This window comes from Gorilla gorilla, chromosome 4 (genome assembly GCF_029281585.2).
Source record: "Gorilla gorilla gorilla isolate KB3781 chromosome 4, NHGRI_mGorGor1-v2.1_pri, whole genome shotgun sequence".
In the NCBI taxonomy this organism is placed as follows: domain Eukaryota; kingdom Metazoa; phylum Chordata; class Mammalia; order Primates; family Hominidae; genus Gorilla; species Gorilla gorilla.
The window spans coordinates 62,710,981-63,797,419 of NC_073228.2; the positions used below are offsets into that span (position 1 = coordinate 62,710,981).

The 1,086,439-nt window shown below is 42.1% G+C and overlaps 14 protein-coding genes, 1 long non-coding RNA gene, 6 other non-coding genes and 6 pseudogenes across 71 annotated transcripts; 14 read left to right on the top strand and 13 right to left on the bottom strand.

The window, feature by feature from the left end:
• Positions 1-15,977: 15,977 nt before the first annotated feature.
• LOC115934773 (U6 spliceosomal RNA) lies at positions 15,978-16,081 on the bottom strand. Its single transcript, XR_004070528.1, has one exon. It is a non-coding gene; the product is annotated as a U6 spliceosomal RNA (small nuclear RNA).
• Positions 16,082-44,061: 27,980 nt separating this feature from the next.
• Positions 44,062-59,071, top strand: TMIGD1 (transmembrane and immunoglobulin domain containing 1). Its single transcript, XM_055388632.2, has 5 exons — positions 44,062-44,143; positions 46,680-46,958; positions 51,089-51,367; positions 57,356-57,459; positions 59,027-59,071. Exons 1-5 carry the CDS (start codon positions 44,062-44,064, stop codon positions 59,069-59,071), a joined length of 789 nt encoding a protein of 262 aa, XP_055244607.2.
• A 25,051-nt stretch (positions 59,072-84,122) lies between these two features.
• On the top strand, positions 84,123-127,649 carry BLMH (bleomycin hydrolase). Of its 2 annotated transcripts, XM_004041991.5 has the most exons (12): positions 84,123-84,420; positions 84,720-84,917; positions 86,745-86,854; positions 88,272-88,413; positions 89,321-89,409; positions 90,744-90,836; positions 101,767-101,922; positions 103,062-103,220; positions 103,333-103,400; positions 104,569-104,686; positions 109,011-109,080; positions 126,684-127,649. In XM_004041991.5, exons 1-12 carry the CDS (start codon positions 84,408-84,410, stop codon positions 126,833-126,835), a joined length of 1,368 nt encoding a protein of 455 aa, XP_004042039.1. In that variant the 5' UTR covers positions 84,123-84,407; the 3' UTR covers positions 126,836-127,649. The 2 variants fall into 2 exon arrangements, with proteins under 2 accessions (XP_004042039.1, XP_055244582.1); XM_055388607.2 differs by lacking the exon at positions 104,569-104,686.
• LOC115934771 (U6 spliceosomal RNA) lies at positions 88,041-88,147 on the top strand. The gene has a single exon (XR_004070526.2). It is a non-coding gene; the product is annotated as a U6 spliceosomal RNA (small nuclear RNA).
• Positions 127,650-137,387: 9,738 nt separating the features above from the next.
• Positions 137,388-182,908, top strand: SLC6A4 (solute carrier family 6 member 4). Of its 2 annotated transcripts, none has more exons than XM_055388598.2 (15): positions 137,388-137,480; positions 152,920-153,016; positions 153,754-154,219; positions 157,369-157,503; positions 157,963-158,182; positions 159,022-159,160; positions 160,097-160,231; positions 160,599-160,702; positions 163,474-163,601; positions 164,918-165,030; positions 165,695-165,826; positions 167,138-167,237; positions 168,552-168,652; positions 173,035-173,202; positions 177,841-182,908. In XM_055388598.2, the coding sequence occupies exons 1-15, from the start codon at positions 137,428-137,430 to the stop codon at positions 177,913-177,915; spliced, it is 2,166 nt and encodes a 721-aa protein (XP_055244573.1). In that variant the 5' UTR covers positions 137,388-137,427; the 3' UTR covers positions 177,916-182,908. The 2 variants fall into 2 exon arrangements, with proteins under 2 accessions (XP_055244573.1, XP_030867122.2); XM_031011262.3 differs by lacking the exon at positions 137,388-137,480 and adding an exon at positions 140,146-140,284.
• Positions 182,909-189,977: 7,069 nt separating this feature from the next.
• NSRP1 (nuclear speckle splicing regulatory protein 1) lies at positions 189,978-261,509 on the bottom strand. 7 transcript variants are annotated; one of them, XM_019028290.3, is made up of 8 exons: positions 261,396-261,449; positions 260,093-260,186; positions 208,491-208,602; positions 204,160-204,216; positions 198,261-198,389; positions 197,162-197,369; positions 195,442-195,550; positions 189,978-191,832 (listed from the first exon to the last, which is right to left on the bottom strand). In XM_019028290.3, exons 2-8 carry the CDS (start codon positions 260,182-260,184, stop codon positions 190,773-190,775), a joined length of 1,767 nt encoding a protein of 588 aa, XP_018883835.1. In that variant the 5' UTR covers positions 260,185-260,186; positions 261,396-261,449; the 3' UTR covers positions 189,978-190,772. The 7 variants fall into 7 exon arrangements, with proteins under 7 accessions (XP_018883835.1, XP_055244576.2, XP_004042035.1 ...); XM_055388601.2 differs by having other exon boundaries at positions 208,491-208,611; XM_004041987.5 differs by lacking the exon at positions 208,491-208,602 and having other exon boundaries at positions 261,396-261,480.
• On the bottom strand, positions 261,073-261,184 carry MIR423 (microRNA mir-423). Its single transcript, NR_106298.1, has one exon. It is a non-coding gene; the product is annotated as a microRNA mir-423 (primary transcript).
• A 5-nt stretch (positions 261,510-261,514) lies between the features above and the next one.
• Positions 261,515-287,932, top strand: LOC129533843 (uncharacterized). The gene is made up of 3 exons (XR_008680220.1): positions 261,515-261,791; positions 264,839-264,928; positions 287,654-287,932. It is a non-coding gene; the product is annotated as an uncharacterized lncRNA (long non-coding RNA).
• On the bottom strand, positions 269,774-454,361 carry EFCAB5 (EF-hand calcium binding domain 5). 8 transcript variants are annotated; one of them, XM_055388570.2, is made up of 24 exons: positions 442,071-442,120; positions 441,892-441,976; positions 441,428-441,490; positions 440,088-440,172; positions 414,044-414,620; positions 390,377-390,533; positions 387,355-387,403; positions 383,716-383,786; positions 349,325-349,480; positions 328,754-328,853; positions 325,824-326,717; positions 323,490-323,567; positions 323,299-323,391; positions 321,561-321,775; positions 319,752-319,908; positions 302,238-302,527; positions 300,501-300,670; positions 299,763-299,991; positions 297,695-297,847; positions 291,133-291,236; positions 287,624-287,877; positions 286,140-286,426; positions 285,362-285,458; positions 269,774-270,388 (listed from the first exon to the last, which is right to left on the bottom strand). In XM_055388570.2, the coding sequence occupies exons 2-24, from the start codon at positions 441,931-441,933 to the stop codon at positions 270,198-270,200; spliced, it is 4,512 nt and encodes a 1,503-aa protein (XP_055244545.1). In that variant the 5' UTR covers positions 441,934-441,976; positions 442,071-442,120; the 3' UTR covers positions 269,774-270,197. The 8 variants fall into 8 exon arrangements, with proteins under 8 accessions (XP_055244545.1, XP_030866628.1, XP_055244546.1 ...); XM_031010768.3 differs by lacking the exons at positions 441,892-441,976; positions 442,071-442,120 and adding an exon at positions 453,766-454,361; XM_055388571.2 differs by lacking the exons at positions 349,325-349,480; positions 442,071-442,120 and having other exon boundaries at positions 441,892-442,038.
• On the bottom strand, positions 307,195-311,882 carry LOC129533837 (syntaxin-18-like; annotated as a pseudogene).
• SSH2 (slingshot protein phosphatase 2) lies at positions 453,482-758,815 on the top strand. 10 transcript variants are annotated; one of them, XM_031010769.3, is made up of 16 exons: positions 453,482-453,796; positions 535,742-535,822; positions 590,935-590,978; positions 681,078-681,181; positions 688,941-689,005; positions 699,881-700,002; positions 706,797-706,865; positions 707,653-707,718; positions 712,423-712,617; positions 717,324-717,417; positions 717,552-717,680; positions 728,960-729,006; positions 733,762-733,908; positions 736,214-736,414; positions 747,953-748,787; positions 751,824-758,815. In XM_031010769.3, the coding sequence occupies exons 1-16, from the start codon at positions 453,734-453,736 to the stop codon at positions 753,912-753,914; spliced, it is 4,353 nt and encodes a 1,450-aa protein (XP_030866629.2). In that variant the 5' UTR covers positions 453,482-453,733; the 3' UTR covers positions 753,915-758,815. The 10 variants fall into 10 exon arrangements, with proteins under 10 accessions (XP_030866629.2, XP_030866631.2, XP_030866634.1 ...); XM_031010771.3 differs by lacking the exon at positions 535,742-535,822 and having other exon boundaries at positions 453,676-453,796; XM_055388581.2 differs by lacking the exons at positions 535,742-535,822; positions 688,941-689,005 and having other exon boundaries at positions 453,728-453,796.
• On the bottom strand, positions 501,506-501,609 carry LOC115934867 (small nucleolar RNA U13). Its single transcript, XR_004070605.1, has one exon. It is a non-coding gene; the product is annotated as a small nucleolar RNA U13 (small nucleolar RNA).
• On the bottom strand, positions 528,340-528,914 carry LOC101150942 (large ribosomal subunit protein uL6-like; annotated as a pseudogene).
• On the bottom strand, positions 606,832-606,957 carry LOC115934827 (uncharacterized; annotated as a pseudogene).
• On the top strand, positions 743,030-743,140 carry LOC115934753 (U6 spliceosomal RNA). The gene has a single exon (XR_004070513.3). It is a non-coding gene; the product is annotated as a U6 spliceosomal RNA (small nuclear RNA).
• Positions 758,816-761,830: 3,015 nt separating the features above from the next.
• Positions 761,831-769,765, top strand: CORO6 (coronin 6). 11 transcript variants are annotated; one of them, XM_004042042.5, is made up of 11 exons: positions 761,832-762,068; positions 763,271-763,531; positions 764,982-765,104; positions 765,565-765,694; positions 765,783-765,964; positions 767,136-767,255; positions 767,713-767,817; positions 767,908-768,053; positions 768,419-768,476; positions 768,580-768,810; positions 768,897-769,765. In XM_004042042.5, the coding sequence occupies exons 2-11, from the start codon at positions 763,334-763,336 to the stop codon at positions 769,020-769,022; spliced, it is 1,419 nt and encodes a 472-aa protein (XP_004042090.1). In that variant the 5' UTR covers positions 761,832-762,068; positions 763,271-763,333; the 3' UTR covers positions 769,023-769,765. The 11 variants fall into 11 exon arrangements, with proteins under 11 accessions (XP_055244578.1, XP_055244579.1, XP_055244580.1 ...); XM_019027178.4 differs by having other exon boundaries at positions 768,900-769,765; XM_019027177.4 differs by having other exon boundaries at positions 763,332-763,531.
• A 231-nt stretch (positions 769,766-769,996) lies between these two features.
• Positions 769,997-795,012, bottom strand: ANKRD13B (ankyrin repeat domain 13B). 6 transcript variants are annotated; one of them, XM_063705857.1, is made up of 15 exons: positions 794,959-795,012; positions 776,956-777,091; positions 776,723-776,847; positions 776,593-776,638; positions 775,839-775,982; positions 775,558-775,747; positions 775,412-775,478; positions 774,073-774,154; positions 773,120-773,184; positions 772,757-772,887; positions 772,490-772,647; positions 772,209-772,361; positions 771,944-772,107; positions 771,796-771,872; positions 769,997-771,405 (listed from the first exon to the last, which is right to left on the bottom strand). In XM_063705857.1, the coding sequence occupies exons 4-15, from the start codon at positions 776,615-776,617 to the stop codon at positions 771,177-771,179; spliced, it is 1,485 nt and encodes a 494-aa protein (XP_063561927.1). In that variant the 5' UTR covers positions 776,618-776,638; positions 776,723-776,847; positions 776,956-777,091; positions 794,959-795,012; the 3' UTR covers positions 769,997-771,176. The 6 variants fall into 6 exon arrangements, 5 of the variants coding, with proteins under 5 accessions (XP_063561927.1, XP_063561926.1, XP_030867147.1 ...); XM_063705856.1 differs by lacking the exon at positions 794,959-795,012 and adding an exon at positions 791,105-791,721 and having other exon boundaries at positions 772,490-772,680; XM_031011287.3 differs by lacking the exon at positions 794,959-795,012 and adding an exon at positions 791,105-791,720.
• A 160-nt stretch (positions 795,013-795,172) lies between these two features.
• On the top strand, positions 795,173-811,289 carry GIT1 (GIT ArfGAP 1). 3 transcript variants are annotated; one of them, XM_031010789.3, is made up of 21 exons: positions 795,173-795,497; positions 801,136-801,269; positions 801,715-801,827; positions 801,949-802,054; positions 802,610-802,827; positions 802,918-803,012; positions 803,374-803,416; positions 805,767-805,793; positions 805,977-806,025; positions 806,385-806,457; positions 807,014-807,111; positions 807,509-807,620; positions 807,760-807,893; positions 808,082-808,234; positions 808,306-808,536; positions 808,625-808,678; positions 808,857-808,943; positions 809,052-809,125; positions 809,285-809,467; positions 809,613-809,676; positions 809,841-811,289. In XM_031010789.3, the coding sequence occupies exons 1-21, from the start codon at positions 795,446-795,448 to the stop codon at positions 810,051-810,053; spliced, it is 2,313 nt and encodes a 770-aa protein (XP_030866649.1). In that variant the 5' UTR covers positions 795,173-795,445; the 3' UTR covers positions 810,054-811,289. The 3 variants fall into 3 exon arrangements, with proteins under 3 accessions (XP_030866649.1, XP_030866651.1, XP_055244572.1); XM_055388597.2 differs by having other exon boundaries at positions 795,396-795,472; XM_031010791.3 differs by lacking the exon at positions 805,767-805,793.
• Positions 811,290-811,606: 317 nt separating this feature from the next.
• TP53I13 (tumor protein p53 inducible protein 13) lies at positions 811,607-817,840 on the bottom strand. 5 transcript variants are annotated; one of them, XM_063705861.1, is made up of 8 exons: positions 817,571-817,840; positions 816,236-816,385; positions 815,690-815,758; positions 815,417-815,458; positions 813,045-813,173; positions 812,707-812,907; positions 812,067-812,622; positions 811,607-811,952 (listed from the first exon to the last, which is right to left on the bottom strand). In XM_063705861.1, the coding sequence occupies exons 1-8, from the start codon at positions 817,838-817,840 to the stop codon at positions 811,840-811,842; spliced, it is 1,530 nt and encodes a 509-aa protein (XP_063561931.1). In that variant the 3' UTR covers positions 811,607-811,839. The 5 variants fall into 5 exon arrangements, with proteins under 5 accessions (XP_063561931.1, XP_063561932.1, XP_055244586.1 ...); XM_063705862.1 differs by lacking the exon at positions 817,571-817,840 and adding an exon at positions 816,804-816,936 and having other exon boundaries at positions 816,236-816,506; XM_055388611.2 differs by lacking the exon at positions 817,571-817,840 and adding an exon at positions 816,507-816,732.
• Positions 817,809-824,137, top strand: ABHD15 (abhydrolase domain containing 15). Its single transcript, XM_019027179.4, has 2 exons — positions 817,809-818,689; positions 821,695-824,137. The coding sequence occupies exons 1-2, from the start codon at positions 817,809-817,811 to the stop codon at positions 822,218-822,220; spliced, it is 1,407 nt and encodes a 468-aa protein (XP_018882724.3). The 3' UTR covers positions 822,221-824,137.
• Positions 824,138-832,849: 8,712 nt separating this feature from the next.
• TAOK1 (TAO kinase 1) lies at positions 832,850-993,152 on the bottom strand. Of its 6 annotated transcripts, none has more exons than XM_055388589.2 (22): positions 993,013-993,131; positions 985,818-985,913; positions 980,328-980,449; positions 932,545-932,770; positions 917,044-917,115; positions 908,501-908,602; positions 906,567-906,612; positions 905,926-906,022; positions 903,894-904,007; positions 902,094-902,185; positions 894,569-894,662; positions 892,431-892,512; positions 888,563-888,730; positions 885,471-885,674; positions 881,263-881,397; positions 877,131-877,367; positions 873,963-874,091; positions 867,291-867,494; positions 862,433-862,672; positions 854,341-854,553; positions 850,473-850,655; positions 832,850-842,218 (listed from the first exon to the last, which is right to left on the bottom strand). In XM_055388589.2, exons 4-22 carry the CDS (start codon positions 932,674-932,676, stop codon positions 841,757-841,759), a joined length of 3,006 nt encoding a protein of 1,001 aa, XP_055244564.1. In that variant the 5' UTR covers positions 932,677-932,770; positions 980,328-980,449; positions 985,818-985,913; positions 993,013-993,131; the 3' UTR covers positions 832,850-841,756. The 6 variants fall into 6 exon arrangements, with proteins under 6 accessions (XP_055244564.1, XP_055244563.1, XP_063561933.1 ...); XM_055388588.2 differs by having other exon boundaries at positions 985,818-985,938; positions 993,013-993,109; XM_063705863.1 differs by lacking the exon at positions 980,328-980,449.
• Positions 841,000-841,155, bottom strand: LOC115934905 (uncharacterized; annotated as a pseudogene).
• Positions 938,842-938,942, top strand: LOC115934747 (uncharacterized; annotated as a pseudogene).
• Positions 959,587-959,692, top strand: LOC115934789 (U6 spliceosomal RNA). Its single transcript, XR_004070540.1, has one exon. It is a non-coding gene; the product is annotated as a U6 spliceosomal RNA (small nuclear RNA).
• Positions 992,520-1,014,623, top strand: LOC129533539 (serine/arginine repetitive matrix protein 1-like). Its single transcript, XM_063705968.1, has 4 exons — positions 992,520-992,794; positions 993,101-994,103; positions 1,003,163-1,003,252; positions 1,013,772-1,014,623. The coding sequence occupies exons 1-2, from the start codon at positions 992,520-992,522 to the stop codon at positions 994,038-994,040; spliced, it is 1,215 nt and encodes a 404-aa protein (XP_063562038.1). The 3' UTR covers positions 994,041-994,103; positions 1,003,163-1,003,252; positions 1,013,772-1,014,623.
• On the bottom strand, positions 995,365-995,488 carry LOC115934713 (uncharacterized; annotated as a pseudogene).
• Positions 1,014,624-1,025,602: 10,979 nt separating the features above from the next.
• Positions 1,025,603-1,043,644, top strand: LOC115934594 (large ribosomal subunit protein eL33-like). The gene is made up of 2 exons (XM_055387074.1): positions 1,025,603-1,025,650; positions 1,043,279-1,043,644. Exons 1-2 carry the CDS (start codon positions 1,025,603-1,025,605, stop codon positions 1,043,642-1,043,644), a joined length of 414 nt encoding a protein of 137 aa, XP_055243049.1.
• Positions 1,043,645-1,086,439: the final 42,795 nt, after the last annotated feature.

Genomic DNA, 1,086,439 nt, shown 5'->3' on the forward strand with positions numbered 1-1,086,439 from the left:
GTCTGAGAAGTCTTGAACCTTGTGACAGGTGTTTCTTTCCTCTTTCCCCAAGGAAAAGGTGTGGCCTTACAAATGGAAGGGACTTGGGAAAGGCTTGAAGGTAAAAAGGCTTCCTGTTCACAGAAGCAGAGTGGCAATGACTTGGATTTTTTTTTTAAATTTTTGTATTTGATACATAATTGTACATATTTATGGGATACATGTGATATTTTGATACATGCATACAATATATTATGATCAAACCAGGGCATTCTGGATAGCCATCACCTCATTTAGCTCAAAGAGATTTGAAATGTTTCTAGCACCAAGAAATGACAAAGAATTGACGTGGATTTTTTTAAAACAGGGCAAAAGCTTTTAGATGACCAGCCTGATTCAAGAACCATTTTCTTTACAAGATTCGTAGGTAATTAAAGCATAGCATAGACCAGGAACTTGTAAGTGTCTCATTGTCCAGCACAAACACCTGCAGATTTACAAATTCAATTTGACAAATGTTTGTGGAGCACCCAATCTGGCAAAAGGTCTGTTGTGCCAGGTACAGGAGGATTGGAAAATGAATGAAGGGGATCTCTCCCCTCCCAGAGGACAGAATCTAGGAAGGGACACAGAACATAGACACAACACAGGACTGGATGTGTCTGCTGGACAAGAGTTACATAACAGGCACTGTGCAAAACCCTTTACATTGGTTGACTCATTTCATCTTCACAACAGTCCTATGAGGCTGGTGCTATTATCATTCCCATTTCAAAGATAAAGAGAGGAGACATGAGGTCACACAGCTGGCAAGCCACAGATCCAAGACTCAAACCTGGGGAGTGTGACTTCAGAGTCTGTGTGCTTAAATTGTGTAATAAAACTGTTTCTATATAGTAAGCTTAAAAAAACAAAAAACAAAAACCTGTTTTTGGAACACACAAAAGCCATTATAATGAAGAGTCACCTCCCTCGGTGGCTCAAGCCTGTAATCCCAGCACTTTGGGAGGCCGAGGCGGGCATGTCACCTGAGGTCAGGAGTTCAAGACCAGCCCGGTCAACATGGTGAAACCCCGTCTCTACTAAAAATACAAAATAAATAAATAAAAGAAATTAAAAATAAAAATAATGAAGAGTCAGAGAAAACGTCACCAATACTGCTTGATCATGCTCTTCAACAGCAGAACCAAGTTCAAATCCTGGATCAGTCCCTTTTCAGCCATTTTAACCAGGGCAAGTTACTTCATTTCTCTGAAAATTAAAAGAAATAATACATACATAACATTTAATATAATACTTGGCATATAACAAGCGTTCAGAAATCACCGTTATTTCTATTGTTTTTAATAATAGAAATTCTCAAATGGTAAAAATGGAGAAAAGAGCACTCCAGGCAGAGAGACCAGCAAGGATAGATGCACAGAGAGGGATTTCGTGACTGGTGGCTGGAATACAAGATGTGTTAGGAGGAGCAGCAGAAGCCATGCCTGCAAAGACTAGAAGTAGATGAAGGCTTTGAATACCACACTAATGGGGTTTTGCTTTATTCCAAAGCAAATGGAAAACTTACAGAGCTGTTTGTGAGGAGGAATGGTGTGGATCGCACCTGTGTTTTAGCAAGAAAATTCCAGGAACCATTTGGGCAAGGCTAAGGGATAGCTGCTATCCAGGCAAGAGCTAATTCTGGCAAGTTCAGTGAGGATAAAAAGAAGATAAATTAGAGATGTTTAGGTTGTTGGATTGACAAGATTTAGCAACTGCATGGGTAAAAGGGAAGAAGTAAAAGATGACTTCATGAGCTAGTGAGGGTGATCAGGTAGGTGGCTTTGCCATTATCCAAGACAAAGAAGGCAGGAGAAAAGATGCTAAATGGAGGGGCTTGGAGTGTGTGGGAAAAGAGATTAGGTGTTGATTTTGGGAACTTTTAGGTTTGAGATGCCTGTATGAAATCCAGCGGCAGGTATGTCTAGGTAATGGGAACAGTTTTGTTGTTGTCGTGTTTGTTGGTGTTTAAGACGAGGTCTCACTCTGTTGCCCAGGCTGGAGTGCAGTGGCACAATCACAGCTCACTGCAGCCTCGACCTCTCAGGCTCAAGCGATCCTCTTGCCTCAGCCTCCCAAGTAGTTGGGACTACAGGGACATGCTACCACACCTGGCTAATTTTTGTATTTTTTGTAGAGACAGGTGTAAGGTACATGGATGTGCTTTGGTCAAGGAATAGGCCAAGGTGGATATCTAGGCCTGCATGACTTGGAGAGTCTGGCGCACAAGGGCACCCCTCCACTTGCTATGTAACCTGTTTGTGTGAGTTCATACATGGCCCTGAGCCACTGTTGTCTGTAACAGGTATAACTGCCCTGTTGACACTGTGCATGACAGACATGGCTCTTGGGGCTCGGCTTGGCTCAACATGGCTTAACACGGTGGGCACACTGGTGCCGAGAGAAAGAGAGAGAGAACCAGAGCTGTCCATCCTGCAGACAGACAGATGGGAGCCACAGCATGGCTCGCGCCGGAGCCCAGAGAGAGAAAGAGTTAAGCTGCTGACCCTGAAGGCAAGGGAGAGCCAGCCATGCAACTGCATTGTGAGGGTGGCAGGAGCCGCAGAGCCAGAGCAGACAGCCGAGATAAAGGTGGACAGTATGAGAAAGCTGTTGATGAGAGGTGCTGCTGAATAAAATCATCTTTCACCTGCCTACAGCCCCCCAAGTGTTCTTTCTGCCCATCCACTCACTGCCCTTGGATTCCGCATAGGCTGGACCCAGACCCCAGGATCTGACAACAGGGTTTTGCTGTGTTGCCCAGGCTGGTCTCAAACTCCTGGGATCAAGCAATCTGCCTGCCTCAGCCTCCCAAAGTGCTGGGAATACAGGTGCAAGCCACCGCTCCAGGTCTTTGTTTTTTAAACATGGGAGAAATTACAGGTTGTTTGTATACTGATAGGAACGATCTAGTAAAGAGGGAAAATGTGATGACCCATTAGAGAGAAGGGAGAATTGCTGGAGCCATGGCTTTGAGTATGAGTAATTGGGAAGGGATAGTGTATCTAATATACCAGTGGAGGGATGGGTCTTAGGTCGAAATACAGACACTTCAGTAGTCACAAATGGGAAGGCAGAATATATGGGCATAGGTACAATTAAGTGGGTAGGTGAGGTATTGGGAGAAGGTTCTCTGCTGATTGCTTTTATTTTCTTAATGAAATGGAAAGCAAGGCCACTAGCTGAGTGTAAGGATGTTGGAGTAGGTGTTGGAGGTTTGAGAAAAGAGAGGAAGGTGTGAAATAATCATCTCAAAGAGTGGGAGAGAGAAATGGAGGGTAAGAACAGTTTCCAGCCATTGACACTTAATAGAGCCCAGCAGTTTTCTAACATGTCATCTAGACCTGAAAGCTAATGGGACATAGAACAGAAGGTTTTTGGCTTTGTTTAGTTCATTTATTTGTTGAGGAGGCTGTCTGTCTGAGTTCATGGAAAATGTAGTTACTGCCCAGTGAATTGGGCTCTGAAAATCCAGCAGCCACCCTGAGGGCATGGGAGGCTCCTGAGAAGATGAACATAGAGAAGGAAGAAGAGAGATGGCATCACTGAAAACCTCCACTTCAATTTGCTCAATGCCTGGTTCCCCCTAGTGTTGACTCACCTTGACAAGTGACTACTCGCTCTGTGTCACCTCTGCAAGAGAAAGTCAAATCCTAGCAACTTACAGCCCAAGAAACATTGGTAAGAGATGAAGTCATCTCAGAACCCAAAAGGCAACCATCTGAAAGCAAATTTGGAATTTGAAATATAAATATCATATCAATCACAGTGTGCATAATACTATCACCTTATATTTCTGTGTGCCTTCCGGTATGTTATCTCACACAATGCTCACAACTCTGAAGAGTGTCAGGACAGCCTAGAAAGATTCTGGTTTTAAGCTCCACCAGCTCAAGCAAGTCAAATAGCAGGACATGGAACAGCTGGGAACTTAAGCTGTGTGCAAAACCTGTCCAGAGTTCCTGCCATCACATGCTGGGGTTCAGTGCACTTAACTCACTCTAGGGTATATGTACATTGTGCGCACATCTAACTAACAGTGAGAAAAAGTGAGAGAATGAAAGTAACAACTAAACTTAAAACAGATGTAGGGCCTGGCACGGTGGCTCACGCCTGTAATGCCAGCATTTTGTGAGGCCAAGGCAGGTGGATCACGTGAGGTCAGGTGTTCAAGACCAGCCTGGCCAACATGATGAAACCCCGTCTCTACTAAAAATACAAAAAAATTAGTCGGGCATGTTGGCTGGGGCTTGTAATCCCAGTTACTCGGGAGGCTGAGGCAGGAGAATCGCTTGAACCCAAGAGGCAGAGGTTGCAGTGAGCTGAGATCGCACCGTTGCACTCCAACCTGGGTGACGAGCAAAACTCTGTCTCAAAAACAAAAACAAAAAAACAAAACCCAAACCAGATGTACATGTTGGTTTAAAACTGCAGAAAGGATGTGTAAGTAACTTTAAAGGTTTACTGACCATTAACAAAAATAAAATGCAATATGCAGGTGAACAGTAATGTGGTTAGTACCTGCGGAGGAAGAAATTGAAGAATTAACTGAGGGCCATAGAGACACATTAACTGGTTTTTTTTTTTTTTTCGGATTTGGAGTTTTGCTGTGTCACCCAGGCTGGAGTGCAGTGGTGCAGTCTTGGCTTACTGCAACCTCCACCTCCTGGGTTCAAGCAATTTTCCCACCTCAGCCTCACAAGTAGCTGGGGTTATAGGCACATGCCACCACACCTGGCTACTTTTTGTATTTTTCTGGTAGAGACATGGTTTCGCCATGTTGGCCAGGCTGGTCTCGAGCTCCTGGCCTTGAGTGATCGCCTGCCTTGGCCTCCCAAAGTGCTGGGATTACAGGTGTGAGCCACCACCCAGCCAGAGACACATAAACTTAAAGGAGAATTAGAGGCACTGACAAGAAGCTGTCCCTAGAAGACAAGGATGATGGAAACATGAAATGGCATGCAATTAGAATTTTCATAAATTTGCTAATGTGTTACAAGCAGCAAAGTAATAATAATAATAATAATAAAAGAATGATTTTCTGAAATTTTTTTTAAAGTCTCAAAATGGGCAAATTAAGGGAATTTTCAAGAGAACCTTTGGCCATATCAGTTCTTACAAGCGCTGTTGGTTGTCTGCCCGGATTCTCTCTACCAGGCTCGTGCACCCATCTCCTAGCTGATGCTTACTTACATCTGCATCTTCATGGGAAGATTTCCCTTGGCTGACAGGAGCTACTTTGCCCAGAAATGCCTAAGAAATTACACACACTGCCTCCACCCCACCTCTTCCAGAGTCATCCTACTGGTATACAGGCCCCCTTGCCTCTGGATGAGACAAACTTTGGAGCAATTTATGCTCCAGACAGAGCTTTCTGCAGAATCAGGCTGAGGTAAGAGTTCTTTTTTTCATTCTTGCTCAGCATCTTCTTCTGATCTGCTTCCCTTAATCCCTTTCAGGTTTCTCCCAAGGGCACTCTTCAATAAATCACTTACGTAAGCATCCCTGTCTCAGGCTATGCTTTTAGGAACCTGCCTTACGACAGCCAGGTAGGATATCACTCCATAGTACTTCCCCCTATAGGTTAGATAGAATACATTTTGCTTTCTTTGCATTATGTTTTGTTGTTTGTTTTGGTTTAGGTGTTTAGGTGTGGGGAGGTGTTATTTAGGGTGGGGGGTGGACTTTTTTTTTAATCAGACAAAGTCTCACTCTTATCAGCCAGGCTGGAGTGCAGTGGCATGAACACGACTCACTGTAACTTCAACCTCCTGAGCTCAAGCAATCCTCCTGCCTCAGCCTCCCTTGTAGCTGGGACCACAGGCGTGCACCACCATGCCTGGCTAATTTTTTAAATTTTTTGTGGAGACTGGGTCTCACTTTGTTGCCCCAACTGTTCTCAAACTCCTGGGCTCACACAGTCCTCCTGTCTCTACCTCCCTAAGTGCTGGGATTACAGGCATGAGCCACTGTGCTTGGCCTGGTGTAGTGTTCTTGTTTTGTTTAATTTTGTTTGTTTAAGAGAGTTTTCTCTTACTTCCTTGATGTTTTCATCTTTCTAGGCCAAAGAATAATAAAAGATGTTTACTGAAATTTCTTTTAAAATTTGGCCGAGGTTAGGTAGGGCTATTCTATTTTAAATTTTAGTTAGTTCTGTTTCTAGGGCATAGATTATGCTGTTTCCCAATTGTGAGAACATGATAGTAATTTTGATCTGTATTTCCGAAAGACTCTCTATTAGCCAGCACTGAATAAACAGTAATTCTATTATCATGAGGCAGGGAAGGAGCAAAGCAGGTATCAGATACTTTCAGTTGTATGAATCAGAAAACCTGACTCATTCTAGCTTAAATAATAAATGGAATTTATTGGCTCATATAACTGAGAAGTCCAAAGGAGAAGTCTGGATTTGGGCATAGCTTTATCCTGTGCCCATTTTGGCTAAATGGGCACAAAACACCTGGTTTCTTTTTGTCCTGTGGCCCTGCCTTCTACAATGTTCACTTCATTCTAAGTCTGACTCCCCTGGTGATTCCAAGAGGGCTGCCAGAAACTCCCAATGCTACACGCATTCTCATTCATAGTTCAGCAAGAAAACAGAGGATGTTCTTGTCCTTGCAAAATTGCCAAGCGTAACTCAGATTGGAACTCCTTAGGTCACCTGCCTGCTCCTGAACCAATTGCTATGGCCAGGGATATGGAATATGCTGATCGATTTAGTTTAGTATATGAACCCTATTGCTGGTGCTGGGAATGGAATCTGATTCCCATGAACTACATGGATCCCCAAATGAAAATCAGGGCCTTTGGCAACGGGGACAAACCAATAAACACTAACCTGCTTCATCAAACAAGCAAAGGCAGCAGAATATTGTATTCATTCGGCATTTATGAGTGTGCCCTGTCCTGGGCTGGAGGGCACATAACTGTGTATGAGACGGAAAGAAGAAGAGAGGGAGGAGAAAAAGGAAATGCAGTGCAATACGTGACAGTGTGAACAAAGTGTTGCTAACCAATACCAACATGGCACTTCAGCGTTTATGCTTTTCATACACTTTGTCTCACTAACCCCCACAATTGGAAAAGGAACCTTTGTCTTTATTTTTGGATGCCCGGTGTCTGAACTCCCTCCCTTCATCCGGGGAACCCTCCCCACCTTAGGAGTCGTGGTGGAAGGCAGGGCCTTCTCCCACTCTGCAGGCTGAAAATGCCAGGTGCTTGCTTTCACAGGACATGAGACACATAGTCTAGCTTTAACCAAGCAAACAAACCTGTGACAGACTTTGAATTGGGAGCTAGTGACACAAAGAAGCAGAGGCTATGGATAATTCTTTCTAGCTGTGGTGGGGGAAATGGCAGCAATGTATAGCTTCCGGGGCGACAGAGCAAACAGAACACCCAGCCCCCAGCGCCAGTGGTGCTGGCAGGATGAGCTGCAGCAGCTGGTACTTGGTGACAGTAGAGCGGTCTCCTAAGTTCTGCTGCTTGCTTTGCGGCATTCTTCCTTTCTGTTTATAACCCCTGATTTGCCAACTCTCCTAGCAATTCTGTGAACCAACCAATATCCTTTTAATAAATTTATTTTCAACCAGACTCAGTACCTATGGCTGCAACTTATGGAAATATAACTCTTTCGGGTCAATATTATCATAATTTTACAGGTAAGGATACAGGCTTGAGACATTAGGTTACTGGTGCCCAAGACCACGCTATCTTCCAACTGCAAACCCCATCCTTTGTTCAGTATATGTGTCATTCTTAGGTGAAGAGTAACTGGAAAAGTTTCCTTCATTCCTAAAACATTTCCTTCCTCTCCCCATCTGTTTAGTGCCTAAAATGCACCATTAGAGAGGGGTTCTCTGAGTCTGAAAGGCTTTTCCGTCAATTAAAAGGCAAACATCAAGGAATCTTGAGATCAGCTGACCCTTAAGGAATGGGGAGAAACAGTGGGAATTCTTACCTTAGAGAGGATTTGTTTAACAGGCTTCTTGGAGAGCAAAGGCCAATGAGAATGAAGTGCAGATGATGGAGAAAAATACTGAAAGAGGAGGAGTCGGGTTGCCAAAGCCAATGGTACCTGTGTGACTGGGGCAAAAAAACAGAACTTGCCCCCACATTTCTAAAGAGAATCTTTGATTTAGCTGCTTGGCCACCTGGATAAACAGTGGCGTTCTAAGTAGGGAGAGGCATAGGGGAAATGAGATCGCATGACGCTAACAGTTCTCAGCCCTGGCTGCCCTTTTGTTTTTCTTGTTTTGTTTTTTGTTTTGAGATGAAGTCTCGCTCCATCATGCAGGCTGGAGTGCAGTGGCATGATCTTGGCTCACTGCAACCTCCACCTCCCAGGTTCAAGTGATTCTCCTGCCTCAGCCTCCTGAGTAGCTGGGATTACAGGAGTACACCCCCAGCTAATTTTTGTATTTTTAGTAGAAATGGTGTTTCACCATGTTGATCAGGCTGGTCTCGAACTCCTGACCTCAGGGGATCTGCCCGTCTTGGCCTCCCAAAGTACTGGGGTTACAGGCATGAGCCATCGTGCCTGGCCCTGGCTACCCTTTTGAATAGCCTAGGGGACCTTTAAAATTACTGGAAGAGGGCCAGGAGAGGTGACTCACGCCTGTAATCCCAGCACCTTGGAAGGCTGAGGTGAAAGGATTTTTTGAGCTCAGGGGTTCAAGACCAGCCCAGGCAACATACTGAGACCCTGTCTCTGTTTTTTGTTTTGTTTTTTTAAATAATATATTAAAAAAACAAAATATACTGGTGCAGGGGGGAATGGGGGAATGGCTGCTTAATGGGTACAGGGTTTCCTTTTGGGTAATGACAATATTAGGGAACTAGATAGAACCAATAGTTGTACAACCTTGTGAATATACTAAATGCCACTGCATCCTTGACCTCCCCGGCTCAAGCAATCCTCCCACCTCAGCCTCCCAAGTAGCTGGGACTACAGGCACACACCATATGCCTGGCTAATTTTTGTATTTTTTGTGGAGATGGGTTTTCGCCATGTTGCCCGTGGCTGGTCTCAAACTCCTAGGCTCAAGACATCGGCCCACCTCAGCCTCCCAAAGTGCGGGGATTATAGGCATAAGCCACCATGCCCAGCCAACTGTGCACTTTAAAATGATTAATTTTATGTTATGTGAATTTTGCCTCAAATAAAAAAAATATTGGCATCCCCTGAGAGGGAAGAGGGTAATAATGAGCTTATATGAGGGTGGAAGCAGCTCTTGAGAAGTGTGCGACTTTAGTAGAGTGACGGTGTACTCTATAATGAGCTCAGCAACTTTCTCCTAGATGCCCTCAAGATCACTTCAGGTGAATAATGAATGGTGAAGATTTACATACTTTACTTTTCAAGGCTTTTATAGCAGTTGGTCTTTGATTTCTTTTGGATGTAAATCTGGGCTGAGACAGGGCAATATAGCTTAGTTTCACCAGGGTTCTACCTTATACCTATTTTACAGGTTAGACCAAGGCTGGCCCTAGATTCTAGCAACAAATTTGAATGGGACCAAATACTGTCTTGCTCAGATGTAGTATGGTGTGCCAGATCTGAAGACATCCTCCAGTAAAAACAGCAAGAAATTGGGATGGTGCACTCTTGCATAAAGACTAGGGCATGACTCCCATCTTCAACCAGAAAAATGTTCAGTTACCAGGAATGCCCTGGCAGCCAGCAATTTCAGCCTCTAATTTTGATGAAAACACTTGCCGAGACTGAATTGGCACAAACAAAGCACATTTACACCCAGCCAGCTGGATTCCATCTTAAGAGTACAAGCTGAAGCTCCAGAAGGTGAAGAGATTGATGCTATTCATGGGAACAGTCTGCAGCCATCTCTCTGTTATAGGCCCGGGTGAAAAAAATGGTACAAGGGAAATTATAGTGCTGGAGAAAGCAGCTACCCAAATACTGCAAGCCCACATACGAACCAAAGCTCCCTGGGAAATGCTAAGCGGGAGGGACACAGAAGAGGAGAGTAGGTCTGCAAAAGACCTTCATAAGAAAAAATTACTAGCTCAAGGGAAACACTCAAGGAAAGGAAAGAACAATGAAGCCACATAAAAGAGGGTGAACTAGTGTAACCAAAGATAAGACAAAACTGCTAGAAATTACAGCAAATCTGAAGCAGATGTTCCAGGCAAGTTCTTTTATGGTGCTTTCCAATGCCACCTTGCTCCCCATTCCCTGTCTTTGTCCCTTTCCCAGCACTTGGTTCTACTCTCCAAGGTCTTTTGTTCATTTATTAGTTAATTCAACAGACCTTGATTAAGCATGGTCTTTATGCCAGTACAAGGCTGCAGGCATGCAGAAGTGAAGAAAACACAATTAAGGCCAGATAAAGAAGAGCCTTGCCGAGTGCGGTGGCTCACGCCTGTAATCCCAGCACTTTGGGAGGCTGAGGCGGGCAGGTAACTTGAGGCCAGGAGTTCGAGACCAGCCTGGCCAACAGGGAGAAACCCTGTCTCTACTAAAAATACAAAAATTAGCCAGGCATGGTGACACACGCCTGTAGTCCCAGCTACTGAGGTGGCTGAGGCAGGACAATCACTTGAGCCCAGGAGGCAGAGGTTGCAGTGAACTGAGATCATGCCAGTGCACTCCAGCCTGGGTGACAGACCAAGACTGTGTCTCAATTAAAAGAAGAAAAAGGGAGAGAGAGAGAGAGAGAGCCTTAGAGACCTTAAGCACTAAAAAGATGAGGGTCTCCCTGTCCCAAAAGAAAACTCAAAATTAAATTTGATTTTTCAAGATGACATAAACCTTACATGTATGCTAACATTAAAATAGCTTCTTTCTAGATTTGGGGATTACAAAATTCAGATTTCGTTAATTAAAGATGAGTGTTTCTCTCACTGTCACTCTCATCCTGGTATTCCTGCTTTGCTAGTGCCTTCAGGGATGACCCAGCTATAAACATTCCTCTGCCTTTGAAGAGGTGAGGACTCAGGGGAGGACAATTCTTAACTTTCTGGCTACTGTGGCTGCTCTTCTCTTTCCCAATTTCTGGTAGCCAGTGTGGTTGTTAATGAATGGAAGGCTGTTGGGTGGCAAAAGGGGGAGGAATTGATATTCTTGAAAAAGGATTGGCCTATTTGCTGACAAAATTGTTGGACTATTATGTCAGCTGTGGTAGCTGTGCTTCAAGATGTGAAGAATAGTCAGGCGCGGTGGTTCATGCCTGTAATCCTAGCACTTTGGGAGGCTGAGATTGGTGGACAAAAGTTATCCGCCTGACTCGGCCTCCTAAAGTGCTAGGATTAGAGGCGTGATTACAGGATTACAGGCGTGAGCCACTGCACCTGGCCCCGAAAGGAGAGCTATATTTGAAACTAAAAATACAAGGACATAGTCTCAGGATAAAGAAGAGTTCTTGGGACGGGCACAGTGGCTCACACCTGTTATCCCAGCACTTTGGGAGGCTGAGGTGGGCGAATCACAAGGTCAGGAGTTCAAGACCAGCCTGACCAACATAGTGAAACCCTGTCTCTACTAAAAATACAAAAAATTAGCCGGGTGTGGTGGCAGGCACCTGTAATCTCAGCTACTTGGGAGGCTGAGATAGGAGAATCGCTTGAACCCGGGAGGTGGAGGTTGCAGTGAGCTGAGATCACGCCACTGCACTCCAGCCTGGGCAACAGTGCAAGACTCCGTCTCAAAAAAAAAAAAAAAAAAAAAAAAGGAAAAGAAACACTTTGCAAGGCCTAGGGAAGTGGGCAGATTGCTTGAGCCCAGGAACTTGAGACCAGCCTGGGCAACATGGCAAAACACCATCTCTACAAAAAAATACAAAATAAAATAAAATGAAATAAAATAAAATAAAATAAAATAAAAAGCCAGGCATGGTGGCCCATGCCTACAGTCCCAGCCACCTGAGAGGCTGGAGTGGGAGGATCACCTGAGCCCAGGAAGTTGAGGCTGCAGTGAGCCATGATTGTGTCACTGCACTCCAGTCTGGGCAACAGAGTGAGACCCTGTCTCAAAAAAAAGAAAAAAGAGTTCCTTTTTTACCAAATGAAATTTAGACGTGTTCTCCCACATTATTCTTATTTCTAAAATTTCATGACAGATTAATAATAATGAAAAAATTATTTCCATATCATCACTAGTTTGGAGACCAGAATTTGGAACCACTACCAGTAGATAGTACAAAATGGGTTGATAGGACAACCAGGGACAAAAACCCTGAGCCCATTGAAACATTATTCTGACCTATATGACATTTCTTCTGTACTGAAAGCATGCTTGCATTCAGGTATAGATGAATAGCATGCAAAAATATTCTATAGACAGTTATTGGAAGACTGAAGACCAAAGAATCCTCTTCACCAGAGGATGAGTGAGAGCTGAGGAAACATAATGTTCTCACCCTGACACATTCAGATAGTGCACTTGTAGCTCCCCTGCACCTATGTTCTTATTTGTGTGCCTTTAATGGGTCACCAGTTTTACCAGCAATAGCTCTTGCAATTGTGGCTTACCAGGAGCCAGGAAGTGAAGCAACCCAAGCGTGATGCATCCAGGAGGCTGAGTCTGTGTGGGTGGTGACAAGGTGAGAAGAAAATGTGACAAGTGTGAAACCACAAGGAAATTCAGAGTTGGTTCCAAGGCTTAACCTTTGCATGAAGTTCCAGAAAGTTTTGAGAGTCTGCACAGTGACTAAGCTTCATGTGCCTTCTTAGGCAGCGGTGAGGAAAGAGGTGAATGGGTGCTGCAAACTGAGGTGATCTAGGAGTTCTCAGGGTTTACTTGCAGTCTACCCACTTCCTTTTTTTTTTTTTTTTTTTTTTCTAAATTAAGAGAAAGAGACAAGGTATTGCTCTGTCATCCAGGCTGGAGTGTAGTGCTGTGATTATAGCTCACTGCAGCCTCAAACTCCTTGGCTCAGGTGATCCTCTTACCTTCACCTCTCAAAGTGCTGGGATTACAGGTGTGAACCACCGCACTCAGCATCACACTTTCATATTCTTTTTTTTTTTTTAGATGGAGTCTCGCTCTGTCTCCAGGCTGGAGTGCAGTGGCATGATCTCAGCTCACTGCAACCTCAACCTCCCGGGTTCAAGTGATTCTCCTGCCTCAGCCTCCCAAGTAGCTGGGCTACAGGCATGCACCACCACACCCAGCTAATTTTTGTATTTTTAGCATAGACGGGGTTTCACCATGTTGGTCAGGATGGACTTGATCTCTTGACCTTGTGATCCACCTGCCTTGGCCTGCCAAAGTGCTGGGATTACAGGCGTGAGCCACCACGCCCGGCCACACTTCATATTCTTTAAGTAGCATTAAATTGCTTTAATAAATCAGCATGAGAAAGTTTCTTAATGACACATGCAAAATTATTTATGTATTAGAAAAGCAAGATAGTTGAAAGGAATCAGCGTCATGTGATTAATGTGATACTCCTAGTATCTGTATATATATACATCAAATAATACTTTAAATATATTTTCTATGTCATTTCCCCACAGGTGATTATCTGTAATATCAGGGGGAAATCTATGTTAGGGCACTTTTTAAGAAAAATCACATACTTTCAGAAAAAAATGGCAAATAAGTACGAAAAACCTTTTTACCCTGCATCAGTAGTCCCTCTACATGCTGCTCAAGGTTTTACTCTGCGCCAGCCTATGCTCCCATATGGATGCCCTTCTTATCTCGCTTGAGCTCTGATAGCATCAACAGGTCACCCTCATGCATGGATACCTTCCTCATTTGGCTCAGACTCTGACACTGCACTGAGCCACCACTACTACCCTACATGGACACCTGTCTCACCCTATGCAGGCACTCCTTGCACTCAAGCAGCCCTCCAACATAGGTACCCTGCTTAGATTCTGGCACCCTATGCTGGGCTGCACCCCTGAGTGGATGATGCCCTCTTAGGCTCTGACACCCTGTACTGGGTCACACCACCACCCAGATGTCCACCTCTTCGCTCGGCAGCTCTGCTTCCTTATTCACATATGTAGGTCCTATTTTGTAATATCTATAATTGTTTTACCTTATTTCTAGATTTATATAGATTCAGACTTCATGATTAGCCTTATTAAATAGTTCCCATTTTCTAGTTTTTCATTCGGAAAAGTCTCTTTTTTTTTTTTTTTTTTTTTTGAGACAGAGTCTTGCTCTGTTGCCCAGGCTGGAGTGCAGTGGTGCGATCTTGGCTCACTGCAACCTCCACCTCCTGGGCTCAAGCAATTCTCCTGCCTCAACCTCCCAAGTAGTTGGGATTACAGGCACGTGCCACTGCACCCAGCTAATTTTTGTATTTTAATAGAGACAGGGTTTCACCTATGTTGGCCAGGCTGGTCACGAACTCCTGGCCTCAGGTGATCTGCCCACCTCGGCCTCCCAAAGAGCTACGATTACAGGCTTGAGCCACTGTGCCAAGCCTAGAAATGTCTTAATTGGCTAGACTTTATCATCAGGTAGCTTTTTCAACCAGTGTTTATATGTGTTTTACCTGAAGTAAGCCTTTGTCATTTGAGACTAGTTTTTGATGGCCTTATACACAAGTGGAAATTTAGCTGGGTATAAAATTCTTGGGTCACACTGGTTTCTCCTTAGAACTCTGTAAACATTGTTCTATAATCTTTTGGCATGGATGATTATTGTGAATGAGTTTGAGCTCAGCTTTACATCTTCCTATTACAAGTGGCTTGTGTTTTCTACCTAGATACCCATAAGATTATGCACTTAGTTCATGAAGTTTAGTCACTTCATGTAGCTGTGTCACAGTTCTATTCCGCTATGCTAATTTTTTCTACTACACAAGTGTATCTTTTTTTTTTTTTTGAGACGGAGTCTAGCTCTGTTGCCCAGGCTGGAGTGCAGTGGTGCAATCTCGGCTCACCACAAGCTCCACCTCCCGGGTTCATGCCATTCTCCTGCCTCAGCCTCCCTAGTAGCTGGGACTACAGGTGCCCACCACCATGCCCAGCTAATTTTTTTTGTATATTTAGTAGAGACGGGGTTTCACTGTGTTAACCAGGATGGTCTCGATCTCCTGACCTCGTGATCCGCCCGCCTCGGCCCTCCAAAGTGCTGGGATTACAGGCGTGAGCCACCACACCTGGCCTGTATCTTTTAAATTTGTAGCTTCTGTTCTTCATTTCAGGAAAGTATACTTTTTTTCTTTGAATATTTTTATTCTCCACTTTGCTCTGCTCTCTGCCTAAAGGACACCAAGTATAGATATGGTGGATTTCTGTTGTGCTTTATGAATGTATATAATTTCTGTGACTGAAAAATTCTATGTAGATGTAAGGATCATATTATTATAGGTTTGATCCAAATATGAGAATTTTAACATTCTTTCTCAGTTTAGGTTTCAAATACTAAAAACTTTGCGAATGATCTTTATTTTTTGGTGTATGTATGAGCACACACATGTGAATATGTAGAATGTGATATAGTAGGCTAAGATCAGAGACAATATAGTAGTCAATTTATTTTCCAAGAGCTATAGTGAACAGATAATAATTAGAACTATTTTTTATTTAATGCTTAACTATACAAGGCAAGGATATAAGCACTTTGCATATATTTGCTCATTTAATTCTCACAATAAGTAAATAAAATAAGTATTATTATGCCATTATTTAACAATAAGGGGACTAAACCTTAGAAGTGTTAAATAAATCTCTAGAGTTTCATTACTACAAAATGGTAGAGTGGGTTCGGAACCTGAGTTTCCCAAAGCAATGGCCACATATTAATCCACTGTATTCTCTCTCTTTTTGTCTTCTGCTACAGTGGGAAGTCCTGGGGGGAAAAACAAGTTGTGGATGCCTCCAAAAGGTGTTCATATTTTAAGAAGTCAAGGCTGTTGGTTTCCACAAAGGCATGTTATCTTTACAGTAATGTACGTTAGATTGCAAAACACATGAACTTCTCTAAAAAGTAATTGTTAGCCGTTGTCATCCAGTTTTTTCTTTAAAAAAAAAAAAGAAACACAGAAGGCTTCACGAATTTGCATGTCATCCTTGTACAGGGGCCATGATAATTTCTGCATCATGCCAATTTTAGTGTATGTGCTGCTGAAGCCAGCACCAGTTTCTTTTTTTCAGCTGGTCCATAGGTCCTTTCACTTAATGTTCCCAAGGCACTAAAGTTCAACATATTTAAAACAAAATTCATTGTTTTATTCCTCAATAACTTTGTCTTTCTCTCAATTCAGTTACTGACACTTCCTTCTCCCCTGCTTTCTATGTGTCATTGGTTGTCAACATTTATTACTTCCGTCTTCTCATTATCTCATTCCATTAAGTCTGTTCCTTTCCATTGAAAATGTCACCACCTTAATTCAGCCTCTTATTAACACCGGCCTGGAATATTGTATTGCAGAGGTAACTGACTAGCCTTCTGTCCTCTTATCTTTTTGTCTTTTCTGTTCTTTTATCTCATACATAGGCTCAGACCTGTCTTCCTACAGCAGTGGTTCCAAACCCTTTTGAAAACACTCCGTATCAATACAAATGCTTGAGCATGAATCTCTAGTATATTCATTTTAATTTATTGTATTGTATTGTATTGTATTTTTGAGATCGAGTCTTACTCTGTCACCCAGGCTGGAGTGTAGTACCACGATCATGGCTCACTGCAGCCTTGACCTCCCCATGCTCAGGTTATCCTCCGGCCTTAGCCTCCTATGTAGCTGAGGCTACAGGCATGTGCCACCACACTCAGCTAATTTTTGTATTTTTTTTAGAGATGGGGTCTCGACATGTTTCCCAGGCTGGTCTCAAACTCTTAGGCACAAGCGATCTGCCTACCTTGGCCTCCCAAAGTGCTGGGATCACAGGCATGAGCCACTGCACCCAGCCCAATTTATTTATTTCTAAACAATGTCCACCTATGACTATGTATATATTACATATATACATGTGTATTATATATTACATATATACATGTGTATTATATATTACATATATACATGTGTATTATATACTATATATACATGTGTATTACATATTTATATATTACATATATACATGTGTATTGCATATTTATATATTGTATATATTAATATAAATGTATATTATATATTATTTCTAAATGATGTCCACCTATAACATATATATATTATAAATGTACACAAGTATAGAAATTAAAAGGAGATAAAGAAGAAATGAATATTTTTAAATTTTTATCTTATATATTTGAGGTACAAAAACATTTTTGTTCTCAGTATAATTGAGTAAATTCCACTGTTTTAAAAAAAATTGGCTTAACAATTTGTGATGAAATGATTCACAAGTGTGTTTCTAACTTTATTTTGAAAATATGTTTTAATTGCCATCATAGCTGAGAAATATAGTCTCAAATTTACACAATGCCAAATGCACCACAAACACATTGCTAAATCCTAATATTCATTTCTATCCAGCAGCTATACAAAGTTTTATTGAAATTCAGCCAATAAATCTACTGATGTCCAAGAGTTATTTTTGCAAGCTATTGAAAAGTATTGTAAATCTATGTCTGGAATATTAATAGATTAAAAGACTCTTTCCAAGTTTTTTGTAAAGCATGCAGGTATAAATGTTTCATAGGTAATGATAAAGTTATATCATTTTCAGGAATAAAAAAAATGTCGCAATTGTGAATGGGAGTTCACTTATGATTTAGCTCTCTGTCTCTTATTGGTGTATAGGAATGCTTGTGATTTTTGCTGAAGTTGCTTATCAGCTTAAGAAGATTTTGAGCTGAGACAACAGGGTTTTCTAAATATACAATCATGTCATCTGCAAACACAGACAATTTGACTTCCAGACATCCATTTTCAAAATGCTTTCTTAATTAAAAAAAAAGAGTTTCTTTGCAAGAGCAGTTACTTTTCTATTCTTTTTCTTTGCTTTTTGAGACAAACTCTCTCTGTCACCCAGGCTGGAGTGCAGTAGACCAATCATAGCTGGAGTTGTGTGTGATCATAGCTCGGCTGCTGCACTCAAACTGTAACCTCAAACTCCTGGGCTCAAGTGATCCTCCTGCCTCAGCTTCCTAAGTAGCTGGGACTACAGGCACATACCACCAGGCCCAGCTAATCTTTAATTTTTTTGTAGAGATGAGGTCTTACTATGTTGCCGGGGCTGGTCTCAAACTCCTGGACTCAAACGATCCTCCTGCCTTGGCCCCCCAAAACAGTGACTTTTCATTCACTGTTAAACACCATTTTTTTCCTTAAAGATACTAATTAAATGTGCTTATTATTTTAATTGTTTTATTATTAATTAGTTGATTGACTATTGTAATATCTCCTGGTAGCACAGTTTTTAAATTCATTTGTCATAACAGAAAAGGTCAGAAATTTTTGAACACTAGTCTTTTTGTAAGAGAAAAATTGTGCAGTTCACAGTTCATCTTTTTAAATTGACAATTCTTTTAAGTCCTTTACCCCTCAATGGCCCATAATCCTATTTGATACAATTGATTTTGATGGTCACTCTTCAACTCACTTTACAGTATTATAAGGACTCTGTGATTTATTAACACTGGGCTCTAACCAACTGAGATAACCTGCCACCCAAGATTCTACTATCTAAAGTTTAAAGGTCTTGTGTTTTTTTTTTATTTTATTTATAAAAATAGCCTAATGACACCCTACAGCACACAAATTCCTCTTGGGAGATCTCTCTTATGATTTATGACACTTGACTCATGTTCAGACAAATGTGGATTCCAGCATCAGTTGATATATAGGGCATCAGTAAAGTTTAATTCTTTTAAAGAAAAATACATATAAATTCTAATATTTTTTCTGCGGCTCAGGGCAGCCAGCTCCTAATGAATTCCAGGAATTAGCACAAACCCCACTTTGGAGACCACTGTTACAAAGCATCGCTCTGATCCTTTTACTCTTTTGCCAGCAAACCATCGTTATCTATCCATTGGCCATTTATCCATTGATAAAGCCCATGCTCTCTTTTTCTCAATAACATGGTTGCCCCCATCCCCCTGCTGCCTTCTCACGGGCACAGGTGAGCCCTTTGTAACAGCTACACTTCAGGCTTGGAGACTGGCCCCACTTCTGAACTTTGAGGGACCAACATTGGCAGCTCACTGTTGAACCTGAGCCAGTCAATCTTTCTGCTGTGTGCAGTTTGATCTTAGCATCTTAATTCCCAGTTATGGGTTTCCTGCCTTGTACCCTCATTCTCCAGTGCTTGGGTTTGAGTACCAGACTGAATAATAATAATAATAATAATAATAATAATAATAATAATAATAGCAAAGACTAGAGAGCTTACTTGCCTACCGTTGTTCTGAATGCTTTACATATATCAATTTATTGAATCCTCATAACTCTACAAAATAATACTATTAATATCCCCATTTTACAGAAGATGAAACTGAGACACAGAGGTTACATAACTTCACCAAAGTCACTAACGATAAGTGGCGGAGATGAGTGGGTTTGACTCTAGGCAGCCTAACTTTAGAGCCTGTAACACCTGGCTGCTCTGGCCTGCCTCATGTCAGCTTGCCACGGCTGATTATGGTAGGGCTGGAGAGGCATTTCTAAGCCTCTCAGCCAACAGTATTTCTAGCTTTTGGCCAAAAGCATGGCCAAGTTCAATATGATGCAGTGCCGTTTTGGGGTGGATCAGATACTCAAGGTAAAAAACACTGGCACTGGTTGGGAGCTGACATATGAAAGATGACTGGGAGCTGTAGGTGGTTCAAAAGTTAGAGTGAAAAAGAGACACTGGGACTGATTCCAAGGAAAAGGACCTGGTAGCCAAGAAGTAGACTGACAGAGAATATGAACACTAGCCACTAATTATTAATGCTTATTATGTCCCAAACACTGTCCTATTTGCCTTATGTTCATTGTCCCTTTCACCCTCACAATGACCCTGTGAAAGTGTGTCACCATTTTCTAGACAAAGAAACTGAAGCCAGGCATGGGCTCATGCCTGTAATCCCGGCACTTTGGGAGGCAGAGGCAGGTGGATCACTTGAGGTCAGGAGTGCGAGACCAGCCTGGCCAACATGGTGAAACCTTGTCTCTACTAAAAATACAAAAATTAGCTGGGCATGGTGGCAGGTGCCTGTAATCCCAGCTACTCGGGAGGCTGAGGCAGGAGAATCACTTGAGCCCGGGAGGCGGAGGTTGCAGTGAGCCGAGATCACGCCACTGCACTCCAATCTGGGTGACACAGCAAGACTCTATCTAAAAAAAAAAAGAAAGAAAAAGAAAAAGAAAAAAAAGAAAAAGAAAAAAGAAAGAAAGAAAAAGAAAAAGAAACTGAAGCTCAGAAAATCTAACTAATTTTCCTAAGCTCACATAATCAAATCAAGTAGTTCCGCTAGGATCTGAATTATGTTTGGTGTGGAAAGGTGCTACAGTCATCAGCCTCTATAGGATTTCCATTAGTATGTCCAAAGCCACTGATATGGTTTGGCTGTGCCCCCACCCAAATCTCAATTTGAATTGTATCTCCCAGAATTCACATGTGTTGGGGAGGGGCCCAGTGGGAGGTAATTGAATCATGGGGGCCAGTCTTTCCCGTGATATCTTGAAATAGTGAATAAGTCTCACAAGATCTGATGGGTTTATCAGGGGTTTCTGCTTTTGCTTCCTTCTCATTTTCTCTTGCTGCCACCATGTAAGAAGTGCCTTTTGCCTCCCATCATAATTCTGCAGCCTCCCCAGCTATGTGGAACTGTAAGTCCAATTAAACCTCTTTTTCTTCCCAGTATCGAGTATGTCTTTATCAGCAGCATGAAAACATACTAATATAGCCACCCTAAATAAATATGCAATTTAAGGAAAAGCAGTGTTGTAACTCTTAAACACAACTTCAGCACAAGACCTCCTTCCAACTACACTGCTGCATACTTGAACTGCCCTAGGCTTATTACAAAGGTGGGCTCTTAATGATGGATCTCTATACCTCCTCATCACGAGAAGATCAAAGGGTAAGAAAGACAAGGGTGAAAATACATCTGCAGTCTTCTTCCTCCAACTCCAATTGAGAGCAAGAGACGCAAAGAATCAGGAATCGGTTATGATGCCTAGTGGTGGCAGCGGTGGCAGAAACATCTGTTTCTAGGGGCAACTTGAGTTTCTGCAATGGGGCAGTATTCAGTGTTTTGAGGCCCCCATTCCAAGCTGTGGCATTTAGTGGTTCATCAGTAATGGTCTTCCTGGATGGGTTTATGGCAATGTTTAGCCTGTGGTCTTAGTTGCTACTGGGACCTTCTTGTTCCAATCCTTCACTGAACCTGTTTCTTTCTCCTCCTCCACAATATGTCATCAGTAAACTTCCTTCATGCTTAAATAAGCTAGAGTTAGTTTCTGTTACTTCCAACTAAAACCTCTGACTGGACCATGATTAAATTTTCATTTTCAATATTACTATCACAGTGCATCATATTTCCAATTTTTAAAAAAAGGGCTAGTAGCTCAAAAGTAGTTAATTAAAATATTCATATAACCCACAGTTAATATAACGCTTAATAGTGAAAGATTGAAAGCTCCCTTAAAATCAGGAACAAACCAAGAATGTTCACTTTCCTTTTTTTTTTCCTTTGGTTTGTTTGTTTATTTGAGATGGAGTCTTGCTCTGTCACCCAGGCTGGAGTGCAGTGGTGCAATCTCAGCTCACTGCAACCACCACCTCCCAGGTTCAAGCGATTCTCCTGCCTCAGCCTCCTGAGTAGCTGGGACTATGGGCACACGCCACCATGCTCGGCTAATTTTTGTATTTTTAGTAGAGACAGGGTTTTACCATGTTGCCCAGGATGGTCTCGATCTCCTGACCTCATGATCCACCTGCCTTAGCCTCCCAAAGTGCTGGGGTTACAGGTGTAAGCCACTGTGCCTGGCCAGAATGTTCACTTTCTATTAAACATTGTGCTGGATATTCCAGTCAGGTCAATTAGGTAAGAAAAAAAAAAAAAAAAGACATCCAGATAGGAAAGAGAGAAATAAGACTATCTCTATTTGTAGATGACATGATTTACTTTAAGAAATCATGACATGATTTTAAGAAAACCTTAAGGAATCCATTATAAACCTATTAAAACTAATAAACAAGTTCAGTAAGGTTGCCAGATACAAAAGCAACATGCAAAAATTAATTTTATTTATATACACTAGCAAACAACAATCCAAAGATGAAATTAAGAAAACAATTTCATTTATAATGGCATCAAAAAGAATAAATAAACTACTTAGGAATCAGTTTAACCAAAGAAGTGCAAGACTTGTACACTGAAAACTACAAAACACTATTCAGAGAAATTAAAGAAAACCTAGACATCCCATGTTCATGGATCAGAAGACTTGATATTGTAAGATGCCAATACTTCAAACTGATCTATATATTTAATGCAATTCCTATCAAAATACTAACATCTTTTCTTGTGGAAGTTGATATACTAATTCTAATATCCATATGGAAATGCAAGAGACTCAGAAAAGCCAAAAACAACCTTGAAAAAGAAGAACAAAGTTGAAGGATTCATGTTTCCTGATTTCAAAACCTAGTATAAAGTTACAGTAATCAAGAGGGTGCTAATAGCATAGGGATAGACATATAGATCAATGGAAAGGAATTGAACATTCAGAAATAAACCCTACTATTTTTGGTCAATTGATTTTCAGCAAGGGTGCCAAGACCATTCAATGGGGGAAAGAATAGCCTTTTTAACAAATGGTGCTGGATCAACTGGATATCCACAAGCAAAAAAATGGATTTGGACTCCTATCTCACACCACAGGCAAAAATTAACTCAAAATAAATTCTGGGTCAAGCATAGTGGCTCACACCTGTAATCCCAGCACTTTAGTGGGCCCAGGCAGGTGGATCACCTGAAGCCAGGAGTTCGCGACCAGCCTGGCCAACATAGTGAAACCCCGTCTCTACTAAAAATACAAAAATTAGCTGGGCATGATGGCAGGCGCCTGTAACCCCAGCTACTCAGGAGGATGAGGCAGGAGAATCACTTGAACCCAGGAGGCAGAGGTTGCAGTGAGCTGAGATCACACCATTGCACTCCAGCCTGGGCCACAAGAGTGAGACTTCGTCGCAAAAAATAAATAAATAAAATAAAATAAAATAAATAAATAAATCTGGTCCTAAATATAAGAGTTAAAACTATAAAATTCTTAGAAGAAAATATAACCTTGGATTAGGCAATGGTATTTTAGATATGACACCAGAAGTATACATGACAAAAGGAAAAATAACTGTTAAGATTTTTAAAATTAAAAATTGTGCTACAGGCCGGACGTGGTGGCTCACGCCTGTAATCTCAGCACTTTGGGAGGCTGAGGTGGGCGGATTGCCTAAGGTCAGGAGTTCAAGACCAGCCTGGCCAACATGGTGAAACCACGTCTCTACTAAAAAAAAAAAAAAAAAAACACACACAAAAATTAGCCGGGCATGGTGGTGGGCACCTGTAATCCCAGCTATTCGGGAGGCTGAGGCAGGAAAATGGTTTGAGCCCGGGAGGTGGAGGTTGCAGTGAGCCAAGATTGTGCCACTGCACTTCAGCCTGAGTGACTGAGCAGGACTCTGTCTCAAAAAAAAAAAAAAAAAAAAATTGTGCTGTGAAGCCTCTATCAGGCTGGGCATGGTAGGTAGTTCATGCCTGTAATCCCAGCACTTTGGGAGGGCCAGGCTAGAGGATTCCTTGAGCCCAAGAGTTCCAGAACAGCCTGAGCAACATATGGGGACCCCCATCTCAACCAAAACAAATTAACAGTTAGCTGGGCATGGTGGTGCATGTCTGTGATCTCAGCTACTGGGGGTTGGGGGCTGGGTGGTGCTGTCTGAGGTGGGAGGGTCACTTGAACCCAGGAGGCTGCAGTGAGTCATAATCACGCCACTACACTCCAGCCTGGGTGACAGAGCATGACCTGTTTCAAAGGACGCTATCAAGAAAGTGAAAAGAAAAGACAACCCACAAAATAAGAGAAAACATTTGCAAATCATATATCTATTAAGGGATTTGTATTTAAAATATATAAAGAGTCTTACAACTCAACAATTTAAAAAAAAACTTAAAATGGTCAAAAGATTTGAATGGACATTTTTCCAAAGAAGGTATACAAGTGGCCAAGCAGCACATGAAAAGATGTTCAATGTTATTACATATTAGGGAAATGCAAATGAAAACCTCAACGAGATTGCTAAAGGGTATGACGTTTCTCTTGTGGATGATGAAAATGTTCTAAAACTGATTGCAATGATGTTGCACAACTGTGAATGTAGTAAAAACCATTTAATTGTATACTTTAAATGGGTAAATTATATCTCAGTATGTAGGTAAATTATATCTCAATAAAGCTGTACCAAAAAAAAAAAAAACCCTCACAGTGAGATGACACTTTATACTTACAAGGATGGCTAAAATAGAAAAGAGACAATAACAAGTGTTGATGAAAACGTAGACAAATTGTAACCCTTGTACATTGCTGATGGAATTGTTAATGGTACAGTCGCTATGGAAAACAAGTTAGGTGTTCTTCAAAATGTTAAACATAGAGTTACTATATGACCCAGCAATTGCACTCATAGATATATACCCAAGAGAAATGAAAACACGTGTCCACAAAAAAACTTGTACATGAATGTTCATAGTAGCATTATTCAAAATAGCCAAAACTGGAAGCAATACAAACATCCAGGATGCACAAATTAACAAAAATGTGTTATATCCCTACACTGAACAATACTAGGCCGTAAAAAGGAAGGAAGTCACATACTGCAATATGGATGAATTTTGAAATCATCATGCTAACTTAAAGAGGTCAGATAGAGGCCGGGAGCAGTGGCTCTCGCCTGTAATCCCTGCACTTTGGGAGGCTGAGGCGGGCAGATCACAAGGTCAGGAGTTCGAGACCAGCTTGGCCAATATGGTGAAACCCCATCTCTACTAAAAATACAAAAATTAGCCAGGCATGGTGATGCACACCTGTAGTCCCAGCTACTCAGGAGGTTGAGGCAGGAGAATCGCTTGAACTCAGGAGGCAGAGGTTACAGTGAGCCAAGATCACGCCACTACACTCAAGCCTGGGCGACAGAGCAAGACTCCATCTCCAAAAAAAAAAGGCCAGGCATGGTGGCTCACGCCTGTAATCCCAGCACTTTGGGAGGCTGAGGCGGGTGGATCACGAGGTCAGGAGTTCAAGACCAGCCTGGCCAACATGGTGAAACCCTGTCTCTACTAAAAATAAAAAAAAATTAGCCGGGCGTGGTGGCAGGCGCCTATAGTCCCAGCTACTTGGGAGGCTGAGGCAGGAGAATAGTGTGAACCCGGGAGGCAGAGCTTACAGTGAGTCCAGATCACGCCACTGCACTCCAGCCTGGGCGACAGAGTGAGACTCAGTCTCAAAAAAAAAAAAAAAAGAGGTCAGATAGAAAAGACCACATATTGTGTGACTACATTTAAATGAAATGTCCAGAATAAGCAAATCCGTAGAAACAGAAAGTAGATTAGTAATTGCCAGGGACTGTAAGGCAGAGGGAGAAATAGGGAGTCAATGCTTAGGGATGCAGAGTTTCTTTCTGTGGGGATGAAAATGTTCTAACACTAGTCAGGATGCTTGCACAATTCTGTGAATATATTAGAAACCACAGAATTGTATTCTTTAGAAGGGTGCATTTTATGTATATTAAATCCGTTGAAGTTTTTTTAAAAATCATGAACATAGGAATATAAATACCACAAATCATAACAGCATTATAAAGTTAAATAGTGACCAGATGCAGTGGCTAACACCTGTAATGCCAACAGTTTGGGAGGCCACGGCAGGAGGATCACTTGAGGCCAGGAGTCTGAGACCAGCCTGGGAAACACAGCAAGACTCCATCTCTTAAAAAAAAAAAAAAGCTGGGCATGGTGTTGCATGCCTGTTGTCTTACCTCCTCAGGAGGCTGAGGCAGGAGAATCCCTTGAGACCAAGAGTTCCGGGCTGCACTGAGCTATGATCAAGCCACTGCACTGTAGCCTGGGCAATGGAGTGAGACCCTGTCTCAAAAAAACAAAAGTTGGCCAGGCACAGTGGCTCATGCCTGTAATCCCAGCACTTTGGGAGGTGGAGGCGGGTGGATCACTTGAGGCCAGGAAGACCAGCCTGGCCAACATGGTGAAACCCCGCCTCTACTAAAAATACATAAATTAGCCAGGCTTGATGGCTCTGTAATCCCAGCCACTCAGGGGGCTGAGGCATGAGAATCGCTTGAACCTGGGAGGTGGAAGTTGCAGTGAGCTGACATCATGCCATTGCACTCCAGCCTGGGCTACAGAGTGAGACTCTGTCTCCAAAAAAAAAAAAAAAAAAAGGCAAATAGTGAACAAACAGGACTCTACTTAAACTGTAGTGTGACCCTGTATGTGATAGGATAAGCCTCTGAAAATATGATTATTTTACATAAATAGTTCAAAAATAACAGTATAGTAGTAAAAGGGCTGATGAGTGTCCAAAAATTGGATTTTACTGTGTGTGATGGTTAATTTTACATGTCAACTTGACTGGGCTAACAAATGCCCAGATAGCTGGTAAAACATGATTTCTGGGTGTGTCTGTGAGGTGTTTCTGGAAGAGATTAGCATTTGAATCAGTAGACTGAATAAAGATCTGTCCTCACTAATTCCATGGGTATCATCTAACCCATTGAGAGCCGGAATAGAACAAAAAGGTGGAGGGAGGACAAATTCTCTGTTTGAGCTGGGAAGTACATCTCACTTCTCCGTGGATATCAGCACTCATGGTTCTCAGGTCTTTGGACTTGGACCAGGACTTTATACCATCAGCTCCCTGATTTTTAGGACTTCGGACTCAGGCTGAATTACACTACCAGCTTTCTTGGTTCTCCAACTTGGATCTCCAAATGACAGATCATGGGACTTTTTGGCCTCCATCATCATATCAGCCAATTCCCATAATAAGTCTCTTCATTCATAGATAGAGACAGAGACAGGGAGAGAGAGAGATCTTGTTGGTTCTGTTTCTCTGGAACCCTGACTGATACACTGGGCTAGCAATGTATTCATCTCTACTTCTCAGTGTATTGTTTGTTTGTTTGTTTGAGACGAAGTCTCATTCATTCTGTCACTTAGGCTGAAGTGCAGTGGCACAATTTCAGCTCATTGCAACCTCCGCCTCCCAAGTGGAAAGGATTCTCCTGCCTCAGCCTCCTGAGTGGCTGGGATTACAGGTGTGTGCCACCACATGTGGCTAATTTTTTCATTTGTGGTAGAGACAGGGTTTCACTCTGTTAGCCAGGCTGGTCTCGAACTCCTGGCCTCAAGTGATCTGCCTGCCTCGCCTCCAAAAGTGCTGGGATTACAGGTGTGAGCCACCGCGCCCGGCCGCTCAGTGTATTGTTTATTATGAACTTGTTCATAAGCCACCCATCCTTTTTTAGTGTCATTTTTTTTCTTTTCTTTTCTGTTTTTTGAGATGGAGTCTCGGTCTGTTGCCCAGGCTGGAGTGCAATGGTGTGATCTGGGCTCATTGCAACCTCCGCCTCCCAGGTTCAAGCAATTCTCTGCCTCAGCCTCCAGAGTAGCTGGGATTACAGGCTCCCCACACCATGCCTGGCTATTTTTGTATTTTTAGTAGAGATGGGGTTTCACCACGTTGGCCAGGCTGGTCTTGAACTCCTGACCTCGTGATCCACCCACCTCAGCCTCCCAAAGTGCTGGGATTACAGAGCCACCACGCCCGGCTGCTCAGTATTTTTTTTTTTTTTTTTTTTTTTTTGAGATGGAGTCTCACTCTGTCGCCCAGGCTGGAGTGCAGTGGGGCAATCTCGGCTCACTGCAAGCTCTGCCTCCTGGGTTCACACCATTCTCCTGCCTCAGCCTCCTGAGTAGCTGGGACTACAGGCACCCGCCACCACACCTGGCTAATTTTTTTTTTTTTTTTTTTTTTTGTATTTTTAGTAGAGACGGGGTTTCACCTTGTTAGCCAGGATGGTCTTGATCTCCTGACCTCATGATCTGCCCGCCACGGCCTCCCAAAGTGCTGGGATTACAGGTGTGAGCCACCGGGCCCGGCCCAGTGTATTGTTTATAATGAACTTGTTCATAAGCCACCCATCCTTTTTTAGTGTCATTTTCAAACAAAATACGGGGACCTCTCCGAAAAGCAATGATACTTTTTTCCTAGAATAAGAACAAAATAATACTTTTCAAAGTGAAAATTTTATATCTAAAGGCAAAGACAAGACCAAAAGTATAGCCACATCATTGATATCTATATTTCTTTAGCAAAACAAAGCTATAAATCACTCTAGTGCTAAAAAAGTATTAATCTATTTACAAAGCTAATGACACATTTTATGCTTGAAGAGAAAGCAAACAGAAGTCCTTTATCTGGTGACAGTCTAAGCTGTTGCAAAAATTCAACAACATACAACGTGAAAGAGTCTAAGAACATACAGGATAAAACCAAACTCCGTTTCGCCTGTACTCTCACTTAGTAGTCAACACAGAAGACGTCTCTGACCAAATGTGGGAAGGGCTTCCCCACTAATAAGCAGGCAATCAATTCTGCAGCAGACACCAGCTGGTTGTCCTCTAATTCAATTCAAACCTGGAGAGATAGCATCAGATCCCATAGATTGAGGGCTCAGTCCCTAAGCCAGTCCCCCATTTCAGATGCCAATTGCAAGCCTCACATTGTTTTATACGTGCTTCTGACAAACTGCCTATAAATTAGGATTTCCACCATCCTCTCCTGGGGTTAGAATACCGTTTTAGAGTGGCTCACAGAACTCAGGGAAATATTTATGTTTACTGGTTGATATAAAGGATATTACCAAGGGTACTAATGAACACCAGATGAAGAGATGCATAGGGTAAGGTTTGGGGGAGTGGGTACAGAGCTTCCATGCCCTCTCTGGGCACCATCTTCTAGGAAACTGCACGTGTTCGGCTATGCAGAAGCCCTCCAAACCCTGTCCTTTGGGGTTTTTATGGAAGCTTCATTAGGTAGGCATGATTGATGAGATCATTGGCCATTGGTAATCAACTTAACCTTCAGCCCCGTCTCCTCCCTGCAGGTTGGGAGGTGGGACTGAAAAGTCCCAACCCTCTAATGCTGCCTTGGTCTTTCTGGTGGTCAGCCCCCAACCTGAAGCTACCAAGGGGCTGCCAGCCACCAGTTATCTCATTAGCATACAAGAAGACACATCACTTTGGAGAGTCCAAGGATTGTAGGAGATGTATGCCAGGAAAGGGGATGACCATATATTTCATAATATCACAAGGAGCAATTACTATCCTAGAAGATATTTCCCTTCGCATAAGTCAGCCTTTGCGATATGTGTCCCACATATATGAGAGAAAAGTATACAATAATGCTTCACTCTATTTATCATTGCAGACTCATGCTATGGTAGAAGAGATTTTTCATCTGTAACAATTAAAATGTATGTTGGAGTCAGTACTGATGGAACCCTGGCCATGTGTCTAGCAAAGAAGGGTGTTAGTAACCCTAACATTCCTAGTTAGGAATAAAAGTTTGCTCCTGAATGCCAATCACACACTGCTTCATTCACAGAGAGCAAGCACCTTGACCTTGAACCAGGGTTGAAGTTTGCAAATATGATCAGTACACAACCATTAAATGACTTTTCAGCATGTTGTGAGAGGAAACAGGCAGTGAGCACAAAATTTTGCTTTTCCCCTTGGAAGCATGTTACCAGGACACTCTCACAAATTTTTTCAGTAAAGGAAGTGATTTATAGTATTTCTTTGTAGACGCTCATGATGCTTGTAAACATGTTTCTCTACTTTCACATGAGTTATCTCAGCTCTGTAGTCACATTCCTGCATGACCTGAACCTATTACTTCAGGACTGATTGAGCAATGAATTTTAAAAGTCAAGAATGAGAATAAACTAGCAGAATTTTTTAAAGAAGATATAAACCTGTATTAGTTACGTATTGCTGCATAATAGAGTATCCCAAAACTTAGCTGCTTAAAGCAAACATTTATCATCTCATGGTTTTTGTGGGTTTGGAATCTGGGTGCAGGTTATTAGTCAGGTGACTCTGGCTCAGGATTCCTCATGAGGTTGTGATCAAGCCATCAGCTGAAGCTGCATCATTTCAGGCTTGATAGGAGGAAGATCTATTTCCCAGCTCACTCAGGTGGCCATCTGCTGTCTTTCCTCAATGTTGTCTGGAGAAGTCCGTTCCTTGCCAAGTTGGCCTCACAACATGGCAGCTGACTTCTCCCAGAGCAAGTGTGCCAGAGAGCAAGAGAACCTCATATCAGAACTGATAGCCCATCACTTCTGCCCCATTCTATTTGTCAGAAATGAGTCACTAGGTCCAGCCCGCACATAAGGGGAGGAGTTTACCTCTAGGGCATGAATATTAGGAAGCAAGGATCATTGGGGCTCTCTCAGAGTCTGCCTCACACAGTATCCATATACTTCTGTGAACCAGGTGAGCTAAGATACAACAGGTCTTAGTCAGCGAAGCTTTCAAAGGCCCCTCCATCCAGCATGGCCTGCATCCTCAGTGTTCAGTGATCCAGTAGGCAGAACTTGACCAGCCATGTTAGGGGTTAGGTGATAAGTGCAAGGGCTGGGCTCCATGGCTCATGCCTGTAATCCCAGCACTTTGGGAGGCTGAGGCAGGAGGATGACTCACACCTAGAAATTGAAGGCTGCAATTAGCTATGATCACACACTGTACTCCATCCTGGGTGACAGAGTGAGATCCTGTCTTTAAAAAGTTAAAAATTAAAAAAAATAAATAAAAGAGATGGGTACAGGGGCTAACTAAGCTGGATTGTGACTTAAAATGCTGGTGTCCTCAGGTACACATCTACTACAGAGCTGGTGGGTTTCCCCTGGCCTTTTTCAGCTGGCATGGCTGTAAGCTTGTTCTTCCTTCCATGGTAGGGACAAATGTTGCCATACCAGTCCTGGGCTGACTATCTCTGGACTTCTTAAGTATAAGAGAGAAAATACATTCTCATTTTTGTTTAAGCCATTTCTACATTTTTCTACTATGCCTAACTGAATGTAATCATACCTAATGATGTGGCTTTGTTCAAGTCCAAATCCTAAACTTATGCGATTCAAATCTAGTCTTGCTGTGTCCTGAGCTGCCCCACTACTTCCTCCTAGATGCTGCTTCTAGTGGAGGACGTATTGTCTCTAAGTGTAGGACAAAAGTTATGCAAACATTGCCAGGTTTCCACTGATAATGGGTAAGGACCAGGATGTGTTGATGGACTGTGTCCAGAGTATGTTGCAATTTGCAGACAGCTGTATGCTCCCGCTGAACCACAGGGTTGGCCCTGGAGTGGGGCAGGGGCTAGTCCTCTGGTTCCTCTTCAGGTAACAGGACGAGCAAGAGGCTGTGGGGCCCTGATCTAAGTTCTCCTGCCATCTGCCCTGGGTGCTGCCTAAGTCCAAAGGCCTGACAGTTACAAGACCGTACGTTAAGTCCCTGTCTAACTGAGATCTGCAGATCCAGCAGGTAGCTTTAAAAACAAGGAGTAGGAGTGGCCAGGGATGAGGAAGTGCAGATAAAAGACAAATGAGTTCTGAAAGTAGGCAGGGAATGGACACAAATAAAAAAATCTATATAAGCTGGTGCAAGTGCAGTGGTGTTTACAACGAATCGATCACTACCAGTTACAGTAGTGTAACTGTAGTTACACTTTGTAGGAACTTTGTTCCTTCCCTATTCCCATTGATTCACTTGACTGGCCTTAAAAAAAGTCTGTATAAAGCACCAACGTGGACAGTGTTTGTATTGTGTGTGCAATGCCAGCCAGAGGCCCTGGGAAAACAAAGGCCATGACTGTTTTCTTTCACTGCCTCTGCTCCGTGGTGTCAGTGACTTTATCTAGTGAAACCCATACCCAGGCTTACACCAGGGCTGTGCTCAGCTCCCACTCTCCTTTTCATAGCATGCCAAGAAAACCACTTGCCTCAGGGCACCCATAGGGGCATTTCCAAGGTATTTTGAGCCAATTATAGCAGTGGAGAACCAAGGGTATCCACCAATTTCTTAGACCCAAAGTATTCCTATTGTAAAATATATTCCCTGCCTTGTGGAAAGGGCAGGAATTCACCTTAGAGAACAAGAAATTGTCAGCAAAAAATCTGGACTGTGGACATTTTTTCAAACGCTTCTGAACTAAATTTAGCTTTAATTTGACACACTAGCTAGGACTCGCTCCATTAACTTCAGTCTAATTTCCTTTAGTAGATGCAGGCCCAAGAATGCTTCTAGTTCAAAATCCTTATTTCCCAACATTAGGCAGAAGGGCACCCACTGGCCCAGAAATGGTCAGTGTGGGAGGATCAGTATGGAGTGGAAGGTCGTGGACCCTCAAGTTAGACATCCCTGTAATGAAGTCAAGACTTCCACACTGAAGTCCAAAGATATTTGTAGTTGTGGAACAGAAAACAAAGGTGTATGTGCGTTACTTATAGTTACAAAGGTGTAGCTGAGGAATTTAAAATACTGATAAAACCTTAATGGAAAGCAGTTGGGGAGGTAAAAGGAAAATGTTAGGGTACTAGATCCTCATCTTTCATAGCAGGAGGTCAATTAATAAATCAATAAGTGATGGTATACAGGCAGGGCATGGTGGCTCATGCCTGTAATCCCAGTACTTTGGGAGGCTGAGGTGGGCAGATCACTTGGAGCCAGGAGTTTGAGACCAGCCTGGCCAACATGGCAAAACCACATCTCTACTAAAAATATAAAAAAGTAGTTGGGTGTGGTGGCATGCACCTGTAATCCCAGGTACTTAGGAGGCTGAGGCATGAGAAACTCTCAACCTGGAAGGCAGACATTGCAGTGAGTCAAGATTGCGCCACTGTACTCCAGCCTGGGTGACAGAGCGAGACTCTGTCTCAAAAAAAGAAAAAAAGAAATGACGAGTTTTCTTTAAAAACAAATATTTATGATGTGCCAAGCACTGTTCTAGACATTGAGGATATAGCCATAAAATAAACAAAACAAAGTTGCTGCACTCCTTATTCTAGTAATAAGCTGATTAGTGAAATATAACACTATTAAGGTGACTAACAGAAGAACTAGTTAAAAGTCTTAAAATAATTGTCTTGGGGAGCAAACTTAGGGGAAGGAAGAGGGAGAGAGAAACAGGGCAAAGGATTGTTTTTCCCAACAAGCCCTGTTATTCTATTTGATTTTTTAAATTTGATTTAAATTATTAACAAGATATTCTACTACCTACTAGCTGTATATCCTTAAATAGATTATGGAAATTCCCTTGGCTTTAGTTCTTTCCCCTGGAAATTGGGGATAATAATCTCTCGCTCAAAGACTATTCATAGGCTGGGCGCAGTGGCTCACACTTGTAATCCAGGCACTTTGGGAGGCCAAGGCAGGAGAATCGCTTGAGGTCAGGAGTTAGAGACCAGCCTGGCCAACATGGTGAAATCCCATCTCTACCAAAAATACAGAAATTAGCCGGGCGTGGTGGTGTGCACCTGTAATCCCAGTTACTCGGGAGGCAGAGGTATCAGAATTGCTTGAACCTGGGAGGTGGAGGTTGCAGTGAGCTGAGATCGTGCCATTGTACTCCAGCCTAGGTGACAGAGTGAGACTCCATCTCAAAAAAAAAAAAAAAAAAAGACTAAAGACTGAAGTAGACACACAAACGTCAGTCCCTCCCTGATGTTTCTCATTTCATATTTTGCAGCTCAAGGTTTTCAGGCTGAGAAGTGACATCCATTGTTGGGTCTGGCCTCAGCAAGTCACATGACTTTTTGGGAACTGTTTCTGTCCATCTGACACAAAGATGCTCATCTCAAGTTTCTCCATATGCCAGAGGAACAGGTGTAGGTTGGTGAGAACTCAGGGAGGCCTTTGAACTTCTTGAGAGAACACTGGCCACATCTTAACATGGTTTCCATTTGGAGGAGACCATTCAATTGTTGTATTATTGTCTTTGCTGTTCACTTGGGGATATATAGGGTAATCTGCTGGCCTGACTCTATTATTACCTCAGAAGGTTTCACAATTAGGTACTTCATCCCTGAAACACTGAGGGTCTCATGATGTAAGGGAAAGAACAATTATGAATTCAAGAAAGAGAGAGATCACTGTCTGAGATCAGGATGTAAATAGTAGGAAAACACTAAAGCTGTCAGCACGACAGAGCAGGGAGATCCAAGCTGGCTATAAAGGGAAAGTGTACATATGTGATTCTTTTTGTGTTTATGCATACACATAAATATGCAGGAGGAGTGCTTGCAGGTTCTGTGCTGTGTGCGTGTGTGTGTGTGTGTGTGTGTGTGTATGTTAGCGGTGAGGTTCAGGCAATGACGTGCTAGTAAAGGGTTAACAACCAGTAGTGCGGAGAGCCCTGATTTTTACCAATTGCCAATTTCAATGGTGTAAATACTCCCACTGTGGCTGATTTCAAGCTATCAAGTTGAAGTCACTGAGTGCAGAGCTGGGAAGAGACACAGAGTCAGCGCCCACCAGTCGATGCAAGCCAGTTCCAGAAGATTGCTGGTTGCAAGTTTCCAGCACTGCCCTCTTTCAGAAATGGAAAACCTCCCAGCTCCTTCCATGCATCTGCTTCTAAAGGTGTGGATATTGCTTTTGCTTTTATTCCAGAATCCATTCATATCTCCCAAACAGAATTGTTATTTCCACCTTGGTTATTTACTCCTTTGTAAAGTTCGTAGCTCATCACAACTCATAGAAATTCTGGAACTAGGCCGGGTGTGGTGGCTCACACCTGTAATCCTTGCACTTTGAGAAGCCAAGGTGGGTGGATCACCTGAGGCCAGGAGTTCGAGAACAGCCTGGGCAATATGGTGAAACCCCATATCTACTAAAAATACAAAAATTAACTGGGCATGGTGACATGTGCCTGTAATCCCAGCTACTCAGGAGGCTGAGGCACAAGAATCCCTTGAACCTGGGAGGTGGAGGCTGCAGTGAGCCAAGATCACACCACTGCACTTCAAAGCAGACTCTGTCTCAAAAAAAAAAAAAAAAAAAAAAAAATTCTGGAACTATAGTGTGGTTTCCCCCCTCAAAATCTACACAATTGTTGGCAAGACCATTTGTTTATTCAGAAAGCAGTGAACAGGATGCTACAGAGCTGTCAGTGAACCACCCTGCTTCTAAAGATTTGGCAAACTCCTGCTGGCTCAGGAAAGCTCCCAGCAGGCAAGAAGAGGGGGCTCCTTCACGTCTGGTGCCCCCACAATTCCAGCTCTTTGGAGATCAAGTGACTACCTTGTTCTTTGGCCCATGTACGGAGCTTTTTCTCATCCCACAGGAAATCCTCTCTTATTAGTTTCGAGGGGGGCTTCCCTTTGAAACTCTCCCCATTCTCTTTTCTCTTCTCTGAAATCCTGTAAACTAGAGCCAGAGAGGACTAGATCCAAGCCCTATGCGGCCTGATGTTTTTACAGTTGATGGTGGTGGTGGTGGTGGGGAATTCCTTTAAGGAAAAAAAAAATACAAAACTACAAATACAAAGTGACTAAGGTCAGGGCCTTTAGAACAGGCCTATGCAAATGAGGGTCCCTGAAGCGGAAGCTTCATTAGCTTCCAGTAAATATGCCCCTGGAGCCAGACTACACTCCAAAGGAAATTGGATGTTTGCCTGACGACGGTGGGTGGTGGAATGTCCTGTGTGTTTTTCCTTTTAGATGAGGAGGAAGCTTTAGAACCCTGCTGTGTTCCCACTTGAAAACCCTGTCTTCAAGACTGATCCTGGAGGACATCACCCGCCTTCTTCTGAGGGAGCCATTTTATTCTGTATTGCTCCTGCTGTGTCACACGGCCACTCCCGGACTGCCTGGTATGAGATAGACCAGTGAAGTCTGTAACAGACAGAGACCTGCTCCAAGGAAATATCTTGTCTAACCCCTAGCAGTCTAACTTCAAAATCACTATGTATGAAAAGGGACCTCTAGTGGTCAATTGCAAAAGTCACATCTCTGCTACCTTCTACCGATTATTGTACAGGTGTTTCCGCTGTCAACTCTGGGTCAGTCCCAGTAGGTGGAGGAAGCGGAGGAATTAAACACCGACAGATAGTTTCCTGTTTGCTGTCAGTCTGGAGGCAGGAAGCTTTGGGGGAAAGGGCACTGGTTGTGGGAGCATTCTCACTTGGGTTACTCTTTTATTAGTTTTATCATCTTAACCCTGAGAGCTGGCTACACCTTGGTTTCCTCACCTGTAAAATGGGGATCATCATAGGCACTTTCTAGGTGGATGTGAGGGTTGAATGGTAGAACATGTGTAAAGGGCTAAGCGTATAATAGGTATCTGTTTAAAATTGGTTCTCCTGGCTGGGCGTGGTGACTCATGCCTGTAATCCCAGCACTTTGGGAGGCCGAGGTGGGTGGATCATCTGAAGTCAGGAGTTCGAGACCAGTCTGACCAACATGGCGAAACCCCATCTCTACTAAAAATACAAAAATTATCCAGGCGTGGTGGTGTGCACCTGTAATCCCAGCTACTCGGGAGGCTGAGGCAGGAGAATCACTTGAACCTGGGAGGCACAGGTTGCGGTGAGCCGAGATCGCACCACACTGCACTCCAGCCTGCGTGACAGAGCAAGACTCCATCTCAAAAATAAATACATAAATAAATAAATAAAGTTAGTTCTCCGACTCCTCCCTTAAAATGAAAAATTCATGGAGGGCAAAGAAGGAAGTAGGATATAGGGTAGCTCAGAGGAGTTTTTGTTTTTGATATAGGTAGGTTGCAGAGCATAGGATGATGTCTTAGTCCACTCAGGCTAAGATGGGAGACCATCTCCCCAGAAAAATACACATATGCACACACACACACACATACACACACACACACACACACACACACAGTTTTGCCTACAATTTCAGCGGTTTCATTGACACTCTAAAGCTCATCCATAGTAGTTCAAGAAGCCAAATTTTAAAATTCTGAAGTTAGACACTTGGAAAAAGATGCCATGTGGCAGCCAAGTGTCTTGAAAGAATTCCAATCCATGCTCTGCCACTAAATAGCTGTATTACTTTGGACAAGTCCCTTTACTTCCCTGAACCTCATTTCTTCATGTACTAAAAAAGGGAGAAGACAGATGGAGAACTGCCAGATAAAAAACAGGATGCCTTGTTAAATTTGAATTCCAGAGAAACAATGATGTTTTAACAAATAAGTCTTAAAATATTTGCTTGTGATGAATTAGCACATAGTAGTTACCTAGGACATACTTACACTAAAAAGATACTTGTTAGTTATTTACTAGAAATTCAAATTCACCTGAGTGCCCCATATTTTTATTTGCTAAATCTGGCAACCCTATTCAGATAGCCCTTCAGGTATTGCTTTAAGGTTTAAGATTTCTGGTGATGGAGGAATCCTAATAATGGGGAATGAGAGGTTGGAGAATCACTGATTGTCCTTTAAGCTACGACCAGGCCAGGTGCGGTGGCTTACACTTGTGAGCCTAGTAATTTGGGAGGCTGAGAAGTGAGGATCACTTGAGATCAGGAGTTCAAGACCAGCCTGGGCTGGAGAAACCTTGTCTCTACCAAAAATACAAAAATTAGCTGGGCATGGTGGTGCACACCTGTAATCCCAGTTACTCAGGAGACTGAGGAAGGAGAATCACTTGAACCCGGGAGGCAGATGTTGCAGTGGGCTGAGACTGCACCATTGCACTCCAGCCTGGGTGATGGAGTAAGACTCTGTCTCAAAAAAAAAGGAAGAAGAGGAAGAAGAAGGAGAAGGAGAAGGAGAAGGAGGAGAAGGAGGAGAAGGAGAAGAAGGAGAAGAAGGAGAAGAAGGAGAAGAAGAAGAAGAAGAAGAAGAAGAAGAAGAAGAAGAAGAAGAAGAAGAAGAGGAAGAAGAAGAAGAAGAAGACAATGACAAGAAGCAGCAGCAGCAACAGCAGCTACACACTGGGTCCCTGTGTTGCTAAAGAACCACTCTATTGGCCAGGAGCAGTGGCTCATGCCTGTAATCCCAGCACTTTGGGAGGCGGGTGGATCACAAGGTCAGGAGCTCAAGACCAGCCTGGCCAAGATGGTGAAACCCCATCTCTACTAAAAATACAAAAATTAGCCAGGCGTGGTGGCGGGAGTCTGTAATCCCAGCTACTTGGGAGGCTGAGGTAGAGAATGGTTTGAACCCAGGAGGCAGAGGTTGCAGTGAGCCGAGATCACACCACTGCACTTCAGCCTGGGCAACAGAGCAAAACTCCATCTCAAAAAAAAAAAAGAGAAAAAGAACCACTCTATCATTGCTAGGCTATGCCTGCCAAATTTCTAGTTTTTCTATCACTTTAAAACTATCAGTGGCATTCCCAGTGACCTGGCCAGATGACCCTGCTGGCCCTGGGGCCCTCTAGCCATTTCCTGAGTTGCTGTCTCTGTCATATCAAGTTTGGTCACAGCTCAAAGGCTGTGGGATGGCAGTGCTCAGTGATCACTGCCCTGCCCTGCAGGCCTTTCCCACATTCTGGTTGGTTGTTTCTCTCTCCTGTTCTTCATTCCCATACCAGAGAAAGTACTGTGAGGCCTGTGTACCCACCCAGGCAGCCTCCCATAAGGCAGCCCTGTGCACGCATCCCCTTCCAGGGCAGAGCACCCAATTTGCACCTTGAATTTGACTCCATGGTTCTCAAAAGGAGATTCACAAACCATTGTGTAGAGTCCCTCGGAAGGCTTGTTAAAGATGAAATTTCTAAGTCTTATCAGGACTGAGGAAGGAAAGGTACTGGAGCCTCCCCCAGGTGATTCTAATACTTGCCTTAATCAGAAAGTCATGGACTCCCTTGTCTGTTACCCTTCTAGAGTACCTGGGCCTTAGGAATGGGAAGCAGATTGTCTTTTTTATATTTTTTATTTTTTTGAGACAGGGTCTTGCTCTTTCACCCAGGCTGGACTGCAGTGGTGCGATCACGCTCACTGCAGCCTTAACCTCCTGGGCTCAATCCATCTTCCCACCTCAGCCTCCCAAGTAGCTGGGACTACATGCCACTATGCCTGGCTAATTTTTGTAATTTTTTTTTGGTATTTTTTGTAGAGATGAAATTTCATCATGCTGCCCAGGCTGATCTCGAACTCCTGGGCTCAAGCAATCCACCCGCCTCAGCTTTCAAAGTGTTGAGATTAGAGGCATGAGCCACTGCACCCTGCCAGATTGGTCTTTATTCCCAGGAATGTTCAGACTCGAGGCTGCTTTTCCTCTCTCCCTCTTGGTCTAAGCCACTGTGGAAGCTGTGGAGTATTGGACTCTGTAAATACTCCAAACAGCCAAACTACTTAGGCTTAATGGTTAACTACTGGGCTTAACTACTTACAGAAAAATGATTTCTCTCCTCTGTCAGTTCTAGGAAAGAGGACTGTCCCAGGGATTTATATGACCTTGCACAAGTCATATGGCTTCTTTGACTCTCCAGCAGGGGCGCCATTATACCATTTTTCTTATCTGAAGTCCCTGCTCAGCACCTGAGGCCACTCTGCATGGCTCCTGATCATCATTAACGTTCTACTCTACGATGTAAGACCTTCAAAAGCCCAGAGCTTGTTTTATTCATCTATGTATCACCACTTAATGTTATGGAGAGCTGGAAGCATCATTCATCTTATAGCTTTGTAGAATTATTATAACAATTTTCCACAGATGGCAGTAGAGTGACTAGAGAAGCCATCTTTTCCCTAATTCATGACAAAGCCACCATATTGGCTTGGCTGCAACTGGCATCCTCAATACTTAGAATACTTAGCACATGGTAGATACTCAATAAATATCTGCTGAATACATTTCCCCAACATTCTGGTGACAAAAATGTCATACAGAAAAGTTGAAACAATAGTACAATGAAGATCTATAGACCCCTATTTAGATTGAATAAATGTTAACATTTGCTATATTTGCTGTGTGTTTATGTGTTTACTTTTCTTGCTGAATCATTTGAAAGGTAGTTGCAATTATCATGACACTTGACCCATAAATATTTCAGCAGGCATCCCTTGAGAATTAGAACATTCTCTACATAACTGCAATACCATGATCACAACTAATAATAGTTAATCATTATTTCCTAATATCACCTAATATCCAATTGTAGAAGTTGCTGTTGGTGCTCTACTCACATATCCTTGGCCTACCTAGAAGTTACCTGCAAAGAGTTCCCATATAGCCAGTGACTTCCTGAGCATCTTTTCCTGGACATCTTGGCCAGCTTGAGAGAGTACACTTTGCCCTCACAGGGCAGGCTGAAAGTGCCGGAGAGTCAACACCTTGAGAGTGTCCCTCAGCCGGAGATGGAGAGAAGTTGCTTCCTTCCCTATCAGTAGTTGATTCTGAGGTATGCTGCACAGAATACAACTTGTCCAAAGCTCCAGGGATATAGTTGCTCACGGTAGTAACCTTTAACACATTCTTTACTAGTTTCCTCCCTTCCCTATCTTACTTCCTTACTATGCTTCCTGAGATCACTTTTTTTTTTTTTTTTTTTTTTTTGAGGAAGGGTCTCACTCTCTCGCCCAGATTGGAATGCAGTGGTCCAATCTTGGCTCAACGCAACCTCCACCTCCCAGCCTCAAGGGATTCTTCCACCTCAGCCTCCCAAGTAGCTGGGATTACAGGCGCCCGCCACCATGCCTGGCTAATTTTTCTATTTTTAGTAGAGACGGGGTTTCATCACATTGGCCAGGCTGGTCTCGAACTCCTGACCTCAAATGATCCACCCTCCTCGGCCTCCCAAAGTGCTGGGATTAAGGGAGTGAGCCACTCACTGTGCCCGGCCGAGATCACCTTTAAATAAACTATTGGCACTCAAAGCTCTGTCTCAGGGTCTGTTTTGGAGGCACCAAGAATCAAAACATCACTCCATTGCTAAATTCGTTTTAAAATGACAATCTTGGATCCCTGGAGAGGCAAACTCAAAACCTGTTTGGGTGGTGCTTGCAACCCAGCCAACGGGAGCTGCTCTTAGCTCTGATTTTTGCTTGAACAATGCTATAGTGAGGTTGTGTTGATTTAGGATGCCCTGCTCAGCCTATATTAATAATAATAGTAATAAGAGCTACTGTTTACCAAGAGCTTACTGTGCGGCAGATTCACATGCTTCATTTCATTTAATCCTCACAGTGACTCCGTAGGGAGGGTACTATTACTATTTCCATTGTATTGATGAAGACCCTGAGGCTCATGGAGGTTAAATAACTTTTCAAAGTTACATAGTTAGTAAGAGGCAGATTGCTGGTGTGCTTCAGCAGTGTGTTAAAATGTGTAGATAACTATAAATATTCTTCTGTTATATTTTTGTGTAAATGGGAACAATAGTACTTGGCAGATAAAATTTGCATTGTTAACAATACCATAAACATAGTGTAATGCAAGGATCTCCCAATCAGGTGAGAGCCTCAAGAGGATAAAACTGTTCCCTAGGCCAAGGTGGGCAGATTGCTTAAGGCCGGGAGTTCGAGACCAGCCTAGGAAACATGGCGAAATTTCATCTCTACCAAAAATATATATGTTAACAAAGTTTAGCTGGGCATGGTGACTCATGCCAGTAGTCCTAGCTCCTTGGGAGGCTGGGAGCAGAGGTTCAGTCAGCCACAATTGTGCCATTGCATTCCAATCTGGGTGACAGAGTGAAACCGTGCCTCAAAAAACAAAACAAACAACAACTACAAAAAAAACGGCTCCCTGCCTTGCCTGGCTTGGTACAGCTTATGCACTGGGCTTGGGTTACTAGTGGTAACTAAGACTTTTCCAGCATTATTTAAGTTGTGTAGAATCTTCCAATGTTTTGACCTCTGTGAAAGTCAAACTTCTCTTTGGACTCGTCCCTTCACAATCCCCAGGCTAGATGATCAAAACGCAGCCATCTTACTTAAATATGACAATATTCAGTGAGATGCGCTACAGATTTTTGCACAAGTTCAAGCTTTCTTGGAACAACACATCCCTGTTAGTAATATCCGGCCCCACCTAGTAACCGAGGTAGACATAGAAACTTAGATCTTAAGAAGATGTCTTTCCCAATTACTATCTTCTCTAAGACTCCATAAAGAAAAACAGACTTTGAACCCAAGTTATCTTATTTATTTGACCCTGCTGTCATAAAGCGTTCAAATTCAAGTATTATAAAGGATTGTAACAGGGAAAGCATTTAGGGTTTTCAGGCAGAGGAACAGTTGGCCAAGGAAGTCAGCTTCTCAGAGCTCAAGAGGTAAGTGGTAAGACTGTCTTATATAGAAAGTAGAGAGTCATACAGATTAAAAACAAGCCAAGTGAGGGGAATACATTTTGAAAAGTTGCTGTCTCGGTGGAGTGGAGGGAAAGAGAAGACATAGATTTGTCCCCTTAATAGGGCGGGGTGAGGTCTGGCAAGAAGCCTGCACTCTCAGTTTTTATTGAGTACTTGTAGTGGAGAGTGCTTGAGAAAACTCTACTATTGACCACATTCTGCAGTAATCACTGTTACAACACTGTGATAGAAATCTTTTTGGCAAATATTTAAAATTACAAAAGAATCAATATTAGTAGTAATTGCATCTTACGAAAAGATTGATGCAGGCTTGTCTGCCAGAAAGGGTGAGCCTGGCATGAATGAAACTTACTCCTGTTAGGACACGCCTGGGACAGGGGAGGAGTAGAGTAGGTATAGGTATATTTCAGCTCTTGTAAATTAATACTGGTGTTAAGGGGAGAGACCTCCCAGTGGCCAGGGACTGGAAAAGATTAACAGCAGCTTCTTTTTATTTTTTTATTTTTTATTTTTATTTTTTGAGACTGAGCCTCACTCTGTCGCCCAGGCTGGAGTGCAGTGGCATAATCTTGGCTCACTGCAACCTCTACCTCCCAGGTTCAAGCAATTCTCCTGCCTCAGCCTCCCGAGTAGCTGGGATTACAGGCGCCCGCCACCATGCCTGGCTAATTTTTTTTTTTTTTTGTATTTTTAGTAGAGATGGGGTTTCACTATGTTGGTCAGGCTAGTCTCAAACTCCTGACTTCAGGTAATCCCCTGCCTCAGCTCCTAAAGTGCTGGGATTACAGGCATGAGCCACTGCACCCAGCCTAACAGCAGCTTCTTAAAGGAAAAGAATATTAATCTAGGCAGTAGATTGGGTAGTAGGGTGGTTGAGAGTAGGGTGGTTAAGAGCATGGTCTTGGGAGTCCTGGGTTCAAATCCTGACCTTGACATTTACTGTCTGTGGGATCTCAGGCAAATTACATAATCTCTTTAAATCTATAGAAACGACCTCAAGAGGGTTGTTAGGAGGCTTAATTGTGACTGAAATGATGTATGTAAAGTGTTTAGCACAGTCCCTGTTGCACAGAAAGTTTTCCGTATGTGGTTCGCTATATTTATAGTAGTACTCTTGAAAGGAAGTAATGAATATATGTTTTTTTCCCAGATGGAAATGGAGAATATCTTAGGGAGAGGGAGAGTTGAAGCAAAAGCAAGAAGGGAGAAAGGACACCTTTATTATTTATTATTTTTAGTCCATTGGGTCAAGGGGAAGAGAGAGAGAGAATAGTGGGAGAAAGACAAGATTAACATGGTTTAAACTAGAGGCCATGTTTCAGTTGAGGCTTTTCTACGTACACACCATTTGAATCTATGGGATTTGGAGTAGTCTCAAAAACTCTCTATTATCAGAGAACATCTTTACAAAAATGACCCAAGAAAAACTTTCAGAACAAGAATTACTTTGTTCAGTAGGGACTGTCTGAGAATGAGACAAGTTTCATTCTGCTAAAATGAAATTCTATCAGTTTCTCTAGGGAAGACTGGTTTCATCTTCCCCAGGGCACCCTGACGCTGCTCTATCTGTCATAGCCTATTTCCTTGTGGTTTTCTTTATGTTGCTTTTAAAAAAATTTCTTACTACTAAATGTACTTTGAACTTAGTCAGACAGGGTTGTTTAATTAAAAGCTAGAAGTAGTACCGTTATAGCTGGGATGATTCATCTGGGACTTCACTTTAAATGCATAATAGACAGAAGGAAGGTTCACAAACTCATTGCAGACCAAAGTACAAAACCAACTGCACTATTTTTCCCTTAGTAGATCTGAGTTTAACTCATTAAAGATGGCATGGAAGAGCAGTGTCATAATGCAAATGGGAAGATTTCTTCTCTTAGTAATTTTATTTCTGCCACGTGAGATGACAAGTAAGTTAAAGTTCTTTTTGGCCTCTTTTTAGATAAAGAAAAATTTCCAATTAAGAAAAATGATCAATGGGCATTGGATATAGCCTTAAATTCCAAATTGGAATGACTACACAGTTAGCATGGCTCACAGTACAGGAGTCAACTAACAATAAAAAATCAAATGGAGGCCGGGCGGGTGGCTTACGCCTGTAATCCCAACACTTTGGGAGGCTGAGGCAGGTGGATCACGAGGTTAGGAGATCGAGACCATCCTGGCTAACACGGTGAAACCCCATCTCTACTAAAAATACAAAAAATTATCCTGGTGTGCTGGCAGGCGCCTGTAGTTCCAGCTACTCGGGAGGCTGAGGCAGGAGAATGGCGTGAACCCAGGAGGTGGAGCTTGCAGTGAGTGAGCCGAGATTACGCCACTGTACTCCAGCCTGGGCGACAGGGCGAGACTCCGTCTCAAAAAAAAAAAAAAAAAATCAAATGGAAAAATATTGTTTTTAGGGTTTTATTATTACAAGACAAGGTGAAGTATTCTATTCTCTCCAGAGCCACCACCAGAATCCTCCTACATTTTAATGCATTTTATTACTAATGTTACCCCAAATAATCATCTGTTTATCTGAACATACCATTTCACATGAAAATCTTTCCAGCATTTGCTCTCCTACCACTCTTTTCTGATTTTAAAAGTAATGCATAGTCATTGTAAAATAAATTAGGCAATCTATAAAAAAAAAAGAAAAGTACAAATCCCCCCAAATACTTTCATCCAGAGATGACAACCACTCAATATTCCATATTTTTATAAAATACTAGACAACAATACCATTATCTTTACAAGTAGCTTAAGTTTTTTGTTTTTTTGAGAAGGAGTCTCACTTTGTTGCCCAGGCTGGAGTGCAGTGGCGTGATCTTGGCTCACTGCAACCTTCATCTCCCAGGTTCAAGTGATTCTCCTGCCTCAGCCTCCCGAGTAGCTGGGATTACAGGAGCCCGCCACCATGACTGGCTAATTTTTTTGTATTTTTAGTAGAGACAGGGTTTCACTATGTTGGCCAGGCTGGTCTCAAACTTTTGACCTCAGGTGATCCATCCGCCTCGGCCTCCCGAAGTGTGGGATTACAGGCATGAGCCACCGTGCCCGGCCAGCTTAAGTGTTTTAAAAGGAAGGTTAATGTGTTTACAGAACATATTAACAAATGTTATCTGGGGTACAGGTTTATGACAGATAAAGTTCTTTTTTAGCTTTTGTTACTTGCTTCTGAATCAGAAAAATAAAAACCGAAATTCAGGTGTATTACTATGCAATGAATAGGTTTCTAAAAGTCAGAGCTGAAAAAAAAAACAAAAAGAAAAAACCTGGTATGTATCCTGATCACCCAACCCACGAAGACTGGTCTACCACACAAACCTCAACTACTTAAACATCTTTTTATTTTTCTTCACTGCCAAAACAATATTAAAACATTATAGATGCAAGACCGAATTTGTCCATAATCCTACCATTTAAGCAGAAAATGTTTTCAAATCAGTTCTTACTCATCTGCATGTGCAATTTTGATACATTTGTAGTAATTATTAGAGCTTTAACTTATATTCTGCCTTTTTGCCTAAAGTTTATACCTTAAATATTTTTCCATTTCATTCCCTTGTTTTCCCACTTTCAATCCCTTCAAGTAAACAAATTAAATATGGTATGTGTATATGTATATACATATATGCATGCGTGTGTGTGTATTCAATATATATGGGTTTTTTCCTGTCTTTTTTCCATGAAAAAAGACTTCCATGTATACACAAATACACACATATGTGTATGATCATTCTGTATGTATTGATTTCTAACCTGAGGCTTCTCAAACTTCACTGCATATTAGAATCACCCGGGGGCGGGGGGTGGGGTGCTTTAAACAACACAATGCCCAGATTGCACTCATGTCAACTAATCATATGTCTGGGGATGAGAATCAGGCATCAGTACTTTTTTTTGGAGGCAAGGTCTTGCTCTATCACCCAGACTGGAGTTCAATGGTGCGATCTTGGCTCACTGCAACCTCCACCTCCTGGGCTCAAGTGAGTCTCCCACCTTATCCTCCCAAGTAGCTAAAAGTATGGGTGCACACCACCATGCCTGGCTAATGTTTTTTTTTTAATTTTTTTGTTTTTTGTAGAGACGGAGTCTCACTATGTTACCCAGGCTGATCTTGAACTCCTGAGCTCAAGCGATCCTCCCGCCTCTACCTCCCAAAGCCCTGGGATTATAGGCACAGCACCCAGCTACATCAGTACTTTTTAAAAGATCCCCTGGTGATTCCAATGTGCACCAAAATTTGGTGACCACATTTTAATCTTTTTCTTTTTCAGTTAACAATACATTATGAATATTTTTCATTAAAAAATCATATAGATCAATATGACTATTTTTAATCGTTGAGAGTTTATTTTGTTCTACTGATGTAACATAACTTATTTAACCAATCCCCTGTTCGTGAGCATTAAGGTTGTTTACTCTGTATATCTAAATAGTTTCTCCCTATACTCCCAGGTTCTGTTTTAACTGTGAATGGTAAAACTGAGAACTATATCCTGGATACTACACCTGGCTCCCAAGCATCTCTGATATGTGCTGTTCAAAACCACACCAGAGAGGAAGAACTGCTCTGGTACCGAGAGGAGGGGAGAGTGGATTTGAAATCTGGAAACAAAATCAATTCCAGCTCTGTCTGTGTCTCTTCCATCAGTGAAAATGACAACGGAATCAGCTTTACCTGCAGGCTGGGGAGGGATCAGTCCGTGTCCATTTCGGTGGTGCTGAATGTTACTTGTGAGTGAGGGGAAAAGAAACAGCTAGTGGGTCTGTAATGTCTGTAACACATGAAGTGGTAGTTGAAGTCTAGGTCTTGGTATTGCCAAATTGCCCAATTTATGTTCCTACCACAAAGTATGAGAGTACCTATTTCCCCTCACCCTCATGAGCACTGAGTATCGCCAAACTCTGAGAATTTGCCAGCCTCCTTTGAAATTTTCTTTTCCTTTTCTTTTCTTTTTTCTTTTCTTTTTTCTTTTTCTTTTTTTTTTTTTTTTTTTTTTGAGACAGAGTCTCGCTCTGTTGCCCAGGCTGGTGTGCAGTTCAGTGGCGCAATCTCGGCTCACTGCAACCTCCACCTCCCGGGTTTAAGCGATTCTCCTGCCTCAGCCTCCTGGGTAGCTGGGACTACAGGCGCCCACTACCACGCCCAGCTAATTTTTAGTTTTTGTATTTTTAGTAGAGACGGGGGGTTCACCATGTTGGCCAGGCTGGTCTCAAGCTCCTAACCTCGAGTGAACCGCCTACCTCAGCCTCTCAAACTGCTGGGATTACAGGTGTGAGCCACTGCACCCAGCCTGTTTTCATTTTTTAAATTAAGAATGAGGGTGTTCACCTTTGTGTAAACATAATGGTCTTTTTTTTGTTTGTTTCCATGAAATGCCTGCTTGTATCCTTAACTCATTTTTTTCCGTTGGGTTTTATGCTTTTTTCTCATTAATCTGTACAAGGGCTTTGTAGATTAAGGAAATTAGTCCTTTGTCATTTTGAATTGTAAATATTTCTCCTATTTGATTTTTGAAAATTTTTATTGTTCTTTTTTGCCCTATTGAAATTTTAAATGTTTATATATTTAAAGCTTCAAGTCTTTTCCTTTGTAGTGCCTAGCTTTTGTGTTCTGCTTAGACAGATTTTCATGGCCTGGCACAGTGGCTCATGTGTGTAATCCCAATACTTTGGGAGGCAGAGGCAAATGGATCACTTAAGATCAGGAGTTCGAGACCAGCCTGACCAACATGGTGAAACCTGGCCTCTACTAAAACTACAAAAATTGGCCAGGTGCGGTGGCAGGCACCTGTAATCTCAGCTACTCAGGAGGCTGAGGCAGGAGAATTGCTTGAACTCAAGAAGCAGAGGTTGCAATGAGCTGAGATGCCACCACTGCACTCCAGCCTGGGCAACAATGTGAGACCCATCTCAAAAAAAAAAAAAGATTTTCATTAGGGAATCTTTAAACATCACCTTAAAATCAAAAAAGGTGAAGCTTTTCAATGACTGGGTTCCAGGTATTGGTAACCCATTGGTGGAACTGTATAGGCTTAGGGGACTGTCAAGTGATACAATGTAGATGATCACATGGGTTGTTGGGTGAAAAGCTGGTTCTGCATGAGAATGGTGTGGATGGTATGGCAATGGGTGAGGTATAATGATGCAGTATGATTTGGTAGAAAGACCCTATCTCTACAAACATAACATAGTGAGACACTATTTCTACCAAAAAAAAAAAAAAAAAAGGTGTGTTTTTAATTAGCTGGGCATGGTGGCACACATCTGTAGCCCCAGCTGCTCGGGAGGCTGAGGCTACAGGATCTTCTGAGCCCAGAAGTTTGAGGCTTCAGCGAGCTGTGATTGCGCCACTGCATTTCAACCTGGGCAACAGAGTGAGACCCTGTCTCAAAAAAAATAAAATAAAATAAAATAAAAAGACAGCTAAGGAAACTAAGGCCCGGACTAGGGGCTCAAATCATAGGTGCAGCTGAGAATAAAACACTAATTCCCAAGCTTCTAACCTAGTGCTTAAGTGCTTATTCCATGAAACTTTTTTTTTTTTTTTGAGACAAGGTCTCACTCTGTCACCTACACTGGAGTGCAGTGGCACAATCTCAGCTCACTGTAACCTCTGCCTCCCAGGCTCAAGTGATCTGCCTGCCTCAGCCTTCCAAGTAGCTGGGACTACAGGCGAGCACCACCAGGCCAAGCTGATTTTTGTATTTTTTGTAGAGACGGGGTTTTGCTATGTTGCCCAGGCTGATGGAACCCTCTTAAGGGAGACATGGCAGAAATGCCAACAATGTGATTTGATGACTTAAAGAAATTGTTTTCAGTTTTCTAGCCTCAATCCACTGTTTAAATTCTGTTTATAACAATCTCCTAAATATCATTGTTGCTAAGTGTGTGTGTGTGTGTGTGTGTGTGTATAGTTAATTGCTCAGTAATCCATAATGACAGTACTGACACAAAGTCATTAACCAATAAATCAAAATGAGCTCATAAAACGTGACAAGGATATTATGTACCCTACAAAGGCAGGACCATTATTGTTATAAATAGCAGAATCAAGAACTAAATGGAAGCTTGATAATACACAGTTTGGGGGAGAATGTGGAGAAACAGGTCCTCTCATACATCGTTGCTGAAAGTTTAAATTGAGAACAGCTCTTTCAAAATACTTATCAAAATTTAAAGTGTGCGTATCTTATGACACAGCATTTCTCCTTCTAGATGTTAACCTTGGAGAAATACATGCACAGGAGCATAAAGAGATATGTACAAGGATGTTTATTGTAGCATTGTTTAACATTTTAAAATGAAAACAACCTAAAGCCCATCAAAACACAAATGATTAAAGGCATACATTATACTATAGCATTCTAAAAGCAATAAGCTAGATCTCTGTGGTTCAATATAAACATATCTCAAAAACATGCAAGTTACTGAGAGAAAGGAAGTATTTTATGTAAATCCTTCCCATGTCCCTAAAATAATACGATATATTTCCTATGGGTACACTATATGTATAGAAAGCTATTTAAGAAAAAAGAAAGATAGGGAAGGATTTACACCAAACTCATAACAGTGGGTATCTCTGGGGATCAGGAAGTGACCAGCTTGGATCTTAGCTTTATCTAAAATGTACTAATTTTTACAGAGGGGATATTCACATATACTGATATGCTTAAATTAATTTCAAATAGTTAAATAGAAAGAAATCACTAACAGAATCTGTCCACAAATGGAATTGTTCCATTTGGCAATTATGTTCTCTATTCCAGCAGCTTCCTTCCTATCTGAATACCATATAACATCCTTGTTGGATATGATACAGAATTCGAGCTCATTCCAAAGAGCAACAAAATGTCATTCTTCTGAGAGAGTTATTAATAACACAGCCTACTCAGGGTCTAATTATTCAGTGTGCAGATTATACAAGCTCCTTTTTCCTCCTTCTCCGTCTCTATCTTTTTCCTAGTTCCTACTCTCCAACCATTTCATTACTATTCTGCACTTCTGCCAGAATATGCACAGTGATAGACGTGTTTGACTGTCTATGGGTCTACAACTGCCCTTATTGTAGAGGAAAAAAGGAGTTGCTCACACACAGGGATGAGAGGGACTCACTTGCCTTCCACAGATGCCAGAGTTCTCATGCTTAGAACACCTTCTGGGAGGAGGACATTATTTCTAGAGCACCACTGAGAAAACGCAAAGATGCATTGGTGAATATGTTATCAAGGCAATGGTTCGATAAAATGCAAAAACAGGCGGTGAGAGTAACCCTCAAAACCACCACCATCGTAATAATAATAGCGGCTAGCACTGTGGCAAATTCTTTACAGGGATTATTTTATTTAATCTTTACAGCATCTCAGGAGATGTATGATTATCCCATTTTTTTTTACACGAGAAACAGAGGCATTAGCAGTTAGTTAACTGTCTCAAAGTCACAGTAAACGGTGTAGATGGAATTAGATCTAATTGCAATGTATGCCTTCTTAATTTTGTACTGTTTGGTGCAACACTAGCACAGGTTGGTTTATTAATTCTCAGAGAAGAAAGACTCAAGGCTTATACTCTTGGGTAGTGTTACAAATTGTCTGCTTGTCATAGATCATTACTATATATATCACGCTCATAATCATATATTGTTTCATGGTTTGTCTTCTTCATCACACTAAAAGTTCTATGAGATTTGGAACTAGAAGTGTTATTTGCCCTTGTTACCCCAGTGCTTGTCACACCGTACGTATTTAATAAATTTTTGTCAAATGAATAAATGACCACATGAGATAGTTTGAAGGAAGACTTTGAACTCTGACAGTGAACTATTGCTTATCTGCTAATTAAATCTAAATGCTTGAGTCTTGCAGTTCCTCCTCTCCTAAGTGGAAACGACTTCCAAACAGTTGAGGAAGGCAGTAATGTGAAGTTGGTTTGCAGTGTGAAAGCCAACCCCCAGGCTCAAATGATGTGGTACAAAAACAGTAGTCTCCTCGATTTAGAGAAAAGCCATCACCAAATCCAACAGACAAGTGAGTCTTTTCAGCTGTCAATCATCAAAGTCGAGAAGTCTGACAACGGAACCTACAGTTGTATTGCAAAGTCATCTCTGAAAACGGAGAGCTTGGACTTTCACCTGATTGTTAAAGGTAATGTTCTTTTTAAGTAATACCCAGCACAGTGCAAAACTCACACCAGATGCTCAGTGAATATTTTTGGTGACAATAAATGATAATAACAGTTATGATTAGGGCCAGGATTTTCTTTGGAGAATCATCCCCATCCAAGGATTTTTCCACTAAGAATCCTAGTCCATCCTTTCAGGGAAATCATGCCCATTCCATACAGGACACTGTTTTTTGAGCAAGAATCCTTTCTTAGAACCAAATATAGGAAACAATCCTGCTTGGCTTTTAGGGAAGAGTATTTCCATGAATTCTCCTGGGCAACAAGGTGTGTAGCAACTGGACTTTTGAGTTCACAGCTTCATAACTAACAGAAGAGAAGTAAAAAACACACAGAGAAGAGAAATTAGGACTAGATAAGAAAATGGATCTCTACAATCACTCCTAACTCAAATTCTAACCTGTAGGGTAATCTGCAGAGAGAGTAGGAAAAAATAAGGGGAAAAAAAGCCCTTTCTCTTGGATTCATGCTTCATCTACCCAGGGTTATCACCTCTACAATGACAGAACAAATGATGCTCTGTGGGGTTTTCCCTCCTCATATTTCTTGCTCATACAAAAAGAGAAAGGCAAAATACCTGGGGTAGCAGATGCCAAAAATGCTCATTCACACATGGTCTGCTCTCATGCTAGCACACCAGGAGCAGCCCAACAAGCTGAGACTCCCATATCTTGTTAGAACATTACTCACTTTGTCATTTGCCTCCCTGTACTCACTTATTGCCAGTCTTGTCAGTCACCAGGAAGCCAGCTGAACCCCTGCCAGAAGTGTTGTGGTGATGTAACCATAGGACATCTTATTTCCTTCCCCTTGAGGGGAAGAGTTATGGGATATGAAAAGAGTGGCTAGTGGGGAAGAGGAGTTACTGGTGGTTGAATGCCCGTCACTGTGATTCCTGGAATGATCAGTAATTCGTCCTGCAGAGCACTAACAATTGCTCAGGGGCTACTTGTTTTAAAAACCAAACCCACAAATATCCTGAGTACCCATGAGATAGAAGCAGTGAAAAAGCTTTGTGGTTATTTACCTCCCCCAAGACCACAAAAGCATGGAAGGGTGGGCCTCATGCCCTGCCATCCTGACTATGAACACCACACTTGGAGGCCAGGGAATTATATCCCTCCTGGTTAAGAAGAAATCATAATTGTTCTGTGTCACATTAAAAAAATATATAGCTTATGTGGCAATCAGGATGCTAGCTTAGCAAATTGGCTTTCAGGTGGGCAGAAACTTGTTTTGGGTGGGGCTCTTCCAAACCAACTTGTTTTTCTTATTTCTTCTTGCTTAGCTACTTCCCACGGCTGGTGGCATAAATGCTCTGCTGCTGGGGCTTGGGCTAAATGCCAAGATTTTCATGAGCCCTCTCCTGGCTTCACGGCTCAGTGAGGAAGTACCTAAATGAGGCCATGCAAAGCTACAAATGACATCACAGATCTTTTCTTGAGCACAAGATTTAGCCCATGTGTTGGGATTATTTAACCATGATGAATACAGGAGGGAAATATCAGGTCTGGTTACAAATGAGACCATAAAACAGGACAAGGGGAGAGGGGCAGTTATGTAATTACCCTTGCCAAAGTCTCTTTTTTCTTTCTTTTTTTGGAGACAGGGTCTCGCTCTGCCACCCAGGCTGGAGTGCAGTAGCGTAATCATAGTTCACTGCAGCCTCATCCCCCAGGTTCAAGCGATCTTTCCACTTCAGCCTCCTGAATAGCTGGGACAGGTGCGTGCCATCAGAACCCGCTAATCAAAAAAAATTGTTTTTGTAGAGATGAGGTCTTGCCATGTGGATCAGGCTGGTCTTGAATTCCTGGGCTCAAGCAATCCGCCACCTCAGTTTCCCAAAGTGCTGGGGTTACAGGCATGAGCCACCATGCCCCGACCAAAGTCACTTTCAACAGAAATTTGGAATCCAAAGCAAGCCAATGGGTAAGGTAGTTTACTTCAGTTTGTGTATAGAATAAGAGCTGTCGGCCAGGTGCAGCGGCTCACGCCTGTAATCCCAGCATTTTGGGAGGCCGAGGCGGGTGGATCAGGAGGTCAGCGGTTTGAGACCAGCCTGACCAACATGGTGAAACCCGTCTCTACTAAAAATACAAAAAAAATTAGCCGGGCATGATGGTAGCCACCTGTAATCCCAGCTACCTGGGAGGCTGAGGCAGGAGAATTGCTTGAAACCAGAAGGCAGAGGTTGCAGTGAGCCGAGATCGCACCACTGCACTCCAGCCTGGGCAACAAGAGTGAAACTCTGTCTCAAAATATAAATAAATAAAAATAAAAAATAGAGTAAGAGCTGTCACATGTGGCTTCATTTTATCTGGCTTGGTAAAAGTATTCCAACCTGTGACTGAATTCTGATTTCTTTTTCTTATTGTCCCACCTTTACTTCCCCTTTGTTTTGACATCTTGCAAATAGAGGGGCTCCCCAGTAAGGTTGACGGGCCTTTGGTGCGTCCCAGAGCTGGCTAGTACAGAACCAGGGCTTACTAGAAAAAGGCTCCCTGAGCAAAGTTTCTCCATAGGGGTGATATGACCCATACCTTCATGAGAATAATTTTTAGAAACAGCTAAGAGAGGGCAAAAATTTAATCCATTTATTTCCCAAAATTATCCAGAGCAGGAAATGATAAAAAGGTAGTTACAGGCTGGGTGGGATGGTTCATGCTTGTAATCCCAGGACTTTGGGAGACCGAGCGGGAGGGTTGCTTGAGCCCAGGAGTTCCAAAACAGCCTGGGCAACATATTGGAACCCTGTCTCTACAACATATCGAAAAATTAACTGGGTGTGGTGGCACGCACTGGTAGTCTTGACTACTCAGGAGGCTGAAGTAGGAGGATCTCTTAAGCCCTAGAGGTCGAGGCTGCAGTGAGCCATGATCATGCCACTGCACTCCAGTCTGAGTGACAGAGTGAGACCCTGTCTCCAAAAATAATTATAATAATAATTGGTTAGTGTGTTATACAGTTATGGGGACAGGGGAGATAAACCCTATTTCATAATCTTAAGGTATATAGGGATTGGGCTTTGAAATTAAATTTACCTAAAGTCACTTCTTCCCCTCTTCCCTGGTTTTTGCCCTTCACTTGCTAACTCATGACCCTGTTTCCTTTCTAATACTTAATCTGTAGTATCTGTTTGTTTAATCTCCGTCTCCCTCACTAGAACATGAGCTCCATGAAGGCAGAGGAGCCTTCTACACCTGTCCTATTTTTTGCAGTGCTGAACACAGTGCATAACACACATTAGTCACTCAGTAAATATTTGTTGACTGCACCTCAATCCATAAACTCAATTGTGCGATAAATAGCACATGCTCAATTTCCTTTAAATGCCTAAAATGTTACTTAAGCCATGACTGAAGCTCCTTCCCCTTGTTGGATGGCATCAGAATCCAGGGGCTTAGACAAGGTCACTTTAAAACCTTTGTTGACCTGAAGCACTTTTACTTTATTACTTTTTTAAGAAACGGGGTCCTGCCAGGTGCAGTGGCTGATGCCTGTAATTGCAACACTTTGAGAGGCCCAGGTAGGAGAATTGCTTGTGGTCAGGAGTTCAAGACCAGCCTGGGCAACATACCCAGGCTCCATCTCTAAAAAAAAAAAAAAAAAGGGTTGGCCAGGCATGGTGGCTCACACCTATAATCCCAGCACTTTAGGAGGCCAAGGCAGGCAGATCACTTAATGTCAGGAGTTCGAGGCCAGACTGGCCAACATGGTGAAACACTGTCTCTACCTAAAATACAAAAATTATCTGGGCATGGTGGTGTACACCTGTAGTACCAGCTACTTGGGAGGCTGAGACAGGAGAATCGCTTGAACCCAGGAGACAGAGGTTGCAGTGAGCCGAGATCAAGCCACTGCACTCCAGCCTGGGTGGCAGAGCGAGATTCTGTCTAAAAAAAAAACAAGGGTCTCACTATGTTGCCTAGGGTAGAGAGCAGTGGCTATTGATAGGTGCAATCATAGGGTGCTGTAGCCCTGAACTCCTGGGCTTAAGCAATCCTCCTGCCTCAGCCTCCCAAGTGTCTGGGACTACGGATATGCCACCCTGCCTGGCTTTCACTTTTGCTTTTGAGAGTTTCATTCCATATCATGTCAAAGATATTAAAGCAAAGCACATTGTATGTGCTTTCTGCTATAAAATTTTTGAAAGAATTTTTATAACTTGTATAGATTTTGAATTTTGTTATAAATAAGTTACTCATTTGGTTCTTGAGGTTTAAACATTATTATTTAACAGTTCGGTTAGAGTTGATGCCAGGTTGCATTTTGCAGATGCTTAAACATTGATTAATTTTGATTAATTTTGCTACTTTCTTTTCATATCTTGTGGCCAATCATTTTTTTCTGGGTCTGGAGATTAAACAAACAGATACTACAGATTAAGTATTAGAAAGGAAACAGGGTCATGAGTTAGCAAGTGAAGGGCAAAAACCAGGGAAGAGGGGAAGAAGTGACTTTAGGTCACATTTTCAAAGGCTCTTAGAAAGCTTGCAAACACAGGCACTATGCCTATAGTGACTGATAAATAAAGTAGCTCTTGGCCAGGTGCGGTGGCTCATACCTGTAATCCAAGCACTTAGGGAGGCCAAGGAAGGCGGATCACAAGGTCAGGAGATTGAGACCATCCTGGCTAACACAGTGAAACCCCGTCTCTACTAAAAATACAAAAATTATCTGGGTATGGTAGCACGTGCCTGTAATTGCAGCTACTCAGGAGGCTGAGGCAGGAGAATTACTTGAACCTGGGAGGCAGAGGTTGCAGTGAGCCGAGATTGCACCACCGTACTCCAGCCTGGGCAACAGGAGCAAAACTCCGTCTCAAAAAAAAAAAAAAAATAGCTCTCAGTTGACCTGGTGTTTAGAAAATAAAGGGGTAGGCTTTCACTTCCAAGCTGTCATGGTTGCTGCTGATCTCTTCCTAGTCCAAGTTAGAAGTAGGCTCTCTCTCTTTGCATGGCATTTAGAGAGATGCAGAAAACTGCCAAGGTTGGGAAGGCTCATGCTTAGAGTCCTACTTCCCTAGAGACACTATGCAGCCACCTACCTTCTATAATGTCTTGTCACCTGCTTGGGGCACCATTGCAGTACAGGTACAAGGCTCCCCACTGCTTTTGAGGCCCACAGACCTCTCTCTCCTTCTTAGTCCAGAAAGCTCTCCACCCTTTCTCTTCTTGCTCTCAAAGCCTTCCTCCCTCTCTTCCCTCACCCACCCCAGGATACTTCCCAATATATTTTGGGCTTTTCAAAATCCAGGAAAAATCATTGACTTCAATCTACTTCTGCTCTGTGTGTGGCAAAAACTGTGGGTGAAGGAAGCACAAAATGGTCTACTTGTTTTAGGGGAGTTACTCATATTACAATAAATTATTATTCCACAAAGGAATTGATTCAAAACCTGCCTCTACCATTTACCAGTTCTGTGACTTTTTTTTTTTTTTTTTTTTTTTTTTGGAGACAGAGAGAGTCTTGCTCTGTCACCCAGACTGGAGTGCAGTAGCGCGACCCTGGCTCACTGCAACCTGTCTCCCGGGACCAAGCAATTCTCCTGCCTCAGTCTCCCAAGTAGCTGGGACTACAGGCACTTGCCACCATGCCCAGCTATATATATATATTTTTTTTTTGTACAGATGGGGTTTCACCATGTGGGCCAGGCTGGTCTTGAACTCCTGACCTCAAGTGATCTGCCCGCCTCGGCCTTCCAAAGTGCTGGGATTCCAGGCATGAGCCACTGCACCCGGCCTAGTTCTATGACTTTGGACAAGCACTCTAACCCCTCAAACCTCCTGGTTCCTCACCTGTGAAATGAGGACAATCATACCTACCTTCTGAGATTGTTGAGAAGGTTTAATTAAGGGGATGACACACATAAAGTTCAAGGCACCATTGCTGGGACGTATTGGAAGTATATAAATGTTCATTCTTATTCCCTGTGTTTGCATTTCCTACAGATAAAACTGTGGGTGTACCAATAGAGCCCATTATTGCTGCATGTGTTGTGATCTTTCTGACATTGTGCTTTGGACTGATTGCTAGAAGAAAGAAAATAATGAAGGTATCTAAGTATTCTGAGCTATTTAAGTAAAAAGCCATCATCTGAATAAAGGCAGAAAGCTAGAAATATAAGTGACTTCAGTTAGGAACCCTTCTTCGCAAAGTCAAATCTGGTCTTTATACCATGAGATCTAAAATACAGTTGCTCAAGGGAATAAAAATTATATGTACATTATGAGTACAGATTTACAAAGAAGAGAAGTGCACATGGGCAAAGCCTGAATTGAAAATAGCTGTGTTGCCAGGGGTAGGCAATTGGGGGCTGATTTTCCTCCTTTTAAATTGCCCTTTATTGTTGCTATGATACCTGTGGTATAATAAATAAATATAGGGAGGAACATCCGCTCTAGATTCAGAGATCTGCATGGAAAAGATGGCACTGGCTGCTCACCTCTGGACTATAGCCACATGCCCTGGCTGTAGTGGACTGGTGTTTGAATTATAAAGTGGTTATCCTTGTTGGTTGGTATGATTCAGAATACGTGCATGCTTAGGTTAATGCCATGCATTTGACTCTGCCAGCTAATTCAGTGCCAAAGGAGAGCAAAAAAGGCAGAAAGCCCTAGGCTGAGTTCATCATTCAGCAAGGGGCATTCTCCTTGGAACACATAGCAACAGGGCAGCCATGTCTCTCAAGAAGAAATTCCCTCCACCCCCTATTCCAATCCCAAGCATATTTTAGTTGTTGTTGTTTCTTTTCTTTCTTTCTTTCTTTCTTTTTTTATTTTTTTGAGATAGAGTTTTACTCTCTCTCCCAGGCTGGAGTGCAGTGCCTTGATCACAGCTCACTGTAGCCTCAACCTCCTGGGCTCAAGTGATCCTCCCACCTCAGCCTCCCTAGTAGCTGGGACCACCACAGGCATGCACCCCCATGCCCGGCTAATTTTTGTATTTTTTGTAGACAGGGTTTTGCCATGTTGCCCAGGCTGGTCTCGAACTCCTGAGCTCAAGTGATCTGCCTGCCTCAGCCTCCCAAAGCACTAGCATTACAGGCATGAGCCACCACGCCCAGCCACAAAGCATTTTTTTTTTTTTTTTTTTTTGAGATGGAGTCTTGCTCTGTCACCCTGGCTGGAGTGCAGCGGCGCGATCTCAGCTCACTGCAAGCTCCACCTCCCAGGTTCACACCATTCTCCTGCCTCAGCCTCCAGAGTAACTGGGACTACAGGCATGTGGCACCATGCCTGGCTGTTTTTTTGTATTTTTAGTAGAGACGGGGTTTCACCATGTTGGCCAGGCTGGTCTTGAACTCCTGACCTCAAATGATCCATCTGCCTTGGCCTCCCAAAGTTCTGGGATTACAGGTTTGAGCCACTGCACTCGGCCGCATTTTTTTTTTCTATAAAAAAGTAAATACTCAAGTATCTAAGACACTGGAAGCATCTTAACTAAGAGTTACATCTTTGCGTTTAATAAAAACTACTAGTGTGGCCCCAAAAATGACGCCTGAGCCAGTGCAGAGGTGGCTGTATTTCCACACACCTGTCCTCGAGCCATCTTAATGCATTCAAAATATTTCTCCATGGGCCTTAAAAAGCAGGCTAATTTACTGCCATGTTTGCTTTTAGCTCTGCATGAAGGATAAAGACCCTAACAGTGAAACAGCTCTGTAAGTACTCTAGGCCGGGACCAGTGCTTTTTAAATAAGCAGATGAATAGCAGTGATATGCATCACTCTAGACAAACTCCAGAGATGGGAGGTGCTGGAAGGGGAAGGGGTTCAAAGGAGAATAGAAGGTGGAGGAAAATCTGCCTCCACTTTAGAGGAAGACAGGTTGAAAAGTTGCCTAGAATAGAGAACACCTTTAGTCCTAAGCCTGCTCCCTCTTTAAGTGAGTTTGCCCAATGTTTGTGCAACTGCATTTTATTGCCACACAATGCAAATGCTCTGGGGGAAGTCACTGCTCCATACTGCTTTACAACAAGGCCAGGAACCACATTCATCCCCATACTGCCTTCTCTTTGCAGCTTTGTTTAGCGCTTCTAGCATATGTGAAGTGGGTAGTAGGTAATAAGAACAAAGGCATGTTGTCAGAGAGTATGGGTTTTGTTTTGAATTTTTTTCTTATTGCTGTGAGCATCATTATCATTAATTTCTTCATTCATTTCAGATGAGAAAGCTGAGATGCCATCGAATACAGAGAGAGTTTTGCATCAGGACCTCCACAATTTATGTAGTCCCATCTGTATTTATTGCTATTATTAAATTCACTCCTGTCACTCCTGTTTCATTAATCACTTAACAGTAGTTGTTAGGACTAATTTGATACACTTGTGGAACATTTTTATGGAAAGAGCTATTAAGAATGAAAAGTAAGATTTGTTAAGTCTTCTCCTTGAAGTATATGTTAATTAATTGAGATTTGTTCCAATTTGTTGGTAATCATTTACTGTTTAGTGTGTTTTTTTTCTAGGTAGGAGATACTTGGGTCTCACAAATTGGTGCAAAGCCAAAAAAAAAAAAAAAAAAAATAAGGAGGAAACAACAGAGTAATCAATTTTTAAGTTGCCCAGGAAGCATATAAAAAATACCAGTTATGCCAGGTGTGGTGGCTCCTATAATCACAGCACTTTGGGAGGCTGAGGCAGGCAGATTACTTCAGGCCAGGAATTCAAGATCAGCCTGGCCAACATAGTGAAAACCATCTCTACTAAAAATACAAAAAGCCAGGTGTAGTGGCATGCACCTGTAATCCCAGCTACTTGGGAGGCTGACGCAGCAGAATTGCTTGAACCTGGTAGGCAGAGGTTGCAGTGAGCTGAGATGGCACCACTGCACTCCCGCCTGGGCGCCAGAGCAAGACTCTGTCTCAAAAACAAACAAACAAAAAATCAATTATTATCTACCTTCACTGTCGTTTCATAAAAGAAATGTTTTAGGACTAAAGAAAGAAAGAAGACTATAATCTTGAAATATAAGATGCTCCTTTAAATTGAATAAATTTAGTATTATGAAAAACTCAGCATATGTTCCTATTTTTCTCATTTCATTGTAGTTGACATGGTCACAAAATTTGTGAGCTCTATGTGGCAATGAATGTTCAAAGAGCAATGAAAATGGTAATTTGTGTCGCACTATCTGTACTAATTATGAGTCAGCCTGTACTTTTCTCGTACCTCTCCCATTTAAACCACAGCTCTCATAATTTATCATTGACTTTCCCCATCTCCATTCTTTCTTCATTTTTCCCCCATAAGAGTTTATGCTTCTCTTTCCCACACAACTGGGAGCTTGTAGGGGAGGCAGCCTTGGCCAGAATCATCTTTGATGTCTCTTCTGTGCTCCTCCTCTGTCTTAGAAAAACAAAACAAAACTGTTCTCATCTAATTTTGCAGTAGCTAAATGTGCCACAGTGCAAGAGAGATCTGCTGTCAGACAGGTGGTAAAAAGCCTTCTTGACATGGAAGCAAAAGGAAGAAATTAGCAGAATGTATGAAATCTCAACAGACTTGTTTCTAAAAAGAACAGACATAATCCTCCTGTTAGTCTCTCTTTGCTTCCTTGGAAACCTCATTATGGAATGGATGAGAGAGAGACTGCTACAGACTGTGGGTTACACATTTCTCTGTCTTCTTGGAGGATCCAGCAGGGTTTTGTGGGGAAGCCTCCAGATCACGTTCCTCACTCGAGAGTTCTCAAAGTAGAATCTGGAAACCCTAGGAGAATGCTGTAAGGATAAAATAGGATTATGAAAAAATCTGAATGTTTAGACGTTAAGTAGAAGCCGTGAGACCGTAAAGCAAAAAACAAATCTCGGGCAATGATGGTTGGGATAGTTTAAAATGGAAAAGGAAACAGAAAACATACATATCGAATTGGACTTGGAATCAGGAGACCAGAGTTCTAGTGTTGGCTCTGTTAACTTGGGCAGGAAAAACTCTCTTGGACCTTTGGGAAATGAGGAGGTTAGATTAGGAGATCCTTATCCTTAAAGTACACGTTAGCTTCAAAATTCTATAATTCTCAAAAGGTCCTACATAATTTAGTTAAATGCTGGAAAGAGTTGGCAAGAAAGACTGAAAATGTAATCCCTTTGCCCCACCTAGTAGAATTATGAATCAGCTTTATTCTAGGACATATAACAATCCTTGAGAATTACAGGTCATAAATAAAGAGTTTCCTCACCCTTATAAAATACAGTGGCCTTGTACATTAGCACAGGCAAGGAACATTAACTAGTTTTAACAGAGCACAGCAATATTGTAAATGGTCATTGCATTGCATTTTGCCTTGCAGTATGGGAAAAACAGAACCTGTATTAAAAACTATGTACATTATTAACACTAAAATCATGAGTGAGCCTGCCTGAGGAGGACATGAAATTCTAGTACTCAAAAGAGGACTCCACTGCCTTTTTCCATATGTCTTTTCTACTTACTATCAGGTACCTGAAATTTCAACATTCATTCTTCTGGTTTCAACCCACAGGACTAAAAGTAGCAGCAGAGAAGTGACAATGCCGGTGGCTCCCTTCTCAACCTCTCCACCAGTAAGGATACCTCTTGTTATTATCACATTCTCTTTCTTGGGCCCCATTTTCCCAAGAACCAATCTGTGAAGCAAACTTTATTTATTAAATAATAATAATTATCTGTCCGGGCGCGGTGGCTCACATCTGTAATCCCAGCACTTTGGGAGGCCGAGGTGGGCGGATCACTTGAGGTCAGGAGTTCAAGACCAGCCTGGCCAAAATGGTGAAACCCAGTCTCTACTAAAAATACAAAAATTAGCCAGGTGTGGTATGGCACACCTATAATCCCAGCTACTAGGGAGGGTGAGGCAGGAGAATTGCTTAAATCCAGGAGGCAGAGGTTGCAGTGAGCCAATATTGCACCACTGCACTCCAGCCTCAGCAACACAGTGAGACCCTGTCTCAAAAATAATAATAAGGCCGAGCACGGTGGCTCACACCTGTAATCCTAGCATTTTGGGAGGCTGAGGTGGGTGGATCACCTGAGGTCAGGAGTTTGAGACCAGCCTGGCCAACATGGTGAAACTCCATCTCCACTAAAAATACAAAAAAATTAGCCGGGCGTAGTGGTTGGCGCCTGTAATCCCAGCTACTCAGGAGGCCAAGGCAGGAGAATCGCTTTAACCTGAGAGGCGGAGGTGGCAGTGAGCCGAGAACATGCCATTGCATTCCAACCTGGGTGACAAAAGTGAATCTCCATCTCAAAATAAATAAATAAATAATAATAATAATAAAAAATAATAAGAATTATCTGTTTTTCCGATTTTTAAAACATTAATCAATTATATCTGTTTGCCATTTTGATCTTCTTTTATGACAATACAGTTACCTAGTTGACAGAATTCCACCTAAAAGCAAAGAAATCTGGAGCTTTAGTTAACCTGTGCAGTCTTTTAGAGGTTAAAGATATAATCATTGCCAACAGGCTTTTTGAATCATTGAAAAAAACCTCACAAACCTCTTTCCCCACCAGCTTTACCCCTGTCATCACCACCATCATGACTACTTTCCTGACCCTATTGGCCAGGGGTCATAGATTCAAATTCTTACAGATTTAAATTCTTACAGTGAAGAATTCAAATTCTTCACTCATTGATCAAGCAGATCAATGAGTGAAGCAGGCTAGATGTACAATAATAGGGAATGGTGGGGACTGTGGCAAACAGAGAGCACATCTGTGTCCAAAAGAAGGCTGATAATTATAATCAGGGACAGATCTTCTGATTCTTTTTTTTTTTTTAAGACAGTGTCTCGTTCTGTCAGGCTGGAGTGCAGTGGCACAATCTTGGCTCACTGCAACCTCCACCTCCTGAGTTCAAACGATTCTCATGCCTCAGCCTCCCAAGTAGCTGGGATTACAGGCATGCACCACCATGCCCGGCTAACTTTTGTATTTTTAGTAGAGACAGAGTTTCACCATATTGGCCAGGCTGGTCTTGAACTCCTGGCCTCAAGTGATTCACCTACCCTGGCCTCCCAAAGTTCTGGGATTACAGGTGTGAGCCACTGCACCTGGCCAGATCTTGTGATTCTTTAAGAGAAGTCAGAGATCTGAATTTTTATGTGTAATTCCTCTAATTTAAAAATGTTTTTTGTTTGTTTGTTTGTTTTAATCCTGAATGTCTAGGAGTAGAAGAATCCTATATGCCATCCTCTGGCAGGTAGGTTACAACAGTGTTGTCTTGGGCTTTCATTGTCTCATGGAGATTTTTGTGAAACAGCTCTCGGAATTCTCACTCATTGCTTCCCCAGAGATCAGGCAAGATCATGAGGAGCTAAGTCAGGGGACAGTTAGTTATGGTCTGCTGAGGACTTTATGCACATAATTTGACTCTGTAAACAATCCTATGAAATGGTCATGATTGTCGCAACTTTGGAGATGAGGACACTGGGTTCAGAATGCATAATTAATGTATAGAGAGTGACTAAGCTGAGATTCATACCTGGGCTGATCCAAATCCTGGGACTGGAGTAGGAAAGAGGATATCACAGAAGGGGTAAAGGTTGAATAATAAAAACTTCACCTCTCTCATAATATGCTGAGATATCTCATAATATGCTGAGTGATATCAGTACAACCCCACTTCTAATGACCTGCAGAGAAACTATTTCTGGAAATAAAGGAAATTTACAATAATCTTAGTTGGAGAGCCTTTTGGAAATGTTACAACACTCCTTGAGATAATTTGCAACACCCTGCAGTGTTGCAGGACTGGAGCTGAGAATTGCTGCCCTAAATATTTGCTTGTCCTCCTAATGATAATAATCACCAAGTATTACTCTTTGTCAAGGGGTTTGCATAGATCATTTCCGATCTTTGCAACAACCCTTGAAAGGTAGGCGTTGAAGCCTCCATTTTATTGGCAAGGAAAAGGAAGAGTTGAGAAACAATATAACTTAGTGTAATAACAGTAGTGCAAGCCAGAATAAAATTCATCTCATTTTATTTTAAAAAATCAAATCATGATTAATCTCATGCCAGAGACTATAGGGAAATAAATTGACACATTAATCACAAATTTCCTAATACTCAGGTAATCTTTTCCCAAGAGTCTATCTCTGCAACTTCAAGGTTGCTATGTGGCAAACAACTTACATCATGGGTTGTTTACATATACATACTGGTGGAAAACATGGCGAACACTATTGTAAATTCACAAAAAAAGTGAGTTCTCAGAAAATTGTATATATATACATACGCACATATATATACACACCCACATATATGTACATATACAGATATATATATAATGGAAGAACTTAAGATCTATATATACATATACACACATATATGTATATTTTTATTTATGTGTATATATATATATATTTTATATATATACATAAAAAATGGAAGATCTGGAGTTCCTGCCAACATATCCCTACAGTAAAGTGTTGCTGTGGAAACCCATGAATTCCTGAATGATTTGTCCTTACTTCTTCTGACACTCCTGATAGCAGCACTAGTGCTAGCCTGTTTAAATTGTAGTTAGTAATAACAATCTCATATTTTCATGTTACCGTATAGTTTACAAAACATTTTTACAGATATTTGGTTTGATTCTCACAGCCACTCTGTGAGATAGGTAGTGCTATCATTATTTATGATTTGCAACTAAATGATACTAAAATTCAGAAAGGTTAAGTGATCTTTCCAAGGTCACAGAGCTAGTAAGAAGAGTCATTTCTCCATCACCCTGCCTTTTGGTCCTAAGTAAGTACTACAGTTGTTCTTAGTTTTGTAGAGGACAATCATTCAGTCCTTTTGCCTTACAGGTGATTACTGTACAACAGGAAAAGTGGCAACAGGAGGTGACAAAATAAATAATCTCACACAAATACTAATTGTTTCCATTGGGTATTGTTAGGAATTGTCAAAATTGAGTTCTCTGCATTACCTGACGTATAGTGGCATCACCTAACAGAAGTTACAACCCTATGAGCACTTACCTTGTACTGTTCTGAGCACTTTTAACATATTATAACTCAATCTTCTTAACAATCACAGAACAAGGGTTCTATTTTTAAATCATACCCATTTTACAGGGAAGGCAACTGAGGCACAGAGGATTTAAGTCATGGGTCCTGGGTCACACAACTTGTTGGTGGCTAAATCAGAATTTGGGCCAAGATAGTATGGTCCTGGGTCTTTAACCACTAGGCTAAATTGCCTTTTACATTAAGAATGAACATGTATACGATACTTCCTATACTCCAGGAGCACACATATATAGACTTATTTAATCTCCATTATTGACACATTTAACATTTGAATTCAAATAGAAAGCAGTGAGGCCAGGAGTTTGAGACCAGCCTGGGAAACACAGAGAGGCCCTGTCTCTAAAAAAAATTTTTTTTAAATTAGGCCGGGTGAGGTGGCTCACACCTGTAATCCCAGCATTTGGGGAGGCCAAGGTAGGCGGATCACTTGAGGTCAGGAGGTCAAGACCGCCTGGCCAACAAGGCAAAACCCCGTCTCTACTAAGAATACAAAAATTAGCTGGGCGTGGTGGCACAGGCCTGTAATTCCAGCTACTCAGGAGGCTGAGGCAGGAGAATCACTTGAACCTGGGAGGCAGAGGTTGCAGTGAGCCGAGATCATGCCACTGTACTCCAGCCTGGGTGACGGAGTGAGACTCTGTCTCAAATAAATAAATAAATAAATAAATAAATTAGCCAAACATGGTGGCATGCACCTGTACTCCTAGCTACTCAGGAGGCTGAGGCAGGAAGATCACTTGAACCCAGGAGGCTGAGTCTACAATGAAATAAGATGGTACCGTTGCACTTCAGCCTGGGTGACAGGGCGAGACCCTGTCTTAAAAAATAATAACTTTTTAAAAAGCAAACATAAAAAGACAGGGAGGGAGGGGCAAATGGGGAAAGGGAGACGAGAGAGATACACACACACACACACAACTTGAAGTGCCGTGATGAGTCCTGTATTCCACTCAAAGAACACACGCCTGGAAGTGAGCACAAGAGTGGGAGGAGCATCGGCTTCCCTGGCCAGTCCTAGTTCCCTCATGGCTCTCTAGGCGTGAGCCTATTGTGTGCTGATGATGAGTCTAGTGTTCAAGAATTTGTATTTTTTGTACAACATAGTCCCTAAAAGGAAGCCAAATACCTCATTTGGTTCTCAACCACAAAATAGCCCTCTCTTTCCATTCTGGAATAAAAATTTTCCCTACTGTGCTTACAAAAAGGAGATATTTGGGTCTCCGATGAGGCCTTCCCAAAAAATTTGCAAGGATAATTTTGACTACGACGAATTTTTGTTTGACTTTGGAGCCTCATCCTTGAGTAAGTCATAATTCCACTTGTATCTTTGAACATGGTCAGTGCTGAAGGGAGTAGTTAGATTCCTGTAGTTTGTCACGCAACTATGCTGTATATATTCAACATTGCTCATGGAAAAGTTGTAGCTACCAGATATACATGAAGCCACTGGATCCATGAACAGTTGCTTTGAAAACCTGGCCCCTCATCCTGGCTCAGCCACTAATGAACTGCTCAACTCAAGCAAATGATGTAAACTTTTATAGGTTCAAAACTAAGGGACTAGACCAGAAGATAATCTGTAAGACCCTGTGAGGCCTCATATTATATGATTGATATTTTTTAAAAGTTTAACAATAGATGGGGCACGGAAGCTCATGTCTGTTAATTCCAGCACTTTGGGAGGCTGAGACCGGTTGATTGCTTGAGCCCAGGAGTTCGAGACCAGCCTGGGCAACATAGTTAAACCTCCTCTCTACAAAAAATACAAAAATTAGTTGGTCCTGGTGGCATGGGCCTGTGGTCCCATCTACCCTGGAGGCTGAGGTGGGAGGATCGCTTGAGTCAGGCAGGTTGAGACTGCGTGAGCCAAGTTCTTACAAAATACAAAAAAATACAAAAAATACAAAATACAAAAAATTAGTCAGCATAGTGGTGCACGCCTATATTTCCAGCTACTCAGGAGGCTGAGGCAGGGGAATCGCTTGAACCCCGGAGGCAGAGGTTCCAGTGAGCCAAGATCGTGCCACTGCACTCCAGCCTGGGTGACAGAGCAAGACTCTGTCTCAAAAAGAAAAAAAAAACCCCAAAACTCCCAAAATAATAATGAAACAACTCTTAGGAGGCCTTACTACTTCCTGGGCAGCTCAAGGGCATCATTAAACAATTCCACCAAAGAGGATATAAACTTTGTTGCCACTCAAGAATCATAGCCTTGAATTCCTGAAGTGATTTTATAGCTATGGTACTTCATAAAAGTGTTTAATAACAAACTTGACTCACTTGGAAATCACCAGTCTAAAGGACTTTGCTCCAATTTGAGATGTGAGTTATACTCGTTTTTAAGACAATATTTAATGATGTATTAACAAGTTCATATTTCTGCTAAAGATTCACAATTTTTTTTTGAGAGTCTCACTCTGTTGCCCAGGCTGGAGTGGTGCAGTGGTGTGATCTTGGCTCACTGAAACCTCTACCTTCCGGGTTCAAGCGATTCTCACCCCTCAGCCTCCTGAGTAGCTGGGATTACAGGCACATGCCACCATGCCTGGCTAATATTTTTTTATTTTTAGTAGAGACGGGCTTTCACATGTTGCCCAGCCTGTCTTCAACTCCTGGCCTCAAGAGATCTGCCTGCCTTGGCCTCCCGAAATTTTAGGATTATAGGCATAAGTCACCATGCCTAGCCTAAGAGTCACAATTTCTTGATCACTCTAAATATAGGGATAATGCTTGTATGATTGATTCTACAGTGCTATTAGTCATATAACAAAGTCTTCTATCAGTGGTTCCTTGTTTGTCATGTTGAGTGGTCTTCATTATTTTCTACCTATATCAGATTAATTAAAATGGGCTAATGTGAAAACTTAACAGCTGCAAATTTGTGTGCCTAAGAAAAACTTCATGATTATGTTCCATTAACTATCCACAAATGGTTGCTTTGGGACAATTAGAAAAATGACATAGGAAAACACTCAGCCATTTATAAATCTGCAGGTTTATTGTATAGACTGGTATGTCTAAAGTGCTTGAGTTTCAAAGTGCTTTCACTTACATTATATCTTTTGATACTTAGGCTTAGAGAGCTTAAGTTTTTGTTTGTTTGTTTTTTGGAGACAGGGTCTTGCTCTGTCACCCAGTCTGGAGTGCAGTGGCACGATCACAGCTCACTGCAGCCTTCAGCTCCCAGGCTCAGGTGATCCTCCTGCCTCAGCCTTCCAAGTAGCTGCCCACAGACACATGCCATTGTGCCCAGCTTATTTTTGCGTTTTTGTTTCTGTTTTTTTGTAGAGACGGGGTTTTGCCATGTTGCCCAGGCTGGTCTTGAACTCCTGAGCTCAAGTGATCCACCCGCCTCAGCCTCCCAAACTGCTGGAATTCCAGGTGTGAGCCACCATGCCCGGCTGAGAGTTTAAGTTTTAATCTCTGGAATCAGACTACTTGGGTTTGTATTTTGACTCTACCACTTTATTAGCTGTGCAAGTTATTATGTGCAAGTCACCTAGCCTTTCTGTTCTTGCATTTCCTCATCTATAAAATGGGAATGGTAATAGAACCCACCTCCTGACTTAGGGTTATTGTGAAGATCAGATGGGCTAAAGCTTGTATAGAAAGCAGAACAATGCCTGTGGCACAGGAAGCACTCAATAAATTTTAGCTATATAGCTAGTATTATTATCCACCCCATTTTTCAGAAGATGAAACAGACTCAGAGATTAAATGAATGCATATACCTACAAATCCTAAAACTATTAAATACTAAAGCTATTAAAATACTTAAGCTATTAAAACCAGATATAATAGACTTCAAACTTTGGCCTCTTTTTCCTAACTGCATGCTGCCTTTCTTACTTAATGTAAGAAATTAAGAGTTCTAATTGAGGACTTTTAGGGAACAATTATCTTTCTTTCCTTCTTTCTTTCTTTTTTTCTTTCTTTCTTTCTCTCAGGGTAAGATGCATGTTTATCTTTTGTTTTTAGTTTTAATTTGCACTGTGAATGTGTTCAGTTTTACTTTTATCTGATGAATCACTCTTGTTGGAACAAGGAAGAAATAAAATTAAATGAAAGAAAAATCAAGTGAGAACAAAAAGTGGAAATTGGATGAAAAAACATTACAAAGGATATGCACTGGAAAACGTGGAACTGAGCCACCAACTCCTGCATATTCACTTTGTTTTGTGATTTTTATGCTTTGTTTTATTTTTTTAAAAAAAGCCTCTGGCCAGGTGCGGTGGCTCACGCCTGTAATCCCAGCACTTTGAGAGGCCGAGGCAGGCGGATCACTTGAGGTCAGTAGGTCGAGACCAGCCTGGCCAACATGGTGAAACCCCGTCTCTACTACAAATACAAAAATTAGCCAGGCATGGTGGTGTGTACCTGTAATCCCACATACTCGGGAGGCTAAGCCAGGGGAATCGCTTGAACCCAGGATGTGGAGGTTGCAGTGACCCGAGATCATATCACTGCACTCCAGCCTGGGCGACAGAGCGAGACCTTGTCTTAAAAAAAAAAAAAAAGAAGATAACACCATAATTATTATACTTAAACATTTGCTTCAGATAGTAAAGAATGTAATTCATAAACAAAGGAAGAATTAAAGAAAGCTTTGGTTTTGCAGCTTTAAGTAATGCCAGTCTAACAGCATTCCCAAAAGGAAACTGGGATCTAAGGTCTCCAAAGGTATTTAATTGTGATTTTCTCTCAAGTTCAATTTCCTCTGTTTCACCTCTGTCACTTTCTCTTCCATTTGCCCTTATTTTCCTTTTATCTTTGTTCCAATCTTTCTGTACTTCAACAAAATTCAGTTTTTGATGATTGTGGTAGTCACTTTTTAAGAGTAATGCAAAAAAGCATTTTTAGGGTAGCCCAACCAGGACTTCTTTCTAGGTAGATCCTCACAGCACTGAGGATCAGCACCTTATTTTGTTGTTCTTCACAAGGATCTTCCTTTCTCCCTGGCAGGAGGAAAGAAAAATAGAGGCAGTTTCCCTGCATCTTCCAGGATAAGGTCTTAACTCCTCTGTGGGCACTGGTGGCTGTCTACGCTTGGCCCCTGCCCTCTATCTCCTTAGTTCAGCTGTGCTCAGTTTCCAAACAGAGATTTTGTTGTTTTAAGACTTTTGTGGGGCTGGGCGCGGTAGCTCACGCCTGTAATCCCAGCACTTTGGGAGGCCAAGGCGGGCAGATCACGAGGCCAGGAGATCAAGACCATCCTGGCTAACGTGGTAAAACGCCGTCTCTACTAAAAAATACAAAAAAAATTAGCCGGGTGTGGTGGCAGGCGCCTATAATCCCAGCTACTCAGGAGACTGAGGCAGGAGAATGGCATGAACCCGCGAGGCAGAGCTTGCAGTGAGCCGAGATCACACCACTGCACTCCAGCCTGGGCAACAGAGCAAGACTCTATCTCAAAAAGAAAAAAAAAAAAAAAGACTTTTGCAGCCCAGCACTTTGGGAGGCTGAGGCGGGTGGATCACAAGGTCAGGAGTTTGAGATCAGCCTGGCCAACATAGTGAAACCCCATCTCTATTAAAAATACAAAAAATTGGCCGGACATGGTGGCGGGCTCCTATAATCCCAGCTACTTGGGAGGCTGAGGCAGGAGAATAGCTTGAACCTGAGAGGCTGAGGTTGCTGTGAGCTGAGATCACGCTACTACACTCCAGCCCGGGCAAGACTCTGTCTCAAAAAAAAAAAAAAAAAAAAGATTTTTGCATATTTCCTTTAACTGGAATTCCTTTCCCCAGCTATTATCACTTGGCAAACTCCTAACTGGGCAAAACTCAGATGATCTGTCATGTCTCCCAAGAAACTTTCCCTAAAGATCCCAGGGAGCTTTGACTTAGATATTCTTCCTCCACATTCCGCATCACACCATGCAAATCTCTACCACAGCACAAGGGTTAGGGTTAGGGTTAATGTGATCCACCTCCAAAATATGTTCCATATTCATCTATTTCTTTTCATCTCTACCACTGCCTTCTTTTTTTTTCTAATTTTTTTTTTTTTTTTTGAGATGGAGTCTTGCTCTGTCACCCAAACTGGAGTGCAGTGGCGCCATCTCGGATTGCTGCAACCTCCACCTCCCAGGTTCAGGCCATTCTCCTGCCTCAGCCTCCCGAATAGCTGGGATTACAGGTGCTCGCCACCACACCCAGCTAATTTTTAATTTTTGTATTTTTAGTAGAGACAGGGTTTCCCCCTGTTGGCCTGGCTGGTCTTGAACCCCTGACCTCAAGTGATCCGCCCACCTCGGCCTCCCAAAGTGCTGGGATTACAGGCGTGAGCCACTGAGCCCAGCCCCACCACTGCCTTCTTGATCCAGGTCACCATTCGCCTCTTGACTGGACAAATTTATAGCCTCCTAACAAGTCTTCTGCTTATATTCCTTTCTTTTTTTCTTTTTCTTTTCTTTTTTTTTTTTTTTGAGATGGAGTCTTGCTCTGTCACTCAGGCTGGAGTGCAGTGGCGCGACCTCAGCTCTATGCAACCTCTGCCTCTCAGGTTCAAGCGATTCTCCTGCCTCGGCTTCCTGAGTAGCTGGGATTACAGGTGCCTGCCACCATGCCCAGCTAATTTTTGTATTTCAGTAGAGACAGGATTTCACCGTGTTGGCCAGTTTGGTCTAGAACTCCTCAGGTGATCTGCCCGCCTCGGCCTCCCAAAGTTCTGGGATTACAGGCGTGAGCCACCGTGCCCGGCCTTCCTTTCTTTTTTAAGTCCATCATTTACACTGCAGTCACAATGACCTTTTAAAGAAGAAATATTTCATATATACAAATACATAGACAATGTATAAAATTAGGTATAACAAATATTGCAGAATGAACACCCATGTACCCAACACTAGCTTAACAAATAGGAAACTAGGCTGGCATTGTGGCTCATGCCTGTAATGCCAGCACTTTGGGAGGCTGAGGCAGGCACATCATGAGGTCAGGAGTTCGAGGCCAGCCTGGCCAACATGGTGAAACCCCATCTCTACTACAAATACAAAATTAGCCAGGCATGGTGGCAGATGCCTGTAATCCCAGCTACTTGGGAGGCTGAATCAAGAGAATTGCTTGAAGCAAGAAGGTGGAGGTTGCAGTGAGCCAAGATTGCGCCACTGTACTTCAGCCTGGGTGACAGAATGCGACTCAGTCTCAATAAAATAAAATAAAATAAAATAAATAGGAAACTATAAATACCTTTGAAGCTCAGTGTCTCCTCCCCAAAGGTAAATACTATCTTGAATTTGGTGTTTAACATTCACTTGTTAAAAAAAATCTTTTACCATCTATGTATATATTTCTAAACAATACATTAGGCCAGGCACAGTGGCTCACGCCTGTTATCCCAGCACTTTGGGAGGCCAAGGCGGGTGGATTATGAGGTCCAGAGATCAAGACCATCCTGGTCAACATGGTGAAACCCTGTCTCTAATAAAAATACAAAAATTAGCTGGGTATGGTGGTATGTGCCTGTAGTCCCAGCTACTCGGGAGGCTGAGGCAGGAGAATTGCTTGAACCTGGGAGGCGGAGGTTGCAGTGAGCCGAAATCGAGCCACTGCACTCCAGCCTGGCGACAGAATGAGACTCGGTCTCAAAAAAAAAAAAAAAGAAAAAAGAAAAAAAACAATATTTAACTGTGCTTGGTTTTGAAATTTTGAAAACAGATTTCATGCCATTTGCTCTGCCACATGATTTTTATACTCAACATTGCTTCTGAAACTCATCCATGTAGATTTTTATATCACAATTTATACAAATTTCTGTTGATGAACTGTTGGATTTTTCTTGAGTTTTTATGCAATCACCAGCAAAGCTAGAATCAACAGTTTTGACCATGACTTATAGTACATGTACGAAGAACTTCTCTAGGGAAAGAGAAATTACTGTGATAATGAAAATGTTCTATATATATGCTCTCCATCCAATGAGGTAGCCTCCAGCCATGTGTGGCTATTAAGCACGTGGAATATAACTAGTATAACTGAAAAACTAAATGTTTTATTTTAATTAATTTAGATTTAAATAGCCACAAGCATCTAGTGGCACTATATTGGACAGAATAGCTCAAGAAAATATACCCAAGAATAGTGTTGCTAGATTATACAGTATGTGTGTCTTCAACTTTACACAATATTGACAAATGTTTTCTAAAGTGGTAATATTAATTTATACTTCTATCAGCAGTACAAAAGAATTGTCAACATATTTTTTAATACCTGCCTTTAAAATTTTTGCTTATCTAGTTATAAACTGGGAATAGTCAGAGGTGTTTGAACCAGAGTGACGCCATCCGGAATTGGGGCTGGGTAAAATAAGGCTGAGACCTACTGGGCTGCATTCCCAGGAGGTTAGGCACTCAGTCACAGGATGCAGTAGGTCGCTGGCACAAGGTACAGGTCACAAAGATTTTGCTGATAAAAGGATGTAGTAAAGAAGCCAGCCAAATCCCACCAAATCAAGATGGCAATGAAAGCTACCTCTGGTCATCCTCACTCCTCATTATACATTAATTATAATACATTAGCATACTAAAAGACACTCCCACTGGCACCATGACAGTTTACCAATGCCACAGCAATGTCAAGAAGTTACCCTATATGGGCCAAGCACAGTGGCTCATGCCTGTAATCCCGGCACTTTGGGAGGCCAAGGCAGGCGGATCACAATGTCAGGAGTTCAAGACCAGCCTGGCCAACATGGTCAGACGGGGTTTAGTAGAAACCTTGTCTCTACTAAAAAAATACAAAAATTAGCTGGGCATGGTGGCGGGTGCCTGTAATCCCAGCTACTCAGGAGGCTGAAGCAGGAGAATTGCTTGAACCCGGGAGGCGGAGGTTGCAGTGAGCCGAGATCATGCCACTGCACTCTAGCCTGGGCAACAGAACAAGACTCTGTCTCAAAAAAAAAAAAAAAAAGTTACTTTAAAAGGGGAAGGAACCCTCAGTTCCAAGAATCGTAGACCCCTTTCCCAGAAAACTAATGAATAATCCATCCCTTGCTTAGCATATAATTAAGAAATAACTATAATTAGTCGAGCAGCCCAAACTGCTGCTCTGCCTATGGAGTAGCCATTCTTTTTTTTGTTTACTTTCTTAATAAACTTGCTTTCAGTTTATGGACTCGCCCTGAATTCCTTCTTGTGCGAGGTCCAAGAACTCTCTCGTTGGGCCTGGATCGGGACCCCTTGCCAGTGAAAGCATCGTATTTGCTTTTTAGTTTGTGTTTCCATCATCATTGTTTATTTGCCATTTATGCTTTCTTTTTTTGTAAAATGTCTGTTTAGGTCTTTTGTCTCCTTTTCTATTGGATTGTTTGTCTTTTCCTATTGATATTTTGGAGTTCTTTATATATATTATTGTTTGTTTGATGTTTATATATTTAATATTATATTTTCCAATTAAATGTGTTACAATTATCCTCAAAGTTACCCTTAGAAACATAAATCAAATCATGTCTCATTTCTTAAAACTCTCATTACACTTCGAATAAAACCTAAACTTCTTATGATGATGCAGTGAACGTTGTGATTAACTCTCAACAACCATCCCATCTCTGTAGCACTGAGGAGAAACAATACAATTTGGGGAACTGACCAGTGTACTAGGGACAGGCTTCATTGAGGCAAGGGTAATCCCATCTCCTAACCAATGATTGGTTCAGGAAAAGGCATGTGATCTCCTTTTGGACAACAAAATTCAGGGAGAGATTTGCTGAAAGCTTCTGGGAAAGTTGGCCTTCACTCTTAGGAGGGAGTAAGAAAAAGCCAGACTTTTTTCCACTGGACTTGAAAGAGGAAGTGAAACTGCCTTTGCAAAAATTATAACAGTGAGAAAATTATGACAATGAAAAAGATCTGATCTAATAACTCCCATATTGCCTTTAACCTCCAAACTGTTCTTGTTCATTCCTGGGCTTGGGCCAAGCTAACTTTGGGAGAAACTTAGTTTATAGTTTAAATGATAATAGCCTTTCCCCAAATTAAACTGCCTTTGTAAAACTAATGAAAGATCATCAAGTTAGGAGGATTACAGCAGCATGGATTCTGCTAAGATCTAGGTGCAAACAATGACCAGCCATTATTACAGAGGTCACAAGATTTGCATCTTCCTCAGTTACTCCTACTGATAACATCACTACTGTAGAACATCTACTATTGTAGAACCTAAGATTGGCCTTTTGAGATGTCTTTTCAGGCTTTCGCGTTTCTGACAACCAGATGGCCTCACCCAGACCCACGACTCTTGACTCAACTGGTCCTGTGGCCCCCACCCGGAAGCAGACTCAACACACAAGGACTGGAGTTTCCACATCCCTATGATCATATCCCCAACCAATCAGCTGAACCCATTCCTTTGCCTGCCAAACTGTCTTTGAAAAACCCTAGCCTCTGTGTTTTCAGGGAGGCTGATTTGAGTAATAATAAAGCTCTGGTCTCCTAATTAGCTGGTTCTGCGTGTATTAAACCTTTTTTTCTATTGCAATTCCCCTGTTGTGATAAATTGGCTCTATCTGGGCAGCAGGCAAAATGAACCCAATGACCTTGTTAAGTGCTGCTTGTTTCTATAAGGCCCTTGCCCTTGCTTTCTCCCACAGGTCCTCACAAAGCCAGATCTTTATTGCCATTCAGTTTCAGGACAAATAGTCACCTCCTTAAAGAGGACTTTAATGCCACTACTCCCCCTGGCCAGTCACTATCACATCATTGTGTTTTATTTTCTTTATGTCACTATTTGAAATTATCTGCATATATTTGTTTATTGTCTAACTCCCCCACTAGAATGCAAGCACCAGAAGGGAAAGACCTTGTCTATATGGTTTTCCTGTGTATTTCTGTATCTAATACAGTGCCTGACATGTAACAATGCTCAATGAATTTTTTTTCTTTTTTTTTGAGACAGGGCTTCACCATGTTGGTCAGGCTGGTCTTGAACTTCTGGCCTCAAGTGATCCACCTGCCTTGACCTCCCAAAGTGCTGGGATTACAGGTGTGAGCCACCACACCCAGCTGAATTTTTTTGTATTAATCAAAAAATAACGATTAATTTTGTTGTGTTCATTTTCCCTGTTAGATTGAAGCTTCTTGAGGTCAAGGACTAGTCTCCTTCATTTTTTGCATTTCAAGTGCCTAGTACAGTTGCTGCCAATCAGTAGTTCAACAAGCAGTTAAATAAATGAATGAAAGAGAGAAATTTGGGGAAAATATAATGTCAACCTATTCCCTTTATGGGAAATATAATTTGAAGTTGATTCTCTCTCATTTTTTTTTTTTTTTACTGATATAGGAGAATTTTGTGAGTAGAGTCATATCCACATGAGTAAAAGATGCATACCTTTCAAAGGGCTTCATGATTTGACTGTAAACCATTTTTTCAACCTCATCTCTTATCTCCTATATACATTTTTTCCCCTGCCATTTACTCTATGCTACTGCCACACCAAATTCTAGAGCAGCCGAATTTTATGAAAGGGATACATTCCTGAAATCTTCACATAAAATTTAAAACTTCCAAAATCCAAGACTATTTTTCTCATAGCAATAAATGTGAATTTATTGAAGGAAAGATACTATTTTTCCAGCTAAAATGGCTCCGCCATGTGGCACTAGCATAAACAGTTTCTAACTCACTTTACCACCACCAGGTTTGAAAGTATGCAATTCCTGACAAATATTAAATATTACAAAGGTTTCACACCACTTCAAATTTTGTGTATATAATGAAGTACTATTAATGGTTTATAATGAATGATTTCAAATTTGCATAACTCAAATGCTCATAAAACTCAAACTTTTTCATTGTTCTTGAATCAGACTCAAGGCCATTCATGCCTCTACCTTTGCATATGTTGTTTCCTCTGCCTAGAATGCTCTGTGAAGTGCTAGCACCTAGAGCAGTGACTGGCAGAAATGTTATATCCAGAGGTAAGAATAATGTGGGTGTAAGCAACAACATTCAAGAACATTGGATCACGTTTCAAAAAAAACCCCAAAATAATCTACAACTAATGTTGAATATGCTGAAACATTTAAAACCTGAATCTAAAGTTCTTTGGGCTGAAGGAGAGGCCACAGGTTGGGTTAAGCCCACACGGAGTTTAGGAGTGGCAGGGAAGGTGGATGTCAGAAAGCTGCCAGTTCTCCTGGACACAGATGGGTGCACGCCACATTCTGGAGAAAAGTTATAGTGAAGGGATATAGGCTCCTGTGGGCCCAAAAAGCCCCAGGATCCAATATCTCAAAGTTTTGGCAGGGTCAGCACCTGCTGGCTTTGCTCATCTCAGGGAGGTGGGAATTACAAGGATAAGAATGGGGATGAGAGTGGAAGGGGAAAAATAATTTTCCCAAACTCCACCCAGGTCATTCTAAATCAGGAGTTGAAAACGCAAATATCCATAGGCAATAAATGTAACACTTTTTTTTCCCTCTTTTGATGCAGAAATTACTATCATGGGAAAACAACAATTTTTTTTTCTTTTTCTTTTTCTTTTTTTTTTTGAGAGGGTTCGGTTCTGTTGCCCAGGCTGGGGTGCAGTGGCGCAATCTCTGCTCACTATAACCTCTGCTTCCCAGGCTCAAACCATTCTCCCACCTCAGCCTCCCAAGTAGCTGGGACTATAGATACACCCTACCACGCCTGGCTAATGTTTGTATTTTTGGGAGAGATGAGGTTTTGACATGGGATTTTTCTCGGCTGCTTTGCCAGCCAGAGGCCTCTGGCCAGTGATGCCCCTGTCCAGGCCTTGCTTGGCACTGGGCTTGCTGCAGGAGGCATCCAGCCCACTCGGCCCATAGGCTGTGCCTGGTTTGTGCTCCAGCACGGATCCCACAGGCACTACAATTGCATGCTTAGCCCCCAGTGGGAAGGGGTGTGTGGGTGAGCGAGTGCAGGGTCTGGCCAGCAGCTCCAAGTGCTGGCATAGAAGAGGGCTCCATGTGGGGCTTGCAGTTGGACCACACCTGTCGCAAGAGACTCCTGCGGTGGACTCTGGCATCCAGGTGAGGGGAATGTGGTGGTGCCCAAATAGGGAAGCCTGTGACCCTGAAGCCCCAGGGGGGTGTTACAACATGCTAACAGTTCTTTTAGTCTGGGGTTAACAGTTCTATCAGTCCCACTGCCCTGCTCTAGCCCATGGCTCTGGGTTGGCCCAGCCCTGCCATAGTGTGGGGCAGCTGCCAGGTGCCAATGCAGGGCAGAGGGCTACAGTGTTACTGCCTTTTCGTATTTGCATTCAGCAGGGTCCCACATCCAAGAAGAATGAGACTACGCTGACAATCAAAGGGTGAGGAGGGCAGAGAAGAGTTTTATTGAGCAATGAAATACCTCTCAATAGAGAGGGAATGCGAGAATGGTCTGCCACCTGAAGTTGGGTGGTCTCTCTCTCAGTGTGGCTGGGTCCCAGGCTTTTATGGGCTCAGAATGGGGCAGCGTGTGCTGATTGGTTTGTGGGTATGGCAAAAAGGCAGAAACAAAGGCACAACAGTGTAAAAAATCAATTAGGGAAGGGTAGGCATATGTAAATTAGGTGAAGGATGGGGCTCAGTCAGAGGAAACCATGCCAAACAGGAAGAGGGGTTCTCAATCCAGTCCATGGATTCATCCAAGACTTGTAGCTTGGCTTTCAGGCTTTAAACTGTCTTTGGCTTGAAGGTGGGATTTCACCGGGGGCCCGCCCCTATCTGCCTAGGCATTTGACTGCCTCCTGTCACTATCAGTTTCACCATGTTGCCCAGGCTGGTCTTGAACTCCTGGATTCGAGTGATCTGCCTCCTTGACCTCCCAAAGTGGTAGGCATGAGCCACTGCACCTAGCCAAAACAACAATATTTTAAAGAGAAGCCAGCTACCCAGATTAGGATCTGAAACTTCCCAATTATAAATATTGTCTCAAAAAAAAAATTCTTTTGAGACAGGGTCTTGCTCTGTCACCCAGGCTGGAGGGCAGTGGCATGATCATGACTCACTGCAGCCTCAACCTCCCAAACTCAAGCAACCCTCCCATCTCAGACTCCCAAGTAGCTGGGACTAAGGTGCACACTATCACACTGGCTAATTTTTGTATTTTTTATAGACATAGGGTTTTGCCATGTTGCTCAGGCTGATCTCCAACTCCTGAGCATTCTGCCTGCCTCAGCCTTCCAAAGTGCTGGGATTCCAGGCATGAGCCACTGCCCTGGCCAGCTCAAAAATTTTAAATTACCATGCAGGCCAAACAAAACGTCTCAAAGCTGAATTTGCTCCAGTAGACTACCAATGTGTGAACTCTGAAGTTGACTATCACATCTAGTGAAATATAAGGAGGCTTCCTGACCAAGGCAAATCTTGGAGTTAGTGGGACAACACTTAAGTATGAATGAGTTTCATAGAATTGGAGAATGTTTGTGTTAGATTCTAGCCTAGACTTCCATTCAACATAAAAACCTGGTCTTTTCTATTGAAATAGAAGTAGTTGCGGCTGGGCACAGTGGCTCATGCCTGTAATCCCAGCACTTTGGGAGGCCGAGCCAGGCGGATCACCTGAGGTCAGGAGTTCGAAACCAGCCTGGTCAACATGGTGAAACCCCGTCTCTACTAAAAATACACAGATTAGCTGGGTATGGTGGCCAGGCGCCTGTAATCCCAGCTACTTGGGAGGCTAAGGCAGGAGAATTGCTTGAACCTGGGATGCAGAGATTGCAGTGAGCCGAGATCACGCCATTGCACTCCAGCCCGGGGGACAAGAGCGAGACTTCATCTCAAAAAAAAAAAAAAAAAGAAGTAGTTGACAAACACATGTCAAAGATTGGTGGACAGCAAAGGAGGAGACACAGGGTGGAAAATTTGCCTTGAGACTGGCCTTGTTTGCTTTAACTTGGTAGAGTGGCATGGAAGCAACAGGCAGAAGGCATATCTGCAGTGGCAGATGGTGCTGCCTCACAGGATTTATAAAGATTTTATTTTCTTTCTTTTTAGAGAGAGCTGAGTACAGCAGTGTGATCATAGCTCAACGCAGCCTCAAACTCCTGGGCTCAAGTGATCCTCCCGTCTCAGTCTCCTGAGTAGCTAGGTCTAAAAGTGTCTGCCACCACATTCAGCTAATTTTTTATAAAACTTTTTCTTTTTTTTTTTTTGTAGTGGTGGAGTTTCACTATGTTGCCCCGGCTGGTCTTCAACTCCTGGCCTTTAACTAATGGCAGGAATCCTCCCACCTCAGCCTCCCAAAGTGCTGGGATTACAGGCAATATTTTCTTAATATTAGACTTCATACTAGAATTCTGTTTCTGGTTGCTTTGTCCCACGAGGTGTCACCGGGCTGTACAACATCTCTTCTGGCTGGAATAAGAAGGATAGAACACAGAATTTTCTTCTTGGAGAAATGTCTTCCTGGGTAGGTCATTTGGGGGCAACCCACTGGGAAACCGGTTTTATTCTGTACCTCCTCACCATGCCCATATGGGGGCTGAGTGCATGGGTGTGAATTGCTGGGTGGAAATCTGGTAATAAGGGTGCCACCCTGATGATGAGGACAGAGCAGGAGGCCAGCAAAGAGATCATGATAGAAATCTCTGGGCATGGGGTGGAGAAATGTAATCGCCAGCATGGAAAGGGTGGCAATAGCTGTAAAACTGGTCCCCTCCACCTTCCCCAGTGATTCCATCTCCTCCTGAGCTCTTACTCTTGCAATTGTATCCTCTCTGACATATATTTAATCTCTCATCTGTACTGGTTCCTTCCTCTCATCCTCCAGTAGACACAAATTTACCCTTTCTCCCCAAAGAGCTTCCCTAATATTTACCTCCCTCTCAACTCATTACGATGTGGCTTCTGCCCACCCTTCCCTTCCACTAAAACTGCCCTCTCTAAGGTTGCCTGTAACCCAGTTGTCAAAACCAATCTTACTTGACTTTCTGCAGCTTTTAATTCAATTCACTGTCCTCTCCTTGCCTTCCTGGGATTCCAGGACATAACTCCCCGGGTCTCCTACTTCTCTGACTGATCTTTCTATTTCTGCTGGCTCCTCTGTCTTCACCCATACTTTAAACATTATCATTTTCAGAGCTAATAGTACTCCCATATGGCATCCTTATAAGAAGTTGTGAAAGGGGCCAGGCGTGGTGGCTCATGCTTTTAATTCCAGCACTTTGGGAGGCCGAGGTGGGCAGATCACGAGGTCAGGGGTTCAAGACCGGCCTGGCCAACATGGTGAAACCCTGTCTCTCCTAAAAATACAAAAATTAGCCAGGTATGGTGGTGCGTGCCTGTAATCCCAGCTACTCAGGATGCTGAGGCAGGCAAATTGCTTGAACCCAGGAGGTGGAGGTTGCAGTGAGCCAAGATTATGCCACTGCACCCCAGCCTGGGTGACAGAGTGAGACTCATCTCAAAAAAAAAAAAAAAGTAGTGAAAGGTACATCATACTCTGTGCACAGCCTGGGCCAGAGTGCATGGCTTGGCAAGCAGAGCCTGGACTGCATTTTAGTCCCTACTCACCACACTCAGCCTGGTGCCCTTGTGCCATGAACACCCTGTGCAATTGCACATTGCAGCCCAGGGCACTATCTGTGGTCTTCATCTCTTTATTGCTCTATCCTCTTTCCCTCTGTAACCCTGCTGACTTTCATGGTTCCACCTCGAACCTATGTGTCTCATCTAATCTCTAGACATCTTTTCATCTACGTCCTGAACTTCTCTTCCTGCGTGTCCTGTGGGGCATCCTAATTTTGCTATGGCCCAAACTCAGTTCAGATCTGCACACTTGCAAATATGCAAATATGCCTATTTTTCTGTATGCCCTCTCTTGGTTAATGACACCACCTTCCATCGTCTTATTCCGCTGAAAACTTCAAGATTATCAATGCCTCTTCCCTTTCCGCAATGTAAGGCTTTTGTCCTCTCCCAAGTTCACTACTGGAAGAACCTTCTAACCAGTTTCCCTATCTCCAGAGCCTCTCCCCTCCAAATTACTCTCCCCACTGCCACCAGGTTTCTTTTTTTACACAGACTTGAGCATATTTTTCCTTTGTTTCAAAACCCATTTTGTCTTCTAATTAACCATAAGATAAAGTCCAGATGCTCAGGCATTGAACATAAAACCCTTTATATCTTGGCCCAAACCTACAAAACTTTTCCAGTCCTACACCTTGCCTCTGCTCCCAAAACATGCCTTGCTCTTAGCCACATCCGATTATGATGCACCCTTTCTTGAACATGATTTTATTCACTGCGCCTTCGCTGGTGCCTTGAATGCCCTTCTCCTGTTCTTTGACTTGTAAAAATCTCATCCACTCTTCAAGATCATGCTCTCTTGTCACTTCTATTTTCAGGCACCCTTTGGCCCTAATTGACAGTCCTCTCCTCATTGCTTCTACAGTCTACAGCACTATTGGTATGCTACTACAGATAGTCTAAAAGTTGTTTTGCATCTCTTTCCTACTACATTGAGTTTCTTAACGGCAAGATTAAGCTTTGTTCGTCTCTATGTCATCAGCAGTTTGTCCAGTGCCTAGTACATGTTAGATATTGAATAAAAATTTGTGACTTGAATTGGGCAGGATGCTTGAACATCATTTTGTGAAAGGACCAGTGATTTCTTTCTGTATAATTTTCAGCCTCTTCTTTTTCAGATATTGAAAGAACCTCAGAATAGGATGGTTGATGGGCCCACTTAAGATAGTTGCTATGTTATAGCCCCAATTTTTAGCCGAGTCTCTCTAGGGACATAGAAACTGTGCTTTCTCAAATGACTGGTTGGTGCCTGAGTATGGATTTTTCCAGATATCAGAGTTCCTTAGAACTGCGATGATTTTCAATCTAAGAAGACCTAGATTCTAGGCTACACACACACACACACACACACACACACACACACACACACACACACACAACCTCATTGTTTTGAATAGCAGATACAGGGTTTCAGTGTTTTTGTTTTACCCTCTGTGGGTTCTATCCCAGCATCTTACTAAGGGCTGAGATTTCAGGGCATGAAACACGGAATCACAAAAGCAAGGTTTTTACAGTCTCAAAACTTTGGGAAACTGTTGAGTTATCTTGAAAGCCTAGAGGGGGAGCATCAGTTAGTTTTGTAGAGAACTCGGCGAAACAATATTGATGCATACGGCTAGCTTCTGTCATCCTCCTGAGTTAAACCCAACGGGACATGCTGGACTATACAGGAGCCACTCGTGGACTCCGTGAAGACCAGATGGGTAGTGTTCTTGAAATGAGCAGATGTCTATTTGTAGAACTCTGGTAGCAGCTTTGGAGTGGGTGGGAAAGAGCTTGGTTCCCATTTCCCCTCAAAGACAATTATTTGCTTCTGATGAGAATCCAAGCAACAAGTTGCCATTGAGAATGCAGTGATTGGTCAGCAAACGAAGCCTATAGGAAGAGCCTTCGGGTGCATTCCTTGTGACATATCGACCCGTCCTAAGCCCGACGCTTAATTATGGGACCTCTCAGCTCCTCCCTCCCGCCTCGAGCTCCCTTTTGGCTTCTCACCAGGCTTCCTGGGGACGATTCCCCGATGCTAGAGTACTTGGGGTCTGGGCCCACAGGGAACCCGTCAGCCTCCCTTCTTGGAGCGGGCCTGATCCCGGGAGGGCGCCCGCGCGGCCCGGAGGCGGGAACCCAGGGGGAGAAGGCGCCGGCGCCGCCCTGGCGCGCAGATCATCTGTGCGGTCCTGCGCGGGGGCAGGCGCGGCCTCAGCCCCCGGGCGCTGGCGGACCCGGCGCGTCAGCTAGGCCGCCCCCGTCGGCCCTCCCCCGGGCGGGGCCAGCCCCGACGGCGCTGACTCAGCAACGCGAGGGGGGAGTTTTGTCCCTCCGCGGACCCCGTTTCTCCCGGCCTCAGCCTCCCCGCCGCCGCCGCCGCCGAGCCGGTTTCCTTTTTCCGGCGCTCCGGGTGCGAGAGACAGGTCGGGCCCCCTGGGCAGCGAGCCGCAGCGCAATCCCGGCGCTCGCCCAAGGACCCTGGAAGCTACCGTTACCCCGCCGGGCAGCGTGGGCGCCATGAGCAGCTCGGGTGAGGTGCCGCCGTCCCCCGCCGCGGTCCTCTGGAGGAGCTCCGCGGTCCCCGTGAGGCCCGGCGGCGGGGAAGGCCGGGGGCTGGGACCCTTGGCGATGGCGGGGAGGGAGCTTTCGGGGCAGGCTGGAGCGGCCTGGAGGGAGACAGCTCCTTGGAGGAGGATGCCACTCATGGGTTTCCCCGCTGCAGCGGGCACCCCAGGATGCGCTTACGAAGTTAGATTCGGGACGCGGGAGCCCCAGATCAGCCCTTTCCCCCTCTTTTTGGCGTTAAAATCCTGTTTGGTCTCCCAACAGGACTGAATTCGGAGAAGGTAGCTGCTCTGATACAGAAACTGAATTCCGACCCCCAGTTCGTACTTGCCCAGAATGTCGGGACCACCCACGACCTGCTGGACATCTGTCTGAAGCGGGCCACGGTGCAGCGCGCGCAGCATGTGTTCCAGCACGCCGTGCCCCAGGAGGGCAAGCCAATCACCAACCAGAAGAGCTCAGGTGTGGGCTTCCACTTCTCCCATACTTTCCTTGACCTTCCTGACAGCGTCCCATTTTGGTGTCTTATTTAAGAGTGGTCTTAAATTCGTACTGAAAGAACTGGTCGTAAATTCGTAAAGAATGAGGCACAGGTACAGGCAGGTCTAAGAACATTACCCATGTGGTTTGTTTTGCTGTTCTGTGGCTTGTTAGTACATGCGGTTAGAGTACAAAAGTGACATGTCCATGAGTATACGTTTGAGTGTAATTGACTATATTATGTTCCAATGCTATGTGGTTTGTAGCCCGTGTCTTGGAGATGTATGGTCTTGGTCACAAAACAGAACAATGTGAAAATGTTCATATCTTTGGAGGACTCCCCAGAAATGCCCTGAAGGCCCTATACTATGAAATAGAAAAGATACAATGTAATTACATTAAAATGTCATCAGATGTTACTTTTAAATATGCTTCTTGGTTACAACTGAAGCTAATGTGCTGATGGGCTCAGTTCCCACAAGTAGATCAGTTTGTAATACAGAAAAAAGTTCTGTTCTCATGCCTTGCTGGTCAAGAAGTCTCGTTTTGCTATCTGCTTTCTAGCACCACTCTCAGAAAAAACAGGTATAGTGAAAGATTGGATATCCAGCAATCTAAATAAGGAGCACATTCTCACAACAAAATTGTACTAAACGGATTTTTTAAAGTCTTTCTGTACTTAAAAACGACCCCCCAGTCTATCTATATGGACAGGAAGCACATCAGTGCTTGTTTAGAGTCGGTTAGAACTCACAAAGCACACATTTAACGTGAGTACATTTTATTGTATGTACATTATACCTGAATAAAGTTGATTTTTTAAATGTTAAGGAAAAAGTCAAGACCTTACAATAATTAATGTTTTGCTTTAGAAGAAAGTGCTTGGAGTGGTGTGGGCTCTCAGGCTACAGATGATCCAGTTAGTAATGTCACAGTGGTCCTACATAGTTTAGATTGCAGTGACGCGTTAGGGAACAGGTCAGGTCTTACACATTTTGCAGTGTCACTTTTACATACAAAAGATACAAATAGCATGTGAGTTGTGTAGTTTATTTTCATGCAGTTTTCACATCACCAGTGCATCCAGATCCCCTCTACTAGAAATATATAGCACATAGAAGAGAGGTGACATACAGGTAAATGTAAGGTAAAGACGAACTACTAGGCACTAGTGACTTTCAAAAAACACTATAGTTAACTAGAGTTTTCTTCTTGTTACAAAATTATTTTTGTTTAATATAGAATATTTGCAAATACCAAGTAAATATTTTTCCTGTATATTTGTCAAGATTTGTGTGTGTGTGTGTTTAATAGTGTTTAATATGCATTGCTACCTTATACATTGTTATGTAAGCTACCTATCTTTTTCACTTACCAATGTATTATAAACATATTTTCATATTAGTAAAAAAGTTATACCCAATACAAGTCAAAGTTTTTCCCTCAGAATTTTCCCTCAGAAAAGAGATAATTTCCCTGTATTTAAGACCTTAAAAGACTTTTCTAATGGCGCTCTCAGTTAATTTATTTTGAAGTAGAGTACAATTTGGAGAAGGCATTACTCTGAAAAATGGATTCTTTATTTGATACGTAAAGAGTGTTTTTGTGTTAAAGATATTAAACCTTTGCATATATATTGCTAATAATAATTACCACCTTTCTTGTTTTGTTTTTAATCTTTCTGCTCTTTCTGATTTACTCTTTCTGAATTGTCCAGATGGTGTCATGAGTTCATTGGTGGGAAATACAGTTGGAGCAGTGCAGTCTATGTGAACACTCATAATTTCTTGATGTGTTTTCTTGTTTCAGGGCGATGCTGGATCTTTTCTTGTCTGAATGTTATGAGGCTTCCATTCATGAAAAAATTAAATATTGAAGAATTTGAGTTTAGCCAATCTTACCTGTTTTTTTGGGACAAGGTATGGGACAGATCTGGCAAGATTCTTTTTGTATTGATATCAGCCTTGGTAGGGACTGCCTCTTCGTTTGTTGCTTTTCCAGTTATAGCCTGCCCTTTCATAATAGGTGAGACACCTTTTATTCTGACTTCCAGAGTATCAAAAGTTGACTCTTTCAAAGGCAGAACTGTTTTTGGTTGGTAGGTGGCCATTTTTTGGCAATGAAATAAGTTCACTGACTCATCTTACTGCTTGCTTGTCTATTTAAAATTTTAAATTTTATATTCAATATTCAATATATCTCCCTTTTTAACATCTTTTTAGGTTATTTGTTCTTTTCTAGGACCTAATTTCCCTCTCAAGAACTTGTCTGAAAAACAGTAAATAATTTTATTTGATTGTTTGTTTATTTATTTTTTTGAGACAGTCTCACCCTGCCACCCGGGCTAGAGGGCTATGGCACAATCTCGGCTCACTGTAACCTCTGCCTCCCGGGTTCAAGCCATCCTCTCAACTCAGCCTCCCAAGTAGCTGGAATCACAGGCACATGCCACCATGCCCAGCTAATTTTTGTATTTTTAGTAGAGACAGAGCATTTCACCGTGTTGGTCAGACTGATCTCGAACTCCTGACCTCAAGTGATCTGCCTGCCTTGGCCTCCCAAAGTGCTGGGATCACAGGTGTGAGCCACCACTCCTGGCCATATTCTATTTCCTAATCTTCAAAATGTATATTACTGACCTGGTTTGGTGGCTCATGCCTGTAATCCCAGCACTTTGGGAGGCTGAGGTGAGAGGATTGCTTGAGCCCAGGAATTCGAGACCAGTCTGGACCTGGCGAAACCCCGTCTCTACAAAAAATACAAAAATTAGCCATGTGTGGTGCACACCTGTCCTCCCAGCTACTCAGGAGGCTGAGGTAGGAGGATTGCTTGAGCTCAGGAGGTTGAGGCTGCAGTGAGATTGCACCGCTGCACTCCAGCCTAGGCAACAGAGCATGACCCTGTCTAAAAATAAATAAGTAAATAAAATATATATTACATAGGTGTTCATTAAATGTTTTGTTTTAGCATTGGAATGTAAACACTGTCCACATATACACAATATATTGGGATACATACACAGGTAAAAGAAGAAACTTCAGATATTCTGATGAAGTCAGATACTGATGTTTATTTACCAATTTTAGTTTAAAAATACTTATTATGGTGCTTGTTTCAGCATCGTAAGTCCCCAAACTGGAGTGATACAGAAAAGATTAGCATGGCCTCTATACAAGGATGACATGCAAATTCATGAAGGTTTCATGTTTTTAAAAAGAAAAAAAAACTATTATGTTGATTCCATGGTAATTCCAAGACTCCCATTCTGTTGATAATGCCAATAAAATTATTGACACTTTTTTCTTTTAATGTTATTTAACTTTCTTTACTCTTTAGGTTGAACGCTGTTATTTCTTCTTGAGTGCTTTTGTGGACACAGCCCAGAGAAAGGAGCCTGAGGATGGGAGGCTGGTGCAGTTTTTGCTTATGAACCCTGCAAATGATGGTGGCCAATGGGATATGCTTGTTAATATTGTTGGTAAAAGTTCTTTCTTTAATGGAACTGAAACTCAGCATGATTAAGTAAGCCTGTAGTTAGGCATGGGCCAATTCTTTGGTGGTTGTGTACAGAGTAGAATTGGTCTCCAAGAAGGATATATAGTTATTTCTAAGGACCTTTAGTTCACATTCTCACCTATAAAGTGCCTTCTTAAATGAGGATTAAGGAGAAAGCTACTGTGAAGGATGGGTTGGAGAAGAAAAGGTAGTATTAAGGAGAACTAATTTTCCATGAAAAAATTGTTTTCTTCTCCATTGATGTAATCCGGCAACACATTAAAACTGTAGCTGTGTTAAAATGTCTTCAAAACATCTTTTGGGGAAATCTCATCATGCTGAGCACTTTACAAAAGTATGATAGATACACTTGAGCTTGACCAAAAGGCTGAGAAGTGACAAAGTATAGTAGATAAAAAGGATAACATAGACAGATAAATATGCACATTAAAAACCTACTTAGGCTGGGTAAGGTGGCTCAGGCATGTAATCCTAGCACTTTGGGAGACCAGGGCAGGAGGATTGCTCAAGCCCAGGAGTTCAGTACCAGCCTGGGTAACATAGTGGGACCCTGTCTCTACAGAAAATAAAACAAATAGCTGCACATGGTATCATGCACCATAGTTGCCGCTACTCAGGAGGCCAAGCCTGGGAGTTCAAGGCTGCAGTGGGCCAGGATCGTGTCACAGCACTCCAGCCTGAGTGACAGAGCAAAACTCTGTCAAAAAAAAAAAAAACACAAAAAACAAAAAACCCTGGTTCATAATATGAAGTATAAGATTTTCTGAAGTAAGCCAGCAAAATATCGCCTATTTTTTGAAACAATCACTATTTTTGCCAGGGTTTCTAATTTTTTACCTTCTTTAACACTAGAATTTGTTTTCTTTTAGAAAAATATGGTGTTATCCCTAAGAAATGCTTCCCTGAATCTTATACAACAGAGGCAACCAGAAGGATGAATGATATTCTGAATCACAAGGTACAATATATGAAGCAGGGTGGGATTGAGTTTAGTGTACTTTCCTTCAAACTTATTTTTTAAAAGGGGTTCCTGCATATCTCAGTGTATACAGTTTGTGTACAAGATAACTACCAATGTCAATGTCTGTCAAAAGCAATATAGCTACTTAATAACTTTAAAAATAATTAATATTAGAGGGTTTTTCCTTTTAAAAAAACTTCCACTTTTATTTCTGTTGATGTTAATGTTTTCTTAGGGGGATAGTTAGGAAATAAAGTCCCATGTCCAATTAATATTGGCCACAAGCACACAGGGTGCTGTGTCTCTCACTTGGTTCTAGTGGAGGTGGGCTAGGACTGCTTTATGTGCTAGTAAAACCAAAAAGAACTATTTGCAAGATTCCCTTAAAGAGTGTGCTGTGTTCTGAGACTTCCCCAGACCACATCAATGTGGTTTATCCACCCACTAAAGATTTGTTGTAGTTATTGAACTGCTTTTTATTTGCTTCAGTTATCTTAATGAATCATTGTGTCTTCTCTGCATAACCAGTTTTCCCGAGGAGAGTTATAATTCCTACAGGGATGCTGCTTTGCTAGCCAGGCATGGTTTTTGAGAACTGGGAGTTGCCGGAATCTGCTGTCCTAATCCATGAGGCTGAAATTGGATTTTTCATCTCCCTGGGAGAAAGATTACATTTTAAAATAAACTATAGATGTGTCTCAACATTAGAAGTAGACTATTTTCCACCCTGGAAATGCTGGGGATTCTTATCCAAAGGCTTAAAAGATCATTAATAGTATGGCATTTGATTCCATTTGAAGTCAGAGCAACATCCTCTTTAGCACTGTGGTTAAATTTCAGACTCACCTTTATCTTGGTGAAAAAATGAAATGAAAAAATGAAAATTTTATTGGGGGCTGGCATAACCATAGTCATAGTCAGCCGGCAGAGAAGGAAAAATGGACAGCTATTGAAATTCTAAGTAAAAATCTACGAGAGTAACATAGTGGCATAATTATCTTGTCTCCTGCTTTTTCTGAGTGATAGGCATTATGTGATCACATGTTTTCCCCATGCCCAGACACATAAAACACCTTTATGCGATGTTTGCAGAGAAGGAGCAGTTCCATCTAGTATTTTGGAGAAGTAATTTATGCCTTTTCTCCTTATGGAAAGCATTTTTAGCTATGTGTTTAAGTGGACAAGTTGAAGAAAAACACATTTGCCTTTATGAACTCTGTCATGGGTCTGGCCTGAGTTATACCTCAAAATAGAACTTGCGTTGGTCTATGAGAGTCATTTACAGTTGAATTCGGGTAACTGTTGGAGTGCTGAATAAGTTTCTATCATAGATGAGAGAATTCTGTATACGACTGCGGAACCTGGTACACAGTGGAGCAACCAAAGGAGAAATCTCGGCCACACAGGACGTCATGATGGAGGAGGTAATAACAAAATTTGGATTTTTTTGTGACCCCTCTAAGGAACTCTCAGAATATTCCCATCTGTTAAACTAATGATTAGGAAGCTTTAGTCATGGCAACGAATGTTTAATTGAATTGAAAATTACTTATTTTACACTGAAAAAACTGAGCTTAAAACTTACTTTGCCTTTTAATGTAGGACTTGGACTTAGATTTTCTAATTCCTAGTTTAGTGGTCTCTATAATCATTCTTTTATCATTTCATAAATATTAAATACCTTCTATGAGTTTGGCACTGAGGAAACAGATGAGAAAGACATAGTCACTGCTCTTTAAGAGCTCAGTCTCTTGGGAAAAAGAAAACACATCTATAATGATGATAAATCCTATGCTAGATGTGTAAAAACTGATTTGGTGGTCATAGAGGAGGGAGTGACTAGCTCAGTGAGCTGAAGCTTTCATAGGGAAGATAGCTCTTGAAAGAGTATCTCTTGAAAATGTGAAAAGCACTAAAATACGAGGTGGTAATATTATTTATGATCAAGACAGTTAAGAAACTTTATTATTAATACTATCCATGTCCAGAATGAATATGCATAAAACTGCAATTGGTTTGAGGAAAGAATAAATGTTTCCGTTTGTCAGCCAGTAGGCCCTTTATTAGGCTTCCTTTCAAGACTGTATGGAGTTAAAATGGCCTACTTTTTTTCACTGCGATGGAAAACACTAATGCTTCACTCGTGTTTTCCTTTAAATCTTGGAGATGCAGCATAGTGGAGTAGTGGAGTGTGTAATCTCTGAAGTCAGGCTATCTGAGCTCTAGTCTTCTCATTACTTTATATCCTGGGACAAGTTCCTTAAGCTCTAAAGGCTCAGTTCATATTTAACATGTCTAGCCTAGTGCTTGGCACAATAGCTGTTTCTTAAGTATTTGTTGACTGGACGAATGCAGAAATTTCATGTACCAAATGTATTTAAATAATCTCATTTTTATCTCTTAAATTCTTACGGAAGAGAGGCATCTTAGTATAGTAGGAAAAAATAGGCTTTGGAGTCAGACATACATGGGTTTAAATTCTGACTCTTTTACTTAACAGTCTATGATCCTAGGTAAGTTACTTAACCTGTCTGAGATTCAGTCAGGATCTGAAATATTTTCCTTATTGGATTTTTGGGGAATCAAGGATTAAATGTAAGCATGCAAGGCATAGTGCCTGGCACATAGCAGGAGTTCTGTAAATGTTACTTCTTCCCTTCTTGCTTGGAATGACTGTCTTGCAGAGGCTATATCTGCTACATAATTTGCCTTTATTTAGGGTTAGATTAAGATGGTGGGGGCCAGGCACGGTGGCTCATGCCTGCAGTCTCAGCACTTTGGGAGGCCAAGATGGGCGGATCATAAGGTCAGGAGATCAAGACCATCCTGACCAACATGGTGAAACCCCGTCTCTACTAAAATACAAATAATTAGCTGGGCGTGGTGGTGTGCGCCTGTAGTCCCAGCTACTCGGGAGGCTGAGGCAGGGGAATCACTTGAACCCAGGAGGCAGAGCTTGCAGTGAGCTGAGATTGTGCCACTGTACTCCAGCCTGGCGACAGAGTGAGACTCCGTCTCCAAAAAAAAAAAAAAAAAAAAGATGGAGGTATAGTAGGAATGAAGGTTCTGCAAACAGTTGTGGAAAAGGGCCCAGATAATACTTGCTGTAGATAATAAGCATCCTTTTGGCTTTTAATGTTTGCTTTAATGATCTTTGAACTAATGATGTGTCTAAGATTGATGTCCTCATCATTGGTAGAGCATGGTAATTGGCTGGTAAGAATTAGGGCAGATATGTTTCACATATTTTTTTCCTCCCCTACTCCTGCCTCAGAGAAATAGTAGATCCAACTTTACCAAATCCTGAGTATGAATGTTTTATAGGATTATTTACTTAATGATTCTACCTAAACTATTTACTACAGAATTCTGTGTGTAAGGGTTTTTTCCCCCTTAGAGACAGAGTCTCGCTTTGTTGCCCAAGCTGGAGTGTAGAGGCGCAGTCATAGCTTACTGTAACTTTCAACTCCTGGGCTCAAGTGCTGCTTCAGCCACCCAAGTAGCTGGGACTACAGGTGCATGCCACCATGCCCAGCTCATTTATTTAAAAAATTGTGTAGAGATTCAGTCTCACTATGTTTCCCAGGCCGATCTCCACCACCTGGGCTCAAGCAGTCCTCCCACCTTAGCCTCCCAAAGATTGTGCATATTATAAAGTGTGAGCCACCATACCTGGCCCTGTGTATAAGGTTTTAAAATTTTTACAATCCCCCAAATGACTTCTTTTCATTGAACCTGACTCTTTGGTAATGAAGAGTCTAGCTGCAGTTTTAAAGCCCCAAATTAGTACCTACGATTTGTGTAACCTTGTAGGCAAGTCAAAATGATGGCTTAATCAACAGCCATGAAGCTCAGATAGCTTTGAATAAAATGTGTTTATGCTAAAGGCATTCTTACTGAGAAGTGAGACGCAGGCTGCCTTTTGAGATGACAGGCAAGGCAGATCTGTTTTGGAGATGTGTAGTTACCTCTATTGCAATGTTATCTCAGTGTCCATTTTTTTAGCCTGCAGATCCCCTTAAGATTATTAATGTACTCTCAGTTGGGCGCAGTGGCTCATGCCTATAATCCCAGCACTTTGGGAGGTCAAGGCAGATGGATCACTTGAGGCCAGGAGTTCAAGACCAGCCTGGCCAACATGGCAAAACCCCGTCTCTACTAAAATACGAAAAAAATATCTGGGCATGGTGGTGCATGCCTGTAATGTCAGCTGCTTGGGCAGCTGAGACACAAGAATCACCAGAACCCCGCAGGTGGTGGAGACCAAAATTGTGCCACTGCAGTCCAGCCTGGGTGACAGAGCAAGGCTCTGTCTCAAAAAAAAAAAAAAAAAAAAACCTTGTCTGTTAAAAAGCAAAACATAGCCAGGCATGGTGGTAACACTTGTAGTGCCAGCTACTTGGGAGGCTAAGGCAGATCACTTGAGTCCAGAAGCCCAGGAGTTCAAGTGCTACCTGGACAACATAGTGAGACCTCATTTCTAAAATCAATCGATCAGTCAATCAAAGACCAAAACCAATATTTGTCAGTGTCACAAAAAGGGAAAAGAAGCCTTTATGATTGACTTAGGAAATTCTATAGCAGTGGCTGTCAGCTATTAAAAACAATATATAGGCCTAACTTGTCCCAGACCCACAAAGTCAGTTTCCCTGGAATAGAACCTAGTTATCTGTATTTTTATTTTAAAGACATCTTCGATTAAAAAATATATTTTTAACATCAAGTATATAAAATATTCAGATGTGGTGGCATATGCTAGGAGGAGGTTGAGGTGGAGGATCACTTGTGCCCAGGAATTCCAGGCTGCAGTGAGCTATGATTGTCACCACTGCACTCCAGCTTGAGTGACAGAGCGAGACCACATCTCAGAAACAAAAAATTTTTCTGGGTGTATTTTGGAAGTGAAGCTGTCAGGACTTGCTGATGAATTGGATGTGGAGGACGAGGAAAAGTTTTGGGATAACGTCCTGGAATCTTGAAGGGTGAACTTACAGATAGGAAAGAAGGCTTTTTGGCAATTAGGGCAGTGTGAGGGAACCAATGTGTAGAAAAGGATAGCAGGTGTGAATGAGAGAAGTAATAATTGAAGAAGCAAGGTTTTGGAAGAGGGAAAGAATAGATGTGGTCTAAAGTAGTGCCATCAGACTTTAATGTGCACATGAATCACCTTGGGATCTTGTTAAAATGCAGATTGATCTAGTAGGTGTGGGGGTGGGGCCAGATAGTCCGCATTTCTGTTTCTTTCTTTGATATAAACACCTCTAGAAGTAATCTCAAGATCATTATTTAACTATTAGTTATCATCTATATGAGTTCATTCTCTTTAACATCACAGAAGTGCACATACTTTAGAGTGTATCTTTTTATGTCTTTCTGTGCCCGAAAACATATTTAATGCCTCCAGAAGGCATCTGCTTTTCTGCCTGCTTAGGTGTTTTACTTTAAAAAAACAACAACAAAGAAACGACAAAAAAAACACAGATCTTTGCCCTTCTTTCATTCCCTGCCAGCAAGTAGTAGACAGCTGTCTTCCCTTCTCTTCTTCCTCTGTGAATAAACAGTGAATAAACAGTCACTAAGGTAGGTTCCTTACTCCTTCTCTCCTATAACTAGCTCATTTACCCACAGCACTGAACTTTTTTCAAAGTTGAGCTGTTTTCTGTGACTGCTTTAGTGTTCTTATGACCATTCTATTCTTTGATCAATAGGTCGTTTTACCTTTGAGACTACTTTCTCCATCAGTAAAACTAAAAAAAGTTGGGGTAGGCTGTGCATGGTGGCTAATGTCTATAATCCCAGTGCCTTGGGAGGCCAAGGCAGGAGGATCACTTGAGCACAGGAACTTGAGACCAGCCTGGCCAACACAGAGAGACCCCATCTCTACAAGAAAATGAAAAAATTAGCTGGATATGGTGATGCGTGCCTGTAATTCTAGCTACATGGTAGGCTGAGGTGAGAAGATCACTTGAGCCCAGGAGTTCAAGGCTGCAGTGAGCTGTGACTACACCCCTGCACTCCAGCCTGGGTGACAGAGGGACACCCTGTCTCTTAAAAAAATAAAAAGAAGTTGGGGTAAATGATTGTAGGGTTTTGCATTTTTATACAATAGAAGTAACTAATATTTTTTACAGTGCCTTAGACTTTACTGTACTACTTTCTCAAAAACCCAGTATTGCAAATACAAATGAAGACTAAGATTCTGTCTCTTCTGCAGTGGTTTCAAGCACTGAAATCTTCTAGCCTTAACAGTGGAAAGGTAAAATTAGACACAGATAATAAGAACTTAGAATATTAGCATGAGAGTTTGCCCCAATTCAATAGGCAATGAGAAGTCAGGAAGATTTTTAAGCAGAAGAATTATATGAAGTTTTGCTCTCTTTCAAGTAATTTGGTTGTTATCTTCAAACTACCTTACTGTTCTAACCTCTCCTTCATTCTGTGTCTGCCTGTAGCTGCCTTAAAAACTGTTGAAGGTTCTCACGCTTCTAAGATTTATGACTGACTCTCAACTGCTGCATCTTTCCTTCTTCCTCTCACTTCATGTCTGTCATGGGCGTGGGAATTAACTAAGGCCCATATTATTTGTCTTTAAATTGGGATCTACACATTCTTTCCCCTTATTTCACATCTCATTCTTTTACCTTTCTCTCCTGATTCTGTTTCTTTTACCATGCTACACTTCAGCAAGTCATTTAAAATAAACAGATCTCTCCACTAGGGAGATTTGTTTTTTTATTTTTTTGAGATAGTATCTTGCTCTGTTGCCCAGGCTGGAGTGCAGTGTTACGATCACAGCTCACTGCAGCCTCAACCTCCCAGGCTCAAGTTATCCTCCCACCTCAGCCTCCCAACATGCTGGGATTACAGGCATGAGCCACTGCATCTGGCCTGAAAATATTTTTAGAGATCAGTTACAATGGAGCTCCTTTATAAAATGAGACTTGAGAGGTAGGACCCTTCTTTATAATTCACCTTCTTATGAAATATATTTAAACTGGAAATAGGGCTTGGACCTTTCTGGCACCAGCTGCAGTTTTTCTAGTTATAGGTTGCTAGAAAGGGACTATATATAATCCACATTGTTTTAGGTTAGTTTAAATTCTCTATTTAATTAGCTAAAGATATAAAATCTTAATCAGAAGACAAATGGCCCCAAGAGGCAAGTACAGATGCACTCAGTGTAGCTTCCCTTGACATACACCTGCCCCCAGGGGACAAGCAAAGGGTCTCCATCAATCAAAAAATTTAGCTCAATTTTGGGCAGGCTGCCCTTTATACTCTGGGACTCATATCACAATTTTAGGGGACCTTTCTCAGTAATCTATATTTAAGGGAATAATTAGAAACATTGGCTGCTTCTGTTCTTTTTAAACCAGATTTAGAATTAATAGGATCACATCATTATTCGTTTGAGGAGTTGAGGAAAAGCAGAATCAGTTGCCAGGTGTCATTGAGCCGTGTATATCTTTGCCTTCAGCTTTCCAGCATTTTGGAAAGCCCATATTCCAAGTCCACCCCCTTGATCAGATTGGTTCTAAATTTGGTTTGAAATGACAAAAGTGCTTGGGGCTAGATGTGGGGCTGGATGTGGCGGCTTACGCCTATAATCCCAGCACTCTGGGAGGCAGGCAGATCACTTGAGGCCAGGAGTTCAAGACCAGCCTGGCCAACATGGCAAAACCCTGTCTCTACTGAAAATACAAAAAATTAGCCAGGCATGGTGGTGCATGCCTGTAATCACTGCTACTTGGGAGGCTGAGGCATGAGAAATGCTTGAACCTGGGAGGCAGAGGTTGCAGTGAGCCGAGATCGTGCCACCGCATTCCAGCCTGGGTGACAGAGTGAGGCTCTGTCCCCCGCTCCCCCCCTACAAAAAAAGTCATGTGTTCGGTAAATATTTCTTAACATATGTATCTGACACTATTCTAGGCATTGGAGATTGAACAGTGAACAACACAGAAAAGAATACCTATCTTTGTGTAGTTGATATTCTAGTAGGGAAAGACAAAGTGTATAAGAAGTATAATATGCCAGAAGATAAGTGCAATGGAGAAAAGTAAAGGAAAAAAGATGTGAAGTACTGGGATGGGAAGTGAGCAATTTCAATTAAAGTCACAAATACATTTCCCTAAATGGGCTAATTGTTGGTTTTAATATTAATTTAATGTGTAATTATATTCTGAGGGATATGGTTGTACTCTTATTTTACTCAATTCTGTATAATCTCTTGTGTTCACTGTTCAGTATCTTTTTGTCCTGGATGCCAAGTAGATCTTGTGAGAAGCAGGTGACACTCCAGTGTTGCCCACCAGAGAGCAGAGTTGGATATCTAAAGCTCACTGCCCAGGGAATGTTATTTCAGAACTGCAGAGTCTCTTATCAAGAAAATATAGTATCAGAGACCATGGAAATTATTCTTTGGAGCATTTTTTTTTTAATGAGAGCTTATTTAATTAACTATTGTTATTTGGCTCAGAGTCAGATATTCCTTCCAAAGTGTTACAGACTGACTTAAATATTAATGACTTTGGATAATTTATAGTCATGGTAAACAAATAGTATAAAACAATGCAACATGTCTCAAGTTACAAAGTTTTACTAGAATCTAAAAGAAAGAAATATCACCCTTATCCTTATTTATGCCTTAATTATATTTTTATTAAAATTCAGATTTATAAAATATATGTGAAGGGCATAAGCATTGTTTTATAAAAGGACTCACTATAGAATTCATTTAGATAGCAGAAATGCATATTTCCTCTAATGTATTTGGGAGAAGGAGGAATTTAACACTTTTTACTTTAAACAGGGAGTCAAGTACATAATAAGGTATTTTGCAAATTATAGTGTAAAACATTTGTATTTATCTTTAGAATATGTTTAAAAGTAACCAGAAATTCACTTAGTTATCTTCATCTTAGTTGGGCCTGGCATTGCCTCTCCTTTTTTGGCCAGGGCCTGGCTGAGCTGAATTTACCACCGTTGGATAACTGAGAATTGATTGAAATGGTTCCACTACTACATGTAGATACACATGTAACAGTAGTTACTAGTTGAAAATACACATCATTTAGGTCTTTAAAACCTTTCTAATCTAAGTATGTTCTGACTGTACACCTTCGTTGTCATTGACTTGACCATAGTTACCAGTGGCAATGTCTTCTTCATAATGACAGATGCCTAAAGTTGTCATTTGTAGCCTTGGCACTGAGTAAATACAAAATGAATGTGAATCCCAAACAGAGCTCATTAATCCTTGGCTAGAGTAACTCAATTACAGTTGCGTATGTGATACTCTGCCTCCTTTCTGTGGTAGAAACCAACTTGAGAAGCATATAATGTTAAAAGAGAGATGGTTTAATGACTAGATGTTCAGGCTCATAACACACACAGTAAATCTTAATAAAGGAAGGTTCTCTCTTGGAAAACAGAACAAAACAAAATGACAGGCAAGCATAACTTCTTCTCTAAGTTAACTTGCTTCTGTTAAGATAGAATCACAGCAGTGAACAAATTGCTCATATACACAGCAATGTGTGTGAATCTCACAGACATGTCAGCCAAAGGAAGCCAGACACAAAAGATAATATGTTCTATGAATACTTTTATACGAAGTTAAAGGACAGGCAAAACTAATCAATGGTTACAAAGTAAAAACAGTGGTTATCTGGTGGAAGTTGTGGGTTACTTAACAGCAAAGGAGCCAGAGAACCTCCAGAGCCTGGAAATGTTATGTATATTGATATGAATGATGGTTACATGGGTATATATATGTATGTTTTTAAAAAACGAATTGTTAGTGTGTTTTACACACTTAACATATGTTTTGCCTAAGTTAAAAAGTAAGAAAAAGGAATTAGGTCACGGAGTTTGGATTTGTTGTGGGAGGTAATAGGGAAACATTGGATCTTCAACAGGGACGTGAGTTGAGAAAAGTAGTGCTTTTCAAATTCTCCTGTGGTGATATGGAGAATGGAACAATGTTCAGATCAACTGGTGTATCTGTGTCATGTCGCCAGCACTGCTAGATGCTATAAAGGACACAAAATATCCATGATCTGGTTCTTATCTTTAAGAAGTGTATAATCTTTTATGGGAGACAAGTTATATGAAATCTAGAAAGTTACAGTAAATGGTAAATAGGTGGAGTTTTGGAAACAGCATATTAAAGTCAGCCCTAAGTTCAAATCCTAATTCTGCCATTTACTGGCTCTATGACTTCAGGAAAGTGATTTATTTCCCTGAACCTTGATATCCTTATCTGTAAAAGGGGGATAATATCCACCATCTTTGTTGAGAGGCTTAAGAAATATGGTAGTGAAAGATAGTACAGCAAAGTAGACGGTCAGTACATCTTCCCTTTTTAAATCCTATAGCCAAGGAGCAATACTTTGTTGTTGTTGTTGTTGTTGTTGTTGACAGCATGTGACCTCAGTTTAGATTGTGGTTTTCCACTTGCTGGCTGTGTGACCTTAAGTAAATTACTTGGTTTCTTTGTGTCTCAATCTCTGATTTAAAAAAAAAGGTGAAGGGGAAGTGGAGGGAAATATACCTTGAGAGGGTATTATGAGAATTACGTGGACCTAGCAAATACATAGTATCTAGCACAATATAGGCACACTTGGTAAATATAAAATCTGTTTCTGTTGAATGTGATAACGGATACAAATGTGTAGTATAAATAATGCAGGTAATAGATGATTGGATCAGGGTGGTGACTGTGGGTGCAAAAGGGATAGGCAGATCATAGTGTTATGTTTTTAAAAAGACAAGGACATTTGATATAGAAGATAAAATATTTTCTTTATTCTGTCCTTGTGCAGGGTGTATCTCTTTTTCTATTTTTGCATTGCTTTCTTTTTTTTTTGAGATGGAGTCTCGCCCCGTCCCCCAGGCCAGAGTGCAATGGCATGATCTCGGCTTACTGCAACCTGTGCCTCCTGGGTTCAAGGGATTCTCCTGCCTCAGCCTCCCGAGTAGCTGGGATTATAGGTACACACCACCATGCCCAGCTAGTTTTTTTGTTTTGTTTTGTTTTGTTTTGTATCTTTAGTAAAGACAGGGTTTCACCATGTTGGCCAGGCTGGTCTCAAACTCCTGACCTCATGATCCACCTGCCTCAGCCTCCCAAAGTGCTGAGATTACAGGCGTGAGCCACTGCGCCCAGCCTTGTTTTTGCATTTCTATAAAATGAAAATAATATAAAGTATATCCTTGGATTGTAATGATGTTAACTTGAAGGTGTTGTGACATCGTTAGAAAATATGTTGTCTCACAACCCAAAAAATTATACCTTATTACTAAAAGTCACTCCTCTTCTTTTTATTTTTGAGACAGGGTCCTCACTCTGTCACTCAGGCTGGAGTGCAGTGGTGTGATCTCAACTCACTGCAACCTCTGCCTCCTGGGCTCAAGTGGTCACCCCACCTCAGCCTCCTGAGTAGCCGTGACCACAGGCGCAGGCCACCACACCTGGCTAGTTTTTGTACTTTTTTTTTTTTTTTTTTAAACCATGACTCAGCCCTCAGGAGATCCTGAGAACATGTGCCCCTAATTTTTGTATTTTTTGAGATAGGGTCTTGCTCTGTCACCCAGGCTGGAGTGTAGTGGCACAATCATGGCTCACTGAAGCTTCTGCCTCCTGGGCTCAAGCGATCCTCCCTCCTCAGCCTCTTGAGCACCTGGGAGTACAGGCATGAGCCACCACGTCCAGCTAATTTTTTTCTTTTTTAAGATGAGGTTTCACTATGTTATCCAGGCTGGTCTTGAACTCCTGGGTTCAAGGGATCCTCCAACCTCAGCTTCCCAAAGTACTGGGATTACAGGCATGAACCACTGCACCTGGCCCTCCTTTTCTAATAATACTTTTAACAGGCATTGTCATCCAACTCCAGCTGAAAAATTAGTTACTTTCCTATGACTAGAGACCCCTGCTGTAATAAGGAAAACATCAATGTATAAAGGGAAGGAAATCCATTTACAAAATTTGTCATTTTTTGGTTACTTGAAAAATAATCAGCAGAGCAGCAACTCAGATCTTGCTGGATATCAATGGTAGACAGATTCTTGGCTAAGGAAGTTTAAATTTTCAGGACAAGTACTAAGCACTAAATGTTAACATTTCAGAATTGCATTGTTCACAGTGTTTATTTGAGAACTCATAAGTTGACTGATACCAAATCTCAGACATCGGCTTTCCAGTTTTTGACGCAGTATTAGATTTCTTGTGAAATTTTTAGCTTGAATTTAGCCACTAACTTTTGTGTTTCCTAAGCTTAAGGAAAATGAAGAGGTGAAAAAAATAACATTTCCCCCTAACCATTGCTCTCCTTTCCTCCTCCTCCTCTCTTCCAGATATTCCGAGTGGTGTGCATCTGTTTGGGTAATCCACCAGAGACATTCACCTGGGAATATCGAGACAAAGATAAAAATTATCAGAAAATTGGCCCCATAACACCCTTGGAGTTTTACAGGGAACATGTCAAGCCACTCTTCAATATGGAAGATAAGGTTGGTGAATGGCACTGGTAGTCACTGGCTGTTTACTTTCAAATGGCTGTTAACCACAGGGAATTGTATAAGATTCTTGGTTAGCATGTATGAGTATCAAACTAGACAGCAAACAAACATTTTTCCCCACTTACTCTGAAGTATTTTATGCAGCTAATGAAGTTGGTGGTGCCAAGATTTATCAGCTTTTCCACAATGTTCCTCTTCAGAGACTTTTTAAACTGTAAGCCAGCAGTCATTTTAATTCCCACATGCGCCCCTGTATAGGACCAGAATCATTCTCAAGTGCAAAACAATGAAAGTGTGTTGGGTATTTCTTATCGTGGATTCAGAGCACTTTTGCACTGAGGTCCCCTCGGGGAACTCTCTTGTTGAAGGGAGTAATCTTAGTTTTTCCTGTTCCCTTTAGGTCTTCCTCATCTGCCTAGTAGGATGATCAGAGCCTCTTCCTTTTATTGGCTTCTTGATCCTCTTCCAAGCAGATGCCTGTCTTGTAACTTGAGAACAGGGGCCTTGTGATTAGCTCTCCAATTTTTCTTACTCAGTGCATGTTATTTTTCAGAATGAGTTTTGAGGGCCGGGTGCGGTGGCTCATGCCTGTAATCCCAGCACACTGGGAGGCTGTGGTGAGTGGATCACCTGAGTTCGGGAGTTCGAGACCAGCCTGGCCAACATGGTGAAACTCCGTCTCTACTAAAAATACAAAAATTAGCCAAGCGTGGTGGCGCGCATCTGTAATCCCAGCTACTTGGGAGGCTGAAGCAGGAGAATCACTTGAACCTGGGAGGCGGAGGTTGCAGTGAGCCGAGATGGCGCCATTGCACTCCAGCCTGGGCGACAGAGTGAGATTCTGTCTCAAAAAAAAAAAAAAAATTGCTTTTGGAGCAGTTCTTGCTAGTAGGAAAAACAGGTAGATGCACCTCCTAATTGTGTCTCTTACACGAATTAGAATAAGCAAGGACCTCTCTCACATGTATTTCGCCACCTTGTGTTTCTTTGTTACTTAACAATGTGGCTGTAGTACTTAGCTTGTAGGCAGAGATGATGAGCTTGATGGAAACATGAACCTAGAGGAGAGCTGTGTGTTGCTTGACGTTCCTGGTTTTGTGCCCTAATCAATATGTTCTTGATCTTGATAGATTTGTTTAGTGAATGACCCTAGGCCCCAGCACAAGTACAACAAACTTTACACAGTGGAATACTTAAGCAATATGGTTGGAGGGAGAAAAACTCTATACAACAACCAGCCCATTGACTTCCTGAAAAAGATGGTTGCTGCCTCCATCAAAGATGGAGAGGTTGGTATTGTTTATGTATTTTGCACATTGGGGTTAAAACATCTTTTACTTCTTTGGTATAATAGGAAGATGGGGTTTATGTTGACTTTCTTCCTCTTTCTTCTGTTTCTAGGCCGTGTGGTTTGGCTGTGATGTTGGAAAACACTTCAATAGCAAGCTGGGCCTCAGTGACATGAATCTGTGAGTGCAGGAAATTTAAAATGGAAAGTCATTTGTGGGTTGTTGCTGTTGGAGTGTGCTGTTGGTACAAGATGACTCTGCTGAGGTTCATCCAAAGATGAAGGTTGACCTAAGGGCGCGTCTCTTTCTTTGCATCCTTTAGAGTTTGAGGACTCATAGCAGAAACTCCACATGCTTAAATACTCTAACCCAGGACATCAAAATCCCACTTTCTATCTGAGTGGAAATCGTTGGGCGTTCCTAAAAAGCCATCCTCTATGAGAAAGACACTTTAAAAAAATAATTGACTATTGCGGAAATGTGTTCGGTGCATTTGGGAGTGTAATGAAAGATTTTCCAGAGCCCCCGTTTGCTATGTTACTTTGGTAACTTTGTATTTTGTCTTTGTGACAAGTGGGACTAATTTGCATGCATACTTTAAAGCATTCCTCCTGGTCATTTATGACAATGAAGGTTAATCTGTAAACTAAATCATATAGGATTCCTTGACTGTTCACCATTCTCTATTTTAGGGTTACTTATAAATAGTTGTTACTTGTAGGAAGTTGAGTAAATATCTTGATAGAGAAATCTAAAAAAAGAATTAATGAGGTTTAAAAAATTTTTGAAAACAGGCACATGCAACTCCCAAGTGTGTCTCTCACACTAACTAGAACACGCAAGGACCTCTCTCACATGTATTTTGCCTTTTGTTTCTTTGTATTTAACAACGTGAGTGTAGTGCTTATGCAAAAATATTCCCCAATATTTTGGACATTATTTATTTAAATTTTAATCAGCAGTGATTTAAATGAATTCAGAAACTGGTTGGTTCCACCAGCTCAAAAGAGATCAGTTTTCTAAGAAGTTACTTCAAAAGCTTTTTTCATTATTTTTTAAAGTTTTCTTGCCTAAATGACAATGTAAACTTGTCAGCTTCTGATGTGGAGAATTTATGTTTAATCATCTCCTTTTTTTCCTGCATACTCTTGTGACACATAGAGAATGGACTCCCACTGAGAGACTAAGTTCTGCATGTTCCATATTCTTTCTGAAGAGCTACAGCTAGAGCCTTATTTATTTGGAGCTGTTGAGCCCCTTCAGTTTCTTCTGAATTCCTTTTACAACCAAAAGCCAGTTTTCCCCATGATCGTACTCCCTTTATTTTGTACTATCATTCTTTTTACAGCTATGACCATGAGTTAGTGTTTGGTGTCTCCTTAAAGAACATGAATAAAGCGGAGAGGCTGACTTTTGGTGAGTCACTTATGACCCACGCCATGACCTTCACTGCTGTCTCAGAGAAGGTATGACCCTCAGCATGCCTGCTGGAGTGTTTGCACAGATGGATCTACATTCTCCTGCAGACTGTTTACCCAACAAAGCTTCATTCATAGTGTATATGATTTCTGTTAAAAGTTAGTTTCCAAGTAAGACATCGTACCTGCGTCACTTGGGGCTTGGCTGCGTGCTTAGAGGTAATATAAAAATAGGAACTTTCTATGAGGAGAATTTGGGTCAGCAGGGAGCGACCAAGTAACTGTTTCTGTAACTTTGGAAGGTCATGGTTTAAAGAGAAGTCAGCAAGGGAACTTGAGAGAAGATAACTTCTACTTTATAAGGAATCAAAATGTGCCCTGAAAGTGTTCATATCTTGATGACCTATGTTCAGATTTCCCTTCATTTGTCATTCAGATTCTTCTGCAGTAAAATGTCAATAACAGTAATTTGTGGACTCCATACCCATTTCTAGTTATATGCAGAGCTTCAGGAAATTGGATGTAAAGTATTTTGAATTTCCTGTGAAATAGTGTGTATAGTATAGTAATACCACTTTTTCTAGGTTACAGAGTTGGAAACAACTGAAATTTTATCTTTTACAAATAAACTCCTCACTTCCAGTCAGTAAAAATAGATATTTTCACCTCTGTGCTCAGGATCATCAGGAAGGAAGAACTTGAACTACTTTAATTCTTTACCACCACAAGCAAAAATATTCTTTCTAGCCTAATTCCTGGAAAGTCACAGAATAAGTACCTTATATAAATTGTTCTAGAAAATCATTTTGGTGTTGTTTTTTTTTTTTTTTTTTTTTTTTTTGAGATGGAGTCTCACTCTGTCATCTAGGCAGGAGTGCTGTAGTGTGATCTCAGCTCACTGCAACCTCCACCTCTGGGGCTCAAAAGATTCTCCTGCCTCAGCCTTGCGAGTAGCTGGGATTACAAGTGCCCGCCACCACACCCAGCTGATTTTTTTGTATTTTTAGTAGAAGTGGGGTTTTGCCATGTTGGCCAGGCTGGTCTCGAACTCCTGACCTCAGGTGATCTGCCCGCCTCAGCTTCCCAAAGTGCTGGGATTACAGGCATGAGCCACCGCACCCGGCTAGAAAATGGTTTGATAGAGAATTGTTTTTGCTATCCTATCCACTAGATTTATGATCTTTAAAATGTTTAGAAATATCTTAGCATATCATTATGCCACATTTTCCTAACTAGCCTATCTAAAAGTCCTGATTTGCTGTTTATACTCTATGCAGAATTGTGAGTGGGATGGAGTTTTCTCTCTGTACCTTTTTCTCACCTCTTCCAACTACTTCACTTGAAGGGTGCCCTTTCAACCCCACAGCATCTAAGATCCCTGTGCTCTCTCCGTATTCAAAACTTGGTCTTAAAGGTTTAATTACATTCCTGCAAATTATAAGGCTAGTGCTTTAAGTAGTAGAACTCTGAGGTATTCTCAGTTTTATATGAGATCAAACACAGTATGGTGTAAAGGTGCCCTGAACTTAAGAGGCAGTCTTAATGCTGATATTCCTGATCCTCATGTAGTTTTCTTAAATAAATATAAAGGTTGAGGTCTTGTAAACCAGCGAGCTGTTTTCCTCATTATTCCATTCGTCAGTAATCTCAGCTCTGTAGTTAGCGAGACTCCCACACCAAGAAACAGGTTTTTAGGGTTACCCAGGAGAATGTGTGGAGTATAATTTGCATTACTTATGTAGATCAAGAAAAGTCATTTTAAAACAGCAAAAGGTGATTTAAGTGTTATCACCCCAATTTAACAAAATTCTCACATTTGAATTATAAACAAAACATAAAGTTAGGTTATAAAAGGAATTTTAGACCGGGTGCAGTGACTCACACCTGAAATCCCAGCACTTTGGGAGGCCGAGGCGGGAGGATCACCTGAGGTCAGGAGTTCAGGACTAGCCTGACCGACATGACGACACCCTGTCTCCACTAAAAATACAAAAATTAGCTGGGCATGGTGGTGTGCCCCTGTAATTCCAGCAGCTACTCTGGAGGCTGAAGCAGGAGAATCCTTTGAACCCGGGAAGCGGAGGTTGCAGTGAGACAAGATTGCACCACTGCACTCCAGCCTGGGTGACAGAGCAAGACTCTGTCTCAAAAAAAAATAAAAAATAACAATAAATAAATAAATAAAATACATGAAAAGGTTTTTCAAATAAGGGTGCTTTATAACTAAACTAAAGTTCTTTAAATAAATTTTTAAACTATATAGAGTTCTGTTTTGTGTTTTTTTGTTGTTGTTGTTGTTGTTTTTTTGAGACTGAGTCTTGCTCTGTCGCCCAGGCTGGAGTGCAGTGGCACAATCTCAGCTCACTGCAGCCTCCACCTCCTGGGTTCAAGCTATTCTGCCTCAGCCTCCTGAGTGCAGGCGTGCACCATCGGCCTGGCTAATTTTTTTTTTTTTTTTTTGTATTTTTAGTAGAGACAGGGTTTCGCCATGTTGGCCAGGCTGGTCTTGAACTCCTGACCTCAAGCAATCCACCTGCTTCGGCCTCCCAAAGTGCTGGGATTACAGGCATGAGCCACTGTGCCCAGCCGAGAATTTGTTTTTTTTTGTTGTTTGTTTGTTTTTAAAAAAAAAAAAACAAAAACTTGTAATTTCCAAGAAAAATTCAGCTTTTCATCATTTCTATCTCTGTTATAGAATATTCCTATTTTTCAGGAATAAAAATAATGAATACCACTGTCATTTTCTTGGGAACTTCCATTCTTTGATTAGCATGGGTTATTTCCTTAGGAAAATGGAGCTACCTTACATGCTAATGGTATAAAGCAGAATTTATATTATTATACCTGGAATTTTATATTGAACATTTTCTCTTCATTCCACTAGAGTTTTTGATCCCAAAAACGAGTTTGAACTACACTTGAGTAATAGTACAGAGGTAAATGCATACTAGTGGTTATATTTCCACAATTTTCTTTCTTTTGTTGCTGATATCATGGAATCCCTATAAGGGAGTTCCAGGTATTAATCATTTTGTAATTGTAGATGACCCACAGAACAATTTGATCTAGGTCACTCCAGGAATTCATTGGCCAAGGGGAAAACATAGGAAACATTTTCAGACTTAGAGTAACAAGTAACTATATCACTTTAGGTGACATCGATTCTAACAGTGATATTTAAAAGGAAAGTAAAGTTGGACTACAGTGGGAGGAATAGAAAACCAAAACAGACATATAATATGCCAGCTGCAGAATGTATAGTATATAACGATATGGTTTTAAAGGATTTGGGGGCAAAGAGTAAGGATTAGTACAGGTAAGGGTGTGTGAAACTTGTGAGTTTGTTGGCGCTATTTGTGAGACAGAAAATTACTGAGATCCAAGAAAACTGCCAAGAGTGGAGTGTTTGGGTTAGCAGAGCCAAAGAGAACCAAATCCCATATAGATGAGACTCATCATATAGTTATTTGGAAGTGGGAGTTGACAGATGAAATCATTAGGCGATAATACAGGGGTCAGTGCTCTTCTCATGCTACAAAGATTTAAGTTGCCTTGACATCAGTAACTGTCCTGGGTAAACATGAAAGAAAAAAGTCTTTTCCAAAATGGAGTCTTCCTCTTGTCCCTCTCTGTGTCACTGTAGTAAAGGCTGTAAATGAAGGTTGTTATTATGAGTATCACTGTCCCTTTAAGAAGACCAAAATTGAGCTTATTCTAATAATGAAGATGGAAGAAGGAGAACAGTAGAAGTGCCTGGCTTTTGTTTATGAAAATGGTCTTTTTACTTTTGCTTTGCCATTCAGTCTCTTCTTTGAAATTCAATATTTGTGTAACTGGATCAGTAAAAGAATGCATTTGGGAGAGTATCATTATTTGGTTTCCCCAAGTAGAAAATCAGGCAGTATGATGAGTTTGTTTTGTTTTGTTTAAAAAAGACTCTGACCAGGTTTTAGAATTATTCCTAAAATAAAGTAGGATGCATTTGCTTTAATCAATATTGATTGATTAAAAGCAAGAATCCCCAGCTTCAAATGTTTACTGCTTTTAGTAGGTTAATATACTTTTTCTTAGTCAAGTAGCATTTTTACATGCCTATTTTATGTATACAATAGAATAGAAAGGATGAAATAGTATTTATTGCTTTGTTAGTTTATTATGTTTTTACCCCAAGAGATTCAAATTCCATTTCTACTGGAGTATCCCTTTAGTGATCGTAGGAAATATATAGCCCTGACCAAGTACTGTTTAGAGCAGGCTGCCTGTATAGAGCAGGCTGTTTCTTTCAAGTGGCTACAGAAGAGCTAAAATTATATGACACCTCAGCAGGGAGAATCTGGCTTCAGACTACTCACCATCATCCACTTTTTTGCAGGATGATCAGGATGGTGCTTTCACAAAATGGAGAGTGGAGAATTCATGGGGTGAAGACCATGGCCACAAAGGTGAGCTCAGTTTGGTAATACTAACTCCAGGTGACTGGGCCTGCTCTCCTCTGCCTGTCTGGGTGTCAAGCTGCTCTAGTGTGGAGGATTTCTCAGTAATTGGCTCCACTGACTAGACTATTCTACAGAAAAATCTGAGGATCTGATTTGCCCCCAGGATTCTCCTGACCATTATGGCATGCCTGAACTCCCCGGTTGGCTCTGAGACTGCTATGTGCTGCATTTGTTGCAAACTGTGTTGACCCTCCCCTCTTTGTAGACCGCTTGGCTAGTGAGGAGGTGGAGTGCCCTTGCCAGGACACTTGCTATATGGCATTTGATGCATTTTCTTTTTTTTTTTTTTTGACAGAGTCTTGCTCTGTCGCCCAGGCTGGAGTGCAGTGACGTAATCTTGGCTCACTGCAAGCTCCACCTCCCGGGTTCACGCCATTCTCCTGCCTCAGCCTCTGGAGTAGCTGGGGCTACAGGCACCCGCCACCACTCCCAGCTGATCTTGTATTTTTAGTAGAGATGGGGTTTCACCGTGTTAGCCAGGATGGTCTCGATTTCCTGACCTCGTGATCCGCCCGCCTCGGCCTCCCAAAGTGCTAGGATTACAGGTGTGAGCCACTGCGCCCAGCCTTGATGTATTTTCATCTACTCCATCAGTACTCTAGAAAGTCAGAAGCCTTCTGTATGGGAAAATGGGACTGGCAAGAAGCTTTCTTTAGGCATTTATTAGAGACTCCTTAGAAGTTGTCATACCTAAAGTGGAAATGAACACTTTGCTTACCACTTAGAACTTCTTTATACTGGCAAATCAAAACCTAGGGAGAAGTCATAACTTACACTAAGTAGACTAAACAAAATAACACAGTAATATATGAGTTGTAGAAAAATTTTAAAATACAGATAAAAAGTCTCTAATAATCCAACCACCTAGAGATCACTGTTGATTAACAGTTTAGGGTATATTATTGTAAAATTTTAAGACCACATTTTTAAAGACTGTCTTTAGTAATAGCTTTTGAAAGAGATTTTACGCTTTAATTTTTAGGGTTCCAAACCAAAAGTGGCGATCACCATGGCATATGTGTACCTGTGAGCATGTAGATTCATGTGTGCTGGGGGCATTTTATAGCCAGCTCTTTCTCAGAGTCCCTTTTTCTTTTAGCCAATGGATTCTGGCTAGGAAAAACATTAACTGCAGCTTAGTAGACTAGTTAGAAGACTGAGAAGAACCAGGTAGGGAAGCCAGAGAAGTGACATTCAGAGATATTTGGAAACAAACTTGAGCATACATTTTACCCAACAGGAATTAGCCAGGCATTTTATTTTTAAAAAAAGAAAGAAAAAGAGATTTTAGCAACTCTTTGTTGTTGCCCCTCTCTGTGTTTAGAATCGTGATTTTCCAGCTATGTTCCTCACAGCCCTAGGATTTCCAAGGGTAAAAGGTAGAGGAGGGGGTGTGGAGGTTTGGACATGAGCATATGGGACTTCCATAGCTCCTATTTGAAAAATTGCTGTTTTAGAAGAGCCTGCTAAGCTGAGTTTTGAACTTGACAGCACTTTAGTATGCTGATTGGGCAGCACAGGCTTGTATGTGATAGCCAAAATCTGAAGACCATTTATTTGTCATTCGAGGGCTTTTCATCTCTCTATGAGAATAATCACTGGTGGATTTTGGCTGACTGTCCCTGGAATATGCTGTGATACTCAGCAGCCCAGTGTTTATATGTAAACAAATACAAGTGCTGTTACTGCATTTCTCTTCATCATCAGATAGTTACATGTCTACCTTCTGTGATTTCTATAATTGTTCTGTGATTTTAGGGGTGCCTATTAAGTTAACTACTACGAATTAGAATACAACTTTTTAAAATTGGTGGTTTCTTGTAAGGTGAATTTTATTTTAAGACAAATACACATTAGGGTCAAGTAGAGAAGGGTTTAAACCTCAGCAAAGTTAGCAGAGTAAAAATAACTCACAGTTTAGTTATATCTGTAAGTTGGTGATAGTTAAGAGATGGATACTTATCTTAAAATTTGAAAGATTTGATTATTTCTAGCAAACATAAGATACTGAGTTAAAGTTTTCTTGTTGCTTCCAGTGAACCCCCTGCAGCTTCTGTTTCATTTCTGGTCTAATTTGATTCCTGTAATTGGATTTGTTATCATATAGGTTAGCACCTAGGAAAAGAACTAAAGTTATATTTGTTTAGATGAGCCTGGATCCGTCAGCTTGCTGCGATATTTTTCCATCTGTAATAGTCAGTGAGTTTGAAGATAGTAGTGTTATCTGGTTAAGAGAGGATAAACACTTGTAAAATCAGGAAAATGTGTTTTATGTAGTGTGAGTTAATGTCTTTATTATTTTGAACCTAAATACTTAAAGATAATTTTAGGTCACTTTACTGTATATAATTTTTCCATTTAGCTTTACCTCTTTACTTTTACTCAATAAAAGTTTTGCTTTTGCTAACTTACTCATTTCATTATTATGCTGAGAGAACTGTAAAATATGGGATCTTGCTATCCCTGTAACTCTCCTGTAATCCTTCTTAGTGAAATCTGTAGCTATCTAGTAAAGATTAACTTTTTTGTTGTTCTCAAATAACTGAAATGCCTGTGACTATACACAGCAAAGCATTTCAGTAGAGAGCCAAAAGATAAGAAATAGAACTGAAGTGGGGGTAGGGAGTCATTCATTCAAGCCAAAATAAATTATTCTCATGTGTTTCTTGGTAATGTTCTTCCTAACTTAACAGGAAGGAAGGAAAGAAAACATGATCTAATTTAATTGGCACACTTGGCCTGACCTCAGGAGAGCGCATAGTATGTTATTATGTTGGCAATATGTGTTTACCCCAGCAGGGCCTTCTTGTCTGTCATCCTAGTGGACATTGGCTGGCAGGTCTGAGGTGGGACCTCTGTTTATGCTCTCTTGGGAGATATGACAACCTTAAGAAGCATTGCTGGGATTTTGTTTCTGTAGATAACATTGTTAACAGTTTGTTGCTATTCTCTTTGGGATTTCTGACTGTTAAGATTGATGTTTCTGAAAAAGCAGTGTTGATAATACATGCTGGAGATAAACAGAGCAAAGATACCTGGGCAAGCTGCCTTTCCCCTTTGCCCAGCCCTGGCTTTGGTTCTCCCCATTGGTCATGTTCATGGCCCTCCTGCCCAGAAACTCTTTGTAACACATAACCTGACTATTCCAAAAATGGACGGGTTTCTTCTGAGCAGGAGGACATAAAAGGAGAAATCAGTTTTTGCTTTACTGTACCAGTTGGATTACTTCAAGTTGATGAATTCTAGTATTCATAGTCAGTTGTACTGAAAATTGGATGCATATCTAACATGTAATACCAACCTGGGTTTCTTTTCTCCCCTGCTTCTTAAAATACTTGACTATCCATTTTGTACCTTGTTAATGGATCATATCAGAAATGAATTTCACAATTAGGTGAGGGAACAGACTTTGGGATTTGATATATTATCTTTCATTTTGAAAAGTTGATAAAAATATTTTATAAAATATTTAAGAATTTAAAATCAAGGAAGTCACCTTTGATTCCTCTCGTTATTAGTCAGAAATTCATCTGAGAAGAGCCTAATCTCTAAGCCAAAGTGACCTGCAGATCCCCTAGCTAGTAAATGATAGAGCCAGAATTATAACCCAGATGGCCTGACACCAGAGCCAGTTTTCTTAACCACTAAACTGTGCTTTCTCTCACCTTCCCTGTTCTAGTAGCATGTCGTCCACTCAAGAAATAACAGGTCAGTTCATGGTCATTGGTGACCAGAAACAGTGGATGAAGGGATATAAAACTGTATGAAGGACCTGGAGATGTTATGTAAATGTCTGACGTTGGGAGAAAAGGCCCCTAGAGCATCATTTGTGGCTGGGAATCTGAGTAAAGAGTGGAGATTGGGGCATTCTGTGAGGGTTTGTCACATGTTAGCACATTGTGACTTAGGCAAGTCAGAAACTATGCAGCCACCCAAAATTTCCCTGAATTTTGTCCATGCTGCTTTATAATAAGGTTATTTAGTTGTTTTTTTTGTTTTGTTTTGTTTTGTTTTTGTTGTTTTGAGACGGAGTCTTGCTCTGTCGCCCAGGCTGGAGTGCAGTGGCGCGATCTCAGCTCACTGCAAGCTTCGCCTCCCAGGTTCACGCCATTCTCCTGCCTCAGCCTCCCAAGTAGCTGGGACTACAGGTGCTCCCCACCACGCCTGGCTAATTTTTTGTATTTTTTAGTAGAGACAGAGTTTCACCGTGTTAGCCAGGATGGTCTCGATCTCCTGACCTTGTGATCCTCCCACCTCGGCCTCCCAAAGTGCTGGGTTACAGGCGTGAGCCACCGTGCCCGGCCAAGGTTATTTAGTTCTTAACTTTTTATCTTGGACAATTTTAAACATATATAAAGTAAACAGGATTGTATTAAAGAACCCTGCATATGCCTGTCACCCACCTTCAGTAGTTATCAATATTCTGTCATGCAAATAATAGTGTATTTGATAGTCAATAAATTAAATTCCTAGATGGTCTTTCTAATGAACCAGTCTTACTATGAAACTTTACTTCTTTGTGATTGGTTCACTTAGTTATGAGATTGTATTCCATTTCTAGAGCCTGACACAGCAGAACTCTAAATGTGGAATTATCATAATATAGTTCTTAATGCTTATTTGGTCCAGTTTCTCAATATGATAAGTAACAACTTTTAAGTGAAGATATGGAGGATATTTTCTAATTCTGCAATGTTCACTGAAGGAAAATACTTACCTTTTAAAAATTTTGTCTCTCCTGGTTTTCATTTTGAACCAATATGAGTTTTCCATTTTTCACATTGCTTTTGTTCCTTTCAGATACATGAACATTTGAAATTGTTTTTAACCCACATTTTTAATCTTTTCTTACAAATGAGCCTCTCTGTTCCTGATTTCTTTCATTTTAGTAAAATTTTCAGACTTCCTTCTAGAAAGGAGCCTCTAAATGGTTTCAGCTAAAGATACTTTGGCATGTTAGAGATTAGAAAGAAACATGTTATCAATTCAGACTATATGTAGATTTCTGCTGCTTCCTAAAAACCAACATTATGACCTTTAATTGTCTCACCAGCCCAACTGCCACAAGTGATTTTGGAGATGGTATATTCAAAGCTAGGCACAAAAATCAACATATTCTTCATAAAATGCTATATTGTAGAACCAGGTGAGTTGTGGAGAGACAGTTACTAATAATTAATTCTTGATTTTAGATGCTGGGCAGTAATTGAACTCATTGTAGTGTCACATTTCTATGTCAATAACATGGACAATTTGTTTCTTTATGAGCTCCTACAGTTTGTATGTAGCCATCAAATGAAATAATGTATGCAAGCATTTTTCAAACTGTATATTGTTATATAAATCTAAGGAGTTATGAACAGCCCATATTTCTGTTGGAGGTACTCAGGACATAAAGCTACAGGGCATCTTGCTTCGTGAGAATTCAAAGTTCGCTAATGTATTTGTATTTATTTCTCCTCATGACATCAGAGTAGAGTAACTCAGGATGTGAACGTGGGTGATTATACCCAGGTTTTATGTGAAGAAACTAAAACTTACTGACAGTTGTGTCTTGTTTGGGTTGCACAGAATCAGAGATAGAATTGGAATTCAAATCTCTTAATTTGACACAGACAGCTTCCCTAAAATTCACTATATATTACTTACAAAAGACAATCAGTTATTTGCAGGTCTGTTTGAGGTTCAGTTCTGGATCTCTAGTACAATAATGGAAACTAGGCAATGTTGGGCCAGACTTGCTGAAACAAGAGTGAATTGTAGAACTTAAAAGCACAGGTTTCTGATTTCCGAGAAAGGGGCAAGTTGCAAATTTGTTTTGTCACCTCAGAGGGTTTCATGTCTCTCCAGGCTTGGGAAAAGTGCTGCTACCATTAATCTGGATTCTGGGTTCTTTGATAAGGGCTTTTTGTTGCCATTGTTGTTGTTGTTGTTGTTATGGAGTCTTGCTCTGTCTACCCAGGCTGGAGTGCAGTGGTGCGGTCTTGGCTCACTGCAACCTGTGCCTCCCAGGTTCAAGCGATTCTCGTGTCTCAGCCTCCTGAGTAGCTGGGATCACAGGTGCCTGCCACCATGCCCAGCTAATTTTTTTTTTTTTTGTATTTTTAATAGAGACGGTGTTTCACCTGTTGGCCAGGCTGGTCTCGAACTCCAGAGCTCAAGTGATCTGCCCACCTCATCCTCCCAAAGTGCTGGGATTACAGGTGTGAGCCATCACGCCTGGCCCTCTCAGAAGGGCTTTTCACCATCCATCTTTATTAACCAAAAAGCCTGCATGACTTTGGCTGAGAAATAGTGTATGTAGATGGAATAGAGGAAGCACATACTCTCCAGTTCACTGGTGCTTCCTGATCAAAGTGTGTGACTAAGAGAGGGCTATCATTATTTGGGCAAGGACAGACTATGTGACAGAGCTCCTAACCTGCAATGAGGCATCTGCTTCAGGGAGAAATCTCCTCATATTGAATGTAGAGTTTTGTGTATAGATGTGTTTTTACCTGTAGATAAGATCTGTAATTTTCACCAGATTGTCTCCAAGGTGTTTGCACTGGTTTAAGAAGGATGGAGGTTAAGCACAGAATCTGGAGCCAGACTGCCTGGGTATGCATCCTGGCTAACCCATCTATTGGCTGTGTAACAGTGGTCATTGGCATTTAACCTATCTGAGCCTCAGCTTTCTCATCTGTAAAATAGGGATAATAATTGGACCTATCTCGTAGGGTTGTTGTGAGAACCATGTCAGGCGCATAAGAAGTGCTTAGAAATATTAGCTCCCATTGCTACTGTTGTTAATGTTATCTATAGACTGAGGGCAAGAGAACAAGAACATGAAGCTCCCTAACCTTTCCCTTCTAGAGGAGGGCATCTAACTTGCCCCATGGTTCCAGCTTCAGATCTCTAAAAATTCAGTGCCCTAATGTGATCATTATGCTACATCACCAGTGTAGTGGGCAGATGACCCATAGTGTGGGCTTAGTGTCGTGAGAGAAAGCAGTGGAGGTGAATAAACTTAGTGCCGAGAAAAAACCATTAGCAGTAGCATCAACTCACATTTATTTATTGATGGGATGCAAGGAACCGTGCATAGGCCATGGTGGAATGAATGTCTCTGACCCTCAGAGGAATTTATACTTATTCACCTGTGACACAGGAAGGGGATTTGAAGAGGGCTGTGATGTGACAGAAGTGGCATTCGTGGTGTGCTCCTCAGACTGTAAGATATAGGATAAATAGACCGAGAAAAGCAGAGAAGGGATGATTTTTTTTCCAAGAAGGCAGTTAACAGAAGAAGAACTAGGGAGTACCTCCCCTCAGTGGGGAGACAATAGGAAGACATGGAAGCTGAGGTGATTGAAAAGGGTGAGGGGTTGGAGAGAGCGCCTAGGAAGCCCAGGACTAGAGGGCGTCAGGAAGAACATGGTGGTAAATAGTGGAACAGCAGAGCAGACAGAAAATGGGTCAAGGAGAAAGGCTGTTGGGTTGGACTTAAGGTAGTTTTTGGAAACTTCAGGAGGGGTCAGGGTGCAAGCCCAGCTGTCCTATTATGCTCCATCAGCAGCATGTCAGTACTTCGTTCCTTCAAAGGCTATGTACAGTGGGGTTGCAAGGAATTGAAGCTGGGACAATTAAGGCTGTAAATCTTGGCCCCATATGGTGTTTGTAACCTATTGTAAGAATAAATATGTAAAACATAAACACAAGAATAAGCGCAGAGTCACACACGGGATAAACTGCAAGGGAGATGGTCAGTGACTGGAACTGTGAGGCCTCCTTAGGGATTCTTCAAGGGTGACCCTCTTTAGGGAGGATGTTAGGGCTGTGGCCTTTTTTCTGAAAAGGGAGAGGGAGGCCAGCCAGAGAAATGGTGGCTGAGAAGTGCAGCTCTTGGCATTTGGAGCATGCGTTGAACAGGTCAGAGGAGTGAAGCCAAGAAATAATGTGGCTTGCCATTCACAGAGCTTTTGAGGAGTGACCGACAAGCAGACTTTGTCTGAAACAAATAGGAGTAGCGATAGTTTGGGGTGAGAGAAAAGTCATTGAGTTTCAGTGGGAAAACAAGACCCTTGGATGGCATCTAAATTTGTGCTTTCCTCTCCGGGTTCACCCTCAGAGATCCTGGAGAGCTGTGTGTGCCCTCAGGGCTGCCTAGCTCATGCTCATTGGTCTAGAGAAAGAAGTCAACTGGGAGGTGAACAGGCTTCTTCTGGCCTCCTTAGTAGAGGGGCACTTCTCGGGCTGTGGACACTTCTGCTGACTGAACTTTGTGGTGGTTTAATGGTTTAAAAAATACAAACCACAAGCCAAAACAACCCCTTTTCTCTACCACATTTTCCACCCTGCATTTTTCCTAGTATATTTACTAGGGAAACGGTACCTTCTAACCTTTGTTTCTGAGAGAGGCCGCAAGTAATATCCGGCTATAAGAGTATCTCTTCTTTTATCAGCAAATGGTTTATTAATGTAAATGTGTCCTCACCACATAGCCAGACTTCTGTGTTTTCTCTGGAGGAAAAAGAAGCCTCTTCTCAGATCACTGTTTCAAATGGCAGTCATAATTATTAGGGGTGGTTTTGGTTCTCTTCCTCTGGCTTTTTTTTTTTTTTAAACATCCAACCCATCCTGTTATCTATCTTTCTAAATACATGCACTTAGAACACATGGTGTCTCTTTGATTTAAACAGACAAAATAGCTCGCCAAACATGGTAGTATGCACCTATAGTCTTAGCTACCCAGGGGGCTGAGGCAGGAGGATCGTTTGGGCCCAGGAGTTCAGGTCCAGCCTGGGCAACATAGTGAGACTCCATCTCTAAAAAATAAATAAATAAAAGATACAAAATACATTATAAATGGACCCAACAAAAATAGGGTTCCTGTTTGTTGATATGGGGCTTGTGAGCAGATGGAGTTTGTTTCAAAGTTAGGTACCTGAGCTAGACTAAATGCTATCTGTTGCTGAAGCCATAACTACCTCCCAAGTCTCTTTGCCCACAGAGTGCTCAACTGGAGGAAGCTGAGCCCTATGAGAAAGATGGAATTTGAATTTAAGACCTGGGTTCGATGTTGGCTTTACTTACTGCCCTCTTTCCTCACAGCATTGTTGTGAGAATAAAAATCAAAACAAGGATAGTGATGTGAAATTGCATTGTGAAGTGTAAGCTCCTCACAGGGTTTTGGAGTATATATGTGTGCATTTTTTTGTTTTGTTTTCTAAAGTGTAATTCTTTTAATAGATAATGAAATTACATTGTTCCAAAATCAAAATATAAAAAGGTATATGAAAAAGAATTTTGTTTCCATCTCTGTCACTCTTCATTCTCCTGCCTCTCTCTTAGGTTATTATTTCTATTTCTGGTATGTCTTTCCTTATTTTTTTTAGTACAAACATACACATATATAAGTATATTATTGTCTTCTTTTCTTACACTAGTGGTAGCACACTAGGTTGTCTGCTCTGCATCTTGTCCTCACTTCACTTACAGCGTATCTTGGGGACATTTCCTTATCAGTACATCAGTACAGCTTCATTATCTTGCATTGTCTGGATCTACCACCGTTTATTTAACCATTTCCTTTACTAATGGGACTTGGGTTGTTTCAGTCTTTGCTATTACAAACAGTATTGCAGTGGGTTACTATATATATGTACAGTGCTTAGAATAGTGCCTGGCACACGGTAAGTGCCGAATAAATATTAGCTTTGTTGCACATAAATTCATATTGTATGCATGTAAGTACTGTGTATCTGTAGGATGAAGTCCCAGAAATGACACTGCTTAATGAAGAGGGTAAGTGCATTTGTAATTTTTCTAGATACTGAAAAGGACAGATCCAACATCTCTGGACACCATTCCATAGGCATTGTGTCATTTTGCACATTTGCAACATACCCTGTACAAATTCAAGGAGGTATTAGGTCATGCTTCACCCAGTGGATACCTAACAGAAGCGGTTGACAAATTGTCACTACTTAATTATCTGTTGAAATTATCTGTTTTCATAGTTGGGGACTATGCCAAGGCCTTAGTGAGTAATGGAGTTTTTCACTGAGAGTCTTGTTTCTGATGTTTTCTTATCACTTATCCTTCTTTTTTTTTGTTTTTTTTTCATTACAATAGCAGAAAAATGTTTATAAGCATAACACCAGTTAAAAACCAAAAGAAAAAGATTGATAAATTTGACTTAATAAAAACAAAAAATGGGCCGGGCACGATGGCTTACGCCTGTAATCCCAGCACTTTGGGAGGCCGAGGTGAGTAGATCACCTGAGGTCAGGAGTTCGAGACCAGCCTGGCCAAAGTGGTGAAACCCTGTCTCCACTAAAAATACGAAAAATTAGCTGGGCATGGTGGTGGGCACCTGTATTCCCAGCTACTCAGGAAGCTGAGGCAAGAGAATCATCTGAACCCGGGAGGCAGAGGTTGCAGTGAACTGAGATCACGACACTGCACTCCAGCCTGAGCTACAGAGCAAGACTCTGCCTCAAAACAGCAATAAAAATTGTTAGTAGGCTAGAAAATATAAACTAAATTAGAAGGCCAGTTACATAATAGGAAAAAAAGTTTGCAACCAATATAAAATATAGAGTGTACTGTAACTGATGACTATGAAAAAGAAAAAAGCTCCAATTTAAAATGTGCAGAGGGCTAGGTGTAGTGGCTCACCCCTGTAACCCCAGAGATTTGGGAGGCCAAAACAGGAGGATTGCTTGAGCCCAGGAGCTCGAGACCAGCCTGGGCAACATCGTAAGACCCCATCTCGACAAAAATTAAGAAAATTAAGTGGGTGAGGAGGCGCACGTCTGTAGTCCTAGCTACTTGGGAGGCTAAGGTGGGAGGATCGCATGTCCCCAGGAGTTTGAGGCTGCAGTGAGCTGTGATTGTGTCACTCAGCCTGGGTAACAGAGTGAGAGCTTGTCTCTCTCTCTTTTTTTTGAGACGGAGTCTCACTCTGTCGCCCAGGCTGGAGTCCAGTGGCGGAATCTTGGCTCACTGTAACCTCTGCCTGCCTGGTTCAAGCAATTCTCCTGCCTCAGCCTCCCGAGTGACTGGGACTACAGGCACACGCCACCATGCCCAGCTAATTTTATGTATTTTTAGTAGAGATGGGTTTTACCATGCTGGCCAGGCTGGTCTCGAACTCCTGACTTTGTGATCTGCCCGCCTCGGCCTCCCAAAGTGCTGGGATTACAGGCATGAGCCACCGTGCCTGGCGAGACCTTGTCTCTTAAAAAATGAACAGTTCTCAGACAGACACTTTACAAAAGAAAACTGTCAATAGCAAGCAAACACATAAAAGGAGAAAAGGCTCAAATTGGATCCAAGAAGAAAGTTAGTAATTATGTATACCAGATATTGATTAGGATATAAGGAAATTTAATACATTTATTTATTAGTAAAATTAATAAGCATTGCTTAAGACAGGGATCTTTTCTGAAATGCGTCATTAGGTGATTTTGTGATTGTGTGGACATCATGGAGTGTAATTACACAAACCTTGATGGTATAGCCCATCGCCCCTAAGCAACAAACCTGTACAGCATGTTACTGTACTGAATACTCTAGGCAGTTGTTACACAGTGTTATTTGTGTATCTAAACATAGAAAAGGTACAGCAAAAATACATTATAACCTTACAGAACCACTATCATATATGTGGTTCATTGTTGACCAGAATGTCATTACACAGTGCATTAGTGCAGATGATTAAGGGTGTGCACGAAGATTTACTTACAGAAATGTTTATAACAGTATTGTTTCTAAGCATGAAAAAATCCGGATTCCAACAATAGGGGACTGATTAAATGTGTTTTGATTTAATCATGTAGATTCAGTACTTAAAAATTATGATGTAGATAGATGTATTTCATTATCAGTAAGGAAAGAGATTAATTGGAAAACAGTATGTGTATTACTTTGTAATACAAGACCACCATGTATGATGTCTCATTTTTATGAAATTAAAGCGTCTGGTACATGTAGAAACTTTATCAAGGATACATGTAAAATTTGACAGAGCTTGAACATGTGTCCCAAGGTGGTGGGATTGTAGGCAGTTTAAAAATTAATATTTGTCTTCTCTTTCTCCTCCTTTCATGTTTCCAAAACTTTTTATGATGAGTTTGGGTAACTTTTAAGGAGTTAAAAAGCAGTGTAACATTTCAGAAATTTTGGAGAGAAAATCTATCCCATGGCATAAAATTTTCATTTTTTATTGTTTTTCATGGTTTTTTTTTCATGTGCATCTATATTTGTAACATAGTTGTTACAAATACTGGATATGCCACTCTAATCTATTTTTTATCACCTAAACATTTTTTCATGTTGCTACACAGTCTTTGCAACTTCATTATAAAGTGATTCCTTTTCTGTGAGATGGTTTCTCCCTGATGATTAGGAAGCTTGAAATATAAGACAAGTGCCAGTGAGGCTTCTGCTTTCCTTTCTGGGAGCCTTTCTTCAACCTTGAGTTATAGCTGCCAGGTGAAAGATTGGCAGTGACTGAATGAGGCCTTGGTAGTCCAGCTTCTTAGTTCCATGCTGCCAGACAGACCGTCAGAGCAGAACAGATACCTTCATTTTGTCATAACTTTTTAAAAAATGGCAAAAAATAATAGCCACATACAGTTTGTTAGTGAGGTGAAATACCTCATAGAACAAAGACAACAAAGAATATAAAATGTTTCTAATATGTTAAAATATATTCTTTGTATTCTTTAGTCTGAAAGGCTTAAATCTTACATTTCTGGTGGGATTTCAGAAAAAAAAGTTTTCTTAGGTAAAGCGTCTTTTTTCCCTTAAACTAGCCCATTTGAAACTCTTCTGTTTCTGAATGAATTTCACCTAACCTGTCTACAGCTATATTCACAGACACTGTTTTTCCCTTTACAGACCGACCCTACCCTTTCTGTTACAAAATACAGAAACATTGCCAGTGTTTTTTGGTTGGTTGGTTGGTTTGAGGTGTTTTGTTTTGAGGACTGTTCACTTTTCTTTCTTTCTCATCGCATGTAAACAAGACATTAAAGTTTAAACAAAATTTAATTTCACCTTAGTTCCTAAAGCTGACTTTCTTTATCTATTTGTCTATGTTTCACTCAGTGTAACCTTGGGATCCCTGGAGCAGGTTTTTATTTTGTTTTCTTTTCTTTTTTCCTTGGAATGCTTGTGTCTCATGGCCAGTGTGTCTAAGGGTTAGGAGCTGCACCTTCCCGCAAGTCAAAAGGGCCACCCGAATCCTGCCTGAGCCGGTGCTTTGCTGCTTCCTACACAGGTTTCAGACACACTGATCCTAATCTTCTCAAACTCCAAGACACACAGTGTCAACAGTTACGGCAGCCATAAGTTCATTATCTACATAGGGCGCAATTACTTGGCAGCTACCTAGACTGTGAGGTTTTTGTGGGTCCCCAAAGAACTCATATCCTGAAGAGAGAGACTAATCAAGGTGGGTCCTCTTGGCAGGGACATTGAAAGGGTGGGTTACAATTGATAGGAATTTTAATTTGTGAGGACTTAATCTGATATGCTTTTGGAACAAGATAGTGTAGATGTACTTATTGTCCATCTTCTGGGAGCATTCTTTGAAGATTCATTTGATTGTATGGTGATAGTATTGTTGAAAGGACACAGAATTTTATTACATGAATCTGCTTCTATCCTTCACCTGCCTAACTGCCCAGGGCCACTGCAGGGATTTATTCAGCCTGCATTGTGGTGAGGGAAGGGATGACTAATGTCTCAAACAGTGTGGTGTTCCCTAGTCTGCTCTCCTGCTTGCTGAAAGCTCCTTTTTGGAAAGGCAGATGCTTAGTTTTTCAGGAAGCACTCACTTAGGATGCAGTATTTTAGTTTTAAATAATACGCACTGGTTGACCTTTGAGCGGACAGAACTTTTGTTGCTAGAACCTGGTGGCACTGGTGTGGGTGATGTTAATTAAGGGCCAGGTCCTGACACCAACAAAGCCAGGAAGTTTGGAATATATAATCAAGACAAGCCAGAAGTAGCACAGGCTACAGAGTGGGCCTGTACTGTCCTTCTGTCTCTCGTCTATTGAAAGTAGGGGCCCTGGATCCAGGAGGCCAGCTTATCAGGAGACAAGAGTGCATTCCTTTACCTGCCTTGGTCGGAGCACTTGAACACTTCTACAGAGCACTCCCAACCCCTACCATTCCCACCCCCAAGACAGGGTCTCACTCTGTTTAGGCTAGAGTGCAGTGGTGTGATCTTGGCTTACTGAAACCACAGGCTCAGGCCACCACACCAGCTAATTTTTTTTTTTTTTGGTATTTTTTGTGGGGATGGGGTTTCGCCATGTTGCCCAGGCTGGTCTTGATCAACTGGGCTCAAGCAATCCACCCGCCTCGGCCTCCTAAAGTGCTGAAATTATAGGTGTGAGCCACTGCACCTGGCCTCCACAGTGTTTTTGAGGGTAAACATATGCTATGCCACATCAGGATGATCTGTGTTTGACTTCTGTCGGGTGAAAAACAGGATTGGGCATAGATGACTTCACCAAATCAATTGTGTTTTCAGGTTAAATAATGCCCTTTGTCACACCTTTTGGCATACAAAATTAGACTTACCAGTATTGTTGCCTTTAAATTTAATCCAGTCTTGCCTCAAGAGCAGCAGTTCTCAAAGTGTGATCTTTGGTTCCCTAGGGCCCTTTCAGGGGGTGTGCAGGGTCTGCCCTTGAGCAACATATCTGTGTGAGGCTGGATTTCCTTCATCTGCTTCAAGCAGAACAACATACTGCAACAGATTAAACACAGATGCAGATACAGGAATTCAGCTGTCTTCTACAAATCTAGACATTAAAATGTAAAACAATGCCACTTTTCTAACTAAAAATATTTTTTTACAGAATATAATTTTTTTTCCTCAAAATATATTGTTTATATTCATTTTTCATACTTATTTTTAAATGAATTAATATTTTTAACTTTCTGTTTTAGTTTCTGATATAGTAAATAATGATAGATATTAGTCCACATAAAGAATGTTTTCGGTCCCTAATAATTTTAAGAATGTAAAGGGCAGGGCTTCAGGCCAAGAGGCTTGAGAACTGCTGCACTAGGGGACCCTCTTGGTAGAAACACCTACTTCTCCTTTCTCTTGGTCCTGTGTAGTGGGAAATGGTATAGCACAGGCCTAGGTTTATACAAACTTTCAGAGAAAAATGGCTCCAGTGTTTACTATAAAACAAGTATCAGATACAGTCAGATGACAGTCGTGGTGCTGATGGCCATTGCTAGTCCGGGAGCCCTTGGATGTGTGTGCCTGCATTTCTCTTGATTCAGTACACATTGTTTGCTCTGTGTTCTGTCTGTGGCCCAGCAGCCCATTCTTGTTTTAAATATACGTACTTCAGTCTCTCACTTTAATTTTGCTCTTCTTATTAGCAATGGCTCGGGTAAAGCATTTTTTTCCCATTTAAGTTTTTTGGAGATCTGTTCCTGAAAGAACAGATTTGTTTGTTTTTGTTTTTTTAACTTTCAATAGTTTTTGGGGAACAGGTGGGTTTTGGTTACATGGATAAGTTCTTTAGTGGTGATTTCTGGGACTTTGGTGCACCCAGCACCTAAGCAGTGTACACTGGTATGTTGTCTTTGTTTTATCCCTCCACCCCTCCCACTCTTCCAGCCTGAGTGCCTAAAGTCCATTATATCATTCTTATGCCTTTGCATCCTCATAGTTTAGCTCCAACTTATATAAGTGAGAACATATGATATTTGGTTTTCCATTCCTGAGTTACTTCATTTAGAATCATGGCCTCTAGCTCCATCCAAGTTGCTACAAAATACATTATTTTTTTCCTTTTTATGGCCGAGTATAATATTCCATGATGTATAAATATCACATTTTCTTTATCCACTCGTTGGTTGATGGGCACTTAGGTTGGTTCCATGTTTTTGCAGTTGTGAATTGTGCTGCTATAAGCATGCGTGTGCGTGTGTCTTTTTCATTTAGTGACCTCTTTTCCTTTGGGTAGATACCCAGTAGAGGGATTGCTGGATCGAATGGTAGATCGTTAGTTCTTTAAGGAATCTCCATACCGTTTTCCTTAGTGGTTGTACTAGTTTACATTCCCACCAGCATTGTAAAAGTGTTCCCTTTTCACCACATCCACACCAACATCTATAATTTTTTTGCTTTTTAATTATGGCCATTCTTGCAGGAGTAAGGTGGTATCACATTGTGGTTTTAATTTGCATTTCTCTGATAATTAGTGATGTTGAGCATTTTTTCATGTTTGTTGGCTGTGTATCTTCTTTTTCAGATTGTCTATTCATGTCCTTTGCCCATTTTTTGATGGGATTATTTGGTTTTTTGTTTGTTTGTTTCTTGCCGATTGAGTTCCTTGTAGACTCTGGGTGTTAGTCCTTTGTCGGATTCATAGTTTGCGAAGATTTTCTCCCACTCTGTGGGTTGTCTGTTTACACTATTTCTGTTGCTGTGCAGAAGCCTTTTAGTTTAATTAGGTCCCATTTATTTATGTTTTTGTTGCATTTGCTTTTGGGGTCTTAGTCATGAATTCTTTGCCTAAGCCAATGTCTGAAAGAGTTTTTCCGATGTTATCTTCTAGAACTTGTATTGGTTTCAGGTTTTAGCTTTCAGCCTTTGACCATCTTGAGTTGATTTTTGTGTAAGGTGAGAGATGAGGATCTGGTTTCTGAAGGGGAATTTGTGTTGGCCTAGTGGAGCCTGAGATGCAGGTTAATCCTCCTTATGGAAGGCAACGATTACTAGGATGGGTACCCGATGACACCACACTTTTTCTCTCAGCTGAGCTTTCAACCTTAAATGGGGCATTAGTGCCGGGGCACCTCTGTATAGTCCTAACCCACTGGAGAGGCCTTCCTAAGGAGAGCAGGTTAAGCAGATGTCTGAGTCTTCTAGTTCCGCCTGATCGTCATCGTAGATTTCCTCCTAGGAAAACAAGGACTGTTTTATCATTTGACTCCCACAGTATCATCTGCAAATAAGTGCGTACCTAGGAATGATGACTTGGCCCCATCAGAATGCTCACAGCAGCCCGCCTGGTTGTTGTAGGAGTGTGTGATAGAAAGGAATGGGGGACAACAGCCATTGACACTGGTAGGGTAAGAAGGGAACTGGGATGCTTGCCCTTCTGACCCTAGAGATTTATGCCCTAGGTGTGGCTGTATGAATGAGAAGTTTTTCTGCCTCCCTACTAGTATACAGGTCATCACTCACCATCACCAAGGCAGCGGAGGAAGAGAGCATCAGTACAGGATCTGGTGTTAGCCTTAGGTCCAAGGCCCAGCTCTGAACCTCACCATGTGACCTGGGCACATCACCTAGTTACTCCAAGACCCGGTTTTCTAATTTTTCTAAAAATAGAGCCATGCCTGTCCTATCTGCTTCACAGAATTGCTAATAAGATTTAGATTAAATGAAATTACAGATGGGAAAGCTGAAAAATATGTATGAATATTAGTTTTATAAAAGGTTTATCCTACAAAAAGGGTTTCTGCTCTTTGTCCCTTGCCCTCTGGACTCATAAGTCTTCTGTTCTTTTCTCCAGGTTACCTGTGCATGACAGATGAGTGGTTCTCTGAGTATGTCTACGAAGTGGTGGTGGACAGGAAGCATGTCCCTGAAGAGGTGCTAGCTGTGTTAGAGCAGGAACCCATTATCCTGCCAGCATGGGACCCCATGGGAGCTTTGGCTGAGTGATACTGCCCTCCAGCTCTTTCCTCCTTCCATGGAACCTGACGTAGCTGCAAAGGACAGATCCAGGGACTGAAGCCAAAGTTACGCAAGGGACTGTGTGTTGCCACAGGACACAGTCAGATTTCCAATCTCCACCAGGAACCTCTTCAGAAAGTGTGCTTTATGCTGAAACAGAATACTGTTAAAGGAAAAAAAGAGGGGGGAAGATCAGGTCATACTATCTACTCTCCTCATCTCTAACAGCTCAGGATCTCTTAGCATTTTAATTAGATGTAATTGTTTGTCTTTAACTGTCAAAAAGTTTGGTTCTGTGTCTGTGTTTTAATAAGAGAAGAGAGGACGAGCGATTGAGGTGTATGGAGAGAAAACAGACCTAATGCTCCTTGTTCCTAGAGTAGAGTGGAGGGAGGGTGGCCTAAGAGTTGAGCTCTCAGAACTGCATGCTGCTGGACAGTACCACTGTCTTTCCTAGATGGCAGTCACTGAATTCTTTTTTCAAGGTAATTTCTTGTGCCTCTAATAGCCCAAGAATGGGAGGTTGATCAGATCTGACATGATTCCTTCCTGTTCTGAACTGTGGGGTGCACATCTCTGCTTGAGTCAGGTTTGAGTAGAGGCTTAGAGACAGTTGGGTGAGAACAACCAAAATCTTATCATGGTCTCAGTCATAATCATTAGGGGGAACTCTAGCCAAATGGTTTAACTTCTGCCTGTGGAACTGGGGATTGGGTGGGCAGGAAAAGGTGATATCCATTCTTTCTGATAACTAGATGGTGCTGAGAAGCTTTTGAATAAAAACTTTGCTAAATGAGAATAAGCTGATTTATGTGATCTGTCTGAGAAGTGTTTGTTTAACTACAAAAGAAAGCAGCCAGGTGGCTCATGTTCTTGAAAGTGAAAAAACAGGAAAAGGGCTTCCCTCTTCAGCTTCTCTGCAAGATGTGTGCTCTTTCCCAGACCGCCGATTCTCACCGGCATCTGCAAAGGGCTTCCAAGCGCCTATTTAAGGACTGTTCCCCTACCGCATAAATGTTCTACCCAGATCCAGGGTCCCTACAAGGGTGGGGAGTGAGGCTCTGTTGGGCCCAGCCTTAGAATAGGTCAGTAAGTTATCTTACTGAGATTGGCCCACCCTTTCAAGAACAAGGGTGAAATAGAAAACATTTTCACAAAAAAAACTGAGTTTGCCCCAACAGAAGGGAAGTGATCAGTATGGAAGGGTTGAAATGTATCAAGGAATGTAGAATAAAGAACATGATTGTTATGTGGATCAGCTACACAAAAAGCAACTGTAGAAGAGTCTTAACAGGGTTGGAAAAAAGGTAAAACTAAAATCCATGAAGGTAGCAGATAACTAGGGAGGGGAGGTAATTGGAATGAACATACTCTAAGATCCTTGTGTCTTTCAGGAAGAAGATAAATACATTGTTTAACTTCAGACTTTGGTATGTAAACCTGTGCCAAAAACTTATATAGTATCTACTAAAAATAAGCAGAGGATACAGTTTTCAATCAAGAATAAATAGAATGGAAAAATGCAGTCAGTCAAGAAGACAAGATAGGGTAAAGAAAGAAAAGGCAGGACAAATAGAGCATCCAAAATAAGATAGTAGAGAGAAATCTAAATGTGCCAATAATTATATGTAAATGGACTAAATGTTGCCGAAAAAAAAAATACCAAACTGTATTTTTAAAAGAAATCCAGCCATATGTGATGACAAGAGAGAGACATAGGCAACCTACAATATAAGAAAGGATGGAAAAGATACATCAGGCAGATACTAACCAAAATAAAACTGAGAAGTTATACTGATAACCCACAAAATTAAGGCCACTCCAAATAATGAAACAGACTGTCTAATTCCAGTTTATTTGCATAAACTGTAATGTGAATGTCCTCCCTGGAGCTGTGGAACACCACAGCCCTGGAAGTAGGCTTTAAGACAAAAAGCATTACTACAGATCGAACCACTACATAATGATATGCTTACCCAATTCTTCAGAAAAACAAAGATTCTAAGTTATGCACCTAATAACATTGCCTCAAAATATGTAAAACAAAAACAGCTATATAGAAAAATAAGAAATCCAGCATCATAGTGGGAGATTTTAATATGCTTCATGTAGACCGAGCAACAAAAAATTCAGGAAAGTATATAAGAGATTTAAACATTTAGCAAGTTTGGTGAAATGGACGTGTTTAGAAGACCACATCTTCATCCTGAAAGCACAGATGTGTGGAAACCAATGACGGACCATAAACCTGTTAAAAAAAAATGCATCTAACAACTGCACATTCATTTTGATCACCTATGGAACTTTTTCAAAAAGCGACCACACACTGGACAGTAGAGTCAACCTCAACAAATTTGAAAGGGTTGTTACCACGTAGACCACACTCCAACCACAGTGCAATTAAGTTAGAAACCAAAATTAAAAGATTACAAGACGACCTCTGTATGTTTAGAAATTAACTCATGGGTCCAAGAAGAAATCATGAAGGAAATTTAACCTGAACAATAATAAAAATATGTCAAAACGAGGGATGCAGCTGCAACAGTAATTTAAAGGTTTTACAGCATTAAATTATTACATTAATGTATTAAGATTATAGAATTTTAATTAGTTCTGAATAATAGAATGTAAATTCTAAATCTAAATATCAAAGTTATACTAGGATGTAATAAAGGCTGAAAATTGAGCTAAACATCTGTTTCAAGAAATTAGAACAGCAAAATAAACCTAAAGGAAGTAGATATGCACAGAAATTAAGCATAGCATCAACAAAGCCAGAAGTTGGTTCTTCTAAAGAAAAATTGACAAATATTAATTTTTTTAAGTACACAGGGAATTAAAAGGATATTATAGATGCTGCAAATATTAGAAAAATAGAAGATACTCTCAACTTTCTCAAAAGCAACAGTAAAGGGATTTGTTTAGAAGACAAATCCACAAGCTCGGGAAGACCAGGAGAGGAGTCAATGAAATATTTGAACCCAGAAAGCAGATGGAGACCTTGGAAGATTTAGCAGAGCTGAAAAAGTTGAATCTCACTGAGCCAGTGGTGGAGAAAGCCAGTGATAAGCAAATCAATTTACAGTGCATAATCCCCTGAAAAGCGTAGATATGGTAGCAACAGAAAGCATTCTGGAATTGGGCGTGAAGGGAGGGTAACCAAAGAGTTGAATGTCTGTTGGGTCCCCTTCCTATACCGACCAGCTTGGTGATGCCCTTCCTCCATTCATCAATGCATTAGAGATTTCTGGAGAGAGAAAAAGTGTGTAGTCTAGGTGTCAGGTGAATCCCCTAAGTGAGCATTTACATTCTGAATCTTCTTGCCATCCTTGGCTGCTAGAACTCTAGTAGCCAGGAAATTGGAAGTCTTCTCAGGAGCAACTTGATTAGCTCAATAGGCAAGATGTAAAAAACGACTTTATGGCCTAAAGAATGATTTTATGAGGCTAGCATAACCCTGATAAGGATAGTGAAAAAAATACATGTAAACCTCACCCATAAACATAGATGCAAAAGTCCTAAACCAAATGCAGCAATATGTAAAAAAGATAATCTTCATTACCAAATACTTAATGAAAGCCATTTTTCAAATGAACTTAGGATCCAGAGGGAAGAAATGAAGCATGGTGGTTTTATCTTCTCTGCTAAAGATCAGGGAAATGGGCTGAAGTTGTAGCTGGAGGTCTCAGTTGGAAGAAACTGCTAGTATTTGGGTGACGAATGAGGTAGGAAATGGGAAGGCATGGAGTTGTCTTTTGCTTTAACTGTGAATCATACAGTGTCACCAGAGGAGAGCTTCATGACTCTGGCCTCTGGGAAGTCCTGGCCTGAGTAATGGTGACCCTACACGTCCAAGAAGCCAAGGCATGATAATGAGACATGCCTTCAGGATGTGGTGTGGCCCATCTGCTTGCTTTGGCTTGTCCTTAAAGAGCAACTTAATTCTAAGTTGCTGTTGGTGGCACCAGGGCACTTGGACTTGAAGTCCTGTTCCTCTAGTGTGGTGTGGGTGAGCACCATTGCCCACGGTGGCTCTAGTTAGTCATTTGTTAAGTTAGATACTTTTTAAAGTGATTCCAGATGAGCGTGGTCATATTTAGGACAACTTGTTGAGAACTGTTGTTGATACTCATGAAGCCAATGGCTTCCTTCTTGGGGTCTGTGACACAAATGGGTTGAAAACTAGGATTAAACTGGCTGGGTTTTTCTGTTTTTCAAACTCCAAGTCCTTTACACATTATTGCAGAGGGAAAGGAAATAGGGAGGGAATGTTCACTTCACAACAGCTGCAGCTATTTGGTCTTTGTTTTGTTTTTTCTTTTGAGTCTCATTCTGTCACCCAAGCTGGAGTGCAGAGTACAGTGGCGCGATCTCGGCTCACTGCAGCCTCCACTTCCTGGGTTCAAGCAATTCTCCCACCTTAGCCTCCAGAGTAGCTGGGATTACAGACATGCGCCACCACAGCTAATTTTTTTTTTTTTTTTTTTTTGTATTTTTAGTACAGACAAGGTTTTGCCATGTTGGCCAGGCTGGTCTTAAACTCCTGGCCTCAATTGATCTGCCCGCCTAGGCCTCCCAAAGTGCTGGTGTTACAAGTGTGAGCCACTGCGTCTGGCTAGCTGTAGCTATTTGGAAAGAGGATTGTGTGCAGATGGGAAACCCTCCACATCATCTTTCCTGGATATTGTTTGAATACTCAGTGCTTTCCCTCTTGCTGACTCCTCTGGAAAAACTCTAGTTTGGTAGCACGTCTTGAAGTGGACAGAATGAGTTCTGGAGCCATCTTTCAGGCTACCCCATGACAGCTGTTTGTTTTTTAAAAATCAGCTGCTGTGCAGAAGGCTAGGGCAGCCAAGGCAGGGTGGCTATTTGGTGGAGAGTATGGGAGGGTGCTTGACTTAGCATAGCAGCATCCCTGCATCTCACCTGGCGGAGACCTTATGGGTTAACCTAGTCCACAATTCTCCAAAACGAGTCTTTTAAGTTCTATTTGCACACATTGACAGGAACACACAGCCTCTCACTGTGGCCCCTGCCCACCTCTCCAGACTCGACTTACTCCCCTTCTTGTACACTCTGCTTCAGCCAACCCCTGACCGCCTCCCACCCTGTCCCGCACTTTGTCCCTCAGACACATCAAACTCATCTCCGCCTCCTTGCTGTTCCTTCTACCTAAAGCTCTTCCCTCAGGTCTTTGCATGGCTGGCTTCTCATTCGGGTCACGCCTTCAGTGTCAAGGCCATCTCTTACCACCTTATCTAGGCAGCCAACTCCCTCCTCCTACTGCCTCTGCCACCTCCATGCTGTTACAGGGTCTGTTTTATTCACAGCACTTACCACTTTCTGGAGGTACTGATGTATTTATATGTGTATTGTCTGTTTTCCCCAAAGTCAGTTACTCCATCAGCTCCCAGGGGTGGGAACTTTGTCCTGCTTGTGACTGTATTCTCAGTGCCTGGCTCATAGGAAATATAGGGTAGGCTGACACTGAGCACACGCTCTATTCTGACAGCTATAATTAACGAACAGTTTTTACATAGACCTGAAGTCAGCTTCACTATAACTTGCTCAGTAGGGACAAGTAGAACAAGAACAAAGCCCCTGGAGATCTTTGTATTTCAACATTTCACATTAAGGTCTTGATTTCATTTCATGCAGGTGCCTGGCAGTGGGGAGAATAGGTAGGGAGAGAACCACAGAGGCTTACCTGGCTTCCTCACTGCTTGAACCTTTTTTGTTTCAAATCAGCCCAACACAGCGGGAAGAGCAGGGCCTTTGGACTCAGATATGCTGGCCTTGCCACTTGGCAAGCATATAAGCGCCTACACCTGGCAAGTCTGTATAAATGTGGAGAAGCTACTTAATCTCTCTCAGCCTCTGTTTCCATGCTTCCTTTGTTGAAAAACAATATTAAAATTTATTCACTTTGTGAGGTCGAGGTGGGCAGATCACGAGGTCAAGAGATCGAGACCATCTGACCAACATGGTGAAACCCTGTCTCTACTAAAAATACAAAAATTAGCCAGGCGTGGTGGTGTGCACCTGTAATCCCAGCTACTCAGGAGGCTGAGGCAGGAGAATTGCTTGAACCCAGGTGGCGGAGGTTGCAGTGAGCCGAGATCACGCCACTGCACTTCAGCCTGGATGACAAAGCGAGACTCCATCTCAAAAAAAAAAAAAAAAATTATTAAATAATGAGAACTCAGCCTGAAACCTGGCTGAGGAAAACTGTATTTTTTGATAACATATATAGTTATCCAAAAATAATAATACCAGTTTATATTGCATATTTCCCATATGGTAGAAAAAGGACAGAAGATAATGCATATAATGTGCCTAGCAGAGGCTCAATAAATGGCAGCTTTTATTAAAAACAGTTCTCATGGAGATTCTTCAATGTGTCCAGTGTTGTGGGAACCCCTCTGGGAGTTAAAACAATTCCCTTCTCTCCAACCAAATTTGTCATTTACTTGGGAAAATAACATGTTTATGCATGAACCAGTTGAAAAGGTGACTTTATATGAGAGAGATCTTGCAGTAAACTCCGTAATAATTGTGAAAGGGCTTGAAGTTGGAGAAGGTAACATGCTGACTTGTTTTAAAGTAACTTCAACCCACAGTGAACACAGACGTCAAGGGTGAGGGTGATCAGCTTACCAAGAAGAAACTAAGGGAAGCCCTACCTAGATGGAGAGGCACAATTTACCCTGAAGTTTGCTGAGAGGAAGAGCCAAAGAGAGGGTGAGTGTCTTATAAACTTGAGCAGGAGAAAGAAAAATGGAAATGGGGTACAGGAGAGAGGATTGGCTTCAGGAGCTGGGAGCAGAGGGCTTGAGTTCTAAGAGTAGGTCTAGCTCTTTGATCAGATCTTGAGCAAAGCCTTGGACTTCACCTCTTGGCTCCCAGCATCTTTGCTAATAAATAGGAAAAAAAAATGTCCTCCTTAAGTGAACAGCACTGGTGATGTGTCATGTGGCACGATTTGGTGGGTAGTGCGTCTGGTGTAACATGGAGCTGAACTCCTTCGAACTCCCTAGGGCTCCTCCCTCCTTTGTGAGAAGCTTGAGGCCCCTTAGAACATCTTTTTTTTTTTCCTTCCCCTCTTTTCTTTCTTTTCCCTCCCTTCCACCGTTACCCCTTTCTTTCTTTGCCTTTTATAATTAAAAAATGCTTTTCTGAAAAAGTTTCATAAAAATATCACCTGCACGTGGCAAATATTTAAATAGTATAGCAGGGTAGACATTGACAAAGGGGGTTTCCCTCCATCCTAATGTCCTCTGCCTCCAAGGCACCTACTGTTCCCAGTCTCTTCTGTGTGCTTACAGATTTCAATACACATATGAGCCCCCATGCCTTGCCCTCAACAATTTGGAGTAACAACTGTTCTATGCATTTTTTTCCTCCATTTACAATAAATCTTGAGAACTTCCCCAGATCAGCCCATAGAAAACTGCCTTACTCTTTCTACCTGCTGCATGGTATTCCATTGGTGGATATGCCACTGGGGCCCTGGTTTTATGGCACTAAGTCTGGTAAGACTCAGAGGCATTTTCCTAGCCCTTCATTGATGGTGTGTACATTTATGGAGCCTGCTGTGCGCCCACACAGTGATAGGTGTTGAGGCATGGAGAGAGGCAGCACCCTGTCCTGGGCAGAACCCAGAGCCTGGGAAATTCGGAGAGGGACCAAGGTGCTCCAACAGCTGTATGTGTACAGGGCGGTGGGGCCCTCCCTGGTTCTCTGTGCTTCTGGCGTCAACATCTCCACCAACGTGGGAGGGAAAAACAGCTGCCCTCTGGAGTGTGGCCCTGGCTGATGAAGTCAGGGAAGGGAATCCCCTAGGGAGGAAGTAGAAATCATAAACCCTTAAGGAAGGAGACCACCACTTCTCCTGCTGTCCTCCTCCCGCTCCCCTCCGACCCACCTAGTTTATAAGACAGAAGATAAGGAAAAAAGCAAAAAGTCAGAAAAAAAAACAGAAGTAAGATAAATAGCCAGACGACCTTGGCGCCACCACCCGGCCCTGGTGGTTAAAAAATAATAATAGGCCGGGCGTGGTGGCTCACGCCTGTAATCCCAGCACTTTGGGAGGCCGAGGTGGGTGGATCACAAGGTCAGGAGATCGAGACCATCCTGGCTAACAAGGTGAAACCCATCTCTACTAAAAATACAAAAATTAGCCGGGCATGGTGGTGGGTGCCTGTAGTCCCAGCTACTCGGGAGGCTGAGGCAGGAGAATGGCGTGAACCCAGGAGGAGGAGCTTGCAGCGAGCCAAGATTGCGCCACTGCACTCCAGCCTGGGCAACAGAGCAAGACTCTGTCTCAAAATAAAATAAAATAAAATAATAATAATAATAATAATAATAATAATAATAATAATAATATCAACCCCTAACCTAAACTACTTGTGTTATCTGTAAATTCCAGACATTGTATGAGGAAGCATTGCAAAAGTTTCTGTTCTGTTAGCTGATGCATGTAGCCCCCAGTCACGTTCTCCACACTTGCTTGATCTATCACAACCCTTTCACGTGTACCCCTTAGAGTGGTAAGCCCTTAAAAGGGCCAGAAATTTCTTTTTCAGGGAGCTCAGTTCTTGAGACATGAGTCCGCTGATGCTCCCAGCCGAATAAAGCCACTTCCTTCTTCAACCTGGCATCTGAAGGGTTTTGTCTGAGGCTCGTCCTGCTACACCATGGCTCACAGAGATTGCAGATAGATCGTGGGGTAGTCACAGTATCTGTAAAGTCTGGGGTGTCACCTACACCCTGATTTCTCCTCACATGTGAGTATCCTTCAAGCTGGGCCTTTCCACATCAGCCACTCCTACCTTTTCCTCTCTTTTAGAAAAAATTATCCGTGAAGTCTGAATATACAATGGGTTAAGCAGGGTTAGCAACAGAAACTTATATCGATGCTAATCTGACAAATACTGATTTTAAACAATTATTACTGTGCCTCTCAATGGGGTTGTGGAAGCAGCAGGGGCCCATGGTGAAGACTGAGGGAATTAATTGTGGGGCTTAGACAGAAAGCGCTATAAAAGTCTTAGTTATTGCTATTGGCATTAGCATTTGCCCAGCAAGTGCTTCTGGGGGTGTTTGGGGTGTTATCATAGAGTGAGTGGTGTGGTGAGGCTGCTACCGTAATACCTGATTGAGAGATAATGGGAGTTCAAGTCAAGAGGATGGTGGGGCTGGGGAGAGGGAGGTGGGAGACCGGGTGATGGGGTGCTAGGAGGAGGGTTTAGCAAAGGCAGAAGGCTCTGGAGGAATGAGGGGAAGGAGCTGGGAAAAATGACCAATGACAAAATGAACCTACTTCCAAATGTTTCTGGCCTTTCTTAGGGCTGAACCTGATCTGTTCCTCCCCCAAACCCCCCGCACTCCCAAAAGGACCTTGTCTGGAGTTCCCTTTAGCTTGCTTCATCTGGATGGGGTGGGCCTGCTAGGGGCTCCCATGGAGACCTCTGTAGAGATGAGCCCACGGTTCACAGTGGCAGCAAGTCCTGCCTTGGAGGTGCCACTGAACATGAATGTAGAGTCACCAGAACCATGCCAGGAAAAACCGGGGGTCCCAGGAAAAACCAGGGGTGTCGGGGAGGCGCTGGTGGGAATGGAGCAAGATGACACTCTAAGGACTGAATATTGTCAGCATTTTCCTGGGCCTGAGAAAAAGCCCACAAGGAGGGGTAGGCCTCCTTCTTTCGTTATTGTATAAACAGGGCAGAGGCAGGACAGACAGATGGCACCAAGGGCTTCCGGAGGGAGAGCCTGGGATTCGCATGGTTCAGTCCTGGCTGGCTCCACAGGGGACTCACTGCTGGCCTTTGAGACTTCCAGGAAGTGGGTTTTCTTGGTGGTGTTTGGGGCAGGTGTAAATATTTATGTGCTCCTTTCCTCTTAAAGTGAAAGCTTGTATTTATTCTGAGCCCCAGAGCAGCTTCTAAGCCCCACTATTTCTGGGCTCAAGCAGGTGAACAAAGAAAAACTATTGCTGTGCGGTGATTGCCAGGCAGCCTCGTCCCAGCTGCCCAGGACCTGTCGCCCTTGACATCTCCATGGCTGTCCCTATACACCACCAGCACCAAGCTTCGCAGGTGCCTGCTGGGTTTCTGGCTTGCATCTCTTCCCTGCGGCCACCAGCTGACGCCTGCATTCACATTCTAAGGAACCCGTCTGTCCCAACCACCACGACAACCCCTTCCCCCCTACTCTTACCTGCAGCCCACGCAGGTCACAGCCATTAGATCCTTCCCCTGAAGCATTGCTTCCCTCCTGCCGCACTCAGGGCTCCCTCCTGCCTTCCATGCCCAGGACAGGGCCTCCCGGCCTCCCCAGGTCTCTGGAGCAGAGGTTGTGCCTTCCTCATGTGGTCAGGCTCAGGCTGGGAAGGAGCGGCCCAGAGGCGGGGGGAGGCACGGGTGCGGGGCTGCCTCTTCCCCGGTAGTGGACGCTGAAGCCTGTCCACCTGAATTGGAGGCGGGGCGGAGCAGTCGACTGACCGCCAGGCAGGGGAGCAGGGCGCGGGCTCAGAGGGAGGGAGTGGGAGGCCGAGGAAGGACAAGGTGCTTGTGGCGATGAGTATCAGAAGGCAGAGCGGAGCTGCTCGAGAGAGGCTGGCTCTGTGGAGGTGAGGACCTGCGGGTGGGCCTGGCCTCTCTGTGGGATGGTGCCCAGGGCAGGAGGAAGAGAAACACCTGTTTAGAGAGAGGGGGAGGGTCTGGGCCAGTTGTGTGCGGACTCTGCCATGGAGGCAGGGGGAACCAGGGCGGGGCCGTCTGTGTAATTCTAATGTCATTTGCTAATGGTGGGTGCCCGCAGCCGGGGAGCAAGAGGGGAGGACATGGGACCACCCGGCCAGAGAGAGGAGGGGTCGAAGGCCCCCTTGGAGGAAGGGCCCAGCGCACAGGGCCTGCAAGGAGTTGGCCCCTTCCCCACCCACAGCTGGGCAGTGCCCACTGAGATCATCCTCCCTACTTCACAAACAGAGACACAAAGGCCAGACAGCTTGAGGTTAAGGAGCTCGGCCAAGCCCACACCACAGTACAGGGTGGGGGCAGGGATTTGACCCAGGTCCACAGGGTGCCCACTCTCTAGGCAGCACCTGCACAGAACAGGGCAGTGCCATAGGGAGGGGCTGCACGCTGGGCAGGAATGCATCTTCGGCTAGAAAGAGTCTAGAAGGAAGATCAGAAGTGGCGAGACTGCACAATTAAGAAGTGCTAAGAAGTCACACTGGACAGACCTGGTCTTGGTAGCCAAGCGCTGAAGTCACCCCTGCAGCCGTCCTCCGCTTTGGCGCCTCTTCCCAGCGTCCCTGCCCCCCTCCTTTGGCCCTCCTGGAAACGACACTTTGCGTTTTCTGTTGCCCTTGCCTATACAGCACAAACATGCTCATTTAAGAAGAAGAAGTGGAACGTGGGAGGCAGCAGACAACTGTGTTCATCTGAAAGGAGGAGGCCCCATTCCCGTGCAGGCGCTGCCCCTGGGGATGAAATTCCCAAGCTTGTTGGGGATTCTCCCGCCTGGCGTTGCCGCTCTGAATGCCAGCACCTAACCCCCTAATGTCCCTACTGCAGCCCTCCCAGCATCCCCCCTGCAACCTCCCAGCAACTCCCTGTACCCCTCCTAGGATCGCTCCTGCATCCCCCATTATCCCCCCCTTCACCCCTCGCGGCATCCCCCCTGCACCCCCCAGCATCCCCCCTGCAGCTCCCCCAGCATCTCCCCTGCACCCCCAGCATCCCCCCTGCAGCCCTTCCAGCATCCCCCTGCACCTCTCCCAGGATCTCCCCTGCAACCCCCATTATCCCCCCTGCACCCCTCGCAGTATCCCCCCTGCATCCCCCAGCATCCCCCCATGCACCCCCGGCATCCCCCCTGCACCCCTCCAGCATTCCCCTTGCACCCTACCAGTATTCCCCCGCATCCCGGCCTCCAAGCCTCCCGCCCACCTTGCGGTCCCCGCCCTGGCGTCTAGGTGGCACCAGAATCCCGCGCGGACTCCTCCCGCTGGGAGCTGCCCTCGCTTGCCCGTGGTTGTCCAGCTCAGTCCCTCTAGACGCTCAGCCCCTCTAGACGCTCAGCCCAACCGGCCGCACAGTTTTCAGGGGTCAGTTCCTCCAAGTACAAGGGGCGGTGGCTTCTCTGGAGCTGCAAATTTGTCACTGCTATTTCCTTTCGTTCTTCTACTTCCTATCGTTCCTGGCCTCCTCTTGGGGAGAGGTAGAGCCCTCTCCTTTCCGCCTCAGGGACAACCCAAAGCAAGTACTGCATGTGCCCTTTTTAAAGTTTTAAATAATTTTAGCAAAAAGGATATTAACATTAAATCAATTTTTAAACTTTTTGAAAAAATTATCAAAACTACATGCACATGGTTCAAAACAATAGGCTCCTGCTGGGCCCTTTCAGATAATTCAAATTGTCACCAGGTTGGAGTGCAGTGGTTCGATCACGGCTCACTGCAGCCTCGACCTCCCGGGCTCAGCTGATCCTCCACCGCAGCCTCCTGAGTAGCTGGGAACACAAGCGCGAGCAACCACGCCCGGCTAATTAAAAAAAAATTTTTTTCTAGAGATGGGGTCTTGCTGTGTTGCCCAGGCTGGTCTTGAATTCCTGGGCTCAAGCAATCCTCCCGCCTCAGCCTCCCAAAGCACTGTGCTCCTTTTTGACGCAGCTTTGAACTGTAGCTGGTTAACAAAATGAGAACCAGTTCTTCATTCCTTCATTGTGGAAGTCTTTATTGTGAGACTCTGGGGACGGAGAGGAATTAGACAAGGGCCTCTAAGCTGAGCTCACATCCCAGCCGGTCAGTCAGATAAACGCATGGGTACCGAGTACTGCTACGTCCCAGGAAGAAAGAGAGAGCAGCTTTCGGGATGGGGGCGATGGGGAGGTGTCCGAGGTCAAGAGACAGCGGCACGAGCAGACCCCCGTGTGCCGTCCTGTGGGCGCGGGGCGGCAGGGGAGGCGCACACCGGCCCCTTTGTGCAGCCTCCCGCCTCCCGCAAAGTTAAAGAGCAGGAAAGTCAGGATTCCTCGCTCGGCCCTGCCCTGTCGGCTGCTCCGCGCTCCGCTCCTCCCTGCGAGCGTGTGTGTGTGTGTGTCGGGGGTCCCTCCCCTCCTGGCTCTGGGGTCGGGCGCGCACCCCGCCCCGCAGCGCGGCCCCTCCCCGGCGAGCGCAACCCCATCCAGCGGGAGCGCCGAGCCGCGGCCGCGGGGAAGCATTAAGTTTATTGGCCTCAAAGTGACGCAAAAATTCTTCAAGAGCTCTTTGGCGGCGGCTATCTAGAGATCAGACCATGTGAGGGCCCGCGGGTACAAATACGGCCGCGCCGGCGCCCCTCCGCACAGCCAGCGCCGCCGGGTGCCTCGAGGGCGCGAGGCCCGCCCGCCTACCCAGCCCGGGACCAGCCTCCCCGCGCAGCCTGGCAGGTGGGTCCTCTTTTCCTCTCCGCCTCAAACCCACGTTTCTTTCCAGACTTTCTTTCCCGCCTCGGGGAGGGGGATAGAACCGCTGCGCCCCACCGCCCTGCGAGGAGGCGAGGAGGTGCATGCGCCCCAGCGGTGGGCGCCAGATCCTGTCCCTGCGCCCTCCACGCTCAGCAAGAGCCAGAGCTGAAGCTGACCGGCCAGAGTGGGAGACGAGGAACGTGTAGTGCTCGAAGGGGGCGGGCGTAGGGGGCTCCTTTGTCTATTGTTGCAGGGGCTTTGCAACCTCTTGAGGACCCGTGAAAGACCCCTTAAAGAGGGTCTTGAGCAAAGTGCTGTCCTGCGCTTTGGGAAGAGTTGCTTTCGTTTCAACCCATGGTTCATGTTTGATCTTTACTTTGCTATCATCGCGTGCAGGTGGCTTTATGCAAAGGGAGAGTTCTGGTTGCCACAAATGCCTAGACAGCTAGAGAAATCTCTGAGTGGCGCCTAAGTGGGCCGAGTCTCCGTGCGCTTGGGTGGTTTCACTGTCAGAGCTGAGGCGCTCTCAGACACCTCACAGGCCATTCAGAATGTATGTGAAACTCCAACTCCAACGACTGTGCTACGTGGTTGAAGGATATAACCATCATTTGCTTGAAAATTGTGTACATTCAAACTTGTTCTTGAAAAAAAGCTCTCTGGAGCTCAAGAGTGGATTTGGGTCTTGGGCTAAGGAGCAGATTTTCTTCTGAACTGGGGCTTTTGCATATTGAATTGTTCCTTTTCCATTTGGGACTCTGAAGAATTTGAGAGGGGTAGAATTTCTGAATCAGACATTACAAAGACTTTGTGTATGTGTTTTTACCATCAGTTTTGTCCAGAAAAGTGAACCAGGTCAATGGATTATTTATGAGCCTGCTAGCTAACTCTCATCATAGGAAGACGAGAGCAAATATTTAATGTGTTTTGCCTTCAGTTACATGGGAAAAATGTCTAAGAAGGTGACATTGGGACTTGTGTTTAATGAAACAGAGAACTGTGGGCAGCGTCAGTGTTGGGTTTTTAGGAGCGTAGGGAGCACACAGTTTTGACTCTTTGTCCCATTACTTGCTTCTGTGTGAAGCCACTGAGGCCCCAGGGTTCGGGTTTTCCTGCCACACACTCTGGGGTGGCAGTGACCGTTCCAACATGGATGAGTGAGAGGCAGGTTCTTACGAGGTTTGTGCAAATTGAGCAAGCCACTTGGGGCATGGGTTTTTCCTCTTTTCTTTCTTTCTTTCTTTTTCCCACTAAAGAACAGATTGAAACTGCTTCACAATTAATCAAAAGTCCCCTCAACACTCTGGTGATCCATCTAAGACCTTTTAGAGATATAATCACCAGCACAGATATTCAAACCCATTTTTTTCAATCTCCTTGTTTAAGAAATATATATATACTAGGAGTGGGATGGGGGAATAATGTTGATGTTTTAATGGAATCTGAAAGACCTCAGAAATTCCTCTCGGGGGATGTTTAGAGTCGTCTGAGCATTTTGATGAAACCTGGAGAGGCATGTTGAAGAGTTTCGCAAATAGGTGAGGTGCCTGAGGAATGGGGATGCTTGGCTGGAGGGGGGTTAGGAGCATGGATCAGTCTGTTTCTTACAGCAGGTGCTTGCTTCCCAAACACCCTGGATGTCCGCTGCCAAACAGAAACACAGGTAACTCCAGACATTAAGCCAATACGTGGCAGCTCCTTCTCCTTCCTACTTGTGGAATGAATGGTATAATTGGAGAGAATATAGAAGGCAGGGCTTCCTGAAGAAGCTTAATTTTAATTTGGCTTCATGAATCAACAGGATATGGTCATGACTTGACTTTTTCTAAAGATGTCTGGACAGCCAGAGCAAAAATTATACAGTCACTTTTGGTTGTTGTTGAGAAGGTAACTCAGACCTTAGTTATTCCCAGTAACATATCAGCTCCTCGTGGTCCTCAGCTCTAAATGAGGGGCTGTGGAGAGGACTGCCTAACACGATGTCCGAGTCCCCTCCAACTCACTCTGCAACCATGACCCTAACCTCTCCACTTTAAGAAAACATGAGTTGAAATGATGGTGCAAAAATGCCGGAGGGCCGGTACTCTCTACCCAGATATCACCTTCAAATCAGGGTCTCCTGGGGATCCCCTCGGGTTTCACTCTAAGGCAGAGGCTTTGCACACTCTGACACACGTAAGTTAACCCCTGCACCTTAACCACAGCCAACCAACAGGGGCCCAATAACCCAACTCCCCATCTGCCCAAATGCCCTTTGCAAGATGCCCGGGGTGTGGTGCGGTAGAAATGGCCCCCAGGCAGCACAAATTTGGGCTGCACCGATTTTCCTGTCCAGTCCCTGGGCTATTAACAGCCACCTCCACTCCCCTGATGTTTGCGGTGTTCCATGGAACATACGTGGGTGTGGAGCGAAACATCTCATAAAAGCGCCTGTTTCTCCACACTTGGGACAAGTGAGGCAGTCTCCCTTGCTCTTACAGGGAATCTGTTTCTGGGCTTAACCAGGCAAAATGACATTCCAAGGGAAGAAAACTCCATCTTTCTAGGAGGGACCCAGGGGAAAACAGATGAAACTAGCCTTTCACAGAAACCTGGCATCAATGATCTTCCCTGAGCAGAAAGGCAAATTGCTCTTCCAGGTGGGCACGGGCCCCACCATCGGCCTGCACAGCCCCGTACTTCCAGGTGGAGCTCACAGTGCTGACGTTGGTTCACATTCAGAAATGTTGCTCTGTGAGAAACGTCTCTGCAGGGGCTGCTCCCTTCAGCCTGACTTTTGTTTGCTCTGGGTGACTGGGAAGACGAATGCTCATTTACTGAATGTCAACAACGCGCTTTTAAATGGGAGCAAGTGTTTTCCCAGCCCTGTGTCTAATGAGGTGACAAAATGAGTAGCGATAAAGTGGATGTGAGGCAGTCTGACTGCCTTATTATTATTTCCATCTTTCCTTTGGCCCCTCTGGAACCTGGCAGCAGCTCCCCAGCTTCCATCCCAACCCTGAACCAAGGGGATTTGTTAATGGGATTTAAGCCACAGGCTCTTTAGCACCCAGGACTGGATGGACCTCCATTAATCCCAGAAGACCGTGGGCTGCAAAAGGAGAGACGCTCCCCAGTGATGTGGAGACAGAGAGGCAATGTCCTAGGGTCTTCAGGTACTGACGAGTGACAGACAGCAAGGGGAGGGTCTCCTGGGATGCTGATGTCCAGTTCTTCAGGTCATTCTTTGAGGTAGGGAGGGAAGAGGTGACAGGAGGGGTTATGACGAGACCAGGTGGTGATCTGGGCAAGCACTTCTCAGCCAAGCTGGGGACACAGCGAACCCACTGTGTGCTTTGGGAGAGCCCAGAGCCCCAGGCTGGGTGGGCAGCTAGCAGGAGGGGGCAAGTACGTGGGCCTTTGCCATCTTGGGTTTTGGTGTGACCTTTCTGTGTGTATACAGGAAAAAAGAGCATTTCATTTCCTTTGTTACTGAACTGTTGAATAAAATAAGCTGATTTGTTTTCTCTAAGGGAACTTTTTCCTCTAAGGGGCCAAGAATTAGTGAGTGGGAGACCTGGAAGGACCAGGGAGGGGTTCTGCTCCCCGTAGCTCTGTGCATGGCTGGCTCTAGCTCACCCACGGCTCTTGAGGACAAAGCCAGGCCTAGAACTTGAGTCTCTTCTACTTTCGCTCTCTTCTCTTCCCTCCGTAATGATGGACATGTCTTCTTTAAAAGGCGAACCAAATTAGCTGACCCTTTCTCTTGTTTCAGAGTTGGGGAGCTGGGCCGAAGGAACAGGGAGGGAAGAGCCTGGAGGGGAGAGGGGAGGTAAGCTGTTCTGGTCAGCAGGGAGCTTTGGCTGACTGGAAGTTTCCCAGCACTGGCTGAGGGCTAGAATTATTTTTTCTTTTGAAAATTTTCAACTGAAAAATCAGAGATGTGGTCCATTTTCACCAGTTAACATTTTGCCAATTTGTGTACAAAGTCACTCTAATTATGCATATATCTAATTTTTGCATATGCAGTATATGTATGATTTGATATATTATGTGTAATATATAAGATCATTAATATAATTATGCCATTTATGTATCTGTATGTATACATACAGATATATATACACACTATATATATACATATGTACATACAGATACATACAGATATATATACATATGTACATACAGATACATACAGTGTATATATGTGTCTGTATACACTATATGTATATATAAACTATATGTATCTGTATGTATACCTACAGATATATATAGTGTGTATATATATCTGTAGGTATACATACAGGTATATATATACTATATATATAGGTTCAACTAATATATATAGTTGAACCTTTGAGAGTTTGCAGACTTCCAGATACTTCTTCCTTAAATACTTCAACATAGATTTCCAACAAACAAGGACCTTCTTGTACGTAACCACAGCGCCATTTTCATGCTGGGGAAACTGGAGATAGATACAATACTATTATCGCACATACAGCTCATATTCCCATTTCCCCCGCTGTCTCAATGATGTCCTTTTTAGCATACAGTGTTACTTTGTGAGACTGTAAACTAGGGGTCAGAAAGTTTTTCTTGCTCTCATCTCAGTGAATATCTGAGAACTAGACTGGTGCGATGATGTGTAAGGATGAACTGATTTTTCATGAGTGTCTCCAACTGTGTGACTCACACTAAAGCACATCTCAGAAATTGTTGACCTAACAGTATAGGCACCTTTGAGCAGCAACAGCCAAACTCCAAACACCTTGTGGCTGAAGAGGTGGTCGCACGTGTCCTCCGCGCCCCCTCTCCACCTGGATGCACCCGTCTCCTCCAGCAGCCTCACCTCACCTGACCTCACCTCTCCTTCTCCCCTCCATGCCCCACCCAGAGAAATGGGCCAGTTTCCCCTCTCTTTTCTCTTCTCCACTCCCATTTTATTTTGTAGTTCCACTTCAAACCCCTTTTTCCCCACTTCCCTCTTCCACCTTGCTCAGCAGCCACAGGTGAATCCACCCTTATTTCATAGCACCCTCTCCCTGGGGTTGTTTTTTCCTCTCTTCTCTCTGTTTTGGGTCCTTTGTGGACCCAATCATGTCTGTTTTACACAAAGGTAATCTTAGTAACATACCTGTATAAAGGAAAAGAAAAGCTGTGTGTGGACATGTTCCCATGTGTTCTATCTTGATTTTTACTTATTGCATAAATTGTATTTATCACAACTGTAAAGGAGTGTTTGGAAGGTGTAAGTGACACTCCTAATCCTGCTTAATCTAACACATCATCTGTTTTGAGTTTCTCAAGTCTCTTTCCCAGCCTCGTCCACATTTAAATATACTATGGTAACAGAGTAAAAGCAGTTTTGTTTTCTGCAAAAAGTTGTAAGTTGTGAAATTATGTGTCACAAGCAATTCATGTCACCAACTTCTTCTTCTTCCTCTTCCTCTTCCTCCTCCTCTTCTTCTTCTTCTTCTTCTTCTTCTGCTTCTTCTTCTTCTTCTTCTTCTTCTTCTTCCTTCTTCTTCTTCTTCTTCTTTTTTGAGATGGAGTTTCGCTCCTGTTGTCCAGGCTGGAGTGCAATGGCCCGATCTCAGCTCACCACAACCTCTGCCTCCTGGGTTCAAGCTATTCTCCTGCCTCAGCCTCTAAAAGGCTGGTATTACAGGCATGCGCCACCATGCCTGGCTAATTTTTGTATTTTTAGTAGAGACAGGGTTTCTCCATGTTGATCAGGCTGGCCTCGAACTCCCGACCTCAGGTGATCCACCCACCTAGGCCTCCCAAAGTGCTGGGATTACAGGCATGTGACACTGCGTCCAGCCCATGTCATCAACTTCTAAAGAACTTGGACCAGGCGCAGTGGCTCATGCCTGTAATCTCAGCACTTTGGGAGGCTGAGGCAGGAGGATTGCTGGAGTCCAGGAGTTCGAGACCAGCCTGGGCAACATAGCGAGACCTCATCTCTACTGTGTATTTTAAAATTGAACAACAAACAAAACTAAAGACCTCAAAAGTGCCTAAAAGGCACCTCCGTGGAATCTGTACAAGGATCTCCCTGCTCCTTGTTCTTCTTTCCTTAAATTTAGTTTTCCTTAAGAACCAAAAAGAAGGTTAAAATAAAGAAAGAAAGAACTTCGAATCAGTCTCATTGTCAGCCCCCTCCCCACCCCTACGCCGTCGTGTAGCACTTAACAACGCTGTGTTCTACAGCTTTCGTTTCAGATGTTTTAGTTTATCACATTTATTTCTGTGGGTTAGGAAATATATTCTAAGTTCCAAACCACCAGCTCACAGATGAACATTTGGAGCCCAGACCGCTGATGGGTGTGCCTGCCAGTACTTGTTTCAAAGTCTGAAAGCCCATCCTGGGCTCTTTAATCCTGGGCATGTCAGTCTCTTCCTGTCCATAGTCCATGAAAATGACTGTTGAGGCAGCCCTCCTCCTCTGCCCACAAGATGCACAGCCGATCTTCCCGATGGGTGAGGCAGGGAGGGACAGGGCCCCTTAGAATAGAACCCTGATCCCATTTGACTTAACTCCAGGGAGGAGAGAAAGAGCAGCACCTCACATGGAGCTCAGATCTGTTGGCACCCTCGCCCAGTCAGGAAACCCAAAACAAGCCCTCCATGCTGAGAGCTGTACAGGGCGTGCTCCAGTCTGCAAGTATTTGGACTCAGGGACGTGTAGCCATAGCCCCTGCTTCCAGGGGCACACGAAGCAAATGTACATAAAAGGATAACTAATGATGCCTGGTAATCAATGGCGAGTGACAAATGAGAATCGAGTAGAAAGAGTGTATCTTGGGCTGGAGTGCTGAGAGGAGGTGGATAGAAGCTTATGCCAGGCCTTGGAGGGTGCAGGATAATTAGAGGAAGGGAAGCTACAGGTGGGGACGCACACGGCACTGTTGGTGCCTACTGGCCCCTGAATAACCTGCGCTATTTGTTAAAAACTGCAGATCCCTGAGTGCCCACATGGATCTCTTGAATTAGAATCTCTGGGAGAGCAGCCCAGGAGTCTGTTTCCCAGGTGACCCCAAGCACTGATTGAGAGCAACAAGCATGACCCAGTGAGGCCCGTGCTGGGAGCCACAGATCACTTAAGTCCCAAGTCTTGTGGGCCTCAGTTTCCCTGACTAGGGTGTGAAGTAGAAAGGCAGAATGGGTTGCGGATGTGTGGTGGTGATAGTGACATCAACTCACTGTCGTTTATTGATGCTTCCCTGTGCTAGACACTGAGATAAGCATGTGTCATACTTTAATTCCCACAACAGCCTTTAGGAAGTAGTGGTTTTAACAGTCTGCTTTTACACAGGAGGAAATGGAAGCTAAGAGAGGTTAAGTGACCTACTCAAAGTCACACAGCCAGTAAGTAGTGGACCAGGGATTCCAGTGCAGACCTGAAACAGAAAGGAGAGCTATGGGTTGTGAACAGAGGAACTAATGAAGGATGACTCTGGAAGGAAGTTAGTCTGGGCTTGGCTGTTTATATTCACAGGAGGAGGGCTGTTCACGTCTGCTATGCTAAATTCATTTCTTTCTAGTAAAGTCAAAATAAATAATCCAGTATCCTTTTGGCCAGCCTCTCTGGGGGACCTTGACCCCATCACAAGGGGCATATCCTCTAGATTTTATACTCTGTGTAGAGAGAAGCCCAGGGCTATCCTCTCCCAGGCAGGGAAAGTTCTGGACAGAAATTCTTTTTCTTTCTCATGATAACTGGCCCAAATGGCCCTGAGGATTTTATCCTATTTAATTCCTCTCCAAAAAATTAAACCAGGCTGGGTGCAGTGGATCATGCCTGTAATCCCAGCACTTTGGGAGGCCAAGGCGGGAGGATTGTTCATAGGCCAGGAGTTCAAGACCAACCTGGGCAACATGGTGAAACCCCATCTCTGAAAAAAATACAAAAAATTAGCTGGGTGTGGTGGCACACACCTGTAATCTCAGCTACTCGGGAGCCTGAGGTGGGAGGATTCCTTGAGCCCGGGAGGTTGAGGCTGCAGAGAGCCATGATCATGCCACTGCACTCCAGCCTGGATGACAGTGCAAGACTCTGTCTCTTAAAAAACAACACACACACACACACACAAACACACACACAAAGAAACAGAAAAAACACTAAACTGTTTGACTCTGTCATATAAGGAATCCTTTGGATAAGGAGATGGCTGTGATAGTGGAGTTCATTTCTACCCTTTTTGTCCAAAAAAAAACAAGCAGATTTTCTCTATTCTCTTCATTTCTATCATGAAATCTCTTCAATTCATTGGAAAGGCAAGCCAGGAGTCCCTATGGCTTCCGACCTGTGCCCCCCTGACCCTGCACACTTCGGGAACACAGCAGTGCCTTCAGCAGATGCAAACGTGAGCCCCCATTTTACACTGCAGAGCCTGCAAGGAAGGATCAGCCAACAGCCAAGGTCCTGTGAGAGAAACTGTGCAATAGCAGCAAAGGAAGACTTAAAGCCTGGGGGCAACTGTGGTGCAAAACATGTGAGCTATCTAAACACGCCGCGGCAGCCTCCGTTCACCACGGGATGTGTGGCAGCACCAGCCTCTCCAGAAGCATCGTGTTTTTCCTAGCAGTTGGTCTTCTTTTTCAGATTTTAGGCTTGGCCTGTGGACTCCATGCAGGCAGGACTGTGCCTGCCTTGTTTCTTTTTTCTTTCTTTCTTTTTTTTTTCTTTCTCACTCTATCGCCCAGGCTGGAGTGCAGTTTGGCTGACTGTAACCTCTGCCTCCCAGGTTCAGGTGATTCTCATGCATCAGTCTTCTGAGTAGCTGGGATTACAGACATGCACCACCACGCCCGGCTCATTTTTTGTATTTTTATTTTTATTTATTTATTTGAGACAGAGTTTAACTCTTGTCACTCAGGCTGACGTGTAGTGGCTCGATCTCAGCTCACTGCAACCTCCGCTTCCTGAGTTCAGGCAATTCTCCTGCCTCAGCCTCACAAGTAGCTGAGATTACAGGCACCCGCCACCACACCCAGCTACTTTTTGTATTTTTAGTAGAGACAGGATTTCACCATGCTGGCCAGGCTGGTCTCAAACTCCTGACCTCAGGTGATCCGCCCGCCTTGGCTTCCCAAAGTGCTGGGATTACAGGCGTGAGCCAGCTGGCCCGGCCTGCCTGCCTTGTTTCTGAGGAGCCGAGCACATGTGGGCCTACGCACATCTTTGCTGAGGGAGTGCTTCTCCATGGAGAAGGCCAGATTCCATGTTTACTGCTTCGGGCGGCACCAGCGTTCCATAATTCCCATCACTCTTGGGAGATGCCCTGGGAACTTCAGCCTCCCTCTAAATAGAGGATACGAACTGCCAGTTGGCTCTATGACCTGTAACTAATCCTATCTCAGCGTTAAACCCACAGTTCATTTGTTTTTGTTTGTTTTGAAAAAGAAAGTTGAGTTTCCTGAGAAATGAACTCACTTTGATCTTGACACATGAAGTCAAAGTTCAACATTTCTGTAGTGTCTTTCTGCTTAGAAGGCACAGATAGGCATCAAGTAGATGGAGCGTCACAGGCATTTCCAAAGGGCTGGGTGTTTATGACCAATCGGGATAATTACATGCTTGTTCAGGTACGGGTTGCTCCTGGCTATAGAGACAAAGTGTGTGGAAAGAGGAATGGAGATTTGATCAGAAGTTTAAATAGAAACAGTCCTTTTTTACTTGGAGTCAGGGATTGGGGGAATGGAGTGCATTAGCTTCAGGAGAGTTAAGAGAAAGTCAGCCACTCCCATTGGCTGGTCAACTGCACCCCTCATGTGCAGAGACCTAGGGGGACGAGGCTCCTGTCTGCCAGCTGTCATTCCACAGCAGAGGTGGGGTCCACGGCACCACCCTCAGCCTGTCACCAGCTCAGCCTGGAACAACAGCACACATCCAAGATGCAAAGGAAGGCTTCCTTCTGGGGCTTTTTCTGGACATGGAGAAACTCAAAGACTGCCTGGAGAAGGTCAGCTGTAATACTGACCTCGTTTGCAATCTTTCCACCCAGCAGGATAAAAATACCTTTTAAAAAAAGAAAGCTTAGAAGAGGGCATTCTCAGAAACCAACCTTCTTAACAACTCACACTTCTCTATTCCTGGGCCAGCTTGTTTTCAGCCATTGTTATGTGCAAGTCTTGATAGAAAAAGCCAGCCAGGGCTCTGCAGAATCAGAAAAAATAGGAAGAGAGTCTGGGGCTCCACAGGCAGGAGCTTGCAGGCAGAAAGGGCCCCGGGCACATGGCATCTGCTCCTGGCAGACCCGATTAGTCACCGAGAGGAGTTTTCCTCTACCTGGCAGAGGCAGAGGAGTAAGTTAAGAAAAGGAGATGTGTGTCTCCTCTGAGTGGCTGTAACTTTGTGTTTGCACCCCAGATTCTATGATGAGGGGTGGGGGCTCAGTAGGAGAACCCCAGAAAGCACAGCTGGATAGAGAGAGACAGCCTGTGGGGAGAGGCTGCCCAGTCATGAGTTGTCTGAGGGATGCTCTGGGTTTTCTTGCACTGGGACCATTTTAGCCTGTTGATGTAAAATTTTTTAATTAAAAAAATTAAAAAGAACTAGGGGATATTTCAGGAAACAAGACCTCTGTAATGGCTCAGAACACAAATAGAAACAGCGTATTACTCTTCCAGGAGCTGCTCACCATAGTTGCCAGGAATTCAGGACTGGATGCCTTCGGGGCTGAACCCCTGAGGACTCCTGAGAACACATGTTGCCCTCAAAAATCTACCTACCTGCACACATTTTCTACCCTCTCTGCAGGACGCCTCAAGGGAGAAAGTAAACAAAATCCAGAACCAATCATTTGGCCCCTGAGGCAGGAGGGTAACTGCTCACTGCTGCTGCTAAATGTCTATTTCCTCTCCCCAAAGTATTGCTTCTGAGATGGACCGCATTTCCCTTCCGTAGACCCTCTGGGCCTGGGTAGAGAGGCCAGGGAACGCTTGGGTGATGCAATTGGAGCTTCTATTTAAGTGAGAGGAAAGTGGCAGTACAGAAAATAGAAGAGGTTCTTGCAGAAAATTGTGGGGCCAGGCCAGGCATGGTGTCTCACACCTGTGATCTCAGCTCTTTGGGAGGCCAAGGCGGGTGGATCATGTGAGGTCAGGAGTTCAAGACCATCCTGGCCAACATAGTGAAACCCCATCTCTACTAAAAATATAAAAATTAGCCGGGCATGGTGGAGCACGCCTGTAGTCCCAGCTACTCGGAGGCGGAGGCACGAGAATCGCTTGAACCCGGGAGGCAGAGGTTGCAGTGAGCCAAAATTGTGCCACTGCACACTAGCCTGGGCGACAGAGCAAGACTGTTTCAAAAAAAAAAAAAAAAACTGTGGGGCCAGTGGGAGGAAGAGCAAGGGAAGGAGCAGCTCTGTCAACTCGGTGCCCTCCAGCCACACAGGGAAAAGCTCTTCCTCCCTGCCATTTGGCCTTCAAGTTCGTCAGTTGTTTAACGTACAAAACATGTCATTGATATAGGCCGGAGGGAAGTACAGAGGCCTTCTTAACACAACCATTGACTACCAAGTTCAGGTTTAATTTAGCTGAATATTTAAATATGTTGACATCTCATCATGTAATAAAATAATAATATCCCTTGGCCTGGTAAATGGTTACCTATGGTGGGTGAGAGGATGTGTGGTTATTTTAAAAGCCTATCAAGCCTAGTTGAGGGCCCAAGGAAGGGGGAAGTGGGGGGAGGCCAAGGCCAGGCAGTAGCATAAATGGTGAGCAGGGTGAGGTTATGGAGGCCGCTCTTGTCAGAATTCACATCCTTCTGAGTGGTGTTTGCATTCTTGAGCCTGGGGTGGGTGGCGGAGGGCCTAACAAGTGCAGTACAGCCCAAGACGTCTACCTCCCCTTACACACACACAGCCCCTAGCTACATGGAGCTGATTTATCTCTTGTTGCTGTAGATATTTTTGGCAACAATCGATCCCTTTAAAATTTTTATTTTCCACTTTACAGAAAAAATGCAGCAAACGCAAAACCCTAGTGACTGACATTGCCTGGTGTTCATGTCTAATCCTTGCTCGTGTTTATAGCCATAGTCATTCTTGTGAAGCTACTATTTTGTGTCCTGATTTTTCACTTACTAAGTTTTTGTCTTTACATGTGTAGGTAGCTAAGTTGCAGTCACCAAAAACCCCAAATAGGTAGGTGACATCCATGTGCCATTTCTATTAGCCAGTTCCTAGCCATCCTTCTAACTGTTGGATCTGGAGGGTTAGCCTCAGATCATTGCAGTTATAAACAGTCCATCCCTGGCTATCTTTTCTAGAAGGGTCCAGTGTCATCTCAGCTAGGCAGAAACGTATTTCAACTCCCAAACTGTTTCAAGAGTTTGAAAAGCTCAGGCCCAGAAGAAACAAGAGTGAGCAGTTGAACAGTCTTACAACTGCTGCTTACAACTTTATAACAGGCCATAGGTTTAAAGTCCAAAAGGGCTCAAATTTCTACCCCATGTTTGACGACTCAGACCTCAAGCCAGAGCTGAGCTGACTTCCCTGAGCCCAGGCCACGGCGGTGAAATGAAGGCACAGCAGCCCCGGCCGGGCCCTCCCAGTGGAGGCACAGGGGGACGGCGACACCAACCACCCCAGCATCAGTAACCTGCACACTCTTCTCCCTAGGTCTCCTGGAGGCAAGGCGACCTTGCTTGCCCTCTATTGCAGAATAACAAGGGGCTTAGCCACAGGAGTTGCTGGCAAGTGGAAAGAAGAACAAGTGGTGAGCAGCAGTGCCGTTTAAGGACCAGTCGGGCTTGCAAATGCATAATGGGAACGCAGAAAGGCCATGTGCAGATAGACTGGACACAGCCGGAGACAGCTCAAATCTGCCCCAACCTTCCTAGGGGCTAAAAGACGAGTGACAGAGTCTGTAGCTAATGAGCTGGGGTGCCTCACGAAGGGTGGCCTTTTTACCTCTGTCCTTTGCTTTTTTCCTTTTAAAATCATAGCTGTAGTTGATATAAAATATAACTTTGGGTGTGCAGCTTAAATGATGGTGAGGACTGTCCTGCCTGCTGAAAGGCAGAAACGCCTTTGCTTGTCATTGTTTCCCCAACATAGCATCCAAGACAAAGGGGGTGCTCTGTGACGCTTTGGAGCCTCTCTCACATTCTTCTGAGCTGCTGGCAAACCACAAGATGAGAGTCCAGTGGCTCAAAGGGAAGCGGGTGCTTTGCTCTCCAGTCCAGCCTGTGCAAACCTTGGTGATTTGCTGTCTATTTTTGTTGGTTTTATTGTTTCCTTTTGAAATTACTTGATTGTAATTTGATGCCCTGTATAGGTTGAGAAATTTAGTTGAATTTATGGACTGCCATGTAGCAAATAGGATGTCTCACATTTAACAAATGCATTTGTAATCCCGTTAACTAATGTAGTTTAAGATGTATGATGAGTTAATACCAAAGACGAGTAAAATGTCTAACTTTTTTCTCCTTCCTCTGTGTGTCTTTCCAACAGAGTCAATCCCGACGTGTCAATCCCGACGATAGAGAGCTCGGAGGTGATCCACAAATCCAAGCACCCAGAGATCAATTGGGATCCTTGGCAGATGGACATCAGTGTCATTTACTAACCAGCAGGATGGAGACCACGCCCTTAAATTCTCAGAAGCAGCTATCAGCGTGTGAGGATGGAGAAGACTGTCAGGAAAACGGAGTTCTACAGAAGGTTGTTCCCACCCCAGGGGACAAAGTGGAGTCCGGGCAAATATCCAATGGGTACTCAGCAGTTCCAAGTCCTGGTGCGGGAGATGACACACGGCATTCTATCCCAGCGGCCACCACCACCCTAGTGGCTGAGCTTCATCAAGGGGAACGGGAGACCTGGGGCAAGAAGGTGGATTTCCTTCTCTCAGTGATTGGCTATGCTGTGGACCTGGGCAATGTCTGGCGCTTCCCCTACATATGTTACCAGAATGGAGGGGGTCAGTATCACAGGCTGCGAGTAGAGGCTGTGACCCAGGGTGGGCTGTGACCCGGAGTGGGCTGTGACCCGGGTGGGCTGTGACCTGGGGTGGGCTGTGACCCGGGTGGGCTGTGACCTGGGGTGGGCTGTGACCTGGGATGGGCTGTGACCCGGGTGGGCTGTGACCCAGGGTGGGCTGTGACCCGGGGTGGGCTGTGACCCGGGTGGGCTGTGACCTGGGGTGGGCTGTGACCCGGGGTGGGCTGTGACCTGGGGTGGGCTGTGACCCGGGTGGGCTGTGACCTGGGGTGGGCTGTGACCCGGGTGGGCTGTGACCTGGGGTGGGCTGTGACTCGGGTGGGCTGTGACCTGGGGTGGGCTGTGACCTGGGATGGGCTGTGACCCGGGTGGGCTGTGACCTGGGGTGGGCTGTGACCCGGGTGGGCTGTGACCTGGGGTGGGCTGTGACCCGGGTGGGCTGTGACCTGGGGTGGGCTGTGACCCGGGTGGGCTGTGACCCGGGTGGGCTGTGACCTGGGGTGGGCTGTGACCCGGGTGGGCTGTGACCGGGGTGGGCTGTGACCTGGGGTGGGCTGTGACCCGGGTGGGCTGTGACCTGGGGTGGGCTGTGACCTGGGGTGGGCTGTGACCCGGGTGGGCTGTGACCTGGGGTGGGCTGTGACCCGGGTGGGCTGTGACCTGGGATGGGCTGTAGGTCCTCTTGAGAGGCCAGAAGACAGATTATGTCTTTTCAGTCTTCACTGGCGTAAGACTAGGAACATGATGACTTAGACTTTCGAGCTGGTAGAAAAGTCAAATCTCGCCAGGCGTGGTGGCTCACACCTATAATCCCAGCACTTTGGGAGGCTGAGGCAGGCGGATCACCTGAGGTCAGGAGTTCAAGACCAGCCTGGCCAACATGGCAAAACCCCGTCTCCACTAAAAATATAAAAATTAGCTGGGTATGGTGGTGGGCGCCTGTAGTCCCAGCTACTTGGGAGGCTGAGGCAGGAGAATCACTTGAACCTGGGAGGTGGAGGTTGCAGTGAGCCGAGATGGTACCACTGCACTCCAGCCTAGGCGACAGAGCGAGACTCTGTCTCAAAAAAAAAAAAAAAAAAAAAAGTCAAATCTCCAGCAAGCCAAAAGCTGAAGACGGCGTGTCTGAGGCTCTCCGGGTTGTGAAGCTGGGTGAAGCCCTCCCAAACCTGACCTCACAGATCTCCAGCATCATGAGCGCTCCATTTACTGAAGGGCCTCCTTCTCATCCTGCGTTCTCCAGGCTCTGTCCTCCCCCAGCCAGAAGTGAAGGAATGGCCGTCAGCCCTGTGCCGAGTCCCTTCACTCCTGCTGGCAAGTTCTGTTGGGAAGAGTCCACGAGGGTAGGCCTGCGTAAGGGAAAATTTGGAGGTGGCTTCAGAGTCCCAGATGCTTCTGATCCTTTGGACCTGTGTGAGGTCAGAGAAGGGCATCAGCGTTAAGTCCTAAGTCTTAATTACCAGTCTGGGCAGAATTTAAGCTGGATTAGATTCACAGCATGACATTAATACCAACCTCAAACCACGCATGGCTGGCCCTCCTATCTCCTCCTGGAATGTTAGATTTTTGAGGCCAGAGGCCCTATCTTGTTCCTTGTACCCCTAAAGCCTCTCAAGTAGTTAACTTGTAGATTATAAAAAATAGTAGCTGACTGTAGGCGTGAAGATGGGAACCTGGGGGAGAGCAGAGCAGTGGGGAAAAGTGAATGGGTTTGGGGCCTCTGGACTTGTTATCAGCACAGGAAAATAACAAGAAGTGGGTGTCAGATGCGTCAAGCTTGATTTTCATGGGAGCTCTGACAACAGATTTGGGAGGGCAGCTACAAAGAGGTTTGGGGATCATCCATTTGTGTCACCCTCACTTCTCCCATGACCTAACACAGAGTGGCCTGGATTTACTCTCTTTTAAAGATTTCTGTCCATGTAGCTGCAAAGGTAGTTCCAGGGGGCCCCTGGGAAGCTCAGCGCTTCCTGCCTAGGAGGAGCAAAAGTCATAATCACCTTATCTCCTGCTCCAGAGGACTCACCTTTAGCCTGAGCATTATGTAAGGGGCTGGGTCACTGGTGACGTTTCCCCGACACTCATTCCCCAGCGTAAAGCTGATCAAGCAAACTCTTTGGAGGAAGGCCATCACGAGAACACGTGGTTTTATTCTCGAGCCGGGTTTACCCAGTGTGACTGTAAATTACATGGACCTTTCTGACTTGCACAGACCTCAGGTTTCTGGGTTCAGAGCATTTTACAGCAGGGAAAATTAGGGAAAATCACAGCTGATCCACCCTTTAGGCTAAAAACTCAGGCTGCAGGTTAGCATTCCCCAACTTGGTGTTTTTAAATTCAGCCTCAGCCACAAGATCCAGGAGACACCAGCATCTCCAGTTAGGTAGCAGCTCTGTGCTTTCTTGTTCTGTGAAAAACTACCCTGTCCAGCCACTCCTGCAAACGGCGCTTGTCAGGGAGCATTCTGGCTCAATGGAATTATGGAAGTGTAGCCAAATATCAATAATCATGTGTCTGGAGCCATAGATAATACTGATGAACAAAGATACTGATTTGGTGACTCACAGAGAGTTGCAGCTGTTGCTACAGATTGTCACAGGTGATCTGCTCCAAGGGTCCCAGGTACTGGCTGCATCGGAATCACTTAGGGAGCTTGAACACAATTTTTGTGTTGTGCCCATGCTTGGAGATTCTGCTTCAGGAGGTCTGGGGTAGACCCAGGAATCTAGGTGACTATGATGTGTGGCTACATTTGGGAAACTCAGCTCTCCTCAACTGTGTTCTTTTATAGGGAGGAAATTGGGGCTCAGAGAGGGGAAGTGGCCCAGGGTTCTCCAGGTAGTCGTAAGTGGATGTGATCCTGCCTGTTCTGTCGACTCCCAAACCAGGCTTTCTTCCCAATTGCTCTCTTGGCCTCCTCTGAAACCTCATTTTAGTCATGGTGCTCCCCCTACGACTGCTTCTAGCAAAGCACTGAGACCAGAGGAGCACAGCATGAGGCCACTCAGCCCAGGGTGGCTCCGTGACACTCACATCATCCGGCGACTGTGATTCTCAGAGTCACAGATTGGTTGGGCTATCCTGGGACAGACGTGGGCAGGGAATGAAATTGTCTTTCATCTGCCTCAGGGGCATTCCTCCTCCCCTACACCATCATGGCCATTTTTGGGGGAATCCCGCTCTTTTACATGGAGCTCGCACTGGGACAGTACCACCGAAATGGATGCATTTCAATATGGAGGAAAATCTGCCCGATTTTCAAAGGTAACTGAAGGGCTTGGTGGGGTGGGTAAGTGGAGCCTCTCAGGAAGGGATTTCCATCAATGGGTGGGAGCTGGGGGCCTTCTTCTGGAATCAGTCAGGCCTTAGGCATCCCTGGGAGACGGCTTGAGTAATTAAGGTTTTGACTGCGTAAGTGGTGTGAAATTGTTAAAGAGAAACAGAATAAACGGCAATGAGAAGTAAACTAATGTAAACATTTTAAAGCATTAACAGGACATGTACACATTTTCTAAAACATGTTACCTTGCAAATACATATGAGTGACTAACGGCAGGGCCACTTTTCCCACGGTGGCCTGGAGTCCTTGGAATGGAATGGAGGGCAGCACCCACGTGTACCCCTCTGCTGGGCTGCGGGGCTCTCCAGTGCCCCGTTTCAGCCTTTTGTCGTTGGGCCACCCTTAAACTCGGCCTCTGTCTCTCCATCTCACCCACTGCCCAGGGATTGGTTATGCCATCTGCATCATTGCCTTTTACATTGCTTCCTACTACAACACCATCATGGCCTGGGCGCTATACTACCTCATCTCCTCCTTCACGGACCAGCTGCCCTGGACCAGCTGCAAGAACTCCTGGAACACTGGCAACTGCACCAATTACTTCTCCGAGGACAACATCACCTGGACCCTCCATTCCACGTCCCCTGCTGAAGAATTTTACACGTAAGTGCATGTAAGTGAGGGGTTGGCCTGTTAGGGGCAGGCCACACCCCTGGGGTTTGGCTTCTTAAAAAGAAGGCCAGGGCCAAGGGCTCCTCACCCCTCTCCTAGCCAAGGGCTCCTCACCCCTTTCTGAGAGATGAAGCTGTCAGGGGTGGGAGTAGCAGAATTTGGAGTTGGGAAACTCTACCTCAAGTGCTCCACGGCCTGGCCCTGCTGTGCCTCCTTGCACTTTCTCATGCGCCAAGTCAGGTTGCTCCAATGCGCCCAAGCCCGTCCCTCCCTTCACATTCCAAAATTACTCCCCTTCTTCTGGGGTCCTCCTCTCAGCCAAATGTCATGGAGGCAAAGCATCCTAGTACTTTGATAGTTCAAAACTATTCAAATGGTTTAATGTGTCAACTTCATAAGTGGGATCTACCCTTTGGAAGAAGATGCTTGAGGAAGGTAGTATTCTTTAATGCTGGAATTTCAGGCAATGGCAGCCCAAAGAGAGAGCTACTTTGGGGTAGGGAAGGGAGCCAACTCCCCACACTTACACATCCCTCATGTTCCCAAAAGCCAGTCACATTGGTCAAAGGAGTTCAGGTCCCATCCAGCAAAGGAGAATCCAGGAAGTCTGCCTTTAGGTTGAACACTCTTCCCAGGGTGTTGGCCAAATGTGCTTTGTGGTCCTTCAGGACAGGCAGGGCCAATCCCAGCTCTTCCTGGGCCTCAGTGACCACTTGGTCCTAGCAGCACAGTGTCCATTTGTCCCGGGCACCCTCAAAGGAGCAGCACAGATGTGTGCCCAGGTCACTCTACAGAGCCTCTCAGGGGCCTTTCTTTCTCCTTCACCCCAGGCGCCACGTCCTGCAGATCCACCGGTCTAAGGGGCTCCAGGACCTGGGGGGCATCAGCTGGCAGCTGGCCCTCTGCATCATGCTGATCTTCACTGTTATCTACTTCAGCATCTGGAAAGGCGTCAAGACCTCTGGCAAGGTGAGGAAGGCTCTGGCTGCTGACCCAGGGCTGCCCAGGGGCCCACAGGCTCTCAAACTCAAAACCCAGTAGCCTGGACAGACAGCACTGTTTCCTTCCACACCAAACACATTCCATGATGCACCCTCTCTCTCTTCACCGCATTTGTTAGAAAATTCTAGAAGTGGATTGGGCATGGTGGCTCACGCCTCTAATCCCAGCACTTTGGGAGGCTGAGGTGGGTGGATCATTTGAGGCCAGGAGTTCAAGACCAGCCTGGCCAACACATCGAAACCTCATCTCTACTAAAAAAAAAAAACAAACAAACAAACAAAAAAAACAATAGCCACATGTGGTGGCAGGCGCCTGTAATCCCAGCTACTCGGGAGGCTGAGGCAAGAGAATCACTTGAACCTGGGAGGTGGAGATTTCTGTGAGCCAAGATCATGCCATTACACTCCTGGGCAACAGAGTGAAATTCTGTCTCACTAAAAAAAAAAAAGGAAAAGAAAAAAAGAATATTTTCTAGAAATGGGCCAATGCCAAGAACCATTACATGATTTTTTTTTTCAAGATTCCTTTAACCCACTGGTAGTACCACAATTAATAATCGTGGCAATAACTTACTGGAAACCCATCATGGACCATGTTCAGTGCTTTTTATACACTGGCCAGTGCTATTGTTTCCTGCTAGATACTCCCTCAACCTTACAGGTGCGTAGTGGGCTCAGAGGTAGTTCTCCTGGCCAACCTGAATCCGATCCCTGTGTGACTCCAAGGGTTGTGATCTTTCTGCCACACCACCTCGCCCTCCTTTCTCAAGGTCTTCAAGAATAAAAGACACTGACATCCATTCACCCACCTCCCTCCCCTCCCCTCCCCCGCTCCCTTCTCCTTCTCCCCTCCCCTCCCCTCCCCTCCCTGGAACAGCATGGTGATAACCCTTCTTCCTTACAGGTGGTGTGGGTGACAGCCACCTTCCCTTATATCATCCTTTCTGTCCTGCTGGTGAGGGGTGCCACCCTCCCTGGAGCCTGGAGGGGTGTTCTCTTCTACTTGAAACCCAATTGGCAGAAACTCCTGGAGACAGGGGTAAGATGATGAGGGAAATATGTGTACCTGTCTGTCATTTTACTAAACGAAGCTGGTCCTCCTCCAAATAGGACAGTAGGGACAACTGAAATGTGGCTTCAGTGTGCAAGTCTGCAATGATACTTTAACCAAGAAATACAAGCTTTAAAGTACAGTTGAGGCCACTGGATGGGTTTATGCCTGAATCATAGGAAGAGAAATCACATTTGTTGGCACTTGATTTACGGCTATGCCTGGAATGAGCCTTCAAAGCTGTTTTTCTGCCTCTGCACTTAGCCACATGGAGGCAGGAGAGGCGACCCTGCTGGTGCCAGGGTAAGCCTGTGTCTCCCCCTCACCCCATGCCCTTAACCCTGCTGTGTTCCAGGTGTGGATAGATGCAGCCGCTCAGATCTTCTTCTCTCTTGGTCCGGGCTTTGGGGTCCTGCTGGCTTTTGCTAGCTACAACAAGTTCAACAACAACTGCTACCAGTGAGTATCTGGGGTCCCCAAGCAAAGCTTGAAAGTGGTGTGAGTGAAAGTCAGCTAGTGTGGAGGAAGGTGATTGGACCGACGGCCTCGAATCTGGCCAGGCTTAGGCCTTGATGCCACTGCCCCTCAGGGGTGCTGCAGGCCCCTGAGCAGCTCACCCATGGCCAGAGCACTCATCCAGGCCGTGGCTTCACCTGGGCCACTCAGGCTGAGAGGGGCCCCATGCCCTTCGGTTTTGTCAGCGCTCCTGTATATAAAAATAATAAGAGGCTGGACATGGTGGCTCACGCCTGTAATCCCAGCACTTTGGGAGGCCAAGGCAGGTGGATCACCTGAGGTCAGGAGTTCCAGACTAACCTGGCCAACATGGCGAAACCCTGTCTGTACTAAAAATACAAAGATTAGCCAGGCATGGTGGTGCACACCTGTAAGCACAGCCACTTGGGAGGCTGAGGCACGAGAAGTTGCAGTGAGCTGAGATCTTGCCACTACACTCCAGCCTGAGTGACAGAGCAAGATTCCAGAAAGAAAGAGAGAGAGAGAGAGAAACAAAGAAAGAAAGAAAGAAAGAAAGAGAGAGAGAGAGAAAGAAAGAAAGAAAGAAAGAAAGAAAAAGAAAGAAAGAAAGAAGAAAGAAAGGAAGGAAGGAAAGAAAAAGAAAGAAGGAAAGAAAGAAGAAAGAAAGAAGGAAGGAAAGAAAGAAAGAAAGAGAGACGGGGTGCGGTGGCTCACACCTGTAATCTCAACACTTTGGGAGGCCAAGGCGGGTGGATCACGAGGTCAGGAGATCGATACCATCCTGGCTAACACGGTGAAACCCCATCTCTACTAAAAATACAAAAAAATTAGCCAGGCATGGTGGCGGGCGCCTGTAGTCCCAGCTACTCAGGAGGCTGAGACAGGAGAATGGCGTGAACCCAGGAGGCGGAGTTTGCGGTGAGCCAAGATCGTGCCACTGCACTCCAGCCTGGGCGACAGAGTGAGACTCCATCAAAAAAAAAAAAAAAAAAAGAAAGAAAGAAAGAAAGAGAAATTGCAAAGCAAGTTTACAAAAAGCTGCAACATACAATTAAGTAGTTAGGTTTAACTAGTCAATGTGTTTAACAATAAAAATTGTAATGTGATTATTTGTATTATGTATAAACAAAAAGTATGATGATCACATTATTTTGACTAACACAAAATACCATAATTTTTCTTTTCTTTTCTTCTTTTTTTTTTTTTGAGACGGAGTTTCGCTCTTGTTGTCCAGGCTGGAGTGCAATGGTGCAATCTCAGCTCACCACAACCTCTGCCTCCCGGGTTCAAGCGATTCTCCTGCCTCAGCCTCCCGAGTAGCTGGGATGACAGGCATGCGCCACCACGCCTGGCTAAATTTGTATTTTTAGTAGAGATGGGGTTTCTCCATGTTGGTCAGGCTGGTCTCCAACTCCCGACCTCAGGTGATCCACCCGCCTCAGCCTCCCAAAGTGCTGGGATTACAGGCGTGAGCCACTGTGCCCAGCCAAAATGCCATAATTTTTGCAACAAAATCCTATTTCAGAAATTTTAACAAAACAGGAAATGTTACACCAATTATGGTTTTAAATATCACCCACTGGGCCAGGTGCAGTGGCTCAAACCTGTAATCTTAGCCCTTTGGGAGGCTGAGGCAGGAGGATCACTTGAGCCTAAGAGTTTGAGTCCAGCCTGGGCAACATGGTGAGATCCCATCTCTACAAAAAATTTAAAAATTAGCTGAGTGTGGTGGTGCATGCCTATGGTCCCAGCTCTTCGGGAGGCTGAAGCAGGAGGATTGCTTGAGCCCGGGAGGTTAAGGCTGCAGTGAGCTGTGTTCATGCCACTGCACTTCAGCCTGTGCAACAGAGGGAGACCCTATCTCAAAAATAAATAAATAAATAAATAAATGTCACCCATCATCTTTAGACTTAATTTTGATTGATCACAGATGGCAGCATCCATCAATCTCTTTGTGCTATGCATAAGATAATTGTAAAACTGATTTTTTTAAAGGTGGGAGGGAGATTCACATGTACCCTAAGCAATGTGGCCTTGCTCTGGGACACCACCCTGCAGTTGTATGATGAGGCTGTCATTTAAAAGTGTGAGATCAGGAGTTTGAGACCAGCCTGGCCAACATGGGGAAACCCCATCTCTACTAAAAATACAAAAATTAGCCAGGCGTGGTCGTGGGCGCCTGTAATCCCAGCTACTTGGGAGGCTGAAGCAGGAGAATCACCTGAACCCAGGAGGCAGAGGGTACAGGGAGCTGAGATCGAGCCACTGCACTCCAGCCTGGGCAATAGAGCAAGGCTCTGTCTCAAAAAAAAAAAAAAAAAAAAAAAATGAGGGTATCTCTCTGGCTGGCAGTCTGTGACTTAGTTTGAAGATAAAGCCTAAATCTGAGGATCTCACAAATGTGAGGCTCAGGCCCTGTCCTGGCCCCCACGCCAACCCGGGCCCTGCTCCAGAACAAGGCTGGTTTGAAATGGAGAGGTCTGTGCTAGCAGGATTGCCTTTTAAAGCACCCCTGACTGCTCTTCTTCCTCCACCATGTGTGGTGGTCATGGCAGTCAGAGCTTCAGGCCTCGGCAGCTGGGTTCTGGGAGAAGGCGAAGGGACTCCGGGACAGGCTTGAGGTTCCTTGAGTTCAGCCTGCTTGTCCTTGCCGTGGCCGCCCTGTCTAAGGCAGGGCAGGCACACGGACAGATGCTCCTTAGACCCCTGATCTTGGAACTGTCTCAGGCGGCCCCTTGGGTTTTCCCCTCCAGAGATGCCCTGGTGACCAGTGTGGTGAACTGCATGACGAGCTTCGTTTCGGGATTTGTCATCTTCACAGTGCTCGGTTACATGGCTGAGATGAGGAATGAAGATGTGTCTGAGGTGGCCAAAGACGCAGGTAGGACCTCAGGTTCTATGCAGGTCCCTTGCTCCTACTGAGTTGCTTTGCTTTGAATCTTTGTAAAGATCTAACTTTTGATTTATTTCTAAATGTTCCTGAAATTTTCCAAAGAAGGCTGGGCATGGTGGAGTTCAAGACCAGCCTGGGCAACATAGTGAGACCCTGCCTCTATAAAAAAATAAATGAGCTGGGGGTGGTAGTGCACACCTATAGTCCCAGCTACTCAGGAGGCTGAGGTGGGAGGATTGCTTGAGCCTGGGAGGTCAAGGCTACAGTGAGCCATGATCACACCACTGTACTTCAGCCTGGGTGACAGAATAAGACCCTGTCTCCAAAACATTTTTTATTCAAAGATTTGAGAGAAGCTCGATGCCTTAGAGATCTTTCCATGTGTTCAGGCCATGCAGGGACAGGGCAACTCCCTTGGCACCCAGTTCTGGGGCCTCCAAAATCTATGGGCTTGAAATGATGACTCTGATGATGGCTTTAAAACCAGTGGGTTTGCTTCCTGTGATGGTCTTGTGATGGCTCAAAGTCTAGTAAGCAAATAATCATTTATCCTTAGAACTGCCCCTTGCAGAAAAAGAAAATCTAGCCAATATGACCACTCTATTTTACCATGAAGTTTTTGTGGAAAAAGAAAAGAGCAACAGAGGGAGAAAAAACAGATGATGGCATCTAGTGGGCAAGGTCCCAGGGCCTTCTTGTTACAAGCATGTTAGCATGCTTGTATCTTTGGCCTGATTCGGTGCTTTGACCAGCCCCGTACCCCAAACAAGGGCACCCCTAGCTAACCCATGAGAGGCTGAAGACATGTCCCTCACACTTTCAAAAGGGACTTTAAAATAGAAAGAGGTCTTTATTCCAAGGCCTCTGTGACTCTACGGAAATCAATTTAACATTTCCTACTGTTCTGAAGCTGAAGACACTAGAGGGGGCTAACTGCCATGGACTTTAGAAATATCAATCCTGGTCCTGAGAAATCCCATGGAATTGTTATATGGTGGAAACTCTTATTCTCGTGTGCAGCTTTGCCAGTCTCTGGGTCTTGGATCTGTTACCCACCCCCAGGGTTAATGGAGGGCACACAGTTTTCAAGATGGAAGCCCCACCCTTCCTGCCTCCCAGGAACTGGGGTGGCCACGTCAGACGGAGTAGAGTGTGAGGAAGCACTTGGTGTGTGTCAAAACCTGATTCACACATAAGGTCTTGCGATGAGAATTGCAACTGTTGTTGTGGCTGAGTTTTCCTCTGTGACATCTTTGTAGGACAGGTCTTGTCAACCACCTCCTCCTCTCTCCCCTCTGTCTCAGGTCCCAGCCTCCTCTTCATCACGTATGCAGAAGCGATAGCCAACATGCCAGCGTCCACTTTCTTTGCCATCATCTTCTTTCTGATGTTAATCACGCTGGGCTTGGACAGCACGGTGAGGAAATGGGAAGGGGAAATGGGCTGTGGGAGGATGAAGAGGAATGGAGGAGGACGCAGCTGGACTCAATTCCCTCCCATCCCTGGCCATCCCAGGCAGCTTTGGCTACTCCCTTCTGGTGCTCCAGACCCCCGGCTGACTCCTCGGCATTTACCACCCTCTGGTACATTCGAGTCGTTAATGGGATAAAGTGGGTCAACGCCAGGCGCTTATGAGGCCTAAGGCTCACATATGTGAACTGTTATTAAGCACTATCCCTTGGCCCAATTATGGCGCCTACAGGCCAGGGCGAGGTCTCTCCTGGATCTCTGCTTTGCCAAGGGTTCAGTTCAGGGCCTGGAATTATTAGTGTGGAGTGAGTCTCAGCTTTGAGTTGGCCTTTCTGGTGCAAACGGAGTCTCCCCGAGAGACCTCATGTATTGAAGTTCTGTCCACGTGTGCTATTTTGTTTCCTGGCTCTCCTTAGTGATGGGCTTTAAATGACAGTGTAAAACAGGGAAACACTCTTTGAGATGCTTACATGGTCCCGCGAGCTGGGGAACTGGTGATGATCAGCTTGACCAGTCACTTAGCAACCTTACCCCTCCCTCCCGTTCACTGTCCTGAAGGCCACAGCCTTGTCCCAAAACCTCCACCGTGACTGCTTGCCTGTACCTCTCAGTTTGCAGGCTTGGAGGGGGTGATCACAGCTGTGCTGGATGAGTTCCCACACATCTGGGCCAAGCGCCGGGAGTGGTTTGTGCTCGCCGTGGTCATCACCTGCTTCTTTGGATCCCTGGTCACCCTGACTTTTGTGAGTATCAAGCCCCTCAGCTTTGAGTTGGCCTCCCCTAGGGCAGCAGAACACTACAGGAAGCTGTTCGTCTCCTTCCATCTCACACAGTGCCCTGGCTTTGGGACCAAAGGAGGGGAGGTTGTTACTCCCATTAAAAAGTTTGTCATCAAGGAGAAGAAAAGTTGTTTCTTGCGCATCTACTTGCAGACTCCGTGCATAGTATCCAGGGGCTGTCAGCATTTTACCGTAGATCCCACTAGATTTCAGGCTTCAAAAACTATCTGGAGAAAATTAGGATTTGCTTTTCCAGCCTATTTCCACTCTTTAGAGCTGCTTTCTTGAGGATACTGCCCTGACGTTCTGCACGTCATGTGTGTAATGCCGCTTGGTCTCCTCCAGAATTTGCAATGGTAAAGAAGTCACACCCTCTCTAGAGATCCTTTTTTTTTTTTTTTTTTTTTTTTTGGTAGCTGAAGTAAATACTCTAAGGCAGATTTTGCAAATGTGCATCTTTAAGCCGTGACCCCGATGGCCCTGGAGTGGGGGTCAAGGGGACTGAATGGAACCCCAGTGAGTCATGATTTAGGATAGAAAGGCAAAACTGTGACCAAGGCCCTTAATGTGTCTGGTATCCTGGGCCCTTCTGGATTCAGTCTTTAGAGGCAGGGATTCTCCAGGGTCATGTCCACAGCAGGTGTTCAATAAGTTGAAGAAAGTTTAAAATAGATCCCAAGGCCCTTTGGAGTTTGTCTCTTAAAATTTAGTGGGATGAAGAAATAAGAAGAATGAACTACATAGGATGGGAAGAGGCGTCTGAGTGGGTAAAACCTGTCCACACTGCCACTGCAAAGGCCAGTCCAAGAACAGTCCAAGAAACAGTTTCTTTTTTTTTTTTTTTTTGGACAGAGTCTTGCTCTGTCCCCCAGGCTGGAGTGCAATGGTGCTATCCCAGCTCACTGCAACCTCCGCCTCTCGTTTAAGCAATTCTCCCACCTCAGCCTCCTGAGTAGCTGGGATTAAAGGCGTGTGCCACCACGCCTGGCTAATTTTTTTGTATTTTTAGTAGAGATGGAGTTTCACCATGTTGGCCAGGCTGGTCTCGAACTCCTGACCTCAGGTGATAACGCCCGCCTCAGCCTCCCAAAGTGCTGGGATGACAGGCATGAGCCACCGCACCTGGCCTAAGAGGCAGTTTCTGGGGTACTCACGTTCGGTCCCAGGTGGGATTTTTCCAGAATGATTCTAAGTGAGGAAGCCCCTACAGGTCTCTGTAGTTGGGAGGGGTGGCTCCTTGGAGGGCCCTCACCCAGGCTCTGCTCTCCCCTCCAGGGAGGGGCCTACGTGGTGAAGCTGCTGGAGGAGTATGCCACGGGGCCCGCAGTGCTCACTGTCGCGCTGATCGAAGCAGTCGCTGTGTCTTGGTTCTATGGTAAGACGCTTCCTTCAGCCAGCTGGGTCCCTTCTACACCATCAGCCAGCACAGTAGCAAAGGGCTGATTTCACCAAAAAAGGCTGTGAGGGGCAGTTTACAAGATGTGACCTCCCGAGGATGGGTCTGTAAAAGAGTCTCGGCCAGGCGCGGTGGCTTACGCCTGTAATCCCAGCACTTTGGGAGGCTGACGCAGGTGGATCACCTGAGATCAGGAGTTCGAGACCAGCCTGGCCAACATGGCGAAACTCCATCTCTACTAAAAATACAAAAAAAAAAAACAAAAAAAAAAATTAGCCGGGCATGATGGCGCAAGCCTGTAATCTCAGCTACTCAGGAGGCTGAGGCAGGAGAATTGCTTGAATCTGGGAGGCAGAGGTTGCAGTGAGCCAAGATCGCGCCACTGCACTCCAGTCTGGACAACAGAGTGAGAGTCTGTCTCAAAACAAACAAAAAACCCAAAAACAAACAAAAATAAACCACTTTTGCATGTTATTTGTTACACATATTATCAAGGAGGGGGCACATTTTGGGTTGCACACAGGGCTGGTTTTGTTTTGTTTTGTTTTTTAAAGAAGAAATCTTCCCACCTCCTTGGCAATTCAGACAACCAAGTTCAAGTGTGTGAATCTCCATAGACCTGCCCTAGGAACTGCTGGGACCTCTCAGGGAAGCAACCACAGAGCACCTTCCCCTTCTCAATTTCTCACTCTTCTTTGGGAGTTCTCAGTTCTCACTTCCTTACCAGTTACTTTTTATAGAAGAACCTTGATCTTGATCTGGCGTATGAATGGGCAATATTGTGGTTAAAAATTTCCCTTGAAAGTTTCCAGTGTCATGGTCAAAGTCAGTGTCTGTCAGGCGGGTTCACCATTCCTGGACAAAATTCAACTGTTTTATAATAACAATGAAATCAGATACACACTCGGCTCTCAGGAAGGCGGTGTGGCACCAAGAAGGGGGTGTGTGTCTCTTCCCAGATGCCCATCCATCCTCCCAGATGTCCATCCATCCTTCCAGATGCCCATCCGTCCTCCCACCCTATGTAGAAAGAGTCTTGCTTGCTATAAAAATGCAGTTTTGTGACAAGTCCCCCAGCCCCACTTTCGGACCAGATTGTTGTCGCTGTACTCCTCCTAGAGAGAAATTCCAGAGCTACCCTGTGTGTCCGGGGTAGGAATTCCAGCTTGTCATTTCCCCTTGTCATTCCCAGTGCTGATCCTGTGACTCTGACTCTCCCAGAGAATCAGGGCACAGCAGCACAGCCCATGTCCTTTCTCAGTCTCTGCCTCTCTTCCCCTTGGGCGGTTCCAGGCATCACTCAGTTCTGCAGGGACGTGAAGGAAATGCTCGGCTTCAGCCCGGGGTGGTTCTGGAGGATCTGCTGGGTGGCCATCAGCCCTCTGTTTCTCCTGGTGAGTTGTCATTTCCCTTCTCCTCCTTGCCCTGGCAAAAGACTTCCCCCAGACACATAAAAAATGAATTGTAATAGCTGGGCACGGTGGCTCATCCTTGTAATCCCAACACTTTGGGAGTCTGAGGCAGGCGGCCATCATGGCAAAACCCCGTCTCTACTTAAAAAAATACAAAAATTAGCCGGGTGTGGTGATGGGCACCTGTAATCCCAGCTACTCAGGAAGCTGAGGCAGGAGAATGGCTTGAACCCAGGAGGCGGAGGTTGCAGTGAGCTGAAATCACGCCACTGCACTCCAGCCTGGGTGACAAAGTGAGACTCTATTTCAGAAAATAAATAAATAGTATTGAAGAATAACATATACAGAAAAGTATTAATATATAGCTCGTAAGTGTACATCTCAAAGAAATGTTATAAATTGAGCACACCTATGTAGCCAAAACCATACCAGGAGACAAAAACATGACCAGCACTTCAGAAGCCCCTCTTGTGCCCCTCCCAGCCACTATGCCCACCATGGTTCCCCACCCTTCTGACTCCTAACACCATGGAGTAGTCTGGGCTTCAGTCACTCTGGCAGTGATAGTGATGCATAACATTTATGGAGCGCTAAATGCCAGGCCAGACTTGAGGCTCAACTTACACTCACTTTTCTATAAATCCTCACAATAGTTCTATGAAGTGGTTATAGTTCTGGCACTCCCATTTTACATTTAAGGAGATTGAGGCTGGGTGCAGTGGCTCATGCCTGTTATCCCAGCACTTTGGGAGGCTGAGGTGGTTGGATCACCTGAGGTCAGGAGTTCAAGACCAGCCTGGCCAACATGGTGAAACCCCGTCTCTACTAAAAATATAAAAATTAGCTGGGCATGGTACTGGGTGCTACTCAGGAGGCTGAGGCAGGAGAATTGCTTGAACCTGGGAGGCGGAGGTTGCAGTGAGCTGAGATCACGCCATTGCACTCCAGCCTGGGCGATAGAGCAAGACTCTGTCTCAAAAAAAAAAAAAAAAAAAAAAGAAAAGAAAAAAGGAGATTGAGGCTTAGCAATGTAAAGTGAAGGGTCCAAAGTCACATAACAAAAAGAACTGTTCAAGACCAGGGAAGGATCTGCTATGCTCTTCATGGGGGCCCTGGATGGGGTACTAGTACTTCTGTGTTTACAATTTTGTATGCATCTTCTTCAAGATGATACAAAGCTCTCTAAGCAAAAATCCACGTCAAAAGTAGAATCCATTTATTATCAAAGGACCTGGGTGAGAAAGTTGAGTCCCAAGGGTTGTCCACGTGTTGAGATGTGTTCAATATTCACTTTGTCCTTGGTTCACGTGCCCCTGTCCAAGATGGATAACAGCCTGCTGGCCTGCCAAGTGTGTGCTGAAGTAGCCTGGGGTAAACTGATGTCATGCACACCAGCAGGCACTATTCTTCAGTTCTTTCATTTATCTGTAACTTTGGTTTTTTTTGTGTGGTTTTTTTTTTTTTTTTTTTTTTTGTCTTTTAGAGCCAGAAATGTTGTTAGATTCTTCCTTCAGTCCACCTCCAGCTTATTAGGAGTATATGGGCTATCCCATTTTGTTTTGGGACATCTCTTTGGCATCCAGCTGTTCTGTGTCCCCTTTCAAAACAGCTGGGTGCAGTGGTTCACATCTGTAATCCCAGCATTTTGGGAGGCCGAGGCAGGTGGATCCCTTGAGGTCAGGAGTTCAAGACCAGCCTGGGCAACATGGCGAAACCCTGTCTTTACTAAAAATACAAAAATTAGCAGGACGTGAACAAGACTCAGTCTAAACAAACAAACAAACAAAAAACAAACATGAAAACAGCCCTTTTTGTATTCTGTGTTTTGACTTTCTTGGAGTAGCCCTTTATTTTTTGTACTTCTTTTGTACCCGCACATCTTGACATTAACTTATCTATGATGGACAACATGCTTGTTCTTGTCTCTGTGACACTGCATGTGTCTCTCTGTACCCCAGAATTCCTCTTTGACTTCCTTTCCCCCGGACCCTGGAGGTTTCCAAAATCAAAGCCAGTGTTTGCACCAAGCAGCACATGTTCCCAGGCTGCAGTGACTCTGGTGCAAGCTCTGGGCTCCTGAGATGTTGGCCTCGGAGCTCCTTATGACCTTATCAGCTTGCTGATGCATTTAGGCACATTTAAAATGCGTGTGTTTTTAAATCCAGAAGTTTTAGTTGTTTTCAGTGAGAGGGTTGTGGCAAATCGCCTAGCCCATCCTACCAGAAGCAGAAGCCCTGACATAAATGGGTTATTAATTTATATTATTACCAGTACTTCTCAATAATCTACTTAAATATTTTTATTTGTTTTTCAAAGGAAGAGTCGTCATTGGATTAATTCCTTGAGGGCAGAAAGATGTTTGTTTGTTTGTTTACTTTCATATTTATTCCCCACACAGTGAGGAAATGATGTCTAGGGGAGACTTGAAGGCAAGTGAAACATTCACTGTGGGTATAAAATTTAAGAAGGCACCAAAGAGCTCAGGACTCAGGATAAATATTATTTTCACACAATATTTTTTAAAAATAAAAATTAATTCAAAAAGATCCATGATTAACAAAATATCAACATTTTCAATAAACACAGGAGCCAGCCCTGTACTTGTACATCTTACTTCACTCGCTTTACCCTAATCTGGCCCTGTTAGATCCTGTCTTTTAAAAAATTGTAATAAAATATTATTTATTTTGATTTTGGCTCCTGCTTAAATGTTGTGCCTGAGGTGAGTGCCTCCGTGTGCCCTGGGGCTTGGGTCTGTTCGTTTCTGTCAATTTCCTGCTGTCAGACTGGGTAAACTCTTGATGCACAGCCATTGAGTTTCTTTGCCCAGGAAAACCCACGTGCAGCTTTGGATGTGGGCGCACTACTCATAATTCCCATGATGTTTGCCATACTCACCCCTCTACAGTCAAGTGCCCTAGTGCCTGAGAGAGGCAAATCTGTCTTCCACTTCTACGTTTACTTAACAGATCCCCTGCTCTGGGCTTCTTAAGGCTGCTTTAGGTAAACAACAGGTAGCTTACTAAAAATATTCTTTTTCACTGCAGCCAAGTTAAAAAAAAGAAAATATTGTGTACGAGTAGAGGCCAGGATGTGTGAGGGGGTTTCTGAAGTAGCACTTGCCCCAACTGGAGGTTGAGTCCACCAGTGACTGAGTGGGATTTCCCACACCTGACATTAAGAGACAAGCAGCCGGGATGGCTCCTAACCAGATCTTCTTTCCGTTCCCAAACCATCTTTCTTCATAGCCGGCTCTGGGGATGAGGAGCCTGGGTTAGGAGGAAGGTTTGCAATTGACCAGGCTCCTGTTTTGAAGGCTTCCGCCTAGACTTAAGATAGCACCGCTCAGAAGATGGATGTGTGTTTAGCAATTTCCCATTTTATTACCTGCAGACAAAGAAAAAAAAGATATAAATAGATGTTTAACCACACAAATAATTCACATTACTGTCTTCTTTATGACTATGAAATAATAAAATAAAATTAAATCAACAGCAATAACAATTTCGGCACAGTGGTTACTAGGCAAAATCTGGAAACCAAATTGAAATAAGAAAACTCATAAACTGGGTGTCAGGAGCACACTGTGGAATTTTTCTTGGTCAAAATTCTCACAGAGTGTTCAAGTGAAAGGTGTATTAAGCTGCTATTTCTCCTTCCATAATTCCTTTCATGATGAGGACCTGTGGCAGGCAGTCATTCATTGTTGAGATGCCTAGTGGCAGAGCCATCCTTGTTGAAACTCCAGGCGATGCAGCTTAATGCAGAAGGCAGAGAGCTCAGGAAAATGGGAGAAGGACACACCCCCAGGAGCCTGAGTCCTCTCTGGGTCTTGAGAACCTTCTTATCTTTCCTGGACATCAGGCACCTTCCGTCTGACCAAAAACAACCACAGCCAGAAACGCAAGGCAATGAAAACAAAGCAGAGAGAAATATGAAGCCTGGGGCCTGGCGGGGGCTGCGGAGAGGTCACCCAGCTTATTCCTCTGCCTTCTGGCAAGACAAGGCCCAAATTACTCTCAAGGTTGCCAGTCTCTTTGCCTGGGCAGAGGCCTGTGCTGAAGTGGGAGCTGCAGGCTTCAGCCCCGACTGTAGGGGCAGCTGTAGGACTGCTGCAACATCCCCCTATAAGAAGTGAGGGCTGGGGAGGAAAATCAGGGAAAGCACCTGGCTGGTGTAGTCTTGCGGCTTGGGTACAGAAGTTGGTAATTCTGTGTGTCAGAGTTCAATCCAGGATATATCACATCTTGGGAATTTCCTGAAAGTATCTTAGCTTTAGCATTTGGTGTTTGTGGTATTGGAAACATCTCTATCTGAGTGGATATTGTTAAGGTTTTTAATGTTTCTTGGAATTTCTGTTTTAGTTCATCATTTGCAGTTTTCTGATGAGCCCGCCACAACTACGACTTTTCCAATATAATTATCCTTACTGGAGTATCATCTTGGGTTACTGCATAGGAACCTCATCTTTCATTTGCATCCCCACATATATAGCTTATCGGTTGATCATCACTCCAGGGACATTTAAGGAGGTACGTGCTAGTTAGTGTGTATATGTGTGTGTTCAGACTACTAATTGTTTTGGGAGAAAAGGATTATCTTGTTATGCTCTATTCAAAATGAGATTCACCAGGAGGCATGCAACCCTATATATGTATGTACCTGTGCCATGGCGAAGACCTCTAGTGGCTGTCACTGTTATCTTAAGGCATCTCCCAAAGCCTCAAATGCAAGGGCAAAAGAGTGAGCTGATCATTTGGGTGCACCAGAGCATTCAGCTTGGGCTGTGCATAGGTTTTCAAACTTATCAGACAACTACCCTGCCTCCTGCTTGCCACTGGGCATGAACATCAGACCTGTGATGTCTGGAGCAATACACAAATTTTAAGTGGCAATTATGGTGGGAAATGTCCATGGTCGCTTTTCTAACAGCAATGTGACAAGTATTGTTTTGAAAATCATCACAAAATAAGGATGTTGCAACAGTATCATAGTTTTAGATCAAAATTGTTAGCTATCTAACAATAGCATGATTTTAGCTCAAGCCATTGGAGTAAAAATGTTTTGCCAGGATAGCAAGATTCATTTCGGTAATGAATGCGCTGTAGAAATGTTAATAACAGTACCTTACGATTTGTATGAATGCCATTTTCAAAGCATCTGCATGTCGATTATCCTATTCTGTTATCAAAGTACCTTGGGAGGTAAACGGGCAGCCATTATTACCAGACAAGGACACTGAGGTGGGGAATAATCCTGCTCGAAGTTTCCTTATTTCCAGCTGGGCACAGTGGCTCACACCTGTAATCTCAGCATTTTAGGAGGCCAAGGCAAGTGGATCCCCTGAGGTCAGGAGTTCAAGACCAGCCTGGCCAATATGGTGAAATCCTGTCTCTACTAAAATTACAAAAATTAGCTGCGCATGGTGGCACGTGCCTGTAGTCCCAGCTACTCAGCATAATCTATAATAGCCTGAGAACGGAGGTGGGCTAATTTGAGATCTTACGCAAAATTTAGACATGAGTCCATCACAATAGTCATCCTAAGACATTTCATAAGAAATGAGAAGCAAGAGAACATAGGCAATTAAACATCAGCTCTTTCTTTTTTTTCAGACAAGGTCTCACTCTGTACCCCAGGCTGGAGTGCAGTGGTATAATCATGGCTCACTGCAGCCTCAAACTCCTGGGCTCAGGCGATCCTTTCACCTCAGCCTCCTGACTAGCTGGGACTACAGGCGCCTGGCTAAATTTTTAAATTTTTAATAGAAACAAGGTCTCACTATGTTGCCCAGGCTGGTCTCAAACTCCTGAGCTCAATCCTCCTGCCTCAGCTTCCCAAAGTGCTGGGATTGCCGGCATGAGCCACTGCACCCGGCCAAATATCAGCCCTTTCTGAGAACAACTGGGTTCATTTCTTTTTTGAAACAGGAAAACTGTATTCTGGGTGAACAGAACTCTGAGCTCTGTAGTTACTAATTTCCTACAGCCAAACCAGCCCTCTCATGACCGCACTCCCCCTAAAGAGCCTTGGGTCCCATGCTGCTTCCCGCACACTCTCCTACCCAGAGTCATTGAACGCATTCCTTCCGGTCATCCATCTTGGCAGTTGTGATGATCCATGAGCTCTGTTGCTTCAAATCCAGAGGCCAAGGTTGGAGGTGGGAACTGTGTTAGGTTAATAAATGTCATTCTTTAGTCACAGGCTACACCTCAGATCCTGGCCATCTTTCTCACAAATTCCCCCAGTTGGTCACAAGGGAATGCCACCCAAAAGTGTGTCACTAACAGAGCTCAGGTCTGTTAGCAATAGAGGTAAGACTAATTGTAGGTAGGGCGTCTTCACGAGGGGCCACCAGACGGGGAGCAGCGGGTCACCCGGAAGCAGTGTGATACACCCCTGTTGGTGAGGACCATGGAAAAGGCCCTAGTCGGCTCTGGCAGATACTCTTCCTATCTGGGCCTCGGTTTCCTCCTTTTTCAAATGTGCTCATTTGGCCATATTAACATTTCCCAAAGTGTGTTCCAGGGGCTGTCACAGGTATTACTGCTGGAGAAAAAGTTTATGTAGTCAGGTAATTTTTGGAGACTGCTGGACTAAGGCAAGTTAAACAGGTTTCTTGGCTGGGCACAGTGGGTCACACCTGTAATCCCAGCACTTTGGCAGGCTGAGGTGGATGGGTCACCTGAGGTCAGGAGTTCGAGACTAGCCTAGCCAACATGGTGAAACCCCCGTCTCTACTAAAAATGCAAAAATTAGCCGGGTGTGGTGGCGGGCACCTGTAGTTCCAGCTTCTCAGGAGGCCGAGGCATGGAAATTGCTTGAGCCTGGGAGGCAGAGATTGCAGTGAGCTGAGATCATCGAGCCACTGCACTCCACCCTGGGCAACAGAGAGAGACTCTGTCTCAAAAAAATTAAATAAATAAATAAACAGGTTTGTTTACCTGAGGACTTCTCAAGAAAACTTTAATATGCCCATGTGCATGTTTAATCTCTGAGAAGAATAAAGCATGCTGTGTTTTTTGCCAAAGGTCTAGAATTCTTCACAATTCTTTATGAATACCAGACTTGCTAGTCTGTAACTTTCTATGTGTGAGGGAGGGAAGCCTCATATAAAATCCTTTTGGGCCCTGGCCATATGCAAGGTTGGAGTTTGTGGAGTGAGCCACCGCTTACTGGTGTAATTTGAAGGGTACCATACACACCCACAGTCTGGAAGTCTTGAGGTTGGAGTCATCCACTGGCTTAGGTCATTTTTGCAGAAACTACTAATAATCCACCCAAAGATACTGGAAAATGGTCCCTAATGAGTACACGTTTATGAAGATATGAAGAGGAATCCATTTCTTAGATTAACTTGTTATCATCTTGCAGAAGGCCAGGGCCTGGCAAATTTTCAGCGCAACGGTAGCCTGGCAACTAGAATGCTGGCAAAGCACGGAAAACAGACGTGGGCCTGGCATCCTGGGTGGTCAGTCACCAACAGGGCGGCAGCCCATGTGGGTAGGTAAGGGCACAAAAACCAAGTGTTTGACTTTATGACGTTGTTCATTGCGGGCCTTGCCCCACCAAACACCTCGGTGATCTCTTCTCTCTCTGAGCTATGGTGATAGCTCCACTTAAGACAAGTTCTAATAGTCGAGCATCGTACCATGCACCTGTAGTTCCAGCTACTTGGGAGGCTGAGGCAGGAGGATCCCTTGAGCCCAGGGGTTCAAGACTGCAGTGAGGCATGATTGTGCCGCTGCACTCCAGCCTGGGCAACAGAGCAAGACCCTGACTCTTAAAAAAAAAAAAAAGGACTCGTTATAGTGATCTCTGTCTAGTTCTCAACTAACAAGCCATAATTCTGTTTAATCAGGTATAGTTCGCATGTTAGTCTGTGGGAATGCATGGTTTCTGACAAGTTGCTTTCCGTGACTCGGCATGCTCTGGTAGCTGATGACTCCTTTTTAAACGGATGACTCCTTTTTAAACTCCCTGCAATGACTCCTTTTTAAACGGATTTCTAGTGTGAAAGTTCAGTACACAGATACTAAGGTCATGAGGAGCACAAAATGTGCAATTTTGTGCATTTTGCCCTATAGTGCATTTCATTAACTGTAGGACTGGAACTTTTTGAATTCTATAGGCCCTATTTCTTAAAGAACAAACTCCCAGAATGAGAAAATAGAAAAGCGTGAAGGCAACTCCAGACATTTTCAGTCCAAAATAAAAATGACAGGAGCAGAACTTCACCTAAAGATCAGTAAATCAAAGGATGCTTTCAGATCCAAATTGTCTGCTTATGATACATACAGACTTTTGGCCAACAAAGATTTTATTAAGCAACTTAATAAAGATTTTTCGAAGCCTCTGCAGTGCGGCTGTTTTTTTTTTTTTTCCTCCATATCCCTGAGCTGCTTTTTGCCACTCTGATGCTGAGTTTTACAAGGCCGGTTGTATATTTCATACCTAAGCCCAAGTATATTTCAGGTCCATCTTAAAGCTTCTGTGTACCTCAGCTGTTTCTACAGCAGACCTTCTCAGCCACTTCTCTGTGATGAGTACTACTACATCAACACAATGTTGCATTAGAAGTGATGATTTCAATAATCGCATCTTTTACAATTTAACTATGTGATAATTTATACTCTCATATGAACTAACCAGTATTGCTTTACAGGTGAATTCATTAAATTAGTAACATCCTGGCTGTTACAGTGGCTGATAGCACTGGGCAGTATGGCTGCAGTGTATCTGCAGGAGACAAGGAGCCTGGGTGAGGGGATGGGGGCCAAAACCCAGCAATTATTCTGCTCCCCAAGCCCTGTGTGGCCGCAGAAGTCTCCTCTGTCCAGGGAAAAGGGTACCCTTTCCCAAGTCCTTCAAAAGCATGTTATTGGCCAGCAGAGATTCTGTTGAAGGCTCATCATTTTCTTCCATTAGTGTTATAATGATTTTCTTAGTTTACAGATGTGTATAGTTTCTGAATATACCATTTTAATTCATATCTGAGAATACATAAATTGGGAATTCTTTTCCTAAGGCATGTCAATGAGACTATTCCAACTCGCTCTTAGATGTTATTAAAGTGTTATTTAAGCTTTGTTTTAATATTAATGTTGACTATTTTTGCAAGTTTTAAAAATTACAAGGATGTTTATAACATTGTATTTTCTTCCCAATAGCGTATTATTAAAAGTATTACCCCAGAAACATCAACAGAAATTCCTTGTGGGGACATCCGCTTGAATGCTGTGTAACACACTCACCGAGAGGAAAAAGGCTTCTCCACAACCTCCTCCTCCAGGTCTGACGAGGCACGCCTGCCTTCTCCCCTCCAAGTGAATGAGTTTCCAGCTAAGCCTGATGATGGAAGGGCCTTCTCCACAGGGACACAGTCTGGTGCCCAGACTCAAAGCCTCCAGCCACTTATTTCCATGGACTCCCCTGGACATATTCCCACGGTAGACTGTGACACAGCTGAGCTGGCCTATTTTGGACGTGTGAGGATGTGGATGGAGGTGATGAAAACCACCCTATCATCAGTTAGGATTAGGTTTAGAATCAAGTCTGTGAAAGTCTCCTGTATCATTTCTTGGTATGATCATTGGTATCTGATATCTGTTTGCTTCTAAAGGTTTCACTGTTCATGAATACGTAAACTGCGTAGGAGAGAACAGGGATGCTATCTCGCTAGCCATATATTTTCTGAGTAGCATATAGAATTTTATTGCTGGAATCTACTAGAACCTTCTAATCCATGTGCTGCTGTGGCATCAGGAAAGGAAGATGTAAGAAGCTAAAATGAAAAATAATGTGTCCATGTAAGCTTGTGAGTCTGTGTATATTGTTGTTTCAGTGTATTCTTATCTCTAGTCCAATATTTTGGGCCTATTACAAATATATGAATTTCCCCAAATTTTTCTTACATTAACAAATTCTACCAACTCAATTGTGTATGGAGGTTATTATTTGAAGGGTACAATCACTAAGACATGCTCTGCCACCCACTCCTTTTCCAGTGACACTACTTGAGCCACACACTTTCCTTTACAGGCCAGCCTCTGGCGTTTGCTGCACCTCATTGCCACCTTCCTGTCTCTCTGTGCTAAACATTCAGGACAGTGTTCCACAGGCAGATCTGGCCTATTTCATTAGTCACCATGGCTTGGCTGTGAAGTACGTTGAAGGTGGATCTTGTCGCATGCCCCTTCAGTGTTCACCTGGCCCTCTGGTTTAAGTTCTGTCTGCCTTACGTGACTGAGTTTGTCCAGGTTGCTTTGCTCGGTGAAGAGAGGAGGGTAAATCGGATTCTCGTTTAGCACTGGGGTATACAGATCTGGCACCCAAACCTAAACCAAGGCATCTTCACTCCAAGAGCAGTTGGAGAGTCTGGGTTAGCCTTACGTGGACCTCGCCGCTCGCTGGCGGTCACGATTGTGAGCCCTCCAGATAATTTTTAAGGTTGAGTCTAAGTAAGGCTGCTTGGGAAATGGTCAGCTAAGTAAATCACCTTTCATTTCACATAAGGCCCTTAATATAGATAAGTAAATTTGGCCTTTGGTGTCTCATGACTCTCAGAGGCATAGGTAGAGGAGCAAATTAATATTTGCAGCATGGGAATTCCTTATCAGAATTTTGAGGGGAATAAATCCTCATCAGAGACAAAAGGACTTAATCATCTGGCCACCTATCACTTCAGTTCTCTGTATAAATGAAATTTAATTCTAACAACCTTATAAAAAGAAGGTCCAGACAGCAGAGGAAATGTCCTGTCCAATTCTAGGTTTTCCTCCCTGGGCCTCCTTTCCCCAGCATTGTCTACCCTGGCCCACTTCCTGCATTCTCCCCATGCCCTGCTATTTCTGATTCTTTGCTTCTCCTAGCGAGATACTTTCCTTATATGATAGCTGCTGAGAAGTTTCCCAGAATTGCTAGAGGAAAAGAAGCGGGGAATTTAGAAATATCCCTCACTGACCTAACTCCATTATCTTCACTCTTTCATTCTTCCTGCCGCCTCATGCCCATTCTCTTTACTGTCTAGCATGCTGAAAGAAGGAAGTGATCTAAATGCCAGCGTGTTCAGTGGTAAATATTAGTTGGTGCAAAAGAAAAACCATGATTACTTTTGCACCAACCTAATAGCTTTGCAAATTTTAAGAACTTGCTTTATGAAGATATTCGGATATGGATTCTCCCCACCCCACATACTTAGACATTGTTCAAATATACTACTTTTAAAAAAACACCTTTTCAAACAGAATTAGAGTTTTGCCAAGTCTGGTATTAATGGAATTGTACAGGAGCTTTGAAAGTTTTCAAACTTTATTAAACTAAAAAAAAAAAAAAATCGAAAATCTCTGTCTGTTCCGCATAGTATGCATTTATTTGACCCCTATTTATCAATACTACGATGGGTTTTTTTTTTAAAGAAAATGTAAGAGTAGGTAGGTGGATTTTAAAATAATATTTTAAAGACCTTTTACGTCTATATGTAGCATTTATAGAAAAATAAAAACTAAAAATAGAATTGAATTGTAACATTATTTAAGGACTGAAGTTTTTTTTTTTCTTGTATCAGTAAGAAATACCCAAGAGGCTGGGTGCAGTGGCTCACACCTGTAATCCCAGCACTTTGGGAGGCTGCGGTGGGAGGATCACATGACATCAGGAGTTTGAGACCAGCTTGGCCAACATAGTGAAACGCCGTCTCTATTAAAAATACAGAAAATTAGCTGAATGTGGTGGCAGGCGCCTATAATTCCAGCTACTTGGGAGGCTGAGGCAGGAGAATTGTTTGAACCCAGGAGGCAGAGGTTGCAGTGAGCCAAACGTTCCATTGCATTCCAGCCTGGATGACAAGAGCGAAACTCCGTCTCAAAAAAAAAAAAAAAAAAATTGTTATGCTTAGTTCCATGGAAAGACTATTCTGAAGCTTTAAGTCTTCTTTTTCTATTTTCCGTAGTATTGCCCTTTCCCCACTTCATTGCTTAACTGTCTCTAAATTTTAATGATAATAATATTTTAAAGGTCAGATAATGCTATTAGAGGCAGAGACAAACCTGGGGACCAAGCTAATTTCTCTGCTATTGAGAGCGCTAAAGACAGGTGAACTGGAGTTTTATTTCCTCTGCTAGAATGAAATAATACCCTCTCCACCAGGCACAATGGCTCACACCTGTAATTCCAGCACTTTGGGAGGCCAAGGTGGGTGGATCACTTGAGGTCAGGAGTTCGAGACCAGCCTGGCCAACATGGTGAAACCCCATCTCTACTAAAAATACAAAAATTAGCAAGCCATGGTGGCATGCTTCTGTAATCCCAGCTACTTGGGAGACTGAGGTGGGATAATCACTTGAACCTGGGAGGCGGAGGTTGCAGTGAGCTGAGATTGTGCCACTGCACTCCAGCCTGGGTGACAGAGCAAGACTCCATCTAAAAAACAAAAACAAAAACAAAAAAACCCTCTCAATTGGTTTAATACCACGATAGAAAAGATAAATATTTTAGGATGGAATCTTAAATATGTCTGTCCTTTTGTTTCATATAGTTGAAATCAATTCAATATTGTTTCTACATTAGGTGTTTCAAAAACAGTCACCTTTGCAACAGAAGAGCTCTTTTGTTGAAAATGATTCACAATATATTTCAGTTGGAATGTCAGGTGGTATTTCTCTTACCAACACCTCACAGAATCTATGCCAAGCTGCTCTACCACCAATGCAAGTATTTTTTTAAAGCTACTAAAATAAACTTTCTTCACCAGCCAACTCTAATTTGGAGACAGTGTGCATTGGTGAAGGACCTCGTCAGAATAAGTTTGAATGTCTACTGAACTAAGAAGAATTTTGTCGTTTGGGGGAGAGAATAGATAGCATCAGTCCTTCAATTCTGTAACTGAAGACTCCAATTATAGTAGATAAGAATTGTGTCTAGCAATTTTTAAACACTGACAGTCCAAACAAAAATATTTGGTGAGGAAGGATGTCCCATATTTTTGCTTAAATATCATAAACAAATATGAGCATTTACTAATTTTTTAAACAGCATTTTGAAAGATTATTCTTATTTACACTCTAAAATTAAAGGCGTACTTTATCTTAAGAAAATGATATATTAAAAATTCATATTTTAAAAGATAAAATTGGGGAATTTACAGTTATTTTGTGAATGGCCTTTAAACTATGATTTGATCTATATACAACTTTTCAGAATACTTTTGATTGTGTGTTGGACATATCTAAAATTAATTTTATCTGGCAGAATTAAACCTAAATTTATTTGTATAAAAGAGTCCCCTTTCTAAAATTCATACAGTACCCTTGTATTCATTTATGCAGTGTTTATAAATATTTCAAGTTAGATTGTGAGATATTAATAAATGATTTATGCTGTGAACTGTTACTGTAATAACTCTTAATATCATGATTTGTTGTATCATTAAAAAAACACAAAATTCTAAACTCTTAAGGTTAAAAATCTTAACCTTATAGTCAAAATATTTAAACATCTCCCTAAACATCACTGCATAGCACTTACAAAAACTACATTGAATTAGATGTATTCAATTTCCATAAAGTTAAATAAGTTAATATAATTCTTTGTAATTTGTGAAGAGCTTTAGTTTATAATGTTCTTCCCCATATATTTCATGGGATCACCAGAAGTCTAGGTGACAGCTGTATTTTCCCAGGTGAGGATGGGGGTGGGATGAAGAGCCTGAGGCTCAAAGAGGCTGATTGATTTGCCCAAGTTCACACACCTGGAACGTTCCAGGACAGGCTTTATGCCTATAGGTTTTCTAATTCCAGCCCAAAGGTTATTTACATGTTTAGCTTTAAAATTAGCATCCACAGAAGCTTGAGAAATCCAAAGAGTATTCAACTGCAGAATGGGTTTTTTTCTAAACTGCAAGGATGTTCTATCTCATTTTAAAGTGTGATAGGGAAGAATAATTAACATAGGGGAAGAACCTGTTACTGATATTCATTACATGTGTGCTGTCCCCAGCCAGAGACAGCAGCAGTCCCCAGCCTTTTTGGCACCGGGACCGGTTTCATGGAAGAAAATTTTTCTACGGATAGTGGGGAGCAGAGGGGTATTTCAGGATGAAACTATCCCACCTCAGTTCATCAGACATTAGATTCTCATAAGAAGCACACAACCTGGATCCCTCGCATGCATAATTCACGACAGGGTTCACACTCTTGTGAGAATCTAATGCTGCCACTGATGGGACAGGAGGTGAAGTTCAGGTGGTAATGAGCTGTGTGGTCCAGTTCCTAACAGACCTCCTGCCCTACAGTTAAAGACTCTCCAGTTACCATCACCACACTAAATCTAATCCTTGTACTAGATTCAAATTATCTGATTTACATTGACTTGTTTAAAGAGGTATTAAGGTAGGGATTCCCAAAATAAAGGATAACATAAGCCAAAGACGGGTGACAAAAAGAAAGAAAAACAAGAGCGAGAAAATAAAATGGGACCAGAAATGAGGCTACATGTCACACCAGAATGACTTCCACATGTGCCGTTGGTATGCCACAGATCTGATCCTAGGCTTCATTAGAGATAACTTTCATCCAGATATGAGATGCCATTTATTATCACTAAGGCTTAGTGGTCACTCTGGGTGCTGCTGCTTTTCCAGGGATATTGCTATTATTTAAAATAAATGCTAATGTTGTCAGTGCTTTATAGAGAGTTAGGGCAACTCCAGTATTAAAGTGTAATATTTCAATTACAGGAATCTCTTTGGAGTCTCAGCTCCAGTTTTGGAACATATCACTAAGTAATAACTAAAGATCTCAAAATGATTACCAGTATTTTTTTTCACACACTTTTTTTTTTCTTTTTCTTTTTTTAGACAAAGTGTCCTGTCACCCAGGCTGGAGTGCAGTGGCGTGATCTTGGCTCACTGTAGCCTTAACTTCCTGGACTCAAGTGATCCTCCCACGTCAGCCTGCTGAGTAGCTGGGACTACAGGCATGCACCACCATGACTGGCTAATTCTTTGCATCTTTAATAGAGACCGAGTTTTGCCATGTTGCTCAGGCTGGTCTCATACTCCTGGGCTCAAGCAATCTGCCCACCACGGCCTCCCAAAGTACTGGGATTACAGGCATAAGCCACTGCACCCAGTGACATGGTTTTTATAAACTAAAAAATTCAATATGTAAAATGGTGGAGAGGATAGTTAATGCTGAGATCTGAATAAATGGACTTGAATAAAAAGTAGAATATATCTTATAGATTCTAACTACAAAAATGAAAATGAGAGATGTATCTTTGACAAATGAAGACATTCTCCTACATAACCACAATTAAACCATCATAGTTAGGAAAGTAACACTGCTGCATGACTGTCAACTCATCTTTAGACCCTGTTCAATGATCTTTAAGAAAAAGGATCTAGTCCAGAATCATTTTCATTTAATTTCATGTCTCTTTTGTTTTCTTCAGTCTAGAACCGTTTTCCAGTCTTTCCTTGACTTTCACGACCTTGAAGCCTTTGATGTTAATAGGCAAGTTATTCTGTAGAATGTCCCTCAATTTGATTTGTTTGAAGATCAATTCCTGCTGATTAAATCCAAGCTATGTATTTCTGGCAGGACTATCACTGGAATGGTGCTGTGTTGTTTTCCCTGCATCCTACCAGGTGGAGAATGATTTTGATTTGTCCCCTCACTGGTGATGTTAACTTCAATCACTTGGTTAAGGTGGTGTCTACCGGGCTTTCCACTGTAAAGTTCCTTTTCTTTTTGTCATTAATATTTTGGGGGATGGAGTTATTCTGACACTGTGCAAATATCCTGTCCTCATCAATCCATTTATTTTTAAAAATAGATTCCTGTTTTATCCAATGGATTATAATCAATTTTATTCATTTATTCATTCATTCATTCATTCATTCATTTTTTTGAGACAGGGTCTCGCTGTGTCGCCCAGGCTGGAGTACAGTGGTGTGATCACAGCTCACTACAGCCTCGACCAGGCTCAACTGATTCTCCTGCCTCAGCCTCCTGAGTATCTGGGACCACAGGCACATACCACCATGCCTGGCTAACTTTCATATTTTGTGTAGAGACAGGGTGTCACCATGTTGCCCAGGCAGTTCTCCTGTGCTCAAGCAATCCTCCCACCCTGGCCTCCCAAAGTGCCGGGACTACAGGCATGAACCACAGCACCTGCCCCCATTATTAATTTTGATGCTCAATTTGTCCTATATTTAGCCAGTGAGAGTCCCTTCAAGCTGGTTTCTGTGTGCTTTTGACATGTCCCCATCATTCTTGGAACAGTTCCTTGTTTTCCAGAGTGAGATGTTTCAGGACCAGCTTGTACTTTCTCTGCCACAGCTCTGAAATCAGCTATATCTCCAAGAAGCCCTGGTTCCTTTTAGTCAAGAGCATATTGACTAAATATGCTATACCTAACCTATATCTAGCTATAGCTAGATATAGCTAACCTATATCTAGCTATCTAGCTATAGCTAGATCGTGCTATACCACGATCTAGGTGTTAGGTATTCTCATGGCTACTGAGTTGTCACTGATCCTCAGCCCTCTCACTGGATAGAAGTGTGTGTATACATAATTTGCATTTAATAGTTATTTCTCTATCTTAAAAACCATGAGGTCACACCAATATCTCCAATTCCAACCCAGCACTACAAAGTTCATTCTAATTTTCTTCCTTTCCATATTTATAACCCCTTTTACCACCTATCCATGTATTTTTAATATAGTTTTGCCTTTTTTCCCCTATATATATATATTACTTCTTCTCACAAGACTGAAATTCATCCAAGTTGGGTATAGGTGTAGTGTATTCATTTAACTGTTGTATTGCCTATGTGTGTGTGTGTGAATATATATATATATATATTTTGACAGTCTCGCTCTGTCGCCCAGGCTGGAGTGCAATGGCGTGATCTCAGCTCACTGCAACCTCCGCCTCCTGGGTTCAAGTGATTCTCATGCCTCAGCCTCCTAGTAGCTGGGATTACAGGCACACACCACCATGCCTGGCTAATTTCTATTTCTTGTAATTTTTAGTAGAGACAGGGTTTCGCCATGTTGGCCAGGCTGGTCTCGAACTCCTGAGCTCCGGCAATCTGCCCACCTTGGCCTCCCAAAGTGCTAGGATTACAGGCGTGAGCTACCATGCCTAGCTATATATTCTTTACTACTGATAGAGATTTAGGTTGTGTCATTTATTGAAAATGTATTATAGATATTCCTGGTGCATCTGTGGAACACGAGTTACAGGAAACATGCAGTGTCAGTTACTAGGTAAAGCCAAACTTTTCCCAAAAAGGTTGTGCCAGTTCACCTATTACTAGTAGCACACAAAAATTACTATTGCTGCTGGATGCAGTGGCTGATGCCTGTAATCCCAGCACTTTGGGAGGTTAAGGCAGGCAGATCATATGAGGCCAGGAGTTCAAGATCAGCCTGGCCAACATGGCAAAACCCCGTTTCTACTAAAAATACAAAAATTAGCCGGGCGGGGTGGTGTACTTCCGTAACCCCAGCTACTCGGGAGGCTAAGGCAGGAGAACTGCTTGAATCCGGGAGGCAAAAGTTGCAGTGAGCTGAAATTGCATCACTGCACTCTAGCCTGGGCGACAGAACAAGACTATCTTAAAAAAAAAAAAAGAGGGAGAGCCGGGCATGGTGGCTCACACCTATAATCCCAGCACTTTGGGAGGCTGAAGAGGGCAGATCACGAGGTCAGGAGATCGAGATCATCCTGGCTAACACGGTGAAACGCCGTCTCTACTAAAAATAGAAAAAATTAGCTGGGCGTGGTGGCGGGCGCCTGTAGTCCCAGCTACTTGGAAGGCCGAGGCAGGAGAACGGCGTGAACCCGGGAGGCGGAGCTTGCAGTGAGCTGAGATCGCGCCACTGCACCCCAGCCTGGGCGTCAGAGCGAGACTCCATCTCAAAAAAAAAAAAAAAAAATACTGTTGCTTCGCATCCTCATCAACACTTCGTATTATGACTCTTAACATTTTGTCATCCTTGTGAATGTGTAATGGTATTCACTGTGGTTTTAATCTGAACAAATAGTCATTCGCTGCTGAGTCTATTTGATATCCATATGGAGAAAAATCTTAACCCCTATCTTACAGCACAAACAAAAATTAATTCCAAGTGCACTGTAGATCTAAATGGGAAATGCAGGCAATAATGCTTCTAGAAAATGTTGTCCAGTATAACTTTCTGCAGAAATGTTCTATAAACCTGCACTGTCCTATGTGGCAGCCACCAGCCACATGTTGAGCATTCGAAATGTCTAATGCAACTGAGGAACTGTATTTTAAATTTTATTAATTTTAATTAACTTTGTAAAATTCGAGATATCTGTTCATTAAAAATACCATTATGAGTGAAAAGGTAAAGCCATAGAGGGGAGGGAGAAGTTCCTTACAAACAACTCGTACCTAGAATATCTGAAGAACCTGTACTGGGGCCAGGCAAGGTGGCTCATGCCTGTAATCCCAGCACTTTGGGAGGCCAAGGCGGGCAGATCACCTGAGGTCGGGAGTTCGAGACCAGCCTGACTAACATGGACAAACCCCATCTCTACTAAAAATACAAAATTAGCCAGGCGTGGTGGCAGGCACCTGTAATCCCAGCTACTCGGGAGGCTGAGGCAGGAGAATCGCTTGAACCTGGGAGGTGTAAGTTGCTGTGAGCCGAGATCATGCCGTTGCACTCCAGCCTGGGTAGCAAGAGCGAAACTCCATCTCAAAAACAAAACAAAACAAAACCAAACCTGTACTGGATTAAGGAAAAGGCAGATAGTTCCCCTCCACACCCCCTCAAAAAAAAAAAAAAAAAAAAAAAAGCAGGGAGTGGAAAGGTAGTTAATGCCTGTAATCTCAGTACTTTGAAAAGCTGAGGCAGGCGAAATTGCTTGAGCCTAGGAGTTTGAGACCAGCCTAGACGACATAGTAAAACCCCGTCTCTACAAAAAATTAGCCAGGCGTGGTGGCATGCGCTATTTGGGAGGCTGAGGTGGGAGGATCACTTCACCCTGGGAGGTCAAGGCTGCAGTGAGCCATGATTGCATCACTGCACTCTAGCCTGGGTGAGAGAGAAAGACCCTGTCTCAAAAACAAATACCAACCCCCGCCAAGATACCCAAATGTTAAATGTTAATAAAGATGTAAGAGCCATCAGGGAACCACAAAATAAAACCATAAGATACCACAACACCTACCAGAGTAGCTAAAAGACAAAAAGCCAGAAGACAAATACCAAGGGTGAGCAAGATGTGGGGCAACTGGAACTCTCATACATTGATGGAGGGAGTGCCTTTTAGTTCAAATATTTTGGAAAACTGATTGGTAGTTAACTACTAAAGCTCAACATGAGCATACCCTATGAATCAGCAATTCCATTCCTCAGAATTACCCAACCAAAACATACATGTATGTACTAGATGACAAGCGCAAGAATGTACCTAAAAGATACATTACCTAGAAGATATTATTCATAACCCCAAAAAGAAATAACCAATGTCCATCAACAGAATGTAGTAGTAAAGAATCTAGAAAACAAGCAAAACTACTCTATGGTGCTAAAAATCAGAAAGAGTAGGCTGGGAGAGAAGTTTAAGGGGAGCTCCTATGGCACAGGTAATGTCTTTTTAAACTAGGTGTACTGTGTGAATCCATTAAGCTGTAAACTCCATGTGCACTTTAAACCTTATACTACAACAAAAAAATTTACTAAGAGTGTTCTGGTAACTTTTGGCACAGAGCTATCATGAATGGAACCTTGTATCAAATAGGACTTTTTGGGTTGTGACAGCAGAAATCCAATTCAAACTAACCTAACAGAAAAAGGGAAAAGTATTGGTTTAAATGTCTTAAAAAAAAAAAAAAAAAAGATACACTAGAGCCAGAGATGCAAAAGCAATCATCAGGTTTTTTGTTCTTCTCTCTGTCTTGCTTTCTTGTTGTGGGCTTTTTTTCTGCCAGGCAGCAAGGCACTCTCCATGAAACTCCAGACTTACCTCAGCGCCATAATCAGCAATGACAACAGAAAACACCTTTCTGTAAATTCTGACAACAGGACCAGCATCAGCCTAGCTTGAGTCACATACCCTTACTGTAGGCTATTCTGCCCCATTTGAACCCGTGGACTAAGAGTAGTAAAGGTGTGTTTTCTCAAAGGCAAATCCTGCTGTTACCAGGAAAAGGGGGAATGAATACCAGAGAGGCAAAACCAACATTCTGTATATTTGGAGGAGAGAGAAGAAAACTCTTCATTTGCAGTCTCTCATCCTGATTTATGTCAAATTAAGTCGGTTAATAAAAGTAATTTATAGCTTTCCTATCTAAGGATCCAAGCGGCTTTGTAAAAAAGTCTCTGAGCTTTTCCCTCTGGGAGAGGGAAACTGAGTTTATCATCAGATGTCTCTGACATCAGTCTCTCCTCCTAGACTACCTTGCACACTACGATCAAATTAATCTTCCCAATGCATGGCTCTAGTTATAAAACAATCCCAAGAAAGAAACCATACTCCCCACCAAAGTTAAAGATTTTTTCTGTCACTCATGGTCCTTCCATGATGTCACCCTTTTACCTTTCCATACTGATGTTATGTTGCTCCCTTTTTGTACACCAAGTCAGTGATTTTGGGGGTTTGTCACTGTCACTGATTGACTTTAGAGTATTAGGATGTAACTGACATTTAATGTATCAGTCAGAGATTTGGGCGTTAACTTTCCTGTGACTTTTCCTTTCTGGTTTTAAAGGTACAATAAAATGATTTATAAATTCTAAATCTGACCCTTAATATATTTCATCTAGTCAGCATTCTTATTAAACCAAGTTTATCCTTCTAAAAATAAGAAAGTGTGCTCTTTATGGTAGAGTATTGTGAGATACATGAACAGCATTTTCTTAATGGGAAGACCTAGTAGAGAACTATTTTCTCCACAGCATTCATCTTTCCCCATAAATAAAATATTTACAGTGTATAATTATTTCTCCTGAGTTTCAAAGACTCAGAAGAAAGATAATAGTTTTATTTTTATACACAAGTGGAACTTGTAATAAACTGCACTATCTTTTTCAGAGTAGGTGAAACAAGACATGTTTAGAAACAGGCCACCTGGATCTTTAGCTAATTTCATTTAGGCTAATGTCTCCACAGCTTCACCTTTAACTAAAAGTGATTTACATACATAACCAATTTACTAACTTGTCAAGGTTTCAGAATTACAAATTAATTTCTACTAAAAGTGAAAAGATGAATTGTGACATGAGTAAAATTATTTTAAAATAAATGCATAAATAAAATGTATAAGCATATCATTTTATTTTCATTTAAGCCAACTACGCTGTAAGCTATTTAGACAAGATGATTCACATTTTATACTTAAATACAAATTTCAGAACATAAAGTATATTTTCTATTTTTCAAATCCATATTTTATCTGAAATACAGCTCCTGCAACAAAACATTATTAGAAGAGTTAAATTATTTATTTAAAAAAATTTTTTTTAGAGACAGGGTCTCATTCTGTTGCCCAGGTTGGAGTGCAGTGGTATGATCATAGCTCACTGTAACATCAAATTGCTAGGCTCAAATGATCTTCTTGCCTCAGCCTCTCGAACAGCTGGGACTACAGGCATGGACTACCATGCTAGGCTTTTTGTTTTTTAAATAGAGACAAGGTCTCATTATCCTGCCTAGGCTGGTCTTGAATGCCTAGCGTCAATATCCTTCTGCCTTGGCCTCCCAAAATGTTGGTATTACAGGCACGAGCTACCGTATCTGGCCAAAATTATTTTTTAATGGTTGTAGTGGAGCAAATTTTCCTCATTATGTACCTACAGGGAATTAGCACACTCTTAACGGTTCTTGAATACAACAAAGAATGTGGTATTGATGAGTACACACTATATATAAATTCAGCCAAACATCCACATCCAAACATCCAAGCTGTAAGACTGACTTTTAACTTAAAATTTTGAAAATAAATTTAAAAATGCCCTCCAAACTACTGGTAACACACTCCTTTATGGTTTTACGCAGCAGGTTCCAGGAATTACAGTTTTCTGTGCTTCCTTAAATCTTTCTCTTGGGGTAGCCATCAATCATCTTCTTTCTCAATATAGGTCTTTGCATTAACCCGCGCCATCTGCCTGGCCAAGTACCTGTCTCTAGCTGACATTACAGTTTCTTCATTGTTCCGCTTTGCAAACTTGCTCACTGCCTCAGGTGGTCTCTCTTGTTCTTTACCCTTCTCTTGCCTTTCCTCTGTGAGTCTGTGTTTTGCTCCCAGTGATGATTCAGAATTAGAGGGTTTCTCTTGGTTTCTTTCTTTGTCCTTTGCCATGTTTCTCATTTTGTTGGATCTTTCTTGGTCAAGAAATTTATCCTTTGCCCTAGAATTTGGGCTGCTTTCCTTTCTGTCTCGATTTCTTTCTGAAGACTGAACACTTACCTCTCGTTTTTCTCTATCTCTGTATTTATCATTATTTTCATATCTTTCCTTCCTTACTTTCATATGCTCTTCCTTTGCTTTGCTTTTCTCTTCCTTCTCTCCTTTCTCACTGGGTCGGTTCTGATCATTTTGTTGTCTATCTCTTTCTTGTTCTCTTTGGGAATATTTCTCCCTATCTTTCTCCCTTTTCCATACTCTGTCACTTCTTTCTCTTTGGTCCCTCGCCCTTGGTTTATCTTCCTGTTCATGCCTCTTCCAATGGGAATCTCTATGACTGGCCTCTCTGTGCCTATGAGAATCCCTTTCTTTCTGGTAATCACGGTCAGTGTAATGGTTCTCTTGGTCTCTGGATTGCTTCTGTTGGTGCTGATCTTCCCTTTTCTCATGTCCTCTCAACGTTCGTGATCCTTTCGTGTGGTGTCTGGTACTGTGCCCTCTTTCTTCACTAGGTGACCGAGAGTGGTTTTGACTCCTGTGGTGCTTGAAGTCATTCTCAGGGGTCTCTATGACCTTTTCCCTTCTGCAGTTCACTCTAGTTTCTTCTATTTCATCATCCGCACTGCTCTTAGCATCGAAGTCACTGTCTGCATCTGGGTTTTCCTCTACTTTCACATCAGTTTGAAGAATGCATTTCTCTTGTGGTATTCTGTTTTTTGAACTTACTTCATTGGAGAAGCCCCTTGATTTTTCTTCCTTTATACCAGAACTTAGAAACAAAAAACAAAAAAGGGCAGAAAAAAATGCCACATTATCAGTTGTAATAAGCAAATGAAGGGTTCATATAATTTTTATCAATACTCAAATCAATACACCTATAGTGATATATACTGTCTGATTATCCAAATGCAAAAAGGTCCTGATGTCTACGCAAACTAGTATTTTCAAATTCATACCATTCAGAATATTTTCAATATTTGTAGAAGTGAAAAGAGAAAATTAGCCCTTGTCTACTATACTACTAGAACCTACAGGCAAGGGTCTGTACAGGTCTTCATTTTTTGGCAAGCCTAAGACAAAGAATAATTGGGAAAAGTAATATATGTTCTGAATCTAAGTTCTATTTTCACAACATGAAGCTTAAGTTGTGACTCTTGGATTTGTCGTTTCCTTTCTTATTTATTTTGAGACATTCTGTCACCCAGGCTGGAGTGCAGTGGCACAATCTCGGTTCACTGCAACCTCTGCCTCCCAGGCTCAAGTGATCTTCTCACCTTAGCTTCCCGAGTAGCTGGGATTACAGGCCCGCACCACCATGCCCAGCTAATTTTTGTATTTTTAGTAGAGACAGGGTTTTGCCATGTTGGCCAAGCTGGTCTCAAACTCTTGACCTCAGGTGATCCAACCACCCTGGCCTCCCAAAGTGCGGGGATTACAGGTGTGAGCCACCATGCTTGGCCTTTTTCTTTTTAAAAAATTATAAAAATAGTCCTAGAAATACATGAAGATAATCTTTGCACAGCAAAATAGTGGCAAATATAATCCTAAATATTTACTCTCTCTCATGAGTGTATCCTGATTCACTCCTTGGCACCTATCACAACAAAATGGAAATATATTAATTTGTCCATTAGAATCAACAATACTAAAATTATATTACCTTCATTGTTCCAGCTGGCAAGTACAGTTAACTTTATACTATGAGTGTAATGTAAATAAGAATCACTCAGTGATTCTTACTAATCACTTACTAATCACACTAATGGTGCAACAACTTTGGTTCTCCAGGAATTACTGGCAGAACTATCTTGGCTAAAGGACCCACTAACAGTTAGGAATTCGATTATTAGACTCTGAGAAGTACAACCATGTCAACGACATTACAGAGTTTCATGGCAGCCTAATAAATATTCCAGATGAAACTCTAATACAAAGATATAACGTAATATAATTTCCATTCAAAACCTGAATCTTCAAATACATTTTCTTAGGTTCATACTTCTCACCAATTTTATAATCAAAGCCTAGCAGCGTAGGGAGGGAGTGGGGCATAAACTTCCTCTCCTCACCTTAATTCTATTCTCCTACCTCTTCCCTTCCTTAGCAACACAGACTCAGATCTACCCAGAACATTCCTGTTAAAAAAAATTTTTTTTTTTTTGCTTAGGACAGACTCTTTTACCTTCAGCTACATAATTATGGCATAATCATCTCACCATTCCTATAATACCTTATAACTTTATTCAAAAATCCTCTAATCCTTTACCTTCTAGACCAGCATTAATAGAAATGCCTCAAGAAATGGTAATGTTCATATGTGAGCTGTCCCCAGTATGGCAACCACCAGCCAAATATGGCAACTGAGTATATGAAATGTGGCCGCTGTGATCAAAACTTTAAATTTTATTTACTTTATTTTATTTTATTATTTATTTATTATTATTATTTTTTGAGACAGAGTCTTGCACTGTCACCCAAGCTGGAGTGCAGCGGCGCAATGTCAGCTCACTGCAACCTCCGCCTCCTGTGTTCACGCCATTCTCCTGCCTCAGCCTCCCAAGTAGCTGGGACTACAGGTGCCCGCCACCACGCCTGGCTAATTTTTTGTATTTTTAGTAGAGACGGGATTTCACCGTGTTAGCCAGCATGGTCTCAATCTCCTGACCTCGCGATCCGCCCACCTTGGCCTCCCAAAGTGCTGGGATTATAGGCATGAGCCACCATGCCCAGCCATTTTATTTTTTGAGACGGAGTCTGGATCTGTCGCCAGGTTGGAGTGCAGTGGCGCTATCTCAGCTCACTGCAATCTCCGCCTCCCGAGTTTAAGCAATTCTCCTGCCTCAACCTCCCCAGGAGGTGGGATTACAGGCATGTGCCACCATGCAGAGCTAATTTTTGTATTTTTAGTAGAGACAGGGTTTCACCATGTTGGCCAGGATGGTCTCCATCTCCTGATCTCATGATCCACCTGCCTCAGCCTCCCAAAGTGCTGGGATAACAGGCGTGAGTCACTGCGCCCAACCTACTTTATTTACTTTAAATTAATTTAAGTAGCTACACGTGACTAGTGCCTACATACTAAACAGTGCAGTTCTAGCCCCGATATGTAAGTCTTACATTTTATGAAGACTGGGTTCTATTTATGAAAACAAACCACTTTCCTTTTTATACACTATCTGAACATGTATATAAGACTTACATTGTAGACACCTAATTCTTTCCAACTTTCTCCTTAATTCTGACAGCAAAAGCATTTTAAGGTACCAGGCACCAATCATTTTAAGGATCATGAGGAATACCCACATTCTTATTAAAAAAAAAAAAAAAAAAGAAAAAGCAGCCAGGTGCAGTGGCTCATACCTGTAATCCCAGCACTTTGGGAGGCTGAGATAGAGGGGGGATCCCTCAAGCCCAGGAGTTCAAGACCAGCCTGGGCAACATAAAGCCCCATCTCCACCACAAAAATACAAAAAGAGGCTGGGCGTGGTGGCTCACGCATATAATCCCAGTACTTTGGGAGGCCGAGGCGGATGGATCACCTGAGGTCAGGAATTCGAGACTAGTCTGGCCAACATGGTGAAACTCCATCTCTACTAAAAATACAAAGATTAGCCGGGCGTAGTGCATGCGCCTATAGTCCCAGCTACTCAGGAAGCTGAGGCACGAGAATCCCTCGAACTTGAGAGGCAGAGGTTGCAGTACGCAGAGATCGCGCCATTGCACTCCAGCCTGGGTGACAGAGCAAGACTCCATTCCATCTAAAAAAAAAAAAAAAAAAAAAAAAAAAAACCACACACACAACAACAACAACAACAACAAAAAAAACACAAAAAGAAAATTCACTGGGCATGATGGCTTGCACCTGTAGTCCCAGCTACTTGGGAGGATCATTTGAGCCCATGAGGCAAAGGCTGCAGTGAGCTATGCTATGATTGAACCACTGTACTCCATCCACCCTAGGCGACAGAGTGAGACTCTGCCTCAAAAAAAAAAAAAAAAAGAAAAAAGAAAAAACTACAATTTGATTTTGCTTTCCCTTGAAGATTTTGCTCTCCCTTGTTAAGACCCATAAATCACTTAAAAATTCAGAAACTTTATACATTAAAAGTCTTTGGTTTTACAATAATATTAAACTCAATCACTGTTTTAATGTAACAATTTCTGTGAAATGCAGAATAAAAATGATCTTAAACTAAATCTGTAGGTTTTAAAATCAAGAAACTGCAAATTTCTAGCCATTCATTCAATTAGGTAAGGCTGGCTGACAACACAATATGCAATGTTGTAATCCTCCATCTTTCAGAAGGTTAAAATGACCCCACAACCACAGATTATTAACAGTATCTTTCTTCAAAATATTTCATACACATCTCCTCACCTGGCTTCACGAAAGCTGCATTTAGGTACTTCCTCTTCACCAACTGCTTGATTTAATAGGTGCCTATAAAATCCACTGAGATCTTTCTGCTTGGTTACATCCAAACATGCTAACAGAGGGAAAGCAAAAATTAGAATATATTCAATAAGGCACAGTGCAGTTTCATTTTACAGACATACAGTATATAACATACAGTGTGTAAACTACTCGCTGGATCAGGAGTTGGCAAACTGCAGGCCAAATCTGGCCTGTTGCCTGTTTTCATAAATAAATTTTTATTGAAACAAAGCCCTGTTCATTTATGTATTGTCCACAGCTGCTTTTGTACTACAAAGGCAGAGCTCAGTAACTGCGACAGAGATCATATACACAAAAAACCCTAAAGTATGAATATGATCTGGCATTCATAAATATGAATTTATAAATTTAAAGTCTTAAAATACGAATACTAAAATACTATCTGGTCCTTTACAGAAAGTTTGCCGACTGGCACTCTAAACACATAGTACGTGCTTAGACAGAATGTTATAGACTTGGTTTTCTTCTACTTAAAAGCTGAAGAGGATGGGCGCAGTGGCTCACGCCTGTAATCCTACAACTTTGGGAGGCTGAGATGGGTGGATCACCTGAGCTCAGGAGTTCGAGACCAACCTGGCCAACATGGTAAAATTCCGTCTCTATAAAAATATAAAAATTATCCAGGTGTGATGGTGCATGCCTGTAATCCCAGCTACTTGGGAGGCTGAGGCATAAGAATCACTTGAACTTGGGAGGCAGAGGTTGCAGTGAGCCAAGATCATATGACTGCACTCCAGCCTGGGCGACAGAGCGAGACTCTGTCCAAAAAGCTGATGAGCATTTGTCAATTAAAGTATTTACAGGGCTGGTCATGGTGGCTCACACCTGTAATGCCAACACTTTGGGAGGCCGAGGCAGGAAGATTGCTTGAACCCAGGAGTTCGAGACCAGCCCTGGCAACATAGTGAGACCCCGTCTCTACAAAAAATACAAAAATTAGCCAGACATGGTGGTATGTTCCTGTAGTCCCAGCTACTCAAGAGGCTGAGGTGGGAGGATCACTGGAGCCTGGGAGGTCAGGGCTGCAGTGAGCCATGGTTGAGCCACTGCACTCCAGCCTGGGTGACAGAGACCCAGTCTCAAAAAAAAAAGTATTTTATAAATACATATTCTACTTAGATCTTGAGAAATAATCATGAGTAGAAAGCACTAAGGTAAAGCATTAAGATATTCTTAATTCATCCAATTTTTATTCTTTCTTCAATTAATGTTATTCTTTTTCTAATTGCCTCATTGATCCTCCTTGAGTGGTGTTACTCTATTATTTTCTCATCCCAAAAAAATATAACTAGGGTTTAAAATTATATTTATATTGTTTCTGACAAATGCCATGGTGTTATACTTTGTAATAAATGTTTTTACATTTCAGATCATGTTCTAAGGCAAAAGCCACAAAATGAGAACTAAGAGAAAAGTCTAGTAGAAATAATAGTTACTGAAGAGTTCAACTGTGTTTTTAGTTAAACTTTCCTTTCTGTTTTATACTACTATATAATACCATATTCCTTGTGTCTTGAATTCCTATATATAAATTATGATCACAAACTCATAACCCTAAAGTTCAGTGACAGAGCAAACAGCTAACCACAGGGGAGAGATTCTGCTACTGTTTCCTTGTGCCTTTCCCACTCTTTCATTTTACCTTCCAGTGCAGCAGCCCTCTTTTCTCTTTCTTCTTCTTCAGCTCTCTCTTGCAGTTTTTTCTTATATGCAGATGTCACAAATGCTTCTTTATCATCAAACTCCCCCTTTTCCATTTCTCGTTCTCTCTGTATTTTCTTTTCCATTCTTTTTTCCTGTTCCTTTTTTCTGATCTCAACTGCTTTTAGCAAGTTGTGAATATACTTGGGCTAAGGAAATAAAAAAGATTTAGGAAAAGAGTAAAAAAATAGTAATTGTTAATATTATAATTTTTATAATGAATTCATTAAGATAGAAATGATCGGCCCAAATAAGATTGTCTTCCCTACATTCAATATAAACTTACTAGCAAGATTAATATTGAAACTCTTTTCCATAAAAATTTAGGTGTAGCAGAGATAGAAATTGTTTACAATGCGATTTAACTTTAATAAAACATCAAACTAAATATAAATTTTTTTCTTTTTTCTGGTATTATCTTAATTAAAAAAAAATCAGAAAAGTTCCTGCCAGTTTTTCACATTTAGTAGAAATATGACTATTTAAAATAGTAGCTTAATATAATTTTATACCATCACTCTACTAGTAGATAACTGTCAGATGCAAATGCCCTTAAAAATCAGCCTGTTTGTGTGAAAGAACAAGAGTTGATAGAAAGAAAATCTGAACTTATTTCAGGTTTTACCCCTCCCAAATTTTTTTCTCACTGAAAATAAAATCATGATAGGTGCAGGCAGATGATTCAGGTACCAGCTAGGAAGAAATAAAAAAATGAGAGGGTAATAAAACACAAATAAACATACACAGGGCAGGAACAGTACAAATTTGGTACATTAGAATTCCAAGGAAAAGTTTTCAAAAAACTATTTGCAAAGGTTTCAAAGCAAAAAACAAAATTGTTAGATAATTCACCTGGCCTATTAGGATACTATGTAGTGCTTCTTGAGTTCTACAATCAAATTTGTAATATCTGGAATTACGGACTCTTCACACCTCACATACCTAAAAGCTTTTTCTCAGATCATTCTCATGTTAAAATAAGATTAAGACATAAAATGTAGGTCAAGGTCAAAGAAAGTCTGTTATTTCAGCTTACAAACCTTTCTGTCTTTCCCCAAAAGCAATTTGGGATTATTTTCCTCCTTTTTTTTCTGCATTTCATCATAAATACTGTCATATTCATACACAGTAGCATCTTCTGCAAGGGCCTTCTGGATTTCCAGTTTGGTCTTAAAAAAAAATTAAACATGTTTCAAAAATATGAGCCAGCCAACAGACACAACAAAGTCTATGTTTTTTGAGAATGGTTCATAAATTGAAAATATATCATAAAAATTGCAATCACATTTTTAGATAGGAAATACGAATAAACTCTGGAGCCAGGCTGCCTGGGTTATGAATCCTGGCTCTACACTTACTAATTACTCCGGGCAAGTTTGTTTATAATCTTTTGGTACCTTAATTTCCTCATCTAGAAGAGAAAGAATAATGACTATATTTACATTCTAAGCTGTTATAATTAAATGACTAAACTTAAAACAGAGCCTGATAGAGAATAAGTATTCAATAAACATCAACTATTATTATCATTTATTCATTTGTATATAATTATCCCCATCAAAAGGTCAAAAGGTACGATGGAAACACCTAACCTTGGTTTTGAGAGGCCTGTATTATATATTAAACTTTCATTATCATTTTTAGAGTTGTTAAACATAAAGTCTCTGCCTTTATCATGTTCCTTCCATCTCAAATGATGTTTTTTTCTCCTCTTTCAAGCTATCAAAATCTTACCCAGTGTTTCAGGGCCAGCCCTACTTCTTCTATGAGCCCATTTCTGAGGCCTCTAACCCCCAATGATCTTTCTTCTAAACTCTGAGGAACATTCTATTCTGCAATATTTACACTAGATTTTTTTTTTTTTTTTTAAAGAGATGGAGTCTTGCTCTGTCGCACCGGCGGGAGTGCAGTGGTGTGATCTTGGCTCACTGCAACCTCTGCCTCTCAGGCTTCAAGTGATCCTCTCACTTCAGCCACCCAAGTAGCTGGGACTACAGGCGTGTGCCACCATGCCTGGCTAATTTTTATATGTTTTGTAGAGACAGAGTTTCACCATGTTGCTCAGGCTGGTCTTGAACTCCTGGGCTCAAATGATCCACCCACCTGAGCGCCCCCCAAAGTGCTGGAATTACATGCGTGAGCCACCATGCCAGGCATGCGTGTTTTTACTTCCTGTTTTACAAATCTTAGCCTTTTGCCCCCGGTTGTAAATTCCTGAGGTACAGAGTCTACACACTTTGATTTTTTCCTGAATTGCTAGATTGGCTAATGTAGAACCCAAGAGGGATCCTTTTTAAGTGATAGGATGATATAATTATTCAAAAGAATCTATCTGATAGACTAGGGTTTTTACATACCAACATTTAAACTCTGAATAATGCACACGCTAACTGAAAAACTTTTTTTCTAGAATATAGTTTAAAATATTAAGAAATTCATTTTTTTCACTTCTCAACCTTTAGAAAGTGAAAGATTCTCCTGCCTAGATGTTGAATTGGCACTCCTGCTCACTCCCCAAAACCAGCCTGGATAACACAAAGAGGGAAACATGGAATCTAAGAAATAATCACCACTACAATAACAAAAAGCAAGGAAAAAGGGAAACTGAGGGCTGTTTTTTTTTGGGGGGGGGGACGAAGTCTTGCACTGTTGCCCTGGCTGGTGTGCAGTGGTAGGATCTTGGCTCGCTGCAACCTCTGCCTCCTGGGTTCAAGCGATTCCCCTGCCTCAGCCTCCTGAGTAGCTAGGATTACAGGCACCTGCTACCATGCCTGGCTAATTTTTTGTATTTTTAGTAGAGACGGAGTTTCACTATGTTGGTCAAGCTGTTCTCGAACTCCTGACCTCGTGATCTACCCACCTCGGCCTTCCGAAGTACGGGGATTACATGCATGAGCCACTGCACCCGGCCAGGGCTGTTTTAAACTGATGACATGCCTTTGTATATGTTGGGAGGAGAGCTGTAGGGGAGCCCTTGAGTAGATATGTTACTATTAACTATGTTGCAACATAAATAAAGCAAAAATTGAACAGATATTCAAGGAAAAATAGACAAATCCACAATCACAGTGGGAGATTTAACATATGCCTCTCAGTAACAGAACAGACAAAACAAAACAAAACAACAACAACAACAACAACAACAACAACAAAGTATGAATATATATGGATTAACACAACTGGCCCAATGGATACATAGAGAACATTTTCTTTTTTCTTTTTTTTTGGGGGGGTTCGGAGTCTTGCTCTGTTGCCTAGCCTGGAGTGCAGTGGCACCATCTTGGCTCACTGCAACCTCCACTTCCTGTGTTCAAGTGACTCTCCTGCCTCAGTCTCCTGAGTAGCTAGGACTACAGGTGCACACCACCATGCCTGGCTAATTTTTGTATCAATACAGAACATTTTCAAACACAGAGGAAATATTTATAAAAACTGACTATATACTGGACCATAAAGTAAACCTCTACAGGTTTTAAAGGCATGAAACAATACAGTGCAGTGTCTTGGAATCCAAAATAATCATGTTAGGGACTGGGTGTGGCAACTCATGCCTGTAATCCCAACACTTTGGGGGGTGAAGACGGGTGGATCTCCTGAGGTCAGGAGAGCACCTGGCCATCTAAAAATATAAAAATTAGCCAGGTGTGGTGATGCACACCTGAAATCCCAGCTATCAGGAGGCTGAGGCAGAAAAATCGCTTGAATCCAGGAGGTGGAGGTTGCAGTGAGCTGAGACTGTGCCGCTGCACTCCAGCCTAGGTACAGAGCAAGACTCCATCTCAAAAACAAAAAACAAAACAAAACAAAACAAAACAAAACAAAAAACCCCAAAAAACAAACAAGCAAAAAACCAAAGTAATCACATTAGGAATGAATAACAAAAAGGTAATCAAAAACCTCCGTTATGTTCAGAAATTAATAATAGATGGGTCAAACAAGAAATCATAATGCAAATCAGAAAATGTTTTGCATGAAACAACAAAAATATTGCCTATCAAAATCTGTAAGATACAGCTACAGAAGTACTTAGAGGGAAACATATAGCCTTAAATGCATATATTAGAAAAGAGAACAGAAAACAGAGAGCTATGCACCAATCTCAAAAAGTTAGAAAAATAACAAAATAAACCCAAAGAAAACAGAATGAAGAACACACTGATCTGTCAGGACAGAAAACGAAGTAGAAACAAACAAAATGTATATAGTATCATATTAGCTTATTGTATAAGGCTCGCCAAACCTTGGTATTATCAGACTTTTTCAATCTGGATAATTGCAGCGAAAGAAAAGGAAACCATCCTATTCTGCCCAGTCTCACTTATGATGCAAAAATCTTCAATACTTAAAAACTCTTGGCCGGGCGCGGTGGCTCACGCCTGTAATCCCAGCACTTTGGGAGGCCGAGGCGGGCGGATCACGAGGTCAGGAGATCGAGACCATCCTGGCTAACATGGTGAAACCCTGTCTCTACTAAAAATACAAAAAATTAGCCGGGCGTGGTGGCGGGCGTCTGTAGTCCCAGCTACTCGGGAGGCTGAGGCAGGAGAATGGCGTGAACCCGGGAGGCGGAGCTTGCAGTGAGCTGAGATTGCGCCACTGCACTCCAGCCTGGGCGACAGAGCCAGACTCCGTCTCAAAAAAAAAAAAAAAAACTCTTAATGAAGCTTTAGTAAGCCAAATGCAACAATATATGAAAATGATAACATTTTATGCTTATGTTAAGTTTATACCACTTATGTGAAGTTACAATGATTGATTTTCTAAAGTTAAGCTGACTTTACATTATTGGTATAAAACCAACATGGTCATGAAGCAGTATCCTTTTTGTATGTAGTTCACCATTTAAACAAATAAACAAACAACAAAACCCTCAAACTAAGAAAATAATTTCCTTAGATTAGCAACAAATATCTATCAGAGACCTACAGCAAATGTTTTATTTACTGATGACATACTGAAAGTTTTCCCAATGAAACAGGGAATATGACAATAATGTTGCCATCATCAGTTCTGTAAACTTGAGGTCCACACAGAAGAAAAAAATAGTTTAAAGTACCCCATTTTAAAAAGCATTTTCTCTAAGATTTAGTAAATGCAATCAAGCTAGTATTCTTCATAGTAAAATGAAAAATAGTTTCAATTCGTATGGATAAAGACATTCGATGAGCTGAATCAATCAAGTGGGGAACAAAGGGAAAAGTATGTAATATAGGTGCGAGAAAAAATCAGCAGAAAGCAGGTGAAAGGTGTAAGAGTTGTAGCAGCATTCCTAATTTCCAAGCAAACTATAAAAAAGTCCCACTAAACAGATAAAGTGGCTTGAACAAGACAGAGTTAAGAATAAAATCAGATTTGGGATTCATGCTTTAAGTGAAGAAAAAAAGGCAGCACAAAAATGTTAAAATAATCCTGGAAAACAAGATACCTGTATTACCTTGGATAAGTTACCCAACTCTCCAGAACTAAGTCTCCCATTTATATAGTGAGGAAATTGAACTTAATGGTCTCTCCAAAATTCTGACTCAAAGCACTCCAGTATTTATGTCAAATAATCACTGTTTTTTATATTTTATGTGTATATTAAATCATTCTGAGGCTGCTGAGTTACACATTATATTTCACTGTGAAACTCTGACATTATCTTAAAATGACTAAATATATCCTTCTGTGCCAATTCGTCCGGGAGGGTGTGAAACACAGTGGTTAAAAGCCTAGGTTCTGAGGTTTCACTGTCTAGTTTTGAACACAGCCCTACCATTTATTAACTAAGTGGTCTCACGCAAGTCACATAAATTCTTCTTGCCTTCATTTCCTTAACTATAAAATAAGGATTATAAAAGCATCTATCTCATAGAATTATTTTAAGAATTAAAGATCATTCTTAAAACATAGTTGTCATGATGCCTGGCACATAGAAAGTGCTTAATAAACTTATCTTTATGCAGGTTTCCAGTTAGACAAAGAGGAAATAGGACCAAAAATTATAAAGCTAATGGGGAGGATAAATAATTCAAAATGAAAAACAAAGGCACCTTGCTATTGTTTAATTTCATTACATTCTATAGCAGAAAATCTAAGATATACTAGTCTACAACAGCAGAAAAATTAGTAAACCTTCAGGCCTAGTTCGATAATTAGTAGTATGATCTTAAGGAGCACTTTATCCTTTTTGAGTTTCAGATTTCTTAATCAGTACTATGGGCAAGTTTGTGAGAACTGTAAAAGATAAATGTATGTAAAAAGCACTTGGAAACTAGCACGTCTTTTAAAAATTATCAGGCCGCGCACGGTGGCTCACGCCTGTAATCCCAGCACTTCAGGAGGCTGAGGTGGGCGGATCACCTGAGGTCACGGGTTCCAGACCAGCCTGACCAACATGGTGAAACCCCGTCTCTACTAAAAATATAAAAATTAGCTGGGCATGGTGGCATGCGCCTTTAGTCCCAGCTACTCGGGAGGCTGAGGCAGGAGAATTGCTTGAACCCAGGAGATGGAGACTGCAGTGAGCCGAGAGTGCACCACGGCACTCCAGCCTGGGCAACAGAGCAAGACTCAATCTCAAAAAAAAAATCTATATATCTATATATCTATATATTTGCATCTATCTCTGATATTCTTCTTTCTTGGCAGATGAGTTTCAAATAATTATAAGTTTGTGAAACCATTTTGGTTGTGAAAAGGTTTTTTTTTTCCCTGCAAGTAAGCTCACTAGCAAGAATTTAATAATAACAACAGGCCAAACAATCCATTATTAGACTAATGAGTCATCTACAAGCAGAACTGGTTTAATCTATAGCACAGCAATAAGGAGCTAATTCTTCATTGTGTTTTTCCTTAAATCTATTCTGTTTTAGTCTCAGCACCTAGATACCAAAACTGATGCTTAAAAATGAGCCAGAATGCTTCACTGAATGCACTTATCCCAGTCTTCTACCTTACCTGTTTCATGGCCTGCTTCTTAGCAGCTTCCCTCTGAAGGCTTTCACTCACAGAGGTCTGTAAAACAGAAATATATTTTCACTTTTTAAACAAATTTAAAATTTCTTTTCCAGTACGACTGTCCCCTATCTAAAATACATGGGGCCAGAAGTGTTTTGTATTTCAGATTTTTAAAATACTTACTGGTTCAGCACCCCAAATCTGAAGATCTGATATCTGATGCTCCAATGAGCATTTCATTTGAGCTTCACATTAGTGCTCAAAAAAGTTTTAGATTTTAGAACATTTAGGATTTTTGATTTTCAGATTTGGGATGCTCAACCTGTTTTCTGGTTGGCAAAGGTGCCTTACTTATAGTTAAAAGTAAAAAGATAATAATACAAATTAAACTAACATTTTCAGGGTTTTTTCGCTAAACTTCAGGAAATCAATGAATTTGCATTGTAAATCCTCAGAATAGATTATAAGGTATCAGAGAAAATAGAATGGTACAGGAAAAAATGAGTAAACATGAATTTTTAGTCCTAAATTAACTACTGTCATTCAACCTTTACGGATTTCAAGTTGCTTCATGTGAACATGTGAGAGAGAGAGAGAGAGAGAGAGAGAGAGAGTGTGTGTGTGCGTGAGAAATGGGGAAAGACTGGTCTAGATAATATTTCAGGTACCTTCCAACACTAAAATGGTATGATTCCCAGCTTACAAAAAGCAAACTATTTTAATATTCACCACTCAATATAGTGTATCAAGCTCTCGGTTTATGTTTAAAGCTTAGGGACAGCAGTAACTATTCGTGGCAATAATCAAAAACTATGTACCAAAAAGCATGTTTAGGTCCTGAGGATAGTGAAAAAGCAAGAACAGTCTCAGTCTTAGGCCAGAGACTGAAACAAAATCTTGTTTTTCAGATAAACAGTCTGAAAGGGAAGACAATTAAAGAGATAATCACAATATATGGCCAGGCGTGGTGGCTCATGCCTGTAATCCCAGCACTTTGGGAGGCTGAGGCAGGCAGATCACTTGAGGCCAGGAGTTTTGAGACCAGCCTGGCCAACATGGTGAAACCCCGTCTCTACTGAAAATACAAAGATGAGTCGGGAGTGTTGGAGCACAGCTGTAATCCCAGCTACTTGAAAGGCTGAGACATGAGAATCACTTGCACCTGGGAGGCAGATGTTGCAGTGAGCCAAAATTGTGCCACTGCACTCCAGCCTGGGCAACAGAACCAGGATCCGTCTCAAAAAAAAAGACAATTACAATATAAATGTGATAAGCAATATAATAAAGGAATAAACAAAGCACTGTGGGAGCCCAGAGCAGAGAAGGCAGCTAAATGTATATGAGGAATCAAGAATCCCTTTCCAAAAGAGATATGACATTAGACCAGAATCAAAGAGAATAAAAATGTAAAAGAATGCAAGAGGAAGATAGGAAGTAGTCATCACATGGGCAAAACTAAAGATTACATACAGCTAAGAAAAAAAAAATACTTAAGAAAAATATGTTTCCTTAATAGTACAGGCTTTAATCATCAGGGAAATGTAAATCAGAACCACTAAGAGATAACACCTCACACCTGTTAGAATGGCTATTCTAAAAAAGTCAAAAAATAATAAAGGTTAGCATGGGTGCCAGAAAAGGGAATTCTTATATACTGCTGGTGCAGATGTAGGCTGGTACAGTCAAAATGGAAAACAGTATGGAGGTTTATAAACAAATTAAAAATAGAACTACCATATAGCCTGGCAATCCCTCTTGGCATATAGCCAAAGGAAATGAAATCACCACCTGGTAAAGGTAGCTTCACTCCCATGTTCATTGCAGCATTATTTGCAATAGCCAGGTATGGAAACAATCTACGTGTTCATTGACAAATGAATGGATAAAGAAACTGTGGTAAATATGTATGATGGAGTATTATTCAGCCTTTAAAAAGGAGATCTTGCCATTTGCCACAATATGAATGGGCCTGGAGGACATTATGCTACATGGTAAGCCAGACACAAAAAGAAAAATAGTACCTGACATCATTTGTAAGTGGAATCTCTCACAGAGATAAAGAACTTAAAAACAATGGTTACTAGGGGTGGGGTGAGAGGAAATGGGAAGAGGTAGGTATGTAATAAGATGAACAAGTCTAGAGATCTAATGTACCACATGAGGACAATAGGTAATAAAATTGTACTATATATGGTATTCATGCTAAATGAGTAAATTGTAGCTGCTCTTGCCACAGAAACAAAAAAAGTATGTAAGATAATGGACATGTTAATTTGCTTTACTGTAGTAAACTTTTTACCATCTATATCCCATAATTGTTATATACCTTAATATGCACAATAAATTTTTTTCAAGTATCAGGATTTGCAAATATACTGACACTGAATTGTATAAAAGCGTGAATTTTATGCTATGTGAATTACATCTTTTTAAAAAAGCCAAAATAAAGCTACTGATGCATTTTTAATTCTTTCATTTGTGGGGGCAAGAGCTACATGGGTTATCTCTGTCCCTCTCAATTTTGCTGTCAGTCTAAAACTGCTGTTTAAAAAAAAACGAAGTCTTAAATATACATAAAAACATGTGTAAGTTTTAAATATATATATGTACACAAAATCCTCAGCTCTAGAATTATAGTAGTCCAGCCTATTAACACTTGCTATCTTCAGTTGTATTGTACCAGCAATTGGTGCTTTTTTTTTTTTCATGGTAATAACCAGAACAAAATAGTTCTCTATGACCACAGACAAATCAATTTAATACACAAAGGTCATATAATACATATTTAATAAATTAAATAAGTATGCAAAGAACTAAAGACATTTTAGGTGATGGTAAACTGACTCTAACTGGCAGAAAGATGTTGATAACAAAAACAGTAATAGCTGCTAACATTTATTGAGCTAGGTGCTATGCTAAGTATACTAGTTGTGTATTACATGTATTACTAATTTAATCCAAATTTCTGTTACATGTAATATGAAACTTTCATTCACTAGAATATCAATTTTAAATACCAAAACTGAAAGTAATAGTTAATATTTCCAATGTATTTTCATGTCTGTATTTCTAATTAGTATGAATGAAAAATATTTTTCTTGACCACTGAGTTAATGATGTCTTCAGGACTGACTGAGAAGAATACATCTCCAAATGCTGGATGTTTTCCTCTTTTACTTGCTTTTATTTTTTCCTATCTCCTACTTCAGTCTGTCACCTTTAGTCTGTCAGAGTTTACCTGCTGCCTTTCAAACTGGATGCTTCAATCTAAACTATGTAACTTGGTTGTTATGGAAGATTCTCAGAGAAATAAAATAACTTTTAAAAAGAAAACTTGGGAAAGAAAAACACAAGGCTATACCTTTTCAGACTTTTATAAAATATAGAATAAGCAGACTGAGAAAGGCCTTTCCAATGTAGACTATATCGATTTTGAGACACCTCAAAAGATTTTGTTTCTATGTTCATAGCTGTTTGGAAGAATGAAGTATGACCGTTGAAAAAACAAGCTGTTACTACTTACACAGGAAGGTAACATAATGGAAGGAGTGCAATAGTTTTACATATTCTATTCACAAACTTATATCCCTAGAATTCAACAGCATCAGTGGGTAACTCTGAACCTAACCTGAAAAAGTCAGGAAAAACTGATGATCTTTTGAAGGTCATTTGATTCTCAATTTTCTAAATAAAGGTACTTTAACAATGACAACTAAGGATGACGATTAAATGCCAAAAACCTGTTTAAACAAATACAAAAAGCTTAAAAGAGTAGCAGTAAAACTTTTACTTTTTTCTGTAATAGTAACCCTATATAAAAATATATAAAATGATCTTCTATATAACATAAAAAACTCATCTAGATTCAGATCAGACAGAAAAATAACTACTACAATTAAAAACAATTTCCTCATAAAAGAGCAGATACTTATTTTATTTTATTTTATTTTTATTATTATTATTATTATACTTTAAGTTTTAGGGTACATGTGCACAACGTGATTGTTTTCAGATAACCATAATAATTATACTATGTAATTTTAAGATTGAGAACAAAAATTGGCACATGTATTGTGGCCTATTCTGTGTGTCTTTTTTGAATCTATAATTCTGCTAAGAACTGTGCAGAATATAAAAGGATGTTGCTTGTGTTTAATTTTTATGATTCTTTAAATATATTTTAAACGGAAATCCAGAAAGGAAATATATTAATCTAAAAATAGTAACAACAACAGTAGTTACAATAATCCTAACAACTTCAGAAATAATGGATGCTAAGTAAGCTAAATGACATACAGAAGTCACCTTTAATTGTTAAGGCTACAGATTACCTGAGAGAATTGAAGGACAAACAGCTGGTGAATGGCAAAGCAAGATTCCAATTCAGGTACCCTTATTCCAAACTTTAATAACTTTCCTTTAAACACCAGTACTGGATATACACTGAAATGCCTCAAGACAACACAGAATTAAAAGGCATGGAAAGGTACAAATAGCCTATAGCATAAATCTGATTTAAACTTTATAATATTGAGCGGTGTCCTATGTTGCTATTATTGGAAATTCACCAACTGAGATGATTCCTCTGAAAACGTAAAGCTGAGGTATGATTCCATCTACTAGAGTAACATAAGTATTATTATAACTGTACATGTACTGTTGACCATTGGAGTGGAAAGTCACATAAAATGAAAACACAGAATGTTATTAACATTAAAGGAAAAACGAGTCTATTTAGTATTTGATATTTTAAGTACTGTTTCTACATCTACTCCATAGTATCAATGAAAAACAGATTCCTTCAGATACATTGTAGTCATATCATGAATGGGAAAATATTTTTCTTTTTAACAAATATCTTAAATACATATATTTATGTGTGAGAAAAAAAAAAACTACTACAATTAAAAGCAGATCAGTAAGATCTTTTTTTTTTTTTGAGACAGAGTCTCACTCTGTTGCCCAGACTGGAGTGCAGTGGCGCGATCTCAGCTCACTGCAACCTCCGCCTCCCGGGTTCAAGAGATTCTCCTGCCTCAGCCTCCTGAGTAGCTGGGAATACAGGCGCACACCACCATGCCCAGCTAATTTTTGTATTTTTAGTAGAGACAAGGTTTCATCATGTTGGTCAGGCTGGTCTCGAACTCCTGACCTCATGATCCACCTGCCTTGGCCTCCCAGAGTGCTGGGATTACAGATGTGAGCCACCGTGCCCGGCCAGATCTTATGTTTTTAAAGGTCAAGTCTTTTTACGTTTTTGGTGGTATCCTTAAAATACTAATACAGTATACATACACAACAGAATAGTATTTGGCCATAAAAAGAATGAAATCATATCATTTACAGCAACACGGAAGGAACTGGAGGTCATTACCTTAAGTAAAATAAGCCACACACAAAAAGATAAATATCGTATGTTCTCACTTCCATGTGGGAGCTAAAATAAAAACATTGATCACATGGAGGTAGAGTGAAAAGGTAGATAACAGACTGGGAAGGGTAAGTGAGGGAAATGGGGAGGATAAAGAGAAGCTGCTTAAAGGGTACAAACATACAGTAAGATACAAGGAATATATTCAGTGTTTGACAGAAGAGTAAGGTGACTATCCTTTTTGTTTGTTTGAGATGGAGTCTTGCTCTGCTGCCCAGGTTGGAGTGCAGTGGTGTGATTTCAGCTCACTGAAACCTCTGCCTCCCGGGTTCAAGCGATTCTCCTGCCTCAGCCTCCTGAGTAGCTGGGATTACAAGTGTGCGCCACCACGCGTGGCTAATTTTTTTTGTATTTTTAGTAGAGATGGGGTTCTGCCATGATGGCTAGGCTGGTCTTGAACTCCTGGCCTCAAGTGATCTGCCTACCTCGGCCTCCCAAAGTGCTAGGATTACAGTCATGAGCCACTGCGCCTGGCCAGGGTGACTATCCTTAACAAAAACGTATTGTACTTGGGTAACAGACACTAATTGCTGACTGACTTGATCACTAAGCATTGCATTCATATAACAAAATCTCACAGGTATCCCATAAACTTGTATAAAATTTTTTCAAATACTAACACAAATTTTAAGAGAACTTTTAATTTAGTCTGGTTTTCATAAAAAGAAAGGATACTCAAGAAGGTAAACATCACAAAAGCAGATCCTCTTGCCATAAATCAGGGAAGGGTTGATCTTATTGAACTCAGCAAGAGAAAAAATAGATTTCATATGTGCCCTGTGAATAAAACAAAACTTATATAACTGCAAAGATTATTAATCTCTAACTTCAGTGTTCCTATACTGTACAGCATGAGGAGAACTTACAAAATAACGTTCACAAGTGTAGACTCAGAAACAGTCTACAACTATTCTCTCTCTTGAGAGCTTGTTATTCTAGGTATGTTAATTTCTTCCTGTTTCAGTTTCCTCCTCTATATATTAGTACCTACCTCACAAAAGTTAGCTACCATTTTTGTTATTATTATGTTCCTGTTTAAAAATATATGGCTGAAGAAATGCTTATATTTAAACAAATCAAAACTAAGTTATGAGAACACAGTAGCTGTACTTTTTTTTTCTTGGAGTATTATAGTTTAAATTATTCACCAGAAAAGCATGCAAACAATATTCCTCTTTATAGTATATTTATCAGTGTGCTTAATAAAATGTAAGGTTGGTATTTATTTGAAGTGACATTAATATATTTCCATCCACTGAATTAGAAAAATCTATTCTGCTGAATATTTAAAAGGCTGTATATGTTTTCTTTTGTGTTGATTCTTTAAGGTTTTATATTCAGTATGTCCATAAACAGGAAAATGGAGGATGCATACATTTGAATCCTTAATTAGCCATGGGAGCTATAGCATAACTAGAAATGGGTTTTCTAGAACTGATAGTGGCTTTAGTAGGAACTAATTCATAAACAAAAATACACTGCCCCCAAACATGAGTAGATTAGAGCGTATTCTCCTTTGAGGGTATCCTCTGCTGTGCTGCTATAATCAAATGGCAAGATACAAGGACACACCAAATGAACAGACGTTTGTCTTTAATAATTGTCCGGGTTTGGGGTGAGAAGGGGAAGTGCTTGTTTTAAAAAGCGTATTTTTAAACTTCAAAGAAATGTACAGTTAAGTACTGTGTACCCTTTACCCAACCTCTCCCAATGTTAGTAAGTTGCATAGAGTACAATATCAACACCAGGGAACTGACACTGGTACACCCACACTGCTTATTCAGATTTCACCATTTTTACACACACACATCTGTGCATGTATGTGCATAGTCCTATGCCATTTTATAACACAGAGCTTCAAGTAACTATCACCGCAATCAAGATACTTAATTGTACTAGTCACCACAATACTTCTTGCACTACTCCTTTATAAGCCATACTCATCCTTCCTCCTCCATCTCTAATCCCTGGCAACCATTATCTCTGTGTTTGATGAATGTTAAATAAACTGAATTATGCAGTATATCGTTTTGAGATTGGCTCTTTTCTACCAGCATTACTTTCAAGGGTATTTTGTATTTTGCTTAGTATAAATATCGCAAAAACATTTCGTTCTTGCCACAAAATATCTTAGCTTACAAGTTATATAGGGAAAAACAGCTGTTTAAAAAAAGATTAAGGCTGAATGTGACCAAACCACACAATAAAGTCATTGACTCATTTCAAAATTAGTAGGTAGACAATTATTTTAATTCTATGCCTGAGGACCAGTTTGCAGTGTAACACAGGAGAATATTCCTTAAAACTGGCTTCTTTTTTCTTTTTTTTTGAGACAGGGTCTTGCTCTGTTGTCCAGGCTGGAGTGCAGTGACATGAAGACAGCATACTGCAGCCTCGACCTCCCGGGCTCAAGCAATCCTCCTGCCTCAGCTTCTGGAGTAGCTGGAACTACAGATGTGTGTCACTACATCCAGCTAATTTTTTTATTTTTTTGTAGAGACAGGGTCTTGCTTTGTTGCCCAGGCTGGTCTCAAACCCCTGGGTTCAAGCAATCCTCCCGCCTTTGCCTCCTGAAGTGCTGGGATTATAGGCATAAGCCACCATGCTCAGCCAATGGTGCCTTCTAATAAAATCATTAGTTTTAAATTTAGGGAGACAAAATTTACTTCCTATAAGGGACTTTATCTCGAAGGAAAAAAATCAACTTATAAACAAATAGGTTCAAATGCAAACATTAGAACTGTTCTAAAAGTACAAAAAACACACTAATATTTCAAGATAGGTTCTTTATCAAAATCTCAGGAAAATACCTTTTCAAAAACCTGAAGCAGTAGCTCCTTCCAAATGTTTTAACTTAATTCAGTAAACATGCTGACAGCCTAATATGTGTACAGCACTTAGGCTAGGTGCTACAAAAAGATTATAATCTAGTAGGAAAGCAGCCATATTTGGTCAACATTTAAATTTATGTCTTAAGAGTTAGTAGGTTCCAGTTAGCTTTAATTCCAAATAAGAAAGGAACCCACAAAAAAGGGAAGAAAGTGACTGGTCTATTTTACAATCACAAATAACATAAAACAATACTTCGCACACACGCACACACACGCGCACACACATACACATTATAAGGGGTAAAAATGTGGTCATTGGCCGGGTACGGTGGCTCATGCCTGTAATCCCAGCACTTTGGGAGGTCAAGGAGGGCAGATCACCTGAGGTCAAGAGTTCAAGACCAGCCTTGCCAACGTGGTGAAACCTCGCCTCTACTAAAAATACAAAAAAAATTAGTTGGGCATGGTGGCGCACGCCTGTAGTCCCAGCTACTCGGGGAGGCTGAGGCAAGAGAATTGCTTGCACCCAGGAGGTGGAGGTTGCAGTGAGCGGAGATCGTGCCACTGCACTCTAGCCTGGGTGACAGAGGGAGACTATCTCAAAAAAAAAAAAAAAAAAAAAGTGGTCAAAGTATAGGCACCATAAACTGCAGAATTAAGAAAAACATTGCAACTAGATTTCTCAGTTTTTTTCTCCCTCCATTGTTCTGTGTAGAGAATAAAAATTATTTAATCAATCTAATATTTGCTTCATTTTGAATAGCAGTCAGATATGACCTAAAAGGGAGACATACAAAAAAAATAAAAAATCTTTACCGTTAGCTCAGATAAATCGAAGAGAAAATACATGACTATGTACCTTTGTTGCATCACTATACAAGCTTAAATCGATTACCTCCTGGGCAGTAGTAACCATCAGAAAAGAATTAGGGTCAGGCACAGTGGCTCATGCCTGTAATCCCAGCACTCTGGGAGGCCGAGGAGGGTGGATCGCTTGAGCTCAGTAGTTCGAGACCAGGCTGGCTAACATGGTAAAACCCCGTCTCTACTAAAAACACACACACACACACACACACACACACACACACACACAAAATTAGCTGGATGTGGTGGTACATGCCTGTAATCCCAGCGCTTTGGGAGGCTGAGGCGGCCAGATCACTTGAGCTCAGGAGTTTGAGATCAGCGTGGCCAACCTGATGAAGCCCCGTCTCTACTAAAAATACAAAAAAAAAAATTAGCCAGGCATGGTGGCACGTGCCTGTAATCCCAGCTACTCAGGAGGCTGAGGCAGGAGAATCACTTGAACCTGGGAGGCGGAGGTTGCAGTGAGCTGAGATCGTGCCACTACACTCCAGTCTGGATGACAGAGTGAGACTCCAGTTCAAAAAAAAAAAAAAAAAAAAAGGGAATTAGGTCTGTATTATTGGTACTCCTTCACCAGGAAACAAAATATAGTCTAATGACATTGAAAAAAGTATAGGTACTAGACCATTATTTATATTATTAAATTACCTTCCTTCAATAATAAATTTATTTTAATACAAAAATTTAGTAAAGGGTTCTGAATTTTTTCTTTTTGTAGAAATAATTATTCCATAACTAATAAAGCACAATGGGACATATGAGCTTCTTTCTTAAATAAAAGTTGCACCTACCCAATTATCCAAAATGGCTCTTAGCTAAACAAAAACAGTTCAAGAACCAATCCTTCTTCCAAATGGCTCACAGCTAAAATTTTCTGTCGTGCTCTGAGAACTTCCTGTTCTTTTTTACTTTTTTAAACTTAGCAACAGATCATTTATTAAAAGTCTTACAACTCAGCAATCTCTATTTGTCCACATTCTCACAACTCTTGTAAGTACAAAGTTTAAGGGCTGTGATGAGTACCCTAACATTTTCATTATATAATATAAGCTCAGACCTAAGACAAACACTAACTACAACAGAAAAAAATAGACATGGTTGGCTGGGCGCAGTGGCTCACGCCTGTAATCCCAGCACTTTGGGAGGCCAAGGCGGGTGGATCATGAGGTCGGGAGATCAAGACAATCCTGGCTAAAACACTGAAACCCCATCTCTACTAAAAATAAAAAAATAAAAAATTAGCCGGGCATGGTGGCACGCGCCTGTAGTCCCAGCTACTTGGGAGGCTGAGGCAGGAGAATCGCCTGAACCTGGGAGATGGAGGAGGTTGTAGTGAGCTGAGACTATGCCACTGCACTCCAGCCTGGGTGACAGAGCAAGACTCCGTCTCAAAAAAAAAAAAAAAAAGACATGGCTATGAAGAGAAAATTTAGAAAAGAGAAAATATACATGACTCTTAACTATATTAAAAATGTTCAATCTTAGCAATAACTAAAGAGGTGAAAATAAAAATATTAACTTTTATCATCTATCATGTTGGTAAAGATTTTAAAAATGGTATTACTCAACCCTGGCAAGGTATACTGGCAAGCAAAGACATACTCTTACAACATAAAAATGTGACAGAGAAAATGTTACAGAGAGATCATTTCATCCATAGCTGTGTTTTCAGAATGGTTCTAAATATGAACAAAAGAAAAATTATACTTCCTATCCAAAAGGATCTGAATGTATCATTTTTGACAAGTCTTATTTCAACAGTTCACCACTGATGACTCAAATCCCATACACAGGACAAGATTCTCATAATCTAACTGTCTTACAATACTGTATCTCATCATAAAAGGAAAATTTTCTGTTTTCCACATTTTTCTTTAATATTCAAATATTTAGGTTTTGAAGAATATGCAAATAAACTAAAAATGTGTTTATATGAAACAATTCCATAGGAAAGCAACAGGGTAAAAATTTTCCCAAAATATGCATTAGATATATTATAAAGCCACAGAAATTAAAACAGTATATATAATAGTGCTAATACAGTGCAAAGCAGATCCACAGACAAGAGACAAAAATGAACACAAGCATATATAGAAACCTAGTATAAGAAAGAAGTGACATTTACAATAATTAGAAAAATGACTATTTAAACAGATACCCTAAGCGACCCAGCCATTCCATGCACAGGTATTTACCTAAGAGAAATGAAAGCCTATGTACACATAAAGAATTGTATACAAATGTTTATAGCCAGTTTAGTTGTAATAGCCAAAACCCAGAAACATATATACTTTGTATGGGGGGGTTATCTACTTCTTTCAGCATAATTAGTTTGAGATTAATTCACATCATGTATCAAGTCTGTTCTTTCTTGCCAAGTAGTGTTTCCATTGTATAAACATGGCACAAATTGTTTAACCATTCACCCGTTTATGGTCTTCTCAAAGTAAGACTGTCTTTTATTCCTGGTTACGCAATGAGAAAAGCCCCTAATCCTAACAAAGCCCCTTAGTAGCTTCTGAAATTTTAGCTTCTCTCAGAAGTGAAGATATTTTAGTTTTAACTTGAATTACCTATAAATTCATTTTCATAATGTATAATAAATCTCCTTGAGCGCACAGATCTGTCTTATGCAGCCTTCTACTTACTACCAGTAGTATCCAGTACAGTGTCTTCTACACACCAGATGATCAAGAATGATGGTTCAAGTGTTTAACAAGAAAACCATTTTACAAAATTATGTTTCTAGACCAACCAAGAACTCAAACAAAAGCAGAAATGAAAAAGGAGACATTACAACTGACACTACAGAAATACAAAAGATCATCAGATACTACTACAAACAACTATACACCAACAAACTGGAAAACCTAAAGGACATGGACAAATTCTTGGACACATAAAACCTACCAAGATTGAATCAGGAAGAAACAGAAAACCTGAACAAACAACGAGTAATGAGATTGAATCAGTAATAAAAAGTCTCCTAAAAAAGAAAAGCTCAGAATCTGATGGCTTCACTGCCAAAGTCTACCAAACTTACAAAGAATACCAATTCTCCTCAAACTATTCCAAAAAATAAAAGAGAAGGGAATTCTTCCTAACTCATTCTGTGAAGCCCTGAAACCAAAACCAGACAAAGGCACAACATTAAAAAACAAAACAAAACAAAACAAAAAAACTACAGGCCATAGTTGAACACAGATGCAAAAGTCTTCAACAAAATACTACCAAACCAAATCCAACAGTACATCTAAAGGACAATATACCACAATCAAGTGGGATTTATCCCTGAGTTGTAAAGATAATTTACCATATGCAAATCAATAAATATGATATATCACATCAACATAATAAAAGACAAAAACCATATGATCATCTCAATTGGGGCAGAAAAAGCATTCAATAAAACTCAACATCCCTTCATGATAAAAATGTTCAACAAACTAGGCACAGAAGAAACATACCTTGGCCAGGCACGATGGCTTAAGACACATATAATCCCAGCACTTTGGGAGGCCAAGGCGGGCAGATCACTTGAGGTCAGGAGTCTGAGACCAGCCTGGCCAACATGGTGAAACGCCATCTCTACTAAAAATACAAAAAACATTAGCCGGACATGGTGGTGCATGCCTGTAGTCCCAGCTACTTGGGAGGCTGAGGCAGGAGAGTCACTTGAACCCAGCAGGCAGAGGTTGCAGTGAGTTGAGGTCGTGCCCCTGCATTCCAGCCTGGGCAACAGAGTGAGACTTCATCTCAAAAAATAAATAAACAAAGAAATAAAAATAAAAAGAAAGAATATACCTCAACATAATAAAGGCCATATATGACAAACCCATAGCTAACATTATACTGAACAGAGAAAAGCTAAAAGCTTTTCCTCTAAGAACTGTAACTAGACAAGGATGCCCACTTTCACCACTCTTATTCAATACAATACTGGAAGTCCTGGCCAAAGCAATCAGGTAAGAGAAGGAAATTAAAAGCATCCAAACTGGAAAAGAGGAAGTCAAACTGTCCCTCTCTGCAGATGACATGATCTTATATTTAGAAAAACCAAACGACTCCACAAAAAAAAAAAAAACCTCTTAAAACTAATGAACAAATTCAGTAAAGCTGCAAGACACAAAATCAACATGAAAAATCAGTATAACTTTCAATATACTAGCAACAAACTAGAGGAAAAAGAAATCAAGAAAGCAATCATATTTCCAAAACTAAAAACAAAACCCAAAACCCTAGGAAAAAATTTTACCAAGGTGAAAGACCTCTACAAGGAAAACTATAAAACATTGATGAAAGAAATTAAAGAGGACACAAAAAAATGGAAAGACATCCCATGTTCATGGATCAGAAGAATTAATATGGTGAAAATGACCATTCTACCAAAAGCAATCTACAGATTCAATGCAATCTCTACCAAAATACCAATAATATTTTTCACAGAACTAGAACAAACAATTCTAAAATTTGCATGAAACTACAAAGAGCCTGAATAACCAAAGCAATCCTGAGCAAAAAGAACAGCTAGAGGCATCACACTACCTGACTTCAAAATATACCACAAGGCTATCATAACCAAACTAGCATAGTATTAGTATAAAAACAGACACATAGACCAAAATGGAACAGAATAGAGAATCCAGAAATAAATCCACATATTTATATCCAACTGATTTTCAACAAAGGTGCCAAGAACGTATACTGGGGAAAGAATACCCTCTTCAATAAATGGTGCTAGGAGAACTAAATATCCACATGGAGAAGAATAAAACTAAACCCCTGTCTCTCACCATATAAAAAATCAAAACAAAATGGATTACAGACTTAAGATAAGGCCCCAAACTATAAAACTACTAGAAGAAAACATAGGAGAAATGCTCCAGGGACACTGGTTGAGGCAAAGAGTTTATGGCCAAGATCCCAAAAGCACAGGAAACAAAAACAAAGATAGATAAATGGGACTGTATTAAACTAAAACACTTCCGTACAGCAAAGAAAACCCTCAGCAGAAGAGACAACCTGATGAATGAGAGAAAACGTTTACAAAATATTCATCTGACAAGTGACTAATATCCAGAATATAGAAGGAACTCAAAACAACTCAATAGCAAAAAAAAAAAAAAAAAAAAAAAAAAAAATGCCATTAAAAAGTGGGCGAAGGACATGAAATAGACATTTCTCAAAAGACATACAAATGGCCAACAGGTATATGAAAAAATGCTAATCACTAATCATCAGTGAAATGCAAATCCAAACCATAATAAGACATCTTACCCCAGCTGGAACCTCTATTATTAAAAAGACAGGAAATAACAGATGCTGGTAAGAAAAGGGAACTCTTATACACTGCTGGTGGGAATGTAAATTAGTAAAGAAACCAGTATGGAGATTTCTCAAAAAGTAAAATTAGAACTACCATTAAGACCCAGCAATCTCACTATTGGGTATCTATCCAAAGAAGACATCAGTGTATCAAAAGGACACTTTCATATGTTCACCACAGTATTATTCATAATAGCAAAGATATGGAATCAACCTAAATGCCCAGCAACAGATAAATGGATAAAGTGTGTTAAACAATAGAATACTATTTGGCCATAATGAAATAATGTCATTTGCAGCAACATGGATAGAAATGGAGATCATTATTTTAAGTGAAATAAGCCAGGCATAGAAAGACAAATATTGCATGTCCTCACTCATATGTGGGAGCTAAAAAACTTGATCTCATGGACATAGAGTATAGAACAATAGATAACAGAGACTGGGAAGGGGAGGAGGCGAGGGGATAAAGAAGGGAGAGAGACAAAGACTATAAGAAGTATAGTCACCCTAGTCTGCTATCCAACACTGGAACTTATTTCTTATGTACCCAAACATGCAGTTAGATAGAAGAAATAAGTTACAATGTTTGATAGCAGACTAAGGTGACCATACTTAGCAATAATAATATGTACATTTCAAAGTAATTAAAAGAGAGGGCTTGAAATGATACCAACATATAAAAATGATAAAACATTCTAGGTGATGGATACCCCAATTACCCTGACTTGATCATTACATATTCTTTGCATGTAACAAACACTCACATGTACACCATAAATATGTAAATTATATATCAATAAAAGGGGAAAAAAGTGGGCAATAGATTCTCAAAATACATATGAGTAGCCAACAGGTATATAAAAAAATGCCCAACATCACTAATTATCAGGGAAATGCAAATCAAAACCACAATGATATCATCTTACCCAGTTAGAATAGCTATTATCAAAAAGACATAAACTAACAGATGCTGGCAAGGATGCAGAGTAAAAGGAGCTCTCATACACTGTAGGTGGGAATGTAACTTAGTACAGCCATTATGGAAAATAGTATGGAGATTTTTCAAAAAATTAAACACAGAACTACCGTAAGATCCAGCAATATCACTACTGGGTATTTATTCAAAGGACAGAAAATCAGTATATCAAAAGGATACATGCACTTTTATGTTTACTGCAGCACTACTCACAACAGCCAAAATATGGAATCAACCTAAGTCTCCATCACATATGAATTGACAAAGAAAATGTGGCATATTTACACAGTGGAGTACTATTTGGCCATAAAAAAGAATGGAATCAGCGGGGCACAGTGGCTCACACCTGTAATCTCAGCACTTTGGGAGGCCGAGGCGGGCAGATCACGTGAGGTCGGGAGTTCGAGACCAGCCTGATCAACATGGAGAAACCCCGTCGCTACTAAAAATATAAAATTAGCTGGGCATGGTGGTGCATACCTGTAATTGCAGCTATTTGGGAGGCTGAGGCAGGAAAATCGCTTGAACCCAGGAGGTGGAGGTTGCGGTGAGCCGAGATTGCACCATTGCACTCCAGCCTGGGCAACAAGAGTGAAACCCCATCTCAAAAAAAAAAAAAAAGAAAGAATGCAATCACGTCACTTACAGCAACATGGATGAAACTGAAGGTCATTATCTTTAGTAACATAAGCCAGACACAGAAAGACAACTATCTCATGTACTCACCCATATGTATGAACTAAAAAAATGTATTTCATAGAGGTAGAGAGTAGAATGGTAGTGAACAGAGGCTGGGAAGGACTTGGGGGAGGGGAGAGATAAAGAGAGGTTGGTTAATGGGTACTAATAGGTACGAACATACAGTTAGAGGAGTAAGTTCTAATGTCCGATAGTAGAGTAGGGTGACTATAGCTAACAACAATGTACTGTACACTTCAAAATAGCTACAAGTGAGGAGTTGAAATGTTCTCAACACAGAAATGATAAATGCTAGTGATGACAGAAAGCCTAAATACTTTGACTTGGTCATTACACATTCTATGCATGTAAAAACATCACGTATCCTATAAATATATACAAATAGTATGTTTCAATAACAAAATTTAATTGTTTACTGAAACCCGAATTCTCCACTTTTTGAATTATCACACTTCTAGACCAGTTTACTTCCATTGCCCAGGGACTCTCTTGTGTTCCTCTCCCACTAATAAGACAACATGTGATGACTAAATACAAAACAACTAGTAAAAGTTTAAATATAATTAGTAAATTTGTGGAAATAAATCTTATGTACTCAAAGGCCAAATATATATAAAAAATTGGTTATACTCAGCTTCCAATTCCTCTTAAGTCAGGCTCCCTCCCTCTGAAGAGGTTCTACAAGTCAGGGAGGTTGGATCTGAGAAGTAAACATAAAATTGTAAAAACCCCTGGGGAGGCAGAAGCTCACTTGTGTAAATGGACGTAGGGTAGCGTAGAAACCCAGGGTTGAAAAGTACGGGGCACACCACTTGAGGCAGGATGAAAGAGAGCTTTTCAGAAATGTTCTTGTCTCTCCTTAGTCTCCTCTGAGGCAAAAAAGCAACACCAACCTAGTGCTGAAGGTAACATCAGAGCAGCAGTCTAGCCAGGTTGAGGTGGCAGCCCTTATCTGTTTGCTCAATGAACTTCCATGAGGGTCTGTGCTTGAAAAACAGCAACTTCCTGATGGATTTACTGCAAGGTGTTCTGATAGACAAGGTCAACAGAAACTATTTGAAATAATGTACATGGAAAATAGAGTCAAAATAAAAATATTAAGAGATGGGCCGGGCGTGGTGGCTCACGCCTGTAATCCCAGCACTTTGGGAGGCCGAGGCGGGCAGATCACTTGAGGTTAGCAGTTTGAGACCAGCCTGGGCAACATGGTGAAACCCTGTCTCTACTAAAAGTATAAAAATTAGCCGGGTTTGGTGGTAGGTGCCTGTAATCCCAGCTACTAGCGAGGCTGAGGCACGAGAACTGCTTGAACCTGGGAGGTGGAGGGTGCAGTGAGCCAAGATCGTGCCACTGCACTCCAGCCTGGGTGACAGACGGAGACTCCATCTCAAAAAATAAATAAATAAATAAAATAAAATTAAGAGATGGGTAAATGAATGAATGGATATAGCTGAAAAAATGTTTTAATAAGTTAGAATATTAGGCTAAGAAACTCCTAGAACACACATGGAAAGGGTAAAACGCTTAAAAAAAGAAAAAAGCCATACGATGGTGTATGTCTGTAGTCCTAGCTACGGCCAGGAGGCTGAGGCAAGAGGATCACTTGAGCCCACCAGTTTGAGGCATAGTGCACTATGATCATGACTGTGAACAGCCACTGCATTTCAGCCTGGGCAATATAGTGAGACCCCATCTCTTAAAAACAAAGCAAAAAAAGGTATAGTGATATGAAAGATATTTATGTAACAGAAGACCCAGAGGAAGACATATAAACTAAACAGATTCAAAGAAATATTTGAATGACTGGTAATTTTCTAGAATTGGAGAAAAATATCATATTGAACAGGTTTTGAATGCAAAAGAGGACAGAGGATAAATAAAACACACACACCTGCATATACAACAACTAGATACATTATAATGAAATTTAAGGAAATGAAAGACAAAAAGAAAATTCTAAGAGTTTCCAACAAGGAAGAGTAGGTCACCTATAAAGGAGTACAATCAGAATGTCATCAAATACCTCATCAGCAACTTGGGATTTAAGAACAAGTAATCCATATTATGCACCACATGCCTGTACCAAAATATCTCACATATTCCATAAATATATACATCTACTTCATACTCACAAAAATTAAAAAGAAAAAAAAAGGTAGTAAATCTTAATTAACATTACCCAGATGGAGTAACTTTAAAGTGCTGATGGAAAGCACTTTGAACTAAAAAGTATATATCCAGAAAAACTATCATCAAAACTAAAGATGTTTTAAGCACATAAAATCTCAGGTCTGCCTCATAAAAGCCCTCTTTGAAAATAAAGGAAGTACAGGTTGAATATCCCTAATCCAACAATCCCAAATCTAAAACTTTTCCAGTGTCAACAGTATGCTCAAAGAAGCATTTTGGATTTTCGGATTAGGAATGTTCAGCTGTTAAGTATAATACAAATATTCCCAAATCTGAAAAAATCTGAAATCTGAAACACTTCTGGTCCCAAGCATTCATTTCTTTCTTTTTCTTTTCTTCTTTTTTTTTTTTTTTTTTTGAGACAGGGTCTCACTCTGTTGCCCAGGCTGGAGTTCAGTGGCACGATCATGGCTCACTGGAGCCTTGACTTCCCAGGCTCAAGCGATCCTCCTACCTTGGCCTCTGAGTAGCTGGGACTATGGGTATGTACCACTACACACAGGTAATTTTTTAGTGTTTTGTAGAGACAGGGTATCACTGTGTTGCCCAGCTGTTCTTGAACTCCAGGGCTAAAGCAATCCTCTCGCCTCAGCCTCAGAAAGTGCTGGGATTACAGGCGCCAGCCACCACACCTGGCCCCAAGCATTTCAGAAAGGGATACTCAACCTGTACTCCCAATAATAATATTATGAGATACATGAAAGGTAAATATATAACTTAGTAAAACTTAATATATCTTTTTTTTTTGAGACAGGGTCTCACTGTTGCCCAGGCTGGAATGCAGTGGTACAATCACGACTGACTGCAGCCTCAAGCTCCCAGGCTCAAGCAATTCTCCCACCTCAGCCTCCCGAGTAGCTGGGACCACAGGCACCTGCCACCACGTCTGGCTTATTTTTTTATTTTTTGTAGAGATGGGGTCTCAGTATGTTACCCAGGCTGGTCTTGAACTTCTTCCTGGGTTTAAGCAATCCTCCTGCCTCGGCCTCCCAAAGTGCTGAGATTATAGCACATGTGATAGCCACCACACCTGGCCCTAATATTATCTTTTAAAATAAGACAAAAAAAAACCATAACAATCCAGGACGAAATCTAGAGCAGGGCTATACAACTTTCTGAAATGACTAAAATATCTTTTACCTGTGTTGTCCAATATGTTAGCCACCAGTCACATGTGGCTATAGAACACATTAAATGTGGCTAATGTGACTAAGGAACTAATTTTTAAATTTTACTTAAGCTAAAACAGCCTCTAAGACTACTGGCTATCATATTAGCACAGATCCAGAGCAGGGGTCAGCAAATTTCCTCAATGGACAAATGGTGAATACACAGGCTGGTGGACCATGTGGCCTGTTCCATCTACTCATGTAGCACAAAAGTAGCCACAGACAGACAAATGGCAAGGCTGTGTTCCAATAAAACTTTATTTTAAAAAAGGATGCCAACACGAGACATAGTTTGCCAACACCTCATCTGGATGATATAAACACAGTGGCAAGGCAAGCAGCAGGTGGAAGAGAGGGAGAGAAGACAACCAGAAGGTAGCCAGAGTGTGCCAAGGTATTTATGTTGAAGGCAGTGAGTGATATAAAGATACTTATAACAACAACAAAAGAAACCAAACATATAAATCTAAGCATAGATTGGTTTGGGATAATGACCAAAATTTTAACTGAAACACAATGAAATGTGTACATTTCAAACTAGGAAAAGAAAATTAAACCTATTAAATGAAAGAGAGAAAAAAAGACAACAAACTCTGGGATTGGATTTTTAAAAGATCTAGAAATAGGAGGTCTACAAAAAGAGCCTAAATACAACAGTATATAAAAATGCCGAAAATAGGCTGGGCACAGTGGCTTATGCCTGTAATCCCAGCACTTTGGGAAGCTGAGGCAGGCAGATTACTTGATGCCAGGAGTTTGAGACCAGCCTGGCCAACACGGCAAAACTCCGTCTCTACTAAAAAAATACAAAAATTAGCAGGGTGTGGTGGTACATGCCTGTAATCCCAGCTACTGAGGAGAGGTGAGGCATGAGAATCACTTGAACCTGGGAGGCAGAGGTTGCAGTGCAGTGAGCTGAGATCATGCCACTATACTCCAGCCTGGGCAACAGAGCAAGGCTCTGTCTCAAAAAAAAAAAAAAAAAAAAAGCTGAAAATAAATGACTGGGGAAAAAATACAAAGGGCAAATATGAATCAAAAGCTTGATAGTAATTATAAAATCAGAAAAATAGAATTAAAGAGAAACGTACGTGAACAACAAAGTAGGTTACTAGATATTGAGGAACAGATCAAGAAGAAATAGCAATCATAAACATTTATGCTTTTAACAATGTATCTTCCAAGTAAATAAAGCAACACCAAGACAATTCAATGGGGAAAGAACAGTCTATTCAATAAATGGTGCTGGAACAACTAGATATACATATGCAAAAGAATGAAGTTGGGCCCTTACCTTACCCCCTTTGCAAAAAATAACTCAAATGGAGTTAATCTAAACGTTTACATTTAGCTATAAAACTCACAGAAGAAAAAATACAAGTAAATCTTTGTGACCTTGAATTAGACACATGACAAAATCTGTGTAGCTAAAACCAAAAGTCCAAATGACAAAAAAAAAAAAAAAAATTCTTAGGCTGGGCACGGTGGCTCACGCCTGTAATCCTAGCACTCTGGGAGGCTGAGGCGGGCAGATCATGAGGTCAGGAGTTCAAGACCAGCCTGGCGAACAGAATGAAACCCTGTCTCTACTAAAAAGAAAAATTAGCTGGGCATAGTGGTGCATGCCTGTAGTCCCAGCTACTCGAGAGACTGAGGCAGGAGAATCGCTTGAACCCGGGAAGCAGAGGTTGCGGTGAGCCAAGATCGCGCCACTGCACTCCAGCCTGGGCAACAGAGACAGACTCTGTTTTTAAAAAAAAAAAAATTATTTCAAATCTCATCAAAATAAATTGTTGCTTCAAAAGCCATCAAGAAAGTGACAAACACGCCAGGTGTGGTGGCTCACGCCTGTAATCCCACCATTTGGGAGACCGAGGTGGGTGGATCACCTGAGGTCAGGAGTTTGAGACCAGCCTGACCAACATGGAGAAACCCTGTATCTACTAAAAATACAAAATTACCCGGGCGTGGTGGCGCATGCCTGTAATCCCAGCTACTTGGGAGAATCACTTGAACCTAGGAGGCGGAGGATGCGGTGAGCTGAGATTGCACCACTGCACTCCAGCCTAGGTAACAAAAGAAAAACTCTGTCTCAAAAAAAAAAAAGAAAAGAAAGTGACAACCCACAGAATGGGAAAAAAATACAGCTGACTCTTGAACAATACAAGTTTGAACTGCATGGGCACACCTATATGTAGATTTTAAGTAAAAGTTACACCCAATGTGCCTGCCTCACCTTTCACCTCCTCCACCTCTTCTGTCTCTGGCACTCAGAAACAGTAAGACCAATCCCTCCTTCTCCTCCTCGGCTAGCTCAATGTGAAGATGATGATGAACAGGAAGACCTTTATGATGATCCACTTCTACTTAATAAATAGGAAATATATTTTATTATATATCTTCCTTATGATTTTCCTAATAACATTTTCTTTTCTCTAGCTTAACTGTAAGAATACAGTACATAATACATATAAAAAGTGTGTTAGCTGTTTATCAACGAGGCTTCTGGTCAACAATAGGCTACTGGTAGTTAAGTTTTGGGGTAGTCAAAAGTTTTCAGCTGCACGGGTGTTGGTACCTCTAACCCCCCTATCGTTCAAGAATCAACTGTATTTGCAATCATGTATCTGTTATGGAACTTGCAGCCCATAAAGAATTCCTACAATTCAACAATAAAAAGACAAACTAAAAAATGGACAAAGGAGTTGAACACTTTTTTCAAAGAAGAAATACAAATTTATTTCAAAGAAGATATACAAATGGCCAAAAAGCACATGAAAAGGTGCTCAACATCATTAGCCACTGGGGAAATGCAAATCAAAACCACATTGAAATACCACTTTGTACCCAACAGGATGACTAAAATAAAAGAGTCACAAATGCTCATAAAGATGTGGAAACAGCCAAGTGTGGTGGCTCACACCTGTAATCCCAGCATTTTGGGAGGCCAAGGTGAGCAGATCACCTAAGGTCAGGAGTTCAAGACCAGCATGGCCAACACAGCAAAACCCCATGTCTACTAAAAATACAAAAATTAGCCGGGCATGGTGGCGGGCACCTATAATCCCAGCTACTCCAGAGGCTGAGGCAGGAGAATGGCTTGAATCCAGAAGGCGGAGATTGCAGTGAACCGAGATCGCGCCATTGAACTCCAGCCTGGGTGACAGAGCGAGACTCCAAAAAAAAAAAAAAAAAAAACCAACAACAAAAAACGGCTGGGCGCGGTGGCTCATGCCTGTAATCCCAGCACTTTGGGAGGCCGAGGCGGGCAGATCACAAGGTCAAGAGATCGAGACCATCCTGGCCAACATGGTGAAACCCTGTCTCTACTAAAAACACAAAAATTAGCTGTGGCAACGTGCGCCTGTAGTCCCAGCTACTCAGGAGGTTACAGTGAGCCGAGGTCGCACCATTGCACTCTAGCCTGGCAACAGAGCGAGACTCCGTCTCAAAAAAAAAAAAAAGATGTGGAAAAACTGGAGCCCTCATACCCTGCTGGTGGAATTGTAAAATGTAAAATGGTATCGCCACTTTGGAAAACATTCTGGCAATTTCTCAAAAGGTTAAATGTAGAGTTACCATATGAAGTAGCAATTCCACTCCTAGTTATGCACTCAGGAGAAGTGAAACATATACCCACACAAAAATCTGCACACCAGTGTTCACAGTAGCCTTACTCAAGAATAATAATCAAAAAGTAGAAACATCGAATATGACATGTATATCCATACAATGGAATATTATTCAGCCATAAAAAGGAATGAAGTACTGATAAATGCTATCTCATGGCTGAACCTTGAAAACAATAGCTACTTTAGTGAAAGAAGCCATGTTTTGTGACTACATAAAACCACATATTGGGGCCGGGCGCGGTGGCTCACGCCTGTAACCCCAGCACTTTGGGAGGCCGAGGCGGGTGGATCACGAGGTCAGGAGATCGAGACCACGGTGAAACCCCGTCTCTACTAAAAATACAAAAAATTAGCTGGGCGTGATGGCGGATGCCTGTAGTCCCAGCTACTTGGGAGGCTGAGGCAGGAGAATGGTGTGAACCCAGGAGGTGGAGCTTGCAGTGAGCCGAGATCGCACCACTGCACTCCAGCCTGGGTGACAGAGCGAGACTCCGTCTCAAAAAAAAAAACAACCACATATTGGTCGGGCACGATGGCTCACACCTGTAATCCCAGCACTTTGGGAGGCCAAGGCGGGCAGATCACAAGGTCAGGAGTTCAAGACCAGCCTGACCAACATGGTGAAACCCCATCTCTACTAAAAATACAAAAATTAGCCAGGCGTGGTGGTGCCTGCCTGTAATCCCAGCTACTCAGGAGGCTGAGACAGGAGAACTGCTTGAACCCGGGAGGTAGAGGTTGCAGTAAGCCGAGATTGCGCCACTGCTCTCCAGCCTGGGCGACAGAGCAAGACTTCATCTAAAAGAAGAAAAAAAAAGATCTCTACAACATGTATTATATTATATTATTCCATTTATTTGAAATGTCCCAAATAGGTAAATCTGTAGAGACATAAAGTCAATTAGTGATTGCCAAGGGCAGAGTAGAGGGAAGAATTAGGAGTGACTGCTAATGATCAGGTTTCTTTCTGGGTGATGAAATTCTAAAATAGTGATGATGGCTGCACAATTCTGTGAATATACTAAAAACCACAGAGCTTTTGGTATGTGATTTTTTTTTTTTTTTTTTGAGACAGGGTCTTGCTCTGTCACTCAGGCTGGAGTATAGTGGCTTGACCATGGCTCACTGCAGCCTTGACCTCCTGGGCTCAAGTGATGCTCCTGCCTCAGCCTCCTGTGTGGCTAGGACCATAGGCATGTGCCACAGGCATGCCCAACTAATTTTTAAAATTTTTTGCAGAGACAGGGTCTCACCATGTTTCCCCCGCTAGTCTTGAACTCCTGGGCTCAAGCAATCCTCCTGCCTCAGCCTCCCAAAGGGCTGGGATTACAGGCCACTGCACCTGGCCTTGCTATGTGAATTTTATCTCAATAATAAATGAATAAATAAAAAGCATCAACTCTCAGAAATATAAGGACAGCAACCATTTTAGATGGCAATCTTACTCCTCTCTGATAACAAATAGATCAAGAATAAAAGTAAACATCAGATAATCTTATGTTCTTTGGTCATAACACAATAAAACATAAGAATAAAAACAGCAGCCAGGTGCAGTAGCTCAAACCTGTAATCCCAACACTCTGGGAGGCCAAGGTTGGAGGATCACTCGAGACCAAGAGTTCAAGACAAGCCCGCACAACACAGCAAGACCCCATCTCTATTTTTTTAAGTAAAAATTAAATAAAAGAATAGAAACGGCAATAAAATTATCTTTGAGAAAACCAAACCTGTATGTCAAAACTAAAAGCTATACCTGTAAGTCTTCAGGTTAAACAAATCATAAAGGAAATTATGAAATATTTATAAATGTATAACATTGAAAACACTACATGCCAAAACTTGTGAGATACAGCTAAAATAGTACTCAAAAAGAAACTTAGGAAGATTGACAAAATAGCCCAGGGAAGCAATAAACATATGGGCAGAAATTAGAGAATAAATCAACAAAATATAGATGAACAAAATCAAAGGCTAGTTATTTCAAAAGATTTTATAAGATAGACAAACTTTTGGCAAGATTAATCAAGAAAAGTAAAGAGATGCAAGTAACAGTAGATGAAAGGTTTAAAAAATACTATCGTGAACAACTAAATCTGAAAACCTGGGCAGAACAGATATATATTCCAAAAACTGTAAATCAGCCAATCCACAGCCCAAACTTAGAACCATCTCCTCTGGCCCCTACAAGCCAGGAAGCAATAGTCCTCTGCCTTCATTGCCCAGGGCCAGATACAAAAAAACTGGTGATCACCGCTACAGCCCAGAGGCAACTGACAAGATTCAAACTAGCCAATCCTAAACTGTTTCCCTTCCTTTCCCATGAAAAATACAATAAAGACTCTGAACCAGGCTTTTCCTGATCCAAACTGGTTCTTCCCTATGTAGCCCTGAATGAAATGGCATGTCTTCTCCTGTCAGTAAATGTACATAACAATAATCTTCTTTTAAAGGGCATTAGTCTCAATATGTCATTTGTCACCTCCATAAATTAAAATCCTACAGACATTTTTAGACAATAAACAAAGCCTTTCCCACTTATAGACATAGACGTTTGAAAACCCTAAATCAAGTTTTAGTGAATTGAGTTCACTAGCATATTAAAAATAATACATCCTGCTCAAAAGGATTTAAGCCAGAAATTCAAGAATGGTTTAACATTTAAAAATGTATCAATCTAATAAACCATATTAATGAACCACAGAAGAAAAATGACTTAACTAGCTCAATAAATTCAGGAAGGCATTTAGTACCTATTTGTGATTTATAAAAAATTGTCAGGCTAGGCACAGTGGCTCACGCCTGTAATCCTAACACTTTGGGAGGCTGAGGCGGGCTGATTACTTGAGGTCAGGAGTTCGCAACATGAGCCTGGCCAACATGGGGAAACCCCAACTCTACCAAAAATACAAAAAATTAGCTGGGCATGGTGGCACATGCCTGCAATCCCCGCTACTCGGGAGGCTGGGACAGGAGAATTGCTTGAACCCGGGAAGCAGAGGTTGCAGGGAGCTGAGGTTGCACCACTGCACTCCAGCCAGGGGGACAAGAGCGAAACTCCATCTCAAAAAAAAAAAAAAAGTTGGTCAGTGATGAATAGAAGAGTTCCTTAACTTAAAAAAGTCTGGCCGGGGCCGGGCGCACTGGCTCACACCTGTAATCCCAGCACTTTAGGAGGCTGAGGCGGGCAGATCACGACATCAGGAGATTGAGACCATCGTGGCTAACATGGCGAAACCCCGTCTCTACTAAAAATACAAAAAATTAGCCGGGCGTGGTGGCGGGCACCTGTAGTCCCAGCTACTCAGGAGGCTGAGGCAGGAGAATGGCGTGAACCTGGGAGGCGGGGCTTGCAGTGAGCCGAGATTGGCCACTGTGCTCCAGCCTGGGCAACAGAGCGAGACTCCATCTCAAACAAAACAAAACAAAACAAACAAAACCAACCAACCAAACAAACAAAAGTCTGGCCAAGTGCAGTGGCTCACACCTGTAATCCCAGCACTTTAGGAGGCCAAGGTGGGCAGATCTCCTGAGGTCAGGAGTTCAAGACCAGCCTAGCCAACATGGTGAAACCCCGTGTCTACTAAAAATACAAAAATTAGCTGGGGCATGGTGGCGGAGGCCTGTAATCCCAGCTACTTGGGAGGCTGAGGCAGCATAATCACTTGAACCCAGGAGGTGGAGGCTGCAGTGAGCCGAGATCGCACCATTGCATTCCATCCTGGGCAATAAGAGCAAAATTCCGTCTCAAAAAAAAAAAAAAAAAGAAAAGAAAAAGAAAAAGTCTATATACCAAAAGCCAATAACAAAAATCAAACTTAATGGAAAAACTTCAGAAGCTTAGGATATCACTTAGGATAGACAGGTCAGAATGCCCACTAAGGACATTTTTCAACATACTACTGAAAACTTGTCTAATAAAGTAAAACAGGAAAAAGAGGTATAAGGACTAGAAGAGATGAAGCAGATGGTTTAAACAAACTATTACAGTAAATATGATTAGGCTCAGGTGTGGTGGCTTGCGCCTGTAATCCCAACACCTTGTGAGGCCCAGGTGGGCAGACTGCTTGAGGCCAGCCTGGCCAGCAGGGCAAAACTCCATCTCTACTAAAAATACAAAAATTAGCTGGGCATGGTGCTGCACGCCTCTAAATCCCAGCTACTCGGGAGGCAGAGGTGGCAGTGAGCCAAGATTGCACCACTGTACTCCAGCCTGAGGGACAGAGCGAGACTCTTAAAAATATATATATTCCTGAAAATACGGTACCACTCACAATAGCTACAAAATGTAGGAAGTATCTAGAAATTAAACTGCAGATAAGGCACAGGACATTAATGGGGTAAAAAATTACCTCATAAAGTCTAGGAGGGGCGTGGTGGCTCACACCTGTAATCCCAACACTTTGGGAGGCCAATGTGGGAGGACTACTTGAGCCCAGGAGTTTGAGACCAGCATGGGCAAGATAGCAAGACCCTGTTTCTATTTAAAATTTAAAAAGTCTAAATGAAGGAAGAACTATACCACACTTATATATAGTTCCTTAAAGACTAATATAACTTATAAATCCAAGGCAGTTCTAATACAAATCTCAGAAGAGTTTTAATTTTGAAGGAATTTCACAAACTTTATCTATATAAAAGTCCACAAATAGTTTGATCAAGTTTGAAAAAGAAGTGTAGAGTAGTGGCTCACTCAACTAGATACACTAAGCTACAATAATTTAAAAAACGATATTTTGGCCAAGTACAGTGGCTCACACCTGTAATCCCAGCACTCTGAAAGGCCAAGGAAAGAGAACTGCTTGAGGCTAGGAGTTCGAGATCAGCATCAGTAACACGGCAAAACTCCAACTTTACAAAAATACAAAAATTAGCTGGGCATGGTGGCATGCACCTGCAGTCCTAGCTACTCGGAAGACAAAAGTGGGGGAATTACTTGAGCCCCGTACATCAAGGCTGCAGTGAGCCATGGTCATGCCTCTGCACTCAAGCCTGAGGAACAGTGTGGGTCCTTCTCTAAAACAAAACAAACTATGTTTTGGCACAGCAACATATAAAAATAAAACAGGAAAGCTTAGCAGCAGATTCACGGATATACGGAAATACAACATAATGAAGATGACCCACAAATCAGGAAAAAATGCATCCACTATTTGTGGATGGTACTGTAAAAATTGTCTCCAAAAAAAAAAGTAAATAAATAAAGGGCTGATGAGAAAAAGAACAGTGGCCACCAATGAAAACGTAAACTGATAAAGCCATTTCAGAAAGTGATTTATCAGTACTTAGTGAAATAATTTTTTTTTGAGATGGAGTCTCGCTCTGTTGCCAGGCTGGAGTGCAGTGGCGTGATCTCGGCTCGCTGCAACCTCCACCTCCCGGATTCAAGCGATTCTCCTGCCTCAGTCTCCCAAGTAGCTGGGACTACAGGAGCACGCCACCACGTCCAGCTAATTTTTGTATATTTAGTAGAGATGGGGTTTCACCATGTTGGCCAGAATGGTCTCAACCTCTTGACCTCGTGATCCGCCCACCTTGGCCTCCCAAAGTGCTGGGATTACAGGTGTGAGCCACCGCGCCCGGCCTTAGTGCAATAATTTATATACATACCCTATGATCTAGAAATCCCACCCCTGAATACATATCCCCATAAAAACTTTCGCACAGGTTTCTACTGGGACATGTATGAGAATTTTTTAAAATAATATCACTGTGGTAGCAGGGAACTGAAGGTAACTTAAGTGTTTATCTCAGAAGGAATGGGATAGATAAAATACAGTAGACGTATATGCTGTAGTTAAAAACAATTAACTAGGTACTGTTACCTGTTACAATACTGTAACACAGTGTTGACTAAAAAAATGAGATAATGCAGTAACATTTATGTTTACAAAATCATATGTACTCAAAACAAAATATAATTTAAAAGTATACACAGATATCCAGGTAGCACATATGTCAAACACATCAGCACATATATCAAACACAGATATCCAAGTAGCACATATATCAAACACATCAGCACATATATCAAACACAGATATCCAAGCAGCACATATATATATTTAAAGGGGAATGAGAGGGGATCAGAAGAGGAAAATTAATAAAGAAGAAAAGAGCTTTGTGCAGGCTAGGCTGATGATAGGAGTGTGCGCCTTGAAATGAGCATGACTAACAATTCTCTGAACATGTTTCAAAAAAGAAGTGTATTGTATGCATAGGCATAACAGTTCTTTCCTTTGTAAAAGAGATGTCGTACTTCCAGAAAGACAGATATATCTATATAGACATAGGGATGTGTGTGTCTATACATATACATACACATACAGCTGCAAATACACATATAAATGTCATGAAGGATGCAGTTCGAAAATAATCTTATGTTGCCGGGCACAGTGGCCTCACTCCTGTAATCTCAGCACTTTGGGAGGCCGAGGTGGGCAGATCACCTGAGGTCAGGAGTTTGAGACCAGCCTGACCAACATGGAGAAACCATGTCTCTACTAAAAATACAAAAATTAGCTGGGCCTGATAGTGCATGCCTGTAATCCCAGCTACTCAGGAGGCTGAGGCAGGAGAATCTCTTGAACCTGGGAGGCAGAGGTTGCAGAGGGCCAAGATTGTGCCACTCCACTCCAGCCTAAGCAATAGAGTTAGACTCCGCTTCAAAAAAAAAAAATAATAATAATAATAATAATAATAATCTTACATGCCTTACGTGATAATTTCTCTGAGATTAAAAAACAAAAAACAAAAACCACAGCAAAAGGTGGGAGAAGCATAAACGGGTTGTGAATAGGAGGGTAATTTTAGATTGCTCATAAGGAAAACGGTATAGTTCCCTGACACTCGCATATAGTCTAAAATACTGATTAAAGGGAAAAAAAATCAGAATATGGTTTTCAATATTCTGTAACGTTAGCCAAAAATAGTGGTAGAAAAATATTTATAATTTTAAAAAAATTATTTTAAAAATGTTTGTGGGTACATGGTACATGTATACATTTATGGGGTACATGAGATGTTTTGATACAGGCATGCCATGTGAAATAAGCACATCATGGAGAATGGGTTATCCATCCCCTCAAGCTTTTATACTTAGTTACAAACAATTCAATTACATTCTTTATTTTAAAATATACAAATTATTATTGACTAGTCACCCTACTGTGCTATCGGAAATGCAAATATTTAATAAGCTTTAGTGAAAACATATATACTAGAATTAATGACATGTTTTCCAATTATTGCTTAATTAACCAAAAGAAAAACTCCATAAGTTTGTTTCAGTTAGAAACACAAACTTATTTTCAAAAGGAACATCATTAACTATGTTGGTAACAACTAGCACACTTATAATGAACAGTCAAAGGTCTTATAACCTTTTCTACACAGGGCAAATTTTAATGAAAAACACTTGGTAATGTATTTTTTTTCAAGAGACAAGCAATAGTTTGGCACCTAATATATAACCACAATGACCAAGTCAGGTGTGCAGTGTCCCCAGTACAGACTTTATTAGAGTTCAGTTATAAATACACAATCTCTTGACACTAAAGATGTAGTTCTTGCAGATAAAGCCCAAAGGCAGGAAATGAATCTCCTTCCAAATGCTGCTTCTTATCTTTAAAGTAACCTCAAATTATTACTAAACTAATAAAGTAATTTTGTTTCAGAAAGTGATTTGATCTATTTTATTTCCAGCTTTTGATAAATTCAAGAGTGAGATGAGGGATTATTGCTTTCTGTCTGACAACATACACTGAAACACAACATGAAAATAAAGGAAAAACTTCTTTTTAATGACTTTTATGGTAAAGTTGGAATGGGTAATATCAAAGCCTGTCAGTATATGGAAGCAGATGTGTATGGTTTTGGAGAAACAGAAAGCTAATTTTGTTATTTAACTTCATAAATTTGGAAGTAAAGCTTATATTATCTTCCAATCAGAAATTGTCAAACAGGTTGAGTAAAAAGAGTGCAATGAGATTGTACACAAACCAAATAAAACAATAACTCAAAAATGTAATTATGGACATTACTGCCTTATTTATGGAATTTTTCTAATATAATGGTACATAGTGAATGGCCACAAACCCAAATTCGCGATCATGATTCTATTAAAAGGTCACAAAAAAGCCAGGATATCAAATACGACAGTCAAAAACAAAGTGGGATGGAGACAACACAGGAAACTTTCAGACCACTAATGATGAATAGTAATTACTGCACAGATATAATTATTATTGTAGCAATATAGCTACCACTTATTGCACTTCTGTGTTATGCACTGGACTAAACACTTAAGATACACTATTTCTAATACTTAGGTCGGGTGAGGTCCCAGCACTTTGGGAGACTGAGGTGGGAGGATCGTTTGAGGCCAGGAGTTCCAAACCAGCCTGGGCAACACAGCAAGACTTCATTTCTACGACTTTTTTTTTTTTTTTTAATTAGCCAGGCGTGGTGGCACATGCCTATATTCCCAACTACTCTGGAGACTGAGGTGAGAGGATTACTTGAGCCCAGGAGTTCGAGGCTGCAGTGAGCTATGATAGAGCCACTGCACTCCTGCCTAGGCAACAAAGCAAAACCCACCCCTGCCCCGTCTCTAAAAAAATAAAATACATTTTTAAAAAAGTAATGAGTCTTTACATATTTAACATAGTTTTGAAATACATTTAAAAAAACCTTATTTCAAAAGAGAGATATTTAAAATACTATAACCATAGTGGAAAACTATCACACCACACTTATAAAAATCATGTAGACCAGTGAGAAAGGATATAGATGTGAATAACAGAATTAAGGTTGGACGAGATACACAAATTGTTTGCAAGGTAGAGATACAGCCTCTTGTAATACAGTAGGGAGTGGAAGAAACTACAGCTAATCAAAGAGAGCACGCCCCACCTAAAGATATTCACATTTAAAAAAATTTTTTGAGACAGTCTCACTCTGTTGCCCAGGCTGGAGTGCACTGGCGTGATCTCAGCTCACTGCAACCTCCATCTCCTGGGCTCAAGCGATCCTCCCACCTCAGTTTTCCAAGTAGCTGGGACTACAAGTGTGGGCCACCATGCCCAGCTAATTCTTTGTATTTTTAGTAGAGACGAGGTTTCACCACATTGCCCGGGCTGGTCTTGAACTCCTGAGCTCAATCAATCCGCCCACTTTGGCCTCCCACAGTGCTGGGATTACCAGCATGAGCCACTGTGCCCAGCCGATATTCACATTTTTAAAGTTTTAAAAATTGTCACGATAACCAATTTGTTTGTGACCAATTAACAAAGCACAAATATATATTCAAACGTACATATGTATGTAAAGGTATATAGTACTTTAAAGAAAACAGGGAAAACATTCATTTCAAACATACATGAATTGTCACAAAATGTGACCATTTATTAAGATACTAAGAAAATGTAAAAAAACTACAAAAAAACAGAAGTCACATGGGCCATGGACATGTTTATAGACAAAATGAATTAGGATTAACAGCAAAAAGTGGAGGAAAAAGGTCAAATATTTGAAAATTAAAAGCATAATTCTAAACGTTTTATATTAAAAACAGAATCAAAACAAAAATTACAAATTATGTCTAAAAAATACACAATGTGGTCACCAAATAAAAGCCTGTGGCATGCACTCAATGCAGCACTGAAGAAAAATTTACAGTTATTAATAAATTTCTTAGAAAAAAATTAATTGTAAAAGACAACAAACTAATATCAAACAAAGATTATATGGAGATAATAAAGATAAAAGAAAAAAGTAATAAAATAGAAAACTAAAAGACAGTGGACAATGAATAATCAAAAAGCTGATTCTAGCCAGGTGTGGTGGCTGACGCTTATAATCCCTTTGGGAAGTCAAAGCAGGAGAACTGCTTGAGCCCAGGTGTTTAAGACCAGCCTGGACAACACAGCAAGACCTCATCTCTACAAAACAATTTTTTCTTTTAAATTAGCCAGATGTGGTGTCACATGCCATAATCCCAGCTACTTAGGAGGCTGAGGTGGGAGGATTACCTGAGCCCAGAAGGTCATGGCTACACAGTGAGACCCTGTCTCTAAATAAATGTAAATAACCAAAATTAGCTGAAAAAGTAAAATCTGGGGCCGGATGCGGTGGCTCACGCCTGTAATCCCACCACTTTGGGAGGCCGAGGAGTGCGGATCACGAGGTCAGGAGTTCGAGACCAGCCTGACCAACATGGTGAAACCCTGTCTCTACTAAAAATACAATAATTAGCTGGGCATGGTGGTGTGCACCTGTAATCCCAGCTACTCAGGAAGCTGAGGCAGGAGAATCGCTTGAGCCTGAGAGGCAAGGGTTGCAGTGAGCCGAGATCACGCCACTGCACTCCAACCTGGGCCACACAGCAAGACTCCATCTCAAAAAAAAAAAAAAAAAAGTAAAATCTGAACAATTAAAAAAAATCAGAAACTGAAATAGTGAAGGACCAATTCCAAATATATTACCTTTCATTTTAACAAAATTTCTGTTAACTGTCCTAAAACAGAGGTTCACACATATTTTGGTCTCTTTTATACTCTTTAAAATTATTGAGCACCCCAACAGCTTTTGTTTACATGCATGGGTTTAGCTGTCAATATTTACCACAGTGGAAATTACAAGAGAAAATTTTAAGTTATTAATTCACTATAAAATAACCCATTTCATGCTAACATTCTTATCAAAGGTTATAAAACTTATGAAAAATAACTAGTTTCAAAAAAATTAGAAAAGTGTAAGTATTTTTGTATTTTTGCAAATCTGTTAACAAATGATTGCTGGATTCTCCTATGTGCTCTATGTTCAATTATAATATTACATGTAAGCAGCCTCTGGAAAACACCATATACTTGTGAGACTATGAGAGTAAAAAGCAAATATTGTCTTTTTTTTTTGAGACGGAGTCTCACTCTGTCACCCAGGCTGGAGTGCAGTGGTGCGATCTCGGTTCACTGCAAGCTCCGCCTCCCGGGTTCACTCCATTCTCCTGCCTTAGCCTCCCCAGTAGCTGGGACTACAGGTGGCTGCCACCACGCCCAGCTAATTTTTTGTATTTTTAGTAGAGACAGGGTTTCACTGTGTTAGCCAGGATGGTCTCGATCTCCTGACCTCGTGATCCGCCCGCCTCAGCCTCCCAAAGTGCTGGGATTACAGGCGTGAGCCACCATGCCCGGCCTCAAATAGTGTCTCAGTATTCCTGTGAAAAAGTTTTGTTTTTGCAGATCCTAAGTAACTCCCAAGGGCTACCCCCATTTCACGCCTGTAGAGCCATTGTTTTAGAGGAAAAAAAAGAGGGAGAGCAAAATCAACACCAGATTAGAACAGCACAAGAAAACTACAGGCCAATGCGACTTAATAGCAAACACACTGTACACAAAAATTTTGTGTCAAAATGGATTAAAGACCTAAACATAAGGGCTAAAACTATAACACTCTTGAAAGAAAACAGAAAACTTAATGAAACTGGATCCGGTAATGATTTCTTAGATATGACACCAAAAGCAGAGGCAACAAAAAAATTGATAAACTGGATCAGCATAATTAAAAACTTGTACAGGAAAGGACCCTTTCAGCAGAGTGAAAAGGCAACCCACCAAAAGGAGAAAATATATGCATATCATATATCTGGATAACGGACTGAAAAAAGAACTCCTACAACTCAACAAAAACAAAAACCCGGATTAAAAAATGGGCAAAGACAGCTGGGCGCGGTGGCTCACGCCTGTAATCCCAGCACTTTGGGAGGCTGAGGCGGTTGGATCATGAGGTCAGGAGATCGAGACCATCCTGGCTAACACAGTGAAACCCTGTCTCTACTAAAAATACAAAATATTAGCTAGGCACGGTAGCAGGTGCCTGTAGTCCCAGCTACTCAGGAGGCTGAGGCAGGAGAATGGTGTGAACCCGGGAGGCGGAGCTTGCAGTGAGCCGAGATTGGGCTGAGGCAGGAGAATGGTGTGAACCCGGGAGGCGGAGCTTGCAGTGAGCCGAGATCGGGCCACTGCACTCCAGCCTGGGCAACAAAGTGAGACTCCATCTCAAAAAAAAAAAAAAGGCTAAGACTTGAGATACCACTTCATACCCCTTAGGATAGCTATTATCAAATAAAACAGTCAATACCCAGTGCTGTGAAGGGATGTAGAGAAATTGGAACTTGTGTGTATTGCTGGTAGGAATGTAAAATGATACAGCCACTGTGGTGGTTCCTCAAGACTGAAACAGTCCTCAAAAACTTAAACACAGAATTACCATATGATCCAACAATTCCCCCGCCACGCCCCAAAGTATACAGTTGGCCCTCCGTATCTGTGGGTTCCATCTATGTGGATCCAACCAACCATGGTTTGAAAATATTTGGAAAAAAAAAACTGCCTGTACTGAAGATGTATAGGCTTTTTTTCCTTGTTATTATTCCCTAAACAATAGAGTATAACTATTTACATAGTATTTACATTGTATTAGGTATTACAAGTAATCCAGAAATGATTGAAAGTATATGGGAGAACGTGCATAGGTTATGTGCAAATACTATGCCATTTTATATCAGGGACTTGGGCATTCACAGATTTTCATATCTGTGGGAGGAAGGACCTCAAACCAGTCCCCCAAGGACACCAAGGGACAACTGTACACTCAAAAGAACTGAAGGCAGGAAATGAAATGGTTACTTATACAGCCATGTTCATAGCAGCATTATTCACAACAGCCAAAAGGTCCAGGCATGGATGAACAGATTAAACAAAATATGATACACATATACAATGGAGAAGAAAATTCTGACACATGCTATACCATGGATGAACCCTGAGGACATTATGCTAAGTGAAATAACCCCGTCACAAAAAGACAAATACTATATGATTCCATGTATATGAGGTATCTGGAATGGTCAAATTTATAGACACAAAGTAGAATGGTGGTTGCTAAGGGCTGGGCAGGGCACTGGGGGAAGGGGAGTTATTATATAATGAGTATACACTTTCAGTTTGGGAAGATAAAAAAGTTCTCAAAATAGACCATGGTAATAGTTGAACAACAATGTAAATGCATTTAATGCTACTGAACTACACACTTAATGCTTAAATAGTAAATTTTATGTTATGCATATTTTACAATTTAAAAAACAGCAAATAAAATTCAGTTGCACATTTAAAGAATAATACACCAAGACTAAGTACAGTTTATCCTAGTATTTTAAAGAGTGGTTTCACTTTTGAAAAAAATCTATCAATGTAATTCACAATAGTAACAGATGCTGAAAAAAGAGCTGACAAAATTCAATCCCTAATTAAAATGTTTAGCAACTAAAGTTATTGGTTAATTTTGAGAATTGATCCCATGTTAACAAACATCACCAAAGTCTCAAGGCTTACAATACAAAGGTTTATTTCTCGCTCATGCTACATGTCCATTGTGGACGGCTGTGGCTCCTCACTGTCTTCATTCTAGGACTGAAGCTGAAGGCACAGTACCTATATGCAACATATTGTTCATATGGCAGAGGGGGGAAAAGCAATGACTTAATCAGGCAATGACTCCTGAAGTTTTGCTCAGATACAGCATACATCACTTCCACTGGCTAAAGCAAGCCTCATGGCTAAGCCTGATATCAAGAAGGTAGGAAGTATATTCTCTCACAGGGAGGGGCACCTGGTAGAAGGACTCTATTATAGAGATAAACTCAGTAGAGAGGATTGCCGAATAGTTGTAAATAAGAAGATTTGTGAATGACAAATCTACAATACAGAGAAACTCCCTTAATTTGAAAAAGGATATTTACCATGAACCTAGCGTGAATAGCATACTTAATGATGAAACATTAGAAATATCTTCATAAGGTCAGAAACAAGAAAAGGATGCCTGCTATTACCACTATATTTCAACAATACTCTTGAGGTTCTACTCAAATGCAATTAGACCAGAAAAAAAATTAGTATTAAAATCATTTTCAGGTAATATGATTACCTACTCAGAAAATCCAGAGAATTTTAACCTATTATTACAAGTAATAAAAGAGTTTAGCAAGGTGCTCAGATACTATATCCACATACAAAAAAAACCTTAGATATATACATAAAATATGACGTATGTACAAATGTGTGTGTGTATAATTACTACTGCTGTGTATCGGCAATAAATGCTTAGAAAATGTAATAACTTTAAAAGATCCCAATCAATCATATGGGTTATTAAGTCAATTAGCTGTGTAATCTCAGGCAAGTTATTTAAACTTTCTGCCTGTTTCCTCAACTATAAAATGAGAATAATGACATCTTATTTCTCTGATTCTAAAACACAGATTCTTCATATTTTAATCTCTCAGAAATCAATGACTTATTAAAAAAATGCTGTCACCCAGGAAGCAATAATGATGTTCTGTATGAAAAGTTTTCATTGACACTTTCTGGTAACACCAAGAAAGCATCAATATCAAAGCAGCTTAGATTTGATAAAATATGGTAAACCAATTAACATGATTACATGAGATAATTCATATCAAACACGTAAAGCCATATCTAACATAAAAAAAGTACTCAATAAACTTTAGCTTTTCTTATTCTTTGTCCTATCATATATTAAAAGAGATTATAATGCTAGAGTAATTGAAATAATATGGTATTGAAGCAGGATTAAAGAAAAAAAATCAATGAAACAGAATAGTCCAAAAAAACAAATCTACATATTTATGGAAATTTAATATATAATAAATGAGCCATTTTATGTCAGTGGGGAAAGCCCAGACTGGTAGTTCTCAATTGTATCATACCCAATACTCTTTTTTTGTTTTTAATTTTGAGACAGGGTCTTGCTCTGCCTCCCAGTTTCAAGCAATTCTCCTGCCTCAGCCTCCCGAGTAGCTGGGACTACAGATGTGCACCACCACATCCAGCTAATTTTTGTATTTTTAGTAGAGACGGGGTTTCACCATGTTGGCCAGGATGGTCTCAAACTCCTGACCTCAGGTGATCCACCCGCCTTGGCCTACCAAAGTGCTGGGATTACAGGCATGAGCCACCACTTGAGCCTGGGACATCAAGGCTACAGTGGGCCATGATCACAAAAATGAAATAAAATAAAATAAGCAGTTTTTCATCTATATGCATGTTTAGAGGGATTTCACCTATATGAATGGGGGCATGAGATGCACAGTATCTACCACCCCGGGTCCTCATCAAAAACTGGTGCCAACACCAGGCACGGTGGCTCACGCCTGTAATCCCAGCACTTTGGGAGGCCGAGGCGGGTCACTAGGTCAGGAGATTGAGACCATCCTGGCTAACATGGTGAAACCCCGTCTCTACTAAAAATACAAAAAAATTAGCTGGGCGTGGTGGCGGACGCCTGTAGTCCCAGCTACTCCGGAGGCTGAGGCAGGAGAATGGCGTGAACCCGGGAGGTGAAGCTTGCAGTGAGCCGAGATCGCGCCACTGCACTCCAGCCTGGGTGACAGAGTAAGACTCCGTCTCAAAAACAAAACAAAACAAAAAACTGGTGCCAACAACACCCTACCTAAGTTAACTCTGATAAGTGCCAGGCATGGTGGCTCACACCTACAGTTCCAGCACTTTGGGAGGCCGAAGTGGGCAGATCACTTGAGCCCCAGGAGTTCAAGACCAGCCTGGGCCAACATAGTGAAATCCTGTCTCTACAAAAAAAAAATACAAAAATTAGCTGGGCATGGTGGCACGTGCCTGTAGTCCCAGCTACTCAGCAGGCTGAAACGGGAGGATCGCTTGAGTCCTGGACGCAGAGGTTGCAGTGAGCTGTCACTGCACCATTTCACTCCAGCCTGGGAGACAGAGTAAGACCCTGTCTCAAATAAATAAAGAAATAAATAAATAAAACAATTATGATAAGTAAAAGCCACTCCACAAATTTCTGAATTTCCTCTTGAAGTAGCAGCATACCCACTGAAAACCCTTGGGATAGACTGTTCAAAAAAAAAAAAAAAAAAAATTATATATATATATATATATATATATATATATATATATATATATATATATCCGGACAATGGGATGTCAATTTTGTTGAAAATTAAATATAGCCTAATCTCCTCAAAATATTCCTAGGTCACTGGAAGGCAAAGTTGTGTAATTTCACATGATAAAAAGCACATTTGAACACAACTTCTATTTGTGTTCCCTTTCCAAATAATAAACAAGATTGACCCTTTGAAGTCAACCTGATCTTTGCCAGTCCCCTACTAACCCTTTTTCTATCGTTTCTGAAATCCATTCTCTGAAACTCTGGAAATTCCATTACGAACAAACTAACTCTCAGAGGGAGTACATTACATTGTTTAAAAGCATGGACTTGAATCAGGCAGACCTGGATTCAAAATTTAGCTCTATTATCTAACTACTCTGTGTGTGCTATTGACCAGTTAACTTCTTGACACCCTAGTTTCCTTAGCTGTAAAATCTCTCATTTTTCCTTAGCTGCTTCTCTTTCAGCTGAAACCTGCACAAATTATCTCTATCCTAAGACAACAACAAAAGGAAAATTACAATGACCGTACCATTATAGGTATTCCTTGTTTTATTGTGCTTCACAGATGTTTTACTACAAATTGAAGATGTGTGGCAACCCAGCATTGAGTAAGTCTATCAGTGCCATTTTTCCAACAGCATGCGTTCACTTCATGTCAGTGTGTCACATTTTGGTAATTCTCACAATATTTCAAACTTTTTCATTATTACGTTACAATGATCTGTAATCAACAATCTCTGGTGTTATTAACGTATCTGTTTGGGGAAGCCATGTACCATGCCCAGATAAAATGGGTAACTTAACTGATAAATGTTGTGTGTTTTATGACTGACTGCTCCACCAACCGGTGTTCTCCTCTCTCCTCTCTCCCTCTCCTCAGGCCTTCCTATTCCCTGAGACGCAACAATACTGAAATTAGGTCAACTAATAACCCTACAATGGCCTTTAAGTGTTCAAGTGAAAGAAAGAGTAGCAGGTTTCTTACTTTAAATCAAAAGCTGGAAATGATTAAGCTGATTGAGGAAGGCATGCTGAAAGGCGAGACAGGCTGAAAGCTAGGCTTCTTGCAGTCAAACAGTCAAGTTCTGAATGCAAAGGAAAAGTTATTGAAGGAAATTAAAAGTTGCTACTCCAGTGAACACATGAATGATAAGAAGGCAAACAGCCTTATTGCTGATATGGAGAGAATTTTAGTAGTCTGAAGAGAAGATCAAACTAGCCACAATGTTCCCTTAAGCCAATTTAGAAGCTGCAGTAAGTTATCCAGAAAACCTAACAGGGACCATCAATGAAAGTGGCTACAATAAACAACAGATTCTCAATGTAGACAAAACAGCCTTCTATTGGAAGAAGATGCCATCTAGGACTTTCAAAGCCCAAGAGAAGTCAACGCTTGGCTTCAAAGCTTCAAAGGCTGACTCTATTGACAATTTGAAAAATGCTAGGGCCCTTAAAAATTATGCTAAATCTACTTGCCTGTGCTCTATAAATGAAACAACAAAGCCTACATGACAGCACATCTGTTTACAGCTTGGTTTACTGAATATTTTAATCCCGTCATGGAGACCCACTGCTTGAAAAAAAAGATTCCTTTCAAAATACTGCTCACTGACAATGCATTGGGTTATCAAGAGCTCTGACAGAGATGTACAAGGAGACGAATGTTGTTTTCAGGCCTATCAACACACTATCCATTCTAGAGCAAATGGTTCAAGGAGTAATTCTGACCTTCAAGGCTTATTTAAGAAATACATTTCAAGGCCAGGTGTGGTGGCTCATACCTGTAACCCCAGCACTTTGGGAAGCCAAGACAGGTAGATTGCTTGAGCTCAGGAGTTTGAGACCATACTGGGCAACATGGTGAGACCCCTGTCTCTACCAAAAAAAAAAAAAAAAAAAAGCTGGGTGTGGTGGTGAGTGCCTGTGGCCCATGCTACTCAGGAGGCTGAGGTGGGAGGATCGTTTGAGCCCAGGGGACAGCGGTTGCAGTGAACCAAGATCGCACCACTGCACTCCAGCCAGAGTGACAAAGCGAGACCGTCTCGAAAAAAAAAAAAATACATTTCATAAACTCTACAGCTTCCACAGACAGTGATTCCTCTGATAGATGTGGGCAAGTAAACTGAAAACCTTCTGGAAGAAATTCAACAGTCTAGAAGCCATTAAGAACACTTGTGATTCACGGGTGGAGGCCAAACATCATTAACATGAGTTTGGAAGAAGCTGATTCCAACTCTCATGAATGACTTTGAGGGCTTCAAGACTTCAGTAGATGAAGTGGCTGCCGATGGGGTAGAAATGGCAAGAGAACTAGAATTACAAATGGAGTCTGAAGATGTGACTGAACTGCTCATGATAAAACTTGAATTGATGACAAATTTCTTCTACTGGATGAGCAAAGAAAATGGTTTCTTTTCTTTTTGAGACAGTCTCGCTCTGTCGCCCAAGCTGGAGTGCAGTGGTATGATCTTGGCTCACTGCAACCTCCACCTCCTGGGTTCATGTGATTCTCCTGCCTCAGTCTTCTGAGTAGCTGGGATTACAGGTGCACGCCACCACAACTGGCTAACTTTTTTATTTTTTAGTAGAGACGGGGTTTCACCATGTTGGCCAGGCTGGTCTTGAACTCCTGACCTCAGGTGATTCGCCTATTTCAGTCTCCCAAAGTGCTGGGATTATAGGCATGAGCCACTGCACTGGTTTCTTTTCTTTTCTTTTCTTTTTTTTTGAGACAGTCTCGCTCTGTCGCCCAGGCTGGAGCGCAGTGGTACGATCTCAGCTCACTGCAAGCTCTGCCTCCCTGGTTCATGCCATTCTCCTGCCTCAGCCTCCGGAGTAGCTGGGACTACAGGCGCCTGCCACCATGCCCGGCTAATTTTTTGTATTTTTAGTAGAGACGGCGTTTCACCATGTTAGCCAGGATGGTCTTGATCTCCTGACCTTGTGATCCGCCCGCCTCGGCCTCCCAAAGTGCTGGGATTACAAGCGTGAGCCACCGCGCCTGGCCTTGCACTGGTTTCTTTATATAGAATCTACTCATGGTGACGACGTGAGCATTGTTGAAATGACAACAAAGAATTTAGATTATTACATAAACTTAGTTGATAAAACAGCAGCAGGATTTGAGAGGACTGACTCCAATTTTTAAAGTTCTACTGTGGGTAAATGCTATCAAACAGCATCACATGTTACCGAGAAATAATTCATTAAAGGAAGAGTCGATCAATGCAGCACACTTCATTTTTGTCTTAAGAAATTGCTACGGCCACCCAGCCTTCAGCAAACATCACCTGATCAGTCAGCAGCCATTAACATTGAGACAAAACCCTCCACCAGCAAAAAGATTATCGCTGGCTAAAGGCTCACATGATCATTAGCATTTTTTAGCATAAAGTATTTTAAAATTATGGTATAGGCATTTTTTTTTTTAGCTATAATGCTATTACACACTTTAAAAACTACAGCATAGCATAAACTTAACTTTTATATAGACTAGGAAACAAAAAACTTACATGACTTGCTTTACTGAGATATTTACTTTACTGCAGTGGTCTGGAACCATACCCACAATATCAGTGAGGTATACCTGTGTATCTTCGAACTATCATTTCCATCTCTTCCTCTCTCTCTTCCCTGTCAAACTCTTTCAAAATAAGATTACTAATTAAAATTTAAAAGTTAATATTCAGATGAGAGGACAATAAAAGACAGAGAAACTGTAGAGCTAAAGAAAATATATTGAAGACTAAAATAACACCAATAGAGCTAATAAATTAGAAACAGTAAGAAACAGAAAAGCTATAACTGAAACACTGACAAAAGTTTAATCTTAGTAGAGAGAAAAAGACATAGACTGAGTAATTTCCCTAAATACCTGTTTAATTCTCCTTACCCTGCTCTACTTTTTCACAGCTCTGTAATCTTCTAAATTCACACGTAACTTACTTATCTGTTATGTTAATTACTTATCACCCCCCACCACCACCACCTTGAGAATATAAGTGCCACAAAGGCAGTGGCTTTTGTTATGTTTCACTGGCACAGGGCAAGTGATCAATAAATATCTGTTGAATGCATTAATAAATGCATGACGATGATATGAAAGACAAAGATGATCCTCCAAAATGATAACCCAGCACAGGGATGACAGTAAATTTCAATGAAATGAAGAAAAAGCTAAATATTTAGAGAAAAAGAAACAGTGTATTCCTGGAAAAAACAATTCAACATTATTTGCAGCAAGACACATTGAGTTAAAAAGGCTATATACTCTCCAGTAGTCCAAGCCAATTAAAAAAAGTCTAGAAGTAGGGATAAAAGAAACTATAGTGTTGTACTTCCTGATAAGAACATTAAGTACCAGAAAAAATCACTAATGTCTGTAAGATTTTGAAATAAATTGTTATTGTAGAAATATTACACCCAATCAAGTAGATATTTAAGTGACAAAAGCAATGGGCAAGCATTATTTAACAATCAAAAACTTAAGAAATAATGCCCCAATGAGCACATGTTGAAAAACTATGAAATTAAGTCAAAGACCTCAGAAATGGAAAACAATGGTTAAAAAGACTAGTGAACGCTGGGCATAGTGGCTCACACTTCTAATCCCAGTACTTTGAGAGGCTGAGGCAGGAGGATCATTTGAAGCCAGGGGCTCCAGAACAGCCTGGGCAACATAGTGAGACTCTGTCTCAACAAAAAAATTAAAAAAAATTAGGCAGGCATGGTAGTGCATGACTGTAGTCTCAGCTACTTGGGAGGCTGAGGTGGGAGAATTGCTTGAGCCCAGGAGGTTGAGGCTACAGTGAGCTGTGACAGAGCCACTGCACTCTAGCCTGGACAACAGTGAGTCCCTGTCTCAAAATGAAATATTTTAAAAAAGAAAAAGAAAAATAAGGAGGACAGAATTCTCTTGCCATCTCCCCACTTCTAATAGAATTGTCTTAAGTTCCATCCTTTTCCTTTTCTCTCTTCTTGCTTTTTCACTCTTAGCCAGTAGGTTAAGGATGAAATTTTAGCAAACTGCATAATTACTTTAAATCCCTCACTGTTTATACTCTGATATACTCGGTACCATAAATTTACTAGTAATTCAGTTTAATAGCATATGAGAAAAGTTCACAAATTCTCAGCCATCATTAAAATAACCTAAATTTCCCAACATTTTCACAATATGCTTTGTCTTATCTATGTACAACTGTCTTTTTATTTGAACTATACTAGACTATATCTACAGAAGTAAGACATTATCTGATTAAAACTGATGAAAAACCACAACTAAAACATTTTATTGATTTGGATGTACTATAATGTTCAGACAGATTAAAATTTTAACTTTTTCTTACCAATAGTAAGCCAAACAGGCTTCCAGCTAAAATAAGATTAATTTTTCATTAGGAAAACCAAACCTTCAACTTACTTTTTCAAGAAAATTTTTAAAAAGATTAAAGAGGAGAAATATTAAGAAATAGTGAAAGGAACGGAAGTGTATACACTTATGTAATCCTGTAACTTGCTAATGCTTCTTACTTTGGGAATACACAATTATGGTTATCTTTTTTTTTTTAAGCACTCACTTCCTTGTATTTGTCAAAATTATAACAAAATAATAATATGATTTTGAAAAAAAACTCACACTACCATGCTAAAAAGTAATCATTTTCATTTATTATTTTTTATTTATCTGTGCACCTATAGCATTGTACAACCCTAAGTATTCAATTTTGTATCCTGCTTATTTCATCTACCTCATGCTTTTAAAATGTCCCAATATTTTCTCTCCTAGTCTTCTATCAGATAAAATGTGTTATATCTTTTTACATTTTAATATGATTTGGAAACTAAATACACTATGGGAAATCCTTAAAATTCACCATAATTTTTCTTAAAAAATAGTTGAAAATACAGAAAAGTATAAAAAAAAAAATCATGCCAGGCGTGGTGGCTCACACCTGTAATCCCAGCACTTGGGGACACCAAGGCAGGAGGATCACTTGAGGCCTGGAGTTCAAAATGAGCCTGGGCAATATAGCGAGACCCCCATCTCTACAAATTAAAAAAAAAAAAAAAAAAAACCACTCATTGTCTGCCATACAAAGATAACTACCATTAATATGAAATGCTTTATTGTCTTTTTTCCTTTTATCTATAACAAATTTGTATATATTTTTTCACTAAATGTTATTTCATGATGAATGTAATAGCCGTAGTATTGCACACACTTTACTTACTCATGCTTTCACTGTTGAAAGCTGGACTGGTCTTAAGTTTTTACGATCATAAAGAGACCCAAGATAAATGCTTTTGAATACCTAAAAATATGTTATATCAATTTCTGACAATTCCAAGACAAAATTTTAGAAAAGAAAATATTGGCAAGGTTTCTGTCTCCTGACTGATAATATTGGGTAAACAATAGTCAACTTTTAAAAGATTTATACTAATTTTTGGAATTGCTTTCCAGAAGAGGTCCATCTGCTTCCAAAAATGTGCATCAATTTATAACAAAAATTCGAGTGCAATTTCACAAAGATCTTGCCATTTCATTTTTAAAAAGTATTTGGCTAATATGATGGCAAAAAATGGTAGCTCACTATTGTCCTAAGTTTACATTTCTTATAGTAAAATTGAGTATTTTTAATGTTCATTAGATATTTCTATTTTTTCTATATTCGTCTCTAAATGTGTTTTCCTCTTTTTTTTCTGCTAGGGTTTTAATGTTTCCCTTATAATTTCTATAAATGCTTAACCTATAAAAGGACTATACCATGGCTTCTGAGTAATTTTATATATATAATTTTATATATATATATAACTACATATACATATATACACATACTAAGTTCACAGCCAGGTGCAGTGGCTCACACCTATAAGCCCAACACTTTGGGAGGCCAAAGCAGGTGGATCACTTGAGCCCAGGAGTTCAACAGCAGCCCAGGCAACGCAGTGAGACTCTGTCTCTACAAAAAATTAATTAAAAAATTAGCCAGGCATGGTGGTGTGTGCCTGTGGTCCCAGCTACTTGGGAGGCTGAGGTGAGAGGCGTGCTTTGGCCTGGGAGGTTGAGGCTGCCATGAGTTGCGACTGCACAAATTGCACTCCATCCTGGGTGAAAGAGCAAGATCCTGTCTCAAAAAATGAAAAAAAATAATAAGTAATGTAAATTAAATAAAATGTAAAACTAAGTTAATAAATTTTAGCTATCTAAACTTAATACTCTCTTTTAAAGTGGTTAAACAGTTTTGCCTCTTTATCCAAAAGCAACAACTAGGCCAGTTACAGTAGTTCACACCTATAATCCCGACACTTTGGGAGGCTGAGGCACGAGGATCACTAGAGGCCAGGAGTCTGAGACCAGCCTGGGAAACAGAGGGAGACCCTGTCTCTACAAAAAATAAACAAATTAGCCAGATGTGGCGGCATATCCCTGTGGTGCCAGCTACTGGAGTGTTTAAGTGAGAGGATCACTTGAGCCCAGAAGGTCGAGGTTGCAGTGAGCCGTGATCATACCACTGCACTCCAGCCTGGGCAGCAGAGCAAAACCTTGTCTCCAAAAAAAGTGCAACAATTTTCAGATTGTATACATCGTATCTCTTAATGGCATACAAATTATGTTACAAAACTAGATTTCACAAGTATACCATTGTTTAGAAATAAACATTTCAATTGCCGACATTAAAAGGAAAATTCATTATGCTCTGCAAAATGGGCAGGCATTTATCATAGATAAACATCTAAAAAGGAGTTCTAGGTTTAATCTGTCATGCAACATCTAACCATTTTGGTCACTTAACAACACTCATTAAATATCTGTTATCAAAAATACTTTTGAGAACAATCATACAGACCAGTGGTCAGCAAGTTGTAGGCTATGGGTCAAATACAGCCCATCTCCGTTTTTGTAAATAAAATTTATTAAAACACATTTATTACTCATGCTCATAATTTACATATTTCCTAATGGCTGCTTTCACACTGAGACTGAAGTTGTACAGTTGCCCTGCAAGGCCTAAAACATTTACTATCTGGATCTTTACAATACAGACAGCTAAAACACCTGAATAAATAATCTTACTAATTTTTAGAAGCTAGCCTAGGCCAGGCATGGTGGCTCACACTTGTAATCCTAGCACTTTGGGAGGCCAAGGTGGGCGTTTTACTTTGAGCTCAAGAGCTTGAGACCCGCCTGGGCAACATGGCGAAACCCTGTCTCTACAAAAAAATACAAAAATGAGCCGAGAGTGGTGTCTCGCACCAGTGGTCCCAGCTACTCAGGAGGCGGAGGCTAAAAGATTGCTCAGGCTGGGAAGCGGAGGTTGCAGTGACCCGAAATCGCGCCACTGCACTCCAGCCTGGGCAATAGAGCAAGACTCTGTTTCAAAAAATAAAAACGAAGCTAGGCTAGATGGCCAGATCCTAACTCATAGAGCTCATACTTTTATCTAGTACAGTGACAAGACATGTATGTAAACAACTTATAATGCAAGCTTTTAAAAGCTAAGTGCAATAAGAAAGGTAAAGAGTGTAAGAAAAAGGAAGAGATTCTTTCCAGTGAGGAAAATCAAAGAAGGTATCTTGAAAGAAGTAGCTTTTGCGCTGGGTTTTGAAGGATGGCTATAATTTGGACATTAAAAAAATGGGGAGAAGACTTCCAGTGTAAAGAAAAGCAGAGCTGTGAAAAACTGCAAGCACAACAGTGTACTTTTTATGGAGGAACAGTTAGGAGAAAATGCTAGTAAGCATTCTAGGGGCAAAGCATAGAGAAGGTTTTCAAAGTCAAGATTAGCAGTTTAGATTTTAAATATAATTACGTTCAGGACTGAGGATCAGTGATTATAACTGTGCTTTAGGAAGATCAATCTGACAATATCATAAATAATTTGAGAAGACAGATAATAAGGAAACTAGTTATGAAACAATTAAAATAATCCAACAGAAAAGAATGAACATGGTGACAGTGAGACTGGAAAATTATGACAGCAAAACCACTCACTTATGAATTGATAGCAGCATCAGAATATGCTTTCTTACTCATATGGTGTAAAAACTTTCACTGCCCCCAACCATCTCTCCCACCTTGAACAAAATGATAATTATTTCTAACTTATTCTGACAATTTGAAAAAGAGGATCTACTAGGCCACGCATGGTGGCTCACGCCTGCAATCACAGCACTTTGGGAGGCTGAGGCAGGCAGATCCCTTGAGGCCAGGAGTTCAAGACCAGCCTGGCCAACATGGCAAAACCCCATCTCTACAAAAAATACAAAAATTAGCTGGGCCTGGTGGTGAACGCCTGTGATCCCAGCTACTTGGGAGGCTGAGGCACAAGAATTGCTTTAACTTGGGAGGTGGAGGCTGCAGTGACCCGAGATGCCGCCACTGCACTCCAGCCTGGATGACAGAGCCAGACTCTGTCTCAAAAAAGAAAGGAGGAACTGCTTAAATTATAATTAAAAGGGATAGACTACCACTTTCCCACTAAACTAACCCTGGATGCAAGCACAAAATGAAAACAATTCATGTGCTAGGGCTCCCTCTGCTGGACCACTAGAGAAAAAATCTGATCTTAAATGCTGCTGAATTGATAAAAAGAACAGATAAATTGGCTTCATAGCAGCTCCTTTCCAGGTGTATCAAATGCTTTCCTCAGGAGGGGAATAAGAAATTATCTTTCTTCTATATTTTCCACAGCACTAATAATTTAATTGTTGCTTAAATTGTTGACTAATTATGAAAGAGATTTTAATATATAGTCAAATCATACAAATTTTTTTTTAATCTTTTTTTTGAGACGGAGTCTCGTTCTGTCACCCAGGCTGGAGTGCAGTGGCTTGATCTCAGCTCACTCAACCTCTGCCTCTAGGGTTCAAGTGATTTTCCTGCCTCAGCCTGAGTAGCTGGGATTACAGGTGCCCACCACCATGTCCAGCTAATTTTGTATTTTTAGTAGAGATGGGGTTTCACCATATTGGCCAGGCTGGTCTTGAACTACTGACCTCAAGTGATCTGCCCACCTCAGCCTCCCAAAGTGCTGGGATTATAGGCCTGAGCCACCATGACTGGCCAAATCTCACAAATATTTAAATATACTCAATAAATTTACTTCTCAGTAAAAAGACAAGCTGGAATTAACCGGACTGATTTTTTTATAGGTAAGGAAATTATTCTAAGGAATGGTTTTATATTCCGTTCACTAAGAAATAAGCTGCAGCTCCCTTGTCCATTGGCTTTGACTGGAAGGTAGGAGAACCTTTCTCTCTAAGACTGAATCTCCCAAATGTTTCTGCTCCTTCTGGACAAGCCCAGTTCCCACCAGGTAACTCTGGTCCCCAGCCTCCAAGAACCATCTCCTACTTGTATCCCTCTATATATCACTACTTGCTTCTTACTGCTGCTAATCTCTCGACTGCCTCATCATCCCCTTTTTGGCATCTCAAGTCTTCCATCACCTATGTTAACAATTCTCTGTATTAAAGTCCCACTACAGGAAGGAGGAAAAGAGGAAGAGCAGGAGGGAAGGAGAAAGCTAGCACAAAATGGCCCAGGCCTATCTTTGCTGACTCTAGTGTACCCACTGGCTAGCTAACACCAGCCTCATTTCACAATGGAAAAGAAACAGCAGTAACATCAAAAAACTCTCTAGATTACTTGTGTAAACCCATCCTTCTCAAACTGTGGTATGTTGTGGTCATTTCATATTGCTTTTTCTTTTTCTTTTAGAGACAGGATCTCCCTCTGTTGCCCAGGCTGGAGTGCAGTGGCACAATCCTAGCTCACTGCAACCTCAAACCTGGGCTCAAGCAATTCTCCCCACCTGAGCCTTCCAAGTACCTAACATTACCAGTGCGTGCCACCACACTTTTTTTGTTTTATAGAGACGGGGTCTCGCTGTTGCCCAGGCTGGACTTGAACTCCTAGCCTCAAGCGATTCTCCCACCTCAGCCTCCGAAAGTGCGTGAGGGTACAGGCATGAGTTATCATGCCTGGCCATGATGCTTTGTGTTACACAGTATACCAGGGTACTTTAATGTGAAATGCAAGATAAGCATGTCCAATCCTTCTGTTGTATCCATAGTAAGTGATTTTTATAATTATTTGTATATTAAACCACAAGGGTGCTAGAAAATTTAATGGTAAATAGACGATGGACGATTTAATGGTAAACAGTCTTCAACAAAAGGTGCTGGGACAACTGGATATCCATATGCAAATGAATGAAGTTGAACCCCCTCTCTCTTATTATTAAAAAAAAAAAAATTTCAAAATGTATGAAAGACCTAAACTCAAGGACTAAAACAACAAAATTCTTAGAAGACAACATAGTGGAAATCTTTGTGACCTCGGATTAGGCAATGGTTTCTTAGGTAGGACACTAAAGCACCAGCAACAGCAGCAAAAAATGGACTTCCTCAAAACAACTTTTGTGCTTCGAAGGATATTTTCAAGAAAAGTGAACAGACAACCCACAGAACAGGAGAACATACTTACAAACCACATATCTAATAAGATACTAAAGGAACTCTTACAATCCATAATAAAATGACAACCCAATTTAAAAAGAGGTAAAGCCGGGCACGGTGGCTCATGCCTGTAATCCCAGCACTTTGGAAGGCTGAAGCAGGCAGATCACAAGGTCAGGAGTTCGAGACCAGCCTGGCCAACACAGTGAAACCCAGTCTCTACTAAAAATACAAAAATTAGCTGGGCGTAGTGGCACATGCCTGTAATCCCAGCTGCACCTGTAGTCCTAGCTACTCGGGAGGCTGAAGCAGGGAAACTGGTTGAACCCAGGAGGTAGAGTTTGTAGTGAGCCAAGTTCGTGCCACTGCACTCCAGCCTGGGCTACACAGCGAGACTCTGTCTCAAAAAATAAAATAAAATAAAAAGAGATAAATGTGGCTGGGAACAGTGGCTTGCACCTGTAGTCCCAGCACTTTGGGAAGCTGAGGCGGGAGGATTGCTTGAGGCCAGGTGTTCAAGACCAGCCTGGCCAATATAGTGAGACCCCATCTCAATTTTAAATTTTTTTTAAAAAAAGGTAAATGACATGAATATACATTTCTCCAGAAACAAAAAAGTGTCCAACATTATTGGCCACCAGGGAAGTGCAAATCAAAGCCACAATGAGATACCACTGTACACCTTCTATATGGCTACAATAAAAAAGAAATGTGAGACAGGATGTGGCAGTGTCAAAACCCTCATACACTGCTGACAGGAATGCAAAATGGTACAGCCATTTTGAAAAAGTCTGGCAGTTCCTCAAAAAATAAAACCAGGCCAGGTGTGGTGGCTCACACCTGTAATCCCAGCACTTTGGGAGGCCGAGGCAGGCAGATCACCTGAGGTCAGGAGTTCAAGAACAGGCTGGCCACCAGGGTGAAAACCCGTCTCTACTAAAAGTACAAAATTAGCCAGGCATGGTGGCACATGCCTGTAATCCCAGCTACTCAGGAGGCTGAGGCGGGAGAATTGCTTGAAACAGGGAGGCAGAGATTGCAATAAGCCGAGATCACGCCACTGCACTCCAGCCTGGGTGATGAGTAAAACTCCGTCTCAAATAAATATATATATATATATATATATATATATATATATATATATATAAATAAATAAAACCAGAGTTATCATATGAACCAGAAATTTCCATCCTAGGTACATATCCAATAGAATATCCAATGGAAATGAAAACATATCCACACAAAAAACCTATACACAAGTATTCATAGCAGCATTATTGCCAGAAATTGGGAAAAACCCAAATGCCTACCACTGATAGATAAAATATGGTACATTCATACAATGGAATATTATTCAGTAATAAAAAAGAAATAAAGAGTACTGACATGTTACAATCTTGAGAACATCATGCTAAGTGAAAGAAGTCAGACACAAAAGAAAGCCTATTGCATGATTCTATTTATATGAAATGTGCAGAATAGGGAAACCCATAGAAACAGAAAGTAAATTAGTGGTTGCCAGGGTTTAGGGGTGGGGAGAATGGGGAGTGATGGTAATGGGTACACAGTTTCTTTCTGGGTGAGGAAAATGTTCTAAACATGTGTGATGCCTGCACAACTCTTAAAAACCAGTGAATTGGCCGGGCGCGGCAGCTCACGCCTGTAATCCCAGCACTTTGGGAGGCCGGGCGAGGTGGATCACAAGGTCAGGGGTTCGAGACCAGCCTGATCAACATGGTGAAACTCCGTCTCTACTAAAAATACAAAAATTAGCTGGGTATGGTGGCAGGCGCCTGTAATCCCAGCTACTCAGGAGGCTGAGGCAGGAGAATTGCTTGAACCCGGGAGGTGGAGGTTGCAGTTGCAGTGAGCCGAGATCGCGCCACTGCACTCCAGCCTGAGTGACAGAGACTCTGTCTCAAAAAAAAAAAACCACACACACACACACACACACACACACACACAGTGAATTGTACACTTTAAAAGGGTAAAGTATACAGTGTGAATTATATATTTTTTTAACGAGGGAAAATGATGACCAAAAAAAAAAAAAAGATCTTGCATCAGGACTCCATCTCTTTCCCATATATTCAATGTGGCTGCCAGGTCCTACTTATTTCTGTGGTATCGCTCACATTTTTCCCCATTAATTCCCACTGACCTCAACCTAGGTTGAGATCTCTCACTTGAACTACTAAAAAAGCCTTCTAACAAGCATTTTGAAACTTCTCTCATTTCTCCCTTTCTTTGTTTTACAATTCAAGAGTTATCTTCCCAAAAGTGTGATAATATCACCGAATTACTCAAAAACTACTTGAAAATATAAAGTTGAAATTTTATACGAAAAATTTAAGGTACTCCACAATCTGGCCCAATCCTGTTACAACCGCATCTATAACATTTTTTCCTATATACCCTCTTCTCCAGCCATATTATTCCATAAAAATGCCTTGTACTTGTATGCCATTCTGTATTTCTTGCTGTTCTCTCCCAAATGAAATTATTTCACCTCTATTTTTGCCTATTTAAATCTAAACCAGCCTTGAATGTTATTTAAATGCTTATTCCTGCCTTGATTTTCCTGCAACAAAGTGAATCATTTCATTCTCTACATTTCATTCACATTCTGTAACGCTACTGTTAAAACAAGGCAAGACAGAAGAATAGTATAGGTTTGAAGGTCAGATAGGCCTGTGTTCAAATCCCAATCTTGACACTTATTTATCAGCCACATGGCCTTGAACAAATTACTTAACCTGAGCTTCAATTTTCTGACCTGTAAAATGGGAATAATAATACATCAGAGTGATCCTGAAGATCAAATAAAGTATAATGAGCACACAGGAATCCTCAGTATATTAGTTTCCTTTTCATATTTCAGTTTGCTTTATATTCATGTTCACATGTCTGTCTTCCCCACTAGACTAGACACTGGTTGAAAGCAACACTATATAAGGTCCCAAAAAAAACTGTTATAAGCGTACCACATAATAAAAAGTACATAGGCTATATAGATGCAAAACTGATCAACTCTTAACCTATTGTAGGTATTAAATATCTACTAATGCAACGACATAATTAAAAATTCAAAAGTTGTAATTAGTAACTTCCTCAATATTCCATTTGAAAATATTCTAGTTGGCTACGCAGAAATGGAGATTTAACTAGTAACCTTGATTCATTTCTTATGGTCGATTATTCTAATATTTTATGAAGAAATAAAAACAAAAATGGAAGAAAAACTTAAGTCACTGTTAAGGGGGAAAAATCCATTTTAAGAAAAATGTGATTCTACAACTACATGGATAAATCTGGCATTATACTGAGTGGAGTAAGTCAGACATAAAAGAGTACATACTGTATGATTTTTTTTATATGAAATTCTGTAACAGGCAAAACTAATCTAGTGATAGAAATATGAGCATTTGTCTGGGGTAGCAAGTGGGGAGGTAGACTGACTGCAGGAGGGTATGGAAAGCCTTTTGGGAGAGAGGGAAATGTTCTAAATCGTGATTGGGGCATATACATTTGTCAAAAATCATCAAGCTGTACACTTAAAATCTGAGAATTTTATATGTAAATTATACCTCAATTTTTAAACACTGTGAGCCATAGAGAGCCAATGTCTTCAAAAGTAGCAAAGAAATATCAAATATGTTCAATTATCCACCCATGCTATTATATAATAAAAACTGAAAACCGGTCAGGCACAGTGGGTCATGCCTGTAATTCCAGCACTTTGGGAGGCCAAGGTGGGTGGATCATCTGAGGTCAGGAGTTCGAGACCAGCCTGATCAACATGGTGAAATCCCACCTCTACTAAAAACACAAGAATTAGCCAGGCATGGTGTTGTGTTCCTGTAATCCCTGCTACTCAGCAGGCTGAGGCAGGAGAATCCCTTGAACCCAGGAGGCGGAGGTTGCAATGAGCTGAGATGGCACCACTGCACTCCAGCCTGGGCGAAAGAGGGAGACTCCATCTCAAAAAAAAGAGGCTGGGCACGGTGACTCATGCCTGCAATCCCAACACTTTGGGAGGCCGAGGAGAGTGGATCACCTGAGGTTAGGTTCAAGACCAGCCTGGCCAACATGGTGAAACCCCGTCTCTCCTAAAAATATAAAAATTAGCTGGGCGTGGTGGTGGGGCACCTGTAATCCCAGCTACTCAGGAGGCTGAGGCAGGAAAATCTACTAAATACAAAAAATATTAAAAATACTAAAAATACTAAAAAATAAAAAAATAAAAATTAGCCAGGCATGGTGGCAGGCACCTGTAACCCCAGCTACTTGGGAGATTGAAGCAGGAGAATCACTTGAACCTGGGAGGCAGAGGTTGCAGTGAGCCAAGACTGCACCACCACACTCTAGCCTAGGTAACAAGAGCGAAACTCTGTCTCAAAAAAAAAAAAGAAAGAAAAAATATTAAAACATGATGGGAGTATTAGAAAAGCACATATTTACTGGGTGCGGTGGCTTACGCCTGTAATCCCAGCACTTTGGGAAGCTGAGGCAGGCAGATCACCTGAGGTCATGAGTTCAAGACTAGCCCAGCCAACATGGTGAAACCCTGTCTCTACAAAAATACAAAAATTAGCTGGGCATGATGGCAGATGCCTGTAATCCCAGCTACTCAGGAAGATTAGGCAAGAGAATCGCCTGAACCCAGGAGGCGGAGGTTGCAGTGAGCCGAGATCGCGGCATTGCCCTCCAGCCTGGGCAACTGAGCAAGACACTGTTTCAAAAAAAAAAAAAAAAAGAGAAAAGAAAAGAAAAGCACACATTTGGGGTTGTTTCTGATATATAACTGTGGGTTTCACAGAAGAAGTTTTGGCTGCTAAAATAGAAAATGTTGATATTAGATGTTACTGTAGTACTATCAAGAGTAACTATTCACTACCACGATTATAACTGAGCAATTACATTTGGCAGACACTGAATTTAAAAAAAAGTAGCGTTGTTAAGAAATGTTATATAGTGATCTTAGCTCACGGTTAACAAATTAAAAACTGCTTTGCTAATAAAAATTTGTAGAAAATTGGTGACATCTTAATAACTCATACCTAGGGATCTTTACACCAACAATTTTGTTATGACAATTTCAGTAGTCTGAAAAGACCGTGTATTTGTTTAAAGGTAAAGTTTGCAGCTTTTAGAGGGAAAAAAATCTTTAAAAAATCGGTGGAGCTGCTTTCTTTACACCTTCCTTTTTGACAATTCTTTAAATTATACTCCACTGTATTGACAAATAACAAAGGCAAAGGTATCAGAGTCACAAGGTCAGTTTTTAAAAAATTTACATTTCCAACCATGCACGAGTAAAATATAGGTTTCCTTACCTCATCATCATCATCAGAATCATTCCCAAACACTGATGGTTTTTGCAAAACAGGGTGCAACTGCTGTGTTTTCTTTGGCAAAATAAGCCCATACCTGCATATATTTTTTTTGAAATAGAAATTAAACCTTTATGTTTAAATGTTAACAAATACATCTACTACCTCTTCCACATGAAGCTACCAAATCAAAACATGTCATAAGCTTTATGAACACATAACAGACTGTTTTTGCTTCTCAGTGATCTCAAAATTCTAACATGCCGTAAGATTCTATAATTACTACTCTAAGTGATCATTTGTGGACACGGGCCAAACTCGAATACCATTTTTATCAAAGAAGAGAAGTAAATGAAAAGTTCAGAAATGTTTTAAGATGGCGAAGTGACAGTAACATTTAAAAAAAAAAACATGTGTAGTGGAAAGTTTAGTTCATGTCCACTAAAGATTTTAAAATGCTTTCAACTATCCTTGTGGTCTAAACAGTCAAGAAAATGGCTAGATTTTTTTTTCCTACTGTGTACTTACAGTTTCTAAGAACTGACTGGATAGTGTAACTCACGAAAATTTTTAAAAGATTAACTGAGAAACCCAAGTAGCCATGGGGCAAGTTCGCATTACACTTTATTAAGATCATGTGCTTTGCCTCGGAGCATCTGAGAGAACCATCCCATCAGATCCAACTCCCTTAGTTTCTCACGTTTTGGCCTTTAAGATGCGGAGATCACGGGAGGCCGCATCAAAAGTAAGGATTACACATCAAAGGTAAAACTTTCAAGTACGTACAGTATTTGTCTCTTTTGCGGCAACGTATACCCCAATTTCCTATATGCCTACCCTTTTTCTGTGGCTTCTCAGAACAATATTCCTAAAACGAGAAGGAAGGGCGGGAATCAGGACTTGAGCTTCTGCCAAGGAGAACAAGGCCCTCTAAGGAAGCCAGGAACTGTCTCTCTTCACACTGCCCCTGAGAGCATCCAAGCGGGGAGAAACTCAAGCGCGGGGTAGGAAGCAAGACTGAGGGGCCTCAGACCGAGCTTTTGGAAAATAGAAAAGTCTCGCTCTCTGCCCCTCAGCCTAACTTCCTTTATTTCCTCACAAGTTTCTCCCTCAAACTTCGGGCTTCCATCCGGGAAAATGTACGGGGGAGGGGAATCTATGTTCCTCAGGACTTCTCGTTTTTTCCCGTCTCTACCCCTGACGACACAGTCCCTTCACTTCCAGCGCATTTAAAACTCCTCGGCCAAAGACACAGTCGCCGTAGTTTCTCATCCCCCAGCCTGACCCTAACTCCCGGATCACTCACTGCCTGCCCGGAATCGCCATGTTGCTCCCGTGTCCGCTGAACGTGGCCGACGCCTCCGTGACGCTGACGTCGATGTCGTCACGTAAACTCTCGCGCGGCTTTGGGTGGCCCGGATCCTGCTTGTCGGTTGAATCGCTGGTTTGAGTCACTTCTATGGTACTGGGAACCGGCTCCAGTGACCTCTGTTTTGTTTCGGAGCCCACCGGCTGCCTCAAAATCTGTAGGAGAAAGGAATGACAAAGTTCTAGGCCAGTTGTTCGCAGTATGTGGTTCTGGGACCAGCGGCATCAGCATCACCGGAGATACTGTTAAAATGACAAATTCTCGGGCCCCACCCCAAACCTGCAGAATCAGAAACTTTGGAGTGAAGCGAGTTATCTGAATTTTAACCAGCGGGTAATTCTGATAAAGTTTGAAAACCACTGCCATGGCTATCGATATTCCCCCTACCCCCTTCCAAGTGTTCACTTTAACTGGTTCAGGATAATTAGGCGAAAAATGAAAATCTGTGTATTAATAATACCTTACATAGGACCAAAATTATTATTAAAAAAAAAATTTTTTTTTGAGACGGAGTTTCGCTCTTGTTGCCCAGGCTAGAGTGCAAAGGCGCGAACTCGGTTACCTCAACCTCCGCCTCCTGGGTTCAAGCGATTCTGCTGCGTCAGGCTCCCGAATAGCTGGGATTACAGGCATGTGCCACCACGCCCGGCTAATTTTGTATTTTTAGTAGAGACGGGGTTTCTCCATGTTGGTCAGGCTGGTCTCGAACTCCCGACCTCAGGTGATCCGCCCGACTCGGCCTCCCAAATTGCTGGGATTACAGGCATGAGCCACCGCGCCCGGCCCAAGGACCAAAATTATTAATAATACTGTTCACGGGCCATTGGGTATAGGAATCAGGATCATATATGATACTTTTTTTTTTTTTTTGAGACGTAGTCTCGCTCTTGTCGCCCAGGCTGGAGTGCAATGGCATAATCTTGGCTCACTGCAACCTCCGCCTCCCAGGTTCAGGCGATTCTCCTGCCTCAGCCTCCTGAGTAGCTGAGATTACAGGCGTCCGCCACCATGCCTGGCTAATTTTTGTATTTTTTTTAGTAGAGGCGGGGTTTCACCATGTTGGCCAGGCTGGTCTCAAACTCCTGACCTCATGTGACCCACCCGCCTCAGCCTCCCGAAGTGCTGGGATTACAAGCGTGAGCCACCGCGCCTGGCCCATATATGATACGTTTTTGAAAACTCTGCCCACATCTGTGCACTCATTCACTCTTGGTTCATTCCCAGCTAGTCTCAGAGCAGCCAAAGAGATCAATTACTGAGATAAGGATTCCAACTATAATTGCGAATTTGCTTCTCCTTTCAATTCTATCAGTTTGTGTCATGTATTTTGAAGTTAGGTATGTAAACATTTAGGATTGTTATGTTCTCTTGCATTAACCTCTACTAACCTCTATAGCATTAAGAAGTGGCCCTCTTTATTCCTTTATTCTTCTTTGTCTGCTTGGTCTGCTATCAATATAACTAGCTTTCTTTTGATTAATGCTAGCATAGTGTATCTTTTTCAATCCATTTTAATCTATTTGTGTATTTACATTCAAATTGGATCACTTGTTGACAGAAAATAGTTGGGTCTTGCTTTTTTATCCAGTCTGACAGTCTCTTCCATTTAATTTGATTGCTTAAAACATTTTCATTAAAGTGACTATGATTGCAGGCTGGGTGGGGTGGCTCAGGCCTGTAGTCCCAGCACTTTGGGAGGTTGAGGCCAGCATGCACAACATAGCCAGACCCCATCTCAAAAAAAAAAAAAAAAAGTATGATTGCTATTTGTTTTCTATTTTTCCCAACTGTGATTCAGCTTATGATTTTCATGCTTCAGCCTCCTTTGTTGGTTTATTGACCATACTTCGTTGCTTGTTATATAAGCTGTTGCTTTAGGGTTTCTAATATATGTCTTAAACTTATCACAATCTGCCTTAAAGTAAGAATCTACCACTTTGTGTATAGTATAAGAAGCTTAGAAAAGTATACTTCCATTTTATCTCCTAGTTTTGTGCTATTGTCACTATGTCATAAATGCACAATAAATTATTTTTGCTATAAAAAGTAACTTCGTTTCTAAAAAGATTTTTTTGAATAGGAAAAATACGTTTACCCACATATTTATCATTTCTGGTGTTTCCATGTCTTTGTATAGATTCAGATTTCTATCTGGTATAATATTTTAAAAAATATTTTTAAAAAGTTTTATTGAGCGATAATTCACATATCATACAATTCATTCATTTAAAGTGTGCAATTCAGTGGGGTTTAGTATAGTCAAGTTGTATGTTTAGTATAGTCATAGTTGTACTACCCTCACCACAATCAATTTTAGTTTAGTTTTTTTTTTTTTTTTGAGACAGAGCCTTGCTCTGTTTCCCAGGCTGGAGAGCTATGGTGCATCTCAGCTCACTGCAAGCTCCTGGGTTCAAGCCTCCTGGGTTCAAGCCATTCTCCTGCCTCAGCCTCCTAAATAGCTGGGATTACAGGCGCCCGCCACAACACCCAGCTAATTTTTGTATTTTTAGTAGAGACAGGGTTTCTCCATGTTGGCCAGGGTGGTCTCAAACCCCTGACCTCAGGTGATCCACCCGCCTCAGCCTCCCAAAGTGCTGAGATCACAGGTGTGAGCCACTGCACCTGGCCAATTTTAGATTATTTTTAATACCCAACAAAGAAACCATATACCTATTAGTCACTCCTATTTTCCTCCAAATCCCCCAGTCCTAGGTAAATATTTTATGTCTATAGACTTGAAGTTCTATCAGTTTTAGTTTCATGTATTTTGAAGCTCTGTTATTAGGTTTAAGATTGTAATGTCTTATTAATCGACTTTTCATTATCAAATAACCTTTATCATTATAATATTCTTTGCTCTGAAATCTACTTGTGTGATATTATAGCACTCCAGTTTTCTTTTGACATTAACTCTAGGGAAAGCAAAAGGATGTACAGGAATGGAAAATAATTGTAATTTACAACATGGCTAAGCTGTAAATAGCATACATAATCATGATAATATAAACACTGAATATTGATCTATTCTGATTACATTACCATGTAATAATATTGGGAAGAATGGATGGGAAGCGTGTGTGTATACATGCTGAGGAAGGAGCTAAATCTTTGTATTGTATACTGGGAGATTAATAGATATTGCATAAATCGGAAAAACAAAAGTAGCCACACAAGCATGTAATTTAACAATATAGAGGTAAATGTCAAAACCACAGCTAAAATAGGGGTTGGCAAATTTTTTCTGCAGTCAGATAGCAAATAGTTTAGTCCATGTGACCCATATGGTTTTTGTGGCAACTACTCAACTCTGCCCTGGTAATGTGAAAGCAGCCACAGACATGGGCATAGCTATTCCAATAAAACTTTATTTACCATACCAGGCAGCTGGCCAGATTTGGCCAATGGGCTGTTTACCAACTCCTGAGCAAAAAGAATTGAAAGTAGCTGACTCAGAAGCAAGGAAAATAAAGGTAAGGTGGGGCTGGGAAATGCTGTGGTCTCAACAGACCTTGTATAACAGAATGACTTTTTATGAGTATGTGTTACTTTGCTTAAAATAAAGAGTAAAAAATAAAGCCCCCTGCCAGGGCTGCCTGCCTCTTGCTTGAATAGACTGAATGGGGAATTAGTTACCCATAATTACCCAGGGGAGAACTCAATATCCTAGATAATTTGAGTTTTTCAATTGTTATATTCTGTATTCTTCCATTGCCTCTGGGACATTTTAATGAAGCCGTCATGGGATTTTCCCTAGGCTAGAAGGGACAATTTCTCAGATGCAGTGTTGTAGAGTCTGCAGCAGTGGTGGTAACTGCAGCGGTGAGTAAGGGCACAGAGAAGCCTCCTAACATTTTAGAACCCAACTTTTGAAACTTTAACAAGAAATGCTGTAAGGACAAGCTGGGTAAACCAGTAAAAGATAGTATCATCACTACCATCCTCATGGATGTTATACAACAGAAATTTCCAATCATCTTAAACTTCCAGAACAGAACAGTTGACTAAATTGGATCCATTACCGAAACCCTTGGATCTTCCACTTAATCTTTTGACACTAGTGTTACTAATGTTAACTTCACTACTTTCAGTTTCTTCTCTTTGCACCCAATCTTTTCCCCAACCAACTACTCACACCTTTTCTCTACCTATAGTTTCTGCTAACTTGTAGCATCTTGAAGGCAGTATGCACCAACTTCCTTCAAGGCCTGTCATGACACCTTTGGCCTCTCTAAGCACTTAATTTCCTTTTATTTTTTAAATTTTTATTATTTTTTATTTGTTTATTTACTTATTTATTTTTGGAGATGGAGTATCATTCTGTCGCCCAGACCGGAGTGCAGTGGTGTGATCTCGGCTCACTGCAACCTCCACCTCCCAGGTTCAAGCAATTCTTCTGCCTCAGCCTCCCGAGTAGCTGGGATTACAGGCATGCACCACCATGCCCGGCTAATTTTGTATTTTTAGTAGAGACAGGGTTTCACCATATTGGCCAGGCTGGTCTCAAACTCCTGACCTGGTGATCCACCCGCCTCGGCCTCCCAAATTGCTGGCATTACAGGTGTGAGCCACCTCACCCGGCCTTAATTTCCTTTTAGACACTGCTCCCATTGCTGTTTCCCAGTTTGGCTTGTCCATGGTTTGGGTGCTTTTTATATTAGGCCATTTCACAAATTGGTCTCACTTTGGTAAGGTGTCACCCCTAATTCAAACAACTGTAGCTACAGAGTCAGTCACGTAATGGCCACCCAGGGTTGCCTCATCACTTGAAGTCCTTGGGCAGAACAGTCTAAGCTCAGACAGTAGATGGAGGAGAAGTTAAATACGGTTAATGACTAGGAGATGGTACACCTACTGAGGGTAATAACCAAGTTTAAGGGCAGAGAAATTAGGCAATATTTATTTATTTATAAATTTAACAAATTTGACCAAGAAAAAGATTATGGAACTGGACAGCATTCTAGACCAAAGATGGTTCACAATGGCCCTTCTTGCAAAGTGGTGAGCTATATTTATAACCAGAAAACAGGTGAAATAGGTAATATTTAATTCACTGATCTTGTCAGTTGAGAGAGGTTTTTTAATTAAAATTTTTATTTTTGCTTTAAAAAATTTGTTTAACTTTTAGGTTCGGGGGTACATGTGCAAGTTTGTTATATAGGTAAACTTGTGTCATGGGGGTTCACTGTACAGATTATTTCATCACCCAGGTACAAAGTCTAGTATCCAATAGTTACTTTTTCTGATCCTGAGAGAGGTCTTTGTAACAAGATTCTGTGGAAGGAGAGTAAGAACATGGCATTGATGATGTGGGGTGAGGTTTTTGGGACTGGCATTGCATAAAACCTCATATATGAGAGGAATGCACAATTCTTTTTTTTTTTTTTTTAAGACGGAGTTTCGCTCTTGTTGCCCAGGCTGGAGTGCAATGGCGCGATCTCAGCTCACCGCAACCTCCACCTCCCGGGTTCAAGTGATTCTCCTGCCTCAGCCTCCCGAGTAGCTGGTATTACAGGCATGTGCTACCATGCCCGGCTAATTTTGTATTTTTAGCAGAGACGGGTTTTCTCCATGTTGGTCAGGCTGGTCTCCAACTCCTGACCTCGGTTGATCCGCCCGCCTCAGCCTCCCAAAGTGCTGGGATTACAGGCATGAGCCACTGCGCCTGGCCTGCACAATTCTTAAATTACCTTCAAATGGTCTTCTGAGTTAGAAGATTGAGAATGTCTAGAAGTTCAGGGCATCTGGTCGCTTAAGCATATTTAGATTAAGAGGGAATTGGCTGGGTGCACTGGCTCACGCCTGTAATCTCAGCACTTTGGGAGGCTGAGGGGGCCAATCACTTGAGACCAGGAGTTCAAGACCAGCATGGCCAACATGGTGAAACTTGTCTCTACTAAAAATACAAAAATTAGCCAGGTGTGATGGTGCGTGCCTGTCATCCCAGCTACTTGGGAGGCTGAGGCACAAGAATCACTTGAACCCGGGAGGTAGAGGTTGCAGTGAGCCAACATTGCACCACTGCACTCCAGCCTGGGTGACAGAGTGAGACTCTGTCTCAAAAAAAAAAAAAAAAGAGGGAATAGGAGGCCAATTACAAAAGACCACATGTTGTATACAGAATGTCCAGATGTGCAAATCGGTAGAGAAAAAAATCAGCGGTTGCCTAGGGCTGGGGGTAGGGGAAAGTGGGGAGTGACTGCTAATGGGTATGTGGTTTTTTATTGGGATGATCAAAATTTTCAGCGGGCGCGATGGCTCACGCCTGTAATCCCAGCACTTTGGTAGGCCAAGGTGGGTGGATCACGAGGTCAGGAGCTCGAGATCAGCCTGGCAAACATAGCGAAAACCCGTCTTTACTAAAAATACAAAAGATTAGCCAAGTGTGGTGGCCGGCGCCTGTAATCCCAGCTACTTAGGAGGCTGAGGCAGGAGAATCGCTTGAACCCAGGAGGCTTGAACCCAGGAGGTTGCAGTGACCCAAGATGCACCACAGCACTCCAGCCTGGGCAACAGAGCAAGGCTCTGTCTCAAAAAAAAAAAAAAATCTAAAGTTGATTGTGGTAAGGGTAGTACAACTCTGTGAATATACAAAAAAAAAAAAAAAAAGTAATTCTACGCTATAATGGGTAACTTTTATGGTATGTGGATATGTTAGTAAAGCTGTTTAAAAAGGCAATTGGAGCTTTTTTGAGATTCCATTGTCATTATCTTGATACTTCATGTTGTTCCTGAGTCATGACAAGACAAAAGTATAAAAGAAAGTGAAGCTGGGCGCAGTGGCTCATGCCTGTAATTTCAACACTTTGGGAGGCCGAGGCGGGAGGATCACTTGAGTCCAGCAGTTTAAGGCTGCAGTGAGCTATGATCAAGCCACTGCACTCCAGCCTAGGGGACAGAGCGAGACCCTGTCACTTAAAAAAATAAAAAAGAAAGCAAAGGAGAGAAAGTGGTCTGGATGGTCTACACTGTACAGTGTCATTGTTACCTATGAGCTATCAGGAAAGAGCCAATAACAAATTCAGTTAATCAAGTCCAAGCTTCTGAAGCATATGTAAGTATAAGTAAATAAATAAATCTATTAACAGTGAAATAAATGGATTTAGATATAAATCTGTATCTAACCTTTGTCAGGTATAAATAACATCTTCCTCACTCAAAATATAAGCTCCTAAGGTTAAGGGACAGTATTTTACTTGAATGATTATTTAATAAATTTAACCAATCTGGCTTGTTTGGCTGCAAATTTTAAAGTAGTTTTCAAAAGACTGACAGCATGGTCATTAGCCTAGTAAGAAAGTTGGAAAGTGTGAGATTTCTAGGGTGCTGGCAAGGGCAATAAACCAGAAATTAGGTGCTAGGTCCGCTCTGTCTCTTATGCCTGTTGTGAACTGGGCAACTCATTTATAAAATAAAATAGAGATAATATCAGGACTACCCACTTTATAGATTATTGGAAGAATCAAATAAGCTAGTATGCGAAAACACTTCAAGTTAAAGTGCCATGCAAATGTATGATATTTTTCATCAAGCTAGAAGTCATTTAGTTAATTTAATTTCCAGGATAACGGTTACAAACATGGCATTCTGCAAAATCTTTCCTTCCTTGCCACCTAAAATGCCATTTGTATTCACAGTGAACTCTGTAAACTTGCTCTGAAGCCATCAGGATATGTGGTTATGAGTTTAATATCTTCAAGAACACTGTTCCTTGGAAAGTTGCTCTGAAGGCCCTAAAAAGCCCCCTTCCAAATATGAAACAGGCATATAGGTTAAAACTGGCATGTGATCATCTGAGAGAGGAGGACTGGTAATAACACTGCCCTCTTATCAGAAAAGGTTAAAAAGGGATGGCCAATCTCAAATTATAAGATATTTGGACACATCACATTTTGTCAATCTAATAAAGAAAATAAAGTTTAATTTCCCAAAATTTTATTAAAACTGGACTCTGTCATCAGATATCTATTGCAAAGATGAAATCTCACCACAGAGCAGTAAAGTTTGTCATAAAAACAAGCTTTAAACAAATATAAATTCTTTTTGTACTTTTGAACTGAAGAGGTTTTTATCATTAAAAAAGTGTCTTCTTTTTTCCATGAGTCATGGACATTTTCCCACAAGAATTTCTGTTCATTAAAATGACTTTTGAGTACTCCATAAATATGTACACCTACTATGTACCCACAAAAATTAAAAATTAAAAAGTTAAAAACCAAAAGCAACTTTTGAGTTGTTAAGGCAAGAGTATGGAGGCAGAAAGAGGGAAGAGGCGATGTTTAGATAAGTCTTTGAAAAATTAGAAAAACAATTCTCAGTCCATTTCTTAAAAATCTTTATTATTTGGTATTCTTTTGGTTTATCTTTATTATTTGGTATTCTATTTGGTATTCTTGTTTTCTAAATCCTCAGTTGTTACTTTGAACCTTATAAGAATGAAAAATAACTACCCAATCAACCATAACAGTTCCACAGCAGATACAAAGCTCAAACTGAAAGGAAGCTTTCAAATATATTCTATAACATACTTAAATACACTTGGCTATGGCTACCTTAGCTGGGTATTTTTTGGCTAAATTTCTTCTTAGGTAGCACTTTTGGGTTTAGAAAGTGCTGAGATAAATATTAGCAGCAGAAGACATTTATAGGTACCCCTTTCCAATGGAAAATATTTTATAGTTAACAAACAAAAGTGAACACAAAGGATCCTAAATACAGTATAAATTCCATTATCATCCATTATCACTTCTCTTGCAAACCTTCCCCTGGCATTTTTGCATACATATAATTGTCAGTCTTGGAGGGCAACGGAGGTGTAATACCACTATTTAGTTGTTTGGTTATCTTCGTGAGAGCTGAACAGATGTGTATCCAGTGGTATAGATGTTCAATGACAACATTACCAAATTTCCATACTTCAGTTCGGGAATGATCTGCATCAGGAAAAAAAAAGTAAGAGTGGAGAGTTTTGCACTTTACTATTAAAATTATAAGTTCTAATATTATGATTAAAGTTCATTAGATATGTTTTGAGTCAAAACCAAGCAGAATCTTGCGTAAATATGTAATTACAGGAATATGGATAAATTTTGGTATAGTCATACGATGGAATACTTAACAGCAGTTAGCAAAGAATTAGAGTTATTTGTATTCATGAATAAATCTCAAAATATTCAATACAAAAAGTAAGTTATAGAATAATGTGTACTTTTGGGCACAATTAAACGGCTTTAAAACCTGCAAGATAGTATTATATTATTTATGGATTCATTAGCATATAGTAAAAATAAGAAATCATGCATGAAACCAATACCAAATTCATGATAGTATTATCTCTAGGGAAAGACGAGAAGACAGTGGGATGGAGGAAGGATAGAAATCCTCAGCTGTTCCTATAATGTTTTCTTTAAAAAGTCTAACTCAAATATAGTGTTAAGGTTGGATATAGAATATAGCTTCATAATGACTATGCAGGTGTTATTCTCTATACTTGCATGTTTGAAATATTTCCTAATTAAAAATTATTTAAAGCTATATAGTAACTGCACACCATTATACGTTTTAAGTTTTTTAAATTGAAAACTGTTAAACTGTCATTCGTAAAAGTTGCTTTTTCCCAGGAGTCAATGACTAATATTCAAATAGAATGGTCCAATGGAAAGACTATATAGAGTTGAACAGATGAGGGTTCTGTCCAACGGAAAGACTGTATAGAGTTGAACAGATCTTGGCTCTACACCAATGAGTTTTGTCACTTAACTGCTCTGCGCCTCAGTTTCTTCTTCCATAAAACAAAATTGTAAGAATTGTTTTTTTCTTTTGAGACAGGGTCTTGCCCTGTTGCCCAGGCTAGAGTGCAGTGGCACGATCATGGCTCACTGCAGCCTCAACCTCCCATGCTCAGGTGATCCTCCCACTTCAGCCTCCCAAGTAGCTGGGACCAGAGGCTGAGAAAATATACGTGAAGATCTGTCACAGAGTAGTTGCTCAAAAATATTAACTACCAGCTGGGCACGGTGACTCACACCTGTAATCCCAGCACATTGGGAGGCAGAGGCAAGTGGTTCACTTGAGGTCAGGAGTTTGAGATCAGCCTGGCCAACATGGTGAAACCCCATCTCTACTAAAAATACAAAAATTAGCCAGGCGTGGTGGCAGGCACCTGTGATCCCAGCTACTTGGGAAGCTGAGGCAGGAGAATCGCTTGGACCTGGGAGGTGGAGGTTGCAGTGAACTGAGATTGTGCCACTGCACTCCAGCCTGGGTGGCAGAGTGAGACTCCATTTCAAAAAATAATAATAATAATAATTACGCCCTTTCCTTCAGATGCCTCTCATCCACAAGTCTATTTTATTCATTTCTGTTATTCCTAGTAACTAACTCAGTGCCTAACCCAATACATGTTTGCTGATTTGAGTAAACCATTTGGTTATAATTGAGTTCAAGCTTTATTATTTATTTATTTATAATTATAAATAAATAATTTATTCATTATCTTTAATAATAGAGACAGGGTCTTATGTTGCCCAGGCTAGTCTTGGACCTCTGGCCTCAAGCAATCCTCCCACCTCGGCCTCCTAAAGTGCTGGGATTACAGCCATGAGCCACTGCACCTGGCTTTTTTTTTAATTGAGTAAAAGCTTTTAAATATCAAGTCTTCTATCCAATAGCTTATTAACAGTAATGACAATGATCTATTAGAATTGCTAAGCAGAACATATTTTATTTTCTTGTCTTTTATCAACACAAAGGAACAAGATTCTCTGAATTAGGTTTAGCTGTCCTATGGTTTGGAAGGAACTATACAACAAAAGGTATAATATGGGATAGGAATGGCACGTAAAATGTGGAAAACATTCACAAGTCTCAATTTTTATTTGAAGCTGACTTTAAAGCGTGGATCCAATTAATTTTCTAAAATTCTCTGTTTTAACACACACGCACACACACACACCACCCTGGCATTGTCTTTTCTCATTCAATTATAAGTGTTCAATAAATGTTAAATTGAAACATTAAATTAAGGAATAATGAATTAGGTTTCTCAAATACTAAAATTCTTTCCAGATTATAGCTCAGTAACATTAGAGAGAATTATGAATAAAAACAAAAACAGATGCTGGTCATGAGATCACATTCAAAATACCTGATTCATCTCATTTTATGAGCAATACTAGACCAATCGACATACATACTTAAAATATCGAAGGTGCATTTGTTATAATTCATCTCTCTTTCTGTTTTTTGTTTTGTTTTGTTTGTCTGTTTCGTTTTTTGAGATGGAGTCTCACTCTGTCGCCCAGGCTGGAGTGCAGTGGCACCTTGTGGGCTCACTGCAACCTCCGTCTCCTGGGTTCAAGCGATTTTCCTGCCTCAGCCTCCCAAGTAGCTGGGATTACAGCCGCCCATCACCAGGCCTGGCTAATTTTTATATTTTTGGTAGAGACGGGGTTTCATCATGTTGGCCAGGCTGGTCTCGAACTCGTGACCTCAGATGATCGGCCTCCCAAGGTGCTGGGATTACAGGCGTGAGCAACCGCGCTCGGCCAATTCATCTCTCTTTCTGTTAATTAGTTTCCTGGAAACCCTGCAAGGTAAATGATACAGGTTTCCAAAGATAATGTTTCAATGCTATGAAGCTAAATAAAATTCACCCTAGGACACTCCTAAAAGTCCTTATTTTCGGAGACAAAACAGCTCTGCTGCTCCCCTCAGCTTTTCTTCCGCCCTTCCCTAATGCCCATGAAGAGCTCTGTTCCTTTGACCCCTGCCACAGTGTTCTTATCTGAACATCCACATGAGCAGACGCCCATCTGCAAGCCATTATTAAGCTAGTCGCCATCTCCATGGTGATTCAACGACACGGGGATGGTGAGCGAGGTCGCTCTCTTTCACAAGACCCTGTTGCTTATTTCCTGTCTTATTGTTACCGAGACAGAAGCTCCGAAAGTGTCTGGACGGTGGTTCCTGTTTCCCTGTCCTTTCCAGAGGTTGATGCGTTAACGACCGGCTCTAACGATTCCTCTAATGAGCCTCCAGCGCTCCGCTGGGTTCCCTATTAACGGTTGAGTGCTACTGCCCTCTTGTGGTAGATGCAGGCCGGATCTTTGCAGCTTGACCCACGACAGACCCCACTCACACAGACTTAGCAATTTTTTCAAGCAGATAAACGCTTCTTTTATAACCATAGAAATAACGTTTTTTTTTTTTTGCTTTGCTTTGGAAAAGTGTATAGTAAATTATTTGAATATATCTAAGCTATAGAGAGTACTGGGTGACCTTTGAGTCTATCTATGGACATTAGTTCAGAAACATATTTTTGTAGGTTCTGGTTTAATCAAACTTTTAATTACATAGTGAATTCATTATGCTGGAAACACTGGGCTATAGTAGGATATTTCTGAATTAAAACTCCATTTATGGATCCCTGCTTTTAACACTGGATTAATAAAGTTAAATCTTTTGGGGATGATGGATAATTAGTATAGATGGGCAAAGCAAAAAGAAAGAAGTACTTAAGCTTCAAGTACAAAAGCTAAAATGTAACTGCTCCTTTCAACTAATAATCCAAGATCAGCCGCATTTGTTGATGTTCCTCTCCTTCATTAGTTCTCTTAGTTTTAGTTCTCATTTCTATTGCTTCACATACCCCAAGTCACTCCTTAACATGACAGCCACACACAATAAACTGAAGGTCCTTGCAGCAATAGAAGGGTATGTGTATGCAAATTTCTTTTCTTTTCTTTTTTAGATGGAGTTTTGCTCTTGTTGTTCAGCCTGGTGTGCAATGGTGTGATCTTGGCTCACTGCAACCTCCACCTCATGGGTTCAAGCCATTCTCCTGCCTCAGCCTCCTGAGTAGTTGGGACTACAGGCATGCACGCCTGGCTAATTCTTCTGTATTATTAGTAGAGATGGGGTTTCACCACGTTGGCCAGGCTGGTCTTGAACTCCTGACCTCAGGTGATCCACGTACCTTGGCCTCCCAAAGTGCTGGGATTACAGGTGTGAGCCACTGCGCCCGGTCATATATGTAAATTTCAATCAATCTTTTTGTAGGCAGGAGAACTTACATTTGCCATGGCAATCGGGAATTTAATATGTCATTGTTAATTTAATATGGTCCCAAAGGCACTGTAGTGTACTGCCTCCCAGATTTATCAGGAAAAATATCAATGTTACACGGGGAGTTAAAAACACATTTTTCTCTAGTAATTGAAGTTTGAGGGGGAAGTTTGTTCCAGGATGAATGCTGAGTTCTTGCACATATATCAGTTTCATTCCCATGGCAAGCATATTTCTGTACAGTGTCACAAGCATAATTTCTGTACAATATCACATAATTTCTATACAATATCACATGTAGTAGCTTTTTAAATGATGTAGCTATAAATCAAGTCATGTGTAAATTGAAATCAATGCAAATTATATTTACAAAATTCATAGTTTAATGTAGTGGCCTCCAAACTCTTTTGCTCATGTACCTCTATCAGTAACAAACATTGAGCATGTGCCCATATATATATATATTTATAATATATATATTTATAATATATATATATTTATAATATATATATTTATAATATATATATTTATAAATTATTTATTTTAAAACATTTTAAACAAAAAATAGAAACTAACAATGAGTTAAAACCATTATAAAGAAAAGTCCTTTGGCCGGGTGCAGTGGCTCACGCATGTAATCTCAACACTTGGGAGGACAAGGCAGGTGGATTGCTTGAGTCCTGGAGTTCAAAACCAGCCTGGGCACCATGGTCTGTCTCTACAAAAAATACAAAAATTAGCTGGGCATGGTGGTGTGGGCCTCTAGTGTCAGCTACTAGGGAGGCTCAGGTGAGAGGAGGGAGAATCACCTGAGCCTGAGAGGGAGAGGTTGCAGTAAGCCAAGATTGTGCCACTGTACTTCGGCCTGGGTGACAGAGTGAGACCTTGTCTCCAAAAAAAGAAAGAAAGAAAAAAAGAAAAGTCCTTAGTCCTTTGGTATTTTTCTTTCTTTCTTTCTGTCTTTCAATGTCTCAACAGAATCATCTTTGATATTTTTCTTGCGCCCCAGAGACAGTTTTTAAAAAAATCTTCTGGGGTGCTTCCACTTAACTTTGGAGACCACCAAGTTAAAATATGAAAGAATTTGACTGGATAATGCTTTTCTAGATGATTAACATGCATTCAATTTTGCTACATCTGAAATTCCTACTAAGACTAATGTAAAGGAAAAGAAAGAAGAAAAGAAAAAGAAAAAGAAGACGTAAGGGCCGGGTATGGTGGCTCATGCCTGTAATCCCAGCTACTCAGGAGGCTGAGGCAGGAGAATCACCTAAGCCCAGGAGTTCGAGGTTACAGTGAGCCATGATCACACCACTGCACTCCAGCCTGGGTGACAGAGACAGACCCTGCCTCTATAATTAATTAATTAATTAATTAAAGAAGACATAAAACCAATGATAGAAAGATCAGGAGAAAAGAAACACCAATATTTAATTCCTACTCCCACTGCCTCAAAGTCCCAACAACTTCTTCTCCCATCTTCACTCTGGCTGATGACTCTGCTTTCAGCTTCTCTGTAAGATTGACACAATCAGAAGGCAACTTCCATAGACTCCCACCAGCACACCTACCCACTCACTCTCATCTGCACCCGTATTCTCCTTCCGTAGACTCCTACCAGCACACCTACCCACTCACTCTCATCTGCACCCATGTTCTTTGTCCTCTTGCTGTCTTAAGCCAATTCCTCCCTTGGTGCGGTAGATCCAGGGTAGTCAAATAATTCATTGTTCAAATTGGTACACTTGAGAGAGAAAGAGGATGCTAACTGGACAAGTCGCCAGAACAACAAGCAAAAACTTGGGCTGTTCCAAGGTAAACATAGAATGTATGGTTACTCTAACAACAGCCCAGCCTCTCTGACGTGCTTGAGGACATTGTTTCAGGAATTCTCTATCTTCAACATTGTCAACTTCTTGCTTTCTACAGGATTTCCCATCAGAATGAAACCTGCTGTTATCTCTCCCATCTGAGAAACAAAACAAAACCTTGACCCCATTTCCTCCTCCAGTTACCACACCATTCTTTGCTCCCCTTTGTGGCAAAACATTCAGAATTGTCTCTACTCAGTCTTCCCACCTAGGAGACTTTCCTCTCTTTGCCAATCATCTATTCACCAACCAATCTCGATTTTATATCTCCAGCTTAGACCTTTCTCGAAAACTCCAGATTTATTTAACCATCTACAAAGTCACATCTCTACTTCCATATCTAATAGATATCTCAAACTCAACATGTCAAAATCTGAACACTTCATCTCCCCCGACCAAAGCCTGCTCCACCTACGTGTTCTCCATCTCAGCTGATGGTAACTCCATCCTTCCAAACCATGGAGTCAACCTTGGCTCCTCTGTTTCTTTCTCATTCCACACTCAAACTGTCAAGATATATTTTGGCTCTGCCTCTCAAATATATATAATATGACCACTTTTCACCATTTCCACCAGATTCCTGCAACAACTCCTCTAGTTGGTCTCTCTGCTTCTCTTCTTGACCTCCAAAGTGTCTTCTCATTACAGCAGCAGGGTGATCCTTTTAAAACATAGGTCATATCATTCCTCTGCTTAAAACCTTGCAATGGCTCTAATTCACTGGGTGTTGTGGCTCATGCTTGTAATCCCACACTTTGGAGGACAAGGCAGGAGGATCACCATAAGCCATAAAATCAAGACATTATGATAGTCTTCAAGACCCTAATTGATTCAGTCCTCCATTACCTCCTGAACTCATCTCCTTACTTACCTCCCGTTCTCTGACCCTGCTGCTGACACAGTGGCCTCCTTGTTGCTATTTGAAAACACTGGTTGTTTCTGCCTTAGGGCCTTTGCTTTGGCTGTTTTCTCTGCCTGGAATACTCTTTTTCTTTTCTTAGGATAAAATAACATCAAGCAACACCTGGAATATTCCTTCTACATTCATATGGCTGATTCCCTCGCTTCCTTCACATCTTTGCTTAAATCTCACCTTTTTTTTTTTTTGAACAGAGTCTCACCCTGTCACCTAGGTTGGAGCACATGCGATCTTGGCTCACTGCAACCTCCGCCTCCTGGGTTGCAACAATTCACCTGCCTCAGCCTCCTGAGTAGCTGGGATTACAGGTGCCTGCCACCATGCCCAGCTAATTTTTGTATTTTTAGTAGAGATGGGGTTTCGCATGTTAGCCAGGCTGGTCTTGAACTCCTGACCTCAGGTGATCCACCCACCTCAGCCTCTCAGAGTGCTGGGATTACAGGCGTGAGCCACCATGCCCGGCCTAAATCTCACCTTCTTGATAAGGCCTACCTGACTACTCTATTTAAATTTGCAGCCCGTGCCTCCTCCCTGCTTCCCACCTTTGCATCCACTGCCTTACTCGACTTTGCTTTTTCCCCCATAGCACTTATTTTCTACCACAGTGTATAATTTATTATGTTTATTGCTTATCCTCTGCTCTCCCTTTTAGAATGTAGGCTTCTTGAGGGCGGGGATCTTGTTCTATGTCGTTCACTACTGTACCCTAGGAACCTAGAATAGGGCCTGTCACATGGATAGCACTGAGATAATTTTAGTTGAGTGAAAGACAGAACAACAAAATTTGAAAAATATAAAGCAGATGAAGAAGCAGTAGCAGACAGGAGAAAAGTGGAATCCTAAATCAGCAGTGGAGAAAGCCTAGAACCAACCTTCTGTATATCCCAGAATCCTCAAAGGGTTCAGAAGGGTTTGTTGAAGCTGTTTAGGAAAGAGCAGAGAAAATATAGGGATTTTGAAGACTGAATCTAGGAGATCCAATGTCTGAATAATAGGAATTCCAAAGAGTGAATACAGAAAAAAGAGGGCAGGGCCACCACCAGCCTTATAGGTCACCTTTGTGTAAAGGTGAGAAAAACACACCTACTGTGAGGGAACGCGCTCTGTGGGCACACAGCTTGGTGAATGAAAAAGATGCTCCTCCTCCAAGCAGATGTAGCTTCAGGTTAAGGCACACAGTCTAGTGAATGGAATCAGGGATACATTTTGGCCCCCACCCACCTCCTCAGCAGAGCACCTTTGTGCAGTGTACAAACTGCACAGCTGTAAGTAGCAATCTTGATGCCATGGAGGAAGTCATCCAGCACTTAACAACCTAGATTTCACAACTGAAAAAGCCCAGCCAGTATCCAGATCGATGGATGAAAACAGACCCATAAAAAGGCATATCATTATGAAATTTTTGCAATTTTGGGGATGAAGGGATGATTCTACAGCTTCTGGAGAGATATAAAACAAAGAAAGGTCACACCGATTTTGAAAGGCCTCAGACTTCTTAACAGCAATCTTTGCCTATTTTTTTTTTTTTTTTTTTTTTTTTTAGAGATTAAGTCTTACTTTGTTGCCCAGGCTGGAGTGCAGTGGCACGATCATGGCCCACTGCAGCCTTAACTGGGCTCAGCTTCTTGAGTAGCTGGAACCACAGGCATATGCCACCAGACCTGGCAAAGTTTTTCATTTTTTTTGTGGGGACAGGATCTCACTATGTTGCCCAGGCTGTCAACAGCAATCTTTAAAGTTGGATGACAATGGAGTCTTTTCCACAAAAAGTTAAACATAGAGTTACCATATGTTTGCACTCCAAAGGTATGTATACAAGAGAGCTGAAAATACATGTTTACACAAAAACTTGTAAACAAATGTTAATGGAGGCATAATTCAGTAGCCAAAAAGTGGAAACAACCTACATGTGCATCAACTGATAGATGAATAAACAGAATGTTGTCTATCATAGAATATTATTCAGCCACACACGCAAAAATGAAGTACTGATACAAGCTAGAACATAGATGGACCTTGAAAACATGCTGAGTGAAAGAAGCCAGATACAAACGGCTACCTATTGTGTGATTCCATGTATATGAAATGTCCAGAATAGGTAAATCCATAGAGAAAGTAGATTAGTGGCTCCCAGGAGCTAGAGGGAGAGGAAAGAAGTGACTGCTAATGGGTACAGGGTTTCTATTTGGGGTGATGAAAATGTTCTAAAATTAGATAGTGGTGATAATTGCACAATCTGGGATATATATTCAAAACCACTAAATTCTACACTTTAAAATGTACAAAGAGTGAAATTTATGGCATGTGAATTATGTCTCAGTTTTTAAAAAAGACAATGGAAAGCCAGGTGCGGTGGCAGCAGTCCTGTAGCTACTTGGGAGGCTGAGGTGGAAGGACAGCTTAAGCCCAGGAGTTTTTTTTTTTTTTCTCTGTAGACAGGGTCTCGTTCTGTGGCCCAGGCTGGAGTGTAGTGGTGCAAACATGGCTCACTGCAGCCTCAACCTCCTGGGTTCAAGTGATCCTCCCACCTCAGCTCTCCTGACTAGCTGGAACTACAGGCACATGCCACTACTCCCAGCTTTTTTTTTTTTTCCAAGTTTTTTGCAGAGACAGGGTCTCAGTATGTTGCCCAGGCTGCTCTTGAACTCCTGGGCTCAAGCGATCAGCCCACCTCAGCCTCCCAAAGTGCTGGGATTACAGGCATGAGCCACTGATAGAGAAAGAATTGAGGCCTGGGTATGGTGGCTCACGTCTGTAATCCCAGCACTTTGGGAGGCTGAGGTGGGAGAATCCCTTGAGGTCAGGAGTTCAAGACTAGCCTGGTAATATAGTGAGACCCCCACCTCTACAAAAAATAAAAAAATTAGTTGGGCGTGGTGGCACGTGCCTATAATCCCAGCTACTTGGAAACCTGAGCCCGGAGGATTGCTTGAGCCAGGGAGGTCGAGGCTGCAGTGAGCTGTGATTGTGGCACTGCACTCCAGCCTGAGTGATAGAGTGGGGCCCTGTCTCAAAACACAAAACAAAACAAAAACAGAGGAACTGAGATCTCTAGAAGAGATGGCTTTGGGAAAAGAAAATAAATTAGAACTAATAAATTACCTGATAGAACTGTCTTATGGGAGAGACAAATGGAAGGGGTGGGAATTATCAAGAAGTACAAATAAAACTAAGAAAGTTTAAAAATAAAAGACAATTATTTACTTCAGGAAAAACAAAAAAAAATGAGGAATCAAAATATGCTACAATCCTCAGCTGTGTATAATATTTGCATAGGCAAAATCATGTAAACATTGCATCTTTAACCCCAAATTATAAATATAACTACATTGGGAGGATGGGGTAAGAGAATGGTGGTATAACAGAACAAAATCTTCATTTATAATCAGAGGAAATTGACTGATAAGGTTTAAAATTGATGAATCAAAAGACAGCAATATGTGCATGATAGAAATAGATGTGCAAATGCCAAGAAGAAACAGTGAAAGAACAAAACATGGTTGCCTCTGGCGAGGGGGACTGAAGAGTATGAAAGAGAAGATATGGGCTAGTGACTCTTTTTAGGCTTTTAGTTCTATGTGACCTTTTCAATTACTTTAATAAAAAATTTAAAGCCGGCTCAGTGGCTCACGCCTGTAATCCCAGCACTTTGGGAGGCCGAGGGGGCGGATCATCTGAGCTCAGGAGTTTGAGACCAGTCTGACCAAGACGGAGAAACCCTTCCTCTACTAAAAATACAAAATTAGCTGGGCAGGGTGGCACATGCCTGTAATCCCAGCTACTCGGGAGGCTGAGGCAGGAGAATCGCTTGAACCTGGGAGGCAGAGGTTGCGGTGAGCCGAGATCGCACCATTGCACTCCAGCCTGGGCAACAAGAGTGAAACTCCATCTCAAAAAAAAAAAAAATATATATATGTATATGTATATGTATATGTGTATGTGTATGTGTATGTATGTGTATATGTATATGTATATGTATATGTATATGTATATGTATATGTATATGTATATGTAATTGTGACCGGGGTGGTGGCTCATGCCTGTAACCCCAGCACTTTGGGAGCCATGGCAGGTGGATCACCTGAGGTCAGGAGTTCGAGACCAGCCTGGTCAACATGGTGCAACCCCGTCTCTACTAAAAATACAAAAATTAGTCAAGCGTGGTGGCACGTGCCTGTAATCCCAGCTACTGGGGAGGCTGAGGCAGGAGAATCTCTTGAACCCGGGAGTCAGAGGTTGCAGTGAGCTGAGATTGGGCCACTGCATTCCAACCTGGGTGACAGAGCAAGACTCCATCTCAAAAAAATATATATATATATATATATAATATTTATATCTTTTCAGGATAAAAGACAGTTTTAACAGCCACTAAAATTTAAAAAGATGAGTGTCAAATTAAATAGAAAAATGTTCTTATTAAACCAAGTTTTTTTTCTAGAGACGGTATCCACTATGTTGCCCAGGCTGGAGTGCAGTGCTATTCACAGGCACCATCATTGTGCACTACAGTCTTGAACTTCTGGCCCCAAGCAATCCTTGTGCCTCAGCTTCCCAAGTAGCTGGGACCATAGGTGCATGCCACCATGCTCCACGTCTCATCAAGCTCATTTTTAAAAGTCTTTAATCAGATATCAAAGTAGCAGTAATGTTATCTATACATGTAAAACTGTATTTAGTTGTTCCTCTTAATAACTACTGTTAGAAAATTTCAAAATTTAAATCACAAGAAGTGATAAGAAACATAAAGAGAATGGCTGGTTCGATTGTCTTTTTTCCTCTGAATAACTTGGAACTGAAAAGCAGGGGGTTTGCATGCATGGGAAATAGGTCAAACATCCAGGCCTGAGATCTTTACCCAAAACAGAGTGTTATACCCTTCTCTTGTGCATTGTATGAGTACTTGTCTAATATCATAACTCGTAACTAAAAGGGATTTTTAAGGGGCTCTTGCCAGGACAAAGGAAATCTGTTCTCAAGCTGAACTGATATCTCCTCCTCCATGGCCTAAAATCTGTGAGCAACTTGTAAATAAATGGCGCACTCTTAGCTCTCTATTAAACCCAAGTCTAGCTGCGATGGCAAGTTTTTTCCTGTAAGAGGGAGCCAACAATTCCCATTCAAGATGACTAAGTCCAAAAAGACAGCAGAGAACTGTAATTGAATCCAAACCAATGTTAGCATACAGAAGGTTTAAATGAATAGGACAGAACAATGTTCTTGGTGTCTGGTTGTCCATTTTGGCTTGACCCATTTCAAAGAAAAAGGCATGTCCTCAGAGTTGCAGATTCAGTGCTGTTTCCTACTTGTTATTTCTGGATTGTCAGTAGAATCATTCTACCAAGGTTCCTGTCAGGTCCTTAGCTGTGCAGTGGGGAGTTAAGGAATGAGTCATGTTCCATTTTTGTAATGGAGTTGCAGGGAGCGTGGCACCTATGAGAGCCGCCACCATGATGGCAGCAGTAGCAATTAGGGAAGGATCTCCCAGGGAAGGCGAATCTTGAAGATAAAAGTTAATTAGGACTGTGAGTCCAGCAGTCCTCCCCTGAAGGCACCTTCCTTCATTGTCACCCTTAGAGGATCATGGTGTCATTTTATTGAGGAAGCTGGTGGGTTTCTTTACAAATGGTGACAGCACTGAGCCTCTGGCTGCTTTGACAGAGTTGGAGCTCTGGGACCCCTGTAGGAGAAGTGGAGCGCCGGGGGCACTCCTGCCAAGACCAATGTCTGTGGACTTGTAAACACTTGGATTTAGGGGAGGAGGTATGGTCACTTGGCAGAGACCCAGGTTCTACACAGAAAAGTGATTCTGGTTATACTTGCAATAGGGGACAGCTCTTCTTGCCTGTGGGTCTAAGAACATTTCCAAACAGGCAACATCTGTCTAAAATTCCTGGGAGGGAGACATGCAGCAGTTATGGGGCATCCTGAACGACCAGGTGAGGCTGGCAGCAGAGGTCCAAAGTGGAGTGGGGAGAATAGGTCCTTGAGAAGGTGGTCAAGTCATGAATCTCCAGGTAGAAAAGACCAACTACTAGGAGTATCTTAGGCAAAGTGACAGAGAATAGTAGGCTATTGATGTACTACTGCAAACACAGCTGTCTGGGAGTGCTCACTGGAGTCAGAGGGTCCCCCACAGGGAAGTATGTCAGCAGCACTCACCTGCAATGGCACAGTCTTGGGAGGCCAGGCCTGCCCAACAAAGCTACCCAATGTTACTTCACAGATGACTGGCTCAATCTAAAGGCAAGACACAGCTGCCTAGAGTTTCATCAGAATAAAAAAGTACCTCCTTTTTGTTGTTGTTGTTTCTGAGACGGGATCTCATTCTGTTGCCCAGGCTGGAGTGCAGTGGCATGATCACATTTCACAGCAGCCTCAACCTCCCGGGCTCAAGTGATCTCCCACCTCAGCCTTCTGAGTAGCTGGGATTACAGGCGTGCACCACCACACCCAGTTAGTTTTTGTATTTTTTTTTTTTGTAGAGACAAGATTTTGCCATGTTGTCCAGGCTAGTCTCCAACTTCTGGGCTCAAGCAATCTGCCCACGTTGGCCTCCCAAAGTGTCGGGATTACAGGTGTGAGTCACTGTGCCCGGCCAAAAATACCCTTTTCTTTCTTTTTAAAAAAATTATTATTATACTGTAAGTTTTAGGGCACATGTGCACAACATGCAGGTTTGTTACATAGGTATACATGTGCCATGTTGGTTTGCTGCACCCATCAACTCGTCATTTACATTAGGAAATACTCTTTTCCTGAACTAGGATGAAGTGGGGGTGAGAGTTGGCAGCAGAAGCCCTAAGAAAGTATGGACACATTACCAGTCCTAATTCTGCCCTTTTGGTAAAATAATAGTTTGGAAGGCGTGGTGGGTTAGGAGCTATGCTATATAGTCTAGCAGTCTCTGCCTGTCACAGGCTGAACCTACAGGTATTATTGGTGACATTTCATTCTGGGTAGATTCGTGGAGTAGGGCCCTTACTTAAAGCTGCTAGGCCAGGTAAACTTCCAGCAGCAGATTGCCCTGCCTGAAGACTCCTCTCCTTCTGGCACAAACAGAAAGGCACCCCGAAGAATTCCTCTCCCTTCCCCTAAGCTGGAAGCTTAGAATTTCCTGATATAACTGCATCTGAAGGAGAGAGAGTTGGTATCTGGGTGACCTACGAACTTTCTTGATTGCTGCGGAGACTGTGGTTAACACTAAAGGCTTGGCGGCGGTGATTGGGGAGCCTATGGGCTATTTTCTGGCTGAGTCGGGCTCCGTTAACTGCAATTAATATTTCTTCCACCAGAGGGCACTATTGGAAAGCAGAAAGTGGTGGGTAGCGTTGGTGGTCAAGGCTGCTCAGGAATAAGCCAGGATAGTTCCCCGGTAATCCAGAAACCTTTCTGCGTTGGTCTAGAGCCTCCACAGATAGTAGGAGAGCGGGAAGAGGAGGAAAGGGACAGATTTAGAGAGCAATTTCTACAGAGCCATTTTCCCAATTATGATTATTTTTCATAACAAAGAAAAAAACAAACTATAAATGAATTCCTCATCACAGCCGGAGGCCTCTGGTGGGAGAATACAGGTCAGTGGAGGACCTTGGGCCTCTGTTTGTATATTTACTCTCATATGTGTCCTATTCCCTGTGGCCAAACAGCTAATCGTCTTCTCCAACCCGAGAGCCTCGCTGCTCTCCATTCTTGGTGATTCTCCTCCTTGAAAAAGTCTATTATTTTCTTTGGTTATTTATTGAAGCTAAAGATAGCCTTTTTGCTTAAAATTTCCATTCTCATTGCAGCCCCATTTGCATTTTAAAAAATAAATAATGCACATGTAGTCAATAAGTGGGAGATAGATGTGCTTTTGAATTCTCATATATGTGGCATAGACAGTGACTTTGGGGAATGATGCAATAGATTACATAGTGTCCCTCCTCTTAGAAGACTTATAACTCTTTTCTCCTAAAAACTGAATTTATGACCCACTTGCTTTATCCTAAGAAAAATCACAACTGTGTTTTATTGCTGTTGGCATAGATTTAGGCTGTAATTAAGTGGAAATTTACCTCTGATATATTCATCAATAAGCTGTACATTAACTTCCACATGCTTGGCAGTTGGATCAAAGGCACAAATATTGTTGACTAAATATTTGTTAACATACTGTGAACAAACAACAAGAGAAAATTTATGGGATCACCAGGAAGCAGAAATACAGTGCCCAGTTCAACAGCTTACATAATTCCATTTATATAGATTTTAAAATAGGCAAAACCAATCAATGGTGTTAGAAGTGAAGATGATGGTTACCCATGGCCGGGCATGGTGGCTCACGCCTGTAATCCCAGCACTTTGAGAGGCCCAGGTGGGAGGACCACCTGAGGTCAGGAGTTCGAGACCAGCCTGGCTAACATGGTGAAACCCAGTTTCAACTAAAAATACAGAAAATTAGCTGGGCGTGGTGGCGGGCATCTGTAATCCCAGCTACTCGGGAGGCTGAGGAAGGAGAATTGCTTGAGCCCAGGAGGCGGAGGTTGCAGTGAGCTGAGATAGCGCCATTGCACTCCAGCCTGGGCAACAAGAGTGAAACTCCGTCTCAAAAAAAAGATGATGGTTACCCTTGGGGTGGGTGGGGTGAAGGGATGATGAGGAAGGGTACAAAGGAGAGCTTTTGGGATTCCATAAATGCTCTATTTCTTGATCTAGGTCTGGTTACGTGAACGTGTTCCACTCAGTAAAAATTCTTGCATTTGTACCCTTATGATTTATGCAATTATGATTTGTACAGTTAAATTTGTTTAGGCGATTCTTCAATTTAAAAGGTGCTTTTTTAAAAAAACTTACAAATTTACACTTATCCCAACTTCCAAAGTCACTTGAAAATTCCAACTCTGGATGAAAGAACAAGATAACCGCCTTCAGGATGTCATGCACTAGTTTCACGTTGGCTTCCAACTCCATAGATTTGCTGTCTTGAGGAGAATTTGGCTCTGTTAGAAGAGTATGGTCATAGAGCAACAGTGACACAAATTCCGTGGAATTGAGTAGTTGGATGCTTTCCTGTAGCTCGAGCAGCATGATTCGGAAGAAGAGAATTCCTGCCCGCTGGACTTCCCCGACATTTTCAATCTCTGGAATAACAAAATGATAGCTCACATTGCTGTTCAGTCTAATGTACATTGCTGTACATTACTTTTTCATAGGATTCTGAACATATTATAGTAGATGTTTTTGTCAAGAAAAAGCAGACCATATCTTTTGGTTTTAAACAATCTCAGTTTCTTTAGCCATGAAATCAAAAGAAAGAAATGAAATTACTCCTGGTGAAGCTCATAGGAAGAGGCTTTGAGAAAAGGCAAAAACTTGGGTTTTAGAGTTAGACCCTGGTTTGAACACACGCTGTCACCCTTATTAGTCTATTGTCTCTCTGAATATCCTTTTCCTCTTCTGTGAAAATGGGCTTAATCCCTACTTCCTTGGTTAGCTGTGAGAATTAGAGAAGATGATATATGTAAAAGTGCTTAGTTACAGGCGTTACACATAGTGAACACTTAGGAGACATGAAATTTCTCCTTTCTTCTTATCCCACTCTATGACATAGTTACAAATCTTTTGGCTCAATCCCACATAAGTGTTACTCTACTAATTCTATTCACTTCATTCTAGGAAGACAAAGGTTTCCAGGCCTTCTTCCTCCCTCCCTCTCTCCAGCTGGCATTGCGCTGAGAGTAGCCTAGTGGATGTGGAATCACAAAAACTAAAGTCTAATCCTGGCTCTCCCACCAGCTTGCTATTGGACCTTAGATAATCCACTTTACTTTTGCAGTCTTTAGCATCTTTATCTGTAAAACGAGATGTTCTGATTACTTAATGCTGTATAACATAGTGGGAAGAGCACCCAAATCTAGGTTCAAATCCAGCCCTCACCATTTCTTAACTGTGTGACTGGGGGCAATTTGCTTACTTTCCTCACCTGTAAATGGGGTATCACTATTCATCTCATAGGGTTATGGCAAGGATTGAATGAAATAATATCTGAAGCACATAATGGGGGTATTTAATACATGCTAGTTCTAGCTTGCCTTTATGAGCCCTTCCAGCTCTAAAACTGTATGAATCTAACCACGAGAATGTGATTCCAGGCTGTTTCCTTTAATTTGTAGACATTACTCGTCAGCGCAAGACTGCATAAGGGAATTCCTTTTACATGAAAAGATGTGTATGTTGTAACAATTCATTTTAGAAAGTGCATATTTCATTGCACTGCCTGTGATTTCCCCAAAACCTATTAAACCTGTGAATTTAGACTGATGCTACATGAACGATACCTAAGATATATTTTTTCTTTATCTCTCCAGAGAACTCGCCAAGTATTTCATAGCAGGCCACTTGGACCACTTTCATCATTTTCTGTAGATCTTTATATTCTTGACACAACAACATCCTATTTTGGCCGATGTTAAAATCGAGGACTCCCAGAGCCTCTCCTGTTCTCTCACGAAGTGGAACTACTATATGCGTTTCTCCACAGGCAGAAGCCAGAACTACTTCTGAACTGTCAGTACATTTAAAGAGGAAATCTCTGAAATCAAAACCAAATAAGCACAAGGATATTAAACATCTGTCTGTTCACATCATTCCACCGAAACATATTGAATTACTCTCTTGTGCCTACCTCACTTCCACCATGCCAGCCCTTCTTGCTGTTTCATCTGCCTGGAGCATTCTAGCCCTTGATTTCACATGGCTGTCTGTTTGCTCACTCATGTCTCTGCTCAAACATCCCCTCGGCAGAGAAGGCGTCCCTGACCACCCAATCTCAAGCAGCGCCCAAGCCACTCTCCATCATGATACTTTGCTTCGTTGTCTTGGCTTATCTGAAGGTGTTCATTTTTTGTTTACCTATTGTCCATTATGCTTTGGTTGAGTGCCAGCAGAAATGATGAGTGTGTTAGGTTGGGTTCCCTAGAAGCAGAGCCTGAGACAGGGATCCTTATGCAAGTGATTTACTGAGCGAGTGTTCGCTGGAGAAACCTGTGAGGGACTGAATGAAGCAGGACAGGCAAGGGGAAGAAGCTAAGTAAGAATGTAATTTCACATGAAGTCTAGCCTCGGCCTGATCCCAAGGGGAGCTCTGAAAGGTCAATTGTACCAAAGAATCTGTCCCACCTTGAGGCAAAGGGAGGGGTTTTTTGCATCCTAGCACTAGTCAGTCATTGGCTCTAAGCTGCCCTGGGTGTGTGTGGGCAGTTTGGGCTGGGGGAGTGTTTACCCATGTCTTAGGTAATTCCTGGTGAAGAGCTCCAATCGCTCAAGGGCACTCCTCCAGAGAAAGTTACAGTGTGAGTCAGGCCGTGCCTACAGCAGCTGGTAAAAGACATTTTGAGGATCTGGGTAGAGCATCTATAGCATCTGCCTCAGTGAGAGACTTGAGATTTTCGTGGAAATGTGGTGGCTGCTTCTTTCTCTTGGTGAGGCACAGACACACCTCTTTTTCTTTCTTTTCCCTTTCCCCATCTACATTAATTCTGATATGCCATTTCTTTAAGGTATTTGTAAAAAATTGGTACTTTGCATCCTTGAAAAGCGCATTTATAGTTTCTATATCAATCCTACAGTGACAGGTAAGATGATGTCCTTCTGCTATTCCCACCCCTTTTGCTGCTGCTGAGCCACCACTTTGTGTTGTGTCTTGATGAGTGCCATAGTAATAATGCATCATACTAGGCTTTCCAGGAATAACAATAGAGCCCATTGGTCAACTGACTTCCTCCAAAGACATCTGTTCTAAGTTACACACAAGAATCCAGGGCTATGCATGTTCCCACTCATAGGTGGGAATTGAACAATGAGAACACTTGGACACAGGGTGGGGAACATCACACACCGGGGCCTGTCGTGGGGTGGAGGGAGGGGGGAGGGATAGCATTAGTAGATATACCTAATGTAAATTATGAGTTAACAGGCGCAGCACACCAACATGGCACATGTATACATATGTAACAAACCTGCACATTGTGCACATGTACCCTAGAACTTAAAGTATAATTTAAAAAATACATAAAAAAAAAAGAATCCAGGGCTATGAGTCTGGGTATTACAAGGACTTCTGTAAAACTTTTGACCAGCACAAGGAATAACTATGTGGAAAAGAGCTTGAGATTGAACCAACATTCTGGCATGAGGCCAAACTAAAATTTAATTGACATATGTAATTAAATGTTGAGTTAGCCTACTGGTCTGGGATTACTGAGTTACCGCCTACTCAACGACAGTGACCCCGTAAGAAGCAGTCATTCCCTTTTGCAATAGGTGTGTTCTCAGTTAAGATCTGTTTACATATGTACACATTTTAGTAGCATTCCTTGCATTTGACAAGTGAGAGTCATTCTAAGTAATTTAGAATCCAGTACTTATTAAATACAACATGCTTTGCCTTCTCTCCAACTCTGCATGTCTTCTTTAAATAAAAAAGACATTCACAGTCTTGCTAATATTCACACATGAGCTCTGATGAGTGATGTGAATGTATTATTCATAATCATGGTGGGCTTTTGTTGAATTCCATATTTACAAGGAAATTCATGGAAAATAAAACACTTTCATGCTTTAAAACATGCAATTTTAAAATAAAATGCCAATGAAATCTGTTTTAAAAAGGACTTGGGAAGGCTGGGCACCATAAAGAGACCCTGTCTCTTAAAAAAAAAAATTAAATGAGCTGGGCTTAGCAAATACGTGTAGTCCCAGCTATTTGGGAAGCAGAGGCAGGAGGTTAGCTTGAGTCCAGGAGTTTGAGACTGCCATGAGCTAAGATCATAGCACTGCACTCCCACCTGGGTGACACAGTGAGAACCCATCTCTCAAGAAAAAAGGATTTGGGAAAAAAAGAGTAAATATGTCCCAGGCAGACAACATTCTGCAGAAATTTTTCTTTAAAAGCCAATCAGAATAAAATTCAGTGTGATCATTAGAGAAATGCAAATCAAAACCCCAATGAGACATCATCTCATACTAGTCAGAATGGTGATCTTAAGTCAAAAAGCAAGAGATGCTGGCAAGACTGTGGAAAAGTAGGAACGCTTTTACACTGCTGGCGGGAATGCAAATTAGTTTAACCATTGTGGAAGACAGTGTGGTGATTCCTCAAAGGCCTAGAACCAGAAATACCATTTGACCCAGCAATCCCATTAGCGGGTATATACCCAAAGGAATATAAATCATTATATTATAAAGATACATGCACACATATGTTCATTGCAGCACTATTCACAGTAGCAAAGACATGGAATCAACCCAAATGCCCATCGATGATAGAATGGATAAAGAAAATGTGGTATACACACACATCATGGAATACTATGCAGCCATAAAGAGGAATGAGATCATGTCCTTTGCAGGGACATGGATGGAACCGGAAGTCATTATCTTCAGCAAACTAACACAGGAACAGAAAACCAAACACCACATGTTCTCACTTATAAGTGGGAGCTGAACAATGAGAACACATGGACACAGGGAAGGGCACACACTGGGGCCTGTCAAGGGGGCGAGGGTAGGGAGAACATTAGGAAAAAATAGCTAATGCATGTGGGGCTTAATACCTAGGTGATGGGTTGATAGGTGCAGCAAACCACCATGGCACAAGTTTACCTGTGTAACAAACCTGCACGTCCTGCACATGTATCCCAGAACTTAAAATAAAATAAAATTAAATTAAAAAGAAAGAATAAAAGTCAGTGTGTATGAGCAAGAGTCAGAAGCTGTGTCTTTCAGGTCTACTATTGTACCAGAAGGATGTGTTCTAGCAGTCAAACAAAACAGACATGTCTCTAACCTGAAGATGCATGACTTCCTGTGGATGGTAGGAGGATTTTTGTGGATTTCTGTTAGACCCAGCTGCCCTGTAACCATCATGTTGCGTAAAACATAGTCTGAATCCTTGAAAAGAGGAAGGCATTTCATTAGGAGTAATTAGACCTCATATTCTCATTAAAGCTTTTGGGGACAGATAAATAGAAAAAAAATACGAAAGCTTAGATGACCTCTGGCTTTAAGGACAGTGACATTTTACTTAGTACCATTAGAGAACAGGATAATTTTTTTTTTTTCGAGATGGAGTTTCACTCTTGTTGCCCAGGTTGGAGTGCAGTAGCACGATCTTGGCTCACCACAATCTCTGCCTCCTGGGTTCAAGCAATTCTCCTGCCTCAGCCTCCCAAGTAGCTGGGATTATAGGCATGCACCACCATACCCAGCTAATTTTGTATTTTTGGTAGAGACAGGGTTTCACCATGTTGGCCAGGCTGGTCTTGAACTCCTCACCTCATGTGATCCACCTGCCTTGGCCTCCCAAAGTGCTGAGATTACAGGCGTGAGCCACCACACCCGGCCCCGGCTAATTTTTTTTTTGTATCTTTAGTAGAGACAGGGTTTAACCATGTTGGCCAGGCTGGTCTCGAACTCCTGACCTCAGGTGATCCACCCGCCTCGACCTCCCAAAGTGCTGGGATTACAGGTGTGAGCCACCACCCGGCCAATTTACTTTCTTCACTTCGCTATTGGGACGACACTCTCTCCTGGTTCTCCTTCTACCTCACTAAACAATCCTCATTCTCCCTGCTTCTTTATCTCCCTTACTTCTAAGAAGTTTTCAAACTGTAGGTCAACCCACAACTTACATGTGGGTTGTGAAAATATTTTAATGAGTCTTGATCAAGATTTTTTTCGTAGAAACTAGTTTATTTATAAGAACGTATATTAACATATTCTGTAAATACAGTAACTGTAGGAAACACAAATTCAATTAAGAGATGTAAAGAGGGGTTTTTATGAATCATTCCTTTAAAAAAAAAATTCTTGGGGCATGCCTGTAGTCTTAGCTACCCCGGAGGTTGAGGCAGGAAGATCGCTTGAGTCTCGGAGTTCAAGGTTACTGTGAGCTCTGATCATGTCACTGCACTTCAGCCTGGGCAACAGAATGAGACCTCGTCTCTAGAAAAATAAAAATAAAGATAACTAATTATTGGAACAAAGAAAAAATATGATAAGAGGATCCATAGGGGCTGCATGTTGAATGGTGCTTGGAAGAGGAATAGCTGTTTTGTAATGTGAAATTTCCTCTTGCCTCTATACTCCATGACATCGAGGGTTCTTCCAAACTCCTTAGAAGGGAAATGTTGTCAACATTATCCTTGGAAAACTGTTAAGATTATCCCGCATTGACGATTGGGCTTCTAGCTTCTTTCCAAATTTATTTCTTTTCTTTTTTTTTTTTTTTTTTTTTGAGATGGAGTCTCGCTCTGTCGCCCAGGCTGCAATGCAGTGGCGTGATCTCGGCTCACTGCAAGCTCTGCCTTCCGGGTTCATGCCATTCTCCTGCCTCAGCCTCCCAAGAAGCTGGGACAGGCGCCCGCCACCGCGCCCGGCTAATTTTTTTGTATTTTTAGTAGAGACGGGGTTTCACCATGTTAGCCAGGATGGTCTCGATCTCCTGACCTCGTGATCCGCCCGCCTCAGCCTCCCAAAGTGCTGGGATTACAGGCGTGAGCCACTGTGCCTGGCCTCCAAATTTATTTCTTTCATGGTTTGTTATTTAGTGTTACATACTAGACTGAAAATATATATATTTTTAAATCTCACCCTGTGTATCTAGGTTTAAATGTTTAGCCAAAACTTTCCTGTTTTTCCCTCCAAAATTGTATAAATTGACCACTCCTGCTGTTAGATCAGAAGCATAATACAGAAAATAAGACGCTTAAAATAATATGCCTGAAAAGAAGCTTATTTTTTATTTGATTTTAGTTGGACCAAAAACTGTAAATTCAGCGAGCCCCTCAGCAATTATTCAGTAGTGAGAAAAGCACTCCTAGTTATAATTTCCTAGGAAGTGTTTTGGGAAAAGGCTGCAATTATATTTCCCCCTCCTTTTCTTTCTTCTGGTTCTGGCTTGTTATTTTTCCCCCTTTCCTCTCCAGTATCAACCCATTCTCACCTTTCCCATTACACATTGTTTATCTCCTTTGCTTTAATATTTATCCTCTTTTCCTTTTTTCTTGTTTGACAAGCACTTTTTTTTTTTTGTAAAAAACAAAGAATGAAATGAAAGAGATGATATCAGAAAATATAACATGTAGGGAAAGTAGGTATTCTTTTGTGAAATTTCTGTTTCATGCGTGTGCCCTCATGCTCACGTAAGGAGTCAGGATAGAAAATGTTTTTCATATTGTGGGTCACAGTCAGTACAATTTTTTGAGCCACAATGATTCCAAACACTTGGAGCACCTCAGGGCTCAGTCCTTAGACTTTTTTTTTTTTTTTTCCTTTTCTCACTCATTCCTTTGGTCATCCCTTCCAGTCTCATGGTTTTGTGTTTTGTTTTGTGTATTGTGGTAAAATATACATAGCATATTTCTCATTTTAACCATTTGTTTAAGAGTACAATTCAGCGGCGTTGAATACTTTGACAATGTTGTGTAACCCAGTCTCATGGCTGTAAATGCCATTTATTCATTAGCCTGGATTTCTACCCAAACACTGGGAGCTTATACCCAACTGCCTATTCAATATCTCCTCTACGATGTCTAACAGATATTTCAAATTGTAGTTAAAATTTTTTTTTGCCCAGGCGTGGTGGCTCATGCATGTAATCCCAACACTTTAGGAGGCTGAGGTGGGACAATTGCTTGAGTCCAGGAGTTCAAGATCAGCCTGGACAACCTAGGAAGACTGCTGTCTCTAAAAAAAAAAAAAAAAAAGTTTCAATTTAGTAGGTAAAAAATTATCTTTTACTTAACTTTGGATTTATTTCATTGAGAATAATTGAATATTTTCTTACATGTTTCTTACATGTTTATAAATCATTTGCATGGGTGTTTTTTTCTAAGTATACTTGCCCTTTTCTTGTTTTTCTTTTGGATTTTTTAAAAAATCTCATTGATTTGTGTATAATAGTGTTAACCCTTTGCCAGGTAAATGGTAATTTCCCCCAGTTTGTCATATGCAATTTAATTTTCTTTATGACTTTGGTGCAAGAAAGTTTCACATTTTTATCTAGTCAATGAATCAACCTTCCCTTAATTGTTCCAACCTTTGGTGTAAGTAGCAATCCTTCTCCAGACCAAGATTGTAAATTTTCTCTCAACCTTCATATTCTTAGCTATCCCATGAAAATTAAAATCATTTGTCAAGTTTTTAAAAAACCACATTGAGATTTTTCTTGGAATTTTGTTGAATTTATAAATAATTCTAAGAAGAAATTATATCTTTAAAAAATGATCTTGTGGGGAAAAATCACGGCCTTCTACTTCAAAAGAACTATTCATGTCACCTGACATAAATTATAGTTTGTTTCATATAAGGCCTAAGCGTGATGGGATGAAGTGAGGAAAATGTTCCAGACAGAGTTACAACATTTTTGAAATCCCTGAGGTAAAAGAAAATTTGCTTCCTATTATGAAATGTGCAATGTGAAACATTAATTGTAGTATTACATTTTTCTCCTCCTGAGAGTCTCTCCCCTCCTCTTCCTCTCATTCAAGCAGAAAGTCTGTTTACTGCCTTAGAAAAGGAATGTGATGAGGTAGAAAGGAGAAATCACCAGCTAGTCTGACTTTCAAATTTTTCCAAAAGCCTGCATTGCCATGACTTAAGATAGCAAACCAGGCACCCGTGTTAGCCACTTGTCTCTCTTGAGACCCCAGGGAAATAAAAGACAGATGCACTGATTTCTTTGCTCGCTATCAGCTGGGGGCTGCCCTTAGTGCCCTGGGTCTTTGTCCACAGCCCTGTGATCTCGGGACCGGCAGTAGGGTGTTAAATCACCATCTTTCTGACTCTTCTTCCACCCTCCTGTCTCTCAAGGATCACAACCAGAAAGGGTTCTCTGTTTTTAAGGACTCATATGATCCAGGGCTCACCTGGATAATCCAAGATAATCTCCCCACCTCAAATTCCTTAATCTTAATCACATCTGCAAAATCCTTTTTGCCATGTAAACTGACATACTCACAGATTCCAGGAATTTGGACATGGGCATCTTATGGGAAGGCATTATTGTGCCTGATGCAGTTACCTGTTTAATAAGTTCGGTACTCCAAAGAAATAGACAGAGGTGCTTTGGGGTGATAAGCTAAAATACCCTGAATTTCATACCTAAGAGAATTTGAATCTGTTTTTACTCATCTATGGTTACTGTTAACAGAGCAGTAATTTTTTTTCCTCTATGACTCTGTACCTTACAGGAACATGGGCTTGAGGTGAGGGGAAGTATCACAGGATTTACTTTATAATTCGTATCAGTCAGGGTATCACAAGGAAGCAGATTGCCACAGCTGGGTAATTTAAGGGGCGTTTAATAAAGGAACTATTTATGAAGGCAGTGTTTAGAATTCCGACCTGGTAATAAGGAAGAGCTGTTACCACTCTTAGCCTGAAGAGGCGGGGAGAGGGGGCGGGGACGGGGGAAGCAATGACCAGAACCGACAAAGGACAGCTGTGTGGAGAGGACTGCCTGATGAAAGGTGAAGTGGCCTTTAGGAGAGAAACACAGCTAACCCACAGCAACCTGGCAGAGAGGGAAACAGAAGCATCAATGCCCCAGTTGCACTCTACTTCTGCCCTCCAGTGTCCTGTTGGCAGCTGTCATTGGACAAATGCAAGCAGAAGTCAAAGGGCCAAAGAGCCCATGGATACTGGTTTATCTTTGAGACACAGAGCAGCCTGGAGAAGAGAGAGAAATGTGAATCTGGAGGGGCTGCAGAAGGGGAAGAGGGAGGCTTAGGAAGTTATGATCATTGAGTGCTTGAAAAGAGCTTAGACAGGCTGTTCTGGTCTCTGCCCCACCATGATCTCACTCACAACCCGACTGCTGGGTGGTCCTTCTCTCCCCCGACTTTTGGCAGGATCTTCTTCACCACCATGAGATGGTCCAGGTCAGATGGGGTGTGACCCTGGTGGCTTTGTCTGTGGACTCTTGGTTCTGAACCTACAGCCGCTGAAGTCATGCTTCTTGCTGCTGCTTTGGGCTATTTTGGCTTTTCCATGGTGCCCTATGTGTTGTTTCTCTTAAGGCCCTAACAATGTTCTTCTGAATCTTCCTTGGGGCCCCATGTGCTTTGAAGGGCCATTGTAGCTGGGGCCCTTCAAACAGGGTGCTCTGCCCCAGGCCTAAGTGCCCTTGGAGGCTCCCATGGCCTGGCCACCCCACAAGAGAGCTCCGTGATTCTGCCCTCATTGACCAAGGCCTCATCAGATTGACCCAGCTACTGAGGGAGGGAAGTAGGGACCTGGTGGGAAAAAGGAAAGAAGCAGCCTGGAGGGAAGTGTGGACATGCTTGTGTGGGCCAGCCAAGGGACTGGGAGACAACCAGGTGACACTACCACCCAACCAAGCACCTCCCAGAGTCATTCAGCCTTTCTGAAAGGAAAAACCTTTCCACCCACTCTCATCATATGCAAAATCCTAACACAAAGTATAAAGAAGCAAAGCAAACAGTCAGCAAGAATTCATGACATTATGGATAGGAGGGCTTAAAAAAATCGGTGTCATATAACTGAGTCCTTCCAAAACAGCAGCTCCTAGTCCCTTCCCACTCCACCTGTATGATTCTGGTGAGTGTTGCCCATTACTGTAAACTCCACACTCTGGCCAGGGGTATGTATCTCAGGAGAAGTCAAAAAGAGTTTTCTGGCCGGGCGCTGTGGCTCACGCCTGTAATTCTAGCATTTTGGGAGGCTGAGGTGGCTGGATCATCTGAGGTCGGGAGTTCAAGACTAGCCTGACCAATATGGAGAAACCCCGTCTCTACTAAAAATACAAAATTAGCTTGGCGTGGTGGCGCATGCCTGTAATCCCAGCTACTAGGGAGGCTGAGGCAGGGGACTTGCTTGAGCCCACGTGGCGGAGGTTGAGGTAAGCTGAGATTGCGCTATTGCACTCCAGCCTGGGCAACAAGAGCGAGACTCCGTCTTCTTTCTTGGGTTTTCCAAACTGGAACTTTTTACAGGATGCTTTTAGTAAGCATCTGACTTGCTCTGCAGAAAAAGCCCATCTTTAGCTGGAAGAACAAAACCAATGTACAGAGGGAAACAAACATGAGAAGTGGAGAGATGAACACAAGAGAGCCCTGATGGCTTCAAGTCCCTGGATCTGGCCATCCTGAAAGATAGCTTGACTCCTGCCCTGTCTTCATTTTGGTCACGTGAGTCAGTTAATTCTCCCTTTTGCCTAAGGCAATTTGAGATGGATTCCTGTCACTCACAACCAAGGGTCTTGTATTGGGAAATCTGTCTTCCTTTAGACTAATAGCTAATTAATATGGTTTTCAAATATTAGCAAGAAATAACATCTAGACATTTGGCTACCTTGGAGAGATCTACCACTACTGAGCCTTGCCTACCTGGGCTGGGCTAGGCTCTACAAAGTACGTAGTGATGGAGATGATGCTGGATGTGACGTCATAAAGCCAGCCAATGCCAGTGATCACAATATGCAGAATGTGCTCCCGGCTGTGGACGTAGTGATAGGCAGTGCTAAAGACATTAGCAACACCCTGTAGAGACAGAAAATTCAAATAGCCTATTCTTTTTAAAATAGAAAAATAATTAGGAATATAGTAATTGGATTACCTTTACCAGTAATTTAATTACTTCATGATAATCTACTTCCTACAAATTATTCAGCAGTCCTCAAAGGGCAGTGTTCCAGATTCTACTATTAAAAAAAGGATCATCAATAAATCAAAGTTATAGGCCAGGTGCCATGGCTCATGCCTGTAATCCCAGCACTTTGGGAGGCCAAGGCAGGGCGGATCACTTGAGGTCAGGAGTCTGAGACCAGCCTGGCCAACATGGTGAAACCCTGTCTCTACTAAAAATACAAATATTAGCTGGGCATGGTGGTGCACACCTGTAATCCCAGCTACTCAGGAGGCTGTGGCAGGACAATTGCTTGAACTCAGGAGGTGGAGGTTGCAGTGAGCTGAGATCGCAACACTGCACTCCAACCTGGGCAACAGAGCAAGTCTCACAAAAAAAAAAAAAAAAAAAAAAAAAAAAAAGAGGTATAAAGAGAGAGGCCCACATACCTTTTTATGCTTTTGATAGTCATCCAGTGAAATTTGTGGTATGTGCTATTAGAGAATAGCATCAAAGGAACAAGATAAACTTTGAAATGAGAAAAAAATGTTAAAAAGCCAAGAACGAATGCCAATCTTAGGCAGGTGGGCAGGAGCTGCCTTGATTGGATGCCAATGTTAATGCCTGCATCTGTGCAGACATGGCCACTATCATCAGATCGACAGTATAGGACATGTTTGGTTCCAAGACCCACAATGTGCTAGATTACATAGTCCTCTTATAGGCATAAGGAGACCCTGTTCCACAGAAAAGGGATGGGAAATCTTTAGAACCCCTATGTGGGCCTGTTGTCAGGAAACTCTAGGAATCACAAACTCTTCAAAATTATATGCCTTTTATATTAGGACTCAAGGCATCTAAGGGTAACCCAGAAGCCTTTACCTCTAAGGGCTAGAGTGCCAATGTATAATTCATTTTGAAAAGCTCTCTAGCAAGACTATATATACTTCACCTACTGATAACTCCATACTCCTCCATTTTAATATCTTCACATATTCTTGTGTCAGATGAGAATGAATTTTATTATTGAAAATATGTCCAGAGAAAGAGGTACTACCACTTTCCTCAACTATCCACCCAATAAATGGGAAGAGAAAGTGAAAAATAATGGTAAATAAACATAAAGAGCCAAAGGCTTACAGGGCAACAAATGATAAGGGCATAGCAAGTTCAAGTTCCTAACTTGCTGCTAGACTCCACAGTTCATTGTCTCCATAAAGGCTTTTGATCTTCCTTTATTGCAAGTTCTATCCATAAATTAAATAAAAATGCTTGTAGAAATGGTTTAGCTATTTCATGATCTTAAAAGTGCCTATCATTTTGTGATCTAATTTAAAAACATGAATACTCAAGAAACATTTAGGCCTTTTTCTTTATTTTTCATCCTCAAAAATTATAACACTGAAATCAAGACCTATGGGGATGCATATCAGAATAAGTACCATTTGTAGAAAGTACAAAAGATTTCTAGATAGATACCACTATTAGTAAAACACAAATACGTCCCTTCTAAAAGTTCATTCCCGCTTTGTGGGTCTTAATGGTCAATGGTTGGATTTCTGTTCTGTAGCATAAAATTCTATTCCTGTGATTAATGCTATGGGACACATGAGGCTGAGGCATGGATATGTAACTGAGGCTGAAAGTCCTTCCATAAGTAATGGGGAACTTCTCAAAAGACTGAAACATACATTCAGGGAACAGGAGCAAGTATGATGATGTTATCTATATACACAGCTTTATTCTCATCGGATTTCAGGTTTCACTCTTTAAAAAGTATTAGAAAGAGAGGCCATCCTACCATCGCTCTTGAAGACTTCTATGACTTACCTGATAGAATCTGATCTCATGAGGTAGAAAGATGTTTATTTCGTGGGGATCTCTAAGGGTATCAACAGCCAAGACCCCAAAGATCCTCATATATGCATCTTGAAGAGGCAGAGCCAGGAATGACCCATTATAATCATTCTTATTACGGGACTGGTTCCAGAAGCAGATGTTCCCATGGTACTGAACTTGGGGAACATGGATTGGCTTCCCTTCATCCACTACTGTAAAGCTGAGGAAAAAGAGTATGAGGATGGAAGAAAGGCACACGGAGAGATTTAGATTAAACCATGGAGGAAACTAGAGCGATTCTCTATTCACAATCTGTGGCATTATATGACCGAGCAGTGGACTCAGATAAAATGACCAGTTTGGAGGTCTGACTTGAGAAAGACTAAAACAAAAACAAAACAAACAAACAAACAAAAAAAACAAGCTTGGATGTGGACATAGAAAACAAATATAAACAGAACTCCAGAGACATAACTTATGGAGCAGGCAGAAATAATTGAGATGATATTGTGACGCAGAGTCCCCATGTGGTGAATCATTACCAAAGAGCAAGCTCTAGAAATAAGTGAAATCATCCAGGACTGGAAGCCATCAGCTTCTACTCCAGAAGCAGTGGTGCCTTGAGGCACCTCTCTTTTGAGCAGCTAGCTGGGATCTTGATGCCAGTTTATTCAGAAAGGGAATTATTTTTTTAGGAGGGTAAAACCAATCTCTTCAAGAAGTTCTTACCTGATTCCTTTCATGTCCCTGTAGAGCACTCTGTTCAGTACAAATAGAGCATCATCTAAGGTACAAGCCACATTCCTCAATAGAACATTCCCTTTCTCAGGCAGTAGTAGGTTTTCTTCTAAGAGGGAAATGTGAGCACTGATCTTTTTATTTCCATGGGCTTCAGCATCCTACAGCAAAACGTTTCCGACCATGTGTTTGCCAACAGCCAAAGAACTCCCCTAATCATGTCCCCCTTACTAGTTAATTCATGCATCTTGCCCCAGTAGTTTCATTTTCCTGAATAAAGAATGCATATATTACTATTCATGGGCAGTGGGGAAAAGGTTGACACCATAGCTATCCCGTAAATCTGAGTTTTAGTGAGTATAATGGGTTTCCTCTATGCCAACTGGACTGGTTTACCAGAAAAGAAAAACAAAACCAAAAAACTCTCAAGTCTACTCAAATTTAGAGGTTTAAAACTTGGATTCCTTTGACCTATGGTCAAATTGTCTGTGTTTCTATTGAAAGTGTTGATTTGAGAGAGAGAGAGCTGGGCCAAGAAGATGCCTTCACTTCACTCATATTTCTTGACCGTCGACTGTGATGTGAAAGTGAAAAAAAATGCTCTCGAGGAACTCTTAACACACTTTGTATATTTGATCTATGTAATTTCAGGAAGGACTTTTTTGTGGCCCAAGATTGCAGACTTTCTGCAACTACTATTTCTGCAACTATAAATTCTCTGTACCTTAAATATTATTATTATGTTATTAACAATATTATGTGTCAATATATACATTAAACATATCCATAAATTGGGGACATGTGAGACACTTTCCTTGATATTTTTCTCCTCTTTCTATATATTTGGGTTTGCTTTCCATGCCCTTTTCTTTTGCCTTTATTCCTTCTTTCCACATACAAGATCTATGGAGTCATTAACAAATATGTAGCCAGATTTCTCTTAGGATACCAGAGACCTCTGAAGCAAGTTAGAACAATGCCTCTTCTTCTTGAGTGGTCTTTTGGTCCCGGTGCCCCATTTCCAACTACACTGGAAAATTCGGCCATTCAGGAGATGATTCAATTGAGCAAGTATCGCTATTTAGCTGAGATGACTGGCATAGGTTCCCTGGATCAGTGGAATCTATGATACATGTAGAAGGCAGCTGTGGTGTTTCTGCCTGTGAATAGCAGCAACCTGGGAGTCTCTGAGGAGGTGGCAAGGCTGTAGGCAGTAGCCCCTCGGGGCCATGTGTTCTAAGTGACAGGATTCTGCAGTAGTCTCAGCTTGCTTCTAGGCAATGCTGTGAAATATTGTGTGGTGTCAGACTCGATAATGAGTTTATGATTTAAATAGTTCCTTTTAAAACTGACTCCCAAAATACCATGCAAGGGAAATGTAGCTTGAACTGCTTGTACATCTCCTTACTGATATTGTTCATAATCTGTCTATTGTCCATTCTAGGCTTATTTGACTCTTAGCAGAAATGAAATTAGAAATCCCAAGACATCTTTTCTACATCTGTCTTTTCTACCTTTCTCCTCTGCTTCTATCTTGTCAACCAGCAGTCACTCCAGTTGTATCTCTCCTAGGCTTTGGGCCATTTGTAATGGACTGGAATGAATAAAATATCTACAGCAGCACCCAGTGATTTTTCAAGAGAATTCAAGATGCTCCTCTTTTGCAAACATAGAACATCGCCTACTTTGAGGAAATGTTTCCTCTTACATACTGCTTAGGAAACGTACCTGCGTGAGGGCCTTAAAGGTCTCACTATACACCGGCTCTAGGGACACCCCACTTGTCTCTGCAGCACATTGGATTTGGTGCAGCCATTTCCGCCTGGCACAATTCCTCAGACTCTCAATGTGGCTCCTCTCTAAAGCATTCATCAGAAATTCCACAACACTTTCCAGAACTTGGTCTTCATTGCCCCTGAGTTCAGACACAACCAATTCTATGTAATTCTGAAATTGTTTTGAAGACAATCTCACTTCGTGACCAGGGTGTGGCTTTGGAAATTGGATGTGTAGTTTAGCTAAAAGACACAAACACAAAACCAAGAACTAACCAAAAGTTCACTCATTGGTGGGGGGAATTTTCATTCTCCTCTTACGATGAACTGAAGCCCTGGGCAACTGCTCTCTTGGAAAACCAAGTATACCAAAGGCATCTCTGAGCCCAGTGGAATATGTTACAATGAATTTCTATGCTGAACTCAATATGACTCCTGTGTCAGCTTCTGTTTTTGTTTTGTTTTAATTTTACCACCTAGCCTGGTGAAACTTCAAGGTTTGCTTTGACTCCTTCCCTACCTTTTGCCTTCCATATCCAATAAACCACTTAATTCTATCCTGTTACTCTTTGGCAGTGTGGCCACTCCTCTCCTTTCATACTTTCATAACCCCAGAGCCAGCGTTTATCACTTTGTAATTGACTTAACAATAGTAAATGCTCAATACGTGTTTGTAAAATTAAATGAAAACACAACTTGCATTATGCAATTCCCTGGTTCAAAGTCCTACCATATTTGGATCCAGTCTATTTCCAATCACATCTGCCCGTAAGGCCATATAGGAATTATCTACTACTGCAGTATCTCCATTCTACTCATGGTCCCTGTCCATGTCTTGCACACTTCTGTATTCACATGTCTTCTCTATTTTTGTAATTGTATAATCATGAACCTACTACCAAACCTGAACATTACCAGTAACATATATTCTTCTATGATCTGCCCTATTCCGTTCCCTGCCTCCCCACACCTCCCACTGATATCCTGAATTTGGCTTTATCTTTACCTTTCTTGTAATTTTCCCAATGTTATTATAGTTACATAACAATATATGTGTTCTACACATACACACACACACACGCACACACGCATATGCACACACACTTCTAAACAACATGTGGTTTCGTTTTGCATTTTTTTTTATTTATTTATCTTTTTGAGACTGAGTCTAGCTCTGTAGCCCAAGCTGGAGTGTAGTGGCACAATCTTGGCTTACTGCAACCTCCATCTCCCAGATTCAAATGATTCTCCTGCCTCAGCCTCCCAAGTAGCTGGGATTACAGATGTGCACCACTATGCCTGGCTAATTTTTATATTTTCAGTAGAGGTGGGGTTTCACCATACTGGCCAGGCTGGTCTCTAACTCCTGACCTCAGATGATCTGCCCACCTCAGTGTCCCAAAGTGCTGGGATTACAGGTGTAGCCACTGTGCCCAGCCAGTTTTGCATGTTTATAAACTTTAGAAAAAGGGTAGCAAACTATGTGTAGTTTTCTGGACATGCTTTTTTATTCAACACTATGCTACATATCTTCCATGTTGTTTATCTTTTCAACATATCTTTCCATGTTGTTACTGTAGCTATGATTCATTCATTTTCACCAATGTGTGTTACTATGTGAGTATATCATTACTGATTTATTCTACAGTCAGTGGGTGTTTCGGTTATTCTCAATATTTTACTCATATGAACAGTGTTATGAGCATTTTGTAAATGTCTCCTGGTGCATATGTGCAAGATTCTTTGACAGTTATAAATTAGTAAGTCACAGGGTATGTACCCTTCCCCTTTAAAGTATAGTTCAAAGTTCCTCCTTCCTCAAGAAGACTTCCGTTGTGATTTCTCCTTCTCTTGAAAGATGATAGCATCTATTCTACACCATTTATTTGACAATTAACAAATACTACCTGGCACTCGCAGACATCACATCATGTGTGAGTTTCTCATTTCTGTAGTTGAACATTTATTGATTTTTTGCTCCTTAGCACCCACTCACCTTTCTCTTAGTAATTTTATCTCTAATTTTGCTTTGGGGAAACAACTTCATTCCCATCTCTGATCATGTGTTTGAATGGGGTTCCACTCATAGTTCTAGAGGTGGAGCATGTGCCTTAGGCTTAAGCCAGTCACGACATTCTATTCCTTTAGCCAGAGTGGTTGGTTTAGTACAGACTAATGCCAGACTTTTTGATTGAATGATTAGGAAGAAGACACTTTCTTTTTTATTTCCATTGGACCTGAATGAAACTGTGAGCATGTGAAACTGGACCTGGTTACCACAAAGGTAGAGGTTCTATGATAGTGCAGCTAAAACAGAAGAGAGCAAGACAAAGAGAAAGAACCAGACAGCTGTCCTAATGTCATTATTTGGACTCCCAAATCTAGTTGTGTCCTAAACTAGTACCGGACTTTTTCATTGCATGAACCAATAAATTCCTCTTATGTGTAACCACTTTGGGTTGTGTTCTCTGTTACTTGAGCCAAAAGGATCTTAGCTAGTACAATCCTCAATTAGATTAAAAGTGCCTTGTGGATTCTTCATCTTCCATTTCTTCTTCTTTTTCCCCTTTCATTCTTTTGCCTCCTTGAACAATTTGATCCTAAAGCCATTAGGTGGGGCAGAGCAAGGTAAGCATCTGTTTCTGGACAGGTGAAGCCAATGTGGCACCTAGCAGGGTATCAGGGCCCAAATCTGTGCAGGGTTAGCTGGGTATGGGTTGTCAGAGCCTGAGCAGAGCGAGGAGGGTATCCATGTGGAAGGGCAACCTTCAGTCCATGTGGGTAAAGAGGCTGGCCTTACAGAGAGGTGGTTTAACTTGGGTGTCAGATTCCAAGCAGTACAAACAGGGTATCTGTATGAGATGGATGCCCAACACGGGGTGTTTAATCTTGAGCAGGGTGAGGAGGGCATCCAAATCGAGGGATGGCCTGGCCTGGGAAGTCAGAACCTAAACAGAGTGAGGAGGGTGTCTACATGGAAGGGCCATCCACATAGGCTGGGGTCAGCTCAGCATAAGGAGTCAGAGCCTGAGTGAATTGACAAGGGAATCCACATGAAAATGTGCCTTGGCATGGAGTGTCAGAGCCTAAGGACTATGTAAAGGGCATCCACTTGGAGGGGGTGATCTGTTGAGGGGTGTCAGAACCTAAGCAGAGTAAGGAGGATAGCCATGTGGGAAGGGCCGATTAGTGCAAGATGTTAGAACTTAAATGTAGTAAGAAGGAAATCAGTGTGGAAGAGAGGACAGCAATCAATGGGGACGACTGAATGGGAAAGAGGTGTGGGGACTTTTTTTGTTCTATATCTTTTATTTATTTTTTTTTAAGAGATGGTTTTTGCAATGTTACCCAGGCTGATCTTGAACTCCTGGGCTCAAGCAATCTTCCTGCCTCTGCCTCTTGAGTAGCTGGGATTACAGGTGAGTGTCACGGTGCTCTTTGTTCTGTATCTTGATAGGAGTATGGGATGCATAGGGCATGTATTTGTCAAAACTCAGCAAATATACACTTAAAATTTTTGCATCTCATTTTATGGAAATTTGGTCTCAAGAGGAAAAAACTTCCTTCTTTCCCTACGTGCAAAAAGAAAGAAAAAAGCTGTTAACAAATATCGAACTCTAATGAATGATATGCATGCTGAGGTATTTAGGGAGAAATGTATTGATTTCTATAATTTACTTAAAATGGACCACATGCATCAAAAATAAGAGAGATGGAAGGATAGAGGGACAGAGAGATGAATAGACAGATTAAAAAGTGAGGTAAAATATTAATGATAGAATTTATGTTGTGGGTATATAGGTACTTGCTGTAAAATTCTTTCAGCTTTGCCATGTTTGACAGTTTTCTTACTGAAATGCTGGGGTCGGGCATGGTGGCTCATGCCTGTAATCCCAGCACTTCGGGAGACTGAGGTGAGAGGATTGCTTGAGGCCAGGAGTTTGTGACCAGCATGGGCAACACAGAGAGACCCCATCCATACCAAAAATTAGAAAAATTAGCCAGGCCTGATGATGCACACCTGTAGTCCCAGTTGCTCAGGAGTCTGTGATGGGATGATCGCTTGAGTCCAGGAGTTGGAGGCTGCAGTGAGCTACAGTTGCACCACTGCACTCCAGCCTGGCGACAGAGTGAGACCCGGTCTCAAAAAAAAATAAATAAAGGTTGGGCGTGGGAAGGGGAGGACACAGGAGCCAGAGTGCAGAGTGAAAGAACTCCCATTGTCTAAAACTGGGACAATATGAGTATCAAAACAAATAGTGATAATATTGGAATATAACCCATTGAATAAAAAAGGAAACTGTGAATACATACTGCTATAAATGAATAAATGAAAAGTTGACAAAAAGGAAGAATGGTTTATATGGTTTCAATGGACACCCATTAAATACTTATTAATTACAAAGAGGAAAAATGTAGCTTTAAAGTGGAGGGGCCTGACAGATATAATCTTAATCAACTGGTCAACGTTATTACTATAGGACTTTTGATAAGATACAATAAGAAGAACACAGCATTGCTTCTGTGATATATTTCTGACAAAGATGAATAACCTGAATTTAACCATGGGGAAACAGTAGATAAATCTAAATGAAGGACATACTGCAACCAACTTATAATCTTCAAAAGTGTCAAGGTTATGGAAATCAAAGAAAGATGGAAGAGTTTCTTAGAGATTCTTTATTCCAGAGTTCCAGAGCAAAGGAATAGCATCAGGAATTTTATGCTAGCTACTTATCCAGTTTTCAGTTTCTTTAAAAAACTCTTGTGTGCTTTTCAATGAGACTTTTAAATAACTATGGTTCTTAATTTTCATGGTTTCTGTAACTTTGTGACAAAAAGTATCACCAAAATGTTTTTTTGTTGTTGTTGTTTTGTTTCAAAATAAATGTTTTATTACTTCCAACTGTATTTTTTGCCTTTATTATTTTTAATTGATGCATACTTGTCCATATTTATGGGGTACAGAGTGTTATTTCAATACATGTAGACAATATGTAATACTCAAATCAGCATAATGATCATATTCATCACCTCAAACATTTATCACTTCTTTGTGTTGGGAACATTCAAAATCTGCTCTTTTAGCTATTTGAAAATATACAACCAATTGCTGTTAATTATAGTCACTCTACAGTGCTATAGAACACTATAACTTACGCCTCATATCTAGATGTACTTTTGTATCCATTAACCAACCTTTGGATATCCCCTCTACCCTTAACCTTCCCTGTCTCTAGTAATCACTATTCTACTTTCTCCTTAAATAAGCTCAACTTTTTTAGCTTCAACATATGAGTAAGAACATGTAATATTTATCTTTTTTGTGCCTGGCTTATTTCATTTAACACAATGCCCTCCAAGCTCATCTATGTTGTGGCAAATGACAGATTTTTTTCTTTTTGGTGGCTAAATACTATTCCATTGTATATATAGACCAAATTTTCTTTATCCATTCATCTGTTGATAGACACTTAGGCTGATCTCATATCTCAGCTATTGTGAGTAATGCAGCAATAAACATGGGAATGTAGAAATCTCTTTAACATACTTATTTCCTTTCTTTTGGATATATACTTTGAGTGAGATTAGATCATATGGTAGTTCTGTTTTTAGTGTTTTGAAGGACCTCTATACTGTTTTCAATAGTGGCTCTACTAATTTACATCCCACCAACAAGGTATAAGAGTTTCCCTTTGTCTGCATCCTCGCCAGCATTTGTTATTTTTTGTCTTTTTAGTAATAGCCATTCTAGCCAGGGTGAGATAATACTTCATTGTGGTTTTGATTTGTATTTCCCTGGTTAGTGATGTTAAGCATTTTTTCAAATACCTGTTGGCCATTTTTATTTTCTTTTGAGAGATGTCTATTCAGCTCATTTACCCATTTTAAATTTGAATAATTTGATGTTTCTTTTTCTTTTTTTGGCTATTGCTTTGTTTGAGTTCCTTATATATTTTGAATATTAATCCCTCGTCAGATGAATAGTTTGAAAATATTTTCTCCCCTTCTGCAAGTTGTCTCTTCACCCCATTGATTGTTTCCTTTGCACTGCAGAAGCTTTTTAAAAGTTTGATAGAATCCCGCTTGTCTAATTTTGCTTTTGTTGCCTGTGCTTTTGCGGTCTTCCCCATAAAATATTTGCCTAAACCAATGTCCTGAAGTGTTTCCCTTATGTTTTCTTCAGTAGTTTCATAGTCTAGGGGTCTTACATTTAAGTCTTTGATCCATTTTAAATTGATTTTTTTTTTTTTTTTTGAGATGGAATCTCGCTCTGTCACCCAGGCTGGAGTGCAGTGGCGCAATCTCGGCTCACTGCAACCTCTGCCTCCTGGGTTTAAGCAATTTTCCTGCCTCAGCCTCCCGAGTAGCTAGGACTACAGGCACGTGCCACCATGCCTGGCTAATTTTTGTATTTTTAGTAGAGACAGGGTATTGCCATGTTGGCCAGGCTGGTCTGGAACTCCTGATCTCAGGTAATCCACCTGCCTCGGCCTCCCAAAGTGCTGGGATTACAGGTGTAAGCCACAGTGCCTAGCCCGAGAGATAGGGGTCTAGTTTTATTTTCCTTCATATGAACATCCAATTTCCCCAGCATTATTTGTTGAAGTAACTCTCCCTTCCCCAGTGAATGTTCTTGGTACCTTTGTTGAAAATCAGTTGGCTGTAAATATATGGATTTCTTTCTGGGTTCTCTATTCTGTTCCATTGGTCTATATGTTTTTATGCCAGTACCATGCTGTTTTGATTACTAGACATTTGTAGTATATTTTAAAGTCTGATAGTGTGATGCCTCTTTGTTCTTTTTGTTCAGGATTATTTTGGCTATCCATGGCATTTTGTGATACCATATGAATTTTAGAATTTTTTTTTATTTCTATGAAAAATGCTATTGGTATTTGATCAGGATTGTATGGAATCTGTAGATTGCTTTTGGTAGTATGGTCATTTTTCATTTTCTTTTTCTTCTTTTTTTTTAAGGGGCTGTAATTGTATTTATTAGATTAATAAGGCAAATGTGAATTTTCTTTTCTATAATCCAGTGAGTCTGCTTATTGGTTGACTCAGACAGACAAGAAGCCACAAGGAAACAAAGAAGTAATCATTTGTTGAGAGACGTTATTAAACTATGTTCTTCCCTGAAGCTACTGGGATGGGAAAGGTCAGTGACTTCCTTTGAACCCTGAGACAATTGGGGGCTCTGGAGGCCTGCTGTGCCCTTGCTACTGGAAGTTCAGGAGCAGCTAATCACCAGCTCCAGCATTCAGTTTGTCTAGCCTTATGATAGCTACATAGGCCACTTCCCATTGGTGTGCACTGTTTTCTTTTTCAGCTGCGAAATGGGCTGAACACTATCGGCTTGGGTATCCCTTTTTGGGGAATATGTCCGTCTGTCTGAACCCCTTTCTCTTAAAATGGCTCTGTGATAAAATGTGGTCATACCATGCTCCAGCACCGGGGGTACATGAGACTACGGGGGGTACATGAGAGTACACAGCCTGTGAGCCCCCATGCAGACTCTCGTGCTGGGCCCCCGCGGCCCAGGCTAGCTGTGGTACCAGTCGAGGAAGAGCAAGGAGAAGGAGCACATCACGAGGAAGAAGAGGATCCATATGCAGAAGCCAGCGTTGTTTTTAATGGCCTCTCTTATGTCTTCGTTGCCTTCCTTGATATTTTCAGTTGCACCCACAACTAACTGGTGAACGCCATCAATCTCAGCTTCCTGTTGCAAAACCTTTTCCGTGAATATCTCTTGAAGTCTGGAAATCTCAACCACTCTCCCTTTGATCTGCCTCACTTCATCAAACAAGCTGTTCATTTCACCAATTAGTCGCTGATTTTCCTGTTCAAACATTTGTATTTCTTCTGGGGATAACTCATCTTCACCTTTGCCATCTCCCCATGTTCCCAATTCAGGTTGTGTTTCAGTCAAAATCTTTTCTGGATGTTCTTCAGTGGCAGGGTTTTCTTCAGTCTTTTGAAGGACACTGTGAAACTTTCTCAGAAGATGTGGATTCTCTTGTCTTTACATTTGGTTCTGGTTCCAGCTTAGATAATCTTTTCTTATCCACCACTCTTTTAACTCCGATGGCTCTTTGTTCTGAGTAAAGTTTACACACTGTTTTTTTAAGTAATCTTCAATGAAATCCAGAACAGCAGTCCTGTGCTCCTTCACTTGCTGGGAATGTATCTCCTTGTGAGCTTCTGTTCGTAGTTGTTGAATTGCTTCTGAACAGGTCCTCATGAATATCTGGACATCCTGGTCTATTTGGTCTCGTTCTGTGTCTGTCATCCTCCCATATTCAGACATGGTATGGCTATAAGCATTAATATAATCTTTCCTGTGTTCCAGAAGAAAATCTCTCAGTTTGCCAGTGTGAGAAATCATTTCGCGGGCCCGGCTGGAGAAGTTGCCCTTGGGCCAGGGACTCCTGCGGAACAGCTCATCCCGGCTGCCATCGACTCTTGCCACCCACCGCCACTCCCAGCGCCTTGTTCTGCGTCTTCACGGTCTTGACGCTGGCCCGGAATAGCAGCGTGATGTCCACCGCCCTAGCGACCCGCACCGGCAGCCCCACAAGGGACCTGCCCATGTCAGCAGCTGGTGACAGCGGTAGTATGGTCATTTTCATAATATTAATTCTTCCAATCCATGAACATGAGATGTCTTTCCATTTTTTGGTGTCCTCTTCAATTTCTTTCATCAACGTTTTATAGTTTTCCTTGTAGACGTCTTTCACCTCCCTGGTTATATTTATTCCTATGTATTTTATTTTTTTTGTAGCTACTGTAAATGGGGTTACTTTTTAAATTTCTTTTTCCTCTAGTTAATTGCTAGTGTATAGAAATGCTACTGATTTTTTTTTTCTTTTTTTGAGATGGAGTCTCACTCTGTTGCCCAGGCTGGAGTGCAGTGGCGCCATCTCAGCTCACTGCAAGCTCCGCCTCCTGGGTTCACACCATTCTCCTGCCTCAGCCTCCCGAGTAGCTGGGACTACAAGCGTGCCACCACGCCCTGCTAATTTTTGTATTTTTAGTAGAGACGGGGTTTCACCGTGTTAGCCAGGATGGTCTTGATCTCCTGAACTGGTGATCCACCCGCCTCCGCCTCCCAAAGTCCTGGGATTACAGGCGTGAGCCACCGCGCCCGGCCTACTGATTTTTATATGTTGATTTTGTATCCTGCAACTTTACTGAATTCGTTTATCCGTTTTAATAATTTTTTGGTGGAGCTTTTAGGGTTTTTTAATATATAAGATCATGTCATCTGCAAACAGGGACAATTTGACTTTCTCTTTTCCAATTTGGATGCCCTTTATTTCTGTCTCTTTCCTAACTGCTCTGGCTAAGACATCTAGAATAGACAGATGTTGAGTAAAAGTGGTGAAAGTGGGCATCTTTGTCTCATTCCAGATCTTAGAAAAAAAGATTTCAACTTTTGCCCATTCAGTATGATGTTGCCTTTGTTATGTATGGCCTTTCTTGTGTTGAGGTATTTTCCTTCTAAACCTAACTTGTTGAGAGTTTTTATCATGAAGGAATATTGAATTTTTATCAAATGCTTTTCCTGCATCTATTGAGATAGTCATGTAATTTTTTGTCTATCCTGTTGATGGGATGTATCATGGTTATTTTATGTTAAATCATCTTTGCATTATTGGGATAAATCTCAGTTGATCAGGGTGAATGATCTTTTATTTCCTTATTATTATTATTATTTTTTAAATAGAGACAGGGTCTTGTTATGTTGCCCAGACTAGTCTCAAACTTTTGGGCTCAAGTGATCCTCCTGCCCTTGTCCCCCAAAGTGCTGGGATTAGAGGTAAAGGCCGCCACACCCAGCCTTTCTTTTATTCTCTGTGTGAATGATCTTTTTAATGTGTTGCTGGATTCAGTTTGCTAGCATTTTGTTGAGAATTCTTACATTTATGTTCATTAGGGATACCAGCTTATAATTTCTGTTTCTGTTGTTGTTGTGTTCTTGTCTGGTGTTAGTATTAGCATAATGCTGGCCTCATAGAATGAGTTTGGAAGAATTCCCTCCTCTTCAGTTTTCTGAAAGAGTTTGAGAAGAACTGATATCAGATATTCTTTAAATATTTGGTAGAATGCCACAGTGGAGCCATCAGATCCTGGGCTTTTCTTTGATGAGAGACATTTTATTACAGATTAAATCGTGTTAATTGTGATTGGTCTGTTCAGGTTTTCTATTTCTTTTCGCTTCAATCTTGGTAGGTTGTATGTATCCAGGAATTTATCCATTTCTGCTAGGTTTTCTATTATGTTGGCATATAGTTTGTAATAGTCACTAATGATTCTGTGTATTGCTGTGGTATCAGTTGTAATGTCTCCTTTTTCATTTCTAATTTTATTCATTTGGGTCTTTTTTTTTCTTGGTTAGTCTAGCTAATGGTTTGGCAATATGGTTTATCTTTTACAAAACCAACTTTTTGTTTTGTTGATTTTTTGGTTATTTTTTGATCTCAATTGTATTTATTTGTGCTTTGATCTTTATTATTTCTTTTTTTCTACCAGTTTTGGGTCTGGTTTATTCTTGATTTCCAAATTCCTTGAGATGCATTGTTAGATTGTTTATTTGAAAGCTTTCTACAATTTTGATGTGAGCATTTATTTCTATAAACTTCTCTTTCAATACTGCTTTTTCTGTATTCCATAGATTTTAGTATGTTCTGTTTCTATTTTCATTTGTTCCAAGAAATTTTATGATGGCATAGGACCTCAGTAGAAGAAAATTTAAAAAATAAATAAATTAAAAAGTAAAAAGTAAAAATTCAAAAAAAAATTTAAATTCCTTTCTTAATTTCTTCATTGACCCACTGCTCATTCAGGAGCATGTTGTTTAACTTCTAAAGTTCCTCTTGTTATTGATTTCTATTTTTATTTCATTGAGGTCAGAAAAGATATTTGATATGATTTCAATTCCTTTAAATTTGATAAGATTTGTTTTGTGACTTAGCATGCGGTCTATCCTGGAGAATGTTCCATAGGCTGAAAAAAAAGAGGTGTATTCTGCAGCTAGCTGTTGGATAAAATGTTCTATAAATGTCTGTTAGGTCCATTTGGTCTAATGTTTAGTTTAAATCCAATGTTTCTTTATTGATTTTCTGTCTAAATGATCTGTCCCATGCTGAGAGTAAGGTGTTGAAGTCCCCAACTACTATTGTATTAGAGTCTATTTCTCCCTTTAGATCTAACAATATTTGCTTTATAATATCAGAGTGCTCTGATGTTGGGTGCATATACGTTTAGAATTGTTCACTTGCTGAATTGATCTCTTTATCATTATATGATGACCTTTTTCTCTTTTTACAGTTTTGACTTAAAGTCTGTTTTGTCTAAGTATAGCTACTCCTGCTTGCTTTCAATTTCCATTCACATGAAATATCTTTTTCCATCCCTTCACTTTCAGTCTATATATGTCTTTACTGGTGAACTGAGTTTCTTCTAGGCAGCATATAGTTAGGTCATGTTTCTTTCTTTCTTTCTTTCTTTTTTGAGACAGAATCTGGCTCTGTCGCCCAGGCTGGAGTGCAATGGTGCAATCTCGGCTCACTGCAACCTCCACCTCCAGGGTTCAAGCAATTCTCCCACGTCAGCCTCCTGAGTAGCTGGGACTACAGGCGCATGCCACCACACCCAGCTAATTTTTGTATTTTTAGTAGAGATGGGGTTTCACCATTTTGGCCAGGATGGTTTCAATCTCTTGACTTTGTGATCCGCCTGCCTCAGCTCCCGAAATGCTGGGATTACAGGCATGAGCCACCACGCCTGGCCAGTTAGGTCATGTTTTTAATTTATTGAGCTAATCTATATCTTTTAAGTGGGGGATTTAATCCATTTATATTCAAAGCTATTATTGATAGGTGAGTACTTACTCCTGTCATTTTGTTAATTGTTTTCTGGTTGTTTTCCATATCCTTTGTTCCTTTCTTCCCCTCTTATTATTATTGCAGTGTGTTGGTTTTCTTTGGTGATAAGATTTGATTCTTTTCTTTCTCCTTCGTGTATCTGCTCTACCAGTGAGTTTCATATTTTTGCATGTTTTCATGATAGGGATTATCATATTTTCACTTCCAGATATAGGGCTCCCTTGAGCATTTCTTGTAAGGCCAGTTTAGTGGTGATAATTTCCCTCAAGTTTTTGCTTATCTGTGAAAGACTTTATTGTTCTCTCATTTCTGAAGGATAGTTTTTCTGGGTATACTATTCTTGGTTGGCAATTTTTTTTTTCTTTCAGCACTTTGAATATATCACCCCATTCTGTTCTGGCCTTTAAGATTTCTGCAACAAAATCTGTTGCTATTCTAATGGGGACTCCACTGTTAGTCTAATGGTGATTCCCTTCTATGTGACTTTTCTCTGGCTTTCCCTTATATGATACTTCAGCTGTTTTTAGAGTTCTCTCTTTGTCTTTGACTTTTGACAGTTTGACTTTAATTTGCCTTGGAGAGGAATTTTAGGCTGTATCTATTTGGGAAATTTTGAGCTTCCTGGATCTGGACGTCCATATATCTCCCCAGACTTGGGAAATTTCTAGCTATTATTTTGTTAAATAGGTTTTCAACATCTTTTCCCTTCTCTTCTCCTTCTGGAAGTCCCATAATACAAATATTTGTTCACTTAATAGTGATAATTGTAGGCTTTCTTCACTCTTTTTCATTCTTATTTCTTTTTTCTTTCTCTGACTGGGTAATTTTAAATGGCCTATCTTCAAGTTCAGAGATTAGTTTTTCTGCTTGATTAATAAGTCTGCTGGTGAAGCTCTCTATTGTATTTTTATTTCATTCATTGAATTCTTCAGCTGCAGGGTTTCTGTCTGCTTCTTTTTTATGATTTCTATCTCTTTGTTGAATTTCTCATTCATATGAGGACTTGTTTTCCTGATTTTGTTGAACTGTCGATCTGAATTTTCTTGTCTTGTTGAGTTTCCTTAAGATCATTATTTTAAATTCCTTTCCTGGCAATTAATTAATTTCCTTTTCTTCAGTGTCTGTTACTAGAGAGTTATATTCCTTTGGTAGTGCCATATTTCCTTGCTTTATCATGTTTCTTGTGTCCCTGCATTGATGTCTGTTTATTTGGTGGAACAGTTGCCTCTTCCAATCTTTCTAGAGTGGCTTTTATAGAGGAAGATTTTCACCTGTAGTTGAAATTTTGTGTGCTAGTTGGGATGGACATGGTGACATTGTTTCCAGATAGGTGAAATGGTATAGTCTCTGTGCAGTTTCTTCAGCTGTGTTCAACATCAGCAATACCTGTCGGCACCTCAGTGGCCTAGGCAATAGAAAGTTTGTGGCAGCGGCAGCAGCGGCATATGTTATTAATGTCCTTGATGTTGAGGGCTTTTGGAGTCCTCTTACTCTTGTTTTCCCCACAATGGGGAAACTTAGCTGAGGGGGATCCCTTTTGGTGTCAGGTCTGACATGGCCTATAAGCAGCTGCAGTAGCACTGGGTTCCAGGTGCAGGTGCTCAGGGCAGGTGTCGGGTTAGGGTCCTAAGCACAGGATCTCCCAAACTTACTGTGGCTCCTGATTCTTGGGGTGCAGGTTTGCTTTCTGTGGCAGGGTTGGGTGTAGGTTGCCCATAGAGACAGGATCTGTGACTCTGAGGCACCCCCTAGCAGCTTGAGCCCAGGAGGCTGGGCTGTAGCTGTGATTCTACCCCTGGGGGGCAGGGCACAGCACTGGCCTGACTCCAGAGAGAAAACTTGCTCTGGAAGTTTGGGCCCAGGAGGAGGATATGGTTGCAATATGGGAACCTAAGCAAATAAAACTCAAAGGCAACTCAGGTCTCAGGGCATGAGGCACTGTGTAGTAGTGACACAAGACCATGGAATGGTGGGGCTCAGCATTATCCAAGACACTGTAAGACCAGGTACGGTGGCAGAAAGTAACCCAGAAAGGCAGAGCACAGCTGTTGTTTGGGCCTTAGGGAGTACAAGGAAAAGAATAGCAGTGACTCCACTTCCCAGGGAGACGGGTATTTCAGCCACTCAGACTCTAAGAGTCCAGTAAAGCTCCAGAGAAGCCAGGTACTAGAGTTGTTTGGACTGTAGGGCAGAGTTCCTTAGCTCAGCCAATGCTCTGTTTCCTTGGGACACAGGTTACTACATCAACTCAGCACTGGGATGTGTAGCAGCTCAGTTTGGCCAGGGTACCAATTCCCAGAGGGCAATGTGCTGCTTCAGCTCAGGGCTGGGGGTGTGACTGTTCTGAGTGGCCAAGGCACCATTTCTTGGGATGCAGGGAGTTTCTTCAACTTAGGCACTGAGGAGGAATGACTGGTTTGAGTGGCCAAGGAATTGTTTTTCTAGGAGGCAGAGTACTGCCTCAGCTTTGGCCCAAGGGAATGAAGGGAGAGGTAGATGGAGTGACTCCACCTCCACTTGGCCTCATGTGGAAGAGTGCTTGCAGCTCCACTTGAGGATGCTGGGCCACTGGCCTGAGGTGATTTGGTGGTGGCTTAGCCCCAGGGATGAAGGGGTGTCGTGACTACTCACCCCTGAGCAAGACACACTCCAGCCGTAGTTCCAATCCCAAGCTGGTGTAGTGCAGTAGCCACACAGGCCACAAGGGTCAGGGCACTGTGTCAACTTCTTCTCTGGGGAGAGCACAGGTATGTGGTCTAGAGGCAGCTCCCTCAGCTGGGCTTAATGCCTGTGAGGACTGCAGGGGACCCCAGTAGTGAGCTGTGTAGGTGTCCAAGGTGTCGATGGGGGTTGCTGGGATCCTCTTGCTTAGTTTCACTTCATAGGTAGAAGTTCTTCCCAGTTCCCACCTGATCCTGGTTGGGGGATAGGGTAGTGGAGACCTGGCATCGCCTTCTGTTCTCTATGTGGCCATCTTGAGTTTCTGTGCTCACCAGGATTTCTGCTACTCCTCTGATGCAAGATGGCACTCTCTCTCAGTTATTTTTCTTAATGTAATTGTTTATTTGTTGTTCTGGCTTGTCTTTGTGAGGGAAACAGGCCCTAAGAGCTTCTAGTTGGCCATCTTGCTGACGTCACCAAAATAAATGTTTCCAAAATGTTTTAATTATAAAAGAGTTAAATGTCCTACTGGAATAGAAATGAACATATTAAAGCAAATTTCATCATTTAAATAGAAAATTAAAGGGCATAGCCAAGAATGTTAATAGCTATCCTATGGAAAGTAATGGGGAAAAAATGACTTATTCCATTAAATTCAACAACGCAGACAGGCCACATGTTCTATAGCTTTTTATTTGTGATGTTTCTGCCCAAAAGATTAGGCTGTATTAGACAGGAATAAAAGGGGAAATGAGGCTGGGTGCAGTGGCTCACACCTGTAATCCCAGAACTTTGGGAGACTGAGGCAGGAGGATCTCTTGAGCCCAGGAGTTCAAGACTAGCCTGGGCAACATAGTGAGACCCTGTCTTAAAAAAAAATTAGCCAGGCATGGTGGCACAGCCTATATAGTCTTAGCTACTCGGGAGGCTGAGATGGGAGGATCATTTGAGCCTGGAAGATAGAGGCTGGAGTGAGCCATGATTATGCCACTGCGCTCCAGCCTTGGCAACAGAGTGAGACCTTGTCTCTAAAAAAAAGGTGGGGAGGGGGAAAACAGACTAAAAGTTTCAACCTTCTTCTTCCATATAGAAATCTTCCATTTTGAGGACACCAGCAGAAACCTTTCTAAAAACTTCTAATCCTATGATTTTATGCTATTTAAATCCCAATTTTAAATCTCGGACAAAGAAGCAATAGGAGTAGACCAAAACAAGCAAACAAACAAAAGAGCTGTTTGAAGATTTGCCAATCAGTTATTGGCAATGCTTGAAATTTAGAATCTTCTTCCTTTTTAAAGAGCATAAATCTGCTTTTTTCTTCCATACTGCCATCAGCTCAGCAATCATCTCCTCAGACCAAATGGCTACCAATATGTGTTTATTGAGAGTTGTTTTGTATAAGCCTGCCCTTGGAGAGAATAATTGTTCTTGTTTGCAGACATTTTTATCTGGCAGCAGATTCTGCCTCCTCATTGCTGTCCTGGTTCTCATTTGCTGGGCTTAATCCTTCACATTTTATGCTATCTATCTGTCCCTATTGCTATACCTTACTCATATATATGATCCCATATAATTCCACATAATTGGATTCCATATCATCTAATATATGGGACTTCCTTATAACATTACCCTTAGGTTCCTTAAATTCTAGGATTCTTCATATCTAAAGCCTTCATTTTGAAAACAAGGAGACCTGGGTCTATGGAAGTTAAGGAACTTGCCAAAGATCACAAGATCATTTAGTGAAGATCCAGTATTGGAACCCAGCTGCTATAACTACTGTCTAGTGTTCTCTGTAGGATGTGGTTTTGTGTTATGAAATTTGCCCATTTTATAAGTGAAAATCACATCATTATGCCTTTTGGAATTTCATTAAGTAAATTCTCATTGGATATATCCTAAGACAAGCCAGGTAGTATAATGTAAAGTTTGTAGAAGACATAGTTACTGAAGAGAACATGACAATCAATAAACTTAGGAACATTTGACGCTCAACCAATACAATGATTTTTGAAAGGGCTGAAGAACTTAACTAACCTTGACAATTCTTTCCCTTGTGCACTATATACTTTAAAAACTGAAAATCTGGTACACCAAAGTTAACCAGATAAATCTTTAAACCCAGTGAAGAGAAAAATAATTTAAACTAAGATCTAATAAAATGAAGAAAGGAATTTATCATACTGGAATGAGAATTTTAGTGGCTTTTGACTGGTAAATATTGGTCATAAGAGAAAAATATAATACATAAAAAGTCACTAAGGAGAATAAGAAGTTAGTAAATTGAAGAAGAAATTTGCAAGCCAGTGAAGACAAAGAGATAAAACAAGAAGAGAGAACAAGCAGAACTGTGGAATGGCTTGAATCCTTTTAACCTTTTTTTTAAATTTATTTTATTTTTTTTGTTATTATTATACTTTAAGTTTTAGGGTACATGTGCACATTGTGCAGGTTAGTTACATAGTGAGAGTAGCCAGGTATACTGAAGGAATCTATATAGATTTAAGATTTTGGACAAAGCATTCTGCAACATATTCCACTTCTGACTGTGTTGACAAATGCACAAGGCTTCTAATATTTTCACATCCTTGCCAACACTTGTTATTTTTTACTTAAAAGATTATAGCCAGAGTTGGGCACAGTGGCAGGTACTGCAGTCACAGCTGCTCAGGAGGCTGAGGTGGGAGGATCACTGGATCCCAGGAATTAGAGCCCAGCCTGGGCAGCACAGTGAGACTCCTATCTCTATTTTTAGAAATTAAAAATAAATAAGATAAATGTATATCTATACTGGTAGACATGAAGGGTTATCTAGTGGTTTTAGCATAACCAGTATTTTAACTGTATATGTGTACTGAGAAACTTGAAGCCAAGTTAATTACCACAATTTAAATAAGAACATTCTTATATTTTACCTTTCTTCATAGATTCTTTTTCCATTCCCTCCTTGTATGTGTACAAGAGTTCATCAACTTCCTTCAGATCCAGGAAGCCTGAGCCATCACTGTCCCACTTCTGAAAGATGGCTTCTAGGAGAAGCCTCTGTCGGACTTGGAAAGCATTTTGGCTAAACTAGGATACAAACAGGATAATAAAGCACGGAAGATACATGTTCATTGTGCTAGCTAGCATTCTGTGTTTATTCCAAAAAAAGTCCAGCGTCTTCTATTAAAACAGGTTTACTTTGAGGCTAAGCATGATATTAATGGAAAATGCAGTGATTCAGCAGTGGTGCATCCCTGTAAAGCCAGCCACTCAAGAGGCTGAGGCAGGAGTATTGCTTGAGACCGGGAGTTGGAGACCAGCCTGAGCAACACAGTGAGACCTCAGTCTTAAAAAAATTTTTTTTTTTAATTTTTTAGAAAAGAAAATGCAGTGATTAATTTTAATCCCTTAAATACCATTTCTCTGTTTTACCTCTAGGCCAGAACAAAAACAAAAACAAAAACAAAACAAAACAGACATTCTTGGTTGGTCCCATGGTAGGGGGTTATCAGAACTTATTAACATTAGTGTCACTAAAGTTGGTATACAACCTCCCACTGCTAACCTTGACTGGCTTTGAAGAAAAAAAGCAACAGCAGGCATTCTCTGCATTAGTATTCCTTAAGAATCCTTTTTTTTTTCAAATTTATTCTACAAACCTTAAGAATCTTTGACCATTCTTTTCCACTCCTTCTCTAGTTGTTCAGGAATGTGATAAATACACAGACTGTATTTTAAAATTATTATTATTTTTATTTAGAGACAGAGTGTTGCTATGTCACCCAGGATGGAATAGAGTGGCATAATTACAGTTCACTGTAACTTCAAATTCCTGAGCCCAAGAGATTTTCCCTCCTCAGCCTCCCAAAGCACTGGAATTACAAGCATAAGCCACTGCAGCTGGCCCTAAGGGATATGTTTTGAGTGAAGAGGAATGAATGGCAGTGTTTAAATAATGAAAAATGGCTGTGTTTTAAAAATTCTTTTTTTATATTTAAGATTGACTATATTTGACATTAATTTTATGTATCTTTTAGAGTTTTCACTAGGTTAATTATATTAGTGAGATAGTAATTGAATTAATATCTAGATAGATTTAATTGCAAAAATAAAATGAATATACACCTTTTGATTTAGTAGGAAGAACTGGAATTGAGAAGGTAAAGGGAATTGTCTAGAATTAGGTTGAAAAGACTCATAAGGCTGTTGATTACCGAATAAGCTTAGTGAAAGTAATTTACATATTTCATATAAGAGAGAATAAATTGTTTATATAAGCTAATGTGTATGCACTTACCTGTCACCCAAGTAAGTAGTAAGTTCTTAGGAAATATGTACTACCTGGGTGCTCATGAGTAAAAATATATACTCAGGCCATAATCACACCCCAGGTGTGTGTACTTGTAAAGACACTCACACACAGGCAAATAATGCACATACACATCTTTGCATATATCCATATCTGCTTCTCAAAAAGCTTCAGAGAAAGAATAAAGCTGTACAATAAACCATCTCCTGCTAGGAGCAATCATGTTATTATTAGGGGAATGAGTTCTCTGGGGTATGATCTTAGAATATTTGATGATAAAATAGAATCTTTAATGGCTATGCTTGTTGAAAGAAAGTGATCAGTTTGGTTGTACATTTTTTAACACGAGCCACATCGGGAGCAACTGAGGTTGAGAGATTTACTTATAATAGTGACCTCACTTGTATCATTAATAAATAATATTACCCACCTGTTCTAAGGCATTCATTTTCTCTTGTTCTGTTTCAACATAGCCCTCCTTAAAAAAGGAGGTGAGAGTCTCGCTGACACTCAAGGGAGCATCTTCACCAACAAATGTCTCCAGGAGTTGCACAAACTGGAGCAGATTGAATGAAACTCCACTGAAGGCAGTTCTGCCTTTTACCTCCTTGCAAGACTGAATATTTCTGATAATTGAGTGTAAATCTGTCAAGCAAGAAACATTACCAAGCAGTAAAGTGAACAATTTTTTCAGTTAGGGAAAATAAATGAGTGCCTATTGTAATGAATACCTGCCATTTTTGACTGTCAGGAATCCATGCTCCCTTCATGAGGACAGCATCCTCCTTTTTTCTTTGGAAAAACATCTCTCCATTGTCAGTTCAGATGAGTCAGGTCATACTGTGCCTCCCACTTTTGTGCCATGGATGGTCATGTGATATACATCTGGCTAACAATTCATATATGATAGCAATGTAACCTACTATAGGTCAATGAGAGTTAGCCTCAGAACTTTTGGAAGAACTATTAGGGATGAATCACTCTTTTTGTACTCTGATTGCTGAACTAGTAGAGTATAAGCTTAGAGATGCTTTCATAGCCATTTTTGTCACAACATGGAGAAAACTGTCTCAATTGAAAGTGACACAGAAAAACAGGGCTTAGAGGAAGACAGACAGTATCCTGCTGCTATTGTTGAGCCTTTGAATCTAGTTGTGCCTGAAAACAGCTGCACTCTGAACTTTCTAGTTAAACAAATTACTAAATACCACCACCACAACTCCTTCCTCCAAGAGTCTTGGCTAATATATTTACCTTTTAGCTCAACAGTACAGTATGAAGTATATTTCATAAAATGTCAGCAAAGTGACTTCCGTTTGATTTATTCATTGATTCAATCATTCATGCCCTTATACATTCTATATGAGATTTGATGTGATTCAAAAAAATGATTACTCACAATTTTTACATACATTGGTAAAGCAAAATTGATATAAAGATGACTGAGAAGAAGAACATGAACTAGCAGGCTGCAAGAGGTTGCCCAATGCCATGCATTTTCACCAGAAAATTTGAGGATAGAAAGTTTGTTATTTGAGGCTTAAATGAGAGAAAAATTTGCAGGTAGGAAGAAGATAATCTTGATCTAATTTAGTTCTACAACTTGTTGATGTGAAAGGCAAAACAATATAGTAGCATTTTAGTGAAATATGAGTGCTTTTGGAACAATCATTTTAAAGACATGCTTTGTCTGAAAGCCAGAAACTACTCTGCTCTGTTGAGTAGATCTTTCTTTGCAAGTCTTCAAAAACAAGATAGATTCTCACTTGTCTCATATGTTTAGATGTGGCCCTACCAGGTAAAGGAATAGCTGAAATGATTTCTATTGAGTTTTAGTATCTAATGTCTGATTTTCTCTGTATGCTTAGATCATAGCTTTAAAGCAGTGGTAGGGCCATATCATGGTTAAAAAATGGGTACTAATGCCATAAGTTTTAAAGCAGAAGAGCATTCATCAATAGCACATGCCACCAATCAATAGTACATCACCACCAAATATATCTATCTGGTATATATTTAGATTCACCAGCTCAAGGACAAAATAATGCAAGGAACACCTACCCATTCTGCCTTAGCTAAATTCAGTCTTTATCATCGAGTACCACAGTAAATTAAATCCATCTATTGGACTGCCATCTATTCTTCCTACTTTCATTGTTAACATGTACCTGTGAACCTGGAGTTACCATAGATTAAGTTTGCCTGTTCCTCATCTTCAAATGTGACATACTTCATTTTCCAGTTACAAGTAAAAAATTCACCTGTAAAAACACATTCCATAACATAGCCAATCAAACTTTGCTTTCACAATATTTTTGTTCTAGGGTATAAATGAAAGGAGGATTAAATGAGGAGTTACCTGACCATGACTTTCCTTCTATTTTTTGGGACTTGGGTTCACAGGGCTTGTCTTTCTGAACTTCCTTTTTTGTAGTTTCTAAAATGTGCAAATGAAAATGCTTATGAATTAGACATTACATATTCCATTAGCTATTTTAAGGTTAATAAGTGATAGAAATGCATTGCATATAGAACACAAAAACTCTAAGTACTTTCCCATATATGCAGTGTTGCAATCGACCACAGTGAAGTCACTTAATAACTTGAATTGTTTTTTTTTTAATGTATGAGAATTTATTTATTTATTTATTTATTTATTTTATTGATCATTCTTGGGTGTTTCTCGCAGAGGGGGATTTGGCAGGGTCATAGGACAATAGTGGAGGGAAGGTCAGCAGATAAACAAGTGAACAAAGGTCTCTGGTTTTCCTAGGTAGAGGACCCTGCGGCCTTCCGCAGTGTTTGTGTCCCTGGGTACTTAAGATTAGGGAGTGGTGATGACTCTTAACGAGCATGCTGCCTTCAAGCATCTGTTTAACAAAGCACATCTTGCACTGCCCTTAATCCATTTAACCCTGAGTGGACACAGCACATGTTTCAGAGAGCACTGGGTTGGGGGTAAGGTCACAGATCAACAGGATCCCAAGGCAGAAGAATTTTTCTTAGTACAGAACAAAATGAAAAGTCTCCCATGTCTACTTCTCTCCACACAGACCGGGCAACCATCTGATTTCTCAATCTTTTCCCCACCCTTCCCGCCTTTCTATTCCACAAAACCGCCATTGTCATCATGGCCAATAACTTGAATTGTTGAAAGCAGCTCTATAGCAAAAGCTATTATTGTATCCAATTTGGCCATGCAAAATGAGGGCTACATTTCTCAGCCACCCTCACAGCTGGGTATTACTATACAATAGCCCCTTTTTTAACCTTGGCAGGATATGTTCCAAGATCCCTAGTGGATGCCTGAAACTGCAGATAGTACATATACTTTTGCAGTTTGAGGTGTGACAGAAAAAGTAGCATGAATTTCTTTTTCCTTCTTCACAATTTAATAAGTAAAAGATTTGTTCTTACTGTAAATTTTAACAACCTCAGAATACAATTTTCTTTCTTTCCTTAATAAGTTGAGAACAAACCTTCCTTCCTTCCTTCCTTCCTTCCTCTCTCTCTCTCTCTTCTTTCTTTCTTTCTTTCTTTCTTGATAGGGTCTCACTTTGTTGCTTAGGCTAGATGGAGTGCAGTGGTGCAATCATGGCTTATTGCAGGCTCAACTTCCTGAGGTTCAGGTGATCCTCCCACCTCAGCCTCCTGCGTAGCCGAGACTACAGTTGCATGCCACCGTGGCCAGCTAATTTTTTTTTTTTTTTGAGATGGCGTTTCGCCATGTTGCTCAGGCTGGTTTTGAACTCCTGGGCTCAAGCGATCCACCCGTCTCAGACTCTCAAAGTGCTGGGATTACAGGCATGAGCCACCAAGCCCAGCTGAGAATTTTCACCTTTTCACTTCAAAGGTAGCACTTTATGGCTTCTCTTTGGCATATCCAAATTGCCAGCACCATTACTATTGCGACTGAAGCCATTATTAGGTAAAATAAAGGTTACTTGAACAAGAGTACTGCAACATAATGACAATCTGATAATCCAGCAGCTATTAAGTGACTAATGAGAAGGTAACATAGACAACATGGACATACTGAACAAAAGGTGCAAGATTTCATTACACTACTCAGAATGGTGCACAGTTAAAAATGTATGAATTGTTTATTTCTAGAATTTTCCATGTAATACTTTCTGACTGTGGTTGATTGTGGTTAACTGAAACTGTGGAAAGCAAAACCATGGATAAGGGGGAACTACTGTATGCCTAAATTCTGACCAAAGACATGAGAATAAATATTTGAAATGCAGGGTGCATTCTGTCTTGAACATGACTTTCAGAAACTCTTCTAGAACATATATTTTATATTTAACTGAAAAAAGCGAGACCCATTTACAGTTGAAATAAAAGAAAATTTTTAAAGTGGTTTCTAATATCAGACATTACATTTAAAACAAAAGGGCTTCTACTACCTTTTCAGAAACCCATTTAAAACACTTCTATAATCTAGTGCAATGGAAATTATACGTAAATTGACAATACAGACATTCTGGCTTGCATTTCATTGGTGAATGTAATTAATTGATTATTGTTCAAGGTCTAGACTAATGTGGAGCAGCAAAATATGCCTGAGGTTTGCATGATCTGATATGCCAGAAAAAAAATTCTAACTTAAGTGAGTATTTTCTGAAAAGACTTTAAAAACCATTCCACAAAACAGGGAGCTGATGTTGTAGAAGAACTGCATTACTACCTGGAAAGTGATCTTTTCTACTTAACGTTGGAACTTCCTCTTGCAGTTCAGAACTCAGGAATATTTCCTCTTCATATGTTTGTTCCCAAGACCTCTTTTCCTGTAGAGGGACTTCAATGTACTCAGAGGGTATAGGTTCCCCATATTTTGTACTTTTTAAGATACTATCTTTTCTTGATTGTGAAGTTGAGCCTATGTCTTCTTGCTCTTCTGAAATTATCTCTCCATAAGGTCCTTGTTCTGATTTTTGGTGTGGTTCTTCTATTATTGACTCTCTGAGTGATCCCTGTTCTGCAGCTGACATTCTGCGTGATCCTTGTTCTGCTACTGACCCTTTGTGTCGATCTTGTTCTGCAGTAGACTCTCTGAGTGACCCTTGTTCTGCAACTGACTCTCTGCTTGATCCTTGTTCTGAAACTGACACTCTGCGTGGTCCTTGTCCTTCTATTGACCCTTTGTGCTGTCCTTGTTCTGTAGTTGACTCTCTGTGTGTTTCTTGTTCTGTCAGTAACCCTCTACTTGACCCTTGTTCTAGAGTTGACTCTGTGTGTGTTCCTGGTTCTATTACTGATTCTATGTACAGTTCTTGCTCTGCAGTTGGCTTTTTGCCTTGTTGTTGTTCTTCAGTTGAAATTCTTTGTGGTCCTTGTTCTGCAGTTACTCCTCTCTGCTGTTCTGGCGGGTTTGGTGATGGTGTTGATGTTCTCTGTTCATCAAGTTTAGGTTGATCTGGACTTTCTAATAATTTACTTTGGGTTTTGCTAGCATGATTTGCAGAAAGTAATGTATTCATCTCCAAGAGCACTTTGTCAAAACCTTCATAAATGTGTTTCTGATTATCCATGTCTCCCCACAACTCAGTCAAGTTTATCTCTTCAAATTCAATGAATGGCCCTAATGCAGAAAACAAAATATTCACTTAAACCATTGATCTTATAATGCAGAATTAGAGCTATTAAATTAATGCAAAGAAAAGCATTGAGCACAGAGATTGTAATATAGGCCTATTGCTCTAAATAAATATCAGTTATCTTTGGCTGCAACACAATAAAAAGTAAAAAGGTACCCAAAAGAACTTATACTACTGTAAGTTAGAAATCATCCCTTCCTAAAAGGTGTGATTTTGGAAATAAATAGGATTCTCCTTTTGCTACTTGGAGCGTTGCTTAGACTGCCAAGGCAAATAGAATTTGTCCTCTACCTTTGTGGTCTCCTACAGTAAGCATCACATAGGGATGGGAAAAGGGACACATCTTTCATCTCAAATATATTTTCAATATTTGCAATATAAAAAGCAAGTCTTTATCCATGACAATCTTTCAATGAGGCTATGTTTTTCCAACATTCATTTCTTCCCCGTATCTCTTTCCCTCTTCTTTGTTCTTCATTCCTCAATTATTTTCCTCTACAGTTATGTGGACACCTAGAACAGAATACTAGGGAAAGACTGGATAGTATTCACAGAATCCCACTGTTAAACAACAACAATAAAACCCTGGTGTCTGTACTATAAAGAGTGGAAATCATGCCACAAGACTGTCCCCATTTCTCCCAAAACAGTAGTGGTAAACTATAAAATTGCAATTCTCACAACTTTCAGAAATATTCCAAGTATATCACCCACAGATTTGTAAGTATCCAATTAATAAATCTTCACACAGAAATAAAATATTGACATTCTTGGCCAGGTGTGGTGGCTCAATGCCTGTAATCCCAGCACTTTGGGAAGCCAAGGCAGGTGGATGCCTGAGGTCAGGAGTTTGAGACCTGCCTGCCCAACATGGCAAAACCCCGTCTCTACTAAAAATACAAAAAAATAGCTGGGTGTGGTGGCAGGCGCCTGTAATCCCAGATACTTGGGAGGATGAGGCAGGGAGAATCGCTTGAACCTGGGAGGCAGAAGTTGCAGTGAGCTGAGATCGCGCCATTGTACTCCAGCCTCGGCAACAGAGCGAGACTCTATCTCAAAAAAAAGACATTCTTTGGGAAACTCAGCCAGTACAATACCTTCTCTTTAAAAAAAATGAAAATAAGCTGACCACAGTGGCACATCCCTGTAGTCCTGGCTACTCTGGAGGCTGAGGCAGGAGGATTGCTGGAGCCCAGGAGTTTGAAGCCAGTCTGGGCAACATAGCAAGACCCCATCTCTGAAAACGTAAAATAACATAAAATAAAAAAAATAAAAATAAACCCCATAATTGTACTTGTTTTGGAAATAAAATAAAAAGGATATTTTACTGTATAAGTAAATGCTTGGGAAAAGGAAATACTGTTCTTATACATCTTATAATTTTAAGTTGGGCATTAAAAATGGAATTACCAGGCTGGGTACGGTGGCTTACACCTACAATCCCAGCACCCAGGCATTTGAGACTATCCTTGGCAACAGAGTGAAACCTTCTCTCTATTAAAAATACAAAAAATTAGCTGGGCATGGTGGTGCACACCTGTAGTCCCAGCTACTCAGGTGGCTGAGGTGGGAGAATCATCTCCCACCTGGGAGGTTGAGGCTGCAGTGCGTCATGATCATGCCACTGCACTCCAGCCTGGGTGAGAAGAGTAAGACTCAAAAAAATTTTTTTGTTAATAAAATGGAATTACCATTACTAACTTAATTTCCAAAACATTCAGACTGTCACTAAAGCATTTCTTCATTTGAATGAATTTAGAATTGAGTTCTAGCTGAGTTCTGATATAAAATTTTTGAGTATTGCACTGTGGTGAAAAATACATCTAGTTGTGATGAAGAGTGAATTTCATGGAGGGAATAAACAACTAGATACAGTTATCATGATCTAAGAGAGCTATTATGTGAAGGGATTCCATGGTGGTAGAATAATCTTGTGTTAACATATCAGTGTATCATATCAGTACATATCAGTGCACTGCGACACTCCAGCTTGAACATACTCCCTCTGAGTGGCACTTACATTGTCGTGGGTTTCGAAGTAAACTCCTAAGCATTTGTGAACTATGGTCATAGAACAATTCCAGCAGGGCCAATGTCCTCTGCCGATCCAAAAACCCTACCTAAGCAAAGAAGAAAGTTTGTGATTAGTTGTTACAGGAGATTTAAGATTTTTATGCAGTTGGAACATGGCTTATTGAAGCTTTTATCATCACTATCACCACAACAATCATTATCATGTAAATAAAAGCTGCAGCATCAAAATCAAGAAAGTTATATCTTGCCTTTAGGCTTATACTCTACTTTCCCATTCTGTGACATGTCAAAATGACCTCTACCTAGTAAATGTTTAAGAAATATTTGTGACTGACTTATTGATGGCTAAATCCAATGTATAATGTTCAGTACTTATCTTACCTGACCTGAGTATGTCACTGGAAACAATTTACCGCTCCCTACTTGTCCTTTTTCCATTATTATTTTTGAAAAATTTTTGTGATTATAGAAAAATATAGAAAATGATAGAATTAACATATGTGTTCCCAACACCCAGAAATAATGATTGTTAACATTTTGTGTATGTGCTTTAAAAAGCCTGATATAGCAACACAGTGAGACCTCCATTGCTTCAAAAAATAAAAAATTAGCCAGGCATGGTGGTGTACACCTGTAGTTCTAGCCACTCCAGAGGCTGAGGCTAGAGGATAGCTTGATTTGCAGTGAGCTGTGATCATGTCACTGCAGTCCAGCCTGGCTGACAGAGCAAGACCTTGTCTCAAAAACAAAAACAAAAAAACCTGATATAGGCCAGGCGCGGTGGCTCACGCCTGTAATCCCAGCACTTTGGGAGGCCGAGGTGGGTGGATCACCTAAGGTCGGGAGTTCGAGACCAGCCTGACCAATGCGGAGAAACCCTGTCTCTACTAAAAAGACAAAAATTAGCTGGGCATAGTGGTGGGCGCCTGTAATCCCAGCTACTCGGGAGGCTGAGGCAGGAGAATCACTTGAACCCAGGAGTCGGAGGTTGTGGTGAACAGAGATCATGCCATTGCACTCCAGCCTAGGCAACAAGAGCAAAATTCCATCTAAAAAAAAAAAGAAAAAAAAGTACCTGATACAGTACATATGTCTTTCTTCAAATTGCTTTTATTTACTCAACATTGAGATCTAATTCATATCTGTAAAGAAATATATTTTATACTTTTTAACTGCAATAAGGCATTCTGTAATATGGAAACACCATAATTTAAAAAAAACTCCTCTATTGATGGGTGTTTTGATTATTTTCAGTATTTTGATATCAACGTAATGCTGCAATGGATATCCTTATACACGTCTCCTGTGTACATATGCAAACATTTCTCTAGGAGAAATAACTAGAAGTGGAATTACTGGATTGCATAATGTATGCATTTCAACTTTATTAGTTATAGCCAAATTGCTTCACAAAATGTTCATACCAATTTACCTTCTTGCCAGCATTGAATGACAGTATTATTTCTTCATATCCACATCAATACTTGATATTGTTAGAGTTTATTATTTTTTGTAATCTGATAGATAAAAATGGTATCATTATTTTAACTTGCATTTCCCTGATTACTAGTGAGATTTAATATATTTTCATGTGCTTATTATATGTTTGGGTTTTTCCTCTTCTGTGAATGGATTTTTCAGATCTTTTTCCCATTTTTCAGTTGGGACCAGTTGCCTATTTCTTTTGTTTTTTTTGTTTGTTTGTTTTTGTTTTTGTTTTCGTTTTGAGACACAGTCTCGCTCTGTCGCCCAGGCTGGAGTGCAGTGGCATGATCTCGGCTCACTGCAACCTCCGCCTCCCGGGTTCAAGCAATTCTCCTGCCTCAGCCTCCGGAGTAGCTGGGACTACAGGCGCCTGCCACCACGCCTGGCTAAACTTTTTGTCTTTTTTGTAAAGATGAGGTTACACCGTGTTAGTCAAGATGGTCTCAATCTCCTGACCTTGTGATCTGCCCGCCTCGGCCTCCCAAAGTGCTGGGATTACAGGCGTGAGCCACTGCGCCCCGTCCAGTTGTCTATTTCTTATGAATTTGTAAAATTTTGAGAATGACCATTCTTTTATTTACATAGCAAATATTTTTTCCCAGTTTATCTCTTATCTTTCAATTTAACTTTTGGTGAGTTTAGCCATATCAATGTTATCCATTAATTTTGAGGATATACATTAATTTTGAGGTAGTCAAATATATCAATCATTTCCTTTTGATATATAGTGCAAAATCAGTGAATGATATTGGGACAATTAATTTTTCATATTGGGAAGAACATAAAAGTAGATCCCACCCTCTTAATGAGAAAAGTGAATTCTATCTGATCAGAAACCTAGATGTGGAAAACAAAATTTAAAAAATTTTAGAAGCAGCCAGGTGTGAGTCCACGCCTGGCTGCTTCTAAAACTTTTTAAGACAGGATCTCACTGAGGAATACTCCTAAGGAATACTCCTTAGCACAAACCAAATAAGCACAAATAAGCACAAACCATTCTGAGTTCCAAATATATGCTCCAAATTTGCTTTTTTTTTTTTTTTTTTGAGACAGGGTCTCCCCTCTGTCACCTAGACTGGAGTGCAGTGGCATGACCATAGCTCACTGCATCCTCAAATTCCTGGGCTCAAGCAATCCTCCTGCCTCAGCAGGAGTTGCTGGGATTACAGATATGAGCCACCACACTTGGCTTCTTCTAAAATTTTAAAAATTTTGTTTTCCACATCTAGGTTTCTGATTAGATAGAACTCACTTTTCCTCATTAATGAGGGTGGAATCTACTTTTATATTTTCCCAATATGGAAAATTAATTGTCCTAGTATAACTCATTGATTACTCCTTTTCCCAATGATTTATATTGCCACCTGTGTTATATACTAAATTCCCACATGCTCTTGCATCTGATGCCAGATCTAATATTCTGTTCCACTGATTTGTCTATTCCAGTACCAAAGCCAAAGCTATTTTAATTAATATGAGTTTATTTTAAAAATAAGTTCCTGCACAGCAAAATAAACTATCTCCTGTTTGTTTGTCTGTTTACTCTGTTTACACCCAACCTGAATACACAATTTTCATAAGAAGACATACATGGCCGGTGCCTGTAATCACTGCACTTTGGGAGGCCTGGCAGACCTCTTGAGCCCAGGAATTTGAGACTAGCTTGGACAACGTAGTGAAACCTCATCTCTACAAAAATTATCTGGGCCTGGTGGTGTGGCTTATAGTCCCAGTTACTCGGGAGGCTGAGGTAGGAGGGTCACTCAAGCCTAGGAGGTTGAGGCTGCAGTGAACTGTGATCTTGCCACTGCACTCCAGCCTGAAAGACAGAGTGAGATCCTGTCTCAGAAAAAAAAAAGAAGAAGACATACGCGCAGCCAACAAGCATATGAAAAAATGCTCAACATTGCTAATCATTAGAGAAATGCAAATCGAAACCACAATGAGATACATCTCACACCAGTCAGAATGGCTATTATTAAAAAGTCAAAAAAATAACAGATGTTGGCAAGGTTGCAGAGAAAAGGGAATGCTTATACACTGTTGGTAGAATGTAAATTAGTTCAGCCATTGTGAAAGCTGTTTGGTGATTTCTCAAAGAACTCAAAGCAGAATTACCATTTGGCCCAGCAATCCTATTATTGGGTATATATCCAAAGGAATATAAATTGTTCTACCGTAAAGACACATGCACACGTATGTTCATTGCAGCACTATTCATAATAGCAAAGACATGGAACCAACCTAAATATGAATCTATGGTAGACTGTATAAAAAAAATGTGGTACAAGCCAAGCGCAGTGGTTCATGCCTGTAATCCCAACACTTTGGGAGGCCGAGGAGGGAGGATCACTTGAGCTGAGGAGTTCAAGAGCAGCCTGGGTAACACGGTGAGTTACCATCTCTACAGAAACCTAAAAAATTAGCCTGGCCTGGTGGTGTATACCTGTAGTCCTAGCTAGTCCTGAGGCTGAGGTGGGAGAATCACTTGAGCCTGGGCTGCAGTGAGCTGTGATCACACTACACTCAGCCTAGGTGACAGAGCAAGGCCCTGTCTCCAAAAAAAAAAAAAAAAAAAAAAAAAAAAAAAGTAAAAGAAAATGTGGTACATATGCACCACGGAATTCTATGCAGTCATACAAAGAATGAGATTATGTCATTTGCAGCAACATGGATGGAGCTGGAGGCCATAATGCTAAGTGAACTAACACAGGAACAGAAAACCAGATACCAACATGTTTCCACTTATAAGTGGGAGCTAAACACTGAGTACATATGGACAGAAAGAAGGGAACAACAGACACCGAGGCCTATCTGAGGGTCAGGGGAGGGAGGAGGGAGAGGATAAAAAAACTACCTATAGGGTACTGTGCTTATTATCTGGGTGGCAAGATAATCTGTACATCAAACCCCCATGTCACACAATTTGCCTATATAACAAACCCATACATGTACCCCTGAGTCTAAAATAAAAGTTGTCCGGGCAGGTGGTGCACACCTGTAGTTCCAGCACTTTGGGAGGCCGAGGTGGGCAGATAACTTGAGCTCAGGAGTTTGGACCAGCCTGGGCAACGTGGCAAAATCCCATCTCTACGAAAAATAAAAAAATTAGTTGGGCATGGTGGCACACGCCTGTAGTCCCAGTTACTAAGAAGGCTGAGGTGGGAGGATGGCTTAAGCCTGGGAGGCTGCAGTGAGCTGAGATCCCACCACTGCACTCCAGGTTGGGTGACAAAGTGAGACCTGTCTCAAAAAATAAAATTAATTAATTAATTAAATAAAAGTAAAAAAAATCAGGGAAATTCTCCCCAACTTGTTTTCCATTTGTAATTATTTTTGCTATATTTGAACCTTGATCTTCCCATCTAAATTTTTTAACTAAACCTTTTAAAATATATATATGCCCTATACACAGGAAAGTGCACGAAACCTAAGTATATGGTTTTATGAATTATCGGAATAAAAAAACACACAGGAACACTTTCTCAAAGAGAATCACAAGCTTTAGTAGAGGGCAGAGCTTTGCTCCAAAACTCAAGGAAACTACAATATGATTTTACTGTTTGAATTGCCACAGCATTCCAAATGCAATTCCAAATTGCCATATTCCCTCTAAATACTGTAGGATCTTCTATATAATAAGGCACAAGGTAAAGAAGAGTTTTTGCACTGCAGTCTAGAAAAGCCTACAAAGGCTTTTCTTGCTCTGGGACCCACTTTGGAAGCTGATGGCTCATTTAATGCATAAGAGCAACACACACAAATGTGCTCAGTTAATTCATAAAAGCAGCACATGCAAATGTGGCAACAATTGTTTTTAAAATGTAAAAAAGATCCAATAAGCATTGTGCCTCTTTTTTAGTGGTAGGTGGCACATCGTACAACAATTTACCCTATACCTGGAACTACTGGGAACTACTGGACTGCTAAAATTTCTTTTCTCTTTTTTTTTTCTTTTTTTGAGACGGAGATTTTTGCCAGGCTGGAGTGCAGTCACGTGATCTCAGCTCACTGCAACCTCCGCCTCCCGGGTTCAAGCAATTCTCCTGCCTCAGCCTCCGGAGTAGCTGGGACTACAGGCGCATGCCACCACACCTGGCTAATTTTTGTATTTTTAGTAGAGACAGGGTTTCACCATGTTGGCCAGGGTAGTCTCGGTCTCTTGACCTCGTGATCCGCCCACCTCAGCCTCCCAAAGCAAAAATTTTAACAAGGTCATAAACCCTGTATTTTTATGGGGCTTATCTCCCATCCTCTGACACACATTAGCTGTCTTACCAAGGTATCTAATGCTACTTTACCAAGGTATCTAATGCTGCTTTCAGCTCATCAAGTCCAATCGTCACGATGGATATCATGGACCTGTTCTGTGATGTCAATACAATCAAGGTCTATGTATACTAGATTACAATAGAGAAAAGAAGAACTGCCTTAGCCCTAAGAGAATGCAGTGAAAAGTATTGCTATTCTTGACAGGTGAAATCAAATTTCTTTTGGTCCTTGTAAACTTCTCTAGAGAAAACAGCATTTGCCAGACCAATAGTTGTTGTGAATGAGAGAGCTACGTCAATTTGGTTCAATAAAGATTCCACACCTGGAATAGCCATGTAAATAGAGCCACAGTAATCTACATTCTTCAAGATGTAGGCTGGGCGCAGCAGCTCATGCCTGTAATCCCAGCACTTTGGGATGCTGGGGTAGGCGGATCACCTGAGGTCAGGAGTTTAAGAGCAGCCTGGCCAACACAGTGAAACCCCATCTCTACTAAAAATATAAAAATTAGCTAGGCATGGTGGCACGTGTCCCAACTACTTCGGAGGCTGAGGTAGGAGAATCGCTCGAACCCAGGAGGTGGATGTTGCAGTGAGCTGAGATCATGCCACTGTACTCCAGCCTGGGTGACAGGGTGAGACTCTGTCTCACAAAAGAAAAAAAAAAAAAGATGTATCCTCCACCTTCTACATAGACAAAACAGGAAAATTAGATAAGAATATGATAGGATTACTTCCCCTGAATCGTTTATATATTTTCATATCTATCTCTGTGGAGTTTTTTGTTTTTGTTATATGATTATGTATTTTTTTTAACACTCTGGCAGACATGGAAAGTTCAGGAGTTTCTGTTACCATAATACCAGGTCCTTCCTACCATAATAGTCCTCAGTTCCCAAAATGGAGAACAAATGTGAAGATTCTGCTAGTTGCTGTGTGTCTATTCCAATTAAACATCCAAGAACCAGAAATAACCATAGCTAAGTCCACAGAGTAATTGGACCTATGACATAAACTTTGACCAAAATAGCATTTATTATCTGACATCTATACATCCTAACTTTACCCAGTGGTCCACGGGAGTGTTTTGGGATCCTAGGAATTGATGTTAACTTGGAATCAATATCTGGTAATCCCTGAGTCTGTGATATTTCCTTTGCCAATGCATATTTACCCTAATAAATGGCTACAGGCCCTTTGAGTAAAGCCTAGAGTAAAATCTACAATATATACTTGAGGAAGTCTTGTCCAATTCTTCCCCAAGAGACCCAGCCTTCCCTTCAACCAAAGAGTTCTGGGTATACCAACTGACTTAAGTCTGGCATCTGGGTGAGAGGCTGAGATTCTCCATTGTGGTATCTCAACTCATGTTTCTGGACCTATAGTTAGTGCTTTTCTGTAAGTAGATCCAGTAATAATTTAGTAGGCATTATATCCATTTAATTCCTAAGGAAACTGTAATCACCAAGAAAACATTTAGATGGCCACTTTAACTCCCACTGTTCATTATGGTAATTCCAAGTATATATTCAGGAACTAACCACAGTGTGAGTCCTAGACAAACTGGATGCGTTAAAATATGGCCTTGGATCTTTGAGATTGGATCAAAATACTATTATTAATTATACTTATGAGCACTAACTTTGACTAGTGGGACTTGTCTCTGGTAGTTAAATGTCATATATCTTTTGTCACTCTAGAAGCCAATAATTTCCCTTGAAATTAGAGAGTTTACTTCAATGACAGTATCTCTCACCATCATCCCCAGGACAGCAACCATAGAACTTTTTAGTGATATTGGTGCTCCCCTCATTAATTTCTTTAGTTATTTCTCAAGGGAATGTCATTTGGGCTGTCCTGGGCGATACGGTAGAAGTGCACATATAGAGGCTACATATGAAAAATCAATTTCAGAAATCTTGAAAGCCTTTAGATTTCTTACTGTATAGTAAGCCAAGAAGATTCCGGCATCTCAACCTCATTGAATGCAGGCTATCTTTGAGTCAAGGTTTTATTTAATCTACCAAGAAAATTGTTAAAACTATTCCCAGATATCAAAAATGTTACTGCTAAGTATATACTGCAAAGTATAGCAATATTGATAAATTTGAGGCAATCCAAAGTTATATCTATCCTTCTTAGTCTGAAAGTACTATAGTCAATTCCCACACATATTCCCCAGCTTTCTGCTGCTAGAAATTAGCAAAAACTTACTGATCTCTTGGAGTACCAACACTCATCTCTCAAGACAGACTTTGAACTAGTATTCCTGGAGCAATACCGAGATCAGACTCCAATTTTGGATTTAAAGGCAATGAATGTTGTACAGGTGGATCTTGAAGAAAATAGACACCTCCTTGCAAGCTAAATGCCCCAAGAAAAGTTATTAAAGGATCTCTAAGGAAAGAAAAGCTAATATTCTCAGACAGGAGAGAAGGGGTTGCTTCTCCTGCCAAGGAAAGCTTGGGAAGATTTGTGGCTCAAGTCTCAGATTCCTCTGAGTCCACCCAAATGTAACTATTCCAAATTTCAGGGTCTCATCTATTTTCCAATGTGCTAACTTTTATGTAAAAGACTTGGCAAGTCTGTGAATTCAACTTACATCTTGATTCTGTCACATTATAATTGGGGGCTGATTTTTCATCCGTATCTGCCCTGAAGCTACAAGAAATAGAGATTTCTATATAATGATCAGGTTTTCTGACTGCAATTTGAGCTGAGAGTTTAAAGTCCTGAGCTTGTCTTTTACTTTCTATAACCTCTCTAATACTGTGAGATGAAGCCCACCCACTGATAACCCCAGGGGTCATCACTATTGTAATTATGGCCAAATGCAGCAAAAGCTTTTTCTTTTAATAGGCACTTCATCCCAAGCAACCATAAGTGATTATTTTTAAGAAAATTTTCATTAAGGAGTAACAAATATGCAATGAGGTATGCAAACCTTAAGTGTTTAGCTCACTGAATGTTTGCCACTCAGATAAAGACATAGCACATTTTCATCACTGCCAGAAGGCTCCCTTACTATTTCTTAGTCAATAATTCCTCCAAAGGTGGTGATTATTCTGATATTTATCATTATAGATTAGTTTGTTCATTTTTGGTTTTGTTTTCTTTGAGACAAGGTTTCACACTGTTGCCCAGGCTAGAATGTAGTGGCATGATCATAGCTCACTGTAACCTCTAACTTCTGGGCTCAACCTATCCTCCTGCCTCAGCCTCCTGAATAGCTGGGACTACAGGTACCATGCCACTACACTCAGCTAACTTTTATTTATTTATTTGTTTTTAATTTTATTTATTTATTTATTTATTTCTGTAGAGACCAGGTCTCACTATGTTGCCCAGGCAGGTCTTGAACTCCTAGCTTCAAGTGATCCTCTTGCCTCAGACTCCTGAGTAGATAGGACTACAGGCATGCACCACGATACCCAGGTAATTTTTGTTTATTTTTTGTAGAGAGGGGGTCTCACTATATTGCCCTCACAAGTGTGAGCCACTGTGCCCAGTCCATTCTTGTCTTTTTAAATCAACTTTAGTGAAGTATAGATTCAATAAAATGTACCAATTTTAAGTGTATAGTTCAATGAGTTTTGACAATGTATACACTCATGTAACTACCACCACAGTGAAGCTGTAGCTGTAGAACATTTTCATTATCCCCAGAAGCTCCCTTATGTCTCTTTTTTTTTTTTTTTTTTTTAGAGACAGAGTCTAGTTCTGTCGCCCAGGCTGGAGTTTAGTGGCACGATCTTGGCTCACTGCAACCTCTGCCTCCTGGGTTCAATCGATTTTCCTGCCTCAGCTTCCTGAGTAACTGGGACTACAGGCACGTGCCACCACACCTGGCTAATTTTTTGTATTTTTAGTAGAGAAGGGTGTTTGCCATGTTGCCCAGACTGGTCTTGAACTCCTAAGCTCAGGCAATCCACCTGCCTTGGCCTCCAAAGTGCTAGGATTACAGGCATGAACCACCGTGCCCGGCCACTTATGTCCCTTCTTAATCAGTCCCCTCACTCATGGTCCCAGGAAACGACTGATCTGCTTTCTATTGTTGTAAATTACTTTTCCTTTTTCTATAATTTCATATAAATAAAATAATGGCGCATCCTTTGGTTCTGCCTTCTTTCACTTAGCATAATATTTTTGAGATTCATCAGTGTTATTGTATCAGTGGTTCATTGTCTTTTATCACTGAGTAGTATTCCATTGTGTGAATATACTACAATTTGTTTATCATCCACAAGTCGATGGACATTTGGGTTGTCTCCAACTTAAAGCTATTATGAATGAGGCTGCTAAGGACAGTCATGTATAAGTCTTTTAGTTTTAATTATATGTTTTAATCTCTTTCATTTCATTTCTCTTAGGTATATAATCTAGGAGAGAAATTGCTGATTGATAGGTCATATAGTAAGTGTATATTTAACTCTTTAAGAAATTGTCAAACTGGTTTTGAAGTGGTTGTATCATTCCTACCAGCAATCTAAGAGAATTTAAGTTTTTCCACATCTTTCCCAACACTCGGTATTGTCAGTGTTTTTTTCTTTTTAATTATAATGAATATCAGATTTTTTTTTTCTTGTGAGATCGAGTCTTGCTTTGTTGCCCAGGCTGGAGGGCAGTGGTGTGATCTTGGCTCATTGCAAACTCCACCTCCCGGGTTCAAGCGATTCTCGTGCCTCAGCCACCCAGTAGCTGAGATTACAGGTATGGCCACAATGCCCAGCTAATTTTTGTATTTTTAGTAGAGACAGGGTTTTGCCATGTTGGCCAAACTGGTCTTGAACTCCCAGCCTGAACTGATCTGCCCACCTTGGCCTCCCAAAGTGCTGAGATTACAGGCGTGAGCCACTGTACTCTCCCACTCTTTTTAATTTTATTCATTCCAGTAGGTTTAATTTTTATCTCACTGTGGCTTCAGTTTGCATGAAAAATTGATGATTATTTATCTGATAAATAATTGATCAGATTAATTATAATCTGATGAATAATTGAACCTATTTCGATGTGCTTATTGGATATACCTATATCTTCTTTTCTGGCATGCCCATTATTTTTTTAATTGAGTTGTTTTATAAAGTTGTAGGAGTCTTTATATGGTCCGAATGCAAGTCTTTTGTCATTAAATATATCATAAATATTTTCTCCCAGTCTATAGCTGTTGTTTCATTTCTTTCACTAGTATCTTTCAAAGAGCAGAATTTTATATTTTGGTGATGTCTATTTTTTGTCAACATGGTTTTGGCTGTTGTGAGTCCTTGAAATGCCACACAAATTTCAGAATAGTTTGTCAATTTCTGTAAATAAGTTCGCTGGGATTTGGATTGGAATTGTGTTGGATTTGTAGGTCAATTTGGGGACTAACAATACTGAATTTTTTGATTCATTCATATAGTCTTTGACAGAAACAATAAAGGATCTTTCTTATTATTTAGGTCTTTCATTTCTTAGCAAATTTCATAGTTTTCAGCCTGTAGATATTTGCAAATACTTCGTTAAATTTGTTGCTAAGTATTTCACATGTGTGATGTTATTGTAAATGGCATTTACAAATTTCATCTTCCAATATTTCTTTGCTAGTATGTAGAAATACAATTGACTTCCATGTATTGATTTTTGTATCCTGAAGCCTTGCTAAATTTATGTATTTGTTTTAGTGAATTCAACTTTTTTCTTGAGATTCCTCAGGATTTTCTACACAGAAGATCATGTAGTCTGTGAATAGCAGAGTTTTCTTTTTTTTTCTTGCTTTATTTAATTGGCTAGTACCTCCAGTATAATGTAAAATAAAAGTGGTGAGAGTGGATATCCTTGCCTTGTCCTTGTTATAAGGAGGGAATCATTAAATTTTTTACCATTGTAAGTATAGCTGTAAGTTGTTAATAGATGTGCTTTATTGGGTTGAAGAAATTTTAGTGTGTTGAGAGGTTTTTTAAAAAATTTTTGTATCATAAATGAGTGTTGAATTTTGTCACAGCTATATAGTTTTGTTTTTTGGTCTCTTAATGTGATGAATTGTTTTGATAGATTTTTTTTTCTAAGAGATGGGGGTGGTCTTGCTATGTTTCCCAGGCTGGATTCGAACTCCTGGGCTCAAGCACTCCTCTTACCTCAATCTCCTCATTAGCTTGGATTATAGGCACGTGCCACCATGCTCAGCTCTGATTTTTGAATGTTAAACCACCCTTGTATCCCTGGATTAAGCTCTATTTGATCCTTATATATCATCTTTTTAATGTACTGCTTAACCAATTTGTTAAAATTAACTTAAAGATTTTGGGGTCTATGTTCATGAGGACTGTTAGTGTATGGTTTTCTTTTATTGAAATATCTTTGTCTGGATTTAATATCAAAATAATGCTGGCCCCATAAAATGAGTTGAGAAGTGTTCCTTCCTCTTCTCTTTCTCTAAGAGTTTATGTAGATTTGAAATTATCCCTTCCTTAAATGTTTGGTAGAATTTATTAGTAATGCTATCTGGGCCAGGGGTTTTGTTTGTGGAACTTTTTTTTAGTGGTATTAATTTTACTTCTTTATACATATAAGGATATCTAGTTTTCCTATTTTCTTTTGAGTTAGATTTGGTAATTTGTGTCTTTTAAGGAATTTATCCATTTAATGTAATTTGCAAATTCATTGGCATAAAGTTGTTCATAATGTTTCCTATCATCCTTTTAATGTTTGCTGGGTCTGTAATGATGTTCCCGCTTTCTTTCCTGATATCAGGACAGGCATTCCTTAGAGATACCAGAGGTCCAGTTCCAGACAATGGCAATAAAATGAATATTGCAATAAAGTGAGTCACACAAATTTGCTTTGGTTTGTTAGTGCATATAAAAGCTATGTTTATGGCTGGGTGTGGTGGCTCACACCTGTAATCCCAGCACTTTGGGAGGCTGAGGCACTTGGGTCACTTGAGGTCAGGAGTTCGAGACCAGCCTGGCCAACATGGCAAAACCCCGTCTCTATTAAAAATACAAAAATTAGCTGGGCATGGTGGTGCGCACCTGTAATCCCAGCTACTCCAGAGGCAAAGGCAGGAGAATCACTTGAACTTAGGCAGCAGAGGTTGCAGTGAGCCAAGACTGCGCCACTGCACTCCAGCCTGGGAGACAGAGCGATGCTCCATCTCAAAAAAAAAAAAAAGTTATGTTTATACTATACTGTAGTCTATTAAGTGCTCAATAGCTTAAACTGCAGTCTCTTAAGTGTACCATAGATTAATTGCCTAAAAAAAGTACACACCTGAATTTAAAAACACTTTATTGCTAAAAAATGCTAATGATCATCTGTGCCTTCAGCAAGCCATAGTTGTTTTGCTGGTGGAGGGTTGTACCTTAATGTTGTTGGCTACTGACTGATTAGGGTTGTGGTTGCTGAAGGTGGGTGTGTGCTGTGGCAATTTCTTAAAATAAGACAACAATGAAGTTTGCTGCATCTGTTGACTCTTCCTTTAATGAAGGATTTCTCTGTAGCATGTGATGCTGTTTGATAGCATTTTATCTACAGTAGAACTTCTTTCAAAATTGGAGTCAATTCTTTCAAATCCTACTTGCTGCTTTATCAACTAAGTTTATGTAATAATCTAAATCCTTTGTTGTCATTTCAACAATGCTAACGTCTTCACCGGGGGTAAATTCCATATCAAGAAACTATTTTCTTTGCTTATCCATTAGAAAAAATTTTTCATGCATTCAAGTTTTATCATGAGATTACAGCAATTCAGTCACATCTGCAGGCTCCATTTATAATTCTAGTTTTCATGCTATTTCCACTATATCTGCAGCTATTTTGTCTACTGAAGTCTTAAAGCTCTCAAAGTCATCCATGAGAGTTGAAATCTCTCAAACTCCTGTTAATGTTGATATTTTGACCTCCTCCCATGAATCACAAATGTTCTTAATGGCATCTAGAATGTTGAATTATTTCCTTCCTTCCTTCCTTCTTTCCTTTCTTCCTTCCTTCCTTCCTTCTTTCCTTTCTTCCTTCCTTCCTTCCTTTATTTCAATCTGTCAGTAAGGCAATCTTTACTTTCTGCAGAAAAGGGTGCTCAATCACAGATGGAACAATGGCAAGAGAACACCTAAACAAAGGAAAAGCTGACATATTTATCCCTTACACATTTGGGTCGTCCTTACTGTTGGGTCCTGCATCCATTGGCTGGAGCTGGACTTCACACTCTTAAACTGATACCCGATTTGCTAATAGCCTAAAACTTCCCTAAATAGGTAAGTGCAGGGAAGAACAAAGAATGAGAGGAAGTTGCTTATGAAAGGTTTAAGGAAGCAAAAACATTTCCAAATAAGGAAGGGGCATAAGCTATGAGCTAAGACCTGCCTGGACCTGTCCAGACATACCTGAGTAAGCCAAAGCAACTAACTGGGCTAAACTGTAAGAACTAATAGTTGATAGGAGGCTTTAGAGTAAGGAGCTATTATTCCTAGTGTCTATTATTTTATTTTTAAACCAAGATAAGCTTTGAGGAGGAATTTTCTACTTTCTACAATTTCTTCCTCTTTCACTTTATAGTTTCCTCTTCAAACTCACTTAATATGTATTGGCTTAGTTGTTTTGATTAACTTCTGGATGTATGGTACAACATAGCACCTAAGGAGTATACTTACTATAGTTGTTAAAGAGGTAAGAATTGAGGCTACTTTTTCTTCTTTTTGTGGTTGATGAAATGCCAGGGTAAAAAGGGTAGCCAACTGAACTAGAGCATAAGTACCACTCTAATTATTTGGCAGAGTGTCCAGTGAAGGTTCTCCATAATACCACCATACAACTGCTCGGGGATGGATAAGGGTGGACTGATAGGTCAGATCTTGGAGGTGCCTGACTGCACTGCATCCTGTTAAGTCTCCAAGGAACACCAAATTTTTCCCCTTGTCATTGGAGAAACGAGGTAAAATTGGTTTTGGAAGATGGAGGCTGGATGGCCCTTGGGGGCTGACCTGCAGGATGTTGAACTTCAGGAAATAGCAGAGAAAGAGCTTGGCACAATTCATTATTCCAGGCGGTGGAATCTTGAGAAAGAGCTACCATGCACTCCATGTCTACTTGATTTGAGGACCATCCTAGTGGAAAGGGGACAACCTGGGCCTCTGGCCTACTGTGCACACAAGCATAACAGTCACTTTTGCTTAAAGTGCAAATGGAATATTTAATCCATTCTAACCAAGCATTTACATCTTTATACCCTGTTTCAGTGGCACTGGTTTGCCTTAGGTCTCCTATTTCTACTACTGAGACTTTGCTTTTGTCATTTGGCATGAGGCGAGGTGTGGTTTGATTTCATAGATTTGGGAAAAGGGCAGTTGTAGGAGGTGGAGAAGGGAGAACAAAGCACATCTTAAAGAAGGATCCTTTCCAGTGACCTCTGATCCTAAACCATAGAAACGCTCTAAAGTGGGGTTAGAGTTGCTAGTGGTAGGAATAGTAATGGATATAAGCACTGGGTTACACTGGTGGGATTGACAATTGGGACGGGGGCAATCCCTTTAGTAAGGTGGAGGTATGGCTTTAAGTCGGCACATCCCTCCTCGGAGGTCCAGCCTTGATCCAGATGACATCTACCCACTGAGCATATAAATTCTAACTTGGGGTATCTTGGTACCTCCACCACAAGCAAGATGCAGGGGTGGCAGTGGTCTCCCTGGAGTGGCAGAGGTATTTTTCTGAAGTAGAGAGTTGTCTCTGGCTTTGCAAACCTCCACAAGGTATAACAAGGCAAGCATCAAATGTTATAACCTGTGGTGAATCTGATTTGGTTACACTGATGACAAGATGAGGGATAGTTAGAGGGAAGGGAAGGAAAGGAAAAGATGGAAAGATGAAGCTTTTCTTAGCTTTAATTTGGTAGGGCTTGATCCAGGAACAATGGCCCATGATTCTGATGATAATGGCACTTGCTTGACTCGGGTGTGATGTGTCCATCCCCTTTCCACTGTACTAACAGCAGTCTTGGTGGTTAGCAGCACAAGGTAGGGTCCTTCCCAGGCTGGCTTGAGTTTCCCTTCTTTCCACCCTTTGGTGAGGATGTGGTTCTCAGGCTGGTGTTGGTTTACCGGAAATTCTAAGGGTGGTAGCTGTGCTAAAAGACGACTCCCGCGGCTTCTGCTTTTTTGGTCTGTGCACAGACTCGGCACCGCAGTATGTGAGGATCCTTTACCCCAGGTTGCTGGCTGGTTTCTTTCTGCATTGCTGAGAGTTTGGGTTTATTCGTCACACCAGGTGGGTCTCGGTCCCTTACCCCTGAGGCCACCGCAAGAGGCGGTGGGGCGCCTCCTCATGAGAAAGGACCAGAGACCAACACCAGAGGAGAATGTATCCCCATATGGGCCACCAAAATTGTTAGAAATACCAAAATTGTTAGAAATAGATAATTGGTGCCAAGAAGAAAAATCAGCATGGATACAAAAGATCTCTCAGCAAGGCTATCTTTACTTTCTGCAGAAAGGATGCTCAATCACAGATGGAACAGTGGCAAGAGCACCTAGAATGGTGAATTATTTATAAAAGATTTTCAATTTGCTTTGCCCAGATCCATCAAAGGAATCACTATCTATGGAAGCTATAGCCTTATGAAATGTATTTCTTAAGTAACAAGACTTGAACGTCAAAATGACTGACTCCTTGATCCATGGGCTGCAGAACGGATATTGTGTTATTAGGAATGAAAACAACATTCATCTCCTTGTACATCTCCATCAGAGCTCTTGGTTAACCAGGCACATCTCAATGAACAGTAATATTTTGAAAGGAATCTTTTTTTCTGAGCAGTAGGTCTCCACAGTGTGATTAAAATATTCAGTAAACCATGCCACAAACATATCTACTGTTATCTAGGCTTTGCTGTTTCCTTTATAGAGCACAGGCAGAGTAGATTTGGCATAATTCTTAAGGGCTAGGATTTTTGGAATGGTCAATGAGCACTGGTTTCAACTGAAAGTCACCAGCTGCACTAGCCTCTAAGAAGAGAGTCTGCTAGGCCTTTGAAGCTTTGAAGCCAGGCATTGACTTCTCTCAGAAATAAGGCTGTTTGCTTTCTTATGACTTTGTGTCTTTGTGGGAGTAGTGCTCTAAATTTCCTTCAAGAACTTTTCATTGCATTCACAACTTGGCTAACTGGAGCAAGGGGCCCAGCTTTCAGCCACCTCTTGGCTTTCAACATGCCTTCCTTACTAAGATTAATCATTTCTAGCTTTTGATTTAAAGTGAGAGATATGTGACTCTTCCTTTCACTTGCACACAATTAATAACCCTTTCTAGGGTTATTAATTGGCCTAATTTTAATATTGTTGTATCTCAGGAAATAGGGAGGCTTAAAGCATTCCCCTATATAGTAAATATTTCATTAACTTCTCTCTTTTTCTTCATTTATAAACAACGCATCAAGAATTTTCTTTGCATGTGTATTTTTTAATTTACTAATACTTTTATTTCTATGGAATAAAAATTTCAGGAATGGCTTGCCTGGCTGAAGCACGTATGCATTTTTCATTTAAGTAGATATATCCAGAATGCTTTGCAAAGATACAACTATTAAATTTTCACCAGGAATGTTTGAGAAATGTTTTTCTTCTATTCATATCAGTGATAGGTATTATCATTAAAAACTATTTTTGGTCACCTATTGAGTATATAGTGATTCCATGAATTGTGTGTTCATATCTTTTGCCCATATTTTGGGGGGTGGGGGTGCTTATATAGAGTCCTGCCATCAGAGAAAGGAGAGTCTAGCTCAGTGCCAGCCACAGTACTTGTTGACTGTGACTGTGGTGTATGTACTTCATCTCATTGAGTCATTTGGAAGTTTTATTTTGGTATTTGCTATTTATGTCCATAGTTCTCCTTGTCCTAACCCAGGTGTCTTCTTGGGGGTACTCCCAGAACTTTCATAGTCATCATCTCTGCACACCCACTGTCCTTTACACACAGGTATTTAGGAATACTCATCATCTTTCCTCTGGCCACAGGAGTGAAAGGGAGTATCTTCAGGCCCATCTACCTACACCCTACCTTCTATAGCTGCTACTCTTTCTCTTTAGTGCCATGTTGGATTTAGCACTTCTCTATGAAGCTTGTAGTCTCTGAGCTACACCTAGAAAATGAAGTGTAAGTGCCTGCTGTTCTTAAATTTCCTCTCAACCTACCTGGAATTTCCAGGGGTATCAATAATGTTGCCCTCAATCTCCAACCATGATTGGAGCTCAGGAATGGGAGATCAGGTGCTAACTCTGACTTAGGGACCCAGACAACCTCTAAACTCTAGTCACACACACTCCAACCTCCTTCTCTCATCAGCTGGTCACAATTTCCCATTGATAGAATAACTGCTTTGATGCCATATTTTGCATTCTTCTTTACTTTATGATTCTCCATTATTTCTTAAGAGCCCAGCATTTTCCATTTAAAGTCTGGGCTTTTAGAACTTTTGTCTCAGCTGCTGGTTAAAAAGATACATTCGAGGCTGGATGTGGTGGCTCACGCCTGTAATCCCAGGGCTTTGGGAGGCCAAGGTGGGAAGATCTCTTGAGCCGGGAGATCAAGAACAGCCTGGGCAACATAGTGGGACTCTGTTTCTAAAAAATTTAAAAATTAGCCAGGCATGGTGGTACATGCCTGTAGCCTTAGCTATTTGGGAGGCTGAGGTTGGGGGATTACTTGAACCCAGAAGGTAGAGGCTGTAGTGAGGTATGATGATGCCGCTGCATTCCAGCCTGGGTGATAGAGTGAGGCTGTCTCTCTCACAGGCGCAATCTCCCTCTCTCTCTCTCTCTCTCTCTATATATATATATATAATTATATATTAGATATGTATATTATATATAATTATATATTATATATGTATATTATATATACATACATTATATATGTATATTATATATACATATGTGTATATTATATATACATACATTATATATGTACATTATATATACATACATTATATATGTACATTATATATTTATATATACATACATTATATATGCATATATAATATACATATATATTATAATATATATTTATACATACATATATTATATTATATATAATAATATATTATATAGTATATATAGAGTGCCTCATATATATTTATATATTAAATATATAAATATATGGTTATATATAAAAAATATATAAATATATAGTTATATATATGCATGTGTGTGTATAAGACATATACATAGTCATTATGTTATGCATTTTGGGGCTTTGTTCCCAGATATATATTCCATTCAGAAACTCATCTAACTTCTTTTTTTGAGACTCTATCTTTCCTCTGAAGGGGTTAAAATATGCTATTCTGGCATATTGACTAAGTTAAAGACACTTGAAAAGCAACAGATATGAGAAGATCACTTGACCTTCGTGCTGTTTCTTCAAAGCAGAAGATGAAATTCCCCTGTGAAAGTAACTCTCCCTATACTATAAGGAAAGGCATAATTGTTATCTTCAAGGATGAGAAGTTGAGACCAACAGAATACTGTACAGACCTTGTTAGAATAACTCTTATAAGACTCCCCACATAATTTAATCACATTTTCACGGTTTACTGTTCTTTGTCCAATCCAGTACATAAGTAACTGGCTCTAACTGCTTCTTTGGGTCTTCATTTCCTTAAGAGGACTCCTGTGCCATATAAAACTTGTAACTAAATTTGTATGGTTTTCTCCTGTTATTCTATCTTCTGTCAGTTTAATGCTCAGACCCAGCAGGGATCCTACGAGGATGGAAGTGTAGTTTTTCTGCCCCTGCACTTTCAATATCAGCATATAACTACTGCTTGAATGATGGGAAGAAAAGCAAAGAATGAAAGCAAACCTCTATTAATTGCTCTAAATATTATCCCACTATGTTTGTTACAGCACACGAATTGGTGTTAAATTGGCCAACAGAGAATAGTTGTCCTTCAGGCATTTTACCAGGGAGTAAAACTTTGACACTTGTCACTCAGTATTTATTACAAGCTCTGTTAAAAGAAGCAATATTCAATAAGGATTAACTGAAAGACACATAGACATTTCAGATTTTATAAAATATATTCCTGACTTCATTTAAATTAGCAGGAATCTAAGAACCTAGATTGCAATATATTGGTTCTTTTAAGAATTGCTTTTTCTGAATTGCAGTCCAGTGTGGCATCGTTTGCCTCCATTTGATGTAACTATAAGAAACTGCCCTAAAAAAGTCATTGTTTAATTTATTACAAGCCCATCATGAAAGATTTTCACTTCAGCACATAAGGGCCCCTTTAATAAAGAGAAGCTCCTAACTATAATTTGAACCCCAAATTTCTGTGCTTCTTAGCACTTGTTTGTAATTATCTTATAAACATTGTTAATAGTGTGTTTGGTCATGTTTCCCTTTTCACATTCACTGCTAGGAAGCTTAGATCCAAACTTGTAAACAACCCACAATGACTATTTAGGTCATTATGTTATGCATTTTGGGGCTTTGTTCCCAGCTTTATTTACTATCCCCTCTCTTATTTTTTTCTTCTTTCATCCTACTTTTAGTTTACATTTTGTTGTTGCATCTTATCTATTCTTGCGGGCTTACTTAAATTCTTTCTGGACATGGAGATACAAACAAATAAATATAAGGTTCATAAACAAATATATTTCAGTAAAGTTTGTATCTATTTTGTAGATAAGGGGTTTCACCATGTTGTCTAGGCTGGTCTCAAACTCCTGGGCTCAAGCAATCCACCAGCCTCAGCCTCCTAAAGTGCTGGGATTACAGGCGTGAGCCACAGTGTCTGGCCAAGAAGCAATTATTTAAATATCTTAACCCACCTTCCCGTGGTCACAATGTAGGAAGAGTTCAGCGAACATCTGCCTCCGCATGTCAGCTTTTATGACCTCCCGAAATTCATCTGCAGAGTGGCAAAGGTGCTTAAGGAGTTCCTCAAACATTTCACTCTTCAAGTTTTTAATATGTGAAGAGATGTACTACAGGGGAAAAAAAAGAGGATAAACGATTGACTTAAAACCATGCTCTACTTGGATTTTCCCCAGGATTCAACCAATGTGCATGAAATACATTGGCTGTAAAATGTTTCCATATGATTTGCTTATCACTTAGATGAAGCATTTTCATGCTAGCTGCTGTAAAAGCTGTGATGCAGAGAGAGGTAACTAATGCAGTCCCCAATACCACACATCAGTGGGACTAGATATTTTTGGAGCAATTTCCCTCTATATCACATCAACATTATATAGGGCAGATTTTCCTCACAGTATGAAATAGCAGTAGTTGCCTGTAAAATGCTACCTGCAAATTAAAAGTTCTAAAAATTGAATGCAGTTTTTCTATGGTATATGGTATATAAAAGCATGTGTATTGCAAGACTGGCTGCATTTAATTACTGGAGTGTAAGCGACAAGGATCATGGGTGGCTTTTTGTTTTTTGATATTGCAATAAGATATCCTTTGTCTATGATCTTCTTTTAAAGTATAGGGACTGAAAACGTCTATACTCTTTGGCCATTTCTCTTGATCCCTGTTGAGTAGATTCCCAGAAGTGGAATTTCTAGCTTAGAGGATTAATGCACCTGAATATTTTGTAGGTTTGACATGGGGCTTGCCCACTTTTGCACTCCTACCACTAATGCATGAGTGATTATTTCTTCTCAGCCTCACCATCAGTGTGTATTGGCATCTGGGTTTTTGCCAATTTGATAGGTCAGGAACGAATTACATTCTTGGTCCACACTTTAAGAGATAGAAGGTATCCTGTGATAGAAGTGATCAAGCACTGCAAGAGTTTCTGAGTGCACTCCTTTTAAAGTGTGAGCTCGGCCGGGCACGGTGGCTCACGCCTGTAATCCCAGCACTTTTGGAGGCCGAGGCGGGCGGATCACAAGGTCAGGAGATCGAGACCATCCTGGCTAACGCGGTGAAACCCCATCTCTACTAAAAATACAAAAAATTAGCCGGGCGTGGTGGCGGGCGCCTGCAGTCCCAGCTACTCGGGAGGCTGAGGCAGGAGAATGGCGTGAACCCGAGAGGCGGAGCTTGCAGTGAGCCGAGATGGCGCCACTGCACTCCAGCCTGGGCGAGAGTGCGAGACTCCGTCTCAAAAAAAAAAAAAAAAAAGTGTGAGCTCAGCTCACAGCCGATGATTTCCTCCCCTGCCTCACGCACAGAGGTAGCCAAAGTTATACTGCATGACCCCACTTCCATAGCATAAATGATTGAACCGGGGGAACACTTAAGGCCATTCAGATTCTCTCCACTAGGAATTGGGGATTAGAACTGAGTAACAGCCAGTTAATCTGAGTGGGCCTGAATTTGTGAATGTGTAGTCGAGGCAAAACTTTACCTCTACTCTCTTAGGGTCTTTGGCTGGGTCTGAGAATTAAATTGACATAAGATAGGTTAGCAGGAGGAAGGCATAAAGATTTAATATAAATTTTATGTGACATAGGAGCTGTCATAAAGAAATGAAGATCCAAAGAAATGGCAAAAACTACATGCTTTTATTAATATATTGAGTTGAACAAAGAGAGGCAATTGTGGAAAAGTAACTAAATTATGTTGGGAAACTAAAAGGAAGATAATAATTATTTTAACAAGGTCTGTTTGTACAGAATTCTCTCAGCTAAGACTCCCAGTTGAATAATGTTTCCTTTCTCCTGATACAGGGAGGACATCTTTTACATGGGAGATTTTAACTTCCTATTTTCCAGAAGAAAAAGAGATTAGAATGCCCTTCTTGTATCTATTTTTCAAGTGCCTTTAGCTGAAAGTAATCCTTATGCCAAAGTGGAATGTTTCGGGGTAGCATATTTTGCCACCCTTCAAATGTAAATTTAAGAGTTTTGGGGTGGCCAGATTCCTCCATGTGAACTGAGACTGCCGGGAAAGTCTGTTATGGAGAGAAACAGATGAAATGCAAAGCAGAGAGAAACAGTCTTAACACTTTCCAAGTCCTTGTTCTAGTCTCTTCCTGAAGCCCTTGGATTGTGCACATTTCATATTTAGTTGTACATATTCAGCTCAGGTTGGTTTCTGGTTCTTGTAATTAGCATGTATTTAACATGGTTTGTAAAAATCATGTTCCACTTTAGTAATCTGTTTGAAATGGAACATGTTTTTGGCATATTTCATTGACATATAATTTTTATTTTTATTTTTTTAGAGGCAGGGTCTCACTCTGTTGCCCAAGCTGGAGTGCAATGGTGCAGTGGCACAATCATGGCTCACTGCAGCCTTGGTCACAAGACTCAAGTGATCCTCCTACCTCAGCCTCCTGAGTTGCTGGGACTACAGGTACGAGTCACCACACCTGGCTAATTAAAAAAAAAATGTGTGTGTGTAGAGATAGGGTCTCACTATATTGCCCAAACTGGTCTCAAACTCCTGGGCTCAGGTCATCTTCCTGCTTCAGCCTCTCAAAGTACTGAAATTACAGGCATGAGCCACTGTACCCAGCATCATTGTCATTATTCTTGATGGATCAATGCACACAGTTAAGTTCTTAGCTGTTACCATGGGAACAAGCAGAGTAGTGGAAGTGGTTAAGAACTCACTCTGAAGCCTGTCTGGGCTCAACTCCCTGTTCTCATATCCGTTCATTTGTGAAATGGGTATCACAGTAGTAGTTACCTCACTGAGTTATGGTATGTGCGATCTGGGTGTTTCACGTAGTAAGTTCTCTTCAGCCATTGTGTTTGTCTACTCTTGAGGTAGGTAACAAATTGGTCAAGAACATCTTCTTTATTAAATAAACAGTCCTCTTAGCTGATAAACAACTTTAGAAGGAGAAAACCCAAAAAGATCAGCGGTTCTCAAAGTGTGATCCCTAGACCAACAGCATCAGCATCATCTGAGAACTTGTCAGAACTGCAAATTTTTAGGCCCCACCCCATATTTGCTGAATCAGAAATTCTGGGAATAGGGCCCAACAATCTATAGTTTAACAAGCCTCCCTGGTGATTCTGATGCTCGTTAAAGTTTGAGAACCAGTGAACTACATGATCTGGGGTATCTGGTCCTAATTAGTCCCGTATCCTAAGATCCTGTTGTTTGATCCTTAATGACTTTTTACTTGACTAGTAGGTATTTTTCTATATTACTCATAAGTTAGAATTATTGAATAATTGACATTTTCTGGCAACAATGTAGCTCAATCCTCTAATGCTGAAAAAAAATTGGTATTTGGAAGAATACCAATTTTAAATTAAGTGTTTGGGAATTGACTTCAAAGCCATATGAGCTTTCTGGCTGTGGGAATGCTATTGAATCAATAATTCGTTTTAAAAGGTTTAGGCAGGAGGATCACTTGAGGCCAAGAGCTTGAGGCCAGCCTGAGCAACATAGGAAGACCTCATCTCTACAAAAGATTTAAAAATTTAGCCAAGAGTGGTGGTGCACGCTTGTAGTCCCACTCAGGAGGCTGAGGTGGGAGGATCACTTGAACCCAGTAGTTCAAGGTTTCAGTGAGCTATGATCACATCACTCCAGCCCAGGCAACAGAGCGGGACCCTGTTTAAAAAAAAAAAAAAAGAATTAGTTAAAAAACCTTTCTCTGGGCTGGGCGCAGTGGCTTACGCCTGTAATCCCAGCACTTGGGAGGCCGAGGTGGGCGGATCACCTGAGGTCAGGAGTTCAAGACCACCCTGGCCAACATGGTGAAACCTCGTCTCTACTAAAAATAAAAAATTAGCCAGGCATAATGGTGGGTGCCTGTAATGCCAGCTACTCAGGAGGCTGAGGCAGGAGAATTGCTTGAACCCGGGAGGCAGAGGTTGCAATGAGCCAAGATTGCACCATCTCACTCCAGCCTGGGTAACAGAGCGAGCGAGACTCCATCTCAAAACAAACAAACAAACCTTTTTCTGAGAGACACTTCTGGATTTTTCATCCCTGAAAGTTCTGACGGAAAAAAAAAATATTCTGGAGCTATAGTCTGTCGGTTTTCTGAGTTAGCATATTCTGATTGTTCTGTAAGTTTAGGCTAGCTGGCATAAAGACTAACAGTTGGCGATATCAACTACAAATCAAATTCCAGATAATTACAGAAGTTTGCCAATGTCTCTTGTAAAAACAGAAAAAGGTGAAAATCGATGGGAGCCTTTGTGTTTTCATACCTTTCCAAGGAATGATTGCTTAATTTAAGAATATAATTACCAATATCCTTCAGTTAATATCTCTGTGAGATGTTAAACATTTGAACTGTACTTAGTCAAGTTATCTCTATGTGCTAAGTCCCAATGTAATGAATTCTGGGATTTTCCTTTCTGACTTAATGCTGAGAATGTGGTAAATATCACATTTAATAGCTATTATAAGATTCTATAGCTCTGGGCCAGTGGGATTCATACTTATTTAATTGTAGACATACTGAAGAGTTGATGAAGTGGGTGATATAAGCGCAATAGGACGAAAACTATGTTTGGAAACTATCTATCTTAGGTATTAACTTCCAAACGTTATTTGTAAGCCCTGCTAGTATACGAGGAGTGCAAACAAGGAGTACAGAATATTGAAGTACTCAGGTTATATTTGTTATCTATCACTGAAGAAATGGTGTGTTCCTATAGCCTGTGGGCAGAAAATTAGCTTTCCAGTTTTAGAGAGGAAACTTTAAAAAAAAAAAAAAGATTAGTGCTAATTATATACAGACAGCCCCTGACTTATGATGGTTCAATTTAACAATTTTTCCACTTTATGAGGACACAAAAGTGATATGCATTCAGTAGAAACTGTACTTTGAGTACCTATACAACAATTCTGTTTTTCACTTTCAGTATAATATTTAATAAATTACATGAGCTACTCAACACCTCATTATAAAATAAGCTTTTTGTTAGATGATTTTGCGACTGTAGGCTAATATAAGTGTTCTGAGCACATTTAAGATGGGCTAGGCTAAACTGTGATGTTCAGTAGGTTAGATGAATTAAATGCATTTTTTACTTAGATATTTTCAACGTACAATGAATTTACCAGGATGTAATCCCATCATAAGTCAAAGAGCATCTGTACTTAACAAAGTAGTAACATACTTTTAACTCTTCTGATTTTTCAAAACTTTGCTTAACAAATGAATTGAACAAAGGCCACATTTATTATCTAGTAATAATAAAAAATGACAAATTAAAAATGTGCCTCTGATGGTGAACGATAGCTTAGGTAATGTTATAAGCTAAGTTTTACTCCCTAAAATTAATATGTTGACAGCCTAACCCTCGGTACCTCAAAATATAACTGTATTTGGAGATAGGGTCTTTAAAGAGGTAATTAAATTAAAATGAGATCAATAGGGTGGGCTCTAATCTGACTAGTGTTCTTAAAGAAGAGGAAATTTGGACTTAAAGACATGTACAGAGTGTACAGACTATGAAGACAAGGGCAAAAATCAGCCATCTACAAGCCAATGAGAGAGGCCCTCAGAAGAAACCAACCCTGCCCAAAACCTTGTCTCAGCCTTCTAACTTCCACAGTCGTGAGGAATTAAATTTCGGTTGTTTAAACCTCTCAATCTGTGGTACTTTGGTATGGCAGCACTAGCAAACTAATACAGCCAATAAGGATTTGTTGATCAGGCAGGTCCTTGATTTATGTTTCCTATAGTTGAAGACTGCCTAGGAAGAGACACATCCAATTGGAGGGTAGTTCACCTATTTTCCCGGCTTAAAATTCTCTCATTTCTCCCCAAGGTTTTCTCATATATTTTCACAACATACTTGCCTCAACCTCGCCAAAAGCTGTGATTATTTTTTCTGTCTTTCCATGCTACAGCTCAAAGCACATAAAAAACAAAATGAGCAAAACAAGCAAAAAATACAAGATACAGATGAACTAGAGACGGAATAGAAAGCCATTCAGATAAATATCATTGTAAGAAAAATGCACAGCCTGGATTTAGTAGAGTATATTAAAGGAAAGACAGAATCTTTGGGTACAGTTGACGAAGCCTTTCTCTTTAAAATTTAAACTTGGAGCCACATCAGTTTGAAGGCCTCAGATTGTATGACTGATATTAAACAATCCCATAAGGAAGTGACCATCTCAGAGTGGACCACCACTGAGCAAGAACAGAATGGGTCCCAAAAAAGAGAATCCAGGCAGAGGCATGGCCCTTATTTCTCCTGGCTAAGGGATACAACAGTTCCTCCGTGTAGCAGAATCAAAAGTCAATATCTGAATCCCATACTTTCTAGTATTTGTAGTTTTGCATATAATTATTCTTAAACCCATTATATGATTCAGGAGTGGACCTCAGACTGCTTGAGGCCCAGGTCTACTGAAGAATGCACCTGGGAAACTGACCTTTGCTTTATATAGTCTCATAGTAAAGAAGAATGTATTGGGTGTTTTCACTTGCCCCTGGTAAGCAGGTAGACGTGGGGCTAGAGTCGCCACAATAATCAGGTGGGCAGTAAGGTCTGGACAGCATGTAAGTATAGCCAAGTAAACTCCTCAAATCGAGTGACCAAGTGCCTCACTTTGCCTGGAACAAAAAACCTGGTTTTAACACAGAAAGTTTCATGTTCCAGAAAACTCCTCAGTTCCAGGCAAGCCAGGATGGCTTGACACCCTATACCTCGATGCATGCCGATGGTATAATCCCTGTGGAGACCTTTGGGAGACTTCTGTTTGGACGTATGCTGTATCGTATCCTGCTTTACATAACAAACTGTCTATATCTGTATCCTTTGCCATAAAAGAAACGTCACAGCCTTTAGCTGTGTCTGCAGCATCTTTCTGTCATCATTCCATTGGGACAACCACACCTAATAAAGTATATAGAGAGTTCATATTCTATGGTATACATGTGAAGAAGTTCAGAATATGCCACCCCCAAATATGCTACTTTGCCATAAGAATTATTCTGAGCTAAAGGTGCCTGAAAAAAAAAAAAAAAGAAAGAAAAGACTGGTGTGGCTGGGCATGGTGGCTCACGCCTGTAATGCCAGCACTTTGGGAGTCCGAGGTGGGCGAATCACGAGGTCAGGAGATTGAGACCATCCTGGCTAACACGGTGAAACCCCGTCTCTACTAAAAATACAAAAATTAGCCAGGCGTGGTGGCAAGCGCCTGTAGTCCCAACTACTTGGGAGGCTGAGGCAGGAGAATGGCGTGAACCTGGGAGGCAGAGCTTGCAGTGAGCTGAGATTGCGCCACTGCACTCCAGCCTGGGCGACAGAGCGAGACACCATCTCAAAAAAAAAAAAAAAAAAAAAGGTACAAGGAAATCATTCTGACCTCCTTTTGTTTTTTAAAAGCAGAAGATGAAATTTTCTTGTGAAAGATGCCTCCTGCTGGGCATAGCGGTTCACATCTGAAATCCCAGAACTCTGGGAGACTGAAGTAGGAGGATCACTTGAGGTCAGGAGTTTGAGATCAGCCTGGGCAACATAGCAAGACCCCATTTCTACAAAAAAATTAAAACACAAAAGAAAGATGCCCTCTCTATACTAGAAGGAAAGCAATATTCTTATAATCAAGGATGGGAAGTTGAAACCAAGAGAATTCTGTATGGACCTTGTTAGAACAATAAAATGAGAGGAACATGTACAACTAAAAAAGTCCGGGAAATAAAAGAGAACTCTCCTACCTAAAAAGTTAATTAAATTTTTAATAACTACATTAATGACGTTTGAATAAAACAAATATACTTTTATAGTGGTTTTCTTTTGCTGGTAAACAAATTAACCAACTAGATAATGAAATGAAAGAGTAGATCCTCTGTCAGATTAAATGATGGGAATTTCAGAAAGGATCTGCCTAACAACACCTGCATACTCTTGGCCTGAACACAAGACAATGCAGCTTGTTTTTCTAATGGAAGTCCACTGAAATCTAAGGGATAAGACTTCTATGTCTTTTCAAACTTGTATAGGGAACTCGGCACCAGTGTTAAAAGTGATACAAATTGTTAAGTTTTGTCTCCTGGAATGAGCTGTCTTTTGGGGATCAAAGTGTTCTGATTATTTATTTATTTATTTATTTTTTATTATTATTATACTTTAAGTTTTAGGGTACATGTGCACAATGTGCAGGTTAGTTACATATGTATACATGTGCCATGCTGGTGTGCTGCACCCATTAACTCGTCATTTAGCATTAGGTATATCTCCTAATGCTATCCCTCCCCCCTCCCTCCACCCCACAACAGGCCCCCCGGTGTGTGATGTTCCCTTCCTGTGTCCATGTGTTCTCATTGTTCAGTTCCCATCTATGAGTGAGAACATGCGGTGTTTGGTTTTTTGTCCTTGCGATAGTTTACAGAGAATGATGATTTCCAATTTCATCCATGTCCCTACAAAGGACATGAACTCATCATTTTTTATGGCTGCATAGTATTCCATGGTGTATATGTGCCACATTTGCTTAATCCAGTCTATCATTGTTGGACATTTGGGTTGGTTCCAAGTCTTTGGTATTGTGAATAGTGCCACAATAAACATACATGTGCATGTGTCTTTATAGCAGCATGATTTATAGTCCTTTGGGTATATACCCAGTAATGGTATGGCTGGGTCAAATGGTATTTCTAGTTCTAGATCCCTGAGGAATCGCCACACTGACTTTCACAATGGTTGAACTAGTTTACAGTCCCACCAACAGTGTAAAAGTGTTCCTATTTCTCCACGTCCTCTCCAGCACCTGTTGTTTCCTGACTTTTTAATGATCGCCATTCTAACTGGTGTGAGATGGTATCTCATTGTGGTTTTGATTTGCATTTCTCTGATGGCCAGTGATGATGAGCATTTTTTCATGTGTCTTTTGGCTGCATAAATGTCTTCTTTTGAGAAGTGTCTGTTCATACCCTTTGCCCACTTTTTGATGGGTTTGTTTGTTTTTTTCTTGTAAATTTGTTTGAGTTCATTGTAGATTCTGGATATTAGCCCTTTGTCAGATGAGTAGGTTGCAAAAATTTTCTCCCATTTTGTAGGTTGCCTGTTCACTCTGATGGTAGTTTCTTTTGCTGTGCAGAAGCTCTTTAGTTTAATTAGATCCCATTTGTCTATTTTGGCTTTTGTTGCCATTGCTTTTGGTGTTTTAGACATGAAGTCCTTGCCCATGCCTATGTCCTGAATGGTAATGCCTAGGTTTTCTTCTAGGGTTTTTATGGTTTTAGGTCTAATGTTTAAGTCTTTAATCCATCTTGAATTAATTGTTGTATAAGGTGTAAGGAAGGGATCCAGTTTCAGCTTTCTACATATGGCTAGCCAGTTTTCCCAGCACCATTTATTAAATAGGGAATCCTTTCCCCATTGCTTGTTTTTCTCAGGTTTGTCAAAGATCAGATAGTTGTAGATATGCGGCGTTATTTCTGAGGGCTCTGTTCTGTTCCATTGATCTATATCTCTGTTTTGGTACCAGTACCACACTGTTTTGCTTACTGTAGCCTTGTAGTATAGTTTGAAGTCAGGTAGCATGATGCCTCCAGCTTTGTTCTTTTGGCTTAGGATTGACTTGGCGATGCGTGCTCTTTTTTGGTTCCATATGAACTTTAAAGTAGTTTTTTCCAATTCTGTGAAGAAAGTCATTGGTAGCTTGATGGGGATGGCATTGAATCTATAAATTACCTTGGGGAGTATGGCCATTTTCACGATATTGATTCGTCCTACCCATGAGCATGGAATGTTCTTCCATTTGTTTATATCCTCTTTTATTTCATTGAGCAGTGGTTTGTAGTTCTCCTTGAAGAGGTCCTTCACGTCCCTTGTAAGCTGGATTCCTAAGCATTTTATTCTCTTTGAAGCAATTGTGAATGGGAGTTCACTCATGATTTGGCTCTCTTTTTGTCTGTTATTGGTGTATAAGGATGCTTGTTATTTTTGTACATTGATTTTGTATCCTGAGACTTTGCTGAAGTTGCTTATCAGCTTAAGGAGATTTTGGGCTGAGACAATGGGGTTTTCTAGATATACAATCATGTCATCTGCAAACAGGGACAATTTGACTTCCTCTTTTCCCAATTGAATACCCTTTATTTCCTTCTCCTGCCTAATTGCCCTGGCCAGAACTTCCAACACTATGTTGAATAGGAGTGGTGAGAGAGGGCATCCCTGTCTTGTGCCAGTTTTCAGAGGGAATGCTTCCAGTTTTTGCCCATTCAGTATGATATTGGCTGTGGGTTTGTCATAGATAGCTCTTATTATTTTCAGATACGTCCCATCAGTACCTAATTTATTGAGAGTTTTTAGCATGAAGGGTTGTTGAATTTTGTCAAAGGCCTTTTCTGCATCTATTGAGATAATCATGTGGTTTTTGTCTTCAGTTCTGTTTATATGCTGGATTACATTTATTGATTTGCGTATATTGAACCAGCCTTGCATCCCGGGATAAAGCTCACTTGATCATGGTGGATAAGCTTTTTGATGTGTTGCTGGATTCGGTTTGCCAGTATTTTATTCAGGATTTTTGCATCAATGTTCATCAAGGATATTGGTCTAAAATTCTCTTTTTTTGTTGTGTCTCTGCCCAGCTTTGGTATCAGGATGATGCTGGCCTCATAAAATGAGTTAGGGAGGATTCCCTCTTTTTCTATTGATTGGAATAGTTTCAGAAGGAATGGTACCAGTTCCTCCTTGTACCTCTGGTAGAATTCGGCTGTGAATCCATCTGGTCCTGGACTCTTTTTGGTTGGTAAGCTATTGATTATTGCCACAATTTCAGATCCTGTTATTGGTCTATTCAGTGATTCAACTTCTTCCTGGTTTAGTCTTGGGAGAGTGTATGTGTCGAGGAATTTATCCATTTCTTCTAGATTTTCTAGTTTATTTGCGTAGAGGTGTTTGTAGTATTCTCTGATGGTAGTTTGTATTTCTGTGGGATCAGTGGTGATATCCCCTTTATCATTTTTTATTGCGTCTATTTGATTCTTCTCTCGTTTTTTCTTTATTAGTCTTGCTAGTGCTCTATCAATTTTGTTGATCCTTTCAAAAAACCAGCTCCTGGATTCATTAATTTTTTGAAGGGTTTTTTGTGTCTCTATTTCCTTCAGTTCTGCTCTGATTTTAGTTATTTCTTGCCTTCTGCTAGCTTTTGAATGTGTTTGCTCTTGCTTTTCTAGTTCTTTTAATTGTGATGTTAGGGTGTCAATTTTGGATCTTTCCTGCTTTCTCTTGTGGGCATTTAGTGCTATAAATTTCCCTCTACACACTGCTTTGAATGTGTCCCAGAGATTCTGGTATGTTGTGTCTTTGTTCTCGTTGGTTTCAAAGAACATCTTTATTTCTGCCTTCATTTCGTTATGTACCCAGTAGTCATTCAGGAGCAGGTTGTTCAGTTTCCATGTAGTTGAGTGGTTTTGAGTGAGTTTCTTAATCCTGAGTTCTAGTTTGATTGCACTGTGGTCCGAGAGACAGTTTGTTATAATTTCTGTTCTTTTACATTTGCTAGTGTTCTGATAATTTAAAACAAACCTGATATAGTCCTAAAACATATTTCTAAACACTTGACTTATAAAACAAAACAAAATAAACCAGTATATTCTACCTTTTAAATTGTTTCCATCAGTATATGAATTTTGAAAACATTGTTCTTAAGGTTCTTTCTGAAGTAAGGAAACAAAGTGGAAGGTGGAAGAAAATTAAAACTCACGACCACCAGACGAGTTTCCTACACTTAACCCACCCTGCTGAAGTCTCACTTTTCTTCTGCTATGCATCCCTCAGCAGCAATGAATATACTAGTTTATAATGTTTGCATCTGTTCATTGCCGTCTGTTCATTGCTTTGTAATTGTATGTGTGTGTTTGTGTGCACGTGCTTGTGTGCGTGCCTGCGTGTGTCCTTAATTTGCTAATATTTTGATCCTCTCCTTCTCTGGTACTACCCTAGTCCAATCCAGTATGTCTGTGCACACATGTGTCTCCAACCCTCAGACGGGGAAATAAATTCCTGCATACAACTACAGACACACTCCCATACAACAATGCATTATTGTATTGAGTAAATATTTTTTATTTTCTTAATAACTAAGAGACCAGAAGTAAACATTCTAAAGTAGTTACTTTGGGTCTTCATTTACTATGATAAAACAGATGAAAAGTGAGAGAGGTCACAGTCAACAAAGAGATTATCACCTGTTCATTTATCCATCAGAAAACAGATATGCTAGGAAAATGGTAGGAATATGAAGGCATCTGTGACATTCATTCTCTCCATTTCTCTTTTTCTCTATATTAATTATTACTCAGTGACTCAGTTTTCTCCATACTCCATCCTGAGTACTAATTACATTGCTCTTTACAAACGATCTGAGGGGCAATTGTATGACATAGTATCTCCACTAGGCGGCACCTGTGTGTAACATCTCTACTTCAAGCCCAACATTTATTATTACATTATCTTCCAGTTTCGTTAAATGAGTACTGATAAGATAGCTTTAAAGCAATCTCTTTGAAAGCAAGTGCTCCAAACACTACTTCTATGTCATATGGGATGGCCCAATGATTTGTTGGTGAGATAACTAAAAACTTTCAATAAATATTTCTATGTAAGAAATACTTTCTTGTTTCTGTTCAGGTAACAGCTCTTCTTTATAATGAAAGTGTCTGATTGTGTGCTGTTTGCACTTCAAGAAGAGAAAGTGGGAAATTTCAGGAAAACTAATATTAATTAGCTCAAGCCATCCATTAAAACAAAATTATATTTGTTTATATATAAAATAAATAATGTATATCACTCCATTTTCTCATTTGTGTGTTGTTTTATATACATGTATTACATATATTTATATATAAATATTTAATAAACATTATATTATATATAACAACACACAAATACATGCTCATATTTTATATAAATGTAAAAATATTTATATAATATATTTACATATAATATATATCATATTTATTAAATATTTACATGTTATATATATAAAAAATGACACAAAGGAGAAAATGGGGTAAGGGTGATATATACCTAATAGTACTTATATAAACTCATTAGCATTCTATATAATATCTTTGTAGATGGAGTTCTAACCTAACTTTCCTCTCTTATTTCTCATCCTTCCCCAGTCATATTCCTCACATCCTAGTAAAAAAAAAAAATTATTTCCTATCATGCAGACAAACCATACTCTTTCAGACCTTTATGTCTTTTTACATGTTGTTCCTTCCTGGAAAGCCTTTCTGCTTTTCCTACATCTGTCCAGCTACATACATATTAAGACCCAGCTATATATATTATCTGAGACATCTTGGCTCACCTACTCTGTTAATGTTCCTCCTCTGACATGCTGATATCTTCTAGTGTAACCTTTATTACAATAATTTGTAATTATTTGCCTGTTTGTCTCCTCACTTACCTCTGTAACCCCAACAGCTGGCATACACATTAAAAAGTGACCACAATGGGGTCCAAAAAATTTAATTACATTGGTTCAGAGTCACCTTATTGGAAGGTCAGGCTTGAGCCTGCTGTGGAGGATGAGAGTCAACTGCCATCACATGAAAGATGAATTCGTATTATCTTGGGATGTCTCTTCACAGGGTCTCAGAGTATAATTATAAACAAGACTACATACTACAGACTTTAAGAATAGTGCATATGTGGGCCAGGCACAGTGGCTCACACCTGTAATCCCATCACTTAGGGAGGCCGAGGCGGGTGGGTCACCTGAGGTCAGGAGTTTGAGACCAGCCTGGCCAACTTGGCCTCTACTAAAAATACAAAAATTAGCTGTGCATGGTGGCACACGCCTGTAATCCCAGCTACTCGGGAGGCTGAGGCAGGAGAATTGCTTGAACCTGGAAGGCGGAGGTTGCAGTGAATCGAGATCATGCCATTGCATTCCAGCCTGGGCAACAGAGAGAGACTCTGTCTCAAAAAAAAAAAAAAAAAAAAAAAGAATAGTGCATAGGTAAAATCCAACTTAAACTAAGCCGAAAGAAGGAAAATATTCATAAAAATAACAATTATAACACAATTTTTAACTAAATAGAGACTATGCCAAAAAAGAAATCTGTACTCTAATATTCTTTGCAGTATTATTCACAATAGCCAATATATGGAACCACCTGAGTATTCATTAACAATGAGTAGATTAAATGTGGTGTATATACACAATGGAATATAATTTGGCCTTAAAAAAGAAGGAAATGCTGTCATTTGTGACAACATGGATAAACTTGGAAGACATTATGCTAAGTGAAATAAGCCAAGTACAGAAAGACAAATACAACATGATCTCACATATGTAAAATCTTGAAAAATGATGTGAGATGATGAATATGTTAATTAGCTTGATTTAATCATTCTACATTTTATATATATAAACATCCCGTTGTACATAAATACATGTATTATAATTTGTCAATTAAAAATGTTGATAGAAATAAACTAAATAGAGGCGCTGAACAATAGATGAAGAACAAAAGCACAACTGAGAATTAAAAGACTGATTTTAGGAATTCTTCTAAAATATGCATGACTGAGGCTTATTCTAGAAACAGAGGGATGGGTTGGGCACGGTGGCTCACGCCTGTAATCCTAGCACTTTGGGAGGCCGAGGTGTGTGGATCACCTGAGGTCAGGAGTTCGAGACCGGCCTGGCCAATATGGGAAAACCCCGTCTCTACTAAAAATACAAAAATTAGCCAGGTGTGATGGCAGGCACTTGTAATCCCAGCTACTCAGGATGCTGAGGCTGGAGAATTGCTTGAACCAGGAAGGCGGAGGTTGCAGTGAGCTGAGATCACACCACTGCACTCCAGCCTGGGCGACAAGAGTGAAACTCCATCTCAAAAAAAAAAAAAAAAGAAAGAGAGGGAGAGAGGGATGGTTCAATATTTGGGAATTTGTTGATATAATTCATTATATTAATAGAATAAATAAATATAATCATATGATTACTCAATAAATAAAATAAGCCTTTTGATAATACTCAAAATCAATTTTTGCTTTAAAAACACTCAATTAAATTAAGCATAGAGGGAAACTCTTCAAATTGGTATTTATCAGAATGTTCATTATAAATAAGAGCAAACATATTTATTGAATAAACAAATGAATAAATGGATGGAATAAAACAGAATACAAAGCCCAGGCATGCTTACAAAGACTGCATTTGTTCCAGAGGCACTTTCCTCTTCTCTTCCTCTCTTACTCTAACAGGAGGAATCAGAAGAGTCACCAGAAAAGGAAATGTCAAGCCTCTAAACTGAAGATTCAGAGTGAAAACAAACTGGTGTCAGGCTAGGAAGAAAGTCAAGAAAGCATCCATACCATATCAGAATAAATAGAAATTAGGGCAGGATCATGCAAGCACAAGGACTACAAAAAGAAGTAACATAGGATTGTGGCAACTGTGCAAACAACACAGGGAGAATAAAAGCAAATAGATAAACTCAATCTAGCAAAAAATAGCTAAAAAACAAAAAAAGTTCCTCGCCATTGCTTTAAGCTATAGAAAAACTTAATAGGAACACAGATTCAATATGACAAGAACTCAAAGACAAGCTGATGAAACAGCAGAATGAGATAAAAGGGTAGAGTTTAGGTGTAAGCAGCCAAATTGAGCATCAAAATTTAAAAGCGCAAGCATCATAAAATGGAATTATTGACAGAGAGAAAGGTTTAGATTATCACAGTGAATTCAGGTGAAAAGATAAGAAAATTAATAAAATTAGAAAGAACAAATCTAATCCTACATAAGGATATTTAGTTTCCCTAATGTAGGCAGTCCAAAAATAGAATATAAGATGTATTCAAAGACATGAGAAAATGTTCCTGAAATGAAAAAAAAACAATGAAAATCAAAAGATCACACCATATTCAATACATTTTTAAAACAAAATGCTCTATACCAAGACAATTCTACTTAAACTCTTTAACTTTGAGGATGAACTTCAAGGTATCCCAGCTAACAACCAAGTCACCTACAAAATAAGCAACAGGAAGACACTGACTTTTCTGTTTTCTGTTTTCTTTTTTTCTAGTGTTTTAATAACAGAACATAGAACAATGCCTGGCAATCAATAAAATATTTTTTGAACTAATTAAAATGAATGAAGAAAAAAAAAACACTGACATCAGACTTCTCCACAACATTCAATACCAGGAAACAATTAAGCAATGTTCATGTTGTTTTAGGTGAAAAAAAAAGTGACCCAATTACAGTATACCATTCAAGGTATGGTTTAGGTATAAAGGCACTGTGTAGGCAGACATTCTCAATATATAAGAACTCAGAAAATATAGCACCCATGTGATCTTCTTTAAAAAACTACAATAAATTCAGCCAAGTAAGAGATGAATCAAAATAAATAATTTGGGAATAGCAAAACACATTGTAAAAGGACAGGAAATGAGCCTTGGATCCATTTAAATATTGAATTAAGATTAATCAACTATGGCAATTGTAATTACAGAAAAGAAGGTGAATAGTGTAAATCTGGATAAAATAAAAATTATAAAATAACTAAAACTGGGAAATAGACAAAAAGAAAGATATGAGAAAATATTAAATACTCTCATCTTTTATAGTAGGATATCAATTGTTATTTCCAAAATTAAAATATGTGTTTTTAAAAAATGACTGCACTCTTTTGTGATATATATTGCTATAGAGATATACAGATATGTATAGTTATTTCTTAGAATGTCTTTAGAATAAATTTTGTGAAGGTATGTTTAATTTCAGTAATTCCCTTATTTTCACTTTAGTGTCTTTTTCCTCTGTTGGAGTCAAGTACAATTATATTTTTATTTTCTAAGTAATCAAATGCTTGTAACTATTTATGGTCATCTACTTGCTATGTACCCATCTATCTGTAGTGGTGTAGTATATAAACCTGTTTTGATGTTCACCTAAGAAATTAATGATTTAAAAATTCTCATCTTTGCACTTTTATGTGTTGTTTGGATTCTTTTTAATGGTCCTGTATCACTTTTACAACATTGAATAATTTTCCTTAGAAAAATATGCCAAAGTAACAAGATTTAATTCTGGGTGATGGTAATATGCATATTGTTATTCTATTTTTTGTGTGGTTTTTTGTTTGGTTGGTTTTTGGATTGATTTTTTTTTTCTTTTTTTGAGACACGTTCTCGCTCTGTCACCCAGGCTGGAGTGCAGTGGCATGATCACGGCTCACTACAGCTGCAACCTCCCGAGCTCAAGCGGTACTCCCACCGCAACCTTTGAGTAGCTGGGACTAAAGGTGTGTGCCATTGTGCCAAGCTAATTTTTAAATTTTTTGTAGAGACAGGTCTTCCTATGTTGCCCAGGCTGGTCTCAAACTCCTGGGGCTCAAGAGATCCTCCCACCTAGGCCTCCCAAAGTGCTGGGATTATAGGTATAAGCCACTGTGGCTGGCTGTTATTCTATTGTTTTGTATTTATCTGTGTTTCAAAAATTCCTCATCCTATCTCATTTAAAAGTTTTAAGATTATAATTTCTCATCTGAGTACACATTTAGTAGCATTCCATAAAATTAGATATAAGATTTTGATCCAAAAGTTATTAAGGAGAGTTTTTTAAATATTTTCAAATGGTTGGACTTAATTTTTAAGTTTATTGTTTTCCAATTGTATTACATAATAAGAAAAGAATATACCATGTCATATTTCTACCTTTTGGAACTTATAAGGCATTCTTCGTGGCCTATTGTTGATGAATTTTGACCAAAATTTTATGAAAATTGGAAGAGGGTCACTGTAAGGATTAAAGTTCAATATACACATATAATGAGTTATTGATATTAATAGGTTCTTTATATTCTTATTTGTTTCTTACCTCTTCAATTTATCAAAGACTTTTAAAAAGTTTTACTACCTCACACCATAGACAAAAATTAACTCAAAGTGGATCAAAGACTTAAACAGACATAAATGTAAAAGCTAAAACTATAAAACTCTCAGAAGAAAACACAGGAATATATGACCTTGAATTAGGCAATGGTTTTTTGATATGACATCAAAAGCAAAATCAACAAAAGAAAAAAAAATAGACAAATTGGGCTTCATAAAAATTTAAAACTTTTGTGCTTCATAAAAATTTAAAACTTTTGTGCTTCAGATAACACCATCAAGAAAGTTAAAAAACAACCCACAGAATGGGAGAAAATACTTGCAAATCACATATTTGATAAAGGATTGAATATATAAAGAACAGTTATGATCCAATAATAAAAAGACAACCCAATTTTAAAATGAGATCTGAATAAACATTTTTTTCCAAAGCAGATATAGTAATGACCAATAAGTTGGGAGTTTGAGACCAGCCTGGCCAGCATGGAAAAACCCTGTCTCTACTAAAAATACAAAAATTAGCTGGGCGTGGTGGCAAGCACCTGTAATCCCAGCTACTTGGAAAGCTGAGGCAGGAGAATCGTTTGAACCTGGGAGGCAGAGGTTGCAGTGAGGCAGAGGTTGCAGTGAGCCAGTTGCACCATTGCACTCCAACCTGGGCAACAGAGCGAGACTCCACCTCAAAAAAAAAAAAAAAAAGAAATAACTAATAAGAACAATAAGAACATGAAAAGGTGCTCAAAATCATTTTTAGCCATCAAGGAAATGCATTTCAAAAGCACAATGTGCTACCACTTCATGCCCACAAAGATGGCTATAATAAAAAACAAAACAGAGAATAAGTGTTGGCAAGGATGTGAAACAATTGCAACCCTTGTAAACCGCTGGTGGGAATGTAAAATGGTGCAACTGCAGTAGAAAACAGTCTGGCATTGTTCTAAACTTCTCTTCTTGCTTCATTTCATTAATTTGATCTTCAAATAAATATGGGACTATGTGAAAAGACCAAATCTACATTTGATTGATGTACCTGAAAGTGACGGGGAGAATGGAACCAAGCTGGAAAACACTCTTCGGGGTATTATCCAGGAAAACTTCCCCAGCCTAGCAAGGCAGGCCAACATTCAAATTCAGGAAATACAGAGAACAGCACAAAGATACTCCTCGAGAAGAGCAATGCCAAGACACATAATTGTCAGATTTACCAAGGTTGAAATGACGGAAAAAAATGCTAAGGGCAGCCAGAGAGAAAAGTCGGGTTACCCACAAAGGGAAGCCCATCATACTAACAGCAGATCTCTCAGCAGAAACCCTACAAGCCAGAAGAGTGTGGGGGCCAATATTCAACATTCTTAAAGAAAAGAATTTTCAAGCCAGAATTTCATATCCAGCCAAACTAAGCTTCATAAGTGCAGGAGAAATAAAATCCTTTACAGACAAGCAAATGCTGAGAGATTTTGTCAACACCAGGCCTGCCTTACAAGAGCTCCTGAAAGAAGACTAAACACGGAAAGGAACAAGCGGTACCAGCCACTGCAAAAACATGCCAAATTGTAAAGACCATTGAGGCTAGGAAGAAACTGCATCAACTAACAGGCAACATAACCAGCTAACATCATAATGACAGGATCAAATTCACACATAACAATATTAACCTTAAATGTAAATGGGCTAAATGCTCCAATTAAAAGACACAGACTGGCAAATTGAATAGAGTCAAGACCCATCAGTGTGCTGTACTCAGGAGACCCATCTCACGTGCAGAGACACACATGGACTCAAAATAAAGGGATGGAGGAAGATCTACCAAGAAAATGGAAAGCAAAAAAAAGCAGGGGTTGCAATCCTACTTTCTGATAAAACAGACTTTAAATCAACAAAGATCAAAAGGGACAAAGAAGGTCATTATATAATGGTAAAGGGATCAATTCAACAAGAAGAGCTAACTATCCTAAATATATATGCACTCAATACAGGAGCACCCAGATTCATAAAGCAAGTCCTTAGAGACCTAAAAAGACACTTAGACTCCCACACAATAATAATGGGAGACTTTAACACCCCACTGTCAATATTAGACAGATCAACGAGCAGGTTAACAAGGATATCCAGGACTTGAACTCAGCTCTGCACTAAGCAGACCTAATAGACATCTACAGAACTCTCCACCCCAAATCAACAGAATATACATTCTTTTCAGCACCACATTGCACTTATTCCAAAATTGACCACACAGTTGGAAGTAAAGCACTCCTCAGCAAATGTTAAAGAACAGAAATCACAACAGTCTGTCTCTCAGGCCACAGTGCAATCAAATGAGAACTCAGGATTAAGAAACTCACTCAAAACCACACAACTACGTGGAAACTGAACAACCTGCTCCTGAATGACTACTGGGTACATAACGAAATGAAGGCAGAAATAAAGATGTTCTTTGAAACCAATGAGAACAAAGACACAACATGCCAGAATCTCTGGGACACACTTAAAGCAGTGTGTAGAGGGAAATTTATAACACTAAATGCCCACAAGAGAAAGTAGGAAAGATCTAAAATCGACACCCTAACATCACAATTAAAAGAACTAGAGAAGCAAGAGCAAACAAATTCAAAAGCTAGCAGAAGGCAAGAAATAGCTAAGATCAGAGCAGAATTGAAGGAGATAGAGACACAAAAACCCTTCAAAGAAATCAACGAATCCAGGAGCTGGTTTTTTGAAAAGATCAACAAAATTGATAGACCGCTAGCAAGACTAATAAAGAAGAAAAGAGAGAAGAATCAAATAGACGCAATAAAAAATGATAAAGGGGATATCACCACTGATCCCACAGAAATACAGACTACCATCAGAGAATACTATAAACACCTCTATGCAAATAAACTAGGGAATCTAGAAGAAATGGATAAATTCCTGGACACATACACCCTCCCAAGACTGAACCAGGAAGAAGTTGAATCTCTGAATAGACCAATAACAGGCTCTGAAATTGAGGCAACAATTAATAGCTTACCAACCAAAAAAAGTCCAGGACCAGATGGATTCACAGCCGAATTCTACCAGAGGTACAAAGAGGAGCTGGTACCATTCCTTCTGAAACTATTCCCATTAATAGAAAAAGAGGGAATCCTCCCTAACTCATTTTATGAGGCCAGCATCATCCTGATACCAAAGCATGGCAGAGACACAACAAAAAAAGAGAATTTTAGACCAATATCCCTGATGAACATCAATGCGAAAATCCTGAATAAAATACTGGCAAACCGAATCCAGCAGCACATCAAAAAGCTTATCCACCAAGATCAAGTTGGCTTCATCCCTGGGATGCAAGACTGGTTCAACATACACAAATCAATAAACGTAATCCATCAGCTAAACAGAACCGAAGACAAAAACCACATGATTATGTCAATATATGCAGAAAAGGCCTTTGACAAAATTCAACAGCCCTTCATGCCAAAAACTCTCAATAAACTAGGTATTGATGGAATGTATCTCCAAATAATAAGAGCTATTTACGACAAACCCACAGCCAATATCATACTGAATGGGCAAAAACTGGAAGCATTCCCTTTGAAAACTGGCATAAGACAGGGATGCCCTCTCTCACCACTCCTATTCAACATAGTGTTGGAAGTTCTGGCCAGGGCAATCAGGCAAGAGAAAGAAATAAAGGGTATTCTGTAGGAACCAGTCCCACAGGGTCGGTGGGTCTCTCCCCGTGTGCGGAGACGAGAGAGTGTAGAAATAAAGACACAAGACAAAGAGATAAAAGAAAAGACAGCTGGGCCTGGGGGACCACTACCACCAAGTCGCGGAGACCAGTAGTGGCCCCAAATGCCAGGCTGCACTGGTATTTATTGGATATAAGACAAAGGGGCAGGATAAGGAGAGTGAGCCATCTTCAGTGATAGGTAAGGCCATGTGGGTCATGTGTCCACTGGACAGGGGGCCCTTCCCTGCCTGGCAGCCGAGGCAGAGAGAGAGAGGAGACAAAGAGAGAAACAACTTACACCATTATTAGAGACTTTTAGTATTTTCACTAATTTGCTACTGCTATCTAGAAGGCAGAGCCAGGTGTACAGGATGGAACATGAAGGCAGACTAGGAGCGTGACCACTGAAGCACAGCATCACAGGGAGACAGTTAGGCCTCCAGATAACTGCGGGCGAGCCTGACTAATGTCAGCCCCTTCACAAGAGGTGGAGGAGTAGAGTCTTCTCCAAACTCCCCCTGGGAAAGGGAGACTCCCTTTCCTGATCTGCTAAGTAGCAGGTGTTTTTCCTTGACACTTACACTACTGCTAGACCACGGTCTGCCTGGCAACGGGCATCTTCCCAGACGCTGGCATCACCGCTAGACCAAGGAGCCCTCTGGTGGCCCTGTCTGGGCATAACAGAAGGCTCGCACACTTGTCTTCTGGTCACTCCTCACTATGTCCCCTCAGCTCCTATCTCTGTATGGCCTGGTTTTTCCTAGGTTATGATTATAGAGCAAGGATTATTACAATATTGGAATAAAGAATAAGTACTACTAATGATTAATTATATTCATATATAATCATATCTAAGATCTATATATGGTATAACTATTCTTTTTTTATATTTTATTATACTGGAACAGCTCGCGTCCTCAGTCTCTTGCCTTGGCACCTGGGTGGCTTGCCACCCACAGTATTCAATTAGGAAAAGAGGAAGTCAAATAGTCCCTGTTTGCAGATGACATGATTGTATATTTAGAAAACCCCATCGTCTCAGCCCAAAATCTCCTTAAGCTGATAACCAACTTCAGCATAGTCTCAGGATACAAAAATCAATCTGCAAAAATCACAAGCATTCTTATACACCAATAACAGACAAACGGAGAGCCAAATCATGAGTGAACTCCCATTCACAATTGCTACAAAGAGAATAAAATACCTAGGAATCCAACTTACAAGGGATGTGAAGGACCTCTTCAAGGAGAACCACAAACCACTGCTCAATGAAATAAAAGAGGGCACAAACAAATGGAAGAACATTCCATGCTCATGGATAGGAAGAATCAATATCGTGAAAATGGCCATACTGCCCAAGGTAATTTATAGATTCAATGCCATCCCCATCAAGCTACCAATAACTTTCTTCACAGAATTGGAAAAAACTACTTTAAAGTTCATATGGAATCAAAACAGAGCCCGTATTGCCAAGACAATCCTAAGCCAAAAGAACAAAGCTGGAGGCATCATGCTACCTGACTTCAAACTATACTACAAGGCTACAGTAAGCAAAACAGCATGGTACTGGTACCAAAACAGATATATAGACCAATGGAACAGAACAGAGGCCTCAGAAATAACACCACACATCCATATATCTACAGCCATCTGATCTTTGACAAACCTGACAAAAACAAGAAATGGGGAAAGGATTCCCTATTTAATAAATGGTGCTGGGAAAACTGGCTAGCAACATGTAGAAAGCTTAAACTGAATCCCTTCCTTACAAAAATTAATTCAAGATGGATTAAAGACTTAAATGTTAGACCTAAAACCACAAAAACCCTAGAAGAAAACCCAGGCATTACCATTCAGGACATAGGCATGGGCAAGGACTTCATGAATAAAACACCAAAAGCAATGGCAACAAAAGCCAAAATAGACAAATGGGATCTAATTAAACTAAAGAGCTTCTGCACAGCCAGAGAAACTACCATCAAAGTGAACAGGTAACCTACAGAATGGGAGAAAATTTTTGCAATCTACCCACCTGATAAAGGGCTAACATCCAGAATCTACAAAAAACTTAAACAAATTTACAAGAAAAAATCAAACAACCGCATCAAAAAGTGGGCAAAGGATATGAACAGACACTTTTCAAAAGAAGACATTTATGCAGCCAACAGACATGAAAAAATGCTCATCATCACTGGTCATCAGAGAAATGCAAATCAAAACCACAATGAGATACCATCTCACACCAGTTAGAATGGTGATCATTAAAACGTCAGGAAACAATAGGTGCTGGAGAGGATGTGGAGAAATAGGAACGCTTTTACACTGTTGGTAGGAGTGTAAACTAGTTCAACCATTGTGGAAGACAGTGTGGCAATTCCTCAAGGATCTAGAACTAGAAATACCATTTGACCCAGTGATCCCATTACTGGGTATATACCCAAAGGATTATAAATCATGCTACTATAAAGACACATGCACACGTATGTTTATTGCGGCACTATTCACAATACCAAGGACTTGGAACCAACCCAAATGTCCATCAATGATAGACTGGATTAAGAAAATGTGGCACATATATACCATGGAATACTATGCAGCCATAAAAAAAGATGAGCTCATGTTCCTTGTAGGGACATGGATGAAGCTGGAAACCATCATTCTGAGCAAACTATCACAAGGACAGAAAACCAAACACCGCATGTTCTCACTCATATGTGGGAACTGAACAATGAGAACACTTGGACATAGGACACATTACACACCGGGGCCTGTCGTGGAGTAGGGGGATGGAGGAGGGATAGCATTAGGAGAAATACCTAATGTAAATGACGAGTTAATGGGTGCAGCAAACCAACACGGCACATGTATACATATGTAACAAACCTGCACGTTGTGCACATGTACCCTAGAACTTAAAGTGTAATAAAAAAAAAAAGAAAAGAGAACAATCTGGCAGTTCCTCAAAAGGTTAAACACAAAGTTTTCACATGACCCAGCAATTCCACTCCCAAGAGAACAGAAAACACATATTCATGTAAAAACTTAGGCACAGATGTTCATAGTAGTATTATTTACAGTAGCCAAAAAATGAAAACAACCGAAATGTCCACCAACTGATGAGTGGATAAATAAAAGGTAGTATGTTCATAAAAAGGAATATCATTTGGCAATAAAAAGAAATGAAGTACTGATACATGCTACAACATGGAGTAACCTTGAAGACATTATGACAAGCACAAGAAGCCAAAAACAAAAGACCACATATTGTATATTCCATATATATGAAATGTTCAGAATAGACAAAGCTATGGAGACAGAAAGAGATTTGTGGCTGCCTAGGGCTGGAGGTTTGGAAGGAAATGGGGAGTGACTGCTAATGGGTATGGAGTTTCTTTTGTGGGTGAAAATGTTCTAAAATGGATTGTTTTAATGGTTGTACTCCTCTGCAAATATACTAAAGCCCATTCAACTGTACACTTTAAATGGGTATAAGGTAGGTATAGTAGGTTGGATAATGGCTCTCGAAGATGTAAAGTCCTAATCCCTGGATCTGTAAATGCTTCCTTATATGGGAAAAGAGTCTTTGCAGATGTGATTAAGGATTTTGAGATGGGGAGATTATCCTAAATTATCTAGGTAGACCCTAAAATGCAATCACATATATCCTTTTAAGAGGGAGATTTCTCAGACAGGAGAAGAAAAGGCAATGTGACCACAAAGACAGGGACTGGTGATGCAGCCACAAGTAAAGGAATGCCAACAGCCACCAGAAGTTGGAAGAGCCAAGGAACAAATTCTTCCACAGACCCTCGTGAGAGCAGTGCAGCCCTGCCAACACCTTCATTTTGGCCCAGTGATACTGATCTTGGACTTCTGGCCTCCAGAGCTGTGAGAAAATAAATGTCTGCTGTTTTCAGCAACCAAGTTTGCAGTAATTTGCTACAGCAGCCACAGGAAATAAATGCAGTTTGTAAATTATATCTGAATAAAGCTGCTACCAAAAAAAGTTTAAAAGTCTGCACAATTATTGTAAATTTTTTACCTTTTATATATATTTTTATATATTCTATTACAATGTGCTATAAACTCATAAAGCTTAAGAGAGTCCTATTAACTTCATTAATTTTAAATTTTAAAATATAAAAAAATTTTTTTTTTTTGAGATGGAGTCTTGCTCTGTCACCCAGGCTGGAGTGCAGTGGCATGATCTCAGCTCGCTGCAACCTGTCTCCCGGGTTCAAGCGATTCTCCTGCCTCAGCCTCCCAAGTAGCTGGGACTACAGGCACATGCCACTATGCCCAGCTAATTTTTGTATTTTTGGTAGAGACAGGGTTCACCATGTTGGCCAGGCTGGTCTCAAACTCTTGACCTCCAACGGTCTGCCTGCCTCGGCCTCCCAAAGTGCTGGGATTACAGGCGTGAGCCACCGCACCCAGCCTTAAAATATAAAATTTTCACATTTACAAATATAAAAAATAGTCTTGATCTCATTAAATGATTTTTAACCTTGAAATCTGCTTATTTACTTGTTTATTTAATGTATCTGCTATTCCTTTAATAATTTTCTTATTTTCATCTTTTTTCATCCTTTTATATTAGATGTTTAGCTTATAAAATGCATATAGTACAGCTTTTATTTTTTTAATCAGCAAAACCCATCAATCATTAGATGGGCTATTGACTTAATAGATTAGGGGGATTGGGGAAGAGAGGAAAACATACTGCTTTATCAAATGACGCAGCTTTTCGTTTTTTTGTTTTGAGACAGGGTCTCACTCTGTTGCCCAGAGTGCAGTGGTGCAATCATGGTTCACTGCAGCCTGACTTCCCAGGCTCAAGCAATCCTCTTAGGTCTCAGCCTCCTGAGTAGCTGGGATTACAGGCGTGAGCCACCATGCCTGGCTATGTTTTTAATCTTTTGTACAGACAGGGTCCCACTATGTTGCCCGGGCTGGTCTTGAACTCCTAGGTTCAAGCGATCCTCCTGCCTTGACCTTCCAAAATGGTGGGATAACAGGTGTGGGTCACCACTCTGGGCTAAATGATGCACCTTGATTTCAGAGATGCAAAAGGAAAACCACTCATCTTGGAATTATGGAAATATGATTGTTTGGACTTCCTGTTTAGAAGTCTCCAACCACACAGAAGAATAGGAAAAGTTACATTTTAAACTGACATGGTCAGAGAAGACCTCTGTCTCTATAAATTGGGAAGAACGAGGGGTTCATTTTTACAATATTCTCTTAATAATAGTTTGTGTAATTTTTAAAAATTTACTCCAGTGATGTTACTTGGGCAGTTTATGAGTAAAATAAGACTCTGGAATAAATTTAATCCCAACTGAACAAGAATAAGAAGTCATACTCGATTTATCTTTTCATTTCAGTCTGGCAGATTAAATTGTATTTCCCAATAAATATGAAAAGATAATGGAGGGATGACAGCTTCATCAACAGCAGACAAAGTAACAAGAAGCCACATGGAACTAGGGTTTTCTTACCACTTCTAATTTATCCACTGCTTGTCTACCCATTTCTTCCCCTAATAAATCTTGGGATGACTGAAAAAATTTTACCTAATATTGTGTATGCTATTTGCAGCTGAGTTTGCTAAAAGCAAAAACAACAAAAAAAAAGACTATTTTCCATTCTTCTGGTTTTGATTTATCTTCTATCAACAGGACAATAGGTAGTGTATTAAAATATATACATTCTTGAAAAAATTCATGCTATACTCTTCTTTCTGTAAAAATCAAAATTTACATGGACACTAAAAAATCTCTCATTCAGCTGGGCGCAGTGGCTCACACCTATAATCCCAGCACTTTGGGAGGCAGAGGTGGAAGGATCACTTGAATCCAGGAATTTGAGACCAGCCCGGGCAACACAGGGAGATTAATGTCCACAAAAATAAACAAAATTAGCCAGGCAAAGTGGCATGTGCCAGGCAAAGTGGCATCCCCCCTACTCAGGAGGCTGATGTGGGAGAATAACCTGAGCCCAGGAGGTTGAGGCTGCAGTGAGCTGAAATTGTGCCAATTCACTCCAGCCTGGGTGATAGAGTGAGACTCTGTCTCAAAAAAATAAGATAAAATCTCAGTAATTCAAATTTTGTAAAATGTTCTACTTTTATTTTCCATTGTAAAGGAAGAAAATAGTAATGTAGAAAAACTTTTATTTGGAAAATTAGCTACCTATAAAAAGAAGGTTTGTTTAATAAACATAGTGATATGCTTTGCTAGCCATTTTAGGGGGAAAAAATTAAGTTAGATTCTCACCTTCTATTACTTATCAAAACAATTTTCAAGTTAATTTTAAAAAGTAAAAAGAGCTAGAAAAAACTAGGTGAATATTTAACTGATTTGGGAAGAAGAGAAGCTTCTAAGCATGGGAGCAATAAAAAAGATCTCCAAAAAAAATCTATAAATTTGTTTGCATAAAATTTTAAAATATTTTTGTAAATTAGAAACCACCAAAATTTTAAAACAATTGAGAAACGTTGAAAAATATGTTAACAGAAAAACCAAACGCTATAAAATATTTTAAAGAAGTTTATTCTGAGATAATATAAGTGACCACAGCCTGAGGAAAACACAAACCCAAGAATCCTTGAGTAAGTGGTCCTAAGGCAGTCAGATTACAGTTTGGTTTTATACATTTTAGGGAGGCAGAATTTACACGCAAAGACATAAGTCAATACACGGAAGGTATACATTGGTTAGGCCCCAAAAGATGGGATATCTTGAAGCAGGGGTTTGCAGGTTATAGGTGGATTCAGAGATTATTTAATTTGCAATTGTTTAAAGGAGTAAGGCTCTGTCTAAAACTTGGAGTCAGCAGAAAGGAATGTTTTAAGATAAGGCTGCTATGTGGCAAGACTGATGGCCTACAGGCTTGACTTAACCCTTACCTGACATGGCCTTAGGTCTTGTTTATAACTTAGTATCTTATTGCCAAAAAGAGTCTGTTTTGTCAGTTTTAGGATCTGTATTTTAACATTAACAATCGTCACTTACTGTGCCTAAACTCCAAACGGGAGGAGATATAATGAGGCATGCCTGACCTCCCTTCTTGTCATGGCAGGGAATTCAGTTTTTAAGGTTTTTCTGGGGTTCCCTTGGCTAAGAGGGGGTCTGTTCAGTCAGCAGAAGGCTTAGGATTATATTTTTAGCTTACAAACATATGCAATTTGTGATCATAAATAATGTCTTTAATATATAATGAACATTTACAATTCCATAAGAAAAAATAAAAATCAGGTAAGATGGCCAAAGGATCTGAATGCATAATTTATGTAAGAAGAAATTTTTAAATTACATAGAATAATCTTTAATCTCACCAGAAATCTCAAAGATAAGAGTTAAAAAACAAAATGCCATCAAATTACTTTTATTTGTTTGAGACAAGGTCTTGCTCTGTCATCCAGGCTGGAGTGCAGTGGCTTGATTATAGCTCACTGCAGCCTTGAACTCCTGGGCTCATGCAATCCTGACTTGGCCTCACCAAGAGATTTCTTATACTCAATAATACCTACTGTTGGTGATAATACGGTGCCTTGAGAGCCATCATGCATTGCTGAGGAGAATAAATCAGTATAACCAAGAACACAATTTGACAAATAGATACTAAAACCTCAAATATTTATTCTTTGACATATTTGTTCCATTTCTGGGACTCTAACACTGAAACTGTGTCTTAGCTCAGGCTGCAATAACAAAATACCATAGACTGGGTGACTTAAACAACAGAGATTTATTTTCTTACATCTCTAGAGGCTGGAAAGTCCAAATCAAGGTGCCCACAGAGGCCAGGCGCAGTGGCTCACACCTGTAATCCCACAACTTTGGGAGGCCGAGGTAGGCAGATCATGAGGTCAGGAGTTCAAGACCAGCCTGGCCAACGTGGTGAAACCTTGTCTCTACTAAAAATACAAAAAAAAAATTAGCCAGGAGTGGTGGCACTCTCTTGTACTCCCAGCTACTCAGGAGGCTGAGGCAGGAGAATCGCTTGAACCTGGGAGGTGGAGGTTGCAGTGAGCCAAGATTGCACCACTGCACTCCAGACTGGGCGACAGAGCAAGACTCCATCTCAAAAAAAAAAAAAAAAGTGCCCACAGAGTTAGTATCTGGTGAGGGTTATTCAATAAAAATTATAGAAGGCAGTTGTCTTGGACTAAGCTCCTGAACCAGGCCCAACAGACCAGACTAAAAATCAAAATGGAGTAACTCAGACTGAGGTTCCACAACACTAAACTAAAACTAAATTGTTATCTAACCTTTAGAGAAATCAGAAAATTTCGCCTCCACTGAGCAATAACAAGGCACCTTGCCCCTGCCTCCAAAATGTCAATGGAGATTGAATGGGGAACTTGGATCTTTATGCCCACCTGGCAGTAGAGAGGTGGCACTCCCCTTCTTCCACCAGCATGGTATCAGAGGAAGCTTTTTAAAAGAAGATGCAAATAAGATCCCAGGTCTCATAGTGATAGATGCAGGAGAAGCTAAGGAAACCTTGCACAGGGTCTTGCCTGGGCATGCCTGCAACTGATTGGGGGACCACATGTACATTGGGAGAATGGGGCAGAGCCACCAATAATTCACACCTTATGCAAGGGGAGAAGCCAGGCCTCTTCGGCTCCCATGTGGTGACCTGGTATTCAGTCTGTGAAGTGAGAACCTGTTGGATGGACCCTCTTTTTCTTTGTGGAGAGCTTTCTTTTCGCCTAATAAATCCATCTTCACCCTTCAATGTGTCTGCGTGCCTCATTTCCCTAGTTGTGAGACAAGAACTTGGATTTTAGCTGAACTAAGGAGCAAAAAATCCTGCATCAATAGCATTATAACCAAAATGTCCAAGACAAAACAGAAGATCACATATTGTATGAGGAACTAGGAAAATCTGAACTTGAATGAGAAAATTTAATCAGCAGATGCCAACACTGAGATGACGCAGCTGTTGGAATTATCTGAGAAGGATTTTAAAGCAGCCACTATAAAAATAATTCAACAAGCAATTATGAACATACTTAAAATAAATTAAAAACTTAAAAGTCTCAGCAAAGAAATAAAAGACATTAAGAAAAACGAAAATTTTGAAAAATACAACTCAGGAGGCTGAGGTGGGAGGATCACATCTCTTTTTTTTTTTTTCTTTTTCTCCCTTCCCCAAAACCACATTTCTTAAAAAAACAACAACAAGGCTGGGCACAGTGGCTCACGCCTATAATCCCAGCACTTCAGGAGGCTGAAATGAGAGGATCTCTTGAGCTCAGGAGTTTCAGACTAGCCTGGGCAACATAGGGAGACCCTGTTTCTACAAAAATAAAATTTAGCCTTATATGGTGGTGCATGACTGTGGTCCCAGCTACTTGGGAGGCTAAAGTGGGAGGATGGCTTGGGCCTGGGAGGTTGAAGCTGCAGTGAGCCGTGATCATGCCACTGCACTCCAGCCTGGGTAACAGAGCAAGACCCTGTCTGACAAAGAACAACAACAACAAAAACTACTGAAATAAAAAGCTCAAGGTATGGGCTTAGCATCAGTGTGGAAAAGACAGAGGAAGGAATCAATGGACTTGAAGACAGAACAGTAGAATTTACCCGAACAACAGAGGAAATAACAGACCCCCCCTCCTCCAAAAAAAAAAGAGGAAAAAAGAAATAACAGAATCTCAGAGTCTCAGCAACATGTGTGATTATAATAAAAGATCTAACATTCATGTCTTCAGAGTTCAGAACACTAAATACAAACCAACAAGAGAAAAACAATACTTTACCTACTGAGGAAAATTAATCGGAATGAAGTGGATTTTTCATCACCAACCATGGAGATCAGAAGGAAATGAGAGAACATTTTCAAGGGCTAAAATAGAAGAACTTTCAATCAAGAATTCTATATCCAGTGAAATTATCATTCAGGAATAAAGGGAAAATAAAGACATTCTCAGACAATGTAAAACTAATAGAAGTTGTCTCATCTGTAGATCTGCTGTAAAAGAATGGCTATAGAAGAAATTCTCTAAATAGAGTGCATAAAAGAAGGAATCTTGAAACATCGGGAAGGAAGAACAATGAAAAAAGCAAAAAACACAGGTAAATACAACAGACTTTTCTTCTCATCTTGAGTTTTCTAAATGATGTTTAACAGTGGAAGCAAAGTGTAACAGTGCCTGATGTGATGGATGTATGGGAAATATTTCAGACAATGATGTTTTAAGTGGCAAAGTGGAAAACAACTTAAAGGAAGGTAAGATTTCTACATTTCCCCTGAACTGGCAAAATGTCATTACCAGTAGACCCAGTAGACCTTTGTGGTACTGAAATAGTTTTGTATCTTAATTTTGGTGGTGGTAACAGAAATCTACACGTGCTAAAATAACATAATATTATACACACACATTATATCAATGTTAATTTCCTGGTTTTGATATTATACTAAAGTCAGGCAAAATATAACCTTTGGGGAAACTGGATGAAGGGCATATGGGACCTCTCTGTACTATCTTTGCAACTTCTTGTAAATATATAATTATTACAAAATAAAAAAATTTTAAAACATGTTTTAAAGAATATTTATTGATATAGAGAAATGATCAAGAGATGATATTAAGTGAAAAAAGTAGGATATTAGGCATAACCAAAAATCTATATGGAAAAACCACAAAATTAAAACTAAAAACTTACATGTCTCACTATGAATATAATAGACACTATAAAGCACAAGGGTCAAGACTATGATGACCTTTGAAGTCAGGCTGACCTGGGTCTAGTCTAACTCTGTCACTTATGTGCTATGTGATCTCAAGGAAAGTGTTCAACCTTTTTAGGTCTCATTTGCAAAATGAACATAATAATAACTGAGTTGTGTGACGATTACACAAGAAAGTGCATGTAATAACCTCAGTACACAATATGGCACATAAAAAGGAGTCAAAAGTGTTAGCTATTATTATTATTCAAAAAAATATAGTGTTAACTGTGGCTTTTATTGGTGGTAAATTGTGGATTTAAAATTGTTTACTTCTTTATATTTTTATGCCTTTAAATTTCTATAATGAACTTCTATTATCTTTTATGGAGACATAATTCACATATCATAAAATTAATATATTTTATAATGGTTTTTAGACATGAAGGTCTCACTATGTTGCCCAGGTTGGTCCCAAACTCCTGGTCTTAAGCAATCCTCTTGCCTCAGCCTCCCTAGTCATTGGCATAAGCCACCACATCCGGCCTACTTTTATAATGAAAAAAATAGGAAAATGTTCTAACTTGCGCACTTTTAGGGAAACTAATATAAGACAAATAGGCAAGTACCACTGAACATCAGTCCCTTGCAAAGAAATGTAAGTTATGTTTATTACTGTATTAAAGAGATAAAGCTTTGACTTTTCATGAACAATTTTAATACTATCATTTGTTCCTCTGTGTATTTTTCTTCCAGTAGCTTGTCTCATTTGTATCTATGGAATTTTAATTTATGGAGGTGACTGAGTGATGACATGCAGAGGCTAATGCCACTGAAAGAAAATTTTTATTACTTAAGACTTCCGAGTGAAGAAAGCATGCCACACCATGCAGGGCCACAGGGGAAGCACCAGGTTTGGGTCAGGAGGCGGAACAGAAAGGAGCAAAGGGACAGCCTAAGCCAGAATCCTTACTGGAGTTTCCAGAAATGCAAGCCACGACAGGTTAAACAGTTGAGGATTGGCTGGTTTGAATAATTCTGGCAGACTCTGAGGCACAAGGGCTATCTCTGGTTGTCTGGTACCTGGTTCTGGGTTGATTTAGAGCAGGAGAAATATTAGCTCAGTGTGTGAGAATTAGTAAGGAGATGGTTCATAGTATGGATTCTGGATCACAGGGGAGATATAAACAACTGTTGCCATTAGTTTGGCCTTGTGAGTAATGGATGACAAATAGACAAACACAGAATCTAAGAAAACACAGTTAGAACATAACTGAGGTAGAATTTGCCAAATTCTTATCTATACAATAATTTTTAAAAGAATTCCAGAAATCCCTCATACAGAACTTTGAAACTGTATATAGTGCATAATCTTCACCTTCAGTCGTGCAAAGGTGTATGAAAAGAGAAACAGAAAGTTACCTTGACTCTGGAACTCATCAGAGAAAAACAAGGGGAAATGGAGAAACATGAAAAAATATATAAGTAGGCTGTGTAAGACTTAGGACTCTGGTACCATTAAATTGCTTATTTCACTTATTCCATTACAATAGAATCATACTTTTTCATATGCAATATTATGTAGACTTTGAAACCAAACTGACTGAATACAAATTTCCCCAGTTTTACTAATTGTGAAACAGTGTGCAAGTTATTTAACCTTTCTACATCTTGATGTCTTCATCTGTAAAAGCGGAGGAAAGGGTTGCTGAGAGGGTTAACCAAGTTTATGTATGATACCTGGCCCATAGGAAAGTTTTTATAAGTTTTAGATCTCATTATTGTTTGAATAACCAGATTTCACTGAATATAAGATGCTGGTTTTTCTTGATCTTACCAGAAGGTGTCAGTGGAAGATTTTTATACTCTCACATCATGCGTGATACTGATCGAAAGAAATTGTAAAATTTCAGAGGAGTTGAAATATTTTAAAGTACATATTTTAGAATGTATAAAATAAGTTTTGTGCTTTCATTTAATACTAATTTAATGATGTGTGACAGCCACCAACAGACAATTGAAACTGACAAAATAATTCAATTCAAACATTGAATAATGTAACTCTTACTTCTGTAAATTCCATTTTGTTCAATCTTGGTTCTGTTGAGTCAGTAATATCCAGTTGTTTGCAGTGTGATCCTATTTATGGAATGAAGATTATCTGCTAGTTAGTTAGGTTGTAATATATATTTGATATTTATACTATAGTGCTTTAAAAGAACATAAAATTATTTATTAGCTAATGTCTATCCATAATTACAATAAAGTGAATTACATATAGTTGGGTAACATACCAAATACTACAAAATTATTACTTTTCCTGGCTGAGCAAGCAAACCAAATACTAAAAAAAAAGAGCCTATATTTTTAATGTCTGGATTGGGATAAAGCAGAAATAAATATGCACATCAATAGTACAAAAGGCTACAAAAACATCTGTGTTGGTTTATGCTAGCAGGTCCTTAAACAAAACACTTCTGCAAGCTTTCTTTTTAAAAACTTTATTTTGTCTTTAATGTTTCTTAAATTAAATAATGCATAAAAATGTTCTTTTAGTTAACAAATTCAAATAATACAAAAATATAAGCAAAAAAACATGAATATCTTCCTTTTTCTCTACCTCCCATCAGCACTCTCACTCCTTTCTGCCCCAGATGTAACCACTGTCAACAGTTTATCATCCTTCCAGCAACCTTTCTATGCATTTCTGTATGTATACAAATGTATATATATATATATATATATATATATATATATACACGTGTACCTTTTGTTTTTCTATTTATAAATATGATCATTTTGATGTGCAACTTGCTTTTTCATTTACCACTCATAGTAGCTTTTTTTCAAATAGGACCTAGGGCTCAGGGAAAGTTTGTAATGTGTATATAGATTGGGAGTCATCAGCTGCAGTCATGGACTTGAATAAGAAAACCCACAGAATGTGTATAGTGTGTATAGTGACAAGAAAGCCTAAAAGGAAACTCTGGAAAACAAAATTTAAGGTGCAAGCAAAAGACGAGTCAAGAAACAAAAACACTAAAAGGTGATCAAAAATAGAAGAAAAAAATCAAGAGAATGATATCACAAAAACCAAGAAAAAAGAGTTTCATAAATTAGAGTGATCAGTAATGATGAATGTGACCGTTAGTTCAAATACAGATTTTTAAACCTTCATTTGATATGACAATTTATGTAATCCTTATTGACCTTACAAGAGAAAAATACATAAATTGTATGAAAGCTCATGATGAAAGAACTATACACTGGCTTCCTCTCCTACTTCTAATAGTAACTCTTCCTGCCTATCATGGGTTGGCACAAGGGCATAGAAAAGACTTTTCAATCACTCTTGAATTTGGTAAGTGCTAATTATGAGATATATGTTATTGTGGCCATAGGAAGACTATATAAATTTTCATATAAACTTATGCATTAGATGCAGACATTTCCATCCCAGACCTTCCCCCAAGCTCCAGATGATTACACAAACCAGACGTTTCTAGCAGTAACAGTTGCTATTAAGTATACCTGTCTGTCTGTCTCTGACTGGAGTTTGAGCAACTTAAGGGTAGGAAACATGTCTTGTCAGTCCTCTTTGCATTCTCTAACTCATTACAGTATCTGGAACTAAGTGAGGGCTCAATGAATATTGACCGAATGAATAGTACAGAAATAAATACTGTAGTATAGGAGGTGAGAGGAGAAACAATCACTGTCAGTTGGAATGCTCTGGAATTTCTGTAATTTTATCAGGATCCCAAACTGAGTTCTCTTAACTCACTCCTTCTGTACCCTCATTCAAAAATAAATGAAGCTATTTCAATGATTTTTTGAAACAAGAGTAAAAGATGAGCTGACTGAAGAATTATGGTTTTTGGAAAATGTGAGAACAGGTAGAAGGACAAAAGGTTATCAGTAAGGCCCAAATCATGCTTGGAGATCAGTGATCAGGAAGACGGGAAGCATATTTTATTTTTAAAAGTGACAACAGACTTCAGACAATGTATTGTTGTCAATGTAACAAAAGTAGTCAAATAATCAATTGGAAAAAAATCTACTGGATATTAATTATGTAAATCTCAGGACCCAAACTCTAGTTCCTATGGGACAAGTGAGGTTTTTTTTTTTTCCCACCTAATTTCATATAGGGAAATCTTTCTGAAAACAAAAGCACCAAAATCTGTGACTCTCCATAGGGGTGGTACTGTCCTCCTTTCCTCCCAGGGAGCATGGTGGAAATTTTTGGGTGAATTTTTATTGCCACAGTGATGAGGAATAGGAGCAGAGGCAGAACACATGGAATTCTTGCACAATAGACTTTCCCCCTTCTGCAGGACATTCAAGTAGATGAAAAACCTGATTATAATAATTTTGAACTTAGAACCCAACTCTGTTTTACATATAAATGCAGAATATAATTTTGCTGTGGAATTTTCCAAGAATATAACTTATATGAAAATTTGAGGGAGAATTATACTTTGTTTAATTCTGGAACTTTACCAAGAGTTGTTCACCATTTCAGGACTTGTGTAATAGGGAGTAATATAAATTGTATCTGAATTCTAATACAACACACCTGTGTCAGTCTGCATTTCTGGGAATTCTATATATATATATATTCATTTTGCCCTATTCCAAAATGTCAAAAACAAATAAAATGGTCAATTGTATATAATTTTACTTCTCTTATATCTAAAGGTACATTATAAGTAGGTAGAAATGTCTGACTACTCTATTACGTCTTCTAGCGAAGTTGTAACAAAGCATTTATATATTGAAATACAGTGCATATAATTTTCTTTCTTTCTTTTTTTTTTTTTTTAGAAGGAGTCTCACTCTGTCACCCAGGCTGGAGTGCAGTGGCGTGATCTCAGCTCACTGCAACCTCCACCTCCTGGGTTCAAGTGATTCTCCTGCCTCAGCCTCCCAAGTAACTGAGATTACGGACGCCCGCCACCATGCCCGGCTAATTTTTGTATTTTAGTAGAGACAGTCTTTCACTATGTTGGCCAGGCTGGTCTCAAACTCCTGACCTCAAATGATCCGCCCATCTCAGGCTCCCAAAGTGCTGGGATTACAGGCGTGAGCCACTGTGCCCGGCCTCTGAAGAAGTCTTAATCCTAGTATATATAGTAACAGAACTGGATGAGATTATCCAGGGAAATTTATGTAACATGAAAAGGGAACTCAAGAAACAACATTTGAGAAACAGAGAATGACCCCAGGAGGGTTATAGTGAAGGTGTAGGATATAAGAGTGGGTAGAGTCAAGGAAATTCAAACTAAGGAATTCACGGAGGCAATGTTCAACTCTGGTAAATCTTAGCGTGAGTCACCATGCCTGGCCAGTGCATATAATTTTCTTATGCCTTTACTTTTATTTCTCCTTTACATCACAGTTATGACATCATATCTTTCTTTTAAAATTCTATGTATGTAAGAAATATTTTCTAGGAATGTCATAGGATAATAAAAGAGTATTGCAGAGTACTGGTAATAAAATGGACACCAGACTAAAAGGATTGAGAATCACAGATTGCTTTTCTGCTTTTATACATTCTGTATCTGGACAGCATGGAAGAGCCTAATTGCCCCTGCAAGAGTTTTGAATAACATCTGTCTCATGTTGACTCTTCATCTGAATTCAGTGTCCCCCACCCAAAAAAGAAATAAAAATAAAAATATCAGAGTAATAGGAGACTTACCAAGCTTGAAATCTGGATTTTGAAAGAATTCATGAAGAACATTCTGAATCTGCAAATCAAAAGAGGAAAAAAAGAAAGAAACCATATGCCACTCCTCAGTTACCACATATTTGTTATTTTAGACTAAAAGCCATCTATAGTCTTTCTGTTTTAGTATTGGGTGATCTTTCCAACCCAAGGACAGAAATAGTAATAAGTCACATGTACTTTCTACAAGGGGGTCTTCAAAAAGTTCATGGAAAATGTGTATTATGAAAAAAATATGCATGGATTTCAATTTTTTTTGCACCAAAATAAACTTGTCATTAACTTGTTATGTCTGAACAAGATCTAGCTTGAAGAACTAAAAAGGATAAGACATCAGTTTGAAAAGAGCCCCTATTAGAGCAACATGAATTCTGCTAAAATTGAAGCAAAAACATTAAATTTATGGTAAAGCTTGGCGGGAAGAATGGTGAAATCACTGGTGTTTTATGAAGTGTTTATGGGGACAATGCTCCAAAGAAATCAGCAGTTTACAAATGGATAATTCATTTTAAGAAAGGATGAAATGATGTTGAAGATAAAGCCCATGGTGCAGACTATCCACACCAATTTGCAAGAAAAAAATCATCTTGCTCATGCCCTTATTGAACAGGACTAAAAATTAACAGCAGAAGCAATAGCCAACACATAGACATCTCAGTTGGCTCTGCTTACACAATTCTGACTGAAAAATTAAAGTTGAAAAAATTTCCAGTCAATTGGTGCCAAAACCATTGCACCCAGATCAGATGCAGACAAGAACAGAGCTTCAAATGGAAATTTTAAACAGTGGGATGAAGATCCTGAAACATTTCTTCCAAGAATTGTACCAGGAGAGGAAACATGGCTTTACCAGTATGATCCTGAAGACAAAGCACAATCAAAGCAATGGTTGGTTACCAAGATGTGGAATTGATCCTGTCAAAGCAAAAGCAGACTGATCAAGAGCAAAGGTCATGGCAACAGTTTTTGGGATGCTCAAGGCATTTTGCTTATTAACTTTCTGGAAGACCAAAGAACAATAACATCTGTTTACTATAAGTGTGTTCTGAGAAACACTAGCTAAAGCTTTAGCAAAAAACCGTCTGGGAAAGCTTCACCAGAGAGTCCTTCTCCACCATAACAATGCTCTTGCTCATTCTTCTCATCAAACAAGGGCAAGCTGGGCACAGTGGCACACACCTGTAGTCCCAGCTACTCAGGAGGCTAAGGTAGAAGAACTATGAGTTTGTGCCAGCCTGGACAAAATAGCAACACCCATCTCCACTAACAAAACAAGAACAATTTTGTGAGAGTTTCAATGAGAAATCATCAGGCATCCACCTTACAGTACTGATTTAGCTCCTTCTGACTTTTTATTTTCTAATCTTAAAAAAATCATTAAAGGACACCTATTTTTCGTCAGTTAATAATGCAAAAAATACTGCATTGAAATGGTTAAATTCCCAGGACCCTCAGTTCTTTAGGGATGGACTAAATGGCTGGTATCATCACTTACAAGTGTCTTAAACTTGATGGAGCCTCTTTTTATTTATTTGCCATTTAAAAAGTAATGGCAAAAACCACAATTACTTCTGCACCAAGATAGTATTTGAGACAGGGTTTCACCATGTTGGCCAGGCTGGTCTTGCACTCGTGGGCACAAGCGATCCTTCTGCCTCAGCCTCCCAAAGTGCTGGGATTACAGGCCTGAGCCATGGCGCCCAGCCTGATAGAGCTTATGTTGAGATATAAAGTTTATATTTTTATTATCTTTTAATTCAATTTTTCCACACACTTTTTGAAGTCTCCTCTTAGAATACTTAAGGGTATATAAAGTTATTTTACACATATATTCTCAATGATTCCCAACCTTTTTGTGTGATTAGGATTGGGATGCTGACAGTGACCCCATTTTGCCCTCTCCAGGGGACATTTCTAGCAACTCTCAGACATGGCATGATGGAGCTAAGGCACTTTTGGCAGGCACTTTTGGCAAGCCCTTTGGCCATCCAAAGAATCCTCTATACTTTCTCATTCTTCAATTACTAAAAATGAAATTTCCAAATTCTTCTTAGTCCATTTTTAAAAACATTTTATTTTTTAGAGAAGTTTTAAGTGCACAGGAAAATTGAGCGGAAAGTACAAAGAACTCCCCCACCGTGTGTGTGTGCACGTGTGATATATATATCACATATATATATATTTGTTGTTGTTGTTGTTGTTTTGTTTTTAAGAGACATAGTCCCTCTCTGTTCCCCAGGCTGGAGTGCAGTGGCATGATCATGGCTCAGTGCAGCTTCTACCTCCTGGACTCAAGCAATCCTCCCACCTCAGCCACCCAAGAAGCTGGAACCACAGCCTGGATAATTTCTAAATTCTTCATAAAAGTAGGGTCTTCCTATATTGGCTAGGCTGGTCTTGAATTCCTGGCCTCAAGCAATCCTCCCACCTCGGCCTTCAAAAGTGCTGGGATTATAGGTGTGAGCCACCACACCCAACCAGATATGTCTTCTGCTAATATTTTCTCCCAGTCTGTGGCTTGTCTTCCTTGATCTATTTTTAATCATTCACTTTAAACTGAAAATATGCTTAGCATTGTATCTAATGAAAAAGTATTTCCAAATCCACATACACTTAAGAGAAAGCATTTAACTCTCAGAGTACAGTTGTTCTCTAGAGCTAAGAGACAGTCTTGCAGGTTTCACAGAAGTAGTCACACATACAAACACACACACAACAAACAAACAAATGAAATATATGTTGGTTTATAGTGATGAGTTTGGGAACCTCAGCCAGAGTCAAGATTTTAGAAATCTAGCTAGAATTTTTTTTTTTTTTTTGGTAATGCTCAAAAGAAATTGAAGGAATCAACACTCACGGACCAGACAGGTCAAGACTTACCTCAGCAATACTGAAAATTTCAAGGGAGGCTTCTAGTATGCTACTCAGTATTCTAGCAATTGCCCTTTTACCACTTACCCCACCTACCTTTCACATATACCCCCAATTTTCTTACCACTGACTTAGGAATCATTCCTTTAGGGTCTAGAATCCATTCATCGAATTGCTCCTGCAGAGCCTGTTTCCGTGTGTTGGCCACCTTGACTTTGATTTTGTCTATGCTTTCTCTTTGTTTTCTATTCTGTTTAACATTCTCCTTCATCTTGGATACTCTGCAGGATGTAGATATAGAAAACATGTTGAGTTAATACCCTTGGATTTGGTCCAGATTGGAACACAGGAATTCAGACTCTCTTTGAAAATGTTTGCCTGTCTTTTCTCCATAAAGTCTTTGATTCAGGCCTGTAGTCAGCCCTTCTTCCACAAGCACTTATCGAATGTGGCATTAATCATAGAGTGCTTTCTACTATTTGACTTTTTATAGAGGTAGGCCTTATTTTACCCAACTAAATACTAGACTTAAGAAGTATTGGTAGGAATGTGAATTAGTACAACCATTGTGGAAAATGGTAGGGAGGTTCCTCAAAAAACTAAAAACAGAATTACTACATGATCCAGCAGTCTCACTTCTGGATATTTACCCAAAAGATCTGAAATCAGTTTGTCAAAGAGATGGCTGCACTTCCATGTTCACTGTGACACTATTCATAATAGCCAAGTGATAGAACCAACCTAAGTGTCCTCCAACAGACAAATGGATAGAAGAAATGTGGTTTATAATACAATGGAGGGGCCAGGCACAGTGGCTCACGCCTGTAATCCCAGCACTTTGGGAGGCCGAGGCAGGCGGATCACGAGGTCAGAAGATCAAGACCATCTTGGCTAACACGGCAAAACCCTGTCTCTACTAAAAATACAAAAATTAGCTGGGTGTGGTGGCATGTGCCTGTAGTCCCAGCTACTCGTGAGGCTGAGGCAGGAGAATGGTGTGAACCCAGGAGGCGGAGCTTGCAGTGAGCCGAGATCACGCCACTGCACTCCACCCTGGGCGACAGAGTGAAACTCTGTCTCAAAAAATAAGGAATAAATAAATGCAATGGAATACTATACAGCCTTAAAAAAGAAAGAAATTCTGTCATTTCTGACAGCGTGAATGGAATTGGAGAACATTATGCTAAGTGAAAAAAGCCAGGCACAGAAAGACAAATACCACAAGTTTTCACTTATTTGTGCAATATAAAACAAACAAGCACATAGAAGCAGAGTAGAATGGTGGTTACAGAGGCTGGGAATGGGGGAAATAGAGATATGATTGTCAAAGGGTATAAAATCTCATTTAGACAAGATGAATAAGTTTTAGTGTACATTTCAAAATTGCTGAGAGTAAATTTCAAATGTTCTCACCACAAAAAAATGATATGTATTTGAGGTGATAGATATGCTAATTTGTTTGATTTCATTATTTCACATTGTATTCACAAATTATAACATCACTTTGACCTTGCAAATGTATATAATTATAAGATATTGATTTACAACTTAAAAAACAGGTAGTAAAAATAGCTCTAGAAGCTGCTATATATACTGAAAAGGCAAGGTTGGATGCAATAAGGCCTTAGGGTAGTGAGCTTCTCTCTTCCCTGGACAGAGAAATCATCTGAAGGGATTGATTTCAGGTGTTGGGAACAGGCCCCCCAAATCTGGCCATAAACTGACCCCAAAACTGGCCATAAACAAAATCTCTGCAGCACTGTGACATGTTCGTGATGGCCATGATGCTCATGCTGAAGGTTGTGGGTTTACTGGAATGAGGGCAAGGAAACCTGGCCCACCCTGGGCAGAAAACCGCTTAAGGCATTCCTAAGCCACAAACAATAGCATGAGCGATCTGTGCCTTAAGGACATGTTCCTGCTGCAGATAACTAGCCAGGGAGCCCATCCCTTTGTTTCAGCCCATCCCTTTGTTTCCCATTTTAGTTAATCTATAATCTATAGAAACAATGTTTATCACTGGCTTGCTGTCAGTAAATATGTGGGTAAAACTCTGTTCGAGGCTCTCAGCTCTGAAGGCTGTCAGCCCCCTGATTTCCCACTCCACACTCTATATTTCTGTGTGTGTGTCTTTAATTCCTCTAGTGCCGCTGGGTTAGGGTCTCCATGACCGAGCTGGTCTCAGCAAATGGCGCCCATACATGGGGCTGGAACCTGGGTCGAAGAGTCACTGGAGTGACAGTTGGAGAACGTGGAACTAAGCTGGAGGACACCCGAGTACTCTTAAGCAGTCCCTGTGGTGAGTAAGAAGGGGAGCTCGGAAGCATCAGGGTAACAATGGGACAAGTTTGGGCCCTGGTTCATTCCACCTTGGAATCTTTTCACACTGATAATGAGGAGGAAGGAAAGTATGATGAAGTAACCGAAGAGGTGACAGAGCAGGTTTGTTTGCCAGCTAAAGCTAAAGCGGCAAAGGAGGGAGAGGTTTGTCCCTACCCTTCTGCACCCCCTCATTATTTTGAAGAAAAAGAGTGGCCTGACCCTCCAGATCTTTCTTTTCTGGAGGACACTGGGCAAAAAGTAGTTGCCCCAGTGACTGTTCGAGCAGCACCTCGAGCGACTGCTCTCAGTTCTATTCAGGCAGGAATTCAGCAAGCTAGAAGAGAGGGTGATTTAGAGGCCTGGCAGTTCTCTGTTAGGATACACCCACCAGATCAACAGGGAAATATTATAGCTACATTTGAGCCTTTTCCTTTTAAATTACTCAAAGACTTTAAACAAGCTATTAATCAATACAGACCAGGTTCTCTTTTTGTAATGAGACTGTTAAAGAATGTTGCTGTCTCCAGTCATTTGTTGCCAGTGGGGATGACAGGATTACTTCTAGGTAGATCTAGTTTAAATTTAAAAGGAGTGCAAGTACATACAGGAGTCATTGATTCAGATTACAATGGGGAAATTCAAATTGTTATATCTACTTTTGTTCCCTGGAAAGCAGAGCCAGGAGAGCATATAGCACAGCTCCTGATTGTGCCATATGTGGAAATGGGGAAAAATGAAATTAAATGAACAGGAGGATTTGGAAGCACAAATAAACAAGGCAAAGCAGCTTATAGGGTCAATCAAATTACTGATAAACATCCTATAACTATTCAGGGAAAGAAATTTAAAGGTTTGTTAGATACAGGAGCGGACATTTCAATCATTTATCTATAGCACTGGCCATCTGCGTGGCCAATTCAACCCGCTCAATTTAACATAGTTGGAGTTGGTAAAGCCCCTGAAGTATATCAAAGTAGTTATATTTTGCATTGCGAAGGGCCCAATGGACAACTTGGGACTCTTCAACCAATTATAACTTCTGTACCTATAAATTTTGGGGGGAGAGATTTATTACCATAATGGGGAGCACGAGTTCTAATTCCAGAGCAATTATATAGTCCTCAAAGTCAACATATGATGCATGAAATCGGGTGTGTCCCTGGTGTAGGACTAGGAAAAAATTTGCAAGGTTTGTAGGAACTGCTTCAAGCAGAAAGACAAAGTTCCCGCCAAGGTTTAGGATATCATTTTTTACGGCAGCCATTGTTAAGCCTCCAGAACCTATACCTTTAAAATTGTTAACAGATAAGCCAATTTGGATAGAACAATGGCCACTAAGTAAAGAGAAACTGGAGGCTTTGGAGGACTTAGTTACTGAACAATTAGAAAAAGGACACATAGCTCCAACATTTTCCCCTTGGAATTCTCCAGTTTTCATAATTAAGAAAAAATCAGGTAAATAGAGAATGTTAACTGACTTAAGAGCCATTAATTCAGTTATACAACCTATGGGGACATGGCAGCCAGGACTGTCTTCTCCTGCTATGATTCCAAAAAATTGGCCTTTAATAGTCATAGATTTAAAAGACTGTTTCTTTACTATTCCCTTAGCTGAGCTAGACTGTGAACAGTTTCCATTTACAATTCCTGTGGTAAACAACCTGCGGCCTGCTAAGTGTTTTCATTGGAAAGTGTTGCCACAAGGCATGTTAAACAGTCCAACAATTTGCCAGACATATGTAGGGCAAGCAATTGAACCTACTCGTAAAAAATTTTCACAGTGTTACATTATTCATTATATGGATGATATACTTTGTGCTGCCCCCACTCAAGAAATATTACTCCAATATTATGATCACTTGCAAAACTCGATTTCTCACACCAGTTTAATTATAGCTCCTGACAAAATTCAGACTTATTCCTACTTGGGGACCTTAGTAAATGACCCTACAATAGTGCCACAGAAAGTAACCATATGTAGGGATCAATTGAAAACATTAAATGACTTTCAAAAATTACTAGGGGACATTAATTGGATATGACCTGCTCTAGGCATTCCTACCTATGCCATAAGTAATCTATTTTCTATCCTTAGAGGAGATCCTAGTCTCACTAACCCTTGGCAATTAACAAAGGAGGCTGAGGCAGAGTTGCAGCTGATTGAAAAGCAAGTGCATAAGACTCAAATAAATAGAATAGATCCAGAGAAGACTCTAGATTTGCTAATTTTTTTCAACTCAGCATTCACCTACTGGTGTTATTGTTCAAGAGCAAGATCTTGTAGAGTGACTTTTTCTTCCACATACTAATTCATGGACTCTAACTCCTTTTTTGGATCAAATTGCTACTATGATAGGAAATGGGAGAACTCAGATTGTTAAATTACGTGGATATGATCCTGGAAAAATTATTGTCGCTCTCACAAAGGCACAAATACAGCAAGCTTTTATAAATAGTCTTACTTGGCAAACCCATTTAGCTGACTTTGTGAGTATTCTCAATAATCATTTTCCTAAAAACAAAACTGTTTCAATTTTTGAAATTAACTAATTGGATTCTCCCTAAAATAACTAAATTTAAACCAATTGAAGGTGCTGAGAATGTTTTTACAGATGGGTCTACTAATGGTAAAGCTTCTTATTCTGGCTCGAAGGGTAAAGTTTTCCAGACACCCTATACTTCAGCTCAAAAAGTGGAGCTTGTAGCTGTAACTGAGGTATTGACTGCTTTTAATATACCTATTCATTTGATTTCTGATTCTTCATACGTGGTTCATTCCACACAATTAATTGAAAATGCTCAGTTATGATTTCATACAGATGAACAACTGATGATTTTATTTACCCAATTGCAAACAGCAGTTAGGAGTAGAATGCACCCTTTTTACATCACTCACATTAGGGCTCATACACCTCTTCCAGGACCTTTAACTGAAGGGAATCAAATGGCTGATCACCTAGTTGCTACTGCAATACCTAATGCTAGACATTTCACAATTTAACCCATGTTAAATTGAGCCTTTGGTCTCAAACACAGATACTGCATTACCTGGAAAGAAGCTAAAGCCATTATCCAGCGATGCCCAACTTGCCAAATTGTGCATTCCTCATCTTTCACAGGAGGAGTTAATCCTCGAGGATTGGAACCTAATTCTCTTTGGCAAATGGATGTCACACATGTTCCCTCGTTTGGGAGACTAGCTTATGTACATGTATGTGTGGATACCTTTTCTCACTTCATCTGGGCTACATGCCAACAGGAGAGTCTTCTGCCTGTGTTAAACATCACCTTTTGCAGTGCTTTGTGGTATGGGCATTCCCGTTTCTATTAAAACAGAAAATGCCCCAGTATATACTAGACAAGCTCTAGTTACATTTTTCTCTATATGGAATATTAAACATGTTACTGATATCCCATATAATTCTCAAGGACAAGCCATAGTGGAAAGAATGAATCTCTCCCTGAAACACCAATTGCAAAAGCAGAGGGGGGAAAACAGGGATTATGGGACACCACATATGCAACTGAATCTAGCATTATTGACTGTAAATTTTTTTAGCCTGCCTAAAGACAAAATACTATCAGCAGCTGAACAGCATCTACATAAACCAGCTGCAAAGACAGAAGCAGAACAACTGGTTTGGTGGAGAGATCTGATAATAAAAAGTTGGGAAATAGGTAAAATAATAACTTGGGGTAGAGGTTATGCTTGTATTTCTCCAGGACTGAATCAACAGCCAATTTGGGTGCCATTGAGACATCTAAAGCCTTACTAAGAGCCAGATACCCAGGAAGAGGTTTTGGGAAGATCCCAAAGACCCACCGGTTGCAGACATATCAAGACTGACGCTGAGGAAGACTCCAACTGTCACGAGCAACACCTGTCGAACACAGCCACCTACCTGGGGACAGATCAAGAAGGTGTCACAGATGGTGGAAGAAAACCTGAGGAAAGTGGGATAACCAGTCACAATGAGTAATTTAATGATAGCTATGATAGTGGTGATCACCGCTGCCATGAGTATTCCTTCAACAAGGGCTGACACAGAGAACAATTATACTTATTGGGCATATTTATCAATCTTGGCTGGCAATAATGCCTGGACGTAATCACTCTATGGCACAGTTACACATGCTTTCTGGTCTCAGTATTTACCAAAATGAATATACTCCTATAATTGAGGCATACCACCCTCAAAAACCTATTTGTAAACAGAATTGGACCTGGCCAGAGATAATGAATGTACTTGTTTGGGAAGATTGCACTGCAGAACAGGCAGAGGTGCTGCACAACGATTCCTATGGAATCATTATTGATTGGTCCCCTAAGTGGATGTTTACCTTGAATTTCACCTCTCAGTCTGCGTGCCATGGCCACACTATGTTCAGCTGGTCTAAACAAAATGGTCAGATGGTAGAAATGGTAAGAAGTATGGCAAGAGTTCCTATTATCTGGAAACATGGCCATATAGTGGCACCTCAACCTCAAATGATATGGCCCGCTGTAGGAGCTAAACATAAGGACTTGTGGAAACTATTCATGGCTCTTAATAAGATCAAAATTTGGGAAAGAATAAAAAACATCTAGAAGGACACTCTACAAACTTGTCTTTGGATATTGCAAAACTAAAAGAACAAATATTTAAAGTATCCCAGACACACCTGACCTTAATGCCAGGAACTGGAGCGCTTGAAGGAGCTACAGATGGATTAGCAGCTATTAACCCATTAGACTGGATAAAAGCACTTGGAAGCTCTGTGATTTCAATGATGATTGTGCTTTTAATCTGTATTGTTTGTCTTTGTATAGTCTGTAGATGCGGATCCTCACTACTGAAAGAAGTAGCTCACTGTGATAAAGCCGCCTTTGCTTTTATCATCTTGCAAAAACAAAAATGGGGAACATGTTGGGAACAGGACCCCAAATCTGGCCATAAACTGGCCCCAAAACTGGCCATAAACAAAATCTCTGCAGCACTGTGACATGTTCATGATGGCCATGATCCCCATGCTGAAGGTTGTGAGTTTACCGGAAAGAGGGCAAGGAACACCTGGCTCACCCAGGGTGGAAAACCACTTAAGGCGTTCCTAAGCCACAAACAATAGCATAAGCGATCTGTGCCTTAAGGACATGTTCCTGCTGCAGATAACTAGCCAGAGTCCATCCCTTTGTTTCAGCCCATCCCTTTGTTTCCCATTTTAGTTAACCTATAATCCATAGAAACAATGCTTATCACTGGCTTGCTGTCAGTAAATATGTGGGTAAAACTCTGTTCCAGGCTCTCAGCTCTGAAGGCTGCCAGCCCTTATTTCCCACTCCACACTTTATTTCTGTGTGTGTGTCTTTAATTCCTCTAGTGCCACTGGGTTAGGGTCTCCATGACTGAGCTGGTCTCGGCATTCATGTCTAGGGTGGAAGCCTAGAAGATGCATTTATAACAAGCATCTCAGGTCATTCTGATGCCTTGGATCAAACTTCTGAGAAATCTGTCTAGGGGTATATCTCAGCTAATTGCCTTTATCTAGCCAAAGTCTCATGCTTTGCCAGCCACTGCTGAAGTGCTGAGCATAAGAGTTACCCTTGCAGCCAGAACTGCATCACCCAGGTTGAGAATGGGGGAAAAACTGTGCTTTTAATTGAACCTATGTGCATCACTCCTATTAGGACTCCAAAAACCCCAAACTGGTTTTGATTGAAATCAAATAGAATGGCTCAGAATAATAAAAATAGTCACTGGTTTCAAGTACAATTTTTTCCCAACAATGTTGGAGGCAAGTCTTCATCTTTCAAAGAAGAAAGACTAAGACAATCTGACATATTTTAAAATGCAAAAAGATTTTCAGTGGGAACTGGTAAATTGGATACATCTGATGAACCAAAGAAACTACTAAAATCTAAGTCATTACCTTATGCCTATATAAGGCCTTCAAAATTCTCTAGAAAAACAAGTGTTCAAAAATGAACTTTGAAGTTTGAAAATAAAAGCAGACAAGCAGTTTAATAGTACAGAAGGGGCTGGGTCTGAACTGCTGGAAGATTAATAAGTATTTTATTTTTATTTATTTATTTATTGTTTTGAGATGGAGTTTCGCTCTTGTTGCCCAGGCTGGAGTGCAGTGGCACAATCTTGGCTCACTGCAACCTCTGCCTTCCAGTTTCAAGCAATTCTCCTGCCTCAGCCTCCCAAGTAGCTGGGATTACAGGTGCCCACCACCATGTCTGGCTAATTTTTTATATTTTTAGTAGAGACAGAGTTTCACCACGTTGGCCAGCCTGGTCTCAATCTCCTGACCTCGTGATCTGCTCACCTCGGCCTCCCAAAGTGCTGGGATTACAGGTGTGAGCCACCATGCCTGGCCTTAATAAGTATTTTAAAGGAGTGCTAAGTTTCTCTGATGCAATTGCTAACCAACCAAATCTCTACCAGTCAGCTCTACCGGTCAGCTACCAAAGTTCTGAGAGCTTGTCTGCTTGTCTTCTTCTGCTTCTTCTGCTTGTCTCCCCTTCTGCTATTTATCTGTTTTATCCTCTGCTGCTTTTTCCTTTCCCCCTCATCTCTAGCTAGGAGTCTTCTCAATTTCTGTTTTCATTCCTCTGTGGCTCTGTCTTCTGTATCTGTGTTTTTCATCCAGCTCTTTTGCATTATTCATTCATGCACTCACTCACTAAACCACTCACTCACTCATTCATTACATAAATATTTATTCGGCACCTACTATGGATTCTGCCATTATAAAGCTTAGGGTCCAATGGCAGAACAGATAAGTAAACGAATTTTAGGGTAAGTACTAAGTGTCTCCAGATTCTCATGTGACACAAAAATGAATACACAAAATTGGTTTTCTGTCATTTTCCCATCTGCTTGAAATATTTTTCTCCCTCTCTTTGCCTGACTAGATCCTCCACATGCTTTAGGTCTCACCTCAGACATCATTTCCTCCCGTTTATTGATGTCCATATCTAGAAACAAAATCTACTTTTGTGCTTCTGGGCCACTGTACATGAGACTCAAAATATAATCCAAATGGATTTTAAATTGATTGTGTCACCCATTCAGGGAATTAATAAAATTTGTCTTCTGTAGCCTGCATTATCTCATGAAGATGTTTACTTTACATTAATCCAGAGAATTCTAAAGCATCCAAAACTCTTAATTTGGGCAGTACAGGGTAGACATAACCTATAAGCAGATTCATTCTAAGTGTAAGGGGACTGGAAGGGAAGAAAAACTACATTATGGAAAAATTGCAAAAATAGTCATAAATTCTTCCCATTCCTGTATGCATGTCTCTATGAATGCAACATAACTTTGCAGCTCCTCCCATGAAGAAGCGGAGTCTGTTCCTGTACTCCTTGTCTGCCTCTGGCCATGTGACATGCTTTGGCCAATGGGCCATTAGAAAACAGAATGTAAGCAGAAAGTTGAAAAGTACTTGAACACGGGGGCTTGCCCTCTTTTATTGAACTTGGGAGCCCTTCCACTACAATACCATCATGGAAATGAGCATGGGCTCGCCTGCTGGATGATGATCCAGTTACTTCCATTGCTTTTGCAAAGAGACTGCCAACCACTACAAAAGTGATTGAGGTCATCACTTTTGGTTGTTATTCTGAAAGTAAAGGGATATCATTGAAAGGTTTCATCTTACTGCATCTCATGAGTGAGTCTAATTGATACCATGTGGAACAGAGATGGGCCATGAGCCCAGCCCAAAGTTACCAATCTACAAAATCATGAGCAAATAAATTCTATTGCTTTAAGCCATGAAGTTTTGGAGTATTTTGTTATGCAGCAAAAGCTAACTAAGAAAAGAGTTTACCTATATGAATGAGTGTTTCGAGACCTTTTAAAGAAAAGCATAATATAAATCTGATTAAAGAGTAGAAGTAAAAATGCTTCCCCACCTACTTGTGACAATCCAAATTCTATCCATCAATTCAAGCTGTATAAGGAAAATTTTCTATTTACAGAAACATTTGCCTAGATTATATCAAAAGTGAAAGTTGTATTACATCAAAATTGGTTCTAATCAGCTTAAGTGGATAATTGACCATGAACTTTGAGTGACCTCAGTATACCAGATCATTGCTATACGTAACTAAAGACCCTTTCTTGACCACTAAAAACTGGGACTTGTTTTAATCAATCATGTACAGATCTATGGACTCACTCTGTCCTATACAATGTGATAAGTTTTTAGTTCTTATAAGTATAGCTATTATAAAACAATTAAAAGCCCCTGAATTTCCCCCTTCTACATACCATTCAGTGAAGTCTTCACTGGTGTATATTCCTTTGCCTGGCAAGTTAATAAACTCAGTGTTTGTTTGTTTGAAGGTGTTTTTAAGCTCTGGTGGTCTTAGTTTCACAAAGCTAAACTGAATTTCTTTCTTTCTTTTTTTTTTGAGACAGAGTCTTGCTCTGTCACCTAGGCTGGAGTGCAGTGGTGCTTGGCTCACTGCAACCTCCACCTCCCAGGTTCAAGCGATTCTTCTGCCTCAGCCTCCTGGCTAATTTTTTGTATTTTTAGTAGAGATGGGGTTTCACTATGTTAGCCAGGATGGCGTCGATCTCCTGACCTTGTGATCCATCCGCCTCGGCCTCCCAAAGTGCTGGGATTACAGGCATGAGCCACCGTGCCCAGCCGCTAAACTGAATTTCTTGCCATTCCTGGAGTATGTCCATATTAGTCCCATGATGAGTATTCCAATTAAAAATCCATATATGAAATATATGCCTACTTACTTCTTATACTTACTTATTTTCTCTTTGCTTATTCAATTTATATCTTACTACATAAATGAGGATGCTGATATAATTTAATGATTTAAGAAAAATCTAAGTAATTAATCAATAATATTTAAGCAGATGAATAATTAGGCCTCTTCAGAATTTTATAAAATGATAAAGAACATTTATCATAGCATCCTCATTAAATAGTGATGATTAATTCCAGATATTTCAAAGTTAAAAATTCAATTACTCTAAATTAAGGGATGTGTGAAAATGAGGTGACTCTCCCATAGTTATTGAGCATTAAGACATATCTCATAATAATCTTATGTATCTAAAAACAAAAAAGCAAAAATAAAATAAAAACAGAAGAAAACTTTCATCATTAAGGCAGACTGGAATAGGTTAATTAACAAACATTTATTGAGCATTACTCATAAGACACAGTGTTAGATGCTGAGGATTCAGTGGTGACTATGACAGACATAGTTCCTGCTTATATTGTAGCAGAGGAAACCACCATCACAACTGTGATAAGTGCAATGAAGGAGAAACACAGGATGCTATGAGAGCACATAAGGGAAGATCCCAACCCAATTTCATGATGAAATGGTGTCTGAGCCTGAACTCTAAAGGATGGGTAGGATTAAGTAAAGAGGAAGAAAGTGGTATAGGCAGAGGGAATGGCATATGTGAAGACCCTGAGCTAGGGAGAAGCACAGTATGTTTAAGAACGAAAGAAATCCTCTGTGCCTGGAGTATAGTGTGGGGAGAGAGGCAGAAGCCAAGCTTGGAAAAGCAGGCAAGGACAAGGTCATCCAAGGAAGGTCTCATAGACTTAGTTAAGAATTTTGTTCTTTATTCTGAGGGTAAAAGGGTACCACTGAAAGGGTTCACATTGGGGAACAACATGGTAATATTAGCCTTAAAAAAAATCACTTTAGTTATGGATGAAGAATAGATTGGAGGAAGGCAACTGGATGTAAACATACCAATTAGGAAACTATTGCAATAGTGGAGGCAAGAGATAACGGTAGCTCAGACTAGGATGAAAGCAGTGGGGGATGGTCAGAAATGAACAAATTTAAGAAAAGAAGGTGAAATCACCAGGACTTAATGACTGACTAGAAATGAACAGTGAGAGATCATCAGAAGGTGTCCAGGTTGATTTGCTAGTTTTTGGCTTGAGGACAATGACTTCTTGAAACTGAGGTGCTTATGAAACATACAAGTACAGATATTGAATAAATAGTTGGATGTACTGGGATAGAGCTCAAAGAAGGTGTTTGAACCAAAGATATAAATCTAAAAGTCATGAATGTATAGATGGTAACTTAAGTCATGTTGGAATGTGAGCACTCAGGGATGGAATATAGAGTGACAGGTTAAAGAACTTTAATATTTGAAGATCAAGTAGCAGAGAATGAGCCAGAAAAGGACACTGAGAAGGACTAAATAGAGAAATAGAAGGAAAGTTAGACAAGTATGATATCATGGAAGAGGAGGGAAAAAGTATTTCAAGATGGAAATAATGCTAAGAGGTCAAGTAAGATAAAAATGGCAAACTTTCTACCGGGCCTAGAAGCATGGAAAACATTGTGGTTTTGGCAAGTGCCATTTATTAGAGAAAGCCTGGCACAAAAGCAAGAAGTAACAGGTTAAAAAATGTGTGGGAAGTGGGGAGAGTGTATATGGACAACTGCTTTTGATAAAACTGGGTGTTTTAGTTATATTTCCTCAAATAGACTGTATAAGTTCTTCATGACAAAAATCAAATTTTGTATTTTTTCCCTATAAGGTATAGCTCACCACTGAGAACTCAGTAGTTATGCAATAAATACTAATTGACTGAGTAAAGATTCCTCAGTAAGTTTAAGTTTTGTTTGTTTGTTTTTGAGACGGAGTTTCACTGTTGTTGCCCAGGCTGGAGTGCAATGGCCTGATCTCAGCTCACTGCAACCTCCGCCTCCCGGGGTCAAGCAATTCTCCTGCCTCAGCCTCCCGAGTAGTTGGGATTACAGGAATGCACCACCATGCCCAGCTAATTTTGTATTTTTAGTAGAGATGGGGGTTTCACCATGTTGGTCAGGCTGCTCTCGAACTCCTGACCTCAGGTGATCCACCTGCCTCAGCCTCCTAAAGTGGTGGGATTACAGGCATGAGCCACCGTGGCCAGCTAGTAAGTTTAAGTTATTAATTAATTCATCTAACATTTATTGAGCCCCAGCTGATGCCAGGCATTGTGCTCAGTTTCAAATATAGGTATAATAGAAGATAGCCCTTGTCTTCAAAGGGATTATGGGAAGGTAAATAACAATTACATTACAGTGTGCTAAGGGGGCTGACATGAGCCTACAGGTGTTTCAGAAATGTAAGAAATATATAGAAAAAGTACTTAATCCAGACCAACTGTGACAAAAATGGTGCTATAGCTGACTACTGAAGGACAAGGAGAACTTAGCCAGCTAAAGAAACAAGGGGAGGGATGTTTTAGACAGAGAAAGCTGGCACTCTGGATTCCCAAAAAGGACACTTGGCTGGTGGTTTTGATTAGTTAATATGTATGGTAGTAAAACTGTTATGCATAAATAATGCAGCCTATCTGGCCAGGATGGACTAAATCAGGGCTTAGCGGTCATTGTGACTATATGCTGGGTAGCTCAGATATAATGCCTCCAAGCTTTACAGCTGGCCTCAATGGTGAGGATTTCCTTTTTTTTTTTTTTTTTTTTTGAAATGGAATCTCACTCTGTCACTCAGGCTGGAGTGCAATGGTGTGGTCTCAGCTCACTGCAACCTCCGCCTCCCATGTTCAAGCAATTCTCCCACTCTCAAGTAGCTGGGACTACAGGTGTGTGCCACCACACCTGGCTAAATTTTGTATTTTTAGTAGAGACAGGGTTTCACTATGTTGGCCAGGCTGCTCTTGAACTCCTGACCTCGTGATCCGCCCACCTCGGCCTCCCAAAGTGCTGAGATTACAGGCGTGAGCCACCGTGCCCAGCCAGGATTTCCTATTTCTAAATGAGGTGAGTTGAGTTCCAACTGAGCCACCTTTTTGGAAAAGCAAGAGCAGGGCAGAGGCCAACAGAGTAAGCATACTCCCCACTCCCCCCATCCCCCCTGCCCCAGGGAAGCTGGGAAGCATGTTTCGATGGTGAAAGACTGAGTTAGCACAGAGGATGTAAAAACCAAAGCAATCGCATATAAGGTCTTCAGCCATTAGAAGGCCACAACCTCCTCTATGAACAGACAAATTATCTTCTTTTGAGGCTGTCACTGGATACTTTTAAATGAATCAATGGAATTATACGGAAAATCCTAAAAATTTCTGGACATTCTCAATAGTCTTAGGAGTTTCTACTTCAGGACAACCACACCTTCTCAGGCATTTTACCAGATACCCAGCCCTAGCTGGAGAGAAGTTGACTCAGGGACTCTACCTCAGTCTCTAACATTAGGAACATTCTATGTCATTGAAGCAAACCAGAGACTCATTTAATATCAAGTTGCAGGGTAGGGTGTAGAATACAAGGATGTCATCCAGGGGATCTTGCAGTCCATAAGTGGTTGAATTTCTTAAGTATTTAATAATGGGATATATACATACACAACAGAGTAAGGTTTAGAGATGGACATGAAACTAGTCAGTGTACATAAATTATCATTATGCTTCAGGTTGAACAAGAGTAGAACCTGTTTGGATAAAGTCCTACCACCATTCCATTGGATGTAACAGTCATTTGAATACTACAAAAATATTTTCCTTGTCCATTCACTCACATCACTCATAATCTGTTTTACTGGCTTGACAAAATTTGATATTCAGTATAAATCGACAAGATGATTAATATTACTAATATCACCTGTGCAGAAGCACCTGTGGGTTTTCCTAGCATAATATAAGCACATGGCTCAGTAAATGGGTGGCAGCTGGTGTAGAATATGAGCAGACAGCTGTCTAGGAAGCCACTGTCTCCTGGCAACTCAGGAAGACCCATATCAAGGATGAAACATTCCCTCTGTCTTGCCAAGTCCTACTGCTGGCATCTTGTAAGGATGAGTAAGACATTTTGAAGCTTTTTTTTAAAAAAAAATACAAAAAGTACTTTGAAGCAGATTTGAGAACTCTGCAAATAACACATTCCAATAGAAACACACACAATAGATTTTTGTCACATAGTTTACATAAATTCTTTGAACACTACACGACTTAATATGCAAGAAATTAATAAAATAAAGGCCTGTGTCCCTCGCTCCTTGAAATTTTACTTGGTTTGTGTATCCTTAAGGCTTGAATATTTATACTAACTTGGTCTTCTCTTGTATGTAGCTGTGGTAGAGAAAGTAATTCTTTGAAATACCTCTTTGTGTTTCTCTCTCTTTATGGATTAAATGTTCCATCATTAATGCATAAAGCTAATAAAGAGGAGTCACAGGAAAAATGCCCAAAAGATATCTCAAACTGCAACACAGACCCCATAGTGAATATGCAATTATCAGAGATCACTACCAAGGCAGAACTGGTTATGCATTATACAGGAAAAGATACAAGCTTCTGTTTGGGGTCTCTTAGATCTACTTTCCGGTTCATTTGAACTCATTCTAGGTTATTATGGTTCAAGACTAGTTGAGAAAAGAGAGGAAATTTGTAGTAAAGTAGAATAGTCTGAAATTCTAACATTAACAGTTTTCTTTTTTTTACCGCTTAAAAGTTTTATATTTTAAAAAATATCATACAGTAAAATTTACCTTCTTTGGCACATAGTTTTATGAATTTTAACATATATGAGTATGTGTAACCACCATCATAATTAGGCTATTGAAAGTTTGTAATCCTATTTTAGGAGCAAATATTTTTCATTATCAATTCATAATAAGGTGGTAATAACCTTCAAATATGCAATCCCAAACACTGGAGAAATCAAGAGTCAGAGGGAAAAGATACTTTTTACAAAGCATACTAAAAGAAAAGAAAATATGAAGAAAAGCGAATGATACAAACTTAACCTACTTTACAGTTGTCCAAAATTGCACGTAAGAATTAAAGTCCACTTTAATTCTATATCTATGTCTTTCAAGAGCCCCAATGAAAAGTAGTAAATTACACTGCACATATAAAACCTACAAACAGCAGTGATACTGTATTTTTCAGATATAGTGGCTACCACTATAAAAATTGTTCCAAATAAGTAAGCAGTGTCTTCTCTATCTGTTGTTTTTAGAGACCTAACAGAGATGAATCCCTTTTGTCCTAGAAAGTAGGCAGACAAAAGCTTTTTGGATCAAGCTGAAGCAAATGAACACTTAAACATTACCACAAGAAGATAGAGTCTCATTAAAACAAATACATTTTCTTTTGACTTTTTTTCTTGGCTATAATTCAGGAAAATTTCATTCCTAAAGTGAATGGACTTTTCTAAGGCTTTGCAATGGATTGAAGGTAACACAAACAATGGTATAGTTCTGAGAATTTCAAAGCAGGACTGTTTTTACTAATATTGCTGGGTATATAAACTTTAAGTCGATAGGGATTAGGAGCAGAACACACTGTTGTAAAACATCCTTAGGATTTCTGAATATTCTACAAATGCCTGACACTGTCATCTGTTGACATACAGATCTTGGATTTTTGCCAGAAAAAGATGAAGCCCCAATTCTAACAATCCAGGTAAACAAAGCAACTTTGATTAATTATTTCATGAAATTCCTGCAACAGTGTTGCTCCAATAGAGCAACCTTTAACTAAAACTTTTACCAAGCCTCAAATGACCCTAAGAAGTCAAACTCCCAGTTCAAGAAATATCAATGAAACAACCTAATTCTCCTGTGTCATGGAACCCAATGTCCTAGTGTGCTTATTACTATCTTATTATAGACATTAATAAATGTCTAGAGTTTTACGTACCCATTGAGATTTACATATCTGTAACAAGAGGAAGTGTTTGTCAATATATTTGTTTACAGACAACATCAGTTCACAGATTGTAAGTATTTTTAGTGGAAATAGATCTAAATACAGTCTAATTTATTGCACTGCAAGAACAGATGGTGAGCAGAAATGTTCCTTAAGGTATTTATTAAATTTAATGAAACTGCTTCCTGCATACTACTGGAAGTTTTCACTAGTACTAAACCTCTCTTAATTTGTTTTCTTTTTAATTTGGTCTTGAAACTTTAGTGTGCAATAATAACCTCTTATGGAACTTGTTTTAAATGCATTCCTAGAGGTTCTGATTCAGAAGATCTGAGGAAGGATCTAGGAATCTGCACTTTTAACCAAGCACCCCAGGTGATTCTGGTGTCACTGATAGACAACCGTGATCTCAGAAAGCCTGTTTCAACTGAAAATAAAAATTTCATAACCACACATAAAACAAGAGTTGTGCACATATCTCTTACTTTATCCCAGAGGGATATCTGTGCCTAATTCCAAAATAATTACTATTCTAAAGCTTCTAATTAGTTGTTTACCCTATAGGAAAGACACTAAAACAAGTCAAAAGAAATTATAAATTTGAGTGTAGGTGGGCCAGGTGTGGTGGCTCACGCCTGTAATCCCAGCACTTTGGTAGGCTGAGGTGGGTAGATCACCTGAGGTCAGGAGTTCGAGACCAGCCTGGCCAACATGGTGAAACCCCATCTCTACTTAAAATACAAAAAATTAGCTGGGCATGGTGGTATGCACCTGTAATCCCAGCTACTCGGGCTGAGGCAGGAGAATCGCTTGAACCCGGGAGGCGGAGGTTGCAGTGAGCTGAGATTGTGCCATTGCACTCCTGACTGGGGAACCAGAGTGAGACTTCGTCTCAAAAAAAAAAAAAAAAATTAGTGTAGGTCTGTATGTCAGAAGATATTAAAAGGAAAAGTGTATCGCTTTTGTTTTAGACCTGGAAGAGACCTAATACATACCATTTAGACAAAAGTTCAGCAAATTACAACCTGGGGGCTAAATCTGGCCCACTGACTGGTTTTGTATGGCTCAAAAGCTGAGGGGTTGTTATATTTTTAGTTTTTTATTTTAAAATTTTATTATTTTATTTATTTATTTATTTATTTTAGAGATAGGGTCTCATTGTGTTGCCCAAGCTGGTCTTGAACTCGTGGCCTCAAGTAATCCTCCTGCCCTCACCTTCTCAAAGTGCTGGGATTACAGGTGTGAGCCATTGTGTTCAGCCTAAATCATTTTTTAAAATCAAAAGATGAATAATATTTTGTGCCATGTGATTATATGAAATTCAAATTTCAGTATCCACGAATAAAGTTTCATTGGAACACAGCCATGCTCTCTCATTTACATATATGCTATGACTGCTTTTGCACTACAGCAGAACTGAGAAGTTGTGACTCAATTTACCTGGCAAAACGCTTTCATTTTTTATGTAATGAAATTTTCCAAAATTTTCATGATCTTGAGTCATGGTTAAAAAGGATTATCTCCAGCATAAAGGGATTTAATCCCTGTTTTTTTCTAGTTTTTTGCATGGCTCTATTTTTTACATATGTATACCTAGTGAGAAATATTCTTTTTTTTTTTGAGACAGGGTCTTGCTCTGTCACCCAAGATAGAGTGCAGTGGCATGACCCAGCTCACTGCAGTCTTGATCTCCCAGGCTCAAGTGATCCTCCCACCTCAGCCTCTGGAGTAACTGGCAGTAGTAGGCATGTGCCACCAAGCCAAGATAATTTTTTTATTATTATTTGTAGAGACAGGGTCTTGCTATGTTGCCCAGGCTGGTCTCGAACTCCTGGGCTCAAGAGATCCCTCCCAAAGTGCTGGAATTACAGGTGTGAGTCACTGCACCTGGCAAGGATATATTCTAAGGACAAAAAAGCTGCAAATAAATGTAAAGCCTTGTTTAATATTTTTATTATTAGTAAGCTTGTTGGTATTATTATTTTGAAGCTTTTTTTTTTTTTTTTAGATAGAGTTTCACTCTGTCACACAGGCTGGAGTGCAGGTGGCACAATCTCAGCTCACTGCAACCTCTGCCTTCCGGGTTCAAGCAATTCTCCTGCCTCAGCCTCCCAAGCAGCTGGGATTACAGGCACACACCACCACACTCAGTTAATTTTTGTATTTTTAGTAAGACAGGGTTTCACCATGTTGGCCAGGGTGGTCTCGAACTCCTGACCTCAGGTGATTCACCCATCTTGGCCTCCCAAAGTCCTGGGATTACAGGCTTGAGCCACCGCGCTGGGCCATTTTGAAGCTTTTATGTAAACTGTAGGATAAAACAAATCAGTAATTATGTCAATGTCATTAGGAACCAAGATTTTCTATGTAAGATAAAAGGAAATACAGGCCAGGCGCGGTGGCTCACGCCTGTAATCCCAGCACTTTGGGAGGCCGAGGCGGGTGGATCACGAGGTCAGGGGTTCAAGATCAGCCTGGCCAATATGGTGAAACCCTGTCTCTACGAAAAATACAAAAATTAGCAGGGTGTAGTGGCGGGTGCCTGTAATTCCAGCTACTCAGGAGGCTGAGGCAGAGAATTGCTTGAACCCAGAGGCAGAGGTTGCAGTGAGCCAAGATCCCGCCACTGCACTCCGGCCTGGGTGACAGAGCAAGTCTCTGTCTCAAAAAAAAAAAAAAAAAAGGAAAAAGGAAATATAAATATCAAAGAAATTAGATAAAGACCTGAAACATTAATATGCAACTGTCAATATTAACTCATTTTTTTAAATTACATATTTCTTTTCTCAGCACAGCGAATTTTAATGTCTCCCTTTTGCGGGAGGAGAGGTTGCCTTACCCACTTTTGAAGACACCCCAAAGGTTGTCTGGCAGTTTGGTGCAGAAAGGATTTGGCCCAATCTTGTGCTGGCTAAGATACAGAAAGGCACATAAAGTTTGTGGCTCAAAGTCCTCCGGGGTGGGGTAGGGCAGAACGTGCACAGGGAAGTGGTTTGGGAGAGACTTGTAGGAGTGTGGGCTTGGGTTCCTGTGACAGAGGTAGTTGGTCCTGGTGGACCAAGGCTGGGGTGGCCAAGGAGAGCCTGAGCCCTCTGGCTGGGAAGACGCTCCTGCAGTGGCCCCTGTCTAGGGGAGCTAGTTCACCAGCTCACTGCTTTCAAACCATAGCTGGATCTCTTTCTGACCCCCTACCCTGAATAGCTGGTGTGAATGATGTTCCTGCTGATGTGGACGTCGCTGAAGTCTCCCCATATGGTCACAGAGGCAGCCTCAACCCTGTCAGTGTATCTATCATGGCCCTCGAGGCGTGGATCACATTGTACCCTTCCCAGACCATGGCCATCAACAGGCCTGGAGCTCACATAGCTAAGGAGGGCTGGGTAGAGGGGCTTCTTTCACAGGTCCTGGTAGTGTTCAGCAAGGACGCTTTCTGGCCGGCCACAGGATCTTCATCCCTACCAGCTTGAAGCCCTGCCTCCAAAGCGCTGGATCACATCCCTAACAGGCCGCCACAAGACCCCAACTGGCTTCAATGAGACCAGGGTCCACTCCTGGATCAAGAAGGGTCCTCCTGAGCCGGGCGCAAGAGCAGGCACGGCCCAGAGCCCGCGGGCCGTACAGCAGGCCCGGCAGCGGTGGCACGCCTGAAGAGGCTGCAGGTGATGTCTGGTCACGGGTCATTGACTCTAAAAATTATATGTTTTAGTCCTGAAGGGCCTAGAAACAATGACTACACAATATTTATGAGCACTCCTAGCTCACAAGTGAGTGATCCCCATTTTAAAAGGAGCCAGGAATCCATTTAAAAAATGCCTGGGCCGGGCGCGGTGACTCACGCCTGTAATACCAGCACTTTGGGAAGCCGAGGCGGGCGGATCACGAGGTCAGGAGATCGAGACCACCCTGGCTAAGGCGGTGAAACCCCATGTCTACTAAAAATACAAAAAAAAAAAAAAAAAAATTAGCCAGGCGTGGTGGCGGGTGCCTGTAGTCCCAGCTACTCGGGAGGCTGAGGTAGGAGAATGGCGTGAACCCGGGAGGCAGAGCTTGCAGTGAGCCGAGATCGTGCCACTGCACTCCAGCCTGGGAGACAGAGCAAGACTCCATTTCAAAAAAAAAAAAAAAAAAAAAAAAAAATGCATGACGTTTTCAAAGACTAAAGGGGTAATGTCAGAAAACAGAAGCCAAAGTTGGTGCAATTTGAGCATCTAACAGAAAAAAAGACTTTAACTGATTAAAATATATTGAATATATATTAAAATCCATGCATCCATGATGATACTGAAAAAGGAACCCTTTCCCAAAAGGGGAAAACATTTTTCATTTGCTGCCATTAGCGGTGACTATTGATAGGTAGATAGATATATACCGTATTCTGAAAAATCTGTAATTAAAAGGAAAGAAATATTCTGTCTTACAAGTAGAAAGCATATTTCAGTGTACCCAAATACATAGCAACCAAGCAGGATTTATTTCAGGAATTCTAAGATAATTGAATAGTAGGAAATCTATTAATAAAATTCATCACTAAGGAATCTAAGGTGAAAATCATATTATCACTTTCATAGGTGTTGAAAAAGCATTTGATAAAATCAAGTCTTAATTTTTAAAAATCACTCTGAAAGGTAGAAATTAGGTACATTTTCCCATTGAGATAAAATGTTTTTCATATCCAAATGGAATAGAACTAGTAATATAAAAACTGCCCATAATGAAGCAGTAACAGAAGCAGCATTTCTACTAAAGTTGTAAAAAGACAAGGATGCCCATATCACCATTATTATTTAATATTGTATTGGAGGTAGTAGGATATTAGTATAAAAATTGAAAAGGAAGAAGGGAAACTACTATTATTTGCAGACAATGGTTACCTCCCTAGAAAACCCAAGAAACCAACTAAAATGTTACTGTAAGAGAACTCAGTAAGGTAGCAGGGTACAAAAATATATAGAAATTAGTAGCTTTCATGTCTTCAGACTACATCCAGATAGAAAATATAGTAACAGAAGAAAGCCCTGCTTAAAATAGCAACAAAGAATGATAAAAACAACTAGTAATGAATCTAATAAAAGAGATACAAAACCTACATTAAAATCTTTTTTTTTTTTTTAGATGGGGTCTCACTCTGTTGCCCAGGCTGGAGTGTAGTGGTGCATCTCGGCTCACTGCAGCCTCCGCCTCCCAGGTTCAAGTGATTCTCCCACCTCAGCGTCCCAAGTAGCGGGGATTACAGGCATGCATCACCACGCTGGGCTAATTTTTGCATTTTTAGTAGAGACAGGGTTTTGCCATGTTGGCCAGGCTGGTCTCGAACTCCTGACCTCAGGTGATCAGCCTGTCTTGGCCTCCCAAAGTGCTGGGATTACAGGCGTGAGCTACCATGCCCAGCTGCAAAAAACTTTAGGGCAACACTAATTCATACAAAATAAGATGAGCAAATGGAAAGACACCCCGAAACACTCATCATTATTACAGATGTTGGTTTTCTGGTGTGTGTGTGTCTGTGTGTGTGTGTGTGTGTGTGTGTGTGTGTGTGTGTGTGTGTGTCTGTTTTTGAGACTGGATCTCGCTCTGGTACCCAGGCTGGAGTGCAGTGGTGTAATTTTGGCTAATTGCAGCCTTGAAGATGTTGGTTTTCTAAGAGTATTAATAGATGTAATCAGATTTCAATAAAAATTCCTGTAAGGTTTGTCTTTTCGTTTTCCCTCCCCATTTTTTTTCAAGTAGACAAGTTACTCCCATAATTCATATTAAAAAAGTAAACAAACAAAAATAGCCAGGAAACATCAGAAAAGAAGAAGAGCAAATAGTGGGGACCAGCACTGTCAGATCTATGGAATATATTTAAAAGTCTCAATTATTAAAGCAGTGTGGTACGAATGCATGAAAGGGAGACTGACCAATGGAATAGGATGGAAAAATGCAGAAATACACCCCAAAATATATATGAATTTATTAACAAAGGTTCAATCCCAAACCAGTGGGGCAAAGATAGACTACTCAACTCTTACTGGGACCACTGAGTAGACATTTGAAAAAGGATAAAGTTGAATCCTTACATGTTACACTAGGTTAAATTCCAAATGAGTCAGTATTTAAAATGAAAATTAAAATAATAATTCTGGAAGAGAACATGGAAGAATTCTTTTAATATTTTGAAATGTAATAGTGCCTCAAAATCCTGATGCCATAAAAGAAAAGTTAAATTTGACTATATAGAAATAAAAAATCTTCTACATGAAAAAAGATAAATGGCAGGTAAAAATGGGTATTTGTAACACATATCACATGCTTTTGTGTAAAAGAAAAAATTAATAATCCATGTTTGCATTTCCTTATGTATGTATAAAGAAATTCTATAAGGATCTATAGAAAATTAAGAATAGTAGTTATTTATGGTGGAGGTGGAATATTGGGTAGATGGAAGATAAGAATGGGAGGGAAACTTTTCACTATATAACTTTTTTTACATATTGACCTTTAAACCAGATTGCCTATATGGAAAATTAAATTTTTAAAAAGTTCCAACTTTCATATAGCTTACTTTCCAGTGCAGGCAGATAAATAAAAATACAAATCATTATACACTTGCAGTCATAGTGAGATAATTAAATCTATGAATACAAGGAACTTATTTATTTTGTTAGTCTTCACAGTGCCTCAAAAAGAGTGAAGCACATACTAGTAGCTCAATAAATACTTTCTGAATAACTGTAGAATCACTTCTTTTAAGTCCTGTCCATGATTATGTTATTTTTTCTACTAGTTTTTCAATGTAAGGAGACAGATCATGAACTGAAACTATAACAGATTGTACCTGTTGCAGATAGTGTCAGGAACATATATCTTCAGGTCTTCTGTGACTTCTTTCATCACCCTCTGGTAACCAGACATTCCTGGGTCTTTGATATAATTAGGATTGTTTCTTATTAAATATTCCCCCAAATAATTAATTGGGTCAAACTTGCTTGGAGTATCAGCTTCTGTCAAAACCTTCTTCTTTTCTACTTGAGTTAACATGTTTTCTACTCCAGGAACTAAGGTGGGTAGAAGTTTGTCAAGCAAATATGCACTATTATTCAGTGTCATGCTTTCAGTATTAAACCACTCTTTGGCCAAATTATCCCTAGGGAGTTTTTTTTCAGCCTTTTCTTCTAGTTTCTTCTTCAGATTTTCCTTATCTATTATTTTCTGCTGCATTGCTTGGGCTCTTGCCTCCATTCTTTCAAAAAGGTTTTTCTTCCATGTGTGCTCTGGCTTTGATTTCAGTTCAGTTTCATCTAAAGCAAAAATCACTTTTGCAGATTTTCTAATTGCAATATTACCTGAGGCTTCAGTTTTAGAGTCCTTTATTGAACCAGGTGAAATGTTTCGCTGCCCCTCCAGGTTTAATTCTGAGGGGAAAAAAAAGTGAAATGTAAGAAATGTTAGAAGTAAATTTCAATCTATGTGACTTTAGAATAATATTTGAAAAAATTTTTATATCCATTTACACAGTGGATTGGAAGAATGTCAGCTGAAAATAACAGAAAATCAGACAAAGTGACTTTAACCATAAAGACATTTATTGTTGACTTAATCAGAAGCCATTTAGCAGTTCAGTGATTTCATTAAATACGTAGGCTGTTTCTGTTTATTTTCGTTCATTTTTTTGCTTGTACCTCATGATCACATGATGACTATTAGAGCTCCAGCCATCACTTACTCACAGCAAAAAAGCATAGAGGACAAAGGGTTTTTCTCCTCTTGAGGCTCTGTTTTATTATCCGAGAGGAGAAGATCTCAGACTCCCCACTCTAAGACTTCCCTTTACACTTCATCGGCCCTAACTAGGATACATGCCCACGCCCAGACCAATCACTGGTAAAGGGAAATGGGATTACTATGAATAGTATAGACAAATTATAACTTATTTCTTGGTGCCAGGGTTTGGTTCAAATTCTCTGATAACAAGTGATTTTCATCTGCTACAACACTGAGGTTCAGTCGGCAGGCAAAAAGGTAGGGAAGACTGGGCACAGTGGCTCACATTTGTAATCCCAACATTTTGGGAGGCCAAGGCGGGAGGACTGCTTGAGCCCTGGAGGTCAAGACCAGCGTACGCAACATTAGGAAGATGCTGTTTCTACAAACAATAAAAAAATTAGCCAGGCATGGTGGCGTACACCTGTGGTCCCAACTACTCAGGAGGCTGAGGTGGGAGGATCACTTGAGCCCTGGAGGTCGAGGCTGCAGTGAGCCATGATCATGCCACTGCACTCCAGTGAGATTTTGTCTCAAAAAAAAAAAAAAGGTGAGGAAATGTGTGGTGAGTAAGCAAAGAGTCTACCACACATGTATATTTAAATACCTTTCTCTTCATTTTATTGCCAGCTTCCTTTATGTTTTCATTTTTTAAATGCAGGACGGAGATATTAGACCAAGATGGTAGACTGAGAACAGGCACCTATATCCCCTCCCCTACCAAAATCTCTAGCAATGACAGGAAAAGTTGTGTGTATGTTTTTAAAATTTAAAAAATGCGCAAGAATACTACAATCATGAAGGAGGCCTTCAGGAGTCAGGAATTTTGAAGATCTCTGAAAAATGTAAAGCAGGGGAATTCAACTGATTGAAGAAACTATAGGACTAAAAAGATACGGTGGAGACCACTATAAAATTTGGGAGCAGATTTGAGGCACCCCAAGTTTAGAGGATGTAGATATGGGTCATAGGGGAAAGACTGACCTTTTTGTATATCTTAATTCCCATTTGAGCTAATCATCAGGCACCAGAAGGGTTTTCCCCTGCACTGAGTTAAGGTATATAGATGTTTAAGCTAGAGAAGCAAGATTTCCACACGCAGAGAAAATGACCTATTGACAGCTTCACTGTCTGCACATCTTGTCCTTCCCCCACTGGCATCAGACTATAGAAAACAGTAACTCTATAAGAAAGCAAATAGAGAATCTCAAATTCAAATGTAAGCACACATTCACAGAATGTTTAAGAAAAATCATCCCCATGGCTAAATTCAACAAACAGAATAACTAATGCCACCCAAGGAAATACCATTAAATAGAACAAATGTAAGGAGCCTTTAAAAGAATATCCTCAGAGCAGAGAAATTAGAAGAAATTAAAAGTTATTAAAAAGAACACTTAAGAGAACGTAGACCATCTAGTGCTCACGTCTTGGTTTCTAATATCGCTCTCCAATTAAAAAAATCAGAACTCCTTGGAGATACAGCTGATTATAGGATTGGGCTCATCTTGTATATAGGAAATATATACAAGAATATCTTGTAGTGCCTGGAATATCTTGTAGTGCCAGAAAGTAAGGAAGTGCTGAAAAAAAAAACTATAGTAAATAAGTAAAAAGACAAATTTCCTGTGCAGAAATAGTCCAAATAATTTATGTAGATACTCCACACTCAAGGATGTTGGGCATGACTCCCCTCTCTTTAAGTGCGGACTGCATATAGTGACTTCCTCTCAAAGAGTACAATATGGAAATGGGAGAGGGAAAATAACTTTACAGTAGAGAAACCTGACAAATACTATCACAGCCTAACAATCATTATTAACATCAACAGTAACACATCATGTTGACACCATATACCCATATGTATATGTATATGAGTATACGACAGCATATACTCAGCCTCCCAAGTAGCTGGGACTACAGGTGCATGCCACCATGCCCAGCTAATTTTTGTATTTTTTTCTTTTTTGATAAAGACAAAGTCTTACTATGTTGCTTAGGCTGGTCTTGAACTTCTGGCTTCAAGTGATTCACCCACCTTGGCCTCCCAAAGTGCTAGGATTACAGGCATGAACCAGCATGCCCAGCCAATCCAGAACATTTAATATTAATCTTATAAAAGTGTCAGAAGGTGTAAGCCAAGTGTTAGACATAATGAAATATTCAAATAAATAATGTAAGAAATCTCTCAGAACTGAAGAAAGACACAAATCTTCAGCTTTGAAAGGCTTACTAAATGGAGTTTCCATTTGTAATGATAAAAACTTTCTGGAACTAGACAGTAGTAATGGTTGCATAACATTGTGAATTTACTTAATGGCTCTGAATTGTACACTTTAACACAGTTTAAATGGTAAATATTATGATATATGTATCTACCACGATTTTTTTAAAAGCCTACCAAATAAACACAGGATACAAGATTAAAATACAAAAGTAAATTTATTTCCTTGGAACTACCAATTAATAACCAATTTAAAATATTTTACATTTTTAGTTATCAATGAAAATATAATTTTATAAAGCTTTGTGTCATTATAGCAACAAAAATTTAAAATATCTAGAAATAAACTAAACAGAAATGTGTCAGACTAATATGAAGAAAGCTATAAAACTTTACTGAAGTAGTACTGGCACAAGGATAGACACATAGATCAATGGAATAAAATTGAGAGTCCAGAAATAAACCCATACATCTATGACCAATTGATTATATTTTTTAAAGTTCCTCTTGTACTCTGAAACCAATTGATTTTTGACAAGGGTACCAAAACAATTTCTTGGAAAAAACAGTCTCTTCAACAAACGGTGCCATGACAACTGATATCTACATGCAAAGGGATGAATCTGGATGCCTACCTTACACCATATATGAAAATTATAATTAGTCCTAACAGTCATATATACAATAGTCTACCCAATATAACGGCAGAATACATATTTTTCTCAAGTGCACATGGCACATTCTCCAGGATAGACCATATGTTAGGCCACAAAACAAGTCTCAATGGATTTAAAAAAATAGATACCATATAAAATATCTGCTCTTTAATGAAGAGCACAAAGCTTGATGAAGTTAGAAATCAATAAAGGAAAACTAGAAAACGCACAAAGCTACAGAAAATAAACAACTCATTGTTAAATGACTAATGGGTCAAAAAAATCACAAGGGATATTAGAAAATAATAAGAGACAAATGAAAATAAATACACAACATATCAAAATTTATAGGATGCAGTGAAAAAAGGGCTCAGATGGAAACATAGCTGTAAGTGATTACATTTAAAAAAGTCAAATCCGAGGTCAGGAGACCGAGACCATACTGGCTAACACGATGAAACCCCATCTCTGTAAATTAAAAAAAAAAATTAGCTGGATGTGGTGGCAGGCGCCTGTAGTCCGAACTACTCGGCAGGCTGAGGCAGGAGAATGGCGTGAACCCGGGAGGCAGAGCTTGCAGTGAGCCGAGATCAGGCCACTGCACTCTAGCCTGGATGACAGAGTGAGACTCTGTCTCAAAAAAGAAAAAAAAAAAAGTCAAATAAGTAACCTATACACCTTAAGAAACTCGAAAAAGTAGTGCAAACTAAACACAAAACTAGCAAAAGAAAGAAAATAATAAAGGTTAAAGTAGAGATAAACAAAAGAGAGAATAGAAAAATAGTAGAGAAAAACAATTTAACCAAAAATTGGTTCTTTGAAAAAATCAACAGAATGAATAAACCTTGAGCTAGACTGAAAAAAACATTAGCAAAGATACATAAATAACAAAAATCAGAAATGAAAGTGGGGACATTATCACCAACCTTACAGAGATTAAAAAACAAAAACAAAAAACAATTATAAGCTGGGCGCAGTGGCTCACACCTGTAATCCCAGCACTTTGGGAGGCCAAGGCAGGCAGATCATGAGGTCAGGAGTTCGAGACCAGCTTGGCCAACATGGTGAAACCCCGTCTCTACTAAAATTACAAAAATTAGCTAGGTGTGGTGGCATGCACCTGTAATCCCAGCTACTTGGTAGGCTGAGGCAGGAGAATTGCTTGAACCCAGAAGGTGGAGGTTACAGTGAGCTGAGATCACACCATTGCACTCCAGCTCTGGGCAACAGAGCAAGACTCTGTCTTGGAAAACAAAAACGATTATAAGAGAATACTATGAGCAATTTTATGCTAACATATTGGATAACCTAGAAGAAATGAACCAATTCCTTGAAATTACCTAAACTGACTCAAGAAGAAGTAGAAAGTCTCAATAGATCTTGTGTTAGTTAATTTTGTGTCGCTATAAAGAAATACCTGAAAAAAAAAGGAATACCTGAGACTGAGTAATTTACAAAGAAAAGAGGTTTATTTGGCTCATGGTTCTGCAGGCTGTGTGTGAAACAGTGCCAGCATCTGTTCCCAGTGAGGCCTCAAGAAGCTTATAATCATGGTGGAAGGTGGGGGCGGGGCTGGCATATCACATGGTGAGAGAGGGAGCAAGAGAGAGAGAGGGAAGGGGTACCAGGCTCTTTTAAACAACCAGATCTCACATGAACTCATAGAGTGAGAACTCACTCATTACTGCAAGAACAGCACCAAACCATTCACGAGGGATCCACCCCATAACCCAAAAACCTCCCACTAGGCCCACTTCCAACATCACAGGTCACATTTCAACATGAGATTTGGAAGGGACACACATTCAAACCATATCAGACCTCTAACAAGTAAAGAGATTGAATCAGTGATCAGAAACTTCCCAACAAAGAAAAGTCTTGCATCAGATGGCTTCACTAGTGACTTCTATCAAATATTTAAAGAAGAATTGAAATGAATTCTTACCAAATGCTTGTAAAAAATTGAAGAGGCAGGAACACTTCCTAATTCTTTCTATGAGGATAGAATTACTCTGATACTAAAGCTAGATAGATATCACAGTAAAATTATAGGCCAATATTCCTTATGAATATAGATGCAAAAATCCTCAACAAAATATTAACAAATCAAATCCAAGACCATAGTAAAAGCCTTTTCAACATGAAATCTTTCCAGATTTATCTCAGGAATGCAAAGGTGGCTCAACATAAGAAAATCAAGCAATGTAATCCATCACATTCATAAAATGAAGGGGAAAAAAGCCACATAATCAATGCATATGGAGAGAACATTCCTAAAAATAATAAAGGTAGTTATTTAAAAATCCACAGTTGGCCAGGTGTGGTGGCTCACGCCTCTAATCCCAGCACTTTAGGAGGCTGAGGTGGGAGAATTGCTTGAGTCCAGGAGTTCAAGACCAGCCTGGGTAACATAGTGAGATCCTGTCTCTACAAAAAATTTAAGAATTAGCTGGGTGTGGTAGCACATGCCTATAGTCCCAGCTACTTGGGGGGCTAAGGTGGGAGGATCACTTGAACCCTGGAGTTTGAGGCTTCAGTGAGCCATAATCATGCCACTCACTCTGGTCTGGGAGACAGAAAGTGACCCTATCTCAAAACAAAAATAAAAATAAAAAGTTCACAGTTAACATGACACTCAGTAATGGAACACTGAAAGCTTTCTCCCTAAAATGAGTAACAAGAAAAGAATGCCTACTTTCACCACTGCTGTTCAACATCATACCAGAGTTCTAGCCAGAGCTATAAGACAAGAAAAACAAACAAAAGGCATCCAAATTGGAAAGAAAGAGGTAAAACTGTCTCTATTCACAGATGACATGATCCTATATATAGAAAGAATCCATAAGAAAGCTACTAGAGCTATTGAACAAATTCAATAGGGCAACATACCAAGACCCTGTCTATAAAAAAAAAAAAAAAAAAAAAAGCCAGGCATGGTGGCACGTACCCGTAGTCCCAGCTATTGGTAGCTGAGGTGGGAGAATTGCTTGAGCCCAGGAGTTCAAGGGTGCAGTGAGCTATGATTACATCACTGCAGTCCAATCTGGGCAACAGAGTGAGACCCTATCTCTAAAAAAATAAAAACAGGGGGAAAAAGGAAAGCAATTCCATTTATAAAAGCAGCTAAAAGAATAGAATACTTAGGAATAAATTTAACCAAGGAAGTGAAAGATATATGCTAAAAACTATAAAACATTGCTGAAAGAAATTAAAGAAAACATAAATAAATAGAAAGATGTCCCTATTCATAGATAGGAATACTTTACATTGTTAAGATATCAATTCTACCCAAAGTGATCTACAGATTCAATGCAATCAAAATTCCAATAGTCTTTTTCACAGAAATAGAAAAAGTGATCCTCAGATTAATATGAAACTGCAAAGGCCCTTGAATAGCCAAAATAAATCTTGAAAAAAAAAGGAACAAACTTGAAGGATTCACACTACCCAACTCTGAGACTTACTACAAAGCTACAACAAATAAAACAGTACTGTAGTAAGGACAGACATATAGACTAATAAAATAGGATAGAGAGGCCAGAAATAAACTCTCATATATAGTCAATTAATTTGTGACAAGGGTCTCAAGACCATTCAATAGGGAAAGAATAATCTTTTCAACAAGTGGTACTGAGACTACCTGATACATCATGTAAAAGAATGAAGTTGGTCCTTTACCTTATATACAAAAATGAACTGAAAACAAATCAAAGATCTAAACTGAAGAGAGTAAACGATACGACTTTCCCAGCTTGGGCAACATAGTGAGACTGTGTCTCTACAAAAAATTAAAAAAACAAATTAGCCAGGCTTGGTGATGCACACCTATAGTCCCAGCTACTTGGGAAGCTGAGGTAGGAGGATCACTTCAGCCCAGGAGGTCAAGGCTGCAGTGGGCCATGATCATGCCACTGCACTCTACCCTGGGCAACAGAGTGAGACTGTGTCTCTAAAAACAAACAAACAAAACCATACAACTCTTAGATGAAAAATGAAAACCTGTGGAAAATCTTCATGCCACTGGCTTTAACAATGACTTCATGGATATAACACCAAGAGCACAGAAAACAAACAAAAAAAGATAAAATATACTTTAAAATTAAAAAACTTTTGTACATCAAAGAATTATGTCAAAAAGTGAAAAGATGATGTAGTAAATGAGAGAAAATATTTGTAAAGCATATAACTGATAAGGAATTAATATTCAGAATATATAAAGAACTTCTAAAACTCAATAACAATAAAACAACCTAATTCAAAAATGGGCAAAGGATTTGAACAGACATTTCTCCTAAGAAAATATACAAATGGTCAATAAGTACATGAAAAGATGTTCAACATTATGAGTTATTAGGGAATGCAAATCATAACTACAATGAGATACCACTTCACATTTACTAAGATGGTTATAAGAAAATAAAAACAAACAGAAACTCAGAAAATAACGAGTGTTGGTAAGAATGTACAGAAATTGGAACTCTCATGCTTTGCTGGTGGGAATGCAAAGTGATGCAGCTATTGTGGAAAACTGTTGTGGTTTCTCAAAACATTAAACGTAGAGCTGGGTACAGTGGCATGTGCCTGTAGTCCCAGATACTTGGCAGGCTGAGGTGGGAGGATTGCTTAAGCCCAGGAGTTCAATTCCAGCCTAGGTAGCATACCAAGACCCTGTCTCTTAAAAAAAAAATAATAATAATCAATAATAGTAATATAGTTTAATTTTTTAAGGTAAAGCTAGAACTACATATGACCCAGCAATCCCACTTCTATGTATATATCCAAAAAAATTGAAAGCAGGGGCTCAGATACTCGCACATCAGTGTTCATGGCAGCAGTATACACAATCAGTAAAAGGTGGAAACAACTCAAGCATCATTCACAGACGAATGGATAAACAAAATGAGGTATAGATGTACAATGAAATATCATTCACCCATTGAAAAAGTGAAATTTTGGGGGTAGGGGAAGGAGAGCATCAGGATAAATAGCTAATGCATGTGGGGCTTAATACCTAGGTGACGGGTTGATAGGTGCACCAAACAACCATGGCACAAGTTTACCTGTGTAACAAACCTGCACATCCTGCACATGTATCCCAGAACTTAAAATAAAATAAAATATTTTAAAAAATGAAATTTTGAGAGAGGCAGAGCAAGATGGCCTAACAGAACCCTCCAGTGATCATCCGCCTCACAGGAACACCACATTGAACAACTATCCACACAAGAAAGCACCTTCATAAGAACCAAAAATCAGGTGACTGATCACAATACCTGGTTTTAATATCATATCAAGGAAAGAGGCACTGAGAATAGGAAAGACAGTCTTGAAATGCATATACCACCCCTCCTCCATCCCCCAGCAGTGGCCTCACAGTACAGAGACAGAATATGATGCTTGGGGCAGGGAGAGCACAGTGACTGTGGGATTTTGCATTGTCACGCAGTGTTGCCCTGTCACAGTGGAAAGCAACATGGGGTAGAATTCAGCTGGTGCCCACAGAGGGAGCATTTAGACCAGCCCTGGCCAGAGGGGAATTTTCCATCCCAGCAGTCAGTACCTGAGTTCCAGCTAGCCCACCACTGAGGGCTAAAGTGCTCTGGGGTTCTAAATAAACTTGAAAGGAAATCTAGGCTATAAGGACTGTAGTTCCTGGGCAAGTCCTGGTGCTGTACTGGGCTCAAAGCCAGTGGACTTGGGGTGTACATGACCTAGTGAGACACCAGCTAGGGCAGCCAAGGGAGTGGTTGTGTCACCCCTCCCCCAACTCCAGACAGTGCAGCTCGTAGCTTCGGCAGAGACTCCTTCCAATTAAGGAAAGGAGAGAGGACAGTAAAGAGGGCTTTGTCTTGCAACTTGGATACCAGCTCTGCTACAGTAAAATAAAGTACCAAGCAGAGTCCTGGAGTCCCCATGCTAGGCCCTGCCTCCCAGATGACAATTTTAGACACATCCTGGGCCAGAAGGGAATCTACTCTCTTGAAGGAAAGGACCCAGTAGGATTCATCACCAGATGACTAAAGTGCCCATGGGCCTTGAATAAACATCAGTGGTAGCCAGGCAGTACTCACTGCCTTGGGTGAGACCCAGTGCCGTGCAGGCTTCAGGTATGACCCAGTACATTCCCAGCTGTGGTGGTCATGGAAAAGACTCCTTCTGCTTGAAGAAAAAAGAGGGAAGAGTAAAAAGCATGTTGTCTTGCAACTTGGGTGCCTGCTAAGCTACAGTAAAATGAAACACCAAGTAGATTTCTAAATGTATCAACTCTAGGCTCTAGTTCCTGGACAGCATTTCTAGACTCACTCTGGGCCAGAAAGGAACTCGTTGCCCTGAAGGGAAAGACACAGGCTGAATTTACTAGCTGCTGACTAAAGAGCCCTTGGGCCTTGAATAAACATCAGCAGTAGCCAGACAATAGTTGCCAAAGGCCTCGGGTGAGACTCAGTACTGTGCCGGCTTCAGGTTGGACCTGGCACAGTCCCAGTGATGGTGGCCACAGCGGGGCTTGTGTCACTCTTCCCATAAGTCCAGGCAGCTCAGCACAGAGAGAGAGACAGACTCCATTTTGGCAGGGGGTTGGGGAGATGTGAGGGAAGAGAACAAGAGTCTCTGCCTGGTAATCCCGGGAATTCTCCTGGATCTTACCCAAGACAACCAAGGCAGTACCTCTACAAGGCTTCAAGAGTCACAGTGTTAGTGGGTTTGGGGTGCCCTCTAATGCAGATATGGCTGCAGTGACTGAAGGCTTAGATCACAACACTCAATTCCCTTTGAATACTTAGAAAGCATTCCCAAGAAGGATGGATACAAACAAGCCCAGACTGTGAAGACCACAGTAAGTACCTAACTCTTCAATGCCCAGACATCAGTGAACATCCACAAACATCATGACCTTATCAAACAAAGTAAGAGAACACAGTGACCAATCCCAGAGTCACAGAGATATCTGACCTTTCGGACAGAGAATTCAAAATAGCTGTTTTGAGGAAGCTCAATGAAATTCAAGATAGCACAGAGAAGGAATTCAGAATCGTATCAGATAAATTTAACAAACAGATTGAAATATTTTTTAAAAATCAAGCAGAAATTCTGAAGCTGAAAAATTCAATTAGTGTACTGAAGAATGTATGATGTTCCCTCAATTGCAGTATTGATCAAGCAGAAGAATTAGTGAGCTTGAAGACAGGCTATTTGAAAATACACAGTCAGAGGAGACAAAACTATAAAAAAGAACGAAGCATGACTGCAGTATCTAGAAAATAGACTCAAAAGGGCCAAGTTAAGAGTTATTGACCTTAAAGAGAAGGTAGAGAGAGAGATTTGGGTAGAAAGTTTATTTAAAAGGATAAAAACAGAAGATTTTCCAGAAAAAGATAACAATATTCAGCTATAATATTTTTTTCTTAATAAAATAAAATTACAGGCCAATATTTCTGTAGTCAGATATTTCTTTAGTCTGATGAACATTGAAGCAAAATCCTCCACAAAATACTAGCAAACCAAATTCAACAACACATTAAAAAGATAATTCATTGGCAATTATTAAAAAGTAAAGCCACAACAGATGCTGGCAAGGCTGTGGAGAAATAGGAACACTTTTACACTGTTGGTGGGAATGTAAATTAGTTCAACCATTGTGGAAGACAGTGTGGTGATTCCTCAAAGATCTAGAACCAGAAATACCATTTGACCCAGCAATCCCATTGCTGGGTATATAGTATATACCCAAAGGAATATAAATCATTCTGTTATAAAGATACATGAACACATATGTTCATTACAGCACTATTCACAATAGCAAAGACATGGAATCAACCCAAATACTCATCAATGATAGAATGGATAAAGAAAATGTGGTACATATATACTATGGAATACTATGCAGCCATAAAAAGGAATGAGATCATGTCCTTTGCAGGGACATGGATGGAGCTGGAAGTCATTATCCTCAACAAACTAACACAGGAGCAAAAAACCAAACACCGCATGCTCTCACTTATAAGTGGGAACTGAACAGTGAGAACACGTGGACACAGGGAGGGGAACAACATACACTGGGGCCTGTTGGAGGGGTGTGGGATGAGGAAGAGCGTCAGGATAAACAGCTAATACATGTGGGGCTTAATACCTAGGTGATGGTTTGATAGGTGCAGCAAACAACCATAGCACATGTTTACCTATGTAACAAACCTGCATGTACTGCACATGTATCCTGGAACTTAAAATAAAATAAAAATTTTTTTAAAATCCCTCATCATGCCAGGGATGCAAGGGATGCAAAGATGGTTCAATATATGTAAGTTAATCACTGTGACACATCATATCAACAGAATGAAAGACAAAAACCATATGATCATTTCAACTGATGCTAAAAAAGCATTTGATGAAATTCAACAGCTCTTCATAATAAAATCCCTCAAAACACTGGGTATAGAAGGAATATACCTCAACAGAATAAAAGCCATATATGACAGACCCACAGCTAGTATCACACTGAATGGAAAAAAAATGACAGCTTTTCCTCTAAGATCTGGAGCAAAATAAGGATGCCCATTTTTACCATTGTTATTCAACATAGTACTGGAGTCCTAGCTAGAGTAATCAGATAAGATAAAGAAATAAAATGCATCCAAAATGGAAATAAAGAAGTCAAATTATCCTTATTTGCAGGATTTCTCTTTTTCTCTCTCCCCAGCCCACCTCTCTCTTTCTTTCTCTCTCTCCCTCCCTCCCCGCTTTCCTTCTTTCAATCACTCCCTTGACTTCTAACACTACAGGTTAATTTTGCTTGCTTTTGAACCTCATATTAACGGAATCACAGAGTATGTGCTCTTTTGTATCTGTTGTTACTCAACAACATAACCACTTAGGGTCATGTTGTGTGGCATTAGTTGTGTTAAATCAACTTTGGTCTAAAGCTGCATCCATACAAATTTTCAATTTGGCCTAAAGGTTTCTCCATACATAGTGAACTGTAACCAAACTTGATGTGTAAAAAGACCATAACCTACTGTTGTAACAAGTAGCTGAGTGTGAGCCAATCACAGCAGCCAAACTTCTGTCAACCACAGACAGTCAGCTGTTCATACCAGCTTCAAATAAGGCAAGTGCCCAGTTGTAACCAATCTAGCTGTTTCTGCACCTCACTTCTGTTTTCTGTACATCACTTTCCTTTTTGTGTCTGTAAATGTCATGTGACCCTGTGATAGCCCTGGAGTTGCTCTGATCCTTTTCTGGTTCTGGAAGCTGCCTGATTCCTGAATTGTTCTTTGTTCAATTAAACTCTGTTCAATTTGTCTAAAGCTTTTCTTTTAACAGTTGTTATTCATTGCTACGTAGTATACTATTGTATAACTATATTACAATTTATTTATTCTACTGTTGATAGACAATTTAATAGATTCCAGATTTGGCTATTCCCTAAAAAACTGTTTCAATATTCTGCATATGGCTAGCCAGTTATCCCAACACCATTTATTGAATAGGAAGCTCTGTCCCCATTGTTTGTTTTTGTCAGCTTTGTCAAAGATCAGATAGTTGTAGGTGTGTGGCCTTATTTCTGGGTTCTCTATTCTGTTCCATTGGTCTATTTGTCTGCTGTTGTACCAGTACCATGCTGCTTGGATTACTGTAGCCCTGTATATAGTTTGAACTCAGGTAGCATGATTCCTCCAGGTTTGTTCTTTTTGCTTAAGATTGCTTGGCTACTCGAGCTGTTTTTTGGTTCCACATAAATTTTAGAATAGTTTTTTTTTTTTTAGTTCTGTGAAGAATGTCATTGGTAGTTTAATAGGAATTTCATTGAATCTATAAATTTCTTTGGGAAGTATGGCCATTTTAACAACATTGATTCTTCCTATACATGAGCATGAAATGTTTTTCCATTTGTGTCATCTCTGATTTCTTTGAGCAGTGTTTTGTAGTTCTCCTTGTAGAGATCTTTCACTTCCTTGGTGTATTAATCTGTTCTCATGCTGCTAATAAAGGCATATCCCAGACTGGGTAATTTATAAAGAAAAAAAAATTAAGGGACTCACAGTTCCACGTGGCTGGGGAGGCCTCACAATCATGGTGGAAGGCAAAGAAGGAGCAAAGTCATGTCTTACATGGCAGCAGGCAAGAGACAGAGCATGCGCAGGGGAACTCCCCTTTATAAAACCATCAGATCTTGTGATATTTATTCACTAACATGAGAACAGCATGGAAAAGACCCACCCCTATGATTCAATTAACTCCCACCAGGTCCCTCCCAGGACACGTGGGAATTATGGGAGCTATAGTTCAAGATTTGGGTAGGGACACAGCCAAACCATATCATTCTGCCCCGGCCCCTCCCAAATCTCATGTTCCCTCATTCCAAAACCAATCATCCCTTCCCAACAGTCCCCTAAAGTCTTAACTCATTTCAGCATTAACTCAAAAGTCCACAGTCCAAAGTCTCATCTGAGACAAGGCAAGTCCCTTCTGCCTATGAGCCTGTAAAATCAAAAGCAAGTTAGTTACTTCCTAGATACAATGGGGGTACAGGCATTGGGTATACATCCATTCCAAATGGGAGAAATTGGGCAAAACAAAGGGGCTACAGGCTCCATGCAAGTCCAAAATACAACAGGGCAGTAAAATCTTAAATCTCTGAAATGAGCTCGTTTGACTCTGTGTCTCACATCCAGGTCACACTGATGTAAGAGGTGGGCTCCCACAGCCTTGGGCAGCTCTGCCCCTGTGGCTTTGCAGGGTACAGCTCCCTTTCTGGCTGCTTTCACAGGCTAGCATTGAATGTCTCTGGCTTTTCCAGGTGCACGATGCAAGCTGTTGGTGAATCTATCATTCTGGGGTTTGGAAGACGGTGGCCATATTCTCATAGCTCCACTAGGTGGTGCCCCAGCAGGGACTCTGTGTGGGGGCTCCAACTCCACATTTCCCTGCCACATTGCCCTAGTAGAGGTACTCCATGAGGGCTCCATCCCTGCAGCAAACTTCTCCCTGGACATCCAGGAGTTTCATACATCCTTGAAATCTAGGCAGAGGTTCCGAAACCTCAGTTTTTGATTTCTGCACACCCACAGGCCCAGCACCATGTGGAAGCTGCCAAGGTTTAGGGCTTGCACCTGCTGAAGCAATGGCCTGAGCTGTACCTTGGCCCCTTTTAGCCACAGCTGGAGTGGATGGGATGCAGGGCACCAAGTCCCAAGGCTGCACACAGCAAGGGGGGCCCTGGGCCCGACCTATGAAACCATTTTCCCTCCTAGGCCTCTGGACCTGTGATGGGAGGGGCTGCCATGAAGGTCTCTGACATGCCCCAGAGACATTTTCTGCACATGTCTTGGTGATTAAAATGTGGCTCATTGTTACTTATGCAAATTTCTGCAGCTGGCTTGAATTTCTCCCCAGAAAATGGAGTTTTCTTTTTTATTGCATAGTACTACACATAGTACTATTGCATAGTACTACACATAGTACTATTGCATAGTACTACACATAGTACTATTGCATAGTACTACACATAGTACTATTGCATAGTACTACACATAGTACTATTGCATAGTACTACACATAGTACTATTGCATAGTACTACACATAGTACTATTGCATAGTACTACACATAGTACTATTGCATAGTACTACACATAGTACTATTGCATAGTACTACACATAGTACTATTGCATAGTACTACACATAGTACTATTGCATAGTACTACACATAGTACTATTGCATAGTACTACACATAGTACTATTGCATAGTACTACACATAGTACTATTGCATAGTACTACACATAGTACTATTGCATAGTAGTCAGGCTGCAAAATTTTCAAACTTTTATGCTCTGCTTCCTCTTGAACCCTTCACTGCTTAGAAATTTCTTCCCCCAGATACCCTAGATTATCTCTCAAGTTCAAAGTTCCACAGATCTCTAGGGCAGGGGCAAAATGCTGCCAGTCTCTGCTAAAACATAGCAAGTCACCTTTGCTCCAGTTCCCAACAAGTTCCTCATCTCCATCTGAGACCACATCAGTCTGAACTTTATTGTCCATATCACTATAAGCACTTTGGCCAAAGCCGTTCAACAAGTCTCTAGGAAGTTCCAACTTTCCCGCAACTTTCTGACTTCTTCTGAGCTCTACAAACTGTTCCAACCTCTTCTTGTTACCCAGTTCCAAAGTCGCTTCCACATTTCTGGGTATATTTACAGTAGCATGCCAGTTCTGGTACCAATTTACTGTATTAGTCTGTTCTCATGCTGCTAATAAAGACATACCTGAGACTGGGTAATTTATAAAGAAAAAAAATTTAATGGACTCACAGGTCCATGTGGCTGGGGAGGCCTCACAATGATGGTGGAAGGCAAAGAAGGAGCAAAGTCAGGTCTTACATGGTGGCAAGTAAGAGAGAGAGAGCATGTGCAGGGGAACTCCCCTTTATAAGACCATCAGATCTTGTAAGACTTTCTCACTATCATGAGAACAGCATGGAAAAGACCTGCTCCCCACGATTCAATTACCTGCAACTGGGTCCCTCCCATGAGACATGGGAATTATGGGAGCTACAATTCAATATTTGGGTGGGGACACAGTCAAATCATATCACTTGATTAGCTGTATTTTATTTTTTTTTTTTGTGGCAATTGTGAATGGGACTGTGTTCCTGATTTGGTGCTTGGCTTTACTGTTGTTGGTGTATAGGAATGCTAGTGATTTTTGTACGTTGATTTTGTATCCTGAGACTTTGCTGAGGTTGTTTATCACCTTAAGGAGCTTTTGGGCTGAATATGGCATTTTCTAGATATAGGATCATGTAGTGTGCAAACAGGGATAGTTTGACTTCCTTTCTTCCTATTTGGGTGCCCCTTATTTATTTCTCTTACCTGATTGCTCTGGCCAGGTAAACTCGCTATTTTTAACCTTAACTGGAAAGTAGTTATTAAGATGTGCTTCAATCATTAATAACTCTCAATAAATAATATTATATAATAATAGCAAGAGACCAGAATCTTTATAACTCTAGAGCAGTTTTTTTAACCTTACTTATTACAAAATATTAAAGACCTGCAAGTATAATGATGATATAATAAGTAGCATGTATCTACTCTTAGCTTAAGAAAAAAACTACCTATATATTAAAGCCTCCCATAGACTGCTACTTTGAGAGATAGACTATTCTGAATTTCATGTTTATCATTTCTATGCACTTATTTTTATTCTATCTAAGCAATACAATATTGTTCTTGTTTTTTAATTTCATAAAAAAATTTCATACTATATATATTCTACAGTCTTTTTTATACTTAGTAGTTGGAAGATTCATCTATATTGAAAGGTATAGTTCTAGTTCATTCATTTTCACTGCTGCATAATACCTTATGATATAACTGTATTGTAATGTGTTTATTCATTCTCTTTTAGATAGACTGGGTTATTTCCAGTTTTTCTTTTTTTACTATAAAGACAATCCTATTGTGAAAAGTATTGCATATGTCTCTTTGTGTCCACATGTGAGGGTTTCTCTGGTATATAATTACTAGGATTTCAATTGTAGGTGGTATGTTTTGAATGTATGTGTTCCTCCAAAATTCATATGTTGGAACCTAAGACCCAATGTGATAGTATTAAAAGGTGGTACCTTTAGGGAAGTGATTAAGTCATGAGGGCTTTGCCTTCAAGAATGGATTAACAGTACCTTTCTAAAAGGGCTGGAGGGAACTAGCTAGGAACCTCCCTTTTTTTGCCCTTCCATCTATTCTGCCATGTGAGGACAGTGTTCATCTCCTCTGGAGGACACAATGTTCAAGGTGCCATCTAGGAAGCAGAGACAAGGCCCTTACCAGACATGAAACTTGCTGGTGCCTTGATCTTGGACTTCCCAGCCTCCATAACTGTGAGCACTAAATTTACACTGTTTATAAATTACCCAGTCTATGCTATTTTGTTATAGCAGCAGGAACAGACTGGCACAGGGTCATAAGTATGTGCATTTCACCTTAAGGAGATATTATTAAATTATTTCCCAGAGTGATTGGTTCCAATTTATGTCACCACCTGCAAGAATAAGAGTTCCTACTGTAGAGCAGTGGTTTTTGAACTATGCTTCTCAGGGTCCCAAGAGGGAGTTTCAAAGGCCATAGGACTCTAAGCCCCTTGTACTGTTTGTGACTGGAACAGCTATGCTTCAATTTGTTTTACGTAATTGTAGAGCATAGGAAATTTTCATTTGAAAAAAAAGGTTTTTCTCCCTTAGAAAAGTTTAAAAACCAATATCCTGGCCGGGTGTGGTGGCTCACACCTGTAATCCCAGCACTTTGGGAGGCCAAGGCGGGCAGATCACAAGGTCAGGAGATTGAGACCATCCTGGCTAACACGGTGAAACCCCGTCTCTACTAAAAAAAAAAAAAAAAAAAATACAAAAAATTAGCCAGGTGTGGTGGCGGGCACCTGTGGTCCCAGCTACTTGGGAGGCTGAGGCAGGAGAATGGCATGATCCCAGGAGGTGGAGGTTGCAGTGAGCGGAGATCGCCCCACTGCACTCCAGCCTGGGAGACAGAGAAAGACTCCGTCTCAAAACCAAACCAAACAAAACAAAACAAAAACAAAAAAACAATATCCTGAAGAATACTTTTAAATCTTATTTAGATAGTATCCATCTTTCTGTCCAGGAGAAAAATTGGTCTGTGAAGAAACCCTTGAAAAGCCAACATTTCATCTACAGAATGTCTTAAATCTAACAGTGGATAGTATTTATCAATCTCTCTCCCAAGTTTTGATTTCTTCCTTGGCCTCTTCTCTTATTCCAATATGGGAAAAGTAAAGAGGGTAGTATAATGCTTCCCCTCACCTCTAAGTTGGATTTGCAAACTTATTAACTGCTTTGGGTGGTGGAAGAGGGAAAGGTGTGTTTCCCTTCTGTTTTGTCACAATGCTCATAAATATATAATGCTTTTATTTTTATTTTTAAATAAGTGTAAAAAGAAAGGAATTCATTCAAGTCTATAGGTTCTAATGTACAGTTGACCCTTGAACAATGTAGGGGTTAGAGGAAGCAATATCTGCACAGTCAAAAACCTATGTATAACTTTCAACTCCCCCAGAATTTGACTGCTAGTAGCCTACTGTTGACCAGAAACCTTACTGAAAACATAAGCAGTTGATTAACACATATTTTGTATGTTATGTGTATTATATACTGTATTCTTATAATAAAGTAAGCTAGAGAAAGAAAATGTTATGAAGAAAATCATAAGAGGCTAGGTGCAGTGGCTCACATCTGTAATCCCAGTGCTTCGGGAGGCTGAAGCAGGATGATCACTTGAGGCCAGGAGCTCAAGACCACTCTGGGCAACATAGCAAGACCCAGTCTCTGCAAAAAAAAATTAAAAACTTAGGTGGGTGTGGTGTACATGCCTGTAGTCCCAGCTGCTCAGGAGGCTGAGGCAGGAGGATCCCTTGAGCCCAGGAGGGAGAGACTGCAGTGAGCTCTGATTGCACCACTATACTCCAGCTTAGGCAACAGAGTGAGACCATGTATCTGTATTTTTTTTAAAAAGAAAGAAAGAGAGAGGTGGTGGGGAGGAGGAAGGAAGGAGGGAGAGAGAGAGGGAAGGAGGGAAGGAAGGAAGAGAGGAAGGAAGGAAGGAAGGAAAGGAAGAAAGGAAGGATATCATAAGGAAGATAAAATATATTTACTATTCATTAAGTAGAAGCAGATCATCATAAATGTTTTCATTCTCATTGTCCTCATGTTCGATAGACTGAGGAGAGGAGGAAGAGGAAGGGTTGATCTTGCTGTTTTGGAGTGGCAGAGGTGGAAGAAAATCTGTGTATAAGTGGACCCATGCAATTCAAACTGTGTTGTCCAAGAGTCAACTGTACTCTTTCCTTTTAACCTGTCTCCCATAACCCAAGGCAGACAATTCCTCCTCCTGCATTAAGGATATATGGCAACTTAATATCTACCCATCTGTCATGGCTCATTAGTAAACTCACACGTGAACTAAGGCATTCTCCATCTTCATTGCAGCCTGTTAGTGCTCTTCTAGTGTACTTGGCTATCATTGGTTGCTAAGCAATAATCCTAGTGCTTGCATTGTCCCCACTGACGTACGGAATGGAAGTAGACATGTGTTTGGTTACCACTGTAGTCAAACACTTCTCTCTTAGAACCACAAAAACAAGAAAAAGAAGCGCAGCAACAGCAGGGTCAACAAATCAGGATTCTGAACAAGCCTATATGAAGCTGTCTTTTGACTGAGTCACCTCTGAATTCATGGATCACAAATTACAGCACTGCCCCAAGGGCAATTTAATTCAGAGGTTTAATTGAATAGTTTCAAAGATGTACTGGATTTTTTAGCAGGTCTCTGGTTGGACATCCTAAACCTTTTAAGATTGATTGATTAATTCATTTATATACTGACTCAATAAATAACTATTAATTTCTCACTGCGTGCCAGGCACTGGAATTCTTTTTCAGGATCATCTTCCTAAACTTTTCCAAGAATCAAGAGCCTTTCAAGCTCTGCCCCCAATATGTACATCTTCGCCACTCTAGTGGTCTACCTTCTAATATAAAAAGAACTATCCAGGCACTATGAGTATAAATGCTTTCAACTAAATAAGTAGGGACACAAAAGAATTCCTTGCACATATTTTGAAAAGTCTAGCCTTATAATGACTTTTATCATTTTCAGCTCTCAGTGTATGGCCCACTGCTGGGCAGAGCCTCAGTACAAAGCCTATTTAAGGACATAAATAGGAATGAATTATAATTCATATTGTAATAAGTCTTAGCAGGCTCTTTCTTCACAAGGAGGCATATAACATTAGTGGGTCTGGCTGCTGATTAAACTGGTGAAAACTGACCCAGCAGGGCTACTTAAGCTGTATGATGTTTTCTTTAAACACAGGCCCTGTTTGAAACTCAGCGGCTTTGTCCTTATTATCAGGATTTCTTAACATTGGCACATGATGTAGAATGACTGCTGCAAAGGAAGGAGGTAAAGAATTACTACTAAACACCACTGGAATTAAAATTCAATAGATAAAGGAAAAGGCAGTTTCCTACAAAACACTGTTAATCTTAGGGCTGTGTAATAAGAATATAACTGAGCAAACTGATAGTTAAAAAAAATTCTCAAAATGCAAGTTAAGCTCAGCCTGAAAAGTAGAAAAACAAGGGTAAAGAAATGAGGAACTGACATGATATATTTAACCACAGTATTTTCTATGCAACGATATGTATTTGAGTGCATGTTGGGAGCTGCTTATCAAGATAACATGACTTTAATTTTGACAAGTATGTAACAAGGATGAAGACACTTCCTTTGACCTGTTGAAATTGCAGTAACAGTTCCTCTTCCTACTTTGTATATACCCACACACACACACACATTCACAAATGAGGGATTTAGAGTAAAAAGTTTTAATAATCATAAATAATGATTATTTAATAAATAAGTACACTGCATTGTGTTTAATATCAGAATAAGCAACTGCAATGTTTTCAGTACATATCATATACTGGGATAAATCGATTTAAACAAAACACATTTCTCTCTACCATACATTGAAAAGCAATAAGAGAAATTGAAAGTAGAAGAAGAGGAAAGACCACAAACTCTTGCTTGATATGTTTTCTGGGGAGGTGAAAAATTACCTGATGGAATACATATGTACAGTTTTGTAGGTGCAAATGTGGCCACAAACTAATTAAAGTGAACATCTAATTAAATTTATAACAAATTACCTATATCAAAATTCTGTTTGGCATCTTTAAAATGAATGAGTTAATTTAGGCCAGGCGCGGTGGCTCAAGCCTGTAATCCCAGCACTTTGGGAGGCCGAGGTGGGCGGATCACCTGAGGTCAGGAGTTTGAGACCAGCCTGGCCAACATGGCGAAACCCCGTCTCTACTAAAAATACAAAAATTAGATGGGCATAGTGGCAGGTGGCTGCAATCCCAGCTACTTGGGAGGCTGAGGCATGAGAATCGTTTGAACTCGGGAGGCGGAGGTTGCAGTGAGCTGAGATTGCGCCACTGCACTCCAGCCTGGACGACAGAGCAAGACTCCATCTCAAAAAATAAAATAAAATAAAATGAATGAGTTAATTTATAAACCTGGCCCAAGCGATTAAGGCAAAGGCAAAGTATATGTATGTGGTGTTGGTGGTAGATGTTTGGCATAAGGAAGTAAAATCAGAAAAACAGGAGGTGGGGACAGGTAGAAGAGGATAAGACTTGCCAGGAAGAAAATTTTTAGAAGTTAGTGAAGCTGTGAAAACAGTACTAAGTTTATAAGAAAGACAGAATAAGTGTTGGAAAGTTTGGTTCTTTTAAAAAAAAAATTTTTTTAATTTTCAGGGGTACAAGTGATTTTTGGTTACATGGATGAATTGTATAGTGGTGAAGTCTGAGATTTTAGTGCACCCATCACCTGAGTAGTGTACATTGTACCCAATATGTAGTTTTTTTAAATCCCTTGCCCCTCCTTCCACCCTCCCACTTCTGAGTCTCCATAGCCCATTATATCGCTCGGCATGTCTTTGCATACCCATAGCTTAGCTCCCACTTCTAAGTGAGAACAGATGGTATTTGGCTTTCCATTCTTGAGTTACTTCACTTAGAATAATGGCCTTCAGCTCCATCCAAGTTGTTGGAAAAGATATCATTTCATTCTTTTTTATGGCTGAGTAATATTCCATGGTGTATATATACCACATTTTCTTTTTCTTTTTTTTTTTTTTTTTGAGATGGAGTCTCGCTCTGTTGTCAGGCTGGAGTGCAGTGGCGTGATCTCAACTCACTGCAACCTCTGCCTCCTGGGTTCAAGCAATTCTCCTGCCTCAGCCTCCCAAGTAACTGGGACTACAGGCACCTGCCACCACACCCAGCTAATTTTTGTATTTTTAGTAGAGACGGGGTTTCACCAGGATGGTCTCGATCTCTTGACCTTGTGATCTGCCCACCTTGGCCTTCCGAAGTGCTCTTTATCCACTCATTGGTTGGTGGGCACTTAGGTTGGTTCCATATCTTTGCAATTGTGAATTGTGCTGCAATAAACATACATATGCAGGTGTCTTTTTAATATAATGACTTATTTTCTTTTGGGTAGATACCCAGTAGTGGGGCTGCTAGATTGAATGGTAGATCTACTTTTAGGTCTTTAAGAAATTTCCATACTCAGCCGGGTGTGGTGGCTCACGCCTGTAATCCCAGCACTATGGGAGGCCAAGGCGGGTGGATCACGAGGTCAGGAGATCGAGACCATCCTGCCCAACATGGTGAAACCCCATCTCTACTAAAAAAATAGAAAAAACTAGCCAGGCTTGGTGGCAGGTGCCTGAAGTCCCAATTACTTGGGAGGCTGAGGCAGGAGAATGGCGTGAACCTGGGAGGCGGAGCTTGCAGTGAGCCAAGATCGTGCCACTGCACTCCAGCCTGGGTGACAGAGCGAGACTCTGTCTCAAAAAAAAAAAAAAAAAGAAATTTCCATACTCTTTTCCATAAAGGTTATACTAATTTACATTCCCACCAGCAGTGTACAAGCATTAGCTTTTCACCATATCCATGCCAACATCTATTGTTTTTTGACATTTTAATAATGATCCTTCTTGCAAGAGTAAGGTAGTATTTCATTGTGGTTTTAATTTGCATTTTCCTGACGATTAGTGATGTTCAGCACTTTTTCACATGTTCATTGGCCATTTGTATATATTCTTTTGAGAAATGTCTGTTCATGTCATTTGCCCACTTTTTGATGGGATAATTATTTTTTTCTTCTTGCTGATTTGTTTCTTTGTAGATTCTGGATATTAGTTCTTTGTTGGACACACGGCAAATATTTTCTTCCATTCTGTGGGTTGTCAGTTTAGTCTGATGGTTATTTCTTTTGCTGTACAGAAGCTTTTCAGTTGAATTAGGTCCCATTTATTTATTTTTTGTTTTATTGCATTTGCTTTTGGAGTCTTCATTATAAATTCTTTGCCTAAGCCAATGTCCAAAAGAGTTTTTCCTAGGTTATTTTATAGAATTTTAAGGTTTCAGGTCTTAGATTTAAGTTTTTGATGCATCCTGAGTTGATTTTTGTATAAGGTGAGAGATAGGGATGCAGTTTCATTCTTCTACATGTAGCTAGCCAATTTCCCCAGCAACATTTATTAAATAGGGTATCCTTTCCCCAGTTTATGTTTCTGTATGCTTTGTCAAGTTTGGTTGTAGGTATTTGGTTTTATTTCTGGGTTCTCTATTATGTCTGTGTGTCTACTTTTATACCAGTACCATGCTATTTCAGGAACTATAGCCTTGTAGTATAATTTGAAGGAAAGTTTGGTTCCTTTTTTTTTTCTCTTAAAAAAAATTGTGTTTTAGAGATTGGGTCTTGCTGTGTTGCCCAGGCTGGTCTTGAACTCCTGACCTCAAATGATCCTCCCATCTCAGCCTCCCAAAGTCCTGGGATTACAGGCATAAGCCACCACAACAAGTGAAAGTTCGGGTTTTAATGAATATGTATTATAATGTGTATTACTAGGAAGAAATAGTAAATAATTACTCTTAGTTGGTTTAAAAAGAGAGAAGAACACTTTGGGGAAAAAAAAAAACCCAGCACCTAAAAATTACAACTAGCATCTATATATCAATTTATAGTTTAGAAAACACTTTGATATTATTATAATTCAGTCCTAGCTCAGCCTAGCATATACTAAACATTCAATACTGGTAAATTGAAGAAAAATTATAGTAAAATTATTAAATTTTAAATATTGTAAAGAATTTCTGGTGGTATGGATTTCACTAAGTATTTGGAGTTAAAAGAGCTGTAATGAAAGAGATGAATGTCTTCTCTAATTTTTTGAAGACTTTTTAATCCTATAAATTTTCAATCTGCATAATTATGTGGAATTTGGGTTAAGGATGGGGCTAGGAGTCAAGCTTTGGATCAAATGGAATAAATATGTGGTCAAGTACAGGAGTAAAAACAATAAACAGTGTTGGCCGGGCACAGTGGCTCATACTTGTAATCCCAACACTTTGTTAGGCCAAGGCAGGCAGATCACCTGAGGCTGGGAGTTTGAGACCAGCCTGGCCAACATTGGGAAACCCCGTCTCTATTAAAAATACAAACTTAGCCGGGTGTGATGGCACATGCTTGTAATCCCAGCTACTCGGGAGGCTGAGGCTGGAGAATCGCTTGAACCGGGAGGCTGAGGTTGCAGTGAGCCGAGATTGCACCATTGCACTCTGCCCTGGGCAACAAGCGCAAAACTTCGTCCCAAAAAAACAAAACAAAACAGAAAACAACAAAAAAACCCAAAAACAATAAACAGGGCCAAGGACAATAAGCAGCCCAAATCACTGGAGTTCTTCATTTTATTATTGTATTAGTGGGTTGCCTGCTAGATGTCAGTCAGCTTTCTTAGATAAATTTTCTCTTTAAGTGCAAGATGAATAATCATAAATTGCCTCAAAAGCATTAATAGAAGGTGAATGAAATACCTTTTAAATTGTTTCCAAAACTGCATTTAAAATACCCTCTGGCCTATAATCTCAGTGACTCTGGAGGCTGAGACAGGAGGATCGCCTGAGTCCAGGAGATCGAGACCAGCCCAGGCAACATAGCAAGAACTTCTCTCTACAAAAATAAAAAATAAAAAACTAGCTAGGTGAGGTAATGTGTGCCCATAGTCCCAGCAACTCTGGAGGCTGAGGTAGGAGGATCACTTGAACCCAGGACTTTGAATCTGCAGTGAACTATGACCATGTCACTGAACTTCAGTCTAGGTGACAGGGCAAGATCCATCTCTAAAAATAAAAATAAAATAAAATATCCCCTGAAATTAGATCTTTAAAATGCAAAGTCTTGAAGAACGCATCCCCAGTAAAATGTTAATGATAGTTTGAGATTCTTTTATTTATTTATTTTTTTGAGATGGAGTTTCGCTCTGTCACCCAGGCTGGAGTGCAATCCACGAGCTCGGCTCACTGCAACCCCCACCTCCCTGTTCACGCAATTCTCCTGCCTCAGCCTCCAGAGTAGCTGGGATTACAGGCACCCGCCACTATGCCCAGCTAATTTTTTGTATTTTTAGAAGAGATGGTGTTTCACCATGTTGGCCAGGCTGGTTTCAAACTCCTGACCTCTGATGATCCACCCACCTCGGCCTCCCAAAGTGTTGGAATTACAGGCGTGAGCCACCACGCCCAGCCAGTTTTAGATTCTATTGTATAAGAGAAAGGCTAGTTCTCTACCTTGGGATTTGATTTCATCCATTGCTTTCTCCACCACACTGTTGGTGTTCTCTTTTACAGGAACGTCTGGCACACTCTGTAAAGTCTTTGAAAAGAAGAAAAAAATCACCAATTTCAATGTGACTTGATTTTCAACAAAGTTGTATAAATTATTCCAATTAAAGGAAAGTTAATTGCTTTGTAAGAGTTAACCAAACACTCCTAGTTAATTTTTCTGGGATCTAATGCTGTATATTAGAAGCAAAGAGGTAATCACAGTGTATTTTCTGCATTTACAAGATAAAGTGTGTTGGTTCAAAATGTCATCACATCTTCCTATTACTAACAAAGTAATATGCTAGGAATATCATTTTAGATGTACATTAATTCTTGAATTATACAATAGTTTATAGAAACATGATTTGAGACCATAGCATAAGGAAATCAGACCTTTGGAAATGCTACTGTTTTACTACTAGAATCACTTTCTGTATTTGTGGCACAAAGAAAAAGCATTTAATCTTAATTGGGGAAATTAAAGATTAATTTTATGAATAGCAACAAAATAGTTTTTGTATACATGCTAATGTACTTTAAAAATCTGACAAAATATATATATTATTTTGGAGATGCAGTTTCACTCTGTTGCCCAGGCTGGAGTGCAGGGGCATGATCTCGGCTCACTGCAACCTCCGCCTCCCGGGTTAAAGTGATTATCTTGCCTTGGCCTTTCAAGTTGCTAGGATTACAGGCATGCACCACCAGGCCCAGATAATTTTTGTATTATTAGTAGAGATGGAGTTTCGCTATGTTGGCCAGTCCTGTCTCGAACTCCTGACCTCAAGTGATCCACCTCGGTCTCCCAGAGTGCTGGGATTACAAGTGTGAGCCATCGACAATCAATAGGATATTTTAAAAACTCATATTAGTCAACTCACTTGTGAATCTATAGGACTATTTTTAATTGCCTCCCCTTTTCTATGAAACGTTCTTCTTTATTGTAGCCTTGTATTTATTTAAACACAAAGTTACTTAAATGATTAACCTGGAAATTACATTTTCAGCATGATAGTAAAGTGACCCTAAAAGCAGGTGGTTATAGTTTCTAGGGTAACTTTAGAAAGCAGTCTTTATTTATCTGTAATTTATAACAGTTCTTCGCAAATAATTTACCTGTCCATGGAAGTTTCCTGCAACTTACTCAAATGAATCAGCTTAATAATCAACATGAGTTTGTCCTTTTCCTTTTGCAATTTTAGTTATCTTTTTGAATACCCACATCTTTTCTTTTATCATAAGAAAATTGATTTATCTAGCTTATTCTCCAGCATTAATATCTGATTTATTCATGCCAACTCTACCTCATGAAGCTCTTTCACTTCAGTTAAGTTCCATTTCCTCTCTTTGTCTTCTTTTCCGTTTTCCTGAAATGGAAACAGTGTTAGTAAATGGCATCCAAAAAGACCTGTGGATTAAACTACTGTCTCATACTTTAATACAGTAAGCTTTTAATTTTTAAAAATTTCACATAATGAGTAAATATCATGCGAAATAAAATTACACAAAGTAGTTGTATCAACAAATTCAAACAATAACAGACTTTTATATATAATCAAGGAATGCCAACCAACTAGAAGCAGGTTGCCATGACTCAACTGTTATTTTGACCCCTTTTTCAGCATTTCTGTCAAAACCTGATGCAGAATACTTCAACCAAAAAGAGAAATAATTAAATGATAGACTGTGATATTGCATCTCAATTTTCCCAAGAATGTTGAATCTCAAATCTTCCCATAAATGTGATAAACCTATGTAGGACAAGAACCTGAGCAGGTCTGAGTTCCTCTTGAGATGCTGACTCATTCATTTGGACTCCAAAAGGTATCACCAAATGGTATAGAAGAATATTACTAGACCAGTATTAATAACAAAAAGAAAGAAAATATTAATAAACATCACAAAGTACTCCAGAAGTTGAAAAAGCTCCCTCACTCCTGCCCTCACCTCACCCCACAATTCTATTGAATGATAAATTCCCAACTGCTGAACTTTTCCAACTGTATTACTGTTATGACTGTTGCTACTGACCAAAGCTAGATCATTGCTCAGGGAGACAAGAAAACTCACCATAGTAATCATTACTACTATCATTAAAAAAAAAATACAGCAGCAGTAATGCAATTGCATTTTTAACATGATAGTCATCCTCATTAATTTTTGAGATAACAAGGTGAGGTAAAGTGAAACTTTTATGGCTACCTAATTCATGCAAGAAAGGTAGATAGAGAATAGAATAATAATATCTCAAAAGGCATTTTTTTGGCAAGGGAGAATTCCAGAGGAATGTGACTTATCTGGTTTATTGATTTATATTGAGGTATTAAAATAAATAATTACCAGATCCCCACTTTACTGCAAATGACTGTAGATTCACAGATTATCAAATCACTGCCATGCCAAAAATCATTTAAGCGTTTGTATATATATGAGCTAGGTGTTGTGTAAAGAGTAAATTATATTCACACAGTCTCTGCCTCCAGGACAGTTACAGTCTAGAGGCTCTAATTTGAAATAGTATGTATCTAATGCTCTAGCATATTCCCTTTTCTTTCTTTTCTTTTTTTTGTTCTTTTTTACAGAGTCTCATTCTGTCGCCCGGGCTGGAGTACAGTGGCGCAATCTCGGCTCACTGCAACCTCCGCCTCCTGGGTTCAAGTGATTCTCCTGCCTCAGCCTCCCGAGTAGCTGGGACTACAGGTGCTCACCACCATGCCTGGCTAATTTTTGTACATTTAGTAGAGACAGGGTTTCACCATGTTGGCCAGGCTGGTCTTGAACTCCTGACCTCAAGTGATCCACCCTCCTCAGCCTCCGAAAGTGCTGGGATTACAGGTGTGAGGCACCGCACCCGGCCATTCCCTTTTCTTTTTATCAGCATAACACATGTTCTAGCTAAATAAACCAAAAGTACTGCCTTTGGAGAGAAGAGTTTCCAACATTTAAAAATAGCTGCCTCAAAGCCTTTTTGAAGTGCTTAATAAATAATAAGTAATAGAAAATAAATTTATGTGATAGCTCCCAACTGTATATTCTCAACAGCCTCATTTCTTTGCTTATGGTGTCCATCTCCTGAAATTGCTGAGAAGCTTCCTTCCATTTCTTTTAAAATCTATTTGGTTTGGATGCACTCAGATAAATTCAACTCAGTAAGACTTTATTAGGTGCTTTCTATATGCAGGCAAAGGTTGGGGCTTAAAAGGGTGAATAAGACCTGCCTTAAAGAGTTCCCAGTTTAGTCCGGGCGCAGTGGCTCACGCTTGTAATCCCAGCTCTTTGGGAGGCCAAGGCGGGTGGATTACCTGAGGTCAGGAGTTCGAGACGAGCCTAGCCAACATAGTGAAACCCTGTCTCTACTAAAAATACAAAAAAGTAGCTGGGTGTGTTGGCGGGTGCCTGTGATCCCAGCTACGCAGGAGGCTGAGGCAGGAAAATGGCTTGAACCCGGGAGGCGGAGGTTGCAGCGAGCCAAGATCATGCCATTGCACTCCAGCCTCGGCAACGAGCAAAACTCCACCTCAAAAAAAAAAAAGAGTTCCCAGTTCAGTGAGGGAAAGAGATGCAATTCAATCTGCAAAGTGCAAGAGTAGAGGTACACACAAAATGTTAAGGAACAGAGAAATAAGCAGTTAATTTTCCCAGGGTAGTTAGGGACATTTTCACAAAGGAAGCTGGATAGTAAAAGACCAGTAAGAAATTTGAAGCAGAAGGAACAAACACTCAAGGTTCAAAAAGTGTTTGAATAATTCATATAGCAGATATGCTGATATGGACAAAGTGTTAGTGGTCTGGATAGAAGATCAAATCAGCTACAACATTCCCTTAAGCCAAAGCCCAATCCAGAGCAAGGCCCTAACTTCTCTTCAATTCTGTGAAGGCTGAGAGAGGTGAGAAAGCTGCAGAGGAAAAGCTGAAAATTATCAGAAGTTGATTCATGAGGTTTAAGGAAAGAAGACATCTCCATAACTTAAAAGTGCAAGGTGAAGCTGCAAGTGCTGATGTAGAAGTTGCAGCAAGTTACCCAAAAGATATAACTAAGATCATCAATGAAGGTGGCTACACTAAACAATGGATTTTCCATGCAGACTAAACAGCCTTCTATTGGAAGAAGATGCTATCTAGGATTTCATAGCTGGAGAGAAGTCAACGTCTGGCTTCAAAGCTTCAAAGGATAGGCTCACTCTCTTGTTTGGGGCTAATGCAGCTGGTGACTTTAAGTTGAAACCAATGCTCATTTATCATTTCAAAAATCTATTCTGCCTGTACTCTATAAATGGAACAACAAAGTCTGGATGACAGCACATTTGTTTACAGTATGGCTTAAGGAATATTTTAAATACACCCTTGAGATCTACTGCTCAGGAAAATTGATTCCTTTCAAAATATTACTGTTCATTGACAGTGCACTTGGTCACCTAAGAGCTCTGATGGAAATGTACAAGGTAATTAATGTTGTTCCCATGCCTGTCAACACAGAATCCATTCTGCAGCCCATGGATCAAAGACCAATTTCAACTTTCAAGTCTTACTTAAGAAATACATTTCATAAGGCTATAGCTTCCATAGACAGTGATGATTCTGATGGATTTGAACAAAGTAAATTGAAAACCTTCTCGAAAGGATTCACCATTCTAGATGTCATTAAGAACATTTGTGATTCATGGAAGGAAGTCAAAATATCAGCATTAACAGAGTTTGGAAGAAGTTGATTCCAACCCTCATGGATGACTTTGAGGGCCCCAGGACTTCAGTGGAGGAAGTAACTGCAGATGTAATGGAAATAGCAAAAGAACTAGAATTAGAAGTGAGGCCTGAAGATGTGACTGAATTGCTGCAATCTCATGATAAAACTTGAATGAATGAGGAGTGTCTTCTTATAGATGGGCAAAGAAAGCAGTTTCTTGAGGTGGAATCACTCCTGGTGAAGACACTGTGAACATCATTGAAATGACAACAAAGGATTTAGAATACTACATAAACTTAGTTGTTGAAGCAGTGGTAGGATATGACAGGACTGACTAATTTTGAAAGAAGTTCCACTGTGGGTGAAAAGTTATCAAACAGCATCAAATGTTACAGAGAAATTATCCAAGACAGGAAGAGTCAATCAATGTGGCAAACTCAATTGTCTTAATTTAAGATATTTTCACAGCCATGCTAGCCTTCAGCAACCACTACTCTGATCGGTTATCATCTATCAACATCGAGGCAAGATCCTGCATCAGCAAAAAGATTTTGAGTGGATAAAGGCTCATATGATTGTTAGCATTTTTTAGCAAAAAAAGTATTTTTAAATTAAGATATGCACATTTTTTAGACATAATCCTACTGCACACTTAATAGACTATAGTATAAATATAACTTTTATATATGCATTGGGAAACCAAAACTTCATGTGACCACTTTATTGTGATGTTCTCTTTATTGTAGTGGTCTGGAACCAAACCCAAAATATCTCCCAGGTCTGCCTGTATGAGGGCCAAAAATATAATTTTAGTCACCACAATGGAGAATTCCAACCTCTCACCCAGTTCCTTAATTGAAAGGTGGGTCCCTTTGAGAAAGAGCTCTGTAGCATTGCCACTAGTATATACTGAAAAATCTTCCTCTAAGTCTTTTCCACAGAGATTGATGGCCATTTCCTAAAATGGCTTTGTGCTAGGGAAAAGGAATATCCAGGTTTTTCAGAGATATCTAAACACTGATTCTAAACTGGTGTTAATCCTGGGGATCCAAAATACCACTTCAGTCCATAAGGTTAAGTGGGGGTTTGCGGTGGCCAGATGGAGTCTTAACTCAAGTTTGAATCACAGTGGTTTAGTAGGGCTATAGAACCACCCTGTGGTGATTTCATCAGTCCCTGAATATATAATTAGAACACAGATACTGGTAACTGGCAGGATCTCTATATCCTTTCTCTGACTCTGGAATAAGGACTATTATAGTAGGAAGGGCCAAGTGGAAGCCTTTGAAAACCTCCCCTCAAACGCCCTTCAAACACACCAGGACAGTAAACAAAAATATTGCTTCCTTGGGGTTGGGAGGATGGGGGATTACAAAGACTAATGAAACCAGTAAAGATCTGAAAGAAGCAGGAGTGAGGCTGGGCACAGTGTCTCATGCCTGTAATCCTAGCACTTTGGGAGGCCGAGGCGGGTGGATCACCTGAGGTCAGGAGTTTGAGACCAGCCTGGTCAACATGGTGAAACCCCATCTCTACTAAAAATATGAAAATTAGCTGGGCGTGGTGGCACATGCCTGTAATCCCAGCTACTTGGGAGGCTCAGGTAGGAGAATCACTTGAACCTGGGAGGCGAATGTTGCAGTGAGCCGAGATTGCACCACTGCACTCCAGCCTGGACGACACGAGTCTCAAAAAAAAATAAATAAATAAAGAAGCAGGAGTGATGAAAGCTACCTCACACCAACTTAATTTGCCTGTTTGGCCTGTGAAGAAGAAGGTGGATGGATCCTGGAGAATGACTGTGGATTACTGTAAATTTTATCAGATTATGCCTCCACTTGCACCTCCTCTTCCATACGTAGTATCTTTATTGGAGCAAATCAACACAGTCCTTGGCACCTGGTATGTAGCTATTGTCCCAGAAAAATGCTTATTTCTCCATATAAATTGGCAAGAAACACCTGAAGCAGTTTGGTTTTACTTGGCAGGGCCAACAATATCCCTTCACAGTCTTGCTCAGGGCTACATCATTTCTCTAGCTCTCTGCCATAATATAGTCTACAGAGATATTGAGCATCTTGACTTCCCAGTCAGCATCACATTGATGAAAGTATGCTGATTGTATCCGAGGAGCAGGAAGTAGCAAGGTCTTTAACTGTCTTTAAGAGATATATGAAAACCAGAGGATTGGAAATAAATTCCATTCTGGCATCAATTTCCCTATCAATCAAGTGCCAGTTATTAAATTATTGTCTCATCTCCAAATTCACCCATTTTTACTCTTCTTTGTTGCTAAAGCTGAGACCCTGAAAATCACATTTCTTTTGCCTTGCCAGCTGGCTTTGTTATACTGTGCTAACTGGGGGCACCAGAGGGACATCCCATACCTGAAGGGAAGACAAGAGACTTGCTCCTTCTTGTCTATCCTGATTGCTTCTTTTTTATTATTATTATTATACTTTAAGTTCTAGGGTACATGTGCACAACGTGCAGGTTTGTTATGTATGTATACATGTGCCATGTTGGTGTGCTGCACCCATTAACTCATCATTTACATTAGGTATATCTCCTAATGCTATCCCTCCCCTCTCCCCCCAACCCACGACAGGCCCCAGTGTGTGATATTCCCCTTCCTGTGTCCAAGTGTTCTCATTGTTCAATTCCCACCTATGAGTGAGAACATGAGGTGTTTGGTTTTTTGTCCTTGCAATCGTTTGCTCAGAATGATGGTTTCCAGCTTCATCCATGTCCCTACAAAGGACATGAACTCATCCTTTTTTATGGCTGCATAGTATTCCATGGTGTATATGTGCCACTTTTTCCCTGACTGCTTCTTGTGGCCTTTTGGTTCCTGTGTGCTTCACCTAGTAATTCTTCTTCATCCTGGTAGCAGCATTTCCTTTTTGCAGCAACAGCTGAATCCAGTTTGTAGTAGTTTTTCTATAGTTCTATAATTTTCATTACTCTAAGGCACCACCACCAGCCAGCCAGTGCTCCTGCTTCAGAAGTCTGTGTCTCAGAACCATGGGTGCCATGAAGCCCCTGCTCTAATCTCAGAGGCACTAACACCAGCTGAGCAGCACTTTCTCTTCAGAGACCTTAGTTTTAGCTCTGTGGGGCCAATCCTCTAAATTTCCAAATTTTTCCTTTTGCTTCCTCTGTTTTTTCTTGTTTTTTGTTTTTTTTTGTTTGTTTGTTTGTTTTCTAGCCCTTAAGGTGGGAGGAATTACTCACCATTGTGATACCTCAGATTTCTCTTTTTACTTTTTTAGGTATCTACTTAACAACTTTATATCTAGTTATTAATTCTTCGTTAAAATTTCTTGGCAAATAACTGGTAGAGTTTCTGTTTTTTTGAGACAAGGTCTTGCTCTGTCACCCAGGCTGGAGTATAATGGCACAGTCATAGCTCACTGCAACCTCAACCTCCTGGGCTCAAGCAATTCTCCCACCTCAGCCCCCTAAGTAGCTAGGACTGCAGGTGTGTACCACCACACCTGGCTAATTGTGGTATTTTTTGGAGAGATGAGGTCTTACTATGCTGCCCAGGCTGCTCTCAAATTCCTTGCCTTATGCAGTCCTCCTGCCTCAGCCTCCCAAAGTACTGGACTTACAGGCATGAGGCACCACACCCCACCCAAGCTGGTGTTCTTTCTGTCTCCTGTCAGGACACAGTTAAATGAAGTTAGTAAAAGTTAAAGTTTTTATAAAACTTAAGAAAAAATACAACCAAGTGAAGGCAACACATGACTCAATAATACTGCAGTTGCTCTCAGCTCTTATATATCTGTGCTATATTAATTTATACTTATAATTATGCCCAAATTGTTTCAAATATAAGGGATTGGATTATCAAGGATAGGACCATGATTTCTTGTGTCTTTTTTTTTTGACTCACTTTTTTTTTGCTCTCTCTTAAGCTTAGCTATATAAGTCATAATCTTTTAAGTGAAATCCTTCATTTGGTATGCAGTGAATGAGTTATAGATATATTGCAAGATAGGGATCTATTCAGCCTGAGGAGTTACTAAAAATAACTGGAGTGGTTGATAAATCTAGGTAATTCACTCCTGGCAAGAAGCAGTGTGATCTAGAGATTCTCAGCAGCCCCCCAAAATCAGGGTGTGAATACCCACCCTAGTATGCCCATGATCCCACTGGTGGACAGCACAATGAAGTTCTTGCCAAGCAAAGCCAAGGAGTATTCTACCACCAGGTCATCACTTTCACAAGACAATTGTAGTACACACTGCTGCCTATCGTAAACACTGAGCTTTGGAGGATGTTCCAGGTACCAAAAGAGCAGGACTTACAGCCTCAGATAAGGCCAGGAAATGCAGGGAGGCCTGCTAGGTACTCCTGATGAACTCAGCTTATGATCTCTCTTTTTATATATATAGCATTCTTCCTTTTGCTTATATCTGATGCACCCTTTTAATTATGTTCAAGTTAGATGAAGAATTATTGATCTAATAACACAATCTAACTCTGCAAATTAGACCTTTATCAATATTTTGCAATAGATACTTGACACGAACAGTGTTTGGGTAGATGGGGAAATTCCCATTGGCAAATGTAATGAGGAAATACCCTGTGATAATGTGGATATATTATCAATTATAATTTACACTTTTAAATTTTTAATTGTTGTGAAAATTGTTTAAAAGTTTTTTTATCACCTACTTGTATGAACTAAATTCTCATCAATAATGACTACCAAGAATTTGAAGAGATCACTGTTAAACTGTCTCATTCAAGAACTGCAAGCCGTCATTTCAATCATAAAATCCTGTATAAAAAATGTTATGTTTACAGAAGCAATCTCAGGTTTTTCATTAAATTTTTAGACATCTTTGTTTGGAAACGTATACAAATTCAATATTTAGTGTCATCCTTAATATGTTTATTTTTCTCATTAAAAGTAAGTAATATAAAGAAAACAATTTTTTTCACCAAGCCCCATGTAATTAGCTGCCTCCAAATCCCCTTTAATTTATCCCAGTGTGCTGTACAAATATTATCTCTATGGATGTCATGATGTGGAAAAAAAAGGTAGAGAACCACCCCTTTAACATTTAGATCAGGATTCTTCACCTTGGTTCCTTGATAGGTTTTAGTAGGTATGAGAAATATGCAAGTACATTTTTCTGGAGAGAAGGTCAATAGTTTTCATCAGGTTCTCAAAGCTTGAGAACCAGCTAACCTCAGAGATTTCAAGCTCCCCTATAATTTCACCCCGGAAGAAGTACTGATACAAGTTAAGGGTTAAATGGACTCCAGTGGTACAACCAGGCCTCCAGCATCGCAGGTAGGAAGAGTGAAAGTGCTATAAGTAGAACTAGGAGGACTTTTGTCTCTTTGGCTCCCTCTTTTGGGAATCCTGCTCTTGGCCTCTGTCTCCTCAAATTGAGCTAGAATAGTAAGAGGATCCTAGGCTCTTCACTCTATTAGAAGATATCTCCTCTCTCAGTTCACCAGAAGACCTAGCAGGAACCAGGGTGGAGCCTAGGGAAATGACGTATAAATGGGGCACAAAGCATAGATTTCATCAAATGCTTAGTGTGGTCCAGCTCCGTTCGCAAAGTGACTGTACTGGGATCTGCAGATAAAGCCTGAAAGCCAATATCATAAAGAGCACATTTGCCCAGACCTTCTCTCCTTTGTTTCTATAGAACTTTGTACGTATATAGACTTCTTCTATATTTCTACATACCTCCTTTCGCGCCTAGCCGAGGTGACAGAAGCCATGGTACCACTAAACTATGCTCTAATTATTTGTTGATGTGTTTTCCCCTACTAATTGGCTTTGAGCCCCTAAGAGGTAGATAAACATTTGTCTTGTTCTTAAAGCAGTGTCTAGTATATGATACACATTCAATAAATATTTTCTCAATTATTAGTAAATAAATTAATGAACATGCACCAATAATTTCCAAATCTTAGTTTCCTTAAAAGGTATATACCAGGAAGAGATATTTCCCCTGAAAATTAATAAATTAACTTCCTGATACAAACAATGTGAATTTTGGCATCCCATAATTCAATTTTGATCAGGATTTTATCACCTTAGATATGTGGAACAAAAATGTTCCACACTTACCTACAGATGAAACATGTCTTGACCACTAATCTACTTCTACTATTAAGAAAAAGAATGATGGCCGGGTGCGGGGGCTCACACCTGTAATCCCAGCACTTTGTGAGGCCAAGGCAGGTGGATCATCTGAGGTCAGGAGTTCGAGACCAGCCTGACCAACATGGTGAAACCCCCATATCTACTAAAAAGACATAAAATTAGCCGGGCGTGGTGGCACATGCCTGTAATCCCAGCTACTCAGGAGGCTGAGACAGGAGAATAGCTTGAACCCGGGAGGTGGAGGTTGCAGTGAGCTGAGATCGTGCCATTGCACTCCAGCCTGGGCAACAAGAGCAAAACTCCGTGTCAAAAAAAAAAAAAAAAAAAAAAGCCGGGCACAGTGGCTCACATCTGTAATCCTAGCACTTTGGGAGGCCGAGGTGGGCAGATTACTTGAGGACAGGAGTTCGAGACCAGCCTGGCCAATACGGTGAAACCCCGTCCCTACTAAAAATATAAAAACTAGCCGGGTGTGGTGGCGGGCCCCTGTAATCCCAGCTACTCTGGAGGCTGAGGCAGGAGAATTGCTTGAACCTGGGAGGCGGAGGTTGCAGTGAGCCGAGATTGCACCACTGCACTCCAGCCTGGGTGGCAAAGGGAGACTCCGTCTCAAAAAAAAAAAAAAAAGTTATCTTAATTGCATAGAGGGCTTTATTTACAGTTTATTCTGAACTTTACCATACATTATCTCAAGAATCCTGTCAGTTAGGGTTCCATTGTAGAGATAAAGGAATTAAAGCTCAAAAAGTTCAAGCCATTTGCATAAGGTTTTAGAGCTGGAACTAGAAACCAGGTCTTCTGATTCCTATGGTAGTGCTCTTTCTCACTGTAAGGTTAATGGACTTAAGCCTTTCATCTTCCAAAAGAATTTCTGAAGAGTATGTTACCATGAAAAAGTAGAACATCATTGTTGCCCTCCCTGAGTCAGAGAATCAACATACAAGTACTAAGACCTACAGATTTGAATATTACTTTTTCTAGAATGATACTTTGGTTCATAAAGCACATATATTTCATTTATTTGAGTTCATTCAGCTTCTAGCTATGTGTATTTTTTGGCTATGTATCTAGTTTCCTCTTTGGTCTCCCATGCATTGGTTCAAAGTTCTTACTTCTGAAACTTGCCTTCTCTTTTCCTATTTACTACGGAGCTCTGGGGAAAACACAGTCAGATTGTTTAATCTGTGAACCATACATCTTTGTTTAATTTTGTCTCACAGGCACTCCTGATCACCACCAGGGGGCAAAAGCCTACCAGCTGGCTTCTCTGCACTACACTCTACATAGGACTGTACAGTACAGGGACCCTCAGTGTCTGATTCTTGATGGAACCTCCCTGCTAATTATTTCAACCACAGGGCCCCAGGGAGAGAACAAAGGCTCAGCACAGAGGACTCTTGTGGCGTTTAACCGTACAGCAGCCAGAAAGAGCTCATGACAGCCCTGTCAGTTTAAAAGAAGCAATGAGATCCAAGAGTGTTTGAGTGACAAACAGGAGGGGGTGGGTTTTAATAACTGCAAACTCCCAAGTGTGTGTGTTTTCTACAGCTTTGATATGTACGGTGGTATTTACCAGCTCATCCACTCAAGCTGAGAAATAGCCTTGTCAACTCTCTTTCTTTGTGTAAATAATCAGTGATATTTGCATTGTGCAATTTTTTTCCTTTTTAATCTTGATTTTCCATTACATTCTTTGCTTATGTTCTGCAGACAATTTACCCCTGAGAAAACCATTCCCTTAAAATATCTTTTAATCTACATTTTTACATAGGTCTATGAAAGAATGACATTTAGAGACGAAGGAGAAGAAAGCTTAACGAGCAAATCCTGTTTAATTAAAAGACTGTCTTCACAGCAGGAGGCAAGTGAGAGGTCAATAGCAGGCTGGACCCTCACAACCGGCTTCCTCGGACTCCCAGGCGCGCTCAGCTTCTCTTCTCCTCAGGAATAATGAATAAGTCTTTAGACAGGCAATAGAGGAAGCATGAGGGTACCACAAACCTTTCCAGGGTATCAAACGGAAAATGGTTTTCTTTCCAGAAGTCTCATCATAAAACATAGACGGAAGGGTGGGAAAGTTAAGAAAAAGCCCCCGAGAGCCGGGGTGAAGGGAGTAAACTGGTCTAGCCCAGTCCTGTCTGCGCCCAGTGAGAGGGTTTGAAACTCTGCGGAGCCCTTTCCCAATAGAAAACGTGTTTGCTTCAGGATTTTCATCTCAGCTGCTTTTTTTTAAGGTTGGTTAAGCTGTGCGCCGCCCCACCTCATAAAATGGTTGTCTCTCAGGAGTGAAGACTCCAGCGGCCCCCCGCCCTGGGACCCCTCACCGGGCTGGCTCCCTTCGGCCCCTTCCCCCACCCCACTCCACAGCACCCAGTGCTGGCAAACCGCGCGATTCCAGCACGAAGGAGGAAAACCAGGAGGGTGCGGCGGCCCGAGGCGCACGCACTCGGCCAGCTTCCGGCAACTCAAGGGTTACGGCCAGGCGGCGGCGCGCGCCGAGGGGAGAGGCGGTAGCTGACAGGTGGCGCCTGCGCACTGGGAGCGCTCATTGTGCCCCGCAGCTGCCGAACCGCCCGCCCGCCGCCCGTTCGGCGCGTCAGTCGGCGACAGTCTGGTGGTGGGTGCGGAGTCTGCGGCCGTTCCCGCGGCCTCCTCCTCCTCCTCCTCCTCCTCCTTCCCGTTCCCTTCACCCCCACCCCGCACCCCTTTCCCCATCCCGGCTCCGTCACCCTCCCGCCCCCCACACTCAGGACAAGAATGCCCTGCCCGGAACAACCCAGCAGCGCCTAGATGGCTTTGGTCACGGTCCAGCGGTCACCTACCCCCAGCACCACCTCCAGCCCCTGCGCCTCGGTGAGTCCTTCCTGGCGGCCGCTCCGCTTGCTTCTGTCACTGCGGCTCCGCTTTGCCTCAGCGGGTCCCGCCGAAAGCCACTGCGCACGCGCCGCGCCGCTTCCCAGGCCTTGGCACTCGGCTGCCGCGAACCCCCCCACACCCCCATCTTAAAGACTAGCAGCAGGAACTACAAGACGTTGATTTTTGCCCCCATCACCCTGAGCACCTAGCTCCTCACAATCCTCGCCCTGAAGTCCCCTGTGGCATGCCTCCCTACGGCTTGAGCACTTCCTTTTGGTAATGAGTCATTCTTGCTTTTCACCCTCCCCCTTCTTTTACCCTCTGTTGCTCTGCTGAAGGGAGGGGACCGTGAGCCTCCTGCGTTGCCCCTTACCCACACCCACATCTCTTACCCACACCATTTCATAGACCTGTTCAGTATTTGCACACTGCACACCCTTCTTCGGACTCGCCAGGGTGTGTGCCTTCCCCTAGTCACTTGCTGGCTTTCTTTTGCTCTGTACTGTTCAGGCTTTGAACTGCCCAACCGTAGTTATTCCTTGGTTTCTCCCGCCTGCCCCCCACCCCAAAGGGTAGCAATGATCTCTGTTTCCTGGACCTCTTACCTTTCCTTTATGAGGCCCCGAAGCATCTGGTGCTGCTTGGTGATCAGTGTCAAATTATTTCCGTCTTACAGATATTTATGCCTTACACTCATTGCTCGTGATCATTCTTGTTCTAAGATCGTGTTTGTATGGCTCGTTACCTCAGATGCCTATGCCAATAAAGCATGCTCTCAGAAGGAAAATACCCAGTAACCAGCCTTTCCCCGCTGGGCCCGTCTTTGCCTTCTCTCCTCGCCCCACCCCCATTCGTTTACACTCCATTCTCTTAGGCTCCATTTTTGAAAATATTTATTTTTAAAAACAATATATTGCACCAGTGGGGCAAATGGGCTTTAAAAAACCAACATCCAGATGTTTTAGAGAGAAATAAACTGAGTGAAAATGCGAGCAACTGGGGAAACCACCTTGAACTTCCTACAGAACTGTAATTTTAAAAACGGTGTTGGTGGATTTGGTAGTATCAGGTTGCAAAAAAAGGTATTTAATAAACACTGTACCACTTTCCACTGTAAAAAAATCAATCAGGTGCCCTTAATATTTGTATGTTAACTGAGGTGTGAGCTTTGATATCCTGAAATTTGCTGGCTTGTCATTTCAGTATAATTTCCTGAATTTCAAAGTTTTGTTGTGTATGGTTGTGGTTTCTTCTTTTCTGAGCTTTAATTGCATTTTGTGTGATGAAATTGACAACTATATCTTAATAAGTGATTTTATTTCAAAGGTTATATATCTTGTGTTGTTTCAGAGAGCAGAACTGGGATTCTTGGTTCAGGGAGGCAGATTTCCAGTGATTGTAAGGAAGAATTTGTAACAGTGGAGTGCACTGCCTTGCAAAATAGTGAGTGCACATTGCTGGAAATATTCAAGCAAAGGCTGGAGAACATTTTGCCTGGGAGGTGGTATAAAGAATTCCTGCAGTGGAGGACTTCTAAGACTATTTCTAATCTAAGATTTTGTGATTTGAGAATACTTGTACTTCAAAGCTGGTAAAACATTTTAGGGTCATCTGAAGACAAGTATCATAGGAATAAATCTTTAATATAATTTATTCTTATGTGTAGTACTTTATGCTAGTTTTTGGAAAGTCATTAACATACCATCAAACCTTCTTAATTCACTCCACTAGTAAACTCTTTGGTTTGTGGTTACTAGGCCTGATTTTGAAGAAATCGATTGAAAGTTAGTAGAGTCATGCAAATAAACTAGAAATCAGTACTATAGTAACATTTATTTTCCTTGGGCACTGTTGAAAATAGCTTATGCTATGATAATATATGTATATCAAGTTGTCATCATACTAATTTACTTGAAGTGAATGATTAGTATACAGTAAGACCATGTACACTTGATATGACTTCATTAGCCAAAACTTGAGTTACTTTAGAATCTTGAGGTATGTTAATAGTCACTTTTGACATAGGTAATTAAATTGATCATGTAATAAGCTCAGTTGTTGAGCAAAATCACTAATATTTCTATATCTACTAGCCTGGTTATTTCAGTTGTTTATACTTGGCCCTGAATGCAAAGGAATCCTAAGGCTGGTGTAACAATCAGCATCATTAGCATAACTGATAAGCCAGCTTCCTTTCTCTTTAAATTGTCTTCCTATTGGACTTCATCCAGAATTGTGTTCAGCTGAGTTGTTTCGAGGTCCTTGTACTCTAGCATTCGGCTGCTGTCTGACCTCCATATATTTTGCTGTTCTATCTCTTGCTGTATGAATAGGTTGGGTTGTTTGTTTTAAAATAGAGAGCAAAAAGAACCTAGAGGACCATGAAAGAAGAGATTTAATTTTGTGAGACTGGAAATTTACATTTTTTTATTAATCACTTTAAGTACGCTGTTAATACTTTTACACTATAGGATGCAGGGCATTTTAATACTGCCAGCTCTTTAGTGTTGTTTCATTAGGCATTAAACAATATGCTAGGTGTGAGTGGCCATTGTAGATACTAAGATGTATAGGAAATTGACCTGTTCATCAGGATCTTGCAATCTGGGCGGCTGGGGCATTGGAGGAAGAACAAACATAAGGTAAGAGGGAAAAGAAGAAGAAGGGGAATGATACTGTAGGTACCTGAAGAGTTTGTGATGGCCATAAGTATTGTCTGAATTCAGATTAAGATAAATTCACTAATGGCAATGTTAATAGTAAGAGTATAACAACATCTAACATTTCTTGGGTCCTCATCTATGCCAGGCATTGTGTTAAGTGCTTTACATGAATTAATTCATTTACTTTACACAGTATGCCTTAGGGAAGTTGGTCTTATCCCCATCTTAAAGATGAAATTGAGGCAGAGTTATTAAGGAATATGCGCAGTGTCACTCAGCCAGTAAGTGACTGGAGTTATAATTCAAACCCAGATGTGTCTAACTTTAGAATCTGCCATCTTTTCCTCCTTGGTGATCAAAAAGTATGCCTAGTAGGTGTCTCTCGAACTAGTTCTTGAAGGATGGATTGAATTTCTATAGGCCAAGAGACAAGCTGTGAAGAAGAGAGTATTGCAAGTGAAGAGAAATTGTGTACACCAAAACTTAGAGGCAGAAGAGTACAGGGCATATCTGAAGGAATTAAATAGACCAGTTTGAGGAAGGATTTGTATGGGACAGTAGTAAGAGATAAAGGCGAGGAGGCAGCTAGGGCTGCATAGGGACTACTGAGCTTGGGAGTTTGGAGTTTGAACTTGATGGAGAAAGTAATGGAGAGTCTGCTGAGGTTTTGAGTAGGTATGATCACAGTGGTATTTTAAGATTTTTTTTTTTTTTTTTTGAGACAAGGTCTCACTCAGCCATTCAGGCTGGAGTGCAGCAGCACAATCTCGGCTCATTGCAACCTCCACCTCTTGGGCTCAAGCGATCCTCGCACCTCAGCTTCCCCAGTAGCTGGGACTACAGGCACGCACCATCACACCTGGCCAATTTTTGTATTTTGTATTTTTTTTTTTTTGTAGAGATGGAGTTTCGCCATGTTGCCCTGGCTGGTCTCGAACTCCTGGGCTCAAGCCGTCTGCCCACCTTGGCCTCCCAAAGTGCTGGGATTACAGGCATGAGCCACCACACCTGGCCTATTTTAAGAAAATTGATCTAGTAGATATGAGCCAGAGGGCTTTGAGAAAGAGAGAGAGGCCATGAGTGGAGCCAGTGAGAGGCTGTTCTAGAAGCCCAGGTTGAGGTAATAAATGCCCAAACTGGGATTTTGAAGTGGTAAAGGAAAGAAAGAGACAGATGTGAGGGGTTGTGGAAAATACTTGGGAACTGATTAGATTTGCAGGGAGGGATCAGAGATGCCAACTCTTAGGATAGATATTGTTCTTCCTAGATAATAGATGTTTCCTGATTATTAGAGGGCAATATAAGAATCATCTCTGTCTCTTTTGATTCTTTCTGGTATAAATTTTCTTTTTTAAACTTTTTTATTTTAAAAAATGTATTAATTTTTAATAGACAAAACATTTATAATATACAACATGATGCTTTGATATATGTGTACATTATGGAATAATTAAGTCAGGCTAATTAACATCTATCACTTCACCTAGTTAGCTTTTTTTGTGGTGAAAACATTTAAAATGTACTCACAGCAATTTTCTTTCTTTCCTTTATTTTTATTTTTTTAGATGGGGTCTCACTGTAGCACAGGCTGGAGTGCAGTGGAACAATCATAGCTCACTGCAGCCTCAAGTTCGTGGGCTCAAGTGATCCTCCTGCCTCAGCCCCCTGAGTATCTGGGACTGCCCAGCTAATTTTAATTTTTTTTCTTTGTAGAGATGGGGACTTGCTTGGGGTCTTGCTGCCCAGGCTGGTCTTGAACTCCTGGCCTTAAGGGATCCTCCTGTCTCAGCCTCCTAAAGAATTGGGATTATAGTCATGAGCCACTGTGACCGGCTACAATTTTCAAGTCTACAGTATATTATTATTGACTGTAGAAGCCATATTGTACAATAGCTCTTCATAACTTACTCCTCCTGTCTAATGGAAACTTTGTACCCTTTGACCATCATCTCCTCCCCATTCTCCCACCAATCCCCAATCTGGTGTGAATTTTCTGAATTGATACCTATATTGATCCAGGGTTAAATAAACAAAGTGTAATACTATAATAATATTTTAGTTTTCTGTAGTGCCCTATACTTTTCAGAGTGGTTTTTGGGGTGTGTGTGTTTGTGATCTAATTTAATTCTGAAGTAGCCCCAAAAGTTATGCAGGACAGGTACCACGGTTTAAAGACTTGGCTGAAAGTGACAAAACTTGTGGGTGTAATAACTGCATAGAAGTAAGTTCCTTGGCTCCTGGTTTATATCTCTTTCCATGATGTGATAAGAGAAACAGCATATGCGGTTTCTGTTCCAGAGACTTGACTGCCAGTTGAGTAAAGGTGCAAGATATGAGGCACAATCAAGAACTCACACTCTCTTTGGAGATCATTTATATTGCAACCTTGACTACCTAGAACAGAATCATCTAAGTTTGTGCAAATCATTTTAGGTGATAGCTTTGTTTGAAGCCTATTAACTCTTACTTTATACATAAATCTTATAAATGTGGATATTAAGTTTCCTTATTCTTAGATTACCAAAAGCAACATAATAATGGAAAATTACAGGTGCTGCTAAAGGCAGGTTCCCTATAGTGCTGGGAAAGGATAGCTGTTGGTTTCACCACAAGGGAAAAGGGAAAAAAAAAACCCACAAGTACCTGGCATAATAAAAAAATTGAGCAATTCTTGCCTAATTATTATAGGGACAGATAGCCCTCTAGGACCCAGTAGTTCCTGAGAGCTACTATTATACGTTCCTAATGATGATTCTGAATCATCATAAGAAGGCTTACTCTTGTTTTAAATCTTGATTTAAGCGATCAGGATTGAGTGTGGTATATTTTTAGATGTCCATCTAAGTTTCACCAAAGTTTTGACATTTAAGATGCACGTTCTAATTAATGGGTAAATCAGTTTACATACACATTTTATTTCTTGATGCTGAATGAATATTATTGAGTTATAAGTACATATGGATTAAATATAGCACACTTCTCTGCCTAGCTCAAGAAAATAAAGCCAAGGCAAATACGAAATTGATTTCTATTAAGTATAAACACAAGTGATGCTTTTCCTTATTTAGGCACCAGTGACAGAGAAAAAAAGAGTGATGCCTTTGAATTTTTTGAAGACAGCTTTAGAAATTTTCATAAACTCTAGAAATGACTATTGTAGGAAATCCAGAAATACAGAGAAGTACAGAAAAGATAAAAAAAGACATGTGCCATTTATTTTATAAAGCTGAAGTGCTGCTGTATATATAATTTTATATCTTTGTTTTTTTAGAAGTTTGGTGTCTATCGCAGATGTATTGCCATATCATTTAAATCACCGCATTCAGTAGTTTTTGTTTGTTTGTTTTGGTTTGGTTTTTTGAGACAGAGTCTCAGTCTGTTGCCCAGACTGGAGTGTAGTGGCATGATCTCAGCTCACTGCAACCTCCGCCTCCTGGGTTCAAGCGATTCTGCCTTCTCAGCCGCCCAAGTAGCTGGGACTACAGACGTGCACCACCACGCCTGGCTGAAGTTACAGGCTTACAGGTGTGAGCCACCGCACCCGGCTCCATTCAGTAGTTTTAACTCATTCTAACCTTTCCATTCCATTATCGGTTGGCATTCAGTTTTTTTCCAACCCCCCTGCCCCCGGATTTTTTTTTTTTTTTTTGAGGCAGGATCTCACTCTGTTGTCCAGGCTGGAGTGTAGTGGTGCAATCACAGCTCACTGAAGCCTTGACCTCCTGGGCTCAAGTGATCCTTCCATCTCAGCCCCACCAAAAAGCTGGGACCATAGATATGCACCACCATGCCCAGCTAAATATTTTATATTTTGGAGAAATGGGGTCTCATCCTGTTGCCCAGGCTGGTCTTGAACTCCTGGGCTCAAGCAATCCTCTCACGACAGCCTCCCAAAATGCTGGGATTACAGATGTGAGTCACCACACCCAGCCCTTTTTTTTCTATTATAAATTACATTACAATGAACATCATTGGCTATAAATATTTGACTCAGTTTGGAACATTTATTAAGATTTCAAGAAATTCAATTACTAGATTATAGGGTATAAACAATTTTAAGGCCAGCCACAGTGGCTCACACCTGTAATCCCAGCACTTTGGGAGGCCAAGGTGGGCGGATCACAAGGTCGGGAGTTTGAGACCAGCCTGGCCAACATGGTGAAGCCCTGTCGCTACTAAAAATACAAAAAATTAGCTGGGTGTGGCAGTACATGCCTGTCGTTCCAGCTACTTGGGAGGCTGAGGCAGGAGAATTGCTTGAACCCAGGAGGCAGAGGTTGCAGTGAGCCGAGATTGTGCCACTGCACTCCAGCCTGGGTAACAGAGCATGACTTCGTCAAAAAAAACCAATTTTTTTAAAGACTTCTGTTATATATATTTTCTAGAAAAGTTACTCCAATTAATGTTTATTCCGGCTAGCATAGTATAAGAATGCTCATTTTTCCTAACTGTATTTACACTGGATATTCTCATTTCATTTTCATTTTTGAATTGGTGTCTTGTTATTTCCCAGGCTAGTCTTGAACTCCTTAGCTCAAGCAATCCTCCCACTTCAGCCTTCTGAGTAGCTGGGATTATAAGCACACACCAATGTGTCCAGCCTCATTTCATTTTTATTTTAATCACTACTAATTTTTTAGGATAAAGGGTAGTACCTAGTTGGTTTGATTTGTATTTTATTGTTAGGTCATGTATTTTTCAAATGCTTATTGGGCATTTACATTAAAGTTTTTGAAAAGATATATTTTTTGAGGTATAATCTACAAACTCTGAAATGTACCTGTTTTAATAAGTATACAATCCAATTATTTTTAATTAACTTACAGAGTTGTGCAACACTCACTTCAATCGTATTTCCTTTTTATGAGCTATTCTTTTCAGTTTGTGTACCCTCGATGTATTACAAATATTAACTATTATATTTGTTACAAACTATTTGCTTTTTAATTCAGTTTGTATTATTCTTAGAATAAAGTATATAATTCGAATTGCTAGTGAGACCTTAAATGATCCAGCCTTGCTTACCTCTTCAGCCCTGTCTCTTCCCAAGTCCCTGCCTTGCACACTGCTCACAGTTAAGCTGACATGCCCATGCTCCCTTTGGTCTTTAGGCTTTTGCACATGCTGTTTCCTTAACCTGGAACACTTTTCCCTCATCTCTCTACCTAACTATTTCCTACTCATCCTTCAGGTCTCAGCTTAAATGTCACTTCTTCTGGGAAGCTTCCCTGACTCCACCCCCTCAGACCATGGTAGGTGCTCCTTCTACGCACAGCATAGCACCCTATACTTACCCACGGAGGCTCTTATCTTTCTACTGTACTTGTTTTATTACTTGTCTCCCCCACTAACCTATAAGTCAGGGACTGGGTCATTTGCATATTTTTGTATTATCAGAGCTCAAAAGTATTTGATGCATGGGGCCGGGCGTGGTGGCTCACTACTGTAATCCCAGCACTTTGGGAGGTTGAGGCAGGCAGATCACCTGAGGTCAGGAGTTTGAGACCAGCCTACTAAATATACAAAAATTAGCCAGATGTGGTGGTGGATGCCTGTAATCCCAGCTACTCCTACTGAGGCAGGAGAATCGCTTGAACCCGGGAGGCAGAGGTTGCAGTGAGCCAAGACCTCGCCATAGCACTCCAGCCTGGGCAATAAGAGTGAAACTCCCTCTTAAAAAAAAAAAGTATTTGACACATGGATCAATGGATGATCAACAGATATAGTCATATTTAGCAATCTTCTATTTTGAGTTCTTCTACTGTTTTTAAGCATAGACAGATATCTTGAGAAGCCCAAAGGATATGATCACTTTTAAGACTTTTGATACATGTTGCCAAATTATCCAGCAGAAAGGTTGAATCAATCTTTGTTTACAAGCATTGTATAAAAATGTTTAAGTGTAGTCTCACAGCCTTAAGTAGCATCATCATCATAGGGATATTTATTGAACACTTACTGTATACTAGACACTGTGTTGAGTACCTTATGTGCCTCATGTCACTTAATTTTCACATCACTCCTGTGGCGTAAGCATTGTTATTCTCTTGATTTTACCAAGAAAATACAGACTCAGATAAGTGAAGTGAATTGTCCAGGATTATAGGCCTGGTGTCTGACCTCACAACCCCTTCTCTTAATCACTAGTATTTTATTGTTGTTTTAATTTACATTTTTAAAAATTAGAGGCTAAACATTTTTTCAAATATTTACTATTATATGTTTTATTATATATTCCTTGTTTTGTAAATCGTTCATGTTCTTTGCCCAGCTTTCTTCATGGCTATTTACTTTTTCATATTGATGTGTAAGTATTCTTTATATACTAAGAATATTAACCTTTTTCTGTTATGTTGCAAATTTTCCTCTGGTTTTTCATTTGCCATTTTGTTTTGTTTATTTTATTTCATTCATTTGTATATACAGACATTTACAAAATTTTAATGCCATCAATCCAGTCTTGTGTGTGGGTTTTTAAAATTATTTTTCTTAGTTCACTTTTCCATCAATAAGGATAGAAATATTCTACTTATTGAAAAAATTTAGACCTATATGTTTTAAAGCTATTTATAGTATTATTTTTATATCTTTTAATTGTCTGAAATTAATTTTACTACATGATGTGAAGTAAGGATTATGTTTATTTTATTCCAAATAGCAGCTTTTCTTAGTTCATTATATGAAACAGTCACTCCTTTTTTCCAATGGTGTGAAACTCCTCCTTGGGAAGTACTAAATTCCCAAATACTTAATTCAGGTATAAGGTGTTCCATAGAAGTTCCATTGCAAGTCTCATAGGAATTTAGTTAGTTTAGCATATATTACTTAGTATTTATTAAATTGCATGCATAGAAAATAAACTTTAAACTAGCTTACATTTTGAATTTTCACTCAAGTACCTGGGAAGCCCAGAAAAAGAGAAGGCCTTTGGTCCTCAAAAAGTATCTTCAGGTTTCTCATCTTTCCTATCTGGCTTTAAGTGAGAGGGAGCAGTTTCTAGATTACGCTCACGCTGAAAAAGACACTGTGCAGCACTGCCTTCCTAGGTTTCACCATTAAATATCACTCCTGATAGCTGGGCGCGGTGGCTCATGCCTGTAATCCCAGCACTTTGGGAGGCTGAGGTGGGCAGATAAGGTCGGCAGTTTGAGACCAGCCTGACCAACATGGAGAAACCCTGTCTCTACTAACAATACAAAATTAGCTGAGTGTGGTGGCGCATGCCTGTAATCCCAGCTACTCGGGAGGCTGAGGCAGAATGGTTTGAACCTGGGAGGCGGAGGTTGTGGTGAGCTGAGATCACGCCATTGCACTCCAGCCTGGGCAACAAGAGGGAAACTCCGTCTCAAAAAATAAATAAATAAATCACTCCTGGTTTCAGCAGCTTAAGATGTACTGTTTTTCCATTAAATGCCTGCTGTAGTGTTGTCTGCAGCAGTGCCTAGCCTTTTGAAGCTATTCACATGTCCATGTTTTATGTTTATTTGTTAATCCATTTAAAAAACAAAAACACCTAGCTGTAGTTTTTCCATTCAGTAAACCTAGTAGTAGGGAAAGTATTTCCAATTAAAAAAAAAAAAAAAGTGTAATTCTTGATGAGCCCCTTTGCCCAACCTGAAATATGCCAGAGGCTGGATGTACATGAGTAAAACCTTAAGAATCTTGTTAATCAGAAGTATTTAGTGAGTGCTATTTTGTGCAGGTGATCTCACACATTCCCTTCCTTTGTTTCTCAGCACTGAGTTCTCTTCAGATACCTTTATAAACTACCCTGCATTTTCTTGCCCATCTGAGCAGCAAAGCTACTGATCACAGTGCCCCTCATTTTCCTCTCAAGGTAAAGTCTGGTGAGGTACTCGTGGCTCTGAAATGTAATGAAAGGTCCCATGGTTCCCTAGACTTCCTGAAAGATAGAGGGAAGTACTTCATTTATTGAGTGGGAAAGGATGTGCTTAGAAACGGATGGGGAGAGATAATACTCTGTTCCAGCTTAGTTTTTATGGAACCGTTTGATTTAATTTTCTGAAAAACTTATTTAGTACCTTTTTTGTATCTTTTTTAGTACCTTTTGTATCTGTAAGTAAATATTTATTTACTTACTCATTTATACCACTGCTGGGAATCCAGCAGCCAGTTAGTCTCTAACCTCAGGAAGCTTACAGTAGAAGTAGAAAGACTGATATTAAATAGGTCAGTAGATTACAGTGTAGTTGTCACAAATACATAAGCCTTGAGAAAGAGGAAGAAGGCCAGCAAGGACTTATAACTTGAGCCTTGAAGAGTGAGTGGGAATTGGTCAGCAAACAGAGGTTTAGGGGTGAGTGGCAGGAGGGAAAGCAGCATTCTTTTTTTTTTTTTTATTTGAGACGGTCTCGTTCTGTCACTCAGGCTGGAGTGCAGTGGCGCGATCTTGGCTCACTGCAACCTCCGCCTCCCGGGTTCAAGTGATTCTTCTGCCTCAGCCTCCCGAGTAGCTGGGACTACAGGCACAGGCCACCACACCTGGCTAATTTTTGTATTTTTAGTAGAGATAGGGTTTCGCCATGTTGGCCAGGCTGGTCTTGAACTCCTGACCTCAAGTGATCTGCCCACCTCACCCTCCCAAAGTGTTGGGATTACAGGCGTGAGCCACAGTGCCCAGTCAAAAGAAACATTATTAAGCAAGAACTTAAGGCACAGGGCTACAAATAGCATGATATATGCTGGGAACCACAGGCAGTACAGTGCTGATGCCATGTAAAGTACAGAAAATAAGGCTGGAGAAGTAAAGATAATTTCTTCTGAATTTTAACATCTGCACCCTTATTTTTACCTTGAATACAGTTGGCTTTTCTTTAAAGTGACTGTGCAAATTTGTAATTGTAGACACTGGGTTCAGCACTAAATAGGCATCACAATAACCATTGGAAGTAGTACTATTATTGTTCTCAATTTACAGATGAAGAAACTGAGTCTCAGGGAGGTGTCTAGACTCCCCCAGCTAGAAATGGCAGAGCTGGGATTTGAACTTTGTCAGAGTCAGAAAGCAACTACTAAATTCCACCCCCCTGCCCTTCGGTGTTACCTTCTCAGTGTCTATCAAAGTACTGTTTGATTGATTGATTGATTGATTGATTATTTGAGACAGGATCTCCATCTGTCACCCAGCCTGGAATGCAGTGGTACAAACACAGCTCACTCCAGCCTCAACCTCCTGGGCTCAAGTGGGATTCTTCTGCCTCAGCTTCCTATGTACCTGGGATCACAGATGCTCGCTCCACCATGCCCAGCTAATTTTTTTTATTTTTTGTAAAGATGGGGATCTCACTTTGTTGCCTAGGCTGGTCTCAAACTCATGGGCTCAAGCAGTCCTCCCACCTCAGCCTCCCAAAGTGCCGGGATTATAGGCATGAGCCATATGCACCTGGCCTGATTTAGTCTATTTTTAAAATTTATTTATTTATTTATTTTTGAGATGGAATCTTGCTCTGTCGCCCAGGCTGGAGTGCAGTGGCGCAATCTCGGCTCACTGCAACCTCCGCTTCCTGAGTTCAAGTGATTCTTCTGCCTCAGCCTCCCAAGTAGCTGGGATTACAGGCATCTGCCACCATGCCTTGCTAATTTTTTGTATTTTTCAGTAGAGATGGGGTTTCACCATGTTAGCCAGGATGGGATTTATTCTATTTTTTAATCATTTAGTTTTAGATTTGCCCTGCCATAGTTTGAATCATTGCAATTTGTGTCATTTTGCTGCTCCTGCCTTAGTACTTGATATGAAGGCAGTTCAGCAGAAGTTTGTTGAGAGCCTTCTCAAACACTGAGGGATGATATAAGGCATTACCTTTGCCTTCAAATTTACAAGACTGGTGGGGAAGGCAGCTATAAACTAAGCATGTTTAATTGCCTCGTATGGTGAGCAGTAGGAAAGGCACAAACCAAATGTGTACATGTGAAGAAAACATCAGTTCCAAAGGGGATAATGGTAAGGGAATTTGGAAAAAACTAAATTGGAAAAGATGGAAGAGCAAAATATCTTTGCAGTTAGCAAAATGAGATAAATTTTTTCCTTCTAGATATTAATTCCTTTCAGTTTCATTTATAATTAGAAGCCAGTTTTTTTTCTACTGAATGATTATTATAAGATACTGTTATCTAAGACATGGCAGCCATATTTGAAACTTCTATGTTTGGAAAGTGTGTGTTTGTGGGTATTTGCCCCTCGCCTATTCTTTGCTCTCCCACCTCTGTACTTTTCCTCACTTAAAGAAAAAGGGAAAAACCTGACAAACCCTTTTTTTTTTTTTTTTTACTGCTACAGACAGATCAGGAAATGTAAGAAATTATATTTATTGAAGTTAAAGAAGACACCTCCATGCAGCTTGCTGATTGGAGCAGTGATTCTCCTATTGTTCCATCAGACACAAATAGAAACAGTAGGAATTTGAGATAGCCTTTTCTTCATAATTACAATCTTTAGCACATCTCAGGCAAGTATTAGGATAAACCACGTGTTAGCATCTTGTAATACATTATCTTAATCTATTAAGGAAGCTCATTGATTCTTTGGAGTTTGAGAAAGTGATTGTGATTTAGAATAAAAATGTTACCTGCCAGTTATCCTAACATAAGCCTTATGAGGGTGGAGAAGCCCTAAAAGTATTTTTATTTCTCTCCTTAGGACTTCAAAAATACCTATAACATTAGCTGGGCATGGTGGTGCATGCTTGTTATCCCAGCTACTCCGGAGGCTGAGGCACGAGTATCACTTGAGCCTGGGAGGCCAAGGTTGCAGTGAGTCATGCCACTGCACTCCAGCCTGGGTGACAGAGCAAGACTCTGTCTCAAAAAAAAAAAAAAAAGAAAGAAAAAAAAATCTTTCACAACATGATGCAATGGCAGTACAGGGTCTGGAAAACTGTCTGCTTAAATTTGAATCCTGAGTTTATAATTTGCTAGACTTAGACAAGTCACTTAACTGCTCTATGCTTTGGTTTGCCCACCTGTAAAATAGGGGCAATATGGTACTTCTTTCACAAAAATATTGTTAGTGTTAAGCCAGGGAGTGCATTAGCACCATGCCTGGCACCAAATAAACATGTATTCACAAAGTATTAGTCATTTTTATAATGATGGTGATTTAGGGTTGCTATTTGGTTATTAAGCAATTTTTTCATTATAACAAATTTGGTGGGGAAGTTATTTTTTTATGACAATGTAATTCACATGGAAAGCCTATTTCAGAGTTTAATTTCTCTTTATTGCTTTTTAAATTTTTGTTATTTCATGAGAACACTTGGACACAGAAAGGGGAACATCACACACCGGGGCATGTTGTGGGGTGGGGGGAGGGGGGAGGGATAGCATTAGGAGATATACCTAATGTAAATGACGAGTTAATGGGTGCAGCACACCAACATGGCACATGTATACATATGTAACAAACCTGCACATTGTGCACATGTACCCTAGAACTTAAAGTATAGTAAAAATATATATATATAAAATTAAAAAAAATAAATTTTTGTTATTTCATAATGGCTTCATTTTTTTTTAATTAGAGAATCTTTGTTTTAGTTGCCAGTTTCCACAGCAAAGTCTTTTGTGTTTGATTTTGTGATGACCCTGGAGCACCATACAGAATGATTAATCCAACTGTAATCTTTAAAATTCTTCTTCCCTTGAAAGTTTATCAATTTAATAGGCTATGCTTAGCAGCCTATTAATCCATTGACTGTTTTTTCAATATAGTGGGACAGATCGTTGCAAGTGGTCACTTTAGTTTGTATAGTCAAATCATAGAATGAATGTGTTGGTATTTTTAGTGATTGAGACTATAAATCATGTGGCAAAATAGAAATTGCCAGATATTTTTTTAAAATATGGAGATCCAAAGACACTGAGTGTATTCATGGGTTTAAATATATCTTTGTAAAGGGAAACAATAGGTGAGAAGAATGATCTGTCTAATCCAGCTATTACGAGCAGTTGGCAGTTGAAATTGAATGCTGCTCTTAGATGCATTTCCAAAGCAACTGAATGTGCTTTTTCTATAAGTGTCTGAAGCAACAATAGGAGAACATGTGAATGAACTCACATATAATATAACAAGAGATCTTTGGTTCAGGCTTTGGTTGCTTTAAGATTACAGTTTTTATTGCATCCTATCAAAAAACAGAAACAACCTATTTCTTCTTTGAGTACTGAAAAAAATGACACTGAGTTTTCTGTGAACATAATATGCTAATTTGTCTTCTTGACCTGTCTATACAAACTGAAACTTTCACAACTCTGAGCATTTTTATGCTGATTCCATGGTTTTCTATTAAATTTTAAAGGAAACTTGTATTGACTGTAAAGGAAGTTTGGTTAGGTAAAACAGATCATTTGTAACTGTTTATGGTTGCAAATATATATTTGTCAAATACATATTTCTCTCATGTGTTATTTTATGAGAAGTTGTATACAGTACACCTTGGATTGAAAGTGGCATGACCATCTTGGTAATGGTAATGAAGTCACGTGTAATGAAGTATATTTGAAGATAGAACTGTTGTTTGTTGTTATCTACAGCTACCATTAAAGCTATTAAAATTCTTTTTAGATAGAGATGCAATGAACTTTTACATTGGACATTTGCATCCTCATGTAATGCTCATTGGGCACAGTTGAATGATTTTTAAAATAATTGGCTCTTCATTTAAATTATTAATGTTTGTTTGAAGAACTGACAAGAAATATGCTTTGGGGTTTTTTGTTTGTTTTTTGTTTTTTTTCAGACAGGGTCTCTCTCTGTCACCCAGGCTGGAGTGCAGTGGTATGATCATAGCTCACCTCAACCCACTGGGCTCAAGCCATCCTACCACCTCAGCCTGCCAAATAGCTGGGACTACAGGTGCGTACCACCACACCTGGCTACTTTTTTTATTTTTATTTTTTGTAGAGACATGGTCTCGCTGTGTTGCCCAGGTTGGTCTCAAACTCCTGGCTTAAGCAATTCTCCTGCCTTGTACTCCCAAAGTGTTGGGATTACAGGTGTGAGCCACCACACCTGGCCAGAAATAGTCTTTTGGCAGTTGAGATAGGTGTGTCATTTCTTGAAACTGCTTGTAGTGAAAGTCTGTATTGTTTATCCTAAATGACAGTCTCCTTGAAATGTCTCAGAACATCACCTCAACTGTGACTTGTAAGGTCTGCTTTGTATATAAGATATACACTTGTAAGATAGCTTTGGATACAGGAATCCTAAACCCTTCACTAGGACTGTGCAGTGGTGGTACAAGCTTACTTTGCTACTGAGACTACCAAATGACAACCTTATTTTCTTGCTTGGGGGATTTTAGATGCTGTGGTTTTATATTGCCTTGCCACTTCTATGTAAGAAATATAGGAAGCTGGCCGGGAGCGGTGGCTCATGCCTGTAATTCCAGCACTTTGGGAGGCTGAGGCAGGCGGATCACCTGAGGTCGGGAGTTCAAGACCAGCCTGACCAACGTGGAGAAATCCCGTCTCTACTAAAAATACAAAATTAGGCCGGCGTGGTGGTGCGTGCCTGTAATCCCAGCTACTCAGGAGGCTGAGGCAGGAGAATCACTTGAACCCAGGAGGCAGAGGTTGCGGTGAGCCGAGATTGCGCCATTGTACTCCAGCCTGGGCAACAGGAATGAAACTCCGTCTCAAAAAAAAAAAGAAAAAAGAAAGAAATATAGGAAGCTTCTTGGACTCTTTATTATTGGAATCTTGGGATTTATTCATAAATATTGCTTCCTAGGGGTTCACAGAATTTCATAACTGGAAAATTGACTACTTTAATTGCCCATTTTACTGTTAAATAATTGCCAGAGTTTGGCTCCAAGAATAAAGGTCAGAACAGCTTACCTCTTGGGCAGTTTCAGGAGAGCTTTTGCTAGTGTAAAAGCCCTTTACTACATCTTTAGTAGAAATTGGATATATATATATATATATATACATATATATATATATACTTTTTTTTTTTTTTTTTTGAGACGGCGTCTCGCTCTGTTGCCCAGGCTGGAGTGCAGTGCCGTGATCTTGGCTCACTGCAACCTCCACCTCCCAGGTTCAAGCGATTGTCGTGCCTCAGCCTCCCAAGTGGCTGGGATTACAGATGTGTGCCACCACACCCGGCTAATTTTTGTATTTTTAGTAGAGATGGATTTTCATCATGTTGGCCAGGCTGGTCTCAAACTCCCGACCTTAGGTGATCCGTCTGCCTCAGCCTCCCAAAGTGCTGGGATTACAGGCCTAAGCCACTGTGCCTGGCTGGAGATTTTTTTTTAATGCTAGGTGTTCAGGTGGCCACTTGGGTTCTAGACCAGACTTAGATTGAGATATAGGAAGTTGTACATTTAAGTGTGGCTATAAGATTTGGCAGATGACATACATTAGTGAAGCTGGCCAAATAGGATCTGTGGTAAGTAGGAGACTATGAGCTCTATCTTCAGAGGCTGCCAGTGTGACTCTGTGTAGACCCAGTATTGCCAGAAAAGTCTTATATCTCGAGAAACATTAGTAAATTAGCAGATTATATGAAATCTTTTGATATTTTTTGGTGGGAGGGGTGGACTTTAGAGACAGGATCTCACTCTGTCTCCCAGGCTGGGGTGTAGTGGCAAGATCGTAGCTCACTACAGCCTTCAACTCCTGGGCTCAAGCAATCTGCCCACCTCAGCCTCCTGAGTAGTAGTTAGGACTATAGTTGCATACCATCATACGCAGCTATTTTTTCTTAGTTTTTGTAGAGATGAGGTCTCACTATATTGTCCAGGCTGGTCTCAAACTCCTGGCTTCAAGCCATTCTCCCACCTCAGGCTCTCAAAGTGCTGAAATTACAGGTGTGAGCCACTCTGCCTGTCTGAAATCCTCTGATTTTTAAATGTTGGCAACTGAATTGGCTGGAAATTATTTTGACTGTAAGTAACAGAAGACCAAATTTAAACGGTAGGAATATGGTTTATCTAGCAATAAATTTGAAGATACATATAGTCTAGGACTAACTTAGCTCAGCAATACCATAAAGATCTAAGTTGTTTATACCTTTCTGTTTTGCCATTAATAGTGTATTTGATTCCCATCTTTCTGCTTTTTTCCACATAAAAGATGGCTATTGTAGCTCTGGCAGTACATCCATATTTGTTGCAGAAAGGGGTAAAAGGTACAGTGCCAGCAGTGGCTGTACCATTCATTAGGAAGCAAAAATTTTCCCAGAAACCAACTGCTCATTCCCAGTAGCTTTCTCTTTAAGTCTCCTACCAGAACTAGGTTACATGGCCTACTCTAGTTGCAATAGAGCCTGGGAAAGTAAGTATATGGCTTTCCATTTTAATCACTGAGTGACAGCAAGGGATAAGAATGTTTGGAATAGCTATTGTCACACTTTGTATAACAACTAATACAGATTTAAAGAACTATATCTTGAAGGCTAAACAGAACATATCTGAGGCCCAGATTTAGCTAGTGAGTCACCAATGTGTAGACACTATAAACAATATATTTTCCTTCCATTTCATTACTATACTACTGATTCTTAGCTTCTATCAGTCATTTTATTATATGGCCAAGGAAGTTGAAATTAGAAAGCTTGAGTTTAAGTCCTGGTATAGAGACTTGTTAGCAGTGTTTTTTGGGGGTAAGTTTGCTTAATCTTTCTGAGCCTCCCATTTCTTATCTGGAAAATTGATATATAACATTGCAATATAGCATAGTAATTAAGTGCAGAGGTTTTGGAATCAGAACAACCTAAGTTGGAATCCTGTCTCTGCCAAGCAAGTTGCATAACCTCTCTTGGTGTTTCCATCTCTGTAGAATGGGGTTTATAGTTGTATACTACCTCACGTAGTCATTTATGAGGGCCAAGTGTGATACAGTGAAGTCCCACCTTAGGATTCTAAAGTGAGCATATAGGGCAAAAATCAAATATAGTAAAAATTATCCTTAAAAAAATCTCTTAAATCCCTCACAAAGAACAAAGTAAATGGTTTTGGGCATACAACTCTGTAACTGAGACTGTCTGAGGGGACACAGTTTCTTCCATCTCATGCTTACTTTGTTACCTACACTTGTTGAGTGGAATGGCAGGTAAGATCATGTGCACTAAAATATAACTTACATTTTTATTCATGTTTATTTTCTACCCAGCGCATATTCAGCTTAGCATAGAACCTAGCCCTTTTAAGCCTTCAATAAATGGTAACTGTTACTGTTACCATAGGTGTAGCATGTGATATTTGAGGATGAAGAAATGGAGGTTGTCCAGGGCTCAACAGCATGGATCAATGATGATTTTTTTTCTGCCACATCAGCCAAGATTTTTAAGAGATGAATATGGCCAAGGGAATAATGTCACCATTTCAGAGATAAGGATATAGAATTATCAATTATATTTCAAGGGAAAATGCTAACATAACTGCTTCCAAGTTTATGGGCCAAAATTAACACAATCCCATACAAATAATATGCAAATTTTATTTTTTTTCAGTTTGAATTGTGAAGTATATCATTCACACAAATGAATATTTTGATTTCAAAAGCAAAAAAAATGCTTTGTTTTAAGTTGATGATGTAAAGATTTCAAAAGACAAAGTGGTATTAAGTAGAATGCAAGATGTCAGGAAACCTTAATGATAAAATTCATCTGGGAGTCATTCATCAAGGATGTTAACCATTTTCATCCAAAGCTTATGCAACCATAAACAGTTACAAATGATCTGTTTTACAGTGTTGACACATATGTCTAAGAAGATCTTATACTATTGACAAAAAGTATTATGTGTATAATGATATAATCTTTGTACACTTACTCTCTGAATAAATGTGTATTTGTTATTTTGGGAATTCAGTTGCTTGAGTCAGATTGTGGTGCTCAAATTAATGAATCATATGTAGAGTAAGGCATAAATATCGCCTAGGTATCTGCAGCATTGCCATACAGGAAGACAAATAGGGCCTTCCTTTTCTTAAAGGAAATGTTTTTTTTATAGGTTACAATGGGCAGGGGTGTACCCTCTGAACATTTTTCTTGAGGATCCAACATTTAAAAGTAAGAATAACAGTGAGCTGGGCATGGTGGCTCAAGCCTGTAATCCCAGCACTTTAGGAGGCCAAGGTGAGAGGAGGATTGCTTCAGGCCAGGAATTTGAAACCAGCCTGGGCAACATAGCAAGACTTCGTCTCTACAAAAAATAAAAAAATTAACCAATTGTGGTGGCACACACCTGTAGTCCCAGCTACTTGGGAGGCTGAAGCAGGAGGACTACTTGAGTCCAAGAGGTTGAGGCTGCAGTTAGCTGTGATCATGCCAGTGCACTCCACCCTAGGTGACAGAGTGAGACCCCGTTTCTAAAAACAACAACAACAATAACAACAACAACAATAACAACAACAGTGATAGAATAAAATCTAAGAATAGTAATATGCTTTTGTTCAAGTGCTGTCAGGTGCTGACTTTACTGAAAATAAAGTCGTACTTGTACCTGATCACTTGTTGCTAGGTATAAGACTGTCTTGTTTCTAACAAAGGAGGAAAATCTTGTTTTAAGGTGACTCATGTAGTGATGTGGTAGGTTGGTAATGGGGTGGTTTTTTTCCTCAGTGTAAGCACTGGAAATAACAAATACTGGTAACTTTTTCATATAATTTAACTCTTATATTTGGGAATTCCTAAGAATCTGTGTGTACAACCTGGTTCCATGACAGTCTTAATAGTAAGAAAACAGCTAAATTTCACTACTATGTGATCATGGAAATTTAAGGTATGGCATTTATAACGTCTGAGTTATAATTAGCTTATGCTTTTTCAAGTCTTTAAATATCGAGCAGTCTCCCTTACCTGTGATAATTTTTCTTTTACTGCCCCTTGAGACTCATTCATCTGTGATTGGATGATTTATTCATTTAAAATTAATTAAGTTCAGCTACTGAGCCTTATTTTTTTTTTTTAATCTTACCGTGGTTATAGAACTAGGTCTCGTGGAAACTTGATTTTGGCATTTTTATAGCTATACAAGCATTGCCATGATACCTGGAAATATTGTTTGTTAGTAAAAAGGGGGACAGGTCTAGTTAATTGGAAAGATACATAGAAATTTATTCTCCTAGTTATATATCTTTAGAGATTTTTCTAATTTCCTATAAGAGAAGTCATGTTAAAACTTAAACCCAAGCTATTTTTACAGTAGGGTAGCGTATAGTTTTTAATAATAAATCCTTTAAAGCTAAGGTTTGGAGAAATTTTTTTTTTCTTTGAGACGGAGTCTTGCTCTGTCGCCCAGGCTGGAGTGCAGTGGCACGATCTCGGCTCACTGCAAGCTCCGCCTCCCGGGTTCACACCATTCTCCTGCCTCAGCCTCCCGAGTAGCTGGGACTACAGGCACCCGCCACCACGCCTGGGTAATTTTTTTATTTTTAGTAGAGATGGGGTTTCACCGTGTTAGCCAGGATGGTCTCGGTCTCCTGACCTCATGACCCACCCGCCTTGGCCTCTCAAATTGCTGGGATTAAGGCGTGAGCCACCACTCCCGGCCAATTTTTTTTTGTTTTGTTTTTCAGACGGAGTCTTGCTCTGTCGCCCAAACTGGAGTGCAGTGGCGTGATTTCAGCCCACTGCAACCTCCGCCTCCCAGGTTCAACCAGTTCTCCTGCTTCAGCCTCCCGAGTAACTGGGATTACAGGTGCACATCACCATGCCCAGCTAATTTTTGTATTTTTAGTAGAGACGGGGTTTCACCATGTTGGCCAGGCTGGTCTGGAACTCCTGACCTCAAGTGATCTGCCCACCTTGGCCTCCCAGTGTTCTGGGATTACAGGCATGAGCCACTGCGCCCAGCCAGAGAAACTTTTCTTTAAGAGACAGGGTCTTCCTCTGTTGCACAGGCTAGAGTGCAATGGCACAATCATGGCTCACTGTATACCACAGCCTTGATCTCCTGGGCCCAAGTGATCCTCCTACCTCAGCCTCCTGAGTAGCAGGACTACAGACAGGTGTGTACCACCATACCTGACTAATTTATTTTTTATTTTTTTGGAGAGATGGGTTATCATTATGTTGCCCAGGCTGGTCTTGAACTCTTGGACTCAAGCAATCCTTCCACCTCAGCCTCCCAAAGTGCTATCATTACAGATGGATTACCTGGCCTTGGGGAAATGTTTAGTGAAAAATTTAGGGAAAGGATTATAAAGTAATTAAGGTTTTGTCAGGGTTGGGCACAGTGGCTCACGCCAAAATCCCAGCACTTTGGGAGGCCGAGGTGGGAAGATCACTTGAGGCCAGGAGTTCAAGACGAGCCTGGGCAACATAGTGAGACCTCATTTCTACAAAAAATAAAACAGCCAGGGTTGTGGCACATGCCCGTAGTCCCAGCTACTCATGAGGCTGAGGTGGGAGAATTGCTTGAGCCCAGGAGGTCAAGGCTGCAGTGAGCCATGATCACACCACTGAAACCCAGATCCTGGGTGACAGAGTGAGATCCTGTCTCCAAAAAAAAAAAAAAAAAAAAAAGGTTTTGTCAGGGTTGATGCATTTTGACACTGACTGATTGGCAGTTTTATCTGGGAGAGCAGAATTAGAGTCTTTAAAAGTAAGAACACTTTTAAGGCCAGATATTGATGAAGAGTAGCCAGTTTCGCTCTGGACTGAGTTTTTTCTTTCTTTATTTGGAAGATTTCAGTTAGTTAAGGAGCTCTAGGCCATGGGGCAATAAGACTCATTCTTTTAACAAACATAACAGAGCTTGTATATTCGAAAGACTGTTCTCTAGTGCCTAAGGAAAATAGACAATGTATTTTTTTTTCTTTTTTTCCTTCAACTTTTAAGTTCATGGATACATGTGCAGGAATGTGCAGGTTTGTTACATAGGTAAACATGTACCATGATGGTTTGCCACACAGATCATCCCATTACCTAGATATTAAGCCCAGCATACGTTAGCTATTCTTCCTGATGTTCTCCCTCCCCCCACTCCACCCCCAACAGGCCCCAGTGTGTGTACTTCCCCACCATGTGTCCCACATGTTCTCTCCCACTTATAAGAGAGAACGTGCAGTATTTTGTTTTCTGTTCCTGTGTGACTTTGCTGAAGATAATGGCTTCCAACTCCATCCATTTCCCTGCAAAAGATATGATCTCATTCCTTTTTATGACTGCATGGTATTCCATGGTATGTATGTACCACATTTTCTTTATCCAGTCTATCAATGATGGGCATTTAGATGGATTCCATGTCTTTGCTACTGTGGATAGTGCTGCAGTCAACATACGTGTGCATGTATCTTTATAACAGAATGACTTATATTCCTCTGGGTATATACCAGTAATGGGATTGCTGGGTTAAATTTTATTTCTGCCTCTAAGTCTTTGAGGAATTGCCACACTGTCTTCCACAATGGTTGAACTAATTTACACTCCCACCAGCAGTGTAAAAATGTTCCTTTTTCTCCACAACTTCACCAGCATCTGTTTTTTGACTTTTTAACAATAGCTATTCTGACTGGCATGAGACAGTTTCTCATTGTGGTTTTGATTTGCGTTTCTTTAATGATCAGTGATGTTGAGCTTTTTTTCATATGTTTATTGGCCGCATGTATGTCATCTTTTGAGAATTGTCTGTTTATGTCCTTTGCCCACTTTTTAAATGGGGTTGTTTGTTTGTTTTCTTTTAAATTTGTTTAAGTTTCTTGTAGACTCTGGATATTAACCTTTATCAGATGGATAGATTGCAAAAATGTTCTCCCATTTTATAGGTTGTCTGTTTGCTCTGATTATAGTTTATTTTGGAGTGCAGAAGCACTTTAGTTTAGTTAGATCCCATTTGTCAGTTTTTGCTTGTGTTGCACTTGCTTTTGGCGTTTTTGTCATGAAATCTTTGTCCATGCCTATATCCTGAATGGTATTGCCTAGATTTTCTTCTAGGGTTTTTATAGTTTTGGGTTTTACATTTAAGTCTTTAATCCATCTTGAGTTAATTTTTGCATGTGGTATAAGGAAGGGGTCCAATTTCAATTTCCTGCATATGGCCAGCCAGTTCTTCCAGCACCATTTATTAACTAGGAAGTCCTTTCCTCATTGCTTGTTTTTGTCAGGTTAAGTTCAGATGGTTGTGTTACGGGATCTTTGGGTGTCAATTTTCGGAAACCTCTGTGGCCAGTTGTGCCTTTGCCTGAGTTCTTGTCCATCCAGGAAGAATGAGGTAGAATGAGGTATGCAGACAAATGAAGGGTGAAGAAGACGAAGAAGAGCTTTATTTAGGTTTACAACTGCTCAGAGGAGACCCGCAGTGGGTAGCTCCCCTCTGTAGGCAGGCAGGTCATCCATCGAGTATTCAGCTCTCATCAGAGAGGAGGCCCTGGAGAGGGTAGTTCTTCTCTGCAGGCAGGTCGTTTGGGGATCTCTGCAGGTCTCTGAAACTCTCAGCAGAGAGGGTAGCTCCTTTCTGCAGTTAGTCATCCAGTTCAGTTGTCTGCTCAGCTCTGGCTGAGCCCAGGGTTTTATGGGCCTCAGAGGTGAGGAAGTGCATGCAGATTGGCCCATGGGCAGTCCTGGGAAAGGCACCAGTTTCCACTCTGGTCCATGGGACTGGCAGCCCAGCCCCCAGCCCACAGGCCCTCCCTGGCCTGAGGGAGGGACCTTACCAGGGACCCGCCCCCTTTCACCTGGCACTGTCTGCCTCCCACTGCTGTTCAATGACACTCAGGCTCGCCTGACTTTGCTCCAAGATCTGAGCAGTTGTGGACAGCAGGAAGAAGCCAGGCAGCAGGGGCAGGCACATCTGGGTTTAGGAGTGGTGGCTCCTGCCTGCTCCCAGCTCCCCAAAAGCACAAGGAGGCTGGGATCTGCAGCTACAACTTGGGTGGCTGCAGCCTCACCCAGGAGAGCAGGGCTCCTGCCTGCGTCTTGGAGCATGCAGCCCCAGCCACACCTCCCTGCTGGGCAAGTGATGGCAGGCTGACTGGAGCAGTTGCCACCATCAGTCATGGGTGTGTGGTCTTATATCTGAGTTCTCTATTCTGTTCCATTGATCTATGTGTCTGTTCTTGTACCAGTGTTGTGCTGTTTCGGTTTCTGTAGCCTTGTAGTATAGTTTGAAGTTGGGTAGTGTAATGCCTCAGCTTTGTTCTTTTTGCTTGGGATTGTCTTGGCTATTCAGGCTCTTTTTTGGTTCCATATAAATTTTAAAATAGATTTTCTAATTCTGTGAAGAATGTCAATGATAGTTTAGTGGGTGTAGCATTGAATCTATTAATTACTTTATGTAATATGGCCATTTTAACGATATTGATTCTTCCTATCAGCATGGAATGCTTTTCCATTTGTTTCTATCCTCTCTGATTTCTTTGAGCAGTGGTTTGTAGTTCTCCTTGAAGATGTCCTTCACTTCCCTTGTTAGCTGTATTTCTAGGTATTTTATTCTTTTTTAGCAATTGTGAATGGGAGTTCATTCATGATTTGGCCCTGCTTGCCTGTTGTTGGTGTATAGAAATGCTAGCGATTTTTGCACATTAATTTTGTATCCTGAGACTTTGCTGAAGTTGCTTATCAGCTTAAGAAGCTTTGGGGCTGAGACAATGGGGTTTTCTAGACATATGATCATGTCATCTGTAAACAAAAGTAATTTGACTTCCTGTCTTCCTATTTGAATAACTGTTATTTCTTTCTCTTGCCTGATTGCCTTGGCCAGAACTTCCAGTACTATGTTGATAGGAGTGGTGAGAGAAGGCATTCTTGTCTTGTGCCGGTTTTCAAGGGGAATGCTTCCAGCTTTTACCCATTCAGTATGATATTGGCTGTGGGTTTGTCATATATGGCTCTTATTATTTTGAGGTATGTTCCTTCAATACCTAGTTTATTGAGAGTTTTTAACCTGAAGGGATTTTGAATTTTATCAAAGGCCTTTTCTTCATCCATTGAGAAAATCATGTGGTTTTTGTCTTTAGTTCTGTTTATGTGATGAGTCGCATTTATTGATTCACATATGTTGAACAAACCTTGCATCCCAGGGATGAGGCCAGCTTGATTGTGGTGGATAAGCTTTTTGATGTGCTGCTGGATTCAGTTTGCCAGTATTTTATTAAGGATTTCTCCATCGATGTTCATCAATGATATTGGCCTGAATTTTTCTTTTTTTGTTGTATGTCTGCCAGGTTTAGGTATCAGAATGGTGCTGGCCTCATAGAATGAGTTAAGGAGGAGTCTTTCCTTTTCAATTTTGTGGAATAGTTTCAGTAGGAATGGTATTAGCTCTTCTTTGTACCTCTGGTAAATTCAGCTGTGAATCCATCTGGTCCTGGGCTTTTTTTTGGTTGGTAGCCTATTTATTACTGCCTTAATTTCAGAACTCATTATTGGTCTATTCAGGGATTCATTTTCTTCCTGGTTCAGTCTCAGGAGGGTGTATGTTGGACAATGTATTTATACAAATGATGCAACATTTGTTTAGCATCTTTGGAGCTCCTTTTTCTGGCATCACCTTCAGTTCTTTTAAATATTTCCAAGGGTAGCAAATCTTCCTTTGAAGGTAAATTTGATTTTTGGAAATAGCCAAAAATAACTTGTATCCGTATTTGGTGAATATTAATTAATTAATCCCAAACATCTTAATTGACTGTCTTGTATTTCAGCCCCTAGGGGAAAAAGAGCGAAATAATCAGTTCCTGCTTTCAGAGCTGTAGAGGAGTGGTTGATACATAGCACTGGGGCAGATGGCACATCAAAAGACTAAGGGATTTATCAGGGAGATGCAGAACAGAGAAGGGGCTCTTGGCCATGGAGAATTATTCACAAAATTAATAATTTTAGTAAAGGAAAGGCAGTAAAAATAGGCTTGTCTATAAGTTAGTGAAATGATTTTTTTTTTTTTTTTTTGTAAATCTTGAACTGGCTTAAACACAGTTTCCAAGCAGATATTCTGAAAATGCTTCAAGTTGTGGTATATCATAGAACTTCTCAAAATGACTATTTGAAGGGAACACTTTTAAAAATATATATTCTGTTGTGTTGGTTAAAAAGTATTCATTATTTTTAATTTATATGTATATATTTTAAAATATATTTTGAAATTATATTTTTAAATATATAAATATATTTTAAAATTATATTTTAAATATATAAATATATTTTTAATATATAAATATATATACACATATATGTGTGTGTATATATATATTTTTAAGTTGAGACAGGGTCTTGCTCTTTGCCCAGGCTGGAATGCAGTGGCACCATCTCGGCTCACTGCAGCCTCTACTTCTTGTGCTCAGGCAATTCTCCTGCTTCAGCCTTCTGGGTAGCTGGGACTACAGGCGCCCGGCACCATGCCCAGCTAATTTTTGTATTTTTAGTAGAGACGGGGTTTCACCATGTTGGCCAAGCTGGTCTTGAATTCCTGACCTCAAGTGATCTTCCCGCCTTGGCTTCCCAAAGTGTTCATATTACAGGTGTGAGCCAGTGTGCCTGGACAGTTTATTATTTTATAGACTTAAATTGAATTCTCTATTTTTACCTTGAGATAGTCTCAAAAAGTGTTCACCATGGAAAATTAATACAGAATTGGTCCATTTTTCCTACCTCTCCTAGATGCCTCTACGATCTCCTTTTTAAAAAATTTCTGAGCTAAAGAAGGCAAGGGTGTTCTTTCACAGCAAATATGGGGGTAAGGGAGGGGGGAAGAGGTACATTAATAGTAAAATTGAAGAATATTTTTAGCCAATTACTCTCAGAGACTGAGTAGTTAAAACCGGATACCTTTTTTTCCTAAAGATATTAAAGATGTTAAATGATAGAAACTGACCTCCAGAATGAAAAGACAAATTATTGGGTTTTTTTTTTTTTTTTTTTTTTTTTTGAGACGGAGTCTCGCTCTGTCGCCCGGGCTGGAGTGCAGTGGCGCGATCTCGGCTCACTGCAAGCTCCGCCTCCTGGGTTCACGCCATTCTCCTGCCTCAGCCTCCCGAGTAGCTGGGACTACAGGCGCCCACCACCACGCCCGGCTAATTTTTAGTATTTTTAGTAGAGACGGGGTTTCACCGTGTTAGCCAGGATGGTCTCGATCTCCTGACCTCGTGATCCACCCGCCTCGGCCTCCCAAAGTGCTGGGATTACAGGCATGAGCCACCGCGCCCGGCCGGGGTTTTTTTTTTTAAGGGCAACAGAAAGTAGATGATAGGTAGGGTGAACTTATAATTTGCTATTCAAAAATTTTATTCCAGGATAATAATGGAGTAAAAGGAATGCTAGTGATCATTTCACTGTGTAACAAGTGTTAACTAGAATGGGCAGACTGGGGTATATGGCTACCATAGTGATGGGGATTCTAGAAAACAATCTAAGGTGAACGTTCATGGGGTTGCTATTTTAAAGTAGTTATGACACACTCATAACAAAGGCTGCTTTTATGCATCTATATGAGTTGGTATTTTACTCTGCAATTGCGTAAAGAAGAGACCTTACAGCATATTAAATGTGAATTTTGGAAACTAATTTTTAAGTTTCATGTATCATATCTTTCAGAAAGTAGTGTACATTCATTGCCATTTCTGCCTTATTAGTTAAGGAATAGGCCAAGCTGCTATAAAAAAGAGAGCCCATGGCCAGACAGGGTGGTTTATGCCTGTAATCCCAACACTTTGGAAGGCCAAGGTAGGAGGATCCCTTGAGGCCAGGAGTTCAAGACCAGCCTGAGCAAGAGCTAGGAGCCTCTGTCTCTACAAAAAATAAAAATAAAAATTAGCCAGGCATGGTGGCATGTGCCTATAGTCTTAGCTACTTGAGAGGCTGAGGTGAGAGGATCATTTGAGCCCAGGAGTTCAAAGCTGCATTGAGGTATGATCACATGCCATTGCATTCCAGCCTAGGCAACACAGAAAGACACTGTCTCTTAACAAGGAAGGAAGGAAGGGAGGGAGGGAGAAAGAAAGGGAGGAAGGAAGGGAGAAAGGAAGGGAGAAAGAAAGAAAAGGAAGGAGGGAGGGAGGAAGGGAGTGGGGAAGGAACGAAGGAGCCTCAGCACACTGAGACATATTAGTAAGATTAAAGTTCATTTCTCTCTCTTGTAGCAGTTTAGAGGAAGAACCATTTCTTGTTAATCAGAGGTCAAAGAACGTCTGTGAAATGGGATGGTTAGACTCAACAAACCTATATTGTATTCATGAGCATATATTGCTGGATTTTCCTGAATATTCTAATGTTTGCCTTTTTGACTACTTAGAATTTTTACTTAAAATTTAAGTATGCCCACATCCTGTTATACTGTGAGGCTTTGCAACAGAGGAATACAAAAACTTGTCCCTTGTTTAGAAACAGGAATTTATCTTGATAGTGATTGAGTTTTATCCTAATCTAACTCTTAAGTAAAAAATTTCATCTTACTGAGAGAGAAAACATTGTTTTTTTTTTATTATTATACTTTAAGTTTTAGGGTACATGTGCACAACGTGCAGCTTTGTTACATATGTATACATATGCCATGTTGGTGTGCTGCACCCATTAACTCGTCATTTACATTAGGTATATCTCCTAATGCTATCCCTCTCCCCTCCCCCCAACCCACAACAGGCCCCCCGGTGTGTGATGTTTCCCTTCCTGTGTCCATGTGTTCTCATTGTTCAATTCCCACCTATGAGTGAGAACATGCGGTGTTTGGTTTTTTGTTCTTGCGATAGTTTGCTGAGAATGATGGTTTCCAGCTTCATCCATGTCCCTACAAAGGACATGAACTCATCATTTTTTATGGCTGCATAGTATTCCATGGCGTATATGTGCCACATTTTCTTAATCTAGTCTCTCATTGTTGGACATTTGGGTTGGTTCCAAGTCTTTGCTTTTGTGAATAGTGCCGCAATGAACATACGTGTGCATGTGTCTTTATAGCAGCATGATTTATAGTCCTTTGGGTATATACCCAGTAATGGGATGGCTGGGTCAAATGGTATTTCTAGTTCTAGATCCCTGAGGAATCGCCACACTGACTTCCACAATGGTTGAACTAGTTTACAGTCCAACCAACAGCATAAAAGTGTTCCTATTTCTCCACATCCTCTCCAGCACCTGTTGTTTCCTGACTTTTTAATGATCATCATTCTAGCTGGTGTGAGATGGTATCTCATTGTGGTTTTGATTTGCATTTCTCTGATGGCCAGTGATGATGAGCATTTTTTCATGTGTCTTTTGGCTGCATAAATGTCTTCTTTTGAGAAGTATCTGTTCATATCCTTTGCCCACTTGTTGATGGGGTTGTTTTTTTCTTGTAAATTTGTTTGAGTTCTTTGTAGATTCTGGATATTAGCCCTTTGTCAGATGAGTAGATTGCAAAAATTTTCTCCCATTCTGTAGGTTGCCTGTTCACTCTGATGGTAGTTTCTTTTGCTGTGCAGAAGCTCTTTAGTTTAATTAGATCCCATTTGTCTATTTTGGCTTTTGTTGCCATTGCTTTTGGTGTTTTAGACATGAAGTCCTCGCCCATGCCTATGTCCTGAATGGGATTGCCTAGGTTTTCTTTGACGGTTTTTATGGTTTTAGGTCTAACATATAAGTCTTTAATCCATCTTGAATTAATTTTTGTATAAGGTGTAAGGAAGGGATCCAGTTTCAGCTTTCTACATATGGCTAGCCAGTTTTCCCAGCACCATTTATTAAATAGGGAATCCTTTCCCCATTTCTTGTTTTTCTCAGGTTTGTCAAAGATCAGATAGTTGTAGATATGTGGCATTATTTCTGAGGGCTCTGTTCTGTTTCATTGGTCTATATCTCTGTTTTGGTACCAGTACCATGCTGTTTTGGTTACTGTAGCCTTGTAGCATAGTTTGAAGTCAGGTAGAGTGATGCCTCCAGCTTTGTTCTTTTGGCTTAGGATTGACTTGGCAATGTGGGCTCTTTTTTGGTTCCACATGAACTTTAAAGTAGATTTTTCCAATTCTGTGAAGAAAGTCATTGATAGCTTGATCAGGATGGCATTGAAAATCTATAAATTACCTTGGGCAGTATGGCCATTTCCACGATATTGATTCTTCCAACCCATGAGCATGGAATGTTCTTCCATTTGTTTGTATCCTCTTTTATTTCCTTAAGCAGTGGTTTGTGGTTCTCCTTGAAGAGGTCCTTCACATCCCTTGTAAGTTGGATTCCTAGGTATTTTATTCTCTTTGAAGCAATTGTGAATGGGCGTTCACTCATGATTTGGCTCTCTGTTTGTCTATTATTGGTGTATAAGAATGCTTGTTATTTTTGCACATTGATTTTGTATCCTGAGACTTTGCTGAAGTTGCCTATCAGCTTAAGGAGATTTTGGGCTGAGACGATGGGGTTTTCTAGACATACAATCATGACATCTGCAAACAGGGACAATTTGACTTCCTCTTTTCCTAATTGAATACCCTTTATTTCCTTCTTCTGCCTCATTGCCCTGGCCAGAACTTCCAACACTATGTTGAATAGGAGTGGTGAGAGAGGGCATCCCTGTCTTGTGCCAGTTTTCAAAGGGAATGCTTCCAGTTTTTGCCCATTCAGTATGATATTGGCTGTGGGTTTGTCATAGATAGCTCTTATTATTTTGAGATACGTCCCATCAATACCTAATTTATTGAGAGTTTTTAGCATGAAGGTTGTTGAATTTTGTCAAAGGCCTTTTCTGCATCTATTGAGATAATCGTGTGGTTTTTGTCGTTGGTTCTGTTTATATGCTGGATTATGTTTATTGATTTGCGTATGTTGAACCAGTCTTGCATCCCAGGGATGAAGCCCACTTGATCATGGTGGATAAGCTTTTTGATGTGCTGCTGGATTCAGTTTGCCAGTATTTTATTCAGGATTTTTGCATCAATGTTCATCAGGGATATTGGTCTAAAATTCTCTTTTTTTGTTGTGTCTCTGCCCGGCTTTGGTATCAGGATGATGCTGGCCTCATAAAATGAGTTAGGGAGGATTCCCTCTTTTTCTATTGATTGGAACAGTTTCAGAAGGAATGGTACCAGCGCCTCCTTGTACCTCTGGTAGAATTTGACTGTGAATCCATCTGGTCCTGGACTTTTTTTGGTTGGTAAGCTATTAATTATTGCCTCAATTTCAGAGCCTGTTATTGATCTATTCAGAGATTCAACTTCTTCCTGGTGTAGTCTTGGGAGGGTGTATGTGTCGAGGAATTTATCCATTTCTTCTAGATTTTCAAGTTTATTTGCGTAGAGGTGTTTATAGTATTCTCTGATGGTAGTTTGTATTTCTGTGGGATCAGTGGTGATATCCCCTTTATCATTTTTTATTGCGTCTATTTGATTCTTCTCTCTTTTCTTCTTTATTAGTCTTGCTAGCGGTCTATCAATTTTGTTGATCTTTTCAAAAAACCAGCTCCTGGATTCATTGATTTTTTGAAGGGTTTTTTTGTGTCTCTATATCCTTCAGTTCTGCTCTGATCTTAGTTATTTCTTGCCTTCTGCTAGCTTTTGAATGTGATTGCTTTTGCTTCTCTAGTTCTTTTAATTGTGATGTTAGGGTGTCAATTTTAGATCTTTCCTGCTTTCTCTTGTGGGCATTTAGTGCTGTAAATTTCCCTCTACACACTGCTTTAAATATGTCCCAGAGATTCTGGTATGTTGTGTCTTTGTTCTCGTTGGTTTCAAAGAACATCTTTATTTCTGCGTTCATTTCATTATGTACCCAGTAGTCATACAGGAGCAGGTTGTTCAGTTTCCATGTAGTCGAGCAGTTTTGAGTAAGTTTCTTGATCCCGAGTTCTAGTTTGATTGCACTGTGGTCTGAGAGAGAGTTTGTTATAATTTCTATTCTTTTACATTTGCTGAGGAGTGCTTTACTTCCAACTATGTGGTCAATTTTGGAATAAGTGCAGTGTGGTGCTGAGAAGAGTGTATATTCTGTTGATTTGGGGTGGAGAGTTCTGTAGATGTCTATTAGGTCCACTTGGTGCAGAGCTGAGTTCAATTCCTGGATATCCTTGTTAACCTTCTGTCTCATTATCTGTCTAAGGTTGACAGTGGGGTATTAAAGTCTCCCATTATTATTGTGTGGAAGTCTAAGTCTCTTTGTAGGTCTCTAAGGACTTGCTTTATGAATCTGGGTGCTCCTGTTTTGGGTGCATATATATTTAGGATAGTTAGCTCTTCTTGTTGAACTGATCCCTTTACCATTATGTAATGGCCTTGTCTCTTCTGATCTTTGTTGGTTTAAAGTCTGTTTTATCAGAGACTAGGATTGCAACCCCTGCCTTTTTTTGTTTTCCATTTGCTTGGTAGATCTTCCTCGATCCCTTTATTTTGAGTCCGTGTGTGTCTCTGCACGAGTTGGGTTTCCTGAATACAGCACACTGATGGGTCTTGACTCTTTATCCAATTTGCCAGTCTGTGTCTTTTAATTGGAGCATTTAGGCCATTTACGTTTAAGGTTAATCTTGTTATGTGTAAATTTGATCCTGTCATTATGATGTTAGCTGGTTATTTTGCTCGTTAGTTGATGCAGTTTCTTCCTAGCCTCGATGGTCTTTACAATTTGGCATGTTTTTGCAGTGGCTGGTACCGGTTGTTCCTTTCCATGTTTAGTGCTTCCTTCAGGAGCTCGTTTTATTTAGAGTTTGCTCTAATTCTTTTGTGACTACTTAAGTGAGTTATTTATTCCTCTTTGTTCTCATAGAAATTATATAAATATATATATACACACCCATATATGTATGTCTTTATAGCATTACAGTAGTATTTTTGTCACCCTATCCCATTAGATTGAGGTCAGGAACCTTTCTTGTTCATTTTCGTAACCCCCTTAGTGTCTGGAATATGATAAATAGGTAATAAATAGATGTCAGTGAAGAACTGTTAATCTCATTTAATTACAGACTTACTCATTACTAAAATAAGACAGTTCTGGAGTTGATAATTTTACCTAAGCATAGTGGATGAATTACTTGTATTTTGTAATATTAAATAGGTTGAGAATGAATATTTAAATGTGTAGGCTGCATTTTACATATGATACATAGAAAATTTAAAGGATAGGATTAGAATATCATGTAATTAAAATGAAATGAAAAAGACCAGCAATAAAGTGGGAATGGGATTCAATGGACCATATAGATAAAAGAATGTATAAAATATATTTTATAATGTATTTTATAAAATGCCAAAATATATTTAAAATAAAATATATTTTATAAAATACCAAAATCCACAGATGCCCAAGTGCCTGTTATAACATGGCATACTATTTGCATATAAGCTATGCAATATTTTTATAAAATATATTTTATATAAAATGTATATATAAAATATATTTTATATAAAATGTATATATAAAATATATTTTATATATTATGTATATATAAAATATATTTTATATATTTTGTATATATAAAATGTATATATAAAATGTATATTATATATCTATATATAAAATGTATATATAAAATGTATTTTATATATCTATATATAAAATGTATATATAAAATGTATTTTATATATCTATATATAAAATGTATTTTATATATCTATATATAAAATGTATTTTATATATCTATATATAAAATGTATTTTATATATCTATATATAAAATGTATTTTATATATCTATATATAAAATGTATTTTATATATCTATATATAAAATGTATATATAAAATGTATTTTATATATCTATATATAAAATGTATATATAAAATGTATTTTATATATTTATATATAAAATGTATATATAAAATGTATTTTATATATTTATATATAAAATGTATATATAAAATGTATATATACAATGTATTTTATATATTTACGTATAAAATGTATATATACAATGTATTTTATATATTTACGTATAAAATGTATATATACAATGTGTTTTATATATTTACGTATAAAATGTATATATACAATGTGTTTTATATATTTACGTATAAAATGTATATATACAATGTGTTTTATATATTTACGTATAAAATGTATATATACAATGTGTTTTATATATTTACGTATAAAATGTATATATACAATGTGTTTTATATATTTACGTATAAAATGTATATATACAATGTGTTTTATATATTTACGTATAAAATGTATATATACAATGTGTTTTATATATTTACGTATAAAATGTATATATACAATGTGTTTTATATATTTACGTATAAAATGTATATATACAATGTGTTTTATATATTTACGTATAAAATGTATATATACAATGTGTTTTATATATTTACGTATAAAATGTATATATACAATGTGTTTTATATATTTACGTATAAAATGTATATATACAATGTGTTTTATATATTTACGTATAAAATGTATATATACAATGTGTTTTATATATTTACGTATAAAATGTATATATACAATGTGTTTTATATATTTACGTATAAAATGTATATATACAATGTGTTTTATATATTTACGTATAAAATGTATATAAAATGTGTTTTATATATTTACGTATAAAATGTATATAAAATGTGTTTTATATATTTACGTATAAAATGTATATAAAATGTGTTTTATATATTTACGTATAAAATGTATATATAAAATGTATATAAAATATATTTTATATATTTACGTATAAAATGTATATATAAAATGTATATATAATATATTTTATATATTTACGTATAAAATGTATATATAAAATGTATATATAATATATTTTATATATTTACGTATAAAATGTATATATAAAATGTATATATAATATATTTTATATATTTACGTATAAAATGTATATATAAAATATATCTTGTATATTTTATATATAAAATGTATATATAAAATATATCTTGTATATTTTATATATAAAATGTATATATAAAATATATCTTGTATATTTTATATATAAAATGTATATATAAAATATATCTTTAAAATATATCTTGTATATTTTATATATAAAATGTATATATAAAATGTATATATAAAAATATATAATATATAGAATGTATATATAAAATGTATAATATATTAAATGTATATATAAAATATATAATATATAAAATATATATAAAATATAATATAATGTATATAAAATATATGTATAATGTATTTTATACATTCTGCGATCTATAAATAAAATAGAATGTATAAAATACATCTATCTAAATAGAATGTATGAAAACATGACAGCATAGCCATTTGTAGAAATACATGTGATTTTATGTGGTTGGAGCGGAGAGTCTATGTCAGAGAAGGGGCATGATGGGAGATGAGACTCAAGAGGCTAGATCATGAAGAGCCTTATGTGATACCAGTTTGAATTTTGTCTTGAAAACCATGAGGAATATGGAAGAATTTAAGTATGATCAGATTTGCACATCTGAAGCTGTATTGGGGGGGCGGGGGTGGAGCTAGATGTACTTAGTTACTTAATTGGGGGAAGGTGGAAGGATGGTAATTGAGAAGGAAGGGTCTAGAATATGGCTTCAGTGTTCCAGATTTAGGCATCTAGGTAGATAGTGGTTCCATACCCTGAGGTAAAGAATACTGGGGCCAGTTTAAGTGGTGGGAGTGGGTGGTGAACATCTTGAGTTGGAGGTAAATAGTTAGTCCTTTGTAGCTGGAAGTTCTGCATCTGCAGATTCAACCAAGTGTGGATTGAAACTATTTGGGAAAACCCCAATAAAAATAACAATACCATAATAAAAATAATACAAATAAAAAAATAGTATAACAGCTATTTACATAGTATTTACATCGAAGTAGGTATCGTAAGTAATCTAGAGATGATTTAAAGTGTACAGGAGCATGTGCATAGCTTATATGCAAATACTATGCCATGTTATAACAGGGACTTGGGCATCTGTGGATTTTGATATCTGTAGGGGTCCTGGAATCAATCCTCTGTGGATACCAAGAGATGACTATGTACAAAACAAGCAAAGGAAAGTCCCAAGCTGAAGAGATACATGTGTTACTCAGCAAGGAGATCTAGGCTGGAGAAAGAAAAAATGATACTGACCATTTATTGAGCCTTTGCATAAATATGTCAGGTACTGTGGCAGAAACTTTATATATGTCATTTAGTACTTAGGAATTATTATTATTCTCATTTTATAAATTAAGAAACCAAGATCCAAGCTTACACAGTAAGTGGCAGAGAAACTTATAGGCTCTAAAGCTGTACTGAAGCCATGAGGATATGAATGAGATCACTTATGGAGAACATAACATGAGACAAGTGGAGAACTAAAAGGTGACTAAGGTGTGAGATGAGAGAAGCCTAAAGATAGACTTTTGGGGAATGGGACATTTGGGAGGCTAATGAAGGAAAATCCTGCAAATAAGACTGAAAAAGAATATCAAGAGCAATGTTAACCCAAAATGTGTTTCCCAACTCAATTTGTTATTTAAGATAGTTCTTTAAAAGGGATGGAAGAGTTTTATAGTCAAGAAATTTGGGAAAACATTGGAGAAACTCATCTTGTAGAGTCACAATACACCTCAGTATATTGAAGATCTGAGAAAATCTGTAGTAAAGAAAAATACTTTAATACCACATTTCCCAAAAGTATTTGATCATGTACCCTTGTCATAGTCTCATTCCTGCTACTATAAAAAAATACCACAGAATGGGTAATTTATAAATAATAGAAATTTATTTCTCACAGTTCTGGAGGATGGGAAGTCCAAGACAAGGTGCCAGCAGATTCGGTGTCTGGGAAAAGCCTTCTTGCTGCATCCTCATGTAGAAGGAACAAATGTGGTGTCCTCATATAGCAAAAGGGGAAAAAGGGTGAACAGTTATATGGCATTTCTTGTATAAGGTCATTAATTCCATTCACGAGGGCTCTGTCCTCATGACTTACTTCCTGAAGGCCTGACCTCTTAATACTATCATGTTGGTGATTAAGTTTCAGCATATCAATTTTGGGGGGATGCATTCAGACTATAGCAATTCTCCCCGCCCCCCCCTTTTTTTTTTGCCTAAATTCCATTGACATTCCAGGACTAGGTACTCTAGTTAGGATGAAATTCTGGTGAGTGTGGCATCACAGACTCTAAGCAAAGAGGGAGTTTCAGGAAGGAAGTGTGCACTGTTGGGTCAGATGTATTGAGGAGGTGAAGAGAAGGAAGAGTAGAAAGTCCATTGACTTTGGCAATTAGGATACTAGTGACTTTGGTAAGATCAACTTTGGTGGAGTGGGTGATCAGAAGACCAGTTGCAGCAGGTTAGAAGGTAAATTAGTGGTGAGGAAGGGAAAGCAAGTAGAGACTGTTCTTTTAAAACCTAGTATCAAGGAAAGGAAGAGTAGCTAGAGGGAAATTTAGGGTGAGAGAAGGGCTCTTTTTGGTTATTTGGAAGAGATCTGAGAATATTTTTCTGCTGAGGGGAAGTGATCATTAGGAAAGAAAAGGGTACGGGAAGAGGGTAGGGAAGAGGGAATGATTCATGGAGCAAGTTTCTGGAGGAAATGGGAGGAGAGAGGTTCCAGAGGACAGAGAGAGAGAGATTTGGAAGGTTGGATAATATTACAGTGAGCTCTAGTACAGAAATGCCCTTAGGAACTTCTTTTCCTAGTAGGATTGTTATGTTTATTGTTTTTGTCTACTTTTTATTTTATTTTAATTTACAAAAAAAAAAAATTTAAGCTAGTCAGTCATGGTCGAGACAATGTTAATGAGCTTAACAGTGACCCACAACCTTCAGACCAACTTGGGTCTACTTTGTATAGCTTTACTGAATCTTCCTCTTCATTGTCACAGTGGTGGCTGTCGACATTCCCTACTGTCATTGTGCCTTCCTCTAGCAGCTTTTACTTTTACTTTGCTGTTTCCTGTCTGCTTCCAACTAGAAAACCAGGCTTTTCAGGAATTAAGAGTAAATAACCTGAAGGTCTAAAGAGCAACACCCTCATCCATGCCAGGGAAGCAGTTTATAAACTTTGGGGCATCTTTTCTGCACTTAGAATTCCTTTTATAGGTGAGGTGGGGGTGGGGGCTGCTTTGGAAACTTTCAGATGTTTTTAATTTATATGTATTTACTATTTAAAATGTTTGCTATTAGCCAAATGCTGTGGCACATGTCTGTAGTCCCCAGCTACTTGGGAGACTATAAGGCAGGAGGATTGCTTGAGCCCAAGGAGGTCAAGGCCAACCTGGGCAACAGAACAAGACCTTGTCTCTTTTTAATAAAAAAAGAAAGAAAGAAAAGAAAGAAAGAAAAAAAGTCGGCTATTACTTCATTTGTGCACTTTAGAATTTCTTTTGTAAATTCTAAAAGCCATTTTCCTAATTTTATAAAGCTTCTTTCTTAGTGGTAGATATCTTCAGCTATATATTGTTTATACAAAATCTCTTCAGTTTGAAGATGCGTTTTAACTAGAATCTGGAAAGCTAATGAGCTAGTCAGAACATAAGGTTCTGACTTATAACCATAAAATTGTGCAAGATTAAATATTCTTAGTGGTGTGGTCTGTACTGAGACCTTTTGATTTATAGTGGGTCACTATATAATGATGCGGTTCTGCTCTGTACTTTTTTAGCTAATTATGTTTCTTTTGTCTATAATTGAATAGCCCTTTTGGTCAAATGAGAAGTCTGGAAATTCTGCAGTTACCTTTAGTCTGCTCTTCACCTGTCAGAAGTTTGAAGGCTATTTTGTTTTTTTTTTTCTATTACTATGACATAATATTCAACATTTTAGAATTTAGAATTTATTTAGGGCTCTTGAGCTGCTTGCTTGAGCCTGCTTTCACTCTATGGAGTGTACTTTCGTTTCAATAAATCTGTGCTTTTGTTGCTTCTTTCTTTCATTGCTTTGAAAAAAAAAAGAATTTATTTAGAAGTGAAGGCTGAATCTGATGGGTTTTGTCTAGATAACAGTGCAGAGAAATATTTGTAGCAAATGTGGTTGCTAACCACTTGCACTAGATTCATGTGGGAACTTAAGCATAGTAGATTTGTGGGTTTCATCTCTGTCCCACTCAGTCTCTCTTGAGATAGTCAGGACTGTGTGTTTTTTAACAGGCTCTTGGGTGATTCTGTTAAGTACTAACATATGAAAAGTACTGGTGCAGGGAATCCAGCCTGTGATTAGGCCTGATCCAGGCTGGTCCTTACACTGACTGTAGCAAAAGTGTCCATGGTTAGAACCCAAATCAGAGGAGTGTATGTTCAGGTGCTTCTCACAGGATGATCTTTTAAAGATTTTTTTCAGACCGGGCGTGGTGGCTCACACCTGTAATCCCAGCACTTTGGGAGGCTGAGGCAGGCAGATCACGAGGTCAAGAGATCAAGACCATCCTGGCCAACATGATGAAACCCCGTCTCTACTAAAAATACAAAAATTAGCTGGGTCTGGTGGCGTGTGCCTGTAGTCCCAGCTACTCGGGAGGCTGAGGCAGGAAAATCACTTGAACACAGGAGGCAGAGGTTGCAGTGAGCCGAGATCGCACCACAGCGCTCCAGCCTGGTGACAGAGCGAACAGCTTTAGTGAAATATAATTCAAATGCTATACAGTTAATACATTGGTTTTGGTATATTCACAGATATATGCACCCAACACCACAGTCAGTTTTTGAAAATTTTCATCACCTCAGAAAGAAACCCCTTTATCTATGACCACTCTATCCCACCCAACACCCCTCCTGATCCTAAGCAAACACTAATCTCTGTCTCTATAACTTCCCTATTCTGGACTGGCCTATGAGTGGGATCATATGTTGTCTTTGTGATTGGCTTATTTCAGTTAGCATAATGTTTTCAAGGCTTATCCATGCCATAGCCTGTGTTAGCACTTCATTCCTTTTTATGGCCAAATAATAATAGTGTTTTATCCTTTCATCCACTGATGACATTTAGGTTGTTTCTGTCTTTTGGCTATTATGAATGGTGCTGTACACATCTGTGTACAAGTTTCTGTATGGACATATGTTTTCATTTCTCTTGGGCATATACCTAGGAGTGGGATTGCTAGAGCATATGATAACTCTTTTTAACTGATGAACTGCCAGATTGTTTTCCACAGCAGCTGCACCATTTTACATTCCCACCAGCAGTGTATGAGGGCTCTGATTACTCCACATCCTCATCAACACTTGTTGTAACCTAACTTCAGATTCTAGCCATTCTTGTGAATATGAAGTATTATCTCATTGCAGTTTGGGTTTGCATTTCCCTAGTGGCTAATGATGTTGAACATCTTTTCATGTGCTCACTGGCCACTTGTGTGTCTTCCTCACATGAGAAATATCTATTCAGATCTTTTGCCCATTTCTTATTTTTTTAATTAAAAAAATTTTTTAGAGACTGGGGTCTTGCTCTGTTTCCCAGGCTGGAGTGTAGTGAAATAATCACAGCTCACTGCAGCCTCACACTCCTGGGCTCAAGCCATCCTCCTGCCCCAGTCTTGGTGTCTGATCTCATACCTGGCTGGTTTTTTTTTTTTTTTTTTTTTGGTAGAGATGGGGCCTCACTGTGTTGCCCAGGCTGGCCTTTGCTCATTTTTAAATTGGACTTTTTGTCTTTTTATTATTGAGTTGTAAGAGTTCTTTATGTATTCCAGATACAAGTCCCATGTCGGATATGTGATTTGCAAATATTTTATCCCATTCTCTGGGTTGTCTTTTTTCTTTCTTTATGGTGTACTCTGAAGCACAAAATTTTTAAATTTGATGAAGTTCAGTGTACCTATTTTGTTGTTGTTGTTCATGCTTTTGGTGTCATAGCTAAGAATTCTTTGGCAAATCCTACATCATGAAGATTTACCCCTATGTTTTCTTCTGAGAGTTTTTTGGTTTTTTGTTTGTTTGTTTTGAGACAGTCTGTCTCTGTCACCCAGGCCGGAGTGCAGTGGCGCAATATCAGCTCACTGCAACCTCTGCCTCCCAGGTTCAAGCAATTCTTCTGCCTCAGCCTCCCAAGTAGCTAGGATTACAGGCGTGTGCCACCATGCCCAGCTAATTTTTGTATTTTAGTAGAGACGGGGTTTTACCACGTTGGCCAGGCTGGTTTCAAATTCCTGACCTCAAGTGATCCACCTGCCTTGGCCCCCCAAAGTGCTGGGATTACAAGTGTGAGCCCCCATGCCCAGACTCTTCTGACAGTTTTATGGTTTTTCTCTTACATTTAGGCCTTTGATACATTTTGAGTAAATTTTTGTATATGGTATTTGTTTGCATGTGGCTTTGCAGGTGTCTCAGCACCATTTTTTTTAAGAAAACTAAACTCAAATTTTATATACAATGCCTTTAATTTTATTTTAAATTAGAAACATAGTAGTCTTTTTTTCTTTTCTTTTTTTTTTTTTTTTTTTTTTTTTGAGGCAGTGTCTCATTCTTTCACCTAGGCTGGAGTGAAGTGGTGCACTATCATGGCTTCAACCCCCCGAGCTCAAGTGATCCTCCCACCTCAGCCTTCTGAGTAGCTGGTCTACAGGAGTGTGCCACCATGCCCGGCTTTTTTTTTTTTTTTTTTTTTTTTTAAGTTTTTTGTAGGGATGTGATTTTGCCATGTTACCCAGGCTGGTCTCACACTCCTGGCCTAAAGTGATCCTCCCACCTCAGCCTCTCAAAGGGCTGGGATTACAGGCATAGCCATTGCACCTGGCTGTCACTTTCTTTATACTGACTTTTTCTACTGTTTGTATGGTTAAGGTTTCTGTTAATACTGTAGAAATATAAACCATCAAAATATTTGGTCTATAAAAATTACTAGGTTTTTGCTTTACACTTATATGGATTCCATCCCAGAGAGTTGTCCAGTTTCCAAGCTGTCCATGCTATGGCACTAAGTCTCATACATAAAACTCCAACTCTGCTTTCTTGGGATTTCAGTGGGAAAGAAATACACTGAATGCCTGATTCTCTCCAAATCTCTTTCCAACCATCCCATGGAACCATAAAGATTCCTCAGCCTTAGACTTCGTGATTTTAGGCTTTTTCTCACCACTATCTGTTAGTTTCCATGGTAGAGTCAAGTGCAGTCTCTGTCTCAGCATAGTTTCTTTCTGGGGGTAGGGTGGACGGGACAGGGTCTTACTCTTTCGGTCAGGCTGGAATGCAGTGGCATGATCATGGCTCACTGCAGCCTCAACCTTCTGGGCTCAAGTAATTCTCCTGCCTCAGCCTCCTGAGTAGCTGGGACTACAGGCATGTACCACTATGCCTGGCTGACTTTTAAATTTTTTTGTAGAAATGAGATCTCACTACATTGCCCAGGCTGGTCTCAAACTCCTGGGCTTAAGTGATCCTCCTGTATTGGCCTCCCAAAGTGCTGGGATTGCAGTCATGAGTTACCACGCCTGGCCTCAGCATAGTTTCTTTCATAATCTTCACATATTGTGTTCTGTAAGGTCATCTTAGTTTTTATAAAAGATAAGGAAATGTTTTCTTCACATTAAATTACATTAAAAGAAGCTGAAAGCACTTATTTATTTTCTAAAATTAGTATTTAGTAATAGCATTCCCTAACCTGAACTGCAGAAGACCATTTAAAAGTAGCTCTGTTCCCTCTACTATGATGACCAGGTTTCTGCTCTTCAAAGAGAAAGAAATAAGAACAACCAACATTGGCTTACTCTGTGCTAGGCACTATTCTGAGCTCTTTATCAATATGATCTGATTCAGTCCTGACAACCACCCTCTGAAGATGTGTACTATTACCACCCTCATTTTACAGATGAGGAAATAGAGGCACAGATAAGGGGTAGGACAGGATTAGAATCCAGGCAATCCGACTTCAGAGACCCTTGTCTTGAAAGCACATACCAAAGATTGGCCTGCCTTACCCTTCTTGTCTTAAACTCCAGTCTTGAATTCCATGTCATTTTTGATGGGTCTAGGAAATAGGACCTAGGAAATACACCTAAAGTACTCTGTTTTGTTTTTGTTTATTCTTACTAAAGCTCAAGTTTATCCTCTATTGATCCTCTCTAAATAATTTCATAGTTATAATATCTAAGATGTACAAAAATTTCTATGCCTGCTCCAAGATTTTTTTTATTGTGTTTTATGCTAATAGCTTGCTTTTATAACACTACTACTGATCTCAAGTATTAAGTTGTTAACAAAATATCCTCTATAGGGATATAATTAAATAAGATAGGTGGCCCCAAAGTAGTATAAGCTGCATGATGTTGAAGAAATTACATTGGCTCGATAGGAGAGCCATTCATCTGGCTTTGCTACCACTTAACTCTGGCTCTGGTCAATCTTTTCATCTTTCTAGTCCTGGTTTTCTTATCCGAGAAAAAAATCTTTAATCTCTAAGGTCCTGTCCAGCTTTAGCACTTAAGGATACTACATACTCTTGGTAAAGTGTCTTCAGAACTGTGTAATAGAAGTTGAAGGAGCGCTATAATTGGTGACTAACATTCAGCCCCTTGTTACTTATGCAACTTCTTCAGCAGGCTTGAATTTCTCCCCAGAAAATGGGTTATTTTCTATCACATCATCAGTCTGCAAATTTTTCAAACTTTTTTTTTTTTTTTTTTTTGAGATGGAGTCTTTCTCTGTCACCCAGGCTGGAGTGCAGTGCCATGATCTTGGCTCACTGCAACCTCCACCACCTGGGTTCAAGCAATTCTCCTGTCTCAGCCTCCCGAGTAGTTGGGACTACAGGTGCACGCTACCACGCCTGACTAATTTTTGTATTTTTAGTAGAGATGGAGTTTCACCATATTGGTCAGGCTGGTCCCAAACTCCTGACCTCAGGTGGTCCATCCACCTCAGCCTCCCAAAGTGCTGGGATTACAGGTGTGAGCCACGACACCCGGCCATTTTCCAAACTTTTATGCGCTGCTTCTTCTTGAACACTTTGCCACTTAGAAATTTCTTCCACCAGATACCTAAATCATCTCTCTCAAGTTCAAAGTTCCACAGAACTCTATGGCAGGGGCAAAATGCCACCAGTCTCTTTGCTAAAACGTAGCAAGAGTCACCTTTGCTCCAGTTCCCAAGTTCCTTATCTCCATCTGAGACCACCTCAGCCTGGACCTTATTGTCCATATCGCTATCAGCATTTTGGTCAAAGCCATTCAACAAGTCTCTAGGAAGTTACAAACTTTCCCATATCTTCCTGTCTTCTGAGCCCTCCAAGTTTCTAGGAAGTTCCAAACTTTCCCACATTTTTCTGTCTTCTTCCGGGTCCTCGAAACTGTTCCAACCTCTGCCTGCTACTCAGTTCCAAAGTTGCTTCCACATTTTCGGGTATCTTTATAGCAGTGCCCCACTACCTGGTACCTATTTACTGTATTAGTCTGTTCTCACGCTGCTAATAAAGACATACCCGAGTCTGGGTAATTTATAAAGGAAAGAGTTTTAATGGACTCACAGTTCCACATGGCTGGGGAGGCCTCACAATCATGGTGGAAGAATAAGGAAGAGCAAAAGGACATCTTACATGGCGGCAGGCAAGAGAGCATGTGCAGGGGAAATCCCCTTTATAAAACCATCAGATCTTGTGAGGCTTGTTATCACCAGAACAGCACAGGAAAAACCTGCCTCCATGATTCAATTACCTCCCACTGGCTCCCTCCCATGACATGTGGGAATTATGGGAGCTTCAATTCAAGATGAGATTTAGGTGGGTACATAGCCAAACCATATCAGTAAGCATTATTGATTAAATCATTGGTCATTGGTAACTGACTCAATCTCCACTCCTTCCCTGGTTACGTGATGGAGCTGAAAATTACAAGCTTCTAATCAAGGATTGGTGTTTCTGGTGACTAGCTCCCATCCTAAAGCTATCTAGGGGCCAGCCAAGAGACACTTCCTTAAAACTAAAGATGCTTCTATCACTCGTATCACTCAGGAAATTCCAAGGGTTTTAGGAGCTCTGTGTCAGGAACTGGGGAAAAAGACCTGATTTTTTTTTTTTTTTTTTTTTTTTTTTTTTTTGTGATACAATAGCAAGAAACCCCAGTCTTTGGTTAATAAGAGTTAAAAGTTAGTACCTGCTTGATAGAAAAAAAGCATAATACGCAATAGGTTGCATAAGACTTGGTGAGAAGAAAGAGGAACAGCAAAAGCATGGAAGCCAGAGACACTTGGATAAGTATAAATGAATTCAGTACTCTAGATAATAAAGCACGTGATGGGAGAAAAAGGGAGGTGCTAGATTAGAGAACTAAGTAGGCAAGAGCCAAGACCTTGGAGGCTTTTTATGCCTTGGTAAGAAATTTAAACTTAAACTTTAGCCCGTACTCAGGCTTTACATTGCATCAGAATAAGTTGAAAAATATGTAAAAATGCAGATTGACCCAGGAATATGCATCTTTACAAGCATCCACAGGTAACCCTGACACAAAAAATACTGCTTTTGGCAGTGAGGAACATAAAAGTTTTATGTAGAGATGTAAGGTCAGAGTTACAATTTAGAGTGGATTGTTGCAGTTGCCAAGTCCTGGAACTAACATAGACTCAAACTAAGGCAGTTGTGGTTGGGATAGACAGGATGAGATAGATTACAGAAATATATAAAAAGTGAAGTGGTAGAGGCCTGATGATGGATTATGAGGTGAAATAAAGATAGAAGACTGGTTAACTCTTGAAGACTTTGAGCTTGGTTGGGCTGAGTAGATGGCAGATGATATTAACAAAAATACAAGAAGTAAAGCTTTAGTGGGAAGATGAGTTCAGTTGCGGACAAGCTGAGGTATGTAATCCTGTGGAATATGTTAGCAAACATGTTCCAATTAGGCAGTAAGATATGCAAGAAGACCAGTGATGAAAATATCCTAAAGTAATGTTTGTAGTCTCTTGAAGCTGTGAGAGAGATGACATCACTCAAGGAATGCCCATGGAGATAGATGCCAAGGACAGAACCCTGAAAGCCCCCATATGTAAGGGGTAAAAGTAGAAAAGGAGAATTTGACAGACTGAAAGGAGCAATCAGAAAGCAATTTGTGGAAGACCAGTAGAAAATAGTGTGCCAAAAGTTTTAGGAAGAAATCAGTGGTCCAATTCTGTCAAATGCAACTGAGAAATTCGATAATACAAAGAAAAGTGTTATGAGTTGGTAGTGTAGAAGCCACCTGTGACTTTGGCTACAGTAGTTTCAGTGGAGAGGTGGGACAGAGAAGCCTGATTGAGGTAAGTTGAAGAGAAAATTGATCAAACAAATTGTGAATATAGGCCAGGTGTAGTGGCTCACACCTGTAATCCCAGCACTTGTGGAAGCCAAGGTGGGAGGATTGCTTGAGCCCAGGAGTTCGAGACCAGCCTGGGCAACATAGTAACGTCTCTCACTCATCATATATATATGTATGTAAAGAAACAGTAAAAATAGAGTATTCATTTTCACAAGAGTTCTCATGAATAGAAGGAGAAAAAGGATTATATCTAGATGGAGGAATGCAAGGTCAAATATTTTTCTTGTTTTTAAAGTATGCGCATGTAGACTTGAAAATGTTTCTGTGCTAAAGGAAATGAACCAAAGTAATGGCAGTGGGGAAAGAGATAGAAGATAAAAGTGAGACAGGAGATAATTGATAGGAACAGGTCTCAGGGGACTGGTCTAAGACACTAAATAAGGAGTTAGTCTGGAACAGGAGAAGTTAGGCTGGCCAGGAAGAGAATTAACTCATCCTCTGTGACTTAAATATCTATTTCCTGTTATGATTTAACCTTACTATACAGGATGACATTACCATTCTTTACTCCAGGAGAACTTATAAAGTGTATCCAATGTGCAGTTTTATCAATTCATCATGCATAGATAAAAATGTCTATTTATATACAGTACAACTTATATTTAGATATTATAGTATGTCATGTATATTTAGTTAAGACTAATCTGTTGCCCTGACTACTATAGAGATTAGCAGAAACCTTTCTGAAACACGATAGGATAATGTGTCTTCTGATTCTTTTAAAATTCTTTCTTCTTTTTACAGCTGTTAAGCACATAGTGGGCACTCAATAAAATGACACCTAACATAGGATTTGGAAAATGTGTGAATTACAAAGATATAGCCCAAAATATAAAAGGTACTCATTATTCAGAGTTTAAATTATTTGAACTTACTAACTCTAAAAATTAATACGTTTTTCATAGAAGCCTTTTACCATACCAGAATTCAACTTGTCACTAAGCATAAGAGTTTTTTTTTTCTTTTTTCTTTTCTATTTTATTTCTTTTCACATCAGACAGGTAATGTGCTGATATTGTAACAAGGTTTAAGGGAGGCACATCTCACACAAAAGCATGAAAACCCAGTCACCATGCTTATGAATCACAAAAGGATTCTAGGCATAAGATTATGATTTGGCCATTAAGAAAAAAATTGGGCTGGGCATGGTGGCTCATGCCTTTAATAAAAACACTTTGAGAGGCTGAGGCGAGAGGATCGCTTGAGCCCAGGAGTTCAAGACCAGCCTGAGTAACATAGTGATACCCCGTCTCTACAAAAAAATTTTTAAAAAGAAAAGAATTGTCTTTGATGATAACTTGGTAGACTTCCAGCTGGGAGCATCTTTATTTTATTTATTTGTTTATTTATTATTTTTGAGATGGAGTTTTGCTCTGTTGCCCAGGCTAGAGTGCAGTGGTGCGATCTCAGCTCACTGCAACCTCCACCCCCTGGGTTCAAGCGATTCTCCTGCCTCAGTCTCCTGAGTAGCTGGGATTAGAGGTGCCCGCCACTGCGCCCAGCTAATTTTTGCAGTTTTAATAGAGACGAGGTTTCACCATTTTGGCCAGGCTGGTCTCGAACTCCTGACCTTGTGATCCACCTGCCTCGGCCTCCCCCAAAGTGCTGGGATTACAGGTGTGAGCCACTGCGCCCGGCCAGAGCATCTTTATTTAAAAGCATGTATTGTAAAGCCCCATGTGAGAATAGAATGCTACCTTGAGTATATAATGAGGTGCAGGGAAAAGTCCAGGCTACTATCTTAAGGCCAGTTATAAATCCTTGATGATTTCAAATTTGTTGGATTCTTTTGATGGTGATGATAGTGGGAGAAAGAAATATGCACATCAAAAGGGATTTACTAGAGAAAAGGCTGTGAGTTTTTGAAAGGTTTTGGTAAGTGTGCCAAATTGCTTTCTAGAAAAGTTGTATTAGTTTAAACTTCCATCAGTAATATGCTCCAGACATCAGTGAGTATGCTCCAGACATCATTTTCCAAATATTAAAAATTACATTCTTATTTTAGAAAAAGTTAAGACTGGCATTGTATAATAGGACAGCTATGTATCAATCTTTGTATCTCCCTGAAGCTTTCAGCCATTGAGTTCTGTAACCAAATGACTTCCTGTACATCTTAAGAAGCAAATAATGCAATTTTTTCCTCAATTGAAATGTTTGGAGATGTTTGTTTGTTTGTTTGTTTGTTTGTTTGTTTTTCTCCTTGAAGCCTGTAAAAGTTTGAGTTCATTTTGAAGTTTTGGGGAAATGTTCAAGTTCTGATTTCATCTCCCACGTGTACTTTTCATAATTATTTCATTTTATTAACAAAGTAGGGCCAGGCGCAGTGGTGGGCTGGGTGTGGTGGCTCATACCTGTAATCCCAGCACTTTGGGAGGCCGAGGTGGGCAGATCACGAGGTCAGGAGTTTGAGACCAGCCTGGTCAACATGGTGAAACCCCATCTCTACTAAAAATACAAAAATTACCTGGGTGCGGTGGCAGGTGCCTATAATCCCAGCTATCGGGAGGCTCAGGCAGGAGAATTGCTTGAACGTGGGAGGCAGAGGTTGCAGTGAGCCAAGATTGTGCCACTGCACTCCAGCCTGAGTGACAGAGCAAGACTCTGTCTCGGAAAAAAAGAAAGAAAGAGAAAGAGAGAGAGAAAAGAAAGGAAGAAAAGGAAGAAAGAATGAAAGAACAAACGAAAGAAAGACAGGAGGGAAAATAGGCACTACAGATTGTTCACAATTCCCTAACTCCATTTAATATAAGGATTTTGATTTCTCCTTTTCACTGAAAAACTATCCTGCTGTTCTTTGGTGACCAACGATAACAAACTTAGTTTATAGCTACTATAACTGAGGTTTGGGAAATCTTCAATACTTCACATATGTATAGATGCTGGCAGTGTATCAAATTCTAGTTTCTAGTCTTTAGTTCTTTAAAAACTCTTTAGTCACTTTGTTATTCTTACATTTCATTTGTGATAATTGATTAACATGTTTGTATTTGAAGACATTAATCACAATTTAGAATATATAATGAGCACACAGATACTACTCTGTATCTTTTAGATTTCCTTATACCTATGAAAGATGTTATTCAGAATTCAATATGTTCATTTAAGTTTGATATAAATATTTTTCTGAAAAGAAAGAATTGAGCCATAAATGAATTGTTGTGGGATATGCTGTTTGGTCCTTTGGGCTCAAGGCTTAATATTAATAAGACTCCTGAACTGAGCCAGGAATCCCCAGGTCTAGCCCTAATTGGCTTTGTAACCATGAGCAAATTCATTTATCTTTGCATCCTTATAAAATGTCCTACACAAAAAATGTTATTTTTATGAAAGTATTACTCAAATATGAGGTAGTGTTCTTAGGGAGAAGAAAAAACCTTTGCCTTTGAGAATTGGGATGGAAGGGAAGTAACTTTCTTAATTAAATTCAGCCTGTACTATTAGAGAAGGCAGCACAGTGCAAAGCAAGAGTCAGAACTCATTTGCTTACCAAAGCCAGGAGGGAAGCATGAATATATGAAATGGGCCTATATAAGACTTAGGGAATTGTTGGAGTCTCTGTGTATCTCTCTTGTCTAAAAATCAGATTAATTAAAAATAAATACCATGAAAGTTATACAGAACAGTTCTACAGGGAGGATTCTTCTTGTGAGCTTCCAGTTTTCAACCTCTGGTTTAAAGAAAAAAATGGGCCTGGTGTGGTGGCTTGTGCCTGTAATCCCAGCACTTTGGGAGGCCGAGGCAGTTGGATTGCTGGAGTGTAAGAGTTCGAGACCAGCCTAGGCAACATAGTTTGAGACCAGCCTAGGCAACATATTTTGTCTCTACAAAAAATAGAAAAAATTAGCTGGTCATGGTGGTACGTGCCTGTAGTCCTAGCTACACGGCAGACTGAGGTGAATCATTTGAGCCCGGTGGGGCTCGAGCCTGCAGTGAGCTGTGATTGTGTCACTGCACTTTATCCTCTATACTGTTCAGCAGAGTGCCAAACATGTAGTAGGCACTCAAGGATGTTTGATGGCCAGCTAGCTAGATGGATAATGGATGGATGGATGGATAATCGAATGAATGACTAGAAGGCTGTTCATCCTAGCAGCGTGTGTATACCGTATATTGAGTTGTCTTTGCAATTGGTTTGCTCTTTTTTTTATTTGAGTCTCATGAGCAAAATATAACAATAAATTTTTGAAAACATCTTTTATGTTTTTAACATTCTAGTCTCTTACATCTTTAGGTGTCAAAATTTAGTATGCCCAACATTAAATTTGTGGCATTGCTTTCACCAGCTTAATTTTCATGAGCTTTGGCTGGGATTTGGAAACACTGCATCTTGTTTTGATGATTTTCTGATTGGCTGGAAGCCTCAAATGGATGTCACATGCTGTTAGAGCAGACTTTGCAAAGAAAAAGACAGTTGATCTTCTTTGTTTCAGGTGGTCTGTTCCCTCAGGTTAGGTTTTGTTTGATTTGGGGAGTATTTATTAATTTTAGGGATGAGTTGCATTTTCTTTCTAATATCCATTTGTTCACAAAAACACCTAGTAGGTATTCAGTTCATATTGGAATGAATGAGAAAATGAGCAGCACATCAATTGTAACAAATGTACCACTTTGGTTGGAGATGTTGATAATGGGGGAGGCTATATGCATGTGTGGAGGCAGGGGATATATAGGAAATCTGTCTACCTTCTGTTCAATTTTGCTGTGAACCTAAAAGCGCTCTAAAAAATAAAGTTTATTAAAAAAAAAAAAAAAACAGCAGAAAGCACTGTTCCTGAGAAGTGGAAACAGCATGAGCCTCTGAATAAGAAAAACCTATTTGAATACTGATTCTACCTCTCACAATTATCACTCACCTTGGATAGATAACATGGCTGAGTCCGTGTATATCCATAATATGGAAATGATAATACTTAAACTATATTACAGATTTTCAATATTCTTAGTTTAAATATAGGTCAACATTCTGATTTTTTTGTTGGGAAAATATGGTCATCATATTTCAGCTCTTGGACTTTTTACCATGGAATTTTAAAACCATATACTTCTGGACACATTTTAAAAAGTAAAATGTACAGACATGAGATGTGAGGGGAAATCATGTAATTTAGCCACCAATTTGTGCAGTTTGTATAATTATGACAAATAACACAATGCTGTATTTGTTAAGTTTTCCTGTGATTGACTTCAGAATATCAATGAATCTTAAACCAGACTTTTTCTGTTATTCACTTGTTGCTTTGAGCTTGTTTCTCTGCCTATCCATTTCTTATATAGCTCAGAAAATTAAACAATTGAGATCTTGAGTTTCATATTATACCATTAATTTGCTTATTACAATCATAGCGTAGTATATTTAGTAGGACATAGCTGGATTTTCTTTTATTTGCATATGCCTTATGGTAATACTATTACTAGTAACTCATTATTTAATATGGAATATCTACTGTAGTGGAAATCTAGAAGAAATATGAGTGCTGAATAAGGTAGTAAGGGAGATTTGTAGTCTATACTTATTTGATCTTTGTTTCCATCTATTTCTCCAATTGTTTTTTTAAAATCTTCATCCATTGATTTATTTATTCTAAACATATATTTTGAGCATCAACTATGTGTCACACACTATGCTAGGCAATAAGTATGCATTGATGAATAAACCATGCATAATTCCCTCATGAAGCTTGCTTTATCTGTAGCAGTAGACGCAATTTTGCTCCTGTTACCCAGGCTGGAGTGCAATGGCGCAATCTCAGCTTACTGCAACTTCTGCCTCCCAGGTGCAAGCGATTCTCCTGCCTCAGCCTCCCGAGTAGCTAGGATTACAGGCGTGCGCCACCACGCCTGGCTAATTTTGTATTTTTAATAGAGATGGGGTTTCTCCATGTTGGTCAGGCTAGTCTCGAACTCCTGAACTCAGGTGATCCGCCCTCCTTGGCCTCTCAAAGTGCTGGAATTACAGGCATGAGCCACCGTGCCCGGCCTCTTTGTCCTTTTAAAATGTACAGTTATTATTGACTGTAGTCACCCTGTTGTGCTATCTTCGAGACAGGGTCTTGCTGTGTCACCTAGGCTGGAGTGCAGTGGCATGATCTTGGCTCACTGCAGCCTTGACCTCCTGGACTCAGGCAATCCTCCCACCTCAGCCTCCGAAGTAGCTGGGACTACAGGCACAAGCCACCATGCCTGGCTAATTTTTTAATTTTTTTTGTAGAGACAGGGTCTTAATATGTTGCCCAGGCTGGTCTTAAACTCCTGGGCTCAAGCAGTCTGCCAAATTCCCAAAGTGCTGGGATTACAGATGTGAACCATCCTGCTCAGCCAAATACTAGGTCTTATTCATTCTATTTTTTTTTTTTGGTACCCATTAACCATCCCTACCTCCCCTTCACCCCTCTACTACTCTTCTCAGCCTCTGTTAACCATCCTTCTCTATCTCCATGAGTTCAATTGTTTTGATTTTTAGATCCATAAATAAATGAGAATACAAGATGTTTGTCTTTCTGTGCCTGGCTTATTTCACTTAAAGTAATGACCTCCAGTTTCATCCATGTTGTTGCAAATGACAGGATCTCATTTTTTAAATGACTGAATAGTACTCCATTGTATATAAGGGCCACATTTTCTTTATCCATTCATCTGTTGGTAGACACTTAGGTTGCTTCCAGATCTTGGCTATTGTAGACAGTGCCGCAACTAACATAGGAGTACAGATACCTCTGTGATATACTGATTTCTTTTCTTTGGGGTATATACTGAGCAGTGGGATTGCTGGATCATATGGTAGCTCTATTTTTAGTTTTTTGAGAAACCTCCAAACTGTTCTCCATAGTGGTTGTATTAATTTACATTCCGATCAACAGTTTACAAGGGTTCCCTTTTTTCCACATCCTCACCAGCATTCATTATTGTCTGTCTTTTGGATAAAAGCCATTTTATCTGGGATGAGATGATATCTCATTGTAGTTTTGATTTGCATTTCTCTGATACTCAGTGACGTTGAGTACCTTTTCATATGCCTGTTTGCCATTTGTATGTCTTCTTTTGAGAAATGTCTATTCAATTCTTTTGCCCATTTTTTAATTGGATTATTAGATTTTTTTTCCTATAGAGTTGTTTGGAGCTCCTCATGTGTTCTGGTTATTAATCCCTCGTCAGATGGGTAGTTTGCATATATTTTCTTCCATTTTGTGGGTTGTCTCTTCACTTTGTTGATTGTTTTCTTTGCTGTGCAAAAGCTTTTTGCCTTGATGTGATCCCATTTGTCCATTTTTGCTTAGGTTGCCTGTGCATGTGGGGTATTACTCAAGAAATCTTTGCCCAGTTCAATGTCCTGGAGAGTTCTCCCGATGTTTTCTTGTAGTGGTTTCATAGTTTGAGGTCTTAGATTCAATTCTTTAATCCATTTATGTTTGATTTTTTATGTGGTGAGAGATAGAGGTCTAGTTTTATTCTTCTGCATATGGATATTCAGTTTTTCAGCACACTTTTTGAAGAGACTATCTTTTCCCCAATGTATGTTCTTGAGGTTTAACTCACAGGCAACCTAAGCAAAAATGGACAAATGGGATCACATCAAGGTAAAAAGCTTTTGCACAGCAAAGAAAGCAATCAACAAAGTGAAGAGACAACCCACAAAATGGAAGAAAATATATGCAAACTACCCATCTGACGAGGGATTAATAACCAGAACACATGAGGAGCTCCAAACAACTCTATAGGAAAAAAAATCTAATAATCCAATTTTGTTCTTGACACCTTTCCCAAAAATGAGTTCACTATAGATGTGTGGATTTCTTTCTGGATTCTCTATTCTGTTCCATTGGTCTATGTGTCTATTTTCATGACAGTAGCATGCTGTTTTGGTTACTATTCCTTTGTAGTATAATTTGAAGTCAGGTAATATGATTCCTCCTTTTTTTTTTTTTTACCTTAGGATAGCTTTGGCTATTCTGGGTCTTTTATGGTTCTGTATAAATTTTAGGGTTTTTCCTATTTCTGTGAATGTCACTGGTATTTTGATAGAAATTACATTGAATGTGTAGATTGCTTTGTGTATGTACTGTGAACATTTTCACAATATTGATTCTTCCAATCCATGAACATGGAATATCTTTCCTTTTTTTTTTTTTTTTTGGTGTCCTCTTCAATTTTTTTCATCAGTGGTTTATAGTTTTCATTATAAGCATGTGTACAAATTCGTAATTACAAATTATGATAATTCTATGACTGAAATAACTAGGGGGCAGTACATAGATTAAATGTTAGGCAAGGCCTTCATGATGGAGTTATACCGAGTGAGGTTTGAAGAATAAGTAGGAGCCAGGCATGGGGTAAAAGGAAAAGAGTCATTTAAACAAAAGGCATATTCAAAGCCCCAAGGTGGGAAAGAGTTTGGCATGTTTGAGGAGGTTGAAGGGAGGGCAATGTGGCTGGATCATAATGTAGTGGGGCTGAATGAGGAAACTATGGAGAAGTAGATAAGGATGAAATCATGTGAGGCTTTACAGACTGTAGTAATAAGTTTTGATTTTTTTCCCCAAGAACTATGGGAATACAACTGAAAGGTTTTCAACATGGGAGTGACCATGTTTGTGCTTTCAAAAGATGGCTTTGGATGCTGTGTGGAGAAGAGACTATAGGAGATAAGGATGGAAAGAAGGAGGCCAGTAGGGAGGCAATTGCAGATAAGAGGTGATACTCAAGAGGAGATGACAAGAGTTAGATAAACTTAAGACATATTTTGGATATAGAACCTACAGGGCTTACTGATAAGCTGAACAGGAGGCTTGAGGCAAAGGGTCAAGGATCACTCTAGATTTCTGATTAGAGAAACTGAGGTGTATGTTTGCATTGTTTTCTGAGATAAGGAATACTAGTCCTGGGCAGGCTTATGGGGAGAGAATGGAAGTTGAAGTGGGGAGTATAGTTCTAACATGATAAGTTTCAGATGACTGTGAGACTGTCATTGGAGATGACACATAGTTGAATATATGAGTTCAGAGTTTAGAGACAGTGATATACAGACAGTCTCCAGCTTACCATGGTTTGACTCAATGATTGTATGACTTATGATTTTTTTGACTTTATCAGAACTGAGCCTTGTAAGTTGAGGAGCATCTGTACATTTGGGATTCACCGGCAAATAGTTGATATTTAAAGTCCTGGTACTAATGGGATCACTTGGGGGAAAGTTATAGAGAGAGAAAAGAGCGCTCAGGACCAGCCCAATCTTTTGAAAATCTGCAGCATTATAATTAACTTAATTTTCTGACTGATTTAGATGTTATCTGACAATCACAGAGAATTCTGCATCTCCATGTTCTTTTCACAGCTCATAAAGGCAATTTAATTATTTATTTGTAAATAATTAAAGTATTAATCTGTTCTCATGCTGCTATAAGGTCATACCCAAGACTAGGTAATTTATAAAGAGGTTTAATCAACTCACAATTCAGCATGGCTGGGGAGGCCTCAGGAAATTTACAATCATGGTGGAAGGCAAAGGGGAAGCAAGGCACCTTCTTTACAAGATGACAGGAAGGAGAAGTACCAAGCAAAATGGGGAAGAGCCCCTTATAAAACCATCAGATCTCATGAGAACTCACTCGCTATCATGAGAACAGCATGCAGGAAACTGCCCCCATGATTCAATTAAGTCCACCTGGTCTCTCCCTTATCGGGGTTATAGGGAGTACAATTCAAGATGAGATTTGGGTGGGGACTCATATCAAAGCCTAACCATATCAAAATATTTATTTATAAAACCAAATTTATTTTGTAAGTTAAATGTGTTAACCTGAAACCCACCCACCCCCTCCCCATTTTTTTCAGACAGAGTGTTGCTCTGTCACCCAGGCTGGAGTGCAGTGGCACAATCGGCTTACTGCAACCTCCACCTCCCAGGCTCAAGCGATCCTCCCACCTTGGCCTCCTGAGTAGCTGGGACTGCAGGCACGCACCACCATACTCAGCTAATTTTTGTATTTTCTGTAGAGATGGGGTTTTGCCATGTTGCCCAGGCTAGTCTCAAACTCCTGAGCTTATCCGATCCACCCACCTCAGCCTCCCGAAGTGCTGGGATTACAGGCATGAGCTGCTGCGCCCAGCCTGAAAACCCCTTTTAATAAAATATCTTTCTTTAGCCTATTAATAAACTTTTCTGGAAACCAAACATTATTTTGAACACTTCCCTCTCAAGGGAAAATAAATGTAGAAGGTGGAGGAAACTCGACAAAATATCTAATTTGCCAAGAACTTTCCCTAGAAGCTTGTTTAAGTAAGTCAGTCAGTCACTGATAGCAATTTCTGTTCTTGTCTATAACCTCTTCTAAAAACAGAATGGAAAATGGAAGGAAACTTTCCCTTGGATGGGGATTTCCAAGTAATTTAAATTTGCTCTATTCAGGCCCTATGTCCTATATCAATAGTAAAAGTTGATTGATGTTTGCCTTGGTAGGTGATAATGCTACAGCTCAACCTTTCTTCTGGATTTATGGCTTTGTTTTTTATATTTCTTGTCTCCATAGGTTTGTTCCATGTGTTTCTTTGGAATTTTTTTTTTTTTTTTTAAACATAGTCTGCCTCTGTCTCCCAAGCTGGAGTGCAGCAGGGCGAGCTCAGGTCATTGCAGCCTCCACCTCCCGGGTTCAAGTGATTCTCCTGCCTCAGCCTCCCAAGCAGCTGGGATTACAGGCATGCACCACCATGCCCGGCTAGTTTTTGTATTTTTGGTAGAGATGGGGTTTCGCCATGTTGGCTAGACTGGTCTCGAACTCCTGACCTCAGGTGATCCACCTGCCTCAGCCTCCCAAAGTGCTGGGATTACAGGTGTGAGCCACTGCGCCCGGCCTCTTTGGAGATTTTTGAGCTAGATGTACATCTTAAAGATTTTTTGTTTTAAAAGTCATATTAAAACCAATCCTACCCAATTCCATTTCTCTTGGCTTTTTAGGTAACCCGTAAGTAACTGTGGATATTTTGTTTTGCTTGCAGGTTGGCTTGCTTGCCTTGTTAACTCCATAGCTCTAAAACTCACCAAAGTTAATTTTAAAAATTATTCTTTCTAACATGAAGCACTTCAGAGTTCTATTACTTTCACCTTACTGTACCAAAAAATACTTTTTTTTTTTTGAGACCAAGTTTCACTCTGTTGCCAAGGCTGGAGTGCAGTGGTGTGATCTCGGCTCACTGCAGTCTTTGCCTCCCGGGTTCAAGTGATTCTCATGCCTCAGCCTCCTGAGTAGCTGGGATTATAGGCACGCGGCACCACGCCCAGCTAATGTTTGTGTTTTTAGTAGAGATGGGGTTTCACCATGCTGTCCAGGCTGGTCTCGAACTCTTGGACTCAAGCTATCCACCTGCCTCGCCTCCCAAAGTGCTGGAATTACAGGCGTGAGCCACCCCACCCGGCCCCCAAAATACTTTTTACACTACCAGGAATATCCACCTATAAGCCCTCCTCTTGTACTCCATATCACCTTGTTACGAGACCGCTAGCTCCTCTGCCTTTTTTTTATTTTTATTTTTTATTTTTGTAGAGATGGGGGTCTTGCTGTGTTGCTAAGGCAGGTCTCAAACTCCTGGCCTGAAGCTGTCTTCCCGCCTTAGCCTCCCAAAGTGCTGGGATTATAGGCGTAAGCCACCATGCCAGGACTTCTCTGCCTTCTTTAGTTATTGTTCCTATACCCACTTAACCTTTTGTAAATATCATTATTCTCTTTTGGGAGGGAGGGAGATTTCTTTCTTTGTTAAGGTAGTCTCTAGGAATAGGGATATACACTCTTTTTAATATTACTATTTTGATTCTTGAATGGGAGCCAAGAGTTCATGTTGATGTTATACTGTGCTGTTATGGCCACTGAGTAATATTAATAGTAGTCACCAATTCCATGGGATTCTAAAACAAATTGAAAGCTGTAAACTCTCCATTTTCAAGAATTAGAGCTGGAGTTAGTTTAAAAACAAACATGTGCATAATACAAAAGAAACAATTTAACCCTTTAATAACTTTGAAAACAAAGAGCAATCATAATGTCTAATAGACAACTGCTTTCCACCAGTGTTTTTCCATTTAACAAAATCAATCAGGCTTATTAAAGGATTTGGCTGAAATAAGAGTTCCCTATGTTGTATTAAGGACAGTAACTCATTTCAGTGTTCTACAATGTAATTATTCATCTGTTGTTGAACATTTGAGCTGATATATGTAATATAAGAAAAAAATAGGGAATATTTTTTGTATAAATATTTATACACCTCTCTATTTCTTTAAATTCTGTAATCGACTAATAGGTCATGAACATCTTTAAGATTTTTGACACAATGTCATATTACTTCAGAAAAATTTTACTATTTTACACTCCCAGCCATTAGTATGTGAGAGTTCCTCTTTCACTTTTCCCAGGTTTGGAAACATTTATAATCTCTTATCTTTGCCAGTCTGAAAGATGAAAGTGGAGCTTGTTTTATTTTGCATTTTTTATTAATTAAGTAGGTCATGTTTATTTTTATGATTTATTTTCTTATTTATTTTAAAAAATCAAATGAATCAGAAAGCACTAATATAAATACAACAGTATATCTTTATTCCACACTGACATGAAAAAGAATTGCCTACAAATGGCTGCAAGAGAGTATATTTTCAAATCTTGTTGTCTTGAGAGATTAGATGTAAACTTACAATTCTGCTATGAATATCTCAAGCTCTAAACAGTATTCAGTAGGATGTTAACATTCTGAGTCCAATGTTCCAGAACATAAATTTGCCAGTTCTCTGAAAACACTGGAACACAAATGGAAAATTCAATAGCCCTACTTCAGTGACTTCCTTACAATCCACCAATGGGCAAAATGCAGGCAAGACTGCCAGCTGCTCTGTATCTGCAAACATTTGTGCAGAACTAATTTTAAGAGCAGATGTTGGAAATAAAGAAAAAAAAAAAAACAATTGCAGCCTCCCCTCTGAGAAAGTTAGACCTATCCCGTGACTTCTCAGATGCCCCATAACCCTGTTAGCCAGAGTTTCATTCCAAAAATACCATATTTTGCTTCCTTACTTTCTCATGTGAAAAGTTTTAGAAATGCTTAAGGGAATAAAACAACTTCAAAAAGTCTTAGTACTGCTTCAGTTAGCCCTGTATGATGTTGTCATATATAGAAGAGTCTTTGTCTGCAATTAGAGTTTACTCATGAAAGATTCCATTCTGACCTTTGGGGTGTGCAGACTTCAATTGTATCATATCCATCTAAAAGAAAGCCTGTTTGTTTTGTATTGAGGTAGAAATTACAGATTATGAAGAGAAAAACTCTAAGAGAAAACTCTTATTTTTATCAAATAGACAATGAAGGCATGGTAGTTCAGTAGAAATTTGCTAAATCAGTGTCTGAATGATTTCATGTACAGATTTTAGATTTATGGTATCAGTATTCCAGATCTCCAAACAAGTTCACACAGACCCCAGTAGATGCCTGTGTGACACTTGTCAGTATCCTCACTCACATGTCAGAGTTTAATCAAATCTGGTTTTTCCTGGGACTTGCTTACTGCTAAAAGGCTAAGGACGTTCTTTTGTTATTATTCGATTTTAAAATTTATTTTTTGTTTAATTTTTTAAACTAGGTAATACATTTACAAAGTTCAAAAGTCAAAACCTCATAAAGCGTATATAATGAAGTCATCCTCTACTTTCGTACCCTGGCCATCCAGTTCTCCTCTTCACAAACAATATTAATAGTTTTCTTTGTCTCTTTGGAGCAGCACTATGCATAGACATGCAAGCATACACACACACAGTCTTCTCTTTTACACTAATGGTGACATACTATATACAATATTGCATATTTTGCTTTTGTTTTTACCTATTCTGCCTTAGAAATATTTCCATATTAGTACATCAAAAACTTCCTTGTTTTTATTTATTTCAGATAATATTCCATTATATAGATATACCATAATGTATTTAACCAGTCTCCAGGATATCGTTATTATAATAAATGCTGCAATGAGTAACATTGGGAAAATGTCATTTAACATAATTATAATCAATTCCTAGAAATAGAATTGCGGGTGCAAAGGGAATAGTTTTATTTTTAATAGACATAAAGCTAGGATGGGACCCAAGGTCCTATCCTAAAACCAAACCTGAAAAAAAAAATAGTACCGACCAATATCCCATGCAAGAAGTCCATGCCTAAGCTCCAGGTTTTTTTCTAGGATCAGGCCAATGACTATCATAAACATCTATGCTTTAGTATCTATTCCTACTGCCTGTGAGGAGAGTTCTGATTTCAACTGGGCCTGCACTCTGTGCAGAGATCAACACAGACTGATTTCTGCAGGCGACCTTCCTGCACTTCATATGGTTTATGAGAAAAAGCCGTTGTCAAAAGCAGCTTATTCTTTCCTGCAATTTTCTTTTCAGAGGAACTCTTTTCTTTGGCAATAATCAGGGGGTCTTATTCACAAGGGTCTCTGCTAATCTCTTGCCCTGGGCAGGGTAATTCTTCCCTATGACTTGGCAGTTCCCCGATCTTTCATTTCTTCCTTGATGCTCTCCTATTTTGGGTCTCTAGTCTCTTGCTTTTGTTAGTTAGGGCTAAATTCTTGTCCTGAATCTTCCCTTTGGCCTAAAGCTTAGAGACCCAAGGTGTTTCTCTTTGGCCTCCATAAAGACACAAAGCATCCTAGGCAAGGGACACTACAAGGGGACAGCCTTGTGGCTATCTCTGAAGCCCTACCTCAAACTTGAGCTTCGGCTCACCAGCAAGCTGCTCTTTAAGGTATGGTTGGCTTGGATTTCAGGCAACCAACACTCTTGATTGTAGGAGGCATTCCTTGATTACTGAAGTCCCTAGATTACTAAGATCCTCCTTTAGCTTTTGGGAGTTTCTCACCCCAGTGGTTCTCATGACACCTCCCAATTATGGTTTAGTAGGTAAGACCCCTTGTATTGACCATCTCTCTAGAATCTCTGTCCGTTGAAGCAATTTCTGAATTCATCTCCAAAATCCTTTTCCTAAGATGGAAACTAGTTTAGAGAAATGTTCATTTCTTTGAGAAACATCTCTTTTTAGACACTCTCACTCCTCTGTTCTCTGACTCTGGGGCATTGCTATTTTATGGCTAGAATCTTTTGAAACACTTCTACTCTTATCCCTTTACTTATTTCCTGACATTGCTCAACCTGTAATCAGCTCTGAGCTACCTCTATTAGCATTCTATAAAGTCCCACTTTTCTAGGTTATTTTCCGTGATGCTGGATGAGAGGGACTGAAAAGTCTGCCAATTTTTCTCCCCATCCACGGGAACGGGGAGGATTCTGCAGGCCCATGACCAATATTCGACAGGGCTTCTTCCAAGAATTTCCTGGTGGGAACTAAATTTTTTTTTTTTTGAGATGGAGTCTTGCTCTGTCGCCCAGCCTGGAGTGCAGTGGCACGATCTCAGCTCACTGCAACCTCTGCCTCCTGGGTTCAAGCAATTCTGCCTCAGCCTCCCGAGTGGCTGGGACTACAGGCACAAGCTGCCACGCCCAGCTAATTTTTTGTATTTTAGTAGAGATGGGGTTTCACCTTGTTGCCCAGGCTCATCTCGAACTCCTGAGTTCAGGCAATCCGCCCGCCTCGGCCTCCCAAACTGCTAGGATTACAGGCATGAGACACCGCACCCAGCAGGGAACTGAATTTTATGTGAGCACCTTGTCTTCTGCCTCCATGAGGGTTCCCCCAAGGCGCTTGGCAACCTCCCTATGGTGTTGGCTACTGAACTGTGGGTGACCGAGAAGAAAGGCAGACTAGGACAAAATGTGTAATTGGGCTTCTCTCATCTTTAACAATTTTATGGATTCAAGGATCTTGAGGGGTAGGTACTACCTCTGCTGTACCCAAAATTAACTGAGTTTTTAGTACATGTCAAGGGTTTAGATCAGGGAAGAAGAGCCCTAGAGAGTTATTCAGGTGATATTCTTCTCAGAGAGTTTTAATCATTGGTATAACTGTTTCTCCAAAGAATAGGGAATGAATCTCTTTGAAAGATTATACCTGAGGTTTACAAGCTTTCACTTAGCTCCTTCTAGGCAGCTTCTCTCATCATAGTGCACTTAATCAATTAGAATACAAAATGACCTTGTTACAGTGTGAGGACATCTTGTGGTCAGAATGCTATATAGGAAATTAATTGCAAATACAAGACCATCACTCACTTTACCCCCAGTTCAGCCTGGTAGTTCTTAATTTTAGGTATCTCTAGCCTTCCTTGATATCGATCTAGGTTCCTCTTCTAATACTAGAGCTAAATCTTTCAGTTCTCTTATTTATTAAAGAAGGAATAGAGCTCTTTACTTGCGAGGAAATAGGCTCTTTTCACAATCATCTGACACCTAACTTGGTAGTCTCAAAATTCTAAGTAACAGCGATCTTTCTGCACTTGTCTTTCTTTCCTGGCATACATCCCCAGACAAATGTTCAAGGGATGCTTTTCCCTCCTTTCTTAGTGTCTTCTTTTCTTCAGATGCCTTTCTGAAGTTCCTTAGTTTCTCTAAAATATCTGCCTTTTGCTGTTCAAACCTTCATTCTGTAAGGAAATAACAGAACTCCACCTCTTTGCGCACATACGGTGATCATATTACCTGATACACACGTTAGCATCTCTAAAACCTAATTTACTTTCATAGTCCAGGTCCCAAATCAAGCTACACAGATTTTTTTTGTTAAGTTTTTTTGTGGCAGGGGCTGGGGGAAGTTGATGGTTGTATTTAAACCACAGATAGCTCTCATATATTGGTCTGAGGAGGGAAATAAATAACTAGAATGCTACAGTTTTAAAGACTGTAAAACTAATATGTAAGGTGATTTACAAGTGAATGGAGGTCAAAAGAATTGCATGCTTTCAGCACACACAGAGTTAACCTTGCAGTATCTCCTTGTTTTGCCAGCCTGCTGTTACCTCATGAAGTTAACAGGACTGATCTTTTAAAAACTCCTACACAGGGCTGGATATGTTGGCTTATGCCTGTAATCCCAGCACTTTGGGAGGGAGCAGGAAGATCACTTGAGCCGAGGAGTTTGAAATCAGCCTGGGCAACAGGGAGACCCCATTTCTACCAAAAAAAAAAAAAAATCAAAAAATTAGCTGGGCATGGTGGCACATGGCCTGTAGTTTCAGCTACTCAGGAGACTGAGATGGAAGGATCGTGTGAGCCCTGGTGATGGAGTTTGAAGTGAGCCGATATGGCACTACTGCACTCCAGCCTGGGCAACAGAGCGAGACCCTGTCTCTAAAAATAAAAATAAAATAAATAAAACTCCTACACAGAACAGGAGGGAAATCAGCAGCTAACTTAATAGCAGAAGCCTAACCCAAAATGGAAAATAATAGAATATTTGGTTTGCCTAAGGAGAGAAACCAGCCTCTCTATGAATTTCCATTTCAATTCTCCTCGGCCATTTAATTAGCAACTAGACACATAACTCCAAGAGCTTCTCTTTTGTGCCCTGATATTCTAGGTCTAGAAGTTCTGAGATGCTGTTGCCATTTTTTTCTCATTGTTCTTTTCATGGGTTTTCAGACAGGAGTGAACATCTACCACTGGCTCCTTGGCTTTTCCCTGTCTGTATAAACTTGTTTATTAACTTGTTGTTTTTTGTGGATGATTACTTCTCAGAATCTGTCATAGTACCTAACTTAGTGTGCATTTTGCACTATATAGGTGTTGATCAAATACAAGTAGCAGCCCTCTATGTAAACCGAATAACCTGTACATATGAATGACTGCTTTTGCATCTCACTGGAGATAACCCCACTTTGCTTTTGGTAGTTTTACTATCAGTTGCTAGTTTAGGAATCCAAGCATTAGTTAGGAATGTTTCTGTGAGAAAACATAATTCAATATCTACACATAAATTTCTAAATGATCTTTGTACTGCTTGTTTCCAGTTAATTGATTTTTCTAAACTGGTTTCAAATTCTTCCAGCATATAGTCTCCTTTGCTCCCTTATTTCTTTTCTTTCTTTTTTTTTTTTTTTGAGACGGAGTTTCACTCTGCCACCCAGGCTGGAATACAGTGGCACGATCTAGGCTCACTGAAGCCTCCGCCTCCTGGTTTCAAGCGATTCTCCTGCCTCAGCCTCCTGAGTAGCTGGGACTGCAAGGCACCCACCATCATGCCTGGCTAACTTTTTGTATTTTTAGTGGAGACAGGGTTTCACTATGTTGACCAGGCTGGTCTCGAACTCCTGACCTCAGGTAATCCGCCCGCCTCAGCCTCCCAAAGTGCTGAGATAACAGGCGTGAGCCTCCATGCCCAGCCTGCTCCCTCATTTCTGATATTTGTAAATTTATTGTTCTTCATCTTCTGGTAGTCTTTAGAAGACACTAATTTTTAATTAATCACAATTAGACTTTGTTTCAGGTCCCATTGCTATTTTCTCTGCAGCTTCAACTATTTCTGTCTTTTATAGGTTAAATTATGAAACCAAACCCCATTTGGGTTCAGTGAAATCTGTGATAGGAATTAAGGTCAGCAAAGTCTTCTTCCCCTTCAAGGAATGATTTTTTAGAGTATTTCTGATTTATTCTTGGTATCCATGATTCTTCCTTAAACTAGGGTTAGAAGTTCCTTAGAGCCCTGACAAATGATACAGTGCATTTTTACTCTCAGCAAATTATCTGCCAGGAAGAGGTTGAATCCCAAGTCCTCCCTCTTTATTTTATAGACTGGATAGGAAACTGGGTTGTAAAGCTTTCCTGCTGGGGATCTCTAATTTCCAAATTGAGTTTAAACTGCTGATTCTCTTTCTTCCCTCCAAGCTCTGATGTTAAAATAAATGTTATCTCTCCACACAGCTGCAGTGATTTAATTGTTGTGCTGTATCAATCTTAAGTTGCAGAAATTACTTTACACTTCTTTTAATTGTAGACTTACATTTTAGAATATTAAGTCTGTTTTTGTATCTGAGTCAAATATGTATAATAGAGAAGACATTTATCTCTTATTTCAATTTGGTTGTAGAGAAACTGTTTCTTCAGTGCCTGGAGAAGTCATTGGAATTTGGAAACCCACTGCTTAACTGTTTTCATAGGAGTGATATGATTCCATCATTCTAGTTTTAATGCAGTGATTTAAGTGCTATATACAGAAGCAAATACTTTGGACCAGTGGCTCTGAAACTTTAATTTATATCTGAATTACCTGGAGGGCTTGTGAAAAACACATTTCTGGGCACTACACCAGATTTTTATTTGGTAGATCAGGGGTGGGGCCCAAGAATTTGCATTTCTAGCAAGTTGTCAGGTGATTCTGCTGGTCTGGAGACCACACTGAGAATCACTGCTTAGAGGATTTTTTTCTCTCATTTCAGAAACATGCCCTTTTAGGGAAGCTGATTATATTAGAAAAAGGGAAGGGAAAAAATTCAAAAACAAAAAACAAACAAAACTACCTCAAGGAGATGACAGCGTTGTTTCTTTTTTTTTTTTTAAGTAAATATTCAGATTATCTCTGTGTGAGGCTGTGAATTTGCAACTACAAGTAATGTGGTATTTGTATGGGATCTGAGATGTGATCAAGTGAACATTCAAAGAATGATAAGCAAAATCTTTAAATCTTATCACCGTTAGTTGCAATAGAAGACTTAGAAAGACAAGGAGAGATATTGTGAAAAAGTATGAGTATATCTATAAGAGAACTGAATTAAAATCTCTACTCTACCACTTAGACTTCATTTATATGAATTTGGAGTGTGTAACCTTACTGGGTTCTTTTAGTATTTTTTTAATCTATCTATCTATCTATCTATCTATCTATCTATCTATCTATCTATCTATTTATTTATTTATTGAGATGGAGTTTTGCTCTTGTTGCCCAGGCTGGAGTGCAATGGCGCAATCTCGGCTCACTGCAACCTCTGCCTCCTGGGTTCAAGCAATTCTCCTGCCTCAGCCTCCTGAGTAGCTGGGATTACAGGCGCCTGCCATCACGCCCAGCTAATTTTTTGTATTTTTAATAGAGATGGGGTTTCATCATGGTGGCCAGGCTGGTCTTGAACTCCTGACCTCAGGTGATCCACCCACCTCGGCCTCCCAAAGTGCAGGGGTTACAGGCGTGAGCCACCGCGCCCAGCCTAGTATTGAATGAGATAAGAAATCTGAAATGCTTTACCTATGGTAGCTGTCCATCAAAGTTACTTTCATAGAAGCTGGCCTCCTCAGTTGCTTTTGTACACTCAGGAATCTTTTCAAAGTTTAAGGGTGATAAATTTTATCCAAAGTAATTACTCGTAAAATAATTGGATCCCAACAATTACACCCCTGTGCATCTGTAGAAGTGCAGACATAGAAGATGTGGGACTTATTCTCCAAGCACACAAAATCTACTTATAGATTTAGGATTCTTTCTTTTGAAAGTACCAGAATACCATATTAAAAGTGAGATAATGTTTAAGATGAGAAGGCCAGGAGCAAGGCAATTATAGACTTGATACAGTGATTAATGCAGTTGTCAAGGTTCTGAGTTCTGTCTGTCTGCTCTACCATCTTTAACTTGCTTCCTTTTGTCCTTGGGCCTCTCTTTTTGAGGTCACAAAATGGCTGTCACAGCTCTAGATATCAAATCTGCATAACTGCATCCAAAGGCATAGAAAGGGCAGTTTGTTTTCTCAAATCTCCTTTGTCATGGTGGAAAACTTTTCCCACAAGCCACAGCAGACTTGTCCTCAAGCCTTGAAGACCAGTATTAAGATGTATGACTGTTCTGGGCTTCAGGGAGGCTAAGCTGAAAAGGCAGATACTTGGCATTGTCAGCCTGAGTACTGGGACTGGTAGGTAAAAGAGGTTAGAGATGACTGTTGGGTAGACAACAGAAACAGAAGCCACAGGGAGACAAGGCTATGCACAGATTAGAGAACAGTTCTGGGCAATTTATCGTTAGGCTGAATTGTGTGCTCTAGGCCAGGAGTTGGCAATCTTTTTTTGTTGTTGTTGTTAAGGACCAGTTAGTAAATATTTCAGGCCTCCCCTAAAGATGCCAAAAGCCACATATGGTCTCTTTTGCACATTCTTTGTCCTTTTTTTAAAAAAACAAACAAACAATCCTTTTTAAAATGCAAAAGCCATTCTTAGCTTGCTGGCTGTATAAAAACAGACCATGGGCCACATTTGGCCCACAGGCTATAGTTTGCCAACCCCTGCCTACATAAGGAAGGTTCAGAAGGGATCTCCTACTTCAGTGGGACTGAAGTCATCATTTTGAAGCCTCCTGAAATTCTGGGATTTGACTGGTGCTTTGAAGGATGGGTGAGATTTGGACTGAGAGATGTGTTCCTTCTAAAGGGAACAGTGAGAGGAGAAACAAGCCTATGATGCTTACCATAACACAGTTGTGTGTTACGTGCAATGAGTGAAGAGCAGCAATACCTTTGCAAATGAAATAGGCTAATTGCAGGCCAGAGTTAGGGAGTAATGTGGCATGAGTATCTTGACTCTCTTAGCCACCGACAGGCCAAGCTGCTAAGAGGCTCTGAGAAATGAAGATGCTCTTTTGGCTTAAAGCTTCCATGTTGATCTGGAGCCCAAGGGAGGCAGTGTTTCATGTAACAATTGGCTCTTCCAGTAGGAGCTGTTGCTACTATTACTATTAAGGAACAAATATCATGTGTTCAGGGGAGTGAAGACTGTTGGTCTCTTAATTATACCTACATACAAAGATTATAACTTATCTTCAAGTTGTGTTATTTTTATAGCAACAAGGAAGAATTGCAACAACTAATACTAAGTCACTTATTCATTGAACATTTATTGAATGTTTACTGTGTGCCAGGCCCTGGCAATACAAGTTGAGAAGCTCATAGTCCAGAGGGGGATAAAGAACCTGTATAGCAATAATTACAGTAGTGAGTTAAGAGTTAGAAAATGTGTGCACAAGGAACTGTGGATGCCTGGAAGAAGGAACCAGTCAATTTATCCTGATTTAAATTTTCAAATTGACTCAGTTAAATTCAGTAACCACAGATTGTATCCCTAATACTAGACAATTTGCAAATCTGTACCATTTATCACGAAAAAAGCCTATGTAAAATACTATGAGTGGATTAAATCCAAATCATCACCTCCAGAAAAAGCTATTTCAAACATTCTGTGGCTGATATTAAGTTTTTGCGATCCTCTTTATGTGCAAAGTATATAACTATAGTGTTGTATTTCCCATTGTACTTAATTAATTTTTTGCTTCCCAGTTTATTGGTGTAAACAGTGGATTCTAGAAAACAATTGTTTCCCCCCAGTAAAGCCTTCAAAGACGAAGATTATGGGCCAGGCACAGTGGCTCATGCCTGTAGCACTTTGGGAGGCCCAGGTGGGCGGATCATGAGGTCAGGAGTTCAAGACCAGCCTGGCTAACATAGTGAAACCTCGTCTCTACTAAAAATACAAAGCCGAGCATGGTGGCGGGCGCCTGTAGTCCCAGCTACTTGGGAGGCTAAGGCAGGAGAATCTCTTGAACTCGGCAGTGGAAGGTTGCAGTGAGCCGAGATCGCACCACTGCATTCTAGCCTGGACAGCACAGCAAGACTGTCTCAAGAAAAAAAAAAAAAAAAAGAAGATTATGGTGGTGGGCAGAATAATGGCCCCCAGTAGAGTCCTCATTCTAATCAGCTGTGAACCTGTAAATATGTTATCTTAACATAGTAAACGAGGAATTAAGGTTGCTGATCATATATAACTTTAAAATAGGAAGATTACCCTGGATTATCGGGGCAGGATGCAACATAATCAGTCACAAAGGCTGTTAAAGTAGAAGAGGGACACCCAAAACTGTAAAAACCCTGGAAGACAACCTAGGCAGTACCATTCTGGACATAGGAACAGGCAAAGATTTTATGACACAGATGCCAAAAGCAATTGCAAAGAAGTAAAAGTTGACTCTAATTAAACTAAAGAGCTTCTGCACAGCAAAAGAAACTATCAACAGAGTGAACAGACAACCTGTAGAATGGGAGAAAATGTTTACAAACTATGCATCTGACAGAGGTCTGATATCCAGCATCTATAAGGAACTTAAACAAATATACAAAAAAAAACAAAAAACAAAAAACTCCATTTAAAAGTGGGCCAAAGGGCCGGACACGGTGGCTCACACCTGTAATCCCCGCACTTTGGGAGGCTGAGGTGGGAGGATCACTTGAGGTCAGGAGTTCAAGAGTGGCCTGGCCAACATGGTGAAACCTGTCTCTACTAAAAATACAAAAATTAGCCGGGCGTCATGGCACACGCCTGTAATCCCAGCTACTTGGGAGGCTGAAGCACGAGAATTGCTTGAACCTGGGAGGTGTATGTTGCAGTGAACTGAGATCATGCCACTGCACTCTAGCCTGGGGGACAGAGCGAGACTCTGTCTCAAAAAAAAAAAGAAAAAAAGTGGGCAAAGGAGACTGAGCACAGTAGCTCATGCCTGTAATCCCAGCACTTTGGGAGGCCGAGGCAGGTGGATCACTTGAGGTCAGGAGTTCGTGACTAGCCTGGCCAACATGGCGAAACCTTGTCCATACTAAAAATACAAAAATTAGCTGGGCATGGTGGGACGCTCCTGTAATCGCGGTGGCTGAAGCAAGAGAATTGCTTGAACCCAGGATGCAGAGGTTGCAATGAGCTGAGATTGCACCACTGTACTCCATCCTGGGTGATACAGTGAGACTCTGTCTCAAAAAAAAAAAAAAAAAAAAAAAAGTGGGCAAAGGACATGAAGAGACGCTTTTCAAAAGAAGAAGTACATGTTGCCAGCAATCATATGAAAAAAAAGCTCAACATCACTGATCATTAGAGAAATGCAAATCAAAACCATAGTGAGATACCATCTCACAGCAGTCAGAATGGCTATTATTAAAAGTCAAAAAATAACAAGTGCTGAGGAGATTGTGGAGAAAATGGAATGCTTATACACTGTTAGTGGGAGTGTAAATTAGTTCAACCATTGTGGAAAGCAGCGTGGCAATTCCTCAAAGAGCTGAAAACAGAATTACCGCCGGCATGCTGACTCACGCCTATAATCCCAGCACTTTGAGAGGCCAAGGCTGGTGGATCACCTGAGGTCAGGAGTTCAAAACCAGCCTGGTCAACATGGTGAAACCCTATCTCTACTAAAAATACAAAAAATTAGCTGGGCTTGGTGGTGGGTACCTGTAATCCCAGCTACTCAGGAGGTTGAGGCAGGAGAATCGCTTGAACTCGGGAGGTGGAGGTTGCAGTGAGCCAAGGTCGTACCATTGCACTCCAGCCTGGAAAACAAGAGCAAAACTCCATCTCAAAAAAACAAAAGCAAAAAAACAGAGCTACCATTCGACCCAACAATCCCCTTACTGGGTATATACCCAAAGGAATATAAATCATTCCATCATAATGACACATGCATGTATATGTTCATTGCAGCCCTATTTACAACAGCAAAGACATGGAATCAACCTAAATGCCCATCGATGATAGACTGGATAAAGAAAATGTGGTACATATACACTATGAAATACTATGCAGCCATAAAAAAGAACAAGATTATGTCCTTTGCAGGAACATGGATGGAGCTGGATGCTGTTACCCTTAGCAAACTAACATAGGAACAGAAAACCAAATACCACATGTTCTTATAAGTGGGAGCTAAATGATGAGAACACATGGACACATAGAGGGGAACACAGACACCAGGGCCTACCAGAGAGTGGAGGGTGCAAAGAAGGAGGGGATCAGGAAAAATAACTAATGAGTCCTAGGTTTAATACCTGGATGATGAAATAATCTATAAAGCAAACCCCTGTGACATGAGTTTATTCATATAACAAACCTGCATATATACCCAGGAACTTAAAAGTTAAAAAAAGAAAAAGAAAAAAAAGTGGAAGAGGAACCCAGGAAAGGAGGTCAGATTGATGCGTTAAGAGAACTCAACCCACCTTTACCGATATTGAAGATAGAGGAAGGGGGCCATGAGCCAAAGAATGCAGATAGCCACTAGATGCTAGAAAAGGCAAAGAAATTGATTCTCCTAAAAATAGTTAGGGCTACCATAACAAGTATAAGCCATTTAAACAGACTGATCGCTTAAATAACAAATATTTATTTTCTCATAGTTTTGGAGGCTGAAAGTCAAAGATCAATGTGTTGGCAAGGGTTGATTTCTTCTGAGGCTGACCTTCTTGGCCTGTAGAAGGCTGTCCTCTCCCTCTGTTTTCACGTGGTCTTTCCTCTGGGTGTATCTGTGTCCTAATCTCTTCTCTTTTTCTATTTTATTTATTTATTTATTTTTTGAGACAGGGTCTTGCTCTGCCATCTAGGCTAAAATGCAGTGGTGTGATCATAGCTCACTGTAAACTTGAACTGCTGGGCTCAAGCAATCCTTCTGCCTCAGCCTCCCGAGTAGCTAGGGCTACAGGCATGCCCAGCTATTTTGTTTTTATTTTTTTTGTAGAGATGGCATCTTGCTATGTTGCTCAGGCTGGTCTCGATCTCCTGGCCTCAAGTGATTCTCTTGCCTTGGCCTCTCAAAGTGCTGGGATTATAGGCATGAGCCACTACATGTGGCCCTAATCTCCTTTCATGAGAATATGAGTCATATTGGATTAGGGCCCACCTATATTGGATTAGGGCCCACCCATATTGGAACCACCCCTAGGTTACTAAACCTCATTTTAACTTGATTACTCTTTAAAGGCTCCGTCTCCAAATACAACCACATTCTGAGGTACTGGAGATTGAAACTTAAACATATGAATTTTAGGGGACACAATTTAGCCTGTAACATTCCCCTAGATCCTACAGAAGGAACACAGGTCTGCCAACTGTTTGATTTTAGGACTCCTTGCCTCTAGACTGTAAAATAATAAATGTATGTTGTTTAAGCCATCAATTTTGTGGTAATTTGTTATAGCATATTAGAAAATGAGTTTAATTGTAAGTAACTTGAATCTATTAGTAGGAGGCTGATTAACTGAATCATGGGACATCTCTGCAATGAAATGTTTGCAGCAATCAGAAACAATGAAATGAATGTCTTAATAGACGAATGGATAAACAAAATGCCATATGTGTGCAATAGAATATTATTCAGACTTAGGAAGGAAATTCTGACACATGCTACGACAGGCATGTATCTTGAGGACCTTATGCTAAGTAAGATAACTCAGTCAAAGACAAACACTGTATGATTCCACTTACATGAATTATCTAGACGAGTCAAAACTCATAGAAACAAAGTGAGTGGTAGTTGCTAAGGGTTGGAATAGGGGGAAATGAAGAGTTGTTTGATGGATATAGATTCAGTTCTTTGAGATGAAAAAGCTTTAGAGATTGACTATACAACAGTGTGAATATACTGAACTGTACAGTTAACAATAGTTAAGATGGGGCCAGGTGTGATGGCTTATGCCAACACTTTGGGAGGCCAAGGCAGGAGGATCGTTTGAGCCCAGGAGTTTGCAGCCTTCCTGGGAAACATAGTGAGACCCCATCTCTACAGAAAAATTTTAAAAATTACCTGGGTGTGGTAATTTTTAGTCCCAGCAACTAGGGAGGCTGAGATGGGAGGATCACTTGAGCCTGAGAGGTCCAGGCTTCAGTGAGCCATGATCATGCCACTGTACTTCAGCCTGGGTAACAGCAAGACTCTGTCTCAAAAAAATCAGTTAAGATGGTTGATATGGTTTGACTGTGTCCCCACCCAAATCTCATCTTGAATTCCCACGTGTTGTAGAAGGGAAACGCTGGTGGGAGGTAACTGAATCATGGGGCAAGTCTTTCCCGTGCTGTTCTCATGATAGTGAATAAGTCTCCTGAGATCTGATGGTTTTAAAGAGAGGAGTTCCCCTGCACAAGCTCTCTCTCTTTACCTGCTGCCATCCATGTAAGATGTGACTTGCTCTTCCTTGCCTTCTGCCATGATTGTGAGACTTCCCCAGCCATGTGGAACTGTAAGCCCAATTAAACCTCTTTCTTTGTAAATTGCCCAGTTTCGGGTATGTCTTTGTCAGCAGCGTGAAAACAGACTAATACAGTAAATTGGTACCAGTAGAATGCTGAAATGAGTTAAGACTTTGGGGGACTCTTGGGAAGGCATGATTGGTTTTGAAATGTGAGGACATGAGATTTGGGAGGGGCCAGGGGTGGAATGATATGGTTTGGCTGCATCCCCACCCAAATCTTGAATTCCGACATGTTGTGGGAGGGACCTGGTAGGAGGTAATTGAATCATGGGTAAATTTTATGTTATGTTATTTTTTATGTTATGTAGTTTTTAAAAAATAGTGAAACAAAGATACTAAGTTTAAAAGGCAAGGGCAGAAAAATAGGTGCAGTGTGCTTTCATTTGTGTATTTTGGAGAAAGAACATCTACACACACAATGCTTGTATGTACACAGAATAATCCTGAAAGGATTCCTTGGGAACTGGCATAGTGATTACTTCTAGGAATGGGGTTGTGGTAGGTGGGAGGACAGGGATGGAGGAAGACTTAAAAATACTCTTTGACACCTTCTTAGTTGTTTACCACATATATGTGTTACATACTAAAATAATTGTTTTTGGGGGTTTTGTTTGTTTGTTTTTGTTTTTTGAGACAGAGTCTCACTCTGTTGCCCAAGCTGGAGTGCAGTGGTGGGATCACGGCTCACTGCAGCCTCAACCTCCTGGGCTCAAATGGTCCTCTCGCCTCAGCCTCTTGCGTAGCTGAGATTACAGGCATGCATCACCAAGCCCAGCTGTAATAGAGGTCTTTTAATGCATCATTAAAATATCACAAACAGGTCTTAGCAACCATACAGTATCTTGTTGCTGTAGCTGGACAACTCTTAGATCTTATTCATCAGCCTGCTAAACTGTTCCTTTTTCAGTGACATACAGATCATCTGAAAGTTTTCTGTTATCTTTGTTTTTAACTGTTGTGGATTGCTAAATCAAAGCAGTTGAATTTGAAACAAACTCAATGTCATTTCCTTCAAGGATTAATACATTTTTCTGGACTTAAGATAACTGAATAAGCAACACCTGGCCTTATCTAAACCATCCAGATGTATTTTTCACCCAAGAAATTTTGGATTTCATCAAGAGACCCATGCTCCTGGATAACTAAGTTGATGGGGAAAGGAGCATGCACAGACCTCATCTTGTAATGGAAGCCCAGTGTCAACACCCTTGATCATGTTCTGTACATGATTACAAATAGTGCAAGCAGTAGCCACTTCCTTTCTATTTCCCAATCATTTGTCAACCTAGCGCCTCTTCTTTTCCAAGGAGAATGCATCCTACATTGATGTAATTGAAGTCCCTCCCTAACTTCCTCTGGGGCTCTTCAAAATAACTGTGCATCCTTTCAGAGTGATGTCTGCATTTTCTGGAATGTCAATAGTCTGATTGCCAAGAATGGTCTTCATTCTCTCAGTAGATACAGGAAAGAATTGAAATAATTGTTTTTAAATGTATAATTTGAGCAAAGACTTTAGAGAATTTCCTTAGTTGGATCAGACACAGACTATGAAATTGCTTTGTCAATGCAATTATACCTAAGTGCCAGGGTATGTCTTGGCCTTTAAAGGATTAAAAGCTCTTACTCCCAAAGTTGCTGAGCTTTGGGGTATAAATATATTTTATTGTTTGATGTCTGATAGTATATTTTTCTTTTTATTTTTTGAGGCATGATCTCACTTTATTGTGCAGGCGGGAGTGCAGTGGCGTGATCTCGGCTCACTGCAGCCTCAACTTCCTGAGCTCAGGCGATCTTCCGACCTCAGCCCCCTGAGTAGATGGGACTACAGGTGCACGCCACCACGCCCAGCTAATTTTTTGTATTTTTAGTAGAGAACAGGGTTTTGCCAATGTTGCCCAGGCTGGTCTGAAACTCCTGGGCTCCAGTGATCTGCCTGCCTCAGCCTCCCAAATTGTTGGGATTACAGGCATGGGCCACCACGCCCAGCCTATGTCTAATAGTACATTTTCAGAGTCACTAGTTTCTTTAAGTACACCTGCAATGTATTCACTTAGAACCACAAAAAAAGATATATATAAAAAAAAGGAGAGGATGAAAGATGGAGGAAAAAAGGAAAGAGGAAAGAAATAGTAAATGTTCTCTGCCTCTTAAAACCATATAATCTATAACAAGAATAGGGTAAAAGAGACTTAACAGTAACAACAGGGCAACAGGTTTTGACTCTTGTGGGATTTATTCGTTTTTTGTTTGTTTGTTTGTTTTTTAGATGGAGTCTTGCTCTGTCTCCCAGGCTGGAGTGCAGTGGCGCAATCTCGGCTCACTGCAACCTCTGCCTCCTGGGTTCAAGTGATTCCCCTGCCTCAGCCTCCCAAGTAGCTGGGATTACAGGCATCTGCCACCACACCCAGCTAATTTTGTATTTTTAGTAGAGATGGGGTTTTGCCATGTTGGCCAGGCTGGTCTCGAACTCCTGACCTCAGGTGATCCACCCACCTCGGCCTCCCAAAGTGCTGGGATTACAGGTGTGAGCCACCATGCCCGGCCTCTTGTGGGATTATTTCTTAAGACTTCTGCTTGTAAATTGTTGGGTAACTGCACAAGTTAGATTTTAACACCCTTGAAAACCTCCTTCTTAGTACATGAATTCTTGCATCATACAGTCCATATAAAAATTGCAACATTTTATTACTATAATTGTTCCTTAGAAGCTGTTCTGGATTGAAACTTCTTGTTATGGTGCAGATGTTTTTCTTACCAACAATCTTAACCCCTGTTTTTCTCCACACAATACTTAGCTAAAGGGACATGTTTCCCCAAGTCATATCTTATCTTTGTAGTTTTTGCATCCCCATAAAAAGCAAAAAACTGTTTTTGTAACCTGTTCAGTTACCTTTCCCTTTTTGTTTGATGTTTTACCTTAGCTACTAATAATTCAGCACCCAGAAAAGTGCTTAATACGCAGTAGGGGTACAATAAATGGCAATGAATGACTCATTGTGAGCTCAGTTGCTTCCAGGTTATGTACGGAATATGATTTTGTCTTTAAGAATGAAAAGCACTTAAGACTTGATATAAGCAAAATTTCCCTTGAAGACAAAAGTTTCTTTGAAAGAAAATTTTAACCCAAATGTATAAGCCTTTTACATCTAGGAAGGAGATTAATATTATTATAGTAATATTTATTATTATTATTAGAAGCAGCAGTAATAGTGGCAACATCAGAAGCTAAGTTATTCTAAGTGCTTTTTTTAATTACTTTTTTTTTGGTAGAGACACCTGTCTTGCTATGTTGTGCAGGCTGGACTTGAACTCCCAGGCTCAAGTCCTCCCACATCAGCCTCTAGAGCGGCTGAGTATCTAGAACTACAGGTACATGTTACCACACCTGGCTCTAAGTCTCTAAATGCTTTTCTTATGTTATCTCTCATACAATCTTTCCAACAACCCTAATAGATCGATGTTATTGTTGTGCCCATTTTTATGGATGAGGAAACTGAGCTCAAAGAAATTAAGGAATGTGCTCAAAATCACACTGCTAGTAAGTGGCAGAACCAGGATATGAACTCAGTTTAGTTAAGATTTGGGCTTGATACATCCAATGCAAGAATATGAGTTTGACTTTGCCCTCCTCAAAATTCCTGCCAAAGGGACGTGCAAAAGAAGAAAATAAAGAAAAGAGAATTGGTATCTGCACTACAAACTGGGGAAGATCACCACCTTCATGCTAGAAGAAACATTGAGGGAATTTACAATATGAAATTCAGGCAACAAGGTTGAGGTAAAGGCCTACCACTGAGAGGTGCTATGTATAATTAAGCCCACCTAGGCCGCGCGCGGTGGCTCATGCCTGTAATCCCAGCACTTTGGGAGGCCGAGGTGGGCAGATCACAAGGTCAGGAGATGGAGACCATCCTTGTCAACATGGTGAAACCCTGTCTCTACTAAAAATACAAAAATTAGCCGGTCGTTGTGGTGTGCACCTGTAGTCCCAGCTACTCGGGAGGCTGAGGCAGGAGAATCACTTGAACCCGGGAGGCATAGGCTGCAGTGAGCAGAGATCGCGCCACTGCACTCCCGCCTGGGCAACAGAGAGTGAGACTCTGGAAAAAAAAAAAAATCTCTGCAGTGAATTAAGGCTGCATTTTGTATTCCTAGCTTACTAAAAATGTTTGAAACCAGAAATGACTATTTTGTCAAACGCTTTTTAGAATCTATTTAAATAATTGTGTAGTTTAGTAGAGGTCCTAAATATTAATTCATCCTTGCAATCTTGGAATAAGCCATATACTCATGAGAAAGACTGTTCACTCTGCAGAACCCGGAAACAATTCAGGAATTAGAATTACCAGGTCTTGGCTGGGCATGGTGGCTCACGCCTGTGATCCCAGCACTTTGGGAGGCCGAGGTGGGTGGATCACGAGGTGAGGAGATAGAGACCATCCTGGCTAACACCATGAAACCCCATCTCTACTAAAAATACAAAAAATTAGCCGGCGTTGTGGCACGCGCTTGTAGTCCCAGCTGCTCGGGAGGCTGAGGCAGGAGAATTGCTTGAACCCAGGAGGCGGAGGTTGCAGAGAGCAAAGATTGCGCCACTGTACTCCATCCAGCCTGGATGACAGAACGGGACTCCGTCTCAAAAAAAAAAAAAAAAAAAATTACCAGGTTTCAGAAGGCAGGGAAATGAACTTGACCTTTGTCCTTTGTCTTCCTTTAGGTTTCTCAGAATTTAATTTAGAACTAAATATGTTGGTTGCAAGTAAACAATTGTTCCATGAACCAATTATGTTGTAATGCCATCAGCCCACTTTAATGGATACCATGTATCTTAATGAATTGTTTCAATGGATGAATATATATATAAAGTCTTAAAATAACTTTAGGAATACAAGTGTGGTTACAGGACCTCTTTCTTGAAAGGTCATTTTTTTTTTCTTTGAGACAGAGTGTCACTCTGTCACCCATTCTGGTGGTGTGATCTTGGCTCACTGCAACCTTCATCTCCCGGGTTGAAGTGATTCTTCTGTCTCAGCCTCCCCAGTAGCTGGGATTACGATTGAGCACCACCACACCTGGCTAATTTTTGTATTTTTAGTAGAGACGGGTTTTCACCATGTTGGGCAGGCTGGTCTCGAACTCCTGACCTCAGGTGGTCCACCCACCTCGGCCTCCCAAAGTGTTGGGATTACAGGCGTGAGCCACCGTGCCCAGCTGAAAGGTCATTTTGAAAGAGCTAGTGTGGACATCTGAAATATTTATAAGAATGAAAGCTGCAACATCTTAACTAGTGTAATTTGGTTTAATTTTTACTTTTCTCTCTTCAGGTTTGTTTTGTTTTGTTTTTGGAGACAGGATCTAGCTCTGTTGCCCAGGCCAGATGGCAGTGGCAGAATTATGGCTCACTTGAAGCCTTGAATTCCTAAACTCAAGTTATCCTCCCACCTCGGCCTCCCAACTAGCCAGGCCTACAGAGGTGTGCCACCATACTTGGCTGATTATTATTATTATTTTTTTGTCATGAAGATGGGGTCTTACTATGTTGCCCAGGCAGGTTTCCAACTCCTGGGCTCAAGCTCTCTCCAGTTTTTATTATTATTATTATTATTAATTTTTTTTGAGATGGCGTTTCACTCTTATTGCCCAGGCTGGAGTGCTATGGCCATGATCTTGGCTCACTGTAACCTCCACCACCTGGGTTCAAGCGATTCTCCTGCCTCAGCCTCCAGGGTAGCTGGGATTACAGGTGCCCGCCACCATGCCCAGCTAATTTTTTGTATTTTTAGTAGAGACGGGATTTGACCACATTGGCCAGGCCGGTCTTGAACTCCTGACCTCAGGTGATCCACCCGCCTCCCAAAGTGTTGGGATTACAGGCGTGAGCCACCGTGCCCAGCCTCTCTCTAGTTTTTATACTGTGACAATGACAAGCCACTTTTGATGTGCTTAGTATTATCTATATTATTATCTGTTGTAGTATGAGAGCTTGGGAAGATTGAAAACAGCTCTGATCTCTACCATTTTAATTCTTTCAAATATTTATTATTAAGCCTTTAGCTTTCCTAATATGAGTTCCAGAAGTCTTCAAATATTTTATATATTTTTTAAGCTAGATGGAGAGTAAATGTTCTTATTCTCCCCCCTCCAAAATATAAGAGAACAAGAATTAAAAAGACTTTACATTTGTAGGATTTTTAGCAATGATTTTTGTTTGTTTGTTTGTTTTTTGAGATGGAGTCTCGCTCTGTAGCTCAGGCTGGAGTGCAGTGGCACGATCTCGGCTCACTGCAACCTCCACCTCCCAGGTTCACGCCATTCTCCTGCCTCAACCTCCCGAGTAGGTGGGACTGCAGGCGCCCGCCACCACACCCGGCTAATTTTTTGCATTTTTAGTAGAGATGGGGTTTCACCATGTTAGTCAGGATGGTCTCGATCTCCTGACCTCGTGATCCACCCGCCTCGGCCTCCCAAAGTGCAGGGATTATAGGCGTGAGCCACCACGCTCGGGCAACAATGATTTTAAATATTTGGTTATTTCTGATTATTTTCTAAAAGAGGAAGAGAGAGGGACAATGCCAGATGAGACTTGGTTTTAAGACAGAAAACTAAAAGTAGACAAAGGATCAGAGTAGAAAAAAAATGAGAAGGAAGTAAACCAGGAGCAAGGCTGTTATCAGAAAGAGTAACTCTGAGCTTTACTTTCTTTAAGTTTATTTGCACTCTAAAACTCTTATCTCTGAGGGTATACTTTAGATGAAACACAGCCCTACCTGTGAAAAATTAAAGTAGGAATCAACTAGGATAGCCATAAAGTAGTTATAAGTTTCAGCCACTGGTAGTGAGAAGTTTTAATGACGTAAGCTTATGCATCAATGATCCATGTAGGGATAATTCAGTTTCCAGCTGCTGTTAGCTAAACAGCAAACATTTGAATAGAATCTAATGAGTCAGAGTTGGAGCCTTTTCTGTTCCCTTTTTTGAGTTGTTAGTCATAGGGAAAAATACTCCTATGTTACCAGCTAATTATTTCACTCCTTTGTCTTATTTTCCTTGTCTGTCTTCTAGACAGATTTTTAGAAAGAGATTAGAGAACAGAAGAAAAGGTTTTAAATTGTTTTCTGGTGCCTGTTGGGGGACTTGGGTAGGGCATGTCTCCTGGCTCTTTTTTTTTTTTTTTTTTTTTTTTTTTTGAGATGGAGTCTTGCTCTGTCACCCAGGCTGGAGTGCAATGGCGTGATCTCTGCTCACTGAAACCTCCGCCCCCTGGGTTCATGCGATTCTCCTGCCTCAGCCTCCCTAGTAGCTGGGATTACAGGCACACACTGCCATGCCCGGCTAATATATATATATATATATATATTTTTTTTTTTTTTTTTGTAGTACAGACAGGGTTTTACTATGTTGGCCAGGCTGGTCTCAAACTCCTAACCTCAGGTGATCTGCCTGCCTCAGCCTCCCAAAGTGCTAGGATTAGCAGGCATGAGCCACTGTGCCTGGCCTGTCTCTTGGCTCATATGAACACTTGGCAGCAGAGAGCTAATGAGGCTAGGCTAAGAGTTAGATCCCGTAATCAGGCCCTATGCTATATTCTATAGCCTATCTCTAAACAAATACATCAAATGTGTATCTTTGGATGTGAAGATAAATGAACACAAATCTATCCCCAGTCTGAGAAGAGTTCAGAGTACATACTATAAAGGATTAGCAGCACCATCTTTTTTTTTTTTTGAGACGGAGTCTCGCTCTGTCGCCCAGGCTGGAGTGCAGTGGCGCGATCTCGGCTCACTGCAAGCTCAGCCTTCCGGGTTCATGCCATTCTCCTGCCTCAGCCTCCCGAGTAGCTGGGACTACAGGCACCGGCCACCACAACCGGCTAATTTTTTCTATTTTTAGTAGAGACCAGGTTTCACCGTGTTAGCCGGGATAGTCTCGATCTTCTGACCTTGTGATCCTCCCGCCTCCGCCTCCCAAAGTGCTGGGATTACAGGCATGAGCCACTGTGCCCGGCTAGCAGCACCATCTTTACAGAAAAAGATGTGCTGTCTCTTTCCCCAAATCGGGAAACCATAGGAAATGCTTCAGTTGATCAAGCATTCCTCAATCAACTAACCGGTCACCTTGTTGGCAGTGTTCTCTCAAAATAGCCATCACTAATCAGAATTGCAGCTTCTCACCTGTGAGCTAACACCACTGACTCAGTGATTTCAGCTTGCTTTTCCCCTCGTGCTTATGGGCCCATTCGTTTGGATCTCTGAAATGATCTTGTTTGTATTACAGAGCTCTCATTTGGAAGACAGTGAATCAGCAGCATTACTTTGCTGTGAATGTGAAGAATCAGAAATCTTTACTGATTCCAATGTACGTAGGTATATGTTTTTATACAGACTTTGGTGATTCAAGTAAAATCTTATTGGGTAAATTTGGCTATTAAATGCAACTGATATAGTGCCTATTATTTTATCTATTTGACCACATTCAGCCAAATAGTCTGGGAAGGCAAATAGGTGGCTTAGAATGAGTGTATATATAAACAGTATGGTACATTTATATGCATAATGCCATGGCAATGACCACTCAAAAGTTATTTGTCGAAGTAGAAAAAATGTGGCATCTTGGAACCTTGAGTGAGTCTCCTTCAATAAAGAGTGTGACTGTTTTTGTGGGATTTTTTTCCCCTCATGCACACATTTTTTTAATGGTCAACAATATTATTCTTTTCCCTGTGGCAACTGCTTGGTATTGGTGCTGCCACAGGGCCTTTATTCCTCACATACATGGGCCTCACATGTCTTAGCTATTGATAATGTTAAGCCAAATAGTGTTATAATCACTGGACTGGAAACCCAACCTGATCATCTTAAATGTAGAACTTTATCTAACTACATTTCATGGGATGTTATAAATTTTACTTATCCCATCTGACCTCCTGCTTACTTACCCACAGAGTCAGGCTGAAGTTAGAGAACAACTTAAATTGACTTATTTTTGTGTGTTGCAATGAGCAGTGGAAATTCTCAGTATATCCTGAGATATAAGTGAACTTCCCCCTGAGTATTGAATGGCCTAGTAGTGATGCAGGACAGATAATCCCCCAAATTGGGGCTTAGCCCAGGAGGGTTCTTAGTTTCACCAGGAAAGAAATCAAGGGCAAACCTGTGGTGTTAGACAGCAATCTTTTATTGAACAGTACTGCTCCTTGTGGAACAGCACTAACTCATAGATAGTGTACCCAGAGTCTGCAACGTGTGGGCTCTTGGCAACTGTATATATACTCGCTTATACCCACTTTCAATTACATGTAAATTAAGGGGCAGGTTAATGCAAATTGAGGGGTGGGTTATTTAGAACTTTCTAGGAAAGGGGCAGTAAGTTCTGGGTCATTGCCATGGCATTTGTAAACTGTCATGATGCTGGTGGGAGTGTCCATGCTAATGAGCAATGAGGGCAGCCAGGGATTGCCCTTGTCACAGTCTGCTGGTTTTGGCCAGTTTCTTTGCTGTATCCCATCTGGAACAGATCCTACTTTGTTCAGCAGTGTTGTGACCAGAAAACAAGTCCTGCTGGACTCTTGCCTTATTAGTTCATACACATTGTTCTACCTTAAAGGGGTGTTGGAAGTATTCTGGAGGGAAGCGAAGGGAAGAGTTGTGGGTCAGGAAAATTAATGAGCTCTCCAACTGTCATTTAGATAACTGTCTCCTATTGAGCACCACCCCCCCCCCCCCCCAGAAAAAAACCTGAGGGGGTCGGCTACAAAAATGCAGACACCGTCCCAGTTGTATTAATGAAAATTAGAAATAGAGAGGACCAGCTCTTTGTGAGAGGCCCTGGTCTCTGCCCTCTGCTTCACCTTTCAGCCCAGATGCCTGACATTTTTATCTATTTGCTTCTCACTGGCTGTAAGTTGAAGACTTGGTGACAACCTGATTTTTTTTAAGGTGTACTGCCCTTTACTGTGAAGCTTGTGCAGATTAGGGATGGCACTGTGAGGAAAGACTTCATTCAAGCATATTTTTGGACTGTTATACCCATAGGAGACTGGGCTGCTCTTGGAATTTTTCCCCCCTATTTTATGAGAGGTTCAAGATGGCCTTGTATCAAACTGAAGTTTAGAAACATAGCAAACCTTTTTCCCACTTGGACATTTTTTTTCTGTGTCTTGGTATAGAATGAATCCTACTTCACAAATTTTAAAAAGTAGAGTTTATATAAACTGAATCATAACACATTTCAAAACTGTATTGTTTTTTACAGATTTGATTGTTTTCTATAATTTTACTTGACTTGATCTCTTCCAACAGGTAGCTGTCACTAAAACTAGGTTCTACAAACCTTGACCATAAAAAATGAATTCTGTCTGTATCAGGATATTTATTGCTCATAGTAGCACTCCATACATATTGTTGAAGTTTCACTAATGTAAACTAGCTCTTGAAGTAAGATGTGTCTCAAGTATATCACCATATTACTACCTGCACTTAGGCTGGCTTCCTCATCTTCATGTCACAGTGAATGCAGTTACCATATCAGGACCTCATTCACCTATTTATTTACGCAACTGCATTTCATTCAGTGTTGATGAATCTGGAATGGCATGAGTTAAGTTATTGTGATTCATTAATAGCTGGAGTGGTGCTCATTTTCCTAGTGCTTGCAAACATTAACTGATAAATCCATGTGAACACTTATTATCAGTATTTTGCAGATGACAAACTGAGGGTGAAAGGTTATAATCTTTGTCCAGTGTTGTGTGATAAGCAGGAGCAGTGCTGACATCAAATCTCAGCTGATAGCCATCATGAGCTCATCACCATTGGGCAACCTCATTGATGGAATATGTACCAATCTCCTTATATGGTATCCTATAAGATTTATTTTGTTCAGGCTGGGCACAGTGGCTCATGCCTGTAATCCCAGCTCTTTGGGAGGCTGAGGTGTGCAGATCACTTGAGGTCAAGTGTTTGAGAAAGCCTGGCCAACATGGTGAAACCCCGTCTCTACTAAAAATACAAAAGCCTGGCATGGTGGTGCATGCCTGTAGTCCCAGCTACTTGGGAGGCCAAGGCAGGAGAATTGCTTGAACCCAGAAGGTGGAGGTTGCAGTGAGCCAAGATTGCACCACTGCACTCCAGCCTGGGCAACAGAGCAAGACTCCATCTCAAAAAAAAAAAAATTGTTCAGTTTGCAGTGGAGTCCTCTGGACTTATTATACTGGCATATTATTTCGACTGATTTTGTCTCAAAGAGACTAGTGCATGGGAATCTACATGAAGAATATTTTCATGAAGTTGGACGCGTGGGGAAAAGGTAACTTTAGTTTTAATGGTTTTTCTCCCTTAGAAACAATTAGTTGGGGCCAGGCACGGTGGGTCATGCCTGTAATCCCGACACTTTCGGAGGCCAAGGCAAAAGGATCACTTGAGCCCAGGAGTTCAAGAGCAGCCTGGGAAATACAGCGAGACCCTGTCTCTACAGAAAATAAAACAATTAGCCGGGCATGGTGGCACATATTTGTAGTCCTAGCTATTTGGGAGGCTAAGGCAGAAGGATACGGCATTGCACTCCAGCCTGGACAGCAGAGTCAGACTCTGTCTCCAAAAAAAATAAAGAGAAACAATTAGTTGGGTATATGTATTTACAGATTACTCTGGGTTGCTTTATTTTATTGCCAAGCCTTTCATTCATTTAAGTCAGATTTGTTGTCGTCTTTTCCTCAAGAGGCAAAAGTTGTTTCATGTACTTGGCTGGCTTTTTAAAGGTGTTAGATCCTCCTCCTGTTTTGTTTTTTCAGGGAGTATTTCCCACACCTTTTTTTTCCCCCTTTTCTCACTTCCCTGTTCCCACCCCCATGTCAAATGGAATTGAAGAGCTTCTTCGTAATTTGAAGCCTTAACCTTGGGGGTGGGGTTGGGGGCAGTTATTTGCAGAGCAAAATGATTGAAATCTCCATTACTTAGTTTTCTGCAAAGGAAGTGGTATGGGATCTTGATAAGTATTTGAAGTAGAAATACTGATGTAAAGAAGAAGAAGAATAGAAGATAAAGTCAATCATCGAAGAACTTTCTCTTCAATTTTGGGATAACAGAAGTATGAACTTTGGTTAGTTTTATTCATTCATTTGCTTCTGCATAATTCATTCATTCACCAAGTATTGATTGACTCATGTGCAAATCACTGGGCCCAGGGGAGTAAGGGCCCTTAGAGAAAGTATAATCTACACTTCACAAATTAGTTTTATGGCTATTCGTGGAAAGCCCTGAAAAGGAAAGGAGAAAATCATTACATGCAGTATGTGGGAAGAAGAGAAGAAATCTGGGTAAGTGGAAATAAATTTGGCTGGAGGCCAATTTGGCTGGAGGGCTGGCTGCCTTAGATCTCTTGGGGCTTTCTTGGAAGAGAAGGCAGGAGTGCAGAGAGGCCCTTGCCCCTTTTCTGATCCCACTCAGTCTCCAGGAAACCAGATAATAGACAGAAGCAGCTACTTGCTCCCTCTACTGTGCACAGGTTTGTTAGAGGTCTCCATATGGGGAGAGGATCTGTCTGCCCCCAGAGAAAGGTAACAGTGTGACTGGAAGAGGTCACAGAGAAAGAAGATACTGGCTTTAGCTGCAGGAGTTTCACCTTGGCTTCAGATAAGAAGGAATGTAGGCAGTGACTAGAGCAGGTTGGGATGCTAGTGACTGCAACAGGCACTGAGACTCCTGAGGCTTCTCTTCATTTCCCTCTCCTGTACCCACTGCTATCCTACCTAAAAGGAGGAAGAAGCTCTGGATGAGCTGGGATTCCAATTATTGTGCTTATGGGTGGTCACCTAGGAACAACTGGATTCATTTACCATTGTAGGGCTATTTCTTCCCCAGCCTGGTGGTCAGGAAAATATTTGTTATATTAGTTTATTTCCTAAAAATAAAACTTATTTATCTCATTTCCCTGGTCTTCTCACCCCAACCCCTACCCAACCAAACAGACAGAAGGTAGTATATATAATAGTCATACTATTTTTATGGTCTGTTTCATTCCTTTGCTTGGTTTATTATATTCTTGAAGGATATAATATTATACTCTGTGCAATCAAAAAAAAGCTTTTATGTTTGAATAGCCCAGTGAAAGGAAGAGATGTTAGCCTTTTGTGTTATTAAAGAAAAGAAAAAGCCACCCCCTAGAATCAAATGTGGAAAAGGCAGATGCAAAGAAAGTCTAAAATGTAAGAATTATTTGGTTTAGAATATTTTTACATTTTTAGACTATAGATCTGCATTCTCTTCTAGGGAAGGACAGTGTCTCAGAATACAATACCCTTGTTGATAATCAGCTTCTATGGGATTTTTAACATGGAGTCATTTGGGGAGTGGAAAAATGGCTTGAGAGAGAGAGAAGATTTAGCCTAATAGTAAGTTCAAGATGAAGGATTTAAGAATTTTTAAAAGTTATCAACATTAGGGTAAACCCTAATTCAAGGCCTGATGTGGAGTAGCCAGTCCTTATAGACTGAAGATAGAAAGGACTTCAATTCTCAGGGTTCTTCTGAGATATCCTGTTCTTGTATGTTTTAAGTTTTGGAATGTAGTGTATTGGAACGATCAAAACAATGAATGGTTAGCTCAGAAAGGAAAACTACACTTAGGAGGGAGAAACTGCTATAGTAATTTTTTTTTTTTTTCTTGAGACTGAGTCTCCCTCTGTCACCCAGGCTGGAGTGCAGTGGCATGATCTCAGTTCACTGCAGCCTCTACCTCCTGGATTCAAGCGATTCTCATGCCTCAATCTCTTGAGTAGCTGGGACTACAGGCATGCACCACCCATGCCTGGCTAATTTTTTTATTTTTAACAATTATTTTTTATTTTTAGTGGAGACGGGGTTTCACCATATTGGCCAGGCTGGTCTCGAACTCCTGACCTCAAGTGATCTGCCCATCTCAGCCTCCCAAAGTGCTGGAATTACAAGTGTGAGCCACTGCGCCCAGCCTGCTATAGTAATTAAATCTACTTTTGTAAATCTCTAGAGATTATAAGCAAAAACAAGATAGTAGTGGATGAACATCCAGATACAACAACAAACTGGTTAGCTGGAAGGTGGGGATGGTGTTTAAGCCTACAGCAAGCACGTCCTGTCATTCCTGATAATTTGTATTTACTCTCTTCGTTTCTGCTCTCTGTACCATGTGTATTTTCTGTTTATTTTTTCAGACTCATTTGCAGAACACCTTTCAGTAGCCAACATACACAAATAAAAAAGGGGGAAAAAAGGGAAATTTGGTGCTAAGAAGATGAGTTTTATTATGAGTTTCAAATGGCCAGTTGGCCAATAGCAAACAGCTGCCCCACAGGAGTTTAGGATTACTTGAATTGTTTCTGCATCACCTCTGCTGCATTGTAGAGAGATTGTTAGAGCCCATCGTCAGAAAAAAGATAAAAAAAGTGTTGCTAGTGGCAAACATAGTTTTACCATGAACAATATCCTTATTTTTTACTTTGGAAGGGGTCTGATGCAAATTTACACTAATAGGAATGTGATGTTAAACTTATTTTGTTCCAGGTTAAGATGTAAGAAAGCATAGCTCAATGATTTTATCCCAGAATAATTATTATGAGAAATAATTTTCTTTTAAAAATCTTATGCTCTTGAGTGACATTTGAGGAGAAATAAGATTTGTAGTAATCTTGGGTACAAGGGCTATTTTTGAAATTAGCCTTATTTTACTCAGTGGTTCTCATTGTGGCTGCCCATTAGAATCACCTGATGATCTTTTTTTTTTTTTTTTGACACAGAGTCTCACTCTGTCGCCCAGGCTGGAGTGCAGTGGCGTGATCTCGGCTCACTGCAACCTGCACCTCCCAGGTTCAAGAGATTCTCCTGCCTCAGCCTCCCAAGTATCTGGGATTATAGGTGCCTGCCATGACACTCGGCTAATTTTTGTATTTTTAGTAGAGACAGGGTTTCGTCATGTTAGCCAGGCTGGTCTTGAACTCCTGATCTCAGGTGACCCACCTGCCTCGGCCTCCCAGAGTGCTGGGATTACAGGCATGAGCCACTGCGCCTGGCTGTGATGATCTTTTAAATTAATAACAGGGTCTCACCCCCATCCAGTTAAATCAGGGTCTCTGTGAGTAGGGCCCAGGTATTGGTATTTTTTTAAATGCTTCCAGGATTATTCTAATATGAATCAAGGGTTAAGAACACTGTTGGGCTGGGGACAGTGGTGCACACCTGTAATTCCAGCACTTTGGGAGGCTGAGGCGGGAGGATCGCTTAAGCTCAGGAATTCAAGACCAGCCTGGGCAACAAAGCAAAACTCTGTCTCTACCAAAAAAAAAAAAAAAATTAGCTAAGGGGGTGGTGTACTCCTATAGTCCCAGCTACTCAGGAAGCAGAGATGGGATGATCACTTGAGCCCAGAAGGTTGAGGCTATAGTGAGCCAGGATTATGCCACTGCACTCCAGCCTGGGTGACAGAATGAGACCCTGTCTCAAGAAAAGAAAAAACAGAAAAAGAACACTGGTTTAACTCTAGCTATGCTAATTTTTGCACCTCCATATTAGAAATCTAATCTGCAACATTTGTTACATTGTAACATCTATTCCTTGAGCAGCAGGATAAAATGTGAGATAGACTACAATTTTTTAAGAGTTGGCTGTATGCATTTGATTACTCAGGTACAACACAATTAACTTACATTCTTTCTATTCAGTGAAATTCCTTGGCTAGTCTTCTGTTAAAAGCAAGATACTGAAATGAGATAATCCAAATCTAGTATAAATTTAAGTCAGTGAAGGGTAAAGTTTTCCATGTCTTTTCCATAAGGTATAAAGGGTATAAAGACTTATTCTTCCTGTGTCAACATTGCTAGGGAGCTAGAGTAAAGAAAAAATAATTAAAGATCACTTTATACTTTGTGTTTTATACTTTTACTGAAGTAAAATATACATACAGAAAAGTGTACTTATCTTGTGCTTTTATGTATAACAATGAATTTTCACAAACTGATGTTTTCACAAACACAGGTCAATCATGAAGTAAGTAACCTGTACCTAGATCAGGAAATGGAATATTACAACTCCTCAGTACTATTTCCCCCTTTGCCAATCCCTCCTTGCTCCTTTCAGTCACTACTGACTCGTCCTCCCAGCCATCATACACCAGGAATAACCACTTTCCCGACTTCTTGACCATGTGATTTTGATGTGGCTATCAGGCTATGCTCTTTAGAGGGCTCTCTCAGACTTTCAGAATCAGAGAGAGGGCTCAGCATCATGTAGTAGTTAAAGAGCTCAAGTTGAAGGTTCAGACAACCTGGGTCATAGCCCAGCTTCACCACTTACTGACTGTGACTTCACTCTAAGCCTCATTTCCCCTATCTATAAAATGGGAATAATAATAGTACCTATCCCATGGAGTTGTTAGAATTAAATGAGATAACTTATGTAAAGTGCTTAGAGGGCCTGGCGCATTATCTGTGCCAAGTAGAGAGCAGGGCAGATGCAGGATTCCCTCATGTCACCAGCTCTTCAACAGAGTCAAGGCAGTGCCACTGTTGTCTGCAGACATAATGAAGTTCATACTTCAGCTCTGGAGAAAAAGAAGAAGAAAAAGTGGGCATCCTGACCATCTTCCATTTTCTTCACCATCCCTAATTTGGCTTGTGGCTTGGCTAACTTGTGACAACTTCTAAAATATATTATTTAAGTACATGAAATGGCTATTGAAAGGCCAAAAATATTCTCTTAGACATCTTTATATTATCAATAGCTCTTAGCACAGTGATTTAATTGTAAATTGCACATAGTTGATGCCTTGGCTAAAGGAATCTAAAATGATACTTCAGACACACCATGCTCTCCTGTGCTGGATTTGTATTGGTCTAGGCTCCTGATCCCTCTTTTTACCAGAGTTGTAGTTTTGAAACATCTGGCATGTTTCAAAGAATGCAGAAAGTGGCAGTGAAACAATTTGTAGGCAGAAATAAGGAGCCTCGGCCAAATTTGCAAAATTAACCAAATAAAAGCTCCAACTAGTTGAGTTATCTTGCTTCCATAATCTGAGGCAGGTCCTGCTGAGGTATATTTTCCTCTTATTTTGGTTTGGGAGAGCAAGCAAAACAGGAGAAGTTGTAGGTTTTCTCAGATTTTTAAGATTATACCTTGGGAAAAATTTACCCTTTGGAAAGGGTGGGGTGAGGGGAAGGACCCCTTACTATGAGTACTTACCATGTGACACCCATTGTACTAAATGCTTTTTATACAGTTTAGTGTTGAATCCAAGTCTTTGAGGCAAATACTTTTAGTAGTCCCTGTTTAAAGGTGAGGAACCAGGCTTGCTTAAGGTATGTGACCATGCTGGTAGTGACAGCTAAGTCTGCCTGACACTCCCAGCCGATGCTCTTTAACTTATGCTGGATTGCCTTTGCCCTTGAATGTAATGTTGTTATTCTGGTGCTAGGAGGTCAGGGTCAAATGCAGTAGTGATTCTCAACTCTAGTTTTATACAAGAATAATCTGTAGAGTTTATTTTAAAAATATAGAAACTTAAGTCTCACTTTAGGAAGTTTCTTGTTCAGTAGGTCTTAAATGAGACCTGACATATTTCTTCTTCACAAAGGTCCATAGGTGATTGTGTGCCAGAGTTGAAAATCACAATTCTCAGAAATTCACTATTGGGGAATTATAAGATTACAGATTTGGGGGCATCTGAAGACTGAATTTGGAATATTGTAAAGATACATTGTTATTGGAAGTACAGGGAAGGAAGAGTTAGCTTAATAATCAAGTTTCCTATTTCAGGAGGTAATGTTACAGCATCCTTGGGGTGTTGCTTTGCCAGCCAGAAACCTCTGTGGCCAGTGGCGCCTTTGCCCAACTTTTGCTCTGGCCTGCTGGGCTCATTCCACCCAATCGGCCTGGCAGGTTACACATTACCGGCCTGGATCCCATACCTGCCAAGGGCGAGCCAGGCATGGGGTGGCGAGGGGTGTGTAAGCAAGGGTCCAGCCACTGTGCACAGCCAGGCACACTGGCTGCAATGGGAGAGGCAGAGCCTGATCTTTTGGCTTCGTATGACATCAGCCCCTGTTGCCATGGTGATGGAAGCCCGGCATACCATAAGCAGCCAGCTTCCACGGCTGACACTGGGGAACGTGATGGCTCCTGGAAGCTTAGAGATGCCAGGAACCACAGATCCCTAAAGAGGGTGTCACAACCCTGGCTCATTGAGCTCCTAGGTCTGGGTTCCCCAAAGGGCCACAGCTCTTCTCTCCTTATCGTCTTCTTTCCCTATTGTCGCCTGCAACATGGTGAGCAAGGGGCACGTTTCAGCCCTGTTTGTGTTACAGCTCTTTTAGCCCCGCCATTCGGCAGGTCCCGAATTCTTGTCCTGTGTCCAGGAAGAGTGAGGTATGCAGACAAGTGGAGGGTGTGCAAGGTGAAGAGATGCTTTATTGAGCGATAGAACAGCTCAGAGGAGACCCACAGTGGGTAGCTCCTCTCCATAGCCAGGGTGTTGTTCAGCTCTCAGCAGAGAGGGTGGCCCCTCTCTGCTAGGCAGATCATCCCGATGAGTGTTCAGCTCCAACAGAGAGGGTAACTCCTCTCTACAGGCAGATCATCCCATCCTCTCTTCTGGTCTGGCTGAGTCCGGGGCTTTTCATGGGCCTCAGAGGGAAGGAAGTGCATGCCAGTTGGTTCATGAGTGGACGTGGGCAGCCCAGAAAAAGCACTACAAATTCCCACTGCAGTCTGCCGGGCCAGCAGCCTGGCCTCTATGCTTCAGGTCCTTCGTGGCTTGCAGGTGGGACTTCACCAGGGACTGACCACCGTCTGCCTAGGAGCCTGCCTGCTTCCTGCTTCCATTCATGGTGCCCAGGCTGTTCATGCCAAGGGGCACCTGCAGGCCAACACCAAGCTGCCCTTGGCCTGCCCCCTCAGCCTCCATCTCATGCTTGTCAGTGCCCAAACCCAGTGTCTGGAGGGGACCAGGGTGCCAGGGGGCTGGCATGTCAGTGCTGCCTCGAGCATGCACACACCTGGCCGGGTTGCACCAGTGCCCAGGCTCAGCCTCCGCTTTGCTCCATGATCAGAGTGGGCACCAACAGCCAGGAGAAGCCAGACAGTGAGAGTAGGCACTTCCAAGCCTGCTGGGGAAGGAGGGACCTTCCTGGACCCTCAAAAGTATAGAGATGCCTGGGTCTGCAGCCGAGGTTTGGGCAGCTGCAGCTATGCCTGGGAGGGCAGGGCTCCCGCCTGCTCCAGGCTCCCAAGAGCACAGGGGTGCCCAGGTTGCAGCTACGGCTTGTGCAGCTGCAGTTGTGCCTGGGGAGCTCCCACCCTGCCAGCTTGCAAGGGGCAGGGCTTCCGCTTTTCCCCAGCTCCCCCCAGCTCCATGGAGTGCGCAGCCCTGGCCATGCCTCCTCTTTGCGTTTCCCTCACAGTGGCAGCGGGCAAGATGCAGGTGGCACAGTGGCCCCAGCCAACCCTGTGCAAACAAACCTAATGCTCCTGGGACCAGCCCTGCAAGTCTTGGCTGTGCCTTTGGCTGGGTTCTCACAGGCTCCTGGGATGTGGCAGGGAGCAAGATTGAGGCCACAGCAGAGGCTCTGGGCCTGGGAGAGTGGGTCCTGACCAGCCGTGCGAGGGTGGGGGTGGTGCAGTTGGCTGCCTCGGGGACATGGGCCACAGGGGTCCCACCGCCACCACTGCTGCTCCCATAGCTTCTCCTGCTGCCACCACCCATGCCTCCCCACTACAGCTGGCAGCTACAATGGATAGCCCACTGCTGCCACCAGTAAGATGGTATCTATCACTGGAAATTGGATATTACTGGGGTGTCTTATAGCCAGATTAATTTTTTCCTTTCTTTCCGTGAATTTCTAGAGTGCTGCCACTATTGTACTCAAGCACAATCTTTCTCAACCCTAGTTTGCTATCTAAGATGTCTATTTTCTTACTTTTTTTTTTTTTGAGACAGAGTCTCACTGTGTTGTGTCACCTAGGCTGGAGTGCAGTGGCATGATCTTGGCTCACTGCAACCTCTGCCTCCCAGGTTCAAGTGATTCTCCTGCCTCAGCCTCCCAAGTAGCTGGGACTACAGGTGCTTGCCACCACACCTGGCTAATTTTTGTATTTTTAGTAGAGAATGGGTTTCACTATGTTGGCCAGGCTGGTCTCGAACTCCTGACCTCAGGTGATCCGCCCTCCTCGGCCTCCCAAAGTGCTGCGATTATAGGCATGAGCCACCACGCCCAGCCTAAGATGTCTATTTTCTTAGTGCTGAATGTAAAGTCCTGGTGAAGCTGTAATTTCAAAGCTATTAGGCAAGAAGTGTTAACCTTGTAGAGAGCAATGGATGACCCCGATTAAGACAAATGTCATGAGAGTTGTAAATTTAACAAATTCTTAATCTCAGTGGATCCTGTCTGCTGAGTCACTCCTAATGCCTTTTGTATATTTTCTGTAATCTCAACAGTGTGCTTTGGCAGTAGAAAAGGGGTAGTAATTTTTCCTCTCACTTTATAATTAGAAAAGTAGAGTTACAAAGGCCATGACTTGCTGTTAAAACCAGAAATAACTGAAAAGATGGCTAACATTTCTTGAGCACTACCATGTGCCTGGTTAGTAAAAACAAATGTTAGTATGTACATTATTTCACATTACATTTCTGATGTCAGTAGTATTTATCCCTGTTCTAGAAGAGATATTCTTGTTTTCTGAGTTTTGAGAAAACTGAGCTTATTTATTCCACAATTATTTAAGTCTACTCTGTGGCAGGCACAGAGCACTAGGCAATGGGTATTCAGTGATGAACAAAGCAAACTCTGCCCTTATGGAATTTACAGTCCATCGGGGAAGACACAATAAAAAACATAAATATTCAATTACAGAATATGATAATGTTATGAAAAATTCAAATGGAAAAACGATGATAAGATTTATCATTTAGATAAAGGATGTTCAAGAAGGGCCTCTCTAACGTGGTGATATATTTAAGGGATTTGCTTAGGATCACACATCTATTAAGTGATAAAGTTCAAGTCTGATTTCCAAGGCTATGCTCACCATGCCATTTTGCCTGTCAGATATGTACTTGGAATCCGCCCCAGGGTTGTGACTCACATCTCTGGTCATATAAGCATTCATACCATGACACTGTACCAAATTTTCAGAAGAGGCATTGTAAAATTTATAAATAATAAATTATTAATAATAATAATTCTTTCCAAAGAAACCTGTCTCCTAAAATGCTTCCTTTTTTTTTTTTTTTTTTTTTTTGAGACGAAGTCTTGCTCTGTCGCCCAGGCTGGAGTGCAGTGGCACGATCTCAGCTCACTGCAAGCCGCGCCTCCTGGGTTCACGCCATTCTCCTGCGACTACAGGCGTCCACCACCACGCCTAGCTAATTTTTTTGTATTTTTAGTAGAGATAGGGTAAAATGTTTCTTTAAGGAGAGCCCAGGAGGCAGCAGGGACAAGGGAAAGAGAAGAAAGGGCTATAAACAGTATATGAATTTCAATAAATTATAGAGAGAGACACAGCTCCAAAGAAGCTGAAAATCTGCTCTAGCTGCACTAGGTGCATTTGCATGAGGAAGTGCCCTCCTATCATGCATGAGCTGGGGCTGGAAATTCCACTTTGGATCAACATCTTACTTCCTGGTCTTACTTGAACTGAATTTGCAGGGCCTGGTCCAGGAGCTGAGCAGAAGACTGCTCATGGAGGAACCTGACTACGAAGTGTTAGATGATGGTTAGATCCTTAAGGTATCTGGAAAGAATGTGGGTGAAAAGGAAACTGCTCTTGGGAAGGGAAAGGACCAACGTGAACAATGAAATACAACCTTGAATTTGAATGCTATGGTCTTCTTCTGAGTCCAGTGCAATGCCGTTCTGGCTAAGTTTTTTTTGTTGTTGTTTTTTGTTTTTGTTTTTGTTTTTGTTTTTGTTTTAGGGTTTTCCAACAGAGTTCTTCTGAAATGCCCTTTGCTCCAAAAGAATCTGTCCACTTATTCTTTTTGCCCCAAAGAAATAACAGCAGTTCTTAGGCTAGTCAGATTCTGTAGAAGTGTGATGCAGTTTTTCTGATTCTGGATTATAAACCTGCTTAGATTTGAATAATGCCTAGTGGGAATTTCTGTTTGGAAAGGTTTCATATACCATATTCATATATGCATCTTACTTGATGATTGGTTGTAAAGATTATAGATTGATTTGATCCTGGCAATCTGACATTTTAGTCAAGAGTTATAATAATGATCAAATGCTTTGACCCAGAAATCTAACTCTTGAGTATTTCCTCTGAGGAAATTATATTTTTTAAAAAGGATATGTACTAAAATTTTAATGAATATGTTAGTAATGAGAGGAGGGAATGGTTAAGTAAACTATGGTAATATAGTGAAGCCATTAAAGTGAAAAACTTAATTAAAACTATATAGTTCCATGAGAAATTGTATAATTAATATTAAATGAATGGAAAAAAATTAAGTTGCCTCTCTACCTCACTCTGTGACAAAATATAGATGGATCTGAGAATTAAGTGTAAAAAATTTGACACCACAAGGAAGATCATGTAGGAGAATTTTTTTATAATCTTAGAGTAGGGAGGATCTTTTTATGACACAAAACCCAGAAACAATAAAAGAAAACATTGCTAAATTCAAGTACATAAAGTCAAAAAATCTACATTAAAAGATCTTATAAACAAAGTCAAAAACCACAGGTTGGGAAAAAGACTTTCAACACATGACAAAGAGCTATTTTCTATAATACATAATGTGTTCTATAATATTTTTAAATTTTTAATATTTATGTATACATAGTAGGTATATATATTTATGGGATAAATGAGGTATTTTGATACTGGCATACAATGTGTAATAATCACACCAGGGTAAATGGGGTTTCAGTCACTTCAAGCATTCATCATTTCTTCGTTACCTGCCAATTCAATGTGATATCAGACTTATTTTTATCTTTGCCTGTTTGAGAGGTAAAAACAATGTATTAGATATGAGAACTATTGAATATTTTTTTCAAATGTTGAGGAGCCATTTGTATATCTTTTTCTTCTGTGAAAGTTGTTTAACCTCTTTTGTGTATTTTTCTATTGTGTTTCTGATATTTAAAAAATATTATATCAAGTTAATTTGTCATCAGTTTAAAATAACGGGTTACAAGATGTTATTTGCAACCTTCATGGGTAACCTCAAAGCAAAAAACCTACAATAGATACACAAAAAACGTAAAGCAAGACATTAAAACATAACATCAAAGAAAATAACTTTCAAAAAAGGGAGGGTAGGAAGGGAAGGAGGCAGAGAGGGAGGGAGGGAAGGAGGGAGGGAGGGAAGGAAGGAAGGGAGGGAGAGAGGGAGGGAGGGAAGGAGAAAGGGAGGGAGGAAGGAAGGGAGGGAAGGAGGGAGGGAGGGAAGGAGGGAAAGAGAGGGAAAGAGAGGGAGGGAAGGAAGGGAGGGAGGGAGGAAGGAAAGAAGGAAGGAAGGAAGGAAAAAAAAACCAGAAAACAAATAACAAAATGGCAACAGTAAGTCCTTACTTATCAATATTAACATTGAATGTAAATGGACTAAACTCTGCAATCAAAAGACATAGAATAACCAAATAGAGAAAAAACAAGATCTAATGATCTGTTGCCTATAAGAAACACACTTCACCTATAAAGACACATATAGACTAAAGATAAAGGGATGGAAAAAGATATTCCATGCCAATGGAAACCAAAAAAGAGCAAGGGTAGCTATACTTATATCAGATAAAATAGATTTCAAGACAAAAACTATAGAGACAAAGAGGACCATTATATAATGATAAAGGAATTAATTCAGCAAGAGGATATAACAATTGTAAATATATATGCACCCAACATTGGAGCACTCAGATATATAAAGCAAATATTATTAGAGTGAAAGAGAGAGATGAACCCCAATACAATAATAGTTGGATACTTCATCATTCCACTTTCAATATTGGAAAGATCATCCAGACAGAAAATCAAAGAAACAGCAGACCTAATCTGCACTATAGACCAAATGGAACTAATAGATATTTACAGAACATTTCTTCCAATGGCTACAGAATACACATTTTTTTCTCAGCATATGGAGCATTCTCAAGAACAGACCATATGTTAGACCACAAAACCAGTCTTAACAAAATAAAAGAAAAAAATGGCTGGGCTCTGTGGCTTACACCTGTAATCCCAGCACTTTGGGAGGCCGAGGCAGGCGGATCACTTGAGGCCAGGAGTTCAAGACCAGCCTGGCCAACATGGTAAAACTCTGTCTCTACTAAAAACACAAAAATTATCTGGGTGTGGTGGTGCACACCTGTGATCCCAGCTGCCCGGGAGGCTGAGGCACAAGGATCGCTTGAACCTGGGGGAAGTTGCAGTGAGCTGAGATCATGCCACTGTACTCCAGCCTGGGCAATAGGGTAAGACTGTCTCAAAAAAAGAAAAGAAAAAACTGGAAAACCAAAAAAAATTGAAATCAAGTATCTTCTCTGACCACAATGGAATAAAACTAGAAATCAGTAACAAGAGGAACTGTGGAAACTATATAAATACATGGAAATTAAACAGTATGCTCCTGAATGACCAGCTGGTCAATGAAGCAGTTAAGAAAGAAATTTTAAAATTTCTTGAAACAAATGGGTAGAACAAAATTTTATAGCCATCATTCATTTATTCAAACATTACTTAAAGGAAAAACAGGGCCAGGCTCACGCCTATAATCCCAGCACTTTGGGAGGCCAAGGCAGGAGGATCACTTGGGTGCAGGACTTCAAGATCAGCCTAAGCAGCATAGGGAGACTCCATCTCTACCAGAAATTTAAAAAATTAGCTGGGTATGGTGATTCCAGCTACTCAGGAGGCTAAGGTGGGAGGATCCCTTGAGTCCAGGAATTCAAGGCTGCAATGAACTGTGATAGCACCACTGCACCCTCACCTGGGCAACAGAGCGAGACCCCATGTCAAAAAAAACAGAAGATAGCTTTTATCCTCAAATGCTCAAAGCCTAGAAATACAGATTTATAAGTAAAATGATTGAAATACAGTGTGGTAAGTACAGTAATAGAGAAAATGTGTATAATAGGTACAGTTGCAGCACAAGAAGAGAATAGTCCATTCCTTGCCAAATTTGAAAAATGAGCAAAACTTACATATATGCTCTGATTACAACTACATAAAAACTATATATAAATAAATAACAAAAGAAGAATGAAAACACACAAGAGGCCTTAAGTATAAACAGTTGCAGCTGAGCACAGTGGCTTACACCTGTAATCTCAGCACTTTGGGAGGCCGAGGCTGGTAGATCACCTGAGGTCAGGAGTTGGAGACAGCCTCGCCAACATGGCGAAACCTCGTCTCTACCACAAATACAAAAAAAAAAAAACTTAGCTGGGCGTGGTGGCGCATGCCTGTAATCCCAGCTATTCAGGAGGCTGAAGCAGAAGAATCACTTGAACCCAGGAGGCAGAGGTTGCAGTGAGCTGAAATCGCACCATTGCACTTGAGCAACAAGAGCAAGACTCCATCTTAAAAAAAAAAAAAAAAAGATAAACAGTTGCATTCTGGTGGTGAGATGGCAAGAAGTGTCAAAGTTGTTTTATTGGTATCTTACAGTGAAAACTTTTAAAATTCACTTTAGACTTAAAAATAAGCTGGGATTCTTTGGAGTCTTACATCTAGATTAGCGTCTCTTATTTGTAATCTTAAAGATGAAAATATAGGAAATACTGTATTTGCCCTAAGTTAATACAGGAGAGAAAGAGGTTTTTATCATACACATCCTTTTACCTTTCCCCTCCTCAATTTAAGTCTGAATCTCTGCAGGCTACTGTGAAAAGCCTTGGAACTGAGTAGCGTATAGGTTATGTCCGCAGACGTGTTCAGTGTCCTTTGGGGGAGGTTTCTTTCTACATGTAACTGCTTTTTTCCTTCTCAAATTTCTTTAACACTAGCAGACCCTCACCCGGGTCTGCTAGATGCCTTAAAGGTGAGCTGCAAAGCAGCCACGACTATATCAAACAATTCTGGCACCCAGAATTTATGGCTTATCCTGTTATGAGCTCCATATAACAAGTAAAAATTAAAATCCACTGGCACGTTAATCAAATGTAATGTTGCTGTGTAGTAATAATTTAAATTCTACTATGCAAAGTTATGCCCAGGACTTATGATCAGCCTCCATCTCTCATTGTCATGCATTAAAGCACTACTGCTTCATTTCCTTTCCCATTTGTGGTTTCCACTAGTCTGGTTCTACATCTCTATCTTGAACTAATTAAACTGGCTCAGACTGGAGCAGCTATACCAGGCATAATACCAAAAGGAGAGCAGAACTGGCCTGGGTACTTCCTTCACTGACTGTATTTACTCTTTCTTGCCTGACCCCTATGTCTTAAGGGCATGTCCTTAGCTCCCATTTCTTATGTATATGATTACCTTTCACTCATTTATTCTTTTAACCAATATGTGCTGAGTACCTCCTATGTGCTAGACACTGCACTGGTTGCTGAGGATATAGTGGTGCATGTGATAAACCATAAACATGATTCTTCCCTTTGAAACTTATACTCTAGTATAGAAAGTTGGGATTAAACAGCTAATTATGCAGTGAAATTTTAAATTATGATCAATTCTGCAAATCGGAAAATATACAATACTATGAGAATATAGCAATCAGGGACCCAACCTGGCTTGGGGGAAAAAGTGATGTTAAGGTTCTTGGTCAAGGGAAAGCTTTCTTGGGGAAATGGTATTTTGAGTTGTACTCTAATGATGAGTTGAAGTCAACCAGGGAAAAGTTAGGTGGGGAAGACACGAATTAAAAACTTACAGATCAGGAAACTGGCACATTCAAGGAACTGACAGAAGGTCAGTAAGGCTGGAACAAAGAAAATAAGGGAGAAAATAACTCAAGCTGGTGCTGATAAAAGTCAGCAAAAGGCCAGATGCTGCAGCCTTATAAACTAAGTCAAAAATCTTGATCTTGGCTGGGTGCGGTGGCTCACACCTCTAATCCCAGCACTTTGGGAGGCCTAGGCGGGCGGGTCACCAGGTCAGACCATCCTGGCTAACGCAGTGAAAGCCCGTCTCTACTAAAAATACAAAAAATTAGCCAGGTGAGGTGGCGGGCGCCCGTAGTCCCAGCTACTCGGGAGGCTGAGGCAGGAGAATGGCATGAACCTAGGAGGCGGAGCTTGCAGTGAACCGAGATTGTACCACTGCACTCCAGCCTGGGCGATAGAGTGAGACTCTGTCTCAAAAAAAAAAAAAAAAAAAAAATCTTGATCTTTATTTCTTGGACAACAAAAAGCCACTGAAGAGTTTTCAGCTGGGGAGTGACCAGGTTGAGATTTTTTAAAAATATTTGCCTGTCTTTGCTATGGAGAATGGGCTTCTATATGAGCACAACTATTTCCCCAGCAATGAGTACAATGTCTAGCACATAGGAGGTACTCTGTACATATTGGTTAAAAGAAGAATAAATGAGTGATAGGTAACGTATACACAATAAATGGAAGCTAAAGTCATACCCTGAAGAAAGAGGTCAGGCAAGGAAATGTGAATACAGCAGCGAAGGAAGAACCCAGGCTCCCTTCTTCCCTCTCTCCTCTCTCCATATATATATGTACACACACACACACACACACTCACACACACACACACACACACGCCATCGACAGTTGGGGCTTCATATCCCTGTGATTTAGTTTGGTTAACTCACTTGTCAGGGAATGGAGCTCTTAATAAAAGGGAAGTTGACAGAATAGTAGTATGGTGTTATGGTGTGGTGGTAAGGAATGTATATGACACTAGTTAAGTTACTTTTCTTCTGTCTTAATTTCTTCATCCAAGGAATGGAAATGATAAATAGTATACCTACCTTGGAGGGAGGATTAGTGTGAAGATTAAATGAGATAATGGTTGCAGAGCACTTTGACTAAGGCCTGGCACATTGTTAGCCTTTAAGAAACAGCCACTATTACAGTCTAACAATCTCATGAAAGGTTCAGATGTCCCTCTGAGATCCACCCACTTTTTGTGGCTCATGGAATAGCACTCCATTCATGGGTCACATGTGGACTTGTCTAGCCTACACTAATGGACTTTAGGACTCTAGTCTCAAATGGTACAGAAACATGTATATGGTTTAATTTTACAAATGTCATTTGGAGATGGAAATGGAAGCAGAAGGGTTGCTTACTTTAACGCCACTGGGGTTTTGCTTTGAAGCTGGCTTTTCACAAACACCAATGAAAAGGTTCTGTCACTTGCAGGAAATGACAGAATGTAGTTAGTTGCTTGGAAACGTCTGTGTGTCTTTGTTTCCCACAATACTAGGTAACGTCTGTAATTATACTGCTGAACAAAGCTTCAGGTTGATCAAGGTTAATTGTTGACAGTATTTGAAATGTTAATAATGTCTCCCCAAAAACTGCTTTACCAAAATAGATTGTTCTAGCTTCACAAAGGATTTAAATACCATTGATTTATTTCATTCAGCAATATGTAATTCTAGGCCTGGAAACTGGGATCTTCTGATTTAATATTTTCTAAGGAATTGGTACCCAGAAAATGTGTTTTCTCTTCTGCTTTAAAGTTTGGCAAATCACTTGCTTCCAGGGATTCTCACTGCCTGACTTTTGTCTTTAGCCTTTTCTCTAAAACACACATTTCTGCTTTTGATCCATTTTTGTGGAACTGGGAAGAGGGGTTAAAGCATGCCATCTTTCTGTAGGAGTCCTAGGGAGTTTTGAGTGGTTGGGAATCTATTCTAAAAGTTCACAGTGGATTCAGACCCTGCTGAGAAAGTCTTTACTTTGTATTTAAATTTGTTGTGTAGCTTAAGAAGATAAAAGAGCAGGATTCTTAAGGGAGTTTTGCTGCCAAGTGCCACGAAAGGAAAAATTAAAAGTTTCTTGTGTAGTCAGTGAGAGTTCATTGCAATCAAGATCACTTACTGAATTTGTTAAAGACTTCCTGTGATGGCAGGATTCACAGATGATCAATAATTCTGTTTTTGTAAATATAGGTGAGTTTTGTATCTTATCCTTTATCTAGTCTAACATGATGGCTCTACCTCCATGGCTGCCTTTTCTGTTACTTAGTTCTCTAAGTGAAGAACCAAAAGCATCAGCTAAATTGTTCTAGTAATTAGGAGGGTGTTAGGAATTGGCTAGAAATACAGCTTAACCCAGCTATGGCAGGAAGGTAAGCAGAGGTTCTATCATATGTAATTATCCTCTTTAAAATGGTTAAGAAATGTATTAGATAGCATTACTACTAAAACCTAAGGCTTATATTGATTTAGAAAAACATTCACATTACAGATATTGTAGCTACGCTGGGGTTTTTTTTTTTTTTTTCTGTACTCATTCATTCTATTTATTTTTTCCCTAAATTATTTCTTCATTGTTTTGTGTTTGTCCTTTCCAGCTTCAAAAAGCTATACTGAGGGATATGCCAAGTCATAATGCATATTACCTGGAACTTCCTGGAAACCAAGCATTTTATTCCTGTGGAAATGTGTTTAGCCAAGTTTTAGAAGAATGACAAAGTGAGAAAACCAAATTTATTTTTATTGCTGTTGACTATTACTTAAAATAGGAAAAGGAGCTTAATTCTTAGGCTTCTTTATCACTAACTTAGTATGTTCCAAGCACTGTTCTAGTTGCTTAGATACAAAAACAAAAATTGCTGTCCTTCTGAAGTTAGTAATCTGATGCCTGTTACCATTTCACCCTCTGCCCCTGCCAAGGAAAGAATCAAACTGGGATTTAAATCCTAGCACTACTATATGCTGTCTGTGACTGGGAAGTCATTTATCTTCTTTGAGCCTTTTACTAGTAAGAAGCCTGGTAATCATGTTGCCATTTTATCATTTATATAAGCATCTCAAGAATAATTTGTTAGCAGTTCATTCTGCAAGAGGGAATTTCCTTGTAACTTGCTTGGATTTGTACTCAGAAGTGCCTTATGCAAAATAAGTTAAAGAAGTTTAGTCCCAGCATTTACCCATATGTGTTCCCTAGTGTGTGTTTTTACAATTGACCTGGCTTAACATCAGCAACAATTTGTAGTATGACACCAAGACTACATAGGTTTATATTTATGGAATTTAGTCTCATACATGTCATCAGAGTTGAGGGGAATGATGAAGGAAATGAAAAAGTCGAGCTCTCTTGGTAGGTAGCTGCTACCTTTTGGTATAGTCTTCATCTTTTCCTTTTGGGAACTGTGTCTACTTTACTCCATCTGATTCTGGTAGGGCTGAGAATCACTCGGCCTTGCTTTTCTACCACTGGATGGTCATATGTCCATAGACCCATGTCAGGCTGGTCAATCAAAGCACTCCTCTTCCCTGGATATTATGGTGGCACATGACCCAAGCAGGGCCACTGTCATTTTGAGAGATGGATATAGGTGTCTCTGGAGGTAAAAAGGGTTAATTTTTTTCTGGACTCTGATTAAAAGGATGATATATGCTTAGTGTGGTAGGTGGTCATCTTGCCACCACACAGAGACAGTCTACCTAAGAATAAGAAGAAAGCAAAGTCAAAGAGAAAGAGTGGAAAATAAAGACCTAATAACATCAATGCATTTCTGAATCCCTGTTGAATTTACCAGTTAAATAAACTACTATGTTTTTTGTTTCTCTTGAGTCAGATTGCTTGCAACTGAAAGCATCTTGTATAATACAATATCCTTATCTATGATTGTAGTCATCGTTTGCATTTGTCAATATTTTTGGTTCTCCTTCTCCATACTGGTAGGATTATATTTCCTTGGGAACTGACATGGTCATGTGACTGTTTCGGCAAGCAAAATATAAGTGGTTTTTGTCACTTCTAGGTGGAAGCTTTTAAGTCTTAAGAGCTGATGCATAATTCATTATATTCCATTCTCCCTGTCACAGTGACCAGTCAAGATGAGAGAGAACAACATGGAACAGAATATCCACCAACCTAGGATGGACATGTAACATAAATGAGAAACTGTTGTTTTCAGTCACTAAGATTTTGATGCTGTGTATTTTTGCAGCCCCTCTGACTAATACCTGTATGTAATACATTTTTCTATATTAAATTTTTCTAAACACTTCAGGTGAAAAAATATTTTAGTATAACATCTAAAAACATGAATGTCTACAGAATTAGGTTATTAAAATATTTAATATATGTAGCTATTCTTGTTCAGAATTAAGAGTAGGCCAGAGGTAAGCAGCAGTATTTCCTGGTTTACCATACAGGAACTAAACCTGCTTTTAGGGCTGTGACCTCTGACCAAATTATAGTTTGCCTTGTTTCATATCATGTGGCAGGACAAAGTCTATAATGACAGGTGTTTAAAACTCAGACACTATGTAAGCACTCTAGCCTTGCCCATAACAATTCCTCTTATGTGGGCAGGACAATGATGGCGTCTTCCGACCAGGCCTTGCTATCTGAAAATAGAGAAATGGTTCAAGGACAGATTAAACAAAAGCCTGATTTGCAGCCATGTAGTATCAGTATTGAGGCCTTGAAATTAACAGCCCTTGTCAGATAACCATCAAGGAAGGTGCCTCTAGTCTTCAAAGTAAGTATATACTACAGACAGCAGTGAGCTCTGTGGGCATGAACATCCTCTTTAAGCCATGTTAGAGTATTACGGGCAATGCCATTTGTTCATGCCACATAAAACATGTCATCTTTTCTCCCACTTCTGCAATCCTGGACTTCAAAGGCAATGTATTAAATTTTTTTCCTGAAATTTTATGGAATATTTTGCTAAATATTTGTATAACTATTATAATCTTTGTATTGGATTCTCCAGCTTACATGAAGGATAGCATATTCTCATGGGCAGAACATACTAACCTGTCATTTAACCTTTGGGTACTTTAATTTCTCTGCCTCTAAAAGGAAATAAACATTTCTCTTCCTCTCCTACCTCTCCTTGATTGTGCACATAGGAAAATGTGGTATATAATGTATTTGTCAGGACTATTGATTGAGAGTAATAGAAACTGTCCGTAGGAGAATAAAGATTTGTTGGTTCATGTAACTGGGAAGTGTAAGGGATAAATTTAAGGTATGACTGGATTCAGGGCATCAAATTATTTCATCGAGGTAATCTCTCTTCACCACATACCTCTGCTTTTTTCTATGTTGGTTTCATTTTTGTGCAGGCCCTCCCTATAAGGCAATGAAAAAAACAGCCATCCATAACTCTAGTTGTACATTTTATCAGCTAAGCCACCCTAATGGAAAGATATCTTTTTCTTCAGTAGTTCTAGCTGGAGAATACAAAAGGATGGTTCCCTGCAAGAAAATAAGTTATTATCAGAAGAGGAATTGATGGGGCAGGCAAAAACAACAAACGTTCATTACATATAAATTCAAAGTTGTAAAGTGTACAGCTATACTACAGGCACAGTTGTCTGTAGCAGACACAGCAGGTTGAATATCCTATATCCATTCTCTACTGCCATTCCTAAAAACTCGGTTTTGTTCAGGTTGGTAGGTATCCATTTCCTCCAGGTAGCCGAATACCTCAAGGGAAACTGACCAAGCCCTATCCCATGAATCCTGATTAGACCCAGCCAGTCAGAGGGTGCCATCCCCTTGCCAGAGGTTGGCTTAGGCATGAGCATGTGATCCACTTCAGGGCAGTGAAATGAGAGGGGAAGCTTGGGAGTCTGGGAGGCTTCTGGGACAATTTTCCTTGCACTTAAAAAGACACAGGGGAGGGTCTGTTTTTCTCAGGGCCTGTTGGGGATGTATGTGATGAACCTTGACTGTGGCAGTCATCGTGATGCCATATTAGCCTGAGAGCAATGCTGACACAATCAGGATGGCATAGCACAAAGATAGGGAAACTGCATCTTTGATAAAGTTCAGCCACTGAAGTAACCACCTGTGGTCCTTTTGTTATGTAAGATGATAGTTTTCCTTATTTAAGGCATGTTCAGGTAGTTTTGTTTTTGTTTTTGTTTTTACCACTTGTGACTGAAAAAAATCATGACTAGTAAGTAGAGATGTTGTGGGTTCCTCAGTCATGAAAGAAGCTCTTAGAGGGCTATATAGTTCCACTAGACCTAGAACAGTGCCTTGCACATAGTTGAAGCTCAGTTGTCTTTATTTGTATTTGTAATTTAAGCACTAAAAAATAAAACACCTTTCTTCTGTAACAATTCAGTATAAAAGCCTTTAGATGGGATTAAACAAAATAGATGTCTTTGAGTGGGCAGCAAGGCCCAGTGTGGAATTTTTTTTTTTTTTTTTTTTTTTTGAGACAGAGTCTCACTCTGTTGTCCAGGCTGGAGTGCAATGGCGTGATCTCGGTTCACTGCAACCTCTGGCTCCTGGGTTCAAGCAGTTCTCCTACTTCAGCCTCCCGAGTAGCTGGGATTACAGGAACGCGTCACCACACTCAGCTAATTTCTGTATTTTTAGTAGCAATGGGGTTTCGCCATGTTGGCCAGGCTGGTCTGGAACCGCTAACCTCAAAGTGATCTGCCCACCTTGGCCTCCCAAAGTGCTGGGATTACAGGCATGAGACCGCACCCGACCCCAGTGTGGAATATTGGTGCCCAAGTGGGTGAGGAGGGCATCCGCATGGGGGAGGTACCCTGGAGTTGGATGTTAGAGCCTAAGCAGGGTGAGGGAGTTACTGCAGAGAGAAGGGATTAGAGGGTGGCCCAATGTGGGGTGTTAGAGCTGGAGGAATGTGAGGAAGTCATCATCCACACAGAGGAACATTAGCCCAGTGCAAGGGTCAAAGCCTGAGTTGGGTGAAGAAAATACCTGCTTTATACTGTTCTGGAAATTCTTCTATAAGTTTGTAATCATATGTACCCAAAATGTACCTGTATTTCATTTTGTAAACTGTCACAAAATTAATATTTCCAATGCCTCATATGTTTTTAAAAAATATGAAACTATTATTTATTTGAATATATTACATGAAACTCCTCAAAGACATTTCTGATTAAAGCAACTTTGCCATCACAGAAAGTCAGTTTATTTTCTATAACGTATACATTTTACTAATTATAATCTATACTGCCTTTCATCTATATAGATGTTTTTTATTTTAATTTTCAGTGGAATAGAACTAAAGAAGTTTATTTTTTCACAACTGTTCTCTGGTACTCTTTTTAGGTTTCAAATGCAATCTGATAAAAATTGTATTTTGAGGAAAAAATATCAGGCACACTGCTATCCCTCCCAAACTCTTTGAGTTTTGTAAACAAAATTTTCAGTTCACCACTAATACTGACACCACAGCACAGTACAGTGAATTCACTTTGCAGATGTGATTAGGTAGTGAAGATTATCCCTACCTTATTAGTGATAAATATGGTCAGTCTTAGCTCCCATCATGATATTTGCGTAGAACTAGAGCCAGGAAAGCCAAGAGTACTGTCCATTAAAGTTGCTTTTGTGGAAATAGGAATTGGAGGAAACTAGGACCAGAAGAAAGGAAAGTTTAAGAGTCCCTGGCTCAGCTGGATGAGGTGGCTCACATCTGTATTCCCAGCACTTTGGGAGGCTGAGGTGGGAGGATCACTTGAGCCCAGGAGTTCAAGACCAGCCTGGGAAACATGGCAAGATTCCGTCTCTACAAAAAATTTAAAAATGAGCCAGGCGTAGTGATACACGCCTGTAGTCCCAGCTACTTGGGAGGCTGAGGCAGGGGGATACCTTGAGCCCAGGAATTCGAGGCAGCAGAGAGCTATGATTGTGCCACTGTACCCCAGCCTAGGTGACGGAGTGCGACCTCATCTCAGAAAGAAAAAAAAAGGGTCCCTGGCTCATACGAAGTTTTTTTCAATGATTATATGACATCATTTTAACAGTAGATTCTCATATCTAGAAATATCTTTTCATATCTTAAAATTTGCTTAACTTAATGAAGCCAAGGAAGTGCAGTACTCATTTACTAAATGCCAGTCTCAGGTGACCTGGTAAGTCACTTATCACTGGAGATGCTGAAGGGGACGGGCTAGTGTACACAGAGGTAGCAGCATCTTTGAATTCACAGGACAAATGCATTGAATGATAAGACACTGATGAATCTGGTTCCATCTGTGATCATATTAAGTGTGGCCTTTGCCCTTACTTAGCTACAAATTTGACCCAGGTTACTGTTTAGCTCATGTTTCCAGTTTCTTATGACCATGAATTCCAAGGTTTATAGATATTCTTTTGATTCTTAAAATAGACTTGGTTTGGCAGCTCGGGCCTGTAATCCCAGCGCTTTCGGAGGCCGAGGTGGGCAGACTACGAGGGCAAGAGATCGAGACCAGCCTGGCCAACATAGTGAAACCCTGTCTCTACTAAAAATACAAAAAGATTAGCTGGGCGTGATGGCATGTGCCTGTAGCCCCAGCTACTCAGGAGGCTGAGGCAGGAGAATCACTTGAACCCGGGGGCAGAGGTTGCAGTGAGCCGAGATCGCGCCGCTGCACTCCAGCCTGGCAACAGAGCGAGACTCCACCTCAAAAAAAAAAATTGACTTGGTTATCAGGTTAGTTGGTTGGTTGGATTTTTATTCCTTAAAAGCTGTATACTGTATCAGAAGTTTTCCTACTCCATGGTTTTTCATCATTTTTAAGTCCTTACTGATTTTTCCCTTTCCTTACTTAGAATTTTTTTCATAATTTATTTGCTCCAATAACTCACTTGTTCAATAAATATTTGTTGAGTACCCATTAAGTGCTTTACTCTTAGTAAATATGGAGCTGGGTGTGATGGCATATGCCTGGAGTCCCAGCTACTTGGGAGGCAGAGGCAGGAGGAGCCCAGGAGTTCAAAGCTCCAGTGAGCTATGATTGCACCACTGCACTCCAGCCTGGGCAACAGAGTGAGACCCCCCCTCATAAACAAATAAATAGATAGATAAATAAATAAGATGTGAATGCATGTAATTTATAATACAAGGAAGAAAATAAAGGCGAGAAGAAAGAACAGGAAAGGAGGGCTTATACCCAGTTGAAGATCAGAGACTTTGAATTTTGCATTATTTTTCTTCCTGAAAAGCAGGAGCCAAGTCTTTGATGAAAGGGCGTCAAAACAAAATATGTTTTTGACTGAGATATTTCCCTGGGATGCAGTGCTAAGAATAACTTGATATGGTTTGGAATTCATGGACTCTTCAGATGCTTTTAGAGGGCATATGAGAGAAATGAAAGTGTCTGGAGTTCTCACGGTTGATTCCCCCAAGTAGAAGAGGCAGAAATTTCTGTATAGTCCAAGGACCCCTGGGAAGAGAGAGGTGACAAGGGGCTGAGTTTAATCGAATCTGCACTTCATATGTATTGGAATTTTTTTTTCTAGCTAGTTTCTAGTAGACTTCTTTAGAATTAAAAATCTAAAGTCTACATTCATGGCCTCTGGTTGAGGTGGTCTCCAGGGCAGCACTCTTTGTATCAGAAATTCAGTGTGCATGTTTTGTTTAAATTTGCTTTATTCTGTAAACAGATGATGAGGAATGAAAGGAAGCTGGGGAATACTTTCTAGAAGGGAGTTTTTACTGTAGATAGCATAAGAGTTTAGACATGGGGTATGCTGTCAGTGTGTATGCATTACAAACACCAGAAGTAGTATTGTATTTCCTATTTGTAGTTGTAATTTTACTTTTGCTTATGTGTTCATTTGATTGCTTCTTTCATCAGACTGAAGCAAGGACTCGATCTGTTTTTTTTTTTTTTTTTTTTTTTTTTTTTGAGACGGAGTCTCGCTCTGTCGCCCAGGCTGGAGTGCAGTGGCGCGATCTCGGCTCACTGCAAGCTCCGCCTCCCGGGTTCACGCCATTCTCCTGCCTCAGCCTCCCGCGTAGCTGGGACTACAGGCGCCCGCCACCACGCCCGGCTAATTTTTTGTATTTTTTTTTTAGTAGAGACGGGGTTTCACTGTGTTAGCCAGGATGGTCTCGATCTCCTGACCTCGTGATCTGCCCGCCTCGGCCTCCCAAAGTGCTGGGATTACAGGCGTGAGCCACCGCGCCTGGCCGACTCGATCTGTTTTATACCAGCAGCTAGCACAGTGCCTGGAGAAACTTAAGAGATAGCTCTTGAATGAATGGACATGTCCCATGTTCCTGTGGTGAATTAATTTTGCAGAATCTTAGAGTGTTAAGAGCCAATACAGAAACAGATCTTTCTTTGCTCACACAGGCTTTTTAAAGTGAAGTATGAAACAAAAACTAGGTGTTTACAATCTGTGTTCTGCCCTTTAGTTCACATTTACTTTGACTCTTTACATTATTCACATAGCTATTATTATCATTAGGTCTTTAACCAGTACAAGGACAAGAACCGTGCCTTTGGAATTATTTGCCCATCCTCCCTGGTATGAAAATGTGAGGGGACTGGTTCACGTAAAATAGAAAAAATGGCAAACAACAAAGAGCAAGATGAGTACACCTTCTTAAATTTAGAATTTAAAAAGTAGATTTGTTTGACTTCACTGGAAAAATGTTTTTAAATATTTCTTATATTTTACTTATATGAAAATATTTTAAACCTTTCCTTATTACAGGCCAAGAAAGAAGTATTTATGAACTCAACATTGATTAAGTATTATCTATTCAATGCAGTTGTTCTAAAGGCTGAGGATCAGATCTGAATATTTTTACATAGCTTTTATAATTGTCCCAGGTAATGGTCTATTAATGACTGCCTACTTCCTAGTGGATTGTGCATACCAAGTATTCAATTCTGTGACTCCTCAAACATAGGAAAATTGGAAATTATCACTTTATAAAAAGCAGAGTCTCTGTGGAAGCACTTCGGACTGATAATGAATGTGCACGTGTTCACATAATACACATAGAACTGAAAGCTATTCCTGATTTTCTTCAAAGCTTAGTTTTTCTTATTGTTAGTGTCTTAGATCTTGCAGAAAATATAGAACGAAACCATTTTGTGTGCCATCTCAATTTACTCTGATAGTTTGAGAGTTTTTTTTAATCTGCAGCATACTTTATAACTACCATCTTATTCCATATTTTCAGTTGACTATTTATTTTATACAAAATAGTTTTGTGTAATGTTTCATTTTACCAATGCTTAGTAGCCTTGGTTATTCCTTTCATGGGCTGTTCAAGGCATTGTTTATCAGGAAAGTTATGCTTCTTAGGAAATTAGGCAAGTAACATTTCCTGCTAGTTGCTCAAGGAAAGTGTTTACTGACCCCAGGATATGCTTGGGGAATGCTTTTCTATATTTGTGTTTGCTTCCAGGAATTGCATTTTTATGAAATTGCTGGTGCTTTTTTTTTTCAATGGCGTGATCTTGGCTCACCACAACCTCCACCTCCCCGGTTCAAGTGATTCTCCTGCCTCAGCCTCCCAAGTAGCTAGGATTACAGGCTTGCGCCACCACACCCAGCTAATTTTGTATTTTTAGTAGAGACGGGGTGTCTCCATGTTGGTCAGGCTGGTCTCAAACTCCCGACCTCAGGTGATCCGCCCGCCTCGGCTTCCCAAAATGCTGGGATTACAGGTGTGAGCCACTGCACCTGGCCACTGGTGCCTTTTTTTAAACAAAAAATTAAATTTTTTTTTTTTGTAGAGATGTGGTCTTGAACTCCTGGTCTCAAGCAGTCCTCCCGTCTCAGCCTTCCAAAGTGTTGGGATTACAGATGTGAGCCACCACACCTGGCCAGCTGGTGCCTTTTATTGATTCTTTTAATTTATACATACAGCTAACTCTATTGGGACTGTACAAGTTTCTCATGAAAAAAATATTTAACTAATGACAATAAGGATAGATGTTTTCAAAGTTACTCTCATTTATATTAGAATAAGACATAAAGGAGGGGGCTTCCTATCAGGTGTACTCATCTTGCTCTTTGTTGTTTGCCATTTTTTTCTTCCTTTTTCTCCCCAGCTCTGTTCAGTTTTGGGGAGGGGGCAGATCTAGATTTAAGAATACTCTTGGCTGGCCGGGCACAGTGGCTTATGCCTGTAATCCCAACACTTTGGGAGGCTGAGGCGGGCAGATCATGAGGTCAGAAGATCAAGACCATCCTGGTTAACACGGTGAAACCCCGTCTCTACTAAAAATACGAAAAATTAGCCGGGCGTGGTGGCGGGCACCTGTAGTCCCAGCTACTCGGGAGGCTGAGGCAGGAGAATGGCATGAACCCAGGAGGCAGAGCTTGCAGTGAGCCAAGATCACGCAACTGCACTTCAGCCTGGTCGACAAGGCAAGACTCCATCTCTTAAAAAAAAAAAAAAAAGGAAGAATACCCATGGTAGATTCAACCAACCATGGATTAAAAATATTCAGAAAATTTAAAAAATAGCAATACAATAATAAAAAATAATACAAATAAAAATACTGCATAACAACTATTTATATAGCACTTACATTGTTTTATGTATTATAAGTAATCTTGAGATGATTTAAAGTATATGGGAGGCAGGCACAGTGGCTCATGCCTGTAATCTTAGCACTTTGGGAGGCTGTAGTAGGAAGATTGCTTGAATCCAGGAGTTTGAGCCCACCCTAGGTAAATCAGCGAGATCCTGTCTCTACAAAAATAATAATAATAATAGTAATTAGCTGGACGTGGTGGCACATGCCTGTAGTCCCAGTTACTCTGGAGGCTGAGGCGGGAGGATCCCTTCAGTCCAGGAGTTTGAGCCTGTAGTGAGCCATGATCTCACTGCTGCACTCCAGCCTGGTCAACAAGAACGAGACCCCTACTCAAATAAATAAATAAAGTATACAAGAGATTGTTCATAGGTTATCTGCAAATATTATGCCATTTTACATAAGACACTTGAGCATCCACTCACTTTGGTATCTGAAGGAGGGTCCTGGAACCAATCCCTCATGGATATGGAGGGATGACTATGTATTACTAATAGATAATGTAGGATAATTAGCAGAATAATATGACTGTATCATCATAGGCTTCCTGTAGTTATTTAGCTTGATTATAAAAATTCTAATGACTTTGAGTATCATGGATGAAGCATATTATGACTCCCTGAGGATGGCAGAAGGAAAGGATTGTATTGAAAAGTTGGTTATGACCGTTTCTTCTCTCTTCAAGGGGATAAGATGCATCAATAAAGTGTTCTCAGACTTTAGATCATAAATGTTTTCTAAAGTAATCTCAAGATAAAAAATTCAAAGAAGTCCAAGAAGAGAACTTCATGAGGCTTGTGTAAAATGGGAGGGTAAGGTATATGGGAGCCTTAAGGAAGTAAGAGTGAGGTTGGAGGAGAGAATGGAGAGGACAGTGTGGAAGTTGTTAAAGAAAAACAGTGGATATTGTTTTAAATATGTAGCTGAGCAGCTTTTGAGGTAGCTTTAGTGGTCTGTAAGTTGACAATGCATGATGCTGACTTTCAACAAATTGCAGAGGAAATTCAGATGACAGAGTGCTTCTCAGGAGATTTTACCCTTCTCTATATAATATTTTGTATTCGTGTAGTTTTACTTAGATTTATATTAGTGAGGGAGGTGCTTTCTTATTATACATGAGCTGGTGTGGGTTGTCAAGGTTAATAGTTCTGTAAGTATAATTAAAATCTTCCTGTATTAAGTTGCCAATTAATTTTTTCTTCTGTCATTTATTTTCATTAATAAAACCAGGAGTGTTTAACTGCAAAAGGCTGTTAGTAATTGGTCTCCTTATGATTTCCAGTGTGTTAGCAAGGATCACTAGCTAGGCCTAATTTATATTAGGGATGAGATCACATTCTGATTTCTGACTCCAAATTTTCTCCTTCATTTCCGTAAATTAAGCATGGAGGCTTTGAGTTTTTTTTTTTTTTTTAAGTGCAGAATCTTCTTTTTCAGTATTTTGTATTGGAAGCCCAATAAAGTTAAGTGACATGCCTTCAGTCCTAGAACTAGATCAAGGAATTAGACCTAGGAATCTTAAGCATCCGATCTTCTCTTCATATCTACTAACCTACCATACCCCCTAACATTTAGCTTATGTCTTAATTGTTCAATATTAATTAAACACAGGCTTGATTTTAAAGTTACATACAACAGTCCTCTGCAGTGCTTCTCAAATCTTTCCACAAGAAATTTCTATAACAGTAGTGGAGAGTGAATAGGCAACCCCTGGCAGTCTGGGTATAGAAAATTTAAAGGAGCCCATTACCTGAATTTTTATGGTTTATTTTAAGCCTTATGTAAATGAATATATCTCTATAGATCTACCTCTATATCTGTTACTATAAAAATATTACTTCCCATTAAGTAAATTTGATGCTCTGAGAATAAACTTTATATTCGTTCTTTGGCTTCCATAATCCCTACCGCACTGAGGTATGACCCTGGGATACTTGTACCCCAGTTTAAAAATCAGGGCTCTAGGCCAGGCATGGTAGCTCACATCTGTAATCCCAGCACTTTGGGAGGCTGAGGTAGGTGGATCACTTGAGGCCAGGGGCTCAAGACCAGCCTGGCCAACATGGCAAAACCCTGTCTCCACTAAAAATACAAAAATTAGCCAGATGTGGTGGTGCGCGCCTGTAGTCCCAGCTACTCAGGAGGCTGAGACGTGAGATTTGCTTGAACTTGGGAGGCTGAGGTTTCAGTGAGCCGAGATCACGCCAGTGCACCCCAGCCTGGGCGACAGAGCGAGACTCTATCCCCCCGCCCCAGAAAAAAAATAAAAAATAAACAATCAGGGCTCTAGAGAAAAAGGACATTGAATAGGATAGAAAAGATTGTGAATTTGAGCTGAGTTTACATGGCTGTAGCAGGAGATTAGAAGCTGCTGTACAAAGAAGGAGGAAAGGGAGAGTGTCATTTATTTAGGCAGCCAGCCACCTGCCAGCAGAGGCTTTCACTTGTTGATGATCTTCCAACTTATTAAGTCTCTCTTAAAACGTTGGTTAGATGATATGTGTATTCATCTACCTAATACCTCATAAGACATCTAATTAAGAAAAGGAACAGGCTGGGCACAGTGGCTCACGCCTGTAATCTCAGCACTTCGGGAGGCCGAGGCAGGCAGATCAGCTGAGGTCAGGAGTTCAAGACCAGCCTGGCCAACATGGCAAAACCCCGTCTCTACTAAAAAATACAAAAAATAGGGGCCAGGCACGGTGGCTCCCACCTGTAATCCCAGCATTTTGGGAGGCCAAGGCGGGCGGATCACGAGGTCAGGAGGTTGAGACCATCCTGGCCAACATGGTGAAACCCCATCTCTACTAAAAATACAAAAGTTAGCTGGGTGTGGTGGCCTGTGCCTGTAATCCCAGCTACTCGGGAGGCTGAGGCAGGGGAATCACTTGAATCCAGGAGGCAGAGGTTGTAGTGAGCTGAGATGGAGCCACTGCACTCCAGCCTGGCGGCAGAGCGAGACTCTGTCTCAAAAAAAAAAAAAAAAAAAAAAAAATACAAAAAATAGCTAGGTGTGATGGTGGGCGCCTGTAATCCCAGCTACTTGGGTAGCCGAAGCAGGAGAATCGCTAGAACCTGGGAGGTGGAGGTTTCAGTGAGCTGAGATCACACCATTGCACTCCAGCCTGGGTATCAACAGCGAAACTCCATCTCAAAAAAAAAAAAAAAAGAAAGAAAAGGAACAGTAATTTATACATTTTCCCCATCCCTAATTCACTTTCCCATTATAATATATGTAATATATGATCATTGTAGGAAGTTTAGAAAATATAGATGATCATATATAAGAAAGTAATCACTTATAATTCACATACCAGAAGAAACCTGCTTTTTCCCCAGTAATTATTATTTTCTGCTCATGTTTTTATTTTAAATATATAATACTTAGGCAATATAAGCTAATGGCTTAATAAAGTTCTATTACGTGGCAGTTTTTTAATTTACTCAACTTCCCGGTTTTTGTACATTAAAGTGGCTTACAGTTTGTTTGCCATTATGAATAGTCTGCATAAACCTTTGATGATATCTGATTTCTTTTATTAGAATGCATTTTTCTAAGGTATCAAAAACATGGTCAATACTAAAGCTGTTGATACAGATTGCCCATTTTTCCTGATCCTTCGACAGTATTGCATATTATTGTTTTATCTTAAATGATTTTCTTTTTCTTTTTTTTTTTTTTTTTTTGAGACAGAGTCTTGCTCTGTCACCCAGGCTGGAGTGCAGTGGTGTAATCTCCACTCACTGCAAGCTCCGCCTCCCGGGTTCACGCCATTCTCCTGCCTCAGCCTCCCGAGTAGCTGGGACTACAAGCGCGCCACCACGCCCGGCTAATTTTTTGTATTTTTAGCAGAGACGGGGTTTCACCATGTTAGCCAGGATGGTCTCGAACTCCTGACCTGGTGATCCGCCCACCTCGGCCTCCCAAAGTGCTGGAATTACAGGCATGAGCCACCGTGCCCGGCCTTTTTTTTTTTTTTTTTTTTTTTTTTTTTTTTTTTTTTTGAGACGAAGTCTCACTCTTGTCCCCCAGGCTGGAGTGCAGTGGCGCCATCTTAGCTAACTGCTACCTCCGCCTCCCAGGTTCACACCATTCTCCTGCCTCAGCCTCCCGAGTAGCTGGGACTACAAGCGCGCCACCACGCCTGGCTAATTTTTTTTGTATTTTTAGTAGAGACAGGGTTTCACCATGTTAGCCAGGATGGTCTTGATCTCCTGACCTGGTGATCCGCCCTCCTCGGCCTCCCAAAGTGCTGGGATTACAAGCATGAGCCACCAAGCCCAGCCTTTTTTTTAAATTTAATTTTATTTTTTTTTTTTGAGATGAAGTCTCGCTCTTCTTTTCCAGGCTGGAGTGCAGTGGCGCAATCTCAGCTCACTGCAACCTCCACCTCCCGGGTTCAAGCGATTCTCCTTGCCTCAGCCTCCCAAGTAGCTGGGATTACAGGCACCTGCCACCACGCCCGGCTAATTTTTGTATTTTTAGTAGAGACGGGGTTTCACCATGTTGGCCAGGCTGGTCTCGAACTCCTGACCTCAAGAGATCCGCCCGCCTCGGCCTCCCAAAGTGCTGGGATTACAGGCGTGAGCCACCGTACCCGGCTGCTTAAATGATTTTCTTAGGGAAAATATAGTACAGCATCCTTGTTTGGATTTTTGTTTTTTAAATTTTTTGTTTTGTAAATTTCTAGCTAAACATTTTCACTTCCTTTTCATTTGTATTTCTTTTGTGAATTATCTGCTTCTAGTCTTTGCCTTTTTTACAGAGTCTCACTCACCCAGTCTGGAGTGCAGTGGTGCGCAACCTCAACTCACTGCAACCTCCGCCTACAGGGCTCAAGTGATTCTCCTGCCTTAGCCTCCCAAGTAGCTGGGATTACAGGCGCTCACCACTGCGCCCGGCTAATTTTTGTATTTTTAGTAGAGATGGGGTTTCGCCATGTTGGCCAAGCTGGTCTTGAACTCCTGACCTCAAGTGATCCACCCGCCTCAGCCTCCCAAAATGCTGGGATTACAGGCGTGAGCCACCGTGCCCTGCCCCCATTTTTTTATTGGTGTTTATCTTTTTCTAATTGGAATTCCTTGTTCGTTGAGACTATTAATTCATTCTTTTATATACGGTGAAAATCTTTTCGTTGGACTTTAAATTTTGTTTTTTATTTTTATTTTTTCTTCTCCCTCTCTCTGTATACACTTTTGGTTTTGAATATATGGCATGGTTGGTTTTTTGTTTGCTTGTTTGTTTGTTTGTTTTTGTGATGGAGTCTTGCTCTGTCACCCAGGCTGGAGTGCAGTGGTGTGATCCCGGCTCACTGCAAGCTCCGTCTCCTGGTTCTCGCCATTCTCCTGCCTCAGCCTCCCGAGTAGCTGGGACTACAGGCGCCCGCCACGATGCCCAGCTAAATTTTTATATTTTTAGTAGAGACGGGGTTTCACCGTGTTAGCCAGGATGGTCTCGATCTCCTGACCTCGTGATCCACCCGCTTCGGTGTCCCAAAGTTCTGGGATTACAGGCATGAGCCACCACGCCCGGCTGGCATGGTTTTAAAATGCATAAATAGGCTGGGCGTAGTGGCTGACACATGTAATCCCAGTGCTTTGGGAGATCAAGGCAGGAGGATCGCTTGAATCCAGGAGTTCAAGACCAACCTGGGCAATAGGGTGAGCTCTCATCTCTACAAAAAATTAAAAAGTTAATCAAGCATGGTGGCATGTGCCTGTAGTCCCAGCTACTCAGGAGGCTGAGGTGAGAGAATCACTTGAGTCTGGGAGGCAGAGGTTGCAGTGAGCCAAAATTGTGTGACTGCACCCCAACCTGGGCAACAAAACAAGACCCTATCTTCAAAAAAAAAGGCAGAAATATATATTTAAAAAAACATAATTGTGTGAAGATACTAAAAACATTGAATTGTATACTTTTAATAGGTGAATTGTATGGCATATGAATTATTTCTCAATAAGACTTAAAAAAAAAAAAAAAAAAAGAACACATACTATGGCCGGGTATCAGGGTATAAAAATAAGACACAGTCCCTGTTTCAAAAGGTTCACAGTTTAATGAATGAGTCTTTTTTTCTTATTTTTCATGAGGGTTAGAGATAAGTATTACCACTTGCTCCCTGACAACAGTTCTTATGTTGGATATATGTAATCTCCTCTTTTATATAAAAATCATAAATATATTTAAATGTAAATTAAAATAGTCGATAGAAAATCAAACTCTTTAGATATTTTTATACTTGAGATTATACAAATTCTTAGAGAATTAGGTGGTGAAGCTTGCATTAAATTATTTGGTTCATGCCTGTCCCAGCATTTCAAGAGGCTGAGGTAGGCAAATTACTTGAGCCTAGGAGTTCAAGACCAGCCTAGACAACATAGTGAGACTCTGTCTCTACAAAAAATAAAAATTAGCTGGGCATGGTGGTGCACACCTGTAGTCCCAGCTAGTTGGGAGGCTGAGGTGGAAGGATCACTTGAGCCCAGAGGTTCAAGACAACAGTAAGGTATGATCACAACAGTGCACTGCAGCCCGGGCAACAGAGCTAGACTCTGTCTCCAAGAAAAAAAAAAAACTTGTGGTTCACATTTCATTTATAAGTATTTCTATCTTATTTGTGAGTGGAAGCACTTGTGTACCTAACTTCAATGAATAGCTTTTTACATTTTTACTCTTTGAAAAGTGATTATTAAATGAAAAAATATATAAAAATTTATTTTTTAAAACTTCAGTAAACCAGTTAATATCAAAATAAATATATAGAAATGATTTGCTATTGTATATTGCCGGCAATAACCATCATATATTACGTAATATATAATATAATCAAATGTAATATTAAAAAGTTCCTGGCCAGGTACAGTGGCTCACACTTGTAATCCCAGCATTTTGGGAGGCTAAGGCGGATGGATCACTTGAGGCCAGGAGTTCAACACCAGCCTGGCCAACATGGCAAAACTCCATCTCTACTAAAAATACAAAAATTAGCCAGGTGTGGTGGTGTGCACCTGTAGTCGCAGCTACTCGGGAGGCTGAAGCAGTAGAATCGCTTGAACCCAGGAGGCAGAGGTTGCAGTGAGCCGAGATTGTGCCACTGCACTCCACCTTGTGCAACAGAGTGAGACTCTGTCTCCAAAAAACAAACAAACAAAAAAAGAATTTTCTTGGGCCACATATAAAATACACTAATGATAGCCGATGAGCTGAGAAAAAAAATTACAAAAAAAATCATAATGTTTTAAGAAAGTTTACGAATTTGTGTTGGGCCACATTCAAAGGCATTCTGGGCATGGGTTGGACAAGCTTGTTCTAAAGGGATTTTTAGGGTGTTGAAAACCTAACAAAGTCATTTGGAAGACTAAGTGGGTGAATTGTGCACTCAAAATTAAAAGATGAGATTCTCACAGTCACATATTGAAAACAATTATAAGCTAATAATAGCATGGTGTACAAGAAAGAAATAGGTCAACATAGCAGATGTTGCCTAGAAGGCCCAGAAATAGACCTTAGTACATGAAAATATTTAGTGTATGATTAAGGTAGAATTTCAAGTCAGTTGGGGAAAATGGATAAATAGCCAGGTAGTGCTGTAATAACAATTAACTATTTGGGGAGAAAATTAAGTTAGATAGCTCTATCTTCAACCATATACCACAATAAATTGTAGATGAATTAATGAACTATTTTCTGGGAAACTTATTTAAATATGCAAGTTAAAAAATAGAAGCTATAAAGATTGCTAGATATGACTATCTAAAATAAAATAAATAGAACCCACTTCTAAAAGCAGATGATGATGATTAGTTCCCTAATTTATGATTATTATTGACAACATTGACCCATTCATCTTTGTTTCTTTGAGAATTCTGTTGTGCAGTCTCTAAAATGATTGCGTATGTGAAAATGTGGGATGGCTATAGCTAAGAATATTCTTGTTTGAGGAATTACTATCTTTTTGTATTTTAAATCAGGGTGTTTGCAGACTGAATCTACATTATAGAAAATGGGGCACCTTGGTTGGAGAATCTGTCCTACAATACTTGTTCTTTCTTTTACATTAGTCATTTATTCAGAATTTTTATTCAGCATTGCTAGGTGCTGAGTATACAGCAGTGATCAAGAGACAGTTCCTGCCTTCAAGCTTATAATATGGAGACCAACAAGTAAACAGGCAGTGTGAGAATTGCTACACTAGAGAACTGTAGAGAGAGTATGGTTGTATTTGGAAAGACCATGGAACCCAGTCCTAGAGGGATCAAGGAAGGCCTCTGGAGAAAGGGACACCTAAGTTCCAATCTAAAAGATAAGTAGGGCTGGTGGGGTGGCTCACGCCTGTAATCCCAGCACTTTGGGAGGCCGAGGTGGGAGGATTGCTCGGAGCCAGGTGTTCGAAACCAGCCTGGTCAACCAAGTGAGACCCTGTCTCTAAAAAAAATTTTTTTAATGAGCTGGGCACGGTGGTGTGTGCCTGTAGTCTCAGTTACTCAGGAGGCTGAGGTGGGGGAATCTCTTGAACCTAGGAGTTCAAGGCTGCAGTGAGCTATAATCACACCACTGCCCTGCAGTCTGGGCTTCAGAGTTAGATTTCATCTCATGAATGAGGGAATAAAGGATGAATAGAAGTAGGCAAGCAAAAGGGGGAATGAAGGGTATTCTAGGCAGAGGGAACAGTAAAGTCAGAGACAAGACAGAGTGGTATGTTAGAGATACTACAAGACTTTAAGTACAGCAAAATTCACCTGCAGTTGAAGTGTACCTATATCTGAAACTAAATGGTATCATTTTGTAGGATATGGGTAAAAGAAAATGCTTGTGATACTAACACTGGTGAGGAGTAGAGGAAAATTAACTTCCAGCTAATGGCAGTCTATCAAGCTACTAAATAGGATTGCTTTTGCATATTTATTTATTTATTTATTTAGAGACAGAGTCTCACTCTGTTGCCCAGGCTGGAGTGCAGTGGTGCAATCTCAGCTGACTGCAACCTCCACTTCCTGGGTTCAGGTGGTTCTTGTGCCTCAACTTCCTGAGTAGCTGGGACTACAGGCGTGTGCCACCACGCATGGCTAATTTTTTTATTTTTAGTAGAGACGAAGTTTTGCCATGTTGGCCAGGCTGGTCTTGAACTCCTGACCTCAAGTGACCTGCCCGCCTCAGCCTCCCAAAGTCCCAGGATTACAGACATGAGCCACCATTCCCAGCCTGCTCTTACATCTTTTTTTGACAAGAGATCAAAGCAGAAAAAGGAGTTTATAGTACTTTACAAAATCTAGCCTTAGCCTCTCAAAAGTTTAATGAAATTCTCAACCTTTTTATTTAGTTGTTAACATTCACCTTGTGTTCTAGTTAATGAGAACTGAAGACTCCTACCAACCCCCACTCCACCATATAACAGCTCCTCAGCCTGCTGAGGCAAATGCACATATCAGAGTCTCTGTCTAGTGGCCTCACCTTACCTCTGACTTTAAAGGGATAAAGAACTTCCCCAGTTGACCAAAATGAAAAGGAAAATCTAGATTGAAATTATGGTCCAGATATTATACACATAGTTAGACATCAACTTGGGTGGTGGTTAGGATGTGCCTGAGATGGATGGGGAAGATTGAGGTAAGATAGTCAGTGATGAGTGCTGTTGTTGGCATTCCAGGTATGCCTACCACATATAAGCACATGTGGCTGTCAGCTGAGCCAGACTCCCAAAGTATAACTTTTCTACTGGTCTATTTTGCACTTAAGAAGCACGTTAGGCCGGCTGTGGTGGCTCATGCCTGTAATCCCAGCACTTTGGGAGGCCGAGGCGGGCGGATCACCTGAGGTCAGGAGTTCGAGACCAGCCTGGCCAACATGGCGAAACCCCGTCTCTACTAAAAGTACAAAAATTAGCCAGGCGTGATGGCGGGCGCCTGTAATCCCAGTTACTCAGAAGGCTGAGGCAGGAGAATTGCTTGAACCTGGGAGGCGGAAGTTGCAGTGAGCCGAAATTGCGCCACTGCACTCCAGCCTGGGTGACAAGAGCGAGACTCCGTCTCAAAAACAAAACACAAAAAGAAGCATTTTATACCACAGAAAGATTTTCTGTGAAAGACTGATCTGCTAGCTAAAGACTCTGTCCAAGTTTGAAGGCACTGAAAATGGTCTTTAAACAAAATAATTTTCTCAGAATTTTCTATGAATGCACTGCTTTCTCCAATTCAACCACAGTGTAAGCTTCGACTCCTCTGCCCTCTAGTGGAGGCCCATAGTTAAATTAGCAGTGTCACTGGCTTTGGAAAAACTACCTAACTTTTCTCGATTGGCTTTCCAAATTGTAGTGTTTCCTAAAAAAAAAAAAAAAAAAAAAAAAAAAGCCATCAAAACAACATATTTATAATTTTCTAAGATGCTAATAAATACCTTCCCTGGCTACCTCATAGGATCAGGTTCAAAGTCCTGTCTCCTGCAGCTTATCTTTGCAGCCTATCTTAAGGAAAGCTCTGGGTTTTAACTCAGCTAGTCAGTTCACTGCCACTCCAAGATGTCAAATGTATTTCTACTGCTCTTCCCTTTTCTTCATATCTCTTCTGAATTCCTGTGACATGTACTTCCTGTGCCATACATTTATACTGTATATTTTGGATCAACTTTTCAGATAAAACAGGCAGATGAACTCCCCTTCAGGCAGATGAACTCCTTGAGTATGGTACTGTTTCACACTTTTCTGTGTCCCCTATAGACTCCAGCAGCTCTCAGTGAGTATATTGATTATTTGCTGTTCAGAGATATTCAATATCCTCTTTTCCTCTACTGATAGCTGAAAAGGTAATTGTCTAGATTTAAATATAAATAGTAAAATATTAACGTAGTAACAATTCATTTCCCCCTAATGAAAACTGTCTTAGCAGTATACCTACATCTTAAATATTCTAATTTCTTTTTTACTTGGGCCACTAACTGTATTTCCCTACTTTGTAGTTTGAAAGTGATTTTAGAAAGTTTGAGAAAATTATGCTGTTCATTTAGGAGTATTTGTTAAGTAATCGGTGTTGCTTAATTATCCTTCTTTACATGTTCTTCGTCCTTATTTCTAGATAATGTTTCCTTTTGTAACCTTGGTTAGTCCTCTTGTTCTTTATATCCATGAACAATTAGAATGTTTAATGCTACAAGAAACATAACAGATGGATTTTATTTAGCCTCTTCCAGGTGTTATGAGTGCCTCTCATTGTTTAAGTTTCTTGTGGAAGCGTGGTAATCATGTGTAGCAGAGGCCTGGTGCTAAACCCAGAAGCCAGGCTAAGCAATTGGTATAGCTGGTAGGACAGACAAATAAGAAAACATATATGGGCAAAAGAGGCATACAGGTAGGATCCCCAAGGTGAAGCTAAGATCACAGTTAAGAGTTTTAAACCAAAGTTTAGAGAACAGAAGAAATGTGGCTATAAGTAGAGGAGGAGATATTCAAAATATTTCACAACTAGTATGGTATAGCCATCAACCAATCAGAAAAGATGGGAGCAAGACCTGGACATCCCCTGCTGCACTAGGCATTTACCTGGTTGTGGCTGGATCATGACACACTCAGAGGGGCTCCAGGCAGTCACTATTTCAATATTTTAACAGTTAGTACAGCTGTATCAGTATGTATTGGCTGAACATAAGACTCTATGTCCATATTGAGGGCTCAGGCTACAATGAAGGAAATGGACCAAGTGTGGGGTCTTCAGAAAGTGGGATCTGGAATTTCACCTGAATAGAAGGGAGCAGAATCTGGAGCATTCCTTTAACACAAGAGGAGCAACCTGTTCTGGCAGAAGGTGTTATTTGACCTTTTCAGACAGAATCCTGACTTGGCTGTGTACTCTTAGGTTACTTTGAGCAAATTATCTCACTTCCATGAGGCAGATTCATCAACTGAAAAATAAGGCTATAATCATACCTACATGGCATTCATTCCGGGGTGGTTCAAATGAGACAATAATCATGAAGATACTTTGTTGACTTTTCTGGTTCTGGCAAACAAGAGAATGACACAGAGGCAGAGTCTTCTTACTATCTTATGATGGGTGCCGCATGCTGTCTGCCCCATATTTAAGCACTCATCTTGGATTGGCAAACCAAGTATATGACTAATAACTTAATGGAGGAAAAAAGTACAAAATATAGTGAAATTAGCCTAAGTTTATTTCTGGTTTTGCCACTTACTGGTTGTGAAATCTTGAACCACATTTATTAATTTGTCTAATATCTACTGAGCATCTTCTGTATGCTTAGCACTATAAAAACATAGTCCTGCTCTACAGAGCTTACAGTCTAGGAAGGGATTTTTTTTTTTTTTTTGATAGCTGAGTTTCTATGATCATACTGCTCTCCTTGGTTACCTAGCACAGGTACCTTGAGTAGGTAGAGGCTATGTGTACCCTGGGCTTTTTGATGTTGTTTCTCCAAACCTTTAAGCCAAAGGTTTTCAGTCTTAACTGCTTATCAGTTATCTACAGAGCTTTTTTAATGTACTGATTCCCAGGCCCCACAACTTCTTGTATGCTAGTAAATGTTTAAAAGCCTGTTTTCTAAGCAGGGGCTCATGTGTGGCATTTGCTGATTTTGCTGATAAACACATCCGCCTTGGCTACCGACGCGTCTCACAAGGTTCCTAAAAATGTAACAATTGTTATCTAACAACCTAGCCAGCTCCAGCACACCAGTGGACCAACGTCAGAGCTAAAGAATAAGAACTTATAGGCATGAGGGCCGGGCATGGTGGCTCACGCCTGTAATCCCAGCACTTTGGGAGGCCGAGGTGAGCGGATCATGAGGTCAGGAGTTCAAGACCATCCTGGCTAACATGGTGAAACCCCGTCTCTACTAAAAAATACAAAAAATTAGCCAGGCGTGGTGGTGGCGCCTGTAGTCCCAAATACTCGGGAGGCTGAGGCAGGAGAATGGCGTGAACCCGGGAGGCGGAGCTTGCAGTGAGCCGAGATCGGGCCGCTGCTCTCCAGCCTGGGCAACAGAATGAGATTCCATCTCGAAAATAATAATAATAATAATTTATAGGCATGAGACCTGGAGCTTTTTGTTACTAAAAAAGTTCTAAAAGGGACCCAGAGGTAACCAGTGACTTGTGAAGTTTCCATATTGCATGCCTGTCAGATGTGACAGGTTCAGAACACTGTAAGACTCATTGCCTTTTATGGCCAGGTGTGGTAGCTCATACCTGTAACCCTAGCACTTTGGCAGGCCGAGGTGGGAGGATCACTTGAAGCCAAGAGTTCGAGACCAGCCTGGGCAACTTAGTTAGACCTCATCTCTTCCCCCTTCAAAAAAAAAAAAAAGCCAGATGTGGTGGTATGCACCTATAGTCCTGGCTACTTGTGAACTCATGAAGGCTGAGGCGGGAGAACACTTGAACCCAGGAATTTGAGGTTATAGTGAGCTATGATCGTGCCTTTGCATTCCGACCTGGTCAACAGAGCATGACCCTGGCTCAAAAAACAACAACAACAACAACAAAGACTTGTTGCTTTCTAAAACCAATGAATTTGATCTCTAGTGATAGAAAAGACTGTATAACAACTCTGAAATTATCACAAGTGGGTGAGTTAGGTTGCACACATTAAATAACTTTTTAAAAAGTGGAATAAGGATTGAAGACAAAAGACATCCAGTAACAGTTTCACATCCAGAGCTCAGATTTTTCTATAGGGCATTGACTGGACTGTGATGTCTCTTAAATTAGCTGTTGTCCAAGGACTTTTTTTTCTTTAGAATCAAAGCTATTTCAGCAAAATTCTAATCAAGCTTGCTTTCTTGTTGCTGACCATCCTGACTGTGATTCACACGTATTTGTATTTTAAAGGAGTTTGAAAGAAACACTAGAGAAATAGTAGGTGTCTCACAGAGGTTTTCTATTGCTTGAAAATTATAGGGAAGAAAGTTTGTTTATTTAAGGTTTCTTAAACCCTGTCATAATATTAATAGGAGCATGATGTGACTTTGATTTTAATTGTAAGTATTCCAGGATCCTCTGACTTTGTTTTTACTTTAATGCATGTCATATCTCTATAAAATATGATTAAATTGAATCTCTGATTCCTGATTCCAGCCAATACTATATATCTTGATCTAAATTAGACTTTAAAACAAGGTCAGATTATATGGGAACTACTGATTTGATCATGTCTGAGCCTCTTCCAAACCAGCTTTCTCAGATTATGAGTGCCTAGGTATTCACTCTGGTCCTGGACCATACTGTGTGTCTTTACTGCCATGCTTGCAGGTCCTTTCTTGTCCTTAGCCTCCCAATAAAGAGAACACTTCTTTATAGACATTAACCTGTAAAAATATCCGTATGGCCTTCAGTCCTCCTTGCACTGACCTAAGAGTTAGCTGCTTTGCCCTCCTAAATAGCTCTATGGCCCTAGGCTTTAGGAGCTCTACTTCATTCACTGTCATTAACTACCTGTTTTTCTGTCCTGTTCATTTTGTCTACTTATTCAATTAATCACCAGGGTCGATAGGGTTGATTAAAGATGGCTGCAAATTCTTGTTACTTCTGCTATTGTGCGAAGGGATTCTAATTCCTCTCACAAATTCCTTGAATCTGTGTTGGACTTTTTTGGTACACCAATAAAGTGTGGCAGAAATGACACTATGCCAGCTCTGAGCCTAGCCTTTAGGATGACTAGTCCTTTTGGAGCCCTGAGCAATTATTCAAGAAGACCAACCCTGAGGATACCATGAGGAATACCCTGAGGATACCATGCTTTGAGGAAGCCCAAGATAAATTAGAAATCATGTTTAGGCACTCCAGTTGACATTTCCAGTTAAGCCCAGCTTTCCACCCATCTAGGCTATGACATTAGACATGTGAATGAAGCTGCTTAGATCCTCCATACCAGCTCATATGCTAACTAAATATCACCTGAATAGCGCTGAATGACCCTTAGCAATACCATGTAGAACTGAAGAATCACCCAGCCAAGTGCTGCTTGAATTTCTGACCCATAAAATCATAAAATATAATAAAGCAGTAATTTGTTATAAAGCAATAGATAACCCAAACAGCTGTTTTTTCTGTTTCTAGCAGTGGATCTAAGCCTTCTCTTTCAAGTGGCCAAGTGGCAGACCTGATGCCTTTATTCCTCCTCAAGCCTGTGTGTTTTATATCTGCTTTTTTCAAAAGCCAGAAGCATGGCATTATTTCTTCCAGTTTCAAAGCACATATGTCTCTTAGAAAGACTACTAGATTCCTTTTTCCTGTCTGATAGATACCTCCTACTATTCATTTATTTCCAAGGGCTGAGGTAACTGATGGATAATCTGATATCCAGTGAATTGACAATTCATAACCATCTTTTCTGATCATAGAACTGTTATCTTGGAATTTCCATCATTGCAGACTCATAACAGTAATATTACTTGATAGCCTTAACCCCCAATACCTGTACCTTTGCTTCAAAAATCCACAGCTGCTCACTCTTCCCCAAATTTATCAGACTCTCATTCTTCTACAATTTTCAGCTCTTTTGCCTGTTCTTCTCCCTGACATACTCTTACTTACTTTTTTTTTTCTTTTTTCTTTTTTTTTTTTGTAGAAACAGTGTTTCGCTATGTGTCCTAGACTGGTCTCAAACTCCTGCCTCAAGGGATTCTCCTACCTTGGACTTCCAAAGTGCTGAGATTACAGGCATGAGCCACCATGTCTGGCCAATACTCTTATTTTCCATCTGACAAAAACCCACTAGTTCAAGCCCAGCCAAAAAATTAACTTTTGTGAAGGATTTCCCAACACCACAGTTAGTCACTTCCTCCTCTGTTGCTTCTATAACATTTTGTATGTCCTTTTGCTGTAGGCCTAAATGACGTATCGTTATAATTTCTGTTTTATGGAACTGTCTCCCCCACTACAATACTAACTGTTTAAGAATAAGGACAGTTGTGCTTACTTTCATTCCCTGGTGCCTAGTATCTAAAACATAATAGGTAGTCAATGAATGTTGAATGAATGAATGAATGAGAATGAATGAATATATAATTGAGAGCAGATGGGCTGGGTGCAGTGGCTCACACCTGTAATCCCAGCACTTTGGGAGGTTGAAGTGGGAGGATTGCTTAAAGCTAGAAGTTCAAGACCAGCTTGGGCACATAGCGAGACCTCATCTTTCAAAAAAAATAATATTTTTTAAAAATTGAGATCAAGTAAATGCTTCTGTCTGCTTAACCAAAAGGATAGTCTTTGGGTAAGGTATTAAGGTATTACTGCCAGATCTTAGCCACAGGCTACTCCTGAGCAACAAAAACCATTCTTTTAACCTGGTAAGGCTAAAATGTAACTGGCATAGAGTCCTTACTAGCAGAAAATGTATAGCTAGTTAGCTTCAAGCATTCACATGGCATTAGTTAGCTGCTCCAGTCACTCATTCGACCCTTTATTGAGTTCCATCTGCACATAGGGCATTGTGCTAAACACAGAGTGAGATGCAAAGGGCAATGAGGCATAGTTCCTGCCCTTAAGGAGATTCCAATCTGATGATGGGAGATAAAACAAGTACCCAGTTGTAACCCAGAAACAGAACTGGTAGTGTCACAAAAATGATGCACAGCAACCGTTAGGTTTGGAGGGAGACAGAGAGCATCAGTCAGGTGATAAAAGAAATGTCACAAACTACTAGTGTTTGAAACTAGCTTTGAAGACTGGAAAAGAATATAGGAGAGGGGAGAGGGGCTTTCTAGGTTGATACAACAGCATGAACAAAGGAAGTCAATAGGTACGTTTGGAGAATGATAAATGAGACGACTTGGATTGGAGCAAATAGAAAGTGTAAAGAATCTTGAATGATAAGATTTGGGGAAATATTGCTTAACACTCTGCTAGCCCAGTGTTCAAGGCTGACAGCATCTCCCTCCACCAAGCCTACTTCTCAGCAAATATTACTTCAGTGCTTCTATATTTTCCAGACATATTTTATTTAGTGACCTGTTTTTATGATCAGGTAGTAAACAGATTAATAAGAATGCATTAATCTTTCAATTAATACTTAATGGAGCCAGGCATGGTGGCTTATGCCTGTAATCCCAGCACTTTGGGAGGCTGAGATAGGTGGATCACTTGAGGTCAGGAGTTTGAGACCAGCCTGGCCAACATGGCAAAACCCCATCTCTACTAAAAATACAAAAATTACAGGGCGTGGTGGCAGACACCTGTAATCCCAGCTACTCGGGAGGCTGAGGTATGAGAATCGCTTGAATCCAGGAGGCAGAGGGTGCAGTGAGCCGAGATCGCACCACTGCACTCCAGCCTGGGTAACAGAGTGAGAATCTGTCTCAAAAAAAAAGAAAAAAAGACTTAATGGTTCCTGAACACCCTAAAATTAAATGTAATACCTTACTGTTTCTAGGTCAATTTTTTCTTAAGAACATAAGAAGTAATTATACTCTTTAAAAGCTATTTAACAATAGGGCTCTTGGAAATTTGATCATAAAAAAGCCAACAAACATTTAGTCATTTAATTATTAAATTAAATGTTTAATTAATTAAACATTTAGTAATTTATTTAATTATTTAATTATTTAATTTAGATATTCTCGTTATGTATCAGAAATTATTCTGTTCACTAAGAAACTAAGAGCTGTCTCTACACTTTTCTCCTGGTAATTTCCAATGTTTTGAAGAGATTGACTGGCATTTTTCAGTAACAATGTGTGAAGTTACTTGACAAGAAAGGCTGTTATATCTGGTTTCTGCACTTGTTAGAATAGAATGGTAAGCATTCCACCTTCAGCTACCATTTGAATGCTATTGTTCAAGATAACTGCATTACCCGATAGTTACTCTTATTAAATAAGAAATGTTGTGTCTTTGCTTTTTTGGCGGTGAATTCTGCTGAAATTAACATAATTGAACATTTTTTTCATTCCTTTTAAATCAATTTTACTCTAAGACCTACAATGCCTTGATATGCTTAGTTTTTTTTTCCCTCAATTTTTTTTTCGAAGTAAACAGAAGGGAAAGCAAATTATTCATTTGGCTGGCTATTGAAACATAAAGAAAGAAAAAATTATTTGGGGATCTTGTGTTAAAAACACTGTTCTGATTTGCTTTTTGGGGGAGCCAAAGGAATTTTCTACACTTTTGGCACTACTTTAAAGTGTAGAAGTCATAGAGGAAAGATGCAAAGGATATTACTTTATTAAAAGCCATGAAAAAAGATATTCCTTCTTCTTCAGCTCCCTCTGAATTGCCATCTTGGGTTATAAGTATCAAAGTAAGATTTTTAGTTTAGATGCAGCTGATTATAGCAGAAAGATAGACCCACGTTCAAATCCTGACTCCACCATTTATGACCTTGAATAAGTCCCATAGGGTGTGGTACCCATTCAGTGAAACAACATATAAAGTACCTAGCCCATAGTAGTACTCAATAAATGTAGTTCACCCCTGTAGACATAACTGGTTTTGGCTGCTTGTGCCCTATAAGAAAGCATCAAGGGTGTTTTTGCTTTTTACTTATCCACATATTCTCATCACAATTCTCATAGGTAGAAAAATCCACCAAAAAACTGAAAATAATTTGAATTATCCTTCTTTTGGTGTGCTTATTTCAGAAATAAGGGCAAGGCTATGAAACTAGTAGTAGCCCATAAACCTATGAAAGGATGCCCAACCTCATTAGTTAATCTCAAGACAAAGCAAATTAAGACCATAATGAGATAAAACATTAGACTGGCAAAAATAGAAAACATCTGATGATCCTAAGTGTTGGCTAGAATTTAGATCAACTAAAACTCTTACTCTTTCTGGTGAGAGTATAAATCAGTACAACCACTTTGGAAAATAATTTGGTACTATCTTGTAAAGTTGAACCTTTATTTACTCTATGACCCTGCAGTTTCACTCATAGGTATATATACTGTTGATATATTTTGCATGTACACCAAAAGACACGTACAAGAATGCTGATAGCAGCATTGTGTATGTCACCAAAAAAATAGAAACAATCTAGTCTATGTAAATAGAATGGATAAACTATGATATATTCGAATTTTACCCCATCAAAAATGAGTGAACTATAGCTATATGTAATAAGTAGATGAATCTTTTCAGGATAATATTTAGTTTTTAAAAAGCATATTGGGAAAACTACACACAGTATAACACAGTTTTTAAGCCCTCAAACAATCAAAAATGAGTAATACATTGTTTAAGAATGTAGGCATATGTAATTTTTTAAAAAACAAGGGAATAAATAATGCAAAGAGGTAGACCCAATAGGCAAGTTAAAACAAAATTCTAAAAAATATTCAAATAATACCAAAGAAGGCAGAAAAGGAAGAACAGAGGAATACAAATACAGGCGACAAACGGAAAATAAATAGTAACATGGTGGACACAAATCTAACAATATCAAAAATTATATTAAATGTTAACATACTAAACCACAGTTAATGGCAAAGATTGTCATAATGGATAAAATAAAGTAAGGTTCAAATGCTGTCTGTGGGCAAAAAGCAACAACCAGTTTGTACCTCAATTTCTTCGTTCCTAAAATGGGATAATTATAATGCTATCTCACGTTTGTAGAACAGTGTTAGTGTAGAATAAACACTCAATGAGGTTATGTAATATGCATAACGATAATAATCATAATGGTTATGATGTTCTTTCTGTAAAAATTCAAATATGTCAAAAATATGGCCTATTGATATCTTTAAAGAGACATTCTTTAAAATATAAAAGATTGAGCTGGGCACGGTGGCTCACACCTGTAATCCCAGCACTTTGGGAGGCTGAGGTGGGCAGATCACGAGGTCAGGAGTTCGAGACCACCCTGGCCAATATGGTGAAATCCCACCTTTACTAAAACTACAAAAATTAGCCGGGCACGGTGGTACACACCTGTAATCTCAGCTACTTGGGAGGCTGAGGCAGGAGAATCACTTGAACCCAGTGAGCCGAGATCCCACCACTGCACTCCAGCCTGGGCAACAGAACAAGACTTTCTCAAAAAAGAAAGAAAGAAAAAATGATAGAATATGTTCATGACTAGAGGGTAGGCAAAGGTTTTTGAGAACCTGAAAACAATAACTATAGGGGAAAAGAATTGCCAATTAGAGTTAAGTTATAACTCTCACGCATTGTTGATGAGGGTATAAAGTGGTGTAAATGCTTTGGGAGAAGCCCTGGCAATTTTATATGAAACTATACATGCCTCTGTCTTGTGACCCAAAAGAAATAAAAATTTATGTCAATCCCCCCCAAAAAAAAACTTCACAAAAGAATATTCATATAATAGCTTTATTTATTTATTTAATTTTAGAGTCTCACTCTGTCTCTCAGGTTGGAATGCAGTGGCGTGATCATAGCTCACTGCAACCTCAAACTCCTGGACTCAACCGATCCTCCCACCTCGGCCTCCAGAGTAGGACTACAGGTGCCATGTCTGGCTAACTATTTTATTTTTTTGGTAGAGACTGTGTCTTGCTATTTTGCCCAGGCTGGTCTCAAACTCCTGACTTCAAGTGATCCTCCTGCGTCAGCCTCCCAAAGTGCTGGGATGACAGACATGAACCACCATGTCTGGCTAATAACTTTGTTCGTGATAGGCAAAAACTCAAATATCCCAAATGTATCTATCAATAAGAGAATAAATAAATGAACTCGTATATTCATGTGATGGAATCCTCAGCGATAAAAAGGAATGAACTGCTATTTTATGCAACAACGTGGGATGAATCTCGAAAACATTATGCTGAATATTTTTCAAAAATCCTCCCATAAAGTAGTACATAGTATATAATCCCATTTAATGAACAATGGAATCATATCCTGTGTACTAATTTTTTATGGCAAAAATCTGTGGTGGAAAACCAGAACAGGGTTGCCTCAGGAGTGGGTGGTGCCACGTTTTGACTGGGAATGGCTGTGAGAAAAATTTCTGAGGTGATGGAAATGTTCCATTTCTTGATAGCAGTTTGAATTACGTAGACACATACATTTGTCAAAACTCATTAAATGGCGCACTTAAGATTTGTATATTTCATTGTATATAAATTTTACCTTAAAAAAAAAAAACTGGCCAGGTGTGGTGGCTCATGCCTGTAATCCTAGCACTCTGGGAGGTCAAGGCAGGAAGATCACTTGAGACCAGAAGTTTGAGACCAACCTGAACAACATAGTGAGACCCCATCTCTACAAAAATTTAAAAATAAAGAACAAAATTAGCCAGGCCTGGCAGTGTGCATCTGTAGTCCTAGCTACTCAGGAGGGAGAGGCAGGAGAATTGCTTGAACCCAGGAGTTTGAGGCTGCAGTGAGCTGTGATAATGCTACTGCACATACTACAGCCTAAGTGACAGAGCAAGATCTTATCTCTAAACAAAAAAAAAAAAAAGAAAGGAAAAAACTATAAAGAAATACTGAATTCTAATTAATTATTATGCATTTAAAGGCAGATGTACTGATACCAGTAACTTAAATCGAAATGCATCCAAAAAATAAGATGGATAGATGGACAGATAGATGAATAAACATATGATTTTTAAAAAGTATAGAAAATATTGGCTAGGCATGGTGGCTCACGCCTATAATCCTAGACCATGGGAGGCCGAGGTGGGCAGATCACCTGAGGTCAGGAGTTTGAGACCAGCCTGGCCAACATGGAGAAAGCCCGTCTCTACTAAAAATACAAAAATTAGCCAGGCCATGGTGGCACATGCCTGTAATCCTAGCTACTCAGGAAGCTGAGGCAGGAGAACCACTTGAACCCGGGAGGTGGAGGTTGTAGTGAGCTGAGATTGCGCCACTGCACTCCAGCCTGGGCAACAGAGCGAGACTCCGTCTCAAAAAAAAAGTATAGAAAATATTAATGATACAATCTAGATGGTAGATATACAAGTTCGCTATAAGATCTTTCAATTTTATGTTTGAAATTTTTTAAATAATAAAATGAGGTGGAAACAAAAAAAGTATAAACTGGGATAGTAGTCACATAATAGAAAGAGGAATGGGAGATAAGAGGCAAACAGAAGCAACAGTGTTGGTGCTATTATAGCTCTTAGGTGGAATGGTGTTCATAGGTATTAATTTTATTATTGTACCTCACAACTTATATGTTAAACATATTCTTATATAATATTTAATGCAATTAAAAAATAATGTGGCCGGGCGCGGTGGCTCACGCCTATAATCCCAGCACTCTGGGAGGCCGATGGGGGTGGATCACCTGAGTTCAGGAGTTTGAGACCAGCCTGGCCAATATGGCCAAACCCCATCTCTACTAAAAAATACAAAAATTAGCCAGGCATGGTGGCGGGCACCTGTAGTCCCAGCTACTTAGGAGGCTGAGACTGGAGAATTGCTTTATCCTGGGAGGTGGAGGTTGCAGTGAGCCGAGATCGCATCACTGCACTCCAGCCTGGGTGACAAGAGTGAGACAACGTCTAAAAAAAAGATAAGGAAAAAAATGTGAGAAGACTGCATTATAATTTGAGATCTATTAATAATAACAATACTGAAGCACTCTTTGTTAAATGATATTCCAGGAAATCATTTCTATTTATTACAGTTCCTTTGGGCACAAAAATCTAACATTTACATTTGTTTATCTGAGTCTTTTATTTTCATTCTTGCAAATTTTCCATGTTCTGATTATTGATTCTAGAGACAGTTCTTTCCCATTTTAAACCTTTTTTCAGTCTCTAAAGGGCATACCTTTCTAACCTAAAACCTCTCTCTTATATGCAAAGAGTGTAATACACTATGACACTTTCTACCTGTACTCCTTCTGGAAGCAGAATCTTTGTTTTGTTCTTCCTTTGTGGAAAAAAAAAAAAAAGAGAGACAGAGAGAAAGGCATGTTTGAAATGAATAATGAAAGTAACATGGGAATGAAAGTTACAGAGCTAGGCTTGGCTGCCCAGGAAAGGAGGCAGAATGATGTAAAGGTAGATGAGGATGGCTTCATAAATGAAAATGCAGGTGACTTGTTGGCAGACAGTACACATATTCTCTGAGATTATTTTTCTCCTTCTACCTAATAGTTCTGTGTTTGCCAGATAGGGCAAAAGTGATGAGAGAACAAATACAAATTGTCAGGGAGCAAATTTAAAGAAAAAGCCTCTTCATCTTTCCTCACTTTTCCTTCATGTCAATATTCTTGCCTCTGTGAAGATCAGTATAATATCATAACATATACTAATTTTTAACCCAGGGCAAGGAGAGGTAAATGATAAGCTTTTTCAGCTAGTTGGGAGTCAATATTTTTTGGTTTTAATTCTTTACCACATGAGTCTCCTTGGACAGCTTATTTCCCTTTTGCTTCTTCATCTGTAAAATATTCATTGAGTCTAAATTGACATAAGTTATAAGACTTTCTATTATTTTATGTGCCACACTAAGAAGAAATAAATATTGTAATTGAACTATGATTCAGTGCTTTTTGTTGTCATCATTGTTTGGCATCCCTGGGTGGGTCATTAACCATCAGTGCTTTTATATGACATTGATTTATCCTATGTTACTGTGTGTATTTGAATAAGTTAAAAATAATTGGTACCATCAACCTTCTGGGTTTATAAAGAATAAGTACAGTAATGTACTTAAATTGAGGAACACAGTGCCTAGCACATTGTAAGTACTCAACAAGTGGTAGCCATTATGTTGATGTTGATGGTGATTTGATCATGAGCACTCTCTTTTAAGTGGTGTTCATTGTTTAGGTTGTTCTTTGGGGATCAGAATCATTAATAGGTTATATTGATGAGATTTATTGGTGGTAGTCAGAATGCCCACTCGTTTTGAAGCTGAAGTAGCATAACAGTAAAACAACATGTTTAGTTGGTTTTTGGAGGTAATTGTTTTAATGAATAGCACTTCATTGTCAATGAAATTTGTTCATGGACTATTGTTGAAGTTACCTCCAGGAGTAAGTTCTATTGACATCAACTTCCTGGGTTGGTTGAAGTGACTTTTTTTGAAGAGAATTTAGTTCAAGTATACAACATGAGTAATTTAGTTCAAGTACACAACATGTGAAACTTAGTAAAATTATATTAGTGATATTATGATATGAAACCTCAGGTTTTAATTTTTTTTTTCATTTTCTATCTATACAGGAGGCAGACAGTGGGGAGGAAGAATGCCGGTCACAGCCCAGGAGGTATGTTTGTTCATTATATCCTACGGCATTTTTGTTGTAGGATATTTTTGTAGTAGTTATTGTTTTTTCTCTAATTCTTTTTCAGTCTTATCAGATTAGCTTATCCTTGTTTTTCAACGTGCTTCCTTGGTCTCTCAAGAAACCAGATTGCAGCTGGGCATGGTGGCTTGTGCCTGTAATTCCAGCTACTTGGGATTGCTTAAGGCCAGGAGTTCGAGACAACGTATCAGGACCTTCCTCCCTTTTTAAAAAAAAAAAAGAGTAAGAGCGAATGCTTTAGGAATCCAGTTACTGACTCAGAAAGATTTTTCAATGGTACATTGGTTTAAAAAGAGGCAGAAAGGTCAATTTTGGCTCAGTTTTCACCCAAGCATCCAAGGAACTATCTTGGGGGTAATAAAAAAGCAAATTTTCCTTACCTTTTAGGAAAATATCAACTGAAGAACATTTGAGCCTTCAGTTTTGTACTTAATTTGTCATTCATATTTGATAAATTTTGGCAATTCTTGCAGATTGGTAAATATTTCACTTTGTTTTTATACAAAGGGTATACTGAGTAAGTATACTGAGTAACCTACCTAATCTTTTAAAATGCAATGAAACATTTTTACCCTCTTCTCATGGAATAGTGGGCATGTTGTTAGAAGGGTGCCAGTACCCAGTAACATTAAAAGAAAACAATTGTGAGAGAAATCTAGGAAGTATAAAATAACGTTTATTTTATCTCCTTTAAGAGGTTTTTAAAAGTAACTCCCTCCCACAAGAAACAGGCCTGGTAAGTTCTAGATGGTCATTTCAATGTTACCAAACTTGTATCCTCTGAACTCAAATGAGCCATTCTAGATGATACAGAGAAAGGATCAATAAGCATGCTCATTGTGAAGAAGCTGGCTAAAGGGAATGCTGCTTTAATAATTATCAGGCCGGGCGCGGTGGCTCACGCCTGTAATCCCAGCACTTTGGGAAGCCGAGGCAGGCGGGTCACGAGGTCAGGAGATCGAGACCATCCTGGCCAACACGGTGAAACCCTGTCTCCACTAAATACAAAAAATAAGCTGGGCATGGTGGCGGGTACCTGTAGTCCCAGCTACTCAGGAGGCTGAGGCAGGAGAATGGCGTGAACACGGGAGGCGGAGCTTGCAGTGAGCCAAGATCGCGCCACTGCACTCCAGCTTGGGCTACAGAGCGAGACTCCGTCTCAAAAACAAGAACAAACAAAAAATAATAAAAATTATTATTATCAGGTGTTTGCTGATATATACCTCCTGCTTATAAACTACAACTTAATATAAAAATAGTTCCTTTTCATCAGTAACTGAGATTATCGGTAGTTTTTTTCCTGACTTGTTATCACATAAATTGTGGGCTTAAGGCTTAATTTCTCGTGTCTCTTAGCAAAGAGAAGTGTCCTTCTTTTGCATAGGGCTAAGGAGGTAGAAACCAAAAATAAATTTTAGCTGAATGTGTACCAGAGGCATCATAATCATATTCCCATTAGAATGAAAAAATAATTCTTATATTTTCTAGAAGGTCAGATTTAAAGCTCTCTGAGTCAATTTCAAGCTTTATATATTGACTCAATATCCACTGGAATAATGTTGTTCCAAAAAATTACCTAATGATGAGGCAATGGAAGTCATTCTCTTATTCACAGTACTGAATTGTCAAGCCATTAAGAACTATAAAGGCCAGGCGCGGTGGCTCACACCTGTAATCCCAGCACTTTGGGAGGCCAAGAGTCTGAGAACAGCCTGGCCAACCTGGTAAAACCCCATCTTTACTAAAAATACAAAAAAAAAATTAGCCAGGCATGGTGGTGCATGCCTGTAATCCCAGCTACTCAGGAGGCTGAGGCAGAAAAATCACTTGAACCCAGGAGGTGGAGGTTGCAGTGAGCAGAGACCACACAACTGCACTCCAGTCTGGGCAACAAAGTAAGACTCTGTCTTACCAAAAAAAAAAGAAGAAGAAGAATCATAAAGACCTGTTTGTAAGTTTTTGGCAATACTTTGTCACTTTGACCAGCAGAGGGTTTTTGCAGGCTTCTTCTATTCACAAGAGAAGGATTACTTAGAAAAATAAGAAATGAAAAAAACCTAGTAGCAACTATTAAAAAATCAAAATTTGCTAATCTGTTATAATGTCTTACATTTAGTGTGTTTGCCAAGCTATTTCTAAATCTAAAGGCTTTAGTCCGACTCGAAGCAAAGAAACTTATCTTACCTGCCAGTTGAATGCCCCTTGTAGCTATACGGTATGTAAGAGATTGATTTTTGTATGTTTGACTGCTACAGATTGTTCAGAGTTCTCCATCACTCACCACAGAATAAACCAGCATTGAATCATTTCATTAAGCATGCCTGAACTCATCTTGTCAGTTTGTGGGTTCAAATGTAGCTTGTAGTAGGAAATTAAATAGTAAACAGCATATCATTAAAACTAAAGGCCAGTTCCAGGTAACAAAGAAGACATTGCATTAATAATCTGTTATTTTTGCCAGGGGCAGTGGCTCATGCCTGTAATCCCAGCATTTTGGGAGGCTGAGGCAGACGGATCATATGAGGTCAGGAGTTCAAGAGCAGCCTGGCCAACATGGTGAAACCCCATCTCTGCTAAAAATACAAAAAATTAGCCGGGTGTGGTGGTGCACGCCTGTAGTCCAGCTACTCAGGAGTCTGAGGCAGGAGAATTGGTTGAATCCTGGAGGTGGAGGTTGCAGTGAGCCAAGATCAAGCCACTGCACGCCAGCCTGGGCAGCAGAGCAAGACTCCGTCTCAAAAATTAATAATAATAATAATCTTAACCAAATGCCATTTATTGACAAAGTCATAAAAATAATCTTTCAGACCAGGTGCACTGGCTCACACCTGTAATCCCAGCACTTTGGGAGGCCATGTGGGTGGATCACCTGAGGTCAGGAGTTTGAGACCAGCCTGGCTAACATGGCGAAATCCTGTCTCTACTAAAAATACAAAAATTAGCTGGGTATGGTGGCATGAGCCTGTAATCCCAGCTACTCAGGAGGCTGAGGCAGGAGAATCACTGGAACTTGGGAGGCAGAGGTTGCAGTGAGCTGAGATTGCACCACTGCAATCCAGCCTGGGCAATAGAGCAAGACTCTGTCTCAAAAAAAAAAAAAAAATCTTTCAGTACAATTAGACCAAACTATGATGGCTTTGTTCACAGATAACAACCATAACTACAAAAATAGATAAATTAGACTACATCAAAATTTCAAACTTCTGTGCATCAAAAGACACTATCAACAGAGTGAAAAGGCAACCCATGGAACAGAAGAAAATATTTGCAAATCATAAGGGGTTAAATCCAGAATGTGGATATAAAGAACTACAGCTCAATAAAAACAAAACCCTAGTCAGTCCACTATAACAAAATACCTAGACTGGGTGGCTGAAACAACAGACATTTATTTCTCAAAGTCCTGGAGGCTGGGAAATCTAAGATCAAGGTGCCAGAATGTTCATGTGAGGGTGTTCTTCCGGGCTTGCAGACAGCCACCTTCTCTCAGTGTTCTTACTTGGTGGGGAGAAAGAAAGAGAGAGCATGTTCTGGTCTCTTCCTATTCTTTTAAGGACACGTCATGGGGGGCTCACCATCATGACCTCATCTAACCTTAACTACCTCCCAAAGGCCTCGCCTCACTTTCGAGGATAGGGCTTCAACATATGAATTAGCAGGGGGCACAAGCATTAAGTCCATAATATTTTGCCCGGGAACCCACAAAATTCATGTTCTCATATACAAAATATATTCATTCCATCTCAACATCTTTAAAAGACAAAACATTCCAGCATCAGTTCTGAAGCCTAAAGTCCAAAGTTTTATCTAAATATCATCTAAATCAGATACAAGTAAGACCAGGAATGATTCATTCTGAGCCAGCATTCCTCTCCAGCTGTGAACCTGTGAAACCAGGTAAATTAAGCACTTCCAAAATACCATGGTGAGGTAAGCATAGGATAGATTTCCTATCTCAAAAGGGAGAAATCAGAAGGAAAGTAGGAGTGATAGGTCCCAAATAAGTTTAAAACTTAGCAAGGCAAATCCCCTTAGGTCTTAAGACTTGAAAATAATCCTTCTTGGTTTGATGCTCTGCTCTCCAGATGCACTTGAGTGGCAGCGTCACCCTCATTGCTTCATGTGGTGGCCCTGCCCCTTCAGCTCAGTGGAGTGCCATCCACAGGGCTCTCTGCAAGAGCCCTGCCCACACAACTCTGCTTGCTAGTGGTCCTAGCCTTTGAAACTGAAGTGAAGACAGCCTGCTCCCTGATCGCCACCCATGGTGGGTGTGATGAGAGTAGAAGCCCTGATGATCATCACTGAATTGCCTTTGGGGGGATCCTTCTTCCCCTTTCTTGAAGGATAATGCGTAGTCACAGTCTTCCTTTATTCCATTTCATTTTCTCTGTTTCCCTTAGTCCTAGCTGGCAGTATTTCTGTTTGCATAATCCCTTCTCTATCCCGGCTTCTATTGAGATGGCTGATTAGGCCTGTGGTTTACACCAACACTACCCTCCTTATATGGTCAGTCAGCCACACTGTTGGTGTTCCCTTCCAAACATGCTTTCTCATTTTTTGCAATATGCACAGGCAGAGAATGTTCCAAGTAAGTTCTGGTTCCCTTTTGCTTAACTATTCCTTCTGCAATTCATTTCTCTCTTTTTGCATTTTATTATAGCAGCCAGAAGGAGCCAAACCACTCCTTCACCACTTTGCTTAGAAACCACTGTAGTTGAATGTCCAATTCCACTGTTGCAAGTTCTACCTTCCACAAAATACTAGAACACAAACACAATCCAGCCCAAGTTCTTTGCCACTTTATAACAAGGATTGCCTTTTCTCCATTGTCCACTAACATGTTTCTTGTTTCCATCTGAGCCTTCGTCAGAAAGGGCTTTTCCATCCATATTTCTACAAATATTCTGTTCGTGGTTCTTTATGTATTCTCTAAGAAGATGGAAGCATTTTCTCCAGATCTCCTCTATCCTTTCTGAGCACTCACCAGAATTGCCTTTAGCAGTCCCTTCATGGCAATCTTGGCTTTTTCTAGCATGCACCTCAAAACTCTTCTACCCATTACCTGGTTTCAAAGCCTCAGCACCCCATTTCTCAGGACCAATATCTGTATTAGTCAGGGTTCTTTAGAGAAATAGAACCAAAAAGGGTATCTCATAGAGATAGATAGATAGATAGATATAGAGAGAGAGAGGGAGGGAGGAAGGGAGGAAGGGAGGGAGGGAGAGAGGGAGGGAAAGAAAGAAAAAAGAGAGAGAAAGAAAGAAAGAAAAGAAAGAAATTGATTCTAAGTAAATGGTTTACATTATTGAGGCTGAGAAGTCCCAAGATCTGTAGGCTGGAAACCCAGGAGAACTAATGGTATAGTTCCAGTCCAAGTCCAAAGGCTTAAGAACTAGGAGAGCCAATGGTGGCTCAGTCAACCATTTGCTGAGTCCAAGCCTGAGTCCGAAAATAGAAGACCAATGTCCTTGCTCAAAGGCAGAAGGAGGAGCTTCTCCCTTATTCAGCCTTTTGTTCTATTCAGGCCTTCAATAGACTGAGTGAGGCCTACCCACACTGGAGAGGACAGTCTGCTTTACCCAGTCTACTGATTCAAAGGTTAATATTATCCAGAAACACCCTCACAGATAAGCCGAGAATAATATTTAACCAAATACTGGACATCCTGTGACCCAGTCAGGTTGATGGTTGACACATAAAATTAACCATCATACAACCCAATTAAAAAATAAGCAAAGAACTTGAATAGACATTTCTCCAAAGAAGATAAACAAATAAGCAATAAGCATATGAAAAGATGCTCAAGGCGGAATGCAGTGACTCATGCCTGTAATTCCAGCACTTGGGAGGCTGAGAAGGAAGGATTGCTTGAGCCCAGGAGTTTGAGACCAGCCTGGGAAACATGGCAAGACCCCATCTCTACAAAAGATAAAAAAATTTAGCCAGGTGTGGTGTCACACACCTGTCCCAGCTACTCAGAATGTTGAGGTGGGAAGACTGCTTGAGTCCAGGAATTAAAGGCTGTGGTGAGCTAAGAAGGTTCCACTGCACTCCAGCCTGGGTAACAGTACAAGACCCTGTCTCTTAAAAAAAAAAACAACTCAAAATCACTAATCATTAAGGAATTGCAAATTGAAACCACAGTGAGATACTACCTCATACCCATTAGGATGGCCACTATCAACATAAAGCGTTGGTGAGGATATGGAGAAATTGGAAGCCTTGTGCACTATTGGTGGGAATGTAAAATGGCATAGCTGCAATGGAAAATAGTATGGTGATTCTTCAAAAAATTAAAAATAGAATATGATCATATGATCCAGCAATTCCACTTCTGGACTCCTGGGTAGATACCTAAAAGAATTGAAAGCAGGATCTTAAGAGATTCATACAACCGTGTTCATAGCAACATTATTCACAATAGCCAAAAGATGGAAGCAACCCAAGTGTTCATCAACGATGAATGGATAAACAAAATGAGGTATTATATGTACAGTGGAATATTGTTCAGCCTTTAAAAAGGAAATAAGTTCTGACATGCCACAACGTGGGTAAAAATGAGGACATTAAGCTAAGTGAAATAAGCCAATCACAAAAAGACAAATACTGTACGATTCCACTTACATGAGATACCTAGAATAATCAAATTCATGCGGACAGAATAATGGTGACTGGGGGATGGATGGAGTGGGAAGTTATTGCCTAGTGGGTACGGAGCTTCAGTTTTGGAAGATGAAAAAAGTTCTAGAAATGGATAGTGGTGGTGGTTGCACAACATTGTGAACATACTTAATGCCAGTGAACTGTACACTTAAAAGTGGTTAAGATGGAAATTTTTATTTTACCACAATTAAGAAACAATGTATTTATGCCATACTAGCCCCTTTTTGTGATTGATTGATTGAGACAGGGTCTTGCTCTGCCACACAGGCGGGAGTGCAGTGATACAGTAATGGGCTCAGTCCCACTTGAGCCTCCCAAGTAGCTGAGACCACTGGCATGCACCACTATGCCCAGCTAATATTTTCTGTTATTTTTGTAGAGACAGGGTCTCCCTATGTTGCCTAGGCTGGTCTCAAACTGCTGGGCTCAAGTGATCCTCCTGCCTCAGCCTCCCAAAGTGCTGGGATTACAAGTGTGAGCCACCATGGCTGGCCACCTTTTTGTGATATTTAAACTCCAGCAATATTTTTTTTTTTCTCAGAAGACAGGCATAGAAAGATAACATAATTACAGAAAATCAGGTTTTATATCATTGACTATTATTGCAGTACTTTTCCTTAGTTCAGCTAAAGACAGAGTTATTGTCCCATGGCAACAAAAATTTAGGCTCACAGATGATTGAAGGGTGAGAATAATGGGATTTATGGGGCAAAAAGGAAAACAAAGGGGGAACAGGGACTTTCTGCAAGGCTAGAATTCCTGCTGGTTCCTTCCTGCCTTGCAGTTTGAATCCCAGGTTTCACAAAGGAAGAGGAGGGGCCAGGCTCCTCCCCATGCAAATTGTGCGAACTTCCCGAAGTTCAGTATGCAGGCTCATACTGAGGCTTCCCGAACCTCAGTATGCAGGCTGGCTGGAGTTTTGCCAGGGAATGTTTCCAACCTGTTCGTCTCACTATTTGGTCAAAAGATAAATGGATGAAATTTGATGCCAGTATTTCCTTTGCATATTTATGAACTCAGCTTTTTCTTGTGTGATGACCCACTTTGCTGACCAGGGAATAGCCAGGAAGATAACTATAGAAGTAAACGGGGCCGGGCGCGGCGGCTCACGCGTGTAATCCCAGCACTTTGGGAGGCCGAGGCGGGTGGATCACCAGGTCAGGAGATGAAGACCATCCTGGCTGACACGGTGAAACCCGGTCTCTACTAAAAATACAAAAAACTAGCCGGGCGTGATGGCGGGCGCCTGTAATCCCAGCTACTGGGGAGGCTGAGGCAGGAGAATGGTGTGAACCCAGGAGGCAGAGCTTGCAGTGAGCCGAGATCGCGCCACTGCACTCCAGCCTGGGCTACACAGGCAGACTCCGTCTCAAAAAAAAAAAGTAAACGGACTGGGCGCGGTGACTCGCACCTGCAATCCCAGCACTTTGAGAAGCCGAGGTGGGTGGATCTCGAGGTCACGAGTTCGAGACCAGTCTGGTCAACATGGCAAAACCCCATCCCTACTAAAAATACAAAAATTAGTTGAGCGTGATGGCACGCTCCTGTAATCCCAGCTACTCAGGAGGCTGAGGCAGGAGAATCGCTTGAACCCGGGAGGCAGAGGTTGCAGTGAGCAGAGATGGTACCACTGCACTCCAGAGCCTGGGCAACAGAGTAAGACTCTGTCTCAAAAAAAAACAAACATGAAACGCCAATATTCAAACATATTAACTGTAAACAGCTGTCTCATATGGGTCAACCTAATACAATTATAAAGATGATAAATAAAAATGAACAAGATTGCACTGAAATATATCTTTGCAATCTCAGGACACCTTTTTTAAGGTGAATAGTGAATAGTTATGATAGGAAACAAAGTACTTTGAGATCTTAATTTAATTTTAATTATAGTAGAATTCTTTCATTCTTGTGTGTGCCAACCCCAAGATAAGAATTGTATAAAGTAAGGAGTTTTACATTTCTTCTCTCAATTCCAGCAATACATATAATATATTATACTTTTTTTGATTACTTTGAAAATGAAGAAATTATTTTTCATGTTCAGCTGAAACCCTCCCCTATTTTTAAGCCTGGTTTCTTCCTCTTTAGTCTTTCATGGACATAAAAAATTACTCACCATCTGCTGAAAAAATTCTTCACCTTTGAAAATTTGGTCTTTATAAGGGAAAAATGAAGCAAAATAAAAACAAAACAAAAAGAAAATTTGGTCTTTTCCTCAGTTGTTTCAAAGATAGCAATGAAAATAAAATTTGCAGCAGAGGAGAGGAAAAAAGCAATGTGGGCCAGAGAAGTCTCATAAAACCTCTTGGAAGAGCTGAGTCATGATGAATGAATGGGATTTAGATAGGAGAACAGAAGAAAAGGGTAGCATTCCAAACATAGGAGAGTGGGGAGAATGGAAGGATATCATCAAAAGTCTGAAAATAGGCGCTAATGTGTTTTAGGAAAGTAAGAAGGTAACTGTCTATACCTTAAAAGCAGAGGAGTTTCAATTTGATAGATCTATGTGTAAAAGAATGACATGACTAATTCTAAATATCACCAGCCATTATTCAGGAGGTCATAGGATTCACAACTTCCCTAATTATTCTTTTTTTTTTTTTTTTTGAGAAGGAGTCTAGCTCTGTCACCCAGGCTGGAGTGCAGTGGGGTGCAATCTCGGCTCACTGCAACCTCCGCCTCCTGGATTCAAGTGATTCTCCTGTCTCAGCCTCCCAAGAAGCTGGGATTACAGGCACCCGTCACCACACCCAGCTAATTTTTGTAACCTGACCTCAAGCGATTCACCCGCCTCGGCCCCCAATTACTCTTTTTTTTTTTTTTTTGAGATGGAATCTTGGTCTGTCGCCCAGGGTGGAATGCAATGGCACAATCTTGGCTCATTGCAACCTCCATCTCCCAGGTTCACGTGATTCTCCTGCCTCAGCCTCCCGAGTAGCTGGGATTACAGGTGCGTGCCACCATGCCCAGCTTATTTTTATTTTTAGTAGAGATGGGGTTTAACCATGTTGGCCAGGCTGGTCTCTAACTCCTGATCTCAGGTGATCCACCCACCTTGGCCTCCCAAAGTGCCAGGATTGCAGGCATGAGCCACCGCGTCCAGCCCCCAATTACTCTTAAAGGTAACATCACTATTGTGAACCTAAGATCAGCTTTTTGAGATGCCTTTTCAGGTGTAATGGTTAATACTGAGTGTCAACTTGATTGGATTGAAGGATACAAAGTATTGATCCTGGGTGTGTCTGTGAGGGTGTTGCAAAAGAGATTACCTGGGGAAGGCAGATGCACAGTTAATCTGGTGGGCACAATCTAATCAGATACCAGCGAATATAAAGCAGGCAGAAAAACATAAAAAGGACAGACTGGCCTAGCTCCCAGCCTACATCTTTCTCCCATGCTGGATGCGTCCTGCCCTCAAACATTGGACTGCAAGTTCTTCACTTCTTCAGTTTTGGGACTCAGACTGGCTCTTCTTGCTCCTCAGCTTGCAGATAGCCTATTGTGGGACCTTGTGATCATGTAAGTTAATACTTAAAAAATTCTCCTTTATATGTATATATATAAAATATATATTATATAACTATATAAATATTATATATAATATATAAATATAAATATTATATTTATATAAAGTTCTGCCCCTATAGAGAACCCTAATAAATAAGGTTTTTCCATTTCTAACAACCGAATGACCCCACCTGGACCTGCCAACCAGTTCTGTGGCCCCCACTCAGGAACTGACTCAGCATAAAAGAACAGCTTCAACTCCCTGTGATTTTATCTCTGAGCCAACCAATCAGCACTCCCAATTCAGTGGCCCCCTACCCAACAAATTATCCTTTATACCAAAACTCTGATCCAGGCCAGGCGCAGTGGCTCATGCCTGTAATCACAGCGCTTTGGAAGCCCAAGACGGGAAGATCAACTGAGGTCAGGGGTTCCAGACCAGCCTGGCCAACATGGTGAAACCCTGTGTCTACTAAAAATACAAAAATTAGTCAGGTGTAGTGGCGCATGCCTGTAATCACAGCACTTTGGGAGGCCAAGGCGGGCAGATCACCTGAGGTCAGGAGTTCGAGACCAGCCTGGCCAACATGGCGAAACCCTGTCTCGACTAAAAATACAAAAATTAGCCAGGCGTGGTGGCGCATGCCTGTAATCCCAGCTACTTGGGAGGCTGAGGCAGGAGAATCGCTTGAACCCAGGAAGCAGAGGTTGCAGTGAGCAGAGATAGCACCACTGCACTCCAGCCTGGGTGACAGAATGAGACTCCGTCTCAGAAAAAAAACAAAAAACAACTCTGATCCTCAAGTTTTCAGGAAGACTGATTTGAGTAGTAATAAAACTCTGGTCTCACACAAAAAAAAAAAAAAAAGAAAAAATGTATAACATGACTTCCAGAAGGAGTCTGGCAGTATTATACAGCATGAGGGGAGGGGAGGCAAGAAAACTATCAAGAAAGCTGTTGCAGTAATTCAGGCAAATGGCTAGTTCCTGTACGAGAGCAGCATGAGGACAGGGATTATGTATTTTACTTTGGTATCCAATTAGCATGTAGTTGGCACTCAGTAAATGCTTAGTGAATGAACAGGAATAGAAGAATATTGATTACTGTACTAGAAATAATATTAGTTAAGAAAGGAAACTCTGTCAGAAACCATATGAAGAGTTTGCCTTTGGATATATGAAACAACAGGGCATTATTCAAGTAGAAACAGTTTGAAGGCAGTTAAAAGAAAACATAGGGCCGGCATGGTGGCTCGTGCCTATAATCCCAGCACTTTGGGAGGCTGAGGTGGGCAGATCATCTGAGGTGGGCAGATCATCTGAGGTCAGGAGTTCAAGACAAGCCTGGCCAACATGGTGAAACCCCATCTCTACTAAAAATACAAAAATTAGCCAGGCATGGTGGCGCACACCTGTAATCCTAGCTATTCTGGAGGCTGAGGCAGGAGAATTGCTTGAACCTGGGAGGGAGAGGTTGCAGTGAGCCGAGATTGAGATTTTGCCACTGTACTCCAGCCTGGGCGACAAAGTGAGGCTCTGTTAAGAAAGAAAGAGAGAGAGGAGAGAGAGAAAAAGAGGAGAGGAGAGGAGAAGAAAAGAGAAAAGAAAAGAAGTTATTGGGCCGGGCACCGTGGCTTATACCTGTAATCCCAGCACTTTGGGAAGCTGAGGCAGGCGGATCACGAGGTCAAGAGTTCGAGATCAGCCTGGCCAACATAGTGAAATCCTGTCTCTATTAAAAATACAAAAATTGGCCAGGCGTGGTGGCACGCACCTGTAGTCCCAGTTACTCGATAGGCTAAGGCAGGAGAATCGCTTGAACCTAGGAGGTGGAGGTTGCAGTGAGCTGAGACTGCGCCATTGCACTCTAGCCCAGGCAATGGAGTGAGACTCCATCTCAAAAAAAGAAAAAAAAAAAAAAAGAAAGAAAACACAGGATTAGGGCATGTCCTTATATAAGAGATGGTTTCTCAGTGGCACTGTTACTAATTTGCAGCTAAATTTTTCGTCCAGATTTCTGTCTTTGGTACCTTGTCAAGTTTTCTTTATTGTGTATTTGCTCTGTTTATTTTTTATCTTTGAGATAGGACTTCATCTTTATTCAAACCTATTTGGTGAAATAATTTTTCTATGGATTTAAATATCATGACAATATATATACTATTTTGCCCATCTTCCAGCAGTGAAAAGAGGACAAATTTATTTCTGCCTCAGTATATGTTCTAGTTAAAGACTATATTAACTTTGAGAATATGAGCATTGTACTTAAATTTTAAAAAGGGAGAAAAAGTCCGGGCGCCGTGGCTCACGCCTGTAATCCCAGCACTTTGGGAAGCTGAGGTAGGTGGATCACCAGGTCAGGAGATCGAGACCATCCTGGCTAACATGGTGAAACCCCGTCTCTACTAAAAATACAAAAAATTAGCCGGGCATGGTGGTGGGCGCCTATAGTCCTAGCTACTCGGGAGGCTGAGGCAGGAGAATGGCGTGAACCGGGAGGCGGAGTTTGCAGTGAGCCGAGATCGTGCCACTGCACTCCAGCCTGGGCGACAGAGCGAGACTCCTCTCAAAAATAAAAAATAAAAAAAGGGAGAAAAAGTGGGGAAAAAAGTAGGTCCATTGTAAATATGAGCTGATAATTTAATCCTCATCTTTTTTATCTTTAAAAAAATGTTTAGACCGGGCGCAGTGGCTCACACCTGTAATCCCAGCACTTTGGGAGGCTGACGCAGGTGGATCACGAGGTCAGGAGCTCGAGACCTGCCTGGCCAACATGGTGAAACCCCGTCTCTACTGAAAATACAAAAATTAGCTGGGCCTGGAGGCGCGCTTGTAATCCCTGCTACTTGGGAAGCTGAGGCAGGAGAATCGCTTGAACCCGGGAGGCGGAAGTTGCAGTGAGCCAAGATCGCACTCCAACCTGGAGACACAGCAAGACCCTATCTCAAAAAAAAAAAAAAAAATTGAAACAATCTCATACTTACAGAGAAATTACAAATACAATACAAGGAACTTTTTTTCTGAGCCATTTGGCAATAAAATGCTCTATCACCTCACTCTTCTTTAAGAAATAGAGTGATGATGTTAACATTTCATGGAGAAGCTGAATATTAATTGCACTTATGACAGGAAATATACATTAGAAAGACAAACAGAGGGTTTTTTTGTTGTTGCTGCTGTTTGAGATGGAGTCTCGCTCTGTCACCCAGGCTGGAATGCAATGGCACAATCTAGGCTCACTGCAACCTCTGCCTCCCAGGTTCAGGCAATTCTCCTGCCTCAGCCTCCCAAATAGCTGGGATTACAGACACGTGCCATCATGCCCGGCTAATTTTTGTATTTTTAGTAGAGATGAGATTTCACCACTTTGGCCAGACTGGTCTCGAACAACTGACCTCAGGTGATCTGGCGGCCTCCCAAAGTGCTGGGATTACAGGCGTGAGCTACTGCGCCCGGCCAGAGTTGTTTTTTTGTTTTGTTGTTGTTGTTTTTAAACAAAAGTAGAGCTTTCCATTTATTAGAAAGTGGCTGTAACTGATCACATTGAAGCTGTTCATCTTTTTTTTTTTTTTTTTTGAGACAGAGTCTCACTCTGTCGCCTAGGCTGGAATGCAATGGGGCGATCTCAGCACACTCCACTTTCTGAGTTCAAGCAATTCTCCTGCCTCAGCCCCCCAAGTAGCTGGGATTACAGGGCCCACCACCACGCCCAGCTAATTTGTTGTACTTTTAGTAGAGTCAGGGTTTCACCTGTCAGGATTGGCCAGGCTGGTCTCGAATCCTGACCCCAAAGTGCTGGGATTACAGGCGTAAACTACCATGCCCAGCCACTGTTCATCTTTTGCTGTGGGCCTTTCTGCACCCTGACTGTGCACCTCCCACCATGTGGGTTACACTTTCTTGTACAGAATAGAGAACTATCTGCCGTTTATAAATGTTTGGGGGGTGGCCACCAGGGGATGTAGTGAGCTGTCTTCTCATTTTCTTAAATTTCTGCTATCGTACAGAGTAGTCTCGCTGGGATATGTTAAGTGTACACCTTTAAAGCCTCTTTTCCTAGCTACTTAACAGCAGTAAGAATTTTCATTTCACTGAAGTATTCTTTGTTTCTGAAGAATGTATTCACAGACACTATTTTATATTTATCTGATGTGTACTGTGTCTGGTGGATGTGAAAGCCATACTTCTTAAATCTGATTTGAAAAGCAAATCTGATTATCACAGCCATAATTAAATTTGGCCGGCCTTCCTTCCTCCCTCCCTCCTTCACTTCCTTCCTTCCTTCCTTCCGCTAGTAAAAAAATTAGGTATATCTTTCCAATCTAGGTAAATAATTTTACTTTTCCCCCCTAGATGTTATTCATGATATAAGAAAAACAAAAGTAAAGTAAATGTCCCTTCGATTCTTAATTTTGCCAAATTGACTTTTGGAAGAGTTGTTTTCCTGGATATTATGAAAACCCAGACTAATAAAAACTCAAATGATTATTTAGTAGTAACAAAATCCTCTTGGCTACATGACTTACTTTTTTTTTTTTTTTTTTTTTTTTTTGGGAGACGGAGGCTCACTCTGTCACCCAGGCTAGAGTGCAGTGGCATGATCTCAGCTCACTGCAACCTCCATCTCCAGCATTCAAGCAATTCTCCTGCCTCAGCTTCACGAGTAGCTGGGATTACAGGTGCCTGCCACCACACCTGGCTACTTTATTTATTTATTTATTTATTTTTATTTATTTATTTATTTTTTTAGACAGAATCTCACTCTTGTCGCCCAGGCTGGAGTGCAGTGGCATGATCTCGGCTCACTGCAACCTCCGCCTCCTGGATTCCAGCAATTCTCCGGCCTCAGCCTCCTGAGTAGCTGGGATTACAGATGCACATCACCATGCCCAGCTGATTTTTGTATTTTTAGTAGAGATGGGGTTTTACCATGTTGGCCAGGCTGGTCTCGATCTCCTGACCTCAGGTGATTCTCCCGCCTCAGCCTCCCAAAGTGATGGGATTACAGGCGTGAGCTACCACGCCCATCCAGGCTACATGACTTATGACTATAGATTCTTACAGATTGCATCTTGGAGAAAAAAGAGCATGATACTTTCCTTTCAGCTGGGCTTTCTCTCTCATTACCAGGGTCAATGTTTAGCAGAAATTCTGTATTCCAGAGGGAAAAGGTCTAAGGCAGAAATCCTTTACTAGAAGAGAAATGTGATTTGGGTAGCTGTGAAATTGTGGCCTCTACCCTTTTTCCACCATGCAAAACATTTATATATCCCATAATTCAGTTCTCATTGAAAAACTGTAAAATGTTAGAACAAATATTCTCACATTCATTGCAGTACTTATTTTTTTTTTTCTAGTAGGGGAAAGAGGAATGGGGAAAAGCAACAGTATAATCATATCAGAAGAGAAGAATTCCTTTCATGGGAGGGGAAAGAGCTGACAGTCAAGAACTCTTGAGGAACAGTTGAGAGGATACTGTTCCCATCTGCTGGCCCCTTACTCATGGCAGGCTGCAAGGCAGGATGGGATGTGGCAACAGTGACCTCTATCTCAAAGACCGTCCAGATCAGGTTTTGTTTTGTTTTTTTTTTTCTAGTTTGGGGATAGTGCAGGGTCAGAGGCATGAATATACATTGGAAAGGGCTGTCTCCAACGTCCATTAGGGCAACTCATACAAGCAACAGGCTGCAAACACCACCAAGGAGGCTGCTGTTTGCAGCCATTGCACACCAGATCAAATGTCAGATCAACCAGTAGCTGGTTGTAGAAAGACTTGTTTGTAATGACATTTCAATTTTCTAAAGACAAGGATTGGTGTTTGGAAGATTCTCTTTCCATCCTTATTCTTTGTAGAATGAATGTAGGTACCATGGAATTGTGCATTTTCATTATTTCAGTGCACCATACATTTTCGTATTAGGTTGTCCCTGAATAACACTTTATAAGTAAAGCATGAGTCCTTAAACAGGATGGGCTGGTAATTAAAAGTATATGAGTTTGCCTCCAGCAAAATAAATAATTCTCAATAATCCATAAGTATGTATGTGTTAACTACTAAAGCCAAGGAGGCCTTTCCAATAAGAACTAGATAGATGCTGTAAGGTATAAGATTTAATGATTAAATAGCTGATAATCATAATGAATTTAAATTTTTTTTTTTTTTTTTTGAGACGGAGTCTGGCTCTGTTACTCTGTCACCCAGGCTGGAGTGCAGTGGCGAGATCTTGGCTCACTGCAACCTCCATCTTCCAGATTCAAGCAATTCTCCTGCCTCAGCCTCCCAAGTAGCTGGGATTACACATGTGCGCCACCATGCCCAGCTGATTTTTGTATTTTTAGTAGAGACAAGGTTTCACCATGTTGGCCAGGCTGGTCTTGAACTCCTGACTTCAGGTGATCTGCCTGCCTCAGCCTCCCACAGTGTTGGGATTACAGGCGTGAGCCACCATGCCCAGCCATGAATTTAAAATTTTAGCCACAATCTAAAATGTGGTTTCTGTACTTTTTTGAATTAAAAGGCTACTTTCAGCAATTGCAAAATGCTATACAAATATCCTTTTAAAAGTTAATCCATTTTAAAAGGCATAGTCAGGAGGACGGCAAGAGGGAGCTGAAGCCACAGCTCCATGCTGTGGCATCACCTCCAAGCTTCACTGATAGCCCCCTATAATTCCATGGCACCCACGTGACAATCCAGATCCACTTTTTCAGCTCTGTAGGCTGCAACTTCTTGTGTCAGTGCCTGTTCGCCCCATCAAATTCCAAAAGATCCATGCAAAGACCACAATGCAGGCCTCAGAGGTTCTGAAGTCAACTTTACAAAGCTGGTGGACAGAAAAACTAATGATTCTTGAATGAAAATATACCAAACAAGAACAACCCTTTATTATTAAGTAGGCCTTTGTATGGTGGGTCTGTGGAACACAACTGTAATGTCCATCACAGTGGTGGCTTTACTTGGAAACCTTCTTTGCTTGGCTCTTTATGACCACAACCTTCTGCTGAAATAGTTTGGGATTGTTGGTAAGTTATTTGAGCTAAAGACGGTGTGTTGGGCATGCCTCATAGAGGTGGTAAAATATTTTTCTCACGTCCTGAAGGAAGATCTTGAGACCTATTCAGCTCACAGATCCTAGATAAATCCAAAGTGTTAGAGGAATAGCATACTCCGTAGGTGTATCACCTCAGATGGCTGACTAAATCACGGCATGCTTGAGGAGCATGCTTAACAAGTTCTTACTTTATTTACTTGGATCACATGAAAGGAGCCAACCCTGAGGAGTCGCTGGGCTTTGGGCTATCACTTTTTGCTGAGACCACCAGTAGAACCTTCCTCAGTACTGAACTGGCCTTCAACCTTTAGGGCAACAGAGCAGCAGTGCTCCAGAGGACCTTGGCAAGAACCATGCCAAGCTGCTACTGAAGGAGTCTACACAGGCAGATATGTGGATTCTATTAGCCAGAGCCTGATTCTAGAAGCTGCTCATGATCCAAATTCCTGCTAGGCCTGATATCTCCCCTGGAACACAGAGTATTTGAAGCATTTGAAGAATTTTTTTCAGATTATGTTTAAAATTAAAACCAACTCATATTGTGAAAAACTCAAGGGCACGGATAGAGTACTGATGACTTGTAATGGAATGGCTTTACCAACTTAACAAGACCATTGTCTCAGGATAAGTCCCTACCCTACAAAATGAAACAGCCAAGGTTAAATCTAAGGAACAAGTTTGAATGCATAAATTCAGATCAGGAGAGGACTTTCTTTTCTATGAATAAAGAAAACCAGAACCTACAAATAAAAGACAGCTATATATCCTCAAAAAATGACATTCACAGGATGGTTTCCTCACTGATTTAAAGAAAAATGTTTTAGTGAATTTGATGCTAATTCTGTTCTAGAACTGTATTATTTGCAGTTCTGTTGTATATTAATTTGGTGAATAAATCTAGTAATGAAAAGTTCATAATATGGGAGGCTAAGGCAAGAGGATCACTTGAGCCTGGGAGGCAGAGGTTGAGGCGAGCCAAGATTGCGCCAGTGCACTTCAGCATGGGCGCTAGAGCCAGACCCTGTCTCAAAAAAAAAAAAAAAAAAAAGGAAAGGAAAGAAGGACTTCATTTTTCACACTCCAGTTTATCTCCCTTCTAGGCTGCCAGATCTCATGCATTCTTCATTTTTTATCCTCAAGGTCCAATCCAAGCCCTGGCAATTAATAGGCATGAATTACCTAATTGTTAAATTACTGAGTAAATGAGTGATAAATGCATAAATTGAAACTAGGGAAGTTTGTATAGCAATAGGCACCTTACAGTTTTGTTTTGTTATTTGGTTTTTATTTCATAATCATAAACTTAACTCTGCAATCCAGCTAGGCATGGAAGGGAACAAGGAAAACACGGAACTCAAAGGGAACTGCAGTGAGAGCACGAGTATAGGATACTGCAAGCAAATGGGGTGGAGGGGTGCTCTCCTGAGCTACAGAAGGAATGGTCTGGTGGTTAAAGTGAAACACAAGTCAAACTTATTCGAGTTGTCCACAGTTGGCAATGTTGATCTTCTTGCTGCTCTTGCCATCCTGCACCTTACAGTTTTAAATGTAATTCATGACCGGATGATTAACTTTTTATAGTACTATTACCCTCTCCCAGTATGATTTTCCCAATTGAATAAAAACTTCATTTTTAAAAAAGCAGCAGCATATATATAAGAACCAAAGTTTTTCCCATCATTCTTATCCACTTCTCTACTCTCCAATCCCAACCCCCAAAATTAGAATCTCACTTTCCTCCACGAAGTATGCAGGAAACTTTAAAAAATTAATAAGCTGGGTGCAGTGGCTTATGCCTGTAATCCCAACACTTTGGGAGGCCAAGGCGGGTGGATCACCTGAGGTCAAGAGTTCAAGACCAGCCTGACCAGCATGGTGAAACCCCATCTCTACTAAAAAATACAAAATTAGCCAGGCATGGTGGTGTATACCTGTAATCCCAGCTACTTGGGAGGCTGAGGCAGGAGAATTGCTTGAACCCAGGAGGAGGAGGTTGCAGTGAGCCAAGATCCCGCCATTGCACTCCAGCCTGGGCAATAAGAGCAAAACTCCATCTCAAAAAAAAAAAAATTTCCTTCTTGTTCACTACAAGTTATTTGTTTTGGATGAAAAAGTAAAAGGCTATTAGGAAAGGTTTATTATGAACACAATTCAGAACTGCTGAGTTTAGTATAAGGTCAAGTTTTTGTTTTTTGTCTCTTCTGATCTTATGTTTATGAGTTTAAACAGTATAAACTTTAGGAACTCCTTATATACATGGTTTTTCTTACCTTGAAACCTGTAGGTATATGCTCCTTATGCATATGTTTATGTCTTAAATATATTTTAAAGGAAAACAGACACTATGGAAAGATTCCTATTATAACCCAAATGGCTGGGCGTGGTGGCTCACGCCTGTAATCCCAACACTTTGGGAGGCCAAGGCAGGTGGATCACCTGAGGTCAGGAGTTCAAGACCAGCCTGACCAATATGGAGAAACCCCATGCCTACTAAAAATTAGCCAAGTGTGGTGGCACATGCCTGTAATCACAGCTACTCGGGAGGCTGAGACAGGAGAATTGCTTGAACCGAGAAGGTGGAGGTTGTGGTGAGCCATTGCACTCCAGCCTGAGCAACAAGAGCAAAACTCCATCCAAAAATAAATAAATAAAAAAAAATAACCCAAATGATCTCTCAAACTGCCAATATCTTCATATCACTTTAACAAAATTCATATTTAATAATCTCAAAAGGCGATGTGTAAACCATCTGATGGAGAAATCTTACAAAGTGAAATTAAAGAGCATTTAATAAAACTAAGATGTTGAAGATTAGTATTATTTGTAGAATATTGGTCTTCAGAAAAGAGAGTCAAAATGTTTGCCAACTATTCATGAGGTGCTTAGAAAACAAGATTTCTGAAAAACAAAAGATTTCCCAGGTAAAATTAAAATGTTTTTAAAAATGTAATTAAACAAAAAATGTATATGAGTTTTAAATATATATTTTCTATTCTACTGTGTAATGACAAGGAATAGGACCCCTTGTCTTTTCTTTTCTACATTGTAATATTATTTCTGTGGATAGAAACTCAGTTCTGATTTAATCTTCCTGTTTAGTTAGGTAGGATTCCAAGTGTGCAGTGTTGATTTTCTTTTTATATACAAAGGGGTCATCAAGGGAAGTCTGGATGTCCAGCAGAGTAGTAGAGGATGTATTAGTCAGAGTTTTCCAGAGAGACAGAACTAATAGGATGGATGGGTGGATGATGGATGGATGGGTGGATGATGGATGGATGGATGGATGGATGGACAGATGGGGAATTGGCTCATGCAATTATGGAAGCCGAGAAGTCCCATGACTGGCCATCTGCAAGCTGGAGACACCAGGATACTGGTAGTGTGGCTCAGTCCAAGTCCAAAAGCCTCAGAGCCAGGGAAGCCTTTAGAGTAATTCTCAGTCAAATGCCAAAGACCTAAGGACCTGGAGGGGTTCACTGGAGTAAATCCTGGAGTCCCAAGTCCAGAGAGCCTGGAGTCCCAAGTCCAGAGAGCCTGGAGTTCTGATGTCCAAAGGCGGGAGGAGAAGAGTATCCTAGCTCCAGGAGGAGAGAGGAAAGCTTTTTTCTCCTTTTATGTTCTATCTCGGCCTGTAGCCCAGGTAGATTGGTTGGCACCTGCTTACATTGAGACTGGATCTTCCCCACTCAGTCCACCAACTCACATGCCAATCTTCTCTGGAAACAGCCTCAGAGACATACCCAGAAGTAATACTTTACCAGTTCTGTAGGTATTTTGTAATACAGTTACATTGATACCTAAAATTAACTACCACAGAGAGAAAGCAATTAAGTAAGAGTAAGAAGACCTGATTTTTGGCTAACACGGTGAAACCCCGTCTCTACTAAAAATACAAAAAATTATTCGGGCATGGTGGTGGGCACCTGTAGTCCCAGCTACTTGGGAAGCTGAGGCAGAAGAATGGCGTGAACTCAGGAGGTGGAGCTTGCAGTGGGCCGAGATCCCGCCACTGCACTCCAGCCTGGGCAACAGAGCGAGACTCCGTCTCAAAAAAAAAAAAAAAAAGACCTGATTTTAGTTCCGTCTCACCTCACACTATGGTAGCCCTCAATTTCCTCATTTTGTAAAATGAGGATAACATCTGCCCATCTATCCTTTTAGGTTGCTGTGAGGTGGACTGAATAGAATCTGGAAAAAAAAAAAAAACACATCTTTTCTCAGTTAGTTGATGTACTAGCTGAAGAATGATAAATACTGCCCCCTTTCTACTAAGGACTGAGGAGTTAATTTTTGCATACTTGTTGGTTTTATCTAATCCAGAGAGAAAAAACAACTTCCAATGTTGTGGTAAATTCTTGAACATATTTGACATGGTTGTTGAAAAGTGTATAATTGTGTAAGTGTCTGATTTTGCATGTTCACCTGATTTCAGAGCAGAAAGACATAGAAAGTGAAATATGGCCAGGGAAGTTGATACACGAAGGCTTAGAGAGATAATGATGCTACTCTGCCAGGGCCTGGAAACTTGACCATCCTAAACAAACTGCATAGTACTAAATTGCTTGTGAAAGGGCTGAATCAATCCTGCTGTGATTTGAACTTTTGGCTCCTGAAAGTCTAGAGCAGGCTTGAAAATAAAAATAAAACCCTTACCTACTTACTAGGTTGTGTTTCAGGCCCTCTACTGAATTCTGTGTGTGAAGGACGTATCTATCCAAAGAACAAGAGGCAGCAAGAGAGAGATGAAAGGCGGTGAAAAGGAGTCTTAAGGGCTACTCCTTATTTAGTGAGGCAGTGCTCCCAGGGAAAAAGAACTTCCATCATTAATGTATTGATTCTTTAAGGAAATATTTACTAGAGCATAATGTGTGTGTGAAATAAAGATGATATATCTTAAGAAAGATATAAAGTGATGTAGTGCAAAGGATCAGTCATCTAACCAGGATGTATTTAGTGCTTATGACCTGCATAGCACTGTGCTAGGCTATATAAAGTCCACAAAAGAGTTAGTGTCTGATTTGCTCCAGTAGAGAGATAAGTTATATAGGCAGCAATTAGAGGACAACAAATAAATATGCTCTAATTGTTGTCTATATAAATATGCATTATGTGCCACAAAATAGAGGATAGAAAATAAGACTTTGAATAACGTAATACATATTATAAATTCTAGAGGACTTAGAAAAGTGTCACAGCATACTCTAAACCAGGAATTGATCACTGGACTTAATCAGAAGACATAGGTTCAAATCCTAGCTCTGACATTTACTATGTAAGTTTGGGCACGTCCCTTAATTTCAGAGCCTTAGTTTCCTCATCTGTAAAATAAAGCTGATAATCCTAGCTAGCTCTCCTTACCTACACAGGATTTTAATTAGAATTAAGTGAAGATGGATATGAAAACACTATAGAGTTTCTGATTATTGAAAGAGCTGAGAATTAAACTAGGTCTGAAAAATATGTTATACATGGAAAACCTGAAAGGCTGAATAGAAGTGGTCTCAGAATGGGAACAATTTGAACATAGGAGAATAAGACTTGGGCCGGGCACGGTGGCTCACGCCTGTCATCCCAGCACTTTAGGAGGCCGAGGTGGGCAGATCATCTGAGGTCAGGAGTTCGAGACCAGTCAGGCCAACATGGTGAAACCTCATCTCTACTAAAAATACAAAAATTACCTGGGCGTGGTGGTGCACACCTGTAGTCCCAGCTACTCAGGAGGCTGAGGTATGAGAATCGCTTGAACCTGGGAGGCAGAGGTTGCAGTGAGCAAAGATCATGCCACTGCACCCCAGCCTGGGTGACAGAGCAAGACTCCATTTTGAAGAAAAAAAAAGTGACTTAATTATAAAGAAAGAGAATGAGACTTGAATATAGAAGGACAGGATAGAAATAATCTAATTAGGCTGGGCAAGGTGGCCCACGCCTGTAATCCCAGCACTTGGGGAGGCCAAGGCAGGCAGATCAATGGAGGTCAGGAGTTCAAGACCAGCCTGGCCAAGATGGCAAAACCTTGTCTCTACCAAAAATACAAAAATTAGCCGGGGGTGGTGGCTCGAGCCTGTAATTCCAGCTACTCAGGAGGTTGAGGCATGAGAATCACTAGTATCTTTTGAACCCAGGAGGCAGAGGTTGCAGTAAGCAGAGATCGCACCACTGTACTCCAGCCTGGGTAATGGAGTGAGACTCTGTTAAAAAAAAAAACAAAAACAAAAAACTAAATATAGCAAAAATTTGTTTTGAAAGGTAGTTACACTGATACACTGATTGTGTTAGAGAAAGGATGAAGTTGAGGATTATATGCCGTAATGACTGGATTATAGTAGGATTTAAATTATGGTGGATCTGTAGGCTAGAAGGAAGAGTTTAGACTTGATCTGAAAGGGAATAGAGAAGTATTTGGGGAGTTTGAGTAGGGAATTAGTGTAAAAGTTATTTAACTCATTCATTTTGATAATCAGCATGTAACATAGTGCCTGGCATACAGGTATACAAGATTAGTCAAACTGAATTTAGTTAATCTGTCAATAATATGTAGGATGAATTGGACACATTTGATAAGCCTAGAATCTAGGCTTCTTATCAACTCAATGTTAGTCTGATTCATCTTTTTCTTTAACTATAACAAGGAATGATAATACCGGCCCAGCTAGTAGGTTTATTTTAAACATCAAATAAGATGATGGTGATGCCATCATCATTCACAAATACATTAAATGCCTCCTTCATGTAGGATGTTGTGTAAAAACTACAAACACAAAAATATCTTTAGATATAAGTGCTTTGGAAAATGTGATGAATACAAGTTTGAAATACAGAGTTCTAAAGGATCTGGTAGCAAGAGGATGGTATACAGCAGCCAAAAGATCATCTTACTGCTATATTTAGTACCAGGTTATGTCCCTATTATTGTCAGAACCTGCTAGGCATAAGTAGGATCAAGTAGAGAAGAAAATACCAGATGCAGTCAGGTAGGTATTTAAGGTCCCCAAGAGTTCTTTCTCCCTGTTGGCAATAGACTTTTTCAGTTTAAACCTGTAATGAACCTCCATCTTCATGGAGACAATATAGAATACTGTTTAAGAAAGAAGGTTCTGGAGCCAGAATAACTGGCTGGATTTGAAATACTGCTGTATAAGCTTAGGCAAATTATTTAACCTCTCTGAGCCTCATAGAGATAATAATAGAATCATAGGATTGTTTATAAGAATTGAGATAGTGCATGTAAACTCTATTTTTTTATTATTTTTTATTTTTTACAGAGATAGGGTCTCCCTATGTTGCCCAGGCTGGTCTCGAATTCCTGGAGTCAAGGGATCCTCCTGCCTCTGCCTCCCAAGGTGCTAGGATTACAGGTGTGAGCCACCACACCTGGCCATGTAAACTCTTAATAGAGCACCTGACACACACTGAATGTCAGCTCAAAAATTTCAGTTATTTTATTTTCAAAACCTTCTTGGCTCTTTTAGCCTCCATTCTTTGTTACTCCCAAAATCACTTCCCATTTTTCTATCTCTGTCTTACTACATTCTAGGACACTGATGGTATTAGGCCACATTAGGTTCATTCACCTATAATGTTAATAAGTTCTACAGCATTATCATTGAACAGATCTCAAAATATCTTCTGAATTTATAGAAAAGCTCCAATATATTCCTAAATTAGAAGTAAATAATTTTAAAATTTTCTGAATTTAAAATTATATTATCTTCAAAGTAGCTTAATAATTACGTTTACCAGCCAGGCATGATGATTCATACCTGTAGTCTCCACACTTTGGGAGGCCAAGGCAGGAGGATCGCTTGAGCCCAGAAGTTTGAAACCAGCCTGGGCAAAATGGCAAGACTTCATCTCGACAGGTGTGGTGTTACATGCCTGCAGTCCCAGCTACTTGGAAGTTGAGCCAGGAGAACTGCTTGAGCCCAGGCAGTTAAGAGTGCAGTGAGCTGTGATTGTGCCACTGCACTCTAGTCTGGATGACAGAGCGAGACCCTGTCTCAAAAAAAAAAAAAAAAATTTACATTTATCTTGTTATAGTCTAAGTAGTTCTTTGGAAAAAATAATCCATAATATAGTTCCTCATAATATTTTTCTTTATAAATTTTCTACTTTATTCCCATAAGCATATTTTACTTTTCTAATATATATATTTTTAGCTTTTAATGTAATGTGTAAAAGACAGGGTATAGAAGAGCATCTTGGGCCCTGAGTTAATTTAATAGATCATGGAGTAGCAGGAGACACTAATAATGCACAGGAAAATAAAAAACTAAACTCTTTAGGTAGGCAGTTTGATAATATCTACCAGGTCCTAAGATGTTTAAAATATTTCAAACTGCCAATTCCACCTCTAGGTGTTGATCCAACAAGTATATTCACATGTATGCACAAATATTTTTTTCAATATCTCTGTCATGACATGAACAAAAATTATACAAACACATGTTCATAGTGATATTGTATATAATAGTAAAGACTGGAAACAACTTAAATGCCCATAAGTAAAGGACTATTTAAATAGATTATATATGATTGTACAATAAAATGCCTTATACTCCTTTAAAAGAATGAGGGAGACTTACAATAACATGGAAAAATGTCTAAGGTATAGTGATAAGTAGGGGGAAATGCAAGCAGAATAATATGTATAATTCTGTGTGTGTGTGTGTGTGTGTGCGTGTGTGTGCATGTATGCTTCTTAAAGAGCAGCTACAATATATTGCTGTTTGCATATACAAGCAAAATTTCTGGAAATATTAATAACAGTCATCTCTGGGAGTAAGATGATGAGAATGAGAATGGTGACTTTCATTTTACCTTTCTGAATTCTAAAAAGATTTAAGCATTCAGCATGTGTTAATGTTATTTAAAAAAAAACTAGTTTAAAAAATAAAATGTTTCATCCCTGAGAGGTCTAAAAAGAAAACGTTTAAAGAGATAAAGTGGGGACTAAATGGTTAAATGTTTTGTAAAGTGTGTTTGATGTGAAAAGTGATCTGTAAATACCTATTATTTTTATTAAACAATAGAGTTTGGGGCTTTTGTAACCTGAAGAAAGCAGCATTTCAGCATCTCTTCCTACAGGAGCATATGGTGTTTAAGACCATGGGGGGATGAATGCCTTAGAGATCACCTCTCCTAGAGTTGATAGGCAGATCTTTTCAGTGTTTTCCATTGCTCTTATGGAGGAAAAGTTCCATGGAAAAGACTATAAAGGTTCAGTGACATTGCTTAATCCAGTGTTTAAAACTATGGTCAGATATTCTTTTTTTAAAAATTAGCCACATGGTGATTGCAAAACATGATTGCTTTTAAGTGCCTTTGTTTACGAAGTTTGGTTTATTGTATTATATAAAGAATGCCATTGACTAAGTATAGTAAGATACCTCTTGGTGAAAATTCAGATATTATCTTGAGAGTTTTGTCCTAGTGTTTTACAGATTAACAGGAGACAGAATGTTGCGTTACTCTGTAATTCTAAGTGTTGGTTTTCTTCCTTTTGATACTCAGCGGATTAACTTACTGTTTATTTTTCTACATCGAGCCCTTAGAGAAAACATAAAAATACAAATAGGTCCTGTGGTATAATCATTTTTTCTTATGAGTAAGTATTTTAAAACTAAAATTATGTAAGTTAAAGCTATTACATGAAAGCTTTAAAAATACAAAAATTGAGCACTGCACATCTCACATTACTACAGACGGTAATACTGAGTTAATGTAAAACTACCTGGCAAACAATCATAGTAAAGACTTCTTGGATGAAATGGTGGTACATAGGGGAAATTTGCATATATTTTATTTTTTTCTTTATTATCATTATTATTTTTTTTTGAGACAGCGTCTCACTCTGTTGCCCCGACTAGAGTGCAGTGGTGCGATCTCAGCTCACTGCAACCTCCACCTCCCGGGTTCAAGCGATTCTCCTGCCTCAGCCTCCTGCATTATTTTTATTTTTTTAAGAGACGGGGTCTCACTATCTTGCCCAGGCTGGTCTCAAACTCCTGGGTTCAAGCAATTCTCCTGCCTCCACCTCCCAAAGTGCTAGGATTACAGGTGTGAGCCACTGTGCCCAGACAGGTATTTTAATGTTCATTCATTCATTTGTCAACTTCAGGGTAATGAAAGAAAACAAATACAATTAGCTTTCTATTATTGAAAGCTGACTGACCGATTTATGGATGATGATGATAATAATAATAATAAACTTGAATTTGGTGTTGTTCACAAAGTACTTTTGTCCCTGTATCTTTTTTTTTTTTTGGAGACGGAGTCTCACTCTGTCATCCAGGCTGGAGTGCAGCAGTGCGATCTCGGCTCACTGCAACATCCGCCTCCCAGGTTCAAGCGATTCTCCTGCCTCAGTCTCCCAAGTAGCTGAGATTACAGGCGCCCACCAGCACGCCTGGCTAATTTTTGTATTTTTAATAGAGAAGGAGTTTCACCATGTTGGCCAGGCTGGTCTTGAACTCCTGACCTCAAGTGATCCACCGGCCTCGGCCTCCCAAAATGCTGACATTACAGGCATAAGCCACCATGCCCAGCCTTTTGTCCCTGTATCTTAATCAGCCCGTGAGGTAAACATTACCTCAGTTTAAGATTAAAGAAAGTAGGGCTAGGATAGATTAAGGTTTGCCCATAGACAAAGCAGCTAGAATCTGGAACTTCTGATATCAGCGTCATTGCCACTTTCTAATGTTGTCCACTTAAGCTATTTTTCAGATTTGTGGAAAAGAGCATAGAGGATAATCTCTAATCTAAACATTTTCATTTTCTCAGTGAATAAACTAAGGTGCACGGTGAGTCTTACCTTCAAGTTGCCAGACATTAAAGTGAAAGAGTAAATTTTTGTGCCAGGTACTCTTTTAAGTACTTTATGTAAATTAATTAATCCTCACGATAACTTTCTAAATTAAGTGCCAAGTACTGAGCCAAAGACTAAGTAACTGAAATTCATAGGTAATGGTTGCAGTACGATCCAAACCTGGCCTATTAATTCCAAGGCCAGAGTGTTTAACTACTGGGCTCTACTGCTTTGCACTAGGTGACTGTTTATCTTAACTGGATTAGATATATTTTCTCAGGATTCTCCAGAAGGATGAGATTCCTTTCTCAAAATTCCCCAACTCTCATAAGAACAGATCTAGGGACATTTCATTAGGGTTTTGCTATCCCATTTTATAGATGAAGGGACTTGGCCAGTCTTAGTTTATTAAGTGACCATGTTAGAACTACAGACTAGGTCCCCTGGCTTATAGCACATTGGTTTTGGCATCAGTTCAAGTGATCTACTCATGTTGAAATTTTGTTACAGCAGCAAAAACATATTTACTACATCCTTCATTCGCATTTCAGCACACCTTCAGGTCTGTCCTGGAATACAGTTAGGTCAGCATGTAAGTCTCCAGTTTTCACTGTTTTACAGTGATTATACCATAAGGGATACATGGATACACAGTAATGGAAGTACCTTAAGCATTTTCTACTTAAGCATTTTTAATACTATTAATGTGTCATCCTACAAAAACTTAATTTGGTCATAGCTAATGTTGTCAAGAGCCAACATTTTAGAATATTCACATTTTGAATCTTGAAATGGTCAGCAAATGACATGATAAAGCTAATTTCAAATCTTCCAACTCAAGCAAGAATGTAAAGAAAGGCAGCAATTTTTCTTCAGGGCCTTTGTGCAAAATTTGTTTTTTACAGAAAGCCCCTTCTGACTTCATGTAGAGTAGAAAACTAACTTAGTTTATTTCATGCTGCTCAATCTAATTTGAAATCATTTTTGAATTCCTAGATGCATGGGTACAGAGAGCTTGCTCCCTAGAGCCTTGTTTCCCGACAGTGGAGAGTAAAGAATTAAATTGAGCTGAAACTAAATTGATTAGCATTTTGACACTCTGCACACTGTGCAAAGAAAAGGAATTTGCTCAACTTTTAAAAACAGACAGTAGCACAAAGAACTATTTTCTTAAAGGTATCCCAGTTTGCAAAGATGATTTAATTTTTTTCTTAAAAAAGCAAGAGACAGGCCGGGTGCAGTGGCTCACGCCTGTAATCCCAGCACTTTGGGAGGCCAAGGCGGGCAGATTGCCTGAGGTCAGGAGTTCGAGACCAGCCTGGCCAACATGGTGAAACCCTGTTTCTACTAAAAATACAAAAAATTAGCCAGGCATGGTGGCGCACACCTGTAATCCCAGCTACTCAGGAAGCCGAGGCACGAGAATCACTTGAACCCGCGAGGTGGAGTTGCAGTGAGCTGAGATCGCGCCATTGCACTCCAGCGTGGGCAACAAGAGTGAAACTCTGTCTCAGGAAAAAAAAAAAAAAAAGCAGGAGACATGTTCTAGCACTTTCTCAATTTCCTATATTACAGTTCAAAGTGAGAATTTGACTTTGAGAAGCTTTTGAAAAAGCCTGGATAGGGATGTTAACATAGCCTCCTTAGCTGAACAGACACTGACAGAGGTCTTCTGAGGAGAAAGGAAAGGACTATGCACTTCTGGGGCGTCGCTATAGGAACCTATTTATAAAAGACAAGATACATATTTATGAAATCTTTATCTCTGGCATTTTTAAATGCAAGAGATATTAAGTATGAATTGAATAATATACATTTCCTGCTTTTTCAGACAGATACAGATGATTACCATGCCATCATCTGTCCTAAATGGCATCATTTAGTGTTGACTTCAATAAAATCCTCTCTCTGCTGTGTCATGAAAGGAACTGGACTCACCTTAACAGTGCTGTTCTAACGCGCCTGCTGCTTTTTTTTTTTTTTTTTTTTATCACAGCAGGAGGCTGTAATAAATTACAGTCTGGAAGAAGTTTCAAACTGGCAAGTTTGCCAGATATTTTAAGCAATTTATTTTGGGGTGTATCAGCAGATTTTTTTTTACACTACCATTTGGGTGCCTGCTGACACAGCCTGAATAAATCTTTCAAACATTTTCCTTCCTAGAGATGGATGAAGATGATGAACTCCAAGATCCAGACCTTCCGTTAACTCTTCACTTGCCACCTGGTGCTTTCCTATTACCAGATATCTCAGAAACTTAGATAACTCTTTACAGCATGAGTTTTCAGTATTTCAAGTCCCTCAAGGTACTTTGGCAACAGGTTTAAGTTGTATAGAAGAATCAACTAACGAGTAATTCTGGTTTTAGGCATAGACCTTATAATTTGGATTGATTATTTCATTACTAGTATCTTGAAAATTGCCAAACTTTCCAATGGGAAAAGAGCATAAATATTTATATAAAACAAAGGCTTATTCTTTTCTTGATTATAGCATGTTGAGTCTTAAAGTCACTTCTTCCTAATTTTAATCTAATTGGTTAGTGAAGTTTTTAGAAATTATTATTAATTTCTGACTCCAGAATTCTAAGGCAGCTTCAGTGATATATATTTTAGTCTAGTATTCAAAAATGCTGAAAATGCTGATACCTGAAAATATTTGCTGTAGCATAATGAGACTGGAAAGGTAAAATAAAAGGAAGCTAACTTCTATTGAATGCCTGCACCATGCCAGCCCCATTTGTGAGCACAGCATGCAGGAGAGAGAGAGAGCACAGTCATATTTTACAAAGAGCTGGTCCCTGGTCAGGTGAAAGGCACTGCTCAGTGAATTGGAAGGAACATGGTAAGGGCTTAAAACTGTAAAGGCGTCAGGGAATACAGTTTGAAGGTAAAAGCCCTAGATCAAATGTCATAAAACCTGGGTTCCTGAATGACATTATTTATAAACGAGGTCATCTGCTTAGACCTTAAATGTTACTGTATCTGTAAAGTGAAGATATGATCTCTACTCTGCCGTCTCAACCATGGCTGCACTTTGGAATCACCCGGGGAGCTTTGAAAAATACGTCTAAATCCCACCTTCAAGAGATTCCAATTTTATTAAGGTGCAGCCTGGGCATTGAGATTTTTAAACCCACCACAAGTAATTCCTATGTGCAGCTAAGGCTGTGAATCTTTGAATTGGGGGATGGCTAAGAAAGCCCTCTATAGATTTACTTACAAAGATTAGTAGATGTTATCGACAATCTAAATTGTTTTTTGTTTGACCATAACTTCAACTGTTTAAAAAAAAAAAAATCTTGCCGGGAGCCCTGGCTCACGCCTGTAATCCCAGCACTTTGGGAGGCCGAGACGGGCGGATCACCGGAGGTCAGGAGTTTGAGACCAGCCTGGCCAACACATTGAAACCCCATCTCTACGAAAAAATACAAAAATTAGCCAGGCGTGGTGGCGCAAACCTGTAATGCCAGCTACTCGGGAGGCTGAGGCTGGAGAATCGCTTGAACCTGGGAGGCGGAGGTTGCAGTGAACCAAGATCGCACCATTGCATTCCAGCCTGGGCAACAATAGCAGAAACTCCATCTCAAAAAAAAAAAAATATATATATATATACACACACGTATGTGAGTGTAATCTCTGAATTTCCAAATCACATAGGAAGTCTTTAATAAATATTTGTTGCACTTGTGAATTTATGGTCTTTACATTTTTTAAGATCTTTCAAAAACGGGTTTGAGGTACAATGTATAGAGCCAATCTTTAAGAGGCAGGACTTTTCTGTTGAAACATCCTCCTTTAGAGAAATGCAAGCCTTTCTCGTCCACCCTTGACTAGCTTCACTCCCTTACCGAGGCAGCAGTGTCTTGGGGCCGCCGGATGCCCTAAAGGCTGTGACGCGCGCTGCGGGATCCGCGCGGGCGTCCCGAGATCTGGGGCGGGGCGCCGGCCGGGCCTACCCTCTGCGCTCTCAGGACCCGCCCGTCCCGCCCCGGACGCGGGTGGGGGCGAACTGCTGGCGGCGCCCGTCAGTCCGGACTCTACTGCCGAGCCCCGGGGCTTCGGCGGCTGCCTCCGCGCGACCCGGCGGGCCCGCCTCCGCCGCCGGGTGCACGCACAGCCTGCGCCTAGTGCCGGAGCAGAGCAGAGGCCGGGATGCGGAGTTGTGCACTTTGAGCCGGCCCCATGACCCTGAGCACGTTGGCCCGCAAGAGGAAGGCGCCCCTCGCTTGCACCTGCAGCCTCGGTGGCCCCGACATGATTCCTTACTTCTCCGCCAACGCGGTCATCTCGCAGAACGCCATCAACCAGCTGTGAGTCCGCCGCGCGCCCTCCGCGTCCGCGAACGCTCAGAAAGTTTGCTCTTTCAGCAGCCGCTTTCCCCAGCATCCTGGGGAGCAAACAATCAAGCGAGGGCGAGCGCGCATCCTGTGTGCCTGGAGGTCTCCGTGTGTCTGGAGGGAAGGATGCTGGGGTAGAACGGTGGGGGGATTCATGGAGGCGGAAAGTGTCCCGGGGTGGGGGTGGACGGAAGAATCCTTTGGGAGAATTTCCGTTTAACTTTGAGGGACTTTGAAAGTGCGGGTTGTCCCTCAGAAGTTGTGGTGACCGAGTGACAGCTGAGCTGTTTGGCACTTGGAAGACTTGGGTGAAGGGTAGTCGACAGAATCGGAAGCGGGAGTCCCTGTGGGTCCTGCTGGTGAGCAGCTTTCCGTGATTATGGGTTTTGTTGTTGTTGTTTTTTTAAAGTTTCTGTTGCTAACCATTTACAAAAAGAAAGACCATTCTTCGCTCCTGCTGGTTGTAGTCTGGAGTGATTCCAGAAGGCTAGATTTCGGTAGTTTCTATTTTATCTCCTCCTGTACTACTGGTACGTGCTCACAGCCCAAGCCTGCACGCACACCTTCATTCACCAAAGCGCAAATGCATCTTTAAATCGCCGCTGTTTTTGAAGTCTCTAGAGAGTTGTCATTCCACTGTGGTTTAGCTGTTTCTGAGAAGTGTGTGTGCTGAAGCTTGTGGTTAATCTCACTTCACAGTTATCAAGTAGAGGAACTTTTCCTATTCAGGTTCCATCCTTAAATCAATGCAGTGGTTTAAGGTTACTTAGATAGCAGCAGTTGGGTCTGTGTTAGTGTGTTGACACTCATTCCAAGTGGCTTCAGAGGAGTCACCTGCTGGGATTTTCCTAGGCTCTTTGCACTTAAGCAAAGCTACTGTCTCCCTCCCAGGTCAACCTTTTAATGTCCAACAACAGAAACTTTACATTATCTCTTATTAAAGGTCTAGAGAATAGCATGTAAGGTGATTTCTAGATAATCTCACAACTAATTTATTATTTTCATAGATGGTTTGCCCTCCTATCCTACCAAATCGAATTAAACTCGTTTGAGTTTCTTTTTTTCTCCCCTGTGTGTTGATTCATGGTGGAGCTTCTAAAAAAATAGAAAAAAAGTCACAAAAGTTGTTTTACTGCCCTGTACTGTAAAAGCTCCACAATTAAATAAACTGACTTGCATTTTCCGTCTAAAAACGGGAACGGTCATGGAGTGAAGAAGTTAATGGGAAAATAATCTGACACTGATAACCAGTATGAAAATAATAGTGTTAACAGTACTTTAAAAATGGCAGTGGAAGCAACCCAAGTGTCCATGGATGGATGAATGGATTAACAAAATGTGGTATGTACATATAGTAGAATATTATTTAGCCTTAAGGAAGGAGTCTGACATAATGCTACAGTATGAATGACTTTGAAGATACTATTCTAAGTGAAATAAGCCAGTCACAAAAGTATAAATACTATATGATTTCATTTATATGAGGTACCTAGCTATAGAAGTCAAATTCAGAGAGAAGTAAAGTAGAATGGTAGTTGCTAGGGGTTGAAGGAGAAGGGGTGGGAAATTTGTATTTGAAGAGTACAAAGTTTCATTTGAGGAAGATGAAAAAATTCTGGGGATGGATGGTGGTAGTTGCACAACAGTGTGAAAGTATTTAATACCCTAGAACTGTACACTTAAAATGGTTAAAATGGTAAATTTTATGCTATGTATATTCATGGCCAGTAAAAGTAATAGCAAAAACTGCAGTTACTTTTACACCAACCTAATAAGCACAATAAAAAGAATTTAAAAGGGCCTGGTGTGGTTGCTCACACCTATAGTCCCAGCACTTTGGGAGGCTGAGGTGGGAGGATTGCTTGAGCCCAGGAATTGGAGACCAACCTGGGCAACATAGTGAGACTCCATCTTAAGAAAAATAGAAAAAATTAGCCAGGTGTGGTGGCGCATGCCTATAGTCTCAGCTACTAAGGAGGCTGAGGTGGAAAGATAGCTTGAGCTTGGAGGTTGAGGCTACAGTAAGCTGTGATCATGCCACCACACTCCAGCCTGGGTGACAGAGCAAGACCCTGTCTCAAAAAAATAAAAAAGAATTAAAAAGGCCAGGCACAGTGGCTTATACCTGTAATCCCAGCACTTTGGGAGACAGGAGGATCACTTGAGGCCAGGAGTTCAAGACCATCCTGGGTAACATACCGAGACTCTGTCTCTATGAAAAATTTTTAAAATTAGCAGAGTGTGGTGTTACACACCTGTAGTCCCAGCTACTCAGGAGGCTGAGGTAGGAGGATTATTTTAGCCCAGGAGTTCAAGGCTGCAGTGAGCCATGAGTGTGCCATTGCATGCCAGCCTGGGTGGCAGAGCAAGACCCTGCCTCTTTAAATAATAATAATAAAATAATTTTTTAAAAGACAGGGATTATAAGCTTTTTGGGGGGAAAGGAGTTGTAAATCATGTTTTCTGGTCAATCAAGTCCAAATTTTTTTTCCTACTAATTAATGTCTTTGGGTAAATAATTTGACATCAGTTTCTTCCACTGTCAAATGAGGATACAGTGGTTTTTACCCCATAAGATCCTAAGAAATCATATATTTGATAACACTTTGTGAACTGTAAATCTCTGCACAAAAAGTTAATTGAAATTAATAACTAATAGCTGCTGTTTATTGACAATTTTCACAGTGCTGAGTTTAATGTACATCTATCTCATTTAATCATAGCAACCTTATGAACTAATTTTTCTGTTTACAGATAATGAAACTGAGGCTTAGAGAAGGTAAGTAGTTGCTCAAGGCCGCATGGGTAGTAAGTGACAAAACTGTCCTTAGAATCCAGATCTATTTCCTAGGCCACTGCCCTTAACCGCTATAAAAATGATATTTTGCCTTAGTAGTTGCAAGGTCACTTTTGAGACTTGGCAGTCTGAGGAATTATCTTTGACTGCTGAAATCTTCAACTTCCTGAAAAATATATTTGCTATACTGAGTTTTGCTACTAAGACAAACTTTTAAAGAATTTTTGGATTATTTGTCTTTTATTTTTGTCTCTATTTTCCCACTTCTTTTTTCTTTGTTTCTTGTTTTGTTTTGAGACAGGTCCTTGCTCTGTCACTCAGGCTGGAGTGAAGTGGCTTGAAGACGTCTCACTTGCAGTCTCGATCTCCTGGGCTCAAGCAGCCCTCTTGCTTCAACTTCCTGTGTAGCTGAGACCACAGGCACATGCCACCACACCTGGCTAATTTTTTTTTTTTTTTGAGACCGAGTCTCACTCTTTCACCCAGGCTGGAGTGAAGTGGCATGATCTCGGCTCACTGCAACCTCTGGCACCCCCCACCCCGGCCCCCCACCCCACCCCCCACCCCCACCACTGGGTTCAAGCAATTCGCTCTCTCTCTTTTTTTTTTTTTTTTTTTTGTAGAGACAGCATCTCACTTTGTTGCCCAGGCTGATCTCATACTCCCAGGCTCAGGTGATCCTCCTGCCTTGGCCTCCCAAAGTGCTGGGATTGCAGGAGTGCGCTACCGTGCCCAGCAACTTCTTTTTTCTTTAAAGAGACTTGCTATAATATTCACTTCTTCTAAACTGTATTTATTAGTATTACTTTAGAGGTCATGTTTATTTAGCATTTATAGTGCTGCACAGCTTATCATCATTAAAAAAATTATTAGGAATCATTCTGAGTAAACTACTAAACTTTATGAACTTAAATATACCCACTGTTAGCACCTAATAAAGAAGTTCTTAATTTGAGGTCCATGGTCACCTAGAGGCCTATGGATTGGCTTCAAAAAGTCAAACTCCTTGAGATTATATGAAAATGTTGAGTAAATAAATATATTTTAAAATCAGATTCTCAAAGTGATCTGTGATCTCAAAAAAGATTAAGAAGCTCTTTCCTAAAGGGAAGTGTTATTTCTAAGACCTGATTCTGTAAACCTCAAGTGCTGTGAGTATTTCCCTGTGGTACAGATATATACATAGCAATAACTAGTGGGAGCAGCTAAACAATTCAGATTTAGGGTCCTAAGTGAAGACTGACTCAAAAGATTTTGTATTTGGGGGAGGGAGTACCTTGATACATGAGTACACTTAGCCCAGTGGTTCTCTCGTCACTGCTGAGAACCCTCTCAAAAGAGCTTTTTGCCCTTTCTCATTTGCTGCCCTCAGGTTTGCTGTAGGTTTAGAAACCAAGAAACAAGCCAGGCAGGGTGGCTCACGCCTGTAATCCCAGCACTTTGAGAGGCTGAGGCGGGTGGATCACGAGGTCAGGAGTTCGAGACCAGCCTGGCCAGCATGGTGAAACCCCATCTCTACTAAAAATACAAAAAAAAGTAGCCAGCCATGGTGTCACGCACCTGTAGTCCCAGCTACTCTGGAGGCTGAGGTAGGAGAATTGCTTGAACCCAGGAGGCAGAGGTTGCCATGAGCGAAGATCTCACCACTGCACTCCAGCCTGGGCGACAGGGTGAGACTGTATCTCAAAAAAAAACAAAACAAAAAACACCAAAAAACAAATCCTGTGAGAATTGTGTTAAAGAGTAAATTGGGGCCAAGGGCAGTGGCTCACACTTGTAATCCCAGCACTTTGGGAGGACAGGAGTTTGAGACCAGCCCAGGCAATGTAGCAGGACCCTGTCTCTAATAAATAGATAGATAAGAGAGAGGATGGATGGGTGGGTGGGTGGGTGGATGGATAGATAGACAGATAGGCAGGCAGGCAGGCAGGTGTAGTGGTTCATGCCTGTAGTCCTAACTACTCAAGAGACTGAGGCAGGAGGATTGCTTGAGCCTAGGAATCCGAGGTTACAGTGAGCTATGATCATGCCATTGCACTCCAGCTTGGGCAATAGAGGGAGACTATCTATCTCTCTCTCTCTTTTTTTTTTTGGAGACAGAGTCTCGCTCTTGTTGCCCAGGCTGGAGTGATCTTGGCTCACCGCAACCTCTGCCCCTGGGTTCAAGCCATTCTTCTGCCTCAGCCTCCCGAGTAGCTGGGATTACAGGCATGCACCACCACGCCTGGCTAATTTTTTTTCTTTCTTTTTTTTTTTAGTAGAGACGGGGTTTCTCCATGTTGGTCAGGCTGGTCTCCAACTCCTGACCTCAGGTGATCCGCCTGCCTCGGCCTCCCAAAGTGCTGGGATTACAGGCATGAGCCACCGCGCCCAGCCTCTATCTCTTTGAAAATAAAATGTAGCTGGCGCGGTGGCTCACCCCTGTAATCCCAGCACTTTGGGAGGCCGAGGCGGGTAGATCACAAGCTCAGGATATCGAGACCGTCCTGGCTAACACGATGAAACCCCGTCTCTACTAAAAACACAAAAAATTAGCCGGGTGCGGCGGCGGGTGCCTGTAGTCCCAGCCACTCAGCAGGCTGAGGCAGGAGAATGGCGTGAACCCAGGAGGCGGAGCTTGCGGTTAGCCGAAATCGTGCCACTGCACTCCAGCCTGGGCGAAAGAGCGAGACTCCATCTCAAAAAAAAAAGAAAAAGAAAAGAAAATTTAAAAAAGTGAATAGACCAAAGTGAGATCCTATGGACTCTCCTAGGAAGGAAACTTTATGACTTTCGGAGTGTGGCTTTTGGGCATCTATTTTGGTAATTTCATAGGCTCTTATTACTTTCAACTGTGTTAAATATAATAGGTGAAATTATGGAATAGCTGGGGTATTACTGTATTTTATTGGTAATTATGTCATCATTATTAGATTAAGGTCTACCCTTGCCGCTATATAAAACTCACCAAATATGGTATTATTTTTTACCTGTCAATGAAGAACATTAATAAATGATCAAAATCAATCCAGAAATAAACTGTAGTTACTATTATACTGTTAAGTGTTAATTCTACTAGAAAAAAATATATATGAGCAACTCAGAGAATCATTTGGTCAAACTTCAAGAGTCTTGGATTAGACTGATGAGAATGATCATAAAAAGTTCATATCCTTTAAGAGTCTGTATATGCATTTTAGTAAAACAAAAAGCTGAACTTCTGAAAAATATGGAAGCCTGTATTATTTTTTAGAGAGCTATTATCCAGTCCCTGGGAAGTAGTCACTAAGCAAGGAGCCAAGGTGTTAGTGTTATCATTATATACTAAACAAGTGGCCATTTTTGTGTCCTAAGAAGCTCAGGGAAGAATAAAAATTGTTAGATAAAATGCTGGCAAAGACTACCATTTAAAATATTCCCGGCTGGGTGCAGTGGCTCACGCCTATAATCTCAGTTCTTTGGGAGGCCGAAGCAGGTGGATCCCTTGAGCCCAGGAGTTTAAGACCAGCCTGAGCAACACAGGGAGACCCCGTCTTTACAAAAAATTAGCTGGGCATGGTGGTGCGTGCCTGTAGTGCCAGCTACTTGGGAGGCTGAGGTGGGAGGATGGTGTGAGCCAGAGAGGCAGAGGTTGCAGTGAGCCGAGATGGTGCCACTTCACTCCAGCCTGGGCAACAGAGCAAAACCCTGTCTCAAAAATAAATAAATAAAAATAAAATAAAATATTCCCATTATGAAAACCTCTGATCAAAAAAGTCTTGTCTTGAAACTAAGGCACTGAAACATTGCTTGATTTGCTGTTGAGGTTATCTTAAGCTTTTTATATACTTGACCTAAAATATTTTTATTTATTTACTTGGTTCATATATGAACTTGACTTCCTAGAAGCAAAGCACATGAGTGCTTTCTAAGGCTTAGCGTCAGCAGTAGAGGAGCATATCGGATGTTCATCCAAAATGTACCTTTTCATGAAATCAAAAGGTAGAAAGTCTTATTTTTTGTATTAGTAATAGTACTAATGCTCTTTCAGTTCCACCTTGTAGTTGTACAAGGGGTTTCACATGAACTTATCTCCAAACTTAAGCTTGCATCAGAGTCACCTGGAGGGCTTGGTAAAACACAAATTGCTACCCACAGTCCCCAGAGTTTCTGATTCTCTAAGTCTAGGATGTGGCTGGAGAATTTGCATTTCTAACAAGTTCCTAGATGATGCTGATGATGATGGCCTAAGGACCCTACCTTAATTAAAGTATTCCTCTGAGGCAGATTGGGCAAGTCATCATCCACATTTTATAGCATAACAAACTAGAGAATCAAAATGCTGAAGTGATTTGCACAAGGCTACATGGCTTGATGGTAGAACTGAAACTAGAACAAGCATTTCTTGTCTCTGAATCCAGAGCTCCTGTAGTGCTGCACTCACAATCCTGATACACACATCTTTGTATACATATGTAAACATTTCTTTAGATAAATTTCTAGCGGTGGAATTGCTGGACCTAATGTTGTATATATGCTAAAAATTTGATACATATAGCCAAATTGCTTTCTAAAAAGACTTTACCAATTTGTTCTTTTTTTTTTTTCAGACAGAGTCTCACTCTATAGCCCAGGCTGGAGTACAGTGGCGCGATCTCAACTCACTGCAACCTCTGCCTCCCAGGTTCAAGTAATTCTCCTGCCTCAGCCTCCTGAGTAGCTGGGATTACAGGCGCCCGCCACCACGCCCAGCTAATTTTTATATTTTTAGTACAGACGGGGTTTCACCATGTTTGGTCAGGCTGGTCTCGAACCCCTGACCTTGTGATCCACCTGCCTCGGCCTCCCAAAGTGCTGGGAGTACAGACGTGAGGCACCGCACCTGGCCACCAATTTGCTCTTAACCAGCAGTGTGTAGGCATATCTTTCCCTATATCTTCACCAACCCCAGTAATAACATTAATAGCAGATAAGCCAGGCGCAGTGGCTCACACCTATAATCCCAGCACTTTGGGAGGCTGAGGTGGGGGGGATCACCTGAGGTCAGGAGTTCGAGACCAGCCTGGACAACATGGTGAAACCCCATCTCTACAAAAATACAAAAATTAGCTGGGCATGATGGTGGGTGCCTGTAATCCTACCTACTCGGGAGGCTGAGGAGGGAGAATCGCTTGAACCCAGGAGGCAGAGGTTGCAGTGAGCCAAGTTTGTGCTGTTGCACTCCAGCCCAGGCGACTGAGCAAGACTCCGTCTCAAAAAATTAAAAAAAGGCAGATAATTTTTTACTGAACATTTACTATCTAAGGGACACTGTTTTGAGTAGTGGATATATTATTTCATTCTCTCTTCTTAACAACTTTATGAGTTAGATATTATCCTCAATTACAGAAGAGAGGCACAGAGAGGTTAACTTGTCTGAGATTATCCAGCCAGGATGCATACACAGGCAGTCAGACTCCAGAGTCCCTGCTCTTAAATACCTCTCTATTTACAATTCCCCTTATTGCTATGGAGGTGTAGCATCTTTTTATGTGTTACTGATCTTTTTGTTTTTTTTTTTCTGTGATTTGAGTGTGCTTCTGACCATTTTTCTGTTGATATTTGGCTTTTTTCTTTTTTATGTTCTCTGTATATTCTGAGTATGTGGCAAAAATACTTTCTCCTAGCCTATTGCTTGACTTTTAACTTTGCGTCCCATATAAAAGTTTTACATTTTTATATAGTGAAATCTGTTGTATTTTATCTTATGATTTCAAGATTTTGCATCTTGCTTTTTAAAAACCTCTTGCCATTCATCCTCAGGATTCTCAAAGTGTTATTTTATATTTTTTCTAGCATGTTTACATTTTTAAATATTTAACTCTTTAAAACATCTGGAATTTATTTTTATTTATAGTGTGAGGGAAAAATCTCGCTTAACCTTTTTTTTCCAATTGGATAGTTATTCTAATACCATTATTTAATACATTCTTACTTCACTAATTTGAAATGCTACATATATATTAAATTCTTACAGATGCTTGGAGTATACTTCTGTACTCTTAAGTTCTGTTCATGTTTTTCTGTTCATATGCCAGTACTCATTTTACTTATTACAGCTTTAGTGGACAAATGTATGCCAGTGCTTTACCTCCTTGTTGGTATTTTTCAGTGTCCTAACTATTTTTATTTTATTTTCCAGATAAATCTTAGAATCAGCTTATCAATTTTCACTTTTAAAAATTGTATTAGGATTTTGATTGAAATTTTACTGAATTAATTTTGGAGAAAACAGTTTTACAAAATGAGCCTGCCCAATGAAGAATGTGCTGTATGGATCTATTATTCACTGTTTTTTAAATATTCTTCATTTAAATTGTACAGTTTTCCTTATATGGTAATCACACATTTCTTATTAGGTATATTCATGGGCATTTTATAAGGTTTTTGTTGCTCTTGTGAATAAGCTCCACTTTCCCATGACGTTTTCTAATTAGTTACAGCAGGTGGGTCATAAAACTATCACTTTTGATATTTGCTTTTATATCAGACCACCTTGCTAAAACTCTTACTTGGTTCTAATATCTAGTATATGTTTTTACTTGATTTTATTGACTTTTCTTCATGGATGGTTATATTATCTGTAAATGAATTTTATCTCTCTGAGTGCAGTTATGCACCACATAACAACATTTTGGTCAATAACAGACCACAGATACAGAAGTGGTCCCATAAGATTATAATGGGGATGAAAAATCACCTAGTGACTGTAGCTGTCATAATGTCATAGCATAATGTATTACTCATGTGTTTGTGGTGATGCTGGTGCAAACAAACCTGCATTGTTGTATAAAAATATAGTGCATACAGTTATGTACAGTACATAATGCTTGATAATAAGCGACTGCATTGCTGGTTTATGTATTTACTGTATTGAACATTTTATCAGTATTGTAGAGTGAACTCTCTTTCTTTGTTTTTTTTTCTTTTTTTTTGAGACAGGAGTTACGCTCTTGTTGCCCAGGCTGCATTGCAATTGCACGATCTCAGCTCACTGCAACCTCCACCTCCTGGGTTCAAACGATTCTCTTGCCTCAGCCTCCCAAGTAGCTGGGATTACAGGCATGCACCACCACACCTGGCTACTTTTGTATTTTTAGTAGAGATGAGGTTTCACTATGTTGATCAGGCTGGTCTCGAACTCTGGACCTCAGGTGATCCACCCGCCTCGGCCTCCCAAAGTGCTGGGATTACAGGCGTGAGCCACTGCGCCCAGCCTACAGTGTACTCTCTTTCTACTTTGAAGAAAATAGTTAACTGTAAAGCTGCCTCAGGCAGTTCCTTCAGGAAGTATTCTAAAAGAAGGCATTGTTATCATAGGAGATGACAGCTCCATATATGTTATTGCCCTTGAAGACCTTCCAGTGTGGCAAGATATGGAGATGGAAAACAATGATCTTGATGATCCTGACTCTTTAGGCCTAAGCTAGCGTGTGTGTTTGTGTCTTTAACAAAAAAGTTTCAAGAGTAAAAAAAAATGCTTTTTTTTTTTTTTTTTTGTATTTTGGTAGAGATGGGGTTTCACCGTGTTGACCAGGATGGTCTCAATCTCTTGACCTGGTGATCTGCCCGCCTCAGCCTCCCAAAGTGCTGAGATTACAGGCATGAGCCACCACGCCCGGCCAAAAAAATACATTTTAAAAATAGAAAAGCTTATGGAATAAAGGTATAGCCATGCACAGTAGTTTGTGCCTGTAATCCCAGCTACTCTGGGGGCTGAGGCAGAAGGATCACTTGAACCCAGGAGTTTGAGGCTGCAGTGAGCCATGATTGTGCCACTGCAGCCTGGGCAACAGAGGAGACGCTGTCTCTTAGAAGAAGAAGGAGGAGGAGCATATAAAGAAAATATTTTTGTATATTTGTACAATTTTTCTGTTTTTTATTTTTATTTATTTTAAAAAAAATTTTTTTTTTTTTTGAGATGGAGTCTCACTCAGTTGCCCATGCTGGAGTGCAGTGGCGTGATCTCGGCTCGCTGCCACCTCCGCCTCCTGTGTTCAAGTGGTTCTCCTGCCTCAGCCTTCCAAGTAGCTGGGATTACAGGTGCGTGCCACCACACCTGGCTAATTTGTATATTTTGTAGTAGAGATGGGGTTTCGCCATGTTGGCCAGGCTGGTCTCGAACTCCTGACCTCAAGTGATCCGCCCACCTTGGCCTCCCAAAGTGCTGGGATTACAGGCATGAGCCACCCCTCCCAGCCAGTTTTTCTGTGTTTTAAGCTAAGTATTATTACAAAAGAGCCAAAAAGTTAAAATAATTATAAAGTTTATAAAGTTAAAAAGTTACTGTAAGATAAAGTTAATTTATTGTTGGAAAAAGAGAACGTTTGGCTGGGTGCAATGGCTCAACACCTGTAATCCCAGCACTTCGGGAGACCAAGGTGAGCAGATCACTTGAGTTCTAGCCTCAAGTTTGAGACAAGCCTGGCCAACATGGTGAAACGTCGCCTCTACTAAAAATTCAAAAATTAATCGGGCGTGGTGGCGGGCACCTGTAATCCCAGCTACTCAGGAGACTGAGGCAGGAGAATCTCTTGAGCCCAGGAGGCAGAGGTTGCAGTGAGCCGAGATCACGCCACTGTACTCCAGCCTGGCAACATAGTAAGACTCCATCTCAAAAAACAAACAAGAAAAAATAAGTTTTTAAAATAAATTTAGTGTAGCCTAAGTGTATGGTGTTTATAAAGTCCACAGTAGTTACAGTCATGTCCTAGGTCTTCACATTCACTCACCACTCCCTCACTGACTCACCCAGAGCAACTTCCAGTCCTGCAAGCTCCAGTGATTTTAAGTGCCCCTTACAGGTGTACCACTTTTTATCTTTTATACCACATTTTTACTGTGCCTTTTCTATGCGTAGATATGTTTAGAGATACAAATACTTAACATTATGTTACAGTTGGCCTACAGTATTCAGTATAGTAACATGCTGTACAGGTTTTTCACCTATATGGTTATCCCACATAGCCAGCCAAGGTGTGTAGTAGGCTGTACCATCTAGGTTTGTGTAAGTATACTCTATGATGTTCACGCAATGATAAACTTGCCTAATGATGAATTTCTCAGAATGTATTCCTGTCATTAAGTGATGCATGACTGTATTTATAACTCTCATTGCTTTGGCTAGGGCTTCTAATGTTAAGTAGTGCGATACTAGTGGGCTTGTGTGAAAAGAAGGCTTCTTATGTGTTGTAAATGAGTATACTGTGTGGTGTAGGTTCTGGCACAGATCATTTATCAAGCTGAGGCCATTTCTTACTATTGCTAATTTACGAAGATTTTTCAGTTAGGTATAGTTGAATTTTACTGACTGCTTTTTTATATCTACGGAATAATATTTTCCCCTTTACTGCTAATGTAATGACACATTGAATTATTGAAGTTGAATCATCCTTACATAACTGAACTACACCCTTTTTGCATTATTCATTTAACATATTGCTAGGCTTGGTTTACAAATATTTAAGGTTTTGCATTTAGGGATCTAAATATTTATTGAATCTTTGCTGTCTTCGTCCAGCTTATGTCTGATTTACAGAATGATTTGGGTAGTTTTTCATTTTTTTCTGTGCTCTGAAACAGCTGTGTAGTAGGATTATCTGTATTTTAAAGCTTAGAACCAAGAAGTTTTATTCCAAGTATTTTTTATTTTATGAAATTTTTTTTTACCACTCACATTTTTAAATTTCCATGTTTGCATTGAATAAATATAATTATCATCTGTGATGCTCTTAATATCTAGATCTTGTCTTCTACAGAAATGGGCAAACATAACTGAATAATTGATCATTGAGTAATTGAAACCAGGCATTCATTTATGGTTTAAGGGCTTTTTTTTTCTCTTTTTGGTGGATAAAGAGACTAATATTAATATTTAAGAGAGGTATGAGATGCCTCTTTGATTTTAAATTAATACTGACTTTTTGTGGTTATTTTTGATCCTTAGAGAATATAGCCTTAAAATTTAGTATTTTTAAGAAAGTGATCAAATTGGTTTACATCTAGTGAATCTTCTGGGTGGCCTTCAAATGTGAAAGAACAGTTAATGATCCCCTGTCAAAGTATAAAGATGCATTTGTGTTTTTATTATTGGTGGTAACTTTCTGTGGCTTTATCCACACTTGTGATTGTTTAAAATCAGCAGAGCAGTAATTAACCTATAACTGAGGAGTATAAAAAAAGAGCTCTCAACTTTGGCTTTCTTGGAATCATGCTTAGCCAAGTTAACTGAGAAGTAAATCTGCACAATGAAGATGAACAGGAATGGTAAGGTAGTGATGTGCTCAAGTCAAGATTTCTTTTTGATAAGTCTAGAATGGATTTATTTTTTTTTCTAAACTACTACTATTTGCCTTTGTGCTCACCTATATTTACTCCTGAAATTGGAAAATGTCTCTAGACTTAACACTGATAAACACTGCCCAAAGCCAAATAACTAAAGATGTTGTCAGTCTCTGTTTCCAAGAGCTGTTGGGTCTCGCAATAATAGAGAGGCTGAAACTGCTGTAGATCATCTTGCTCACATCTGTTCTTGGGTCCTTCCAGTAAATGGGAGTCCTCTTAATCTACCATATGTTAAACTGCCTTCGGGCTAAAGAACAGTGATGTAGATGTTATCACACAATTTCTGAATCTTTCACATACTTTACAATTTCTAAGGTGGAAAGAAAAAATCAGTATCCTATTTTTAGTTAGGGTTAGAGTTAGCTTTGCATCGTTGAATGATACAGGATGGTTGCTGTATAACTAACATAATTAAGTTTACCTTAAAGAAATATGCTAAGAACATCAAGGCCTTTTTAGGTGTTCCTGTAATTTGGAAAGGGTGTAGCCAATAATTTATAAATAGATTGTTATTGTTGCACACCAAAGGGCAAATTTGGGCTCACCCTTTTTGCATGTTGTGTGAATTTAACAACTTGTGTTTTCTGCATTAATCTATTTTTAGAGGGGTATAACCCCTCTTTTAGTAATTCGAGGGATTTGGCTTAGTTACACTTGGTAAAGCTACAAAATCCAGAGGTTTGAATCACTCCTAAATAAAGAGAAGCCTCAGTATTAGCCAATTATAAGCTTTCTTTAAAAGTTGTAACAATTTAGGTTTCCAGGGTAGAAGAAGTAGAATTATTTGATTTTTTTTTGGTAATGAACTAAACTATTTAAATTGTTGTATATGTTTGTTTGAGGATGGTATCTGCCTCATTTCAGGACATTTTGGATATCACGTGAGATAATTATTCACAAGAAAGAACAATAAAAATTCCAGTTATGGTTGTTACTTTTATCATCTGTACTTAATATTTATCCATCAAAATTTACATGGATATTCGTGATCCATAACAGGATATTTCAAGTCCTGAGTGTTCTAATTGTGGACTTTATATTGATTGTCTTCTGTAGTGACTGCGGAAAAGTTTATGCTACATATGGCTTTATCTGTTGGCAACTTAAGCAACACTTTAAGCATACTTCATCACCCCAGCAAAAAGCTGGTCAGGTTTATGAGCTTGGCATCTTATTGGTGCATTTTTGTCTCTGCTGTTCTCTGAATTTTGTGTCATAAAAACCAGTCAGTCTCCATGAGGACTAAATTGAATGAGAGTTTTTTTCCTCTGATTTTAAATAAATATCACTTACAACAGAGCTCTTGGGAGATGCCATTCCTTCAGAACTCTCCTCTGACCCACGTCCCTTTAAGTTACTCTTTCTCTTAATGTTAATATACACAGTTCTCATGAACATCAAAAGTTTTAATTTCCCATAATAGTATCATCTCTCTTTTTTTCTTTTTTTTCTTTTTTCCTTTTTTTTTTTTTTTTTTGAGACAGAGTCTCACTCTGTTGCCCAGGCTGGAGTGCAGTGGTATGATCTTGGCTCACTGCAACCTCCGCCTCCCGGGTTCGAGGGATTCTCCTGCCTCAGCCTCCCTAGTAGCTGGGATTACAGGCGCCCACGACCACACCCGGCTAATTTTTGTTTTTTTTTTAGTAGAGGCGGAGTTTCACTATGTTGGCAAAGCTGGTGTTGAACTTCTGACCTCAGGTGATCTGCCTGCCTCAGCCTCCCAAAGTGCTAGGATTACAGGCATGAGACACTGCACCTGGCCTCATGTATTTTTAGGGGGAGCTTTAGTTTGAAAAGTTGGGGTTTCTGTGGCAGGATGTGAATTCTCAATGTAAATCTCTCTTCCTAAGAGATGAGTGAAATAAATGGATTCAAACAACAAATAAAACTGAACCTCTTTGAAGTCCCTTTGAACAGACTTGATATCTATCATTGTGTTAATCCTACCTCTGTGATGCCCTTCCCTCCTCAATAAAATCTCACACTTAATTCTTAAAGTATCCCGTTCCTTAAACATTCTCTTTAAAAACTCTTAAAAGATTTATTGGGTCACATATTCAGAATAACTACTTGCCATTTGTTATTGTACCTAATAGCAATAGTGCAGTGTTTGAAATGAAATGGACCTGAGCTCCAGAGTTCATCATTTATTATCTATGTGACTTTGAACATATTATATAATCACCCTAAACCTTAGTTTCCTCATCAGTAAAATGGAACTTATAATACCTATGAGGATTAAATACGATATGGTAGCTTAAATTTTTGCTCATTTTGCTCTTTTGATATGAGCCAAATTATAGGAGAAATAATTAGAGTGGCACCCTAGCATGATGGTAAACATTCTGTCATTTCCATCATTATCCTAAATTGCATCTATTCTGTGTAAGAAGTAAGAGATAAAAAAGAAGTACAAGACATGGTTGCTGAAGTCAGGATAGTCAGTTTGTTGAGGAAATAAGACGTCAATGAAGGGATAAATAAGAGCACAATTTATTGCATGGTAAGTGTCAGATGAACAGTACAATTTGTGCTTTAGAAATTCAGAGAACAGAAGGGTATCATTGTAGCTGGGTGCGGTGGCTCACGCCTGTAATCCCAGCACTTTCAGAGGCCGAGGCAGGTGGGTCACTTGAGTTCAGGAGTTCAAGACCAGCCTGGCCAACATGGTGAAACCCTGTCTCTACTAAAAATACAAAAATTAGCCGGGTGTGGTGATGGGCGCCTGTAATCCCAGCTACTCGGGAGGCTGAAGCATGAGAATCGCTTGAACCCGGGAGGCAGAGGTTGCAGTGAGCTGAGATCCTGCCACTGCACTCCAGCCTAAGTGACAGAAAAAGACTCTGTTTCAAAAAAAAAAAGAAAAACGAAAAGAAAATTGCTTTCAGCATACTTTGGGTATATCATATGGGCAGAGCATCCGGAGTATCTACTAGGCACATAGCACAGTAACCAGTGTTTACAGATTTTACATAGTTTATTTAGGAAGGTTGCCAGTTTTGCAAGGCCATTGTTATTGAATCAGTACCAGTGACTGTGAGCACAATGTGAAATCCCCACAGGCAACACAAGAACAGAAATCATTCAACTATCTGCTAGTGGCTTTATGGTTTGTTTATTTAAACACACACACACACACACACACACACACACACACACACACACTCAAGTAATCCAAAGCAAAACTTCTTTCTCCCTCCAGGTGCTTAGCTTTAGATATTATTATTACATCAGCATCACGTGGTAGGCAGGGTTATTCCCATGACACAGAGGGCTTATAATATTTACAATGGAGTGAGCTATAAGGGGAAGGGTGTGCTGATAGCTATTTTTCCTTGTTGTTATTGGCTTGGTTACTAGTTTAATGGCCTAGTTGCCAATTAATGGCTTAATGTATTTAATGTTCTATATAAGCAATGTACAACTCTTTAGTTTCTAAGTCAAATACACGTGAAAATCACCCTAGTGGATATGAGAATCTTCCATACAAATAGTAAGCCTGTGATTATACATTATCAGTAAAGATCAAGAACTATATAAATGCCATGTTACATTAAGCCCAAATGATAATTTAATGATATTGAGTCAAAAAAGAGATACTGCAGCTACTAAAAAGTTAGAAATTATGCCCTAATACACGCCGGGACCAGCAGGCTCCTCAGCCAACCCTGTCCCTTGGCCCGGCCCTGCCAGAGAGGGACCCCAGCCCATCGTGGGCATCGGCAGGACTCAGCCGCTCCCACCTCCCCACAGAAGCCCAGGAGTGTGTGGACGTCTGAGCCCAGCTTCCTGCATCCCCACCCGGCCCACCTGGCCCCTCACCCCCGGCAGCGGGCCAGCCGCGCCCCCCCACTCCCCCTCCTACCCCAGCAGGGGCTTCTGGGGCCTTTTCACCTAGAGAAACATTCCCACTGCCCTTTGGCCTCCCTGTACTCTGAGCTGTGAATATTTTTAACCCTGTGAATACGGCCAGCTCTTGTGACACAGAGACTATTTTATCAGCTGTCAGCCCCGTTCCTTTATGATAGGATTCTCCACAGTGGCTTCCGACTCAGGCTCCAATGGACCAAATAAAAGCGTTTTGTTTTGTAAAAAAAAAAAAAAAAAAAAGGAAAAAAGAAAAAAGAAATTATGCCCTAATAATGCCTATGCCAAGAAAAATGGCATACTGAAACTAGGTAAGAGAAACTGCATATTTCATAACATTTAGTGATTCTAACCAAATGAATTTAAACCCAGTATAATTTTTTTCAAAATTAAAAGTGAATAATGTAGTAGACTAGCTAGTTATCTCTAATGTAAAGATGAAAAACTATTGTTTTAATCATACTTTTTTTATTGTTTCCCCTTGGAAGTGCTTGAGTACGTCTGTTAAGAACACGCTTTAATCCTGGTTATTAGTGTGCCGGGGCTTATTCACCCCTGTTGCGCTCCCATAGTCAGTCCCAGTTATCGTAGTCTACTATGCCCATGCTACTGGAATTTTCTCTTCTTGTTTTGTTGCTACTTTAGATGCTTGGAGAAATTCTCAGTAAGGCCATATGCCCCATTTGTCAGAAAATGATAGTGTCATAATGAAAAAGTTTGTTATGCTTAAAAAAAAAAAATCTAGTCTCTTCCTCAATTAGAATCAAAATCAACAAATAAATATTGAATGTCAGTGCTCTTCTTTATGGCAGTCTTATAAATAACTTCAGGAGAAATTTCCAAATGGAGAATCCCCTAGGCGTTTAAAAAAAGAACTCTCTACCATTATATACTGTAAAGTTGGTAATGAACTCAGCTTAAAAATGAACTTCTGTGCTATGCATGGTGGTCACGCCTGTAATCCCAGCACTTTTGGATTGCTTGAGGCCAGGAGTTCAAGACCATCTTGGCCAACATAGTGAAACCTCGCCTCTACTAAAAATACAAAAATTAGTTCAGCGTGGTGGGACATGCCTGTAATCCCAGCTACTCGAGAGGCTGACGCATGAGAGTCCCTTGAACCCAGGAGGCGGAGGTTGCAGTGAGCTGATATCATGCCACTGAACTCCAGCCTGGACGACAGAGTGAGACTGTGTCTCAAAAAATCAAAAGAAGGCCGGGCACAGGGGCTCACGCCTGTAATCCCAGAACTTTGGGAGGCTGAGGTCGGCGGATCACTTGAGGTCCGGAATTCAAGACCAGCCTGGCCAACATGGTGAAACCCGGTCTCTACTAAAAAAAAAATACAAAAATTAGCTGGGCATGGTGAGCAGGTCTGTAATCCTAGCTTCTCGGGAGGCTGAGGCAGGAGAATTGCTTGAACCCGGGAGGCGGAGGTTGCAGTGAGCTGAGATCATGGCACTGCACTCCAGCCTGGGTGACAGAGTGGGACTCCATCTCAAAAAACAAAAAATGAACTAACCAGGCACAGTGGCTCATGTCTGTAATACCAGCACTTTGGAAGACTAAGGCGGGAGAACTGCTTGGGCCCAAGAGTTCAAGACCAGCCTGGGCAACATAGTGAGACCTCACCTCCATAAAAAATTGAAAAAAAAAAACTGGGTGTGGTGGCACATACCTCTGGTCCTAACTACCCAGGAGGCTGACCCAGGAGGATTGTTTGAGCCCAGGAGGTCAAGGATTCAGTGAGCTGTGATTGTGCCACTGCACTCCAGCCTGGGTGACAGAGCAAGAACCTGTCTCAAAAAAAAAAATGAAGAACTTGTCCTGGGTGAGTGATTTTTTTTTGTTTGTTTTGTTTTTTGTTCGTTTTTAACCGAACTAGTCTTATCAGTGAAGCAACTGGGCCAGTGGCTCACACCTGTAATCCCAGCACTTTGGGAGGCCAAGGCAGGCGGATCACAAGGTCAGGAAATCGAGACCATCTTGTTGAACACGGTGAAAACCCTGTCTCTACTAAAAATACAAAAAAATTAATCGGACATGGTGGCACGCGCTTATAATCCCAGATATTTGGAAGCCTGAGGCAGAAGAATTGTTTGAACCTGGGAGGCGGAAGTTGCAGTGAGCCAAGATTGCACCACTGCACTCCAGCCTGGTCAACAGAGCAAGACTCCATCTCAAAAAAAAAAAAAAAAATGAGATTGCCAGCTGGGTATGGTGGCTCACTCCTGTAATCCCAAGCACTTTGGGAAGCTTAGACGGCCAGATCACGAGGTCAGGAATTCAACACCAGCCTGGCCAACATGGTGAAACCCCGTCTCTACCAAAAATAGAAAAATTAGCTGGGCATGGTGGCAGACGCCTGCAAAACCCTGCTACTCACAGGCTGAGGCAGGAGAATAGCTTGAAACTGGCAGGCGGAGGTTGCAACGAGCTGAGATCGTGCCACTGCACTCCAGCCTGGGCAAGAAGAACAAAACAACGTCTCAAAAAAAAAAAAAAAAGGAGGGGGATTGTTTCGTGTCTATTGCTTTGCAGCCTCATTATTTTCATTTCAGCATATTGAGAACATCCTGCCATTGCCCCCAAATGCATTTCTTTCATATCCTTTTAACTGGTTGTTTGTTTTCCGTAAGACTGATTCATATTCAGTCCGATTGTTGAACATTTAGATTATGTCCAGTTTTTTGCAGTTATAAACAAAACCTCACTGAATGAACATCCTTATGCTTCAATCTTTGCCCATGTCCCTAAAAGACATATCCTAAGGGTCAATTCTGGGATTGCTAGGACAAAGGACATACATATTTCTAGGGCTTTTGATACAGACTGCTGGTTTGCTCAGCAGTTGGACCAGTCTACACTCCCATCAACAGTTGTAGTAATTCATATTTCTAATGCTTCTGAAATTATAAATAAAAGTTTTTAAAAATATGATTCTATCTTTCAGTTCACCTGAGCTACTTGAAGACCCAGAAAAATTGATTCTTGTCTTTGTTATCAAGACCCTGTTTCATACCTAAGTACTGGTGAAACATGCTCTAGTTTGTGAGCTATTTGAGTAGAACTAATGGAAAGATGAAATAATAGTACATCAGTAGTTACAATGAAGAAACTAATTATCCCAGAGAGTTTTTGAGCATATGGGTAGTGTTTGTGAATTTAAGTTTGTTCCCCACATTGTCAGTTTATTCTAAAATTATCACCATTTTAGACTTAAAGAATTTTAAAGCCAAAAGATAAGCAAACAGACTTGCTTAGGTCCTGTAGCAAATTAATTCAGACCTTGAACAACATTTCATTGTGCTGTTTAGGAAGTGTTAAGTATATTGAGATTTCCCATATTACTGTCTTACTGTCATACTTAAATTTTAGAAGATGATCAAATAAATTATTTTAATGACTAGGACTATGCTTATGAAGTTAGCATTTCCTGCCCTTATTTATAGAAAGCACTTGATATATTTCACAAAGGTGAAGAGATTAACTTTTTAGGGAACAAGTCATTTAAATTCTTGAACCAGTTTCCATCTTTTAGGCTATATGAGTATTGAATATAGGAGAAAAGAGAAAAGTATGCATGTTTCTCAAAGGCTCTTTCTTTAAATGTCACCAGCAGATCTAAACAGTATCCATAGGCACCTATGGCAAATTTACTGAAAAAAAAGGGGGTCATAAAATAAAAGAAAAAGAATAGACAGGAAGGAGGTTTCTTGTCTATTATTGCTGGTTTCTGTAGTGTTGGTTGCCTGCCTCTCTTTGAGACTGCGATGCTTCCTTAATGAAGGTGTGTGTTTAAATCACAGACAGGGAAAGTGCTTTTGGGTGAAGTTTCACTTTGTAGTGGCAGCAGTTCTGGACATGGTGCTGGAACAGAGGATGAGTTCAGCACCTTCTCTTCAGATCGGATCTCTGCCCGCAGCTCATCTGTTTTACATAGCAAGCCTTTGTTCACTGGAGAGTGGACCTCTGTGGTTGGCCTGTCCACCTACTGTCAGAGACCAAAGGTGACTGATAAGGAGTTCAGAGGTCAAAACAGATACTGCGAGGTCAATCCAGCTTTAAGGAGAAAGCAGTTGTTTTGACATGGAGGCATCGAAAACTGAATTGCAGCCAGAGAGATGTTCAGTTCATCAGCTTTGGCCTTTCAGCTCCACTCAAAGAAAAATCACTAGCTGTTTCTGCAGTCAGCAGGAGCAGAAAAGAAAACTTTTTTAAAGGATGCAATTTAATTAAATTGTGATGTATTGGAGATTTCTCTCCAGAAATGGTTTCTGTGTGAGTGTTGCTTTGCTTACTGTGAGAACGCAGATATCAAATAAAAAAACCAAAGGTAAACTACAATCACTAGGGCCTTTTGTTGGGTTTTTTAATGGGAAGTCAATTAGATTAGATTCAGGTATTTCATATACTAACATCACCTTTTGCCCTATTAGGATCTGATGGAGCATTAGGAAAGAAAGGCAAGTCATATTTGCATTTATTATTAGGGCTAACACTTTTTAATTAAATTGGCTTTTACTAAGTATTTGGCTAACTTCAGAATTCAGATACTACAAATACATAATCTTCAGCCTGATTCAAAGTTTTCTTTTTGGGGAATATCCTTTAAGTTAGCAGTGATCCTTATATATAGAATCATTGAGAGACTAAGCTAAGCTATTGTCCTTATCCTCTAGTCTAGTAAAAAGATTGTGAGCAGGACAGCCATATAATTTTCAGGGCCTGGTGCAAAGTGAAAAGGCAGGGGCTGTTGTTCAGAAACAAGAATTTCAAGACAGCAGAGCATTAAACCAATTCTGGGACCCTTCAAGCACCAAACCCTGCACAGGTCACAAGTCCACCCCTGACTAGGATGTGAAGTTAAATAGATAGTGGATTCGGTTCGAACTCTGCTACTTATTTATGTTGTTTCTGAACCCCTGTTTTCTCTATTTTTTATCTTCCTATAAAATTTTTCTTGTTGTAGTCTATCCTCTTACCAAAGTTGGAGAACCTGCAGTAAGAATTGGGAGTATGTATACTTATTTTCTTAGTCCATGTGAGAACTTCTGCGATAGTGTTTCCTTCTGTTTGGCTGGTGTAGCAATCAAGATTAGAGTTTTGTTTTTAGAAAAGTGATTATTTAATTAAATATATGTATACCACATTATAGTTTTAAAAGTGTTTTCACAATTCATATAACATTTGATTCAAACAATTATGCTTTTGAGGCAGTTATTGTTTTTTCCTCTCATCTTACAGATAAGAAAATTAAGCCTCAGAGGCCGGGCGTGGTGGCTCACGCCTGTAATCCCAGCACTTTGGGAGGCCGAGGCGGGCGGATCACAAGGTCAGTAGATCGAGACCATCCTGGCTAACACAGTGAAACCCTGTCTCTACTAAAAATACAAAAAAATTAGCCGGGCATGGTGGCGGGCACCTGTAGTCCCAGCTACTTGGGAGGCTGAGACAGGAGAATGGTGTGAACCCAGAAGCCGCAGCTTGCAGTGAGCCAAGATTGCAGCACTGCACTCCAGCCTAGGCAACAGAGCGAGACTCCGTCTCAAAAAAAAAAAAAGAAAAAAGAAAAAAAAGAAAATTAAGCCTCAGAGAAGTTAGGAGACTTTCTCAAGGTCTCAAGGATCTAGAACTAGAAATACCATTTGACCCAGCCATCCCATTACTGGGTATATACCCAAAGGATTATAAATCATGCTGCTGTAAAGACACATGCACATGTATGTTTATTGCGGCACTATTCACAATAGCAAAGACTTGGAACCAACCCAAATGTCCATCAATGATAGACTGGATTAAGAAAATGTGGCACATATACACCATGGAATACTTTGCCATAAAAAAGGATGAGTTCATGTCCTTTTTAGGGACACGGATGAAGCTGGAAACCATCATTCTGAGCAAACTATCGCAAGGACAGAAAACCAAACACTGCATGTTCTCCCTTATAGGTGAGAATTGAACAATGAGAACACTTGGACACAGGGTGGGGAACATCACACACCCGGGCCCCTTGTGGGGTCACGGGAGGGCGGAGGGATAGCATTAGGAGATATACCTAATGTAAATGACAAGTTAATGGGTGCAGCACACCAACATGGCACATGTATACATATGTAACAAACCTGCACGTTGTGCGCATGTACCCTAGAACTTAAAGTATAATAAAAATAAATAAATAAATAAATAAAAAAGAGACTTTCTCAAGGTCAGCCAGCTGGTAAGTGAAGTTCAAGCCTGTGACTTTTCTCACTACTTCTTTCTGCCTTTACTGTTCTGTAAGATCAAAGGTAAGTTAGCAGAATATCTTGCTTTCTCAAGATCAGTCTACTTTATGGAATTTTTGCGAGTGTTCTGAGAATAACTGCTGGGTTATAGTAATATTACAAATTTTCACTTCTGTTATTTGCAGTAACCCTTGGAATAACTCTGTGTTGTTGTATTTCAGCATCATTTTAAAGGAACAAGATTGAGGTTCAAAGAGATTAAATGACTTGTTGAAGACGAAAGGGCAGTGACTGAAATTCAGGTCTTCTAACTTTATATCCCATGCTTTTGTACTGTGCCTTATTTGTCTGTAGTTAATTTCATATCCCTACTTAGTAAATATTCATTTATTTATTGGTCACCTACCGTGTTCTAGGCACTAGGAATGCATCAGTGGACAAAAAAAGACCAAGTCACAGCTCTAGATCTTACATTCCAGACTGTGAATAAATTATTATAAATAAATAATTAGCTGATGATATAGCTCAAAAGAAAAAATAATGCAGGACAGAAGGAAAGCTGGGAGGGAGAGACTATTTTAGAGAAAATGGTCAGAAGACTGTTAAACTGTTACTTGAACCACAAACGAAAGTGTAGACATTTTATGTAAATGTGTAAGTCAATTTTTAGGTATATATAACAGATAATCTAAATAATATAAGGCCACTGCATTTATAGATGCAATGAAGATAGATGAGGATTGTTAACTGTTACAAAAATTAGCCTTTTTTTTTTTTTTTTTTTTTTTGAGACAGAGTCTTGCTCTGTGGCCCAGGCTGGAGTGCAGTGGTGCGATCTCGGCTCACTGCAAGCTCCGCCTCCTGGGTTCATGCCATTCTTCTGCCTCAGCCTCCCAAGTAGCTGGGACTACAGGCGCCCGCCCCCATGCCCAGCTAATTTTTTGTATTTTTAGTAGAGACAAGGTTTCACCGTGTTAGCCAGGATGGTCTCGATCTCCTGACCTTGTGATCTGCCTGCCTCGACCTCCCAAAGTGCTGGGATTACAGGCGTGAGCCACCATGCCCGGCCCTTTTTTTTTTTTTTTTTTTTTTTTTTTTTTTGAGACAGAGTCTTGCTCTGTCACCCAGGCTGGAGTACACTGGCGCGATCTTGGCTCACTGCAACCTCCGCCTCCCGGGTTAAAGCAATTCTCCTGCCTCAGCCTCCTGAGTAGCTGGGACTGTAGGCACGTGCCACCATGCCTGGCTAATTTTTCATATTTTTAGTAGAGACAGGGTTTCACCATGTTAGCCAGGATGGTCTCGATCTCCTGACCTTGTGATCCACCCGCCTTGGCCTCCCAAAGTGTTGGGATTATAGGCGTGAGCCACTGCGCCCAACCGAAAAATTAGCCTTTATAGTAACTGTTATACCTTATGTTTAATCTTTTTTCCCATGTAGCATGGATTATAAAATCAAGATCAGTAAAGCCCTAAATCTAATCATTTCCTTGGATGCTGAATCACTTTCTGCATAAGATCTTAGATTTCTCACACTGCTGGAAAATAAGTACTGTCATCAAATGTCATGCTCTGGGTAGCTGTTGACATTTCTAGTGTCCAACAGGTTTAGAGAAGTGTAAAACCTCATTTGCTGGTCAGATTTAATGTTAATGAATTTCAAAATCTTATCCAAAATCCTTTATTATACTGAAATCCTGTTACGTCTAGTACTGTAGGGCTTTAGTAAGTCAACTCTCACTTAATGCTTGGGAATCTTTGTAATATAGAATTTTTTTGTTTTGTTTTGTTTTAGATAGTGTCACTCTGTCATCCAGGCTGGACTGCAGTGGCGCAATCTCGGCTCACTGCAACCTCCGCCTCCTGGGTTCAAGTGATTCTTGTGCCTCAGCCTCACAGGTAGCTAGGATTACAAGCACGCACCACCACACCCAGCTAATTTTTGTATTTTTGGTAGAAATGGGGTTTCTCCACGTTGTCCAAGCTGGTCTTGAACTTCTGAGCTTAAGTGATCTGCCCGCCTCAGCCTCCCAAAGTGCTAGGATTACAAGCTAGAAATGTTTATTGTAGAGGTATTTTTCAGAAATGGGGAGTGAAGGAGACAGCATGATGGGACAGGTAGAGGGTCTTAATAGGATTTGCCTGATGTGTGCTTTATTTTCTTTACTTACTTTTTTTTTTTTTTTTTGAGACAGAGTCTTGCTCTGTTGTCCAGGCTGGAGTGCAGTGACACGATCTCAACTCACCGCAACCTCCACCTCCCAGGTTCAAGTGATTCTCCTGTCTCAAGCCTCCTGAGTAGAGGGATTACTGGCATGCACCACCATGCCCAGCTAATTTTTGTATTTTTAGTAGAGATGGGGTTTCACCGTGTTGGGCAGGCTGGTCTCAACTTCTGACCTCCAGTGATGTGCCTGCCTCAGCCTCCCAAAGTTCTGGGATCACAGGCATGAGCCACTGCACCTGGCCCTGTAGTATGCTTTAAAATGAGAGTCCACAGTATTAACAGAAGAACCTGTGCAACTCCCATTCATTGTGTTTCCTCTGGTTTCAAAATTAAAGCCAAGCAAAAATCATTCAGTGTTTGCCTCTTGTTAAAGGTGAGCTGTTATCTATTAAAAAGTGAGGGGTAGTAGTGGGGAGGCTATGAATTCTTACCTACCCATAATTTCTTTAGGGCGTTTATCAGGTTCCTTTAGTCCAGAGTTTTGGACCAGGAAATTCATGAATACACTGAAATAATATGCAAATGTGGGCCTATATATGAGTAGAACATTAATTTTTTCTGGAGGAAAAGGCCATAGCTTTCATCTGATTCTCAAAGGAATCTAACGACCTTACCCCAACATCTCCCCCACCCCCAATTTTGAACCTTGAATAGACTGCTTTAGGTATTTGATTTAGAAACCCAAGTAAACTCTTTTTAAGCTCTTTGAACTTAACCACTGAGATTTATTTATCCATTTTTAAACAATCACTCATGATTTCCCCAAGCCGAAAGAATGTGAGCTAATGTTTTTCTCTCTATTGAGAAGGATTATGCAGCCCTTTGAATACCCTCTCCTTCTTAATAATCTTAGAGTAGATATTCCAAGAATGGTATTTGTTTAAAGAAAACTTGGAATATTACAATAAAGCCTGAATATTTGTGTTTCTCAGCACAACCTATGTGGTAATAAAACGAAGCCATGTTAGGGTAAAATATTGCTAGTGCTTGAACTATTCCAGGGAGGCAAAAATGATTTAAGGTTGTTACTTTCAAGAAAAAGTTCGAGAGGCAATAGGAGAGTTTCTAACTGCTTTTAGTATAGGTACCTATTGAATTAATTATAAAGAGATTGTTAGGAGGTTTAAGGATGAAGACCACTGCCCTAGGCTTGGATATTTAGTGAAATGAATGTGCTGTTTAGCTGTTTGTGCACTGAGGGCCAAGAATTCAACCCATTAAGCCATTCTTTGCTACTAAGGCTGATTTCTGCAGCCTACCATGCATAGTTATGAATTTTTGGAAGTGTGAGCAACCACATTTTATGTGCCATTTTTGCCAACTTGCCATTTGCTTATTTGCGCTGGCAATTTCTGGGCTTTCTCGAGGCATAGAAAGGCTTTCTATGTCTTGAAAGTCTTCAGAAAACTCAGACCATTTTCTCTCACTTAGAAATTAGGCCAGATGCGGTGGCTCATGCCTATAATCCCAGCACTTTGGGAGGCCGAGGTGGGCGAATCACAAATTCAGGAGTTCGAGACCAGCCTGGCCAATATGGTGAAACCCCATCACCATCTCCGGCTAATGCAAAAATTAGCCGGGCATGGTGGCGGGTGCCTGTAGTCCCAGCTGCTTGGGAAGCTGAGGCAGGAGAATCGCTTGAACCCAGGAGGTGGAGGTAGCAGTGAGGCAATGAGCCAAGATCGCACCACTGCATTCTTGCCTGGGCGACAGAGTGAGACTCCATCTCAAAAAAAAAAAAAAGAAAGAAAGAAAGAAAGAAATTAAACACCCTGTAAAGGAGAAACTTATGTATCTTAGAAATTTTTCCTCCAAGGGGATTATTTCAGCTTTTTAGTGTTAAATGAGAATATTTAGATAGACATTTTTCATTAAGTAGTGTTTTTAATACAGAAGAAACAAGATGAGATTTTTCAAAATTCACCCTTTTTAAAGTATTGAGCTATGAACTATTTATACAACTTTTGGTTTAGAAGTAAATATTGGAAAATGAATACATAAATGCATATAAACTATGTTAAGTTTCTGTTTGGTAACTATTGTTTAAATATGAAGAGGAAAGTAAAACATTCAAAATATTACCTTTATAGCACTAACTGCTGATTTGAAAAAAAAAGTACAGCAGATTTCATAATCCTTTTTAGTGACATTAGAAAACCTTTGGGGAAACATCGAATATCTGTTTAACTTTCCTGCAGAAGAAATTTCATAATTGCAACATGCAGTTTCTTTGAATGAAGATAAACATTTCTATTTGTTATACTTATGTTTCAGAAGTATGTTTACTGCATTCTTTCAATATGTTTAATTGGTTTCCCCTGACAGTTGAGGAGGTTCCAAAAACATCTGGTTGTTAGTGGGGTTTTCTTAGCTTCCTCTTGAGGGCACCTATTGTGCCTGACTCACTTCAACACAATCTTTATTAGAAAATCTGTGTACCACAAGATTTGCTTTTGTTTTGTTTTTTATTTGTTTGCTTGTTTTTGCTAAATCTGTAAGTGAGCTCTGTCCCCATTTGGTTCTTCCTTTGCTGGATGCTGGATCCAGGAAGCTGTCAACTAAAAGACTGCTGGAAGACTCTTCCCAGCTAGACCCTGGTGTTAATTGTTACAATGATGATTCCCAGGTTGAAAACCTGTTTTTTTTCCATTTCCCAGGAGACTAAACTGCTGAACATTTTACCCTGTTGACCTGGGTAGCTCTTGTCTCTGGCTAAGGCGTGGCAGGCAGTCCTGGAAAGTGAGTTACCTGAGATATTTGCTGCTTTGCTTTAGGCATGACTGTACCGGAGTTATGTGTGGTAGAGATTGCTCAGTGCGTATTAGAGATTATACATTTATCTATTCCGGATGAAATAAAATTGATCATTGGTTGTTCTGTTGGTTTCCAAGGAACACACCAATACAGTTTTTCTGTTAGTGTCTTTTCCCCTCAGCTGAGGTAATGACCTCACTGCTATGAGCCGAAGCCTCCTTCTATCTTTAATGGGTGTGCATACCTTGCCTAAATATAGCGAGGTGTGAACTTGGCTGATATAGAGAGAGACAGTAAAATGACCTTAGCTGGTCTCCATTTCTACTGTTAGAATTATATTTAACGAAATAGGAACACTTTTTGTTCTGCTTATAGGCTGAAATGCTCTTTCCAGCTGCTCAGTTTCCTTAGGTAAAATTTTTTTGCACTAGACCAAAAAATTGTTTTAAAAGCCAAAGCAAATTATTTCATAAAGAAGCCAGAAGTTAATTCCACATAAAAACATGCCTGGAGGGTGGCTTCTGTTTCTATTTCATTGTCCAGAAATCAACATTTATTCCAAATGTGAAAGGTAAAGCCTAAGCTTTTCGTGTACCTTATGTTCTTTAGAATAATAATTTGCATTTATATACTCCTGGTGCTTGCTACTTTTTAGAATGCTTCTGCAAACTTTTGCCTACTAAGAAGAAAGAAAATATTTTATCCCCAAGTATGTGAGAGAAGGTAGATATCATTAATTTAGTTTTACAAATGAAGAAACTCAGATGCAGAGAGGTAAAATGACTTTTCTAGGGGACTAAGTGAATCAGTAATATAACCAATGCAGGAGATATCACTTCACCACGCTTTTAGCTCAGGCAGCTGTCTTTTACCCTCTTTTGTGAGCGTAAAATCACCCAAGCAGGCTCTCTGTTACAAGAATTTTGGTGGGAGAAATTCTCCCTCCATCCCTTTCTTTTTTAATTGACCAGCACTGGGGTTGTGGGGTGAGGGGGTTGGAGGGACAGGATTCTATCTGCAGAAAAAATTTCCAGTGGAAGCAAGGATCCAATGAATGAACAAATTAATCATTTCATTACTAAATAGGGTTTAATACCCTATAGGGTCTGAACAGTCACATTTGCAGAGAAGCCCAGCCCATTGTGACATAACCTTTAGAGGCATTCTTTAAGAATTACTTCTTCTGTAATCTCAGCACTTTGGGAGGCCCAGGTGGACAGATCAGTTGAGGCCAGGAATTCGAGACCATCCTGGCCAACATGGTGAAACCCCATCTCTACTAAAAATGCACAGATTAGCCGGGTGTAGTGGCGCATGCCTGTAATCCCAGCTACTCAGGAGGCTGAGGCACGAGAATCACTTGAACCCGGGAGGCGGAGGTTGTAGTGAGCCGAGATCGTGCCACTGCACTCCAGTCTGGACGACAGAGTGAGACTCCATCTCAAAATAAATAAATAAATAAATAAGTAAAAAATACTTCTGCTATGAAAAACCTAGTTGGTATTTTTGCTTATTTAATACTATAGAAATATGGTGATCTCATCTTTAATAGAGTGCTTTTAAGGTCCCCAGTGATAATCTCCTAAAATCATGAACTTTAAGAATTTATAATGTTAATATGAGGAAATGAAATCTGGATTGTCTCACCACATATTATATAATTCATTAGTGACAGAGCAAGAACTCCAGGTCACCTGTCTATTCCATGTTTTTCCTATCTGCCTTTAAATGTTGAGATACTACCCTTATCTCATGTGAATGGAGAAACTGCCTAAAATGCTAAAACTGACTCAAAGGCACCCAGACATAAGTGAAGTGTGATTAGAAAATTCTGGTCAGTTGAGTCTTAGCCAAATGTGTACCTACTGTGTACTGCCTCTATCAAGTCAATGAAAACATGATCTGAGAACTGTAAGTCCATTTATGGAAAGGTTTGATTTAGAGATATTTTGAACTTCCAGTGATGAGCCCCTTCTCAAATAGCTGTATTCTGAATGTAACAGTCACCTTATCATATTTTTCATCATATATTATTTTCATATCTTTTTAAAATTTTAAAAACAACTTGTGTGGGTACATAGTAGGTATATATATTTATGGGGTACAAGAGATATTTTGATACAGGCATGCAATGTGTAATAATCACATTAGGCTGGGTGCAGTGGCTCATGCCTGTAATCCCAGCACTTTGGGAGGCCGAGGAAGGCAGATCGCTTGAGCCCAGGAGTTCGAGACCAGCCTGGGCAACATGGTGAAACACTATCTCTACAAAAAATACCAAAAAAATTAGCCGAGTTGTGGTGGCACACATCTGTAGTCCCAATTACTTGGGAGGCTGAAGTGAGATGATTACCTGAGCCCTGGAGGTCAAGGCTACAGTGAGCGGTGATCATGCCATTCTGCTCCAGCCTGGGTGACAGAGTAAGACCTTGTCTCCAAAAAAAAAAAAAGAAAGTCAAATCACATCAGGGTAAATGGAGTATCTGTCACCTCCAGCATTTTTCCTTCCTTTGTGTTACAAACAAATTATATATATATAAAATTATATATATATATATATTTAGACAGAGTCCCACTTTGTCACCCAGGCTGGAGTGAGCAGAGCTCACTGCAGCTTCAACCTCCTGGGTTCAAGCAGTCCTTCCGCCTCAGCCTCCCAAGTAGCAGGGACCACAGGCACGTGCAACCACACTCAACTAATTTTTTGTATTTTTAGTAGAGATGGGCTTTCACCATGTTGCCCAGGCTGGTTTCGAACTCCTGAGCTCAAGCCATTTGCCCATCTCAGCCTCTCCCGAAGTGCTGGGTTTACAGGTGTGAGCCACCATGCCTGGGCCTCTTTTACTTATTTTAAACATACGGTAATTTATTGTTGTTGACTTTAGTCACCCTGCTGTGCTATCAAATACTATATCTTATTTATTCTGTCTAACTATATTTTTGTACCCATTAACCATCCCCACTTCCTCTCCACAGCTACTAGCCTTGCCAGTCTCTGGTAACCATCATTCTACTCCCTAGCTCCATGAGTTCAATTGTTTTCATTTTTAGCTCCCACAAATAAGTGAGAATATGTGAAGTTTGTCTTTCTGTGCCTGGCTTATTTCACTTAACATAATGACCTCCAGTCCATCCATGTTGTTGCAAAAGACAGGACCTCATTCTTTTTATAGCTGAATAGTACCCCATTGTATGAATGTACCACATTTTCTTTATCCATTCACCTGTTGATGGACACAGGTTACTTGCAAATCTTGGCTATTGTGAGTAGAGCTGCAATGAACATGGAAGTACAGATATCTCTTTTTATACTGATTTCCTTTCTTTGGGTATATGCCCAGCAACAAGATTGCTGGATCGTATGGTAGTTCTATTTAGTTTTTGGAGGAACTTCCAAACTGTTCTCCATAGTGGTTGTACTAGTTTACACACCTACCAACAGCATATGAGGGTTCCCTTTTCTCCATATCCTCACCAGCATTTATTATTTCCTATCTTCTGGATTAAAGCCATTTTAACTGGGATAAGATGATATCTCATTGTAGTTTTGGTTTGCATTTCTCTGATGATCAGTGATGTTGAGCACCTTTTCATGTAACTGTTTGCCATCTCAATGTCATCTTTTGAGAAATGTCTATTCAGACCCTTTGCCCATTTTTAAATCAGATTATTAGATTTTTTTTCCTATAGAGTTGTTTGAGCTTCTTATATTAATCTGGTTATCAATCCCTTGTCAGATGGGTAGTTTATAGATATTTTTTCCCATTCTGTGGGTGGTCTCTTTGTTGTTTCTTTTGCTGTGCAGAGGCTTTTTAACTTGATGTGATCCTGTTTGTCCATTTTTGCTTAGGTTACCTGTGTTTGTGGGGTATTACTCAAGAAATCTTTGCCCAGTTCAATGTCCTGGAGTTTCCCCAATGTTTTCTTGTAGTGGTTTCATAGTTTGAGGTCTTAGGTTTAAGTATTTAATCCATTTTGATTTGACTTTGTATATGGCGAGAGATGGAGGCTAGTTTCACTCTTCTGCATATGGACATCAGTATTTCTGACATCATTTATTGAAGAGACTCTCCTTTCCCCAATGGATGTTCTTGACACTTTTGTCAAAAATGAGTTCACTGTAGATGTATGGATTTATTCCTGGATTCTGTGTTATATCCCATTGGTCTGTGTGTCTCTTTTTATGACATTACCATGCTGTTTTGGTTACTATAGCTCAGTAATATAATTTGAAGTCAGACAATGTGATTCCTCCGGTTTTGTTCCTTTTGCTTAGGATGATTTTGGCTATTCTGGGTATGTTGTGGTTCCATGTAAATTTTAGGATTATTTTTTCTGTTTCTGTGAAGAATGTCATTGGTTTTTTGATAGGGATTGCATTGAATCTTTAGATTGTTTTGTGTAGTATAGACATTTTCACAATATTCTTTCAATCCATGAACATGGAATATCTTTTCCTTTTTTGGTGTCGTCTTCAATTTCTTTCACCTGTGTGTTAACAGTTTTTATTATAGAGGTTGTTCACTTCTTTGGTTAATTCCGAGGTATTTAATTTTATGTGTGACTACTGTAAATGGTATTACTTCTTAAATTTCTTTTTCAGATTGTTTGCTGTTGGCATATAGAAATGCTACTGATTTTTGTATGCCGATTATGTATCCCACAATTTTACTGAATTTGTTTATCAGTTCTAATAGTTTTTTGGTGGAGTCTTTAGGTTTTTTTCAAATGTGAGATCATATCATCTGCCTGGGTACAGTGGCTCATGTCTGTAATCCCAGCACTTTGGGAGGCTGGGGTGGGTGTATCATGAGGCCAGAAGTTTGAGACCACGCCCAGCTAATTTTTGTATTTTTAGTAGAGAAGGGGTTTTGCCATGTTGGCCAGGCTTGTCTCGAACTCCTGGCCTCTTGTGATCTGCCCACCTTGACCTCCCAAAGTGCTGGGATTACAGGTGTGAGCAATCGCGCCTGGCCTGCAAACAAGGATAATTTGACTTCTTCCTTTCCAATTGGGATGCTCTTTGTTTCTTTTCTTGTCTGATTGCCCTGTCTAGGACTTCTAGCACTATTTTGAATAACAGTGGTAAAAATGGGCATCCTTGTCATGTTCCAGATCTTAGAGGAAGGGTTTTCCGTTTTTCCCCATTCAGTGACTTACTAGCTGTGGGTTCTAACATCTTTTTAAGTGTTACAATTGCATTTATAGAAGAGAGGTAAGAAGCAAAGTTAGTCGCCTATTAAAATATGACAGCTTTTCTATGGTTAAGATATATATTGGATCAAATCTTATTCTCTGGACTTACTCCACCAGTTATTTCCTAGGGATAGCCTGTGGTTCATCTTTAACGTAAATTATCTTTTCATTCTCCAGCAGCCATGTTTTACACAACTACTGATTTTAGAACTAGGGAAATTCAAGTTCCTGAAAACTGCCTTCTCATAGATATTTTTTAATAATGGATTACTTAATTTAGCTGAGAGTCAAAGAAATTTAATATTACCTGCTTGCCAGTTTTTCACTAACATCCTATTGTAATGTAATACAGATGAATTTGTAAAATTCACTTGTCTTCTTTTGATCGAAGCTGGCTTCAGATTTCCCATTCATCTTTTCCTTGTTACTGTGTTCAGGAAACTGAACTTTCTTTGTCTATTATTGGTTTAAAATGGTAGTTTCAGAACTTATCTGCATTATTGTTCATTTGACTAGAGCCCATTAGTATATTGTCATATCCGTTGAATGGGGGATAAGGAAGGAAGTCCTTTGTGTAAAAGCATTCTCTTCAGCTGTTCCTCCCTAATGCTGTAAGTTTGATGCCTGGCAGGAAATGATATAGACATGTGTGATAACAAAATGACATAAGGAAGAATTGCCTGTAAGCTTCCCTGGCTTGTCCAGGATGATTGGCTGGTAGCCGGTAGATAGATTAAGGGAGATTTGATATCCAAATCTGAGGATTCACAAGTGTAACTTAAGACAAAATTGAGATGGTAGAAAAAACCTATTTTGAGAAAAGTTTGGGCAAAGGCAGATGGTATGAAAGGCAATAGCCATGTAGATAGACCTTTTTTGACCCTGCTGGGTGACTCAAAGCCTTGCAATTTTTTAGAGACAAGGACCTGTCAGAAGAATCAAGAACTTCAAAGAAAAAACATTCTTTATGAATGCAAGGGATTTTCACATATCAAAACATTTCTCATTGTTCTTATAATTTGAATATCTTCATGGAGTAAATTTACCATTGTACTAAAAAAATAAACTAGACAAATAGCCCCCATGGTATCTATATTCTCTTTATTCTCATTAGCTCAGATCAGACCACCCTTGTTACTTGCCTGGAATACCAAAGTAACATCTATCTCCCTTTTTCTAAGTTTCACCCCTCTTCCAATCCATTCTCCATATTGTAGTTGGAGGAATCTTTCTAGAAATGCAAACTCTGGCTCTCTCTTAGCCTCAGAATAAAGCTAGATTCCTTAGCAAGCCATAGAAAACCCTTCCAAATCTGTACCTCTCCCCATCTGTACTGAAGCCCTCTCCACTGTTTCCCCATACAATAGGATTGAAGTTGTTCTGTCCCTCTGACCAGGCCTTTGCACATGCTGCTCCCCCTGCCTGAAACATCCTTTCTTTTCCCTCCTAACCTCCTTTCACCTGACTAATGCCTACCCAGGCTCCAGAATGGATTGAATAGATGTCCTTCCATGGAGGAAGAAGCGTTCTGCCTCCCCTCTCTTCTGGAGAGGGCGGTTAGTGTGTTTGTTTTATTGTTTATTTAAGTCTCTGCTCGAATATCATCTTGACCACCTCCTTACCTAAAACAGCAGTGCACCTTGTCATTTTTTAGCCTCTTACCCACTGCTTACTTCACAGCATTTATTATCACCTGACATTTTACTTATTTGTCTCTCTCTACCTCCACTGTCACAAATCTATTGATTCCCTGGCTTTTTTTAAATTTTCTTTTAAGTTCTGGGATACATTTGCAGAACATGCAGGTTTCTTACATAGGTATATATGTGCCATGGTGGTTTGCTGCACCTATAAACCCATCATCTAGGTTTTAAGCCCCATATGGATTAGATATTTGTCCTACTGCTCTCCCTCCTCTTGCCCCCAGCCCTCCGACAGGCCCCAGTGTGTGATGTTCCCTTCCCTGTGTCCATGTGTTCTCATTGTTCAACTCCCACTTATGAGTGAGAACATGCAGTGTTTGGTTTTCTGTTCCTGTGTTAGTTTGCTGAGAATGATGTTTTCCAGCTTCATCCGTGTCCCTGCAAAGGATATAAACTCATTCTTTTTTATGGCTGCATAGTATTCCATGGTGTATATGTGCCACATTTTCTTTATCCAGTCTATCATTGATGGGCATTTGGGTTGGTTCCAAGTCTTTGCTATTGTAAATGTAGCTGCAGTAAACATACATGTGCATGTGGCATGTGTCTTTATAGTAGAATGATTTAGAATCTTTTGGGTATATACCCAGTAATGGGATTCCCTGGCTTTTTTTTTTTTTTTTTTTTTTTGGAGACTGATTCTTGCTGTGTCGCCCAGGCTGGAGTGCAGTGGTGCAATCTTGGCTCACTGCAACCTCTGCGTCCTGGGTTCAAGCAATTCTCCTGCCTCAGCCTCCTGAGTAGCTGGGACTACAGGCACGTACCACCATGCCCGGCTAATTTTTTGTATTTTTAGTAGAGACGGGGTTTCACCATGTTAGCCAGGATGGTCTCGATCTCCTAACCTCGTGATCTGCCCGTCTCGGCCTCCCAAAGTGCTGGGATTACAGGCGTGAGCCACCGTGCCTGGCCGATTCCCTGGCTTTTATAAAAGTTCATTGCTGTATTCCAGTGCCTTGAATGGGACCTGCTACATAATAAGCTCTCAATGAAAATCTGTGATGTATTCTTGAAAAGTTTTCAAACCAAACTGAGTTTCAGAATCAACTAGAACACCTTCAGAAAAAATTAACGGCCGGGCACGGTGGTTCACACCTGTAATCCTAGACTTTGGGAGGCCGAGGCCGGTGGATTGCCTGAACTCAAGAGTTTGAGACCAGCCTGGGCAACACGGTGAAACCTTGTCTCTACTAAAATACCAAAAATTAGCTGGGCATGGTGGCATGCGCCTGTAATCCCAGCTACTCGGGAGGCAGAGGCAGAAGAATTGCTAGAACCCGTGAGGTGGAGGTTGCAGTGAGCTGAGAATGCACCACTGCACTCCAGCCTGGGCAATGAGCGAGACTCTGTCTCTTTAAAAAAAAAAAAAAAATTACCAAATCTGGGTCCTTAGAATAGGGTTTTGTTTTTGTTTTGTTTTTTTTTTTTTTTGAGACAGAGTTTTGCTCTTGTTGCCCAGGCTGGAGTGCAATGGCACGATCTTGGCTCACTGTAACCTCCGCCTCCCGGGTTCAAGTGATTCCCCTGCCTCAGCCTCCCAAGTAGCTGGGATTACGGGCATGTGCCACCACGCCCGGCTAATTTTGTATTTTTAGTAGAGATGGGGTTTCACCATGTTGGTCAGGCTGATCTTGAACTCCCGACCTCAGGCCATCCACCCACCTCGGCCTCCCAAAGTGCTGGGATTACAGGTGTGAGCCACCCTGCCCGGCTAGAATAGGTTCTGACATCCACATTTTAAAACCTCAGTTAGATTATATGAGTACAGAAAGAATAGGCACCTTCCTCTGTTTTGCATGTATTACACCTTTGAGTTAAAATCTGTATCTAGTTGATTAAATTATAATTTGGTCTGTTGTAGCTTTTGCTGTTACCAACAGGAAAATGTGGGTCCTGTGAACTATGTGGAATTAACTGACTGAGAATTCAGGAAGAGGAGCTTATATAGGACCTAAGAGAGGCTACTGTGCCTGAACAAGAGATTTCCCACGTCTTTTGTAGTCAGTTTGCCCAGAAGGTAGATGTATGGGAGTATCCCATACAATACACCCAACTTCTCAGAAAAGGGAAGTTCAAGACAGAACACCAGATAGAACTTTGCAAGTAAATTTTTCAAGTGGAAGAAGTTCCCCCTAGCATGAGGCCTGATTAAAGGCTGCAAACAAGAACAAATAAGGCCTTTCCTGTGGTTTGTATGACAAATGTGGGCTTTCTCACCTGCCAGAAGAGCTGCCCTACTCCCCACCCCAGAATCACTTTGGTCCTTTATCAAAATTGAAAACACAGAATAATATCATTAAAGAAAATTTTCAAAAAGAGAAAAAATTACCCACAATGTTAAGTTCCTTACTTAGGGCCATTTCCATTCCTGCCATGTTACCTTCCCGTTCTTCACATGTACCAGAGAAGAGGTTTTGTAATATCTTCCATACTTTATTATCTTCCAAGGTGTTCTTGAGTCTTCAGCTTCCCTATTACCATTTTCAGATCACATTCATTAAGCACTGTGTATATAGCATTACACTGGGCACTATATAAAGCAGTGTGAATGACAATTTCCCTTCATTGCCTTACATGCAAGAGCAAACAATATAGGCCTAGGAGTATTCATTTAACTAAACAGAAATAAAGTTAAACATATATCAAAGCAAGGCAGTAGAGCAGATGAACAACTGTATTGTCTTTGCTTTTACATGAGTTTTCTGTACATGATAAGCTTTTTTTTATTTGGAATTGGAAAATGAAGGGAGGTTTGGGGCCTTTTGCATCTCACCCAGATTTTTATACAGTATATTGTACCATATCTCATCTCCCACAGACATGGGATATCTTGCCTACAGAGATAGGATATCTTGCATAGAGCTAAGTAGTGCTACTGACAGAGAACCTCAGTCACTTAAGTGGAGACATATGGGCAGCTTAAGGTCTCCTTATTTGAGTAGTAGACATTGCCGATGGCAAAGCATTTTGGGAAGAGGGGTAGCTCATAAATGAGGAACTTAATCTAAGAAATTATTTGTTCTTCAGCCCTGTGGCTTCGGATTGTTGGTTTCTTCACGGTTCACTTTCTCTCAGGCTCCACCCCTCTCTCACTGCAGAGAACTTGTTGACAGCAGCTCTACTTTTTCAAGTCTTGCACAAAGGCAGATGTCTGAAAATTTAGCTTACGCAAAACATCTGTGTGCTTGACTCTGTTCCCACGGTGTGTTTTCCTGTACTGCCCCTCCCCACTTTTCGGTCCTTTTTAAAAACTGAAAACACAGTATAATAACATAATTTAAGAAAATTTTCAAAAAGAAAAAAATCATCCACAATATTACTATCCTTATTGATAGCTGTTTTCATTCCTGCCATGTTATCTTCCCGTGCATAGCTTTTTGCGTAATTGTGTCCTTTGTCTTAAGCAGAAGTTCAGATACTTTGTCATTTAGCCACTTCCCTGTTTTTTTCCTGGCATTATCTTTTGGTTTTTGGTCTTGAGTTACTCAAAGGACATTGCAGCTTATCAGTACTCCAGCGATGAGTCCTTATTTTTATTTTCCTTTCTGACTTTTGAAACCCAAGTACTCTAGAGTATGGCTGAGATCCAACTTTTTAAAAGTAAGACATATAACATGTGTGAAGGATTTTTTTAATATTTAGAAACTGCTGTTGTAAATTACACTGACTTTTTTTTTTTTTTTTGAGATAGTGTCCCCGTTCTATTGCCCAGGCTGGAATGCAGTGGCGCGATCTCGGCTCACTACAACCTCCACCTCCCGGGTTCAAGCAGTTCTCTGCCTCAGCCTCCCGAGTAGCTGGGACTACAGGTGCCGGCCACCATGCCCAGCTAATGTTTGTATTTTCAGTAGAGATGGGGTTTCACCATCTTGACCAGACTGGTCTTGAACTCCTGACCTCGTGATCCACCCGCCTCAGCCTCCCAAAGTGCTGGGATTACAGGCGTGAGCCACCGCATCCGGCCTTACAAATTACATTGACTTTCAAGAAACATTACCCTGCCCACCCAAGGACAGTCTCATTTAGAAAAAAGACGTGTCTATACTTTTCTGCCCTTTGTTGAGTTGCAAGCCTCATTTCTTCCAATACCTGACTAATCTTGTTAGTAATAGTGTTTCACTTGTAACTGGTCGTCTCCCTTTTCAGAGCTGTTATGTCTCACCCTTTGTCTTCTTAATGGTGAATAAGGACACATCCATGCCTCCTCATCATTTTCCCTTTCTTGTTTGACAAAAAGAACAAAATGGACCATGTTTCCTTATTTTGGTAGAAAGTTTGTTATTGAATATCTTCAGCCACCTTCCTTTCAGAAACCGTAATCCCCGATACTTAGACATTTGAAGGGTTGGACCTGTGGTGTCTAGGGTCCCCTGATGACTTAGGAAGTCTGCAGGATTTACATACAGCTTTTCTAGCTGTCTTACTGTGTGAGAAAACAAAAGACCCTCAGAATTCTAGCTTTCCTTCCAGTCATTGCAGAGAAATTTTGCCTTTAGTAGTAAAACTGGTGGTTAAAAGTTTTTCCTTTTTCCCTTGTTTTCCTGGGTCCTGAGTTGCCACTGGGGTAGATTATAGGACCTAGCTCAACCAAAACCTAAAAGCAATCTGGGGAACAAGTGTGGGATTATACTGCAATGTCCGTTCTATGCTGGAGCAAATATATAATGAATCTTAACTTCTCTTCTCTGATACATTTAAAACACATATGAAAGTTAAATTTACTCTTGGATCATTTTGATTAGGTTATTTTCCTCTTTTTCTAAACCCTAACTAAAATGTTTGGAATTATCGTTATTTCACATCCCACTCTAGAGTACTGCAAAATACTACTGTGTGATCTCTTTGTCCCCAGCTCCCCAAGAGCTGTGGATCATTGCGTCTTCATAAATTTACTTTAAAATGTGCATTTAGTGAATTTGAACTGTTAAACATTGGATTGGACATCAAGAAAGCTTAATAAATTAAATTTGCAAGAAACCAGTAGAGTGAATTTTTCATCTGTAATGGTGTTACAATTCTGTAGCGATTCTGTAAGGGGAAAAGACTAGGAAGCAGGGAACACTGGATGGGTGAAAAATTGTGAGGTAATTAAGGACAGTGACTTCTACTTGCTTTCTCTTTTCCCTTTTCTTTGACAGCTCCTTAAATTGTCATTTGGACTTTGCCTTTTGCTATTTTTTTCTCTTCCTCCTCCTGTTCCTCCTCCTCCATCATCGTTAATTTTTTTTTTTTTTTTTAACAAAAGTTAACTGCTTTTGCAAGTGTCAGAACCTAAGCACTGGCAGCAGTGCCCCTCCTAGATTTCATTTGTGCATTAGTGCATGGCCCAAGGGATCTGTAATATGCATTTAAACAGTTATGAAAAGAAGAATTTGTCCAGGGTCTTTAAAAAGTCAGGCAGTCCAGCGATAGTAGAGAAAACCAGGCAGTAGATTTAAAAGAGATTCAACATACTTTACCATGCCTTTCTCTGTTCCCCGTGGTTTAATATTTGGGAATTAGTAACTTTGAGGAAATTTTAAGCGGTCCTACTGGCAATATATTTTTTATGTTCAGCCTAGTAAGGTAGAAAACAACTATAGAAGAGATGGTTTGGTAAGGAAAATTGAGAAACTGTTGTTTTGCAGATGGAGTTCAGTTTTTGTGGCCAGTTAATTTTGAGAATTACTGGTAAGGTTGAAATAAAGTAGCACTGAACTGACTCAATTTTTTAAATAACAGAAAAACTCCTTGGTGTTCTAGTATTTGAGAATTCACTTTTAGAACCCTGTTGGTACATTGGTGGATAACAACTACAATGGGACTGTGGTGTCCTTGTTGTACAGAACAGGCAAAGAATTCAAAATGCTAGAGAGCCAGGGAGTGATGTTTTAAACAAAAACAACAAAACTTGAAAATAGGCCTATAGGCCAGGTACAGTGGCTCATGCCTGTAATCCCAGCACTTTAGTAGGCCAAGGCAGGTGAATCACCTGAGGTCAGGAGTTCGAGACCACCCTGGCCAACATGGTGAAACCCCATCTCTACTAAAAAATTACAAAAATTAACTAGGCACGGTGGCAGGTGCCTGTAATCCCAGCTATTTGGGAGGCCGAGGCAGGAGAATCACTTGAACCCAGGAGGCGGAGGTTGCAGTGAGCCGAGACTGTGCCATTGCACTCCAGCCTGGGCAACAAGAGCAAAACTCTGTCTCAAAAAAAAAAAGAAAAGAAAAGAAGCCTACATTTTGACTCCTGCTCTGTAATTTACTAGTTGTGTAATTGGTAAGTGTAAGCAAGTTACTCTCAAAACCTTTGTTTTCTCATCTGTGAAATGGGAAGAAGAACTTCTGTTCATCAAGTTGTTTTAAGATAGTGGTTGTAAAGTACTAGGCATCATGCCTAACACAGGTGGGTACTCAATAAATGATAGTTACAAAGTCCCCTTTTCTTTTTTTTTTCTTTTGAGACAGAGTCTTGCTCTGTCAGTTAGGCTGTTAGGCTGGAGTGGCACGATCTTGGCTTACTGCAACCTCCACCTCTCGGGTTCAAGTGATTCTCCTGCCTTAGCCTCCCGAGTAGCTGGGATTACAGGCGTGAGCCACCACACCGGGCCCAAACTCCTCTTTAACTTTATTTCACAGTGCTCAAAGCCAACACCTAACCACTACCATGACCATCACACAACTCCCAAAGAGAACATTGATGGACGTGCCATTGTAACAGATTCTGAGTTTTTACAAATGAAAGTTTCTGAAGTAATGGTAAAGTTCTTGCCATTATAAACAACAGCTATCCAGTAGGCAGCTGATTTTATAGGTCTGGGGCTCTGATGTTAGATCTGATCTTTTAGAGAGTCAGAGAGTTGTGGCAGCTGGCCTCCAGGGTGGTCCATAGTGGTTGTTGCCGCCCAGTATTGATATCCTTGTATAGTCCCCTCCTACACTAAATAGGGCTGACCTATGTTACCAGTATAATGTTGCAGAAATTATGATGTGTGCCCTCCAAAATTAAATCACAAAGCATTGTTCTGCTACCTTGTTCTCCCTGGGATCACTCATTCTGGGGAAAGTTAGCTGCCACGTCATAAGGACACTCAGGCAGCCCAGAGGAGAAATTTACATGGCAAAGAACTGAGGTCTCCTATTAGCAGCCATGTAAATGAGCCGTCTTGGAAACAGATCCTCCAGTCCCAGTCTAGGCTTCAGATGACTGCAGCCTCTTTTTTTTTTTTTTTTTTTTTGAGGTGGAATCTTGCTCTGTCGCCCAGTCTAGAGTGCAGTGGCACGATCTTGGCTTACTGCAAGCTCCGCCTCCCGGGTTCATGCCATTCTTCTGCCTCAGCCTCCAGAGTAGCTGGGACTACAGGTGCCTGCCACCACGCCCAGCTAATGTTTTGTATTTTTAGTAGAGACAAGGTTTCACCATGTTAGCCAGGACGGGACTGTAGCCTCTTAAGAGATCCTAAGCCAGAACCACCCAGCTAAGCTGTTCCTGAATTCCTGATTCTCAAAAACTGTGAGATAATAAATGTTTTTTGTTGTTTTAGGCTTTTAAGTTTTAGGATAATTTGCTATGCATCAATAGATAACTAATAAGGAGTCATCAACATACAGGATGGTGATAGCCATAAGTGTGGCTAAAGACATTCAGAAGAGTGTATATAGAACAAGGAGAGGAGTGGTGATGAAATCGTGGAAGACATCCTATTTAAGAAGTTGACAAAAGAATAGGAGCCCACAAATGAGAATGTGAAGGAATAGTCAGAAACATAGAAGGAATAATAAGAAAGTTTCAAGAAGGTGGATGGTTGTTAACCATATCAAATGGTCAGGCATTTGATAAGGACTGAGAAAATGTTCATTGGATTTTACAAGCAAAAGAAAATCCCAATTACAATGTGTTGGAAAGTGAATTACAAATGAGAAAGTAGAAACACTGAAACCCTACACCACTTGCCCTTCTCTACCTCTTTGGTCTCATTTTCTACCACTCATTGTTGGCTAACTACATTTCAGTGCCCCTGACCTCCTTGCTAATTCCCAAGCTAGCCAGTTATTCTTCTGCCTCAGGGCCTTTTATATCTGCTGCTCCCACTACCTTTTTTTCAGATAGCACAAGCTATGTTGCCCAGGCTGGTTTTAAACTCCTGGGCTCAAGTGATCCTTCCACCTCATCCTCCAGAGTAGCTGGGATTACAGGTGCACACCACCATGCCTAGCTCCCCCCACTGCCTTTAATGTTCTTTTTCCAAACAGCTGCATGGCTGCCTCCCCTAATTCCTATAGATCTCTGTTTAAATGTCAGCTTAGTGAAGAGATTTTCCCTGCCATAGCTTATAACACAAGTAAGTATACACAGCAGCACTCCCTGTTACTCTTTCTCTGCTTCATTTTTCTCCATAGCACTTAACACCATCTCATGTCTAAAATGGCAGCCACTGCTCATCTCTGGCCAGTTGTTGCTAGATGGACATGTGTGTTCAAATTTTATGATTTTTCAAAGGAAGCTGGATTTTTAAGTACAATTAATTGTCAATGGGCTGAGCGCAGTGGCTCACACCTATAATCTCCTCACCTTGGGAGGCCAAAGTGGGAGGATTGCTTGAGTCCAGAAGTTCTAGACCAGCCTGGGCAACATAGTGAGACCTCATCTCTATAGAATATTAAAAAATTAGCCATGCATGGTAGCATACACCTGGAATCCCAGCTATTCAAGATGCTGAAGTAGCAGGATTGCTTGAGCCTGTGAGGTTGAGGCTGCAGTGGGCCATGAACACACCACTGCCCTACAGCCTGGGTGAACAGAGTGAGACCCTGCTTCAAAAAAATTGTCAATAAATTTATGTTTCAAAGCACTTTGAAGGTCAAACAGACTCTCTGTTTTAAGGGCGGTGGATAGGGTAGGGTTACTGACAAAGGATATGGAACTGGAATGGTCAGAGAGTTACCAGAGGGACTTAATGTCTTAGAAACTGAGGGGAGCAGGGGCAGGGTAGTCAAAAAGGAGAAAGTGATTTGCCGGTACACATTAGGTATTAAATGAAGAACAGAAATTGATGCTAAGCTAAAGACCGGGGGTCTTTGTCTTTAGGATCTATCACTGGGGAAATCATTGGCAAACTTAGAGTGGGGGAGGAGTTTCAGAGGAGTGGTGAGACAGAAGCAAGATGCCAGTGGGTAGAAAAATTGACTGGCAAGGGAAGAAAATGGGGACAGCAAGTAGAGACTTCCTTCTTAATAAAGAGAACTTAGACTTTCAGCCGGAACTGCCATCTTCCAGTAATTCACCAAAATAACTAACACAAAGGGAAAGAGGAGAGGCACCTGATATATGTTCTCTAGGTCTTTTAGAAAAGATGGAGTTGTTCCTTTGGCCATGCATATGCGAATCTATAAGAAAGGTGATAATGTAGACATCAAGGGAATGGGTACTGTTCAAAAAGGAATGCTCCACAAGTGTTACCATGGCAGAACTGAAGGAGTCTACAATGTTACCCAGCATGCTGCTGGCATTGTTGTACACAAGTTAAGGGCAAGATTCTTGCCAAGAGAATTAATGTGTGTATTGAGCACATTAAGCACTCTAATTAATGTGTGTATTGAGCACATAAAGCACTCTAAGAGCCAAGACAGCTTCCTGAAGCACGTGAAAGAAAATGATCAGAAAAAGAAAGAAGCCAAAGAGAAAGGTACCTGGGTTCAACTGTAATAAATAAATAAATAAGAACTTAGAACACAGGATCAAGTTAAGGTTTGGGGGCATGGAGGTTGTTTTCTTTTAAGGGTATGAGAGACCAGACTTGAGCGTGTTTCCAGGCTGAGGAAAAGTAGTCACTAGAGAGAGAAAACTAGGAGATGAGGGAATGAGACCAAGGACATAGGTCACATCATTCTCTTAGATTAGAGAAAGGAGATAAGTCTGCAGGTGAGAGAAAGTAATTGAGAGAAATCACACTAGCTAGCCTCCATTTTCTTGGTAGTATAGAAGGCCAAGTTAACTGTGGAAAGTTGAAGGAAACAAGTTGCAATGGGACTTTGGGAGAGTAGAGAGGGTTTGGAATAACAGTGGAAAGGAGTAGGAGAGGGAGCTGTCCAGAGGTGTTAAGTGCCCCGCTGAGTCAAGTCAGTGTCATTGCTGTCGTCTCTGATATCCTTGCACTGAGACCGTGAATGTGCTGTGGCATCCAGAGACATGGTTTCTTATCTCCTTAAGTGTTCAGCTGCTTTTCTTTCATTTATTCCACATATAATTACTATAATTGCTAAACATTTATTTAGTGTCAGGTAATGTGCTAAACAATAGAGAGTTACTGCTCAGACATGTAATAATAATAAATAACACATCAAATAACCATACCATTTTAAGCTGTAGTATTATGAAGGGAAATCAGGAGCAAAGAAAATAGACTGTAGGGAAACCAGTTAAGAAATAGGACATGGAGGCCAGGTGCAGTGGCTCACGCCTGTAATCGCAGCACTTTGGGAGGCTGAGGCGGGTGGATCACGAGGTCAGGAGATCGAGACCATCCTGGCTAACACAGTGAAACCCCATCTCTACTAAAAATACAAAAAATTAGCCGGGCGTGGTGGCGGGCACCTGTAGTCCTAGCTACTCAGGAGGCTGAGGCAAGAGAATGGCATGAACCTGGAAGGCGGAGCTTGCAGTGAGCCAAGATCACGCCACTGCACTCCAGCCTGAGCAACAGAGCGAGACTCCATCTCAAAAAAAAGAAAGAAAGAAATAGGACATGGGACTAGGTTGGTTAGGAAAGAAAAAGCCAAAAGGAGGTTGATAGCTAGAAAAAACTGAGGAATCACCGGGCGCAGTGGCTCACGTCTGTAATCCCAGCACTTTGGGAGGCCGAGGCTGGTGGATCACCTGAGGTCAGGAGTTCAAGACCAGTCTGGGCAACATGGTGAAACCCCGTCTCTACTAAAAATACAAAAATTAGCTGGGCACAGTGGTGCGTGCCTGTAATCCCAGCTACTCTGGAGGCTGAGGCAGGAGAATTGCTTGAGCCCAGGAGGCGGAGGTTGCAGTGAGCCGAGATTGCACCATTGCACTTCAGCCTGGGTGACAGGGCAAGACTCTGTCCCAAAAAACAAAAAAAGAAAAAAAGAAAGAAAAAATTCAGGAATCAGGGGTCTAGGAGTCTCCCTCAGCTTGAAGAGGGAGTGAGCACATGGGAATTACAAGGAGAGGGAGCTGTAATCAGAAAGTGAGTTTAATTTCTGAAATTAAGTCCATCAAGAACTCGTGACTTCCAGAGGGACCCTGTGAATTAGAAGTCTAAAAGGAGTAAAGGTCTTTGAAGACCAAGAGGATGAGAAATTTTGAGACAAAGTTGTTGGATGTTCATCTGTATGAACACTGAAATATCTTAAGATTATAGTAGGATTTGGGGAATTGGGGAAAGAAGATTGGACAAGATAAGGGGTTAAAAAAAGAGTGACAAGGATATCAGAAGGTAACAGCAACAAAGAACAGAAGATGACCTTAGCCTCAAAGACACATTGCCAAGGGTGAAAGAGAATGGTCTGAAAGCAGGGTTTGACACTTAAGCCAAATGCTTGAAAGCCTAATTTGCATTTCTTCTGCGGATGTGTTTTTAAATACCTGGGAAGGTATTTGTTGAATCATGCAAATGAAATTATTTTTTAAATGCTGAACAGTTTTTCTGAGTTAATCTCCTTTCATTTTGTTTTGTTTATTCCCAACTATTTTAAACTTGGTGCCATGTCTTGGTTACTAAGAGACATGTTGGTCATCATCATGTCTCTTAGTAACCAAGACATCCAGCATTTTAAATACTAAGAAAGAACTTTTCAGGTCATTTACTTTTGAGTCCAGACAGCTTTTAAATTTTTCCATTTTGAAAAAGTATTTACATCTAGAATTTAGGGCTGCAGGACCAAGAAGCTTTGTTGATTCAGTCTGTAAGGGAAATGGGTTCCTTTGAGCTGAGGCAGTTTCTCCTCTCTTTGGAGGAGGACCTTCTCAAAAACAAAACTCTCCACCACTGTCAGTTACCAGGAGGACCTGGGTCAGTTGTGTGTTGGGAAGTTACTTGAGACCAGTTCCTTTTCTGAGCACCCAGGTTTTTGTTTGGGGGTGAGGGAGGTGGTGGTTATTTTTGGATGGTGACTGGAGGCAAGACTGAGGCTGAGCCTTGCTAAGGTGGCTGCACAGAGAGGAAGACAAGAAGACAGCAGTGGTGTCATGAGAAGGTCTGGTCTCTTGGATCTTAGCAACCTCAGAAGTGTTTTGTAGCAAGGCTGCTTGGTATAAGTCCAAGAATGGTGGCTACCTGGAGGAATGGGATAGGGTGTGTTCTTTTCAAAGGTATTCAGAAGTCAAAATTATTTTAGATCTGTGCTTGGTCTCACAAGACATGGTGAATTAGGCCCAACTACTTCCATTTAGAGCCCTGCCTTAGAGTCCCTAAAGGCCCTGCAGCTCTGATCTTTCATGATTTGGTAGTAATTTAAAACTCAAACCAAAAGCTAAAAGCTAAAAAGAAAAAAAGAAAGAAAAAGAGAAACAGAACAAGCATCATACCAAGCTTTGCAGTGAAATCCTGCCTTTGTTCTCTTCAGATGAACTGACCAGTGGCGTTTTCTTTGGGGGGGTTTTGTTTGTTTGTTTGTTTTGAGATGCTGTCTCTCTCTGTTGCCCAGGCTGGAGTGCAGTGGCGCGATCTCGGCTCACTGCAGCCTCCACCTCCCGGGTTCAAGCAATTCTCCTGCCTCAGCCTCCCGAGTAGCTGGAATTACAGGCGCATGCCACCACACCTGGCTAATTTTTTATATTTTTAGTAGAGATGGGATTTCGCTGTTTTAGCCAGGATAGTCTCGAACTCCTGATGTCGTGATCCACCCGCCTCAGCCTCCCAAAGTGCTGGAATTACAGGCGTGAGCCACCATGCCCAGCCTCGACTGGCAGTGTTTTTAACTGCTAGTTGTTTAAGCTATTATTTAGCAATATGTCCTGTTGTAATAACATCGAACACAGAATAAAGGGTTAAAGTGCTGCCCAGAGTGTCAGATGACATGGGGGCTTAAGCCCGGCCCTACTGCTAACTAGCTATGTGATTTTAGGGTAAATCAGTAAATTCTCTGGGCTTCAGTTGATATATTAGATTCTCTGTTACAAGCTCATAAATGTTTTGTTTTGTTTTGTTTTGTTTTTGAGACAGTCTTACTCTGTCGCCCAGGCTGGAGTGCAGTGACGTGATCTTGGCTCATTGCAAACTCTACCTCCCGGATTCAAGCAATTCTCCTGCCTCAGCCTCCCGAGTAGCTGGGATTACAGGCACATGCCACCATGCCCGGCTAGTTTTTGTATTTTTAGTAGAGATGGGGTTTCACCATGTTGGCCAGGCAGGTCTCAAACTCCTGACCTCAAGTGATCCACCCACCTTGGCCTTCCAAAGTACTGAGATTACAGGCGTGAGCCACCGCGCTCTGCCAGAAATGAATTTTAACTATCATAAGTAAAATATTTGTCAGAAAGTTGTCAGACATCCTAATGGGAGGCTAGAGGACCAAACTTAGAGAACAGACATATGAAAGGAAAATAAATCTCAAAATCATCACCCAAATCATCACCAAGCCAAAGGGAAAAGTCAAGCTGGGAAGTGCTTAGGGCAAAACTGCCCCCCATTCTATTCCTAAAAAGATAGCTACTAAGATTTTTAAAAGCTACATACCTCCCTCACAAGGAATTTCCTTGTGGACAAAGGACAGACAGAACTCAAAGTCATCCCTCCTCTGCCCAGTGAAATAAATGCAAACCTGATTGCCTTCTTTGGAAAGGCTAATCAGAAACCCAAAAGAATGCAACCATTTGTCTTGTATCTGCCTATGACCTGGAAGTCCTCTCCCCACTTCGAGTTATCTCGCCTTTCTTGATGGAACCAGTGTACATTTTACATATATCGATTGATGTCTCATGTCTCCCTAAAATGTATAAAACCAAGCTGTGCCCCGACCACATTGGGAACATGTCGTCAGGACCTCCTGAGGCTGTGTCACAGGCATACATTCTTAACTTTGGCAAAATGAACTTCCTAAATTGACCGAAACCTGTCTCAGATATTTGGGGTTCAAAGGAAAGAGCTAAGGTCATTCAGGGAAGACCAGGGAGCAGGAGCAGAGTGTCCCATACCTCGACACTCCCCATGTATCTAAAGCAGTACGAATAATGGGGTATGGTCCCAGGGGAGAGTTTCCAGGGGAGATTCAGATTCCACGGGGAGAATTTCCAACTGCCAGATGTAAGCCACATTCCAGCTTCCTACAAAACCCCTTGCAGTTCCAGAGTTGGAGGCCACCAGAACCACATTTGAATGGATTCCCCAAAAGGAGAGTAGGGTGATATTGAAAAAGATAAATCTATTGCTGAACAGCCAAAACCAACAAATGTCAAAGTAGATATTGCCCCATCTGTAAAAGCTAGAAGGTTAATTGTATGACCAATGGTAAAATTATTGATCCTAAATTATGTCTCTGTCAGACATTTCTAAGATGCACATGGTTAAAGCAAAAATGGAATTAGAAGATCGTATCAGTAAGTGAACGTTCAAAATGAACAGAACAAGTAATTTTGGTTTTTTGTTTTGTTTTTGCCTTCCATTGATGATCTGTAGTGAAAAGACTAGGAAGTTTCATCCAGATTGGAATTTGTCTCTCAATCTTGAACAAACAGATCCTTTTTCCCCCCTTCAGTTTTAGGAAAGGGGAAAAACAGATAGCTGCATCCTAGTATAGTTGTGCTGGGCATTGTGCAACAGAGTTTAAGTGGAAGATGAGCTGGAACTAAGTCTGATGGTTATCGTTAATGAGTAAGAACCAGAGTCCTAAGCTCTTCTCTGCTTCGGCCGGCCGGTAATTGGTTTACTCATGTGGCCCAGTCTCTGCTGGTCTGGTGATAAGGAGATAAATAATCCTGACTCTTGCATTCAGAGGCATGTGTCTGGGAAGTCAATGCCCTCAGGGAGAGGGTTCCAGGTATGGCTGGGCATTCTAGTATTCAATGTTTGGTCATGCTGCAGGGGTAGGGCGGGAATGTCTAATTACAGAGAACATTACGATATATGAGTTTGGATTTTCTCCTGTTGTATTCTAAATTCCTTTAGGATTACAGAATCACATTTTCTTCACTACCTAGAGGTGTACTTTTGACTTTTGAAGCCAGGTTGCATACATCAAGGAACAATTACTTTTTCTTTCCAGTTTTAGGGGTTTGGCCAGATTTTTTCATTAGGCATTAGTATTGATAGCTGTGTAATTCTTTGAACTCTGGTCTGATATTTGAAACTTTTTATTATGAAATTCCCTGTCTGTGGTGTGGTCACACCAAGTGGGAACATGAATTCCTTTCCACCTAGTGGGGTTGACAGAAGCTGTCCTAGCACCTTGAATCTGAAAATTAAACAACGAAGCAGAGAAGGCTTATCAGGAGGGGAAAAATTTGGGGAGAGTGGAGTGTATTTGAAAGTTTTTGCTAGATGAGTATTCTTCAAGACAAAAGTATGAGTTCAGATTATGTGTGGTACTTGAATTTAACATAAATACCAACCAACTCACTTTGTGCGATAATACTGCATGCAGTCGATATTACACAATAATTTGCCTGCTAATTTTGGCTTCAAGCAGAAATATCAAACCAACTCCAGAGTTTGGCATTACAAACATAAACATGAAAATCTGCTTCCTTCATTTTAGTATAACATCTACTTTGTGCCACTTGATTTCTCATAGTAAATGAGCCATTTCTTCTTATATGTGTGCATGTAGAACAGTGGAATTTCTATCCAACTGACGTTCAGCAGTTAGGCCAGGTATGTTGTTGCTTTGTTTTGCTTCCTTGACCTTCCTGCTGGTCATGGATGATCACCCTGGCCACATTCCTCAAAGATTATTTCAACCTCAGAACAGTTAAATATTTTCTTCCCTTAGTTGACCTTTTCCTCCACACTTTGTCTAAGAAGAAACTACCAGTTAACAAATGTCATACTTTAGGAAGTGATTTTGATCAGAAAGGATTGTCACAGAGCACTTTCCCAAATATATTTAAAGCCGAGTGCTCTTTCCTCCATTTTTTGAGACTGAGATGCCACTGTCATTCCCAACAGATATTACAACTTGCTCTACTGTCCAGCCCAGCTGGATTCATCTCAGACATGTTCTTTATCCCCCTCAGTGTAGTCTTTCTGTTTATGGCCTTGTTGGGGAAGTGGTGGGGAAAATGAGAAGAGTTGGAATCCGAATGGATTTCAGTTCTTTTCTCTCACTCCTGTACTCTACATTTTTTTTTTGAAATGGAGTTTCACTCTGTTTCCCAGGCTGGAGTGCAGTGGCGTGATCTCAGCTCACTGCAAACTCCACCTCCAGAGTTCAAGCAATTCTCTTGCCTCAGCCTCCCAAGTAGCTGGGATTATAAGCGTGTGCCACCACACCTGGCTAATTTTTGTATTTTTAGTAGAGACGGAGTTTTGCCATGATGGCCAGGCTGGTCTTGAACTCCTGGCCTCAAGTGATCCACCCTCCTTGGCCTCCCAAAGTGCTGGGATTACAGGCGTGAGCCACCACACTCAGCCCCTGTACTCTACTTTTAAATTCTATTCTGTTGAAAAGGTGTGTAGGTAAGACATTATATTTCGTCCGCCATAAACTATATCATAAAGCGAAAACAACATGGTAGAGCATGATTTGGAGCATAAGCTTTCAAGTCAAATCTTGGTTTGAATCCTTGCTCTGAGGCTTACTAGCTGTATAGATTTTAGGCAAGTAACTTATGATCTCTGAGCCCTCAGTCTCTTACATGTATATTGGGGGTAAAAATAGTACCTACTTCATAGAATTGTTAGGAAGGTTAAATAAAGTAATGTAAAATGCACCTAGCATACAGTAGATATCTAGTTGAGTTAGCTATTATTAGCTCTCTCTCTCTCTCTCTCTCTCTATATATATATATATATTTCTTAACCAGGGATGACTTTCCCCTTATTGAGCAAGCAATCTATGGCAAAGAGAAGCATAGATGTTTTTAAGTTATAAAGACTCCGGAGAACTTCACTGTCAGGAGTGCTCTATTAGAAAGGTGATTCTGTCATTTTTGTATCAAGCAGCTAATTATTCTCTTTAGATCAAGAAAATAGTATTCTCTTTATCTCATTCATTCCTTACTGTGGGGGTTCTTAAGTCCTTCGGGGTTATATTTAACTTAGGTATCTGTAATCACATACAAATGACTTCATAGAGTTTACTGCAGTTCTGTTTCTGTGCCAGACTCTACAGAACTAGTCAATTGAGAAACATGAAAAAGTTTTCACCTGCCTTTCTAAAGAACCGGTTGTTTTTTTTTTTTTTTTTTTTTTGAAGCAGAGTTCCACTCTGTCGTCCAGGCTGGAGTGCAGTGGCACAATCTCGGCTCACTGCAACCTCCGCCTCCCAGGTTCCAGTGATTCTCTTGCCTCAGCCTCCCTAGCAGCTGGGATTACAGGCACCCGCCACCATGCCTGGCTAATTTTTTTGTATTTTTAGTCGAGATGGGGTTTCGCCATGTTGGCCAGGCTGATCTCGAACTCCTGACCTCAGGTGATCTGCCCGCCTTGGCCTCCCAAAGTGTTGGGATTACAGGTGTGAGCCACCACGCCTAGCAAGAACAGACTTTTTAATTAGACAATTGACAACTCCTTGTCAATTGAATTTTTAAGCAGCTGTTTCAGGAAGACATATTTACATAATAAATCTTTTACTATTCTGGCAAGATATACCAACCTTTTATCTTACACAAAAGTTTATGTGATTAAATTTACATATAATTTTCTTTATATGCAAATAAAGCATTTAATTTTCAAGTGGAATTTTATCTACCTAAACTCTGGTGGTGGTTATAAATTTTGTTTTATCACTTCCATGCTATGAATTTTTTTCTGTTATGATAAGAGATTTTTGTAATCAGCCACACACTTATTTCTGGTCCCCTTGTGACCAACAGAATGTCACTTTTTTGATAACTGAGGGGTCATAACCTGGGGCCATGGAATAAAGACGATTGATTGTACCATCCGGATTATCTGCCACGAGTCTCTGGGAGCCTGTATCGCGCCTATTATAATAGTATTTAATAGTAGTCTCGGGCTGGGCATGGTGGCTTACACCTGTAATCCCAGCACTTTGGGAGGCCAAGGTGGGTGGATCACTTAAGGTCAGGAGTTCCAGACCAGCCTGGGCAACATGGTGAAACCCCGTCTCCACTAAAAATACAAAAATTAGCCAGGTATGGTGACGTATGCCCATAGTCCCAGCTGTTCGCGAGGCTGAGGCACAAGAATCGTTTGAGCCCAGGAGGCAGAGGTTGCAGTGAACCAAGATCTCACCATTGCACTCCAGCCTGGGCAACAGAGCAAGACTCCATCTCAAAAAAAAAAAAAAAAATAGTAGTCTGTTGGCCTACCTTGTACAATTTGTTCCATCAGAAAAGTTTATTGACATTTGTGTTTCAAATAGGAAAGCCTCTTTTCTCTTATATGTGAATTTGTGATATTTATACTATATGTGAGTTTGACTCCTGGCCTTTCTTTTATAATCAGGAGTTTCTGGAGTCCAGGTGGCTTTGAACTAACCAACAGCCCTTGTCCAGCTCCTTAACTCTTACTTTGAGAAAGCCCTGCATTCATTTTAAATAACACATTTAGATATGCTTTAAAGCAAGAATGTACTTACATATGCTTTAAAGCATAAGCAACAAATGTATCTATAAAAAAACAGTATTGCTGAACTCCAAAAACCAGGAAGTTCTTAAAACAGTGTTTGTCAAAGAGAAACTACCTATCTCACAAAAGGAGTGACTGAAGTATGTTCAGTTGTTTTAAACTCTTCAACAAATATACACACTTCTTTTGTAGATGTAGCGAACTGCTTTGTTTACTGGAACCCACAGTGTCCAAAGCTGTTACTTTGCCTGGTGAATAGGTAGAATATTTAGCCTTTATTTTTAAAATATTTTCATTTAGTAAAGCAGCAGTTGCTGTGTTGGCAAAAGTGTGAATTTCATTTCCTGTCTGTGGTGTGGCCCACTCATCCTGTACTCAGACATTTTGTTTTAGGTTGTTCCCGTAATGTGAGTGGAACAGAGTGACCCACAGTAGGGTAGCATGTGAACACCACGGTTGTAACAAGAGACAAGGCTTGTGCAACAGACCACAAGAGAGTAATGCTTTATTTAAAGATGAAAACAAAATAAAATCAAGGCACCACCACCCCCAGCCAGCATGCAGATTTTTAAAGTGACATCTGTGGATTCTTTTGTTTTTAGAAGGTGTGTTTCAGTCTATTTGGCAGGTTACCTCAAAGGTTTTATTAGCTTCATGGACTTTATTAAAGGATAAAATTGAATCAATATCTGATAACATTATAGAGGTGATTTAACTTCATTTGCTAATCTATCATCAAACATCTTAAAGTCCATTAATCTGCCACATATATTGAGTTATATAATTATTATTTTTACATGTGAGACTTGTCCTAAATTACAATTTCTGCTACAGTGACAGGACAGACATACAGTGTGGAAAAAACTGGGATAAATTCATTCATCCATCACCTATTGTTCAAGCAGCTAATATGTGCCTTACACTATTTCCAGTGCTGCGGCTACAGTGATGCACAAAATTAAGTCCTTGCCCTCTTGGAGCTTATATTCTACTATAGGAAGGTAACCACAACAGGTATACACCTAAATAAATATAATTTTAGTTTATGATAAATATTCTGAAGGAAACAAAACAGAACAACAGGATAGAGTATGATTGGAATTGGGGGAAGGAGCAGTGATATGTAAGCTGAGACTTACATAATGATAGGCCACAAGAAAAGTATTCCAAGTAGGGAACAGAAAGCACAAAGGCCCTCAAAACATCGAAGAAACAGAAAGAAGAATCTTAGATCATGGTAAACGAAAGGGGAGACGATACAAGATCAGAGGAGTAGTCCTGTAGGATGTTACAGGTCCTTGAAGACCAAGCTAAAGACTGGTTTTTTTATTTACAACTACAAAAGGAAGCCTTTGGAGGGTTTTAAGCAGGGAAGTGACACTTTACGATCAATGTTTTTTAAGTCACTCTGGTTGCTATTTGGTGAGTAGATAATCGAGGGCAGAAGTGGTTGCAGATAGACCTGTTAAGAAGTTTTTTTTTGATACAGCACCTGGGGTTTGTTTCACTTTAGGGGCAAGGTAAAATGAGTGAGGACGTAGAAGGAACAAAATTTGCCACAAATTAAAGCTCAAATGTGATGGGAACATGGGGGCTTACTTATCATAGTTATTCCCTCTACTTTTGTGTATGTTTGAAATTTTCTATAATAAAAGGCTTAAGAAAAACTTTTTAAATAGTGGTCCAAGTAAGGAATGCTGGTGCCATGGACCAGTGTGATAGTGGTGATAGGGATAAGTGGGCAGGTTCAAGATATATTTGAAAGTAAAGCTCACAGGACTTGCTAATGGATTAGATATATATTATAGGAAGGAAAGACACTAAGGATGACTATTAGGTGTTTTGCCTAAACAACTGGGAGAATGAGGCTGGAGAACGAGGCCAGAGATTGACTTGAGGGTGGGGGAACTCAAGAATTTAGTTTTGGCAACGTCAATTTAACATGCCAATTAAGATTTCCAAGTGGAAATACTGAGTAGACAATGTCATTTACAGTCTGCTAGCTAACCTTTAATAGCAGTACTGTACTCAAAAGCAATTTAGAATCCTCTATTAGGTATTTCTAAACTTGGCTATTTGTGAGTTAAGTTCTGTCCTTTCAGATTCTGTGAGAAACTTGATGGATAACTTGAAAGGCTTATTTAGTTTATTGATATGAAATAATTTAGATTTATTTTCTGGTTGTTTGTGGGTATCCACTAGTTTTTGTGTTTTGCTTTTTTTTTTTTTTTTTTAAGAGACAGAGTCTTGCTCTGTCGCCCCAGCTGGAGTACAATGGCGCCATCATAACTCACTATAATCTCGAACTCCTAGGCTCAAGTGATCCTCCCACCTCACCCTCCTGAATAGCTAGGACTACAGGCATGTGATACCACCCCCAGCTATTTTTAAAATATTTTTTTAGAGATGGAGTCTCACTGTGTTGCCTAGTCTGGTCTCAAACTCCAAGACTCAAGCAATCCTCTTGGCTTGGCCTCCCAAAGCACTGGGATTACAGGCATGAACCACTGTGACCAGACCAGTAATTGTATTTTGAATAGCTACTATCCTCAGCAGTAATTCTCCACCTATATTATCATCTTGTGAATGACAAACTCAAGTAGGTTAAACACACTTCCTGCCTACTACTTTTCACTGAGTATGGGGATACAAGTTGGCAGTAGTAAAATTTTGAGGTAACACTTTACTGTTGTGTATATTTTAAACAAATTTTTTTTGCAAACTTTGGACGTATTACTAGTAGCTAAATATTGTAACATACTTCACATCTGATCAGGACGGTATTGAAACATCATTACTGATAACCTTCTACTAATCTACTTATAATAACTAATATTTATTAAGGGCTTTTTACTGTATGCTAGGCACCACTTTAAGAAGCTCTGTTCTCATTGGCTCTTTACAACAACTTCATTTTATTATCCCTGTTTTACAGATAAGGAAATTTAGGCCTACTCTGTTAGAAAGAAGTAAAGCCAGGATTCAAACTCAGGCATTCTGGTTTCAGAGCCTCCGCTCTTAACTGCTGCCATGTAATGTATATAGAATATTGTAAGTTTTGGCTGGGAGCAGTGGCTCACATCTGTAGTCCTAGCACTTTGGGAGGCCGAGGCTGGTGGATCACATGACATCAGGAGTTCAAAACCAGCCTGGCCAACGTGGTAAAACCCCATCTCTATTAAAAATACAAAAATTAGCTGGTCGTGGTGGCTTGCTCCTGTAATCCCAGCTACTCAGGAGGCTGAGGCAGGAGAATTACTTGAACCTGGGAGGCGGAGGTTGTTGCAGTGAGCCAAGGTCGCACCACTGCACTCCAGCCTGGGCAACAGAGTGAGACTCCATCTCAAAAAAAAAGAATATTGTAAAGTTTTGTTTCAGAAAACTTGTCTAGAGGCCACGCACGGTGGCTCATGTCTGTATTCCCAGCACTTTGGGAGGCCGAGGTGGGCGGATCATTTGAGGTCAGGAGTTTGAGACCATCTTGACCTACATAGTGAAACCCTCTCTACTAATATTCAAAAATTAGCTGGGCGTGGTGGCAGGCGCCGGTAATCCCAGCCTACTCGGGAGGCTGAGGCAGGAGAATCGCTTGAACCCAGGAGGCGGAGGTTGCAGTGAGCCAAGATCACGCCACTGCACTCCAGCCTGGGCGACAGAGCAAGACTCCCTTTCAAAAAAGAAAAAGAAAGAAAACTTGTCTAGAGTAGACAGGAGCGTATGAGTGAGTAACCACAGCCTCTCTTGATTATGTTTTTACTTCATTCTGTGAAGTTGGGACTTTGGAATAGAGAAGAGAGAATCCTAAAGTGGTTATCCATCCTACTCTTTGATTTCCTTTCCTAAGTAATTTATTTTCTTTTGACTTTTTCCTTGTAGCATCAGCGAGAGCTTTCTAACTGTCAAAGGTGCTGCCCTTTTTCTACCACGGGGAAATGGCTCATCCACACCAAGAATCAGCCACAGACGGAACAAGCATGCAGGTAATGCTTGCATATACACCATTTCTTTCTTGGTAACTATATCTTTTGTTACATTCTAAAAGGTTGACTCCCTCATCCCCATCTCTTCAGAAGTTCTTTAATGGTGAAAGAAAGCATTGTACAGAGCCGTAATGACTTTTACCCTCACAGACCAATTTTTTTAGCACTTCGCAAAAAGCCTTTTACACATAGTAGATGTTCAATACATTTTTGTTGGAATAATAATAAGACGGTACCAAAATAATGAAGTTATATGGAACTTCTCAGTTAAGATTGGGGTTGTTTTGTTTTGTTTTGTTTTTTTGAGATGGAGTCTTGCTGTGTCACCCAGGGTGGAGTGCAGTGGCATGATCCCAGATCACTGCAACCTCCACCTCCTGGGTTCAAGCGATCCTCCTGCCTCAGCCTCCTGAGTAGCTGGGACTACAGGCGCCCGCCACCACGCCCAGCTCATTTTTGTATTTTTAGTAGAGACAGGGTTTTACCACATTAGCCAGGCTGGCCTCGAACTCCTGACCTCAGGTGATCCACCTGCCTCAGCCTCCCGAAGTGCTGGGATTACAGACTTCAGCCACCACGCCCGGCCAGGGTTGTTTTATTTTTTTTTTGAGACAGACCCTCACTCTGTCACCCAGGCTAGAGTGCAATGGCATAATCTCAGCTCATTGCAACCTCCGCCTCCTGGATTCAAGCAATTCTCCTGGAGAATTACCTCCCAAGTAGCTGGGACTGCAGGCATGCACCACCATATGCAGCTAATTTTTGTGTTTTTAGTAGAGATGGTGTTTCACCATGTTGGCTAGGCTGGTGTCGAACTCCTGGCCTCAGGTGATCCACCCACCTCAGTTATCCAAAGTGCTAGGATTATAGGTGTGAGTCCCCGCACCCGGCCCTGAGTTAAGGTTTTGAGTGTTCAGGTTAAAAATGTTCAGGTGGGCCAGGCACATTGGCTTACAGATGTAATCCCAGCACTTTGGGAGGCTGAGGCAAGAGGATTGCCTGAGTCAAGGACTTTGAGACCGGCCTGGGCAAGATGGTGAAATCCCATTGCTACAAAAAAAAAAAAAAAAAAATTTTAAATTAGCCAAATGTGGCCAGGCGCAGTGGCTCACACCTGTAATCCTAGCATTTGGGGATGCCAAGGCAGGCGGATCACCTGAGGTCAGAAGTTCGAGACCAGCCTGGCCAACATGGTGAAACCCTGTCTCTACTAAAAATACAAAAATTAGCTGGGCGTAGTGGCACACTGCTGTAATCTCAGCTGCTCTGGAGGCTGAGGCAGGAGAATCACTTGAACCTGGGAAGCGAAGGTTACAGTGAGCCGAGATCATGCCACTGCACACCAGCCTGGGCAACAGAGCAAGACTCCACTTCAAAAAAAGAAAATTAGTGACATGTGGTGGTGTACACCTGTGGTCCCAGCTACCTGGGAGGCTGAGGTGGGAGGGTCACTTGAGCCTGGGAGGTTGAGACTGCAGTTAGCCATCTTTGCACCACTGCACTCCAGCCTTGGTGACAGAGTGGGACCCTGTCTCAAAAAAAAAAAAAAAAAAAGAGCCAGGCACGGCTCGCGCCTATGATCCCAGCACCTCGGGAGGCCGAGGCAGGTGGATCACCTGAGGTCAGGAGTTTGAGACCAGCCTGGCTAACATGGCGAAACCTCATCTCTATAAAAAATAAAAAAATTAGGCCGGGCACAGTGGCTCACGCCTGTAATCCCAGCACTTTGGGAGGCTGAGACAGGCGGATCACAAGGTCAGGAGATCAAGACCATCCTGGCTAACGTGGTGAAACTCCGTCTCTACTAAAAATTTAAAAAAATTAGCCGGACATGGTGGCGGGCGCCTGTGGTCCCAGCTATTCAGGAGGCTGAGTCAGGAGAATGGTGTGAACCCGGGAGGTGGAGCTTGCAGTGAGCTGAGATCGCGCCACTGCACTCCAGCCTGGGCGACACAGTAAGACTCCATCTCAAAAAAAAAGAAAAAAATACAAAAATTAGCAGGCATGGTGGCGCGCGCCTGTAGTCCCAGCTACTCGGGAGGCTGAGGCAGGAGAATTGCTGGAACCTGGGAGATGGAGGTTGCAGTGAGCTGAGATTGCGCTGCAACCCTCCAGCCTGGGCGACAGAATGAGACTCCATCTCAAAAAGAAAAAAAGAAGTTTAGCTGTTCCCTTGAATCTTATTCAGAATTACTTCAACTAATCAAAGATTCAATTTCTGATTTCTTTCTACTGTCTGGTGATGGTATGAGGAGGAGAATGATACAGAATATACTAAGATAAACTTTTGCTGTGATAATGAGTCATTATGTCACATATTAAAATGCCAGTGTCTGCTACTTGAATGTATACACTAAAAAGACTGGAAATTTAACCCAGAGGAATCATCAAATGTTCACATGGGAATGAGTATAAGACTCTTGTTTTGAAATATCAACTAACAGTAGTATATGCATTGTATTCTTTTATATTGGATTTCTCTAAAATCAGGAACACCTGTGATGATGAGGTTTTAAAAGAACCATAGAAAATGTGTCTTAGGGAGAGAGATCTCCAGGTATAGGATATCCACAGTTTAAGAAGATAACCTGATGCTTCTCTTCTACTGGCAGACCTTATTTATCATTTTGGGGAAAAAAATAAAAGTCAGCCTGAGGACACTAATCCTGATCAGTAGTACAGAAAGAGGTGATTGCTTGTTGTCATAAATGTGCCACTTTGACCACTTATGACCTCCAGGAATGAAAAAAATTGTAATTACTAAGAAAGGAACAAAGACTACGATAACCTTAAGTGTTTAGGTCAGAGGTAAAAGCCAAAAATATTGGATCCCATTGAGCCAGTAGTTGAGCATAGCTTTAGTCAAGATAATCTCGGCTATTTTAGTGGCTGCCCTACTACTTGTTTGGGCCTTCACCTAGTTGCAGCTGTGGCAGCTCAGAATTGTAATCCATTTTGTTTGGACAATATTTTCCTCCTACCAGAACTCTCCAGCCATGGAAAATTTTTTAGAGTAAGGGAAGAAATAACCTCTTTTGGAAATTAGCTTGGATTACACTTTCTAAAACCTTCCTCCCCAGTGCCCAGTACCAGAGGTCGGGTAGGGGAGGACACTTCCCCAAAAAACTTGAATGTGCGGATGAAGTATGCCCGCTCAGCTTTTTATTTCTTTTCAGTGTGGATATTTATCCCTTACAGTAAAAAGAAGACAAATTATTGGTTTAAATCCAGTTTGTCTGACTAGAATGTTGGGCAAATTACTCTATGGCATGTAATAGTTAATGGGGTCAGTGGCTTTTAAAGCTCCTGGCACTGGTTGGCATTTTTCTTTGGTCAAACTTCTACACTCAGCTGCCACCCAGGTTTCTACTTGACATTGTTCACTTAGCTTTCCTCATACTGAAAAGAAAAGCAGATTTAACACAAGCTGAATGGACTTGATTTGTGATCCAGACCGGAACAGATGAGGCAGTGCGAGTATAAACTCAGCTTGTAAAAGCCAGGCTGTCACATAAACTGAAGCTGCCTTGGCCAGGCCCACAGTAACTGCAAGTTGATGGCAGAATTGAGAGCAGATCAAGGGCTTACCTTGTCTAGTTGTACTTCCTTATGCATGTTTCTTGAACTAGTTAGAATTTTTTAACTGGGCTGCATTTGAAATATCCAAATACTATTTTGCAATCAAAAAAGGATATTATGGGTGAATGTCTGCCAGTATTTTAAATGGAAACAATGAAAAGTCTATAAAATCCAATAGAAATTTGAAATTTAGCTCCTAGAGATGAAGTATATGGTAGGGAAATGTAGGGAAGGTTATCTTAATGCTATATCAATATATTGCCTTCTGTTAGACTCTGTGAAGAGCAGTTGCCCAGTAGGAAATGATATGCAGTTTGCTCAGAGCAGTAAATACTTTTTGCAGCTGACAAACCTGAGCTTCCAACTCACATAAGAAGGCTTACTTGAGTAGGACTCCTGGTTTTTGTCTGAGCTTCAAATAAGCCAGCTGAATCTTTGGGCCAGTAGTGTTTGGAGTGGGGACTTTGGGCTGCTATTTAGGGTTCTCCTCCAGAAGTTCTCCATCCTAAAAATCCTTTCCTCTGGTTATTTCTACTGGTAGGACAGAAGGAAACTTAATTTTAAAGAAGCTCAGCCCTGGTGCAGTGGTGTGTGCCTGTAATCCCAGCATTTTGGGAGGCCGAGGCAGACAGATTGCTTGAGCTTAGGAGTTTGGGACCAGCCTGGGCAACATGGTGAAACCTCATCTCTACAAAAAATACAAAAAATGAAGGTCGTGAAAAAAAAGGTCTTGGTGAGGTGCCGCCATTTCATCTGTCCTCGTTCTCTGCGCCTTTCGCAGAGCTTCCAGCAGCGAATTTGCCATTTTCAGTGGAAAACAAGTGGTCGTTACTAGCTAAGATGTGTTTGTACTTTGGATCTGCATTTGCTACACCCTTCCTTGTAAGACACCAACTGCTTAAAACATAAGGATGTTTCAGTTCCTCCATTTAACAGATATGAAGAGCATTTTAAGAGGTGCAGCCTCTGGAAGTGGACCAAACTAGAACTCATATGCCATACTAGATATGTTTGTCAATAAACTTATGACGTGAAAAAAAAAAAAAAATACAAAAAATTAGCTAGGCGTTGTGGTGCACAACACCTAGGGTAGTTAGTCCTGGCTACCCTGGAGGCTGAGGTGGGAGGATTGCTTGAGCCCAGGAGGTCACAGCTGTAGGGAGCTGTGATAGTGCCACTGTACTCCAGTCTGGGTGGCAGAGTAAGACCCTGTCTCAAGAAAAAAAATAAAATAAAAAGTATCCTCAGTTGCTTAACTCAGTTGCAACTTGTAACTCCGGTAGCTTTTCACTGTTTATACCTAACACTTTGTCTCCTCATACTTGTTCTTTTATTTTTTGTTTAACAGCTTTATTGAGATATAATCCACAAACCATATAATTCACCCAGTTTACTCATTTAAAGTGTACATGCATTGGTTTTTAGAATAGTCACAGAGTTGTACAGCCATCACCACAATCTAATTTTAGAACATTTTTATCGCCCTGAAAATAAACCCGATGTCCATTAGCAGGCACTCCCTATTTCTCTCACCCTCTCTACCAGCCCTAAGCAACCACTAATCTACTTTCTGTCTCTATAGATTTGCCTATTCTGGATGTTCTGTAAATGGATTCATATAAATGGATTTTTGAGTTAGGCTCCTTTTACTTAGCATGTTTTCAAAGGTCATCCATGGTATAGTATGTATCAGTACATCATTCCTTTTTATGACCAAATAATATTACATTTTGTGGATAATACAACATTTTATTTATCCATTCATCATTTGATAGACATTTGAGTTGTTTCCACTTTTTTGCTATTATGAATAATGCTGTATATAGATGTGTGTACAACTTTTTGGGTGGACATACGTTTTCGTTTCTCTTGGGTTTGTGCATATGAGACTTAGATTGTGTCCCTGGCCTTGAAATGTAGTAGAATGGATCTGGCCAAACATAATGACTCTCCATTTTAATTTTGAAAATTGAAAGATTCTGCAATATGGAATTAATTGGTCAGAAGCCAGCAGTGAAAACCATCCTTTTTGGTTTGGGGTGGGGGAGTTGTTTGGTTTTTGTTTATTTATTTATATTTAAATATAAGGTCTTGCTCTGTCACCCAGGCTGGAGTGCAGTGGCATGATCATAGCTCACTAGCCTCAAGCAGTCCCCCGCTTCAGCCTCCCAAAGTGCTGAGATTAAGAAAACTATTCTGTATGAGAAGGAAAGAGGGAGAAGAAAGGAAAGGCTTTCAGACTTGCTGACCATTTAGACAAACGCACCAACCCGTTTGCCAACCTATTTTTTTTTCTTCCTGCCTCTATCCACTTCTTGTACATAACAGTATTTCATCTCATAATTAACAGCTATTAGTTAACTGAAGGAAAATTATGTAGATTTCAAGACCAATGTGAGAACAAGTTATACTGGCATTCATGGTTATGTGACTATGTCAGTCACCTTAGACTTTAATAAGGGCAAGATCTGAGTGGGCAAGAATGAGGTTTTTTTGTTCACAGATTTTCATAATTTATGATAGTACATTATTTATCTCCTGCTATCTAAAGCCTCAGATTTCCTAGGAATATGAGGAAATCTATAATAGTTAAAACAAAGAAATTTCAACTTAGTTTGACAAGATGTATAAGAACAAGTGAAGATTCAAATAATGGTTGGCCATTTCAAAGAACCTAATAATGTGTTCAGGAGAATATATATCCCTTATGTGGCATACTTAATATATACTCTCATTGGCCAGGCACGGTGGCTCACGCCTGTAATCCCAGCACTTTGGGAGGCCGAGGCAGGCGGATCACAAGGTCAGGAGATCAAGACCATCCTGGCTAACACGGCGAAACCCCATCTCTACTAAAAATACAAAAAATTAGCCGGGCATGGTGGCAGGCGCCTGTAATCCCAGCTACTCGGGAGGCTGAGGCAGGAGAATGATGTGAACCCGGGAGGCGGAGCTTGCAGAGCAGAGATCGCACCACTGCACTCCAGCCTGGGTGACAGAGCGAGACTCTGTCTCAAAAAATACACACACACACACACACACACGTACGTATATATATACATACATAGGTGTGTGTGTGTGTGTGTGTATATATATATATGTTTTTGAGACAGAGTCTCGCTCTGTCACCCAGGCTGGAGTGCAGTAGCGCAATCTCGGCTCTGCAAGCTCTAGCATGAGTTTTAATTTTTTTTTGAGATGGAGTCTCGCTCTGTCGCCCACACTGGAGTGTAGTGACTGATATTATAATGACAGTATATATATACACACACATATATGTGTATATATATTTATATGTATGGATATGTATAAATATATATGTATAAATATAAATATATATTTATATGTATGGATATTATGAGAGTATATATATACACACATGTGTATATATGTATGTATATTTATATACATATATGCATGTGTATATACATATATATACGTGTGTGTGTATATATATATTTTTTGAGACGGAGTCTCACTCTGTGTATATGTATACGTATATACATATACATGTGTGTGTGTGTGTATATATATATATATACATACTCATTATAATATCAGTCACTACACTCCAGCGTGGGTGACAGAGCGAGACTCCATCTCAAAAAAAATTAAAATAAATAATAATAATATCAGTCACTAATATGAAAATCATTTTAAACTACTGACCTTATTCTAGGGAGAATCCAAAAGTCTTCCTAGGTCAAATGCAACCGAAGCATGTAATTATAGAAATAGGAATGAAAAAATGGTTAGCTTTTTAAAAGTTATGGATAATTCCTCTAACACTACACTACTATACCCATTTTCAAAGTGCCCTCATTGCTACCTTCAGTGGGCCCAAAAACAGCCAGTGGGTGCTACCTCTGCCTAACAGATCTCACCAACAAGTCTCTCATGAACATCCACCATAATACAAAACTGAGACTGGTCTCAAGTGTACCTTTCATAGAACAGACATAAATTTTAATGTAGTATAGACTAAAAGCAAATGTATTAAGATGCAGTCTAGCAGTCTTTCCATTTTAAAAGAAGTTAATAATCATTTAATTTCTATGTCTAATTAGAGTCCTTTAATGAATCAGAACTTTCTTTTACAAAAGTCACTAAAGTAGAAGGAATCCTCTCTGTCAACATTAGAATGGAGAATAATTATCCTTTGGTTTGTAAATTTCACCAGGCGATCTCCAACAGCATCTCCAAGCAATGTTCATATTACTCCGCCCAGAAGACAACATCAGGCTGGTAAGTTAGTGGTGTCATCATAATTTTCTTCCTCAAAAGACTATCTAAGATAGCCAAAATTGAACAGTCATTTTTACATCCCAACACATGTGCTGGGAACTATGTGAAGTAAGAGAGAAGATAATGTGGAGTGTTGTGAAATAATTTGATGGTTTAAGACTGTTGGTAAGCACCAATTTGTAAGTTATTAACTATAATAACAATTGAAGTTCAGAAAATGGAGAAAAACCTTGGGGATTTGACCTAGATTAGGAAGGTTTATGTAGTCAGTGGAGCTTGAGCTGACTCTTGAAAGATGATGAGATTTGGATTGGTAGAAAGAAATTTTTCTAGATAAGGACTTAACAAGCAAAAACACACATAGGGAAGGACAAGGAGGGAGTGAAATGGCCAAAGATTGATGCTGGCTTCAGACTCAGGAGACGTGGACTTAGGTCTTTACTAATCATATGATACTGGACAAGTTACTTTACCCTGTCTGTGCCCATTTCCTCATCTCCTGACTACCTCTCACGTTGAGAGGGTCAACTGGACATGAAAACATACTGCATAGTGCAAAGTGCTGTCTAAGTATGGGGATTATTATTATGATTATTGGGAAGATAGAGACTAGAAAACAAGGCAGGCAAATATGGATTTAGTGCTGTAAACTGGAGGTCTCAAACTGGCAGTGTATAGGCCAGAGATACATCTTGTTTGGATCACAGTGTTTTTTTAAAAAAACGTAAGCCAGAATTTTAAAGTTAGGTGAGATCTAGCATGGGTTCTTAATTTACCATAATCCTCTTTGTGAGACGGAGTCTTGCTCTTTTGCCCAGGCTGGAGTGCAGTGGCACAATCTCGGCTCACTGCAACCTCCGCCTCCCAGGTTCAATCGATTCTCCTGCCTCAGCCTCCCGAGCAGCTGGGACTACAGGCGCACACTACCATGCTCAGCTAATTTTTGTATTTTAGTAGAGATGGGGTTTCACCGTATTGGCCAGGCTGGTCTCGAACTCCTGACCTCGTGATCCACCCACCTTGGCCTCCCAAAGTGCTGGGATTACAGGCGTGAGCCACAGTGCCCAGCCCCTATTGTCTTCTTAAGTCAAGTGTCACCATTTGTCATCATTCCTGCACTGTTGTAGTAATACCTCCAATAAAACTAGGAAAACAAAACTGAGATGACCATATTTCTTTGTGGAAATTGGAAAGTATTTCTACCCATTCAATATTCACGTGGCTTACTTTCCTTATTTACATTTCCCATCTGAGCCTCTCAGGGGTGTCCAATCATTTGGCTTCCCTGGACCACACTGGAAAAAGAAGAATTGTCTTGGGCCACATATAAAATACACTAACGATAGCTGATGAGCTTAAAAAAAATCAGAATATCTCATAATGTTTTCAGAAAGTTTATGAATTTATGCTGGGCCACATTGAAAGCCATCTTGGGCCACGGGTTGCACAAGCTTTCTGCCTGCTCTAGATTACTAACTAAAGGTAGTACCTCTCCCTTTTCAATAAGCACTTGTGAAACATTACAGGTTTTTGAGCCAAAGAATGCCGTGGGACAGCTATAGTAGTTAGGGAAGATTCCTCAGAAGCTAATACAGAATAGAGAGGAGGAAAAGATCATTTTAAATCAGGGAGGCCTGCTAGGGTAGTTATTGCAGTAATCTAGGTATGTGGTAATGAGTCCTTTGATTAGAATATATAAAAATTTAAAGGAATCTTTTCATAGTTATTTTATATCTTAATTTTAATTTTTTAAATGTTTTATATCCTAACCAAAAGTAACATTATACATTTATATAAATCTTGTCTGTATTTCTTGATATATTTCTTTCTTAAATAATTATCTAAGGCCAGGCACAGTGGCTCACGCCTGTAATCCCAACACTTTGGGAGGCCGAGGTGGGCAGATCATTTGAGGTCAGGAGTTCAAGAACAGCCTGGCCAACATGGTAAAACCCTGTCTCTACTAAAAATACAAAAATTAGCCAGGTGTGTTGGCACACACCTGTAGTCCCAGCTACTCAGGAGGCTGAGGCAGGAGAATCACTTGAACCCAAGAGGCGGTGGTTGCAGTGAGCCGAGATTGTGCCATTACACTCCAACCTGGATGACAGAACAAGATTCTGTCTCAAAAAATAATAATAATGTTATTATTATTATTTAAAAGGGAACAGGGGGGATGCTATTCTTACAGTATTAATAATCTGGAGTGATTGGGGTGTGGTGGCTCATGTCTGTAATCCTAGCACTTTGGGAGGCCAAGGCAGGAGGATCGCTTGAGCCCAGGAGTTCAAGACCAGCCTAGGCAACATGGCAAAACCCTGTCTCTACAAAAAGTAAAAAATTGGCTGGGCATAGTGGCATGCCAGCTACTCGGGAGGCTGCAGTGGAAGTATTGCTTGAGCCTGGCAGGTCAAGGCTGCAGTGAGCCATGATCACGCCACTGCCCTCAACCTGGGCAACAGTGCAAGACCCTCTAATAATAATCATCATCATCATCTGAAGCAATGATTCTCAAACTTTAAAGTATATCAGAATCACCTGGAGAGCTTTGTTAAATCACCAATTGGTGGACTCCACACGCAGAGTTCGATTAGTAAAGGGGAAGCAGAGATTGTATTTTTAAGCCAGTTTTGAAACACTGCTGATGCTGCTGATCCAGGAATCACACTTGGAGTACACCTCTTTGAAAACCCATAACAACAGTCACTTGCACATACTGGATGCCCAATAAATATTTGCTGATAGCTTTCAACATTTGTGTGTTTTGGTAAAGCTAAAGCTTTAAAGAGATCTAACATCACTTTATCGTTTTCTCATTAATAACCTTCTGGAATTTGGTTTGAACCTCTAAATATTAAAATAATTTTAACTACATAGAGACTTGGAAGAACACGAAGGAAGCAGTTACAAAGGCAGAGCTGGCAATTCTTTTCTTACTAAAATATGCATCTTCAGCTGCTTTACATTTATAAAATATAAATTCAGAAAATGTAACTGATGCCTCTGAATTCAAAGTTCAAATGACAAGCCGTTTTACAGTTGTTTTGAGTAGTTACAAACACATAGTCATTATGTTTCAGCTTATTGAGTGAGTCATCTTCAAGAAAATGAGTCAATGCATTGTATGACTTCGGACAAATTAGCACTTCTGTAACTGAAAGGAGCATTTGTAGACTCAAAGCAAAGGCTTTTGTTTTGAGTTAAATTTGTAATGCTGAAACTCTTAAGATTTGTGCAGAAGGTTAAAAGTTTGATAGTCAACTGAAAGTCTTGGGTTTTTTTATTTTTTATTTTTTTTTTTATTTTTTTGAGACGGAGTCTTGCTTTGTCGCCCAGGCTGGAGTGCAGTGGCTCGATCTCAGCCCATTGCAACCTCTGCCTCCCGGGTTCATGTGATTCTCCTGTTTCAGCCCCCCGACTAGCTGGGATTACAGGCGCATGCCACCATACCCGGCTAATTTTTTGGATTTGTAGGAGAGACAGGCTTTCACCATGTTGGCCAGGCTTGTCTTGAACTCCTGACCTCAAGTGATCTGCCCATCTCGGCCTCCCAAAGTGCTGGGATTACAGGCATGAGCCACCGCACCCGGCTGAAAGTCTTGACTTCATTTTTTAAATAACCCAACCAAACCACACATTTTGCTTTAGCATTGAAAATAAGCCGGGCACAGTGGCTCACGCCTATAATCCCAGCACTTTGGGAGGCCGAGGCGGGTGGATCACGAGTTCAGGAGATTGAGACCATCCTGGCTAACACGGTGAAACCCCATCTCTACTAAAAATACAAAAAATTAGCCGGGCGTGGTGGCAGGTGCCTGTAGTCCCAGCTACTCAGGAGGCTGAGGCAGGAGAATGGCATGAACCCGGGAGGCAGAGCTTTCAGTGAGCCGAGATCGTGCCACTGCACTCCAGCCTGGGCAACAGAGCAAGACTCTGTCTCAAAAAAAAAAAAAAAAAAAGAGAAAATAAGACAAAGCCAATCTTTTCCTCCAGGGAAGCTCTGTGTTCCAAATACAGGCATCAAGCATTAACTGTAGTACTTAGAAAAACTGTAGCTAGTAAAATAAAGAAAGTGGTTTTATAGTACTCTTGCACGTTACCAAAGATCAACCATTTAATTAAAACATTAATCTGAGAAATTAAGAATTTTCAGGACATTTGAAGTAATTTCAATTGATGTTCTTAACTAAAGCTGAAGTGTTGATAAGGTACAAAGAGGTCTTTTTTGAGTATTTTGCAGGAGAATTTAAGAAAATGAGAAGTTTTATGATTTTGGTTTTCATCGTATTTTGCTTTCTAAAATGGAAATTGGTTCATTTTTTCTAGCTATAAATGTATTATGTGGGGTTTTTTTTCTCCCAGTCAAACAATGCAAAAAGGTATAAATAAAGTAAAAATCACTCTGTATTCTACATTCTGAGAAAATCGTTCTCAGCAATTTGGATAAGTATCCTTCCACTCTTTTTTTAAATATGTATATATGAGAGAGAGAGAGAGTGTGTGTGTGTGTGTGTCTGTGTGTGTGTGTGTGTCTGTGTGTGTGTGTAAAGAGTGAGGAAGAGCATTGTTTTGTTTCTACGAAAATGTGATAAAAATAGAAATACCTTTTTGTAACCTACTTTCTTCATAGTTTATCATGGATATCTTTCCATGTCAATAAATAAATCATGGTTTTTAATGGCTACACAGAATATAATTCATATTTAAGAATTTCATACAGACTGATTAAAAAAAATTCAGAGACTTCCTCAAGCTCTAATCTTTTTCTTTTGAAGACAGTGTTCTTTAGTTTACTAGTGTCACAAGTGAAGCCTGTTTTAATTTTGGCTATTGATTTTGCTTCATTCTTTTGACTAGCATTTAGTATTTACCTACTTTTGGAACCTTTCTCTCTGATGAATTGGGTGAACTGCCTGTCTTAGACATTGGGCCTTTATAATGTAGTTTACTGGGGGTAATTAATTTCTTTTCACCAAGAGTCTTACATCATGCACACAGGGGCATGCATGTAAGACTCTTGGTGTAAAGAAATTAAGTCTTTTTTTTTTTTTTTGAGACAGAGTTTCACTCTTTTGCCCAGGCTGGAGTACAATGGCGCAATCTCGGCTCACCACAACCTCCTCCTCCCAGGTTCAAGCGATTCTCCTGCCTCAGCCTCCTGAGTAGCTGGGATTACCAGCATGCACCACCACGCCCGGCTAATTTTTTGTATTTTTAGGAGAGACCGGGTTTCTCCATATTGGTCTGGCTGGTCTTGAACTCCCGACCTCAGGTGATCTGCCCGCCTTGGCTTCCCAAAGTGCTGGGATTATAGGTGTGAGCCACTGCGCCCAGTGGTGAAAAGAAATTAAAGACAAAGTTACAGTTTAAGCTTAAGGAGGAGTATTTCCTGATGTTAGATGATGCTGAGGAGAGAAGCTTTTTTTTTTTTTTTTTTTTTTTTTTTGAGATGGATCTTGCTTTGTCACCCAGGCTGGAATGCAGTGGTGTGTTCTCGGCTTACTGCAGCCTCTGCCTCCTGGGTTCAACTGATTCTCATGACTCAGCCTCCTGAGTAGCTGGGATTACAGGTACATGCCATGATGCCCCGCTAATTTTTGTATTTTTAGTAGAGACCGGGTTTCACCATCATGGCCGGGCTAGTTTCAAACTCCTGACTTCAAGTGATCCACCTGCCTCAGCCTCCCAAAGTGCTGGGATTACAGGTGTGAGCCACCACTCTAAGCCAAGAGCAGCTCTTTTATCAGGTGGTGTTTGTAAACTGCTTGTAATTAGGTTAAGCGTTTAAATTGGATGCCGAGGGAATAGCATTATTCTTTAATAGATGAGCTTTGAAAACAGATTGGGTTCTTCAGGAATAAAGAGGCAGGGGATGACTTCTCAGACCTACTTCAGTCCTAAGATTGCTGGATCCAGTTCACCTGTAACTTGTAATAGGATTCCACATTTAGGCAGTAAATGTAGTTTCTTGGAAATATAATCTTAGTTACTATTGCTGCCAAGTTTTAAAGTCCAGAATAATTGTTTTGTTTAGACAATTAAAATGGACTTCAGTAGTGTCCTTTTCAAGGAGAACTTTAGTTGATTAATCAAATGCATCTCAATTATTGTCTTATTCCAGTCATTGATTTCAATATAGGTTCTGGAGACTGAAGAAACATTGGAAATGCTGTCCTTTTCAAAATTAGGATATTATGTACAAAATTGCCATTCTAAATTTATTTGATTGTGTTAATAAATTATTAGATTTTGCTTAATCTTATCTCCAACAGAGGAATACGAAATAAACCTTAAACCAGGATGGGCGTTAGACTTTTCCTTATGGCTGCGGCACATAGATTTTTAATTCCTTAACCTAGAATCTTGAAGCTTAAAAGGAACTTTTTTTTTTTTTTTGAGAGTCTCACTTGCCCTGTCGCCCAGGCTGGAGTGGAGTGGCGTGATCTCAACCTACTGCAACCTCCTCCTCCTGGGTTCCAGCAATTCTCCTGCCTCAGCCTCCTGAGTAGCTGGGATTATAGACACACGCCACCACACCCAGCTAATTTTTTTCGTATTTTTAGTAGAGAGAGGATTTTGCCCTGTTGGCCAGGCTGATCTCGAACTCCTGACCTCAAGCGATCCACCTGCCTCAGCCTCCCAAAGTTTTGGGATTACAGACATGAGCCACTGCGCCCGGCCTAAAAGGAACTTTAATTAAAGTCTTGGGTTTATCCCCTCACATTTCAGAATTTTTTCTTCAAAGATTTTTATCTCATCCTTCTAATTAGGATATAGGTGTTGAATTAATACTGTAGGTACTGTCTAGAGGCCTGTGATCAAATTCCAGGAACTCTTAAGTGCTATTCTTCCATTTAAGAAGCTTAAAATTGACCAGTCTGGACAACATGGTGAAACCCCATCTCTACCAAAGATACAAAAAATTAGCCAAGCATGGTGGAGGGCACTTGTGGTCCCAGCTCTTTGGGAGGCTGAGGTGGGAAGATTGCTGGACCCCGGGAGGCAGAGGTTGCAGATCACACCACTGCATTCCAACCTGGGTAACAGAGTGAAACACAAAAACAAAAAAGAAGCTTAAAATTGAATGGATCTGAGATATGCATGTTATTCAAGCCTAAGTCAGTATTAAACGTCTGGGGCCCTTCTCATTAGGTTTGGGAACTTCTGTTACAGTTTGAGTAAGCAAGGGAGAGCCAAACATTTGAAATGCTTTTGATATTATAAAATAAACTTTAAAGAGACAACTGGCCGGGCGTAGTGGCTCGCACCTGTAATCCCAGCACTTTGGGAGGCCGAGGCGGGTGGATCACAAGGTCAAGAGATCGAGAGCATCCTGGCCAACATGGTGAAACCCCATCTCTACTAAAAACACAAAAATGAGCCAGGCGCAGTGGCAGGTGCCCGTAATCCCGTTTACTTGGGAGGCTGAGGCAGGAGAACCGCTTGAACCCGGGGGTGGAGGTTGCAGTGAGCCAAGATCACACCACTGCACACCAGCCTGGGCAATAGAGTGAGACTCCATCTCAAAAAAAAAAAAAAAAACACACTAATGTTTGCAATGAATATCACTTACAAAGAAACTCTTGCAGCCCACTTCTAACTTGGCTGGTAACTTGCATTATAGATAATACTTATGAAAGTTATATTTTTCCTTTTATCAGCTTTGACTTAGCCAATCAGTTGCCACTGGTTGGTGTGGGAGCTGTAAATAAATTTTCAGAAACAAAGTTCAGTTGTTCCCAGGCCATTTGTATTTGAGCCTTGCCAGAAATTCTTGGAGCGTTGACAGAGAATAAGAGAGCCTCTAACACATTCAGGAAACTTGGGCCAAGGGAGGCCCAAATATAAATATGTAATAATATGCGAGATCTTGTTTATAAGAAAATCCAGTTTACCTGCACCAGGATTTCTGATTAATTAACATGTTGTAGAGTGTTTCTACAATCGGAGAAGGAGTCAGTACTGCCTCCCGGTCTGCCACATGTACATTTACTATTTATTCATTTTTCTGTGTGTATAATATCCCACCCTTGATCCCAGCCTTCTAGATCTTAGTCCATTTAAATGTTAGTTCTGCTTAGCTTCTCATAAGTGAATTTGGTTTTAAATGCTCAATTACTTCATGGAACATGAAGTCAAAAGTACAGCTCTCTATCTTATGCATTTGGCATCAGAATGGTAAGCATTACATTCTTGTTATATCTGTTCTTATTAGAAACAAGATTTAATGTAGCCACTTCTGCTGTTTGTGCTTCCCTAGCTTTTCCTAGGAGTATCAGAATAGAGACAAAAAGATAGCCATGGGAGTCTCACCTCTGCCTTGCTAAATGGGTCATTTGAGCCGTGTAACTATGCCTCTTTTTCCCTTGGCCTGGCCATTTTGGAATAGTGACAGAGTTAACAGGAGGGAGACTCCAAGAACAGCAGCACTGAAAAAAAAGTTCCAAATAGAAATTTCTGACAAATACAATGAGCCAGTTGATGGATTAGAATTCTGTTTCTCTAAGGAATAGGGGTTATTTTATACAGAAGAATTTGCCTCCAGAGCACATTTTTCTGGCTTCAAAGATCTGTCATTTTGCCAGGTGGGTGGCTCACGCCTGTAATCCCACCACTTTGGGAGGCTGAGGTGGGTGGATCACCTGAGGCAAGAGTTTGAGACCAGCCTGGCCATCATGGTGAAACCCTGTCTCTATAAAAATACAAAAATTAGCCAGGCATGGTGGCATGTGCCTGTAATCCCAGTTACTTGGGAGGCTGAGGCAGGAGAATCGCTTGAACCCAGGAAGCGGAGGTTGCAGTGAGCCGAGATCACGCCATTGCACTCCAGCCTGGGTGACAGAGGGAGACCCTGTCTCAAAAAAACAAAAAGAAAAGGCTGGGTGCAGTGGCCCGTGCATGTAATCCTAGCACTTTGGGAGGCCGAGACAGGTGGATTGCCTGAGTTCGGAGTTCGAGACCAGCCTGGGCAACATGGTGAAACCCCATCTGTACTAAAATACAAAAAAAAAAAAATTAGCTGGGCGTGGCAGCATGTGCCTGTAGTCCCAGCTACCCAGGAGGCTGAGGCAGGAAAATTGCTTGAACCTGGGAGGTGGAGGTTGCAGTGAGCCGAGATCACACCACTGCACTCCAGCCTGAGAGGCAGAGCAAGACTCCGTCTCTTAAAAAAAAAAAACAAACAAAACTGTCATTTTAAAACTATTATTAACAAATGAAAGAAGAGTAGCCTAGACTATACACTCGATGAGGGCATAGATCATGTCTCTCTCTTCTACCACTGAATCCTCAGCACTTGGCATTGTTATTGTATATATAATATATGTGTAATAAATATTTGAATGCGTTGCCTGTAGTTGTTTTATTTTTAAGGCTTATAAGATATCTTTTTGAACTTATCAAGGCTGGGCGCGGTGGCTCACGCCTGTAAACCCCAGCACCTTGTGAGGCCGAGGTGGGCAGACCACCTGAGCTTGGGAGTTTGAGACCAGCCTGACCAACATGGAGAAACCCCGTCTCTACTAAAAATACAAAATTAGCTGGATGTGGTGGCGCATGCCTATAATCCCAGCTGCTCGGGAGGCTGAGGCAGGAGAATCGCTTGAACTCGGGAGGCGGAGGTTGCGGTGAGCCGAGATCACACCATTGCACTGCAGCCTGAGCAACAGGAGCGAAACTCTGTCTCAAAAAAAAAAAAAAAAAGAAAAAAGAAAAGAAAGAAAGAAAGTACATCCTCACAAACTCATTACTGAGCTTTTTTTTTTTTTTGAACCAGAGTCTCACTCTGTCACCCAGGCTGGAGGGCAGTGGGGTGATCTCAGCTCACTGCAACCTCCGCCTCCTGGGTTCCAGTGATCCTCCTGCCTCAGCCTCCTAAGTAGCTGGGATTACAGGCGTGCACCAGCACGCCCAGCTAATTTTTTTTGTATTTTTGGTAGAAACAGTGTTTCACCATGTTGGCCAGGCTGGTCTTGAACTCCTGACCTCTGGTGATCTGCCTACCTTGGCCTCCCAAAGTGCTGGGCATGAGCCCAGCATGAGCCACCGCGCCTGGCCATTACTCAGCTTTAATAACCATCAACCTTTTGTCTGATTTCTTTCATCTGTCCCACTCCCTGTTAAATTTTTTTGTTGGAACATTTTAAAGTAAAACTCAGAAACCATGTCATTTCACTCCAGGTACTTAAGAAAAAGTCACAGTAACCACAATGCTGTTATTACATTAACAGTAAATCCTTAATTTCATCTAAGACCCTGTCCATATTCAAATTTTCTGAGGGTCCTTTTAAAATTTAATTAAGAATAAATTAAAACTTTTGACAAAAAATGAGAAGTTTCTAAAAATGCAATCTCCTTTAATTATCATCGAAACTGAAGAAAATCTTATAGTGCATTAACATGCAGGAATTCAGTATAGCAAAGTCAGTACTCCCCTTAGATGATGCTAATAGTTTGCTCCATATTATAATTGTTTGTGGGAATTGCATCTCTGAGACCAATGCTCACATTCATATACCTCACATTTCCCTCTTCAGTCTTTATTACACACTGTGGTAATTAGTATAAATTGCACTAATAACAAACATCTTATTGAGCATTTACTGTGTGCGAAGCACTGTGCTTTACATGTATTATTTTATAAGATTCTTAAAACAACCTGACAGTTAGGTATTATTATATCTCCCTCCAATTAATTTAGTAACTTACCAAAGTTTTTATAGCTAGTGTACAAGCTGAGATTTTAATTTATGTCTCCTAACTACTGGCTCTGCTGCCTTCCTGAGTATGCTTTAAGATGCTGATGAAAAAGGGTTGAAATGATCTGAAATTAATGTCCTAAATTTCATAATTTCTCTGTTGTCTGCTAAATTCCAGGCTGTAAGACTGGAAAGTACTTACCAGAATCGAACACGCTATATGGTAGTGGTTTCAACTAATGGTAGACAAGACACTGAAGAAAGCATCGTCCTAGGAATGGATTTCTCCTCTAATGACAGGTATGGTGGTACCATTTCAAAATGTGAAAACTGCTTTTTAAGTAACCTGTTCCAGTTGCCTTTTTTTTTTTTTTTTTTTTTTTAATGGGGACGGAGTGTCATCACTCTGTTGCCCAGACTAGAGTGCAGTGGCTCAATCTCGGCTCACTGCAGCCTCCGCCTTCCGGGTTCAAGTGATTCTCCTGCCTCAGCCTCCTGAGTAGCTGGGATTACAGGTGTGCACCACTATGCCAAACTAATTTTTGTATTTTTAGTAGAGATGGGGTTTTGCCATATTGGCCAGTTTCAAACTCCTGACCTCAAGTGATCCACCCACCTCAGCCTCCCAAAGTGCTGAGATTACAGGCGTGAGCCACCGTGCCTGGCCCCAGTTGCCTTTTATCACAAAAATATCTTGTGCAGTTCTGCTGTTAAAGTACAAGACATAAAACTAAAGAACATAAGTATCTTAGCCACAGTCTTGAGAAACAAGAATGTTTAGTGAATGTCTTTGGTCGTGTGTTTCCAATTTACCATTATTCCATACCTTCATCTCATCTTTAGATAGTCACAATATAAAGCAAGTGGTTTCAAAGTTACACTTCCAGGGAAAAAAAGCTGCCTTTTTATTTCTTTTTTTGAGACCGCGTCTCGCTCTGCTGCCCAGGCTGAAGTGCCGTGATGCAGTCACAGCTCACTGCAGCCTCAAATTCCTCCTGGGCTCTAGGAATCCTTCCACCTCAGCCTCCTAAGTAGCTAGAAGTACAGGCATGCACCACCATACCCAGCTATTTGGTCTTTTTTTTTTTTTTTTTTTTTTTTCCTTATTTTTCTGGAGAGAAGATTTCCTTATGTTGGCCAGGCTGGTCTTGAATTCTTGGGCTTAAGCAATCCTCCCACTTCAGCTTCCCAAAGTGCTGGGATTACAGGCATGAGCCTTGCACCTGGCCTACTCTATTGTAGTCAGTAATGATTCACTTTGGTGATTCTAGGGCACCTACCCTTTGTGGTAGTATACCAGTAGTCCCAGATACAAAGAGATCCCACTTAAACTATAGTCTGTTTTGTTTAAACCTTGCTTTTACCAAATGCTATGCCTCCTTTTGCCTTCTATTGAGTTAAAAAAGATGGTGGGCGGGGCAGGGATGGGGTGGTACGGGATGGCTCCTTAAACTCAAAGCAGAACTTTTTATGTACCTTTGGCTTTAGCTGTACTTTACATTCTATGATGAAAGATGACACACAACACCTGGCCGTTTCGTGTGTCCTTAAGGTTTGTTGCTTTCCTTTTTTATTTTTCCCACTTTTTCTGGAGAAACCTTCGGAAGACTTTGGAATGTGGCTGCTAAGCAGATCTTTACGCTGTGGATAATCAGCCTCAGGAAATCCTGCCAGATGTCTCAAAGCATTGACTTCCTGGTTCAGGATTAGAATGGAACTATGGGATAGCTAGGGGTGTGACCCAGGCCTAGGGAAATTTAGCCACAAAGAGAGGAGGAGCCTGGGAATGATTCTAATTGTCCTGATGTTGAGGGGAAAAAATCACTTTGTCACTAGAAAGTTTCCCAAACCAATGTTTACCTTATTCCTATATAGAAGTCAACCTGAAAATGACTTGGGGGTTCACAGGGATTCCCAAAGCCAAAGTTATTAGCTTGTATACCACTTAACAGCATTTAATTGTAGGCTCTGAATTTACACAGGCTTGTAAACCAGATTTAGGAAGATTTCTCCTGCATGGTTTTAACTTCTGATTAAGCAACAGAGCTTTCAGTGAGCATTTTCCTATAACAGCACCTACCTTGTTTACATTCATTAGGATTTTAGGACCTCTAATTTAGGTTTTTAATCTTTCTAGATCTGTGTTGTCCAGTATAGTAGCCACTAACCATATGTGCCCCTTCCTTCCTTCTTGCCTGCTTGCCTGCCTTCCTTCTTTCATCTTCCTTCCTTTTCTCTTCTCTTTTCTTTTTTCCTTTTTGTGAAGAACACAGTCTCTCTGTGTTGCCCAGGCTGGTCTCAACTCCTGAGCTCCTGCCTCTGCCTTCCTGAGTGCTGGGATTATAGGCATGAGCCACTGCATACAGCATGCACGTGTCTTTTTAAATAGATTAAAATTAAATGAAATTTCAATTCCTCAGTTCTAACTAGTCACATTTCAAGTATTCAGTAACCGTATGGCTAGTGGCTATCGTATTAGACAGTACATGTATAGAACATTTTCCATTCTTGCAGAAAGTTCAGTTGGACAGCACTGTTCTAGCTCATATTTCCTTTGTTCAGTTCTCCCTGACCCCCTCCCTTGAAAACCCTATAAAACAGGAACAGGAACCTCATGAAGCTTCAATTGAATCTTCCCCTAGAGACAGAAGACAATAACTGCAGATTCTCCTGACCCAGAATATGAGCAAGCACATGTCTAATCATTTCTCTTTCACTTTGTCCTAAACTTTACCAGAAAGAATGCATATTAATATAGGTATCCAGTAGTTTATACTCAGTAAATTACATCTATCTTTTGCCAATGGCCCTGTCTGAATCATATGTGACCAGTGTCACTAGCCAAAGGAAATTATAGTTCATAGAAGACAAACTTAAAACATGAAAAGCTAGAAACTAGTTTTCATTCTGTTTGCTAAACTTGCTATTATGAAATTCCCATACATCCTCTGCTTTAATGAGTTCCTTGGACAGTAAGAAGTCTCAGATGCTCAGGTAATCTAAAATCATTTCTGTCTCAGTTGTTGTTGAAGGAATTTGAATCTGTATCATTTCATATCTGAGAATGTAAATGTTAATGCTTCAAAATAGTATTAAGCCAGAGTGGAACCCAGATTATGACAAGTACAAATAGTTCTTAATAATACGTTGCAGCCAATTCATTTAGCCCATTTACAAGTTGAGTATTATATTTTAATAATTTTTTAAATATGCAGCATAATCTTGGTTTCTAAAGTGTAACATATATTTTAAGTTATAAAATAATAGAGCTTCATGGTTTTTTGGGGGTTTTTTTTCCATTTCTTTTTGTACCCCTAACACCTTGAAATGTCTGGTACATAGTAGGCACTAAATGAATTTTTATTGAATGAATTGAATATTTACTAAAATAAGTAGTTATACTTTAATGGAGAAAAATCTTGAGAGACTGAGGTAACCTGGATAAAAATACCAAGCGTGCCTTATTCAGTCCTTTCCTTCCTGTTGCGTGAAAAAGCTACTTTTTTTTTTTTTTTTTTTTTTTTGAGACAGTCTCACTCTGTGGCCAGGCTGGAGTACAGTGGTGCAATCTCAGCTCACTGCAACCTCCGTCTCCTGGGTTCAAGTGATTCTCCTGCCTCAGCCTCCCAAGCAGCTGGGACAACAGGCACACACCACCATGCCCAGCTAATTTTTGTATTTTTAGTAGATGGGGTTTCACCATGTTGACCAGAATGGTCTCTATCTCGACCTCGTGATCCGTCCGCCTCTGCTTCCCAAAGTGCTGGGATTACAGCCACCATGCCCTGCTGAAAAAGCTACTTCTTAATGTAAAAAAGCATTCTGGCCTGAATACAAGCCAAAAATGTAATGTCGATTCCTGTATATCAATGTCACTTGTCCAAAGGTTAACCAAAATCTGGTCACAAGCTTATAGATCATACTCTTTTGCAGCTTCTGTATCTTTTTATATAGTTAATTTCTAGATTTGTCATTGGGCTACCAACCCACCATATTTATACTCCAAATTATACTTGTTGCTAAGAACCTGGCTAAGCACTCACTAAATACAAAACAAAAAGCTACCGTAAAACTATCCCCACTTCATCTTGGGAAGCCGTTTTCAAAACAAATTTTTTGTGCGCTCATCTCATCTACTCAACAAAACTTGTGGTAGAGCTGTCTTGCTCCTGGACTCTGGCATGGTAGCTGTGTTTCTGTTGTTCAGGTCCAGGTTCTAATGTGGATAAGCTGTTTCAGTGTTGATTTGAATCTCCTGAGCTCTGGAATCACTCTTTTTTTTTTTTTTTTGAGAGGGAGTCTTGCTGTGTCTCCCAGGCTGGAGTACAATGGCGCAAATCTCAGCTCACTGCAACTTCCACCTCCCAGGTTCAAGTGATTCTCCTGCCTCAGCCTCCCGAGTAGCTGGGATTACAGGCGTCTGTCTGCCCCTGCACCCAGCTAATTTTTGTGTTTTTAGTGTGGAGATGGAGTTTCGCCATGTTGGCCAGGCTGGTCTTGAACTCCTGACCTCGGCCTCCCAAAGTGCTGGGATTACAGGCATGAGTCACCGTGCCTGGCCTGGAATCACTCCTAAGGTGTTAAATAGCACAGGCCAGCAAGTGTAGTGGAAAGCCCAACTAAGGGCTAGCCTCCTTTAACCCTGCAGTGACTAACAGTTAAAGTTTGGTATTCATTATGTTGTTTTTAAAGCATAATGCTTTCCCCTTCCCCCAATCACTTTCAGATATATTAGAGCACCCATTACAGATTCATATTCAACATTTGTTTTACAGGACAGTATATTCACATATATTGTTTTATTTTAAGTATGTTATGTCTTTATACCTATATCTATGAGAATAGGTTTTATTATTCACAGTTCAAGATGAAGAAATTAAGGCTGAGAGAGGTTAAATAATTTGTTTAAAAAAAAGTTGTAATACTGAAGGAAATCAATCCCAGATCTTTTGGCATAGTAGATGTTCAATAAATGGTAATGACTATTACATTTTAGGCACTTAGACACTATTTTACTCTTTTATTTGTTATTTAATCTTCAAAACAGTGCAATGAAGAAGATATTTTTATCCCAGTTTTACAAATGAAGAAATTAAGGCACAAGACAATTAAGTAATTTGCCTAAGATTATACAGTTGCTGGGCGCGGTGGCTCACGCCTGTAATCCCAGCACTTTGGGAGGCCAAGGCAGGTGGATCACCTGAGGTTGGGAGTTCAAGACCAGCCTGACCAATATGGAGAAACCCCATCTCTACTAAAAATACAAAATTAGCTGGGCGTGGTAGTGCATGCCTGTAATCCCAGCTACTCAGGAGGCTGAGACAGGAGAATCGCTTGAACCAGGAGGTGGAGGTTGCAGTGAGCCAATATCACACCATTGCGCTCCAGCCTGGGCAACAAGAGCGAAACTCCATCTTAAAAAAAAAAAAAAAAAAAAAAAATTTTAAAAAAAGATTATACAGTTAGTGCAAGAAACCAGGTTCCAGAGCCCATAATCATACTGTGAACCCAGGTTCCAGAGCTCTTAACCATACTGTGCTTTTCCACAGTATGGTTATGCCAGATTCTTTCTAGTATACCATGCTGCCGCTCTAGATAGATTGGCATGGAGCATCATAGAAGCCTTTCAGAGACTAGCCAGAGTGGGAAAGCAGTTACAGCAGCGTTAAGGAGAGAGAGTGGCAGTGGCCTAGGGTAGGTTACTGTTTCCCAGAGAAGAGATGTGATAGAGCATACAATCAGGGGTCCATGGCTTTCTGTACGAACCTCTTCCATTAACTTAAAGCCCTTCCTGGGCTAATGTGAGATTGAAATAGCATTTTAGGCCGGGTGCAGTGGCTCGTGCCTGTAATCCCAACGCTTTGGGAGGCTGAGACGGGTGGATCACTCTGAGGCCAGGAGTTTGAGACCAGCCTAGTCAACATGGCAAAAACTCATCTCTGCTAAAAATACAAAAATTAGCCGGGCGTGGTGGCACATGCATATAATCCCAGCTACTCGGGAGGCTGAGGCAGGAAAATCACTTGAATCCAGGAGGTGGAGGTTGCAGTGAGCCAAGATTATGCCACTGTCCTCCAGCCTGGGCAACAGAGGGAGACTCTGTCTCAAAAAAAAAAATAATAAAAGAAATAGTATTTTTAAATACCATACTAGGGCTACCCTTTTCTTGGTTGTTGACATTTCTATTAACTGTGTTTCAGCAGTGCTAGTTCAGTGCACAGTCACAAAGCAGTGTTTCATTGATTTAAGTTTTGTTATGTCTATTTTGCCTATCTTGATCACAAACTATTAACAATTACTTCTTTACATTTTTTAATTCCCTTTGCCTTTTAGACTATTGAGTGTGTTCTGGTGTTAAGTAAATCTATGTAAACCTCAGAATTAGAGGCAAATAACACATCCCAAGCTCTCCAGCAACCAGCAATAGTTACTGGCATTAAAAATAATCCTTGGGACTGGGCACCATGGCTCATGCCCATAATCCCAGCACTTTGGGAGGCTGAGGTGGGTGGATCAGGACTTCGAGACTAGCCTGGCCAACATGGTGAAACCCCATCTCTACTAAAAGTACAAAAAAATTAGCCAGGCATGGTGGCACTCGCCTGTAATCCCAGCTACTGGGGAGGCTAAGGCAGGGGAATTGCTTGAACCTGGGAGGCAGAGGTTTCAGTGAGCTGAGACTGCACCACTGCACTCCAGCCTGGGCAACAGAGTAAGACTCCAGCTCAAAAAAAAAAAAAAATCCTTGGAGTTGAGGTGGACACTGTACTATGTGCTAACACCTGCCAAATGCAAGTCAGCAGCAATCATCTGCGTTTTTTAGATAGTGGCCATTTGCAAGATGACAATGTAGGAAGCTGAGTCAGTAAGTTTTCTTCATTAAATATTTAAGGAACTGACTGACTATCTCTTTAAAACAGCTCCTGAGGACATACATAAGATTAATAGTAATATGATAGAAATTTCTTCATTGTAACACTTATGCCAGAATTTAGAATTTAAGGGTTTATCCTTGGTGTTGAAAGAGTTAGTAAACAGAAGACTGCTTCCCAGAGTAATGGGGAGTAACTTGTGGACTATTTCTTGTCTTGCAGTAGCACTTGTACCATGGGCTTAGTTTTGCCTCTCTGGAGCGACACGCTAATTCATTTGGATGGTGATGGGTAAGAGATTTCCTTTTTTATTCTGTTACAGAAAGCCAAGGGGTGGGGCTCCATCTTACTGCACATTCATTCAGCTAAAAGGGAGGCCCAGTGTGCCAACTGAACTTTCATGTCAACAGCTGAATGAGTCCTTTTAAACTCCTGTTTTGTAAAGTGGAGTAAAAATACAACTTGCCAGGGTCTCTCACTTCTGTTCTTCTAGGCTGACTGTGGTAGGAATCAAGACAAAGAAGAACTAGTTTGTTGGCTTTTTAATCTGAGTATGTGGGACTGTTGCAATGCTCTCCCAAAGGATGATATGTTCTGTTTCAAATAACCTCTTGCTGCCTCTGCCAGCTGTCAGCCTACAGTATAACCCCTTTCCTGTGCCAGTTCCTTCCAGTGACCCCACCCCCACCCTACCTCCTAATGTTTTTAGAATGTGTCCCCAAGAGACCAAGATGTTTGCTCCAGTTTATAAAACCAGGGTCAGGTTTGCTAAGAACCCACAAGACTTCCAAATAGAAATATACAGAACAGTTTGTCCATAGCTACAGCTGGGAAACTGTATTGAATTCTCTAACTCCAATATAGGAATCCATTCATTTTGCCTGGTAGATGAAGTCAGACAATTTGTCAAAGCTTTTTGGTCAAGTCTTACACTCTAGTTAAAACTTCTACGTGAAATGCCTGATGATTCCCTCTATGGAGCCAGTTGTTTTTAGCCTGGGATACATCCATGAAAACTCACAATTCAAATAACCTACCCTAATTTGTGGATTTTTGTCTTGTTCTCATTTGTCCTTAGTGGGTTCAGTGTATCGACGGATAACAGAGTTCACATATTCAAACCTGTATCTGTGCAGGCAATGTGGTAAGATGACTTTTACTATCTCTACAAAAGTGTTTTAATGTTATTGGAGGAATATTTTGTAAGAAATGTTTGAAATGGTACAATTTGCTATGAAAATGCTAAATGATCTGTTTGTATAACCATCGTAGTTAAAGATGACCTAGAAATGCAATATTCAAATTGTTGCAATTGGAAGGCCTTGAGTATTGGTGAACAAGTGAAATTCAGAGGAATTCAGAGGTGGTATTCTTAGGCTGTGGCAGAGACTTAACGGTTTAGATAAGCCAGTTGATACCGAGTTTTATTAGGGACATATTGACTAAGTTAGTTAGTGGACTAAGAGCCAAATCTAGAACATCACATTGCTATGCATTAGCTATTTCTTTTTTTTTTTTTTTTTTTTTTTTGAGACGAAGCCTCACTCTGTTGCCCAGGCTGGAGTGCAGTGGCGCGATCTTGGCTCACTGCAACCTCCGCCTCCCGGGTTCAGGCGATTCTCCTGCGTCAGCCTCCTGAGTAGCTGGGACTACAGGCATGTGCCACCACGCCTGGCTAATTTTTTTTGTATTTTTTAGTAGAGACAGGGTTTCACCATATTGGCCGGGCTGGTCTTGAACTCCTGACCCCGCCTTGGCCTCCCAAAGTGCTGGGATTACAGGTGTAGCCACTGCGCCTGGCCTGCATTAGCTATTTCCTAAGGTAACCAGGGATAGCATTCGTTACTTTATGAATAAATAAGTTTCCATTTAAACTGCTGATGGCTATTTGCATAATGCAAATAAAGCGTAGAGAAAACATTATACTGGCTAATAACCATCAGCTGGCATATGGACATTTCAGGGCTATTTACTACATGCCAGATGCTTTGCATGGATTATATTTAATCATCATACCGAGTCCCCAAAATAATATTATTAGCCCCTTATTATGGGTGAGAAAACATGCTTTGGATGGGTTACATAACTGCCCTGAGAGTATTTCTTACATTTAGACAGGATAGATCTCTCTCTCTCTCTCTCATATCTCTCTGTCTCTCTCTTTTAAAGAGACAGGGTCTCCCTCTGTCGCCCAGGCTGGAGTGCAGTGGTGCAATCATAGCTTATGGCAGCCTCCAACTCCTGGGCTCGAGTGTTCTTCCTACCTCAGCCTCCTAAGCAGCTATGACTACAGGCATGTGCCACTACACCTGGCTAATTTTTTTTTTTAATTTTTTTTTTGTGGAGATGGGGGTCTCTCTGTGTTGCCCAGGCTGGTCTTGAACTCCTGGCCTCAAGCAGTCCTCCTGCCTTGGCCTCCCAAAGTGCTGAGATTGCAGGTGTGAGCCACTGCACCTGGCCTCTTATTCTCTTATTTTAGATTATCTAGAAAATTATCTAATACAACCAGAGAATGATGTGACTAAGATTCAGAATCCATTCCCCAGTCAGGGATTTGAATTTCAGTTTCCTATTCAGCTGCCTGTTAGGTAGTAGAAGTCCCCATGGGGAGCGGAATGGATAGAATGCAAGCAAAACAAGAAATAAAAGAGCCTGAAAAAGACCCCAGGGAGATAATCTACCCCTGAAAACAGAATTGATAGGATGGAGGTGGGTGGAGTCCAAAGACTCACTGAAAAATTAAGTCTTATCATTTCCTGCAGTGATTGAGATAGGACAGTTTCAGGTCATGTGTTTAGACCAGATTTTTAGAGTTAGGGCATATTTTGCAGGTAAGTTTCTCATGGAAAACAGGAAATTTATGACCCCCTTTGACTAACGCTCAGTTAAAGACAATTGACTTATCTATTCCTAAGTAACAAGTAAAACCAAACAGCAGTAACAACGATAAATGACAGCATTTTCAGGTATATTTTGGGGAAGAGTACAGAGCAGTCTTAATTCAAGTAATAACCTTAAATCAAGCTTTGATGTTCTAAAGCAAGCTTGTCCAACCCGTGGCCCATAGGCCACATGCAGCCCAGGATGGCTTTGCATGCGGCCCAACACAAATTCATAAAACTTTCCTAAAATTCTAATCCAAATTCATAAAACTTTCCTAAAATATGATGAGATTTTTTGCATTTTTTTTTAAGCTCGTCAGCTATCATTACGGTATTTTGTGTGTGGCCCAAGACAGTTCTTCCAATGTGGCCCAGGGAAGCCAAAAATTTGGACACCCCTGTAAAAGTAAATTGACTGGTCCTAGCTCTTATTGCAAAATAAACTTTTCTTGATATACCTTATGGGGAGTAGTGAGTTGAAGTCACAGGGGGAAAAAAATAGATGATGTGTGGATCAAAGCAACATTTAGACCAGGTGTTTCCTTCACAGGAAGATAGTTACTGCAGCCTCCCACTCTGATGCAGCTGGAGTATCTGAGGTGGCTAGGCCTTGAGTGTATTTTAGGACCGTTGCACCAGACTCTGTGGCATATGCTTTTGGAGCATGTGTTTCCTAGATGAAGAAACATGCATTAGGCATCCTGTAAGTTACACTAAGCTGGCTCTTACCTTTGAATCTGTGTAATGAAACTGAAATTCTCAGATTATTCTCTTGAGACTTTGGCTTACTTTGAATAATATAAAGCATTTTTAAAAGACTCTGCAACTTTGTTTTAAGGAAAAATGTGTTTTCCTAATAAAAATGGACTGACACATTTTCCTCTGATTAAATTGGTTTAAATTTGTTTTCTTAATTTACATTGTATAGGGTTGACAGGGATTCAAGGAACAAACACTGTGATGTACTATTGGTGGAAGAATGAACTGGAGCAGCCTTTCTGGAGAGTGATTTGCCAATATGCCTTATTTTGCATGATCTTTGTCCTAGTAACTCTATTTCTATGGATTTACTCTAAGTTTGTAAACATGGATGTGTGCAAAGATTTTAGTTCTAAGAATGTTTGTCAGTGTTCTAATAATAGCAAAAAATAAAAAACAATTTAAATGATTGAAAAATAGAATTAGTAAATTATGGTACATCTGTATCATTAAATATTATGCAACCATTAAAAATGATCCAGTTGAAAAATATTTGACGTGGAAAGATGTTGATGATAGGCTGTAAAGCAAAAGAGCAAGTTATAGATGATATGGAGAATATGGTCATATCTTTGTTTATTATACATCTATGCATAGCCAAAAAGACTGGAAAGATCTATGCTAAAACCTTAACAGTGGTTATTTCAGGGTGGTAGGATTACAAGATATTTCTGCCTTTTCTCTGAGGTCCCTAATTTTCTAAAGTAGGCATGGATCACTTTTGCTATGAGGGAAACAAAAATACTTTTTTTTTTTTTTTTTTTTTTGAGATTGTGTCTCACTCTGTCACCCAGGCTGGAGTGCAGTGGCACCATCTCAGCTAACTACAGCCTCCGTCTCCCAGGTTCAAGCGATTCTCCCTCCTCAGCCACCCGAGTACCTAGGACTACAGGCATGTGCCACCGTTCCCAGCTAATCCTTGTATTTTTAGTAGAGATGGGGTTTCACCATGTTGGTTAGGCTGATCTCGATCTCCTGACCTCAAGTGATCCACCCACCTTGGCCTCCCAAAGTGCTAGGATTACAGGCGTGAGCCACCGTGCCTGGCCATAATGTCTTTTTTCCTTAGGGAGACATTAGTTTATAGCTAATGACATTTCACTCAACAAATACTAATTGAGCTCCACTTGTGAACTAGGTATTCTTTTAGTCACTTGGGTAAACAAAATGTAGAAAAGTTCTTGCTCTTGTATAACTTCCTAGTATTTCTAGCTTAAGCTTTTCCCACATATATAATGAAAAACATACTTTTCTATTTGTTTACTCTTCTTGGGTTCCTGAGTTCAGACAGAGCCAGAAGGTTTAATTAGTCTCAGAATTACCAGAGCTAGGCCAGGCACGGTGGCTCACGCCTGTAATCCCAGCAATTTTGGAGGCCAAGACAGGCAGATGTCTTGAGGCCAGGAGTTTGAGACCAGCCTGACCAACATGGCAAAAACCCGTCTCGACTAAAAATACAAAAATTAGCCTGGTGTAGTGGCATGCACCTGTAATCCCAGCTACTACTCGGGAGGCTGAGGCATGAGAATCACTTGAACCCAGGAGGTGGAGGTTGCAGTGAGCAGAGATCACACCACTGCACTCCAGCCTCTGTGACAGAGTGAGTCACTGTCTCAACAAAAAAGAATAACCAGATCTGTTCTTAGAAAGTAGCTCACGGATTTAAAGAGACTAGGAGACTAAGGCAGCAGGAATAATAAATATCATTAGATCAACACTTCCTGGACATTAAAGGACATGTCCTCAAGGCTTAGGGCCATCTATCTATGTGATCTTTGTGAAGCCTGTTAAGAATTACAGAAAATACATGGTGTAACATCCTGTGCTGAGGGAAACAAATCTTTATATGGCAAATTATTCAGATCTTTAGTTTTCTAATGATACGGCAGTCACTGCATGGTCCCAACTATAGGATCATGTGCTCCATAGGTACCTGGACCTATTTTTCACTGGTGAGTTGTCAGCTGTCCTTCCCCGCCTTCTCCCTACCTTAATGATGCATCATATCTTTCAGCAAATGTCTTGTCCATTGCTGTGGATAGATAATATGGTATAATCAGAATTGGAGAATCTTGACTTTCAAGGAGTAGATTGTCCAGAGGACAAATTCTATAGAATTTAAAAATTAGAAGAGTTTGGAGTACACAGGTTATTGGCCTTTGGCACCCCACAGTTCTATGGTGCTCATTTCCCAGCATGTCTTTCAGGTCTGCACTACAGAGCTTACACAAGGCTTGTGAAGTCGCCAGAGCACATAACTACTACCCAGGCAGCCTATTTCTCACTTGGGTGAGTTATTATGAGAGCCATATCAACTCAGATCAATCCTCAGTCAATGAATGGAATGCAATGCAAGATGTACAGTCCCACCGGCCCGACTCTCCAGCTCTCTTCACCGACATGTAAGTCAGTTTGCTAAGGATTATGGAAGTTCTCTCCATTATGTCCTGAGGAGTCATAAGAAGCATGTTCCTCCCTAATCTTTTCTCTTGGGGAGTTAATCTTACCTAGGAATATTAGTCATTGTGAATAGCACGTGTCTGCCACATATGAAGAATCCTATTCTTGCTGTTGCCTGCAAAGGCCTGAGAAGCTTCACCCCAAGGCACAATAGAGTCTCCATAGTCAAAAACTGCAATACAATAAAATTTTGTTATTCAGATTCCATTAATTTGAAATTTGAGTTTAAAGGAGTTGGGCTGAAGTTTGAGTTTGCATTATCTGAAAGAATCATTTTAGTAAGCATATTAGTGATATAAAGAAGCTTTCAAAGTCATGTTTGTAATACTTAAGAAAACAAGATGTTTCCAGTCAACTTAAAAGAATGCCTAACTAATAAGCTAATTTTTTTTTTTTTAAGAGACAGGATCTCACTCTGTCACCCAGGCTGGAGTGCAGTGGCACAATCATAGCTCACTGCAGCCTCAAACTCCTGGGTGAAGTGATCCTCTCACTTCAGCCTGCAAATTACCTAGGACTACAGGCATGTGCCACCACACCTGGCTAATTTTTAAATTTTTATTTTTTTAGAGATAGGGTCTCACTATGTTGCCCAGGCTGGTCTTAAACTCCTGGCCTCAGTCCTCCTGCCTCGGCCTACCAAAGTGCTGGGATTACAAGTGTGAGCCACTATGCCCAGCCTGCTAATTTTTAACTTAAAAAAATTTTTTTTAATATTTTATCATTCAGATGTCATTCTGCTCTACCTTTGCCTTGTTAAGTCCTTGTCAGTACAATTTAATTAAATCTCCCTAGTGTACTGTGAGTTAGATAAAGGCCTAAGGTAAAGCTGATGTTTATTTCCTTTTTAGGTCTATGTGTTGAAACTTTTGTGACTATTTTGGAAATTTTTTTACACTTAGTTCCTGCTTTGTAAATTCGTCATGATGTTTCTTTTTCTCTAATTTGATCTTTCTGCACTTCCAAGGTATTCTACAGCAGGGAAAGAAGAGTAGCTAGTTACTGTCTGACCTTCAGGATTCTCCTTTAGATTCCTAAAGTCATGCCAAAACAGTTCATGGTTTTTGGGGGTTTTTTAACAGAATAATTTATTTTATTTTATTTTTTGAGACCAAGTCTCACTCTGTCGCCCAGGCTGGAATGCCGTGGCATGATCTTGGCTTACTACAATCTCTGCCTCCCGGGTTCAAGCAATTCTCCTGCCTCAGCCTCCCGAGTAGCTGGGATTACAGGCGCATGCCACCACGGCCAGCTAATTTTTGTAGTTTTAGTAGTGACGGGGTTTCACCATGTTGACCAGGCTGGTCTCTGCCTGCCTCGGCCTCCCAAAGTGCTGGGATTACAGGCGTAGCCACCACACCTGCCCTAAAAAATGCTCTTTACTAGAAAAGGTGAACTTTCCAAAAATTGTATGAAAGGAACAGTCAAAAAAGCAGTGGAATCTTTTTTTGCACAGGATGTTTTTGCTGCTAAGACCTTCTTTTTAGTAGCCTTGGTCTTTTCAAGATCTCACAGTAATTGAAAAGATAAAGGTTCATGGGAAATGTTACTGGTGATTTCATGCTTTACAGCTGGATGATGGGTTTCAGAGAAATGGATGTCTCATCTAGCTCAAAAAAGCACATTCTAAACCAGACTTAGATGAGAGAGAGGTAACTTTTCTTCCCATTTTTCCCATATTTTATTAGAGACAGTCGGGCGCGGTGGCTCGTGCCTGTAATCTCAGCACTTTGGGAGGCCAAGGCAGGTAGATCACCTGAGGTCAGGAGTTCGAGACCAGCCTGGCCAACATGGTGAAACCCCGTCTCTACTAAAAATACAAAAATTAGCCAGACATGGTGGCAGGCGCCTGTAATCCCAGCTACTCAGGAGGCTGAGGCAGGAGAACCACTTGAATCCAAGAGGTGGAGGTTGCAGTGAGCCGAGATCACACCACTGCACTCCAGCCTGGGCAACAGAGGGAGACTCAGTCTCAAAAAAAAAAAAAAAAAAATTTATTAGAGAAGATTTTGATACTACACAACAAACAAGAAGAGAGGAAGAAAGATATTGCTCTTACTCTCTTTACATCCCTAAGCAAAAAACATAAAGGCAGTCCCTGGCAAATGATAGAGGCTTATTAACTGTTAGTTCTTAGTATGTACAATAATAACCCTAATTTTGAGATATATTTTAAGAACTTCTGTCTGTTTACGGAAAAAGAATACATGAAAGCTATAGGCCAGAGTGTTAATAATTATCTCTGGGTAGAGGGATTTTCAGTGGTTTTTATTTACTTTATATTTTTATGTATTTTCCAAATTTTTCTCCAATGAAATTGAGGAGGAAAAAGCAGATTTGTGTGTTGTAATGCTTTTTCCATTCCTCCTCCTCCCTAAACTGACTAGAAAAGCTTATAAAACAAAGCTGAGAATACAGGGAGAATGTGTGCCAAAATGGACTGAAATACTCTGCTGTGAATAATTTATATTTTGAAATCCAAGGAAAGGAGGAAGAAGGGAATATACATATATGGGATATACATCTGGTGTTATGCCCAGCGCTTCATACATGTTGTTTAATCCTCATAAGAATATCATGAGACAGATATTATTGCTCTACTCTTCTTTTCTTTTTTTTTTGAGACGGAGTCTCACTGTTGTCGGCCCAGGCTGGAGTGCAATGGCACTATCTCGGCTCACTGCAACTTCCACCTCCCGGGCTCCAGCAATTCTCCTGCCTCAGCCTCCCAAGTAGCTAAGATTACAGGCACCCACCACCATGCCCGGCCAATTTTTGTATTTTTAGTAGAGACGGGGTTTCACCATGTTGGCTAGGCTGGTCTCGAACTCTTAACCTCAGGTGATCCACCTGCCTCAGTGGATCCCAAAGTGCTGGGATTATAGGTGTGAGCCACCACACCCGGCCTGCTCTACTCATTTTATAGAAAAGGAAACAGAGGCTCAGGGAAGAGAAGGAACTTGTTAGAAGTCACACCACCAATAGCAGGGCTGGGATTAAAACCTAGGTCTTTCTACTCCCCAACCACTCTGCCTCAAACACTTGTGAGGGATTGAGGGAAAAATTGCTTAGGAACTAGGGAATCTGACCCATGAACACAGGTACTAAAATTTGTTTTTACCTTTTTGTTTTTCCTTGAGACAGAGTCTTGCTCCGTTACCCAGGCTGGAGTGCAGTGGTACAATCAGGGCTCACTGCAGCCTCCACCTCTGGGGCTCAAGCAGTCCTCCCACCTCAGCCTCCCAAGTAGCTGTGGGACTACAGCTGTGTGTCACTATGCCTGGCTAATTTTTTATTTTTATTTTTTGTAGATACGGGGTTTTGCCAATTGCCTGGGCTAGTCTCAAACTCTTAAGCTCAAGCAGTCCACCCACCTCGGCCTCCCAAAGTGCTGGGATTACATGCATTAACCACTGTGCCTGGCCCAATATTTATTTTTAATGGAAGACTGAAATTATACATTTATTTTCTACCATTAGCTATGTCTAGGACAAATAAAGCATGGATAAGAATTTTAATCCTAGTTAAGACAGGAATACCTTGGCTGGTTGAAGAGAAACAGCTCAGGTATTAGCTGTATTCTGTAGGGTTCATGAGAAATTAAGAGTCCAAGTGGTGGGAAGCCCCAAGGTTGTGGGGTTGGAGCATCCATCTTTGGAGATTACCAAGGCTATTTTTGCAACCAGTGATAAGGCTGTAGGCAGCAAGGGCAGGCAGGATGCCTGAAAGCTTAGTCCATTTTCATCTCCAAATAAGGAGGTGCAGAGCCAGATACCTTTCTTGAGTAGGTGGTGGGAGTTGGGGAGGAGATGAAACAAAGTACTCTCTGTCAACCTCATTCAAATTCTGCATAATCTGAAATAATGCTTTAGAGGAGGAGTATCCAGTTACATTGAACCACTACCTTTCTAATAATTGGAGAGTCAGCTACCTAGTTTGATTTCATATTAAAGTTCCAAGGGTGATTTTATTTTTAAGAGAGTCAGAAGACTAAAGGAAGTGACAATCCTTCAGGTAGAGCATTAGGCTACGCTGAGCGTTGTAATTCTCCTGCCCCAGCGTGGTTATCAGCATGTCATTTAGCTTTTCAGTTGTTTGTTTCCTCTCCCTGTAGAAAAGGGTAAGTGTTTCACAGAGATATTGTGAGAGTTGTCATTAAAAGGAAAGCATTCTGGATGGAAGGGCTCTTAAGTCAGCAGTCCCCAGCCTTTTTGGCACCAGAGACCAGTTTCCACAGACGGAGCAGTGGAGTGAGGATGGTTTCATGATGAAACTGTTTCACCTCAGATCATCAGGCGTTAGTTAGCTTCTCATAAGGAGCACACAACCTTGATCCCTCACATGTGCAGTTCACAATAGGGTTTGCGCTCCTATGAGAATCTAATGCTGCCACTGACCTGACAGGAGGCGGAGTTCAGGCAGTAATGCTTGCCCGCTGCTCACCTCCTGTTCTGCTGCCCGGCTTCTAACAGGCCACTGACCGGTACTCACTGGGGACCCACGCTCTAAGTTGTTGATCTCTAGAACCGATTTTGGAAGAGGATTTGCCTTATTGAAGAAGACAGGATCATTCTTCTTTCTTTCCCATTTAAGAATAATTGTTGTTAAGAATATCGTTTAAGAATAATCGTTATTTCTCTCTTCTCAGACCTACTGAACGTGAACGAACAGAAAGGCTAATTAAAACCAAATTAAGGGAGATCATGATGCAGAAGGATTTGGAGAATATTACATCCAAAGAGGTAAGAGACCTTGAGTCCTTGTTTGTTCCAAGGCTAGCAGTGGGATAACAGTAGGTGTGGGGCTGGAAATAGTGCATGGTTGAAAGTACAGAGGGACTTTAAGAGATGGGTCCAATATATCATCTTTGTTTCAGATAAGAACAGAGTTGGAAATGCAAATGGTGTGCAACTTGCGGGAATTCAAGGAATTTATAGACAATGAAATGATAGTGATCCTTGGTCAAATGGATAGCCCTACACAGATATTTGAGCATGTGTTCTTGGTAAGTTTTAAAGCCACTTTAAGTGGTGTGCTAACGCTAGCCCACATGGACTCATGGGCAGGGGTAATTATGAAATTTTATTATACATAAATAAAATGTAACTTACTTTAAAGACAAAAGTGATAAGTACTCAAACCTCATCACTTCCTAATTATTTTATTTTTGTGTGTGTGTGCGTGTGTGTGACAGTCTCGCTCTGTCACCCAGGCTGGAGTGCGGTGGCACGATCTCGTCTCACTACAATCTCTGCCTCCCGGGTTCAAGCAATTCTCCTGCCTCAGCCTCCCGAGTAGCTGGGACTACAGGTGCATCCACCACACCCAGCTAATTTTTGTATTTTTAGTAGAGACAGGGTTTTGCCACCTTGGCCACGTTGGTCTTGAACTCCTGACCTCAGGTGATCTGCCCGCCTTGGCCTCTCAAAGTGCTGGGATTATAAGCATGAGCCACCATGCCTGGCCCTCATTTTTAATTTTATTTTTATTTTTATTTTTATTTTTGAAACAGGGTCTCGCTCTGTTGCCCAGCCTGGAGTGTAGTGGCACAGTCTCAGCTCAGTGCAACCTCAGCCTCGCAGGCTCAAGTGATTCTCCCTTCTCAGCCTCCTGAGTAGCTGGGACCACAAGCGTGTGCCACCAGCCCCCAGCTAATTTTTGTATTTTTTGTGGAGATGGGGTTTTACCATGTTTCCCAGGCTGGTCTCGAACTCCTGAGCTCAAGCGATCCACTCACCTAGTCCTTCCCAAAGTGCTGGGATTACAGGCATGAGCCATCGCACCTGGCCCCAAATTACCGGCATGAGCCATCGCGCCTGGCCCCAAATAGGATGATCCTTTAAGGTCACTCTCAAATCTGCCAAATGTGTCTAAGTTCTGATATATCTGAGCAGAGCTGGTGGTAGCTACTATATAACTGAGAGACAAGAGACTACTGGACTTTCAAACATATGAAACCTTGTAGCTACACTTTGAGTCCCTACTTTTATGATTACCAAAAAATTGGTGACTAAAAATTGTTCTTCATGGTTCCTGAACATTTAGTGACCTTTTGTAATTAGCCCAAGGAGACCTCTCTGACAGGTAGATTTTGAAAGCTTCTAAAGTCTATTTTTCTCTCAAGTGTTAGAGTTTTAGTTCTTATCTGTACATGTAGTGGGAACAAAGTTAACAAGAATAATTAAAATCAATGCAGAATGCCAAAACCTCATTTTGTGTCCACTTCCCACACACTTTCACCAAAAATGCTTACAAGGAAGTAAATCAGTTGGTTTGAATTTCACTTCCTTTCTCTTCTTGAGGACGTTTATGAACTGTGAAATGATTAGAAGCTGGGAAACAGAAGAGAAGGAGAATAAATGCTCAGGAACTGACTAAACTGGATCCACCTCACTCTGAATATTCAAGAGTTTATTTCATGAGGCACTCAGACTATGCCTTTGAAGGCTTGTGCCCTGAAATAACTTGTTGACACTCTAGGATATATGTGTCTAGAGTGATTCATAGTGGTATATTAGCTATGAAATTACTCATGAAAAGCTGTGAGCTGGGAGGGGGACTTCTTTTCCATTACTTTAACTGACCAGTATGTGTTGGCATTTCTGGTTGTAGATCATACTGCAAAACTGTCATTGGCTTTTCCATTTGCAAGACACCTGGCTTTGTTGTCTCTTACGTATACTTCCACAAGGATTCAGATATATCCTGCTCTTGTATTATTGGAAAGAATCTTTGTGTTATCTATAGAAAACTTGTGAGTCACTCATTCTATGGGGCCCTCCCAACTGTTTCCCTGAGACTAATTTTTATGAAGGACAAATATCTGTAGTCAAAAGGAGCTCATGTGACTGAAGCTGCAAACTTGAGAGTCAAGTTTCCCATTGAGCTTGACTTTTAACACGTAAAAGAATATAGACATGATAAATATCAAATACAGTCAGTTTCTGACTGATCAATCTGTTTTATTTCATGCATGCTTCCCTGTGTCTCTGGTGCCACCCACTCAAGAACTACTCCTCAAATGGTATATTTTAGGCCATGCAAGCAAATTTTAATAGTATTGTAAGCAGAAAAAACAATCTAATTTCCCCAAAATTACATTTCCCTAATCAACTACAAATGCATTTGAGCATTTGTGCCAGTAGATTAATACCATGATTTCATTATTGTCAGGTGTAATCTTCTGTCTTGAGTTTTTTTCTTATTAAAAAAATAATTCTGGCCAGGTGTGGTGGCTCACACCTATAATCCCAGCACTTGGGGTGGCCAAAGCAGGAGAATCACCTGAGCCTGGGAGTTTGAGGCTGCAGTGAGCCATGATCATGCCACTGCACTCCACCCTGAGCAACAAAGAGAGAGCCTGTCTAAAAATAATGATAATCCATGTTCATTTTTAAAAATTTTAGAAGACAACAGATTATCATATTTATTTAATCATCAAGACTGATAATCACCATCATCTTTTATTATATAATATTGCCTTCCAATCTTTTTTTTTTTTTTTTGGAGACGGAGTCTCGCTCTGTCGCCCAGGCTGGAGTGCAATGGCATGATCTCAGCTCACTGCAACCTCCGCCTCCCAGGTTCACACGATTCACCTGCCTCAGCCTCCCAAGTAGCTGGGATTAAAGGCACACACTACCACGCCTGGCTAATTTTTTGTGTTTTTAGTAGAGACGGGATTTCATTATGTCGGCCAGACTGGCCTTGAACTCCTGATCCTCCCGCCTCAGCCTCCCAAAGTGCCGGGATTACAGGCATGAGCCATCGCGCCCAGCCCCAATCTTTTTTACTTTTATTTATAGATGTACATATATATTTTTGTGTATACACACACAGATATGATACATTGTCTTTATTTTTTTAAAGAGTAGTTTTAGGTTCACAGCAAAATTGAGCAAAAGGTATAGAGATTTCCCATATACAACTTATCCCAACACATGCATAGTTTCCCCCATTGTCAACATCCTCCACCAGAGTGGAGTGTAACAAATGAGTGTAACATTTGTTACAGCACATTATTCTACATTGGCACATCATTGTAAACTAAAGTCCATAGTTTACAATAGGGTTCACTCTTGGTGTTGTACGTTATATGGATTTGGACAAATTTGTTGTCTGTATTCACTATTAGAGTATCACATAGAGGTTTTTACTTTTTAAATACACATCTGTGTACTTGTTTTGCACATCAGCATTGTGTATATATGTACATATTTTTGAACAAAGGAAAATCTCTTCAGCTTCAGGTATAATTCTGTATTCTAGAAAATGGACATTTTCTTTCTATTGTGAATATTTATTTGGGGGGAAAAAAAACTTCAAAATTGAGGAACTCTGTAATTTAAATCCTACTTAACAAAGTAAATGCATGAACAGGTTGTCTAAACATCTTATTATACTTGTTCCTTGGTGGCTTCCTCCCTTTGTTTACACTGCCATATCCTATGTCCAACTCCCTATCTCTTCTCCATTGAGTCTTTGCCCTGCTGGCTTTCCTAGCAGTTGACACGGAAAAAGAGGCATTCTAGCTGCAAGTGGTGGTGTTGATTTTCTGCAGAGTCATCTCATCTTGTGCATAGCTGCCATGCCTGGAGCTCAACCAGATTGGGTAAAGAGAGGCAACAGGATTTCTCCTTCCCTTTGGAAGAATGCTCAGTTCTGCAGTGTACTGCACAGAGATCTGTTTATTAGGGAAAGTATCCAGCTGGTATGGAGTGGGAAAGTGTAGATTATAGCTTAAATAAAAGCTGCATTGAGAAGAGAGAATTGATTGGTGGGAAGCCAGGGTGTTTATAGAAAAAGAGATTCTACACCCTTACAAGCATATCACTTCTCTGAGCTGGAAGCCTTTGCCCAACTAAGTTTCAGTATCAACAGCTCTCCTGGAGGCTGTCCGATTTGGCTGAGAAAAAGCTAGATGTTGATAGAGACCCTTTGCAGAAAAGCAGGCAAACAAGTATTTTGGACACATAACCAGTAATTTTGCTCATGAATTTGAAAAATAGAACTTTGACTGCTGATTATCTTTTTCAAGATTTGACATTTCAAGATTTGACATCTTTTGGGAAAGTGTTTCCTTTTCATAAAAAAATTCAGCCTAGGGAGAGGATCAGGAAAAAATAGCTACTGAGTACTAGGCTTAATACCTGGGTGATGAAATAATCTGTACAACAAACCCCCATGACACAAGTTTACCTATGTAACAGACCTGCATGTGTACCCCTGAACTTAAAAGTTAAAAAAAAAAATCCTCAAATTGGTTACTTTTAATGTAGATGAAGAGAAACAGAGGGTGTGTAAATAGGTGAGACAGTAATAGAAAGGATTATTTTATCACATTCATGATTTTTGTCCCTGAATGTGATAAATTCAGGAGGTGTGGCATAAATTTCTCTTAGAAGGAAAAGTTAATAAACAGCTTATGCCTGGTTGCCACAGTAATGTGACTTACAGTATTGAGGCTATAGGAATGATATGATAAAATATGGACAGAGATACCAGTCCTTGGATATTATGTCAAGTTATATTTATCTTAGCAAAACTCCCACGTACAGTCCTTATTTGCTATAAATGTGCTGTCATCTTCTATTTTCCTTGGACAGTTGGACTCCAGCAAGGCTATTTCCTGAGGATAGCATGAAAAGAAATCAGTTACTTGGGTCTTTGGGCCAGCGTACAGTGCAAGGGAACCAGAGTAAAAGATGGAAATGAACTTACTTTAAAATGTATTATAGTCCAAAGGTTTCATTTTACACTTCAGTAAAATTAGAATATGCTTTGCATAATTACATAGAACGTAATGGAAACCTTGGTAGAATTACGTCACCATAAGCCTATGAAGCATGGTGGGGGGAAATTGGGTCTGCGAAGGGCCCCGGAAGTCTAATATACATGGCATTTGTATTGAGAACAGAAAAGTAATTATACCAAGTGGTCTCTAGGTCTTTCAAACTGAACCTGAAGCAGCCCTAAGTGTAGCCCAAGTCCCTTTGTATGGGCTTCAGTGAGTCAGTAACCAGTGCCTTTAATTTATTTGCCAATGGATAGGTATCACTTCACATTGTCAGGTTGAACTCTCTCTGGACAGGTAGATGAAAACTAGGGACTTTATCCATCGCGTCAATGTTATTTTCATCTAACTGGACAGAGTTCCACGAAGGATTTAGATTTCTAAATTAAGAAGTGAGGTGGTCACATTTCGCTGGCTCCAGTTTAACTTCTCAGCCCCTATTGTTTGGCATCTGTCTCCTTGAAGTCCTTTGTAGTTCTTGGCTATTTCTTTGGTGCAGAAGCTTGTTTTCTAAGGTTGAGCAGAGCCTTCAGAGCCTCCCATATTTTTTTAAAACAAGCCAGCAGGGCTCTTGCCTGTACATCACCACTGACCTTTTCCTAAATGGAACTTCAGCACAGTGTCCTTGAGCTTTCCCAGTTTAACGGCCAGATTACAGATCACCTGTAATATGATAGTACTTACACAACACTTAACAGTTTTCACAGTGCTTCATTTACTGGTCACATTTGATCTTCCAATTCACAAACATTTGTCTATCCTCTTTATTGTGTGAGGTATGAGACTAGGTATTTGTACAGTCTGATCTAATTCTAGAAGGAGAGCATGATGAGCCATATCAGATAGATACTCAGAGAAGGCCAATGGAATAAGGATCCAGTGGTGATAAGACAATTAGGAGAGGTCATTAGTAACATCAGCAAGAGTGATGAGGGCAGAGGCCCAAGTGCTATGGATGAGATACGTGGGAAATGAGGAAATAGAGAAAATGAGTGTTTGCTTTTCTTTTCTTTTTTTTTTTTTTTTTTTTTTTTGAGATGGAGTTTCACTCTTTTTGCCCAGGCTGGAGTGCAATGGTGCTATCTCTGCTCACTGCAACCTCTGCCTCTTGGGTTCAAGTGATTCTCATACCTCAGCCTCCCAAGTAGCTGGGATTACAGGCACGCACCACCATACCAGGCTAATTTTTGTATTTTTAGTAAAGATGGGGTTTCACCATGTTGGCCAGGCTGGTCTCAAACTCCTGACCTCAGGTGATCTGCCCACCTCAGCCTCTGAAAGTGCTAGGACTACAGGCATGAGCCACTGCACCCATCCAGAAAGTGAGTATTTGACTTTATTTCTATGAACTCATGAAGGAAAGGGAGAAAGGACAGAGTCTGCAGGAGGATTTATGACAGAGAGAGGGGTTTTCCATTTTAATATGGGAAAAACTTTGCATGTATAATTTGAGGGAAATGTACCCATTAAATATATACTACTGGGGTGGGAAGGGGTTTTCATTTTACAGATAAAGACAGAGAGGTTGGCCAGGCACAGTGGCTCATGCCTTTAATCCCAACACTTTGGGAGGCTGAAGCGGGCAGATCACAAGGTCAAGAGATGGACACCATCCTAGCCAACATGGTGAAACTCTGTCTCTACTAAAAATACAAAAATTAGCTGAGTGTGGTGGCGCACACCTGTAGTCCCAGCTACTCGGGAGGCTGAGGCAGGAGAATCGCTTGAACCTGGGAGGCAGAGGTTGCGGTGAGCTGAGATTGCACCACTGCACTCCAGCCTGGTGACAGAGCAAGACTGCAGTCTAAAAAAAAAAAAAAAGGAGAGGTTAGGCAGTTGTCCCTAATGTCCCCACCCACAGTAGGAAGGGCAGTCAGAACTTGAACCTAAGTCTTCTAATGCTAAATTCCATTAATGCCTCTAATTCTGAAAGAGTAAACTCTTATTATAAAATGTCTGCCCTGGCCAGGCGTGGTGGCTCACGCCTGTAATCCCAGCACTTTGGGAGGCCAAGGCAGGCAGATCACGAGGTCAGGAGATTGAGACCATCCTGGCCAACATGGTGAAACCCATCTCTACTAAAAATACAAAAATTAGCTGGGTATGATGGTGCGTGCCTGTAATCCCATCTACTCGGGAGGCTGAGGCAGAAGAATCACTTGAACCCAGGAGGCGGAGATTGCAGTGAGCCAAGATCACGTCACTGCACTCCACCTTGGCGACAGAGCGAGACACCGTCTCAAAAAATATATATAAAATGTCTGGCCAGGCGCAGTGGCTCACGCCTGTAACCCCAGCACTTTGGGAGGCCAAAGCAGGCAGATCACGAGGTCAGGAGATCTAGACCATCCTGGCTAACACGGTGAAACCCCGTCTCTACTAAAAATACAAAAAACAAAATTAGCCGGGCATGGTGGCATGTGCCTGTAGTCCCAGCTACTTGAGAAGCTGAGGCAGGAGAATGGCATGAACCCGGGAGGTGGAGCTTGCAGTGATCCGAGATGGTGCCACTGCACTCCAGCCTAGGTGACAGAGCAAGACTCGTCTCAAAAATAAAATAAAATAAAATGTCTGCCTTTTCAGAAGATATGAACAGATAGCTCAAAGATAGAAAATAGATCTTAAACAATGAAAAGTTGCTCACTTTTACTTCTAAGAGAAATGCAAATTGAAACTACACTGAGACACCTATCAGACTGGCAAAAGTTCAAAAGCTTAACCACAGTTTATTGGAAAGACTGTGGAGAAAGTGGTGCTCTCATGCATTGCTGGTGGGACCACAGAATTGTTTCAGCCTCTACGGAGGGAAATTTAGCAGTGTTTAACAAAAGTGTATCCTGCCTTTGACCTAGCAAACCTGCTTCCACAAATAAGAAATATCATTCATAGGAGACTAGTTGAATAAACTATTATATCAGTACTCATGAAGTACTATGCAGATGTAGGAAAAAATAAGATCTCTATGAACTGTTACATTTAGTGGTTTTGAGGATATATAAAATGAAATATATGTAAAATGAAAGCAATTAATAAAAAATTATGTGTAGCATATTACTTTCATGTAAGAATTGGTAATATGAGTAAGAAGTAGCAATAAGCATATGTTTGCTTATATTTTTTCAAAATAGAGTAAATCAGAAACTAATGAAAATGTCACCAATAGGAATTAAAGAGATAGGAGTGAGAGTGAGACTTCTTAGTTTACTTTTTTTTTTTTTTTTTTTGAGACGGAGTTTCGCTCCTGTTGCCCAGGCTGGAGTGCAATGGCACAATCTTGGCTCACTGCAACCTTCACCTCCCAGGTTCAAGTGATTCTCCTGCCTCAGCCTCCCAAGTAGCTATGATTACAGGCATGCGTCACCACACCCGGCTAATTTTGTATTTTTAGTAGAGACGGGGTTTCTCCATGGTGGTCAGGCTGGTCTGTAACTCCCAGCCTCAGGTGATCCGTCTGCCTCGGCCTCCGGAGTGTTGGGATTACAGACGTGAGCCACTGCACCCAGCCTCTAAGTTTACTTTTTAATAAGCTTTTGACTTTTAATCACATAAAAGTTTTGTATGCCCAAAATATTAAATGGAAAAGAATAGAAAAAGCACTCTAAAATTGAATACAAGCCAGGTATGGTGGCATGCACTTGTAGTCCCAGGTACTCAGGAGGCTGAGGCAGGAAGATCAGTTGAGGCCAGAAGTTCAAGGCTATAGCGCACAATGATAGTACCTGTGAATAGCCACTGAGCTCCAGCCTGGGCATCATAACGAAACCCACCTCTTAAAAAAAAAAATACAGCTTGGCACAATGGCTCATGCCTGTCTGTAATCCCAGCACTTTGGGAGGCCGAGGTGGGCGGATCATGAGGTCATGAATTCGAGACCAGCCTGACCAACATGGAGAAACCCCATCTCTACTAAAAATACAAAAACTAGCTGGGTGTGGTGGTGCGCACCTGTAATCCCAGCTACTCAGGAGGCTGAGGAAGGAGAATCAGTTGAACCCAGGAGGCAGAGGTTGCGGTGAGCCGAGATTGTGCCATTGCACTCCAGCCTGGGCAACAGAGTGAGACTCCGTCTCAAAAAAAAAAAAAAAAAAAAAAAAATACAGATTGTGGGGAATTCTCCAAGATAACAGATGTGGAGTCTACAAAAATGTTGATATGTCAATATTACGAAAGACTCCCTCCCACACTCCCAAAGAAAGCAGAAGATGTACTGTTCTAGATTAAAGCTAGGCTGGGTGTGGTGGTTCACTCCTGCAATCCCAAATTTTGGGAGGCCAAGGTGGGGAGGATCACTTGAGGCCAAGAGTTTGAGACCAGCCTAGGCAACATAGTGAGACCCCATCTCTAAGAAACGACAGTAAAAAAATTAGCAAGGCATGGTGCTGCCCACCTGTAGTCTCAGCTACTCGGGAGGCTGAGGCAGGAGGTTGGTTTGAGCCCAGGAGTTCAAGGCTGCAGTGTGCCACTGCACTCCAGGCTAGGCAACAGAGCAAGACTCTGTCTCTAAAAAAAAAAAAAAAAAAAAAACAAAGTAGCTGGGCACAGTGGCTCACACCTGTAATCCCAGCCCTTTGGGAGGCCGAGGCAGGCGGATCACCTGAGGTCAGGAGTTTGAGACCAGCCTGACCAACATGGTGAAATCTCGTCTTTACTAAATACAAAAAATTAGCTGGGCATGGTGGCAGGCACCTGTAATCCCAGCTACTCGGGTGGCTGAGGCAGGAGAATCGCTTGAACCCCGGAGGAGGAGGTTGCAGTGAGCCGAGATTGTGCCATTGCACTCCAGCCTGGGCAACAAGAGTGAAACTCCGTCTCAAAAAGAAAAAAGAAAGTAGGCTGGGCACAGTGCCTCATGCCTGTAATCCCCGCACTTTGGGAGGCCGAGGCAGGCGGATCACTTGAGGTCAGGAGTTCAAGACCAGCCTGGGCAGCATGGTGAAACCCTGTCTCTACTAAAAATACAAAAATTAGCTGGGCATGGTGATGCGTGCCTATAATCCCAGCTACTCGGGAGGCTGAGGCAGGAGAGTCACTTGAACCCTGGCGGTGGAGGTTACAGTGAGTCAGGATCATACCACTGCCCTGTAGCCTGGGTGACTCTGTCTCAAAAAAAAAAAAAAGTGTAGCTAGAGGATAGAGACATGACAACTAAATGTGAAGAATTATCCTTGATTGAGTAAATATAAAGGACATTTTGGGGACATTTGTAGAAATTCAAATATGTATAGTGTATTAGGTTATTGTGTTAATGTTACATGTCTTTGGTATGATCATATTATGTAAGAAAATGTTCTTAGATGATACATGCTCAAATATTGAAATAAAGTGTCATGGTGCACAAAATGCTCTCAGATGGTTCAGGGGGAAAACGTATGATATGTACTAAAAGAAAAGGGAAAGAAGGAAAGAAAGCAAATATGGCAAAATATTAATAATTGTGTCCTCCAGATCATCGGCAGAACCTCTTCCCCCAAAGTTTGCCATTTATCCCTATCTTAAAATTTTACATATAATGTTTCCCTCATTTGTTTGACAGAAGCTGCTATTTCAGTGTCTTCTCCTGCCACACACAAGTTCTGTCCTTTAACTCCTTAGATGCAACTTAATGCACTAAAAAGAGTGTGAGCGGCCCTGCGCGGTGGCTCACACCTGTAATCCCAGCACTTTGGGAGGCTGAGGCGGGTGGATCACGAGGTCAGGAGTTTGAGACCAGCATGACCAACATGGTGAAACCCTGCCTCTACTAAAAAATACAAAAATCAGCTGGACATGGTGGCGCGTACCTGTAATCCCAGCTACTCAGGAGGCTGAGGCAGAATTGCTGGAACCCAGGAGGCAGAGGTTGCAGTGAACCGAGATCACGCCATTGCATTCCAGCCTGGGTGACGGAGCAAGACGCTGTCTCAGAAAAAAAAGAGTGTGAGCTTTGGAATAAGGTGTAGTTCAATGCATAATAATGCTGCTTTTGTATCTGTAAAAATTCAGCAAATGTTTATTGAGCACCTGCCAGGTGCCAGGCACTGTGCAAGGTGCGTGGGTTTCCATAGGGAAGAAGAGAGCTGGTTCCCGGCCTCTAGGAGCTTATATTAAAGGTAGTTAGAAAGTAAGCACATAAATAAATATATAGGTGCAAATTGTGATACATGCTGTTGAGGAAAATAGGAGATTACTATGAGCAAGAATAACAGAAGACATCTAATTTAGATTGGATGATGGTTAAAGACACCTCTCCTGCTGTATGATCATGGGCAAAAATTATTTGAATTCTATGAGTTGGTTTTTGTATCTGTAAAAATGAAGATGAAAATAACATTCTTACTCTATCATTTGTGAAAACTAAATGTGATAACATATGAAGTGCCTGGCAACTTAAAGGGCACTGGTAGATGTTATTAGTCTTCTTTTTGAAAGTTCTTCTCCTTCCCTCGCTCCTTTTCAAGTATTGTTTGGTTGATTTGCTAATACTCCTTAACCTTGTCTTTTTGGCTCCATAGGGCTCAGAATGGAATGCCTCCAACTTAGAGGACTTACAGAACCGAGGGTAAGCACACAAAGCAATAGCTGGCACCCCTGTGTAACAGAAGTCCCTGTTTTATCTTCATTTTCCCATCAAAGAGGTATCAGTGGGTAACTTTAATCTTAAGAGTTGCATCTGACTGATTCTAATCAGATGTAATCTAAGAAAAATAAAAATAGCTGGGCCGGGCACGGTGACTCACGCCTATAATCCCAGCACTTTGGGAGGCCGAGGCGGGTGGATCACGAGGTCAGGAGATCAAGACCATCCTGGCTAACACAGTGAAACCCCATCTCTACTAAAAATACAAAAAAATTAGCCAGGCATGGTGGCGGGCGCCTGTAGTCCCAGCTACTCAGGAGGCTGAGGCAGGAGAATGGCGTGAACCTGGGAGGCGGAGCTTGCAGTGAGCCAAGATCACGCCACTGCACTCCAGCCTGGGTGACAGAGCAAGACGCCATCTCAAAAAAAAAAGGAAAAAGAGAAACAGCTATTCTCCCTGTTTCGTCCCCCCACCTCCCAAGAATACCAGCTGCTTTAATTGAAGGTCTTTGAAAAACAAATGTGCAAACCATTGGTGATGTTTAAAATCAAATTTTTATTTTTATGCAAGAATACATAGAATTGCATATGTAGGGTTCACAGAGCTGTTCATTCAACATTGATTGAGCATCTTCTGTGGGACAAAGTGCTAGGTGCTGGGGATCCACAGATAAATTAAGACTCAGTCCCTATCCTGTGTAGTAAGCTGCTTAAAGACTGTAGGTTATGGTTGTGAACTGGACAAGCTTCTGAAATTGAAGAGGACCTATCTTATATTAAGAAAACTGTCCCTAAGCAGCATAGTTGTTAAGTTTGATTGTAACAATAGAGACTACAGTGAACATTCAGCAAGTAAAAAGCTGCCATTTTTCCCTTAGCTGATGCCTACTAAGTTTCTTATTGAAGTTCATTCAGTTTAGGAGGTCAGCTAATCCCAATAAGAAAAGAGAAAATAAGGTCTGAAATTTGCCACGCTAACCCATTGTGGAAAGAGATAAGACCAGCTGAGAATCAGAGGTAGTGATGGTTGCTGGCTGCCTGTTTTCTCAGCCATAAGCCTCCTGGTTATCTTTACCATTAGTGGATAAATACTCCCTACTTTTTCCCCACATGAAAAGTATTTCATAATTGGCAAAATGAACTTGGAACAGGACTTAAGCCAAATGATTATACAAAGAATTCCGGGGGGTGGGGAGGGGAATCTGGTTGCTTAATTTAAAATTTGAAGTTAAATAAAACTTGGAAAACTTAATAAGAAAGTCTAGAGTTCTTCAAGGCAGACTGTATCTTAGTCTTGCTTATAGCTTACTATCTACCTAGCTCAGAGCTGTATAACAAGAGGGTGCTCAGTAAATGTGAATGAATGATAGGTATGTTCACACATATTTGAACACTGTGACTTGGCTGATGGCAGATAAGGAGAGAAAATCAATTAGCAAACTGTGTTGGGAATTCAGAGACCTCAGTTCTAATCCTGTATCTGCCATTTGCCTTATTTGGAAATGCCCCTGAAGCATAAGGACCCCATAATTCAACAAGATTAATAACATTGCATCTGCTTTACATACAAGAGTCTCCTTAAGATTTCTTTAGGAGTGGGACAATGTTTTTTACAAGCTTCTCAAGTCATCAAGCTTTAAAAATTCTGTAATTCTGGCCAGGCATAGTAGCTCACGCCTGTAATCCCAGCACTTTGGGAGGCTGAGGCAGGTGGATCACTTGAGGTCAGGAGTTCGAGACCAGCCTGGCTAACATGGTGAAACCCTGTCTCTACTAAAAATACAAAAAATTAGCTAGGTGTGATGGCAGGCACCTGTAATCCCAGCTACTCGGGAGGCTGAGGCAGGAGAATTGCTTGAACCCGGGAGGTGGCGGTTGCAGTGAGCCGAGATTATGCCACTGCACTGTAGCCTGGGTAACAGAGTGAGACTCTGTCTGGGAAAAAAAAAAAATCTGTACTTCTGGGAAACCTAGATACAGTGTTTAATATTAAGTCTGAGATGCGGTATAGCAGTGTTTGCCAAAAGCACTGGAATCATGTCATATATACATATGAATTTAGAATATAACCCCAGCTGGAGATGAGACCCATCATATCATTTGCTTCTTAGAAGGCTAAATTATAAAATGCAACTAACTGTATCTAGTTGTCTTTAAAAACAGTATGGTCAAATTCCCAGATAGCTACTTAGATCTAGTTTCTTAAATTCAGTGATTGTTAAATTTTAATATGTGAAGAATTACAGTTCAGGGATCTGTACACAAAACCACATATAGTGCTGCCTATAGATGACTTAATGGGATTTTCAAGGGTAATTTTGACATTAAGGCCATTTCCATCCAATCTGCTGACTTCAGAACCTTACCCAAAGTAAAATGTTACTCTGTATAGAGTCATTTGGTGCTGAGATGGGAAAAAAGTTTCAAGGAGTTTCAGTTCCAATTGGCAGTGACTGCCTACAGCTTTGTAATGAAAAGGATTGGGAAGCTGTGTCCTGCCTCTAGAAAGATAGTGCCATAATTTATTATGAGGTATGGGATTAGAGGTGGGAGATTGTTCATTTTTATTTTAAATAAAATAAGGAGGCCCGGCAAGGTGGTTCACACCTGTAATCCCAGCACTTTGGGAGGCCGAAGCAGGCAGACCACAAGGTCAGGAGTTTGAGACCAGCCTGGCCAACACGGTGAAACAGCATCTCTACTAAAAATACAAAAATTAGGTGGGAGTGGTGGCACACACCTGTAATCCCAGCTACTCGGGAGGCTGAGGCAGGAGAATTGCTTGAACAGGGGAGGTGGAGGTTGCAGAGAGCCAAGATCGTGCCATTGCACTCCAGATCTGGGCGACAGAGCAAGCCTCCATCTTGGGGAAAATAAATAAATAAATAATAAAATAAAATAAGGAAAGTGTGTTGCCTGTCTTTTTTTCTTTTTCCTTTTTTTCCTGTCACCCAGGCTGGAGTGCTGCCTTTTTTTCTAAAAGTTTCATTGAAATATAATTTACATACCATACGATTCACCCATTTTAAATGTATAATTTGTTGGTTTTTAGTATATTCATAGAGCCGTGCAACCACCACCACAATCCATTTAGAACATTTTTTCAACTCGGAAAGCCTGTACCCTTCAGGAGTCACCTCCATTTTTCTTCTTACCCCTGCCCCAACAATCCCTAGAAATCACTAATGTTCATCAACTAACAAAGAGCCACTCTTCGGCTATTTTGAATAATGCTGCTGTGACCATTTGTATACAAGTTTTTGGGTGGGCTTATATTTTTATTTCTCTTGGATTTATTCTTCGGAAAGGAATTGCTGGGTCCTGTGGTAATTTTGTGTTTACCCTTGGGGAAACTGCTGTACTGTTTTCCATAGCAATTGCACCTTTTTTTTTGTTTTTGAGACTGAGTTTCACTCTTATTGCCCAGAATGGAGTGCAATGGCGCAATCTCGACTCACTGCAACCTCCGTCTCCCGGGTTCAAGCAATTCTTCTGCCTCAGCCTCCCAAGTAGCTGGAATTACAGGCACGTGCCACCACGCCCAGCTAATTTTGTATTTTTAGTAGAGACGGGGTTTCACCATCTTGACCAGGCTGGTCTCAAACTTCTCACCTCTGGTGATCCGCCCACCTCGGCCTCCCAGAGTGCTGGGATTACAGGCGTGAGCCACTGCGCCTGGCCAAGCTCGCTTTTTAAATTAAATTTTTTTAAAAAATTGTAGTAATGGGCTTTGATGCCAAGTTAAAACAGATTCAATTCGTGTCTGAGAAAATTTTTGGCCACTTGAGCTTAACCACAGATTTGGTTAGCTATGGCTGCTTTCTTTTTCTGTATTCATTTCATTGATTTCAGAGTTTGGGTTTATAGAACTTCACATTTGTGCTGAGAAGGAAGCAATGTCTCAGAGAGAAATGAGTGAGTCCATGCTGTATTGTTGGAGTAAACTTAGACATCCAGCTATGTCTAAATCACAGCATTAAGAAAAGATAACATTTGGTAAATGGAACTCAAGCATTTATTGAGATTGTGCAGTGAGAAAGATAATAGAAGACTGTTTTGATAGAGAAACTCTCTTCTGCAAGCATCTTAGTGTAGAAGAATCTTCGGATACATCGATGCCATAGCAGCCAGTAATGCAATCAAATGAGTTTAAGGGAGTTTTAAGTCCAGCTTTTCTCTGACCCTTCCAGTTCCGTCCTCATTTGCCTTTCATGTAGTTTAGAGAGAGTAATTGCACAAAGCCTAACAATCTGGCATTTAGAAAAATAGGAAGAAATCATTATTCATTCTCTCTTTTTTCCCTTGGGGTACATGTCAGTAGTCTGATTTTATACAGATGACTTTCAGAGAATAAATTGTATTGCTGACAATTTTAGTAACTGAGAAAGTGTCTGATTATGGACTCAAGTTGATTCTTTGGAGTAAAATATGAGGCATATAGAATACTATCAAGGATAAGATTTTGTAACTACATAAACTGAAAATGGAATTTAGATGTTGAACATGGTGAATAACTTTTTGCTTAATAATTCCCTGGTGCCCAGGTATGCCCAGGAACCCTGTTGTATCATTTCTCTAATAAATAAATATAACCTCTTAGTTTTTTAGCTGTCTTCATTATTTTTGTATTTAATTTCAGTCTATGGAATAAACAAGTTTTAAGTAAGAAAAAACAGTGCTGGGAATTGGATTTAGCCTGAGTAGTAGAGCACATATTCTCCCTTGGTTTCCTTGCAGGGTACGGTATATCTTGAATGTCACTCGAGAGATAGATAACTTCTTCCCAGGAGTCTTTGAGTATCATAACATTCGGGTATATGATGAAGAGGCAACGGATCTCCTGGCGTACTGGAATGACACTTACAAATTCATCTCTAAAGCAAAGTGAGTAATAGTCCTGCACAATGTTGTGATCTCTGTTCCTCTTGCCCCACACATAGCTGGGTCCTGAGGGCTATAGACAACTTACTGATGGTACTCAGGAAAAAGGAACTAAGGAAAGGAGGAGACTGAAATCTTTTTAATGCTAGGGAAAAGACTAGTGACTCACTTTAAGTAAAGTAAACCCCTAGGAGAAAGTAACCTCATGTTGGCTATTTCCATTGAGCACAGAATTAAAGAAAATAGACTTAAACTGCAGCAAAAGATACAGAAATGAGAGAAGGAAGAAATTCTGAATGAAATTAAGTTGCCAGTGGGGAGTTTTAAAAGTTATATCGTAGAAATTATTTCAGATAGATAGAATACTGGTCCTCCCCGCTGAAGATAAGGAGACAAACTTTGGAAATCTTTTCCTACTCTCTTACTTTATTTTTATGATACTCTAAATGATGAAATTTTTCTGTGGCCCTTCTGTTGATGTCTTCCTTAAATTAGTTGGCTCTTCTAGTGAGAGTATTTTGTATTAACTTAGTGTTTGGTATTAATGTCAACACTGCCTTTTTGTTTTTAAGTCCTTGGGGATTTCCTTGCCAATCCTATTTATTCCTTTACTAGAGAGAACCATAAACGAGCTTGTTTGCCACATCTTCCTTCAGGTAGGACTATGTTCAAACCATCCCTGGCAGATGAGAAGTGCTTTTGTATTTAAACTCCTTCAAAAATAATTTCACACTTCTCTTAAGGACCTTCATGGTCAGGAAGTTCTTCCTCTTAGTTTCTCTAAATCCTCATACTCTAGCTTTGAGCCTATTCCTTTATTCTCAGCAAGTACCTAAAAGAGTGTTTTATATTTTTGAATTCTGTTAATAAATTATTCCCAGTAATAATACCATTCATGGCATGCTTACTGTTCTCTCATGTAGTATTTTCTAAGATCCAGAGGGGCAGATGTTGTCAACATTCAGAGAGGTCAAATAAGTGGTGAAGATAGGACTTGAACAAAGATCTTGCTGAGGCGGGAGGATCACTCGAGCCCAGGAGTTCAAGATTAGCCTGAGCAAGACTCCTATCTCTACAAAAAAAAAATTTTTTTTAATTAGCCGGGCACAGTGGTGCATGTCTGTGATACCAGCTTCTTGGAAAGCTGAGGGAGGTGGGAGAATCGCTTGAGCCCATGAGGTTGAGGCTGCAATGAGCTGTGGTCGCACCACTGCACTTGAGCCTGGGTTTAGGGGGAAAAAAAAAAAAAACTTGTCTCATTTCAGAATCCAAGGGTACTGGAATAGTCTAGTTCTATAAGGAAAAGGTACTAGAAGGCTAGGCCCCAGTCCCAGTGAAAAGAAAGGCTAATTTTATTTAGGATTAGGGAGAGATGTACGGGGCACCCAGGCACAACTGAGGGCACTCACTCTCAAGCTTTTGCAAGCATAAATCAGCACCTAAGAGTGTGTATCTCTTAAAATGCTCCTATATCTCATCCTAATCAGGACCCTGATTTTTTTTTTTTTTTTTGAGCCAGAGTCTTGCTCTGTTGCCCAGGCTAGAGTACAGTGGTGCCATCTCGGCTCACTGCAACCTCCGCCTCCCAGGTTTAAGCAATTCTCCTGCCTCGGCCTCCCGAGTAGCTGGGATTACAGGCACACACCACCACGCCTGGCTAATTTTTTTGTATTTTTAGTAGAGACAGGGTTTCACCATCTTGTCCAGGTTGGTCTTGAACTCCTGACCTCGTGATCCACCTGCCTCAGCCTCCCAAAGTGCTGGGATTACAGGCATGAGCCGCTGCACCCAGTCTGCCCAACTAATTTTTGTATTTTTAGTAGAGACGGGGTTTCACCATGTTGGCCAGGCTGGTCTCGAACCCCCAACCTCAAGTGATCCACCTGCCTCAGCCTCCCAAAGTCCTGGGATTACAGGTGGGAACCACCACACCCAGCCCCATATTGCATTTTAATTGTATGTTTCTCCCACTGAATCCTACCCTTTAGGATAAAAGCCGTATGTTACTTACCTTTGCATCCCAGCACTTTGCACATTGCCTTACACATATTGTAAATGCCTGGTAAATGTTTGCTGAATGGATTAAAGAAGCATAATATTAACATTGAATAATTAGTAGTGAGCTGCCTCACTCTACCCTACCCACACATTTGATTATAAATGTATATGAGTGTACCAAAGTGGAGAGATTGCATAGCAAGAAAATGGAAGGGCAGGACAGGACACTTGGAAAAATCTAGAAACAAACTTTTAAAATATCCCCACTATTGTATTTTCCTCTATTCTTTACCTCAATCCCCCAAACAAGGAAACATGGATCTAAATGCCTTGTGCACTGCAAAATGGGGGTGAGTCGCTCAGCCTCCACCGTGATTGCCTATGCAATGAAGGAATATGGCTGGAATCTGGACCGAGCCTATGACTATGTGAAAGAAAGACGAACGGTAACCAAGCCCAACCCAAGCTTCATGAGACAACTGGAAGAGTATCAGGGGATCTTGCTGGCAAGGTGAGTCAAGTGACTTTCTCCAGTTCTCCCTCCTTTTAAGTTCCCTAAAGCAAGATGAAGTGTCCTTCTCTGTAGCTACTTCTCAAGCTGATTTGGATGTGATATTTTTTCAAAAAAGACTTATTTCTCTATCAATCCAGTTTTCAGAACATAAGTGTAAGCATTTAAGATTTGCATGGGCCGGCCAGGCACAGTGGCTCACGCCTGTAATCCCAGCACTTTGGGAGGCTGAGGCAAGCGGATCATTTGAGGTCAGGAGTTCGAGACCAGCCTGGCCAACATGGTGAAACCCCGTCTCTACTTAAAATACAAATATTAGCTGGGCATGATGATGGGCCCCTGTAATCCCAGCTACTTGGGAGGCTGAGGCAGGACAATCGCTTGAACCTGGGAGGCAGAGGTTGCAGTGAGCTGAGATCGTACCACGCACTCCAGCCTGGGTAACAGAGCGAAACAACATCTCAAAAAAAAAAAAAGAAAGATTTCCCTGGACACACTGCCAATAGGATAGCTCTGCCCCATAAGGAGCAGTACCAAAAATTTTTTTTAAAGAAAAAAAAGAGTAGTATGGAAGATTAATCATTTAATCTTTCAGGTTGATATAATTAAACTAAAGGATGGAAATACTAAATATTAATACCACTTTTCAACATCTTATAAGACTAGGTTCAGCTGCCTTTAAAAAAAAAAATGGATACCAGTGACTCTCAAGGTAATGCGAGGCTTAGCTGAAATTCTTGGAAATTTTTTGGCCCATTCATTCATTCATATTTTATTTGTATTTTTTATGTTTTTTGAGACAGGGTCTCACTCTGTCACCCAGGCTGGAGTGCAGTGGCACAGTCTCGGCTCGCTGCAACCTTTGGCCGACTCTTTTTTTTTTTTGAGACAGAGTCTCGATCTGTCTCCCAGGTTCACGCCATTCTCCTGCCTCAGCCTCCCGAGTAGCTGGGACTACAGGTGCCCGCCACCATGCCTGGCTAATTTTTTGTATTTTTAGTAGAGATGGGATTTCACTGTGGTCTCGATCTCCTGACCTTGTGATCCGCTTGCCTCGGCCTCCCAAAGTGCTGGGATTACAAGCGTGAGCCACCCCACCCGGCCTGGCTGACTCTTTAAAAAAAAAAATAAGTACCATCTGCTAATTTGGGTATGTCTTTACTTCAGTGCTTGTTTTCACTGAGCCTTCTCCAGTAATTTTGATCATGTGACAAATCAGCAGAATAGGGATGTGTATAACTCCGTTGAGGTATGAAAGCACTTCCTAGAAACAATTCTTTCTTATTTAAAAAATATTTTGGCCGGGCGTGGTGGCTCACACCTATAATCCCAGCACCTTGGGAGGCTGAGGCGGGCGGATCACAAGGTCAGGAGTTTGAGACCAGCCTGGCCAATATGGTGAAACCCCATCTCTATTAAAACTATAAAAATTAGCCAGGCATGGTGGCGGGCACCTGTAGTCCCAGCTATTCGGGAGGCTAAGGCAGGATAATCGCTTGAACCCGGGAGACGGAGGTTGCAGTGAGCTGAGATCGCGCCCCTGCACTCCGGCCTAGGCGACAGAGTGAGACTCTGTCTCAAAAAAAACAATTTAATCCAATTATATATGCTTTTCAAAAATGCAGAAAATTGCAAAAGGAAAAAATAGTTAATGAGCTCAATACACACAGACAGCAGTTGACATTACCAGTTTCTCAAGGTTTTACTCTATCACATATTTTGGTGGCTATTTTCGCCACAAAAACTGTTCTGTAGTCTACCTCTCCACTCAGTACCAGGTCTTGAATGTCATCCTGTATCGGTAAGAACCAGCTGTTTTCAATAATAATTTGATAATTGGTTATAAAATGAGTAATTAATTGCACTACATTATTATCCCTTTGGTGGTTAAAGCCACCTTCAGCAGCTCTTGGGAACAAGCATCAGATATTAAGTGATTTAAGGATCAGTTTCCTGAGATGCTACATGCTGAAATTCTGTGGATTTCTAGATTCTGCTTTGTTTTTTCCATGTAGGTATATTCTAGGTGGTTTTGTTAGGGTGAAGGCACAGCTGTCTAGAAGCAGTTGGGGCTGGTGCCAGTGTTTGACTCCAGTGAGTCTTATGATTTGGTCTTGACTCTTGAATCTGGACTGTGTTTCCCCTGAACAAAATGTTACATAGCCTTCCAGCCTATCCGGGCAGAGGGATCACCCTCCCGCCCCCGAAGTATTGTGAAAATGTGGCCACAGCATAGCATTATGGTTTCCACTAAAAAACCCCTCCCATTTACTCAACATTTGGCATGATTTTATCTGAACCATTCTCTTAGGAGGCTGGGAGGATACTGAAGCGTCCTGTGTTTAAAATAATTTGTAGGTCTTCGGGGCCAGATTTTGATGGCATTTTTAGATTAGATCAGAAGGTAGGATGTAGCAGTTCTTCTTGGCACAAGAAAGAGGCATCTGAGCATTCAGCAAGAAATAAATATATATTCCCAGACACACATGACAGATGTTGGGCAGTGTCCTCACGTGACCCATTGAGAGAAAGGATACTACGTGTCCTGCCAATTTTAGTATTTATTCTGGAATCCCAGGCTTCTGCAAGCTGTTGGGTTGGGTTTTTTTAATGTGTGTGGTTTTCCTTAGTTGTTGAAGGAGTTTCAGAAAAATCTTAGATGAGGATAAGAAGGGCAGTATAAACCCAAAATCACCTTTTCTTCCCTTTCCCTTCCTTTTTTTGCTCCATCTCAGCTTCCTAGGCTTGATTCATGGAGGGAGGGACAAGCCCTGGGGAGAGAAAAGCACAGAATTTGAGTCAGTAGATCTGGTTTCCATTCCTGGTTCACCCTCTTGCTGCAACCCTGAGAAGTTACTTCACATTTCTCATCCTTACCTGACCCCATCTATAAAATGAAAATCAAGAGATCCATCTCACAGGGTTATTGTGAATAAAAATGTGTTTGAATGTGTATTACGTATTGTTGAGAGTTATTCAGATATGATTCTCATCTTCCTCCAAGGCTACCCAGAAGACACGTGTATGTGCCATTTATTTCCTCTTCCATGACATCACTACTGCCTCCTGCCACCCACAGACATATTCCATTCAAAACTGAAATGGGAAGTGTTCCTAGAATTTCCTATATTGTGGTGTTTTCTGGATTTTAAGTACTATCTAGTGCTAGGGATGTCACTTAGGCTGCTTTTGGCTGTAAGTAATCAATGACCTCAATCAGGATCTCAGCAAGAAACAGCAGACTCAGATTAGGATTATTTGAGGAGGGTTATTTATTTATTTATTTATTTATTTATTTATCAAGGCAAAGTCTCACTCTGTCGCCAGGCTGGAGTACAGTGGCGTGATCTCAGCTCACTGCAACCTCTGCCTTCCGGATTCTCCTGCCTCAGCCTCCCGAGTAGCTGGGACTACAGGCGTGCACCACCACGCCCAGCTAATTTTTGTATTTTTAGTAGAGACGGGGTTTCACCATGTTGGCCAGGATGATCTCGATCTCTTGACCTCGTGATCTGCCTGCCTCGGCCTCCCAAAGTGCTGGGATTATAGGCATGAGCCATCGCACCTGGCCATTGAGGAGAGTTTTATAAAGGGACTATTTACAAGTGTGGCATTGTAGTGGAATCAAGGGACTTGTATCAGCAGGGCTGTTTGGAAACAGCTCCTAGACCCAAAAAGAGAGGAAGCAGTTACTAGAACCTGGAAAGAGACTCTTGTTAGAGAAAGGCACTTTCAGAGGCAAGCAATAACTTTCTGTCAGAGGGACACAGCTAGCCTGAGGTAGCCCCGTGCTGAGGGAGCTAGGGGAGTAAATACCTTGCCCTCACTCTCTTTCCTCCAGTCTCCTTCCAGAACTCCCCAATAGCCAAACCCTCTGGAAGTCAGAAAACTAGGGGCCCTGTTGTTGTGCTGCCTCTGCAGCAGCAAACAGGGTGGAGAAGCTGAAGAGTGGACCCTGCGGGGCAAATAAAAGATAAAAGTTGTACCACTTATCATCTCCTTTAAAAAGAAACAAAAAAGTAGTCTCTGTAATGGCTCAGTGGTAATGTAATCATGGACTCTGGTGTTCTACAGCTTTCTGTTCCACCTTCCTTAGTTAACAGCTTGGTCCTTGAGGTTGTCTGACAATTGCCAGATGTCTGCCACATCTCTAGGCGTCTGTAAATTGTACAGCATCTGGCTGAAGAAAAGGGGCATTTAAACGGGATAGGAAGACCTTCCCCAAAAGCTCCCCACCCATTGCCTAGGACTGGGTCATATGGCCAAGAAAATAGAATTTCCAGGACTGGATAAAACATATTCACAGCCAGGCATGGTGACTCACGCCTATAATCCTAGCATTTTGGGAGGCCGAGGCGGGTGGATCACTTGAGGTCAGGAGTTCGAGACCAGCCTGGCCAACATGGGTAAACCCCGTCTCTACTAAAAATACGAAAATTAGCCAGGCATGGTGGTAGGCGCCTACAAATCCCAGCTACTCGGGAGGCTGAGGCAAGGGAATCATTGAACCCAAGGTGCAAAGGTTGCAGTGAGCTGAGATCACGCCACTTCACTCCAGCCTGAGCAAAAGAGCAAAACTCTTATTTAAAAAAAAAAAAAAAAGGCTGGGTGCAGTGGCTCATGCCTGTAATCCCAGCACTTTGGGGGCCAAGGTGGGCAGATCACGAGGTCAGGAGATCGAGACCATCCTGGCCAATATGGTGAAACCCCATCTCTACTAAAAATACAAAAATTAGCTGGGTGTGGTGGCGGGCGCCTGTAGTCCCAGCTAATCAGGAGGCTGAAGCAGAATGGCATGAAGCCGGGAGGTGGAGCTTGCAGTGAGCCGAGATCATGCCACTGCACTCCAGCCTGGGTGACAGAGCGAGACTCCGTGTCAAAAAAAAAAAAAAAAAAAAAAAGCATATTCACATTTATCCTCTGGATCTAGGGAAGTGCCACATTTCCTGAACCCATGGGACAGTGAACACCCAAATCAAATCAGGCCTCTGACAGTAAGAAAAATGGCTGTTGGATATATAACTGTTAGGGTCTGCAATCTATGATGTGTTATTAGGACACCTTGGCACTTGTAGGCTAACTGCCAAGTGAATAGGCCCAGCAGACTCGCCCGGCACCAAAGTACCACTCCAGATCTGCCTGCTTAGAAGAGCAAAGAAAAAAATCTCCAGACTCCTATGACTGTATGAAGCTCTATCAAGCCTTGCAATTTAGGTAAGCAGGAGAGGAAAATCCTTAGAAAAATCTCACTCATTGTTTGCAGAGAAAGTCCATTTCCTGTCCAAGTGTTTAGATCTTGCATTTTATATTTTATCCCAAGAGGCCTGTGGTGGTTTTCTCAAAGAGGCAGAGCCCTGATCCTAGCATTCGCTAGCTCCATGGTTATCCAGGGTGGCCCTGGGTATTTAATTTGAGGTGGCAGCTCTCTGTTTGAGGGCATTCACTTAGTGCTTTGGCCTTAGTAGAAGAGAAGTTTTCAAAGTGACACCAGGCTTCTGTACTGATTTGTGAATTGGTTACAGTCTTAATCAGAGTATGAGGGTATGGGCCAAGCCCCTCTGAAATACAAGGGACTTTTTGCACCTCCCAGTATATCATTAAGAGCCTGGAGAAGGCTAATGTTTAATATTTCCCTTTAGACCTAAAAAAGAAGGGTATCATAAAGCTACTTATAGCATTTATATCTGATTTTATTTTTTCTGTTTTTATAGATGGGGGATGGGAGAAAAACAAGAGGCGGTTGAGGGGGGGGGTGTCTGTGTGTGTGCCTGTGTTTTAAAACTCCATTAAACTGCCAGCAGCCCTGTTTGTTATTCTGCACTCTGATCATGCAGGTATCTGGCAGATTTATGTTCCATTAGACAGGTTTAGATTTCAAGCAGACCATTTGCAAGTTGGACCGTGTGTCTGTGGTATTAGGTTTCAGTGTGTAGGGGGCAAGGAAAAAAACCTGGGTGGTGACCAGGGAGAGTCTGTGCCATGTTTCCTCAGAAATGTCAGTTTTGATTCTTTGAGTGCCCCTGTCACAAGGGCCAGAGGAGGCAGGGTTGTCTTTTACCCTGGCTTTGCTGGTGGAGACACTGAGGTCTAGTTAGCTGATGCACATTGGTCAGCTGGCAGTAGGCAACCTGAGAAGGAAAGACGTGGACTCCTGGTCAGGTGACAGCCAAGAGCAATGGAGATTTAAAAGGATTTTCTTACTAGCTTTCCAGTTAAATAATCTTAAAGCATCTTGGGCGATGCACATCACACAAAAAAATATTCAGATAATGCTTTTTCTCTTCCTTTATACAGGCTGCCTAATACCCCAAAAAGTAACTATAGGCAGCCTGATTTTACTATAACTCCTGGCCCTCTTTTTTTTTTTTTTTTTTTTTAAAGACAATGTCTATATTGCCCAGGCTAGTCTCACTCAACTCCTAGGCTCTAGGAGTGATCATCATGCTTTAGCCTCCTGAGTAGCTAGATTACAGGCGCAAGTACTCCATTTTTAGCAGCCTTTTCCTTTATATAACTTTCTCAGAGTTGATGTTTCACCAAACATGTAACAATATGAAAGTGGAGGCAAGATAATGGGATGCCTTATGCATCTGTCATTTAAATTTCCTTCTTCTTGTGCTCACTTGGGCAGCACATACACTAAAATTGGAACTATACAGAGAAGATTGGCATGGCCCCTACACAAGGCTGACAACTGAAAAATATTTAAAAATAAAAATAAAATTTCCTCTTGTTCATTAACTAGGTAAAAGGCCAATTATTTCCCAGAATGACCTAATCACCTTATGTATGTCTGTGTCTTTATATGAATCCAAATTCAGGTCAGAGGCCACTCAAGGGGGAAAAGGATCTGAGACTTGGTTATATCATCCAGGATACAGACCAACTCTGAAGTTCCTTTTTGGCAAGCTGTTTATTTGCTGCCTGCCTGGAAGGGGGTGGGAGGTGGGGAGTCGGCCGAGTTTAAAATTTAATAGTCTAAAATAATAGATATGATCTAATACATTACATCTATTCCTACCAGTGATGAAGTGTTAGAATAAACTGTCTCAGGACAAAGCTTCATTGGAAAAAAACAGTTTAGTGTAACCGACTAAAACATGATGAGGCCAGGCGTGGTGGCTCATATCTGTAATGCCAACACTTTGGTAGGCCAAGGCGGGCAGATCACTTGAGGTCAGGAGTTTGAGACCAGCCTGGTCCAACATGGAGATACCCCGTGTCTACTAAAAATACAAAAATTAGCCAGGCATGGTGGCGCATGCCTATAATTCCAACTACTCTGGAGGCTGGGGCAGGAGAATTGCTTGAACCAACAGAAGGGAAATAAATTGTGGCATACTCATTACACTCTGTGGATTACCTTTATACACAGTGATGAATCTTTAAAAAAAATCCATTGGTGAAGAATATATACAGTGGGATACCATTTATATAAAGTTCAAGACATGCAAAACAAAGCAGTATTAGGAACAAAACATGTTGACACTATAAAGAAGAAAAAGGGAATGATAAGCACAAAATTCAGGATGGAGGTTACCCTTGAGTAGGGAGGAGTGAGGAGGGGACCCCTGAGTGAGAAGTGACACGTGGAGTAGCAGTGTTTCACAGGCAATGGAGATGAATCAGCTGCTTGCCATTCTCCCTCCAGGTCCTATTGCAAAAATGAAAACAAGGCAGCAGCATCAGACCTATCTTTAGATTGTTTGTTTTTTTTTTCTCTTTTACAAGTGTCAGTTTAATTCCAGAGCCCCGGCCCAGTATTTTCTGATGATTTTCTCCCCAAGGAAGAGAAGGAAATCCCTGCTGGTTACACAGCTGCGATGTCAGACTTCCTCTGAAACATGCACTGTTGCTGCCTATTAGCATAACTTCAGTCTCTCATTCTCTCCTGACTGATTAGTGATCTGCAGGCAGTTTAAAAAACATACTTTGGAGGGGCCGGGCATGGTGGCTCACGCCTATAATCCCTGCACTTTGGGAGGCTGAGGCAAGCGGATCACGAGGTCAGGAGATGGAGACCATCCTGGCTAACACGGTGAAACCCCGTCTCTACTAAAAATACAAAAATAGCCAGGCATGGTGGCGGGTGCCTGTAGTCCCAGCTACTCAGGAGGCTGAGGCAGGAGAATGGCGTGAACCCGGGAAGTGGAGCTTGCAGTGAGCCGAGATCACGCCACTGCACTCCAGCCTGGGCGACAGAGCGAGACTCCGTCTCAAAAAAAAAAAAAAAAAAAGCAAAAACATACTTTGGAGGATTATTGGGATCATTAAACTTCTCATTTTGCCTGTTCTGTTATTAGAAGAGTGAAAACAGCCACCCCCTGAGAGGTCTTCCCAGTGATTTGCATCCCAGGCATTGTCCTACTATGGTGGGTGAGAGAAGCTGGTGCAGGTTTGAACATCCTCATGATAGGTGAGGGATAGAAATTGGGGAATACACTCATATTTATTTCAGGAAACGAGGATGTCTGCATATAAGAGAAGAAACTTTAAAAGGAAACCACTGGCCTCAGTTGGTCATAATGTACAACTTAGGCCCCACCTATCCAAACAGTCAGCTTGCCCCTCCCCACAACCACTCACTTGAGATGCGTGATATGTTGTCTCCTCCTAGGGGTGGCTGGAGCTCATGCAGCTTGGAAAGGGTGAAAACCCCATCTTATACCCAGCTGATTGATTACAGCTTGTCTTCATAAAAAGATTGACCTGCTCCTTCCCAGGAAAGCACCCCTTTGCTGTGCAGGCATGAGTCAGAGAGAGCCCCACCCAAGCAGCAGACAGGCAGGGGGAGCTGAGAGCAGGTGCAGAGTTGAGAACAAACAGGGGGTCACATTAGTGCAGGCGCCTGAGCATGACTCGGCAGAGCCCAGGCGTGGCCCGGAGCCCAGGGCAAGTTGTTTTGGGCTGAGTTTCCCATTCCACCCTGCGGTTTGGTAACTCCTCATCAGCTTGTAAGTCATGGAGACCACACCCCCAAGGACCATACTTAGTGACCTGTTTCCTGGGCAGATGAACCTGACCAACAAAAGGGCCACCTTTCTCTTTTTGGCTGGGGTTTTGGGAACTGTTTAAGAGTGTGTGGTTTGAAATGAAATCTCCTCCCTACCTCAGACCTCTTTCATAAAATGGTGATGGAGGGGAGCCTTCCTTTGGCCCACCTGCTTTTTCCACGTGTCTCCTTAGCTTAATGATTTTTACCCAGAGATTCTTCTGAAAGGGCCTATCCTTTATGCTATTCCCTTCATTCTGTTACTAAGCTTTCTCTCCAAATTTACTAGCCCTTCCTTTGCTTTCTGATTCCAGAATGCTTACCATGCTCCTCATGCCCCCTTGTCAGTCATTAATCCTACATCAGCTCTTCATCCCAGTTATGAGGACTTGGTAATAGGTTCCAACAGAGTATTCCCTTTGTGTTACTTGTATGTTTTGATTTTAGTAGGTTTTTTTCTGATTATAATTGTTAAACATGCCCATTTTTTAAATTCAAAAATTGTAAAAATATAGAGGCCAGGCTTGGTGGCTCACTCCAATAATCCCTGAGGCCAAGGCAGGAGAATCACTTAAACCCAGGCGTTCAAGACCAGCCTGGGCAACATAGTGAGACCCCCATCTCCACAAAAAAAAAAATAAAAAAATCAGCCAGGCGTGGTGGCAAACACCTGTAGTCCCAGCTACTACTAAGAAGGCTGAGGCAGGAGAATCACCTGAGCCCAGGAGGTTGAGGGTGCAGTGAGCTCTGATCGTTTCACTGCACTCCAGCCTGGTGGCAGTGTGAGACCCTGTCTCTCTGTGTGTGTGTGTGTGTGTGTGTGTGTGTGTAAAATATAGAAAGTAAAAGCCTTCCCCAGAAGTATTTCTACCTTTCTTGAAAGAATCACTATTATCAGTTTGGTGATGTTCCTCCAGATTTTTTCCTATATTATTCTAACATAGACACTAATTTCAAATGTGTTTGAGGTTTTTTTTTTTTCCTGAATAGTATACCTTGTATATCATTCCGCTAAGATTCCTGACAGGTTTTTTTTTCCTTTTAGTTTTATTTTTTTTTTTCTTATCACAGAAGATTTCTGTAGACCTGACAGCTTTTAACAGCTTCACAGCATATAGTTGTATGGATTATAACGTAAATCCTTTTTTGTTGTTGTTTGGTGTCTCATCTTTTAGTATCACAAATAGTGTCATAGTAAATATCTTTTTTTGTTTATTTGTTTGTTTATTTGAGATGGAGTCTCGCTGTGTCACCCAGGCTGGAGTGCATTGGTGCAATCTCGGCCCACTGCAACCTCTGCCTCCTGGGTTCAAGGAGTTCTCCTGTCTCAGCCTCCCGAGTAGCTGGGATTACAGGTGCCCGCTACCACGCCCAGCTAATTTTTGTATTTTTAGTAGAGACGGGGTTTCACCATGTTGGCCAGGCTGGTCTCGAACTCCTGACCTCAAGCGATCCGCCTGCCTTAGCCTCCCAAAGTGCTGGGATTACAGGCATGAGCCACGGCAGCCGGCCAGTAAATATCTTTATATATCTTTCTTTATTTTTATTTTTTATTTTTTTTTTTGAGACAAGGTATCACTCAGTCACCCAGGCTGGGTGCAGTGGCGCAATCTCAGCTCACTGCATCCTCACCCTCCTGGGCTCAAGCAATCCTCCCACCTCAGCCCCCTGAGTAGCTAAGACTACAGTCATACGCCACCACACCTGGATAATTTTTTATATTTTTGTACAGATGGAGTTTTACCATGTTGCCCAGGCTGGTCTCGAACTTCTGGGCTCAAGCGATCTGCCCGCCTCGGCCTCCCATGAAGTGCTGAGATTACAGGCGTGAGCCACCTTACCTGGCCATATGGATATCTGTGTGTACTTGCAGTAGTATTCCTCCAAGAAAAATGTATTAAGGAAGAATTGTTGGTTAAAGGGTTAAATTTGGAGAGCTATTGCCAGATTTCAGTCTTTAAAATCTACAGTTCAGCTGGGTGTGGTGGGGGGCCAATGTGGGCAGATCACTCGAGGTCAGAAGTTCAAGACCAGCCTGGTCAACATGGCGAAACCCCATCTCTACTAAAAATACAAAAATTAGCCAGGCATGGTGGCATGTTCCTGTAATCCCAGCTACTCGGGAGGCTGAGGTGGGAGAATTGCTTGAACCTGGGAGGCGGAGGTTGCAGTAAGCCGCTGCACTGCAGCCTAGGCAACAAAGTGAGACTCTGAAGAAAACAAAAAACAAAAATTCTGAATTCACACTCCTCCTACCAGTATATGAGAGGGCTTGTTTAGCCATACCATCATCAACACTGGCTGTTACCAACCATTTTAATTCCTGTCAGACTGATAGGTAAAAAAAACTCACACTCATTTGTTGTTGTTTTGCTTTGTTTTTTGCTATTAAATTGAGTGTCTTTTCAAACGTTTATTGCCTAGTTCCATTGAGCAATAACAAAGCATTTTTACAAGTTAAGATTTATCTGGGAGTGTTTTCCTGGGAGGGTGTTGATTATCTTTACAAACCAGATTAAGAGACTTCCTGTGTATGTCCTCCACAGCAAACAGCGGCATAACAAACTATGGAGATCTCATTCAGATAGTGACCTCTCAGACCACCACGAACCCATCTGCAAACCTGGGCTAGAACTCAACAAGAAGGAGATCACCACCTCAGCAGACCAGATTGCTGAGGTGAAGACCATGGAGAGTCACCCACCCATACCTCCTGTCTTTGTGGAACATATGGTCCCACAAGATGCAAATCAGAAAGGCCTGTGTACCAAAGAAAGAATGATCTGCTTGGAGTTTACTTCTAGGGAATTTCATGCTGGACAGATTGAGGATGAATTAAACTTAAATGACATCAATGGATGCTCATCAGGGTGTTGTCTGAATGAATCAAAATTTCCTCTCGACAATTGCCATGCATCCAAAGCCTTAATTCAGCCTGGACATGTCCCAGAAATGGCCAACAAGTTTCCAGACTTAACAGTGGAAGATTTGGAGACAGATGCACTGAAAGCAGACATGAATGTCCACCTACTGCCTATGGAAGAATTGACATCTCCACTGAAAGACCTCCCCATGTCCCCTGATCCTGAGTCACCAAGCCCCCAACCCAGTTGCCAGACTGAAATCTCAGATTTCAGTACAGATCGCATTGACTTTTTTAGTGCCCTAGAGAAGTTTGTGGAGCTCTCCCAAGAAACCCGGTCACGATCTTTTTCCCATTCAAGGATGGAGGAACTGGGTGGAGGAAGGAATGAGAGCTGTCGACTGTCAGTGGTAGAAGTAGCCCCTTCCAAAGTGACAGCTGATGACCAGAGAAGCAGCTCTTTGAGTAATACTCCCCATGCATCAGAAGAATCTTCAATGGATGAGGAACAGTCAAAGGTAAAAACTGTCTTTATAGTTTTCCACCTAATGAAGTTCTCTTCAAAGGTAAAGTATTTGGGACTATGTTATGTTTGTTTTTGATGGAGAGTCTGGCTGAGGTTTTCCTTGAAAACTTAGGGTTTAAATATTTTTTAAATAATTTGCCTTTTGGGAATTTACCTTTCTGGTGTCATTGGAAGCACTTCTAAGAGGGGATGACAGAGGAAGGAGTGAGCCAAAAACAAGTGTCCTGGCTGAACAACGAGAAGTCCAAAGATGGCCAGGCGCGGTGGCTCACACCTGTAATCCCAGCACTTTGGGAGGCCAAGGCGGGCAGATCACAAGGTCAGGAGATCGAGACCACAGTGAAACCCCGTCTCTACTGAAAATACAAAAAATTAGCCGGGCGTGGTGGCGGGCGCCTGTAGTCCCAGCTACTCGGGAGGCTGAGGCAGGAGAATGGTGTGAACCCAGGAGGCGGAGCTTGCAGTGAGCCGAGATTGTGCCACTGCACTCCAGCCTGGGCGACAGAGCAAGACTCTTGTCTCAAAAAAAAAAGAAGTCCAAAGATACGCAGTTAATATCAGATCTTACCAAAGAAATGCCAGGGACTCAGATGCTGCCTGAGTGAGAGCTGTGTCTCTGAGAAGATAGATTTGTTTGGGAAATTCTTATTGTCTCAGAAAAGTCAAAGACTAGACATGTGTAAATAGCTGTTACAGTAGCAACTGCTTCCCATGCTGAGTTCCTGCTATTAATAATGTGCTGGCCGGGCACGGTGGCTCACGCCTGTAATCCCAGCGCTTTGGGAGGCCAAGGCGGGCAGATCACAAGGTCAGGAGTTTGAGACCAGACTGACCAACATGGTGAAACCCTGTCTCTACAAAAAATACAAAAATTAGCTGGGGTGTGGTGGCGCATGCCTATAATCCCAGCTACTCAGGAGGCTGAGGCAGGAGAATCACTTGAACCCAGGAGACAGAGATTGCAGGGAGCCGAGGTCGTGCCACTGCACTCCAGCTTGGATGACAGAGTGTGACTGTCTCAAAAATATCATAATAATAATGTACCTGACTTCTTCATCTCCAGTGCTGTGGTACTCAAGAATCAAGGGGAAGGCCAGGCGCAGTGGCTCACGCCTGTAATCCCAGCACTTTGGGAGGCTGATGCAGGCGGATCACGAGGTCAAGAGATCAAGACCATCCTGGCCAACATGGTGAAACCCCATCTCTACTAAAAATACAAAAATGAGCTGGGCGTGGTGGCGCGCACCTGTAGTCCCAGCTACTTGGGAGGCTGAGGCAGGAGAATTGCTGGAACCCAGGAGGTGGAGGTTGCAGTGAGCTGAGATCATGCCACTGCACTCCAGCCTGGCAACAGAGCAAGACTCTGTCTCAAAAAATAGTAATAATAATAATAATAATAATAATAATAATCAAAAGGAAATGAATTTGCCAGCAGACAGAATCCTAAGATTCTTCTTTGTGGCATAGGAGCTCTTACAAGCCATCTCAAACCAGGAAAAGAATCACTATATCGCATCAATTCTAAGACTCATACTTACTCATATTTTGACACTTCTGACATCTTATATACAGCAGTGTCTTAAATCATTACAATACAGTAGTTGGGAAATAAACTGTGACAGATTTACTCTAACATACCAAACTTCACTTAATGATTAGTGGAGCTAGTCATAGATTCTTTGCCTCTCCTGATGTCTGTCTGCTTATATTTACCACTTTGTCCGTTAACGATTTGTTCTCTCTCCTTAACTACCCCACTGTGATTCTTGACTCTGCTTCTGTCTTTTCACCACACGCAAAGCTGTGCCCCTGTTTCCCTTCTACTGAGAAGGCAGGATGCTTGTGCTCTCCTTTGGACCATTGACTGTAGCAGCACTGACAGAAATAGCTTTTCTGCAAAGTCCCTGGTCATATGAGCCCTCCCTCCATGGCCCATGCACATACTGGGCCCACTGTGGCTTCTCTCCCATTCATGGCAAGTTTGCCTCTGCCTGATGTCATGGCACATTTCCCCCAAAGGCATTACTGACCTTGTTAGATTGTACTAACTCTGACTCTCTTTTGAGGGAGAAAAACCAGAACAGTTCCAGGGAAATATACTTTGAAGGCTTATAAAAATGTTAACTAGATTGATACTCATAATGATACTACTTTAAGAGGTGTCCAAGGGCTATTCCCAGATTTTGAGATTCTTTTGTTTTTTTTACAGTAGGACCTGATTTTGCATTGGTCAGTATTCTTTGGCCTTGTTCTAAATCCACCTGAGAATTTATAGCTGGTAAAATAGTAAAATATTAGAGAGTTATGGTTTCTAAGTTTGCTAAGGCATGTGGCTGTGTAAGCCAAGTAAACCTTTCCCAGAAGGAACCATGTGAAACTTAGAGATTATGTAGTCAGACAGTGCATTCTCCCTGCTTGTAGGTACTGGGATATTGCTGCTAGGGGAAGCAGTGAGAGGATGTGGGTGAAAGCTAGCAAGACAGAGGAGTGAAGAGAGCAGTGAGTCTCCAAATCAGACATCAGGTGATAGCCTCGTCCATCTTGCTCTATCACTGGGACATATCTAAGGACATATCTTAGCCCTTAAATGGAACTCTTTCCCTCAGATAGGTTAGGATCAAACTAGAAGTTGATAGGCCACGGGGTAAAGGTTTCATTTACTACAATATGGCCTGAATCCTGGAGGCTCATAGTCTTAGGAAAATATAGATTATAGGAGCCTCCAAAAATATTTGCTGTTCATTTGGGAGCAAAGTATTGGATTGGAATTCTGCTTGAGTAAACAGAACAGAAAGTTTAGTAGAGAGTAACACAAGCTATAACAAATGTTATGTCTAGCCTTGATGAATCCAGTTTTTTCTTGTAGTCTGACAAAACAGATGGGCAGAGTGTGGTCCCAGGCACTCCATGATTTGTATTCTCATAGTCAGATAGGTTGTCCTGGATCAGAGGATTAATAAGCAGAAAATCCAGAATTTTCAATTAGACTACAGTTTGCCATAATCTTCTCACTACTTTCTCTTCTTAGGCAATTTCAGAACTGGTCAGCCCAGACATCTTCATGCAGTCTCACTCGGAAAATGCAATTTCAGTCAAAGAAATTGTCACTGAAATTGAGTCCATCAGTCAAGGAGTTGGGCAGATTCAACTGAAAGGAGACATCTTACCCAACCCATGCCATACACCAAAGAAGAACAGCATCCATGAGCTGCTCCTTGAGAGGGCCCAGACTCCAGAGAACAAACCTGGACATATGGAGCAAGATGAGAGCTCCTGCACAGCCCAGCCTGAACTAGCCAAAGACTCAGGGATGTGCACCCCAGAAGGCTGCCTAACCACACACTCATCTATAGCAGACTTGGAAGAAGGGGAACCAGCTGAGGGGGAACAAGAGCTCCAGGGCTCAGGGATGCACCCAGGTGCCAAGTGGTACCCTGGGTCTGTGAGGCGAGCCACCTTGGAGTTCGAAGAGCGCTTACGGCAGGAGCAAGAGCATCATGGTGCTGCCCCAACATGTACCTCATTGTCCACTCGTAAGAATTCAAAGAATGATTCTTCTGTGGCAGACCTAGCACCAAAAGGGAAAAGTGATGAAGCCCCCCCAGAACATTCATTTGTCCTCAAGGAACCAGAAATGAGCAAAGGCAAAGGGAAATACAGTGGGTCTGAGGCTGGCTCACTGTCCCATTCTGAGCAGAATGCCACTGTTCCAGCTCCCAAGGTGCTGGAGTTTGACCACTTGCCAGATCCTCAGGAGGACCCAGGGTCAGATACTGGAACACAGCAGGAAGGAGTCCTGAAGGATCTGAGGACTGTGATTCCATACCAGGAGTCTGAAACACAGGCAGTCCCTCTTCCCCTTCCCAAGAGGGTAGAAATCATTGAATATACCCACATAGTTACATCACCCAATCACACTGGGCCAGGGAGTGAAATAGCCACCGGTGAGAAGAGCGGAGAGCAAGGGCTGAGGAAAGTGAACATGGAAAAATCTGTCACTGTGCTCTGCACACTGGATGAAAATCTAAACAGGACTCTGGACCCCAACCAGGTTTCTCTGCACCCCCAAGTGCTACCTCTGCCTCATTCTTCCTCCCCTGAGCACAACAGACCCACTGACCATCCGACCTCCATCCTGAGTAGCCCTGAAGACAGAGGCAGCAGCCTGTCCACAGCCCTGGAGACAGCAGCACCTTTTGTCAGTCATACAACCCATTTACTGTCTGCCAGTTTGGATTACCTGCATCCCCAGACTATGGTTCACCTGGAGGGCTTCACAGAGCAGAGCAGCACCACAGATGAGCCCTCTGCAGAACAGGTTAGCTGGGAAGAAAGTCAGGAGAGCCCTCTCTCCAGTGGCAGTGAGGTGCCATGTAAGGACTCCCAGCTAAGTAGCGCAGACCTAAGTTTAATTAGCAAACTTGGTGACAACACTGGGGAGTTACAGGAGAAAATGGACCCATTGCCTGTAGCCTGTCGACTCCCACATAGCTCTAGTAGTGAAAGCATAAAGAGTCTCAGCCACAGCCCCGGTGTGGTGAAGGAGCGTACTAAAGAAATCGAGTCTCGAGTGGTTTTCCAGGCAGGGCTCACCAAACCATCCCAAATGAGGCGCTCAGCTTCTCTCGCCAAATTAGGTTACTTGGACCTCTGTAAAGACTGCTTACCAGAGAGGGAGCCTGCCTCCTGTGAATCCCCTCATCTCAAACTGCTTCAGCCTTTCCTCAGAACAGACTCAGGCATGCACGCGATGGAGGACCAAGAGTCCCTAGAAAACCCAGGTGCCCCCCACAACCCAGAGCCCACCAAGTCTTTTGTAGAACAACTCACAACAACAGAGTGTATTGTGCAGAGCAAGCCAGTGGAGAGGCCCCTTGTGCAGTATGCCAAAGAATTTGGTTCTAGTCAGCAGTATTTGCTCCCCAGGGCAGGACTTGAATTGACTAGTTCTGAAGGAGGCCTTCCCGTGCTACAGACCCAGGGACTGCAGTGTGCATGCCCAGCTCCAGGGCTGGCCGTGGCACCCCGTCAGCAACACGGCAGAACTCATCCCCTTAGGAGACTGAAAAAGGCAAATGACAAAAAACGGACAACCAACCCCTTCTATAATACCATGTGATTCTGAGCCTACACATGTGACTTTCTAGAAGAAATGTTTGTAAAAGGGGCAGGTGTAATATGTAAGGAACATGCACTTTATTGGTTAATTTTATAATATTTTGGTCATTTTACTGTTTCTGGCGCATGCAGGGTTTGGGTTTTTTAGTGTGTATGTGTGTGTATATGTAAGGGGAAAGAGAGATTGATCTGGATGGCAAGACCGTTTATCATTTTTTATTTAAAAAAATCAAACCTCAAAAAAGTCATTTTCAGAGAACACCTTTATCAAAGGCAAATTGCTGTTTTTCAGTCAGCTGCCACCTGCTTCTCATTTTGCCCTCTGAGAAAAGGCATGGTTTCTTGATTGAGGGAAGGAAGCAGATTCGGAGGGGTGGAGATAAAGCTGGGGATTGGAGATGTTCCCCTGCCTTTGTGATGATGGTTTGGTTTCCAGACCTGAGGCATCGAATGGGCTAAAGGGCAGCCAGAGGTCAGAGGGCTCTCAGCCTTCATCCAGCCGCAGCTCTTTAGAGTTCCTGAAGGAGGCAGGTTCCGCTTTGCTTTAAAAGAGGGTCTTCCGGTATTCCAGAGTGTATTGTTACAGTAAGACATGATAATGGCTGGCTCTGCAAATTTATCATATAGTTTTTTTCCCAAGAAAATTATTTTTGAAATTAAAACAGGACCCCAAATGAAATCCAAGTGGTCTTCTGTAGAGGAAAGCATGATAAGAGGAGGAAGACATAAAGTTGGGGGTGGAGAGGCTGCTGCCCAGAAACTGCTGGGTTGGTGGGATCCACACAGATGGGCATCTTGGCTCTCACTGCCAGAAAAATGTGCTCTGCAGTGTCCTCCCAACTGAAAACAACAGTGACATGTTTGAAAAGCAGCAATCGAAAGTCAGTGTGTTCTTGTAAAATGAATATGTATGTAGGGTTTTAACCCTTCCATTACTTGAATAATTCTTTGGGCCTTCTGAGTCTAATGGCCATATTTTCTTCCAGTTTATTTTCCTTCCCCATGCTGTTGTCCCCATGCTGCCTATTTTTTTAAATTTCATAGATTATATTTGAATTGTTACATATGTTTAACATCCATTGAATGCAACGTTTTATTTTTGGTATTATCACTGTTAACACTTTTTTTTCCTTTTCCTGGAAGGTTTGTCATTTCTCTAAAGTTTGTACACAGTATTTATGTACATAATATTGTCACTGTCTTAGTGTCTTGTTCATGTTGTAGGGTAATTTTGATTTATTCTTTTTAAGAAGGAGTAGAGTTGCAACTGGAAAACACACAGACACCAGAAATGAAAGTGTTGGGTGTTGATAGGAATCTGTACAATATGTTGATGGTGGCTGTAGTTGTTTAAATGGAGACTTCCAATCACCAGCTCCTGCCAAATTATGCATTAGTAACTTCTTCCTCAGAGACACCCCTAAAGGCTCCCATTAGGTCACAGCGTGACTGAAAGCTGATTTCTCTGTGAGACTGAAATCCCAGAACATTGTTTGCCAGTATCTCAACCACAGCCAGGAAGTATATGTGAGTTGCCCAGAGTGGAAGCTCCTAGTAGAGGCTGAAGGCCACAGGGGAGGCCTCAACCAGGGGCAAGTGCCCACAGTGACTCCATTTAGGATGCTGTCGTTTTGCTACTGTTGTGGAGATCCTTAACGCAGCAGCGCGTGTCATAAACAAGCCTCTTGTAGCTTCTTACAGAAAACAGATTTAGTCTAGCATGAAACACCTCTGCATCTCATTGAAACTGAAGAGGCTTGCAGATTTGCTTTCGTTGATGTCCACGTTACTGAGGATTGACTGAGTATAGACTGGAGACAGGTTTTTGGCTTATCACAGCACTGAGGAAAATACAAATGCACAGAATGTCAGCATGATGTCAGAGGCCAGAGTTTGGTGGGGGCAGATGGCAGGGAGACCCAAAAGATGCAGAAAAGGTAGACTGGGGCCACTGGGTCTTAAGAGGAGCTGTGAAGTTGTGTGGAAGCCAAGGTTGGGTCTGACATCCCTGCCAGGAAGCAGGATGGACAGAAACCACTTGCTAAAAGCGTCTCTATGGTGTAGTGATTATGTGTACCCTGTGCTGTTGCTCAGTAGTTTCCTTGAATGTTCAAGTATATCATCCACACAGTTTTGTGATTCCTGGATATTTGTGTGTTGTAAAGTGTTTTGTTAGGTGGTATGAACCAATGTGAGGAGGCTTGAGACAGGGTTATGGATTTCCAGAGCTCTTCCGTGTAGAATACCCTGCCTTCTTGAAGCAGTTCCACCACCAATATGATGGGGAAGGGCAGGAACTTGTGGCAGGGTGGGGAGAGGATTTGCCTGGAAGTTAACAGAGTGGCATCCACTTGTGGTAACCCCTTACGATGATGACATCCCACACACTAAGAGGTACAAGCAGGACCAAAGTTTTGGACTGTTCCCTCTTCTCCCCTCCACTGTGTTTAATGTTCACTCACTGCATTAAATAACAACAAAGATGGGACAAAACCCACTAATGCTGTGGGGAAAAAATTTTTCAAGAGCAGAGGAAAGTCTTTCTGCCTTTTTATAATTACTTTTTTTATCATTTAATTTACCTGCCTAAATAAACATCTTCTACAGAGTACCTGTCATTCAACCATGCCAAGGAGTTTGTGCCAGCCTTTTCAGACTCCCAGAATTCGGTGTTCCTGGGTTATTTACATAGCTGAGCAGTGTCCAGGGGAGGTGCGCAGTGAACTGTCAAGGACTTTCCAGACTGTCTTCTCTTCAGACTCTTTTATAATCTCTAGTGGCATCTTTCCCTTTTCTTTTGTTCATGACCTGACCTGAAACAGCAGATTTGATAGACTGGCAAAGATGAATAGGAAAAACTTTGACTCTTGCCCAGTGCCTGCCTGCCTCTCTCTCTCTCCTCTCTCTCTCTCTCTTTTTAAACCACCATAGACTCTCACTTACTTTGGAGGAGTGTATGTGCATGTGTACACATATGTACATATATAAAAACAGTTGATGTTTTGGTGTATGGAGTAAAAGCCCCAGGAGCATACAGAACTTGAGCTGAACCTGGTCAGTAGAAAGGGAAACCCCAACCCTTTCTTGATTTTTGGAGACACCCAGGAGTAATGGATACTGTAGTAGACATGTAGTACTATAGTACCGTAATATTCATCTCTCCTCATTTTAGTTGCCTTTCAGATTCTAAATGTTTGGGATCATTCCTATCATCTTAGTCTCTTCAGGATCTTTAGTATTTTCCTGGTTCTGAGGAGGCTTGAGACAGGGTTATGGATTTCCTTGTTCTGTGTCTTTATCCCTACTGATAGTTCCTCTTTCTCATTTTGCAAACTACCCAGAGCTCCAAGGACAGCCTGAAGATCTCAGTGCCTCAGGCTCTGAGGTACTCTGCTCACAGCCCCCAGACAGATGCTGTTGGGTAAACTCAAAGCTTCCTATGAGAAGCTTCTGAGATGTAGCAGGCCACAGAAGTGTTCACCTGTTTCATCTGAGGATTTCAGTTCTGAAGTGATCTAGGCATGTTTGGTAAAAATGTTTTTGTGAGAGTTCTTTTTTTAGGAAAGCATTATGCAAAAAGTCACTTTTAAGGGCATTTAAAAATTTTTAAGTAAAGCCATTCTTTGGCTTTTTTGGACTATTTGTGGATACTTGGTTTACATTTTGAATATTAAAATGTGCATCATCTTGTTGGCCATGCAGTCCTGCAGGCATCAGTGCCCTAGCTGTCCTGTGAGTCCTCATGCAGAGCAGGGCCATCATGGTCAGCCCTTGTGAATAAGTGGGTATACCCTGAAGCTGACTTCCGTCTGTGTCCTGCCCTCCCATCCAGCACTCTCTATGGAAATAGTTGTCATTTCCTCAGTGATGGTGTGTCTTATAGTGATGGTTGTAATGGTGAATGGCTAGTGTCATTTTGTTTAATTTTGTTTTGCTTTTTGATGGTGGATAAGATGAAATTTTAGCTGTTTCAGCATCAATCCAACTTAAAAGCATCTTGGACTTTGTTTTCCCTTCCAAACTAAAAGATCAAGGCATGTATTAGACACAGGCATATTTGCTGCCTCAACTCCTCTGACACCCATTTAGGAAAAGGCCTGCCACCAAAGCAGGAAGCTGCACACTCCTAACCCTTCTCCCAGGGTGTGGGGTCCCTTGACGTCATGAAGAGCTATTGCAAGGTGCTTCTGTACTTTTCCAGCCTGGAAATGGAGGGTGACTGGCCCTGGCTCCTGCTATGAGAAGATAACCAGCCTCATTTTCTCAGTGCCCCAGAGATCTAGGATAGGATTTCTAAACTGGAATCATCCTTAATCACCTTGAAGATCCCTTAAGAGGCATTTGACTGGTGCTGCCATCTGTGTCCTCAAAGCAATGCTGGTGGCAGCATCCTGTGTACACATATAGAGCTAATACCCAAACTAAAAACTGGGTAACTGGCCCTGAAGTGCTTCCCAATCAGTAAGCCCAAAGGGAAATGTTTGATTTTTATGTTCTGTTGGGTTTTGGTTTGCTTGGCATATCTAAAGGTGCCTTTACTTTTCTTTTTTTTTTTTTCTTTCTGCTTTGTTTTGTAGGACTTGTTCTAACATGGAAAACAAGTCCAGAAGACTCTCCTCTGACTGTTACCTTTGCCCCAAGCCACCCCAAACTTTTATGCTCATGTTTTATTAAAGCAGGTGCTCCCTGGAATCTCTGGGACATTTTTGAGGCATTTGAAGCAGAATATAGAGTGGTCTCATCTCCTTCCTTAATCTTCCTGGTGGTTGGGATGTTCCACTTGTATCATAGATTTTTTAATTACAGATATGCTCCACTGTTTTTAAATGTGAACTTGTGCGCAAATGTGCAGATTCAATGTTCTTGTTACAGATTGAATAAATTTTTATTTTGAAGATGAAACGTGTACTTCATCAGATGCAACAAAGGAGGGAGGTACTGGAGAAGGTGGGAGAGTCAGAAGAGGAAACACGGTGAACACCAGTAGTTTTCAATGATTGATCCCAGTCATGTCACCCTGAAGAGAGAGCTGAGTCCCCAGAAATAAATGAAACACCTCAGCCCACTGAAAAATATCTAGAAATGGGACACGAACATCATGAGATACTTAGTGGTGCCATTCATCACATACAAGGCAGGACTACCATCTAGGGAGAGCTCAGTTTCCAGTTCCCAATTGCTAACAAAATTTGAAGTCCCCGCCCCCCTCAAAAAAAAAATCACTGCCTTGAACTGAAGTCAGCCTGCTTCATTCTGAATTATCCATATCAAGTGGGAGGGGCACAGTGCTGGTCTTTAGCTGGAGTGCATGACAGTGAAGGTAAGGTCTTTCACAAAATATTCTAAGGATCCCTGGGATCCCTGACCAATCTAGATAAGTTCAGTCTTGGTTTTCTAGCCAAAGCAGATGGACCAAATCATGGCTAAGTTGCCAGCTACCTCATCCAGAAACTGGCTTCCTAGAAGATGAAATCCATGGCTGTCTTCTATGGATTGCCGTTCAGAGCTAACAGTTCAAAAGGGAGGCACCAAGCGCAAGTAGCTTCTCTCCCTGATTGGTTCTTCCTGCCTTAACTCTGCCCACTCACAGCTCTGTCAGGCCTTGGCAGCCAGAAGAAGGCTAGAGGGCAGGGCTGAGCTACGCCAGGCCCAAGCAAATATCTGAATCCCTGTACCCAGAAAGCACTGCTCTTCCTAGATGATGGAACTGAAGGGAGCATGCATTGAAGGATTCCTGCTTCCTAGTCCCAAGCCCTTCCCTCTAGAAGGGAGTCTCCTGTTCTCTTTAAAGAGAAGGAGGGTGGGGGTAGGGGAGATGCCATTTCAGAGGAGGCAGCACATAAAATCCCTACTCTGCTAAGGAGTGGTGCAGAGTTGGAAAGAATCTGATCCAATCCTGTTCAGAGAGCTGTAAAAATATGGCGATTGAGCCAGGACTGGAACCAGTTTTTTAATTCATTCCAGGCATCCTTTCCTCTGTGCCACACAGTATAAACTCTCAGTTACGTTTTAGCTCAGCACTTGTGAGATAAAGTGGCACTGTCCTTCAGGGAGAGACAGAAATGCATGCTGCTGAAAAGCAAGGACCAGATGCCAGACCACGTGGGTAAGAATCATAGCTACATCAACTACCAGTTGAGGTTGTGATGGGTAAGCCACCTAACCTCTTTGTGGCTCCATTTCCTCAACTGTTAAATAGGGATGACAACAGTACCCACCTTAGAGGATTGTTTTTTGGTTTTTTTGTGCGTGTGTTTTATTTGAGACAGAGTCTTGCTCTGTCACCCAGGCTGGAGGGCAGTGGCATGATCTCAGCTCACTGCAACCTCTGCCTCCTAGGTTCAAGCAATTCTCATGTCTCAGCCTCCTGAGTAGCTGGGATTACAGGTGTGCATCACCACACCTGGCAAATTTTTGTATTTTTAGTAGAGATGGGGTTTTGCCATGTTGGCCAGGCTGGTCTCAAACTCCTGACCTCAGGTGATCCACCTGCCTCAGCCTCCCAAAGTGCTGGGATTACAGGCGTTAGCCACCCGCGACCAGCCTAGAGGATTGTTAAGAGTATGAAATTAATACATATAAAGCCCTTAGTGCCAGTGCCTAGCACATAAGCATGGGTTATTGTTGTAAAGGAGCAACTGAGTCACTCAGGTATTTTCCTCCTAATCATGTGCCTGGAATCTTTAGGTAAAAGAGAGATGACTCACATATCCTCATACCCTGCCCCAGCACCCCTATGCCAGGAGTTATTTCTGGAGCACTCGTAACAGTTTTTTATTCTGTTCCCCTACAAGCCACTGACTCTTGATTTGATTCTGTCCCTACAAGCCACCTGGACTCTTCCTGAGAAACAAAGGAGCCTCGTGGGCCCTTCATGGTTTCTACCACCTTCCCTCCCCTTCCTCCCCAGTGCTGGTTCCTTCCCTTTCGGAAGGCTGTGTTCCATTCACTCACTCCCAGGTGTGCCCTGGAGGGTGGGAAGTAATAACTGGCCCCAGATGCCCTTATGATCCAAGGGAAGAAATCCAGGCAATGTGCAGACACTGGGTAGACTGGAGCTACGGGACTGGCTGGTCTTCACTGGCTGTATTTTGATCAGGTTATCTTTAATCTCCTTGACCTCGGTCAACATTCAGTTCTGTGAATATTGGGGGAGACGGGGGAAGCTTACCTGGAACACAGTCGGGCGCCAATTCAAACAAGGCCCAGAAAACATTAGGAGTCTGGCCTCTGAGTTGGCTTCTCTGACCCCTCAAATGTGACTAGAGACCTGTGCTAGCCTCTTCCCCCTGCATCTGGGAGGGGAGGGAGTGTCAAGGTGGGTTCACTTTACACTCGGTCCTCTCCTTGTTCTTTCAGCTGCTTCCTGCCCTGCTCCATGGAATCTCATCTAATGGGGTGAAATGCCTAGCACACAGCCAGCATTTTAGGTTTCTCAAATGATCGCTATTGCCATTCATAACAATAACTAACATTCACAGCCCTGTGTCGGGTGCCCTCTCACTTGCCCTACATCAGGATCAGCCTGGGTCCTCATTCTCTAGGGCCTCTTTCCCCCAGGGAGGCCTGGAAGTGCAGTCCCGCAGTCCCGGCCGATCGGGACAGCTAAATTCGGAGCGCGATTGAGGCTGGAATGCGGGCGGAGGCACCTGATCTCGCACGGCTGCCCGCTCTAGGGGCGCACGCCCCCTCGCCCGTTCCCTCTCCAAGCGTCCTGCTCTAGGTCTGCGAACCCGAGCCTCCCCAGCCTACCCGGGAGTCATGGAGGGAGGGAAGCAGCGTGCGCACCTAGCACACAGCTGCACATTTATTTTCGATGGTTCTCCGAGGCCGGCGGAAGCTGGGAGGGGAGTCGGGGTCGCTCGACTTTCCCGCCGCTGGAGGGGGCGGGGCAACTTTGGCTCTGGCCCCGCCCCTATGCTAGGCCCCGCCCTCTTAGGTTGATGGCAGCGGCAGCTGGGGCTGCAGCGTCGCCGGGCCCTAGAGAGCCGCAGGCAGCGGCCAGAGTGCGGAGCTGGACACCCGGGTCCCAGATACTACAGACACCCAGAGAGGTGGCTCCTTCGCCCTGACGCCTTCCTCGGCCCCCGACGCACTCGGGCCCCTTCCGCAGAGGATTCGCAGCGTGAGCGCCCCGCAGCCCGCTCAGGACCAGGTACCCAGCCCCCCACACCCGGCCGTCAACGCAGCCAGCGGAGCGGGCGGGGTCCCTGAGGGGCAGAGGTCTGCGCCTCCTCCCCCCGCGCCGCCAAATTCGGTTTCGGGCGGGGAGGACGTGGTGTCTATATTTGGCCGGACAGCAGCCAGCGCTCCCGGAGGGCGCAGACACCTCGTCTCGCAAGAACGCAGTGTCAGGGCAGCAGGCTGGAGAAGGGTGCAGGGAGGCCGGGCCTCAGGCTCGGGGCCGCAGACGCGCCTTGAAGGGCACACGGATGCTGGGGCTGGGGTGGGGCAGGAGCCACTGGCTGGGGCTTTGGGAGTGCTCAGTGTGTCCTCTAGGGAGACCCTAGCTGGAGAGAAGGCACCTCACCCTCCCACCCCTGCAAATCTGGCTTGGCCGTGGCGGGGGCAGGGGTGGAGGATGGGGTTGAAGACCCCCCCCCTAGAAGAGTTCACTAGGAAGAAGGCCCAACCAGGGCAGAGGACCCAGAGGAGGAACCGGACAAGCCTATGGTAGGCAAAAGCCAGAAGACCATGATCAGGGCTTCCTGGAGAAGCCAGTGCAGAAAGGAGTGGGAGAAGAGGGATCCACCTCACTCTGTGCTGCCACCCATCCCCCCACAAGGCATGGGATGAAAACAGTAGCAGAAAGGACTCAGATTGGCGGACAGGAGGAACTTCCCCCTTGGCAAATTTTTAGGAAAAGGCAAAACCCCATCTGCCTGAACTATTCCAGAGATGCGAGTTCGGTATCCTGTGGTGGCTGCAGTCTTGGCCCCATACCTGGCTTTAAGCCAAGATCCAATGGTCAAGTCTTCTGCTTCTGGACAGGGTGCCTCTGGGAGCTACAACCACGTCCGTGAAGAGATGCTCATCAAGGCTGGCGGTGGTGGGGGTGGGGGGTGCAGGCAGTGTGGCATTGAGGCTCCTCCCAAAAACATTCCAACGTCCAGAAAGCTTTCAGTCCATTAGGCTCCACAATCCCCTCAGCCTGGGTCTCTATAGAGAAGTCAGGCCCCAAATCCTAGCCACTTACATTAAACAGCATTTTACACAGCAAAATAACTTTCCCATACTTTGACCACCTTGAAGAAAGCTCCCTGCTTCTAGGACCAGACACTATATGGATTTATACCTGCCTCCTGACCACATAACCCTTTTCATCAGCCACCCCTCCACTCCTCCTCCCTCCCACAGCTCACAGGACTAAGGACCAAAGGCATTTCTGGGCACTGAGACCCCACCTCTCTGCCTGCAGCTATGAGCAGACGTGTGGTTCGGCAAAGCAAGTTCCGCCATGTGTTTGGGCAGGCAGCAAAGGCCGACCAGGCCTACGAGGACATCCGTGTGTCCAAGGTCACATGGGACAGCTCCTTCTGTGCCGTCAACCCCAAATTCCTGGCCATTATTGTGGAGGCTGGAGGCGGGGGTGCCTTCATCGTCCTGCCTCTGGCCAAGGTGAGGGATCAGGGAAAGGAAGCAAGTGGGAGGACACTAGCTGGGGCCCCTGGGAACTCCTGAGCCTTTGTTCTCACCTAGTTCCATTCCGTAGTCAGGAGAAGCATCTGTGTGGATTGGCTCCTCCCTATTCCCCAAGCCCTCAAGGACCAGAGGAGAGGCCACCCCACCCCACCCTAACATCAGGGTGGCCTACTCCCACTCCCTAGCCCTCCCACCTCTCCATGCACCACCCCATTCCCAGCAGGGACCAGGAGGGGAGCCGGGTGATGGAGATGGTTGGGACACAGCACAGCCAAGCCTGGCCAGATTCCATCACTGCCTCTCCTAATGCCGCATCCCCTCATGTTTTGGGTGTGGAGAACCTCCTCCCTAGCCCAAGATGATCATTTGATTAAGTCACATCCCAGAGCAGCAAACCGAGGACAGGGTCAGGCTCTATCCAAAGAGTCCCTGGTTACCTCCAAGGACACTTGCAGTGAAGTAGAAAGAAAGGGAACGGAAAGGAAGGGGGACATGACACATAAAGCCAGAGCCCTCCCTACCCTAAGGATGGGGACCAGGCAATGACTACCACGTTAGCTTCATAACCTTAAGCCCCTTGACCATCCACATCCCAAGGATGACTCTCCCCCAACCCCCAAGGTATGACCTTGACCTGGATTCTGGCCCCTACACCTTGTTAGGGTAGGCTCCACAGGTGGCGGGGTCAGGAAGAGGCCTGAAAAAGCCAGTGACTCACCCCAGACAATGCAGACATCATCCTGGGACACAGCCCCAGGGCTCAAATTTCAGCCGGAGCTGCCTCCTCCCGCAATATGTCTGCTCTTTCAGTACCACATAGCCACCCTCTCCCCTGCTGCCTGGTCTGGACCGGTGTCTGCCCCTGCAGAGGTCTCAGAACCCCCACAAGCAGCCTGTGAAGACCAAAAAATAGATGGGCCCCCAGCTCCCATTTGGGGATAGTAGGCACCAGGACTGCTTGCTGCTTGTGGTTCAAAGGTAAAAGTGGTTCACAAGGAAGAGATCTGTCAAGGGAGGCCAGGAAAGGGCTGTCCAGCACTACACTATTATCTCACCTTAACCTCTTCCACCAGGAGATTCCCACAGACACTTCAATAGGAGAACAGGCTGAAGAACAGCCTCCTCCAAGTAGGAGTCTTTGGAAGAGCACTGGGCTGGAAAGTTCAAATCTCAGCTCTATAAGTATCTTGTTGTGTGTCCTTGATGAGGCCATCTTACCTCTCTGTGTCAGAGTCCCTAATATTAAATTATTTCAACTCTGCCTTCAGTAAAGTGCAGGAAGTGGACTGGATGGGGTTAGAAGTGCAGAGAGGGATCTGCAAAGAGAAAATAGGTAATAAGGAATTGAGACGTAAGCAGATCTGCTACCCACTCCCCAAAAAACACACAGGAGAGTAGCCCCACATCTTCTTCTCCAACCCCTCAGACAGGGCGAGTGGATAAGAACTACCCACTGGTCACTGGGCACACTGCCCCTGTGCTGGATATTGACTGGTGTCCACACAATGACAACGTTATCGCCAGTGCCTCAGACGACACCACCATCATGGTAGGAGCCAGGTGGCTACTGCTGGGCAGTTGAGCAGGGGAGCAGGGAAGGCTGCCTCACCTGTGCTGGGGAAGGTGCTAAGGGTGGTAATAAGGGAGGTGCTGGGTCCCAGGGCCCTGCCCTGCCCAGCTCCTGGACTATTTTTAGCTACATGCCCACCCCCTCCCAGGATGCACTGCTTAGGACTAATTATAGCCATGGCCAACTTGGTGCCTGGAGAGCAGCAGGGCAGTGCTCTGAAGTCTCCCTGCTGGAGTGAATGGGAGGTCTCTGGAGAGCTGGCAGTGCCCCCTCCTGGCTCCCAGCTGCTTCTGTTCTAGGCATGCACCACCACATCTTGCCCTGTATTTGACCCTTACCACTCAAGAGAGCCAGTAGGGTTAAAAAAAAGGTAGCGAAGGAGTGGAGGGACAGGGTGGCTCCTCATTCCACCCACCATATACCTTTTCTTCCTACCCAGGTGTGGCAGATTCCAGACTATACCCCCATGCGCAACATTACGGAACCTATCATCACACTTGAGGGCCACTCCAAGCGTGTGGGCATCCTCTCCTGGCACCCTACTGCCAGGAATGTCCTGCTCACTGCAGGTCTGGGGGCTAGGGAGGGGTCCCCCATAGATGGGTGGGTGGTGGCAAAGGTGGGATCCAGGTGACCATGCCTGGCCACTCTGGGCAGGTGGTGACAATGTGATCATCATCTGGAATGTGGGCACCGGGGAGGTGCTGCTGAGCCTGGATGATATGCACCCAGACGTCATCCACAGTGTGTGCTGGAACAGCAACGGTAGCCTGCTAGCCACCACCTGCAAGGACAAGACCTTGCGCATCATTGACCCCAGAAAAGGCCAAGTGGTGGCGGTGAGTGCCTGGCCTGGCCACTCCCCAGAACCCCTTGACCAGTGGCCAGCTGTCAGCACCCTTGTACCCACCATTATCAGAGCCCCTGGTCCCGGCTTTCACCTGTCGCATCCCTGCTCCAGAGACTAGCCCCCTTCCCCCGTCTCTGCAACCACAGGTCTCTGCCCTAAGTAAGCCCCCAGTCTGCAATTCTCTGCCCGGCTCCTGTTCCCTCCCCTCCCTTGCATCTCAGAAGCTCAGAGAAGGGCTCCTCGCTCTGGGATTGAGGAGGGGAGAAGCTGGAAACTCCATCCTCCCACCAGAACCTGCATGAAACCTGAGCTCCCGGACCCCTCTCCTCTCAGCCGGCACCCAGACGCATCTTCCAGGGTCTGGGGCCTGACACTGGCTCGAGGGCTGGCCCTTTCTCCTTGTGGACCCGCTGGGCGGGGAATAGGGGCAACCCTCGCGCGTTGCTTATCCCAGCCTGGTGCCCTGGGAGGGCGGCGGCCCTGGCCTCGCCAGCCTCAAGTCTAACCTGGGGTGCGGGTGCGTGGGCCGCGTGCATGTCTGCGTGGAGCAAGCGCGCCGAGAGCGGTCGGGGCTGGCGCCGGGGCGCTCTAACCCACTAACCCGGCGAGCAGGAGCAAGCCCGGCCTCACGAGGGCGCCCGCCCGCTGCGGGCTGTCTTCACCTCAGACGGGAAGCTGCTCAGCACCGGCTTCAGCAGGATGAGTGAGCGGCAACTCGCGCTCTGGGACCCGGTAGGCCAGGCCGCGCCGGGCGCGCTAGCTCGCTCCTTCTCTGGGTCGGCCGGGAGCGCCTTCCCGGGCTGTGGCTGGCGCCCAAGAGGCCAGAGCGGAGCGGGGAGCTCCCATTCGGGAAAAGCCTCGCTGCGACTCCGGGGAGCCAGCAGACACCCCTGCTCTAGGGATCCGCCTTTGAGCGCGCTTAAGGGTTCGGGATCGGCTGAGAGCCGCGTGCCTCCTGCTCTCTCCAGGCCCGGATGCTCTCCAGGTCAGGGGCCAGACGTGGCCCCGCAGGAAGCTGAGTGCTTAGGCCCCATTTGTCTCTTCCCCGCATCCGCTCCTCCACCCCGGACACCCAAGTCAGCAAGCTGGTTGCTCATCCCTCCATGCTCCTCAGGGCAGGCAGCTGGGTGATGTCCCTCCCTGTCTCCCCCTCCCCCCAGGAGAGGTTTGCGGCCCACGAGGGGATGAGGCCCATGCGGGCCGTCTTCACGCGCCAGGGCCATATCTTCACCACGGGCTTCACCCGCATGAGCCAGCGAGAGCTGGGCCTGTGGGACCCGGTAACGCAGCTGGAGGCTTGGGGTGTGTGCCTCGGGGACTGGCATCACGGGAGAGTGGCCAGGCGCCCCCCACCCGCAGGGCATGCCCACCTGGACAGGACTGAAGGCTGCTGCCACCTCTGCAGCGCCTGCCATTCTCACACCCACCCCTCTGCCCAGTTTTGCTGCGTCGCGTGAAGGATCCTGCGCTGGCGCCCCCACCTGGTGATGCCGAGTCCCTGGGGGTGGTTTGCTGTGACTGCATGCGGCGCGCAGCGGGTATATGTGCAGGGGAGGAGGAGCTATGTGCGCAGGGGAGGAGGAGAGATGTGCCCAGGGGAGGGGCCTGCAATTCTGGTCACTAGAGGTTTGGGGCATAGGGTTTGGGAAGGCCAGGAAGCGTAAAGGGGCTTCTGGGGGTCCCGAAGTAGCACGGGAGGGTGGGGCAGGGCTGGTCACGCCTCCTGTGCTCGGGCAGAACAACTTCGAGGAGCCAGTGGCACTGCAGGAGATGGACACAAGCAACGGGGTCCTATTGCCCTTTTACGATCCCGACTCCAGCATCGTCTACCTGTGTGGCAAGGTGCTCACGGCCGGGCAGGGAGAACAAGGCGCTGGATGGAGATGTGGAGGGCCTTGTCCGGGCGCGCCCCTGAACCGACTGATTTTGCAGGGCGACAGCAGCATTCGGTACTTTGAGATTACCGACGAGCCGCCTTTCGTGCACTACCTGAACACGTTCAGCAGCAAAGAGCCGCAGCGGGGCATGGGTTTCATGCCCAAAAGGGGACTGGATGTCAGCAAGTGTGAGATCGCCCGGTCAGCAGCCTTGGCCCCTCCTGAACACCTACCCGCCTCTGTGCCCCACTCATGTCGGGTCCTAGCCACGGGGCTTCCCCAGTAATGCAGTGCTTTGGAAAAGCGGGGCGGGGGGATAAGACAGCTCTGTTTCAGTGCCAGACCCACCGCTCACTAGCCTTACATTCTCAACTTCAGTTTCCTCATCTATAAGATGATGGTGAACACACCATCAGGGTGTTTTATTGCAGAACCAATAATGTGTGTAATGTGCAATATGCATGGTAGGCGCTGAGCAAGTGTTGGCCTCCAACCCCCTTGGTCTTAGACAGGAGAAGTTAAGGACGTGGAAGTCTGCGGGGGTGCTGAACCCTGCTCCCTTATAGGTTCTACAAGCTACACGAAAGAAAGTGTGAACCTATCATCATGACTGTGCCCCGCAAGGTGAGGGGCCGGGAGAAGGGTTGGGCAGGGCTACGAGGCGGAAGGGAGCGGAGCAAGCCCCGCACCCTCTCACGCAGGTCCTCCTGTCCACCCACCCCCGCAGTCAGACCTGTTCCAGGACGATCTGTACCCGGATACGCCAGGCCCGGAGCCGGCCCTAGAAGCGGACGAATGGCTATCCGGCCAGGACGCCGAACCCGTGCTCATTTCGCTGAGGGACGGCTATGTGCCCCCTAAGCACCGCGAGCTCCGGGTCACGAAGCGCAACATCCTGGACGTGCGCCCGCCCTCCGGCCCCCGCCACAGCCAGTCGGCCAGCGACGCCCCCTTGTCGGTAAGATCGGCCCTGCTGCACTCTGGCCCAATCTACATCTCCCCAACCGCCCCTATACGACACGGCCTCTCTGTCCTCCGCCCCAGCAGCAGCACACCCTGGAGACGCTGCTGGAAGAGATCAAGGCCCTCCGCGAGCGGGTGCAGGCCCAGGAGCAGCGCATCACGGCTCTGGAGAACATGCTGTGCGAGCTGGTGGACGGCACGGACTAGCCCCGAGCGCCAGGCAGGCGGAGCGGGGCGGGGCGCACAAGCTCGGCCCCGCCCCGGCTTTTAGTCCCGAACTCCGGACCCCGCCTTCTTGGGCTGGGCCCGGGGGCGGGACTGGGAAGGGAACTCCGCCCCTCGCGGGAGACCAGAACTCTTGGAGCTTAGGGGAGACCCACGTCGCTCCAGCGGAGGCTGGACTGCGAGCCTCGTCTGGGACTCGGCTGGAGCTGGCCTAGGGAGGCCTGGGGTAACCTGGGGGGCTCAGCAATGGTGCTGCACGGCGAGGTGGTGTCCCCCTTTGTCCTCCGCCCAGGGCAGGGAAAGTGCTTAGTATTAGCGTGATGCTTGGGGATATTGGAGCCTGAGCTTGACCTCAAACGGGTGGCGATTTGATGGGTACCCCCAGGCTGGGGAAAATGACAGCGCTTCTCCTAATCAGCTCACTGGATTCCATCACCCTGAGCGGTAAACCAGATGGGCGTCACCCCAGTTCTGCAGACACATACACAACCCGTTTGCTGCAGAGCCGGACCCAGTGGCTACACCCACAGCGGTCTGTGGTAGAGAGCTCTCTTCCTTCTTTCCACCGACAGGGGCGAGGGCTGCTTCCTCGCGGCAGCCCCCGCGAAGAAATCTCGGGAGAACTGGCATGAGGAGTTAGTTAGGTTCATCACAAATACACACACACTGCCCCCAACCCTCTGCCGTTGCCTCTTTCAGAAAAACAAGACGTACTGAATGAAATATTTTACTAAGCGTTCAGTCTGTGCCTCCTGCATGGGTGGGAATGAGGGGAACGAGACCCCCAGCCTCTGCAAATGCTACCCCCAGGTTCCTGGGAGACCTGGCGATGCACTCCTGGGCTCAGGGCCCATCAGGCAGCCTCTTACCCTAGAGCTCTCTCCACTCTGAGGTTCAGAAGGACCCCAACCCACACCCTAGGCATTCCCCCCAAGTAAAGTTAGGTAGCAAAAGCCTCCTGTATGAAGCCTCTTTTATTTGTGCCTCAGAATCAGTCTGGTGCCCCTGGCATCAGGGAAGGGGGTGGGAGGAACAGTTTCTCTTTGTTCTTTTCTTCCATCCCTCTTTGTGTCCCTTCTGAGCCTCACTGGCTGAGCCGGGAAGGCCAGTCCCAGACAGGCCCGGGACAAGGGTGTGCGGTGGGCCCCTGCCCCTGGCGGGGTCTGTGCTTCTCTGGGTGGGTGAGGTGGGGCAGGGGAGAGCCGGGGGTTAGCACCATTGGATGAAGGGTTTTAGAGTCAGTCTCCGTGTGGGGGCAAGTGGGATGTACAACCACAGAGGCTAGCAGCAGCTGGTGGGAAGGGGTGGGGGTGGCGCCAGGGCCCTGGGCGAGCCCTTTGTGTCCAGTCTACTTGGGTCTAGTGCTTACCCCAGCCCAATATGCTCCCCACTCTCCGAGGCACCATGAGGGAGTCAGGGCTTGCACAGGCCAGGGGGCTACGTTGGACACACTCCCTGGTCACAAAAAAAAAAAAAAAAAAAATGTGCCTTGGGGGATGGGACTCCAACTTCTGGCTGCCCAAGGAGAAGCTGGAACCACCCTGAGACCCAGGACGGGTGTGGGGGCTGGGGGAGCCGGGTACCCCGCTAAGTGCACTTGACGCTGAAATGCCGGGGTGGGGGAGGGGCTGGGCCCTAGACGTGCTGGTTTGTGTCTGGAACAAAGCAGTGACACAGCACGCGGGGAGCTCAGCTGCCCCCCAGGAGTGAAGAGCAGAGATGCAAAGGCTTCAGGGGCAGTGTCCTGGAGTGGGGTTAGTGAACAGAAATGCAGACCGGCCAGAAGGAGCAAGGGATAGGGACAGCGCTCCTCTAAGGATTCATCTCCCCCTCAGGACCGCCTGGCTCCGCCCTAGGACAGGACAGATCTGAGCCCAGGGTAGCGGGTTGGGGAATCAGAATACAGCAAAGCAGGGGAATCAGGCCGTGCCAGTTGCCTCCAGGGCCCTGGCCTGGGAAGGTACCCCGCGGCCATGCCGAATCCCTCCCTGAACCGTGCCTGCTGTGCTGCTGCACCCGCGAGGCGGTGGCTCCAGTCTCCAGCCGCCGCTCTGCAGGCGCGCAGGCCGGGGTTTGTCTGGCTCCTGGCCCTGGGCGTGGCGCGCGTGGCGCTGGCGAGGGTCCCGGCAGGGGGCGCTACTGCTCGGTCAGTGAGAGCCTCAGAATGCGCTCCAGCTCCTCCTCCTCCTGGCGCGCGCGCCGCCGCCTCTCCTCCTGCTCCTGCGCCGACAGTTCCATCGCCAGCCGCAGCTGCTCGTCGTAGCTCCGGAACACGTGGCCGCCGGAACCTGGCCCTGAGCTGGGCCGAGGGCTGGGCACTGACGCCGGGGGCGCAGGCTGGCGCTGCGGCGTGGGCGGGGCGCTCCTGGGGGTGGGGAAGGAATGTCGCGGGCTCCCGGGCGCACCCACCCACCGGCCGGGGCCGGGACACGGCGTGGAGGCTCCAGGGCGGCCCGCGGCCACCACCCTCTAGTGGAGGCGGTCAGTCCCGCGGCGTCCTGGCCCCCACCTGGTCGTGGCGGAGCCCAGACCCTACCAAGTTCTCCCCGTCAATGCCTGGGGAGAGTCTGAACTCCGCGGTGAAGCCTGGATCCCTGACCCCTGCCTGCCGCCTCGGAGGCAGGAGTGGTGGCAGAAGCCATCCCGATACCAGGAGGGTCCCTGCCGAGGGCCCCGCGGGTTCTCCGGCTGTGTCCTGGCTTAGGGGAGACAGGATCCTCTCCGGAGGATTCTCTCCGGCCCAGCGGGCACTGACCTGTCCTGTCGGCGACCCTCGTAGGACATGGGGTGGGTGCCTGGCTTGCTGTTGGTTAGCGCCTCCCAGATGGTGACCTGCGGGGAGGCGTGGGCGTTAGCCGTGGCGGCGCGGAGTCCCGTGGCCCCGCGCGCCCGCGGAGACGCACCTGGTCATACTCACTGCCCGCCTCAAGCAGGCTCTGCTGGATGGCGAATTGCAGCAGGTCGTCGTCGTCGTCCCGGGTCGCCGCCTCCCGCTGGCCGCCCATCACGCTGTAGCCGCGCGGGGCCTCGAACAACGCCGGGGAGATCTCGCAGCCGCGGCAGGAGGCTGGGGGCGCGGGGGCTGGGTCAGGCACGGCCGGGCGCGCCCCTCCCACCCACCCCGGGGAGAGCCGAGGGGCAGGCGTTCTCGCGGGGAGGGAGCCTCACTCGTGGAGCTGGAGCTGCTGACGCTGGAGGAGTCGCTGCCTGGGGAAGGCGTCTCGCTGCTGGGGCTGCCTCGCACCGATGGCACCGGTTCGTCGCAGCCGTTGAGGTTCCCGAAGGTGATGCGGGCGTTGAGGATGTGGAAGATCGGGATTTCTGAGGATGAGGAAACCATCAGGCGCCACCACTCAGCCCCTCACACCTCAGCCTCAGCCCCACCCCGACCTCATCTAAACCCCGGTCGGCCCGCCACGGGTTCAGGAGAAATGGCCGTGCGGTCTCACCAATCTTAACTGGGAAGCCAGGAGGCAGACGCAGGGTGATGAAGTCCCGGAGCTTGGCAAAAAGCGCATTGCTGACGGCCATGAGGTCAATGATGGGGGCCACCTGCTCACACAGGGACAGGGGATGCTCCTCACACAGCCACAGCTTGGCCTTGAACCTGCCCCCACCAGATCCCAAGGGGTAAGGGACACTGCAGGAAGCCATGGCCTCCCAGCATCTCCTGGAGCCCCGGCCCCCCACCTTCCCAGCACCGGCAGGGGCCTCACTTCTGTGTCTTGGTGGTCAGTTCCATGGGGCGGCCCATATCACGGTTGCCCAGCTCAAAGTTGGGGTTGAAGTATTCTTCTGCAGTGATGGCAGTGGGGTTGGCTTGGCTCAGAGTCTGAGTGATCAGGGTCTGTACCACATGGGGAGGGGCCCAGGAACTCCCCTCAGTTCCTAATGCCAGGCCAGCTCATTTGTTGTCACAAGGCCCCCAAGCTGTCCCCTCTGCCAGTGTGGTGCTGACATGGCCTTGGGCATTGTGGAAAGGAGGTCCACATAGGCCATGCTAAGCAGGACGCTTCCCAAGCCTCCTCCTGAGCCACATCCACATCCCTCCACTTACGGGTACCCCTGCACACACTCACCCCATTTTGGGGGCCCCCGTGCTGCTCAGCGATTCCCAGGAAGGACTGCAAAGGTGTCTTACAGCCTACAAGAAATGTGGCATCTCAGAGGACACTGCAACTCCACACACACCTGGGCACCTCATCAGAGGTGACAGCACCCAAGACCTAGGGAGGAGGCCAGTTCCTGGGGTGGGGCCTGCTCACCCAACCACATACTCAGGCACGTTCACCTGAAGGGGACTGAGGGCTTCAAGGGCCAGGGGCCAGGGCCTCTGTGAGCACAGCTTAAAACACTAAAAGGAAGGCCTAGAGGACAGAAGCAACTTCCAAAAGTGCTCCTCTCCAGCTCAGTGACCCTGGACAGTAAAACGCCTGCCCCGGCAGGCACTGTGGGGTGTGCATGTGCGTGTGTGTGTTCTGCTTCAGGCACTTCCATAGGCACTTCCATCTGGGTAGGTGGGCATTGTGGGGTGTGCCTGTGCGTGTCTGTGTTTGCTTCAGGCACTTCCATAGGCATGATTTCATGTTGTTCCCCTGTGAGGTAGAAATTATGCTTTTTCACCTTGGACACGGTATCTGGTACCCAGAGAATCAGGTGTGGCATCAATGGGCATACAGAATCTGTGGCAAGGTCCCCTGACTTTCTACCTAGGATATGTCCCACTAGACTAGAATGGCCAATAAATGGCATACATGGCATTTCTCTCCCCTCCCAAATTCAACAGCAACATTAGTAATCACTTGCAGCATGGCTCTCCACTGAACCCAGATGAGTCCTTAGAATCTTCTTAGTACTCTAGGCAGCCACTACCCATCCTTAGGGCTTGGCACCTGAATTGAAATCTATCGGCCTGAATAAAGCATCCAGCCTCTTGCTAGGATGCCAGTGGGAATACTGATGGAAGCACTGAAGTGGGAGCTGGTTCCTGCAGTCCTGCAACACCTCTCCCCATCCAGCTCTGCCTCATTACCTTTGACCTTGCCCTTGTGCTGTTCTGAAAGATGTTCTGTCCGTGTGCGGGTGATGAGCTCCACGTTAGATGCCCCATACACCTGGGGACAGATGAAGAAAGGGCTCATAGGCAGTTCTGGTCTTACCCTGTGTCTTACCCCTAAGGGCACTGGGAACACTCCCTGTAGCAAAGGGTCCTGGAGAGACTCTGCTCCAGGCTTTTGGGTAAGTAAATATATGAGGTCATTCATTCATTCATTCACTTATTCATTCAACAAACATTTTTTGAGGAGCCTTTATGTGCCAGGCATTGAGGTGGGCATCAGGGATACAGTAAACAAGCCAAACATGATCCCTGCCCTCCTGAGACTTACAATCTCTATAAGGAGACAATAAAATGGAGTTATAACAGCATGGTCCATGCACTGGTGGGGGTAGCACAGAGGCCTTCCCAGACTACAGAAGCAGGGGAGGCTTTCAGAGGAGATGCCACACACAAAACCCATGGCATTTGTTAGTTCCTGCTTTCATGTCGTGGGCAACATAGGGGTCCCAGAGTAACAGGCAGAGCCTTTTTTTTTTTTTTTAGATGGAGTCTCGCTCTGTTGCCCAGGCTGGAGTGCTGTGGCGGGATCTCTGTACACTGCAAGCTCCGCCTCCCAGGTTCAAGCAATTCTCCCGCCTCAGCCTCCCGAGTAGCTGGGATTACAGGCGCCTGCTACCACACCCGGCTAATTTTTTGTATTTTTAGTAGAGACGGGGTTTCACCATGTTAGCCAGGCTGGTCTCGAACTGACCTCAGGTGATCCGCTCACCTCGGCCTCCCAAAGCGCTGGGATTACAGGCGTGAGCCACCATGCCCGGCCAGGCAGTCATTTTTAGGGATAAAGTCCTGGCTCTAGGGTCAGGCCAGCCAGGATCTGAACCCCAGCTCTGCCACTTAACAGCTGTGTGACCTTGTACAGGTCACAGAACCACTCTAAGCCTCTATTTCCTCATCATAAAATGGACCGATCATCCCTACTTCCTGGGGTTGTTGTGAAGAGTAAATGGGATGCCAAGGAAAGGACTCAATACACATGCGTAAAATGGGAATACTAATAGAACAGCACCTACCAGAAAGGGTTGCTGTGAGGAATAAATGTGTGTGTGTGTGTGTGCGTGTGCACGTGCCCTGTGTATACATCCATACATCCATATAAAACACCAGAGAAGTGCCTTGAACCCAAATATAAGTGCTTGACCACGCTGCATTGCTTCTGTACCTCCAGGGCTGGGGAAGGGAGGTCAGAATCCCCTGTACAGCTTGCTGTAGGCAAGAGTGCAGCTGGGCTGGCAGCTGGGAGCTGCAGCCTCACCTTAGCTTCATACCCATTCACCATCTCCGTCTTTTCACTGCGCCAGCCCAGGATGCCAGTCTTGTTCCTGGGGAAGCAGAGTGGTCCAGGTGAGGCAGGCACCCCACCGGGCTGGCTCAAGGGTGACCAAGGCCATGCCCACCCACCTCTCAAAGGAGATATTCTTGGTGTCAAGCTGAGTGGTGACGACGGGCGCGGTAAGCCGGCTCAGCACCTGTTCCTCAGTGGGCTGAGCAGCAGCCAGCAGCAGCTCCCGGTCCTGCCCAGCCAGTGCCAGAGTCTCTGTGTACACCACCCGGCGGTCGTGGTCAATCTCCATGACCACGGCGCTTGTGTCTGCCAGCCACGGAACAGCACAGGGGGATCAGGGGTGGCCTGGGGCTGCCTCCCATTGTCCCCACCCTGCCCCACTTCCTGCCTGCCTGACCTTGGCCCCTGAAGACAAAGCTGCGGTTCCCTCGCTGCCAGGTCATGTGGTCAAAGCCCAGGAGTGTGGTGTCTACCCTCAGGTTCTGGCCGCTCTTCCACACTTTGTAGGTGTCACTAGGGCAGATCTTGGACACCAGGGGCACTGGTGGAAGCGGAGGTTGGAGGTGGCTTTGACTGGTCTGGCCTACACGGCCTGGACCAGCTCAGGGCATGGGGTTTGGGATCCGTGTGGCCAGGAACAGGGGAGGGAACTGATGAGAGAGCAGCCTCTCCTCCAAAACCCCCTCCCTGGCCAGTGTAGACCATACTCACACACAAGAGCAACCTGAGGTCGGGACGGGCATGTTTCTGTCACCACTAAGTCCCTAGTGTCCACCATTTGTTAATTCATGCACTCACTCTTTCATCCATTCTTTCAACAAATATTTATGAAACACCTACTGAGTGTTCCAGCCACTGGGAATACAACAGTGAAAAAGACAGGACTCCTGCCCTCTCAGAGCTTACCTTCTAACAAGGAGCGGCAGGTCATGAATACAGTAAGCAAATCATGACAGAGTGAAGAGAATAATAATGGAATCAAGACAGTATCTGGGGCAATCTGGAAAGGCCTAGCTGAGGCAGTGACCCTGAGCTGAGCTAAGGGATAGAGGCAACCGCCGGAAGAGCGATGAGAACACATTCCAGGCAGGGGAGCAAGCGCAGGACCTAAAGTGGGAGAGCCCAGAAGCGACCTGCTGCAGCCCGCTTACCCCAGCTAGTGAACTCCCATTTCATCTCCACGTAGAAGTCCTGGGCCTGGAGGACGAAGGGGAGAGAGGCTAAGTCTGCACTGGAGAAGGGCTCAAGGGCTCCCGTGGAGGCTGAGAGGCTGGGCCTCACCTTGCGCAGCTTCTCCAGGAGCACGGGGATGCCCGCCAGCCGCTTCACCACCCGCTGGTAGTCCCGGTACCGAAGCACCAGCTGCACCAGCTCCAGGTCCCGGGTACTCACAGCCTCCTGGAGCACTGGGGGAGGGGGAGGCAAGGTCACAGGGCAGGACCCTTCAGCCAACCATAGGTCTATGATGCTGGGGAGGCCCCGGCTGCGGGGCTGGGGTGAGCAGGGCTGCCCACCTGTCCAGCCGCTGCGATTCTCCCTGCCCACGTCTGCGCCGTGCGCCAGGAGCACACGGGCACACTCAAGGTGCCCCAGCGTGGTGGCCAGGTGCAGGGGAGTCCGGCCGCGGGGATCCAGCTGCTCAATGTCCACCTGGAGGAGGAGGAGGAGGAGGAGTGGAAGATATAGCCCCAGTCACATCGGAGGCAGCCCTCCGGAGCCAGACAGCCCTGGAGCAGGCAGCAACCCCCACCCCCTGCTGGGGCTGCTCTGCCTCACCAACCTCACAAGGCAACGGAAAGACAGACACTATGGGCAACGGAAAGACAGACACGTGGATGGAAAGGGGCTTAGAAGACAGGACAGAAAGTAACTCTGGAAGAGGGAGGGCTTCCTCCCTTTCTGTCCACCAAGGGCCCCTGGCTGGGTCCTCTCCTCCAGGGCCCAGTGGCCTGCCTGCCAAGAATAAGCCTGGGACTGAAGTGGGGTGGCAAAGAGGCTGTTGGCCAAGGAGCTCACCTGGGACCAGACCTACCCTAAGGGTCCCAGGCCACCTTCAGGAAGAGCTACCAATTTAGATCACTGACATTATCACTGAGTGAGGTTTAACAAACGGTTACAGTAATACACAGACAGGAATGAAATAACAAGTTCATGGTATTAATACAATTTCACAACCATGTCCTGTGCTTGTGGGACACTATGCATTAAAATTTGTACAAATCCTATAATTTTGTGAATAACATGATTACATTGCATGAGATTTTTGTTGTGTGATACAAGTGATAAAAGCTTTTTTTGGGGTTTTTTTGTGTTTTTTTTTTTGGGGGGGACGGAGTCTCACTCTGTTGGCTAGGCTGGAGTACAATGACGTGATATCGGCTCACTGTAACCTCCGTCTCCCAGGTTCAAGCGATTCTCCTGCCTCAGCCTCCCAAGTAGCTGGGATTACAGACATTCGCCAACACGTCTGGCTAATTTTTTGTATTTTTAGTAGAGATGGGTTTTCACCATGTTGGCCAGGCTAGTCTTGAACTCCTGACCTCAGGTGATCCACCTGGCTCGGGCTCCCAAAGTGCTGCAATTACAGGTGTGAGCCACAGTGCCCAGACAAAAGATTTTTTTTTTTTTTTACTTGAGACAGGGTCTCACTATATCACCCAGGCTGGTCTCAAACTCCTAGGCTTGAGCAATCCTCCTGTTTCAGCCTCCCAAGCAGCTGGGATTACAAGTCCCTGCACCTGGCTTAGAAAGCATGTTTGTTAAACATAAGTTTTGTTTGTTTGTTTGTTTGTTTGTTTGTTTGTTTTTTGAGACAGAGTCTCACTGTGTCACCCAGGCTAGAGTGCAGTGGTGCCGTCTTGGCTCATTGCAACTTCCGCCTCCCAGGTTCAAGCGATTCTTGTGCCTCAGCCTTCTGAGTAGCTGGGATTACAGGCGAGCACCACTATGCCAGGCTAATTTTTGTATTTTAGTAGAGACGGGGTTTTGATTTGTTGCCCAGGCTGGTCTCCAACTCCTGACCTCAAGTGATTCGCCTGCCTTGGCCTCCCAAAGTGTTGGGATTACAGGCGTGAGCCACCACGCCCGGTCTTAAACATAAGTATTTAAATATATTTCAAGAGTCTAGGACTTCTAGTTAAGAACAGTGAACTGACAGGCCAGGCGCGGTAGCTCATGCCTGTAATCCCAGCACTTTGGGAGGCCGAGGCGGGTAGATCACCTGAGGTTGGGAGTTCGAGACCAGCCTGACCAACATGGAGAAACCCCATCTCTACTAAAAATACAAAATTAGCCAGGCGTGGTGGCCCATGCCTGTAATCCCAGCTAATCAGGAGGCTGAGGCAAGAGAACCGCTTGAACCCGGGAGGCGGAGGTTGCAGTGAGCCGAGATCATGCCATTGCACTCCAGCCTGGGTGACAAGAGCAAAACTCCGTCTCAAAAAAAAAAGAACAGTGAACTGACCACATGCATGTAACTCCCTCCTCTTCTCTGAACTTGATTAAAATGCCAGTAAAAAGGCTTCTACTCCTACCATAATAAATGAAATTACTCTGCCACCATAAACAATGAGAAAATTATTGCTGCAAAATATGTGAAGGCTGGGCACAGAGGCTCACCCCTGTAATCCCAGCAATTTGGGAGGCAAAGGTTGGCGGATTGCTTGAGCCCAGGAGTTAGAGATCAGCCTGGGCAACATGGCAAAACCCCATCTCTACAAAAAATACAAAAGAATTAGCCAGGTATGATGGCCTGTGCCTGTAGTCCCAGCTACTCAGAGGCTGAGGTGGGAGGATCGCTTAAGCCTGGGAGGTTGAGGGTGCAGTGAGATATCATCACACCTCTGCACTCCAGGCTGGGCAACAGAGTGAGACGCTGTCTCAAATATATATATACATATGCGTGTGTGTGTATATATACGTGTGTGTGTGTGTGTGTGTTTGTGTGTGTATATATATTTCTCTATATAGAAAATATATGTAAAGAGAAATAGCTGTTTTTAGAAGTCCAGAACTGTGATCCCTGAAGTAAGGAAAATGAACAAGGTGAGCTCTGTAACATCCCTGGATTTCTGCCTGGAGGAACATTCCAGACTGTAATTCAAGGAGGGGAAGCCCGAGCAGAGCATGGTGCTCTTCCTGAGTTGAGAAGATGGAGACAGGATTCAGGGAAGCCAAGGTATTAAAGGTTGCAGCAGAGCACAGTTCTGGAAAAGAGTAAACTACTCAAAAAACTCCAGAAATCTGCATAGGGGTCTCTTCAAGTCTTCCTGAATACTAAACTTCACATGTGTATAGTGAAACTCAGTAAGACCACACAAAAAGGAGCAATAAAATGGTAAATTCTCAGAGCTCACCAAAAGCAGGGAGATAATCAAGCTCCAGCCTCCTAGAGTGGAGATGCATATTTAATCAGACCTCAGAAGTGTTATGCCTTAGCAGTAGAGCTAAACTATCCCTAGAGAAAAGGCTCACCTAGACCCACCCTAACAGATTAAAAATTAGCCTCAGGCCGGGTGCAGTGGCTCATGCCTGTAATCCCAGCACTTTGGGAGGCGGAGGCAGGCAGATCACCTGAGGTCAGGAGTTCAAGACCAGCCTGGCCAAAATGGCGAAACCACATCTCTACTAAAAATACAAAAAATTAGCCGGGCATGGTGATGGGTGCCTGTAATCCCAGCTACTCAGGAGGCTGAGGCACAAGAATCACTTGAACCCAGGAGGCGGAGGTTGCAGTGAGCCAAGACTGCACCACTACACTCTGGCCTGGGTGACAGAGCAAGACTCCATCTCAAAAAAAAAAAAAAAAGAAAAGAAAAGAAAAAGAAAAATTAGCATCAAAGGCCAGGCACGGTGGCTCACACCTCTAATCCCAGCACTTTGGGAGGCTGAGGCAGGCAGATCACTTGAGCCTAGGAGTTCAAGACCAGCCTGGGCAACATACCAAAACCCCATGTCTACAAAAAATACAAAAAATTAGCCAGGTATGGTAGCATGTGCCTGTAGCCTCAGCTACTCAGTGACTGAGGCAGGAGGATCCCTTAAGCCCAGGAGGTTGAGGCTGCAATGAGCTGAGATTGCCCCACTGCACTCAAGCCTGGGTGACAGAGCAAGACTCTGTCTCAAAAAAAAAAAAAAAAAGCCTCAAAAAGGTCAAACTGATTTGCAAGTAATTTACCTAGTCTGCCTGAACAAAGCCCAACACTCTTTAAAGAACAATAACAAATCCAGATGCTTAACATCATATTTACAATGTCCAACATTCAGTTAAAAATTACTAGATATGCCAAAAAGTAGAAAAATAAAACTTATAGGCAGGGTGCGGTGGCTCACGTGAGCCTGTAATCCCAGCATTTTGGGAGGCTGAGGCGGGTGGATCACCAGGTCAGGAGATCGAGCTTGCAGTGAGCCGAGATGGCGCCACTGCACTCCAGCCCGGGCAACAGAGAGAGAGACTCCATCTCAAAAAAAAAAAAAAAAAAGAAAGAAAGAAAATATAACCTACAATCAGGAGAAAAATAATTTCATAGAAACAAAACTCAGAAATGATAAAGATGATAGATGGCTCAATATACTCAAGAGTTTAAAGAAAAACATGAAAAAGATGTTCATGAGGAGAGGAATGAGAGGTATAAAAAAGAACCCAGTGGACCATCTAAAGATAATAAGTACAGTAACTGAAATGAAAAATTCACTGAATGGAAATAACAGCAGATTAGACACTGCACAATTTAAAAATCAGTGAATTTGAAGACAGCAATAGAACTTTCCAAACTGAAGCACAGAGGAGAAAAATAGTACTGAAAAATAAAGTTGGCTGGGCTTCTATAGTCCCAGCACTTTTGGAGGCCAAGGCGGGAGGTTGGCTTGAGTTCAGGAGTTTAAGACCAGCCCAGGCAATACAGCAAGACTCTATCTCTACAAAAAAAAAAAAAAAAAAACAACTTTTACATTAGCTGGGCATGGTGGCAAGCAGCTGTAGTCCCAGCTCCTCTGAAGCTGAGGCAGGAGGATCCCTTGAGCCCAGGAGTTCGAGGCTGCAGTGAGCTATGATCACGCCACTGCACTCCAGCCTGGGCAACAGAGCAAGACCCTGTCTCTATGGAGCCTCATAATCTGTAAGACATTATCAAGCATTCTAACATATATCTATTGGAATCCCAAAGGACAGAATAAAGAAGTAGGACAAATAAGACAAATTTAGAGAAATAGGCCGGGTGCGGTGGCTCACGCCTGTAATCCCAGTACTTTGGGAGGCCAAGGCGGGTGGATCACAACATCAGGAGTTTGAGACCAGCCTGGCCAATATGGTGAAACCCCATTTTTACTAAAAATACAAAAATTAGCCAGGCGTGGTGGTGGGCACCTGTAGTCCCAGCTACTCGGGGGCTGAGGCAGGAGAATCGCTTGAACCCGGGAAGGGGAGGTTACAATGAGCCGAGATCGTGTCACTGCACTCCAGCTTGGGCGACAGAGGGAGACTCCATTTCAAAATAAATAAATAAATAATAAAAGAAAGAACGAACGTCCAAAATTTTTCCAAACTTGATAAAAACTACTATGGTGGGTTGAAGAATGGTGCCCCTCCTAAGACATGTCCACATCACATTCTGACCCTCACAGCCTATGAATGAGACCTTATTTGAAAAAAGGGTCTTTGCAGACATAATTAAGTTAAGGATCTCAAGATGAAATAATCCTGGATCACCCAGGGGGCCCTAAATCCAATGACAGGTGTCTTTCTAAGACACTCAGAGAGGTGGGAAGGCCATGTGAAGACGGAGGCAGAGACTAGAGTTCTGCAGCCACAAGCAAAGAGGGTTGTGGCCCAGTCACCAGAATCTGAAAGAGACAAGGCAGGACTCTTCCCTAGAGCCTTTGGAAGGACTGCCACCCTGCCAACATCTCAAATTTGTATTTATGTCTCCCGAACTGTGACAGAATAAATTTTTTTTTTTTTTTTTTTTTGAGATGGAATCTCACTCTGTCGCCCAGGCTGGAGTGCAGTGGCATGATCTTGGCTCACTGCAAGCTCCGCTTCCCGGGTTCACGCCATTCTCCTGCCTCAGCCTCCCAAGTAGCTGGGATTACAGGCACCCACCACCACGCCCGGCTAATTTTTTGTATTTTTAGTAGAGACGGGGTTTCACCGTGTTAGCCAGCATGGTCTCGATCTCCTGACCTCGTGATCCGCCCGCCTCAGCCTCCCAAAATGCTGGGATTACAGGCGTGAGCCACCACACCCGGCCAAATATTTGTTGTTTTAACCCACCTAGTTTGTAGTAATTTGTTGTGGAAACTAATACCAAGATAAAGCCAAGAACCAAGAAATTCAATGAACCCCAAGTAAGACAAACACGAAGTAAACTACACCAAGGTCCATCATAATCAAATGCTGAAAACTAGTGGTAAAAAGAAAATCCTAAAAGCATTCACAGAAATGAGGTCCATTATGTATGGAAGAACAGATACAGGAAATACTATATTCTTCTCATCAGAAACTATGCAAGCCAGGAAACAATATAATGAAATCTTTAAAGTGCTGAGGGAAAAAAACAAAAACAAAAACTTTCAACCTAGAATTCTTTTTTTTTTTCTCTCTCTCTAATCCAGTATGACTGGTATTGACCTAGAATTCCATACCCGGTGAAAATATTCTTCAAAACTGAAGAAGAAATAAATATGTTGGCAGACAAACAAATTCTAAGGGAATTTATTGCCAGATGTGCAGGAAATGTTAAAGGGAGTTCTTCACGTGGAAAGAAAATGATCCCAGATGGAAACTTGAATCTGTACCAAGGATTGAAGAGTGCCAAAAAATGTTAAATGTATAAGAATGTCAGGAGGCCAGGCACAGTGGCTCATGCCTGTAATCCCAGCACTTTGGGAGGCCGAGGCGGGCAGGTCACCAGAGGTCAGGAGTTTGAGACCAGCCTGGCCAACATGGTGAAACCCCATCTCTACTAAAAATACAAAAATTAGCTGGGCGTGGTGGGGGATTCCTGTAATCCCAGCTACTAGGGAGGCTGAGGCACAAGAATTGCTTGAACCTGGGAGGTGGAGGTTACAGTGAACAGAGATCGCACCACCGCACTCCAGCCTGGGTGACAGAGAGAGACTCTGTCTCAAAAAAAAATAATAATAATAATGTCAGGCTGGGCGCAGTGGCTCATGCCTGTAAGCTTTGGGAGGCCGAGGTGGGCAGATCACTTGAGCCCAGGAGTTTGAAACCAGCGTGGGCAATGTGGTGAAACTCTGTGCTACAAAAAAATACTAAAATTAGCCAGGCGTGGTGGTGCATGCCTATCGTCCCAGCTACTGGGAGGCTGAGGTGGGAGGATCCCTTGAGCCAGGGAGCCAGAGGTTGCAGTGAGCAGAGATCATCCCACTGCACTCCAGCCTAGGCAACAAAGCCAGACCCTGTCACACACACAAAAAAAAGTCAATAAAATATTTAAAACCCACAAGAATAAAGAGAAGAGATGTCAGCAGATGAGAAACTTCAACACAACTTTAGAACATGGGAAGTGGCTGGGGCCTCACAACTGACTTAGGGGAGCAGAGGAAGCTGAAACTAAAGCAGCCACAGAGGGAAACGTCCACATAAGGAGCAAGCCAGGTGACCCCCAGCCCCCCCGGAAAGGTGTAGGTAGGACCTGGAGGCAGTGGGGATGGCAGAGGTGGAGGTGAAGCTAGAGCTGAGTGCAGGGAGGCTGGTTACAATTCAGGATCCCCTGGTCCCCTTCCCAGCCTCATTAAGCTGGGAGATGCCCCCCTTCCTCATCACAGGACACCAGGGGTTTATTCTTTGTAGAAATTGGGCATGAGATGCTCTGGACTCAGGAGCATTGGCCACAGCAGAGGATGAGGTATGGTGCTGAAAGCCAGTGATCCGTGAAACCCCAGCCCCTTCCCTACCTGGGTCCTGAACCACTGGCAGCCAGGTCACACCACCACCACCCTATCTACCCGAGTAGGAAGTTGTCCCAAAGACCTCAGAATACAGACATCTGGTGACCCTACAATGAACAGGCCAGCCTGCCACCTGATCACCTTACAGTAGCACCCACACATCCCTGAGCTCCACAGCCCCATTCTTAAATATGATCCAACAGCCAGGAGAAACTGGACACTTGATGAAAGCTTCCCATGTGAAATAAACCAAAACATACAAATTAGATGCTAAGACGGCCGGGCGCAGTGGCTCACGCCTGTAATCCCAGCTCTTTGGGAGGCCGAGGTGGGCGGATCACGAGGTCAGGAGATCGAGACCATCCTGGCTAACACGGTGAAACCCCGTCTCTACTAAAAATACAAAAAATTAGCTGGGCGTGATGGCGGGTGCCTGTAGTCACAGCTACTCAGGAGGCTGAGGCAGGAGAATGGTGTGAACCCGGGAGGCAGAGCTTGCAGTGAGCCGAGATTGCGCCACTGCACTCTAGCGCGGGGGACAGAGTGAGACTCCGTATCAAAAAAAAAAAAAAACACACACAAATTAGATGCTAAGAACCCAGAGGAAATTCTCTTGATGCAGGGAATAAAAGAAAACTCTTTGGGGGAAAACAGTAATTTACATCCTCAGTAAAAATATAAAAAGATCATTGAATTCATGAAACAAAATGGGACAGCCTGGCTTTCCATGACGTCTCCTGCCCTTTCTCTTGCCTTCTTCATTCTGGAAGTGACTTTCTTAACTTTTCCTTGTTTTCTGCATTCCTGGACAGCTGCACCTGCCCCCATAAACAGTAAACATCACCTGAATTTACTTCATTTTCAGGTGGAAAAAAAAAACCAACTTTGAAACTGTCTACATCTCTTCTTTTTCCCGCACCCTCCACATCTAACCCATCAGAAAAACTTGTAGGCTCTGCCTTCAAAACAGACCTAGAAGCCTCCCAGTTTCCACTACCTTGCAGCTGTTGCCCCCGCCATCTCTCACTGGCAGCCCCCTACTGCCTCTTTGCTGCTCCCCTGGTTGCCAGGCTCTATCGTCCACCTCACCTATGGCAGCTAAAGTCACCCTGTGAAGTGTTACTCAGGTCCTGACACTCTTTAGTTCAAAATCTTCCAGTGGCTTTCCATCGTAGGTAGCAGGGAATCCAATGGCCCCAGACTTCTCTTTGAACTCATTTGCTCCACCCTTCACCAATGGCCTTCCCTGGAACGTTCTCCAGGATCCTCCAGAGAGCCCCAAAGCTTTCTCCCTCCCTTCACTCAGGCTGCTGCTCAAATGTCACCTCCTTAGAAAAGCCCACCCTGACAGCCCATCTGAGGTGACAGCTGCTATGGCTCTATCCACTGCCCATCCAAGTGCCTGTTTAGCACCTCCTGCACCTCGAACAGAAGCCCCATCAGCCAGGTCCCTGTCTGCTTTGTTCACTGCTGGTTCCCCACTCCCCAGGCAGCACCTGGCACATAAATATTTGCTAGACAAATGCATAGAGTACTAGGCTGAGGGGGCACAAGGAGGGGAAGGTAATTAACCAAGAAATCATTGCAGAAGTACATTGTTTATGCCGGGGGGCTCACGTCTGCAATCCCAGCACTTTGGGAGGCCAAAGTAGGCGGATCACTTGAGCTCAGGAGTTCGAGACCAGCCTGAGCAACATGGCAAGACCCCATCTCTACAAAAAAAAAAATACAAAAATTAGCCAGGCATGGTGGCACCACCTGTAGTCCTAGCTCCTTGGGAGGCTGAGATGGGAGGATCACCTGAGCCTGGGAGGCAGAGGCTGCACTGAGCTGTGATCACACTACTGCACTCCAGCCTGGGTGACAGAGTGAGACGCTGTCTCATGAAAAAGAAAAAAAAAAGAAGAAAGAAAGAGAAAGGGAGGGAGGCAGGGAAGGAAGGGAGGGAGGGAGGGAGGGAGAAGGGGAGGGGAGAGGGCAATATAAACAATATATTGTTTATAATTAGGGAGGTAAATGACAAAAGGAGTCCAGAGTGCTGGGGAGGTGGGAGAGGCGGAGCAAGGAGCACTGCTTTTCATTACGCATCTTCTAGCAACAGTTAAATATTTTAAAGCATGACCATGAACTCCATTGTCAAAAATGAAACATTTTAAATAATTTAAGATTATTTATATAATTTTTATAGCCTTGTCCTGGAATTTCTTCATTTTTCAATATACTGGGAGCCTCAAAAAAACCAGTGGGCCTGGCCCCTGTTGGCCTCTGAGCTGTGGCCCCTCACAGAGAAGGGGAGCGTTGTTTACTCTTGTCCAATCCTGGTTGGGCTGGACTCCCGGGCTTGCAACCTGGGTGGGGTCCTGAGCCCGGCAGCGGGAGTGGGAGAGGGCCACAGGGCCCAAACTGACTGGGGAAGTGCTGAGCAATCCAGGCCTCCCAGCCCTGCCCCAGATGCCGCAGCCGCAGCCGCTGCAGCTAATAAGACCCTAGGGAGCTGGCAGGCTCCTGCCTGGCCTCAGGGCTCCAGATGCTGCCTCCACCTCCCCATCAGGTGCCTCAGCTCCAGGCTCCAGAGAGAGGCTGGCACTTCCTTGCAAGCAGGGTGCCCCTCCCCATCCCCACACCTCAGGAGCGCTCCCCAGGGTGCCTCCCCAGGGAGGCCTGGATGGCTCAGCACCCCATACACCCCATGCAGAACCCCATACACTCAGCCAAGCTCCAGAGCAGCTCTCCCCACAAGCCCAGAGTGCCGCCTGCAGTGTAAGTGGCACCTTGCCCTGGGCCCAGGTAGGAGAATTCATTAATCTCCTCAGCAGAGGCCTCCAGCTTCTCCTCAGCAGAGGCCTCTAGCTATTTAATTGCTGGAATGAAAAGGTTTCCCATGAAACCCAACACCCAGCCCTCCCCACCAAGAGAACGGAGATTCCTTATCCCAGCAGGCCTCAGCTGGAGTCAAAAGCTGGAGTCTTTGGAGTTTTGTAGCTGGGGGTCCCTGGGCAGAGAGCCTCCCTACCTCCACTCAGGCACACACACCACACTCTAGTACACACTGGTACCATACAGATACACACTCGTACGCTCATAGGTACTCACGTGTGCCCTTAAGTGTACAAGCACATGCATGCCCAGCTGCCTTCTGGCCCTGCAGGAGTCCACTCCTGTGTAACGTGTGTGTGCGTATTTGCACAGGAGCACCCCTTACACCCACGTGCACTAGCAGGGTACTTTCCAAACTCCTTCAGCATGAGCAGAATCCTTTTGTTAAGGGAAGTATGAAAAGCATACACCTAACGTATGGACTAAACGTGGTGCTTGCGAGGAAGGTGAGGGACGCAGAGCCTGTGCTCAAGGTGGTGCCTGCTCAGCCCCTTCCCCAGCCCACGAGGAGGAAGGCAGGAGTCTGGTGTGGTCGTTGCTTGACCTCTCCTGCCCAACGTGGGGTGCAGGGGCAGGTCTGCCTGAGCTCATTCAAGGGGAGGGAGGCAGGATGCATCCTCAAGCTGCGTAGGAGGCCACGGGCTGTGGGGACCGCACCCTGGACTTCTCCCTCCATGTCACCCCTCCCATCCTGCTCTTGCAGCCCCTCCCCCTCATCCCAGAACACATTGATTTTTGGTTTCTGGGGTTTGCGGCTCCCTCTCCCGAGCTTCCTAGCTCACCAGCTGTGGTGATGCCCCACATCCAGGACTGCCCACTGTAGGCAAAAGGAGGGGTCTGAGGTGCTCCTCGCACATCCTGGGCCCCACAACCCATCTCCCCTGCCTCTAGGTCAGAAGGGTGAACAGGGAAAGCAGGAAGCAAGCCCACGGTGGAGAACGCCCCAGGGAGAAGGAAAATGTTTCTCTGGGACCACAATCTGCCCACTTCAGGGTTCTGGTTGCCAGGGGCAGAGTCCTGCTCCCCAGGCCCAACCCACACATGTCCCTCCCACGGGAGCCGCACAGGCTAACCCTTCCCCCTGTTCCCACCCCAGGGAACACCAGGAACTCGTGACTCCAGAACCAGGACCATGCCCAGCTGGCCATGCCAGGCAAGGGGGAACTGGCACATTCCCTGGCTTATAACCCTGTCCCCCCCGACCTGGCAGAGAACATACATAGCGGCAAGCAGGGCACCGGGCTGGCATCACAGCACTGCTGGGTGCCCCTTCCCCTCACCAGGCACCTCCTATCTGCCCATCACTCCCTGCTTCCAGCCTCCAGCAGAGCAATTCGGGGCTGAGCAAAGCCCATTAACCTGCTCTGAAGGTGGCCATGCTGGCCCCCTCCTCAGCCAGCTGCACTGCCAAGCCTGCCCACGGAGGGCCTCTGCGGGGCTTTCTTGGAGTGAAGAAGAGGCACCTATGCCAAGCCAAGACCAGGGAAACCTGGCTCCTGAGTGCTTGAGGAAAGCCGAGCTGTTTCTGTGGCGGCTGGTACCAGGGGGACTAGAGGCCAGGGACCCCTGGCTGGGATGCCAGGGTTCCACAGTGCTTTTCTCATGATGTTAGGTGGCTGTCCCCAGGTCCCCCTTGCAGAAAACAGAGCCTGGTGCCCTGGGGAGTAGGCAGTGTACATCTGGATACAAGCCTCACTCTGGGCCAGTCCTCGAGAGGGGAGACAGCTAGGGAACTCTCCCACCCACACGGAGTGGCATTCCTCTTTTTGGCACGCCTGAGGGAAGGAGAGGACTGGCCTGGCTCCTCTGTGGTTGAACAAGGGTTAACCTCCACCAGTGCCCTATATTCCCCCTGGCCTGGATCCAGGGCAGGCAGTGTCCATTTCAAGGAGACATTAACTCACTGGGGCAGGGGTAGGGGTGAACCTGGGACCTTGTTTCTGAGGCAGCCAGAGGGGTGGGAGAGAGAAACACATGAGCAGCCCCCAACACCTCTACCTGCAGCGGCTCCAGTGCCCCCCACCCCAGCCTTACCCCAGCAAGATGGCCACCCACTTCAGGATTATCAGCAGAGAGGCCTGCTGGAGAAGTCTTTTCTCCCAGGGCATTCTGCCTCTCTCCAGTCTCTGCAGTAAAAGGACCACCCACCCTCAGGCAAGGGAGTGGGACTGAGGCATTCTGGAGATTCAGCCTTCTGCCTAGTGATCCTTGGACCCCTGGGAAGTTCTTCCCACACGAGGCTTGTCTTCTTTTGCTTTCAGGGAAGGAAAGCAGAGAAGAGCCAGCAGAGGCTGGCTGGCCATGTCTTAGCACTTTGCACATCACCCTGGAATTCCCTGTTCACACTTGCTTCACCAGAACAGAGACTCCTTGAGGGCAGGGGTTGATGCCCTGTTTGTTCATCTGTTTCCTGGGGGCACTGTGACCCACTCTCTTTAACAGGCTTCTCGTGGCTGCAGAGCACTGCCTTTATGATAGATAAACAGAGACAGGGTCTGAGGAGTTCAGTCTGAGGAGAAACTCGGAGAGTGCTGGCATAGGCACAGGTAACAGGAAGTGGCCACCCAGACCGGCCCAGAGGCCTGCGGGCACAGGTCACTTGCATATTTACAGGGACTGCCATGCAGAGCCGGATGCCATGCAGGCCTGGGGGCTGGCTCAGCGTGGGACTTCAGAGACACATCCTGACCCCCAGCCTGCTCAGTCCGATGGCCTGCCCTCCACCTCCATGCTGCCCTTGGCGATTGCACAGCTCCTCAGACTGAACTTCTCATGACTCAATAAGCAGCCCTCAGAAGGTAAATTCCCACAGCAGGCAACTGCGCTAACCACCCCCAGCCCATGGCCCCAAGGTCTCAGACCCTGACCAAAACTGGGGTTCTCAGCCTGCAGCAAGCCATGGGACCCGGGCCCAGCTCTGGCTCTTGCAGCCCACCCTGGAGGCGGGGGGTCATCTCTGCCATGAGTGCCTACCTGTGGCCTGGGTGCCAAGGGCAGAAGTGGCAATCTGTGACCTGTGCCTGCCTTTGTTCTGAAGCATGGCCAGAAGACATCCTGAAGCATGGCCAGAAGACATCCCCCCTTCCCCTGTTTTCTGGAGACCACTGCCCAGCCCAAAGCTGGTGACCCACGTGGGCTTACTGACCAGCAGAAACCAGGGAGCCCACCTGGTGTGCAGAACCTCAAGTCCTTCCAGCAGCCAGGGCCCCTCAGCTTCCTCTGCGCCTAGAAACCAGGCCCCAGCACCAGAGGGCAGGAGAGTGCTTTTCAGCACCTGGACAAGGCCCTTGGGGCCTCCCAAGAGGGTCTTTCTCCACTCCCTGTTCCTGAGCTGGGGCTGGGCTCTGAGAGATCCAAGGATCTGCCCAGTTTGAGAGCTAAAAGAGAAAGCGCTCACCGTTGGGGAGAGGGCGCTGGGTGGGGCTGGGGTGCCTGGGAGTGTGACACAGCCTCTTCCCCATTCTTGACCTATGGCCCCCTCCCCACGCAAGCCTTTCCCACCTCCGCACCCTCACTCGGGAGGTGTCGCCGCTCAACTGGCTGGGGCGGACTCTCCCACCACATGGAACACCGACCCAGCCCGCAGCCCCTCCCTGCAGCCCTCACTGCCCCGGCGGAGGAGGGGCACAGAGGCCTCTACCCTCATCTAGGAGAGTCCGAAACACGTGTGGTCCCGCCCGTCCCGGCCGGAGGGGAGCGGGCAGGGCCCGCTCCTATCACCCTTTCCCGGTCAACAAGCACAAAAGCCGCGGCCGCAAACAAAGACGCGCCGCAAACTCGCCAGGGAGGCGGGACAGCCCGCGCCGCACCCCCTCCCCAGGCCGGACGGGCGTGCCCGGCCGCGGGGTCCCCGCGGCGCCCCGAAGGCGCTCCTACCTGGCCCGCGCGGACCTCCTTCTCCAGCTCGCGGTGGCGGTTGTGCCACACGAGGTAGTGCAGCGGATACTTGCCCTCGGGCCCCTTCCTGGCGGAGGCGTTGGCGGGGATCATCGCCCGCTCCTCATGCCGGGGCCACGGCGCCCGGCCGGGGAGGAGGGACGGCGCCGGAGCCGGGGCCCGGGGCCGCGGGGCGGGGGGCCGGCGCTGCCTGCTCGCGGGGCTGCGGCTCGGGCATGTGCGAGCGGCGGCGGGCGGGGGCGGCGCGCCCGGCGCGGTGCGGGCGGCGCGGGCGACGGGCGTCCTCGCGAGGCGGCGGCGGCGGGCGGCGCGGAGAGGCCCCCACCCGCCCTGGGAGGGAGCGGGCACTCGGCGGCGCTGCGCGGACTCGCGCTCGCCTCCCACACCCCCGCACACAAAGACGCCGCTCGGCGGAGGGAGCAGGCGCCCGCAGCGGGCGCGGGGGCGCACGGGACGCGGGGCCCGGGGACGCCGCCGCAGGGACGCGCGCCCGCAGCCCCCGGGTCCCCACAGCTGCATAGCCCGGCCCTCAGCCCGAGCGGCCGGCGCGGGATGCGGGGATGTGGGGATGATGGGGAGAGAGGAAGGGGACCAGGCGCCCCGGGTAGAGCTTGTCAGCTCAGCCCCGCGGCATCATGGGGTTTGTAGTCCGCCTCGTGAAACTGGGGGTGACAGGTGGCCGAAGAGGGTCTGCACTGTCCCCGGATCTCGTGGGAGAGTGGGCGGGGAGTCAGGCCTGGCCCAGACGCGGGCGGGGCCCTGACGCCAGGTGGGCTGGGACGCACCTCCCCCGCTGGCATTTTGCCTTTTGCTGGGGAAGTGGGGGGGCACGGGCCTAGGTCGAGCGTTTGGGAGACGGGGTGGAGGTGTGGTCTTCAGAATTGAGCTTGGGTCCCAGGGGCCATGAAGAAGGATCCGGATTCCCAGAAGAGAGTGTCTGATTGGGAACTCCTGAGAAAGGTGTGGGGCATCAGTACCAAGGGTCATTGGAGCAGCCAGGGGTCTGGCCCCTGGAACATTTCTGAGGAGTCTTCCCTGCCCTGTTAGAAAATTAAACTCCATCTTCCACACGTCATTGGAAACAGAATGTCCAGTAACGCGGGAAAGACGGTCCCTTTTCCCCCGCACACTGTCCCCAGCAAGAACCAGAGTGAGGTTGGACAGAAAAAGCAGCAGGTGGCAGCTCCATTCCTCCACCCAGCTGGCCCTTCAGGAAGGGAAGTGACTGATTCCAGAGACTCCTTCCTGAATGACCCCAGGGTGAAGAGGTACTTCCAGAATGGTCCCTGCAGAGGGTGTGGTAAAAGTTGAATTGGCCTGTCAAGCGCCAATTGCAAGGCCTGGAAGGACCAAGAGGCTTGGACCAGTCCCTGGAGGGAGGGGACTGAGATATCAGAGAGACCAGAGTTCGAATAGCTCCAACTGCCTGACCTTAAAAGAGCAAACTGCTTAATTTTTCCGACTTTCTCGGTCCACTCCTCTTCAAAATGGGAATCTAGATACTACCTCCTGGGGTGAGCTAAGGATAATGACTGCCCTGGAAACAGCGCCTCCCTCCCCCAACCAGGCGGGCCAAGACAGGTGGCGGGACCAGGCACGGTGCCTTCTTGAGCCCACCTCAGAACAAGGCAGGAATAAGGGATTCCACACCGGCCCTACTTAAAACAACAATCCAAGAAGTGTTTGTGTGGGAGGTGCCAGCAAAAGCTTGCAAACTCTCTCAGGTTTCTTTGTGTGGTCTTCCCTCCTTCCTCCTCCACACCCTGTGGTGCCAGGCCCCAGCGGGAAGAGATGAGGGAGGAGCGGGCTGCCTCGCCCCTTTCTCCCGCCTGGGAGGAGCCAGCTGGCGTCTCCGGCGGCCCGGGACCGCTGCCCGACTGCACCACCAGGGGTCAGCAGAGTGTCGTGGCTGCAGCCGGTGCAGGGGAGGGGGCTGGCGCGGTTGAGGGGCATCTAGGAGTGGCCGGGAGCATGCCTGTGCATTTCCTTATTAAATTGTTTTTCGAACCTTGTGTGTGATTCCACTGTAGCAGTCCTGCTTCCTGGGGTGGTGACATCTCCACGGGGGAATCCAGAAACCCTTTTATCTCCAGTCCCAGGCCCAGAAGTTTGGCTGTGACGGGGCTGGGGGAAACAAAGTTTGGACGATGTGTCCGCGCCAGGGCCACTCCCAGGTAGTCTCTGAGCCAACCAGGAGATGGGGAGTGGGGTGGAGGGGTAAGCAGAGTGAATCATCCTTCTTCCCCAGCAAAGCCCATGAGTCCGAGGACAGGGGGAGTTCAGGATGGATTGTGGGGAGCTGTCCCCTGGGCGGCCGTGTTCTTTTTTTGCCAGGCGGCGGTAGACACTGAACCCAGGTCGCTTGCGCTTCGGCCCGCGCTCTCAGCTGCCACGTGCTCGAGACGCGCCCACACAGCGGAGAAACAAAGACAGCCAAGCGGCAGGGCTGCCAGCAGCCTCCTCGACATTTAATAAATGAAATTCCATAGCTGGGGGTCGATCGGGGGTGAACGGGCGGCCACCGCTTGTGAACTGAGCGCCTGGCACGGGCTGCCTGGCCATTCCTCCCGTCTCACTCCCCCCGCCCCTTATCCCCTTCCCGCTGGGGCCACCAAGCCCATGGACTCTTTGGTGAGAGAGCAGCTCGGGGCGGCAGGTGGTGCTCCCCCCTACACACCAGCTAGGTATCGTTGCTTGCAAAAGCCCCACCAGCTGAGCGGCTGGCTGTCGAGGGAGGGGAGGCCTGCAAGATTTTTTTAAGGTGCAATTATAAATAAAGCCCATGGATCGCGATTTCAAACAAACTTGTCAATCTGGGCCGCAGCAATAGGCGATGGAGGCAGCTTTGCGTGTATTTCGGGTGGTGTGACTCATGAGCATTACTTGTCTCCCCTAGGGAAGGAGCCTGCCCACCCACAAATCACTGCCGCTCTGGCACCGCTGGGATAATCGACCAACTTGAGCACCCCTGCCAAAGGACTGCCCCCATCTTAACAAGCAGGAGTCTCTGACTCTTGGAGAACCTCTCCTCAATTGTCACCACTGACCTGGCCCCCAGGTCTGGCCCTGGGGACCTCTGCCCTCTCCCCACAAGCAGAGTGCCCGGGCCTTTTGCTGCTGCAGGGATTGGGGGTTGGGTACAAGCGCGGCACACGCGTATGGGGGCGCATGCTCAGTGCGGGGGCTGCGCTCATGTGCGGCCTCTACCTAGGCTCCCTGCCCCCCAGCCCACCCACGTCCCTCACCTGCCTTGCCTTTGCCTGCCTCGTCGTGTGAAGTCCAGGAAGAAAGGCCGTCACCTGAAACGGCCCCTCTATGTTATATGCACCCTTTCTGGACACACACACCTCTGGTGGCCCAGAAACACCGTGGGTGTGTGTAAGGCGGATGACAAGTGGATGTGAGTGCACACAGGCACAGTGGTCACTCCTCGGGAGGTCTTTAAAAACCGCCCAGATTCTCTCCTCTCTGGATGGAAGGATGCATGGAGAGATAGATATATTTTTAGTCCGGAGGCAGGGGAATACACTGCCTGACCTTTCTGGCACCTGGGCGTCCATATTGTTAGCAGTGGGCGTATTCAGCAAGAGTGTGACACACACACACACACACACCTGGACACACAGATGTGGACACCTACGGGACAGGGACGCACACCTCACCCCAACCAGAGATAGACGGGTACCCCAAGGCACAGCCCCTTTGACCTGGAGCGGGACTTGGGCCTCCAAGTCCTTCTTCCCTAATCCCCGCCCTCGCCGTCCGTGGGCCCAGCGTCCCCCGGTCCACCCCACGCAGAAAGTGAAGGGGAGGGGGCTGTGAGGGTGACTCACATTGCCTCCGGGCCAGGCGAGCGCTGCAGCGGAGGCCAGGGCCGCAGGCCACGCTGCCCGCCGGGGCCGGGCATCTGCCGCGGCCCCTTTAAGCGCCCCCGCCCCCTCCCGCCCGCGCCCGGGTTTCCTTTCTCTAGGGGGCGCGGCCGGCAGCTCGCGGCGGGGCGGGGGTGCGGCCCCTCCCCCTGTGGGCAGGGCCTGCGCCGCTTCCTGCAGAAGCGGCTGGGAGCCGCGCAGGGGGCGGAGAGAGGAGCCGCGAGCGGCGGCGGGGCGGCGCGGGGCGGAGGGCGCCCGAGGGCGAGCGGGCAGGCGGGCACGGCGGGTTCCGGGCCAGCCCCGGGGCGGACGGTTGGCCGGGCGCGCGGAGCCTCGCCGGGGCCTCGCCGGAGCCGGGCCGGGCAGCAGGGGCCGCCGCCGCCGCCGCCCGGGCCCGCCGCCCGCGCCCCCCACGCTGGCCCAGAGGGCTGCGGCCGCGTCGCCGCTGAGGATGTCCCGAAAGGGGCCGCGAGCGGAGGTGTGTGCGGACTGCAGCGCCCCGGGTAAGCGCGGCGGGGCCGGGGGCGGGACCGCACAGCCAGGCCGCCGCCGGGCGGGCGCCGGGGCCTGGCAAGAGCGCTGTGCGGGGCCGGAGGGCTGGGCGGGGCGGGGGGCTGCGGCCTCCAGGCTGGGCCCCCGCCTCGGCCACTGCGGAGCTGCGCCCTTGGCGGGAGGGCCGGCCTGGGCTGCCCATGCTCCCTGGAGGCCGTGGACTAGCGAGGAAGGACGTTCCCGGCGCCGCCTCCCGCCCCTCGGTCTGAGGGAGGCGGGCAGCTGGCTGCTCTTCCACCTCCATCTCTGTATCCGACGGAAGCGCCAGCCTGGGGTGGCAGGAGGGCCGTGGCGGAGGCCGTCAGGGCTTGGGAGGTGGGGGTGAGTGTGGTTTTATGTCATCTCAGTGCCACCCCCGCGTCTTGCACCTGCTGCTCGCGTGGTCGGTACGCCTGCCGGGGTGGTGGAGGGCAAGGAGCAGAGGGCCGGGCAGATGCGCCAGTGGGGCCTGAATACCGTCTCCTCAGGAGCAGATGAGCGGTGGCTACTCCCAGGACTCCCTGCCTCGGGTTCCTAAGGCTAGCGCTCCTTGCCGGGCCTGGCGTTCAGGGCCAGTCTAGACCCGGGTGTCTTCTCGGGAGGCATCCCCAGGCCTGCTGGTGGTGACTGGGAACAGCTCGGCTGGACCCTGCTGTTCCTGTTCACCGGTAAGGCCTGCTTGGGAAAGTGAGCTTGGCATCAAGCTGTCCGGGGCGCGGGCCCCTCCCTGTCCCCTAGCCCAGTCTGGCCAGAAATGGGTGGGAGGCCGTGCCGAGATTCCCTGTATCCTGCTGGCTTCCTGGCCTGTCTCCTGGCTGTATTTACATGGTGGTTCCCTTCTTTTTCCTAACAGAGTTAGGACTGGGCTGGAGTGAAACCCCCCAGGCCTGCTGAGGAAGTCAGGGGTAATGATCCAAGAGGCTGCTCCCTTCTGATGAGGGAGGACAGCCAGTGACGGGGCTCTGCAGCTGGCCTGGGAAGGAAGCTCTAGCCCACATCCATTCTTTCTTTAGCAAAGGAGCTATCTCCCTGGTAGGCCCCTGGGCAGGCTTCGGAGGTCCGTGAACTCTAGCGGGGCTGTGGGCATGATTAAGAGTGAGAGTATGGGGTGCTGGTTTGTGGGCCCATAACTTTCAGCCACCCCTTGAGCAGGCCCAGGACCCCACAGGTTGAGCCTCACAGATGCTCTGGTGGTTCTGGGGGTGCCAAGCTAGAGTATTTGGGAACTATGACTTAGCAGGGCTTGGGCACAAAATACTCCATAGGTGGTTATGACCAAGGCCTCCTAGGGGCTTATCATGGTTTAGAGGGCCCTGGGGTTGAGGGTCCATACCCCTAAGAAACTGTGACTCCGTTCCCCGAGCTGCAGGCAGGTCTGGGGATGGCAGGGCTGAGGATGCACCTTGCCTTATAAATGTCTCCCCACTGTTCCACAACTCCGTGGGGTAAGCATGGCATGGAATGTGGAGGAGAGTCTTAGCAGGCGCCCAATCGGGGGAGTCTGGGGCTTAGTGTTGCCTTTGTTCCCAGCTTACTCTGTAATCCCAACAAGACTTTCCTCACTGTGGGGTCCTCAGCTTCCTCAATTCAGAGGCAAAGAAGTTGGAGTAGAAATGGTTTCTGGGGGGCTGCCATCTCCGAATCTGTGGTCTGATTCTTGGGTGGAGGGGTGAAGGGCAGCACCAGCAAGGCAGTTGTCCTTTCTATGTTGCGTTGAATGTCCGACCACAGCCTCTGGCTGCCCAGTGGGCTCAGGGAGGAATGGTGGGCATCAGATGTGTTGGATTGCCCAGCTCCTACTCCCAGGTCCTCATCCGTCAGAGGAATTTGTGCCCCAGATGCCTCCTTTCCCCTGATTCACAATAGAGGTCAGGAAGGTGGTGAGAAGGTGAGGATGGTGGGGTGGGGAGGATGTGGACAGTCTTACTCATCAGCCCACCTAGCACCCAGCGAGGTGTCCAGCACATGGCAGGCACTCCCTGAGTGTTTGGCTGCTTGTCAGGACCCTGGCTGGCTGCTTGGGACTATCCCACACCTGGACCCTAGGATGCTGGCCCTGGCATGCAGCGGCATGTTTGGTCTGGGTCCTGTGGCATCTCAGGCAGAGAGGCATGAGGGTACCCAGCAGTCCGGAGTCCAGATCCAGTGCCAGCCCCATGGTGTATCGCTCCACCCCAGGGTCACAGGCTTCTTTTATTACGATAGGAGCCCTGCAGTCCCAACCACAGGAGTGGGGCCAGGGACTTTTTGTGCTTGGTTAATTTGGGGGGTCATGGAGGTCAGAGGTGAGATGCAGCCTGTCCCCAGAGAGCGCCATCCTCCCTCTGCTCCCGGGCATGGGCACACAGGACAAGTGTGAGTGTGTTGCTAGGCAGCTGGACATGGCATGGCTGCTCTGGCAGCTTGTGCCACCTCGTCAGGCACCGTGTGTGTTCCTGCCTGCCTGGGGAGTCCAAGAGAGGAAGAGGGCAGGGAGCCCTGGAGAATGTGCATTTTCCCCTTTCCTTAGCCTTGGCCCACCTTGCCACAGAATCTCAGTCAAGGGCCTCTCCTCACCCCATGGGCTTCTATCTCAGCCTTTTCCACTTTGGCAACCCTGGGGGTGAGAGTGAAAGCCTCGAGATGCCTGTCCTGTAGGTATCTCTGGTGAGCAAGGCCAGGAACATGTTACGGGACAAGCTACAGGCTGATTTGTCTCTTCATAGTGTAGATTGCAGAGTGGGACAAATGTTGGGCTCCTCTTCCTCCCTTATGGAGGTAGAATTTGTGTGTGTCAATGCCTGCACCTGAGTGTTCATCCTGATGGGCTTTTACATGTGTGTATACCCGTGTAACTACCGCTCTGATCATGTTATAGAATAAGGGTATCCAATCTTTTTGCTTCCCTGGGCCACATTGGAAGAAGAATTTTCTTGGGCCACACCTAAAATACGCTAACACTAATGATAGCTGGTGAGCTAAATAAAACAAGCAAAAAAAAAATAAAAAATAAAGTCACAAAAAAGTCTCAATGTTTTAAGAAAGTTTTTGAATTTGTGTTGGGCCACATTCAAAGCTGCCTGGGCCACATATGGACTGCAGGTTAGACAAGCATGTTATGGAACATTTCCATCACCTTAGGGGGCTTCCAAGTACCCCCTCCCAGTCCGTGCACCCCAGAAGTAACCACCATTCTGACTCTACCCCAAGGACTACTCTCGCCTGCCTTCATGATGTGGGCTTTTCCCTTAGTCTAGTGGAGATCTGGCCCTTAGCTCAGGGGAGGGAGGCCTGAGGCTAGCCTGTATGTGCAAACCTACTGGCCCTGGAGGCCACTGATGGCTTCAGGTGGTGGCAGGAATTCACCGTAGTAGAGGCCTCCATGGGGTTGGCACTGGTTAACGTGATCCCAGGATCACGCCTGCTACCTCTCCACACATACAGACCCATACCCTGCCGGTGGAGCCAGAAGCGCAGGGGGAGGGCTGACGAGTTCCCTTATAGTTCCTGTCCTTTCCGTCCCAGGTTTGGTCCAAGGAGCCTCTTGACGCAAGGATCCCTTCACCTTAAACTACAATCTGGGTAGTCCCAAGGGCACTTGCACAGAGGGAGGAGACAGAATGGTTAGGGTGGGCGTCCCATCTGTGTCATCCAGAAATGAGCTGACACCAATGTCGGCTGCCCAGACCAGGACAGTGTCCTTTGCCTACCATTCTTCTCAGGTCACCTGGAGGAGAGGGAGAACCCCTCCCCCAGGCTGGGGGAAAGTGCCAGGCAAACCCTTGGACCACATTCCTGCATCCTGGTCTTGGTTATTGCCATAGCCAGGGTCACTCACCACATCTGGTCTGCCCATGGCTTAGGGCTCTGGAGCCATTGGCCGTGGATATATAGTCAGCCTTCCACGCCCGGCTTCTCCGGTAGGACCACAGACCTCAGGTCCGCCCATTTATGATCCTGCCCTGGGCGGCTCCCCACTTACAGGAAACCCCACCAAGAGGAATTTGGGCTGCATCATTTCCGGCTTCCTGCCTGGGCTGCTGGAGGTGGCTGGCTGGCAGCCCCCTGACCCAGTGGTGTTTGGAGTGGGGAGAGGGAGCTCTCCACACCTGGGGTGCCTCACTATTTGGGTAAAGCCAGCCCAGAAGTGCATGCTAGGGCTCCCCCTCTTGGCGAAGAAGGCTGGTCCCTTCCTCCTGAGCCCTGGAGTCAGCCCCCCAGGAAGGTGTTGGCGGTCACCTTGGGCATCTCTCTGTTGCCCTGATTGGGAGGGGGTCCCTTAAAAAGCCTAAACCCAAAGACAGGCCTCTCTCCTTTACTTCCTGTTTTCATGCCTCAGTGGGGGTCACTTGCTGTGGGCAGAGCTCAGGCTGGGCCCCTGACTCAGAGTCTCCTCAATTTTCCTGGGAACTTTGGTGGAAGTCCTTAGAGGGGAAAGGCCTGAGAATTGCCTTCTAGTTGGGAGAGATTCTTATCCCCCTAAGCCTGTCCCTCCCCTGATGGGGATACTTCTGAACACCCTGAGCGCTACAGGGCAAGGCAGAGAGCCAGTCCCCCACCCCCACCCCAGGACAGGGTTTCCTGAGACAGGGTGGGGGCCGCTGGGCAGAGCAAAGTGTCCTGGGAGAGAGGCGCCCTGCCCCCACTCTCAGGCGGCACACAATGGCTGCTTTCTCCCCCGTGACCTTTCCGCAGCCTGAGTCGTATGCAGCTGTCTCCCAAGGGGCCTAGGATGGGTGGCATCTCCTCCACCCTTGAGAAGAACCCCGGAACTCCCACCCAGTACTGGCCCTGCTTCTTCTTTCCAAAGTTCACTTTTCCCAAAAGAGTGGAGAGCAGGCTATAGAGGCAGAGGGACAGCAGCAAGTGTGGACATGGCATGGTCTCAGGCATCAAAGTGCCACATCCTGGCAATTCTACTCATTAGCCTTGCAACCTTGAATAAGCCCTTTAACCTCTCTGAGCCACTGTTTCTTCATCACAGAGGCAGCATGTCCTACCTTGCCTGACAGTTGCAAGCAGCATCATACATAATGTACCCAGCTGGTACCTAGTGGGTGCCCAGTCAAGCCCAGCTCCTTTGCTCTGTCCATCCTCCTTAAGAGGGCTCCAGCTTATACCCTCAGTGATGATGGCAGGAGGCTCCAGCATGAAAGGACCTCACCTGCTGGCAGGAGGCCAGAGGCAGGACCTGTGGACGGGTGTGATCTGTCAGGCATGTTTCAACAGCATCTGGCACGCAGCAGCATCTGGGTTGCATCCCCTTGGGGATCCCTTCCTCCCTTCGGGACGGGCTGGGGCAGAGACCTCGTTTCCTGGGAAAAGGCTGAGAGACTGGTAGCAGTGGCTGCAGGGCAGGAAACTGTGCCTGCTGAATGGGCCCTGGGGACTGCATGTCCCAGGGGGGTAAGGATGTAGGAAAGGGCATGGCTCTGTCAGCCCCCAGCTGTGAGCTCTTGGGGAGATCCCTCACTGTTAACCTGGCCGTAGTGATGGTCCCAGCTCCTAAGCTGTTGGGGACTGAGTGAGTGAATATGTGGAGAGTACTAGGCTTGGCACGGGCCAGAGCAGGTGCTCAGGAGGTCTGGCCCATCATCTGGCTCCGGCTGACCCTTGCCCTCACCCTGGCAGACCCTGGCTGGGCATCCATCAGCAGGGGTGTGCTGGTGTGTGACGAGTGCTGCAGCGTGCACCGGAGCCTGGGACGCCACATCTCCATTGTCAAGCACCTTCGCCACAGCGCCTGGCCTCCCACGCTGCTGCAGGTACAGGGCTCAGTCGGGTGGTTCTTCCTTCCCCTCAGGCAGAGTGTGCTGAGCATGAGGGCATTTCCCCCTCACCCACATACACCCCCATCTGGAATCTGCAGCTTCCAAGGGGCAGCACCCCCCTGGGGCAGAGCCTAATCCTGACCCTTTCCTCCCATCTACTCACTTCATGCAGAAGAGTAGCTCACACCCCTGCTCTGCCACTTATCAACGTGGTCATGTAGCATTGAGCAAGTTGCTTCACCTCTCTGAGCCTTGGCACACTCATGGGATCTGTGTCTTTGGGCAGCTGGACTAGATGGAGGTGTGGTGGTGCGGGCACACAGTAGGCCCCCTTGGTACTGTTTCCAGCTACGCCAGCCACAGCAGGCGCTCAGGAGGTGTTTCCCCCATTGCTTAGCACGCAGTGGGCACTCTCTCACTTGGCATCTCTTCCCTGCAGATGGTGCACACGCTTGCCAGCAACGGGGCCAACTCCATCTGGGAGCACTCCCTGCTGGACCCCGCACAAGTGCAGAGCGGCCGGCGTAAAGCCAACCCCCAAGACAAAGTCCAGTGAGTGGGGCTGGAGGGGTGGTGGGCAGAGACTGCGCAGTCCGGGACAGGGCCCTGGGAGGTGGCAAGGTGACCACCCTCTCCCACCGTGCTCCCCATTCCTCCTGTGTGCCCCATGCAGCCCCATCAAGTCAGAGTTCATCAGGGCCAAGTACCAGATGCTGGCATTTGTGCACAAGCTTCCCTGCCGGGACGATGATGGGGTCACCGCCAAAGACCTCAGCAAGGTTTGAGGGGCCCTACAACAGATGGGTGGCCCCCTCCTCTTCTTCCCATCCACGACTCTCTGAAGGCCTCTCCTTTGTCCCCACTGAGCCCTGGGCCCCAAAGGCAGCCAGGTCAGGGGGTAACAGTAGACAGGATGGAGAGAGCAGATTGTTAGGTCAGGCCGTGTGTGGCTGAGGCTCCCCAGCAACCAAGTAGACACACAAGGCTAGAAGCCCACAGCTGCCACTCAGAAGCTGGGAAAACCTGGGGGTAGTTGCTTAGCCACTCATAGCCTCAGTTTACTCATCTGTAAAATGGGAAAGAAATAACAGCATCTACTTCATAAATAGTATCTAAGCAGGGCACACAGCACACGTGGTAGATGGTGACTGACGGCAGCGTTTATTAATTGGCATTAACCCCTAGCGGGAAGCCTCTGTCCTCCCGACATAGCCTGGTTTGGGCAGGCCTCCTTGGAGCTGCTAGATGTCCCAGGGGCAGCCAGGGTGCAGCTTGTGGGTGGGGAGGTGCGCCTCACGCACATGCGTATTCACTGCACACTCTGCTCCTCTTAGCAACTACACTCGAGCGTGCGGACAGGCAACCTGGAGACATGTCTGCGCCTGCTCTCCCTGGGTGCCCAGGCCAACTTCTTCCACCCAGAGAAAGGCACCACACCTCTGCACGTGGCTGCCAAGGCAGGGCAGACACTGCAGGCCGAGCTGCTTGTAGTGTATGGGGCTGACCCTGGCTCCCCTGATGTTAATGGCCGCACACCCATTGACTATGCCAGGTGAGGGTCGGCTGAAGGGTGCAGTGTGGGTGGGTGGGGGTGTGGGTGAGGGCAGCTGCTGCAGGTCTGAGCCATACCTCCTCCTCACAGGCAGGCGGGGCACCATGAGCTGGCGGAAAGGCTGGTTGAGTGCCAATATGAGCTCACTGACCGGCTGGCCTTCTACCTCTGTGGACGCAAGCCGGGTGAGCAGAGCTTGGGGGGTGCCTGGCTGTGGCAGGCCTGGCTGGGGCTGGGCAGGTGGGACCTGGACACACCCGGCAGCAGGTGCCATGGTGACAGAGCGGCTGGGGAGCAATGTTGCTAGGCAACCGGCTCCTGTGAAATCGCTGCAGGCTCTGGGCCATAGCATCGCTGGGGCTAGGGAGTGGGGGTGGGCATCCTGCATCTTCCCGCGAGCTCCCAGCATTCTTGGGGGTGGCCTGCCCTCCCCACTTTCCCCTGACACTTCTGGGTGCCAGCCCTGCTCATGGCAGTGAGGTGGGCTCCCAGCTGCTGAGGCCACCCAGCACTAGTGAGTGACTTGGCATTTTTATTTTTGTTCAGATCACAAGAATGGGCATTACATCATCCCACAGATGGCTGACAGGTGAGTGCCCACCTGATGCCCCTTTCCAGAGGCTGTTGGATGCCATGTGGGTGGCTGACCCCCAGAGCTCCCAGCCCAGGTTTCAGAGGCCTAGGACCCTGCTCCCTCCCCGCAGAGACTAGAGGCACAGCTTAGTCCTCAGTCCCTAATGCTGGGCCCCAAGGCAGGTAAAAAATGTCAGCTCCGTATGTGGCCCGCATAGCCTGAGCCCCGTGACTGTCAAGTACATGGAGGGCTTGGGTGTGAGAAGCTACCTGTGGGCCGGGCGCGGTGGCTCACGCCTATAATCCCAGCACTTTGGGAGGCCGAGGCGGGCGGATCACCTGAGGTCGGGAGTTCGAGACTAGCCTGGCCAACATGGAGAAACCCCGTCTCTACCAAAAATACAAAATTAGCCAGGCATGGTGGCGCATGCCTGTATCTCAGCTACTCGGGAGGCTGAGACAGGAGAATCGCTTGAACACAGGAGGCAGAGGTTGCGGTGAGCCGAGATCACGCCATTGCACTCCAGCCTGAGCAACAAGAGCAAAACTCCAAATTCCGTCTCAAAAAAAAAAAAAAAAAGAAAAAAAGAAGCTACCAAGCTACCTCCGGCTGGGAGGGTGGGCCACTGGGTTCTGTCCCACCGACCCCACTGTCTTTAGAGAAGCCTCTGCTCTTCGCTGAAAAGATGGGTGGGCTTCAGGGATGTGACTAACTTTGTGACTGCTGGCTAGGCCTGTAGCGTGCTCAGAATTAGGTAGGTGCCCTGAGGCTGGTTGGATGAGGTGTTTCTGCTTCTGTCTGAGAGGCAGTGTGGGACACCCCCTGCCACTCACCCAGCACATAAGATGGATGCTGGTGCCACCTGGTGGCCACCTCTGATGGCCACGTCCTCATGCCAGGCTGTGCCTGCTGGCCTGGATCTGGAGAGAGGAGGTGCTCTCCTCCCCAAGGGCCTGTGTGGGCAGATGGGCATAACCAGGCCTGGGCGACTCAGATCCTAAACCCAGACCTCTTCCAGACCCCAAGGCTCCTACTTCTATGGTCTGATTCTACCTGGGCTGTGTGTGCATGCGTGCATGTGTATAGTAAATACACCCACATATGGGCTCCATTCAACAGCACATTAACTGAGCACCTTCCCGGAGCCAGCTACTGCTCTTGACACTGGGAGCACAGAGGCACCTGAGACACAATCCCTGCCCTTAAGGAGCTCACAGTCTAGCTGGGGAGGCAGCCTAGGCAGGTGATTCTAGTCCTCATGGGGGAGTGCAGCAAGAGAGGCAGAGGCATGGAGGGTAGAAATGCTGCATGGGAATGGAGGCAGCCCCCGGGCTGGAGCACAGCATGGGAGGCAGGGAACCCTACAAGCAAGACTGGGATAGAGACGAGCTGGAGAATGAGCAGCCCCGAGAGCATCAGCAGGAGCAGTGACCATCCCGAGAGCGGAGAGTTCCAGGCACAGAAGTGTGAAGTCATCTCTGCTGCTTACTGGCTGTATGACTTGCAGGCTGCTTGACCTCTCTGAGCCTTGGTTACCTCTCCTGGAAATGGAGATGACAGCATCTATTTTTCAGGGAGGAGAGGATTAGATAAGAATGTATGCAAAATGTTTAGCCTTTTTTTTTTTTTTTAAGAGTTGGGGTCTCACTCTGTTGCCCAGGCTGGAGTGCGGTGGCTTGATCATAGCTTACCACAGCCTCAAACAATCCTCCTACCATAGCCTCTTGAGTAGCTGGGACTACAGGCACATGCCACCATGCTCAGCTAATTTTTAAATTGCTTTTGTATCTCTGTGTTGCCCAGGCTGGTCTCCACCTCCTGGCCTCAAGCGAACCTCCCACCTTGGCCTCCCAAAGTGCTAGGATTACAGGTGTGAGCCACTGCGCCCGGCCCTAGGGTATTCTTACGAAGTATGGTTGGAGTGTGCCATATGCACCTGTTATCACTGCAGTGCTTTAAGGCAAGGGGTAGTGCAGCCAGGTGTATCCAAAAAATCACCCTGGCTGCTGGGTGGAACAGGATTGTAGGGACAAGACTAGAAGGAGGGAGATTAAGAAACTTACAAAGCCCAGGCAACAGGTGATTGAGGAACCTGGGGAGCTTCACTAGGACTGGAGGGTGAGGGAGGCTTCAGGTGACTGCCAGGTGGCTGACACTGGTGCTGGACGAACAGGTCACTGAGGAAGAGCAAGCCAGAGGAGGAGGGGTGGGGGACGCGGTGAGATGAATTCAGCTTTGTCCCTTCTGGGCCGGGTGTGCGTGGAGATGGGTCTGGGCCTGATGTGAAAAGGCGTGTGCTGCCCTGCTCCTGGGTAACTGCCGCCTCTGTCCTGTTCTTCCCTCTGCTGCCTTCCTCTGGACTTAGATCTCGGCAAAAGTGCATGTCTCAGAGGTATATGGTGCCTGCCGGGGCAGCAGGCCTGAAGGTGGGGTAAGGGCGGGGAGGCATTTGGTGTGCAGCATCTGGGGTGCCATCTCCCTGGGATCCCTGCATGTTGGGGAGGTTGCTGGCATGGGCCTGGCCACCTCTCAGGTCTCTCCTCTCCTCCCAATTCCCATCTCCCTCTGCCCTCAGCCTTGACTTATCCGAATTGGCCAAAGCTGCTAAGAAGAAGCTGCAGGCGGTAAGTCTGCTCCAACAGTGCCCTGACACTTGGAGCTGGCCCCTCTCTGATCCCCCACCCTCTGCTCTTGCTTCCCCTGCCTCTGACTTGATGACCTTTTCCAAGTCTTTGACCTGTCCCCTCACTGGCCTCAGCAGTCCCCTCTCCCTGACCTCCCTACAAGGGGATGGACTGGTCCCTTCTCTCGCACCTTGGAGTTTGGAACATGATCCCTTCCCACTTTCCCATTCTGAGACTGTAGGGGCTGGGCAGCACAAGGAAGGCCACCGGTTCCCCAAGGCTCACAACATGCTGGGGAGCTGGCCTTGGCACTGGGAGCCGATGCATCTGACAACATCTGGGCCCCTCTCTTCCTCCAGCTCAGCAACCGGCTTTTTGAGGAACTCGCCATGGACGTGTATGACGAGGTGGATCGAAGAGAAAATGATGCAGGTGAGTCAGGGAGCAGGAGTGTCTGGCGTGGAGGACCCGAGCGGCCCAGGCATGGGTCTCTGGTCCTTTACTGGGCTAAGAAGGGGTGCCTGGGGTTGGGGCTGCTCAGAGGCCTGCAGATGAGCCCCTGCTGGCTGTGAGCCTGCCTGGGCAGCGTCCCAGGCTGGGTAGAGTGCTGAGGGGGAGGCGGCTAGCGTGCTCCTCCCCCAGCCTCAGACTGGGGCTCCTCTTGCTCTGGCAGCCTCCCACTTTGGCTGTCTCCCTGGTACCGCTCCACCCCCCTGCATCACTCCTTCCTGGCCACAGCCGGATTCCAGCCCAAACTCTGGGTCTGGATGAGTGGGACGGGCCTTGTTCCATTTGTCTGTCCCCAGCCGGCCGCGCCCAGCCTTGCCCTGGCCCGGCCTAGCTCTGCGTGCCCAAAGACCACCCCTGTTCTGAACACCAGTGCTCAGTAGGCGTGGGGGCAGATAGGAAGGCTGGGCTCAGTGCTTCCCCACCCCCACCTTGGGGGCCTGGCCACCGTGGCTGATCTGCTCCTGTCCGTCCCCTACAGTGTGGCTGGCTACCCAAAACCACAGCACTCTGGTGACAGAGCGCAGTGCCGTGCCCTTCCTGCCTGTTAACCCGGAATACTCAGCCACGCGGAATCAGGTGAGGGGGCTGGATTGGGGGCCTGGGGTGGTCTACTTCTTCCCCGCGGTCCCTTCTCATCCAGCAGTGGGCTGGGGCCTGAGCCAGCTCTCCAGCATTTGCCAGGGCCTCCCTCAGGGCACAGGCGGCACTGGGATTTGGGAAGGTCAGGAGGCTGTTGTTTTGAGCACTTGGGGAGCAGCTCCGGTGGGTGTTCCGGCCTCTGCTCAGGCACCCTACTCTATCATACCCTGCCGCGGGTGGCCTCAGCTGCTGACTAGCCAGGTGAAGCTAGGCTGGGACGCTTTAGCTGGGGTTAAATTAAATGGCAGGGCCATGCCTTGCTACTTGGTCCCTGCCGCCCTGTGTCAGTCATAAGGGGTCCCCTGAAGCCAGCCTGGCCCTTTCTGCCTTGCAGGGGCGACAAAAGCTGGCCCGCTTTAATGCCCGAGAGTTTGCCACCTTGATCATCGACATTCTCAGTGAGGCCAAGCGGAGACAGCAGGGCAAGAGCCTGAGCAGCCCCACAGGTGGGAGGGTTGTGTGGGAGGGTGTGGGAAGCGGGCGGGGCTCCAGGGGTCTTTCCTGCATGGCTCTCCCTGCCAGTGGTGACCTGAGAGATGGGTTGTGTGGTGGAGTGTGGCCTGAGTGACAGTCCTGTGTCCTCAGACAACCTCGAGCTGTCTCTGCGGAGCCAGAGTGACCTCGACGACCAACACGACTACGACAGCGTGGCCTCTGACGAGGACACAGACCAGGAGCCCCTGCGCAGCACCGGCGCCACTCGGAGCAACCGTGCCCGGGTCTGAGTCCCACCTTCCTTCCCACTCCCCTGTGCCCTGACCCAGGCCTTCGCCGAGGCCCAGCTCTGTCCTCTTGTAGCCCAGGGGCCTGAGGGACAGGTGGGCTGCTCCTAGCCTCAATAACTGCCCCCTGCGGGTGTTGGCCTCCCTGCCCCCAGGTGCTGACCGGCTTAGGTCTCTCTCTGCAGAGCATGGACTCCTCGGACTTGTCTGACGGGGCTGTGACGCTGCAGGAGTACCTGGAGCTGAAGAAGGCCCTGGCTACATCAGAGGCAAAGGTGCAGCAGCTCATGAAGGTCAACAGTAGCCTGAGCGACGAGCTCCGGAGGCTGCAGCGAGAGGTGAGGGTGCACCCTCAGTGGGAGGGGGAGCCCCAGGACTCCAGGGGGTTGACAGCACTTTGCACCCACAGATCCACAAGCTGCAGGCGGAGAACCTGCAGCTCCGGCAGCCTCCAGGGCCGGTGCCCACACCTCCACTCCCCAGTGAACGGGCGGAACACACACCCATGGCGCCAGGCGGGAGCACACACCGCAGGGACCGCCAGGCCTTTTCCATGTATGAACCTGGCTCTGCCCTGAAGCCCTTTGGGGGCCCCCCTGGGGACGAGCTCACTACGCGGCTGCAGCCTTTCCACAGCACTGTGAGTCACCTATGGGTCTCAAGGTGTGGGGAGATGGGTGGGGCTGCCGCAGGGTCCACCATGACGCTCGCTGTGCTAACATCCCCAGGAGCTAGAGGACGACGCCATCTATTCAGTGCACGTCCCTGCTGGCCTTTACCGGGTAAGCCTGGGGAAGGCGTGTCCATCTTAGCCAGTAGGTTCTGAGCCCCAGGGGGTTCTGGGCTCTGTGCTGAATGTGGGGCTTAAGATGATTAGACTGACCTGGTCCCTGCCGCACTGCTGGTGAGCAGGGGGCAGTGGGGCACACTGACTCCATTCAGCGCTGCCCTGGGTTTCAGATCCGGAAAGGGGTGTCTGCCTCAGCCGTGCCCTTCACTCCCTCCTCCCCGCTGCTGTCCTGCTCCCAGGAGGGAAGCCGCCACACGGTATTGTTTCCATGCCCAGTGCCCACAGGGTGGCTGGGGGCCGTGTGGGCTAGGGGCAGTGTGGGTCCAGGAACACGGCGCTCACAGCCCCTTCCCTCCACCCTCCAGAGCAAGCTTTCCCGCCACGGCAGCGGAGCCGACAGTGACTATGAGAACACGCAAAGTGGGGACCCACTGCTGGGGTGAGGCTCCCTGGGTCTCCAGTCCAGCCTGCTCACATGCCGAGGCGGGGAGGTTGAGAGGGGCCCCAGTGTGTGAGGACCAAGGCGGGCGGCTCCGAGGCTGGAACGTGTCTTTCTCTATATGTATCTTTGTCTCTGTTTTCTGGACCTGGGCCTCAGGCTGGAAGGGAAGAGGTTTCTAGAGCTGGGCAAAGAGGAAGACTTCCACCCAGAGCTGGAAAGCCTGGATGGAGACCTAGATCCTGGGCTTCCCAGCACAGAGGATGTCATCTTGAAGACAGAGCAGGTCACCAAGAACATTCAGGAACTGTTGCGGGCAGCCCAGGAGTTCAAGCATGACAGGTACTGAGTGGAGGGGGAGGTGAGGGGGATGCAGTTCCTGTTGGCTTCTAGGGTGTTGCAGAGAGCATGAGGGGCCCTGGGTTCTGCTGTCCCTGGGAACCTCCCTTGAGAGCCCCCTGCTTTATAGCCTCCCTTCTCCCCGCAGCTTTGTGCCCTGCTCAGAGAAGATCCATTTGGCTGTGACCGAGATGGCCTCCCTCTTCCCAAAGGTACAGGGGCCAAAGAGAGGACCAGGAGTGGGAGGGCCTCGAGCTAGGGCAGGCGTGGAGAATCCCATCTGATCGCTACCTGGGTGGAGACACAGACAAACTGGGCCCTGATCTCAGCTGGCGGCTTAAAGTCCAAGGTCCGGCCTCACTCCTGCCCCCTCCAGAGGCCAGCCCTGGAGCCAGTGCGGAGCTCACTGCGGCTGCTCAACGCCAGCGCCTACCGGCTGCAGAGTGAGTGCCGGAAGACAGTGCCCCCAGAGCCCGGCGCCCCAGTGGACTTCCAGCTGCTGACTCAGCAGGTGATCCAGTGCGCCTATGACATCGCCAAGGCTGCCAAGCAGCTGGTCACCATCACCACCCGAGAGAAGAAGCAGTGACCTCTCTCCCCACACCCTCACCTGCACCCTAGGACCTCACTGGCCATAGGAGCTGGGCCACTCCAGACATTAATCCCCACCCCAACAGAGCCACTGGCACAAGTGCCCTTAGTGCTGCCACACTCCCTGGCAGCCAGGTGCCCTGGTGCCCACCCCTGTCGAGCCCCTAAGGATGGGGAGGTGGGGGGGCAGGAGCTTCTGTCCCCCACATTCCATGCACCTCCCCTCTGTATATAGCATCTCCCCCCTCCTAGTGAGCAGGGGCCTGCAAGGCATCACTCCCAGCCCCTCGCCTTCTAGGGCACCCTCAGCAAAGGGGCAGGTGGGGACACTCCAAGTGGGGCAGCTCTCCGTACATGCGCCCCACCCCCATGAGCCAGTTCAGCCCTACTGGGGGCTGAGCGGGGGCATTCCCTCCTTTGTACATAGTCTCCATGGATGTCCCTGCCCTGTAGCCACCAGCCCCTTGCTGCTCTCCCTTTAATGCCATATGGCCCCTGCCTAGGGCACAGGCCCCAACCTGTGTGCTGGGGTCCCCAGCAGCAAACAAACACTGGAAAGTCTGTTTTTTTTTTCTTTCTTCTTTCTTCTTCCCCACCCCTTAATTTTAACTTTGTGGTAACTGAGTGCCCCCGCGTGCCTGCGTGTTGAGTGTGTGGGCGGCAGTGCCGTTCCGGAGGCCTGGTCCATCTGGAGTTTTGAGGGGTGAGGGGACCAGAGCAGTGGGACCAGCATGGGGATCAGCTTCCCTTCCCCACCTGGAGCCAGGGACTGTCCGGGTAGCCAATTTTGGTCCTGCCCGCTGCCTCCCTGATCCCTCCCCACTCTCGCCCCTTCTCTATGAACTTAAATCAAAAACCACTTCCCTCCATCTCCTCCTGCTCCTGCGTGGAGGGGGAATGTGTGCTGGCTAGGGTGGAGGACTGAGCACCTGAGCCTGGGGCTGGCTCCCCGGGGTCCCCGACTCAGCTGGTGGCTGTGGAGCTGAGTCCCCTCCCCGTAACCTCTGCAAGGCCAGCACCCACCATCACTACCTGCACCTGCTGTGGTCCCACCCTCTGGAGGCCTGGGAACCTGGCTGCAGCCTGGGAAGGCTGGAGAGGCAGACGGTGGGACCCACCAGCTCTCTCCCCATCCCGCTTCTTCCCTGGGGGCCAGGCCCTACCTGTGTGGTGGTGGGTGGGCTGTCAAGACGTGTCATGTACATTTGTATCAAAAATAAAGAAGTGACCATGAGCTGTTTCTGATGCTTAGAGAATGGGGGCTGGAGGGAGGTGGCAGACATGAAGGGTGACTGCAAGTGCCCCGGGACCCCCGCCCTAGGGAAGCCCCTGTGCTGGGGACGTCTGTCTAGTGGAAGAGTTAGTTTGCGAATAACAAAGCTAACATGTATGACGATAACGCCACCCACCCACGAGCACATTCCTAAAGCCCCATGTCCAGGGACAGGTTGGCCAGCGGGGGCGGGCTGCCTCAAACACCACCTCCATGGCCTAGGACTAGGGTCCGGGTGGGAGTCTCTGTGCGGCAGATGCACAAGCTCAACTCCAGAGTCTACTAAAAATAATTTAATTAGAAACGGAGTTTTGGCAAGGGAGGCAGAAGCGGCTCCTTTTCTCCCCTTGGCCGCCCACTCAGCAACCAACAAAGAGGAAAGCCCCCGCAGTGCTCGGCCAGTGCCGCGCCATCGCCACCAGGGGGCGCCCCGCGCGCGGTCCACGTGGCAGAGGTCGCGGCCTCGCGGCGCGGGGAGGAGCCGCACGCCACAGTGGCAGGTCCCAGGCCGTCACTCCGAGCTCTCGCCTTCCGGGCCGCTGTCCGGCGTGGGCGGGAGGAGGGGTCTCCGGCGCGAGCGCTTGACCCGGCGCGAGGGCTGCAGCAGCCTCCGCTTCAGCACAGCTGTGGGCCGGGCGCCGAGCAGTCAAGGGCGGGAGGGCAGGGAAGCTATGGGGGGCGGCGGGCGACGCGAGGTGGGGCGGGGGCCTCGGGTAGGGTAGGGAGGGAACTCCTCACCAGCCACTGTGTCCTGGCTGTCCGCTGTGGGCCCCCAGTAGATGCTCTCCCCGCGTCGGAAGTTTCTGTGCAGCCGTGTGCAGAGCGTGGCCAGGGTGAGCAGCACCAACAGGAAGGTCAGGGCCATGGCAGCCCAGGCGGCCTCTTCAGTGCGTGGGGTGGGGCCCCGGGCTGCCCGTGGAGGCGCTGCTGCGCGAGGGGCCGGGGAAGCCTGACTTGAACAGACACAGCCCCCTGGGCTGCCTTGCCCGTTGGGCACCTGAGCCTCTGTCCTGGAGCTGGCATTGCCTCCAGGCGCCCCCGGCAGCAGGGAGACAGTGGGCACAGATGGGGCATTACTCTCCCTACCAGGGATTCCCACCATGGGCTGCTTGGCCTTCAAGCTCCCTGGGGAAGCAGAGGGAAACCTCAGGGCTGAGCGAGTGGGCTGGGGACCAAGGGCAGCCCGCAGCCTCCGCCTCTTGGCACCACTGGGAGAGGGCTGCCTGGGCCCTTGAGATGTCACCTCTGTGCCGGGGGGCCGCCAGCTCCGCAGAGCGAAGGCCAGAGCCAGGGCCTAAGGAGAGGGGAGAGAGCAATCACCCTGCTGCCCCTCTCAGAGAACCCGAGGACCAACAAGCCTGGGCCCAGCGTCTCTCACCTGCACACACCCTCTTCGGCACAGCCTCCCTCTACCAGGGGTTGGCTCGGAGGGAGCAGGCCCCGAAAGGCTTTCACAGTAGATCCATGCCTTCTTCTTCCTCTGCTTCCTCCTCCGCCTCCTCATCAGCCAGTGGGCAGCCCAGGCTGGCTCTACCCAGGCCATCTCCAGCGCCAGCCCCCATGCAGTCAGCACCAGGGGCTATGAGAGGAGGTAACTGTTAGAGCTACGAGGAAGGTGGGGACAAGCAAGAGGAAACCCTTGAATTTTCCATTCCCCGCACACGGGGCCATAGCCTTCTGCCAGGGCCAGGCAAGTGCCTTTCATCAGCTACATACCCGATCCTGCGTGAGGCTGAAGTCAGGGGTGAGGGAAGGGTTAGCCATACAAGCATAGGCCAGGAGGGCAAGCTGGAGCTTCAGCCAGGGATGGGCACAGGGGTGGTAGAAGAAGGTGACATCCTCAGCCTGGAGGAAAGGCACAGAGACATCAAAGCAGGCCCAGAGCCCTCCCAGAGAATCTCAAGTTCTCCCATCCAGGGGACCAGTTTAAAGGTACTCCCAGGATAGCTGGATGGCTCTTCTACCTTCAGGGCCCAGGAAAGGACAAAGGGCCCTGGGTATTGGCATGTACCCACTCTTGCCTCTGAGTGTTCCTTTCACCCTTCCTCTCCATCAAGTGCCACCCTTCAAAGCTCACAGCATGCCTGGATAATCCTGCCAGACTCAGACCACACTCTAGCCATATTTCCCTGCAAGTGTAACAATGGCTCTACAGGTCCACAATCCAAGCCATAAGCATCCCCCAAATGAAGACCATCGATCCAATCTATACAATCTCCCAAGAGCATCCAAATACAGGGCAGGCAGGCAGCAGGTGCACAATCTCAGGATGGAAATACTCCATCAATCATTCATTATTCTTTGATTGAGTTGACTTGGTGCTCAGTGCTGTGCTAGATGCTGTGGGAGATGCCAAAGAACTCCTGGACTCTGCTTGCAAGGTGTGTGTAAGAAACTCAGGAAAACAACTAATGCAAATAAAACAGCAAACTAATAAAACTTAGTGATTAGTTGTTAAATTATCAGAGATAGATTCAGAGGAGGAGGGGAGGAATAAAGGCTGATGCCATCGGGCAGTGTCTCAGGGAGAGCTGATGCCTGCTGGAGCTGGGAAGATGGCTGGGGGAGTATGGCAGGAGGGCAGGGAGCTGCACTCTCCGAGTCAGGATAGGCCAGGTGTGGAGGAGAATAAACAGGAGCAAAGGGGCTGTGGTGAGGGCGAGGCTGGCACTCATTTGTGTGGCAAACAGCGCGACACAACTGGAGAGGAACCAAGGATGTGGAGAGGTCAGACGAAGCTTACTTAAGTAAGGCCTGAAAAGCCAGGCCGGAGAATATGGCCACGATAAGGTGGGAAATAAGGAGCCATTGACAGTTTGTGAACAGAGGAATGACTTCATGAAAGGGCTGTTTGAGGAAAGGAATCTGGTAGGTGGCGAGAGGCAACAACTCTTGGCCTGGAGCTATTACAGAGATTTTTTTTTTTTTTTTTTTTTTTTTTTTGAGACAGTCTCGCTCTGTCGGCCAGGCTGGAGTGCAGTGGCATGGTCTCGGCACACTGCAACCTCTGCCTCCTGGGCTCAAGCAATTCTCCTGCCTCAGCCTCCCAAGTAGCTGGGATTACAGGGGTGTGCCACCACGCCCAGCTAATTTTTGTATTTTTAGTAGAGACAGGGTTTCACCATGTTGGCCAAGCTGGTCTTGAACTCCTGACCTCAGGTGTTCCACCTGCCTCAGCCTCCTAAAGTACTGGAATTACAGGCGTGAGCCACCATGCCTGGCCAATTTAAGTTAGGTATTTCAGGCCAGGCATGGTGGCTCACACCTGTAATCCCAGCACTTGGGAGGCTGAGGCAGGCAGATCACTTGAGGTCAGGAGCTCAAGACCAGCCTGGACAACATGGTGAAACCTCGTCTCTACTAAAAATACAAAATTAGCTAAGCTAGGTGGCACACGCCTGTAATCCCAGCTGCTCGGGAGGCTGTGGCATGAGAATTGCTTGAACCTGGAGGCAGAGGTTGCCGTGAGTGCCACTGCACTCCAGCCTGGGCAACAGAGTGAGACTCCATTTCAAATAATAATAATAATAAGTATTTCAAAGGAAAAATCAGAGGAGCTGGCGATGAAGATGGAGACGCTGCCACGGAAGCTGAGCCCGCAGTGTGGAGCCTGGCAACTGGAGGCACACTCCTTGCACGATGCAGCTCTGTACTGTACACGGTGCTGGCACATACCCTCCCTCGCTGCTCACAGGTAGAGACAGAATTAATACCCTCTCCTACAGAAAGCTGGGGCCCACAAAGTCAGGAGACTTCCCGCTGTCTCCTCAGGGAGCTGGAGCCTGGATTTTTCCAGCTGCTCTCAGAGAGAGTTCCACTCACAGCCACTTGTCCACAGAGCCAGCTACCCAACAGCATCCTGACACAGCATTGCAGATGACAGGCCTATGGCTCACTGTCTTTGAGCCATCTGTCCTGGGGCTGATCTGTCCTGGGCTTGGAGGTGGGGCGGAGAACTAGAACCCTGCCTCTGCCTGAGGGAAGTGGTAAGGAATGGGGCCGATCAGCAGAACAGGCGGCGAAGCCTGCTAGGAGCGCCTGTCTCCAGGCGTGGACACCAAGGGTGGTGGGCCCCTGCTTGTACTCACCTGCCCTGGGCTCACTCGTGTGTAGGTCACTCTTGGTGACACCTATACATGGGGAAAGAACAGAGCTTAGGGCAGTTGGGGGACTCCGTGTGTGTGTGGTGGGGAGGGGACGGCAGGCCCCAAGCGCCAGGCTGGGATGGAGAAGTTGGCTACTGAGGACTGAGGAACCGGCAGAGGTCCCCAGATGGTGACTGTGGAGGGTGCGGCGAGAACGGAGCGGGACTGGGCTAGCCTTTCACATCCCTCTCTCCCTGGGCCCTCCAGGGCTCCTACCTGCGGGGGCAGAGGCCACAGGCTCTCGGGACAATGGGCTCCCGCCTCCTCCGCCGGTCCAGCCATCACCTGTGGGTCCAAAGCGAAGAGCTGGGGTGCTGGACACGGCGAGGCCCTGCCCTCTCTCTCCCCAGGCCCAGCCCGCCAGCGGAAGAACTCCGCGTCCCCCTCGGCGCGCCACTCCTTCCAGGACGAACTTTTGGAAAAGCGCTTTGAGCTCCCGGGCCGAGGCCTTCCCAGGAGCGGGTCACCTTACCTCGCTGGGACCCAGGAGCCTCGCGAGGGTTGCCAGGAGAAGCAGTTGGGGCGAAGGCTGAGGAGGCGCCATTCCAAGCGGCCCCGGGCCCGGCCCGCCGCCCAGCTGCTCCGCCAGCGAGGGAGCGCGCGCGTCCCGCCCCTCCAGCCCCAGCACCCCCGCGCCCCCGCGCCGCCCGCGCCGCCTGCGCGTCCGTTGGCCCTGGGCTCGCGCGCGCCCCTCCCCAGACAGTGGGCCCCCGGTATCGCCCCGCCCCAATGCCCGCCCACAGCCTCGGAGTGTGCGCGCACGCGTCTTAAACCCGAAGCCGGAAAAGTTAAGTGTAGGAGCCGGGTCAGCGGGCAAGGCTCAGTAGGGCAGGCGGGGGGCCCCTTTCCTCGTCCGGGGATTCGTCTCAGCAGGTCCCTGCAGTCTGTAGAGCAGCTGCACAGCTGCAGCGCCTGGATGGGATCATGGAGCGGAGTGTAAGGCCGGAAATGGAATCCCTGTGGACCGGGTGGCCCAGGCCGGGGAGACGGGTACACTCCCCTGGCAAACCCGCTTCAGATTTGTCGGTGTGACCTGCAACGAGAAGAGGGGCAGAATCATGAAGTCAGGAGGAGCTGCTGAAGGGAGAGGGTCCCGCCTCTGGAGCTTCGCCGTCGGCCCACCCCGCTCCCGCCCTCGCAAATAGGGTCCAACGCGGAGGAGCCTCGGGAGGTGTCTCCGCTCCCCAAACTCTCCAAACCCAGAAGCCCCGGGAGGCCGGAGCCAGCCGAGAGGCTGTTGTCTTCCCCTCCTCCGCCGTCGCCCAGCGGTGGCAGGCGCGTGTCTAGAAAGAGATTGGTCGCCGCGAGATGGGGACGCCACAGGCCTCACCCCCAGGAGGTGCGCTGGCCCGCCCGCCCCGCAGCGGGGCGCTGGTTCTGGTTCCCTCTCCAGGATTTGGGGGGGAAACGTGGGTAGAGAGCGAGGGTCGAGATGCCTATCCCAAAGCTTGGAAACAGCGAGAACGTGTTATTTCCGTGGTCTCCCATGCACCCCGGTTTACGAGGCGTTCCTTGTAGGTCGGACGGGCATCCCTGTCGCAGGGCGCCTGAGTGTGTCCTTTTCTCCGACTGACTCTCGGAGGCTTGGGGCTGCTGCTTCTGGGGAAGCCACTCCCGGGCTGAGGATTTCCTTGATGTGGAGCCCCGAGCTCGCGGGGACGGGGGCGAGGAGTCCGCGGGACCCGCACTGATGCAGGCGGGGAAGCAGCAGCCTCCCGCCAGCGGCTCAAGACGCCGCGCTCGACCTCTCTAGCCCAGTGCCGGACCCCGCCCAGCCAAGTTATTGCGGGGCTGCGGGGGAGAGCGGGGCCGCCCGAGGGCAGAGCGCGCGCGCGGCCGCCGCCCCACAGGGCTCCGGGACCCGGCGCCCGGAGCTGCGACTTACTCACCTCTCCTTTCTGCTTCTTTTCATCGGCCTCTGAGGGCGCAGCGCCCAGGGTCCAGCGGAAGACCCTGATGACAGTCGGGTCCCCAAGCCTCGGCCTCCAGTCTCCCCACGTCTGCATGGCCAACACCGCTCTCCCCGGTTCGTGCCCTCCCCACTCCCTTCCGGCTGCCGGCGCGCCCTCCCTCCCTGGTGGCCCCGGCTCCTCTCACCCTCTGCTCCCACTTGTTGCAATTGCTGTACAAAGGGCCGGGGCGGGGGTGGGGGGGCGGGCGAGGGCAGCCGGGCCCGAACTGGCTGCCTCTGCCCGGCCACGGCCAATCCAGAGCGCGCCCGCGCGGGAGGGCCCTGGGCAGCCGCCGCCGGCGGGCGGAGCCGCGGGCAAAGCGCGGAGCTCGCCGAGTAGACGGCCCCGCCGCCCGCTGCCCGCCGGGGCTCTCCAGCTTCGCCATGCCGCCGTGGGGCGCCGCCCTCGCGCTCATCTTGGCCGTGCTCGCCCTTCTCGGCCTGCTCTGCCCGCGGCTCCGGGGACCCTGGGGGCGCGCCGTCGGAGAGAGGACCCTGCCGGGGGCCCAAGACCGAGACGACGGGGAGGAGGCGGACGGCGGAGGCCCGGCGGACCAGTTCAGCGACGGGCGCGAGCCACTGCCGGGAGGGTGCAGCCTTGTCTGCAAGCCGTCGGCCCTGGCCCAGTGCCTGCTGCGCGCCCTGCGGCGCTCAGAGGCGCTGGAGGCCTGCCCGCGCTCCTGGTTCTCCGGGCCCCACCTGCAGACCCTCTGCCACTTCGTCCTGCCCGTGGCGCCTGGGCCTGAGCTGGCCCGGGAGTACCTGCAGTTGGCGGACGATGGGCTAGTGGCCCTGGACTGGGTGGTGGGACCTTGTGTTCGGGGCCGCCGGATCACCAGCGCCGGGGGCCTTCCTGCGGTGCTTCTGGTGATCCCCAATGCGTGGGGTCGCCTCACCCGCAACGTGCTCGGCCTTTGCTTGCTCGCCCTGGAGCGCGGCTACTACCCGGTCATCTTCCATCGCCGCGGCCACCACGGTTGCCCACTGGTCAGCCCCCGGCTGCAGCCTTTCGGGGACCCGTCCGACCTCAAGGAGGCGGTCACATACATCCGCTTCCGACACCCGGCGGCGCGGCTGTTCGCGGTGAGCGAAGGCTCGGGCTCGGCGCTGCTCCTGTCCTACCTGGGCGAGTGCGGCTCCTCCAGCTACGTGACAGGCGCCGCCTGCATCTCGCCCGTGCTGCGCTGCCGAGAGTGGTTCGAGGCCGGCCTGCCGTGGCCCTACGAGCGGGGCTTTCTGCTCCACCAGAAGATCGCCCTCAGCAGGTGGGTAACGGAGGCCGCAGACCAGCATGGAAACAATAGAGGGCCTGAGCTGGCTAAGAATCAGAAACAGCTATGCATAGCATTGGAACAGGCGTGGGCCAGTTTGGGCAAAGTTCTCTGAACACATCTTCCAAAGCCTTCCAAACCCTGTAATCTAGACAGAACCGGGGAAGCGGGTTTAAAGGTCATCGATGGACTCAGCTAGTATCACTGTGCTAGAGCAGGGACTCCTGCCCCGGCCCCTTGCCTCATCTCAGCACCCCCTGCTGTATCCTAGCAATCTGAGCACCTGGCCCACGACAGCAGAGATACCTGACATTTACCACTTAGCCCACAGCTTGACAACTCAGCAAAGAGCACTCTGGAAGCAATTGCAAACAATTATCTGCCCAGAATGTTTACTCACAGTCTCTGAGCCTGGAGGTGACAGGAATCAGAAATATGGTGGCATTTGAGGCCAGGTGCAGTGGCTCCCGCCTGTAATCCCAGCACTTTGGGAGGCCAAGGCAGGAGGATCACTTCAGCCCAAGAGTTTGAGACTAACTTGGGCAACATAGGAAAACCTGTCTCTACAAAAATTTCTTTTTTTAATTAGCCGGGTGTGGTGGCATGCATCTGTGGTCCCAGCTACTCAGGAGGTTGAGATGGGAGGATCACCGAAGCCCAGAAGTTCGAGGCTGCAGAGAGCCTTGGTCAGGACACTGCACTCTAGCCTGGGTGACAGAGCAACACCCAGTCTCAAAAAAAATTTTTATATATATATATATATACACACACACGCATATATGTAGGCATTTATTAAAATTATTATTTTTTTAATTCTTTTTTTTTTTAGACAGTCTCACTTTGTCACCCAGGCTGAAGTGTAGTGACATGATCTCGGCTCACTGTAACCTCCACCTCCTGGGTGCAAGCTATTCTCCTGCCTTAGCCTCCCAAGTGGCTGGGGACTACAGGCGTGCACCACCACACCCAGCTAATTTTTAATATTTTTTTGGTAGAGACGGGGTTTCTCCATGTTTGCCAGGCTGGTCTGGAACCCCTAATGTCAAGTGATCCGCCTGCCCCAGCTTTCAAAGTGCTAGGATTACAGGTGTGAGCCACTGTGCCCAGCTGTTTGTTTGTTTTTTGAGGCAAGATCTTACTCTGTCGCCCAGGCTGGAGTGCAGTGGTGGAATCACCACTCATTGCAGCCTTGAGTTCCTGGGCTCAGGTGACATTCCCAGCCTGCACTCTGGCTTTCTTAGGAGATGGCAGAATGAGGTCGAAGTCATTATGGCAACAGTGTGGTGTAGCAGAAAGACCTGGGATGTGGGGTCCAGACCCCCACCTCAGCCTCCCGAGTAGCTGAGACTACAGGCACATGCCACCATGCGCGGTTAATTTTTGTATTTTTCATAAAGATGGGATTGTGCCATGTTGTCCAGGCTGGTCTTGAATGTCTAGACTCAGGGAATCCACCCGCCTTGGCCTCCCAAAGTGCTGGGATTATAGGTGTGAGCCACTATGCCTGGTCAGAGATTAACATCTAATTTCAACTCTCTGAGGCTGGATTGAGCTATTCAAAAGACAGAGCTGCTCATCCTGGCCTCCTTGTCAGGATGCTAAGCCCTCTCCAGGGGGCTAGAAACAGCAAAGGTGTTCCCTGTTACCCAAAGCAGTTGCTCTGAGGCCCCCATTTAGGAATCCACCCAGTAAATTAATGACAGACTCAATTGCTTCCTCTGCCAGGCAGCACACTCTCTAGGAATATCTGCCCCAGGTATACCTGATCAACATCACACTCATGTGACATTACCAGGACAGGATGTTAGTTTAAAAAACAAAAATAAAAACAATGAATGCAACCTAAAGTCAAATGTGAATTATTAGCAGAGGTGTCACCTGCTGGTTTGGATACTCTGAGCAGCAAGTTCTTCTAGGAGCAGTTTAGGAGGTTACAGTTCATAGCAAGTTCTCCACAGAGGGCCAGAAGTTGAGGTTAGGAGAACTGTCAGCAGCTGTGAAGTCAAATGCTGCCCCTAGGGCACATAGACAGGTGCAGTGATGCTGTGAATGACAGGCCTAGTGGGCACCGTCACACAGGAAGGAGGGAGGAACCCATTGTTGTGCTGAGAAATGCCCACCCATGTGGCTGGATCTTCCCACTTCCCTAGAGAAGCCAGACACCTGCATTTTATGTGAAATCTTCTAATTTTATTATTTTATTTATTTATTTTTTTTTTTTTTTTGAGATGGAGTCTCGCTCTGTCACCAGGCTGGAACGCAGTGGCACGATCTCGGCTCACTGCAACCTCTGCCTCCCGGGTTCAAGTGATTCTCCTGCCTCAGCCTCCCAAGTAGCTGGGACTACAGGTGTGCGCCACCACACCCAGCTTATTTTTGTATTTTTACTAGAGATAGGGTTTCACCGTGTTGGCCAGGATGGTCTCAGTCTCTTGACCTCGTGATCCACCTGCCTCAGCCTCCCAAAGTTCTGGGATTACAGGCATGAGCCACCACGCCTGGCCAATTTTATTATTTTATATTATTTTATTTTATTTTTTGAAATGGTCTCTCTGTGTCACCCAGGCTGGAATGCAATGGTGCAATCATAGCTCACTGCAGCCTTGACCTCCCAGGCTCAAGCAGTCCTCCCACCTCAGCCTCCTGAATAGCTGGGACTGAGCCACCATGCCAAGCTAATTTTTTTTTTTTTTTTTTTTTTTTTAAGAGATGGGTTTTCGCCCTGTTGCCCAGGCTGTTCTCAAACTCCTGGACTTAAGTGATCCACCCACCTCGTTGGCCTCCCAGAGTGTTTGGATTACAGGCGTGAGCCACCGCAACCAGCCTTATCTGGTTTTAAATGATGGCCATGAAATTAAATGTTTTCGAAGCCCTAAATGGCCAAAGAAAGCCTCTGTGGACAGATCTGGCCTGCGGGCTGTCTGTCTCATCTGCTGTCACCTGATGTTCTCATTCTTCCCTCTCTTTCCCACCTTCCCCACTAAACACCTCGCTGCCAGGTATGCCACAGCCCTGGAGGACACTGTGGACACCAGCAGACTGTTCAGGAGCCGTTCCCTTCGAGAGTTTGAGGAGACTCTCTTCTGCCACACCAAAAGCTTCCCCATCAGCTGGGATACATACTGGGACCGCAACGACCCCCTCCGGGATGTGGATGAGGCGGCCGTGCCTGTGCTGTGTATCTGCAGTGCTGACGACCCCGTGTGTGGACCCCCAGACCACACTCTGACAACTGAACTCTTCCACAGCAACCCCTACTTCTTCCTCCTGCTCAGTCGCCACGGAGGCCACTGTGGCTTCCTGCGCCAGGAGCCCTTGCCAGCCTGGAGCCATGAGGTCATCTTGGAGTCCTTCCGGGCCTTAACTGAGTTCTTCCGAACGGAGGAGAGGATTAAAGGGCTGAGCAGGCACAGAGCTTCCTTCCTTGGGGGCCATCGTCGTGGGGGAGCCTTGCAGAGGCGGGAAGTCTCTTCCTCTTCCAACCTGGAGGAGATCTTTAACTGGAAGCGATCATACACAAGGTGAGAGACCTGGCCCGAGAACCCCCAAGTCCTGCAAAGAAAAACAGAGCTGGGCAAGGGGGAGTCCTGGAAAGATGGGGCGGACTGAACAGAGGGAGCTCCAGCTCTGTGCTCCTCATTCAGTCCCTCTCTCTTAAATTGGTGCCTTGAAAGAGAAGGAACGTCCTGCGAGCCTGCACTCTCTTCATCCTCAGCAGAACTCCTTCCTGGCCTCTGCTCAACATATCCCTACTCATCCGGTCAGCAGCGGCGCGTTCCAGTCACTGTCACCTGTCACTGACATCACAAGCCAAAGGATAGCACTTTTTCAATCCATGGACTCAGGAGAAAATGCCCTCTTACTGGCAGTGGCTAGAGGGATGAGACGTTTGTGTATGTCACTGGGCAGCGACCCTGATTCTCAAGCTGGAGCCATTTGATGTCATGAGGACAGGATGTTTGTGTCTCGGCCCCACTTCCCTCATTTGCTCTGTGGTTGTGGCGCCCTGCTTTGACCGAATGCTCTGGCAACTGCGGCAGCAGGCTTGTGTGTGTGAGAAGGGCGGCAGAGGCAGTGGGGCTGGCTCGCTGAGGGCTGAGCAGGTAGAGAATGTGAACGTCCATCTCAAGGAATGCGAAGGTCCAATCTCTCAGAGGAGCTCTGCAAGTCTCAGCTAGGAATGGGGCTGATCTGGCCCCCAAGCCTCACTGGAGAGATCCCAAGGGTATTTTACAAATAGGAAGCACTCTCATGCAGGATCTGAGGGCTTTGCTAGACCATGGTTCAAGGAGTCAGAATCTTGGCTACCCTACATGCTCCCTCTGGCACCATTTCAGGGGATTACTCCAGAGAGCTGCAGCGAGAACTGTTTATCTCCTGAGATGTGGACTTTCTCTAAGTCAGGAAAAGTACAAACCTCATAACTTAGGTGTTTTCTGGTTAGTTGCTCCCTTTTCTGATCCTACTACTGGCCTCTCCCTTTCCAGAGCCAGGAGACACATCTGGGACCAGAGGAAACAAAAGCACCAAGAGGTTGACTAGAGCTGACCAGTGATTTACAAATATTTCACATTCCAATGTTTCGTCTGCTCAATTATTCAAAAGGCCATCCCTGTAAAGGCAGAAAAGCTTCCTCTTAGATCTGGCCACTCAGCGAATAAGTGGGTATTTGGTTTTATGAAGAATAATGCTGAGGACTAGAGATATAGTATATCAGAGATAATATATAGTATACAGGTTGATCTAAATATTCTGGTTTGGATTAGGCAATTAAATTTTTTTGGCAACAAGACATATGTTTCCATGTGTTGCTAAGATTCAAAAACTTTGCCCTGAAGTTTTATTTTAATCGTCATTGAGAAAGAGGGCTCCTGTTCTGACCTCAAAAACAGCAAGGCTGTTGTAAAGAAGAGAGCTGCTTATACGAAAACCCACATTCCAAGATTTGGTATAAGGTATTCCTGAGGCCATGATTTCAGGTTTGGATAATCTTGCCCCAGATTCTAGATCTTGTTCTTCTAGATCAAATCAGAAGAAACTTTGAAATAACTCCAAGAATCTGCACTGAAATGTAGACAGCACTCGATAATCTAAGGGACATTATCTTGTTGTGAAAAATTATCTCCCTCCTGGCTGGGAGCGGTGGCACACACCTATAATCTCAGCACTTTGGGAGGCCGAGGTGGGTGGATCACGAGGTCAGGAGATCGAGACCTTCCTGGCTAACACAGTGAAACCTCATCTCTACTAAAAATACAAAAAAATTAGCCGGGCGTGGTAGCGGGTGCCTGTGATCCCAGTTACTCAGGAGGCTGAGGCAGGAGAATGGCGTGAACCCGGGAGGCGGAGCTTGCAGTGAGCCGAGATCGCACCACTGCACTCCAGCCTGGGCGACAGAGTAAGACTGTATTTCAAAAAAAAAAAGAAAGAAAAGAAAAATTATCTCCCTTCTCCCCACTTCTTGTTTCTCCTCCTCCATATTCCTCATCTGACGTTCTTTTGCCATTTCTAAGCAGGATAAAAAAAAAAGGAACTGAAATTAAGCTGCTCTACTGCCAGTGAACAACAGCCTTGGTGTAAGGCTTGGTGAGGGAGATTTACTGCCATCTGGCCATCCGCTACCACCAGCTGCCCTCCACATCTGGTACAGTGAGGATTTCAGTTAATTAGGGTCCTGCAGTCCCAGTTGCCCTGCAAAATGGGAAGCAGCCTAGTGGTTTTTAAACCCTAAGGCTTAAAGAGTCCCTAAGGGTGAAAATCTGCATAGTTTCTCTAGAAACTATCCAGATAACGCAAGACTCTGGTTCTTCAAGAGAATAGCTTTTGGAGAAATAGTGGTTGGTTTTCCTTTCCCTTTTGATAGGAAAGAAAGTTTTCCAGGGAGAGAAATGTATAAACTTTGTAGTTACAGTCAGAAGAATGGCAGAATCAGCCCCAGTTCAGGTTCCATTAATTCTTTTGAACCCTGAACTCTAGTGACCCGAACCCTAAAGTATTTTTCTCTTCCGTGGCCCTTGTGCCAGATGCACCCACTGCATATCCCAAGAACATTCTCTGATTTTCCCATTACTACTTGAAGACTAGGGCTGAAATGCCTGTTTTGTGCTGAGAAAGTGTAATTTCTGTTCAAGCAGGAAAGATTTGGATGGCCCTGTCCTTTAGCCTAATGATTCAAGAATCACACAGGTGAATTCTGCTTTGGTAAATAGCTAATTGTGTGAAGCCAGCTGGAGGAGCCCCAGGCACACTGTTCTGTGAATGGGTGGCCCTTGAACAAAATGGCAAGTTATGAGTTTGAGGAAGCAAGAAACAAACAACAAAACCAACCAATAGGCGGGGCACAGTGGCTCTCACCTGCAATACCAGCACTTTGAGAGACTGAGGTGGGAGGATCACTTGAGGCCAAGAGATCGAGACTAGTCTGGCCAACATAGCAAAACCCCATCTCTACAAAAAATTAAATTAGCTAGGCATGGTGGTGCACCCTGTAGTCCCAGCCACTCGGGAGACGGAGGCGGTAGCACTGCTTCAGCCCTGGAGGTCGAGACTTCAGTGAGCCCCTCCCAAACACCTAAGAACCACTGAGTTGGACTTTCCAGGTGGTGGGTCTTCAGTAATCTTCAGGCCTCATTACTTGCTTGCCTCCTTTTTGGTGTCCGTTATTTACCAATACCTTCAAATGATAAGATAAAAAAATAAATACAAATAAGGAAACGAGACAGGTGCAGTGACTCACTGCAAAGTGCAGTAATCCCAGCACTTTGGGAGGCCGAGGCAGGCAGATCATTTCAGTCCAGGAGTTCAGGACCAGCCTAGCCAACATGGTGAAATTCCATCTGAGTGTGGTGGCACACGCCTGTAGTCCCAGCTACTTGGGAGATTGAGGTGAGAGAATCGCATGAGCCTGGGAAGCAGAGGCTGCAGTGGACCGAGACTGCGCCACTGCACTCCATCCTGGGCAACAGAGAAAGACCCTGTCTCAAAATCATAATGAAAACAATAAAACAAAAACAAAAAGCCAATGACTAAAGGGAGGCATTAATTCAGAAGTGGCAATTGAGTCCTCTGTCTCTAGCCATGGATCAGAATGCAGAAAGCAGACAACTGCTTCTGAAATTTTCTGTGAGTTCTAAGTTCTGATCTCTGATATCAAGATTGTGCTAAGCTATAACTTAATTCTCATAATTTAGTATTTTGTGTATTTATACATAGATGTCCAGGGTGGCTTGGCTGGAGATGACAGTATGAAAAATACAGCACTAAATTCTCTGAGAAGACATCATCTCTGTTTTGAGTGACGATATCCTAAGACTTGGATACTGATAGAAAATAGGTCTTGGCCAGGCGCAGTGGCTCACGCCTGTAATTCCAACACTTTGGGAGGCCGAGCCGGGTGGATCACCTGAGGTTGGGAGTTCGAGACCAGCCTGACCAACATGGAGAAACCCCGTCTCTACTAAAAACACAAAATTAGCCAGGTGTGGTGGCACATGCCTCTAATCCCAGCTACTTGGGAGGCTGAGGCAGGAGAATCACTTGAACTCGGGAGGTGGAGGTTTCGGTGAGCCAAGATCGCGCCATTGTACTCCAGCCTGGGCAAGAAGAGCAAAACTCTGTCTCAAAAAAAAGAAAAAAAGAAAGGAAATAAAGAGAAAAAGAAAGAAGAAAGGAAAAAAAGAAGAAAGAAAGGAAAGAAAGAAAAAGAAGGGAAGGAAGGAAGGAAGGATGGAAGGAGGGAGGGAGGGAAGGAAGGAAGGAAGGAGGCCTTGGCCAGGCATGGTGGCTCACACCTGTAGTCCTAGCACTTTGGGAGACTGAGGTGGGTGGATCACTTGAGTCCAGGAGTTTGAGACCAGCCTGGGCAACGTGGTGAAAACCTGTCTCTACAAAAAATACAAACATTAGCTGTGTATGGTGGTGCATGCCTGTAGGCCCAGCTACTAGAGAGACTGAGGTGGGAGAATCACTTGAGCCTAGGAAGTCAAGTCTGCAGTGAGCTGTAAACATGCCACTGCACTCTGGCCTGGGCAGCAGAGCAAGACCCTGTCTCAAAAAAAGGAAAGAGAAAAGGTCTCAAAACAAGGAAGTGTCACTTTGGCTTTATACATAACCTCAGAACCACCTAGAGTCAGAAACTCCTCTGTACTCATCTTCCATCCCAAACCACAAGGTCCTTTCTCAATCAGTCACCTTTAGTAGTGAATGCCAAGGTATCTTCCTTTAGAGATGAATTCTAGCATGAATTCCTCTCCCTGCTTAAACAAGCAGATACACTTGGCCACTCTGGTAGAACTTGGTAACAATGCCAATAAAAGGAGTATTTGTGATTCTTCAGTCAAGCCAGAAAGGATGACACCAGAAATTGCTTTGACTCATTATCACAATTTGCAGAGAAAAGAGTGCATTCAGGAAGGCTTGAGAAGTTATACATAGGGAGTGTTCAAGTACTCAGAGATTAAATGAATGCCTCAGGAAACAGTAAGTCGCACATCATCAGTGGGATATTCAAGCTAGACTGCCCTTGGCACATATCATGGAGAGAACATGTGGCAAGAAATGAGGATGAACTAGATCAGATATCCAGTTTCTTCTCATCTAAGGTCTGTGAATTAAAATAAATAATGCTAATGATCTTAGTGTTTGTAACAACTTAAGGTGGGTTTCTGGGCTCAAGGATCAGAAAACCACAGACCTGACTAGGATCCTGGGAGTTGAGAGATAACATACATTTTAATGAAAATAACCCTGCCAAAGTGACCAGAGTGAGTGTGTGTGTCTGTGGTTTTTGTTTGTTTGTTTGAGATAAGGTCTTGCTCTGTCACTTTGGCTAGAGTGCAGTGGTGCAATCTTGACTCACTGCATCCTCAACCTCCTGAGCTCAAGCAATCCTCCCACCTCAGCCTCATAAATTGATGGTACTACAGGCATGAGCCACCACCATTCCCAGCCCAGAGTGTTTTGTTTTGTTTAGAGAAAGGGTCTTGCTGTGTCACCCAGGCTGGATTGCCCAGTGGTGTGATCATGGCTTACCACAGCCTCGACCTCCCGAGCTCAGGTGATCCTCCTACCTCAGACTCCTAAGTAGCTGGGACTACAGGTGTGCACCACCATGCCCAGCTAATTTTTGTATTTTTTGTATAGATAGGGTTTGTTACTATGTTACTCAGGCTGGTCTTGAACTCCTGGGTTCAAGGGATCTTCTCACCTCGGCCTCCCAAAAGTCTGAGATTATAGGTGTGAGCTACCACACCTGGCCTCAGAGTATATTTTTAAGATAGCCAATGATTATGCTCTAGTCGCAATTGCTCAGAGGAGCTAAAGGTTTTTTTTGTTTGTTTGTTTATTTGTTTGAGACGGAATCTCGCTCTGTCGCCCAGGCTGGAGTGCAGTGGCACCATCTCGGCTCACTGCAAGCTCCGCCTCCCAAGTTCACGCCATTCTCCTGCCTCAGCCTCCCGAGTAGCTGGGACTACAGGCGCCCGCCACCACGCCCGGCTAATTTTTTGTATTTTCAGTAGAGACGGGGTTTCACTGTGGTCTCGATCTCCTGACCTCATGATCTGCCCACCTCAGCCTCCCAAAGTGCTGGGATTATAGGAGTGAGCCATCGCACCCGGCCGGAACTAAAGTTTTGAAGGTAAAATGATACTTCATTGAAACAATAAGACACTCATGCATCAAAAGTAAGTCTCTAGTCCCTCTAGTCTTGCCTTGTAATAATGCAATACCTTGCCTTAGTATTTAGTATGGTTGAACAAAAAATTTCTCTCCAATTTATTTGCCTCTGAATAGTAAATCAGTCTCCCAGTAACACTGGAATGTTATTATTTTTTAAATCTCCAGAAACAAATATGTGCTGTTTGTCTTAAGTCCTCTGTGTACTAAGCCATGTTTGCCTACTGTGGCGTTTAGCAGAGCCTCAGTGCACATTCTCTAGCCACTGGATGTTGCCTCACTTTTGTAGATCTAGCCTCGTGTGGCCTAACACTAACCAGTGGCAGCTCTGTTTAATCAATAACCAGGTCTCCTGTTCTGGGCTAATAATTTCCCAGCAGGCGCACAATTCCCTGATCATTGATGGTGCCTACAACAAATATATTATTCAGTGGGCAAACAGTGTTTGTGTGTTGATAGGATACTGAAGTAATAGTTCGGAGATGTGGGTTCCAGTTTCTACTTCATCTATGACTTAAGTGACCCTGAGAAAGTTATTTTATGAGTTGTTCCATATGAAAAGACTGGGAATGTGTATAGGCCTTAATTTATAAGGTCTGTTAGGATATAATGAGATACTTAATAGCAAACAGATCCCATTCTCCAAGACTCTATTTAATTCCTCAACCAGAGCTCAAAGACCTCCATGATGAAGGGGCATCTGCTTTCAAATCACAGTCTTTATTCTCTGATCAACATCTTATAAGGCTAAGAAGTTCCAGTTATTAATTGCACTGCAAAGTTGGGAAGGGCCTGGAAGAGCAGCACCTTTGAGCCTCACAGGTTGGGTTTGGGTTGCCCAGTTGAGGACAAACTCTCCCCATCCCCACCCCCATATATGTACACACACACTGATACTATGTCACAGCTAATTGGTTTCACATAAATTTTTGTCAAAAACCATCTGCATTTCTATTTCTTATAGATGAAGGTCAGAGACGATGTGACTTTTAAGATCTCATGGTTAGTGGTGGGGCTAAGACCAGACCCAAATTAGTGCTCTTTATGCCATACATTATTTGCCTTTTCCTAATCACTGTCTGAGATGATACTAAACAATGTCCATTTTGGACTCCAAAATGTAAAGGATTTTAACAAAAGGGTGGGGGTTTCAGGGAATCTCTCTTCAGAGCTGCCGGGGTGCACAACTGCATGGGGGGAGCCATGCACGTTATCTACAAATGGCACCCTTTAAATTTCACTGCACAGCCTGCACAGAGCTAACACCCTCAGCAGCCTTCTCTCCCTGTATCCGTTAAGAACAAGTATCTGAAAATAGGGTAGCAGAAGGTAAAGTCATTAATTGCCCAGGACACATACAGGAAGACCCTGATTCTGCAGCTGGTGAAATGTGATGTAGGTGATGGCATAGGGGCTGTGAAGCTAGCTGACAATCATGATTAATTTTTTTTTTTTTTTGAGACAGTCTCACTTTGTTGCCCAGGCTGGAGTGCAGTGGCATGATATCAGCTCACTGCAACCTCCGCCTCCTGGGTTCAAGCAACTCTCCTGCCTCAGCCTCCCAAGTAGGTGGGACTATGGGCATGCGCAACCACACCCAGCTAATTTGTGTATTTTTGTAGAGATAGGGTTTCTCTATGTTGGCCAGGCTGGTCTCAAACTCCTGACCACAAGTGATCCGCCTGCCTTGGCCTCCCAAAGTGCTAGGATTATAGGTGTGAGGCACCGTGCCCGACCTCCCATGACTAATTTTATGTTCAAATTTCTTTTATAGTCAGGTAGGATAGATTTTAAATTCTAAGCATAACTTGAATCTTTCATCCCACTGTAATTTGAAGAACCCAATTGTGAGGAGAAAACAAAGAATCTTTTTTTAGAGACGGAGTCTCCTTATGTTGCCCAGGCTGGACCCCAAACTCCTGGGCTCAAGCAATCATCCCACCTCAACCTCCTGAGTAGGGGGGATCTATAGGCATGAGCCTCTATGCCCTAGAAATCTTGTTTTTTAATCCCATTGAGTTAGTCCAAATTCAGGTGGGTATATTGAAAATACTGGAGATGAGGTCTGGGATCTAATCCTGGCTCTGCAAGGCAAGGTCTAGCTCTGTCACCTAGGCTGGAATGTAGTGGTATGATCATGGCTTACTGCAGCCTTAACCTTCCAGGCTCAAGCGATCCTCCCACCTCAGCCTCCCAAGTAGCTGGGACTACAGGCATGTGTCACCATGCTCATCTAATATTTTTATTATTTTTTTGTAGATGATAGGGTCTCACTATGTTGCCCAGGCTGGTCTCAAACTCCTGGTCTCAAGCAGTCCTTCCACCTCAGCCTCTCAAAGTGGTAGGACTGCAGGCATGAGCCACTGCACCTGGCTGCCACACAGCCGTTTGAGGCAAGCAAATTAAACACTATAGAAATGTTAATCTCAAAATAGTTCAAATGTCGACATTCTAGGAGTTAAAAAACTGCCACTTTAAGTCTTCTTTTCAATATGGTAGGTAACCTAAATTATACTTTATCCTTTTTTTTTTTTTTTTTTGAGACGGAGTCCCGCTCTGTAAGCTAGGCTGGAGTGCAGTGGCGCGATCTCGGCTCACTGCAAGCTCCGCCTCCCGGGTTCACACCATTCTCCTGCCTCAGCCTCCGGGGTAGCTGGGATTACAGGCGTGAGCCACCGCGCCCAGCCCAACCTAAATTATACTTTTAAAAATGGTACTTAAAACTATTTTCTTGGCGGGGTGTGGTGGCTCACGCCTGTAATCCCAGCACTTTGGGAGGGCGAGGCAGATGGTTCATCGGAGGTCAGGAGTTCGCAACCAGCTTGGCCAGGATGGAGAAACCCCATCTTTACTAAAAATACAAAAATTAGCTGGGCTTGGTGGCACACACCTGTAATCCCAGCTACTTCAGAGGCTGAGCCACGAGAATCACTTGAACCTGGGAGGCGGAGGTTGTTGTGAGCCAAGATCACATCACTGCACTCCAGCCTGGGTAACAGAGAGAGGCTGCCTCAAAAACAAAAAACAAACAAAAAACCCAAAAGCGATTTTCTTTTCTTTTTTTTTTTTTTTTTAATGGAGTCTCACTCTGTCACCCAGGCTAGAGTGTAGTGGCCTGATCTTGGCTCACTGCAACCTTCGCCTCCCAGGTTCAAGTAATTCTCCTGCCTAAGCCTCCTTAGTAGCTGGGATTACAGGCACCCACCGCCTGGCTAATTTTTGTATTTATTTTATTTTATTTATTTATTTTTTTTTTAATTTTGAGACGGAGTCTCGCTCTGTCGCCCAGGCTGGAGTGCAGTGGCACGATCTCGGCTCGCTGCAATCTCTGCCTCCCGGGTTCACGCCATTCTCTGGCCTCAGCCTCCCGAGTAGCTGGGACTACAGGCGCCCACCAGCATGCCTGGCTAATTTTTTGTATTTTTAGTAGAGACGGGTTTTCACCATGTATTTTTAGTAGAGATGGGGTTTCACTACGTTGGTCAGGCTAGTCTCAAAACTCCTGACCTCAGGTGATCTGCCTGCCTCAGCCTCCCGAAGTGCTGGGATTACAGGTTGAGCCATCACGCCCGGCCCTATTTTCTTTTTAAATTAAAAAACATAAATCCCAGCCCCTGAGCATTTCTCCCTCTGAATTAGTCTTCTGACAAAAAAAAAAAAAAAAAGTCACAGTGTTTTAAATAGGACTTGATTCCATGGTTTACTGCCCCCACATAGGGCTAAAATGTGATGATTTTTCAAATCTAGGGAGATAAGCCCAGATAAGACCACCTTTTGAGGCTTTGTACAAGACCCAAGAGAACTGCCTACATTTATGGCTCCGTGTATCGGCGTTGTAGTTATGCAGACCACAAGGTAGAAATAAAATGTAAGAACTTACATCAAGCAGTCAGAATTTCAACTAGAATAATCTCACACCCAGAACACAATAGGCCACTTCACTCTGGGCAGACAGAAGGCGAGCCAATTAGACTAGAGGGTTTATATATATATATATATATATATATATATATATATATATATATTTTTTGAGACAGAGTCTCGCTGTCACCCAGGCTGGAGTGCAGTGACACGATCTCGGCTCACTGCAAACTCCGCCTCCTGGGTTCAAGTGATTCTCCTGCCTCAGCCTCCGGAGTAGCTGGGATTACAGGCACCCGCCACCACACCCAGCTAATTTTTGCATTTTTAGTAGAGACAGGGTTTCGCCATGTTGGCCAGGTTGGTCTCGAACTCCTGACCTCAGGTGATCCACCAAACTTGGCCTCCCAAAGTGCTGGGATTACAGGTGCAAGCCACCGCACCCGGACGAGGGTTTATGTCTTTTATCAGATGGTACACTCTTACCATCTGAGTGGTAATCCCATTTTTGTAACCCCAACATTCAGCACACTGCCTAAGGTTCAGTAATTATCCAATAGTCACTCAATAGAGTTTATCTTCATGGGAATAAAATTGCTTAAAAAAACTGGACAGACACTGTGTACTAAAATTACTTTATTACAGTTGATTTTTTTAAACATTTCCTTTGCTATGATACAAAGGATACTTACAAACAAAATATTACATATGACCTTGTTTTCGCTCTTATGTTCTGACAACTTGGTAACAGCTTTTAATGCACAATCTATACAATTAATACAGGTTATATATGAACTATAAGGTATGCTGAACCAGAAGAATACTGACAATATACTGTACAATAAGCCTTACCAGTTAGTGCTGTGGACCATTTATACCAAAAGGAAAATGCACATCTGTACAGTCACCTTTACCAGCTGGTGCTGACAGAGAGGGAGAGGATTCTTCCCCAATGCAACCCTTGATAAGCCTCCACTGTGAGCGTCTGTTTGGTCCAAAAATCGAGAGGACAATGTGTATTTAAAATTAGTTATTGGTAAAGTGGTAGAACATCACACTTTCGACACGATACTCTCTCAAAAAAGTATCAGTCCCAGTTTTAAAAGACCACAAGTTCTTTGTCCACTATGAAAACCCTACAGGCTCAGGGGGTTTGGGAGATGAGAAGATGAAGGCTGCCAAAAAAGGAGGCAAGAAACCAAGCCAAAATCTAGGTCTTGCAAAATCATCATTTTTCCCTTCACCAAAGGGAACTAGAAATGTACAAATTCATTGATGAACCTCAATGATAGCATATCAGTTAGCTGATAACCCTCATTTTATCTGGACCCCTGACTTGTGGGAATAACTAAAATACATTGTGGATAACAGATACCACTTTTAGAAAGGAACCTCTTGCTTAATTAACATATTCCCTTTAGCCACCACAGCTGGTCCTGGGCTACTACAGGTGTGCATTCATCACTCAATGGTCTACTCAGAAATGATAAGGTTACAGCTTTTTTTCTTTTCTTTTTTTTTTAAATAAAAAAGCAATTGACTGAAGCATTTTCTTTTTTTAGGTAAATAGCAAAAATAAAAATAAAAACCAACCCTGGCATTTGCACAAATAATGCAAATGGAGTGATATGGCCTTTAAGGAAGGAGTTAGTAGAAAGGAAGAGGGAAGTGAAGAAAATCCAGAGAAAATGATGTACTAATTTCTTTCTTTTAAAAAATTTCTACATGTGCAAAAAAATCATGCTGTTTGAGGAAAACAAAGGGAAATGAGTATATAAAACTAAAAACATAAATATGTTTGGGTGACTGGTAAAAGTAGAAACCAACCTGGGTTACAAAAAGGATTATACATTCAAGATGCTCTTAAACCCAGTGGGATAACTTATGTTAAAACTGTGTTAATAGTTACGTTAAAAATCTCAAGTTTGTTTTTAAATCTTCACAATACAAGCAAAGCTGTTTTAAAATATACACTATACATATTTCTCATAGTCTCTTCAACCTCATTAATGCGCATTAGGCTTTTTCATATACTAAAACAAGGGGGTTCTGAAAGCGAAATTGCTCATAGTAACCCATCCATTATTTTAAATGGTTGTCTTAAGTTTTAAGCGGGCTAAAAAACTTTAGCAGACTTACATAAATAGAATTTAGCAACACAAGTGTTAATTAAAAAAACTCTAAAGCATTTACAAATTATCAGATTGGAACAGTCCGGGGAAGTTATGTGCACTATACTTTAAATGTTATTTACATCCGACCATTGCTTTTGCAAAAAAGTTCCCTAAAAAATAAAAAAACAAAACAAAACAAAACAAATTTGGAGAATTAACCTGTTCTAGCAGAGAAGGATCATAAAAGAAAAGGTAAAATGAGAACAAAATTATCTTCTAATAGAAACCCCACACATCCTTCTCTTTTCTTGGATTTTACCCTATGAAACCACCTGCAGCTCCTAATAGGCTCATATATAAGGTGTCAAGGTGTGATAAAATACCTTTTCAGATAAATTACTGGCCTTAAGAGGACTTTTTTTTTTTTTTTTTTGAAATGTTTTCCCACCTTGTGTCTCTAGCTTGGATTATTCTTGGACACATGTAATTAATTGGAGGGGCACTCCTAAATAGGCACAATTCCCATTTAATGTGGAATAAAAGGCATAAAATGCTGTTAGGAAGAAGGGTGGTGGTTTCTTTGATATTGTGAAATGCAAAGAAGGACAGCAGCACATTTGGAATGGGAACCAAAAGAGAGCTGTCTGGCAATACACCAGGACAGCCAACATCTTTGTAAGTTATATATAAACTTGTCTATGACAAAGGAAAAAGTGTTGGAAGGGTTCCAATAGCCCCCGGGTTTTTGGATACGAGACAAATGGTCACATAGACCACCCAGAATCTGCAAATGTTGGGCAGTTACATCCTTTAAAGTCACATAATTCAGTCCATGACCATGTGCAATTTACGGTAACAATGTTCATGCCCACGCAATGTTATTTGGGGCTCAGAAAAAGCAAAATGTGCCACTGAGAGAAACCTGTTCCCTATATAACTGGTCTTCATGCTTTCAAGTGGCCCTAATATACCTTGGATACTAAGCCAAGCCATGCAAAAGCAAAGAGCACACACTTTTCATTAACACTGGTATCTCATTTCTAAACCACTGACCTCAGAGTTGCCATGGAAACATATTAACACGAGTACTGAAAGCATACAACTGAGGGTTCACGGATTTCTAAGAAATGCATTTCCCTTGTCTATGTTCATCAGCCTTTAATACTTTGGCTACAAGGCATATCAGAGAAAGGGAGGTTAAATTGGGTAATGACAAAAGAACATATGTAACTCTGGAAATAGGAAAAATGTTCCAGAAATGGGATCAATGTGCCAGCAATAAGCATAGTTCATTTCATTTGAAAATTCAGTTAAAGAGCCCAATAAACAGTTCCAAACCATGTTATCACCTGCATAATTTACATAAACATTAAAACACTTGCACTTTATAGACAAAACACACTTTTGTAAACATGGCCACTGGGGGAGAGAGGCTCCCTACCTCATTCATGATTGAGGACATGTGATCATTTATATTAAATAAAATTATTTCACTGCAAAAGATCTCAAACCTGACCATGATTAAGCTTCATTTCCCCCTGTTTAACATTTAAGTATTAATTCTAAAAATATCACCTAGGATGGTTTCAGGGTTAGATGCTAGGACCACAACTGGTAATGACAGCAACTTCTCTCTAGCTGGCACAGACCTATAAACTTTAGTACAAAAACAAAAAAAATACAGAAACTAGGTCAATTTGTTAGCTACATATTTACAGATAATTACATGATTTTTCACTCACAAGTACTGAACACTTTGAGTGAAAGAAAACTGTGCAGGTTGAATTACCCGTACTTTGGGGGGAATTCTGGGTATCAAGATACCCTTTTTCATTCATTCAAAAGTCTCATCTTCTCTCCACTTTTTCATGACAAACTACCTACAGATGTTCAGATTAGTATATCCAGTGGGCATCCTGGTGTTTCAGTGAGGATTAACCTTTTTCTCTATTTAAAGAATTCCTTGTATATTTAGAAACAAAACAATACAATCACACAGACATATATACAAAAAAAAATACACCTCTGAAACTTCAAAAAGTTTAGATTGCTGGGAAACAGTTAACAGTGATGGTGACATAGTAAATGGCTCCCCAGTTTTAATTCTCTGCCTTTATTTTCTTTAAAGGATATCTATCTTTGGGTGGGTAGGAAGTGCAAGTTTAAGAAACCCACAACAGGCAGATAAGGTGCATACTAATTTATATATTTCTTATGATCTAAAGACTACCGTTAAGCTAAATGGAGTCTCTTCCCTTGTATGAGTGAAATTTTGGAAATCTGAATACGAACAAGGAGGAAAACATTAGTCAACATGACTTTAAAGGGAACTACCGGAATTCAGCAGAAAATATAAATGCACAATAAAGGAAGAGTTCTCAGCTTCACTTTCTTTTTCTAGACAGTGTTTAATAAAACTTACTTCTTTACAAATTAATAGTCATTTCCAATGCAGACCTATTGTAGTGATTTCATAAAAGTGCAGACAACATAACCAGACACAGCAAAACAGACTTCAATCAGTAGTCCTTGCATACAAGAGGCAAGTCCGCTAAGTGTACAGCCAACTCTTCATCCTTTAAGGGATCTGAGGATGGGAAACTTCCAGTTCTTAAAAACTAAGAGTGAGTGAGTCTCTTTTAAAAGGCAATGCTACAACCTGGTTGGGGGCACTATCATGTTAGATGGGGGAAAACAAAATAGATAATTTTTCTTCAATAATGGTCTGTATTTTGGTAAACAGCTCAAAGATGACAGCCCAAGTTTTGACATTGCTCTTGGAGAAGGCTCTTTTCTATCTAAGACAAGAGAACCTCTTCTTCCATCATTATAGGAGATTCACACTTATATACCTTAAATATATTATTTTTTGATTTGAATACAGAAGACACTTCACATTGTGAGCATAGGACAAAATGCAGGACCATATAAATCTCCAAGGAAAAAGTTAATGTGTTGGGGCAAATCTCTACTTGAATAGTAGTGGCTCAGAAGTGGTGGAAGGTGCACAGCGAACTTACTATTAGCAAGCAAGAAGAGGCAGGTAAAGGGAGAAAGCCCCTCACCCAATACCAAATCCTTCTCTCCCAGTGGCCATTTCCTGTTGATTTTACAGTTCAGGAGAATCTTAGATGCTTTAGCAGTAATTCCTTTCTTGGCTGTTTTGATCCTCAGCAAAGTATATAATTATTAGTATTAATGGAGTAAAAAAAGTAAGAGGATCAATGGTATCACTACTAAGAAATACATATAGAAAGCACATAAAGATTGTGTGATTTATTGGTTCTTTTTCTTATCATCTTTGCAGAGGAATCACCATCAGTGTTCTTACTTTCCATGGTTCATTTCTCTCTGCATTACTTACCGTTTATTGCATCACAACACAAACTCACAGAAACACTAACTGGCTCCTTCCCCAGCACCATTTTACTGCATTGCAACTTATGATTCCAAATTTTACTTAATGTCCTCTCCACTCACACAAGTGCTAAGAGGGGATTAAAAAGGAAAAGACTGCATCTAATGACCACCTTCTCATAAACATCAACGCAGAGTACTCATTCTTAAGAAACACATGCATTCTTGCCTTAACTGAGGACTGAAATAAAAAAACCAAACAAAAATAACAGAACTTTTAAGTGCCCTGATGGAAATGTACAGTATGAGTTACATCCATCCATCTATACACACATACAGACACTCATATGTATATACAATATATACATACAAATGATAATAGCTATATCAAAAAATGTGCATATTTAATACAGTTTTAAAAAGCCAGTAGATCATGGTATAATACAATTTATTTCCACTAGTGAATGGCACAAATGGAGAAATGCAAAGGAGGTGTTTCAAGTACAATGAAGTCATTTTTCACAGGTGAAAATAAATAGTATTATTCCAGTGTCCAACATAATGTATTCTACAAAAGTTTAAAATGCCAGACATTTAGTACTTACAGAAATAGAAAGTTACTAAAGTCTGCTTTATGGTCTCAAAAAGACACTCATAGAGTTTTCAATTTTTGAAAAGGGGGTGAGAAAAAAATTGGTGGAAGCAGGAGGGAGTGTCCAGGATAGTTTCTTTAGTGTACTGAATGTTTACCTGATGTCTAGGCAACCAAAAATCATAATGACTATGCTAAAATGTTCCATTTACCAACAAATCCTTGACCTAGAGTACTAAGCATATTACACCAGTGTGTGTGGCTTCAAATACAAGACTCTTTATCTCTAGGTATTGAAATGGCGAATAATAATTGCAGCTCTGAAAATATAATATAAACACATTTTTCAGATAGCATTATACAAATAAAAATACTTTTGGATACTAGAATTTGGGGTTAGAGCTGACTTCAATAAGGGGAGGAAAAATATGTGCAAAGGGAAGGGAGCTCAATTTGGAATAATATATTTCAAAGTATGTGGCTTTGCATTTTTAAAATGCTAACCAAAAAAAATGGGAGATAGAGTGACCCCAAGGAACTTTTTACAGCCAGCCTCTGGATACCAGATATAGCATTTACAACTTCTCATATGCTAGACAAATTTTCCATACTTTTAATTTTCTTAAAGACATATAGTGAGTGAACACCAACACTGGGAAGGAGGTAGTGTTAATTTGATCAAATATTGATATTTCCCCACTGATTCAGAAAGTGCTTGCTCTTTCTCTAGGATATCTCAAAACCCTTCCAATTTTTCTGCTACAAGCTTTACTCTATGATGGTTCCTACTATGTATGAGATTCCTCAGAAGCTAGATCTCACAAACATATACAAACCAATTAATTTGAATCATTTTTTGCAAACTGTATATACTTTAAAGTTAACTTAATGATAAAATCCAGGTATAGTCATGACCTACATGTAAAACTGGTGGCCAAACAAATACATTAGATACAAAACCCTACTGGAGATCTGAATGGACTCAGTAACTCTCAATTTGACTAATTTAAGTCCACAATTGGACTTTAAAATGTACCACCAATAATATTTTGGGTTTGAAAGAGTTTTTGTATGCAAAAGTGATCTGCTTCCCTATTCCACCCATCCAGTAGTACAGAGCAGCCAGATCTATGAATAATTTTTAAGGGTATCAAATTGTATTTTTGACATTTTATTAAATTCTAAAGCTCTCTCTTGTCATTTTACACCAAATAAGTAATTTCTCAATTTGTTGGAAATGCTATAATACCTGAATGCAAAAAAGATACTGAGACGACTAAAAGTCCCTTTCACTGATATTACAAGTACATGTCATGTCATGTTTACCTAAAAACCGGTGACCTGGAGCATGGGCTGAAAGAACAACACATAAGAGTGCTTCTTGAAACACTGCCTAAAATTTTGTGTGAACTCTATGGTGATCTTGGTTTTAAAAACATTTACATTAAAACATTAATTTTCTTCCAGTTTCCTTAAAATGAATCCCAGAAACTCCTACAGGTGAGGATTCATGGCAACTCGACTGACATACCTGGGAAAGACTTAAAATTTGGTTGAGAAAACCAGGACTTCAACAGTGATAGATTGATTACTGTTTGGTCATTAGTTTGGTCTAGGCAAAGAGTGCCATTGAGAGGGACTTAGAGAGTTCTACCTTGGAGCCCTCTGACTATAGGAAAAGCAGGATCCAGAGTTAGCAGCAAGGATTCTTCAAGACAACTTGGAAGGGAGCAGGACAATAACTTGTAAGAAACTCTGATTTGTCACTGAAAAGGATATTTTTCTTCAAGTCATACTCACAGCTTCCTACCCACCTCCAACACAATTTCTATACAAGAAATGGAAAACCAAGAAAATAACTGACTTTTTAGCATTGGGTTCATCCTTCATTGTACAACAAAACATAACAAAACAAAACATGTGCCCCCTGAAAAATAAGAGTTAGCTTTCGTCAAGAGATTCCCTGACCACTATAACTTATTTTACTTTTTTTTTTTTAATTGGCCAAACTTCCTAGTTCCTTTTCAGTAGTACTTTAGCACTGAGGCTTGAGACTTGTGGAAGTGGTGTTTCCTATTGTGTGATGTTAACTTGATGCCAAATGGTCACTAAGTCTCAACGAACTAGAAGTTTGTAAAGTACTGCAGCAATGAAAACAGCAATTAAAAATAGAGGACCTGCACATGCAGCAAAATCTACAGTGGTGATGAAGATTAGTCAGCAGCTGGTAAAGTCATTGGCTCAGTGACTCCTGGTTCACTGTGGCAACTAAACATTTAAATAATTGGCTATTCTACTTGTAAACAGAAAATCACATAAGCCAAAAGGAGATAACAATTATGTCTATGTAGTGTGACGAGAATTTCAATAGATGGCAATTTGCAAATATGGCATCAAACACCTCCGGCATTTGATTTGTATTGGCTATATGTCTTTGTTTTTGTACAAAGTAAAAGTACTGTTTAGGGTCTTGGGCATTATAGAGCTTAGCTAGGATAAGATATCACAGTATAAGCAACAAAACGTCAGGACATGTAAGCTTTATCTCCTCACTCTGCTGCGGGACATACCCACCATATATGAACTTTCAGGGCCCCTCTCACCCTTCTGGTCTTCCCCATTGAAGGCTCACAGGTTTGTTAATGCAATCCCCACACAACTTGTGATCTCCTTAAGTACCCCCATCTTATCATAATACAAAGAAGGCACAATTGAATGGACAAAAGTCACTCACAAGCCTATGACGCATTCAGGAAAAAAAAAAAAACTAAGTTGTTTTCTACTTTCTGAAAAAGTCAATGAAGTCCTTTAGTGTTCATGGATTTCTACACTTGATCTTAGCCAAAAGGCCGAGAAGCAATGTGTTCATGGATTTCTGCTTTCTTTTTTTAGTCCAAATGAGGCTGAGAAGTCAGATCAATTTAATAACAAATAAATACACTGGTGAGGCAATGCAGGTGTGTACCAGTAATAACTTATTTCAACATATGCTGCCTGCTGTGAGTGGCTCATAAGAATTTGGGATATGGGATAAAAAGGCTTTAGATCTTTTCAGAAACTTCTTAGGATACAGACACCCAAAAGTGATAACTGAAGCCATTTTGCTATGTTCTATTTTTGCAGTGTTCAGAAAAATCCCCTATCTAGCCAATTCTTTTCACCACATGCATAATATATGTGTATGTGTGTGTATATATATATGTACACACATACACATTTATTTTTAATATCAACTCCACTTTTCAAAATTTCCCCAAAAAACAAACAAACCCGGCAGCCAAGTACTATGACATCCCAATTAGTAAACACAAAACAGAACGCTTTACAAAAATGAATAAAATATACCATATGCACTCAGCTTCCACACTGTAGTACCCAAGTGAGGAGGCTGCTGTGACGATGTCTGTAGGCAGTTTCTTTTGGCAGACAGCTCCAGCGGAATTGCCACTCTCAATTATTAAGTTATGTATAAGACATGTGTGACCCATTGGATATTTGTGAAGTGACACTCGTGCTTCTGCTCATGCCCTGCTCCGTCCGTCCCCCAGAAGCTGTCCGCCTCAGAGCCTGGGGGCTATTGCGGACTCCCATACTGCTACCTCGAGGTACCCCTTGCATTGGCCCTGAAGGGTGACCCCATGGCTGGGGTCCACCTTGCATTGGATGGCCCCAAGCTTGTGGTGGGCCACCCATGGGATGACCCCAGTGAGGTCCTGGACCCCCAGTAGGGTTGTGTGACCAACCAGAAGCTCCCGGGTAGCTGTGGCTGAATGCCTCAGGGGAGAGATTAGAAAGGACCATATTACTAAAACCTAGTCTCATGCTTTCAGAGTCAAAAGCTTCAATCTCTCTGGCTTGACGTTCCAACAGGCTTCGTATTCGTTCTGTGCGCTCATTCTGCAAAGCCAACATCTCTTCTTCAATCTGTTGGAGATTGGACGAAGGAAGAAAAATGAAAGCCAATTTATTATTTTTAAGTCTATAAAGAAAGGAAGCAATAATTATTCAGCTTTGAAGTGGCTATTTTATGGATGTATATTTGTCCATGAGTTTCAAATTTTATTTAAACTTTTTCCCTTTATTAAAAAATTTTTAAAGTTTTTATATATTCGGGGGTACAACTGCAGATTTTTTTACATGCATATATTGCGTAGTGGTGAAGTCTGGGCTTTTAGTGTACCCATAACTTGAATAGGGAACACTATACCCAATAGGTAATTTTTCAACCCTCACTCATCTCCCACCCTCCCACCTTCTGTAGTCTCTAGTGTCTATTATTTCATGCTATGGATATACATTTAAAAATCAAGGCCGGGCGCGGTGGCTCACGCCTGTAGTCCCAGCACTTTGGGAGGCTGATGCGGGCGGATCATGAGGTCAGGAGATCGAGACCATCCTGGCTAACACGGTGAAACCCCGTGTCTACTAAAAATACAAAAAATTAGCCGGGCATGGTGGTGGCAGGCCCCTGTAGTCCCAGCTACTCAGGAGGCTGAGGCAGGAGAATGGTGTGAACCCGGGAGGTGAAGCTTGCAGTGAGCCGAGATCGCGCCACTGCACTCCAGCCTGGGCGACAGAGCGAGACTCCGTCTCACAAAAAAAATACAAAATAAAATAAAATAAAAAAATAAAAAGAGATGTCCCTTAGGAATCAGCATAATTTATATTTTTAAAATGTGTAAAATCAAGTTCCTTTTTTTTTTGAGATGGAGTCTTGCACTGTCGCCTGGGCTGGAGTGGAATGTCACTATCTCAGCTCACTGCAACCTCCGCATCCTGGGTTCAAGCGATTCTCTAGCCTCAGCCTCCCATGTAGCTGGGATTACAGGCATGTGCTACCACATCCAGCTAATTTTTGTATTTTTAGTAGAGATGGGGTTTCACCATGTTGGCAAGGCTGATCTTGAACTGCTGACCTCAGATGATCCTCCCGCCTCAGCCTCCCAAAGTGCTGGGATTGAGGATTTGAGATAATAGGGGAAATTTAGACATGCATTTAAAAATTATTATGAATTCTGTTAGATATCACAGTGGAATTATGATTACATTAAAGTCAAAAGTCCTATCTGGCCCGGGCGCGGTGGATCACGCCCATAATCTCAGCACTTTGGGAGGCTGAGGCGGGTAGATCACTTGAGGTCAGAAGTTCGAGACCAGCCTGGCCAACATGGTGAAACCCCATCTCTACTAAAAATACAAAAATTAGCCAGGCGCGGTGGCACACGTCTGTAATCCCTGCTTCTTGGGAGGCTGAGGCAGGAGAATCACTTGAACCTGGCAGGCAGAGGCTGCAGTGAGCAGAGATCACACCACTGCACTCCAGCCTGGGCGACAGACTGAGACTCCATCTCAAAACAAACAAACAAATAAACAAAACAAAAATTTTTTTCATGGGAAGCAAATACAAATAAAAAATTGCAATAGAATGGGTTAAGATATTTATAAGGTACTACAGAAATAAAAAACGTATCAAGGCCAGGCGTGGTGGCTCATGCCTAGTAATCTCAACATTTTGGGAGGCCGAGGTGGGTGGATCACTTCAGGTCAGGAGTTTGAGACCAGCCTGGCCAAGATGGTGAAACCTCGTCTCTACTAAAAATACAAAAATTGGCCGGGCGCAGTGGCTCACGCCTGTAATCCCAGCACTTTGGGAGGCTGAGGCAGGCAGATCACTTGAGGTTGGGAGTTCGAGACCAGCCTGACCAACATGGAGAAACCCCGTCTCTAGTAAAAATACAAAATTAGCCGGGCGTGGCGGCACATGCCTGTAATCCCAGCTACTCGGGAGGCTGAAGCAGAAGAATCGCTTGAACCTAGGAGGTGGAGGTTGCAGTGAGACGAGATAGCACCATTGCACTCAAGCCTGGGCAAAAAGAGTGAAACTCCGTCTCAAAACAAAAATAAAAACAAAAACAAAAAACAAACAACCCAAAAACAAAAAGAAAAATTAGCCGGGAGTGGTGGCAGGTGCCTGTAATCCCAGCTACTCAGGAGTCTGAGGCAGGAGAATCACTTGAACCTGGGAGGCGAAGGTTGCAGTGAGCCAAGATGGGGCTACTGCACTCCAGCCTGGGCAATAGAATGGGACTTAGTCTCAAAAACAACAACAACAACAAAAAAAAAAAAAACAGAAAAAAGCATTGAACGGTTTGCTCTATAGGGGAGGAAAAGTGGAGCAAATAAGTCTCAAAGAAGATGGTACAGACATACAGACACTTGGTATCTTTCCCTGAGAAGAATATTCCATGTGTAAGTCCTCCTTCAACCTTCATAAAAAATGCCTAATGCCTCTTTAATAACATGTTTTAGAATAACAATTTTCAAACTCTTCTGACTCCAGTCCATCCTGGCCTGTTTGTAATTTCTCCCAAACATTTCTTATTTTATCATTTCTCCATGCCTTTACACATTCCTTGTGTTTCTGGTTAACCTATTCTTCCTTCAGAAAGCACTCTTTATACCATCTCCCTAAGATTTCTTTGCCCCACTTTCCCTCCGCTATAGAGTAAATCACTCCTATACTTTTGTATTTCTGCTATACTTTATAAATCTGTTATTATATTTTGCCACATTCTACTGCAATTTTTGCTTTTTTTTGAGACAGGGTCTTGCTCTGTCACCCAGGCTGGAGTGCAGTGGCACGATCGTGGCTCGCTGCAACCTCCACCTCCCAGGCTCAGGCTATCCTCCCACCTTATCCTCCTGGGTAACTGGGTATTTCTACTAAAAATACAAAAATTGGCCGGGCGCGGTGGCTCACGCCTGTAATCCCAAGAGCTTTGGGAGGCTGAGGTACGAGGATCACCTGAGGTCGGGAGTTTGAGACCAGCCTGACCAACATGGAGAAATCCCATCTCTAGTAAAAATACATGATTAGCCGGGCATGGTGGCACATGCCTGTAATCCCAGCTACTCGGGAGGCTGAAGCAGGAGAACTGCTTGAACCTGGGAGCCGGAGGTTGCAGTGAGCCGAGAGAGTGCCATTGCACTCCAGTGTGGGTAACAAGAGTGAAACTCCGTCTCAAAAAAACAAAAAACAAAACAAAACAAAAAACAGGCATGCACCACCACACCCAGCTAATTTTTTGTATTTTTGGTAGAGAGGAGGTTTCACCATGTTGCCTAGGCTGCTCTCAAACTCCTGATCTCAAGCGATCCGGCCTCTTCTGCAATTTTTTGTTTCCTACGCAAAAATATGTTTGTTTGTTGTTTTCTGAGACAGGGTCTGGTCTGTTGCCCAGGCTGGAGTGCAGTGGTGCAATCTTGGCTCACTGCAACCTCTACCTCCCAGGTTCAAGCAATCCTCCACACCCCAGCCTCCAGAGGAGCTGGTACTACAGGCGCACACCACTATATCCAACTAATTTTTGTATTTTTTTTTTGTAGAGACGGGGTTCCACTATGTTGCCAAGGCTGGTCTCAAACTCCTGAGCACCAAGTGATCCACCCCACTCGGCCTTCCGAAGTGCTGGGATTACAGTGTAAACCACTGCACCCACCCCCAAATTTTAATTCTTACTTAAAAACACTACTAACCATGATGTTAATACTAAGTGAAATCTTGAGAGAAAATTAAATGAGATGATTAAAAAAAGGTCATTTATACTCTGGAAATGCTACTTTTCATATATATATTTCACATATAATTTAACATTTATAGTTGTGTTGTTATCTAAAAATTTAATGTAAATGAAGGATGAGAAACATTGAAACAAGACTTCATGTACATGTGAGGCTCATTTTGTCTCAAACTAAATGAACAATTTTTGGTTCACTTGGAGACTTACAACAATCTTCAAAAAGAATGATTTTTCATCTAGAATCAACTAACATTCACTCCAGTTCCATTTCTATTTATTTTCAGATGTCTCCTTCTTATCTGTATGTACAACCGGCAAGCATAAAGTGCAGAAATCACAGCTTTTAGGATTTTACAAAGTTTTTGTAGAGAGGTACAGGGTCTTAGTGATTGCTAATTGACCCCAGCCTGCCTTGTAGTCACATACTTCGCTTGAAAGGCAAAATATTAGCCATAAAAACCAAGTAACATCTTGAAGTACTATAGATGTACCATCCTATTGTTCTTTTACTCTTTTAAATACTAAATAATTGTATGCATTTTTCCATTATGAAATGAATAAAACCATATTTTAAAAAAGAAACAGAGAAAAAAATCAACCTATCACATTAACATAGCCACTACTAACATTACTTCCAGTAGGATTTGTCTTTTAAAATTTTGTTCAACACACCATAAACATTTTTCCATATTAATACTGGTTTTGCAGACATCATTTAAATGGCTGAATAAGATTTTTTTATTGGCTTGGCCATGTTTACCTTTTTTTTTTTTTTTTTTGAGATGGAGTCTTGCTCTGTCGCCAGGCTGGAGTGCAGTGGCGTGATCTCAGCTCACTGCAATCTCTGCCTCCCAGGTTGAAGCGATTCCCTTGCCTCAGCCTCCCGAGTAGCTGGAATTACAGGCACGCACCACCATGCCAAGCTAATTTTTGTATTTTTAGTAGAGACGGGGTTTCACCACGTTGGCCAGGCTGGTCTTGAACTCCTGACCTTGTGATCTGCCTGCCTCAGCCTCCCAAAGTGCTGGGATTACAGGTGTGAGCCGCTGCACCCAGCCGTATCTCTATTTTAAATAGTTACGTTGTTTTAAACTATTATAAAGTTGTTATAATTAACATATTTATGCAGTTTTTTTTTCCTGTAATTTGGATTTCTTTTCCTTTTTTCCTGTAATTTGGATTTCTTTTCCTCAAAGTTTTAAACACTTAACATTTACAAGGCTAAATATACAACTCCAGGCGCAGTGGCTCATGCCTGTAATCCCAACACTTTGGGAGGCCGAGGTGGGCAGATTGCTTGAGCCTAGGAGTTTGAGACCAGCCTGGGCAACATGGAGAAACCCCATTTCTATCCTTGCCCACTCCAAAAAAAAAAAAAAAAATCAGTGGTCATGGTGGTGCATGCCTGTAGTTGTGAGGCTGAGGTGGGAGGACCGCTTGAGCCTTGGGAAATGGAGAACGCAGTGAGCTGAGATTGTACCACTGGACTCCAGCCTGGGCAACAGAGTGAGACTCTGTAGACACTTGAAAAAAAACAAACAAGTATATATACACCCAACTCCAAATTGCTTTCCAAGATGTATTAACACTGTATAAAAGTGTCACTGTACTTCACCAATGAGTACTGATTTTATGCCTGCATTGTAATGGCTTTGTATTAACATGCAGTTTTTGGTTAGGATATTAAATAAGACTAAGATGCTAATTAGTGCTGTTTAACTGTTAACCACTAGGTGGAGCTAAAATTATAACCATACTTTAATAGTGCCAATATTTCTCTCATAACACCATTCTTGAAATATTATAGGGAGTTTTCCATTTAGTGATAATACTGAATCCTAAGAGAGAACTTTAGATTAAATTTTAAATATAAAAGATGTAATGAGACGGCCGGGCACTGTGGCTCACGCCTGTAATCCCAGCATTTTGGGAGGCCGAGGCAGGCGGATCACGAGGTCAGGAGATCGAGACCATCCTGGCTAACACGGTGAAACCCTGTCTCTACTGAAAATACAAAAAAATTAGCCAGGCGTGGTGGTGGGCACCTGTAGTCCCAGGTACTCGGGAGGCTGAGGCAGGAGAATGGCGTAAACCCGGGAGGTGGAGCTTGCAGTGAGCAGAGATCACGCCACTGTACTCGAGCCTGGGCCACACAGCCAGACTCCGTCTCAAAAAAAAAAAAAAAAGTTTGAATGACACGGATTTAGGAAATTTGCACATGGAAGAAGCTATATTTTTCAAGATTTATGTTTCTATCTTTCTCATCTTATTTATTTATTTATTTATTTTTTGAGATGGAGTCTTGCTCTGTTGCCCAGGCTGGAGTGCAGTGGCGTGATCTTGGATCACTGCAAGCTCCGCCTCCCAGGTTCACGCCATTCTCTTGCCTCAGCCTCCCAAGTAGTTGGGACTATAGGCACCCGCCATCATGCCCGGGTTAATTTTTTGTATTTTTAGTAGAGACGGGGTTTCACCGTGTTAGCCAGGATGGTTTCGATCTCCCCTGACCTCGTGATCCGCCTGCCTTGGCCTCCCAAAGTGCTGGGATTACAGGCGTGAGCCACCATGCCCCGGCCTCTCATCTTATTTTTTGAGACAGAGTCTCGCTCTGTTGCCCAGGCTGGAGTGCAGTGGCGCCATCTTGGCTCACTGCAACCTCTGCCTCCCAGATTCAAGGGATTCTCCTGCCTCAACCTCTGGAGTAGCTGGGATTACAGGCGCCTGCCACCACGCCTGGTTAATTTTTGTATTTTCAGTAGAGATGGTGTTTCACTATGTTGGCCAGGCTGGTCTTGAACTCCTGACCACAGGCGATCCGCCCCTCAACCCTCGGCCTCCCAAAGTGCTGGGATTACAGGCGTGAGCCACTGTGCCTGGCCTTATCTTTCTCATCTTGAATGAGAAATAAAATTGAGATAATATTTAGATGCAAATACCTCTCAAAGAAGCCAGTAATAAAGACAGCTGTGCTAGAGAAATAGTAACATCTTATATCTTATTTAGGTGATTTTTTTAAAGATTTTTTTTTTTTTTTGAGACAGGGTCTCGCTTTGTAACCCAGGCTGGAGTGCAGTGGCATGATCTCAGCTCACTGCAGCCTCAACCTCCTGGGCTCAAGCGATCCTCTCACCTAAACCTCCCTAGTCGCTGGGACTATAGGTGTGTGCCACCACACTTGGCCAATTTTTGTATTTTTTGTAGAGGCAGGGTTTTGCCATGTTGCCCAGGCTGGTCTTGAACTCCTGAGCTCAAGCGATCTGCTTGCCTCCGCCTCCCAAGTGCTGGGATTACAGGCATGAGCCACAACACCTGGTTTAAAAGATATTTTTCACTTTAATAAGGCATTCTATTTTTATCACAGGAACTATAGGAAATAGAGGAAAAATCTACAGGCCTATGGTCCAGAAACAATGACAACTTTAGGAAGATCATTAGGTAAGTATTAAATGCGATAACCGATGGACCTCAGACTACATCAGCTGTTGGGAATTTAAGACTCAAGAGTTCTGGAATGTATCTCTGAATCCTGGATACAATTGATAATCGACCACTGTTTTATTTATTTATTTATTTATTTATTTATTTATTTATTTATTTATTTATTTTGAGACAGGATCTTGCCCTGTTGCCCAGGCTAGAGTGCAGTGGTGCAGCCATGGCTTACTGAAGCCTCAACCTTCTAGGCTCAATCCATCTTCCCACCTCAGCCTCCCAAGTAGCTGGGACCACAGGAGTGAGCCACCACACTCAGCTAATTTTTAAATATTTGTAGAGATAGGGTCTCCCTGTGTTGCCCAGGCTGGTCTCGAACTCCTGGGCTCAGACGATCTTCCCGCCTTGGCTTCCCAAAGTGCTGGGAGGCCTAAGCCCAGCCTAATCTACCACTTCTTGCAACAAATGCCTTTCTTCTCTTTACCTCTCAAAATCTTCTGTCCATCGCCCTTTCCCTAATACACACACACACACACACCTTAGTATCCTGAAGGATGGAAATTTGGGGATTCTAGTTCTATTTTCCAATATATCTGACAAGAATAATTCAGAAAAAGTAAAGATGTGCATCTAGAAATAACATTTTTTCAGCCTGACTTTTCACCTGTGTGGAACTGATTTTACCTTCTGTCCCTCAGTAATCCTCTACCAATCTGTATAGCTCCAGGCCAAGGATGTATGAGTAAGGTAAATATTCCTGATCCTTTGTCCCTGGCTCTCTCAGGCAATTAATGCAGCTCTCTTTCTTCGCTAGTTAAGTCTTTCTCCAACCTCCTTAGGTAGAGCAAGCTAGGAACGCAGAAGTGAGGAAAATGGAGCCATATCTGCTACTCTCAAATTCAACTGACTGTCTTCACACACCCATATCTTTTCTCTAGCAATTACTACTTAATTATATTCCCTTGATTTCTGGAGCTCATTAATGATAAGGTTCATCAGTGAATCAGTAATTTTAAAGAAAAATCTGCTGCCATAACTAGAATTCAGGAAATGTGGTATTGTGAAAAAAATCTAATGTGACCTCTGCCAACATGAAAATATATTTATAAAACGTTTCTGACAAAAGCTAATTCGAAAACAATGATTTTTCCTTTTATTACTTATACCTTTTGTTCTAAGAGTGCCCTCCGGAGGGAGACCCTCTGTTCAAGCTCGCGAAGCTCTCGATCATGTTGTGCCTCAGCTTGCATCTTGATTTTGCTCTGATATGCATTCAACAGCTCCAGTTCCTGCTGCAGCTGCATCTTCAAAACCTGGCACTCTGCTTCCTGTGCTTCATCCAAACGCAGCTGAGACAGAGAGAGAGAGAGAGAAAAAAAAGATATATCCTAATGTTAGCTATCAATTCATGACCTATGGAAAGGAGGAGGAGTGTTAGAAGACAGACTACTCTTTTTTAGTTTAGACAATTTTTCTCTCTTGTATCTTGGAGTAAACATCTCTGAAAAAGAAACACAGAATAACCAATAATATCGGTATGAAGATAAAGCTATCATAAGCTATTTGGAAGATGCCTGAATAACCATATTTTTCTTAAGAAAAACCTAGAATCCCCTCTCCTTCTCCCTCTCCCCCTCCCCCTGCCTCTCCCTCTCCCCATGGTCTCCCTCTCCCTCTCTTTCCACGGTCTCCCTCTGATGCCAAGCCGAAGCTGGACTGTACTGCTGCCATCTCGGCTCACTGCAACCTCCTTGCCTGATTCTCCTGCCTCAGCCTGCCGAGCCACACGCCGCCACGCCTGACTGGTTTTCATATTTTTTTTGGTGGAGACGGGGTTTCGCTGTGTTGGCCGGGCTGGTCTCCAGCTCCTAACCGCGAGTGATCAGCCAGCCTCCGCCTCCCGAGGTGCCGGGATTGCAGACGGAGTCTCGTTCACTCAGTGCTCAATGGTGCCCAGGCTGGAGTGCAGTGGCGTGATCTCGGCTCGCTACAACCTCCACCTCCCAGCCGCCTGCCTTGGCCTCCCAAAGTGCCGAGATTGCAGCCTCTGCCCAGCCGCCACCCCGTCTGGGAAGTGAGGAGCGTCTCTGCCTGGCCGCCCATCGTCTGGGATGTGAGGAGCCCCTCTGCCTGGCTGCCCAGTCTGGAAAGTGAGGAACGTCTCTGCCCGGCCGCCATCCCATCTAGGAAGTGAGGAGCGCCTCTTCCCAGCCGCCATCCCATCTAGGAAGTGAGGAGCGTCTCTGCCCGGCCGCCCATGATCTGAGATGTGGGGAGCGCCTCTGCCCCGCCGCCCCGTCTGGGATGTGAGGAGCCCCTCCGCCCGGCAGCCGCCCCATCTGAGAAGTGAGGAGCCCCTCTGCCCGGCAGCCACCCCGTCTGGGAAGTGAGGAGCGTCTCCGCCCGGCAGCCACCCCATCTGGGAGGGAGGTGGGGGTCAGCCCCCGCCAGGCCAGCCGCCCCGTCTGGGAGGGAGGTGGGGGTCAGCCCCCGCCAGGCCAGCCGCCCCGTCCAGGAGGGAGGTGGGGGGGGGGTCAGCCCCCGCCCGGCCACCCGCCCCGTCCGGGAGGGAGGTGGGGGGGTCAGCCCCCGGCCCGGCCAGCCGCCTCGTCTGGGAGGGAGGGGTGGGGGTCAGCCCCCTGCCCGGCCAGCCGCCCCGTCCAGGAGGGAGGCGGGGGGTCAGCCCCCCACCTGGCCAGCCGCCCCATCGGGGAGGTGAGGGGCGCCTCTGCCCGGCCGCCCCTACTGGGAAGTGAGGAGCCCCTCTGCCCTGCCACCACCCCGTCTGGGAGGTGTACCCAACAGCTCATTGAGAACGGGCCATGATGATAATGGCGGTTTTGTGGAATAGAAAGGGGGGAAAGGTGGGGAAAAGATTGAGAAATCAGATGGTTGCCATGTCTGTGTAGAAAGAAGTAGACATGGGAGACTTTTCATTTTGTTCTGTACTAAGAAAAATTCTTCTGCCTTGGGATCCTGTTGATCTGTGACCTTACCCCCAACCCTGTGCTCTCCGAAACATGTGCTGTGTCCACTCAGGGTTAAATGGATTAAGGGCGGTGCAAGATGTACTTTGTTAAACAGATGCTTGAAGGCAGCGTGCTCCTTAAGAGTCACCACCACTCCCTAATCTCAAGTACCCAGGGACACAAACACTGGGAAGGCCACAGGGTCCTCTGCCTAGGAAAACCAGAGACCTTTGTTCACTTGTTTATCTGCTGACCTTCCCTCCACTACTGTCCTATGACCCTGCCAAATCCCCCTCTGCGAGAAACACCCAAGAATGATCAAAAAAAAAAAAAAAAAAGAAAGAAAAACCTAGAATCTCATTAGATCTCTGAATCTCTTCCTCTCTAGTGGAAATAAGTATAGAACAAAGACCAGCAAACTATAGTCTACAAGCAAAGTATGGGCAGGCGCCTGTTTTGTTATTTTTTACAGCCCATGAGCTAAGAGTGGTGTTTTCATTTTGAAAGGGTTACATATTGCCGGGCGCGGTGGCTCACACCTGTAATCCCAGCACTTTGGGAGGCTGAGGCGGGCGGATCACAAGGTCAGGAGGTTGAGACCATCCTGGCTAACACGGTGAAACCCCGTCTCCACTAAAAATACAAAAAATTAGCTGGGCTTGGTGGCATGCGCCTGTAGTCTCAGCTATTCGGGAGGCTGAGGCAGGAGAATGGCGTGAACCCGGGAGGCGGAGCTTGCAGGGAGCCGAGATCGTGCCACTGCACTCCAGCCTGGATAACAGAGCAAGACTCCGTCTCAAAAAAAAAAAAAAAAAAAAAGAAAGGGTTACATCTTAAGCAGTTATATAAGTACCCACATAATAGCCTTAGTTTTGCCTCCTGCCTAAAAAGTCTTATCTGGCCCTGTTTTTTTTTTTTCTGAGACGGAGTCTCGTTTTGTTGCCCAGGCTGGAGTGCAATGGCGCAATCTCGGCTCACTGCAACCTCTGCCCCCGGGGTTCAGGTGATTCTCCCGCCTCCGCCTCCAGAGTAGCTGGGATTATGGGCGCCCACCACCACGCCTGGCTAATTTTTGTATTTTTAGTAGAGACGAGGTTTCGCCATGTTGGGCAGGCTGCTCTCGAATTCTTGACCTCAGGTGATCCACCTGCCTAGGCTTTCCAAAGTGCTTGGATTACAGGCGTGAGCCACTGCGCGCAGCCTTATCTGGACCTTTAAAAAAAAGTTTACGAAGCTCTTATATAGAAAATATTTTGCGCCTGTAATCTCAGCTACTCGGGAGGCCAAGGACGGAGAATCCCTTGAACTCGGGAGGCGGAGGTTGCAGTGAGCTGAGATCGCACTACTGCAATCCAGCCTGGGCGACAGGGCAAAATTCCATCTAAAAAAATAAATAAATAAATAAATAAATTTGTAGCCGGGCGTGGTGGCTCATGCCTGTAATCCCAGCACTTTGGGAGGCCGAGGCGGGCAGATCACGAGGTCAGGAGATCGAGACCATCCTGGCTAACACGGTGAAACCCCGTCTCTACTAAAAATACAAAAAAAAAAAATTAGCCGGGCATAGTGGCAGGTGCCTGTAGTCCCAGCTACTTGGGAGGCTGAGGCAGGAGAATGGCGTGAACCCAGGAGGCGGAGCTTGCAGTGAGCCGAGATCGCGCCACTGGACTCCAGCCTGGGTGACAGAGCAAGACTCCGTCTCAAAAAAAAAAAAAAAAAAAAATTGTATTTGTACTCAAACACAACCATTTTTATTCCCATTATAATCATACCTTTTGCTCACTGCTTCCCAAAGCTGCTATTCTTATCTCAATAAGGTGTTAGGATCTGTGCTGGCAGGGAGCCTATTTAGAACCTCATGTCTAAATGTATCAATGAGAATTCTACATGCATCATGACATTTTCAAGCAATGTTGAGAACAGGAAGAAAATGAACCACCACCACATTTCCCAAGCTTCAGGAGAGCTATCATTTCCAACTAGTACTTTAATTGCTGTGATTTCATTCAGGTGGTGGAAGAAAAGGGGCACTAAATTTATTTTGCCCAAAAAAAAGCAAACTCACGGCTTGTGTGGAGAGCATTTCATTAATGCTGTGATCATACTGCTCAGCCAAGATAGCTAATTTCCGGGTCTGTTCCTCCTTGAGCCGTTTCAGAACAGCTTTGTGCTCACTCTTTGGTGTAGTCTCCAGCAGGTGATTTCTTAATGCTTTGTACTGTCTGGTTTGGATTTTGCAGGTATCCTGAAACTGCTTTTTTATTTGGAGTTCTTTAGACTGGGAAGAAAAAAAATACATTTATGTAAGTTGTAACGAAAGGCATTTGGTATATGGTATGCTTACATACACGAAAATAAAGGCTGCTAGGAAAAAAATGAGAGGAAAGCCAAGCAGGTCAGATCATCAGGTTGCAGGTACTTTTTGCACTTGGCTATTTGGCCAAACCGCTGACAAAAAACCTCATTTAAAACATTAGGGCATAAACAACCCCATTTATGATAGGACTTGTAACAATATCTGTTGTTTCACTAATAAAGTTAGCGACCTGAGTAGATATTAAAATTAGCTTTGATTACTATGCATATTCATGACAGAGAATTACATTTTTTCTTTTTCTTTTTCTTTTTTTTTTTGAGATGGAGTCTCACTCTGTTACCCAGGCTGGAGTGCAGTGGTGCAACCATGGCTTACTGTAGCCTCAACCTCCTATGCTCAAGCAATCCTCCCACCTCAGCCTCCTGAGTAGCTGGGACCGCAAGTGTGCGCCACTATGTTCAGCTAATTTTTTTTTTTTTTTTTGGAATCTCGCTCTGTCACCCAGGCTGGAGTCCAATGGCGCGATCTTGGCTCACTGCAACTGCCGCCTCCCTGAGTTCAAGCGATTCTCCTGTCTCAGCCTCCCGAATAGCTGGGATTACAGGCATGTGCCACCATGCCCAGCTAATTTTTGTATTTTTAGTAGAGACGGGGTTTCACCATGCTGGCCAGGATGGTCTCGCACCCTTCACTTCAAGTGATCTGCCTGCCTTGGCCTCCTAAGTGCTGGGATTACAGGCGTGAACCACTGCACCTGGCCAATTTTTGTATTTTTTGTAGAGACAGGGTTTCACTGTGTTACCTAGGCTGGTGTCAAATTCCTGGGCTCAAGCAATCCACCTGCCTTGGCCTCCTGAAGTGCTGGGATTACTGGTGTCAGCCACCATACCCAGCTCCTGGATATTTTTGTTGTTGTTGTTAGTGATGGAGCTTCCCTGTGTTGCCCAGGCTGGTTCCAAACTCCTGGCCTCAAGCGATCCTCCCACCTCAGCCCCTGAAAGTACAGTAATTATAGGCATGAGCCACTGTACCTGGCTTAGAAAATTAAATTTTTTCTCATGAATTAAGCATAATAGAGTTATTGTGGCTCATGCCTGTAATCCCAGTACTTTGGGAGGCCAAGGCAGGATTGTTTACAGGCCAGGAGTTCCAGACTAGCCTGAGCCAACATAGTGAGACCCCATTTCTACAAAGCAATTTTTAAAATTAGCCAGGCATAGTGATGTTCACCTGTAGTCCTAGCTACTAGGGAGGCTGAGGCAGAAGGATCACTTGAGCCCAGGAGTTCAAGGCTGCGGTGAACCACGATTGCATCATTGGACTCTAGGCTGAACAACAGAGTGAGACACTGGTCTCTTTAAAAAAAAAAAAAAAAAAAAAAAGATATAAAAGCACTTTATTGGTGAGACAATATCTTATCAGATCTAGAGATAGAAAATAAAGCACATTTATTCTGTTCGTTTTAGAAACACTTTGCTGCAATTTCTTTTTTTTTTTTTTTTTTTTTGAGACAGAGTCTCATTCTGTTGCTCAGGCCGGAGTGCAGTGGTGTGATCTCAGCTCACTGCAGCCTCCATCTCCTGGGTTCAATCGATTTTCCTGCCTCAGCCTCCTGACTAGTGGGGATTACAGGCTTGCACCACCACGCCCAGCCAATTTTTGTATTTTCAGTAGAGACAGGGTTTCACCATGTCAGCCAGGCTTGTCTTGAACTCCTGACCTCAGGCAAACCGCCCACCTTGGCCTCCCAAAGTGCTGGGATTACAGGCATAAGCCACTGTGCCTTGCCCCCAATTTCTTTTCATGACACTCTCAACTCTAACTATACAGTTTATGTACCAAATGTGAGGCTGACTTGGAAATCTCTATTAGGAATTATTAATATTGTTATTACAATGGTCTTTTCCTTAAGAGAATAAACTAGGTAGAGATATACTTCGCAATGGTTTACTCTTTAACACAAGCAAAAACTTAAAAGTCAGTCAAGTTAACAAATCTTGGCCAGGCGTGGTGGCTCACGCCTGCAATCCCAGCACTTTGGGAGGCTGAGGTGGCCAGATCATTTGAGGTCAGGAGTTTGAGACCAGCCTGGCCAACACGGTGAAACTCTGTCTCTACTAAAAATACAAAAATTAGCCCGGTGTGGTGGCATGTGCCTGTAATCCCAGCTACTCAAGAGGCTGAGGCACAAGAATTGCTTGAACCCGGGAGGTGGAGGCTGCAGTGAGCTAAGATTGCACCACTGCACTCCAGCCTGGGCAACAGAGTGAGACTCTGTCTCAAAAACACACACACAAAACAAACAAACAAACAAAATAACAAAACTAATCTTTCAAAGGTTAAACAAAACTTCTGTGGTAACGGAGGAGACAATCCTCTTCTTGGGGTAACAGACATGAACTACAGTATATAAACATTTCTGAGATGAAAATATTTAAGTTTAGAGACAGAAGATCTTTGGCTTTAGTGTTTGGTTAATCAGTAGGTTGGGTATTCTATGAACTCAGGTTTTAAAAAGCTTCAATAAGATGAGATCTGTTTCTGTAAGGTGTACCAGTTGATCCTACAAGTGAGAACACATTCATTTACTGCACTGAGGCAGAACCTATTGTTGAAATTATTTTATCTTAATATAAATACTGCCAGGTATTGGTTGGTTGATTCATCATGCAACAAATGGATATGTAACCAAATTTACACACTTGTCTAAGAGAAAGTACTCCCCTCAATACTACAACATTAAATATGCCTTTCTGTATTTTTCACCATCTGAGGCACTAGACCCTAGTAATATGTCTTTATTTTGTGATGGGTCAAGAAATGTCTAGCTAGTAAGAGAAACTCTTAGTTTAGCTATGGTTAGTAGCACTGTTTTTATTTTTGAGACAGTCTCACTCTGTTGTCCAGGCTCTGGAGTACAGTGCCATGATCACGGCTCACTGCATCCCTGACCTCCCAGGCTCAAGCAATCCTCCTACCTCAGCCTCCCAAGTAGCTGGGATTACAGGTGTGAGCTACCACCACGCCTGGCTTTTGAATCTTTTTCTTTTCTTTTTTTGAGACAGGGTCTCACTGTCACCCAGGCTGGAGTGCAGTGGCATGATCATGGCTCAACCTCCTGGGGTTCATTCAAGTGATCCTCTTGCCTCTCAGCCACCTGAGTAGCTGGGACCACCACAGGCATGTCATCATGCCAGCCTCTTTTTTTTTTTTCCCTGAGAAAGAGTCTTGCTCTGTCACCAGGCTGGAGTGCAGTGGTGCTACCTCAGCTCACTGCAACCTCCGACTCCCTGGTTCAAGCGATTCTCTTGCCTCAGCCTCCTGCGTAGCTGGGACTACAGGTGCATGCCACCACACCCAGCTAATTTTTTAATTTTTAGTAGAGATGGGGTTTCACCCTGTTAGCCAGATGGTCTCAATCTCCTGACCTCGTGATCTGCCCACGTCAACCTCCCAAAGTGCTGGGAATGCAGGCGTGAGCCACTGTGCCTGGCTTTTTTTTTTTTTTTTTTTTTAAGAGATGAGATCTCCCTATGCTGCCCAGGCTGGTAATTTTTTCTAGAGACAGGGTCTCACTATGTTGCTCAGGCTGAGTAGCACCATTTTAAAATACCATTCTTAGGCCGGGTGTGGTGGCTCACGCCTGTAATCCCAAGAGTCTGAGAGGCTGAGGTGGGTGGATCACTTGAGGTTAGGCATTCAAGACCAGCCTGGTCAATATGGTGAAATCCCTTCTCTACTAAATATACAAAAATCAGCCGGGTGGTGGTGCATGCCTGTAATCACAGCTACTCAGGAGGCTGAGGCAGGAGAATCACTTGAAGCTGGTAGGCAGAGGTTGCAGTGAGCCGAGATTGCGCCACTGCCCTCCAGCCTGGGTGACACAGCGAAAACAAACAAACAAAAACAAACAAAAAACCCATTCATGGTTAACAAAGTTGTTCCAAGTGCTTCTAGACAGAAATGAAACAATGAAATTTAGATAGTATCTTCTGCCTCAGTAAAATAGCATCCATTCTTTTAAAAGGCTTTATTTTTATTTATTTATTTGTTGAGATGGAGTTTTGCCCTTGTTGCCCAGGCTGGAGTGGAATGGCGCGATCTTGGCTCACCGTAACCTCCACCTTCCTCTGCCTTCCGGGTTCAAGTGATTCTCCTGCCTCAGCCTCCCAAGTAGCTAGGAGAGCAAGCATGTGCCACCACACCCGGCTAATTTTGTATTTTTAGTAGAGATGGGGTTTTTCCATGTTGGTCAGGCGGGTCTCGAACTCCCGACCTCAGCCTCCCAAAGTACTGGGATTACAGGTATGAGCCACCATGCCCGGACATTATTTTTAATTTTTGAGACGGAGTCTCGTTCTGTCGCCAGGCTAGAGTGCAGTGGTACGACCTTGGCTCACTGCAACCTCCGCCTCCTGGGTTCAAGTGAATCTCCTGCCTCAACCTCCCAAGTAGCTGGGACTACAGGCACGTGCCACCATGCCTGGGTAATTTTTGTATTTTTAGTAGAGACGAGGTTTCACCATGTTGGCCAGGATGGTCTGTCTCTTGACCTCATGATCCCCTGCCTCGGCCTTCCAAAGTGCTGGGATTACAGGTGTGAGTGACTGCCCCAGCCAAAAGTTTTTATTTTTAAAGCATTGTGCTGGGCTGGGCGCGGTGGCTCACGCCTGTAATCCTAGCAGTTTGGGAAGCTGAGGTGGGTGGATCACCTGAGGTCAGGAGTTCAAGACCAGCAGGGCCAACATGGTGAAACCCGTCTCTACTAAAAACACGAGGGCGTGATGGTGGGCGCCTGTAATCCCAGGTACTTGGGAGGCTGAGGCATGAGAATCGCTTGATCCTGGGAGGCGGAGGTTGCAGTGAGCCAAGATCATGCCACTGCACTCCAGCCTAGGCGACAAGAGCGAAACTCTGTCTCAGAAAGAAAACAAGGTCGGGCATGGCGGCTCATGCCTGTAATCCCAGCACTTTGGGAGGCCGAGGCGGGCGGATCACGAGGTCAGGAGCTTGAGACCAGCCTGACCAACATGGTGAAACCCCGTCTCTACTAAAAATACAAAAATTAGCCGGGCGTGGTGGTGTGCGCCTGTAATCCCAGCTACTTGGGAGGCTGAGGCAGGAGCATTGCTTGAACCCAGGAGGCACAGGTTGTGGTGAGCTGAGATGGTGCCATTGCACTCCAGCCTGGGCAATAAGAGCGAAACTCCATCTCAAACAAAACAAAATAAAACAAAACAAAACAAAACAAAAAAAACAAACATTGTGCCAGGAATACTGTAATCATTCCACATTCCTGCCTAATGAGAAAAAATAACTCTTTGAAAAATTTTTCTTTAACAAGAGTAAAATTAATGCTTATACTAAGAATAAACTGTATCCCTCAACGTGTGACTCAAGTGAAAGCGAGATGAAGGCAAGTTACAGTTATTTCTACTCATTTAGTGCTGACAAAGCATCATCTGGATGGCAGCTGAAGAAGCAGCGGAGTAGGCAGCAGATTTTCACCCAACCCTTTCCATAGAAACAGCACCCCATCCCCACAAATCCTAATCAACATAAATAAAATGTTCCAACTGCAGTCTCCTCTCCTCCATCAAACACAGTTGATGCTATATTCTAAATTCTGCCTCCGCTACTAAAGGAGAAAATTGAAAGAGGCAACGATTACTTAAGTAAATAGAAATGTGATGACTTGGTGTTAAAATGTTCAAGTTGACTAAGTAAATAGATACACGTAAATATGAGGAAAATGGTGATTTTTCTTTCCTAACAGGAAACCTTGAGCTCACTTGTAATCAGAAAGGCATTTTATTTAAAGCCTGACTATGATAACGAAGCTTTATTTTCTCCTCACTTTTAACGTACTATCTGAGAGAATCGGACTACTGTTTATAAGCTTTAAAACGGAAAGGTTCTAATGACAGAAAGAAATGGTTAAATGTCAAACACCTATCCATCACCCAAGCCCCAGAGAAATGCAGTCATATCAGATTTACGGTACGACTTTCAGTTTGGTTTATTCCTCGGTGCTGTTGGCTTTAAAATCATAATTGACTTTGCTGACACGTTGGTTTAAAAATCTGTTCATGGGAGATTGTCTATTCTGCAGCTAAATGATTATGTATCTCCCCACTGCAAAAACAAATCTAAAAAATCATTATAATTCTAATTTTTCTAAGCATTAACTAAGGAAGATTATGTTAGTAGTCAACATAACTACTCTGTAAATAATAATTACCTATTTTGAAGATATAGCAAGGTGAAATTTTACTCACATTCACATGAAAACAATAAAGCATCTTAACATTGTTTCTATATTTTGTTCAGAACAGCTTGTTTGAATGGAGTTGGGTGGGCATTGGGAATACCATTGAGTGTGTTATAGCTTCTAGATTTTGACACAGATTACCTCTGTGAATGAATTTCATTGTACTCCAGCATAGTTATTCAGAGTAAAACCAAGAACCATTTTATAGTTTAAATATCAAATAGCTTATAAAAAGGGCTGGGTAGGAGTACAGGAGAAGCTTTAAATAGGAAATACTGTGGAAACTGGACCTTACTGAATATAAATAAAAGTTTTAAATGTACAGATATGTACAGAGCAACTGAGGTGCTTATCATCGATGACAGATAGTGGGTGGTTTTGTATATTAAGATTCATGTGGGCCAGGTGCGGTGGTTCATGCCTGTAATCCCAGCACTTTGGGAGGCCGAGGCGGGTGGATCACGAGGTCAGGAGATTGAGACCATCCTGGCTAACATGGTGAACCCCGTCTCTACTAAAAATACAAAAAATTAGCCGGGCGTGGTGGCAGGCGCCTGTAGTCCCAGCTACTAGGGAGGCTGAGGCAGGAGAATGGCGTGAACCCAGGAGGCAGAGCTTGCAATGAGCCAAGATCACGCCGCTGCACTCCAGCCTGGGCAACAGAGCAAGACTCTGTCTCAAAAACAAACAAACAAACAAACAAAAACTTCAGAATTGTTAACTGCAGTTGACTTTGATGGAGGGAGATGGACCAGGTGGCTGGAGGAACAAGCATAGAGAAGAAAACTTTTTTCTTGTTTCTTTTTTTTTTCTAACTAGTAGCTGTGCAGCTTTAAACTTTTTACTTTATAATGCACTTTCATAGTTTTAAATTTTGTACAAGTCATATTTACAGCAAATTAGGGTTCTACAATTTTACTTGGAACAACAGAGAGAAGCCAAATGGTAAGCTTGTTGACATGTAGAATATAATATCGGCCTTGGACATTTGGGTAAATTTTTTTTTTTTTTTTTTTGAGACAGGGTCTTGCTCTGTCACCCGGGCTGGAGCGCTGTGGTGTGTTCTTGACTCACTGCAACCTCCGCCTCCTGGGTTCAAGGGATTCTCCTGCTTCAGCCCCCCGAGTAGCTGGGACTATAGAAATGTGCCGCCACACCCAACTAATTTTTGTATTTTTAGTAGAGACAGGGTTTCACCATGTTGTCCAAGCTGGTCTTGAACTCCTGACCTCAGGTGATCCACCCGCCTTGGCCTCCTAAACTGCTGGGATTACAGGCGTGAGCCACTGCACCCTGCCTTTGGATAAGTTTAAAACAAGAATCTTGATTCTTATCTACTGGCACTTCCCATGGTTAAAAGTTTTGGCCACTTTTTTGTACTCTGATGAGAAATACATAAGCAAAAGACTAGCAACAGGCATTTAACATTAAAGTCAACCAAAGATGCTAAAAATGAAAAGAAGCTTAGTCAATTTCTTTATGACTAGACGTCATCTTAAGACTTTTCCTGCTTACATGGATACCTTTTCATTCTCTTCCCTGTTATCAAAAAGCTTAGGCTAACCATACCTTCAAACTCTTAGGCTGTTGTCGAACTTCCATGACATGCTTTCGTCTTAGTTCTCGTTCTCTTCGCTTATTATATTCCAGCTGGTTAGTGAGCTCAGTTTGATGCTGTAATCTGATCAACTCACAGCGCATCTTCTGAATTGTGTTGAGGTGGCGGAACTCCAGTTCTTGCATAGATTCATGCTGTCGGAGTAGCATGGCATGCTCTAAGTCCTTCTGAGTCTGCCTTTTGTTTAACTCCTAATCCGTAACACAAAAGACAAAGGTATAATTTACTGCTGTATAATGCCAGAAAAAAGTCCTAATTAACAGAATAACCAGTAAACAGATGTAATTAACTCTGTTATTCAATTATAGTTGCATGGTAAATATGAGGGTTGTGACTTTTACCTCTTTAAATGGTCAATTAGTAGCACAAATTTCCTTATATTCATTTACTATTTATTCATATTATTTTATTACCATTAGCTTAAGACTAAATCTATATCAAGAGGTTTAACATTCTTCTTTTGTATACTTCCTAATTTTATATTTGAAGAGGGCTCCTAAGTTATCCTTTCAATTTCTTCAGAGTGTTCTATTCAATTATTTTACACGCAGTCTACTCTGGTTAGTGTAGTGATTAAGAACACGGACACAGCTGGGCGCGGTGGCTCATGCCTGTAATCCCAGCACTTTGGGAGGCCGAGGCGGGTGGATCACGAGGTCAGGAGATCGAGACCATCCTGGCTAACAGGGTGAAATCCCGTCTCTACTAAAAATACAAAAAATTAACCAGGCGTTGTGGCGGGCGCCCGTAGTCCCAGCTACGCGGGAGGCTGAGGCAGGAGAATGGCATGAACTCGGGAGGCGGAGCTTGCAGGGAGCTGAGATCAAGCCGCTGCACTCCAGCCTGGGCGACAGAGCGAGACTCCCTCTCAAAAGAAAAAAAACATGGACACTAGAGAGCTATACTGCCTGTATTCTAAATTCTGGCTCTGCTACTTGTGAGCAGTGAGACCTTCACTTAGTTAAACTAATTGTGCTTTAGTTTCATCATTTCTCAAATGCATATAATAATATAGCTATTTCACAGATTTAATGTGAAGATGAAATCAGCTAATAAACAAAAAGTTCTCAGAATAATACCTAGCACATGGTACTCAACACATGTCATTCCTTTATTTTAGACCTCACAGGGCTCTAAACATTTTTTTAAAGATTCTAAAATTTTGTTTCATATTGGAAACAAGCAAACACATACATATATAATGTAAAAGTCAAACTTGCTCCTTTTGCCTTTGCAGACTCTCTCCCCAGAGGCCAACAGTTTGGTGCATGTGCTTCTCAACCTTCCCCAAGTTTATTCAGATTAGTCTATTTTACAAAAACATACAGTTTTAAAAACTGAACAACAATATATGTTTTAGGCACATAACTGGCTTTCTTCATTTAATAATATAATATACACGTATCCGGATCAGATCAGTACATAAAAGATTTTTTTTTTTTTTTTGAGACTGAGTGTCACTCTGTCGACCAGGCTTGGAGTGCAATGGTACCAACTTGGCTCACTGCAACCTCTGCCTTCTGAGTTCAAGTGATTCTTCCTGCCTCAGCCTCCCGAGTAGCTGGGACTACAGGCACGTGCCACCACGCCTGGCTAATTTTTGTATCTTTAGTATAGATGGGTTTTCACCACGTTGGCCAGGATGGTCTCGATCTCCTGACCTCGTGATCTGCCCACCTCAGCCTCCCAAAGTGCTGGGATTACAGGCGTGAGCCACTACTACCCGGCCTGCTCAGCCAATTAAAAAAATTTTTTTGGCTGGGCACAGTGGCTCACGCCTGTAATCCCAGCACTCTGGGAGGCCGAGACAGGCGGACCATCTGAGGTCAGGAGTTCGAGACCAACCTGGTCAACATGGTGAAACCCAGTCTCTATTAAAAATACAAAGATTAACCAGGCCATGGTGGTGCATGTCTGTAGTCTCAGGTACTTGGGAGTCTGAGGCAGGGGAATGGCTTGAACCCAGGTGGCTTGAACCCAGGAGGCAAAGGTTGCAGTGAGCCGAGATCACACCACTGCATTCCAGCCTGGGCAACAGAGTCTCAAAAAAAAAAAAATTTGTAGAGACAGGGTCTTGCGATGTTGCCCAGGACAGTCTCAAACTCCTGGCCTCAAGTGATCCTCCCACCTCAACCTCCCAAAGTGTTGGAATTATAGGTGTGAGCCACTGCACCCAGCCAGTACATAGAAATTTTTAAAGTTTCATTGTAACCTACTGCTTTGTGACGTCTTAATTCTTTCAATCATTCCTCTGTGGTTGGACATTTAAGCTGTTTCCATGTTTCACTTTTTTTTTTTTTTTTTTTTTTTTTCAGACAGAGTCTCACTCTGTTGCCCAGGCTGGAGTGCAGTGGTGTGATTTCAGCTCACTGCAACCTCCGCCTCCCAGGTTCAAGCAATTCTTGTGCCTCAGCCTCTTGAGTAGCTGGGATTACAGGCATGCACCACCACACCCAGCTCATTTTTAAAATATTTTTAGTGGAGACAGAGTTTTACCACATTGACCAGGCTGTCCTCGAACTCTTGACCTCAAGGATTACAGGTGAGAGCCACTGCTCCAGCCCATGTTTCACTTTTATAAAAAAAGTTTCAATAAATATCTATGTATACTGTATCACAGAATCATGTTACTATTTCTGTAGGACAGAGTTCTAGAAGTGGATTTGATGGATAAATGCTATGTGTGTATTAAATTTTAAAAGCTACTGTTAAATCATGCTCCAAACGGGCAATATCAATTTATATTCTTACTAATAGTGTCTGTTAACACATGCTATTACTAGGATTGATTGTATCTTTTACATTTTTCTTACATAATGGATGCAACTGTTTTAATTTGAATTTATTAGTAAACTCGCACAAGTATGCTATATTACAAGCTTATTTCAACCCACTCTCAGAAATAAATTTATCTATACTCACAGGTATCCTAATAATAATTTTTTTCTTTTCTTTTCTTTTTTTTTCTGAGATGCAGACTTGCTCTGTCGCCCAGACCGGAGTGCAGCAGCGCGATCTCAGCTCACTGCAACCTCCGCCTCTTGGGTTCAGTTGATTCTCATGCCTCAGCCTCCTGAGTAGCTGGAATTATAGGCGCCCGCCACCTCGTCCGGCTCATTTGTTTGTATCTCTACTAAAAGTAGAGATGGGGTTTCACTATGTTGGCCAGGCTGGTCTCAAACTCCTGACCTCAAGTGATCCACCTGCCTTGGCCTCCCAAAGTGCCAGGATCACAGCCATGAGCCACCACACCCAGCCAAGAATAACTGTTTTCATTGGCAGAAGAGTTTCTATAACATTTACCCAATTAATAATTATATGATGATAAAAATGTATTTAAGGGCAGCACACACTTCATGGAACCCATTTCAGGTCAGAGGCAAAAACTGCCCAGTGAATTTCCTCATATGTAAAAATCAAGGCTGGCCACTGTGGCTCACACCTGTAATCCCAGCACTTTGGGAGGCCGAGGTGGGTGGATCACCTGAGGTTGGGAATTGGAGACTAGCCAGGCCAACATGGCAAAACCCCGTCTCTACTAAAAATACAAAAATTAGCTGGGTGTGGTGATGCACGCCTGTAGTCCCAGTTACTTGAGAGGCTGAGGCAGGAGAATTGCTTGAACCTGGGAGGCGGAGGTTGCAATGAGCCGAGATTGCCACTGTACTTCAGCCTGGGTGAAAGAGCGAGACTCTGTTTCAAAATAAATAAATAAAAGTAAAAATAAAAAATAAAAATCAACATTTTAAATTTTTCATTTGTGGATTGGTTAATATTTATTGAATGCCTACTGTGAGTCAGAAACTGGAGATATAAAAAATTGCATCAATTCTGTGATTTCATACAACTTCCACTGTAGTGAGGGAGTCAGGAACAACCTCCCTAACCTACAGAAACACATGGTTTTGTGAACACACATGTTCATGTGAGAAAGAGAGTGCAAAGAAGACCATATGTATTTAGTTAGTTGTCTGTCTGTTTGAGACAGGGTCTTGCTCTGTAGCTCAGGCTGGAGTGCAGTGGCATGATCATGGCTCACTGCAGCCTCAACCTCCTGGGCTCAGGCAATATTCATGCTTCAGCCTCCCAGGTAGCTGGCACTACAGGTGCACACCACAACACCCAGCTAATTTTTTTGTATACATATATTTTTTGTAGAGACAGGGATTTGTCATGTTGCCCTGTCTGGTCTCAAACTCCTAGGATCAAGTGATCTGCCTGCCTTGGCCTCCCAAAGTGTTTGGATTACAGTTACCATACCTGGCTGCAAAGAATAATATTTAAAGAAAACAGAAGAATGTGGTGGTGAAGTCCAGGCATGGTAGCTCATGCTTGTAATCCTAGCACTTTGGGAGGCTGAGACGGGCAGACCGCATGAGGCCAGGAGTTCAAGACCAGCCTGGCCAACATGGCGAAAGCCCATGTCTACTAAAAATACAAAAATTAGTTGGGTGTGGTGGTGCACACCTGTAATCCTAGCTATTTGGGAGGCTGAGGCACGAAAATCACTTGCACCCAGGAGGTGGAGGTTGCACTGAGCCAAGATGGAGCCACTGCACTCCATACTTGGCGACATGGAGAGACTGTCTTGAAAAAAAAAATTTTGGTGGTTAAGAAAGAGATTTTGAGGAAATGACATCTGAGTAAAGATATACAGGGAGCAAACAATCCATGTGAATATCTGGGGAAGAATGATTCAGACAGAGGCAAGTATAAGTGCAACGTCCCTGAGACTAGAATGGAATTGGAATATTTTCAGGAAAGATTCTTTTGATAAAGGATTTAAAATTTCTCATCACTCAAACTTACCTCCCTGACAAGGTCCTGCTCTAAGTTATGACGCCCAAGTAACATTCTTCTCTTGAAGCGACGGCATTCCAGCTCTAGGTATTGTCTTTGACGTCGAAGAAGGTTAGCTTCTTCTTCTGCTTGGAAATGCTGTATATTCTCCTTCTGCTTTGAAAGCCACTCCTGTTTTTCTTTTTTGGGGGTACTCTGGTTTTCATTTAGCTCCTGGCAACAAAAAAAACAACTCAGGTAAAAATAGGCCGGGCACGGTGGCTCACGCCTGTAATCCCAGCACTCTGGGAGGCCGAGGTGGGCGGATCACCTGAGGTCAGGAGTTTGAGACTAGCCTGGCCAACATGGCGAAACTGTCTCTACTAAAATACAAAATTAGGCTGGGCGCGGTGGCTGGCACCTGTAATTCCAGTACTTTTGGAGGCTGAGGTGGGCAGATCATGAGGTCAGGAGATCGAGACCATCCTGGCTAACATGGTGAAACCCTGTCTCTACTAAAAATACAAAAAAAATTAGCCAGGCATGGTGGCGGGTGCCTGTAGTCCCAGCTACTTGGGAGGCTGAGGCAGGAGAATGGTGTGGACCTGGGAGGCCGAGCTTGCAGTGAGCTGAGATCTCGCCACTGCACTGCAGCCTGGGCGACAGAGCGAGACTCTGTCTCAAAAAAAAAAAAAAAAAAAATTAGCTGGGTACAGTGGCATGGGCCTGTACTCCCAGCTACTCAGCAGGCTGAGGCAGGAGAATTGCTTGAGCCCAGGAGGCAGGGGTTGCAGTGAGTCAAGATCACACCACTGCACTCTTTGGTGAAACTCCGTCTCAAAAACAAAACAAAACAAAAAAACCAACAACAACAACAACAAACAGGGGTCGGGTGCAATGGCTTACGCCTGTAATCTCAGCACTTTGGGAGGCTGAGGCGGGCAGATCACCTGAGGTTGGGAGTTCGAGACCAGCATGACCAACATGGAGAAACCCGGCCTCTACCAAAAATACAAAATTAGCCAGACATGGTGGTGCACACCTGTTAATGCCAGATACTTGGGAGGGTGAGGCAGAGAATCGCTTGAACCCAGGAGGTGGAGGTTGCAGTAAGCTGAGATGGCATCACTGCACTACAGCCTGGGCAAGAAGAGCGAAACTCAGTCTCAAAAAAAAAAAAAAAAAAATTAGCCAGGTGTGGTGGCACGTGCCTGGAGTCTCAGCTACTTGGGAGGCTGAGGCAGGAGCGTTGCCTGAACCTGGGAGGCAGAGGTTGCAGTGAGCCAAGATTGTGCCACTGCACTCCAGCCTGCGTGACAGAGTGAAACTCAGTCTCAGAAAAACAAAAACAACAACACAACAAAAACCCCATAAGAATTACCTACTTGAATATTATCATTTTGCATCAGTAAATTTTAAATAAAAGTTCTTGGCTGGGTGCGGTGGCTCACGCCTGTAATCCCAGCACTTTGGGAGGCCGAGGTGGGCAGATCACCTGAGGTCGGGAGCGCAAGACCAGCTTGACCAACATAGAGAAACCCTATCTCTACTAAAAATACAAAATTAGCCGGGCATGGTGGTACAGGCTTGCAATCCCAGCTACTCGGGAGGCTGAGGCAGGAGAATCACTTGAACCTGGGAGGCGGAGGTTGCAGTGCAGTGAGCCGAGATCGCACCATTGCACTCCAGCCTGGGCAACAAGAGCAAAACTCTGTCTCAAAATAAATAAATAAATAAATAAATACATAAAAATTAAAATAAACAAATAAAAGTTCTTAGTTGTGTTTCTTCTCTAATGCTCAGGCAGGGCAATGACCTCTAGAAGGCAAGTAGCATTTACATCTTTCTTTTTTTTTGAGACAGAGTCTTGCTCTGTCGCCCACGCTAGAGTGCAGTGGCGTGATCTCGGCTCACTGCAACCTCCACCTCCCGGGTTCCAGTGATTTCTCCTGCCTCAGCCTCCTGAGTAGCTGGGATTACAGGCATCTGCCAGCATGCCCAGCTAATTTTTTGTATTTTTAGTAGAGAAGAGATTTCACACCATGTTAGCCAGTATGGTCTCGATCTCCTGACCCTGTGATCCACCCGCCTCGGCCTCCCAAAGTACTGGGATTACACGTGTGAGCCACTGCACCCGGCCTTTAGATCTTTCTTGAGTTACCCACTCAATCGGAAAGGAAAGAGAGATATGTACACCAGAAAACATGTGTACCTTTTGTCTCTGCACAGCTACGTTTCTGATGGTTCCTAACTTCGAAGTACACAATGATTGGTTAATAAAGTAAAACACATCCTTCTTTAAAACCTTCCCAAGAAGAGACAGAAGATAGTACTTTCAGGTAAAAATCACGAGTGAACTAGGACAAAAATACAGTTAAACATCTCGCTTCTTGGTTTTTGACATTCTTGATGCTAAGTTTTTGGCAAAATTATGGAAGGACTCAGCATAAGAAAACTGGAAATTAAATGGAAAATAAACAAAACCATGGGAGAATAGAGACATACTTTATGAATGGTATTTAATTTTCAGCATTAATAACCACTGAACAAATCAAAATTAATGATTTTCCACATTGTTTTACATACCAGCTCATAAACTATCTCAATAAGAATGCAGTTATATTGAGCAATGTGAAAAAACTGGCAATATACTCAATGGAGCAAACTAGAATTTTTTTTTTTTTTTTTTTTAGATCGAATTTCACTCTGTGATCCAGGCTGGAATGCACTGGCACGAATTCAGCTCCCTGCAGCATGGACCTCCCAGGTTCAAGTGATCTTCCCACCTAAGACTACTGAGTAGCTAGGACCACAGGTGTGTCCCACCATGCCTGGCTAATGAATTTTTTTTTTTTTTTTTTGCTAGACACAGGGTCTCAACATGTTGCCCAGGCTGGTCTTGAACTCCTGGGCTCAAGCGATCCTCCCACCTCAGCCTCCCAAAGTGCTGTTATAAGCATGTGCCACCCACCACTCTGGCCTTGATACTTTTTTGGTAAAAAATATACTAGTATTAGCATTCTGTGGCCAGGCATGGTGGCTCACATCCATCTGTAATCCCAGCATTTTGGGATGCCAAGGCCGGAGGATTGCTTGAGTCCAGGAGTTTGAGACCAGTTTGGAGAATATGGCAACACTGTTTCTACAAAAAATAAATTATAAAATTAGCTGGGCATGGTGGTATGCGTCTGTGGTCCCAACTACTTGGGAGGGTGAGGTGGGAAAACTGCTTCAGCCTGGGAGGTCAAGGCTGCAGTGAGCAGTGCTGTGCCACTGCACTCCAGCATGGGTGACAGAGCGAAAACTTGTCTCAAAAAAAGCAAAACAAAACACCATCAACATTGTTTAGAATATAAATAGCTCATTTTTCTTAGTATAGGATCATTTTTCAGAGACTACTAGACCTCATTCATGGTCTTTCCCTTTAGTTAATAAAATATTCAAATACATAAAAATAAAAAGCACATAAATTATTACTTAAGAGTTTATGTGTATGCACGCTATGGGAAGAGAAAGGAATAACATGGGCACACAAGTAGACTATATACCTGGTTATCTTTTTCTTTTTCGAGGCAGAGTCTAGCTCTGTCGCTCAGGCTGCAGTGCAGTGGCCCAGCTCACTGCAACCTCCACCTTCCAAGTTACAGGGATTCTCCTGCCTCACCGTCTTGTGTAGCTGGGATGACAGTTGTGTGCCACCATGCTTGGCTAATTTTTTTTAATTTATTTTTTGAGATGGAGTCTCACTCTGTCACCCAGGCTGGAGTGCAGTGGCACGATCTCGGCTCACTGCAACCTCTGCCTCCCGGGTTCAAGCAATTCTCCTGCCTCAGCTTCCTGAGTAGCTGGGATTATAAGTATGTGCCACCATGCCCAGCTAATTTTTTTGTATTTTTAGTAGAGACAGTGTTTCACCATATTGGGCAGGCTAGTCTCAAACTCCTGACCTTGTGATTTGCCCGCCTCGGCCTCCCAAAGTGCTGGGATTACAGGGGTGAGCCACCGCGCCTGGCCATACCTGGGTATCTTTTTCAAAATCTTCTGCCAGGGAACTCTCCCCTCCAAGACTCTGATATGTCCCTTCCTCTCTACTGAGAATCATTATTCTAAATGAACACAAATACATACACAAAAACTTAGCTTCTAAAAGAAAATGCATTTATTTGTTTGACTATATGGTATATGCCTAAAGGATTATCTAAACAAACTAATCCATAAAGCTAAAGTCTGATTTCACTGGAAAACAAAACAACTGCATTTTGTTGGAGATTTATTTATAGTTGGAAACTCTATTTACTATTGTTTCGAACTCAAACTTCCAGTAGAGTTTGGCTTTCGAATTATAGTCATGGGAGTATACTGCAAATTATACCATTTAGAGTTGGAAAAATCTTGTCAGTGAAGCTCACTTGGCAAGGTATAGAGCAAGTCTTTGTGCCACCAATATGTACACAACAAGACATACATATCTGATTATAAGGCAAATTCCTACACATACAAAAATCATTAATATCAAATTGATTATACTTATTTTATCAAAATCAATCGATGTATCACAGTATGCTAATTAATTATATGAACTAAAAATTTCAATCATCCTGTAAGACGGGGGGAGGGGGGTAAATTAAAAGACATATCATTTTTCTGTCCTAGTGACTATCTTGAATAATGATCCTCTTTAAGAAGTTGTCGGGCCAGGCATGGTGGCTCACACCTGTAATCCCAGCACTTTGGGAGGCCAAGGCGAGCAGATCATGAGGTCAGGAGATTGAGACCATTCTGGCTAACATGGTGAAATCCAGTCTCTACCAAAAATACAAAAAATTAGCTGGGCGTGGTGGTGGGTCCCTGTAGTCCCAGCTACTCGGGAGCCGGAGGCAGGAGAATGGTGTGAACCTGGGAGGCAGAGCTTGCAGTGAGCCGAGATCGCGCCACTGCACTCCAGCCTGGGTGACAGAGCAAGACTCTGTCTCAAAAGAAAAAAAAAAAGTTGTCGGCTGGGTGTTGTGGCTCACGCCTGTAGTCCCAGCACTTTGGGAGGCTGAGGCGGGTGGATCACAAGGTCAGGAGCTCAAGACCAGCCTGGCCAAGATGGTGAAACCCTCATCTCTACTAAAAATACAAAAATCAGCCAGGCGTGGTGGCAGTCGCCTGTAATGCCAGCTACTCAAGAGGCTGAGGCAGGAGAATCACTTGAACCCAGGCGGCAAAGGTTGCAGTGAGCCGAGATCATCCCACTGCACCCCAGCCTGGGCAACAGAGTGAGACTCCATCTCAAACCAAACCAAACCAAACCAAACCAAACCAAACAAACAAACAAAAAGCAGCACAAGAGCCGGGAGTGGTGGCTAACTCTTGTAATCCCAGCACTTTGGGGGGCTGAGGTGGGTAGATTGTCTGAGGTCAGGAGTTCGAAACCAGCCTGGCTAACATGGTGAAACCCCGTCTCTACTAAAAAAATATATACAAATTAGCCAGGCATGGTGGCACACACCTGTAATCCCAGCTACTCGGAGGGGCTGAGGCAGGAGAATCCTTTCAACCTGGGGGGAGGGGAGGCTGCAGTGAGCCAAGATCACACCACTGCACTCCAGCCTGTATGACAGAGACTTCCGTCTCAAAAAAAAAGCGGGGGGCGGGGGGGAGGCTGGGCAGCACAAGAAAGGGCAAACAAATATGAATATGAAACCCTGTAGCCACAAAGAAATAATCAGCATATTCTACTTAAAAAAAACCTGATAAGCAAATATCTCCCTTATTCTACATTTAAATTGGCATAAAAACAAATTATTATAATCTTCTGATCCAAAAGTAAGACATTATTGTTTACTTTTAAAGTAATAAATGTGATCAGGTGCGGTGGCTTATGCCTATAATCCCAGCACTTTGGGAAGCCGAGGTAGGCAGACTGCTTGAGCCCAGGAGTTTGAGACCAGACTAGGCAACATGGCAAGACCCTGTCTCTACAAAAAATAAATTTAAAAATCAGCCAGGAGTGGTAGTGTGTGCTTGTGTTCCCAGCTACTTGGAAGGCTAAAGCAGGATTGCTTGAGCACGGGAGGTCGAAGCTGCAGTGAGCTATGATTGTGCCACTGCACTCCAGCCCGTGGAACAGAATAAGACTGTCTCAAAAAATACACACAAAAAATAAAAACATAAGGCCAGGCACGATGGCTCATGCCTGTAATCCTAGCACTTTGGGAGGCCGAGGCAGGCGGATCACAAGGTGAGGAGATCGAGACCATCCTGGCTAACATGGTGAAACCCCGTCTCTACTAAAAAAAATACCAAATGTTTGCCGGGTGTGGTGGTGGGCGCCTGTAGTCCCAGCTACTAGGGAGGCTGAGGCAGGAGAATGGCGTGAACCCAGTAGGCGGAGCTTGAAGTGAACCGAGAGCGCGCCACTGCACTCGAGCCTGGGTGACAGAGCGAGACTCTTTGTCTCAAAAATAAATAAATAAATATAAAATAAAAACATAAAAAAAGTATATTTTCAGGAAATGATTCATTTTAAATCCTACTCAACTAAATAACTCAGTTAAGGGTAACTGATTATAATCAATGTCATCATTTAAACTAATACCCATTTAGTGACCACAAACAACAAAAGATAATTTTATCCTAATGCTTCTATGAGTTGGTCACCATTGGATATAATTAATAAGCAGAAAATTTGCTTGAAAAGTTTTATGACATAAGTACCTCTTTAAGCTGCTCTTTTCGAAGTTTATACTCTCTTTTCTGGGACTCGAGAAAACTATTCAGTTCTTTCTTCTGTTGGGCCTGAATATGTTGCTGAAATTTTTTCTCTTCATTGGACATCACTTTAGCCTACATGAAGTTTAAAAAATGAATCAAATTTAGTTAAGCAGATAGATTTAAAGTAGTGGTTTAATATACATCATTAAGAATACCTTTTATTTTCTAAGAACAAGAAATCATTAGAAACATTACCAAAATAAAAGACTGAACCAAATTATAAACATGTGCTACTTGGCATCCTTATAATTTGAATTTCATAGAATCAGTAAGATGAAACTCATCTTTGAAATGTTGATCTCTTACAGGGTCAAAAATGTTGTCAACTTTTTATTTCATTTAACAGAAGTATACCTTCCTCCCAACCCTCAATCCCTCAGTAAAACAAAACAAATGCTATATTTTATTTCTGATTCTATATGCAACACATGTTCATTGTAGAATATTTACAAAATACAGAAAAACAAGAAACATCTTACATAATTTTGGCATCCAGAGATAACCAATGTAAACATTTTGGTGCATATCTTTTGTAATTTTTTCTTTTTTTAAAATTATTATTTTTGAGATGGAGTCTTGCTCTGTTACCCTGGCTGCAGTGCAGTGGCACGAGCTCGGCTCACTGCAACCTCCACTTCCCGGGTTCAAGTGATTCTCCTGCCTCAGCCTCCCAAGTAGCTGGGACTACAGGTGTGTGACACCACTCCTGGCTAATTTTTGTATTTTTAGAAGAGATGGGGTTTCGCCATGTTGGCCAAGCTGGTCTTGAACTCCTGAGCTCAGGCGATCCACCCACCTCGGCCTCCCAAAGTGCTGGGATTACAGGCGTGAGCCACCATGCCCCGCCTCTAATTTTTTCTATAAATGTTCATGTCTCAAACACACACACATACACATACACACATATATTTGTATGTATATAATTAAGTAGGTATTGTGGCTCATACCTGTAATCCCAACACTTTGAGAGGCTGAGGTGGGAGGATCACCTGAGCCCAGGAGTTCAAGACCCGCTGGGTAACAGGGCAAGTGCCTGTCTCAAAAAATATGTTACAGGGTCTCACTCTGTCACCCAGGCTGCAGTGCAGTGGTACAATCATGGCTCAACTCATTGCAGCCTCCTCCTGAGCTCAAGTGATCTTCCCACCTCAGCCTCCTGAGTAGCTGGAACTACAGGCGTATGCCACCCTGCTCAGCTAATTTATTTTGTGTGTGTGTGGAGACAGTCTTCCCATGTTGCCCAGGCTGGTCTTGAACTCCTGGGCTCAAGTAATCTTCTCACCTCGGCCTCCCAAAGTGGTGGGATTACAGGTGTGGGCCACTGCACCCATCCTGGTTATATACTTTTAAAACAAATTTGTTACCACATTGCATATCTGCTTCAGGAATTGTTTTCCTAAATATGTTAGTATCGCCTTTTCCCAAGCTATTAAAAATAATATCTATCAAGTGTGGTGGCTCACATCTATAATCCCAGCACTTTGGGAGGCCGAGGCAGGAAGGTCACCTGAGGTCAGGGATTTGAGACCAGCCTGATTAACATGGTGAAACCCCTTTTCTACTAAAATAAAAATAATACAAAAATTAGCCAGGCATGGTAGATGCACCTGTAGTCTCAGCTACTTGGGAGGCTGAGGCAGGAGAATTGTTTGAACTCGGAGAGCAGAGGTTGCAGTGAGCTGAGATCACACCACTGCACTCCAGCCTGGGCGACAGAGGGAGATTCTGTCTCAAAAAATAATAAAAATAAAATAAAAAATAAAAAAATGAAAATATCCAATGCCCAGAGGATTTTAAATATGTATACATTGTTTCATCAAATTATTTCAAAATCAAATATGTATTTATACTATAAATTATTTTGTCAAAGTCCCTACTATTATAAGAATGTTCTTTTTTTGGCCGGGCGCGGTGGCTCACGCCTGTAATCCCAGCACTTTGGGAGGCCGAGGCGGGTGGATCACGAGGTCAGGAGATCGAGACCATCCTGGCTAACACAGTGAAACCCCGTCTCTACTAAAAATACTAAAAATTAGCCGGGCATGGTGGCGGGCGCCTGTAGTCCCAGCTACTCGGGAGGCTGAGGCAGGAGAATGGCGTGAACCCAGGAGGCGGAGCTTGCAGTGAGCCGAGATCGCGCCACTGCACTCCAGCCTGGGCGACAGAGCGAGACTCCGTCTCAAAAAAAAAAAAAAAAAAAAAAAAAAAAGAATGTTCTTTTTTTGTGAAAAGGGAGAAGAGGGTAGCTATGATAAATAATGCCTCACTGCAGACTACCTGGACATATTTTAATGATATTGTGTGAATTTACTGAGAAGTCTACATTCTACTTGACAAACATGTCTTTCAAAAAAAGTAAAACAATGGGACACCAAAAACATTAGAAGAAAAGGTTTCACATAACAAAAATCCTAAAAACTAACTTTTATCATGTAAAATAATGACAATTATTTGTCAATAATCAAATGAGCTCAATCTGAATCTGAATCTTTCATAACTTACAATCTCCAACATTATCTGTATTTATTACAGTAATCTTAAATCATTCTGATATTAAAATGCTGCCAGAAATTCAAGGGTAGTTTCCAACAAATACAAAAAAGAGAATAAAAGTGACTTTTTGAGACCTAAATCACCTAATGATAGGAGATTTAGCAAACTCCTCAGATAACCAGGAAACGAAAAGCTTAAAATAACTGAGTAACTTACCTATTGTGACACTACAAAACTATCAAGAATCAGGAAATGGTCCCATGTCTTATTAATTCCCAGACCTAGTACTTGATATTAAAACACATCAATTTTTCAGACTCAAAATTTTGTTGGCTATTACAAAAACTATAAAGTGGACTACTCCAATGAACAGTTTTAAGACTGATTTGTTTTAAATGACGCACACACAAAATTAGTGAGAGATAAAACACACAGGTGCCACCCTTTCTTGTAATATCAATTTACAGAAACCTTTATATAAGTCACATAAATGCTTCTCCTTTTCCCCAATTTGCTTGGTTCACGGGAACAGATACGCTAACATCAAACTGCCATGTTGGTTAATTCTGAGACATTCAAAACCTAAAATAAGCAAAGTAATAATACTGAATAAGCCACCTCTTTCTCCATAGCAGCCTGGTGTTTCTTGATAAGTTTCTCCATTTCTGCAGCAAAATTGTTACGCTGAGTTTCAAGATCTTTGTCTAATCTGAGGCGATGTTCATCCATCTCAGCCTTTAGCTTATTTTCCAGAGTCATCAGTTGCTTTTGATGTTGTCGCCTCATTCGCTTATAGCCAGACATTTGTTCTCTAAGCTCAGAGTCCTGCTCATGTTCTTGCATTTGCCTTGTAACCTAGACATACAAATAATGTAAGGAAAAGAAGAAAATAAAACATTCTTCTTCGAAAAGCATTTTAGGCAATTCTATATTAACTAAGTAGGGAATTAGTGTAAAATATCCCAATGTTGGCAGATTCCAAGGAAATTTCCAACAAGTCTTTTAAAGAAATTGACTGGTTCTAAAATTTATATGGGGATATAAAAGAACCTAGAATATCCAAAACAATCTTGAGGAAAAAAAATATTTGGAGGACATGCAGCACTATAGTAATCAAGACAATGTGATACTGGCTTTAAGATAGGCTAAGTAGATCAAGGAAATAGAATAAAAACTAGAAAGAGATCCACATATGTTCAATTGATTTCTCTACCAAGAAAGTCAAGTTAATTCAGAGGATAGAGTTTTTAGCAAATCCTGCTGAAACAAGTGGTTCTTTACATAGGAAAAAACAAATAAACCTTCACTCCCTATATCACTTATGTCATATATAAAAATTAATTTGAGAAGGATCATTTGAACTGAATGTAAAACCCAGAATCAGAAAGCAGAAACACAAAATATCTTTATAACCTTGGAGTAAGCAAATACTTCTTGGGCAGGACACAAAAAACACTGACCACAAAGAAAAAAAAAAACAAAAAACAAACCTCAATTTAAAAATCAAGATAAAATACACGACATAAAATTAATCACCTTAAAGTGAACAATTCAATATGTTTAGTGTATTTACCATGCCATGCAACTATCACCTTTATCTAGTTATAAAGCATGTTTATCACCTCAGAAGAAAATCCCATACCTATTAAGCAGCTGCTCTCCATTCTCCCCTCCTGGTAACCATCAATCTGCTTTTTGTCTCTATAGATATACCTATTCTGCATATATCATATAAGTAGTGTCATATGAGTTTTTATGGCTGGTTTCTTTCACTTAGCATGTTTTTGAAGTTTATCCATGTTGTAGTATGTATCAGTATTTCATTTCCTTTTATAGCTGAATAAAATTCCACTGTACATATATAGCACAATTTGTTTATCCACTCATCCATTGATGGACATTTGTGTTCTTTCCATCTTTTGGCTACTGTGAAAACTGCTGCTGTGACTGTGTGTACATGCACTTGTCTGAGTACCTGTTTTCAATTGCTTTAAAAAATGTTAATGTTTTGACAAATCATAATTGTATACATTTATGGAGTACATCTGATATACTGATATATGTATTCAACATATTAAATTAAATCAATCTAACATATCCATCACCTTATGCATCATTTTTTATGGCGAGACATTTGAGATCTACTTTTAATTATTTCAAAATATTCAATATATTATTGTTGACTATAGTCACCTGGCTATGCAAAAGATCTCCAAACCTATTCCTCCTATCTTTCTGAAACTTTGTACATTTTGATCAACAACTCCCCATTTCTCTCTCTCCCTAAATTCTAGTAACTTATCACTCTACTCTCTACCTCTATTCTATGAGTTCAACTTTATTTTTCTAGATTCCACATAAAAGTGAGATCATGTGGTATCTTTCTGTGCTTGCCTTATTTCACTTAGCATAATCCTCCAGATTCATTCATGTTCTTGCAAATGATAGGATTTTTCCTTTTTAAGGCTGAATGGTATTCCATTGTGTATATATGCTACATTTTCTTTATCCACTCATCCACTGATAGGCACTTAGGTTGATTCCATGACTTAGCTATTGTGAATAATGCTACAATGAACATGGGAGTGCAGATATCCCTTCAACATATTAACTTCAGTTCCTTTAAATATGTACCCAGAAGTGGAATTACTGGATCATATGGTAGTTCTATTTTTAGTTTTTTGAGGAACCTCCACACCATTTTCCAAAATGGCCGTACTAATTTAGGTTATCACCAACAATGTGCAACAGTTCCCCTTTTTGCCAATACTTGTTATCTTTCATCTTGTTGATAACGTTTTCAATTCTTTTTCAAAGACAGGGTCAGTGGGTTGCCCACGCTGGAGTACAGCGGCACGATCTCAGCTCACTGCAGCCTTTGCCTCCTAGGTTTAAGTGATTCTCCCACCTCAGGCTCCTGAGTAGCTGGGACTACCGGCATGCACCACCATACCCAGCTAATTTTTTGTATTTTTAGTAGAGACAGGGTTTCACCATGTTGGCGAGGCTGGTCTCGAACTCCTGATTTCTTTTTTTTATTTTTTGAGACGAAGTCTCGCTCTTGTCCCCCAGGCTGGAGTGCAATGGCGCAATCTCAGCTCACTGCAACCTCCGCCTCTCAGGTTCAAGCAATTCTCCTGCCTCAACCTCCCGAGTAGCTGGGATTACAGGCGCCTGCCATCATGCCCGGCTAATTTTTGTATTTTTAGTAGAGATAGGGTTTCACCATGTTAGCCAGGCTGGTCTCGAACTCCTGACCTCAAGTGATCTGCCTGCCTTGGCCTCGCAAAGTGCTGGGATTAGAGCTGTGAGCCACTCCGCCCGGCCCACCATTTTATATAAGGCACTTGGGTTATCGGTGGATTTTGGGATTTGTGGAGAGTCCTGGAACCAATCCCTCACAGATACTGAGGGATAACTGTACCTTGTTTCAGACGGTTAAGGCAGGTGTATAGAATTGTAAAAACTCTTCAAATTGAATACCTAAGATCTGTGCATTTTATTGTATGAAAAAAATCCAAGGCAGGAGAAGGTAGACTAAGTTATGGTATATAGCACTTATAATGAATAATATAGCTATGCTTATTTGTATTAAAAAACTACTTATGCTCTGAATATTTTAAGTGAAGTAAATGAAACTACTAGCTTTAAAAATATAAATCTTTTTCAGATTTTTGATTCATTAAATCCATAAATTTAAAATGTCCTTAATTGATTTGAGGAAGCCAAACTTTGGGAGAGAACACTTTCTTGGGAAACATTTAACTTATGCCAAGTTACCAAGAGGTTTTCCTTTGAGCTGGTCCTTCTCAACATATTTATCAAAATAGTCATGCAAAAATTAAGCAATCTTTACCACTTGCTCTGTTCAAAGTGTTATTTACATGTTGCAGAATAGTAGGAATAACCTGATTTATGGTAGGGTACTATGTTCCCGACCCCACATGTCATATAGATTCATGAACTACAGCATAGGATTTACAACATCTGCTTATTACATAGTTGAGAAGTCAGATAGCTATCATATCTTTTTTTCCCCATCATATTTTCTTTTCTTTTTTTTATTTTTTAGTTTTTGAGACAGAGTCTCGCTCTGACGCCCAGGCTGGAGTGCAATCGTGCGATCTCAGCTCACTCCAACCTCCGCCTCCTGGGTTCAAGCAATTCTCCTGCCTCAGCCTCCCAAGTAGCCGGGATTACAGGTGCCCGCCATCACGCCCAGCTAATTTTTGTAGTTTTTAGTAGAGATGAGGTTTCACCATGTTGGCCAGGTTGGTCTCGCAACCTGACCTCAGGTGATCCACCCGCCTCAGCCTCCCAAAGTGCTGGGATTACAGGTGTGAGCCACTGTGCCCGGCCCACATTCTTCTTATATGGAAATACCATTCATTTCTCCTCTCCCTGCTGTGCCTAAATCCAACTAATTTTAAATACTCAAACTATTTCATAAATACTTCATTTATGCTCCTAATCAAAAGTTATCTGAATTCCTGTTTAGTGCCTTGTAGTTATCTTATTTAAGATATTCTAACATACTCGTTTTTTGTGTACGTGTCATGAAGACATTGTTAGTTTAACATTTCTCAGAGTTCTTTGAATAACATCTTTCTCTTAATAGGCACTTAAATATTAAATGAGTATTTCGTAAAATAAAACCCAAATACAAAACAATATATAGCTATACTTGAGTTTATATTGCCAAGGTCCCACGTGAAAAATATATTTATCTCTAATTCGGGGAAGTACATACCAGTGATGCTGTCCGTATAGTAGCAAAGTGTTCTCGATTACGATAGTGTGATTTGTGACGAGATACTTGGGGTGGAGATTGTGGATCTGATGCTCTTGTTCTAGGATCTCCCTCTTCTCTGTAATTTTCTTCCTCCTAGGAAAAAAAAAAAAAAAAAGACAATATTATGTAAGGTGAACAGTTTGTTTGAATCTTTATGGAAATTAAAGTTTAAAGACAACTTGATCAATCAATCTCAAAGACATAATTTTAAAAAGCAAAGCCAAAAAGTAGAAATGCTGGTCTTCTTTTTTCTTTAGAAACAGGGTCTCACTGTGTCACCCAGATTGGAGTAGAGTGGTATGACCATAGCTCACTGTAGCTTCAACCTCCCAAGCTCAAACGATCTGCCTACCTCAGACTCCTGAGAAGCTGGAACTACAGGCACAGGCCATCAGGCCAGGCTAATTTTATTTTTTTAGAAACAAGGTCTCCCTATGTTGACTAGGCTGGTCTAGAACTCCTGGGCTCAAGCAATCCTCCCTCCTTGGCCTTCCAAAGTGCTAGGATGACAGGTGGAAGCCAATATGTCCAACTTTATTTTCAATATAATTAGAAGAAATTATTTGTACAGGGTATAAAATAGTACACAGACTCAGGACAAGAAAATGCACATGACTAGATTGACTGATTGATTTGTTTGTTGTTTGAGACAGGATCTCGCTTTGTCACCCAGGTTGGAGTGCAGTGGTAAACACTCAATGGCTCACCGCAGCATCAACTTCCTGGGCTCTAGCGATCCTCCTACCTCAGCCTCCCAGGTAGCTGGGACCACAGGCATGCACAACCATGCCCAGCTAACTTTTGTATTTTTTGTAGAGATGGGGTTCTGCCATGTTGCCCAGGCTGGTCTTGAACTACTGGGCTCAAGCAATCTGCCTGCCTTGGCCTCCCAATATGTTGGGATTACATGCGTGAGTCAATGTGCCTGGCACATGACTAGATTTATATCCTACCGATTATATGCAAAATTGAAAAGCTTTAACATAACTTGAAAACAAAGCTGATGAAACATGTAGCCAATATAGTCAATGTTTTAAATAGGAGTAGCAGAAAATTAATTGCTCAAAGGCTCTTGGGTTTTGGAAGCAATGGAGCTATCTTTTTAATACTTCTGCCATCTGTCCAAAATAAGCAAAAACAAAAACAGTTGTAAAAAATTGAAGGACTGATATCCTTCCCTGAACTCAATTTGTTAGCTGAAGAGAACATCAGTTAAGTAGCAACCAATTAATTGTGGGAATAATCTTTTTTTTTTTTTTTTTTTGGAGACAGGGTCTCCATTTTGTTGCCCAGAATGCAGTGCAGTGGTATGATCAAGGCTAACTGCAGCCTTGATCTCCCAGGCTCAACTGATCCTCCACTACTCAGTGGGCCTCCACTACTCAGCCTCTTGAGTAGATGGGGCCACAGGCATATGCCACACCTGGCTGTTTTTTTTTTTCTTTTTCTTTTCTTTTTTTTTTAAAACAGATGGGGTCTCCCTATGTTGCCCAGGCTGGTCTTGAACTCCTGGCCTCAAGTGATACTCCTGAATCAGCCTCCCCAAGTGCTGGGATTATAGGAATGAGCCACAGTGCCCAGCCCATTTTAATCATTTTAAGTGGTATTAATTATACTCTCAATGTTGTACAGCTATCACCTATTACTTCCAAAACTTTTTCATCAACCCAAACAGAAACTCTGCATCCATTAGCAATAACTCTCTATTTTGACCTCCACCCAGTCTCTGGTAACTCCTAACCTACTTTCTGTCACTATGAATTTGCCTATTTTAGATATTTTATAGAAGTTTAATTATACAATATTTGTCCTTTTGTGTCTAGGCTTTTATCACTTAACATGTTTTCAAGATTCAACCATATGGCAGCATGTATTAGAACTTCATTCCTTTTTATAGCTGAATAATATTCTACTGGATGTAAAAACCACAGTTTTTTTTTTTTTTTGAGACAGAGTCTCATTCTGTCACCAGGCTGGAGTGCAGTGGCATGATCTCGGCTCACTGCAACCTCTGCCTCCTGGGTTCAAGCGGTTCTTCTGTCTCAGACTCCTGAGTAGCTGGGATTACAGGTGTGTGCCACCACGCCTGGCTAATTTTTGTATTTTTAGTAGAGACGGTGTTTCACCATGTTGGCCAGGATGGTCTCAATCTCTTGACCTCATGATCCGCCCGCCTCGGCCTCCCAAAGTGCTGGGATTACAGGCGTAAACCACTACACCTGGCCTATAAACCACAATTTGTTAATACATCCGTTGATGAATAATTTGGGTTGTTTCCATCTTTTAGCCATTGTACCTACTACTTTTAGATAATAACACAAGCTGTGAAGTGAAAAAGGAAGCATTCCTATTTTTTGTTTGTTTTTTGAGATACAGTCTCACTCTATCACCCAGGCTGAGGTGCAGTGGTGCGATCTTGGCTCACTGAAAACCTCTACCTCCTGGGTTCAAGTGAACCTACCACCTTAGCCTTCTGAGTAGCTGAGATTAGAAGCATGCACCACCATGCTGAGCTAATTTTTAAATTTTTTTGCGGAGACAGGGTTTCACCATGTTGCCCAGGCTGTTCTCCAACTCCAGGCTCAAGCAATCTGCCTGCCTCAGCTTCCCAAAACGCTAGAATTATAGGGGTGGGCCTCTACTCCCAGCCTTAGCATTCCTGTTAATTGTTAAAAGGAATTACCTGACTTTCCAGTATTTTTCAGAAGATTTAACATTTTATATTCAAAAGGGTAAAGAGTAATGCAGCAAACACCCACATTTCCTAAACCCAGAATCTACAGTTTTCTACAATTACATTCAGCTTTATTTTTAAGATACAGACTGGGTGCAGTGGCTCACGCCTGTAATCCCTGTACTTTGGGAGGCCAATGCAGGTGGATCACATGAGGTTGGGAGTTCGAGACCAACCTGGCCAACATGATGAAACTTCTTCGCTACTAAAAATACAAAAAATTAGCTGGGCGTAGTGGTGCGCACCTGTAATCCCAGCTACTCAGGAGGCTGAGGAACAAGAATTGCTTGAACCCAGGAGGCAGAGGTTGCAGTGAGCCAAGATCACGCCACTGCACTCCAGACTGGGCAACAAGAGCAAAACTCTGTCTCAAAAAAAAAAAAAAAAAAAAAAAAGAACGAAAGAAAGAAAAAAAGATATAAATGATGTCTTGGCGCAGTGGCTCACACCTGTAATCCCAGCACTTTGGGAGGCTGAGGCAGGTGGATCACTTGAGGTCAGGAGTTTGAGACTAGCCTGGCCAACATGGTGAAACCCTGTCTCTACTAAGAATACAAAAATTAGCCAGGCAGGGTGGCACACACCTGTAATTCCAGCTACTCAGGAGGCTGAGGCAGGAGGATCGCTTGAACCTGAGAGGTGGAGGTTGCAGTGGGTCAAGATTGTGGCCACTGCACTCCAGCCTGGGTGACAGAGTGAGACTCCGTTTCAAAAAAAAAAAAAGATATAAACATTATGGATAACATAAAATTCACTTTTGATCATCACTCATCCCAACCATTTCTCACTCCCCAAAGGCAACCATTATCATTTTATGTGTATTCTTCCTATTTTTTAGTATTTTATTTTTCATGCAAATAATGTCAAATAATATATTTGAAGTTTCTGTACTTTTTCTTCTAATATTTTGAAATAGTTTCACGTTCTTTTTGTATTCTCAAAACATGAATTTTCCAAATGGAGATAACAGGTTAGGAGTTAACAAGGCTTTTTCCATTAAAAAATGTTCCAAACTTTTTTTTTTTTTTGAGATAGGGTCTCACTCTGTCGCCCAGGCTGGACTGCAGTGGTGGGATCTTGGCTCACTGCAACCTCCACCTCCCAGGTTCAAGCGATTCTCCCACCTCAACCTCCCAAGTAGCTGGGAGTATGGGAGTACAGGCACGTGCCACCATGCCTAGCTAATTTTTGTATTTTTAGTAGAGACAGGGTTTCACCATGTCGGCCAGGCTGGTCTTGAACTCCTGGCCTCAAGTGATCCACCCGCCTCGGCCTCCCAAAGTGCTGGGATTACAGGCATGAGCCACTGAGCCCAGCTATGTTCCAAACTTCGGGAAACTTCCTTATCTTCCTTCTTCCTTCTCTTAAACTAACAGATGAAGAAAACAGTTTACCAACATTGAATTTTTTTCATTGAAATCCAAATACTCACTGGTTTTAAATGGATAACAGAACTGTTAGACATCACTGTGTGGTCTCCCTCCATCATGTCTAGCTCACTCTTGTCATCTGAGACATCTGGAAGACTGTTAACACTACTGCTTTGGCTGCTGGCACTGATGGACATGCTGGGAATGGATTGATTACTTCCAACACTATTAACTGTTCCTGTCCGGCCAACACCATGATCTTGTTCCTAAGAGAAAAGGACATTCAGTTCAGTTCAAATACTTATATATATCTCTCTCTTCGGAATTCTTGACTATAAGCACCTAGCATACCACTTGGCAGACAGTCTCAGAAAGTTGGTCTATCATGATAAATTGCTTTTATTTTCCAAGACCAGGAAGTTTATCAACTGTTAGTTTATTGAAAAACAAAAATGACCAACAAGTAAATCACAAAAAAATTCAACCAACTGTCTAAAACAAAGTCAGCTGATCAGATTTGGGTGATTTTCAAAGTACAATATTTTATCTAAATTGCTTGATATTTTAAAATAGCCGTTTCTACAATACATCTCATGGGGTATATATAGAGATCCTGCTCATTTCTCAATAATTCTTGGTTAATACAAATCTCTCCTTTAAAAAAAAAAAAGCACTGGCTATTCTGGGCACAGTGCCTACGGGGTAGCCCTGCTCCATAAGGAGCATTTAAAAAAAAATAAAGTACTAGAAACTTCACTGTAGTTGTTATTCTTCTTTATTAAATCAGCCTTTCATAGGTAGATTCTTCTTTCTTCTGGAAAACATAGTCTCTAGATTACCTTTCTTGTCTTTCTTTTTTTTTTTTTTTTGTATTTCAATAGGTTTTTGGGGAACTCTAGATTATCTTTTTACCACCAAATAATTTAACATTAATTCCTACCTCTTCTTGTGTAAACTAACAATTACATATTATATTGTTTCAAATCACAATCATAAGAATGTTTTTCTGATGTAAACGGGCAGCTGTAGTATCTGGGCAGTAACATTACAGTAGTCTTACCATACCAGAATTCTTTAAGATATGCAGAATTTAATAAACACAGACACATATATAGATAGGGACTTTTCTTACATCCCCAGCCTAACACAGATGTTGTTAACAATTTAACTACATAGAATTTTATTAATTTCACTTTATTAAAGTATTTCACGTATCTGAAATCATCCCAATTTTCTAGTGACTATCATTAAGAACTAAAAATAATCCCCAAACCAAAAATTGTAAGTTTATAAAGTCTTATATTTGACAGTTCATTATTTATTTAGTGATATTAAAAAGAGAAAAGAAAGTATTGAGCATGGTTTCAGAATACAAAGTGGTCTCTCTCGATGGAAAGCAATAGAAAAGAATAAAATTTTATTAATTCTGACGGGGCAAAGAAGAAACAAAATATTTAGAGGGAAAAAATAGCTTTACACATAATATACTTAATATGTATATTGCTTCATGAGGAAGTTCTGTAATACTTCTATAGCAAATCTGTATTTCCACTCTCCCTAAGAGGCAACACAGAACTTGGCCTTGAGAGTAAAAGAGGTATGAATTTGAACCCATGTTCCTCTACCTACAGTGAGCAACTTAATTTATTCTGAGCCTTGCTTTTGGTATCTGTAAAATGAGTATTTTAGAACAGTGTAGGCCAGGTGCGGTGGCTCACACCTGTAATCCTAGCACTTTGGGAGGCTGAGGCAGATGAATCACTTGAGGCCAGGAGATGGAGAACAGCCTGGCCAACATAGCGAAACCCCGTCTCTACTAAACATACAAAAAATTAGTTGGACGCCTGTAATCCCAGCACTTTGGGAGGCCGAGGCGGGTGGATCACGAGGTCAGGAGATCGAGACCATCCTGGCTAACACGGTGAAACCCCGTCTCTACTAAAAATACTAAAAATTAGCCGGGCGTGGTGGCGGGCGTCTGTAGTCCCAGCTACTCGGGAGGCTGAGGCAGGAGAATGGCGTGAACCCAGGAGGCGGAGCTTGCAGTGAGCCGAGATCGCGCCACTGCACTCCAGCCTGGGCGACAGAGCGAGACTCTGTCTCAAAAAAAAAAAAAAAAAAAAAAAAAAAAAAAAAATTAGTTGGGCGTGGTGGCGCACCTGTAGTCCCAGCTATTCGGGAGGCAGAAGGGGGAGAATCGCTTGAACCCGGGAGGTGGAGATTGCAGTGAGCCGAGATTGTGCCACTGTACTCCAAACTGGGCTACAGAGCAAGACCCTGTCTTTAAAAAAAAAAAAAAAAAAAAGGTGTAGATAGAATGAAATCAAGTTTCTTTGGTGACACAGTCGAATGCCTACTAACTTTCTCATGACTTCTGAGAGAGTACATTCAACCTCCACATTCTGTAATTCAAGAACTTCCAAAAGCACATCATATGGAACTGGACAATCAGTCAAAAAAGGGCTCAGGCTGGGCACAGTGGCCCATGCCTGTAATCCCAGCACTTTGGGAGGCCGAGGCAGGTGGGCCACCTGAGGTCAGCAGTTCAAGACCAGCCTGGCCAATATGGTGAAACCCCGTCTCTACTAAAAATACAAAAAATAAAATAAAATAAAAATTAGTCAGGTGTGGTGGTACGCGCCTATAATCCCAGCTACTCGGGAGGCTGAGGCAGGAGAATCGCTTGAACCAGGGAGGTGGAGGTTGCAGTGAGCCGAGATCATGTCATTGCACTCCAACCTGGGCAACAAGAGCAAAACTCCGTCTCAAAATAAATAAAAAAATTAAAAAATAAAAAAACAGGTTCAGTGGTCAAGAAATTAGAGAAGGCCTAGACTAAACAAAGATGAACAAGTTTCTTTAACGAAGGATTTCTCAGAACCTTCATTATGACATTGTGTACCATAAAGGGGTTGGATTTAGAGCATGCAATCTAACACGATTAAAGACTTAAAAAAATTTTTTTTAACTTTTCTTATTTCTCCAAGAAAAAAGGACCTTTTTTTATTCCTAACTGAGATATTATAGGACCAGTGTTAAGAAAATACAACCTGGAAACCCTTGGTATATAAGGTAAATTATGGCAGGGCAAGCTGCATAAGGAAAGAAACCAATAGTGAAAATTCAATATTGGAGTCATTTTTTTATCTCTTACCTCTTCTTCTTCCTGTGCTTCTACTGCTGGTCCATTATGTGCCTCCTGGAAAAGGAGTTTCTTCATCTTTCGATACTGCAGATTGTCCAGCTCTCTTACTGCATCCTTTGTCCTCTGAATGAGATCTATTAACACGGTTTCAGGGCGCTCCCGAAGAACAAATATGTGCTAGATACGGTAGAAGGTAAAAGGTTGATTTTTTTTTTCAATTAGTGACAAGGTACTCCTTCTCAGACCCTAGAGATAATATCCTATGATAGATAATGCATGTAATCTATAGCTATATAATTCTGTTAAATTTCTTCTATTTATAAAATTATCATTTACATACATATACTCTGTGCATACATAACTATTCTTTTTCTTTATTTTGAACATAATATTTTTGTTGGCCAACTAAAAATGCAGAGTTAAAATAACTGAAGGGTCTAAACACTAAGAATTAAGTCCAATCAGAGCTCTCAAGGTTTACATATTCTAAGAACTGATGATTTCACACAAAAGACATGTTCAGCTCTGAGTCATATTTGTTTCAACAGGAATGTATTTAATGATGGTGAATTATGAAAGATGAATTTAGATACTAGATATTGGGTTCCTTTATATGCTGCGTGAACAATATTCTTTATAAAATACTAACACAGACTAAAAGCCATTAAATTATTACTTTTTTATCACTAGCATTTAATATAATTTCACCTTATCAAATACAAAAAGTAGAAAAAAACAATTCCACCATTATGATGATCACAGTTACATTGTAATATACTTCTTTTCAGAAATTTTCTACGTATAAAATGTTTTGTAGATACATAGTTAGCATGTAAATTCCAGAAAGACATATTCTGCCATCCCTTGAGTTCTACGAAATATCCTTGAATTCTTTTTTTTTTTTTTTTTTTTTTGAGACGGAGTCTCGCTCTGTCGCCCAGGCTGGAGTGCAGTGGCGCGATTGCGGCTCACTGCAACCTCTGCCTCCCGGGTTCATACCATTCTCCCGCCTCAGCCTCCCAAGTAGCTAGGACTACAGGAGCCCGCCACCACACCCGGCTAATTTTTGGTATTTTTCAGTAGAGTCAGGGTTTCACCGTGTTAGCCAGGATGGTCTCGATCTCCTGACCTCGTGTGATCCGCCCGCCTCGCCCTCCCAAAGTGCTGGGATTACAGGTGTGAGCCACCGTGCCCAGCTATCCTTGAATTCTTAAGACAACTTTTACCTCCTTTATTAGCTCAAATTTATTTCTTTTTTATGCAAAGAGTTGTAACTATGAAACATAGCCCACTGTAACCTCAAACTCCTGGGCTCAAGCAATCCTCCCACCTCAGCCTCTCAAGCAGCTAGGACTACAGGTGTGCACCACCATGTCCAGCTAATTTTATTTTATTTTTTGGGGGGCGGGGGGTAGAGTTAAACTCCTGGCCTCAAGTGACCCTCCCACCTTGGCCTCCCAAAGCATTGGAATTACACCACTGCGCCCAGCCTCTATACACTATTTTATTCAATTTTCACAGTCATAAGTATTATTATTTTAGCTGGGCGCAGTGGCTCATACCTGTTATCACAGCACTTTGGGAGGCCCAGGCAGGCAGATCACTTGAGGCCAGGAGTTCAAGACCAGCCTAGCCAATAGTGAAACCCTAAAAATATAAAAAATTAGCAGGATGTGGAGGCATAGCCTGTAATCCCAGCTACTCGGGTGGCTGAGGCACGAGAATCACTTGAACCTCAGAGGCAGAGGTTGCAGTGAGCTGAGATCATGTAACTGCACTCCAGCCTGTGTGACAGAGCAAGACTCTGTCTCAAAAACAAAAAAAAAATAATAATTATTATTTCAAACTCATAAACATAATGCCTGTAGAATATTTCATCAAATGTTTGTGCCCAAATCACTTAACCATTACTCTAATTTGGGGCAGCTATTTCTAATTTTTAATTCCATGATAAATAGCTTCATACATTAAAATTTTTTATTAGTTTTTTTTCTTTATGATAGACTGCAACAGAAATGTAATTAGTCCAAAAGATAAGAAGCTCATGATAACTATTTCCTATCATTTCAAATAGGGCTGTGATAATATACACTAGGGGCCAGGCAAATGAATACTATTAATATATGCAGACTTAGGATCTAATCACCAAATACTAGTGGGCTGGGTTACTACTACATGAGTTAGAAAGGCTTCTTTTGCTTTTATTTGGCAAATGTAAGAAGCCAGTCACATTCTTCCTTTTTTTTTTTTTTCGAGATGGAGCTTCCTCTTATTGCCCAGGCTGGAGTGCAATGGTGCGATCTTAGCTCACCACAACCTCTGCCTCCTGGGTTCAAGCGATTCTCCTGCGTCAGCCTCCTGAGTAGCTGGGATTACAGGCATACGCCACCATGTCCGGCTAATTTTGTATTTTTAGTAGAGAAAGGGTTTCTCCATGTTGCTCAGGATGGTCTCGAACTCCCAACCTCAGGTGATCCACCCGCCTCGGCCTCCCAAAGTGCTGTGATTACAGGAGTGAGCCACCGCGCCCGGCCATTCTTACTTTTTCTTTAGTTTGATGTGTACCACTATTTACAATATTGTCTTCTTTCTTTCTTTTTTTTGCAGACACAGTCTCACTTTATCGCCCAGGCTAGAGTACAGTGGCACGATCTTGGCTCATTGCAACCTCCGCCTCCTGGGGTTCAAGCTTTTTGTGCCTCTGCCTCTTGAGTATTTGGGACTACACGAGTCCACCATCACACCCAGCTAATTTTTGTATTATTAGTAAAGACAGGGTTTCACCATTTTGGCCAGGCTGGTCTCAAACTGCTGACCTCAAGTGATCCGCCCGCCTCGGCCTCCCAAAGAGCTGGGGTTACAGGCGTGGGCCACCGTGCCCAGCCTACTATTTACCATATTGTTTCATCCAAAAACATAAAACCTTATATTTACTTATTTTTTATTTTTTTGAGAAGGGGTTTCGCCCTTGTTGCCCAGGCTGGAGTGCAATGGTGCAATCTCGGCTCACCACTACCTCCGCCTCCCAGGTTCAAGCGATTCTCCTGCCTCAGCCTCCTGAGTAGCTGGGACTACAGGCATGCGCCACCACGCCCAGCTAATTTTTGTATTTTCAGTAGAGACGGGGGTTTCGCCATGTTGGCCAGGATGGTCTTGAACTCTTGACTTCACGATCTGCCTGCCTCAGCCTCCCAAAGTGCTGGGATTACAGGCGTGAGCCACCGCGCCTGGCTAAGCTATGTTTTATCAACTTGGAAATAAGACATTGTTCCACATGAATTAAAATTTATAACTCATGATTATATTCTTGGACATATTAAGTATTGAGCTATTTGAATACTTAACTACATATTCTATTTAGACACGGTAAGAGCAGCTAATCAATTTGAAAAACAAAATACAAAAATTTAGTATCTAAGAAAAGTTATCAGAAACAACGGCATAAAAAACTAGTATTTTATTAAAAACTAGTAGAGTATACTTAATCCTAATTCAGAATCAAATAATAAAACACATTCTTTACAATCATTTCTTAGGGGTAAGAACAAATTTAAAGTATAATGGAACTGGTGGCTCACGCCTGTAATCCAAGCCCTTGAGAGGCTGAGGCAGGTGTGGATCACTTGAGCCCAGGAGTTCGATATCAGCCTGGGCAATGTGGCAAAGCCCCACTTCTAACAAAAACACAAAAATTAGCCGGGTTTAGTGGCGTGTGTCTGTAGTCCCGGCTACTTGGGAGGCTGAGGTGGGAGGATCGCTTCAACCTGGGAGGTCAAGGCTGCAAGAGACGCGATTGTGCCACTGCACTCCAGCCTGGGTGACAAAGTGAGGCCTTGTCTTAAAATAAAATAAATAAATAAACTATAATAGAACTGACCTTTAAAAGTTCCTCTGATGTAGGTCGATCTTGAGGGATTTTCTGGAGGCAAGAATCTACAAAGTTGCGAAAATAATCAGACCTATTGTAAAGGAAAGTATCAAGTGAACACATTGCTATTTCCTTTAAAAATACATTCACAAATCAAGACACGTGCCTATTGGTGGGAGGGGAAATGGAAAGGGAATGATTAAAAAAAAGCAGAGACTATGTAGTTTCATATAAGTCTATGAAGATCTATCTAAAGCAACCAATGAATGTTCACCATTTTCCAAAGATAAATTCACACAGATTACTTTAAAATCCTGCTCCTACATATTTAAATATCATAACTCATATTACTATATTGAGGCAAAATGAGGGAAGCCTATCTACTTTTTTTTTTCTTTCAAACCCAAGATAACATTCCTTTCTATTTCCCTTTTTCTCTTTTCCTTTTTGCTAAGCCTTTCTTATAATAAGCTCTTTCTTATAATAAGCTCTTTCTTATTTGCCCCTTGGATCTTCTTCTATATAGCATGTTTCAGAATATCACTCTATCTGCTCTGGAGAGAGTGTTTTTATACCTGAGTATTTGGTGCCCCTGAGCAAATGGATAAGACTTCCATTAAACCTAGAAAACCAATTAAGATATTTTTAAAAACGTTAGAAGTCTGTAACACATTATTATATAGTGTTATTGACAAGAGTTCAGTAAGGCAGTAAATAATTACTCCATCAATGTTTGTCTCCAATATTCAAATAAGATTTTAAGTTCCTTGTAGGCAAGAATTCTTTTATAAATCTCCAAGTCTCAAACACAGTGTAAAGACAGTCTGTGTTCAATATATTTATTACTTATATGTATCAACTATGGTTTCAATGTTTTTGTTTCTCCAAAACTGATGTTGAAACTTAATCTCCAGTGCAACAGTGTTGGGAGGTGGGGCCTAATGCGAGTTGTTCAGGTCATGAATGGATTAATTCTGCTATAAAAAGGGCTTGTGGGAGAGGGTTCTCTCTCTCCTGCTCTCTGCCATGTGAGGACACAATGTTTCTCCCCTCCAAAGGATGCAGAGTTAAAGGCACTATGTTGTAAGCAGGAGGACCAGGTCCTAACCTGCCAGTGCCTTGGTCCTGGACTTCCCAGCCTCCAGAAAGTGAGAAATAAATTTCTGTTCTTTATAAATTACCCAGCCTCTGATACTCTGTTACAGCAGCACAAAATGTACTAAACCATACCATAACACTAAACTCAGTGTCAAAAGATTCGTTCTATATAATTCTAAACACAAAGTAGAGTTATATAGAAAGAATCTTTTGGCACAGAGTTTTAGCATTATTAGTTCAGTACAGTTATATGGCACATTCTTAAGTGGCAAAGACTTATATGAATGTGCCATAATTATGTACTCTTTAAATAATTAAGTACCCCTAATTTATATGTCTGTGAATTTCAAAATATTTATTAAATATGCTAAATATCCCCCTAGAATTTATCGAATGCTAGGTACACCTGAGGAATTAATTTTCTACTACAGTTTTATACTGTTGATAAAAATCCTAGTTTTCTAAAATTGTCAATCTGTTGTCCATAAACCTCTTTACATGAATGAACTAAATTTTAACAAATCAAGGAAGTCCTAGAAGGAATATCAGATAAAACTGAATAACAAATATGATAATTAGAGTGATCCCAATAGTTTTAATTACCTGGTAATTTTGATAAAGTCAAATCATTTTACTTATATTTTTATATCATATAAATTATAAACCATCCTCCAATCAAATATCACTATAGGTTGTAATAATACATATATTTTAGTTATAAAATATTAATGCTTAAATGCTATTTATTATTTAATTAGGATTAGGTATTCCTAAATTTAAAGAGAAAGTAAAATACAAATTCTTGTAAAATGAATACTTTTTGCATTCATGTGACATCATCTATCCTTTTCTGAACTCAGTTATACGTATGCCATGAAATGGAAACATGATAAAGAATAAATATATTTAAAAGGGTAAAATACATCTATTTTAATATCTTATAAGGTGATACATTTTACCTAACTGAAATTAAATCACTTTGATAACAGATTATGAAAAAGCATTTCATTTATTCAACACTGAGCAATATATATATTAACAATACTCACCATTCATTAGACTGTAGTGTAGGGGATTCATTTTGGGCTATGTGATATAAGGCACTCATTGCATTCATATTAAATAAAGGAGGCTTCCTTTCCGCTGTAAAAGAAAGGAAACATTCCTGTTAAAATAGGTTCCCGGGGTACTCAAGTCCTGGGCACGTTTTTCCTTTTTTTTTTTTAAATGATTTTATTTTGAAACAATCTTAAACTTACACAAAAAATTGCAAGTAGAGTTCAAAGAGCTTTTTTTTTTTTTTTTTCCTGAGATAGGGTCTTGCTCTGTCACCCAGGCTGGAGTGCAGTGGCACAATCTCAGCTCACTACAGCCTTGACCTCCTGTGCTCAAGCAATCCTCCCACCTCAGCCTCCCGAGTAGCTGGGACCACAGGTGTGCACCACCATGCCCAATTAAGTTTTGTATTTTCTGTAGAGATGGGGTTTCACCATGTTGCCCAAGATGGTCTTGAACTCTTGAGCTCAAGTGATCCTCCCAACTCAGCCTCCCAAAGTGCTGGGATTACAGGTGTGAGCCACTGCACCCAGCCTCCAAGAACTTTTTCAAGTGAATCAAGTGAGAATAAATTGCTGACCTGAAGCCTCACCATCCTTAATATATACTTGAGTGTATATTTCCCGTAAAGAAGAACATTTTCCTAAAGCACCGTAATACATCCATTAAATCAGGTCATTTAATAGTGATATAAGACTACACTACATTCAAACTACATTCAAGTTTCATTCAAATGTCCCAATAATATCCCGTGTAGCAATAATGAGCTTTGAGTATTGGCAATCTTCAAGGAATTTGTTCATTTTATCCAAGTTGTCAAACTTATTGACAGAAAATTGTTCATATTTCCCCATTACTCTTTTAATATCTGCACTGATTTTCTCTATTGTTTTTCAGTTTTCTATTCAACTGATCTCTGCTTTGATCTTTATTATCCTCTACCTTCTGCTTATTTTGTGTTCAATTTGCTCTTTGTTTTAGTTTAAGGTAAAAGTTGAAGTCATGACTTTGACAAATTGAAGTATGGTCGCCTTTCTGTATCTGTAGGTTCTGCGTCCACAGACTGAACCAACCAACTGAAATATTTCAACCATAGACTGAAAATATTTGGCAAAAAAAAATGTTTTAACAATTAAAAAATTAACAATTATTATTATTATTATTATTATTATTATTTTTTGAGATGTGGTTTCACTCTTGTTGCCCAGCCTGGAGTGCAATGGCGCGATCTTGGCTCACCACTACCTCCGCCTCCCGGGTTCAAGCGATTCTCTCCTGTCTCAGCCTCCCGATTCTCTCCTGTCTCAGCCTCCCGAGTACCTGGGATTACAGGAGTGCGCTGCCACGCCTGGCTAATTTTATATTTTTAGTAGACACAGGGTTTCTCCATGTTGATCAGGCTGGTCTCAAACTCCCAACCTCAGGTGATCCACCCGTCTCGGCCTCCCAAAGTGCTGGCATTACAGGTGTGAGCCACTGCGCCCAGCCAAAAATACAAATTTTTAAGACAGCTACTTACATGGCATTTATATTGTATTAGGTATTATAAGTAATCCAGAGATTATTCAAAGTATATGGTAGGATATGCATAGGTTATATGCAAAAACTACACCATTTTATATGAGACTTAAGCATCTGCACATTTTGTTATCTGAGGGGGTTCTGGAACCAATCGTCTGAAGATTCTGAGATATACAGGACTCCTGAATGTCCCTCAGTTTGAGATTTTCTGACATTTCCTATTATTAGAGTTAGGCTAAACACCTTTGGCAGGAGTATCACAGAGGTAATGCTATAATTTATATCCTATGAGGCGGCACATGATTTTGAGAAGTTCTGTTACTGATGGTATTCACTTTGATCACCTGGTTAAGGCCCATGTCTGCCAGTCTTCTTCATGATAAAGTTTCTCTTTTCTCCTTTGTAATTAATAAGCATTTTGTAAGATGGTACTCTGAATCTACATAAATATTCTGCTTCTCATGAAACTTTCAACTTTATTCTTTTATTTATTTATTGTATGGAGTCACAGATTTTTATTTTATTTAATAAGTTATATCATTTATTTTGATGTTCAAATTATCCCATATTTGAACAGTAGAAACCTTTTTAAGCTGGCTTGTGTCTTTTGGACATGGCCCCATTATTATTTGGTTACTTTCTTGCTTTCTGGTACACTAAGATGTCCTAGCTTCATCTTGTGCTTTCCCTAGCCCAGACCCTGGATCAATCATTTCTCCAAGGGGCTGTTGTGCTAGGTGTGCTTACTGCTACTGGGGTGTCACTGCTCTCAGACACGCTCAATGAACAGAGTTGGGAATATATACATGTACATAATACATTTATACACCTATCTGTACAAATACATGAGGTATATTGAATACTTATATTTGAAAACAATAAATTTACTACAATATCTCAAATTCCAATCCAACACCATAGTGTTTATTTCTAGCTTTCTCTGACAATGAGAGAAACCCTGCTCTCATTATCCTTAATACTTTTTTTTTTTTTTTTTTTTTTTTTGGAGACACAGTCTCGCTCTGTTGCCCAGGCTGGAGTGCAATGGCACAATCTTGGCTCACTGCAACCTGTGCCTCCCAGGTTCAAGCAATTCTCCTACCTCAGCCTCCTGAGCTGGGACTACAGGCATGGGCCACCATGCCCGGCTAATTTTTGTATTTTTAGTAGAGACGGGGTTTCACTATGTTGACTAGGCTGGTCTTGAACTCCTGACCTCAGGTGATCTGCCCGCCTTGGCCTCCCAAAGTGCTGGGATTACAGGCATGAGCCACAGCAACTGGCCCTTAATATATTTTTCTATCTGATAAATTCCTCCTATGTAACCAATATCCCATCTTTGTGACCATCTTCTCTCTGCTTAAACAGATGCCCTCCTTTCTCTGTTCAAATTCTGAATCCCCATTCCACTTCACCTCTTGGTCACTAAGCCTTTTAAATGGTATACCGTCAATATATCAAACCTGTATCAAGCTAGAACATATCTTTTTAATTTTGTCATTCATTATTAAATTAAAAATCTCTCAATTTTATCAAAGAACATTAAACTTGCCTAAAAATCACAGAAGAGATTCACCAAATTTACAATGTGTTAGACTCTCATAAATTCAAATAACTTTTTTTTTTTTCTTGAGTCAGATCTCACTCTGTCACCCAGATCAAAGTGAAGTGGCACGATCTTGGCTCACTGCAGCCTCCGCCTCCCCGGTTCAAGAGATCCTCCTGCCTCAGTCTCCCAAGTAGCTGGGATTACCGGGATGCGCCACCACGCCCAGCTAATTTTTGCGGTTTTAGTATAGATGAGGTTTCACTATGTTGGCCAGGCTGGTCTAAAACTCCTGACCTCAAGTGATTTGCCCGCCTTGGCCTCCCAAAGTGCTGGGATTACAGGCATAAGCCACTGAACTGCACTCTGCCAAATATTTTTTATCTCAAATTTTTATAAGCTACTACTAAACTTTTTTTCTTTTTTTGAGATAAAGTCTTGGTCTGTCACCCAGGCTGGAGTGCAGTGGCGTGATCTTAGCTCACTGCAACCTTGACCTCCTGGGCTCAAGTGATCCTCTCACCTCAGCCCCCAAGCAGCTGGGACTACAGGTGCATGCCACCATGCCAAATTAATTTTTTTTGTATTTTTTGTAGAGATGGGGTTTCTCCATGTTGCCCAGGCTGGTCTCCAACTCCTGGGCTCAAGCGATCTTCCCACCTTGGCCTACTAAAGTGCTGCAATTAGAGGCATGAGCCACCACTTAATTTTAAACCAAATTTATTTTAAGTTAGAGATACTATTTCTTATTATCTTGTGCATGTTTCTAAAACGTCTCTACCCATAAATTTGGATTGCTTCTGTAAAATTAATACCTCCAAAACTCAAGAGGAAATTAGATGAAACTGAGATAGAAGAACTGAACGGTCTAAAAAGTAAATCTCAGAAACAATGTCCAGTGATAAAATTTACAGAGAAAGAGTTCAAATTATATATACTTATACAGAAGAGTAATCACCAAAGGGTGAGATAAATGGGTTCAAATTTTACTATTTTCATTTATTCCTCTCAATGGGAAAAATGACTATGTGTACTTTTGTTTCCTGTTTTATTTTAATTTAATTAATTTGTTTGTTTAGAAAGGGCCTCACTCTGTCACCCAGGCTGAAGTGTAGTAGCATAATTATAGCTCACTGCAGCCTCAAACTCCTGGGCTAAAGGGGGTCCTCCACCTCTGCCTCCCGAGTAGCTGGGACTACAGGTGTGAGGTTACCATGCCCAGCTTATTTGTCTTGTTTTTGGTAGAGACAAGGTCTTGCTATGCTGCCCAGGCTGGTCTCAAACTTCTGGCTTTAAGCAATCCTTCTGCCTTGGCCTCCCAAAGTGCTAGGATTACAGATGTAAGCCACTGTATCCAGCTGAGAGTAGAACTATGAATAATTTATTTTCTTTTCGCTCCTTTTGTATTTCTATAATTTTATACCCTAAACATATATTTATGTAATTAAAAATGGTAAATTATATTTTTATAAAGATTATATAATCATGCAGCTTGAATAACAACAAACTAAGAATTTTCATCAGATTAACTTTAAAGAAACATGTAAGCAAACCCACTCATGAAAAATTATGTATTATAAGATTTCTTGGTATTAAGACATAACCAAGTAATTTCAACCTTTGTGACACTAAAGCAAGAAAGAGTCATATCTATTCACAACTATGTTTATCAAGACCAATAATGGTAAAATTGATGTAAATTTTTTCTATTACCTATACTGTAAGAAAATGGTTTGCTTTAATTTGCTATCCTTAACTCTTCCAAAGTAGAAAAGGATATTATCATAAATATGTGTCCCAAGACTGAATCGGATTTGCATTGAGAATCATACCTCACATCTATAAACCCAGCACTTTGGGAGGCTGAGGTGGGTGGATCACCTGAAGTGAGGAGTTGGAGACCAGCCTGGCCAACATGGTGAAAAGCTATCTCTACTAAAAATAAAAAAATTAGCTGGGCGTGGTGGAAGGCACCTGTAGTCCCAGCTACTTGGGAGGCTAAGGCAGGAGAATCCCTTGAACCCAGGAGGCGGAGGTTGCAGTGAGCCAAGATTGTGCCACTACACTCCAGCCTGGACAACAGAGCGAGACTCTGTCTCCCTCCCACCCCGCAAAAAAAGAAAGAAAAGAAAAAAAACGAAAATCATACCTCTAGACCTGTGTTATCTAAAAAGGTAGCTAACTAGCACATGTGACTATTTAAATGAAAATGTATTTAAATAAAATTTTAGAAAATTCACTCCTTTAGCTGAAAAGCCATAGCTACAGAACACTTCCTTCACTGCAGAAAGTTTTCCTGGCCTGTGCTACTTTAGACCTTTCACCTAGAACCATAATCAGGCTTAAAATATAGTTCCTGACTTAGCACTTCAAAATATTCAAAACATTTGTAAGTAAAATGTTTAAAGTTATTATGAAAGATTACAAAAGTGAAGATACCAAATGAATGCCTAAAATTCTAAGAAATTATTTCAAATATTTCTACCATGCAAAATTATTTAAAGGCAGTCACATCTAAAGTTCCTTTAAGTATAAAAACTTCTATTGTGAAGGAACTCTTTTATGAAGTAGAATAAAAAGAAGCTAGAAAGAAGAAGCCATTTCACAGAAACTACAAAGTTTAGGTAGATTTTGTTCTAAGCACAACAATGAGCCAACAAATACCTTCTAATCAAATAAATCTTAAAATATATCAATGAAATCTAGCAGGTCCATTAATGCAATTTCACTATCACTGAGGGGCACATGTATGCATCGGCCAGCATTAAGAATGTAAAAGGACCCCATGGGCAAAGAGTACATTAACCAGCTTCTGTACATGTATACCCAGGCTTCTTAAGAAATTAAATTAGGATCTATGAGTAGGAAAAAGAATCATAGGTAAAAGAATAGAGATTAGAGTTTAGGACACCTAAAGGTACTTTCAAATGGAAGAAATAGTTTTGCAAACTTCAAATTAAGACAAAGAAATCCCAAGTATGACATGGTAATCTCCAAATCTCTGTTGATGTTGTTAAACTATAAAACAAACAGCAGGATGTGGAGCTTGAAGGGAGTAGTTAACAGAGGAATTCCAACAAAAGTGAAAATACTTCAAGATTACATTTTAGGGAAAAAAAACTGGACTGCAAGGTAGTCTGGTTGTAACAGAAATCGTAACTTTAATCTACTGTGTAATAATAAGCAAGATTTTACCTTCATTTTACCTCATTTTCCCTATACTTATTTTAGAAAACTACTGACAAACTCGAGTAGATAATGATTAATCAAAATTACCAATAGATTTTACTTTTAATGTATTATTTTCCATCCTTAGTCACTCCTTTTAGAATGGTTTAGATGAGCGCAGTGGCTCATGCTTGAAATCCCCCCACTGCGGGAGGCTGAGGCAGGAGGATAGCTTGAGCCCAGGAGTTCAAGACCAGCCTGGGCATCATGGCGAAACCCTGTCTCTGCTAAAAATACAAAAATTAGCCTGGTGTGCTGGTGTGTGCCTGCAGTCCCAGCTATGCAGGAGGCTGAGGTGGGAGGATTGCTTGATCCCAGGAAGCAGAGGTTAGAGTGAGCTGAGATTGCACCACTGTACTCCAGCCTGGGTGACAGAGCAAGACCATGTCTCAAAAATAAATAAATAAGTAAAATTTAATGCAATGCTCTTATAAGAAGATAAAAAGGAAAAGACTATTGGGCTGGTAGACCTCCATTGGGAAATCCAGAGCAAGAAGACGGCCAGCATCTTCAATTACAGTGACAGTTTATTGGCTCACAGAAGTTATGATGGTCCACTCTTTTTAGCACAGTTCTATTTATGAACAACTTAACAAAATGTGTGCTTAAAATCAAACTGCTACAGGAAATTGAGTCCAATCTCTCTCTCTCTCTCATTGCAAGACCCTGCTACAGTGATCCACATACCTATGGATCATGGCCCCTGTAGAATGAAGTTGGCCTTACCGTCTTAAAAAAAAAAAAAAAAAAAAAAAATATATATATATATATATATATATATCAAACTGTTACAAAATGGTATGTAGGTATGACAGTCTGACATCTAATTTCATCCCTAATTAAAAATAAAGAAAAAAGTAGTAACTACCCCAGCTAGTTATGAATGGCTTACAGATCTTCTATAGCTGGTAAATCTGGTAATCATAAACATATTCTAGGTGTTTAACAAATACTCATTAATGTTAGACATAGATTCCTCAAACTTAATTAAAACCACAGTGGAAAATTATTTTAGATATAATGGAACAGAGCAAATATAATATAGGTAACCCTAATATAAATAAAACTTACCAAATAACCAAAGTGAAAACCTTAATAAATGTATTGCCCCCCTTATAAAGTGACATTTAAGATAAAAATCTATAATTTTTATAGATTGGTACAGAAATTGAGGTAAAACATTGATCAAAACTCAATCCATAGTAATGAAGAACAATGCTTACCTAGTTCAATACATGTTATTCCAAGAGACCACACATCTACTTTGCCATCATATTGTCCTTCATCCATGGCTAAAATTACTTCTGGGGCCATCCTAGAACAAAACGTTAATTTAAATTAAAGATTTTTTTTAAAAAGTATACTATCCTTTGAGAATGTAAGAGTCATCTACATGGAGATCACTGGTTTGAATTCTAGCCAATATATCTGGACATAAGAATTTTTATAATGGGAACTAAGTGCATTACAGGTTGTGAGGTAAATATTTAGCAATGCATATATAGTGTGAGATTTATTTATTTATTTATTTTATTTATTTATTTTTTTGAGACGGAGTCTCGCTCTGTCACCCAGGCTGGAGTGCAGTGGCGCAATCTCGGCTCACTGCAAGCTCTGCCTCCCGGGTTCACGCCATTCTCCTGCCTCAGCCTCCCGAGTAGCTGGGACTACAGGCGCCTGCCACCACGCCTGGCTAATTTTTTGTATTTTTTAGTAGAGATGGAGTTTCACCGTGTTAGCCAGGATGGTCTCGATCTCCTGACCTGGTGATCCGCCCGCCTTGGCCTCCCAAAGTGCTGGGATTACAGGCGTGATCCACCGCACCTGGCCCATAGTGTGAGATTTATTTTCACTATCCATCATTATCATGTAACAGCCACCCCAAAAGAAAGAGGCTCCCAAGGCAGAATTATATTTTGCATCTGCTCAAGTTTGCAGATTATAATATTTCATATCCTTTAGGCCAGTGGTTCTCAAATATTTTGGTCTCAGGATCCCATTACAAAAGTCTATTTTTTGGCCAGGCACAGTGGTTCACACCTGTAATCCCAGCACTTTGGGAGGCTGAGGTGGACAGATCACGAGGTCAGAAGTTGCAGAAGCCTGAGCAACATGTTGAAACCCCATCTCTACTAAAAATACAAAAATTAGCCAGGTGTGGTGGCTGCTGTCTGTAATCCCAGCTACTCAGGAGGCTGAGGCAGGAGAATCACTTGAACCTAAGAGGCGGAGGTTGCAGTGAGCCAAGATCACACCACTGCACTCCAACCTGGGCGAGAGAGCAAGACTACGTCTCAAAAAAAAAAAAAAAAGTCTAATTTTTGCTTAAAAGATTGAATTTTACTATTGGCAACAAGTATTGTCAGTTGTTTTCCTTGAAGTTATAAGCTCATGTCATTTATTAAAGAAAATTATCTGCCACAATAACCAAGACTGAATAATCATTGTTTGTGTCTTTCTTTCAAATAAAAATGGTGCTCCATGATAAAAGTGGCTAGGGCAGCTTGCAACTCAATCACACAATTATCAATCTTATGGGCATCTTATTTGTAAATGAAGCACTAATCACTAATTCATGTCTTCAATTAGTGTCCTACATTCTTTTTTAAAAATTTTAATCTTTTTTTTTTTTTTTGAGAGACAGGGTCTCACTGTCGCCCAGGCTGGAGTATAGTGGCACAATCTCGGCTCACTCCAACCTCTGCCTCCTGGGTTCATGTGATTCTCCTACCTCAGCCTCTCAAGTAGCTGGGACTATAGGCGTGCACCACCATGCCTGGCTAATTTTTGTATTTTTTGGTAGAGATGGGGTCTCACCATGTTGGCCAGGCTGGTCTCAAACTCCTGACCTCAAGTGATCTGTCTGCCTCGGCCTCCCAAAGTTCTGGGATTACAGGTGTGAGCCATTGCACCTGGCCGAGTTTAACATTCCTGACAGTACTTTACCTTACACTTCATTTGTATTTCATGTTAAACATAGACAGACACTTAAAACGGCTGCTGACTGCTTTAACTATTCTTACCAATACGGCGTTCCCACAAAGGAATTGGCAGGTGATGCCATGGAAGCAGAGCCAAAGTCAGCAAGTTTCACCTGGCCTGGTTCTGTCAGAAGGATATTTCCTGCTTTGATATCTCTAGGTTTAGGGAATACAGAAAATTACTTAACTTTCCCTCAATAGATTATGTTTAAAACGATAAAAATGAAACAAGAATTCATAGGATAGAGAAAGAGAAATCAAAATAATTAAGTGCTGGGGTAATCTCACAATTGGGATAATGAGAATTAATATTCAAATTAGAAAACAAAAAACTACAGAATTCAAATAAACATATAGTAATAATTTTCTAAAAGAGAAGACAAATAGCAGTAAAAAAAAGAAAATTAGTTCATTGGAGCATAGTTTATATTTTAGTTTCTGTTTATTGGTAGAAACAATGGTTTTTAAAATATATTGCAATTAGCAAACAATCTCTTCATCATACGTAAGATTTCTGAGTATCCATACTTAACTTAAAAACAAAAAAGAAAATATAAAAGAACCTTATTCTCCAAACTTTTTAAGACTTATTCAAAATAAATAAATACATAAAGATGTATTCGTATCATTTCCAAACGTCAGCATAGTTTTCCTAAATATAAAATAAAAACTGAAATATATGGATAATGTAGTATCAATGATCCCAAATTTACTTTTCTGAAATAGCAAACATACAGTCTATATAAACTAAGAAAACATGTATTTATATAATAAGACTGTCCATCTAATTAGCATTATAATATATACTTAATCATTCAAAAATTAAAACAGAAATTAAAGTGCTGAATTTCCAAGCCCTTGTTAATTCTCACTACAATATTTTAGAGCATAACACGAAGTGAATCTATTTTTCCTCCATTTGATTTTTTTTAAATGGAGAGGTATCTTAAATATGAGAAAACCTTAGGTTGAAATTCCAACTATGGCACTCACTTATTTACTAGCTTGTGGGTATCTCTCAGATCTTATCCTCATGTTAAAAAATGATAACCCATTAACTCACAATGACTCTATTATATAGTTTAAAATGTACTGCCTCGTTCATATATGTAATAAGAAAATGCTAACTTTCTTCTAAAACAGCTAGAACCAATACCAGTGCGAAAAATACATTATAAAATGTTTTAACTTCAAAGTTACTATCCATTATCAAGGATTATCAAGGACCACAGCTCAAAAGCATAAACAGTCTTAAGCAGCTTCTGTTTTTTTTTTTTTGAGACAGAGTTTCACTCTGTCACCCAGGCTGTACAGTGGTACAGTGTACAGTGTGTACAGTGGCACAATCTCAGCTCACTGCAAACTCCGCCTCCCAGGCTCAAGTGATTCTCTTCTCTCAGCCTCACGAGTAGCTGGGATTATAGATGCCCACAACAAAGCCCAGCTAATTTTCATATTTTCAGTGGAGACGAGGTTTTACCATATTGGTTGGCCAGGCTGGTCTCGAACTCCTGACCTCAAGTGATCCACCTGTCTAGGCCTCTCAAAGTGCTGGGATTACAGGTGTGAGCCACCTTGCCTTAAGCAGCTTTTATTCGTCCATGTCATAGAATCAATGGAATAAATATGTCATTATCAGTTACCAAGAAGACAAAAGATCTAGATTTAGTTCTAGCTCTATCTACTCAGCTTTGCAACCTTTAGGAAATTAGTCACAAATTGAGACATCAGTGATTTTACCGGTAAAATGAGAAAGAAAAACTGTATGATTCTCTAATGCCCATTCCAGTTTGCAAATTAAATGATTCTATAGCTAAATTTCTACCACAAATCTAGAAAGTATACATATTTCTACAAGGTCCAGCAGCACATATAGGCAAAGATAAAAACTATCCTAGTGAGATAAAGTATACAACTATGTTCATTTTAGGACATGAAAAATCTAAAAAAATATGAGCTTATATTATTTTATTTGGCTTTAACCAATAAAAACTTTAGAGTTAATAAATTCTAAAGTTGGTATATGCAACAAGCCATTTACTTATCAATATATGATAATTTCCAAAGCACTTACCTATGAATCATAGTATGAGAATGTAAGTAGGCTAATCCCTGAAGAGCACCATGTGTAATTGCTGCTATTTCCACTTCTTGTAATGGCTTTTTGTGAACTTAAAATTTATTTCAAAATAATTAATACACAGATCACTTTTGTTAAAAAAATACATATCTAATACATGGGGCAATTTTTAAAAACTGATACTTAGCAAGAAGAGATTTATTTTCCAAGATGATAAAGATTATTAAACTTTATAACTTGTATGCAGTTGTGTCAGTTGTTAAAGTACAGTTCATAGCCAATTCTTCTCTTAGCTAACGATATTAAATAATTATTTGGTGATGTAAAAACAATAGTAACAGAGTTCTCTCTTTATTTTCACTTATCTTTGTTTTGAACAAGAGGAGCAGAATGACAGAGAATTCAGAAAAATACTTGTAAAGTCACAATGAGAAAACATGACTATTTTAAGCTACTGTATAACATATAATATTTAATAAGGACAGCATATACCATGCTGAGAATTTGAACAAGACTAAGAGTTCTGCTCTTTCTGGAAAGTTTTACATTATTTGGTATTAATATCATTTAAATAATGTCTAAATTATCATTTTATTCTGTGAATACTTTTTAAAAAATAATCAAAGGGAACTTACCTTCTAGTAAATCTGAAGCAGATCCTAAACAATATTCCATTACAAGCTACATGGAAAAATTATAAAAGCATTAAAATATATTATTATAAAGATTTAATATAAATTTAAGATAAAATAAGTTCACACAGTAGATCAAGAACATAGTTTGAAGTAAAATTCTAGTCACCATTTACCTTAAAAAAAAGTTATATAGATATTACTCAGAATAATATATTTTTAAAATTTTTTAATAAAAAATATTTATGTATTCAGTGATTTGTTAAATGCATAAAGTCAAGCCAATGATACATTAACCTTTTAATAATGCCAACATATAATCACTTCTATAACCTGTGTATTTCATATATAATTACTAATTAAAATTATAAAGAAATACACTATTTCTTAAAAATGTACTATTCCATTACTACAAACCTATAGTAACAATATTGATCATTGTTAGAAGACAGAAAACTGTGTTCTCTAGAATTATATGTATAGTCAGCCCTTCACATCTGTGGGTTCTAGATTTGTAGATTCAACCAACTATATATAAAAAATAATTGAAAAAATAAAAAAATTGGCTGGGCACGGTGGCTCATGCCTATAATCCCAGCACTTTGGGAGGCCAAGGCGGGCAGATCACCAGGTTAGGAGATTGAGACCATCCCGGCACACACGGTGAAACCCCATTTATACTAAAAATATAAAAAATTAGCTGGGTGTGGTGGTGGGTGCCTGCAGTCCCAGCTACTCGGGAGGCTTAGGCAGGAGAATGGCATGAACCTGGGAGGCGGAGCTTGCAGTGAGCCGTGATTGCGCCACTGCACTCCAGCCTGGGCGACAGAGCAAGACTCTGTCTCAAAATAAATAAATAAATAAAATTTTAAAAAATTACAATATAACAATAAAAATAAAACAAAAAGCCAATACAACGTAACAACTATTTACATGGCATTCACATGGTGGTATTATAACTAATCTACAGATGATTGAAAAAATAATAGGTGGATGTGCCCAGGTTATGTGCAGATACTCCATTTTATAGAAGGGATTTGGTATCCTGGGGGTGGGTGTCCTGGAACCAAATCCCCCACAGATACTGAGGAAAAACTATACAAAGCTTAGGTTACAACTGTTTCTTTGAAAGCAAACACAGAGCACTTCCTATGTGCCAGGTATTTTTTATATAGTAACCAATTTAATCCTCAGAATAATCTTATGAGGTAGGTCCTATTAGTATCCTTGTTTTATGGATGGAGAACCCTGAGAGGCAGAGAGGTTACCCATCTAATGTTACTTTTTCTTTAATCATAGCCTCAATTTTACAAGTCACCACTACCACTACCAAAACAAACTGGATAAAAATGTACCAAACATTACAAATCTAAATCTACAGTACGTATACTAAAATGATACTTAGCTGTGACTTATTAATTATTCAAAATAAGGGGCCATTCCTGGTAACAAAAGGGCAAAATAAATTTCTACTTCTTATAATAAAGTGCAACAATTCTCTATCTTTAGTGTTATTCGACCAAGGAATCGTGATCAGCTCAAATTTCACCAGGATTCACCCAAATTTCACCAAGATCTTTCTGGTTAAATGCATTACAGTACATTTATGTCAAGAAAACATATGCCAACTTTCAACCTCAAGTAACATGATTGTTTTCACAATGTTTGAATGGTACTACTAAAACTGTCATAGGACATTTTATCATACATACAAAGGTCAACAGAATTCTGAAAAATCTCTGCAGTGAGACTTGCAAAAGTTCTATTATCTCTTACTGCCTACAAGTTCTAGGAAATATTGCTTGTTTTCTTTCAGTACGAACTAACATTTCAGGTGTTTTTGCATGCATTTACACAATCAGTATGAGATATTCTGAATTAATTCATTATAAACCAAAATCAGCTAAAATTGCAACAAGGGGAGAACAAATACCAACCCATGCTGTGTGTTCACGTAAATAACAGCCTTTGTATTCTATACTGTTGGGATGTTTTATTCTTTGTAGAAACTTGACTTCCTTAATAATATCCTGCCATTTCTGTGGGGAGAAAAAAGGTAAAGAATTATGAACAGGACTTTTCCTCAGAAAGTTATATAAGAATAAAAGTAATTACTAAATTTAGAAGAGTTAACAAGAACATGCAACTTTGCTTGGTTTTACTTATTTATTGGGAGGGTCTTGCTCTTTCACCCAGGCTGGAGTGCAGTGGCACAATCTCAGCTAACTGCAACCTCCATCTTGTGGGCTCAAGTGATCCTCCCACCTCAGTCTCCCAAGTATTTGGGTCTACAGGCGCACACCACCATGCTCATCTAATTTTTCTATTTTTTGTACAGATGGGGTTTCACTGCATTGCTCAGACTGGTCTCAAACTCCTGACCTCAAGTGATTGACTTGTCTTGGCCTCCCAAAATATGGTCATTTTTAGATAAAATGTCAAAATTAAAAAGTTTAAATAAATTATATTCAGCCAGGTGCAGTGGCTCACGCCTGTAATCCCAGCACTTTGGGAGGCTGAAGCAGGTGGATCACAAGGTCAGGAGATTGAGACCATCCTGGCCAACACGGTGAAACCGTGTCTCTACTAAAAATACAAAAATTAGCTGGGCGTGGTGGTGTGCACCTATAGTCCCAGGTACTCGGGAGGCTGAGGCAGGAGAATAGCTTGAACACGGGAGGTGGAGGTTGCAGTGAGCCGAGATCGAGCCACACTGCACTCCAGCCTGGTGACAGAGCGAAACTTGGTCTCAAAAATAAAATAAATAAATAAATAAATAACATTAATATACAGGCATATCTCAATTTACAGCACTTTGCTTTATTGTGCTTCACAGATGTTACTTTTTTTTTTTTTTTTTTAAACAAATTGAAGGTTTGTAGCAATCCTGTGTCAAAGCAAGTCTACCAGCACCATTTTTCCAATAGCATGGGCTCACTTGATGTCTTTGTGTCACCTTTTGGTAACTCTCACAATATTTCAAACTTTTTCATCATTATTATTATATCTGTTATGGTGATCTGTGATCAGTAATTGTTTACATTACTATTGTAATTGTTTTGGGGAGCCATGAACTGTGCCCATATAAGATGGTGAATTTAATCAATAAACATGTATTCTCACAGTTCCACCAGCCAGCCATTCCCTGGTCTGTCTCCCTTTCCTTGGGCCTCCCTATTCTCTGAGACACAATAATGTTGAAATTAGGCCATCAATAACCCCACAGCAACCCCTAAGTGTTCAAGTGAACGGAATACTCACACATCTGTCACTTCAATTCAAAACTTACAAGTGATTAAGCTTAGTGAGAAAGGCATGTCAAAAGCTGAGACAGGCTTTGAAGCTAGGCCTTTTGCACCAAATAGCCAAGTTGTAAATGCAAAGAAAAAGTTATTGAAGAAAATTTAAAGTGCTACTCCAGTGAATATATGAATGATAAGAAGGTAAAACAAGTTTATTGTTGATGTGAAGAAAGCTTTAATGGTCTGGATAGAAAATCAAATCAGCCACAACATTCCCGTAAAACAAAGTCTAATCTAGAGGATGGCCCTAACTCTCTTTAACTCTACAAAGGCTGAGAGAGGTGAGGAAGCTGAAGAAGAAAAGTTGGAAGCTAGTAGAGGTTGCTTCATCAGGTTTAAGGAAAGAAATTATCTCCGTAAAATAAAAATGCAAGGTAGGCCGGCATGGTGGCTCACTCCTATAATCAATCCCAGCATTTTGGGAGGCCAAGGCGGACAGATCACTTGAGGTCAGGAGTTCAAGACCAGCCTGGCCAACATGGTGAAACCCCATCTCCACTAAACACACAAAAATTAGCCGGGTGTGGTGATGCGTGCCTGTAGTCCTAGCTACTAGGGAGGAAACGCAGAGGAAGGAGAATCGTTTGAATCCAGGAGGCGGAGGCTGCAGTGAGCCAAGATAGTGCCACTGCTCTCTAGCCTGGGCAACACAGAGAGACTCTGTCTCAAAAAAAAAAAAAAAAAAAAGAAAGAAAAGTGCAAGGTGAAGCAGCAAGTACTGATGTAGAAGCTACATGCAAGTTATCCAGAAGATCTAGCCAATGTGTCATTGATGAAGGTGGCTACATTACGCATCAGATTTTTTTTTTTTTTTTGAGAGTCTCACTCTGCCATCCACACTGGAGTGCAGTGGCACGATCTTGGCTCACTACAACTTGTGCCTCCTGGGTTCAAGCATTCCTCCTGCCACCACACCTGGCTAATTTTTCTATTTTCAGTAGAGACGGGGTTTCACCATGTTGGCCAAGCTGGTCTCGAACTCCTGGCCTCAAGTGATCCACCTACCTTGGCCTCCCAAAGTGCTGAGATTACAGGTGTGAGCCACCATGCCCAGCCAACAGATCTTCAGTGTAGATGAAATAGCCTTATATTGGAAGAAGATACCATCTAGGACTTTCATGGCTACAGAGCAACTATGAAATGCCTGGTTTCAAAGCTTCAAAGGACAGGCTGACTCTCTTGCTAGGGGCTAATGCAGCTTGTGATTTTAAGTTGAAGTCAATGCACATTTACCATTCCAAAACTCCTACTCTGCCTGTGCTTGTTCAATGAAACAACAAAGCCTGGATGACAGTACATCCATTTAAGCATGGTTTAGTGAATATTTTAAGGCCATGGTTGAGATTTACTGCTCAGAAAGATTCCTTTCAAAATATTACTGGTCTTTGCCCGTGTACCTAGCCACCCAAGAACTCTGATAGAGATATAAAAGGAGATTTATGTTGTTTTTATTCCCGCTAATACACCATCCATTCTGCAGCCCATGGATCAAGGAATAATTTCGAGTTCCAAGCCTTATTATTTAAGAAAGGCCGGCAGGGCACAGTGGCTCACGCCTGTAATCCCAGCACTTTGGGAGGCCGAGGCGGGAGGATCACCTGAGGTCGGGAGTTCAGGACTAGCCTGACCGACATGGAGAAACCCTGTCTCTACTAAAAAAATACAAAATGAGCCGGGCGTGGTGGTGCATGACTGTAATCCCAGCTACTTGGGAGGCTGAGGCAGGAGAATCACTTGAACCCAGTGGGGCGGAGGTTGCAGTGAGCCGAGATAGTGCCATTGCACTCCAGCCTGGGCAACAAGAGCGAAACTCCATCTCAAAGAAAAAAAAAAAGAAAGAAAGAAAGGCTATAGCAGCTGGGCATGGTGGTTCATGCCTGTAATCCCAACACTTTGGGAGGCCGAGGCAGGTGGATCACCTGAGGTCAGGAGTTCGAGACCAGCCTGGCCAACATGGCAAAACCCTGTCTCTACTAATAATACAAAAATCAGCCAGGCATGGGGATGCAGGCCTATAATCTCAGTTACTCGAGAGGCTGAGGTTGCAGTGAGCCGAGATCATGCCATTGCACTCTAGCCTGGGCGACAAGAATGAACTCCATCTCAAAAAAAAAACAAAAAAAAAACACACAAAGGCTATAGCTGCCATAGACAGCAATTTGTCTGATGGATATGGGCAAAGTAAATTGAGAATCTTCTGGAAATAATTCATTCTAGATGCCATTAAGAACGTTTCCGACTGATGGGAGGGCAAATTAGCAACATTATCAGGAGTTTGCAATAAGTGGATTCCAACCCTCATGGATGACTTTGAGGGGTTCAATATTTCAGTGGAGGAAATAACTGCAGATGTGGTGGAAACAGCAGGAAAACTGGAATTACACATGGAGCCTGAAGATGTGACTACACTGCTGCAATTTCATGATAAAACTTGAGTGGATGAGAAACTATTTGTAATAGATGGGCAAAGAAAGTAATTTCTGAATATTACATAAACTTAGTTGATAAAGCAGTAACAGAGTTACAGAGGATTGACTCCAATTTTGAAAGTTTTATCATGGGTAAAATGCTGTCAAACATCATTGCATTCTACAGAGAAATCTTTTGTGAAAGAGAAAACTGATGGGCAAACTTCACTGTTGTCAGATTTTAAGAAATTGCCACAGCCACCTTAACCTTCAGCAACCACTACCCTGATCAGTCAGAAGCCATCAACATGGAAGCAAGATTCTCAACCAGCAAAAATAGTATGACATGCTGAAGGCTCAAATTATCATTAACTTTTTTTTAGAAATAAAATATTTTAAGCTGGGCGCGGTGGCTCACGCCTGTAATTCCAGCACTTTGGGAGGCCGAGGTGGGGGGATCACGAGGTCAAGAGATCGAGACCATCCTGGCCAAGATGATGAAACCCCGTCTCTACTAAAAATACAAAAAATTAGCCAGGCATGGTAGCGGGCACCTGTAGTCCCAGCTACTCGGGAGGCTGAAGCAGGAGAATCACTTGAACCCAGGAGGCGAAGGTCGCAGTGAACCAAGATTGCGCCACTGCACTCCAGCCTGGCGACAGAGTGAGACTTCATCTCAAAAAAAAAAAGAAAGAAAATATTTTAAAATTAAGGTACGTACACTGTCTTTTTTAGACAAAATGTTATTGCACACTTAATGGACTACGGTACTACAGTATAGCATGGACATATATATATATATATTTTTTAGATGAAGTCTTGTGTTGTTGTCCAGGCTGGAGTGCAGTGGCACAATCTTGACTCACTGCAGCCTTCGCCTCCTGGGTTCAAGTGATTCTCGTGCCTCTTCCTCCTGGGTTCAAGTGATTATCCTGCCTCAGCCTCCCAAGTACCTTGGAATACAGGCACCTGCAACCACGCCTGGCTAATTTTTGTATTTTTAGTAGAGACAGGGTTTTCCACCACATTGGCCAGGCTGGTCTCAAACTCCTGACCTCAAGTGATCTGCCTGCCTCGGCCTTCCAAAGTGCTGGGATTACAGGCGTGAGCCACTGTGCCAGGCCTAGACATAATTTCCATATGCACTGGGCACCAAAAAATTCATGTGACTTGCTTTATTATGATATTTGCTTTATTGTAGTGGTTGAGAACAAAACCCACAATATCTCCAAGTCATGCCTATAGTTTATAACTCAATTATATAATTTACAAAATTATTTCACTCAAGGTAGGTAAGACAAATTTGAGTTTGATAAAATTTATCATTAATGACTCATTAAAATTTTACAACCATACACCAATCATGTTGATAACTATATACCATATTCAGTGATTTTTCTTCAAAAGTCCAACCTTTCTTTTTTTAATACAGTTTTATTGATATATAATTTATATACCATAAAGTTCACCTGTTGTGTTTTTGGCTCATTTCTATTACCAAATGTTAGGGTTTGTTTTAACTCAAATGAAGTAATTCCTCTGAGGTTTAAGTTCCTAAATGCAGACTCTAAAATGCTAGTGAATAATTAGCTATTATATATAAAAGTTCACAGAAAAAAACCAAGCAGTACAAAAATCTTTTCCTACAGAGTTTACTAAGAGCCTTATTCACTAATACCTATACCTATCACGAAATACAGTTAAACCTTTGGTCTTAAGCTACTTCATGACAACCTTAAATACTTAGGCCACATCCTAAACATAGTTACTCTTAAGAAGCAACCCGAGAACTTTAAAAATACAGATCCTTTGGTCCATACCCAGAAATTCCACAGATTTAGTAGGTGTGAGAGGAGGACTAGAAATCTGTTTTTGCTCTTTTTAATTATTTTGAGTTTTATCACTGATTTGGGCTATATTCTTAATGGCAAGGAAAGCAGTATAAATAGAATAAGAAATGTTGTATACTAGATTTAAGATCATATACCTCCTATGTTATTTCACAAGGCCTTAACAGAACACAGCAAAATATGTTCCGGTGTTTTGTGTAAAATGTGGAAGATACATTATAAAATGCTAAATCCACAAAATCTGTTCTATGGTCTTTAAGTTTCAAATTTGAATACTCTGGAAGGCAGACTCAAAAAAATGTATTCCTTAATATAAAAAAATTTTCATGAAGGACGCCAACATTAGATATTAAAAGATGATGTGGTAAATGAAAATTTTTGTTCTAGGTGTGACTAATCAGATTCTGAAATAGACAGATATAAATACATATGTAGATATACATACACCCAATGGAATATTTTTCAGACTTAAAAAGGAAGGAAATTCTGACATAACTACAACATGGATGAACTTTGGGGATATTAGGTTACGTGATATAAGCTAGTCACAAACAGACAAATCCCAAATGATTCCACTTATATTAAGTACCTAGTCAAATTTATGGAGACAGAAAGTAGACTGGTGGTTGCAAGAGGCTGGGGAATTATTGTTTAATGACTACAGAGTTTTAATGTTGCAAGATAAAAAGAATTCTAGAGATGCATGGTGATAATGGTTGCACAACAATGTGAATGCACTTAATTCCACTGAAATGTGGAATTGAAAATAGTTAAAATGGCAAACTTTATGTTGTATGTTTTACCACAATTAAAAATAATTTTTAAAAATTTAAAGATTAAAGAGAATTCTAGAGTTACTTTTTCTTTTTTCATTTACAAATATTTTATTTTTTGACTGAGATGGGGCGGGGGAGGGGGGAATCTCACTATGTTCCCCAGGGTGGTCTCGAACTCCTGGGCTCAAAATGATCCACCCACCTCGGCCTCCCAAAGTGCTGGGATTACAGGTGTGAACCACAGTGCCAGGCAGAATTGCAGATTTTTAAAAGCAGACTACATTTCATAAATAAATTTATGAAATTAGGTAGAATATAATCTGAAGAGAACTAATTAGAATATTGGTGAACTAAAGTACATTCAATGTAGCAATAATAATTTCATTTTCTAATTTTTCAAATTGTTATACATTGCTCGTTTCTCAGACTAGATATACATTCATGTTGATTAAAGTTTGTTTAAAACAGGCATTAAACAATGTTTAAACCATTTTAAAGATCACAGGCTAGGTGCGGTGGCTCACGCCTGTAATCTCAGTACTTTGGGAGGCCAAGGCAGGTGGATTGGTTGAGGTCAGAAGTTCAAGACCAGCCTGGCCAACGTGGTGAAACCCCACCTCTACTAAAGATACAAAATATTTGCCAGGTGTGGTGGCAGGCGCCTGTAATCCCAGCTACTTGGGAGGCTGAGGCAGGAGAATTACTTGAACCTGGGAGGTGGAGGTTACAGTGAGCCAAGATCGTGCCACTGCACTCCAGCCTGGTGGACAGAGAGATGCTCTGTCTCAAAAAAAAAAAGATCATATCCAGTATAATTTACTGTCAAGTACATCTTATTTTACTTTAATTTTTTAGAAACTGATAATCTTTCCAAGATAAACAGAGAATATTTAAAATGACAGTTTAAAAAATTAAGGCTGGGAGCGGTGGCTTACGCCTACAATCCAAGCACTTTGGGAGGCCGAGGCAGGCAGATTGCCTGAGGTCAGGAGTTCGAGAACAGTCTGGCCAACATGGTGAAACCCTGTCTCTACTAAAATACAAAAAATTAGCCTGGCATGGTGGCATGCACCTGTAGTCCCAGCTACTCAGGAGGCTGAAGCAGGAGAATTGCTAAAACCCGGGAGGCAGAGGTTGCAGTGAGCTGAGATCGCACCACTGCACTCCAGCCTGGGCAGCAGAGAGAGACTCCAGCTCCTAAAAAAAAAAAAAAAATTGAAAGCAGGCCGAGCACAGTGGTTCACACCTGTAATCCCAGCATTTTCGGAGGCCAAGGCAGGTGGATCACCTGAAGTCAGGAGTTTGAGACCAGCCTGGCCAACATGGAGACACCCTGTCTCTACTAAAAATACAAAAATTAGCCAGGTGTGGTGGCGCACACCTGTAATCCCAGATACTCTGGAGGCTGAAGCAGGAGAACTGCTTGAACCTGAGAGGTGGCGAAGGTTGCAGTGAGCCAAGATTGTGCCACTGCATTCCAGCTTAGGTGACAGAGCGAGACTCTATCTAAAAATAAATAAATAAATAAATAAATAAATAAATAAATAAATAAATAAATAAAAATAAAAGCAGGAGGCAAGAGTAGGGGGGATTTGGAGATACCAATAATGCTCTGTTTATGGCTCTCAGTACTATTAGAGTTAAATGGGTACATCGGTTTGTGAAAATAAATTCATTGAGATATACACTTAAGATGTGTATACTTCACCTGTTAACACTTAAAAAATTCCCACCCTTCCTCCCCAGTTAAAAATTATGTCTTCCTCTAACATACCAATAAGAATGTATATATTGGCCGGGCGCGGTGGCTCACGCCTGTAATCCCAGCACTTTGGGAGGCCAAGGCAGGCGGATCACGAGGTCAGGAGATCAAGACCATCCTGGCTAACACGGTGAAACCCGTCTCTACTAAAAATACAAAAAATTAGCTGGGTGTGGTGGCGGGTGCCTGTAGTCCCAGCTACTCAGGAGGCTGAGGCAGGAGAATGGCGTGAACTTGGGAGGCGGAGCTTGCAGTGAGCCAAGATTGCACCACTGCACTCCAGCCTGGGCTACAGAGTGAGACTCAGTCTCAAAAAAAGAATATATATATTTATTCTGAGATAAATATAAGAAAAAAACAAGAATGTACATATTTAACCTACCTCAGTAGACTGCTTTCCACTGTAAGACATTTTCTTGATGGCCACCACTTCATTGGTACGCACATCTCGTGCCTAAAGAAGAAAGAAAGAAAGAAGCACTGTAAAAATTAACAGGTGAAATCTAGGCAACTATTTCTTTGAGAATATAAAAGCATTTGTAAACTACCATGTCAAAAAGGACATCAAAACCACTTTTAAAGAAAATTTTAAAAATAACACTATACAGCAATACTTATAAAATTATCCTGGAGCTAGTACTTTAAAAAGAAAATAAAGCAAAGTAAAAAAATAAGAAAATAAACCTTTGAGTAATCTGAGAAGAAAAATACGGAAATTTGAGTAGTACTATAAACAAAGAGACAATGCAATACAAGTGTATAAAAGTCTATGCTAATAAAGTTTGAAATCTCAATGAAACAGACAACTTTTTAAGAAAGAATAAATTACTAAAACTGACCTAAAGACAATAACATGAGTAAAACAATGATGGCAGATTGAAAAGAATACCAATGAATGATCTTTAACATAGTCTTCAGTGAAAAACAGTTTTACCAAAGGAACTTTCCAGAATATATAAGAGAAAAATAGAAGAGCTATCCCATTAATTTTACAAAGGCAGTTTAACCCTATAACTGAAACCTCACAAAGAGTACAAAATTGAAAGTTAGGTACCAATTGCATTTGTGAATATAGATGGGAAAACTCTAAAATTAGCAAACCAAATTTTACAGGGCATTAGAAGATTTTTCCTTTGGATAAAATATACTATTACAGGCTGGGCATGGTGGCTCACACCTGTAATCACAGCACTTTGGGAGGGTGAAGCGGGTGGATCACCTCAGGTCAGCAGTTCGAGATCAGCCTGGCCAACATGGTGAAAATCTATCTCTACTAAAAATATAAAAATCAGCCGGGTGTGGTGGTGCACGCCTGTAATCCCAGCTACTTGGGAGGCTGAGACAGGAGAATCGCTTGAAACTGGGAGTCGGAGACTGCAGTGAGCCGTGACCGTGCCACTGCACTCCAGCCTGGACAGCAACTCTGTCTCAAAAAACAAAACACACAGCAATGCAAAAGATTTTGAAACTAGAAAAACATTTCATAATTCACCACATCTTTTAAAAGTCAAGGGGAAAAATATATATAAACTCTCAATAAATGCTGAAAATGTGAGACAGGCCTAACGCTAAATGTATTCAATTGTAGAGAAGGCCAAACTCTTAGAAAAACAAAATTAGCAAGGTAATTCCTCAACATATGCTGTCTATTGAAAACAACTGCTAATCAGGATCAAGACCAGACTCCTTAAAATGCTGTCATGATGATTATTTAATACTGTTGTGGAAAATCTGGAAAAAAAAAAAAAAAGCACAGAAACTTGACAGTTAACTCTTAGAAAACAAGAGCGAAACTCCCACTATACACACAAAAAAAATAACTATTAAGAAAGTACAAGGCAATAGCTGTGAAATATTTAAAATGAGTTTAGTAAAAGGGTTAGAAACCATCTCAAACCATCTGTGCAAGAACTCGTTTTCAATTCAGGCTCTAATGAATTCCCAAAGACAAAATGTTCTAAAAGTGGATTGTAGTGATGGCTACAAAACTTGTATCTACTAAAAATAATTGAACTGTACACTTAAAACTGGTAGACCTATGGTATGTAAATTATACCTCATAAAACTTTTTTTTTTAAAAAAGGACAGCACCTGTAAAATTATACCTCAATAAAGGTTGCTTTAAAAAATTAAATAAGGGCCAGGCGCGGTGACTCACACCTGTAATCCCAGCACTCTGGGAGGCAGAGATGCGCGGATTGCGAGGTCAGGAGTCCGAGACCAGCCTGACCAACATGGTGAAACCCCGTCTCTACTAAAAATACAAAACAGCCAGGTGTGGTGGCGCACGTCTGTAATCCCAGCTACTCAGGAGGCTGAGGCAGGAGAATCGCTTGAACATGGCAGGCAGAGGTTGCAGTGAGCCGAGATCATGCCATTGCACTTGAGCCATTGCAGCCCAGCCTGGGCAACAGAGTGAGAGTCCATCTCAAAAAAAAAAAAATTAAATAAGACCAGGCATGGTGGCTTATGCCTATAATCCCAGCACTTTGGGAGGCCGAGGCGGGTGGATCACTTGAGGTCAGGAGTTCAAGACCAGCCTGGCCAACTTGGTGAAACCCCGTCTCTACCAAAAATATAAAAATTAGCCAGGCATAGTGGCACATGTCTGTCGTCCCAGCTACTCGGGAGGTTGAGGCACAAGAATCGCTTGAACCCAGAAGGCAGAGGTTGCAGTGAGTTGAGATTGCGCTACTGCACTCCAGCCTGAGCAACAGAGACCCTGTATCAAAAAAAAAAAAAAAAAAAAAAAAGACAGAGCTTATTATCTGTGTTCTGCTACATGAGTACAGTGAAGAACTAAGGACATTTTAATTTCAACTGCCAGTGGATTGGTTAGTGGAAACCTGTACCACTCACTGTAAAGGGTGAAGTAGATCTAGCCACTTAAGTCTTGTTAGATATGAATTTCTTTTTCCAAAATGTTCTCTACTCACCTACCTGTGAGCCCCCTGATTTTGATTAATAGGACTAAAAGGTCATGTAACAGCTTTATTGAGAAATAATTCATATACCATATAATTTACCCATTTTAATGTACACAATTCAATGGCCTTTAGTACATTCACAGATATGTGCAACCATTAGAAGGGTCAATTGCAGAACATTTTTTTTTCTTTTTTTTTTTTTGAGATGGAGTCTCGCTTGGTAGTCCAGGCTGGAGTGCAGCGCTGCGATCTCGGCTCACTGCAAACTCTGCCTCCCAGGTTCATGCCATTCTCCTGCCTCAGCCTCCTGAGTAGCTGGGACTACAGGTGCCTGCCACCACGCCCAGCTAATTTTTTTGTATTTTTTTTTTTAGTAGAGACGGGGTTTCATCGTGTTAGCCAGGATGGTCTCGATCTCCTGACCTCATGATCCATCTGTCTTGGCCTCCCATAGTGCTGGGATTACAGGCGTGAGCCACCGCGCCTGGCCCATAAACTCTTTAGCTATCAGTCTCCTGTCTCCTTACCTACCTCCCAGATCTAAGCAGTAATTTACTTTCTGTCCCTAGAGATTTGCCCATTCTGGACATTTCATACAAATGTAATCATATATGTGGTCTTTTGTAATTGACTTCTTTCATTTAGCATAATGTCAAAATTCATGACTAATGAGGTTGAGGATCTTTTCATGTGTTTCTTGGCCATTTGTATATTTTCTTTGAAGAAATCTTGATTCAAGGTCCTTTGCCTACTTTTAAAATTGAGTGTCTTTTTATTATTGAGTTGTAAGAGTTCTTCATATATTCAAGACCCAAGTCCCTTGTCAGATATATAATTTGCAAATATTTTCTCCTGTTGTCTTTTCACTGCTTTGAAGCAGGAAAGTTTTTAATCTTGAAGAAGTCCAATTTATCCTGTTGTTGTTGTTCACACTTTTAATGTCCCATCTAAGAAGGCTTTGCCAAAACAAATGTTATGCAGATTTATCCCTACATTTTCTTCTAAGAGTATTATAGTTTTAACTGTTAAACTTATGTCTCTCATCTATTTTGAGTTAATTTTTTTTTTTTTTTGAGATGGAGTCTTGCTCTGTCACCCAGGCTGGAGTGCGGTGGCGCGATCTCGGCTCACTGCAACCTCCACCTCCCGGGTTCAAGTGATTCTCTTGCCTCAGCCCCCGGAGTAGCTGGGATTACAAGCACATGCCACCATGCCCAGCTAATTTTTTTTATTTTCAGTAAAGATGGGGTTTCGCCATGTTGGCCAGGCTGGTCTCAAACTCCTGACCTTGGGTGATCTGCCCGCCTTGGCCTCCCAAAGTGCTGGGATTACAGACATGAGCCACCGTGTCTGGCCTGGGTTAATTTTTATATATAATATGAGGCAGCAGTCCAATTTCATTATTTTGCATTTACAAAGCAAAAAATTACCTAAAACAAAAATTATGGCATTGTATTATATGTTTATAATATATGTAGATACAATACATATGACAAGAATAGCATAAAGAATATGGAAAGGGATAAATAATTTCTACATTTTACTTGACATGATAGAATATTAACAAATGAACTTGAAAAAAAGATGGAATGTTCTAGTAGAAAGTAACAGTAAGAAAAGCTTGCAAAAGTGTTTGTTTACATAATAAAACACTGTGTAGAGCAGAACAAAATGAACTATAAGTAACTAACGAAGAACACAATACTACACATCATCTATTCTCACCTCCAGAGAGAAAAAGAGCAAAAACAAAATAAGTTGTAGTCCTAAAGACAAACTAGATGCTGTTGAGAGAAAAACGGGAACAGAAATAGTCAGAGAGAGTAGGAAAAAGAAAATACACACAATAAATAATTTTGTTTCAAACTAGGAAATTGTCTGTGAAGATACATTTGGGATCTATTTTAATAAATTCATAAGAATGATCTGAAATCACTATATCAATTAATTATATATAAATGGTCTTATGAGACTAATGTGAACAACACCAAACAATTTACTGTAATCCCTGAAAATATAAAACTTGCAAACCTGCTAAGAGAACACAGATTAGTAAAATCTTATACTAGGAAACAAGAGGTAAATATTACATCCCGTTTCAAGAAATGAACAAAAACCCACTTTGTTAGAAAGTAAATAAATGATTTCGCTGGGACCATACATGGTCTACCATATTTGTTAGCAAGCTGCCTGGTTCCCAAGCCAGTGTTCTCTTTGGCTTTTATATTATATTTCTTATTGTGTGACCCATCTACTGACATCACATTGGTTCTATTTAAGGTGTTGGAAACTAAAAGATTATGTTTATCTTCCTGGTAATCTAGAGACAGTGATCCTTTTGGACATCTGACTCTGGTTTAGTTTCAAATACTCACTATGATACCAGTCCTTGATTAGCTTGCCTGATGAAACAGCCATGCTGGCTGACTCAATTTGAGTATTTTTTAATTTAAGGTGATCCCTAACTGCCAATTAATTAAAATTCAGAAGTGTGTTAAAGAGCTATTTTTAGCCACCTAAAAAAATTTGACCAGAGGGTCCTTCCTTTAGATAGTCTATAAACAAACACTGCACATTTCATCCTGTCATGGAGTGGGGATGAGAGGAAATGTGACAACAGAACAGTGTGTGCATGGGTTTCTCTGATACCACAAAATATGAAGATTAGTGACCCAGAAATAGAATTGCAGCAAAAAGATTCAATTCTGGACTACATTCAAACTTTCCTCATCTACATGTTCATGTTTCCCACACATCAGTAAACATAACAGAAAAAACCTGCTTTGAGTTAATTAACCTTGACTCCTCTGTGCTTTCATTCAATTGTTTCTGGGTTGGTCCTAACCTGAATTGGAGAGTTTCCTGGCCCCCTAAATCAGCATTAAAAAAAAAAAAAATTTCGCTGTCTACATTTCATTACACAAATCTGTCAAACATATGACAAAGCTGGCACAGCACAGTGAACCCTTCTTATGCCTTCCTTTAGATCAGAAGTGAGCAAAGTTTTTCTCCAAAAGGCAAGTAGTAGAAATTTCAGGCTCTGTGGGCCGCATACAATCTATGTTGCATATTCTTCTTTATTTAATGTTAAAACTGTCCTTAGTTTAGGAGCTGAACAAAAACACATCACAGGTTGGATTTGGTGTCAGGGCTGTAGTTTGTTGGCCCTGTCTATAGAAAAATTCTTGGTTAACATTTTGCCACATTTCCTTTGAGATTTTCTATCTAAATATACCTTTTGTTATCATTATTTTATAATTAAAGAGCCATTAGAGAATATTCTGATCCTTAGTCCTAAAACACTTCTTCATGTATCTCCTAAGAACAAGAACATTCTCATGAATAACCAAAGTACAATTACCGTATGTAGAAAATTCAGCACTGATATAATATCATTATCCAGATGCATACATAGTACGCACTCAAATTTCACCAACGTTTGAGTAATGCTCTTTACAGGATTTTTTTTTCTAATCCAGGATCACACATTATGCCTAATTTCCGAGTCTCTCCTAAACCAGCTCCACATATCTGACTTAGAACAATTTGTTTTTGTTTTCTTGTTAGAATCTTATTTCTGAGACTATGAGACCTTCAACTACAGCTCTCTGAAATAATCCAGCTTGGGTAGAAGAATCTTAGCAATTATTACATAAGGAGGTGCAAACAACAGAGAATCACTTCCTCTCACTCTCTTTAATAATTCTACTCTAGGAGTGAGACACTACCACATGCACCCTTTATCTTATCAGAATATAAATGCTCTTTATTCTACTGATTAAAACTTTCATTCTCAACTGTTTACTCACCTCTCCACTCTCACTGCTATTAACTAAGCTCTCTGCATTTCTTTCATAAATTATTATAAAAGCATCCTAATCAGTCTCTCTGCTTCGATCTCTGATACATGCCAACCTTTCCTCTACATTAATACAAGAGTAAACTTTACTTCACAAATGGAAATAAAATATTTCTGTTGTACTTCAGTGGTTCCCTGAAGACTTCAGAATAAAGCCCATATTTCTTAGGGTAATGTAGCAGGTATTTCAAGAGCCCTTGATTATCTTTCTTTTCTCCCATTACATCTTTAGTTCCCACTATACCCTTGATCCTAGACATACCAACTTCAGTCATAATTGTCAAAAAAGACTACTGACAGGCCGGGTGTGGTGGCTCATGCCTGTAATCCCAGAACTTTGGTAGGCCGAGGCGGGTGGATCATGAGGTCAGGAGTTCGAGACTAGCCTGGCCAACATGGTGAAACCCGGTCTCTACTAAAAATACAAAAATTAGCCAGGTGTGCTGGCAAATGCCTGTAATCCTAGCTACTCAGGAGCCTGAGCCAGAAGAATTGCATGAACCCGGGAGGTGAAGGTTACAGTGAACTGAGATCGTGCCACTGCACTCTAGTCTGGGTGACAGAGCGAGACTCCGTCTCAGAAAAAAAAGACTACTGACAAAGTTCTAGAATTGGGATAATGCAATTTTATAGTTTTATTTTGAAAAAGTTAAATCATTGATATTTTGCCAAGATGGGACTTTGTCTCTTTAATAAAAGGAAAAGGGCAAGAAACATTACTTTCATCACTTTGTAGATCATACAGGCAGGCCTAAAGAGGTCTGAGGAAAACCCGCTGAAATTCAAAACTTTCCAATATAACAATGAAAGACCAACTGCTCCAAAACACCACATCTTTACAGAAGGATATATGAAAAGCCCAGGTAAGTACAAATAATATGACTAGTGAGGATGTGGAGAAAAGGGAACCCCTGTACACTATTGGGAATGTAAATTAGCACAACCACTATGAAGAAGAGTTTGGATGGAGGTTCTCCAAAACACTAGAAATAGAGCTACCATATCATCCAGCAATCCAACTATTAGGTATATGCCCAACATAAAGGAAATCAGTATTATCAAAGAGATATCTGCACTCTCATGTTTATTGCAGCACTATTCACAACAGCCAAGAGCTGGAAACAATGTAAGTGTCCACCAACAAATAGATAAAGAAAATGTGGTACATATATACAATGAAGTACTATTCGGCCATAAAAAAAGAATGAGGCCGGGTGTGGTGACTCATGCCTGTAACTGGGAGGCTGAGGCAGGTGGATCACTTGAGGTCAGGAGTTCGAGACCAGCCTGGCCAACATGATGAAATCCCATTTCTACTAAAAATAAAAAAAAAACAGCCAGGCGTGGGGGCGGGCGCCTGTAATCTCAGCTACTCGGGAGGCTGAGATAGGAGAATCACTTGAACCCAGCAGGCGGTGTTTGCAGTGAGCTGACAAAGCAGGCAATATATGTAAAACAATTATATAAAATTACCAGAGAGCAACAAATGCAGGCATAACTTTAGAGACTACAAACCTTGAAAAAACAACAGTACGCAAAATGAACTCCAAATTTACCCCAGCTTCATCTTTGAACTTGTGAAAGGAAAACAGAGTCCAAGAAGAAAGCTAGGCTGAGGAGACAGAAGCCAGAGTCAGAAGCTAACAAAAGCACAATCTCAGAAAAGGAAGCTGAAAAGCAGAAGCTCAAAAATCTACAAATTCTCCTTAAGTAACTGGCCAACATGGTGAAACCCCATCTCTAGTAAAAATACAAAAATTAGGCTGGGCACAGTGGCTCATGCCTATAATCTCAGCACTTTGGGAGGCCAAGGCGGGTGGATCTCTTGAGGTCAGGAATTCAAGACCAGCCTGGCCAACATGGTAAAATCCTGTCTCTACTAAAAATGCAAAAAAATAAAAAATAAAAATAAAATTACCTGGGCGTGGTGGTGCACGCCTATAATCCCAGCTACTCGGCAGGCTGAGGCAGGAGAATTGCTTGAACCCAGGAGGCAGAGGTTGCAGTGGGGCGAGATTGCAATACTGCATTCCAGCCTGGGCAAAAGAGTGAGACTCTGTCTCCCAAAAAAAAACAAATAAAAAAATTAAACAAAAAATAAAAATACAAAAAACTAATCAGGTGTGGTGGCGCATGTCTGTAATTCCAGCTACTGGGGAGGCTGAGACACGAGTATCACTTGAACCCAGAGGCAGAGGTTGCAGTGCGACAAGACTGTGCCATTGCACTCCAGCCTGGGTAAGAGAGCGAGACTTCGTCTCAAAACAAAAACAAAACAAAACAACAAAAACCATATTGAAATACTACTACACACCCACCAGAATGCAAATTAAAATGACTGTCAATACCAAATGCTGGAGACAATAAAGAGCAAACCAAATTATCATACACTGCTGATGGGACTGTAAAATTTTTACCTCTTGATAAAAACATCTGGGAATTGATTATAAAACTAACATAAACTTGCCTGATGACTCAACAACCCCATCCTTGATATTTACTGAAATCAAAACATCCATAAAAAATAACTGTGCATGAATTGTTCACAGCAACTTTATTCATAATAGCCAAAAACCGTAAACAGTAAAGCTTTCTGCCAACAGAAGAATGGAGAAACAAACTGTGGAGTAATCATATAACAGTGTTATGGTTAATTTTTTTTTTTTTTTCAAGACGGAGTCTCACTCTGTCGCCCAGGCTGGAGCCCAGTGGCGCAATCTCGGCTCACTGCAAGCTCCACCTCCCGGGTTCACGCCATTCTCCTGCCTTAGCCTCCCAAGTAGCTGGGACTACAGGCGTCCGCCACCACACCCGGCTAATTTTTTTGTATTTTTAGTAGAGACGGAGTTTCACCGTGTTAGCCAGGATGGTCTCGATCTCCTGACCTCCTGATCTGCCTGCCTCGGCCTCCCAAAGTGCTGAGATTACAGGCGTGAGCCACCGTGCCTGGCCTTTTGTTATGGTTAATTTTATCTGTCAACTGGGCTAGGCCATGGTACCCAGATCTTTAGTCAAATACTATTTATATGTTTCTGCAAAGGCATTGTTTGGATGGCACTTAAATCAGTAAACTCAGGCAAGGTGCAGTGGCTCACACCTGTAATCCCAGCACTTTGGGAGGCCGAGATGGGTGGATCGCCTGAGGTCAGGAGTTCAAGACCAGCCTGGCCAACATGGTGAAACCCCGTCTCTACTAAAAATACAAAAATTAGCCGGGCATGGTGGTGCGCACCTGTAATCTTAGCTACTCAGGAGGCTGAGGTGGGAGAATCACTTGAATCCAGGATATGGAGGTTGCAGTGAGCCGAGATCACGCCATTGCACTCCAGCCTAGGTTACAGAGCCACACTCCGTCTCAAAAAAAAAAAAAAAAAAAAGGCCAGGGGTGGTGGCTCAAGCCTGTAATCCCAGCACTGTGGGAGGCCGAGGCGGGCGGATCAGTTCAAGACCAGCCTGGCCAACATGGTGAAACCCCATCTCAACCAAAAAATACAAAAATTAGCCAGGTATGGTGGCATGCACCTGTATATTCCCATCTACTTGGAAGGCTGAGGTGGGAGAGGTGCTTGAACCCAGGAGGCGGAGGTTGCAGTGAGCCAGGATCATGCCACCGCACTGCAGCCTGGGAGACAGAGTGAGACTCTGTCTCAAAAAAAAAAAAAAAAAAGAAAAAGAAAAAGAAAAAAAGAGAAGAAAAGAATGGGAGAACGTTACAGAAATAGAACTATATGGCCAGATGCTGTGGCTCACGCCTGTAATCCCAGCACTTTGGGAGGCCGAGGAAGGCGGATCACAAGACCAGGAGATCGAGACCATCCCGGCTAACACAGTGAAACCCCGTCTCTATTAAAAATACAGAAAATTAGCCAGGCGTGGTGGCAGGCGCCTGTAGTCCCAGCTACTTGGGGGGCTGACGCAGGAGAATGGAGTGAACCCGGGAGGCAGAGCTTGCAGTGAGCTGAGATCACACCACTGCACTCCAGCCTAGGCGACAGAGCGAGACTCCGTTTTAAAAACAAAACAAAACAAAAAAAGAAATAGAACTATATGAGAACATTATAGGTTGAGTATACCCTGTGCAAAATGCTTGGGACCAGAAGTGTTTCAGATTTCAAATTTTTTCACATTTTGGAATATTTGCATTATACTTACTGGCTGGGTATCCCCAGTCTGAAAATCCAAAATCTGAAATGCTCCAACGAGCATTGGATTTTCAGATTTGGGATGCTCAACCTGTAACAGACAAATTCCTAGAAACTTACAAACTAAACTAACTCAAGAAAATCGAAAATCTCAACAGACCTATCATAAGTAAAGAGATTGAATCTGTAATCAAAAACCTCCCAAGAAAGAAAAGTTCAGAACCAAATGGCTTCCCTAGGAAATTCTACCAAACATTTTTTTTTTTTCCGGAGACAGAGTCTCGCTCTATCCCCCAGGCTGGAGTGCAGTGGCATGATCTTGGCTCACTGCAACCTCCACCTCACGGACGGGTTCAAGCGATTCTCATGCCTCAGTTCCCCAAGTAGCTGGGACTACAGGCATGCACCACCACACTCAACTTATTTTTGTATTTTTAGTAGAGACGGGGTTTTGACATGTTGGCCAGGCTGGTCTCGAACTCCTGACCTCAGGTGATCTGTCTGCCTTGGCCTCCCAAAGTGCTGGGATTACAGGCATGAGCCACCGCGCCCGGCCCTACCAAACATTTAAAGAAGACTAATACCAATCCTTCACAAACTCTATCAAAAAATAGAAAAGAAGGGAACACTTCCTAACTCACCCTATGAAGCCAGTATTACCCTGATGCCAACACTAGATAAAGACATCACAAGAAAACTACAGACCAGCATCTCTTACAAATGTGGAATGAAAAATTCCCAACACCATACTAGCAAACAGAAACCTAGAGCATATTAAAAGAATTACAAACCGTGATGAAGTTTGATTTATCACAGACATGTAAGGGTGATTTAAACTAACAAAATCAATCAATTTGATATACCACATTAATAAAATGAAGGGAAAAAAAAACACATGATCCAGCTTGATGCAGAAAAGGCATTTGACAGAATCCAATACTTTCATGATAAAAACGCTCAAAAAAACAGGAATAAAGGGAACTTCTTCAACATGATAAAGGGTATTTATTAAAAACCCAGTGCTAACACCATACTCAATAGTAAAAGGCTGAAAAGGCTTTCTCACTACTATCAGGAACAAGACAACATGCTCACTTTCACCACGGCTGTTCAACACTGTACTGGAAGTTCTAGCCCAGGGTATTAAGACAGGAAAAACGAAAGCCATTCAAGTTGAAAAGAAAGAAGTAAAACCATCTCCATTTGCAAATGATATAATACTGTACGTAGAAATTTCAAAGAATCCAACAGAAAGATACTAGAACATACAAACTCAGCAGAGTTGTAGGGTACAAGATGAAGATACAAAAAACAGCTATGTTTCTATACATCAGCAATGAACAATTTCAAACGGAATTAAGAAAGTAATTCCACTTACACTAGCATCTAAAAGAATAAAATACATAGGAATGACCAGATGCAGTGGCTCACACCTGTAATCCCAGCACTTTGGGAGGCTGAGGCAGGCAGATCACTTGAGGTCAGGAGTTCGAGACCAGCCTGGCCAACATGGTGAAACCCTGTCTCTACTAAAAATACAAAAATTAGCCAAGTGTGGTGGTCTGTGCCTGTAATCCCAGCAACTTAGGAGGCTGAGGCAGGAGAATCACCTGGGAGGCAAAGGTTGCAGTGAGCAAAGATCGTGCCACTGTACTCCAGCCTGGGTGACAAAGCAAGACTGTCTCAACAAAAAACAAAAAACACCATCCTGGCTAACACAGTGAAACCCCGTCTCTACTAAAAATACAAAAAATTAGCTGGGCATGGTGGCATGCTCCTGTAGTCCCAGCTACTTGAGAGGCTGAGGCAGGAGAATCATTTGAACCCGGGAGGCCGAGGTTGCAGTGAGCCGAGATCACACCACTGCACTCTAACCTGGGTGACAGGGTGAGACTCTGTCTCAAAAACAAAAAAAACAAAAAAACAAAAAAACCTAAGAATATGTTGCATGGAGGTGAAACATTTGCAACTAAATGCAAAATAATGCTCAAAGAAATTAAAGCTATAAATAAATGTTTAGAAAGACATTCTGTGTTCATGGATTAGAAGACTTAATATTATTAAGACAGTGATCTATAGATCTACCAAAAGTGATCTATAGAGTCAACACAATCCCTATCAAAATTCTAAGTCTTTTTTTGCAGAAATAAAAAAGCCACGTCAACTGGAAAGTGGTAATAAGAAAAAAAAAGCCAATCCTCAAATTCACATGAAATTTCAAGGAGCTCTGAAACAAACCTTAAGAAGAATAACAAAGTTGGAGGAATAAAACCTCTTGATCTCAAACTTACCACAAAGCTACAGTCATCAAAACGGTGTGGTACTGACATAAAGATAGACATACAGATAAATGGAATAGAATTAAGAGATCAGAAATTAATCTACAAAATATGATCAACTGATTTGACAAGGATGCCAAGACAATTCAATGGGGGAAATAACAGTCTCTTTAACAGATGTACTGGGAAAACTGGATTTACCCACACAAAAGAATGAAGTTGGGGCCAGGTGTGGTGGCTCACACCTATAATCTCAGCACTTTTGTGAGGCCAAGGTGGGTGGAATGCTTGTGCCCAGGAGTTCAACACCAGCCTGGGCAACATAGCAAAACCCCATTTCCAAAAAAAAAAAAAAAAGCAAAAAAATTAGCTGGGCCTGGTGGTGCACGCTTGTGGTCCCAGCTATTCTGGAGGCTGAGGTGGGAGGAACACCTGAGCCCACGGAGGCTGAGGACGTAGTGAGCCATGATGACACTGCTGCACTCCAGCCTGGGCAACAGAGTGAGAGACCCTGTCTCAAAAAAAAAAAACAAAAAAACCTAAGTGAATGAAGTTAGACCTCTACCTCACACCATATATAAAAACTAACTCAAAATATAGCTAGACATGGTGGCATGCACCTGTAATCCCAGCTACTCGAGAGGTTGAGGCAGGAGAATTGCTTGAACCCGGGAGGCGGAGGTTGCAGTGAGCTGAGAACGCACCACTGCACTCCAGCCTGGGCAACAGAGTGACGCTCTGTCTCAAAACAACAAAAACAAAACAAAACAAAAAGTCTAACTCAAAATAGGCCAGGTGTGGTGGCTCACACCTGTAATCCCAACACTTCAGGAGGCTAAGGCAAGAGGATCACTTGAGGTCAGGAGTTTGAGACCAGCCTGGCCAACATGGCAAAACCCCGTCTCTACTAAAAAGACAAAAATTAGCCAGGGGTTAGTAGCACGTGCCTATAGGAGATCGAGACCATCTTGGCTAACACGGTGAAACCCTGTCTCTACTAAAAATACAAAAAATTAGCCGGGCATGGTGGTGGGCGCCTGTAGTCCCAGCTACTCGGGAGGCTGAGGCAGGAGAATGGCATGAACCCGGGAGGCGGAGCTTGCAGTGAGCCAAGATCGCGCCATTGCACTCCAGCCTGGGCGATAGAGCGAGACTCCATCTCAAAAAAAAAAAAAAAAAGTAAGCCAGAAACTAACGGTCAAATATTGTACGATTTCTTTTTTATGAAGTATCCAGAATAGGCAAATCCATAGACATAGAACAAAGACTGGTGCAGCTGCTGTGGTGCTGCAACAAACAAACACAGAATACTGTAGGAACCTGCAAATCCACTCCTAGGTACATACTCAAAATTGAAAACAGGGACTCAACCAGATACACATCAATGTTCATGGCAGCATCATTCACAATAGTCAAAATGGAAACAACCCATGTGTTCATCAACAGATGTATAGATAAACAAATTATGGTTTAATATACAATGGAATATTATTCAGCTATAAAGAAGAATGAAGTTCTCACAGATACTGCAATATGGATGAAGCTCAAAAACAATCAGTTAAATAATATAAGCTAGAAACAAAAGAATAAATATTGTTTGACTCCATTTCTATGAATATCTAGAAATATCTAAGCAAATTCATCGAGACCAAGGGAGATTACAGGTACCAGGGGCTGGGTGGAGGGTGAAATGGGAGTTACTGTCAGTGGATATAGAGTTTCTATTTCAGGTGATGAAAATGTTTCAGAAGTAGATGGTGGTAATGTTTGTGCAAATGTTAAAAAATAATTAAAACAGCAAATTTGATAAGTTTTTTTAATTCACACGCACACATAAATGCATATAAAAGAAACAGACTTTGGTATATCTGTCAAATAATAATCCTAGACCTCCACAAGACTAAGACTGACTCTGAATGGGACTTTACAGAAGTAGAAATCAGTGAAAGTCTGTGTTCTGCAGTATTTAACTCTACAGCAATGCAAGCCATGAGACTTATAAAAAAGGTGTGCTAAGAATTCTAAAAAAGTAACACATAAGTTAAAGCAAATTTTTTTTTCTTTTTCTTTCTTTCATTTGTTTATTTATTTATTTATGTATGTATTTATTTTTTGTGACAGGATCTGCTCTGTTGCCCAGGCTGAAATGCAGTGGTACAATCTCGGCTCGCTGCAACCTCTGCCTCTTGGGCTCAGGTGATTCTCTGGCCTCAGCCTCCTGAGTACCTGGAACTACAGGTGTGCACCACCACACCTGGCTAAGTCTTGTATTTTTTGTAGAGGCAGGGTTTCACCATGTTGCCCAGGGTGGTCTCAAACTCCTGGACTCAAGCAATCCACCCAACCTTGCCTCCCAAAGTACTAGGATTACAGGTGTGAGCCACCAAGCCTGGCCCACAAAATAATATTCTTTCTCATTTTTTCAATAATCCAAGAAGTTCAATAAATAAAATTATTTTCATATTTGAATTTTACACACACACACACACACACACACACACACACAGACACACACACTCACCCACGCTCTCGCTCTCACGCTCAGTCTCTCTCCCCCCTATGCAAGTGACTATAAAATGACTATGGCCTATATCTCTTTTCATTACTATATTTTGCTCTGTCAGGAGTGGACATTAAGTAAATTTTAGTCACTGACATCAAGCCACTAACACTTACAAAATACACTGCTCCAAAGCTTCCATGGCCAATTTCTCTGAGATCTGTGAAGAGCTTCTCTGGATCTTCTTTGAAGAAGAGCTCTGCAATTTCAGGGTCCTTCAGGCTGCCTGCTCTGTTAGTTGATGGCATCCTGCTGAGCAGTCAGCTGTCTTGATTCTAATTTTATACTGCTATCCCGATCCTTGGTTCATCTGTATGAATGAAGTCACGTTGGCATAAACTACTGTAGAAAAATAGAAAAAAAAGGTCAGAAAAGGCAAAAACTGCTAAGAATAATTAGTATAAGGTCATATACTGATCTACAAATTTATCTCATATCTAGAATTTCACTGAAAAGGCAGTGTGGGTACTACTGCAGTAGCTCCTAAACCTGTTTCATCATCATAAACACACCATGGTACTTCAAAAACAGATTCCTACTATACAGCACTTTAAAAAAATGAGATAATCTTTGTATCTTGGGAGGTTTTCTAAGTCAATACTTAAAAATTTATCCACTTCTGATGCAGTCATCTCATCAATAGAGAAGATAATATAAAAGAGACTATTTTAAAAATACACAATAACGCAAGATGTGCCCACAGTATTTTTGACAACAGGAAACTTCTTTTCTTTTCAGATACCGTATGCTAGTGTACTAATCAACTCTAACAGACATTCAAAGAAAAATATAGTGGGAGAAAGTAATGTATTTCACAGACAACTGTTTCTCCATAAACTTGATTCACCTGATTCACATTAAAATATGCCCTTTATCAACTGTTTCATTAAATAAGTAGAAATACAGATAACCAGAAAACTTCCTGGCAGTTGTCCTATCAATTCCTTTATATCAGATTACCCAGTTTTAATACTGGCTGTCATAGCCAGACTCAGTGGCTCATGCCTGTAATCCCAGCTCTTTGGGAGGTCAAGGCAGGAGGATCGCTTGAGACCAGGAGTTCATGACCAGCCTGGGTAATATGGTAAGATCCTGCCTCTACAAAAATAAATTTAAAAAATTAGCCAAGAGTGGTGTCATGCACTTATAGTCCTGGCTACTTTGGCGGCTAAGGCGGAAGGATCACTGGAGTTCAGGAGGTCAAGGTTGCACTGAGCTATGATCACACCACTGCACTCCAGCCTGGGCAACAGGGTGAGATCCTGTCTCAAAACAAAACAAAACAAAACAAAACAAAACAAAACAAAACTGGATGTCATAATTAAGAGGCTTTGGAACCTGGACTCTAGAAACACTGCTGGATAGGAATCCCAGCAACACTAGTTCTGAAATTAGGTAGTATCATTTTCCTAATCTGTAAAATGAATATAGGCCAGGTGTGAAAGTTCACATCTGTAATCCAAGCATTTTGAGAGGTCAAAGTGCAAGGATCACTTGCGGCCAGGAGCTTGAGACCAGCTCAGACAACACAGCAAGATCTTCCAATACAAAAAAATTACAAAATTAGCTGGGTGGTGTGGTGTGCTCCTATAGTCCTAGCTACTTGGGAGACTGAGGTGGGAGGATCATTTGTGCCCAGAGGTTCGAGGTTACAGTGAGTGATGATCACCCCATGGCATTCCAGCCTGGGCAAGAGAGAGAGACCCTGTTTATTAGATGAAAGAAAGGAAAGGAAAGGAAAAAGGAAATAAAAAGGAAAGGAAAGAAAAGAAAAGGTAAAGGAAGGAAGGAGGAAATAATCTACTTCACAGTGTAATCGGGAGGGTTAAATGAGTTAATAAATGAAAGCATAGAGTAATACTCTGGAGTAATAAGCACTACAATAAGTGTTAGCTATTTTCTTTTAACTTGTTCAAATTCAACAATTTTTAAAAACTCCAAAATTGATTTCATCAGGCTTTATTTTTTCCTTTTTTGAGACGGAGTCTCACTCTGTCACCCAGGCTGGAGTGCAACGGCACAATCTCAGCTCACTGCAACACCCATCTCCCAGGTTCAAGCAATTCTCCTGCCTCAGCCTCCCAAGTAGCTGGGACTACAGGCACGCACCACCGCCCCCGGCTAATTTTTGTATTTTTAGTAGAGACGGGGATTCACCATGTTGGCCAGGCTGGTCTCGAACTCCTGACCTCAAGTGATCTGCCTGCCTCAGCCTCCCAAAGTGCTGGGATTACAGGCATAAGCCACCACACCTGGCCTGATTTCATCAGACTTTTAAGAGAAAAAAACAGCTCCATCCAATTCTTGTCAAGTAACAAGCAATTTTAATTCTTGCTAGAAAACTTTGTAACTATATAAAATACATTTATATGTCTTTTGTACCCCCCTAAATTAACACCACACTGCAATAAAAATATACAAATTCTTAATTTGCATTCAATTTCTAACATATATCCAAGGCTGCCCCATATACTTTTACCAATTTCCCTGTTCTAGAAGTTCCCTGGAGCAGTCTCAATCACAGTTCTTCCAAGAATATGTGACCATAGCAAAGTCACTTAACTTCTCATCCCTAAACTGAGTAGGCTGAACTAAATTCCATATAAAGTATTAATTTTCAATTAATCAAACTATTAAAAAAACAAACTTCAGTGTTACTTAAGACCGTAGTTAAGAATTTTGAATGATTAAGTTTTAGTGCCCTTATTACAAGAATTATTTTACATTAAAATTTTCTAGCTGGGTCCATGATCGGCATCTTCTTTCTTATCTACCTAACAAATTCCCACTCAAAGTCTTCCAAGATTTAGATTAAATGTCATAATGTTTGCAAAACCTTAACTCTATTAGAAAAGTCAGTTACTCTCCCTTTATGCCCCCAAAGCATCCTGCCGCATTTACCGTATTATATTGCAATTATTTAACTCTCTCTTTCCTAAACAAGCAGGCACAATGTCTCATTCATTTTTGTATCATCTCTCCAGCTTCCACCCCTTACCATCTACAGTTATTATATAAATATTGCTGAATAAAATAATACACTTAATTATCTTCTATGTAACTCCTAAAAATGATTTCACTTCCACAAATACTTACAGAACAAACAGTATGCATAAGACTATGATATACAAAAACTTTAAAGTTGTTAAGAACAGAGAAAATGCAGGATAGCAACTTCCAGAAATTCAGAGAGACAAGAGATAATTAGGGAATTGAAATACTTGTTCTACCAAAGACCAAACGACAACACAATACTATCACCATCACAAGAGTAAAATACTAAAACAAAAAGACAAGGAAATTAATAACCTAAAAGACCCAGAAACAAACCCATGTATGTCTATCTTGGAATTTAACACACACAGTTAAAGGAGAAGAAATAAAGGTTGAGAAAACTTGACAATCCATTTGGAAAAAAAGTTATATGCCTATCACATATCTTACCATAAACATTACTGCTAAATGGCTAAAAAAGGCATCTCGAATCAATGGGAAAAAGATTGATTTGATAAAAATGTGTTTTTGAGAGCGCCTAATAGCCATGTGAGAGAAAAATTATACCTTTTCCTCAAACCGAACATCAGAATTACATAGGGATCAGATACACAAATATAAAAAAAGAAACTATACGAGTACTGGGAGGAAATATGAGTAAATTTCTTTGTAACCAGTGTGAAGAAACTTATCTATGATCTACATGCAAAGCAGTAAGAAAAAAACATATTTGACAATATAAAAAAGAAAGCTTGAGAGGAACACAGTAAAAGATACCAAAAATAATTAAAAAAAGATAAACTCGGTATGAAAGCAGGAAGTACATCTGTAAGAATTAAAAAAAAAAAAAAAAAAAAAAAAAGACCAGGTGCCGTGGCTCACGCCTGTAATCCCAGCACTTTGGGAGGCTGAGGCGGGTGGGTCGCCTGAGGTCAGAAGTTCAAAACCAGCCTGGCCAACATGGGAAACCCTGTCTCTACTAAAAATACAAAAATTAGCCGGGCGCGGTGGTAAGCAACTGTAATCCCAGCTACTCGGGAAGCTGAGGCAGGAGAATCGCTTGAACCCAGGAGGCAGAGGATGCCCTGAGCCAAGATCGTGTCATTGCACTGCAGCCTGGGCAACATAGCGACACTCTGTCTCAAAAAAAAAAAAAAAAAAATAAAATAAAATAAAAAGGCCAGGTGAGGTAGCTTGCACCTGTAATCCCAACACTTTCGGAGGCCAAGGTTGGCAGATCACTTGAGGTCAGGAGCTTGAGACCAGCCTGCCAGCCTGACCAACATGGCGAAACCCTGTCTCTGCTAAAAATACAAAAATTAGCCAGGTATAGTAGCGCATGCCTGTAGTCCCAGCTACTCGGGAGGCTGAGGTGGGAGAATTGCTTGAATCCGGGAGGTGAAGGCTGCAGTGAGCAGACTGTGCCATTGCCCTCCAGTCTGGGTGACACAGCGAGACCCTGTCTCAAATAATAAGATAAACTTTTAAAAAGTTTGAAACTTACATAAGAGTTAATATCCTTAACAATGTGGAGTTTTGAAAAACAGAGAAGAAATGGACAACATCCTAATACCCCTAATATAGTTACTAAAAACGGGGGAAGCCAGACATGGTGGTGGGTGCCTATAGTCCCAGCTACCCAGGAGGCTCAGGCAGGAGAATCACTTTGTGCCCAGGAGTGTGAGGTTGTAGTGCACTCTGATCATGCCTGCAAATAGTCACTGCACTCCAGCCCGGGCAACAAAGTGAGACCTCTTCCCTTAAAAAAAAAAAAAAAAGCCAGGCACAGTGGCTGACTCCTGTAATACCAGCACTTTGGGAGGCTAAGGCAGGTGGATCATCCCTAGTCAGGAGTTTGAGACTAGCCTGGCCAACATGGTGAAACTTTGCCTCTACTAAAAATACTAAAAATTAGATGGACATAGTGGTGCACGCCTGTAATCCCAGCTACTCAGGAGGCTGAAGCAGGAGAATCGCTTGAACCTGGGAGGCGGAGGCTGCAGTGAGCTGAGATTGTGCCATTGTACTCCAGCCTGGGCAACAAGAGCACAACTCCATCTCAAAAAAAAAAAAAAAAAGGTACAGTAAAAATACAATTACTATAATCTTATGGGAGCATGGTTGTACGTGTGGTCCACTGTTGACTGAAAACATCGTTACATGGTGCATGACTGCATTTGGAAAGTGAATGACATACTTCTAAGTAACTCATGAGTCAATAATGAAGTTTTGAGGAAAATTAGAAAAAGACTATGAACTGAATAAAAACTAAAATACAGCCTGGGTGCGGTGGCTCACGCCTGTAATCTCAGCACTTTGGGAGGCCGAGGCAGGCGGATCACGAGGTCAGGAGATCGAGACCATCCTGGCTAACATGGTGAAACCCTGTCTCTACTAAAAACACAAAAAACTAGCTGGGCGTGGTAGTGCACACCTGTAGTCCCAGCTACTCGGTAGGCTGAGGGAGGAGAATGGTGTGAAAGAAAGAAAAAAGCAAGTTAAGCCAAAAGTAAATATAAGGAAGGAAATACTAAATAGAACAGAAATCAGTGAAATAGAAAACAAAAGGCCAATAGAGAAAAAAATCAAGTCAAAAATTGGTTATTTGGGAGGAAGCAGAGGAAGTCAGTAAGACAGAAAGGCCTCTAGCCAAACTAACAAAGGAAAACAAGCAGACATAAATTACCAATAATGCAAACAAAAGAGAGTATATCACTACAGACCCTATACACATTAAAAAGATGAGGAAATACAACGAACAGCTGTAAGCTCATAAATCTGATAACACAGATGAAATGGACAAATTATTTTGACAGATATAAACTACCAAAAAGTCACTCAAGAAAGTAACCTGATTAGTCATATGTATATGAAAGAAAACTCCAGGCCTAGACAGTTTCATTATCAAATTTCATTAAACATTAAAGAAAAAAATAATACCAATTCTACATAAATTCTTCAAGCTTAGAAGAGAGAACATTTCCCAATTCATTTTATGAAGCCATCATGACATTGATGGCTTCAGAACACTGACAAAAACTGAAGATTTCTGACCAATATAAAAGCAAAAGTCATCAACATAACAGCAAAAAAATCATCAACAAAATTAGCAAATTAAATTCAGCAATATATAAAAATGACACCAGAGCACAATCAAGCAGGATTTATCTAGAAACGCAAGGCTGGTTCAGCATTAGAAAATCATTGTCATACTCCATTCTAGACATACTAAAGAAGAAATATAAACAGAGGCAGAAAATCAAATTGATAACATCCATTCATGATAAAACACTCAAACTAGGAATAGAAAGGAACATCCTTAACCTATTAAAGATATCTACAAAAAACCTGCTGCTAACATCATACTTAATGCTTGAAGACTGAAAGCTTTCCTCTAAAGATTAGAAATAACACAAAGGGTGCTTGCTTGGGCAGCACATACGCTAAAATTGGAATAAGAAGATCAGCATGGCCCCTGCACAAGGATGACACGCAAATCTGTAAAGTGTTCCATATTTGTACATTTTAAAATAACTTGAAGAGTATAATTGGATTGTTTGCAACTCAAAGGATAAGCACTTGGGGGGATGGATACCCCATTCTTCATATGTGCTTATTTCGCATTGCATGCTTGTTTCAAAACATCTCATGTACCCCATAAATATATAAACCTACTACTATGTACCCACAAAAATTAAAAGTAAAAAATAAATTTATAAAGAAGGCAATGATATCCACTCTAATCACTCCTAATCAACGCTGTACTAGAAGTTCTAGTCAGTGTTATATGGCAAGAAAAAGAACTAAAAGGCATATGTAACAGAAAGAAAGAAAACTGTCTCTACTTATTGACAATATTATTGTGTACAGAGAAAATCCCAAAAATGTACAAAATAGCAATGGGAAAAAAACTGAGTAAACATAAGTCTAATAATATATGGGTAGAATTTATACAGTAAAAACAATACAAATCTGGTGAAAGAAATCAAAGTCAACCTAATTAAATGCAGACATGTACTGTATTCATGGACTGAATGACTCAATATTGTTATGAGGTAATTCTCTTCTAACTGATCCAAAAATTCAATGATTCATAGATTCAACACAATCTCAAAAGTCCAACAGGATTTTCTGTAGATATCAACAAACTGATTATAGCCTGTATATGAAAAGGCAAAAGCTCCAAAGTAGCCAAAATAACTTTTTAAAAAGAATAAAGGTGAAGCACTCATATTACCTGAAGATCCAATAACACCTATGTATATTGTTTGGATTGTTAGAAGACAGGAAAAAGTAAAAAATAAAATACATAAATACACGAGAACTCCCAAAAGACAACCCTGAAATACATCATTACACTGTTAGACTAGAGTTAACAGCATCCAGTGCATAACTGCTTCTTTTTCTATACATACTAAAGTTCCTGAAAGCACTTTATTATTAAAAATTAGCACCATCCTAGTTACCCTGCACCTATTCAGAATATTGTTACAACAGAGCTGTCAATGTAAACTAACATAGAAAGGTCTTGTTCATTTTTAATAGCTGTCATGAAAAAACTACAGGAAAGAAACAGCAGCAAGGAGCTTTCACAGCAATCCTAGACTCCATAATTCTTCTAGTCTGCTAAATACACATACAGAAATACCTAAACAAAATGTAGGACTAATATAAGTGTATAAACTATAGATCAGGCCTTTTTTTTTTTTCTGAGACAGTCTCACTCTGTCAGCCAGGCTGGAGCGCAGGGGCGCCATCTCAGCTCACTGCAACCTCTGTCTCCCAAGCTCAAGCAATTCTCCTGCCTCAGCCTCCCATGTAGCTGGGGTTACAGGTGTGTGCCACCATGCCCAGCTAATTTTTGTATTTTTAGTAGACATGGGGTTTCACCATGTTGGGCAGGCTGATCTCGAACTCCTGACCTCAGGTAATCTGCCCGCTTAGGCCTCCCAAAGTGCTGGGTTCACGGTGTGAGCCACCATGCCCAGCCTAGATCAGGTTTTAAAAATATAAATATTTGTAACAAGTTTTTTAAAGGTACTATGAAACAGCATATACGATTTTCATTTAAAAAGTCTATTAGACTACATTTTTTAAATTATCTAATCTGTTCTTAGAGGAAAGTATCATTAAAGCAATTTACCATATCCTTCCTAATAAAGTGAACAATAAAAAGAAACTAACAATCACATCAACAGCCAATGAGATCTAATTTATTCCTGGTTCCACAAAAGTAGACCAGAGAAGCCTAGCACTTTTTAGGCTATTTACACTTGCAAATGTGAAAGGCATACATAATTTTTGTGGGTGGTGTCACTTTATCCAATCATAAACCCATACATCTCCAAGAAAGCTGATAAAACAAGAATAAAATCCAATATAATTTATTTTAAAATCTCAGACCAAAGTAGGATTTTCAGAATTAAGTAACTGTTCCAAATTTGCAAAACATAGTCAAATAATAGACAATAACATCATTCAAGAGCAACAAAAAGAAGATGGGGGAAGGTACTGATAATTACAGCACATTCAGTATTACTTGAGGAATGCTCCTTGAATCAACAATGATAATGTCATAGTATTCCATCTTTTAAGAACCTTCAGATTTTCACAAGAAGGACATTGTTGGTCCTAAGCAGTTGATTTAATATTATAAAGCTCTTTTCCCTACATCTGTTAGTCAAAGTGTTCAGGCTTAGAAAACAGCCAATTTAGTAAAATGTGCAGTCCCTTTAGAGAAAGAAAATTGCTTCTTTACACTGAACTGGTAGAGATTATACTATCTACTATATCCTCCCTTGACAGACACACACACACAAACACACACACATATGTAATTATAACAATAAATGAAATGATAATACAACTGAGAAATACCAGCAAGAAATTTGACATTATAGGACGAATCAGGCTTACCTACACATTTGTATTTTTAGTAGAGATGGGGTTTCACCATGTTGGCCAGGCTGGTCTCAAACTCCTGGGCTCAAGTGATCTGCCCGCCTCAGCCTCCCTAAGTGCTGTGATTACAGGCATGAGCCACCATGCCAGGCCTGTTGTGAGCATTTTTATTGCTAAGCAGTATCCTATTGTATGGATATACCACTAGATTTTTGTAGGAAACTTATACATCACAATTACCTACTCCTAGTAAACTAGAAAGATGAAGAAACTTTCTTAACCATACTATCCTATTTAATGGTGAAATACATTTACATTACAGTCAAGAAGAAACCTTTATTATTCAACACTGTTCAGAGGTTCTGGTGCTGTTAACATATGCCACAATACATAAAGCATTCTACAAAAAACAATAACAAAAAATAGGTTCCATAAATAGGCAATTCAAAGAATAAGGTTACAAATGGCCACTAAACTTACAAAAATATGCTAGTAGAACTGTGATAAGTGAAATAGAAAATATTAAAAAAAAAAAACCAGAAAAAAATAAACCATAAAAAGAGAAAAAGTGGCTGGGTGCAGTGGCTCAGTAAGTGGTGAGGTCTGTAATCCCAGCACTTTGGGAGGCCTAGGTGGGAAAACAACTTGAGCCTAGGAGTTCAAGACCAGCCTAAGCAAACTAGGGAGACCCCATCTCTACAAAAAATGTGAAAATTAGCTGCGTGTGGTGTCATATGCCTGTTGTCCCAGCTACTTGGGAGGAGGTTGAGGTGGGAGGATTGCTTGAGCCAGGGAGGTTGAGGCTGTAGTGAACCATGATCGTACCACTGCATTCCAACCTGGATGACCCTGTCTCAAAAAAAACAAAAAAAAAAAGACAGAAAAATCAACAAAGCCAACTTTCAAGAAGTTGGTTCTTGAAAAGAAACAAAATAGACAAACCTATTAATCAGACAGAAAAGAACAAAAAGACAGAAGACTCAAATTACTAAAATCAGTAATGAAAGCAGAGATTTTTTTTTTTTTTTTTTTGAGACGGACTCTTGCTCTGTCACCAGGCTGGAGTGCAGTGGCGGCGACCTTGGCACACTGCAACCTCCACCTCCTGGGTTCAAGCAATTCTCCTGCCTCAGCCTCCTGAGTAGCTGGGACTACAGGCGCGCACACCACGCCCAGCTAGTATTTGTATTTTTAGTAGAGACGGCGTTTCACCATGTTGGCCAGGATGGTCTTGATTCTTGACCTCGTGATCCATCTGCCTTAGCCTCCCAAAGTGCTGGGATTACAGGTGTGAGCCACCGTGTCTGGCCAAAGCAAAGATGTTACTACTAAACTTACAGAAATAAAAAGGATATGAGAATAATATGAACAACCAACAAATTAGGTAATCTAGATGAAATGGTCAAATTCCTAAAATCACACAAACTACCAAAACTAACTCAAGAAAACAGAACATTTCAACAGACTAAATTGACCTAGATCTAATTTCAACAAGTAAAGACATTGATAAAACAGTAATCAGAAAACTATCAGAGGAAACAGCCTGGAACTAGATGGCTTCACTCATGACTTCTACAATTTTTTTAAAGAGCAGGGTCTCGCTATATTGCCCAGAGTGGACTCGAACTCATGGGCTCAAGTGATCCTGTAGTCTCGGTCTCCAAAGTCTGGGACTACAGGCATGCACCACCAAGCCAGACTTCTACCAAATATTTAAATAAGAATTAACTCATTTTATGGGCCAGTAGTGCCTTGATACCAAAGCCAGACAAAGATATCACAAGAAGAAAAAATTACAGACCAATACCTTTTATGAATATAGACTCAAAAATCCTCAACGAAAATACCTGAATCCAGCAGCATGTTAAAAGGATTATACATTATGATCAAGTGGCACTTATTCTAGGAATGCAAGGGTGATTCAACATATGAAAAGAAATCAATGTAATATATCACTTTATCAAAATGAAGGGAAAAAACCCACAATCATCTCAATAAATATGGAAAACGCATTTGATAAAATGCAACACACTTTCATAATAAAAACACTCAACAGGCTGGGCCGGTGGCTCATGCCTGCAATCCCAGCACTGTAGGAGGCCAAGGTGGCCAGATCACCTGAGGTCAGGAGTTCAAGACCAGCCTCACCAACATGGTGAAACCTCATCTCTACTAAAAATTCAAAAATCAGCAGGGTGAGGTGGCACACGCCTGTAATCCCAGCTACTCAGGAGGCTGAGAAAGGAGAATTGCTTGAACCCAGGAGGCAGAGGCTGCAGTAAGCTGAGATCGCGTGACTGCACTCCAGCCTGGGCAAAAGAGCAGACTCTGTCTCAAAAAGAAAAAAAAAAAAAAGAAAAGTAATTGATATAACCATTAAGAATTATTTACAGTATATGATAAGTATCTAAATACTGACTGATAAGACAAGAGCCTCTCCTTCCAGCTGTTTCCTTTTAATAAGCTCATATGGTACCTCTACTTTTCCATGCTTTCATTATTTAATACTGTAGCCACTTTTGGGGGGTTGTGGAGCAGACTACAACACAGAGTTACAATATGACACAAAATTCTTGTAATGTCTCTCTCACAAGCACTTACATTCCTTCAAGTTTGAAAGAGTATTGACCCAAAATGTTAACAGTTTTTCTATGTGAGTGCTAGGACTTATATAAGACTTATTTTTGTCATTTTCCTTACCAGAATTTTCTAGTTTATTTTGCTTAAAATTAACATTGCTCGTGTGATTTTTAAAAATGCAAGTTAAAAAAACAGAGTTGTGACTATTCTCAAGTGTCAGAAAGGTAAATGCAAGACGGGGTGAAGCAGGAATTTTTTAAGTTTAATATCATAGCTCAAAATCTGTGTTACAACTTTGCAAAGTAGAAAGATTTTTGTTCATTTTTAAAAATTCCACGCATACACTGGAAGACATTCTCCTAAAAGATTACTTTTAGGTTGAGGATGAGGAGTGGAAGTAGGACTGTCAAATTAGATACCTACAACTACCCACTATTATATTACAGACTATCTTAAAAAAAAAAATTTTTTTTTTTTTTTTTTTTTTTTTTTTTTTTTTTTTTTTTTTTAGGAGACAGAGTCTTTTTCACTACGTTGCCCTGGCTGGATTCAAACTCTTGGGGCTCAAGAGATTCTCCTGCCTCAGCCTCCTAAGTAGCTGGGACTACAGATTGGTAGTCCTTGCCCTGTAATTATGGACTATTTAGATATCTATAACTCTACACTAAAAAATCTAACAAGAATGATTTTCTGTCAAAACAGAAATTCTGTAAAACAACTAGCCTGGACTCTTCAAAACATCATTAAAGACAAAAAATACACAGGTAACTGTTCTGGAGGAGACTAGAGACAAGACAACAATATGCAATGTATGGCCTTTGACTGAATCCCAGATTAGGTAAAAAAATTCCAGCTTTAAAAGGCATTATCGGCAGGGCACGGTGGCTCATGCCTGTAATCCCAGCACTTTGGGAGGCCGAAGCGGGCAGATCACAAGCTCAGGAGTTCAAGACCAGCCTGATCAACATGGTGAAATCCTATCTCTACTAAAAATACAAAAAAATTAGCCAGGCATGGTGGCGCACACCTGTAATCCCAGCTACTCAGGAGGCTGAGGCAGGAGAATTGCTTGAAGCCGGGAGACGGAGGTTGCAGTGAGCCCAGATCACCCCACTGCACTCCAGCCTGGGCGACAGAGGAGTGAGACTCAGTCTTAAAAAAAAAAAAAAAAAAGAAAGAAAGAAATTATCATGACAAATGAGGAAATCTAACAGACTGTATATTTGATAAGAATACTATATCGCTGCTAAATTTCCTATCACAATTATATTGTGCTTAGCAGGAAAATGTGCTTGAGCAATACATACTGAAGTATTTAGGGTCATGATTCTGCAACTAATTCAAACGGTTCAGGGAAAAAAAAGTGTCTATGTAACATAGCAATATATGTTATAGAGCAATAAGTTAATCAATTGGTAAGCTTTCATGAAGGTATAATGGCTATTCATTTTACTAGACTTGCAACTTTTCAATAAGTTTTACATTTTTCAAAATAAAAAGTTGGAAAGTCCTAAACAGTAGACTAAATAATTACTAAAGTCCAACAACAGTAGACTAAATAATTACTAAAACTTGCTCAAGAGGTGGGACTGTTGTCTCTTTTTAGACAGTAATTAGAAAGAGTAACAAACTGTTACTTCTAATCATGTTTTAGAATCTGATAGCTTTATTTGTTGTCTGTTTTGAGACAAGGTCTCCTCACTCTGTTATGCAGGCTGAAATGCAGTGCCACGATCTCACTGCAGCCTCGACCTCCTGAGCTCTGGGCCCAAGGGATCTTCCCACCTCACCCTCCCAAGTAGCTGGGACTACAGGCATGTGCCACCACGCCCAACTGATTTTTGTATTTTTTGACAACAGGTTTTGCCATGTTACCCACGCTATTCTCGAACTTCTGAGCTCACGTGGTCCGCCCACCTCAGCCTCCCAAAGTGCTGGGATTACAGGCATGAGCCACTGCATCCAGCCAGAACCAGATAGCTTTATAGGTATTTGCAAACTTCAACACAGAAAAGTAGGAAACTTAAATTTGTTTTGATGCTCACATAATTCTAATAGTAAACAACAGAAAAAGAAAAATCCTCAAACTAATTTTACTCTGAATTCATATAAAAATGGTATTTTCAATAGAATATTCAAATAGTAATATTGGAACATTCGAAAAATAAAAATAATAAAAATAAATTTAAAAAATACAATATTGGAACAATGTTTAAATTTGGGCTTATACATATGAATGTTTTGTAACAGTCTTCTCAATACCATCCCCTTATACCTATGGAAGAAAGACATTGCTGATCCACCATATCATTTTCCCCATAGAATATAAAGGCAGTTACGGCTGGGCACGCTGGCTCACGCCTGTAATCCCAGCACTTTGGGAGGCTAAGGCAGGCGAATCACAAGGTCAGGAGGCCGAGACCAGCCTGGCCAACATGATGAAACTCCATGTCTAATAAAAATACAAAAAATTAGCTGGGCATAGTGGTGGGCACCTGTAATCCCAGCTACTCAGGAGGCTGAGGCAAGAGAATCGCTTGAACCTGAGAGGCGGAGGTTGCAGTGAGCCGAGATCGTACCACTGCACTACAGCCCGGGTGACAGAGTGAGACTCCATCTCAAAAAAAAAAAAAAAAAAAAAAAAGAATATAAAGGCAGTTCAAAAGGCATAAGTTACTCCTTCACTTTATCAGAATTGAAATAGAATGCAAAACTTGTTTCCCACTTCCAGGTTTTCTACTTCAAAAAGCCAAGTTAGATTATTATATCTTATACATTATATGCCAAAATTAATCAGACATGGATTAATGAGTTTAATCAGAAATAAGTTTTAATAATAGGTTAAATATACTCTATAAAACCAATTTTAAGAAATACATAGGCCGGCGTGGTGGCTCAGGCCTGTAATCCCAACACTTTGAGAGGCTGAGGCAGGCAGATCACTTGAGGTCAGGAGTTCAAGACCAGCCTGGCCAACATGATGAAACCCCATCTCTACTAAAAATGCAAAACTTAGGCCAGGCACAGTGGCTCAAACCTGTAATCCCAGTGCTTTTGGAGGCCAAGGCAGGCGGATCACAATGCCAGGAGCTTGAGACCAGCCTGGCCAACATGGTGTAACCCCGTCTTTACTAAAAATACAAAAATTAGCCAGGCGTGGTGGCAGGCGCCTGTAGTCCCAGCTAGTTGGGAGGCTGAGGCAGGAGAATCGCTTGAACCCAGGAGGAGGAGGTGGCAGTGAGCCAAGATCACACCACTGCACTCCAGCCCGGGCAACAGTGCCAGATTCCATATCAAAAACAAACAAACAAACAAACAAAAAAGGTTTTTTTCTTCTTTAAACTTTTTGAGTCATCATTTTGGCAAAATAAGTAACTTGCAGTAATCTCGAATTTTATTTTATAATATCAAGTGTTTTAAACCTCATTTAGCAGCCTTCCCAAAATCAAACTTCAGTTTCAAAATTTTCTTCCCTGGCACCTGGCTTTTCAGATACTTCAGAGGGCCCCTGAAGTGTCTGGAAAAGAAAGGCAAACAGGATTATGTGACACGTTTAGGTACACGGAATTGCCAAAATGGTGTTTAATCTTCTTTAGGTTATATCTTAGTAAATAACGTTTATGTACGCTCCAAAATTGCATGGGATTTCTAAAGTTCTAATGTCTCCGTATTTGCTATCAATCCATAATTAAGGTTGTTAAGTTATTGTAAACCATGGAGATAACCAAACTTCTTTGCCAACTGTGTTTCTGACTATAATTACCCTGACAACTTGGCTATTCACAGATGTTTGTTGTCTTGTTTTAATCCTTTTCAGAAGATGGTTTATAATAGACTGTAAGACTTTAACAGGTGCTCTCAAATACAGACTTCAGATAACTTTGGAGATTGTAACATTTTAATAAAGGAAAATGAACAGGACTCATGAAGAGCTGAAATGTTTACAAATATCAAGCAAAACAAGAGTTAACTAAATGGACTGAACTCAGAAAGCTGAAGCAACCTTTTTGACTTTTGGTTGGAATATTGCTGATCCTTGTTTGGTTTTTCAGAGTCAAGGAAACTCATTTAGAACTATTTACGGCCTTTAATAATTGAGTAAGGTATATTCCTACGAAAAAAACTTTGGAGCATGTTATGTTTCTCTCTGCCTGGTGCCTCTAAAATTTGAAAACTGTCTGTGAGTATTCTTTAATTTTTTGATTTTTAAATTTTTAAAACATTTTTTACTTATTTATTTTTTAGACAGAGTTTCACTCTTGTTGCCCAGGCTGGAGTGCAGTGGCTCAATCTGAACTCAGTGAAACCTCTGCCTCCCGGGTTCAACCGATTCCCTTGCCTCAGCCTTTCAAGTAGCTGGGATTACAGGCACCAGCCACCACGCCCAGCTAATTTTTTTTTTTTTTTTTTGAGACGGAGTCTCGCTCTGTCGCCCAGGCTGGAGTGCAGTGGCGTGATCTCAGCTCACTGCAAGCTCCGCCTCCTGGGTTCACGCCATTCTCCTGCCTCAGCCTCCCGAGTAGCTGGGACTACAGGCGCCCGCCACCACGCCCGGCTAATTTTTAGTATTTTTAGTAGAGACGGGGTTTCACCGTGTTAGCCAGGATGGTCTCGATCTCCTGACCTCGTGATCCACCCGCCTCGGCCTCCCAAAGTGCTGGGATTACAGGCGTGAACCACTGCACCCCACCTATCTGTGAGTATTCTTACGGCAATATAAGTGTTTACAATAGTGCAATGAGAATCCATTTTTCTTTTGTAACAGGATACAACTGGAGAAAATGGTTATTTTAACAAGGCTTTTACTGGAAGGGTATGCTCCCCTTTAAGGAGTCAAGCTCGAAGTCCAACTTGCAGAACCAACAAAAGCCCCATGGAGAAAGTGACCTAATACCCCTATCTTCGCAGTCCTTGTACAGGGTTCCTGACCTGTGGTCAGTAAAGAATGTCACTTTCTAACAGGTTCTAGGAGCTCCAAGTTTATCTTGGGACCTTAAGAGGAGAGGATCACCCAGCTCATAGGTGTTTCAAGGTCTTATCTGAGATTCCTTGGGGAATAGAGTTCCATCAAAGCCAATCTAAAAGGCCTATGTAGACATAATTATTCTTGCTATACTTTAGGCAAATAATCAGGTCAAGTATAGGGCTAACGGATTTTGCAAACCACTCAGTCCTATCATGATTTTTTAACAAAAATGAGGACTGGAAAGAGAGAGATCATGTTCCAAAATTTACCATACATTTGTCATTAAATTCTAAACTCATTAGTTGTTTTTATGTTTTCACCTACATTTTAGACTAACCCTGCTTGTTCCTGTGAACTAACCAGCAATCTCCAGCTGCATCTCAGAAAGAACAACAGGGATGGGTAATGTAAAAATCTGGACCAATATTCTAGTTCTGAGCAATTATCCTTCAAATTCTTCCAGGTGATGGGAATACATAGGATGTCCATCACTCAGGTTTCCTTTTGGAAAAGTAAGACCAAGGGAGCTAACCAAAGCCAAGCACCATGCACCCAAATCCTAGCAAGCATAACTAGAGCCACCAGTTATCTGGGTGTCTCACAAGACATCCTTTCCTCTCCCTTACTGGAGGAGGACTCGGTTCCACAGTTTCACCCTAGCATTTGGCTTACAAGGAGTCCATGCAACCCCCCTGAGACACATCTTTGTCCCAGACTCAATTCCAAATTTCAGGTCAAAGCCCTAGGAAAAAAACTGGATCTGAGGGATCCAGAGACAAATGACAACAGAGGTTAAAAGGCACATTGCAGGTGAGTGTGGCTGACTCCTGCTGATTAAGCCAACTCCAAGCTTCCTGTTTCATGGATAAAGGCCACATTAATATCCATGGCATAAATGAGGCCTAGGGAACTCCAAAGCTACTGACAGTAGGTGGGAAAGAGACATAGGTGAGACAAATAATTCCTATTGTCTAGACGCCCCTGTTTCATGGGTGCAAGCCACTTTGGTACTCATAGTGGCACCTGCCAAGGTCACCAGAACTCGGGGATGCAAGGACAGAAGACTGAAAGAGGACACTCTTTCCTCTCACCCTCACGTATCCTGGGTATATGCTAGGAAAATAAGGGAACCAGGGAGGCCTGCTTCCCTCTTTCTAGATTGGTAGCCATTCATCTTCAATCTGTACCCCTTTCAAATGCATCCTGAACCTCTGGGACTCCTTTAAAAGGAGGCTTTTTCCCTTTCTCCTCAGTTCTCTCTTCACTAATAGATAATTGTGTTTCTGTACTACAAGACACTCACCTCAAATGCATCCTCCGAACTAGAAAGAGTTAATTTCCCAAACTTTAAACTGGTTGGCTTAGGATTGTGCTCAGAGGAAGGGAACCCAAAAGCCCAACATGCCAGCAAAAGGGTAAAGTTTCTTTACCAGTCGAGTTTTTGGCCTCCCTCTCCCTGTGAAAACTGGTAAAAGGCCTCAGTATTTTTCAGCTCTCCTTACCCCACCCCTTGTTTCATTTTGATGCATGTTTTCTAATAACCCGGTTTGTCTGTTCTTGCCTTCAGGCCATCAAACTCCAAATGGTCATGCAACCGGAGCCTCTGATGGTGGCCCCTTCTGCTGGGAACCCCTAAATAGGCTTCTTAGGGAGCTCTGACTGCTGTTTCCCCCAAAACAGGCCCCTGTCAGCAGGAAGCAGTTAAGATCGGTCTTCGTCCGTGTCCTTAATCTAACAATTGCTAGATTAGAGGGGAAATGAGATAGCCAGGTGGGAGAGGGTCCCCAGAGAAACTGCAACAAGCCTGCCCACTGGAGCTGAGCCTCAGGAGGTTCATGCCATTTGCAGTGGGGAGGAGTCTGGCCCCTCCTCTTCCTGTGTGGAACCTGAGATTTGAATGGCAGGGTGGGAAGTGCTCTAGCAGGAGACTCTGGCCTTGTGGAGTATCCCTATTTCCCTTTTTTTTCCCTCTTCACCCAATAAAACCCTCTGCTTTACTCACCCTTTAAACTGTCTGCAAGCCTGAATTTTCATAGCCATGGGACGGACAAGTTCTTTAGCTGAACTAAGGAAAAGTCCTGCAATGCTAACAGAGCTGCCTTAGTTGATTTCTAGAGTGAAGAATCTTTTTACATTCTTTTTTTTTTTTTTTTTTTGAGACAGAGTCTAGCTCTGTCACCCAGGCTGGAGTGCAGTGATCTCGGCTCACTGCAACATCCACTCCCGGGTTCAAGCAATTCTCGTGCCTCAGCCTCCTGAGTAGCTGGGATTACAGATGCCCGCCACCACGTCCAGCTAATTTTTGTATTTTTAGTAGAGACAGGGTTTCACCATGTTGGCCAGGCTGGTCTTGAACTCCTGACCTCGTGATCCGCCTGGCTTGGCCTCCCAAAGTGCTGGCTCACAAGCGTGAGCCACTGCACCTGGCTACATTCTTTTATTAGCCCTATAACTGAGACTCAAACTCTACTTACATTCTCTTGCATTACTAGTAATTCAAAAAGATAACTATGGTAAGGCCCTGGAGACTCAGTGGCTCATGCCTATAATCCCAACACTTACGAAGGCCGAGGCAGGAGGACTGCTTGAGCCCAGGAGTTCAAGACTGGCCTAGGCAACATTGCAAGACACTGTCTCTACAAAAACTTTAAAAATTAGCCAGGTGTGGTGGCAAACACCTGCAGTCCTAACTACTCAGGAGGCTAAGGCAGAAGGATCCCTTGAGCACAGGAGTTTAAGGCTGCAGTAAGCTATGATCTGAGAGACAGAGCACAACTCTGTCTCTCTCTAAAAAAAAAAAAAAAATTGGACAGGTGTGGTGGCTCATGCTTGTAATCCCAGCACTTTGGGAGGCCAAGGTGGGTGGATCACCTGAGGTTAGGAGTTCAAGACCAGCCTGGTCAACATGGTGAAACCCCATCTCTACTAAAAAATACAAAAATTAGCCAGGTAGGCCGGGCACAGTGGCTCACGCCTGTAATCCCAGCACTTTGGGAGGCCGAGATGGGTGGATCACGAGGTCAGGAGTTTGAGACCAGCCTGTCCAATATGGTGAAACCCCGTCTGTTGGGAACAGTCCTCCAAATCTGGCCATAAACTGGCCCCAAAACTGGCCATAAACAAAATCTCTGCAGCACTGCGACATGTTTGTGATGGCCATGATGCCCACGCCGAAGGTTGTGGGTTTACCGAAATGAGGGCAAGGAACACCTGGCCCACCCAGGATGGAAAACTGCTTAAGGCGGTCCTAAGCCACAAACAATACCATGAGTGATCTGTGCCTTAAGGACATGCTCCTGCTGCAGATAACTAGCCAGGGCCCATACCTTTGTTTTGGCCCATCCCTTTGTTTCCCATTTTAGTTAATCTATAATCTATAGAAACAATGCTTATCACTGGCTTGCTGTCAATAAATATGTGGGTAAAACTCTGTTTGAGGCTCTCAGCTCTGAAGGCTGTCAGCCCCCTGATTTCCCACTCCACACTTTATATTTCTGTGTGTGTGTCTTTAAATCCTTTAGCAACGCTGGGTTAGGGTCTCCACGACCGAGCTGGTCTCCACACACGGAGCTGGTCTCGGCACCCATCTCTACTAAAAAGTACAAAAATTAGCAGGGTGTGGTGGCTCACGCCTGTAGTCCTAGCTACTCAGGAGGCTGAGGTAGGAGAATCGCTTGAACCCGGAAGTCAGAGGTTGCAGTGAGCCGAGATCGCACCACTGCAATCCAGCCTGGGCAACAGAGTGAGACTCCATCTCAAAAAAAAAAAAAAAAAAAAAAAATTAGCCAGGCATGGTGGTGGGCACCTGTAATCCCAGCTACTCGGGAGGCTGAGGCAGAATTGCTTGAACCAAGGAGGCGGAGGTTGCAGGGAGCTGAGATCGCGCCATTGCACTCCAGCCTGGGTGACAAGAGCAAAACTCTGTCTCAAAAAAAAAAATTTAACTTATACTTATTTACATTTATTTACTTATAAAACCATATGTCTCCACTTCAATATCTCAAAGAAATTTCTAACTCAAAATAATCTAGTCATTCAAGTCAATCTTCTTTCTGAGTTGCCTGTAAAATTAAAGTGTGTCACACTAATGTATCCAACTTAGTAATCCAAAAACCTAAGGTTTTTTTTAAATTTATTTATTTAGAGACAGGGTCTTGCTCTGTTGCCCGGGTTGGAGTGCAGTAACACAAGCACAGCTCACTGCAGCCTTGATTTCCTGAGCTCAAGTGATCCTCCCACCTTAGCCTCCCAAGCAGCTGAGACTACAGGCACACACCACCATGCTCAACTAATACGTTTTCTTTTTAGTAGAGACAAAGTCTTGTTATGTTGCCCAGGCTGGCCTCAAACTCCAGAGCGCAAGCACTCTCACCTAAGTGAGAACCTGACCAAAAAGGGGGAGTTTTTTTAAACAAAATTCTGGGAGGTCATTGTTTTGGACTAAGCTCATGCACTGGGCCCCAACAAACCAAACCAAAATGGAATCACTTGTGCTATGACTTTAAGGAAACACAGATTCTAGAACAGACCAGGTTTTGTTTTTTCTCCAGCAAATTTCTATAACAGCATAGGTATCCACTCCCAAAATTCCCATTAAGTCTTTTAATCAATTTCATTTCCCCTCACCTAGAGACCACCAAACTTCAGATGATCATGCAGCAAAGTTCCAGCCAGTTCCAGGTGAAGATACTACCCCTGGCCATCAAAAAGCTACCCTCCTTCCACTAGACAGAACAGGGTGAGAGTTCCGTGATCTCCAACAGGTAGGGACTAAGCCCCAAATCAGCATGAAGCAGTTACAGAAGAAAGACCTTCAGTCCTTCTGCCTCCCATAAAGATTTATGGGGATCATGTCTCTCAGAGGAAGATGAGGCAGGAGAATAGGGTCTGGAGGCAGGGAACCTAAGGCTGTTTCATGCCAATTTCCTAGAACTAAATTGAAAGGAAAACCCTAACTTTCCATGCCTAAGTAACAAAAGGACCAGAGGCGACTCCCTTTGACCTTTCCTGAGCACTGCAGATGGGATATTGGCTGTCCCCAGCAAATCAGACTGATTGCTGGTGGAGTCTTCGTTTGCAACTTTGTAACTTCACCCTAGCCTCTGATTGGTTGCTTTTTGCAGATGCGAAGTTACAAAGTTTTTGCAACCAATCGGATGTTTGCACAGGAGTGTGACCTTTGTAACTTCACATCAGCCTCTGGTGGGCTGCTTTCCCCAACCAATCAGACTGATTGCAGGCTACCCTTCAGTTACATGAGGTGAGCATGAAGTGGCCAATGGGAAACTTCTAGGGGGTATTTGAACCCAAGAAGATTCTACACCTGGGCTCCTTGAGCCGCTCCTCAGGTCTGCTCCCACACTGTGGAGTGTACTTTCATTTTCAATAAATCCCTGCTTTCGTTCTTTTGTTACTTCATTCTTTCTTTGCTTTGCTGGACATTTTAACCAATTCTTTGTCCAAAACGCCAAGAACCTGGAGTCATGACCCTCTACTGGTGACAAAAATACAAGCCCTCTCTTTTTATCTTTTTGATTCAAATGGAAGAAAAAGCTCTTGTGAGTTTTCCCAAAATTCAACATTATTATAGTTTTCCTTTAATACTAAAGTAAAATTACAAGATAAAAATTAAATTTTACTGTCAACAAGATCAGCTGTATTGATTAGATCTTATAGTCTTATTTATTTCAAAATAAAAATAGGGCACACTGTATGACAGATATTAAACAAACTCAAAACTTCAGAGATAAAAGGTATCTTAGATGCACAAGTGCCTGAAGGGTTGGGTGGTGTGCTTAAGGTCACAGTTAATAACAAAACTATAACTAAAAAACCTAAAGGTACTAAATACAAGGTGGTACCCTAAATTAGATCCTGAAACAGGAAAAGGATGTTAGTGGAAAATCTGGACAAAATTGGTAGTTTAGTTAATAATATTGTAACAATGTTAACTTGTTAGCATTGACAAATGTACCATGGTTATTTAAAATGTTAACATTAGAGGAAAGGCCGGGCATGGTGGCTCACACCTGTAGTCCCAGCATTTTGGGAGGCTGAGGTGGCCGGATCACTTGAGGTCAAGCATTTGAGACCAGTCTGGCCAACATGGTGAAACACTGTCTCTACTAAAAAATACAAAAATTAGCCGGTCCTGGTGGCGTGCACCTGTAATCCCAGCTACTTGGGAGGCTGAGACACAAGAATCACTTGAACCCAGGAGACAGAGGGTGTAGTGTCCCCCAGTGTGGGGGACAGAGTGAGACTCTCCAAAAAAACAAAAAAAAGAAAAAAAAATCACAGGAAAAGTAGATGAAAGGTATACAAGAACTCTGCATTATCTTCTTTGCACTTTTTCTGTACATCTGAAATTATTAAGTAAAAACAAAAGGCTTATTTTAAAATTCTAAATCTGAAACTGATTTCTAATCCAGAATACTTTCCATCTGCTTCCATAAGAATACCCACCTAGAAAGGCATTAAGTTCTAAAACCAAGTATACAGAGATAACAAACTATAGCACCTGCCTGCAGTACCCTCAAACAAAAAAGCAATCAAAAGAAATATTCTCTATTTTTCTGTTTAATAGGGAAGAGAATTAACACTCATTGACTTCTCGCTATATTCCAGGCATTTTGCTTATTTAATTCTCATAACTGGGGTGGGTGCAGTGGCTCACACCTGTAATCCCAGCACTCTGGGAGGTTGAGGGCAGAGGATCACTTGAGCCTAGGAGTTCGAGACAAGCCTGGGCAACATGGTGGAACCCTGTCTCTACAGAAAAAAAAAAAAAAAAAAAAATTTAGTCAGGCGTTGTGGTGCACAACTGCAGTCCCAGCGACTTGGGAGGCTGAGGTGGGAGGATCCCCCAAGCTCAGGAGGTAGAGGCTGCAGTTGACCCACTGCACTCCAGCCTGAGTAACAGCCAGATCTTGTCTCAAAAAATAAAAATATATATATAATTCTCACAACTGTTTTAAAATAATTACCACCTCAAATTATACTTGAAGTTCAAAGAATGTAAGTAATTTGCTCACTATCACATAGCTACTAAGTAACAGAGCCAGATTTCCATACCTCATCATCAACTTTCTCTAGGTTATCTAGGCACTCTACAGTCATCTGTGTATTTAAAAAGAAGTATTTGTTACTAAATTTTACAGATTCTACCTCTATGGCATTTTTCACATCAAAACCCTCACTGCCAATCCCACTGCCACTACTTTTTGTTTAGGTCTCTGTTACCTCTTGTCTGTTCTACAGCAAAACACCTCTCAAGCATTCCAATCTCTAGTCTTATTCTCTTTAGTCCATTCTGTACACCTGTAAAGAACAGCTTCTTGCTCAGCCTCCCAACATCTATGAGGATGTTGTAGTAATGGTTTTAGATTTCCTTTTGAAATATTACCTCTCCTCTGCCTAGGTATTCCCCTCTAGGAAACATGTACTTGGTTTTTGGAAATTCTGAATCTTGAACAAATGATACAAGTCTGGAAAAAAACGGTTGGCACTTATTCATTTGGGTGGCATCCTGATGAAACTGTCTATTCATTCCTTGTATCAAGACCCCAGGAGCTATCCTAGACTCTCTTCAGCCTTCCTTTTCAGTCTGCGAGCAACTTAATAGTCTTATAATAAAATTCTTCTTTTTTTTTTTTTTTTTTTTGAGACAGAGTCTCAAGCTGTTGCACAGGCTGGAGTGCAGTGGCGCAATCTCGGCTCACTGCAACCTCCGCCCCCGGATTCAAACAATTCTCGTGCCTCAACCTCCTGAGCAGCTGTGATTACAGGCGTCCACCACCACGCCCAGCTAATTTTTGTATTTTTAGTGGAGACACGGTTTCACCATGTTGGCCAGGCCGGTATGGAACTTTTGACCTCAAGTGATCCGCCCGCCTTGGCTTCCCAAAGTGCTGGGATTACAGGCGTGAGCCACTGCGCCTGGCCAAGAAAATTCTTAAGATAGTTGGTATCACTTCTCTGCTTCCAAAAACGCTAACAGATACATCACTCCTAACTCAAATAAGATCTCTAAAGCATTTCTTTTTTTTTTTTTTTTTTTTTTGAGACAGAGTTCAAAGCGATCCCCCTGTGTCAGCCTCCCAAGTAGCTGGGACTACAGGCGTGCACCACCACACCTGGCTAATTTTTGTATTTTTTGGTAAAGACAGGGTTTCACCATGTTGGCCAGACTGGTCTGAAACTCCTGACCTCAAGTGATCCACCCGCCTCAGCCTCCCAAAGTGCTAGGATTACAGGCGTGAGCCACCGCACCTAGCCAAGATCTCTAAAGCACTTCTAAAGAATTACTCAATCTTCCTGCTCAAAAACTTTAACCTACAAGTTCTCAATATTATATAATCTTCTCCAGGTTAAGTTTTCAGGGTTCTCCCCATTTTGGTCCAAACTACATTTCTAAACTTATTTTCCACCAATGGCATTACATTCATTAATGTTATTCTCTCCACTTGGAATGCTATCCACAAAACCCCCATGTCTGCCTACAAATCCTACCCACCCTTCCGAATCTATTTCATTGTTCCCTAGTATATCAATTCTCATCCAATTCCACTTGAAATGTAGTTGGTGCAACTAAGAAACTGAATTTTATTTAATTTTTATTGTTTAACTTAAATTTATGGTAGCTAGGGGTTACCATATTGGACAGCTTAGCTCTAGCATATAATCTATTTTGCTTTACTATAAAATATTCAAGGAAAATATAAGAAGTTATTTAGGCGTTTCCTTAATCTCACCAGGATGCCACTCCAAAACACCCTGAAGTTGCTCACATCTAAGTTAGAGAATAACAGGCATAGAAAATCAAATTCAAAATCCATAACAAATCATACAATGTACCAACAGCTGGTCCCACATATGAGGGCCTCTTAAGCTACTGAACCTTTGAAGAAATTTGAAAAAGGGACTCCTTTTAAGGATATGCAACTCCATAAGCACAAGACATGGATAATGGATAGCAGAGCACAGACTGAATTTCAGTCCTCACTCGCCCCTTAGACAGATGCCCCTGGCTTAGAGCCACACATACTTCCCATATTCTCTTTCCTCTAGCCTCTTACTGCATCTCAGAATGTCGTTTTTTCTACCTTTGGCTCAGCAACTATCTCCTAGATGTCCTCCCAGACTACTATACTTACTGTCTTCCCTAATCTCTAATTTGGATTCAGAACCCTCTTCTGCGTTTCTGTAATATAAAAATATCTCTGATATTGCACTTATCATACTAGCTAATAATTATTTATTTTCTCCATTGATTTCCTACCCTGGAACAATACGCTCTCTGCAGACACAGGTCACATTTTTTCACCATTATGTTTTCACCTACTACATAGCACCTAAACATAGTAGGTGCCAAATCAATGTAACCATGAATCAAACTGATTCATTCTTGGCCGGGTGCAGCGGCTCACACCTGTAATCCCAGCACTTTGGGAGGCTGAGGCGGGTGGATCACGAGGTCAGGAGATCGAGACCATCCTGGCTAACACGGTGAAACCCCGTCTCTACTAAAAATACAAAAAATTAGCTGGGCGTGGTGGCGGGCGCATGTAGTTCCAGCTACTCGGGAGGCTGAGGCAGGAGAATGGCGTGAACCCAGAAGGCGGAGCTTGCAGTGAGCCGAGATCACGCCACTGCACTCCAGCCTGGGCGACAGAACGAGACTCCGTCTCAAAAACAAAACAAAACAAACAAAAAAAAACTGATTCATTCTTACGTAAAATGCATTAAAATAAGAGAAATTTTACAATATTTAAATTACCTATCAATTTTAACAGAATCTAATTTCACTTGATCTTAGATTACAAGAATGATATTTTCAAACATAATTTATCATCTTTCAATATCTCCCTTACTAAAGTAAAAAGTTTGGTTTTTTTGTTTGTTTGTTTGTTTTTCATTTTTGACAAGATCTGGCTCTACCACCCAGGCTGGAATGCAGTGGTGTAATCTCAGCTCTCCTAGGCTCAAGCCATCCTCCTACCTCAGCCTCCCGAGTAGCTGGGACTACAGGCACACACCACCCTACTCAGCTAATTTTTATATTTTTTGTACAGATGGGGTATCGCCATGCTGCCCAGGCTGGTCTCAAACTCGTGAACTCAAGCTGTCCACCCGGCTCGGCCTCCCAAAATGCTGGGATTACAGGCAGGAGCCACCAAGCCTGGATATAAGTTTTAAAGTGAACAAAAATGGGCCCGACACAGTGGCTCCCACCTGCAATCCCAGCACTTTGGGAGGCCAAGGCAGGAGAATCATTTGAAGTCAGGAGTTTGAGACCAGCCTGGCCAACAATGTTAAAACCCCATCTCTACTAAAAATAAGAAAAAAATTAGCCGGGCATGGTGGTGTGTGTCTGTAATCCCAGCTACTGGGAAAGCTGAGGCAGGAGAATCCCTTGAACCTGGGAGGTGGTGGTTACAGTGAGCCGGGATCGTGCCACTGCACTCCAGCCTGGGAGAAAGAGTGAGATTCTACCTCAAAAAACCAAAACCAATAAGTATTTACTAATAAATTTAATGGTCTAACTTTTAAATAATTTTACTTCTAACTATCTGGTTGTTATAATGGAGACAAAGTAGTATATCTCAATAGCACATTAATCTTTAGCACAGGTAAAGTAATACATTTTGTATTTAATCTATTATGAAAAATGACAATCCCCCCAAAATTGTTAAAATATTCCAAAAGAAACTTACATGTGCTCACTTCAGCAGCACATATACTAAAAACCTGGAACAATACAGAGATTAGCCTGGCTGCTGAGCAAGGATGACATACAAATTCATGAAACGTTCCATTAAAAAAAATTTTAAACTTATGTAAGTTGTACAAAACTTCAAACTATTTTCTAAACGGCAAAAAGAGAAACTAAAGGTCAGCGGTCAACAAAGAAAACTTCTGACAAGTAATCTAATACATGACACAAAAATAGGCATCTCCTACTATTGACCTCCTTTTTTCTGATAAGCACAACTTCCAAAGAAAGATATGTAGGTCACCCAACTTCTATACTTTAGCAACCAAGGAGAAGTGGATGAGTCTTCCTATTTCTCTGCCCAGTATTTCTCTTCTTTCCTTAGCAAATGTTACCGTGTCTCTATTTGCTTTTTTTTTTTTTTTTTTTTTTTTTTTTGAGAGGGAGTCTCGCTCTGTTGCCAAGGCTGGAGTGCAGTGGCGGGATCTTGGGTCACTCCAAGCTCCGCCTCCCAGGTTCACGCTATTCTCCTGCCTCAGCCTCCCAAGTAGCTGGGACTACAGGCGCCCGCCACCATGCCTGGCTAATTTTTTTGTATTTTTAGTAAAGATGAGGTTTCACTGTGTTAGCCAGGATGGTCTCGATCTCCTGCCCTTGTGATCTGCCCGTCTCGGCCTCCCAAAGTGCTAACTTGACCTAATTCTCATTTATAGAACACTATACACAACAAATCAAGAATACACATTCTTCTCAAGTATGTACAGAACAACCAAAATAGACCATATACTGGGCCATGAAACAAGTTTGCTTTTTTTTTTTTTTTGAGACAGGGTCTCACTCTGTCGCCCAGGCTGGAGTGCAGTGGCACAATCTTGGCTCACTGCAACCTCCGCCTCCCGGGTTCAAGCAATTCTTCTGCCTCAGCCTCCAGAGTAGCTGGGATTACAGGCATCCACTAACACGCCTGGCTAATTTTTTGTATTTTTAGTGGAGACGGGGTTTCACCATGTTGGGCAGGCTGGTCTTGAACTCCTGACCTCAAACAATACGCCTGCTTCAGCCCCCCAAAGTGCTGGGATCACAGGTGTGAGCCATCACGCCCAGCCTGAAACAAGTTTTAATAAATAAAGAATTAAATTCAGACAGTACGTTTTCCGACCACAAAGAATTAAATCAGAAATCAAAAATCAGAAAAATATCAAGAAAATTCCTAAATATTTAAAAATTAAACAACACACTTCTAAATACACATGGTTTGTCAAAGAGAAATATAAAAGTGAAATTGGAAAATATTCTGAATTGAAATACAGGGACACAGGAAAATTTTATAACATTAAATCCTTATATTAGAAGAGGCTGGGCGCAGTGGCTCACGCCTGTAATCCCAGCACTTTGGGAGGCTGAGGCAGGTGGATCATGAGGTCAGGAGATCGAGACCATCCTGGCTAACACGGTGAAACCCCGTCTCTACTAAAAAATAGAAAAAAATTAGCCGGGCGTGGTGGCGGGCACCTGTAGTCCCAGCTACTCGGGAGGCTGAGCAGAATGGCGTGAACCCAGGAGGTGGAGCTTGCAGTGAGCCAAGATCGCGCCACTGCACTCCAGCCTGGGAGACAGAGGGAGACTCTGTCTCAAAAAAAAAAAAAAAAAGAAAAGAAGAAAGATTTAGTACCAAAATATAAGCATCCAGATTAAGAAACTTAAAAAAAAAAAGGAAGAGCAAATTAAATACAACACAGCAAAAGGAAATAATGAGCCAAAGTAAAAAAAAAAAAAAAAAAAAATGGGGGAAAAAAAAGAAACCAATAAAGAAAAGTCAATGACACCAACAGCTAGATTTTTGTTGTTGTTGTTGAAACGGAGTCTTGCTCTGTCACCCAGGCTAGAGTGCAATGAGGTGATCTCAACTCACTGCAACCTTTGCCTCCCAGATTGAAGTGATTCTCATGCCTCAGCCTCCTGAGTAGCTAGGATTACAGGCACCTGCCACCACGCCCGGTTAATTTTTGTATGTTTAGTAGAGACGGGGGGTTTCACCATGTTGGTCAAGCTGGTCTCGAACTCCCGACCTCGTGATTCACCCACCTCTGCTTCCCAAAGTGCTGGGATTATAGGCGTGCAGTAGCACGCCCATCCTCAAAAGCTAGCTAGGTAACTCTGTAGACAAACTAATGCCAAAGAAAAAGAAGAAACAAATTACCAGTATCAGGAATTAAAGAGGTGATACCACTACAGACGCTATCAACATTAAAAGAAAAATATGGGATTATTATAAGTAATTTTACCAGTTAATCTGATAACTCCCATGAAATGGAGAGTCTCTGAAAAAACATAAACTATCGAAGTTCATTCAAAAATAGAGGGGCCAGGAGCAGTGGCTCACGCCTGTAATGCCAGCACTTTGGGAGGCTGAGGCGGGCGGATCACCTGAGGATGGTCAGGAGTTTGAGACCAGCCTGGCCAACACGATGAAATGCAGTCTCTACTAAAAATACAAAAAAAAAAAAAAAATTAGCTGGGTGTGGTGGCACGCGCCTGTAGTTCCAGCTACTCAGGAGGCTGAGGCAGGAGAATCGCTTAAACCCAGGAGTTGGGGATGGCAGCGAGCCGAGACTGCGCCACTGCACTCCAGCCTGGGCGACAGAGCGAGACTCCATCTCAAAAAATAAATTAAAAAAAAGGATAGGCCGGGCGCGGTGGCTCATGCCTGTAATTCCAGCACTTTGGGAGGCCGAGGCGGGTGGATCACGAGGTCAGGAGATTGAGACCATCCTGGCTAACACAGTGAAACCCTGTCTCTACTAAAAATACAAAAAATTAGCTGGGCGTGGTGGCAGGCGCCTGTAGTCCCAGCTACTCGGGAGGCTGAGGCAGGACAATGGCGTGAACCCGGGAGATGGAGCTTGCAGTGAGCCAAGATCGTGCCACTGCACTCCAGCCTGGGCGACACAGCAAGACTCTATCTCAAAAAAAAAAAAAAGATAATAGAGGATAGCACAGTGGCTCACACCTGTAATCCTAGCACTATAGGAAGCCGAGTGGGGAGGACCACTTGAGCCCAGGAGTTTGAGACCAGCCCGGGCAACATGCCAAAACCCAATCTCTACCCCCCAAAAATTTTTTAACTGGCTGGGTGTGGTGGCATATGCATGTGGTTCCAGCTACTTGGGAGGCTGATGCAAGAGGATCACTTGAACCCAGGAGGTCAAGGCTTCTGTGGGCTGTGATGGCACCACTACACTCCAGCCTGGGTGACACAGCGAGACAAACAAAAAAAGATAACCTAACTTACTGTTTCTACTAAAGTAATATAATTCATAATTAAAAGCCTTGCCTAGAGAAAACTCTAGGCCCAGATGGTTTCACAGGGAAATTCTATCAAACATCTAAGAAAAAATAATACCAGTTCTACATAAACTCTTCCAGCATATAAACATTTATCAACTTATGAGGTCAACATCACCATGATACCAAAACCAGATATCAACAAGAAAACTATAAACCAGTATCTCAAACAGATATAATGTAAAAATTGCAACAAAACATTTACAAATAGATGCTGGCAGTTTATAAAAAGAATATAACATCATCACGTGGGATTCCTCTCAGGAGTAAAAATCAATCCATATAATTCACTTTATTAGTCTAAAAATGTATAACCGGCTGGATGCGGTGGCTCACGCCTGTAATCCCAGCACTTCGGGAGGCCAAGGCGGGCGGATCACAAGGTCGAGGAGACTGAGACCATCCGGGCCAACATGGGGAAAACCCGTCTCTACAAAAAATACACAAATTAGCTGGGTGTGGTGTTGGGTGCCTGTAATCTCAGCTACTTGGGAAACTGAGGCAGAAGAATCACTTGAACCTGGGAGGCAGAGGTTGCAATGAGCTGAGACTGAGCCACTGCACTCCAGCCTAGATGACAGAGCGAGACACTGCCTCAAAAAGAAAAAAAAAAAATCCCTATAGCTAATATCATATGCAATGATAAAAGATTAAGTATTCTCCGGCTGGGCGCGGTGGCTCACACCTGTAATCCTAGCACTTTGGGATTACAGGCAGGCGGATCACGAGGTCAGGAGTTCAGGACCAGCCTGGCCAACATGGAGAAACCCTGTCTCTATTAAAAATACAAAATTAGCCAGGCATGCTGGCGCATGCCTGTAATCCCAGCTACTCGGGAGGCTGAGGCAGCAGAGTCGCTTGAACCCAGGAGGCGGAGGTTGCAGTGACCCGAGATCGCGCCATTGCACTCTAGCCTGGGTAACAAGAGCGAAACTTCATCTCAAAAAAAAAAAAAAAAACAGATTAAGTATTTTCCTCATAAGATAGGGAATAAGACAAGGATATCCACCCTCACATTGTACTTTAGGAGCTAGCCAGTGCAACAAGGCAAGAAGAAAAAAAAAGGCATTCAGACTGGCAAGGAAGAAATAAAACTGTACTAATAAACATAATTGTGTACACAGAAAATCCCAGTCCACAAAATAGCTACCAGAAATAAGTGAATTTATCAAGGTTGCAGAATACAAAGTCAATATCAAACAAATCAATTATGATCGGCACTGTGGCCCATTCTTGTAATCCCAGCACTTTCGGAGGCCGAGGCGGGTGAATTGCTTGAGTCTGTGGCCAGCCTGGGCAACATGCAGAAACCATCTCTAAAAAAATAAAAAATTAAGCCAGGCGTCGTGGCATGCACCTGTAGTCCCAGCTACTTGGGAGGCTGAGGAGGGAGGACTGCTTGAGCCCAGGAGGCAGAGGTTGCAGTAAGCTGAGGTCACACCACTGTACCCCAGCCTGGGTGACAAAGTGAGACCCTATCTCAAGAAAAAAAAAAAAAAATTAGCCAGGTGTTGCAGCAACACTTGTAGTCCCAGCTACTTGGGAGACTGAGGTGGGAGGATCAATTGAGCCCGGGAGGTTGAGGCTGCAGCGAGCCAAGATTCTGTCACTGCACTCGAGCTTGGGCAACAGAGTGAGACCCTGTCTCAAAAAAACAAACAAACAAAAAAACAATTTTATGTTTACATACTCATAATGAAACTGAAATTTGGTGGAGGGGGGAGATAACATTTTCAATAAAATTAAAAATCATGGCTGAGCTCAGTGGCACATGCCTATACTTCCAGCACTTTGGGAAGCTGAAGTGGGAGGATCGCTTGAGCTCAGGAGTTCAAAACCATCCTGGGTAACACAGCAAGACCTCATCTCTACTAAAAATCAAAACAAATTAGCCAGGCGTAGTGGTGTGTGCCTGTGGTCCCAGCTATTTAGGAGGTTGAGGTGGAGAATCGCTTGAGCCTGGGAGATGAATGCAGCAGTGAGCCTTGATCACACCACTGCACTCCAGCCTAGACAACAGAGAAAGAGATTACATCTCAAAAAAAAAAAAAAAAAAAAAAAAAATACTGCCGGGCGCAGTGGCTCACATTCCCAGCACTTTGGGAGGCCGAGGCGGGTGGATCAATTGATGTCGGGAGTTCGAGACCAGCCTGACCAACAATGAGAAACCCCGTCTCTATTAAAAATACAAAATTAGTCGGGTGTGGTGGCACATGCCTGTAATCCCAGCTACTGGGGAGGCTGAGGCAGGAGAATCGCTTGAACCCAGGAGGCGGAGGTTGCGGTGAGCCGAGATCATGCCATTGCACTCCAGCCTGGTCAATAAGAGTGAAACTGCATCTCAAAAAGAAAAAAAAAAAAAATTTACAGAATACTTAGAGATAAATCTAACAAATGTGTGCACGATTTGTATGCTGAAAATTACAAAACACTGATGAGAAAAGTAAGAAAAAGACCCGAATAAGTGAAGAAATATACTAAATTCATAGACTGGGAGACTCAGTATTGTCAGGATATCAATGGTCCCACTAATGATCCAAAGATTCAACAAAATCCCAAAAAACCAGCAGCCTTTTTTGAAGAAACTGACAAACTGATTCTAAAACATACATTTAAAAAAAAAAAAAAAAAAAAAAAGCTAAGCACCCAGAATAGCCAAAACAACTTGAATAAAAGAATAAACGTGAAGAACTCTAATTGATGCTAAAACTTACTATAGTCAGCCCCCTGTATCCTTAGTTCCACGTTCCTGGATTCAGTCAACCTCGGATCAAAAATATTCAGAAAAAAACAATTCCACAAAGTTCCAAAAAGCAAAACTTGAATTTGCCATGCACCAAGTAGTACAGTGAATGAATGTGTAGGGAATGCATTTAGTATTATAAGTAATCTACAGAAGATTTAAAGTATACAGGAAGATGTGTGTAGGTTATATGCAAATACTACATCATCTTATATAAGTGACTTAGGCATTCATGGATTGTATCCACAGGGGTCCTGGAACCAATCCCACACAGATACCAAGGAATGACTATATAAAGCTATGATAGGCTGGGTGCAGTGGCTCACACCTGTAATCCCAGCACTTTGAGAGGCCAAGGTGGGAGGATCACTTGAGGTCAGGAGTTGGAGACCAGCTTGGGTAACATACAAGACCCTATTTCTACAAAAAATAAAAATAAAAAATAAAAAAAGTTTAAAAATTAGCCAGGCACGGTGGCATGTGCCTGCAGTCCTAGCTACTAAGGAATCTGAGATGTGAGGATCACTTGAGCCCAGGAGTTTGAGGTTTCAGTGAGCTATAATCACACCACTGCACTTTAGCTTCGGCAACAGAGCAAGATCCTGTCTCAAAACAAAACGAAGAAGCTGGGCACAGTGGCTCATGCCTGTAATCCCAGCACTTTGGGAGCCTGAGGCAGATGGATTGCTTCAGCTCAGGAGTTCAGACCAGCCTGGGCAACATGGCGAAACCCCGTCTCTACTAAAAATACAAAAATTAGCTGGGTGTGGTGGTGTGCGCCTGTGATTCCAGCTACTTGGGATGCTGAAGTAGAAGGATCACTGGAGCCTGGGAAGTCGAGGCTGCAGTGAGCTATGATCACGCCACTCTACTGCAGCCTTGGTGATAGAGTAACATGCTGTGAAAGAAAAAGAAAGAGAGAGGAGAGAGAATCAAAGAACTAGATTTTATCAAAATTAAAAACTTCTGCTCTGTGAAAGATACCATTAAGAAAAAATTTTAAAAGCCGTAACTGGGTTTCCAGTGGCAGGGTCTGGGGAAAGGGCGGCAGGTGCCATGTCCGGCCACAAAGATGGCAAGAAGAAACCCCTGAAACAGCCCAGAAAGCAGGCCAAGGAGATACACAAGGAAGGCAAGGCTTTCAAGTAGACACAAAAAGAGGACCAGAAGAAACTATAGGGAAGGGGCCCCTGGCCACAGGTGGAATTAAGAAATCTGGCAAAAAGTAAGCTGTTCCATGGGCCTGAGGCAATGGTGACCCTTGATTTCATTCCCTACTATAACATCTTTTGCCACCTATAGCTGGACTGAAGTGTTGTAATGGAGCCTGTTGTACATTTAAGAATAAACTTTTGTGGAAAGAAACAAAAAGCCATGAACGAAAAAAACGTATCTGCAAAACCTACATCTAATAAGGGCTTAACCTGAATACATAAGGAATTAAAAACTAAACAATAAGAAAACAAACAACCCAATTTAAAAATGGAGGGAAGGGGCTGGGCGCGGTGGCTCACGCCTGTAATCCCAGCACTTAGGGAGGCCGAGGCAGGTGGATCACCTGAGATCAGCAGTTTAAGACCAGGCTGGCCAACATGGCAAAACCCCTCACTAATAAAAAATACATAAATTAGCCAGGCATGGTAGCAGACGCCTGTAATCCCAGCTACTCAGGAGGCTGAGGCAGGCAGAATTGCTTGAACCCAGGAGGTGGAGGTTGCAGTGAGCCGAGAAAGTGCCACTGCACTCCCGCCTGGACGACAGAGTGAGACTCCATCTCAAAACAACAACAACAACAACAAAAAACTGGTAAACTAAAATAAGGATAATTCATTCAATATTTACCAGAACTGTACCATATCGCCGGCACTGTCCTTGATGCTGGGTTGAGAAATAATGAAGTGGGATGGGAAAATATGATAAAAACTTGATTGTAATTGCATTTAACAAATATTGATTAAATAAACTAAAAGATATAAAAGAATAAAGGATAACCCTGCCCTGAAGATGATTACCCCTTTTAGAAAATTAATGAGTTCAAATTTTGCCTCTCTACGGTAGTATCAAACATGACACTGAATACAATTCCAAGGAGGAAAACTAAAATCTCAAGTTTTACTTAAAAATATTTTACTCAGCAAAGTTTTAAAATTAAACAAGCCTAAAAGATAGCAAATACATAGTTTCGTCTTGCAATAAGGAAAGAAGCCACTCAATGTGTTCTATTTAATTTGTTGTATTATTTAATTAATGTAATATTTAATTAAATAATGTAATATTTAATTTGTTGTATACATTTCCAATGTATAACTGCCCCTTTTCCGATGATCCAATTAATTTCTCTAAGACTTCTCTTTGAGAAGTCTTAAGACTAGCTTTTTTTCCCATTAAATCTAATGGGTACTGTGAATCTTCCATGTGACTATTTCTCTCTATGCGTTGAAATGAGGAAGAGCAAAAAAAGTATCAGACTTCTAAATCTATCCAATAAAAATAAAAATAAATAATGTTGCAATAAGATCCCTATACATAATCTTTTTTATTTTTTGAAACGGAGTCTCACTGTGTCACTCAGACTGGAGTGCAGTGGCGCAATCTCAGCTCACTGCAACCTCTGTCTCCTGGGTTCCAGCGATTCTCCTGCCTCAGCCTCCCCAGTAGCTTGGATTACAGGTGCCCGCCACCATGCCCGGCTAATTTTTTCTATTTTTAGTAGAGATGGGGTTTCGTCATGTTGGCCAGGCTGGTCTCGAACTCCTGACCTCAGGTGATCCGCCTGCCTCAGCCTCCCAAAGTGCTAGGATTACAGGCATGAGCCACCACGCCCCGGCAAAACTGTTCTTTTTTAATGCAGAAAATTGAATAGACATCTTTCAATGCCAAGTCAAAGGGCAATATGCGAATATTTGAAGCAAGAAAAACCTCCAATCAATTTATCTGCATTACAGTTTATAACTGTACATAATGGTAGATGGGTTCTTAAACACTTGCTTTCAAAATTTAAACCAGTTTCACCATATCTTCTCTTTTTAATTACCACAGTATTTTATATTTGTACCACTTTGGCACCTAATTATATAGAAACACCAAATACTTTACATCTTCAAAGACTCTTCTTGCTAACTGAAGCAGACCTCTTTGAGAATTAGAAGTTTATTTTATATTTTTCCATAGAAGATAAACAAATGGCTAATGAGTGCACGAAAAGATGCTCAACATCATTAGTCACCAGAGAAATGCAAATCAAAACTACAAAGAAGTACCACACTCAAGGATGGCTATAAAATTTTTTTAACGGGAAATAATTGTTGGAGAGGATGTGGAGAAACTGGAACCTTCATATATTTTTGGTGGTAATGTAAAATGGTTCAGCCACTATGGAAAATAGGTGGCCGTTTCCTTAAAAAGTTAAACACATAATTATCATGTGACCCAGCAATTTCACTTCTAGGTATACATCCAAAAGAACTGAAAACAGTACATATTAATGTACAAATATGTTCACATTAGCACTATTCATAGTAGCCAAAAAGTATAAAACAGCTGGGCGCGGTGGCTCACCGCCTGTAATCCCAGCACTCTGGAGCCTGAGGCAGGTGGATCACTTGAGCTCAGGAGTTCAGACTAGCCCAGGGAACATGGCGAAACCCCGTCTCTACTAAAAATATCAAAATTATCTTGGTGTGGTAGCACGCACCTGTAATCCCAGCTATTTGGGAGGCTGAGGCAGGAGAATCGCTTGAACCTGGGAGGCGGAGGTTGCAGTGAGCCTAGGTCAAGATTGCGCCACTGCACTCCAACCTGGGCAACAGAGCGAAATTCCGTTCCTCCACCCCCGAGCAAAAAAAAGGTATAAAACGGCTCACATGTCCATCGACAAATGAATGGCAAAACAAACTGTGGTACATAAATATAATGGAATATTATTCATCCATAAACAAAAATAAAGTAGGCAGGGTGCGGTGGCTCACGCCTGTAATCCTAGCACTTTGGGAGGCCAAGGCGGGCGGATCACTTGAGGTCAGAAGTTCAAAACCAGCTTGGCCGTCATAGTGAAACCCCGTCTCTACTAAAAATACAAAAATAATAGCTGGGCATGGTGGTGCGTGCTTGTAGTCCCAACTACTTAGGAGGCTGAGGCAGGAGAATCGCTTGAACCCGGGAGGCGGAGGTTGCAATGAGCCGAGATTGTGCCACCACACTCCAGCCTCGGTGACAGAGTGAGACTCCATCTCAAATAAATAAATAAATAAATAAATAAAGTATTGGGCTGGACACAGTGGTTCACGCCTGTAATCCCAGCACTTTGGGAGGCCAAGGCGGGTGGATCACTTGAGGTCAGGAGTTCAAGACCAGCCCAGCCAACATGGTGAAACCCCATTTCTACTAAAAATACAAAAATTAGCCAGGCACAGTGGCGTGTGCCTGTAATCCCAGCTACTCAGGAGGCTGAGGCAGGAGAATCATTTGAACCCAGGAGGTGGAGGTTGCAGTGAGCTGGGATCATGCCACTTGCACTCCAGCCTGGGCGACCGAGCAAGACTCCGTATCAAATAATAATGAAGTACTGATACATGCTCCACCATGGATTAAGCTCCAAAAACACTATGCTAAGTAAAAGAAGCTAGAAACAGGCCGGGCGTGGTGGCTCACGCCTGTAATCCCAGCACTTTGGGAGGCTGAGGCAGGCGGATCACGAGGTCAGGAGATTCAGACCATCCTGGCTAACACAGTGAAACCCCGTCTCTACTAAAAATACAAAAAAATTAGCCGGGCTTTGTGGCAGGCGCCTATAGTCCCAGCTACTAGGGAGGCTGAGGCAGGAGAATGGCGTGAACCCCGGAGGCGGAGTTTGCAGTGAGCCAAGATCATGCCACTGCACTCCAGCCTGGGCGATAGAGCAACTCCATCTCAAAAAAAAGAAAAAAAAAAAGCCAGAAACAAAAGGTCAAATATTGTACGATTCCTTTTTTATGAAGTATCCAGAATAGGCAAATCCATAGACATAGAACAAAGACTGGTGATTATCAGAGACGGAAGAGAGGAAAATAGCGAGCAACTGCTATAATAAACGGGTGCAGGGTTTGCTTGAGGGTTAAGGAAAATGCTTTGGAACATACATATGGTAGCTATACAACACTGTGAATGTACTAAATGCCACTGAACTGTTTACTTTAAAATGGTTATTTTTGTTGTTGTTTTTGTTTTTTGAGACAGGGTCTCACTCTGTCACCCAGGCTGGAGTGCAGTGGCGTGATCTCCGCTCACTACAACCTCCGCCTCCCGGACTCAAGTGATCCTCCCACCTCTGCTTCCCAAGCAGCTGGGACTACAGACACATGCCACCATGCCCAGCTAATTTTTGTACTTTTTGTAGAGACAGGATTTTGCCATGTTGCCCAAGCTGGTCTGAACTCCTGAGCTCGAACAATCCACCGGTCTCAGCCTCCCAAAGTGCTGGGCTTACAGGCATGAGCCACCATACCCGGCCGAAAATGATTAATTTTATGTTATGTGAATTTCACCTCAATTTTTTTAAGTTTAGCTATTTGGGATGGAAATATTTCCTAACTGTATTTAGACACTTCCATGGAGTCTTATTTCCCTTTTTATAAGGCAGACCACATTGAACCTAATTAACATTTCCTGTTGACTCAGGATCACCATTATGTATAACAATGACTATGAGTAAGCCATTCCTCTTGTGTCTTAATTCTGAGTCTCAGTTGTCTCATCCGTAAAATGACATTTTTTGCTAGACCACAGGATCTTAATGTTTTTAGCCACAGATACTTTTGAAGACCCAATTAAGGTATGAATTCTTACACTAGAAAAATGCACATGTGCATAGTCATACCAAATTTGTACACAACCTCAGAAAGTTCAAAGACCTACTGTGCAATTCCCGTGCAAGACTCACACCAGCAATTCCCATGGGTTCAGCATTTCTGATTCTACTACGGTCTAATACAGTGGAATAGCATCAACATTTATATGGGTTCATGAAGCTATGCTGTGCTTTTTACTTTCGTTGTATAAATAGTTGCCCTAGTTCACTGCCAAATTCTCTATTATAACTGCTAGCTGCTATCCAACACTTAAAGAACTTAAACTTTAAAAATTCAATTAGATTCTATTCAACAATTAGTACTGTATGTCCTATGCTAGGCATTAAATGGGAGGGACACAAAATAACCATAGTCCTAGTAAAAGCTAAGACAATTAAGTACTTACAAAAAAAGGAAAATATCTCATTAAGTACTAAACTGGGACACTGATAAATGAGCCAAAAAGAACTTAGAGAAGAACAAGGACAGTATAAGCTGAAGCAGTTGGGGACAACTTCATGGAAGAGGACTTGAATGGAAGAGGACTTGAATGGACAGAGAAAAAGAAGAGATGAGACCAAAAGGGCACTAAAAGAGACATCATAAACATAGGCAAAGTGTGCTGGGCAGTAATCAGAAATAGGCTGTATCGGCTGGGCGTGGGGGCTCACACCTGTAATCCCACCACTTTGGCAGGCCGAGGCAGGCGGATCACTTGAGGTCAGGAGTTCGAGACCAACCTGGTCAACATGGTGAAACCCCGTCTTTACTAAAAATACAAAAATTAGCCAGGCATGGTGGCGCATGCCTGTAGTCCCAGCTACTCGGGAGGCCGAGGCAGGAGAATCGCTTGAACCTGGGAGATGGAGGTTGCAGTGAGCTGAGATCGCACAACAGCACTCCAGCCTGGGTGACAGAGTGAGATCCTGTTTCAAAAAAAGAAAGAGAGAGAGAAAGAGAGAGAGAGGAAGGAAGGAAGGAAGGAAGGAAGGAAAGAAGGAAGGAAGGAAGGAAAAGCAAGCTGCATAGATATGGAGGGGTCAATCAAAGATAATCTTAAAAAACAATAAAAACAATTACATGCAAAAATTATTTATGGTAAAGAGTCAGAACAGATATGGAGCATTGGTTATTAAGGGAGAAGGGACACGAGGGAGCCTTCAAGAATGCTGGAAACTTTCCATAACTTAATCTTAGTAGATACATTGGTTAAAAAAAAAATTCACTTAAGCACTTTATTGTTTGTACATCACAACTGAAAAAAATACACACAAATGGTTGCCAGATTATGATATAGAAAGTACTTCTGTAGGCCAGGCACAGTGGCTCTCGCCTGTAATCCCAGCACTTTGGGTGGCAGAGGCAGGTGGATTACTTGAGGTCAGGAGTTTGAGACCAGCTTGACCAACACGGTGAAACACCATCGCTACCAAAAAAAAAAAAAAATTAGCCAGGCATGGCGGTGTGGGCCTGTAGTTCCAGCTACTTGGGAGGCTGAGGCAGGAGAATTGCTTGAACGTGGGAGGCAGAGGTTGCAGTAAGCTGAGATCCTACCATTGCACTCCAGCCTGGACAACAGAGTGAGACTCTGTCTCAAAAAACCCGTAAAAAGAAAGTACTTTTGTAGGTTTGTAGAAGTAAAAAATAAGATATTACATAAGGAGATAAGTCTTATACCAATATGTAAGGCGAACTGAAATGGGAGAGAAAAAGACAGCCTTTTAAGTAAAGTAGAATTAAGATAATAGTACTAGCTGGCCGAGCGCAGTGGCTCACACCTGTAATTACAGCACTTGGCGAGGCCAAGGCGGGTGGATCACCTGAGGTCAGGAGTTCAAGACCAGTCTGGCCAACATGGTGAAACCCCGTCTCTACTAAAAAAAATACATTAGCCAGGCGTGGTGGTGGGCGCCTGTAATTCTAGCTACTTGGGAAGCTGAGGCAGGAGAATCGCTTGAACCCAGGAGGCAGAGGTTGCAGCAGTGAGCCGAGATCACGCCACTGCACTCCAGCCTGGGCGACAGAGCAAGACTCCATCTCAAAAAAAAAAAAAAAAAAAAAAAAAACCCTAGCTAACACGTATGTTACACAATATGCCAGGTACTATTCTAAGAGCTATACATATAGGCCAGGTGTGGTGGCTCGCGCCTGTAATCCCAGCACTTTGGGAGGCCGAGGCCGGCGGATCACCTGAGGTCAGGGGTTCAAGACCAGCCTGGCTAACATAGTGAAACCCCGTTTCTGCTAAAAATACAAAAAAATTAGCCAGGCATGGTGGTGCATGCCTGTAATCCCAGCTACTCGGGAGGGTGAGGAAGGAGAATCGCTTGAACCTGGGAGGCAGAGGTTGTGGTGAGCCAAGATCGTGCCATTGTGCTCCAGCTTGGGCAACAAGAGCGAAACTCCGTCTCAAAAAACAAAAACAAAACTAAGAGCTATACATGTAACAATGCATCTAATCCTTTTAACACTATGTGGAAAGTATTATTATTCGCATTTTACAGACAATGAACTGAGGCCCAGAGATTAAGTGCTTTGCCCAGGCTCACACAGCAATGAGAATATCCATGACGATAAACTTTTTCACCACTTTACACCACATACATATCCGTGAATACATAACAGAACAAAAACAAACTAAAAATAGCAACAATAATAAGACTAGAACAAAACAGGGACTAAAATGATACTTTTACAGATAGAGTGCTTCCAACAGCAATAGCCCTTTTCCCCATCCTATAAATTCAATGTCAGCATCCCCACCTGACTTTAAACCTCACTGAGCAAATATATCATCTGCACAATCATCCTTACATCCCCTACTCCTAAAATAAGGCTACACACACACACACACACCCTCTCACAAGAATGTTACAGATACTTGGAAAAGAGAACAAAGAATGAAATACATTTCAAAAGAAGAAATCCCATGACTTCATAACCTATTGTGTGAATATAGGTGAGAAAAGAGATTAAACAAATCAAAAATAATCCCAAAGTTTCTAATTTAGAAGACTTAGGGTTAGCAGAGATAAAAATACATGTCCATACACTGGGTGCGGTGGCTCACGCCTGTAATCCCAGCACTTTGGGAGGCTGAGGCGGGGGGATCACAAGGTCAGGAGATCGAGACCATCCTGACTAACATGGTGAAACCCCATCTCTACTAAAAATACAAAAATTTAGCCAGACATGGTGCGGACACCTGTAGTCCCAGCTACTCGAGAGGCTGAGGCAGGAGAATGGCATGAACCTGGGAGGTGGAGCTTGCAGTGAGCCAAGATTTCACCACTGCACTCCAGCCTGGGCAACAGAGTGAGACTCCATCTCAAAAAAAAAAAAAAAAATATATATATATATATACATATATATGTCCATAAAAAGGCTTATATACAAATATTGCTAGCAATCTTATTCATAATAGCCAAAAACTGGAAATAATTCAATTATCAATCAACAGGTGAACATAAACAAACAGTGATATATCCAAACACTGGACTATTACTAAGCAATAAAAAGAAATGAACTAATGAAACACGCAACATAGATAAATATCACAGCTATTATGCCAAGAGAAAGAAGCCAAACACAAAATTTCATACCGTATAATTCCATTTCTATGAAACTCTAGAAAAGACTAATCTCATATACAGCAATAGAAATCACATCAGAGGCCTGGTGTGATGGCTCATGCCTGTAATCCCAGCATCTTGGGAGGCTGAGGCGGGTGGACTGCCTGAGTTCAGGAGTTCGAGACCAGCCTGGGCAATACAGTGAAACCCCGTCTCTACTAAAATACAAAAAATGAGCCAGGCGTGGTGGCATGCACCTGTAATCCCAGCTACTTGGGAGGCTGAGGCAGGAGAATTGCTTGAACCCAGGAGGCGGAGGCTGCAGTGAGCGAAGACTGTGCCACTGCACTCCAGCCTAGGTGACACAGTGAGACTCCATCTCCAAAAAAATAAAAAAAAAAGAAAGAAATCACATCAGCGGCTGCACAGGAATAAGACTGAAAAGAGACTGCAAAAGGACCTAGGAAATTTTGGGGGGAAGTAAAAATGACTCTATTATTAAAGTGATTGTTACAGCCACTGATCTGTACATTAAAAATTTGTGAAATTATTGCAAATAAATTAAAGCTTGGTAAAATTGATTGAAAAAACGTTATGGGCCAGGCGCAGTGGCTCATGCCTATAATCTCAACAGTTTGGGAGGCCAAAGCAGGCGGATCACTCGAGGTCAGGAGTTTGAGACCTGCCTGGGCAACACGGCGAAACCCCATCTCTAAAAAATTAGCCAGGTGTGGTGGCACACTCCTGTAGTCCCATCTACTTGGGAGGCTGAGGTGAGAGGATAGCTTGATCCCCAGAGGCAGACGTTGGGGTGAGCTGAGATTGCGCCACTGCACTCCAGCCCTGGGGGACACAGCAAGATCCTGTGTCTAAAAAAAAAAAAAAAAAAAAAACTTATGGCCAGGTGCAGTGGCACACACCTGTAATACCACCACTTTGGGAGGCTGAGGCAGGAGTATCACTTGAGCTCAGGAGTTTGAGACCAGCCTAGGCAATATGGCAAGGCTAGGGAAGGATCAAGTCTGACTCATTTCTGTATCCTGGCACAGTATCTAGAAAATCTCTACAAAAAATCAAAACATTGGTCAGGAATGAATGGCAGCATGCTCCTGCAGTTCCAGCTATTTGGGAGGCTAAGGCAAGAGGATATCTTAAGCCCAAGAGTTCGAGGCTGCAGCGCATGCCACTGCACTCCAGCAGCCTGGGTGACAGAGCCAGACTCTGCCTCAGAAACAAAACTAAACAAAACATGTTATTAACATTGAAATAGGTAGGTAAATAAGGAGAAACTTTTGCAAAAGATTAAGAAGATGAGTTCAATTTAGATATGTTCACCCCAACGTGTCTTCAAAAAGAGTAAGATACCTCGGTTGGGCATTGTGGCTCATGCCTGTAATCCCAGCACTTTGGGAGGCCAAGGCAGGTGGATTGCTTGAGCCCAGGAGTTCGAGACCAGCCTGGGGAACATGACGAAACCCCATCTCTACAAAAAATACAAAAATTAGCCAGGTGTAATGGTGGGCACCTGTAGTCCCAGGTACTAGGGAGGCTGAGCGGGGAGGATCACCTGAACTTGAGGAGGTCAAGGTTGCAGTGAGCCATGATTGTGCCCCTGCACTCCAGCCTGGGTGACAGAGTGAGACTCTGTCTCAAAAAAATATAAAAATAAAAAAAGATTATCTCCGTCAGGCAATTGGGTATAAAGGATGGAGTTAGGGAGGCAGCAGGAAGAGAGGGAGACAGAGAAGAGCATTGTGTTGAGAGACACCCACTGTTAAAAGCAGTAAGAAAGAACAACCAGTAAAATACAAATTTTAAGAAGGAAGACAGTCAGACATGGTGTCTCATGCCTGTAATCCCAGCACTTTGGGAGGCCAAAGCAGGAGAGTGGCTTAAGGCCAGGAGTTCAAGACCAGCCTACACAACACAGCAAGTCCCCATTCCTATATGTGCCTATAGTCAGTCCTAGTTCCTCAGGAGGCTAAGATGGGAAGATCACTTGAGCCCAGAAGTTCAAGACTGAAGTGAGCTATGATGGCACCACTACCCTCCTGCCCGGGCAAAAGAGCAAGACCCTGTATCTAAAAAAAGAAAGAACTGTAAGAGGTACTAGGAATGTTCTCTATCTTATTCTTTGTGATGGTTACATGAACATATACATCTGTAAAAATTCAACAGGCTTACACTTCATATTTATGCACTTTGCTGCATTAATTATACCTCAAACAGTTTTAAAAAAAGAAAAATGGCTAAGCATGGGAGCTCACACCTGTAATGCCAGTACTTTGGGAGGCCGAGGTGTGAGGATCACTTTAGCCCGGGAGTTCAAGACCAGCCTAGGCAACATGGAGAAACCCTGTCACTACAAAAATTAGCTGGCCATGGTGGTGTACGCCAGTAGTCTCCCAGCTGCTTAGTTGGGAGGGTGGGTAGTGCACTCCTGTGGTCTCAGCTACTTGGGAACCTGAGGTGGGAGGACTGCCTGGGCCAGGGAGGTTAAGCAAGGCTACAGTGAGCCGTGATTGTGCCATTGCACTCCAGTCTGGGCAAAACAGTGAGATCCAGTCTCAAAAAAGAAAAAAGATATGGCCCAAAAGTACCTTTTCAGCTTCATTTTACCAAATACCCATCCCAAATCACATAAATAACCTATAGCCACATATGATCAGTAATCACCCTCTTCAATATTGATCATTCATGCTCTCAGGTATATAATACCCTTTGTACTTTTATTTTTTTTCAAGACCCATATAAAATCTCACTCCCTCAGGCATCACTACTCCTAAACACCCCTTAACTCTACCTGTATAACAGTTAAATAAATGGTTCTCAATCAGGTGATTTTGCTCCCTAGGGGACATTTGGTAATACCTGAAACATTTTTTGATCATCACAACCGGGGGTGACGCTACTGGCATCTAATGGGTAAAAGCCAGTGATGCTGCAAAATATCCTATAATGCATAGCACAGATCCCCACAACAATGAATTATCCTACCCAAAATGTCAATACTACCACGGTTGGGAAACCCTGCACTACACTATTGTATGTATTTACTTGCAAGCCTGTATCCCTACTGAACTACAAAATGGGAGGGATCAAGTCTTACCCATTTCTGTATACTGGCACAGTATCTACAAAATAACACACCAAAAAAATGTATTAATAAATACAGATGTGTCATTACTGAACCTATTTTAATAACCACACTGCCTAGAATGCTGCACTCAAAAAATATAAGAAATACGTATGTCATTGCTGAATCTTACTTTGATATGAAAGCTACGTAACTTACTGGCTAAACTGGTTGTCTTTTTTTTTCTGAGATGGAGTCTCACTCTGTCTCACAGGCTGGAGTAGAGAGGTTCGATGTCGGCTCACTGCAAATTCCGCCTCCCAGGTTCAAGCAATTCTCCTACCTCTGCCTCCCGAGTAGCTGGGATTACAGGCGAGAGCCACCACACCCAGCTACTTTTTGCATTTTTAGTAGAGACGGGGTTTCGCCATATTGGCCAGGCTGGTCTCAAACTCCTGACCTCAGGTGATCCGCCCACCTCAGCCTCCCAAAATGCTGGGATTACAGGCATGAGCCACCACTCCTGGCCTAAACTTGTGGTCTTTAAAAGCAAATTCCATCAATCACTATCTTGACTTGGTGTTTTCATAGTACATACCAACAAATTACAAATTATAACTATGTGAATATCTCAAAAGAGTATTAAACTGAAATTTATTTCCAAATTTACTGCAGCATGAGTAAACCAACTGGCTTAATGACTGTGCTCTGAAAGGATTTTTAAAAGGACACTGTTTCAGCAGGGCAAGGTGGCTCACGCCTGTAATCCCAGCACTCTGGGAGGCCAAGGCGGGTGTATCACCTGAGGTCACGAGTTTGAGACTAGCCTGACCAACATGGTGAAACCCCATCTCTACTAAAAATATATATATACAAAAATAAGCCGGGCCTGGTGGCACACGCCTGTAATCTCAGCTACTTGGGAGGCTGAGGCAGGAGAATCACTTGAACCTGGGAGGTGGAGGTTGCGGTGAGCCAAGATCATGCCATTGCGCTCCAGCCTGGGCAACAAGAGCGAAACTCCATCTCAAAACAAAGGACACTGTTTCAAAAATTTTTTGAACTCATATCATAGTGCCATTTGAATAAAATACAGTAAAATAATGGATACTAAAATCTTGGCTATCATTCCACCTAACTTGAATCTAATAAAATTCATGTTAAAATACAGAATGGTAGTGTATTTTAACATATTGTCAAAAAATTAAACAGTTTTTACTTACCTATTTATTTATTTAGACACAGGGTCTCACTGTTGCCCAAGCTAGAATGCAGTAGCACAACCATGGCTCACTGCAACTCCATCCTCCTAGGTTCCACCAATCCTCCTGCCTCAGCCTCCTGAGTAGCTGGGACCACAGGCACATGCCACCGTACTTGGCTAATTTTTTATTTTTAGTAGAGATGAGGCCTTACTATGTTGCCAGGCTGGTCTTGAGTTCCTGGGCTCAAGCGATCCCCTTGTCTCAGTCTCCCAAAGTGCTGGGATTACAGGCGGAAGATATCATGCCTAGCCAAAAGTTTTTATATCATAGTTATTTTACTTATTTTAGCAAATATTTCAGGCCAGGTGTGGTGGCTCATGCCTGTAATCCTGGCACCTTGGGAGACTGAGCTGGGTGGATCACTTGAGTCCAGCAATCCAAGACCAGCCTGGGCAACACGGTGAAGCCGTCTCTACTAAAAATACAAAAAATTCGCTGGGTGTGGTAGCACAGGGCTGTAGTCCTAGCTACTTGTGGGGCTGAGGCAGGAGGATCACTTGAGCCCAGCAGGTCAAGACTGCAGTGAGCTGTGATCCTACCACTGCACTCCAGTCTGGAGTCCTACAACAGGTTCTTAAAAGAGTAAGACCCTGTCTCAAAAACAAAACAAAACAAAACAAAACAAAATCCCCCCCCCCACACACACAGAAATATTTCATATCTCAACACTGTTTTATTTTTTACATGCCCAGCCAACTTTTTTATTCTTGATTAAAGATTAATGGCATTATTTTATAGAACTAGACATTCACACATAAAACACAAAAATACTTTTTCACTACCTAAGCTGAAGATAAAATGATCTTTTAATCACTCCATTTTCAAATTATTTGTACTTTTCTAGAGAATTAAAAAATCATTATCACTAATAACGACATGTCAAAGTAAAGAATCTAGGCCAGGCATGGTGGCTCACACCTGTAATCCCAGCACTTTGGGAGGCTGACGTATGAGGACTGCTTCGGTGTAAGAGGTCAGGGCTGCAGTGAGCTGTGATTGTGCCACTACACTCCAGCCTGGGTGACAGAGCAAGACCCTGTCTGAAAAGAAACACAAAAAACAAAAAAGAATCTGAAAGTGAGCACATTATATTGCCCCTCTGGGACTCAAAACTCTAATTCCAGTAAATAAAACCAACTGAAATACCATACTCCTATCAAGTAATGAGCCCTATAAAACATCATCATCATCTACCATTTATGCAGCAGGAGATTACTTAAATACTATATATTAAATAAAACAACATATACTATACAAAGTTTCTGTACAACAAGGAAGAGCAAAGTTTCCTTATCAAGTACAATCAAGGATATGGATGGTTTTGGCAAAAAGACAAAGCTTTTCCAATTTTCAGTAACCCTAAATTCCCCAAGTCTAAAAACGGAAAAACCTTGACCTTGTTTAGTAATGCTGTTCATCAACCTTTTCTGAAATCTCTTTCTCAGCCTCAATGGGAATAAATTGTAACAAATCAATCCAAAATACAAACTAGAGGTTTGTAACTACTACCACGAGTGAATTAAAAACATCAACTAAAACATAAATATTATGGTTAGATGTAACACATTGCAGCACACTGATTTTTTTTTTTTTTTTTTTTTTTTTTGAGACAGAATCTTGCCCTGTCACCCAGGCTGGAGTGCAATGGCACAATCTTGGCTCACTGCAACCTCCACCTCCCAGGTTGAAGCAATTCTCCTGCCTCAGGCTCCCTAGTAGCTGGGATTGCAGGTGCCCGCCACCATGCACGGCTAATTTTGTTTTTTTTTTTTTTTTGAGACTAAGTTTTGCTCTGTCTTGATCTCTTGACCTTGCGATCTGCCCACCTCGGCCTCCCAAAGTGCTGGGCTTACAGGCGTAAGCCACCGCGCCGGGCCTAATTTTTTTGTATTTTTAGTAGAGACAGGGTTTCAGCATGTTGGCCAGGCTGGTTTTGAACTCCTGACCTCAAGTGATCCACCCACCTCGGCCTCCCAAAGTGCTAGGATTACAGACATGACCCATCACGTCTGGCCTGGCATTTTTAAAATATACTTAATATACTTAATTAGTCACATAATAATTTTATGAACAGACGTATTTCAATTAAATTAAATCTATATATGTCCCCAAATAAAATAAAAATAAAAGATATTTTCTTAATATCCTCCAAATAAAAAGTTTTCAACCAGGCATGGTGGCTCACACCTGTAATCCCAGCACTTTCGGAGGCTAAGGCAGGCAGATTGCTTGAGCCCAGGAGTTCGAGACCAGCTTGGGCAATGTGACAAAACCTAATCTCTACAAAAAATACAAAAGAACTAGTCAGGTATGGTGGCGCATGACTGTAGTCTCAGCTACTTGGTAGGCTGAGGTGAAAGGATCACGTGAGCCCGGGAAGTAGAGGCACAGTGAGCCATCATTGTGTGCCAATGGACTCTAGCATAGGGAAGGGGACTGAGACCGTCTTAAAAAAAATAAATAAAAAGTCTTCTTTTTTTAAAATTCTGCAATTCATGAGAAACTGCACTCACACATAGTGTGTGACATTAGATATCTGATAACACATGTTCCTTAATACAAAAACCTCAGAAGTTACCATGATTACCCAAAACTACTGGTACCCTGCCCAGGATCTTTTAGGCAAAGTCCTTGCTATCTCCTAAGCTTTGAAACCTAGGAAAGGTAAATATACCCAATATGACGACTAAATAGACTACAGATGAATCAGTAGAGATTGAAGGAGAGTTGTTGAAAGAAAAAGGAAAAAGCAAACTAAAACAAGCATACTTCAGAGACAGAAGATTAGAAGTAAAAGGGATGAGGTAAAAAAAGAAATTTTAGTTCAGGCACAGTGGCTCACGCTTATAATTCTAGCACTTTGGGAGGCCAAGGTGGGCAGATCACCTGAGGCCAGGAGTCAAGACCAGCCTGGCCAACATGGCAAAACCCCGTCTCAGACAAAAAGTACAAAAATTAGCCAGGCGTGGTGGCACAGCTACTCAGGAGGCTGAGGTGGGAGGATTGCTTGAGCCCAAGAGGCAGAGGTTTCAGCAAGCCATGATCACCCCACTGCACTCCAGCCTCCCAACAGAGTAAAACCCTGTCTCAAAAAAAAAGAGAAGAAAAAGAAAGTGATATGGTTTGGCTCTGTGTCCCTACCCAAATCTCATGTTAAATTGTAATCTCCAAAGTTGGGGGAGGGACCTGGTGGAAATGATTGGATCATTGGGGTGGATTTCCCCCTTGCTGTTCTAGTTGATAGTGAGTTCTCAAGAGCTACCGTTGTTGGAAAGTGGAAAGTTTGTAGCACTTCCCCCTTCACTCGCTTGCGTGTCCACACACATGCACACTCTCCCTCTCTCTCCTGCCAACCATGGGAAAATATGCCCACTTCCACTTCCGCTATGATTGTAAGTTTTCTGAGGCCTCCCCAGATGCAGATGCCTGTATAGCCCACAGAACCGTGAGCACATTAAACCTATTTTCTTTATAAATTACCCAGTCTCAGGTATGTCTTTGTAACAGTGTAACTGGGTACCCAGAACATATAAAAATGTGGCAAACTGCTGAGCACAATAGCTTACACCTGTAATACCAGCACTTTGGGAGGCCAAGGCAAGAGGATCACTTAAGATCAGGAATTTGAGACCATCCTGGGCAACATAGCAAGACCCTGTCTGTACAAAAAATTTTTTTCAAAAATTAGCCGGGTGTGGTGGTGCACACCTGTAGTCGCAGTTACTCAGGAGGCTGAGGTGGGAGGATCACTTGAGCCAGGAGGTGGAGGCCGCAGTGAACTATGATCACACCACTGTGTTCCAGCCTGGGCAACAGAGCAAGACCCTGGCATCAAAAAAAAAAAAAAAAAAAAAAGAGGCAAACAAAAGTTTCCCATAATAATGTTTACCCTTACTTTATGCACCACACTGACACTCCCCATTACTTTTTAAAATTGTTATTGTGACTCACTAAATTGAATTTACAAGACATTAATGGATCACAAACTAAAGTTTGAAAGCACTGGCTTAGAGGAACTAAAAATTATGGGAAAGTCCTTGCTTTCCTATGATTATCTAGCTTGAGAAAACTATTCAGAAGGTGGAATTCTCCCAGGGCTGAAATACTGTCTTATCTGGCACATAATAATCACTTAAAGTTTGTTGAATTAATACATTTTGGAACGTAAGGCACTTTCAAGGTAAGGACATACCTACAAAAGATAACTAAATAAAAATGCGTAGAAGAGCATGGGGTACTCTGAATCCCTTCAAAGACAGGGATGGTAAAAAGAGCCCCAGGAGGTAGAAGAGGGATACCAAATTTTTCTTAAATAAACAAAGTAAGTACTGGAAAAGAAATGTCATTTGTTGTTTTTTTTTTTGAGACGGAGTTTTGCTCTTGTCTCCCAGGCTGGAGTGCAATGGCACGATCTCGGCTCACTGCAACCTCTGCCTGGTTCAAGTGATTCTCCTGCCTCAGCCTCCCAAGTAGCTGGGATTACAGGCACCCACTACCACACCCAGCTAATTTTTGTGTTTTTAGTAGAGACGGGGTTTCACCACTTTGGCCAGGATGGTCTTGAACTCCTGACCTCAAGCAATCCACCCACCTTGGCCTCCCAAAGTGCTGAGATTACAGGCCTGAGCCACCACGCCCGGCCTGAAATGTCATTTCTTAAGACAGGCTTTATATCCAGCAAAGGAAAAAGAAAACCTGTGATAAATTAAAAACTCCCATCAGAGGTGGGCACAGTGGCTCCTGTGTATAATCTCACCACTTTGGGAGAACAAGGCAGAAGGATCACTTAAACTCAGAAGATCAAGACCAACCTGGGCAACATAGTGAGATCTCGTCTGTACTAAAAATAAAAAAAAATTAGCCAGGTGTGGTGGTGCACGCCTGTAGTCCTAGCTGCTGAGGTGGCTGAGGTGAGAGGATCGCTAAGTCCAGAAGATTGAGGCTGTAGTGAACTTTGATCTCACCACTGCACTCCAACCTGAGTGACAGAGCGAGAATCTATCCCAAAGAAAGAAAAAAACTCCCATTAAGTACTACACAGTAGTCCATTATAGGTGCAAAAAGTTACTAAGCTACCTTGATATTGTAACTATTTCTTTCAAAAATATATGTCAGACTCCAGATATATAAATCCAATATCGCCAGGCGCAGTGGCTCACGCCTGTAATCCCAGCACTTTGGGAGGCCAAGGCGGGCAGATCACGAGGTCAGGAGATCGAGACCATCCTGGCTAACACGGTGAAACCCCGTCTCTACTAAAAATACAAAAATTTAGCCAGGCATAGTGGCGGGCGCCTGTAGTCCCAGCTACTTGGGAGGCTGAGGCAGGAGAATGGCATGAACAGGGCAGGCAGAGGTTGCAGCGAGCCGAGATCGTGCCACTGCACTCCATCCTGGGCAACAGAGCGAGACTCCGTCTCAAAATAAATAAATAAAAATAAATCCAATATCAAATCAAAATTATATAATGTAACTCATCCTTAAATATTAGACTCTCCCCAGCACTTTGGGAGGCTGAGGCAGGTGGAACCACTTGAGCTCAGGAGTTCGATACCAGACCAGGCAACATGGCAAAACCCCATCTCCACAAAAAATACAAAAATTAGCCAGGCAGTGGCATCTGCCTGTAGTCCTAGCTACTTGGAGGGCAAAGGTGGGTGGATCACTTGAGCCTGGGAGGTCAAGGCTGCAGGCAGCCGAGATCGTGCCACTGCACTCCAGTCTGGGTGACAGGAGAGAGACCCTGTCTCAAAAAAAAAAAAAAAAATTATCTCAATGTACTCATAAACATTTATATTAGGCAGCTGGTGTGTGATAGCCAACAATTTATTGAGTGTTAGCATGTATCAGGCAGTAAGTTAAGTACTTAGCAAGCATTATCCTATTTAAACAACCCAGTATATACTATCTTCACATTAAAGGGTGTGGTGGCTCATGCCTGCCTGTAATCCCAGCACTTTGGGAGGCCAAGGTGGGTGGATCACCTGAGGTCAGGAGTTCAAGACCAGCCTGGCCAACATGGTGAAACCCTGTCTCTACTAAAAAAACAAAAACATTAGCCAGGCATGGTGGCACATGCCTGTAATCCCAGCTACCCGGGAGGCTGAGGCAGGAGAATCACTTGAACCCGGGAGGCTGAGGTTGCAGTTAGCCGAGATCACGCCATTGCACTCCAGCCTGGGCAACAAGAGCAAAACTCCATCTCTAAAAAAGAAAAGAAAAGAGAAGGAAAGAGAAAAGAAAAGAAAAGAAGCCTGGCGCAGTGGTTCACATCTGTAATCCCAACACTTTGGGAGGCCAAGGCAGGCGATCACCTGAGGTCACGAGTTCATGACCAGCCTGACCAACATGGAGAAACCCCGTCTCTACTAAAAATACAAAAAATTAGCTGGGCATGGTGGCGCATACCTGTAATCCCAGCTCTTGGGAAGCTGAGGCAGGAGAATCGCTTGAACCTGGGAGGCAGGGGTTGCAGTGAGCGAGATCATGCCATTGCACTCCAGCCTGGGCAACAAGAGCAAAATTCCGTCTCAAAAAAAAAAGAAAAGAAAAGGTGAGGCATAAATAGTTAAATAAAGAAGTTACCACAGGCCTGGTACTGTGGCTCATGCCTGTAATCCCAGCTCTTTGGGATGCTGAGGAGGTAGGACTGCCTGAGCCCCCATGAGTTTGAGACCAGATTGGGCAACATAGAGACCCCGTTTCTAGAAAAAAACTTTAAAATAAGCTAAGTATGGTGGCACAGGCCTGCAGTCTCAGCTACTCACGGCTTGAGCCCTGAAGGTAGAGGCTGCTATGGGCCATGACTGTGCCACTGCACTCCCACCTGGGTGACACAGCAAGACCCCGTCTCAAAAAAACAAAAAAAACAAAAACTGAAAAAGTTACACATTTACGCTAGTAAATGGTGACATACACATATATATACATGTATATACATATATACATGAATCTACATATATACATATATACATGAATATACATATATATGTATATATATAATTTTTTTTGGGGGGGGGGGAACGGAATCTCACTCTGTTGCCCAGGCTGGAGTGCAATGGCACGATCTCAGCTCACTGCAACCTCCGCCTGCTGAGTTCAAGCAACTCTCCTGCCTCAACTTCCTGAGTAGCTGAGACTACAGGTGCGCGCCACCATGCCCGGCTAATTTTTTGTATTTTTAGTAGAGACGGGGTTTCACCATGCTGGCCAGGCTGGTCTCGAACTCCTGACCTTGTGTTCTGCCCACCTTGGCCTCCCAAAGTGATGAGATTACAGGCGTGAGCCACAGCACCCAGCCATTTTTTTACTTTTTTATTATCTTCTTGAGACGGAGTCTCACTCTGTCACCCAGGCTGGAATGCAGTGGCACGATCTTGGCTCACTGCAACCACTGCCTCCCAGGTTCAAATGATTCTCCTGCCTCAGCCTCCCGAGTAGCTGGGACTACAGACACATGCCACCACGCCCGGCTAATTTTTGTATTTTTAGTAGAGATGGGGTTTTGCCACGTTGGCCAGGCTCATCTGGAACTCCTGACCTCAGGTGATCCACCCGCCTCAGCCTCCCAAAGTGCTGGGATTACAGGCGTGAGCCACCATGCCCAGCCCTTTTTTTTTTTTTTTTTTTTGAGACAGAGTTGTACTCTGTTGCCCAGCTAGAGTGCAGTGGCACAATCTCAGCTCACTGCAACCACTACCTCCCAAGTTCCAGCGATTCTCCTGCCTCAGCCTCCCAAGTAGCTGGGATTACAGGCACACGCCACCACGCCCAGCTAATTTTTTGTATTTTTAGTAGAGACGGGTTTCCTCCACATTGGCCGGGCTGGTCTTGAACTCCTGACCTAAAGTGATCTACTCACCTCGGTCTCCCAAAGTGCTAGGATTACAGGCGTGAGCCACCACGCCCAGCCAACATTAATATATAGTAAGTGCCAATTTTATTATTGGTAGCTGCAAACCAGAAAGTTTTGTTCCATCCTATTATTTGATAATATTTCTCAGAAACTAAACTTTGAATGTCTTTCTAAATGTTACAGTAATTCATCTACTTCTAAACCTGCATAAAACTATTTGATCAAATAATTTTATCAAAAGGAAAAATTAGCCCCTTCTCAGCTTTAAAGATAAATTAGATGGTAATTAAGTGCCATTATATTTAAATATCAACCTACAGCATAACGGTCACTGGCATTTTTAGGAGGCTGCAGTATATCTATTATGCAAGGCACTTAATAATTTATACTTTTACTTACTTTATTTACATGCCAGGTACTTAACATTTTAAAAACTCTTCCAACTTTTATAGGATATTTAATTTTGTCATCAAAAAGGTATAGCCTTAGACTGTATTTTAGAACAAAAAGTCTGCTTCTGGCACAAATAGACTGATACAGAAATAACTGTTACCAAATGATGACAGAAACGTCCCAACTGAAAATAATTGTTGCTAGTCCCTCCACACAACTTTTTAATTCATGTAGATTTTTAGAAGGTATGAGACATCTTTAATGAAATTAAACATCAATTTTTATTACTAAAAACTAAAATACTTTAAGAATGGAATGAACTAATACAGGTTGTATCCTCTCATATTTTATAATAGGAAAACCTGAAGAATAATTTTTAAAATCCAACCATTAATAGTAAGTACGGAAATCGGGCCGGGTGCAGTGGCTCATGTCTGTAATCTCAGCACTTTGGGAGGCCAAGGCAGGTAGATAGCTGGAGCTGAGGAGTTCAAGACCAGCCTGGGCAACATGGCAAAACCCCATCTCTACAAAAAAAAAAAAAAAAAAAATTAGCCAGACGTGGTGGCATGTACCTGTAGTGCCAGCTACTTGGGAGGTTGATGTGGGAGGAGCACTTGAACCCGGGAGGCTGAGGCTGCAATACGCTGTGATCACGCTATTGCATTCCAACCTGGGTGACACAGCAAAAACCCTGTCTCAAATTCAAAAAAAAAAAAAAAAAAAAGTACACATACCTAAAGGCAGGTGAGCATATGTTGGTACTCTGCTTAATGAACATCTCAATTTTATGCGAAACTTTACTAGAGAAATAACACTTTTTTATTTGTTTCGTTTTGTTTTGAGATGGAGTCTTGTTCTGCCGCCCAGGCTGTCAGGCAGTGGCGCGATCTCAACTCACTGTAACCTCCACCTCCTGGGTTCAAGTGATTCTCCTGCCTCAGCCTCCCCAGTAGCTGGGGTTACAGGCACCCACCACCATGCCTAGCTAATTTGTTTTATTTTTGTAGAGACAGGGTCCCACTCTGTTGGCCAGGCTGGTTTCGAACTCTTAACCTCAGGTGATCCGCCCACCTTGGCCTCCCAAAGTGCTGGAATTACAGGCTTGAGCCACCACACAGGCTTTTGTTCTGTTTTTAGACAGTCTCACTCTGTCACCCAGGCTAGAGTGCGGTGGCATGATCACAACTCACTGCAGCCTCCATCTTCTGGGCTCAAGCAATCCTCCCACCTCAGCCTGCCAGGTAGTTAGAACAAGCACGCACCATCACGCCCCACTAATATTTTCATTTTTTATTTTTTGGAGACAGGGTCTCACTATGTTGCCCAGGCTGGCCTCAAACTCCTAGGCTCAAGTGATCCTCCAGCCTCAGCCCCTAGCATGCTGGGATTATAGGCATAAACCACCATGCCTAGCCCATGCTAATTTAAAAAAAAAATTTGTTTTTGTAGAGACAGGGTCATGCTATGTTGCCCAGGCTGCTCTTGAACTCCTGGCCTCAAGCAATCCTCCCACCTCAGCCTCCCAAAGCGCTGGCATTACAGGCCTGAGCCACTTTGCCCAGCCCAGAAATAACACTTTTTTGAAGGGATTCGTTCACATATGATCCTCATCCAAACAGCAACCCTCAACTAATATGTACCAAAAATGCTCCTCATTTCTAAAAGATTAAATTAGTATGAGTGCAATTAATTGTTATAAGTAACAGAGACTAGTGAAAACAAAACAGAGATACAAATGAAAAATTAAGTGATTTTAATATACAAATAAGCCAAATGCAAAACACAGAATTTATTTCCAGGTGAAAGACATGAAAGACAGATTAATCTCAACTCTAATTTCAATGCCAACAACTGACCCCTAGATATCTTCTGGATTTACTAAATATTCATGTCTATTAAGAACTGGCAAATTTGCCGGGCACGGTGGCTCAAGTCTGTAATCCCAGCACTTTGGGAGGCTGAGGCGGGCAGATCACAAGGTCAGGAGATTGAGACCATCCTGGCTAACACAGTGAAACCCCGTCTCTACTAAAAATACATAAAATTAGCTGGGCTTGATGGTGGACGCCTGTAGTCCCAGCTACTCAGGAGGCTGAGGCAGGAGACTGGCGTGAACCCGGGAGGTGGAACTTGCAGTGAGCCGAGATCGTGCCACTGCACTCCAGCCTGGGCGACAGAGCAAGACTCCGTCTCAAAAAAAAAAAAAAAAAAAAAGAACTGGCAAATTATTAAAATAAATCATACTCATGGTTAGTTATGAGCATCCAGTCTTTCTAGTATCCTGTAATTAATGAGTTGCTTTCTTACTGTTAAAATGGCATCGTAACATGGGCCCAAATATCATGTATACACTTGTTATACAGAAAGTTTATTTTATATCAACACCCATTCAATTACTTGCCATATCCTCACTTCTCCCAAAATCGACATTATAAAAAATACGATAATTATTTTCTATTCAGTGCCCTCATACTTCTGATTCTGTACATTGCTGTACTTCTTTAAAACCTCTCAGAGTTTAAATTTGTTTGCAATACTATCCTTTGGTTTGGAAGCAATGTTTTGTTACTGTCAAGATAATATTAAACTATTAAAAGCCTTTAAATCCAGCTGATTCTCAGAAATTCTTCCACCTATAAAACATGAGAATTATAACCAAATTAACAAATCAGATATCAGAATGCCAAAAATTAAGTCATTAAAAGAGAATCCAGTGAAAGAGCCAGTTGTGAAAGAACAGGAAGTGATGTACACTGCCATTTTGTAGATGAACTATTTAGAAACGTAAGAAGTGCCATACTAATCTAGAATCAACTCAGACTAACAGCTCTCAGCATTTTCTTTCTGACAGTGGCATCAGAGGTCATCTGAAATAACCCTCAGGCAATTTTTCCTTAATAATGTATTTATCTAATTGATCATGAACATACTTTTCCACTTTTAGGCAACATTCCTACCAGCTATGAAAAAAGAGAGTTGTTTTTTTTTTGGTTGTCCTTAGTTATAGCATGCTGAAATATAGCAAGTAAATAGTTAACCTACACCCTATGTAAATCCTTTAAGTTTTGTAGCCTCTATTGATAAATCCTCTCTGCCTACAACTTTCCAAGGTAAAAGCAGTCACTCCTTACTGAGCAGTATGCTTCGATCAACACATGCTAGTATATATGAAATAATTATCAACAACAAGCCATAATACGGAGAATCAGACTTCCTGGCATAATTTGCCATAATGGAGAAAACTCTACATATCAACAACATGCAGCTTTGTCCCATGAAATAAATACTCAAATGAATAGTGTTATTTCAATGAATTGAGATGACCATTAAAAGGGAATAAAGAAAGCAAAGAGAATTCCATCTTCTGAGAAAAAAAATAATAAAACTTATTTAACATACCATGTCTCCTACATCAAAATCATGATATAAAATGACAGAAACTAAGTTAGTGCCTAGCGCTACTACTAACACCTTTAAAGCCCTATCTTAAAACAGGTTTCAAAATGCAACGAACACACCAAAAAAGCTCTATTGGACAACATTTAATGACAACATAAAATGTAGATGGCATTTGAAGTATTTAAAAATAAGTCACTAAGTAGAGCTGAAAACACTAAATACACCAAAGACAACTCATTATCTGTACACATTTTAGTCTTTTTCTTCACTTTGGGAAAAAATTAATTCTATTAATAGTCATATGTGGAATATTTTGAAATCACATCACCAGTATTTACTAAACACTTGAAAAAAATGTATCATCAGTACATGGAGACTTGAAAACTACTCTTTGGTCACAAAAAGCACTTGGCAGCACATTTCCAGAATGTTTAAATTTTTATTTATTTCTACTCAACTAAGAACAAAACCAACAAGTACTACTGTAAACCAGATAAGATGATCTGCTTTCAGACAAACATGACAGGTAGCAAAAGAAGTGAAAAATGACTGACTACAGAAAATAGATCATAGAATAATTAGGCAGATTAATAAGAACAAAGAAACAGCTGCAGAAAGGTTTGTAACCTTACCATTTTTTAAAAAATCCAATTTCAATATTATACACAACAGTATCAACCCTAAAAATTCACAGCTTAGGGAGAAATGCCCATCAGACAGGCTGTCTGTATGTAATAATTGTTAATAATTTTTTTTTTTTTGAGACGGAGTCTCGCTCTGTCGCCCAGGTTGGAGTGCAGTGGCACCATCTCGCCTCACTGCAACCTCCGCCTCCCGGGTTCAAGCGATTCTCCTGCCTCAGCCTCCCGAGTAGCTGGGACTACGGGCGCGTGCCACCATGCCCGGCTAATTTTTTGTATTTTTAGCAGAGACGGGGTTTCACCGTGTTAGCCAGGATGGTCTCGATCTCCTGACCTCGTGATCCGCCCGCCTCGGCCTCCCAAAGTGCTGGGATTACAGGCGTGAGCCACCGCGCCCGGCCAATAATTCTTCATGAACTACAAAAGTCATAGAAAAAGAAAAGGGAAATGAGGATGAGGAGGTACAAAATTATTTTATTTGAATTCTAACTAAAATCCAACCTGCTCACAAAAAAATGTCAATCCAGACATCTCTCAAAAAGAGAGACATCAAAACTGTTCTAACAGGAGAGGTGTCCCTCTCGAGAGGCCATATCCCCCAACAATAACACCAGAACAGATACACTTCCCATGGACAGATCTCAGGGGAAGAGTATTAAAACGGTACTGTCGTCGATTTAAAACCAAAGGAAAAAGAGTAACCTTTTCAAGGGAAGCGCCATTACTTCCCTCTCCTGCTCCCCCTCCCTTCTGTGTATACATGGGTCTGTGTATGAAGAAACTGCCTTGGACTTCTGCAGCATTGCAGTAGACTAGAGGATGGGGAAGGGGGAAGGGTACGGGGAGAGAAACGCTTCCATCGCCCCTACAGAAGAGGGGAATAGATTTCCTGTGCTAGGGGGTGGAATCCACCCAGCAAGCCACCCAGAGCAGTCTCCCTTCCCAAGAATACACAGACACTACAAAGGAGAAGAGGAGCAAAGGCACCAGAGGGGAAAGGGACCTCGCGCCTTTAAACCGGGGTGCACATCAACCCAGTCTCCCTGTGAGGGCCACACCTTCCTCGAAACATCCCCCTTCCACCACCCCTTCCGGTGACCCTCAGGAAAAAGGAATGGAATTGCTCTCGCCCCTTAAAACCGGAGGGCGCCCAGCTCACCAGCTTCTTCACCCCACCCACAGAATCACAGACCCTCCTTTTCTCCCTCCCCCACCCCACTCCCACATCCCTTCTTCCACACACAGGCCCGAGTGGGCCGAATTTCCCCGCCCCCCTCTATATCCCCCCTTCCCAAAGCAGAGGTGCCCTTACCCTTTCGCCGACAGGTCTGGGGCGGAGCAGGCAGGCGCAGCCCCCTGCAGCGCTCCGGTAGCCGCTACCCTGGAGGGTGAGGAGTGAGGAGGAGGAGGGGGCCTGGCGACAGATCGCCGCCCCCCACCCCCGAGCCCCAGCAAGCCGCCCAGCCCAAGCTCTGCAACAAGGGGCGGCGGCGGCGGGGGGTTGGGGGGGGGGGGCGAGGGGACGACCGGGGTCGAGGAGGCGCCCTCAGCGCTTGGGCTCAGTTAAGATGGCGCGGGGAAGTGCCGGGAGCCGTCTCCGTCGCCGCCTCGGGGGAACCGGCCCGGGCCTCGGCCGCCTCTAGTCCTCACACAGCCGAGGCCCTCTCGGTCCCCCGCCGCGGCCCCTCGGCGGGCGGGCCCACGCGCAGCCCTCCGCCACCAACACCACCCCTGGTAAGGAGGCGCTCACAAAGGGAAGAGAGGCCGCGGGCCGGCCGGCGGACGGCGGGGCGGGGTCCCCCGGGGCCGGGAGGCCTCAGATGTTCGCGAGTGCCTAGTGCTTTCGGCCCGCGAAGGGCGCAGGGCGAGCGGGACCCCTCCTCTCTCCTCAGGCAGGCGGCGGCACCGACTCAGTCTCTTTGCCACCCTCCCTCTCTCTCCCCGAGCCCTGAAGCCACAGAGCCCGGCCGCTGCCCAGCTTCCCCCCCCTTTACCCGACACCACTCCCCTCCTCCCGACCGTCATCCCCCGTCTCCGATCTCGCGAGATTTCCCGCCTGACAGGCCGGACCCTGCGCGAGACACGACTACATGCGCGCGCGCGCGCACTCACAGGAGCGCGCAAGGCTTGCTACGGGCAGAGTTGTCCCGGTGGCCCGGAGTCCCAGCCTCTGTCCAGCATGGCCTCACTGAGTTCGCGGAGCTTCTAATGCCACGCGGGCGTCAGATGCATTCATTTCACCCCGGAGATCTGAAGAAGAAGGGTTTATCTGCACTCCCCTTCCTTCCTGCTTCCCACCTCCAAAGCCCGCCACTGATCCTGCGAATAAGTTTGCCCTGAAGTGTGGAATATCCCATTCCTGCACAACTCGGTTCTACACCCCCTCCCCCGTGGGATTCAGAGGTACACTGGGCAGCGCAATCAGTATGCAGTTGAGTTTTTGAGATTCTAATAGTTGATACTAATTCTTGGAACGACAGTAAGACTTGGAAATACAGATCTAAGCCACCCTATATATTGGTGATGCAGAAAAGAGATAACTTCTTGAAAAGTGTCTGTGGGTTTAGTAGGTTGAGTAATGAGAAGTTTTGGAACAAGAGCAGCAAACAAACTAAAGACTCCTATGCAAAGAAGAAGTAGAGTTTTTATTCTTTTATCTCAAAACTTTTTTTTTTTTTTTTTTTTTTTTAGGGAAAACTCCCTCAGTACTTATTCAAGAACCTAAAAGTGTAAGGCCGGGCGCGGTGGCTCACGCCTGTAATCCCAGCACTTTGGGAGGCCGAGGCGGGCGGATCACGAGGTCAGGAGATCGAGAGCATCCTGGCTAACACGGTGAAAACCCGTCACTATTAAAAGATAGAAAAAAATTAGCCGGGCGTGGTGGTGGGAGCCTGTAGTCCCAGCTACTCGGGAGGCTGAGGCAGGAGAATGGCGTGAACCCGGGAGGCGGAGGTTGCAGTGAGCCGAGATTGCGCCACTGCACTCCAGCCTGGGCGACAGAGTGAGACTCGTCTCAAAAAAAAAAAAAAAAAAAAAAGAGAGAACCTAAAAGTGTACACAAAGTGTAGTCATAAAAAATCTTGGTTCTTTAACCAACAAAACGACTGAAATAAATAAACCTGTTATATGAGTTTCATGAATAAAAATTAACTCTGGGCCGGGCCCGGTGGCTCACGCCTGTAATTATAGCACTTTGGGAGGCTGAGGCGGGCGGATCACCTAAGGTCTGGAGTTCGAGACCAGGCTGGCCATAGTAGATCTGTGCTCCAAGGAAGAAGCATGTTGATCAGGCCTAAGCAATCCGTGTATACAGTGTATGTATGACCTTCCTCTAGTCTGGCTCAGGGATGGGCACATGATCCAATTAGAGCCAATGGGTACAATAAGATTTTCTCTGGCTTTTTGGGAAAGAAACTTTCTTATTTTCTCCCAAAAATGTAATATATATATTGAACTCCCAAAATGGAGTCCAGTGGTGTGATCCTGGCTCACTGCAACCTCTGCCTCCCAGGATCAAATGATTCTCCTACCTCAGTCTCCCAAGTAACCGGAACTACAGGCATATGCCACCGTGCTGGCTAAGTTTTGTATTTTTTGTAGAGATGGGTTTCGCCATGTTGCCCAGGCTGGTCTTGAACTCCTGGCCTCAAAGGATCCACCTGCTTCGGCCTCCCAAAGTACTAAGATTACAGATGTGAGCCACCGTGCACAGCCTATGATTTTTCAATGAGTAATAATCACACCTCGGATAAATCTCATTGGCTACAATACTGCCACTGCGCAAAGTTTCTGAAATTTGATGATGATGATAATAACAAAAATAGTGAAATAGTTAACACTTATTGAGTGCTGATTATATGCCAGAGAGAGTTCTAAACACTCTACTTATTTACTCCTCACAATAACCATATTGGGTGGGTATAATTATTATTCCCTTTTAGAAATGGTGGAACTGGGCCTGGCGCGGTGGCTCATGCCTGTAATCCCAGCACTTTGGGAGGCTGAGGTGGGCGGATTACCTGAGGTCAGGAGTTCGAGACCAGCCTGGCCAATATCGTGAAAAAAATTAGCCAGGCATGGTGGTACACGCCTGTAATCCCAGCTACTCAGGAGGCTGAGGCAAGAGAATTGCTTGAGCCCAGGAAACGGAGGTTGCAGTGAGAGGAGATCGTGCCACTGCACTCCAGCCTGGCCAACAGAACGAGACTCTGTCAAAAAGAAAGAAAGAGAGAGAGAGAGAAAGAAAGAAAGAGTGGCACTGAGGCACAGAGAAGAATTTTGATTAACTTGTCAAAGTTCTTATAGCCAGTTTGTGGTGAAGCCAGTTGTCAAACTCAGCTTTCATCCAGGACCACTGTGTTCTTTTTTTTCTTTTTTTCGAGACAGAGTCTCGCTCTGTCGCCCAGGCTGGAGTGCCGTGGCGCGATCTCAGCTCACTGCAATCTCTGCCTCCCGGGTTCAAGCAATTCTTCTACCTCAGCCTCCTAAATAGCTGGGACTACAGGCGCGTGTCACTGCGCCCGGCTAATTTTTGTATTTTTAGTAGAGACGGGGGGGTTCACCATATTGGCCAGGCTGGTCTCGAACCCCTGATCTCATGATTCACCCGCCTTGGCCTCCCAAAGTGATGGGATTACAAGCATGAGCCACCGTGCTCGGTCTATATTCTTTTTTTTTTTTTTTTTTTTTTTTTGGGACGGAGTCTCGCTCTGTTGCCCAGGCTGGAGTGCAGTGTCACGATCTCAGCTCACTGCAACCTCCACCTCCCGGGTTCAAGCAATTCTCAGAGCCACTACATTCTATTTCCTTGAGAGAATGTAAGGACTGGAATTGCTATTGCCTTTTGCTGTGAAGCCCCAGAACAAAGGCAACTCAGTGGGAAACACATTCTGGAGATAAAACCAGATCACTGAAGCCCTGGAACTAACTCTGTCTGAAGTCAGTCCTGACCCTGGAGTTTTTAGCATTTGTGTGCTAAAACATTCCCATTTTTCTTAAGCTAACGTTGGGTCTGGTTCTCTTTTGTTTGCAACCAAATAGTCCTCACACAGAACTGTTTATTTTTTGGCCTTTCCCACCAGGCTGTGATCTTCACAAGCATATGAATATTTGTCTTATTTATATCTATGTCCACAAACTTAGCATAATGTACATAATGACATTCAACAAATGTTTGCTATCAGTTCAATAATTCTGCAGACATTTTCTCCTATGTGTCAGAAATTGGGTTAGGTGTGGGAGATGTCAAGAAGAGTGAGTGAATGAAAGCTGTTTGCCTGGAGTGTATGGAAGAATAGCTGCTGCAAATGTTAGTGTGACAGAGAACTCTAGGAAAAGGTGTACACACATGCTAGAGTTCTCTGGAGGTTACTGTCACTTTGGCACTATGTGCCTGGCCGATGGGTATTTCTGGAGTCTTACACATGTCAGATGTTTTCAGGATTGTCTAAGGTTCTAAGAATGTCTAGAAGTCACCTGCTTCCCAAACTGATGTACGTATCAGAGTTATAGCCGGTCCTGTCATGTAAATGATGTGTTTTCTGCTATGCTTCTCTGTGTCTCTTGACTCCCAAAAGCATATACTGTAAAATGAATATGCCCTACCCATGTCTCAGACTTATAGTGAAGATCCTGTCTGGATATGAAAGTTCTGTTGTATCCAGGTGATAGCTGCTTTATTTCACCTGACCACAAGTGCTAATATATTCTACTCTAGCTAGCATCCCCACAAAAAAACATATCAGTTAGCCTCACTAGCAGTTCTATTCCACTTGTAGTGAATATCTGTTATTCTTGTCTGTCCCAAATTTCTCCCTCTTCTTCTGGCAAAAAGTACCCTATGGCCGGGTGTGGTGGTTCACACTTGCAATCCCAGCACTTTGGGAGGCTGAGGTAGGTAGATCACTTGAGCTCAGGAGTTTGAGACCAGCCTGGTCAACATGGGGAAACCCCATCTCTACAAAAATTAGCTGGGTGTGCTGGTGTGCACCTATAGTCCCAGCTACTAGGGAGGCTGAGGTGGGAGGATCACTTGAGTCTGGGAAGTTGAGGCTGCAGTGAGCCCTGTTTACACCACTGCACTCAAGCCTGGGTGACAAAGTGAGACCCTGTCTCAAAAAAAAAATTTTTTTTAAGTACTCTACAGTTCTTAGAGAACTTTCCTGTCTGTTGTTCTGTGGAGTTCTTGTGGGGTTGTTACTCTGGGCCTCTTGCTACAGATGGGCACACCGTCACAGCGTGGGCAACCAAAACAGCTCACCCCTTGGTGAAGCAACTGGGCCAGGGAAGGGTACATGACCCAGAGCCCAAGCTGGACCACTCAGATGTTCATTTGGATTTTATATACTGCTTTGTGAGAGTGAGAAGTTTTGCTTTGCCTTTGGGCTCATAAACTGGGATGATGTAAATCTAGACTTTCTATGGAGTTCCTCCCACACAGACCCCATCTCCCTCATCCAGCATCCCTCTGTTGCATAAAATAAACTACCAAGATGCAAGCTTTCCTCCATATGATCTATGTGAAGCCTGCTTAAATTGCTTATAGAAGCATGTCTATGGTTCATAAGCGTCAAGTTCTGATCTCATCCTCACAAAGTCTCAAATGCCTTCGAATTCTACATTTACAACATTCTAGCATTTCTGTGTTGAGTAAATTTATGAAGAGGAGAAATAAAGGGCAAGTTTCATGATAACCATTTACATGGTGCCATATGATAACCGGGCCAGACGTCTGTCCCTTCTTCGGGGGTTTCTGGGCAGTGAGTAGGAGAGAGCAGGTTATGTAGGAGAGGTTGTTTAAAACCTGAATTTTGAGACACGCACTGTCTCTAGTGGGTATAATACAACATATCAGTAAAGGAAGCATTTGATTTTTTTTTTTTTTTTGATACAGAGTCTCACTCTATTGCCCAAGCTGGAGTGCAGTGGCACAATCTCGGCTCACCACAACCTTTGCCTCCCGGGTTCAAACAATTCTCATGCCTCAGCCTCCTGAGTAGCTGGGATTACAGGCATGCACCACCATGCTGGGCTAATTTTTGTATTTTTAGTAGAGAAGGGGTTTCGCCATGTTGGCCAGGCTGGTCTCGAACTCCTGGCCTCTAGTGATCTGCCCACCTTGGCTTCCCAAACTGTTAGGATTACAGGCATGAGCCACTGCACCTGGCCAAAGGAAGCATTTGATTAAAACAGATATTAGAAATTTTCCTGATTCATTTCCTGTGTGTAGACAGTATCCATGACAGCATTCAGTGTTGAGGTGTATTAAAACTAGGTGGCAGCAGTGGGAAGCACCCAAGTCCCCAGTTCACCAGCTGTATCTCCTGCCCCAGTATGGACACTCAACTTTATAACAAAACCCAATCTATAAAGAAAAATACCTAGGGATTGGGAGCTGGGTGTGGTGTGTGGAGAGACAGAAAAAAGGGAGACAGAGTCAAACACTTAACAAAACTTTTTAAGCTCCTGCGGCACTGATTTTTCAGTTACAGGGCCTAATATATTTCTTTTTTCCCACCCTTAAGCTGATTTGGGCCAGGCACAGTGGCTCACGCCTGTAATCCCAGCACTTTGGGATGCCGAAGCGGGCGGATCACGAGGTCAAGAGATCGAGATCAGCCTGGCCAACATAGTGAAACCCCGTCTCTACTAAAAATACAAAAATTAGCCAGGCATGGTGGCGCACACCTGTAGTCCCAACTACTTGGGAGGCTGAGGCAGGAGAATTGCTTGAACCCGAGAGGCGGAGGTTGCAGTGAGCCAAGATCACGCGACTGCACTCCAGCCTGGCGACAGAGTAAGACTCCGTCTCAAAAAAAAAAAAAAAAAAAGCTGATTTGAATTGTCACCTTCAACCACAAGACTTCTTTTTTTGTTTTTTTTTTTTTAAAAAAAGAGTCTTGCTCTGTCACTCAGGCTGAAGTACAGTGGTGATCATAGCTCACTGCAGCCTCGAACTCCTGAGCTCAAGGGATCCTCCACCTTCAGCCTCCCAAGTAGCTGGGACTTACGAGCACAAACAACCATGCCCAGATAATTTTTTATTTTATTTTTTGTAGAGACAGGGTCTAGCCATGTTGCCCAGGCTGGTCTCGAACTCTAGCCTCAAGTGATCCTCCTGCCTTGGCTTACCAAAGTCATGGGATTACATGCATGAATCAGTGCACCTGGCCCCAAAAGACTTCCTACTAGTATATTACTCCTATTTAGTAAAGAGAAGTCCGAAGAGGAAGCCTAAAGAAAATCCCAAGCCAATAAAATATTAACTTATTTTATGTTTTGATTGCCAGCTGTTTGTGTTTCATATGATGTGTGGCAGAAATCTGGTAGGAATTCATGTAGATTTTTTTAAATCCTGGCAGATGTCAGCCAAAGCAAAGGGCATAATAAAATCACCAACTGGTCCTGAAGATACATTCCAAAAACCTCTCAGTCCACAAACATGCTGCCCAACCCTTCCTATAGCCACAGATGTCCCAGACAATCAACCATGATGCACTGATCATGGGATGCCTGCCAGAGGGTAGTGTCAGAGAAGTGGGATGAATATTTACCTCCTTGCACATACACAGTAATAGCTAACACTTTAAAACATTTTCCATGGACTAGGCATGGTGCTAAGCACCTTACATGTTACTTAATCTTACTTACTTAATCTTCACATGACCCTCTGAAGAAGGTAATATTAACCCCATTTTACAGATAAAGAAAAGAATCCTCAGCTTGGTTATGAGAATGACACAAAGTAAGGGCAGCTACCGACATTAGTAAGTGATGGAAGTGGAACTCCAAAGTCAATGTCTTTTTTTTTTTTGAGACAGAGTCTCGCTGTGTTGCCCAGGCTGGAGTGGAGTGGCACAATTTCAGCTCACTGCAACTTCTGCCTCCTGGGTTCAAGCAATTCTCGTACCTCAGCCTTCTGAGTAGCTGGAATTACAGGAGTGAGCCGCTATGCCCAACCCAAAGTCAATTTGTTTTTGTTTTTGAGACTGAGTCTTACTCGTCTCTAGGCTGGAGTGCAGTGGCGCTAATTCGGCTCACTGCAAGCTCCGCCTCCCGGGTTCACGCCATTCTCCTGCCTCAGCCTCCCGAGTAGCTGGGACTACAGGCGCCTGCCACCACACCCGGCTAATTTTTTTTTTTTTTTTTTTTTTTTTTTTTTTTTTGTATTTTTAGTAGAGACGGGGTTTCACCGTGTTAGCCAGGATGGTCTCGATCTCCTGACCTCGTGATCCGCCCACCTCGGCCTCCCAAAGTGCTGGGATTACAGGCTTGAGCCATCGCGCCCGGCCTAGGTCAGGACTTTCTTATATCGAGTTGTATTCTACCAGCTGTTACGTACCTTGGCCCAGTATTTATCTATTCTTGTAGGTTAAAATAGAAGAATATGCTGCCTCCATGTGCAGGGCATTTTAAAAGGATTGGCATTTTAAAAAGATTTTCACAAAATGGATCACATTATATGAGAATATAGAGCTCAAGAAGCAACTCCGTACATGATCAGCTTTATTTTCCAGCCTGTAAAACCACACTTCTGTCAGGCATCCTTCTGTAGACATGTTTGAGTGAGATGGGCAACAGAGCAAGACTCTGTCTCAAAAAAAAAAAAAAAAAAAAAAAAAAAGGCTGAGCTTGGTGGCTTACGCCTGTAATCCCAGCAGTTTGGGAGGCCGAGGCAAGAGGATTGCCTGAGCTCAGGAGTTTAAGACCAGGCTGGGCAACACAGTGAAAACACGTCTCTACTAAAATACAAAAAAATTAGCTGGGCGTGGCGATGTGCGACTAGTCCCAGCTACTCAGGAGGCTGAGGCAGGAGAATTGCTTGAACACGGGAGGCAGAGGTTGCAGTGAGCTGAGATCGTGCCACTGCACTCCAGCCTGGGTGACCGTGCGAGACTCTGTTTCCAAAAATAAAAAATAAAAATAGAGACAGGGTCTTGCTTTATTGGCCAGGTTGGTCTCAAACTCTTGGCCTCAAGCAGGCCTCACACCTCCGCCTCCCAAAGTGCTAGGATTATAAGTGTGAGCCCCTGCACCAAACCTGCTTTTTGTTTGTTTGTTTTAAAAGCTCACAGCCAGCCACAGTGGCTCACAGCACTCCAACCTGGGCGTCAGAGCGAGACTCTGTCTTGAAAATAAAAAAATAAAAATTAACTCTAAGGATCAGAAAAGGAAGCTATCTGCTTCAATGGGATGTGTATATGATTTGTTCTCAATACTACCTCTTGTAGTAAGGGTCCTTACTCTTTGAGTTGGTCATTCTTCTCTTCACCTATGTTGTCAACCACTCTCAAATGGCAACTCCCCCTCAGCATTAAAAACATGCCCTAGTTTCTTCTTCTTTGGGGAGAAAAGAAAGATTACTTTCATCTCTCCTGTCTATAGCCAAGCTTCTTGGAATTCCAAATTATCTATCTTCCCACCCCCCTCTACTAATATTGATCTTGCCAAGGTCAAGACTGACTTCCTGGTTGCAATGTCTAGTGAAGTCATTTAATAGTTTTATTCCTGTCATCTGCAATATTTGACGTCATTGACACTCCTTCCATCTTGAAACTGTGTTCCTCCTTGGCTTTTTCAACACCACTCAAAACCAGATTTCCTTCCACCTTCCTGTCCTGGCAGGGTCCTCTTCCTTCACCTACCCCTTAAAAGATGCCCCTCCAATCCTGATCTCTTTTCCTGAAATTGTTATAGCAAGAATGTTCTCTTCTAGTTATTTCATACATTTGGGAGTGGAAAGAGATTCAGGCTTTCCCTAGTATTTTTTAAATTTTTTATGGAAAATTTCAAACATTCAAAAGGAGTGCAATAAATAATAAACTTCCAGGTGTTCATCACCTAGCTTCAACTAGTATAAACACTTTATCATTATCTTTTACCTCTTCTCCCATAAACCTTTATTCTCCCTGCTGGAGTTTATTTTTTTAATTTATTTTAGAGACAGGGTCTCGCTCTATCATCGAGGCTGGAGTGCAGTGGCACAGTCATAGCTCACTGCAGCCTCAAATTCCTGGGCTCAGACAATCCTCCCCATCAGCCCCCCAAGTAGCTAAGACTACAGGTGTGTGCCACCATGCTCAGCTAATTTTTAAAATTTTTTTGTAGAGATAGGGGTCTCACTATGTGTCCCTGGCTGCTCTTGAACTCCTGAACTCAAGCAGTCTTCCTGTCTTGTCCTCCCAAAGTGCTGGCATTACAGACATGAGCCATCACACCCACTCAACACCCCCTGGAGTATTTTTATTTATTTATTTTTTTGAGACAGAGTCTCACTTTGTCACCCAGGCTGGAGTGCAGTGGCACAATCTCGGCTCATTGCAACCTCTGCCTCCCAGGTTCAAGCGATTTTCCTGCTTCGGCCTCCTGAGTAGCTGGGATTATAGGCATGTGCCACCACGCCAGCTAATTTTTTTGTGTTTTTAGTAGAGCATGCTCAGCTAATTTTTTTGTATTTTTTGTAGAGACAGGGTTTCACCATCTTGGCCAGCCTGGTCTCGAACTCCTGACCTCGTGATCCACCCGCCTCGGCCTCCCAAATGCTGGGATTACAGGTATGAGCAACCTCACCCAGGCCCCTGGAGTATTTTTAAATAAACCTCTTATAAATCATCATAACATTTCGCCTGTATATACTTCAGTATGTATCTGTAACAAAGACCTTTATTGTAACATAACCACAATATCATTATCACACCTTCACAAAATTAAAAAAATTGTTTTCTTTTTTTTTTTGTTTTTTTTTGAGATGGAGTTTCATTCTTGTCACCTAGGCTGGAGTGCAATGGCACGATCTTGGCTCACTGCAACCTCCGCCTCCCAGTTTCAAGCTATTCGCTTGCCTCAGCCTCCCGAGTAGCTGGGATTACAGGTGGGCGCCATTGTGCCTGGCTAATTTTTGTATTTTTTTAGTAGAGACAGGGTTTCGCCATGTTGGCCAGGTTGGTCTTGAACTCCTGACCTCAGGTGATCTGCCCACCTCGGCCTCCCAAAATGCTAGGCGTGAGCCACTGTGGCCGGCCCCCGTCTCTATTTTTTTTTTTTTTTTTTTGAGACAGTCTTGCTCTGTTGCCAGGCTGAAGTGCAGTGGCATGATCTCAGCTCACTGCAACCTCTGCCACCCGCGTTCAAGCGATTCCCCTGCCTCAGCCTCCTGAGTAGCTGGGACTATAGGTGCGTGCCACCACGCCTGGCTAATTTTTTGTATTTTAGTAGAGATGGTGTGTCACCCTGTTGGCCAGGATTAGTCTCGCTCTCCTGACCTCGTGATCCGTCTATTTTTAAAAAGAAAGAAAAAGCAACTGTACTAATTTTTACTATTATTTCCTCTCCTTTTGAAAGGCTATGTTAAATTCCCATACTGCCGTGCCACTTCTGGCTTTGATGACTTTCACTCCATTATTACACCATAGGGGCAACCCGTATTGCTCAGGACACACATGAACACAGAGATTTTCCCCATCACTGCTAAGAGACCCAACAGTCTGCTTTGGAATTAGATAATGCATTGAGAAAGCTAGCATTTCTCTCAGATCAGACTCTTTGAATGATAGGAGGAACATAGGATTGAGAAACTTTCGTTCCCTGGAAGGGAACACGCCAGTTGTGAAAAGCCCAAAGTTGTAAATTGTCAGATGGTGACTGCCTGGGAAACCTATCAAGATTCCTAACAGCTCAGCTGAGAACCTAATTACCAGTTACAAAGAGAGACAGGAAAAACGTGTTGTCAGAGTGCGCCTGGTCAGAGAGAATGAAGTATGATGTCCCAGCCTCATCACCAGCCTCCTTCTTGTTTCGACTAGAACAAAACACATTAGTATAATTGACATTACACATGTTTATTATCCGGAACAAAGGAACCATGTCAAACCATAACTCTGTGTCAGCTGAGTCTTTGGTAATCACATAAACTGAACAATGGCATTTGACCTGATTGTGCAAAAACACTTCCGGGATTCTCAGTGCCAAGGATAATACCATCCTGTACTTAACTTTTCACCTGGAGTTTACACAAACTTCAATGAATCCTCCTAATTTCCTGGAGTGAAGAGGAGCAGTAATCTTTTGTTCTAGTGAAGCCCAGAGAGGGATAAGAACTTACCTAAAGCCACACAATCAGCAAACCAGCATCGTCTTTTCTTTTCTTTTTTTTTTTTGAGATGGAGTCTCTCACTCTGTCGCCCAGGCTGGAGTGCAATGGCACGATCTCAGCTCACCGCAACCTCTGCCTCCCAGGTTCAAGCAATTCTCCTGTCTCAGCCTCATGAGTAGCTGGGATTACAGGTGCCTGCCACCACACCCGGCTAATTTTTCTTTCTTTTCTTTCTTTTTTTTTTTTTTGTATTTTTGTAGAGACAGGGTTTCACTGTGTTGCCCAGGCTGGTCCAGAATTCCTGAGCTCAGGCAATCCATCTGCCTCGGCCTTCCAAAGTGCTAGGATTACAGGTGTGAGCCACCGTGCCCGGCCTCAGCATCTTATTTTCTAAGGAAAATAAATTAGTATCAACCATGCTGCAGCACCAACATGAGGAAACCAGCACTCTTCACCAAGAATCCCTATATTGGGGAAAACCAACATTAGTGTATTCACATGCTAGTTTTTACAAAGACTTCTAGTCTTGCAAAACTCACCCACACTTCCCACTCTCTTACCTCAACTGTATCAGCAGCAATTGAGCGTGAATGCTAACTTTCTCAGTGGGAGATTTTTTTTTTCAGTTGTTGAAAACAGGGACCTGGCACTTACAGCAACAGGGGGATAGAGAGAGAATTAATATTTATTGGGGACCTATTATATTCCAGATAGTATGTTTTACCTCTATCTAATCTGTAAGCCAGCTGGCAAAGTAGATGCTACTATAGATATCATCAGATGCCATACCTGGAGTTCATAGAGTTTAAGTAAATTGCCCAAGCTCACATCTTTAGTAAATGGCAGAGCAGAATTTTTAGCTTTTTATTTATTTGTTTATGTACTTTTTTTTTTTTTTTTTTTTTTTGAGACGGAGTCTCACTCTGACGCCCAGGCTGGAGTGCAGTGGCGCAATCTGGGCTCACTGTAAGCTCCGCCTCGCGGGTTCATGCCATTCTCCTGCCTCAGCCTCCCGGGTAGTTGGGACTACAGGCGCCCGACACCACGCCCGGCTAATTTTGTTTTTGTATTTTTAGTAGAGACGGGGTTTCACCGTGTTATCCAGGATGGTCTCCATCTCCTGACCTGGTGATCTGCCCGCCTCAGCCTCCCAAAGTGCTGGGATTGCAGTCGTGAGCCACCGCGCCCGGCCTGTTTATGTATCTTTTAGAACAGCGTTCGGAGTCTCACTCTGTCACCCAGGCTAGAGTGTGATGGCACTATTTTGGCTCACTGCAACCTCCGCCTCGTGGGCTCAAGCGATTCTCGAGCCTCATTCTCCTGAGTAGCTGGGATTACAGGCGTGTACCACCACGCCCAGTTAATTTTTTGTATTTTTAGTAAAGATGGGGTTTCGCTGTGTTGGCCAGGCTGGTCTCAAACTCCTGTCCTCAAGTGATCCACCCACCTCGGCCTTCAAAGTGCTGGGATTACAGGTGTGAGCTACCGTCCTGACCTAAAGTCTGTGTTCTTTATAATGCACAGTGCTACCTCAGTAGAAGAGAAGGAACTATGGGGACCTCCCAAGAGATAAGGTTGATGAAATGAGCGACTCTGAACTCCCAGTACTTTTGTTTTTATTTATTTTTTTTTTTTTTTGAGACGGAGTCTCGCTCTGTCGCCCAGGCTGGAGTGCGGTGGCGCTATCTCGGCTCACTGCAAGCTCCGCCTCCCGGGTTCACGCCATTCTCCTGCCTCAGCCCCCCAAGTAGCTGGGACTACGGGCGCCCGCCACCACGCCCGGCTAATTTTTTGTATTTTTAGTAGAGATGGGGTTTCACCGTGTTAGCCAGCATGGTCTCGATCTCCTGACCTCGTGATCCGCCCGCCTCGGCCTCCCAAAGTGCTGGGATTACAGGCGTGAGCCACCGCGCCCAGCCAAGAACTCCTAGTATTTTTGATTGTTCTATACACATAAGGATTAGAATTGCCTGGCACAAATAGAAGGCATTTGGGCAAAATACTCCATCAGATTAAAAGATACTACAGAGAAAAGGAAACTGGGTTGGAGAATGGGAGATTGGAAAGGAAATGAAGTGGATGAAGAGAAAGAAGGATCAGGAAGGGAATATGCCTAGGAAATTTAGTGAGTAGCTTGGGGTTGTTACCAGAGACCTTCCACTAGGACCCACAGAACAGTGCAGAAGCCGATACTCTTTTTTTTTTTTTCCTCTCTCTCTACTCACCATTTATTTTGTCTTCTGTAAAAGGATTAGCAGGATGGGCTCAGTGGGAAAGGAGGCCCCTGTGGGATCCTGTTACCAGCCATCTGTGTTCTGTTCTTTACTTTTGAACAAGACAGCTCCAAAACTCTGAACTGGAGAGGGAGTTGGAGCTGCATACAGATCAGCAGAGCTGTTGCTAACAGCTCTGACGCCTGCAGAATGACTCAACCCTCTGTGCCTGGCAGAGTCAGCTGTGGTCCCCTGGAGCCTCCTACTCTAGGGAGAAAATCAGAGATGTGGGGAAGTGGCTTGGGGAAAGGGAAGGAGGACCCTTGATCTTGGGCAGGAATTCAGGCTGGAAGGATAGATTGGGACACTTGAGTCTTCATTTAAGAGTTCCAGCTAATGATGGGGGAGGGATTAAAGATGACAGTGAGGAAAGCACAATCTTCTGTATACTTTAGCTTCTCCCCAAAAAGAGTATACTGTCTGGAGGATGGCAGTCAGTAAAAGCCATATGGCTGTGTCACCAGGAATTCATCCCAAACAGAAATCTCAATCACCTCCCTGGTGAATTTTATTCAGGTACAGGCAGCTCCTGCTGTTCCCTCACTTTCTGAGGAGCCCAAAGACTCTTTTTGTCCCTACAGGGCACCATTAATACTTAACATTTTCAGTGCTGAACAGTTGCTGGCTTCAGACCTCTCCTCTGGTCACTTGCTCAGATCTCTCTTAGACATAGGCAATTAGGAAGAAGAAACCATGCTAGAAAGCTCCTAGGTAGCCTTCCTGTTTGTTCTGGTCTTTGTTGCTTGTGTATGGGTCATGCCAAGAGTTGTCTGGATTAACCCTATATCAGTACTTAAACACCCAGCTCCACCCCGCTCCCCAAACAACCCCAGCCTTCCCTCAAAGAACTTTCCTTTTTATTTGGCTCCTAATCATTCACTAATAGACAGCCCCCCAACTTTGTCTTTTGGGTGCCATGGCAACTCAAAAGAAACGGTTGACACTGCCAATAAAGGCATCTGCAAGAGCTCCCTAAAGCCAGACTCCTTTAAAAACAATAATACACTAGGGAATCACCACTATATCCACCCTTCCTACCACCCCACATACACACCCTCAATTGTTGGCTTTAGGGAGAGACTCACAGTTCTTGGAATAGCTGAGAAAGTAGCTGCTTTGCCCCATATGAAAGGTTTTCATACTGTAATACAATTCTTCCCTTAGACATTAGCCTATAAATCAAACCTACCTACCAGGTGTCCATGGAATTTTTTACAAAATAAGTCTGCATGTGCCCTTTACTGATTTTCATTTTTCTGTGCCTATAGGAAGAATCTGAGTATTTGGTATTTCAGGGATAAACTTCTGGCTAGTTTCCCACAATGAGGAGACTCTTGATGGCCTCATATAATATGTGTGAAAGTGCTTTTAGATAAGTGCTCAAATATTCATATTAACTAGTATTCCCTGTCCTCATTCCCCTTTAGTTCAGGCTATATAGAATAGTAGTTAAGCTCTGGGACTCTGGAGCCAAATTGCCTGGATTGAATCTTTACTTTGTAACTTTTCGTAAGCCTTTCTCTGTGCCTCACCTTTCCCCATCTGTAAAATGAGGAAAATACGAGTATCTACTTCAGAGGATTTTGGGGAAGATTAAATAAATTCAAATCTATAAAGTGCTTAGAACAGTAGCTGGTTTTATATGCTGAGCATCTTTTGTATATCAAGTTTACTACTAGACACAGTATGCTGCTGGGAAACACAGACAATGTAACCTGTCCTCAAAGAGTTAACAGCCTGATATTCTCTGGGTAAAGAGAGACAAACCAATATGTAGGTAATGTGACAAGTGCTTCTCTAAACGAAGAGAGAAAACAGAGGAGAGAGCCAGAAATTTACCCTTAGAGGATGGCTGGGTTTTCCCAAAACAGAGAAATGGTATATCAGTTAGGAACTCTGGGTTGCAAATAATAACTTGCTTCATTTAGTTCAACAATTTTATTTTAAAGATCTATGTCACAGAAACTCAGGAAAACTAAGAGCCCAGAAGAGCAAGAGATGGCATTTTTATTGTTTTCACTCTGATGTTCACTCATTAGCATGACTTAGCTATTTTCCTCCTGGCAGGGCCTCTTCCACCAGTACTGATTGATTCTTTATTCTTCCTTTCAGATGAATGTTCTCTACCTCATAGTTTCTATTTCCTTGTAGGTTTCCTTGATTCCTCATGGCTCTGAATTTATCTTAATATTAATAGCTTTTCTTTAGGTATCATTTCAGCTTGTGTTCTTATCATTCGAAGCTGCATCCTCGGGCTGGGTTCGGTGGCTCATGCCTGTAATCCCAGCACTTTGGGAGGCCGAGGTGGGTGAATCACTTAAGGTCAGGAGTTCGTAGACCAGCCTGGCAAACATGGTGAAACCCCATTTCTACTAAAAATACAAAAATTAGCTGGGCGTGGTAGCAGGTGCCTGTAATCCCAGCTACATGGGAGGCTGAGGCAGAAGAATTGCCTGAACCTGGGAGGCAGACGAGGTTGTAGTGAGCCAAGATTGTGCCACTGCACTCCAGCTTGAGTGATGGAGTGAGACACTGTCTCAAAAAAAAAAAAAAAAGAAAGAAAGAAAAAGAAAAAAAAGGCTGCATTCTCTCCTTTTGCTAACTCAAAATTTAAACATTAAGAGAGGCTGGGTGCAGTGGCTCATGCCTGTAATCCCAGCACTTTGGGAGGCCAAAGCAGGGGGATTGCCTGAGCTCAGGGCTTTGAGACCAGCCTAGCCAACATGGTGAAACCCCATCTCTACTAAAAATGCAAAAATTAGCTGGGTGTGGTGGCAGGTGCCTGTAATCCCATCTACTTGGGAGGCTGAGGCAGGAGAATTGCTTGAACCCAGGAGGCAAAGGTTGCAGTGAGCCGAGATCGTGCCATTGCACTCCAGCCTAGGTGACAAGAGCGAAACGCTGTCTCAAAATAAATAAATAAATAAATAAATAAATAGGCCAGACGCGGTGGCTCACACCTGTAATCCTAGCACTTTGGGAGGCTGAGGGGGGTGGATCGCGAGGTCAGTAGTTTGAGATCAGCCTGACCACCATAGTGAAACCCTGTCTCTACTAAAACTACAAAAATTAGCCAGGCATGGTGGCACTCACCTGTAATCCCAGCTATTCAGGAGGCTGAGGCAGGAGACTCGCTTGAACTTGGGAGGCAGAGGTTGCAGTGAGCCGAGATTGCGTCACTGCACTCCAGCCTGGGTGTCAGAGCAAGACTCCGTCTCAAAAAAAATAAAATAAAATAAAAATAAAATAAATAAATAAAGAGAATCTGGGCCAGGCGCAGTGGCTCACATCTGTAATCCCAGCACTTTGGGAGGCCAAGGTGGGGAGGATCCCTTGAGCCCAGGGGTTCGAGACCAAGCTGGGCAAAACCGTGAGACCCCGTTTCACATATTTTTTAAAAATAATAAGTTTTTAAAAAGAGAGACAGTGTCTGATCAACCTACTCCTTTTTAATTGCCAGATATGCTGGAAATTGCTAGCCAGGTCCTGGATTATCCACCATTGCGTCAGATGCCAATTCTGGTCCAGTCAGCTAAGGCAAAAGGGACATAACTATGGCTACCTAGAGGCTGTCTCTTCAACAGAGGCTGTGGGTGGGAAAGTTTCCCTTGGGAAGGAAATGTGGATGTAGCAGTCATGATGTTCTGTCTAGAAAAGAAATAAGAAACAGCATGTACAAACAGCATGGGAAAGAGAAATGCAGTGTCTGGAGTTGATTCAACAGATATTTACTGAAGGATTGCTAAATGTCAGTCACTATGTAAGGAATAGATAACAAATACTTTGAGGAGTGTTAGGATGCCATGGGAGCCCATTGCAGGGCCATCCGAACAAGACATGGGATGTCAAGAAAGGCTTCTTAGAGGAAGGAAACTCCACATGGGACCAGATAGAGAAGTAGGAATAAAAAGGAGCATGCAGGCCGGGTGCGGTGGCTCACGCCTATAATCCCAGCACTTTGGGAGGCCAAGGTGGGCGGATCACCTGAGGTCAGGAGTTTGAGACCAGCCTGGCCAACATAGTGAAACCCCTTCTCTACTAAAAATACAAAAAGTTAGCTGGGGGCGCGGTGGCTCACACCTGTAATCCCAGCACTTTGGGAGGCCGAGGCAGGTGGATCACGAGGGGAGGAGTTCGAGACCAGCCTAACCAACATGTTGAAACCCCGTTTCTACTAAAAATACAAAAATTAGCTGGGCGTGGTGGCACTTGCTGAGTAGCTGAGTAATCCCAGCTACTCAGAGGCTGAGGCAGGAGAATCGCTTGAACCTGGGAGGCAGAGGTGGCAGTGAGCCGAGATCACACCACTGCACTCTAGCCTGGGTGACAGAGGGAGACTCCGTCTCAAAAAACAAAACAAAACAAAACAAAAAATTAGGTGGGCTTGCTGGCACATGCTTGTAATCCCAGCTACTCAGGAGGCTGAGGCAGGAGAATTGCTTGAACCCAGGAGGCAGAAGTTGCAGTAAGCTGAGATCGCGCCATTGCACCCCAGCCTGGGCAACAAGAGTGAAACTCCATCTCAAAAAAAAAAAAAAAAAAATTAGCTGGGCGTGGTAGCGGGCTACTGTAATCCCAGCTACTTGGGAGGCTGAGACAGGAGAATCGCTTGAACCTGGGAGATGGAAGTTGCAGTAAGCCAAGATCGCGCCATTGCCATTGCACTCCAGCCTGGACCAAAAAAAAAAAAAAAAAAGAGCATGGGATTCCAGGATCTGAAAGAAACTTAATGAGACTGCCAGAAAATGAGGGGGAATAGCAAGAGATATACAGGGACTATGTCATTCAGGTGCTAAAAACTGCAGTTACCATTTACTGAACACAGAATGGAACACTGTGCTCATTACTTTGTATGTATTAGTTTATTTAATCCTCTCAACAATTCTATGAGGTAGGAATAATTATTGTTCATATATATATATTTTGAGATGAAGTCTTGCTCTGTCGCCCAGGCTGAAGTGCAATGGCACAATCTCGGCTCACTGTAACCTCCACCTCCTGGGTTCAAGTGATTCTTCTGCCTCAGCCTCCCCAGTAGCTGGGAATACAGACATGTGCCACCATGCCCAGCCAATTTTTTTTTTCTTTTTTTGTATTTTTAGTACACACAGGGTTTCACCCTCTTGCCCAGGCTGGTCTCAAATTCCTGAGCTCAGGTGATCCACCTGCCTCAGCCTCCCAAAGTGCTAGGATTACAGGCGCCAGCCACTGTGCCGGGCCTCTTTTTTTTTTTTTTGAGATGTAGTCTCGCTCTGTCACCCAGGCTGGAGTGCAGTGGCACAATCTCGGCTCACTGCAACCTCTATCTCCCAAGTTCAAGTGATTCTCCTGCCTCAGCCTCCCTAGTAGCTGGGATTACAGGCACCTGTCACCACGCCCAGCTAATTTTCTGTATTTTTACTAGAGATGGGGTTTCACCATGTTGGCCAGGCTGGTCTCGAACTCCTGACCTCAAATGATCTGCCTGCCTTGGCCTCCCAAAGTGGGATTACAGGTGTGAGCCACTGTGCCCGGCCTATTGTTTACATTTTTAAGATGAGGAAACCAAAACTCAGTGAGATTTACTAATTTACTAATAATCACATAACTAGCAAGTGGCCAAACTGCTAATAAATGAAATTATATTTACTTTGTGGGTCATATTCAGAATATAACGGTATTTATTTTAAGAGCAATGGGAAGCCATTGAAGGGTTTTAAAGCAAAATTGCATTTGGGAAAGATCATTCTTGCTGCAGAGTATAAAATGGATTGTAATGAGCAAAAGGAGACGTAGGGAGACCACTTGGGACCCCACTGCAGACCAGGTGAGAGATGGTATTAACTTGGACTAGGAGGACAACAGTGCTATGGATGTAATCATTCATGTATTATTTTGATCAATAAATATTGAATGAGCTCCCATGAAGAGTGCTAGGCAGTAAAGATACAAATTTGAGGCTGGGCACGGTGGCTCACACCTGTAATCCCAGCACTTTGGGAGACCAAGGTGCATGGATCACGAGGTCAGGAGAGTGAGGCCATCGTGGCTAACATGGTGAAACCTCATCTCTACTAAAAATAAAAAAAATTAGCTGGGCAAGGTGACAGGCGCCTGTAGTCCCAGCTACTCGGAAGGCTGAGGCAGGAGAATGGCGTGAACCCGGGAGGCAGAGGTTACAGTGAGCCGAGATTGCACCACTGCACATTGCAGCCTGGGTGACAGAGCGAGACTCTGTCTCAAAAAAAAAAAAAAAAAAAAAAAAAGATACAAATTTGAGCAAAGTAGACATGGTCCCTGCCCTCAAAGAGTTTCTCTAAGAGATAGAATAGACAGGAATTAGTGGTGAGTTGCATGTGGTACTGATGGAAAATAAGTGGTCTGGGATGATTAACTGACTTCCAGTTGTCTCCGACACCTATGTTCCTTCTACCACACTACTTCCCCGAGGATTTGTATTGTAGATGAAGAGCAGGGGACTGAAGGGCAGAGTTATGAGGGAAGACCAAGGCGAATTTGGGAAGAGCTTGTATGCCATTCTCATCAACTCAGACTTTATTCTGGAAACTTTAGGGAGCCATTGAACATGTGTAAGCCAGGAAATAGCTTGGACAGATATATGTGTTAGCAAGATCAAGATTTCTTATCCTTTAACACTTAGAATTCCTGCAGGGCTAACTAGGCAAGGATGAAAACATGCTAATCTTCTTTTCACATTCTACCCTCTAGTGGCAAGAGGAAAAACAGCAAGTCCAACTCCACAGGTTTGTAAGGAGCAGTCAGCTTTGATTTGCCCTGCACGTCATAGCTCAGAAAGTTTTGCTGCTCATACAATCCTCAGCAAAGACCATCCATTCATTCCGGGATTCCCCCAGCTCACGGACACAGGTCGGTCTCTAACTACAGACAGCCTTCTTCTGGGAACTCTCACCAGCCTGATTTCCAAACTCCCAGTCCACCTTCACATTGTTTGCCTGTTTTCAGTGCCTTTCCTCTGCAGATCTCTCAGTAGGCAGCCGTAAGGAGTCAGCAAAGGCTAACACGGCTGCCCTCAGCTGGAAACCTAGTGTAGTGCCTATTACATTTCTCCTGGAACCACTCCTTGTGAGAAAGGCAATTCAAACTATCTTAAGTGAGCATCTACTTCCTTTTCATCTGAGTTATAAAAGAATAGTGCCCCCTTTGGCTCAAATCTATGCAATGTGGAGGAAGAAAAGGCAAGAGCTAATCCTTGCCATGAATTCATCATTGTCATCGTCACCATTTCACCATTATCAGCAACAGACTCTAGAAACAACTTGGTGAAGGCTTGAAAATAGAGGGTAGGGCAGATATAGGGCAGCCTTCTCAAGGATATCGCCTCCTTTTTTTGAAAAGAGATGTTCTCTTTTTTCATCTTTATTCTCAGTCCATTTGCCCTACAGCCTCTGTGCTTCCAAGATGAAGTTCTGATAAGTGTCTGCTGTGATAAGATAATAAGAGAGTCTATCTATGTAGCTTGGAAATAAACACTGGAATTGCTTCTCAAAAATCCAGATTGATTTAAACACCCTCTGGCAATGTTCTTTTGGCATCCTCCCCAATTTTAAATAACTTGGGTCACAGTTTCCTCCACTCATTGACTCAGCACTTCAGTGGCAAAGTGACCCTCTAAATTTCACCTCAGCTAAGATAGCTCCTCCACCTCCTAGAAGAATGATATTGTGAATTAAATGCTGATGCTGTTTCTGATTTAGCACATATGCACCACCCACAGACAATTTATTCTAGACTTTCTTTTAATGCCAGGTGCTTTAAGATTACTGATGAACAGATCCCTCCCCCATCCAAGCCCTCTATTCACCCGGGAATTTGCGATGGAAATAGTACTGTTGGCTGGAGTAGAGCGGCATACCAGTGCTTCTGAGAGCTGAGTGGCCGTTGCCATGGGGGCGAGTGTGTTTGTATAGAACTGCCTATACAAGGTGGCAGGATTGAGGGCTGCTTTTGATTCAGAGCTGATTAGAGTAGACCTGAGCCAGCCCCCTTATTTTACAGATGAGGAAACTGAGGCCCAAAGATTTAGTTAAATGACTTATTCAAGGTCTGAGGGCAAGGTAGAGACAGAGTTGGGCCTTTTGCAATGCATCACTCTTTCCAATAAAATACCCATTCTGGTTGAGTGGGTGCTCTTCCAGCCAGTTCCACTAATGCCACTATGTTATTACAGCACCATCAATCCAGGTGGAAGTGCCAGGAAACATGGTACAGGCAATAATGAGTATGTAAATATCCTTGCATTTGTATGCATGCATATGTTTGCATCAAATTACACGTGCACACCTGAGGGTGATTGTGCTAACTGGATGTTTTTATAGTTCTCTGATTACTGAAATTCCTTAAACCACCCTTTCCTCAAGTGAAATGCGAATAAGAAATAATACCTATCTCAAAGGATTAAATGAAATAATGAATTTAAAGTACTTAGCACAGTAGCTGGCATAATAAGTGTTTGATATTATATTGTTTCTATTATGTCTTTCTGCAATGGAATGTGTCAGTGACTGCCTTCCAGGCACTGGGCTAAATGCTTTAATTTTTCATTTAATATTTACAACACAATCCTTTGAAATAGGTTCTTTTGTTATCTGCACAGCACTAATGAGAAAACTAGGCCTAGAGAGGTTGAATAACTTGCCTAAGGTCCCAGGGCTAGGAAGTGGCTGAGCAAGAATCAAAACCAGGTCTGTCTAATGTTAATGCCCTCAATTTAACAATTAGGTTGTACTGCCTCTCCTATAGAAAAGAGGAGACACAATGAATCTATTCTAGTGTTTTTGAATTTGTTTGCAAGAACTCTAAATCCAAATACATTAAATACAAATTGCATGTGAGGTGGACTGGCTCATCCATATAAATAAATTTTCATTAAACCCACTGAAACTGTAAGCAAAGGGTTTGTTTTCACTCCCCTTTAATTACAGTTTTTTATAGAGACCCTACTTAGGCATTTTGTATAAGAGACAATTGCCCAATGAATGCCATTTTATTCAATATCTTATTATTTCAAAACTCCATAGGTCTCCTCTTTTTTTTTCTTGCTTTGTCTCCCAGGCTGGATGCAGTGATGCGATCTCAGCTCACTGCAACCTCCACCTCCCGGGTTCAAGCAATTCTCCCTGCCTCAGCCTCCTGAGTATCTGGGATTACAGGCACCCACCACTACGCCGGGCTAATTTTTTTATTTTTAGTAGAGATGGAGTTTCTCCATGTTAGCCAGGCTGGTCTTGAACTCCTGACTTCAGGTGATCTGCCCGCCTCGGCCTCCCAAAGCACTGGGATTACAGGTGTGAGTCGCCGCGGCTGGCCCATAGTCTCCTCTTGAGACCTATGTAAAAAAATACTAATCTAGGCCGGGCAAGGTGGCTCACACCTGTAATCCTAGCACTTTGGGAGGACAAGGTGGGAGAATCACTGGAGTTGAGGAGTTGGAAACCAGCCTGGGCAACATAGTGAGACTTTGTCTCTACAAAAAATAAACAAAATTAGCTGGATGTGGTGGTGCATGTCTGTAGTTCTAGCTGCTTGGGAGGCTGAGGTGGGAGGATTGCTTGAGCCCAAGAGGTTGAGGCTGCAGTGAGCCAGATCACGCCACTGCACTCCAGCCCGGGTGACGCAGTGAGACCCTGTCTGAAAAAACAAGAGGAGTTTAAAACCAGCCTGGGCAAAATAGGGAGACCCGTCTCTCTACAAAATATAAAAATAAATTAGCAGGCCAGGAGCAGTGGCTCACGCCTATAAGCCCAGCACTTTGGGAGGCCAAGGCAGGCTAATCACCTGAGGTGGGGAGTTCGCAACCAGCCTGAACAACATGGGGAAACCCTGTCTCTACTAAAAATACAAAATTAGCTGGGTGTGGTGGCACATGGCTGTAATCCCAGCTACTAGGGAGGCTGAGGCAGTAGAATCGCTTGAACCTGGGAGGCAGAGGTTGCTGTGAGCCGAGATCGCGCCATTGCACTCCAGCCTGGGCAACAAGAGCGAAACTCCGTCTCAAAAAAATAAATAAGTAAATAAAAAATTAGCAAGGCATGGGGGCTTCCATCTGTGGTCCCAGCTACTTGGGAGGCTGAGGCAGGAGGATCACTTGAGCCCTGGAGGTCAAGGCTGCCATAAGCAGTGATCATACCACTGTACTCTATCCTGGGTGACAGAATGAGACCCTGTACCCCTACACCCCCCAAAAAGAATATACCTATTTGTTTTCTATCTCCCCTACTAGATTGTAGGCTCCATATGAGAACAAGGACCATGGCTGCTTAGTTCATCAAGATATATGGTGAACCTAGCAGAATGCCTAGCACATAGTAAGCGCTCATAAATAGTAGCTGATGTCGTTACTCCTGGTGAACTCCCTTTTTCATTCTGCAAAATGGCTGTTTCAAAGCTATACCACTCTCTTCAAACTTCCTCCTCTAATCTTTACCTCCTTAAAATAGGATAGAAATTACTATCTTATTCTCTTTTTTTTTTTTTTCTGAGACAGAGTTTCGCTTTTGTTGCCCAGGCTGGAGTGCAATGGTGCGATCTTGGCTTACTGCAACCTTCGCCTCCCAGGTTCAAGTGATTCTCCTTCCTCAGCCTCCAGAGTAGCTGAGATTACAGTTGCCCGCCACCACACCCAGCTAATTTTTTGTATTTTTAGTAGAGATGGGTTTTCACCATGTTGGTCTCGAACTCCTGGCCTCAGGTGATCTGGCCGCCTTGACCTCCCAAAGTGCTGGGATTACAGGAGTGAGCCACCGCATCGGGCCACTATTCTCATTTTCTATAATCTCCTTAAATGCCCTGAATTTGAGTTAAACTGGACCACTTAACATTCCATCACACCTCCAACCCACTGTTCGCACTATTCCTCTCCCAGAAATGCCCCCCTCTACTCCCTCTACTTCCCATCCCATATTGTCATGTTGTCCTTAAAGCTCAGCTCAAAGGGCAAGCGCATTCCCTTTTTAGTTCTCCCTGATAGTCCACAATTAACTGTTTCCTTCCCAGAGCCTTTCACAATACTTTTACATTAACTTTTCACGTTTTATATGTGTTATTTGTGTGAGTCTCTTACCCCAAGGAGTGAATTCTTTAGGGATAAGAGATTTGTTATCTTCTTTAAATCCCCACCACTGAGTACAGCTCTTGATGCATGGAATGCAGTCAATATATAGTAAGCAAATTAGTAAATCCAGGGCAGAGTATCTTTAAAAGAAAAACACAAGTTATCCCAGAAACTAACAATAAGAGACCTGATAGGACTCTGAGAAAAGGCAAATACTGAAAAGGCCGGGCGTGGTGGTTCACGCCTGTAATCCCAGCACTTTGGGAGGCTGAGGCGGGTGGATCACAAGGTCAGAAGATCGAGATCATCCTGGATAACACAGTGAAACCCCGTCTCTACTAAAAATACAAAAAAATAGCCGGCCTGGTGGCAGGCGCATGTAAGTCCCAGCTATTCGGGAGGGAGGCTGAGGCAGGAGAATGGCGTGAACCCGGGAGGCAGAGTTTGCAGTGAGCCGAGATCGCGCCACTGCACTCCAGCTTGGGCGACAGAGTGAGACTCCATCTCAAAAAAATAAATAAATAAATAAAAAGAAAAAGAGAGAAGGCAAATACTGTGTTAATCATGCCTCAGAAAGATCTTTTCTTTAAAAACCGTAGAAATCGGCCAGGTGTCCGGGTGTGGTGGCTCATGCCCATAATCCCAGCACTTTGGGAGGCCGAGGCGGGCAGATCACAAGGTCGGGAGTTCAAGACCAGCCTGGCCAATATGGTGAAACCACGTCTCTACTAAAAAATACAAAAATCAGCCAGTCGTGGTGGCACATGCCTGTATTCCCAGCTACTCAGGAGGCTAATGCCGGAGAATCACTTGAACCCGGGAGGCAGAGGTTGCAGTGAACTGAGATCGCACCACTGCACTCTAGGCTGGGCAACAGAGTGAGACTCTGTCTCGAAAAAAAAAAAAAAAAAAGCAATGGGCCAGGCACGGTGGCTCATGCCTGTAATCCCAGTACTTTGGGAGGCCAAGGCGGGGCAGCTCACTTGAGCCCAGGAGTTCAAGACCAACCTGAACTCATGACGAAACCCCGTCTAAAAAAAAATTACAAAAATTAGCCAGCGTGGTGTTACAGGCCCTGTAGTCCCAACTACTTGGGAGGCTGAGGTAGGGGGATCACCTGAGCCCTGGAGGCTGAGGCTGCAGTGAGCCATGATCATGCCACTGCACTCCAGCCTGGGTGACAAAACAAAACCTGGTCTTAAAACAAAACATAGAAATCCTCAAAGAAGCTTCTCTTCCCACAGGGAAAAACAGAAACCCAGAAATTGAGTGAAAATTGAGTGAAATCAGGACTCCTTGGGCTGACCACTAAGGCTTTAAGAAAAAAAGTCGGATGCTCCTTACTTAGGGAAAATGTGAATGTGAGCTACCCTGTTCTTTCTTTCTTTCTTTTTTTTTTTTTTTTTTTTTTTTTCTGAGACAAAGTCTCATTCTGTCGCCCAGGCTGGAGTGCAGTGGTGCAATCTCGGCTCACTGCAACCTCCACCTCCCGGGTTCAAGCGATTGTCCTGTCTCAGCCTCCCGAGTACCTGGAATTACAGGCATGCGCCACCATGCCCGTCTAATTTTCTATTTTTAGTAGAGACTGTGTTTCACCATGCTGGCCAGGCTGGTCTAGAACTCCGGACCTCAGGTGATCCGCCCGCCTCAGCCTCCTAAAGTGCTGGGATTATGGGTGTGAGCCACCGCACTTGGCCTTAGTTACCCTTTTCTAACTCTCGTTCAATCTACAAAGAGGAGCTAGGCTCTACTTCCAGATATTCTGAGTTAATTGGTTTAGCATATAGGCATTGGTATTTTTTAGAAGCCTCCCTGAACGATAAAATGTGCAGCCAGGTTGGAGAAGCAGTTCTTAGAATGACGTTATGGACAGAATATGCCCCTCTTAAACCGTATGTTGAAGCCCTAACCCCTAATGTGGTGGGTTTTGGGGGTGAGACCTTGGGAGGTAATTAGATTTAGATGAGGTCTTGAGAGTAAAGCCCCATATTGAGATTAGTGTCCTGATAGGGAGGAAGAGACCAGACCTCTGTGTGTGTGTGTCTCTCTCTCTCCCACAATGTGAGGACACAGCTGGAAGTTGGCCATCTGCAAGCCAGGGCAAAGGCCATTACCAAGAACCTGATCATGCTGACCCTGTGATCTGGGACTTCCCAGCCTCCAGAACTTTAAGAAATAAATCTGTTTTGTTTTTGTTTTTGTTTTTTGAGACAGAGTCTTGCTCTCTCACCCAGGCTGGAGTGCAATGGTGTGATCTCGTCTCACTGCAACCCCTGCCTCCCGGGTTCAAGCAATTCTCCTGTCTCAGCCTCCTGAGTAGCTGGGACTACAGGTGCCTGCCACCAAGCCTGGCTAATTTTTGTATTTTTAGTAGAGATGGGGTTTCACCATATTGGTCAGGCTGCTCTTGAACTCCTGACCTCAGGTGATTCACCCGCCTTGGCCTCCCAAAGTGCTGGGATTACAGGCATGAGCCGCTGCGCCCGGCCAAAATCTGTTGTCTAAGCAACTTAGTCTATGGTATTTTGTTACAGCACCTCAAGCTGCCTAAGACAAACAGCAACACACCAGTCTTTCTTTTTTGCTTTGCTTTGCTTTGCTTTTTTTTTTGAGACCGAGTCTTGCTCTTTTCTCCCAGGCTGGAGCGCAGTGGCGCGATCTCGGCTCACTGCAAACCTCCACCTCCTGGGTTCAAGCGATTCTCCTGCCTCAGCCTCCTGAGTAGCTGGGATTACAGGTGCCCACCACCATGGCCCGGCTAATTTTTGTACTTTTAGTAGAGATGGAGTTTTGCCATGTTGGCCAGGCTGGTCTGGAACTCCCAATCTCAGGTGATCCGTCCACCGCGACCTCCCAAAGTGCTAGGATTACAGGCGTGAGCCACTGCGCCTGGCCCTTTTTTCTTTTTTCTTTTTTTGAGATGGAGTCTCACTCTGTTGCCCAGGCTGGAGTGCAATGGCGCGATCTCGGCTCGCTGCAACCTCTGCCTCCCAGGTTCAAGCAATTTCCAGCTAATTTTTTTGAATTTTTAGTAGAGACGGGGTTTCACCATGTTGGCCAGGCTGATCTGGAACTCCTGTCCACAAGTGATCCGCAATATACTGGTCTTTCATACAGGCATAGTGGAGAGCCGATATAAATGTCAGAAACTGAGACTTAGAAATTCAACAAATCATCATTATCATACAAAGCACTCTGAAACACTGCCTGGTGCATAGACAATGCTCTATAAGTGTAAGTGAGTAGTAGAAGTATTAGTATTATCATCACCATCGTCAAACTGATAACAAGGGGTCGCTACATACTTTCTTTTAATTTTCACCAAAGAATTAAAGGTAGATTATTTTTCTGTTAAAGAGCTTCTGATTTAATAGTGTTGAATGGTTTGAACAAGATTTCAGCATCAGTATTCAAATTATGACTGAAATTTGAATGTCTTTCATTACAACAGGTTGATGGCCGCAGAAATAACTTCCTGTTATTCAGAATAGTGATGCCCAGGACAAATATTACTATTCCATATTTTCCCTGTTTCCTTGGCCATCATCCATTTTTGCTTTCGAGATTAAGCCCTCCAAGGGAGGTTTAAATAAAAGGCCATATGGGCTAAAACCAAACAACAACTGAGCAATACCAATGGGCAGAATTTGGGGATCTAAAAACCTAATGGTTTACCTGGAAACAACTAACCCTATTTACAATAAAGAGCCTCCAGCTCTTTGGCTCACCTCCATCTCTTGGGCTCTCCTCCAGGCTTGGAGAGATCAGACTGCTAAAGACAGTCTTTTTCAAGAGGTTCCATTTTTTATCTAGTCCTCAAGTCCTCCTACCCTTATTGATTTCTTTTTTCTTTCCTTTTTTTTTTTTTTTTTGGTTGTTGCTGTGTGTTGTGCTTTTTTGTTTTGTTTTGTATTGAAACAGGTTCTTGCTCTGTTGCCCAGGCTAGAGTGCAGTGGCATGATCATAGCTCATGTAGCCTCCATCACCTGGGCCCAAGTGATCCTCCCACCTCAGCCTCCTGAAGAGCTGGGACTACAGGCATGTGCCACTATGCCAAGTTAGTTCTTTTGGTTTTTAGTAGAAATGAGGTCTTGCTATGTTGCCCAGGCTGGTCTCGAATTCCTGAGTTCAAGCTATCCTCTGGTCTCAGCCCCCCAAATTGCTAGGATTACAGGATGAGCCACCGCACCCAGACTACCCTTGTTGATTTCTAAAACTATTTAAGTGTCTTAAAAACGCAGGATGATACCTAGAAATGAGTCCAGAAAAGGGGAAATGTGGGGGGAAGTGCTATTGTTGACATTATCCCAATAACCCCAGGAACCCAGATCAGTCCAGCACTTTTTCAAATGTCTTGATTATTTTACTGATACAAAATTGGATCAGGCTTTTTGACAGTTTGTGATGAGGGAAAAACCCAGAGCTGGGCCAGAATGACACCAGGAAGCCCTATGTTTCATTTGGCTAATATTCTTTCTTAAAGAACCAAATCAAAGTCATTTCTTTTGTGACACTGTGATAACATGTGCAGTCCTACAGGTGGAGCTACCTTTATTTATTTATTTATTTATTTATTTATTTATTTATTTATTTATTTGAGATGAAGTCTTGCTCTGTCACCAGGCTGGAGTGCAGTGGCGCGATCTCAGCTCACTGCAACCTCTGCCTCCTGAGTTCAAGTGATTCTCCTGCCTCAGCCTCCTGAGTAGCTGGGACTACAGGCGCGGGCCACCACGCCCGGCTAATTTTTTTGTTTTTTTAGTACAGATGGGGTTTCACCATGTTGGCCAGGATAGTCCTGATCTCTTGACCTCATGATCCGCCTGCCTAGGCCTCCCAAAGTGCTGGAACTACAGGTGTGAGCCACCGCGCCTGGCTGGAGCTATCTTTATTATTGCACTTATCATTGTATTAAAATTATTTCATTACCTGTCACTTCTCTTCATCTTTCTATGAACAAATAGAAAGATCATATCTATTACTTCTATTCTCCCTCTAACAATAAAATTACACAGTGGCAAATACATTAAAGATGCTTAATAAATCATTGTTAAACAAATTAATAGATATATGGGTACTAGGCCTTTGGGTCTTATTTAGGCCTGAAGTGGTAGTACAATTGCAGAGGATATACTTTTGCATCATTTGGGCCTGTCTTAGTCTGTTTTGTGTTGTTATAACAGAATACCACAGAGTGGGTAATTTACAAAGAAAAAAAATTTATTTCTGGAGGCTGGGAAGGTTAAGTTCTAGGGACCCACATCTGATGAGGGCCTTCTTTCTGTGTCATCCCTTGGCAGGTGAAAGGCAAAGGGTGAGTGCAGGCCATAGAACTCACAGCCTTAAGCCCTTTTTAATTGGATATTATATTAACACATTCATGAGTGCTCCATCCTCATGACCTAAACACCTCCCATTAGGCCCTACCTCCCAACACTGTTGGCGTTGGGGATTGTTTCCAACATGTATTCCTTGGGGAACACATTCAAACCACAGCAGGACCCATATCTGTGCATCGTATTAGATGATAAAACTTTTTTTTTTTTTTGAGACGGAGTCTCACTCTGTCACCCAGGCTGGAGTGCAGTGGCGCGATCTTGGCTCACTGCAACCTCTGCCGCCCAGGTTCAAATGATTCTCCTGCCTCAGCCTCCCAAGTAGCTAGGTTACAGGCGCCTGCCACCATGCCTGGCTAATTTTTGTAGTTTTAGCAGAGACAGGGTTTCACCATCTTGGCCAGGCTGGTTTTGAACTCCTGACCTTGTGATCCACCCACCTCAGCCTCCTGAAGTGCTGGGATTACAGGCATAAGCCACCGCACCCGGCCAATAAAACATTTTTATATTTTATTTTGCTTTATTTGTCTTTGTATCTTCTATAGTACCCATTTTCAAGAAATATATATTGAGGATCTGTTCTGCTCAGAAATGGAATAGAACTTGTATGTTTTAACCAGGTCAAAGTTCATTCATAAACTTAACATTTATTGTCTTATTGCTGTATGAGAATACTGTGACAGATAGGAAGTGTAAAGGGTTGGACCAACATTGCTCTTACAGGAGATGAGAATCTGTGGGTAATTTTTTTTTTTTTTTTTTGAGACAGTCTCGCTCTGTTGCCCAGGCTGGAGTACAGTGGCACGATCTCGGCTCACTGCAGCCTCTGCCTCCCAGGTTCAAGCAGTTCTCCCACCTCAGCCTCCCTAGTAACTGGGATTACACACAGCTAATTTTTGTATTTTTGTAGAGACGGGGTTTCACCATGTTGGCCACCTCGTCATGAACTCCTGACCTCCGGTGATTTGTCCACCTCAGCCTCCCAAAGTGCTGGGATTATAGGCATGAGCCACCGCGCCTGGCCTTACTTTTTTTTTTTTTGAGACAGTTTCACTCTGTTGCCCAGGCTGGAGTGCAGTGGAGTGATCTCAGCTCACTGCAACCTCTGCCTCCTGGGTTCAAATGATTCTCCTGCCTCAGCCTCTTGAGTAGCTGGGATTATAGACGCCCACCACCTCGCCTGGCTAGTTTATATATATATGTATATATATATATATATATATTTTTTTTTTTTTTGAGAGGAAGTCTTGCTCTGTCACCCAGGCTGGAGTGCAGTGGCACGATCTCAGCTCACTGCAACCTCTGCCTCCTGGGTTCAAGCAATTCTCCTATCTCAGCCTCCCGAGTAGCTGGGATTACAGGCATGTGCCACCACTCCTGGCTAATTTTTTGTATTTTTAATACAGACGGGGTTTCACCATGTTGGCCAGGCTGGTCTTGAACTCCTGACCTCAGGTGATCCACCCATCTCGGGCTTCCAAAGCGCTGGGATTACAGGCATGAGCCACCATGCCTGGCCGATAAATTTTTTGAAATGGTAAATTTGGATCATAAAATAACAGGGCATTTTAGATTAGAAGAAGAGTATACTTAAAAGCAGAGAGGTGGCCAGACACGACGGCTCATGTCTGTAATCTCAGCACTTTGGGAGGTCTCCTTTTGGGAGGCCAAGGCAGGCAGTTTGCCTGAGCTCAGGAGTTCGAACCAGCCTGGGCAACATGGCGAAACCCCGTCTCTACAAAAAACACAAAAATTAGCCAGCCTTGATGGCGGGCACCTGGAGTCCCAGCTACTTGGGAGTCTGAGGTGGGAGGATTGCTTGAGGAGGTTGAGGCTGCGGTGAGCTGTGATGGCACCACAGCACTCCAGCCTGGGTGATACAGGGAGACCCTGTCTCAAAAAAATAAATAAATAAAAAGCAGAGAGGCAAGAATGTGTATGGCATGTTTGGGAAACATTGGTTAAGTGGCATTTACTTTGTAGTCATGAGTTCTCACCAAAGAAGATATATGGATGGCTAACAAATGTAGGAGAAGATATTCAACAGCATTAGTCATTAGAGAAATGCCAACTGAAACCACAGAGATACCACTTCACATTCACTAGAATGGTTATAATTAAAAAGACCGACAATGCCAAATGTGTATGAGGATGTGGAGAAATTAGAACCTTCATGCATTGTTAGTGGGAATATAAAATGATACTGCCACTTTGGAAAATAGTTTTGGAGTTTCTTTAAAAGTTCAACATAGGCCAGGAGCGGTGGCTCAAGCCTCTAATCCCAGCACTTTGGGAGGCTGAGGTGGGCAGATCACAAGGTCAGGAGATCGAGACCATCCTGGCTAACATGGTGAAATCCCATCTCTACTAAAAATACAAAAAATTAGCCGAGCCCGGTGGCACGCACCTGTAGTCCCAGCTACTTGGGAGGCTGAGGCAGGAGAATTGCTTGAACCCAGGAGGCAGAGGTTGCAGTGAGCCGAGATTGTGCCACTACACTCTAGCCTGGGCGATAGAGTGAGACTCCATCTCGAAAAAAAAAAAAAGTTCAACGTAAACTTACTCTATGACTCTGCAATTTCACTGCTAGGTACTGCTCAAGAGAAATGAAAATATATGACCACACAGAAGCTTGTATGTGAATGTTCACAACAGCATTATTCATAATAGCCAAAAAGTGGAAACGACCCAAATGGTGAATGGAACAAAACACAGTATATTTGTACAACAGAATATTGTTCAGCCATAAGAAGGAATGAATGACTGACACACTATACAACATGGATGAACTTCAAAAACATCATGCTAAATGAAAAAAGCCAGACACAAAGATTCTATTTACATGCATTGTAGGATTCCATTTATGTAAGTTCCACAAAAGGCAACTCTACAGAGACAGAAAGCTGATTAGTAGTTGTCTGGGGCTAGGGTTGGGAGCAGGAATTGACTGCAAATGAGCACAAGGGAACTTTTTGGGGTGAGGAAAATATTCTAAAAACTGAATTGTGGTGATAGTTGCACAACTCTATAAATTTACTAAGCATTGAACTGTACACTTATAATAGGTGAATTTTATAATGCATAAATTATTTCTAATTAAAGCTGTAGGAGGAAAAGACACAGGTTTAAATAAAATCCTGGCTCTACCACTATCTAGCTGTGAGATTTGGCCAAGTTATTTTAGTTCTGTTAACCTCTGTTGTCCCATCCCTGTAAAATGGGGATGATAAAAATAGTACCGTAGTACAATGAAGACTAAGTAAGGTCATGCAGTAAAGCATGTATCACATAGTGATTACTCCATGAAGGTTAGCTCTTATGAGACTAGTTGGTAAAGATTGTGATGTTCGTATTTGTTTTCAAAAGGTGCATGCAGATTTAGAGGGATCTAAAATCCCAAGAAAGAAAGGAATTAACAGTGAGACTTTTGAAGAGATGAAACAGAGAAGAGGCAGGTGGCAGTAAAAACACAGAAGAAAACTGCAGATAGGCAAATAATGAGGAAAAAGACAGGAAGTGATCATTAATTGAATGAACAGAGCTGGAGTTGAGAATGCTTCTCTTTTCTAAACTGGACTTGGATCTAGATTTTAAAATTACTGGCCAGGCGCAGTGGCTCATGCCTGTAATCCCAGCACTTTGGGAGGCTGAGGCAGGCGGATCACGAGGTCAGGAGATCAAGACCATCCCGGCTAACATGGTGAAACCCCGTCTCTACTAAAAATACAAAAAAAGAAAAAATTAGCCGGGCATGGTGGTGGACGCCTGTAGTCCCAGCTACTTGGGAGGCTGAGGCAGGAGAATGCCGTGAACCCGGGAGGCGGAGCTTGCAGTGAGCCAAGATTGCACCACTGCACTCCAGCCTGGGCAACAGAGCAAGACTCAGTCTCAAAAAAAAAAAAAAAAATTACTTAGGCCGGGCACGGTGACGCCTGTAATCCCAGCACTTTGGGAGGCTGAGGCTGGCGGATCACGAAGTCAGGAGTTTGAGACCAGCCTGACCAACATGGTGAAACCCTATCTCTACTAAAAAGTACAAAAATTAGCCAGGCATGGTGGTGTGCGCTTGTAATCCCAGCTATTCAGGAGGCTGAAGCAGGAGAATCACTTGAATGCAGGAGGCGGAGGCTGCAGCGAGCCGAGATCGTGCCCTGCACTACAGCCTGGGCGACAGAGCGAGACTCCGTCTCAAAAAAATAAAAATAAAAATTACTTAATTTTGGCCGGGCGCGGTGGCTCACACCTGTGATCCCAGCACTTTGGGAGGCCGAGGCAGGCGGATCACGAGATCAGGAGATCGAGACCATCCTCGCTAACACGGTGAAACCCCATCTCTACTAAAAATACAAAAAAAGAAAAAATTAGCCAGGCATGGTGGTGGACACCTGTAGTCCTAGCTACTCAGGAGGCTGAGGCAGGAGAATGGCGTGAACCCAGGAGGCGGAGCTTGCAGTGAGCCGAGATCGCACCACTGCACTCCAGCCTGGGCAACAGTGCAAGACTCTGTCTCAAAAAAAAAAAAATTCTTAATTTTATTTACTCATTGTATTCATTCATTTGTTGAACAGAATGTACAAATCATACATGGTAACAGTACCTACTACATAGAGTTGTCACAAATTAAATCAGTTAATTCTTGGAAAGCACAGTTTATACAGGATGCTTTGTATATCATATTAAGGAATTGGGATTTGAACGTCTAAGAGTTGTTTAAAACCCATTAATATTAAGGGTCAGCAGTTAATTGGCATATCAGAGCTGTTGGCAAGTTCTTATCAGGAATAGAATCTAGAACTCATTGCCATTTCATACTTTTCAAAAGCTTTTAACTGAGAAAAATAATCTTCACTGAGAATATGCAATCAGTTCGTGTATTCCTTTTCAAAGGTCTGTGGTTCTTAACTATTTCAGATTTTAGGCCTCCAAAATTTAGTAAAACTTCTAGGCGGGACCCAGTGGCTCATACCTGTAATCCTAGCACTTTGGGAGGCTGAGGCAGAAGGATCACTTGAGCTCAGGAGTTCAAGACTAGCCCGGACAACATAGCGAGACCTTATCTCTACTAAAAATAATTAAAAAAAAAAAATAGCTAGGTGTTGTAGTCCCAGCTACTCAGGAGGCTGAGATGGGAGGATTGCCCAGGAGGTTCAGTTTATAGTCAGGAGCTATGATTGTGCCATTGCACTCCAGTCTGAGCAACAGAGACCCTCTCTCAAAACAAACAAAAAATTTTGAGTAGTAGTTCTCAAACCAAGAAGTCTTAAAAACTAATGAGCTTTTGTTTATGTGGGATATGTGTATTATCAATTACTATATTAGAATTTAAAGCTAAATAACAGCAAACTTATTGTACGTTAACATAAATATTTTTATGAAAAACAGTTATATTTTCCAAAACAAAAAATATAATGAGAAGGTTGTCAATGTTTTACATTTTTACAAATTTCTTTAACGTCAGCTTTAGCTAATAGATTCTCATGTATGCATCTGCATTCAGTCTGTTGCAATATGTTGTTTTAGTCGAAGGATATGAAGAAAATCTGGCTTCACACAGATTATGTAGCTGGAAGAAGTTTTTAGATAGTTTTTTTCTGACCATTGTGGTTATTCTTTGATAGTACATGGAAATGCAACAAGCGGTAATTTCTTTTCATTTTTGAGACGGAGTTTCACCCTGTCCCAGGCTGGAGTGCAGTGGCACAATCTCGGCTTACTGCAACCTCCACCTCCCAGGTTCAAGTGATTCTCCTCTCTTAGCCTCCCGTGTAGCTGGGATTACAGGTGTGCCCCATCACGCCTGGCTAATTTTTTTGTATTTTTAGTAGAGACGGGGTTTCACCATGTTGGCCAGGCTGGTCTTGAACTCCTGACCTCGTGATCCACCTGCCTCAGCCTCCTGAAGTTCTGGGATTACAGGCATGAGCCACCGCACCCGGCCAACAAATGGTAATTTCTTAAAGGTTGGTTGCAGCCAGGCACAGTGGTGCGGGTTTATAGTACCAGCTACTCAGGAGGCTGAGGTAGGAGGATTAATTCAGCCCAGGAGTTTGAGTCCAGCCTAGACAACACAGTGAGATCTGATGTCTTTAAAGAAAAAAAAAAGTTATTTGCAATGTAGAATCTGAAACATTATTAAATGAACTTTTTGTCCTCTGTTTCATTGAAATCCATTAGGACTGGGTGCAGTGGCTCACACCTATAGTGCTAGCACTTTGGGAGGCCAAGGTGGGCAGATCACTTGAGGTCAAAAGTTCGAGACCAGCCTGGGCAATGTGGTAAAACCCCCGTCTCTACTGAAAAAAATACAAAAATTAGCCAGGCATGGTGGTGAGCACCTGTAATCCCAACTACTCGGGAGGCTGAGGCAGGAGAATTGCTTGAACCCAGGAGGCAGAGGTTGCAGTGAGCTGAGACCTTGCCATTGCACTCCAGCCTGGACAACAAGAGCGAAAGTCCATCTCAAAAAAATAAATAAATAAAATAAAATGAGATAAAATCCACTGGTCTGTCTTTCTCTTTGAATGGATCTTTTACCCATGCATGATTTAATATATGCCCTAGTCATTTGAAAAATATTAATTCCTTGAGATATGCATATCTTCCAAATGTTGACACATTTCATTATATGATGTCCTCCCCCCCAAAAAACACATTTATTATCATCAGGAAAATCTTTAAGTATTGGGACACTGTCAAGCTCATGGTAGTAGATATAAGTTTTCCAAAATTCTAATTTTTGTTTGAAAACTCAAATTTTATCATTGGCAAGAAACAATATCAGTTTATCAGTTATTTTTCTTGACATGCAAGCTCACTTTCTTCATTATGGGGAAATTTCAGCCGAATACCCAAGTTTTGATAGCCACAGTTTGTCTGTTAGTCGTTTTTTCAGGTAAAAATAGTGGTCAATGAAAAAGATCAGCTCATAGCTCAATGAATTAGAGAAACAGTTTTCCTCAAGACAACCACCAATCATTCTTTGATATGCAACAGAAGTGCTTCATGCATACATATCTTGTCATACCAAATCATTAAAAACATGTTCTGAGGGATCTAATAAAACCAATATTTTTTTTTCTGTTTCATCAAGGATATTCTTTTTTTTTTTTTTTTTTTGACAGAGTTTTGCTCTTGTCGCCCAGGCTGGAGTGCAATGGCGCAATCTCAGCTCACTGCAACCTCCACCTCGTGGGTTCAAGCAATTCTCCTGCCTCAGCCTCCCAAGTAGCTGGGATTACAGGCAGCCGCCACCACACCCAGCTAATTTTTGTACTTTTAGTGTAACGGGGTTTCACCATGTTGGCCAAGCTGGTCTCAAACTCCTAACTTCAAGTGATCTGCCTGCCTCGGCCTCCCAAAGTGCTGAGATTACAAGTGTGAGCCACCGCACCTGGCCAAGCATGGACATTTTTAAGACAGAGGTTGCAGTGAACCAAGATGGCACCATTGCACTCCAGCCTGGGCGACAGAGTGAGACTCTGCCTCAAAAAAAAAAAAAAAAAAAAGTCCATGCTCATGCTCCCCTAGACTAATTAAGTCAGAATATCTAGAGTCCTTGGCATTGATATTTTTAACAGCTCCCTAGGTAATTGTAATGTGCAGTTGAACTTGAGAACTACTATTCTATTTTCCAGGAACATGTATCTACTCATGGACAGGACATCAGAAAATGGAGGACCACCCCCCACCACTGTGAAAAATTAAATATAAAGAAAGAGAACTGACAAGTCCTCCAAGTAAGAATAGAAAAAGAGTTATTGGTGGCTTTAAAATCTTTATATTCTTTAACCTAGTAATTCTGCTTCCTAAAATTTATCCTAAGAAAAGTAATTTAACAGGAGAGGGAAAAATATATTTGTGAAGACGCATTATCTTTATAATAGTGAAAATAGGTTTTTAAGCAAGGGTGTTAAATAGTAATAACTATTTCTTAGACAGGTGTGATGATTAAATTAGATGATACATGCAAATTACTTATTGTTCTGCAAAGCACAAAGTACATGCTTAATAAAAGGTGGCTGGCTGGGCCAGATGTGGTGGCTTATGCTTGTAATCCCAGGACTTTGGGAGGCCAAGGTAAGCGGATCACTTGAACGCAGGAGTTCAAGGACAGCCTGGGTAACATGAAGAAACCCTGTCTCTACAAAAAAAAATTAGCCAGGTGTGGTAGCATGCACTTGTAGTCTCAGCTACTTGGGAGGCTAAGGTAGGAAGATCACTTTATCTTAGGAATTTGAGGCTGCAATGAGCTATGATTTTACCATTGCACTTCAGTCCAGGCAATGAGTGAGAGTCTGTCTTAAAACAAACAAAAAAACAAAAACGCTGACTGGCCAGTCTAGACTGGTGCTCACACCTATGATCAGCAACATAGTGAGATCTCATCTGTACAAAAAATTTAAAAATTAGGCCAGGTGTGGTGGTTCATGCCTGTAATTCCAGCACTTTGGGAGTCTGAGGTGGGCAGATTTCTTGAGCTTAGGAGTTAGAGACCAGCCTGGCCATCATGGTGAAACTCCTTCTTTACAAAAAAATACAAAAATTAACCAGGTGTGGTGGTATGCGCCTGTAGTCCCAGTTACTTAGGAGGCTGAGGTGGGAGGATTGCTTGAATCCGGGAGGCGGAGGTTGCAGTGAGCCAAGATAATGCCACTGTACTCTAGCCTGGGTGACAGAGCCAGACCCTGTCTCAAAAATAAATAAATAAATAAACAAATAAATAAATAAAAATTAAAATAAGAATTAAAATTTTAAAAATTAGCCAGGCATAGTGGTGTGCCCCTGTAATCCCAGCTACTCTGGAGGCTAAGGTGGGAGGATCACTTAAGCTTAGGAGTTTGAGGCTGCAGTGAGCTATGATTTTGCCATTGTATTTCAGCCTGGACAAAAGAGGAGGACCCTGTCTCTGAAAAAAAAAAAAAAAAAAAAAAAAGGTGGCTGGTGTGTGGAGATGGACAGTAGGGAGGCAAAAGTAGAAGAAGACAAGTTATGAAGCCACTGAAGTAAGCAAGAGTTCATGGTAGCATGGATTAATAGCCAGAAGAGGGAATAAACAAATGACATATACAGTTGGCCTTCCATATCTGTGGGTTCTGCATCCCTGGATTCAACTAACTGTGAATGGAAATTTTTTTTTAATGGATGATTGCATCTGTACTGAACACGTACAGACATTTTTTTTCTTGTCATTACTCTGTAAACAGTGCTTATAAATAACAATTATTTACATAGCATTTACATTGTATTATATGTACTCTAGAGATAATTTAAAGTATATGGGAGGATATGTGTAGGCGATATGCAAATACTATGCCATTTTGTATGGAGGACTTGAGCATCCATGGATTTTGGTATCCAAGGGGTACCTGGAATTAGTCCCCGACAGATACCAAGGAACATGGTATATACTTTATCTTTGCTGATGGATTTATTAGGGAATGGAGATTGAAGAAAAGAAAAGAATCAAGGATGACTGTGGCTTTTAGTAACTAAGTGGAAGTAGTGTTATTTACTAAGAAGGGGAAAGCTAACGGAAGACCAGTCTTGGAAGAAAATCAAGATTAATAGAGAAGGCCAGGCACAGTGGCTCACACCCGTAATCCCAGCACTTTGGGAGGCTGAGATGGGCAGATCACTTGAGGTCAGGAGTTTGAGATCAGCCTGGCCAACATAGTGAAACCTTGTCTCTACTAAAAGTACAGAAATTAGCCTGGTGTGGTGGCGCATTCGCCTGTAATCAAGCTACTTGGGAGGCTGAGGCAGGAGAATCGCTTGAACCCAGAAGGCAGAGGTTACAGTGAGCCGAGATTATGCCACTGCACTCCAGCCTGGGTGACAGAGCAAGACTGCGTCTCAAAACAAATAAATAAATAAATAGGCGGGCATGGTGGCTCACACCACTGACGGATTGAGACCTTGTCTCAAAAAACAAACCAAAGAACAAAAAAACAGGCTGAGCGCAGTGGCTTATGCCTGTAATCCCAGCACTTTGGGAGGCCAAGGAGGGCGGATCATTTGAGATCAGAGTTTGAGACCAGCCTGGCCAACCTGGTGAAACCCCGTCTCTACTAAAAATACAAAAAAATTAGCTGGGCTTGGTGGTGCACGTCTGTAATTCCAGCTACTTGGGAGGCTGAGGCAGGAGAGTGGCTTGAACCAGAGAAGTGGAGGTTGAGGTTAAACTGAGATTGCGCCACTGCACTCCAGCCTGGGTAACAGAGTGAGAGTCCGTCTCAAAAAAAAAAAAAAAAAGAAAGAAAAGATTAATAGAGAAGAAAAGAGTGTCCAAGATTACCCTCAAGGAGTAACAGGGCGCTAGATATTTGTTGTGGTTTTAAAATATGTCCACAGAAATCTTTCATACTCCTCCCTTTAGGTGACTGAGTGTGGGCTGGGCTTAGTGACTTGCTTGTAATGCAAAGAATACAGCAGAAGTGATGGTATTTGAGTTCAGAGACTAGGTCATAAAAGGCATTGCAGCTTCCAATCTATATATTCTACATTGCCTTCACAGTCATCAACCCCAGACCCGAATAATAATAGGTAATTTTTCAGCTCTTAGCTTTTAAGACAGACAGAGAAAAGTTTAGCTACATAACAGACTTTGAAAATGCCATAATTCGGCCAGGCGCAGTGGCTCACACCTGTAATCCCAGCACTTTGGGAGGCCGAGGTGGGCAGATCACGAGGTCAGGAGATCAAGACCACCCTGGCTAACATGGTGAAACCCTGTCTCTACTAAAAATTTAAAAAAAAAAAAAAAATAGCCAGGCGTGGTGGCAGGCGCCTGTAGTCCCAGCTACTCTGGAGGCTGAGGCAGGAGAATGGTGTAAACCCGGGAGGCAGAGCTTGCAGTGAGTCAAGATCGCGCCACTGCACTCCAGCCTGGGCAACAGAGCAAGACTCCATCTCAAAAACAAAACAAAACAAAACAAAAAACAAAAAAAAAGAAAATGCCATAACTCTTCCTCCTGTAAAGTATAACTATTTTCTTCTCTGCCTGGCAAATTCCTTCCCAATCTTTTAGCATAGCTCAAATGTCACTTCCTCTCTGGCTGTGCCAGCATTACTTTACCCTTCTCTGGGCTTCAAAAACATTTTGTGTATATCCCTTTTATGACACTTACTGTTTTTTACTACTCAGCTTAACAATGTTTATTTAAGACCTACCTATATCACATTTTTTAAAACCACTTTTTACTTCTTTATTTCCAGTTTTTGCATAAAACAAGCACAGTACTATATGGGAAGTCAGAGATTCATTTTATATCTATCTTAGCAAATATGAAGCAGTATTTTAATGTATCACTCAAAACATCTGTGTTTAAATTTGAATCTAAGTTTGGGTGAAAGCAAAGTATAGAAAATGGAAAGAAATCCTTTATCTGTTGCAACCATTGAATTGACTTTGGGATATAGTGATTTCCATTTTATTAAGAGGAAATTATTTTTGAATAGATTTTATAAATCTGTATTTAAGACACGGCCTTTTTTTTTTTTTTTTTTTTTTTTGCTGGTTTTCCAATAAAGTGTGAAGTGGAGTGATGGCATGTTAAGAGTCTCAAGAATTCCAAAAATCACTGTTTAAAACTGTATCTTTGTATATAGCTAGTTGCAATGCAGACTTGTATTAAGAAACATGGTTATGGCCAGGTGTGGTGGCTTACACCTGTAATCCCAGCACTTTGGGAGGCCGAGGTGGGCCTGACTTGAGGTCAGGAGTTTGAAACCAGCCTGGCCAACATGGTGAAACCCTGTCTCTACTAAAAATACAAAAATTAGCTGGTGTGGTGGTGCATACCTATAATCCCAGCTACTCAGGAGGCTGAGACAGGAGAATCGCTTGAATCTGGGAGGTAGAGTTTGCAGTGAGCTGAAATTGCGCCACTGCACTCCAGCCTGGGTGACAGAGTGAGACTCCGTCTTAAAAAAAAAACAAAAAACAGAAACATGGTTACTATGGTTTTGTATACCAGAACTTACCTGTATTAGTTAGGACTGTATGTTACAAATGGTAGAAAATCCAACTAGAACTGATTTAACAGCAACAACAACAACAACAAAAAAGAGTTTATTATTGCTCATATGCCAGTGAAACAGTTTCTTGCTTCTTCTTGAAAGAAACTTGATCCAGGGTTCAAATGACATCTTCTTCCTCGGTGATGACTCCGTTTCTGGGCAGGCTATCCTTTCATGGTGCCAAGCTGGCTGCTAATAGGTCCTGAAGCTATGTACTTCCATCCAGTAGAAAAGAGACTCAATTTCCCTGATAGCTGGAAAAAGTTCCAAAAATTTAATCTTATTAGCATTGAATATCCTTAGTTGGGTCATATGATTACGTTCCTGTTCCTGAATCAATCTGGGAGTGAGAGGAGTTAAAGGAATACGAGATATAGTGATTGGCTTAAGTTGTCATCCAAGAGTTGCATGTGTAGAGGAGGAAAGTGAAAGAGAAAGGGAGATGTATTTCGTCAACCATTACTTTAAAATATGCCTTCCATGGGAGAAATGCCATAATCATCAACCACAATATTTATGGAGCTCCTAATTTTAGAAACAGCTTGAAGATCATTAGACTGATTTTGACTGTGTCTCTTTGCTACAAGGAAATTTACTTATTTATTTATTTATTTTTTAGAGATAGGATCTCACTCTGTCACCCAGGCTGGAGTGCAGTGATGCAATCATAGCCTCAAGGGATCCTCCCACCACAGTCTCCTGAGTAGCTGGAGCTACTCAGAACTAGAATATTAGGAGTGGAGCTGGAGCTGGTCTTGAAAACTGTACTCTGGTTTACAAGGAAGTTTATTAAGAAAAAAAGATTGGGAGGCTGAGGCGGGCCTCCCAGACACGTGAGGTCAGGAGTTTGAGACCAGCCTGGACAATATGGCGAAACCCTGTCTCTACTAAAAAAACACAAAAATTGGGCCTGGCACGGTGGCTCACACCTGTAATCCCAGCACTTTGGGAGGCCGAAGCAGGCAGATCATGAGGTCAGGAGATCGAGATCACCCTGGCTAACATGGTGAAACCCCATCTTTACTAAAAATACAAAAAATTAGCTGGGCATGGTGGCAGGCACTTGGAGTCCCAGCTACTTGGGAGGCTGAGGCAGGAGAATCGCTTGAACCCGGGAGGCAGATGTTGCAGTGAGCTGAGATCGTGCCATTGCACTCCAGCCTGGGTGACAGAATGAGACTCCGTCTGAAAAAAAAAAAAAACAAAAAACAAAAATTGGCAGGGTGCAGTGGCTCACACCTGTAATCCCAGAACTTTGGGAGGCTGAGACGGGTGGATCACGAGGTCAGGAGTTCAAGACCAGCCTGGCCAAGATGGTGAAACCCCATCTCTACTAAAAATACAAAAATTAGGGGGGCACGGTGGCAGGTGCCTGTAATCTCAGCTACTCAGGAGGCTGAGGCAGGAGAATTGCTTGAACCCAGGTGGCAGAGGTTGCAGAGAGCTGAGATCACGCCACTGCACTCCAGTCTGGGTGATAGAGTAGGACTCCATCTCAAAAAAAGAAAAAAAAAAATAGCCGGGCATTGTGGTGGGCGCCTGTAATCCCAGCTACTTGGGAGGCTGAGGCAGGAGAATCACTTGAACCTGGGAGACAGAGGTTGCAGTGAGCCGAGATCATGCCATTGCATTCCAGCCTGGGTGACAAGAGCAAAACTCTGTCTCAAAAAAACAAAAAAGAAGAAAACAAGGAGGGCTAGGTGCTGTAGCTCATACCTGTACCAGCACTTTGGGAGGCCAAGGCAGGAAAATCACTTGAGTCCAGGAGTTAGACCAGCCTGAGCAACACAGGGAGACCCCATCACTACAAAAGAAAAATGAGCTGGGTGTGCTGGCCCATGCCTGTAGTCCCAGATACTTGGGAGGCTGAGGATCACTTGAACCAGGGAGGTTGAGGTTGCAATGTGCTTTGATGGTGCCAGTGCCCTCCAGCCTGTGCGACAGAGTGAGACCTTGTCTCAAACAACAAAAAAACAACAAACGGGCCAGGCGCAGTGGCTCATGCCTGTAATCCCAGCATTTTGGGAGGCCAAGGCGGGGGGATCACCTGAGGTCAGGATCAGCCTGGCCAACATGGTCAAACCAGCCTGGCCAGGTGAGACCAGCCTGGCCAACATGGCGAAACCCCATCTCTACTAAAAATACAAAAATTAGCCTGTTGTGGTGGCACCTGCCTGTAGTCCCAGCTACTCAGGAGGCTAAGGCACAAAAATCTGGGCTTGAACCCGGGAGGTGGAGGTTGCAGTGAGCCAAGATTGCGCCACTGCATTCCAGCCTGGGCAACAGAGCGAGATTCTGTCTTAAAAAAAAAAAAAAAATCAAATCAAACTTTAACACTTTAACAGTTTAACAGGTCTGGGCCAACAATATCATCCTCCCCATAAAATCCTTCTAAATTCTAGGCCGGGTGTGGTGGCTCATGCCTGTAATCCCAGCACTTTGGGAGGTCAAGGTGCTTAAAAAATACTTCTAAATTCTAGTAATCCCAGCTACTCAGGAGGCTGAAGCAGGAGAATTCCTTGAACCCGGGAGATGGAGGTTGCGGTGAGCTGATTGCGCCATTGCACTGCAGCCTGGGCAGCCTTAATTACCTGCATGCCTTAAGGAAATCACTAAACCTTCTGAAGCTTTCTGTAAAATGAGGATGCTTAATTACCTCATCTCTAACACTATTAGCAAAATAAACATTAATTTTTGAAATTTAATGTTTCTTTTTTTTTTTTTTTTTTTGCGATGGAGTTTCGCTCTTGTTGCGCAGGCTGGAGTGCAATGGTGTGATCTCAGCTCACTGCAACCTCTGCCTCCCGGGTTCAAGCGATTCTCCTGCCTCAGCCTCCTGAGTAGCTGGTATTGCAGGCATGCGCCACCACCTCGGCTAATTTTTTTGTATTTTTAGTAGAGATGGGGTTTCTCCATGTTGATCAGGCTGGTCTCGAACTCTCGACCTCAGGTGATCCGCCTACCTCGGCTTCCCAAAGAGCTGGGATTACAGGCTTGAGCCACCGCGCCCGGCCAATTTAATGTTTCTTATACCACATACACTAATTTCAGATAAAAGCTGTGAAACAATAGAATGGTACTTTCTCTGTCTTATATACTTACTTTATAGATCACTGCACCTCCTAATATACACTATGCATTAATTTTGTCTTACATAACATACATGTTTCCCTATGCATTCCCTCATGTCCCCTGCATCTTGGGGATGAGAGATTATGTCATCATTCCTCAGATGCATTTCCAACCACTACACTATCCTCCTTTGCAGTCCATGCTTTCCTCATCTTACCTTTTATCTCTCCTGATCATTGTTTTGTATTGACTTCCAAGACGTGCCTCTACATTTGTTGCAAACTTCGATAATCTGGCTTTTTTTCAACCCGGCATCTGTCGTCTTCTTAGTTGTGTAACTTTATTCATGTGGATGAGGCACCTAAGATTCTGTCCTCAACATTTTTTGGCTTATACCATCCCATTATCTTCACTCTTCTAACAATCTGAAATTCCTTATCGTTCCTTCTAGCTCTTTCATTTCCCCACTCCTAATACTCAAGTTCTTTAAGATTATGGAGCTATATATGTATGTACACATATTTTTAAAGACAGAGTCTTGCTCCATCACCCAGGCTGAAGTGCAGTGGCGTGATCAGGGTTCACTGCAGCCTCAAGCTCCCAGGTATAAGCGATTCTCCTACCTCTGCCTCTGGGGTAGCTGAGACTACAGGCACACACCACCACACCTGGCCATCAATCCCCCTCCTGCTTTTCTTTCCTTTTCTATGATGGAGTCCTCCATGGTCTGTGAAGCTCTACTCACAATTCCTTTCTGAGAAAAGTAGGCTGGGGTGGCCATACTGTATGTTATATAATTGTTAGGGAAACAGGACTATCAGAGAGCAAGATTGACACCATTTTAAAATATACTCCATCTTAAAGCTAGCAAGGCACATTCCTCACCAGTTCATGACCCACGGTCACAAGATGTTTACGGCTAAGAAAGCAGCTTAATAATGCCTCCAAGGACAAACTCCTGCAACCACAGAATGTCCAGATGCCCTGATATCACATAACAATATATGCTTTTAAGATGATTATAGTCATGCTTTGATGTACTTACGCACTAAAATGCCAAGGATAACTATCTTTAAATCAACAAAGTAATAAATGTTGTCATGCTGTCAGCCTACCTGCATGTAGACATAGCTTAGCTTTTACATAGATAAGACCTCTATATAAGAAGAGTTTAAAACAAAGCGGCCGGCGCGGTAGCTCATACCTGTAATCCCAGCACTTCGGGAGGCCGAGGCGGGCAGATCACCTGAGGTCGGGAGTTTGAGACCAGCCTGACCAACATGGAGAAACCCTGGCTCTATTAAAAATATAAAATTAGCCGGGCATGGTGGCGCATGCTTGTAATCCCAGCTACTCAGGAGGCTGAAGCACGAGAATCGCTTGAACCCAGGAGGCGGAGGTTGCGGTGAGCTGAGATCGCGTCATTGCACTCCAGCCTGGGCAACAAGAGCGAAACTCTGTCTCAAAAACAAAACAAAACAAAACAAAGACAGTGCTCATTCCTCCACTTGCTTTCTAAGGATGCCCTACTCTGTAACTAAGTAGCTTTCTATAAATTATCTCTTCTTGCTGCACTCTGTGACTTGCCTTGAATTCCTTTCTGCATGAGATCAAAGAACCCCTCTTTTAGGGTCTGGGTTGGGACCTTTTTCCAGCATCATCATTGTGTTACCCTGGTTGTGGCTGATTAGATCAGAAATCTATAAAATAGCAGAAGATAAACATTTATAGGCTAAACACAAGGGAAGACCAGAAGTCTTTAATGTGGTCCATATTGGATGAACCTAACTGACTCAATAAGTCCTCTTTTGGGGGAATTTGGATGCAAGTCACAGAAAAATTAATACAAACAGGGAGAAGTAGTAAGTATGTGCAGAAGAGGAGAGAGAGAAACTAGGCAGTAAGAAGCTGAGTTATGAATATGGGAGAATTCCCGGAAAAAGGAGTAAATGGGCATTTACTTCTGAGAGAGTAGAAGCAAACCAGATGATTAGAGCTGACATTAGGGTGAAATTCTATTCAATAGACTAGAACATCTATTGCATCCTATTCTAGGCATTTTTTCGTTTCTCCCCGATGCCTGTCTGTGGAGCAAGTTTCCTGGGCTTCCTGCCTTCTACTTCAGTGTCATTATCTTCTACCTCAGCCTTTGTGATAACCTGAACTAAGGGTATCTCTGCTTCTTGCCAACTGAAAGAAACTAATGTCCCATCCAGTAATTTATCAGCTCAATTCTTTTGCCACACTGTCAACTCTCTCTCTTCCTTGTCCTTCTATTGCAACTGCCTCATAAACTTCGAATTCCAGATGAATCTATCCCTCAATCTCCTCTGCTACTTCATCTGGGCTACTGAAATTTAGTAGGAAAAGGCTGGGCGCGGTGTCTCACGCCTGTAATCCCAGCACTTTGGGAGGCCAAGGTGAGCGGATCACGAGGTCAGGAGATCAAGACCATCCTGGCTAACACAGTGAAACCCCGTCTCTACTCAAAATACAAAAAGTTAGCCGAGCGCGGTGGTGGGCGTCTGTAGTCCCAGCTACTTGGGAGGCTGAGGCAGTAGAATGGTGTGAACCCGGGAGTCAGAGCTTGCAGTGAGCCAAGATCGCGCCACTGCACTCCAGCCTGGGCGACAGAGCGAGACTCCGTCTCAAAAAAAAAAAAGAAAGAAATTTAGTAGGAAAAAAATAACATCGCTTTTTGGATTCATACTACCATAAACATATCTGTTCTCATCTGGATACTCCATGGCAAGCAGTAATTCTTACAACATTTTCCTATTCATTTTTGGTTTCTCATTTCCTGAAAAAGTATTCTAAATATTCGCCACTCTACTCAAGTCCCCTACGTCTCCCACATACCTCCTTCCAGCAAAACTTTATCTTCTACTTCATACAGAAAGTAGAGGGCCGGGTGCAGTGGCTCATGCCTGTAGTCTCAGCATTTGGGAAGCCACAGCAGGAAGATCGCTTGAGCCCAGGAAGATCGCTCGAGAGCAGCCTGGCCAACACAGTAAGACCCTCTCTCTACAAAAAATGGCCAGGTGCTGTGGCGCTTGTAGTCCCAGCTACTCCAGAGGCCAAGGTGGGAGAATCACTTGAGCCCCAGGATGTCTTATATCCTGCAACTAGAATCACTACAGTAAGCCCAGATTATGCCACTGCACTTCCACCCGGGTGACAGTGAGACCTTCTCTAAAAAAAAAAAAAAAAAGAAAGAAAGAAAGAAAGTAGAGACCATTAGACTCTAAGTTTTTTTATTTTTGGCAGAGTTTTGCTCTGTTGCCCAGGCTGGAATGCAGTGGCACGATCTCTGCTCACTGCAACCTCTGCCTCCTGGGTTTTAGCGATTCTCCTGCCTCAGCCTCCTGAGTAGCTGGAATTACATGCGCACGCCAACATGCCTGGCTAATTTTTTGTATTTTTAGTAGAGGCAAGGTTTCACCATGTTGGCCAGGCTGGTCTCAAACTCCTGACCTCAAGTGATCTGCCTGCCTCGGTCTCCCAAAGTGCTGGGATTACAAGAGTGAACCACCATGCCTGGCCAGACTCTAAGTTCTGAGAGAGCAAGCGCTTTATCTCATTCATCTCTGAATCTCTAGCACTAGGCTTAGGGCTTGACACATAAATGTTGCCCAATAATCATTTGCTGGATGAATAACATGTTACATCAGTCAGGGATTCCCTCAACTTCTTGCCCTGCCTCTGAACAAATTATCTCTGTCTTACCAGCAGTCTCCATCTTTCTCCCTAGTCTCAAAGGAAAAAGAGTCCTGCCTTCTCTCCAAGCCTATCCATAAGTGCTCTAGAACACATCCTGGTTTGTATTCCAGGCATCATCCCTCCATCCATTTTCAATCTTCTACTTGTCCTCCACCTCCCCTCCCTACTCTTTGCTCCTCTCCACCCTCTTCCCTTCCCCATCCTACCACCCTCCTGCTCTACTTTTCTGCCAGGGCTCTTTCTGGTCTCTATTCTCTTCCATTGATCTATTTGTCTATTCTCTCAGCAATACTACACTGTCTTGATTACTGTAGCTTTATAGTAAGTCTTGAAGCCAGGTAATATCAGTCCTCTGACCTTGTCAGTCTTCTAACTTTGCCTTCTCCTTCGGTATTGTGTTGGCTATAGAATTAGTTTGTTGATATCCATACAATCATTTGCTGGAATTTCGATTGGGATTGTATTGAAATCTATAGATCAAGTTGTGAAGAACTGATGTCTTGATAATTGAGTTTTTCTACCCACAATCATTGAATATCTCCCTATCTATTTGGTTCTTCTTTGATTTTTTAAAATCAGAGTTTTTAGTTTTCCTCATAGATCTTAAACATATTTTGTTAGATTTAAATCAAAATATAGGCCAGGTGCAGTGGTTCATGCCTGTAATCCCAGCACTTTGGGAGGCCAAGGCGGGTGGATTGCTTGAGGTTAAGTGTTGGAGACTAGCCTGACCAACATGGTGAAACCCTGTCTCTACTAAAAATACAAAAAAAAAAATTAGCCAGGTGTGGTGGCAGGTGCCTGTAATCCCAGCTACTCGGGTGGTTGAGGCAGAAGAATCACTTGATCCCAGGAGGCAGAGATTGTAGTGAGCCAAGATTGCACCACTGCACTCCAGCCTGGGCAACAGAGCAAGACTCTGTCTCAAAAGATATATATTTATATCAGAATATTTCATTTTGGTTTTTCCTGCCATCTTGGATCCTGCTGGGAACAAGACTTCTAAAAGAAAATATGTCTGGAAGCTGTGGTCCAAGGCCGTTTTTGCTGGCTATAAGCAGGGTCTCTGGAACCAAAGAGAGCACACAACTTTCCTTAAAATTGACGGTGTTTATGCCCGAGATGAAACAGAATTCTATTTGGGCAAGAGATGTGCTTATGTATACAAAGCAAAGAACAACAAAGTGACTCCTGGCGGCAAACCAAACAAAACCAGAGTAATCTGGGGAAAGGTAACTCTGGCCCACAGAAACAGTGGCATGGCTTGTGCCAAATTCCGAAGCAATCTTCCTGCTAAGGCTATTGGACACAGAATCCAAGTGATGCTGTACCCTCATGCTGTACCCCTCAAGGATTTAAACTAATGAAAAGTCAATAAATAAAAGTGGATTTGTGCTCTTGTAAAAAAGCATTTCAGGCCGGGCTCAGTGGCTCACACCTGTAATCCCAGCACTTTGGGAGGCTGAGGCGGGTAGATCTGACCAACATGGTGAAACCCCGTCTCTACTAAAAATACGAAATTAGCCGGGTGTCGTGGCACATGCCTGTAATCCCAGCTACTTGGGAGGCTGAGGCAGGAGAATTGCTTGAGCCCAGGAGGCAGAGGTTGCAGTGAGCTGAGATCATGCCAATGCACTCCAGCCTGGGCAACAAGAGCGAAACTCCACATGAGAAAAAAAAAAATCATTTTGGAGGGTGCCTAATGTAAATGAAATTGTGCTTGCTTTCTTTTCTTTCTTTCTTTCTTTCTTTTTTTTTTTTTTTGAGATGGAGTCTTGCTCACTTGTTCATTACTGAGATATAGGAAAGTCATTGGCTTTTTTTTTTGAGATGGGGGTCCCACTCTGTTGCCCAGGCTGGAATGCAGTGGTGTTATCTCAGCTCACTGCAACCTTCGCCCCCCAGGCTCAAGCGATCCTCCTGCTTTAGTCTCCCAAGAAGCTGGGACTATAGGCATGCACTACCACATCCAGCTAATTTTTGTATATTTTGTAGAGACGAGATTTCACCATGTTGCCCAGGTTGGTCTCAAACTCCTGGACTCAAGTGATCTGTGCTCCTCAGTCTCCCAAAGTGCTGGGATTACAGGCATGAGCCACTCCATGGAGCCTACTGCAGCCTTGAACTCCTGGGCTCAAGTGATCCTCCTGCCTCTGCCTCCCGCGTAGCTGTGACTACAGGCTCGTGCCACCGCAAATGGCTGACTTTTGTATACTAACCTTGCATTCTGCCACTATCATCACTTGCTATAATTGCTTATTAGTTCCAAGTGTTTCTTTTGTCATTTCCAGTTTTCTACATAATCATGTCATCTGTGACAAAGATGATTTTATTTCATCCTTCTCTTTACTATGTTTTAATGAGGTTGTCTTTTATTATCGAGTTTTAAGATTCTTTAGATATTTTAAATATAAATCCCTTTTAAGATATATGATTTGCATGGCCGGGTGCAGTGGCTCATGCCTGTAATCCCAGCACTTTAGAAGGCTGAGGCGGGCGGATCACCTGAGGCCAGGAATTCGAGACCAGCCTGGCCAACATGAGGAAACCCTATCTCTACTAAAGATACAAAAATTAGCCAAGTGTGGTAATGCATGATTGTAATTCCAGCTACTCAGGCAGCTGAGGAGAATCGCTTGAACCGGGGAGGCGGAGGTTGCAGTGAGCTGAGATTGCACCACTGCACTCCAGCCTGGGCAATAGGGTAAGACTCTATCTCAAAAAAAAAAAGATATATGATTTGCAAATATTTTCTCCTATCTTGAGAGGTGTCTTTACTTTCTGGATGCCTTTCATTGAAGAACAAAAGTTTTTAATTTTGATGAAATTCACTTTATTTATTTTATTTTGCTGCTTTGTGCTTTTAGTTTCGTATCTAAGAAGATTTTAACTAACTCAAGTTCCCAAAGACATATTTCTATATTTTCTTCTAAGATTTTTATTGTTTTAGCTCTTACATTTAGGTCTGTGGTCTATTTTGAGTTAATTTTTGTGTGTAGTGTTGGAAAAGGGTCCAATCTTCTTCTTTTATATGTGGATATCTAGTTGTCCTAGCACCATTTGTTGGAAAGATTTTTCTTTTCCCCATTGAATCATCTTGGCACATTTGTTGAAAAGCAATTGACCATAAATGCGAGAGTTTATTTCTGTACTCATAAGAACTGATCATACTTTTTTTTTTTTTTTGAGACAGAGTCTCACTCTGTCATCCAGGCTGGAGTGCAGCAGCGCGATCTCGGCTCACCGCAACCTCCGCCTCCCAGGTTCAAGTGATTCTCCTTGCTTCAGCCTCCCAAGTAGCTGGGATTACAGGCACCTGTCACCACACCTGGCTAATTTTTGTATTTTTGGTAGAGACGGGGTTTTGCCATGTTGGCAGGGCTGGTCTCAAACTCCTGACCTCAGGTGATCCACCCTCCTCGGCCTCCCAAAGTGCTGGGATTACAGGTGCGAGCCACTGTGCCCGGCCCATACTTATTTTTAAGAAGCAGCTCAGGAACCTTTCCAACTTCCCTTTCTTCCAATTATGAACCGAGTTAGGTGTTCCTTATGTTCTACCCCATGGCATCCAGTGCTTACCTGTATTATAGCACTCCATTATCATGGCATGTTTGCTGCTTATTGTCTACTTAACTATGAAACTGCAAATTCTTCTAAGGATTTGCCTTGTCCACCTTTGAATCCCCGCAATCTATCACAGGTCTAGTGATTAACAAAGTTGTTTTTTTTGAAACACAGTTTCACTCTGTTGCCCAGGTTAGAGTGCAGGGGCACGATCTTGGCTTACTGCAACTTCTGCCTCCCAGGTTCAAGTGATTCTTGTGCCTCAGCCTCCCCAGTAGCTGGGATACAGGCGCATGACACTACATTCAGCTAATTTTTATATTTTTAGTAGAGACAGGGTCTTACCATGTTGGCCAGGCTGGTCTCAAACTCCTGACCTCAAGCGATCTGCCCGCCTCTACTTCCCAAAGTGTTGGATTTACAGGTGTGAGCCACTGAGCCTGGCCCTCATGTCTATTGAATTTAAAAATAAATTTTAGCTGGGCATGGTGGCTCACGCCTATAATCTCAGCACTTTGGGAGGCCAAGGTGGGCAGATCGCTTGAGTCGGGAGTTCAAGACCAGCCTGGGTAATGTGGCAAAATCCCATCTCTACAGAAAAATTAGCCAGGGATGGTGGCACACGCCTGTAGTCCCAGATACTCCCAGATTCTTGGGAAGCTGAGGTAGGAGGATTGCTTGGGCCCAGGAGGTCGAGGCTGAAGTGAACCATGATTGTGTCACTGCGCTCCAGCCTTGGGGGACAGAGTAAGATCTTATTTCAAAAAAAGAAGAAGAAAAAGAAAGAAGAAGCTTTGTAGCATATCTTTATTTTATAATTTTATAAATACTTTATACAAATATTTATTTGATATCAAATATTCAAGTAAGAATGCAATCTGTTATTATTCATATGAGACAATATAGACCACTTCATGACAATCTTCTAGAATTATAGGAATTGCTAATCAATTAATGTCAATAAACAATAATTTATTGAGCATTTACTATGTAAAGGATGATGTGCTAGGTGCTGAATAGAATATTGGTTTTAAATTTATATAGCAGTACCTGCCATCAAGAAACTTACAGACTAAGTTAGAAAATAAGAGAATAATCCATCTGTGATAAGAATAGGACAGTCTTTTATTTCCAGCCTTACCTTGACTCTCACATTCATGGCTTCCTCTGCCTTGATTCTTTGATCTTTAAGGAGGAAAATAAAATATCTAGGGGGTAAATGTGAAACACAACCGGCTTCTCAGGAGGGTTCTCTGGAGTAGATATGAACTGTTTGTTTGGTTTTTGAGAGAGTCTCTCTCTGTCTCCCAAGCTGGAGTGCAGTGGCACAATCATGGCTCACTGCAACCTCCACCTCCCGGGTTCAAGCAATTCTCGTGCCACAGCCTCCAGAGTAGCTGAGATTACAGGCCTGCACCACCACTCCCAGCTAATTTTTGTATTTCTTTTTTTTTCTTTTTGAGACGGAGTCTCACTCTGTCACCCTGGCTGGAGTGCAGTGACACGATCTCAGCTCACTGCAACCTCCGCCTTCCGAGTTCAAGCAATTCTCCTGACTCGGTCTCCCAAATAGCTGGGATTACAGGCACCCGCCACCACAGCTGGCTAATTTTTTTGTATTTTTAGTAGAGACAGAGTTTCACCACGTTGGTCAGGCTGGTTTCGAACTCCTGACCTGAAGTGATCCACCCGCCTCTGCCTCCCAAAGTGCTAGGATTACAGGCGTGAGCCACTGCGCCAGGTCTAATTTTTGTATTTTTAGTGGAGACGGGTTTTGCTGTGTTGGCCAGACTGGTCTCGAACTCCTAGACTCAAGTGATCTGCCTGCCTCGGCCTCCCAAAGTGCTGGGATTATAGGCGTGAGCCACTGTGCCCAGCCATGAACTGTTTTAAGCCACTATTTAATATCACCTTGACCCAGACCTCCAGAGCAAGCTGAAACAAGACTAGAGCTTGTTTTGGTGAAGTTGTTTCACAGCATTTGCTTAATCAGGCACTAAATCTTAAAATTTCCATCTTATCCACAAAATAGGATATTTGCAAATTATATATTGAATAATGAATTAATATTCCGAATCTATGAAGAACTATACAAGTCAACCATGTGTGGTGGCTCATGCCTGCAATTGTAGCACTTTGGAAGGCAGAGATGGGTGGATCGCTTGAGCCCAGGAGTTGGAGACCAGCCTGGGCAACATGACAAAACCCCGTCTCTACAAAAAGTATAAAAGTTAGCTGGGCATGGTGGCATGCGCTTAATGCCCCAGCTACTCAGGAGGCTGAGGTGGGAGGATCACTTGAGCGTGGGAGGTTGAGGCTGCTGTGAGTTTTGATCACGCCACTACAATCTAGCCTGGGTGACAGAGTGAAACCCTGTCTCAAAAAAAAAAAAAAAAAACCAAAAACCAAACCAAAACAAAAAACTATAATGAGATACCATTTCACACCCATCAGGATGGCTATTACCAAAAAACAGAAAACAAGAAATGTTGGTCAGATTGTAGAGAAATTGGAACCCTCATGCATTAATGGTGGGAATGTAGAATGGTATGAGACTATGGAAAATAGTATGGCAGCTCCTCAAAAACATAAACATAAAATTACCATATGGTCTAGCAATTATACTTTTAGGACCCAAAAGAATTGAAAGCAGGGTCTTGAAGAGATATCTGTACACCCATGTTCATAGCAACATTATGCACAATAGCCAAAAGGTGGAAACTCAAATGTCCATGGACAGATAAATGAATAAACAAAATATAGTGTATATATATATGTATATATATACTGTGTATATGTATATATATATACTGTGTATATATATATACTGTGTATATATATATATATACTGTGTATATATATATATACTGTGTATATATATATATATACTGTGTATATATATATACACAGTATATATATATATACTGTGTATATATATGTGTGTGTATATATACTGTGTATATATATATATATACAGAATATTATCCAGCCTTAAAATGAAATTCTTTTCCTTCCCTGCTTCAGGCCCCCCCAGATGGAAGAAAGGAGTGAAATTCTGATATATGATACAATGTGGATGAACCTTGAAGACATTGTGCTAAGTAAATTAAGCTTGTTGGCCGGGCACAGTGAGTGGCTCAGGCCTGTAATCCCACCACTTTGGGAGGCTGAAGCGAACAGATGACTTGAGGCCAAGAGTTCAAGATCAGCCTGGCCAATATGGTGAAACCCCATCTCTACAAAAAAAATACAAAAATTAGCCAGGTGTGATGGCATGCCCCTCTAATCCCAGTTACCTGGAAGGCTGAGGCAGGAGAATCGCTTGAACCTGGGAGGCAGAGGTTGCAGTGAGCTGAGATTGTGCCACTGCACTCCAGCCTGGGTGACAAGAGCAAGACTCCATCTCAAGAAAAGCAAAACAAAACAAAAACACATAAAACTTTTATGGTCTCAACTGCTTTAAAATGAAATCTAAGTTTCCTTATATGACTCCAAGCAACTACGTGATCTATGTCCTTGCCTCTGTCTCCAATCTCATCATATATCACTCCCCTCCTCACTCATTATCTTCGGCCACTGTGGTCCCATTTTTTGTGTTGCTGTCCACTTTCCTGCCTGGAATACACTTCACTAGTGTTGAAGGTTTATTTTTGTCTTGTCTTTTAGGTCTCAGCTCATGTCATTCACTCAAAGAGGCACCCCTTTAACACAGTAGTTCTCAAGTAGGGGTAATTTTGATCCCCAGAGATTGTTGGCAATCTCTAGAAAGATTTTTGATAGTCACAACCCTAGGGATTGTTTGTTACTGGCATGTAGTGGTTAGAGGCCACTACATGCCTCTAGGGATATTACTAAATATCCTACAGTACACAGGACAGCGCCTTGCAAGAAAGAATTATCTAGCCCGAAATGTCCATAGTGCAGAGGTTGGGAAATCCTACAAACAATACTATAAATAACATCCTACTTAAAATGACTCTATTTCATTGCCCTGTTTATTTATTCACAATGTGAATTTATTTATTTTTTATTTGTTAATTCTCTACTTGTTCCACTACAATATATGTTTCTTTTTTTTTTTCGAGATGGAATCCTGCCTCTGCTTCCCAAAGTGCTGGGATTACAGGCATGAGCCACCACGCCCGGCCTCAATATAAGTTTCATAAAGTCAAGATTCTCATTGCTCATTTGTGGCCAGGTGCGGTGGCTCACGCCTGTAATCCCAACACTTTGGGAGGCTGAGGTGGGAGAATCACTTGAGTCCAGGAGTTCAAGATCAGCCTGGGCAACAAAATGAGAACCCCTTGATCTCTACTAAAAAAAAAATCATCATAACATTAGTCTGTTGGGTGGCATGCACCTTTGGTCCCAGCTGAGGCAGGAGGATTGCTTGAGCTCCAGGAGGTCGAGGCTGCAGTAAGCCATGATTGTGCCACTGCACTCCAGCCTGGGTGACAGAGTGAGACCCTGTTTCAAAAAAAAAAAAAAAATATTTTGGCAAGGTGTGGTGGCTCACACCTGTAATCCCAGCACTTTGGGAGGCCGAGGCCGGCTGATCACCTGAGGCCAGGAGTTCCAGACCAGCCTGACCAACATGGAGAAACCCCGTCTCTACTAAAAATACAAAATTAGCTGGGTGTGGTGGCGCATGCCTGTAATCCCAGCTACTTGGGAGGCTGAGGCAGGAGAATCGCTTGAACCCAGGAGGCAGAGTTTGCAGTGAGCCGAGGTAGTGCCATTGCATTCCAGCCCAGGCAACAAGAGCGAGACTCTGTATCAAAAAAAAAAAAGAAAAATTGCCGGCTGGGCACAGTGGCTCATGCCTATAATTCCAGCACTTTGGGAGGCTGTGGCGATGGATCACCTGAGGTCAGGAGTTCGAGACCAGCCTGACCAACATGGTGAAACCCCATTTCTACCAACAATACAAAAGTTAGCTGGGTGTGGTGGTGCGTGCCTGTGATCCCAGCTACTAGGGAGGCTGAGGCAGGAGAATTGCTTGAACCAGGGAGGCAGAGGTTGTAGTGAGCCCAGATCGTACCACTGCACTCCAGCCTGGGTAACAGACTGACACTCCGTCTAAAAAAAAAAAAAAAAATTGGCTTGATCACTGCTGAATGAATGAATGAATGAATGAATGAATCCCATACAGCTGTAACTGCTCAACATACTTTTCCTATTAAAGCTCTAGTTTACAAGCTGATTTACTTCATTTCCCCACAAAGCATCTATTTTTATTCATTACTTTAACCAATATTTTTGGAGCACCAATTATGTGCCAAGCAATGAGCTAGGTGCTGGGTAGATAACAGGGAACAAGAAGTAGCACTTGGTCCCAAAGAGCTTATAAGTCAAAGGTTAATTGGGGAGGGATACATCTAATTAAAAGGCCACTTATAATTTGGGGTGCTCAAGGCGAAAACATGGTCTCTGCTCTCAAGGTGTTCATTTGTTCTGGGGGTGGCAGGGGGGATGAAAGATGCACATAAGCAACCACAAATGCCAGAAAAGCACACAAATAAGAAAAGCAAGATCTCTACCAGCTATAGAATCAGAGAAGGCTTTGTGGAAGAGGTGCTATTTGGTTTGAGACATATAGGAAGACAGATGAGAGTTTAATGAAATAGAAGGAGGAAATGGAGAGAAGGAGAGAGGGCGTTCCAGGCAGAAAGAATGGCAAGAGCCAAGGCACAGAAATGTGTGTGCCAGGAACAAGTAGACGTGTTTGGCTAAGGCACAGGAGACCAGTGAGAGCTTAGGCTAGAAAGAGAGACTGGGCCCAAACTGGGTCAGTTGAATAAGAATACAAATGACCCAAATCTTGCCCATATTTCCTATAATTTAGAGCAGTATTTCCCTCATGCACACAGGGAAAGGGAGGCTTAGAGAAATTTGGTGACTCAGCTAGTCATTAGTACACCAGTGTGCCTTTGATTGTCAGGATTTTGAAAAGGTTCCTGGCTTACCATACTTCCCAGGAGCTCAATATGACAACACCCATAAAGGGACAGAGTTCATGATATATAGTAAAGACACTTCCTGTTCCAGTGTATGAACAAACAGTATACTGCTAGATTTTATTTGGTGGGGGGAATGGCTCAGAGGGAGTACTTTTCCTTTTGTCCCAAGGTATGGTAGGAATGGGTGTATACTAATGAAGGAAGGATGAGGAAGCAGGAGGGGGACCAAAGAACGGAAAGAATAGGTCAGTGTGTTTGATAAACAAGCTATGCTGAAGTATTTATTTGCAAAATTTCAGTTGCCATAGCAATTGGATACTGCTCTTTCCACTGGTCCTCCTTTTATCCTTTGCATGGCCTTTAAAGTGGTTTCCCAGGCAGACGTAGTCCTTGCCATTTATCTTAAAGATTTTGGAACATTCCTTTCCATCTGCTTTTCCTTTTCTCTTTGTGACGTCTGGTCCAGCCATTCATCTGGGAAGAGCTGGATGGCACCGGCCATTTCAGGAGCAGGACCTTAGGATCAAAAGGACACTACCAAGACTGGTCTGAATTGAAATGCCTGGTTGCTGACTTCTAGAGCATCGCAGGATGTAAATAAGTGATAAGTGTAGGGATTAAGCAAGGTGTAGAATGGCTTTTTTTTTCTTTTTTTTGAGATGGAGTTTCGCTCTTGTTGCCTAGGCTGGAGTGCAATGGCTTGATCTCGGCTCACTGCAACTTCTGCCTCCCAGGTTCAAGCAATTCTCCTGCCTCAGCCTCCCAAGTAGCTGGGATTACAGGCATGCACCACCACGCCTGGCTAATTTTGTATTTTTAGTAGACACGGGGTTTCCCCATGTTGAGGCTGGTCTGGAATTCCTGACCTCAGGTGACCCGCCCACCTCGGCCTCCCAAAGTGCTGGGATTACAGGCGTGAGCCACCGTGCCCAGCCTGGAATGGCTTTTTAAAACCCCACGCAGGTTATAAACAGTATAGTTAAGGTCGGGTGTGGCGGCTCATGCCTGTAATCCAAGCACTTTGGGAGGCCAAAGTGGGTGGATCACCTGAGGTCAAGAGTTCGAGACCAGCCTGGCCAGCATGGTGAAACCCCATCTTTACTAAAAATATGAAAACTAGGCTGGGCGCGGTGGCTCATGCCTGTAATCCCAGCACCTTGGGAGGCCGAGGAGGGCGGATCACAAGGTCAATAGATTGAGACCATCCTGGCTAACATGATAAAACCCCATCTCTACTAAAAATACAAGAACTTAGCCGGGCTTGGTGGCACGTGCTTGTAGTCCCAGCTACTCGGGAGGCTGAGGCAGGAGAATTGCTTGAGCCCAGGAGGTGGAGGTTGCAGTGAGCCGAGATCACACCACTGCACTCCAGCCTGGTGACAGAGTGAGACCCCATCTCAAAAAAAAAAAAAAAAAAAAAAAAAAGTTAGCCAGTTATGTTGGCAGGCACCTGTAATCCCAGCTACTCGGGAGACTGAGGCAGGAGAATTGCCTGAACTCGGGAGGCAGAGGTTGCAGAAGCTGAGATTGTGCCACTGCACTCCAGTCTGGGAAACAGAGCGAGACTCATGTCAAAAAAATCCAAAAAACAAAAAACGGTATAGTCAAAATTCTCTGAATTCAGGGTAAGAATTTCCCCTTGTCAGGAGAGGACAACAATGATTATGAGTATCATACATCTTATCCCAATGAGTCCTCACAACAACTCTGTGTGCCTATCATAGCTAATATTTACTGAGCACTTACTTTGTGCCAGATACTTTTCAGACTGTGTGTCATCTCATCTAAGTCTTCACAAGCACTTTTGCTGCAGATTTTTATTATTCTTATTTCAAAATGGAAGAAAAGAACATAAAGTTAATAATTATTGAACATGTGATATGTGCCAAGGAACTGTGCTAAGCACTTGACATACATTTTCCCATGATAAACCTTTAAAGTAGGTCTGCATTTTTTTTTTTTTTTTTTTTTTTTGAGATGGAGTCTTGTTCTGTCACCCAGCGGTGTGATCTCGGCTCCACTGCAACCTCCACCTCCTGGCAGTGATTCTCCTGCCTCAGCCTCCTGCGTAGCTGGGATTACAAGTGCACACCACCCAATCTGGCTAATTTTTGTATTTTTAGTGGAGATGGGGTTTCGCCATGTTGGCCAGGCCGGTCTCGAACTCCTGACCTCAAGTGGTCCTCCTGCCTTGGCCTCCCAAAGTGCTGGGATTACAGGTGTGAGCCACTATGCCCTGCCTGGTCTGTATTTTTTTTATTTTTTATTTTTTTTAGAGACAAAGTCTTGCTCCGTCACCTAGGTTAGAGTGCAGTGGTGTGATCATATCTCAATGCAGCCTCAGACTCCTGGCTCAAGCAATCCTCCTGCCTCAGCCTCTGGAGTAGCTGGGACTAGAGGCGTGTGCCACCACGCCTGGCTAATGTTTTAAAATTTTGTCCTAGAGACATGGTCTCGCTATGTTGTGCAGGCTGGTCTCAAACTTCTTAGCTCAGGCAATCCTTCTGCCTTGGCCTCCCAAAGTGCTGGGATTACAAGTGTGAACCATTGCACCTGGCCTGGTCTGTATTTTACTGTGCCCAGCCTAGGTCTGTATTTTATCGAGAGCAAATAGTTTGCTCAAGTCTACATAAGTAAGAAGAAGAAGCAGGATTGAAAGCTAGTCTCTCTAATTACAAAGCTCATGAGCTTAGGCAGTCCAAAAATAGAAATGTAAGTTCAGAGAGTTTAAGGGGCTTGCTCAAGATTACACAGCCCACAGTTGAAGAATGATATCTGAATCCAGGTTTATCTGATTCCAGAATTGAAATGCTAACATTTTCTAGTAAGAAAAATAATGAAAAATAATTTATCCTCTGATTTGGAGCTAATTCTGAAACTAGAGCAATCTAACTGGGCTTTATTTCATTGTACTCTTTAGATATAGCTCCCCTGAAGTTAGTGTGTAAATCACTAGCCAGACTTTTTGATATCTGCCTACTACACTGTAAACTTGCAGAACAAATAGTTCTTATTATAAAGCTGTGTATCACCTAGTTAGGGGAAGGAGGCATTTAAAAAGGAGAGGAGGAAGGGATGAGGCAGGCAGACAGATAGGAAGAGAAGAAGAAAGTGAGGGAATAAAAATAGTAGTACAAGGGAAGAAATAAGATACAATATTCACTTTTTTTTTTTTTAGTAGGCAGGGTCGTGCTATGTTGCCCAGATTGGACGTGAACTCCTGGGCTCAAGCAATCCTCCTGCCTTGGCCTTGGGACTTGAGTTGGGACTATAAGTGCATGCCACTGCTGGCTGGAGTATTTACTTTTTTTTTTTTTTTTTTTGAGATGGAGTCTTGCTCTGTCACCCAGGCTGGAGTGCAGTGACTCGATCTCGGCTCACTGCAACCTCTGCCTCCGAGGTTCAAGCAATTCTCGTGCCTCAGCCTCCTGAGTAGCTGGGACTACAGGCGTGCGCCACCACGGCTTTGCTAATTTTTTATTTTTAGTAGAGATGGGTTTTCCATGTTGGCCAGGCTGGTCTTGAACTCCTGATCTCAAGTGATCAACTCACCTCAGCCTCCCAAAGTGCTGGGATTACATGCCTGAGCCACTGCACCTGGCTAGGAGTATATACTTTTATCCTTGACTTCTAGGGCTAGAGGAGATGAACTTTTACTACCTACATTTTGCGAGTAAACCCAGAGTAGATTTTGCTACTAGCTGGTGACTGTTCTAACTCAGTGCTTTTTATTTATTTTTATTTTTATTTATTTTTGAAACAAGGTCTTGCTCTATCACCCAGGCTGGAGTGCAGTGGCATGGTCATGGCTCACTGCAGCCTTGACCTCCTGGGCTCAATTTTTTTTTTTTTTAATTTTTTTGTAGAGATGAGGTCTCCCTATATTGTCCAGGCTGGTCTCGAACTCCTGGGCTCAAGAGATCCTCCCACCTTGGCCTCTCAAAGTGCTGGCATTACACAGATGTGAGCCACCACTCCCAGCCCTCAATCCTTTTCAAATTTTAATATGAAGATGAATCTCCTGGGAGGATCTTGTTAAATGCAGATTCTGATTCAGTAGGTCTAGGGTGTGGGACGAGATTCCTTCCCTCCCTCCCTCCCTCCCTTCCTTCCTTCCTTGCCTCCCTCCCTCCCTCCCTCTCTCTCTCTCTCTCTCTTTCTCTCTCTCTTTCTTTCTTTCTTTTGACAGAGTCTTGCTCTATCGCCGAGGCTGGAGTGCAGTGGCACTACCTTGGCTCACTGCAACCTCTGCCTCCCAGGTTCAAGCAATTCTCCTGCCTCAGCCTCCCAAGTAGCTGGGATTACATGCGCATGCCACTACGCCCAGCTAATTTTTGTATTTTTAGTAGAGACGAGGTTTTACCATGTTGGCTAGGCTGGTCTGGAACTCCTGACCTCATGTGATCTGCTCGCCTCGGTTTCCCAAAGTGCTGGGATTACAGGTGTGAGCCACCGCGCCCGGTCATGTATTCCTGATAGGATCCCAGATGATACTGATGATACTGGTCTGTGGAGTAGCAAGGCTCTAGCTTAAGTGTTGTGATTTATTTAAATTTAAATATATAAGAGACACTGTCTTAATGTGTTTGGGAAGCTATAGCAAAACACCTGATACTGGGTAATTTATAAAAAACAGAAATTTATTACTCACAGTTCTAGAGGCTTCCTAGCCCAAGATCAAGATGCCAGCAGATTTGACATCTGGCAAGGGGCCCTGTTCCTCAGAAATGGCACCTTCTATATGTCTTCACACGGCAGAAGGGCAAAAAACTCCCTCAGGCCTCCTTTATAAGGGCACTAATTCCATTCTCAAGGGCTCTGTCATTTGTGTTTTTTTTAGAGACAGGGTCTTACTCTGTTGCCCAGGCTGGAGTGCAGTGGTGCAATCAGCTCATTGCAGCCTCAAACTCCTGGGATCAAGTGATCCTCCCACCTTAGCCTCCTAAGTACCTGGGACTACAAGTATGAGCCACCTTGCCTGCTCAATTTTTTAAAATTTGTATTTATTTATTTATTTATTCCCAATAGAGTCCTGCTTCATTACCCAGGCTAGAGTGCACGGGCGTGATCATGGCTCACTGCAGCCTCAACCTCTTGAGTTGAAGCAATTCTCCTGCCTCAGCCTTCTGAGTAGCTGAAACTATATGTGCACACCACCACGCCTGGCTAATTTTTGTATTTTTTTGTAGACATGGGGTTTTGTCATGTTGCCCAGGCTGGTCTCAAACTCCTGGGCTCAAGCAATTCATCTGCCTGAGCCCCCCAAAGTGCTAGGACTACAGGCATGAGCCACTGCGTTGGGCCTAATTTTTTGCTTTTTAGATACAGAGTCTTGCTATGTTGCCCAGCTCATCTTGAACTCCCAGCCTCAAGCCATCTTCCCACCTCAGCCTCCTGAGTCACTGGGATTATAGGCATGAGTAACCACACCCAGCCCCACCTCTTAATACCATGACCTTAGGGGTAGCATTTCCACATATACTTTTTTTTTTTTTTTTTGAGACAGAGTCTTTCTCTGTTGCCTAGGCTGGAGTGCAGTGGCGATCTCGGTTCATTGCAACCTCTGCCTCCCAGGTTCAAGTGATTCTCATGCCTCAACCTCCTGAGTAGCTGAGACTACAGATGCACACCACGATGCCTGGCTACTTTTTGTATTTTTTAGTAGAGATGGGGTTTCACCATGTTGGCCAGGGTGGTCTTGAACTCCTGACTTCAAGTGATCCGCCTGCCTCAGCCTCCCAAAGTGCTGGGACTACAGGCATGAGCCACCGTGCCGAGCCTCAACATACGAATTTTGAGAGGACACATATGTTCAGACTATAGCAGATATATATCCTTTAGCTCATGTACGGTCTGGGAGCAGCAACAACCCCATATCAATGAGCATACCAAGTGCCCTTATCTTGGTTTCTGTTTTTTGTTTTTGTTTTTGTTTTGTAGGTTTCGCCATGTTACTCAGGCTGGCCTTGAACTTCTGGACTCAAGCGATTCACCCACCTCGGCCTCCCAGAGGGCTGAGATTACAGGTGTGAGCCGCACTGCCCAGCCGATATCTTGGTTTCTATATGGTACTCTGTTAAAAGATTTCAAGGATGCTGGGAAATACAGCTTATTCCAGGTCTGGGATATGAAAAGTACACGATAAGCTTGGAACAATATATTGTGCCAAAATAAGATAGTATTCAAAGAATAATGGGAGCATGTCAAACAACACAGAAGCTAGCTCTATGGGATTAAATTCGGGACAATAAGAGCATCAAAATAAATAATATAGTAATGAATTATATAAAATAGGAATCTGGGTGCGGTGGCTCACGCCTGTAATCCCAACACTTTGTGGGGCTGAGGCGGGCAGATCACTTGAGATCAGGAGTTCAAGACCAGCCTGGCCAATATGGTGAAACCCCATCTCTACTAAAAATACAAACAATTAGCCTGGTATGGTGGTGTGCACCAGCAGTCCCAGCTACTTGGGAGGCTGAGACACGAGAATCCCTTGAGCCCAGGAGCAAAGGCTGCAGTAAGCTGAGATCGTGCCACTGCACTTTAGCCTGGGAGACAGAGTGAGACTCTGTCTCAAAACAAACAAACAAACAAACCCACAAAAAACCAGCCAGGAAATATTGTGGACGCTAAAACTAGTGAGTGAAAATTTGATGAGGAACAGAATATTTGTATAGTCTCAAAATACTTCCCCTCAAAATACTTCATAATTTCAAAGTGAAAAAGTAACTTTACAGTGGAGAAACCCGGCAGATACCACCTTAATCAAGTGATCAAAGTTGACATTACCACTAACAGGACAAATTGAAATTGTGCACCACCTGATAGGATGTAATGAGAAAAACACGGCATCACTCCTGTGATAATCTTGCCAAAAATAAATTACTTGACTCTATTCATGAAGAATCATCAGACAAACCTGAGGAATATTCTACCAAATAATTGGCCTGTAATCTTCAAAAGTGTAAGATATTGAAAGTCAAGGAAAGATTGAGGAACTACTGTTTCAGATAAAAGGACACAACTAAATGCAACATACGATCTTGGGTTGAATGCTATAGCTACAAAGGGCATTAAAGGGACAATGATGGTAGTAATGTATCAGTGTTAATTTGCTGATTTTGATAATTGTATTGTGGTTATGTAGGAGAATATTTATGTTTGTAGGAATTACACTCTAATTACATACTGTATTTGTGGGTAATGGGACATAATGTTGTCAACTTTCATCCAAGTAAATTGGGGAGAAAGTTATTTATAGTATTCTTATAAAAAAAGTAAACTTGTGATGTTGAATATATGACTCATTAAAGAGCACCATTATTAATCAATGACATCTATAATGTGTATAGGATATTAGTACCCATGCAGTATATTTTCTTTCTTTCTTTTTTCTTTTTTTGAGATGGAGTCTTGCTCTGTCACCCAGGCTGGAGTGCAGTGGTGTGATCTTGGCTCACCGCAACCTCTGCCCCCTGGGTTCAAGAGATTCCCCTGTCTTAGCCTCCCAAGTAGCTGGGACTACAGGCATGTGCCACCACACCTGACTCATTTTCGTATTTGCAGTAGAGATGGGATATCATCATGTTGACCAACTTGGTTTCGAACTCCTGACCTAAAGTGATCTGCCCCACCTTGGCCTCCAAAAGTGCTGGGATTACAGGCATGAGCCACTGCACTGGGCAGTATGATAGACACTTGTTGTTTGCCTACCCAACTATTGTTCCCTCCTCCTTTTTTTTTTTTTTCTTGGGATGGAGTCTCACTCTGTAGCCCAGGCTGGAGTGCAGTGGCATGATCTCGGCTCACTACAACCTCTACCTCCCTTGTTCAAGCAACACTCCTGCCTCAGCCTCCCCAGTAGCTGAGACTACAGGCGCGTGCCACCACGGCTGGCTAATTTTTTGTATTTTTAGTAGAGACGGGGCTTTACCATGTTAGCCAGGATGGTCTCGATCTCCTGATTTCATGATCTGCCCTCCTCGGCCTCCCAAAGTGCTGGAATTACAGGTGTGAGCCACCATGGCCAGCCCCCTCCTCCCATTTTTTTCTTTCTAACAGAATCCCAGTTTTATTAAGATACAGATATCTGGGTCCTCCCTATCGCCAAGAGGTGAATTTTCATTGGTCTAAGCCAGTCAAGGTTTAGGCATGAGCATGCGACATAATTACGGCTAATGATATATAAAAAGAGTTCTGCTGGCGGGAGGGAGAATGTCTTTGAGGAAAGATTTTTCATGCTAGTAATAAGACACCTACAGAATGAAATGATTCTTCTTCTATTTGTTTTTCTTTTTCTTTCTTTTCTTTTTTTTTGGGGGGACGGAGTTTTGCTCTTGTTGCCTAGGCTGGAGTACAATGATGCAATCTTGGCTCCCTGTAACCTCTGACTCCCAGGTTCAAGCGATTATCCAGTCTCAGCGTCCTAAGTAGCTGGGAGTACAGGCATGCATCACTATGCCTGGCTTTTCATATTTTTAGTAGAGACGGGGTTTCACCACGTTGGCCAGGCTTGCCTCGAACTTCTGACGTCAAGTGATCCGCCTGCCTCAGCCTCCCAAAGTGTTGAGATTACAGGCGTGAGCCACTGCACCCAGCCTGAGCCTCAATTTTCTAATCCATTAAATGGTAATTCTGATGGCACCTACTTCATTGGGTAACTGTGAGAATCAAGAAAGAAATAAATAGAAAATTCCTTATATAGCATCTAAGAGCTCTTTTGGAAGCTCTTATTAAATAGTAGGAACGTAATACTAAAGTATCACCCACTTATCACCTTATGTAGCTTTCCGTAGAATTTTACTACCACAATTTGTTTAACTAGTTCCTTATTGAAGGACTTCAGAAGATAATAGTGGTCAAGTGCATTTGGCTTTGGTGTTGGGCAGATGTGTGTTTAAATCCCATCTCTATCATTTATTATCAGAGTAACTTTGGGTAAGTGACTTTAACCTCTCTCATCTTCAATTTTTTCATCTGAATTGTGAAAATCATTAACCTATAATTTATTCTCATGATTTGCAGATTCTGTATTTATGAATTTGCTTACATGCCAACATTTATTTGTAACCCCAAAATCAATACTCATGATGTTTTTTCACTCATTGCTTGACACTACAGAAGAGGAAAACATTTGAGCTGCCCAAAATGCATGTTCCTAGCCAAGGTGGAACAAGGCAATGTTTTGCCTTCTTGTTTTAGCTCTCATACTGTAACAAGTATCCTCGTTGTCGTCTATTTAGTGCCATGCTTTCTACATTTCTGTGCTTTTTATTGGTGATTTCACTGTTAAAATGGCCCCAAGTGTATTGCTGAAGTTCTGTCTACAGTTCTTAAGTGCAAGAAAATTGTGATGGAGAAAAGATGGAAAAAAGATGTGTGTTAGATAAGCTTCATTCAAGCATGAGTTATAATGCTGCTGGCCATGAGTTCAATGATTTTTTTAAATTTAAATTTAAATTTTTTTAGAGATGAAGTCTCACTATGTTGCCTAGGCTGGTCTCAAACTCATGAGCTCAAGGGATCCTCTCGCCTCAGCCTCCCAAAGTGCTGCAATTACAGGCATGAGCCACCACACCCAGCCATGGGTTTAATGTTAAGGAGTCAACAGTATGTATTGAACATAATGTCTTTGATTGGTTGATGAAAATATCGTTATCAGAGGCCAGGCACGGTGGCTCACGCCTGTAATCTCAGCACTTTGGGAGGCTGAGGTGGGTGGATCATGAGGTCAGGAGATTGAGACCATCCTGGCTAACATGGTGAAACCTCGTCTCTACTAAAAAATACAAAAAAAATTAGCTGGGCGTGGTGGTGGGCACCTGTAGTCCCAGCTACTGGGGAGGCTGAGGCAGGAGAATGGCATGAACCCAGGAGGCGGAGCTTGCACTGAGCTGAGTTTGCACCACTGTACTCCAGCCTGGGCGACAGAGAGAGACCCCATCTCAAAAATAAAAAAAGAAAATATTGTGATCAGAGGCTCGAAGGAACCTAACCCTGTGTATCCCCTAGGAGCAATGGCTTGCTATTCACTAATTCAGTGTTCGTTGATACTTTATAAAATACAACTACTAAAAATAGGCCGCGCGCGGTGTCTCACGCCTGTAATCCCAGCACTTTGGGAGGCCGAGGCAGGTGGATCACCTGAGGTCAGGAGTTGAGACCAGCCTGGTCAACATGGTGAAACCCAGTCTCTACTAAAAATACAAAAAATGAGCCGGGCATGGTGGCAGGCACCTGTAATCCCAGTTACTTGCGAGTCGGAGGCAGGAGAATTGCTTGAACCCGGGAGGCAGTGGTTGCAGTGAGCCGAGATCACGCCATTGAACTCCAGCCTGGACAATAGAGCGAGACTCTGTCTCAAAACAAACAAACAAACAAAAAATACAACTACTAAAAATAACAACAATTCACTATCTCATACATAGTATTGTTGCAGGGCTTAACTAAACTATTGCATGCAAGTGTTCAGCAAATTATGGTAACAAACAAATTATGGTAGTAAAATTCTATGAAAAGCTACATAAGGTGATAAGGGGGTGATACTTCAGTATTACATTTCTACTATTTAATAAGAGCTACCAAATGGGAGTTAAGGACCAATGCAGAATGGTGGTAGAGGTTGGGGTGAGACTCGCTCTGGATATATTCTTGTCAGTTTGATTCTGACACTTATCCAGGTACCACATGGCTCAAAGCAAGAGTTTAAGTGAAAACCATGACGATCTAGAAAACTTACAAGAAAACTCTCAGGCTAAGCCAGTGGATTCCCATTGAGAAAGCTTCAAATAGACCATTTCCTTGCAAATAACAGTTTACTTTCACACAAATAGGTGACCTAGCTCATGATCATAATTAGCGTTCTGGAATTGAATGACAATTGCTAATGCGCGAATATAATTATCTCCTTTCACTTCCTACACTGGTAGGGAGTTTCTACTCTTCTTCCTCAGAATGTGCATTTTAATAGTAAAAATGCCACATTTTGTTGATTATTACATGACATACATGCTTACGTAACATCATAAAAAGGGCAAGTATTGTGCAGATGAAATAGAGTGAATTTTCACAAGGGATTCAGGAAGGAAATCCATTATTCTCATTTTGAAGATGCTGAAACAAGGCCCAGCAATAAAGTTAAAGTTAGGTGTCAGACCTGAGAAAGACCTGTGCTGCTGCCATCTGTGCACTGTATCATTGCACTGTGCTCTGTTCTTACTGGGATGAGGAACCGTGAAGCTGACACACGCCTTTCCATAAGAGGTTGCACTGGTCTTCTTTCAGTTACCCCAAGGCTCCGAGCTTTTTTTCTATCTTAATGGCCTTTGTATTGGCTCACTGCAACCTCCGCCTCCCAGGTTCAACCAATTCTCTGCCTCAGCCTCCCGAGTAGCTGGGATTGCAGGCACCTACCGCCACACCCGGCCAATTTTTGCATTTTTAGTAGAGACAGGGTTTCATCATCTTGGCCAGGCTGGTCTTGAACTCCTGACCTCGTGATCCACCTGCCTCGGCATCCCAAAGTGCTGGGATTACAGGCATGAGCCACTGTGCCTGGCCCCTCCCCTAACTCTTATCTTTTGGGTCCTGGTTGAGATGTCAGAGAGACTGTTTAGGTATCCCTCTCCTGCCCTACCTCCCTCATTCTCTTTCACAGTATTTTATACTTTCCTCCAGAGTACTCATCACAATTTGCAATTATATGTCTATTTGTGTATGTATTTGTCTTCTCCAACAGGCTCTTAGCCCTATGTAGGCAGGGATACCATCTGTTTTTGTTGTTGTCTTTTTGTTTTGTTTTTTGTTTTGTTTTGTTTGTTTGTTTTGAGACAGGGTCTTGCTCGCTTACCCAGGCTGGAACGCAGTGGCGCGATCTCAGCTCACTGCAACTTCCACACTCACACCCCATGGGCTCCAGCAATCCTCCCACCTCACCTTAGCCTCCTGAGTATCTGGGACCACAGCTGTGCACCACCACACCACCACACCTGGCTATTTTTTTGTTATTGTTATTGTTTTTGTTTTAGATGGAATCTCTGTCACCCAGGCTGGAGTGCAGTGGCACGATCCTAGCTCACTGCAGCCTCCACCTCTCGGGGTCAAGTGATTCTCCTGCTTCAGCTTCCTGAGTAGGTGGGATTACAGGTGCCCACCACCATGCCCAGCTAATTTTTTGTATCTTTAGTAGAGATGGGATTTCAACATGTTGGCCAGGCTGATCTAGAATTCATGACCTCAGGTGATCCACTGCCTCGGGCTCCCAAAGTGCTGGGATTACAGGTGTGAGACACTGCACCCAACCTATTTTTTTTTTTTTTTTTTTTGTATTTTTAGTAGGATCTCACCATGTTGCCCAAGCTGGTCTCAAACTGCTGGGCTCAAGTGATCCACCCGCCTCAGCCTCCCAAAGTACTGGGATTACAGTCGTGAGCCACTGCACCCAGCCCCCCATCTGTTTTGTTCTTCATGTTAACGCGATGCCTAACACAGTGCTGCATGCTGCATGTATAGCAGGCTCTTAAATACATATTAATTGAGAGAATAAATGAATAAATGAATGAAATGTTGTTTATTACATGCTGCTCTGGTAAAGGATAGCTTGGGGTAGAAATAAATGTTACTAACAATATTTAAATGATTGATGTTGGGTTTAAGCATCCTCTACCGTCACCCCATCTCTACCCTCACCATCAAGTAGCATTTGTCTACCACATCTAATCTCCTAGTGCCAAGCCCTAATCTCTGTATATTTGGAGACTAGTTTTTGGAACAGATACGTGTACCAAGACTGATTCAGTTTACAGGATTTTAGGCTTAGAGGTTCTTACTGAAATAAAGTTTGATTTCACATTATTCTGGATTAACTCCAGGCATTCACCATTCAATGTGAATAATTCAATGTTATTCTGGAGTAACTCCAAGGCATTCACCATGCAAAGGAAAAGACATTTGTTTTGTTTTGCTAAAACTGAACTTAAACTATATGAAAGACACAACTGCATTTATAGATAATTTTGTGCATTTTAGGTATCCGAGAGTGGGCATTGTTTTTGGATGGACATAATATTTCTTTTCTTTTTTCTTTCTTTCTTTCTTTTTTTTTTTTTTTGAGACAAAGTGTTACTCTGTTGCCCAAACTGGAGTGCAGTGGCACCATCTCAGCTCACTGCAACTTCCAAATCCCGGATTCAAGCAATTCTCCTGCCTCAGCCTCCCAAGTAGCTGGGACTACAGGCATGCGCCACCATGCCCGGCTAATTTTTGTATTTTTAGTAGAGACAGGGTTTCACTATGTTGGCTAGGCTGGTCTCGAACTCCTGACCTCGTGATCTGCCCGCCTTGGGCTCCCAAAGTGCTGGGATTATAGGCATGAGCCACCGCAACCGGCCTAAATAATATTTCTATTTGTACTGATATCCTACAAACTTTGTATTATATAGTTTAATAATGTATTTTTTCTAATTGTAAAAACAAGTATGTTCTTTATAGAAATTTTAGAAAATGCAGAAAAGCATGAAGGAGAAGCAAAAAGTAGAAAGAAACAAAAAATATCACTCAGAATCTCATCATTAGAGATAATCCTTGCTAACATTTTGGTATAGTTTCTCTCAGCCTTATTTCTTTTCTTTTCTTGCTCTCTCTTTTTTTTTTGTTTGAGACAGGATCTTGCTTTGTCACCCAGGCTAGAGTGCAGTGGTGCAATCATGCCTCACTGCAGCCTCAACCTCCTAGGCACAAGCAATCTTCCCCACTCAGCCTCCTGAGTAGCTGGGAATGCAGGCACATGCCACCACGCCTGGCCAATTTTTTTTTTTTTTTTTGAGACAGAGTCTCTCTCTATCACCCAGGCTGGAGTGCAGTGGCACCATCTCAGCTCACTGCAACTTCCGTCTCCAGGGTTCAAGTGATTCTCATGCCTCAGCCACCTGAGTAGCTGGGATTCCAGGCTCATGCCACCTGCCTGGCTGATTTTTGTATTTTTAGTAGAGATGGGGTTTCACCATGTTGGCCAGCCTGGTCTCAAACTCCTGACCTCAAGTGATACACCTACCTTGGCCTCCCAAAATGCTGGAATTACAGGCATAAGCCACCGCACCCAGCTGCCTGGCTAATTGTTTACATTGTTTGTAGAGACACAGTTTCACCATGTTGCCCAGACTGGTCTCAAACTCCTGTGCTCAAGCAATTTGCCTGCATTGGCCTCTTAAAGTGCTGGGATTACAGGTGTGAGCCACCGTGCCTGGCCAGCTCAGCCTTATTTCTATGTGTATGTTTGGGTAGGTGCACACATATATTTATAATAGTTATCACCTGTAATCCCAACACTTTGGGAGGCCAAGGTGGGTGGATTGTTTGAGGCCAGGAGTTGGAGACCAGCCTAGCCAACATGGTGAAACCCCACCTCTCCTAAAAATACAAAGAATTAGCTGGGCATGGTGACACATGCCTGTAATTCCAGCTACTCAGGAGGCTGAGGCACGAGAATCTCTTGAACCAGGGAGGCAGAGGTTGCAGTGAGCCGAGATCACACCATTGCACTCCCAGCCTGGGTGACAGAGTGAGGCTCTGTCTCAAAAAAATTATCACATACATAAGGATATACTAGTTATTTACTGAATATGCCAGGAAACTTCATTTCCTTTTTAAACATATTAACTCTTGTAATCCTCTCAATAGTTATATGAGAAGATATTTTATTCTTACTTTATAAATGAGTAAACGGAGGCTGAGAGTATCAATTTATTTGCTTAAGGTCATGTCATTAGTAAATGGTAGATCTGAGATGAAAATCTAGATCTAAAAGTCTATAATCTCAATCATTATGCTATATAGCTGCGTGTACATTTCTATGTTTTAAATCAAACTGGAATTACCATAGAAGTAATTTTGTTTATTTTGAGATGGGGTCTTGCGCTGTCACCTAGGCTAGAGTGAAGTGGTGCAATCACAGGTCACTGCAGCCTCAACCTCCTGGGCTCAAGCAATCCTCCCACCTCAATCTCCCAAGTAGGCCGGGCACGGTGGCTCACGCCTGTAATCCCAGCATTTTGGGAGGCCAAGGTGGGTGGATCACCCGAGGTGGGGAGTTAGAGACCAGCCTGACAAACATGGTGAAACCCCATCTCTACTAAAAATACAAAAATTAGCTGAGTATAGTGACGGGCGCCTGTAGTCCCAGCTACTCGGGAGGCTGAGGCAGGAGAATCGCTTGAACCTGGGAGGCAGAGGTTGCAGTGAGCAGAGATCACACCATTGCACTCCATCCTGGGCGACAGGGCGAGACTCCCTCTCCAAAAAAAAAAAAAAAGTCTCCCGAGTAGCTGGGACTACAGGCATGCACCACCATGCCTGGCTAATTTTTTGTATTTTTTTCTAGAGATGAGGTTTTACCATGTTGCCCAGGCTGGTCTGGAACTCCTGGGCTCAAGTAATCCGCTTGTCTCAGCCTCCCAAAGTGCTGAAATTACAGGTGTAAGCCACCGCACCCGGCTCTTACAGCATTTCATATGTTTTACTAACTTAATTTTCATGACTTTATGATCTATAAGATTAAGGAATATAAATGAATGAATAAGATATTGTTTATCACACATACACACACTGGTATAGCTTGGATTGAATAGATGTTCTGATGTTTGAGATTATTTTAATCATCTTAATTTTTTTTTTTTGAGACAGAGTCTCGCGCTGTCGCCCAGGCTGGAGTGCAGTGGTGCGATCTCGGCTCACTGCAACCTCCACCTCCCGGGTTCAAGCAATTCTCCTGCCTCAGCCTCCCAAGTAGCTGGGACCACTGGTGCGTGCCACTATGCCCAACTAAGTTTTTGTATTTTTGGTAGAGACAGGGTTTCACTGTGTTAGCCAGGATGGTCTCGATCTCCTGACCTCGTGATTCACCCGCCTGGGCCTCGTGAGCCACAGCACCCGGCCTTTTGTCTCTTTCTATATGAACTGTTTTCTTTGCTTTTAAAATGCTGTCTACTGCTTCGAAAGATGATCATCTGGGTTTTATTCTAAAAGTGCCTACCTTTAAATTTTAAAAAAACCCACCTATTTTCAATGTTAAAATGAAACAGCAGCTCTTGATTTCTCCTGTGTATGATTGTATGATTAGCATACTTTTATTTTCCCTCATTCTTTACCTCCCACTCCCAACCCTCCCAGCTCAGTTTTATTAATATTGTTTGTCCTTTTAAACCTTTATTATTCCTCTTGGAAAAAGACATTTCTTTTTTTACATTACAATTTTTTCTCACAAAAGTTATTTTGGACATTTAAGTAAAGTTCTATTATGTATAAGTCCTTTTATAGTTCTTTTTTGTTTCTGTTTTTTGTTTTGTTTTGTTTTGAGACGGAGTCTCGCTTTGTCGCCCAGGCTGGAGTGCAGTGGCATGATCTCGGCTCACTGCAAGCTCCGCCTCCTGGGTCCACACCATTCTCCTGCCTCAGCCTCCCGAGTAGCTGGGACTACAGGCGCCCGCCACCACGCCTGGCTAATTTTTTGTATTTTTAGTAAAGACGGGGTTTCACCGTGTTAGCCAGGATGGTCTCGATATCCTGACCTTGTGATCCACCCGCCTCGGCCTCCCAAAGTGCTGGGATTACAGGTGTGAGCCACCACGCCCGGCCTCTTTTATAGTTCTTTTTTATTCTTAAGTTCTCATTCAGCAAAAGTATATCTTTGAGCAGTTTTCTTTCAGAACAGATAACCTGGGTGGTATCATTTTTGAGTCTTTTATATCTGAGTACTCATTTCTGAGGTCTTCACAATTGCATGACAACTTAGCTGAATGTAGAATTCTTAAATTACCCTCAGAATTCTGTACTATATGCTTTAATGACTTGTGGCTTACAGGGTTGCAGAATTCTGCCTGGACTGGTAGCTCACACCTGTAATCCCAGCACTTTGAGAGGCTGAGGTGGGCAGATAATCTGATGTCAGGAGTTCAAGTCCGGCCTGGTCAACATGGTGAAACCCCCTTTCTACTAAAAATACAAAAATTAGCTGGGCGTGGTGGTGGGCACCTGTAGTCCCAGCTACTCAGGAGGCTGAGGTAGGAGAATCACTTGAACCCAGGAAGCGGAGGTTGCAGTGAGCCAAAATCACGCCACTGCACTCCAGACTGGGCGACAGAGGGAGATTCAGTCTCAATAAAATAAATAAAATAAAAAAACAGAGTTGCAGAATTCTGAGGCCAGCTTGACTTTTGTTCCTCAGAGATTATTATTATTATTTTTTGAAACAGTCTTGCTCTGTCGCCTGGCATGATCTTGGCTCACTGCACTCCGCCTCCTGGGTTCAGCGATTCTCATGCCTCAGTCACCTGAGTAGCTGAGACCACAGGTGTGCACCACTATGCTGGGCTAATTTTTGTATTTTTAATAGAGATGGGTTTCACCATGTTGGCCAGGCTGGTCTCAAACTCCTGGCCTCAAGTGATCTGCCCACCTCAGCATCCCAAAGTGCTGGGATTACAGGCGTGAGCCACTGTGCCCAGCCTATAGCATCTTTTCATAGTCCTATGATCTTTCTCCATTTGTTTTTTTTTTGTTTGTTTTGTTTTTTGAGACAGTCTCGCTTGGTCACCCAGGCTGTAGTGCAGTGACACAATCGTGATTCGTTGTGGCCTCTACCTTCCTGGCTCAAGCGATCCTCGTATCTCAGCCTTCTAAGTAGCTGGGATGTAGAGACAGAGTCTCGTTATCTTGCCCAGGCTGGTCTCAAATTCCTGGCCTCAAGCGATCCTCCTGCCTCAGCCTCCCAAAATGCTAGGATTACAGACATGAGCTACTGAGCCTGGCCACCACTTGCTCATCTTAACATAAAGAGGTCTATGCTTGTCCAGCTTTCGATAATACTTAAATGAAGATTGCGGTGAATTCTATTAGAAACTGGAATGTGGCCGGGCGCAGTGGTGCACGCCTGTAATCCCAGCACTTTGGGAGGCTCATCACTTGAGGTCAGGAGTTCAGACCAGTCTGGTCAACACGGTGAAACCCCGTTTCGACTAAAAATACAAAAACAAAACTAGCTGGGCGTGGTGGTGCATGCCTGTTAATCTTAGCTACTCAGGAGGCTGAGGCAGGAGAATCGCTTGAACCCGGGAGGTGGAGGTTGCAGTGAGCTGAGACTGTGCCACTGCACTCCAGCTTGGACGACAGAGCAAGGCTCTGTCTAAAAAAAAAGAAAAGAACTGGAATGGGTCTTAGTATATCCCCTATCTTCCCTTTCCACTGCCCTCACCTAGTCTTCAAACCTGAGTAATGGGGTGTTCATAGAACTCTAATGGGGTGATAAGATATTTTATAGAAGTAGAATCTTGATCTGACCTCTCCTTCTAATTGGGAACGTCTACGTTCTAACTAGCAGAAATTCCTCAAAGTTTCTGGCATATGGAAAATTTTCCCTCTATTTTTATTCCTTTGATCATTTCAATGTGAATTTAGAATGAGGCAATTTAGAAGCCTGTCCTCGCAAAGCCATTTTATTTAAAAACCACAAAATAACACTTTTTTTCTGTGTGAAGAAGGTTAGAAAAAAATGCTCAAGACTCATAATTATATGTAGTTTTAACATTTTTTCATAAAAGGTTTCAAATCCCTTGGGAAACTACATGGTCTAGTGGGAAATGAGAGAATGGATTCTGATTGTGATATGTAATTTCACTGCAGCTTTGAACAAACCATTTGAACTTCAGATTCTCTAATCTTAGATTTTCTTACGTCATAGTGTGACAGAGAAAGCACTATGAAAAAAATAAATGTGGAAGCTCTTTGAACTGTTCAAAGATAGACAATAAGGAAATCTGAGGGCTTTTTGTTATTGTTTGAATGCTATTATAGCTTTGAGCACTTTCGAGCTAGACCAAAGAGTGTGCACTTGAGGGATAGCAGATGAGGCCTGGTTGCTGGGAAGCCCTGGTATGCAAAACAGCTCTGAAGTATAGTTGGGGTAGAGACACTGCTTTGGACACTGTCATCTTGTGTAAGATTCAAGACAGTGGTTGGCTGGGTGCGGTGGCTCATGCCTGTAATCCCAGCACTTTGGGAGGCTGAAGCAGGTGGATCACCTGAGGTCAGGAGTTCGAGACCAGCCTGGCCAACATGGTGAAACCCCGTCTCTACTAAAAAAATATAATAATTAGCTGGGCGTGGTGGCACACGCCTATAATCCCAGCTACTCAGGAGGCTGAGGCAGGAGAATTGCTTGAGCCCGGGGGGCGGAGGTTGCAGTGAGCCGAGATCGCGCCACTGCACTCCAGCTTGGACGACAGAGCAAGGCTCTGTCTCTAAAACAAAAACAAAACAAAACAAAAGACAGTGGTAAATGTAGTCTCACCTTTCTGTTAGGTCAAATTACTACACCAGATTTATCTGAAATTAGTTTGCCTCCCCTCTTTATGGAAATGAAGGCCTCTTGGTGGGTTAATTATGCCTCTGTAAACAACTTTCATACTTCTGGCCAGCACAGGCCACAGATGTTGTCTATTTTTGTGAGATGATTTGAAAGTGTACAAAAAGAAACATCTGTATGGTTATCTCAGAAGTTTAAAGAAAATATCTTATTGTGCCAGGTAAAACTTTTCTGTTCTACCCCCCTTATGCTATTAATCCTTCCTGTATTTTATGATTCAATTGTTAAATGAAATTTCTATAAGATTCAGTATGGAATTTTCCTAATCATGGGAAAAGATATTATCCTCACTAAGACCCATGACACTGCAGCTATTTCTGCACTATGGAGATAAGTGGCTCTCTCTGTCACTAGTCTTAGACATGTGACTTTTTAGAAGTGATGGACATGAAATGAAGGAATAAGAATTTCTTCCTTATGGCTAGGCTCAGTGGCTCACGCCTGTAATCTCAGCACTTGGGGAGGTTGAGGTGGGTGGATCACTTGACCTCAGGAGTTTGCAACCAGCCTGGGCAACACAGAGAGATCTCATCTCTACAAAAATAGAAAACATCAGCCAGGCATGGTGGCGTGCGCCTGTAGTCCCAGCTACTCAGGAGGCTGAGGTGTGAGGATCACCTGAGCCTGGGGAGGTGGAGGTTGCAGTGAGCTGTGACTGCCCCACTGCACTCCAGCCTGGGCAACAGAGTGAGACTCTGTCTCAAAAAAATTTTTTTTCTTCCTTCTGTGCAACGTTGTGCAAATGCATCACACTTGTAACCTATAGGCCAAAACAGGACAACTTAATTGTTCAACAACTGATTAAATACCTGTTGTATGCCAGACACTGCACTAGGAGCTAGATATACATGAGCAGACAACACATAGTTCCCAGGGAGGAAAATTAATCAAATATATTAATTACATAAGGTGTTATGAAGAAAATGTATAGGATACAATAAATGCAAATAAGAGTAGGAGAGGCAAGAAATACTTTGACAGGGCAGGAAGGAAAAGATTATTTGAAGTGACACTTAAATCAAGCCTTAGGATGAGCAGGAATCTACTATGGGAAGAGCAGAATAAACAGAATGTGCTAAGGCTCTGACTTGGGCAAAGCCCTAAAAGTCATGGTGAATGGTGGTGACACAGTGGTTGAGCAGAGAGTGAGATAAAATGAGTTTAGAGTGTAATGGAGTGATTAGATTTATGTTTTAAGATTACACCATGTGTTTTGTGCAGGAATGGGTAGGAGTTTGAGAAAGAAAGTAGATAGGATGACAGCAAGACTGAGGGGGAAAAAAAGAATGAAAGTAGAGAGACCTATTAGGAGACTATTGTAGCTTAGACTAGGATGTAGAGGATATAGAAGGAAGAAAATCCAATTAGTATACATTTGTAAATAGAGTTGATAGATCTTATCAATGAACTAGTTGGGGGGGTGGGAGAAAAAGAAGAAATAAGTATGACTCCTAAGTTTCTGGAGCAAGTCACTGGGGAATGGTGGTATCATTACAGATGGTGAAGATCAGAGAGAAAGGGATTTGGAGAAGAAAAACTAAGAGTTTTTTTGTTTGTTTGTTTGTTTGTTTTTGTTTTGTTTTGTTTTGTTTTGAGATGGAGTTTTGCTCTTGTCACCCAGGCTGGAGTACAGTAGCATGATCTCAGTTCACTGCAACCTCTGCCTCCCGGGTTCAAGTGATTCTCCTGCCTCAGCTTCCTGAGTAGCTGGAATTACCGGCGCGTGCCACCAAACCCAGCTAATTTTTGTATTTTTAGTAGAGGCGGGGTTTCAACATGCTGGCCAGGCTGGCCTCAAACTCCTGACCTCAAGTGGTCTGCCTGCCTCAGCCTCCCAAAGTGCTGGGATTATAGGCATGAACCACGGCGGCTGGCCAGAGTTTGGTTTTGGACATGATAAATTTGAAATGCTTGTAATGTATCTAAAAAGATATCACAACTGGACAATTGCATGTCTGGAGCTCAGAGGAGAGGACTGAGGACATATATTAGGAGTGAACACTACTGGGATAATATTTTAGCCCTGGAAATGGGTAAGATCTCCTAGGAAGACAATGTAGAGAGTAGAAAAGAGAGCCCATACCAGCACTAATGAGAGGGTAGGGAAAAAAGGAAAGAAAAGAAATCCCAGAATTGAGCCTGGAGAACTAACCAGGTGAACAGTTATGTTACTGAAAAGAAACGCTGAAAGCAATTAAGAGGAGCATGTGGTTTAGAGAGGAAATTGATGATTTATGTTTGGAACTTGACAAGTTTGGGGTCCTGACTGGGTTCCTGTCGTTCCTAATGTGGTGCCTGAGCAAAATATATAGGTCCCTTTTCAAATGTTAATGCTACATTTATAGTTTATTTTATGATTCAGTCTTATTGTATCTCCATGAATTTTCAGAATAAAACATCCCTAATCACGCCAGAGTTGCAGTCTGGAATGAGAGAAAACAACTTTACTAAGATCCATGATGCTGCAGCTGTTTCTGAATTATGCTGCTAAATGGCTTTCTATTTCACCAATCTTAGACAACAAGCAGCTATTTTATTTTAGTAATGGACATGAGATGAAGAAAGAAGGATTTGTCCAATGTTGAGCAAATACACTTTGCTGGCAGCACAGAAACTGAGGAGAACACAATGGTAATAGACATATATTGAGCATCTACCATGTGCCAGGCACTGTGCTTGGCTCTGGGGATAACTCAGAACATGATAGACAAGTATAGGAGCTTATAAACTAGTAAGGGAGATGGAAAAAAGTTAACTTACAGATAAAATAACTACAAATTTTGGTGAGTCGTGTGAAAGAAACAAATACAGGAAAAAAGCAGGGGATGGTACTTAGGGTCTGGATAGGATATTTAGGGCAACTTTCCTTGAGGAGGTGACATTTACTGATTCCTGAAGGATGGGGAGTCAGTCATACCAAGATTAGGGGGTGATGAGCAACCAAATTGTCTTTCGCAGTATTTGGCCCTGAAAAGCTAAGGCAGGCCAAATAGCTTGTATTGGAATATTCAGTAGTGGTGCACCAAGAAGAGGGGTGGCTGGGAGTGATCTGCTTCCATGGGGAGTATTTTATCACTGACAATTAAAATTACCAGCTGGAGGCTGGGCATAGTGGCCCAGGCCTATAATCCCAGCACTTTGGGAGGCCAAGTCTGGCAGATCACTTGAGGTCAAGAGTTTGAGACCAGCCTGGCCAACATGGCGAAACCCCATCTCAACTAAAAATACAAAAATTAGCCAGGCATTGTGCAGCATGCCTGTAATCCCAGCTACTAGGGAGGCTGAGGCAGGAGAATCACTTGAACCTGGGAGGCAGAGGTTGCTGTGAGCAGAGATTGAGATCCTGCCGCTGCACTCCAGCCTAGGTGACAGAGAAAGACTCCATCTCACTGACTCTGTTTCAAATAATAATAATAATAATAAAATAAATAAATAAAATTGCCAGCTGGGCAGGTGGCACACACCTGTAATCCCAGCACTTTGGGAGGCTGAGGCAGGAAGACTGCTTGAGCTCAGGAGTTTAAGACCAGACAGGGCAACATAGTGAGATCTTGTCTCTCCAAAAATAAAAATAAAATAAATGAAATTAGCCAGGCATGCTGCCCCATGCCTGTAGTCCCAGCTATTTGGGAGGCTGAGATGGGAGGATCTCTTGAGCCTGCAAGGTTGAGGCTGCAGTATGCCAAGAATTGCACCACTGGACTCCAGCCTGGGTGACAGAGTAAGATCCTGTCTCCAAATAAATAAACAAAAATAAATAAAATAGGCCGGGCATGGTGGCTCATGCCGGTAATCCCAGCACTTTGGGAGGCTGAGGCGGGCAGATCACCTGAGGTCGGGAGTTCGAGACCAGCCTGACCAACATGGAGAAACCCCATCTCTACTAAAAATACAAAAATTAGCTACCTGGGAGGCTGAGGCAGGAGAATCACTTGAACCCAGGAGGGTGAGGTTGCAGTAAGCTTAGATCATGCCATTGCACTCCAGCCTGGGCAACAAGAGCGAAACTCTGTCTCTAAATAAATAAATAAACAAATAAAATATAAATAAAATTGCCTGCACATGGTGATAATAAAAGGTAGGTGGACTTTTAGTCAGTTTTACTATTATTCTAAAATTCTCTATAGATAATGCCCCTATAGTGGACTGAATGTTGGTCCCTAGAAAGATATGTCCGTGTCCTAATCCCCCAAACCAATGGACATCACCTCATACGGCAAAAGAGTTAATACTACCTTATGTGAAAAGATGTGATGAGGGATTTTGAGAATAGGAGCTTGTCCTGGATTATCTGGGTGGTCCTTAAATCCAATGACAAGCGTCTGTAAGAGTGAGTCAGAGGGAGATTTGATAGACAGAAGAAGTGACAATGGTCTGCAAATTCAAGATAGAAGACATTGTTGGATGAATTGATGGATGGAACGATAGATGGATATATACAGGGAGGAACATTTACTAAATAACTGACAAATGGTAAATCTGCTTTTAACAAACGGCTGTGGAAATTTCCATGCTGTACTGCTAAGTTACCCATGATTTTCCTTTTGATACATAACAGTGACTTTGATCTAAACAGTTTCATTTTACCTTATGTATGTAGACATAACTTTCATGCTTGACAAAATGCTCCATAAGTATTCATATCTCTTTGTCTTAAAAGAAACTTTTTAAGTAGAGGGATATTTTATTTTATTTTATTTTTGAGATGGAGTCTCGCTGTGTCGCCACGCTGGAGTGCAGTGGTGCGATCTCGGTTCACGGCAACCTCTGCCTCCCGGTTTCAAGCGATTCTCCTGCCTCAGCCTCTCGAGTAGCTGAGACTACAGATGCATGCCACCACACCCAGCTAATTTTTTGTATTTTTAGTAGAGACGGGGTTTCACCATGTTGGCCAGGATGGTCTCCATCTCTCTTTTTTTTTTTTTTTTTTTGAGACGGAGTCTCTCTGTCACCCAGGCTGGAGTGCAATGGCGCGATCTCCGCTCACTGCAAGCTCCGCCTCCCAGGTTCACGCCATTCTCCTGCCTCAGCCTCCTGAGTAGCTAGGACTACAGGCGCCCGCCACCATGCCCGGCTAATTTTTTTGTATTTTTAGTAGAGACGGAGTTTTACCGTGTTAGCCAGGATGGTCTCAATCTCCCGACCTCGTGATCTGCCCGCCTCGGCCTCCCAAAGTGCTGGGATTACAGGCATGAGCCACCGCGCCCCGCCAGATATTTTTTAAAATATTAATTAATTAATAAATTTTTGATACAGGTCTTGCTCTGTTGCCCAGGCTGGAGTGCCGTGGTGCGATCATAGCTCACTGCAGCCTTGATCTCCCGGGCACAAGTGATCCCTGGACTCAAACAATCCTCCCACCTCAGCCTCCTGAGTAGCCGGGACCACAGGCATGCAACACCATGCCTGGCTAATTAAAAAAGATATTTCTTTGCAGAGACAGGGTCTCACTATGTTATTCAGGTTGGGTCTCGAACTTCTGAGCTTAAGCAATCCTCCTGCCTCAGCCTCCCAAAGTGTTGCGATTACAGGCATGTGCCACCGTGTCTGGCCTCTTATTTATTTATTTATTTATTGAGACGGAGTCTCCCTCTGTTGCCATGCTGGGGTGCAGTGGCGCATTCTTGGCTCACTGCAACCTCTGCCTCCCGGGTTCAAGCAATTCTCCTGCCTCAGCCTCCTGAGTAGCTGGGACTACAGGCGCGCACCACCACACCCAGCTAATTTTTGTATTTTTAGTAGAGATAGCGTTTCACCATGTTGGCCAGGATGGTCTCTCTCTCCTGACCTCGTGATCTGCCCACTTCAGCCTCCCAAAGTGCTGGGATTTCAGGCATGAGCCACTGTGCCTGGCCTCTTTTCTAATTAATAATTTTTAGTTCTAAGTCAATACTACGCAAGTGAGAATTTTTTTTTTTTTTTTTTTTTTTTTTTTTTTTTTTTGAGATGGAGTCTTGCTCTGTCACCCAGGCTGGAGTGCACTGGCACGATCTCAGCTCACCGCAACCTCCACCTCCCAAGTTCAAGCAATTCTCTGCCTCAGCCTGCCGAGTAGCTGGTATTACAGGCACCTGCCACCACGCCAGGCTAACTTTTGTATTTTTAGTAGAGACGGGGTTTCACCATGTTGGCCAGGCTGGTCTCGAACTCCTGACCACCCACCTCGGCCTCCCAAAGTGCTGGGATTACAGGCGTGAGCCACTGCACCCGGCAGCAAGTAAGGCTTTACAATATAATTACATTTAAAGATAAATAAATAAATTACAGAAGACGTTGAGGGCTAAATTTACTTTGGGAACAGATTATTTTTCAAAAAACTTTTCATTTTGGGCCAGGTGCAGTGGCTCATGCCTGTAATCCCAGCACTTTGGGAGGCTGACGCAATTGGATCATGCGGTCAGGAAATCAAGACCAGCCTGGCCAACATGGTGAAACCCCATCTCCACTAAAAATACAAAAATTAGCCAGGCATGGTGGCATGTGCCTGTAATCCCAGCTATTCGGGAGGCTGAGGCAGGAGAATTGCTTGAACCTGAGAGATGGAGGTTACAGTGAGCGGAGATCCAGCCACTGCACTCCAGCCTCGGCGACAGAGTGAGACTACATCTTGGAAAAAAAAATAGTTACACGTTCACGGGAGGTTGCAAAGAAACATATAGGGAATTCCTATGTATGCTTCCTCCAGCCTCTGTAAATGTTGACTTTTTTTTTTTTTTTTGAGACGTGGTCTTGCTCTGTCGCCCAGGCTGGAGCGCAGTGGCACTACCTTGGCTTACTGCAACCTCTGCCTTCCAGGTTCAAGCAATTCTCCTACCTCCACCTCCCGAGTAACTGGGTTTACAGGCTTACGCCACCACGCCTGGCATTTTTTTTTTTTTTTATTTTTAATAGAGACGGGGGTCTCATCATGTTGGCCAGGCTGGTCTCAAACTCCTGACCTCAAGTGATCAGCCCACCATGGCCTCCCAAAGTGCTGGGATTACAGGCGTGAGCCACCGCACCCAGCCAAATGTTGACATTTTACGCAGCTATAGCACAATATTAAAATCAGGCAGTTGAGACTGGTATAATCCATAGAGCTTATTCAGATTTTACCTGTTACACATGCACTTATTTGTGTGTGTCTGTGTCTGTGTGTGCATTATCTTTTTGCAGATACTGCACTGAGAAATTAAGTCATCTAGTTCTTAAGGTACACGGGTATATATTTTAATAGAACTATAGAATTTGATGCTGTGTTGGGAGAAATGTTTCTTACACCGAATTTTGCTTATACACAAGTAACGTAGCTCAAGTTAAGTTATCTGCCTGGCCCATGTATGCATTTTTTTTTTCATGTATGCATTTTATATTGTCACTTCTGCTGCCCAGAGCGGCCTCCTATCTGCTCAGGTAGGCCATCTCAAGGCAGAACTATAGTCCTGGATCTGGTCATAAGTTCAGGTTCAGATACTGACCAGCATTAGGGACATGGAATCACAGTAACCAAAATCACAAGTCTAGCAAATGACAAAATTCAAGCATATAAAAATACTTATTAATTTAATAAATGATAAGGAACACCTGTGTGCTGGTTAGTATACTCTCTCTCCCTGTAGACAACTCATATATGAAATAAAATTACATTCAGAATATAGTGATGACATCAGAGCAAGCAGAGTAAGTTTGATGAATGAATGCTTTTATACCTGTAGTAGGGTTTGACCCCTGTGAGAAGACCCCCAGTGATCCCTGCCTCCTACTATTTACAGCTTGTGTGATTCCCCTCCCCTTGTATATAGGTTGGACTGAATAACTCACTTTTTTTTTTTTTCAGAGGGAGGCTTGCCCAGGTTGGAGTACAGTGGTGAGATCTCAGCTCACTGAAACCTCTGCCTCCCAGGTTCCAGCGATTCCCCAGCCTCAGCCTCCCCAGTAGCTGAGATTACAGATGTGTGCCACCACGCCCAGCTAATTTTTGTATTTTAGTAGAGACAGGGTTTCACCATGTTGGCCAGGCTGGTCTCGAACTCCTGACCTCAAGCAATCCACCCGCCTCGGCCTCCCAAAATGCTGGGATTACAGGCATGAGCCACCATGCCCAGCCTAAATAATTCACTTCTAACAAATGGACATAGAAGTATTAATAACAGGATGCCACTTCAGAGATTAGGTTACAAAAAGACAGTGGCTTCTTCTTGAAAACTTTCTCTTGTTCTTTGCTCTGAGGAAAGACAATTGGTATGTTGTGAACTGCCCTATGGAGAAACTTCCAAAAGTCATGAGGAACTGAGTTCTTCAGTCCAACACCTCATGGGGTTGAAAACTAAGTCCTACCAACAACCATGGGTGAGCTTGGAAGTAGATCTTCCCACTGATTTCATGAGTGACCCTGAGCTAGAGGCACCCAGCTAATCAGCACCCAGATTCCTGACTCACAGAAACTGTGAGACAATCTATGTTTGTTGCTTTAAGGCACTAAGTTTTGGGATAAATTGTTAGTAGCAATAACTAACAATACCAATCATACGATGTGAAATACTAATTTGAAGCATTAAAATAGAATAGAGGAAGGAAATAAATTCAATAGGTTGTAGTTTTGTGGGGTTTTTTTGTTTTTTTTTTTTTAGACATGGTCTCATGCTGTCACCCAGGCTAGACTACAGTGGTGTGATCATGGGTCACTGCAGCCTCCATCTCCTGGGCTCAAGTGATCTTCCTACCTCAGCCTCCTAAGTAGCTGGGACTACAAGCACACACCACTATGCCCAGCTAATTTTTGTATATATATATATTTTTTTAGAGATAGGTTTTCACCATGTTGCCCATGCTGGTCTCGAACACTTAGGTTCAAGCAATCCACCCGCCTCCGCCTCCCAAAGTGTTGGATTACAGGTGTGAGCCGCCATGCCTGGCCAATAAGTTGTAGTTTTTTTTTATAGCTTCTTAGACATCAAATCATACTGACTAGATTCTTATTAGTGGCTAATTTAATCCAGTTTATGTTGAGTCTTACTAGTTTTACTTTCAGGGATCACCTTCAGACAAACTTCTGTTTGCATCTAACTATTGATTACAACATACTGCATATACCTACTGACAACTAAATATTTACTGATTCATTCATACATAAATTCATCACGGCTGCTGGAGATTTAAAATGGCATCCAAAATGGCATACTAATTCCCTTGGTCTTTATTTTGTTTGCTTTTTTAGAGATAGGTTTTTGCTCTGTCACCCAGACTGGAGTGCATCCAGGCTGGCACAATCATAGCTCACTGCAGCCTTGAACTCATGGGCTCAAGTGATCCTCCCACCTCAGTCTCCCAGGTAGCTAGAACTACAGGTGCAGGCCACCACATCTGGCTAATCTTAAAAAAGTTTTTTGTAGCCGGGCGCGGTGGCTCATGCCTGTAATCCCAGCACTTTGGGAGGCCGAGGTGGGCGGATTACGAGGTCAGGAGATCGAGACCATCCTGGCTAACACGGTGAAACCCCGTCTCTACTAAAAGTACAAAAAATTAGCCGGGCGTGGTGGTGGGGGCCTGTAGTCCCAGCTACTTGGGAGGCTGAGGCAGGAGAATGGTGTGAACCCGGGAGGTGGAGCTTGCAGTGAGCCGAGATCGCGCCACTGCACCCTAGCTTGGGTGACAGAGCAAGACTCCGTCTCAAAAAAAAAAAAAAAAAAAAAAAAGTTTCTTGTTTTTTTGTAGAGATGAGTCTCACCATGTTGCCCAGGCTAGTCTTGAACTCTTAGTTTCATGTCATCCTCTCACCTCAGCCTCGCCAAATGCTGGGATTACAAGTGTGAGCTACCATGCCCAGCTACAAAAAATCTTGGTCTTTATTTTAGATTAATGTTTATAAGACAGTTGAATGCTGAATTCATTCTTTAAAAACGCTTTTTTCTTTTTACAGAAAAGAAATAAATATTTAATGTTCAACATTTAGAGAAATAGACAAACAAAAAGAAAGTGAAAGTCACTTTTTTTTTTTTTTTTTTTTGAGACAGGGTTTCACTCTTGCTGCCCAGGCTGGCGTGCAATGGCGTGATCTCAGCTCACTGCAACCTCCGCCTCCTGGGTTCAAGTGATTCTCCTGCTTCAGCCTCCTGAATAGCTGGGATTACAGGGGCCCACGACCATGCCTGGCTAATTTTTTGTATTTTTAGTGGAGACAGGGTTTTACCATGTTGGCCAGGCTGGTCTCGAACTCCTGACCTCAGGTGATCCACCCACCTTGGCCTCCCAAAGTGCCAGGATTACAGGTGTGCGCCACTGCGCCTGGCCGAAAGTCACTTTTGAATCTGACACTCAGACAGGACTGCTATTGAGATTGAAATTACTTTTTTTTTTTTTTTTTTTTTTGAGATGGAGTCTCACTCTGTCACCCAGGCTGGAGTGCAGTGGCATGATCTTAGCTCACTGCAGCCTCCGCCTCTTGGGCTCAAGTGATTCTCCTGCTTCAGCCTCCCAAGTAGGTGGGATTATAGGTGCCCGCCACCATGGCCAGCTAATTTTTTGTATTTTTAGTAGAGATGGGATTTCACCATGTTGGCCAGGCTGATCTTGAACTCATGACCTCAGGTGATCTGCCTGCCTTGGCCTCCCAAAGGGAGGGATTACAGGCATGAGCACCGTGCCCGGCCTGAATGTGCTCTTGAATTTCAGTTGACAGCATTTGCCTTTCCTTTCAAAACTTGGGAAAACACTCTATCCTTGGTTAAACAGATAATTGATTTCTTTAAAACTCAGTTTCCTTAATGAAATATCTGAAAGTTTAGCTGTATATATCTAATCTCTAATAACTCAGTATCACAAACATTTAAGATTTAGTACGAGCCTCGGCGACATGGCAAAACCCTGTCTCTTAAAAAAAAATACAAAAATTAGGCTGGGCGTGTTGGCTCATGCCTATAATCCCAGCACTTTGGGAGGTGGAGGTGGATGGATCACCTGAGGTCAGGAGTTTGAGACCAGCCTGGCCAACATGGTGAAACCCTGTCTCTACTGAAAAATACAAACATTATCCAGGTGAGCTGGGCGCGGTGGCTCACGCCTGTAATCCCAGCGCTTTGGAAGGCTGAGGTGGGCAGATCATGAGGTCAGAAGTTTGAGACCAGCCTGGCCAACATGGTGAAACCCTGTCTCTACTAAAAATACAAAAAATTAGCCAGGCATGGTGGCGGGCGCCTGTACTCCCAGCTACTTGTGAGGCTGAGGCAGGAGAATCGCTTGAACCTGGGAGGCGGAGGTTGCAGTGAACTGAGACCATGCCACTGCACTCCAGCCTGGGCAACAGAGTGAGAATCCATTTCAAAAAAAAAAAAAAATTAGCCAGGCGTGGTGACAGGCACCTGTAATCCCAGCTACTCAGGAGGCTGAGGCGGGAGCATCGCTTGAACCCAGGAGGCGGAGGTTGCAGTGAGCCGAGATCACGCCACTGTACTCCAGCCTGGGCGACAGAGTGAGACTCTATCTCAAAAAATAAACAGATAAACTAAAATAAAATACAAAAATTAGCTGGGCATGGTGGTGTGCGCCTATAGTTTCAGCTACTAGGGAGGCTGAGGTCAGAGGATCGAATGAGCCCAGGAGGTGGAGGTTGCAGTGAGCCCAGATTGCACCACTGTACTCCAGCCTGGGCAACAGAACAAGAGCCTGTCTCAAAAAAAAAAAAAAAAAATTAGTACCACTTACTGATGTTATAAGCACTATACTAGACAACTTTTTTCCATTATTTTATTTAAACCTCACTGAACCTTGTGTGTTGGGTAATAAGATTACCCTCAGTTTTCAAATGAGTAAACTAAGGTTTAGAGAGGTCAAGTAATCTGCCCAAACAAGATCATAAAAATAAGGAGTTTCATGAAAGGGATTCCATCTCAGTTGTTTGACTATAAAACTTATGCTCACACCACTCTGCTGTAGTTTCTCCCTCAAACTTTTTCCCCATTATACTTTTTAAAAACGCAAAATGTCATTTAAAAAAACTTTCATAGTCAGAAAAATCGTCAGATTCCAGTTATTAAAAAACCAACCTAATTTATCCACACCTCTGTACCATTCCTTTGAAAGTTTTTGAAGTTAGTGTCTCTAGGCAAAAATTTTAAGATCTAAAAGAAATATACATTAATAAAATTCTTTTCCTGCTGAAATAAAACAGTGAATGTTACCAGTGATTTGCCTCATTTTGAAACTGGAACTATCATCAGAGAGCCAATTTCCATTTATATAAAATGACATAATACTGTTTCTGATTATAATTTCTGTAAAGTTATAGCCAATTGTTACAGTTGAAAACTAGATGTTTTTCAGCAAAATGTCCTGCGGTTGTGTGGTTTTATTATAATGAAATAAATGCGTGGTTTGGGAAGAAAGAGCAGAGAATATGACCATGGAATGCTAGAATAGAAACAAATTTAGAGACCACCTACCTCATCCTCCATATTTTAGAGATGAGAAAACTGAAGCCCAGAGAGTTAAACATTTCTGTCTCTTTTAGGTTGTCATAGTACACAAAGTATAAGATTAATGGCCTGTGAAAATTTTCACTTGATAATTGAGACAGTCTTGCAAATATACTTAACCAATTTCTAAAGCTGTATAAATAAATGAAAAAAATTAAAAAATATAATACCTGGTACATAAAAGTTGCATAATACATATTTGTGAGTGAACAAATGAATAAAACAATTTATTGCAGCCGGGCATGGTGGCTCACGCCTGTAATCCCAGCACTTTGGGAGGCTGAGTGGGGGTGTGTCACCTGAGGTCAGGAGTTTGAGACCAACCTGGCCAACATGGTGAAACCCGTCTCTACTAAAAAATACAAAGAAATTAGCCAGGCATGGTGGCACATGCCTGTAGTCCCTACAGTCCCAGCTACTTGAAAGGCTGAGGCAGGGAACTGCTTGAACCTAGGAGGCCGGGGTTGCAGTGAGCCGAGATTGCACCATTTCACTCCAGCCTGGGCGACAAAGCAAGACTCCCTCTCAAAAAAAAAAAAAAAAAAATTGCTTTCATTTTTCAAATTCTCTCATGGTCCTTAAAAAAAATACATATATATATATATTCATTACTTTAAAAAATAAATAAAAAATATATATGTATATATTTTGAGACACCCAAGCTGGAGTGCAGTGCAGTGGTGCAATCATGGGTCACTGCAGCCTTGACCTTCTGGGCTCAGGTGATCTTCCCACCATAGTCTCTCAAGTAGCTGGGACCACAGGCACATGCCACCACACCCAGTTAATTTTTTGCATTTTTTAGAGATGGGTTTTTGCCTTGTTGCCCAGGCTGGTCACCAACTCCTGGGCTCAAGTGATCCACCCACCTTGGCCTCCCAAAATGCTGGGATTACAGGCACGACCCACCGTGCCTGGCTGAAATTATATATATACATATAATTATTATATGGAGTTTCGCTTTTGTTACCCAGGATGGAGTGCAATTGCATGATCTCGGCTCACTGCAACCTCTGCCTCCTGGGTTCAAGCAATCTCCTGCTTCAGCCTCCTGAGTAGCTGGGATTACAGGTACCCGCCACCATGCCCGGCTAATTTGTGTATTTCTAGTAGAGACAGGGTTTCACCATGTTGGCCAGGCTGGTCTCGAGCCCTGACCTCAAGTGATCCGCCCACCTCAGTCTCCCAAAATCCTGGAATTACAGGCCTAAGCCAACGCACCAAGCCTGAATTTATATTTTATATGCAGTCATACTACATACATATAATTTGTTGCTTTGCTTTTTGTACTCGAATTACTGGTGCCCACATTCTTCCGTAGTTATGAAATATAATCCTTTAAAGTACTTACTGCAATTACAATACTTCTAAGTCGAATTCCGAAATGATCATAAGTAGAGGTGAATCCAGGTTTTGGGGAACTCTCATTAAGAAAAAAAAAAATGTAGCCGGGCGCGCTGGCTCACGTCTGTAATCCCAGCATTTTGGGAGGCCAAGGTGGGCAGATCATGAGGTCAAGAGATGGAGACTATCCTGGCCAAAATGGTGAAACCCCGTCTCTACTAAAAATACAAAAATTAGCTGGGTATGGTGGCGTGCACCTGTAGTCCCAGCTACTTGGAAGCCTGAGACAGGAGAATCACTTGAACCCAGGAGGCAAAGTTTGTAGTGAGCTGAGATGTGCCACGGCACTCCAGCCTGGCGATAGAGCGAAACTCCGTCTCAAAAAAAAAAAAAAAAAATGCAGAAATTTCTAATGACTTCTGGATTCTGGTCAGCAGAAATTGAAGAAAAAAATTGACTTTGTGAGATCTTTGGGGAAAAATAAAAAAATACAAAAATAGATTACTTTTAAAATTTCCACAAGGCCAGGTGCGGTGGCTCATGACTATAATCCCAGCTACTTGGGAGGCTGAGGCAGGAAAATCACTTGAACCTCAGAGGCAGAGGTTGCAGTGAGCCGAGACTGCGCCACTGGATTCCAGGCTGGGTGAGAGAACGTGACTGTGTCTCAAAAACAAAACAAAACAAAACAAAAAAAACAAAAAACAAAACAAAAAAACACCCCAAAATCATCCAGGCATGGTGCCATGTGCCTGTAGTCACAGCTTGGGAGGCTGAGGTGGGAGGATCACCTGAGCTAGGAAGGTCAAGGCTGCAGCGAGCCGTGATGGCACCACTGCACTCCAGCTTGGGCAACACAGTGAGGCCCGTCTCAAAAAAGAAAAAAAAAATGTATATGAAAAGTAACAACTACTACAGAACATTTGGAAAACAGAGAAAAGAAAAAAAGAAGCACCTATAATTTCATCAGACTTATGCTATATTCCCTTCTTGTGTTTTCTTCGTTAATGCAGATTCCGTTTTATAAAAACATGCTTGAAATAAGTAGACCCAGTTATTTTCTTCTCACCAAAAGTTTAGTATTAGGGCATTATTACTATTATTATTATTTTGAGACGGAGTCTCGCTCTGTCTCTAGGCTGGAGTGCAGTGGCGCAATCTCGGCTCACTGCAACCTCTGATGACTCCCTGGTTCAAGCGATTCTCCTGCCTCAGCCTCCCGAGTAGCTGGGATTACAGGCATGTGCCACCGTGCCCAGCTAATTTTTGTATTTTTAGTAGAGACGGGGTTTCACCATGTTGGCTAGGATGGTCTCGATCTCCTGACCTCGTGATCCGCCTGCCTTGGCCTCCCAAAGTGCTGGGATTACAGGAGTGTGCCACCACGCCCGGCTAAGGGCATTATTATAATGGAATATTTCACAT

Bases quoted from the DNA above. Each gene is read 5' to 3' on its own strand.
- GIT1 (XM_031010789.3), top strand. From the start codon at position 795,446: ATGTCCCGAAAGGGGCCGCGAGCGGAGGTGTGTGCGGACTGCAGCGCC. The intron at 805,794-805,976 runs GTATATGGTGCC...CTCTGCCCTCAG, and splicing joins CAAAAGTGCATGTCTCAGAG to CCTTGACTTATCCGAATTGG. The intron at 809,126-809,284 runs GTGAGGCTCCCT...CCTGGGCCTCAG, and splicing joins AGTGGGGACCCACTGCTGGG to GCTGGAAGGGAAGAGGTTTC.
- LOC129533539 (XM_063705968.1), top strand. From the start codon at position 992,520: ATGGGGAAGGGGGAAGGGTACGGGGAGAGAAACGCTTCCATCGCCCCT. The intron at 992,795-993,100 runs GTGACCCTCAGG...GTGAGGAGTGAG, and splicing joins CCCTTCCACCACCCCTTCCG to GAGGAGGAGGGGGCCTGGCG.
- SLC6A4 (XM_055388598.2), top strand. From the start codon at position 137,428: ATGAGTATCAGAAGGCAGAGCGGAGCTGCTCGAGAGAGGCTGGCTCTG. The intron at 159,161-160,096 runs GTGAGGAAGGCT...TCTTCCTTACAG, and splicing joins GCGTCAAGACCTCTGGCAAG to GTGGTGTGGGTGACAGCCAC. The intron at 167,238-168,551 runs GTAAGACGCTTC...GGGCGGTTCCAG, and splicing joins CGCTGTGTCTTGGTTCTATG to GCATCACTCAGTTCTGCAGG.
- ABHD15 (XM_019027179.4), top strand. From the start codon at position 817,809: ATGCCGCCGTGGGGCGCCGCCCTCGCGCTCATCTTGGCCGTGCTCGCC. The intron at 818,690-821,694 runs GTGGGTAACGGA...CCTCGCTGCCAG, and splicing joins CAGAAGATCGCCCTCAGCAG to GTATGCCACAGCCCTGGAGG.
- TP53I13 (XM_063705861.1), bottom strand. From the start codon at position 817,840: ATGAGCGCGAGGGCGGCGCCCCACGGCGGCATGGCGAAGCTGGAGAGC. The intron at 815,459-815,689 runs GTAGGAGCCCTG...CCCCATGTATAG, and splicing joins TGTGGCCTCTGCCCCCGCAG to GTGTCACCAAGAGTGACCTA. The intron at 811,953-812,066 runs GTGAGGAGTTCC...CCCGGCCCACAG, and splicing joins CAGCCAGGACACAGTGGCTG to CTGTGCTGAAGCGGAGGCTG.
- TAOK1 (XM_031011033.3), bottom strand. From the start codon at position 932,676: ATGCCATCAACTAACAGAGCAGGCAGCCTGAAGGACCCTGAAATTGCA. The intron at 888,731-892,430 runs GTCAGTTCTATT...TACCGTATCTAG, and splicing joins CATCAGAGGAACTTTTAAAG to CACATATTTGTTCTTCGGGA. The intron at 885,675-888,562 runs GTAAGAGATAAA...CTTTTCTCTTAG, and splicing joins AAGCACAGGAAGAAGAAGAG to GAACAAGATCATGGTGTTGG.
- SSH2 (XM_031010769.3), top strand. From the start codon at position 453,734: ATGGCTTTGGTCACGGTCCAGCGGTCACCTACCCCCAGCACCACCTCC. The intron at 700,003-706,796 runs GTATGGTGGTAC...CTTGTCTTGCAG, and splicing joins GATTTCTCCTCTAATGACAG to TAGCACTTGTACCATGGGCT. The intron at 712,618-717,323 runs GTAAGTCAGTTT...CTCTCTTCTCAG, and splicing joins CCAGCTCTCTTCACCGACAT to ACCTACTGAACGTGAACGAA.
- NSRP1 (XM_055388601.2), bottom strand. From the start codon at position 260,184: ATGGGCTTATTTTGCCAAAGAAAACACAGCAGTTGCACCCTGTTTTGC. The intron at 204,217-208,490 runs GTAATCTGTAGC...TCTGTTTTACAG, and splicing joins TTGTCCTTCAATTCTCTCAG to ACCTCTGTGAGTGAAAGCCT. The intron at 191,833-195,441 runs GTGAGGAGATGT...TTTGTTTCTAAG, and splicing joins TGCAGCTTTCGTGAAGCCAG to TTCTGGTATAAAGGAAGAAA.
- LOC115934594 (XM_055387074.1), top strand. From the start codon at position 1,025,603: ATGCCAAATGTGTATGAGGATGTGGAGAAATTAGAACCTTCATGCATT. The intron at 1,025,651-1,043,278 runs GTTAGTGGGAAT...GCTGGGAACAAG, and splicing joins AATTAGAACCTTCATGCATT to ACTTCTAAAAGAAAATATGT.
- CORO6 (XM_004042042.5), top strand. From the start codon at position 763,334: ATGAGCAGACGTGTGGTTCGGCAAAGCAAGTTCCGCCATGTGTTTGGG. The intron at 763,532-764,981 runs GTGAGGGATCAG...CCAACCCCTCAG, and splicing joins TCGTCCTGCCTCTGGCCAAG to ACAGGGCGAGTGGATAAGAA. The intron at 768,811-768,896 runs GTAAGATCGGCC...CCTCCGCCCCAG, and splicing joins CCAGCGACGCCCCCTTGTCG to CAGCAGCACACCCTGGAGAC.
- EFCAB5 (XM_055388570.2), bottom strand. From the start codon at position 441,933: ATGAATGAGTCAGCATCTCAAGAGGAACTCAGACCTGCTCAG. The intron at 441,491-441,891 runs GTTCTTGTCCTA...TTTCCATTTCAG, and splicing joins AGGAACTCAGACCTGCTCAG to GAAAACGGAAAAGAAGACAA. The intron at 297,848-299,762 runs GTAAGTCATAGA...CTGTCTCTACAG, and splicing joins ATGAGATCAGATTCTATCAG to GGTGTTGCTAATGTCTTTAG.
- ANKRD13B (XM_055388595.2), bottom strand. From the start codon at position 791,644: ATGCAGCTGTGGGGACCCGGGGGCTGCGGGCGCGCGTCCCTGCGGCGG. The intron at 775,479-775,557 runs GTGGGTGGGCAT...CTGCTTCCCCAG, and splicing joins AAGAATATCTCCTTTGAGAG to GAACAAGACTGGCATCCTGG. The intron at 772,681-772,756 runs GTGAGGCCCCTG...GGCTTCCTGCAG, and splicing joins CTGACCACCAAGACACAGAA to TGTCCCTTACCCCTTGGGAT.
- BLMH (XM_004041991.5), top strand. The intron at 84,918-86,744 runs GTGTGGGCTTCC...TTCTTGTTTCAG, and splicing joins CACCAACCAGAAGAGCTCAG to GGCGATGCTGGATCTTTTCT. The intron at 89,410-90,743 runs GTACAATATATG...TTTCTATCATAG, and splicing joins ATGATATTCTGAATCACAAG to ATGAGAGAATTCTGTATACG.
- TMIGD1 (XM_055388632.2), top strand. From the start codon at position 44,062: ATGGCATGGAAGAGCAGTGTCATAATGCAAATGGGAAGATTTCTTCTC. The intron at 44,144-46,679 runs GTAAGTTAAAGT...CTATACTCCCAG, and splicing joins TCTGCCACGTGAGATGACAA to GTTCTGTTTTAACTGTGAAT. The intron at 46,959-51,088 runs GTGAGTGAGGGG...TGAGTCTTGCAG, and splicing joins GGTGGTGCTGAATGTTACTT to TTCCTCCTCTCCTAAGTGGA.